The sequence below is a fragment of the Equus caballus genome, chromosome 8 (assembly GCF_041296265.1).
Source record: "Equus caballus isolate H_3958 breed thoroughbred chromosome 8, TB-T2T, whole genome shotgun sequence".
NCBI lineage: Eukaryota > Metazoa > Chordata > Mammalia > Perissodactyla > Equidae > Equus > Equus caballus.
In genome coordinates, this window is record NC_091691.1 from 40,825,989 (window position 1) to 41,953,649 (window position 1,127,661).

At 41.3% G+C, this 1,127,661-nt stretch overlaps 2 protein-coding genes and 3 long non-coding RNA genes across 13 annotated transcripts; 2 read left to right on the forward strand and 3 right to left on the reverse strand.

Moving 5' to 3' along the window:
• Window positions 1–86,172: 86,172 nt before the first annotated feature.
• LOC102147837 (serine/arginine repetitive matrix protein 3-like) lies at window positions 86,173–104,522 on the reverse strand. The gene is made up of 4 exons (XM_070221202.1): window positions 104,037–104,522; window positions 102,910–103,981; window positions 102,127–102,200; window positions 86,173–88,595 (listed from the first exon to the last, which is right to left on the reverse strand). Exons 1-2 carry the CDS (start codon window positions 104,520–104,522, stop codon window positions 103,295–103,297), a joined length of 1,173 nt encoding a protein of 390 aa, XP_070077303.1. The 3' UTR covers window positions 86,173–88,595; window positions 102,127–102,200; window positions 102,910–103,294.
• PTPRM (protein tyrosine phosphatase receptor type M) lies at window positions 104,041–874,227 on the forward strand. Of its 8 annotated transcripts, XM_023648190.2 has the most exons (34): window positions 104,041–104,593; window positions 295,972–296,094; window positions 409,235–409,506; window positions 424,924–425,002; window positions 440,938–441,053; window positions 464,300–464,474; window positions 471,476–471,769; window positions 579,414–579,722; window positions 584,554–584,663; window positions 594,022–594,223; window positions 598,111–598,213; window positions 625,549–625,822; window positions 626,809–626,845; window positions 633,650–633,724; window positions 659,185–659,317; window positions 732,876–733,027; window positions 736,729–736,803; window positions 737,020–737,046; window positions 741,711–741,898; window positions 778,290–778,377; window positions 794,878–794,954; window positions 799,026–799,062; window positions 822,886–822,983; window positions 847,250–847,366; window positions 848,066–848,116; window positions 851,841–851,995; window positions 852,262–852,397; window positions 854,157–854,306; window positions 855,052–855,225; window positions 856,240–856,371; window positions 859,964–860,089; window positions 861,951–862,114; window positions 866,993–867,128; window positions 873,460–874,227. In XM_023648190.2, the coding sequence occupies exons 1-34, from the start codon at window positions 104,521–104,523 to the stop codon at window positions 873,511–873,513; spliced, it is 4,512 nt and encodes a 1,503-aa protein (XP_023503958.2). In that variant the 5' UTR covers window positions 104,041–104,520; the 3' UTR covers window positions 873,514–874,227. The 8 variants fall into 8 exon arrangements, with proteins under 8 accessions (XP_023503958.2, XP_023503961.2, XP_023503959.2 ...); XM_023648193.2 differs by lacking the exon at window positions 848,066–848,116; XM_023648191.2 differs by lacking the exon at window positions 737,020–737,046.
• A 45,552-nt stretch (window positions 874,228–919,779) lies between these two features.
• Window positions 919,780–921,694, forward strand: LOC111774550 (uncharacterized). The gene is made up of 3 exons (XR_002809546.2): window positions 919,780–919,914; window positions 920,251–920,396; window positions 921,359–921,694. It is a non-coding gene; the product is annotated as an uncharacterized lncRNA (long non-coding RNA).
• A 99,291-nt stretch (window positions 921,695–1,020,985) lies between these two features.
• On the reverse strand, window positions 1,020,986–1,045,265 carry LOC138925370 (uncharacterized). 2 transcript variants are annotated; one of them, XR_011441424.1, is made up of 3 exons: window positions 1,044,866–1,045,265; window positions 1,021,679–1,021,824; window positions 1,020,986–1,021,298 (listed from the first exon to the last, which is right to left on the reverse strand). It is a non-coding gene; the product is annotated as an uncharacterized lncRNA (long non-coding RNA). The 2 variants fall into 2 exon arrangements; XR_011441425.1 differs by lacking the exon at window positions 1,044,866–1,045,265 and adding an exon at window positions 1,041,896–1,042,608 and having other exon boundaries at window positions 1,020,988–1,021,298.
• A 42,010-nt stretch (window positions 1,045,266–1,087,275) lies between these two features.
• LOC138915317 (uncharacterized) lies at window positions 1,087,276–1,105,547 on the reverse strand. Its single transcript, XR_011421122.1, has 3 exons — window positions 1,105,361–1,105,547; window positions 1,088,351–1,088,462; window positions 1,087,276–1,087,380 (listed from the first exon to the last, which is right to left on the reverse strand). It is a non-coding gene; the product is annotated as an uncharacterized lncRNA (long non-coding RNA).
• Between the last annotated feature and the right edge of the window lie 22,114 nt (window positions 1,105,548–1,127,661).

The window sequence follows — 1,127,661 nt, forward strand, 5'->3', positions numbered from 1 at the left end:
AATGAGTTCTTCCTCATGAAACCCTTGGGTGGCAGTTGGAAGCAATCACTTTGACTGGTAGCTACCAGGGTTAAGTGGCACGCGGGCATGAGCTGCAGTCCAGGCATCAGATGTCATCTTCTGTTCCTCGTCCTAGGGCTGTGGCCTCTCCAGAATGATAATTAGAATAATTCTTATTCAATTGCTGTTTGGAGCCCATGAGGACAGAAAAATTATGTTCAGCCCCAGAGGTCACTTGCTTGGCTAATTTTTCACTAATTATTTCTTAGTTGCGTTTCTTTTTCAGGACAGAGACAAAAGCTCTTTTCCAGGTTTTATGAAGAATGGTTAGGGGCCTTTACAAAGATGCGGGATTCATAGGACCAGGGCACTTACCAAGAGGGCATCACACATGGTGCACTGAAATTGGTCAAGACAGCACCCCCCTACAACATAACTTTTAAAAAGATGAAGCCTTTTGGGTGAGGTACAGCAGATGAGGGCTAAGAAGTGACTAGAATGAGAGCAGGTGGCCTTGGTCCAAAGATGGCTATGAAGCTTATTAAAATAATAACAAAACGGCCCTGGGTGAGACTAGCTTCTGAGGTTTATTGAAATGCTGATGGGGAAAGTCTAAAAGGATCTAGTCTGAGCATCATGCAGCCATGGTCAACTGGACTGCCGATGTCTCTTATATGTTGTTCTGTAAGACTTAATGATGCAGACTTTGACACCCGCCCTTCTATCAGACTTGTTCGAATGTGTTGTTAGAACCACAGGGTCAGGACAGAGCCCTGGGGATAACGTGGGGTACAGGGTTTCCACTGAAGAGAATTGATGGTCTTACTGTCATTCGCCCTGAAAGGGGGCCTATGCTGAGGCAGAAAATGTGGATTGGGAAAACAAACACAGGGCTAGAAGGAAAAGACAAAAATCTTCTCTGCCTGGAGCCAGCAGTGAGTTTGGTGTTATGATGATGTGTGCAGATGCCTGGAACACTGGGTGGCAGAGACAGAGACGAGTGAGCCCCCCGCCACTTTCTGCACAGTATTTCTTTGGCCCACTGCCCTCTCTCAGCCTATCCTCTCTCTAGGGCAGGAAAAGCTTTCAAATGATCCACCTTTCTTAGGACACCGAGGACTCAGGGGCCTGTCCCGGGTCCTTTCCATGCAGACCAGCCCTGCCACAATTGTGACCTGGAGAGCTGCCCCACGTGCACTCCTATACAGGAACGATGTGCAGGGGACTAGCCCTGTCCACACAGGGAGCCCATGGTCCCTCTGCCAAATCTCAGGCTTTACCGTTGTCACCACCACCGATGTTATGTCAGTGGTTGCACCAATGTATCACCAACATCCCGTCTCCTTGTTTCTTTCCTGATGCTTGCCCCCACCTTCACTTCAGAGGAATTTTATCTGGTGGAAAGAGGAGGTACAGTAGTATTTTTCTAAAATCTTTCTGTCTTTGTCCCATGATGTTGGTTTGTTTTTAACTTAAAAGCCAAGAACTTGACTTTGTTGTTCTCCAGTTCCACTCCCTCCTAGGGCACTGGAGACCTCATATCCTGGGGCCTGAATGAATGAAAGGTGGGAGGGGCAATGTTTAATAGGGAGTGTATGTAAGGGAAACATACCAATTAATACATTGAAATAATCATCACAAATATCCTTCCCAGTGGATCTTTATCATCCTACAAGGGATGTTTCTCTCTCACGGCTCCCTCAGCCTGGCAGGTGATCTGGATACTTGCTGACATCTCTCCTCCCTCCACTAGGAGTGGATTTTTGTGTTGTCTCTAGGCTCCTTCTCCACATCAGGTGGTTTAGCCAGAGGAGGAGGCAGAGTCTCCTCTCAGCTGACTCTCTGATAAGCCTGGCAGAGCCGAGATCAGAGGCTCTCAGCCTTGACCGAAAAATAGAATCAACTAGAGAGCTTTCAAAAACTTATGGGACACCCTAAAGATTAGGCCTGAGACAATAAGTCTTTTGGAAGAGAATATAGGCAGTACACTCTTTGACATCAGTTTCAAAAGAATCTTTTCGGACACTGTAACTCCTCAGTTGAGGGAAACAATAGAAAGAATAAACAAATGGGACTTCATCAGACTAAAGAGCTTCTTCAAGGCAAGGGAAAACAGGATTGAAACAAAAAAACAGCTCACTAATTGGGAAAAAATATTTACAAGCCACTTATCCGACAAAGGGTTAATCTCCATAATATACAAAGAACTCACACTGCTTAACAACAAAAAAACAAACAACCCGATCAAAAAATGGGCAGAGGACATGAACAGACATTTCTCAAAAGAAGATATGAATATGGCCAATAGACACATGAAAAGATGTTCATCATCGCTAATCATCAGGGAAATGCAAATCAAAACTACACTAAGATATCACCTTACCCCCGTTAGATTGGCAAAAACATCCAAAACCAAGAACGACAAATGTTGGAGAGGTTGTGGAGAAAAAGGAACCCTCATACACTGTTGGTGGGAATGCAAACTGGTACAGCCACTATGGAAAACAGTATGGAGATTTCTCAAAAAGTTAAAAATAGAAATACCCTATGACCCAGCCATCCCATTACTGGGTATCTATCCTAAGAACCTGATATCAGATATCTCAAGAGTCCGTTGCACCCCTATGTTCATCGCAGCATTATTTACAATAGCCAAGACGTGGAACCAGCCTACATGCCCAGAAACTGATGATTGGATAAAGAAGATGTGGTATATATACACAATGGAATACTACTCAGCCATAAAAAAAGACGAAATTGGCCCATTCACAACAATGTGGATGGACCTCGAGGGCATTATGTTAAGCGAAATAAGTCAGTCAGAGAAAGACGAACTCTATATGACTCCATTCATAGGTGGAAATTAGTATATTGAGAAGGAGATCTGATTGGTGGTTACCAGGGAAAAGGGGGGGTGGGGGGAGGGTACGGAGGGGGAAGTGGTGTACCCACAACATGACTAACAAAAATGTACAACTGAAATCTCACAAGGTTGTAATCTATCATAACATTAATAAAAAAAAAAAAAAAAAAAAAAACTTATGGGACACCCGTTAGGTTTACTATAATAGCAAAGAAAAAAAAAATGTAGAGAAGATAGGTGTTGGCAACAATGTGAAGAAATTGGAATTCTTTTGCATTGTTGGTGGGAATGTAAAATGATGCAGCTGCAGTGGAAAACAATATGGCAGTGCCTTAAAAAACACAGAATTACCAAGATCCAGCAACTCCACTTCTGGGCATATGCTCAAAAGAAATGAAAGCAGGGTCTTGAAGAGACGTTTGCACCCCCATGTCCGTATCAGCATTGTTCGTGACAGCTAGCATTTATACAAGAGCAGGCAATATTCTCACAGTTATTGCCTGGCCTCTGGGCTTCAAGATGGAAAATTTTACCCTCTGAGCCTGGGTTCCTAGTGGACCAGTGGATCCTTTCTGGTTCCTACATGCCCTTAAGCCTGCCCTATCTCTGCAGCATAATGTACAAGGAAGGTTCAGGGTCAGTGCTAAGAAAGAGACAGCTCTGACAGAACAAGAATTCTTCTCAGATTTTCCTGTCCTCCTCTTTCAACGAGGGTTGTTTGTTTTGTTTTCATTAAAAGCCAAGAATTTGACATATTTGTTCCTCTGGTTCAACTCTCATTTGGAGCTAAGAGGCCTCAGTGTTAGCAGATCATATAAAGCATAGACAAGGTAAAAGGGAATGTGTGTGTGTGAATTTGAGGGTATGCATCAATTAATACTTCTCAAAATAATACTGCCACGTACACTTTAATCCTCAATAAAACCCCATAAGGGAAATACAATTACCCTAATTTTCAGAAGAGAAAACTGAGGCTCAGTTTTGATGTCAAAGATCAACTAGCATGTCAAAGACCACAAAGGCGGATGATACATCCACAGCCCAAGCTCAGATCTGTCAGATTCCAAAGCCTCTGTTTCTTCCACCACAGCACATCCCAATGGGTCCCTTGGCCAGGATCTTTTTCTTCCAGAAATACTGTCCAGACAGTAAGGTGGCATCTCATCTGCCTCCTCCCATTACCGTTTGCTTCACCAGCTTTAGATCTGACATCTACTGAAGGGCTCACTACTGACGTTGTCAGGACAACCAACATGCCGCTTCCAGGGAGGAGCCTTGACTGCACGCATGCAGTGGAGCACCAGGAATTAGCTCCACAGGATCAGATGATATTTTCTGCTTCATAGCTATAGCCAATTCCGTAGACGTATCCCACAGGGGCCCACACATCAGTGACCAGGACTGTGCACCCATTTTGTAGCTCAGAAAGTGTCCCATTGGCATTTGGTGGCACACAGGGGGATAGAACAAAACGTGGTGGCCAGACATCATTTAATCTGTGCATTTGGCAATACTTTCTCCTGCAAGAGCAAAGAGACCATTTTTGATTTGTGTTCGAGTTGCTGACACTGAGAGTAAATCGTCCCGCGAAAGCTCTGGGGCACCCTGAGATTCCACCTGTCTGGAGCCAAAGCACCACATTGGCAGACGCCTGTGGTTTGTCTAATTACATTTTCACATGGCCTTGGAAACCACCGAGGGCTTCAGCGGCACCACGCGTGTGGTCTAATGAGGTTTCTGAACCCTGTATTATGAAATTGTTGCAGGTTATTTGTCAGAAAGCAGCAGCCTTGTGAATATAGCAGAGTTAAAATTTGGAGTACTCACATTTTAATAATAATTCTTTGTAATTATAAAAATACCGCATGACTTCAATGAATGCCACAAGTGTTTTCTGAGTGATCGTTTCAAATGCAGCTGTTTCCCAGGTTTCGTTCTTCTAACATCCTTGAGGGACGGAAAAGTGACAGGCATTGCTACCCTCATCCTTAAATTTTAGAAAGAAATATGGTTTCCTAATGAAAATAGAGATCATCACTTGAAATGAATTGATCAATATTGATTTCCCTTCCTCGTAGATGGATTAACTACTGTACGCTCTTATGTTTACCCTTTTCACAAATTATCGTATACTTATCAGAGTCTTTGCCTTCTTTCCTATTAAAGCGCATTTACTGTAAGTATCATCACCCCTCAGTTATTAAGGGATTGATGATCTGGTGAGTGGAGTATTCTTGCCCTTCGCTGGTAGGTTATTTCTCCTTCTCCTCAGGGTCCTTGCTCTGTACCCCTGCTGTTGCTAATTATGAGTTCTCCACACCAACTGGAGCATCACTCCAGCATCACCGTCCCTGCCCAGGGGATAACACTCCTGTGGCCTCCCTGTCACTTGGAACCACCAGGCCTCATCTCAGAGCCAGGGAGCCAGAGATGAGTACCTCTCACCTACTAGCAGATGGGGCTTGGAGATAAACTCAGCATGCTTTCTCTGAAGGCCAAACCGCCTGGGCTTATTGAACCCTCACTATTGACAAAGCCCTCGGTGTAGGGTGTATGTACATCTCTCCAGTCTTTGGGGGCGGGGTAGCACATTGTCCATGTTCTTTCTATAGGTATCTGTTGGGTACTCAGGGTTTCTCTGTCCTGCTCTGGGGACAACCCAGCCTGTATGCTGGAGAATAATGAAATTAATTTATTAATACATGTTCACTGCACAGAATTTAGAAAATGCAGAAAAATAAACAAATACACAAAATAAGTGTAATGGCATGATCCAGAGATAACCCCAGCTTTTAATCTCTGCATAAATGTTGATGTCTATTTTATGAAGAAAGATTATATCTCTGTTTTATTAACTGACTTTTTAAGTTAACAATATCTTCTTATTATTTTCACATGACATGAAACACTGTGCCAGATGACTGCTAAGGAATGCATCGCCTGACTGTATCATTACGTACTTAACAAATCTTCTAATGCTGCCTGTTTAGTGTGACTTCTTTTTGTTTACTATAGATAATATACAATATAAAAAGATTTCCAAAGATATTTGTGCATAGCTTGTTATTTCCTTATGATCAGTTTCCAGAATTGGAATTGCTACAACAAAAAGTAAGTACGTTTTTCAAGGGGGACTCTCTTTTTGACCTGGTTCTACCAGTTCTGCTTCCCATGTCTAGATTCTCCTAGTCCTGTGTTTGCCAGTTCTGATCCTCAGACCTCTTTAGCAGAATTACATGCAGAGTCAAGTCGCCCCAACTGCCACTCCTGGGCTGCAGCTCAAGGGTCTGCAGCCTAACCCTCTTCACAGGCATTGCTCAGGAGCAGGAAAGTTACAAACCACCACCCAGTCTTGCATGATCAGTAACCCTGTTGTGTGTAAACATACCCGAGATTTGTTTTAGTCAGGTATGGTAAGGCAACAGACGCAGACATGATTGTCATAAAGGAAGAAGTTTATACTCTCAGATCCCTGGAACCAGGATGCACGCCAAACACGCAGAGCCACATGCAGAAGCACCAGGCTGTATCAGGAGCGGGAAGAGGAGAGGGGAGAGTATGGCCCAGAGCGTGAGTCAGGGGTTTCTCCTGAAGGAGTGGGCCAGGCAAATCAGTACACTGAATAGGCTTAGGATTGGATGGTTTGAATGATTTCAGCAGGCTCTGGGCTATAGGGCTGGTTTCTAGTTGTCTGGCACCTGGCCCTGGGGTGATTTAGGGCAGAGGGAACATTGGTGTGATGTGAGGGTTTGATGAAGGAGATGGCAGGGGATATGGGCTCTTGATTGGTTGATTTATATATCTAGGTGTGCTCACAGGGGAGTTGATCACTATCTCTAGGACTTGGCCAGCCCTGGGAAAGGCAACCCCTCCAAGATCAGGGGCCCAAATGCCAGAGCATCAAGAATACAGAAAACAAAAAACATAGTCAATATACCTGCCCACACTGAGCCTCAGCACAGAACTCTTAGGGCCACTGCCCAATTTTCCCTTCTGATTACAACCTCCTTTGGAAATGCATATTTAATAGAATAGAATTAGAATTTGGTTGACCTCTCCAGACTTGATTACAGCTCCACACTCCCAGATTTCCTGACAGCTGGCACTGGGGCTCAGTTTCTAGCAGTGCTCACCAAAGTCTCCGGATACCCTATGGAATAGTCTCTAACTGAGCCATGACTGCAGAATTTGCCTCTGTGTCAGTCCACCCGACAGCAGGCACAAAAAGCTGAAACATCCAAGCCCAAAACAGGTTGCTTCCTTCCAGCGCTCCGCAGACAGAGGTATACTGGAGGAGAGACTGGAATTCCTGGCAAGATGCTATTTATGAATCAGCTGTGAATTCAAATATTCCTGTATCCGTATCACTTCGTTAGTACGGAATCAAAAATTCTAATTATGGAGTAAGTGTTTTTAAAAAGAAGAGAGAAAAAGAGTTTTTACCACAACCCTTATTTCTCTTTTATTGAAAAATCTAAAATTGGACCAAAAAGAAATGGGACTATGAGCTTTCAACATTCTCCTTGGGACTGGATTGCTACATATTATTATTCTATTCATAGTTTACCCTGCTTCTGATAGAGCTGTTATTACTGGAAACAAAAACACAACAATAACCCTTTGGAATCTTCTCCAGCAAATTCTCTGAATAGGTATGCATCTTCCTATCTCATCTCATTTTTTCCCCAAGAGTTCAGCTAATTTTACCTTTTAAAATCATTGATATTTAAATCTGCTATTTCTTTAATATTCAGCTACTTGCCAAAAATTGTCAAATCTCTTCTCGAGCACATCAGTAAAAATGTCCTTATCTACTGTTGGGGAGGCAACTGTTTTATCATCAGAAAACGCTGCCCTGGGTAGCTACGGGCCTCCCCCTTTGTCGGCAGCCCCTGTATTCATCCTCCTGTTCCTGGGCTGTTTGTTCTTGCCTTACCTGCCTTCCTTCAGACGTGTGTGGGAGCTGAAAGTTCCCGGTGCCATCAGTCTGCAGCCCTTGTGCCCTCCTCAGCGTGGCAGCCCCAGGCCTGGGAGAGACATCATAGCACAGCTGCAGGGACGTCTGCTCCTCGTTAGCCTTCCCAGAGCTGCAGAGCGCGTCCACCTGCCCTTGCAAGCACAGGCAACAGGTGAAGGACTCGCAGCCCACAGACCGTGGTGCCTCGGTAGAGCTCCTTTCACTGTTTCACTGGCGTCTCACACATGCCGGGCCGTCCTGGCATTTCACTGGCGTGGACCACATATGCACAGTTTTCCTCTCTATGGCCCTAGACATTTATTGCTTGTTCCCTTCCAGCCCTGCAGGCCAGGCGCTGGGCTGGAGCCATCTCCACGCTCCTCTTCCACCCCACTGCATGTCAATCAGGGTACCAAGGAGCCCAGGGACCCATTTTAAGGAGTCTCTAGAAGCTAGGTTTGATGTAGCCATGTCCTTGTCAGAGATCAGTTTCTCTTGTCCCTTTGTGCACCGGTGAAAAATTCAGGAACAGTTGCCCCAAGAAAGCTTTTCTTTCTCCTGGTCCCTGTCCATGTTCCTGTGCATCACTGGTACTTCTTCTGAGGCCTGCTGCTGCACATGGGGGCCCCCGGGGTGTTTCTGTTCCTTTGATGGCCGTATGAATGTAGATTCCAGTCTATTTCAGCTGTGCTCTCTCTAAAGATTTTCTCTAAAATGCTAAATGCTGAACTCTAGCCAGCATGATGCCATTTCATTTTGCTTCAGCCAGACCCCAAATACTAAAGCTCCCAAAAGGCATTCAAACTATGTTTTAGAAATGAGAGAAATAAATACAAGTTTTAGAACACTTTGCAGGAGTGAAAGATTGTCGCAAAGTCAGTTTTGGCTTGTGTTTAGAAGGGGTTGAAAGATAATACAAACTAGATTCAACTACAGAAAATGGTACAAAAAGTTCCAGACGTACCATTATTCTGAGTTTCTAAAACAGCACGGAGAGGCCTTTTAGCAGGATTTTCTCCCTGCTTAAAGAATGTGCACACTCACGCCAAGAGGAGAGAAGTGAGGGCAGGAGGCCATCTTCCCTCTGATGCAACAGTCTCTTTCTTTACTGCCGTCTTGATATTTGGCTCTTCAAACACCAGCAGCATAATGTCAGCTCTCGTTCTACAATGAAAAATGCTCCACCCGGATTTCCATTGTAAACAGGTAATCAGTCTCCCACGTGGGCAAAAAGGGGGTTCTCCCGGGTCCATCCCAGCCTTGTTTCCCTGTCTCCTTCGAAACAATCTATGTGCTCAGAGGAAGCTCCCATACCCATTTGCCATGTGTGTGGAAAGGCTGACACGTGGAGACAGCACCTATTTTGTCCAACCAAGTTGGGAGAAAACTAAGTGGTGCTCAGCGGACTGTGCTCAGGCAGGAAGAAGGGAGAATGCTCTTTCTGGGATGGGGGGGGGGGGAGGGCTTTGCTGAAACATTTTGCTTCCTAGTCTTGGGTTTGGGAAGCAAAAACTGGATTGCAGGAGGAAGCCTTCTTTTCTGGAGCATGCTTGTTGGTCAGCCTGGCAATGCATAATTATTTTTGTTATTGGCTTTTTGGGGAACTGAGAACCAAAGGCTGGGGCACGTGGCTTTTGCAGGTGCCTTTGGAAAGGAGGAGGGGCTCACCAGTCCTCTTTGCCTCAAGGTCGCTGTCTTTACCACCCAGCCAGGCTGGCCCATAAATCCTTTTCGATCTGAAATCCTTACTGTTTTATCTCTTGTCTGGACCCTGGCTGCACTCCGAGCTCCTGAGGAAGCCCGGCTCAGGAAGCCTGGCCGTGCCTCCAGGAAGCAGAGCAGGTGCTCGCGTTTTGGACAAAAAACAAAACAAAACCAAACACATATTTTCTAAAGCTATGTGCTTGTGATGATCTCCATTATTGTAGCATGTTCCATTTTTTCTTTTTCTATATATAATACTAATAATAAATGTGTTAGAAAATAGTGTAATTTTTTAGGATTGGCTTAAAAATTTTTAAATTCAACAAATGATTAACATTTAAGTAATTAGATGAAACTGGTGATACATATTTTGTCAGATGAAAGACATGTGGTTAAGTAAATGTGGCTTTTTCCTAGGCAGTTAGTAAAGCAGGTCATTTCTAGCTTGGGAAATCACAGTCATTCACATTCACAATGTGCCAACATTGAGCACAGCTCGCTGTCTGCCGTCATGCACAGTCCAGGCGCCCACTCAGTGCCCTGGGCTCCAGGCAGAGCTTGGAGGCAAACACTTACCGTGGAGAACAGCGGCCTTGCTTGGCTGAGCCCGAGACTCCATCAGGCGGCCAGAGGCAGGGGCTCAGGCGTGACCAATGTACAATTTGCAGCAAGAGTTAAGAGTTTCACTATATGTTGACTAAACCTCAATAAAAAATTATAACAGAATTTGTTGATAGGAATACGAAGAGAGTAACAATGTTTAACTTACAAGAGTGAACACCTGAAAGCTGGCAAAAAACTTGAGTTCTTAAGCTCACTGAAATCATCCGATTGTTTATTTGAAGGTGTGATCATATCAACACATCTGTTATAATTTTTTAAATTCAGGAAATATTCCTTTTTGTTTTTCAAAACAACCCAAATAACAAACACTGCTATATAGTTAAATGTCATATGTTTTCTATGTATTTGTATTATTTTGTTTTGTTCTTACACATGAGACAGAACATATACCCAGAATAAAAGCGACTGTTTCTTTTTCATGATTTAGCTTAAGAAAAAAAGAGTTTCAGAATGTTCAGCAATGGATAGGATAGACTCTTTCCTTTACCAACTTCTTCCATCACCCCTCGTATCCTTTTCATGTTTCCTGATTTGGTCTAAATTTGGAATGGTATAAAGACAAAAGAGGGAAACAAAAGGAGTGTGTCTAACAAGTGGATTGTGTTTTGACAAGTTAATTCTCCACAGACATCTGGGCTGCCAGTCTAGCTGCTGCCTGGCTTCACTTCACAACACACTCTTAACACTACTCACCAGGAAGATTCTTTTCAAAGATAAAACAGAGTGTCATCCTACAGCAGAAGAAGGAAATGCCTGTGTCACCAAGTTGCTTTCTCTGTGGGCAACGTAGCCACATCCAGGGTTTGAAGTCCCAGACAGGATTAGGAAATTAGTAACACTCTATCCGTACAAGAGAGAATGTGACTGTGAATGGTGTCACAAGGCTACATTTCAGCAGTATAAGCAGAATCTAAACCGCACACAATGCAGCAGTGACACGTGTGATCCCTTACAGATCATCCCGAGGAAGGCCTTCTGATCATCAGTGCCAACAGGTTCATAGCTCCTCGTCTCCTTCCAACGCCACTCCACCCACAGTCAAAAGAAGGACTGGCCGCTGGTGGGGCGGGGCAGGCTTTAGGCGGTGGGTCATTGCCATCCTCTCTGGAGTGCCTATTGGAAGCCAGGCGTCTGAGTACGCCTTTCGCAGCAGCCCCACATGATGGATGTTAAAACCTTCCAAAGCACCCACTGACTACATTTGAGGCAGGGCGACTCTGGCAGTTACTCACCCTCTCTGTACCTCATCTCCTCGTCTGTGAAATGAGCCTGAGGATGATACTTACCTCCTAAGCTTCGATGAAACCTGTCTCACTTAGCAGAGGGCCTGGCACACAGTCGCTCTCAGAATAGGTTACCTAGTGTTATCACTACAGAAGGAGAAACTGAGGTTCAGAGAGGTTAACTTGCCAAGGACCGCTCAGGCAGTGGGAAGCAGAGTTCAGATCCAAAGCCAAACCTTTCTAATCCCAAAGCCAGCTCCGGTGGGCCCCCATTCTTCTTTTGGGCATTCACACGGCTGCTCTCCGGGCTCAGTGCACCTTCTCCTTGAGAGAGAACTTTATGGAAAACCATCAGAAAATCCAAGGATTTTCATTTTGGGGGCAGGGAGTTTGTTGTTGGGTTTTTATTATGAGATGGACTGTATTTGCTGCATAGAAACCTTGGTTTCGCTTTTGTTCTGTTCTGTTTGTTTTGACGAATGCTGGGCATTGACTGACCAACACTGAGTAGCGAGCCATTGTCTTGCCCAGGTCTCAGTCCTAAATGAGAACGTGCAGCCCCTGTACTGGAAAGGCCATGAAGAAGGTCACCTGCTAATATTGCTTTGCGCATAGAAGAGCTGTCACTGGGGTAGTCAGCAGAGTTCATTGCTTGAGCACAAATATGGGCTCTGCCAATTGACAGCTCCCTGGGGGTGAGATCAGTCCCACCTTTCCCATTAGTCCAATGAGACCTGCCTTTTACTCTTCCTGGCCCTAACTAGAAGCCCCAGTGGCTCCAACCATGGAGAAGGAAGGTCTCCTGGACCACCATTAAAATGCCCTTGACATTAAGAGAGGTTTCCTCATTCTCTCCCTTTGCAGGTCAGTCCCATTGGTTTATTCATTCTTTGGACTCTTAAACAGCCAGCCTGATGCTAAGCTCTATAAAGAAGAATATAAGAAGGATGCAAAGAAAACGGTAATTTAATTCAACAAACCCATATTGAGCACCTGCTCTGCACAGAGAAATATGCTAAGAACAGAGGAGCATCAGAGCGAGCAAGCTCGTAAGGAACTTACATTAATATATCAGAGGGGCCAAAGGCTGTGAGAACTCCTGTGAGAAAGAATTTTCCAAAATATTTTTTCAAAAATGTATGACGTTATAAGAGGGAGAGATGGTTTCTTGGTGGAGAGATAATAGGGAGGAGGAACTAGGGATAGGTTGTTGGAGGAAGTGATAAGTGAGTTGGACCACAAGGATGCAACCAGCTAAGGGTGACATTGAGGTATTTCAGAACACATACAGCGTGGATGCTGATCAACAGAACAGAACACACTCTGGCCAGAACCAAGCAGTGAGCCTCATGAGCAGACTGGCTACGAAGCAGTCCTTCCTTGACCCGTCAGCTGACTCACTGAACACCCGTCCCGTGCCAGACACTCTCAGTACTCAAGCCACAACACTAACCAACATGCATTCCTTGCCCTCATGAAGTTTCTTCAGAAATAACAGAGTTAACATTTACCGAGTGTCTAAGAGTCAAGCGTTGTCTAAACCAGTGCAATCCAATAGAAATGTAATGTAAGCCTCGTATGTCATTGCAATTTTCTAATAGACAAGTTAAATCAATAAAAAGAAACAAGTAAAGTTAATTTTAATAGCACATCCTATTTACCCAATATATCTAAAACATTATCACTTCAGTGTACTAAGTTGTGGAAATCTGGTGTGTATTAATGCTCACAGCATGTCTCAATTCAGACCAGTCACGTGTCCAGTGCTCAATAGCCACGTGTGGCTGATGGCTACTGTATTAGACAGTACAGAGCTGAGACTTTTACAAACAAAACTTTGCTTTATCTTAATTTATGTATAAAATGGGGTTTAGAGGAATCAAGTAACTTAGCGGAGGTCACACGGGAGTATGTGGGGGACCTAATAAAATAGAGTCCAACCCGAGACCCTGTGAGCTGAAACCATACTAAGGCAAGCCAGTTTCAGTAGAGTGTGATGCCTGCAAATATAACCCTTAAATGGACATGACCCAAACAGTGTTCTTTCTCCCCACTGCACCTGCTTGTCTCTTTGGTAATGGCTAAGGTTTCTTCTTGCCTATTGGATAAAATCTAGAGCATGTTCCATTTCTTCTCTGCTCACTCTTAAAGTGCAGCTAGTCCTTCAGCCACCTATATCACACACACACACATCAATTACTGATGTGTGTCAGTAGTTCAAATGTCTTGGACCTGCGTTTCTGTGGGAGAGTCTCCCTGTCCCCAACCTGTGCCTGCTGCAGACTTGTCCCCTGCACTGACAAGGGGTCTCAGTGGGCTTTTTCTCTTTCCCAACCCTGCACTTCCATCCTCCTCCCCCAGCTGCTAACCCCAGTTTGTTCCCAGCCCCCTGCCCCGGCTTAGGGAGTAGGGAGAGGGAGGAAGAAGAAGTAAGGAGACAAGAGAGGTCTTACCTGATGACTACTAGAATGGGTCAGCATCGCTGCTGTTTGGGCATGGCAGGTGTAGAAGCTGACTCCCTTTCATGGGGCATTTTCATTGGGTCTTCAGAGAACGCCCCCCCCTGGCAATCTCCCACCTGCCTGTAACCAGCTGGACACTCTGACCACCTTCAGCTTCTCTCTGCTGGTCTGATGTCACCTCTCCAGGAAGGACTCTGCATGTGATCTGAGACAGACCACCCCAGGGTAAGCACTCTCTCCCCACATGCACCCCCAGCTCTGACAAGCTCTGGGCTTGCAGCCACATGAGACATGCCCAATGCATTCACCCCTCCTAGCTCTGCCATACAATAGCTGGCCAGCCCCAGCCTCACACCTTTAGGCTTTTCAGGCCTAAGTCAGACACCAATCAACTGTGCCCCCGGGTCCCAGAGACATACATCAAGTTCTCCAGAGAGTTTCAGTGTAGCGTTTCCCCCTGGTGTGAAGTGGGGAGCAAGCACTTCATATCCTCTCCAAGGGGGTGGAAGAGACTCAGCACACCCGCAACACTCTCAAAAGAGATCCTCTCTCCAGTTGCCAGCTCTTGGTTACTTTTTTTTATTGAGATCATAATTGGCTTTTAATGTTGTGTAAATTTCTGGTGCACATTACTGTATTTTAGTTTCTATGTAGACTGCATCGTCTTTACCAACAATAGCCTGTTTTTATCTATCACCATATGCACGTGCCCCTTTACCCTTTTCAGCCTCCCCTAACCCCTTTTTCCTGGTAACCACTAATCTGTTCTCCTTACGTATGTGTTTGTGTGTTTATTGTCCACATATGAGGGAAATCATACACTACTTGTCTTTTTCTGTCTAACTTATTTCACTTATCATAATGCCCTCAAGGTCCATCCATATTGTCACAAATGGCACAATTTTGTCTTTTCATGGCTGAGTAGTATTCCATTGTATACCACATCTTCTTTATCCATTCTTCCATTGATGGGCACTTGGTTTGCTTCCCCACTTTGGATTTTGTGAATAACGCTGTGATGAACATGGGGTGCATGTATCTTTTTGAATTAGTGATTTCATATTCTTTGGACAAATACGCAGTAGTGGAATAACTGGATCATATGGTAGTTCTATTTTTAATTTTTAAGAAGTGTCCATACTGTCTTCCATAGTGGCTGCACCAGTTTGCGTTCCCACCAGCAGTGGATGAGGGTTCCCTTCTCTCCACATCCTCTCCAACACTTATTATTTCTTGTCTTGTTAATTATATCCATTTTGACAGATGTGAGGTGATATCTCACTGTAGTTTTGATTCACATTTACCTAATAATTAGTGATGTTGAACATCTTTTCATGTGCCTGTTGGCCATCTGCATATCTTCTTTAGAAAAATGTTCGTATCCTCTGCCCATCTTTTGATTGGATTGCTCATTTTTTTGTTACTGAGTCATATGAGTTCTTTATATATTTTGGAAATTAACCCCTTTTCAAATATATGATTTGCCACTATTTTCTCCCAGTTTGTGGGTTGTCTTTTTGTTTTATTGGTGGTTTCCTTTGCTTTGCAGAAGGTTTTTAATCTGATGGAGTCCCATTTGTGTATTTTTTCTTTTGATTCCCTTGCCTAAGTAGACATAGTATTCGCAAAGATACTGCTACGACTGATGTCAAAAAGTGTACTGTCTATATTTTCTTCTAAGAGTTTTATGGTTTCAGGTCTTACGTTCAAAACATAAAGAAGTGGAAAGATATTCCATGCTCATGCATTAGACGAATAAACATAGTTAAAATGTCCACATTACCTAAAGCAGTCTACAGATTTAATGCAATCACAATCAGAATCCCAATGATATTCTTCATGGAAATAGAACAAAGAATCCTAAAATTCACATGGAACAACAACACACCCATGGAATAGCCAAAACAATCCTAAGAAAAAGGAACAAAGTTGGAGGTATCACACTCTATGAACTCAAAATATCATACAAAGCTGTAGTAACCAAAACAGCATGGTACTGGCAGAAAAACACACATACCGATCAATGGAACAGAACTGAGAGCCCAGAAATAAACCCAGGCATTTATGGACAGCTAGTCTTTGACAAAGGAGCCAAGAACATACAATACAGACAGGAAAATCTCCTCAATAAATGGTGTTGGGAAAACTGGACAGCCACATGCAAAAAAATAAAAGTAGACCGTTATCTTACACCATACACAAAAATTACTTCTTGGTTATTTTTACTCCAAACCTTTCACACCTTCAAGAAGGTAAGTTTCAAGGGCTGCTAAACAGTTCTCAGCCACCTCCTTTGCACATGATGCAAGGTAACACCATCGGGCAGGCACTTTCGCAAATCACACACGTTTCACTTCTGTGTTTTGTTCATGCTAGTTTATCTGCATGAAATGCTCTTCATCTCCACCTACTTCCTTCTCAGGCGTGTTTCTTCTGTACACCTTCCTGGACTCCTGCTGAGTGAGGGAGGCTGTATCTCCTCTGTTGTCAGGATAACACAGATGACCCTGAAACCGTGTGTTTACTTACTTATCTCCTCCATTAGAATCCAAGGCCTCAATAGCAGAGACTAGAGGGTCTGATTTATTTTTCAATCATTGACATTTGGTATGGTATTTTATACATAGTAGATTCTCAAACAAAATTTGCTGAGTTGTTTTATCCTAGTTGGAGAAATGTCTTCCTAAGAAAATTATGATGTATTTGGAGTTTATCCCCTTAGCCAGTTCATATCTCGTCTCTTGAGGGAGAGGAGACAAGAGTGAGTAGAATTTTCAAGGGAAAACCAGGGCAGTAGCTGCAGGAGGAGCATGAGGAGGTGGGTCCCTGGGACCAGAGAGATGAGACAGGCAGACAGACCTCGAGAAGAAGGTTGCCCATGACATGAGTGGGATGAAGGAGCCCTTCACCATTGAGCATCACCTTCCTGGCCTGAAAGCTCAAAGGATGCACACACGCTAACCAATTGCCTCTAACTGCATGCATGACCTTGGGAAAGTTACCTGTCCTTCCCTGTCTCCCTTTGGCAGCGGGATGCTTACTTGCCCAGGTCCTTCCCTGCACAGAAATCTCAGGCAGAACGCAACACTGTCTAGAAATCAGGAAACAGATCGCATGCTGCTCAGCTACTGATTTAAGTTAGTGCAGAAAATTAGCACAGGACTACAGAAAAGAAAAAAAATTAGGGCATCTGAAAATCCAAAGTCATGGTCTAGGATGAAAAGAGTCTCTGAAGCATAATTCCAATATAACCAGGTCAACTCCACATAAGCTGGCACAGCTGGCGTACTTTGAGGCCCCCGGTACGTTTCATCTTTCTGAAACTTTGTCTTAGAGAGATGGGCTCATAAACAACCTTTGCTGGGGACTTTTTAAATGCAGTCCGGCAGAAATGTGGTACAAGCACATCGATGGTGAGTACTTATGTATTTGGATGTGCTGCTACCTTTTTATTCTGTACATTCTGTTTGTGCCGACTTTTTAGGCTGCTGTTTCCCTTTCTGGCCTTCTTTTGTATTGTTTGAGAGTATCCTCCCTGCCCTCTCCTTTTATTTGCTCTCTCTATTAGTTTGGAGATTTTACATTCTAATTTCTACTCAGCTTCATCAGTTTGGAAAAATTCTCCATCACTTATTTTTGTATATTGCCTTTCCCCCATCTTCCCCGTTTCTCTCCTGCTGGAACTCCATTGAGAAGCACATCAGGCTTCTTACTCTCCCCTTAGCACCTTTTGAACTCTGAGCCAGAGCCCCCCTGTACAAACCGCCAGCAGTGCTGCCCCCAGCAAAAGTCCTCACCGTGTGTGTAGCCTCTGCTCTCCCTACACAAGCGTGCGTCCAAACGACTCTCATTTTACTAACACAGTTGACTAGGATTCAAGATGCTATGACAAGGTCCTGAGGGGAGATAGCCCTCCCTGAGCGTCATAATACTGTCCCTATGTGAGGAGACCGCCTCAGCTAATGAGCCCTGTTGATAGCTTGGGAACAGAAACTTGGGGGGCTTTCCCATTGTTCCCACCCAGCAATGAGAAATCCTGGGTAGTTGGTTGCTCCTGGCCTACCTCTGTTACTACTACCACTGTCTACGCACTTTTATTCCAACATCTGTATGGCTCCTCCTTTATCAAAACGCAACGAATTTGTTTCATCCTTATCTCACATGAGCATAGATGAGGTTGGATTTATATATGTGCTCAAATGGCCGAGTCTGCCTTCCAGCAAGAGTCCTAGCTTCTCCCAGGGAGGAGTAACTCTATCTAAATCCATCCGAGCTTCTCCAACATGTGGCCTCGGACCCTGCCCAGGAAGCACCCACTCTAAGCCCAACCTGAAGAGTGCTTCCCACCTTTTCCCACTCCCAGCCCAGGCACGATGAAGCACCTGCTGCCATCTGACTGCAAGCCGTGCCACGAGCCCAGGTGTGTGGCCGAGCTCCTGCCCCACCTGTCCTCATGCAGGCTGTTCTTCCACGTCCTGGAGAGGGTCGTGTCCCACAGCCCCAGAGCTGCAGCCCTTCCAGTTCACACACATTCATCTGCTCCACGTGTACCAGGGACCACGGGTGGCACGAGCCCCCTCCACTGACCCTTGGGCCTTCTTAGGGCACATCCCCAGACTCTGTCATCCCTCCTGGTGAGCTCCTTCTCAGGGCTCCTATGGGCTTTTCTTGCAATTTTTATTTTTGTCTTTGAAAGTTCCAACTGTGCTAAGGTTCCTGCCCCTTTTCTTCCAGCAAGCTCCAGGGAACAGCATAAGCATCCTTTTTCATCTGCTTTAAGACACACCTCCATGTCTTCCCATTTCCACATATGCATGTCTCTGGTAGCAGGGTGCACCTAGCGTTGATAGTGTCTTACAATTAGAATTAGCAACAACTTTTAAAATTAGTGGTACATAAAAGAACAGCGCATTCTACAATTGGTGGCATCTTAGATTTAATCAAATACAGCAACTTTGTAAACACAAAGAAGTGTTTGGGCTAAGGGGCAGCTGCCCATATCACTGGTACAGAGCATCCAGACCCCGACACAGCTGTGGGGTCAGGGAGATGAGCTGCTCCTGCGCCCCCCCCCCCCCCCCAGCCCCGCACCAAAGGACAAGAGAACCTCTGCATGGCAACCAATATTGCCTCTTATTTTCAGAGGAATTGTGAGCATGTGAGTCAAAAGACTTTCGTAGCTATCCTCACACAAAGGGGGAAGTTGCTGTCTAGACATAGACTATAATTACTATTATTATTTAAAGTCACTGACACGCCTGAATTACAGGAAGGAGCAAAAGGGCTCATATATGCCAAAAGCCCTATTATGGTCCCCAGTAAACCCTCCTCTGTTTGATGTGGCATCTGTTCCAGGCTTTGTGGGGGGTGCTGGTATAAGAGGCTGCCAGAATCTCTAAGAAGTCTGTGGTTGATAGAACCCATAGGCAGTATTTCGTTAGGAAGCTTTTTTTCTAAAGTGCTCTCAATTTAGTTTACTCTAAGGTTGATTAAAATCTTGAAATGCCTATGCAAGGCAGCATGCTGTGCTGACAGGAACAAAGAACTTGTCAGTAGTTCACTACATTCGTGCAATTGTCAACAGATCCCGCATAATGTCCCTCCTTTTATATTTTAAGAAGTACAACATATGACTCCTACTTAGATCTACATCAGTCTAAGCACAATATTTGGAAAACAACCATAAGGTTGTGGCAGTGTATATAAACATTGCAAACTGTTTTAAAAATAATTTGGCTCCCAACATTTTCTATTTAGCCACCTTTAATCCTGTTTACCAACATATTTGCTCTTCCTACTCACATCCATCTGCTTTTACTGCTTCTCTCAACTCCAAAAAGACCTTCCTTCATGGTGGTATTGAGGATTTGGACGTAGGTCTATGAGACCCCAGGGCGGAGTTGTTCTCCATCCTACCACTTGATTCATTTCAACCATGGCATCCCTTCCCCGGCCACAGCTACAACCTGCTGATTCCCACATGCAGGGGAGGCCATCCTAATCTTCCCAGGACCAGTGCAAATCTAAAAAGATGTATAAATTAATCTTTGGGGGCGACACACTAACCATACTCTTGCCGAGGTGCTCTTGTTCTGATACAGTCTTGGCCAGGGCCCCAGGGCTCTCCTTGTGCTTCCCACTCTTACACTTAGATATCACCACCTGGTAATGAGCCTCAGCCCCTCCGACTCCTGAAAGAAGTTTTACTTTCCCTGTTTCATTTCTAGGGCCTAAGTCGCTAACTCTTTCCTGAACCCCAGCTGGGTAGCTGGGACTGATCCCTCACCACATCTGCCTGATGCCATTGACTGTCTTGCCTTGCTGTCTTGAGGATTACGCACCTTGTATCCCACTGTTACTGTTCTTCTCGGCCTCTTGGGACCTCTTGCTATGTTAAATATGTCATCCCAAAACCACATCCTCTCAGCTGGGCCCCATTTGCTTTGACTGCCACCAATATTGCAGCTACTCCATGGATGCATGCTAGCTAGCCTCCTATCCCGGTGATTTTCTTGGTAGCACCTGGAACTGAGTCTGTCCCTTTGGTCCTTGGCCTTGGCCTTCTCATTTGGCTTTACGTAACTTCTCATGCCTCGTCCATTCCAGAGTTATGACACTTTTGCTAAGGGTGTTTCTTTCACTTAGAATGCCTTCTCTCACCTACACACTTACATCCTTTAAATCTCAGCTCAAAATTCACCTCTTCTGGGAGTATTTCTTGCTCACTTCAGTCTTCACAACTCTCGAATGTTGTTGAATGAATAGGACAGCAGTTTGGGTCAGACCAAGGGTAGCCAGAATGCACTGAAGGCAAAGGAGGAAGCTGAGGCCGGTGGGTGAGTGCTATATGAGGGAGCTGACAAGACCTAGGTAGATGGACAGAACTCTAGTCCATGAAGGAAGGGAAGAGCAAAGTAGGCCCCCTTCGAGGGTCTTGGAGTAACAGATATAAAACCAAGGGACTCAGTTACTGGAAAGAAGGCTACAAGGTTCCATCTAGCCCTTTGCAAGAAACCAGTCATAGAAACCAAGATCAGATCAGAAAAGGATCAATACCGTCACTAAGTTAACTCTGAACCTCTTGAGTTCGTAACCAAGGCCTTCCTATACTACGTCATCCGTAAGAGGTGGTGTTTGTCCTAGGAACTGAGAAGGTGGATATCTGAATGTTGTGCTTGGTTTCTGCTCCTGCCGTGCTGTAAACTAGCATTTCCCACACTGTAGTTTAAAGATCAGTGACTTCATGAGAGGATATATGTGTTCTAAGTTAACTGATTTCCATGGTGGAAAGATGTTTGGGACATGCTGCATGCTCAACAGATGCCTGGTGTTTGACTAGACTCCCTGCCTGATTCTGATAATATCGTGTCACTTAAGGTTCCTCCTAAAGATGAGGTTCCTTAGAGTCTATGCATTAATAGTTTCTAGAATCTGGAATTCCATTCACATTCATGTTTCAGATATCAATTTATGCCCAAAACTGTTATAAAAATTTAATTTCTTCCTTTGATTTCCAATTTAAAACAGTAAGTATTTATTCTGTTTATGAGAGGGTAAATTGTCACCACTACTCTCGAGAGCAATTTGACAGTATCTAGTGAAGTTGAAAATGCCAGTAACCAATCGCTATGGACTGAATTTTGTTCCCCTCTCCCCTGACCCGCCCCTAAATTCATGTGTGGAATCTCTAATCCCAATGAGACTGTATCTGGAGATAGGGTCTTTAGGAGGTAATGAAGGATAAATGAGGTCATAAGAGCAGGGCCCTAATCCTATAGTACTGTGGCCTTGTAAGAAAAGAAAGCGAGATCTCTCTCTCTCTGCCATGTGAGAACGCAGCAAGAAGGTGGCCAACAGCAAGTCAGAAAGAGGGCTCTCACCAGAAAACAGCCATGTTGGCATCCTGATCTCGGACTTCCAGCCTCCAGGACTGTGAGAAAATAAATTTCTGCTGTTTGAGCTCCACCTCATCTGTAGTATTTTGTAATGGCAGCCCAAGCAGACTAAGACACCTATAATTTAGAAATTCAGAAATTCGACTTCTAGGTATGTGGACAAGAAGACCTTTGAATATGAGTCCAAGGAGTCATGTGCAACAAAAATGAAAACCCACCTAACTATTCATAAATAGAGGAATAAATTGTCTTATACTGATACAGTGGACTCCTATAAAGCAGTTAAAAATAAGTAGCTAGTCTACTAATCTGCAGGTGTCATGTAACCACATCTCAACATTATAATGTCGAGTGAAAAAGTCAAGTTGCATATTGATATGTCAACTATGAGAGCATTTCTATAAACGTTAAAAATACAAAGCATTTTAATTACGTAAGTATGCCTATGTGGTGAAAATGTAAAAATGTGGCAGAAGGGATATTCAGCAGCTTCCAGACAGTGATTCACTCTGAGATGGGAGGGAAATGAGAAAGATGAGGGGTTAAAAAATGGGTTCAGTGGTATTCGTATTTTGTTTATTTTTTGCAGGTGGATTAATCCAGCCCTATTTCCTCCCATTTACTCATGAGCTCAGTCCAGTCTGTTTTGCTCTGACCATGACTCGGAAACATCTTTCGTCAGGAGAGTCAACAACTTCCGTATTGCCACTTCTCCATCCACATTTTGCTTGACTTCAGCAGGATCAACCCTCCCTTCTTCCGATATCATTCTGTCACCTGACTTCTGAAGTCACTTGACTCCTTTTCAGGTTTCTGTCTTAGCTCCTCCTCAGCCAATAGTAGAGTGTCCATCAATCATTCTGGGTTTCTTCTACTTTACCTACCATCTCTCTCCAGGTATTCTCATGCCATCTATATGTTAATGACTCCCAAATTCATCTCTCTTTCCTTGAGCTCTTCATTCATATCTAACTCTCAACTTGATGTTTTGACTTGGATGTCTAATAAGCATCTCAAACTTAATATATTCTGAACTGAACTTCACAATCTCCTCCCACCCCCAAACATATTTGTCTCCTGGTCTTCTTTGTCTCATAAGTAGTCTTGTGCCCATTCCATTCCTTGAGCCAATATTCTAGGAGTCATACTCAATTCATCTCTTCAACTCACTCCACGAATTCATCACCAACTCTGGTTGGCACCACCTTGACTTTCGCCCATGTCTACCATTTCTTGTCTGGATTAATGCATTACTCAATCCTCCACTGGTTATCTCTGCTTTCACTCTTGCCCACCATTTTCCACAACCAGACCAAGGGATCTTTTTTCTTTATGCCTGTTTCTAGATTTAAATATTTCATAATAACATTTTGTAATGTAAAATCAACAGCAGCTCAAAACTCCAAATCTATACCCATATACCCACAATGCAGCGCAAGAAATAGAATATTGCAGACTAGTGAAAGCTGTTGGGTAGCCCTGCCTCATTATTCGCCCTCTCCTCTCCATCAAAGGGGAGCATTAAACTGAATTTTGTGTTTGTCATTCACATGTATTTCTACATATTTTTATCCTTGTGTTTGGTTTTCTAAAAAATATGTTGTTTCTGTATGTTTTTAAACTGCACTTATGAGTATAATGCTTAGTATTTCTAAGAAAATACGTAGTTTTTCTACAATTCTCTTTCACTCCACAGTATATTTGTGAGATTAATCTATTTTGATACCTATGACTCTTATTCATTCATTTTTAACTGCTGTTTAGTATTCCAAATACATAAAATAATTTATAGATTTTCCTGTTGATATTTAGGTTGTTTGTTTTTCATTATTACAAACAATGCTACTTGCTGCTGTAGACTGAATGTGTCCCCAAAATTCATATGTTGAAACCTAAGCCCCAGTGTGCTGCTATTTTCAGGTGGAGCCTTTAGGAGGTGATTAGGTCATGAGGATGGAGCCATCGTGCATGAGATTAGTGCCCTCATAAAGGAGGTCCCAGAGAGCTCCCTTGCCCCCTCTGCCTTGTGAGGACCCAGCAAGAAGACAGCAGTCTGAAACCTGGAAGAGGGATATCCTCAGAACCTGACCATACCGGCACTCCGATCTCTGACTTCCAGCTTCCAGAACTGTGAGAATTAAATGTCTATTGTTTACAAGCCAGATAGCCTATGATACTTTTATAGCAGCCTGCACAGACTGAGACAGCTACTGTGAACATATTTGAGATATTCCCTTGCATACATGTGCAAGAATTTATCTAAGGTATATATTCTGTGGTGAAATTTCTGGGTTGAAGAGAATGAGAATCTTCAACTTTTTTTGATATTTCCAACCATTCTCCAAACTGTTTTTTACCAATTTATTGTCCTCCATCAATATGTGAGCTCCTATTGCTCTAGATCCTTTCCTAAACTTTATATTGCAAGTCTAGTGGTTTTTACCAATCTGATGGCTGTGAAATAGTATCTCGTGTCTTCTAAAATCTGAACACCAGTCATAGTGAGCATCTTTTACATGCTTATTGACTTCTGTTTTCCTATTCATATCTTCAGCCTATTTTTCTATTGACTTTTTTCCTTCTTAATGATTTATAGGAAAAATGTTTAGACATTCTTGATATTAATCATTGATTGGTTTTATGGTTGTTGCTTCGCTTTTTAAATCATGTTTTTTGATAATAGAACTTTTGATTTTAATGCAACAAGATTTCTAAATCTTCTCCTTTATGATTTGCTTTTCATTCCTTGTTTAAGAAATCCTGCCCCACCTCGGTCTTTCAGCAATGTCGATAGACCACCTTTGCGTCCTGCTCAAAATCCTCCAGTGACCACCTTTGCCCTGAGTATGAAATCCAGTTTCCTTCCTTGCCTACTTCTCTGACCTGGCCACCCACACTGCTCCATAGCTGCCTCCAGGCACCCCCTCTTCCTTCCTCAAGTCCTCCAAGCTCGAGCTCGCGCTGGCTCTCAGGGCTTGGCACTTCCTGCCGCCCTCACGGATCTCTGCCTGCCGGGGCACATGGCTGGTTTCTTCCTGTCCCTCAGGTCTCAGCTCAGAGATCCCTCAGGGAGATCTCATTTGACCCGAGTATCTAATGCTTCTCCCCTCATCCTTTTCTAGAACATAACTCCCACTCCATTCCTGTTGGCACTGCTGCTACACGACGTCATTGTGTGTGTTTGTCTACTTGGTGTGTTGTCTGTCTCCTCCACTGGTATGTGGGCGTCTGTGAAGCAGGCGCCTTTGCCCTCTGCTCCTCCGTACCTCCAGTTGTGGAGCGGTGTCTAACACACCCAACACACTGAATAACTGTCTGTCAAATGAGCAAATAAGCCGAGAACACATTTGAGGAAATCTTACTAACATGATGGAAAGCAAAGCAGCAATGTATAAAGGTGACAGATGATAAATGTGAGGTACTGACCAAGAGACCCAAGATACGCATCATTCTTATTTCTGAAGAAAATACCAAGGTAAATCGAATGAAAACAAAGATACAATGGGTTTATTTTAAGTGTTTCTGAATAAAAGCAAGAGTTTAGTCTTTCTCCACCCTAGTCTTTCGTAACACAGCTGCCACAGCTGCTGCTCTGTCACAGCGTAAGTCAGATTACGTCTCTTCTGTGCTGGAAACTCTGCAATGGCTCCCATGTCACCCAGATTAAAAGCCAAAGACCCCACAGTGGTCCAGGGCTGCCGGACCTAGCCCCCCAGCACTCTCCAGCCTCCTCTCTCTCTCTCTGTGCAGCCGCCACCCCACCTCCCTGCTGCTTCCCCTCAGCTCCTGCCACCCCTCTGCTAGGCCCTCCATCCTCCAGGATAACCATGCCCTCTCACCCTCACCTCCATCAACCCTTTGCTCAAACGTCGCTTCCAAGCCAGGCCCACCCAAACCAATCCATGTGAAATTACAGCACATCTCTATCCTGCAGGCCCTCCACCCGTTGCAGAGCACTCACCACCTTTCACAACACTATATAATCTACTCTTTATATTATGCTTATATAACGTATTATATAATATAATAACTGACCGTCTCCCTCCATGAGAATATAATCTTCATAAAGGCAAGCCTTTTTGTCCGTTTTGTTCACTGACATATCCACAGCGACTAGAATAGTGCCTGGAACATGGGAGAAACTTAATATAAATTTGTTGAATGAATGAATTCTTTAAACACATCTGTGTCCTTGGAAAAAGTGATACAAATGGTCAACACCAGGACACATTTGGTAAATTTACAGAACCTCAATTTCAAAAAAAAAATCCCATGGGGATCTAGAAAGAAGAAGAAAATACCTTATGGGGTGAACAGGGAGGATGGGGGGGGGGGGGAACCAGGCTGCAACGCCTTTTCCTCGAGCATCAGTGCCAGTCTGAAATGTGCAACGCCTGCGGCATTCTGAAGGAGAGAGAGCGCGACATCAGTGTTGTATAAGAAGCCAGGTTGTTCTTTGGGTATAAAAGCAATAGACGGTCTCAATCAGGCAAGAACCCAAAGGAACTAGAGCTGTCCAGGCACCACTTTCTAGGTCTGCTGGGAACTGGCCGTAGGAAGGAGAGACCACGTGGTTTGCTGTGTGCTGTCTCTGTTCCCCTGGAGCAGTTACAGCATCACTTCAGCCCTGGAGCACGGTGTTGTCATTTATTGTCATAGCAATTACTATGGGCCAGGCTTTTCACCTCCTACCCAATGAAAACCTCACACCCTCGTTTATAAGATCGCCCCTTTTTATACACGAGAAATCTGAAGCAAAGCAAGGTTAAGGTACTCCCTGGAGCACACAGTGGCAGAACCAGGATTCAAACCCAGGTCTGCCTGGCAGCAAGGCTTGCACTACATGGCATTACAAAAATTAACCTGGTACTTATCAAACTACTGGGTGAACAGTACCTACCGGCCTTCTCATAAAGCTGAGACAAAATAAGAAATGAGAGAATAAAATGGTGGTTACCAGAGGCTGGGTGGTGGGGTATTGGGGAGATGCCGTATAAGGGTACAAACTGGGAACTAGGAGATAAATAAGTCCTGGAGAGCTAACGCACAGCATAGTGAGGATGGTCAACAATACTGTGTTATCAACTTCAAAGTTGCCAAGAGATTAGGTCTTAATTGTTCCCACCACAAAAAAGAAACAACTCTGTGACATGACAGAGGTGTTAGCTAAAACTATGGTGGTATTCACACTGCCATATATAAACGTGGAAAATTAACACGTTGTACACCTCAAACTTACACAATGTTATATGTCAATTATATTTCAATATGAAAAGAAGAAATAAGAGGAAAGGCTTTTAAAAGTCTATGATAACCTGTGCAACTCTTACTCAAAAAGGGAGAGCAGTAGGAACTGTGACTGGATTCGAGCTGTCTGGACGCTGAGGCCTCCGGTGCCCCTGCCCCTGTCCCTGCAGAGTGCGGTCAGCAGCGGGGGCTTGAACCGGGAAGGCCTGAGCTTGAGTCTTATGTTTATTTAATCCATCGTTTTGCTTACCCAAAAATTTCTTGTTAGAAGACAGCAATAATTTGTTTCAACCTATTCTTATGACTGGCTCCATTTACTTTGTGTAGAATTATTTATTTACATAGTTTCTGTTGCTACTTTATAAAGAAATATTGCATCTTTTAAGAAATGGTTGGAAGCTCAGACAGCAAAACATTAAGAGAATAAAAAAATAGCAGAAACGAAACAGAAGTAATTAGACTTGAATCTGACATCAATTTCTATAGCTAACACGTTATATTATGCTAGAGAGGGATGGTTTTTCACTTACATTAATATTTATGATCATTATGAAAAATCACATAATCATATTTAGGGAAATCCTTGGTTTAAGCCAGTGCATAAGAAGCTTTGTACTTGAACTGTATGACAACGGTCTGTTTCTGAGCAAGAAATTTTTTTGCATAAGAAAGAATATTTTTGAAAAAATAATAAAATGTTACAAGCATTATTCTTTTTTATTTTAGAATTATATATTTTCAAATAAAGAATGCAATATCTGCTACTGTTCCAAAATATTGCCTTTATTCCTGTATCACCAGCGTATCCTTTTGGGAGTTAAAATTTCAGAAGTTACTGGAATGCTCTGGAGCAACTTGTACTGTTGCCTTTTAAACACATTCTGTCGTTGAGTAAGACACTGTAGGATCTGGTTTATTTTTGCTTTCCTTAACTGGACCTGTATTGTGAAATGAGGTTTGTGTTTTGTTACCTCTTATGATTGCATTCTTTTTAAAATTTAAAATTTTAAGCTTATAGATTGTATTATAAGCAGCATAACTAAAACGAGGTAAGATATTATTACTCGAGGGCACTGTGATTCCTCAGCTGGGGAAATCCACACCTCCTCCCTGAGAAAGGAGCCGGGAAGCAAACACACAGCTGAGCCTGAATCCGTCACCAGAGAGGCCATTGTGGCCCCCAGCCTGATGCCCACATCCCCGCTCCCCAGGTACAGCCATCAGGAACGGTGCAGCAGAAGCGGCCGTTCTGGAAGGCTTAGAGGGCTGCAGGTGCCAGGACCCCATGACCACTGCCGGCATGGGCCACATAGGGTGTCTCACCCACATGCCTCAACCTTTCCTGTTCCCCATCATCCCTGCCTGAAGCCTTCACAAACTCATGCTCAGAGCCACGCTCTAGACAAACACAATTTGTGGATCTTCCTCTCTCTGCCAGACCAATAGAATCATCCAGCCTCAACAGGGGCCCAGAATCAGAGCAGAAAGAAGCTGAGTTTGCTGCCCACTTCTTGGTGCCCTGGAGCTGCACTGTCTGATAAAACAGCCACTGGCCACTGTGGCTTTTGAAATTTAAAGTAATTAAATATAAATAAAATTTAAAACTCAGTTCCTCAGTTTCACTGTTCCACAGACCCAATAGTCGCATGTGGCTAATGACTACAACATTGGACGGCACCAGGTATGGAAGATCTCTACCACCGCAGAGAGTTCTCCTGGACAGCACTGCCCTGGAAAACATCGTATTTCCTGCAGCTGATGCTTCTGAGCGAGGAGTTCTGTGAGATCAGTCTGAATGGAAGAATGCCCTATCTTGTTCTGACTCTGTTGTCAACCTGCCATGGATGGGGGAAGTCATCTCCCTACATGTGGGGGCTTCCTGGAACCCAGTTTTGGTCTGTGATGGAAGAATGGCAGGCCTCCCATAGCCCACAGGTCCTAGATTACTCTTCTCTGCTTTGGGCTTTTGTAGAATTTTTTTATGGAATTTTGGTTTTGCATCATGTTTTCTACTTATGTAAAGACAGCCATATAAAATTCAGTATTGCATTTGTTTTAGGGATTTTTTTGAACATTCCAAAAATCATATTACATAATTTTATCTTTATGAGATGCAATGGAGAGATTTCTCTCAGGTCCCAGGGCCAGGACAAAATGTGCTCCTCATAAGCAACTAGTGGGCATTTAGGTTTTTAAAAAATGTGAATATCGTAACTAATTTCGTTTTCCTCTTTGTTTTCACTGCAAGGAGGCTCAGAGCAATAACATTAGAAGCAGTTAGACTGAAGCTTATGATATTCATTTCTCTTTCCTAACAATGTCTCTAATAAAAGCTTTTGGGAAGTCATCAAAATATGTTTGGGAATGGATTGGAATTGGAATAAATTATCTTATTAATTGAGGAAAATGTATGTTCAGAATCCCCAACCCTTCAAATACATCATAAAAATGCATAACCTAAAATCCATGCAAAGATAATCCATTTACTGGGGAGAAATCCTTACAAAGATGTGTTCTTGGGGCCAGCCCAGTGACATAGTGGTTAAATTCACACACTCTGCTTTGGCAGCCTGGGGTTTGCGGGTTCGGATCTTGGGCGCGGACCTAGCACCACTGTCAAGCCATGCTGTGGCAGCATCCCACGTAAAATAGAGAAGGATTGGCACAGATGTTAGCTCAGTGACAATCTTCCTCAAGTAAAAAGAAGAAGATTGGCAACAAATGTTAGGTCAGGGCCAATCTTCCTCGCACACACACACAAAAGATGTGTTTTAAACAGACTTGACCTTAGATTTGGAATTTGGTAGACACATAATCCTAGAGTGTATGGTAAAAGAGTAAAAGAAATTAGTGTGCTTGGTGTTATAAACTCAGATGTCCTAAAAACTGAGAAAGGAAAATACATTGCTTTGTTTTTATTGCTGTTTTTTTAAAAAACATTGAGAGTTTCTAAAACTGTCACGTTAACAGAGTTCTCACCATCCCCACATTAAGCATGATCTCTATAAATGAAAACCACGTCTTGACTGAAGAATAAATTAGTAAAAGTAAAAACATCTCACCCCTCAAAACACTTCCATTCTCTTTTTCTTTGTTTTCATCATTGTCAAAACGTACTTTTTTGAAAAAGGATGTTTTTCAAATAAAAAAGTGTTCCAGAAGACTATAAATAAGACAACTTTCCACTCAGAATTATATTGTCATGGTATTGGGCTTAACGAAGAAGGACAATAAATGTTTTGGGATCAAAATTTGAAGATCCAGAATAGAGTGTACCTGTGTACAGTACGTAAGAATTACTTGGAAATTACTGAATTTGTGCTTAGTTGAAGTGGCAGAGGCCAAAAAGTGTCTCCTAAATGAAGGCAATGCTGGAGATCCCTCACACGCGCAGGTGTGCGGTAATCATATAACACGGGCTGCCCTCATCCCCACCACACGGAAAACAGCACGAGTGTTCCTTCATCAAACATCTGAGAGTCTCTTCCTTTCACATGTGAACAAAAATGAATGATCAGTAATATATCGACGTCTTCCAGTCATTTTGCCAAGTAAAGGGCACAATAAAGAGGATTACGTAAATAATAATGAACGACGTTTATTGAGGATTTAGTAAGTGCTGTGCCCTCTGACCAACGTTCTAGGCAGATTCGCTTACTCACGAACATGGCTGCACTCCTGCATCTGTTACCGTCAGATAACAGGGGAAACTTGGGGGCTGCCTCTTCCAGGATTTGCACCTCAGTCACTGGTGGACTCCAAGCAGAGACTAACAGCTGTGACTCCGTCAGTCCTCTGCAGAGCGAAGATGCCCTACTGCAAGTTCATGAGGGACCTGAGGGGCCCAGATCTCACCCACCCTGCACTGCGAGAGCCCTTCTGAGCGCCTTCCGCACCGCCTCGAACGGGGGACAGTGAGCAGAGCACACACCCTGACCCGGGCGCCAGCCCTCGGGAACCAGGAAAAAGAAGCTGCTTGGCTTCTTACCACCTAAAGTCGAGCTTCCTCATCTTGCCTCTCCCTGAAGAGAGAACAAACACGCTTTCACTTACATATGATTAATTTGCTATAGTGTATTTACTAATAATCATTCCAATTATTCAAGTATTCTGATGCCAGATAGTTGTGACGCTCGGTCGGCTCAGCTCTTCTGTCTCTCTGCTTCCAATTCTACTAAACAAGGACAGATAAAAGGCTTTCTTTATCAAAGTTCCCTAGTATTTGATGATGAGCGAAACAAACAAATGCTGAGCTTCTGCTTTTGTATTCAGCTTAAAAGGGCAGGCGTTTTCCAGTGAAGCGTCTATCCACATTGAAAGAGCTAAGCCAAATACAGCTTCCATACAAAATAGTTAAGAAATCATATTTGGGGCCAATATTTTAACATTTACAAATAATTAAATACTAAGAGCTGACTACACATCTCTCCGCAGATTTCAGTCACTTCGTCTTAGAAGATGTCTTAGTTATCCACACAATGAACATATGTGGACGCATCCCCCTTCCTAGGTTGAGTAAAAGTGCTTGTGGTGGAGGAAGGAAGGGTCGGAACCTTCCGCTACTTCAGTGTCTGGGAACTAGAGCATCTCGGCATGAAGGCTTGAGGCTCTGTGGGCTGCCCAACCCTGCATCTCTGCCCCAGGGATGTGGTTGACAGGATGGGACTGCCTCCTTGAGGAGGGAGGGTGTCCCACTGGGCTTGCCCAAGCCCTCGGTGCTGGTGGCTGCCGCCTACCATATGAAGGCCCTGGCCAGCCTGCAGGACAGCTGGGTGGGCAGCCTGGAGCAGCTATAATTCAAGCTGTTCTATGATATTTTTTAGCTCTCTTGAGATCCTCCCCTACCATATTTAGACTTTGGCTTTTATAACTCATTTCATGTGAAAGTAAGTGACTGCCTGGATTTTGGTCTCAGATTACAGTTGCTGTTTATAAGTCTTATTTATCCAATATTGCTTGTAAAAAATATATATAGCTTGTTTATATACATTTATTTGATTAACACTTGTTGGGCTCCCTCTACATCTGTTGCTTTAGCATTTCCTCCTGAACATGAAGGAAAATAGTGTTCCCTGGGCTCCCCTTCTTTCTCTTGCTCTGGTCCAAAGGGGAAAATAACTTGGCTGTACTTGACCAGCTTCTGACCACTGGGGATTGCTGATAAAATTTCCTGTCCCGTTACCAGCCTCCTGCCTCCCACCCTCACCCTACACCTGGTTGCTTGAAGACAAGTGTGTTGACAAACATGCGTTGGACTTTTCATGGATTTTGACTTTATGAAAACTGGCAGGTTTCCCATAGAGCAGGCATGATTGAGCAATGAGCCAACGTAAACAAAACACACTTCCAAGGGGCGCTGATCTTGTTCTGAGAGGCCTTCTCAGAGGAGCTGCTGTGGAAGGGCCCTCAGCAGACTAGGATGGCTCTTGCCAAGCAAACAGACAGATCAAAAGTGAAATGATCAAACAGAGCCTTAACAAAGACATTGCGCTGGAGTGTGGTGGAGTGTGAATTGTGGAAGCTCTGCTTATGTTTCAGCTCCTTGGGGAGTCAGGTACAAAGGCAAATTTTATTGCAGTAATGAAAAAAGCCATTGATTTACATGGTTCTGGAAATGCATCTAGCAAGATGAAAGAACACAAACGAAACAAGAACTAACATGCTTTCCTCCTGTCTCCTCCTTCCCCCTCCCTTTATGAGTGTGGGTTTGGGAGAAAATGTGATTTGTGGATGAGGCAGAGAGCAGAGGCAAACCTCAGATGCCACCCGGTCCCACCCCATGGAATCGTCCTGCTAGTCATCGCTGTGGGCAGAGTGGCAGGAGGAAGGCCTCTTGCCAACTCTAGCCATCCTCACTCTGGTCTTATTCTACATTTTTGACAATTACTTAGATAAAGACATAAAATGCATGGGGAGCGTAAATTTGTCTTTTTATCCCTGCCTGGAATCTGAACCTCCTTCTTGTGTCTGGGGAATTGCTTACATAACAAGCCCTGATGGGAGGGAGAGCTCACCTCCAAAAGTAGATCCTGAAAGTACCAGATACTTGGATTCCCACCCTCCCTTGCATCTAGAGTGTGGGTGGGTGACCTAGGCCAGCCACCCAGGTTCACACACCCCCAACTTTGAAACAGAGGAGAAGTGACGGGGGCAAATGCCTTCTGGTGGTAGGAGACGGGCTGCAGCAGCAGCTTCAGGCTTCCGGGCAGCACTGGGACACTACAGAGCCTGTGTCCATGGTCCAGAGCCAGACGCCTGGCAGGCTATGCCATCCAGGCACGAGGGACAGTGACGTCCTCCACAGTGGAGTTTTGTAGACTGGCTTGTGATAGCATCTTTTCTGCAGCTCAGGCTGCCCTCTCCCTGCCGTAGCCCACAGTTCTGGGGCCTTCCCAGTAAACCTATGAACCACCCCAACTCTTTGCAACCAATTACTTCTCTACTTGCATCAGCCAGAGCTGATTCCATTGCTTGCAACTAAGAACATTGACTGGTGGCATGCTTTTCAGATCTGCCAAAGGCATAAAGCTGGAAGGAAAGCACTCTGCTGGATGACAGAATTGAGATGAAAAAGATCCCCAGGACTAGAACCTAATAAGATGATATCAAACAGGGATAAACATGTATGCCTAAAGTTGGGCCCAAGAGCCAACTCCATGAGATCTTACTTGAGCAATACTTCTCCAGCCTGAGTTTTTAAAATAGAGACACTTTTAAGAAACAAAGAGACCCCCTCAGGGTTGACTTTAATTTTTTTATCACATTGCTACTCAAATATAAAGAAACATAAAATTAAGTATAAACTCCTTATGATCATGGCTCGTTTACAGTTATAAAACCAAAACAAATTTACAAATTAATTACAAGCAGAGCTACAAAAGCAATAACATTCAAATTAACATCATTAATTTAATGTGAGAGATGATGATGTTTTACTGAAACTGGATCATTGCTCACCACATGGCTCTGGCACCAACTGCTGAGGCACAGGGGGTTTCTACATGGGGGCGCCTGTCTGCAGTCCCCTAAGCTAGGAATCCACTGTGCCCTGGGTACCCTCACATCCATCACATTTCAGCTCCCCCAAAATTTTCAACAAGGGGTAGCTGGGCTTTTGTCTTATTGCCCTGACTTGCACTGAAATTCCTTCTCCCCCAAATCAATCCTTCTTTCACTGAGCCCTAACACTCTAGGACTGAGCTCACTGACCCAGTATGAAATCTATGTGGACCCCTGGTCAAAGCAACTGAGGCCAGGAGGCAAGATCAAATGGTACCAATATGATGGCTCCCTCAGCATTCACGAGGATGTGGAGAGGAGTTCACAGTACAGTTCTGGACACTCATTTCAGAGAGTAATATGACATGCCTAAGTCATATGTGACCCAAATTTTCTCCTCTGGTGCAAATGCTATGGAAATTCTATGCATGCCCATCAAGGGACATGTATGAGGATGTTCACCGAAGCATTGTCTATGGTGGCAGGGGGTCGGGGGTGACCTGGTTCCCATCACTGGGAAAATGACCCATGCAGATGCACATCATGGTGACCATGCAACAGTTAGAACCAACGGAAGTTCACGTATCAACCTATATGGCCCTAAGAAACACGGTAGTAATGAGAATGAGATTTTAAAAACTATTTACATAAATTAAAAATACCTTCCAAAAAAATACACATTTTTCAAGAAGGCATGCAAATACAAAGCTACATCTTAAATTTAAATATTTGCCTATAATAGTGAGACAGAAAGGGTAGTGAAGTATGCTGATAAAAGAGACTAAATATAAAGACAGCCAAACTCACTCACTCACAAATGAGAGAAAAGCCTTATATGGACTAACGATAATAATACCCATGAACCTAAGGCTTAAGTCAACCCCTGTACCCAAAGCAAAAAAGGAAAAAAAAGGGACAGGGAGGAAGAGAGGAGGAAGACGAAGTGGAAGGAGGGAGGGGGGAAGAAAAGGAGTGCTGGATACTCCAGGTATCTGCCACACGTGCAAATTGTAAACATTCTTTTTAAAATCTTATTTCACATGATGAGAAAGGTATTTTGAAAGTTGCAACCAGAAAATCTGGATTCGAAAGGCATTAGGAATATTGTTTGATACATAGTAAGGAACAGCTCTGCGGACTTCAGCAGTGCCAACCAACAGCCTGCCTATGTCCCCAAATCTGCATCTTACAAAGTAACCCAGCCATCACTCTGACTTTAACTTAGCCAAATGCAAGTCTACTCAGCATGATTTGAACGTAATGAACATGAGGCTATTCTTTATTGCATAATAAGTTTGCACACAGCTTTATCTTTTCAAGCCAGAATAGGCTGTGCTATTTCAGTTACATTTGAGTGAAATACCCTAGTCATGATTCATGAAAACATTTCATTAACTGATTATGGATCTTGTTACTTCTGCGGGGGAACTGAGAAATGCACTTCTGACCTGAAAATCCTTTGGTAGAGATTGAGTGACATACCAAGTATTACAATTCCCCATCTAATTGCTAGAAAGAGATGCTAAGAAAGTGACATTTCTTTCTAACCAGGCGTCAACCACATATTAAATAAGGAGATGATTTCCATAGTCATCTTGGGATATATGAAAATCCTTTAAGACTCGGCAAATAAGCTTTAAAAATAGTGGCTTTGTGCACACACACGGGAGTCAACATCAGTTGATTCTTAACTCCAAGGCATAAAAATAAGCTTGTTGTGGTTTGGCACTGAATTGAGCTTTCAGCTTAAATTAAACCACAGTAATAGGATACTTATTCTCAATACGCAAATGCATTATATGATATTTCTCAGCTGTACAAAGTCTGGTCCATCCTAGGTAAAGTCAACCAACTTGTGTGAGTAACTTGATCTATTCATGATGTAAACATTTTGCTTCAATAGTATCTAGTGTGCTTTCACATTTTGCAGTCCCCTTGCAGTTCAGTGGAGTCATGTGAGTTTTTGTGGTCAAAAGGCTATGAGTGGGAGCGATGAGCGTCACGTCTATCTGAGGAACTCAGGACCTGGTGTAAGCGCCCCATGCTCCCAGCTCCCCACTGCACTGACCGTGGAGCTCTCCTGTGAGGTGCTACAGTGTCTATCAGTGGGGTCTCTGAGAGACTTGGAGGGGCAAGCCCCCCACCCACCGGCCCTGGCTAAGTGGCGTGGATGAGAAAGGAACTTCTGCTCTGCTAAGCCACTGAGATCTGTGGGTTACTTGGTCACTGCAGCAAATCTAGTCTACACTGACTAATATTCATATTGAATGACTTAACTAACAACCTAAATTATCACAGCTTATGAGCAACAAATTGAAAACAAATTAAAAGATAATTGGCATTGGAAAGGCAAGCAGCAATTTAAAAAAACATACAGAAGAGGGGCCAGCCCAGGGGCGCAGTGGTTAAGGGCACACGTTCCGCTTTGGCGGCCCGGGGTTCGCCGGTTTGGATCCCGGGTGCCGACATGTCACCGGCTTGTCAAGCCATGCTGTGGTAGGCGTCCCACATATAGAGTAGAGGAAGATGGGAATGGATGTTAGCTCAGGGCCAGTCTTCCTCAGCAAAAAGAGGAGGATTGGTTGCAGATGTTAGCTCAGAGCTAATCTTCCTCAAAAACATATATATATATATATACAGAAGAAAAATTTCTTGAGGCTGTCATGTGATTAGGTGAAAAGTGAGAGACACGGAGAGCAAAGACTCCAAATTCAGAGGAAATGTCACTGGGCTGCAGGGCTGGAGTAAGGATTCACTAAAGAAGGTGGGATTTGTGCTAAGCCTTATAATTTAGGTCAAATCTGAAGAAGCTGGAGCAAGAATGTGAGTAAGGATCTTTAATTAAGAACGGGCCTGGGGGGCTGGACCTGTGGGATAGTGGCCAAGTTCAGTGCATTCTGCTTCAGCCACAAGGTTCGTGAGTTCACATCCCAGGCACAGACCTACGCCATTTTTCAGCCATGCTGTGCTGGTGACCCACATATGAAGTAGAGGAAGAGTGGCATAGATGTTAGCTCAGTGAAAATCTTCCTCAGCAAAAAAAAAAACGAAAAACAAAAAACCCCAGAATGGACCTGGAATAGTCCCAAGACAGTGGAAAGAGAAGTTCCCTTAGGAGAGTAATTAGAAATAAAACTTGACAATATTTTAATACCATGTTGCGAAGTCCATTGAAAATCAAGCTAAGGATTTTGTACTTATATTAGGGCAATAGAGAGTGACTTGGCTTTTCAAATATTAGGCTGAATAGAGAAAGAAAGTCTAAATACTTTTCTACTTCAGCTGTAAGTGAAAGTGTTTTTTGGGCATATTAACAGACCTCAGTGTTCAGAGTAGATTTGAGGAGCAGACTGAGTAGAAGTTGGGGGATAGGCTTCCAGGCAGAAGGTGCACTAGGTTGTGGTAATGACAAGGAAAGGCATGAAAGGCATTATGAAGAAGTTACAGATGTCAGCAACCGAGTAGACGCAGGGGGTAAAGGAGATGGATGTCTACCGAGTCATTCACTCATTCGTTCACCAGCAAATACGTACTAAGTACCGACTGCATGCGAGGCACTAATCTAGGCTCTTGGAACACAGCAGCAAACGAAACAAAGTCACTGTGCTCCTGGAATCCAAATACTAGAGGGGAGAGACAGGCAATAAGCAAATAAGGACGAGAGGTTATGTCAGGTGAAGAAAAAAGAACCAGGTAAGGGCATAAAGAAAGACGGAGGTTGGGGGATTGGGCAGAAGGCCTCACTGATAAAGTCACAGTTGAGCAGAATCTGAATAAGTGAGGAAGCAAACCATGTGCCTGTCCTGGAGGAATATTAAGGAAAGAGAATACATAGACGACCTAACTCTCTTTAGGTAATTACCTTTTTGAATAGGTGTGACATGTACATGGTGAAAAAATCAAAAGGTCTAAAAGGGTATACACTGGAAAATGTCTCACTCCCTCCCCAGCCCCCACCCAGCTCTCCTTCCTGGAGGCAACCAATATGAATGAATGAATGAATGAATGGACACAGACACTTTTTCCTTTTTTGCTTACAATACTTTCCTAACAGAATTTTTTAAAAATTGTGCTCATCATCTCCTCCTCTTGAAGGAGGAGGAAGAGGGAAGGAGAAGGCCAGAGCTGAGCAGCTCCTTCCTCTTCCTGGCTCATGGAGTCTTTGAGACATGCAGAAGCGATCTCCGGCTGTCCCAAGCACAGCCTGAAACGGGGTGGAGGCTCGCTCCAGCCTGGAGCTTCCCAGACTTTACGGTTTGGGAGATATCACTGGACAGAACTTTCCTCCAAATCTTTCTCCAGATGGGATTCCAGGGCAGCACAGCCAGGGAGCTGAAAGACACAAAGTTCTGAATCCATTGTTCTTTTACTAACCCACGACATGGAGTTTCTTTCTATTGTAAAAATAATAGATGCTCATTAGTGTTTTTTAAAAAGCAGAAAATATATCAAAGTATGAAAGATAAAAAATTTAAATAGTTGTAATTCTACCATTCATATAATTGTTTAATTCCTAAATATTAATATGGTTACCGAGATAATTAAAAGTAAACTAAATTAAACAAGAATGTTAGTATCACATCTAAAAATCACAATACCAAAAAAAGATTTGAAAATGTCTCAGTTGAAAACAGCCATTATTTTTGGTAATTTCTAACATTTCTTAATAAGCAAGATTTCAATATGATATTTGGATTAACTGAAGTCTCATTTACCCGGGATCTTTTCTTGACCAGGATATAAGCATAGGGAGTGATGAATCTACTCCTTGAGGGGTGAATTTCAAAGCACATTGCTATGCCCAATAATTTATCACATGGAGACACTGGCCTCTCTGTTTAGTTGCTGGCATTTTAGTTTCCTGCTCTCCTCTGCACAAGTTATGCACAGTCTTTGCTCCTCTTTCCTGTCTTTGTCTCGCACTCAGTCCGTTCAGCAATCAGAGACTAAGATTGTCACTTCACAGAAGGATGACAACCTAGTAACACTGCGGTGACACAGGTTCTATTTGAAAATGGTGACTGAGTGTAATGGGGGCTGCTTTTCAAGCAAGTCAGTCTTCTTTTACTGCTAGTACAAATTAATAGCTTAATCAATATAAAATGTTTAAAATATGTCTAATAACAAGCTTGTCTTACATAATTTTGGAGATATATCACTCATTTCTTTATTAAAACTATCTTTTATCCTGGTTTATGTTATATACAATATTTACCTTAAGGTAGTAAAATAATTTAAAATGAAGTATTTTGTTTTTTCTCTCAAGTCCAAAATAGTGAGATCTTACTGTCTTACAGTGTTCCAGGAATTTGCCTTTTTTCTTTGTAGTTTTTATATATTTTTTAATTACACAAAAATATGTGTCCGTTATAGAAAAAATAGGAAACATGGCTAAGTTTTAAAACATGTAAAAGATTTGGAGGTCTGGGCTTGAACCATAGGTGAAAAGGAAGATATTTACAAGAGATATTAAAATTAAATGTGAGTTGATTTTCCAGGATTTAGTTAGGTACTTAGAACACGCAGATTTTTCACCCACGTTTATTTTATTTTAAAATGATTGCATGCTGACTGTCACTAGCAAAGTTGCTACCAGTTTTTTTCTCTATTAACCAAATGGAAAAGCTGTTGACTAATTCAATCCACAATCTCAACTATATCTAATTAGTCTGAAACAGGTGCTTTTCAATTCCACTTGTAAAATATCCAAGGGAAAAGATTCCCAATTTGCCCAAATAATTCATTACTAAATTTCCTTCCTGCTCTGAATAGCTCTACCACGAAGAAGCTCTTCGTTATGGCTAATTCACATCTCTTAAGGTGTAACTGAACCCCATTTCTTCCTCATGAGATCAGTTGTGTTTGAGTCTATTCCCTGTGACTTTCACTTCTGTCAAAATATATGTCTTGATTTCTAGGCTGTTTTGGCTTTTCCTTGCTTGTAATACACTGGTGCTTATTCGTTTCACATAGACCGCTGTTTGAGTTGTGTACCTGTAACACACAATCCAAAATTCTACTTTCAAACTCACTTTCTAAAGTGGTTATAATGAATGGGGCTACTTTTTTGGTAAAAACTTTGTAAAACCTTGTGAAAATTACATAAGAGGGGGCCGGCCCCATGGCCGAGTGGTTAAGTTCACGCGCTCCGCTTTGATGGCTCAGGGTTTCACAGATTCAGACCCTGGGCGCGGACATGGCACCACTCATCAAGCCACACTGAGGTGGTGTCCCACATGCCACAACTAGAAGGACCCACAACTAAAAATACATAACTAAGTACCAGAGGGCTTTGGGGAGAAAAAGGAAAAATAAAATCTTTTTAAAAAATTACATAAGAAATGCTCAAATACATTCTTATTGTAAAAGATTAAAACTATAAAAGTGTATAGACTAAAACACTAACACTTCCTCTCACTTCTCTCTCCACAGATTTCACATCCAACCCGTTTTCTGTCTACACCTTCGGTCCAGTTCCTAGGCATTCTGTCAATCTGTTTTGCTCTGTTTTGGGTTTTTTTCTCTCAAGACTCAATTAGGCCTTATTTTCTCTGTCTGTATAGCAAACCATTGAATCAAATCATCAGTAGAAAAAAGCTTCTTACATCTTCTTATAGCAGCTGGATACTGGGATCTAGCAGCTGCTGTTTGACCCACGCCTCTTGCCTCATACCATGGTCGTTGTGTTCAGTGTCCTCTCTCTGGTAATTGAACCAGGACTCACTCAGGCAGATGAGCTTGATCAATATCCTCAGCAAAAACTCACTCTATCCTCACCCCCCCAAAAAGCCTGATTTAGCTTCAATTACCCTTCGTAGACCTATTACATTTAAATGCTCTTTCACAGCATTAAGGGATCCAGTAACTAGCTGAGTGACCTTGGGAACATCACATAACATCAGGGACTTCTTTTTATCATGTATAAATCACGTAGTCAGATTATACCACTTCTAAATTTCCTTCCTGCTTCTAAATTTTCTTATATCTTTTACTTTCTTCAAATAAAAAGCTAAAAATAACACAATATATTAGCAAGAATATTCAAAAAGACAAAAAATATTTTCTCTGGGGAATTTTTCACCTTATTTTCCTATTGGAAATATTGATCTGGAGAACTTGACATCAACAACCTAGAAGTGATTTATATTCTGGGATCAGGGAGAACCAAGGAGTCTGAACTAAACTATAAAGTCACTTGGGAGGGAAACAGCCCAGGGGAGAAGCTGGATTCCAGTTCGAGAAGAGAAGCGAAAGTTCAAAGTCAAGAAAAACTTTTGAAAAATCAGGTTCCACAGATGAGGCAAGGCCATAAAGTGGAAAGAAAGTCACATTTCAAAAACGACCAGAATAGACAGGATATAGTAATGGGATAAAAGATAGAGCCGTGGTAGACAATATGAGGCTTTTCAAGTTCTGTATTGGTTATCTGTTGCTCCATAACAAATTACCCCAATGTTAGCTGCTAAGGTAACAAAGGTTTACTTCTTTCATACATTTTCTGAGGGTCGAGGAGCTGGGAATGAGTTAGCTGGATGGTCTGGCTTAGAGGGCTCTCGTGAGCTGCAGTCAAGCTGTTGATTGGTGCTACAGTCTCTGAATCCTTGACTACAGGGCTGGAGGATCGACTTTCAAGCTAACTTACATGGTGCTGGCAGGAGGCTTCCCCCCAACATGGGCTTCTCCATAGTGTCGCTTACAACATTACTTCCCAAAGCCAAGTGATCTGAGGGTGAGGGCAAGAAAGAGACCAAAAAGGAAGTAACAGCGTCTTTTATAACATAATCTCAGACATAACATACAACGCTTCCGCCATATACTTCTGGTCACAAACACCAACCCTACGAATATGAAAGGGGACCACAGAGGGGTGTGAATGACAGCATCACCGGGGCCATCTTAAAGGCTGGCTACCACAAGTCCCATGTTGCAGCTCATTTGTTTGGGGATAGCTTCTCTGGCATTAGGGAAAAGAAAACTCAGTGTGGACATATAACAGGAACAAAAGCTTCACGGTGTGTTAGGAGCTAAGTTCAGGCTAAAGGTTACTAACACTAGGGACTGGCAAACGAGGGGAGGTGAACAGGGTTCTCTTCATGAGAAAACCTAACAGACTAGGACAGAAATGTCAAACTTCTTCGGAAAAGGGCCAGATTTTTCATGCTTTGAGGGCCATACAGTCTCTGATGCAATTATTCATCTCAGTCATTGTAGTATGATAGCAACCAATATATTCATGGATGAGCGTGGCAGTGTTTCAATAAAACTTTATTGGTGGACACAAATTTGAATTTTATTCAGTTTTCATGCATCACAAAATATTATTCTTTGGATTTTCTTAAATGATTTAAAAATGTAAAATTAGTTGTTAGCCCACAAGCCATGTGAAAACAGACTGTTGGTCAGGCTTGGCCCATGGCCAAGGGTTTGCAGCTCCGTGAGGCAAAATGAACATGGATGGTCAAGGCTAAGTAAGACCTGATTGAAACAGCAGTAACATAGCAAAGTGCTGTTTTTCAGGGTAAGTTTTAATTACAAGAATATGGTGAATACTTAAGATATGTAAGATCCTCTAAAAATATTTATAAACAACTTTAAACTCCTGATGTTTTAATGAGGAGTTTTGGAGGAAATGGAACCAGAACCAGACATGGAGAGGACCAAAATTTAATTAAAAATTCATATCATCTTTTAAAAACAAAAATCTAGAGGTTCTTTTTTTTTTAACAAATTCTATGTAAACATTTCATTTGATCATATTTACTTGTTGAAAATCTTTTCCCCATATTTTAATAAAATGATTAAAAAATAATTTAACATGTAATTAGGAGGATGTATGCAATTTAAGCCAAATTTATTTCACTAGAGTAAGCAAGGAAAGCCATAGAAATTTGAGGTTAGGAGCTAATCTTTAAAGGATTGAACTTTTGAGAGCAATGTGACTCCCAAACAACAGACATTTTGAATTCATGAAGCAACCTTAGTAAAGTTACAGAATAAAGTAAAGTAAAGTAACAGAATTGCAGGAACACACGTTGAACATCTTCAACTATTCTATAGCAGATTGGGAGAAAGTTAGTGCTGATGTCTGAACTCCTAATCTTTCGAATTTTATTTCATCCTTTAAAAAAAAGGAGGAACACAATAGGAAAAATCATTACCTGTATTATTTATGTTTTCTAAATTGGGGAAAAAATGAACCAGTCTATTTCCTTTAATAATTACTTAGATTTCATTTCAAGAGCACGCTGAATGCAGGTCCCTTTAATACAATGATGGGGCAATAAGCCATCTGCTGCGTCGGATCTTCCTAACCGCCGGTGGCCTCAAAGCACAGAGCCCTCTGAGTCATTTTCAGGGTAACTTGATGGAGAAAAAATATCCCTGAACTGGCCAATCACCACCGATCCGTGCTACCCTCAGTATCATGCATTCACTCCTTCCTCATTCATCCCTCCGTTCAAACATCTACTGTTGAGTTTCTGTTCTTCTCCCAGCCCTGGGCTCCAGGTAAGAGAGCTTCTAGCCAATGTAACTATGACCTAACCTCAGCAAGGTGACCGAGCCCCCCCATCTCTAGTACCGTTTTCCTCAGCTGTACAGTCAGAGGAACTCCATTAGGCAGTTTGCTGTGACTCTTATACTAATAAAACACAGTGCCTTTTTCGTTGACTTAATCTTTGTTGTTTTTAAATGTAAGTAGCAGCCAAGCTAAGAAAAGGCCAGTGGCACATTCTTATACTGATTAATAAATGAACCTCATTTATATTACATAAGTAATAAATCTGTGTCACTAAATTAGAACAAAAGACAGAAATACTGCTTTTACTAGTTGTCTTTTAATTACCCCAGGCAGTGTGTCGGATAACAAGGAAAATGAATTCCTAATCGCCTTGTACCACTCTTAGTTCAGAGAATCGCTACTCACCAGGGGACAAAACACCATCTGGGTGTGATGCCTGTGCTGGTCTCACTTCTCACATCTAGCCACCAGTGTCACACCTCACAGACGTGAGCAAACAGCCAAACTGGAGTAGAGGGTTCTGCTGGAAAACCGCCTGAGCACTATGAGTTACCAGAAGCAGTGGAGAGTTGGAGAGGCTGTTGGAATGCCCTGGAGAAATCTCCTGATTCTTCACTGATTTCACTTGATCTAAGAGATGCCCTGTTGTGTGAACCACTGCTCTCATTCTTATGAGGGAGTGCAATTAATTAGGAAGAAAAGAAATACGCTCTTTGAAAGAAGGATCATGAGAAGGGACACTCCCTTGCTTGAACTGCTAACAATCCATTAGAGACCTAATAAAAGTTGGCACTTTTTGTATTATCTGAGTTGGATGAAGTGTGGGAAGACAGGCACCTCTGTCTCATCACTGTATTTGATGGGCTCCATTTTCCCACCCAGGCCTGAAGACCATTAACCCAATGTCCTCCATCTCATTTCTCTTTCTACCACCATTCGACCTCTGGAAAATTAGGTCTGTTAATACTTTAGGACATTCGTCAAAATAATAGTTCTGAACTGACTTAGACAAGAAAGAATGCATATAATTTTAAAGATTTCTTTTCCATGCATGGTATATTTATCTATAGTCATAACTGAATGAGCAGAAGAAGGAGAGTTCATCCTCAAGTGAGGAAAGACACACTTCCACCACTGGCATCTAACTGCATATCAAAGAGACTTACAGTTTCATTCCTGCTTTCAGGAGCTGCCATTCCAAGTAGAAATCATATAAATGAAATAGAAACTTCAGCATAAAAGCAATAAACCATGCATGAATATGCAGTGCCTTATTTTCATTGAATTCAAGTCAAAAATGATTTAAAGATAGGGATTATGGATAACAGTCTGTGTTGGGTAGGGCTAGGGAGGTTGAGGGTACAAGATCAGTTCTAGTCAGGAAGAAGTCTTAAACTCTTTCTAATCAGTACAGAATTTTCCCCAATTGCATTCCTAAACAACAAGCTATAATTGGAAATGACAACCTGAGAAGAGAGTCATCATCATTTCTTCTTAGGAACAAGGAGGAGACTGGAGCTTAGAGAAGGCCAGAGCCCTGTGCTCTGTTGCCCAGAGAGGCCCTAGACTTGCCCTGTGGTACTCTCCCAGCCCCAGAGCCTGCAAACCCTCTCCTTTAGCGCAGACCCACACATCACAGGTTCCTCACCACAGGCATCAGCCAGACACACACAGTGCTGGCCTGGGGGCCTACTGACTTAGACTGGGTTTCAGAACAGTGATTTATTTTGGAGGTGACTCCCGGAAGTAGAAGTGAAGAGGGAAAAGTGGGAGAGATGGGAGGAATAAAAGCCACTATAGCATGTGTTAATTGAGCTGGTTACTGCTCTGGGCACTTGAGGCTCAGTCCTTCTGAGGCGCCATGCAGAATGTGACTCCAAATTGCCCCACCAAAAAGATGGGAGGCTGAGCATTATCCATTAGGTCCCATCTCGTATTGCTCCAGGACTGCTCCTGAAGGTATTAAATCCCTTAAGCTTTCCAGCTACAATGCCCTCAATTGAGTGAGCTAGTGCAAGTTCAGAGAAAGTTCTAGACTAGAGAAACAAGGATGCAGAAGGCACTTAGGCCAAACACAGCAGCATACACAGGAACTGTCCACTGCTCCTGAAGCTGAAATTTGAGGTAGGCAGTGGGGTGAGATATGGGGACGATACATGTCTCCTGGCAAACCTCTTGCAGCTCTAAGATCTACTCGTGTCCACAGTGGGTTCATTTGGTGACCCCACTTACTCACACTTACAAGATGCCCCACTGAATTCCCTGAGTTCCAGATGCTCTCCTCCCTGTCACACTGCAGCAGCAAGAGTAGCTCCTCACGATAATCAGAATTGATTTCCCCTGCCAGTATAGGAACTGCTTTCCTTGCCTGTCAGTCTCTCGTCTTGAAGAGACCAACTTGCCCAGGCTGCACGCTTGCTTTAGCTTCTGTGGAAGCTTGATTGTGCCCAGGTCACAGCAGTCTTCTCTGGGGAACCAGGATTTTCAGCCATTGAGCTTAGAGTTGCCAGATGGATGGGTTCTGAGAGCGATGGTGAAAGAGTCAATCCTGATTTTACCCCTTAGTTCCTGGACCTGTGAAGTCTAGCTATCAGAGACACAGCACTCCACACCAGCCAGTAGTTCAAAGCATATACCCTATCCTCTATCCCCAAGCTCATGCCTTTCTGGAATGCATAATAAGCCACTCCAACATTCCTCCGGCTTCCAGGAGATGAGATGTATGGGAGAACCTGCTGTATCGCTTGGTCATGTGCCCTTTGTCATACTTCCTTTGCCATAAAAATGGGTCCTTTGGTGCAAGACAATGTTATTTGGGAGCCTGTAGCTATAACTGAAGCACGCTGTAAGCTTCAGAGTGGTGCTTGCAGATGTGCTGCGGGTGTGGAATGCAAACTCAAACCTGGGATAAATGTCAGTTCCCATAAGGAAAAATCACTCCTCCTTCCAGAGTAGAATGTGACCAGTATAATTGACCTGTCATCAAGTGGCTGGCAGCTCAAACATATCAAAAATTGAAATCCTGATATTCTGCCTTAAACCTGCTTTCCCTCACTATTCTCCATCATAAATAATGGCAACTCCAACCTTCTAGTTGTTCAAGCCAAAAACCTTGGGATAACCCTTGACCTCTCTCTCTCACATTCTATATCTGACCTGTTAGCAAATAACATTGGCTCTGCCTTCAAGTTATACCCAGAATATAATTCTTTCCTTTTGCCACCACTCTAAACGTCTCCATTGCCACCACTCTAAACTTCCCAATATCAACTGGATTATTGGAATAGCCTCTTAGCTGATCTCCCTATTTCCATCCCTGGCCCCCTGCAGACTATTCGCAACCCATCATCTGGAGGGATCCTGTTAAAACACAAGTCATATCATGTCGTTCCTCAGCTCAAAACTTTCCAATGGCTCCCACTCTCACTCAGAGAAAAAGTCAAAGTCCTAACAAGGGCCCATATATCTCAATGTGATCTGAGTCCTTGCGGCACAGACTCTGAGGAGGCACCATGATCCTCCTTCTTGGTGTCAATGCCTTTGTGTGATCATCTCCCCTTGAGTGTGGGTGGAAGCTGTGACTGGCTTCTAACCAACAGAATACAGCAAAGGTGTTGGATGTCACTCTTATAATTACATCACTTTACATAACGTTCCCTCTTGCTAACAGATTCTCTCTCACTCTCCTGCTGGCTTTGAAAAAGAAAGCTGCCGTGTTGTGAACTGCCTACGGAGTGGACCATGTGGCAAGAAATTCCATGGAGCCTCTAAAAATTGAGAGAGGGCTCCACTGAGACCCAGCAAAAAAACCCTGAAGCTCTCAGTTTTACAGTTGCAAGGAAATGAATTCTGCCAATACCCTGAGAGAGCTTGAAAGTAGATCCTCCTGTAGTCAACCCTCCAGATGAGAACACGGCCCAGCTGACACGTTGATCGCAGCCTTATGAGACCTGAGCAGAGGACCCGGTTAAGCTGCACCTGGACTCCTGACCCAAGGAAACTGTGAGCTAATAAATGGGTGTTGTTTGAGCCTCTAAGTTTGTGGTAATTTGGTACGTGGCAATGGATAACTAATGCAGTCCTGTTACTTCTCTGATCACATCTACTGTTCTGGTCACCCACTCTGACTGAACTGCACAAGCCTCTTTGCTGAGTCTCAGGTAAGCCAAGCACATGCCCATCACAAGACCTTTACATTTGCTGTGTTCATTCAGCTTGGGATGCTTTTCCCCAAGATGTACACATGGTTTTTTGCCCTCATTCACTTCTTGTTTACATGCAAAAGACATCTTCTCAGTAGGCCTTCCCTGGCCACCTTATCTAATATTTCACACCCCTCTCCCACTTCATAACTTCCTTCTCCACTTTATTTTTTCCTCTGTAGAATTTATCATCCTCTACAACACTTATAAATATCTATGCATCCAACATAGGAGCACCTAAATATATAAAGCAATAATTAACAGACATAAAAGGAGAGATAGACAGGAACAAAATAATAGTAGGGGACTTTAACACTCCACTAACAACAATGGATAGATCATCCAAACAGAAAATCAATAAGGAAACATTGGCCTTAAACAACACATTAGACCAGATGGACTCAGTAGATATATATAGAACATTCCATCCCAAAACCACAGAATACACACTCCTTTCAAATGCACACGAGACAGTCTCCAGGATTGATCATTTATTAGGGCACAAAACAAGTCTCAATAAATCTAAGAAGACTGAAATATACCAAGCATCTTTTCTGACCACAAAAGTATGAAACTAGAAATAAACCATAGGAAGAAAATCAGAAAAGCAGGAAATACGTGCAGATTAAACAAAATGCTACTAAACAACAAATGAGTCAAGGAAGAAATCAAAGCAGAATTCAAAAAATACCTGGAGACAAATGAAAATGAAAATACAACATGTCAAAATTTATGAGCTACAGCAAAAGCAATTTGAAGGGGGAAGTTTATATCAATTCAGGCCTACCTCAACAAACAAGAAAAATCCCAAATAAACAATCTAACAGTGCACCTAACAGAACTGTAAAAAGAAGAACAGACAAAGCCCCAAATCAGTAGAAGGCTGGAAATAATAAAAATCAGAGCAGAAATAAATGAAATAGAGACTATAAAACAAAAGAAAAAATCAATGAAACCAAGAGCTGGTTCCTTGAAAAGATAAACAAAATTGATGAACCTTTAGCTAGACTCACCGAGAAAAAAAGAGAGAAGGCTCAAATAAATAAAATCAGAAATGAAAGAGGAGAAATTAAAATGGACACCTCAGAAATACAAAAGATTATAAGAGAACACTATGAAAAGCTATACACCAACAAATTGGATAATCTAGAAGAAATGGATTTATTCTTAGAATCATACAACCTTTCAAAACTGGATCAAGAAGAAGTAGAAAATTTGAATAGACCAACCATCAGTAAGGAGATTGAAACAGTAATCAAAAACCTCCCAAAAATAGAAGTCCAGGATCAGATGGCTTCCCTGGTGAATTCTACCAAACGTTCAAATAAGACTGAATACCTATCCTTCTCAAACTCTTCCAAATATTGAAAAGGAGGGGAAGCTTCCTAACTCATTCTTCAAAGCCAACATTATCCTGATACCAAAACCAGACAAGGACAACACAAAAAAAGAAAATTACAGATCAATGTCACTGATGCACATCAAAGCAAAAATCATCAACAAAATATTGGCAAATAGAATACAACAATACATTAAAAAGATCATACATCATGATCAAGTGGGTTTGATTCCAGGGATGCAAGGATGGTTCAACATCCACAAATCAATCAATATGATACACCACATTAACAAAACGAAGGATAAAAATCACATGATCATCTCAATAGATGCAGAGAAAGCATTTGACAAGATACCACATCCATTTAGGATAAAAACTCCAAATAAAATGTGTATAGATGGAAAATACCTCAACATAATAAAGCCCACATGTGACAAGAACACAGCTAATATCATCCTCAATAGAGAAAAACTGAAAGCTATCCCTCTAAGAACAGGAACCAGATGAGGATGCCCACTTTCACCACTCTTATTTAACATAGTATTGGAAGTCCTAGCCAGAGCAATCAGGCAAGAAAAAGAAATAAAAGGGATCCAAATTGGAAAAGAAGAAGCGAAACTGTCACTATTTGCAGATGGTATGATTTTCTATATACAAAACCCTAAAGAATTCACTAAAACTTTTAGAAATAATAAATGAATCCAGTCAAGCCAAAGGATACAAAATCAACATACAAAAATCAGTTGTGTTTCTCTACACTAACAGCGAAGTAGCAGAAAGAGAAATTAAGACGACAATCCCGTTTACAATGTCAATAAAAAGAATAAAATACCTAGGAATAAACTTAACCAAAGAGATGAAAGATCTGTACACCGAAAACTATAAAACGTTGTTGAAAGAAATTGAAGAAGACACAAAGAAATGGAAAGATATTCCATGCTCTTGAATTGGAAGAATTAACATAGTTAACATGTCCATACTTCCTAAAGCAATCTATAGATTCAATGCAATCCCTATCAAAGTTCCAACGACATTTTTCACAGAAAGAGAAGAAAGAATCCTTAAATTTATATGGATCAACAAAAGACTCCAAATAGCCATAGGGATCCTGAGGAAAAAGAACAAAGCTGGAGGTATCACACTCCCTGATTTCAAAATATACTACAAAGCTATAGTAACCAAAACAGCATGGTACTGGCACAAAAACAAACACACAGATCAATGGAACAGAATCGAGAACCCAGAAATAAACCCACACATATATGGACAGCTAATTTTCAACAAGGGAGCCAAGAGCATACAATGGAGAAAGGAGAGTCTCTTCAATAAATGATGTTGGGAAAACTGGACAGCCATATGTAAAAGAATGAAAGTAGACCATTGTATTACACCATGCACAAAAATCAACTCAAAATGGATTAAAGACTTGCATGTAAGACCTGAAACTATAAAATTTCTAGAGGAAAATATAGGCAGTACACTCTTTGACATCCATCTTAGCAGCATTTTTTCAAATACCATGTCTGGACTGGGCAAGGAAAACAATAGAAAAAATAAACAAATGGGACTACATCAAACTAAAAAGCTTCTGCACAGCAAGGAAACCATCAACAAAACGAAAAGACAGCCTCATATTGGGAGAAGACATTTGCAAACCATATATCAGATAAGGGGTTAATATCCAAAATATACAAAGAACTCATACATCTCAACAACAAAAAAACCAACAACACAATTTGAAAAATGGGCAAAAGATCTGAACAGAGATTTCACCAAAGAAGATATAGAGGATGGCCAACAGGCACCTGAAAACATGCTCAACATTACTATTAGGGAGATGCAAATCAAAACTTCAATGGGATATCACCTCACTCCCATCGGAATGGCTATAATTAGCAAGACAGGGAACAATAAATGTTGGAGAGGATGTGGAGAGAAGGGAAGCCTCGTACACTACTAGTGGGAGTGCATCTGGTGCAGCCACTGTGGAAAACACTATGGAGTTTCCTCAGAAAATTAAGAATAAATCTACCATATGATCCCGCTATTCTGCTGCTAAGTATTTATCTAAAGAACTTGAAAACACGAATGCGTAAACATACATGCACCCCTATGTTCATCGCAGCCTTATTCACAACAGCCAAGACTTGGAAGCAAACTGGGTGCCCATCAAGGGACGAATGGATAAAGAAGATGTGGTATTTATACACGATGGAATACTACTCAGCCATAAGAAACGATGAAATCCGGCCTTTTGTGACAACATGAATGGACCTTGAGGGTATTATGCTAAGTGAAATAATTCAGAGGGAGAAAGTCAAATACCACATGATCTCATTCATAAGTAGAAGATAAAAACAATGACAAACAAACACAAGGCAACAGAGATTGGATTGGTGGTTGCTGTAGAGGAAGGGGGAAGGGAGGAGGGCAAAAGGGGTGATAAGGCATGTGTGTGTGTGGATGGATGGTAATTAGTCTTTGGGTGGTAAACATGATGTAATCTACACGGAACTCAAAATATATTAGATGTACATCTGAAACTAATTAATTAATTTAAAAAGAATTTATCATCCTCTAATTTACTATATATCTTAATTTATTTTGCTCATTGTCTTTTCTCTATCACTAGAATCATAGCTCCTTCAGGATGGGGATTTTTGTTGGGTTTGCTGAGATTTGTCTGTAGTGAATCCAGTCATGTGGTTGTGTGGTTCTTTTCTGCCACACCGAATTGTTCTGCAGCAGGTGCAGATTGGAGGGTATTTGGGCTTAGCCAGGGTTGGAGTTCAGTGAGGAAACAGGAGAGCAAAGGGCTCTGTGTGTTTTCAGGGGAATGGTTCTAGTACTGGATCATCAAGTCTAGGAGAGAAGTGAGGACAGGAAGTGAGTGATGTGTGATTTGAGGTCTCGTTAAATTCAGGGAACTTTGGGATGAACTTACTAGATATTCTGGAGAATAGACGGTGATGGTTGGAGAGGAGATGTTTGAAATTGAGATGCTGGGAGTGTGCTTGGTGATAAGTTCTGGGATATGGCTTTGTGAGTAGGTGGCTGAAGTGAGGTGGAATGAGAATTAGTGACTCTAGGGGCTGGCCCCGTGGCCGAGTGGTTAAGTTCTCGCACTTTGCTTTGGCAGCCCGGGTTTTGCGGGTTCGGATCCTGGGCGCAGACATGGAACCGCTCATCAGGCCATGCTGAGGCGGTGTCCCATATGCCACAACTAGAGGGGCCCACAACTAAAAAAATACACAACTATGTACCGGGGGGCTTTGGGGAGAAAAAGGAAAAATAAAATCTTTAAAAAAAAGAATTAGTGGCTCTAAAAGACTAAGGAACTGAGAGACCAGGGTGCTGGATGGCCATTTATTAAATTCTGAAGTCTCCAAGATTGGTGATAGGGTTAAGGGTGAAGTGACTCAAGTGTTCAAGTCATCAAAAAATAAGAGAACGTAGCAGAAAGATGGGCCATTGAGAGCTGTGACCTAGGAAGTTTGTACGAGGGGAAAACTGCCTTCACCTGAAAGCTGAGCGAAGCAGGATTCCTGTGGCAGTAGCCAGGTTTCTGTTAGAGGAGGGATTGGAAAATTACCACCGCTGGGCCAAGCCTGGCCTGCCCCTGATTTTGTAAATAAGGCTTTATTGGAACACTTTGTTTACGTATTTTCTGTGGCTGCTTTTGCACTAGAATAGCAAAGTTATGTAATTGCAACAGAGACTATATGGCCCACAAAGCCTAAAATATGTATTACCTGGCCCTACACAGAAAATGTTTGCAAATCTGAGTTGGAACAAGAAGGGGTATAGAATATTTGGGCAAGAGGTTGAAGACACACTGAGACTTTCTTAATGATGGAGATGAATTTCAAAGGGACCTTTTGGCATGATTTGGGAGGATGGTGAAAGGCAGAGGATGAGGTCAGATTAGGGCATATTCAGGGCAATCTGGCCAATGATGGTGACCTTGAGGCTTGGACTTCTCGTAGTGACAGAAGCAGCCAGGGAGGTGAGAGTCTTGATGGACTGGACCCTTGGGACACCCCAGGTTGGAGGATCTCCATGTGGATGTAGGTGCTGAGGCAGCAGGAGGAGCCTGCCGCAACTGAAGAGCACAGAAAGTTGGTTTGTCCTCCACTGATGCCCGGCAACATGCAGCAGTGCACATCTCTGAGAGTCAGTCTCGTTAGCGGCTGGTCTGGAGGCAGCTCCTCAAGTACAGGCACCGCCTAATTCCTGAACGAGCCCCTGGGATATAGAGGACAAAGAGGAAAGAAGGAGAGAGAGGGAAAGGCAAGCAGGCAAACAGACAAGCCATATAAATAAAAGTTACAATGACAAGTTTGGGCTACACATATTAGTTCTAGAGATTTGTAAGGCAGATAAAATATTAGCATGCTTTTCATATTAAAAGGTCTCCTTATGACCTTAGACAATCAAAGTAGGGAACCTTATAATCAGTACTAAAGCCTCTTCGGTTCCTAAAAATCCTCGGTTCAGTGACAGCAGATAGACTGTGTATCTTATTCTCTTTCAATTTATTGTCCTTCTAATCAACTACCGGCAGTCCTAAACAGTGATTAGAGCGCTTCTTTAAAACTTGCCTGGACTCCTCACTCGTGTCAAAACTCTTGCAGGGTAAATGAGTAACACATGGCCACTGGCTTGCCCTGGCTGGACTGCTTTCCTGCTGTTAACAACCACTCCTACTGTCTCAGCCACAGGCAACATTTCCCACCCTCCATCAGGATAATGAACGCGAAGGCGTTCCTTCTCCATCTCTGCCTCACTTTGCTGAGATCCACGCTCCACTGCTCCCAGCCTTCCTCTCTTGCAGCTTCCCATGAGCATGTACGGTTTTGTCCTACCCCCAGAGAAACGAAACCTGAATGCCCAGCAGGTAACCGCCAATTCTAGAACACTCCACCAGTTAATGACTGCATTTTAATACATCTCCTCTTCATAAGAGGAGAACAGCCCACCTTCCTTCTCTTTCAGTCTAGGAGCTGCCTGCGGGATTTGCATACTGTTAGATATTTCTGGCCTTTGCTGCCTTTAGCAAAGGTTTTTCATTATGAACTTCCTTAGATAAATGGCCACCCCAACAGGAAAAATAAAAGCAAGATTCTCAAAAGAAGATTTAATGGCAATTCTGAGGAGAGTTGACCTGATTTCATCATAGAATCCCTGTCATTCCACAGGAAAGAAAGCTAATTTAGGGGTGGGGAGTGAAGTAACTCTGAGAGCCAAAAGTTCTGAGAGCCAGAAATGACATCTAAAAATAATATTTGTAAATGTACGCAGAGCCGAGTGCATGATGGGCACCGCGGAAGCAGGGCCCTAGGCGTCTGCCTCTGCCTCAGGCTGCTTATGTTGGTTGTCCAAAAATAGCAACAGCCAGCTTCCACCTAAGGCTTCTACCATCATTCCCCGCAGCTGCAAATGTAACTCCCAACCTAAGGATTAGACTGATGCTTTTACAAACAAGGTCTTCTACCCCCGTTGCGGGCAAGTCTGCCTTTTGCTGCGCTGCACAGTCCTTTCTCTTTGGAGCCGATGAGTTTCTTTTATCATTCTTCTAGCTGCCATCTCTTCTATCGTTATATTTATTTTTCTTTACTTCTTCATTTCTGTGTGCTTTCTCTACTTTTCCTGCCTTCATTTCTACCTGTTTCTCTTGGCTTTGGAACCACAGAAGAGGAGAAATTAATTCTGATAGGGGAGCTCTTGAGAATACTTAACAGGATGTGTGACACTCTATGGAAAGGCAACAGTACAAAGTCACATAGTATGTTCTGGGCCCTGTGAGCAGTTTTATTGTAGCTACAGCAAAGGATATGTCAAAGCTTGCATCAGATTGTGAACCTTTATCCTAGAGGCAGTGGTCAGCCATGAAAGAGTCCATGCCAGTGACATGACTAGTTGTATGCCTAGAATAATTAGTTTTTGTATTAGAGAGGTCTGTAATAGTTATCTATGTCTGCATAACAAATTACCCCAAAATTTAAAGACTTAAAATAATAAAAATGTACTATCTTATAGTTTCTGTGGGCGAGGAATCCAGCACAGCTTAGCTGAATGCCTCTCTTCAAAATCTCTCCTGAGGCTGCAGTCAAGGCATCAGCCAGGATGGCAGTCCTCTCAAGGCTCGTCTAGGGCATGATCCAGTTCTAAGGTAGCTCAAGTGGTTGTTGGCAGGACTCAGTACCTTGCTGACTGTTTCTTGGAGGCCTACATTGGTTCCTTGACACTTCTCTCTGGTTTTCTCTGTGGGAAACCTACTTTCTATGGGCTTCTCCACAGAGCAGTTCACAGTATGGCAACTGGCTCCATGAGAGTGAGCAAACAAAAGAGCAAGAGAGAGCAAGCAAGATGGAAGCTAGAGTCTTTTTGTAACCTAATCTCAGAATGGATATTCTACTGTTTTTGGCATCTTCTGTTCGTTAGAAGGAAGTCATTAGGGCCAGCCCACACTTGAGGGGAGGGAATTACACGAGGACATGAATACCAAGTGATAGAAATCATTGGAAGTCATCAAAAAATAGGAGGAGAATCAGGAGACAATGTTCTAGAAGCCAAGGAAGAAGAGAGTTTCAAGACTGGGAAGTCATATGTAGCACAGAAATGTCAGTGCTCTCCAGCCAAAGCCCACCAGGAACCCATTTGTAGTTGAACAAGTTGGACGTATTGCTTGTTGCAGGAGGGAAGGCCCATGCCGTGGGGAACCTCAGAGTGTCTCAGTGAGATGGCGTTAGAACCTGCTATAGGATCTGGGCTTTGGTTGAGTCATTCGAAGGGCGTCTGAGGAAGCAGGAGCTCACTGCAAACTGGGTGTTGTCAGAAAGCGAGGACAGTTCTATGATTGGATGTCTTAATAAATCTTATCTGTAGGGAGGGAAAGCTAGAAAGAAGATAAAATTGTAACTGGTAAAGAAGAAGTAATCACTTTTTTTGTCTGAGAGAGAGGCTATTTGGTATTTTGTGGAGGCACAATAACCTTGCTTTTGTCTTCTTAGAAAAAATTATGAAGTGGCCTCATTTTGTTTCACTTTAACATGATCTAACGGTAGGCTTGGCTGAAGTTGTTGTTCTATGAGTCTGTTTATGTCTAACAGGAGAATAACATGACAGCCCTGACTGCCAGACCAGCTTCAGAGTGTACTTTTTTTTTCTTTCTAAGTGGTCAAGTTAAAAGAGGCCATGGATACGGCAATGAAGACAAGCAGTGGTTAAGAACATGACTCTGGAGCCAGATTGCCTGCATTCCAGTCCTAACTCCACTGCTTACCAGCTATGAGGTCTGGGACCACTTGTCAACTTCCCTGTACTTTACTTTTCCCACCTTACAGTTGAAATTATAATAGTATCTATCTCATTGGCTTGTTCTGAGGATTCATGAGTCAATATACATGTAAAGTATTTAGAATAAAACTGGCACATAAGAACAATATAAATGCTGAGTATCATCATCATCTATAATCTTCAAAGGAGCAATTTTGTTACAGTGGTGGAAGGCGGAGCCAGACTGCAATGGCCAAGGATGAGGAGCTGTCGATGATGGAAGGTTAGCATGTGCCTGACAGCTCTTCACAAGGGATCCTGACAGGGAAATCTGGAAACCATGCAGAAAGTGGGGGCGAACTGGTTTATCCAAGTGGGTTTAGAGCAGTGCTTCTCAAAGAGTGTTAGAAACGCAAAATTGCAAGCCCCCCTGGCGATTCTTTTTTTAACAACTTCGTTGAAATAAAATTGACATACAGTAAATTGTCCCTATTTAAAATGTACAGTTTGATAAGCTTTGACGTAAGCACACGCCATAAAACCATCACGACAGTCAACACACCCCCTTGGTAATTCCTCCCTCCTGTCCCCCCACCCCTCCCATCCTTGAGTGATTCTGACGCTACTGTGTTAGAACCAATGGGGTTTTGAAACAAATTCCGTGATTAGGAGGACCTAGAGTCGTGGCTCAAAAAATAAGAATAAAGATGAAATGCTAACAGTGAAGAAAGGAAGGAAATGGGAGGTAAGCAGCAAGATCAGTGTCTGAGAAAGGCAGCCGGGCTTACAGACCAGGCTAAGGAGGACTGTCAGACTCAGGGCCATGAGCAGAGTGTACTCAGTTCTCTCACTAGGTGACCAGTGCAGGGAGCAGTGGGGACATAGGGCTTCTCAAAGGCCACCACTCACCCACTTCTGCTAGGAAAACGTTGCAGCTTCATGGCAAATCTCTGCTCAAAAACCCTTAATGGATTCCCTTGACTATAAGATGCAGTAAAAACAAATAAACAGAGGAACAAGCAGCAACAAAATCTTTTCAGCCTGGCTTTCAAGGCATAACACAGCCCAGTCGCAACTGCTCTTCCCGCACTCTCTTCCCTCCTTCCACTCCAGTAAGCTCTGATCCTGTCCCACTGTTTGCTTCCTGGTCCGCCTAATTGCGCCTCCCTTTCCTTTCTTTGGAGAGTGGATCCCACTCCTCCGCATGTCTCCCACCCAGCATTTAAACGCTGCCATTTCTGGAAGCCTTCTCTGATGCGCACCTGGGAATAATCCCTCTTTGCTCTGAATGTTTATGTCATATACTCTGTTGTTGAAGCAGCAAATTCTTCAAGGCCAGGATTGTGTGCACCTCATCTTTGCATCTTAGCAGCTGGCACACTGTCTTGAACATATTCACTGAACATTTGCCAATGAATGAACGGATGAACAAAGGAATTTGCATGGAACTCCTGTCTTTCATTTATATGACTGTGTCAGCACACCAGGGTTTCTCAACTTTGGTACTTTTGACATTTTAGGCCAGATAATTCCTTGTGGTGGGGGGCTGTCCTGTGCATTGTAGGATGTTTAGCAGCATCCCTGGCCTCTGCCCACTAGATGCCAGTGGCACCCTTCCCAGTGTCACAACCAAAAATGTTTTCAGACATTGCCAAATATTCCCTGTTGGAGGGGAGGGGCTGGGGTGTGTGTGGATAATCCTGTTTGAGACACTGGGACATTAACTTGCCAGGTTTTCCTATAAAACATTCATTAAGAAAAGGATGGTGGCAATGATCTAATTCAGGTCAAAGAAAGAAGGAAAATGTTTAACACTTGGAACCCTTTCAAAGTCCTAGGAAACTGCCTACATTTTTCTAAGTGGCTTCCTCCCTATTTCGCCTCCTTCTCCCCATTCCTTGCTACTTGGTGCTTTATTCTAAGTGTCCATCAGTTCCTGCTAAGCAAAGGAAAACATGTCTTGAACCAGAGGAGTGAAGCCTTAAGAAAGGAATGGCTTCAAGTAGGTTGGCCCTTTGAAATTGGGTGCCCATTAGATTCCTCAGTCGGAGCTGTGCAGGTGCCTCTGACTTCATCTCTACACGACACCTGCTGTGTCTCACCTGGGACTCTCTGTTCTCAGGAACCAGAGGCGGTAAAGCACTTCCCCACACTGGTTAAGAGGTAAAACGCTCCCATCCTGACTTCATGTGGCCAAGTTCTTAAAGTGACAAAGTCAGAAAACACGGATTCTTGCTCCACCTCTCTGAGCTCTCTAGATCTTTATAGTCTTAAGTATCCCCTCCTCCATCTCGTAGATCTGCTCTTAGTTTTAATACAGCCCTTTTCCTCCTCCTGATAATACGAAGCATGGTGTTCATTGGGCAAGTCTAGTTCACTGAGCCGTTTGCTCCGTGAGCTATTAAAGTAGAAGGACGCCCTGTTGCTTTGGCCTCAGCCTCCCTCCTGCAGTGCCTCTGCCGCTCCCCAGTTCACCCTCTGCTGCTGAAGGCAGGTTGCTTTCTCTCTCCCTCCCAGCCTCTTCTTCCCACTTCTGCCCTTTTCCTTTATTCTCAATCTACTTCACGCTGACATTTCCCTTTGATCCTTTTATGCTTTAGAGACCCTTTGTCTCTGTTCTCACACTCAGCTTCTGCATTATGTGCTTCAATTTTAGATCACCAGGAACATAAGCTGTATATCACTGTTTCCCTCCTTAAGTCACAGAAACTAAGACAAAATAAAAAGGAACTCATCTTTCTGCCTGAGCGAAGCCTTATTCGTGCAGTTAGTCGGTGGGTCTGTTGTTCAATACCTGCTGGAGCGAGTGCTGGACACACACATTTTAATGAGGGAAATTCTGATGCAAATGAAAAACATATGCTTGGGGGAAATATCCTGGAAAAAACATGGTAAGACACCGATAGGTAGGAAAATCAAATTTAACAAGGTATTCTCATTGTTTCGGTATCATAACAATAATTAGCTTTCCACAGATTATTGGAATTCATCCTTGATACAATGACTTTGGATTTATGTGCAAATTTTGAGTGTGTCTCAAACAAATGGGAAATGTCTTTGATTTTGGTCATTAACAAGCAGTAAGAGATTCAGCTAGTGGAAGTCAGCAAGATTGTCTCTAGAAAGATGGCCCCATGGCGAAGGATTCTGCCATTCTATGCAGGTGACTGTGTCTATATCTACCTGCTTCTTTCTCTCATTTTATGAGGAGCATCTATAGCTGTAGATGGCATAAACTATACAATATGCAGAAATGGACATATAACCAGAAATTTGGATTTGAGTGTACATAAAATAGCAGCTTAACAAATGTTACAAACCCATTTGGGGAACAACGATCCACTATCCATTCCTAGAAAAGCTTTAAGTCTCTCCCAGTGGTCCTCTGTTCTATTCTGAACTCTTATCGACTCGTCACCTCCCGTGATTACATATGCAGCCTGCAGAACCTAGAAGGAAAAATAGTCGAGGTTCTTACTCCCAATTACCAGGAAAGTCTTTTCAAAACTTAAAACACTTATTTATCTCTTCTAACCCCAGGGAAAGCTGAGAGCTTGAGAGACAAGCAAGTTTAGAAAAGCAAATGTGCTTTGCCTAAGACTGAAAGGTGATAGCAACTTTCGCAAACGTGGAATTGCAGGCTGGAGCCGATCAGAGAAACAGAGGTGAAATGTGGAGACTTTATTACGTCCTCCTGAGTGAATCTCCACAACACAGCCTTCATATTTCAGTTGATATGAATCCCTTGAATAACAAATATACCCAAATTCATATTGTAGTCCAAAATTTATTTCCCAAAGCCATATAGAAATAATCTTAAATATCCACAACTCCATGATCTTTCAATAAAAAATGAATATATTTTCCTTTGTTATCTTATTAATCAAGACATTTAAAAAACTAGGCTGATTCTTTAAAATTTGTAATTTCAAAATGTAATATCTAAGGAGTATGTATCTGTAAAGGATACCTCATCTTTATTACGACATTGACATTTCTCTTCATGAAGACAAGCAGGATAATGCCAATACTATTTTAGCCTTTCTCCCTTATGAAATCAATGAATTCATAAAGATAAATGTCATAAACAGAGATCAGCAATCATACAGTATATATTACAAGGAATTTCATTTTGATCTGGCAACAGGTATTGCTTTGCAATATTTTAAAAATTATTATAAAAATTTGGAGATTTTTGTTTTTAATTTTAACTCTGACTGATATAGTATTTTCTTTCTCTATTCTCTCATGACTTTTCTTCCTCTCATTTTTTTATTCTCTGAGTTACGTTTGCTTTGTGAGGCTGCACTTCTATCAGGTGTACATAAATCTATTTTCTGTGTTTTTCCTTATTTTTAGTCATAATGGACCCTTGAATTGTAACCAGTTGGGAAATAAGATTTACCAGTCCATAATCTCAGGTAGTCGTCAAGATATTCCGAAGTGAAAATATGGCAAATTGTCAGATTAGGAAATGAGAAAGGTGATACTCACAACAGTCCAGGGTGAGCTGTCATAGAGTTCAAAAGTGCTTGACAGGAACGCAAAGAAGCCTTCCACACAGAATGGCAGTGACGTGATGATATACTCTCTGTGCTGTTGCTCAGCATTATGGCTTGATCATGTAATGATAGGCCACTGTGTTTATGCAGAAAGCAGATATGAGGACTAGAGTACGACTAAGACTTGAAATCACTAAGCCAGAGTGTAGGAAAATCATATCAGCAGTTTGAATAGACCAAAGTATAAACCTTGAGGGGTATTGACATGTCAATAGAACCCCTGAATGGTGGGGAAGGAGTTATACTAACTGTACTGTTGAAAAAAATCTGGTTAGTAGTGGAGTAAGCAAAAGTGTTTATGGGATATTATTATGGTTCACAAAGATTTTTGAGAATTTGCTGTTATGAATAAATGACCAACCAGCATTGCTCTTGAAAGGACTCAGAAGCAGCACTGAGCCATTTTTTATTTAGAAATACCCTCAGGAGCTGGGTAAAATATAAAGGCTTAAAGGATAGTGAAGGTTCTGGACCATAAGAAAAAAATGGTGTTACATTATCCCTCCTCATCATCTGTTAGAGTGTTCTGTGATTCTACCTGGCATATAGAAAGAAGCTGACCCCTAAGGGCATCACAAGAAAATAGAGTGTGATCAAAGAAATCTTTCTAATGCGATTAATGATTATGAAACGCTAAAATAAAAGTTGTTGGCTAGAAGAGGGTTTCAAGATTGTTTCAGTCTTTGGGGAGGAAATAAAGGTAAAAGGAAGGCCAACTAACATGTATTAAATACTTACCAGGAAAAGACAACCATTTAAAGCCTCTGCAAATGGTCCAAAGGGCAAAGAGCAAATAAAGAAAACATTTATTCAAGAAAATTTTGTAAGAAAGATGAGAGTCTATGATATTTGAGCCAAGACCATTCTCTTTTCCCCACTCCCTGCTCAGCAAGGGCACCACTCTAGTCTGCTGCAGCCAAGAAAATGGGGCTCACTCTCCTCCCATCCCCCAGTAGAAAGGCTTTCTTCCCAAGAGAAGCAAGACCTCAGGATTTCTCATCCTGCCCCAGCTGCTGTTACTGAGACTAGGTTCTGTGCAAGTGTGGTTGAGACATGGGGGCTTTCTTCCCCAACCCATTCCAACTCATGGGATGGAAGTTCCACCTCGGGTACAGGTCACTGAGAATATTGGGCCCTGGTAACATTTGCCCCACTTTGTGGTCCCATGCTAGAAGCAAGCCAAGAGAACCTCAGGCTGCTGCCTCTCTCCACACCTCACAGTCCACGAAGCGCTCAGGTCTTAGAGCAGAGTAACAGAGAGAAGGTTGCCATTATCCCTACTCCCAGCTCCAGAGCTCTGGTTTACAGATTTTGTCTTGGGGAGAAGCAGACTTTAAAACCCATAGCTCTCCATCTCTTTCCAAATGTATTGACTTCATCTGTAACAAAGAATGGATAAGTTTAAACCTAAAGTGCTCTCTAGAACAGTGGAGATGGTAGTGAAAGGCAAGTGAGAGGAGATTCAAGATACTAGCTAAATTGTTATGCCCCAGAGCATTGTTGAAAACGCTAGAGCAATAAACCAGCAATTACTACAGTTTAACAACTGGGTATGGTCAAGGAAAGAGAAAAATAAAGCCCTATCAATCAGGAAGATATCAATTATATACATATATGTACTTAAAACAGAGACCCAAATACATGAAGCAAAAACTGATATATTTGAAGGGAGAAATAGACAACTCAATAACAATAGTTATAGTTGGAGACTTTAACATCTCACTTTCAATAATGGATAGAACAACTAGGCAGAAGATCAACAGGGAAATAGAAGACTTAAACAACACTATAAACTATCTATACCTAACAGATATCTATAGAACACTGCACCCAATAACAACAGATGCACATTCTTCTCAAATGCACATGGGACATTCTCCAGGATAAACTGTATGCTCAGCCACAAAATAAACTTCAGTAAAATTTAAAGGATAGAAATAGCACAAAGTATATTCTTCAACCACAATGAAAAAAAAACATTAGAAAGCAATAGCAGGAAAAAAATTTGGGAAGCTCACAAATAGGTGGAAATTAAATAGCACACTCCTAAATAACCAATGAGGCAAAGAAGAAATCGTGGAAAGATGCAAAAATACTTTTGAGATGACTATAAATGAAGACATAACATATCAAAACTAATGGGATGCAGCTAAAGCAGCTAAAGCAGAGCTTAGAGGGAAATTCATAGTTGCAAATGCATATATTAAGAAAGAAAAAAGATCTCAAATCAATACCTTCCATCTTAAGACACTGGAAAAAGGAGAGCAAGCAAAACTTAGTCTAACACGTGCAGGAAATAATAAAGATTAAAGCAAAAGTCAACAAAATAGAGAATAGAAAAACAATAGAGAAAATCAATGAAAACAAAAGCTGGTTCTTTCAAAAGATCAGCAAAATTTACAATCATTTAGGTAGATCAACCAAGAAGAAAAGAGAAAAAGCTTCAAATTACTAGAAGCAGAAATAAAAGAGAGGACATTCCTAATGACCTTACAGAGATTTTTTAAAGGATCATAAAATAATACTATGAACAACTGAATACCAACAAATTGGATAAACTAAGTGAAACTGACAAGTTCTTTGAAAGACGCAAACTACTGAAACTAACTTAAAAATACTAGACAATCTGAATAAACCTATAACAAGTGAAGAGATTGAATTGGTAATCGAAAGCTACCCACAAAGAAAAGCTCAGGCCCAGAGAGCATCACTGCTGAATTTTACAACACATTTAAAGCATTAATACCAATTCTCCACAAATTCTCCTAAAAAAATAGAAGAGGAGGGAACACTTCCCAACTCATTTTATAAGGCCGGTATTACCATGATACCCAAACCAGACAAAGAAATCACAGGAAAAGAAAACTAAAGACCAATATCTCTTGTGAATATGGGCACAAATATCCTCAACAAAATACTAACAAACTGAATACAGCAGCATCTAAAAAGAATTATACACCATGACCAAGTGAGATTTAACCCAAGGATACAAGTTTGGTTCAACATCTGAAAATCAATTGATATGATACATCATTATCAATAGAAGGGGGAAAAAATCACATGATCATCTTAATAGATGCAAAAAAAGCATTTGACAAAATCCAACACTGTCTCGTGATAAAAACACCTGATAAACTAACAATAGAAGGGAACTTTCTCGACGTGATAAAGACCATATATGAAAAACCCACAGCTAACATCATATTTAATGTTGAAAGACTGGATGTTTTCACCCCAAATGTTAGGAACAAGACCAGGATGTCTGCTCTCACTACCCCTATTCAACATTATACTTGAGGTTCTCACTAGGGCAATTAGGCAAGAGAGAGAAATAAAAGACATCTAGATTGGAAAGGAAGAAGTATAACTATTGTTATTCACAGTTGACATGATCTCGTGGATAGAAATCCTAAGAAATCCACTAAAAAAAAACTAGTAAACTAGTTCTGCAAGGTTTCAGGATACAAGATGAATATAAAAACATCAATTATATTTCTATGCATTTGAACAATCTGAAAACAAAATTAAGAAAATTTCATTTATAATAGAATAATAAAAAATAAAATATTTAGAAGTAAATTTAACAAAAAAAGTACAAAGTTATACTCTGAAAACTACAAAATGTTGAAAGATCTAAATAACAGGAGAAACATCCTATGTTCATGGATTGGAAGACTTAACATGGTTAAGATGGTGCTACTCCCTAGACTGATCTACAGATTCAACGCAATCCCAATCAGATTCCCAGCTGACAAGCTGATTTAAAAATTCATATGGAATTGCAGGGGATCCAGAATAGCAAAAATGATCTTGAAAAAGAACAGAAGGACTCATACTTCTCAATTTCAAAACTTACTACAAAACAATGTTAATTGACCTGGTGTGGTACTAACACAAGAGTAGACATATAGGTTAATTGAGTAGAAATGAGAGTCCAGAAATGAACCCATATATCTATTGTCCACTGATTTTCAACAAGGTTGCCAAGATCATCCAATGGAGGAAAAAATAGACTTTTCAACAAATGGTGCTGGGGAAACTGGATATTTATATGGAAAAGAATGAAGTTGAACCTTTACATCACACCACATACAAAAATTAACTCAAAATGGGTCAAAGGCCTAAGTGTAAGAGCTGAAACTGTAAAACTCTTAGAAGAAAACATAGGGGCAAATCTTTATGACCTTGTATTTGGCAGAAGATTCTTAGATATGACACCAAAAGCATGTGCAACAGAAGAAAAAATAATACATCAATTGGGCTTCATTAACATTAAAAACTTTTGTGCTTCAAAGGACTTTATCAAGAAAGTAAAAACACAGCCAACAGAATGGAAGAAAATATTTACAAAGTACATATCTGATAAAGGACCTGTATCCAGAATATATAAAGAACACTTACAATTTAATAACAAAAAAGACAAATAACCCAATTAAAAAATGGACAAATTATCTGAATAGACATTTCTTCAAGGAAGAACAGCCAATGAGCACACGGAAAGATGCTCAACATCATTAATCATCAGGGAAATGCAAGTCAAGGGTATAATAAAATACCACTTCACACCCACCAGGATGGCTAAAATAAAAAAGTCAGATAAGCAGTGACAAGGATTTGGAGAAATTGGAACCCTTGTACATTGAGAGTGAGAATGTGAAATGGTGCAGCCCTTTTGGAAAACAGTCTGGCATTTCTTTCAATTATTAAACATAGAGTTACCAGATGACCTAGAATCCCACTCCTAAGTAGATACCCAAGAGAAATTAAAACCTACGCACACACAAAAACTTTTACATGAATGTTTATAGTAGTGTTATTCATCATAGCCAAAAGGTGGAAATAACCCAAATGTCCATCGATATTTGAATAGGTTCATGGAGAATGGATAAACAAAATGTGGTATATCCATACCACATTTTAATAATGGAATATTATTTGGCCAGAAAAAGGATTGAAGTACGGATACATGCTACAACATGGATGAACCTTGATAAAATTATGCGAAGTGGAAGAACACACAGAAACAAAAGACCGCATATCGTCTGATTCCATTCACATGAAGTGTCAAGAACAGGGACATCGATAGAGACAAGAAGTAGCTATTAGGGGTTGAGTAGGACTGAGGGTTAAGGATAGGGGAATAGAGGGGGGATAACTAAAGGGTACGGGGTTCTGTTTGAGGTGATGAAAATGTTCTAAATAAACCATGGTGATGGTTGCACATATTTTTGGATTTATTAAAAATCATTGAATTGTACACTTTAATGAGTGAACTGTATGGTGTGTGACTCATATCTCAATAAAGCTGTTTTTTTTTTTAAAGAAAAAGCCTACCATGAACTTAACATAGCACTAAACATTTTACATAACAATATCTCATTTCTATGTTCCCATTTTGCAGATGAGGAAACTGAGGCTTAAAATGTTTAAGTAGCTATCCCAAGTTCACACTGTGAGGAAGTGGTGAACCTGGCATTAAGAACTAACTCCCAGTTCACTGCCAGATTTAATATTTGTTAGATTTGATCATGTAATGAGCTAACTGCTTTTCCATTATTATACCGTTTAATTCTTGAAACACCTGCTGTCGTGTAAATATTACTTTCCTCACTTTAGAAATAAGGAAACTGATATTCACAGAAACTAAGGAAACTGGCAAAATTTCAAAGCCAATCTTTTTACTGAAATTGCCATGCTTACTCCACTTCATCAGGGCTAAAAGTCCCTGTCTCCACAAAGATTAACAGAAAGTAGCTGAGACCCAAGTACACAGGCACTTTGAGTGTACTATGCACATTAAACGGAAACTTTTAACTACATACAAATGAAAGAATAGATCGAAACCTAGAAAAAAACACATCCGCAATTGAAACAAAGTCATCAGTGCATTATTTCAACTTATTTATGATTTGGTCTCAGCTTAGTATACCACATAAATGCAAAGACCGCCCTCCTAAAAGCCAAAATTTTCAAAGCACTAATTTGATTCAAGAGTAATGTGTTTTGAGTCTGCATTCTATGTCTACTTATTTATTTAGCGGAATTGCAGATCAGCTTAAAAAGTCCATTAATGGCGAAATAACCTCTTTTAGAAGGGTAATTGTACAAAATGTGTCAGTACTTTTATAGAGAATAAAATGCTTAATAAGAAGCTTTGCCTTCAGAGATTTCTGAAATTCGGGCCTATAGAGGCAACGCACATCTGCCAGCGGGATCCACCAGGTCAAGTCTCTTGCAGAGCTTTCCTAAGAACAACTCAAAGAACAATGAGCAGACCCTAAGGCTGGGAGAATAAGGGGGTGGCAGGCGGCAGGAAGCTGTCCTTGGGATAGGAGGAAGGACGCCCAGAGGGACCTTCCTTATCCCATTATGCTCTCTCCTTCCTCCCCATCCTGAGAAACGAACAAAGAGGCAGACAGAGTACCATCCCCTAGAAAGAGAACAGAATCCGCGCCTAAGAGGAGAGAAGCAGCGAATTCTACTTGATTCTTCCTAAAGCACTTTTGGGGCAAGAACTCTTACTGTCGCAGGGTAGTGTTCAGGGTATGAAAGCACTGGTTTCTGTTTAAAGATAAGCAATCAGGGGGCCGGCTGGGTTAAGTTAAGTTAACTTAACTTTTTTAAGTGCGGTTAAAGTTTTAACGGTTAAGTGTTTAAAGATAAGCAATCAGGGGGCCGGCTGGGTGGCGCAGCGGTTAAGCGCGCACATTCTGCTTCTCGGCGGCCCGGAGTTTGCCGGTTCAGATGCCGGGTGTGGACATGGCGCCGCTTGGCAAAAGCCATGCTGTGGCAGGTGTCCCACGTATAAAGTAGAGGAAGATGGTCATGGTTGTTAGCTCAGGGCCAGTCTTCCTCAGCAAAAAGAGGAGGTTTGGCAGTAGTTAGCTCAGGGCTTATCTTCCTCAAACAAACAAACAAAAATAAGCTATCATATGTTTCTATAGAAGAGTATGAGAACTATATTTTAAAGGCCACCAACCAGTCAGACAAATCTGTGACACCATGAGGGGCCCGCAAGAGTGGGTTTCATGGGAGCAGCTTTCTTTGCATGCAAAATATCTTTTTACATCATTGCCTCAGCATGGTACCTATTCTCTTTAAGGTTCTCGGAACACCAAATGTAATACAATCTTCTGAGAAGAGCAGAGAAAAACCTCAAGAGAGCTAGTTAAATATCTGTGCAAGTATTGTCTGAGAGATCTAGGGTGATTTGGCATTTTCCCAGGAAAGTCAGTCCTCCAGCTGCTGGCTTGTCAGATTTCCAACCTGAGACTATTTCTTGAATTCCAACTTCTGAAAGTATAAAAAATTTTAAGACCCTGAAAGCTTTCAGAGAAGAATTCACAGCCAGTTCAAGTTAACCAAAAGCCTGGGTTATCTGCTCTTCTCAGTGTGTTGGTAACAGAAGCAATCAGAGTTTCTTCTAAAATAAAGAACTGACGCTTCTTGCAGTGCAAGTGCCTGCTTCCTTCGAGCCCACACAAAGGGCCCTGGACTAGCATATCTTTTATTGGCTTCAGTTTCAGCCATGATTTTGAATAACATTGAGAGAAAAGATGTGCTAGAAAGCATTTCAGGTGTCTGTGTCTCTGAGAAGATGTGGGAACAATTCTTGCTGGGAGAGGAAGCCTGCACACTCTAATGGGAAAGAGAAGAAAGAGGAGAGGAAGCCTGCACACTCTAATGGGAAAGAGAAGAAAGACGAGGAGGAAGTGAGTGCTTGGCTCTTGCCCTCTCTCTCCCAGCTCTGTTGCAGTTTTCTGCAAGTGTCTTCAGATAGCTTATCTAGACAGCAGCTGACACAGGCTACTGATTCACTTTGGGTTGAAAAAGTGATCTCTTGAGGATAACAATCTCTTTAGTCTATGATGGCAGAATTGTTGCTCACTCTTTCTGTAATACAAAAAAAAAAAAATAAAATCAACTTAGAAACAAAACATATGGATGCAAGTTGTCAGTCACCCACTTCCAGGCAGTCGGCTTCTTTTATGTATTCCACTAGATGGGCAAACATGACTGGATGATGGTGTGCTGTGACTCCCAGCTAAGCGCCAGCATCCTCCCCACTCCTCCTGGCTTTGGCTTTCCTCTTGTTTGGTTGGACAGCGATTAGTGTGAGAGTGAGATGAAATTTCTAGGCCTTCTTTCCACATTGCCTGACATCCTTTGACCTTGTGTCCTCATGAAGAGACTTCCATCAGAGTAAGGCTCCTGGCCTCTCCCACTTTATCCCCACTCCTCCCTGTGGGAAGACTCGTCACATCTTCCTGGACAGCTTGACAGATGGCTTGAGCATGCTCATGTCAGGCCCTTTCGGGCACCTTGTCAGGGTCTGCCTGTCCACAGAGTGGTCTAACCTCCACCCGACCTTCCTGGGTGGTCTACCTCTGTGGGAGAGGTGGAGAGGGTGGGAGGGATCTATGGTTGGCAAGTGGTTGGGTGAGTTTAATTCTGGAGAGTCGTTTAGAGTTAGGAAGCCTGTTCTGGCCATACACCTAAGCTTCATCCTCTAATCCAGCATCTATTTAAGATAATGCTGATTTTTTAAAATCTCCTTCTGCCATAGTCAAATTAATAGAGACAGACAGTAGAATAGTGGTTGCTGGGATTAGGGGGGAGGGTAAAACATGGAGTTATTGTTTAATGGGTATGTAGTTTCAGGTTGGCAAGATGAAATGGGTTCTGGAGATGGATGGTGGTGATGATTACACAATGAAATGAAAGTACTTAGGTACTTAAAACCACTGAACTGTACACGTAAAAATGGTTAAAGTGATCAATCTTATGTTATGTGTATTTTACCACAATAAAAAAAATTGGAAAAAATAATCTCCTTCTGTCTAATTCCTATGGCTTTGCTCCTCAGGCATGGACAGGTTCTGTTAGTTTCAGTGACTTAAAGGAGCCATAAGCTGAAGATACTTTAAAGGAGACTTCACCCCAAGGCCTTTTATTCTATAAAAGGACTTCCCTCAGAATAACATTCTGGCCTCTCTCCACTTTCTCACTCACTCTCTTCCTTGAGACGAAAAGTGACTTGTCCTGCTGGGCAAGCTCTTACCCGCTGTCTCTGGACGAGCCTGCCTGCAGGAGCTGCTGTGGAAGGCAGCCTGTGCATCTCTGTGGAAGATGCTTTGGTTGTCTAGATCTTCTCAGAGCTGGGTAGGTGACTGTAACTCAGAAATGAAGTGTTAGGAAGTTCTTCAGCCGAGCTTTTGTTCATTTGTTCATCTACCAAATCTTTATTGACTATTGATTATTTCCCAGGCACTGTTTTAAGCACTTGGGACAGAGTAATAAAGCTGTTATCTTCTTTTCCTCTATTTTCCCAATTTCTGGATCTCATTACTTCATTGGGGAAGGAAAAAAAAAAAAAGCTGGGGAAGGAAAGAAAAACGTGTTATGTATTGACCCCCTTAACCTCTACAATTAACATATTCTCATTCTAGTTAGTTCAATATGGAATACATATCAAATTCTCCATATATCCGAAACTAAAGTCAGTTCTTTCCCACTGCCTTACTTTCTAAATCCTGGCAAATGCCAGAAATATGGAAATTTAGAAAGGAAAGCTAAAGGAAAACAACAAAAAATCAGGACAGAATCAGATCTCATGCTTAGAGGTTAGCACTAACAGGAACCAACATAAAACGGGTCAGATTAGCCATCTGCAGAAATCATCACAGGAAATAAGCCACCCAAAAGATGATTCACAGACATATTGCTAGCAATTTGAGGGTGCTTTCTAAGGCTCCCCAGGGGTCTAGCATGCTTCCCTAAAAGGGAAGTTAGCAATTTAAAATGTAACTGGTAGAAGATTAGCAGTAATTTAAGAAATTGCAAACTGTCATAAGGAAATGATAGAGGTTTTGGATGACAGATAAAGAATATAGAAAAAGAATAGTATCGTAGAATTTGTCAGTGTGTCCTCACAGTCTCTGGGGAAGGAAACAGGCTGATTCTAAAGACTACAAGGGTGTATCTTAGGAATATTCCTGGGACTAAGAAGAGCCATTCATCTTCTTCAATAGTTGGATAGCCCCTAATTACAGCAGCTCGATCTGTTCTTATTCCGTGCTCACTAATCAACATGCTGATCCAACAGAGGGCCAAGCACCAGTTCCCATCTGAGTGGCCCAGTGGTCATGAGCAAATGACTGCTAACAGTCATCCCATTAGATATAATCCCCAAGGTAAATTAACGAACAGGTATACTCATTTCCAAACCACACTTAGTGAGTGGTATCAAAGGACTTGATCCTCTAGAGCCTGCTAATCTTACATCACTAATAAAATTAATGTACACTCTACATGTGTTGCTCTCATCCAGGTTCGGGTGTATCAGCCATGGGACATAAACAACTAGTTTGTCTCTCTCTCTCTCTCATTCTTTCTTAAGTCCCCTCCACTTCACTCATTTCCCATTCACTCAGGCTCAATATCTTAAAAACTTTCTTTGAATTCTGTATCTACATCAGATTCTAACACACTAATCAAATCCAATGGATTTTTCCTTCTTATCCTTTCTTCCATCTAAGTCTAGGCCTTGAGGATATCATAATTATGTGGTGGCAAAGTATTTCAAAGTACAAAGTGATGTGATTGCCCATGCCCACTCCCACTCCCACCTAAGTCATTCATTTGTTTCCTAAGAGGCCCTTCCAGATCAGAGTTAGGTTGGAGATGCCCACTGTCATTGTGGAACCCATTGTAGAACCAGGAAAAAACAAGAGGCAGCAAATTCTTGATTCTTAAGTTCAAAATCCTTGAGGTAATACTGAAAGATTCAGATCCACATGCACAACTCCCCTACCTAGACTAAAAAAAAAGAATCTCGAAGTTGCTAAGGAGGGAAATGAGGGGAGGGGAGTTAAACATGGATGTGAGAGTTTGTGTCCTACCCTCTGCCCTCTCAGTATGAGTCCTGAGAGAGGACATAATTGGTTTTCTTATTTGAGTGTGGGGACTCATGAACAGAAAGTTCTTCTGGTAGAGTGGGACTGGGAGCCAGCAGACAGCAAAACTGGGAGAGAAATCCCCCATGGCCCTGCCGTCACTGAGAAGAAGCTGCAAGCTGAAACTGGTGGTGTGGCTCACATGCAAGTGACAGCTGGAGACAGTTCACCTAGTGCCCTGTGGGCAGAAGCGGTGTGGATGGTGTCTGAAAGTTGCCATGGCCTTCCAATTCTGGAGACTAAGGTCATCTAAGAGAGGGACCTGCAAGGGATATCCCAGTCAGAATGAGGGAACTTCTCTTTAGGAGGATTCTGTGTGGACAACCTCTTCTCCCAATGAGCATCCAGGCTTTGTCTGAGGGACCACCATCGCATGCCCACATAGAGGACAAGATGAGTAACATTGGGAACAAGCTCCACCGTAGTGTGGAGAAGGTTAAAATGAATGTCTCCCACGTACACCTTCCACCCCTTCCTGAAATGATGGAGTCCAAAAAGCTGAGAAAACACAGAATTGGACTTGTTTTACCTGGAAGTGACTAGAGTAAATTTTCTTCAGCAAGTAGAAGGGAATTAAAATGAATTCTAGGGGCTGACCTGGTGGTGTAGTGGTTAAGTTCGCGCGCTCCACTTTGGCGGCCCAGGGTTCACAGGTTTGAATGCTGGGTGCAGAACTAGCACCACTCACCAAGCCACGCTGTGGCAGCACCCCACATAAAACAGAGGAAGATTGGCACAGATGTTAGCTCACTGACAATCTTCCTCACACACACACACTCAAAAATGAATTCTAGAAAATGAGGACAGTTACGGGTTTTCTTCGTGTTCTTGTTGCACACTTGACTAGGGCCTCTAAAATTTGTACCTGCTACCCCCCTCATATTACTAAAATATCTTTTTAATAAGCTCCCTGCATCCAGCTTACATACTGCTGCCAAATTAATCTTCCTAACTGCCTACTTTAACAGTACATTTGATGGTCCCTGTTGCTTTCAGGATGAAGTCCAAAGTCTTCATCCCTGAGGCATTGTGAAAGGCCCTACACCATCTGCTCCCCAACTACTTTTGAACATTTCACCTTCTGCCACCTTCAGTAGAACCCTCTGGCTCCTGAAAGCCATCCCTCTGACTTCCAGCTTCTGTGTCTTTGTTCATCATCTTCTCTAACCAGCTTCACCACATCTAAAATGTTCTCCCTGTTTCTTTATTTTATGTAAATCTCAATTTACCTTATCATTTTCTTAACATATTTTTAAAGTCCATCCTTGAAGTTTTCTTAACACACCTACCCATTTTCATTCGCTATGTCATAAGAAAAGTAGTGATGAGTTGCCCCGAGAAATGAGAGAAAGGTTAGATTCTCTCAATATGGGGTTGTCAGGGAAGGCCCCATAGAAGTATGTATATGTGCTTGGTGATAAAAGTGGGTAAGATAAAGATATACAGAGATGGAGAAGGTAGGGTAAGAGGAGTCTACAAGGAAGAGGTAAAACCATGAGCAAGGAAATTACCCACTGGGGATTGCTGAATGGTTGAATCAAGCACAAGCTGAGTTCCATTTTCTTAAAGCCTAAAAGATTTGTTGTCTGTACCACCTACTTTTGTATGTAACTGAGATCTATGTCTATACCATATCATCTCTCTATATATACCACCTTTTCTAATTTATTTATCAACCTACCTATTGGAATGGTTTAGGCACATGACTTGTCTCCAAGTAGCTGGATGTGGGTGACACATCTTAAAGATCACAGATAATTTCTGACTGAGTGGCACCACCTTTATTAATGAAATGAAAGTTTAAGTAATAAATGAAAGGTTAAGGAAACTTAAATTCTGAATCTGAGCACTGGCTTCTCTGCGGAGCTAATTGCCATTTATTTTCCCATTTAGTGTTTCTAGGAAATGAATGTCTAAGGTGACAGATGTACAGATTCTGAGAGTTAACAGTGATAATTACAGAATCTGGATATGACAAAAGCAGCTAGAGGGAAGATAGTAGATGTGGAAGAGAGAACAAGATAATCCAACAGAAGGATAACTGATTTTCCTAATATACATAGCTAAAACAAAACCAAACAAGGCACTTCAAGCAAGCATATAGTAAAGATTTTGTTTAATGCAGGCTTATATGCTCCGTTGCCCAGTGGAGCCTCTGCTGCGCAAGTCACTGCTGTAGGAGCCAGTTCTTCCCCGCAGAGTGTTCAGCTTCTAACATTACAAATTGGAGAACTAAACCTTTTTCCCGTAGGAAAAACAAATAGTGGTTAAATTCTTTTAGGATTCGTTCAAGTAAATTTTGATGGGCTTTTGTGGGCTGATTTCAGTACAGAGTCACTGTTTTTGGTATTGTTTCTATGTGGAAGTATGTCCTGAGTGTCAAAGCCCTAACTTAGAGATAAACCTCTAGAGCATAAATCACTTTTTAATTTGGGAACTATCTGTATTTCTTTTGTAATAGCTTCAGAACCTATCAGAAAACTATTTCAGAACAGGCATCTAGTAAATACCTGTTGGAAAAAGAGTGAATGTATGCAGGTGCTTAATTCCAAATTCACTGCTTAAGAAGATTAACAGTTTGTGTGCTGGATGGGAAATGCTCACGTTCTTCAAGCAATAATTATGGGGAATCACAAGCACGAAATAGTTACTACCCACTAAAAGTAATAATAAATCTTATCACAACCAGGCAGAGATGGTGGTTCAAATAATTGTGTTTTCTTGGAAGCCGTAGATGGGACAAAACTTTGACATGGATCTGCAACATGAAAGGAGGGATTCAAAGGACCTCGGAAGTAAGAAGGACCCGTGATTCCACAACTCTTTTAGAAAAAGTATATGACAATTTCCACTCTTAAACCATATTTGATTCATTTATTCACTAATTCATTTTTTTATTTATGTTTTTTCATTTATTTACTCAACAAATGTACTAGCTTCCTACCACTGCAGTAACCAATACGACAGATTTAATAGCTTAATACAACACAAACGTATTATCTCACAGTTACGGAGGTCAGAAGCACAGGTGAAAATCACAGCATCAGCCAGCTGGGCTCTTATCTGGAGGCTCAGAAAACAATCCGCTTGTAAGCCCATTTGAGTTGTTGGCAGAATCCAGCTCGTTACAGATGTAGGACAACGTCTTCCTTCCCTTTCTGGCTGCCAGCTGGGGGCTGCCCTCAGCTCCTAGACGCCCTTCTCCGGTCTGTGCATGTGGGCCTCTACATACAAGAGCCAACAACAGGGCATTCATCCTGCTGCCGCTTGGAACGCCCCTAACTTCCTGTTATCAGAATAATGGACAGGCCCACCCCATCTTAAGGTCCATAACCCTCATTATATCTCTGAAGTCCCTTTTGCCGTGAAATGTCACACATTCACAGGATCCAGGAATCTGGGCGTGAACTTCTTCAGGCGGCCATTCTGCTTACCACAGCCGACAATAACTATTATTGTGACAAACATTTTTTATGTTTGATAACTTCTGGACTCGGTGAATAGCAGGGAGAAAAGCTGATCATTAACCTTGCTGAAGGCCTGACAAGAAGCAATCTTGTAGTCACGTGCTTTGTGAATAACTTCATTTTTCAGCCTTTGAAAAAAATAATTCCAAACCCTTAACTATATTAGTGGTTCTCCTCGGTTTACTCTAAAAATTATCAAAGTGTATTTTTTATTATGTAATCATGAACAGCATACAGAAATTGCACACAAATATATGGCAAGGATATGACGTGTGTAACTAATCTATTGCTGAATCTTTTACCATGTGAAGAAGTGAGAATTCTCATACACTGTTGCTGAGAGGAAATTTCTGGAGGATGATTTGGCAACACATAGAAAAGCCCTAAAATATGCATATTCTTTGGCATATAAGTTGCCCTTCTAGGAATTTCTCTTAAAGGAATAATAATGGATATGGATAAAGTTTTCATTAGAAAGATATTCAAGACAGCATAACCTGATAGTAAAAGATTAATGCAATCTAAATATACAAGGACAAGAAAATGGTTAAATACACTATACTTCTTTCATACAGTGAAATACAGTCATGGCTGTGTAATGATACTTCGGTCGCCAACAGACCACATGTGTAATGATGGTCCCATAAGATTAGTACTCTGCAGGGTCAGCAAAGCCCCAAGACGTCAAAGTATCAAAAAATATAGAGTAAAAAGACATGGTTAACACACTTTCTGTGGTTTCCATGTCGCTACTGAGAACTAACAATCCCTAGATACATCCCCCCTGAGATGTGTCACATAGCTTCTTTGGGATTCTATTCCTTCCCCAGGAGGTCACCAGAAGAGCAAGTCGTCTTTCCCTGGGACCCTTGGGCATATTTCCCCTCCTAGGCTAGGGAACGCCCCACCCTTCCTTCTCTAGAACACAAGCCTTTTTGTCTAACCCAACCCTTCCTGGTGAGCTTTCATAATGTATTTGGTGGCTCATTATAGCCAGAGCTTGGACCTCCAAAACTGGTTACCCTTTCCTTAAGGGCCGGAAAGTTTCAACCTGCCAGGAGATGACGGAAACATTTTCCATTTTGTTCTTCTGGTATCACAAGGAAAGGGAAGAAAAAAACAGTTTAGTTTTTATATTTAAGGTCTGACCATTTATATCCAGTCACATATATACATGTATGTAATTTATATGTATTGTTGATATCATATAAAAACAAAGCTATATAGTAATCTGAATAGCCCTGTCCGTTCGTTATGGCCTATGTCAATTGCCACTTTTTGGTTTTCTCGTCAATTCTGTCTTCCCTCCACTAATTTTAATTTTTCTTCCTTTTGTTCAATAGTGGTTGGTCATGCCTCTTTATATCACTTTTCCCTCTGAATTACCGTTATTTGTACGTGTGTATGTGTTTTCTACAGAAATGTTCATTTTTGTGTGAAAATCCAATACTTGCACATATAATAGGATCTAAAAAGAAAGGATCAAATGGACATGATCACTTGCAAAAACTAATAACATTCAATAGTAAGATAAGAGGAAACCCCTCTGGCTTTATCTTGTGTGGTGTGTGTGTGTCGATTTCAAAGTTTTAACAAAAGTCCTGTCCCTCTGAATAAACCATGAGAAGAAAAGAGTGCTCATGAGTAGAGAGCTGGCTATAAACACTCTGGAAGTGAGGCCTAAATCTATTTCCACCTACTGTGTAAAATCTGATCCCGAGCCATTCGAAGAGGAGAGAAAAGAGGAGACGGTAAAGAACTGTGGAGAACAGACTAGAGAAAAACTTGAAGCATGAGTAAATACATATCTGAGGTGGGAGATTTGTGATATTCTCTGTCATCTACACCCGAAACAGGCCTTGGAAATATACCTGTCCTCAAGGAGATGTCATTCTATAGCTGGGAGAACTGACATGAGTTCCAGACTCTGCTTCTAGGAAGAAACAAAGACTCTCTAGGGCCAATCTGATAACTCCAAGTGTAGTTCAGTAACAAAAAATATGACCTAAAATTGCAAAAGATGACTTTACATGGAAAGGTGTGTGTTATAGATGGGGTAGGTGCTGAAGCCCTGTTTAATCTCTTTGAATGCCTAAACGGAATAGAAACTTCTCTTTGGAACCATGCCACACTTGGAGATTTTTCTCCATGCTGCAGTGAGTTCTTATTTCACTTTCGAGGTCTACTGGTCTGTAGCCCTGATTGAGTGGAAAGGAATAGATTCTGAGTTAGTGTATAAAGGTTGTAACAACAATGTAAAGAATAGCCAGAGTGGGTTAAAAATTCTGTGCCATTCTCTTGAAGACTGGGTCTTTTAGTTTTGATTAAAAAGATCACAGAGAAGGAATTACTTAGATCTCTTCCTAAGGGGCTTGCTGGCTAAGAGACCATGTTGATAAAACAAGAAAGATTAACTACATTCTATTTCTGGTATGTCGCCCAGACTCCCTTTGGGTGAATGATGAGGCCTGGCTTTGGTTACGTAGATCACTGATTAGGTTTTTCAGGTGGGGACAACTAAGAAAAAAGCAAGAATACAATACATGATGTATCTAATTGTGATCTTTATGCATTCAACTCTGTGAAATTAATGACAAACATTTACACCTATCTTTAATTTCTTGGTATAAAAATGGGATAAAATATGGAAAAATGTTAAAAAAAATACACCAAGGCAAAGTAAAATTTATAATCATTAAGCTTCGACTGCCATCAGTACCTTCAATATAAATTTATTTTCCTCATCGGGCCTAAATAAAAAACAAACATCCCACTCAGTCTGAGTCTCTATCTACGCTCAGAAACTTTTCCGTTCTGCTCGCTCATTGTGCGTTGTATTGAAGACCTTAGAGCGATAGGATACAAACATTTGTCACTTTGGTCTATCCTGCCTTCGAGTGACAAAGCCTGTGTTATCTGCCAACCTTAATTACTGTGGATAGGTCCTTATCAGTGCCTTGCAAGTGGCTGATCCTGCCCCTCAAGTTATGGTCTTGGACAACACTGAGAAGACATGGGATGCCTTCTTTGCTAAGGCCTGGAATTCCTCTACCCAGCTGAGACGGAAACAGCCCTGAGGAGACCCATCCATGGAAATGTTACTCTCCTTCCTATTGGGCCGCTTACTTGGCAACCACAGGCGTGTATCACCCGGTCACCAGAAACGGATTTAACATTGGAATCGCTCTGCTTCATCCTGAGTTCTCTTATTTTACAACCATTCCCAATGCTTTCCACAATCACTTTTTATCCTAAGGGAGTTTTGATTTTTTTTTTTCTTTGCACCATATTTTTATTATCCAACCTCAGAGAAAAAATACTTATGAACATTCTACCCTCTCATATTCACATTCATTTGTGAATTCCAGACACTTTCAGCTATAGTCTGAATGTCCCTGTGTTACTGATACTAATTCTTCAACATTTAAAGGGCCTTTTCTCTCAGTCTCCAGTTGGCTGTTAGCCTTAAAGTCAGACTCTCAGAAGAGCCAAGTGAAAATGTAAATCATGTTCTTTTAATTAACATCATTCTTGCCTTTCATCGATGTAAGCCTTCCATCTCAGCACTAGAATACAACAGTTTTTGGTGAAGACTTGAACTGAGTCAAAAGGATGGCTTGTTGGCCAAACAATGAAAAGAATAGATAATTGAGAAATGGATATAAATTTCTAAGATAGTATCCCCCCACCCAAACAAATGCAAATACTTGTTAAGTAAAGGATAATTGCATTCTACTGTATAAGGATGAAACCTTAAACACTTTTATGTTATTGGATATATTTACAGCTTTAACTCATAAAACTAACACTGTGATGCAAATTCATAATTGTTATTTCTTTAAGAAATTTTTTCTTTTAAAAAGTATTAATCAAAATATTTCGTATTATGAATATGACATGTTAAATATAGAAGTTTTAGGAAATGTGCCTAGGAAAAAAGAAATTAAAAATTGTTCATAATCTTACCACTTTTAGGATTTGGGGTTTTGGCATACCTATTTTCAGAATGTACGGTATTCACAGGTGAAATCTTATGATACTCAACAAGGTATAAATTATAAATATGAGGTGGTTAAAATTCCTCATTAAATAGTAAGCTTCATTATTTAAATTTTTAGCAAACGTTTAAATTACATCTATAAAAGTCGTCTCTCTGTATTTCATCTCTATGTCTCCCTAAGTCTCTGAAGCCCAGTAAAATGTAGTTATTTTAGATGTAGCTTATGTTTGGAATAACAACTACCCTGACTATAATCAGATATTCATTAAATAAAAAAGGCCAGTGATCAAATGGTTATTGGGGCTCTGCAACAGAGTTCTAAAATTTCCTGGTCAAAGATGGAGTAATATAAACCCCCAAAACCTGTCCAACTGGGTCCCAAATTTCCTGAATGTCCCGAGGGCATTCAGAGCTGCTATGGCGCTGCTCACAAGGGCAGACACTGGCTCACAGGCACAGGAACCCAGGGGCTAATGTGCGCCCTAACTGGGGCCTTCTCTTCCCTGTGGATCCAATAGTACCAGCTTTCCTCTTCCCTCCAGCAAATGTGCATAAAGGGAAATTATGCCTGCCTTATCAACTAGAGTTTCTGAGAGTAAATAATGAAAGAGCTAAGGGAAAACTAATAGAGCCAAATAATTTAAACCTTCAAAATAAAATCTGAAGGCTTCAAAAGAAAGGCAAATGAGCCATGTCAGGTTGAGGAGGTGGGCCAGGATATTCAGTCCTATCAAAGAAATTTTATTAGCATCAAAAACAGTTTGGGAATAAGTAAGCAGATATAGCTCTGCAAGGTTCAGCATTGAAAGTGATCTTACTTTAAATTTCACAAAGTTTCAAGAGGTGAAGAATAGGGTAAAACATTGAAGAGTACATTTGACATCAGGCTCTTCTGAGAATCAACATACTAAGCCAAATGGAAACTATATCTTTTGAAGCTGAAATGAGTCACTGGCAGAGCTTCAGTGTGGGTAAGAAGAAGAGGACAAATTATAGGAATAATGATCTAAATTGTGCTTATTGGATTATAGATTCATAATGGAGTGTTATTAGCATCTTACTTTGTGTTGTGCACCCTGCTAGATGCTTTCACACATATTTTTAGATAATTTTCAAAACAAATTCTGTGAAATTTTGCATCTTCATTTTACATATGAAGAAACAGACATTAGGAAAGTAAGTAATTTACCCAAGATGGAAGAGCTCCTAAGAGGCAGAGCCAACCTTGAGCGCTGTCTTCACAGGCCAGTTAGTTCTAATTCCAGAAGAGGTGTGGAAAGTTGGATAGACCTCACACTGCAGACCTGCACAAGTTCTTCCTGTAGCAAACATTGTTACTACAATTTCTTAGACATTATGGGAAAGAATATTAGAAAATAGATACAAAATGTCATAGTACATAAATACTTAATATCGTAGTATATTTCTATTTGCAATAATATGTGTGATCTTAATGTACTACTTTTCCAAAAGGAGACATGTCAAAGCTGGAGAAGTTCCAGTGATTGGTAATAAAAACAAATCTGCTCTCAGTAAGTGGTCTCTGTTCAACTCAGTGTATTCCTGATAATATGCTGCTTAACAACATCATCACAATAACAAAAAAAGTTTAAGTGCGCTAATGTTATAATAGTCTTGCATGTAAGCATTTACTTTGCACTTCCTTTCCACCATCTCCTTTCAAACACGAGATGGGTATCTGCTGTTTTTTGCCCTCTCTCCAGCAAGCATCTAGTTCTAGTTATGCTTTTCTTTTGGCCAACCTCCCCCTCCTGCACTTGGAGTTCATTTGCCCAATGAAAGGCTCTGCCATGGTCCCAGGATGAAGTGGATAACCCAGCCTGACTTGTCAGTGTCAAGTGATTGGTTCAGTTAGTCATGTGACTCAGGGTGGTCAGATCAGAGTGAACCCCAGTACCTGATGTATTAGTTTCCTGTGGCTACTGTAACAAATTACCCCAAACCTGGTGGTTTAAAATAACGGAAATTTATTCTTTCACAGTTCTGGAGGCCAGAAGTCTGAAATCGGTTTCACTGAGCCAAAATCGAGGTGTCAGCAGGGCTGTGCTCCCTCTGGAGGCTCTAGGAGAGAATTGTTTCTTGTAGCTTCCAGCTTCTGGTGGCTGCCAGCATTCCTTCACTTACGGCCACATGGCGACCGTCTCTGCCTCCATGGTCACATCACCTCCTCCTCTTCTGTATGTGTGTGGAGTTTCCCTCTGCTTTCTTCCTATAAGAACACTTGTGATTGTATTTGAGGTCCACATGGAAAATCCAGGACAATGTCCCCACGTCAAGTTTCATAACATAATCACATCTGCAAAGACTCTTTTTTTCTTGGTTCCAAGGATTAGGACCTGATATCTTTGTGTGGCCATTATTCAGCCTACTACACCTGGGCAGAATTAATGAGAGGAAACATTGTCTCTTTTATTCTGGACTGGGTTTTGAGTGTGTGAGCCTGCAGACATCTTGCCACCAAGAGGAGAATACATTACGTGCCTAAGGCTGGGATCAGCAGGAGGATAAAATAAAGAACAACAGAGGGAGATGGAGTCCTAATGACATCATTTCAGGATTCAGCCAGGCCTGAAGCTAGGCCAGCCTCTGGATTATAAGTGGTTAAACCGGTAAGTCCCCTTTTTGCTTAAGCCAGACTTTTTTCTTTTTGTTTACAGATATACTAGCATAAATTACATCTCCACTATTAGAATTCTGAAAAAGTATTTCACGTTGGATCCATTTCACAATCTTAAAGGCTTTGGGAATTTTCTGCTTAAACTCAATGCTTTGAAATACCCATGCATGCATTTTATGAACGTTTACTTTGAGTCAGGTGGAATCAACTCGTTCCCGAGAATTCCTGTTAGGGTTTTTTGCTTTTTCTATTGTCCAGAGATGTTTCTTATCCTCTCTTTTCATGCTGCTTTTCTTTTCGTATTACCTGACTCCCAGTCTATTTCTTTTCCTTTCTCACTTCAAAGGTCTCCTAATTGAAATGTGCTGAAGCAATTGAAATGTGGTACCTTGACGAATTACTGTCAGACACTGTAACCTTTGGACCAGCTAGAATCTTGTCATGAGAGAAGACAGTGTATGTTGGTGGAAGTTTAGAAAAAAGAATCATAAGAAATTTCACACTGGTAAAGTTCTTCCTATGAAGAGAGGGGAAAAAAGAGTCAAGTTGTAAGATGGGCAATGTATCTGTTGACAATTAAAGGAATAAAATGAAATATATGTTGCAGATACAGAGATTTTGGGTACTGTGAAATAATGTAGCTGTTAAGATTCAATTTTAACAAGGCAGCTTTTTAAAGTTTCTAAGAGTGTTTTTGTTAATAAGTTGGTGAAACCTGGACTGAGCAGTCAGATATGTGGCGCATGTGTGACCAGGTGAAAACTAGATTGCCCAGGTGGTGACCAATGTTGACACAGGGGAGATCTTTAGGAGATCTGCCAAAGGTTCTCTTCCATTTGATATGTTTACTAATAACTTCAGTCAGGCCAGAAATGGCATGTTTATCAAATTCAAGTGTGACATGAGCTGGGAAAGACAGAGATTAACATATTGAATGATAGAATCCAAAATGAACCTGTCAAGCTGGATCTTGAACTAAGTCTAACAAAACCAAATTTAAGTGGCTCTGTATTAGGTTAACATTCCACTCCACAAACCCAAGATGGAAGAACTATGGCGCAATAGCACTTTTGGAAAAAAACAAAAAACTTAACATTTTTGGGTAACTGGTAGATCAACGTGAGCCAAAAATGTGAAAAAGATGCCAGAAGTGTTGACTGAATCTTGGTTCTCTGGCACCACCAGAATGCAAAACTGGGGCAAGGATGATGCTCCATACAGTCACGGTGCTTTCAAGGAGAAGTAGGCAAACTGAGTTTGGTGCAAAGGACAGTGATTGGGTGATAAGTGGCAGGAAACCATGCCATCTGGGGAAGTAGTGAAAGAACAGGGACGCTTAGTGGGAAAAATTATAATTCCTAGATGAATCATAAGATGTATTTTCAAAATTTTAAACCGTACAGAGCCCAGGCCTCATTCTCAGAAATGTAGACTCAGCAGTTAGGCAGGAGACCAGTAATCTATCTTTACAAACAAATCTATCTTTACCAAAATTAATCAGAGAGATTAATTTTTAAAACTCAGATTATATGACTTTTAGAGCAGCTTCCAACTCATTTTATGCTCCTAAGAATTTTTGCTTTCCAAATTGTACATGTATTTCTAAATATTCCATAAAATTGATCTACCCTCAAATATAGATGATGTGTTTACTTTTGGCTGAATCGTGAGTTAGATATTACAGGCCAGTGCTACCGCTTCTCAAACCCTGCCCAGCCCCTGGCCCCCAACCACCTGAGGAGCTTTAGGAAACACCATGCCCCAGCATCGGCCTCAGAGACTATAAATACAGGGCGGGGCCTGGGAATCTCATTTCTAAAAAGTTTCAATGGTACATTGAATGAGACATTCAATGAGACATTTCATTTGCTAAAAAATTTTGTTTTCCATAAAGTGAGAAGTTTTATTTCAGGGACTGTGAAGGAAGAAATGATGCCTGTAGAAACAAAGGCTAGAAAGGCTAACCAACACGAGTTGGTTAATCAGCTACACTTCTACGTCTCCAGATGTGGTGGGTGCCAACAGACCCTCTGCATATCTGCATGTGACACAGAAGGCTCTTGGGATCAGATCCATCGTTTCTGCCCCTTAATTGGTTCTCAGGATTTCATGTGTGTCACCCCATTACTGCTAATGCAAGCTATGTGCCCTCAACTAGGGAAGAGATCCCCAATAATTGTGGGATTCTGTGTGTGAAAAGCAAAGTCACATTTCGTGTTTCAGGCTTGTGAAGCCTTCCTGCAGCCTTATTGATTTGCTCTTATTGTGGTAATCACTGTCCTTTCGTTTGAGTGGTTATTTTAAAATGGGAAAAGAGCCTAAATTAGTGGTATACATTTTAAGACATACATTTGCATCCATCATAAACTCTAATTTATACTTTGGCCAAATAATTTTAACAGTTGCTATAAAATCAGTTATTTAATAATAGTTTTTACTACCATATTGAATGCAGCAGGAGACAAGTTTAATAGCTTCATGTCCACAACAAATTTCCAGCTATTATTTGCACATCCCACATGCCTTTGACAACTGCATGGACTAGTCAAACTCCCACTGATTGCATTATTTGGGTCTTGCTAAAAACTAGTTTACCATTTGCACACAGTAGTTTTTTAGTAAATACATCTATTTTTCTAACCTCAATTTCTTTTGCGTTCTCAGATTTACATCATTATAAAAACTACTGTTATTTTCAATAGAATAATTTTCCACAATCATATATGTGCCCTTCATATGACATCTGCAATTCAGTTCTAAAGCACAAAGAGGAAAATGAGCATAAATGAAATTCATTTAACATTTATATTTGTAGTAGTAAACATAAGAGGAGATTTCAAGGGGGTAAAAAAAAAACATATTTTACACATATGCCAAGATAGTTAAGTAAGAAAATTTAAATTGGGCAATTTGAGAGAAAATTTTAAATAAAAAAGTATAATACTAAGTTGATCTCTCTTTTTGGAACTTGCTTTTTAAAATTATGTTCATTTTCTTAAAAGTATGAATACAGCTTTAATTGAGTTGTCTAAACTTGAGATAATTTTGATTATCTGAATTTAAGAAACTCTAAAATTATTAAATCCAATTAACTGAAATACTCAACTTACCTAATTCATCTTTGTATCTTCCATGACACCCAGTGCAGCACTTTCTATGTTGAAATAGAGCACAATATATGAGCAAATAAATGTAAGGATTTGTCAAGAAATTAGTAAATCTTCCTGAATTTGTATCGTTGGTTTAGCTGACATTAATTCTTGACAAATAAAATGGTTTTCAATCTTCAAAAATTTGCAATGCCACAAAATAGTGTGTGGAAATAACTGAAGACCAATTAAATGAGAACAAGCAAAGGGTATTTATTAAGAACTTGCTTAGCAAGGGAGTCAGCCACCAACACTTGTGCTTGGTCAAGACTCAAAGGCAGCCCGAAGAGTGGGATAGCTATGTGGGACAAAGGAAAGCTTCAGGTATGCACTGCTTGGAGGATGGTGGCATGGGGGAGCTGTTAGCGGGCTAGCTGGAAAAGATGCATCCTAGGTAATTGGTTAGGGGTGTACACTTGCCTTTCGCGAGTTGGTCCTCAGTTGGAAGCTGGGACAAAAATTAGGGAAGCTGTCAGTTATTAATCAAGTTCTGGCCATTTGGGGCCAATTGTTGCAAGGGGTTATGGTCTGATTTCCTACAAGGTGGGCTTATAGCAGGTTGGCTTCCTGGGCTGGTTGCTGCAGATTATGGGTCAGAGTTCTATTTTTATATTTGGTCTAGCCATTGGCTATTTGTAATTTCAGTGTCTCAAGTGCTTAGAAATGGGGCAAGTTGTATAATCCAAAGAAAAGATGTTGAGAAACTATAATTTTGTCTCCTGTGCCAAAAATATAGTTTGGCAATTTAGTTGACTTTTTGAGCAATTTAGTTTATAGTTTTATTACAGTTACAAATGCACAAAATCTGTTCTAATGACCACATGATGACCACTCTCCTCCGCCCCCATACACATTTCCTATTCTTAGGGACAATCACTTTTAACACTATTAACCATTTCTTTTGATATTTACCTTCACATATCTAAATACCATGTTTATATACTACTAATTTAAGACTTTGCTATTGACTCTCCATGTGGGAGGATGAAGATTCGGCTCTCCTTTACTACCCTCCCTCACCACCATCACCCCCATACAGCAGAAACACCACTCTTCTGTGTTCCCAGCCTCTCAATACAGTTATATAATAATTTGGGTGAGATAAATATTTATTGTTAACATTATTATAACAACCAAATGCTGTTCACAGTGACATGTTGTATTCTATGATCACATTTTCTTTCCTTCACAACTTTTTGGAGTTAACAATAGACTTATTTTTTGCTGGCTTAATTTTCTAATCATCTAATTTGTATCACCAATTCATTCCAAATTCTACGCACGAACATCTAAATCTCCTCTCACTATGTTTAAACATATCAAGGATTCTATTAATTTCATCTTCTTGGAGACAACTCTCATGGACCTCCTGACTCAACCCAGTCTTGCCTGGGTGTTCTGCACAGCTGTCATCTGAGATCTCCCTACACTATAATCCTGAGAATTCTCTCTGTCTTTCCTGTGTTGAATCTTTTGTATTCCAAATTCTATGCCTTTTTAATTCTTGGTTTGCTCTCTCATTTGGGTGGAGCACATCTGTCAGTAGTTTCCTTAGAAGAAGTTAATTTTTCTGAAACTTTGCATATTTGAACATGTTTTTATTTCGCCATAACACTTTATTTTAGTGTGGCTGAGAATACAATTTCAGATAGGAAATAGGTTTCTTTCAGAATTTTGAAGCCTTTATTCTGTTGTTTTCCAGGCTTCTGAATGCTGTTGAGAAGTCTAAATTCATTCTGCTTCACAATCCATTTTCTGAAGCCAGTTTTTCCTCTCTGGAAGCTTGGGATATCTTTTCTTTGTCCCACTGCTCTGAAATTTCACGATGATGTGCATGTTCTAGGGCTATTCTCCTCTTTTATGCTGGGCTTCAAAGGGCCCTTTCGATCTGGAGATCCAAGCCCTTCATTTCTGGAAAATGTTCTTCGTTTATTTTCTGATTATTTATGTCCCTCTGTTTTCTCTCTTTTTCTTTTCCTTTGGAACTTCATTTTCTGGATGATAAATGTTCCTGGCCTAATGTTCTGATTTTCTCATCTTTTCATTCCTATATTTCTTTTCCATGTCTTTTCCTCCTGCTTTAATGGAAAGTAAATTTGTTCTACTTTAATGAATAAATTCAAGAACTTTATTTTCCATCCTTTCTATTGAGTCTTTGATTTCTGCTATTTTATTTTTAATTTCTAAGAATTCATTTTTGTTCTTTGGATACTCCTTTCTATAGCATCTTGCTTTTATTTTAAAGAGGCTCTAAGACTGTTATTGATAGATATTTTTTGAAGTTTTCATGTCTCCGTCTAATATCTGATGTTAGTTGTTTCTGTTTATTATGTTTCATATTAGAGATGTTCCTCAGCTTTCTGATAGCCCCTGATTCTCTATCATATTTAAAAGTGGGACATTATTTTATAGTTGTACATTATACCTCAGTAGAGCTATAAATAGATAGAAGAAAAAAAATGGGGCATTTTGAAGCTTGTGGGAAGTTCCAAGCATGTGGGTGAGGCATGTACATGTTTGTCAGCTACTGGACGGTTTCATTGGCAGAACCCCAACATCGGAATCTAGGTCTTATCTCTTGAGCTGGTCGGATTCTTCAGAGAAGAATCTTCTCATCTTCTGTCTGGAGAAGAGAAGCCTAGTGGTCAATGTTCTGGAAGCTGAGGGGGAAAAAAGTTTGAGGTGTTTCAGAATTCATTATTTACACTGTCACTTAAGCTCCATCTTCAACATGGTAGTCCCAACCTCACTTGTGCCTGATGTCCCCAAGCAGTGCAAACACTGCCTGCTGTGACTCTGCCAGAGCATTAACCTCTAATCTTCAGCCAGAGCAGATGAGAGGCAGTCACCTTGGTCAAGCAGAGAAAAGATGATTTGGTCAGCGGGTGTTCACTACATTTAAACAGACTTTTAACAACCCTCCTGTTTGCAGCCCACTTAGACCCCACTTCCTGAAGCCTTGGGGACTTTGGGGGTGCAGAGTAGAGTGCTTCTTGAGTTTCTCAAGTTGCAGCTTAGGATTCGTTTTCCCTTGTTCTGCTGGTAAGTTGCCACTCTTCTTTCCACTTTTGCTTTTCCACTTTCAAAATTGTGTTGCTATTGCCTCCTTTTTTTCTCCCTATCTCTTTATTGTCATTATTTTAGGATTTCAGGAGGAGGCAAAGGTACAAGAGTGTGTTCAGTATACCATCTTTAACACAAATCCCTAATAAATTTGGACTTTCTGCTCTCAGTATCTTTTCCTGTAAAAAGGGAATGAAATACAGGCTCATGATGCTATGTATAAGATATGATAATTCTCATCTGTATATCGCTGTACATTATATAAAGTATTTCACATGGACCTCATTTCATCCTCCTCATAATTTTATAATTCCATTTGAGCAGGTATTAGTCCTTTAACCTAAGTGGAAACTGAGGATCATAGAGGTTCACGTCCCAGAGGTCACTGCCATCGATGGATGGAACTGGAGCTGCCATGCTTCTGTTCACATGTGCTCTAATGGAGCTCCTGAAATGAACAGAGGACAGAGAGAATGAAACAGCAGGGAGCTAATTCTGGTGGCTGATTCAATGTCTACATAGTCTGACAAAAATGAGAGTATTAGGCAGGAATTAAAGATTCCAGTCTCTACCAAGCAAACGCTAAAAAAAATTCAGATAAATTTATGGTTAGGGAAACAGAATGAAACCTAGAAATTTAATCAAGATTTCAAGACATCAAATTTGATTCCCTGGTAAGCATGTGTACAACACAAGTCATTAGCTAAGTACAAAGCCATATTTCTTAAGGTTAAATACTGATTTTCTTATCTTAGGTGCCCTCTGGGAATCTTATTTCCTTCATGGCTGTTCTTCTATATTAAGCACAGAAGTGAGCCGACAGTATCTGCCATTTCCATCTGCTAGTATCTCTCTTTTCTGAAGAAAAATACAGGTAACCTAGGATTTATAATCCTTTGTTTCTTCCTAATTCTGTCATTTTTATCTTCAGCACCTCATTTAATCAATTAAGTAATATCCATGGAGTACCTCTGTAGGAGGCCCCAAAGGGGATGCAAAGAAGAAAAAGGCAGTCTCTGCCCTGAAGAAGTCATCTTTGAGGGAACAAAACGTCATTTTGTAGCTAAATTGCAGTGAGGCCAAAATCTCACATCTCATCAAAACATGGGGTATTCACATTCTGTCAAAACATATCATTCAAAATAATCCATTCGTTTATTCATTCATTCAAAAAAATCCAGCTACGTTCCTGTGCAGCTATTGAATGATATGACTGACCTGGTCAGACTAGTGACATGTTGAACCTGGGATTTCTATGAGAGGTGTGACTATTCTCTGAAATTGGGCCACTGACCTCAGTGTTCTTGGGCACCTCCGCCTTGATGTCTGGCCTCGTAGCTCTACTTTCGTTTCCTTTTTCTGCCAGTGTTCACTGTGGCAGCAAGGGGATGGCTCTCCACCCTCGGTTCTCTTTGACCTGAACTTCCACAGTATATTCTCCTCCTTCCTGAAGTGACAGCATCCTGCCCTCTTAGGAGGGGCCATAGTGGTGTACCAAGGGCAGGGAAAAAACCCTGCTTACTGGGAATATAAAAAATATCGTCCTTCTCATCTCACCAATTAAATTCAGCATCAGGAAGGAAATAAGCAGAGTGCTGCGAAGGAGGATAGGAGGAGAAACCTGTATTCATTGGGGTGGTTAGAGAGTTCCTTTCTGAGGAGAAGGCATTAACCGGAGCCTGAAGATAAGAAAAAACCAACCATGAAAAAATATGGGTCCCAGGCAGACAGAACCATAAATTAGTTCCAAAGACATAGTCTAAGTCTTGCCCTTTAAGTCGGTAATTAAGGAAGACAAGTAGGTGGGCTAGGAGCTGGGTCTTTTGGGCGGTACTAGAGGTCGGTTCACTTAACAGCCATTCCCAACCGCGTTCTCCCCTACCTTCCTCCACTAGAGAGGCTGGAAAACATATGACTACAATTCCCAGCTACCATGGAAGCGAGGCCTGGTCATATGACACCATTTTTGCTGGAGGAGAAAGTCCTTTGGGGGCCTTTCCTTCTCATAGAAAAGCCAAATACCCACAAGAAGTGGTTTTGTCCTTTGCCTTTCCTCTTTCTGCCTGGAATGCAGGAGGCACTTAGGTTTTGCAAGGCTGAGAATGAGCAGGAGAACAGGAGGAAACTGGATCCTCAACGGCATGGTGACATGGCTGCACCACCTGGACTGCCTACCTCCATATAAGAAACTACAGAATGGTAACTTATTTTTTAACACTTTCTAAGTGGTTTACTTAAATTCACAGTTATCCTCACAAAGACTTAAAGAAATGAGTACCATTGTTATCCTAATTTTTAGATAAGGAAGTTGAGGCATAGAAAGGTTGAATAATTTACTCAAGTTATTCAGTTAGTAAGTGGAGCAGCTGGACTTTGAACTCAGGCAGTGTATTACTCAATCCTACATCCTTAACCATTGTTCTATATGCCAGGGTTGGCTGGTCATCTGTTATCCAGAGATCAACAAAATCCTGACTTATACATCCTTCAAGGATGGAAAAAATTTAGTTAGGAGCTTTGAGATAATCACATAAACAAAGATCAGTGCAGTGTGTGGCCAGAGAATGGCAAGTTAGACAACCATGTGACAAAGAATTTTTGGTAGGAAGAGACAAAGATGAAGATGGAAATTACACCAGAGTGATTAAGAAAGGGAGCCCTGGAAATTAGAATATTTGCCTACAAATTTAAGTTCCACCACTTGCCACCAGCTGAGTGATTGTGGCCTAATTATATTACTTATCTTTATAAGATCTAGGTCATTCTATCTTTAAGCCTCAGTTTCCTTGTCTCTAAAATAGCCATGGTGATCATATACGTCTTTCAGAGTTTTACTGCTCGAGCAAAATGCTTTGCTCCTAGTAAGGCTTCAGTAAATGTTAGCTCAAAAAACACACTGAGATAAGTTTGAATGTTTTCTTCTACAGCTTGTCTCATCTTGACAGTAATGACTTCTAGAAATCTTCAATTTAAAATGCAACATTTGGAAACTTTAAAATATCAAAGATGAAGAGAAAGTAAAGATGATCTTTTCTTTGATGTTAGCATTGAAATGTTTTTTTCTTATTCTAGTGGAAACCCAGCTATATTACAGATCACAGGACCTAGGACACCATTGTTGCAATAATTTAATCTGAGGTAGGACTGACATTGTTAGTACGTTTCTTAATAGTACTAGTCAAGCAGAGATTTAAGGAATGTACCTATTGACTTCAAAGGATTTGTTTTAAAGAAAGCGAAATAAAAAGGAAATAAGAATCCATGGGAACATGATACGGTACCATGATTTCCACCCTGAGTTTTGGAAAATCTGACTAACCTCCAAACTGTGTTGTGAGAAAAAACAGTTATCTCACTCAAAGGCACAAGAACTAATATAAAACATTAGTTCAAAGCCTCTGGGGAGAAAAGAGGGATACAAAGACCGACACTTGCTTGTGTATTGAACACCCGTGTGGAAAGGAGCTGCAGCTTGGTGAGCTGGTGCCTGTCTGTGCCTTTGAATCGACTGTGATGCAGACAGCAATGTGTCATTGCACACGTTCTGAGTGAGCCAGCAGATCTCTAAAACTTCCCAGCTCCAGAGATTGCAGGAAGCATTTTCCTCTAGGACTTCTTGGTGACTTAAACAAAGGAAGTGAGTCTACAATGACCACCAGAGGGCTCTGATAAAATCTTCATAAATCAGTTTTTTTCCTTGTCTTTTCCCATATTCAAGGAACCAGCCTGAGAACTACCACTGATGTGTGTTTGGGAGAGTGGTTACTGTGTCTGTAAGGTTGCTGCTGCCTCTGGTCACTTAAGATGGATCCCTGCTTCCAGAGAGGAAAAAGCCTACCACTGGCTCTCCCTTCCCAGAGGGCGGGGCAGACAGCCTTCTGGTCAGAGGAGTGCCTCCTGTAGGCAGTCGTTTCCCCTCGTCCAGGATGCAGGAGCGGAAGGAAAGGGTACAGCTTGACCTGTTTCCCCAGGGGGCTCCTCGGCGTAAATCAGCCCTAGTGTCCTGCTCACACATGGCAGGGAAGTCACAGGGAGATCTGTGTCATTCCCTGCAGAACATACAAAACAATCTACAGAGGTGACAGGCATTCTGAAGGTTAGATTGTTGCCAGGGTCTCTCCAGCAGGTCACTTCCTACATCTACTGTTCCTGGGAACACAGGTTTGGATGTGGCTGCCATAATTATATTTTCCAGTATATTGAGACTGCCACGTAGCATTCACCTTGCTACGGAACCCATGACTAAGTGGGGAATTTTTCAAGAATATCAACCTACCTAATCATTTTACCTAAAATAGTGAAAAGGTAAAAGTTCCAATTAGAAACAGATTTTTATAAAAATATGACCTATTTGCAAATTGAACTTCTAATCCCACCTGGTAAAATGAAATATGAGAGCCACATAATGAACTCAAAGTCCAGTAAGCGAGGGCCTGTTTCTAAAGCAGCGCCATACACACTGTCACTGATTCTCACAATGCAAGACGGCAGACAGGACAAAAACTCTTACTCTCATCTGCAGATGAGCAAACAGGAAGCCCTGCTGAGACAAACCACGGGGTTTACTGGATATGGTCCTGGGTCGGGTCTAGCAGCTGACAGAACCTCAGTATGCCCAAAAGAAGAGTCTGATGAGAAAGGATGGGAACAACTGTTGACGGTCTTCCCATCCAAATGGTAACTGAGCCCAATTAGATTTTTCTATCCCATCTCCGCCTGTACAGAACCCTAGCACAGAACTTTGTGCACAGCAGACTCTCTTTAGTATTTGATTCTAAAATCAGTGGTTACTAACAACAACCACCTATATATCACTAATTATGTGCCAGAAACTGTTCCAAACACTTTGTATTATTACTCATTTAATCCTCACAAGAACTCTGTGAAGTAGGTACAATTATTCCCTTCAGTTTACAGATAAGGAAACTGAAGCACAGAGAGGTTAAGTGACTTGCCCAATGTCACGCAGATTAATAGTGTGAGGGTTAAGATTTTTAAAAATAATATGCAAATGCATTGCCCTAGCATCAACACTTCAGGAGATTATATTCTGAGGGTAATGGGGGCAAAACAAAGAACTAAAACGTATTACCTCTCCTGTCTTAATTAAGCCATGAGAAGGAATTCCTGGGGCATCAAAAATGTCACCCTAGTGATTTAATCCTTTATACAAAAGTGGCTTTGAACTATGCTGGGATGAGTTTTGCCTTTTGTCGGTGACAGGTTCTGGCCTTAGGTAGGACATGAACAGCTATAACAAAGGGCACCTGCGCCCATTCTTTCTTCTGTTCAGGTGAGAACAGGGCTGCATCGGGGAAAGTTTAAATGACCTGGTTTCTTCCGGCCCCTGAGAAAAACAATGAGTTTTCCATCTCATGCCATTCTCCCCAGTTTCATGTGCACACATTCAAAAGGTGAGCAATGATGTGAAGTCCTGGGTGAAAAGTTCTGTTTGCTCCTCTCCTGTCTGAAGCTAAGCAGAGTAGACTCCAGTGGCGAGTGTGTGCAGGGCAGGGGTCTGCCATCACCGTGTCCCGCTGCCCCGCTGCTGCCCAGGGCGCACACACTGCTCTGAGGGCTGGGCAGAGACTGTGATGCACTGTACACTTAAAGCTTTGCTTAGTCTGAGATCCACAGAATAAACCATCAGTCTGTCCAGTGCCTCTAGAACCACACCGAGCTTTCACGTGTGATGCCACTGCTACAAGCAGGGAGTGGAAATCAACTAATTTAACTCGCAGTCGGGACTCAGTGAAGGTGCACTCCACATTCTGAGCTAGCTCTCTGTCTCCGACTCCCTCCCTTTCTCCTTCCTTCCTTCCCTCTCTCCATCTGTCCTCTCTTTCCCCTCTCTCCCTGCCTCCTTCCTTCCTTTCTTTTTTTCAGCGACATACTGTCTTTTGATCAGAGAAAGACAATACGTCTTTGTGGAAACCTATACAGGGTGCTTACATTTTCCCTTCATTGTCTCGAAATACACTTTCATGATCTCAGTGTACCTCAAAAAGTGGGAAATAATCATAGCAACAAGGCCTAGAGAAGAAAACATGAGTAATGAAAATAAGGACAATCTTTTCAATTAAGCCACCTTGGGGCATTTAAGTGACCTAACTTTGTCTATGCCTTTTGGCAGGTGTGGTGATACTTTGGATGGATCAGGGACTTTCTGCATGAAGTTAAGGTCTAAAGTCAACATATAATTTGGATAGGTAGGGGTAGCTTATGGTCAGACCAGTTTCCTTCCTTTTCTTAACTTACATTTTGACTTGAATGCAGTTTGGACAAGTTTCACGAACTGCTGCTAGAGATCCCACTACTCCATAAGTGCAGTTGGCCATTCTGCCCACAGACCTGGCAAGGTGGGCTCCTGCCCTGTGCCCGTGCCTTACAGGGCCTGAGTATCACAAACCTATCAAAATAAATTTATTAAGGGAGACATGGTCACTTCTGTCACTAGGGTCTGGTGCTTAGTGCTCAGGAAGCATAAACATAATCCTAAACATCTGCTCTCAAAACCAACTCTGTTCAGGCCCCAGAGAAACGCTTCCCCACAACTTGGGTCCCCTGTCTGGGAAATACTGCTGTGAAGGTTTTTGGTGTGTGCTGCTGCTGACACGGCGGATGGACACTTAGCTGTGTGGATGATGTAATGGCAGAGGCACTGTCTTGAAGTCATATTAATTAAGAATCAAGTCTTTCCTTTCAGACAGCAAGAATATCATACAGTCTTAAATAATGCACACTGTTTCCAGTAGTGTCAAGCATCAGTTTTCTTGCTTCCCTTCGTGTTCCAATCCATGGTTCAGAAGGAAGTCGCCCATTCATATAGTATTGGCACCTGGTTGAACATGGTGACTGAGGAATATTTTGCCAAACTAAGTAATTAATTTGACAGTTAAAATGGTAGAAATGTCTTTATAACACATGTGAAATGTGACACTGATTCTTTACATGGACAACCAGGTGGACACTGAATGTTAGAACTGCTAATAGTTTTTATTTTATCAAAAGTTTAGGGGCTGGTCCGGTGGCACAGCAGTTAAGTGCACACGTTCCGCTTCTTGGCGGCCCAGGGTTCCCTGATTGGGATCCAGGTGTGGACAAGGCACCGCTTGGCAAGCCATGCTGTGGTAGGCGTCCCACATGTAAAGTAGAGGAAGATGGGCATGGATGTTGGCTCTGGGCCAGTCTTCCTCAGCAAAAAGAGGAGGATTGGCAGCAGTTAGCTCAGGGCTAATCTTCCTCAAAAAAAAATTTAATAAGGTATAATTGAATGTTCAAATGCTAAATAAAAATTTTAAGCTTTTTATGAATAATTTTTATTTAAATATTGGTATTCATAATCATAATTTGTAGCTCGCGTTTTAATTTTAATAGATAACCTTGAACCATTTGGAAGAAAATAACTTTCAACAACTATGGGAAAGTATTTTAATTTTCTAATTTTAAAAATTTGATTTAAATTTTGATGAAAAATATACTCCAATTTTGTAAAATTTTAGTACACTAATCTTTTATCAGTGTTGTCCCATGGAACTTTCTGTGATGATGGAAATATTCTATATCTGTGCTGTCCAATACAGTGGCCACTAGCCACATGTGTCTAAGAGCACTTGCAATATAGCCAGTGCTACTGAGGAACAAAACTGACTGAAATGTGGCTAGGTGCGCCATATAGAACAGCAAAGCTTCAGATCATTACCATCCCTGTAACACGAATTATGTGACCATCTTAATTATAACAACATATTAGTTTTTACTCAAATAAAGGAAAAAATCAATTTAATGGAATAAATATATAATAATGTATTAATTATGTATATCTTTATTTTATTACTTATTCATATAGCCAGACTATCAACAGAAAATCTAGGTATGCATGAGGATATATTCAGTTGTCTTTGATATTTTGCTGGCTTTTGTCATATAAAAACTATAGGTCTTTTTCTTTTCTTGACTGTTTTCTTTTTTATTGCAGTAACATTGGATTATAACATTACACAACTTTCAGGTGTACTGTGTAATATATTTCAAGTTCTGTGTAGATTACATCATGTTCACCACCCAAAGACTAATTACAATCCATCCCCACACACATGTGCCTAATCACTCTTTTCACCCTCCTCCCTTCCTCCCTCCTTCCCGTCTGGTAACCACTAATCCAATCTCTGTTGCTATGTGTCTGTTTGTCATTATTTTTGGTCTTCTAATTATGAATGAGATCATACGGTATTTGATTTTCTCCCTCTGACTTATTTCACTTAGCATAATACCCTCAAGGTCCATCCATGTTGTCACAAATGGCCAGATTTCATTGCTTCTTATGGCTGAGTATTATTCCATTGTGTATCTATACCACATCTTTATCCATTCATCCATTGATGGGCACCCAGTTTGCTTCCAAGTCTTGGCTATTGTGAATAAGGCTGCAATGAACATAGGGGTGCATGTATCTTTATGCATTCATGTTTTCAAGTTCTTTGGATAAATATCCAGGAGCAGAATAGACTGATCATATGGTAGATCTATTCTTAATTTTCTGAGGAAAGTCCACACTGTTTTCCACAGTGGCTGCACCAGTTTGCACTCCCACCAGCAATGTAAGAGGGTTCCCTTCTCTCCAAATCCTCTCCAACATTTGTTGTCTCCTGTCTTGCTAATATAGCCATTCTGACGGGAGTGAGGTGATACCTCATTGTAGTTTTGATTTGCATTTCCCTGATAGTTAATGATATTGAAAATCTTTTCAGATGCCTGTTGGCCATCCTTATATCTTCTTTGGAAAAATCTCTGTTCAGATTTTTTGCCCATTCTTTTAATTGGGTTGTTGGGTTTTTTTGTTGTTGAGATGTATGAGTTCTTTGTATATTTTGGATATTAAGCCCTTATCTGATATATGGTTTGCAAATATCTTCTCTCAATTGTTAGGTTGTCTTTTCGTTTTGTTGATGGTTTCCTTTGCTGTGCAGAAGCTTTTTAGTTTGATGTAGTCCCGTTTGTTTATTTTTTCTATTGTTTCCCTTGCCCAATCCAGACATGGTATTTGAAAAAATGCTGCTAAGATGGATGTCAAAGAGCGTACTGCCTAAGTTTTCTTCTAGAAGTTTTATGGTTTCAGGTCTTACATGCAAGTCTCTAATCCATTTTGAGTTGATTTTTGTGCATGGTGTAATACAATGGTCTACTTTCATTCTTTTGCATGTGGCTGTCCAGTTTTCCCAACATCATTTATTGAAGAGACTCTCCTTTCTCCATTGTATGCTCTTGGCTCCCTTGTTGAAAATTAGCTGTCCATACATGTGTGGGTTTGTTTCTGGGCTCCGGATTCTGTTCCATTGATCTGTGTGTCTGTTTTTGTGCCAGTACCATGCTGTTTGGTTACTATAGCTTTGTAGAATATTTTGAAATCAGGGAATGTGATACCTCCAGCTTTGTTTTTTCCTCGGGATCCCTTTGGCTATTTGGGGTCTTTCGTTGTTCCATATAAATTTAAGGATTCTTTGTTCTGTTTCTGTGAAAAATGTCCTTGGAACTTTGATAGGAATTGCATTGAATCTATAGACTGCTTTAGGAAGTATGGACATTTTAACTACGTTACTTCTTCCAATCCAAGAGCATGGAATATCTTTCCATTTCTTTGCGTCTTCTTCAATTTCTTTCAATAGTGTTTTATAGTCTTTAGTGTACAGATCTTTCACCTCTTTGGTTAAGTTTATTCCTAGGTATTTTATTCTTTGTATTGCAATTGTAAATGGGATTGTCTTCTTAATTTCTCTTTCTGCTACTTCGTTGTTAGTGTATAGAAACATAACTGATTTTTGTATATTGATTTTGTATCCTTTCGCTTGACTGTATTCATTTATTTGTAAAAGTTTCTTAGTGAGTTCTTTAAGTTTTTCTATATGGAAAATCATATCGTCTGCAAATAGTGACAGTTTCACTTCTTTTCTAATGTAGATCCTTTTATTTCTTTTTCTTGCCTGATTGCTCTGGCTAGGACTTCCAATACTATGTTAAATAAGGGTGGTGAAAGTGAGCATCCTTGTCTGCTTCCTGTTCTTAGAGAGATAGCTTTCAATTTTTCTCTATTGAGGATGATATTAGATGTGGTTTTTTGTGTCATATATGGCCTTAATTATGTTATTTTCCTTCTATACCCATTTTATTTAGAGTTTTTATCCTAAATGGATGCAGTATCTTGTCAAATGCTTTCTCTGCATCTATTGAGACGATCATGAGATTTTTGTCATCTTGTTAATGTGGTGTATCACATTGATTGACTTGTAGGTGTTGAACCATCCCTGTATTCCTGGAACCAAACCCTCTCGATCATGGTGTATGAACTTTTTAATGTATTGTTGTATTCTATTCACCAATATTTTGTTGAGGATTTTTGCTTTGATGTGCATCAGTGATATTGGTCTGTAATTTTCTTTTTTTGTGTTGTCCCTGTCTGGTTTTGGTATCAGGATAATGTTGGCTTCGACGAATGAGTTAGGAAGCCTCCCCTCTTCTTCAACTTGTGGAAGAGTTTGAGAAGGATGGGTATTCAGTCTTCTTTGAACATTTGGTAGAATTCACCAGGGAAGCTGTCTGGTCCTGGACTTTCATTTTTGGGGAGGTTTTTGATTACTGTTTCAATCTCCTTACTGGTGATTGGTCTATTCAAATTCTCTACTTCTTCTTGATCCAGTTTTGAAAGGTTGTATGATTCTAAGAATTTATCCATTTCTTTTAGATTATCCAATTTGTTGGCGTATAGCTTTTCATAGTATTCTCCCATATCTTTTGTATTACTGAGGTGTCCATTGAATTTCTCCTCTTTAATTTCTGATTTTATTTGAGCCTTCTCTCTTTTTTTCTTCGTGAGTCTAGCTGAAGGTTGGTCAATTTTGTTTATCTTTTCGAAGAACCAGCTCTTGGTTTCACTGATTTTTTCTTCTGTTTTATAGTCTCTATTTCATTTATTTGTGTTCTGATTTTTATTATTTCCTTCCTTCTACTGATTTAGGGTTTTGTTTGTTCTTCTTCTTCCAGTTCCATTAGGTGCAGTGTTAGATTTGGGGGGGAGGGGGATTTTTCTTGTTTGTTGAGGTAGGCGTGAATTGCTATAAACTTTCCTCTTAGAACTGCTTTTGCTGTATCCCATAGATTTGGGCATGTCGGAATTTCATTTTCATTTGTCTTCAGGTAATTTTTTATTTCTCCTTTCATTTCTCATTGACCCAATTGTTGTTTAGTAGCATTTTCTTTAATCTCATATTTGTGGCTTATCTGATTTTCTTCCTGTAGTTGATTTCTAGTTTCATACCTTTGTGGTTGGAAAAGATGCTTGGTATTATTTCAATCTTCTTTAATTTATTGAGACTTGCTTTGTGGCCTAATATGTGATCTATCCTGGAGCATCTTCCATATGCATTTGAAAAGAATGAGTATTCTTTGGTTTTTGGATGGAATGTTCTGTATATATCTACCAAGTCCATCTGATCTAATGTGTCATTTAAGGTCAGTGTTTCTTACTGATCTTCTGTTTGGATGATCTATCCACTGGTGTAAGTGGAGTGCTGAAGGCCCCTACTATTATTGTGTTGCTGTCTATTTCTCCTTTAAGTCTCTTAATAATTGCTTTATATATTTAGTTGCTCCTATGTTGGGTGCATAGATATTTATAAGTGTTATATGCTCTTGTTGGATTGTTCCCTTTATCATTATATAGTGCCCTTCTTTGTCTCCTGTTACAGTTTTTGTTTTAAAGCCTATTTTGTCTGACATAAGTGTTGCTATTCCAGCTTTCTTTTCTTTGCCATTTGCATGGAATAACTTTTTCCACCCTTTCACTTTCAGTTTGTGAGTGTCCTTTGGTCTGAAGTGTGCCTCTTGTATGCAGCATATATATGGGTCTTGTTTTTTTATCCAATCAGCCACCTTATGCTTTTTGATTGGAACATTTAGTCCATTGACATTTAAAGTAGCTATTGATAACTATGTATTTATTGCCATTTTGTTCCTTTTTTTTTCTGAGTGCTTTAGTAGTTCTCTGTTTCTTTGTTCTGCTCTTGCTCTCTTCTCTTGTGGTTTGATGGCTTTCTTCAGTGATATGCTTGATTTCTTTCCTCTTACTTATTTGTGTATTTTCTGTATAGGTTTCTGGTTTCTGATTACCATGAGGTTCCTATATAATATTCTACATATATAGCAACCTATATTGAGTTGATAGTCTCCTTAGCTAGACCTCTGTCTAAAAGCTCTACTCTTTTACTCCCCTCCTCCCACATTTTATGTTTTTGAAATCATATCTAGTCTCTTGTTTTGTGTGTGTCTTTCCATTACCCTCTTATCATTGAAATAAATAGTTTTAGTACTTTGGTCTTTTAACCTTCATATTATGTTCATAGGTGTTTGATCTGCTACCTTGACTATATATTTGCCTTTACTAGTGGTTCTATTGCTTGGTTGTTTTTTGTTTGTGTGTTTGTTTTGATAATTTTCTTATCCTTATTTTTGGTCTTCTCTGTCCCACTTAACTAAGTCCCTTCAGCATTTCTTGTAGAACTGGTTTCTTGGTGATAAACTCCTCTAATTTTTGCTTGTCTGGGAAGCTTTTTATCTCTCCATCCATTCTGAATGATAACCTTGCTAGATAGAGTATTCCTGGCTGCAGGTTTTGTCCTTTCAGCACTTTAAATATGTCATGCCACTCTCTTCTAGCTTGAAGGGTTTTGGCTGAGAAGTCTGGTGATAGCCTTATGGGCTTTCCTTTGTATGTCACTTGTTGCCTTTCTCTTACTGCTTTTTGGATTCTCTCTTTATCTTTAATTTTGGACATTTTAATCATAATGTGTCTTGGTGTGGGCCTCCTTGGGTTTATCTTGTTTGGTGCTCTGTATGATTCCTCTACTTGGATGTTTGTTTCCTTCCTCAGATTAGGAGAGTTTTCAGCTATTATTTCTTCAAATAGATTCTCTGCCCCTTTCTCTCTCTCTTCTCCTTCTGCGACACCTATAATATGAATGTTAGTGCACTTGATGTTTTCCCAGAGGTTCCTTAGACTGTTCTCATTCTTTTAAATTCTTTTTTCTTTTATCTGTTCAGCTTGGGTGATTTCCTCTAGTCTTTCATCCAGCTCACTGATCCGTTCCTCTGTATCATCTACTCTGCTATTGAGTCCCTCTAGTGAATTTTTCATTTCTAGTATTGTATTCTTCATTTCTGATTGGTTCTTTTTATATTTTCCAATTCTCTGTTGACATTCTGTGTTCATCCAGTTGTCTCCCAATATCAGTGAGCATCCTTATGAGTTTTTGTTTGAACTCTGTCAGGTAGGTTGCTTATTTCTGTTTCATTTACTTCTTTTTCTGGGGTTTTGGTCCTGTTCCTGTGCTTGGAATGTATCCCTTTGCCTCCTCATTTTGCCTCTTTCTCTGTGCTTATATCTATGTATTAGGTGCGTCAGCTACGTCTCCTGATCTTAGAGAAGTGGGCTTTTCTAAGAGATGCCTTTTGTGGCCCAGCAGTGTGCTTCCCTCTCATCACTAGTCCAAATGATCCAGGAATGACCCCTGTGTGGGTTACTCGTCTCCTTCTGCTGTGGCAGGGTTGCTCTTTCTGCAGGTACCCAGGGAGTCTAGTGTTTCCCTCCCTGGCCGGTTGAAAAACTATAGATTTTCTTATCTTTCAATATTGTTATATTTGTCAAGGTAGGAAGATGTAACATATGATATAGTGGTTTGCTAGCTTGATAAATAACTGAAATATTTAGACATACGATGGGTTTCCATTTGTACACTTGCTCCAAGCCCACCAATGCTGGAGGCTGGCCTCACAGCACCCCTAACTCTGACCGACCATTTTGAAAATGTCACTATTGTCCCCAGAGAGCCAGGACACATCCCATGGTTGGACTAAAATGAAGAACCTCCACTGCTGAAAAAACAAGTCAAAGCAAATGTCCTCTCAGAGGACTCCCATAGGGCCCCCACCTTAGAGGAAGTCCAAGCCATCCAGTTTCAGCAGAGGCCTTCCATTTGGGCTCAGGGCTGCTCTGGCCAGTCACCTGTAAGAGGGAGTAAACAGACAGTAGTTGTCACAAGTTTTGAGGGACTATATTGACTTATTTTTCTCCCACTGTCTGACTTCCTGGGATTACTTCCCCAATAAAAACCACTGGACTTAAAATCTTACCTCCAGGTCTATTTCTGAGGGATCCCAGCTTAACACAACCTACAGGACGTGGCATAGTGCCTGGCGTATAATATGGCTTTAACAGACATTTGCTGAAGCAATTAACATATGTTGCCAACGAAAACCTATCCCAATCTTAGCTTTTTCACCCAACTTGAAGTTTCTCAGAAGGAAAGTGACTAGATTTACTTTTACCTCATCTTGATTCTCTATGCATCTACTAGCATGAAAGTTCTATTGGAAAGCATATTGCCATTCAAAAAAAAGCAAATTTGGGTTCCAGACTGGACCACCCTCATTTGTTGACCCATTTGAGGTATGCCATTCTCCTACCTCTCTGATGCTTCAAATGCTCATTTTGCAATTAAAGTCTCAACAAGGACATACTTGGGAGAAGTAGCAGGATGATGTAACGTCATATTAAGAAGTAAATTATTAACACAGAGCCTTTTAAAGAGCACTTCTGACAAGGATCTAGAAAGTGGAATTCCTGAAGAAAGAGGAGCTGTTGGTTGGGACGCCAAAGGCACAAGTCCTCTAGTCCCTAAATCTGCCCCGGGGACGTGACTGCTGTAACATACCCTCGTCTGTCGGTTGTGAGGTCTTCTGGAGACAGGACCAAGGTGCGCGCGGGATCCCCCTACTTTCTCGGCCTTATAAGCAGTGGGTGGAAGCACGCTGGGGAGCTCTGGGGCATGCCTGCGTCGTGGCTTTGGCGTCTTGCCCACGGCGTCCTGCCCACGTCTTTGCCGGTGCTGGAACACCGTGTGACTCACGGCCCGTTACTTTGGTTTCTAAGTTAACCTCTTCGCAGGCCTCCTACTGCGTTCAGTCAGCCAGGCCTGCCGTCCACAGGGCCGATTTCAAGGCGCTCACTCCGAGGGAGATGGAACGACCACTTTCTTTTTTTTTTCCGGTAATTTCACAAAGTGAACCTCTTTACTGAAGCATTGGAAGTTTTTTTATTCACTCACTAGTCATCCCAGAGCCAAAATGGTAAATTAAATATTTCAAGGCAGTATTTGATTCATCAGTCACGCCGCCTCCTCCCTCGTTTCCCAACACTTCGCACCAGATACAGAAATCACAGGTTGTGTCCAAACCCCCGTCTCGGTGCGCTCGCCGCGGGCCGCCGGGGACGCGGGGCTCGACGAGACGGCGGAGCGCGGCAGGCTCCGCGGGCGCGGGCTCCGGGACAGGAGCGCCCTGGCCCGCCGCGGGGTCGCGGCGCCCGCCAACTTCGCTCCGCCCGCAGCCCTTCCAGCCTGCCGCTCGCCTGGCTCGGCTTTCCCGAGCTGCCGGGGGCGCGGGCTCTGCGACTCGGAGGCACGCCGCCCGGCGCGGCGCGGCAGGGACGCAGCCGGCTCGCCACGCCCGCGGGGCCGCAGGCCTCGGGGCCGCCGCCGTTCTCACAAACTCCTCGCGGCGGGCGCCCCTGGACAAACTTCTGGTCGAGGCGCAGCCCTTGCACGGCAGGTCCCCGAAGCCAGCGCCAACAGAGGCCGCGCGCAGTTGGGGCGAGCAGGGGGCGGGGTCTGCTCGCCGCTGCTCCCCGCGCGGGGACGCCGCACCGGTGGCGGCAGCGGTGGCCGCGGGCCGCCCCCGAGTCCCCCCGAGGCCGGCCGGGCCGGCGGGGCTGGGCGCGCACGCCCTCTAGCGGGCCGCGGCTGCGCCGGGCGGCGTGACGTGGGCGCTCCCTTCAGCCGGCCTGCGGGGCAGCGCCAGTCAGTCGGGTGCAAGAGCCCCGCGCGGAGCCGGCGCGCGCTCGGCCAGCGGCGCGCCGCCGCCCGGGGGCTGGCTCGGGGCTGCGGGCGGAGAGGCGGCGAGCGGGACGCGCGCAGCCACAGCCACGGCCACGGCGGGTGCCGGCGGCTCGGGTCCGAGCAAGGGCGGCGCAGCGCCGGCACGGAGGGCGGATTTTGGCTCCGCGGGCGCGCCCTCCGCTCCCTCTCACAGCAGCGCCGGACGCCGACTGAGGCGGGCGGCAGGGGCGGAGGACCCGGCGCCTCTCCCTGGCGGCGCCGCCGCTGGAGTCCGGACTTGTGCCACCGCCGGCACTTTCGGGGTCTGCCTGTGTGTCTGGCTGTTTACGCGGCTCTTCTCGCCGCCTCGCAGCCGGGGCTCCCGCCCGCCCTTCGCCCTCGCGCGCCCACCGCCGCCGCCGGCGAGCGGCCCGGCGCGCACGCCGCGACATGAGGAGACTTGGGACTTGCCTGGCCACTTTGGCCGGACTTTTGCTAACTGCGGCAGGGGAGGCGTTTTCAGGTAAGCGGGGCCCCTACTGCCATGGCCGGGGGCGCGCGGGCCGGAGCGGGGGCCCGGACGCCGGCAGCCCCTCGGGTGCGAGAGCCGAGGGCGGGTGGCGGGGGGCACTGCGCCCGCCGTGTCGCTGGCGCCGGGCACCCAGCCTGAGCCCCTGAGCCGGGACCCGCATCTCGGCGCCGGCCCTCCGCGGCCTGGGCTCCTGCGCGGGGCGGCCGCCGCCACTCCGAGGCCCCGGCCGGCTCCGAGAGGAACAGCAGAAAACTTTGCCTGAAGTTCGGAGCTGCAGCCGCCGGCCGCCGGGCGTGGGCGCTGCGCTGTCCTTCCGACCCCTAGCCGCGGCCGGGCCGGGTCGCCGGTGCCCGCTGCGCCCGCGGCGATCTCCCCGGCCCGGCCGCAGCTCCGGCGGCGGCTGCGATCGCCCGGCACCCTGCCCTTCCTGCCGCCGCCCCCAGCCCGTTGCGGTCGGTGACCTGGCTCCCGAGAGCAGAAGGGAGCGCTCCTCCGCCGTCCCAGCGGGGGAAGCCGGCGCCCCAGAGGGAGGGCCCGGGCCCCCAGGCCCCCAGGCCCCAGGCGCCGCGGCCCTGCGCCCGCCGGGCTCCCCCTCCCCGCCCTCGGCCCCCAGCGGAGCGCCGCGGCCGGGGGCAGCTCGTTCGCCGGCCTCGCCGCCCGGGTTCCCAGGTGGGCAGCAAGGGGACTGGCAGTGTGCGTGCGAGTGTGCATGAGTGTGCGTGTGTGCCTGCCTGCGCGCGGGCGTCCCGAGTCCGGGGGAGCTCCTGGCGGAGAGGACCTGGGAACGGAGTCGAGGGTCAGGCGAGGGGCCGAGACCCACACCGAGTTACAGCGATGACCTCTGGATCGCCGTCGGCTTCTGGAGCGCGCACGTGCATGGACAGCTAACGTCGCACATTTGCACACTTTCTTTCTTGTGTGTATTAGTTTTCATGAAGGTCTACATGCAGTGGTGGCGCTGGGCTTTTTGTTTTTCTTTTAATAAAAAGCTTGCTATTTGGCTTTAAATTTGGGTTGTAAAATAGATTTCTTTGTTTATTCGGGAGGGATGAGTAAGTTGGACTTTTTCTTTTTAATTTGATGAAGGAGACTTTCACCAACAGTAAAACGCGTGTTTTAGACCGTGTAGACGTTTGGCTCTCTGGCTCGTGGAAACATAGCTTTTTACTTCTTGGAGCCCAGGGTACACACAGGCACAGAAGGCTGTGTCTCCTGTGTTACCGAGCTGCAGGACCCTGGACCACAGTTGGCCACAGAGATGAAGTTGAATTTGTAGTTGGCTGATTGCTCTGTGCTGTAAAACCCCACCTGTCAACTTTGGTAGAGAAAAACCCTTTTCCTAAGTTTGATATTTCCTTAACTTCTGGTAATTGCGTGTGCACCAGAGGACTTAACAAAATGATGCGCTGCTCTCTGATAGAAAGTTGATGCAGATTTGGGCCTGAGTTCTTTCCTATTAGTGAATTATGGGGCAGACTGGCCAGTTTTAGAGCCAGGTGACTCGTTAGGATGAGAAGCCAAATGCGAGGCCCTTGGTGATGGCTTTCTCTTTATTAAGATCCCAAACTCCCTGCCTGGGATTTGTTTAAAGTTAAGCTGTGTCAAATAGCTTTTGGATGGCTTTTTAGTTCTGTGCAAGGGGGTGGAAACGAATATTTACGTAGCTTATTTAAACCATAGGCCTCTTATCATTAAAAAGGATTTCAGCTTAGTAGTAGCGACCTGTGGTCCTTGTTAAGGCTGATTTAAATTATCAGTCAAACCCAAAGAGACTTTTACTAAAAGCCAGGTTTTTCTTTTGGGGGAAATGGATCATTCTATTTGTTTGAGTTTTCATACCATTAATTTAAGTGCTTTCTTTTTATTTGGAAATCTAGGGTTATCCTGGGATGTTAGCGGGTAAAGGGGACGTGAAGGGCAGTATCTAAGAGATTGCTTGGAAATGTGGAAATTAAAAAAAATTGATGTTGGCAAATTTTGTGCGTGTGAGGATCAGATATGGTGCAGTACATTACATTTTTTTCTCTCCATGTTGCATTTTACAGGTGAATGCTTTAGAAAAGTCAGGTTTTTTGTATGTTGGGAAAGTTAATTATGATGGCACTGGCACTTATTTCTTTTTATGATTCTTCCAAAAATTATGATTGTTGACTGCTTTTCATCTGACGTGGAAATCAGTTTTAAAGATACAGGAGCTCGATTGTAAACTTCTTGAGGGCAAAGTCAGTTTTTTTCTCCGTGTGTCTCCAAAAAGCACTTAGCGTAGAGTCTTAGACCTAACAGGCGCTCACTATTCATTGAATAAACAATTAATGTGAATCCCGATCATTCGGAAACATTCAAATTGTATGTGAAATGACTGACACAGGAGGGTGAGAGGAGTGATTGTTAGAAGTCAGACTGGGCTTGTATCTTCTCTCCTTGAAATGGACAGTTTCCACTCAGGTTCTCTTTAGGCCACCCGGTGGACTCAGTCATGAGGTTTTATGTAATCAGTGGAGGTTTTTGGTGTAACGAAGATTTATAAACAAGGTACATTGTTGTTCCTCTTCTGCAGCACTCCTCATTCTCATATGCTCTTTTGGAATGGTTTTGGAATTTATGTGATTGTCAGTTTATCATTTCTGGAGGTAACTACACATAATTTGGGTGCCAGACATCAGAAATAGAGTGCTAATCTTATTGGAAGAAAAAAGAAAAGAATTAGGTTTTTGGTCTATGAGGACTTTATTTACTATAAACATTCCATTTAAAAAAATCACTTTCTACTTTTATGATTTCTCATTTGTTAGGCAAAATGTTGGAGGTTCACTTTCTGCCTTCTAGGCTTTTAATGATCATTAAAAATAACTTTTATAAAAAGGTACACAAGTAAGACGTGAGGAAGAAAGTTAAGTCATTTTACTTTTGCTTGAAATTCTCTTTTCCAAGTGAGAAGCCAAAGAGCTGGCAGTCTCTTTGACCCGATTTCTTCAAAGCCAAGTTGTTATTAATATATTATGTGACCAAGTGTTTAGTTTTACATTATAATGGGACTGATGTGTTAAGTTCTGCTTGGCACACTTTGGTTTGCAGAAATAGAAATACAAACAGATTTGGCCCTTTGTTTCCACTCTAGTATTTGGAACAGATTAATCCCTAACATAACCTTGGGGGACTCTTGTGGAGAAATTTATTTTTTAAAATACTCTTTTAAGGACATCTGTGGAAAAATAGCTGAAATTGGAGTAAAGTCCATAGTTTAGTTAGTAGTATTGTCCCAATGTGTAGTTTCTTAGTTTTGCTAATTCTATGGTTATGTCAGATGTAAACGTTAGAGGAAGCAGGTGAGCATGTGCTTGAAATCTTTGTGTTCTTTTTACAGCTTTTCTGTAAGTCTAAAATTATTTCAAAATACAAAATTTTAAAGTGCCCTTTATAAAGAGTGGGAATAGATTTGTTTAGCAGAGTGATTTATTTTTTCTTTTTCAGATATCTTGTCATGACATTTTACATTTTTGTGGTGCTTTGCCTAGATTGATAATTGATATGAAAACCATTCAAATTTAAAGAAATGAAAGAAATATGCCAAGAAATTACTGTAACATTTTTAGTGTTAGGTCTATGTAAAGAAATATTTCTTGAGAGTAATAAATTGTTCTGATCTGGAAAATTACAGGTTTTAGTCTCTCATGTTTTACAAGGCCTATTTTACAGGTTTGCAGAAGAGAATTTCCTTACATACAGTGATATATGGATAAGTGTGTATATGACCTGAGGAAATCTAAATGAACTTTCTTTAATGAGCAAGTAATCTGAATTATGTCTTCAGATTATATAAGCCCTATATGAATAAAGCATAGTCTTTCATTTTGGGATATGTAGGTTTTAGAATTTAAGTATTTTTGTGATAATTCTATAAAAAATAGGTGGCTTTATTTGCATTTTAGTAGTTGCATAACAATTGTAATCCATTCTAGGAATTCATAGTCTGTCTATATCTTTTGGTAGAGAAACTATGTTTTGGATTAAGTATTGTTTCCTTTCAGTTTTTGTTTTAGATTTTATTAAGTTTTCTGGAATGAGTGTGTATTATCTAAATATCCCAAGACATAGTGTTCAGTCAGGGGTCAGGCATTTTAATAAGTAGTTACATACTTTTTCAACAGTATAACATCTTTCTTAAGGGTATTGTCCACCGTGTTTTTTAAGATTCCTCTCTTTGAAAACCGACTTTCCTACAAACTTCCTTGCAGTTTGATATGTTAAGTGTGCTTATAGCTTTATGACTACAACATATTAATAACCTTCTTTGTAAGTGAGAGGAGGTTTAATTACTAATGTTTTTCTGACTCACTAATGAAACATTTTAAAAAGCTACAAAATAATGTAAACCTCCCATCATCAGAGGATACAGCTTCTCAGGTTCCTAAAATACTGCCGTGGTTTTCAGTTTAGTCATCAGAGAGCCTGAGTTTACACTGTAGCTCCAAAAACTCAATAGAGAAAAATAAGCAAGGCTGGTATTGGGTGGGGAGCAGGAAAGCTTTAGTCATCAACCTTGGTAGTCTGTAGTCCCCCCACTTTTGGGGCGAGGGCAGGGAGCTGCTGGCAAGGCCAGGGCGTAATTAAGGGTTGGGAGTGTGTGAGAGAAAATAAAAAGAAAACAAGGATGACAAGAAAAGGGTTGTGTGCTCAGGCATAAACACCCTAAGTTCTGGAGATCCTGGCTGTGGAGGGTTGCTGCCCTTATACTCCCTTTGCTGTTGAGGGTGAAACATGGAAAGTTAAGGGAGGATAATCAAGAGGGATAGACGTGCACGTAGATCATGCCGACATCCTGCCCCTCAGCGGCTTCAGGGGCCTTGGGAGGGCCTGTGGGTATTGAGCCTGCATTGATGGCCACCTGTGTTAAAACCCGGGCTTCTCAAAACTTTAGTGTACCCAGGGATCACCTGGAGCAGGCCTTCCCATGTTGATTGTTGGGGTCAAGCCGTGGTGATTCTGAAGTGGAAGATCCATGGAGGGTCCCATAGCATCCCTGGGTGAGCCTGGTTTGTGGCCACAGTTTGATAAACGTTCTAAAAGAGTAGTTCTTGAGGTGTTGTCCTTGGACCAGCAGTATCAGCATCGCTTGGGAACTTGTTAAACACACAGACTCTTGGCCCTGCCCAGACCTACTGAATCAGCAAGCCTGGGGGGAGGGCGCAGGCTGTATTGGAACAAGCCCTCCAGGGCATTCTGGTGCTTGATAAAGTGTGAGAACTACTGTTCCAAACCACATGATCAGCCTCTCTTGACAAGAGCTGAAGGAGAACTAGGGGTAAAATATAATTCATATTCATGCACTTATTAGCCTCCTGATGACCACGGCCAAGATTATGAACAGGCTGGTGTGATTGTGGGATGACTCTCAGCCTGTTAGCTGAAACTGCTAGCGTGACATTTCAAATAATAGTCTTATCTGGGGAAGATATTAGATCCAGCCAGTTGTAAAGCTTAAATGAGAAAAGTTTTCTGTAATTTTAGGTACCAAAACATAAAGTTTTAATTAAATTTTGCAGTAATGATTGGCCGTTAGAAATTTCTCTGGGTTGATATTGTGTATAGAAGATATTTGTTGGTTGTTGTGATAAGCACATGTCCCAATGTGCCTATTCAAATAATGCCTTTAATTCAAGTAAATATTTATCGAGCACTTACTGTTCGTAAGGCCCCTTTCTCGGAGGGGGCGCTGGGGTGGTAATGGACAAAGAAAGATGTAGTTACCATACTTTGAAAAGTTGTCCATTTATTAGAAGTTTCAAAATCCACTGAAATAAAAAGAAAGAAGGATTTTCTTAGGAGAGAACTGGAAATTGATGTACGTAAAATTTGGAATTTTAATGTGGAAATTGTGAACCTTTGCCTTGGAGATAAACTCACCCTCCCGATAGAAAATCAAAGTTTTTCATTATGTATCTCTTTAAAGTACTAACAGTGTATATCCTAAACAGAGCCTTGTTTTTCTTTTATGGGCAAAAGACAGTCATTGCATCTCCATCACTTAAACCTCGAGGTAAATAAAAGTGATTGTGATGTCATTTAACAAATTTATCTTAAAAATGTTACCAGACTGAATTCAGAGACTGTCGCAGAGTGCTTTTCCAAGGCAGGCTAGCCACCTGCTTCCTGTTCCTCTTGCTGTGACATGCAGCTGATCGCTAGGTGTAGCTGCATCCCTGAGCCCACCTGCCTGGGGCGGGAAAGGCCCAGCCTTACCCACGGAAGGCTTCCCGGACTCATCCACTTCCCGCTGAAGGAGGGCGCCTGTGTGCGGGTCCCTAACTCTGTATTGTAACGTTACATTCTGTAGTGGAAGTTCTTGTTCCACTAGTCGTAGTTGTAATTTAGTTTGTTGTAGTTCAGCACTGACCCCAAGACAACTTTAAACGCCTCTGTTATTATCTTTCTCATTTTTTCTTTGTTCTTTTTGCTGTATCAAAACATAAACTGCTATTCTATATATAGCAGTGGAATTGGAAGAAGTTGTATTTCTGCCAACGAAGTAAGAGTTCATATTAACCATTGGGGCCCTCTCGATGAGGCCTTTTAGTAGACCAGAAAAGGCAGTGCGTGAACGGCCATTTGTAGGTGTGTAACATCCACCTGAAGTGGCTTGTGTACTGCACTTACATTTGCAAGAGATTACTTCTGCAGTCTTGTCAGTTTAAGTTTATAATTCAGGAAGTCGTTAAAATTTGCATGGAAATCTGATTCAGTCAATTTTCCTGCTTAAAACTTTGAAGACTGATGACTCATTAAAAACTTTTTATATGAAGCACAAATGTTGGGCCCTGAATTGAAAGCAAGAGAAGGGTGGAGGATCCCAGAGAAGGCTGTGCAGCTTACCTTCGAACTGGGGCTGACAGGGAAGGAGAGGGACCTTGTGGTGAAAGAGCGATGACTGTGGGCCGTGCAAGAGAGAAAGAGTAAGAGTTGTCAAAGACTGGTCCAGAAGGATACAGTTCTAGAACCTCCTTTCGAAAAAAAAGCCACCATTTAACAGAAAGATTTTAAATAAATCATACTTTTAAATAAAGTATGGCAGCCTAAGCAGAAGTGAAGCATTGAGTTTTCATGGGCTGCAAAGCATAAAAGCTTATAGAGCATCAGTTTGTTTTCAGATGGGTGAATATTTATTTTAATCTCTCTTTCCTATTCAGTATGCAAAAAGCAGATTAATCGCATCCAATGAAAAGAATATGTTTTAGTCCAGGTTACTGTGGAAGCCGGAGGCCCCATTGCTTCTCCTGCTTCCAGAGGTGGAATCAGAACAGACTCGAAGGTGGGCTTCTGACAGTCTAGGAAAGGACATTGGACCACACCATTTTATAGTCCATTTTTGATGGATCCTATTTGATCTCTCTTCTCAGTTGGTATAGTTTGAGGTACTTTAAATCATGTCACAGCCACGTGCTTAAAATTGACTCACTGTCGTATTCTCTCTAGATAGAAAAGTGGTCTAAAACATTCCTGTTAAAATAAATACTGATGATGTATAAAATCAAATAACTGAATAGTGTTTACCATGTAGTAATCACTTAATAAATATTTGTTGAATGAATGAACAAATGATTGAATGATGTTCCCTTACAGAAAAAAAAATCAGATTATTTTTGCTTATTGCTGGACTTTTTTTCCTTCTTTCCATCAAGTTGGACTTTTTTGAGCATTTTTAATAACCTTAACGATAGGCCCAGATTGTGGGTTTTGTGCTTGGTACCCTTAGCAATTTGTAGGCGTGTAGATATTCAGTTGCTAAATTTAAAGGAAAAAGTGTTACCTTTTGTTTGCTAAATATGTAAAAGTAAGCCTGTAATTTTATCATGTATAATAAAAATTTACAAATCAGTTATTGCCATAAAGTAGAATTTTGATGTAATACTGATCACTAAAGAAAAAAATCCCCTTGTGGTAGATTTATCATGCCTCAACTCTAGGGGATTTGATTTTAGTTGCTGGTATCTTAAAAGAAGCATGAACTCCCTAGTAAGCAGGTTCCGTGACAGGGAGTAACATATAGTATCTCTGCAGTTTTTATTTCTGACGTGGAATGCGATTAGGTGTACCCATACAGAGCTCAGACTCCATCCTGTTAACATCTGGCTCATCTTCAGTGTAGCTGGCGTGTTCTCGGTCCTTTTCGTTTGGTGTGGTATACTCTCAAAGGATGAAACTTGATAAAAAAGAGGCTACTCTGACAACAGTCTTGTAAACTGTGTTCTCCACTTGCTTGGCTTTTGAAATCCTGACTGCTGTGGTGTAAAATCTCCACAGTTGTCATCCATTGGCATTATGTCGTGTATGTATGTCATGGGGGTTCTTGCCCTAGTTACCATCTTCATCCCATTTGGGTGGCTTTTTAGAGAGTCCCTCCCCTCTGTGCGGCACTGCTCAGTGGGCGGGGAGCCCTGGGGGAAGCTCTTGGAGAGTGCTGTGTTACTGACCCTTGGCAGGTTTGGAGTGGGGGACCTGCCCAGTCACAGAGGGACTTGAACAAGTGGAGTGTGTTAAAGCCCTGACGTCAGCTGTGGGGTTCCCAGGGCATGGGAAGAGGGCAGAGGCCCCAGGCAGGTCAGGTACACTTGAGTCTGAATTCTGTTTTTACCACTGAGCCGCCGTGAGAGAGGGCAGAGCCCCTGGCAGGTCAGGTACGCTTGAGTCTGAATTCTCTTTTTACCACTGAGCAGCTGTGTAGCCTTGGGATGTTAATTTTTCTGAGCCTCAGTTTTCTTTTCTTGAAAAATACCTTGCAGGATTAGGAGGCCTCTTGAGGTGACAAGGCTGCTTCTGTTCAGTTGTGAGGAAAAGAGGGGATTGGTCTGTTCTGCCGTCATCCATGTCCATTGTAGGTTTAACCATATGAATTTGCTGTTTTTGTGAGTCAGAAAGAGTTGCATATTGGCAGTTTCATACGGTTCAAACCAGTAAGTCCCCTTTCTGGGTCCGAGGCCTTGATAGTTGTGCCTGGAGATTGTATAGGTGGTATGTATGTAGATGCTGTTATACGCATATATATGTTATAAATATATGGCCAATATTATGTTTTAAAAGAACCCCCTCCCCCGAAAATGCAAAATGATCACCTCAGAATTGACCATGAGAATTGGCCATTGGCCGTGAGAAGCCATCGCTACTCATTGCCGTGGAAGGTAGTGTTAGACACCTGTGTTGGAGTCACCTGTGGCTCTTGTGAAAAAAGTAGATTCCTCGCCCCATAGACCTCCTGAGTCAGAATCTCTGGATTAGGGCCGCAGAAACTGGTAAAGAAACACTTCAGATGATCTTGATGCTTATTCAAGTTGAAAGATCACTGGTAAAAACTTAGCAATGACTCGGAGACCCTGCCTTTTGGAGAATTTATCACATCTTCTTTGACTGTGTTAAGAAAGCATCTGAGGATCATTACATGAATTTTTACATATCAAACTATAATTGACTAGAGAGTATTTCTTTTATGAAGCAGAGACTTTCTGGTGTCAGAAGAGAAAATGAATTGTGAAACAAGGTATTTTATAGAAACTTATCTGCTTCATATCCATCTTCCAAGTTGGTGGCCTCTAGTACATGTGATATCAATCTGGAATTTTTAGGATATTATAGTGAAAGAATAAAGACATTTCAGAGTAATCTGAACACAGATGATTTTAGATCTTTATGTTTGTAGATTTTAGCCCACATTTTTAGATGACTCATTCAGAGAAGATCATGAGACAAGATGATATTGGGAAGATTATTTTCCAGCACTTATTCCTTTATCTCATGTTCGCTAAAACATATGGACGCTGTAGAATTACTGGTCTCAGGGGCCCCATAAGCATGGGCCAGAATCTTGGCATTTTGGTGGTTGTAGTTCCTAAAATACTCACGAACCTCAAAATGGGCATACCAGTCTGTTAAAGCACTTAAAATTTCTACTAGCTCATCATTTTGACCAAGGAAGAAAGGTGCTTATTGAAATGTCGTCTCTGGGAGAGGTGGCTCATTAAGTCATCTTAAATATGACATCCCCAACTAGCTGTCACCTTGATAAGTTGACGTCTTAGATGTCAGATTTCTCACTTGTAAAATGAAGACATGTGATGCAAGTATCTATAAGGTCTCTCCAGTCACTTAAAGAGTATGAGGATTGTCATCTTAGTTCAAATTAGTTTGTCAAATAGCATGGTGTAAGAGAATGAGATGTGGATCAATGGGTCGTTTTGGATAGATGATGGGAGAGATGTCTAGAACATTGGGTCCAGTCTGCCTGATATAGCATGAAGTTGCTTGTTAAAATGGAGTCAATTTGAAGGGATGTCTGAAAGATTTTAGATGCTTCCTACATTTGCCGTAGGCTGCCTTTGCCAGGATAGGCACAAATGAAGCTCACTCTTTTCCTCTCCACTTGAGAATGTAACTACACATGCATATGTGCCATTCACACGCGGCCATTAACAGGTGCCACCAGAGGCTCTGCAGCAACTAGACTGTTTAGGTGTGATTTTCTACTTAAATATTGGCAACAGAGGTAAACCTTATTTCAGGCCCTTAGAATTGATAGTAATAAGTGATAACCATATTCACCATAACCATAACTCACTGGAGCACTAATTATGTGCTAGGTTGTGTGCTGAGAGAGTATGATATTGTCAAACCTATTGCTGACCAGGAGCTACTTAAAGCTTGGCTGAGAGAATTGATGGAAGCTTTGGCAGGTAAAGCTGCCTCCGTTCCTAGCATAGTCCAGCCATCTGAGCATGGGGTATGTGTACCATGTTAGATCTCCCAGCCCCAGGCACACAGGTGCAGTTGCCTTGTCCTGATTTGCACTTTGATTTGATGCCATACACCTCTGTGGAGGTGCGCCTAAGCAAAAGCAGTTCAGTGGAGTGTTGTGTCTGGTACAGAGATGCTGAGTGAGGTCTTATTACACGATGTAGAATTTTTATACTGATCCTCTGGGGAGATTTCTTTCCAGGTCTTAGTTCCAGGAAAAGGTGATTCTTCTGTGCAGCTAGTTTCTTCTTGTGGACATAGCAAATTGTATAACCCATCAAGTTTGCCTCTTTATATTGGCTGATAGAAAGCCAGATTCAAATGTGTGTTTTGTAGTAGTTAGAACTTTTCCAACCAGAAGAACTCAGTCAAAGCTGGCCTTCATCAAACAGGGAATTGGTTGGCTCTTATGACAGAGAAGGCTGTGGATGGGCACGGCTGGTCTGGGGGCTCAATGCAGTCATGGAGTTCTGACTCTTCTCTAAGCATCTTTCCTCTGTGTGTGTGATGTTTCTGAGGGGTTACAAGCTGAATCCTCCAGCTCCAAGCCCGGTGAAAAGAGAGATTCTCTCCCCCAGTGGTACAAACCACTCCTGCTGTTGGGCTCATTGAGTGGCTCATGTCACCTGCTTCCTCTTTGACCTCATGCTCTGCTTGACCCACCCACTGGACGAGGCATGTGGTCAGCCCACATGAACCACATGGAATAAGAGTGGGGAAGTGGAGGTTTCTCCATGGAAAGATGGATACTGTTACCTGTTGAAGAGAGTGGATGCTGGCTGGGCAAAAAGCAACAAAACGCCCAGAGCCACCATCTTTGCAGGAGGACCTCATTTCTGGTTCCTTTTCCTGGCCTGATTCTTAGTCTTCTCTTCACTTTTCTCAACTCATTCTAATTTATCTTGCAGCATTTTATGTATCATTATAAATGCATTAAATCTTTTGGAACTAGGTGGTGGTGGCAGAAAATAAATGAGTTCCAAACCTTAACATCTGAGTTAGTGTTCTGGATACAACTTTAGTGTGTGCGCACTTCCGTTACTTCCTAGGACACCATGGAACACATTCGTAACTCACTAAAAGTGAAGAACACTGGAGTGGGAAGATGGTAGGGAGGTTATTATGGCCCAGTTCACTAGTTCTCTACTTTATTTTTTAAAGCATCAAAATCTTTTGGTTAAGCAAAATTTTATGTGGGTGGATTAAAAAAGTGATTCTACAAATTGGGAAACAAGGTATAATGGTTAGCTGTTGCTGTGTAACAAACCACCCCAAAACTTGATGGCTTAAAACAACAAGCATTTACTATTTTTTATGTTCCATAGGACGTCTGCTCGTCTAAACTATACTTTATGTACGTGTCTCTACTCAGCTGAGCTTGGCTAGGCTCTCTTGATATTTTGGGGTTAGCTCGATGCAAGTTGGTCTAGGATGGCCTTGGCTGGGACAACTGCACTCTCCTCCATGTGGTCCTTCATTCTCTAGCAGGAAGATTTTCCAAAGAAAGAGCAGAAGTGTGCTGGGCCCTCTTAGCTCATGCTTGGGAAGGGCACATTGTCACTTTCACCTTATTCTTCTGGTCAAAGCCAGTCAAAGGCCAGGCTAGAATCAAAGGTAGAAAAAACAGATCTCACCCCTTGGTGTGTGGGGCTGTGGGACCACATTGTAAAGAGTATGGCTACAAGGAGAGGTAGAGAATTGGTGCCACGCAGGGGTCTGCCAGGACCCAGCACCTCTGCTCTGAGTCGCCTCTGCTTTGCAGAACACTGTTGGGACATCACTGGCAGCATGGGAAAAAGGAATTTAGGTTTAAAAGACCTGCATTCAAGGGCCCACCCTGCCGCTTACTGTCCTCTGAGAGGGAAGCTGTTTAACCTGAGTGAATTCAGTTCCTCATCTGTAAATAGGGTTATTCAGTGGCATTCTGATTCATAGATTTACTTCAGAGATCAAATATGATAGTCGACTGTATAAAAAGAGACTTATACAAACTATCATGTCTCTGGGTGTATTCTGAAGGTGATTGTGGACTGATTAAACCTGAGTTCTCATCCTGGCTGTGTCATTTATCAGCTGTGAAAGTCACGTTGCCTCTCTGAGGCCAGTGTCTTCATCTGTAAAGAGGGGATGATGTCTCCCTCCTTTGTCATCCTATGGAAAACCCGGTGCCAGGTCTGTAAGAGCTGCTGTTGTTGCTGGTAGAGCCCTATGACCATGGAGTAACCTTGAGTCATTGCCTTGTGTGTTCCATTTATGTCTGAAAACCCCAAAGGGTATGGTTCACTCAGCCTCAGGTTTTCTTCCTTTTGTAATTCAGTTCATAAACTTGCCGCTATTTCCTCTGGCTTCCCAGGGGCAAGGGAAGAGGAGAAAGGAATATTGCGTGCCACCTGGGTGTTGATTCCTTTACATGTTGTTTACTACCAAAGCAATCCTATACGGAGAATGTGGTGGCACTGTCATTTTATGGTTTATAGGACTGAGGCCCTACACATTTGAGGATGTCACACAGACAGTGGGTACAGCTCTTTGTGGACCCCAAACGGCTCCATTCCTCCAGTGCTTCTTGGGCCCAAAGCCTCTGTTCCTCTCCCTGCCTCTTGGGCCCAAAGCACATGTCATAATTTTTAAGTGTGCTTAAGTATTTGGTACAGTTTCTTATTCTGATGTTAAAAACAATTGTAAAGTTGGCATAGCCCAGCAGTGCACTGTCGCTACTGCTATTTTGCTGCCCTCTGCAATAGTAAATTAGAAGAAGTTCTTAGCTTCTGAGTAACTTGGATGAAATTAATTGATTAGACATTGTCCATATTTTTAATGAACAGAGGGGGGCAGAATGTTGTCTTCTCCGTGGTTTCAAATCCTCTAGATAGAATGTGTTTTTGTAATTTCTTGTGTTTAGCATCTGGATATCTGATTGAGGTGAAAAGGGAAAGATCCTTTGTAAGTCTCTTGTGTGTGTGCGTCAGTGGTCTTGGGCAAATGCCACCAATGTCAGTGATAATTTGTTTGAAGACCTGCCACTCCAGGTCGAAGTGGTCAGGCCTTTGGAGTTTGATGTTAATCACCTTCTTTGGAGCAAATTGCATTTTCTTTTGAGGTTGGACAAAGGCACAGAAAACATGTAGATCCGTATTTGAAGGACTTAGAATCCAATGAGTCGGGGCTAATTGTAGTCACCACGGGAAAGAAGTATTTGGTATAGAATAGTCTACAGTGGTTATGTACTTTGCTTATTTAAATCACTTTCTTTGCAACATCATTGGGGGAAAATAAGCAAAATAACTGTGCATTATTAAAAGTAGAGTAAGTGAATATTAAGAGAATTAGCATTTTTCAGAGTGATTTTTTTAAAATTATGGATTTAGATTTTTTTGTGAAAGTCATTTATGAAATGATGATCATTGTCAACAGATGCAAATATATACATAAGTACTTATTTTTGAAAGATTCCTGAGCAGCTGGAGGTCAGATGAGATGGTTTGTTCATTGTTAAGGAAGAGGGAGGTCCCGGGACTGACCTTAGGTTCTGATGTTTGGTTCTCCTTCTGTCTGGCATGCTTGGGGTCAGCTCTTCTAATTGTGACTTAAGTCCCAGAAGAATAAAATGGATATTATAATAACTACTTCGAGTGCCTAAAGAGATATGAGGATCAGATGAAATAATTTTAAAAATTGCTTTCTCAGCTATAAAGTCCTCGCCACGGGTGAGCCACCTTTGCTGTTGCGCCCCTTGGTTTGCTGTTTCTTAGGATTTCAGCCGGAGTCAAGACATTCTGTGGAGCTACCCTGTGCTCCTCGTTCTGCCCCTGCGACCCTTCTCCTAGCCTACTTTTACTGAAAATAAAAAAGCTCCAGCCACCAGGTGGTGGTTCTCTGTGTCTTTGTAAATGGGAAATTTAAGTAGCATTTTTTTTTTCCTTTTGGGATGCTTTCTGAATGCGTATTGTTTATTCTATTCTGGACCACTGCTTGTACCCCAAGATTATTCCTTCCTGCCTCAGTTCTAGAGACTAAAACTGAATACAGGAGTGAGAACTCCTCAGTGATTGGAAAAAATAGTTGTTTGCAAGGCGTATTCTTTTCTGAAAATAAATAATCATTGAGGACTGAGAGTGAAATGAGGCAAGATGAAGTCCTGCCATAGGAAGAGGCCACACCTTCTGCTGGAGAGGACTGCTTGGTGAACTCTGTGTTGAGGGCCTGGGGCCTCGCTGTGCTGGGTGCTGAGGATGTAAGGATGTCCAAGAAGATGGTTGGCTCACAGGAGCCTGCAGAAGAACTTGAGGGGCACATGGGTTGAGCTGAGGGCTGGCCCAGCAAAAGTGCTGGAAGCTGAGTCTGTGGGAAGGACGCCTTTTGAGGGGAGGCTCTCCAGGGGTCAGCATGCAGGCCCTTGCAGGGCGGGCTGTGGGGTTGCAGGGTGCCAATGCAAAGTGGGCACTGTTCAGAGGAAAGGGAGACAAGAGACCTCTAAATATTGGCTTTAAATGGTCTTTTTTTCCCCTCTTAAAATGGGATGCCTCCTAAGCAAGTGAGTTGGTGAAGGTAGTGGCCATCTACTTAGAGTAGATGCAGAGGGAGAGCACACGTGTCATAGTTTTTTTTTTAATTAGAAGATTATGTTGTTGGAGACTTGGTGTCTTTCCCTTCTGTATTCATGCGGTAGATGGTAGTTGCTACTGTATTTAAGGATGACTTTGTGAGGGATGGGATTTAGGCCAGAAGTTAGAAAAGTGTGAGGTGTTAGGGAAGGTTCAGGAATCAGAAACGTAGCTTCTTTTATCCCTGTGCTTGATATCGCATTCCAAGGCTTTCTCTTTTTCTTTTCCTTTTTCCCCTCCTTCATCTGCATCTCCTGTAATAGATGGATTTTAAATGAAAGTGGCGAACTACACAAGTGTCTATATCCCACTGACCATCATCCTCTTACTGTGGTGGAATAGCCAGTGGACGGGCTACTAGCCATCCTGTTTGTCCTCTGAAGGGTGTAGTCAAGACAGTGAGTGTTGATCTGAGCAGAGAGAAGTGGTAGATCAAAGCGTAAGCACCATGTCTGCATCAGGCACCTGGCTGGTGGGCTGGTGCTCTATTTACCATATTTCTAATCAGCACAGCAGGACTTAAGGGTAGAAGTACTTATAACGTAACAAAAGGACAGCTAATGCTTGTTGGATACTTAAAATGTTGGGCATTATTTTAAGTGCTTTTTTAAATGTATTACCTGATTTAATACTGATAACCACCTAAATTACCCCCAGTTTACAGGCTGGGAAATGAGCTCAGAGTAACCAGCAAAGCGACCAAGCTCAGACAAGTTGCAAGGGCAGAGGTGAGGCTTGAATTTGATCAGCCTGTATCTGAAGCCGCTAAGCCGCAGAGCCTGCCAGGTCTTTATATCACATACAATTAGAATCACTCTTCACACACCAGGAACTTAACCTGCCTCTGTTTCAAGACCCTGAATCTTTTTGTGTGTGACACTTTTGATGGGTTAGCTAAGAGTCCATGGAGGGTGCACGGATGCTTCGCGTGTGAAGGGCACGGGCCCCTGCATAACAAGATGAAGGAACGGAGGAGAACACCAGCTCTCAGGACACTTATTGGGCTCGTCTTTCTATTTTGGAGGATGACTCAAAACAGAGTTCAGTGGATGCGTTTATTATTCTGGAGACTGTGTTGTAACATAACCAGCAAAACTGCTAGGGTTGGGACAAAACTAGGGACAGATAGTGCTTTACGGCTCCTACTCTAGTGACATGGCTTTCCTGAGCAAGGAGCCACTGCTGCTCACTTACAGCATCTGTGGGGCATTGCCTGTGGGTAGTCTTCTGACTTTTATGCTTGGGAATCCAACTGAAGAATTTAAAAAAATTGGACACTTCCTTGTACATTGGTAAGTTCAGATCTGAAATTTTGCATCATTTGTTTATAAGCTTGAGAAGGAGGGATTTTACGCACTATGGTAAATATTGACATTTTAAGATAAAACTTAAAAAAATTCTTTTAAAGGCATCCATCAGAAACAGACTCCAGATCCCAAAAGGATTTGATACTCTCCATTGTCCATTTAAAATTACACGAACAAGCTTTTATTTAATTGAGAGAAATTTTACCAGCATAATTTTTCTTCTTGAACTCGTATTTACATTTTATTTTCCTATAGAATCTTATTATAACATATTTAAGCTTGAAAGTCTTTTAGTGATTACTTACCAAACTTCTCTGCAACAAAAATAGGTATGAAATTGAAAATTCTATCTTTAATTTTATGGAATCATAAAGCTCTGCGTGCTAAATTTTATCTGAGTTATCACTAAAATTATTAGTATACAATCGAATCATTGCTAAAATTTACTGGAATAGTATTTCAGAAATCAACTGGAGTTTTAAAAATTAGCTCATGTATATGTTGAAAGATTTTACCTACTGCTAAACGGGGTTAAACACCAGTTGATTCTATTTCCGATTTTCACTTGTATAAATGTGTGCTGGGAAACTTGTTCTGTACATAGGTAGCACAGAGGAGTTTTGTGTAGCAGTGCCACTTTGAATTCTTTCCACGTTTCTTGCCAGATGCACATTGAGGTCTAGCATCAGAAATTATTTTTAATGACCTATAGTTGACAGTTTGATTAGTTTCATTCTCAGAATTGTTCAAAGCAAAAACTTTTAAACCAACTAGTCTCTAAAGGATTTGTCATCCAGTCATGCGCCTTCTAATTTGCTGGGAAGTAAACCAAGCAGGCTGAGTAAACCCAGATTCCTCAGTAACTGTTAAGTACACCTGTTATTTTTTAAGTTAAAGCCACCATGTTTAACCCAGAAATGCAGAAATATCCAGAAATGTTTTTGAAAACAGAAAGAATTTTAATACACTTTGGCCAGTGCTTGCTTTAAATATACGTATATATTATATAAATGTGTATATATAGTGTATATGTGTAAATTTTTTGGTCAAACCTTAGAGGTGAAAATTTACGCTAATCAGTGAATGAAAAGTATCTGTCATACGATCTGGTTAGCACAGCAGTCCTCATCAAAGCTGTCAGTCTAATCCCCCTTACTTTTTATCAGAAAAGGTCTAACTTAGTTTTTAATTTCAGATAAGTGTTTAATTTGTGTTTTGAGGGAAACTTGAAAAAAACAGCAAAAAGAAATGATATGATAGATTATTTAAGCAGGTTAGCCAAGTTTAAAATGATGTAAATTTAATATAATTAATTATATATTTTAATAAGTTATAAAACCATGGCAAATCTATTCTGTTTCTTATTAATGTAATACAATGAGCACCTAAAATTATGAGGTATTATAAAGTAAGGATTGCAATTAAAAAGCATGCTGTTTTTCTGGTAAATGTGTGTTTTGAACTCTGGTGTTTGACTTCCAGGAATAATTAAATAAGAATCATGACATACTTTCAGAAATAACTGCATCAGTTTCTGAAGATATCAGGATCCAACTTTTCCTATGTATTTAATAAAAGAGAGGTATATGCTTCTCAAAATAAATTGACACAGCAGCACATTGATGTAGCATATTTTTGATAATAAGAGTTAGCAAATATTAAATATTTTATAACATGAGGGTTGACTTTCATTGAAAAAATTACTTCATAAATAAATATTTGATAAATTGGATTTTAACTGTATTACTGTATAATACACACTGAATATAAACTAAATCTCATGGATTTTTATTTGTGAATTTTTTCTGTATAATTTGAACAGTTTGGAAAGCATTGCAGTTATATAAGAATCAGTGTCAGGAACATCTACACTTTCAGTTGTTTGAAGGTTCTTTTATTTCCAGCTGTTGTCATATTTGAGTGTGAATATATATGCTTAAAAGATCATTACATTTAGGTACATTTAAAAGTAATTTTTTGTAAATTTGTATTTATGAATGTCATCTTTTTTTTTTTTTTTAATTTCACCAATTCTTTGGCTATGAAAAAAGTTGTTTACAGTCAAGGGAAGGAAGATGTGTGGTCCTTAAATTCTGTAAGATACCTGACTTTATAACATTCCACAAGGGCTAAATATTCTATCTCTAGTACATTGTTCTACCCTTAAATGAAATATGGACATGACAGGGAAAGACATGAAGCCCTACGGGGAGTGTCTGCTGTTTGATTAATCTCTAAAGAAGGCTGCCTCCAGAGCAATGGCGCACATTATTTCTTGGCTGCTGTGGAGGTTCTTACACTGAGAGGTGTGCCTTCCTTTTGTAAGGTGTGAGGTCTGTTGAGAAAGGGCAGACAGGAAAGAAGAACCTACTTGATGCTAGGATGGAAATTGGTGCCCTTTCCCCCATCAGCTCTGTGTACGTCTTAATTTTCCTGTAGCTGCAGAGGTCCCTTGCTCTGTGACTCTTTTAGGACTTTCACACCAACACCAGAAATGATGGGGCAGGGTCCTACGGCAAGGAGTCTGTAGCTTTTATCTTTCTGAATAGAGACCTTAATGTTTTTAAAAAACAATTTTTTAGACCAGTTTTGATTCAAAATTAAGAGCAAGGTGCAGAGATTTCCTCTATACCCCCTGCCCCCATATGCACAGCCTCTCTCATTATCAACATCCCCCACTGGAGTGGTCCATTTGTTACAATCGATCAACGTGCATTGAAATATCATTATCATTCAAGTCCATAGTTTACATTAGGATTCACTCTTGGGTGTTATAGCTTCTATGGGTTTGGGCAAATGTACAATGACATGCATCTGCCATTATAGCATTATACAGACTATTTTCACTGCCCTGAAACTCCTCTGTGTTCCCCCTGTTTGTTTCCCCCAAATCCCCAACACAAGGAGGCAGAAACCCAGCTGGTGAACTCTGGTATTCTGGTCTTGACTTAGTCTGTGACTTTGGCAAATATTTTTTGTCTCTCTGCTTCAGTCACCCCTTCTGAATTGAAACACGTCATTATGACTTCAAAAAATTTAGATATTAGGGCTTAAGCTTATAAGTTATTAATAATTGTATGAAAACCAAATGATGGAGTAAACTCCTCATTTGACCTGAAAGAATCAATTTGACCTGAAAGACTCTTGCGAAAAAATTAGTTTCCTATTATGTAACTAAATCTTCCAGACAATTAACAGTTTCCAGTTGAATTCTCACCTCCTTCCCGGCAGCAGAACTTTGAGGGAACAAGCAGCATGGGGAGCTGTAGAGATGCTTGAAATGGCCTGTGTGTCCAAGGTGCTTGATGGTTTGAGATTCCCTCTTCACTCTGTGTGGTCTCTCTGATGTTGCTTTCATGGGAAGTGGGTGGGAATTATCTCATTACAAAGATCTTGAAGCACAGGTTAAATGGTTTGTTTAGGCCCTAGAGAAAGCCGGGGCTCAGTTTTCCCTGAGTTCTAAAGCAAGGCAGCAAATCTTTTATAATGCGCTACTTAGGAAAATGATGAAGCTCGTATGCCTTTACTAATATTAAGTCAAATTTCTCCTTTAAATTTCTTTCAGAAAATACAACACTAGCATCTAGTAAGTATTTTAGTAATTTTCCTACATAAGGATATTTATAGTATGCTTTGCGTGGGTCTGAAAAAGATGGCAAGGTGGTGGGTAATCCGAGGTAAACCCATTGGCCAGTGGTTGTTTCCAGAGTGATGGGTCATCTAAAGCACAGGTCTCTAAAGTAGATTGTATACCCCTGGAGCATTGGGATGCAAAAAGAGTGGGACTTTATTAAAATATGATAAATTCCTCCTAAGGAAATAAGAGTGGATATGTACAGAGAATCCCCTGAAAGCGTGTTCATCAAAGCTTTATTTAGAGTGGTGAAAAATTAGGAACAACCTAAATACCCACCAGTAGAGAATGAATTAAGTCATGGTGTATAACAGAATGCCATGCAGTCACTAAGAATCATGACAAAGAAGAATATTAAAGGACTTGAGATCATCACATATTGGGTAAAAACTGGTGACAAAATCATAAGTATAGGATAATGCAAGTTTTATTTAATGATTTGAAAGGTTTATTTAAAAATCTATGGAAATGTATAAAATGCAAGCCAAAATATTAATAGTGGTTATTTCTGGATAGTGGTTTTATTGATATTTTTGCTTTCTTTTTAATTTTTCTATATTTACCCGATTTCCTTCTGTGTGTTCATATATCCATCTTATGATGAAAATTATTTCAAATAGTTATTATGTAAGAGTTGAATCCATGAGTATTTAGTTCAGTGAAGAACTGTGATGATTTTGTGAGTATGAACAGACAAAGAGCAGTCGGTGATCATCTCCTACTTCTAGAAACCCAACAGGGAAAGAGGAAAATTCTCAGATGACACAATTTACCTCTATTTTTCTTTGCTCTGAAATGTATAAAACACAACACATGTAAGTGCATGTGTGAAAATGTATTGCAATGTGACTTTTTAAACAGATTGTACCCTTAGCCAGTTGTCTTCTAATCCTCATTTGGCTGGCTTTTCCTTTGGAATTGTTTCTTTGTTGGAGTGTTAATGGATTGGTTAACTTGTGAGCAACACTCCTAATTGTATTGAATCTCTACAACCTTATTAAGCCTTTGTGCAGAATTAGATCACAGAGCTTGGGGAAGCAGCGTGCCAGTGAGGGAGTGGGGGAGAAAGGATGAGTGAGGCTAACAAGTGAGTCTGTGCTGTAATTGAGCCCCCCAACAAATACAACACAGATTGAAATCCCCACTGCTAAAAATTCAGAGAATACTCTAAAGCACGTGAAACAGCTTCCTTGCTGTATGTTTAAACACCATTAATGACAGAGAGAGAGAATGAGAGCCAGCTTGTTCTTTTTTATTTAGACCTCCTAGGATTCACTTTTATTTGGGGGAAAGGAAATGGGTAAGAATTAACAAAATTTTGAGAGTGCTAGATTTTTAATTCTGGTTGCCTGTGTTTATATTTAGACACCAGACAGGTATTCTGTGCTTAAAGAAAGAGAGAAAAACAATTTCAGAAAATATAATTGAACCATGTTTATTTTGAAAACTAAAGATAATAACCTGAAATATACTAATTTTTAAAAACCCTGGTTGGCAGCTGCTTTCTTTAGCAGGTAGGGAAGATGAATTCGGCACCCAGGAATGCTTACCACGCTTTGAGCAGCGGGCACGGGGAGAGTAGATGGGGAGGTATTAATGCTGACCTCTGGACGCTCTGACTGTGTCCCCCATTGCTTATATGCACCTATTTGTGTTCCTTTCCCAAAAAAGTTTGAAGTTTATTATTCAGCATGATTGCAACAGTAACAGAACTCTGAGTAAAACATTTTAGCAGCCTATTGTTTGATTTGAAGTTATTGACTCCTTGTATTATGTATTTTAGTACTTTGAAAGTAAGAAATACTGAAGTACCATTAAGGATGAAAATGGATTCAAACCCAGAAGCAGTCAGAATTTTTGCTGTCTTAATAGTTCCACTAGACCTCACTGAGTGTTTTTCTTGTCGCGTTGTTGTTTTAAATTGGATAGTCCCACAAGTTTTAAGAGTCACCTGGAAAATAGAAAAATAAAGGCTATAACTAATTTTTGAAGTTTTCCATAATCATATTTGTGTGGGCGACATGGGCTTGGAGGGTAAAAATAAGTCATAGAACAATAAGGGAGGAGGGGGGAGAGGTGATGTTGCCTCCTCAGCTCTCTGGAACCTCCAGCTCATCATGTGTTCCACCCACCCAGTTAGAAAGTCTATGGGATGTCCCAAAAGCTTTCTTCTCCTTGCCTAGGCAGGGTCTTCTGCCCTGACTGCCACGGGGGTGGCTCTGCGCCTTACTGCCACAAGCGTGGACCAGTCCTGTGGCCTTGCTCCTTGCGGGCTGCAGTGTCCTGCCCGTTCTGGACTCTTCCTGTTCCCGAGCTGGCAGGCCACTGCCTGCCTGAGGAGGGGAGTACCACACCCAGTTACTGCTCTCAGCTTCCCGCTGGAGCATTGCAAGTGGCTCCTTAGTTACTGGCCCCTACCCTGGGCTGTTAGTGAATTGGCCTGACCTTTTCTGTCCATGGGGTCCTGAGCTAGGGAGCTAAAAGATTGGAGTGTGTGTTATAAAAAAAGGGGTGATGTTGACAAAGTGTTCCAGAAAGAGAAACTGCTAAGGTTTAATTAATAAATACAAAGGGGGTCAAGTGTGTGTATGTGTGCACCCGTGTGTGTGTGTGTGTGTATTTATGTGTGCACGTGTGTACATGCTGGAGAAAGGAGTTGAACTGAGAAGATAAAGTTGCCCTTTGCTTTGGAGGCCTTCCCTAGCGGGTTGCAGGAAGACTCTGGAGGTGCTTTCCATATTTGTGAGAAGTGAAAAAGGACTATGGCTTCCATTATAACTCGCATGTGATCATTTTCTAGACATCTGCAGCAGGTTCTTACTGTTCCTTCAGATTTTCTAAGCCCTTGTAATGATGTAAACACATTTCACATTGTTTTCCAGTCAGTTAAATATATGGGATGCTTTCTGGAATAAAATCTTTGGCAAGGAAAGTGTGCAGACCGACTGCTTAGTTAATAATTGCTGGTGTGGAGCGTTCTGTTACTTTGCTTTTTTCCCCTTAATTGGTTGAGTATTAATAAACTCATGGTTTGTTTCAAGGGCACAGCTAGTTTTTAATGGTTTTACAGAAATTTCAGGAAGAAAGCTAAAGAATTAACATAATAAATAATTATTGCTTCCAGGGTTTTTTGTTGTTAAGATAATAAAATGTTAAAAAGCAAGCCACTTGAGCTGAAAGTAATTGCCCTGACAAGCACCGCACAGGCAGCATTCACAATGAAGCAGCCCTTCCCTCAATGTCAGCCAGATTTGCGTCCCACAGAAACGTTTCCTCACATTATGGAAATGTACTTTTCCTATCAACAGCGTGGAATGAAACTCCAGGCTTCTAATTAATCTTGGCTGACGTTTGATTTCATATCCAAGTTAAAGGCAAGAGGCAGTGGGTCCCCCCTCCCCGCCATGTACATGACCACAGGCAAATCTCTCCATTAATGTCAAATTGCATCTGTGTGTCTCACTGTCGCTGCCACATGTCAGTCATTAATGCATTAGCAATCACTTAGGTCCGCTTTCTACCCACTAGTTCCCTGCTAGAGGAAACGGCATTGCAGGAATTTTACTTTACAAGCCTTTAACCTTGAACCTCTGTATTAATGACATAAGGAGCTTACTCAGATATAATGGTCTACAGAGTATAACTTGCCTGAACCCCCTCTACCCGTTGTGAATCTCAGCAGCTTGGTGGGGAAGGCCATACATTCACAGTTCACAAATGTGGAGACCAAGATTCAGAAAACCTATGTGGCTTATCTAAGGTTTCGTGGTAGGTAAATGATGGAGCTGGGATTTAATTTCTGGAGTAAAATCGGAACCTAGAACTCCTTCAGTCAGATGTAATACTCTTTTACCTAAGTGGGTTAGTGAACTCCTTGAGGATAGAATAAAGCTTCCCTCCCTCCCACCTCTTCCCCAGTCAAGTTCCTGTAGATGTGAAGGAAGCAGTAGACATTTTTGATTGGCAAAAGAAAAAAAAATCACATTTCTAGAAGAAATAGTAGAGTCAGTTCCATTTAATTTATTTGGAGTGGGACATAAAAAGATAAGAAAATTACTAACATAAGAGTGAAAAAGGTAGATGTATATACTGTTAGATATTGATTTTAAGCTCCCTGGCAGTCCTGGAAAAGGGAAATGCAGAAAGTCTTTCTCTGAGAGCGAGAAACAGTATCTCTGTTTGCTGCTCCTGGGTTCCTGCTGAGGGCTGTGTGTCAGCAGGCTGAGGGAGGTGCTGGGGCATGTTCTTCTCAGTAACAGTTTCGGTGACATTGGGGCAGCAAAATGTATGCAGCTATTTTTTTTTCAACCTGACCTCCAAATTGAAGGAATAACTTGAAAACAATTCAGCAAAGGTAACTCTGTGGGAGGCAAAGATGATGTATAGCTGGTTGATTTAGAGACAGAAATCAGCATCCTAGCAGAGTGAAAAATCACTTATTTCTTAAATGAACATCATTGAAGCCATGACTTCTCTGCACTGAGTTTTGACAGCTGAGACCACAGCAGTACTGCCACTGTACCTTGGGGTTCTAGGGTCTCTCCATTCTCTGAGTGGCTCATTCAGTGAGGTCAGCCAGGCTGGATGTGGGCAGGAGCCAGGGTTCTCTTCAGGCTCAGACAGGGCTTGGTTGGGATCCCAGGGTGCCCCGCCATTGATGATGGCAGAAGTGGCTTTTGCCTGGAGGATTTTGGAGCATGTAGTACCCAGGCAGTCACCATGGCTGTAAGAAAACCTCAGGAAGGCGCCTGTGAAGTGTCAAATCTGAGCAAGATCAGAACCTTCCCGATGTGCCTCTGAGGAGGGGTTGGCTGCACAGAGCCCCTCTAGGAATCAAGCAGATTGGCCTGAGTATGCAATGGCTTTTTCTATAGCTATTGAAGTGCTGGGGAATGTCTCTCACATGGTGATTTTTGTTCTGGCAGGGTTAATGTTCGGCCACTGTTGGGGGACAGTAATTAGGTGAAGGTTGTTTGGTAACAGCGGTTCATGACAGTTGTCGTCCGAGGAGATGCAGCATTGCAAGGGAGGCTCGGCGCGTCAAATGCTCCTGACCCTTCAGTGAAGTCTCAGGTGGCTTTGTTAATGGAAGAAGGTGTTGGCACAGGCAATTCAATAGCAATGTTGCTCTCTCCACGTTTTTAACATATTAACTGTCAGTAATTGGTGAAGATCTTCCTGTTAATTAGATACAGAATACTTCTGGTCCCATTTTTGGGTCTTTGCCCTGCTCTGCTGTTCATCTGTGAATATTTGAATTTGGTGTACATCTTATATCCTGAGGTCAGTTGAGGCTGAAGCAGTATAGTCTTCACCTATCAAGATGATAATGAAGCCTAACATTTCTGTAGTTTTGCAGTTTTTATTTTTTCTTTCCTCAAAAAATTAATTTTGTTCTAAAAAAGTAATCCCATGAAATTGGCAATAGCTCTCACATAAAAGACACAGGGAAATGTACTTAGGCCTGGCATGGCTGTTAACCAGCAGAGCCCAGGATGTGAACACTGGCCTTCAGGTCCACACTCGGTGTTCTTCCCAAGGCCTCACAGCAGCCCCCATCTGGAATAGGATATGTGGTGTTTAGTGCCCTTTCCCCAGCTGGCCTGGAGCAAGAAAGCAGGGTGTTTCTTTGAATGAAGCTAATCTAACTCATGAGGAAACTTGAGACCTAATTATCCTTACGTTTTATTAAGCTGTCTCTGAGTCTTCTCACGGCCAGAACGCTATGGCTTTTCCTTACCTGATCTTTTTAGTCCGTGAATGCTAAAACTCTGCTAGGTGTTGGGGATCGAGAGAGGAGCAAACAGGCCTGCTCTCTGTTCTCATGGGCTTGCATTTTAGTGGAGGGGGCACACAAATACATGTTGAATGACACACTGAAGTGAGTGCTGCAAAGAAAGTCGCACCAGGAACTGGGAGCTCATGTAATGGGGAAGGTTTGGCTAATCAGGGAAGGCTTCCTTGAAGAAGTGACTTTTGAGGTGATCATTCTTGTTGCCACAAGGAGACTGTATTAAAGAAAACATCATAGAGAAATTTTCCCCAGATGTCTGTTTGATAGAGACTAGGAGAATAAACACTCGTATGTTAAAATGTCGAATTCAGCCATTTCACTTTGAAAGGATTAAAGATATCGAATTGGAGACCCAAAAGTCAACAAAGCAAATGGAAAAGTAATAAATTATTTTCAGAGTTGCTTTCTTTTAATATTGTAATTTTTTTCCAGATTTGCAGTTATTGAATACCTTTCCACTAAATATTTAGCTGCAAATTGGGACTAAATATATAAACTTGATACTTAAGGTGGGTGAGTTTGTTAAAAAAAAATTACTGATAAAGGTTGCTCAGTTAAGATCCCATTTTTCATTTTTAGAAAAATGACCTAATTTCTCTCTTTTATTTTGGAGGCAATAACTAGAGAATTGTGTTATTTCCTTCCATCCATACAGTTTTTCGAAGGGGTTCTGTCCCCTCCCCAAATAAGTAAGAGGGTGCTCCTCAAACATCCCAGTGAAGGTTCTCACCATACCAGTGCCTACCTTATAATTAAATAATTGTTTTTAATTAAACTTGATCATTCTGTGTCCCTGATGCCTAGAATGGTGTGTGGCACATATCAGATACTCATTTTTTCAATAAGTCAATGAGTTTCATAAATTATAGCATTGTGTAGCTTACCTTTTACCCTAAAACATCTCTATCATAAATTTCATTATGTAGATAACCTTTTAAAATGAAGTTTTTAAAATTTTGAGTTGAAATCTTCTAGGAATATTTTGATAGAAACATTGCTTTACAGTTAATTTATTTCTTTACTCTTTGTATATTGTATAGTTTCTTTTCTCTTTAACTCTTTTTTGTTAAAAATAATACTTATGTTTTCATAGAGCAATTTTGGATAATAGTAAACATAAAGAAGAAAAATGTTTATAATGCTGCCACTTGTCATCACTATAAGTCAATATATTTCTTTCCAGTTTGCAATTTGTGTATGTGTTTTAAGAAATGAGAGTCATATATATATAAGTCAGTCTTTCTCTTTTTTTAACTTAACCTTAAATTATGACTTTAAATTAAATTAACTTTAAATAATCTTAAAAGTGTATTTTCCTATATCCTTAAAATTTAAGAAGACATTTGATAGCATATTTCCGTGGCTGCATAATGCTCCTTGATGTAGAAGTACATGTTTTTTATGGAACTTTCTCTTAGGCTGGATATTGTTTCCAACCTATGGCTGTTATGCGAAATGCTGAATTGTGCCGTGATGAGCATCTTTCTACACACATCAACTTTTTGCACATCCCTGTTTATTTACGTTGGACAAATCACTGTAAATGTGTTTGTGGATTTCTGACAAACTGCCCTCAAGAAAGGTTGTGTCCATTTATATTCCACACCTCCAAACACACCAGAAGTAATTCAGTCTTTGCCAAATTGTTTGACAAAAAATGGTTTTCTTTGGAAATATATTGAAAAAATATTGGTAAGTTTTATTGGCTGTTTGTATTTATTTATTGACTTGTCTTTTACTTTTTTTTCCTACTAGAGTCATCATCTTATTTATGGTTTTGTTAAAATTCTTTGTAGGAATGTGAGCCTTCTCTTTAAAGTATTTTTCCCCAGTTTCTTCATTTATCTTTTAATTCATAGCATTTCCTTAACATAGAGAAACTTAACTTTGTGTGTATATGTGTGTGTGTGTGTGCATGTGTGTGGTAAGGGGGATGAAGAATTGCTTTTGTGACCAGTAGTAGAGGCCTTGAGTCATTGGCAGAGAGGTGCTAAATGGGTTGGAAGAAGGCTGTTCTTTCCTTTCTGGTCCATTTGCTTTATTTCAGATGTGAGTGTTAATCATTTCTTTATCCATCCTATCAGTGTTCTAATTGGAGGTAATTCTTGCCCCAAACGGGCAGTTTATTGACTTACTCTAATCAGTTGTTGTGCTCTTTGTGGGAAAATGCAGGTAGGATGAAATTAGACAGAGGGAGCTAGCCACTGTCACAACCCTGAGGTCAGCTGAGGTTTTTTAAAAAGTTGTTTTTCGAAAGTTGGTTTCAAATACCACACTATTTGAAAGAGAATGCAAATTTGCAAATAATAAAAATGTAACTGATAGGTGAAAAGATTTCTTCCCTAAAACTGTCCAGACATGGGCAGTTTAGGATCATGTGTCAGAACATTTATAAATAACGCATATTAGCATTAATACTGAAATGTTCAAAACTTGGAACAATGCATTTCAAAAATACATTGCATTTCCAAAAATGGGATATTTTGCATTTTCAAAATGGCATTTATAGAAAGAGTCCTTTTGAAATTAATGAGAAGTTTTAGATATAACATTAGATTAGATTCTTGAATAAAACAAAGGCCTATGTTTTTCAAAATTCTACTTATATAAAACAAAAACAAGATGAAATTCCTTCTGTCTTAATCAGAATATATATTGGTTGATTTTTCTTGTTTCTGAGCTCAGAATTACCAAGAAAAGCTTTGGTTTCTCCAAACTCAAAATGTTTATTACCAACAGCCAAGTAATATCTTATAGTAAACAGTGTGGCTCAAAATTATGATCCTCTGTTTATCTAACTGAAATGTGAGTTAAGTGCTTGTGATTCTGTTCAAGTTGTATATACTTTCATAGGAATGAGTACAAAGCATAATTCTGGGGTTAGGAAAAACCTGTTTGCTATTCATTACACTGTCTCTACTGGTCGTGTCTGCGTGTGTTTATTGATCATGTCGTAGGTGCTCAATTGAGAGCTTAGTTCTTTGAGGGGAGGAGGAGAAAGTTAGGTACTCAGAATTTTCCAGAGTTAAGTCACATTCCCTTTTAGGCCGATATGGAATAGTGCTAATCGGGCATCCTTTCATGCCAGGGTTCCCACCCATAGCTGAGCTTGGCTTATTAATAGTATTGTTGATGTCAGCACTTTGTTGAGAGAAGTGTTCTTTGCTTATTCAACTTTTGCCCCGCGTTGGGTCTTTTTCTGTTAAACATTGCTGTTATCTTAGTGTTTGTTTTTTGTTGACTGACTCCTTGGCCTGAGAATTCAGTTTTGAACCCTTTTTTTTTTTTTAAAGCAACATGGAGTAAGCAAGCAACTGTGTGTCCCTTGGTGCAGTAGCCAGTTCAAGATGATTTGTACCCACTTACTTAGCAGTGAAGTCTCATTCCTAAAGGATGTGAATTCCGTATTCCTTCCAGGGACCCTTAAATCGTTGGAACTCTGTACATGTTTAAGCATTATTACCAAGTTTTAGACCAAATAAAAATATTCTGTGTCATTCCAGTTTTTGCCCTTCCAAAACACAGTGGCCTTCTGTGGCTTGAGTAGTTGCATCGTGTTTAGAATTTCTTGGCTGCAACCTGTTTTAGAAGAATTTAACTCAGCTATTGTTGAGCGAGGTCATTCTTTAGTCACTATGAAGCTTTTGTAAGTATGTTATTGTTAAGAGCTGTTAAAGGAAAAGGAACTTTGAAGTCTTGATTAGAAAATAAGATGTACTCATTGTGCTTTACGTTTTGAGATATAGCTAAAATACTTATTTTTAATTGCTACAGGGCAGTATTCAAACTCGAAATAAAAAATAGCTCCACCCTGAGACAGATTGAATTTGTAATTAGGAGCTGCACTGCTATAGTTAGAATGTGGATTGTACTATGAGAATTAATGCAGGTCTAATTAGTCTCAAGTGATTCTTCAATTTGTCTATACAATTGCAAGTTTAATAAGAAGTTCTATATGGAAATTCCGTTGTCTAATTGGGACCCTCCCATCTTCTGGCTAGACCATTGGTACAATAGTCTCATGTGCTATAGCAGGTCTCTCCAGCCTTAGGATTCACGTCATCATCTCAGGGGCTTGCTAAAGTGCAGAGAGTTGAACCACCCTGAACAGTTTTGATTCAGGAGGCTGGAATGGGTCCTAGGAGAATCTGCACTTTCAAAAGCAACTCAGGTGGTTGTAAAGGCCTCTTGAAAGAAAGCAAAGGCCTTTTCATGGTCAAAAGCTGATCTTGGCCTCCTTTTCCACGGGACTTGAATTTCCTGGTGAACCCCTAACAGATGGCTGGGCTGCTCCTGATGCACAGTTGGCTTTCACAAAACTCTCATGCTTGTTCTCTTGCCCAAGCTCTGGTGTGAGGTCCACCCCCACCTTCCTCCCGGTGATACTCTCATCTTTCACATTCTAATTTCATGTCCCCTCCTCACTGTCCTTTCCTCCTACAACACACCCTACTTTGGTGTAGAGTCAGTGGCTATCTTATGTGTTTTCATTATGCTTTACCCAAATCTCTTATCCCTTTTCACACTTCTTATAGTTGTTAAGAGCAGGACTCTAGAATTTAACTGCCTGGATTTGAAACCTGGCTCCTCCTTTCTAGCTGTTTGAGGAAGGGTAAGTTACTTAACTTCTCTGGGCCTCAGATTCCTCAATGCAAGGACCAAATGAAATAATAAATATATGGGACATAGGACAGTGACTGTTAAGTAGTAAACATGCAGCAAATGTCAGCCATTGTTTTCATTATTATCTCTAATATTGTCATTTTCATCATCATGGTAGAGAACTCCCTCTGAAATCGGGAGGGCAAGAATCTTGTCTCCCCTTACGTTTCCAGCAAGTAACACTGCTTGCTCCCTAGACTGCCCTGCAAATGTTGATTGAATTGAATGACTTTACTTGAAACACATTTCCTGACTTGGATGTCGCCAGACCTCAGAGGAGTGGACTGTAGAACACATGTCTTCGTTGCTCCCTTGGAGGCTCCCCGAAGGACATACTTCTCTTGCTCCTAAAGAAGTCTCTGTGCCAGGCCTCGCCCTCCCTCCGGGTCCTCCTAAGCTGCGGGGCAGAGCACCTGTGGTGGCTGCTGGCTGTGTGCACTGTGGGCTGTTGGCATCTGCACCCAGGAGGCCCCTCCTGATGCCCCAGAAGGTGCCTGCAGCTTCATGAGCCGCACCTGACTCTCCGTGGGCCTCCTGGTGCTGCCTCCGAGGAAACGGCTCCTTCATCGGCAGTGAGTGCTGCTTGCCTAGGAACAAGCTCCTCTCCTCAGAAACGCAGAGCCTAATGGCACATTTGGAAAAGACAGCAGTCCTCCAAAGGAAGCGAACCTGTAAAGAGCACCTGTGCATTGACAGAGCCAACTCCCAGGTTACGTGGCCCTGCCCTGCAGGGGACAGTGGTCCACATTCCTACCTCTGAAGGGAGGAAACTGGCCAGAGTGTCCAAATGACTGTTTCCCCAGATTGGACAGTTTCCAAACATTTTCTTGGATGTTAAGTCCAAGTTTCAATCAGGTTTTCCTCCCCCTTAGCAGCTTCGTCAAGAAGTACAATCCCAGCTGTGGAAATTTCTCTTCCCCCTTTTATGTCTTGCTTGACAGATCACTACGTTTTTCCTGGTGTACACCAGGAAATTTGTCCTGCCGTAACAAATCACCACAAACTTGGTGACTTAAACCAACAGAAACTTATTCTCTCATGGTTCTGGAGGCCACATGTGCGGAGTCCAGCTGTCAACAGGGCTGCGCTCCCTCCTGAGGCTCAGTGGGGCAGTCGTTCCAGGCCTCTCCCCTTGTTTCTAGATGCTACCTCGCCTTGTCTCTGCTTCCATCTTCACGTGGCCTTCTCGTCTCTTTCTTCTCCTCTGTGTGTCTCCTCAAGGATTCTTGTTATTGGAGTTGGGGCTCACCTGGATAATCCAGGGTTATCTTCTCATCTCAAGACCTTTAATTATATCTGAAAAGACCTTTTTTCCAAATAAGGTAACATTTACCAATTCCAGGGGTTAGGACTTGATGTCCCTGGGCGGCCGTTCTTCAGTGTGCCACACATGTGTAATGATAGTTTATGTGATCATACAGCATTATATCATACCAATTCCATCAGCTAGTCTTGTGCCAGTTAAGTTTGGTAATCTGGTTGCTGCCAGGAATTGTTCACATTTGAGGGAGTGAGAATGATAACTCCAGAAACAGTATGGTTTTTTGAGGCTTTACTGTGTGCCAAGTACTGTGATATGCACTGACTTACGCCGCCCTGGGAGAAAGGTGCCACCGTTATCCCCGTCTTCTTGACGCAGTGACTGAGGTGTGGCGCATTGTAGTAACTGCCTCAGGTCTGCTTATCTGCTTGCTGGCAGACTCGGCAGTGCACTCCTGGCAGTTGCCTTCGGAGTCTGTGCTCTCAAAGACTGTCAGGGCAGAAAAGTGGCTGCAAGTCAGGGCTGGGCAGGGGGCTTGGTGTCCTAGTTTCTAGCACTAATGTGGTGTAAGACCATGGGCTAGTTAGTCCACCTCTGTGAGCTTGGTTTTCAGTCTCACCTAGTAAAAAGACTGTGAAGAGGAATTAATGAGGGAAAAATCACAAGAAAACCAACGAGAAGCTTTAGGCAAAGGTTTGGTTGGTTTGGTTGATTTTAGCATTAGATGTTGGGTTATCTGGGAAATATGATTGTGACGAAGCTTCTGTAAAAAGCACTATGTAAACTAATAAGCACTATACAAAAGTTAAATGATGCTGCTATTCAGTTAGTCTCTTTTCCTTTGACTGTGACCTTGGTGCCTTAAAAATAAACTTGTTGCAATAAAAAAAATGAGTATTAATACTTCAGTGAGTTTAAGTATATATGTCAATATTTGACATTAAAAATATTAGGGGAAAAGGATAAGGTATTATGAAAATGTCTAAGAACAATTTCTTTGGAATCATTATTGTAATCTTCGTTGATGTTATCCTTTAACTTTATGGTAAAGAAATAATTGGAGTTTTCTGTAACTATAAAATTTGTTTTGTTGAGATCCATTGCAAAACTCCGAAAATACCTTCCTGCAGCTCCAGTTTAGCAGAGTCATTTAGCATCTTTCTGGACGTGTCTGATTTGGATGTTAGGCAACTTTGCTTAGGGCTCCTGCTGTTAACATCTGCCAGGTCTTGCTTATCTGGCATTGGCTTTTCCTTCTAACCTAGGCTGGGTGTCTGGTGTGTGAGACCAACGTGAGGCCAGATATCCTTCAGGAAGAGAGTCTGGTGGACAGGCCCTGAGCAGGACAGAACCTCCCAGTTCTCTCTCCCTCCCTGCTTTGCTGTAGGACTGTTAGCCTGAGGCCTGCCCCTTCTGTCCGTTCCTCCATCTTCCTTTCTTCCTACTGCCAGTTGATAGTTTTGGCTTTAAAATGGACAAACTCTCCTGCTCCCCTGGTTAAAAATTACTGATTTTTATCCTTTCAGGGATCTTGCTGTGAAACACACAGTAGCCTGTTGAGTTTCTGCTAAGCCTGCGGGTTCACAATGGAGCATTGATCCCCACAGCTGAGTGGCATCCAGACTTCTGCAGCTCAGCGTGAGCTCTATCAGAAAGCACTTTCAGTGGGTGTTTAGACCTGACATGTTGGCTTTTGTTTATAGTTAAATCGGGAGCTTGCTTCCCCTTCATCTCCATCCTTTATAATGTAGTGATCAGCTGCCTTATAGATTTTTGATGCCGACATAATCATTTATGAAGTCATCACATTGCATCACATGTGCTGATTTTTTCCCTCATACAAGAAATGATTTTCAGTCAACATATTGATCAGTGTAGTTACTGCGACTTGAGCCTGATCCATTTATTTTTTTATTTGAGGTTTACTAAAATTGTCTCTCTCCTTGGGAGACCGAAAAGTGATCCAGGTTGTGAATGAGTTGTTCCAATTCTTTTCATGCCGAGCAAGTCTCCATGCTAAATTTGGTACCTCAGGAGACAGATTTAGGATCTGCAGAGTTAAGAGTGAGACACGGTGGCTGCATGGCCAAATGCCAGATGCCGGGAGGTAAGGCTGGAGGTTCATGACGGGATTTGGACATAGCTGTTTCTCTGTTAATACAAAACAAAAACCCAACTTGATTAAAATAGAATATTTGCTAAAATCTAGAAAACCAAGATTCTCTGATGCAGAAAATCCTGTGGAGTTTGCAACGTTAGTGGTAGCACCTGCAAGTACTATTTCAGTTCAGAGTGGTCTGACATAGCCCCTGTGGGGGCTGCTGGGGGAAATTTGCAAGCGGTGTTTTTTTTCAAGAATGTTACGTATTGATGGTGATGTCAAATGCATGAATATTGTAGGAATGTGTGTACTCAGAAGGAGGAAATAAAAGGATTTTAAAATTTTATTTTGATATTACCATCTTGTGAAATGCATAATCTAGCAGTAACTGTAAACAAAAATAGAGGCAGTAGAGGGTTTGGTTGCTGAAAGATGCCCAGGAGGCATCCCATTCACCTGGTGCCACAGTCATTTCCATGGCGATACAGAGGAGAGCACAGCAGGCAGCCAGGGATCCTTCAGCCATAGTTGGAAGACAAGTATTTCTTCTCATTTAGTTTTGGATGGAATGATAAAACAGTTCTAATACTCTCATATTTCTCAGCGGTATTACACAGTAATTTTCAATTTACATTACAGTAAAGCTGTCATAGTTCCGCCAAAATAGAGTTTTGGCTTTTCTCTTTTGGTGCTGACAGTTTGGTACAATTTGGAATACTGAGAAAAACTTCCACAGATGAATTTTTAATGTGATCAACTGTGTCAGTTTTACTCACTAGAATATTAATAAATACTATAGCAAAAAGGCTGAGCTTATATAAAATTTCCATGTCACAGTCGTAGAAATTAGTTGTATTTATCACCTTATCCTTTTTTCCTTTTAGAAATCAGCAAATATGTCATACATACCCTCTCCCCCCGCTTTTTGGTAGCATGCTTGGTAGCAAAAAGTTTCAGGAAAGAAAAGAGAGCCTTGTTCATAGCACATCAGCATTCTTTTCTCCACTAGAAGTATAAGTCGCAGGTGAAAACCAGCTTGTCTTTTCAAGACCTTGCAGTGGATCAAGCCAAATCTTCTTGGTTATTTTAAGGATTATTTCCTTGGTTACTTTGCAGAGTTGAATTGTGTGCAGTGAGTTGATGTTAGCCATGCACAGCTCATTCTGATGTTACCTCTTCTGGACAGCTTCAATTTTGTGTAGGTCGTGACGTTCTGGCCATCATCTATCAGCTCTGAGGCCTGTGGCAGTGATTTGGGGAGGAGTCTGCTGTGTTGCCAGCCCAGCTCGCCCAGTCCAGCTCCCCAGGGCCTCCTTGGGCACAGAGCAAGAGCTGCCATGGGGTTAGGTGGTGTCAGGGGGAGTCTGGTTCTCACCCTGGGATAAGCATTTGCAGAACTATACAAAGACAGAAGCTGTGCTTTGGAACCAGAGAAGTCAGTGTTTCTGGGGATGGACAGGGCCTGGGAATAGGGAAGGCAGGAAGCTCTTCTAAAGCCCCTCAAAGCAGACATTCCCTTCACCTGTCCTCTGGATGGAGCAGGGTAGGGGGACCTTTAGACCCCCTCCCGCAACTGTGGGGGGGCTGCCTGGCTGCTTGCTACCTGCCGTCTTTCTGGAATGAAGACTGAGATCATCCTTAAAACTCCCAAGGGCGTAATGGCCTGTGTTGGCTGTTTGGGAGAAGACTCTTCTGTCTACTGGTGTTGAGGCTGGAGAATAAATTGGTCGCCACCCCTAGTCCCTGGGCACAGGTGATTTAGGGGCCTTTGGGTCTGCACAGCTCCAGAAAGAAGACACAGTCTCACGAGGTTGCTTATGGGGTCTATTGCCCCCTTCTCTGAAGGAAACAGTTCAACCTTAGGCTCTGATCTTGGATGGGTGGGGGCTGGATGGGGAGGGGGCAGCAAGAGCATTGCTTCTTGTTCTCCACCTCCCAGAGATCAGGTATGCAGTGCAAGTGAGGAGCATCTTGTCCTAGGATCCGGTTCTGAAGTCAGAGAGGGTAAAAATCATTTTTGGTGGGTTTTTTCCTATGGCTGACTTTGAATTGTTGAATTCACCCAAAAGTTACAATTTCTGTGCATGCCATATGCACACAGTCACACATGCTAGCGGAATGTGATGATGTTGTACAGTACCTACTTTGTGGAGGTAAGCAAGGTAATGCTGTGTTATTTGGCCAGTTTATATTGTTTAAAGCATGAAGAGGCGGTTCGGGCTCTCCTGCCCTTAATTACCTTCCTAGTTCCTAAGCTTTTTGTCCAGACTCAGACCCTGGCTTTGGTTGAATGGATGGGAGAAGTTTCTTTTATTATGTTCAGTCTGCGCTACAGTTGCTGGAGGAAGCTTCCTTGTTAGTTTCTGGTCCCTAGATTCCCTCGGAAGCAGATTTTTCTGACCTGGCTGGCCTTGATGTCTCTGCACATTGCCCCCATCCCACTTTGAGTGAAACTGCTTTGCTGGGGGTCCCCTGACCTGCCAGCTCATCCCGTGGCTCCCTAAATTTTATTTCTACTCTGTCATTGACTTCCCTTTCTGCTGTTTACAGATAGACTCTCAGGTGCCTTACCTTGGGGGTTCCTAACCCATACCTGGAGTCTTCCATTCGAGCTTCGCAAGTGTCCTCTGAAAGGTGGAGAACGGAGCTGGGTGTGTGCCAGGCCCTGGGTGCAGTGTTGTAACAGGCGCTACTTCCTTAAATGTTCACACCAGCTCCTGAGGGGAGATGCTGTTCTTCTCACCATTTTAATGATGCAGAAACTGAGATTTGGAGCTACAAGGAGTGGAGCTATCTTACACATATTTACTACGGAAATTTTCACTGCAGCCAGTTAACTGGTGCTTCCTTTCTTTGCTCATTGCATATGGAAAAGCCTGCAGATGAAGTGCAGGCAGTGGCTGTGTTCCATGTGCTGAGTGCTCTCCTCTGCAGGCATCTCCCACCTGAGGGAGGCAGCCTAGCCTAGGGTTTAGACCGCAGCTTACACTCGGGAGGCAGATTTCTGGTCCCACAACTTGTTGTGTGCCCTCAGGCAAATTACTTAACCTCTCTGTGCCTCAGAATTAGAGATATTGGTTAAGTAAATTAAACATTTGAGTACGATTCTAATAGTCTCTTACCAGAAAATGAGTAATGATTTCTCTCACATCTGCCAACTTCATGTAGTAGAGGCTAGTCTTGTGGGGCCTTCTCTGTGATGGCCTCCAGGCTGGTAAGTTTCAAGTTGCTCACTGCCTGCTGAATCCTAAGATGTCACTTTCCTAAAATAACAATCCCGGATGCCATAGGTAAGCTGCTCATTCCTCTCTGTGGTCCTCAGAGAACTGATCATCCTCTCTACGTATGTCAAAGTCCTGTGGACACTTCAGCCCCGCCCTGCTCCTCCCCCCCAGTGTGATTTTTTTCTGCCCCAAGGTCTGATATTTAATCCCAAATGGCATGGGGGTGGAGGAGCAGCTCAGTAGCTGCCTTATTGCCATTCTAGCCTTACCAGCTGCCCATATGCTGGCCTTTTAGGGATGTTGCACCCTCTTGCTCTGCAGGATGGCTCTCCCACCTGTTCCAGTAGTGAATGAAACCATAAAGCCTTCCGTTCCCTAGTTACGGAAGAGGCTGGAAAGGCCAGGGTTTCTGGGAGAGGCATCACATTGACCATATTCACATCAAAGGAATGAACATCCCCTTTCTTTTAAGTAGGCTTTTTTTTAGAGACAATAGGATAGAAGTACCCTGAGAATATTGAGATGAAATGGGAAAGGGAGGCAGGGATAGTCTGGAGAGACAAAGAATCATTTCTCCTGATTCAAGTGTTATTTCCGGCATGCATGCTTCTGCACACTCCTGACATTGCACAATTTCAACACAGCTTGTCCAAGATAAGAAAGATGTATTGGATATTTTCTCCTGGAATCTCCACATTGATCTCTGGAATTATTGTGGGTGAGCTTTTGAGGTCTCTAAGATAAGAATGGGAAGGACCTGGCTCTTTTTTTTTTTTTTAGGAAGGTTAGCCCTGAGCTAACTACTGCCAGTCCTCCTCTTTTTGCTGAGGAAGCCTGGCCCTGAGCTAACATCCATGCCCATCTTCCTCTACTTTATTTGTGGGATGCCTGCCACAGCATGGTGCGCCAAGCGGTGCCATGTCCACTCCCGGGACTGAACCGAGGAACCATGGGCTGCCAAGAAGCGGAACGTGCGCACTTAACTGCTGCGCCACTGGGCCGGCCCCCAGGACCTGGCTCTTTTTCAATCCTGAGAAGGTGACTGAAGTTGTTGTGTGTGTATCTGTAGAGTTCAGATTTCCTTTGGATTTTCCATTTAACCCCTTGAGCCTTGGCATCAAGGCACTAAAATTTTCCATGTCAGGCTTTTTCCATTCTTGGGTCTCATTCTTGAGCCATGTGGATTTGGGGATGAGCTGGAGCATGAAAAATTGTGGTAGTGTTGTCTGCTCTGAAACAGCTTAGAGAACTTTTAGAAGAACTCTCTTGGGAACTGTGGTGGGGGTGTACTGGTGGGGGCAGTTTGATTAAAGAGTAGCCTCTCCCAGTTAGAACAGATGTAAGAAGTAAAGAGAGCAATTCCAGAAACATCTGGAAAACTCTGCAAGTGCAGACTAGTTCCTCTGTGCCCCAAAAGGTCGGCTGATCAGAGGGAATAGAGGCAGATGTCAAGGTCAGCTATCTGGGATGCTCTTCCTAATTCCTCTTTTCTCCCCTAGGGTATGTTTATGCTATTATTAAATGATTACATGTACTTGTTCATTCCTTCCTAGTGTATGCTTTCTAGCTAATGTCATTTAAAACTAAAAATAATTCTGTAGTCCTAAGAGTTCCTGAGATTTTTCTACCCAGCTCCCTTTCTTTCGTCTTCTGAGATTTTGGTCTTCTAAAATCATAGTGAATTTTCCCCTCACATTCTTTTTTTTGCATGGCTGTAATGATAGGAGATTCTTGACCAGACTGAGCTCCCAGTTCACTAAGAAGCCACGACTCGCCTAGAGACAGGTGCACAGGTAGGTCCTGGGGTGAAGCACTGGCTTGGGGACAGGCCTAGGTGTTCTGTTTCAGCCGCTGCCATTGGCTGCTTCCTACCTTAGCCCAGTATGTCCCCTTGCAGAGACTCGGAATTCTCTCACATAGAATGATATCATGGAAGAGCAGTGCATTCCAAAAACTGCCCTTCTTTTCAGTCTTCACACGGTTTTATAGGGAACCTCGATTTAGAAAATGTATCTGCATGGAGCTGATATCCATTCACTTCACCTCCCTGTCAGTTCCTTTTATAACCCCCCAGGCACCACCTCCAATTGAGGGAAAACCTCAATTTTTGATCTGTTGGAATTAGAGGATCCCCCAAACCCTATCAGCTCTGGAATTTCTGATTATTACCCAGTTATGGCCATTAGCCTTAAGTTAGGGAAAAATATTTCCGCAGAGGCAAAAAGATAATTCCAGTGGATTTCTAATGGTGTAGGGGGGTACTGGCCTCAGAATTTTACTAATGACAACGGCTGATGAGGGATGCTTCCCATGTTGTTGGTGATGCAATTATGACAACTTTGTTTCCCTTGTGGCTGGAGGGGGGGGACCCTAGACAAATGACTTAAACTCTTAGTTTAGTATTGGTGATTGGGAGACATTTTAATGAAAATGATAATTATATTATAGACATCAACAGGGAGACCCATTAGATATGGAAGATGTGAAAGACACAAGACGAGCTGTATTGAGCAGTATGGAAACTTGATAAGATAAGTGGTCACTTTAGGAAATGTCTCATAAAGACTCCTTGAACTGAAAAATTTCTTATACTATCTTGACATTAGGGCAAACTGACAAGAGTAGCTTGTTTGATAGAAATTTCTGGGTTTTGCACAGTTCTAAATGGAGTTCTTGAACTTGAGTTCCTGTGGTAATTCTCTGGCGAGAGTTCTACATGATTTTTAAACCTTGTCTTGATCTCTTAAAAGTGTATTTTGTCAGTTATAAAGTCTTTGTTTAAGTTTTTCTAGTTTTAAGTTAGTGTTTCTCAAACCAGACTCCCCCAGGACTCTTTAGTATGATATTCTTTGGGTCCTTGATAATTACTTTTCTTCAGAAAGTTTCTGAACCTTATTCAGATTTGAGAAACACTGACTTAGAGGGATACCAGGGTAACTAAGACCACACATTACTTGAATTTTTCTCACATCTTTTTGGAATAACTTCTTTCTTTCTTTGTATCTTTTTTTCAGAAGAGAGAGAAAGTGAAGTGAACTAGTGCATTCTGTGTGCATGTCACAGAGCGGTCTGCTGGTATCATGCTACAGTTTACTTTTGTTCTTTGTTCTGAGTAAATGTCCAGAATGTATGTGGATCTTGGTGTAGAGGTGCTGGTCACATTATAGGTGGCTTTAAGGACAAGTAATCCTTATTCTGCTTGCAAAATCTTCACTGCCTCCCTTTTAAGTGCATTAGATAATGCATGTCCAGGTTCTGGCCTTTCCTTAGCCTGACTTGACCTTACTAGTCCAGTGCGCTTTCCACTGTTTCCCAGCATCTCTTAACCACACTGTCAGACCTGTTCCACAAATTTACCTGGATTCTATCTGCCTTGGAACCTTGCTTCCTGTTAAACCTCTTATTTTAAATGTCTCCTGTTCCATCTAAATCCCAACTATATCTTAATGTTTGCATGAAGTCATAGCTCTTCAGTGAATGAGAATGAAGCTCTAATGAAATCATGCATTCCAGCACAGTCCTCCAAAATTGGGTGTGTGAGGAGTAGATACTGACATGACCTTCTCCTTATGGTTCTCACTCATTTCCGTTGCCCCTTCTCTTTTCACCTCAGGGGATCTTTAATTCTTTTAGCATGGTATAGATGATGCCGGACCAACTCATCTTATTGAGGACCACCTCAACAAGACTTCATAAAATAACATGTCATTAGTTAATTGGATTAATAAAGTAGAATTTTCTCAGCTCCAATAGGAGGGCTCCCTTCAAGTGTGTCTGCTGCTCAAGCTCCTGGCCTACCTCCCTGTCTCTCTTCAAAAGAACAGGATCTAGAGAGTCACAGGTACCCTTCCTACATGGCTAAGGAAGCCAATGTCCTGTATGTGACTCAACCTTTTTGCCCTGGTAATATTTATCCTCTTTAGGGGAGATAAGAAGATAGCTTTGCTTATGGCCTCAAAGGATAATTATGGGTTTCTCAAACTTGGGTCCCTGTGATAATCTATATTAAACCCTTAAAAATACAATTTAACTCCTAGTTTTATATTATTTTAGTCACTTTTGTTTAATTCAGCAGTCACTCAATAAATAATGCTTGCAGCTGATGCTGACCTATCTACCTTGTCTCTTCTGATATTGAAACTCCCCTGAGAGCTGGGACTATGTTGCCCATGCAGATACTGATCAGGACATAAATGTTTGGTTGATTTCAGTGTAACAAAGAAGCGACACTGTTTGACTAATCTCCTAGGATCAACAGATGACTATTGTCAGCTCCAGTAGGGCTAACTCATAATTTTTTCACCAGGTAGATAAATTGTAATGTTGTTTAGGTAGAAATGACCCTGTTGAGTGGAAATCTGAATTTTCCCTGATAACATTGATAGCTTTATTCAGGCTGCTAGATAGTTATTGGAAATAAGAAGATGACACATGGATGCTTTGATGGGCGATGGATGGATTTGACTCATTGAGGGTCTGTGGTGGTGAATGCATCACAATGGATAAAAACCTCTATCCTCTGGGTAAGAAGCAGAACCAGAGAACATGTGTTAGATAGAATCCAAATCAAACCTACTAATTGTGCAAATGATTTAAGGGTTATTGTGGAAATTTACTTAAACTGCCAACTCAGCATGAAACAGCACAAATACAAGGCAAAGCTGGTGTTGCCATAGTAATAAAGTATACACAGTATAATGAGCCTGTGGGCTGTGTCAGGCCACAGTTACAGCACATCTGGAATCCAGTTTCAGAAGGAGAAAAAGATGCTGGAAGTTTCATTTTGTGTGATCTAAGATCAGTTCGAAGCTAAGGAACTGAAGGAATATTAAAGAACCTGGGAAGGTTCGTGTCTGAGGTGATTAGAGCTCCTTGTAAACTTAGAAGTTGGGACTGAATGATAAGTGATCCTAAAAAGAATGAAATAGCTTGTTGTCACTCTGAAGGGATGCCTTTTTCTTCAGAGAAAATTGGATCCCTTATAGGCAATTGATCCAGTTAATAATCTGAATTATATCAACCCCAACCAAATCATCTCAATGAATTTCCCTGCCTGATGTGAAATACTAGTTCACTATACTTCTCGTTTTTCATTAGGAAATTGTCAGCTGCCGTTGACAAACAGATAACAAGTTTGACGCGAGATTAATATTGCCATCAGTCTTTAGCACAGACCTATGTTTATCCTGTAAGGTGGCTTCTTAAAGCATGGACTTAAAGAGTTGTTTTCCACTACAGGGGAGGTGTACACAAACTTCCTTCTAACAACTATTTTTAAAAGTTTCATCACATTTTTAAGAGGGACAGTCAGTTTTTAACATCAGTATGAGACTGGAGTTGAGAGTTTAACTCTGAACCTACTTGTCCCTCCCCTCGACAACAAATAGAATATTCTAGTAAGATTCAACAAGTGGCTTCTTTCTCTGTTTTAAGATTTTAGGTTGATATTCCAAGATAAAGAGAAGGAATTTTCTGGCAGTGCATTCCATTGGTGGAATGGGCCCGTTTCCCTCATATGTTGTATGGAATATAGGAATAAGTGTTATATGAGAAAAAAGTTGATTGATGGTATTAAGATGGTTTGAAATTTGAGGTTAAACAGAGCTAAACAGGTTTCTTCGTTGAAGGCCCAGATTGCAATGGTTTACAGAATATCCTAAATGTGAGCACTCATGGAGCCCCTTGAGTGGCTCGTGCCCTTTGGGACACACTCGGGAATCTGTGGGAGTAATAGGCGCCTGCCACTGGCAAGGCTGACGGGCTCTTGTGTTGGTGTGTGTGTGGAGGGATGAGCCCTGGGGCCCTTTCTAAAGTCTGATGTGTACTTTGATGAAACAGGGAGACAAATGAGGAAAGGTTTTTTGTAATCCAAAGTAGCAAGGTTTTGGACCAGGGCCAAAAGCCATGTTGGTGTTTGCATCGTGCCACCTTAGTGAAGGGGAGCCTTGCCGTGTGACCTGAGGAGCTGCCTGGTACATGGGAGGCAGCAAGGAAGCGTGCAGAAGGCCTTTGCCTGGCCTCTCATTCTGCAGCAGCAAGAGGAGGAAGATGTGCCCATTCTCTCTTCCCCTTGAGGTGCTCTTGAGGAATGTTTCCCCTCCCTTCTCAGATGGGTCTTCAGGAAACTGGGATTCCTGGGTTGGGACACTGCTGGTGTTTCAGACAGGCATTGGTACCCTCTTCTCAGCTATCAGACTCCCACAGACCTGACCCAAAGTAACACCCGCAAAGCCTTGGGGGTTGCTTGCCAATTTCTTTTGCTTCTTGAGACTCTGGCTGAGTCTAGCCGTCTTTGGTTCTGCTTCTCAGAAAGGCCCTGTGCTGCTCTGTAGAGATTTGGGTCCATTCACCAGGTACTGGCCCGCTGTGGATGGGTGGCTGGCTCTGTGCCTCGCTCCCTCTTGGGCCCCTTTCCTCTCTTCTCCTGCCCCAGGGCTGGCTTCCTAGAGAACACCTCCAGGGCCCACAGCCAGTTTGTACTTGGAGGAAAGTGTGGCTGTCAGAGCTTCCCCTCCTGTCTCCCTTCCTGCCTGCCTTCCTAGGAGAGCAGAGCTGCTGGTGGCTTCCAGGGCGAGGATTTAGAGGCCTGCGGAGCCCCTCCCATTCGTACCACTCTCAGGGCTAAGTTGATCCCAATGTCTCTTATTTGTCTGGCTTGCTTTCCTGGCCCGTGCCCAAGATGAGAGTTTCTTAGTGTTTCCACATGTGAGTGGCCGGGCTGTGCTGGGTCATTTGACACTGTTCTCACCATCATTCTTCTTTGATCAAAAGGAGTATAGAGAGAGAAATTTCATATTCACAAAAAGCAGAAGGGAATTTAAAATAATGTGTTTGAATAGATGCATTAGAAATAGAGTTCTATTCCAGTATAAAATATCCAGGGCTCTCTACCATGTTAGGGGATGGGCTGTTTGAAAGGCACCCAGCCTATGTCAGTGGATGTGTGGAGATTATGATTCTGACAACAGGATTTTCTAAGGGGATTTTATGGTTTTAAGGAATTTAGACAGGGAAACTTGGAAAACTTGAAGTGATGGGACATTTTTATTTGTAGGTTGAATAATCAAAATTCTCCTCAACTCTCAAGTCCTTGCTTAAATGTCACCTCTTCTCTGAAGCCTCCCCAAATTCTTCCTGACTAGAACTAATGTCCCCTGCTTGATGATTTTCTAGTGCCCAGAATATATGGCCATTTTACGTTGCAGAACTTACTGATATTTGTTTAAATGACTTTCCCCTCTATTAATCTGTAAGCTCTTTGAAAGCATAACCTCCCCATTTTCATTCTATTTCCCTGTAGCAAAATTACATTCTCAATAATGATTTATTGAATTGTATCAAAACATCCCAGATAGTATTTCTTTTTCTGTTTTCCTGAGTAAATTTAGAAGTTATTTGCCTAAATGAAAAAATATAAGCCTTAATTAAAAAGCTTACTTTTAAAGAGGGTTTGCATCAAGCTTGAACACTGGGGATGTGTATAAATATATACACATATTTCTCTATAAGCCTTTCGTGAGAAGACAATAATCGTTAACCACATGAGTTAGTGTGGCGGAATGTCTGGGAAGTGGGAGGTTCAGGAATGCTGCGTCGTTGAATAAATTGTGAACATTTCTGCTTTCACTTTGGTTTACCTACTCTCGGTCTGGAAGATCTGGAACGCTGCCCTGGGTTCTTGGTTCTGTGTGAATTGGCTCGGAGGAAGAGGAATGCTAGAAGTAGCTGTTGGAGTTATGGGCTTCGGGGCCTGGGATCTTGAGAAGTAATGGACTGGAATCTGTTCTCTAAGATGTTGCTTTGAGTCTCACTTGTTGATGACAGCTCCATATTGGAAATATTCTTCCACCGTTAATAAAAATGTCTTATTTTCACATGCAACTTGCTAATAATGTAGCCAAAAATCCTGAAACAAAGCAAAACCAAAAAAATTTTTTCCTGGAAGTGATTATTGAATAGTACACATTTCGTAGACAGTTGAATAAAACACTGCGATAAAGAAAATGGTGTCTTTCCTTCCCTGAGGGAAATGAGGTGGGTTAACAAGCTTGAATATATAAAGGTATTGCAGTCAAGTAGGTTTCATGTCTCTATCTTTCCCTTCTCATTACTGCCACTTCTCTTTTTCTGATTTACTGATTATTTATTCTACTTGAATAATAGATTTTTAAAGTGTATTTTTTCCCCTCACTTTCACTCGATTTATTACATTTTGGAACTTCTTTTTAATGTAGTAATAAAATTAGCTTTAGTAGGAGCCATAAATCTAGGACCTACCACCTAGACTGAGTGAACACATTGGCTCAGTATTGTACCTGGCGAGTTGGTGGTGTGTTTGCTTCTGATTCTACTTCTCAGGCTCTCATACCTGAGAATAAGTCCGCTTGACTGGCACCTGCCCAGTGCACTGTGCCCATGCACAGATCTTCACCCTTGCTCCTCTGGATAGCACGTTGGGCAGCAAAGGGTCCCCAGGATAGGATCGGCTAGCCTCGAGAAGGCATGTTTCCATCTAGCAGAAAGGTCACTCCTGAGTGACAAGGATAACACAATATAAAGAATGACAGTCATATCTCTTTTACTTCAGGAGTCACTTATCTTCTTAGTTCATTTTGGCCTACTGTTGAAATTAGTTTGCCAAATTGAAGTGGATTAAGGAGAGAAGAGTCCCCAAATGTGGTAAATGGGCAGAAGAAAACAGATTAGGATTAAAAATATGTCTTGAAATAATGAGGTGATCTTATCTCAAACAGAGAGTCATTGTAGTTAGGATATTATTGAGAAAATCTCAAGAATTTACCTGGGTGCTTCTGAATCTCTCAGGAATAATAAGACCTCGTTTCATATTTTCATTGCTCATAATAACAAAGCTAGTAAGTGCCCTTGGTTAGTAAAATGTCATATTATTAGAAGCAACCTAAAATACTGTAAAAGAAAAAGGAAATTATGATGTGTATTTGATTGTTGACATACAGTATACCTGGAAGGAAAAAAAGCAAAAGTAATTGTTCTAACATGATTTGAAAATGCTCTCTTTTCACGTTGAGATGTATAGACTTCTGAAGGATGTCCTTTAACCATTGGTTGGCCTATAGAGTGTGCCCTAATCTATACCGTCTTTGCCATACCAGTCAGAAACAGAGCATGTACCTTTGGGGCAAATAATCTTTCAGTGTTATAGAAATTACAATAGCTCTTTAATTTAGGGAGATTTGCACAGGATTAAGTATTATTAAAATAGACAATGTGTCATTGTTTTTTAAGTCAAGATGCCAGTAGGTACCAAATGCTTTTTACTCCACAGTGGAAGTAACATAGAAGTCTTTCCTCTAAGTAAGTGACAGCAAAAACTGCTTTCTTGAGAGTGATACCTCGGTGGGTTCTTCCATAGTGTAGGTATGTAAAGAGAGGTTATCATAAGATATAGAAACTGACAGAATATTTATCATTGGTGGTTCACTTGATAATCTTGCTGCAGGGTATTTCCATGAGGAAACTGGTGCTTTGGTGACTATTTGCATGTGTGTGTTGGTGGGGGAAGTACTGGAGATTGTAGAGCAGTTCAAAGAAATTGCTTCAATGCTCTGGTTTTCCAAATAGCCCTCTACTGGAGAAGATGACCAGCCTAACCCTTGTTGGTTTTCAGAAGTTTTATAAGCATATAAATTAGTAAAGGCTAAAAACAATAAAGCTTGAAAGAAAAAAATCCAGAAATAAACCCCAAACCCTGTACCCCGTATCTACTATCTTTCAAAACCAAATAATAAAAATTTCGGTTCTGCAATTTCTTTCTTCATTTTTCTTTCTGTAGTTTGGTGTACCCTTTGATTTTAGTTCAAAACTAAATATTTGTTGCCAGCTAAAAGAAACCTGGAAGTGTTATTTTGAATCTCCTCTAAAAACCTTGTAGAAAGCATCACCACAATTGGACTTTACCCCTGTGACATTTAAGATGTATGCTTCACAAAATACAGGTGCGGGCTAACCAGCTCCATAGCCCTTTGTTAAGCTTTTTGCATTCTGCACAGGCAATAACTCTGAAATACAGAAGTGATTGCATTAAATTCTTGGCTGGCAATTTTGTGTGGGATTGGGTATTGAAATGCAGCAAAGCAAATAATGAAGGCATATGTTTACCTATAATTCTTTTTACCTTGGGAGAAGGATTAAATAGGAACAGTTTGGTTGTTGTCAAATTCTTAACAGTTGCTTTCAAGCATGAAACAGTCCCTGGGCTCTCGGAGGATTTACTTAGCAGTTTGAATAGAGAGGTCTTTACTGCTAATGGAACTGAGATGGCAGGCTTAAGCAATGGGGTGCTTTATAGCCTCTTTAGCCACTTGAGAAGATGTAACATCAAATAGCTGAAACTGTCCCGGTCTCCATTGGTGTTTAGAAAGTTGTGCAAAGATTGGTGAATAAATAATTCAGGGTTATACGAGTGTCTGGATGCCAAGAGTGTTGAGAGTATCTAAAAGCTTGATTCACGGAGGGTTTAGTTCTGGGAGAAGCTCTGCAGCACCTACTTGAGCTTGGCCCCAGGGAACATTTACAGATGGTGACATTTTCTCAGAAAGAATTTTCACTTGGGATTGACTGAGCTTTGTAAAGAAACATTTCACTGGGGACTCCGATCCTAGAAAAGTGTTATTCGTAAAAAAAAGAATATTTTATTTTCAGGACAGATGGTAGGCAATTTCTGCTTGTGTATGTATGCACGTGTATGTGTTTGAAATACGGGATAGCGATGATCATTTAGTCTTGAGTAACAGTTTAAGCTTGGTACTATCCAGCGTGTAGGCTATAAGGAAACACTTGTTGAAGAGGTGGGAGAGAAGCTGTCACCATTTGTCTAAGGGTACCAGTTGAAGCTCTGCTTCACACTCTCCAGTCAGTCGTTTGAGATCCTGGTGGGAACGTTTCCTGGATGTGTTCTCTATGGAGCAGGTGGGAAAGCTGGTCTTGGGGACCTGGATGTATGGATGTTCACATTCTGACACTCTTTCTTGTCTAGAGTAGGACTGTACTTCCCTGTCCATTTGAACATACATGTCCCTATGACTTGCTTTGGCCAATTAAATGTCACTTCTGGGCAGAAGCATTAAGAGCCAGTGTGTGTTTCTCTACATCCTGTGCCCCCTGCCATGGCAACTTGCAATATTTTGGCCCCAGTGTAGGATGACTTGGAAAAGAGCCCCAGCTGACCTGCAGTGGGCCTGGAGTATGAAGGAGGAGTGATCTATTCACTGATATTCTGTGATTGTTACTGCAGCATAGCTTGGCCCACCCTGACTGATATAACCCATAGGTGCTGGATTCTTCTTGAGGAAAACACATGTGCTCAAGAGGCCCATCAGTATTTCATCACCTTATGCTGAGTAGAGAAATTCCTGTGCTGACATGGTAGGTGGTAAGAGAGGGCTAGACCAGCCTGTGGCTCCTGGACAAGAACAGCTTTATGGGGAATTGGCCTTTGTCTTCATTTTCTTTTTCTGCCATGGGTCGCCTTGAACCTTCTTCCTCTTCCCTCCACTAGCTAACTCCGTTTTTATCCTTTGGATGGTTTCTTGGCAGGAATTCTCATTTTCATCTTAACCCTAAAGTGGAAAGCAACTTCTCTCCTTTAGATATATGGCCTTGAGTGATGGGACCCTAGGCACCCTCCTGTTGCGTACAGATGAGGAAAAAATTGTGTCCTAAGGTTGATGAAAGTAGTCACTGTAATTGCCAAGCAAGTAAGATTTGTGTATTTCACAGAGCCGGAGCTGTTGGGAAATCACATTCTAGATCTATTTTCCACAGGTACGTCTCAGTGCTTTATAAAATCTGCTTTTCACGAATGTTCTTCACTCTTTACAAACTCTAGGAGGTTAGTGATATAATATGCATTATATATGGGGAATTGAGGCTCAGAGAAGGTAATAATATACTCAGATTATCCACATGACCATTACATAGCTGAACGAGCTGCAAAAGATCCTCTGATTCCAAAACAGACCATTTTGTACTTAATTATCACATGGCTGTTGAGTATAATTAAATAGACATAGTTGACAGAGTTGGAAATATTTGAAACTGTAGAAGTCCAGTTTAAATAGATGGTAACAACAATAATAAAACAACAATGATAAAATAATAATGGTAGCTAAAACTTTTATAGTGCTTACTATATGCTGTGCTTTTTTAAGTGCTTTAAACAGAGAGGTAAAGAAGCTTACCCAAGGCCACACAGCTAATTGGTGAACTGAGATTTGAACCCAGGCTCTAGAATACTTGCTCTAAAGAACCACAATTTGACTGTTAAATGAAGAAGAGTATTCTTGAATTGAATTTTTCTGAGTAATGCATGGTCTGCATTTTCTGAAAGATGTAGTTAATGGTTCTTTTTTTGGTTTAAAAGTCAAGAAAATATGTACTGTGTGCATACGTTATTGCTTTACCTTTCAAGCTTCTAGGCATCACCCTCACCCTCCCACACCTCCCTTTACCATTGCAGCCCATGGTAGGGGTAGGCCTCTCCTGTGAGAGGAATTGATACTGGGCTCCCTAGTTTATTGGTTTTATCCTTTCAAAAAGAGCTGTTAATGTGACTACTTTCTGTAGAATGGAAACAATTGGAGTAAAAGACCCCGTCGGGAACTATGCTGGGACCAGCCCTGAGATTTGTTAGTCTTCAAGAGGTGCTGTCATGTGGAACCTTAAGAGGCACAATTCAATTGAGGGCCTGGATGACACGTCTGCTATGGACCATGCCGTGGCAAAGCCCTAGATAAATAGGGTGGGTATCAAGAAGCAAGCCCTGAGATGGGCCAGCAGCCTTCCTGCTGGTGTGGGAGGGTGTCAGTGAGGTGGGGACAGAAGCAAAGAACAGGCTGCCACGTCAGCTTCAGCGTGGAGTCGGACGGAACACCCCTCAGGTGTCGGTGAGGCTCTTGGGGAAGCTGGATTCTTTCTAATCTGCAAGTCAAGAGTTAAATACTTGCTTGGGCCTGGCTTTGTGTGTGTGTGTGTGCCTGTGTTGAGAGAGAGAGAAAGAACAAAAAATGGGGTTGTTGAAACAAGCCAAAGTTTGGCCAAGTTCTCCTCTGAACCCGTAATCCCTCCAAGATATTTTTCCAGGCATAAGAGGAAAAATCATTTTCTAAGACTTTCCATTTCTGATTTTTCTGTGATTCTGGCCAGTCATTTGTATGAAATTTTTATTATATATTTTTTATTTTTAAATTCTCAGTATGTTAAACTTCTTATTTTTAATGCTATTTGAATTTCTGAAAATAATTATTTTTGTATTTTTCCTTTTTGGTGTGAGCTGATTTCTTTGGGGTGATCCTTTAAACTTTGGTTACTTAAAAATGATTTTGCTTTTAGTGTAAATTTTACCTTTATTTGAAAATGTGTTTGTTCTTTGTCAAAAATTGTTTTAGGTTTTTAATGCTTTTTCTGACTGTATGAGTCCTGGATTGTCATTGTACGAAAAACTAGAAAATACCAGAAGGTATCAAAAGGAGTATAAAACATAATCCAATTACTCAAAGAAGCATTATTAGCAATTTATTGTATTTTTTCCAGATGTCCATGTGTGTATATATGCATTAAACATGTGTACTTCTGTGTGTAGTGGTGAATATGCTATGTATGCAGTTTTTACAGCTTGCACCTTTTAGTGATCAAGATCATCATTATTTTCCATGCTGAGAAATAATCTTGGGAATATGATTTTCAATAGCCATATATGACTTTAGTACTGTTCCATAATTCTTACTTTTTGCCATGTTGTACATTTAGGTTGTTAGCAGTCTTTCACTATTAATAATGCTACATTGAGTGTCTTTGTTTTCATGTTTTCATGAGGCTTAATAGTTTAGATGAGAGATGATTAAGGCCTAGAATAATAAAAATGACTCCTATTCACAAGCTCCTCCCGCGTGACAGGCAGCTTTATGTACCTCGAGAATAACCCTGTGAGGTGACCTCCTGGATGCAGCCCCAGCTCTCCACTGCTCCTTTCTTCCAGCTTGGGCACACAGAGAGAATTATGAGAGAAGGACTACTGAAAATTATATAGGAAAAAGCTATTATCATTGAACAAATCCTGTCAGTACTGTGCAGCCTAAAACTGCATTAGACATGAACATACTGGAAACTATCATACAAACTCTCCTTCATCAGCTTCTGGCATTTTAAATTAAAAAAATAAGGCCTCCAGTGATTTGCCTAAGGCCACGCGGCTAATTAGACTAATTACTTATAACTTGAGTTGGTCTTCCATGTTCTTTCCCTACAGTCTTCCTAAGACTGAGCAGCCAGGGGTGCTCATTCTGTGCTCATCCTGAGGTCAGGTCACAGCTTGATGGGCTTCTCCCCACGTCACCTAGTTTGCCATTGGGCAGTGTCTCCTGAAGTGCATGGGGGCAGGACTGTGGACTGGCTGGATTTGAATCTCAGCTCTTCCTTCTCCTGGCTGTGGGGCCTGGGCAAGCTGTCTCACTTCTCAGGGCCTCAGTTTCCTCTCTGTAAAATGGAGACAGCGGTAGCATCTCCAGTGCGAGGCTCCTGGCCCACTGCCTGGCCTGTGGCAAGCACTGTGTGCATGTGGCGGCTGCTGCTGAGGAACCAGGCATGAGGCTTCACCAGCTCCCCATGTCACCTATTTCCAAGGACCTGGAAGGAATCATTTTTTGCCTCCAACAAAATTTATAGAAACTCTGTAAAAGCTCGAAGTACACGTACAGCTATCAGTGAGAGTGTATATTTAAGGAGAGTAATAAAAGTTTTTGTGAAAACCTGTAGAAGCCTTGGAAAACTCCAAGTTCAAGTCTTTTTAAGCAGGCACTAAAATGTGGTTTCAAATACGTTTCCTCTTTTCATGAAATGAAAGTCGTTGAAAAACAAAACAGAACAAAGCAACCTAATAGAATATCAATAAGTCAGAGATTTCCCGATTTGATTTCACCTACTAGTAATTTTCTAGCTCTTATATTGAATGCAAATAGATGTTTTTAAAAGTCTGGTTTCCTACACTATTGGAATCAGTTTGCTATTTTTGACTTAAAAATGAAGAAGGAATATGGCCTAATCCTTGCCCTATGGTGAAATGACACTGTGAGGTAGGAGAATAGAAAACAAAGCTTTCATTAGAGCTCCTCCAGGCCTTCCTGGGAGAAAACACCAGGAGATGGCAGGGCCTTGCACATCATCCAGATGTACTTCATGGGTTTTCGTCAGTCACCGGCAAAGTTACAGTAGGATCGCTAGTAGTGGGCAGTGTGTGACACTGGCACTTGCAGGCCAGGGTTTGAAACCCAAAACCAAAGTGTGCAGCAGAGTCAGCTGGAATAGGTCACAGCCAAGTCCCCTCCCACCTCCATTTTCCATAACATAGCGATGATACTTCCTGCTGTGAGCCCTGAATAAGTTAACATTTGTGAGCACATCTAATGCAAGGTTCCCTTAATTTCCCACCTTTTTCCCGGATTATGATGTTCACAGAGGAAAGGAAAGGCTGCGTAGACCCATTATCAGAACTTAACCCTTCAAACCAGGACTTGTGTTCTAGGTCTGTTTTTAAATTGGGTTGTTTTCTTACACTTTCCAGTTAGGTGATATGACATAGGAAATGGCATGCTCTCTGTGAGACAAGCACAACTTTGGCAAAGATTGTTGTCACCACCCCCACTTAAAAGGGCTTCACAGTCTGTAGACTCTAGCAGGGTTCATACAGTGTAGACCTGATGCATAGACTTTAGGCAGAGAGGAAATTTCCCATTTCACAATCTGATACAAAGGGACCTAAAAACTGCTATCACAGACTGCAGCTGTTGACCTGGTGGTGGATGACGAGAAAATAAAATTTGTGAGGAGAATGGGAGGGAGCACACAGATAACTTCTGTTAGCAGAGCCCCCACCCCCTGCCATAATAAAAGCTGATGGCTTCATGAACATAAGAGCCTGCTAGTCACAAGATTGTAATGTGTATGACCCCAGCACTCGGCTCACAGTATAAACCTGACCTGTGTTACTCCAGGTTCCATACCAGGGTTGCCTGGGGTATAGTTGTGAGGTTTTGACACGCTCTTATGCTCTATCCAATCATCTTCCCCATGGGGAATGAGTTATACTTGGCTGCCCCTCACTTGGACGCCAGACTCCAGGCCTATCACATTATACAGGTGGATTAGTGTCCTTCCTCTTTGCAGGGGGAATTCTCTGCTCTCCCCTTCTCAAGGCTCTGGGTGACTCACACTACAATAGTGGTGGAATTAGGATTCCTTCTGGGAGCTGTTGCCTCCATTCCATGCGATTTCTGCTCACTTCCTGACCCCCACTGACTTGCATAGCCAGCCACTCTGTCTTCACTTTGGCAGGACATTTTCCTTTGTCAGTTTTTGGCCTCCAAAAGTCACAGTCCTTTTGGGTCTCAAACGTTGGCCTTTCCCTTGTCAGGGTCACAGCTCCCTTCCTTGAGGGCCTGGTTAAGCCCAGAAGCCAGGAAGGGAAGTCATTTTTCTTCACTGACTCAGGTCATGTGTCCTGTCCTTGGCCAGGGCCCTGGGAGTGACATCCTGTCTGCGCAGAGTGCTGGCCCCTCCCAGTGCACAGCCATCTGTTGGGTGAAGGTCTTTATCCTAGTGTTTTCTGGCTGGACTCTAGGCTTGGGGTACTGTGGAAGGCAGACTTTCGGATATAGGATGCCCGTGGACCTGTGGTGATGCTCAGTTCATTCCAGCAAGTGTTTAGGAAGCACCTGCTCCCTGCGGGCCCTGTGCTGAATCCTAAGGAGCATGAAGACGAGGCCTCTGGGTGGGTCCCAGAGGCTCTAGAGTCTGGGTACGTGGGCCTTGCTTGCCTCAAGTGCCATCTGAAACGTTTCAGGAGCTTTTGTGGTAGGGAGTAGAACTGAACTTAACCCAGTTATTTCCCACTAAAAGGAGCAGAAGGGAAAATAACAGTAAGGTGAGTTACACAACAGGTTGCTTGTGCCATGCTACGGTGAGCAGAGTTCTGTTCCTTCCAAATAAGAGGCCCTGTGCAAATGGAAATCCTGCTGTGTGTGGCTCCCCTTGTACTCCTATTTGAAAACAAAATGCCACCTTGTTTTTTCTAAAAGAGTTTGAAGAATTTTCATATGGCCATATGGTGAATATGCTAAATATATTAAGAATATATTGAATACTAATATAAAAGGTAGATATCTCAGGATACATATCCTATGAGCCACTATTAGGTGTCTGTCTACCAGAGTGGATCTTTTTAAGTATCTGAAGCATTCACTATTTTTCACTTTAATGTCAAAACATTAAAATAATTTAGAAACAAAAAATGTTAAGTAGTTTAATGATTCTACTTAAAATTAATGCAACTGATTTAATGTGTTTCTGTTATTCCCTGGTGTGCTACTGTTGCACGATAGTTATTATCTTTGAAATGAGATTTGAAAAACATAATATAGCTTTCTGAACGTTGCAAATATGGTACAAAAACTTGCTTCTAAATCAAACATTTCTTATCCCATTTTATTTAAAAGAATGTATGATATGTCAAAACCATTAGTTGGATTTTAAGAGCCACCTTAAAGAATATACTTTAATTTAAACAAAAAGGAAAACTAAATTAGAATTCATTTTCATTTTACTTCTATTTTTTTTTACTATATTCAAATTTTAAATTTTTCTTATTTTAAATTCTAGTTGTCTATGACTGTTAATAATTCAGTCATTCAACAAATAATTGAATGTCCCATGTGTGTCCGGCGCTGTTTGAAGTGCCAGTGGGGCTAAAGCAAACTGACGTAAAGCCCTGTCTTCAGGGAGCTCAATTCTATTTATGTACACCTCTATGCGACAGGCACCAGGCTGTGTGGTTTCCAGGCATGAGCTATTTTAATCCTTATATTGGCCCAGAGAGGAAGGCACTACCATTGTCCCAGTTTAATAAATGAGGAAGCTGACACTTGGTGCAGTTTGCAATCTGAAGCCTCATAAATGACCAGCAAGGTTTCCAGCCTATCTCCATTTGCCCCCGTGCTGGTTTCATGACCACTACCCAGTTGAGAGAGTCCTTTTGAACCACTGAGTTAGCTTCAATGAAGAATTGGCCTGGAACCATTTACATTTGGCATTAGGAGCCACACTTAAAAATGGTGGTAGACTGTGGACTCTGGGTGATAATGATGTGTCAGTGTAGGTTCATCAGTTGTAACACATGTCCTACTCGGGGGGAGAATGTCGATATTGGGGAGGCTAACCATGTTTGAAGGCAGGGAATATAGGGAAAATCTCTTTACCTTCCCTTCAACTTTACTGTGAATCTAAAACTGCTCTAAAAAATGAAAGCCTTAAAAAAAAAAGACGGCAGATGGCATGGAAGCAGCCTCAGAGGAAAGCCATTAAGATGGTGGAGGTGCCAATCATGTCCTACGAGGGAGATTTTTAAGGAATTATTGAACTAGGACCAATGGGTAGAAGGTTCCGGAAGGCAAGCACCAGGTCAATATAAGGAAGAGCTGTCTAACTTCCACAGGAGGAATGGATTACTTCATTAATGGTGAGTGGTGATGGAGATCTTGGGCCTGTGAATGTGGTCAGGATGTTTCACGTATTTAGGAGGGTGATTGTTTATATTAGGTCCCCAAACCTGCTCATCAGAATTGTCTGGCCATTAGTTGAAAGGATGTATTCTGGCTACCCTGAGATGTTTTGATTCATTAGGTTTAGGGTGGGGTCTGATCATCTGAATTTTTAATCCGCATAATAGGTGATCCATTTGTGGGGTAGGAGTGGTGGTGGGTGGTGGTGGTGGTATAGCAGAGGTCACAGATGTACAAAAGCCCCTTTTTGAAGAGAGTTTATGGAATGTTTTAGAAACTGAAAGGCCAACATGGCTGTAACACAGAGGGTAAAGGGAGAATTGTATTAGAAAAATGTGGAGATATGGGGGGCGGAAATGAGAGAGTCCGCTGAACCATGTGAAGGATCTTAAGTGCAATTATAAACCAGTTTAGGTTAGAGCAACACCAGGTAGCAAGATGATATGAGTGTGTGTGAATGTGCATACACACACAAATACACATAATATTTTTAGAGATCACTCGGGCTCTGAAGAGAGTGGATTTAGAAGTGTGGATGGAGAGGGGCAAGGTGGATAGTGAAAGATTGATTCATAGACCATGGAAGTATTCCAGGTGAATGACACTGGGAAATGAGGAGGTATGTGAGAGCTGAAATCAGCAGGATGATGATAGATTGGATTATGTGGATAAGGGAAAGAGGGTATTAGGAGTGGAGAGTGATACCATTTACTCATCAAGGGAGCCCTGGAGGAGAGCCAGGGTTTTAGGAACGGTTTGAATGTATGGAATTTCAGGTGCAGAGACAGCCACTCTGAGATCGCTAGTGGGAGTTGAGAAGGCGAGGTCAGGGACTAAAGCCAAGGGGGCAGATGAAATTGTCTGGGGAGCAGAAAGGGTGAGAAGAGACCCAGGGCCAGGCAGACTCTCCTGATACTGAATGCCTGGTGGAGGAGGAAACCAGGAGTGGTGTCAGGGAAGCCCAAGGAAGAGAGTTTCAAGATGGTGCAGTGGTGAGCACAGGAGGAAAGATGGCGCCTAAGAACGGCCTTGATTCACTGTTGTGGAGATCACTGAGGCTTTAGCGAGAGCCCTTTGTGTGTGTGGCAAGGCTGTAGTGAGCTCGAGGGGTGAGCAACAGAGACAGTGATTCTCGATAACTCTCCTGAGAAACTGGGTTATGAGCAGGAGCAGACAAGCAGGACGGGGAATGTGGAGGGGGTTTTAAAACAGTTTAAAAAGTGGAGTAGACTTTTGGCCTATTTGCTGATTTATTTTAGAATTGTGTGTGAGGGAATTGAAAAAAAACTGTGAAGTAATGCTTTTAAGGTCTCATCTTTGCTATCTTAAAATATTTTGTCTTGAACTCTGAAGAAATCTTTGAGAAGATGAGGGATTTCCATTCCAGTCTCTTACACCAGTGAGCCCTTGTGAATCGACTTTCTAGAGACCAAGGCTTTGTTCTTCTCTCTTTGAGATAAGATAACACACCATTAATACCACATTTTTCCTTGTAATCTAAGGAGGGGAGGGTGGTTCCAGATGGATGTGGTAGTGTTGATATGAGCAGGTGGTTTTGTACTCCAGGCCTTGGGTCAGTGCACTTCACGTGTGAAAGTGAGAGCCCGCATCCAGGCTCTGACTCCTCTTTATTGAGTATCACATTAAATTTGGGAGCCTCGGGGACTACCCAGCATCAGAACTATTTTCCCTCATACTGATTTGCTTTTCTGGTCTTCAGATCTACGTCCTGTTTCATTTAAAACAAATGTAAGTCTTTAATTAAGAAGGTTTTAAAGTCATGAGATTACAAAGTAATCTTGAATCCAATCCTTGGGAATTTTAACCAAATCATCCAATATCTTTAAGCTCAAAGAGTCCTTTCAGCTTTAAATTGAAACTGAATCCCACTGAGAAAACATTACTTAGTTTCATCAAAACCTGTGTTAATTTTCTTCTTTGTCTTCACCCTTCCTTTCCTAAATAATCAATCAGCTTGATTTTCTACAGCACTGATTCTCAACTTTAGTAACTGTGATAAGATAGATTTCTTCCCATGAACTTTGCCATATATAACACATTTGTATTCAAAATGAGAGGGAGTTACCTAACACAGGGCTGACGTTTTAATTTCATGATATACCAGGGATTCATTGGGTGCTCCTGGGGATTACAGAGTCCAGTTGGGGAGTTAGACACAGAACTGTTCCCTCCATAGATAAACGGTTCCCTCATACCGCCCCTTCTCCCAAGTCTGGGCTTCCCCTAGTGATTTTTCTGCTGCCACTTATCTGTCAGGGAGAGGCAGTAACACTAGTTATGGACCTTAATGAGTTTTTTTCCAGCTTTATTGAGGTGTAATTGACAAGTAAAAATTGTATATATTTAATTATACATATATGTGCACATTTGATATACGTATGTGTTGTGGAATGATCACCACAATCAAGCTCATTAACACATCCTTCACCTTGCATGGTTACTTTTGTTTTTGGTGGTGAGAACATTTAAGATTTACTTTCTTAGCAAATTTCAAGTGCACAATACAGTGTTATTAACCATGGTCATCATGCTGCACATTAGATCTCCAGAACTTATTCATCCTGCATAACTGAAACTTTGTGCCCTTTGACCAGTATCTCCCATTTCTCTCCATCCCCAAGCACCTGGCATCCACCATTCGACCCTCTGCTTCTATGAGTTTGACTTTTTTAGATTCCACGTATAAGTGAGATCATGCTGTATTTGTCTTTTCATGCCTGGCTTATTTCACTTAGCATAATGTCCTCCAGGTTCTGGAGGTTAATGAAATTTGATTGCCAATATATCCTGTGCTGATTCTACTCATGCAGGTTAAACAAAATCACAAGGTGCAGATGTATAACGACCCTAATGTCAAATGCTAGTTTATCAGTGAGAATGTGATACAACATTCTGTGATAGGCATATTGTACCCAGATCCAAACAGCCTAAGGGGAAGCTGAGTTAGAAGGTTGGTAGTGCGTTGAATCAGCACAGGGGATGATGTCAGTGGCCACTTGTCATCAAGCTGTTTGACTAGTGTACCTGTTTCCCATATAGTGGCACACCTATGCAAGGGCTGGATTATGGTATTTTCTGAATTGTTGGCTGGGCTGCTAGACATTTTATATGCAAAGTCATGAAGTGATATCCTCATTTTATAGCTGACAAAAGTGAGATTCAGAGAGGTTGTGTAATTGGCCAAAAAGTTGCACAGATAATAAGGGTCAGAATTAGAATTGGAGCTCATGTTTAATTCTAAATGCTGTTTCTACTCACAGTGCTCTACTGGTGAGATTTCGGTGGCCCATAGGTCTTCAGTGGAACAGATCATCTTCAAGAAACCTTGTGCCTCAGCACTTGATGGCCTTTCCCTGAACAGAGGTCTGATTCACTTTGCTGAGGCATATTCTAAGCTAGGGCAGCTGAAAAAGGCTCCCTGGCTGCCACTGGGGGCCACATCTGTTTTAATTAGGGACGTGTAAAATTCTGGCCATCACTTGTGCCTCGAGTCTGGCTAGAGTAAACTTCACAGCTGGTAAGTTGTCTAAGGCAAATTATCTGGATTTAGGGATGGTATTTGGGAAGGAGTTGTAGGATGAAATGATGGAGAGTTTTAATGGTCTCTCACCAAAGCTCTGTGCTGTTTACTGTTGGAATTAGCATGGCTGATTAGTACAGTGCTCTGAAAAGCTGTGAAAACATCTGAAAAAATTCAGTGATTGCCTCAGTGCCCTAAATAGTCTTATGTCAGCAATTAGCAGTAACAGTCTTTCATTAATCCATCAGATTTCTGATGCTGCACATCCTAAAGCAGGAGATAATAGAGAATCCTCAGGATTAGCCACTGATGTATCACACTACAGTATGTCATTACAGCAGTGGTGTTGAGATAGCACATGGAAGCAGAAAATGCTACAGCAATAATTCTCGAAAAGCAGCAGTGCTTTCCTTTTCTTCATTCAATTCAGGGTGCTACATGACACAGCACATTACTAACAATAGTCTATATCGTGAACTCCTACACTTTTTGGAGGTAAGTGGGCTTTTTAGTTGTTCCATTAATAAGACGTTGTAAAAGGAAGACATTCCAAGTGCCTCCTGGAAAGAGGAATATTGCTGCTAAAATTCAAGGGAGTTCAGATTGGGCAACCGTTCCTTGCTGAAATGGGCTCTCTCTCATAGATGCTGTGAACATGTTATCTAGTCTTAGCAGCAGTCTCCATGTTCTTGCTTTTTCTTTAATTCATCTTTGGTTGATTCTGTATCAGAATCACTCAGCAAACATCCCACATCTTGTCTGGTTTCTTGCTCTCCCCTTGTTCCTGGCACCCTGCCTTGCCTTCTATTTAACTTCTCCATTCTTGTCAACTCTCCCACCTTCCCTTCACTCTGCTCACAATCCCTCGTGTTGTTACCCCTTGTTCCTGCATCTCAGCCTTTATCAAGCTGAATGGAGAGTGTATGGGTCTTGGCATTTGACAGATCTAGTTTCAGTCTGACCAGCTCTATATCATCCTGGCAGAGTGACCAGGCATCACTCACCTGGAACTCTTGATTCTCCCATCTTTCATTCCAGATGCTCCTCCTGCCTCTTTCCCATCTCAGTAAATAATATGCCTTTTGTCTTATTCTCAGACCAAAAAACTTGGAGTCATTCTTGCTTTCTCTGTTTCTCTCACACTCACCATCAACTTTTGGCAAATCTTGTTGATTCTACCTGCAGAATATTTCTAACCACATTCCCTACCATCACGCAAGGGCTTTGTTGGTGTGATTCTTCTCTGGGATTATTCTGTTATTAGCTGGCCCTCCTGTTTCCCACATTGCCCCATGATAGTCTGTTGAGATTACTTGCAAAGTGTGAAAAGATTAGGGAACTTCAATGCCTTACCATTTCACTTGGCAAAATACAGAACTCTTGTCAAGGCCCCCCAGGCACTGTATGATCTGCTCCCAACACTTCCCTGATTTCATCCCCTACTGCTCTCCCCTCAATCCCTTCTCCTGTCACATGGCCCTGCTGTACTTCGCACGTGCTGGCACACTTTCTCCTTGGAGCTGTTCTTGCTGCTTCTCCTGCCTGGAATACACATCCCTAATATCCCTCATGGCTTCCCTCAATTCCTTCAGGTGAAATATCACTCCTTATTAAAATACCTACCCTTGTATTTTATATCAAAATACTGTGGTTTTATTTTTTACTACTTTTTACTTTGTGTTGTCTATATCCTCCACTAGAGTGTTCTCTCCGTAAAGAACAGGATTTTTTTTCCATTTTATTCACTGCTTTATCCATCCCCTCCATCACCCTCTCTCTATATCCCCTCTCCAATTTGAGGAATGCAGACCTGTAAAATAAAGTTCAAACTCCCTACCATGGCATTCAATCCACGTGCCCTGATCCTTATTTAATTTAGGCCATTACAGTTGGTATCTTAGCTACACCTGAGTGTTTACCTGACCCTCCCCTCCCCGCCCCAGGTTGGCCTTGGCTGTGTCTTTGTTGCCATGGCTGTGAAGATGGTACATGCGGAAGAGTTTTCTCCTCACTTTTACTTATTAAAGGCCTGTTTCTTATCGTTAATGCCCAGCTCAATTGACACAACAGAAAAATGTCTTAGATTCCCGATAAAAATGTATCCCTCTCTCCTCAGAATTTTGCTACTACTTATAGAGCCTCAATTGCATTTGGCCTCACATTAAGTTGTTTGTGAACACCTTTCTCCTCGTTATCCTTGAAAACTCCTTGATGATAGGTTTATTTTCCTTTCATTTTTGTCCTTAGTTATCACTTGTACACTGTGTTTGCCCAACTTACTGATAGAAACAGCTCTGAATTCATATTTCAAATGATTTTAATTAGTGTGGAAATTATATGAATTATTTACCAGAATAAGAAATAACATGCATATAATAAAATGTGTTATTTTCATATTAAATGTCCCTAAGATAATAGACAATGAATTATTAATGTACTACATGGGCATGTATCTTATTTCATTTTTTGTTTTTAAAATATAAAAATAAAACTAAATTGATCTTAATTGAGTCTTAATAGGTTGTTTTTAGGATTTCAGAAGTGAGTATTTTTACTTAAATCACTAGTTAAAAAAATAGCTTTTAAATTTGCATTGAGTCTTCCAAAATTTTCTCATATATTTAGAATTTATGCCTCAAGTGTATTGGAATGAATACTCCATGTATGTTAGAGTTTTAAATATTTTTACCAAAGTATAGAAACATAGAAAAAATTGACTTATGTTCATTTTTAAATCAACATTTATTTTATATTCTCACATTTAAAACGGTTTTATGATGCAGGGCCCAAATCTCATTTTCTTCATGTTTATCCTCCCACCAGATAAGCAGGACTTCATGATTTAATGCGCTAATATTTCATATAAAATGCTTAGTGCAGTATTCTGTGCTTAATACATAGTAAGCGCTCAGTAAATGTTAGCTTTTGTTATTCATGAAGAAGTGACCTCTTTTCAGACTCCTTGACTTATCATTCATCATACGTTGCCGTATGTTATGCTTATTTTTAGATGTCTTTTCTAGCTAACTATACTTTAGGATTGTAGAGATTTTTGTACATTGTGAGGGATTAATAAACTTTTTATCCACTGAATAAATAATGAACTTGTGAACATTCTTTTAAAATTTAAGTAGCTTTGATTATTTGATGTTCCATAACACTGAGCCCAAACATGATGGAAATGCCTGAGCACAGACAAGTTAATGCCTAAATGATCCCAGAAAAGCCACTGGAGACAGAAGGAGGCCCTGGGGACTAGGCAGAAGTCACATTTGCCTGTCTATGGCTTCCTTGCTGAGGCAGCTTGACTAAATTAACAGGGGATATATTACAGTGTTCAGAGACCTCTAAGGCACTGTAAAACCCATAGAATGCCCACTTCAACTAAATTTGATAGTTACCCATTTGGTTAAGATTGGTTACTCGGTTTATTGATGGTTAATGACTCATTTGGCTTCCCTTTGTTAGAGAAGGGTAGGAAAAGCAGTGGAGAGAATGTCAGAGCCTGTGCCAGCAGACAGTTGCGTCTGTTTTCTAACTGTTGTCACATGAAAGAAAGCCTTTCCGAAAGCACTTGCTTAGGTGCATCACGAGAGTGGACCTTTAAGAGCTGGGACCTTACGTGTAACACGTTCTATTTTGTATACCCATTAACCATTGCAGGACGTGGAATATTGTAGGCATTCAAGGAATACTTGAGGGGCTAGATGACAAACTGGGGGAGATGGTATTCCAGGTAGAGGAGATAGCTCACTTGGAGATGGCGCAATTCTGAGCTGCCTTTGGTTCTCCCAAGGCCCTGTGTTTTGCCTGAAGGCTAAATCATCTTCAGATCGGTGAATGGAATTGATCATTACATCATTAATTGTAGTATACCGTTTACTTCCAAGTAAAACCAGTCTTCCTGTCATGATGATATTAATTTTATTTATTCTCTTAATGACTCAAAAATACTGTGTATCTCAGAATTGTAAGTCACTCTACTGGGCAATAGTGGGGCTAACATAGGGTACCTGTGTCTTCTGGAGGTGCATGCAGCCTGGCGGGAGATAAGACCTGCTCCCAGCACTGTCAGTTCAGGATAGAGGGCCTATCACCTGCTGAGCGACTTCAGAGGAGGGACGTTTTGTGTATAGCTGGAAAAGTCCAAAGGACTTCAGACAAGAAGCTGCATTTTGAAGAAGGCTTTGAAGGAAACTGGCTTTACAGAAATGGGTCGGGTGAGAGATTTAGAACGAGGGCGTTAACATAAGAGAAGGCAGCTGGCATGGTCATTAGTAATTGTACTGTCATATCCGTGAAGTTATGGTAAGTAAAAGTTTAATTTATTCATACATGTGTATGTATCTAAGTAAAGTAATGTATTGTCAAATTTAAGATAAATTTTATTTTCTCCTTTTATCTCCTTTTGGTACAGGACATTTCAGAGTAAAGTTTTGTTATGTTTAGGTTTTTTTGTTCTTTTATTGTTTTATTTCTTTTAAGTATTGGGATTCTTCATAATCAAATAAAAAGGAAATATGATTGCATGTCGTGGTATCCTTTGAAGATACATTGGGTGGTGTCCCTGGTCAAGGTAGGGAAGTGGAAGTTTACTCAGTAATGCACGCACGCTTCCTCTTTCCCACTGGCCTCGGAGCTACCTCGCTCATTTGTTCACTCCCTCAACAGATACTTATGAGGCACCTACTATGCATCAGGCACTGTCTAGTGTCTTCAGTTGTGCTTGCATGACTTGTAGTATGTTTCATATTCTTTTTCTTTCTCCTACTCTATTAAAATTTCCTTGGGGGATAGTGGGTTCTTAATAATCATCAAATGAGTGTATATTGAAAAATCTCAGAAGGAAATTAGGGCATTGATGAGCAGAGTGGACTTGCTGGAAATGCCAGTTTAGTTTTGGACTTGCATACAAATATTAAGCGCTGTGTTTCCTAGACCTTCATTGAAACAGAATGTGTTTACTGCTTTTGAAACATTTCTGGTGTGCTGCATTAATTTAACAGATAATTCCACAGATGAATCAGATCAGTGTTCAAAAATCTAATTTTGCATTTTGACTAACCTTACCATCTAATAGGGTTTTGGTAGTAATTTTAGTATGAAGGACTTTGCTTGCCTTTTGCCAGCAGAACAGATATGTAAAGTTCTGGATACATTTATTAATGCTAAAACTTATTTAGCCCATTTCAGATCTTCTCTGATTTGAAGGTGAGCAAAAAACCATTCAAACAAGCAAACAGAAAACTAAAGATTGGTTAGTTAAAGCATTATATCAATACGAAGAAATCTTTTGGAAGACAGAAGTTGAAGGTTAATATTTTTTACTTTATGAGATTAATTTATTTTTCATTTTAAAATTTATGCTTCTTAATATTTTGGTCTATGGCTTGAGTTTTTAGAAATGGAGAAAGAAAGAGTACAATTAAAGTTTCAAATTCTATTTTAAAGAGAACTATCAGTGTTTGTGCCTGCTGTGTGTTGTATACACTTCTCAGTGGCTTATAATCTCCTAATCATTGGTCTAATGACATGTGCTTGCAAGCATCCACCTTTGTGTCTACTCCAGTCTTTTAATGATTTTAAGTCCATTTTTATTGTTTGAGAATGTTATGTAGACTGTCTTAGGCAAAATCATAAAGTATTACATTACAGTATCAAGTTATTTAAATTAGAATTGCAGTTTTAATGCATTTGTTATTTGAATATTATTAGGTTGATTCTTATGTTAATTTTAGATTTATTAACAAATATGCTCAAGTCTACCAATTATTATTTCTTCTCTTGATTCAGCAATCATTTATTTAGTCCAAAATGAAGATTCATTCTTTATGGTCTTTTAAAAAATGATTTGCTTTTGATTTATTCACTTGGTACAAGACATATTTCATTAAAAACACTTCTAAATTTAATTAAATATTAAATTATTCCACAGGCAATAATCACTATAAACTCTTTTCTCACAGTGGAAAAGTTGATTTTCTCAAATACGTTTAAGTATGTTTCTCTAAAAGTATAGTATTTTACTTTGTAACTTTCCTTGGTTTCCAGGTGATGTATTTAAACTAGGTATCGCATTTTCACTTTTTAGGCATTTTTTCTAATTATGTATGTTGAGCAAGCAGATACTATCCTTATGTTGCGTGCAATTTCTTGTTTTTCCATTGGCTCGTTTCCTGTGAACAAAAAGAATGTCTTTACGTTAGTTTTCTTTTCCAGCTAGTATATTATCTGTGCTTGAAAACTTACCCAGAGAATGCTGCCACATCTTAACAAGTAGATTAGAAACATAGGAAACAGCCTTGTTATCATGCTTTATTTTACTTCCAGCCAGATACAAGTTCCTAAGTCATTCAAAGGAAGTGAATAACTAGTCTTTTCCAGATAATTTATTTGGTGGGAATAGTGAGGATAAAGGTGGTCTGTTTAGTTAAAGATGAATGGCAGAATGCAGGAATAATTGGCAGTGACAGACAGTGACCTAAGAAAAAAGAATGATACTTAAAATAAGTTTCTATACGTTAGAAGATCAAGAAAAACGTTATATACTTTATACTTTATTATATTGACAATTAGCGTTTGGGGTCTTTCTTCTGCACCAGTACAGATAGGCAGTTTAAAAGCCAGAACTCACTGCAGAAAGAAAGCAACTTTTTTCCTGTGTCCAGTTGAAAGAATTCATTACTTACAAATATCTATACCACCCAAATTATCTGATAGTTACATAATTTGAAACAAATAATTATATGAAAGAAGCTTAAGATCTTATTGGGAGGAATTTTGTGATGCTGAGGAAAACTTAGGTCCAAGGAAGCTTACTTTTCACAGGTTGTTATGTATTAGTCAGGACACTTTCAGTTGCAAGTGGCAGAATCCCCAGTTGAAACTAGTTTAAGCCAGCTGAACAAACAAAGCAGTACTGATTTGTGTGGCTAGGAAGTCTAGGAGTGGATTTGGAGCCTCACCAGTATTGCTAGGCATGTCCCTCCATCTCTTGGCACAGTTCTCCTCTAAGTGTTTGCTTCCTTCTCTCCTACAATGACAAAAGAAAATAACAAGATAGTAAGTAATTATGCATCTTCCTTATGTTTCCTACACCAGGCCCCCAAGACAACCATAAATTGTATTAATAGTGGTGATTGAGCCTATTCCAGATTAGCCATCCCAATAAGAAAGGAGTGCAGCTTCCTCTTCCCCCTGTGTATTGTAGCTGCATTTAAAATATCAGGAAATATGTGACTTTCCTGCCTTGCCTCATGTGTAGATCTCCTAGACAATTGCTGTGGCTAGAGGTTGGGTATCATAATTTTAGGTCATGCCCTCATTCCTGAGGATGTGATGAGAGAAGGACGCGTGATGGCAGATCCACTAGAACCACCTGAAAGGGGAGAAGCAGATTTGAAAAAGGAAGCAAACCCACCTAGTCTAGTGGTAGAATTGCAAGTGGGCTCTGGCCTTTAGTCTTCCAAGCTAATGTCATTTCCATCAAAACCCTAATACATTATAGGATGATGGATTGATTAGAAGGATGCCTAAATCTTACTTGAGAAGATTATTTAGTTCTCACTTTAGGGTACCCGGGAGTTTGGGTTCCAAAGCTTTGACTTGAAGCAAATAAAAGCTTGTAACTACAGTCTTGGAGGTTAGGGCTTTTATAAAACAAATTCAGTGTCAGTGTCTTGATAAACAGACCAGAATAAAGCATGAATCTGCTGAAAGGTTAGAAGTTTGTGGTTTGTTTGTTTTTATGAGAGTGGAAATACCTCTTGAGAGCATGTAAACCGTGATCTGTTCAACACACAGGTCCCTCCAGTCTTTCCTTCTCCGCCCCTAAGCAGACCTGGCCCTGGCCCTGTGCATCCTCCTTGGGGCTGCTGGTCCTGCCCTTTCATGGCACACGTCCCCACCTGCTCCAGGCAACCATGCGTTCCTTCTCCATGAACCTTTTGTTGTCTTCTCAACCACTTCCTGTTCAGTTCAGTAGGTGCTTCCATTTCCCTTGCCAGACTTTAAGTTCCTCGAGAGTAGGGCCCATCTTGAATTTTTCTGTATTCCTCATCTTTCCAAATAGAGTGCTGAGTACGAAGTAGGAGTTTCAAAATGCTTGTTGTGTTTTTGCTTTGATTTGCTGTGGAAGCACCTTTAAATTCAGAGGCCTGTGCTAGACTCAATTATATTTAACTATATTATATTAAATTAATATATTTAACTATATTATATTAAATTAATATAATTAACTAAATTATATTAATTATATAGTTCTTCATTTCTTAGTCATATGCTGTTAACCCACAATGAAGTATGAAGTATGAAGGAGAAAGCTTGCCCAAAGTATAATTCACAGATAAGTTTCACCTCAGCTAATAGATTTAATTTGTCCTTTTATGTATTAAGTACTAAATAAGTGTGTTTTTACGTATGTGTGTATTTGTTTTACATTTGATTTTTCCTAATTATCCTTTAGAGTTGTTATAAATGTGATCAGAAATATTCCATAATATCAGGAAAGAAAGGAAGAGACAAGAAAAGGCTTAGTGAATCCAAAACTGCATAATATATCAAGATATGATTGCTATAACGTAACCACAGAATGTTGACATTCTCTCATTCAATAAGATGTAAATATCTTCCAGATATTAATAACAGAAATGTGTATACTTTCATCATACCCCATCTATAAAACCAGAGGGATAGCATGGTTCCTAAGAAGAGGGTAATTACCTGAAGCTGTATTTCTGTATCAGATGGTAACTGTGATCACTAAACTTTCTTAAAGGATTTGGTGTGATACCACATATGAACATAGTGGTTAATCAAAGCTAATTTTAAAGTGGAAGACTTTTATTTATAGGCATTAATTTGTTAGGATCAGAGAACAGGGCGGTAAAAAAATAGGTGAAAATGTGATTGAATACTTATCTGGGTCCACCACTGTGCTTTACATGCATTCTAATCGATCTTCCCTTCCATCCACAAGGTGAGGACTCTTGCAAATAATACTCCACTTTACAGATGAGGAAACTGAGGCTTCGAGAGATCAGTCACTGATCTAAGGTGGATCCAGGTCTGACCCCGATGCCCTTAGGTACTAGGAGGGATGTGGAAGACACGTGCCAGAGCACCGTCTACAGAAGATGCGTATGGTGGGCAGACGTCTGACTTTCCAGCCACCAATTCTTCTGCCTGCATCCATGGCAGACGTTGCCTCAAATATCTTAGGATCTAAAAGCAAGTAGCTGTAGTAGGCTTACTGACTCATGGTTCTGTGAAAAAAGGAAAATTAGACATTTGTTTCTGAGAAAAACTGCACCAAAGTAGAGAGTGCCCTTAAATTGTGTCGACTTTCAAGAAGAGTGTTAGGCAATAAGAGTTTCTAGTTTTTTCTCAAGAAATGCACACAACATTGTACCCTGGGAGGGATGGAATATACATTAACCTCCTTCCAGAGAACTGTTTGTTCTCTTTTAGAGACGAGATCTGGTCTTAAAAGTTGGGCAGACTTCACATCTAATTATTCTGCTGTCATTACAATTTCCTACCCTAATCCTAAACCCCTTGGAGGTTTTATTACATTGGTTGGTGGCATTAGCCTGTCAACAGCTGGATGAGACAGAAGTTAGAAAATGGACTTTTCGAGGTCAGGAAGCTAAGCGAACAGAAGAACCAATTTGTCAACTTAAATCATCTTGGGAGTGGAAAAACTTATTCTACAGTGGGAAATAAAAAACAATCACAAGCCCCTGTTTTTTCTCTTTTTCTACTTTGTACTTCTTTCATAGCAGCATCATGTCTGGATAACAGAAAGTTTAAGTGTTGACTTTATTTGTGAGAAGCTGTGGTACGTGGCCATTTGGTGTGCTTATTTCGACCTTTATCATGAAAACTGTGGGTGATTTTTACCCTTCTGGCTTAATTACCTGCAGCCACATCAGCCTACAAACATTTGAAAGGTAAAGGGACCTGAGACTTCAGTAATAGCCTCTTGTTCTGTATCTTACGAACTTTTAAAAAAAAGCTTCATCTTTGTATTATTTATCTTTTAATAATTATATATTAATAAATTTCCCATATTTGGGGTAATAGCATATGGGGAATGAATTTTGCTTGCTGGTTTTATGGAACTTACTCTTTCCCAATATTTAGGAATAGATTTAGTATAGTATTTTATAAAATTTAAATATATTCTTTTAAAATAGATGTTCTTTATGCTCTGTTACTAGAATAGACACAGATTCCTTTGTGAAACATGAGATGGGGGTGTTTATGACAGTGAAAACACATGTCCCCAGTTATTGGCTTCCTTTCAATTACTTGTGTCTCGTTTTTTTCCTTGTATAATACTCATAAGATAAAACTTTACGTACTGACATGGCATGAAATAAAAGCCTTTATCGGAAAACTTCTGTTTCTTAACAAGGCTGCAAGCTACATTTCTTTTTTTTCTTTTTTTTTTTTTATTAAGGTTATGAAAGTTAACATCCTTGTGAAATTACAGTTATACATCATTATTAGTCATGTTGTAGGTACACCACTTCACCCCTAGTGCCCTCCCCCCATCCCCCTTTCACCTGGCAACCACCGATCAGTCCTCTTTGTCCATATGTTAACTACCACCTATGAGTGGAGTCATACAGAGTTCGTCTTTCTCTGTCTGGCTTATTTCACTCAACATAATACCCTCAAGGTCTATCCATGTGGTTGTGAATGGGACGACTTTGTCCTTTGTTATGGATGAGTAGTATTCCATTGTATATATATACCACATCTTCTTTATCCAATCATCAGTTGCTGGGCACTTAGGTTGGTTCCATGACTTGGCTATTGTGAATAATGCTGTGATGAACGTAGGGGTGCATGGAACTTTTGGAATTGCTGATTTCAGGTTCTTAGGATAGATACCCAGTAGTGGGGTGGCTGGGTCATAAGGTATTTCTATTCTTAACTTTTTGAGGAATTTCCATACTGTTTTCCATAGTGGCTGCACCAGTTTGCATTCCCCCCAACAGTGTATGAGGGTTCCCTTTTCTCCACAGCCTCGCCAACATTTGTCATTCTTGGTTTTCGATATTTTTGCCATTCTAACAGGTGTAAGGCAATATCTTAGTGTAGTTTTGATTTGCATTTTCATGATGATTAGTGATGATGAGCATCTTTTCATGTGTGTATTGGCCATCCGTATATCTTCTTTGGAGAAATGTCTGTTCATGTCCCCTGCCCATTTTGTAATTGGGTTGTTTGATTTTTTTATTGTTGAGTTGTGTGAGTTCTTTGTATATTATGGAGATTAACCCTTTGTTGGATAAATAACTTGTGAATATTTTTTCCCAATTAGTGGGCTGTGTTTTTGTTTCAATCCTGTTTTCCCTTGCCTTGAAGAAGCTCTTTAGTCTGATGAAGTCCCATTTGTTTATTCTTTCTATTGTTTCTCTCATGTGAGGGGTTATGGTGTCCGAAAAGATTCTTTTGAAGCTGATGTCAAAGAGTGTACTGCCGATATTCTCTTCTAGAAGACTTATTGTTTCAGGCCTAATCTTTAGGTCTTTGATCCATTTTCAGTTTATTTTAGTAAATGGTGAAAAAGAATGGTTGATTTTCATTCTTTTACATGTGGCTGTCCAGTTTTCCCAGCACCATTTGTTGAAGAGACTTAATTTCCTCCATTGTAGGCCCTCAGCTCCTTTGTCAAAGATTAGCTGTCCATAGATGTGTGGTTTTATTTCTGGGCTTTCAATTCTGTTCCATTGATCTGAGTGCCTGTTTTTGTACCAGTCCCATGCGGTTTTGATTACTGTAGCTTTGTAGTATGTTTTGAAGTCAGGGATTGTGATGCCTCTTGTTCTTCTTTCTCAGGATTGCTTTAGCAATTTGGGGTCTTTTGTTGCCCCATATGAATTTTAGGATTCTTTCTTCAATTTCTGTAAAGAATGACATTGGAATTCTGATTGGGATAGCGTTGAATCTGTAGATTGCTTTAGGAAGTATGGACATTTTAACTATGTTTATTCTTCCAATCCATGTGCATGGAATGTCTTTCCATCTCTTTATGTCGTCATCGATTTCTTTCAAGAAGGTCTTGTAGTTTTCGTTGTATAGATCTTTCACTTCCTTGGTTAAATTTATCCCAAGGTATTTTATTGTTTTTGTTGCGATCATGAATCAGATTGAGTTCTTGAGATCTTTTTCTGTCAGTTCATTGTTAGCGTATAGAAATGCTACTGATTTATGTATGTTGATTTTATACCCTGCAACTTTGCTGTAGTTGTTGATTGTTTCTAATAGTGTTTCCTTGGATTCTTTGGGGTTTTCTATATATAAGATCATGTCGTCTGCAAACAGCGAGAGTTTTACTTCTTCGTTGCCTATTTGCATTCCTTTTATTTCTTTTTCCTGCTGAATTGCTCTGCCCAAAACATCCAGTACTATGTTGAATAAGAGTGGTGAAAGTGGGCACTCGTGTCTTGCTCCTGTTCTGAGAGGGATGGCTTTCTGCTTTTGTCCGTTGAGTATGATGTTGGCTGTGGGTTTGTCATATACGGCCTTTATTATGTTGAGGTGCTTTCCTTCTATACCGATTTTATTGAGGGTTTTTATCATAAATTGATGTTGGATCTTGTGGAATGATTTCTCTGCATCTATTGAGATGATCATGTGGTTTTTGTTTCTCATATTGTTAATGTAGTGAATCACGTTGATTGTCTTGCAGATGTTGAACCATCCCTGTGTCCCTGGTATAAATCCCACTTGATCATGGTGTATAATCTTTTTGATATATTGCTGTATTCAGTTTGCCAAAATTTTGTTGAGGATTTTTGCGTCTATGTTCATCTGTGATATTGGCCTGTAGTTTTCCTTCTTTGTGTTGTCCTTGTCAGGTTTGGGGATCAGGGTGATGTTGGCTTCATAGAATGTGTTAGGGAGTGTTCCATCTTCCTCAATTTTCTGGAATAGTTTGAGAAGGATAGGTATTAAATCTTCTTTGAATGTTTGGTAGAATTCTCCAGAGAAGCCGTCTCGTCCTGGACTCTTATTTTTGGGGAGGTTTTTGATTACTCTTTCTATTTCTTTACTTGTGATTGGTCTATTCAGATTCTCTATTTCTTCCTGATTCAGTTTGGGGAGGTTGTATGAGTCTAGGAATTTATCCATTTCTTCTAGGTTGTTCAATTTGTTGGCATATAGTTTTTCATAGTATTGTCTTATGATCCTTTATATTTCTTCGGTATCTGTTGTGATTTCTCCTCTCTCATTTCTAATTTTATTTATTTGAGACTTCTCTCTCTTTTTTTTTAGTGAGTCTGGCTAAGGGTTTGTCGATTTTGTTAATTTTTTCAAAGAACCAACTCTTTGTTTCATTGATCCTTTCTACTGTCTTTTTTGATTCAATATCATTTATTGCTGCTCTAATTTTTATTCTTTCCCTCCTTCTACTGACTTTGGGCTTTGTTTGTTCTTCTTTTTCTAATTCCGTTAGGTGTCATTTGAGGTTGTTTATGTAAGATTTTTCTTGCTTATTGAGGTGAGCCTGTACTGCAATGAATTTCCCTCTTAACACTGCCTTTGCTGCGTCCCAAATCATTTGGTACAGTGTGTTTTCATTTTCTTTTGTCTGCAGATAATGTTTGATTTCTTCTTTAATTTCTTCAATGATCCATTGTTTGTTTAGTAGCATGTTGTTTGGTCTCCACATTTTTGGCCCTTTCCCAGCTTTATTCTTGTACGTGATTTCTAGTTTCATAGCATTATGATCAGAAAAGATGTTTGATATTATTTCAATCCTCTTGAACTTATGATGCTTGCTTTGTTTCCCAAGATATGGTCTATCCTTGAGAATGTTCCATGCGTGCTTGAGAAGAATCTGTAACCTGCTGTTTTTAGATGAAGTGTCCCATATATATCTATTAGGTCCATCTGATCTAATTTTTCATTTAATTCTATAATTTCCTTGTTGATTTTCTGTCTGGATGATCTGTCCATTGGTGTTAATGGGGTGTTGCGGTCCCCTACTATTATTATATTGCTGTTGATGTCTCCTTTTAGTTTTGTTAATACTTTCTTTACGAATTTTGGTGCTCCTGTATTAGGTGCGTATATATGTATAAGTCTTATGTCATCTTGGTGGAGCGTCCCTTTTATCATTATGTACTGCTCCTCTTTGTCTTTCTTTATCTGTTTTGCTTTGAAGTCTACTTTGTCTGGTATAAGTATGGCAACACCTGCTTTCTTAGGTTCGTTATTAGCTTGGAGTATTGTCTTCCATCCCTTCACTTTGAGTCTGCATTTGTCTTTGGGGCTGAGGTGTGTTTCCTGGGGGCAGAATATTGTTGGATCTTGTTCCTTGATTCATCCTGCCACTCTGTGCCTTTTAATTGGAGAGTTCAATCCATTCACGTTTAGAGTGATTATTGAAACGTGGGGGCCTACTGTTGCCATTTTGTCACTTGTTTTCCAGTTCTTTTACATTTTGTCCTGATGGAGAGCTGTTACTTTGTGTTGTTGTCCTTCTGCTTATCTCCTTTGTTCTGGATTTTGTAACCCCTTTTCTTTTTTTGATTTTTTTGGGGGTTGGTCTTGTGTTAATAAAGTTTGGAGGTCTATTGTCTTCTGTCACATGAAGTTCCATCTCTCTTCCCACGTTTGGAAAGTTCTCAGCTATTATTTGTTTGAACAGGCCTTCTGCCCGCTTCTCCTTCTCTTCTCCCTCTGGTATACCTATAATCCTTATGTTGCATCTCCTAATTGAGTTGGATAATTCTCGGAGAGTTTCTTTATTTCTTTGTAGTCTTAGTTCTCTCTCCTCCTCTGTCTCCAGCATTTCTATATTCCTATCCTCCAAATTGCTAATTCTGTCCTCCATATTATTGACCCTACTGTTCAGAGAGTCCAGATTTTTCTTAATCTCCTCCATTGTGTTCTTCATCTCTAGTATTTCTAATTGGTTCTTCTTTATAGTGTCCTGCTCTGTTGTGACATAGCTCCTGAACTCATTAAGTTGTGTATCTGAATTCTCTCTTAACTCGTTGAGTTTTTTAATAATGGCAATTTTGAAATCATCATCATTTAGGTTATAGATTTTATTGTCTGTGGGGTTGTTTTCTGGGTGCTTATCATTTTCCTTCTGTTCTGGAGAGTTAATATATTTTTTCATACTGCTTGATGGCGTGGATTTGTGCCTCCGCATAGAGATAGAGTTTAGTCGCTGCTTCCACTCGTTGCGACTGGTGTGGGGGGGGGCTGCTGTTTAGACTGCACCAACCAGGAACCCTGTCAGCTGTTACTGACTGGACCTGGACCCCTCCTCTTAGTCACAGTGGTCCTGTGGGGTCCCTCGTCGGTTGTGGGAACAATCGCAAGGGGACCTCAGGCTGTTGATGTGTATTGTTGCAGCCCACTTAGATGCGCTCCCTCCTTGTGGTCTGCAGCAGTGTTGTGGGCTTTCCCAGCAGCCAGGAGCAGGATCACCTATAATCGCCACTTTGAACCTAACAGAGCCCACAAGATCACACTGGTCCACTATAGGTCCCAGCAGAGCTATAGGTATCTTCTGCAGTCTGTCGTTAGCTCACCTAGCTGTGCTACTTTTGCCTCAGGTCCTTTCCGCCTTGCGATTACCAGTCGGGACCTCTCCACTAGTGCTGTGCAGAGGTTTTTGCTCAGGTTGCTGTAGGAACCTGGAGTTCCCCCCTGGGCTACGTAGCCGTTTCACCGGAGCTCCACTCTGCCCAAGTCCACTCTCACGGGATCTCTGGGAGCCCCTTGCCTCGTCTGGGACATGGCCAGAGTCCGCATGCCTGACGGTGGCTTGTAAGCTGCTGCCTTGTGGGGAATTCTGCTCTAGGGAGCTTCCTGGTGTTCCGAATGCTGTGTGGGGCCTCCCTGCCAATTGCGAGCAGAGGCCCTTCCTGCTGGGTGGGTGCGGGACCCCTGAGCCTCCCCCTGGGCCACAGAGCTGGGCGCTGGAGCTCCAACCGTGTCCCCAAGCACGTCTATGGGAAGTCCGGATGCCCCCTGCACTGACCCATGCGCCGGAGACTGTGGGCCCAGCAGCAGCTTGCGGTCTGGTGCCCTGCCGGGGAATCCGCCCACCGGGAGCTTCCCTTGGTTCTGGATTCTGGGCGAGGCCTCCCTGCTAATGGTGAGCAAAGGCCTTCCCTGCCACTGGGTGCGGGACCCTGGGGATTCCCCCTGGGCTTAGGTGTAATCACGGGGGGCTTGAGTAGGGCTGTTGTCACCTGTTTCCACCGTCGCTCCGCTGGTGAGTGCACACTCCTGCCCTTGCTGTGTGGCGATGCTATGTTGGAGTCTGCTGGAAGAGAGCCTCCTGCAGGAACTAGGCTGTCCGGGGGTCGGGGGTCGGAGAGTTTTCACCTATTTCCACCTCCTGCCTGGGGAAGTCCATCCGCCATCCGATGTATAGTAGTACGAGACTCTTAGGCATCTTGAGATGCTATCTGGATATCCTTTGTTAATTGGTGAATGTCCAATTAGTTGTAGATTGGACGGGGGAGAGACAAAAAAGACCACTCACTCTGCCATCTTGGTCCTGCCTATTAGCACACTCTTATTGCAATTGTCCTCTTAATTGGGTTGGTACCCAGTCTAGCTGGTTGCTAGGCTCAGGGGCTTACAGTTGTGATATGCTTGAGGCCAACAAGGCTGATATCAGTTCTCTTAGGAGCACAGCTGAGTAGGGCTAGCCCTTGGCATGGAGGCACTCAGTTGTTTCAGGCTTTGGAAGGTGAGGATGATCCTTTTTATGGCTATTTGTGAAACACAAGTCTTCTGCCGCTGATAAGCCTCAACCCCCACTGGACCACATACACTGTCAGCACAGTCCTGGTCCATGCACACTTCCCAACCCCCTGGAGCATAGCCCACCGCCACACTGCAGAGGCCCCCTCCTCTGCTCCAATGACCCCCACAGTTCACCAGGTCCTCACACAAGCCCTGCCCCACAGAGGCAGACACCTTTGCCTGCCTGTAGAGGATCAAGGCATTCAGTCAATGCAAGCTGAAAAGTAGCCTGAGGCCTTGCTGTTAGGTGGGGCCAGTCCCTAGGGCGGGTTGCCTGCCCTGGCTGAACTGGATTCAATCTGTGCTCTAGTGGGTGTGGCAGACCCCTGGGCTAACAGCCCAAGGGACGCACCTCAATGGCCCCCACCTGTATCCCTATCAGCAGGCCTGGACCAGCTCAGAACAATGGCCCCCACCAATGTCTCAGTCTCCGGAGAGGATCCTCCTCTCACCAAGATGCCCCCAGAGCCCACCAGGTGAGTCTTGTTTCACCAAAGGACAGTCAGCCTTCTCTCTGGTGATTTTAGCTTGCTGCAATGAGTGAGTTTGTGCATGGGCCCTTTAAGACCTGGATCTTTTCGGCTTTTGGCTGATAGCTTTTCTGGGGTGTCCTCGCTGCAGTTAATAGCCAGCAAAGCCAGACAGTAAGACCCCCGCTGTCAGCTGGGCTGAGTCCGAAGGATGGTTATAGCAGTATTGCCCCCTCTCCGGACCTCACTCCTCCAGGGAGGGCTGCGCACCTTAGGGTGGCTCCCGCCTGGCCAGCTGAGAAGCTCCGCTGCTCCCAAAGGTGGCTTTTTTCCTCTCCAGCCGGAGTTACTGCCTCTTCTGCTTTCGTCAGGACTGTCCCTTGTCGTGGGGGTTCTTTTTATCCAGTTTTCAGTTTTCAATCCAGGGTGATTCTTCCTAAAATTGTTGTAACCTGGTTGTGTTTGTGGGAGGAGGCGAGTTCAATGTCTGCTCACAGCGCCATCTTGATGAGAACTCCCAAGCTACATTTCTTTATTTTTAGCGTGAATCCATGTTTCTCAGGTTGTTTCAGTGGACTGTGAAATCCAAATTACTGTTTCTTTAAATAGTAAAGCAAATATGCAATTTAAAATAATCTGGCCTTTTTTTTAGCAGCCTAAAGAAAAGTTAATTTTTACTCAGATTATCTCTTTCTTTCTTCCATTGCAGTTGCACATATAAGCGTAGTTCATGAATGGATAGTCTATTGAGTAATTTCAAAATATTCTATTAAAACTATTTAATATCAGTGAAATAAAGTTTAAAAAGTTAAAAGGCAAGAAAACTTGTAGTAACTAGGCAGCCCATATTTAAAAATAATTCTGTGGGAATTTGTTTGTAAACAAATTCCCTCTACACTAGTATTACTTATTATAATAAGAATGTTTTTCTCTTAAAAGCTTCATATTAAGTGAAATGCCATAAAAAGAATATTTTATAATTCTTTGGAAATTTCCACTTATTAAAGATGGTCTGAGATTAATTCTTTTGCAAAATGAGGAATAAGTTTAAAAAATAAACACCCTGTTATTTGTGTTCATAAATTTAGATTATTATATACTGTTTTCTCTCTTCTTAGAGTGAAGAACATTTCTATTTATTTTATTTTCAAATTAGAAAATCTTTACTGTGGAAACTGCATTTTTTTGGTGAGGAATCTTGGCGGTGAGCTAACATCTGTGCCAGTCTTTCCTCTATTTTGTATGTGCGTTGCCACCACAGCATGGCTTGGTGAACGGTGTAGGTCTGCACCCAGCATCCAAACCTGCAAACCCAGACCGCCAAAGTGGAGTGTGCCAAACTTAACCACTATGCCACCAGGCCAGTCCCTGAAACATTTTTTATTAATCTAATTTACCAACTAATATTCTCTATTACTTCTGTAAAACATACTAATTAATGTCCACCGCATGCTAAGCACAGTAGAATTGTATGCCTAGGAGAGCCAGTTGTGTATGTTCTCAGCACTGTTTATGACAATTGTACTTGTAATTTAATTAATTTACAAAATTACCATATTATTGTGGCTAGCCCTGTGGCGCAGCGGTTAAGAGCACACATTCTGCTTCGGTGGCCTGGAGTTCACCGGTTCAGATCCTGGGTGTGGACATGGCACCACTTGGGACACCATGCTGTGGTAGGCGTCCCACATATAAAGTAGAGGAAGATGGGCATGGACGTTAGCTCAGGACCAGTCTTCCTCAGAGAAAAGAGGAGGATTGGCAGCAGTTAGCTCAGGGCTAATCTTCCTCAAAAAAAAAAAAAAAATTACCCTATCAAGAAAATTGATGAAAATGAGTAGGGGTTAGAAAGAGAGTTGTCTTATAAAAATTTAGATGAATCCTTTGGAAAGACTAAAGGGGAGCTCCTTTAGGAAAACAAAAAATGCTATTGTGTTAAGGTAAGCAAACCAGCTGAAAAAAATTAGAGGAAGCCTAAACTGGAAACATGAGAAAAAGCATAAGTGGTGAGGTTTATGCAAGATAGATGAGTGGGAACTCTATTCAGCAGACCTACACTCTGAGAGAAGATCTTGGTCATACATGAAAGATTGGAGAATGATATACACTGAGATCATTGAAGTTCAAAATAAATTTTTTGATTAATTTATTACTTTTTAGTTCCCATTCTGAAACTTCTTTCCAATTAACTAAAAAACTAATCCTTCCTCAACAGTTGAACAGGAGGGTCTCCTCTAACGATCATTATTAAGTATTCAGTATATGTTTGCTTCATAGATTTCATTTCAGTTACTGTGTCTACGTAAAACTTTTGTCAGCTGTTTCAAACAGGTGCATGTCTTCTGTCATATTAAAGTAGTTAAATAGAAAAAGAACTTGTTTCTCCCTAAAACTCTCTAAATACTTGTATGATTAAACTTTGGAGAAATTTTACAGAAATATTATGTTTTTAAGTGAAATCTAGCAAGAATTTAATTAAATATTAAGTATTTAATTAAAAAAAAGCCAGTTTTTAATTTAATTTATAAACTCCAATTTTACATACCCACCCCATTTGATGGTATTTATTAGGGGAGTAGTTCAGTATCTGGTGTATTTGCATGCCTGTGATTTGTTCATGTTTCACTTCTACGTATGTAATCATTTCAAAAATTCCAGGAAGATCCTTAGTGTTTAGAAATGAAGTTGACTCATGACCCACCTATTTTATCAAAATGGTAAACTTTTGGTTTCTTTTGTTTTGGTCACTGCTAATGATTAAAAAATAAGACATTTTGTGGGCCTGGGCCCGTGGCCTAGTGGTTAAGTTTGCGCGCTCCACTTCGGCAGCCCAGGGTTTCGCAGGTTCAGATCCTGGGTGTGGACATGGCACCACTCATCAGGCCATGATGAGGTGGCATCCCACATGCCACAAGTAGAAGGACCCACAACTAAAAATGCACAACTATGTACAAGGGGGCTTTGGGAAAAAAAAAGGAAAAATAAAATCTTAAAAAAAAATTAATGAAAGACATTTTGAGAAGGCATGTAGAATAAAATTTAAAGCCATTTTAGTGGTAGAATGCTGAAATGCATCTTTGTTGTTGCAAAGCATTAAAAGCACAAATCCTCATACCAGCCATAGTCTCAGAGGCAATAAATGCGTGAGCTGTCTTCTCTGCCAGTGTGGAATGCTGCTCATTTTGGCTGTCAGACCAATAGTAGTTCAATATATGGCATAAAGACCAGCCCATGGTACTATTCTCTCCTGGATTTATAATGCCTGCAGAAATTAAAGGAAAAAGTTCATCTTTTGAGTGACATTGTAAAGGAATTGACTGGCTGCACAGAAGGTCCTAAGAGGATGGTGTCTCCTTTATGAATTTGCTAAGATACAGAGTCTGGCCTTTGGTCTTTGAAGAAGCAGAAATTGGGTTTTGTCAGTTCACCAGGACTAGGTCTCCCAAACTAGAGGCAAATTGGAATTTTATTGTTTATAATGAGAAAATGAGACAGACTTAAAAGAACTGGGCACCCACAACTTTTAGCCAAGACAGCCTTTCTTTGTTGGCAAGCTATGTGGGGAGCCCATTATAATCACAGTGTTCTTGGTGGGCCTGGAAGCAGGGAATGGAATGTACTGGGAGATTTAAGTTTCTTTTGTAAACATACGCCTAGGTTTGAAACTGGGGCCATGTTAACATTAACAGTAATGCATTCTTGTCCCCTGCAGGTATCCTGTACATACTGATAAGCTGTGCAGGCAGGCGTCCTGTCCTTATGGGGCTTGCCATCTAGAGGGGGGCATCTTGAATACATCCTGAGACTTTATGAGAGCGTGGGATGGGGGGAATCAAACGAAGTCTGGGGTCCTTGAGGACTTGACACCAATCTGAGCCCAGAAGGAAGAGAGGGTTACTCATATGGAATGAGGGGCAGTGAGCAGGGCAGGGAGAGAAACCCTGCGTGCAGAGATGCTGAGGTGCAGAGGATGGGTTTCTAAGGAAAGGGGAGAAGGCCAGTGCTGAGAGTGAGGTGAGATGAGGAAGGGGAGAGCTGGCGGGGCTGGAGAGAGACAGGCCAGTGTGCATTGTCCACCTGGGTGTCCCTGGGCCTAGCCTTCCTGCCTGTTTGGTACCCCCAATTCCTCCATGGCTGTCCCATGTGCCAAAGTGAGGGCTGCTGTCCTCCTGCTGTTTCCTTTTATTAGAGAGGATCGAAACTGGAGATGTTGGTGGCCAGAGTTGTCAGTGACACGGTCTTTTTTTCACTTTAGAACTTTCCCTGCACAGCACTTGGCTATGAGTTAGTGGGAGGTTGAACCAGGAGGCAGGTCTCAGCAGCTGTGTCATGGTACTGAGAAGTGTCTCTCTGTCCTGATGAAGGAGGTGGCATTGCCAGTTCTTCATCCTTCAGCCTCTTTATAGGATCCTCATTTTTTTTTATGCAAGTAGATTTCTCATGGGCTGCCCCATTTTAGAGTGGATTCACCTTAAAATCTGTTCGTCACAACTGGGGTCCTTGTTAGGATGGCCTCATCCATCCACTGCCAGAGTAGGACACACCTGTGTTCCCCAGCTGGTGCAGCCGGGGGCTGGGGCAGCCTCCCTCTCCTCTGGCCTTGATGGGTGTTGCTGGAGTTTGCCTCGAGGATCTCCATGGATGACAAGGTGACAGCAGTGATCAGCGTAACCTTTCCTTTGATTTGCTTCTTTGAAAGTTTACTTTGCGCATCTTTTTGGTCTACTGTGTTGACTTGTGAAGGTTTTGACTTTCAGATGGCAGCCTCCTTTGCTGCACCTCCCAGTTCTCAGGATTCGCTTCTCTCTTTGCAGGGTATGCCCTACTCAGGCTACGTCTTCCCGTTGCTGGCTAATTGTAATACCCGCCTGATCTTCCAGTCCTGTCTTGAAAGACAGATTGACCATCTGTTACTTACTTTATAGACCTCAGTGGCTTCTTACTGCCCAGAAAATAAAGCCTCATTTTCTTTGACTGGAAGCCTTCCAAAAGCAGCATTTAACACTGACCTGGAATTAGACATACCTGGAGTTATTTACTGGCACTTTTGTTTATTAGCTGTCTATGGATCAGTTTCCTAACTTCTCTAGTATCAGTTTCCTAATCTGTAAAATAGGAAGTTCAAAATTTTTTGAGTTGTTGTAAAACTTTTATGACATAATGTGTAAAAAACAAGTCCACTGCAGTGTTTGAGGTAAATGTAAAATTCCTTGTCTGTTTCTCCATTCAAGACTCTTCCAGTCTTGCCGTCTTGCCATGGTTCTGACTTTATCTCCCAGGCAGGCCCTTGTCCCTTACACCCTAGATGACTTACCCTTCCCAGAGGAAGCTGGGAACCATGCAGTGTTTGGTTTTCATTCCCTGGCTATGCCTTTCATTATGCTCACCTCTTTGCCAAGTGCCTTCTTCTGCCCTTCCTGTGCTGCCCTCTTGCTTTTCTTCAAGGACAGCCCCAAGTTGTCTTCCTTGTCCCAGCTGAGCAGGACTGCCAGCTCCTGCTGCAGTGTGCCTGGAGCGCTTTGTTCACAATCCAGGCTGGCCCTGCCCACTTTGTTACCCTAGGACCATTATTTGTGTATCCTTTGATAGATTGAGGGACCCCCATGTGGACTTGTGTTTACATCATCCTTGCTTCCTCCAAGTTGGAATGTTTTGGGGAGGTGTCTGTTTGTGTGTTTTTAGGAGTAGTGGGGGCAATCCTGGAAAGGGAGAAGGCACAGATGGAGGAGAAATGGATTCTGTTCCCCCTTTAAGATATTATCTCTAACGTTTTTGTCCTCTGCCATCATTTACCTTGCATCATGGGCACTTTCTGAGGCCACTACAAGCCCTTTTCATCTTAAGCAGCTTGGTCATGAGACAGGTTATGGTGAAATCAGGGTTGGTTGAAATAAATTTAAGATATCATTTTCTTATATATTAAGAGAAATAATTTTAAATGAGAAATGATTTAAATGAGAAATGTGTTTAAGATGCACATTGAGGATCAAGATTTACCCATAAATCAGCCAGGCAAAACTCTGATCAAATGGGAACCCATAGTCTCCTGTCACATGCAGGAATTCTATTGAAAACGTCAATCTCACAAGGGTAAATTCGGATTATTTCTCTAATGTATCAAAATAAAACCTGGTCTAAAAATCTTGAGTTAGGTTTTAAAGTGTTGTCTCTCACTAATATACTGATAGTTCTGTGCTTATCCCTTACTTCTTGTAAAAGTTAGAGTAAGAAAATTATTAGGTAAATGATCAGTACCCATAGGCAACATTCCAGATAGAGGCTCATTCTACATGAGGGGTGTATTTCGTGCATAGTGAGAGTAAATATCGCCTGAAGATAATTGTTTTCTACAGGATATTGAAATCTTGGTTCTTTTAATTTTAGCTTAATAAGAAATATGGTATAGTCAGAAGTGCTCTGGATTTGTAAGGCTACCTGAGTGTGTCCTAGCCATGCCCCCTAGCCAGCTCTTTTTGAGCCGGTCTCTTAACAGATTGGAATCTGGCAAATAGTGATTAAGGACACTTGTTTCATGGACTTCAAAGGGTGGTTGAGGTGGTCATATGGAATACAGCAGGGGTTCTCAAACTTTGGAATGCCTCAGAATTACCAGGAGGGCTTGTTAAAACACAAATTGCTGAGCTGCATCCCCAAAGTTAGTGTGGGACCTGATAATTTACATTTCTAACAGGTTCTCAGGTGAGGCTGATGCTGCTGGTCTGTGGACTACACTGGGAGAACCATTGGTGTAGATAGATATGACGAAGTGCTTTGAAAGCTAAGTTTCTATGATAGTCTTGGTAGATTTTAATCTCTTTAAATTAGCCCTATACTTATTTATGAACAAAAGAATAAAAAGTGTTTAAAACAAATTATTCATTATGTCTGAAGCCAATGAATCTTTTGCTTGATGAAATTCTTAATGAAAAAAACTTTTTGTTTGTGTATTCTGTCCTTTATTGAAACAGCGTACGAGTTTCATAGTCCCCCAAACCATAATTTATTGTAGTTTTTGGCAAAAAGAGTTAAAAATTTTTAGGAATTTCAGATAGTTTAGTTTAAAAATATTTAATTCTTGGATTAAAGATGGCTTAAAGTTTACCTGAAATGGGTGACGATATTTTCCTTTACCCTTATCTGTGACCGTCCCATAGACTCTTATTACTAGAAAGAAGACTCTTTGTGTTTGGTATCAGTGATATGGAGATTCATGGTCCAGGCTGTACTGATGCACCTTACACCATCCCATTTATTCATTCAGCATTTGTCAGCAGAGGAGATTGAACGAACATGATAAAAAACACATGGTATTTTCAACAAATGGTGCTGGAACAAGTGGACATCCATATGCCAAAAAATGAATACAGACACTGACTTTACCTTTCACAAAATTTAACTCAAATGGATCATAGACCTAAATGTAAAATGCAAAACTATAGAACTCCTAGAAGATACCATAGGAGAAAATTTAGGTGACCTTGGGTTTGGCAATATATTTTTAGATATGACACCAAAAGCATTATCCATGAAAGAAAATTTGGTAAGTTGAACTTCATTAAAATTAAAAACTTCTGCTCTGCAAAAAACATTCTTAAGAGAATGAAAAGACAAGCCACTGACTAGGGGAAAATATTTGCAAAATGCATATCTGATAAAAGGCTAATATCCAAAATATACAAAGAACTCTTAAAACTCAACAATAATAAACAGTTAAACTAAAATGTGGGCAAAGGATCTGAGTAGACAACTCACCATGGAAGATATGCAGAAGGCAGGTAAGCATATGAAAACATGCGGGGCAATATAATATGGAATTAGACAATTGCGAATTAAAACAGCAGAGATACCATCACACACCTATCAGAATGGCTAAAATCCAAAATGTTGACAAAACCCACAGCTGGCAAGGATATGGAGCAAAAGGAACTCTCATGCATTGCTGGTAGATATATATAATGGTACAGTCACTTTCTTAGACAGTCTGGCACTTTCTCACAAAGCCAAATATAGTCTTAGCAAATGATTTAGCAGTTGTGCTCATAGGTCTGAGTTGAAAACTTATGTTCATAAAAAAACTTACACGTTACTGTTTATAGCAGCTTTATTCCTAATTGCCAAAAATTGAAAGCAACTAAGATATTCTTCAATAGGTGAATAAGCTATTTTACATCCATGCAATGGAATATTATTCAGGACTAAAAAGAAATAAGCTATCAAACCACAAAAAGACATGGAGGAAGGTTAAATGCATATTTCTAAGTGAAAGAAACCAGTCTGTAAAGTCTACATACTATATGATTCCAACTCTATGACATTAAGGATAAGGCAAACTTATAGAGACAGTAAAGAGATCAACAGTACCTAACACCCATTAAGGTAGCTACTATCAAAAAAAATTTAAAATTTTATAAAATAAAAGTTTTAGTGAGTATGTGAAGAAATTGGAGCCTTTGTGCACGCTTGGTGGGAGTGTAAAATGTGTAGCCATTGTGGGAAATTGTATAGCAGCAATTCTGCTTCTGAGTATGTACACAAAATAATTGAAATCAGGATCTTGAAGAGATATTTGTATACCAGTGTTCATGTCAGCATTATTCACAATAGCTAAAAGGTGGAACCAACGCAAGTGTCCATCGCCAGTTGAATGGATAAACAAAATGAGGTCTGTATGTACAACAGAATATTATTCAGCCTTAAAAAGGAAATTCTGACACGTGCTACCACATGGATGAACCTTGAGGATGTTACACTAAGTGAAATAAGCCGAGCACAAAAGGACAAATACTGTATGATTCCACTTATATGAGGGACCTAAAGTAGTCAAACTCATAGTGTTAGAAAGTAGAATGGTGGTTGCCAGGGCCTGGGGGAGGAAGAGGAGGGGAAATGGGAAATTATTGTTTAGTGGGTGCAGAGTTTGTTTCAAGATGAAAAGAGTTCTGGAACCTGGTTGCACAACAATGTGAATTAACAATACTGAACTGCACACTTAAAATGGCTAACATTGTAAGTTTTATGTTATGTATATTTTACTATAGTTTGAGAGAGAAATAAATTAAAAAACACTGGTTGTCAGGGGTTGGGGATGGGGTAGGGGAGAGATGACTAGGTAGAGTACAGTGGATTTCTCTGGCAGTGACACTGCCCAAGTGGTGGATGTATGACATTATGCATTTGACAAAACCCACAGAACTGTACAACACGGTGGGAAATCTAGTGTAAACTGTGGACTTAGTTAATAATAATGTATCAATATTAGTTCATCACTTGTAACAGATGTACTACACTGATCAAGATCTTCATGATACAGGGAAACTGAGAGTGGAGGAAGGGAGAGGAAATAGTGAGAACTCTGTACTTTCTGCTCAATTTTTCTGCAAATGTAAACCTTCTCTGAAAAGTAAAGTCTAATAATTAAAACAAACAAACAAATGAAGAAACTTAAGAAAAACACATGTGGCTAAAGAACCAAATAGTACAATTGGCCTAGTTTTTGAAATAACTCACATACTGGAAATAGTCTGGGTAAAATCAACCACCTGAGATCATGGAGCCATTAACATATAATTAAATGTTCTCTGTTCATTTAACCTCCTCTCCCTGCCCCCCCAATCACCAAATACATGCCTGTTGAAGAATCCAGTGCTGGGGGCCAGCCCAGTGGCATAGTAAAGTTTGTGCACTCTGCTTTGGCAGCCTGGGGTTCATGGGTCCGGATCCCAAGCACAGAGCTACCCACCACTCATCAAGCCATGCTGTGGCAGCATCCCACATAGAAAACAGAGGAAGATTGGTGCAGATCCTCACCAAAAAAAAAAAAAAGAAAGAAAGAATCCAGTGCTGCATTGGAGAACAAAAGCCCTGTTTTTACCTGAAATGCTAAACAGGAACATATCTTGTTTTCTTTTCTTTCTTTTCTTTGTTTTTTTTTTTTTTTTTTGAGGAAGACTGGCCCTGAGCTAACATCTGTGCCCATCTTCTTCTACTTTATATATGAGACACATGCCACAGCATGGCTTGATAAGCGGTGTGTAGGTCCACACCTGGGATCTGAACGGGTGAACCCTGGGGCTCTGAAGTGGAGCACGGGAACTTAGGCAGTATGCCACCAGGCTGGCCCCTAAACAGGAACATATCTTGATGAGCATATATTAAGAACATACAGTAAGAACCTCCTTGGAGGTGCGCTGTGTTCTTTCTGGGGCCCAGCTGGTGACCTGCCTTTCTTTTCAGGGATGGGTAGCAGCACTTGGTATTCCCTCTTCTCTGAAAAAACTAGGAGAAGTTCTCCTGTTTTCTTATCTGAGGAGGGGATTCCTTTGTGCAAATAGTTTTCTGTTCTCTCAAACCCTGAGATGTGCTCTCCTCCTGAGGGAGCAGTTGGCTTGCAGCAGTAGCAGCGTTGTCCTGTGGAGTGTCCTGTGGTCTTAGGCCACCTTTTGCTGCTCCAAGATGAATGTGGACTGTAGGGAGCAGAGAGAACTCCATTTTCCCTTGGAATCTTTCTGTTGCTTACTAGCCCCGCATTTGCAGATGTGGTGTGACCCTTTTTCCTAAAATTTGGATTCTTAATTGAACAAACACTGAGAAGAGATAGTTGTGTCTGTCTACTATTCCTTTAAAGGATGCTTAAAATTACCATGCTTACCCTCAGATTTTAGTGTTTGCCAAATCGTGGGCAGGGTTTGAGGTGGGGGCCCCTGTGCGCAGCTGTTTTTGGATCTCCCATTGACAGCAGCCAGACCACAGTGAAGCCCGTGAACTGACAGTTTAGGGCAGGCATGCTGTTGCCGTAGGCGGTGAGGACGGTGGCCTCTCCATCCTCCTGACTTAGGACGTTCATTCCTCCTGAGGTGGCTTGTCCTTTCCGATGATGGATTGAGGGAGACAGGCAGCACATGGGCAGACAGACACCCGCCCGGGCATTCGGTGCCATTTAACAGTTTCCTCCCACTCCTGACATTTTCATCTCCCTCCTTCACCTCGCTCATCACTTGCTGTTTGCATCTTTTATTCTTTACGCAGCAGTAATGCAGAATGACAGGACACACACACAAGCTCCATTACTCATTTCATATGCTGTATTCTGGTCAAATTACACGGTGGGTTTACACGAGCTGAGCCATGAAAGGGGCATTATGATTTTAATTGTACGCTGCCTCGTGCGGGGCGTCATTCAGGACGGGCTGAAATTTTCTCAAAGCATCGCTGCTCAAAAAGCAGTGGGGTGTTTCATTTATGATTTGCTCCTGCCAGCGTGGGCTTGCCTTGTTTTCCGAAGCCTCTTCCCCAGGAAAGAACTCTGAGGATTTTTAGTCACGTTCTTTTGGGCAGAGTCCCCTGACATCTGCTGTTCATCTTGAGTGCTCTTCTGGGCTGTGGGGTGACTCTAATGGAGCGACCGGAATTTGGTGCTTTGTCTCCAAAACAATTCCTAGAAGGCCTGAGAACCTATTTAAAACTTTGAGACCTCCTAAAAGACAGGTAGCTTTCTTTCATAAATAGATATACTTAAGTGAGTAAGTTCAGAGCAGGGGATAGCAGAATGCTCAGTGATTGACGTAGACGTCTTCCAGGATTTCAGCTTCAGATTAGAGTGCATCGCCTGGCCTCTCTGCTTCCTTGTTCCCATATATACAAGCTCAGCCATGATAGGTTACACACCTAGGCTTTCTAATCTGTTCTGAGTGCTTGCTTTCTCCTCCTGGAAAGAATTTTTATTGGTAGGATCCGAAGTTGGTCCTGAAGCATGACATACTTACAGAGAAAGAGCCGCACATAGTGTCTTAGTCATAGTAGGTCCACAGTTTAATATTTTGTTGACTTAGTAAACAGCCGAAGGCATGAAGTTTTCTTATTAAATAGACTGAATGGTGACTATCAGCAGAAACTGTATCTTCTTTCTCTTGGGGCCGCCTTACTTTGGTTTCTGGGAGTGCTTTTGTGCTGGTCACCTCTCTGGCCTCATCTCCTTCCCTTCTCCTCATTTTCTCTGCTTCAATCATGCTGATGACATTTCCAGTCTTTAAGTCTCTAGCTTTGTTTCTGCCTCAGGGCCTTGGTACTTCCTGTCCTTCTGCTTGGAGCTCTGCCCACAGTTTTTCAGATGGCCAGTGTTTCCATATCCAAATCTCCCTTCGAATGGTACCTGGTTGCTAATGAAGTCTGATTTGGTGATCTTATTCAAAATTATAAGTGTACACACACATACACACCCCCAAACCCCCCTCCCCTGCTTTATTTTTTCCACAGACTCTTCTCCGTCTTATGTACTAAATATTTTCATTATTTTGTTTGTCTCCCACTAGAATGTGAGTCCACAAATTCAGGAATCTCTTGGCTCTGTATTCCCTTCTCTGGTTTCACTTCTGTATTCTCAATGTCTAGAACAGTATTTGGTGCTTAAGAAATTAATAAATAATTTACTGAATAAGTGAATGCATGGTGGCCATCCCTGACCACCCTGTTTACAGCATTACCCCCCTACCCCGATTCCTTTTCTACGTAAGCTCTTCCCTGCAATCTGAAGTTACATTGGGCATTGTTTGTTTCCCTACTTATTGCCTGTCTTTCCTTTCTCCAAGTGAAAAGAAAGCTTCTAGTGAGGAATGGCCTTGCTTGCCTTACTTAACCGACGTGCCAGACCCTACAGCACTGCTTTGCAGATCGTAGGTGCACAGTAAATAGCAGTTGGCTCAGTGCATGGTATGTTCTTTGTTCTCTCTGTCTTGCTTGTGCAGCAGTCTCACTGAATATGTCTTTTCCACATTTGGGATGCATGTATTATTTTTTGACTTTGGGGTATCCTCTGGACAATGGAAACTCAAGTGTGCTTAGGTTAGTGGAGAAGACTGGCACCAAAGAAAATGGCCCAGTCTTTGTATACTGGCTTAATCTAGTGGAGAAGCCTTAGACTGTCCCAGAAGGTCAATGATTTTGATTCGTCTGCCTCATTTTAAAGTTGTCTGTCATGTTTCCTCATTTTGTGGGGTTCAGAGGGGTCTGTGGACAGCATGGCTTAAAGAGTTCTTCTCCACCCAGCCTCTAGAGAATACAAATGGACCCTGGAAGGCGCTGCACTTGTACACCAGAGGGCAGATGACAGAGGGAGCCCACAGGTGGGAGGCTCAGGAGGGGAAGCTCCAGAGCCTCTGTAGGAACCTGCGAGGACGGGCAGAGTTCTTAATTGCAACGCTTAGATCCTCTTCCCCAAATACCTGGAGGCCACCGACCTCACCAGACACAGGGCTCGAGGAGAGCCTGAGCTCTGCCTCCCCTCAGGGGAGCCCGCCAGCCTTCCTGAGACCGTGATAGACATGCTCTCTAACGTGTCCAAGTCAGCTCGATGGCGGGATGAGTCACTGGGGGCGACAGGAGACCTGTGTACAGGAGAACAGGACTGTCTGCACAGGGCAGAGCAATGGGGAGGCAGAGCGAAAGATCTGTTCAAGAAACCATTGATGTATTTGTAACAAAATTTTACTTTTAAAAAGCTGTATTTCTTTTTACGAGAAATGATATTTAGCATCCATTTTCATTTGGTTTTCTGACACTCAGGATGTTTATAACACCAGCTAATGTGGCACCCATGTGGCTTTTGGAAGCTTCCGTTATGCATGTGGTTCAGTGTCTGAATTTGACTGAGAGAAAAGAACACCCAAGATTGGCTCTTGGCTCTGTCTCTTGCGTCAGCTGCCTCTGTGGGCTACTCACTCTGCTCATGGGGGTCCTGCCAATGAGTTTGCTGCTCTGAGATCTCGGCCCTGACTGAGTTCTCAGCAGGGAAAGGTTGGGAGGAGTCCTTGGGAAGACAGTGACAAGGAATGTGACGAGAGAGAGAGAAATCTGTCTCTTACTTCCAGGCGAGTAAATGGAAACATAATCCGCACTTGGTCAGAAGAGTGGGTTTCACCCAACCTTTTGTAACAATGAAGTCATGGGTAAAAATGACCTGGGTGGTTCAGAAATATCCAGCAGTCCTGCAGAAAGGCGAGCATGTTCCTACTGCAGACTTTTATCTCCTGCTACATGGAAAACCACTTACACTGCCAGCCTGTGGTACTCTTCATAGACTCCTGGTGTATACCCTCTTTGTCCTAGTTGAGCAAGTACTGAGTGACATCTGAGGGTAAGGGACAATGTGGTACCATGGAAAGAGCCTGAATAATAATTGTTACAACCATTGATGGTTTTATTTTCAAGTGGCAGTATACTTTGCCAAGCATGTTCACGTATATAATCCTAATAAAACATTAATGCTAAGGACCATGTTTTGTTCATATTTGTACCTCCTTTGATGGCTCAGAATACTTCTTTGCATCTGTCCATCTTCGCAGAATAAATGCATCATGCCCTCCTCTCCGCCCAGCAGGCCTGTGGCAGGCACAGTGGTCAGGGGCCAGGACATTGTCTTCTGAGGGGTAAGAGATGGGTCGGGGTGGGGGATGGCAGTCCTGTCTACATGGTGCTAACTCAGTGCCCTCTTCTAGAACTGCCAGGCCACTAATGGATGTCAGGAAAGACCACACCTTCCTGAGCACACTGGCCATCAGCAAGCATGCACTGGACACTTTCCAACTATTTACTCCTCAGTATTTTAACCTAGTAAAGTTTTCCCATTCTGGTGACTCGCTTAATGTGTCCCTGTCTAAAGATAAAGTTTCATATGAACAGGACTTCAGTTCATTGAACAAATACTTATTGGGTGACCACTATGTGTGAGGCAGTGTTCTAGGGTCTGGGGATACAGCAGTGAACAACACACCCTCAAGATCACTGCCTTCACACAGTGTGTGCATGCCTGTGTGGGGGAAGGAGTTTAGGCAATAGAGAGCTAAGTGTTATAGTTATCTGCTGCTGCACAACCAGCCACCCCCAAACCGAGTGACTTAACAGCATCACAACCATTTCTTTTGCTCAGGAATCTGCAGTCTGGGCAGGGCTCAGTGGGGAAGGTGCCTCTTGGCCTTACGTGGATCAGCTGGGACAGTTCATGTGAAGGCTGGAGGAGGCCGATGCACAGTGAAAATAAGAGGCCCCTTGTTTGAGCAGTAGAAAAAAGTGCTGTTAACGGCATTAAAATATAGAACATATTTCCTTCCACTGTTTCTTTCTCAACATGTCAAGGTGTTTTTTATTTGCTTTGTAAAGATGGGTTCCTTGAACTTGGTGACACTTGTGGGGCAGTGCAGACCATCACCAGCACCTGGAGGCTCTGCCTTGCCAGTCAGCACATGCAGCCCACCAGCTGCCAGCTCTAGGACAGATGCCTTCTGCCCTGGCCGAAGGTGGGGAAGTCAAGCCAGGCTTTTCCCCTTCCGTTGGGCCCACCACCCCAACCCTCAGTGGACTGGCGACTGTCAAGAGTGCAGCCTCTTTGCCAGATCTGCTTGGTACCTGGATAGGGGTGAATGAGGGCTCTCTCACATCAAGTCACTTGTCACATATGCCATGGCTGCCAGCTCAAGGAGGGGACAACCCCTGTCATGCTGCACCTTGACATATCACAGGATAGCCTCCTTGTGTTTGCACCCAGTTCTCCACCTGGAGCAGAGGAGATGGCAGTCACTGCATGAGGGTGGGCAGGGGAGCCAGCAGTTGAGAAAGTGGGCAGCTGAGAACCTGTTCCAGAGATGAGGGACCATGCAGGAGCCAGGGCTGCAAATCCTCAGCTTCTGTTCCATTGTCTCATCAGAATACAAATTCAAAGGTAAAATTTTTAGGAATTTCAAGACTGTGACCACAGAGCATTAAACCCCAAGTTCAAGCCCTTGTGAGCACAGGGCCCTGTGTGACTGTGCTGGCCCCACATCCATGGCCCTGTGCTGGAGGAGGTGCTTCCGGGTGACTCACTTCTGGGTGAGCAGGTTGGTGCCGGCTCTCAGCTGGGAGTGCAGTCCAGGGTAAGATGGGTAGAGAAAGGATTGGTTTTTCTCTCTGTATGGGCCTCTTCATGTGGCTTGGCTTTCATTATAGCATTGCGGCTGGATTCCAAGAATGAGTGTCTCTAGAGAGGCAGGCGGAAGCTGTGTTGCATTTTGTGGTCTAGCTTTGGAAATCATATAGAGTCACTTCCACCAGAGGCTGTTAGTGGGGGAAATCGCAGAGGCCCACCCAGGTTCAAGGGAAGAGCGTATAGACTCCACCTCTTGACAGGTGAGTGGCAATATTCCAGAGAAACACATGGGTCTGGACATATTGTTGGAGCTATATTTTTACAAGACATAATCTGCCACAGTAAGATGGTATATGAGATGGGGATAAGTGCTATGGAAAAAAATAAAGCCGAGAAGGGCAGAAAAGGAGTGTTGGTGGGGGGAGGTGCTTTGCAACATTAAATAATACAGTCAGGTAATGCCTCCCTGACATTTGAAGAAAGCTAGAGATGGAGCTATATAGATATCGGGGAAAAGAATGTTCTAGGCAGAAGAGAGAGCCTGTCTATAGAGAATTAAGAAAGCAGAGAGGCAGAAGCCAAGTGAGAGTGGAGGAGAGTCCTAGGAGAGGGGTTCAGAAAGGGCACAAGGACATTCCGCTTCAGCGGCCCAGGGTCCACCAGTTCGGATCCTGGGTGCGGACATGGCACCACTTGGCAAGCCACGCTGTGGTAGGCATCCCACGTATAAAATAGAGGAAGATGGGCATGGATGTTAGCTCAGGGCCAGTGTTCCTCAGCAAAAAGAGGAGGATTGTCAGCAGATGTTAGCTCATGGATAATCTTCCTCAAAAGAGAAAAGGGCACATGGGTCAGTCATTTCAGGTCTCGGAGGACACATTATGGCTTTGCTCACATATGGGAAGCCATTGAAGATCTTTGAGCCATAGTGTCATATGAGCTGACTTTTTAAAAAGATCACTCTGGCTACTTTTTATAGAATAGATTGTACAGGGACAAAGGTGGAAGCAGGCTGACCCATTAGGAAGTTGTTGAAATAGTCAATGCAAGGCTTAATGGTTGCTCGGACCAGGTGGTAACAATGGAGGTGATGAGGAATGATCAGTCTCTGGATATGTTTTTAAAGGTAGAGCCAGTAGGATTTGGTGACATATTGGATTTGAGTTTGGAAGGGACAGGTCAAGGGTGACTACAAGGTTTTTGGCCTGAGCAGGTGAGTTGATGACATTGCCATTAACCAAGATGTGGAAGACCATGAGAGGAACAGGTTTGGGAGATGGGATGTGATGGAGAAATCAGGTTTGGCTTGGACATTTTAAGTTTGAGATTTCAAAAGATATCTAAGAGATGACTGTGTAAAACTCAGCTCCAGCTTGAGTAGTGTTTCTAAGATTGGGAGACCAAATTATTCCTCCTGCTGTCTTCCAGTGATCTGCTTCTTTTTGAAGGTATTATAATTTAAAAGAGCATTGAAATTAGGATATTTGGAGCTATTCATTGGATCAGCTTGCTTACCCTACCTATCCTTGAGTTAGGGTTTTATGGAGTATATCTATTTAACTTTTGTTAATATTCTGTGATTTGTATATGGCAAATATTCTAGTATATTCAAACAGTGAGATACACTGCTTGATGGCAAAATGACAGGATGTGTTTTGACTTTTGGAGAAAGACATGCCATAAAATATTTTAAAGATCTATCATTAAAGTACATTTCATTAAATAAAGAATCTTGCCGTTTCCAATAATATGGATGGACCTTGAGGATATTGTGCTAAGTGAAATAAGTCAGAAGGAGAAAGTCGAATACCATGTGATTTCACTCATACGTGGAAGATAAAACAACGACGACAACAAACAAACACAGACACAGAGAGTAGATTGGTTACCAGAGGGCATGTGGGGAGAGGAGGAGGGAGAAAGGGGCACATGTGTATGGTGATGGATGGTAATTAGTCTTTGGTGAATATGATGTAGTCGACTCAGAAGTTGAAATATGATGATGTACACCTGAAATTTATATGATGTTATAAACCAATGTGACCTGAATAAATTTTTAAAAAGTGTTTTAATTAAAAGAAACTTAAGAGGTAAAGCTATTAATGAAAGTTTTGGTTAAGAAGCATTTATTCTTGGATTCCCCATACCTTGCCTCCCCTCCGCTTTTGCCCTAATTCCTCATATATAGCCCCTCCCTCCCCTCTATTTCTCTTTTCCCACCCTCTTCCCTTCTCTTCCTTTACCTTCTCTTTCCTTCCCTTCCCAGAACGAAGACCTGAGTTTTTCTTGCATGGGGCAATTGACAAGTAGATGGTTAGGAACACCCAGGTTGGATCAATAATAGCTGTGCTACTCCCTCCTTCCACCATAACTGGATCTGAAGAGAGCAGAGTTACTAGGGGGCTTTGGCCAGAATAGACACTGGGCAGCCTTGTGCTCTGGTTAACAGTTCTATTTTAGTTTAAGTAAGGGAAAGGCTCCAATGCCTGAAGAATCTTCACAATACTTTGTCCCAGCCCTCAGGGCTATCATACAGATTTAATTCCATCACCCATAGTTCTAGGCTGAGTCTTCTGGAAATCCAGCTGGTTGTTCTGTCTGCCCCTCCACTCCTCAGTCCCATAGCTCAGGATTACTATATTCAGACAAGGGCCCTGGTGTTTTTGGCTAAGCATGCTTGTTTTTATTTATCCCCCTCAACCAACCTTCTCCTCACTATTTCTGATATAAACAATTTGCATAGCAGTTTACAAAAGGCTGTGTTCCTTATTATACCTTATTATATTTGGAGGGTTCAAAGCAATCAGCAGACTTTTTGAAGGGACTGGGTTTTAGGCGGAGTGGATGTGAAGGTATTGAGTAAGTCAAAAGCAAAGACTAATCATTTTATTTTAGTGTTGGCTTGGGAGCCTGATAGAGGAAGAGAGTCTGCAGTACCAAGCCACAGTTCAGATGTACACTAATCGTTTTGTATTGAAGCACATTTTTAGTAAATAATACTAAGGACCAACTCTATTAATATGCCTGGCTGAGAGGAAATTAAGCACAGTTACTTGACCGATAATGATGACAAACAGTTTCAGATGTTAGAATTTCATTAAGACTGTGTTGTCTCTCACTGTAGTATTTACGTTTTGTGTTAGGTATTTCAAATTAATCATGAGCATAATTAATAATTGTAGTAATTAGATTGCGATTTTATGATGATCTGCAATGTAACAGGGAATATGAAGAAGCAAGAAAAATGAGGACCACTCAGGTCTGTATAATCAGTGTTCTTCACTATGTGAGACTTATCAAAACAGGCCACCTCTAAGAATTAAGGTATTGTTGCTTCGTTACGTGTTGGCTTATTATAATAGCTAAAAGTGGACACAATTTTAATGTGAAGTCTGCTGGGGCCTTTAGGTCCCAAACCACCAAAACTGAATTGTTTTGTGAGGATAGCGTGGTAACAATGGTCCTAGTTGAAGTATAGGTTACTTTTGATAACTGTGGAGAAACCAGGAAGCAAGTATATGGTTTTACATTCCTTGAAGGCTTAATTGAGTTAAGAATCAGTATGCATAATCTAACAAAAAAAGGAAGTTTGGCATTTTAGAACTTTAATGGGTTATGGAATTTATTTCAGACAGAAGATTTTTAAACAACTTTTTGAATAGCTCTTGTTAATCTAAAAAGATACTTGGTAAAGTATCCATAGATTGATAGGAAAAGGATATTTGCATGGAAGTCACTTTTTCGCCCTGGTTTGCTCTGGAATGATTTGAAATGATTGCATAATGAGGGCAGAAAGTTGCAGGGCTACATATAAACTGCATGCTACTTAATAAATTATTCACGTTAGCCCTAAGGTATAATTATTCAGTGAAATGAGAACTAAGGAAATTAGTTCTGAATTATTGTTTATTTATACTGATATTTTTTTTTCTTTACATGCTCACATTTTCCTGCTAGAGGTAATCTGAAGACAATCCATAAAGAATGTTGAATCAGGTTGGAATGTGTTCATCCTTTTCTTTTCTGTTGTTGTAGTTTGCTTTTAGAGAGAGAGTCTCTTTCATAGAAAGGGAAAAGTGGAACTCTGGTTACTGCAGTCCTTTTCAAAGGACAAGAGCAGTCAGGGCTTTCACTGTGCACATGCCTGCAGATGTGCGGAATGTCAGTCACACCTGCTCCTGAGTGATGGGTCAGAGAGATACCATTTGGTGTCCTGGCAACGGTAGGTTTTCCCCACTTCTCCCACTCTACCACCTGCAGCCTCTCCTCCTTCAACCCAGATCAAAAACCATGATTCTTATCTTTCTTTGTCTTGATTGTTATTATTTAGCTTTCAATTGCAACAATGTTTAACAGATTTTAGTTAGATAGTCCCTGCTTCTATCCTTGACTCCTAGAGTATGCAGAACAATAGACGGGATGATTCTTTCAAAGCAGATGTCAGAGCAAATCATTCCTTTGCTTAAAAGCTTCTGGCAGGTTCTCATCTCAAGAGGGAAAACTGAAGTCCTCACAGTGTCCTCTGAGTCCTCCCTGGTCTGGCCCTGTTTCCTCTGGGTCCTTCTGTCACTCAGCCCCTCACCCAGCTCATTTCTGCCACACTGGCCTCCTTCCTGCACGTGGACCATGCCAGCTATGCTCCTCACTTGGGCCCCTGCTGGCCTTCAGCCCCACTCCCCGGAGGCCCACTCCCTCACTTCCTCACCCTCGGAGGTCTTTGACTAGACCCCACCTTCTCACTGAGGCTCACCCTGACCACTTCCATAACCACTGCCCCCTCAGTCCCAGGCCTTCCTAACCGTTGACACCTGCTGCTTATTTTCTGGTTTGCATTCACCACCTTTGAGAACACTCACCTTTCTATTATGTTTCTTGTTTGTTGTCCGTCTTGCCTGTGGACCTGTCAAATGGGATCTTTGCCTCTTTTGTTCAATGATGTGTGTGAAATGCTTTAGAACACCACCTGGCACATGGTAGGAGCTCTGTAAATATGTGTTGAATGAATGAGTCAATGTATGTGTATCCTGAACCTCTTCTGTGGAAATGCTAAATCTGCTGCCCCCAAGGTGTGTATGAAAGAGTGTCCAATCGCCATGTTGTGACTGGTCCATGACCAAATGGAGTTTCAGTTACTGTAGAAATCTAGGGAATCAAGGGCAGGGAGATGGGAAGCAGTGGAGAGCTTTCACAGGCTAGGGCTAGAGTTTAGCATGGAGACCATAACCCATTCCCTTGCCCCTTCGTGGTGATCAGTCTCATGGAAAGAATGCCTCTGTTTGGCAGTAGTGATAGTAGAATGAGAACCGCAGGCGTGGCTTGGGTGTTGAGTGGGTGGCCTGATTTGTGTTGAAGTTGTGCTTGTGTTTAACCTGAGAGAATTTCATGAACTCTTATAGGTGTCTGTCCATTCGCATACCTGTTTGGATCCCAGAGTTTCTAGAGCAGTGGTGATTGCCATAGCTCAGCTGATCTATAAAGCACATGCTTGCCTTCTGGGACACCGGTCACCATTTGCTTGGAAACTTTTCACAGCAGGAAGCAGTGAAGTGGAGGAAATTTTTGGAAGAGTTAAATGTCAGAGATAAGGCTAAAGGCAACAAGCTGAATCTTTTGTTTCATTGACTTTCCTGATAGACAGCTTCGCTGTTCCCGCCCCCTGCCACACACACGAGAGAGTTAGGGAGAGAATGCTTATTATTTTATACCTTTACTCTAATGTATGGTTGAATTGCCTCATAGACTATTTCAGCATTAGTCTAGAAAACCACACTATTCAACAGAAATATAATGTGAGCCATAATTATAATGTAACCTTTTCTAGTAGCCACATTTAAAAACATTTAACTTAAATATCCAAAATGTTATCATTTAAACCCGTCATCAATATGGAATTTATTAATGAGATATTTTACATTTTTTTAAACTAAGCTTTCAAAATTTGGTGTGTGTTTTATACTTACATCTCAATTTGGACTAGCTACCTTTCAAGTGCTCAATAGCCATATGTGGCTGGTAGCTATCATATTGCACACTGTAGCTATAAAGAGTTTGTGTTAAGATAAAAAGCTTAGTGTGTATAGATTCTCTCTCTTTGTTAAAAAAGTTTGCATTGATTCAAAGTATATTTTCAGTCTATAAATTGTATGGTAGCATGCTTGGTGTTATGAAGTCAGTCTATGGAACACAGCAAGAAAATGTGTATTTCTCTAGATGATCACGAACATACTTATTAGTTATGAGAATTGTATTTCACTTCAATATTTGATGAATCAAGTAGCAAAGATATGACCAGTAGAAGCAGAGAAGATGAGAACTGGGATCTATGTAGACATTCATGGAGCAGTCTGATACACGTTTCTGTTTTGGTACATGAGGCTTTGTAGAGATCTGGCTTAAGAATTCATGTACTATTGCTCCTTTGTATATTGCAATATTATTGTCATTTCAAAACTCAGCTGAAGATTTTATAAAGTAGTAGGACTTCTTCCAGGAGTTTTAGCTACTAAACACTTCATATGAATTCTGAAGATAATATTCTAAGGATGCTCATGGTATGGCAAGTAACTTGGATGACTGTGAAAGATGATTGGAAGTTGTAACACATGCTAAGAATCCTACAACCATCTCAGATAGCTGTGATAAATGAGATGAAGAAGGTCGGTCTTCCATCAGGAATAAGAAATATTACACATTCTTAGCCTTCTGAGCAAAACAAAGGTGACAACTTTTAGATTTAAAAAAAAAATTATTGCTTAAAGATGTTAAAATAAAATAAAAAAATTTTTCAAGTTGGGATGAATCCCCGAGTCTCAGCTCTTTTTCACATTGTCTCTTTTAGTTCATTCCCTTCTGTAAACACTTTGCCCCTTGTGTACTGTTTTCCCCTCCCCACCCCCAGTTCAGAGAGATGAGTAATTATATGCACACTAGCTAAATGTCTGGTAAAATCTCCAGGCAAAACTGAGTTGACTTGTGTGGAACTGAATTTAAAAGTGCTTGATGGAATATTGCTCCAGTCTCTGAATGCTTGTCAGGTTGCGTTTCCTGCCGTGCCTCCATTAGCAGGATATGTGCCTTGGTCCTGAGAAATGCTTTGCCCTGCCTCTCCTCTCTTTCCGTCCTCCTGACCATATAACGCCAGCTTCCAAGGGGTCACAATCTAGCAGTTCTTCATTTTGTCACTCTCAATTAGAAAAAAAGACAATAATAGCTTACCTGAAGTTTTTATTTGTTTTATACCTAGACAACTATCTTTTTATGAAGAAAATATTTACATTACAAAATAGAGGAATGCTTCATTATTGTGTAAATGGAATATATAATAAATTGAAATATGTAACAATTATTATTTCTAAAATATTCTCCCAAAAGAAAGTAAATGGATTTAGAGAAAATTCGTTCTCATTTGTAAGTCAGTGAAATACATAATTGGCCATTGCAGTTGATCATGATTTTGCATTTGAGGTTGTGATAGCTCAGTGGCAGGGGGTGGGAAGGGTGGGAGGTGGGAGTGGAAGAGAAAGCTGGACTTTTTAAAGCCCATACAGTTGGTTTAGTTTTAATTTTTTTATTGACTAAAAAAAGAAAGAAAGAAAAAACTTAAAACGTAAATGGAGACGAAATTAGAATGTTGTACTGGCTGTGTACCAAAGTACACAAGTGGTGGAGTTTATAAAAGCTTCATTCATACTTAGCAAGGTTGAGAGAAGAAGCTGGTCATCTATAATTGTCATTGTTAACTTTTCAATGTAATTTCTCAGGGAAAAACCATCCTCCTTAAATCATTCAGCCTCAATTTATTCAGGTTTAAGAAAAATGAAAGTTAATCCATGACATTGGTAAGAATCATAATTTTCTAAGGGTGTCTTTCAAGAACCTGCTTCTTAAAATGAGTTCACAAGCTCAATGAATGTTGGGATCCATGGTTAACTAAAATCCATGGTGGAGTGCTTCCTCATGGGGATTGTTAATAAGGAGAAAGCAAAATATATATTCATGATTTGCACATAAGGTAACATAGTGAAATATAGCAAAAATAAGAATTTCTCTTTTAGAAATGAGTCCAACTTTGGAAATATTCAGAATAGTAAATTGAAGGGTAAGTAATTTTTCATAATTTAATCAACTTAAATTTTTTGGGATAGTTAGTATTTGGTCAGCTTTAATTAAAAAAATGTTTGTCTTAGTTTAAACTGTTTAAAAATTAAACAAAGACCTAGTTAAAGATAGTGGAGCAAAGGCATTTTTATTCCATTTTTCCGTCTTGAAGCCCCAAAATGAACAAAAAGAATGAAAAACAAGGAAGACGTTACTGTTTTCTGTTAAATAGCTACAACCTTGAACACAAACTATAAGGAATATCTGCCAAACATAGTGAAATTTGGACCAAAGGGAGAAGATGCTGTGAGCTTACACCATCCTCAAATTTTGAGCAGGGTACAGATTGCTCAAGTAGTCAGGCTCATAGAAATTAAATGGCTTCACTAAAATGTTAAGATAGTAGAAGTGAGACTCTCGCTGTAGCAACTCGGCCGTATACCACAGAAAGTTGGACATGGAGCTGGTGGAGGAGAAGAGTCATTGTGTACAGTTGGGCAGGTTGTGAACTAAACAACACCAGGGACCCTGTTAACATCAAAGTCTATGTGAATGGAGTCACCTGGAGTCAGTGTCCAACATACCTCAGCAACCATGGTGACCAAGTGCCCTCTAAATGTCTAATGTGGGATCCTAAAAGTGAGGACTGCTCAAAGTGAGGCTGGAAGCAAGTCAGGTAGTGGTGGTCGTGAGATCTCTAACCTACACTGACTCTCTGCTTAAACTGATGAGTCACACCAAAACCTTGAGTATGAAATACTCCTGGGTGCAAGAACTTAACAGAGTTAACAGAGGTGGAGAGAATGTTGGAGATCAGTACTGAACTTGAGGCTTGCTAATCTTCCTATGCTATTTTTCAGCACATGGCTGATTGTCCCCATTCCAGCATGAATGCCTTCTGGTTAGTACCACACCTTGGCATAGATAGTGCAAATCAACAGAAGAAAGGAACACAGACAAAGATAGAGGAAGAGTATATATCAGAAGGCAAATTATCTTACAAACAGAAGAAAAATTCTAACTCATAGTTCTTAATTGCCTCCAAGGAAGAAGAATCACTGGGTTTCCTGCAAAAAAAGTTTAAGGAAAGATACATGTAATGAAAGAAAAGAGAAAGGAGATGGAAAAAGTGAGGTTATCAATCTCAGTAAAGAAATAAAAGAGAAAAATAAAACCATTAGAAAGATGAAAACCACATTAGAAGCCACAAAAAAGGTAATAAACCCAAGTGAAAACACAAGGATATACAAGTCAGACTTGATAAACTCTGACAAAAGAAGTGAAAAAGATGAGATAAAAATGATTTCTCTGAAGATGGTACACTGGATTATCTATCACATATTTGTTTTTCCTAAGGAAGAGAATAAAAATGGGAACAAAAAATATTCAAAGATGTAATAGGAGAAAACCTTACCAATGAAATAGAAAGATTCTGTGTGTTAAGTCAGAATCACACACTGTTTAATAGGGAAACAACTATTCAGGAAAAAAATGGATAAGAAGAAATGTGCTGCTGAGCAGCCAAGGACGTGGAGAACAATAGGACTGGGAAGACTACTAGCCTTAGCAATAGGGTCATCGATGGCTGCAGTGAAAGCAGGTCCAGTGAAACCAGCAGGGCAGAGGTTGGAATGAACTGGGTGGAGAAGTGAGTCCAGATGAGGAAGTAGAGACGAGAGTAGACCAATCTTTTAAGAAGTTTCATCATGAAGGAAGTGAGGAAGATGTGGATGTCCTTACAGGGGGACGTGGGATTGAGGGAGGGTCTGTCTTCAAAAGAGTTAAGATGGAGGAGCACGGTTCTTAGCTTTGGCTGCACATTCAAGCCACCTGGAATCTTGAAAAAAATACTGATGCTGGGTCCCCACTGAGGTTCTGATGTAATTGATATTATTCTCTGGCTGGGGCTGGGACTTTTAAAAGCTGCCAGGTGATTCTAAAGGATAGCTAAATTTGAAAACCATTCTTATATAAGTTGAAACAAGGTCTCCAGAAGATGGGGGGGAATTGGAGCCTAAGCATAGATAGAAGAATTATCCCAAACTAAGAGTAAGATTTCCTCTTCCACTGTAGCTGGGGGAAATGGAGGAGGGCCTTTCAAATGGGGCAGGTGTCTGTTAGATGGGAGCTGAAGGGCCTCCCTGCTGGGGCTTTTGTTTTCTTTGCGAAGGGGCAGGAGGTGGGGAAGAACTTAGGGAGGCAGATGGGACGCACCCGAGGAGCGGAGCAAATTGCACAGTCTTTGGTGAATGAGAGAGAATGCTGGGGAGGAAACCAAAGGCTGGGCAGGCACTGGGGAGAGGGTTGACTTTCAAGATCATAATTGTAGAGAGGCAGTTCCTTTTTCTTCCTAGGGATAGACAACGCAGATATAGATGAGGGGAGTAGTAAGTTTTCTAGCAAAGAGGAGAGAAGTTAATTACTTGTGAGGTTCTCTGATTTTGTTCACAACCTAGAGAATCAGACACTGGTATAAGTAAAATAAATAAAAATAATGCATTAGATTAAATTCTGCCTAGATTGACTTTGGTCAGCTCTTCATTCTGTTTCCGTGGATACGTAGAAATGAAGTGAAACGCTATTGTTTTGCTCAGTTAAATAGAAAAGAAATGACTTTTAGTCCTAGTGGTTCAAAAAGTAGGAAGTGCTAAAGGCCCTAGCCATCTCCCTAAAGTGACGCTTTTGTTCTAGGCCTAGTGGGTGATGGGGAGTAAAGAGTGCTGTGTGACTGAATGGTAAGAGTTGTGTTGAAACAATGTGCACAATCAAGCTGAATCTAGAGATTTTGTTTACTTGTTCAGCACATTTTTTTATTGTGAAATTGCTGTATGTGTGGCCCTATGTTAGGCATCAAGGGCTGAACACATAATTCAGATTTGGCTCTTGTCCTCAAGAAGTGTATTCTAAGCTTTTAGAAGCTCAAGGAAGCAAAGACATTTCTCTTGGCTTACTTTCCTAGTGTTTCCATAGCATTCTTGGCTATTAGAAAGCAGAAATTATTTATTGTTGCAATTGTTGGTAAAATTCTTTCATCTTCTGATTAGCTTCTTTGGTGACAGGTCCCTAGACAGAAAACCTCTTAGTCACCTCGGAGCCCTGGCATGGAGGAAAGAAAATTTGGTGACCGCTGATCAGTTCCAACTGTGGGGGTGTTGTCATCGCTGTTTCCAGTGCTTTGGTGACCTTGAACTTCTAAACCCATCCTTGTCCTTTAGCCTTATTTACATGGTATCTAGCTTGTTAAGGTCAGCTGTAAAGGATCAATGTGTAGCTGAAATCAGTATTACTGATTTTTATAACTAAACTCTCATCTCCCCACCCTCACCAAAATTATATGTCTCAGAATGTTGATGTCCCAACTGGGCAAGTTTTCCAGCAGCTGGAAGATGATTCTAGCCGTGTGTGTGTGTGAAGGATTAGAGTATTAAGAGACCACCCAAATCTAATGTTTTAGCTGCACAAATCTTACTGACAAGTGTTGTACTGCTTGAATGTGCCAGATTATTTAAAAACTAGAACAGTCTAGAAGAGAAGATTTTTGTTAGTCTTGAGAATATGAAAATATTTTTTAAAAAGTACTTTTTTAATTCTTTGAGAATCGTTCATAAGTCTCCGGACAAATAGTGATTTTCTGCACTTTGCACAGTTTTCCCAGTGAGGTCACTGATAAGCCAAGTTTAGGGCCAGCCATGGAAATTATTTGGGAATTTAATTTAAAGAGTGACATTTTCTCTTAATTTTATTATAGCTGACACTTTCTAGACAGACTACATTTAATATCCTACTCATTCCAAACACCTATCTCTTTTCCTCTTAAGATCCTTCTCTTTTAAGTCTGATAAAGCAGTTGTGTAAAACCTACATGGTATTTCTAGAATTGCTCAGAGGCAGCCGGTGATTACACATTCCTATAGTTTATAAAACCCTACCAGATTCTCTCTGAATGTGAGCTTTTGGAATTGTTTGGAGATTAATAAGTATATCGTGTAAGGGAACTATTTTATTTTTTCAGTGATAATGGTAAATGTTTGCAACCAAAAATGCCAAGTGATTACTGGTTTAACAGCTGTATGTTTCAGCAGATATAGCATAACAATAGGTTTCAATATCTACCTATAGAGATGGCAGCCCGCCAGAACTTAGGCTTTTTTCCCCTCTTATCTTTAGCAAGAGAAGCAGATGGACCACAGTTTAAAAGGGAATTGATGAAAATTGCCTTCCTTAGAAGGCCTTTGTTTCTCTGGTTGGTTAATATCTTACTGCCCTCCCTTAGAGACTAATTTCATTCAGACAGAGGCTGCTCTGTTTGTGCTCATCATGTGGCAGAGGTCTTGGCACATGTTACTTGGCTCATTTCTTGGAGTAAAACCCAAAGTCTTCTCCTCCATGATCAGGCCCACTGCTTCCCTTGTGCTCACTCCTTGAGCACCCTGCTCTCCTTTTGGAGCCCTTTCCTGCCATTTCTCCTGCCTGAAATGTCCTGCCCTTTCCTTAGATCTCTGCTTAAATGCCTCCTTTTCAGAGAGGACAGCCGCACACCCCGTGGAGAGAGCAGCTCCCACTCCCTTCACCCCCCATCCCGATGCCCCTTGCGTGTCTTACTTTTCTCTGTGGGACTTAGCACTTAACCTATTATGTATCTGATTATTTTTTTTACTGTCTGTTTACCCCAAGCAGAATGTGACCTCCACAAAGACAGGCTCTCTGTGCTCCTCCCTGTTGCATCCCTGGTACCTGAGTGTATGACAGGCACTTGGTTATTAGTGGAAGGAGTGAATGAAAGACTGGTAGGTGCTCGGTATGTATTTGTAGAATGAATGAGGGAGGGACGGAGGAGGATATGGCACGTATGGCACCTAATGTGGAAGGACTCAAGACCCTGTCCCTTGGAAAGCAGGTGATGATTGTGCTGGATAAAGGAAGACACCCATCCCTAAAGAGGGGTCATGATGAGGAAAGGGGGTGGTAGCAAGTAATGGCTCACTGCTCTTGGGTAGGGTGACTGTATGTCTCTTTTTCCTTGGAATAGACCTGGCATACACCTATTATTCCAGCCTAACATTTAATAGCACCCTCTTTCATTCTCAGAAATTTCCCTGGTTGGATGATAAAATATATGGTCATCCTACTTAAGAGATTTGATTGCATCCGGGGATGGATGCAGTTCTGTGTATGGGAACTGAAAGTGGAAAGCACTAAGAGAAGCAGCTGTGGGGCACAAGCATGTTGCACCCTTGCCTGGACAGGGCCCTACGGGAGTGGAAGGTCTCCCTTGAAAGAACTGCTGAATGTGTGAGATTCTGGACCAGCAAACACTATCTCATCATCTATCAGGTCCTGTAGAAGTAGACACTGCAGTGATCAAGAATAGTAATGTTCTGAGGAGATCCTAGACTGTCTGCGTGGCCCATGCAAGCCAATCCCCCAGCCACTCCATCCCACAAGCCCCCAGACCAGCTATCTTCAGCTCTTTGGGTCTGGGACAGTTTGGTGGTGCTGGTAGACCTGCTAATAGAAAGCATGTCCCATTAAATGAAGAAACAGACAGGATATGACTGGGAATATGTCCTGAGTTTGGGGTGGGGAGCAGTTGAAATCAGGCAGATAATAGAATCATATGGGCTATATTTTTACAGGGAGAAGTTAGTGATAAGATTATAAAAGAGTATATCTGTGCATGCTCACTTATAATAAATGTAGTATGCCAATCTAAACTTTATCGTTTACCTTTCAACTCTTCTCCTTATTTTTATTACAAAAATCGTTTAAGCCTGCTGTTAGAAGAGTTAAGTTTCTTTCTCTTTTAAACCCAGCCCTCTTGAGATTTTCAATGTTAACACTTTGGTTTGTGTCTTTCTACGTATTTTCTGTGCTTATATAAAGGTATATAAATATGTACATATGTATGAAGTCTACTTCTGTTTTATGTTACACACGTGACGTTAGGCCATGCCCAATACTTACCAAAGTCTTTTTTACTTAGCATTTCAAAACATCTTTGCTATTTGATATGTATTGATCTCCTTCAATCTTTTGATTGCAGCATAATATTCTATAGATGGATATATCATCATTTATTCAGCCATGTCACTGTTGATGTACTTTCAGGCTATTTTCAGTTTTTACTATTACAAATGCTTTTTTAACAATATATTTGTATGTATCTATCCTTAACTGCTGATGCTTTTATTTCTATAGAACAGACTCCTAAGCAGGATTGCTGAATCAAAGGGTATGTGTATTTTAAGTTTTAACTCTCATTACCAGCTACTTTCCACAAAAGATGTACAATTCATCCTCCCTGTAGCAATGTAGGGCATACCTTCTTCCTCATACATTTGCCAGTAGTGGATGCTCAAATCTTTTTATTTTTCTAATCCTTCAGGTAAGAAATGAGATTATCTTTTACTCCTGTTCTTTAGCTTTGAATATGTATTTTCTCATATAGTCCAGTATTTTGTTGCGTTCTGAACCTCCAAGATTTGCAGCTTTTACTAACTTCTGGTATTCGTTAACTAAAATTTAGACAATTAGGAAGATATGCTGTTTAAATTTTTTAAAAATTGATTCCATCTTCCTATGCCATGCTGTGCCATTTATTTCACATATACGATATTTTTTACATATTTCCAGGTTTGATGTCTAAGTATTGCTTAGGAACTTTCAGATCAGGGTTTATAGTTGGGAGTATTTCTATTTTCTCAGAGATGTATATGTAAAATTTTAGCATTCAAAGTTTGGTGGTGAATAATGACTGTCTCTCTTAGATTTTGTGTGCCTTAAACAATACAGGAGGGTCACAAACCTTAACAGACACCTCACCAAAGACGATTACAGATGGCAAATAGGCACATGAAAAGATACTCCACATCATATGTCATCAGGGAAATGCAAATTAAAACCACAAGGGCATACTACTACACACCCGTTAGAATGGCAAACCTGACACCACCAAGCGCTGGTGAGGATGTGGAGCAACAGGACTCTCATTCATTGCTGGTGGGAGTACAAAATGGTACAGCCAGTTTGACAGTTTGTTACAAAACTAAACATACTACCATATGATCCAGCAACTGTGTTCCTTGGTATTTACTCAGAGGAGTTGAAAACTTATGTCCACACAAAAACCTGCACATGGATGTTTATAGCAGCTTTGCTCCTGATTGCCAAAACTTGGAAGCACCCAAGCTGTCCTTCAGTAGATGAATGGATAAACTGTGGCACATCCAGACAATGGAGTATTATTCAGACCTTAAAAGAAATGGGCTACCAAGCCATGAAGGGGCATGGGGAGAGACTTAAATGCATATTTCTAGATTAAAGGGGCCAATATGAAAGGCTACATACTGTATGATCCCAACTATATGACATTCTGCTAAAGACATTCTGCTAATGGAGACAGTGAAAAGATCACTTCCTTGCTCTCAGTTTTTTTGTGAACCTAAAACTGCTCTAAAAAAATAAAACCTTTGATAATACAATAGGGGGACTGTGGACCATTAATGTGTCAAGTAATTTTTAAGTTAGTAGTTAACCTTGACAATAGACTTTACCCATTTTTGAAGTATAATTTAGTGGAAGCTGTAAATTCTAAATATTTCAAATGTGAAGGGATCACATGTGATGGAAAGGGGCAGATTAATGAGTGGTGGTGCTCATTGGCATGTGTGGTTCTGTGCCATGCGATAATGGGATTTTTCTCCCTAAAACCAAAGGCAACTATGTGAACAGTAACTTGCTTACAACAGCGTGCTTTATTCAAGGTGGCAAGTTTCTCTCTTCAAGGGCCTTAGTGTATTGTGAAAACTTCATTGATTTATGCTTGCCATTTTGCAGCACAAAATAAAAATATATTGTTGTCTGCTAATGATGAAGGGAACTGTGTTACTACAATTCGTGCTTGTAAGGGATGACGTTTTCCAGTAGATGTAGGAAAAATGTTCCCACGTGTTAGCACTTCTGTTCTATACTTCCTCTATCCAAATGCACATAGACCAGGGACTGATGCGTGTGGGGAATTCTTCTTTGCTACTTTACCTGGGGAACTGGGCATTTTTTGCTTGCATAGGGAAAACTAAACAGATACCTGTTGTCTTAAAGTTTTGTGATATAAGTACTCCTTGAAAATAATGAAATGTATCCTTCTCTTTGGTCCTCACACCCTACACTGGCCATGACCTCATCTAACTGTGTGCCATGCAGGGTGTCACTCTTCCTTCCTCCATCCCCTAAGAAAAGCCACCCTTGATTCCACATCTTCCTTGGGTGGCTGGCTTAGCATGTGGCTCAGTCCATAGTGAACTGCCAGCCCCTGGGAGGTAACCATTTTCCCTGTTCTCTAATGTTGGCAGACATGTTTGGATCTTGGAATCCAACATGGAATGTTTGGTGGAGTCAAGGGGAGATATGTGTGGACTGAGTGTAGAGGTCATGCTTGAGCTCAGAGGAAAGGCTAGACCCTGTGCTTTAGAAACTCTTAACTTTCTTAAGGTTAACGTGTAGAAAAGAAGTAATTTGTCTTGAAGTTTTTTTCCCCCTTTTGTGAAGTAGCTCCTTTTTTTAAATGTGAATCTCAGAATTAACTGAATAATAATAATTGATAAGCTTAAGGATCCCTTCTTATCAACTGTTATGCATGATCTCATTTAATCCTCAGATAACTGTGAGAAGGTACTCATGTTATCCTTTTTTGTTGTTGAAGAAATTGAGATTTAGTGGTGTTTAAAGTAGCTTGCTAAGGTTAAGCTTAGCTATAAAGTAGAGAGAGTGTATGTCTGCCTACAAAGTCCACATTTTATAGGACTTTGCTAAAAGCAGGGTTTTTTTTTTTTTTTTTCCCGGAAGAAGATTTGCCCTGAATAACATCTATGTCAGTCTTCCTCTATTTTGTGTGTGGGTTGCCACCAAAGCATGGCTGCTGATGAGTGGTGTAGGTCCACATCCAGGAACCAAACCCAGGTTGCTGAAGCAGAGTGTGCTAAGCCACGGGGCCCGCTCCCGTAAAAGCAGTTTTCTTAATGAGCAAATTTTTAATTGTTGGTTAATGGGCAGTTGGAGCCTATTGGCATATGCCATCAAGTTCTCTCCCTGTAATTTTGTTTTTAGCATCAGTTTGGTCATGATGTCTCTGCTTGGGACTCTCTCACTCCCTGCATTTTGGAATTAAAATAGTGCTACATTCCTAAAAAGAATCCTTATTCCTCTTCAGAAATGGTTCCCAAATGCATCCCTGGTTTAACCACTCAATGCTGCTACTTCGCGTTGCCTTCCAGATAAGCTGCACCCACTTCACTAGCCACATTACCTGCTTGATTCTTGGCTACTTACTTTTCCTTTAATAATGACTCTGAAGTTTCTACATTCATTTTAAGATTTGGTTTATGTACTAAAAATGTGGTCCTTTCATACCTATGGCTGTAGATGAGTATAGTTGTGGTTCAGTTGGGCAGATGTGGGGATGGTGGACCCTGAAAGAGAATTCCCCAGAAGTCTGTCCTGGTTGCTCCTCATGCACTGACTGTGGATATAGGCAGAGTTTGTGCATATAATAGAGCAAAACATTCCTTAGAGCTGATACTTAGAACTGTGCTTGGCACCCCGTGAACACTGTATGAAACTTTGTGTGTGCTAATTCATTTCACCTCTGCCACCCTGTGGGCTTGTACTATTATGTTCTCCATTTTCTCAAAGAGGAAGCTAAGATTGTATATCATTGTCAAGGCCACACAGATAGTAAGTGGCAGAGCTGGGATTCCAATTCACTTGGTCAGATTCTTGAGTCCCAGTTTGTAACCCACAGGCTAGATTTTAGTCTTATCCTGGTTCATGTGTATTTAAATATTCTGGCTGGAGAGAATCTCAGCTAGAGCTATTTCGAGGAAATGTCTACAAAAGTATATGAAACAGCTGGATTGAGAAACTAGCATTGAAAAACATACTAACTGGCAGTTTTATGTAGAAGTATTTAGCTGTGGGTTCCATGTCATCAGGATTATAAATTTTCTTGAAAATAAAGAATAAAGGAGGAAAGCCTGTAGCATCTTAGATTTCACTCGATTCTGCTCCCTGACTTTTATTATGCTATACTTGATTTATTCTCGCTTCCTCAGGATATGGGTCAATTGTTATATGATTGGTACAGTGTCTACTTGGTTTGCAATTGATAGTAGAAAGTATTTAAACAGTTCTATTTGTTAGAGATTTCAAAAAACAAAAAAAAGACCCATTGTGGTGTAATTGTAGAGTTGATGAAATATATGATCTCTTCAAGTTAGTTTTAAAATGTAGCTTAAAAATTAGACACTATATCTTTATAAGAAATCACAAATTTTTTAGGCTCACAAATAACTTGCTTACAGGACTTGGGGGAAGTTGTTTAGGAGTTTTCATTTTAAATGACACTGCAAAGCTATCTTTTTCTTCTGTCTCAGGCATTGTGAGGTGTGAGTTACGTGAGTTATGTTGGACAGAGGACCTCAGGCCTGAAGCCTACGCTTTAGGATTCTTTCATCCTTGTGGTTTAGTGTCCTGCAGTAGTTTTTGAGTGAGTGTAATTTTGGATAAATTTAAGGTAAAAACCCAGTTTAGAGAATAGCTTGTTCCTCGTTTGCTTTCACCTGCTACTGTGTAACTTTGAGCTTCTATGTAACCTGACGTCTTTGGGGCTTAGTTTCTGCTTCTGTGAAATAAGGATACACTCTCTGCCACCAGGATTGTTGTGCACGGTGAAGTGGGTTTTTTTTTCTTTTTCCTTTTTTGAGGAAGATTAGCCCTGAGCTAACATCTGCTACCAATCCTCCTCTTTTTTGCTGAGGAAGACTGGCCCTGAGCTAACATCTGTGCCCATCTTCCTCTACTTTACATGTGGGATGCCTACCACAGCATGGCTTGCCAGGCAGTTCCCTGTCTGCACCCGGGATCCGAACTGGCGAACCCCGGGCTGCCAAAGTTGAATGTGCACACTTAACTGCTGCACCACCGGGCCAACCCCATGTTGTGCACGTTAGATGAAGACCCCTCGTGACATCCCTGACACTGAATAGTCACTCATTAAGTGTTGCCATCATTTCCCTTCATCCCTCTTCCCCTTCAGTGACAACTAGTGCATCGTATTGGGCATGGGAGGTTGGCAGCAGAACTTGGAGAGTAATTTCCCAAAAAACATCTTCTTTTCCATGGAAAGAGACCTGGAAACTCTGGGGTGAGAAGTAAGTTTAGCTGACCAAGAGTTTCTTGATCAAGGGATTTATTTGCTCTCTGCTGTTGCATAACAAGTTGCCACAGACTTAGCAGGTTAAGACAGCATGCACTGATGAGCTCACCGTTCTGTAAATCAGAAGGCTGGGCTGGCTTGCTGTGCTCAGGGCATCACAAGGCCGAAATCAAGGTGTCCCCTGCCTCAGTGCTTATCTGGATGCTCTGGGGAAGAGTTCACTTCCAGGCTCATTCAGGTTGCTGGCCGAATCCAGTTACTTGTGGCTATCATCGGAGGTCCCCAGTTCCCTGGTGATTTTCTACAGTGGTGGTTCTCAACCTCTCTAAGGTTATCTGCATTCCTTCTTATGGCCCTGTCCAGTTTCACAGCCAGTAATGGCTCATCCAGTCAAATCTCTCTGACTTCCCCTTTTTGCCACCAGCCAGAGACCACTCTCCACTTTTGAGAGCTCAAGAGATTAAATCAGAGCCAGAGATCAAAATGTCCTACTCTTAAGTTCAACTCTGCAGTATAACAACATGGCATAATTATGTTATCCTAATTATAATTATGCATAAGATAAGCCTAACAATGAGCATAATCACAGGAATGATATGTCATCATATTCACAAGTTTCGCAGGATATGGAATCTTGGGTGAGGTGGGTGCACTTTTAGAATTCCACCCGCCATAAGGAATATGTCAGAACGCCTCCAAGTGCCCCTGGCTCCATCTGAACCTGCCGAAACAAGCAGAAGCCTTTCCTGTTACTCAGGGGCCCAGCAAATATCTTATTTCAGTAGAGATGGCTAATTTCATTTGATTTTAAGAAATTTGTGGGCAGAAATTTCAGCTAAAGTATGATCATTATATCTCAATGCTTCAAAGGGTGTTAGTGATTCCTAAAGATGATAGTAAACATACTAGAAAAGGAGAAAGTATTGTTTCAAGTCTTCCAAAACAATCTATATCCAGAGTCTTAATGTGTCTTATAGGTGAGACGAAGACATATTATGTGGCAGTTCACTGTCATTTTATTGTGGGAATGAGTCTGTGGAACTGGGTCACTTGGGGTTTCTACGAATATAATTGAGACTATAGGTCATAAATTAGAAGGTCCGTTATATAAATGGGCAAATGTAGCATTACCATGCTGATCAGTTGCCAAGTCCTAGGGCGACATAGCAACAAAAACCCTTAAAGCACTTCTCCTAAGGCTATTGATTGTTTTGAGTTTACCTCCTAAGGACTCCTCAGGGCTGCTCGGGAAGGTCAGGGAAGGGTTCATCACTGAGAAGAGCACCTGATGGCTACAATGGAGTCAATGTCCACTACTTACCACGGAGTTAGTCTCACAAAAGGCCTCCTGTAGCAGTTAGAGTTCTTTGGTTGCACGCAATAAAACTGGACCATGGTTAATCTAAAGCAAAAAAGGAATTTATTGTAAGGACATCAGGAAACTCACAGAATCCAGTGGCAGGCCAGAAAACTGGGCTCGGGATAAAGGTCAGGAGAAATCTAGAGTAGTTTCAGGGAGAAAGATTTTTTACCTAACTACTGCTCTGTCTTTTCAGAGCATGCTGCAAGACAGAATCCTTTTGTCTCTGGGCACCCCGCTAATCAAGACTCAAAGTCCTGAAGAGACAGTCCCATGGACCTTTCTCCAGAAGGGCAGGGACCCCAAGTCTGCACCCAGTGATGGAAGGATACATCCTTCATAGGGCCTCAGGGTGCACTTAACAAGCAAGGAGGGAGTAGATGCTAGGGAAAACCAACCCTCATTCGAGAATCTTTTTCCTTAAAATGCTTTCTCAAAAACTATTCAAAAAAATATATTGAGTGTGATTTAAAAAACATACTTCTGCCTTAAACAAGATAGTCTTTTATTATTACACAATTGCTGTCTTAAATCATAGAAACCCAAAAGCCCCCCAAAAGCTAATGTTAAATTAGAATATTTCAGTTATATCCCCTTATTTGCATAGTATGAATGAAATCCTTTGACTAGGTTGATAAGAAGGGCCCATTTAGCATATCACAATGAAAACCTGTGGCGGGAAAAAAAAAGGAAAGAAATTCTGCAAGCAAATAACACATGAGCAAAAAGCATTGTTTGTTGTCCTGGAGTCATGCTGATTATTTATTTGTAAAATGAATACAAACTACAGAAATAATCTTCATACTATTTGTTGCATGATAATAGCTTTTAAAACGAACAACATTTGTGTCTAACATAAAAAGCCCTCTGTATCTGACAATTTATGGGTAAGTGATCATGTTGTAATAGCATTGTATCAAAAGCTGCTTTTCTTTATAAACCGTTATATTTAATCCCTCCAACCAGCCACCAAGCTACATGCTTCCCAGGGAATTAATTTAAGATTGAAGATAAAAAAAGAGGCCAAAGTTAATGACATAAAAGAGAAGGCTCCTGAAAGAAGTAATAGTTTCAAAAAGATTTTGGCTGTTTTATAAAACAAATGTAAGCTGCTGTAGGAAGAACTGGTGTAGAATAAGGTTATTGCTTCTGGCTTATTCAAAATGATTTTTTTCTAGTTTATAACCTCAACTAATCTTGTAAATGTTTCAAAGTAAAAATTTAATGTGTACATTGGGAATGACACAGACCAGTTTTACTATTAGATTGCAAAGAATGTTTTAAATATTGATAATGTAATTTTGACAAGAGCAAATCGTTACTTTTGATAGCACAGACTTTTTTATACTTAAAATATGAGATTTCTAAATGGATAAATAGGCAAAAGGAGGTTTGTTGGTGAGTTAGATAAAATCTAAGATTTAATGGTGTTCTGGCAAGGAATTAAAATAATGGCATAAAACCACCAGGGAAAATAAAAAATGATACTTTTGGTAAATGTTCTTCATTTTAAATAAAAACTATTCCATGTAACAACTTACACCTATAGTGGAATTGGAGCAGCGTATTATGTACACTTTTGATCTTATTTTGATTTACTCTAATTTATCTGATATCAGCAGCCTGTTAGATGGTAATTTAAAAATCCCCTACTACCGTAATTGCTTTAGGAAACCTTCCTAGTGATAATTTTATTCCCTAGAATAATTTAAAATTTTAAATTCACATCTAAACACGATGAAGTATGTATTGACGACAGATGATATTTATGTTCACGTTGAATGATAATTTTCTTAATGGACAGCAATGCTGTGCTTCATTTTTTATGGTAATGGAGATGGACTAAAATTCCTTTTTACTACATGTGCCTTCTATGTTTGTAGCATAAACAAGGAGCTATAGGAGTTTAAAACAATAAAAGCAGTTCCCCAGAAATGCCTTCATGGGGCAAACTGAGATTATGTTCCATTTTGTCAGCTCTCACATACACTCCAGTTCCAGCTACTTCCCCAGCATGGTAGCACTTTTGAAGATCTACGTCTGCCTTTGTCCTGGGAGGATGGGTAGGACTGGATTTTTCTCAGAAGCCATGATACCATGTTTCTGAACCTGTGCCCCACACCTGACAGGCACAGTCCTCTCCTGTCCGTGACCATGGCTCCCCTGCAGGGAGCTTTATTTCACAAGGGGGAACTGCTACAGAAATCTTTGCTTGTACCCTCACTAGAAGAAAGGAGAGGGAAAGATGGAGAATCTTCAAAGGAAAGATGGTGGTGGAAATACAGAGATAGTCCTTCCCAAAAAGTTCTGGGGATGATGTTACCCCAAACTTCTGAGGGTACTTTCTGAGTATCCTCTGCTTCATTGGAGGATGGAGGCTTCTGCCTCTATTCCTGCAAATGTTGAGGCAGGGTATAGGTGTTGGGGAAGAATAAATCCTGGATGATGGCATTCAAGTGAATCCCAAGGTTAGCATGTGATAAAGCTATACAAGTTATGGAGGAAGGCTGAGAAGACTTATGCCTGAGGTATAAACAGTAGGTGCTTCATGAAGTCAGGAAGAGAGGAGCCCAGGCCCTTCCAAGCCGTGGGGATTTGCTGTAGGGTGATGACAGTTGCCCTTCAAGTCTCTCTCCTTGTGCTTTGTCCTTTTGTTGGAGCATTCAGCCCAGTTGGTTATGACCAAGTTGGTAGGATATGTTTATTTGGGAATTTGACTTTGTCGACCAGAGCAGATTTATGTAGATAGAGCTACTATGGCAGGAGGTCCCTCAGAAGGGGACAGTGCTCTTTATGGGGCCCATGGGGCTTTATGCCTTTCCAATACAGGAAAAAACTCTCAGTATGATGACTGTGAAGGAGGTCTCAGTGACAAGATGCAAATTAGCATACTACTCTGTCCCAGACTTCTAGCATAACGTAACTTGAGGAGTTAGCTGTTAAGTATTTGTTTTGTTCCCGCTGTCTGAACACCAAGGAGTATGACATGTTCCTGTCCTCAAACATGCCATAATTAAATGGAAAAAAATAAGTTAGGTATTAAGGTAATTCCAGTATGGATGTTATATAAATGGAATATAAAGTAAGTAGAATTCATATGAGAAAGAGCTCACATTGTTGAGGTGAACTGAAGAAAATTTGTATCAAGCAGGGTGTCTGAAGGAAACAGAAGTTACGTTTAAAATGGGTGATTGAAGAGGATTTAATAGAGGAACTATTTAAAAAGGTGGAGCCTGGGTTAAGATACACCAACAGGGGATGGCAAAGCTCCTGTCAGGGCTGGCAACAACCATTGGAGGGGGTCACTCAGAGGAACTGTTGTTTTTGTAGATGAATTCAACTGGTGCCAAACCAAAGGCTTCAGGGATGGAGGCTGTGGATTAAAATGCCAGACCTATCCTTCCTTGAGCCTTCTGACCCCCTACTGGAGCCCCCTGTTGATGGAACCCAACCAGAGGCAGAGCCCCTGTAGGTTGACCTCCAGCACATGGAGAAAGTAGAGAAAGGTGGAAGGTGGATTTGGAGTAGCCAGTGGAGAATATCTAGCAAAGTCTTTATATAAAAGTTTGAAGTGTACAAATTTATATACCGTTCCATGTTGTGATGAGTAGTTTAAAACACAATGAATTACAGATGAGGTTTACAGATAATATTTAGTTTATAAAACCTTAATCTTGTCTCTCATTCTTCTGCATGTGAGTAGGTAATCAGAGGAATTCATCACCCGGTGCTTTTCCTGACCCTCCAGAGCACTTCCAGAGATGTAAGGATACTGAACACATACAGAACCCAAAAACTGAGCTGTGATAACTTTTCTCCATCCTTTCTTGGCATACTTTTTAAAGGCGTGAAGTTAGTAGAAGCTGTACAATGGTAAACTTTAAAAATCCAAAGGAATCTTGTAAACAAACTAGGATCATAACATAGAGCATTTGAGTGGAGAATTGATGCCCTTGAGATGGGGACAGAGAGATACAGACCCCATGCTATGGATGATTCTAGCTTTCTTCTTTGTGTGTGGTGACCCAGTTTGTCTACCTCATATATTATCCATAAATAGGGATTTTTTTTCTCTTTGCCTCTAATATTCATATGCACACTGTTAACTCAGAGTTTTAGTATATTTCTCAATAGAATATTGTGGATTACTTCAAATTTCAGAGGTATTGCAGAGAACCATTTTTAGTTTGAGAAACAAGTTATAAAGTGTACCCAATACAACACAAGGGAGAAATTTTCTTAGGAAAATTATCTAAGTACTATAAAAAAAAAAACAAAAAACTCAGGATGTGACAGAACCGTAGTAAGGTTCTAGAAGAACATTTTTATAATTTAGAATAACTCCTGAATAATATAATTTTATGTGTATCTTTTAAATCTGCAATAAAAATATGACCCTTAAAATATGTTACAAAGGAAATGAAGCTAGTGAGGAGTCATGCATGAAAGCCTTGTACTTTCGTGTAGAATGAATCCAACAAATATTGATACCAAGTGGATGTGATAAATCCAATTATTTGGTTTTAGTATAAGGAAGGCTGTTACAGAGGAAGGTAATCGTGTCACCTTTATCCTAAAAATAAAGTTATAAAATGTGCTTGTAATTCAACTTGAGTATAATTTGTGTGCTAAGTCAAATGATTTGAGCTAAGAAGAGAAATTTTAAAGCAGAGAGTGTATGCTATTTAGCTTCTCAAATCTTGGTAATCTGAAGATGAAAAATTGTTGCATTGTGTTAAAGTTAGTAAATTCTAAGTAAAAGTTAGTAGAGTATGTACGACATCTGAGATCTATTAATCCCCTCTCTTCCTTGGCTGAGAAGAGATGTAAAATATTTTGAAGAACGCAGAGTTGTACCATACGTGTCAGATAAGTTGGGAAATAATTATTCTTTTCAAAATTCTGTGTGTGTGTGTTTTACCAAAGTGAGCCAAATGTGATTTCCGTGGAGCGTTTTTTGACTTTCATCTTAAGTCAAAGCAGGTTCAGTAATAGTCTTTGTACTTTCACTACTTTCTTTACAATCTTCTTGTATCAGAATTGCCCCATGACCTAGTGGTTAAGTTCAGCAAACTCTGCTTTGGTTCCTGGGTGTGGACCTATACCATTTGTCAGTGGCTGTGCTGAGGCAGCGACCCACGTATAAATAGAAGAAGATTGGCACAGATGCTAACTCAGGGTGAATCATCCTCAAGCAAAAAGTAGAAGATAGGCAATGGACGTTAACTCAGGGAGAATGTTCCTCAGGAAAAAAAAAAAAATTTCTTGATAAATCTAAAACCATAGACATAGAAGGGGTCAGGTATTTTCTTGATCTCATTTTACTCCTCTTGGGAAGTCCAGGTGAGTGGAGAGCACATGTTAAGTGCACTGAGGGTCATGATCATCTGAGTCATACAGTATAGATGGTGAAATGGAGAGAGAAAAATATAAAACAGTAAAACTCTCTTTTTAAAGTTTTTTTTGATGCTGTCACCTTCTTTAAGCATAAAACACTACTTTATAATTCTCAGATAGTATGAATAAAATACAATGATCAGAGTAGCTTTCCTGATTTTGGGTAAGTAATTGATGTGGTATAGAGTTTCACCTAACTAGGTTTACTTGAAGCAGGCTTGAATGAGTCAATGTGTTATTAAGTTAACCTCTGTGTGCATCATTATATTTCAATTTTGCTGTGTATGGTGAGCTTCTGGGAGAACTGTTCATTGGGAAATAATAGATTCTAAAAAGAGAATAGCAAACTGAAAGAAAACTGACGTAATTTTTAGAGAGCGAAAAATTGTTTCCCCTATTTGTTCCACTGGTGGACCCAGCGTGATTGAATTTAGTTGAGCTCTCACTGGAATAAAGAAACTACTTACATTCGGCTCTCTCTGCTGTTGCTGACAGACACTGACCAGTTTCCATCTTTTATTCTTACTGTAGTCTTACTTGAATAATTCATAAGCACAAATCATAGAATGATACAACCCTAAATGACACATTTGAAACCACAAGTTAGTAATATCCTGAGATATTTTGTGTCTAAAACCACAGGTTAATAATATCCTGAGATATTTTCAAGTTTACTTGCCAGTGAGTGAATACATCCTTAATGTTGATTTTTATTCTATTCTATTTTTAGATTTAAAATACTAGGTTTTCAAAATTATAAGTGCTAATTTAAACTAATTTTAAATACTTGAAGATACTATTGTTTTTCTGTTATACGTTGATATAAACTTAATAAACATGTAATAGTCAATATGTTAAGAATATAAGAGGCTTGATCTAAAATGCCAGACTTTTAGGGCACAAAGCTGGAACTGACTAGATAGGTGCTTCCTGAATGTTTATAATAGGTAGACCTTTTTGTTAGGTACTATGAGGAATGAAAAATGAATTAGACTGATATTCTGTCCTTACGTAGTTTAAAACCTAGTATGTGAGATGGATTAAGTATTAAGCTTTTATAATTTGAAGTAGAAGATTCTAGAAAAGAATTAAAGATGTATTCGCTGACTGATCATGCCTAACGAGAATTTATTATGTGTAAGCACTCTGATAAACATATGGTAATCATATAAAAGGCTTTGGGTGTTGAGAAAGTGAGAGACAATGAAGGCAGGGTGCCTGGAGATGATGATAGATGACCTGAGGTGAGTTTGGCCCATGGTGACCATGTGAGGATTTTGAGGAAAGGTGCCGAATTCCAGGGTGCACGGACTACAGTAGCCAAGAGCAGGGGCAAGAACTCTGGGATGAGTGGACCACACAGGAAAAGGCAATTGCTAAATGTGCTTGGATACGGATTGCCTAAGAAGGCCTTGAGAGGTATCTAGAAAGGTTGCTTAGGGTCATGTTTTGGACGAAAGAGAAGGGAAATTGCGTGGTAAAGAATTTAGGCTTTAAAGGCAATGGGGAGCCACTGGAAGCTTTTGAGCAGGACAGTGACTTGATCTGAGTAAGATTAATCTGAAAACAGACTGGACCAGGGAATTAATGCAGTGAAGTAAAGTTAAACAAGAAGTTGCTGTATGGCATTGGTACCTGAGGTCTGGGCACTGTGACCTCAGATCGTGAAAGATTGGACTCCATGTCCTGGAAAGGGGTCTCATGCCCAGCCACACTAAGTGTCTGTGCCCATCCAGTGCTGCAGGACGTCAGATCCACATGGCCCTTGGACCTGCGGTGGCAACCTCTTCCCACCCTGCTTATCCTTGTCTTCGAGGCAGCTCTTGAATTTTCACCCCACCAGGGAAGCTGCTGGTCTCCTCATACATAGGAAATATTCCACAAGACTTCTACAGTCCCAGTCCAGTCTACCCTGGGTGGCTACACTTATGACTTCTCACCCCCTTTTTCACTGACTAGATCTTAGATCTAAAGTTAACCAGAAAGATCCCCTCATTTTGTGGGTTATTTCTCAGACAGGTCTCCTGGAATTATTTGTAACCCCCTTTGAGCTTTGTCGTTTCCTGGTTTGTAACCACGTCTCACCCATCTGCATGGCATGGAGAAAATTTATATTAACTTATGTTCAGGCTGCCTGACAGCACAGGAATGCCATTATCATCAACAGCATGACCGTCTTTTGCAGACTGCCAAGTTCTTTCGCATAAATCATCCCCTAAGATTCATCCAACATCCTACCCCTGGGGCAGGTGACACTGCTGAACTTAGTTGAGTTGATGCAACTGCCGCTGAGAGACAGTGATACGCCTGAGGTTTCACAGTAAGTGGTGGAGCCACAGTTGTTACATGAAGTACAAGACCCTGAAAGGTCATGACAGAACTTACGGAGCAGGAGTGATGAAATACGAGCATGATTTATTGCATTTGTAAGCACCAGGCTTTGTGCTCAGCAAAGGGCCTGTGTGTTCACCTAATCTTCACAACAGTCCATGTTTTAGAGATAAGGAAACAGTTTGCCCTAGGATAAAGAGTATCCGAAATCTGAACCTGACCCAGGCCATCCCACTCTGCAGCCCACACTCACAGCTCACAGTGTGGTGCCTTGCCCAGTGATCTGGGACTGCACGCTGTTGTGTGTTGTTTCCTTTTAGTGGCAAGGAGCAGAGGAGACTGGCACAGACCAACAACACTGATGTGTACTGTTCTTACATGAGGGAGTGGAGTGAGCAGTACAAATGTGAACTTAAAAAATTTGACAGTGATCTACTGAACACTTTACAGACCAGTGTCAGAAAGTAGGCAGCCAGGGATGCCTGCTGCATGTGTGTGCTTTCCTGGTCAGTTGACATCTCTGGCTTTATTATTTTTTATATTCATTAAAGTTGTAATTAGTAGTAAGTACTTTCTAATTTTTAAAAATAATTTTCTTAGTTCATATGAGTGGTTTATACTTTGTGTTTTTACTGAATAACGTGCCTTCCTAAAAAGGGTTTATTTACCTTGAAGGTGATGAATCATTGTCCTTTATCATTGCACCACAAAGAGCCTGATTAAAGGACTGTCCAAGAGCTCTATTGACACGATCTTTCCTGGCCAGGTACCTTAGGTATGTATACGTTAAGTCTATATAGTACGATTGTATTGACACTGTTTGTGTCGAGTACCAGAAATGGAAGAGTGGGAGCTATGTGCTAAATGAGTATGAGCAAGGTCTTTTACTAATGGCTATAGAAATTAATCTCACTCAGTAGTAAACACTAATTTGTGATAGATGAGCCCTATATGATAGGAGCTGCAGGAGCCTAGACATCTCAGCTCCTGTTCCTGTGTGGAAAAGCATGGGAGAGTAGATGCAGATTTACAGCGGCCTTCTGGTCACAGGCAGCCCCCAGCGTGGAGCAGAAGGCTGCATTTCTATAAATATTTTGTTAATTGTTAGGAATGGCATTTTAGAAAAGATTATGTTTTAAACCCTGGTTAGGCTTTGAGGCCAGCTCCCCAAATGCATATTTAACCACTGTATATTCTTCCCTTCCTCTATCTTATATGTTATTTATATTATTACATTTAGTGCATTATATTACACCTGCTTTTATTTGTCAGTATTGCTTTTTGGCCTGAGAGTTCCCTATGAGCAGGGACAGTGTGTCTTAGAAAGTGCTCCAGGCTATTCTGGGCAGCTGTGATTCATTATGAAGTTGTTTTTTTTTTTAGTGAATCAAAGTGTAACATTTAACAGGTTATAGGGAACCACATGTATAAGTGTTTTCAAAAGGGAAATCTAGTCAGAATTCCAAGTCTACAAGCCAGGAAATAGTTCTAGCATAGGTAAATTGAAGAATGTCTGCAAGCAATATAGTTTAGTGTTTTAAAATTAAGGTTGTTACCTAAACTTGATGAATTCTGACCCCCTTGGTAAAAACCTTCAGGAAAAGCCTCGCCTTTCTTCAGCTGTGCAGTGCTCACAAGTGAAGGCTTAGTGCTGGGCTTCAGGACAGGCCTTCTCCAGAGCTTTAATTCTTTTATAATCCAAAGGGAAATTAAATTATGATTATATGTTGAGTTTTTTTTTTTCTGGAATTTTAATGGAATGTGAATAATGCTATTACAATAGATCTCAAAAGCCTAGTCCTATGACCCAGAAAAATATTTACCTTTTTTCACTTTGGGGATGAATATTTCTTAGATGCCACATCTCCACTGATTAAGTAATTTTAAAAAGAGAATTGCTCAATGGTGTTTTGACTGTACATTTTTGTATTTTTAGGTCCTCTAATTACTTTAACCAACTTCCTTACAGGAGAAAATATGAAAATCAGAGTGGCTTGTGTTTGGAAACATTAGAAGTAAAAGATTTAAAATGTTTGTTTTGAATATATGGGAAAAACATGGAAAGTTTTAAGCAGTGCTCTAAGAAAACTTGAATAGGGTTATATGTTTTATTTTGAGATTTAAATCTCTGTTAAACTGGACCCCTTTCTGACGGTAAGTGCCTTGAAGAGAGACCGTATCTTAATTTTCTTTTAATCCAAAGTGACTTTCACAGAGCCTGACATGTAATTGGAACTGTTGATCTTTGTGAAATGAATGATTTTCATTTTGAATGATTATATGAAAACAATTGGGTAATTAGAAACTTTTAATTGGTTTGTGAGGCCGACCATACTTGTTCTTGGGTTTCACACTGAGTGCTGCTACAGTCATAAAGTTCTATCTTCCTCTGTTTTCGCTGGTTAAAACCAAATTATCTTTGGTTTTGTAATGATACCAGGACCATGCTATCTTTATGACCACCAAAATACATGGATCACCTGACGATTGGAGAGAAATACAGTGACTCTCTAGAAATGACTTAACTGTATAGTACGTGTGCGTGAGGGGTTTGGTTGGAGGAGGGATTCTTGTCCTTTAATTGTCAACAAGAAAGAGAGAGTTGGAGAACAAAACCTTGAAAGTTACAGAGGAATCGGAAGAAGTGAGATTTCCTGGAATTAATTGGCTTATATTTTGGGAGTAGTTTTTCTGCGGCATTGAGTTCACACCAGTATCTTATCAAATACTCGTGCATTACCTAGAACAAATGTAATTACTGTAAATGCTCACCCTGAAGGTGGCTGGGGCGGGCTGAGACAGGCTGCATACTAGCTTGCCTTGATGTTGCTTGTTTTATTCTTACGTGAGGCAAACTAGTGACCTGCATGAATGTGTTTTTATAAAAGTTTTAAGAGCTAAAATTGGAGTGTTACTACTTGCTGAGCATTCCACATTCATGATCTTATTCCACTTCCTGCCAACCGTGTGAAGGTAGACGCTGTCATCATCCACTTTTACATCCGCCTCGTTTTTTGGGAGTAACCTGTCCACAGTTCCACAGCTAAGATGGGGGCAGAACTGGGACTGGAAACCAGGCAGTCTGATCTCAGAGACTAACCTTCCTGCTCTTTTGTAATGCCCTTCTGTTTTAGAAATATTAAAAGGCCAATAAACAGAAATAAACAGAAACACATGGTGCATTGGTAACCAGTGATATATGCCTAACGTTTGAAAATTTTTAACTTAATTCATTCCTTCTACCAAAAAGTTGTATTGATTGTCTAACATGTGAAATGCTGTGTGGAAAATATGAAGAGGAGTCCCACTCAAGGCTCTTTGCTTAGGATTGTGTAGTGTATAATAGAGGCAATCTAGAGTAGCAGTAAAGAACTCTAATTCAAAGTGGAAAATAGGTGCTTTTTAAAGGTTATAAGAAGAGAGTAATTGTAGGGGCCGGCTTGGTGGTGCAGTGGTTAAGTTCACATGCTCCACTTCAGTGGCCTGGGGTTCACACCTTCAGATCCTGGGCACAGACCTAGCACCACTCATCAAGCCACACTGTGGCACCAACCCACATAAAATAGAGGAAGATTGGCACAGGTGTTAGCTCAGCGACAATTTTCCTCAAGCAAAGAGAGGAGGAGTGGCAACAGATGCTAGCTCAGGGCCTGTCTTAACTCACAAAAAAAAAAAAAAAAAGGAGAAGAGAATAATTGCATCTAAGGAAAATCTAAGAAGGCATCATGGAGGAAGTGGCATTTGTGCTGGGCTCTGGAATCCCAGATGGCTGTCAGAGCTGCAGACTCGGGCTGTGGAGGGGCAGGGGATTGAGCCTAAGGGGTTGGGGCAAGTATGACTATGTACAGGGAAAGTAAGAGATGGAACTGGTGTTTTAAAAAATGAGAGGCATAATTTGAATTGTAATGTGTTATGGAGAGAAGTTTGGTGGTGCCAGTCTTAGAAAGCCTTAGGACCTGACCACTGTTCAGTAGGCAGTGGGATGTCACAGAGAGCCTTGGGATCACTTGTTTTAGGCATGACTGCTGTCTGCTATGCCAACCTAGTGATCGAGCATGGCCAGTGATCACAGAAGCCTGGTAGTTTGAGTTCTGGGCTGTGGTGTTCCTGGGGTTTGTAATGACTCCCCTGTCCATGTTGCTTTTCCTTTGTGTTGTCAACTCCCCTAAGTTTGAGGACTCAGCTACTCCAGAACATAGGTCAGGTGTGCATTCTGGTCTTAATAAATACCATGTGTCTTGTGTTTCTGAAATCATTTTCCTTTCTGTGAAATGTCATGAGAAATTCCTGATGGTGTGTAATGATGATTCTTCCTCGTAGAAAAGAATGCTTTGGAAAACACGTACTTTGGATTTGATTAGGTGTGGACAGTTAAAAGTAGCAAGCATAGGAAACTCCTTTCCACAGCATTATGAAATATAAAGAGAAGGAACTGGCTGTAAGAATGTATTCATGAGAGGTTATAACTTGTTTATAGAATGTGGTAAGTTTATAAAATTAGAATAAATATGTTTAAAACAGTACTTTAAAAATTGAGATTAGGGGCCGGCTCTGTGGCCGAGTGGTTAAGTTTGCACGCTCCACTGCAGCGGCCCAGGGTTGGGATCCTGGGCGTGGACATGGCGCTGCTTGTCAGGCCACGTTGAGGCAGCATCCCACATTCCACAACTAGAAGGACCCACAGCTAAGATATACAACTATGTACAGGGAGGGTTTGGGGAGATAAAGCAGAAAAAAAAAAAAAAGATTGGCAACAGCTGTTAGCCCAGGTGCCAATCTTTAAGAAAAAAAAAAAAATTGAGATTAAAAAAATCCTCACAAGAAAGGAAATGGAGTGCCCGGACTTCCCGTGGATGTGCCTGGGGACTGGGTGGAGCTCCAACACCCGACTCTGTGGCCTGAGGGGTTGCTCCAGGGTCCCACACCCCCCCCACTAGGGAGGACATCTGCTTGCCATTGGCAGGGAGGCCCCGCACAGCATTCGAAACACCAGGAAGCTCCCTAGAGTAGAATTCCCCACAAGGCAGCAGCTTACAAGCCACTGCCAGGCCTACGGACTCTGACCGTGTCCCAGATGAGGCAAGGGGCTCCCAGAGACCCCGTGAGAGAAAAGTGGGGCAGAGTAGAGCTCTGGTGAAATGACTGTGTAGCCCAGGGGGGAAATCTAGGTTCTTACAGCAGCCTCAGTGAAAGCCTCTGCACAGCACTAGCGGAGAGGTCCAGACTGGCAATCGCAAGGTGGGAAGGCCCTGGGGCAAAAGCAGCACAGCTAAGTGAGCTAATGTCAGACTGCAGAAGATACCCATAGCTCTTCTGGGACCTATAGTGGACGAGTGTCATCTGGTGGGCTCTGTTAGGGACAAATCGGAGATTATAGGTGATCCTGCTCCTGGCTGCTGGGAAAGCCCACAACACGGCTGCAGACCACAAGGAGGGAGCGCGTCTAGGTGGGCTGCAGCAGTAGGCAACAGCAGCCTGAGGCCCCCTTGCGATAGCCCCCACAACTGACGAAGGACCACACAGGACCACTGTGACTACGAGGAGGGGTCCAGGTTCAGTCAGTAACAGCTGACAGGGTTCCTGGTTGGTGTAGTCTAAACAGCTGCCCCCCGACACACACCAATCGCAACAAGTGGAAGCAGCGACTAAACTCTATCTCTATGCGGAGGCACAAATACACGCCATCAAGCAGTATGAAAAAATATATTAAATCTCCAGAACAGAAGGAAAATGATAAGCATCCAGAAAACAATCCCAAAGACAATGAAATGTACAACCTAAATGACGATGATTTCAAAACTGGCATTATTAAAAAATTCAACGACCTAAAAGAGAATTCAGATACACAACTCCATGAGTTCAGGAGCTATGTCACAAAAGAGCATGACACCATAAAGAAGAACCAATTAGAAATACTGGAGATGAAGAACACAATGGAGGAGATTAAGAAAAATCTGGACTCTCTGAACAGTAGGGTCGATAATACGGAGGACAGAATTAGCAACTTGGAGGACAGGAATATAGAAATGCTGCAGGCAGAGGAGGAGAGAGAATTAAGACTAAAAAGAAATGTAGAAACTCTCCGAGAATTATCCGACTCAATTAGGAGATGTAACATAAGGATTATAGGTATACCAGAGGGAGAAGAGAAGGAGAAGGGGGCAGAAGGCCTGTTCAAAGAAATAAAAGCTGAGAACTTTCCAAACTTCTGAAGAGAGATGGAACTTCATGTGACCGAAGCCAATAGATCTCCAAACTTTATTAACGCAAGAAGACCAACCCCAAGACATATAATAGTGAAACTAGCAAAAGTCTATGACAAAGAGAAAATACTAAGGGCAGCCAGGCAGAAGAAAATAACTTACAAAGGAAACCCCATAAGGCTATCAGCAGACTTCTCAGGAGAGACCTTACAGGCTAGAAGAGATTGGAATGAAATATTCAAAACTCTGAAGGATAAAAACTTGCAGCCAAGAATACTCTACCCAGCAAAAATATCCTTCAAATACGATGGAGAAATAAAAACTTTCTCAGATAAACAAAAGTTAAGGGAGTTCATCACCACAGAACCACCTATTCAAGAATTGCTCAGGAAGAACCTCATTCCTGAAAAATCAAAAAAAGGAAAGGGGTTACAAAATCCAGAACAAAGGAGATAATCAGAAGGACAATAACACAAAGTAACAGCTCTCCATCAGGACAAAATGCAAAAGAACCGGAAAGCAAATGATGAAATTGCAACAGTAGGACCCGACGTTTCAATAATCACTCTAAACGTGACTGGATGGAACTCTCCAATCAAAAGGCACAGAGTGGCAGGATGGGTCAAACAATAAGATCCAACAGTATTTTGCCTCCAGGAAACACACCTAAGCCCCAAAGACAAACACAGACTCAGAGTGAAGGGGTGGAAGACAATACTCAAAGCCAATAATGAACAAAAGAAAGCAGGTGTTGCCATAGTTATATCAGACAAAGTAGACTTCAAAGCAAAACAGGTAATGAAAGACAATCAGGGGCAGTATATAATGATAAAAGGGACACTCCACCAAGATGACATAACGGTTATAAATATATATGCACCTAACACAGTAGCACCAAAATTCGTGAAGAAACTCTTTACGAAACTAAAAGGAGACATCAATAGTAATACAATAATAGTAGGGGACCTCAACACCCCATTAACACCAATGGGCAGATCATCCAGACAGAAAATCAACAAGGAAATTATAGAATGAAATGAAAAATTAGATCATATTCACCTAATAGATATATATAGGACACTTCATTCAAAAACAGCAGGTTACACATTCTTCTCAAGCGTGCATGGAACATTCTCAAGGATAGACCATATCTTGGGAAACAAAGCAAGCATCCATAAGTTGAGAAGGGTTGAAATAATATCAAGCATCTTTTCTGATCACAGTGCTATGAAACTAGAAATCAACTACAAGAATAAAGCTGGGAAAGGGCCAAAAATGTGGAGACAAAAAAACATGCTACTGAACAAACAGTGGATTATTGAAGAAATTAAAGAAGAAATCAAATATTATCTGGAGACAAATGAAAATGAAAACACACCGTACCAAATTATTTGGGGCGAAGCAAAGGCAGTCCTAAGAGGAAACTTCATTGCAATACAGGCTCACCTCAATAAGCAAGAAAAATCTTACATCAACAACCTCAAACGACACCTAACGGAATTAGAAAAAGAAGAACAAACAAAGCCCAAAGTCAGTAGAAGGAGGGAAATTATAACAATTAGATCAGAAATAAATGATATTGAAACAAAAAAGACAGTAGAAAGGATCAATGAAACAAAGAGTTGGTTCTTCGAAAAAATTAACAAAATCAACAAACCCTTAGCCAGACTCACTAAAAAAAAAAAAAAGAGAGAAGTCTCAAATAAATAAAATTAGAAATGAGAGAGGAGAAATCACAACAGATACCGAAGAAATACAAAGGATCATAAGAGAATACTATGAAAAACTATATGCCAACAAATTGAACAACCTGGAAGAAATGGATAAATTCCTAGATTAATACACCCTACCCAAACTGAATCAGGAAGAAATAGAGAATCTGAACAGACCAATCACAAGTAAAGAAATAGAAACAGTAATAAAAAACCTCCCCAAAAATAAGAGTCCAGGACGAGACAGCTTCTCTGGAGAATTCTACCAAACATTCAAAGAAGATTTAATACCTATCCTTCTCAAACTATTTCAGAAAATTGAGGAACATGGAGCACTCCCTGATAACATCCTATGAAGCCAACATCACCCTGATCCCCAAAACTGACAAGGACAACACAAAGAAGGAAAACTACAGGCCAATATCACTGATGAACATAGATGCAAAAATCCTCAACAAAATTTTGGCAAACCGAATACAGCAATATATCAAAAAGATTATACATCATGATCAAGTGGGATTTATACCAGGGACACAGGGATGGTTCAACCTGTGCAAGTCAATCAATGTGATTCACTACATAAGCAAAATGAGAAACAAATACCACATGATCATCTCAATAGATGCAGAGAAAGCATTCGACGAGAACCAACATCCATTTATGATAAAAACTCTCAATAAAATGGGTATAGAAGGAAAGTACCTCAAAATAATATGGGCCATATATGACAAACCCACAGCCAACATCACACTCAATGCACAAAAACTGAAACCCATCCCTCTCAGAACAGGAACAAGACAAGGGTGCCCACTTTCACCTCTCCTATTCAACATAGTACTGGAGGTTTGACCAGAGCTATTCGGCAGGTAAAAGAAATAAAAGTAATCCAAATAGACAACGAAGAAGTTAAACTCTCACTGTTTGCAGACGACATGATCTTATATATAATAAAGCCCAAAGAATCCATACAAAAACTATTAGAAACAATCAACAACTACAGCAAAGCTGCAGGGTATAAAATCAACATACATAACTCAGTAGCATTTCTATATGCTAACAATGAACTGACAGAAAAAGATCTCAAGAACTCAATCTGATTCATGATCGCAACAAAAAGAATAAAATACCTTGGGATAAATTTAACCAAGGAAGTGAAAGATCTATACAACGAAAACTACAAGACCTTCTTGAAAGAAATCGATGACGACATAAAGAGATGGAAAGACATTCCATGCACATGGATTGGAAGAATAAACATAGTTAAAATGTCCATACTACCTAAAGCAATCTACAGATTCAACGCTATCCCAATCAGAATTCCAATGTCATTCTTTACAGAAATTGAAGAAAGAATCCTAAAATTCATATGGGGCAACAAAAGACCCCGAATTGCTAAAGCAATCCTGAGAAAGAAGAACAAAGCTGGAGGCATCACAATCCCTGACTTCAAAACATACTACAAAGCTACAGTAATCAAAACCGCATGGGACTGGTACAAAAACAGGCACTCAGATCAATGGAACAGAATTGAAAGCCCAGAAATAAAACCACACATCTATGGACAGCTAATCTTTGACAAAGGAGCTGAGGGCCTACAATGGAGGAAATTAAGTCTCTTCAACAAATGGTGCTGGGAAAACTGGACAGCCACATGTAAAAGAATGAAAATCAACCATTCTTTTTCACCATTTACTAAAATAAACTGAAAATGGATCAAAGACCTAAAGATTAGGCCTGAAACAATAAGTCTTCTAGAAGAGAATATCGGCAGTACACTCTTTGACATCACTTTCAAAAGAATCTTTTCGGACACCATAACCCCTCACATGAGGGAAACAATAGAAAGAATAAACAAATGGGACTTCATCAGACTAAAGAGCTTCTTCAAGGCAAGGGAAAACAGGATTAAAAGAAAAAAACAGCCCACTAAGTGGGAAAAAATATTCACAAGTTATTTATCCAACAAAGGGTTAATCTCCATAATATACAAAGAACTCACAGAGCTCAACAATAAAAAATCAAATAACCCCATCACAAAATGGGCAGGGGACATGAACAGACATTTCTCCAAAGAAGATATACGGATGGCCAATAGACACATGAAAAGGTGCTCATCATCACTAATCATCATGGAAATGCAAATCAAAACTACACTAAGATATCACCTTACACCTGTTAGAATGGCAAAAATATCCAAAACCAAGAATGACAAATGTTGGCGAGGCTGTGGAGAAAAGGGAACCCTCATACACTGTTGGGGGGAATGCAAACTGGTGCAGCCACTATGGAAAACAGTATGGAGATTCCTCAAAAAGTGAAGAATAGAAATACCTTATGACCCAGCCATCCCACTACTGGGTATCTATCCTAAGAACCTGAAATCAGCAATTCCAAAAGTTCCATGCACCCCTACGTTCATCACAGCATTATTCACAATAGCCAAGTCATGGAACCAACCTAAGTGCCCAGCAACTGATGATTGGATAAAGAAGATGTAGTATATATATATATACAATGGAATACTACTCAGCCATAAATAAGGACAAAGTTGTCCCATTCACAACAACGTGGATAGACCTTGAGAGTATTATGTTGAGTGAAATAAGCCAGACAGAGAAAGATGAACTCTGTATGACTCCACTCATAGGTGGTAGTTAACATATGGACAAAGAGGACTGATCGGTGGTTGCCAGGTGAAAGGGGGATAGGGGGAGGGCACTAGGGGTGAAGTGGTATACCTACAACATGACTAATAATGATGTACAACTGTAATTTCACAAGGATGTTAACTTTTATAACCTTAATAAAAAATAAAAAAAAATTAATCCCCCCCCCAAAAAATAAAAAATGAAAGGAAATGGAAACCCAGCTTTGTTGAAGGCTTACTGAGGGCAACCCTTGCATTAATTTTTTCCTGAGCATCATCTCCTTTAATGCTGGCAGTAGCCCTGAGTGGGAGGGGTTGATGTTATCCTCATTTTGCACATGAGGAAAGTTTGATCAACCTGAGCGATGTGCTGGAACAGCTCACAAGTGAACAAGGCGGGGTTTGAACCCAGGTTGGCATCACTTTAGAGGCTGCTGCTACCTAACCTCCTGTATGACTCAGAGCTCACCATGTCAGTCAGATTTCTTAGCAAGACATAGAAACCAGAAGGGACTTGCACGTCCTTTGAGTTATACTTGATAGAAAACAGGAACTTTTAAATGTTGGACTGGTTTTAGTAATACCCTGTCCCTTCCGGTTGTTGGTTGTGTGTATAGGGGCGCAGTGAAGCATGTGACGTGGATTTCCTTCAGCCCTAGAGATGGGCTGCCACACAGTCGTTTGTGCTGCTGTGACATGTGCCAGTCAGTGGCATTTAGTGCTTCCATGGAAAGTGCCAGAGCTGTTGGGGTCGGGACGATGCCTTGTGTCTCTTGCATTTCTGAAAGTTTTGAGTGCATTCTATGCATCATCATGTAATTTTAAGCTTTAAAATGCCCTTGTTTGTCTTTGCCATATAGTTGTTTATTTTCAGTTTACTTGATATTTCTTGTTTAGATTTCATCTACCTCAGAGAGCTTTTATATGGAATTAAGTGCCCTGACTATGGACTTCTTGAAGTTAGTAGGAATAGTGGTGTTTGGCGCCATGCTGCTCATTAACGTGGTTCAAGTGGTAAAGCCCACGGTTTGTGGCCAGCCTCCCATCAAAGTGCAGTTTTCACTTTATACCTTCAGGGAAGCAAATGGGTTTTGACAGGAATATGACAGTGGTCTCATGATGGTTTGACGATAAATGGGTAAAAATGTTGCTTACACCACTTAATGTAAAATTAGTTCTTATAACTGTGCCTTTCTCAATGCCTCGATGACACCGATGGCATTATTAGTAATTTTAATATTCTAATGTCAGCAGTCATTTGATATCAGTTTAATTAATTAAATGGTTAATGTTGGCTTTTTAGCATGATCATTTAAATATCTGAAAAGATTGGGTTGATTATTCCTCACCAAGTAGATTGATTTTCAAGCCAAGAAAATTGCATCACTTGTAACATCAGATATGCCTTTTCACGGTTTTTTCTTTAAATCAAATCATTATAACTTATTGATCTGATGCTTACTTACAGATCTGTTTTGATTTATTTTATTAGTTAATAGTATTTCAAAAAAATCTTTTTGCAAATTTGTTTGTTGTTAGTGTCCTCGAGTTGATTCCGATTCCTAGAGACCCTCAGTACGGCAGAGTGGAACCCTGCCCGGTCTTTCTGCACCATCCTCTCACCTTCTGGCATAGACAGTGCTCTGCTGCTATTCACAGGGTTTTCATGGCCAGTTATTTTGGAAGTGGGTGGCCAGGTCCTTCTTCCTACTCTGCCTTAGTCTGGAAGCTCCACTAAAACCTGTCCACCATGGGTGGCCCTACTGGTATTTGAAATACCAGTGGCATAGCTTTCAGCATCACAACAACATAGGCACCACGGTATGACAACTGACAGACAGGGGTGTGGGTCCCTGACCAGAAAACAAACCTGGGCCGTGGCAGTGAGAGTGCCAAATCTGAAGTAGAGCACTTGGGCTGACTTTTTGCAAATTAACCTTTGAAAAATGAAAACAATCTCATGTTCTTCTGATTCTAACAGTACTCTTAAAAGTTTAACATACATCTCAGTTTTAATTTTCGTAGAAACAAGTATTCGGAGTAGATGTTTTCTTCATATACAACTCAGGTACCACAGATAATTGTTTGAATCAGATTTGTCACTTTTCTGGCATATTTTGAAAGAGTAATGCACCAGAATGTATAAATGTTTCATTAGCTATAGAGGTGCAAATGCACTGTGTAAGAATCATGTGAAAACTTCTAACAGCATCAGTGTTTTCATAGTTACCAATTAACGCTGGTTGTCTTGTTGCTTGGTCTGTGTTTATGCACGTTTCTATGCAGAGCCTGTTCATGGGCTGTCTTTGCAGGCTTTATGTTTGTAGATGATCCATAGAAACACAAACAAGGAATTGTAGCAGCAGTATTTCATTTCTAAAGCTGAATGATGGCAGGCATAATTACTGAGACTGACATCTGGAGTGGTTTATTAAAGGGAAACCTGCCAAGATTGTTAGCATATACCATAGCATTATCCATATGTGCTGCTTGATCATTATTGAATGTCGGGGTGTGTTAGCATGAAGGGAAATGAATAAAACCCAGCAAAGGATCACTACTAACACATTATCTTCCAAGAGCTGATTTGAGTTTAGCTCGATGGAACAGTTTGGTGGAGATTTTCAAGATCATGAACATCACCCATCTGGAAGGCTTCTAGATATGCAGATACCTGGGTACTTGGCCATGCCAGAATTAAAGTGTACCCCTTCTTTCAAGTCCTACTGAGTTCCTTTTTTTTCAATGTTCTCCAAATCCTTGAAAGAATTAAAGACTATCATTAACAAACAAGATTAACAGATATTGAGGGTTTACTATGTGTTCAATCTTATTGACAGCTTGATATGCACACTTGAGGAGTTTAATAGGCATCTTGTCCAACTGTCAAATTTCTTGGAGTAGTACTGAATTACTGTTTACTCTTGTCCTTAGGGGACAGCTCTGTAGTTGACTAGAGCATATAAAGTCAGCAGGTTTGTCCTTATCAAACTATAAGAGGTTCAATTCTTATAATAGTCCTGTAGTCTTGCAATTCAGTTTGTTTAAATAGTAATCTAGAGAGCTACCCTAATTTGGCATGGGAAATGTCCTCATTAGGTACTAATAGCAGGTATCATGTCTGTCTACACTCCATACGTAGGAATGGAGGGAGAAGACGTGGATCTTTAAAAATTGTATTCAAATTCAAATAGTTTTTTATAGAATGGAGAAAAATGTTGTCCCCAGAAAATGCTCCCAGTTCCTCCCCTGTGCCAGTCATTGCCAGATGCTCAAGATGGAATAGTGAGTCAGAACATCACCATCCTTTGGTTCTGTTGCAAGCAGTGTGACTGATTCTGTTAATAAATAATACCTGCAAATAGTTCATGAGTTGTGTGCTGGAGATATGTGCAAGTACAGAGGGAACACTAAGTACAGATGAGTGGTTTAATGTGCTTGTTGGCCACACTTAAAGTGTCTGCCACAAAAGTCTCATCACCTCCTCTTGAAATAATGACAACAAACTCCCTCTCAAACCCTGCATTTGGTCTCTTGTTCCCTCACTCTGTGCGGATACTCCCTTTACAAAGTCTGCACGGGAAAAAAAGTCCCTCTTCCCACCTGAGTCCTGCTGCCACCTTCAGTTCCTCACTGTCTCTTCTTCAGCACCACAGGACTGTGGCTTCAGGGCAGCCTCCTTCCTGCCTGGGCCTTTGAAGTCAGCTCTAACTGGTTTTTTGCTTCCAGTCTCCCTTCAAGCCATCTGCCATATTGCTATCATTTGTGCGGTGTACACATCACCCCTTACATACAGCCCAAACTTCTGAGGAAGACCCCAGCAGCCTTTTGCCATTTCTCCCACCTTCCCACAGCAGACCGCTGATGTTCACCCTTCTGTGACTCTCCCTCTGCCTTTGCTTCCATTGGAGGACTCTTCCCACTTTGTCTGGTGAATTCCTTGTTAGCCTTCAAAATTTAGCTTCTTGGGGATGCAACTTCCTCCTTCCTCCTTCAGAGTCTAGTGCCTCTTGCATACCCCAGGGATGCACATATCCCCTAGCATTTCAACTTCTGTCCCCCTCAATATTCTCCGGGTTTCTCAAGTGTAGGAATTTGTTTTATTCAGCTGTGCATTCCCAGGGCCCCACATGTTGTAGGTGCACAACCAGTGTTTGCAGAATAAGTACATGATTGAGGTACTAATTGAACTTGCCCTTGAAGGAGGAGTAAGTTTGTGAGTGAGGAATGCTGATTAATATGCATTCACCATAAGACAAACTTAAGAGATCCCTCACTTTAAAAAATGTGTTTTAGCAGATTCGATGTCCCGCAAGTAGATTGAAAAGCAGGCTGTGGATGAATGCCACAGGGAGAGATGGGACGTTTGCCACTGCTCTGTTCCTGCAGCATTACAAGTCTCTTAAATGTGTGCAGTTGAAAAAAATCAGTTAGAGAACAACGTTGATTTGAAGCTTTTTACCCATTCCTTGGATATTTGGCTCATCTGATCTCCAGACATTCTTATTTCTAAATTGTTATTTTGCAGTTTTAGATTGCACCAATAAACAATTTCTTAGTGGTTCCTATGCACACACACAAATATGTACACATACATGTATACATATGTAATGATTTATAATCAGTCAGAGCATCTATACACATTTTCGTGTTTCTGGATTGTATGAAAGTCTGTAGCAGGAGAAGTTTGCTAAGATCATCTGATTCCACATGTCACCTGGGGATAGAAGTACACTATCAGTAAATACACAAAGATAAAAAGATGCAAAGTCAGGACTTACAGCCTGTGGTAATGGGGGCATCTGAAGTTGTTGTGGGCATTTTGCCATGCCCAACAATGAGCATCTTTTCTCCCTCCTTTCTTGCTTCTTGCTGCTTCCTTTCCCTCCTCCCCTGCTCTCTCTTTTGCTGTTCCCTGCCAGTGGTTCCCCTTGCATTTTGTTTATTGCTTTCCTGGTGAGATGATATCTACAAACTCTGGGTTGGCAGTCAAGAAGCAATGCTACTACAAATCTGGCATACAGGAGGACTTGAGGAGGCTCACTTACTGACTAGGTGTAGACATTTAGATCAGTAGTTGTGGAATGTAGCCATGTGTCCAGAGAAGCCTAAGCACTGAATCAGACTGACTACCACTGAAGTTTTGTTCTCGGACTAGGTTGGTGGAAGGGGATTTATTTGCATTTCTTGGATTAATAGTGAGTTGAACATCATTTAAACTTTTATTGTTCATTTGTATTCCTCCTTTTTAATGTCTTTTGCTCATTTTTCTGTGCGGCTGATTTGATTTTAGTAGTGGGAAGAGCATTAGGATTTCCTACAAAGGAGCCACTTACTTGGTGTATCTCTTGTAGCTACAAATAGCTTGTTATATGGCATGACTGGAGCAGAATTTTGCCTGGGACAGTTGAGAATAAAGCAGGGATCTTTGAATTTTCTGAACGTCCTGCTTTGTTGATGCTTAGAAGTCAACCACAGAGCTGGAGGTGGAAGATATGTTCATCTTCTGTCTTTCCTGCTTCTACTGAGTATCAGTAGTGTGAGTCCCCCTTTACTCTTCCATGGCCCTGAAGGTGAAGCTTCATTTACTTGATTGCTTTTTCGTTGTTTTCTTTTACTTGTTTTGTAACAGCTTTCCAGAAGAATAACTTCTGGGTCAAATTCTTCATTAACCTAATTACATTATCCTCATTACTCTCTTAATCTTTTATCTTTTGATAAACATAGGTTATCCCAAAAGTTGATCCCCTATCTGTTGACTTTTTCCAGTATTTTATCAAGAATTACTTTAGCACTAGAATATTACAGAATGTCCTGTTTAAAAGTGTTTTGATTATTTATGCCCAACTGCTGTATTCAGCTCTTGAACTGGCTTTGAGTAAGCATACAGTAAGGTTTTTAAATAAAGTGAGTATCTGGTCTATAGAAATATAAATTAAACGGGATCAAGAATATATATTTTTGGTAGTATATCCAGCTTTTACAATATCATATTGAAAGCCTTAATTGTAACCAAATAATGTTTTCCAATCTGCGTTTAACTCTACATCAACTCAGTGGACGATTCATAAAGAATATAATTGACAGCTAGTAAAGCCCTTGCAAAAATGAATCAGCTTTTAACTTCATATGAAATTATCCTTTTCTAAAAGACTGAAAACTATAATCAAGTTCTTTCTGTGTAATTTACTATAGATTACTACTTTAAGAGAATAACGTCCTTTGTTAAAAAGGCTTTTCTATTATTGGCTTATGGTGTCCCGTTCTCCCACTGAATTAAGGCTTTCAACCTGCTGTTAGATGCCCTGAGCTTTTCACCTGAACGTTTTTACAATGAGAGCATAATGAATGTTGAAATTGGTATAGATTATTTAAAATAAGCTTAGATTAGCTCTCTATTGCTGCTTCTGACCTCCAGAGAGAGAAAAGAAACAGGTTCCTTAGTACAGAGATGGAATTTTTTTTTTTTTTTTTTTTTAAGATTTTTATTTCTTCCTTTTTCTCCCCAAAGCCCCCCGGTACATAGTTGTGTATTCTTCGTTGTGGGTTCCTCTAGTTGTGGCATGTGGGACGCTGCCTCAGCGTGCTCTGACGAGCAGTGCCATGTCCTCGCCCAGGATTCGAACCGACGAAACACTGGGCCGCCTGCAGCGGAGCGCGCGAACTTAACCACTCGGCCACGGGGCCAGCCCCCAGAGATGGAATTTTTATTGAATGCTTTAAAACTTAAATTGTGCAGGTGAAGTCTGTAGCCTCCCACTGCCAGTTGTTGTTGTTTTCCCCCCTTGGGTCCACTTATTAGATGAGCAAGTGTGAATACTCTGATAGTTATAATGTGCTTGTGGTGTATTATAAACACTAGAAAATAATATAATAATCAGTATGTTGTATAGCAGAATTAGAAACTTGATGGCTCATTCGTGCATGTATCAGAAATAATCCTAGGGGCTGGCCCAGTCACATAGTGGTTTAGCTTGTGCGCTCTGCTTTGGTGGCCCAGGGTTCACCAGTTCTGATGCCAGGTGCTGACCTAGCACTGCTCGTCAAGCCACGCTGTGGCAGCATCCCACATAAAATAGAGGAAGATTGGCACAGATGTTAGCTCAACAACAATCTTCCTCAAGCAAAAAGAGAAAGATTGGCAACAGATGTTAGCTCAGGGCCGATCTTCCTCACAAAAAATTAAATAAGTAATACTAAACTTTCTGTGTTAACATTCCATAGATAGGTGTTGAAAAATGCAGTCGAAGTCTCTGCCTTCATGGAATTTATGGGATTATGGTCAAGGCCTTTATTATGATTCTCTTTATACATGCTGAGAGGGCCTTTGGCACAATTCAGCACCTATTGCTGACTTAAAATAAAACACTCAATAAAAAGGAATTGAGGAATAATTCTTTAACATTAGCTAAAATATTTAGACTGCAGAAACACGGCTAGTATCTTACTTAGTTGAAATACGAGAAGCATTCCTGCTAGCCCCCAAACAAGGCAAGGATAACACCGTCTTCACCTCTGTTTAACTTTATGTTGGAGGTATTAGCTGCTGAAATCAGACAAGGAAAGATAATTAGAGGAAGGAAAATTGTACAAGAGGAGGTAACAGTATCTCTTTGCAGGTGATACCTGGAAAATCGAAAAGAATCAAATTGAGAAAAGGAACACAATAAAAGAGTTTAGAAGGTACTAGGATATAAAATTAACATACAAAAATCAAACATTAACTGAGCAGAAGGTAAGATGGAAGAGAAAATCCTATTTTACAGCAACAACAATAACAAGAAAATAAAATACTTGGGAGTAAAATTAAGTGTATATATACACAATCTTTATAACAGAAACTCAAAACCTCTCCTGGAAGGTCCAAAAGTAGACTTGAATGGATAGTCATAACCTGTTCTTGGATAGGGGAACTCAACGTCATAAAGATGTCATTTTTCGAAAAGTTAAAAAATTTAATGCAACCAGTAAAAGTGACATGTTTTTATTTTGAGCTTGATAATTTGGTTCTCATGTTCACATGGAAAACAAACATACAAGAATATCTAGGAAAACCTGGAAGGAGAAGAGTCCTGAGGGATTTATTTTATCCAATAGTCACACTGTAGAGCCTCAGTGATGAAGTAGTGTGGTGCTAATTACACGCCATTTGGCCACTGGGGGAAAACGTCCAGAAATAGACCCAGGAACGCAAGGAAATTCAGTATCATGAACGCGGATTCTCAAATCAGTGGGAAAAAATAGACTTTTTGAAAAATTAGTAGACTTTATTTTGTTTCATTTTTAATAGTGGTAAAACATAAAATTTACCAGTTTAACCATTTTTTTAGGTATATGGTAATGTTAAGTATATTCACATTGTTGTTCAACTATCACTGTCATCTGTTCCCATAACTCTCTTTATCATGCAAATCTTAAAATCCATTCCCATTAAAAAGAAACTCTCAGTTTCCCCTCACCCCTCAGCCCATGGCACCTACCATTCTACTTTCTGTCTCTATGCATCTGACTCCTCTAGGGACTGCATCAAGGCGGAATTATACAGTATTGTTCTTTTTGTGACTGGCTTATGTCACTTAGTATAATGTCTTCAAGGTTCATCCATGTTGTAGCATGTGTCAGAATTTTCTTCATTTTTAAGGCTGAATAATATTCTATTGTATGTATATACCACATTTTATTTATCTGTTCATCCATTTATGCACACTTGGGTTGCTTCCACCCTTTGGCTACTGTGAATAATGCTACAATGAATGTGGGTGAAAAATTATCTCTGTGACCTTGATTTCAACTTTCGGGGGTTATATACCTAGAAATAGAATTACTGGATCATATGGTAATTCTACTTTTACTTTTTTGGGAACTTACTATACTATTTTCCACAGTTTACATTCCCACCAACAGTAGGTAATGTTCTGATTTCTCTTATCTTGTTGCCAATACTCATTACTTTCTATTTTTTTGTAGTAGTCCTTCTAATGGGCATGAGGTGGTATCTCATTGTGGATTTGATTTGCATTTCCCTAATGATGAAAGATGTTCAGCATCCTTTATCTTTTTATACTCTTATTGGCCATTTGTGTATTTTCTTTGGAGAAATGTCTATTCAAGTCATTTAATCAGGTTTTTGTGTTTTTTTTCCTGAGGAAGATTTACCGTAAGCTAACATCCACTGCCAGTGGTCCTCTTTTTGTATGTGAGCTGCCACCACAGCATGGCCACTAATGAAATGAGTGGTGTAGGTCCACGCCCAGAAACTGAACTTGGGCCACTGATATGCCAAACTTAGCCACTAGGCAACTGGGCCTGGCCTGGGGTTGTTTGCTTTTTTGTTGTTGAATTGTAGACATTCTTTATAGAATCTCTATGTTAACACCTTAACAGAGCTATCATTTGCAAATATTTTCTCCTGCTGTGGGTTGCCTTTTCACTCCGTTGATTGTGACTTGATACACAGAAGTTTTAAATTTTGAATTAGTCCAGTTTATCTATTTTTTCTTTTGTTGCCCGTGCTTTTAGCGTCATATCCAAGAAATCATTGTCAAATGCAATATCATGAAACTTTTCTGCTATATTTTCTTTTAGGAGTTTTATAGTTTAGCTCTTATGTTTAGTTCTTTGATCCATTTTGAGTTAATTTTTGTTTAGGCATACCTTGGAGATATTGCAAGTTTGGTTCCATACCACTTCAGCAAAACAAATATCACAAGAAAAGCGAGTCACGCGAATTCTTCGGTTTCCCAGTGCATATAAAATTTATGTTTACATTATACTGTAGTCTGTTAAGTGTGAAATAGCATTATGTGTAAAAAAACCTGATGTACATGCCTTAATTAAAAAACATTTTATTGCTAAAACATGCTAGCTGTCATCTGAGCCTTCAACGAGTTGTAATGTTTTTACTGGTGGAGGGTCTTGCCCCAATGCTGATGGCTGCTGACTGATCAGGGTGGTGGTTGCTGGAGGTTGGGGTGGCTGTGGCAACTTCTTAAAATAAGACAGCAATGAAGTTTGCTGCATTGATTGAGTCTTTCTTTCAAGAATGGTTTCTCTGTAGCGTGCGATGCTGTCTGATAGCATTTCACCCACACCAGAACTTCTTTCAGAACTAGAGTCAGTCCTCTCAAACCCTGCCACTGCTTTATCAACTAAGTTTATGTCATATTTGAAATCCTTTGTTGTCATTTCAACAGTCTTCACAGCATCTTCACCAGGAGTAGATTCCATCTCAAGAAACCACTTTCTTTGCTCATCCAGAAGAAGCAACTCCTCATCCATTAAACTTTTATCATGAAATTGCAGCAATTCAGTCACATCTTCAGGCTCCACTTCTAATTCTAGTTCTCTTGCTATTTCCACCACATCTGCACGCACTTCCTCCAACAATGTCTTGAACCCCTCAAAGCCATCCATGAGGGTTGGAATCACCTTCTTCCAAGTTCCTATCAGTGTTGATATTTTGATCTCTTCCCATGAATCACAAATTTCCTTAATGCCATCTAGAAGGTGAATCCTTTACAGAAGGGTTTATATTTACTTTGCTCAGATGCATCAGAGGAATCACTATCTATGGCAGCTGTAGCCTTGCAAAATGTATTTCTTAAGTAATAAGACTTGAAAGTTAAAATTATTCCTTGCTTCATGGGCTGAAGAGTGGATGTTGTGTTAGCAGGTATGAAAACAACATTATTCTTGTTATACGTCTACATCAGAGCTCTGGGGTGACCAGGTAATATTTTGAAAGGAATCTTGTTTTCTAAGCAGTAGGTCTTAACAAGGGTTTAAAATATTCAGTAAACCATGTTGTAAACAGATGTGCTGTCATCTGGGCTTTGTTGTTCCATTTATAGAGCACAGGCAGAGTAGATTTAGCGTCATTCTTAAGGACGCTAGGATTTTCAGAATGGTGAATGAGCACTGACTTCAACTTAGTCACCAGCTGCATTAGCCCCTAACAAGAGAGCCTGCCTGTCCTTTGAAGCTTTGAAGCCAGGTGTTGACTTCTCCTCTCTAGCTATGAAGGTCCTAGATGGCATCGTCTTCCAATATAAGCTGCACGAAAGTCTGTTGTTTCATGTAGCCACCTTCATTAATGATCTTAGCTGCATCTTCTGGATAACTTGCTGCAGCTTCTACATCAGCACTTGCTGCTTCACTTTGCACTTTTATGTTATGGAGATGGCTTCTCTCCTTAAACCTCATGAACCAACCGACCTCTGCTAGCTTCACATTTTCTTCTGCAGCTTTCTCACCTCTCTCAGACTTCATAGAATTGAAGAGAGTTAGGGCGTTGCTGTGGATTAGGCTATGGCTTAAGGGAATGTTGTGGCTGGTTTGATCTTCTATCCAGAAACTAAAGCTTTCTCCATGTCAGCAATAAGGCTGTTTCACTTGCTTGTCATTCATGTGTTCACTGGAGTAGCACTTATCATTTCCTTCAAGAACTCTTACTTTGCATTCATGTCTTGGCTAACCATTTGGCACAAGAGGCCTAGCTTTTGGCCTGTCTTGGCTTTCAACATGCCTTCCTCACTAAGCTTAATCATTTCTAGCTTTTGATTTAAAGTGAGAGGTGTCTGACTCTTCCTTTGACTTGAAAACTTAGAAGGCATTGTGGGGTTATTAACTGGCCTAATTTCATATTCTTATGTATCAGGGAATAGGGAGGCCGAGCGGAGGGAGAGAGATGGGGGAACGGCTGGTCAATGGAGCAGTCATAATACACACAGCATTTATCTATTAAGTTAATCATCTTATATGGGCTCAGTTGGTGGTGCCCAAAAGTAATTGCAGTGGTAATATCAAAGATCACTGATTGCAGATCACCGTAATGAATATAATAATCAAAAAGTTTGAAATATTAGAATTACCAAAATGTGAAAGAGACACAAAGTGAGCAAATTCTGTTGGAAAGATGGCACTGATAGACTTGCTCAATGCAGGGTTGTCACAAACCTTCAGTTTGTAAAAAACACAATTTACCTGCGAGGCGCAATAAAACTAAGCACAGTAAAACTAGGTATGCCTATAAATGGTGCACGGTGAGAGTCCAACTTTATTCTCTTTTGCATGTGGACATATGGTTTTCCCAATACTATTTATTGAAGAGACTGTCCTTTCCCCATTGAATGGTCTTGGCACCCTTGTTGAAAATAATTTGGCTATATAAGAGAAAGTTTATTTCTGGGCTGTCTATTCTGTTCTAGTGTTCTGTATATCTGTCTTTATGCCAGTACTACATTGTTTTAATTTAACTATTTTTTGAGTAGTTGTAGGTTTATAGAAAAAATTGATCAAAAAGTGTAGAGAGTTCCCATAAACCTCTTTCCCCCAATTTCCCTTATTTTTAACTTATTGCATGGGTTTGGTGCATTTGTTACAATTGACGAGCCGATATTGATACATTACTGTTAACTTAAGTCTATAGTTTACGTTAGGACTCACTCTCTGTGTTGTATATTCTATGGGTTTTGACAAATGCATAATGTTGTGTGTCCACGGTTATGGTATCACATAGAGTAGGAATTTCTTTGCCCTAAAAATCTCCTGTGCTCCACCTATTTATCCTTCCCTTCCCTCCCTCACCCCAAGCTCCTAGCAACCCCTGATTTTTTTTCTTATGCCTATTTTGCCTTTTCCAGGATGTCATATAGTTGGAATCATGCAGTATGTAGCTTTTCCAGATTGGCTTCTTTCACTTAGCAGTATGCATTTAAGGTTCCTTTGTGTCTTTTGGTGGTTTGATAGTTCACTTATTTTTATTGGAAAAGATAGACTTTTAATAAGTGGTGTTGTGACAACTTGATAATCATTTGGAAAATACAAAATAGGATTCATAGCTCACACCACATACCAGAATAAACTTCAAATCAATCAGATATCTAATTGTAGGGGAAAAAAAAGAGAAAAATCAAGGAAAAAAATGAAGCCAGACAAATACTAAAATAAAACATGGGTGAATTCACTACATATAAGGAAAGCCTTTCTATGACTTAAAATCTAGATGGACTAAAAGAAAAGATTGATAAATTTGTAACAACATGAAAAATGAAAAGATTTGTGTGACAAAAACCACCATAAGCAAAATCAAAAGAGAAATGACACACTGGGAAAAAATACTTGCAACATGTTAGAAATAAAGACATCGGCTTCCTAATATCAAAGAAAAGACCAAAAACTCAGGAGAAAGATAAAGGATATAACAGACAGTCCATGTAAACAGTTATGGAAATGGCTCTTAGACATATACGAAGATGTTCAAGTTCACTAATAATAAAAGAAATGCAAATTAAAACAGCACTTCTACCAAGATACCATTTTTCACCTAAAAGACTGGCAAAAATTCAAAATCTTGACAAATTCTGTTGGCAAAGCTGAGGTGTAACAGGCTGTCACATTCCTGTTGTGAGTGCAAGATGGCCCCTGGCCTTTGGAGGGAGATTGGCCAAAAACTAAGAGAATCACCGTAGCCAGCCTTGTCCATGCCCCCACTTCCCCCTAATCTTTCAGTGCACGCTGAGGTTTTCCCCCAGAACCTTGGGAGTTTCCTCTGCTCACCAGCATGGCAAGTTGAAAATGCCTAGGAATTTACCTTCTCTGGGGGAAGCTCTCACCCACTGACTCTTGAGCATTGATTCAGTTCCTCAGGTGGTATAATTTGGAAGCCTGTTCTCTGCACCATTTCCCAGGGTTTCCCTTCAGGATTAACTGTCTGTCTCCACTAGGGCAGCAGGCTCCATAGAGCACCCTTTCTTGGCTGCATTTTCTTCTGGTGTCATCAGTGTTCCCCAGATCTCTCAAATAGACATTTGCAGTTGTTTCCTGGTCACAAGGTCTGCTTCTCTGGAACTCAAACAAAGAGCATGCCACATGCAGTTTACCCTTGGAACCAGCGATCCCAGGTCTAGGAGCTTACCCTGAAAATGCATCTCTCTAAAAAAAGGAACAAGATTTACTCAGTTACTCATTGTGGCATTATTTGAAATAGCAAAATGGGATCAAATTAAATGCTCAGCCCTAGAAGACTGGCTGAGTAAACCATTGTGCGTCTATGAAACAGAATATTCTGTAGCCATTAGAAATAAAGCCAAAGGTCTCTATGGACTGCTATGGAGTGGTTTCTAGGACACACTGATGAGAGGAAAGAGAAAGTTACTAAAGAGAGTATGTAAATTATACTACCTTTTATGCAAGAATGACAGAATAGGAAAATATACATATATCTGCTTATTTTTGTATAAACACTGGAAGGATAAACCATAAGCTGTTAAACATGATGACTTTGGGAAGCAGATGGAAAGGATCGGATGAGGGTGAGATTTCTCTTAATACATCGTCTGCTCCTAGTCAAGATGGAATAACAGGGACTGGATTTACCTTCTAGTTGAAACAACTGAAAAAAAAAAGACAAAAGTACTAAGAAAAAAAGACAAAATGACAGAGGGGTTTTCAAGACATGGACATCTGGCGACAAAAGACAGTGATTACTGAGAGGGCAAACCTAGGCAGTGAGCCCTGTGATTGCCTCTGCTGACTCCTGGGGGGAATCTCCAGACCACAGCGCAGGGAAGAGCAGCCCAGGGGGAGCCCAGCAGAGTCAGTCTAGGGAGACCAAGATGGCCAGAGTTCCTAGTACAGAGTACAAGAGAAGAGAGACTGCCAGAAGGGAGGGCCCTAGATATACACAGTGTGCCACTTGAGTATGCCCCAGCTCAGCACATGCAGGTGAGGAAACCTAGTTCAGCCTGGGAAAGGAACCCTCAGGAAGGATTGGAGGGGACAGTGCCTGGAGTGCATATGCAGGGCTGTTCTCACCAACCAGACTGACTCAGAAGTGGGGAGTCATTAAACCTTGATTTTAGATCCACCTATCAAATCATTAACACAAGATCTGAAAGGAGCAGACTGTGTCTGAGTAACTTAACTGCATCCCAGTACAAAGCATAGAAGGTTTATGGGAATGTTTATGTGGTTTGCATTTTTGAACAATGTAATGTTTTAAATATTCAAATTTAAAGTTAAAGTAAAAGGAATGAGAAAAACAAACCAGAAAATTGAAATAAAACAAACCTGATGATGATGTAACCACACAGAAGAAAAAGCTAATTCGGGTAAATTTTGGGCTCCGTCCATTATATATTCCCTCTGGGAGAAAAGACAGAACCACAAAGAAATCTTGAACTCTCCTTAGTGGCATTGGTGTAGATCTTCTGAATTATATTTGTGTACTGTTGGATGGAGTAAATGAGTGTACGTATTGACGTTGTTGAGAAGCAGGGTTCTCTTTGTAGAGTAGATCCTGATATTTTTAGAAAGCTATTCTGAGGGTATGTTGAATCAGTGCATATTATAAAATGTTAAATTTTGGATTGTGTAATGCAATGTACGTTAAAACTTCCTTACATATACCTTCTGGTGATTGAAATTGAAATTAGTGTTCTGTGCCTCAAGGCTCTGCTCGCACAACCCTCTAAAAGTGACCTCTTTCTGAATTCCTATTGATTTACCTATTTATTTTAAAAGATCAATAAAAAATGTTTTTATTGATTTCCTATATATTTTCATGAAACTTATTCTAATGTCCCTTTTACGTACTATAGTGATTTCCTGTTTCTTTTTTCTTTTAATATATGGTATAAACTCCTGGAGGACAAAAAGTGTGACCCTCCAGGATCAGATATTGGCCTGTTAGATAGCTGTCACTCAGTACATTTGTTGAATGAAAGTAGTAACAAATTTTCTGCTTTTTCATAGCATCGTTCTTGTGTGCACTACTGACATTTATATATTTTTGTGTTTTATATATTTTTTAAAATATATTTTCTATTTTATTCAACCGAAGTGTTAGGAATTACTGATAAAAGGACAATCATGATGGTTTCTGTTGTTGGAAAAGTGTGGCTTTAACTATTTTTTCCCAATTCTAGTTTTAAAATAAAGAATGGAAAGCAACATCGAACTAGTAAAACCTAATTTAAATTAGATCAAGCCTGCAAGAAACCTGGTCCCTGACAAGTAGTGACTGTCATAAAGAAAGCTGATTCATTTATACCATCATCACACGTTCAGAATATTGGTGCATTGCATTATTCCTGGAACGTGGTTTTCCATGAGGATCAATTGCTTCACCTTGGCTGCAAAAAATTTTTCAGAATCTAACAGTGAACTTTTTTTATTTTTTAAACTCCATTATGGGCACATAGGGTGTATATAATTTCCAATGGTCAGAGCACGTATGTTCAGATAATTTTAACAGTATGACTGAAGGCAGCTTACTGTTCAATATAAGACAGAGAGATTAGTAAAGATTAAGAAATCAGTCTTAAAGATTTGTTGACTGCTCCTAGTATATACATGTATTTGAAATAAACTTTAAAATTTGTAGGGTGATGGGACTCTGGCTCCTATTTTATTTTTTATTTTAAACTATTTATTATTATAGTGTTATTGAAGAATAAGTATGGAATTAAAATGTCAAGATTCATATTTTTCATACACTTATGAGTTACATAGACTGGTACTATTTTAAAGTTGCATTTAAACCTAGATGTCAACTGATCCAAATTTCAACTGATTTATCCCAACTGTAGGTATCCCATCTATGGCAGCTAGTTTAGAAGCTTATTTAGCTTCTCCCTGAACTTGCAGTCTTCAGCAGTAAGATAGCTTATCCTGGTTATTGGCCACATCTAAATGATGAACTGTCATAATTTATTCTGTCCCCAAATTTAACTTTCTTTTTCTTCTAAGGATTGATGTGTAGGTCTCCCTTCTGAAATGATAGAGTGTCTTTTTCTGTTATTTTTTTTAAAGAGCTTTATTAATATATAATCCACACACCATACAATTCACTGATTTAAAGTGTATAATTCAGTGGTTTTTGTATATCCAAAGAGTTGTACAACCATTAGCACAATCTAATTTTAGATCATTTTCATTACTGCTAAAGAAATCCTGTACCCGTTAGCAGTCAACCTTAGCCCTAGGCGACTACTAATCTACTTTCTGTCTCTACAGATTTGCTTATACTAAACATTTCGTATAAATGGAATCATATAATACCTAGTCTTTTGTGACTGGCTTCTTTCACTTAGCATAATGTTTTCAAAGTTCCTCCATGGTGTAGCATGTATCAATACTTCACTCCTTTTTATGGCTTAATATTCCATCATGTGGATATAGCACAGTTTATATATCCATTCATCAGTTAATTGACATCTGGGTTCTTCCCACTTTTTGTCTATTGATGAATAATATTTCTATACATTTGTATACAACATTTTGTGTGGATGTTTGTTTTCATTTCTCTGTTAGATACCTAGGAGTCAAACTCTTGGGTCATACGGTAACTCTATGTATATGTTTTTTAAGAACTGCCAAACTTTTCCATTGAAGCTGCACCATTTTCATTCCCACCAGCATTGTATAAGGGTTCCAATTTCTCCACATCCTTGCCAATTCTTGTTATTGTCCATCTTTTTGATTCTACCAATACTAATGGGTGTGAAGTGGTACTTGCTGTGGATTTGAGTTGCATTTCCCTAGTGACTATTGATGTTGAATATTTTTTCCTATGCTTTTGGGCCATTTCTAATCTTCTTTCGAGAATGATTTTCAGATCCTTTGCCCATTTTTAATTGGGTTATTAGTTTCTTATTGAGTTTTAAGAGTGCTTTGTATAGTCTAGTTATAAATCTCTTATTAGATATATGATTTAAAAATATTTTCTCCCATTCCGTGGGTTGTTGAGAGTATCATTTATTTTAAATTTTTTAGTTTCATAGCCCTTGAAATATTTAAAGATTAGTAATCTATGACTTGCACAGTGCATAGAAGGTACTGATACTTGCCTGGTACCTAGAAGGTCTTTGGTGGAGGTTTATGAGTAAATGAGTTATGTATCTTCACCTCCCTTCTCAGCCTATCAACCACACTAAATATCCTTCATTCCTCAGTTGAGTCTCATATTCTGCCATCTTTCAATCTCTCTCCAAGTGGGGATGGCCATTCTCTGAAAGTCCGCTGTTTTGCCATCATGCCTTGCTGAAGAGTGATGCTCCCATCTGGATTTCTAGTGCAGCATCATTAGTGTGGATGCACTGGGGCTATTACCTTCTTTGAACTCAACACTACTTTTCTGTTTGCTCGGCCTAAGTTTTCATGACTTTTTAATGCAGCTCTTATTTTTTGCAAATAAAAATGAACTGTAATACTCTATCTTGGAATAATAGATCTAAGTGACATAAAGCCGTGCCTTTAGTTTAAGAAGAAATCAGTATGTAAGTGAAGAATAGAGGATATCAGCCTTGCCAGTAGTTCATATGAAAAGACTGGGCTTTTCAGTTACTCATTATATATAATTCAATCTTAGGACAGAAATTGTTGGGAGTTTTTGTTTTGTTGTTGTTGTTGTTGTTGTTTGAGGTTTCTTGGTGGTTTTAGTTTCAATTAAAGCTTCCTATCAATTAGAACTGTGAAAGGATGGAATGGATTATTTGAAAAGTAATGACTTCCCTGTCATTGACAGTATGTAAGTAGAGACTGAATGGACACCAGTCAGGGAATATGGTAGAAGGGACTCTTGACCAGAAGGGACCATGGACTGAGTAACACTTAAGACCAGCCTCTCTCTCCTCTAATTCTATTATGCCAAGATAATTATGAGAGAAGCCAGTTTTGTTGTGTTTGTGTGCATGCTGAGATTATATTTTCAGTATATGTTTTCATCAAAAACAGATACTTTTAATCTCAAAGATTACTTTTATTCTTTACTAAGTTATTTTGGCTTGTAAGGAAAATATGCTGTCTTTAGTGTTAATCCTTAGTGAATTTAAGTGTATACTCAGATAATTTTTTATTGATTGTGTGTTCTCATGTTTTATCCTTAAATTTCACAGCAGTATTTAGTAAAGTCTTTTGAGAGATAGCCAAGTAACTGATTTTTTGTGGCAAGCCAATGGCATGTCAAATTTGAATTTATGTTGAAAAGCTGCTTTGCAGACATAGAAATCCAAATAAACAGCCAAATTACCATTTCTCCCCAATTGGATGTGGGAAAGTGAGTATGTGTTTGGCTTTTATTTCTAAAATAACTTGAGAATGGATCAATAGGTTTCCTGTGTGCTGTGCTAAACATTTGCAATTTTGTAGCAAATCCAAATGTGAGAAATTCGAAGAATTATGTTAAGTGGTTGAAAAATCTCTATTGCTTAGCATCATCCACTGTGTTCTAGGTGTTTTACAAACGTTATGTGACATTTACATGTTATCTCATGTTAAGCCCTGAAATAGCACTGTAGGTCTTATCATAAGTTCTGTGTTATAGGCACTAAAATCAAGGGCATCAGAGTTTAAGGTAATTTGGTCAAGGTCGCAGAATCAGTAAGTATGAACAATGAATTTGGGAGTAGAACCCAAATCTTCTGGTCTCCAGTCTCAGGCCTTTTTCTTTAAGGCTTCTCCATATTCTTCCAGTTGCAGCTCTTTTGTACCATAATACGATATGATACTTAACATCCAGATATTTTGATATTTAAGAATATTACTTCTGATTCATATTACAGTAATTCAGTGTGTTTAATTATTCTGGTTTTTCATGACCATCTCAAATCCAAAATAGCAGCATTTTCCCATTTTATTTGATAAAAACAGGAGTAATTTTTCTGTGTCCTGGATTATTTGTGAACCCTACCTCAATTTAAATGTATTTTCATTGGTAAAAAACTGAAAGATCATCAAGAAACTATTAATCATTTTGAAAATTAATTTCTCTCCAATTTGTATGTGAGGTATTCCTGAATGAAATGCCTTAACCTTCGTTGTATGTCAGACAAATGGAGAAATGCTCCTCAATTTTGGCTTAATTTTTTTTTCCCAGGGGACTTTGCCGGGATGCTTGTGTGTCCTTGATTCAGGGCACATGGATCCCTTTTAGGCAGTGATGTGGTGATTATCATAGGATAGATTAGAAAATCATGCTCTAGAATAGCCCCTGGGTGGAATATTATCTCTTTCCCCATCTTTCCTTTATTCTGTAGTTTTCTGCCTCAAGCGGAACTTCTATTATATTTAAAAATAGCATTTATTTTAAGGCTAACATTGAAACAAACAGTAAAAACCATACGAAAGAATACAGTTGAGGTAGAGTTCATTTCAGAAGGAAGCTGTAGCAGTCACCAAAGTAAAGCAATTAAAACTGGTCTCCAACTCTGACTCCTGCTTTCTGCACTGTTTGTTTGAAAGCCACTCTTTGGCATTTTTTCCTTATTATCCAAAGCACGCATTTGAGTTTATTACTTAAATTATCATCCTCATTGGCTGCTTTGATTTTTAAAATACCTCTAACTTCAGGGGTTTTAAAAACCTCTAATCATATTGGACCATATAAAGCTAATAAGCTAAATTTAAATCTTAGTCTCATTTTTATCTTAGTGATAAAATAATGAACTAAGGTGAAGCTTTTGGACATTCTGTGTTGTTGAAGTTATCTCTAGTGTATTCCACAAATGAAAAATATACACTCTAGGGGCCATCCCAGTGGTGTAGTGGTTAAGTTCACACGCTCTGCTTTGATGGCCCGGGGTTCGCAGGCCCGGATTGTGGGCATGGACCTAGCACCGCTTGTCAAGCCACGTTGTGGCGGCATCCCACTTAAAATGGAGGAAGATTGGCACAGATGTTAGCTCAGCCATTATCTTCCTCAAGCAAAAAGAGGAAGATTGGCAACAGATGTTAGCTCAGGGTCAATCTTCCTCACACACAGACACAAATATATATATACATATTATACATATACATATATATGTGCTAAACCTACTTTAATGCCTATATGAAATACCTTCCAAGTGTCAAATATTTATGGGAAAAAATTCTGCTTTGACCTTAAATCTTTATTATGCCTAAAACTTCACTATAACATTGTCCTTAAGTTGAGTAGGTTTGGAGGGTCCTATTATTATAAATATTTGGCACTTATATAATAAGACCTGTTTTGTAAGGACCAAGATGGAACCTTGTAAATGAAAATTGACTCTCAGAATTATGCTGAAACACATAACTTTAAAAAATCTTTATTCCTGGGCTTTTGAGAGAATGTTGCCATAGGTTGCTGAAAATGAGCCATGTTGTGTTTACTTTTTCTCTTTTGATGATTTAACTTATTTATTTAGAAATTTGGTGCATAAATTATTTTCTTAAGCTATTTGAATATTTAAACTGCCAGTCATTTATTTGTTCCTACATTATCTCCCCAACTTATAAATTTGTGTTTTCATGGGGTGGCAGAAAAGTACCTATATTTCCTTAAAGCACAAGTAATTAGAAACATAAATGTACTGAATACACACAGAGTAAACAAACACCTATATTGTTACCTAAAGTCCTGACGATGATTTTTGGATTATCCACAGTTTAACGGTTCTTTATCACTCTTCATTCAGATTTAGAACAAATAAGTAAAAGTCCTTTATCTGTGATTGTTGTATTACTCAGAGAGCAGGAGACATGAAGTGCAAAGTTTTTGTACCAATGGGGTGTCATAAATTCTTTCCCTAAAGGCAAGTAATTGTGGAGCCAGAAGCATTTCTCCCGCCTTGGGGTTAAGAGAGGGTTGCTTAGAAAGCTTACTTAAAAGTCCAAAACGCTGTCAATTTGTTGAGGCAGTTTCACTTCACTTCACTGACATGTTGATTGCACTTCACATCACACACGAAATTGAGGAATTTATTCTGGAGGGTTTCTGCCCTTTCCCTTTATCATAATTGTGGAGTGTCACATTGGTTTGATGGAGACAGATTTAGAACAATTGTTGACTGGAAGCTCTTGATAAAGACAGGGAGTTCAAACACAGGCTCTGCCTGGAAATTCTGCAGTGAAAGTCATTCATCTATCATAATTTAACAAATGGAAAAGATCAAGATAACCTGCCATCCATCATATGTGTTTAACTGTACTCCAGAGTGGATTAAATGGTATTTAACAACTTTTATCTTACAGGATTTACACACCCTGAAAGGGAGTAACACTTCTTCATCAAGCTTTCGCTTTCTGCTTATCAATTTAAGATTTTCAAATTTGTTCCAAAACGTTCAATAAGAATGAATATGAATTTAGTAGAACAGCAATGGAAATGTATTCTTAGGATACAATGGTATAAAAATACTAGCTTATTCTTAAATATAAATGTTCTGAATTGAAATAAGCTGGGTTAGTATTTCAAGTATTAATTTCGAGTCCTTTAAGATACTTTATGGGTTATCATTTAGGATCATAGAATCCTAGAGATAATCTCATCCAATCCCATTAGTTCACAGCTAAGAAAACTGGGCCTTAAGAGGTAAATGACTGTCACAACAGGGTCATCTGGATTGTCTGCAGTGGAACCAGGATAAGAATGCAGGTTTCCTGACTCCCAGGAATAGCTTTTCTTTTCATCCCCACCGTACATCTTCATGTATCAACTCTACATGGATTCTGTGACCCTCAAATCTTATCAGTATCTTTGGTGAGTTAAGGGTAAGGGAAAGGATGTTCATGGTGAAAAATAAATATAACGGACTCTTAAAAGTTGATGCCAGGGCCGGCCTGGTGGCATAATGGTTAAGTTTGCATGCTCTGCTTTGGCGGGGTTTGTGGGTTCAGATCCTGGGCACAGACCTACACACCGCCCATGAAGCCATGCTGTGGCGGCATCCCACATACGAAATAGAGGAAGATCAGCACAGATGTTTGGTTAGGGCCAGTCTTCCTCACCAAAAAATACCCAAAAAGCAAAAAACTTGTTGCCATCAGTTTTGAATTAAAGAGCAAATATGTGGGGGAAAGTAGGGGAAAGGAGATCATTCCCTGTTCCTGTTTCTCTCCAGCTTACTCAGCACTTGTGAGCTGACAAAAAATTGATTCATGAATGTTGCTAATAGAGTTGCTGTACGATGCCATCTTAAATAACTTCTGAATCTGCAGAGGCAAAGACCAAATAGTTATTTTTTGAAGAGCAAGAAAATCCAATTAAAAAAATATTTTCTAGCATCGTAATGGAAATTATTGGTATAAAACATTATGTATCAGTTAGGATTAGATCCAGCCCAAAGTGATAGAAAACACAAAAGAAGAATGATGTAAGGAAGTAGAATTTTACTTTTTCTTTCATGTAAACAGAGTGCAGAAATAAAAAGACCATGACTGGTGTGTTAGGCTCCATCTTTCTCGCTCCCTTACCATCCTAATGTGGCTCTTCAAGGCTCAAGATGACTGGTCAAGCTCCAGCCATCACCTCCTAATTTTAGCTAGTTTGACGGAGTAAGTGATGAAGAAGAAAAGTGGGATGGGGGGAGAGGGCCATTATTAGCTCACTTATCTGGTGTTTCTGGAAGCAGCCACATAATACTTCCACTTACATTTCATTGTCATTGGTCAGAACTTAGTTATGAGAATACTTGCTGCAAGGAAGATGGGAAAATTTGGATTGAATTTGGAAAATGCAGTTTATATTCTGGGTGGTCAGAAGTCCAGCTAAATCAGGATTATGTTACTGTGTTTGAGTTTGACAAATTACTGTATTTGAATTTGAAAGTTTAGTCTACCATTTTTTTATTGGCGTAAGTTTGGAGAGCCATGTGGAGACTTTGCCATTTGTGTCCAATAGTGCCATTAAAGATTTGACTGTTAACCACACTCTCTATCTCACAGTCTCTCTATAAAGTCCATGTTTGTAGTCAATGCATTCTCCCTTGACCAGTCCGTTTTTTCTTCTCTCATGAGTCTAAAGAATGAAAAATATTTTGTAAATACCCTAGAACCTTCTAATAAGGGCATTTCTTTTTTGAGCACCCGAAGTTATTTTTCAGGTGTTTTTGATGTCTGTTACTTGAGATGAATGGTACAATTTGGTGAAAAGTCAGACTCCGGGAAGAGTTTCTAGGTCCATGCCCTCCCAATGGTAACAGCCCATCACCAGATAGCCTTATGCACACAAGATACAGGGCTAGCTATATAGAAGATTTGTTGTAAAGCGTATCTTCAGGCTTTTTTCTCCCCAACCAGGCCCTTGGTTCCTCTTCCTCTCTATCTGTGCACCGCCTTCCGAGTGCCTCTTCTGGCCTCCCTGTAGCCTCACCCTCGCTGCATCCTTGAGAGAGGAGATGCAGACCAGTAGGGAGCAGTTCTTCTTTAATCCACCTGATCTTCCTTAACTCCTGGGGAGGAACTTATCCATAGTGTGGACTCTTGGGTCCCATACCTGAACCACTGAATCAGACTAACCCTGAGTATAAAGCTTTTGGATTGGTTTCCAAAGCTTTTCCAGGGCTCCTTAGGTGGTCAGCTTCCTGCTGTGTTTAGGAACCTTTGCACTACAATACAGGCATTGTAACCCCTTCCTTCTCCCTGAAAAGGAAAAATGCTCTCCACACTAAACATTTCCCACCTATGAAGGGCTTGAAACTCCCAGTCCTATGTTCCACACTTACATCCAAAGTGTGGCTCAGCTTTGTATTAAACCTACAGAAGCCTTTTCTGAGCCAGCTGTGCCTGTTGGCTGAGGACAAATGATTAGTATTCATATCAAGCACCATGAAGGCGGATGGAGAACAGGTGCCCTAAATCTGTGTGAGTCAAGGCAGTATGGTTTGGGGGAGGGACTGACGGAGAGTTCAGTAGGAAAAGAAGGAACAAGGTGGTACGTTGTTTCTGTCCAAAGCAAATGAGGCTGCAGTGTAGTGTAGTGCGTTTGCCCATGCTGTCAAATTTCAGCTTTAAATTAGGCTTTGGTTTATCTAATACATCTGGGATGTGTTCATATAATTGTAATTTTGTGTATACTTGAGTTTAATTTTGTAATTGTTGATACTAATGTTCTAAGTACTAAATCAAGAGTGTCATGGAATTCTTGTGAACAGATAAAAATTTGGAGGAGAGGGCAGGCAAATCTGAATTCTAGTAGAGTTGATATTTAAAATTGATCTGAGTTATAGTTTCTTAAGAAGTGAAGCAGGTTACAGATGTATTGTATACGTTAATTAGAAAAGGCGAGAGCACAAGCAGAGGCACTCACAACTAGGATAAGTAACTATGCAATGGGGAACTCTGGGAGGAAGAAGAAGAAAAAAAAAGATTAGCAAGACACATTAGCTTAGGTGGCAATCTTAAAAAAAAAAAAAAGACTTCGTCTAAAAAAAAAGAAAAAGGGAGAAAGTGGTATGGAATTTTACTAGTGCTTGAAAAAGCCTTACTGGCATTAATGTCCTAGGAAGTATTGTGACATTGCTCAAGTTCAGTTAAAAAGTCTGTGGTAGCCCTATTGGCACGCTGGGGGAAAATAATTTTCTGTAGAGTGATGGTTCCAAATTCATTAGGACAAAAATTGCCTCTCTTCCTCTGGGCATTGAGTTTTGCTTCAGCTTGAGCTCCTCTTTTCACTGCAATGCTGCTTTATAGCACAGACACCTCACCTTCCATGGCAAGGGCCACAAACCCAGGTAACTTCTTGGGCAAGGGACAAGTGACATTAGTGAGTGAATCAGTCCTGATGTAAGAGGAGCCGCCACTGCTCAGCTCCAGGTGGGAATATGGGCCTAGTTTTGCCAGATCTTCTGAGTTTTCATAAAAGCCCCAAGTCTGGAATTTTTAAACTGAAACTTCCTGGTCTCTCTCTGCTGTTAACTAATTCTAATGCAATGAAATAAAGACCATTGGTGTTCAACACTGCATAAGCAAAAGAAACCTGAAAGTAGCCTCAAGACACCTATTTGCTTTTTCTCTGTGATGTAAGGTTTAGTTTGACCCCATGGATTAAATGAGACTCAGACCCATATTAAACCAGTATATGTCAGGTTATTACAGTGTTAACATATCCGTGGGGCGGTTGGTACATAGCCATGGCCTGGTACTGGTGCTCCCAGGATCTTTGTGTGTGATCGATGCTTAGGGTGGAGGAGTGGGGGCCTATGCTAGCCCCTTGTCTGCCAACCTGTCCATGGCAGTTCCTCTGCCCCAGCCACCAGCATGAGAACCCTTTGGGCCAATGTGGGCCCAGACCCTGAAGAGGACTTGGCATTCCCAGTAGTGTGGCAATGAAACATGCCTAAAGGCGAATATTTGCTCCCCCAAACCCAGGTGATGGCTTTTGGCTACCCATTGGCACACCCCACTGGTGCCCTTGTGTGGCCAGTGGTGGGCACTGTAGCTTCCCCAGTGACCATGCTCATCAGTGTTTTGAGTTCTACTCTGCTGTCTTCAATGCGTGCTTCTAAAAAATGCTTTCTCCGTATATTGCCCTTTACTTATCATGATCCTTCTCTGCGGACACGTAGTTCTATGTTTTGTTTCTTTGTATTAATGATGCCTTTCTTTTGATTAGTAGACTCTTTTCCTTTTGCTTTCTCACTCTTTAACCTTACTGTTTAGTGGAGAATGCACACAATAAACATCTTAATAGCTAATTAGATTTTCCGTGTTTGTCTCTCGTTATTTTGCCACATTCTCCCTGTTACTCATCTTCCCATGTTTTACAGTCCAGTCACGTGGTACTTGTAGCAACACTCATGCTTGCTTGCAGTCTCCTTGCTTTTTCTTAGAGTTCTTCTTGCTTTCACCACCTATGATGGTGTGATCAAATCAGCTTTGATTTTCTACAACTATAGGTAATGTGTTCTTTGAATTTTAGAAGAGGCTTTATCTGAATATCTCTTAGAGAATTTACCTCTTCATATTTCCTGTCCTGTATCGACACTTAGGAAAAAACGTCTTGTTTCTCCTAAACTCTAAGGTTGCTGTTCAATATGGTGGCTGTTAGCCACATTGACTGTTCAAATTCAAACAAATAAAAAGTAAAATTAAAAATTTAGTTCTTCAGTCACTCTAGCCACATTTCAGCTGCTCACTAGCCACATGTGGCTGATGGGGACGGTATTGGACAGTTGTGAACATTTCCATCGTCAGAGATGGTTTTACAGAACAGGGCACTCTCAGGTCTCTCAGGGCTTTGGTGGTTTTCTCGACCGCACCCTCAGCTCCAAGCATGAAGCATCATGTCTGTAGCCATCCCCATTTTTAGGGATTGCAAAGGAAGCAGTGTGGGGCGGTGGGAAGTGTGTAGACTGGAGTTTAACTGCCTGGCTTTGTCAACTGGAGCAAGGTGCTATCCTCTCTTCATCTCAGTTTCTTCATTGGTAAATGGGAATAATCGTAATGTATACAATACTTTGTGGTGTTCTAAGTACAAGATGAGATGCTTCATGAAAAGTTTTTAGCATGGCGGTGGCCATACAGTAGGTATTTAGTGAATATTCCTTGCATATGACAGGTGTTCATTGGGCATCATGCCTGAAAGCTGTCAGTGCAAATAATCCATAATCAATCTATAAATCAAAATTGGGGTGAGTTTATTATATGAGCCAGTTTGAGGACTGTAGGCTAGGGGCTTCCTTCCCCAAAGAAAGAAGCTCTCCAAAGAAGTGGGGTGTACAGAGTGGTTGTGTACTGTCTTAGAACAAAGAACATACATCACATATGACAGGAATATCTCTTTTACTACAGTCACGAGATGCTTTGCTGGCACAGCAGGTCAGCACTCACTATGTGAACACAGCAGGTCAGTGGTCATGAGATAAGTTAAAGCAGGTCAGTAATTAATTGTTAGTTTCTGGGAAGAAATGCTTATCCTTAAAGAAATGCTGATATGAGGAGGCAACATCCCTATCTTTAAGGCATCATTCTTGGCTTTGGGACATTGTAAATGTTTAAAGCAGATGTACAAAGCGTGCTCAACAGGCGATGTCAGGCCTTTCAGAAAAACAAGGTCAGGCCGAATTAGTTTTAAACCAAGTGCCTTCCTCATGTACTCCATTATATCCTACTACTTGTCATTATTTCATCAGAGCACACACCTCCCCACCTTGGCTGTGCTCATGCTCCAGCAAGTAGGTGGGCAGCCACCTGGGTTTCTAGGCTGAGGGTGGCACTCAGGTTTTGCTGAGGAGGGGGAGAACCCATTCCACCTGCTGCCAGGCCTGCCTTACTCCAAGTGTGTGGAGCTAGTGTTTGTCATTGCCATGGAGCAAGGGCTCCTGCACCAGAGCATTTTAAAACATTGTCAGCAAGAAATTTTCTTGTGACTGATTTCCTTGGTGGCTTTTAATAAAATGTTATATTTGTTAGTCACTAATTTTTTCAGTTAATGAAAACAGAGGAATGGCTCCATATTTCCTGTATGGCTCCCGTGAAGCACTAGAGGTGGTGATTTTTGACAAAACTGTCAAAACTCTTAATAAGTGGCTTCACCTCTACGGGGTTTACATCGCAGTAAGGTGCTTGTGCCTCTGATGAGATGGGTTTCCTCTTTCAGGGTCTGTTTCGAAAGAAACCCAGAATTCTTTTAGTGCAAATCAAACCTTGTCAGTGGCTTCCCCTCAACAGAGGCGGGGGAAATCAGCCTTTTTGTCCTGTCATTGCTTTCATCAGTTCTCTAAGGCAACAGCCAAATTGCTGATCCCAGGGGAGGACGTTTTCCTGCAGGGAAGTTCCTGTTTACAGGAATGGCTGTGCATCCATTTGTCAAGAGCTATTGTTATTCTGATATACCGCCTTCTACTCTTTCCAGTTCTGTAAAAAAACATGACATCTAGAACCTGATTACTTACAGCGTTAACACATTGTTCCCCACTGAAGGTTCCTAGAGTTTGAAGATATGAGATATGAGTGTGTGGGAAGCTATGGATAAATATCCTCAGATACCTAAAACTAAAGATGATAAACTTAGAATTACCTGCAAAAGGGTGATCTAGGGTAGGACAGTGTAAAGGAATCCTGCATGCAGTTTTCACCTTCCCATTTGTAAGGCATTATAGACATTTAGAGCAGAATTTGTTTTAAATTGCAGTGAGTGAAAAATATGTTGGCTATTTCCAACAACTTAAAAAAATACCCAACACAGAATTTTGGATTAGTGGATGCAAAACTGAGCTTTTATTTCTTTTTCTTGTGCAGTACATGGGCTCTTAGGATTTTCTCAGTCTGACTGTGCAAAATAGTTGAGTCACCGGATTTTTCCTATCCAGTAGTGTGTCTTTCCATTCATCCATTCACCCAACTGTCTATTCATCATTTATATTTAAAGTATTATACTAGGAAATTAGATGGATTAAAAGATGTGTATTTGGGAAATGTATTTCTGTCTTTTTAAAGAACTCTATTGGTTTGAAGGAGACCCTGGGATTCTGTGTAGCAGATCAGCATTCGGACACAGAAAAAGACTTTGAAGCATATAGGAGCCCTAAAAGACAAAGGTCTGAGAAACAGCTAGAGATAGATTGTGATAGATTATAAAATTGTTAATAATTTCTACTGAAAGTAAAAATTTAACTTCAAAATTGGAAATGAAATTGCACTGATTTCTGTAGGAGAGTGTTTGCCCATTACGTGGGCCGCCAGCACTGTGCTTCATGTGCTGTTCCTGGTTGAGTCCTCTTGACAGTGCTGTGGAACCATGGATCATATCCCGTCTGACTAATGAGAAAAGAGAGGCACAAAATGTTAAGTAACACGTCTGGTTGCACCTAACCATGAGCTTCAAATCTAGGTTGGAATGATTATTGTTCAGTGCTTAAACCTTAAGTTGTTCTGAGTAGGAAGAAAAACGGTCCAAATATCCAGTTCTCTCCTCACCACCTGTGGGTCACTGATCATCACTTCACTTTGCTTTGCCTGATTTTTATCACTTACAACAAAGGGAGTTGTAATACCTGTCTTATCAAATTTAATACACTATTGTGAGGATGTCATGCAATAATGCATCTTTAGTGCAATGTATCATGTTATGTAAATGAAAGTTAATATTCTTATACTTATTCCAGCATTTTTAAAGTGGAATCTTTCACACAGTCTAAGAAATTCTTCTGTCCTAGCTAGTGTCACTGGGTTGACAGTTTGTTCCTAAGTGTTTACTGTGTGATTACTGTGAAATACAAGAGTGGTAGAAATAGAGACAATTACTTGACAAATTTTGAATAATATTTTTTTAAAATAAAAAGGGAAATGCTGGCCAGCACAGGCATTTTAACAAACTGGAGAAATGAAATTCCTGCCGTATTTAAGAGATATTAAGAGGTTACCACTACAGGGTTAAGTATGTAGCTGGCTGATGTCAGTGAATTTTCCCTTGAATATTTTGGATGTAAAACAAAAAAGGGGAATTTATATGCTGTGTAATTATTTCTTACGTATGTTTTGGTCTATAAACTGGTTTATATAGAAATCTATGTTCTTCTTTTGAGTTGTAGATTAAGAATATCCATAGAAACTATCAAGATTTAATACTTTTGTTTACATAAAAGCAGGAATACATCATTCAGTAGCGCTTATTCTGGTCTTAGTGTCTTATCTGAGAGGCTTCATAAGTATTCTGAAATAACAGCAAAATTCATCAAACAAATGGCCGTGATTACGGTGAAATCAGGCTTCTGACTTAGATTTTTCTGCAGTTAGTGGGAAAGCATCACACTTGGATTTATGTTATTTAGATTAACTGAGGAAATCCTTTTACAGCCTAAACCAGACTATGTAGTATTTTTAAGAATTACTCAGTAGAGCTTCTTTAAAAGGTGTTGTGGAAAGTAAGTGAAACCAGGTTTGAAAAAAATTGGACCACATTTGTCTGAAGATTTTTGGGCTCAAAAAGACCACGGTGTGGAGAATACCAGATTCTGTTACAAAGGAGTGATTAGTGTATTTGTTTTCCCGCCAGTCCTTAAAGGCATGATAGTTACTCAGAATGACTATTGACTGCTATGATTTTCATTCTGGGGCATTTAAAGGTGGTAGGAAACTGAAGTGGCAGGTGAGAAAAGGCTCAGTTATTCTGTAAAGAAGCATGTCTTTATGAAGAATAGAGTGGGAGGGAGGTGGAGTAATTATCAACTATATTAGAAAATCTTATGTGAAAGTAAAATCATGCAACCTGCCCTTTATCCCCTGCCATCCCAATCCTTTTACACAGCTCTCTCTTTTCCCCATAGAACTCAAGATTTATAGAATTGGCTAATTTATGTTTATTGTTTGTATTCTGTCTTGCCTGTTAAAATATGTCTCAGGTGCTGAGAACAGTGCCTGGCATATAGTAGATAATAGATAAATATTTTTTGAATGAATAAATAAACCAGAAGCCAAAGTCTTTATCTTTGTGGTCTTCAGTTTATTCGTCTAAAAAATGAGAAGGAAATTGGACACCACCCCACATTTTCCCAGAACAACCAGAGGATAATTTTGATCGTAAAAATTATCTTAACTTTCAATGGAGATAGAACTGCATTTCAAAATCACATTTATTTGAAGTTCAGATTTCCCATAGGAAAAAACAAAAGTTAAATGTATTTAGATTCCAAACTCTAGTAGAAAGACCATCAGGAGGATGGGATTTTGGAGTGAGAATACTACCTCTGAACTCCAGCATGCCATTTTCTGAGCCTTTCTATCACTTAGGTGGTATTAAGGAGAAAATCAGAGAAGGTGTAATATATGGTGGTTAAGAGACTCAGCTCTGAAGTTCTGTTGAACTGGGCTCAAATCCTGCCTTAGTGTTTGGGTGCTGACGAACCTAGGTAAGTTATCAAAATTCTCTGGAATCCATCTTCTCTGCTATATAATGTCAATATTAAGTAGTACTTCCTAGGGCTGTTGTAAGGATGGAAGTAAAATTTGATCAGCTCATTGTCAATGTTGGGGATCAGAATTGGCCACCCCAAAATGTGTTTCTTTGGCATGAGGATTATTTTGGGCTGGTTACTTTTAAGAAACTGCAGACAAGAAAGAAGCTCTGAAAACCAAGTAGAAGTTACCCTTTGTAAGACACCTTTATATTTGTAAAGGAAATCTCCATCTGTAAAGATAGCTCCCTCTCTGTACCAGAGAGGGATGACGTTATCTCTAGAAACTCTTGTCAATACTGAAGGCAAGCACTTAAATCTGCATAATAACCTTACTCTTGTTTACTGTGCTTTTCTGGTAATCTCCCATAACTGACTTCCTCCACTCCCAACATCTTCCTTTGTCTTTGGCTGAAGATGGTATTTAAGCTGGCAGCTCAGCCATTTTGTTAAGTTACTCACATTTGCTGGGTCTCTCCCATGTATACACATTATAAAGCTTTGTTTGATTTTCTCCTATTATTCTGTCTCATGTCAATTAAGTTCTCTGCCCAGCCAGAAGGACCTAGAGTGAGTAGAAGATTTGTCTTCCTCTGCTACATCAGACGATGGCAATAGGACTAAGTTATTTTAGGCCACTCCTTTTGCTGAGAACAATTAGAAAACTGGACTGTATATACAGCTGTCTATTTGAAGTTCCCAGAGGATTGCTAAATAGTAATTGCATGATCCAGGAAGCACAGAGCTATAAGCCCTGCATTTGGGGCCTCTTTTCTCCTCAAAACTGAGTGTATCAGCCTCTCAGTGTGTGCTTTGGTAATTGGTAATAAATATTAAAGAGCAGAGCTTTTAAGAGACTCACAGGGCTGGGGGAAGGGCAACTAAGTTGGAGTTCAGGGCTTGCCACAAAGAAGGTAGACACCCCAGGCTTGGGGACCTCAAAGGCCACATCTGGGTGTTAGGGTGAATAGGAAGTAGACCAGCTCAGATCATCTCAATGACTAATTAGATTGAGGTGGTCTAGAATTGCTGTACCCCAATCCTGTCTGCCTGTCAGAATCCCGTCAGAAATAACCGAGCGTGGGAAGAGGTGTCAAACCTGTGACCAAAAACCAAGAGAAAACACAGACACTAGAAGCAGATCTAAAGGTATCTGGAAAAAGGAGTTGAGCAATATGTGCTTTAAAGTAGCTATGATTAATATGTTAAAGTAATTAAAAGACAAGGTTGAGAATTTTGATATCAGTTACTAGAAATTCTAAAATTGAAAAATACAGTAGCTAAAATTAAAAACTCAATAGATGATTTAAATAGATGAAGAGAAAAATAGTGAAAAGACAGAATAAAATATCCAAATGGATGCAAAGAGAGACAAAATATGAAAAATACAGAAAAGAGTCTGAGACACATGGGCATGGTGGATACATTTAACTTAACATGGAAGTGGAGGCCCAGAAAAAGAGGAGAGAAGAATGAGATAGAAGCAATGTCTCAAGAGATGGTGTCTGAGAATTTCCAAAATTGATAAGACACATAGGGCAGAGATTTGGGATAATTACAAACCTCAACAAGATAAACACAAAGAGCACTATACTTGGGCACACTGTGATCAAATTGCTGAAAATCAAATACAAAGAGAAACTGCTGGAAGCAGCCAGAGAAAAAAAGACATATGGTCTTCAAAAAAGCAACAAGATTTTGACTTGATTTCTCAACAGAAACAATGGCATCCAGAAGACAGTGACATATTTTCAAAGTCCTGGAAGAGTTCTGCCAATCTAGAATTCTATATCCAATGATAATATCCTTCAAAAGTGAGGATATAATTCAGATATTTTCAGAATTACATTATATTTCAGAATTACATTATATTCAGAATACAATTGTATCAGCCCACTAAATTCTTTAGAGCCCCAAATAGACCCGAAAAATCATACTTTAAATCAGTAATTAAATCAGAATTTAATTTGGAATGCCTACAACATTTCTTCCCTGCCTTTTCTCCCCATTATAGCCTTGACAGTAGTAGCCTTTGACATCATTCCCTTAACATTAGGACGAGGCCTCCCTCCCACATTTCTTCTCCCAGCTGGATGGTGAGTGCAAGGTGATTGTTTCTTCTCGCAGGGGAGGCTGGAGGAAGGTAGAAAGGCATTAGGGGATGATATTCAAGGGAGGTAGAAAAGGAAGACAGTGAAACCTCTGTGGCTCCAGGGTCTCTGACAGCCATGAACCCTCAGGGCTGTTTCTCACTCTTGGTGAAATCTGTTACCTCCTTTCTCTTCACTGGACTCCCAGGACGTTTCCTTTCTTCTTTCTGTGGTTTGTGGCCATGATTTTTGCCTTTCGCTACGTTAACAGAGATTCTTAGTCTCATAACTTTTCTCTCTTTTTGATCCTAAAACAAGCACACAATTCATTTAAAGTTTTGCTTTTGTTTCTTAAATTTACCAGTGAACTATTTTAGTGTAATGACATGAAGCATGTAATGGGTCAAATCACCCCTCCCAAACATACCCATGAATGGAACATGTGGGCTTGTCCAGGATACAGAAGTGAGGTTCAGCTGCATTCTGGAGATGGACTAAGAGCTGGCCTGTTCATGTCAGTGCCAGAACAGGCATAGTGCCTTCGAGAGCCTGTGGAAAGGAGAAGGGCTGGGTGCCTCAGTGAGCTCCCCTAGAGAGAAGTGGATTTCCTGTGCCAGCCATCTGAGGTAGTGTACTAGTCTGCTGTAACACAGAACCACAGACAGTGGCTTACACAATGGGAATTTATTGTCTCACAGTCTTGGAAGCTACAAGTCCAAGATCAAGGTGTTGGCAAAGTTGATTCCTTGTTAAGAACCAGGAAGCTCTGCAGAAACAGGACTGGGATGTAGCCAAATGAATTGCTGCTGGAAAGAGAGTCTGTGGGAGGGGGCAGAACGGTTCTTCTGGCCCCTGCCCCCATTATAGAACCGTTTTAGCTGGCAGAATAACCACCCACTGGTTTTGTTGGCAGCACTACTGTAAGCTGTGCATGTTAAAAACCACCATTTTTTGTCAAGCTGTTTTGACAATAATTTGGTTTTTAAATAGTAATTGCTCATTAATTGCATTTCTCCCTACAATCCAGAACCTGCCTGGTCTCCTTGTATACTTTGGAATATCCACAGATGTGAGCTAATAATCTTTGTATTTTAACCGAGATTTTGGGTGTGTTAAAAAAAATTTCCTGGGGACCATGTGGGAAATGCATGTCTTGTCTGCCAGTAGGACTTGGAGTCCTATTTAAGTGTGATTACAGTTTGACCCCATTTGTTCCTAATAGCCTGAGCCATTTTAATGGGATAGCACACGGTTTGTGCTTACAGCGTCACAGGCAGAAGGATGGGGCTTGCAGGGAGAGTCACTCACTTTAACGGTAATTTACCTGGATCTAGTGCTTTGTGGTTTATAAAGCAAAGATATATAATCTCAATCCCCATGTTAGGGATGTTTAAAACAATCTTTGCAGAAATCCCTAGGGTTAAACAATTCTGTTTTTAAGTGAAGTTATTTGCCTTGCGAGGTCAGATCTGTCTCTGCTTTATCAAGCATTTAAAAAATTCATTTAAAGCAAGTTGGATAAAAGCCTGTGTTTGCACATGGTTTGAGAGGCCTGATATCTAGTGTTATGATGACAGTTAATGTCGGTCAACGGTTGCCTTCTGACTTCTTAAGCAAGGTCCTTATTCACTTTAGATTTTAAGACCTAGTATCTTACTTGATAAGAGTCTCCATATAAATCTCCAAATGTATAATATCTTTCTAGGTTTTGCTAAGAAAATTGGAATTACAGGATAGTTTTCTGACTAAAGGATATTTTTCTCTATCTGTTTTTTTTCTTTGAGGAAGATTAGCCCTGAGCTAACTACTGCCAGTCCTCCTCTTTTTTGCTGAGGAAGCCTGGCCCTGAGCTAACATCCACGCCCATCTTCCTCTGCTTTATATGTGGGGTGCCTACCACAGCATGGTGTGCCAAGCGGTGCCATGTCTGCACCCGGGATCTGAACCCATGAACCCCGGGCCGCCAAGAAGCAGAACGTACGAACTTAACCGCTGTGCCACCGGGCCGGCCCCTCTATCATTTTAATAACTGTAAAAGGAAGTGCTATGGGGATAAGTTTTGTTCTGATAAGCTATATTTAAATTTATATACTTGTTCACTTTAAAATTCTGTTGTTTTATTAAACAAATTCAAATTATTTCTAAACCCTTTATTGTAGCAGGCTTGTTACAGGCTATTTTTTTAAGCACTCCTTCTTTTACACTGCCTCATCTTCCTCCAAAGTACTTTGTGGATTTAACCCTTTCTACTAATTTTGAAGCTGCCTATGTACTTACTGGCATTGGCTAGTCTCTTTTTTGTTCTGGTTCACACTGCACAGCTGCAAATTGAATACTATTCCTCGCATCAGTCTCTGCTCAGGTGTCCAGAATGGCTCTTTATTGGTCATTATAGCAAATAAAAGTTTTCTGTTTGACATTTAAGACCCTCCTGACATTCGTACCTCAATTGTGCCACATCCCCTTTATCCTCCCTACCTGTTGGTCACTTCCAGAACAGCTGTTTTCCCCACAACTCTGGATAAAATGTGTGCCATCTCATGACCACAGTTTATTTCATCTAATTTCTTTATTTTTGGACCATTCTATATCCAGCTAGAATTGTCTCCTTTACAGCCTCTGTCCTCAGCAAAACTGAACTCTCAGCGTAACTGAGACTTCCAATGTCCAGGCTTGAGCATACAAGGCCAGAAATGGTAAGATGGAAGCAAGTCCCCTTGGCATGGAAACAAAGATGTTTCTTCTTGGTTCCCGTGGCACAGCAGAACTCTCCGGCATGTGTCCCCTAAATGGGCTCTGGATGTAACTTTCCCCCCAGGAGGACAGAGACTGGGCTTGTCACCCACTGACTCCAGTGAGACGTACAGATGTGCAGAGTAATGTGAGGGAGGCTGGATGCTCGACGTTCAAGGCCAATATCAATTTGCTCCCAGCTTATGTTTCCAACCTCATCTGCTGACCCCATGAATGTCTGTGCTCCTTGGTTCACTCTTGTTCTCACACACCTTTGAGGAGGATCTGACCTTGCTAATTGTCTGCTGGGTGTGTCTGCCATCCTTCTCCACAAGCACCTTTCCTGACTCATCTAGTCTTGTAAACAGCCTGAAATGTTCAGGTCACATTGGACTTTTCTTCATCCCTCCATCCCTTCATTTGACTTGGTTGGATTTTCATTCCCATTGATATTCACTTTCCTTCCTTTTTGTATATTGCCACTACCATTATCTGCCCTTTTTGGCTCTGCCACTTGATGTAAGTGATTTCATGGCCTGGAGTCTTGATTTTCTTATCTGAAAACAAAGGGAATTGGGAATGGGTTTTTCACATGTAATTTTGGAATTAGATTTTTGTCTGGAAAGACAGTTTTTTTGCTTACAAGTTGTGTGACTTTGGGTAGAAAATGTATTGCCTCCAAACCCAAGTTTCTTCATTTGTGAAGTACACACAGTTCCCCGATAGAGTTGCTGTGAGCTTTCACTGAGAGCCGTCTTTGCAGTGTGACGTGCACAGCACCAGGCAGCTAGCATACATCTGCTAGATACCCCTACTGTCTCCAAAGCTGGTCACCTGGCTACATTCTTCAGTGTATGATTCTTCCTCTGTGAAGAATTTCCTCATAACTGCCTCTCAAGCTAATAATAATCTTTACTTTCTAAAAACATTTTTCGTATTTATTTTACACTGAATAAATAATCACAAATGAATTGACTGTTACTAGTGTGAAGTGGAAGTTCTGCAGGAACGTAGGGAGACTTCATTTGGTTGGGATGGACTGATCAGGGATGCTGCCACTGAGAAAGTGGTGTTTGAGCTGAGTCCTCAGGGTCGTGGGCGATTGCTCTGTGATGAGAGGTTTTAATAGTATTCCAGGAGGAGGGACATGCAAAGCCCTGGAGTAACACTTGTGACATAGGCCAAGACAGCAAAAGGCCAGCATATTAGTCAGGGTTCTCCAGGGAAGTAGAACCAGTAGGATTTATATATATAAATATATATATTTACATAAAGATATTTGTTATAAGGAATCGGTTCACTTGATTATGGAGACTGACAAGTCCCATGATCTGTCCTCTGCAAACTGGAAACCCAGGAAAGCTGGTGGTTTAGTTCTGAGAACCAGAGGGCTGATGGTGTGAGTCTCAGTCTGAGGGCAGGGGAAGGCTGGTGTTCCAGCTCATTCAATCAGGCAGAGAGAGAAAATTCTCTCTTCCTCCACCTTTTCGTTCCGTTCAGCCCTCAGTGGATCGGATGGGCTCACCCACATTGGGGAGGGCCGTCTGCTTTAGTCAGTGGACTGATTCAAATGCTAGTCTCTTCTGGAAACACTCTCACAGATGCACCCAGAGACAATGTTTAACCAAAGATCTTGGCATCTTGTGATCCAGTCAAGTAGACACATACAATTAACCATCACAGCCAGTATGACTGCCTCCAGAGGGAGAGAATCAGGAGGATGGTGGTGTTCTCTTCCTGCTTTGAGCTTGTTTGTCTTTGATTATCTTTTGGCAGAGCCCCACCCCTCTGTTTTATCTTGTTTCTTCCCAAAATTATAAACCTCTCAAACAGAGACTGTGTGTTCTTCATTTACGACCTTTAGAGAGAAGACCAGTCTTGTCTACTAGGCAGTAGATTCTTGATATTAAACATTCAACTCCATGAGGGCAGACGCTGCTTCCACCATGTGGTGTTTACCACCATATCCCCACTCTCAGTACTCAGCCCAGCACACACTTGGTGCTTGTGCATATTAGTTGAATGAATGACTTTTCCATCTGGCATTTACCAACCCTAATAGCGCATTTTTAAAATTATTTTCTTCCCTCCTGTTCCCTGTTCAACTCACACACATACATATTGATAAATGAATTAAATGTTTTTTGGTTTCAATTCTTAATGAAAATCTTATCTCGTAAGGATTAACCAAGTTTCCTGCCTGAATTATTAAACCGTGTTTAATTATGCTGAATGTATTTTTGTGTTTTCTGGAATCTTGTAATATTTGTGGTGTGATTCTGAACATCATTTGTTGCTTGGACAATATGACATTCTAGGAAAGAACATATGATAGACCTTGAGGACTTTCTTCTTTTTTTAATAGTTCTGTGATTTGTACTAGTAAGGAAACATGACAGTAATGGTTAATTTTAGGTTTTATTACTGTTGGACATGGACTTGTGACCCATGGAAACAATACTCAGAGAAAGCTACCTACTCGGCTCAGATGTCCTTTGGCTTCTTAGTTGTGGCCACTTGGCAAGGAATGTACTTTCTAAGTTTACTAGTAACTATGATGGATGCTCTTGGCTTAAATTTTATTTTGTTTATTTTTTGTAAGTACTCATAACTTTGTAGCCTCTCCTTAAAGGAAAAAGTCACTTAGAAGTTTAATAATTGGGGAGGAGTGGATTCTGGAACTGTTATGATGAATCAGACATGAAGGAGCAGTCGTAGATGTTTTGGTTTAGTCGAGTATTGAAGCCAGTTTGGAAGGGGATACAGATATTTTTCTAGTTATATAAATTTGATTGAACCTGTTTGGAAAAATTAGTAATTTTGTAAAACATCCATTGAGAAGTAGCCAGTGATCTCTATATCCCATGTAATATTTATGAAAGGAAAATAAATTGAGGTGGTTAAGTTTTGAAAGCGGGCACATCTTGATTTGAGTGCTAGTTACTGTTATTAACTTGCTTATATAATCTTGAGAAACTTGTCTCTGCAAGCTTTAGTTTGCTCATCAGTTAGATGAGCACAATGTTTCCTATATGATTGAGCTTTTGAGTATGAGTGTGTGTTAAGTGAGGTGTGTTAAGTAACTGTGACATAGTAGATGATCAATAAGTATTAAATTCCCTTCTTATTCCCTGTATGTAATATAATCAGGGTTTAAATCAACAATCGAGTGAGTTCGTATACTACTGCAGACTAGCTCAGCCATACGACCTTTAAGAAGTTTCAAATAGTTAAATTTGCTTCTCTTTAAAATGCCACTTTTATCATCATTCATATCATTTTGTTTTGGATGTATTTGATAATTTTTTTTCTGGAATCATACCATTTCTGTTGGCTTAATTTATAATTCTATTTTCTTTTTGGCTGTATGCATACTGTTTCATTTTGGTACCTGTTATGCTGTTGGATTTTTGGCTTCACTCACCTTTTTTTCCTTCTCCTCTTTGGCCCATCTCCTCCTGTTTCCTTCTGGCACTGCTAACATAACTGTTCACGCATGTGCTGTGTTCCTTTTTATTGTTTTTTCTTTTTCAAAATGACAATCTTATATTTCAAGTATGTGAAAATGCCTTAGAACTTCAGGTTGTATGTAGATTAGTGGGCATTTAAAATCTTAACTAGTGCTGTGTAGTTGCTTTTCGGTTTTCTGTTTCTTCTTTACCTTTTCATCATACACCTCATAGTTTTTGTCATCAGCAAATGATGATGAAGGGTCCTAATGTGCCTAGCACCGTGCTGGGTCTTGCGTGGAGCAGTTTTAAGAGACTCTTACAATAACTCCTCACTTCCTCTGCTTATTGTAGGCAGAATTTCATAGAATGTGAATTGGCAACATCTAGGTTCTTGAATCTGAAACAAATAATGGACATATAATCCAAGCAAATATTTGAATGAGAGAGTGTGTAAATAGTAAACAAATAGACATGTGCATCATTTGCCATAGACCAGACTTCTGGCTCCCAAGATGTTATCTCCCTTCACTGTCTTCGTTTTCTCTAAGTATTGAGATGTCAGGCTCCTTTCCATATTGGTGGGAATAATTGCTAGGCAGTTGTGCCACTTGAAAATGAGGTAACAAGTCCTTTGATTGAACTGCCAGTTGCACTAGCTGTGGTAGCATCTTTACAGCAGTGTTACTTTATTCTTTTCACAGTTTGTTCTCTCGAGAAATAAGCAGCAGAAGTGGACGGCAATAGATCGGGGATCTCAGGACAAGAGGAAGGCAAGACGCACCTCACTCTAGGGAGGCCAAAGGGGATGCAGAGTCCCTCTATCTTCTCCCTGGTAGCTAGAAGGTGGTTCAGCGACTACCTGCAGCTACCCAGAAGCTTAATGCAGGACATGCGAACCTTGAGGGAATGCCCAGTGGGATTAGTTAGAGATGATTCACTGTGTGGCTTTTGCAGAGCACAGAGTGATGGGAGAGTCTGGTGTTCCTAAGCACCCTGTTCCTGTGGCCCGATCCTGTCTGTCTCTCCTCTCTAGGTCCCTGCCAGAGCATGGTTCTCCAATCTACCATTTATTAACTACCTTTCTGATGAATTACTCTTCTCGTTAAATTTACCAGGGTACACTTTGTGATAGTGGAGCCAAGAATCTCAAGGTAATAATGAGACAAATCAAACAACTCGTGGTAGAGGAGGGACGTGTACCCTACAGGAAGGGGTAGAATTATCAGTGAAAATACAGACAAACCGGAGATTGGTCTAGGAAAAAAAGACCAGCCAGAAATAGCCAAGATTTCATAGGTCCTTTGAGGAGTGGGATGTTGTGATCTGTTCAGTCAACATGATTTTTTTTCATAGTGAGAAGGAGGACCAGAAGTAAGAGAAATAGGAAATGGCAACAGATTCTTTTAGGGCATGGGTGAGGATCATCTTCCTGCTGCCGTGAGGGAAGAACATGCACAGTCCACGTGGAAGAGGGACTGAGATGCGTAGCAGCTGGTTGAATTCGGGCCCAAAGCAAAAATAGGATTTGAAGACAGTGCAAGAATTTTGTGCGGTGTATATCATTTGGCTTTTAAACTGACTCGAAATAAAATGAGATGAGAACAGTTTCCCTCCACGTCTGTTTCTTTTCTTAAATATTGTTGGCCCTATGTGTGACCAACCTTTTGTATAGAAAATCCTGCCTCCAACAAATGATAGGATGCAATTAATTATGTTTGTACTTTTCTACAAAGTTTTTATTTTATAATGCCATTCCAGTTATGTGCCACTCTCTTGGTGGGAGGCTAAGGTAAGAGTTTAAAGAATACAGAATTTTAGGCTGAGACGCTACTGTGGTCATACCTTTTCCACACAAACCTTGCTCTCCCTCTCGAGTTTCTCTTGTTCAACTGTGTTCCATTTGGATACTCTGTAAGATCCATCTTCATTTCCTCTGTTCCTATCAGCCTCCTATATTTCCTTGTGCTTTTTGATCAAACACCATTGTTTTCATCTTACTGGATGGAACAGTAGATGCTGTTCCAGCTTTGATATTAATTTCCTTTCTAGTACAGCAGTTCTGAGCTGGAGAGCATTAGCATTTCTTTTCAATTTTGAAGGGAGATTTGATCTCTCAGCACCCTGCTGCAGTGTCTGAGTTTTCTTGATGGTTCCTTGTGGCTGCTTTCAGTGTAAGGTCAGGTTTCTGATGCAAATGGAAAAAGCAAACAAGTGATTAATCTGCACGTCCCTGTGTTTTGCTGTAAACATGCGTACCTCAGTGTATTGCCTCTCGAAGCACTTTTGCTTAACATGCTTCAGTCTGTAAAGGATTGATTTGTTGAGCAGAATTATTGGTAGTTGGTACTAGGAGTGAATTTTCTCTGGTATCTATTTCAGGAAATAAATCTCACTTCGTGTGTTTCTTTAATTAACTTGTTTCTGTTGTCATCAAATCTTTATTAAATAAGTCTATAAAGGATCTTCAGTGGTGTTAAGATGTCCGTGCTGTTTGAGGATACATTCAAGGATGACGTCTAAGGTGTCTGCTTTAGTAAAGATGCACTTTATTTAAGTAGTAGAAATGAAAGGAGCATCCATAGACTAGTCATCCTACTGTAATTATGTATAATGATTATACTGTAAGGAAAATGTGCCTCTTAGGCGTTAGGAAACCAAGAGCCCAGGTCCACCTCTGCCGTCATCTACCTCTCTACTGTAGGCAGGTCAGAGCATGTTCTGACTTCTTCCCTTGTCTGTCAGATGGGATCACATTTTTGCCCCCCTATGTCACCAGACTGTTGTGGATGACCCCATGGAATCATGAATGTGGCAGAGTGGTAATCCCCTTCCTGCCTAGGGTGGACACCAGCGTGGCATTAGACTGCTTTGGTCTGCCTTTGCGGCCTGGTCTGCAGCCCTCCTTTGTGTTACTCATGCTGCCGTGAACTTTGATTCCACGCTCACACAGTAGCCTTCTCACGGTGTGCCTTCTCTCCTCTGTGTTTATGCTCGCTGCAGTCTATCTGCCCCTCAGAACTTGACCCCTCTTCCTAGCCACACCTTAAATGCCTTCTACCCTATGAATTCCCCCTTCTTCTTCCTAACTTATAGTAGCCTCTTAGTAATTTCTGGTAATAGGTCACCTTCTTGACACAATGCTGAATTATAGTTGGTCACATATGTGTCATGTATCGCTAACTAGATTAAAATAGAGGGTCAGGATCCTGTGTTTTGGCTTCTGTTACCACACTACACAGTGCCCTTGTATGGATCAGGAGTTATTGGTTGCTGACTGGAGTGCCTGTGATAAATGGGGCAAATCCTCCAGCCTCAGTTTCCTTACTTGCGTAATACTTTGGGTGATCTGTGTTCCCGTGTGGAAATGTAAGTTGGACATCCTTCAGTCTTACTACAAACAGTTAGGGTGCCAGGCGCTGCTTCTGCAGTAAGTTCCAGGTGCTCACTTTGTAGTCAGGAGGCCAGTGCATGAACATGTACTGTACAGAGTGAGAATAGGGACAGTCTCGTACATGTGAGAATTGTGGCATTCACTGAAGAGCTAATAACCCAGGAAGAAAGAGGGGAGCTGATACATTCTCTAGCAATGGGCTTTAATGGATGAGTGAGCAGTAGTCTGCTGGGCAGGTGGGCAGGACGGCCTCCAGTAAGTGTGTAGAAGAGTCTAGGAACCTGCTGTGTGTGGGGACTGGGAGTGGTTGTGTGTGGAAGTACGAACCTGGCACATAGAGCCAGTGAAGATGCAGGTGGAAGTGCCCTTTGGTCATGTGGAAATGACCTTGGAGTGCTTGGGCGAGGTGAGTGGGTGCTGGAGGAGCATCTGTTTCAGAACCACTCGATGCCATGAGAGGATAGAAAAATGGCAATAGTAGAGGATCTTGCTTGCACTTCAACTGGCAGAAGAATCAGCAGGAAGCCACCTAAAATTTAGAGATCCAACTCCACTTCCAACAGTTGTGATTCCATAGGTCTGGAGTGGGGCTTAGGATCTGTGTTTTAAGAAATTATCTGAGTTGATTCCGACACAGGTGGTCAGTGAGCGGCCCTTTGAGTAAGTGCTGAATTATCCCCGAGGGCTTTGTAAATGCAAGGAATTATAAAATTTGCACATTATCCATTTGTCCTGGGAAGACAGATCATGGATAACTCTATTCAGATTCTCAGAAGGATCCATAAATTCCCAAAAGTTTAAGAATCACTGAGCTAGAAGAAAAGTAAGTAAAACAGAATGAGAACAGTGCTAGGGCAGGAATCCTGGAGATCAGTAACCTTAGAGAAATGTTCTGTGACGTAGGGAAACAGTGTTTTCAGGAGCTCAGCTGTAAACACGTCAGAGAAGTAGGCTTGCCACCCAGTTTGTAAATCAGGATTCATATTTGTGTTAATATCTCAATGCTTAAAGGACAATGTTTGGTGGATCTAGAGATTTAAAAATTTATCTATTATAGGTCTTTTTTAAAAAAAGTTTTGTCCTGACCTAATTAAATCTTCTAGTTTCCTTTGGGTTTTGCTTTTTAATTTTGAAGCTATCAATATATCAAAAGCTCAGTATAATCAAGGTCTTTCTTGAGAATTGTTAGTAATGGTGCCACATTTTACTCTCCTGTGGTTAAGGTCAGGTCTGCATTTCTATGATAAACATCTTTCTGAAATTTATGGAGCCAAAAATTGATATTGATGCAACTTGGTTTTTACTTTCAGCCTAAGAAATGTTATTTCTGTCAAGTGTATGCAGAGAAGTGGTGCCTGCTCTCTCTTTTTTCCTAAACCCATGGAAGAGGGGGCACATTGTTTGTACTGGCAAAATCATATGGGATACAGTAACTCTAGTGGAGGGCTCTGATCAGAGATGTGTTTTCCAGCGATGACTGAGGCTGAGCGATCTGCTGGTGACCGAAGCTTGTCCTTAGCAGGGGGCTTTGGCTCCCAAAGTCCTGCATTGGATCCTTGGATTCAGCGTTACAGAAATTAAACCAGTCTGTGAAGTTTCCTCAGGCAAATTTCTGGCCCCATGAAGGGTCACTGTTTCTTAAGCCCAGTCAATATTACACTGATCCTCAAGAGTTTTTCTTTATTCATGAGGTGCCCAGTGCTAGGTTAGATGTTGTTCAAGGTAAGTGTCCAGTATGGCCAAGGGTGGACAGTAAGCTTACTTAAAGAGCATCTAATAAGAAAGAGGGATCCAGGCCACATATAATCAAGTGTAGAATTACACACTCAGATGATTAAAATCAACGATATGGTGATGCTTTGATTAACTAATCCCAGGGACCACAGTTCCTTATAACAACTCAGCCATATGAGAAAGAAGAGTTTCATGAGAAGCACAGCTCTCCACTGTCCTGGATTTCTATTAAAAATATGCCAGTGAGGGGCCGGCTCCGTGGCCGAGTGGTTATGTTCACACGTTCTGCTGCGGTGGCCCAGGGTTCGGATCCTGGGCGCGGACATGGCACCGCTCGTCAGGCCACATTGAGGTGGCGTCCCACGTCCCACAGGTAGAAGGACCTGCAACTAAGATATACAACTATGTACAGGGTGGGGGGTGGGGAGATAAAGCAGAAAAAAAAAAAGATTGGCAACAATTGTTAGCCCAGGTGCCAATCTTTAAAAAAAAAAAAAATATGCCAGTGAATAGTTTCTGAAGCAAATACGGCTCATCCCAGGCATATTAGGAAGTCACTGACCTTGATGTTATCTTCTCTTTTGAACCTGTTCCCCATCAACTTTTCCTATGTGTAATTTCCCTAAGTTATCTTTATTAAAATAAGAAATACCCCATATCTAGTTATTTGTACTTGGAGTTTGTTTGTGTGGGCCTGCATGTGATAGCTCTAAATAAATATTTTTTGGAGTGAATGTGGTTAGAGGACTGGCTGTATGGATCCATTTTCATATAGTGTTTGTTCAAGTTTTAGATTTTGAGCCTCTTTGTTGTAGACTGAAAAATGTAAACTGATTCAGATAATTTTGGACTTGAGTCAGCAGATGCTGAGGGGGGGCAGGTTGAGAAGACTCCTACTGAAGTCATATTTTGTGTTCTCAAATGATCTTCTCAGGGGCCGGCCCAGTGGCACAGCGCTTATGTTCATATCTTCTGCTTCTTGGCGGCCCGGGGTTTGCCGGTTCGGATCCCAGGTTTGGACATGGCACCACTTTGCAAACACCATGCTGTGGTAGGCATCCCACATATAAAGTAGAGGAAGATGGGCGTGGACATTAGCTCAGGGCCAGTCTTCCTCAGCAAAAAGAGGAGGATTAGCAGCAGTTAGCTCAGAGCTAATCTTCCGCAAAAAAAAAAAAGATCTTTTCATCAAATGTAATGTAATCTTTTTGGGGTTGACTTGGATAGGAGTGATCACCCTAAATCGATCCCAGCCCACATAGGATTGAGTGGGTGCCAAGTCCTGTGATTTCATGTTCTCTGCTCTTCCCCAGCCAGGAGCATGGCCAGCCCTCACACAGATCTTCATATCAAGAGAGTTTCTTCTACCTCTAGTCACTCCCTCTTCCTAAACCTTCTTTTCTCCTTTTTTATTTTTTGGTGAGGAGGAATGGCCCTGAGGTAACATCTGAACCAGTCTTCCTCTATTTCTCTATTTTGTATGTGAGATGCCGCCACACATGGCTTGATGAGTGGTGTATGGGTCTGCGCCCAGGATCCAAACATGTGAACCCTGGGCCGCCGAAGTGGAGCATGTGAACTTAACCACTACACCACCAGGCTGGCCCCTCTTCTCTCTTAAACGTTGAGCTCAGCCATCATTTTGCTTCTATTATTTAACACTATTTTATTTGAGGTTTATATTATTATTAGCCCCCACTCAACCGTATATCTGGATATACGCCTACACATTTTAACCTCCATTATGTTCCTGGTAAAGAAGTATTATATTTAAGAGAAGAGAGAGAAAAATAATAGAATGTATAATCTTAGAGTGGAAATATTTCCTTAGAGGTCATCTAGACCTGAAGTTGTCAAATATTGTTAAAATTAACTTTTTATGGTATAATTCTTTTTTCTTTTTTTGCTGAGGAAGATTAGCCCTGAGCTAACATCTTTTGCCAGTTTTCCTCATTCTTTGCTTGAAGAAGACCAGCCCTAAGCTGACATCTGTGCCAGTCTTCCTGTACTTCACATGTGGGTCACTGCCACAGTGTGGGCTACAAGTGGTGTAGGTCTGCACCCAGGACCAGAACCCGCAAACCCAGGCCCCCAAAGTGGAACATGCCAAACTTAACCACTATGCTTCCACAGGCTTGGCCCCTGGTACAACTCTTTTATTGCTCATGGGACCCCAATATTTAAAGTAAATGAATGTCAAATATATGAGGTTGAAGTAGGGTTTTAGTAAGGCCTGCACTGGGTTCACTTTCACAGTCTAAGGGGATCTGAGGGTTCTCAGGATCACAGTTTGAAAAACCAATGATCTAGTTTATCCATGCTATTTTATATAGATCAGAACACTGGGACCAGAAAGGAAAGGGAGCCAGCATTTACCTATTTACTAAGTAGACGGGTAGGTAAGTGGATAGATAGATAGATAGTTTAATATCTATATGTATATATAAACACACACCTATGTACAAAGTCATTTAATTCTTATAGCATTCTAGAAGGTAGATGGCTTTACAGATGAATAGATGAGGAAAGCTTTTAAGTTGATAGGATTCGGACTAACCTCAGGTCTTTTTGGTGGCAAATCTATGTTCTTTCTATTGTATCTCCGCACTGCTGGCTAGTTGCCTTGCCCAAAGCCACACATAGGCAGGGACAGGACTGGGACCCAGATCCTGCTTCCTGGTCCAGAGTTGTTCCCTCAGACCACTTGTTCTCTTTAGTCAGTGGCAAAATAATACCTCCTAAAAAAGGTAAATAGAATATTGAGTAAACGGTCAGTTGAAAAAAGAAAAACACTCCAGCTGCACTGACCTGGAGAAGGGTAACACTTAGTTCCCTATATTTTAGCAACTGATTGGTCATATAAAATGACTGGAAGGAAAGCTGATTCACAATAATTGTTGTGCTGTGTCAGTATTGGTCTTAGCTTGGAGAATTTTGCATGGAATCCAGCTTCCTAATTTAAAAATTTATGTAACGAATTATTCTTCTTCAAAGTGTACTTCCTTTATGCTGAGAATTGAAATTTAGTATTGAATAAGTATTCACTACTTTAACGTTTCCCAAATTTGAAAGATATGTAATATGGAATGGTTAACCTTCTTGTTATGTTTAAAGCATAAAAGCAAACACAACCAACTGCGGCCTTGAACCAGAGTTCCAGTGTGATACACAGATACACAGAAAGTCTGTGTGCTTTCTGTTGACTTATGCTGAGGTCTGCCAAATAACTGCCTTATTATGCAGATTCTCAGAATAATAGGCCGTGGATATCTTAGATTCTCACATCAAGTTGCTGACTCTGGTTTTCTTTTTATCTGGACTGTTTAGGGACAAGAGATCTTCAGGATGAGTTTTTGTTGTTGCTCTTGGATCCCACATCATTTTTCACGGTTCTGGTTTTTAACTACTTCCTGTCCCCCAAGTTGTCTCCCCGGAGGACAAGAGTTGCTTTTTCATCCTCTGCATATTCCCTCTAACCTGCTCCCCTTCCTGCCCAGTGCCCGACACAATGCCTGGCACATAAGTGAGAGGGAGGAAGGGAAAGAGATGCCATGAGTCAGATCAAAAAAGCAAGAACTCTGGAAACAGGGTTTCTTCTTCCCTTGGTGTGGCCAGAGTGTTTAGTGAATAGAGTCCATTAGTATTTTTTCTTCAGTGTTCCTTTCTAATAAAGATAGAATAGTAAAAGGATTTTCTTCTTACCTTTGTTTCAAAAAACTTCACCAAATTTCATTAAGCCCAGCAGATACGTAGTGAGTAGCAGGCACCTTTCCAGGACTGGAGACACAGGTGACGAAAACATTGTCTAGGCCCAGGGAGCTCACAGTGCAGTAGAAGAGACAAGTAAGTGTGTTGCCTCACAACTGTATTGCTGTATGGGGTGGTAAGGACGTCTAGAAGACCTGTATATTTTGCAGTGATGGTACACAGGAAGGAGTGATGGATTTTATCAGTGTAAAGGAATCAGTAAGAGGTACCCAAGAGAGGGGGCCTGGGATTTGAACAGTGGACAGGAGTCTGCCAGCCAGACCCTGGGATGGGGGTGCAGGGACAGCATGAGCAGATGTGTGGTATGTGGGCAGTACGGTCATTGGGGTGAAGCTACAGATAGTCAGGAATTACCAGAGGATACTGAAAGGGAAGTGGTGGCAAGAAATAAAGATAAAGAAGTAAGGATCATATCTGGAAATTCTCTTATGTCACGTGATAACATTTGAATATTATCCCATGGGCGGGGAGGAGCTGATGAATCTCTTTAAGTAGGGGAAACCATTTTTAGCTGTGTGTTTTATAGAAGGTCAGCTTGTTGGTAGTGTGTGAGATATACTGGAGAGGGCAGAGTCTAGATGTGAGAAGATGGGTCAAGTTCATTGGGGACATGAGCTGAAACTCAAATCATGGTATGGTTGGAATAGGAGACTTATAGGGGAAACACTCAGGAAGTTGTTTGGGAGCGGAGCTGTTGGGCAGAGAGGAGGTTGACTGACAGGGTTTGGCTTGAGCCTCTGGTTTGTGGTGCCATCAACCAAAATAGGCAATATCTATATAGAGCTGCCTATCACTTTAATTTCCTGTTTCAGATAGCATCACCAGAATGGTCCTGGCTTTCTTTGATGTGCATCGTCTTGTAACAGTGAGTATACTTTCACATTTACCACCAAGTTCAACCTTCACAATTTTCCTGGGAGATACGTAATAAATATTACAAGAGTTGTGTCCTCTATAGGGCATAAATCCTCGGGGATTTGCTATGGTCAAATTGCCTCTGAAAATCCTTTAGGAAACTTCTGGGTTGAAGCAGCACACTGTTTCCCTGCAAGTCAGACAGAGACCCACCCCCCCACCCCCCCGTCCCCTCTTTGGAATAGATTGCTTTTTCCTTGTTTGAGCACCAAATTAGATAGGAGACTTGAATTTTGGACTCATATTTTCTAAAAAATGCACATCTGTAAATGTGAGATCATGCTGGACCCAATGAGATGTGCACACTAAGAAAGGCCTGAAGGATAAAGAAACAGTGACTGACAAGTGGGAGTTGGGGACGCCAGTTCATATTTCTACTTTCCAGCTCATTGGGGCTCCTGGAATAAATGGAAGACTCTCCTTTATGACCCCCCCATTTTCATCGTTGACATTAGGTATGTTAATTCTACCCATGATGTGTGAACTGGGCATCCCCTTTTCATACAGTGAGCAAGACACATGGTCTGTGACTTGTCCAAAGATAGAATAGGTAGCTGACAGATCCAGGACTTAATGTATCCTGAGTCTTGGACTCCAATTAAGTTGAATCAGTCTTACAGGTTACCGATTTTTGTTTTACAATAAGTACTCCTAATGATTGGAAATTGGAACGAATGTTTTATCAAGAGGATTTAGGAAATCATATTTCCTTTTTCCTTATAATTGGGTTCTACCCAGTGAAAAATGTTCTTTGAGAGAAATGCATTAATTATGTTTAGGTTAATCAGCATCCAGTGAAAATAAACAATTGGCTGGCTGTTTCAAGCTGAATAACATGGCTTGACTGGACTGTGTATTGGTGAGTTCAGGAGTTTATCAGCTGTCCCAGATAATGACTTTATGCTAATAAAATCATCAAGAGATGGATTTGTAAATCATAGTAAACTGGCAGGAGTGCTATTGGGCATAAAATGAAGTTCTGTTTTTTTTTATTAATTTCCTGGGTATCTCTGACCAATAACCAGGATTGTTTTCTACCTAGGATATCTCTTCTTGTTGAGTAGTTCTACTTAGGAGAAAAATCACATCTTGGGGTTTCATAGCATGAAATCAGAGCATAGAATTCAACACTTTGATCAAGCAGTATTCTTCTGTTGCCCTTATTCTCCCATATTTATGACTAAAAAGAGTTATTTAGAGCACTGGTCTCCAAAAGTCTTTCTCCACACTCTTTGAGGTGTATAATACCATCCACTGATGTATGAAAGAAAATATTTGAACTTCAGTTTATGTTTATTTTCAACTTCGTACTTTAAAAGGTCAATTAAATGTGTGTCAGTAATAATCTGCATATGTCGAGTACTACATTATATATAATTTATACATAAGTAAACATAGAATGGTTGTGCCTTTAAAAAAAACTGGTACGATACCTTCTTAAAAATGTTTAAACTACTGATCTAGAGCACTTTTCTAAAATGGGTCAATGATTAGATTACTCTGGGAATTTTTTTAAAATTCCTGGGGCTGCTCCCAGAAGATTCTGGTTAATAGGTCAGTCTAGAATAGTGGTTCTCCAACATTAATACATATCAGAATCACCTGGAGGTCTGGCTTGTTAAAACCCAGATGGATGGACCCTGCCCAGTGTTTCTGATTCAGTGGGTGGGGGACCAGGCCTGAGAATTTGCATTTCCAACAAGTTCTCAGGTGCTATTGCTGGTCCAGGGAGCCACTTTGAGAACCACTGCTCCAGTGTGGGACTTGGGACAGAGGTGACTCTGGAGAGGAGGTACTGATGCTGCTCTAGACTTGCTCATTTGCTCCGCTGGACTGTTCTTACAGATATCCCATCATTCTGTTTTCCTTTGTCACTCCTATTGCTGTGTTAGAGGGAAACAACTGTTTTTCACACTATAGTTTTCAATATTGGTGTCAAGGATAAAAGCACACTGTTATATTCAGGTAGGTTCCTATTTACAGGGAATTCATATGAGTGGTTTAATTAAATCCTGTAGCAACTTGATGAAGTACTTGTTTGTGTATGGAAAACTGAGACAGCCAAGTCCTAATGATTTGGCTGGATGCATATAATATTTGGGAATAGAAATAACACCATTACCCATTTAAAAAAAAACAGATTTAAGATCAATAAAAAAAATACATGATTGGTTGTTGCAATTAGTCTTTTTTAAAAAGTAGAAATCAATAGATTGATATGAAATGAAATATGCAGGGAGTGTGATAAACCGTAGAAACTTTAAGAACAAGACAACTCACTTCATTTGAATTATATAAAATATATCCATCGGCAAATAGCATTTTTTACAATAAATCATAGCATTAGCTGCTTAAATGCCTGTGCAATGTGTAAAAACTGCTTGGTAGATTAAATTATGTAGAAGAGTTCTATAATGCTTAGTGTCTGATTCACTAACCATCATTGGGGCACTCAAAGTTTAAGAGGCATTATATGCTGTCATTGTTTGACAGGCAGTTAAATGTAGGCATCACTGGATTGATTTACAAGCAGAAAGCAGTGGCTGTGCTTTGTTGGCGTAGGTTTGTTTTTTTAACTCTTAAAGCAATTATGTATATTATAGCTCATTTTCTAGTTATCCTTTGAAATGTGTAGTTTATAGTCATTTATCTCACAGTTTTAAATTTGAAATAAGTGGATAGGACCATCTGAGATTACATCTATTTTAGGAAAATAGAACATGTAACATCAATTCTTTTGAGGGATACTTTAGCACTAGTTTTTGATCTTCCCTCTCTGTAGAGAGACCCATTTAATACTTTATGCATTTAAAAGGCTGCCTTAAATGGGGTCGTTCTGTATTTAGAACAAATGAGAAAAGTGTTCCAGAAATCTCCTTAAGGAGTATTACAGTCTTTTTACAAAATAACTTTAAATGGACTGTAATTATAACAAGAAGAACCATTGCTGGAATATATGTCAATTTAACCTGATAACGGCAAAACAATTCAAAGTGTATATGTATCTAATAAATAAGTTTATGATATTAACATTTGATTGTCCTCCACTAACTTCTTAGAAACAGCTCTTTCAGGAGCTTATTTGCAATGCAATTCGTGTAACAATCCCTATATAAATATTACACCTTGTTGTTAACTTCATAGTGTGTGTTAAGGGTGGAAATGTGCAGACTGGAAAGAGCATGAACGTTGGACTCAGACATTGGTTGAACTGCTAGCCATACACAGAACTCTCTGTGACTTTGGGCGAGATATTTATCACCCCAAACTGCCATTTGTAAAAATAGCAATGTGTCAATCAAGATCCAACCAGGAGACAGAAACCACGCAGTAATTTGAACAGGGAGAGTTTAATATAAAGAAAAATTAACATACACAGTGGATTGCAATACAAGAGATTGGCTAGTACAAATTAAAGAGAGCTCTAAGAATAAAGGAAGAGCAGGCTTGGGGAACAGCCATTGCTCCAGGGCAGAAATAGGGCTCCAAGGAGGAGATCCTTCTAGAGTTGAGATCCAGGGCTCAGGGGATGACAGGGAAGTCGCTTTGGGGCTACACTGATAGAACTTGGAGGAAATGTGTCCTCTAGAGTGGCAGGGAAAGCTGCTCATGGGAGATGTCCCTCTGAGGGCTCTCTACAAAACCGCAGAGGGGGTGCTAGGGCTAGCTGCTGTCTACTGGGCCCTGCTGGCCGCCATGCGCTATAGGAGCTGGGCACGGGGAAGCCTCCTGCACTGCAGACCTGGTGCCAGGAGAGCCTCGTGTGCTGTGTGCTGAGGAGCCTTCAAGGGAGTCCTTTAAGCCCACCCTTCCTCCTGCAGTGCCTCTCCCAAACCCTCGACCATTGACTGATGACGCTTAACATCTTGCCAGCTGGGGCAGGAAACGTAGGTAGAGGACCTGGATGCATTTTTGCAGAGCAAGCAATGAAAAGTGAGTTTAGAGCTGAGACGTAAAACGTTGATAACTGGTGCAAAGCATATCGATGCTTGCCTTTAGGGTTTTAAAAAACATTTGCATGGTTTTGTTATGTAACAAGTTATTTGACACAGGCATATTGAGACAAAAGTGTTATACTGGTTGTGAGGAGTAAATGAAATAAAACTACATATTGCCTTAAGCAGAATCTGGCTGGCATGTGGCAGATGTTCAGGAAATGGTAGCTGTTAGTCCCAGAGAACTTTCTAGATCAAAGGTGGCACTCTGACTGCCTTGGTAGGTCTCTCACATAGTAGTGCTGATGAATAACTTCAGGATAAAGAAACAGTCCCAGGTAGTGGTTCTCATCCCCAAACCTTAAAGACTATAGGCAGCAACCTCGGAAGGACCCTGAAGTCAGTTAGTGGATGTAGACCTGCCTTTTACAAAATCGACTAGAACAGAAATGAAAAGTATCAGTGTATCTCAGGACAGATAAATTTGGTTTGTAAAATGTGCATATATGTGTGTTGGATCAAGGTGTCATACCTGTGGATCACAATACCAAAAATATTTTTAAATATTGCTCTAATCCTCATCAATGTGTTTTCCTTTGTCTGCTCTCCATGCCTAGGGCTTCAGTAGGCTATCGGATGGGCATGTGAAAGATCTTATAAAGTTTCCTTTGGGGGAAAGTAGAGCATCCTCTCCTTTATAGCTTCTATCTTAATGATGTCATACTATTCTTGGATCTACTGAAGAATTGTCTGCTACTCCAAAGAAAGAAGACAGATGAATTCCCTCCAATATGCAAATGACAATATTTTATTTCAGTAAATCAAGAATGACCTTTATAGACAACTAGCCTTTCTATCTAATTATCACCAGAAAAAAAAAAATCAACTTTTCTAAAGCAAAAGCCATAATTTGTGGAAACTTCATTAACGTTTAACCGTCTTACAGTTTTCAACCATAATATAAAATGAACAGTTCAGTGATTTAGTCACATTTGTAGCTGGTTCATCTTGGAATACACCAGGACAGAGATGGGTGTTTTGTGGGGATATACTGAGATTGTTTTCATTGTTTAGGTCGATATTACATTACACTTCTTTTAAAGATTTCCAGGCATGATTATTGCAGCCAAATTCTGCATAGAATTTTGGGGAAGTTGTTACCCATTTTTCTAAAAAGCATTTATTGGGTGCCTACCATGCACCAGGTCTAGGGAATACCAGGATGACTAAGATACAGTTATAATCAAAATTACTTTTGAGCAGAATTCCTACCCTGCCTATAGGCTTTCATTCATCTGTTCATTTTAAAACCTGCAGTTCTCATGAAGTATATCAGGCCTAATGCCATTTCATCTCATTTCTAAAGCATGTGGCTCTATACTTCAGTCATAGCTCAGTCTAGTTGCAATTTCTTCTTGGGGAGTAAATACACAAACTCTTGGCAGCCCACTGTGACTTTGGTGAGAGAAAAAATATTCATAAAGACCATTTTAAGGGATATTACAGTTTTAGTCCTAGAATGCACCGAGCTCCCACAAAATCTTCTTTATGGAATTGAAGTTTGATGACATGCTATCATGGCATGTTACTGAATAGACCCTAAAACCCAGTGCTCTGTGCTGGTGGACGCCATCGCAAAGTCTTTTCATTAACTTAAGTTGATTGCTTCTTACCAGGGCCCTGGGAAGACAGTTCTCTCTGGATTTAGAATTAGGAGTAGTGGTGTTACTTTTGGGTTTTCAGCTTGGAGATACTATCACATAGCGTTAAGAATGTGGGCTCTCAAGACAGGATGCCTGAATTCAAATCTCTGCTTCATTACCTTCCAGCTTTGAGATTTTGTGCAAGCTGTGTAACCTTCTGTGCTTCAGTTTCTGTATCTGCCATATAGGGTTGGTATGAGGATTAAACATGTCCTCAGTAAATGTTAGCCCCTATTATTAGTTTTAGTATTAATATTATCTCATAGATACTGTGAATTATGTAATCAATCATATTTTCCTCTTTTCACTGGCTACCCGAAAGCACAAAGTGAAGTTTGTGGCTTACTTCCAGTAAATGAACCTAGTGACATTTTTTATTACTTGGTGGTGATGATTGTTCCCTAGCCATATTCCTGGTGTTATTCTTAATTGTTTATTTGCTCTTCTTTCCTTGCCTTTTAACTTACTTTTCTTTGATTTTGTTAATTTAATTTTTATGTTATTGTTTTGCATTGCGTGTCTTGGAACAGGCCACGCAAACATCGTTATACATAAATCATTATCATTGTTGATTACCTGAGTATTTAACATCTGTTGACACTTCCTTTGCATAATAACTTATTATTCATCCAATACATCTGTGTTGTATCCAGAGTTGCTGAGGAAAAGCCTTTCTCAAGGTAGGAGGGAGGCATGTGGGCACGCATGCATGTCTGTGTGTGAGAGAGAGAATATGCCTGATGCAGACCACCACCCCATCCAGCTTGCATCGCCTTTCCTCCATCTTGTATGACTTTTGGTTCAGTCCTGATTCCCCTCCACAAAAGAGAAATAAGTTACTTTGATTTTGATGGAAGAATATAGTCCAACCATGAGCTGTTGGGCATCAGTCCAAGTAACACAATTCTGGAGAAACCTTGGCAAGTCTGTTGCTGACCACATTCCTTTACATGATGGCAAACTGTCTGGGTTATTCTCAAAATCAGAAAGGCTTACTTTTGGAAATGGTTCATTTCGGTGTTTCAGGGGACTTTGCTTCCTTATCGTGTTCTTCATTGGCCCGAGACCATTTACTTGGAAAACCTAGCCAGGCCCCTGTCCCCCTGTTCTTTGCTCCTGCATGCGCCCCAGAGGAGCGAACAGGAGTGTGCCTGCATGAATGTTCACAACTCTTCAGCATCTTATGAAGTACACTTTTTACTTTCCAAGTATGTATTCCAACTATTTGCAATGAAATGAACTCCTGAGAATAATTGTTGTATGAGGTATATATGGTATGAAGGATTTAAGAATTAATAATTACTAATACTGCTTGACATGCCTAAAATATGTTATGCTAACTTTGTATTTGCCACTTAAGTAAATGGTCAGAAATACCATGGGAGGGACATGTTATCTCCATTTTAAAGGTAAAGAAACTGGGTTCAGAGAGGGTAAATGATTTGTCTGCAATCACAGAACTGGCAGGGCAGGAATGGGGATGTGCCAGACATTTGACTCTGGAACTTGTTCTCTTCACCTCTACACAAAGCTTCCTTGAAAACTAAGTGCTTAATTGTTTTCTCTTTAATTGGTTGTATCAATTCCAATGTCATTTACCTTAATCTCATTTTATTTTAGCTCAGTAATTCACCTTTGCTCTTCTTAGGGTCTCAGCGTCTGTGGGATGAAGGCCAGTGGTAAATCTGAAAATAGGCATGCAGGGGCATATGTCTTTGGGCAATAGGAAATTCATAGTGTATCTCATTTTCCAGAAGTTCAATAATCATACACGGGTCTAGAAAGACTGTATGATACTTTTTACGTTTCTTTTCAAGTGATGAGAACAGCCTTATGTAATGGGAAAATTGTATCCTTGCACCAGCATTGCATTAGTCTCTGGGGTTTGCTGACAGCCAGGCATGCTCTTCCCTTTATATTTGGCTGTATCTTCAGTGCCAACAGTTGTTTTGTAAACCAGATCTTTAACCAGCCTTGAGTTGTTTGTGGATGAGTATAGCTGTTTCTCACTGTTTAAGATTGCACTGCAGGACTTTCATCAAAATGCTATCTATGTTTCCACTGTGGGGTCCCTATTCTGTCAAAATTCTTAGTTCTTTCTTTTTGAATATTATTAGTGATACTGCTGTTTGGGCTTATTCCTACAGCACTGAAGCTATTTTCTACATCAAAATTAGGATTTGCAACCAAGGGAAAAACATTTCTCAAAAAATATTTTTTGCGTAGTTTTCTAACATTTCTTGCCCTTCTTTGGAAGGTTGTTGGTATTATGTACCTTAAACAAATCCACTTTGTTTGTGAACTTGTTAAATCTAAGTAAGAGGGAAGTATAAATTACCAATTATTGCCAAGGTGGAATGTTCAGTTAATGCTGTATCTTTGTAATGAATTTTCTGTTCCCAGTAGAATGTTGAATTGACCAGTTCTGTTAAAATTGTTACAGCAGGCAATGTCCAGGGCCACTAATTTCATCGTCATGTCTGGAGCTAATGACTAAAACAAAGCTATAAAACTGGGAGAGACCTTTAAAAGTGGTCTGAGGTCCCTTGTTTCTGCCCTGTTCAATATGTTTTATCAGCAATTTGGAGGCAGACATAGAAGCGTGCTTATCAAATTTGCAGATAACCCAAATCTAGGTAGGATGACTAATACCAGAATGACAAAATCAGGACTCCAAAAGCTCCCAACAGGCTGGGGTGATACACTGAAAACGATGAGATGAGGTTTAGTAAGGATAAATATACAGTCCTCTATTTGAATTCCAGAAAGTCACTCACCTTATTACAAGACAGGAGAAGTGGCTCAGTGGCAGTGGTATGAAAAAGGCGTATGGGATTTCAGGCTCGCAGAAGCTCAGCATGGACCAGTACTCTACCCAGACTGCTGAAAGAGCACGAGGTCAAGAGAAGGAGCCAGTTGAAGTCTGGCTCCAGTCCTGGGAGTCATTCTTTTGGAAGAGTGCTGTTAAACTGAGAGTATTCAGAGGACACCTGCAAGGATGGTGAAAGTCTGAAAACCTTTTAGTAGAAGGAATTAAGGGGAGCAAAGCATGTTTTGCCTAGAGAAGTGAAGACTTAGAACATGACGGCTCTTTTCAAATAACCAGCTTTCCTGTGTAAGAACTGAGGCTTTTTACCATTTCTTCATGGGTAGAGCTAAGATAGATGGTATACATTTCAAGAAGCAGTTTGGGCTTTTTTAAGGAGGAATTGTCTACATGGTGGGGATGCTTTTCTAAATTCTGAGTATCTCATCTGTTCAGAAGCTGTCTGTCTAGAAGATTGTAGAATTGACATAAGAATTTGGATGGAAGTTGGGCCAAGTGATCTCTAACATCTATTTTACTTCTGAGTTTGTACAATTGCTGTTTTATTTTCTTGCCGGCAGAGCATACATTACAGACATAGTGTAGTAATATTCTTATTTTTCTGTCTTCTTAACCAGACCCTTAATTCTTATCATTGGCAAGTGATTATAATCTTTTAAACTAATATAATAGCATTATATAATGGGCAGTACAATTCTCAGAATAATTAAGATGATCATTATAATCACTCACTTTTGCAATATGAAACATTGGGGAAAAGATTTGATACTGGAATAATTCAAAGTAACAGGAGACATTTGAAAGGATGTGGGGTGGGACTTCAAGTCATCAGTGTTTCCCAGGATGCTGAAACAGCTGAATTCTTTGCGTATACTACATTCTCTATTATTCTTTGTTTTTTTATTTAGGTAGCTTTATTTCTAGCACTGAATTGAGTAGATGTTTACCATATTTTAGTTTTGAATTTATTCTTGCTTTTAAAAATTGTGTGGACTATAAGCAAATTTATAATCTCTTTTAATTTTGAGACTTCAGGTCTCCAAAGTGTTAAAGTGAAACCTCCTTCTATGTTAGATTTAGAATAATCCTTGGAAAAATATTTTGCAAGCTACATCCGTGATTTCTACTGCATTTTTTCCTCTACCATTGTGCCGGTGTTGTGGTGAAAGCATTTCTCTTTTAATTTATTGGACAAATTACAATACTTTTTCTATTGAAAACACGTTGAGCGCTTACGTTGAACACAAGATCAATTATTCCAAAATTATGTAAATCTGCAAAATATGAATTATAAATTTGCTTAGGTTTTACTTTCAAGTGGATTATACAAATGGTGGGTTTTTAGAGGGAACAGCAGGACTGGGTTGTTTGGGGGAACAGCAGTACTGGCAGGGCGTGGTTAACATCAGCTAGCACTTAGCAAGTGTACAGTAGGGTCAAGAGCCACAGTTCCTGAGCACAAAGGTCAAGTCAAATTTAGTTTAGCATTAAGTAGGTTTACAATTAGCTGCAGTCATCATAGCTTATTCCAGAGGTCTGGTTGTTATTTATGTTACTTTTCATTCTTTTACATTTTAGGTGGTTGCCTCTTTGATGAGCCCTATAACACGTGTGGATATAGTCAAGCTGAAGATGATGACTTCAACTGGGAACAGGTGAACACCTTGACCAAACCAACTTCTGATCCATGGATGCCATCAGGTTTGCCTTCAGTTTTAAGTTTTCTTTTTAAAATCAAAGGTGCAGAAGAGTCATAATCATAGCAAATGTTCACTGGGTATTGGTTGAATGAGTAAAGGTGTTGGTTTTTGAGTGTGGCAGTCAAAGGCCAATTAGCTAGTGAGGATAGTACAATTAAGAGCACCGACTGCAAAGAATTAATCTTTGTCTCTCTCCCTTTAAAGTCTAATTGAAGTTTGCTTCCTTTATCTTTGGATACATCTGAGCTAGATTAATGGGCATCACCCAGTTGATCCCTTCCCAAGCAGCAGATATGGGAAATAGATTGTTGTCTCTCCTGGATGTGTCTAGTGGATGGAACTCTAGCTGAAGAATCTAAATAACAGCGTCTCCGTTTGCAAATAGGAGACCTTGGGAGGTCACTTAACCTTTGTCAGCCTCAGGGGCTCACTTGGCACCTGGAGATCTGGGAGGATGCCAGTGATTTTGAAAGCATTCGGAAGATAAAATGGTGATGCACAATGTGGATACTTTTTCCCTGTAGAGGTGCTTAGTAAATTTTCCAATGAATGAGACATATTTTGTTGCACTGAATACTAGCAAGAATTCTCTCTCTTTTAGAAGGATGAGTGGGAGGATGGTGACTAGTGAACCCTAATCACATTGGAGGTTGATTTTTTAATGATTTCTTTTCAGGCTGTGGTGTTGGACGTCCCTTTAAAACTTGTGGGCCGGCCCCGTGGCCAAGTGGTTAAGTTCGGGCGCTCAGCTTTGGTGGCCCAGGGTTTCACCCGTTCCAATCCTGGCCGTGAACATGGCACCACTCATTAGGCCATGTTGAGGCGGCGTCCCACATACCACAACTAGAAGGACCCACAACTAAAATATACAGCTATGTGCTGGGGAGATTTGGGGAAAGAAAAAAAAAAAAAGAAGATTGGCAACAGTTGTTAGCTCAGGTGCCAATCTTTAAAAAAAAAAAATTTAGATTTATGGATTCATTTTACAAATGGGGTGGTGAGTGTGCCCCATTCAGGATTCAAACTGTGAAACATGTTTTCTGATTTGGATTTCTGATAAAACACATTTTTTGTACTTTTTAATGACTATAAAGTTCTTCATTAATGTACCTCAATTTAGCAGTAATTACATTGTCATCTTATAAAAGTAGCTCTTAAACATGAAGTAGAGTTTAATGTTATTCTTAAGCTTTAACAATTATGATGCCCACCACGTTCTTGCCCTCTCCTTCCCACATTCAACTCCTTCTAACTTCAAAGGAAGGAACCTTGAGCTCCTTAGCACCATGGCTTTACTGGACTTCGAAACCTCTTTAGCTCTGAGTTATTTCCCTACAGCTGACATTCCCCTTTTCTGTCGCTCTTTTTCTCTTGGAAGTGTGTGTGTGTGCTTTTGAATATTGCTTGTGTTTGAATCAGTGGTGCTTTACTTGTTTTTCCAATTTCCACTTCCTGCTTTCATTCTCAGCGCTGTTGGGACGGGGCAGAGGAGAGCTGGCAGTGCTCCCTGTGGAGCTGTCCCTTTCCAAACAGGCTTCTCAGCCTCAAGGCCTTTTGGTCATCGCCTCTTCTCTCTCAAGGGTCCAGCCTGTGTCCAGAGACGCTGGGGATGGCTGAGTCTGTGGTAGCGTGGAGGGTGCTCAGATTTAGTCCTGAGAGATATCTCCACATGAGTGCACTCGGGCTGTCTGTGTTATCTGCTAATTTGGTGAAAAATTTGTAATTTTTCACACGAGGTAGTAGGTTTCATTATTATGGTCCTTTAGTTTGAAGGCTGACTTAGAGAAATTGACTTTTACAAATGTATCCCTATATTGCAGTATCTTCTTCAGCCTCCACTGGTTCTATTTTTGTCACATGATGATCCACCTCCCTCCATAAAGGGGAGGAGGAGATTGCTTCTTGTCACCATCTTGATCTTGTTTTTCCTTCTTTCTGATGTCCCATAATACCATCTCAGACCAAGTTGTCCAAGTTTTAAATACAGAAAGCATGGCTTCCTAGCAGAGACCGTTACAAAAATGGCAATAAAGATCAAAGACCACTTATATCCTAGAACAATCACTTGGGTAATTGAAGGAATAAAGGAGAAGCAACTTTGCAAATATCTGCCCTGTGATGACTGCCTTTGGAAGAATGAAGTGGGGGCATTTAAATGTTCTACTTGAATTTATTCTACTTCTGTTGACTAATGGAATACTTATCGGGCCTAATTAATGTTAATGTTAGGCCTTTATAACTTAAAATCTCTGAGTGTTATATCTTCCAAAACTTTTATCAGTTCTCTCTGGTTTCTGATAGTTACAGAAGGTGTGCCCTCAGCCCCCACTGCCAGACAAGTGGCTGTCGGGCCGTGGGTGGTTGGAGGCCGGAAGGTCTAGAATAGAGGGAGTTGGGGAGGGCCCTGCTCCTCCCTCCTCTCGTCAGGCCTGTGGCATGGGTCCGGAGGAGATTCTGGAAAAGTGATAGTTGTTCCATCAGGTGTTTTGCTATAATATAGAACTGCGATTATGGGTATTTTTTTCCTACTATTCATTAAACTAACTTTAATCATTAAAAAAATTTTCCTAGAGCCCTAGCGTATGCTAATCACGATGTAGATTACTGTGGGAGATGAAGCATTATTAGAAATTATTCGTTCTCTCTAGGAATTTATCTTCTAGGGAGAGAAAGTTACAAAAATACAATTAGTGAACAATCTAAAACTATTTATGATTAAATGTGGTGTAGATTAGAGGTATTCTAAGAGCAGTTTTCTTACTGTAAGCCCAATATGTTTGTTATAAAGGATATGGACTTGTGCCCAGCTGACCTATCCACCTGAAGTGAGAAGGTAAACACTCAGTGAAGCATTGTTGCAGGAAGTAAGGAAATATCACCTTATAAATTGCATATAGTAGCATCCTAAGGTACGGACTTTAACACTGAGTTTCCTAGATGTATATACAGCTGTGAGTTTTAAATACTGTTTAGTTCGATGGATTTTCTCCTCCATTCTTTGGTCTCCTCTTCTTCCTCCTCCATTCTTTCTTTTCTTTTTTTTGTTTTTTTGAGGAAGATTAGCCCTGAGCTAATATCTGCTGCCAATCTTCCTCTTTTGCTGAGGAAGACTGGCCCTGAGCTAACATCTGTGCCCATCTTCCTCTACTTTGTGTGGGACGCCTGCCACAGCATGGCTTGATAAGTGGTGCATAGGTCGGCACCCGGGATCCAAACTGGCAAGCCCTGGGCCGCCAAAGCAGAATGTGCGAACTTAATTGCTGCACCACCGGGCTGGCCCTCTCCTCCTTCTTTCTGTTAATATATGTAACATGATTTATTCCTTTCAAAAACAGATTCCAAAGCTGGCCCTCTTACACTAAAACAGAAACTAGTTTTATGAATTTCTCAGCATAAATGGGTGGCAAAATCAGATACAACCATAGCTTTTTGAAGGTTAATTTTTTTAAACCTTTATTCAAAATGTTATTGGATTTGTTCTCATGTATGCATTTGTGTTTGGTCTTGCTTGGGTAGCCTGGTTCTGTGATGCCCTAGACTGAGGGCTGGCAAACTGTGTCCTGCAGGCCCAGTCCAGCGTGTTGCCAGTGTTTGTGTACTTTCAGGTTAAGAATGATTTTTACATTTTTAAATGTTTGGAGAAAATCAAAAGAATAGTAATATTTTGTGACACGTGAAATTCAGATTTCAGTGTCCATAATCACAGTTTTATTGGCACACAGCCATGCGCATTTGTTAAACATTATCAGTGGCTGGTTTCAAGCTACAGCGGCCGAGCTGAGTAGTTGCAGCAGATGCTGTCAGGGCCACAAAGCCTAGGTATTTCCTGTCTGACCCTTTACAGAAAAATTGTGCCGACCCCTCTCTTAGACCGTTTTGGTTCCAGCATATAATTGTTGCTTTGGACTCAGTTTATATGTTACTGTTTTTTGTATTCATATTATAATTATTAACATACAAACATGACTTCACTGTTTCTTTCACTTTCAGATTATATGTTCTCCAAGCATTGGGCTATTAAAATTAGTGAGGAAAAAACCGTGTTGATTAGGGATTTTTCTCTATCTTTCCCATAAATTTGCTGTCTATTGAAAAAGCATCATGATTTTTGTTATTTAGTACCAAAATCCTTGTGGGACTGTTGTGATTCTAATAAGCAAATAATCCATCAAGATGAATTTTAAAATTATGGCAGTGAGACACTAAAAGTTTTACTCTAATTTTTAAATTTGCTGTAATTAGAATTTTACTTCTGTCCTTTTTGAAATCGATGCTTCAGTGTGTAGGAGTTGTTTCTTTGTATCTTCATGTGTGAGGTTATTTTTAACCACGTTGAAAAAATTTAAATACAGTGTGGAGCTTTATACAAGCTGACTTGATAACTATTCTGAGTGACATTGGCTCTGGAAATACATATTTAGGGCAAATAAATACCAAATGCCGTTTAAATGTTTGTATTTGAAGCTGACATTTATGTTAGAGTAGGTGATACTTTTGTGACTAGCTCTGAACTATGGTTTTCTTGACAGTGAATCTATGCCACACGTGGTTTCACTTTTATTGGTAAGTGCCTGCTGCATTTCATATCAGTTGATCTTAGCAGTGGAAACTTTCTTAAACTTTATTATAAGACTACTACTTTGAGCCCAAGAACCAAATAATTAACCACATGATAACCTGCTACATTCTGTTAGCAGTGTTGTATTCTATCACTTTATATACTGCAGTCCACATGTAATTATCAGAGTAGACTAAGAAGCATTGATTAATAGGTGTTTTATGATGTAAAAACACCTGCACAGTTTGACAGTGGTTGATGTTTTTATATTTCATGAAAGTATAATGTTTGTACCTTACTGCTGCAGTTCCATAGAATAGATATTTAACAAGTTCCATATCTTATATATAAGAAAATGTGACCCTTTGTTATTAAAAAAGTTAAACAATAAATTCACCCATGATATTAAAATGTAAAGGTAGCTTGTAATCATAGCCATTTGCTCCTCATAAAGTTAACATTTATTTATACCCCACATGATCCCCGTAAGATAGCATACTTCTAAAGGCTATTATTAAGTGAATTTGGGTGCTACTGCTGGGAAAACGTAATACTCTTAGTTCTTTTCCAGGCAGTGTAACATGCAACTAGTGGAAGTCTCATTTAGCTTCCGTATCGTAGTTTTACATATTACAAATTGAGTGGTGTTTCTGGATCTTCATGGAGATAGTGTAACAAAGGATTAAATGATTTCTTTGGGTGCCCATATGAAAGGCAGAGAGATGGAAGTGCCTAGATGGAGAAGCAATATGCACTCTTAGTGTGATGACCCAGAAAAATGGAAAAAATGACTGCATATGTTTGTTTAGAGTCAGTTTCACATTTGAGAGAGATGGTGGATTGATAGACAAAGAAATTGAAGTTTTCTCTTTGGGTGCATCCATCTCGGCATAATTTCCTCATGCTCGGGAAGACTTCCCTATCTAGTCACACTTCAGGGCTTATGGAGGGCTTAGTGCATGATGAAGAAAAGAAGACCGTGTGCTTGAAAAGTCATTTTTACTCCTTAAATATCAGTGTATATTTAGTGAGTAATATGTTGGCACAGAATATTCAGACAGTTGTCTAATTATCTTATTCATTCTTTGAATCTGTAAACGTTCAACAAATATTTATTAAATACCTGCTATGGGTTAGGCATTGCTAGAGATGCTTGGGCTTCATCATTGAATGAACAAATCAGGGACCCTCCCGGTGTACCTTAGGTTCTCAGTCTGCTAAGATTGCTCTTGGATTGCTGAAAGATTATATCCTATAAGACCATGCTATCCCTCATTTATTGACTTTTTTGAAATGAATACTTAAAAGGTAATACAAATTTCAGTTCATTAGACTTAGCACACTATAGCATCAAATTTAGCTTTCTTGTATGCTTTGTTCCTTAAAAAAAAAAGAGCAAAAAGTCTGAATCATAGGCAAGTGGCAGTGCAGTACCTTCCATCGTTCTCCCTTATAAAACAAAGTAATCTGGTACATGCGAATGACTCTTAGCAGTTGACGAAATTTGCTTCTTCGCTCTGTATCATTTGATCCCCATTTTGACTCTGACAGATCGGGTGGCATTATCTGTGTTTTATACCTTAGGAGACTGATGTTCAGAGAAGTTAAACTTGCCCCAGGCCTAGACCTAAGAGAAATAGCCTCCATTTTTGCCCTTCTAAGTGCCTTGATCTTTCCACGGGAGCACATGCGCCTAGTGAAGGGGAACAGTCTTCATCCCAGGTGGCCCCTATTTGGATCTTCTCAAAATGAACATGAGGACTCTCCACTGTGGGGGCTGCAGGCCCCACCTGGGTCAGATTGCTTCATAGCTATTGATCTTGGGCAGGCTCTTCAGCTCTCAGTTTCTCAGTATCCTCGTCTGTCCAGTGTTGGTAATGTGTGTTTGTGGAGTGCCACCCTGGGCCTGGCTGCTGGTGCTGGGGCTGCAGTAGTAGAGCCTCCTCCTCTTGCTGACGTATCTGGTGGAGGAGGTGGGCAGTCAGCCAATAAGCAGAGAGACATATACGGTGATGGCGGGACGTACCAAAGGCTGTGAAGACAAACTAAATCAGGATAAGGGCTTAGTGAGTGGTGGGAGTTACAGACAAGGACAGCCTCTCTGAGGAAGCTGTCCATGAGCAAAGACTAGGATCCGGGCAGCGGCAAGGAGGCCGTGGAGGCTGAGTGAAGTGGGCAGAGGGAAGAGCAGGAGCAAAGACTGAGGCAGGGGTGAGCTCCGCCTGAGGGAGTGAGGCAGTCAGTCTCAAAGGAGACTTTCCAAAGCCATGGAAAAGCGTTTAGAACCTGCCTCATTGAGTTCTTGATCAGGTGAGACAAAATAATCCACTTCAGCAGCTGAGCCTGGTACCTGGCCCAGAACAAAGTTCAAGAAATGCACTCCTTTTATTATTATTAAGTAATTTTTTAGGAGCAATTTGGTATGAATTCATCTCTTAGCTTAATTTGGACTCTCTGTGAAGTGGGCAGTTCATGCTAAGTTTTTATTTTCTCTTCTAAATGATACCAAGCAAGAAACAGAAAATACAGGTCTTCATATGATTTTTGAAGGTGTTAAAAAAACAAGCTGAAAGAAGTCCATTAAAATACCAACAATGTTTTTGTCAGGACAGTAGGATTTGGGATAATTGCCCTATCATTTCTATTTCACACATTTCCTTTATGATCAAGTATACCTTTATAATAAAAAGTAACACTTAAAATTATTTTGGGGAGGGATCATTGTATTTGGCATTATTTTAGTTGATCCTGAAGATTTCTAGTCCATGAGCTCAGGAAATGAAAAGTTTCATTGTCCTTGAGTGTCTCATTCAAGTGTCCCCAGTGGGGTGCCTGCCTGGCATCCAGATGTAAGATGGTCATTGATGAACATTCTCACTCCCTGTGTCTTAACTCAGATCACCTTGGTGAGGCTGACAATGGGTTTCCAGTTAGCTTTTGAAGAGTGAATGATGAGACACAGTGAAAGAAATTGGACTGGAGTTACATTCTGTCAGCAGTTTCTAAGTTACAAAATTTAGAAAAATAATTTCAGATGATAATGAGAAAAAACCATTTCAGATCAGTGATCTTGGGGAGTTCTTAGTTAAACAGCATAGGGCTCTGGGTAGCCTCTTTTTAACATGGGTGTAAACAATGTGCTCCACTCAGAGGTGAAAACACGTAAGATAAAAGTTACATTTTAACCATTTTAAGACTACAGTTCTGTAGCATCAAGTATATTCACATTGTTGTGCAACCATCTCCACCATCCATCCCCAGAAGTTTTTATCTTACTAAACTGAAATTCTGCACCCATTAAACACTAATACCCCATTCTTCCTTCCCCTTGCCGTTGACAACCACAATCCTAATTCCTGTCTCTATGGATATAACTATTCTAGGTACTTCATATAAGTGTAATCATAGGTTATTTGTCCTTTTGTGTCTGCCTTATTTCCCTTGGCATAATGTTTTCAGTGATTCAGTTTTTATAGACTTTCAAGATCTTTCAAAGACTTTCTAGATCAGAGCAATCATCTTTTCTTTTTTGGAAAACTGTCCTGATTTTTAATAGTTAAGTGTTTCAAGGGGACAGTATATTGTCTATGAGTATTTATTTTTATAGTTTATATTCAGTGTTCAGAAGTGTTCTTCTTCAGTTTTTTTCTAAATTCCTGTCTAGGCTGATTGGAAACTGTTACAAAAAGTAAGAACAGTGGCTAGCTATTTTTTTAAATATTTGCTTAAAAATATACAAATGAGCCTCTGTATATAAATATTTTTAAAATAGGTTTATTTCTTGCTTGATTTCCTGTGAAATTGTACCAGATGATGTCATAAGAGTTATGTGAAGCCAAGTAATGGAATAAACAGGCAGCCAATCATGACAGATATTGTAAATCTCTCAAAATCTGAGTAGAGGGGGCAAGAGGTGGGAGAGGCGAGGTTCAGAGTGATGGGGCAATGGGGAAGTGATTATATGGGCATGGTCAAGTGCTTGGGATGGAGGGGCCCACTTTGGCAATAAGAGTCAAGAGAAAAGACAGTGGGTTTTGATGTGAAACTCAGGCACAGTCTTTCAGTCTTTTGAGTGCAGATTCCTTATTTGACTGCACAGGGGAGGTAGAGTGGGGATAAGCTGTTTTGAAAACAACTTCTCTAAAGACCAGAAAGCCCAAGGCCTGAGGAAGACTAGCCACTTGGGTCCAGGGCTGCCAGACAGCAACCTCTCTTTATGGAGGGCAGGATCTTTTTGTCAGATTGGTTTGGAGTGTGCCCTTGATGAGCTAGCTTGCACGGCCACTGGCAGGTTAACGGTGCCATTAAAGTTGCCCTCGCACAGACACCCAGCAAGGGGAGGGCCTTCAAAATTCTGTGTGGCCTGGGGGCTCTGGTTCATCCCATTCACCTTCTGCCTGTGTCAGGTCAAATTATCACAGGTGCAGCCTCCCTTTTAAGCAACTTTGGGACTTTCCATAGCCCAAGAAATCTGAATTTTATTTAAATAAGAAATGGTTAAGCCCAAGTGTGACGTCAGCAACATGGCAGTGTGAACTGTTCCCTTTGTCTCTCCCCCTTTTGAACTACAACTAAATGGACATTCACTGACCGATGGAGGAAGCCCACATAGCACAACAGGACATGTGAGAGACACATGCAGCTATACATCTGTGGGTGGATGGACTGGCCCCCTCGGGAAGTGGTAGAGATAGGTGAGCATGCCCTGTTCTTCCCTGGTAGCCCTGTGCACACACACAAATGCTTTCCATCCTGGCTTAAGTGCCCCAAAAGTGGGAGCATGCACCCGAGTGACCGTGGGAGGAGGTGGTGGTAACCCTTAGCCCACACTGATGATTACCCTCCTGGCGAGGAAGGAAGACTACCATGCCCCTCTGCTGCCAAGCCCCACCTGCCAAGCACAGCGATCCTGCAGACCACAAGCAGACACTGCAGCAGATCTACATGCTGGGGTGAATACAACCCAGGGCCACGTGAACACTCATAGTGCTGCTGAGCCCCCAAAGAAGGAATATGTGCAGCCATCTGAGGGAAGAGGCAGTGGCAGCTTTTAGCCTGCTGGTGATCACTTTCCTGGTGGGAAAGGGGAGCCCATAGTGCCCCTGCGGGGCCAAGGATTTTCCCTAGCTCTGACAGGCTCTCCCTTGCTGGCAAGGAAGCCCCACCCACCAAGTACAGTCCACACAAGTGCCTGAAGACACCCCAGGCTGGGGAAAGCACCCATAATACTCACACAGCTTCCAGCAGATGTGGTGGGGCCAGAAACTCTGCTCCTGCTTCCCCCTAGCGGTACCAGGTGGAATCTTCAAACTAAGAGTACCGCAAATGCCCCAGTAAAAGATTAGTTCATCAAACACCATGAGAAACTGCAGCAGCAATTCAGAACAGAAGGAAAATGACAATTCTCCAGAAACCAACACCTAAGGCACAGAAATTTACAACTTAAATGGCAGAGAATTCAAAATAGCTGTCATAAGGAAACTCAACAACTTACAAGAAAACATGGAAGGACAATTCAAGGAGCTCAGCAATAAAGTGAGTCTCTTCACCAGAGAGATTGAAACTAAAAAAAAAGAATCAAGCAGAAATTCTGGATATGAAAAACACAATGAAATAAAAAATAACCTAGAATCCTTAAGAAATAGAACTGAATTTATGGAGGAAAGAATTATTGACCTAGAGGATAAAAATTTAGAAATTCTACAGGTAGAGGAGGAGACAGAACTAAAATGTTTTAACAATCAAAAAATTCTTAGAGAAATATCTGACTCAATTAGGAAAAGCAGCATAAGGATTATATGTATTCTAGAAAGAGAAAAGGGGGAGAAGTAAACAGAGACCTTGTTCAAAGAAATAATTTCTGAGAACTTCCCAAACCTGGAGATGGTTCCGGATTTACAAATAAATGAAGCTAATAGAACACCTAATTTCATCAATGCTAAAAGACCTTCTCCAAGGGATATAATAGTAAAAATGGCAAAAGTCAAGGACAAATAAAAAGTATTGGGATCAGAAAGGCAAAAGAAAATAACCTACAAAGGAAACCTTACTATGCTTTCAGCAGATTTCTCAGAATAAAACCTACAGGCTAGGAGAGAATGGAATGATATATTCAAAATGTTGAAAGACAAAAACGTTCAGCCAAGAATACTCTATCGGGTGAAACTTTCCTCAGATATGATGGAGAAATAAAAGCTTTCCCAGATAAACAAAAGCTGAGGGAATTCATCACCACTAGACCTCCCCTACAAGAAATAATTAAAGAAGCTCTCACAACAGCAACAAAAAGGCAAAGGTCTACAACGCTCTGTGCAAGAAAATACATAGGCAGACATGATCAGAAACCTGCAGCTTTCTACCAGAACAGGAAGACAAATGCTGAATCACAACTTAAAAGAGAAAGGGAAAGAAAGCACCAAAATTAATGATAAACGCTGCAACTTAGTCACAAACTTACAACATTAAAAACAGAGCAATTTGTAACAGCAATTACTCAGCAGGGGAGAAGAAAGGGAAGGAATCTGCTTAGGTTAATGGAGGTAAGAGACTGAGAAAATGGATTATCTCATCTTCAATATCTTTCGTACAATCCTCATGGTAACCACTAAACAAAAAATCAGAGTAGAGCTACAGTTCATAAAAAGTGAGAAAACTGAGAAAATCCCCTCAAAAAACCACCAAAATGAAATGGCAGTCAGAAATACAAAGGAAGAAAAACAATGTAAACATGGAACAACCAGAAAACAAGAGATAAAACGTCTGTATTAAGCCCTCATATACCAACAGTCACTCTAAATGTAAATGGGTTGAATTCTCCAATCAAAAGACACAGAGTAGCTGGATGGATTAAAAAACAACAGCCAACACTATGCTGCCTCCAGGAAACACATCCCAGTTCTAAAGACAAACACAGGCTTAGAGTGAAGGGATGGAAGACAATACTCCGAGATAATGGCAAACAAAAGAAAGCAGGTATTGCCATAGTTTTATCAGACAAAGTAGACGTCAAGGTAAAAAAGACAATGAGAGATAAAGAGGGGAAGTGTAAAATGATAAAAGTGACATTCCACTAAGAGGAAATAATACTTATTAATATATATGCACCTAGCACAGGGGCACCAAAGTACTTAAGGCAATTATTAACAGACCTAAAGGGAGGAATTAACAGCAACACAGTAATAGTAGGGGAGCTCAACACCCCACTTACATCAATGGACAGATCATCCAGACAAAAATCAATAAGGAAATAGTAGATTTAAATGAAGCATTTGATCAGATGGACTTAATAGATATATAGAGAGCATTCCATCCAGAAACAGTGGAAGATACATTCTTCTCAAGTGCACGTGGATCATTCTCAAAGATAGACCATGTGTTGGGAAACAAGGCAAGCCTCAATAAATTTAAGAAGATTGAAGTCATCCCAACCGTCTTTTCTGACCACAATGCCGTGAACCTAGAAATCAACCACAAGAAAAAAACGGGGAAAGTCAGAAATATGTGGAGACTAGACAACATGCTATTGAACAGCCATTTGATCAATGAAGAAATCAAAATAAAAGTTAAAAAATACCTGAAGACAAACAAAAACGAAAATAGAACATACCAACTCTTATGGGATCCAGCAAAAGCAGTCATAGGAGGGAAATTCATAGCAATACAAGCCCACCTCAACAAGCAAGAAAAATCTCAAATAATCTTGAAATGCGCCTAACAGAGCTAGAAAAAGAAGCACAAACAAAGCCCAAAGTCAACAGAAAGAGGGAAGTAATTAAAATCAGAGCAGAAATAAATGAAATATAGACTAAAAAAACAGTAGAAAGGATTGATGAAACTAAGAGCTGGTTCTTTGAGAAGATAAACAAAATTGACAAACCCTTAGCCAGACTCACCAAGAAAAAAAGAGAGAAGGCTCAAATAAATAAAATTAGAAATGAAAGGAGAGAAATTAAAACAGATGCTGCAGAAATACAAAGGATTATAAGAGAATACTATGAAAAGCTATATGCCCACCAATTTGATAACCTAGAAGAAATGGATGAATTCCTATACTCATACAACCTCCCAAAACTGAGTCAAGAAGAAAGAGAGAGTCTGAATAAACCAATGACAAGTAGAGAGATTGAAACAGTGATCGAAAACCTCCAAAGAAAACAAAAGTCCAGGACCAGATGGCCTGTTTGGAGAACTCTACCAAACATTCAAAGAAGATTTAGTACCTATTCTCAAACTATTCTGAAAAAGTGAAGAAGAAGGAATGCTTCCTAACACATTCTATGAGGCCGACATTATCCTGATACCAAAACCAGACAAGGGCAACACAAAAAAGGAAAACTACAGGCCAATATCACTGAGGAACTTAGATGCAAAAATCCTCAATGAAGTATTGGCAAACTGAATACAGCAATACATTAAAAGGATCGTACACCATGATCAAGTGGGATTTATTCTAGGGACACAGGGATGGTTCAACATCTGCAAATCAATCAATGTGATACACCACATTAACAAAATGAGGAATAAGAATCACATGATCATCTCAATAGATGCAGAGAAAGCATTTGACACTGTCCAACATCCATTCATGCTAAAAACTCAATAAAATGCATGTAGAAGGAAAGTATCTCAACAGAATTAAGGCCATATATGGCAAACCCACAGCCAACATTATACTTAATGGTGAAAAACTGAAAGCCATCCCTCTGAGAACAGGAACAAGATAAGGTGCCCACTCTTGCCACTCCTATTCAACATAGTACTGGAGGTATTGGCCAGAGCAATTAGGCAAGAAAAAGGAATCCAAACTGAAAAGGAGGAAGTGAAACTTTCACTATTTGCAGATAACATGATTCTATATATAGAAAACCCTAAAAAATCCACCAGAATAATCAACAACTACAGCAAAGTTTCAGGATACAAAATCAATTTAGAAAAATCAGTTGCATTTCTATACACTAACAATGAACTAGTGGAAAGAGAAATCAAGAATACAATCCCATTTACACTCGCTACAAAAAGAATAAAATACCCAGGAATAAACTTAACCAAAAAGGTGAAATACCTATACACTGGAAACTATAAGACATCATTGAAAGAAATTGAAGAAGATATAAAGAAACAGAGAGATATTCTATATTCATGGGTCAGAAGAAAAAACAAAGTTAAAATGTCCATACTACCTAAAGCAATCTACAGATTCAATGCAATCCCAATCAGAGTCCCAGTGACATTCTTCACAGAAATAGAACAAAGAATCCAAAAATTTATATGGAGCAGCAAAAGACCCTTAATAGCCAAAGCAATCCTGAGAAAAGGAACACAGATGAAGGCTTACAATCCCTGACTTCAAAAAGTACTAGAAAGCTATAATAATCAAAACAGCATGGTACTGGCACAAAAACAAACAAGCAGATCGATGGATAAGAATTGGAAGGCCAGAAATAAAACCACACACCTATGCATAGTTAATCTTTGACAAAGGAGCCAAGAACATACATTGGAGAAAGGAAAGTCTCTTCAATAAATGGTGTTTGGAAAACTGGACAGCCACATGCAAAAGAATGAAAGTAGACCATTATCTTGCATCATACAGAAAAATTAATTCTAAATGGATTAAAGATTTGAATGTAAGACCTGAAACCATAAAACTCCTAGAAGAAATATAGGCAGTACCTTCTTTGGTATTGGTCTTGGCAACATGTTTTCGAATACTATGTCCACTCAGGCAAGGGAAACAAAAGAAAAAAGTTAAATGGGACCACATCAGACTAAAAAGCTTCTACAAAGCAAATAAAACCATCAACAAAATGAAAAGACAACCCACCAACTGGGAAAAAATATTGGCAAATCATTTATCAGACAAGGGGTTCATCTCTAAAATATATAAAGAACTGATACAACTCAACAACAACAACAAAACAACCCAATCAAAAAATGGGCAGAGGATATCAACAATCATTTTTCCAAGGAAGATATACAGATGGCAACAGACACGTGAAAAGATGTTCAACATCACTAATGCAAATCAAAACTACGAAGAGATATCACCTTACACTAGTCAGAATGGCTATAATTACCAAGACAAAAAACGACAAATGGAGAGGGTGTGGAGAAAAGGAAACCCTCATACACTGCTGGTGGGAATGCAAACTGGTGCAGCCACTATGGAAAACAGTATGGAGATTTCTTAAAAAATCAAAAATAGAAATACCATATGACCCAGCTATCCCACAACTCGTTGTTTATCCGAAGAACTTAAAATCAGTGATCCAAAGAGATTTATGTTCCCCTGTGTTCATTGCAGCATTCTTCACAACAGCCAAGATGTGGAGGCCACCCAGTGCCCTTCTACAGATGAATGGATAAAGAAGATGTGGTATATACACACAGTGGAATACTACTCAGCCATAAAAAAGACAAAATTGTCCTATTTGCAGCAACATGGATGGACCTTGAGAGTATGATGTTAAGCAAAATATATCAGACAGAGAAACACAAATAATGCATGATTTCTCTCATATGTGGAAGATAACAAATACATGGACAAAGAGAACAGTTCAGTGGTTACCAGAGGGGAAAGAGCTTGGGGGGTGGACGAAAAGGATAAAGGGCCACATATGTATGGTGATGGATGAAAATTAGACTACTGGGGGGTGAGCACTATGAAGTGTATTCAGAAATTGATTAACAATAATGAGCACCCAAAATTATGCAATGTTATAAACCATTATGATCTCAATAACATTACTTGAAAAAAAAGATTACCAGTAATTTATAATAATGTAATCTGAAATTTACGCAATATGTCAATATGACCTCAAATAAAATAAATTTTTTAAAAAAGATCGCCATTAAGGAAACATGACCATTAAAAAAAGTTCCAAAAAAAAAAAAAAAAACGGAAAAAGAAATGGTTAAGCCTGAATTATTCTTTTTGCCTGAAGACCAGGAAGAAATGGAAGTCCTCTCTTGTAGCACCAGCTGTGTGTGAGGCACTGGGGATGTAGTGATGAACCACGCCCAGTCTTCCAGGAGCTGTAGAAGTGGTGTGGCCAGTGCTCTTGTAGGGACCAGACAGAGACTGGTGGGTGAGGGTGCACGGAAGGCCTCTGGGAGGAGGCGGCTCCCCAAGAGGGGCCATGAGAGCGTGAGAAGTGAGGCTGAACAGGTGGGCGCGCCCGGCAGAGTGAGCCTGCTGTCCCAAGCAGTGGGTGGAGGGTGGAAGAGCACGTGCACTCACACGGCTGCTCTGACTCTGCACCGTCAGGAAACTGCCAACAGGGAACTGCAGAGGCTGGGGAGGGGAAGGGGCGGAGGTGAGCACTGGAGAGAAGACTCTCAGAGGCCTTCCCAAGTTGGTGAAGGATGCGAAGCAAGGAGGTAATCGTTGCTTTCTGGAAAAGGGAGGAAAAAAGAAATTATTTGACTACTTCTAGAGGAAAACTCAAAATTCCTCATAAGAGATTTTTAGGAAAAGATGTAATAAGGAAAGTTGGTTAGTGAATAAGTACCACAAAACTTACGAATGTGTAGGAGAATGCCCTTGTTCTTGGGAGATTCATGTGAAAGTATTTAGGGGTAAGTGTCTGGATGTCTGTGCAGAAAAAAATTGTGTGTGTGTTAAGAGAGAGAGTGTGTGTGCAAGTGTGGCAAGATGTAAACAATTGTTAAGTCTAGGTGAAGTATATGTAAGTATTTATTATACTACTTTTTAAACTTTTCTTTAGTTTTGAAACTGAGCAAAATTTGCTATCTATGAGGCGAAATGAAAGACACATGAGTGAGGTACACCAACTTGGGGCCATGCCAGTGTGATTCTTATCCTCTGATGCATTTGAGGCAAAATGCTCTCCTGTCAAATTGCATTGAAAATATTTATATTTTAAAAACCTAGGTGGACCCATGTCTTCCCTTTCTGAGCATATTGGGGTGATTCCTTGGTCTTTACTGGAGAGGTTTAGTGGAGGTTATGGACTAATTTAGAGCGACTAACTTTAGGGATGTAATTTTAGGACTTCCTAAAATAGGACAAATGCTACACGCTGTGGTCTTATGCCTCAGTGGGTGTATCAAGTATAAAGATCTTTATCCTGTTGGTAGATATCTTGGTGGCTAGCTGAAACTTTGTAAGAAAACACATAAGGAATTATTAAATTTTATTTTTGGATGCATGTTTGCATTCATTTGTATCCTGTCTGTAATATGGGCTGAATAAAGAAAAAAATCATACAGAATTTCTTGGCAAACTCCATGAAATGATTGTGCAGATCATTATTTTAAATAAGTAGTCTTTAATGCATAGTTGACTGATATTTTATTCTAGTAGACTATGATAAATTATATCTTAAAGTGATATTTAAAAGCTTAAGTGGGTGAAAGAGAAATACATGTGGCTATTTAATTAATTGTCAGCTGGACAATCATAATGCCTCCCTCTGGCGAGTGGATAAGTTGAGACACTGATTATGCAGCAGGAAGTGTCTGAATAGGATTTGTGGGTAGCATATGAACATAGTGGTCCTCCTAGAGGGGATGCCACTGAAAATGTGTTTCTCAAAGGACCCATCTTGTCTGATTTAGGTTGTCTAATATGGGGTTGTTTCTTAATTTTATTTCTCCTAAATTTTATTTAATTTTATTTCTCCTTTTGGGGAACTTGCTATTTTTTGTATTTATTTTGTTACTCATAGAAATTTTTGGTATTTATTCTGTTAACCATAGAAAATGCACAAAATATTGAAACCCTTGGCATAAGACTTAGAAACAGACTAGGTTTGATCCAGTGCATTTTAAAGCACATATAAACCAATAAAGTTTCTGGTAGTCATCCTGGGAAATTATGAAATCTCTCTTACAGTCGTTTCTTTTCATGCCACTTCCTCTTTCCCTCTCTGTTGACTGTGACACTCACCCTGTTAAACACACATCTTGTGAAAATGGTGTCACCTCCCCAATTGTACTCTATAAACACAGCATGCCTTAGTTCCTCCTGATGGTCCTGGCTCACTGTGGAGTGACAGGCTGCAATTTGCCAGCAGGTCAGTGAATGAGCTGATGACAATTGACCTTTCTAACATTGCAATCAATACTTGTTATGTGGAAAACAAAATGATACAGTTTGTATTTTTCAGCAGGTGGGTCATGGGGTCAGCCCACCCTTGACGTATGAATTTGTTACTTGGGCTGGATGAGCCAGTTCAGACAGGAATGTTAATTTATTTGAATCGATCTGGGTCTTGCTCCTATGAAAAGGTGTTGGACATTTGTTAATGGCACAAATTATTGTAAATAATTGGTTTTACATGTCGGTCAAAGGCTTTGAGAAAGCCTGTTTTACACAATAGCAGTATATACTAGCTTTGGCAAGAGTTTACCATAATATATTTTGTTTAGATTTGATGTTTCTCAATTGTTTTGAAAGAAAATTTTAAATATGTGAACATGTATGTGTCATATTTAAATACCATCTCTCCACACTTCCAAAAATGTGTTTTGTGAGGCCTCATGAATACTTGGTTGTGAGGGCCAATAACTTAGGGAAAAGATGCTGGGAAGAGATTAGCTGCTTGAAGAGATAGCCCTTGAGGTACTTAGTAGTGTTGAATAACTGCTTTCAGCTTTCACCTCCTGGAAACGTGTGAGGATGGTGTGTCTCTGTCCCCTTTGATTGAGATGTGGCCACATCTCATTTGGCTGGTAAAATGTGAGTAGGAGTGACATGTGTCACTTTCAGGCAGAGACTTCTAGAACCAGTACAGGATTCCCCATGTTCTCTCCCCTTTTCGTGCCTTGGAGATTGAGCAAGCCTTGAAATGCTTAAGCCTGAGTAGCTGAGTGAGGAAATGCAGCAGTGACTTCTCCTGACCCTACATACACACACATGCGCACACACACACACACACACACACACACACTCTCAGCTGACTGCAGATCCCTGTGCCTAAGTGAGACAGACTTCCTTGTATTATGCCACTGAGATTTTGGGGTGGGTTGTTGAGTGGTTCTCAAACTTTTTGGTCTTAGGATCCCTTTATATTCTTCAAAAAGTTTTTTTTGAAACATCCAAAGGGCTTTTTGTTCAGGTGGGTAATATCTATTTACATTTTCTGGGTTAGAAATTACAACTGAGAAATTTTTAAAACAGAGCATACATTCTATTAGCCATCAGAGCAATGGTGTACACTTGTTAGTAATTCATAGCAAAATCGGAATAATAATGTCATATTATTATCATGAAAACAGTTTTGACCTATGGGATTCCTTGAAAGGGCCTCAGGAATTTCCGGGTCCCTGGAAGACACTTTGAGAACTGGACCTAGACCATCTTAAGGGAGATGCCTACCTTGATGATTTACAGTTAAAGGCTCAGAGGAGTCTGGAAGGAAAAGAAAACAGGGAAAAGATTTTGGAAACATTGCAAAAGGATATCCCTGAGTGTCATAATTCACTTTTTCTTTTTGAATAAAGACAATATAAATAGTCCGTTTCTATTATTGAAATGTATTACATCTTTATACTAATAAATACCCAGTTTAAATGAAATAATACACATAAAATTACATTGTATAAAGCCACATTAAGTGTGAGTACTACTAATTCTATGAAGGTTGCGTGTATGAAGTCTCATGCTCTAGAAAAACTTGAAAGTAGGATTAAGATTCATCTATTTGAAATTGTTTGGGTATAGCTTTCAGGACAGCAGAAGCTTGGCTAGAGTGAATTATTTAAACTTATTCATATCTGGGTAAGCCTGTATAAATTCATTCAGTAACTGTGGAACTGTCATATATATGTCAGGATAAAATAATTTCAACCCCCTTTATCATGAAATCTATAGTGACAAAATGGTATAAAGATGGCTGAACATTATCAGGAAAACGTGGGAACTGTGCCTGATAGAGATTGTGTGTGAGCTGCTAACAAATCCTGTGGGTGAACTTACCAGTCACACACCTCCCATCAATAGCCCCATTATGTAAGGTAACACGTTTATTTCCAAAGATAGGGGTTCTAACAGAACTTGCTAATATTTAAAAGGCATGATAGATAAACATTTTCTGAGTTTAATATTCATATAGTCATGGAAAGTGTTAGCAAGGGAATCTGGTGAACTTTATAGATTTGTCCAACTATTATAGACAGTTAATATTTAAGCTTGAGGAAAATGGAGCAGATGACCTTTCTAGCCCTTTCTAGTGCTAGGACCTTTTCTCCTTTTTTCAGTAAATACTTATGAAGCACCTGCTGTGGGCAGGCAATGTTTGTATCCTAAGAGATAAAGAACAGCACAGACAACCCAAGCATAGGGACATGATGCTTTACCTGACAGAAAGACCAAGTATTAAAATAGAATAATGCACTGAATGGAAGAAAAGAAAACTAAATTCATGAAGGGGCAAAGACTCACCAAGGATTAATTTCGTCTACAAATTGCCTAACCATTATGGTGGCTTCTGAAGCTTGGGACTCCCTTTAGAGAGTCCATTATTTGGAGTCCCCCATAGACTGAGAAGCCTTTATCTAGGCTTCCTAAGAAGATTTAATAGATGTGATCAAGAGCCGGAAGTGGCCATCTGCCCATCTGCTGTAGCTGGCATACAGCCTGCTTCTTTCTCCAGTAGAATCGTGTGGAATAGGGGCTGCCTTCAGTGAGAGAGAGTACCTCCTTATAAAATGCCTGTATTTGGTTCATACATTATTTACCTTGACACTGAAAAGAGAAATGGCATGTTATTTGTTTCATTTCAAACTTTAAGTAACAAAAGTATATAGTTGTGACTGATAGGGCCAGTCACACTTTCTTATCCCTGAAATGGGGTAGTATTTTCTTTTCTTATTTAATTTATCTTTAATAGGATTTTAAATAAGCATTCTGCCAAGTCACACTTTCTAATTTGGGTAATTCCTTAAGTCCCCCAGCAGATGGAGACATGTAATTCTTTGTTCTTTTCTTGGAGGGTGCGCTTCTTGCCCCAGGTGACACTGCTGTGCTGCTCTAGTTGGGAATGAGCTAATTCTGAATATGCCTTCTGCACTTCTCTCCCTCCTCTCCTTTGGTTTGGTTCAGAGTTCTTATTCATTCTTGCATTTCATAAGGTCTTTATCATTAGTGACTTTCCTCAGTAGATAACAGCAATATTTTCTTTAATGACATATCCACAGCAAAGGAAAGAGCAGAGGAACCCCCTGAGCTCCAGGGGAGCAGATTTGAATCCTAGGCCACAACAGGCCCATGTTTTGATGCAGAGTAAATCCGAGAGGGCAGATCTTTTTTCAGCCAGCGTGGTAAACTTTGGTCACAGCTTTTCTGAGGTCAGCGTAGGAAATAGAGAGAGGTTGTCTTCATTTGCCTCTTTACTTACCCACTAGCACAAAGAGAGGAACTTTAAAGCAATCTTAGTTTCAAGGGGTCTTCTGAGTTAAGTGACTGTTTTCCTTTCTTCCTTGAATACTTATACCATTCTGCTTAGGTGAGTTAAAGAAGAGTACTCTAAGACTTCATCTTTGACAATTTCAACTAAACCTTTCAAAAATACTAATTGTTGCGAAGCCCTTTAAAGTCATGTCATTTGTTGCGTTTCTTGCCCTTCTTGCTACTTCTACTTATCAATGGGGAAAAATGACTGTTTTTCAAATTCCTAAGTTCAGTGCTTTCTAAGCTGATGAGTTATCATCCAGTAAATTAAAAAGGAAAGAAAGATGACGACCTGAGGTGGGTCATGGGAGTAGCTGCTAACACTTAAGAATTGGAGATGAAAATTGGTTAACAAAAATAAACACAAAAAACAACTCACCAATCGAACAAATACATAAAAAACCCAATTGTGACCAAATGCATTGTTATTTAAGGAGCTGGTAGTTTATCATATTTTTGTATTGTTAGGCTTTCTCTATAATTTGAAGATGCAGTTTACAAATAGGTTGTTTTCCAAGCTAAATAATTAATTCCATTCATGGGAGACATTTTCACTTACTTTGTCTTTGTAAGAGCAAATGAAATGATTATTCCACAAATGTCTATTGACTTATTGAATGAATTCTGAGAATATTATACATCCAAATTCAATAGGTCCTGTGATCTAGATCCTTATTTTAAGATTAAAGAGCTTTTAAAGAAAATGAAGCTCTTTGTTTTTGTTAAAAATTTATAGAATACAAAAATGTACTAGAGACTTGGACAAATAAATCCCCAAATTTCAGTGCCTTAACACTGTAGACCTTTATTTTCCATTCATATGATAGTCTAGGGTGGGAACCCTGTCCCACACAAACGTCCAGGCTGAGAAGGACTGCCATCTTTAGCATGTGTGCAGGATTGCCCTCTTGTAGACATCATCTTAGACGGCAAAAGAGAAAGTCTGTGGGGAATGTGGGTGGGAGGTGGGGGCTGTCTATGGACCAGATTTGGAAGTGGAGAGAACGAAGTCATGCAGTCCCTACAAACTGCAAGGGCAGTGGGGGCTCCTTTAGTTGGTGCCCAGGAGGAAGAACAACATTTAGTGATTGGTTTGCAGCCTCTGCCACACTTGGCCTTGGAGAATTTCATTTAAGAAAAGGCTGTGGTCCTAGTAAATTATTATAAGAGGAAATTACTTGAAATTGAATATAATGATGGCTTTCTTTTTTCTTTGAAGGAATGCTATCTTTAAAACATCCAGTTAATTGACTAAAATAAGTTTTGAGAATTAACTTTAACTTTATGGCATATTGATTTAAAGTCAGTGAAGAATTAATTCATAACTAGTAGATCTTACACACCTAGAGTCCTTCTTAAGCTTTATGTTATTAACCGTGCCGAAATATTTCTATAAAACAGATATTCTCTGACTTTAACTCTGCAAAGATAATGTCCCAGATATAGCAAAGATATATGAGCATATATTGCTACTTAAGTCAGTAAAGTAAATATCATTGAGTAAATGTCACCTTTTCCAGAGAAATCACTGCATATAACCTCGCTGGATAATATATTTATCAAAAAATCAATACTAAGAGTAAACAGATTTTTAATACCTTTGAAGGAGCTTCTTAATAAACTAAAATGCCAACCTATAATTTAAAGGTATGGATACCAATAGATGACATCATGATAATTTTTGTAGATTATTCTTCATAGTAGTCTGTGCGATATGTCAAGTTCAGTTTTAACCTTGGGCCTGGGAGAAGTGGATTATTGTAGAGGTATGGAAGTACCTCTCTGGCTTCTCTTTCTATGAAGGAAAATCCAGAGGGTGCCGAGTCCCTGGCGCCTCTGTTCTCATCCCTTCTGCTTTGCTCTGCTCAGTGCTCTGTGGTTTTGCTGCTCTCCTGTCTACCATCCCTCTGGCAACATCTGTGCTCAACTTCCTGGGGCTCATACCTCCCCTTGTATGGGCTATATTTCTCAAACTTTTGGTGCCCACTGATTATATGACTGACATGTAATACATTTTTTAAAAAATCACAAAAGGTCAATCACAAATTTTAGAATAAATTTTGAAAGGTCGTATTTCAAATTGGCAGAAGTAAAAGTGATTTATTTCCCATGAAAGATTTTTTTTAACTTTGTTTTCAAGTTATCTACCTAGCTGGCCCTTGAGATTTCTCCCTGCAGACTATGCAAGAACCACATCAAGGAACATCCCACAACTGAAAGCTGGAAGTTTGGATAGTTCAGCTTGGAGATAATCACAATAGATTCCCAAACCAAGACTTGGTTGTATTCAGCTTTAGAAAATATTTTTTAATTCTATGGAAGTATTAGGGTGTGGGTTCTAATTCTGCTCTGCAATCTGCCCAATAGGAAGGTTGCTGTTAGCATGCTTAGTAATTGCTCTCTGACTTCAGCACCTCCTGACTATATTACATTGTTCAAGTTACTTGACCTCTCTGAGCCTCAGTTTCTTTGTCTGTAAAATGAAGAGGACACGACTCATGTCATAATACTGTTACAAGAATTAAGTGAGATACAGTGTGTAAAGAGCTTAGACCAGTGTCTGGTAGAGAAACCAATTAATCATTTTCTTCTTTTATGGAGCATGCTTTTGGTATTATATCTTAAGATCAGATAGATTTTTCTCTTATGTTTTCTCCTAAAAGTTTCACGTTTACTTGCCTCCGAAATGTCTTACATTTAGGTTCAGGTTTCATTTGAGTTAATTGTTGTATATGGTGTAAGGTAAGAGCCTAAGTTTATTAGTTTATTTTTGTATATCCAAAAGTCCCAGTCCGATTTGTTGAATAGACCATCTGTTGCGAACTGGATTGTGTCCCCCCTCCTCCAGGCCCAAATCTATGTGTTGAGGTTCTATCCCCAAATGTAACTGTATTTGGAGATTAGGTTTTTAAAGAGGTGATTACATTAAATGAGGCCCTTAGCATGGGCTCTAATCCAGTGTGACTGGTGTCCTTACAAGAGGAGGAAGAGGCCCCAGCGATGTGCACACACACAGGAAAGGCGGTGTGAAGACACGGTGAGAAGAGGGCCTTCTGCAGGCCCGTGGGAGGGGCCTCCGAATAGAGCAGCTCTGCCAGCACCTTCATCTTAGACTTCCGAACTCCAGAACGGTGAGAAAATACATTTCTGTTGTTTAAGCCACCCAACCTGCAGTATTTTTTTATGGCAGCTCTAGCAAACTAATACACTATCCTTTTCCTGTTGAATTGTCTTGGCACCTGTAGGGGTTTATTTTTATCTCCCAGTTATAGAGCGATAAGCTGTTCAAGATAGTTAATATGTTGCTGAAATAGGTGGCTTGAGTTGGCACCGTGAAGTCATAAACTGTCTTTACTGGCATTGTCTGTGACCAGCCAGGACATTTCACTGTAGCAAGCAGCTATCTTTCTTCATGCAATGTGCTGGAAATTTGGCTAAAATTTGGTCATTTCCCCTTTCTCACTGTTTTATTCAGCAGTGAATCAAGATCAGGAGGCTTATGGTGTTGAGTCCACCTTGGTGTGTCCTGAGGTGAGGGTGGAGTGACAAGAGGGCCATGGGCCCAAGCCTCACACTTAGACTTTCAACATTATCTTCAGAAAAGAATACATTTTAGGGCACAGACATGCGTGAATTAGATTGAAAGTAGAATATGTCCATCATATGAGCAAATCTGTATCTCACTGCTGGATCACACTGTACACCAGAAATTAGTATTTTTAATCTATTTTATCATATGAATAGCGTAGCTATATTGAATTATAATATTTTTAGTATTTAAAGTGTTCATATGTTAAAATTTAAAATAACACAATTTAAAAATTATATCTTGGCATCTCTGCATTGTTTTCAGTGTGCCAGAGATCTCAAAAATAGCATTGGCATGGGACTCTTGGACCTCAAGTTGCCCTGTGCCGACAGTTGCCTGTGTATAAGTCAGGTGTGGGGTGTTAGCCAGGTGCAGCTCTGAGATCCTTTGATGGAAGCCTGGCCAGGGCTCCAGCAGGACAACCTCAGAGCGCTTTCCAGATCTACCTCATGCTTTGTAAAACAAACCTCCAACGCATCAAGCAAAATGCGTTACTCCTGTCAAAATGCCGGAGGTTGTAGAGCAGTTCTCCCTTCTAAGCCCACCTGTTCTAAGAGCTGACTCACAGACTGCATTCAGTGGCTATCTCCTGGAAGGTATTGTGGACAGCAGTTGTCATTCTCCATTGTGTGACTTGGATTTTCTATTGCCATTTATTTTGGTATTCGATTGGTGTCCAGCAGTGTCATTTGGTGTAGAAATTCTGTCAGAAGACTCTTCTGCTTTCTCTCTGCACATAATATTGTTTGTCAACCTTGCACCTGGCTTCAGGAGGGTCTCAAAGTGTGATTTGTACATTTCTTTTTCCTTCGAGAACAATTTTGAATGGTGCCTCTGTAATTGAGGGTCTTCTGTTTCTTTCATGACAACATTCTTTAGGTTTATAGACGAAATTAATGTGCTTGTTCTAGAAAATCCCTATTGGATTACCCAGTGATGCTCTTTGAAAATTTTGCAAACATTTTCTCATGCCACTGTTTGTTAAAGTTTTATGAAGGTCCACTCACTGAGAACTAGGGGCCACTGCATCACACACAGGACAAGTCACAGCTGACTTTCAGATATTTCAGATATCCCTGGGTCTTAGGGAGAGACCATGTCAGATGTGGGAACATTACAACAAACAAAGAAGGGCAGCACCACAGACATCTCCCCAGGAAGCAGCAGGAGCACAGAGCACAAAGAGCAAACACTGGGGGACACATCAGGAGAGGAGGGGGAGTCTTCACAGGGGAAGGTATCTCGAGCAGCAAAGGTGCTGGAGACAGGCAATGCCTGGCACCTGTAGGTAGTCCAGGACAGCAAGGAGGAAGGAAGGAGGAGGCCACCTGCCCTGATTAGAGCACAGTCCCAGACACTCGACTCAAGTATAGGGCATCCCACCTTTCTTTTAGAGAACCTGGACACCTAGTGGCTCAGGGCAGAGAAAGAACAGAAAGACAGTAGGGGGGGAATTCTGTCCTTGGCATTTAACTCTATCTGGCAATCCCCAAAGTGGTCCATGGGAGATGGGACAATTGCATAAAAAAGGGGGCTGAGGCTTTTTATTTACATACATACATTTTACAGATTTGAAATAGAATTATGACGCTGCTCACAGTCATCCTGTTAGGATACTGATAACTCTCTGGCTCCTAAAACTTCTACATGTTCTATATAAGTGCATTCAGAGGGAACTTATGAGAACATTCCTCTTGGAGGTGGCACTCCCAGGCTCAGTAACAACAACCCCTTGAGATGGTCACTAGGTGGAAAGCTGTGACCCTGGTTTACGGTGATACTGGTGTGGGTCTGGATTTGGTTATTTGATTTGACTGGAACTTGGCAAAAGCACCCAGAGATGCCTGGGCTCTGCTGAAATACAAGCATTTACACCCATTAGCCCCATGAGACATAGTAGCCTTCAGTCTGATGCCATCTCCTGGGAATGGTACAGTGCATCAGGGACACTCCATTTGGTGAGTGACACCACTGACCCTGCTAGGACCTCCTGGGGGAAGTGAAATGAGCTCTGACTTCCCTTCTCCTGGATTAGTCAGCCCTTTCTGAGTCGTGTGGTCAAAGTACATACAGGTATGGAAGTCTTTTTGCTTAATCTGAAAGGTTGTGTATGTGTATGTTTCTCCTCTCTCTAAACTCAAAGGGACTTGTAATCTGATCTGCAGCCATGTCTGTGACTTGAATGACCACATACACCTGCCACCCGCAAGCACTAAGCCGGCTCATCTCTGCCAAGTTCGGCCAAGTCTGAAGTTCAAGTTGGTTAAAGTGCATTTATATCATCATCTTGCTACTAATTACATCTGTTAAATCTGTCGTCTTTGTTACTGCTGTGTGGTACTTCATCCCAAAGTGGCAATAATGGATCCAGGTTTCAAAAGTGGCCTATTAAAATTAAAAGTAGTGGCAAAAATATTACAGTTCAGAATAATAGTATCTTGGTGAACAAAACTCGCAATGCAAATATACAATGTAAGTTAGTATGTGCTGGTACAAAGGTATCTAAAAGAGTGATGGTTTCATACAATTTGCCAAAATGGGTTAAATAGAAAAGAAGATGATGAATATCTGAAAGGCAGATGTGACTTGTCCTGTGTGCGATGCAGTGGCCCCCAGTTCTTAGTGAGTGGACCGTCATAAAACTTCACAAACAGTGGCATGAGAAAACGCTGGCAAAATTTTCAAAGAGCATCTCTGGGTAATCCAGTAGAGATTTTCCAGAGCAAGCAGGAGGTCCACTCAGAGCAGCCTCATCTTTGGCCTTTAGGCTTGTTTGTTTAACAGGCAGTGGTCCTCTGTAATTGAAGATGACAGCATGGAGAAGAGTTAATTATGCAGATCCTGCTGTGGCTTACCAGCTACTTAGATGGATGTGAACTATTGTAGGTTTTTAGGCTATTGTCTGGTGCCTTGGAAAGTACTTAATTGAGCCTAACCCTGGCTTCCTCTGGCCTTCAGATCTGAGGGAGCACCACCAAGGAGAATACATGTGACCTCAGGAGCAGCAGAATCCCTGGGACTTCAGCCCCCAGAAGCCTCCTTTTTCCTGTCCCGGCAGCTCCTGTGGTATTCTTGGCAGTCCAGTGGGTTCTTTAGCCACAGTCTTGGAAGTGGCTAATCCCAGGTTCAAGGTCTACGGCTGCTGTTGCCACCACCGCCATTAACAACTCCTTCAGATGTCTTACGCTGCTTTCCCTGAAGTGGCGGAGAACTCTCCCATTTAATTTAGGACTAGAGCTAGATTCACAAAAAGGCCACCCCTTGTCTGCTGGTTATAGTTGCCCTAGGGTTAGAACTCTCGTTCTGGAGCGACAGAAATGCATGAGTTTGTGATCTTAGCATAAAAGAGGAAATAAAGTACCCATGAAGGTTGATAATTAAAAAAAAAATCATGGACATTGGTGGCACAATAATGTGGATATATTTAACACCACTGTGCTGCACACTTAACAGTGGTTAAGATGGTAAATTTTGTGTTATGTGTATTTTTTTCACAATTAAAAATTTTTAAACATTAAAAGAAAACTACCTCAAAGTCTCTTCCAGGATTCCCCTGGTTATTGGGAATTAGGACTCAGAAACGATTAATACATCTCCATCTCAGTAGGCTAAAAGATGCTGCTCTAAACCCGGTCATTCAATATGCTTTTTTTTGTTTTTGGTGAGGAAGATTAGCCCTGAGTTAACGTCTGTTGCCAATCTTCCTCTATTTTGTATGTGGGATGCCACCTCAGCAGTGAACACATGAGTGGTGTGTAGGTCCGTGCCCAGGATCCGAACCCATGAACCCCAGGCCGCCGAAGCGGAGTGCACGAACCTAACCACTATGCCACCAGGCTGGCCCCTCAATGTGCATATTTAAAGTTAATTTTTCTACCATTTGTTCATAATTATGTTGATATTTTATGTTAGTAAGAATTTATGAAATAACGTACTATTTCATAAATACTATTTCATAAATACTCTTCATTTACCACCAGTAGGCCTCTGGCTTCTAGTTATAAATATTTAGGCCATATTTTTCTTTGCAATCAGACTTGTATTTTTAGTAGCCTACTGGTAAGTTTCTTCAAACTCAAGATGTTCAATAGTACATCTATGTTTATGTCTTGATTTTGCCGGTCTCTGATAAATTTACTGTAAGAACCTAGTGGTCAAGACAACAGAGTCATTAAAAATGAGTATTTCAAGTACCCATTTTTGGTTTTGGTTTGTAAAATTAGAAGAATGTGGGTGAGCCATAGAGCATTTGGCAATATTTTGTTTTAGTGGGTTTTTTTTTTAAGTTTTTTACTTGTATTTACGTTTTAGTATTTTTTTTTGTATTGTAGTAAAATATTTGCAATGTTGCGCAACCATCGCTATCTAGTTCCAGAGCATTCTCATCACCCCAGTGGAAACCCTGTGCCTATTAAGCAGTCCCTTTCTGTTCCTTCCCATCACCCCCAGCCTCTGGAAACTACTCATCTCCTTTCTGTCTCTCTAGATTTGCCTATTCTGGATATTACATAAAAGTTGATAGTATGATTACTTTTGAAACAAAATGTAAATTAGTCTACAGAGAGTTAAACCTGTTCTCTATTTTTTTTTTTTTTTATGATTTGATGTTTAAAAAAGTCTTAATGTCTAGCAACCTCAAGTTGGCTATACTCTGTATGGGGCATCCCTATATTAGAGACCCTAAAACCATTAAAGGGGGCTGTAGATATACCTTTATTTACATTTATAACTTTATAATATTAACTCAGGGATGGTGATGGACAAAATCTAGGCTATTGGTAGTGAACACAATGCAGTCTATGCAGAAACTGAAGTATAAAGTACATCTGAAATTTATACAATGTTAAAACCCAATATGACCTCAATTACAAAAAACATAGAAAAAAAAGATACAGTATTAACTAAGGGAAAAGTCAGATTACAAAATTATATAGTGTGATTGAATTGTGCAAAAATACAGAACTACAGACAGTATCTAGAAGGGTATAGCCACAGTATTTATGACAGTTTGAGTTTTCTTTATCATCTTTCTATAGGTCTTTATTTTCTGATTTGTGTGCACATTGGCTTAAATGAGAAATAAAGGCTTATTTTTTTCCTTAATCAGCACTAAAATGATTAGTGTAAGACTTCATGGTATTTAAAAAACCTAACTAAAGTATATTAATATTCTTTTAGTTAGACAAAACTTCATTGCCCATACAACCTTGAAAATGGAATCATTCCAAGTATGTTAGGATTGAACCACCTCGATCTATCCTCACAGAATGCACTCATGGCAAAATCAGTGTTTGAATTCTTAAGAATGTTTTTTTTAAACAGATGTATAGATTAGCTCATCTAATGTAACTCCCGGGAAAAGGGGAGTCCAAGCAGTGAAATGAGGGAGCTGGACTACATATGTTAAAGCTCTCTAACCCTGCAGTCACAGGGCACCGTGACTGTAATGCTCGCAGTACCTGCTTGTGACTGTGAAAAGGAGCATGTCAGTATGTGCCTAATACCTCAGTCATAAACCTGGTGAATGACTGAGTGTAAAGCAATACTAGTCCAGGGGCCGGCCCAGTGGCGTAGTGGTTAAGTTCACATGTTCCACTTCATCAGCCAGGGTTCACAGGTTCACATCCCAGGCATGGACCTAGCACCATGTGTCAAGCTTTTCTGTGGCAGCATCCCACCTACAAAATAGAGGAAGATTGGGCCAGATGTTAGCTCAGAGCCAGTCTTCCTCAAGCAAAAGAAAAGAGTAAGATTGGTAACACATAATAGCTCAGGGCCGATTTTCCTCACAAAAAAAAAGAGAAAGAAAGAAAGGAAAACTAGTCCGTAAACCCATTAAATGATCCCTTTATGTGGTCATGATGGAGAAGGCAACATCTTTTCAGAGATACGTTTAAGATGAAAAATCTGTTCTAGTCTGGAACTTCTTATATTCGTTATCTATCTTTAAGTTTATTATAAATGTTCTCAGATTCTCGACACATCTTAGTATTGAACAAATACTAACCATGACTGTCTTAGGCTAATTTAAATTGATAATGTGCTGTGTGCTAATGTAAATTATTTTCAACGTATAATATTTGGCAATAGTGATAATAAGATCACATATGTTTCATGCTTTGCCCATCTTAATATTGTGTGCCTCTGGTTTGCCTTACTAAAGACCTACACTTCAACCACTTCTTGACTATGTGTGACTCAGGATCATACGTGATGATCCTCCATTGTTATTTTTTGTTTATTTTTAATTATTTTAAGTTTCTAGGGAAATTTGAGGAAAAAGCATACAATATTGAAGGTGCCGTGGTAGAGGATCTTACCAAGAGATCCTACATGTTTATGTCATTCATTGAAGTTTTGGTTTTTGTAAAGCATTTTTTTGTGAAATATGCTAACAATAAAGTGAGTAAAATATGACTGTACAGCTAAATAATTATGATGCTATTATCTGCTTAACCATAATCCAGGTCAAGAAACAGAACATACTGAAACTTCCATACTGAAGAAGCCCTCAGTTGTGCTTCCCTTTCTTCTGCCCAGATGTGACCAGTATCTTGAGTTTTACGTTAATAATTTCATTGCTTTTGTAAATATAATTTTAACACCTACGCATATACTGTACCCAGTTTTAGTTTTGCCTGCTTTTGGATTTTATCTACATGGAATAATATGCACTCTCTTAGCTTGTATCTTAGTTCTTTTTCTCAATATCATTTAAGATTCAAGAATGTTGTATGTGGCTGTAGTTAGTTCACTGATGTTGCTTAATGATATTCCTATATATGAATATACCTCAGTTTGTTTACTCATTTTACTCTTGCTGGACATTTGAATTTTTTCTGTTTTTAGGTTTCCACGGAGCAATGCTGCTGTGCATAGTGTTATGTATGTATTCTAATGAACATAATCACACAAAGATTGGAATTGAGTATAGAGTATGTGTGACTTCTACTTTATTTTCAGTACTGACGAATTTTTCCAAGATAGTTGTACCAGTCCCAGTAACAATGTGTAAGAGTTACTCTTGTGCCACATCTTTGTAACGCTAGGCGTTGTCGATTTAAATGATCAGCTTAAATTACCAAGATGATAGGTATGTGATAGAATCTCGGTGTTGAAACTTGTACTTCCCTTATTACCAATTAAATTGATGTAATTTTGTGCTCGTGGCCATTTGGAGTTCCTCTTTTGTGAAGCTTTCTCATTGATTTGTACTAGTTCTTTAAATATTTTTTATACATCCTTTGTTAGTTGTGTGTTAACTATCATTGTCTTATTTTTCATTCTCTTCATGGTATCTTTTAATGAATAGAATTCTTACCTTAGTTAAACATTAATTTTTTCTTTTACGGTTAAGACTTTTTGCGTACTATTTAAGAAATCCTTCTATATACCAAGGTCTGGAAGATACTCTGTATTATTGTATAGAACCTTTATATATTTTCTTTCTATTTTGCTGTTTAATCTACTCAGACTTTATTTTTGTGCATGAAGTGAATTAAGGGATTTATTTTTTCCCCTCCCTTTCTTTTTTTGTTTTTTAAAAGATTTTAGTTTTCCTTTTTCTCCCCAAAGCCCCCTGGTACATAGTTGTATATTTTAGTTGTGGTCCTTCCAGTTGTGGCATGTGGGATGCAGCCCCAGCATGGCCCGATGAGCGGTGCCATGTCCACGCCCAGGATCCTAACTGGTGAAACCCTGGGCCACCGAAACAGAGTGTGAACTCAACCACTCGACCGTGGGCCCCGCCGCTCTCCTCCCTTTCGTTCTCCGTCTTTCCCTCCTTCCCTTCTTTCCTTCCTATTAATTTCCAGTATGGAAACCAAATTTCTCTAACAACGTTATTTAAAAGATCATTCTTCTCTGTTCTGCAGTGCAACTTTTGCCATAAGTCAACATAAAGAGATAACTATATACATATTTGTAGTTATGTATCTGCGCTGTATTCTGTTGGATTGGTCAGCTTGTCTATACCTGCAGCAATAACTACACTGTCTTGGCTACTGCAGTTGTATACTATGTTTTCATACCTGCTAGAGCAAGTCCTACCTTGTCCTTTTTCAAGTTCTGTAAGAGTATCTTAGATACTATTGGCATTTCCATTCATATTTCAAAACCAGCTTGTCAAGTTCTACAAAAATACCTGTTGATATTTTTATTGGGATTGTGTTAAATCTATAGGTCAATTTGGGAGAGATTTAGTATCTGAAATATAGCATGCCTTTTAATCAATGAACTTGATTTGTTAGCTCTGCTTATTCAGATCTTCTCTGTTCTTCCCCAGTAAAGTTTTATAATTTAGCTTGGAGAGGCTTTGAACAGCTTTGATTCTCGATAGTTGATATTTTTTGATGCTGTTGTAAATGTTATATTAAAAAAATTCATGTTTTAACTGTTGCTGGTACATAGAAATATATTCCTTTCTCCTATGTTGACCTGGTATCCACCTACCTTCTTAAATTTTCGTATTAATTCTAAATGTTTTCTGTAGATTCTTTTGTATCTTCTATTTACATAGCATCCTTATCTTGTTACTGATTTTAAAAGGAAAGATCGCAATGCATCTTCATTAATCATTGTTAAATCAGTGGTGATCCCTTAGGCTTCCCTATTGCTGTCCTCAGCTGTGACTGGGGAACATGCCATGGCCGTATCTGTCAATGTGAGATGATGCTACCCTGCCTCAAACCTGTGAATGAGTGCAGGATATTTGGATTTGGGCATCTTACAAATATGAGTCTAGGTGGAGCCTAATCAATAAAGTTGTTTCAGCTACCCCAAGCCCTTAAAATTAATTTTGCAGCTTCTTAGTATAATGAGAAACTATTTAAATGCAACATTGAAAGCATTAAAGTCCGCCCTTTCTAGTTGCCAGCGGTTACATTCACCAGGCCGGAGAGCCCAAAAGCGTGTAGCAAATCTATTAGAGTGCTGCCCAGTAGAACTTCCTGTGTTGGTGGAAGTGTTATATATCTGTGCTGTCCAGTTTGGCAGCTACTAGCCACATGTGGCTTTGAGCACTGAAAGCTGGCTAGTGCAACTGGGGAACTAAATTTTGTATTTTAATTTATTAAATTGTAAATGTACGTAGCCAGATGTGGCTAATGGTTACTGTATTGGAGAGTATAGTAGAGAACCCACATTTAGAAATATTCTTTTTTTTTTTTTAAAGATTGGCACCTGAGCTAACAACTGTGGCCAATCTTTTTTTTTTTTTTTTTCTGCTTTATATCCCCAAATCCCCCCTGGTACATAGTTGTATATCTTAGTTGCACGTCTTTCTAGTTGTGGCGTATGGGATGCTGCCTCAGCGTGGCCTGATGAGCGGTGCCATGTCCGTGCCCAGGATCTGAACCAGCAAAACCCTGGGCCGCCGCAGCGGAGTGCACAAACTTAACCACTCAACCACGGGGCCTGCCCCCTAGAAATATTCTATTTCTTTCCTTCTCTTAAGTCTGGCATCCTTTAGCTAGAAGAATTTTTTGCTTCTTCTTGTCTCCTTTCTCTGAGGCTTTCTTCTACCTCTTCTGGTTTGAGGCAGCTCCCAAGCTTCATTTGCTGGCTTCTGTTTCCTGAGGACCCCTACCATGGGCAGCTTACCATGGCTACCTGTTTCACATTTCTGCCTGTTTTCTGACATTTCTATATGACAACCCACTGCCGTTATTACAGATGTGCAATATTTAACCTGTATTGCAGTTTGTAAAGACGTAGACTAATCTGAGCACTTGATCACCATTGATGTCACTTCTGAACCCAACCTCCTAATAAATTGAGTTCTGCCTACAATAAGAGAGTTAGTCTATTTGAGTTCCATAGAAAGTATTACGTCTCTTTATTGATTAATTGGTTCATTCATTGATTATGTCATTCATTCACTCAAATAATTATTGAAAAACTATTATGTATCAGACAGTCTACTAGGTAGTGCATATTCAAGAGTAAACAAACCCTCAAGGAAGTTACAATTTTTTGAGGAATATAGACAGGTATAGAGGTAATTCCAATTTATAATGGCAGTTAGAATTATAGAAAGCCAATCCTGGGAATACAGGATATTATGGAAGCACAGAAGAAGGGTACCTAACATTGGATGCTCGTACCATGCTTCAGAGAGGAAATGATATCTAATCTGAGACCTGAAGGACAGTAAGGATTTATGGTGAGAGGATGGGGGAAGGCAGAATGTTCTAGACAGATACATTAATTTCCTGTTGTTGCTATAATAAATTACCAGAATTTCATGACTTAAAATAAGAAAAGTTATCTTACGATTCTGGAGGTCAGAAGTACTGAAATGGGTCTTCCCAGGATAAAATCAAGGTGTCAGAAGGGCTGCATCCCTTCTGGAGGCTCTAGAGGAGAATCCCTTTCCTTGCTTTTTCCAGTTTCTAGAGGCTGCTTGAAGTCCTTGGCTTGTGATTCCTTCTTCCATCCTCAAAGCCAGCCGCCTGGCACCTTCACATCTCTAACTCTCACCTCCTGCCTCCTTCTGCCACTTCTAAGGACTCTTGTGATTACATTGGGCCCACCCGATAATCCCAGATAATCTCTCCATCTCAAGGTCAACTGATTAGCAACCTTAATTCCATCTGCAATCTTAATTCCTCTTTTCCATGTAATTTACCATATGCACAGAGTCTGGGGAATCAGGACACGGACATTGTTAATGGTAGGGGGAGGGCATTATTCTACCTATCACAGAAGAAAAAGAACATAGCATGTTTGAAGAGCAGAAAGAAACTTGGAATGGCTAAAAGCTTAGCCCAGGGGAGCAAATGACCAAGAGAAGGGACTGAAGAGGGAAGCCAAGAAAACATGATTGAATTTCATCTTAAGGAAAATGGATGACCATTAAAGAGTGAAATAATTAGATTTGAGTTATTGAAAACTTCTCTACCTGCACTTGGAACCTCTTAACTGGTAACACATTCCTGCTTCATTGACTATAAATTGAAGCTTATTAATTTAGAATTATCAGAACTCAATCTGAAATATGAAATAGTAAGAAAAAATGAATATCCCTGTATATATATATGCAGAACATCAAAAATGCAGTTTTGGAAAGAATTTGATGACAGGCTATTCAAAATATTGATCAATATTTAGATTAAGACTCTTCGATCTAGTGACTACCCATCGCAGGTGGACCCAAACTACACAGGAGGATTTATTGTTTTATGTAAGTGAAAATTCCAACGGCAATCTTTCAGGCATAGCTGGATCCAGGAGCTCAAATAATGCCATCTCTGCTTCCCTGCATGTTGGTTTATCAGAGTAGGCTCTTCCCTTGTGGAGACAAGATGTCCAACAAGAGCTCCAGGCTGTAAGCTTACTAGATCAGTCACCCCACTAAGGGGTGGGCAGTAGTTCAAGTAGAAGTCCTAGGATTGGGTCTCATTGGACCACCTTTAGTCCCATGTTCATTCCTGAACCACTCACTGTGGCGAGGGAGATGTGATACATGAATTGGACAGGCCAGAGCAATAGTTGTATACTCTGATATTAGGTAGTGTTTTAGACAGCTTCCTTCTGAAAGTAACAGCATGTTTTGAGAGTTGCGCTGAGCTTTGTAACCAAATTTCATTTAAAACTGCTCAGATGGGTGCATTGTCTAAATTTCTTTGGCATATGTTATCATCAGTATGGATCTGAAATCTACTTTATATACTAGTCTCTGATTGCAGATGGACCTGGATTTGAAATCTTAAGATGTACATGTCTGTGTTCCGAAAAAGTATCCTTTAAAATCAACACAAAGACTTTCAATAATTCACATCATTTGCCTGACTTTGAAAATGGAAATATTTAATTAAACTTCATATAAAAATGAAATAAAATCATGCCTTTATTTTAGATCCCTTTCTTCCCTTAAGCAACTGAATGTCTCTTTCAGTCTCTGTCAGCAGATTGAATCTCACTTCCAGTAAATCCTTTTAGTCACATTATTTTCATTTAAATACAGATGTGCTTTAGGATAATTCCAAGTTCTTTATACATTGAGCATGTAATGACATCCTGCTCCCAGCATTTCTGTCGTTTGTAAATGGGCCATCTCCAATTTTTTAAGGGCACAATTTCATATTGAGCAAATGAAAAATATATTAGAGCGTGGTTATTTCTCTGATTGGCTTTATTTACGTTCACAGTAACAGAAATACTTGAAATTGCTTCCCTCTTTTATTATCTTCTGTTCTGAGGCACTACCATTCCCTGCTCAGCCTCTACCAGCGTTTCTCTGAAGATGATTCACAGAAAGAAATCTCCAAATCTGAAATCTTTCTCTAGTTCCACATTTCAGCTTTGTTCTTTTTTGTTTTCTGCTGAGGAAGATTAGCCCTGAGCTAACATCCATTGCCAATCCTCCTCTACTTTGTATGTGGGATGCCTCCACAGCGTGGCTGATGAGTGGAGTAGGTCTGCACCCGGGGTCTGAACCAGCACACAGGACCACCAAAGTGGAGCACGTGGAACTTTAACCACTCACCCATGGGACCGGCCCCTCCAGCTTTGTTTTTAACATTCGTCTGTTGATAACACTTTTTTGTAAACTTAACATCCCTGAGACTGGCCTCATTATCTCAGATTTTTCTGTCAGACACACTCAGCATGTTCATAACACCATGCCACCATAGCTCGTTGTTTCTTCTCTCACAGTTTCTACCCATTTCTTTTCAGAATGATTGCTACCAACCTATTCAGTTTCTTAGAAGATTTCTGAAACTCTTCAATAACTTGCTGTGCTGTCTAAATCTCTTTTACTTCCATCTTGGTACTATTGAGATAAAAACTTTCTAAAACACTGTTCAAATCAAAAGAGTTTTGAGAGTTGAGCTTTAATATCTCAATCCTTCTTTCGACAGCAAGTTTAGAAGCAGTTTTACTGAACTTCTTAACCCTTGATGATTACGTTATTTACTTGATACTTATTTGTTCCCTGGGCAATTGTCTTATCTTTCATTCTGGACTATAAATTCATGGAGGGAAGAAGCATGGTTTATGCTTCACTGTCTAAAGTATATACAGAACCAAGTACTAATCTTTATAAAAGACAGATGCTCAGTAAATTTAGTACGAAAATGATAAAAGAGAGTTTTGAGGTTAGGTAAGAAGCTTGTTGTTCTTCAAGATGGCAGAAGCAGTTGACTTGGGAAGCCCCCTCCAATCCTAAATCAAAGGAAGTGCTAGAAAAATATATGAAAAATTTAATATTAAAAATATTTTTAAAATACATACTCATGATCAGAACCAAGAAAGGGAGATCTTCAGGCGCCAGAAATGAAGAGGGAGGCCACAGCAGTGAGCGGCGAGGGGATGACTTGAGCAGGGTGTGCTTTAGGGGCTAGAGTTTTCGGCGGAGGCTGTAGGCTTCATGCCTCGTGGCACCCTGGAGATAGGCGTAGACTTGGGCAGGGAAGGCCCACTGGAAAAACTCTTAACTTAATCCAGGTGGGAATTTGGAACCTCTACCTTGCCCTTTCATGTTTGATGAGCTAAATTTTCATTATGTGGAAGCCGCAAACTCAGAAACTAACGTAAAATTTGGTCTGAAAATTATTGTACCCATAGGACCTCATCAAGGATGCCTCCACAACCTAAGGTTCTCCTATGAAAAAACTTCTTACCACTTACATTAAACCACTTCTTATGAATTGGTCCTATAGATGTGTGGGACCTCCATGGAAGGAAATATTCTGAATTATTATGAACTTACAAATGAATATCAGAAACACATCTGAAAATCCACTGTCACGAGGTATAGTCAGCAGACACAACAAACAAGATCAAACTAATCATTTATAGATAATAAAAACTAGAATACAATCTGCAGGACATGATAAGACCATTAAAAATAAATTACAGACTAATTTGAGGAAGAAGAATCTAGAGACATCAAGAATAAAAGAGAGCCATTAAATTAAAAAAAAATTCAATATATTTGCTCAAGAGTGAACCAAACACAGCGGAGAGAGGACTGCTGTACTGGAAGATGGCTCTGAGGCCGCATGGGTGTTGCTTTATGCATAGCTGAGCCATGACCAGACACTGCGGCTGCTCTCTAGATAGATGGTGCTGCTCACGGATATTCGTTCTTCACTCAATTGCCCCCTTTTCAGTGGACTCGGAGCAGCTGATAGGCCCAGATGCTACATGCTTGATTGATTTTTTTGCCCCTTTTCCTTTAAATTGAGATGACCTTATTTTGGTTACGTGTGTACACAGAGGGGAAGTTGTAGAGCTTTTTCAAGAGCAGCATGGCTGGGCTACCACATGGGTAAGATGATATGGTGCCTAAAATGGTTTCACCGTTGGAAGGGAGAGATGTGAAACAAGGTTGTTTTCAGGAGGACCAGACATTCTTTTCTCTTCCTTTTTCCCTGCCCGCAGCGTTCTCTGCCAGGTGTCTATTGTCCTCACAACTCTTCTGCAGCTCCACTTGAGAAAGCTGCAGGTGACATCTAATCATCCTAGGGGCCTGGGCAGTGTGCCTTTTGAGATCCCAGGCCTGCCCGTCATGAGAAGAGAGTTTTCCTCCTGTATTCCTAGTTGTTTCTGCTTTGATAAACTGGGGTCTGCTTCCAAGTGTTCATGTGTCTTCACAGATTCCAATTTTCAAAGGTGAAATTGTTGGTGATGTCGTTATTTTTCCTGTAGTTCTGACATAAGAATAGATTTTTGAAAAGATAACTGCTGAAATGTCTCCTTTAGGAGAGAGTGTCCCTTTTTATGGAACATTGGCAGCAAAAATGAGAAACAGAAAAATTAAAGTTAACTTTATTAAAATACAGGATATGGGCAGTCCTTGGATGCTTTAGTTGTTGTCTTAAATTAAAAAAAAAACAAGCACAAAACCTGATACCTGTAGGTATTTAAAAAGCTGGTTTGCTTCCCACCCACATATCCATCTACCTGTGACCTGCCTGTTTTATGTTTCCCACTGCCAACCATTTCTGGATGTCTCATTGAAGTTATTGCTTAAATATCAAAAAAGGCATCTGAAAAAAATGTATCTGTGCTTGCAAAGTGGTTGCTTGCATTTCTTCTTTTTCATTGTAATCTTAGTTATTTTTGTGATTTTAACACCCAAGAAGGCCCCCAAGTGAAATGAGTAAGTGCCCCACCACTGAGAAATGAAAAACAAGCATAGCTAACCTGCTGAGGCTCTGATCGGTTTTTGGTTTTATGTGTTTGAGGAAATAGATACAAATATGTGGATATACGTCATTTTTTACTTTTTTACATTTGAGTCAGTGTGGGTGGAGTCTATGCCGTCTCACTATTTGGTACATGGTATAGGTTTTGTTTCACAGAATTACTCTGGAGGTTCAGACTTAGCCTTTATTTTATCGTCTCCAATTCTTAACATTCTTTTTTAAGTTTAGAGATAAAGTGGTAAATCTTTCCAGCTGTCCTAGGAAAAGATGTTTTTTTCTGCGTCCCAGCGTCTCATGTATATTCGTGACATAGTGGAGTCTGTCTGTCTTGAGGGTTAGAGGGAGCTTGAGTGGAAAGAAATGTTAAAGGCGTTCCCCAAACTTCCTGTGTCTCTATTTCCTCAAATCTGTGAAATAGACGCAAAACTGACAGAGTGTGATTTTTATCTTTCCTATTTCTGTCTTCTCACACTGCCTTGAAGAGTTAGAGCTGTGTGAAGAAGTGGTTCAAAAGTGGGCCGGAGGCAGAGAGGAGACGTGGAGGATGGGCGTGCTGGCTTAGGAGGCTGCCATCCCTGACCAGAGAGGCGAGCTGGCACCAGTGGGGAATAGATCTCATTCATAGGGAGACTCTGGGCTGTGATTCCTGGAAAAAAAATCTGCGTCCACTTCATTTAAAAGGATAAACCTAACCACATAGAGAAAATGTGGCCTCATCTCTGAAGGATACTCTTCCTTTGTGAGGTTTAAAACAAAGAGTTGCATAATTTTTAATTCTTCATTGGAGTTAAGTAGTAGAAAATGAGCCTGAATTTGGTGACATACTTTAGATTTTTTTCCTGTTGTCGTCAACTTACTGTTTGACATAGGTTGAATTGTTGAAATTACATATACAGTATCAAAAGATTTCAGCTAATCTTGAAGAAAGTTTTTGATCAGTTGGATATGCAATTAAACTCTAAATGTGAGAAATGAGGAATTTCTTTGAATAAAGAATATTTTATTAGCTTTGTTAGTATTATGTCATGACTATCTGCTAAATTTTCTCCAACATTTTAATATTCTATAATATTAAAAGTGAATATAAACTAAGTGTAAAAATATTCATCTCTGATTTGCATCATTTTCCTGATTGGAAGAAATGGAAGCAATACTGAGACTCCCAGATTTAAATAATAATAGTAGTAATAGCCATCAGTTATGGAGTACCTGCTCTATGTCAGACACGGTGTTGCTTTCCCGTCATTTAATTCTTACTGATCACTTCCCACATTGGACGGTTAAGGACTTGGGACTCACAGAGGTTTGCCACAGAGCAGGCAAACGTTCAGCAAGGCTTCTGTGCTGGCTTTCTCTGACTTGGGCCACTTGGGATCACCTTGTGTTCTCTTGGATGCCCAGGAGAGAAGGTGGGTAAGAGAGCAAACTCCCTCTGTGGAGCCTGCATTCAAGTTTCTCCTCTGGGCCTCAGGCAAGCTACTCAGCTTCTCTGTGCCCATTTCGCCTCTGTGAATAACAGCACCTGCCTCCTCAGTAGGGTCCAGTGAGTTAACATGTAAAGAGAGCTTTAAAGGGTAACCTGGTGGGGGCCGCCCAGTGGTGTAGTGATTAAGTTCCCTTGCTCCCTTTAAGTAGCCTGGGGTTCATGGGTTCAGGTCCTGGGCGTGGACCTACACAGCACTCATCAAGCCATGCTATGGTGGTGTCCCACATATAAAATAGAGGAAGATTGGCATGGATGTTAGCTCAAAAATAGTCTTCCTCAAGCAAAAAGAAGAAGATTGGCAATGAATGTTAGCTTAGGGCCAATCTTCCTCACCAAAAAATAATAAATAAATAAATAAATAAAAGGTAACCTGGATCTAGGGAGCACTCCTTTCTGCTGCTCCTGGCCCCACTCTGCTCCAACCTGCTCTTGGCCCCACTGACACCCCTCCTGGGTCTGGGCAGGGTGCAGGATGGAGGGAGAGACGGTAACTGTAGCTCCTCCACCCTTGATGCAGCCACTGTCTTCCCATCGTTACCACCTCTGTCTCCTTGTGTCCCAGCAACTCGGCTCAGGCCCCAACTCTTTCCCTTCTCCACAGTCGCTGACATACCTCCCACCCCACACCAGGCCTGTTGAGACTGAGTGCTCACAATAACCTGATTGCATGTTAATTTTGCAGTAAAGGTAAGTTTTAGTACAGCCCTTCGTGTGATTTTTGTCTTTCTTTTAGAGTTTAGGATGAGAGGAGCAGGGTAGCAGACTGGGGAATGAAGTTGGAGGGTTGGACCGTAAGAGTGAAGCACTGTAAGGATACCAGCAATACATTTCCTAAGAAAGCCTCGAGGTCTCATGCTGGCTTCAGGGGCAAACCTGTGAGAGTACATTCTCTGCAGCAGGTTCTCCAGAGAAAGTCAGTCATCCTGAGCTTCTGCAGTACATGATGACTTTGGACTAATAGGAGGCAGGTAGAGCCTGAGAGTGGGGAATAAAAACCCAACTGGAGTACCAGCTGGAATCAGCGATATCTATTCTTAGGGATCTAGAGTAGCAAAGATCCCACCACCACCCACCCCTTTCACACCCCCTCCTGCCCTTCCTAAGCTCCAGTTCCTGTTCCTCTGAGGCCTCAGGAACCAGCGTTTGGCAAGTTGAGGTGGAAGTGTGGATAGGTCCCTAAAATGGGAGACAATCTGCATGTCCCCCGGTGGCACTATAATCTCATAGTTAGGTTCAGTGGTACACTTGTTATGGCGCTAAGTGTGGGACACAGTGTGCTACGTGGACTCATTATGAATAGCCTGGGGATACAAATTAACTTGAAGTACATAGTTTCCCGTAAGAATAATTATGATTTCCAGGTAGCCTGCTTACAAATGAATTTCTTGAGCAAAGAAATTTCTTGAACAAAGAAATAGAATCCATTGCTTACAAACAGGTGCCCTATTTACAGGCTGTATGTGTTTACACTTGACTCTTAAAGCATTAGAGGTACAAGAGAAATAGTGTGAGTTAAGTGCCTTATTAGCCTGAAAGATACCTACTTTGTAGTGTGTGTGTGTGTGTGTGTGTATGTGCCTGCGTGCACATGTGCAAGACAGAGAGATGGAAGGAGGGAGAGTGTAATTTGAACAGACAGTTGGAAGGTATTGTCTCTGGAGTTTGGGGCAGCAGAGGTGTTAAATTTGTGGACTGACATCAGCAAAATTGCTAAAGTATGTACCTTAAAATGCATTGTGCTTGTCAAGCCTATCTTACATGACATAGGCTTCAATTAGAGGGTTTATTTTCCTTAGCAGTTTTTTCCTTATTTGAAATGTTTAGATGTTTACCAAAGCACACGCCATTTTTCAACACCTTTCATACTTTCTGCTATTTTGAATGAAGGTAGTAACTTCATTTTAAATTACTAAAATCAAGACTAATCCATGGTTTACAGTTTTTCTGAAAAATTGGACACTTTTTCTAGTCTAGTTTTTGTGCATCAATTCTTTTTAATCAATATTGGGCCAATTGCCGCAAGTCATGTTGCAGCATAGGCAACCAGCTTGCCTTGTGAAACAATGCCACGGGAAAAAAGTATGCAGACATTGATGAGGTTCCCTAGAACAGTTTCTGCAAGGAGCAGAGGAGAGGCAAGCATGACTTGATAAAGTGTCCACAGCCTGTGACAGCAAGCCCAAAACTGGTTTCCATCTGAACCACCCTCTTTGAGAGTGTGTGAAAGTTCCCTGGTGTCCTGTCCTCCTGCAGCAGGAGCAGTTCGCCCTGACTGCATGTCCCCAGCAAGAGGCTTTGCTTTGCACAGGATGCTGAGAGACTCAAAAGCCATGATGTCTGCAGCGTGGCTGTGGCCAGGCAGAAGCTGTAGTATGCGGGCTGAGAGCCAAAGGGAGGGGCCCAGGGTACACCAGAGACAGAGATCATGGAACTTCATGTGGGAAGTACTGTCGGTTGGTTATAATCTGTATTCTGAACACTTGAAAGAGTTCATATCACCAGGGGTTTGGGGTGAGTTTTGCACATATATGGCAGCCTCTGTTTATGAGAGGCCCCAGATAGATTAATATCTGGGATTACATTTTAGAAAATTAAGTTCCAGCATATGTCCTTGGGGTGAGTGTGAGTCCTGGTTCTGAAACCCTTTGTATCATAGTTCATGTCCATTGAGGCCCTTGCCCACTGATTCCTAATCAAGAAAAAAATGAATTGAATCCAGTTTCAATTTAATGTATTTTCCTTAGCAACCCTATCTCTGTGATGGCATTATTAGATAATTGAGACATTACTGACAGATTCCTGACACTTATTCCTCCAATCCCCAGTTCCTCTATGGCCATCATTCACTTTCCTTAGGGCTTGATTCTTTTCCTCATTTCAGCTTTTCAAGTGACTTTTAACCCTTTTTTATTATTATAATGAGGCTGTAGGTTCTGTTCTGTCCATTGTGTGCCTTTACTGTTCTCACTTTTGTCACTCCCCTTCCATGAGCAGGAGCATTTCTTATAAGCCACTTTTCTCTTTCCAGTCAAGGTACCTAGAGGCAGCCCCATTAATGTTTGTGGGACCAAAGGTGAAGAATGATCTTTCACAGTGGGAGGTGAGCCTTTTAGATCTTAAGCTCCATGGGTTTAGTGCAAGAGGGGTGTGATCTGCCCCAGGAATCTCCTGCAGCTATTTTAAAAAGATGGATCTTTCTCTTCCCTTAGGGGACAGAATATGATGGCTTGTCATGGCACTCTATGAAGATAAAACTCTACAAAGCAGTCTGGGAGAGCTCTGCAATCAGTACGGAATTTAAAATATCCAGTTGCCAACTTTACTACTGAATGTTGAAAACCGAGACTCAGAAAGGTTTTTTTTCTTTTACAGCGATACATGTTCAAAGTGTACTTGCTTACAAAGAAGAAATTGGGTCTAGATGGTCTAGCTCTTTGAAGAGTGAAGATTAAGTACGGCTGCACAGTGCGTGAATGGGGTATGGAATGATAACTAGCAGCAGGAGTGCAGAGGGTCATGGTACAACTTGTCGGTCTTAGGTTGGACTAAAGGAGAGAGCCGGGTATTTCTAAAGCCTGGCTTATTTGTAGTTTATTTGTGCTGTTCACACAGAATGCAACTGACAATGTTTCAGCTGCCTCTTTCTATGAGACATTATGCTGATGGATTAACCCCTGTGACTTTCATGTGTTTACAGAGTATGCCCATTTTGGTGAGGTTTCCCTTCAAGAGGATCTCTTATGCGATTCCTTGAAAGATAAACATGTGCCAAGACCAGGTTCCCATGGTTTTGCATGCAAATTAAAGTAGGAGGGAACAAGGAGTACAGGTGAGGGGAAGAGAGAGAGGAAAAAAAGGAGAGATTGAGAATGAATGTAAACGTAAGGATACAATGATACACATTACTGTGTTGTGATCTCAAAGATGAATTTTGCAGCAGAAACTTTGCTGAGATTGACAAAGTTCAACAGCTTGGATTCAGTAGCCAGTAAAACCGTTTCTCTAAGACAGAATCAGTCATTCATTTCTGTGCTCTCCTTCCATGCCATAGTTTTAGTAGTGAGTATCCTTTAAGTGCAACATTTCTGGTAGCCACGTAAGAAACATTCAAGTGTTTAAAACAGAGGACATGGCTCCAAGGAGCTTCTCATCCAGATTTGGGCCATTGTTCCCTTCGTCATGCTTGGACCTTCATGAGCTCTCTTGACTGAGGACGTGTGCCTTCAACTCTGCAGTTTTCTTCTATTTCTTCTTTGGTCTTTTCTGTTACTTTCTCTTTTTTTTCTTTCAAAATTCATGTTAGACATATGTTACAACTTCTTGGCTGTCTTTTCTTTCACATTTTTTAATCTCTCTCTCTCTTTTCTTTTGGTGGGTAGGATCATTCATTGGCTCTGTCTTCCAGATTACTAATTTATTCTTCAGCTGTATCCTTTTTCCTGTTTAGACCAAATATTGCATTTTTCATCTCAAATATCATTTTTTAAACATTTTCGAAATCACTTTTTTTGTTATTAACATGGTAGTCTCTTTCTATTCAGACCTCTTTTAAAATTTCCTCTTTGCTCTAATATCTCTTTGCTAGAGTGTTACTTTTACTATTTGTTGTAATTGCTGTCTCGCTTTTGTGGTGTTCATTTTCTTCAAGTGTTTAACAGTTTGTGGTTGTATGTCCATCTCTGTAGTTGAGGTTTGATATTACCCAATTCATGAGGCTGTATTTGTTTTCAGCTGCTTTTCTCCAAAGTTTATGGGAGGTGGATACTGAGAGGGGTGTTTGGTGCTGCTGTGTGGATCTCTGTTCCTCCAGGGGTGTCAGCATCCTCCTGGGAAAACTGAAATCAGTTGAGACTTAATCTGTCAAGCATAGAGAAGCTTTTTCACTCTGTATACTGCACCACCATCCATCCAGTTGCACAAGCCAGAAATCAGGGAGTGGTCCCAGCTTCTTCCTTTCTCATCCAGGCAGTTAGCAGTTCCTGTACTTTCTCCCTGGTAACATCCCTCAAATCTGTCCACGGTTTTCTGTTCTCATTCCTACCACCCTTGTCTCAGTCATTGACAAAATATCCACAATTTATACTTTCATTCTTGAAGATAGGAAAGTTGATTGTGGGGTAAAGTGCTACATTTGGTTTGGGGCATGTTTCTATCTTATTAATGGTAAGTTTTCCTTATAGTGATGTCCAGTTAGAAATAGAGGCCTAGTATTTGAGGAAAAGGTCAGAGCAAAAGCTGCATGTTTGGGAGAGATTATAGTTCAAAGTATGGGAATAGACAGTGTTTGAAGGGAAAATCAATGAAGAAAGGCACAAAACCAGTGCAAAATCCTAAGTGCAAGGGAGGATGTGCATTGTGTATTGTGCTACACTGTTTGAAGGATGTCAGTGTATGTTATGTCCTCTCCCTTCGAAGAGATTCTAATTTAACAGGGGAGGTGAGACATGGTGAGTGAAAAATTCAGTAGCACTGACTAGTATATCGCTGAATGCGGAGTGAGTAATACGGACTTTTGGGTCCCAAGTTATGTTCTGTAAGATTTAATAGCTTCATCAAAACCAGAAGCTTCTGCAACAAAATAAGTTTGACAATTCCTTTCTTCTGGGACTTACCAAAGTCAACACATCTGAATATATACAATGTTTTTCACCCTTAAGTACAGTTTTAGTGGCATCTCACAAATTTTGATATGTTTTTCTATTTTCATTCAGTTAAAAATACTTTATATAATTCCCCTTTTTGTTTCCTCTTTGACCTGTGGGTTGTTTTGAAATGTGTAGTTAGTGTGTTAGAAATACACACATATTTGGAGATTTTCCAGGTATGTTTATAGTATTGATTTCCAATTTAACTCTGTTGTAGCCAGAAAAGATACTTTGGTATGATTTGGATCCTTTTAAATTTGTTGAGGTTTATTTATAGCCCAGAATATGTGCTATCTTGGCAAATGTTCTGTGTGCACTTGGAAATAATATGTATTCTACTGTTATTGGTTATAGTGTCCTATAAATGTCAGTGAGGTCAAGTTGGTTAATAATATTTTTCAAACCTTATATATCATTACTGATTTTCTGTCTATTTCTTCTATCAATTATTGAGCAAGGAGTATTAAAATACCTGATTGTAATTGTGGATCGGTTTATTTCTCCTTGCAGTTCTATGAGTTTTTGCTTCATTCATTTTCAAAGTCTGTTATTAAGTACATAAATGTTTAGAATTATGACATTCTCTTGATGAGTTAACCATTTTTTTCCTTATGAAATAACCTCCTTTATCCTAGGTAATATTTTATACTCTGAAATCTATCTTATAGCCACTCTAGCTTTTGTTTGATTAGTATTAGGTAGATATTTTTCTACTCTTTTACTTATAACTGAATTATATCTTTGTATTTGAAGTGCATTTCTTGTAGGCAGTACGTAGTTGAGACTTGCTTTTTTGTCTAATCTGGTACTCTCTTTTAATGGGCATATTTAGATCATTTACATTTAATGTAATTATTGATATGGTTAGGTTGAAATCTGTCATTTTGTTATTTGTTTTCTGTTTGTCCTATCTTTTTTTGGTTGACTTTCCTCTCTTTTTCTGCTTTCTTTTATTTTACTTTTTAATTCTATTTTATCTTCTTTGATGGCTTATTAGCTATAACTCTAATAGTATTCATATAGTTTATGTATTTAACTTATTGCAGGCCACCTTCAAGTGATGTTATTATACCACTTTAAGTACAATATAAGAACCTTCAATAGTGAACTTCTGTTTCTCTCCCCTCAGCCTTTGTGCTGTCATCATCATACATGTTACTTTTATATTTTTTATAAACCCCACAATATATTATTAACTATATTTCTACAATTTTTAAAAGAGATTTAAAGAATAGGAAAAAGTCTTAAATATTTGCCCATATAGTTACTATTTCTGGTGCTCTCCATTCCTCTGTATATATCCATATTTACATCTGGTATCTTTTTTTTCTGCCTAAAGAACTTCATTCATTTCTTATAGTGTGTACTTGTGGGTAATGAGTTCTTTCAGCTTTTGAATATCTGAAAATGTCTTTATTTTGCCTCCATTATTTTTGAAAAAAATTTTGCTGGATGTAGAATTCCGGATGTAGTTAGACAGCTTTTTTTTTTTTTTTTTTCCAGTATTTTAAAGATGCTGCTCCACTTTCTTGTTGCTTGTATTGTATTTGATGGGAAATCAGCTTTCATCTTTATCTTTGGTCTTCTGTAAGTGTTGTTTTTTTCCTTTGACTGCTTTTAAGATTTTTCTGTTTATCACTAGTTTGATGCAATTTGTTTATGTTGTACCTTGGCATAGTTTTTTCCACATTTCTTGTGCTTGAAGTTCATGAGCTTCTTGGATCTATGGATTTATAGTTTTCATCCAATTTGGAAACTTTTGCCATTATACCTTGAAATAATCTTGCTGTCTGCCCCTCTTTCTCTTCTTCTTTAAGAACTCCAATTATATATTTATTATGCCTCTTGAAAGTGTTCCACACATCACTGATGTTCATTTAAAAACAAATTCTCTTTTCTGTCTATGTTTCATTTTAGGTAATTTCTATTGCTATGTTTTCAAGTTTACTGATCTTTTATTCTGCAATGTCTAATGTGTAGTTATTCCAATCCAGCATAGTTTTCATTTCCGACCTTGTGAGTTTCATCTCTAAAAGTTCTACTTGTTTTCTTTTTAATTTCTCCCATGTCTCTACTTAATGTTTTTAATACAGAGAATATAGTTATGATAACTATTTAAATGTCCTTGTCTACTTGTTCCAATATCTGTGTTAGTTCTGGGTGTGTATCAATGGATTGATTGATCTCCTCATTATTGGTCCTATTTTCCTGTTTGTTTGTGTGCTGGGTAGGTTTAGATTGGATGCCAGACATTGTGAACTTTACATTGAGTACTAGATATATTTACATTCCTGTAAATATTCTTCAGCTTTGTTCTGGGCTGTATTAAGTTATTTGGAAACATTTTGATCCTTTTTCATCCTGCTTTTAAAACTTGTGAGGCAGAATAGGAGCAGTGTGCAATCTAGGATTAATTGTTCTTGACTGCTGAGGCAAGACCATCCTGGATCCTCACAACCCTCTGTGAATTGAGATTTTTCAGAATGCCTGGTGGGAAGATGCACTATTCCTGGCCCAGTGTGGACACTGTCACCTCTAATCCTTTTGGATGATTCTTTCTCCAGACGTGGGTCATTTCCTTACGTGCTTGTGCTGATGACTACTCAACTGAATACTTGAGGGGAGTGCTCTGTGGATCCCCAGTGCTCACTTGCTCTGTGCAGCTCTCTTTTCTCTGGTACTCTGTCTTGCAAACTCTGGCCACCTTGGCCTCTCCAGACCCTCTCTGATTGTCCCTTCAAACCAGGAAATCTGTTGGGCTCTGTCTGAATTCCCCCACCTGCACACAGCTTGGAGACTCTCAAGGGAGTAAGCTGGGGTAATTGTAGGGTTCACTTCATTTGTTTCCTGTCTTTCAAAGATCATTGTCCTTCGGTTCCTGGAATCTAGTATCTTATAAATGGTTGTTTTGTATATTTTGTCTGCGTTTTATTTGTTTCACATGAGACAGTAAATCTGGTCCCTGTTACTTTGTCTTTATGGCAAGTAGAGTTCCCTTTGCAGTGTTTTTTCAGCTTTTGAACATGGAGCCCTTTTTCCAAAGAGTCTCTGATTGGACTAGCATTGCCTTTGGAAAATGCCACTGTAATAAGAGAGAAAGTTGTGTTCTGTTAGTTAAGAACTATTTCTCTGATGTGTTCGTCCTTGGAAGCTGGAGTCTCAGCATTGGCATGAGATAGAGAGTTGACATAGAGATCTTATAGTCTAGGTGTTTGCAAAGTAGATTTTTTAAAAAACAATAATGCACTCCCCTTCTGAACTTGTGAATTGACATGCAAAGTTTTTCATCATAAGTTGTAATATGGGTAAAGGATGTAATTCTCATTAAATTATAAATATCAACATTTTGAAATAAAATGTTATAATTATTCTTTTAAATATGTCATCTGGAATCTAAATACCATAGTAATTTAAGGGCTGTTATTTTCATTTTAAATAATGAACAACTTCTTTAACATTTAGAAATTTTACATTTTGTCTTTCTTCTTTGCGTCATATTTTCACCCTAGTTTCCTCACTGAATTTCTAATGTTATGTGTTTGCTCCTTTCACTCTTTTATGAATTACCCTATTTTGTTTATCTACATCTAAAATAAACATATAAATTAAATTAATACTTAAAAGATTTCTTGTTACCATAAAGTTCTATGTTTTAAAATCAAATTCTTCTGGATTGAGTTGTCATTACAATTATCAGTAACATACAGTTGATCCAAACAACATAAATATATAAAAGACTGATAAGTAATATTTCAGCATAATGACTGAAATTTTATTTGAAGTCCGTCCTTTCAGAAGAGAGGGTCTTTTATTTTATTCTAGTTAGTCTGTTTACCCATGAGTGATAATTACTTATTGCTAGACTAAGACCAGGTCAATAGATCATATTGCTAATCCAAGGTAAACTTGACATTAAGGAAAGATGCAGTCATTAACTCCTAAAATATTTATCTACTCTGTGAAATAAGTTGATATAAATTTAATGACATGTAACTTCTGTACATAATTTATTTGAAGTTTGTGAGTTTCAGAGACAACTGCATTTTTTCCATGAAATTGGATATATAACAGAGAATTAGATACCATTTTGGGCTATTTTTGTACTACTCCTGCTGTAATAATTGACACTTGACCACAATATGAGCCTAAACTTGCACAATGGATAAAATATAAGATGTGGTTTTTATTATAACAAAAGATTCCTAGCTTTGTGAAGGATTCTAAATGGTTCAATTTATGAAATGATGTCTGTGCTGCTTTTCATATCTACTTGGTGAAGTAATGCACACCTGTATGGGGATGCACTTTGTCTACTCTGTTGTTCTGTAACAGTATGATGGATTGAGCCATCTCTGGTAGGATAATTGGGGTCACATTGTAAAATTGCACTTGTTTGTGCACCATGTGATTCTCAGAAGTCGTCGAATTTGGGCACAGGTCCAGGGCAGCCTGTCACGCGCTCCTCTGAACAGCGTTAATCTCACCACTGGTCCTCACTTGCTGTGAGTTGCAGGGAAACCAGGAGAGACAAAGGCTGCCAACCTTTCTATCCGAGTGCTTAAGGACGAAAAAAGCTTTATGCCAGAAAGGAAGGTCGTGCCAGGTAGATTGTGCGCGCATCTGTCCTTAACCTCACACTCGCGGGTCTCATTGGCCTAGAGATTTGATAGGTTAGTCACTCCTTCCCCCCAGGGGAAATTAGTTGCTTTTATCTTGGCCAACGCACTCTTTTGAGGGAGTTTTTAACTAAAGTTTTCAGGGAGAGGTGTAACTTAATTTCTAGGGAATATGATTCCATACAACACCATTTCTTCTACACCAACTTAGGTGTGTGTTGTTGTTGTTGTTTTTAAGAGAGTTATGGTGAAAAATAGCTCAGAGAATAAAGAAAGCATTATTAATTTCCTTGGTTATATCTGGGTATTATTGCTTCTCTGCAAAGGCTTCAAAATCTTTTTCACCACATTCACTTCCTTTACTTCATTCAATCATTCAAAAGCAGTTCTGATTCCATCCTAAAGTAAGATTAATCCCTTCTTCTTGCTTCTTCCTCCTGGGCACAGATTGACATCCTAGCCCCTGTGACACTTAATTGCACCCTTATGTATTTTGTCTTTGCCTGTTGGACTCTGGGATTTTATTCATCTTTGTATCTAGCACAGAACCAGGCCCATAGGGGATTCTAGGAGGGAATATATAGTGAATTGTCCTAAGCCTATTTAAATCCTTGCTTGCACTTAGTAGTCATGGCATCTTGGGGCAGTTACCTACTTCTCTGGCCCAGGTTTTTGCATCTCAAAATGGAATAGTAAACTACATCACAGAGATGTGGTCAAAATTACATGTCTATGAAGTACTACTCTGTGCCTGTGCCCGTGAATGCTTAAACATTAACTGCCATTTTATTCTTATGGCTGGAGCGAATGCAGGAATGCATGTGTGTAGTTGGTGACTTCTGTGGTAGAACATGAGGAGAGGGAGCAGAGCTCATGCTCGTGGGGAGTTGATGTTCCAGCAGAGTGACAGGCAGAAACTCATGGTGGAAGGACAGTAGGGCGGAAGTACAGAAGGGGTTATATGAGGAATCTAGGAAGACTCAGGAGTGAAAGGTTTGAGGAAGTTTCCCAGGAGAGATAAAGCCTGGGCAGTGATTGGAGGAAAGAATATCAGAGTTTTCTAGATGGTCAGTATGGTAAAGTAAAGATAATATACTTGAGGGATTTCAAGTGATTTAATACTTCTAGGGTGTGACATTGAAAAGAAGAGAGGGATTGGGGAATGCTGGAGAAGGGACTGGAGAGAGAAGCCAGCCCCTCCATAAATGGCAGCCAGGAGCCACTGAAGAGTTTTATAAAGTAGAGGGTCATGGTCAAATATTAATTTGTGAAAAATTAATACCAGGTGAGTCCCCAACTCTCTTGATGAGGTACATTGCTAATTTATACTTACTGCTATATCTTAAACAAGGGTGAGACTGTACAGGATCTTCTGGGGAAGAAAATGGGTGCATCTCCTAAAGGACCCTTTGGTATGTCTGCTTGCCCTCCTAGACCCCCGATAGTAGCCAGATCTACCCTCATCTCAATGCAGTGCTGCAGGGTAGCAGGAAGTGTTCTCCCCTATTGAGAGCTCTCCTTGGAGCTGCCAGGTAGGCTGTGTGGCTCCAGGTGTCCCTCTGTTTCCCTCCTGCTGCCTCTCTCCAGGTGAGTTCTCTGCTGTGCTGCCCAAGCCCTGTCCAGAGCAGGGCCTGCTTGGAGGGTAAATGAAGTAACTGGATTCTAGCTGCCCTAGCTGACTCCTGTCTATCAGTGTCTCCAACTAAATCAAAGGTAGCTAGTTATCTTAGAATGCAGCCTCTCTACTGCTTTGGAGAGTAACCCTAAATTTACTTTCTATACAGTTGAACCTGCTTTGCCTTTATTTTTGCATTATTCCTGGGGAAAGAACACTTAGAATCTAACTAACTCAAACTATATTTTCCCTCCTTGTAAACTTCAGTACTATTTTTTCTCCCCATCCAGTTTCATTGCAGGCATATATATCCAGCGTTATTGAGGCAAACTCAAAAACGCCTAGTGTGTTTCAGAATGCCTGGCCTGGGCTATAGTGTGGAAATAGTCTTTTCTCCCATTGAGATTGCTTTGAGTTATAATAACAGCCAACTATAACATTTTAATTTCTAGTGACCAAAAAATCAACGCTAGTAATAGAATTCATTAATTTGTGTTTGACTTGAGAGTTTCTGTTTTGAGAGTTCTGTTCTGAAGTGTACTTTGTATACTATGTACTTAGAGAATAATACTTATAATTTTGCCAATAGAGAGATTAGTCAAATAAAGATATGCACTACTAAATATTTCTAGGTGGGGTTTAAGTAGCTCAGGCTGTTAGTTTGATGTGGTCTGTGGATGGGATGGAATCGTTACCTCTGGCTTGTTTTTTATGGTCATTTTTTTAAATGAGGCAATTCTTCATGGGCTGCCTTGGCTTTCGTCGCTGCCCTTACATCGGAGGCTCTCTAGGCCTCTGTGGATCTTGAACTGTCAAATCCAAATGTCTCAAATCTCTTTTGGACTGAAGAAGGATGTAAATAAATAAAATGGCCAAATTCAACTCATCTTTCTCCTACTTTTCCACCTCCGCCTGCTGAAAGCTCCTCCTCCTGGGGCTCTCCTGACATTGCACACTCACACGTGTCTTCTTGGTGTCCCCTCAGTCTCCACAGGCTCCTTCCCTTACCTGCCCTTGGCACATAGGTATTTCCAGGACTTGTAGCCTAGGGTGTTTTCCCTTTGTCTCTCACACTTTCTTTCTTGCAGTAGCTCAGTGCCGTTGTCCAGACTTGACTTTACAGGGACAGTCGTCTATGTGGAGTCTCTGGGCTATCCTGTGCAATATAGGATGTTTTGCTGCATCCCTGGCTTCTGCTCACGAGAGGCATCTAAACGCATAATCCTTATGATAATTGAAAATGTCTCTGGGCATTGCCAAATGCCTTCTGGGGGAGAAAACCACTCCTGGTTGAGGACCACTGTCCTGATGTCATCCGCATTTGTAGTATTCATTCTATTTTTGTTGCTCTATTCAGGCTTTAATATTTCCCGGCCTCAGGATGCTTACAAAGCTCCCCTTGCATAGAAACGCTCTTGCCTTTCCTCCCTGCAAAGACACAGAATGGAGGAAGATGACACAGTGGTGTTTACCTGGGTGAAGGCAGTTTAGAAACTGTCTGAGTACAGATTAAGAAAACAGAATGATTACATTGTGGGGGTGGGGGGAGGAAAATGACTGTTTCACACATGTTCAGTTCCATGAACAGAAGGGTACTGCTATGTACTGAGTATTTGTCTCCCCCAAAATTCCTATGTTGAAACTCTAATCCCCAGTGTGATGGTATTCAGAGCCAGGGCCTTTGGGAGATAATTAGGTTTAGATGAGGTCATGAGTGTGGAGCCCCCATGATGGGATTAATGTCTTTATAAGGGCATGAAGAGACCAGAGCCCTCCCCTTCCCAACAAGTGAGGACACAGCAAGAAGGTATCCCTCTGCAAATCAGAAGAGGGCCTCACCAGGAACTGAATTGACTGGCCCCTTGATCTTGGACTTCAGAACTGTGAGAAATAAATCCTTATTGTTTAAGCCATCCAGTCTATGGTATTTTTCTTATAGCAGCTTGAACTGACTAAGATGGATATCCACGCGAGTGGTCCCACCAGGCAGTTGTAAATTCAAGCTTGAATCAGAGGGGCCCCGAGCCCTTATGCCTGCGTTCAAGCCTGCTGGCTGGATTAGTCTGTATTGTCTCCTCACGTTGGGCTGCATGCGAGCCACAGCAGTAAGTGTCCCCCAGCCCTTGCCTCTTTAACCTTCTCCATCCCCACTCCTGGGCCACTTCCTTGTCACTTCTCAGACAAATACCTGTCTCCATGCAGGACTCACAGTGGTTCTCTATTCTGCTTCCCCTAGGTCAGGCCACAGTTACTCTCCTATGAGCATTACCTAGACCCTGCTGGGGGTCGGCCCCACTCTCCTGTGCTGCACTTAGGTTTGGAATGTCAGTTTCAGAATAAGCTTTCTAGAGGAAGTAGGATTCTCAGTGTTCCGCAGGGCAACATCTCTCTGGACGGTTGCTCACAGCCACAGTGGAGGCATATAACAACCCCATGGTAGTCTAATGGTGGTTACCTACCAACCCAACAGCAGATGGAAGTTGTTGCATTTTTGTGATGGTGGTTGTTTTGTTTTAATTTTTGCTCAATAGCATTCTCTTTCTTTGAGAGAAGAGATCCTTCAGTGTTTTATAAAAATTCTCTTTTGTTGCTCATTTTTTTCCTCCATAATTTTCAGGGTTTTTCTTCTCTCCTTTTTCTCCCCTTTCCTTTTAGTAACTAGTAAGACTAGTCCTATCAGCAAGATACATTTTTTAAATTCAGTTGTACCTTGTATTTTCCTGTCCAATTACTAAGGTTAAAAGCCTTGCCTTGACATTTATAATAAAACAAAACACCACCTCAAATACAGGTCTCCCTCTTGGGATGTGGTGAAAGGAGAAATACCTCAGTGTTCCAGCGTGCTTTGTCCATGCTGACTGAGAGCATGTTAGGCACCTGCCATCAGGTGAATGGACTCTGGCCCAGGGGAAGCTTGTTTGTAGGGAGGGCCATGCTGCTCAAGAAGGTGTTGGCTGCTTGGTGGAGCTCCTAGGTGAATGGACGCGCTACTGGGCTTTCTAGACTTTAGTTTTTCTTCATGGATCTATGCCAAATGCTTAAACATGTCTGTCTGTCTGTCTGTCTTTTTTAAAGATGTGGAGAGATTGGTCTTCTCTTGCTTCAGTTAGTATAAGGCTTACTGCCATTTCACATGCAGTGGCTGTCAGTGCCGCTGGGACCAGGGTCTCTGTCCAGCTGTTAAAGGAGGACATTGGCTAGGAGGAAGTGGCAAGGAGCCAGGATGCTGAACTAAATGGTGTTCCTAATTTAGTTGCAGTTTATCCTGAAGAGAATAAAGGCTAATTGCTAAGGCTCTGGTTCCCAAACTGTATGCCAAGGAACCCTGGGGTTCTGGCATTCCTTGGCATACAAGGAACAAATTTACAGGAGTATTGTGGGATGTTTACTTTTTCAAGGGGAACACTGCAGTATTAGCTGGACACCATGTAAAGGACTACTCTTCAGTTGTTTAGACTTAGATATTTAATAAACAGTGGTCAGATATTTCTTTTGGCCTAGGGGTACCATGAAAAGAATGCTGAAATGCTGAGAGCACCATGGACTGAGGAAGTCTAGGGACTTCTGCTCTAAGAACAACGAAGGTCCTTCAGAGCCAGGTGTTTGTGAGAGACACAGGAGTATTAGGAAGGCGGGTGAGGGAAAAGAAAATGCAGGTTTGGAAGTTGGGTTATTGGGTCAAAATGACTCTAATTTAAAAGGGTCCCAGGTTGGCTGGTAGCCACTGATGTCTTCAGTGCCCTCAACTAGAGACTCTTTAGGTTTTCTCTGATAGGCGAGCCCTGATGCTCCTATCCCCTGCCAGTCATCACTGCCCTGTACCCCTCAGAACAAGCCCTTTGCCTGTTTGTTCTTACCCCAGTATTTGTTCGTTCACTAAATATTTATTTATGGATATCACCTACGTGGGGAGATGGGAGTAAGTAGAACAGACAGAAATCTCTCATGTCTTGAAGCTTACATTTTCTGGAATATATCTAATAGGATATTATCGGTGCTTATTATGAACCAGGCATTGTTCTAAAAGCTTTGCATATATTAACTCATTTAATCCTCACAAAACCTGTTCCATAAGTATAATTATTATTGCCATGTACACGTGTCTGGCATAATGGTGATTCTCAGACCACCTTGCTGTTCCTGCTTATTGGATTGCATCCTCGTCAACCTAATATCAGCCAGGCACGATTGCACATTTAGAACCTGAATGAAACAAGTCTCCATGAATCTGTGTCCATGTATCACTGTGTGATCCTCTGATAGGGTGCTGTGAACCTGCTCCACATTAGCTCACAGTAAACTGCACTATACGTTGTCTAACAAAGTTTTGTCTGATTGTATCCTCATCTCCATGTGTGAGATTTATATTTCAGACTTAATGGAAGCTACACTAAACATGTTAAGCCTTACAGTGGGCATGTCCCCTATTAACGTGCCTTTCCAGGGCTCTAGACACAGCATGCTGAGGTGGATGTGGATGGGCAGTGCCAACCAAAGCTCTTTCTGATCATAATGAAGTGGCTTACTTGTGAGTTGTGTTACCCAGTAAAGTCAAGTGCTGTGACTTCAGAAATGTAAACTGGACATTGTAAAATGGTTTCTTTCCATCTTGCAGGCTCAGTTGTTTCCTTGAAAGGCAAAAGTCAGCAGAAAGTAAGAAATGAAAGATGTTGAATAGTTGATGGTTGTATCAAGTGGAATTTCCTTGATGTAAAGAAAGCTCATGCCATTGTTCTCTTTCTCATAATGAAAGTAATACTTGCTCATCCTAGAAAATCAGGAAATTGTATAACAAAATAAAAGTGACTCCAATAATATCATCCAAAGAAAACGACTCTTTACTTTTTTGGCATATTTCTTTTACTCTTTTTCTAGGCAAAGGCATGCTTCCTTTTCTTTAACAAAAACTTAATTGTGCAGTGACTGTATGCAGGGTATCGTGGATGCAGTTTGGTGCAAAGTAGCATGCACATCTGTTCTCCATTAATACAGGTATAAAAAAAGGCAAGTTGTTATCTCCCTAATCTTAAAAACAAACAAACCCAATACTTCCCCTCAACCGTACATCCCCCTCCAGTCTGCTGTCTCTCTCTTCTTTTTCTTCTCACAGCATGGAATTGATTTCATTAAACATAGCTGTGGCCTGTAGCCTTTCTCACTTTTTCATTAAAATTCACCTATGGGCAGTGGTGAAAGACAATGTGTCCCATCTTTATTGCTTTGCTGTAGCACTTCTCATAGCTGTGCTATGGTTTGAAAATCTCTCTCCTCCTCTAGAGAGCAAATTATTTGAGGTTAGAGACTATGGCTTATCCATCTTCTTACCCTTGAAAGATAGTAAGTGTTCAATAAATGTGTACATCTCCTTCCTGCTAGACTGGTGCCCCACGCATCAGTGATCTGGGTTGGCCACGGTCACTGAGCACCAAGGATCACCTAAAGTTTGACAACAGAAGCCAAAGCAGAGTCGACCCCCACACCAAGCATTCAGGGAATATGCCTGCATCTTTATCAGGGCCCATCTGCAGAACTGCTGGTGTAGTTATGGTGTTCCACATGAACACACTTGCCCACATCACTGGACACATATCCATAATGGAGACGTGTCTGGAGATTGTCAGGAAACATGGTTTTTATCCCAGTTGTGGACATTATCAGTTACCTGTTAAAAAGTCAGTAGACATATTCCACTTGTCTTGTACAGATGCTTTACCAGATGCTTTGGGGGTTTTAGAAAGGAGCCAGATAGAGTCCATGACCACAGGTAGTTTATAATCCAGAGCAGTGTGACAATGGCTGACATATCCTGGCAGTGTGTGTGTGTGTGTGAGAGTGTGTAAATATGTGCACATGGGTACCATGTATATACTTGGTCCCACATCATACTAACTAAAATCAAACGAGAGCAGGGACCTGGAGTTTCAGAGGCCTTTCTTGTGATTCTGATGAGTAACCAGGTTGAGGAACTGCTGAGTTAGAATTCTTAACACCTGGAAAACTTTGTGAGCAGGGAAATGGAAACCTGAAAGCACCACGACTGCAGGCCCTTCGAGCAGGGCTGAGTCTTATCCACCTCGTGTGTGCAGGGTCTGCCTGGGCCCTGTCGAGGGCACCTGGAAAGGCACTGCATTCCTGAGTGAACTTGGCTGGGAGGGATAGACGTGCACTGTGCCACACATCTGGTGGGGAGGATGCTCTATTCTTTAGACTGACATAAGAAGTCAGAAAGACTACACTGAAAGGGATTATTCCAGTCTAATGGAGAAAGGTGTGTTGGAAGCCATCTAGGAAAACTGGGTTGTGGAACGAGCCCTGCTGGCACTGCAGTTGATCTAATACCTATGCTTGTTGTAGGGAGTATTCTCAGAAAGATAAATGGGGGCCAGCCCCGTGGCGCAGTGTTTAAGTTTGGTGCATTCCACTTTGGCAGCCCAGGTTCGTGCATTCAGATCCTGGGCTCAGACTTACACCACTCATCAGCTGTGCTATGGCGGCAACCCACATATAAAGTGGAGGAAGACTGGCACAGATGTTAGCTCAGGGCTAAGCTTCCTCAAGCAAAAAAAAAAAGATGAAGTCATAGGTATGAAAAGTATTTGTAAAAGAAAAAGTAGTTACACTAATGAATGATGACATTCTATAAGTATTGCAATAAAGAACCACTTTTCTTCTCTTTTTTTGTCTGGCCTCCACTAAGTCCCAACAGTTCACGCGCAGTGCTGTTGAGTCCCACAGTATCAGAGACGTGCATTGACTGTAAAGAGCAAACTGTATTTTGGAATCAAAATGAAATGCTTTTCAGATTATTTGCCATTTAGCTTATCTATACCATTTTTATCATAAATAATTAAAACCTGACTATAGATGATAATAATAGTGATGTCTTTGTGACAGTGTGTATGGTTCAAAGCTCTTCTGTGTTGAGAAGAACAAACAAAACAATGTACATAAATGTTAGAGACATTTCTATGCATAATGTTTTCAGGAAACCTGAAAACCTGAGTACATAATAATTATATGTTTGCCTGCCTTAGAATTCAGGATGACACTCTCTTCACATTCAAGATAACAATAGATGCATATTTTATTTCCTGGAAAATACTAGTATATTCCACCTTAGCTAATCAAGGTATTTGTATTCCAGAAATAGGTGGCTAAAACTAGATTGTTAATGTAAAGTGCCATTTTTATTTTATTTTATTTTTATTTATTTATTTTTAATTTTTTTTGAAGAAGAAGATTAGCCCTGAGCTAACTACTGCCAATCCTCCCCTTTTTTTTTGCTGCGGAAGATTGGCCCTGAGCTAACATCCATGCCCATCTTCCTCTACTTTATACGTGGGATGCCTACCACAGCATTGCTTTTCCCAAGTGGTGCCATGTCCGCACCCGGGATCTGAACCAGCGAACCCTGGGCTGCCAAGAAGTGGAACGTGCGAACTTAACCACTTTGCCACTGGGCCAGTGGCTAAAGTGACATTTTAATATGAAGAGTTTGTAGATATCTGGAATATCAATTGAAAAATTATATGTATAAGTAACCAAAACACGTTTGTGTTATGTTGTTAATATTTTACAATCTTGACTGTGAGACCACCCTTAAAGATGTCTTAAGTCAACATGACATATAAATCTAAGCATGTCATAAAGGATGTGCAGGATCATATGCAAGACCCTTTCATATTTGTAATTGTGAATCTCATGAAGTGGAATTCTTTCATTTGGTCGTAGAAGGAAGAGTAAAGACTTCCAGGTGCTACTTCTAAAATTTTTCTATTTTTAGTGGAAATTAGACTACTCTTTCTTGGGAAAGAGCTGCCTAATCACGGTTCTTTTTCCCTTGGGAATCTGTATTTTTTTCTTCTTTCTTGTCTTTTCTTTCTTTCTATTTATTTACTTATCTGTTCCCTTTGCCTTTATTTTAGTGTCCAGCATTTTAATAATTGAGTATTGATTATGTTCATTTTTTATGTTTAGCTGGTAATTAAATCATTTAATGATACTGTCTTGTACTTTTCTGAATGAATGTTGTGGTTAACTTGGACCTAAATGGAATATCTCCTTTCTTTCAACTGTTGTGAGTTAAATCTCATAAACATAATTCAATATACTTTATTGTTTTAATGAATTAAATATAATAGAATGTGGCAAATGTTGTGTTTTGCTCTCCTGTATCCGCTCCCCTTCCTTTCTGTAACAAAACCTGCATTTCCTTTGGGCGCCACCTCTCTTATTGCTGACTGTGTGCTTCAGGTGGGGCTCCATTCCAACTGCAGGAGTGGGACATGTCACACAAGGCTGGCCAGAGGCTCACTTTCCCCTAGTCATAAAGATTGGTTCAGAGGTGGGAATCTGACTTTGATATTGCAAGTCGATCGAGTCCCATCTCCCTGGCTCTCCCTGGCCACCATTACTTACGTAGAAGGCTGAGTTCATCCAGTCAGAGTGAATCAGGAGACTTACGTCATAGTTGCTAGGAAGAGGTATGCTCTTTTTCCCGTGGGCCTTGAATAGGTGGGATATAGGTGCATTGCTGCTGCCAGTCATCCTGGCTGAGATGAAGGCAGCCATTGGTGGACAGAGCTGATGGACAGAGATTTGAGTCAAGGCATCATTTGAGTCCTTTCACTCTGCGCTTCAGAGCATTTTTATCCCTGTGTCTGTTAGTTATAGGAGCTAATATATTTCCGTTTTGGATTAGCCTACTTTGATTTGAGCTTTTCTGTCACACTGAACAAAATAGACTCTACTATTTTTTTTTTGTTTGTTTTTTTGTGGGGAAGGGTGTGGAGTTTATCCTGAATCTCTCACTTCACTACTGAAAAATTTCGAGTGACATGATAGGATATGTAAGGGATTTGTTTGACTGTGTTCTGTATTCTGCGAAGTTCCAGAATAGCATTTAGGCAGAATTGTAGTATAATGTGGGGAGGATTTAAGTTTCTTGAAAGTTCTGGACAATCGCAGTCTTCAGTCTTACTGCACTTAGTTTTTGAGGAAAATAACATACTCCTTTTATTTTCAACAAGGGTTGGATTACAGTTGTCAACTATTGATTATCTGTATGGGGAAGTGGAGCAGTGGTCTTAAATATTGCCAAAGGTTATTTCTATTTTACTTTGAAATAAAACCATTGGGAGCAACTCTATCTTCCTTATCATGTTGGTCTTATGCCAACACAAAAGTATATTTATTTTCCGAACATTTCTGATTAACATTGCAAGCAGGATCACTGACTGGCAGAGGAAGGCTTCCTGAGTGTTAAATTTTGTTCTAGATAATTTGCAAGGAAAAATTAACTAACATGTGGTTCGTTAAGAAATAAGTTAACTTACTTATGAGAGGACAATATGCACGTATAGTCAGTAGGTAAATTCTTCTTTTGAAGTTATCCTATCTTGAAGCTCTTGGGGAAGATATCTGGCAGCTGTAAGAATCGCTTTGTGGGTCTTCCTCCAAAAGTTCACAGGGAAAGTAATCCAGAGTTTTCACTGTTCTGGCAGGGTCTGTGCTGGCAAATCATTGGCAATGTGTCCATTAATTTCAGGCAGGATTTGGCTTCCTGTTCAGACTTCAGAGCTTGTTGTAGCAAGAAATTGACAAATGGTCAGAAATGTGCCTTCAATGACATGCCTCTGTGATGTGTTTTGTTCAAAGGATGAATTGCCTTTATGTAGAATAAAAACCATTAGAAACATATGGTACAACGGTTAGCTGCAGAATTTGTTTGTTTTGTTGGAACTCCAGAAGCTGCTACTGTTTGGGTTTGACATGTCCTTGAAAATGCAAGATGCTTTTGTCAATGTGTTTCTTGTATTAAACTTTATATAAATTTTATTGGGAATTTTGTTCTATAAGACAGGTTTCACTTTTTTCGTTCTAATCTCAAATTGATTTCAGATGAAAGTACAAGATACAATTTGTAAAGTACCACAATGAAAGTAATTGGAGAAGCTATATACAAAAACCAGGCTCATTATTTTATAGTGAGTCACGTGGCATAACTTCAGATTTCTGAGTTCTACAGCAAATCATATAGAAGGAATTTCTGTCAATACACTAAAGCTCATAGCAAATTTTAAGTGATCATAATATAAACAAAATTGTATAATTCAGAAAAGATATAGGGATATTCTGGAGCCTCTCTTCTGCTTAATGCCTCTTTACAAGAACACGAAAGTTGTATTTTTAACTTTAGATCAGGCAGATGAGGGCATTTTGGGCTCAAATCGTTGCTTAATAAGAGGCACCTTTCAGCACTGGATTATTCAGAGTACAATTTGTAGATTTCCCAACAGCTGAGTTGCTTAAAATATTCTGACATTAGTATAATCATGAAAATAGCCAGTTACCTAGAAAGGGAAGTGACTTAATGGTGTTGATGCTGTGGATAGCCTATGCAGGGTGATTTGAGAATTCTGTAGGATGCCAGATTGAACTGTAGGTTGAGAAAGTTCGTAAGATGAGCCCCTTGGCTTGGGAGTGGGAGATGGAAGAGGAACGAAAGAAAAAGCTATTTAACTTACTGAAAGTCCTGTCATTTCGGCATAGAAACATGACATTTGTGCTGCCTATTCTTTTTAATACTTGAGGTTAATTTAAACTGTTTCTGAGGTTACTAGAGTATATAATACCTAAGCTTTCTAGAATCTGAGAAAGGAGTCACTGTAATAAGTGTTTAACACATTAAGTGGCAACATTTTGAATTTAGCTTAAGGAAAACTTTTATTTTTTCTTAAATGAATGATATACTTTTCTGATGCTCAAAATAAAGATATCGTAAACATAATCTGGCTTTTATTGTTGATTCACAATTGACTGAGCTACTGTGATGGAGTGCGACTGGAGGTCTAGTGCTTTTGGCAGGTGAGGGCAGCCAGAGCTGAAGAGGGTGATGCCCTGGATCTGTCTCCTCAGGGACGTGCAGCATGTCCCTTGGCTCTTTCCCTTAGAGCCACTTTCACATAAAGGTTGGGTGAAGCATGGGGCTGAAGGATCCTCTGGTTTGCAAGACTAATTTGTAGGTAATAACTAAGAGACACAAGGGTGTTATTTATAATTATGCCAGAAAAACAAGTATAAAGCAGGGCTGTCCAGGGCAAAATCATGGTCATCCCAGTAATAATTAGCATGTATTGAGCATTTACTCTGTGCCCAGCATTGTGCTAAGCACCTATGGGCATTATCTCACTTAAGCCACACAACAACCTGATGAAGTAGGTACTATTTTTTTATCCCTGTGATGGTTAATGTTGCTAGATAGAGTCTCCTATTCAGAAAGGGCTGGAATGGGAAGCATGTTGGAGTCACTGGTTCATAGAAACTCTGAGATACTGCCTGGCATGTGATGTAGCTGCTTGATTAGGACTCAGTCCTACTTCTAGGAATGATTCTCCATAGCTCTCGTTTCTGTCTAAGTCATTCTTCCTCTTCCATAAGAAACGGCCAATTGTATTGAATAGTTTCCCAGCCTGATTTCTGCTTGTAGTAGTTTGGGCATTCAGAGGTCTCTTTTCATTAGAACTGTCTCTTCATTTTAGTTGGAGCTGGCAGTGTTTCTGTCAGCCCAATTTTTTTAAAAACCTGGTGAGTTTCCCTTGAATCTAATTGAGGTTCATTCCTTTAGACAAAAGCCACACCCATCTCTTAGAGATAAGTTCTTGAGCTTCTACTGAGGAATGTCACCCTTAAGATCTTTAGAGACAGTGCTGTGTAATAGACAGAATCACTGAGACATGCCCTTCAGATTCATAGTCTTTTGTCTGATGGCACAGTTCTCTGTCTTTATGAGATTTTATTAAAGGATTTGCTTCATTAGCAAAAGTTGTTTGCTGGGTGGAATTCATTATCTCTCCTAGAAGAGCATTAAACTAGAAAAGTTTGAGGTTCTGAAACTACTTTTTCCTGAAACAACAATTAGAATACGACCAATCATGTTCAAAATTGCATTGCATGAGTTTGCATTGGCTAAGTCTCTCAAGAATGTGTGACGCTTTTGAGAACTTCATGAGAAATCTTTAGATCTGTATGCTTTACAGAAGTGAGCTTATGTGTTCAGTCACTCTTTGATGAAGCGGTGGACTCTTGTATGCTCCTTCACATGAGCAGCATCTCACCTTCTCATGACCACACAGGTCCTGCAGGATTTTCTTATGATCAAAGCTTTTGTTTTGTGAAAATTTTTCAATACGCTGAAGCCTAAATATCTATGGGATAAATGAAACAGCCTGATTAGCAATATTTTTCTGTTGCTATTGATTCCTCCTTTTTATAGTCATAGACAGAATTCCCTTTTACTATAAGTTTGGCGGTACCTTTTTGATTTTTGCGCTTCATCTTTCAATAGTGGAAATTTAGAAATGAGTTTCTTTTCCTTCTTTCCAGAATCACTGTGGGGTTCCCAAAGTCCATAGACATAGCACACTGTTGCAGTTTGGGTTCCCTGGGTATCTCTTAGGGGTGCCCTTGGGAGCAAGTCTGGGGAAGGGAAGGGTAGGGAAGGAAGCAGCCCTACTTCTTCCTCTGCTCAGTTCTATGCTGCTGTCTCAACAAAGGTCTCGGCTGAGCCCTCCGAAGCTCTGAAGCCTCAGCCAACCCCATCTGAAACCGCTGAAACTCTGAGGGCCTTTCAGAGTTGTCCTGAGTTGGGGTTAGGAGGCTGAGTCTTCATAGCCCGGTGTTGACCGGTCACTGGATGTGGGTTACCTTGGGCAAGGTCACTCTCTTCATCCAAGGCAATACTAGAGGCCCACAGCTGATGGCCAGCAGTGTTCCCACAGCTGGGGAAATGCGTCCATCAGCCCTAGAGGTGGGGAGGAACCGTGCAGCATATGTGTCCACTGTACACTCTTAAAATGGGATGAGGTCAGGGGAGGCCAGAGAAATTATTTGTGTGTGGTAGTAGTAGATCTCTCGTAAGATAGAATGCATGGTCTTTTTTGTTGATTTGTTTATCTTCATTACTAAATCAAGGAAGAATTACTTTTATATCATTGTGCAATGAATAAAACAATGACTTCCTTTCCACAAGAATCTTAGGTAACTTGAAATGCTTTTGCCTTTTTTCCTATATTTCCTACAACTAGTGAAAACTGTTTTCCTCTAGGATGTTCGGGTATCATTGTAGCAACAACCATGCTATGTTGTGCCCTCATCCTTCGGTCTTGGGCTGTGGGCCTCCCCCATATGTCTGTGGTAGTAACCTGTGCATAGCGTGATTATTGTCCTTACAAGGTTGCTGTTGGTTGATGTGTTCTTGTCTCACAGTGGATTGGACGCCTGGGCCATGTTTTATTAATCTTATCTCATTTGCAGGGCACTATACCTAGCACTCAAAGGCACTCAGTAAATGCTTCCTGACTGACTCCTGCCTGCTGTTCACTGTCATAAGACACTGTTTTGCCTTCCTTCTTGTCTTTGGCACTCCACTCAGCTTTTCTGAGTAGTTGCTTCCTGCTCCTAATTCTGATCCCTAATCTTACTGGCTTTTCTGGACCTGTAGCTGATGTTCCCCTCCAAATACTTGTCTTCTTCCTTATTTCTACTATATTTTGTCTGATCTCAGGGACTTCCTACCTTCTATTTGGCCTCTTTATGTATTTCAGAGTATCATTTTATTTTCAAGAACAGAGCAACCAAGCAGGTCTAAACTATCAATCTTTGGAAGGTCCCTTAGAATTTAATTTGTACTAGTTATCCAGCAGTTTCTTCTTGACTGGACAGAGTGCTATTAAGTGTTGGATGTAGAAGGCTATTGTAGTCTGCTTGCTTGGTTGTAGTTTCTGAAACCCAAATCTAGCTTAATCATAAAGGGGGATTTATTGGTTTATATAGTTGGGAGTGTGGGTGAATGGAGTATGACTTCAGGCACAGCTGGATCCAGGGACTCAACCAATGCCAGCCATGCTCTGTCTCCCTTTCTGTAGCTCACCTTACTTCCCCCTATGCTATGGCTTTGTTCTCAGGCACATTTTCTGCATTGGCTCGAGAGATGACTAAGGACAACCTCAAGCTTAGTTCTCTACAACTAGGATTGAAAAGGAGGAGGAACTTTCTTTCTCCCTCTCAGTATCCATATTACACATTTTGTGGAGAAGGTCACAAAGCCAAATCCAAACAATGCACTCACCATTACCCGGGCAAGAAGAATTCTCACTTCCCTACCTGAAGCATCTGCTCACCTTGATTAACAGACTGACCCAGACTGTGCAGTTGGAGAGTCCTCTCAAGGGAGGGGACACTGGGCAAACACGTGTCCTCTGTCACCCACAGGGGGAGTGGCTACTCACGTACAGAGAACTGTTTCAGCAGAGAAATGGACAAAGGGAAAATGGACAAAAGCTTCATATTACAGGTCTGTCAGGTCAACAACTTCATGAGTCAGAATTGCACCCAAATGCATTGCCTTTCACAACACGTGGACGTTGGGCTGCCTGACAGTCACCTTGTACTTACCTCTGTTTTTTTCGCACCAGTCTCCTCCTTCCAGTCTTGCCTACCAGGCTCTGTCTCTCTGCTCACTGGCACCATGCCCAGCCTGTAGGAGGCATTGCATAATGTCTACTGGAGTAAACCGAAGCTGGTGGGTCAAGGTGTTGATTTGCATCCCTACTTAAATAAGTAGACTGTTTCAGAGTCAGATTGGCCAGGCGGCTCTGAGAGATTTTGTCTTTCTGCAGTCAGGTGAAACAGTATGAAAAATGCTTAAAAGTTTAACCTGCAAGTTGTCATGATATTGATAAACTTTATTCCTGCAATAATAGGCAAACCACCATATTTCACCTGGAAAAAAGGTGTGACTTACTGTCATTTAATGTCTTTGTTTTCATTAAGTTCTGAATTACAGAGAATTGCTTAAAAGTAAAATTTGCTTGGGAGTGCTCCTACTTTACACAGTAAGGATAAACCTACTGTTTCTAAAATGAAATATTTTCATTTTCTTTTAAAACTGTGGTAATTTATTACATAAAGTAGCATATTAACTTCTGAAAGTTAAATAGCTTTCACTATAAATGTGGCAAATTTCCTTGTAAATAAACTATCAAGTATGTTTCAGCCTTGATTCTGGTTTAGGAATTGAAAGTTCTGTTCTTTTCCTCTCCAGCGCCACAGGGGAGCAGATGGCTGATTGGGCTTGATCTGAGCTGGCATCTGCCTCATTAGTGTATATATGTATTTGTAAAATATATTGCACCCAGAATGACTCTGACTTTCCCTCTCACCTGTGAAGTGGATTTTCCTCTAGTGGCTGACTGTGATGTTTTCCTCCTTGCAGGCAGAAAGTCTCATAGGTTTCAGTGGGGGTCCAGTATGTTTCAGGTTGTCGAGAAAGTGCTGTTCTCTTGAGAAGTCTGGTGTGTGTTTTGCTGACATTACCCCCATGCCTCCGTCTTGCACCCCGTGCTCACTCCCTGCCCTTGCAATCTTTATGAAACAAAAGAATGAATCCCAGATTTGTCTCTTTGAGAGTTCTAGACATAAAGAAATATAGCTGAAGTATTCAGATGCAGTAGGTCTCTAAAGGAATATATAACTCTAGCTCCAATTCTTGAGTGGGAAATGAGAGCAGATATCTACGGGTGTGCTGGTACCAACTCAAGGAGGTTGTGCTTTCAGTCTGTCTCAGTTTACATTAAATGAATGGAATTCAGTTGTCTGTTAATATATTTCTTTTCAGCTATGATATGTAGACTTTTGGAAACACCTTAAAATAATGAGGTACCAGTAATAATTGTGAGAAATAACTGAAAAGAACAGACTGGCCACCCTGCAGAAATCAGCAAAGATTGACAGCAAAATATGGGAGCGAGAGACAGTCACCAGAGGTGACAAACTCAAGAGAAAGATTTCCAGTATAAACCATGGAGCTATCTTTAGAAATGCATGTTATAAAAGATGCTACTTACATTAATATTTATTTTAATAGTAATTATCATAATAGTTTGCTAATATTTATTGAGGTTTTACTACTAGAGTAGAATGTACTTTCCTAAACACTTTCATGTGTTTTGTTTATATCCTCAGAGCTACCTATGCCACAGGTAGGAAAATTCCTATTTGATAAATAGTGGTGTGAATGCACAGGTTGAGTAACTTGTCCAAAGTCTAACAGCCAAGATTTGAACCCAGGCGGTCCTCAGACGTGGCCAGTTCATGTACCCTTGCATCCATCTTGAATAAGAATTTGCATTATACATGCATGTTTACAACAATTTTGTCCCAAGGTATATCTTAAAGTATATGTAATTTGGGAGAAAATGATATGGGAACTTAAATTTTTCAGCTTGGTTCTTGAGCTTTTAAATGACAGTGTGAGAATTCCATTTCTAGCAGTGGCCAATTAGCTCATTTGGGACCATTCTTCATTTAGAACTAGACAGTCTGGGAGGAGTGAAGGATATGATTTTAAAAGCATTGAGATTTGTAAGACAACAAGAATTTGTGGGGCTAATATTCAAGATAGAAGGCAGTCCAAAAAGATGAGCCCAGCATTTGGCACCACTCTTCCCATTCAGGCATTTCCTGAGTCACAAGTGTCATCTGGGAGGCTGAAGAGCGGGCTAGAGCTTGTGGATAACTCGGGAAGCTTTGGAACCCATGTCATGCCAAGGAAGAGGAGCCCCAGTAAACAGCCCAAGCTTTCACTTGAGACCCCAAAGGGTTACACCAAAGGAATGAGAGTGAACCTGAAAGAGACTGGTTCTTAGAGTGATTGAAGCTCGGAAAGAAAGGGCTCTGTTCCTAACCTGTCCATCTTCCAGAAGCAAAAGTAAATCCTCTCTGGAGGAAGGTAACATAAACTGGAGTCTCAAATTTTCTCTGTAATTTGTCATTGACAGTGTTGTTCAATTAAAAATAACCAGGTAACCCAAAACACAGGATTTAACTGAAAATCAATAAGACAAAAAGCATAAAAATAGAAACCCTTAGGTGATCCAGATAGTGGAGTTAGTTCTTTAATATAACATTAATCAAAGAACTTTAATATAACAATGATTAAAATATTAAGAGAATTTAATAACAAGATGGGGAAATTTCATAAAGAACTAATTCTATGAAAAAGGATCAAATGGAGATTCTAGAATGAAAATCTGTAATAAGTTAAAAGACGCAATGGGTTGGTTTAGCAGATTTTACACCACTAAAGGAAGAATTAATTAAGCAAAATTTGGGCAGAAAAATTAGCCTGAAGTTCAGAAGGGAACAAAAAGGATGGAAAACACAAGACGTAGGGAGTAGAAGGTCTGGCATATGTAATTGGAGTCCCAGAAAAAGAGGAGACAGACAAAGGGACAGAAGGAATGTTTGAGGAGATAAGGATGGAAGTTTTTCCAAGATTGGCAAACAACATCAAGCCACAAATGTCAAGAAGAGTTATGAACCTAAGCATGATAAGTGCAAAGAAAATTTAAGCTCACTGTAGTCAAACTGATAAAAACCAAAGACAAAAAAATGTCTTAAAAGCAGCCAGCAAGGAAGACATGTTACCCTCAGAGGAGCAATAGTAAGGTTGACGGCCAAACGACAAAAGCTAGAAGGTCAGCGGATCAGTGCCTTCAGAGGACTAAGAAGAAATACTCACCAACTCAGCATTCTACTTCCAATGAAGATGAAACAAAAGTTATTTTTATACCCCCAAAAATCACAAAACACATAAGAGCTGAGGAAAGTAATTACCAGCACAATTGCACTAAAGGAATGCTAAAGGAAGTTCCTTAGGCAAAAGAAAAGTGATTCTAGATAAAGCATGAAGCTGCAAGGAGCAGTGAGGAGTAATGGCAAGGGTAAATCTAAATAAAAACTGTCAAAAATAAAAGTAATAGTAGCTTTTGGGGTCTCACATAGAGGTTTAAAATGCACAACAGCAATAGCAAATAAGTCAGGAAAAATAAAATGGAGTTAAAAGTGTTTTAAACTTGAGTTTATCGGGAAGTGGTCTAAGTACGAGTTGGTATTGAACTTCAGTATTCAGGAAGTCATATGGTAATCTCTGGGGCAATCACGAAAGGAATAGAGAAAGAATGTGTAAATAACAAGGTGCTGGCATGGAAACTCAAATAATAAAAACATTCAGTCCAGAACGGGGCAATAAAGGGGAGAAAAAGGAATAAGGAACAGGTGGCTCAATGGAAAGTTCCAGCCCACATATAGCTACAATGATCCTAAATATACAGAAAGTAGATCTCCACTTCCAAGGCAGAGATCGTCAGATTGGATAAAAAGGACAGGGGGGAAAAGCCTATTTACTACTTACAAGTGGCACATCTTAAATATGAAAGTATAGAAAGGGTGAAAATAAAAGGTTGAATCCCCTAAACCAAAGGAAAGCTGGTGTACTAAACTGAAATCAGAAAAAGTTGACTTAAGACAAGAGGCATTAGTAGCAATGGAAAACTTTACATGGATAAAAGATGCCAAGTAAAAGGAAAATAGAACCCTTCTAAGTGTTGTCTGTCTACCTGATAGCGTAACTTCAACATTCATAACAGACAGTATATTACCTAATATTCTGGAGACTTGACTGTAATGAATAGACTTTGCCGAAGACAGAACAGATAGCACTCAGGGCATTGGGAAAATATTGATGCTGACCCCATCTTTGTGCAGCTTTCAAATTCAGCCCATGTCATTCCTTTCCAAAGTCCTTTTCAAGGGAGATTGATGTTTTCTGTCATCTCAGTTGTGTAGTTGAGGAAATGGAACATAGGGCTCAGTGTGAGTGAGAAGAGAATGGACTTGGTCTGCCTTTCCAGGGCTTGAAGTTGGTGCTGTGTGGGCCACACCTGGGAGCTTCAGGTAAAGTCCAGAATTGGTAGTAAGGCAGTTTTCTTTTGTGCTAGTAAAATTTTACTGGAAGTACATTGGTTCCAGAAGTAGGCAGATAAAATGAAAGGATCCAAGAAGATTGAGGAGCCCACCTTCCCTCATTCTTTGGTATTTCACCCAGTACATCAAAAATGTGAGCATCAAGAAAATCGCACCAAGTTTCTGAATCTCTTCTTCATTTTGTGTCTCATATTCCAGTTATTCTTTGCCTAATGAAAGCACCTCCATTGACTAGAAGTGATGGAGACATGTATATGCCTGTGGAAGAGAAATAGAGAACTTGAAAAAAGTATTCTTGAAAGAGCTTAAAATAATATTCTTTATCAAGCTGATTCTTGTTAGAACTGCTGTTGTCCACCAAGATAAACAGCTTCAATCAGGGAGCAGTTTTTCCTAATCAGGTCTACAGCTTTGAACTTCAATGAAAACTGATTTTGTAAATTGTTAGTCAGTGAGATTACGTTTTCAGTCTGGTTTTCTTTTCATTGAAAGAAGCCTAGCTAATGAGAGCAGGTGTTGGAGAGAAAATGAGCCATAAAATTATCTTTCTCTATCTGTTGGACCTAGACTGCTGAATTGGCCATTTGTTAGGATGTATTTCAGGATTTCCCCCTGAAGTTCCACATAACAGAGAATTTTGACAGCAATATGAGTTCTTGTGTACCTTAAGAAAATGAAAGAAAATAAATCCTTTGTCTTAAGGAAATGATGGATATAGTTGCTTTTAAAGAAATGGTTATTTATTATTTTCCAGTAATTGTCATTCTGCTTTTACTGTGTGACCTCTGGTTTTTATTGCTGAAATATAGGAGAAATAAGAGCGTATTAGGGAAAGAATTCCATAAGCTTCCAATTCTGGTTCACACTTTTTTTCTCCTTTCTTGGCTAATGTAGAAGTAAAGAGGATCTATTATGTTACCTCTTTATACTTCTGCAAACATTCTTCTTTTCTAAGAATCAAGTGAATTTTCTATGTAAAATCTTGACAGGTCTCATCAAAAAAAATTTAGTGTGGAAAATGAAACGGAGCCTAATTTCATTTTACTTGAAATTCCATTATGGAATGAAAGTTTGTAATATAAGATACTGGCAACTGCTTGAAAATGCAGGTACCAGAACAGAAATATTCTTTGGCTTGCTTCCTAAACTTACAGTACTATTTAAAGATGAAGCTAATGTCTGGGAGCACACACATGAGATTGTTAGCATTTGGTCACCTCTGAGGGATGGAATTAAAGATTTGAGAGAGTGGGAGACTTTTAATTTTTACTTTTTAAACTCTTGAACTGATAGAATTTTTTACACTAATATGTCTTTTTTTTGTGTGTGTGTGTGACAGTTGAAGACAATTGGCCCAAAGCTAACATCTGTTGTCCATCTTCCTCTTTTTGCCAGAGGAAGATTATTGCTGGGCTAACATCTGTGCCAGTATTCCTCTACTTTGTATGTGGAATACTGCCACAGCATGGCTTGATGATTGGTGTGTAGATCTGTACCTGGGATCCTGAACCCATGAACCAGAGCTGCCAAAGCAGAGTGTGCAAACTTAACCAATCTGCCACTGGGCCAGCCCCAATATGTCATTTTTAAGAAGGGATTCTCTTTTTTAAAGATTTTATTTTTCCTTTTTCTCCCAAAGCCCTTTGGTACATAGCTGTATATTTTTAGTTGTAGGTCCTTCTAGTTGTGGCATGTGGGATGCCGCCTCAGCATGGCTTGATGAGTGGTGCCATGTCTGCGCCCAGGCTTCAAACCAGCAAAACCCTCGGCTGCCGAAGCAGAGTGTGCGAACTTAACCACTCAGCCACAGGGCCAGCCCCCTTAAGAAGGGATTCTTAATGATTTAGAATTTTCTTTCTTACATTATCATGTAAGAAGTATGGAAGAGAAGCTTCATTTCTTATTGCTTCATCCAGCAGACTTTTGATCTTTGCTTGACAGATTTGCTTCCCAGGAAATAGCTTTCAATAGTTAATTATCTTACACATATATCTTTAGAGATTAGGTAGCAATATACCTGGCCTTCAGACATGAGCACGCCCACCAACCCCTAGGCAGATGAGCATTTTATATTGAAAAGTTTCCAGGGGAGAATTTACAACTTTATTTGCTATGAAACTATTTTTGAATATATATATTTTCAGTGACTTGTGGTACAGCATGAGTCATTTTCTTCCCTTTCTCTCCTCAGTGGAGAAGAGCAGCTGGTTACCAGCCTCTGTGTACACAGCCTCTTAAATTGTTAGAGTGCTGTGCATTAGGTTCTTCACTTAAAGCTCAGTTTACAGGCAACCTTGGAGATGTTATAGGTTTAATTTTAGACCACCACAATAAAGCAAATATTGCAAGGAAGCAAGTCACACATTTTTTGGTTTCCCAATGCCTATGAAAGTTGTGTTTACATTATTCAACAGTCTATTAAGTGTGCAATAGCATTATGTGTTAAAAAATTGAACGTACCTTAATTAAAAAATGCTAACCATCGTTTGAGCCTTTAGCGAGTCATCCTTTTGCTGGTGGAGGGTCTTGCCTAGATATTGAAGGCCACTGACTGATCAGGGTGATAATTGGTGAAGGTCGGGGTGGTTCATGGTGCTTTCTTAAAAAGACAACAATGAAGTTTGCTGCGTCAATTGACTCTTGCTTTCAAGAACAATTTCTCTGTAGCATGTAATGCTATTTGATAGCATTTTACCCACCGTAGAACTTCTTTCAAAACTAGAGTCAATCCTCTCAAATTCTGCCACTGTTTTATCAACTAAGTTTATGTCAAATTCTAAATCCTTTGTTTTCATTTCAGCGATCTTCATAGCATCTTCACCAGGAGTAGATTCCATCTCAAGAAATCACTTTCTTTGCTTATCCAGAAGAAGCAACTCCTCATTTGTTAGTTTTATCATGTGATTGCAGCAATTCAGTCACATTTTCAGGCTCTGCTTCTAATTCTCATTCTCTTGTGTGGGGGAGGAAGACGAATCCTCTACCCTGTAGGTCCTTCTGGCTGGACCACAAATTAAATTGACATGAGACAGAATAACAGGAGAAAATCAAACAAACCTTTATAACATGTATACATGGGAGAAACCCAGGAAAACTAGGTGACTCACCAGAATGGCCAAGGTTGTCATCTTAAATACCATCTTCAGCTAAAGATAAAGGAGGATGTTGAGGGTAAGGAGAGTCAGTTATGGGAGATTACCAGAAAAGCATAGTAAACAAGAGTAAGGGTTATTATGCAGATTTAAGTCCTTGCCTTCCTCATTGCTAGGGGCTTCTAGAGGTAAGGTCACCTCCCTCTTCCCAGTACAGAGAGGGAGACACCTTTACAGATGGAGATTTCCTTCACAAATGTAAATGTCTCTTATAAAGGGTAACTTTTACTTTTCAGAGCTTCTCCCATGTCTGCTGTTTCTTAAAAGTAACCAGCCAAATATCCTTATGCCAAAGAGACACATCTTGACGGGGCAAATTCTACTTTGCTACGCTTGCTATTTCTACTACATCTGCAGTTACTTCCTCCACTGAAGTCTTCAACTCCTCCATCTATGTGGGGTGGAATCAACTTCTTAGAGACTCATGTTAATGTTGATATTTTGATCTCTTCCTATGAATTACAAATGTTCTTAATGGCATCTAGAATAGTGAATCCTTTCTAGGTTTTTAATTGACTTTTCTCAGATTCATCAGAGGAATCACTATCTATGGCAGCTTATAGCCTTACAAAATGTATTTCTAAATAATAGAACTTGAAAGTAAAAATTACTCCTTGACCCATAGACTGCAGAATGGATGTTGTATTAACAGACATGAAAACAACAATAATCTCATTGTGCATCTCCATCAAAGCTCTTGGGTAACCAGGTGCCTTGTCCATGAGCAGTAATACTTGGAAAGAAATCTTTTTTCTGAGCAGTAGGTCTCAAAAGTGGGCTTTAAAAATTCAGTAAAGCATGTTAGAAACAGATATGCTGTCATCCAGACTCTGTTGTTCCATGTATAGAGCACAGGCAGAGCAGACTTAGCATAATTCTTAAGGACCCCAGGATTTTCAGAATGGTAAATGAGCATTGGCTTCAACTTAAAGTCACCAGCTGCATTAGCCCCTAACAAGAGAGTCTGCCTGTCCTTTGAAGCTTTGAAGCCAGGTGTTGACTTCTTCTCTCCAGCTTTGAAAGTACCAGATGGCATCTTCTTTCAGTATAAGGCTGTTTTGTCTATACTGAAAATCTAGCCACCTTCATTAATTATCTCAGCTAGATCTTCTGGATAACTTGCTGCAGCTTCCACATCAGCACTGGCGGCTTCACCTTGCACTTTTATGTTATGGAGATGGCTTCTTTCCTTAAACCTCATGAACCAACCTCTGCTAGCTTCAGACTTTTCTTCTGCAGCTTCCAAACCTCTCTCAGCCTTCGTAGAATTGAAGAAAGTTAGGGCCTTGCTCTAGATTAGGCCTTGGCTTAAGGGAATGTTGTGGCTGGTTTGATCTTCTATCCAGACACTAAAACTTTCTTCACATCAGCAATAGGCCAGTTTGCTTTCATGTCATTCATGTGTTCGCTGGAATAATACTTTTAATTTCCTTCAAGAACTTTTCCTTTGTATTCACAACTGGTTGACTATTTGACACAAGAGGCTTAGCTTTTGGCCTGTCTTGGCTTTCAATGTGCCTTCCTCACTAAGCTTAATCATTTCTAACTTTTGATTTAAAGTGAGAGATGTGTAACTCTTCCTTTGACTTTGGAGGGGAGGAAGACATTTCCTTGACCCGCTCTGGGTCCTTCTGGCCAGGCAACGAATTAAATCTACATGAGACAGAATAACAGGAGAAAGTTAAACAATGCTTTATAACATGTATACATGGTAGAAGCTCAGGAAAACTGAGCAGTTCACCAAAATGGCTGAAGTTCTCACCCTAAATACTAACCCCAACTAAGGACAAAGGAGGATGTTGGGGGTGGGGGGAGTCAGTAATAGGAAATTACCAGAAAAGCACAATAAACAAGGGTAAGATTATTATGCAGATTTAAGTCCTTGCCTTCCACATTAATTAAAAGTTTCTAGAAAAAAGGACATCCCCCCTTCTTCCTGGTACAGAGAGGGAGACACCTTTACAGATGGAGATTTCCTTTACAAATGTTAATGTCTTTTAACAAAGGGTAAGTAAATTCTACTTTTCAGAGTTTCTCTCATGTCTGCAGTTTTTAAAAATAACTAGCCCAAAATAATCCTCATGCCAAAGAGACATACTTTGGGATGGCCAATTCCAGTCCCCCACAACTTGAACACTTAGGGCCCATTGCAGGGTTATTGATTGGCCTAAAATCAATATTGTTGTGCCTCAGGGAATAGGAAGGCCCAAGGAGAGGGAGATATGGGGGAATGGCCTGTCAGTGGAGCTCTCAGAACACACACGTTTATTGATTTATTGCCATTTTATATGGGTACAATTCGTGGTGCCTCGAATCCATTACAACAGTAACATCAAAAATCACTGATCACCGATTACCATAACAAATATAATAATAATGAAAAAGTTTGAAATATTGTGAGAATTACCAAAACATGACACAGGAACATGAAGTGAGCACATGCTGTTGGTAAAATAGCGTTGATAGACTTGCTCAATGCAGGGTTGCCAGAAACCTTCAATTTGTAAAAAATGCAATATCTGCAAAGCACAATTAAGTGAAGCACAATAAAATGAAGTATGTCTGTACTGCCTTTTCTCTCTTGAAATTTCTATCTCATCGCAATTAAAAAACAAGCTTATGGTGTGATATCACCAAGGTGGTGACGTAAGTCATTCCTGACTTTTGTCCTCCTTACAAGAAGAACAGCTGATAACTATTCAAGAATGAGACAGCGCTGAGAGAATCCTAGAACATGGGGGTGAGGCTGAAGCACCCTTGCACCTCAGAGACCAAGACAAACTGCATTAGAAAGGGTAAGAGAAGTGGCTGTGTGTTGACCGCATGGCCCCTCCCCCAGGCCAGTGCAGCACTATGAGGAGAGGTCTCCCCTGAGCCTCCAGAATCCAAGGGGAACAACCAGCCCATCTGCCAGCATTGTGGATTGCTTCATGAGAGCTTCTATTCTGATCTCGCCCCATGGAAATTGTGGGGGAATCTGTGGTGCTCAACCACTGGGAATCTGAAGGTGATGGAGAGTGGGGAGGGGCTTACAACAACCAGCACATGGATCTTGGCAGATGGAGTTCATATCTGCAGTTTCTAAGTAGTAATCCCAACCAGTGGCTTTACTCACAGAACCAAGTCATGGGTGCACTCTGAGCAGGGAGCTCGGCAGGGTGCAGATCTGCCTGAATTGGATCCTCTAATGAGGAGTTTTGTGGATCCTAGAGCCCAGTTTGCCCACACCCAGGCAAGGCACTGATTCACACCCCAAGCCACTGTGGAGAATGCCTTCTAGTCCCATCTGACCAGAAGGGCGGGTGACAACCTCTGGAAGCTGTGCGGCCCAGTGGCACACTCAAACTGTGAGCAGGCAGGCAGAGCTGATCACCCCCAGAGTAAAGGCAGTGTCAGGCATGGAGGCTTCTCTTACTGTACACAAGCAGAGGGATTAATTCAAAGCCAAGACTGAAGGTAGCTCCTGGCCCCTCCCAGTCACCTGTCACTGCCCCCTCCCCTTCCTGCCCAGGCAAGGGGGCTGGGACATAGCCCCGCTTACTGTGGTTCCCAGCCCCATCTAACCAGAAGGGCTGGTGAAAAAACCTGAAAGCTGTGTGACCCAGTGGCACGTGAGCCAAGAGAAGGGAAAGCAGAGCCAGTAGTTTACAGAGCAAGCCAGTAGCCCTGTTCAGCTAGGAAACTTGGGGTGCAGGTCAGCTTGAGTTAAGACAACAAACAAGGAGCTTTACTGGTTTTAGAGCTGCTTCTCCTGCTGCATCCAGGCAGACAATCTAATTGGTATCCCTAATTAGAATACAGCCTTCAGATGGTCTGACCACGGAACCTAAGCAGAGCACATGGAAAGCTGGGAAGCTGGTTCAACAGCCCTACATAAAGTGGCATTTGAACAGAGAGTGCAGCCTGTAGCTTCCCTGTCTGCAGAGAAAGATCAGTAGCCTCACCTGGCCAGGGAATTCACTGCACACTGAGGCCTCATTTGGCCCCCAGACAGTGAGCTGTACGGGCCCTGGGTCATGCCCTGCAGCCCTGCCAAGGCAGGGAAGCTAATTCATAGCTCTACTTCTAAATATGGTACCAGTCCCGATCATCTAGTAAGCCTTACCAGAGAATCGAGGCAACTGTGGAGCACATCCTACAGCCTCACCTGGGTAGGGATCCAAGCCAGCAGTTCCAGCTGTTCTCAGCCAGTGGCACACACCCCCCATCCCTGTCCTCAGAGCTCAAACAGTTGTCTCTCCTCAAAATAGACCATAATAGCAGGCCCCATCTGCCCAAGGACATTACCAACCAACATACCCAGAAATCCAAAGTGAGCTGATTGGTGAAGAACTGGCTCTGCCAAAGTGAACCTATAATGTCTGGAAGAGGAGCCCCATTCCTCAGATGTAAGATACTAACATAAGGAATCAAGGATCACAAAAAATCAGGTATATATGACACCACCAAAGGAAACTAATAAAGCTCCAATAACTGACCCTGAAGAAATGGAGATTTGTGAACTATCAAAGAATTCAGAATAATCCTCTTAAGGAAGTTTAGTGAACTACATGAAAACATAGACGACTAAATGAAATTAGGAAAACAATAAGTGAACAAAATAAGTTTGACAAAGAAATAGCAACCATCAAAAGAAACCAAATAGAAATCCTAGAGTTGAAAAATACAATAACTGAACTGAAGAGTTCAATAGAGAGTATCAAAAGTAGATTTGATCATGCAGAAGAAAGAATCAGCAACTTGGAAGATAAAACATTTGAAATTACCCAGTCAGAGAAGCAAAAAGAAAAAAGAATGAAAAACAATGAAGAAATCCTATGGGAATTATGGGACCTGATGAAAAGAAACAATATTCAATTATGGAAATTCCAGAAGGAGAAGAGAAAGAGGAAGAGACAGACAGTATATTTAAAGCAATAATGACTGAAAACTTCCTGAACCCAGGGAACCTAACGTCCAGATCCATGAGGCCCAAAGGACCCCAGATAAATTGAACCTGAATAGGGCTACGCAGAAGCACATTTTAAGTAAATTGTCAAAAGTCAATGACAAAGAATTTTGAGACCAGCAAGAGAAAAGAGAGGATATATCATACAAGGGGTCCCACATGGTGAATTTCTCAACAGAAACTTTTTAGGCCAGGAGGGAATGGGATGACACATTCAAAATATTTAAAGAAAATAACCAAGAATTCTATATGTGGCAAAGCTGTCCTTTAGAAAGAAAGAAAGGAAAAAGACTTTTCCAAGCAAACAAAAGCTGAGGAGTACATTACTACTAGACCTGCCTTACAAGAAATGCTAAAGGGTGTTCTTTGGAAATAAAAGAATGCTAATTAACATCTTAAAAACATTTAAAGTTTGCATAAATCTCACTGGTGATAGTAAGTATATAGTCATAGCTATATTCTGCAATATTGTGTAATAGTGGTGCATAAATCATGAACAACTCTAGCTTAAAGGTAAAAAAAAATAGTAAAAATAATTGTAACTACAATAATCTATTATTAGTTACACAATATAAAACCATGTAAATCTTAGCAGGAATAATCTAAAATGTGAGGGGGAGGAGAAATAAAAGTGTAAAGCTTACAAATTGTATTGAAGTTAAGTTGTTACCAGTTTAAAATAGGATGTTTTCTGTTTAAGATATTTTACATAAGCTTCATGGTAACCACAAGGGAAAATCTTGCAGTAATTACACAAAAGAACATGATAAAGAAGTCAAAGAATACTGATACCAAAAGACATTGATGTACACAAAAAAGACAGCAGGATAAGAAACAGGAATAATGGATCTACAAAGCAACCAGAAAATATTAAATGGTAATAGTAATTTCTTACCTATCAATAATTACTTTAAACGTAAACAGATTAAATTTTCCAATCAAAGACATAGAATGGATAAAAAAACAAAATCCAACAATATACTGCGTACAACAGACTCTCTTTAGGCTTAAAGACACACATAGACCAAGAGTGAAGGGATGGAAAAAAGAAATTTCAAGCAAACGGTAACCAAAAACAAGCAGTGGTAGCTATACTTATATCAGACAAAAAAGACTGTAAAAATGGTAAAAAGAGACAAAGATTGTCATTATATAATGATAAAGGGATCAGTATATCAAGAAGATATACAGTTGTGATTATTAATGCACCCAACAGTGGAGCACCTAAATATATAAAGTAAAAACTAACAGAGTTAAAAAGGAGAGAAAAACAATAATACAATAATAGTTGAGGACTTTAATATCCCACTCTCAACATTGGATAGATCATCCAGACAGAGAATTAATAAGGAATCAGCAGATTTGAATAACACTGTAGACCAATGGACCTAACAGACATGTATAGAACATTCTGTCCAACAACAGCAGAATACACATTCTTCTCAAGTGTGCATGGAAGATTTTCTAGGATAGACCTTATGTTAGGCCCAAAACAAGTCCTAGCAAACTCAGGAATATTGAAATCATACCAAGTGTCTTGTCTGATCACAATGGCATGAAATTAGAAACCAGTAACACAAGGAAAACTGAAAAATTCATGAAGAAATGGAACTTAGTCTCTTGAGCAACCAATGTATCAAAGAAGAAATGAAAGGGGAAATGAAGTTTCTTGACACAAACAAAAATGGAAACGCAACATTCTGGAACTCACGGAATGCAATAAAGGTAGTTATAAGAGGGAAATTCATAGCAATAAATGCCTGCATTGGGGCCAGCCCCATGGATGAGTGGTTAAGTTTGTGGGCTCTGCTTTGGCGGCCCAAGGCTTTGCTGGTTTGGATCCTGGACGTTGGCCTAGCAATGCTCATCAATACATGCTGAGGCAGTGTCCCACATAGCAGAACCAGAAGACCTACAACTAGAATACACAACTATGTATTGGGGGGCTTTTGGGAGAAGAATAAGAAAAAAGAAGATTGGCGCTTGCCAATCTTTAAAAGTAAATAAATAAACAAATAAATGCCTGTATTAAGAAGTAAGAAAGGTCCCAAATAAATAAGCTAACTCTCCACCTTAAGGAACTAGGAAAAGAACAAATTGAGCCTCAAAGTTAGCAGAAAGAAGGAAATTATATAATAAAGATTACAGTAGAAATAAATGAAATAGAGAAGAGAAAAACAATAGAAAAGATTAACCAAACTAAGAATTAGTTCTTTGAAAAGGTAAACAATACTGACAAACTCTTAGCCAGACTAACCAAGGAAAAAAGAGAAAGGACCCAAATCCACAAAATTATAAATGAAAAAAGAGACCTTACAAATGATACCACAGAAATTCAAAGGATCAGAAAAGACTACTATGAACAACCATATGCCAACAAACTGGACAATCTAGAAGAAATGGAAAAATTATTAGAAACATGCAACTTACCCAGACTGAATCAGAAAAAAATAGAAAATTTGAGTAGACCAATTTCTAGTAGGGAGTTGGAATTAGTAATCAAAAATCTCCCAATGAAGAAAAGTCCAGGATCAGACGGCAAATTTTACCAAACACTTAACGAATTAACACCGGTCCTTCTCAAACTTTTCCAAAAAATCAAAGAGCAGGGAATGCTCCCAAACTCATTTTAGGAGGCCAGCATTATCTTGATATCAAAAACAGAAAAGGGACACTACTAGAAAAGAAAACTACAGGCCAATATTCCTGATGAATATGGATGCAAAAATTCTCAAGAAAATACTATCAAACTCAATTCAGCAGCACATTAAAAGGATCATTCATAATCTTCAATTGGGATTCATCCCTGGGATGCAAGGATGGTTCAACATATGAAAATCAATCAGTGTGATTCATCACATTAATAGAATCAAAGGAAAAATCATATGATAATCTCTAGTAGATGTGGGAAAATGTTTTGGCAAATTTCAACATCCATTCATGATAAAAACTCTTAACAAATTAGGCATAGAAGGAACATATCTCAACATAATAAAGCCAAATATGACAAACCTACGGTTAACGTAATACTCAAAAATGAAAGGCTGAAACCTTTTCCTTTAACATCAGAAATAAGATAAGCATGCCTACTCTCACCACTCCTATTCAGCAAAGTATTGGAAGTCCTAGCTAGAGCAATCAGGCAAGAAAAAGAAAAAAAGTTATTAGAATTGGAAAGAAAGAAGTAAAATTTTCTCTATTGCAGATGATATGATTTTGTTTATAGAAAATCCTAAAGATTCAATCAAAAAACTGTTAGACCTAATCAATAATTTCAGTAAAGTTGCAGGATACAAAATTAACTTATAAAAATCAGTAGTGTTTCTATACACTAACAGTAAAATTTCTGAAAAAGAAATAAAGAAATTGCTCTCATTTATAGTAGCATCAAAAACAATAGAATACTTAGGAATAAATTTAATTGAGGAAGTGAAATATCTCTACACTGAAAACTACATGAGATTGACGAAAGAAATCAAAGAAGGCACTTATAAATAGAAAGGTATCCTGTGTACGTGGATTGGGAGAATTAATGTTGTTAATATGTCAATATTACCAAAGGCATCTATAGATTCAATGCAATCTCTGTCAAGATTTCAATAACACTTTTTACAAAAATAGAGAAAACATCCCTAAAATTTCTACAGAACCACAGAAGACTGAATAGTCAAAGAAATACTGGGAAAGAAGATCAAAGCAGGAGGCATCACCCTTCCTGATTTCAAGCTACGCTATAAAGTTATAAAGTTATCAAAACATGGTACTGGCATGAAAACAGAGAAATAGACCAATGGAACAGAATCAAGCGCCCAGAAATACACCCAAGCATATATGGTCAAATAGTATTTGACAAAGGAGCCGAGAATACTCAGTGGAGAAAAAACAGTCTCTTCAATAAATGGTGCTGGGATAATTGGATATTCACATGTAAAATAATGAAACTGGACCCATATCTTATACCACTCACAAAAATTGACTTGAAATGGATTAAAGACTCAAATGAAAGACCTGAAACCCTGAAACTCCTGGAAGAAAACATAGGAATAAAACACCATGATGGATGTCTTGGTAATGATTTTTGGATATGACACCTAAAATAAAGCAACAAAATAAAAAATAAATAAGTGTGACTACATCAAACTAAAAAGCTTCTGCACAGCAAAAGAAACAATCAATAAAGTGAAAAGACAATGTATGGAATGGGAGAAAATATTTGCAAAGCATATATCTGATAAAGGGTTAATATCCAAAATATATAAATAACTCATACAACTCAATAGCAAAAAAAAAATCCTAGTTAAAAAATGGGCAAAAGACCTGAATAGGAATTTCCCTAAAGAAGATATATGAAAGTCCAACAGGTACATGAAAAGGTGCTCAACATCACTAGTCATTGCGGAGATGCAAATTAAAACCACAATGAGATATCACCTCATACTTATTAGAATGGCCATCATCAAAAAGATAGCAAATACTGTTATGGATGTGAGAAAAGGGAACCCTTCTGTGCTGTTGGTGGAATTGTAAATTTGCACAGCCTCTATGGAAAACAGTATGGAAGTTCCTCAAAAAATGAAAAGTGGAACTACTGTATGATCCAGCAATTCTACTTCTGGGAATATAGCCAAAGGAAATTAAAACACTAACTGGAAAAGATATCTGCACCCCCATCTTCATAGCAGCATTATTCATAATAGCCAAGACATGGAAATAACCTGAGTGTCCATCAATGGAGGAGAGGATAAAGAAGCTGTGGTGTATATATACAGTGGAGTATTATTCAGCCATAAAAAAACGAAATCCTACCATTTGCAACACCATATGTTAAATAAGTCAGACTGAGACAGACAGTGTATGTTCTCTCACTTAAATGTGGAATCTAAACAAAAAACAAACTCATAGAAAAAGAGATCAGACATGTGGTTACCAGAGGTAGAGGGTGGGGGAAGGGAGAACTGGAAGAAGTGGTCAAAAGACACGAACTTCCACTTATAAGATAGATAAGTACTAGGGATGTAATGTTCAACATGATGACTATAGATAACACTGCTGTACACTATATAGGAAAGTTGGCAAGAGAGTAAATCCCAAGAGATCTCAACACAGGGGAAAAAAAAAAAGTTCAGCTGTCCTGAGCAATGTCCCAGACATTATGTGCCACGCTTGGCAAACACTGATTAATGAGACATGGTTTCAAGTAGCCTCACTGGCGTGGGACTCAGGCTCTGTGGCTTGGGAAACACCTCATCCACACTCCAGCTGGCATGCCTCTGTCTTGCAGGATTGCTCCCCACCCACAAGGCTCCCCTTGGCTCCTTTTCTTTTCTGCCTTCCATTCCTGGGAGGGGGTGGGACCCACTCAAGGAAGGAAGGTGGCCATGGTATGATCCTAGACACAAAGACTCAGAAACTGACTTGCCCTTGGATCCCATCTCCACCCATTTGTGGCTGAATAATCTTGGGCAATGTATTCCCCTCACTAATATTACTCTATCATTTGTAAAATGGAAATGATACTGAACTCACCTTATAGTTTCTTATGACTAAGTGAGCTTTTGTCAGTAAAGTGAGAATGGATCAGCTTCTTGGTAACCAAGCTCCTAAAAGACTTGTGTAAAGCTAAATTCCAGTTTACTATTTTGCAATGAACAAAATATAACCATCAATCAGAGAGAACACTAGTTTTCTCTGGCTAGCACCTTAACTACCTGGAGAAACATTTGGGTAAGTTAGTGAACACAGAATCAGAATAAGGAGAATTAATGGCACAATTCAAATGTTTAATATTGCCTGGGAATGTGGCTAAAAGCAGCATCCCCACAGTGAAAGGGTCACAAGAGAAGCAGCATAGACTGGAATCAGATGCACCTGGGTGTGGGTACCACTGGCCTTCGTGACCTAGAGTGAGTTACTCACCATTTCTATGCTTCCACAAAATGAGTATAATACTGCTCATTGGCTTGGTTTACTGATTAAATCATTCACTGCATATAAGCCCTATAGGTGCTAGACGTCCTCATCCCCTTTTTAAATATTGTTTCATGGTGACTGTGTGATTAATGAAGTTAATATAATCCAGTATTCTGGATTCCCTTCTACTTTCTCCAGAATGGAAAAGTTTTCTGATGCCTGCTCTGTTCTTATTTTTGCATTCTTATATTATTCTGCCCTTGAAAACAGTAGTTAGTTATCCTGATAGCAAAAGTTTACAAAGACATAGCCACATCTCATAGACATGCAATGCAACTATAGTGACAATTCTAAAAGTAGAAATTAAAAACTATTTTAAGTAATGCTTATAAGTATTGGACCAATTAAAAAGGTCTCAAAGTCTCATTTATATGTCTAAACTGCAGCCAGGTTGTGCATTTTCAGAGGACAAGGGGGTGACATCTATATTCTCTGTTCATACAGAGGCAGCACTCATCTCAGATACACCTGGTTATAAATAGCTCGCAGAGAGGAGCTTCAGGCTGCCTTCCCTGGCCTGTGCTCCTGAAACCACTTTTTGGAGAGCCTGTGGATGCAGAAGACTTTCACTGTTCCTTTCCTCGTCCTTCAGATGCCGTCTCTTCTGGGAAACCTTCTTGACTCTGGCAGAAAAAATTAGTGGCTGGCCCCGCTCTGCTGTGGGAGACTGTGGAAGGTGGAAGGTCTCAGTGTTGAGGAGCAATGTAGAGGCCCCAGCACAGAGGTTGACAGGGCGTAACACTTAATAGGACTCTGGGCCCAGTCTGAAGGATCTTGTGTGGGGCTTTATCTCATAAGCAACTGGGAAGCTCGATGTTTAAACCTTGCAGTAACATAACCAGATTAAATTGTTTTAAATCGTGTTGAAATAAGCAGCCCAGGTCTGATTGGCACTGTGATCTAATAACCGTGCTAACAGGTAGCCTTACCATACAGCTGGGACACCAGCTTCACCGATTCTGCATGAAGGAAAATGTTCGTGTGACGGTTGGAAATTATAGGAAAGAATTATTACAAAAAATGCATGATTAATGTGCTGAAGGAGGAACGAGACTCTACATGTGTTTACATTTCACTCGGGGGTTCTGTGGCTAGAAAAAGGGGCCTTTGCCTGGAAAGCTCTAGATTCTGCTCCATTTGGTATTGAATCAGGCATCCTTGCTGCCCTCCCTCCTCCAGGGCCTTCATCCTCATCCTGGGACCCTATCACATTACCTTTCTCATAGTAGGCCTACTGTCTGGCTTGTTTTTAGCTGTTTCTACAGTCAACTTTTCTGTATCAATGTAACACTAGAACAAAGCCCTTGAATACAGACCTGGGAGGTGTGGGCAGGAATAAAGCTGAGATTACATCATAGCATTCATTTTTTAGAGCTGCAGACAGAGATAGTGAAACAGATGATGGGACCCTCACAAAAGGGGAGCAAAGAGACGAGAGGCTTGCTTAATGTTTTCTTTTCTTTAGAAGAGAAAGAAAGGGCGAATCTTCCATTGGAATCTGTCCGATTTCTCAGGTTATAAGGCTCCTTCTGCCTGGCCCTAAGTAGTCTGCAGTTAAATTAAAGCCCATTAAGCTTAGGGTCACTTAGAGCTTATTAAGGATTTAAATCTTGATGTGGACTTTATTTTTCTTATCAAATAGGGTAAATAAAGGTGCTGTACAAGGGAAGGGCACATTTTGAAAGAGTGCAGGATTGCTTCACCAATGCTGGTTTGAAATGTGGCACTTAGAGACTGCAAAATTAAGTTCGTTCTGGTGGCAAAATGTATTTTTATTATTGTGATGGGAGTTACCCATATAATTTAATTTAATACAAGTGTTAATATACGTAAAATACTTAGCACAATGCCTGTAAACGTTTTGGAGAGAAATCTTGAAATAAGAATATTGTGATGGGGAATCCATGATCTTGGTAGGCTAGCTCCCTGTGTTCCATCCACTAGATAAAGAATGTGACGTTGTTTACTGAGCACCTATTAGGTCCAGATGGTGTGTCAAGATGCAGAGGATATCTGTGAACAAGTCCTCCGGGAGCTGACATTCCAGCAAACAACTGACCAGTCAATCTTCTATTGAGAGGAACAATTCATGATTTAATTTGCCAGTCACTCTAATCATATGACTGCTTTAAAAATACCACATCCTTTGATTACAGAAGGAATTCCTTGAAGCAGTTAGTGAATTCTGAAGTCCTGCCTCAAAGTGCAGGAAATGTGAAATCCAAGCATATAAATGCAATTTGAACAGTTTTGCTTAACTCATAACTGTAATGACACTAGTCAAGGCAAACACCTCTACTGATGGTCTCTGTTTTGTGTAAAGTTCTTCAAAATGAATTCCATGTAAAGCTGAAGCCAAGTGATTAAGACCTATGTTAGATCTACAATATGTATAGACATGTGTGATATATACATTAATGGACATGTTGTGCTAGACCCAGTTTATGCATCTTCCAGGAAGCTCCTGCCACAGTTTTCTGCTCTGCTTCACTGACATCCCTCAAGGTGGATTACCTGATGCCTGCTGCATTCTCTAGACACAGAGGATGGCTTTCTACCCTGATCCTTCGTGGTGGCAGCCATGTCGTCATGGCACTTTTGCTGAGCCAGCCAGACCAGCCATTAGGCCTGTCCCCCACTCTGATGTCACTTGTGATCAAGAACCAGCATTTTCACCTCACACATGGGGGATGTCCTGTGCCTCTGAGAGTCAGTGCTACCTGGGACCCACTGGTACTCCCTGCACGCCCTGCACCCCCTGGTCCTCACAGCTGATGCCACTCCTATGGTGGGACTCAGCCACCAGGGGAGCCAGGGACCAATCAGAAATATGGGGGGTTGGTGCCCATGAGGCAAACCTTGATCAGAAACCTTGACCTTCGGAGGAGACCAGAGCTAGGGAATAACTTCTTCCTCCAAGACAGGCTGTCTGCAGGTTCAGGAGATTTATAGCTCCTTGATCTGTCCTTGATCTGCTGTGAACCTGCGGACCGTGTCCAGGTCAGTAACCAGCTCCCTTCTCTTCATTCTCCCTCCCTCCCCTTCCCACTCGCTCCCCTTCACATGGAAGCCAGAAAGTCTTTGCCTAAGGCTCTGTTTTTTTGGTTTCTGGTTTGTTTGTTTGTTTTTTTTCTTTTTGAGGAAGATTATCCCCGAGCTAACATCTGCCGCCAATCCTCCTCTTTTTTTGCTGAGGAAGACTGGCCCCGAGCTAACATCTTCCTCTACTTTATATGTGGGATGCCTGCCACAGCATGGCTTGAGAAGCAGTGGGTAGGTCCGCACCCAGGATCCAGACCTGCAAACCCTGGGCTCCTGAAGCGGAGTGCACAAACTTAACTGCTGTGCCACTGGGCCAGCCCCTCTAAGGCTCCGTTTTTGAAGGAAGCCAGCTAAAGTGGAGTTTCAGGGCTTAGGGGTTTGGGGTTCACATTTGAGAAAATTTGTGGGGAATTTCTACCAGATTTTGTACTTTTTCATTTTTTAGTTTGAGAGAGATAAAGCAGATTCAGATAAACAGATGGATTTATGTGCTCAGTGAGGGCAGAACAGGGCCTGTGTCTCGTTCAGCCTCAGATAACAGGTGAAGTACCTGGTGCGTGTGACTGGGAAACCCAACACTAAAGTCATAATGAGACCTTATTAGCCTTTCCAGAAGGGAATCACCTGCTCAGCCTCCTGCCTCACCTTTTCCGCTGTCTTGTCCCTCTGGAATACTTGCATTTAGCAGAAACAAGCTTTACCCAATATGCAGGGAAATTATCTGAGATGTATATTATAAAGAACAATTGTAAAGGTATGTGATTTGCACTAAATTTGCCCAGGGATTGTGATACCCTTAAGTGTGGTAGAGGCCCACTCCTTACTCTATCTTGACATGCCAATCTTTATTTTACAGGCCATCTCCTGTCCGCAGGTTCCTGCCCCTGCTGCTTCAAAGGAATTATGCTCACCAGTGCTCTTACTTGCCTCCCATTTGAATCCTTATTCTTGTTCTTCTCCAGCTCATATGGCAAACGCATCCTTTAAAGCTTTCTCCTCTGAGAAGGAAGCCATATCTGATCTGACCTTCCTACTCCATCCCTCCGTAATTGCTCCTTCCTGTGTGCTTCCACGTTCATGCTGTATTCTTAGTTATGCCTTAAACATGTCTGCCTTCCCCTCTAAGATGAGACTGTGTCGCCTGAGCCCAGGCCCCTATCCTCTTCAACTGTGAATCCCAGCTCCTAGCCCAGTGTCTAGACCATGAATAAATATGTCCTCAGTGACTGAGTGCATTATTTCTCTGTCTCTCAGCCTTCCCTGCAAATTTTTTTTAAAACTGAAAGTTTGCAGTTCTGTAAATCCCCTAAAAATCTTTATGCTCTGTGCTTCTAAATTTCTGCTTATAAAGTAAATAGAATAATGATTAAAATGAAACACACTCTGTATTTATAGTAATATGAAAACTAAGTGAGGCTAACAATTATTCACTGAAGATTTTCATGTTTTTAATATTTGAATGCAGTCTGGCTTGTTACAGAAGGGTTTTGCAAGTGACAGCATAATACTTAAAAATATTTACTCTTGTACCTAATGAGCATTTTCTACAGATTATTTTGGATAAATTGAAAGGAACCTAAAAACTCTACAAATAGGGGCCGGCCCGGTGGCACAGTGGTTAAATGCGCACATTCTGCTTCAGTGGCCCGGGGTTCGCTGGTTGGGATCCCAGGTACAGACATGGCACCACTTGGCAAGCCATGCTGTGGCAGGCGCCCCACATATAAAGTGGAGGAAGATGGGCATGGATGTGAGCTCAGGGCCAGTCTTCCTCAGCAAAAAGAGGAGGATTGGCAGCAGATGTTAAGTTAGGGCTAATCTTCCTCAAAAAAAAAAAAGAAAAAAAGAACCCAGAACTTCTGATTCTGGGTTCTTTTCAAAACAAACAAACAAACTCTACAAATATACACAAAACAAGTCTAAAAACCGTCAATGTGAAGGCTTCTGTTAAACTAACTCATATGTTGAGGCGACGGAGAGCGAGAACCCTCATATATCCGGGAAGCTAAAATCCTGATATGGACAGCAGTACCTAACAGAAAAAAAAAACGGAATTTGTAGGCCATACATTCGATTGAATATTGGGTAGAAAATCTCTCTTTCAGATTCATATATTATCTAAGAGGTGCCTGAAATTCTATGTTTTTTGAAAACATTTAAAAAATGCAAATCATCTTAAGGGAAGTGGAATCATAGAAAGGTGTGAACATTTAGAGCTTGAGTTCTTAATTATTTTTGTGCCATAGATGCCCTCAGCAGCCTGGTGAACCCCATAGGCCCCTTCTCAGAATGATGATTTTAAATACATAAAATAAAATCCATAAGATTACAATGGAACATTAAATTAAATCAAAATGAAGGAATCCAAATCTTAAAAACAATTGTGATATAATAGCGATGTCTTTATACATCATTGCGTTAATAATGAGTACATCTATTAACTCTGGTAGTTTCAAAGTAGTTAATGTAGCATGGTAACATGATATGAAAATCTCGGTGATTTTCCGTTTGATGACAGAGTCACAAGTTCTGCTAACACCCTTGTGGTTTGTTGCCTACACTATATTTGAAGGAAATGCTGTATTCAGCTAGAAGGTATTGAAAATTAAGATGTAATTTTGTTCATCTAAGTTCATGGACCCCCTGGCTTTTAGCCATGGACTCCTCGCAGGGATTTCTCTGAAGAAATTCTTAAGTAGATGAATGGAGGGGCACAGAGGTCAAGGGTGAGAGAAGTAACATGGGGTGAGCAAGGTGCAAGATGAGCTTAACACTTTTGCTGGGGTTAGTTCTGTTAAAACTATTAAATGTTGTCCCGATAATATTGAAGGCTAAGTGCAGTTACTCCGTAAAGATAACTGAGTCTCTGAATAATTTCACCTTCATTTGAATCTAAGAAGAAATGATACCCCTCTTTCATTAATACAGAATTGCGATATCCCCTGTGGTAGGCCTTCGTGTGCAGCCTGCCTGGGTAAGTCACCCGGGGCTTGGGGAGGCGGGCCCTATCATCTCTCTAAGGAGACTGGTTATCAGAAGTCACTGTAGAAACTTTGACCAGAAAAAATGAAACATGCACATCCTATTCAGGGAGATTTCTATGGAAACTCTGTACAGCTTCCCATAATTGTATTTATCTTTGTGCGGTTAGGTTTGGAATGGGGAAAAGTTTGGCAACAGCATTAGTCATCAGGATTCCACTGCCCTTTTACTTAAGTGCTAGTCTTTTTTTTTTTTTTTTTAAGTATAAAGCGGTAATATAAACTATGGGTTTGATTTAATTGATCTGGGGTTTGGTGGATCTATTAAAATGTGGGTAGATGAATGATGAGGCTTAATGTTTTTTAGATGTTAACCTTCCTAGGGAAAGAAATGATCTTTTCTTTCTAAAGTGGCCACTAAGTGGCAATTATTAAATGGATAGCTTTTTTAGGAGTGCTGATTTCTCTGAGCACGTTCTAATGCAAATGTTTATTGGACGCTTTCTATGTACAGCGGACATTTTGCTTCTCCTACCACTGGTACCATTTTGTGGTTAGAGAGCTAGGATTTCTTTTAGTTCAAATTTCACAGATACCTAATAGAAGTTATTTCTAATTCTTGAGTTACTTATGCCACAGTTATTTGCCGCCTTCTCTACTAATTGTATGTGTCCATAGATACACGCTTAAGGGAGACTTCAGATATTAATATCCTAATATCCAGACCAGATCTGTTGGGGGTTGTATGATAATTTTGCAGTAAGCTAAGTCTGGAACAAAGGGCTGTGGGTTTCAGCTGATTATGCTTTCAGCCCTACCACACTGCTGTGGAAGAAACTAAGAGACTCAGGTGTCATTCACTGAATGTTTACTCCACCTGTACTGTATTCTTGGCACTATGGCTACATGTGTTAGAGATAGAAGGTGAAAAGAGAAGTTCTCTGCCCTTAAGGTAGACAGACAAGCAGTATGAGGTGTTATGCTGGTGGGGGCTATTGTGGGAACAGTGGGGCACCAGGTGGGAAAAGCAGATGAATCATAAGACTTCTAGAGAGTTGTTCAGAGGGTGCTTTGATGAGGAAGGAGTGGGAGTTTGCCAGGAGGATTAGGGTGGGGATGGAAGGAAATAAGATCTGTAAGGCCTTGGAGGTTTAGTGTGTTAGGCAATGACTATTTTTGTTAGTGCAACATAGCATTTAAAGGAGGACAAGCAGAAGCTGAGGCTGGGTTGGACAAGTGGAGTACTGTACAAAAGATGGTTCTGTTTTTGTGGTTCATTCGTCTTAGGCAGGAATATTCTTTCTGTCTGTTTGAAAACGAATATACATTATGGCCCTTAAGCTGAATTTTGAAGGAAAAGTAAGAGTTTTCCTTATGTATAACATGGAGAATGTTCCAGAAGGAGATTTGTAAAGTCTTGTAGGCATGTGTGAGCATGACATTGGGGAAGGTTGTAGTGGTTTGGTATTGCTATATTGTAACATGGGAAGAGTGAGTGGCTAGAGAAAAATACAAGCCAGGGAGGAAGGGCCTACTGATTACATTCCAACACCAACTCTCTGGCACCAACTGGGTGTCCTACAATTCACTTCATTTCTGGCACTGGCTACCTAGAGTTTACACAGACTCCACAAGTTAAGGGCAAAGTCCTTCTATTCTGACTCTAACTACCCACAGTTAGCATCAGATTCAGAAGTTAAAGGAGAGGGCCCCTTGAAAAGACTGCCCTTATTACCTCAGATGCTCACTGCAAGTGGGGTCCCTAGGCCACGTACACCTGTGTCTAACTTGGCTACAAATTTGAGGATTCCCATGATTGCTCTTCAGGTTCAATAATTCAATGGAATGACTGACAGAACTCAGAAAAGCACTATGCTTACAATCACAGTTTTGCTATTAAAGATGCAACTCAGGAGCAGCCAGATGGAAGATCTGGGGTGGTTTGTGGGAGCATGCAGAGCTTCCATGCCCTTTCCTCATGGGATCGGGGCACAAACTGGGGAGCTCTACTGAGCTTTGGTGTCCAGACTTTTTGTTGAAGGTTCATTACAGAGGCATGATTGGTTAAACATTGGCCATGGGATTGAACTCAATCTCCAGTCTGTCCCCCTCCCTGATGGTATGTGGGGGTTGGAGTGTAGGGGGCTAAAAATTCCAGCCCTCTAATCATGTAGTCTTTCTCGTGACCAGCCCCAGTCCTGAAGCAATGGAGGGGTCCCTCTCTGAGTCAGCTTATTAACATCACAAAGATACTCCTGTCACTCAGGAAATTCCAAGGATTTTTGCAGCTCTGTGCCAGGAACCAGAGGCAAAACCAGCTGTATTATCTTTTGTTAAACTACATGATGAAATTTAGGTGCCATTCTATAATGTTCTAGATGTTTATTTTGGTCTTACAGATGGTCTGTGCATTTGCCAACAAAAATATTAACGTTTTGGGGCCCAGCCCGCTGGTTCAGCGGTTAAGTTCATACGTTCCACTTCTTGGCGGCCCAGGGTTAACCAGTTCAGATCCCGGGTGCAGACATGGCACCGCTTGGCAAAGGCCATGCTGTGGTAGGCATCCCATGCATAAGGTGGAGGAAGATGGGCACGGATGTTAGCTCAGGGCCAGTCTTCCTCAGCAAAAAGACGAGGACTGGCAGTAGTTAGCTCAGGGCTAATCTTCCTCAAATAAATAAATAAATAATAACATTTTGTATGTTAGCAGTCAACAGCTTATTCCAGAACTTACCACAGTCTCAAAAAGAAATAAAGGCTTTCAACAAAACCTTTCCAGTTGTAGGTTATGATGGAAAAAGCAAATGGTATCTCTTGCCATTCTTCTTTAATAAAAGTAATATATGATCTAAACTCAGGTTAAGATTGTAATTTTATCTCCTTAAAGGATAAAGCAGTCACCACCACCCTCACCCCATGGCAGCCCTGAGGCATTCTTTAATTCGCAGGTAGGAAGGAAATTGCTTTACGTCAAGAGTTCCTGTGCCTGGGACTCTGTTCAATGCCAGATTTTAGTGATCCCCAGACTTTTGGAATCAGTCATAGGGGAGGAAGATAATTCCTCTACCCTCTAGGTCCTTCTGGCTGGTCTAATAATTAAATTGACATGAGACATAATAACAGGAGAAAATCAAACAAAGCTTTATAACACGTATACATGGGAAAAACCCAGGAAAACTGAGTGGCTCGCCAGAATGGCTAAAGCCACCACCTTCAATGCCATCTTCAGCTAAAGATAAAGGAGGATGTTTGAGGGGGGGGGGGAAGTCAGTTATGGGAGATTACCAGAAAAGCACAATAAACAAATGTAAGGTTGTTATGTCGATTTAAGTCATTGCCTTCCACATTGACAAGAGTTTATAGAGACAAGGTCATCCCCCCTTCTTCCTTGTACAGAGAGGGAGGTGTCTTTACAGATGGAGATTTCTCTTACAAATGTAAATGTATCTTACAAAGGGTAACTTCTACTTGGTTTTCAGAGCTTTTCCCTTGTCTGCATTTTTTAAAAAAATAACCCAAAATTATCTTCATGCCAAGGAGACTCATCTTGAGGTGGCAAAGTCTGTTCCCCTACACAGTAATGGGGCTTTTTAGGCACCTCTCTGGACAAGGTGAATTCCAGCAATCTAGAAGAGTGCAAGCAACCTTTCATTTGAATCTTTTGTCTAGAGATATCCAAAGTATGATGGGACTAGTTAATATCCCACATTTTATGCAGGTAAGTTAATTTTCTGTAGAAAACTCTCTGGAAACCTTTGTGAAGCTTGCTAGGGAGAGGCCTGGAACTAAAATGGCTGGTGAGCAGCAGGAGGACCTGTGGGGCCACGAGTATCAGCTCACTTGGTGTCTAACCACATGTGGTTGTTCTCCAAGCTCCTAACTGACAGGAGCATTAGGAATATCCTAAAATCTGAGGGCCCAGCATCACCCCGCAGGCTAGAGATTAGGTCATGTGTAGGTTAATCTTTGTCGTGTCATCATGAACGCTAATGGTTCTGAAATGAAAGTGGAACTGAAGTTAAAATTACAACACAGCATGGCTGTCCTTAGACCTTGGCAGATGAAGTTCTGTAAAGCTGAATTTTTAAGATGGCTGACTAACCCCCTTAGTACCAGGAATTATCTTAACTACTGTTAGACGAAAGTCATTCAGAACTCTATCCGGCATCCTCCTGCCTTGCTGAATATAAGCCACCCTTTTGGTAGTAAGTTAAGGTCATCAGTAAGGATATAAAGATTTTCCCAAAACCTGCTGCAGCATGGTGGCTTACCCATGCTGATAGCTGCCCTCAGCTGCAGTGCTTGAACGTGTCATTGGCTCTCTTTTATAGTGTCTTTTCTTTTGGCAACTCATTTTCCTCATTGTTGCCTGCATGTCTGCTTTTAGCAGTCTCTTCTTTTCTTGTGAATTTTTGAAGGGTCAGAAATTGGATAACATAATTTTTGTATATGCCGAGTATAGTATATGCCAAGTCATCTAAATAAGTGAATGGACTTGATGACATCTGTTCAGCTGTTCATGGTTTTTGTTTTGGTATTCTTACTCTCTAGGACTTAATTTTTTATGTTCCTGATAAATAACTTAATTCTAAATAGTACCCATCCTCTCATCTCTTCATTTCACTGTCCACAAACAAATACAAAGTTTGAGAGATCATTTTAAATATTAAACCAACTGAATGATTTTTATTGAAAATATTAAAACACCATTTAAGGTCTTTTTTCCAGAATGATTTTTAAGTATTTTTTGTCCTTAGTTCAGTTTTCTCCTCTGGGTGTGGAAGTAATTCTGCCTAATAAAATGCTCTCTAAGAGAACGGCTTCTCTGGCAGCTAACTCTCATGGGGATAAAATAGCTTTCAAACCCCTCACAGAAATGGTTAGTTTTAAAGTATCTGACCTGTTTGTCTGCCAGGTGGGAGTTCATCTCCCTGGAAGACCACTTAAGACAGCAATGCAGCTCTCAAAAGAAATTTTATAAAAGCAAAGCGCCAAGCTGTAAAGAACAAAGCATTTTAATGTGAACCACTCTTATTTCTGGAAGAGCTCAGTTGTTCTCCTGGAAGTCATACTACAATTTCTAAAACAACTGTGGAAATCCTGCTCCTCATGAAGTCAAATCACATCTCAATTTCAGTTGTTGAGTGCCGGTTAACTCTTCTAAAGTTTGCCCAGTGAATAACCTGAATCACAAGCATTCTTCCATCTTTAAAGATAAGGGTGATCATTGTTTGTATTTGTGTGGTGCTTTAAAATTTCTCAGTGATGGTCCAGTTCTTAAATTACCCTGATAATAATGCTGAAGTTGCACTAGTCACTCTTTTCTGCCATGCTTCTCTACTGCTTAGTACTTTGACTATCGCTCTGACATACACTTAGAGCTTTGTATTCTAATTATTTGACTATATGGTTGCTTACCCTGTTAGACTTGAAGCTTCTGAAGGGCCATGAACATGTCTTCCTCATGCCCAATATCGGTGTCTGTTACCTCTGGGAACTCACAAACGTTTGTTGAATGGCCAAGTACTGAACCCCTAATCCATTTTCCTTCCACCACTGGCCTGGCTAACTACTCATCCTGGGAGACAGCTCAGAGATCCCTTCCTCTAAAGAGCTGTTACTTACCCCCACTTCCCAAACTAGCTTCAGTGCCCCTTTTCTTTATGCCCTAAATGACTGTTGGATAGCTCTATTACACCATTCAAATGTAATTATTAACCTACCCCACTCGAATTAAGAATGGGGCTCAAGGGGCCGGCCCCATGGCAAAGTGGTTAAGTTCGTGTGCTCCACTTCAGCAGCCCAGGGTTTCGGTGGTTCAGATCCTGGGCGCAGACATGGCACTGCTCATCAGGCCACTTTGAGGCGGCGTCCCACATGCCACAGCTAGAAGGACCCACAACTAAAATATGCAACTATATACTGGGCAGATTCGGGGAGAAAAAGCAGGAAGAAAAAAAATGAATGGGGCTTGAGTCTAGTCAACCTTGAATCAGTGGTGCCTACTACAGTGCCTGGCACACAGTACTTACTCACTGCATGTTTATAGATTTAAAGAGTGAAAAAGATAAGAATGTAATTGAAGAGTGATAAGACCTTGAATGCTTTGCTCAGAAATTTGGAATGTATTGTGGAAGTACTTGTAAAATACTAAAAGTTTGCTCTTTTATCTTAGTGTGTCAATTATATAAATAATAAAGAGGAAAAACTAAAGAAAAAATATTTCTACCAGTAAGATACATGAAGTGATTTTAAAATAGCATCCATTGCCATTTCTTGATTCTGATATATTCAGGTAGTTAATTCAACAGCTAATTGAGTGCCCCTCATATGCCAGGTAATATGCAAGGTTAAGGATATTGAAGTACAAAATTTCCTATTTTGCTTTTTGTTAGGTAAAATTCAGTTGTCAACAAAATATGCAATCACTGTTCTTCTACATCATTTGAGCTAAGAATCATATTGAACACCGTCAGCTCTCCAGCCACTCAGTATCCATTCAGACATAAATCCTTTGATTGTAATTTGAAATGTCCCTTTGATCTTTCCCGACTTCTCCAATGTCACTTCTCTATATTTGTCTGCTATTGTTGGTATATCGTTCCTAATATTTCCTGTATATGTTAACATAAAAAATTATATTATTGTGCACTTATATTCATGTTTCTTTGTAATTGTATCTAGTGTGTTTATGTCTACGTGGTCTGTATCTCCATTTGGATTAAGAGCAATACTTTGTATAAGTTATTCACCAAAATATTGGTTAAATAAAAGAGAAGTTAGTCTTGAATAAGAATCCCTAAGATAATCAACATTTTTAACTCTCCTACATTTCTTCCCATTTCATTACCAGCAATCACGAACATATTATTTGTACAGTAACGAAGGTTGGGAGTGATTCTTGTGTGGCCTCTTAACAAAATATGCGAATGGGGAACTCTTTGTTGAGGAGGAAGATGGAGTGCACTTAGCACTGTTGAGTGTCTCTATGATACATCACAAATGTTTCTGATCCCCAGACTCTGTGAGCACTTAGCAGATAATGTTTGTCTTCTCTGGGGTTGTGTAAGCTAAGGAAATTGGACATCTGTTTTGAATAATTTGGCCTTAAATCACATTTTTAAGTAAAGCCACATGAGTGTTATTATATCGTTTTATTACATTAGGAAACAACAAGAATAAACAGTATACTCTGGGCTTCTGAAGAGATCCAGAGGTTGATCTAATTGTTTACCTTATATTAAATGTCTTATTTAAAATTCATATTTTTCAGTGAAGCTTGGTAGTTTTTAAAGATACAGAGTGCTTAGCAGAGTGAGTGGCACGTAGCAGGTACTTGATAAATATTCATAATAGCAATAATAACAATGTGAGGAGGAAGTCATGATTGTCCCTGCTTGGAACAGGGGAGGCCAAGAAACAGTTTCCTCTGGACACCAACCTGCTTTCACATTAGCCAATCTGCTCTTCTCTGAAGTCACAGGGCCACTTTATGTACATGACTGACTATTATCATTAATTAAAAAATTACTATTTTCATGTCTGGAGCAATTGTTTAGTATTTATATCCAATAAATAAAAACACTGGAAAATTAAAACTACATATACCTTTTGGTCAGAAACCTGACTTGTAAGACTGTATACAGCAATGAGAGTGTCGGTGTGTTCACGTGGATGTTCGCTGGGGTTTACTCAGTGTAGTACTATTAACACGTTGAGCTGAGTCCATGTGTCTGTACTGGCCCAGAGAGTTGTCCATGTTATGTTGTTGGTTAAGGGACAAAACGAATTGTAAAGGAATGTGTCAGGTGATTTTTCTTTGAAAAAAATAGAGAGAGGCTAAAAAAATACTCACTTCATGTATGTGAATTTATGTTTGTATGTGTATAAAGAAGAGTGTGAAGGAAATACGATATTGCCTCAATGGGATAAGTTGTGGGTGTTTGAGTAAGAGTGAGGAAGAAGTTGTTAATTTTTCCTCCTTTATTTTTTGACTTTTTTCATGGCTAATGTTACTTTTGTTGTTTAAAAAAGGTAAAGGAAAGACTTAAAGCCCAGGATAAGAAAGAACTTGGCCTATGTATAAAAAGATAAAGTCTGCAAGGATGTTTACAATTTAGTTACCTAGTTTTTTGCTATTGTGAAAGCTGATATATTGACTTCTCCCTGGAAATTCTCCAGGTATACCGTTATTTCTCTTATATGCAGATCAATTCATCATCAAGTGAGTATGTTTTGAAAGAAGCTTAAACAAATGAATAATTTAAATTGGTTAAAGTTTAAGCTATGTGAAATTTAATTAAAAGGGAAAATAAAATAGGCTGGAGATGGGAAAAACATGTCTTTAGAACTCCGTGAAAATCAGAGAGAGGTGTTTTAACACTTTAGGTTTTATTAGAAATGTAGGCAGTTATACTGTATTCTGAAAAAAAAAACAACTAAAATTAAATAGTAGAACTCCTGTAAAAGTAGTTCTCCACCCAGTTAAGCTTAGAGACACAGTGATAAAATAATATATCTGAATGTGTTTCTAGATCACCTGTCTAATAGACTAAATCAAGATGTACGGAATTGAACTGTTTGAATTAAAATATAGTTCCTACAGGTTGAAAATGCTAAGGAGAGAGAGAATTCAAAAGCTTCATTTAGAAATTCTTCAGAAATTATAATTGAAATATCTAACAGTGGGTAAATTGTTCAATATATTATGCTATATTCAAGAATACCATGGGTATAAATGGAACATTTTTGATAACAAACACCGTTCTTTCCAAAAACCTGAGCTTTACCATCTTTACTCTTTTTTCAGTTAATTTGTTTGTAAAATCCATTCTCTCTCTCTCCCTGTGTATATGTATGTTTGTATAAATGTATAAGTACGTGTGTGCGTGTAATTCACAAGGTTTATATTGATATAAACTCATTCTTAGATGATTTTTCAAAAATTAAGTTAGATTAAATTAGATTTCCAAATAGATTATCTTTTTTTGAATCATATGTAGAACTGAGTGCTCTCAGAAAGACACATTAATTTTCTGTAATGCATTTTCAGTGATACGACATGATCCAAAATTCAGCCCATTTAGATAGTTAGCTTTAAAAAATTTGTTTCATCATTTAAAACTTTATGAAAATGTTCAAAATATACAGGGGTAGAGAGGGTACTTCTGTGACCCCCATATACTTATCAACTAGATTCAACCAGATATCGTTAGCTTTTGCTACATAATACACCATCCCCAAACTTAATGTCTTAAAACAATGCCCATAGCTGACACTTCCATGAGTCAGCAGTAGGGCTGGGCTCAGCTGATGCTTCTGCTGATTGGGGCTGTATATGGCTAGTCTTGACTGGGCTTCTTCAGGCATCGGCAGTCAGCTGTTGGATCAGTTGGGGCCTGGCTGGGAAGGCTCATCTCTGCTTCATAGGAGCCCCCATCCCCAGCAGGTTAGCCCAGAGTTGCTCACCTGGTAGTGAACATGTTCATATGTTCCCTCTTCTCTGGTAGTCTTAGGTTCATTTATCTGAATTAGACTATATCTCTATCTCTATCTCTAGACTCAAGAGGATATAATATTCTTCCTAAAGTTCTCTAACTAATGTGCTGTCTCTTAAAATGAGAAATAGCATGGTATCTGTGCTTAAGAGCATAGACTCTGAGCTAGTTTGCCTGGGGGTCATATCTCATTTCTACTGCTTACTAGCTGAATAATCTCTGTGTGCCTCAGCTTTCTCATCATCTGTAAGAGTTAAAAAAGTTACTATATGTAAAGCCCTTAAAGAATAATGCCTGTTTCATATTAAATATCATATAAATATTACCTATTATTACTCCATTAATAGTCAATATATTTACCTATTTATTTTACTATTTGAAAGTTCTTAATAATTAGTTTTGTAAATACAATTAACAGCTTTCTCAGTGTTAATTATTGTAGCAGTTTACTCTTGTAATAATTCAACAGATTTGGTAAAATTTCAACCTTTTAATCACATTAGGAGATTTTTCACTCCAAGTTACATCCAAAATGATTACATATATTTAAAGATTCATGTCTAGATATTTAAAATAAATCTGAATGGCATACCTGGTTTGTGTCACTGACCATATTGTGTTGAATAGATGTGGATGTTTGTATCCTATATAATCACATGATCATTGATACACGTAAGTACAGGGGCACCAGAAATTACCTTTAAGTAGGCTTTCAGCCATTCCATCTTCCTAAACTAAGGCCAGATACATTTGGATAAAAACCAGAGCCAAGGTCAAACTTTGGTGCAGGCCTACTGTTACCGCCTACAAACATAGGGTCTTTACCCACCTCACAAAAGGGGCCAAATGAAAACTGGAACACCAGGCTTATGGCAAGTAAAGGGTTTTTATTTTGGGTGATATCAGCAGGGAGACGAGAGTGAGCCCTCAAATTTGTCTCATTTCATCTCGTCTCTCTGAAAGAGGTGAGGTGAGTGGTTTTAAAGGTTTGTGAGGAATGTGGCTGACTGTAGAGAGGTGGGGAGTGTCAGTGGCCTTGCTGGTCAGAGCTTTCCCACCAGCCTGCATTCTGCCTTGGGAGGCTGTTTGCAGGGAGGAGGAGAAGATAAGGAAATTTGCAAGTGGCTGACCTTGGCTGTTTGTCTTCATGGTAGATGATGGATTCTGGAGCTGGAGCCAGGGAGTAAGCAGGGAAAGAGTGCTTTGGTTTTTAACCCCATAAATGCTGGGTTTAAAGTAGGGGAACTGATATCAGGGCCGCCATTACTACCATGTACCAGGCACTCTTCTAAGAAGCATTCTATGTGAATCATCTCATTTAATTCACTGAACAACCTCTTTGAAGTTGGTGCAGTTTTATCCCCACTTCCCAGGTTATGAAACTCAGGCATAGTGAAGTTAGGTAACTTGCTCAGTGACATCCAGTAGGTGGTTGAGTTAAGATCCAAATATAGGCTGACTGGCTGCAGAGCCCCAGCTCTTCCCAGCAAGCTCAAGGAGCCACACCATGTCTTGTCACGCACCAGGATGAGTCCTTTGCCCACTTTAGTTCATGTGGCTCTCAGAACGACTTTCAAAGTAGGCACTCCTTTTGTTATTTTATAGATGAGCTGACTCAGGTTTAGAGTGATTTTCCTAAGGTCAGGGCTAGGTAAGTTTTGTAGGTGAGATTTCTTTCCCCTCTCTAGGAGGGCAAGGAGCATGAGTCTCTTTAAGGTCTTTACATTGGACTACTGTAATAAATGATCATGTTTCCTTCCTGAACACGTGCAGGAGCTTCACCAGAATCTCACAAACGTTTGGTTTTGAAATCTTTACATATTTAAGAAATTTACTCATGTTTAAAATTTTGCTTGACATTTGCTTTAATTTAATTTTTTTGATTTGGTGGTGAAGATGAGTATTTTTGCAGGTATGTCTTCGGTAGTTGTATTTCTGCTAATGCAAATTGCCTTTTCATATCATTTGCTAATTATTTATTGGTATCATGATGCCTTTTCTGATTAATTACCCCAAGACATTCCTTAAATTCAAGGCTGTTTTGATCCTTTATAAATTTGATATTATATCATCAGTTTAATGTGGAGACCAGTTTAATTTTCTCTGCTGATTAACTTTGTTGAGTTTTGGTAATTCCTCTTTCTGCCCTCTGATCAATCAGTGCATATCCCCGTGTGACTCTGACTTCTGACCCCAGCCAGGCTAATGAAACATCTTAAGCAAAATCCTTTGGTTTCCTCTTCAGGAATATGGGGAGCTCTCAACCGGGGATGTTAACAGAACTGTTGGAGTTTTTTGGAGAACTATTCTATATGACAAAGAATGAGGTAGCTCGCTCCTTAAGCAGCATTAGCAGGTTTCTAGTCAAACTGAAAAGGTGAAAGATGATGCACTTTTAAAATATTTGTTTGGTTTACATTTTCTATAGAAGCTAACTGTATAATTTCTTCTTTAAGAACGACGTAGTTTAGCTGGTATACTATCACAAGATACACATATGAAAAAATCATCTCTAAAGCAGCAATAATTTAGGGAAAAAAATAAGTGGAAGCTTATATTGTGATGGCTTGTGTCATTCTGAGATTTAAAATAAAATGAACTAGTTCGTAAAGATGTCAATCAATAAAAGCCTGACGTATGGGAAATTAAGCAGTCTCTTAAGAACGTTCTAAACAGTCTACCTGTCACTTCTGCATTGTACTGGTGGCTCATTTCCCGAGATACAGTCATTAGTGTTGTCAGACAGTTAAAAGGCTGTGTTTACTTTACTTGCTGTTTGTTCTTTCCTTATAAATTATGAAGTGCACACCTAGTGTTTTCCAGCTGAGTCACTGAAGCCGATTGTCTGCATGACACATTCTAAGATGCATCAATTCTCATTAGAGCTTCACTTCTCTTCGGAAGGGAGAGCACATGGTGGGACTTAGGGGAGCCCCCAGGGCATCTTCACTTTTCCTTGAGCCTCCTCATTCCTTCTTTGTCTCATGTGATTGCTGTCTCAAAATTGTTTTTTTAAGAGTTACTAGTTGATAGTTCTAAATCTGCAAATTTTACAGGCACTTCAGGTTGTAGTTATGTAAATATTGGTAAACTTAGTGGACCTGATTTGTTAATACTGTGTTTTTCTTTTCTTTCTGTGCGGAATACAAAATATTTAAAATATACAGCTAAACTGTGAGGTTCTTGCTGGAGGAATGGGTCCAAGTTTTATTGTTTGTATTTCTAAAAATGCCCAGTACATAATGGGCACTCAGAGGAGTCCTGTCATGGCTAAAAGTGACTAGTTAAGGAGAATGAATATATTTGGTCAGCTCAGTATTTTTACGAATAATCAATAATAAAAATAGCCATTCAGTTAGCTTGTGAATCTCTAAATTGACAATTTCATATCTTTGGGATATTTAATATAAATGTCTTGTAAGAAGTGTTTTGTGCACATTCTAGGTGTATGAGCTATGCTTATTATTAATTTTAGAGCATCTAGATGGATGCCGAATTCCCTCGAGGAGAACAGAGTGCCATGTACTAACCAGTGTGACTTGTACGAAGGCCCACGCCAGGGGAGCAGTTCAGCTCTCTCTCAGGGATGGTGCCAGCTGGACTCCTGAGGAGTAAAAAGCTTGCGCAGTTGGTTAGACCTTTGCTTGGGCTTCCCTGTGCATGTTGCTACTTCTTTGCCATCTTACTGTATTTTCACCACCATATTGCAAACGTGGCAAAAATTAGTGGAACTAACATGGCCTTGCCCAGTAATTGTTGAAAATCCACAAGAAAGGCAAGAAGAGAGAGGGCAAAATAGAAAGGGAGATATGACATTTGGGTGAAGAGACAATTTTTGTTTGTTAAATTTTTATTCTCTAGTGGTTGCAAATAAGTATTTCACATTTGTGAAAGGGTGAAATTTTTGAAAGTCGCATAGAAGAGGCAGTAGCTTAAGAAGGACGGGTGACATCTGATCTGTGGAACGTGACTGTGGCTGTGGAGACAGTGGTTTCATCAGGCTGAAATGGGTGCTAATAAGTATTTCTAAAGTGATGGAGGCAGCTCCCTGCAGAGGCTTTGTTCCCTTTGAGCTTTGCTCCGAGTTCATTTATTTCTCCACAGGCTTTCATCTTCCCTATTTCATGAGGTTTCTTGTCAGAAAAGGCATATTCTTCAGGACCACTGTTAGTACTGGCTGAGGGAGCCGGAGAAGGCATGCAGCCTGCCATGTTGATATTTGAGGGATGAGATCAAATTTAAAATTACAATTAAAGATAAAAAGCCTTCTTACTGTGGAGGCAGAGCGTGGTTTAGATCTTGTTGGTTTTGGTTACAGAGGAGGAGTTGCAGTGTGGCCTTGAAGCATCCGTGGGCTGTGCAGTCAAATGTGGGTTGTACCCAGCGTTCACTTGCTGATTTATGTTGCAGAATGAAATAGGGTAGAATAGGAAATGTGGCTATAATACACACACACACATAGTAAGAAACAGCAACACACATTTTTCAGGAAAGTTTTGTGTCTGAATGTGTGTGTGTGCCTAAGTGCACACGCCTTATCACACATGTATACTGGGTTACAGTATACACTATATTTGGTACTTTGAGTTATGGTTAAGCTGTTTGGAAAATACTGGTTTTAGAGCATTGTCTTTGGAGCGTGACGTAAAAAGTTCAAATTCTCCTAGCTCTGTCAGATGCTGTCAGTGGGCCGCTTTGGTGATCTGGTGAGTTAACGGTTCTCTGTGTTTCATGGAGTCTTCATTCTTGGGAGGAGTGAATGAGATGGAGTGTATGGAGTCTCTGGCCTAGGCACTGAGGGGCACATTTCCCTGTGCTCTCCTTAAGAACAGCCAGTGTAAGTGGTGATTCCCGTGCTGTGGCCCACCGACTTCTCTGTCTTGTCTTGCCTTGCCTTGAAGCTGGTTCTTTTGTGAGTTCAGTGTCTCAGTGCTGCATTTCCATTCACCACGATCGCGTTTGTCTCCTCCCTCTTTGTCCACTTGCTTCCTATGCTCTCTCTTCTGCCACCACCTTCTTTCATAGACAGGGGACTGGGGTTATAGCCATTATCTTTGGGTTAAGAAACCAGAAGTTTTTTTTCTTTCCTTTCTTTCATTTTGTCTGTCTGTCTTCCTCTTCTGCTGTTGAGGAAAAATGTATATTTATTTGGGTACCCAGGATGCTGTACCGTTATAACTTTAAGCCCCTGCCACTTAGTGTGGTCTACAGATCAGAGTGGGTCTACACCTTTTTCCTGGTCCATGACCAGTGTGGAAATTGAGAGCAAGTCTTTAGAAATTTTTATAGGAACTTGATAATTTTATGTTTATTTAATCTAATAACAAATTTGGGCTTGCATTTTGCATGTCTTTTTATTTCCTTTTTCTAGAAATTCATGTTTATTGTATTTTACATAAATGTGATCTGAGATATATCGGAAATTTTAAAAACTGGTCCTTCATCATAGATTGGTTGAGAAGCGCTGCTCTGGATAACTGAATTGTTACAACTAGTGTAGCTAAATAGGTCAGAAGAAGTACGAAATGATGCGGGGTCGGTGAGCCGAGGAGTCGAAAGAAAGATTTCTTAGACTCTCAAGATCTGGCAGTAGTGCTCTTTTATTTAGAGAATAGTGTGGAATAGCATGGGGACAGGACCCATGGGCAGGCAGAGCTCCTGCTGCTGCCGCTTCTGCTGCCCCCGCTGGCATGGGGACAGGACCCATGGGCAGGCAGAGCTCCTGCTGCTGCCCCCGCTGGCATGGGGACAGGACCCATGGGCAGGCAGAGCTGGTGCGTGGGGACAGGACCCATGGGCAGTCAGAGCTCCTGCTGCTGCCCCCGCTGGCATGGGGACAGGTCCCATGGGCAGGCAGAGCTGGTGTGTGGGGACAAGACCCACAGGCAGTCAGAGCTCCTGCTGCTGCCCCCGCTGGCATGGGGACAGGACCCATGGGCAGGCAGAGCTGGTGCGTGGGGACAGGACCCATGGGCAGTCAGAGCTCCTGCTGCTGCCCCCGCTGGCATGGGGACAGGTCCCATGGGCAGGCAGAGCTGGTGTGTGGGGACAAGACCCACAGGCAGTCAGAGCTCCTGCTGCTGCCCCCGCTGGCATGGGGACAGGACCCATGGGCAGGCAGAGCTTCTGCTGCTGCCCTGAGTTGAGGGTTAGGGCTAATTTTATAAGGCATGGGTACGTGACTTATTTTTACTGGAAAAAAAAGAAAAAGATGATGTAAAAAGTCATTAAATGATTTCAGTGCAGGTGGGGTCTGGTTATTGTGCGGTCATATAACTTTAGATACGAATCTGGCCACATAGATCGGCATGCAGGTGAGGATGCCCCGGGCTTCTCTCCCTGGGGCAGTCCTAATTCATACCATAAAAAAAGTCCACTGGGTCATATAGTTTGGCATGTAGGCCAGGTCACCTTGGGCTTCTCTAGCTGGGGCAGCCTTAATCCACATCACAAATGGCTGTGTGAACTAGAGAGAAGCAGGATATGTGCCAGCAAAGATGGAACTTGTAAACTTTTTACGTAGCTTTTGGATCTTAAGTCCACAAATTTGAAGGCGCGGTCATTGAGGAAAAATGAAGACAAAACAGCCAAAGGGAGAGAAAGACCAATGGTCTGTGCACTTTTACTAAAACTAAGAAGCTTAAAAAGTGAGTGTTATAATAGCCTTAAAGTTTCTAAAATGCTACATCTCTGTCAGTTGAAGTATTTAATAACACACATAATTTTGCTTCCTGCTGATGACAGAAAACCACCCCTTCTTTGTTCTGTGCACAAGCTTTCTCAAATGTAGGAAGAGAACTCATGCAGTTTTCTCAGCCTTTAAAAATCCAGAGCCTCTACCACACCAGTGCAGATTTTAATGATGGGGTGGAAGGGAATAACTAATTATATGTAGCTATTGCTCCTGTCACAAACAATGATGCAAGATAGTCTAATCAAAAGCATTTGCCAGTGGATGTGATTAAGCTAAATTTAATTCACCCGAAGACTCAAGAATGAGAACATTGCATGTTCTAAAAACAGAGTTTTCCTTTTCAGGGAAACCAAAATAATTATTCTTAAAGACCCTCAAAGACTGCATGTAAAGACTGCCCCTTCTGAAGCCGACTCCATTACGTGGAGCCCTTTTCATTCGCCTGCGATGTTGCATTCTCTACTTCTGTACTTGTGACTAGAGGGTGTTTTGTTATCTGAACACAAACAGAATTTCTATGCTAATTTGAATTCTGATTTCTTTTATTTATTTGCCCAGTTGGAGTGTTTTTTTGTAGGGGAAAAAAAATTGAGATAAGAAAGTACCTACTGAGGGAGACCCAATTACTCTTTGAAAATGCATTTCCTCACAGTCAAAACACTGAAGTAGAAGGTGAAAATTAAACATTCAGCCATATAGGGAGATTTTTAAAAAACAGACTTAATAGTCTAAAATTGAATAGAAATGCTTTTATTTCTTTAAACGGTGGGTTTGGGTTCATGAGTTGACTTTACTTTCATAGCAGATAGGTGATAAATTCAAGCAATTAAAAGGCATCTCTTCCCTCCCACCTGCCATTCCATTTTGCACAACTGTGAATTTACCCCAGGATTCTGGGTTGCTAGACTATGCTAAACAGAAGTATTCACACTTTCTTCTGTAAACTCACCATAAAACAATAGTGCAGCACTGTCAGGAAATACTTGTGTTACTGAAATGTCATCTTCTATACTTTGAAGCCATAAGGTAAGTCTTCGTGACCACACACAGAAATGCAGATTACCTCCCCAAAGCTTAATGTAGGGGAGAGATTAACTGAGGTGAAGGTTTTGTAATATTTCAAAAAATATTTACTCTTTCATAAGGAAAGGAAAAATGACCACTTAAGTGAATTAGGATAGGACCAGGTCTGTGAAGCAGACAAGTGGAAATATATAGAGCCAAATGCTAAAGAATTACAGATAATTTAGAGAAGCCATGAATTTAGGAGGTATTAGGAAACAAAGTAATCATAATGATAATCGCAAACGTTTTTTGATCTTGTGCTGTGTGGCAAACATTGTCCCAAGTTCCTTTATATGCATTAATTCTTCATTGTGGGGGCTGCATAGGAATACCAGCTGCAAGCCTCTGGAGAAAGAAAAAAGAGATCTCTCAGGGGACCAGACCCCAGGGAACAAGTGCTGGGTAAACAGAGACTTTTCCTCTAAAAAATTGTGCATATTGACATCAGAGTGCTGCTTACTTGGTTTCTGGACAGTTTGGAAGGAGAGTAACTCTGCCCGTGACAGTGGGGCAGTCCAGACGGAATTGCTTCCTGTGGGCCAGAACAAGGGAAGGAGGAAGACAGTGCAGTGAAGTAGGCGTTCCTACCAATGCCATATGTGTTCTTGGAAAACCTCTGACTAATTTCACAAAATGATGCACTGAGAGTGATAGATCTTGTGAGAAAAATGGGGCTGACCACTCAAAAATCTATGGAGCTTTGTAGCCAGGGAACCAACAAAAATGGTAACAACCCTAATAACAATACTGTCTCCTTAACTTAGAATCCTAGCGAGTACGTCCTGAGCCCTGTACCCTGGGGCTCCAGCTTCCTCCTCCTCACTAGAGAGGCCCTTGAAGTCATTGCCTTCTGATAGAGACCACTTTCTGGCGACTTAAAAATATGACCCAGGGTTTATCTTCTTCATCAGTGAGAGTTCTCTCCTTTTTCAACACAGGAGGGGAGCAGAAGCTTCAGTTTCTTCATCTGTTCTCACAGTTTCCCAGACAGCTTAAGAGAGTGGGAAGAGGAATGGCTCTTGAAACCACTAAACTTCTTGCCACTTCTTATGCTAAGCAAAGGCACTTCTGTAGGATTTTTAGCTTTGTTTAAAGGAGGCCAGGTAGCCTCCTTTATCTGGGAAAAAATTTGCCCCAATCACTCTAAAACTTTAATGTCCTGTAAAAAATTGCACATGAACCAAAGGGACTCCTGTGTTAGATAGATGTCACTGCCCTTTGTGAGCTAATATGCATTACAGAAGCATGCCATGTAACAAAACAGACTATATTCTGGCTTGAAAACGGGGGGGGGGGGGGGGGGGGGGGGGGGGAGAGAGGGAGAAAGGAGTATAAAAATTAGGATCAGTTGAGTGTGTGTCACTTAGAGTACCTGAATTTCACCGTGACCTCAAGATAAAAATTTCTGTATACTTCAGACAGCTCAAAAGCTGACAGAGCATTTTGTGCTGGAATGGAGCACAGCGGAGTGAGTGTTGGAGGACAGGCTGTGTAACTAGGAAAATGGTATTTTAGGGAACCCTGGTGATTTCCTGAGCAGTAATGGTAGAAAGTTACCGAGCTTATGGCAACATGTGGGAAGAGACTCCCCCGTTTCAGCTTCATCCAAGCATCCACGCTAGACTTCACGGGGTGTGGGAACAGGTGCTTTGGCCATCCTTTGCATACGGCCCTGTTTACCACCCGGGCTGCCCAAGTTCAATTGATGGAAACACTGCAAGAAATCATACTCTTGGCAGTGTGGCAATACTAAAGATTTTGGTGATTCACGCTTGGCCTCAAGGCCATGTCACACCTCAGCCCCATCAGTAGGAGTGTACATGGTAACTATGTTGTAGATAACAGAGCTCCAGATGATAGAATATGGAGTAAATCCACTTATATTTTGCTAAAAGTGGAAAAGTAGAATTTAAACTCATTTTATAAACACTAACAGCCTGCTTTTAGATTTATGATGGGATTGGTGAGCCCTGCGCATTTTGAAGATTACTTTGCATTGTGCAGACTCTAGCTAACCCGAATTATTTCAGTGATATTCTCTTGGAACCTGTTCCCTTTCTCTGACCCCAACTCTTTCTTAAATCGCATTTGCAGTTCTTCCTCATTGCTGGGACACACGTCTTATAGATAACCGTTCCCTGTGGCTTGGCTTTCGTATTTCCAGGTGCATGGCATTCATCTCTTGAAAAATTGCTCTATTTTCACATAGGTACTATGATTTTGCTTCACTGTTGTGAGGGGTCTGTTTTCTTCATATATGCTCAAATGGCACATGAAGCAACATGGGGTATTGGAGTGTGGCAAGATGAGTAATGGGCTGGAAACGCAGAAGCTCACAGTTCTGGTTTTGTCACTAACTCATCCTAAAATCTGGATAAACTGCTTCCTAATTCCTCTGTGACTCAATTCCTGTTTGTTGTAAATGGCATTAACAACACCTCACCTCATATAAGGGCATACTGAGGGTAAAAGCCAGAAGCAAACATTTTATAATATTGATCCCTTAATAATAGACTGTTAATTTATAAAGGATATGTCTACATTTATGTATCTTATTTAGTCCTTATAATAATTCTGTGGGAAAGGTAATCTTCTCATTTTTCTGTTTAGGACTTCAGTTTGTAGACAAGATTAAAAATACACACTTTCTCTAGTATTGTGTTTGTATGTTTATAGATATGTGTGGATGTATACACACATACATACATACACACACTGCTTTGAAGATTATGGTTCACAATAAGGGAAGTTTTGAGAAGAATACTCAATTGTTGATAATAGTCTGCTCACCCAGTAGAAATCATGAGTTTAACCTCACCCAAGTAGTATTTTTTTTTCCATTTGTGTACTCCAAATTTAAATGTACTTCCTCCTTGGAATTTCAGCATATTTTTCCTCTCTGCTAAAGAGGACTTAGGATGACCTGTTTTCCCTTTCATCATAGAACATTTTGCTTTTATCTCTCTTTGTGTGATATATAAAATTCATACAATCTTTTTAGTTGCCTTTTCTGTTGATCTTAAACATGAGGAGGGCCCAAATGACATCTCTGATGCCAGAGTATCTGGAAAGCTTGAATCTATCTGGAAATTCTTCAGCACTTATGGGTTGGTTAGTGCCACAGATGTAAAGATACGAAAACCTCATAGGGATTTCTGAGAATGACCATCCTCCAATTGGCACAGCAATCGCATCACTATGCTCAGTCATACCCTGTCATGAAAACACCTCCACTGTCAAGGAGAAGTCAACGGTTACAGCAGTGGGGCAGGGTTGTGGTGCTGAACTGCAAGAGAATCATATTATATTGACAATAAGGAGCATCCTAGGGCTAATAGTGTGTTCTAAGATTCCACAAACCAGACCAATCTGTAATCTTTCTCTAGATTATGCGAGAATCTTAAAGTGGCTATGATGACTAACTGGTGGTACCGTTATACAATAGTGCTGTCCAATAGAACTTTCTGAGATGATGGAAAGGTTCAGTATCTGTGCTGCTCAATATGGTAGCAGCTAGCCACATGTGGCTGCTGAGTGCTTGAAATGAGGCTAATGTGACTGAAGACCTGAACTTTTAATGTTTTGGAATTTAAATTATTTTTTTAGATAGCCACATGTGGCTAGTGACTACCAGATTGATCAGTGCAGGTCTGCAAATTATGCATATTTTTATTTAGGAGGCTAATTGCGGTGACATCAAGGGAATTTTCCGGTTGCTGATCTTGAGAACACTTTGGGGGTAAAAAGATATGAAAGAGATGGGACTTTTAAAACCTAAGTAAGATATGTGGAGTTGCAGTGTCAACTCGTGTAAATGATGGTGGCTTTTCAGAAATGCCTGGAAAGTAGTGTTTCTCATTGTGACTCTCCTTTGATTTTGTTTTCATAGGCTCTTTCATGTTGGTGAACACATCTGGAAGACCTGAGGAGCAGAGAGCCCACCTCCTCTTACCTCAGCTTAAAGAAAATGATACCCACTGCATTGATTTTCACTATTTTGTATCCAGCAAGAGTAATTCTGCTCCTGGGATACTCAGTGTCTACGTGAAGGTCAATAATGGGCCTTTGGGGAATCCTATCTGGAACACATCTGGAGACCCGACGCGAACATGGAACAGGGCAGAACTGGCCATTAGTACTTTTTGGCCTAACTTTTACCAGGTATGCTCTTTGATTTCATTTCGTATTTTGATGCATCCGCTAACTTCTAAAGTTATGAATTGCCTTTATCTTAGTCTAATCAGAGAAAGTATAAGAAGTGTTGGTATATTTTATGCCAATGTAGGGAAAGCTTATGCTTTTTGATAGGGAGCATATTGAGGCTTTGTTTGTTGTTACACTACCTTGAGAATTGAGTAAAATACCCTTCAAACTTGTTTATGCATCTGTTGTTTTAAAAAAATAAAAGCAGTAACCTGCAGCAGGGCAGGGAGTGCCTTCTGCAAGGAAATGTTACTTTCTGTATTTAAGTAAGCCCTGTCTGACCCAGGGAGACAGCACTTGATTCTAAAAGAAGCAGCCCCTTCTCCTGTGAGTGGATCTCAGGAGTAAATAAGTTATTAAGATGGACCCCTTGTGGAGACTGGCTAGTGAGGTGCAGGTCCCTGTTCTCACCCGGTACGCATGTGAACTGAGTCCTTGTCTTTAGTGGGGGCTGCTGTCCTGTTATTTGGGGTGTTCTGTTGAGACCCACTTGCCCACTTTGAGTTCTTGTTTAAAGTAAGTGAAGGGTGGAGGCCCAGGAGCAGTTAAGTAGTAGTACAGAGCAATCATGATGTCACATCTGTCCTGTCGGCAAGTGCCTGCACCACAGAGCATCCAAACTCAGGATCTAAGGTGAGAAATTAGTGACAATGGCATTGGCCGCTCTATTTCATTTTGCCCACAACGCCTTTACAATATAACTTGCTGTTAAGAATACTCAATTAATTTCAAGCTAAGGGGATGCATTAAGAGGATTGCAATATTTTCCTTTTCCCTTTCTTAATTCCTTTGACTCACTCAGGAGCCAGCTGGAACATGTCTACCAGATCATCTCTCATGAATTGAGGTGCTTGGCTAGACTCAGGGATGGGAAAACTGGGTCTTCCTGAAGGCTGCTTGTCATCCAAATGGCATGAACAGCACCCGGAATCCATCCTATGGGTTTGGTGTTTATTAGGGAAGATGCACCAATCCCCAATTTCTCTATTCCTGGATTTGATTGTGGGAAGAAATGGGCTGTACATTTCTTGCTTAATTTATCTTTGCACCCTCGTACCTACAACAATTTCTGGTATTTAATAAATAAATGGAAGTGAAGAGGTAGTAAAAGCTTTGTTAGTCCACGTGTAAATTGTTAGAATCTTTTTAGAGTACACTTCAGCAATGCATTTTAAAAGTGTTAAAAATGTAGATATGTCTAAATTTAGGAATCTACTTTAGGAATTCATCCAAAGGAAATAATAAAAGAGCGTTTGCAAATAATTGACACAAGTATATTCATGGCAGTTTATTTATAATAATGAAAAATCAGAAATAGTATTTCCAACAATAGAGGATTAGTAAATTTATGCTACCACAGTACAAAAGTTCATTTTACAATGATTAAGAATAATGTTATGTAAGACTGTTTAATAATGTATTTAAGATTATATTGTTAAGTGGAAAAAATCGGTATAAAACAATATGTTAAATTCCATTGTTTACATTAAATATATATACTATATATTTATAAAAGGCTAAAATATATGCTGAAATAAATATATTAAAAAGTGGTATCTCCCCAGCTAGTGATTTGAATTTTTTTCTTTCTGTCGTCTGTCCTATTCTAAATTTTCCCTAATGTACACATACTGCTTTTACTTACGAAACAAAAAATAGTAAAAACTAATTGTTCTTGCAGAGGGAAAATATCCTATTTAATGAATAACCTTCTTTTTTATAAATGTTTTAATAACCAATCAGTGGTCTAATTCAAAAATATGGCCTCTGGGACGAAGTTCTTCCTTCATGGGATTAACATGGAAGCAGTGGAAGTGGGTTTGGCTAGCTAGGCTTCAGAAGGTTTTTCTACAGTGGACTAGGCTAAGAGGCTGAGTGTTTTAGAAACTTCCTTTGGAGGAGACCTTCCCAAAGATGATAAGGCCCAGCTCGGTGACGTCCCACTGCTCCTCTGGGACCTGAGCTAGGTCCTCCTTAGTCTCCAGGCATCTGCTGGATGGAGGCTAGTAGGACACATTCCTAGACAGATCAGAAGGCATGTCCTGCCCACCTTTGCCCTTGTTTTCTTCTCTTTCACCTTAATGGTGCCCACTGAAAACCTCTAGGAGTGAGCTCTTTTGGAACCCTTCACAACTTCCAGAGCTCAGTGCATTGTATTGGTTTTGGCATTGGTTTCAATCCAGATCTTAGATTTTTATTTTGCCTTTGTTTTATTCAGCTTGGGCTGTTATAACAAATGCCACAGACTGGGTGACTTAAATAACAGACATTTATTTCTCATAGTTCTGGAGACCAGAAAGATCAATGTGCCTGCAGATTCCATTCTTGGTGAGGGTTTTCTTCCTGGCTTGTAGATGGCCACCTTCTTGTCTTCTCATTGTGCACTCATATGGCCTTTCCTCTGTGTGTGCATGTGGAGAGCAAGCGAGCCCTGGTCTCTCTTCCTCTTCTTATGAGGACACTAATGCCAATAGAGTGGCTCCTCATGACCTCATCTGAACCTAATTACCTCCTTAATGCTCTGTCTCCAAATTCTATCACATCAGGGCTTAGGGCTTCAACATATGAATTTGAGGGGGGCAGAACTTTCAATCCATAAAGGCTTTATCAACTTAGCTTATACAGTCAAAATTAAAGGAATAATTTAATTTATAAACAGTGTTAGGAGACCAGCCTTTAAAAAGGAATTAACAAACTGTATTGAAAGTAAGGTGGTCCTGTATATCAGACCATTGTTATCTTCAATGAATTCTCACTTTCTTGAACATTTTGAATAAAATATTTTGCCTTCCCGGTTGTGAACCTTTGACCCCTCACCCCCAAGCTCTCCCACTTCCTTCTGTGACCTCTTTCACGTTACTGAGCAGTGCGTGACCTGCCAGACTGAACTGGAACTTCATTCCTATTATACTTTTTAGTTCAATGGGTAATTCATTAGAAATAGCTTCAGACTTTGGATTTAAAGGTAGATTTGTAGAGATTCTTTAATATAGCATTGCTAAATGTTTAAGAACCTGTGATCAACAACTGCAAAGGGTTTGGATACCCTGAAATGCACTTTTCATTCAGTTCCTGAGCACTCCCAACCAAGCATCAGCCTTTAAAGTTTTAACAGCACAGTTAAGGTTGTACTTCTGTCTATTTCCCCTTTATCTGCTGGGCAGTAAACATACTGAAGTCATTACACTAATAGTAGCATAAGCTGTTAGGTAAATGGCACTCTGTAGAGGATACAAGAGAGACATCAGCAGGAAACTTCCCAAACGCCGAATGTTAAGCCTTAAAATTGCCATATAAGACCTGAATGTATTTCCCAGTTTGGATGAGAAACACAAGCTGTACTAACAGAGGTGAAGAAGAAGGAAAACACCTACCAGATCCTATTTCCACTTCGGGCCCAAGGTGTCAGCCCAACTGGAGACGATCAGAAAAATAAGTTGTCTGTGTTCAGGCATCGCTGCCGCAGGTAGGGGCTTCCCTGCTGTGGACTGCAGCCCCCAGCCCGTGGGGCTAGCACACCCTTACTGAGGAGGTGACTGTCATATCCTGATGCTCTTAAAAACGGGAACCATGCACAAGCCTGTCTGCTTCTGAAGCATTTTCCAAGATAGACTTCTCTATAAGGAGGTCTGCACTAGCCTGAGGATGTGAGTGTGCTTTACGTGACTGTTATATTTCTAATCACAAAATATAAAAAATAGTTTTCTGGTATCACACGTGCATGCATGTGTGTGACATTTTCTTTTATGAATGTGGTTTATAAAAGTCAACATCCAAATGATGCATTCTTAGAATACAGATTGGCTGTTTTGGAGCCCAACAGCTGAGGACAAGGTAATAGGACATGGACATCTAAAGAGGATGGTGCCCTTGAGAGACTGTCTCTCAGCGCAGAGATACTCAGCTTCCCCCAGACAGCACCTCTAGGTTAGTGTTTAGGCTGCAAGTTACGTTATAGAGATCTAAAAAATTAGTGTAAGGTTATTGTATAATTGAAATCCTAGTGTATTTCTATAAGATACTTTTCACACTTTATTAAGTAGTTTTGATGTAATATGTTAAGATTGATGAATTAACTCTTTTAAAGAATTTCCTATTATAATATTGCTTGAAAATGGGCAGCTTCATAGTGCAGTAAAAGAACATACACTTTGGGTCCAACAAAACTGGATTTGAATATCAACCCTGTTTCCTTATCAGCTTGAGCAACTGATTTAAATGTACTGAGCCTCACTTCCCTAATTATGGGACTAAATATAAAGACTGTGCAGGGTGTGAAGATGAAAGGAAAAGCACGTTTGGGACGTGCTGGCCTCTCAATAAATGGTGGTAGTTTATTGAGATTAAGGTTTGTGGAAGGCAGTAAAAAAAGAAACAGCTACTGGTTGAGTGCTTTCTCCCTGCTAAGTCCCTCCTTCAGTGTGTTTAGTGGAATGGCAAAGGTGTTCAATTAAAAAGTGTTCTGGGAAGAAACGCTTTAGGGAAACATCTGGTGAAGTGAAGTGAACCAGGTTCCTCTCCACCAGAGCGTCTGAGAACTGCTGTCACGCACAAGTGCGAGGGGAGGCATCGCAGGGTCAGGGGTCAGCGTTCCCTGGACTCTCTACCTCATCTTGGGGATCCAGTGCTCTGGGAAGCATGATTTGGAACTGTTGTTCTGGGCTCCTTCTGTCTGTCCTGTCCCTTCCCCTCTGCTTTTGTCAAGAATGTCCATTTCTCACTCAGTTTTGGCTGCAGCATACTGAGTCATTTTTCACCTTGGTCAGAATCTGAGCCTGTAGTTGTTGGATTGGGGGAGACTTTCAACACAACAAGACACAACTGCCCTGTGTCCTTTTGAGAAACATCTAGGTTTTCCTAGGCATCTCTCATTTTCACAGTCTTTCCCTAACATTATCTTTATTAGGCATTTATAGAGTTGTACAACGTTTCTTAACAGAGTTAAGTGTTTTTGCCACATTTTCTGTAGCTTTTCCCATTTATAGGAGAATAGTCTTCCATAGGTACAAATCTAATGGTAACCTGCACAGGATGCAGCTAATTGCAGGTTAATTACTGTTCCTTAAAACATAAATTGCCAAGTATTTGGTGATTAACACATATTTAATTCCTTAATTAATGTTTGTCCTAATTGCTGCTACTCAGAACCTGCCCCTCTGTTGGGCGGCAGCAGTGAGAGGTACCTGGGCTCTTGCATCTGCGCCTTTGATGTGGACATTGACTTCCTGCCATTTTAAGAATAGCATTTTCCTCTCACAAGCACCATCTTGCTTTTTGTGCTAATTAAAAACAAAAAGATTTCCTTTGATTCTGCTTCTTCCCCTTGTCTCTCCTCTCCCCTGGTCCCACAAGTTTCCAGAGGCTCCCTATCACTTGCTCTGGGTTCCTAACCCTGCATGCCCCCAGAGACATCGCCAGCAGCCCGTGCTCACTGCCTTTTTCCCAGCTTTGGAATATGGTGACTCTGAATCCAGTCAGAGCCCAAGGAGGCAGTGATCTTTAATACAGATGGTTGCTTTGCAAAGAGAAAAATGCATAGGTGACGGTGAAAGCCCCTCCCCAAGGCCTCTCAGTAAAGGGGTTGGGCTGGGGGCCGGTGGGCAGTGACAGGGGGAATGTGAGGATGTCATGGAATGACCAGAGTCTTTTTGTTTCTCTGGGGCCTCCCTGTAAAAACAACTGCCTTAGATGTAGTGCAGGGTCCTGGGGGAAGCTGGAGAGTGGATTCCAGCTGAGCCCCACTCTAAATTCTCTGTGCAGTGAGGACACAAAGGGATCTACACTTTAGGAAGGCTAAACCAAGATTTACCCTTTAGCAGTCCGACACTGTTCCTGTAAATGAGGAGTGCAGGGAATGGGAATGACTTGATCTTGCCCATCTCTTCACATTAAGCTCCAGCCTTTAGTCCCTGCATGGCCACCTGGGTCCCTTTGCTGTCTTTGCCTTCAGCCCACTTATTTTACCAGAAAGTCATGTAAAGCCACCCTGAGTGGCAACAGCTCCACATATGTTTGCTGCTCAGAGACAGTGTTTTAAGTCTGAATAAGTGAGTGTTTTCTGGATTGTGTTCCACAAATCCCAGGCATGTGGAAAGGCATTAGTTGACCAAATGGGAAGAAGCCCTGATTTAAACAAAGTTGAATACATTCTGTCCTGCAAGCCATTTCAGAGCTGGGGAATGTTTCTGAATCTCCAGGAGGGACAAATGGCGGGTACGGGTACGCAGCTGGAGTTTGGGCATCAGTTTGGGCTTTTGCTGAGCATCTCAAGTCTAGTATTCCCTGGAGTATACTTGGGAAATACTGATATGTACCAATGGAAAAACACGACTTTCTCTGACCGCGTAAATTCCTTAGCTTATGGCCCTTATTCCAAGTGCAGGACAACTGAATTGCTTCATACCTTTAGGATGATGTGGGGAATTAGAGGTGGCAGTGAAACATAACTCTGTCTCCATCAGGAAAGCTATTTTAAGCAGTTGCTCCCATCTTCTGCATTTTGTGCTTAAAAAAGATAAACAGTCTGTTTTAAGAAATCAGTGGGGACACCCTAGGCTGTCAATTTCATATGAACCCAGTGCTGCATTTAGGGAATAGATCGATTCACGTGACGATTTTCATCTTCAAAGAAAATGTTTTTATTTATTTATTTTAAAAAACTTAGCACATCTCTAAGTTTCATTCTTAGCTTGTGCTATTTATTTGGTGATCAAGGATAAGTACTTCTGGGTTAACATCTTATCCTTCTCTGTGGTCTGTTGCTTCTTGCTTCACAACATGCTGCCTTATAACTTTCCTATTTTTTCCTCTACCTTAATTTTCTTTTATGTCCTGTTTTATAGAATGAGTATTTGAGCTATGATTAGAAAAGATTTGAAAAGAACGCTAGTCCTTTCAAAAGTGAAAGGGAAAACAAAAATAAAAGTAAGGAAAGTTGTGTTTATTGGTAGAAAAAATAGATGGTCATTTAAGAATAATTTAAATGAATAGGGCTGACAGAGCACCGATAATCTGTGAATCTTGTCCTTTGAACTCCTTTAACTTTGGGAAAGTAGATTTTTACTTTACTTTGATAACATATCCATATAAACAAATGCTTTAATATTTTGTTCCTGATTTTTTAAGGTCACACAGTTTGTGGTTTTGCTTTGATTCTTTATCATTATAGAAACTTTTCTTTTCCTGTGTCTTGTTTTTTATTTAACCCATCTGGAAAAAACTCAACAACAGCAGTATTTGTAAATGGGTACGATCTATCTTTGGTTTTTGGATAAATCAAATCAGAAAGGATCTACTAGGTTATGTCTGGAAGGAAAGACATGTACTGTTTAATCCCCTTTGTTCTGGAGAACTGATGACTGACTTCCAGCACACATTTTCTGTAGGGTTTGTGGTGGTCAGCAGACCCCTTTTCTTCACTCGCGCAGAGCTCAGGACAGTGGCAGCATGGAAAGCTCATTTTGCTCTTCACTGAAGCAGGGAGGGTCAGGATGCTGGGTGTTAAACTGCTCCGCTCTCCCGTTTGGCAGGCATCTGAAGGAGAGCCTGAAGTCAAACCCCTCACAGGCCGACATCTAGCATGGCTTTCCATGAGCAAACGAAAGAGCACCCGTCAGGGCTTTAACCTGTTGTTCCTACCTGAGAGCAATTGTCCACAGCCTCCAAAGACAGTACGGATATGACGCCTTGTCTCCTGAGATGTTATTTGTTGAGTGACTTAAGAAATATTGATCCTCTCTAGTCTGCATTTCTTTACATCTTGTGACTGCAAATAATATATTGGAACCATCAGCAAAAATGAGTATTGAGTCTTTCCTCTGCCCGAGTTCTTTGATAGAAATGAGGACTCTGTGAATCCAAACACGTGAACTGAGTGATTCTCATTTGTGGTCATTAAGTGCTCTAAAGTCACAGAGAGCACTGAATTTTGTGGGAAATATGGGATTATTCTGCAAGCCTCTAGTCACAATATTTTTATCAACTGATCACTACCTAATCTTGTTTTAGGTGTACTTCTGTTAAAAACACCTTATTTAATATATATTGTTAATTCTCAACATTGAACTCAGCCTCCAGCAGTATGGCTGATGTCTGAATGAAACTTATTTAACACACGTATTTTTCTCTCTAAGGCACATTACAGCTTTCCTGCGTGTAGGAACACTGGACAGTACTTCAGCACTGCCTTGGGGCCATTTTAAGTAGCAGCATCATCAATAAAGGCACAAAAAATGAAAAACATGGCACTAAATAGCCCAGGATGAGGACACTTATTTGGGTATGAGAACTGAGACAAGAAGGCAGAGCATCGCCTTGTTCTGCCTCAGATGGCTCATGTGTGTTGGGCACCTCACATTTTTGCTACTCTGTACATGTGAACAAATGACCATGAAAGCTTTGCAAGTATTGATTTTGGAGTTTCAAATAAAGTAGCAAGTATGGGAATTCACAAATAGAGGATCCACAAATTAGGATTGATTATATCTTCTGTTAAGCTAAATCCAAAAAAAAGGTGATGCAAAATTAAATTCTGTGTTGTGGCAAAATTATTCCAGAAAAAGATATGGCTCTCTGATTCTGTCATACTGATCCACCACTTTAGCTTTCAGTTTTTTATATAATCACAATTTAGGTTGGGCTAGAAGGTAAAGACATTCCTCCTAAAGATGTCTGTGTTTTGGTAAAAACAAACAATGAACATTTAGCTGAAATCTAGCTAATGCTAAAGAACATTGTGTAGAATGAAATCTCAGGGTCAGGTTTTAATATTAAAGTGTTATAAATTCTCAGTTCATTTTCTTTATAGAAGATCTGACTTCTAAATGAGTTAGGTTTTATTTTATTTTATTTTTAGTTTAATTGTATACAGTATTTTGAGGTCTATAAAGTAATTGGTTTCTATGATTTTGTTTTGGTATATTGCAATTAGGCATTTAAAAAAAATTCAGTAATGATACTACAGGCTTAAGTGGAATTTAAAACACCACCTGTGTAAGACAAAGGAAACAAGTCAAGCCAGGGAGGAGGTTTCTCTCTGCCATTGCTGGAATACAAGGCTCCTACATGAAGTGCAAGGCCTATCGTATTTGGCTGTGACAAACTATTGCTATTGACACATCCTTTCTTGTTATCTAGAATAATGACAGTGTGTTGGTGAGCCAAGCAGGAAAGTTTTCTCTTAAAGCAGGATACCAGATAGTAAATATTTCTGGCTTTGCGGGCCAGATGGTCTCTGTGGCAACTACTCAACTCTGCTGTTGTTGTGCATGAGTTGCTGTAGACAACACATAAATGAATGAGTGTGGCTGTGTTCCAATAAAGCTTTATGGATGGACATTAAAATTTGAATTTATATAATACTAATTTAACAGAAAATCTTCTTCTTCTGATTTACGCCCTCCATTGAAAACTTTAAAAACATCCTTAGCTTGTAGGCAATATGAAAACAGAGGCTGGGGCAAATTTGGCTCATTAGCTATAGTTTGCCGACTTCTCTTAAAATTTATGCTGTTAAGACTAAGTTATGTAATTGTTCCTTGCATCTACATTTCCAGGCCAAATAGATGGTTACTACATTCCTTACTGAAATCTGAAGTAAAAAATTTAGAACATATATATATATAAATATATGTTTGCATTAAAGGATGTGTATGTGTATGCATGGTTGTGTGTTTTATATATGTGTGTATGTATATATAGGTATGTATGAATATGTGTATATATATACACGTAGGAATATGTGTTCTACATACATAGTCTGTCATACCTGCTAGTTAAGGCAATTTGGTAACATGAAAAGAGTCCACACTTAGAAGTGAAATAGACCTAGAATTATGCCCCAACTCTGCAGTGCACTAATTGTGTGACCTTAGAAAAATTACTTAACTTTTTTGAGTCAGTCCTACTCATTCCTAAAGGAAAGTTAGTATTACCCACCTCATATGGTTGACTGGGGAAAATTAGATAATTTATATGAAAGTTAACTGAGACATGGATATATGCAATATATAAATGTTTTTTGACTTATTGAATTTCTTCTTGAAAGAAAAGACATGGTATGAATCCCTAAAAAGAGCCAAGCCTCACTTCTAATATGGATTTTCAATGTATTCTATCTGTTTGATAAAATTAAACACAGCTACATCCCCAGATCAATTCGTTATACCTTTCTTTTGTCTTTCTTCAGTGGTGCCCTAGTGTTCTCCTGTTATTGTTTCTTGTTTCCTCTGGCCTCAGGCTTTGTGGCCCTGGATGCTGGCATTTTCAGACATTCCAGGGGCTCCCAGTGGGTCCTGCATACACTTGTTGTACTTCACCCCAGCAATAAATATACCTTCAATAGAGTTCTCCCTTATTTGACAAAAAGAAACAAAAATATTTTTGCTTTTGAAGCCTTCTTGGTAAGGTTGCTGGCTAGAAAAATGTACAAGATGGAAACTTGCCAGACAGCAAGAGTTCAAGACAGGGAAACCTTTGTGTGGGATTCTAAAATCTGTTTTTAAGAAACCTATTTAAGATAGGCCTCATCTTTTGAGCTGCATGTTTTAACCCTCTTGTTTGTTAGAAACAAAAAAGTAAATCTCTTAATGGTCAGGTGTTAAATCAAGTTAGGTTGATCTAAGATTGTTCTATAGCACATAAATTCAGCTGTCTTCATTTAATCATGTTTTTTTCAAAATAGCAAACTTTTAGTACAAATCATACCTGCCTTATAACTGTGGTATGTGTTGAAACATTTCTATACTGAATTATAAACTTGATGAAGCAGATAATAAAACTTGTGCTCATACATCCTTTGACTGAAATTACTAAAAAAGAGCTGGAAAATAGTCTTTTGAAAAACTTGCCTCAAGTTTTAGAAAGAAACTTTGAACTTATTGCTTCAAACTTGTAACATGTAATCCACCTTCTTATGGATAAAACCTAAATGTGTCGTGAAATATTTACTTATATATTATATATAAAAACGTGTCTGTGTATGTTTGTATGTGTGCATGTGGGAGTACACACACACACACATAAACGTATCTATAAAGATTGTTTTCCTCTTTTTGTCTCTACAATGAGCTGTCAGTCAGTGCTGGAACCTGCCATGTTCCAGAAGTTTACTCTTGGAAGTTTGTAATGAACTGAAAAGGTCACCTATTGTTTTCTTAGTGTATTATAATAAGTTGCTGTCTTTCTTTGCTTTTTGGTATTCCAGTGGGAGGACTGAGGGGAGCAAAGAAGGTTTTGGAAATAAGCATGTGTTTACTTCTTTCCTTGTGGCCTCATGGGCCAGTGAATGTGCTGGGGAATGTGGAGTTTGTTGGCTTGTTGCTGAGTCTCTCTCTGCCTCTAGTCTGGTAAGGACACTGGTGAGTCCATACTGAGCATCTATGAGTTTATACCAGCAGGTTCAGAAACTGTATTCAAGGTCATGTTGGCTGTATCTTAGGCGTCCTGGTTGGTTTGGTAAGGAAGACGTGACAGTCCTGTAGTGGAGAAGGATCACATTCCTTTGAGTTTTTTATTGTTCCCATCTGTCCTTTGGCCATTGTTGTCTTGTTCTGTTCTTTCATTGTGTTCCTTATTTTTTCTCCAACTAAAGCTTAAATTTCATAAAATTGTCTAATATTTTTCCTCCTAGAGCTTGTAGTAAATATTCTATAAATATCTGGACAGTAAGACTCAGAATTTTTGAGGGTAAAACTTTTGAGAGAGATAAATTATATTAGTGTGATGGATGATAAGACAGATTCAGAGGGTTTAAGGTGGCTTTTCTAGCCTCCTTCTTTTCTCTCTCCTTTTCTTTGGTAGGGCCATGGCCCTGTATTGGTTTAAATAAAATATTGTGCATTAAATTTACACATGTCAACTTCAAAAATAGATCCACATGAGCATCTTCTATATGTACGCTATATTCTCAGAGTCAGTGCATCCCTTCAAAAATAAGAATTATCCCATTTTTATGAGAAGCTTTGGCTCTTGTCATTGATAAAGTAAAATGTAATTTTCTGTAAGAAGAAGGGCAGTTTTGATGAAGAAAGTGTCTTCATCTGTTCTGTTCTTGAGATGCTCCAAGTGCTTATCACAGCGCCTGGAATAGAGATGACACTCATGGGAACCTTGAGTTGAAGAATGAATAAGAGGGAGGGGAGGAAGGGAGGACACATGGAAGGAAGGAAGGAAGGATGGATGAATATTTCTAGGGTTGGCTTTCAAAATGCCTTTTTCATGACCAGAGTGATGGTGTTCTTGGGTGGCTGGTGTTTGTGGGCATCAGTCTGTGCAGTGGCCATTCTGACCAGAGCAGGTGGCGAGTTCCTGCACTGCTTACTGTTGCTGCCTCCCGTGAGGCCGGATATGACTGTTCCCTAGGGCTCTGTTTGGAGGGCCTCTGGAAGGCTGTTTCCCATACTCGCTCTCAATCTTCATCTGCTTTTGTCCCCTCGATTGCTCTCCTGTAGACTTCAGTAGAGAGATAAATTAGCAACATCCCATTGCAGGAATATCCATGCATCTCTTCTTTCTCTGTATCATCAGTGAAAAAAAATATATTATACTTATGAACAGGACAAAGTTTTATTTCATTTCTCTTTTTCTCTGGGCCTCTCTCTCCTTTGTGTGTTTTGTATTTTAATGTGGTGGCATTATGACACATTGTCATCTAGTCTAGCAGATGTTTCTGGGATGACTTCTTATCTAGGAAGCCCCCTGAGCTTTTCCATTTTGGGCTCTGCTGATTGCTTTCTCCATTTTTACATCCATTGCACAAACATAAATAATGCAGTCCTGGGGTTGAAGTGTTTCTTCAGGCAGTGTATAGTAGTGAAAACATCATGACATTTCAATCAAAAAGACCGGGTTTTTAAGTTACGTCTACGGTAGACTCATTGCACTTTGTATCTAAATCTCTTCATTCTTAAATCTGACATCATCAGAGAATTTTCACATGAACTAATAAATAAGATAATGGAGCGATATCTTCCCAGTGTTTGTAACATGTAATGTGCTTAGTAAAAGGTAACTTAGAATTATTTTTTTAAATTGAAATGTTTATGGAGATAATTGTGAAGTCAGATGCAGTAGTAAGAAATAATACAGATTCCTGTGTACATGTAACCCAGTTTCCTCCAATGGTAATGTTTTGCAAATCTGAAGTATAATATCACAACCAGCATATCGACATTATTAAAATCTACCGAGCTTTTTCAGTTTTCCTGTTTTACTTGTACTTGTGCATGCATGTGTGTGTGTGTGTATGTTTAGTTCCACACAGTTTTTTTCACTTTTTTATTGTGTTAAAATACAAATAACAAAAAATTTCTTATCTTACCCATGTTTAAGTGTACACTTCAGTGGTATTGGTTACATTCACGTTGTTGTGCACCCTTCACCATCACACATCTCCAGAACTCTTTTCGTCTTGTAAAACTGAACTCTCTACTCATTAAACCATAGTTCCCTGTACACCCCTCCCCCAGCCCCTGGCACCACCATTCTACTTGCTTTCGCTATGAATTTGACCACTCTAGGTACCTCATATAAGGGAGATCACACAGTATTTGCCCTTCTGTGACTAGCTTATTTTGCTTAGCATAATGTCCTCCAAGTTCATCCAGGTTGTGGCATGTGTCAAAATTTCCTACCTTTTTGAGGCTGAATAATATTCCATTGTATATATAGACCACATTTTACTTATCCACTCATCCATCGATGGGCTCTTGGGTTGCTTCCATATTTTAGCTGATGTGATTAACACTCTAAGCTATACAGTTTTAATACTAATACCTGAGTAGGTTCGTGCATCCACCACCACAGTGAAGATTTTAACAGTTCCACCATCACAAGGATCGCTTGTGTTGTCTTTTTATAACTACACCCATCTCCCCCTGTCCCCTCTCCTTCCATCTTTAATCTCTGGCAACCCCAATCTGTCCTCCATTTCTGAAATTTTAACATTACACTATGTTACATAAATGCGTTGTATAGTATGAAGTCTTTTGTGATTGGCTTTTCACTCAGCATGATTCTCTGGAGATTCATCCAAGTTGTTGGGTCTATCACTAGCTAGTTCCTTTGTATTGCTGAGGAGTATTCCATGCTATACAGGTACCACAATTTGTTTAATCATTTACCATTTGAATGACATCTGGACTGTTTCCAGTTTTTGGCTAATATGAATAAAGCTTCTCTAAACATTCGCTTGCAGGTTTTTATGTGACTGAAAATTTTCATTCTTCCAAGAGTGCAATTGCCGTGTTGTGTTTTAAGACTTATCATCTTCGTATGGCATGAGCTGTGGTCTCCCTGCTGATAGAGTTTCCTGCTATATGTAAATAGAGGTTAAAGTAATGTCATGTGAACCTTTTTAGTAATTGCCTGACAACAGACACTTTTAGACAATCATATTAGGAAAATTGATAATATTCTGACTAGTTCATCTTTCTCCTTTAACCTCAATTTCTCTGAGTGGCTCCACCATCTCAAAAATGCCAGTCCTATGAGAACCTCAGAGCATGTTGCTCTTCTTTTCTTACCCTGCTTCTCCTATGATCAAGCAGTTGCTAAAGCCCTCTTGATTTCACCACTGCAGAGATTTTTGTATCATTCTTTTCTTAATTCAAACCTCTGCCATCTGAATTTCAGTTAGCATAGTCTCTTCTCTATTTTATCAATACGATGTTCTTCTTGAAATCTCTGCCCTATGAGTAGAGCCTCTATAACCTGGCCACAGTTGACCTTTATTGCTATAGGTCCCAATTCTGCTCTTCATGGCCGTGGTCCTGTCTACCTTGGGGCCTTTGCACATGCCCCAGAAGGAGCCTTACCCTCTTCACACTGTTAGCTCATTCCCATTCAGCTATTGGCTCAAATGTCACCTCCTCATGGGATGTCCTCTTGGTGTATGTTCTTCTAGTACCGTGTACTTCTCCTTCATGGCACTTATGGTAGTTTTTTAATTTTAGTTTTATAAAACCTAGGGCCACACATGGTCAGTCTGGACATAGAGTCTCTTCAAAGGAGCTGGCCAGAAAATATGTTCTCATAAAGCAATTTCAATCCCAACATTGCCCCTGGTAAATGACTTTAAGCCTCTGTCTTCCAAATATCTGATCCTAACCATGGTAGACCCCTTCCTGGGTGAGTCCTTGAGGCAAGGGCGCTGTCTGACCCACCCATTCCCACTATCCTTCCTGGAAACTGGGGTTGGGTCTGCTTCTCTTTGTAGTCTTAGGACCTGGAACACTGACTGGCAGATATTAAGTGCTCCATTAATGTTTGTCGGAAACACCAATGAATGAGTGAAACTACGTGTCTTATATATAGGAGGCATTTGGTAAAAGTCTGACAAAAATGAGGGAATAATGTAAATCTTTTTTAATTTTCTAGGTGATTTTTGAAGTTATAACTTCTGGACATCAAGGCTACCTCGCTATCGATGAAGTGAAGGTGTTAGGACATCCATGTAGTAAGTTGCCTCAACTTTTAAACATTTCGGTACATTGTTGGGGGCACCTTTCCGCTACAGGTTTAAAGTAGGTGCTCACACCTGGGGAAACAAGTCCTGCTGAGAGAGTCCCCTGACAAGTCCCAGGGCATTGCTTTGCCCACCTGGATGTCAAACACACGTGTTTCATGTGGAACGTCACTGTGTGTACCTAAGTGTCTTTAACATGAACACCAGGAATGGGGACTAGTGGGATGCTTTGGTGTGCTCAGACAGCCTCGCAAACATCTTTGGATTTCCTTTATAAACAGTATCACAATGTTGAACATTGAGGATCTGTGCATTTTTTTCCTATAGCCAGTATGTTTCTGGCATAGTTTGAAGCAGTATAGCCCCAAACAGGTGGGGATCTGTTGAATATAAGAAATCTACCCAAACCACCTGGGGACCCCAGAAATGGCCTGTTTTCATCTTTCCAAACTTAGTACAGTCATGCGCTGCATAACGACATGTTGGTCAATGACGGATCACACATACCATGGTGGTCCCATAAGATCAGTACCATAGAGCCTAGGTGTGTAGTGGGCTGTACCATGTAGGTTTGTGTGAGTAACTCTATGATGTTCATAGGATAATGAAGTCGCCTAACGGTGCCTTTCTCAGAACACGTCCCCGTTGTTAAGTGAGGCATGACTGTACTTTTAAAAAGTCCAGTGGGTGATAAACTAAGCCTTTTCTTGTTACCACCCAGTAGGAACAACTATTAACAGCTTGTCATTTGCATCTGAACCTTTGTTCTTAAATCAATAAAATATTGCAGATTGCCAGTCCCGTTTCTCCCCCACCTTCCCAGGGGCCACCACAGTGGTGACTTGCTTTTGCTCCTCTCCGTCTATGAGTTTCTGTCCACAAGCAGCAGAAACAGACATAGCTGATTTAAGCAGAAAAGCTTTGTGTTAAAAGGGAATTGGCTGGCAAATAGAACCACTCGGAATGTCAGTGATCTTGGCTCATGTAATGAGCAGGAACTGAAAGGGAGGCTCTGCAGCCGGAACCACAGTGGCTGCTGTGCCAGAGGGGCCATCCGTGAGGACATAGGTGCTGGAGCCTGCTCCTCTGGCCAGCTGACCCGTTCAGGGTGACCCTTGCCACCAGTACCTGGATGTTCGTCACTGTCTCTATGCCTTCGCACGCTCAGCCTTAGGCTCAGACTCCCAAGTGGGATTGTCAGTGTGGGCAAGCTAGACTTGAGCTCATCTCCCTACTATCAACCAGGGTGATTTAAGAAAGCAAGCTGTGGCTTTTTCAACTTCTGTCGTGGAAGCCAAGACTAGACTTTTACCAAAAAACACACAGTGGGGAATTTCCCAGCCCAGAACAGGGCTCTGAGAGCTTGAACCACCAAAACACTGCAAGTGTGTGTGTGTGCATGTGTTTGTGTGCAAGTGTCCATGCATGTATGCACACTGTTTCCCCTAATCACTGTGTATTCGTAGAAAGTGAGAGAGTAATGTTTGCCTTTTGCAAATTCTAATGAATGGTATTCAACTATACACATTACTCTGTATTCTTTGTTCCCCCCACTTAGCATTACATTTTTTAGATCAGTCCGTGATGCTCTATCATATCAATATACTACATTTTATTTTTCTATTCTTCTATGAACGTTTAGTTTTTCCTCCACTTTTTCTCTTTGACAAACATTGCTGCAATGAACACCACGTGTGTGCCTCTGGGTGCAGTGTTTGAGAGCCTCAGCAGGGCAAATCCTAGAAGCAGAATTGCTGAGATGCAGGGTAGAAACATTTTTGCTTTTCTAGATACTGCCAAATTGCTATGAAAAGTGTCTGAACCGGTTTATAGTCCCACCAGCAATGCACGGAGGTTTTATTTTCCCTACATCCTTGCCCAAAATTGATATTGTCAGACTTTAAATCTTTGACCATCTGAGGTATGGCAGCCTGCTTTATTTTTAGGGTCCCTGGCATTAAAGAGAAAACTCGCTAGTTCATACATTCCTGGATCTCTGCTGATGGTCCCTACCCAAATTCACGAGAGAGTGGTTGTATGTACAAGGATATTAGAAATGTAAACACTTGCAGGATTGTCTCTGCGTTTATTGCACGAATGACTAGATCATGCGAGCACTCGCTGAAGTAGTTATAGAGAATCCCGGCGTGTTGTCATCTGAGGAGGGTGTCTTCATGCGCTAGTCAGATTCCATCCGGAGGTCTTTATCTGGTGCTCGGAGCTTGCCACAACCCTGGAGTTCAAGCATGGCAGTCATCTTGTTCATACTAAGGCGGATGTTACTTTTGTGGCATGTTCCTTTTGCCTTTTCTTCTGTCACCAAGACCCGCAAGTTCAAGAAGAATTTCTCCCCCTTTATTCTGAAAAGTCAGGAAACGGACAGTGCTGTACCTAATTGGAACAGCAGGCAAATTTGGGATGCGGAATATAATTACCTGAGTTGGAACTTGGCCACACCTTTGGAGTAATAGCCTCAGGCTTGGAAAAATGCCATGGGATCTTCTAATGTGCATAAATGTTCCCAGCCTCTGAGTCACCTTGTATCAGAGGTAAAAAATCAGACGGTAGTACTGCATCCCTACTCTCTCCTGGGCGCTCCCTGTTTCTCAGAGCAAACCTCACCACAAGGTAGATGGCATTGCTGCCTGGGTGCAGATGCAGTGGCCGTGCCAACTTTGCTTGGGGCTTTTTTGTTCTTGGTTCCTTCTTCTGTATCTGGCGAACAAGAGTTCCCGAAGTGTGGCCCTCCCATGCCACAGCATGAGTCAGTGCCTTCAGTAAGACATAAAGACTTAAGGCTTGTCCTTCTATCAGAGCCTTCCTGAACACGTCTCCTGCAGTTTTGCTCATTCCTTCCAAGCCCGGCTGCCCGGGCCATAGAGACAGTGATTAAGTTTCTCCTTTGGAGAGGAGAGTACCCATGCTAATACCTAATTGGCTTTGCAAACTGCAGTTAGGAGACACAGAATTGCAAAACAGGCTCTGTACTCAGGTGATGTATGATACAATGGCATTTTGAACTGTAAGCTTTAAATGCTTTTGATGATAGCCTTTTTGTAGTTATTTTTTCCTGAATCTTTAAGTTTATGGGGAAAACATGCAAATAAAGACTTTAAAGAAGGCAATAGTTTGATCTTAAAATGGAAAGCTTTACGGTAATATTTTGAGGGATTTTCCTGTCAAGATTTCTAAATAATAATCAATTTCTTTGAAATTTTGATGTTCGTTAAATTTAAATCATAAAGGAGGTAACTGTTTCCTATCCAAAACTATGCTTTCCAAAAAGATGCAAAAGTGCTGAACTTTCTTGCTTCACTCTGAAGGCTCCTGTTTGGATTCATATAGGTTTATGAGTAGGCATTAGAACAGTTTTTTAAAAGTAGCTGTTCTGTTAAGAGTATACAGTTACTCCTAAAATTGATTTTAATGTAGTGACAAGATGCAGTATCAGCTTGAAATGTGGAGATGACTGTGCAGAGTCAGCAGTTTTCTGGCTTAAGACCATTTCTAATGGACATCAATAATTTTGTATTTGGTATGCTCACTAAAAATATATTTTGAATTTTCTTCAATAATCCTAGGAGAAACTGAAGAAGCATATTATCAGCTTCATAATGTTGTCTCCTGTTTTTAAGGAGGTTATAAGCTATGCATATATGGCTATTTCTATCATTACCTTGTGGTGTTGATATATATTTTTATATCTTATAAGTCATGCAGAATTTTAACAGGTTTATTAAGATATAATTCACATATCATACAATTCACCCATTTAAAGTGTATTTTAATATATTGACAGAGTTGTGTAACATTTCCATAGTCAATTTTAGAACATTTTCATTACCCCAAAAAGAAACTCTGTCCCCATTAACAGTCATTCTCCATTTCCCCTGGACCACAGCCCCAGCTCTAGGCAACCACTAATCTACTTTCTGTCTCTGTAGATTTGCTTGCTCTGCATATTTCATTTAAATATAATCATACAATTTGTGATCCTTTCTGTCTAGCTTCTTTCACTTAGCATAACATTTCACGGTTCATCATGTTGTAGAGTGCATCAATACTTCATTCTTTCTAAAGCCAGGTCATATTCCATTGTATGATATACCACATTCTTTTTTATTCATTCATCAATTGATGGACATGACTTTTTTCCAGCTTTTGGCTATTGTGGATGATGATGCTATGAACATTTATGTACAGGCTTTTGTGTGTACATTTGTTTTCAGTTCTCTTGGACGTGTACTTAAGAGAACTGCTGGGTCACATGGTAACTCTATGTTTACCATTTTGAGAAACTGTGAAATTCTTTTTCAAATTGGCTGCGCCGTTTTACATTCTGAAAAGCAGTATAGGAGGGTTCCAATTTCTCCATATTCTTGCCACTATTTGTTACTGTCTCTTTTGATCATAGCCATCCTAGTGGGTTTGAAGTAGTATCTCTGTGGTTTTGATTCCCTAAGGACTGATGATGTTGAACTTCTTTTCATGGGTTTATTGGCCACTTGTATCCCTTTTTTGGAGAAATGACTATTCTAATCCTTTCCTCATTTTTAACTGAGTTATTTATCTTTTTATTAGTGAATTATAAGAGGGTTTTTTGTATATCTGGATACAAGTCCCTTATCAGATATATAATTTAAAAATATTTTCCTCTACTCTGTGGGTTAGTTTTTCATTTTTTTGATAACATTGTTTGCAGCACAAAGTTTTTACTTTTGATGAAGTCCAATTTTCTATTTTTTTCTTTTGTCACTTGTGTGCCATTTGTGTCATTTGCTGCTATATCTGAGAATGCTTTCCCTAATGCAAGATCATAAGGTTTTAACACTATGATTTCTTCTAGAGTTTTATGGTTTCAACTCTTACATATAGGTCTATGATCTATTTTGAGTTAATATTTGTATATTATATAAGGAAGTGGTGTAACCATTCTTTCTGCATATGGATATCCAATGATTCACGCACCATTTGGTGACAGACTATTCTTTCCCCATTGAATTGTCTTGGCATCTTTGTCAAAAATCAATTGACTGTGAATATAAAGATTTATTTCTGAACTCCCAGTTCTGTTCTGTTGATCTATATGTCTGTCCTTCTGCCAGCACCTTAGTGTCTTGACTGCCGTAATTTTCTAGTAAGTTTTGAAATGGGGATCTGTGAATCCTCTAATATTGTTCTTCTTTTTTCAATATTGTTTTGTCTGTTCTGGGTCTTGCATTTCCGTATAAATATTAGGATAAATTTATCAATTTTAGCCAGAAAGGCAGCTGAGATTCTGATGGGGATTGCATTGAATCCATAGATCACTTTGGGTGCAGGTTATTGCCATCTTAACAATATTAGGTGTTCTGATCCATGAACATGGGATGTCTTTCCCTTTATTGGAGTCTTTTAAAATTTCCTTCAATAGTGTTTACAGTGTTCAGGGTACAAGTTTTGTACAGATGTTAAAGAATATGAGGTAAGTATAGGAAACGAAGGGAAACTCAGCAAGACATGTTTGTCCAAATTCTTCTCTGTGTCCTTTTACCTTTGGACTAAGGAAGTTCTTTCCCCTGGTGTAGGGAGGACACCTCTCACATGAGGGTTTTATTACTGTTTCAGGGGAGAAGAGTCAGAGTCGGGGAAGGTCGGAGTGACCTTCTTACTTCTACTGTTTTCTCAAACTCCTTCAGCGTAAAATATTCAGTATGCCACAGTGCCATATTTTGGGGTAGCCTTTCCTGAACTCCATCATCTATTGGATTGTTATGTGGGTTTTTTTTCTTTTATCTTATCTTTTATTAGTGAGGTGTATTATATTGATTGATTTTTGGATGTTAAGTCAACTTGGCATTCCTAGGATAAATTCCACTTGATTATGGTGAATAACATTTTTAATATGTTGTCATATTACACATTAATTTTCACATATGATTCCTTGAATTCTGAAATCTAAAATTACAGAGTATCATGCCCGATTATTTTTCTGCCAATTTAAAAACACACTAATATAATGAAAAACATTAGAAGAAAAACCTTATAACCCCATGTGCCACATATTGGATAAATTGAATACAAAATCCAAGACTATTCTGTATTACTGCTTAGCAATACGAAATAAGTCAACAGTTTCTTTAAACATTTAAGAAACACTGAGTTCATAATATGGCGTCCTAGGTTCAAAATTATTCTTATTTTATAAAACAAAATTAATTTTTTCACTCACTAATTTATTTGCATACCCAACATTGCTTGCCTGCTTCCAAATTTAGATTTTTTATGAAGACATTAAACAGTGTGATTAAAATAAGAATAACAGTGATAAATAAAAAGAATTATTTTCTGAATCATGTTCTGTTGAATAAAGACAGATCTACATGCTTTGGTTCAGAGATGCGCAAGACTTAGAGCTGACATTTCATTTTAAACTTGTAGGAGCTTACCTTAGAACTTTCTCCAAAAGAATATTATTCTTCTTCAAGATATAGGAAGTTATTTGTATATAGTGCCTAGCTTCTTTTTCTATGATAAGAATGTTGGATCTATTTTTCTACTTGAAAAATTATCCCATTAAGAAACATTCTTAACTTTCAAGCAAAACAAAAATAGTTTTGTTCTGAAACATATTAAGAGCAAAGCTTCCTGCTTCTATCACAAGAGTTACTTGGCCTCTTTGGCCCTGTAGCCTCATTCATATCATGGGGATAATAATAATAATGCTTTCTCATAGGGTAAATTTAGGGACTAAATGAGATGATGTACATAAAGAACTTAGAACAGTGCTTAGCATAATGTAAGAGCTCAATAAATGTGAGCTGTTATCATTATTATCAGGCACTCCATCCTGATAGGCCCACTAGAATGAGTTAGCTGCAGATTGTAACCGTACTTAGCTAAATTGATTGATTTCTTAGATGGGGGTAATTTAGCAGTGTTCATTTTAAAATTAAAAAAAATTTTGAAAAAGTGGGTGGTACCAGGCTGTTCTTTTCGGCAGAAGTTGACTTCCATATATGTGATAATATGCTATGCAAATAAACAGAAACACTGACTGTTTACTCTGGCAGTTGGGCATGCCTCTAGTTCATTTCAAGCTATGCCATTACATTAACATGTAAATGAAATTGAAAAGGGGTTAGGACACAGTCCTCTTTTGTCCTACTTCAATTTGCACTTTGATCTCTAAAATTACTGTTCTCTAATTTCGTTGTTAGTGTTTTGATGCAGGCTTTGAAGAATCAATAATAGGAAACATCTACAAAAAGATTTGTATCTTGGTCAGTGATAATTCCTGGCTTTGGGATCAAAAGGCTGATTTGAAATCAATTAATACCTCCAAATCTCTATTCTTTTAAAAAGTGTTTTCTTTGTAAGAAGCAACAGAATATGGCAGAGATGAGAAAATAGGAGAGTTATACTAGAAAACCTGTTTGATATTCATGGAAGATACTTAGTTTTTAGAACTACTGCAGAATTTAGAAGAAAGCTGGCATAGCATTTCGAAAGGGTATCCAGGAGCCAAGTGGGCCTATAAATTTGGAGAGAGAGAGAGAATTTTTCTTTTTGAATATGGGATAGGATTGAAATTTTTCGCTCTAACAGTGCTCTACCTGGTGTTACAATTAAGGTAGTTTGGCAAGGTTCAGAGCATACAGCTCAGCATGGGATCGAAATTTTCCTGGCTATAGAGCTCTTTTTCTTGGGATCTTTTCCAGTTTCCAGTGATAGATTAGTTATTTTAAATAGTAATGAATATTTTTGAGGCTAAGTACCAGGCACACAGAATGCCTTCCTAGAATTATCTTTTTTAATCATCATCCCAACCCTATGAGATAGGTATATTTTTAATCCCTATTTTGCAAATTAAAAAAAAAAATCCACTGAGGCTTGGGTTTAAGAACTTCTGCTTCTAATAAGGGGCTGAAGTATTGATACTTGAACACACATGTGCTGAAATCCAAATCTTAAAATAGTATCAGCTGAAAACTACTTCTCAACTGAAAACAATTCCAGGACTTACAGCACTAGACAGGGAGAATCCAGGCGTCTTAAAACTTTGGAAAGATTATATAGGCCTTTAACATGTATTGAAAAAACTTATAAATGCCATTAGTAGAAATTTTGACTTCTATGTTCTTGGAGGAAACTGATCTGGAAAATAAGATTCCACAGTCTCTTTGTCTTGCCCTGGTGGATGAGTTACTATCTTCCATTCCGGTTGTTTAATTATCTTTCATTTGAAAAGGATAATTTGCTTATAAAAGCCTTTATGTTTAATACGTTTGTATGTCTTCATCTGGTTTCCATTTGAGGTGTGGCTTTATTATATTAACCAGGTTATTTTTCTCTGGCAGTCTTTTTCTCAACCAAGCAACACTATTTCCCAAACCAAAGATAGTCAATCTGTTCCACAGAAGGGCCCTCCCAAAATACAATTTGAACAGAGGTATAAATTGCTTAGATCCTTAAGGTCACTGTGCAAGTAAAATATGCAGTGGCAGTCTTTGAGAAAGCCATATTGAAGATCACAACCATTCTAAAGAAGTGATAACTTTTATCCTGTGCAACGTGTCTTTATTAAGAATGGGGGTAAACAAAGAAAGACTATCACACAATCATTTCTCTGGCCTCCAAATTGAAAATATCCTGACAGGCAACCCCCTGGAGACAGTAAGGATTAGCAGATTGCATTGATAAATGAGTTTTACTGTGTCTTTCTCTTTGGTTCAGGTACCCATTGCTAGAAACAAGGCCCTTAGGAAAGCAGTTTTCCCAGGGGCAGACTTCCTATGGATGAACAAACCTATAGCAGAACCAGTAACAATCCCAACATTCAAATTATTTATTATTATTAAGTTAGCTGATAGAGCAGAGTACATGTTTTTCATAAAGTTTCTCCAGAAAGATTACAGAAATTAATAATTAGTATTTTCGAGGGGGTGATGAAAAGAGCACTCTTATGTACCCTGCTGGTAGAAATGCAAATGGTTTTGCACTTTAAGGAAAACAGATTGGCAATTTGTGTCAAAAATCTTTTAAAAATTCATTGTTTTTGTCTTAGCAATTCAATTTCTAAAAACTTGTCCTAAAGAAAAACCAAAAAGTCTACATGAGGATTGAATTATGAAAATTCTTATCTTGGCATTATGTATAAGAAACTCAAATGTTTGACAGTAGGGGAATGTTCCAGTAAACTTCTGTATGTCCATGTGATGTCTATGAGGATTTCTCATCCTTGACACTAGTGACATTTTGGGCCAGGTGATTCTTTTTTGTGAGGGCTGTCTTGTGCATTGTAGGATGTTTAACAGCATCTTTGGCCTTTGTCCACCAGACACCAGTAGTACCCCCACCTTCCTCACCCCTGTTGTGATAACCAAAAATGTCTCCAGACATTGTCAGATGTCCCCTGGGGGATGACATTGCCCCTGACTGATAACAACTGATGTATATTAGGCAGATTTTCAAATAGTTTAAGATAAATATTTGAAAAGGAAGATGCTGATCATATCTTGTTAGTTTGAAAAAAAAAAAAAGTGCATAGTTGCCACAAAGATGTCGAAGGATACCAGTAGACCAAGATAGAGGATGTAAAGTTTCTTTAATGGCAAAGAATTGCTCTGAAAGTGCTATGCGGAGCCAGAAAATCCCACCAGACCTCTCAGAGCAGCCTGTGAATAGCATAGCCACCCATAATATGCCCACATGAGAAAGGATTCTGCCAGGTGCTGGAAGCTTTCTTTTTTTGGTTCCAATAGGAATTTTTTTTACCTTCATTCCCCTCCCTTCCCCATCCCTACCCCATTTTCAGCTGTTCTCATGATTTGGCTTTTCATTAGCCTCCCTACCTAGTGCAAATAAATTGTCTATGTGAACATTCCTGAGTTCACTATGAAGCTAGATGAGTCAAAGTAACTTCCCAGCCTGCCTCAGGTGGCCCAAGCTATAGGTCAGCATACTATGTATCTCCTCAACAGGTTACAGGATGCTTTCCATTTTTAAAAAAATTAACTGTGCAGAAATGCATGTGTATTTCAAAAGTTGCTTCTTAGAGATAAATTTATATATGATTAAAAACTTAAGTACTTCTGTATTTTTAATGTTTATTATTGAAAATATTTTCCAAAAGTTAAGTATAAATTACTTAAATCACAAATCTTAGGAAAAACAATTAAATTGATTTCAGATATCTTGGAGATCTTTTATTGTACTAGTCATATTAGTAGGAGGAACATGTAAAATGAAGATAGTCTAGAGAGTTGTTTCAGGAGGCCATTCAAATTTTGGGGAAAATAAATTATATTATTTCTCAGACAGTTCAGAAACATGCTATAATATCTTTTAAAGAAAAGAAAACTATGTGGATAACCCCCCCTTGCTCTTCCAAAATAACTCACCTGACATGCTTGATAAGGAATGAACTTAAAAAATTCAAAGTTTGAAATTCATTTTCTGTAAATGATTTTAGTCCATGGGAAGCTTATTCTTGATGTTCCAAACTATAAATGTATTTTAGCTTTCCCCCTGTGCCACTCAGAAAATGTGGAAGCCTTTGAAGGGCTGCAAATCTCTTTCTAATGAAATGATTATAGCAGGAAGGGAAAAGTTACTATAGGAAAGAAAACCTTTCCTGTGTTTCTGCATCTACAGGAGGAAGGGTGCATGCAGTGTTCTGCTGTTCCCAGAATACCTTGATGGACCCTTCTGATTGAGAAAAGTTAAGAGAACTCAGTAGCAGTGCATAAGAGACTTTAAGAATTTTGGCAGCCTTGGGAGGTGGGGAGGGAGAAACAGGAGGAAGAAGAAGAAGGAGTCATAGGTGGGTACAGGTTAAGAAGCCAAGGCCTAAAACTTACTTGAGTAGCACATGGAGATTTTTGCAATGGAGTTTTAGGGAATACCTTTAAGTTTTAGTAGCTTAACTATGCAAGGATATATCAGAGGTGATACTCAAAATATTTAGCAACCTTCCAGCACAGGCTCAGAACTGACCCTGGGCTTAACCAAGCAGGTGAAACTGCAGAATAGCAGCCTCAGGTATAACACCCATGTAACCCAAGAAATGAAAGATGATTACACACCCAAACACCTTGTGTTAGAGACCCAACTTATTATAGTGACCTGAGTAAGAGGCGAGCAGAATTAGAAGGCCATGAGATGGACAGGAGATGGAAATGTTAGCGAGACATCCTGCTATCTGAGTGTGTGGCATAATTTAAGTCTTGAACAACCCACAGGAATATGAAAGTGGTCAATGTATGCAGGAGACAGCTTGGGAGATTTAAGTTTTCTCAAAGGAGCCAAGTTCTAAATTATCCTTAGTAAAGTCATGCCAACAAGAAAGGAAGCAGGGAGCCAGCCCTGATGGCCTAGTGGTTAAAGTTCAGTGCTCTCGCCACTTTGGCGGCCCAGGTTCATTTCCTGGTCACAGAACCACACCACTCGTCTGTCAGTTGCCATCCTGTGGCAGTGGCTCACATAGAAGAATTAGACCAACTTACAGCTAGGATATACAACTATGTACTGGGGTTTTGGGGAGGAAAAAAATAAGGAAGATTGGCAACAGATGTTAGCTCAGGGGGACTCTTTCCCTGCCAAGACAAAAAAAAGTATCAAGGAAGAACAGTGGCCTCAAAACCAAGACCAGGCAGAACTTCCCACCCAAGAGGCACCTTCCAAAGAAGCCTGGAATTCTAGCCCAGCTTCAGAGATGATGTTCATTCTAAATGTGTCTCAAACATAAGCTTCATTGTGGTTTAACTGTGGATGCAAGAGGTGTCCCCAAAGAGGGGACAGAGGATGCAGCCCCCATACCCAAAGATAGCCAAGGAGAAAGCAAACAAGGACCCATCACCACAGGCGGTGCCAAGGCAATGGGGGGAGGTGACAAGGGCTCTTAGGGGCTAAGACTTGAACGAACCCCCTGAGAGCTGGCAACAGTCAGTAGGACAGCAGCCACAAATGGGAGGCCCAGGCTACCCACCTTTCTGCCCAGCCAGCTGCAAATTCTACCTCTACAAATGGTTCCCTCAGTAGCCAGCTCATACATGTTCTATAAGCCTAAGTGTTAGAAAACCCTTCATTACCTTTAGGGAAACATGCCTCCCCATTGTTTCTGCATACCGGGTCCAAATTTCAGTCAGCTGTCATTCTCAGTTGCCCCTAACCTTCACCTGTGCCCCAGTTTTTCCTCCACTAGACTCAAGGGTCTGCTTTTTAAAAACCTGTTCTTCATAGGACAACAGTTCCCCAGAGTATTTGTCACCCTCTGACCATACCTGGCTTGTCAGCTTTCATCTTGTTGTGACTCCACCAGTGGACTCTGTCTCCAGGAGAGGCTGACCAATGCAGGGTATAGTGGCTGTTCTTTTCCTTGGTCTGGATGCCCTTTGTCTGGAGTGCAGTGTGATGTCAGGTGTGACTTTGGAGTGCCTATCTGCCCTTGTGGAGGCACACAGTTGACAGAAGTGGCTCCAAGGCTCCTGATAATTGAGAACTTACCTTGTAGCTGACAGGAGTATAGCCCGGTGAGACTTTCACATGTTCCTTGTTTCTAAGAGCCTCAGAAATGCTACTTTCTGCTTTGTTGTGTTTTTTAGTGAGAGCCTTTTGGATCTGGCTTGAGGAGTTCTTGCTCTGAGTTGTTGACTGGCTGGTGGTAGAAGACATCACCAGGGAGCACAAACACGCTGCAAGGGAAGTGAACCAAGGTCTAATTCTGAGACAAATCTTTAGTTAGGGGAGGAGCCCAATGAAGAATAAACAAAAGGAAAAGTGATGGAAGATGACTTTGAAAGTAGAATTTGGAAGTTTTTTTGGAAGTTTTGAAACAAGATCAGTGTGGCTGAAAGCATTTCTTGTTGCTGGGAGACAGTCAGGAAGAGAAAAGAATGAAGGTTGTTGGGCCAATTGGGGGCTAGTTGGTGATCTGAGGACAATGGTTCCATAGAGGGGCGGAGCCTGTGACGGTGAGTGACTGGGAGATCCCTTGAACAAGGGAACCACCAATGGCTCAGGATGGTTGATAGGAAATGGACCTAGCGGTTCCTTAAGGAATCAGCAATGCAGGGTAGTATGTGTGTGTGTGTGTGTGTGTGTGTCTGTGTGTCTGTGTCTGTGTCTGTGTCTGTCTGTCTGTGTGTCTGTGTGTCCTGAAAGGTTGCAGAGCATAAACCTCTCTGATCAGCTACCTTAGAATTCCTGTGAAGTAGCTAAAATATGTTGTACAAATACACTGGTGAACAGAGGAGTTTTCACTTCCCTTGTTTTTCTTTTTTCTAATGATATGTACATAGTGTAGTTCAATGTCCAGGTGGCTAGGGGTAATGTGCTTAGAATTATTTTACAGGGGAGAAAAAACAGTTGAAAACATTTCCAATTGATGACATATATACTATAATGGACATATTGTGTTGGATTAGAAGAGGCATACTCAATTTTGCTTCAGTTTCTTTGACAAGAAAACAGCTTTTCGGCTTCCAATGTAGTCCTACTAATTTAGCCAAATCTCAAATTCTTAATGATCTCTGTTAATGTTGGGGACCTCTCGTCTAGGTAGATCTAAAATAATAATTTGTATAAATCTTTTTATGGTAAAATTTTGTTCATTTGTATCAGAGGTGAAGTGGGAGAGCAGAATTCTAAAGAAGTTGAAATTGCAAGTAAACAATTTTCAAGGATATGTGTGGTTTTATTTTAAATAATAGGAGCTCGATTTAATTATGATACTGAGTGTCTACCATGTGGGAATCATTAATATCAAGTGCTATTTATTGCACATAAAAGTGATTAAGACAGCAGTGAGGGTCATCCCAACAATCCCAACAAGGAGCGTCATCCCAATCACTGTAGTATATCAGATAGAGGATATGTGATGCTGGAAGGGTCTACCAACAAGATAAGAGAATCCATGGAAGCTTCATGGAAAGAATCGCATTTGAGAAGGGCCTTGAAAGAATCTAGAATGCCCACAGTCAGACAGAGAGCCACTTGCAGTGGGATGGGCGCACGGGAAGGCAGACTGCGGGCGGCGAGTCTTGCAGAGGCCATGTGCAGTAGTGGGCCATGCTGGCCTTTGAAATTGGCTAGACCAGAGTTTACACTCTGGGCCTGACACTTACTAGCCAAATACCCACAAGTTCTCCCATCTGTAAAATGGAAAAAACACCTACCTCACAGAACATTTGTGAGTATTCAAGGGAAAAGTTTCTAGCATATAAATGCTCAAAAAATGTGACATTTTTCCATTTTCTAAAAACAATGGGTCTTTCAGCTTTTTGGGAATAGAAAGTAGAGGAGAAATTTGATTTATGGAGTTTTTACAGAGATTGTTAAAAACCATAGACTCATGTTCTTCTTGACCATGGGTCATTTGATTATGTTAATGAAAAATAGTTCATTGGGTTTTAAATTAATATATTAATATTAGAAAAAATGACCCATAGTTAGACTGCTTTTTTGGAAGTTTTTTAGGACATTTTGCATGCTAAGCATCTTGAATACATTGTCTGAATTATTAGTGGTCTCCAAATTAGTAGTGGGGTTTTCCTGTGTGTTATTGATATTAAAATGCATTTTTCTTTGTTGTGGGGTAGTAACCCCTTCCATTCCTAATTATGTCCTACACAGGCTAATATCAATGTTCGTTTATCATCTTTGGGTACCCAGTCATGGGGCAATGTTCTTTGGAAGAGTCTAGACATGGCCTAAAGACATGTTGGATATGGGCAAAAGCTGGCAAGGCATATAAACTTATTCTTGTTTTTGTCCAGATTTATCCATCCCTCCCAGAAAATACTATCATCCTGTTCTCTTCCTTTTCTACCCCCTAACCACCCCCCAGCCCTTGCTACTCTTTCATTCTGTCACTGTTGTGATAAGAGAATTTTTCCCTAAAAGTAGAAATTATCACAAAATGTAGTTCTTGACCTGTCATTCCAGTTCCCTGACACATGTTTTTAGTGTGCTGCAGAAATCGCTCTGTGCTTCTCAGACCAGGTAGAATTATCCTTTATTTATACAACTGTCCCCTATGGACAATGTATGTTACGAGACTTAATGCCGTTAAGCATTTGGAATCATTCTTTCTTCTTAAATTGGAAATAAGAATCAGCAAAAACTGCCATGCTCTGGCAATCCCAGCATAATTTCAGAGTCTGTCTATAGGGACAGTATTTGTGGTAGCTGGGAAATATTACACAAGTAATGCTGCATACCAATTAGTTGTATTAAAATATATATTACCCACAGCTCTGTACTTGGCTTAAAAAGTTTCCTTGACAACATCATTTAACTTCTTACTGTTCTTTTCATGTTGCTAGTATAAATATCTAATATGTTTTTGTTCAAAACATCAATTAGGCTCCAGTGTAATCTTTATTAATACAGATCTGTTATTACAAGAAGACTGCTGAGCTATGATAATTTACACAGCAGGAACAATAAAATATCTTCTTCTTGTTTGGTTCTATCCCAGAATGCTTGATTTTTTAGTCTTTTACAGAGCACACCAAATCTTTCCATAATATCTTTTACAATCATAATGAAATCTTTAAAGTCTTTATAAGCAAAAGCTTTCTTTTCTTCAAAGGTAAACAAACTGAAAGCCCTGAAATTACAAATAGATTAAAAAAGACACATATTAGTTACAGATCTTCTTCTTCTTTTTTTTTTTTTGGTAGGACGACTGGCCCTGAGCTAATGTCTGTTGCCAGTCTTCCTCTTTTTGCTTGAGGAAGATTGTCACTGAGCTAACGTCTGTGCCAGTCTTCCTCTATTTTGTATGTGGGACGCCACCACAGCATGGTTTGGTGAGTGATGTCTAGGTCTGTGCCTGGGATCCAAACCCGTGAAACCTGGGCCTCCAAAGTGGAGCATGTGATCTTAACCACTACGCCACTGGGCTCCACTTTTAACATTTTCAATTCTTTTTCTCCATGTAGCCAGAACTCCCCACTTCCTGCGGATTCAGAATGTGGAAGTCAATGCCGGCCAGTTTGCCACCTTCCAGTGCAGTGCCATCGGCAGGACTGTGGCAGGCGACAGGCTCTGGTTACAGGTACAGTGACTCATTTTCACCAGTTCAGCCAGTGCAGTGGGAGGAATAGATGGCCCCTGGGGAGGGGCGCAGAGAAGTGAGGCAGCGTCAGCTTGCTAATGGAAGATTGATGCTATGAGAAGTTTTCCTGGTTCCCTTCCTTCTTCATTAATAAGTGGCCAGATTACTAAAAGTTCTGGATAAGCTAATAATGGACCTGGTTCTGAATTTCTGTTTTTCCCTTTACTTCTGCTTAGTCATCTTGCTTTGAAGATCTGGTTGTCAAATTACTTTTACAGCAGAATATTAAAGTCCAAAATATAGTCCCCTTCCCTGCTGCTCCTCTAGAGAAAAATCCAAAGAATCTCACACACACACGCATGCACGCAAGTTTATAGCCTTTTTGTAATTCAAATTTCCACAGCACTACACCTAAACTTAGAAATTAATAACACATCTTTTACTTTTGATCATTCAAGTAGACAGTTTTTAGTGTAATCCTCATTCGTGCAACTTGTTTCACAATCTTTCAAATTCCACCATCTGAATATAGCCATGGTCTCAGAATTCTGACAGAGTGAGTGGGATTAAGAGACCGGTCCCCTCTAACCAGAGCACCACCCCATTCTTTAGGCTCTAGGTTTCATTTTTCCCCCGTAGTAGTCTCCAATTTTATTCTTCTTTCTCTTTTTCTTTCTTTCTTTTCCTTCCTTCTTTCCTTTCTTTTTTATTAAGGGATAGTTGACATATAACATTATATTAGTTTCAGTTGTACAACGTAATGATTCAATACAGTTGTTTCTTCCTTTTTTGTGTGTGAGGAAGATTGGCCCTGAGCTAACATCTGTTGCCAGTCTTCCTCTTTTTGCTCGAGGAAGATTGTCCCTGGGCTAACTTCTGTGCCAGTCTTCCTCTATTTTATGTGGGATGCTGCCACAGCTTGGCTTGATGAGTGGGGCTAGATCTGTACCTGGGATCCAAACCTGTGAACCCTGGGCCACTGAAGTGGATGGAGCGCACGAACTTAACCACTATGCCACTGAGCTGGCCTTCCCCCCACTTGTTGTTTCTTCCTTTAAGCATTAGTCTGCAGGCTGCTCATCCTTCACCTTGATTAGTGTTGAATTCCCCCCGCTTTCCTTACAGATCCTATGGTTGGTTTTAGTTTGGGCTTGGTTTGATTGTTTGCTTATTTTAGTTTGCTGCTGAGCTGCTTCATGTTTTAACCCTCTGTATATACTATTCCACCCCACATGGTGTCCATTTCATGCATGTTGACTTTTCCTCTGTCGGGGTGACCTCTCCCCCTCCTATCACACCTTCTTCTGCAGTGTAATAATGATTGTCATGTGTCACATTTGCATGACACTATAATTTTCAAATCCCTATCCCTTTTAATCATCATTACTGAAATAAATGATCATTTTTATTTCTTTATTTCTTGGTAGAATGGGAGACAGCCAGATGGACGATCCCAAGATTAGTCACCAATATGTTGACAAATGGGGACTATATTCTGGAGGTGGCTTCTCAAATACTGGTTGGGTCTTGTGCACATGATTCTCTACCCTCCTACCTTAATGTCACTGTCTTTTTTCATATCCTACTGTCCCTGTTAGAGACTCCCCTAGCTAGCAGGGAGGAATGCATACAGAGGCCTGAAATTGTGTGTATCAAGTTTATCTTTATTGTTTCCTTCTCTAAGTTTTGCAGTCTCCACTTTAAGAGCTTTTTGCAGCGTGTGAAAACTGAGCTGAGCCTTGGTCTTCAGTATTCAACATTTTTGTCCCTTTTGTCCCACTTTCCAGTTATTTTAAATTCTTGATGTTACAGATTCAGAATTATTTTCTTAGTTAGTGGTTGTTTGGTATTAAACGTGGTCAAGATTGCCTATCTCTGGTGGTAATTAATGATGAGACAGACTCTTTTTCATTGACATTTTTCACAATGCACCAACTACCTTTTAATAATGAAACTATCCTTGCCATCTTTGATTTATCTCTAGAAATCTTAATTTTTCACATAAAAATATTCTTTTCTCCTGATATTTGTGTTATTGTTACTTGAGAGAATACAATAAAGTCTACGCTCTTGCCTCAACAAAGTCTTAGATATGCCCAAGAATCTGCAGGCAAGTTGAGGACACAATTTGCTTCTTTTGTTTTTGTAAATATCCTGGACTTCGGATGCTCCTGCTCAAACTTGAGCATGTCCTTGCGGGTTGGGGATCTTTAACTGCATCCTATTGCAAAGTGGGAGACTTTGTTTTGAAGAGAATCTGTCATGTTGTAAGAAGAAAGCCGACTACTGTTTTGAAAAAAAGGGTCTAAGTGCAGAGTTCTTAGCCCTAACTCCACTATAGAATCATTTGGAGTGTTTTAAAAAATATCTGGTCTACACTCAGATTCTCACTTACTTGGTCTAATTGGTGGGGTGGGGCCCACCATTCAGAATTTTGTTCAAAACTCCCCAGGTAATTACAACACGCCTGGAAAGCACTGTGCTGAAGCCAGGTGCAACACGTTGTCCACGTCAGGAAGGAAAGGCAAATATCAGATACAGCCGTTCCCTGTATTCAGTGGCCCTGCTGTGACTCTCATGCTGAATTTCTCATGTAGCAGGTCTCTCTTCTTTTGGTTCTGTGGAAGTTGGTCACAGTGTTGATACATTGTTTTACAGTCAGTCCATTAGTGCCTCTCTTTGTCTGTGACCAAGTCCTTTCTCACCCTTCTTCGCAGAGGTGACTGCATGTTGCCCCACAGCTTTCCACGAGGGCCGGCACGAAGAGGGTGATAAAGATAGAACTGCCGAGACTTTGAAATTCCAAGTGAAACTTAGACTCCATGTGCTATTTGGTTTGTGGGTCTTTGTGATATTAGGATAATTTTACTGTTAAATGATTTATTTCCTCTAGTTGGATAGGCATTTGTGGGGAGATATTTATTTTATTATTAGTTGATGAAATAAGACTGTGTCCTTCACTTTCAAGGATGGTTTCTATTAACCTGTATTTGTGGGGAGTCATTTCCAGAAGCGAGGAGGATTCTCGGCAGGTGATGGTTCCACAGAGCCCACCTGCCCTCTGTCTGTGCCCTTTGCCTCCGGCTGTTCTTCAGAAGTTGTGAGGAGAAGCAAACCTGGAGTCCTGGACCAGGTCTCTGTAGTCTAGAAGCATGAGTATGGACCTTCTTCTTTATTACTCTAATGCCATGACAGCTTCAAAAGTGCTTTTCCACATATAAGATGCATTTGGATCCTCAGAATAATTCTGAGATCCAGGCAGAAAACTGGAAAAAAAATTTTGTCATTTTTGTTATTGTTTGAATCTTCCCAACTCAGGATTTAGAAATTAGTAATACGTCTTTTATTTGGAGAACATCAGTGTTTTGAGTATAATCAATTATAACAATTTGTGTTGCCTTTGTTACAGTCTTTGAGTTCTACCACAGGCATTTTGCACAGCTTCATGGGTGTATCCTATGGTCTTGTACTTCTTTAATAGATGAGGAGTTTGAGGTGTGGGATTGTCCCAGGTCACAAAGGTAATGGCATAGTCGGGAGAGTACACCCCTTTTCTGTCCATTTACTTCACTGCTGACTAACTCCATTATCACTTGTGCCTTCTCAGAGCCTGAGCTAGGTGCATAGACAGTATGCATTTACCACTTTGTTAAAGAATTTGGTTGTGACCGACATTACATGATCAACATCAAGGAGCCATCCTCACCATAGGAAGAAATGTTCACATGTATTACATGTACATATTGATCCACCTTCATGAAAAATGGCCAATTGTTTGATTGTTTAAAATGTGGATTAAATATGATCACTGTCAGAGTCTTTCACAAAAACATAACACAAATAAATCTGATGATGACACTAATGAAGAAATGTTTATGATTAACAGGTGCGTCCCATCTGCTTACACTTTCTCCATCTGATCTGTAGGCCACACAGGTTATTGCCAGGGCGGGATCGGTGTTTCTAGAGTATAGAACAACAAAATAAAGCACAGTTCATAAGCATCAACTATTACAGCTGCAAAGTACTTATAATACCCTCCAATGTAAGTAGGATGACAGCATCTATAAACCTCTTTGTATGTACTACAAAACTGCTATGCCCTGAATTTGTGAAGATCCTTGCTATATGCTATCAGATATGGCAGTCTATGCACACAACATAGACTGTAACCATGGGAGCTACTCAAATGAAACGTATTTGTAAAATCATTCAAGCACCCAAAACATGACCATACTTCCTGTTATTATCAACTTTCCAAACACTTGTGGAGCCTACATTTTGAAAATATATCAGAATATGTATGTAGGTAAGAACTGAGAAGAGAAAATGGAATTTTAGATATTGTTCTTTTTATTCTTATGTATTATTTGCTGATGGGCAATATATTTTTTATGCATTGACCCTTTAAGCTGTGTATGATTGTATTAAAATTACTATTCTTTCTTATTTTAAATTTTATTTTCCTATATTGAGAATTATTCTCTGTTGAGTATTAATATTTATAATACCTACTTCAGCTTTTCAATAAATAAAGACGATCACCAAAGCTAGCAGTAAAGTTCGTAAATCTGAAGATGGTTTGTGCATATTGTTTTTCAGGGAACGTGGGCCACCTTGCCCTCTTCTCCTGCCTCTGGGGCAGCTTGGGCATTTTTGTGATTTCTGCTCTTTAATTCATTTTGGATACATTGCAGACACTTCTCCATTCCTTGTTCTTCTTACTCAGTGCCTTAGTCTGCTCAGGCTGCTATAACAAACTAGCATAGACTGGGTGGCTCAACAACAACATTTCTCATAGTTCCGGAGGCTGGAAGTCTAAGATCAGGGTGCCAGAACATCCAGATCCTTGGCAAGGACTAGCTCCCTGGTTGCAGACTGTTGTCTTCTTGCTTCATCTTCACATGCATCCTCTGATTTCTTTGTCCCTTGTAAGAGCCCTAATTCTACTAACAGGGGCTCCACTCTCATGACTTCATCTAAACCTAATCATCTCCCAAAGCTCCCACCGCCAAATACCATCACATTGGGGATTAGGTTTCTGCACATGAATTTTGGGGAGACACATCCGTTCATTCTATAGCACTCAGCTAGCATATCAGACTCAGAAGTGGGTAGGAAATGAAAACGTTTCAGCCAAATGGCAGAAAGCAAGGAGACAGTGGAGATGCCTTTTCAACAGCAGAGGACTGGCAGCTTTGATCAAGCCGGGCCCTGACATGTGCATGTTGGGTGAATAGCAGCTGGTGAAGGAAACCTGGAAAAATGTTTTTCTCTTGGCAGCTCTTAGAGGCCCCTATCATTTTTAAGTGGCTCACTTTTTAGAATCACAAAATTATGTAACTTCTGTATTTGGAGCAATCTTCAAATCAAATAAAATCCTCATTTTATTAATGAGAAAATAGAAGGCCAGGAAAGGTAGGAAACTTTAACGTAGTCATGTATTCAATTATTTTGATATTTATTAAAGATAACTCCATTTTGGTAGGGAAAGTCAATTGGTATGTAAAAATACTTTTTCTTTATAAATAGTGAATTGTGTCACTTGGACATTTGTCTTCACTGAGTAGCCTTGTATTTCAAATCATATCAGCCTTTCAACCAAATATTCTCAGATTTACTGCGATGGTAACCTCTGTTAACTTTAGAAAGATCATAGCATAAGATAATTGTTTCGCTCCTAGCAAAGAGAGCTTGGTGTTTATTAGAAGTAAGGCACAGAACAGCATTTTAAAATTTCATAACATGCATCAATTCACAGAGATACAAAAGGAAATCGAGTGGTATTACTATGAAGTACTCTGTTAAAAACACTGCTTGCAACCCAGCCCCCAGAAGAGTACCTGCCACGTAACAAATGCTCAGTGAGTAGCTACTCAGGGTGCTCAGCTTACTGCCTGCCCAAACAAATCACGTGTCTTCTCCAGGTGAATCTCAAGGCCCAAGAGTTGGACCAGGAACAGAGGCACAAAGAGGTAGTCACGAACTCTGTCCTTCTAGAGTGTGTGTTTTAGGCCCATGGCTCCTCTCCAGAGGGATGGTCTTTGATGAGAGGAGGGACATTCAGAGCCTGGTGGTGTCTGTTTTGATGTTTCCTAATATATAGCAAATATCGTGTGAAGTTAGAGAAATTCTAGAAGCAAGTGTGGTCAATATATCGTCTTTCCTAAACCTTGATTTCTTGTATCCTTTCCCTAGGCATTTTTATGCTCTGTTGTAAAATTTTGTTCTCTAACTCTACCGTTTAAAAAAATTTCTTGTCATGGGACCTCAGTTAAAGGTAATAGAAATATACCTCTATTAAGGATCATCCATCTGAGTGCTCACCAGGGCAACAGACCTGTGTCATCGTAACTAATGAATGAAACCCACCTCATTCTTTTTTTTTGTATGGAAATTTTTGTATTAATTAAATATATGCTCTTAATTTGGGAAGCTTGATTTTCTAAAAATAATATTCACTTGGAATTAAAACTATTTTTACTTAGCCAAGAGATCTTTTTTTCTGAGAGTTTGATATATAATCCACTTAACAGGATATGAGCTACCCAATTGTGAAAAAAGTATTTGTCACCAGCCTAATAAACTACTTGTATTCCTTTTCTGAGCTCAGATAATTTTAGACCTTTTTTGGGAGAAAAAGGTAAATCTTGAAATTTTTGTAACTTATAAAGTGATTCTCTTATATTATAAGAATAGCTCCTCTGACTTACTATAGAATTTAGTTCATGAATGAGTAAATTATAAATTGTATTAATAGTATTTATATTACTGACTTTAACAGATGTGTTTGAAATAAAATAATTACAACTCCCTTTGCTGAGCACCGCTGTGTGCTGGGACCTCTGCTAGGCTATGTTCAGGTGTTTTTCCCTTGAGTGATCCCTAAGAGAACTCTTTTGTGCCCATGTACAGAAGAAGAGACTGAGGCTCGGGAAGTTTCACTGATTTTTCCGGTTGCACATTGCTAGTAACAAGTGTTGTGATTTGAATCAGGCCATCTAAGTTCAGAAACAACATCCTTAAACATAATGCCTCCTGCATAGTACAAAGACCCAGACATTTCCTTGTGGATTCATAAACATCATGTAGTAATTTAACTGATAGTTTTCATCAGAATTTAAAATTCAAATTGTATTCAGGTGTGTGGAATGTTGCCTTGGCTTTTTGGTTAAAAAATATGTACATTTGGTCAATGTTCCTTGGTGGCTTTTAGTTGCATTTATAGATTGTGAGGGAAAAAAATCACAACTGTATATCAGAACAATTTTGGTATGATATATAGAAACCATAAAATGATTTAAAAAGAAGTAAAATTATGGATCCCTTGGCAAGCTTAACTTGGGTATTTTATAGCATATATATTAACACTGAAATTTAACATCACTTACCGTCATGGCAAACACCAGGAATGCACCTAGAGGACTGTCTGCAGTTGCTATAGGAACCATTTGCTCCTTCAAATTTGGAGTGGTCGAGATTGCATCCATTGCTGCTTTAGTTAGTTAAATATCTGTATATAGTACAACAGTGACCGCTCAGACTCAAGCTACTGAACGCCTTCAAAGCATATACCATGTGTTTTAACTGAGTGTGATTTTAAATCACCTTCATTTAAAGGTAAACATTTAGTTTACATTGATGGAGATTCTGGGCGAAATTAATTAATAAATTTTACTTTTTTTGTGATATCACCTAACTCATCAAAAAAGATAAGCAGCTGGTGCTCTGAATAGGATGTGCCGGAAAGAGGTAGAGGAGCAGTGGGAGAGCTCTCTCCTCCACAGCAATCTGCAGGGCGCTGGGCCAGGATGTGAAATTGCCCTTTGAAAACTGCAGGTCAGGTTGGTTCAGTTTGGAGGGCAGGAGAGAAAGGCATCAACTGCCAGTCTTCAGGACTGCTTGCTTTGGACCCAAGAACCATAAATCCTGTGAAAGCATTTATTCTGTTTCATTTCTCATATTCATCAGAAGGTTCATTCGTCTCTCTGACTTTCATGAAACCGCAGCTGTATCAGGAGAAGGGAAGATGGAGACAGCCATGCTCCAGAGTTTCGATGATGGAGGGCTGAGAATACTAACACTCTGCCCCTCCTGTCTCCTTTTCATGATCCAGGCCTTGGAGCAAGCGTCCTGCAGAGTTTGGACATTGTGAAGATCTCTGATCTTTTCCTCTCCTGTCTTTTCTTTTTGGAAGGGGAGGAAAAAATGGAAAATGTTTTAGCTAGCAGGTTTATGTATCTGCCTGAGGTGGTCTTTAAATTTCTAGATTTTCAGTTTGGTAATCTGGAATTATGTGCTTAGAAAAGAGAGAGGGAAGTTTACTTAGGTCCTTCTTTGAGGTGGAAAGAACATTTGACAATTTTTGATGGGTTTCAATTTCAAAACTGTCTTTAGGACCTTAGAAGTGGAATGGAGAACAAATCATGATACTTTCAGTCCCAGCGTGACCGAGTTTGGGACAAGGCCATAAATACCTCTGACTGGCACACAGTGGCAGCCAGGCAGCTGCTACAGAGGATGAACTTTGAAATCATAAAGCATATTTTTATTCTCTTCTGCATCTCTCCTACTTGTTAAAATGCCATCCTTCATTCCATTTTTTCAAAGGAAAGGGAATTGGCTATTATCTACATGTAATGCAGTTTTGTTTGTCTCTCCTATAAGAAATGATGTCCACTAAACACAAAGGACAGTGACAAATTAATGGAGTTTCTGTTTATTCTTAAGATTTAGAAGCCAGTTATTACTTTCATTCAAGAAATGCATATTACATACTTTTCATGTGCTGGGTATGTGGTTAGTAGTTACACGAAGATTGCTGCAGAATAGGGCTGCTACATCTGGGATATGGTCCCCCCTCACCAAACTGTATTTTCTCTTCTACTTCCGTGGTACTTTTACCATATAAATGGCTTGATTCTTTTGCAGGAGGTGAATGACACCCAGACACAATGGTTCTTTGATTCATATAGCATCGAGTATTTATAGGCCATGTATTTTCTTGGGGAAATAATCATTGTTAAAAAAGTCATTCAAAAATACAAAAATGGTAGATTATTTTCTAATTGTTTATTTGAGGAAAAGTTTCTTTTCACTTCTATTATGGAAATTGTAAATATGTACAGAGGTAGAGAGAATAACGTTGTGGACTTAATACATTCAGCATGCACCTTTAGCAACGAACAGTGTGTAGCCGATGGCTTCATCTGTGTTTCCACCTGCTTCCTCTCTGATTATTTTGAAACAATCTCAGTCATCATATCATTTAACTTTTAGTGTTTCTCTAAAACAGGGGTTGGCAAACTTTTTCTGTAAAGGGCCAGATAGTAAATGTTGAAGGCCAGACAGTGTTTGTTGCAGAAATTCAGTTCCACCATTGTCGCAGGAAAGCAGCCACAGACAACACATGAATGAAGGAATGTAGCTGTGTTTAATACAGCTTTATGTATAGACAGTGGAATTTGAATTTTATATAATTTTCATTGTCACAAAGTGTTATTCTTTTGATTTTCTTCAACCATTAAAAAAAATGTAAAAACCATTCTTAGCTTGTGAGCTGTGCAAAACAGATGGTGGGCTGGATTTAGCCTCAGACTCCTGCTCTAAGAGATCACAGGCCTTAAAATAATAATAATAGTGACTATGTGAGTTCTAGAAAAAGTCAGTGTTCACGTTTCCTTCACTGTCTGACAACTTTATTTCTTTCAGCAGGTTATTTGAATTATGATTGGAATAGAGTTTACCCTTTGCAATCAGATGCTGCATCTCTTAAGTCCTTTTCATCTTTAGGTTTTCCATCCATTTCCCCTCATTTGTGGTGGTGGTTATTGTTGTTGAAGCTGTGTTTCTTGTGTACAGTTTCCCATATTTTGAGTTTTGCTTATTGCCCTCCAGTAGGGTCATTTAACATGTTCTTCTGACTGTTGTGTTTCTTGTAAATTTTGTCTCTTTTTGTGATGTTATCAGCCATTGATGATCATTCCTGTTTTCGTTAATTCATTAAGGGTTGCAGAAGGGTCCGATTCTATCAGTCCTTCCTTGTTTAGTACCTAGAATACTTCTAAAAAGAAAAGCTCTCCCATATCTACTAGTTGGTTACACTGATAGATAAATCAGAAAGGAAAGATGGTATAAATATTTGATACTTTGTCTTTTAGCAAATTTTCAAAAATAATGAGGTTGTTTACTGGCATCACCTACAAGTGGCCAGGGGGGTTAACAGGGTTATTGTCGTCATTGTCATCCTCACCAACTTGTAGAATTAAACAAAAAAAGTGATAGGGATTTAAACAAAAAAAGTGATATGTTTTGATTCATCGCACTTACTATCTTTGTTGCTGCTCAGATCTTCTACCCCTAAACATTGAGGCTTACTCAGCATAGGTGACCCCTGTCCTGGGCCATCTCAGATACCTTTCTTGCTTTCTGGTATGACAGTATGTTCCAGGCTTTTATTTTACATTTTCCACCTTAATGACCTAGGGTCGGCCATTTCTCCATGGAGCCCTGGTTCTTTTGTAGTGAGAACTGGTAATAAGAAATTGTAATCTGAACATAGAGGTACTCCTTACTACGGTTTGTTATTTCTGTATCTTCTCATCGGACAGAGCTAGGATATATACAACTGCACACATTTAAAAGTAAAATCTTCTTCGGTCATATTGACAATTCCAATTCAAATTCAGAACTACAGGGCTTTTAGCCTCCTTTATATTGCATCTTTATCTTGTGTCAACTATGTTTTCAGAAGGAGTAGTGTATTGTAAGGCATATTGATTGGGAAAAAGTGATGTTCTTAGCCAGCCATGTTTATGACTAGCCAAATCTTTTAGCTCATGAACAATTACGCAGACACTGCCGTCTTCCTCATGTCAGAGGGCCATTATTACAGTTTCGAAGTAAACAGGGCTGAGTCCTTGCCTTGCAAGGCCAAACCTTTAGCCTAACAGGAAATGTCAGTCAGGCTCAGGTCAGGCTCCTTTGTTTGATGTGGCTGGGTTAATCCAGTCAACAGTTGGTTATTTGATTTTAAGACTAAAGAACTTCTTATTTCATTAGTATTTCTAATTACTGCATTTATTATGTAGATTCTATATTATTTGAATGAACTTATAAATAAAATTTAAACACAAGTTAGTTAAATTATTCAAATATTACCAATATGTAATGGAATGAACTACGCCTAAATATCAGAATGAGGTTTAAATTTCCATGATCCAATTTTGTGCTCGAATATGCCTATAAGACTATTACATGTTCAGGGGCCGGCCCGGTGGCACAGCGGTTAAGTGCGCACATTCCGCTTTGGCAGCCCGGGGTTCACCAGTTCGGATCCCGGGTGCGGACACTGGCATTGCTTGCCATGCCATGCTGGTAGGTGTCCCGTGTATAAAGTAGAGGAAGATGGGCACAGATGTTAACTCAGGGCCAGTCTTCCTCAGAAAAAGAGGAAGATTGGCAGCAGTTAGCTCAGGGCTAATCTTCCTCAAAAAAAAAAAAATACTATTATATGTTCAAATAATATATTACTTTGGATATCTGCATATTATTTTGGCTATCTGTATATCCATTAGTAAATCAAAGTATATTTGTCAATATATATTCATAGTATATGATAATGTAAGTGAGAACTTCTGCTTCTGGTATTCCAAATTGATAAATATTTGGGTTAGCTTTGTTATGGCCTAGAAATCAAAGGTCAGCACTATCTTAGTTATTAAAATAAAAAATATATGAGCTCCAGAAAGTAGATTTCTTGAAGTATTAAATTATTATTAGATTTAGATTACATAAAATGTTTTAAACAAAATTATTCCAGGCCCTGCTGATATTATTAGTGATCCCAGTGGTAAAAATTTCAATCACTCTTTTACAAATGGGCATATTTGAAAGTGGGGTAATGCAGGTTCCCCTGGAATGAATGGGAGTGCAGTTTAACCCCCGCCTGTCTGGCTGAAGCAGGGCGACTGGCCCAGATCTTCTCTTAAGCCTGTGCACTCACAGCAGCTCCAAACTGCCTGCGATCGGTTAATTTGCTCCAAGTGCTGCTAACTTCCCAGACCTCAATTTCTTTCAATCATTGCTCTGATTATTGCAAAAGTCCTTTTGAAAGACTTAATATGTATCTTTTTGCTGGTAAATTACTGCTCATTTAGAAGTCCTAGGCTTAGTCCATTGCATAAAGAGGGTTGTAAGTCTAATTTAAATAACTATCAGTACTTTTTTTTCTAGCTTGCTCAAATTGAAATACATACGTGTTTAAAGATACTCTTCCTGTTATAAAAAGCTGTATTTAACCCACTAGATCATTTCCTCTCAGACATGGCCATTATGGTTGTTCATTAAGTTGATGAAAGATGGGTCAGCAATTTCTTTAACAACCCTGGACATTCAGGGGCTGTGCTTTGCATTGGGCATGGGATGTCCTAGGCTCTGTCTCTCAGTGAACTCTAATATTCTAAAGAACAGTCAGAAGGCCCATTCTTGGTGATTTTTCATTGTGCTGCTATAATGCTTTTGAACACAGAGCTCCAATCCTTGGCAGAGCTGCCTTTTTCTAACTCTGTGAAAATTGAGAGAAAACTGGCTGACAAATTTGCTATCTCTACCCAATGTACATTTTCGTCATTTTGTTCTGCCAGAATAACAAAAAGTTTCCCCATAGGCTCCTAGATGCTCAGGAGTCCCCAAGGTTCTGAATACATTGTCCTGTCTGGTCATCCCTCTCATGGGGAAAGGCAGATGGGGAAAGGGACTCACGGGCCTTTTCACACCTCCATATGTCAGAGAAAATGGGCTGGCCTCTCTTCCCTGTTTCATTTTGACCTGAGGAAGGGTATTTGGGGACCAAAAGGCATCTTAAAAATCAACTTGTTCAGTCACCCATTCAATGCCTAAATTCCTCTAAATATTACTTCCAACCCTCCCTAGGATGTACCAGGCATGGTTTCAGTGCTAGAGATACAGCAATAAGAAAGCTGGCAAAGATCCCCACCTTTGTGGGCCTTGTATTCTAGTAGGGAGGAGATAGACAATAGCCATAGTGAGTAAGCGATGTAGTTTGTTCACTGTGATCTGTGGCATTCAAATAGGAAAAGCTGGGCAGGATGGAGCGGATAAGCAGTACCATGCAGGAGCAGGTTTCAGTTTTAAATCTAGGTCCAGGTAGGCCTCCTTGAGAATGTATTTGAGCAGTAACTGGAAGGGGATGAAGGAGTTAGCTCTGAGGATAATTGGGGAGAGCATTCCAGGAGGAGGAAGGGAGAGGCCTTGAGGGAGGAGCATGCCTGGGTGGTGAAGAGACAGTAAGGATCCCAGGGTGGCTGGAGCCGAGGTAAGTAGCGGGGGGGGGGGGGGGGGGGGGGGGGGGGGCAGGAGTGGGAGGTGCAGTGATTGTGTGTGAGGGTGGGTAGGACCTGTTAGGTACTTTCTTGGAGGTCATTCTTTTATTCCAAAATCTGAAAACTGAAAGTTCTCTATGTCTAATTTAGTAGCAAAACCTGCCCACTTGGTAATTCCTTTGGTGACAAAACCTGATCTAAACTGACCTGAAGCTGTTTATGGCCTCTGTTTTTCTTCCTTAAAGTCAGTGTTCATATGTTTTGATGCAGAGATATCAGTGAGTCTGGTTATGGGGTGCTGACCCTGACTCTCCTGGGAGCATTGCATAATATCAAGCATACACACCTTTTTAAAATCAAAAGCAAATCCGAATTCTGCATTACATTTTACCCCAGGAGTTTCAGATAAGTGATGGAGCTCCACAGCCATGCCCTGCACATGCAGTCCCTCTTGTGCATGCCTGGTCTCTCAGTGCCAGCACAGGGCTGCCTTCTCCATCTTGAGTCCTCTGTTTCCAGATGCTTACGGGCTGTTTACCTGCAAAGAAGGTGAGCACGCCAGTGACCTGTGCATGTTCCCCTGAGCAGGCCTCCTTCTTGTATGCTCCTCAGAAAGCGGGGTGCTCAGAACAGAATGCTGTCTTCCAGGAGTGTCTACCATCACCACCTCTCCAGATATTTTATTTCTATTAATATAACTGAAAATTGAATTAGGTTTAAAAAAACCCACTTCACAATCTTTGTATACCTTCAGGTGATGAGGGTGCTGCTAAGTCACGTCTCCAGTTATCCTTGTAAAGTCTGATTTTACAAGGAAGTACAGGGTTGCTTTGCATTTATTTTGATTGATGTTTTCTTGTTAGTTTAAATTTATTGTTAGGCTTTAAAGATACCTTTTTCTTTTATGGCATTTTATTCACCCATGTGCTGGTTAATTGTCACTGAATATCTGTACATTTGACAAACACATCTATGACTTTTTCCAAGTGTATTGGAAGAGTCACAGAAATAACCTTGAGCTGAGGCTCCAGAAACACTTTCGCATCTACGCAGACAGGCAGCCACGGATTCTGGTCGTTCACAGCTTTCTGGTCCACTCGACTTTCCTGGCGTTTGTCCCATGTTGCTCTCCCCTTGTCCACAGAGATATCGTAGGCGATGCTGCCCAAAGACTTGCCAACAGCTGCAAACCCTATGTCTTCCTCCTTTCCTAATGGCCCAATAAACAGGATTTGACACTAACAGAGTAAAGAGTGAGATCTCTCTCTGCTTCCTCTTCCTGCCCAACGCTCTGAGGATGTTCTCTCATTTCTCCTTTATTAACCCAGCTATAGATTGCTTCTTTATGGGAGTTATCTGATAATTGAGCTAATACGAACCTAAAGTTACTGTTGGACCTGTCAGATTTTTCTCATCATCAAGAAACAAGAGGACTATTGTTAAAGTATAAATGTCAGGATTTCAAAGGAAAAGGATTAATATTGTCCAAGGAGTGGTCTTTCTTCTCGTGTGAATTATGTGGGCAGTGGCTCTGCTCTCCTTTCTGTGCCTCCCCTGTCTCTTTCCCTGCCATCTCTGACCCTTCCCTCTGCCCTGCTCCCCCTTTCTCCTCTCCCTTTGCTCACCTCCTCTCCATTCCTTAGTTTTACACCTTTACACTGTCATTGCCTCCTTCTCTTCTCTTTTGTGTCTCACTTTTTCCTCTTTCTTCCTTTTATTCTTCAGTCTCTCATTTCCAAAGTGGGATTTTCTACTTGTATGAAACTACTGGGGATGCCACCAATTTAAATGGTTTACATCAATCTGAGTGATTAATCTTATAGATATTTAAATATTGCCATGCGTCCCTAATTCTAAGTGTACATTTTAGTCGTGGTACATGCTCTTCACTTAAATTATCTTAAGCACACTTAATCTTACTTAGTTTGCACTGTATATTCCATTTTTAGAAATATCCACTTAGGGATATTAAAGATGTGAATTTCAAGGAATACCCTGTCCTGTGGGAAGAGGTCAGTGTAGACTGCATGTCAGAATATTGTAAGGAACTTATCATTCTTTAAAATATTAAAAATGGGATTCATTTCCATTTTAAGTGCTATCTAGTAAGAGAATAACTGAATTTATACTGTAGGAGCCATACAGTACCACAAAAGTAAATAGAAATATTCTTTTTAATATTTGATCTTTTAGCCAAGATAAGCTGACTTTTTTTTCTATTGTATACTGTTTGGGAAGTATTAGTAAGAAAAGGTCAGTGATTTAGGCCAATTCTCTGTCTTGTTTGATCTGTTTGTAATATTTGAAAGGAGTTGGAAAACAACTTGATTTTAGGAGCCATCTGAACTCTCATTAAAAAGCAGTTCTTGTAAATAGATACTAGCTGTCTATAGAGCCTCTTATGTTATTCATCAAAAAAAACTTAAAATTTTTTATTCCCTTTGACCTAATAATTTTAGGAAATAGGGATTGTCCTAATCTCATTTATAATAGTGAAAAATAAAATTACTTAAATGTATAACATTAGGGAAAAATTTACATAAATATGCTACAGCCATAAAGTGGGAAGCCTTAAAAAGCATGTTTTTGAAATTATCTAATGTTATGAAAAATTCTTCAGGTATCACAGGAAGTTTAAACAAAGAGATAAAACCTTATCTGTATTTTGGACCACTATTTCAAATTTTATTTAAATTAAAATAACGTGCAACAGAAAAAGTTAACTATCCTAAGTTAAGTTAAAGAAAAAGTTAAAATATCCTAAACTATTTATGATATTTCTCTAAGCGATGGGATTATGTGTTATGTTTGTGTGTGTGTGAGGAAGATTTGCCCTGAGCTAACATCTGTTGTCAGTCTTCCTCTTTTTGCTTGAGGAAGATTGTTGCTGAGCTAACTTCTGTGCCAGTCTTCCTCTACTTTATGTGGGATGCCGCGACAGCATGGTTTAACCAGCAGTGCTAGGTCTGCACCCAGGATCCGAACCTGTGAAACCCTGGCCGCCGAAGCAGAGCACGGGAACCCAACCGACACGCCACCAGGCCTGCCCCACACATTATGTGTTTTAAATGTCTTTATTTTTTATTTCCTGTATTTAAAAAATGTTTCTGTAGTGAACATTTGAGTTTAAAAATCTTGAAAAATCATTTCTTTTTGTCGTCCTTGAGTATATTTTGTTTATACAGGTGTATCTGGCATCTTGTAGACATCTACAATGCTGTGCCATCTGGATTCTGCATTCACCCCATCTTACCTGGCTGGAGAAAGCCTTTCTTGCTTTCCTCTTCTGTCCCTGCTTGGCCATATCACGTCTGCTTTGTATCTCTCATTCCATTCTCCATTTAACTCACCAAGCACATTTTACCTATTCTTTGCAAATATTTTTAACCTACACTAGAGGTTATTCTAAAGCAGTCTTCAAATGTAGGTGCAAAAGCTGGAGTTTATGCTGTTGAACTGCAGTAGATAGTGATGGCTTAATATACATAACATGAAGTTTACCATTTTGACTGTTTTTAAGTGTATAATTCAGTGGCATTAAGTACATTCACAATGTTGTGTAACCATTACCGCTATTGATTTCCAAAACTTTTCCATCACCTAAAACAAAAACCATTAAGAAATAACTCCTGTCCCCCTCTCCCCACAGCTCCTCATAACCTCCATTCTACTTTCTGTCCCTATGAATTTGCTGATTCTAGATACCTCTTATAAGTGGAATCATACCACTTTTGTCTTTTTGTGATTGGTTTATTGCACTTAATGTAACATTGTCAAGGTTCATCCATGTTGTAGCATGTGTGAGAATTTTCTTTCTTTTTAGGGCTAAATAATGTTTCATTGCATGGATAGAGCACATACTGTTCATCCATTCATCCAGCAGTGGATACTTGGGTTGTTGTCCATCTTTTGGCTATTGTGAATAATGCTGCTGTGAACATTGGCATGTAAATCTCTATTTGAGTCCCTGTTTTCAATTCTTTTAGGTTATATCTAGGAGTAGAATTACTGAATAATATGATAATTCTATGTTTAACTTTCTGAGGAGTTGCCAAACTGTTTTCCACAGTGATTGCATCATTTTATATCCCCACCAGCAATGTACAAGTGTTCTAGTTTCTCTACAGCCTTGCGAACCATTGCTATTTTTCCTTCTTTTTTATGGATAATAGCCATCCTACTGGATATGAAGTGGTATCTCCTTGTGGTTTTGATTTGCATTTCTCTATTGACTAATGATGTTGAGCATCTTTTTGTTTGCTTATTGGCCATTTGTATATGTTCTTTGAGGGAAGTGTCTGCTTAAGTCCTTTGCCCATTTTTAAATTGGATTGTTTTGTTGTTGTTGTTATTGTTGTTGAGTTGTAGAACTTCTTTATGTATTCAGGATATTAATCCCATATCAGATATATGATTTGTGAATATTTTCTCCCATACTGTTGGTTGTCTTTTCACTCTCTTAATAGTGTCCTTTGATGCACAAAACTTTTTAATTTTGATGAAGTCTTATCAATTTTTTCTTTGGTTGCCTATTATTTTGGCATTATACTTAAGAAATCAATTCCAATTAAAAGGTTATGAAGATGTCCCCCTATGTTTTCTTCTAAGAGATTTATAGTTTTACCTCTTGATTTTAGGTATTTGATCCGTTTTGAGTTAACTTTTGTATATGGTGAAAGATAAGGGTGCAACTTCCTTTTTTTTGCATGTGGATATCAGTGTACCATTTGTTAAAAAGACTATCATTTCCCCATTATCAAAATTCCACTGAACATATATATGAGGGTTTATTTCTGGGATCTCCATTATATAACATTGGTCTGTGTCTGTCCTTATGGTAGTACTACTCTGTACTTTTTTATGCTTTTTTTTTAATTGAGGTAATATTGATTTACAACATTGTATAAATTTCAGGTGTATATCATTATATTTCACCTTTTGTACAGACTACATCGTGTTCCCCACTAAGAGTCTAACTGCCATCCATCACCAAACAAATGTGCCTCATTACCCCTCCCCCCACCCTCCTCTGGTAACTACGTATGGAAATTCTTCAAAAAATTAGAAATAGAGCTACCATATGATCTAGCTATTCCACTTCTGGGTATTTATCCAAAGGACACAGAAACACTAATTCAAAAAAGATAACCGTATCCATATGTTCGATGCAGCACACTGTACTTTTGGATTACTGTAGCTTTATAGTACGTTTTGAAGTTGAGAAATGTGAGTCTTCTGACTTTGTTCTTTTGTTTTGGCTACGGTAATGGCTTTTGAATAGAACTATTGCTAGTCCGTAAGACCTAAACCAACCTTAAAAATTTGCTGTATAGCCCCAACAAATCAGAATGTGTGACTACTGTGCATCTTTGAAAAGCCACATGCTTGCTCATTATCTTGATGGTCATTGTATTAGTGTCCTATTGCTGCTATAACAAATAATCACAAACTTAGTGGCTTTATTATCTTATAGTTCTGGAGGTCAGAAGTCCTAAAATAAGGTGGTGGCAGGGCTGGTTCCTTCTGGAAGCTGTAGGGGAGAATCTGTTCCTTGTCTTTGTAGCTTCTAGAGATCTCCTTTATTTCTTGGCTCCTACTCCCTTCCTCCATATTCAAAGCACATCACTCTAATTCTGCTTCTGTGGTCACATCTTCTTCTGCATTTGACCCTCCTTCTTTTTGCCTACCTTGTGATTACACTGGGCCCACCCAGATAATCTAGCGTAATCTTCCCATCTCCAGATCCTTATTTTAATTATACCTGAAAACTCTCTTTTGTATAGGAAGGAACATTTTCACAGGTTCTGGAGACTAGGGAGTAGACATTTTGGGGGGCCATTATTCTGCCTACCACAGTGGTGATGGGTATGCACTGTTGCTGATGAGGAACACACAGAAACTCTAAAATTTCCTTTTATTTTCCCTATTGGTCTCTCTTGTAAATAAAGATTAATTGTCCAGTTTTAGGGTCTGGAATATAAATCTGTTAATTTAACAACCTCACTTTTCTGTTCTACCTATGGAACATTTTTTCCACTGAGGCTATGATTCCTAGAGTCATCAAATATTTATTGAGTTCTATTTCTTCTGCACCCATGTATACAAAATGAATGAGATATGTTTCTTGACCCTGAGGACCTTTTAGTCTGCAGAAGAGAAAGATGTTACTGTAGTATAACACACTTTTTGTTGATTTTATTTCTTAAATGTATTTAGAATCCTTCCCTTCCTATCTTTCATTCCTTTTTTTTGTCATTTGCTACTATGATTTCTGAAAAAAATATAGCCAGTTTAGCTTAACATCATTGGGTTCCCACACTCTTTCCTTCAGTCCATTATTGTACCTGTAGTTGTGTTCATGTCACTCTTTTGCCTAGAATCCTTCCATTCGTGGCATCAGGAAAAACTATAATGTCCTATTCCCTGGTGTGGTCTATCCTGTGCTTATCTTTCTAGCCTCATCACCTGCTGTTGCTAGAAGCACTTCTGTCCTAGCTGTACAGAATACATTCTTCTTCCCCTGCAGCTCCGTGCGCTCTTGGCTCTTAACTTTTGCAGAGCTCTTCTCACTCACTGGACTCCATTCCTCCTCCTTCACTCCTGTATAGGAGGAAGAAAGAAAGAAGGAGAAACTCGTATCATCCTCAAGCCTGACCTCAAGTCATGCTTTCTAGAAAGCCAACCCTCACACCTCTTTCCAGTGTTCACTGTATTAGGCAATTCATTGCTCTGTACTGTAATCATTGCCTTCTTTTTCTGTTTTTCTAACCAGACTGCAAATTCAGTTAGGTAAGGGATTGTTCTTTTAACTCCATACTCCCCGTATATGATGGGGCGCCCACCTCATTAAAGATTTCTACTAAGTATTAGTTGAGTGAATGCTTAGATCCATGCACAGACAAATGATTAAATACAAAATGGCCTGCAGATTTGAACAATATTTATGATTTGGTGTCAATCCTAAGCTAAAATGATTGCTAGTTAGCGCTAGGTTTCTTCTTCCTGCCTACCATTTCTCTTGAAGAAGCTGAATCTAACTTTCTGTGTGATTAAATACATGGGATTAAGAAGAAAGACCCATTCCTAAGAGTTCATGTGACTCATTAGAGTTGTTTGTTTGAAGCTGTTTATTTTAAAGGATAAATCTGTGGCCTGAAGACAACTGTGAACTGATACTCCTCTCAGCATATGTAAGAATCCAGAAAGGAGGTTTGTTTTAAACTTGCGTGTCCTTAGTACAGCCTTGAACAGTTGTGAAGGAACAATAATTGCATACTTTAAAATTCTTTTGGATAAACATTCTTTTGAGATAGGCTTATTCTATTAGGAAAAATATTACAGGATTACTAGAAAAGTATATTCTTACATGATTCATGCCACAAGTAAATAAATAAATAAGTAGATAGCCCTTTTGTTGTTGGTAAACAAAACAAATACTATGGATATGAAATCTACCTTTAGGGGTTAATTTTTTTTTTTCAAAACTAGAGATGAGATTTTTTTTTTAGTTTGAAAAAAGACAAAATTTTATAGAGTAGTAGGTCTAATGTTACTCCTGGTGGTAGAATTGACGATTTAGTTATTTCGGGAGAGAATGGGAGACTGAGTGCATGGAATACAGAGAGGAATGCTTTCTCCTGTTGTAGTAATTAATAACGCTAGATTGACTTTGTTTTGTTTTTCTAGCTTCTTGGTGCCCTCTGTCAAACCAAATTTAGGGGATTTAGTTAAAAATAAAAGACACATAAGACATATAAGATATATATGGAACTTCATATTCTTATTTATGACTTTCAGAGCTATTAACAAGGTTGTTTTGACAGATAATACTACAGATGATGTTGGTGGAACTCTTTTTCCCCACCCCTGATGTTTCCTTCCCTGTGGCAGGGAGTGTACTAGTGTAGCACTCCTGATGCCTTTTCTCGGCCCAAGTGGGAGCTGCCTGGGAAGGAGACTGTGAGTGTGCACAGCCCCACCACTTCTGCGGGAGCTAACTCCCTCTAGGAGCTCTGTTCCTCCATCCTTTGAGTTTCACAGCACCACCCAACATATGGGAGGCCTTGTGGTTTTCTGTGCGGCCTGTGGCTGGGTAGGTGAGCCTGTTTAATTCGTGCTTCAGTGTTAGCAGCCCCATTGTTTCTGCACATCAGCCGTATTCTTCAGAATCAGGTTCATCAGTAATGAAGGTGGCATTTTGACAGCCTATCTGCCTTTCTCCTTGAACTCATCGTTCAGTTGGTCCAGAATTCGGATGGGGACCTGTGGTGCCAGGCAGTATGCCAGTGTCCTTGCAGATATCCGTGAATTCTCACAGCTACCCTGAAAGTGAGTTGTATCCTCTCCTCATTACAGAGGAGGAGAGGGAGGCTCTGGGAGGGTAAGTCACTGCAGTTAGGTTGGGCACCCTGGCCAGTCTAACTCCCAGACTCGGCCATTAGGACATAGCGCCAAAGAAAATATCACACATAAAAGCTTCCAAAAGCCTGCGTAACATAAATCGCCAAGTAATACAGATGAGTTTTACTATTTTTAGCCTAACATTTTCATCCTGTAAACACGTACATTTTAATATAGCCTGCAAGTCCCTGAATGCACAGGTGCTTGCCCGCCTCCCCAGTCCCACTGGCTGCCTTAATTCCATCCTAAGCTTTCAGCTCTTTCCAACCCTCTCTGGCTTCCTCTACCGTTTCCTGGGACTTCAGTGCTGCTTTCTCTCCCTCCCTCCCCCTGTGCCTGGTTAGCTCCCACTTACCCTTCAGATCTCAGCTCCAATGTCGCTTCTTCAAACTGGCCTCCCTTGGCCGCCATATCTAAAGATGGTCCGCATGGTGATTTCTGCCAGCCGCCTGCTCTGTCCTTTACCACCCTGGGCATCTTTGTGACTGTGTGCTTATTTCAAGCCTAGACTTCCCACTAACTGAAGTGCCGTGAGCACAGCAACCACTCTTTTGTTCACGACTCTGAGCCTAGTGTCTCAACACAGTGATAGCATGTGGTTGGCACCCCAGAGTGGTAGCTGGGTGAATAAATGGACATAGTGTTTGGCGCTGTGCGTTAACCTTAAGGTCTGTGCCCATTGTTTGCTACTTAATAGTTGCAAATAACATGTTAAAGAGAGCCTCTTTCCTGATCCTTGTGAAAAAATATATGGAATTGAAGTTTGTAGCCTTCTTTTGAGACTTTAAACTACAAGAAACATATGATGCATTTCCAAGTAGGTGTAACTAAAGACTATGAGTGTGTCAGGGATAGTGTAAGACAAAGTGCCCCAGTGATGGAACCTGCTGTATGGCGTCCTGGGTCTGTAGGATGTGGAGAAGATTTTCTCTTGTAGCATTTCAGTATCAGGTCATATTAAGCATCTACTGCTTGGGTTTTGTTTGTCCAGGGAGAGCGTCATGACGCTTTGACTAGTCCTTCAGCCCTGTTCCATAGGGAATATGCTAATGCCTACTTAGGTTTTTAATGTAATTCTTGATAAATTGTTTGTTTGTTCATACATAAAATGAGCTCAGTTTTAAGGTAGTGTGTGAATTAATTTTTTTCCCAGCCAAGCATAAAAACAAAGATAAAGTGTTATGAAAAGATCAAATGTTAATAGTTCTGGAGCAAAATAAGGAATTTTTCCATATGCTTTTTGTCTTCTCTTCTTGAGCCAATTTAACATAATTAATGTCTTGAAGGGGCAAAACAAGACATTTCTGCACACTTAATTTTGCGTCTTTCAATCTTGAAAGTGTTGAACGTGGCAGCATTTCAGTTTCCCGCCCTGTGGGTAATAAACGACTAAACCAAGATCTGGATGGAAGAAACATCGATAACATGCCATCAGGTGTCTTACTGTTGTGATATGACAGCTGATGTTGTTTCCTCTTGTCCTCCCTACCCTCATTTCCACAGGGCATTGACGTCCGAGATGCTCCTCTGAAGGAAATCAAGGTGACTAATTCCCGGCGATTCATAGCTTCATTTAATGTCGTGAACACAACAAAACGAGATGCGGGAAAGTACCGCTGCATGATTCGCACCGAAGGAGGTGTTGGAGTATCAAACTATGCAGAACTGGTAGTTAAAGGTATTTAATGTATTTTTATACCCCAAAATAGTCTATTAAAATAGACATGTTAAATGGTTGTGAGTCATTATTTGTTTAAAGCTCAAACTTATCCTTGTCTGTTTCTGAACAGTGGTTTGGCAACAGGCTATGTTGATGGATTGCATTTTAAGTTCAAATTCTGCATGTGAGCAATATTTTTGAAACAATCTATTTATTTATGTTGGTTTAGTTGCATACAAAACAATGAATGTACTCTTGGCAAGTTCTCCTGACAACTCTGTATACAAAGATTACAACCTGTAAATTTTTTTAAGGAATGAAAAATTTTAATGATAAGAAATCACTTAAAATGCAAATATTCACCAGCCAGGGTGTTTATGATAGCGGGGTGGTTAATAACATGAAGCAGTGTCAGTATAAAAATGCTCAGTCATATCACACAAGCCATATTGATAACACTGAGTTAACATTCATAATGCTGCAGTTAGGTCTATTACTATATTTTGCTTGACTGAAAGATTGAGTCATTATATTCAGGAAGGCGGAGGAGGAGGAAGAAAAGGCAGGGGAAATAAGTTTCTTTTGGCTGGTGTAATTTTTATTTTTTTGTAGGCTGCAGAGTTTCGGTCGCAGACAGAATAATTGGACTTTTAGATATACCATAAGGCATTTTTAGACAACTCGTGACAGGCAATTGCTGTTTCATCCTAGGAGAATAGAATGATGGCTACTTTTTAAATATTTTCCCCGGATTTGTTAAATATGGAGCGTCACATTGATCTCTTTGGGACGTGCTATTCTTTTTGTCAGCAGCTTTCTGTATGCAGGTAGTTTGAAAGACTGCAGGGTTCAAACCCCAGAACTAGCTATGTGGGCATGGGCCAGTGGCTTACTCCCTCTGTGCTTCTGTTTCCTCATGTATAAAATAGACACTGGGGCTGGCCTGGTGGTGTAGCAGTTAAGTTTGCAAGCTCCACTTCTGGGGCTGGGGGCGGGAGCAGGCACGGGGGCGGGTGGCGGGGTTCCCCAATTTTGATCCTAGGCACGGACCTGCACACTGCTTGTCAAGCCATGCTGTGGCAGGTGTCTCACATATAAGTAGAGGAAGATAGGCATGGGTGTTAGCTCAGGGCCATTGTTCCTCAGCAAAACAAGCAGAATTGGCAGTGGATATTAGCTCAGGGCTAATCTGCCTCCAGAAAAAAAAAAAAAAAGATGTAATAATGTTGCCTACCCTATAGGGCTATCAGGAGGATCAACTGCAAACAGTATATGAATGGTACTTCGAACAGTGTACACAGTAAGCAGCCAGCACCTCTTCAGGCCTAGTTGGGAGGAGGAGGGGGACGAGGTGATTCTCATTCTCTGCTCCAGTACATTAGTGGGCTTCATTTAGGAATGCATGTCAGTACTACCTTTCCAAATTTTAAAACATATAAATGCCTGCCCACCCGTTCTCCCCTCCCCCGCCATACCCATATTGAATCAGAATCCTGGGGGCCATAGCCTTTGTTACAAAACCTATTTTTGGCATATGCTTCCGTTGTGAGTCACTGCTGCTAGTCCTGTCACCTGTGGCTCATGAGAGGACAGGTCTGCTGGTGAGCCTACCCCGGGCAGCGTCCACCTACTGCAGTGACTACCGGCCTGTGTAAGGAAGCGCACTTCGGAGTGTCAACTTGAGTGAGATATTTTGCCACGCAGATTCTTATGAATTTTGGTTTGTAGTGAAACTTTAACTAGCCTTCCTGGCTAGTATTTGAGTTTGAGTTTAATATTTATAAGAAAACTGAAACTCTTCATAGTTATGCACACCTTACTCTGCAGAAGGCCCTCTGGGAAGTGAGGAGTCAGAATGCAGAAAATGGGCACCATTTACCAACAAATCCACTAGAGCATCTGCCTCAGTGTTCCTAGGGCTGAGTTCTTTATTATTATGGTTACAACTTAACTTTTGGGGGGGTGAGGCTTGGATTTTTTTTTTCAGGAAGATTAGCCCTGAGTTAACATCCGCTGCCAATCCTCCTCTTTTTGCTGAGGAAGACTGGCCCTGAGCTGACATCCGATCCCATTTTTCTCTACTCTATATGTGGGACACCTGCCACAGCATGGCTTGATAAGTGGTGCATAGGTCTGCACCTGGGATCCAAACTGGTGAACTCCAGGCCACCGAAGTGGAACATGTGAACTTAACTGCTGTGCCACTGGGAAGGCCCTGGGATTTTTTTTACTGACATCATAATAGTTTATAACATTGTAAAATTTCAGTTGTACATCATTATTACTCAGTCACCATATATATATGTGCCCCTTTATCCCTTATGCCCACCTCCCCTTTTCCCCACTGGTAACCACTAATCTGTTCTTTTTTTCCATGTGTTTCTTTATCTTCCACATATGAGTGAAGTTATATGGTGTTTGTCTTTCTTTGTCTCGCTTATTTCACTTAATATGATACCCTCAAGGTCCATCCATGTTGTTGCAAATGGGACAATTTTGTCTTTTTTTGTGGCTGAGTAGTATTCCATTGTGTACGTATACCACGTCTTCTTTATCCACTTATCAGTTGATGGGCACTTAGGTTGCTTCCACATCTTGGCTATTGTGAATAATGCTGCAGTGAACATAGGGATGCATAAGTCTCTTTGTATTGTTGATTTCAAGTTCTGTGGATAAATATCCAGTAGTGGGATAGCTGGGTCATATCCTATTTCTCTTTTTAGTTTTTTGAGAAATCTCCATACTGTTTTCCATAGTGACTTCACCAGTTTGCATTCCCGCCAGTAGTGTATGAGAGTTCCCTTTTCTCTACATCCTCTCCAACATTTGTTATTTTTTGTCTTGGTAATTATAGCTTTTCTTACAGATGTAAGGTGGTATCTCATTGTAGTTTTGATTTACATTTCCTTAATAATTAGTAATGTTGAACATCTTTTCATGTGCCTATTGGCTATCTGTATATCTTCTTTGGAAAAATGTCTGTTCATTTCCTCTGCCCATTTTTTGATTGGGTTGTTTTTTATTTTGTTGTTAAGTTGTATGAGTTCTTTATATACTTTAGAGATTAACTCCTTTTTGGATATATGATTGGCAAATATATCCCGCCAGTTGGTGGGATGTTTTTCATTTTGATCCTAGTTTCCTTAGCCTGGCAGAACCTCTTTAGTCTGATGAAGTCCTGTTTGTTTATTTTTTCTTTTGTTTCCCTTGCCTGAGTAGACATGGTATTCAAAAATATGCTTCTAAGACCAATTTCAAAGAGTGTACTGCCTGTATTTCCTTCTAGGAGTTTTATGGTTTCATGTCTTACCTTCAAGTCTTTAATCTATTTTGAGTCTATTTTTGTGTATGGTGTAAGATAATGGTCTACTTTCATTCTTTTTCATGTGGCTGTCCAGTTTTCCCAGCACCGTTTATTAAAGAGACTTTCGTTTCTCCATCGTATGTTCATGGCTCTTTTGTTGAAGCTGTCCATACATAAGAGCTTTTATTTCGGGGCTTTCAATTATGTTCCATTCATCAGTGTGTCTCTTTTTGTACCTGTACCATGCTGTTTTGATTACTGTAGCTTTGTAGTACATTTTGAAGTCTGGGATTGTGATGCCTCCAACTTTGTTCTTTTTTCTCAGGATTGCTTTAGCTATTCGGGATCTTTTGTTCCATATGAATTTTAGGATTCTTTGTTCTATTTCTGTGAAGAATGGGTTATGACTTAGTTTTCATCTTGGTTCAGTTCTTTGTGATTGTGTTCTGTCTTCTGATTTATCATTGCTACAGTGCTTCATCATGACCTGCTGGTGCCCGTGTTCTTGAGGCATTCTGCTCCATGAACAGCAGGATGCAAATCCTAGTAACTTCTCTAAAAATCGCCTCTGTGGAAAAATCTGTTTGTTGGGAGCTATAAGTAAATCAGAAATAAGCCTTCCAGAACAAGCATGAACACAAAGAATGAATGGATTTTTATTCACGTTTATGCAGCACATTTCCCTGTCTCATGAGAGTGTAGAGATAGCTTGGCTCATGGTGATAAAAATGTCCAGGCACCTCTTTCCATCCCTGTACACTGCCAAAGCCAGTGACAACTGGCTTGCAGTTATGGCTCAGATTGGAAATTTGAATTTTCTTCCACTTAGAATTTTATAGCCATATTTTTCATATGTTTCATTTTTAAAGGTAACATGCTAGTAGAATCTAGCATGTTATCTTTAATGAAGTACTACCTTAAGATAATTACTTTAAAATATACAATGACATTTTTTTAGCCACCTGTATATAATTTAATACTTTTTACATACATGTAATATTTGGAGTGCAAATTTTTTAAAAATGGGAAAAACTGAAGTCCATAGAGTTTGTAACTTTCACAAGGTCACACAATGACTTGGTGCCAGCCCCCAAATGAAGCCCAAGTCATGTTTTAACCATCACTCTGTTCTTATTCATGTCTACTACTGCTTTTGGTAATCAAGGACATAAAAATATTTCATATAAACTCCACAGTGCATGTATGTATGCATATGTATCAATAACATTTAATTATATGAGATATATATTAGACATTCATATATATGTATCAATTAGATGTACGTGTATGTATCTCTATGTATATAAATTTCATCATTGCTGGCTTCATTTAGAATTACTTTTATGGTGTCCTTTCACTTCTGCTTGAATTAAATTTTTTAAATTGCTTTTTATCACTTAGTATAGATTGAGTTCCTTCCTTCCTTCACATCACTTAGTATAGATTGAGTTCCTTCCTTCCTTCACTTTGGGAAAGTTTATTCAAAATTTAGATATTGAGTTGTTATAATACTGATTCTTCCAGCACCTCAAAAGTCCTTTGAATGTCTGTCTCAGTTATTTCCAGGTTGTAGTTGAATCTTTCATTTGATTTAACAAGTTTGATACTTTTCTTAGTAGGGAATAAATAGAGAAAATATTCTCAGGACAAACAAACATTAAAGTCATGTCTATTTCAGGATACTAGTAACAAAGTTGTAAATGAATTGGTTTGCTCACTAAACCTTGTGGCCTTGCCCATGAGTTGTATTTTGAATGGCAGTTCAGCAACCCTTGCTAGCATTTGCAACTTCAAAGTAATTAACTACTCTTTCAGCCTGGCTGCATAAATGCCTTAGGATATCGTATAAGAGACCCATTTCATGTCTTGGTTCAAGGAATCGATTTGCCTAATGATATAAATTGATGTTAAATCATTATGAGTTGCATCAGAACTATTTAAAGAAATGAAGAGCTACCATAAAGTTGTAGTTTATAAACAATGGGAACAATATTTTAGTAAATTTACACTAAATTTATAGTCCCCCAAACATAATTCATCCTTAAGAGTCTTATTTTTACTCAGTTTATTGAGATTTCCCCAGCTATTTAAAAACGTTGGTATGACTCATCATACCTTGGATACAGAAAAGAACAAAGACATTCCATCCCAGCAACTAATGTTACTGGTTTCTTAGTTGGTCTCGGGACCCACCTGGTATCGTCTCGGGGGCCAAGGTCAGATGTAGATGCTCTGAGGTCCAGTTCAGCAGGAAACATGACTGTGATCAAGTGGCTGTGTTGCCATGGCAAGCACAGAAGAAGCAGCGTGCAAGCCAGCAGATGCCAGTGATAGAACGTAGCAGACTTTATTTTCCATGCATTCATATGAGCTAAATGAGGAGTTAAAAACAGAACACACCCAAAAGGAACAAACTACCTGCGGAAGCATTCTTGAAAAAAATCACTAGATCTTATGTTTTTCTCAGTTGGAGATTCATTAAGATGGAAATATGTTCTTCATACAATTATTTCCTAATATCCTGTGTGGTGCCACTCACGTTGACGCTGGCATATGGAATGCTTTATGTGATGCCTAGTGAGCCACTCAGCTAGCGCCTAACCAATGCACTGGGAATACTATTTAAAACAATGGTGTCTCTCTCTCTCTTCTCAGACAATGATCTGGAAAAAGTCAGTGTCAGGTTTTAAACAATGAGAGAGACTTTCTTGGGTTGTTAAGAATGTTTGCTGTTGATTGCTTAGAGTCTTATCAAGCTGGGCGTAGCTTGTGCTGAGCATCAGAGCTTTCTTTCCGTTTGCTGCTTTAATAAGACTCATTACTGGAAGTTCCCTGAACAGTAGCAGTGGTGGACTTTATTATCCAGACTGCTCACTTCTCCTGGAGCTGAATGAGCCCACTGTGATAGTTTTTTTGGGAAACGAGTCATCCTGGAAATGCATTTATGATGAGATAAACTATAATTTTGGCCATATTTTTAAAGTGATGATATTTTTGGAACATAAATATGAGGAAACTGAATTTAATGATATAACTAGTACCTTTGATGATTTTGAAGACATTCCCAATAAGGGGGTTGACAACAGCAGAGTGCCTCCTAGAGCTTAAATACTACCACTTGAGAGAGATTTAGCAAGTTACTTTTAGTGGGGAAAAAAAAATCTTTTGATGTTTATGTAGCTGCCAAAGAAAAATGAATTCTGTCCTCCAAGGAAATTGGGGGTATATTTACTTGAGCAAGCTTAGGTTTTTAAATGTTTATTTATTTATTTTTCTTATTTTTTTGGTGAGGAAGATTAGCCCTGAGCTAACATCTGCTGCCAATCCTCCTCTTTTTGCTGAGGAAGATTGGCCCTGAGCTAGCATCTGTGCCCATCTTCCTCTATTTTATATGTGGGATGCCTGCCTCAGCATGGGTGGGTGGGTCCATGCCTGGGATCCGGGCTGACGAACCAGGGCCACTGAAGCAGAGTGCGCCAACCACGCCACTGGGCTGGCCCTGCAAGCTTGGGTTTTAAAGATGATTTATTTCACAAATCTGAACATTGTGAAAATCTTTATCAGTATGCTTTTTATTATTAACCTGAACAAAACCATTCTCATCAATTCGTTCCTGCAATTTTAATGTCTTCTGTGTTTTAATAATTGATGTACTTAGCTCTTCTAAACTGAAGACCAAAATGTCTGAAACATGGCTCTCTGCTTTGCCTTTCAGAACCACCTGTTCCCATTGCCCCACCTCAGCTTGCCTCTGTAGGGGCGACCTACCTGTGGATACAGCTCAACGCCAACTCCATCAATGGGGATGGGCCCATTGTCGCCCGAGAGGTAGAGTACTGCACAGCAAGTGGGAGCTGGAATGACCGGCAGCCAGTGGATTCCACGAGTTATAAAATTGGGCACCTTGACCCTGATACAGAGTATGAGATCAGTGTGCTCCTCACCAGGCCCGGGGAGGGTGGTACTGGATCTCCTGGGCCAGCTCTCAGAACAAGAACAAAGTGTGCCGGTGAGTATGGGAAACCTGGAACTAACTGTCCTGGTTCTGGGCATTGACCTGCAGCACTGGTGTCTGTCGAGTGGCCAGCAGGCTTCCCTCAGCTCTGTCAGAATCTGTACAGGCACAAAAAAATTCCCTCCGCCTGTGAACAGTAGCCCTATGGACTTCAGGACCTCAAGGCTTGGTATCTCTCAGGAGACCTCCACCCCTATGTTTCCTATTCTTTTTTTTTTTTTTTTTTTTGTTGAAGATTAGGCCTGAGCTAACATTTGCTGCCAATCCTCCTCTTTTTGCTGAGGAAGACTGGCCCTGAGCTAACATCCGTGCCCATCTTCCTCTACTTTATATGTGGGACACCTACCACAGCATGGCTTGACAAGCGGTGCCACATCCACACCCAGGTTCCCAACCAGCGACCCCCAGGCCACCGAAGCAGAATGTGCCAACTTAACCACTGCGCCACCAGGCCGGCCCCTGTTTCCTATTTTTAATTTACACCTTCCATGAGTATCACATAGTTCATATTGAATTATCCCTAAAGTTGACAGGAACTGTCACTTTAATGCTGTCTGCTCATAGGTCAGATGCTCTCATCCTGATCCCTTTGTTTTATCTTCACAGTTAATGTGCTTGTAGCCTGGAGGGGCTTTGGAATAATAGATTCCAGCTTAGAGATAGCTTTAGAGCTGTGTTTTTATTGATGGATATTTAATGGAGGGGCTGCTTGCCAATGACATGGGGCCCATTTGTAAAGTAAGCACAGGTGATTTGTGAGCTTCATGCAGTCTTTAAGTTTAGATTATCAAGTTCTGATCGACTGTGCTGAACTCCTTCTGCAGCTTAAGTAAAAGGAGGGTTGATGGAGAGAGAAACGTAGTCTTAGAAAAATCAAAACCTAAAGAAGGCTCCCATGAGGGCTTATAGTGTTGTTTCCACAGGGCTGCCCTTGGGTAGGGAGCAGAGAGAAATGGTATATTGGGATGCTATAGTGTCCATTCATCATTTAAATGCACAATCCCTATATTGAACTGTGGGCTGAGGTGAGGAGATTCCATACGTTTTTATGGACTTAATTGATTCTTCAGACAGAATTATTTAAGAAGACATTTATCAATATGTTTCTTTTTTTTTTTTTAAGTTTTAAAAGTACTCAGAGCACAGTCTGACCCTGTCTCATAGGAGAAATGATTAAAGCGTAACAGTTGTAGCTGTTTCATTGTTTCTTCATAATTTACAGTAAACTATTTCCACAGGTTAAAAACTCATAGAAAAATTTTGGTTTTTTTAATTTTATTTATTTTTTTATTTTTTTTTTGAGGAAGATTAGCCCTGAGCTAACATCCGTGCCCATCCTCCTCTACTTTGTATGTGGGACGCCTGCCACAGCATGGCTTGCCAAGCGGTGCCATGTCTGCACCGGGGATCCGAACCGGCGAACCCCAGGCCTTCAAAGTGGAACTTGCGAACTTAACACACTGCACCACTGGGCCGGGCCCTGTTTTTTTGTTTTTTTAAAAAAATTTTCATTAGAAAAGGGAACGGGCACCTTTTTTATTCAGGGGTACCTTTTTTCTGCTACTGAGTGCAATGACGGGCCTGTTTTAGCCAACGCTGGGTCTGTTTCCCAGACACCACACCCCTGTGCTCACGTTGTCCTCAGTGCAGAGTCTCTGAATAAGGACTGCTGTTCTGGGCTGGTGATGTCCACAGCCCTGGTGGGTGGTTCTAAGGAGAAACGAGTTTCATAATCCTTTCTCTTCTTCACTTCTTTAAACCATACTACCTCCACTCTCTCTTTCATTTAATAAAATTTCCCTTCCATTTTGTGAAATAACTTCTTATATTATCTTATCATGTGTTGTAATGCAAACAATAGTATGTATAATACTACATATTATTGCAGTATTGATTGACGTAGGATTATTTTTGGGTCTGTTACTTATTTTATAACTGCCTTGTGAAGTACCCAGGGCAGACACTGTGCTCCCCTGATTACAGGTGGGGAAATAGAAGCCCACGTGATCTGCCATCCTCCTCTAAGCATGCTCTGTCAGCAGTGAGTTTACTGTTATTCCTCTTCAGTGTTATTTTGAGGCATCCTGTTTTGGCCATGGCGTTACACCTCACTTGAGCAAGGAAGCTGATGATAAAGCGCTCGTTTTACTCTTACATTTGCTTGCTGCAGTCAACAGTGTTCCCAGTATGTCGCCCACTGGCATTAAACATTTTTGAAACACTTGTAGTGGGCAAATCAGTCTTGCGAAATAGAAGTCTGTTAGGTGAGAAGAGACACAGTTAGAAAGAAGAGGGAAGGCGTGTTGGTTGGCTGAGGAAGTGACGTCCCATGAGACTTAACTGGATGAAGAAATATAGTTTCCCCCTTTCCTGGCTTGAGGCTTTTGAGAAAATCTGCAGATAAGCCTGGTGACTGCTGTTGGTGAGAAGTGGGAACTTGTGGGAAGCAGGACTGAGTTAAAAGAAGACAAGTGCTGTAAACTATAGACTGAAAATTTGATGGTGGTCCCAGAATGTTACTCAGAAGGTTTGTGAGCATTCAGGTTCATAAAGGGCAATTCATAGATCTCATAACCTGGGAGAGACTCCAGGCATTCCACAAAGTAGATGGAAAATGTCCTTGGCCAGGCTTTAACAGTGGATGAACCTAATAGGATCACATGTAGTGGGAATAATGCTACATTTATCCTGGGTGACTTAAAAAGCCAAGAGTACTAGTATGAAATTAAAGTAAAAATAGTTAGCAGCAGCGTATATAGAAAAAAAAAAAAAGCTTGAGGATTTGGCTTAAATGCACACAAATCTACAATATGAATTATATTAATCAATCTGAAATGCCATTGCCTCACCCTCCTCCACCCAAAGAAAACCTCTAATATAATCCTAGATTGCATTAAGAAAGCAAAATGCCTGTGTTGAAGGAGGTGATAGTCTTAGTCTCCCTGTAATTATCGCATTTGTTTCTGGGTCCCGTGTTTTAAAAGAGGGAGCACAAAACAGACTGTGCTCAAGGGAAAGCAACTAGGCTAGGAAAGGTTCTGGAACCTTGCTTGACCATTGAGGAATGATGGAAAGAACTGAGAAAAGCACTGAGGAAGAACAGGGTTTCTGTGCAAATGTAACAAGAACTGAGGCATGAATAGTGAGTTTCCAGCGGCTGATCCGTCCAAGCAGAACTGGACTTTATGGAAGGCCTCGTCTTCAGAAGAGGCGGTGCTGGTTGCCCCTGAAGATCTCTTCAACATGAAAATCCTATGGTTCACGTGGTGTTCTCTGTCTAATGAAGTACTCCGTCATCTGTTTCACCCCGAAAGCCTTTGAGTTTCACTTTTATTTTATTCTTGTCCAAATACTCCATAATCATGCTTCTCCTCTGCAGGCCACTGGAGGTCTGTGATGATGTTTGCAAAAACTGGAGCAAAAGGGGAAAAATAGTGAGTTTTTAATCCTGCTGAATAGATTAAACTTCAGGGACTGACTCCTATTCTGAGATTTTCTGCCGGGCTTTTGTGCTAAAATAACCTTTTTTTGAAATGATAATTCTGGTGGGTGTTAGAGCCAGAGTCAGCAGTGGAGAACACAGGCTGTGGGACCAGGCTGCCTGGGTTTGAGTTCTGACTCTGCCCGGAGCTGTGCATGTGAGTGTGGGTATGTTCTCTGAGCTGCTGTTGCCTTATCTAGAAAACAGGGGATATATCTCGTAGTGTGGCTGTGAAGCCTTAATGTGCTCTTGCATATAAGGCACCTAGAAAAGAACCTTACATACAGCAAGTAGTTGATAAAAGCTAACTGCTGGGGGCCAGTCCCATGGCCGAGTGGTTAAGTTTGTGCGCTCCGCTTCAGCAGCCCAGGGTTTCACTGGTTCAGATTCTGGGCGTGGACATGGCACCACTCGTCAGGCCATGCTGAGGTGGCATCCCACGTATCACAATAGGAAGGCCCACAACTAATAATATACAGCTATGTACTGGGGGGATTTGGGGAGAAACAGCAGAAAAAAAAAGATTGGCAACAATTGTTAGCTCAAGTGCCAATCTTTAAAAAGAAAAAAGCTAACTGCTATTAAAAATTTTTGATCTTTTAACATTTTCATTCAAAAGAATTAGATGTTGGCAACCTGATTTTATTGCCTTAGTGTTTTAGGAATATTATTTATCTGGTAAACTGAAAATCTGAGGACCGCTGTAGTATATTATGGGCTCACAGAATTCCCTGCAATTGAGCGCTGCATTTATGCCAGGCATCATTCTCTCATTTCTTCTGTGAAATCTGTTTCTCTTGGACAAGCTCTCTGTTTTCATTTCTGTGCTGCACCAGTGAAACCAATCTGATCGTGTTTTGGTGACACCCATGAAACTGCATTTCACTTCTTGCATTAAAATGGCCAGATCACTATTTATTGCCCATTGCTGTGCAATGGAATTGATTTTCACGTGTAGCTTGTAGACACAGTCTCATTACCTGGGCAGATCTCTTTCAGGAATTGTGTTGTAGTGTGCTTCCAGAGCTCTTCTTGTGCTTCTGCAAATTATTTTCAAATATATGCACAGGCTGTCCACATGCGACCTCGATCAAATCCCTTAGCTTCTCTGGGTCCACCTCTTCGTCTCTAAATAGGGGCAGAGACAACTGCCCAGACAATATCTGAGGTGTTTTTGAAGATCAGGTTAGATATTATCTGTCAAAGCATTTTACAGATGATAAAATGGTCTGTCTATATGGGGTATTTAAAAAAAGTGATTATAGTCAGGAGCTGTTTTCAAGATGTATACATATATCCAGTTATTTTCCAGCTCTGCAGTTCAGCTCCAGTTGGGTAACCCCAGAGAGCTGAAATTACTTCAGTATCCAGTTAAGCAAAATGCAATTTAGTTTGTGTTTTCTATTATATCTTACATTCTTATAAGTATGTGCAGCCTATATATAATAACCCATTAAGTGGTAAGTACTTGAAAAAGAGAAACAGGTGATGCTGCTAGATTAATTTTCACGGTGGACTTCTTATGTGTTTTATTTTGGGATATTACTCTTTATGTATCCTAGTTATTGTTTAACTGTGGTTAAGTGGCTAGCTAATAACTGGCCCCAGGAGCTAAAGAAGGATGATGATAAACTTATGACTTAACAATTAAGATGGGTGAGAATAAAAGAAAAAGCTCAGCTGAAATGCATTCTTTAGAATTAAGATAACTAAAAATCTTTGAAAAAAGAGATGATTGTAGCTTTTAAAAATGTGCTTATAAGATATTTATTGAGCACCTGTATTTACAAAGCTCTGTTCCAGGCCCTGAGGGTGGAGAAAAAGGCAAGATCCTACCTTCAGGCTGATGTACTTGGGGCTAGTGGAGGGAGGAAGTATACACGCAATAAACAAATATATCTATGCATGTATAATATAAATGCTGTGAAGGAAAATAGAGAGAGAGAGAATGGAGGGGCAGGAGATTTTTTATTAGATTATTTTTTAATGTTAATTGTAAAATAACATAATACAAAATTTGCCATCTTAACCATTTCTAGGAGTACAGTTCAATAGTGTTAGGTACATTCAGCTAATCTCCAGAACTTTTTCATCTTGCAAAACTGAAACGCTATACCCATTAAACAGTAACTCCCTGCTCTCCCCACTTCGCAGGCCCTGGTGTGCACCATTCTACTTTCTGTCTCTATGAATTTCACTACTCTAGGTACCTCACGTAAAAGAACTCATACAGAATTCGTCCTTTTGTGTTTGGCTTATTCCACTTTGCATAGTGTCCTCAAGTTTCACCCATATTATAAAATATGGGATTGCACCTTTTTAATTACTCTGATAATTGTACTGTGTATACTTAGTTTATGTGATTCTTTGCAAACTAGTTTGATACTTTAAGCAGTGACTTTAGTTTTTAATTAAATTAATAATTTTCAGAGTTTAGAAATGCTTCATCTCTCTGACGTATGGCAGTCTTGCCTACTAAAGCAGGTAGTACTGCCATGTCTCCAGAGAGTCACAGTACAAGTAAATGCTATGAGTGGTGGTGTCTCCCATCAGTAGTCAGCCTCTGTTTGTCGAGAATAAAGCGTGCTATATAAGAAAGCAGAGGGTTTTCTTTATACAGTACCATTCTTTTAAACTAGTTATGGTGGGTAAATTTTTATAGCTGTTTGCATAGAAGTGTATATTTATTTTATATATGAGTTGTTAAAACCTTTTACATAACTGTAAGAGCTTCAAACATGTGTTACATTAAAATTAATTTTTGTTCTTTTTTTTTTTGAGGAAGATTAGCCCTGAACTAACTATTGCCAATCCCCCTCTTTTTGCTGAGGAAGACGACTGGACCTGAGCTCACATCCGTGCCCATCTTCCTCTGCTTTATATGTGGGATGCCTACCACAGCATGGTTTGCAGAGCGGTGCCATGTCTGCACTTGGGATCCGAACCGGTGAACCCCGGGCCGCCGAAGCGGAACGTGGGAACTTAACCACTGCACCACCAGACTGGCCCCTAATTTTTGTTCTTAATTGCTTTGCTAACATGCAGTTATTGCTATCTTATCTGTAGTACTTTCAGTGACAGAAGATAGGGAACATACTTTTCATCTTCTTCAAGTCACTTCACCTTCCAGTGCTCTTTGGTCTGTAAGAGATTGAGTTTGTGCCCAACTCGTTATGGTGTACATTTTCGTGTATCTCGTGTCCTTTGTGATGGCAGCTGAATTGTTGCACTAGAACAGATGTATTTGTGTAGCTCTCTTGCATCCTTGCCATCTGCTTTGATGGACACGTGCATCCACAAACAAGGGCTCAACAGTCCTTCAGGGCGGAGGCCCAGCATCCTGGACTGGGGAACGTTCTGCTAACTACAAGGTTCAAATTCTACGTGGTCTTTTATCATATTCCCTGAGAACATCTCTTAGACAGCTTATGTAGTCACACCCTCTGTCCTACCAGGTCCAGTCTAAATCTGACAAGATTTAGCTTAATATTGGCTTTCTTGACCTTGAAAATAAAACAGCCAGTTATTTTACCAGCAAAACAAGTTGATTCAGGAAGAGCCAAAGAACTGCAGTTCAGGATGTCTCTGCTTTGGTTGTCCATTGGCAAATACAACAGTCAAGGAGATAAACATTATAGGGAAAAAGGAGGAAATTGGGAGAGGTCATTTTGAATGACAGTCCATTGGAGAAAAAGCAGGAGTTCAGGGTTGTGGTGGCTTCTCATTGGCTGAGTTGCTGGGGTAGTCAATTTCTGTTTGGGATGCAGTGTACATTTCTTCCTGTAATTAATAATTCTTTTTAGTTGAGGACTTCAGTTGGCGTCTGTAATTGACTATCTTTTCTGTAATTGACCTTGAGTGGTACTGTGTGGGAGCTCCCTCTTCTGGCCTCCTGACTCCATTTTAAGTGAGGGTTCCCCTGATGAATTTTCACATTTTGAAATATTAATTCCCTGTATTTGCTAAATGTGACACTGGAGTGACTCATTTTAAATACACCTGAATGAGATTCACATATGGAAAATTAGTGACGACGGGTTTCTTGACAAGGGGGCCTTACATGAAGCCTGAACTGTGGATTCCTACATTCTACTGAAGGCTGGTCACTCTGTGTCTATTTATATATTATTCTTATTCCTTTTGTGAGAGAAAAAGAAACATTCAGATTGGAATGAGTCTGATCTGAAATTAAACTCTGCCGAAACCTCATTTGTTTTCTTCCTAAATCAAGGACATCCAGATTTGTCTTTTCTGTATAAAACTGTTGCCAGCGTTACAATACATGTTTGGACTTACACAGCTGACCCACAGGCACACAGGGGCAGGTGGGAGCTCGTCTAAGATCTGACAATGGCTGTTTTTCAGAATGAATGCAGGTCAAAGACCTCATTGAATGGAACATAATTTATTTTTAATCTAAGTTTATTTACCAAGGAAAAATTAGAGTGTTCTAATTCTAAAATAGCTCTGCCAAAGGGCAACATGTTTTTAACACATTTCCAACACATTAAACCATTAAGAACCTTTTTTTAATTAGAAACATTAACAGGGCATAGAAAGTATCTTCCTGTTAGACTGCAGGTGTAAATACACTTGCACTGGGTAGCATAGCGTCCGGGCAGAGGACAGGAACCTAGCAGCAGCCCAGCTCCTTGTTTATTCTAGTATCTTCAGTCCCTTCACGCCCCAGAGGCTTTGCAATGCCTCAACCTAAACCCTGCTGCCTTTAAACACTGGTTCAGCACCTTCCGCGTCTGAACCCACAGGCCATGGCCGCGGGCGGACAGTGTGGAAATGCTTGAGCCATTCTGCGTGAAAAGGTTTGGAGGCTCCTCTGAAAGGATGGGACGAATGAAAGTGGTTGCCGTTAGTTACGCAGTGGCTTCACGTGCCCCGCTAGTTCTCTGGAAGGCGTCAAGCAGGCCAGTTGGCTGTGAAAGATGAGCGTGCTTGCAGTACATCTTCTAGGCGAGGTTTGGAAGTCTTTGTAGGCAACTTCCTGTGTAGCTTTGAATGAGATGAGCAGGTAGGGAAGATTAAGAGAAAGATCTGGGGACTGTCAGTCAGTGGCCTGTCTTCACCCGTTTGTGCCTCTGATGGACCCTTTAACATTGAAAATCACATTTTGTACATCTATGAGGGGCTTGAACAAATTTCTCGTTCTAGTGTTCCGATTCTTTCAGTCTCTGTCTGGGGGCGGTGGGGGGTGTTGCTCTCGTAGAGAAACATCATTATTTTCAGTATTAGTCCCTTATTGAGCACCAACCATAGTATGTTGACTGTGGTCCTAAAGCCACTGCTGGAGGACGCCTCTACTTCCCACAAAAGCATCTTCTAGAAAAAAGGAGACATCTGCTAAATCTTCCTGGACAATTGTTGAAGAGACTCTCCATCATCTGAATCTTTCCCCATGTCTCTTAGATATTTAGCAAAAAAAAAGTATGGGTAATGAAATTATTAATTTTATTAGAGTAAATAAATGCCTTAGTTCCTTATCAAATTTATGCTGCAGCAGAGTTGTATTTTATGGTCTCGATGTCAGCATTTGTAATACATGCATAACCAGAGTGTACTACACACTTACATTTTTTGATAGGACTTAGAGCATAATTAACCATTCTAAATTATCATAGAGCTTTGTAATTTTGTCACTACCTTTGTGAATATTTTGGACTTATTCAGAGGAGACAATGTCTATCGCTTAACTTCTTTCACTTTAAAGTCTGACTGACATGGTGTGGGTGCTGGTTCTGACACTAATACCTAAAAAGTATCCCGACAAATTACATAACTGTCCTGAACCTGCGTTTCCTAATAATTCTGGTTGATCTTCTACCAATACTATCACCTTCTTCATAGCTCTGCTGGAAGAATTAAATGTTCTTATGCATAAAAATGGTTAGCAGAGTACTTTTGTCATCTGGTGTACCCTGAATTCTAAGTAGGCTTGCTAGCAAATTCTGATCACTGTACAAAATTGATGAACTTGTTACAACTGAGGATAAGTACTAGTATGGCAAAATCTTCTAAGAGGACTTTTAAGCTGAGTGGGTTGGGTTTTGTTTGCCACACACATGTCAAGTTACAGTTTGCTTTAAGTGAAACAAATAATATGTATGTCCTCAAGCAAATATTCAAAAATGATTGCATGTTTACTGGAACCTGGGAAAATGTTGCATTTTGAGTCTTTCAAGTGTTGTCAGGATAGAAAACCACATAGTGACCCAGAGTCACTGGAGCTGGCAAAGAAAAGAGAATACATGTGAATGCTTTATCCATGTGTGAGACAGTTATTCTGTGAAAGTGATGTATTGCAATTATTAGTGACTTGATGGGTATTTTTGACGCTTTAACCCTTGAGGAGTACTGCCTAGACACTAACCCCATACGTTTGCCCAGAACATGCGAAGCCGGGCAATCACAGTGTGATCAGAGCAACAGGCAGCCCAGCAATATGACCCAGGTGTCCTGGGGGACATCTTTCCCTCTACTCATTGCCATGCAGACCTCAGGAAGGCGGAGGGCCTCTGTTGAATGAGACTGGAGATGAGGGTTCTGATGCTGTGGACCTGAGGAATTGAAGCACACAGGTAAAATCTGCTAGTTTGAGGACTGCTTTGAGACAGGCTTACTTGTATTTTGTGACCCTGACCCAAGAGTGGAAAGAAGTAGTCTCAAGACGACCTTTGTCTTTAGAACACTTTAGGAAAGTTCACTCTCACTTAACTTACTAGGTACACTCTGTGTTGGTGCCTGGAACCTCAAACTCAGCATGTCCAAAATCAATTGTGTGAATTGGGAAATAGATGGATTTTATCTTTGACCTCTTAAGTCCTGTGTGGATCTATTCGTTCTTGCCTCGGCACACTCAGATTCATTCTCCTCTTATCAATCCAGCTCTCAACTTGTTTGTCCCCATTAATGTGGACAGATAGCTTAACAGGAACACATTCAGTGGCATTTAGCCTCCACTTAGAACTTGCCTGCTTTATCTGTAAGGATAATGCCACCCATGTTGTTAAAAACTAAATTAGTAAGAAGTAGAATAAATGAGAGCTAAAACTTGCACAGTAATAACAGATTATAAAAGCTTGATGATATGTCAAAATTTTGGTTTATGAGGGAACAAAGTATGTTCCTTTGTGTAATATTTTTGATAAGTTAATTGTAAGAATATAAAGAACGAGTAATTATGAGAATAAATTGCAAGTAAATAGAAAGCTTTAAAAATGAATAATGCATATAAATGAAATTAAAGCTTACAAATACAAGAAATTTTATTAGGAAGTATGGTTATACCTATTTATTAAAATAAGAAAGATAATAGAACTGTTTGATAATCAAAATTGCTGACCTTCCATCTATGTTATTATCCTTGTAGAATGAGTAATACAAGTAATATAACTATCCAGGTAAAATATTTCTGTTGACCAAATAGCAATATGTCTTTCATATAGATCTAGACACATATTTATATTTGGCATTGAAAAGCCATAAATCATCTAGCATAAATTATCATTAGAGAAGGTATAGATATTAAAATATATTTCTTTTAAATGTTATGTATTGAAATTTCACTGATTTTTAGGTAGACTATGTTGTTAATTTGGATCATGAATTCATCTTAAATAACATTTGTTAATGTTTATATCTTATTGATGATCTGTTTTAATTACTGAAGTCATAGATGCCACATAAGGCAAAAACTTCAGAAGAACATGATGAAGTAATTAATAGATTGCTTCATCTTTCTTTCAGTCCTTTTCCCAAGGATAGTACGTAGGTGTTTATTCTCCCATGTCTCTCTCTGTGCCCATTTAGACATATAAATATCTACATATATCTCATGTACAAGATCAGATCATATTGTATGTGGTGTTCTGCAACTGTATTTCACATCCGTCAGTATTTTCTGCCCATCCCTCTAGTTGCTAGAGTCTAGTGCAACATATGGAGATTTAACTCATTCTTAGTAGTAGCTGTTTATTATTCTGGAATATGGATACCCTAATAATTCAGCCCTTTTCCTTTTGATGGATAGTCAGGTTATTGCTGTTTTCTATTAAAAGGAATATTTCGATGAATATCTATCAATCTATCTCCTTAAAGTATTTTTATTTCTGTAGGTTACAGTTTTAAGCTAGAATTGGCAGGCCAGAGATAAGTGCATGTAAGATTTTAGTAGGGCTGGCGCATGGCGCAGCGGTTGAGTTCTCATGTTCTGCTTCAGCGGCCCAGGGTTCACCAGTTCCGATCCCAGATGTGGACATGGCACTGCTTGGCAAGCCATGCTGTGGCAGGTGTCCTACATATAAAGTAGAGGAAGATGGGCACGGATATTAGCTCAGGGCCAGTCTTCCTTAGCAAAAAGAGGAGGATTGGCAGCACATGTTAGCTCAGGGCTAATCTTCCTCAAAAAAAAAAAATTCAAAAAAAAAAAGATTTTAGTAGATGTTGTCAGATTGCTTTCCAGAAGTTTCTAGCGAGTTAAACTCCATCAGCAAGGTGTGAGAATGTTAGTTTCTGAACATGCTTTTGAGCACTGAATGTTAGTGATCTTTTAGAATTTGTTGCTAGTTTGTCAGTTTGGAAATGGTATGTTACTGTTTAAATTTGCATTTCACTTTTTTTCATATGTTTATTGACTTTTTATATTTTTTCATCATCATATTATCTATTTTTAGCCTTAGGATGCTTTCCCAATCTTTTTCTTTTCAATTTGTAGGAGTTTTTTATATAATGGGTTATTAACCGTTTGTCTGTCGTATGTTTTCTAAATATTTTTCATCATTCTACCATTTGGCTTTTGACTTTATTTGTAGTATATTTTGTTAAAGAGAAATGTTTACATATTATGTGCTTAAATCTATCTAAAATAAACATAAACATTAAGGCAGATAGGAACTTTACAAATAAATTGTTTTAATCAGGATATTTTGGGCTGCAAGTAAAATTAAGCCAGCTTATACAGGCTAACCAATAAGGAAATTTATTAACTTGTAGTAACAGGAAAGTTCATAGATAAGTAACAGTTTATAGTTTGTTGATTTAGTGGCTCAGTAATATTACCAAGGTCAGAAGTTCTTTCCAAATCTTGACCACATTGGCTTCAAGCCAATGCTAGTCCTCTTCATGGTTATAAGATGGCTTTCAGAAGCAACTAGGAAAATGTCCCTTATTCAAATCTGGCCGAGGAGAGAAAGATACGTTTCCCTAGGCCTAGAATATACTTCCTTTCTTTCAGTCTGTTAAGCCAGTTAGGGACCGATAATAATAGCCAGGGAATTTTCATGAACTGATTCACTTAGTGTCCTTATTCTCAAACTTTAATGTACTTTAGTGATGTTAGTGTGCATGAGAATCACCTGGAAAGCTTGTTAAAAGATAGATTGCTGTGTCTTACCCCAGAGTTTATGGTTCAGTAAGTTTGGCACCAGCCTCAGGAATTTATATTTCTAACAAATATGCGGGAGGCTGTGCATGTGTGGGGCTGGGAGTATACGGGAACTCTCTATACTCTCTGCTCAGTTTTGCTGTGAACCTAAAACTACTCTAAGAAAAAAAAAAAGTGTACCCTTGGGACTAGAAATGGGATGAGCCATCCCTGAGCCACAAGGTATGGATAACTAAATAGCTAAACCAAATCAGGAATTGGGGGAGCTACTGGGAAGGAAGAGAGGAGGGTGAATGCTGGATAAGAACTAACAGTGTCCATTATGCAAACTAACGGTGTCTGTTATACAAGTTGATATGAGTTGAATGCAGTATGAATTGAATGCAGTATTTGTAGTCAAATTACTATTGAGAAGTTGGGTAAGATTTATTTCTGATCTTGAGTAAATGTGTTCAAGATTGTTGAGTACTATCTAAGAATCAGAATTGAAATCTGCAAAGAACCTTGCTTTCCATATTAAAAAAAAAAAAACCTTGATTTTCGTAAGGATACTAGAAAAAATTGCTGTAGTCATTAATTAGAAATCCATTCATCATACTCAGTGTGGATCCAAGCTTAAGTCAGTTACAATGAAAGAAATTGATAATACCTGAATTGTTTAGAGGATGTTGGGATGCAATTCTGCATGGGCCTCTCATGCTTCTGCACATCTTGCCAGCAGGGGCACTGATGGCCTTTATTCTGGGTTATCTTTTCGAGGACATTTGTATAGTGAATAGCCTTGGAAGATAGAGATAGTGCCTCCTGCTGGAGCAGAGGACAAGCTGTCTTACTGTTCAGTATGATAAAAATAATATCTCTTTCTGGAGCAGAGGGCAGACAGATTTGCTTACACCCATAATAAAAGATTTGGATTCCCTAAACATAGGGTTCTTCAAATATAACACAAACCTGTTGTATATAGCATGACTTGGACCCTTCTTGTTGACCCCATGGGACTTTGGGTGCAAGGGCACCTCACAGGAACTTGAAGCTCATGCTACTTGCTCTGGTGTTAATAATAAAGTCCTTTGTCTCTGACCTAGGAGTCTCATGTCTGCCAACATCCATGAAACTGGGGCAGGTAACCTGTTAATTTGAAAGTTGGAGAAAATCTCAGACCCTTCACAGTTCTTGACAGAATATACTTAGAAGAAAAACATTAAGTTCTTTATGACTTCATCTGGTTCATACATTTTGTTGACTGGGAAATTGAGACTGGATAACTTAAGCAACTCGCACAAGTGCAAAGCGAGTCTATTTAGACAGGTGCACCGTGAGACTGTTTGCACAAGTCATGGTGACTGCAAATGTGCACGTGCACGGTGAGTCTCTTGCTACAGAAGCAGCTCTCAGAGCCCCACTTGTGGCTCTTGGTACACTTTGCTTTTTGCCTCACTACAAAACCCTGGTCCATGAGTAAAGCCTGTAGCCCTGGTTTAGAGTTGATTTAAGGATGTAGTTGGACAGTAAGAATTTCTCATTTCTAGATAGAACCAGATAAAATTGACGTAAACTGAATGGGCTGGTTAGTTGTATATAACTAATAGATTTAACCTGACAGGGTTATTCAGCACTAAGAGATACTTGGAGGAATAAAAGATAATTATCTGACAGGGTCATTTAGCTGTAACTCTACCAAGAACTAGAATGTAAGATTACTCGACCTTCTCTATTATTTCTTGATGTGTGTGTTTGCTTCTTGCTGCAATTCTATGAGGCTGGGTATCAATTTATTTTAAATTATAATGTGGAACTCTGACTATGAGGTATTAAATAGCCCCCTAGCCAAAAGGTTATTAGTAAGGTAGACTTAGTAAGGTGGTCACATTAAATGTTTTGTCCTCAGTTAGGCTCTCGCACATTAGCAAATCCATCCTGCTCACTTATTAGGTATACACCGGTAACATTTTTTTGTTTGTTTTGATGTATTAGCATGTATCTTCTTCTCTTTAAAAAAGAATTTCTTGGGTCCAGCCCAGCGGTGCAGCGGTTAAGTGCACACATTCCACTTCGGCGCCCGGGGTTCACCAGTTCAGATCCCAGGTGCAGACATGGCACCGCCTGGCAAGCCATGCTGTGGTAGGTATCCCACATATAAAGTAAAGGAAGATGGGCACAGAGGTTAGCTCAGGGCCAGTCTGCCTTAGCAAAAAGAGGAGGATTGGCAGCAGATGTTAGCTCAGGGCTAATCTTCCTCAAAAAAAAAAATTTCTTTGTAGTGCTGTGAAATCATAACTCTCACTCTATATTTTATCAATATTATACCTGTCTTTAGAGCATACTGATCACATCTCAGCTTTAATTATTAAAAAGGTTTGTGTCATAATAGTAATATTAGGATATTAACTGTTATGAAGGATCTGTGAGCAGGTGACAGCATTCTTTCATGTAAATTGCAATACCGTTTTATAATTTTTTGAAAACACATATTTTTCCATCCTCAGAATTGCCTATAGTGATTTTTAAACACAGTGCTTCACAGGGAAGCTGACAGAACATGACTCTGTGTTCTGCACCTGTGTTTTCTCTGTGCCATAGATCCATGGCAAAGAAAATTGATTGTTACCTGGGTGACCTGTCTCTAAGCTAGGTCTTTAATTTCATTGTGGCTATTGAAGCTCTCTCTGTAGCCCAAGTGAAAACAGCAGTGAGAGCAGAGAGATCATTTCTGGAGATGATCTGTGCCCAGCTGGCAGAGGATATCACTGACCCTCCATTGTAGTTTCCGTTTCTGCCGCCTTTGCCTAACCCTGCCTAAGGATATAAAACACACAAATGGTCCATTCTGGGGTAGAATCCTGGAGTTCCTAAGAATGACTTTGAAATAAATCAGCAATATAGGTTACTCTGTATATAAAATTATTGGGGATTTGGGAAGCAGAAATTCCAACAGTTTGCAATTTATAAATCTTCCTGATAAGTTCGTGAGTTGGCGCCTTTGGAAATATTTTAATAGTAGGTTTAGAAAGGTAGACCTAAGCTGCTTTTTTGGACAGATTATAAATCAAAGGTGTTTCATTTGAGACAAATAGTTAACATGTCACATCGTGTATTTGTAAGTCCAAATGAAAAATATTTAAGTTAAACCTTCTTTTTTCCAAAGAGAATGTACAGCTCATAATTTATCTGATTACTTATCTTTTTCCAGCAGTGTATGCTCAGAAAATGGTATTATTTTGAATAATTAATAGCAGACATAAAATATAAAGTAAAAAGTGAGACTAGGAAACCACAGGCCTGGTGTCTTGGTGCTGTGGTCGGGGTCCTCTTGTCTTGCAGTGTGCTGGCAGAGTGTGGGGGGCTCCACCGGAGAGGCCCTGATGGGGTTGTAGGAGGGTGTGGGATGAGCTGCACTGACATTTTGGTTGAAGCTGCTTTGGACTTGTTTCCTCTTCCTGACTAAGAAGGACTGCAGAGCAAGGGGCCAGCTCATTCACACCCTGGGTTCCATCACTCCCCGCCTCTCCACGTCCCTGTCCCCTGCCCAGCTGAAAGGGAGCTCCAGGTGCTGTCCACTGGACCTGTGGCTGCCTCCAGGAGTGCTGTGTGCTGGACATGCCCACTTGGACTACCTGGGTATCTCCAACTCTTCATCCCTAAAATGCAACTGAGCATCTTCCTCCCCACCCATAGCCTTCCCTACCCCCAAGATAAATATTTTTCTGTCCATATCCCTTAGCTCAAGAAATAATTCCACAAACTGCCCACTCATTCCGGCCAGAAACCTTGACTCTTTGCACGACTTCACCCTCTACACTGAATCAATCACTGAATCCTACCCATGCTTTTTCCTAAACGTCTCGGTGTTTAGAAGGTGTATCTGCAATGCCTCTGCGCTAGCCTCAGCCCCTAGCCCTGCTGACTCTGCACCCTCCAGCTCCTCACTCTTTATTCTTTTTGGTCCCCTCCAGAGTGTCTCTATCCTGTAGTCAGAGATCTCTTTAAAATGCGGTTGTAATCAGACCGTGTCTAAGCAAAAGTGGAAAGAAAATAAAATACAGACTCCTTGACACACAGCAGCCCCGCACTTGCCGCCTCTCTGTTCTCCACCGCTGGTCTCACAGGCTGACATGCCAGGGCATCTTGTGAGCTGACCTGTCTCCCCCGCTAGCATGTCAGCTCCAGCAGGGCAGGGGTTTCTGTCCGTCCTGTTTGTGGCGCTGGGGCCATCGAAGGAGTGGGCACGAATGTCTAGCTGTGTTCCCCACTGTCTGGCCCTGGCCTCCCTCTCCATCAGCTCTCACCGTTGGCTCCTTGCTCTCTCAGCTCAGCTTCATTGTACTTCGTTCATTCCCTCAACTCCAGCTGCTCCTTCCTGCCTGGGAAGCACGGGAGATGTGCCCCCTGCCAGCACTGTTTCCCCGCTTCACCACTGTGTGCCTCCCCTTCAGATCTCTGGTGAAATATCGCTTCCTCAGGGACCTTTTCCCTGAACTATCTCTAGGTGAGGTTACCATGCATTTCCTTGAGGTCATTTTATTTTATTATTTTTTGTGAGGAGGATTGTCACTGAGCTAACATCCGTGGCAGTCTTCCTCTATTTTATGAGGGACGCCACCTCAGCATGTCCTGACAAGCAGTGCTAGATCTGCACCCAGGATCTGAACCTGCGAACCCTGGGCTCCGAAGTGAAATGCACAAACTTAACTGCTGTGCTACCAGGCAGCCCCCCTTCAGGTCATTTTGTAAACATCTATCTCTGCTACATGGAAGCCTCAAGTCTTCAGGAACACTGTCTGCCTCGTTCTCTGATGCATGCACAGCACCTGCTCAGGGTGAGCACTCAGCATGTACTTAGTGAGCGAATCCAGGTCATTCAGAGTCTGGATTAGTGTCTAACGAGCAGTGAATGATAAGTTTTTTTCCTCAAAGGAGCCAGTTACATCAGTCAAAGTGTGAGGCAGTCAATCTAATACCGACCTCCCAGCATCCTTCCCTCACTCCACCTGACCTGCCAGCTGAATTCCTCTGACCTCCAGGCATCCTCTTGAGGAGTGGCTGTCATGGTACAGTCCTTAAGTGTGAACAAGTGTTACATATAGAGATGGTTCTCTGGGGCTTCTGAGAATCAGGAGGCTTTAGCAAGTTTGTGAGGGACTTCACATGGCTGACCAGATCCCAAGAGCTTACATTTCAGTCACACTGAACCTTTGCCACTTCCCGAAGCACATTGTTCTGGTGTTCTCTTGCATGCCTTCGTGCCTTTTCACATGCTTTCTCAAGAAATGCCTTTTATTTTCTGCTTGTCAAACTTAACACACACTTTGCGTAAAGGACCTATGAGGCCTTGCCTTATTCACCATTCAGAATCAATGCCCTGTCCCCATCCCACCATAACACTTTGCACACATCTTCATTATGACATTTGTCTCATATACTCTAAAAATGTTTTCTGTCTCTGGCTCTGTCATCAGTCTGTAAAATAAAAAAGACAAAACCGTAGACTTGTTTCTTTTTGTCTCATGTGCATCGGTGCCAGCACACACCAGGGGCCCAGACATGTTTTTGATATTTAAGGAATTGCTCCTAGTGCTGTCTAGGTCAGGCTACTTTCTCCTTTTAACACATTTTCCTGTCTTCTTTGCCACCAACCTTCTTGGAGAACATCGTCTGTGAAAGGTCATTATCAAGTTATCTCAGCACTTATTTAATGTGTGTTTAGCTGCTTTACTGTCACATAAAAACGTGTGGTAGTAAAATAAAGTAATAAGGCTGTCAATAAAAGCTCCACTTTCACTCAATATTTAATGCTAAAGAGCAAGAGACATTTGCAGTTTTTATCCGTAATGGTAAATCAGCATTATCAAGGGTGGTAGCTTACCAGTTTGCCTTGAAATATTGTTAACTTGATGAATAAAAATGTAAATTGTTAGAATATAATGTGGTCTGCAAAGCAGTGTGTTTCGGCATTCCTCATGGAATAGTCTTCAGATAAAGTCAGGGTATGAAACGGCCCCATGCCACCAGGCCACCTGGGGTTTCTAAGCAAAGGGCAGTGATGACTGCTGACCAGCACTCATAGTCATTGACGAATCAAGAAAAACGCCCCCTCTGATACTGTCTTTGATGCATTATAATTTATAAGGTATTGCCACATCCATTTTTTTGCCTAGTTCCTAGAATGGCTGTGAGATAGATAACAGTATCCTCATTTTCCAAATCAGGAAGCTGAGGTTCTGAGAGCTTAAGTGATATCCGAAGGTCGCACAGAACTCGGAAACAGTTCCATGTGGGGCTGACTCCATATTGGCTTCCTTCTGTTATGGCACAGCTACTTTGTTGCTAGGGAACTAAAAATTTCAAAGTGATGCAAGTGTAGATAATATTTAGAAACTCCACCATCACAATTAATATTCAGAGAATAAACTTCACGGAGTGTCAAAGGGCCAGGTGGACTCCAGACTAGCTATGGTCCTAACCACCATCTAAGGGACAGGCTGGAATGCAAATGGAAGTTTATTGGGAGTCTGGGACAGGTTTCCAAAATCATCAGCCCATTGTCCCTGACGGTATAAACCTTTCAGAACTCACAGAAAAGTAAACCTTTATTTCAGAATTATACTTTGAAGTTGGAAGATAAAAGGAGAGCTGTCTAAGGCTCAATACTCAAATAGATGGGCTGAAAACATTTTAAAAAATTCTAGAGAGCTTATCAGAATTTGAATGAATGTGATAGTTCAAGTCCTCAGTACTGTGTAACAGGGCTTAAAGCAGCTTAGCTCAGCCTAACACATGGAATCAAAATCTTTTGTGGGGTTTTGCAATGTGTTTTCATTTTCTCAGGAAAGAAAAAAACAGATTTCCTTGCTTTTATGTACCTGGTTGCCTTGGAGTATTTTCCATTCTGTGGTTCTGGTCCGTTCTTAGAGCAAAGCAGAGAACCACAGTGGCACTTATTCAAATTTGTGATTGCCAGCCATTGCCTGGGCAGTGTTTCCCATCACCTCCTTGTGCCAGAGGGAGCCAGCATTGTTTCCCTGGAGATAGGAAGCCCAGGCCCAGCCTCAGGAACAGTGGATGCACCTCCCCACATGACGGTGCTGTGGTTCCTTAGAGATCCAGCAGCAGTGGCAGGCGCTGGAGTTAACCTAGCACCAGTAAGCAGTGGAGGTCATGTATGCACTGGCATGGTCCAAGTTTAGCAAACAGTTTTCAGTTTGGAGAGTATCTTTATACACAGTAATTTACAGTGGTGTTCTGGGTTGGTATTCTGGGCTGGATTGTATTCTCTCAAAATTCATTTATTGAAGTCCTAACCCACAGTCTTCAGAATCTGACTGTATTTGTAGATAAGGTCTTTAAAGAAGTAATTAAGTTAAATTGAGGCCATTAGATTGGGCCCTAATCCAGTATGACTGGTGTCCTTATAAGAAGAGGAGATTAGGACACAGGCACACACAGAGGGACGACCATGTGGAGACACAGGGAGACGACAGGCATCTGCAAGCCCAGGAGAGAGGCCTCAGGAGAAACCAGGCCTGCTGACGCCTTGATCTTAGACTCTCCTGCCCCCCAGGTCAGTGAGAAAATAAATTTCTGTTATTTAGGCCACTCAGTCTGTGGTGCTTTGCTAAGACAGCCCTAGAGATCTAAGACAGTTACCCCAATATGGAGACTGCGAGTTGAACACAGGTCTTTCGAGCTGTGACTGTACTCCAAAATCTATCTTTAGTTCCCCACTCCCCACTGGATGCCTCTTGAGAAACGTGTAAAAGTTTATGTAAACCCCTGTTAGACCGTGTTGTGATAGGATTTTAAAAGGATTATTCTTACATTATAACGAAAAGAAGGTTGACTCAATTGTGATTATATGAGTCAACTGAAGCTGGCTAAGCCACTGGTAAAGGAACAAGTGGAGAAATATTTACTGTCTTTAATTTTTCTTAAATTATTAATAGCATAAGCTCTCACTTCAAAATACTTAATATATAATAGAAGTGAGAATCAGTGAACTGGAGAAGAGCAGTCGTGAGTGTTTCTTGGCAGCCTCTTTTTCGTTCTACTGTGTAACTCATTTCCAGTGAGCTGAGGGCAGCCCCACAGCCAGTGGCTGTCAGTGATGATTCTCAGGGGACAGAGGATGGGGAGTGGGGCCCACTGGACTCCAGGACACAGCGAGGGCTGATGTGAAAATTCTCCTGGGTGATGTTTTGATTTCAGTTTTACCTGATTTAGAAAAACCCATGAAAAGCAAATACATTTAATGCTTTCAATATCGTACTAATTTTTAAAATATATCAAAGATTAAAAACAGTTTTCAGAGTCAACATTATTGTGATTCATCTTTTCTTTTTCACAATGCATATTGATTGATTTTGAAAATTTAAGGAAACAAAAACTTTTCACCCTTCTTTGATGTCTTCAAAAGCAAGTATGCATTTGAAAATAAAAATGACTTAGAACTACTTATAGTGATCTGAAATTTTTGGTAAAATGCATGTAATCCTTTCATCAGTTTATGGTTTGAATAGAATCTTTCTAGTTTTTCTTTCCTTTTTTTTTTTTTCTGGTGAGGAAGATTGGCTCTGAGCTAACATCTGTTGCAAATCTTCCTCTTTATTTTTTCCTTTCCAAAGCCCCAGTATATAGTTGTATATCCTAGTGGCAGGTCATTTTAGTTCTTCTGTGTGGGATGCCACCATAGCATGGCTTGATGAGTGGGGCATAGGTCCAGGATCCGAACTGGTGAACCCAGGCCCGCTGAAGCAAAGCACATGAACTTAACCACTTGGCCACGGGACTGGCCCCCCTAGAAGTTTTCTAGTTTTTATTAAAAGAAAAGTCATAGGACTTGCTAGTAAGGGCTTTTTAAAAAACTGTTTATTGCAATAAAATATACATAACATGCTATTTATCATTTTAACCATTTGCAGGAGTACAATTCAGTGTCTTTAAATGCATTCACAATGTTGTATGGTCATTACCACTATCTATACCCAAAACATTTTCATCATCTCCAACAAAAACACTGTAGCCATGAAACAGTCACTCTCACTTCCTCCCGCCCCACAGTCCCTGGTAACTTCTGTTCTCTCTGCTATCTCTGTGAATTTGCCTGTTCTAGGTATTTCGTATAAGTGGAATCATACAATATTTGTACCTCTGTGTCTGACTTATTTCACTAAACATAATGTTTTAAAGGTCCATCCATGTTGTGGAATATATCAAAATTTCACTCATTTTTATGGCTAGCTAATATGCCATTGCATGTTTTGTTTATCCAATCATTTGTTGATGCGCTTGAGTTGTTTTCAAGGCTGCGATGAACATTCACATAAAAGTATCTGTTCAAGTTCTAAGAACTTTTGATACAAGTTGGATTTAGGCCCCACGCAATGTCAGATTGGAGACTGAGGTCAATGGGGAAAATCAACTACAGAGTAAAGAACTATTGCTAACACCTGAAGGTTAGAGAAAATGTACCTTTTCTTAGATATTTGTATATACTTTGCCTATTATGTTAATATATATTTAATTAATATTTATTGGATTTAAATAGGTTGAAAGTTCACTCTATATTGTTTATCAATTATTATTATATATGCTAATATTAGTTAACACTTGGGGTAGCCTCATAGACCAAATGTAGTTACCGGTTACGGTAGACTGTACTTTGAGGCCTGTAGAAGGTGGCACGGTTTCTGCAGGCTGAGAAGCCTGCTTTGAATCCTGGTTCTGCCACTTAAACCTTAGTGGATCACCTTGAGCAGGGGTCAGCAGAGGACAGTTCGTGGGCCAAAGCCAGGCTGCCTCCTGTTTTTATATGGCCTGTGAACTGTATAATGTTTGGGGAAAAAAACAACAAAAAAAGACAGTGATGTTTTGTGACACATGAAATTATATAAATTCAAATCTCAGTGTTCATAGATAAAGTTTTATTAGAACACAGCCCCGCTCATCCCTTTACATATTGTCTGATGTTTTTACACTTTAAAGGCCAAGTTGAGTAGTTAGGGCAGAACTACTCAGAGGCCTGAAACGTTTGTTCTCTGACCCTGTACAGAGAGTTTGCCCAGCCCTGACCTTGAGCAAGTCAAGTCGTTGAACCAGTCTAGGCCGTAGTTTCCTAGGCCCTCAGGTAGGATTGGAAACAGTTCCTCCTCGCTGGTGTCCCGCAAAGCCTAAGAAGATGATGAATGCAGAGCGCCCGGGATACTCTGCATCATAGGAGACGGGATTTTTATTTTGTGGTTATTAAGTTTATTACTATAATTGCTATTAACACAGACCTGAGAGAGCAGTGTCAATTGATGTGGCTAACATATCTGAATTGCAAGCAAAGTAGCGGAAAAAGTGAATGCCCTCTAGTAGCTGGCATTATTGTGCTGAACCATGAGCAGTAGGCCAGAGGCCGGTGGGCTCAACCAAAATCTGTACTCATCTTGCTTACCTATTGCTATTGTTATCCCCAAATTAACCCCTCTTGATCCATCTTAACACAGAATTTTCCTTACAATGCATATCAATCTTCAATTATGAACATGAATTAAAATTTAAGCCTGACTCTCCTTGTTCCTGACTTGTAAGCATGAGAAGAAGCCCTTCTGTTCTCCTTGCCGCCAGCAGCCTCTGCACGTTTCCTCTCCACCCGTTATGTGTGTGTCCCTTCACTGCGTCCTGCTGGGTAACCTCCTATTGGCCTGTCGATTTCAACTTTCCTACCATATCCACTCAATTCTTCTGGGTCAACATTTTTTTTTAAATTTCAGCTTTATTGAGGTATAATTGACATATAAGATTGTGAGATATTTTAAGTGTACGTCATGGTGATTTGATATACATATACGTTGTGAAAGGATTCCCCTCACCTAGTTAGTGAACTCATCTATCACCTCACATATTTACCCTTTTTTTGGTGAGAACATTTAAGTTCTACTCTCATAGCAAATTTAAATTTACACTACAGTGTTATCAGCTATGGCATCATGTTTTATATTAGATCCTCAGAGTGTATCCATCTTATAGCTGAAAGTTTGTTCCCTGTTACCAGCCTCTCCTTATTGCCCCACCTCCAGCCCCTGGCAACCACTCTTTAACTCCTACTCTCTGTTTCTATGAGTTTGACTTTTTTTTTTAGATTCCACATATAAGTGATACCATGCAGCATTTGTCTTTCTCTGTCTGGCTTATTTCACTAAGCAAAATGCCCTCAAGGTCCACCCATGTTGTCGTCGTAAGTGGCAGGATTTCCTTCTCTCTCATGGCTGAATAATATTCCATTGTATATACCTACCACATCGTCTTTATCCATTCAGTCATTGATGGACACTTAGGTTGTTTCCATATCTTGGCTATTGTGAATGATGATGCAGTGAACATGGAAATGCAGATGTCTCTTCAAGATCCTGATTTCATTTCCTTTGGACATGTGAAGTGGGATTGCTGGATCATATAGTAGCTCTATTTTTAACTTCTTGAGGAAGCTCCATACTGTTTTCCATGTGCACCAATTTACATTCCCACCAACAGTGCACAGGAGTTCCCTTTTCTCCACATCCTGGCCAACGCTTGCTGTTTTCTTGTCTTTTTGCTGACAGCCATTCTAAGAGGTGTGAGGTGATATCTCATTGTGGTTTTGATTTGTATTTCCTTGATGATTAGTAATGTTGAGCATCTCTTCATGTACCTGTTGGCCATTTGTATGTCAGTCAACATTTTTAATGTTGTATTTGTTCACTTACACACTTATTATATTTTATGTGCCAAATATGAAAGCTACATATATGTATTATTCATCTGCCACTCATCTCCTCTCTTAGTCTTCACTTCCCCTCCCACAGACCTCAGTTACTCTCTTCCTTCATGCAGCTCTTCAAAGCCTTCTCTCATTTTCAAGATGGTATTTTCTCCTGATCTTACTTTTTCTGAGTATATACCTGTCACATCTATTCTAACACTAACCATCATTCAAAATGCACCAGTGCCTTTGCATTTTAGCAGTGAAGAATTGTGTATGTGTGTGATTGTTTGTGTGCTAAATGTGTTCCGCTGTTTGATTCTCTAGTTATTTCGTTGCAGCCAGTTTATCTCAGATTACAGTCTCCTAGTAAGGAGAGACCATGTGGACTTCCTTTGGATAATATTACATGTAGACTGCTGTCTAGTGAATGGTTTCATTGAGGGTGTTTTTGAGTGGTAACTACTTATATGCATTAAAAAAATATGAATTTAAAATATATTCAGTATACAGCCAAAATGTTTTAGGGTTGAAATTTTCAATTGAGTTGTTTGCAGGATTCAGTGGTTTTTCCTAGAAGGTTTAAGTGCTGACTAGCACTGATTCACGGAGATGAAGGTGTTAGCCTTCCAACCCTGAGGGAGAAGCCTGGTAGGCTCACATGTAGACAGTGGACACTGATCACCTAGACAGAGGAGGGCCTTCCCTCCACAATGCCCTCTTATAAGTCGTTCTTTCCATTCAAGAAAACTCCCTGTGTTCATGTCAGCCCAGTTCCACATGTGAAAGTGATGGTGGGCCTTGGGGTGGGGGTTGCAGAACGCTTGTCTCAGTGTGCCAGGCTTTACAGGTGACAGGGTGTTTTTAGTGGTTTCTTAGATGAGTGATTGTTGTAGCTAATGGAAGCCTTGAGAAATTGGTTCAGAATAAGCTTTTGGTTTGCTTGAAGCTTACTGACCCAGTATAATTGAATGTAATTCAGTGGAATCAGTGAATTTATATGCTTGCAGTTAATATCCATGTATTCTTGAGAATGAAAAAACCATGAATGAGGTTCCTAATTTGTTTTTCAGCTTATGTCCTGACCTCAGAGAGAATGTCATGAAAGCACTAGGGAAATTTTTAAAAATCCTCTTTTTAACCATTTTCACCATACCCACTGTTAAAGTTGAACACCATGTCCACTGGTCACTATTCTTTAAGTGAGGGATAATGCAAAATAGAGAGTGCAGGTTATTCCAGTGACAGTGCTTTTAACCACTTGAGAATTGTGGTGACTTTAGCAGTAATGTTAATGGAATTACTCTTCTTTGTGACTGGAAAATGGCTTATGACCTGGAAGTGAGGGAAGGAAGTAGGTTGTGGAAGGTTCCAAGGAAGGAAGGGAGGAAAAGGACAGAGGCAAATCTCAAGGAGCCTCCAGAAGTAATTATTAAAGCAAAACAAATATTTGTTTGTAAGGCAGTAGCACATAATAGTAATCCAGGGCCTTAATTTCATTAATATCCTTGCAGCAAATAATTTCCCTTAAAGAAAGGAACCAGCTGTACCAAGAAGATTTATATTTTTCAGTAGCAACCCCTTCTAGCACTTTTGTATAGAACATCTTTGGTTTGGATCAGTTTTAAACTAATTAGACAGGTGATTCAGGAGACTTAATGCCCATTAGTAAGTGTTTGACATTAAGGCTTTTGCTGATGGTCCATGTAGTTCCAGATTCACAGAAAAACATGAGCAGTGAATGCTGTAAAGGTTCATAACTTACGGAATGTGTGTAGAAGGCCCATAACTTACGGGAGTTACATGGGAAAGAATCCATCATGAGATACATGGGTGATGTTTCAGAGTCTCAGGATTAGCAAACTCTTTGGAAATATAACATTTGGCCAAATGTCTGGGCATCCCACGGCGCGGTCAAATGGACATGTAAAATTAACCATCACAACTGTGAATGCCAAAAATTTAAATGTCATTTCTGGATAGCTGAAAAGTGTGCTGCATTTAGGCAAAAGTCCGTATGAGATAAACTATTAGTAAATACATTTATTAAAGTTACTTAGGTATGTTATTAATCAAATCCATTGTTTATGTCGTTCTCTTTGATTTATTATGGTCTTACTATGTGTCAATAAGAAATAACGTTTGGATTTTTACAGGTATATTTGAATAACAGAATTCTCATTTTTTCTGACAGCCTTGCCTCAATTCACATTTTTATACAAAAATAATCATTGATATAGTACAGAGATTTACTTAAGCAAAGAAATAATCGCCCTCTATAAGTAAGCTGGAAATAGGATCCTTAATTATAAATACTCGTGTTTATGGGCATTAGCCTAAAGTGGGATCTTAGACCTACCTTCTTAGACCAAGTTCAATAGAGACATAGAGTTGTACCTTACAAAAGCTGCCTCACCCAACGCAAACCATGCATCATGAAGCCACGAGGAAAGAGAAGAAAACAATCAGCTCTGGATAGCATTGTATGCTGAATGTTCCTGTAGAGGAGGTCAACCAGCTAGTTAGCTTTTACAATTGCCAGCATTTCTGTGTGCTTTCCCAAAGACTTATTCACCTTTTCCAGTGGTGGCAGGCACTTGAAGAAACTACTCAAGTGGAAACACAGCAAATAACTCCAAGACATATGAAGAATGGTGGTTAGGATAAATTGGTGAAACATTGTGGCCACCCAGAAAGAGACTATCATTTCCAAAGTATTTAGTGAAAAATGGCGTTTTAGAGCAAACTGAAACTATCTGAGGCAGAAGAGTGAGCAACCGAAGCTTTGAAAGAGAGCAGAATAACACGCTTGCTTCAGCATACACCTGAAATGATCGCCCAGCAGCTGCATCCGCCACTCGCTCCCTTTGACAGCCTTGGTGCAGAACGAATCATTAAAACTCTCTGCTGAGCAGAACTGGCACTTTTCATTCCTCTGTCTTCCACGAGGGGATACAGTTGGAGACCTCTCAGGAACTCCAGGATGGAGCTCTCGTTATACATGTAGCCACTGATGCTTTTGCTGCCAAAACTACTGGGGTAATTATTGCCACCTCCTCAGTTCTGAATGGCACAAACTGTTGACAAAAACCATAGTGAAATTTGGTGTCTGTGTGTTTGTGTCTGGCCTGAAAGGTTTACTGGAAGTTCTACTAGAAATTAACAAAAGCTGCTGAGAGATTGGCCTCAGGCTAAAGATTTTCTGGTGATAGAAGGCTGGGTGAAAGGTATGGTTTTTGATTTGCCCCTCCACCAGCCTTCATTCACACTGACTTTTGTGATTTCACAGGGCTGTCCTCAGATATATATTCCAAAATTAGGAATAATTATGAAGTGATTACAAGAATCCAGTGGTCAAATCTGCATTGCTCATAAACCCTCCGTCCCATTCTCTGCACTGATCTTTTCTCAGCAAAAAGGCAGGCAGTGTCCCTGTGTATTGCCTGTCTGGTGAACTCCAGCAGTAAGTTGGCCTGATGAGGTTGACTAATGTCAGGCAGCTCTGTTGGGCATTTGGAATACATGCAGGCAGAAAGCTTTAAGACTGGTCCTACTGAACAAATAATGTCAAATAATGTTAACACATATTTATGTCTCTCTGGCACCAAGTTCACTGTCAGCACCTGCTGTGCATTATAATTGATGTTTTCCGTTGGTTTCCTTGAGCAGTTCTGCCTCAGCTAATGTCATTAAGGTTCAGAATTTAAAAAGAGTTATTGTTAAATGTTGAAAATTGCTTCTGATTATTTTGGCCATCAAGGAACCACATGGGATGAGATAAAAAAATTGCAGGTAATCTACCCACTCATGTTCAAGCTGTATTTAGATTTATGAAGCCCTATCCCAAGGCAGAAAAACTTCACACCTGGGAAGGGTGGCTAACAGACATTCAGATGTCTGAATGCTGAGAATACACACATAGTCTCTTTCCTCTTTTCTTATTTGAGCTTGATTTCTAAAAACCTAGATAACATTGAAAAGCGAACATTCAGAAGGGAGTGAACATCCTGCCCTCAGTTGATACATTCAGGTAGCAGAACAAGTAATTCCTTACCAGGTATGATTTGACCTAAACATATGTTAACTCATTAGCACCCAACAGCACCTGCTATTGATTAAGTAGAAGTGAGAGCCAGTGGCAGAAAAGATACAATATCAAGTCATTGGACGCCTGGTGTGGAGTGAAAATGCTGTTAAGAAAAATCAGTGAGTCTGGGAGAAGCTGGGTCTACTTGTTTTTCATTTCTTCTGAGGTTCAGCCCTATATATTCTACTATGTCAAGGCTTCTCAAACTGTGGTTTCTGGACCAGCAGCATCAGCATTGTGAGAACTTGCTAGAAATTGCAAATTCTCAGGCTCCAGCTCAGATGTATTGAATTAGAAACTCTGGATGGTGGGGCCTGGAAATCTTGTTTTAACAAGTCCTTAACGTAAGGTGATTCTGATGCATTCTAATGTTCAGGAACCAATAAATAATCATCTCCCCACCGAGGTGAAATTAAAGTGAATTTCACTTCCGTGTGTCCATGATCACAATCCTCAGGCCGAGAAGAAGGATAAGAAATGCTGATATGTCTCTCTTCAATGTGACAAGCAACTCAAGAAACTAACAGGTGTGGGGAGTAGTTATTTTTTAATTTCAAATTTTTCTCTTCTATTAAAAACTGAAATATGAAAGAATCCTCTAAAATTTCACTGCTAGGACCAAAAATAAAATGAAATACACAAAACGGTCTGATGCTCATTTTTGTGCCATATTTCTTAGAGTGCTTCTCACGTTGCCATAGCTGGTGAAGAGCTGGCGAAGTGGGCATGCCATTTCAAGTGTGGACGACAGAGCTGGTATTCTCCGAGAGAGGAATGTTCCTCAGTCACAGCACATGGTTTCTGTACTTGCAGAAGGTCTTCTCCGAGCTTTCCCGAATCTGCAGAATGAAGAACAGATCCGCCCCTTCCATCAGGCCATCCTGAAGATCACAGAGGCAAAGCAAGATTTTAACTTCTGCAGAACAGTCAAAGCTGTGGCTCAAAGCCCTAAACTAAATCCCTGGGAGTTAATTATATTATGTACATTAAAGATTTTAAGAGATTGCATATTTCTTTGCATCTATATGATTGCACCATTAGTTCAACAGCTTCATTTAATACACATTTGAGGGCCTACTGCATACAAGGTGGCGTTCCTTAATTATGCTCTCTTTGTGCTGCCTCTTGGCCATCTGCCTGTGACCATTCTATTTAGAGGAAACTTAAGGAACAAGGAAGAAAAATATTACTTTCCTTTTCTTCTCCATAGGAGCACCAAGTTCAGTCACTCATTTCCTGCTAGAAGCTCCAAGAGTGCAATAATAGTTCTGGCAAATGGAAGCTGAGTGAGTTCTTCCAACCCTGAAAAGCACTTACTTTAACTTTTCTGATGGCCAGTTGTTGCCTGGTACAGAAGGTGTATATCTCTCTAAAGAGATGGAAATTCTTTCTTCATGGGCTGACCTATTAACCTCCAGGAGCCCCATGTGGCCTGGAGAGAAAGTGACAGAGGGGGTATCTCAGCTGTGCACTGAATTTCTTTAATCCCAATCACTTTCTCTGATTTGAGGGTGAATTGAGGATTGTTTTGAAGGCTGAAAGTGATTTGGGCTTTAAATTGAAAGCAGCCCCTCATTTAAAGTGAGGGTTGAGAGGTGCATGTGGGATAAGCCTCTTGGGTTTAAAATAATGCAAGTGAGCCATGGAATCACAGTAATTTTGCAGTTCGTGGATTTTTTCTGTTTTCTGTTTTCTGGGGTTTTTTTGAGGAAGATTAGCCCTGAGCTAACATCTGCTGCCAATCTTCCTCTTTTTGCTGACGAAGACTAGCCCTGAGCTAACATCCGTGTCCATCTTCCTCTGTTTTATGTGGGACACCTGCCACAGCATGGCTTGAGAAGCAGTGGGTAGGTCTGCACCTGGGATCCGAACCAGTGAACTCTGGGCTGCTGAAGTGGAATGTGCAAACTTAATCACTGTGCCACCAGGCTGGCCCCATGTTTTTATATAAAGTGTGTGTATGTATGTGTCTTGTGAGTGGTGTCTGTCTTATAGGGAATTGGATGGAGAAATGGCTCAGGTAATTCATATTGATAATATTTGGCACCAGTTAGTGTATTTTGATTGGCCGTTTGCCTGACTATCTAGTGGACTTAAAGAAGAAGGTGTTCCAATAGGCTTTGAACTGAAGGATGCAAAGCTAGGGTGGGTGTGGCCTGAGTTAGTATCCTTTGCAGCCCCCAGTAATTCAGTTCAGAAGATGGCTGGCCTCTGGTGTGAGAGAAGAAAGCTAAAAGGAGGAAACCCTACAGCACCAGGGAAAGGGGAGACGCTTCAACGGCTGGTGACTGCACATTTCACAAAGCTGGAGGGAACCCTGGGGAGAGCAGCAAGCTCCTGGCTCAGGGTGTAAGTCAGGGTAACAGACTCATAGAAAGTCAACCCCCACCCTACTTTTACAGAAAACTGGAATTTGTTTTTTATTTACTTAAAGTTTGGATTTGTTGATAGCTCTGTCTCTCTCATGGTTCCCCCTCCCTTTGTATTTCAGTGAAGAATATTTTTTCAGTACATTTTAGTGATGACAATATTTGCATTTCTGTAGACTCCAGCTGTCTGTGTAAATGATGAGCACACACTATGTTGTATTTTCCGGAAGCATGTTTGCAGCTTGTATGACTGAGTGTTAACTTTATTTCAGAGCTTGTTTAAAGATTGGCCTTTGGGCATGGCTGGTGAATCGTTCGTGGAAATACACCTAAAGCAGGGTGACAGAGCTGTGGAAGAGGCATATCTCAATTAAGCAATCCCCTTTGATAATCAGATCAGCTGTGTTACAACCAAACCAAATGATTCACAGATCCTCTCAGCAGAGCCTCTGATTTCATAGCTGCATAACTGGAATAGTGTCACATATGGCATCTCCTTGTCTTGATCCTGTTAAAACAGTGGGGCTCACTTTGCACAAAGTTGTGTCTCTGGGAGGTTTTTATTTTCTGGCTCCAGCCTTCTAATGCACAAACACTGCTTCACTTTGATACACAGCCGTATACGTTCAAATGCTTTTACGTGAGTAATCCCATCTGATTCCCAGAGCAGTGGTGGAGGTTGACATCATCCCCACTTTATAGATGGGTCTACTGTGGGTCAACAAATTGAAGACTCTCCTTGAATTCTACAGCAAGTGAATAGCGGGACACAGATTTGTGTCCAAGACTCCTGCCGTCACCTCCAGTGGCTTTTGTCCTTGTAGAAGAGTGCCTTTTTGTCACCCCAGAGGCAGCCTCTCCTATTGCAGGAGCCCCATACTTCCCAGGGTGCTTGCTTTCTTCCTCTGCTCCCATTACAGTTCTCAAGAATTGTATTATTATTATTATTATTATTACTGTTTTACAGCTGAAACTCATTTATACTTAAGCACTGCCTCAGTCTATCTTTTGTATTTTAAGCCTTTTAATTTCTAATTGTGGAATAAATGGCTTTTCTTTCCTTGTTAAAAGTGATTTCAGGAACTATAGTGGATAAGACTGTATTGGAGATGGGGATATCCTTCAGAGAATCCTCTGAATCGTACTGGATCTGTGGGGCTCTACATGTAAGCAGAAAACTAATTTATTTGGTTTTGGAGTGACTTAGAGGGGTGTGAAGTAAAAGAAGGACTCACCATCTCCTCTTCTGGGGGCAGCCTGCGTCTGCAGAAGATCAAGATGAGGCACGTTAGAGCAGGTGGACTTGAGACCTGAACGAGCTCCTGCCAGGCCCGCTGCCCACCAGGACAGGTTTACATGTGTTTTGATGTCTAGTTAGAAAAATGAGTTTTCACATGGTTACTGGCTCCTGCTCTGTGAATTAATAGCTCATGTCCTTTGTCTCAAACATTTATAAATACTTTGAGATGTCAGTGAAATTTAAACTTCCTTATTCCTTATATAAGACTTCATTTTAAGAATAATAGGGGGCCAGCTCCGTGCCTGAGTGGTTAAGTTCATATGCTCTGCTTTGGCAGCTGGGGTTTCGCTGGTTCAAATCCTGGGCACAGACATGGCACCGCTTGTCAAGCCATGCTGAGGCAGCGTCCCACATGTCACAACTAGAAGGACCCACAACTAAAAATGCACAACTATGTACCGGGGGGGCTTTGGGAGAAAAAGGAAAAATAAAATCTTTAAAAAAAAAAAAAGAATAGGCATGTGTGTTGTGATGGGTGTTTTCTGTGAATGACATCCATGTGAGTTGTAGTGGTACTCTTGGCATAATGAATGTTTAGCAGAAGATATTTGCATATTATATTATGAGGCCTTCCTGTCCTTGATTAATCATGAAGTACATTAGAAGGTCCTTGCATCAAAATCATTGTTGTAGTACAGGGCAAAAGAGCACGTGGCAGAGGTAGGTTCCCCTCTTATTTCTCTCTCTTCTCTGCTGGCTTTCCCGATAGTGGAATCTGGTGTGTTTCTGGCCCCGTTTCCAGAAAATGAGAGCTAGATCTAGGAGGATCTTGTATTCCTAAAACTGTGACAGCCCCAGAAAGAGTCAGGATTTTAGGACTGCTGTGGTGTGTTGGATCCTCTGCACTGGAGTACCAGGCCTCCTGAGTCACACCAAACAGTGCCACAGTTCTTGATCTTCTTTAGCATCTTCCAGAGCTCCCATGCAGGTCCTCAAGAGGTGGACCAACAATGGTCCATGGGCAAAACTGTCTTCTGTGTCAGTTCTTGTACCTGTGTGGGTTTTAATGTGGATTGGTTATGAGAAGTCATCTGACTCTATTTGAGACTCTCTGAAGTCTTATTTTAAGAAACTCACCTGAGTTAGATAAAAAATGTCTATTATTTTGTTCTCAAAATGGTTTGAGTTTAATTCTGTTTCACTCTTCTAAAGTGGATCCTAACCCCTCTCTTCCAAAATTAAATAATATTACTCCAACTAAATGACTGTTTATTAAATTCCATGAGAACCAGGAAACTGAAAAAAAAACATGTTTGTCCTTTGGTCCCCTGCACAGTTTCCCTAGACTGATTCTGACTTGCCAGTTCTGATTCTCAGGGATCTAGGATTCTGTGTTTTCACAAGTGCAGGAGATTCTTTTTATCAGGCATGTCTGGATAGTGGGACTAATTTCTTGAATAAATGTTTGCTACGTAAATACTACCTTTAACTTTATCTACTATCTTATGCTTCTCCAAGCACTTGGCACTGTATTCTCTCTCTAACTGGAACAATCTGGAATCAGGTAAACAGTCGATCTATTTTTCAAGTGAAATTAAAATGAGTGCCCAGCAAGCCATCGGGTTGGAATAGATCCAAAAGGGGGCTTCTTGGTCAGTTCTCATCCTGATTTAACAAGCAGGAAAAAACTGGAACTGGCCAAATATTTGAGACACTGTCGTACAGGTCCACTATTATGGAGAATGACGAGAGCTAACAGGATAAAAAAGTGTGGGTCCCAGTGTTCGAGGTTCGATACTGAATCTACCATTGGCCACTGAAAGTCTTACTTCTAAAAACTGAAATTTTAACATTGAGTGGAAACTATAAGTCAAATTATTTTATCCATTGTGATTATTTCTGGTGGTAGCTTCTTGTCGAATGGTTTAAGACATTAGCAGAGAAGTCAATCCTGACCCTTTTTATTAGTTTGAATTCCCCTAGGTAACCACTTTCTGATGCCTGGGCTGCCAGGTGCCTTCCCCCATGTGTGGCTGACTTCACTTTTGAAGTGACAGCACACCTTTGCCTATTTTTTAGGGACTGTTAAATATCTAAGAAATATTTCAGTAAAAATTATCCCTGAACTATATCTGAGGTATTTGCAGCTTGGCTGTTGTTTGAAGAATGAAAAGTCCACTGAAGTGTTGTTGTAGTATTAGAGGCAGTGTCTGCTCAATCACAGGCTGATGTAGCTGCCCTGCCGCCAGCCAACCTCAGGTCCTCCTCCTGCCCCCCCCGAAACTGCAGAGTATCAGATGTGCACAGTGGGAGGTTGGCAGTTCAGTTCTGTACTATAGAGAATAAATTTCCAAGAAATCAATAAACAGCAGCTGACAAGACTATCAATGGGAAAATTAAAGGCTGACGAAGAAGTTTGGTGAAAGGTTAGATCTTTCATCTTAAAAATCTTAAAAGCAAACCCCCTTGTTTGTTTTATATTTTTAAATAAAAGGTCTTTATTGTTTTTAGGGATAATTAAAGAACGAGAGAAGAAAGCATTCCATATCCTGGGGCTTGAAGGCCTTGGTTCAAAACTTAAATAACTAGTAATGTTATTTCTTTGTATTTTGGGTGATTTAGGGTTTAATAATGTGTTTGATTGACAGAGAAAAAAATAATAGATTGTTCTCTTTGACTTCATGTAGCTTTGGACGTGATTGTTGCTTTTTCTTTGAACTTTTGGACGCTCGCTAGAAGAAAAGCGTTGTTGCCGGAAGCCCTGATCCTTCATGCTCAACTCCATGGAAACAAGCACGTGCTTAGAGATCCACACTGAGGTCACTCTCTTCCACTGCCATGTTTTTTGTGCATTAATTATTCAGCAGTCACTGGGATTATGGAAAGGTGCAAGAGCAAAATCCTGCCCACTCATACTTTAGAGGGAAAAGCAAAGAGTAAAAATTAAATGCTTTAATAAGAATGTAAGGAGACTTAAAACTGAATGGATGAATGGCATGGTGCTACACACAGCTTTTTGCTGCAGCCCTTCAGGAGAGATGCTGGCATTAGCAGTGGCCACAGGAGGAGGCTTCCCAGAGGGTCAGAGTGTTCAGAATTTAGGCTGAGCTTTGAAATGCAAGCCATAATTGGAGAGGCATCTGCGAGATAAATGGAGGGAAGGAAGCAAGGACATTTCAAAGGTGAGAGCATCTATGATAGCCTTCCTCATTTACAAACTGATCTTGTGCACTGGGTGCAATTTCATGGTGAAGTAGGTAAAGCATGGAGCATGAGTGTGGCACATAAGGTGCTCAGTAAATATTAACTGTCATTTTGAAGAATTATGTTATGGTTAAAAGATGAGGCATCGTCAGACAAGGAATAAAGCAGTTGTATTTCCTTGGCTTCTATAACTTTTTTTTTTTTAATCCTGGAGCCTGAAACAGTCAATTGCCTGTTCTAGTTGGAATCCTGGTTTTGCTACCAAGTAGCAAAAATAAAGTCAGAGAATGTCTATTTTTAGACATGTTTTGTAGCAGATGTGATGCCGGTAATGATAGCGTGTTGTACAGAGACAGGAGGACATTCTAGGCTAAATGACTTCTTAGGGGCTCACTTCATTAATTTTCCTAAAGTCTCTGGTCAAGTCATTTCCCTGCCTAAAAGCCTGCAGTGACTTTTGTCTCATAGATTACGCACGAAAGTGTTAGTCTTTCTTGTCTGGGTTCACCTTCTATTTGGTGTTATCTCTTATTATTTTCCTTATGAAATTTCTGTTCCTCCAGTGTGGTTAACTCACAGACCTCAGATAAGTCCTATTTTTCATACCATTCTGGTTTTATTGTCATTAGTCTTATAGCCTAGCCAAACTCTCTCCATTACAAAAGACTCAGCTCAAGAAAGAGGATTCTCACATTGAAAAGAGTGGAGATGAGAAGGAACTATTCAAACATTCAGATTGTGATTCTCCCCAGGGCTGGGTAGCATGTGTGGACAGGGCAGGCCAATACAAAAGGTCAAAGAGCTTAAAGACTCATTGAAGATGGAGAGAGTAGAAAACCTTGAAGGCAGGAGGTGGAGATCGGGGAGGGTGAGATCTACACTGAAGGTGTTGGGCATAGCATGTGTTTAGGCTGAAGATGTCTCTGGAACCAAAGGTCAAACAGAAGAGGCAGGGAGGGGCTTGGGGTTCTTTCAGCCAGATTAACTTTGAATATGGCTTGTATAGATACGAAGATTATAGACTCCAGGAGATGAAGGGCCGGAGAGAGTGGTGAGCTAGAGGTGAGACTGGCTAAGAAGACATTTGGATGCCATGGAGGTAATTTGGCAACAGTGTCATGAATGTGAGGAAATGGTGTTAAAAAAAAAGTGCAAAAGAGGCAGTGACGAGCCCAACCCAAGAGTCCTTCCTATAATTCAGGATATTTAGGAGGAGGAAAGTATTTTGATTTAGGAAAATCCGGATTGAAATAAGGCGACTGTCTGCTCACACTGCTTAACAGAACAGGCTTTCCAGAAAGGGTGAGGGAATACTGGGGCCTGTAGAGCAGTGCAGGGCTTGATTTGGGTTGAAACCCTATGAGGAGAGACAGAAGAGAGTAGATCATGTACGGTTCAGGCTGGAGGGGAGATTGGAGCCAAATGTTGGCAGTGAAAACCAAGGCTGAAATAGCCATGCCCCAGCCTCTGGACCTGGGCCTGCCTGCTGGCAGGGGAATGGAAAACAGGTGACTTTCCTTGAAGGGAGAGGTTGAACAGGACACTTTCTGGTGTTCAGTTCTTCACAGCCAACTATCCGTAGCCTTTAGTACCTGTAAAAAACCCTTGCATGGTTCATTCTAGTAAATTTCTTTTAACCCATTTTTAGACTCATTTGAAGATTTGATTATTTTTAGTGAGTTCTGCTACAAATTCTTTGCTCAGTCATTCTTTGCCCCAGGCAAACTATTGTAACCTGGTGGGGACTTTTGCAGAAACGTGAAACTTGTTGCAACCATTCCCTGCTATGCCTCTTCCATCTTAACTTTCAAATGCAAAGACAAACTTTAGCTATTAGTAAAGGATTGCTCAAGAGGATTATTACAGATGATGTGCAGGATTTGTGGTGGCTTAATGAACTCAACAGGAATAGCAAGAACAAAGTTTAAATTACCATGTTTGTAACACAACTAACAATAATTTAACGTGAACTGTTGCTTCGTGAAGGGATACCACCTTCAGCTTTAGAAGAAGAAATATACGTTTATTAGTACTTATCTTAAAATCACTGATAGTAAAATGACCAAATTATAGGTATAGGGCTAGGCATAAAATGAAATGTTTCTTGTGCATTTTTTCTTTCTCATATTTCAGCCCTTCCTCCCTTAGAGTAGAAAACCAGGATTTCTTGTTACTGTGGTTCCCTTTCTATATTTCTGGCTACTCCCCAGTGGATTTGTCTGTGTGATCACGGTCCCCTGGGCGAGGAGACGTGACCCAAGGGAATGTTAATCTGTGTGACTTACTGCACTATGGGGAATTCTAACCTCTTTCAAAAACAGTAATTAGACCTCTGGTAGTTAATTTTTTTAGATGCAAAGTTTTCTTTATTGATTCCATCCAACTTGGAGATATAGTGCATGTGCTTTTATTTCAAACTTAAGAGTTATTTTAGACATGCTTTCTTTTGTTTCCTGAAACTCTAAAGGAAGTGCATTTCTGCGATAGAAATTCTCTAGAATAGTACCTTTTTTCTACCAGGATGTCCCTCTGGCATCCCACAGCCTTCCAATTATGTTGCCTTTTGTTCTTTGCCTGAGCACCTCTGTCTTGTTTGGAAATGCTCTCAGTTAACAAAGGGAATCACAATTCATTCAATGTTGTATCTCTTAAATAAAGTATGTTTTTTGTTTTACCCAGAGTGTGGAGGAGTGGGAAATGCGCAGAAGAGCTAGACTGCTCAAGGCTGAATGGGGCATGCTTCCAGCTGCTCCATGACAGGGGAGGATGAAAGAGGAAGAGGAAGAGTGGTAGCAAAGGATCTTTCAACAGCCACCACCCTTCCCATAGGGCATGTGCCCTGGAGGGAGGGAAGCCTTGCTCACTAGCTATACTGAGGGGGCAAATACCATATCTTGGTATAAACACTATGCTCAGTGTATTCATGTTTATAAAGACTGGTTCAATTTTCAACAGCATGAAAGCTTTCAGAAAGCAGTATGAAAATAGTATTAAATAGCAGAATTTGTCCTTTTGTAGTAACCTGAATCCTAGATTTCAGTCTCTTTTAGTCTAGAAAATACTGTTCCCTGAGGCACCTGTCTTTGTCAGGCCCTCTGATAGAGGAGTGCCATTCCTTCAAGAGTAACAGGGACTAGTTGAAATGGCCACGTATTTGTTTGAGGGAGAAAATCCATTTGGGCTTCTGAAAGTTTTTCTAGAGTTTCAAAAATATCAACATGTAGGAGTTATATCACCCCCTTATACAGATTATACTTTTTCAGCATCAAAAATTTAGACCTTTCAAGAGAAAGTACGAATATATGTTGTAGGTGTAGAGTTATTTTACATCCATTAGTGAAAATTATATACAAACGTGCCATCCTGAAATTCAAGATTTCATTATAAACAACAAATTCAAGTTAAAACGAAAAAAAACTAAGGTTTTAGTGTCACTTCCAGTTTTTTTCTCTTCTTTAACACAGGCAATGTAAGAAGAACAAGCTTTTATTTTGGTGGAGATTATTTAATTAGATTTTGAGGAAATTAGGTAACTTTTTTCCTGGCTGTTAGAATACGAGAAATTGATATTGGGCCAATATTTTGAAAGAAAATTATCTGTCACCAGGAATTTAGATAATCAAACTTTTAAAAATATCATGTAAAAGTTAACACTTAAATTTGTATGTATATGTATTTTAATTAAGAAAGCCTGTGTTAAGCGAAGGATTTGGTATTTATGATAATTAAGCAGTTTTTTGAGTGGAAATTTTATTTTTCATACTTTCTCATTTCAAAGATTTTTTTGTTTTCAAAGAGGTGACAATTCTCCTGGATTAGTGAATTGCTGAAAAGAACATCTTTTCTTTTCCTTTTTCTTACCTTCTTGAAGAAAACAAACATTTTTGTACCTACTCACTTAAGGAAAAAAGAGCAAGTGTTACAAGATAATTAGAACCATTAGGATAATTGCCTTTTATGGATATATTACGTGTCAGTTGTTTACTGCTAAATGAAAGGTAAAAGTGTATATTAGACTAAAGAATAATGCACAAAATAGATCTAAAGACAAAGGAAATCATGTTTTGTTTGAAAATTTGTAGATACGTCTAAATTAAGATAAACTAAGAATAATATATACACACATACATACACATGTGTGTGTGAGAGAGAGATGGGTGTGTGTATATGTATACACACACACTTACATACATACACACCCAACACACTGAAACAAGTCTATACTTAGTGTCAACAGTTTGTGATGAAACACTAATGGGATTTATCCTTTGTATGAGCTTCTTCTTTAGATGTATTCCAATAAAACATTGTTCCAGAGACGCTGTGTCAATTACAGAGTTTATTTTTCGTATTCCAGGAGTTACCTGGTACCTCAGAGAAAAGGGCTTGGCTCATCTCGGCCCTCACTTTTAATGTCTGGGAGTGTTGTTTGAGTTCATCAGCTGAACTCATTCTTGATAAGCTTACTGAATTTTGGAATTTATCCTTCTTGGTGAATCCACATTTGTGCATGTAGCTTAGGGAGCCTACCACTGACTCAAGCATAGCAAGAAAGTGCATCGTGTGTCGGCATGACGACACATAGAAGGAGTACAGATCTTCCATCACTGACCCCCATCCCTGCCCTGAGACAAAGGCTCTCTCTAAAGAACAGGTAAACGACAAAATGAAAAATTGCTACTCATAGTAGTTCTATAGTTCATGTTTTTTGTTTCACTTTAAAGATGAGAGAATAAATAAGCTGCTTAAACTGCTTCTTTTTTTTTAAATGAAGTTCTCTTCTCATTTAAAGCTGTTTATACTCAATTCAAAAGATGAAATATAGCTTCAAATTCAACAAAGAAAAGTGTCCCTGACCCTTTGAATAACTCACTAGGACTTGCATCTCTGGCGGTCTAACGACTATAATTGACAGCCAAGCTTACTCTGGTGGTAGAATTTACTTGATTTAGTATTAGTATGATAGTTCCAAACCTAATTTAGAGCAGAACCTTTCCAAGGAATATGTGACAAGAATGTTTAAATGCCTAAGTGTCAGAGAAGGAAATGATCTTTATGTGAATGCTCCTATGCTTTGAAAGAAGTGTATTACTAATTATTTTCAAGATGAGTGTAGAATTGAGAATTTATCGTTTTGAAGCATTTTAAATTAGAATTATAATTGAAAATTCCACTGCCCCCCCCCCAAAAATCCCACAACTTATTTTTTTTTTTTTAAGATTTTATTTTTTTATTTTTTCCTTTTTCTCCCCAAAGCCCCCCCGGTACATAGTTGTATATTCTTCGTTGTGGGTCCTTCTAGTTGTGGCATGTGGGATGCTGCCTCAGCGTGGTCTGATGAGCAGTGACATGTTCGCGCCCAGGATTCGAACCAACGAAACACTGGGCCGCCTGCAGCGGAGCACGCGAACCCAACCACTCGGCCACGGGGCCAGCCCCAAAATATCCCACAACTTTTTAGGTGCCTAAAGATAGGAAAAATTTGAATTTACCAGAATTAATCTCAGAATGAAAAGTAAAGTTATTTGGAAAAGCTCCTGAGATGGGTGAGACCTCAAAGTATAATCAAATTACAAAAGATGGTGCTAGAATGTATGCCTATTAACTCGGGTCCCTTTTTTTGTGTGTAACACTAAAATGAGATTTTGGAGTAAACTTGAGATGGTCTTGAAATGCTGTTACTAGAAAAAGAAATAATTGGTGGAGTGGGGTATGGGAATGGAGAGACAGGGAAAGAAGAGAGAACTGGAACTCTGCTGACTGATAGAAGAAAACAGATGATTAGGTTTTTGCTCTTGAGTGTTTGATACAAACTCTCTACTTTGCCTCACTTAAAAAAAATCTTAAGAAAAGTCTTAGAGGGTTATCAGTTCCTTCTATAAGCAAATTCTTCCTGGTGCATCCAAAAGATACTCATTTCTGCATTTGGTGGGTACCGGATAAAACAGAAACTAAATGTGGTCAAAGAAGCTAGAAGACAAGAGGAGAGTTGACATCAGGGTGACTTAGAAAAATAGCATATAATTAATGTAGCTGTTGATACCATTTGATCACTATAAATGCACTCTCATTTTCAAAGGAATATTTCTGTTCATATAAATAATCCAAAAACAATCACACATTTTAAACAAGGAGCTTTTCTCCATTCATCTATAAATTAGACATGCGTTGGGTGGCTCTATTTCCTGATGACTTCTGAGAGTATTCCCTTTAAATATGTTTTATTTATTTTTTTTCTGCTTTATCTCCCCCAACCCCCCAGGTACATAGTTGTATATCTTAGTGGCAGGTCCTTCTAGTTGTGGCTTGTAGGATGCCGCTTCAACCAACGTGGCCTAACGAGCGGTGCCATGTCCGCGCCCAGGATCCGAACTGGCGAAACCGTGGGCTGCCGCAGTGAAGCATGCAAACTTAAGTGCTTGGCCACGGGGCCGGCCACACCTTTAAATATGTTTTTACTCAAAGTAGATCAAATATGTTATTATATAGACCCTGTATTCATTATTTCAAGTGTTTTATACAGTATACAACATTGTATCCTTAAAAAAATACACACATATATAGGTATGATGCCTTATACTTGTATAGCAAAACACAATTTACAAAGCATATTTTCAGTTATGCTTTGGGGTTGGGAAAAGAGCTTCCCAGAAACAGGTATCATGGGTCCATGTTACAGTGAGGTAGCTAAGGTGAGTGGTATCACCTGTACAAGGCCATTGGAGCTCTGACTAGACCCAAGAAATTTTAGCTCAAGGGGCCTCTATACTACATTTCCCAAACAATCATTGCCAACCTATTTGAGAAATAAATACGGGAATGTCCTGGGGGAAGTACAGAGCTAAAACCAGCCTGGCTGCACCTTTCAAGGAATGCACAGCCTTAGACAGGATATAAACTATTAGGTAGCAAATGGGAAATGCTTACTCAATAGAGGAATCACGAAAATATTATATGACCCAGGATGAGCTAATGTTCAAGCCAATAGTGTGCCAGCAAAGGCTGACCTGAAGAGGTAGTCTTTCTGCCAAGCCTTAAAGGATAACTAAGATAGTTCTTGATAAAGAAGAAAAGTAGGAACATGTTCCAGGCTTAAGAGATGACATTCACGAAGACACAGAGGGGTTAACATACTTTTTATTTATTTTAATTTTGAACCATACAGGTGAATCCATTAAGTGAAATGGATGTGTCATCTATTGAGAGCTTACAGCCTGACCTTGATGTGTGTGTTTTTCTGAAATCATTTCTAGTTTTGTAAGGGACCACATAAAAGACACATTTTGGTCAAGACTCAACTAAAATAGGAACCTGATTATTAATAATATTAGGGATTATGGGGAAACCTATAGGAACCTTTTTAAGTGGCAATTTTTGTATCTGTTGTGCACGAGACACAAGTTGTTGTATGGTCCTTTGCTGTGCTCCCCTCTTTATCACAGAGCATTAGACTTGTCCTCTAGGCAGAAGTAGACATCTGCTGCTGAAGAACAGGAAATGGAACATTTATCAGAATGACTTCATTCTCTTTAAGAATTCTTTAAGGAAAGGAAAAATAATTAATCCACAATATTAGAGGATCAATTCCATAAAGAGAGAAAAAATATTTGAGTATAAATTGATGGATAAATTCTTTCTCCTTTCTTGTGTAAAATGATTGTGACATGTTAAAAATAATTTATATAATTATAGAAGGAAATTGGATTTTCTTTCAACCTTTATATATGAATGTGTGGTCTTAAGATTGAATATATACGGAATATTATGGTAGAAAATGAAGAATGATTTATAATAGTATTGTTGACATTTGGTTTCATGAAAGATTAGTAGTAGCATGACCTTGTGTGGTTTGCTGTATCACCAAAAGCAAGATTTAGTGGCTAGGGCTCCAGATTATGTATTAGGTGACTAGACTTCTAGTCTAAACTGCCATTCATTTGCTGACATTTCTGCTCACCAGTGCTCACTTTAATTTTCCCATCCAAAATAGTAATAACATCCAAAACTAGTGCACGCAGATAAACGGTAAATATTAATAAGGGAATGTCTATGGCAGCCTTTTGACTTCTTAGAAAGGTACTGAATAAAAACACAACAGAAAAGCCTTCTAGAGAGTATATTATCAGTTCTCTTCATTCTTCATAGGCGGAACCCACTTAAACTCTACAGTGTAAGCCCATATGTAAAGATGGGTTCGCCCAGGAGGAAGCACAGTGGAAGGCAAGTGGTTTGACTTTGAAATGAATTTGTCACTCATTATTGGTGTGGTTTTGGACAAGTTACTTAATTTGACTGAGTCTGTTTCATCCTTTATAGAGATATCATGTAATACTAAGACTTGTAAGAATTAAATGAGATGAGTTAATTCATTATAATGTTGGTATTCACAATCAGAAAGTTCAACCTAAATTTTTCTTTTTAGTTTTAACCCATGTGGAAAAGTACATGAAAGGCATTATTATCCTATATAATAGACAAAATGATGTGGTAGTCCGTAGGAAGCTTTGGTCGTATTACTATTTGCTCATTATTTCTAATAATTTCACCATCTCTTTAGTCCTTATTCAATATTTTTAAACTATGTAGCAGTGGAAAAGAAAACATCTTTTATTCCCCCTCCTATTTCTTATCTGTTGTTGACTGTCATGGAATTAAAAACAAGGAGGATTAGAGGTTGTGTTTTATCTTTGTAAAACTGACTTCAAGTTCATTATATATCTAAACGTTGAGCTGTTGAGATTGTTCTCTTGACTTAAATTGCTGCGATTCAAGGTAACTGAGAAAAAGATCCCCTGAGAAACTTTATTATTATTTAATAAGAGGGACACTGTTACTTTTTCCCCTAATGTAGGGTAACAAGACTTGATACTTAAAAAATCTTACCAAGGAGAAGCTTTGATGAGGAGTTTTAATATATACAAATAATTTATAACTAACTGTTGACACTAATCTTCATTGGCTATTTTGATTGAAGTATCTGTGACAAAAAGCATCTGAAGTATCTGTGCTCATTACTCTCCACTTAAAACCACACCCACCCCATCCTTTTTTTCATGCATATGGCAATGCCATCCCAATCCCCTGTCCAAATAACCATTCATTTAATTTGAATCACACTAGTGGGATTCTCATTATTTGTGGGTTCATTTGTCTTTATGGCATGAAAAAGGAGAGAGAGTCAAGGCACAGTCTTTTCATTATTACTGTAAACTGTGTGTCTGAAAGATAATGCACGCGATTAAAAAGAATTTTTATGGTTCTGTGAGAATTCAAAATTTGAAGAGAAAAAATGTCTAAGACTTATACAATGCTCCAGATTATGCTGTTTTAAAAAAATGACATTTTAGCAAGGTGAAAATTCTTTAGAAAATATTTATAGATCCCATGAGAATTTTTAAGTCTTTTAGAACATGGAGCATTCTTTCTGTTGCATAAGATTTGGGATATCTTTGCTTAATCAGCTGAATCACTTCCTGGTCTCTTAGTACTTACTTGGTGCATTTACAGTTCAATTATGGTATATTTATATGGTGCTGCACACTATTCTTCCAGAATTTTTTCTTCCACTTGTGTTGGTCGGTTTTGTTCATTGATGGTATTAAAAAAAACAAAAAACAACACCCATTTTGCATATCGTTTCTGTGCAGGAGATGAGCATAGAATCTGAATGTGCTCAGTAAAGTATCATTTGGAATAGTTCTGTATAGGACTATGATTTTTTTTTAAAGCCCTGGTACTTGTGATCACTGAAGCTTCTGGGCACATTTTCAGTGGCATTCTCTGAGTCTTTTGTTTCCAATGCAGTAGTGGGACTTCGTTATAACTAGATACATTCTGATGAAAAATGTGTGATGATCCTGGCCAGAAGCACCTGTCAGGAAGACTTTGAGAAAAGTTGTTAAAATCTGGCAGTCTTCTGAGTAGCGATTCCTGGTGACCATCCCACTACACGCTATGTTGGAAAATTGTGTTGGGCAATAAGAAATATTTTCTGCCCATGGTGACAGTTAAGCATTTCTGACCTCGGCTTTGGTTGATATGAGGCAGCTGCTTCAAGCAGTCTTACAGGGGCTGTGGTATACTAGTTAAACTGCTTTGATTCCAAGTAACAGAAACCAAGTGATATGTGCTTAAGCATGAAAGAGACATGGATGATAAGCATACAAACATGCCTCATAGGGAGGACAGATCCAAGACCTGTAACCTCGTCCGGAACATAAACCAGTACTCTCTCTCTGTCTTGCATCTCTGCCATCCTCTCTTCATTATTTCTCTTCTCTGAGGGACATTGTTTCCTACCCTGTAGGTCCTGTAGAAGATTAAAAGGCTGTCCCTAACTCCCAAATTGTGCCCCCAGGGACAGGGACACTTGAAATAAAATTAAACCTGGGACTGACTTCTATAGATGAGAGGACCAGTTAGAAAGACTACTTGTGAACTTTCCAAAAACCCCAAAAGCCATCCTCTTATGGTGATATATCGCTCCTGATCTTTCTCATTCTTCTGCCCTGCTATCACTACACATAGGCAAGAGTGTAGTACTGAGCTATTGGGGGCATGTGATGCAGAGAAAGCATAGAATCTTAGGAGGCATTTTCTAATTCAATTTCTATTACTCCTACTTTTTTTCTCATATCTCTTCATACACAATCCTTACATTTCACAGCTCATCGCACATCTCTCTTGAATCTGAATTCTGAAGAGACCTTTAAAGATCATCTTCTCACCTCAGCCACAGTCACCTATACAAAACCTGTAACAGGTGTCCACTCACTATTACTCAGGCACACATATGGGTAGGAAGTTCACACCTGATGAAGGTAGTGAGACATAGGCAGCTCCTAATTGCACCCCTACTGGTCTGAAGTCCATCTTTCTGTTGCTTCCTCCCAAGGCCTACACTTTCCCTCTGGGGCAGTATGAAAGAAGTTGTATCCTTTAGCCATATGAATGACCTTCAACTTCCTTAATATGTAAGAAGTCCCTCTGTTATTCACTTAAAGATATTTAAGTGCCTAAACTTTATGGGGTATTATGTAAGTGGTATGGATATAAAATGTTTGGCAAATATTTGTTATAGAAACCTGACAAACTTCTGAGGGGACAGGACAGAAAAGAAGTGGAAGCTTTCTAATGATGCCTTAGCCCCAGGAAGATTGGATATCATCAGTCTGATGTAGCACCAACCTCTTATTCAGAGATACCCAGCAATTTATGAAGTCCTTGACATAGAAATGAGGAGTCAGAATATGGAAGTCTAACATAGGAGTGTAGGGTCTGCTTTGTGGAGGAAATGGAAGGACAAAAGTCAGGAGTTGTAAGTAAGTGAGAGTCATTGATGGGATGAGCAGGCCACCCCTGCTAGGGAGGGAAAGAAGAAAAGTGAAGGAAAAAATTGATACATTGAAGAAACTGGAGATTCTATCAAGTTGGAATTTTGGGGGGACATTAATTCCAGGTACTAATAAAGTACTTACGTGTTCTCAGGAGAACATGGATTGCTGAAATCATATACTAATGTAAAATACTTGTTGTATCTTCTGATTTATTTCCAAACAGACCATACTTATCTATGTTTAACTTAAGATAATAATAGATATAGTTTCTATTTTAAATACAGTTGGCATACGTAAGTGTGCATTCATAAATTGACACGAAGGATTTTATTCTAAGAACCTACTCAATTTGTTTTTTATAGTTTTATGGTTCATTGCAGTAAACTGGCATACAAATAAAAAGTTTTAGAGCATTCTGGTGTTCTTCACAGAGTTTAACTGAGTGATGTGAAGGTAGTCTTAGAAAATTAAATGAAGAACTTCAGGGGAGGGACATCATCAAGATGGTGACATAGGTCGTTCCCAACTTTAGGCCTCCTGACAAAAGACCAACCAGCAACTATCCATAGACAAGACACTATTTTGAAAATCCCAGAACCGCAGAGGCGAGGCTAAAACCGGCCCTGGACCACAGAGATGAGAAGGACTGCATTGAGGAAAGGCTGCACTCTGAATGCAATGCCCCTCCCCCTGGCCAGCCCAGCATCATGCCAAAAGGGCCTGCCTGGGCTCATGGTTTCTCCAATGGGAAAAAGACAACCAAGGTGGACATCCAGCTTTCCCAGCATGATGGGACACTTCCCAGTAGGCCCACTTGAGTCTCACTTCATGGGGATCGCTGCAGGGATCAGGAGCTTAACCACTGGGGATCAGATAGAGACAAAGAAAGAGACACAAATTATAGCAACCAGCGCTCAGGTCTTGGCAGACCATGTTCCTGCTTGTAGTGGCATCCAAACAGAGATCCAAGCCAGTGGCTACAGTCATCTGCAGAGTTGAGCCAGTGGCCCTGTCTGGCCAGGGAGCTTGGTTGACAGTGCTGCCTGATTTGGATTCCCAGCCCATGGGCCATACCAGCAATGGAGCCCATCCTATGGCCCATCCACACTGAGAAGTAAACTCACAGTCCCATGCAACTGCTGAGCATAGGCTCTAGTCCTGCCCTTCTGGGAAGCATGGCCACAGGTTATGTGGAGCACATCCTGTGACCCTTCCAGGCAGGGAGTCAATCCAACATCCCTACCCAAGTTTTGAGCATAGCCTCTGGCATTGCATAATCAGGGAGATAACATAGTGACCCTGAGCAGCCTCAGAACCTAGCCTATGGTACCACCCAGCCATGGAGCACAGCCTACAATACCATCCAGCACCAGAGCCCATCATGTGACTCTGCCCAATAGTGAACACAGCCTGCAGTCTCATCCAGGCAAGGATCCCAGCCAGGGACCCTGCACATTTGCAGAGTGTAGGCTATAGCCCCACCTAACCGTAGACGCCAACAGTGACCCTAACTAACTGCACAGCAGTTTCCAGGCTCACCCCACTGCAGGGTACAGCTAAAGGCCCCTCCAAAACAGAAGACTGACCAGTGACCTCACCCAACAGCAGAGCACAGCCAGTTGGCAAAGTCCAGCCTGCAGCCCCACTCAACTTTGAGCACAGTCTGCACTTCTACCTGATCACAGACCACAGACTGAGGCCTTTTCTGACTGTAAAACAGACCTGTGGCCCTGCCTAAAAACAAACTCCAGCCAGTGGCATCATCTGGTTGGAGAGCACTGCCTGAGGCCCCACCTGACCAAGAGTGAAATACAGCCTGCAGCCCTGCCCCACTGTAGAATCCAACCAGAGGCAACCCCCTGCCAGGGAACACAGCCTGCAAACCTATCCAGAGGTGATTGCAGAGTCCAGCTCATGACCCCACCTGACCATGGAGCACAGCCAGCAGCCCTATTCAATCAGTGAGACAACTCAGCAGCCCCCCTTGAATGTGGAACACATCAACAAGCCCACTTAACCACACACCCCAGCCAGAAGCACCTTCTCACACACTCTACCTCAGAACATGGGTGGTGACCTCATTCAAATACAGGCATCAATAGCAAGCAGCCCTGCCCATGGATGATACTGGCTGGCTCATCTAGTACCCCAAGCTGAGCTGACTGGTGAAGGTCTCTCCCTGCTGAAGTGAAACTATAGAAGAGAAGACTGCTTACCAAATGGGCAAATACCAAATCAAGAATACAAGGATGGTGAACAACTAGGTGAACGTGACACCTCCAAGGAAAACCTCCAAAGGAAATTAGTAATGCTCCAATGACTGACTCTAAAGAATGGAAATCTATGACCTGTCTGACAAAGAGTTCAGAATAATCCTTTTAAAGTAGTACAGCAAACGACAAGGAGACACAGATAGACAGCTATGCGAAATTAGGAAAACAATGCATGAACAAAATGAGAAGTTCAACAAACAAATCAAAACCATAAGGGAAAAAAATGACAACAGAAATCCTAGAGCTGAAGAATACCATGACTGAACTGAAGAATTCAATAAAGATATGGAACAACAGACTCAACCAACCAGAAGAAAGAATCAGTGAACATAAAGACAGATCATTTGAAATTATCCAAAAGAGATACAAAAAGAATAAAGAATGAAAACAAGTAAGAAAACCTACTGGACTCATGGGATACCAGGAAGAAAATAATATTTGCATAATGGGAATCCTGGAAGGAGAACAGGGAAAAAAGGGACAGAAAGTTTATTTAAAGAAAAACAGCTAAAAATTTCCCAAAGATAGGGAGCGAAATGGACATCCAGATTCATAAGGCCCAAAAAACGTCAAATAGGCTGAACCCCAAAAGAGCTACACCAAGACGCATTATGATTAAATTGTCAAAATTCACAGACAGAATTTTGAAGGCAATAAGAGAAAAGTGACTTATCACATACAAGGGAGCCCCCATGAGCAGATCTCTCTGAGGAAACTTTACAGGCCATGAGACAGTGGGATGATATATTCAAAATATTGAGAGAAAAAGACTGTCAACCAAGAAAAGAATATTATACCTGACAAAACTGTTCTTCAGAAGAGAAGAAGAGATAAAGACTTTCCAAAACAAACAAAACCTGATGGAGTTCATCATTACTAGATCTGTCTGCCTTACAACAAGTACTAAAGGGTATTTTACAAGCCGAAATGAAAGGATGCTATTAACAACATGAAAACTTATGAATGAGTAAAACACACTGGTAAAAGTAAATACATAGTCAAAGTCAGATTCTCTTATATTATAATGGTGTTGCATAAGCCACCTCCAATTCAATTTTAAAAGTGGAGAAACAAATATATTAAAAATAACTATAACTATAATAGTTCATTATTGGGGACATAATATGAAAAAGATGTAGAGGCTGGCCCAGTGGCATAGTGGTTAAGTTTGCATGCTCCACTTCAGTGGCCCAGGGTTCACAGGTTCAGATCCTGGGTTTCGACATGCACATCACTCATCAAGCCATGCTGTGGCAGCATCCCACATACAACATAGAGGAAGATTGTTACAGATGTTAGCTCAATGACAGTCTTTCTTGAGCAAAAAGAGGAGGATTGGCAATGCAGGTTAGCTCAGAGCCAATCTTTCTCAATAACAACAACAAAAACAAAGATGTAAAGTGTGACATCCATAACCTAAAATGTGAGGGAGAAAGAAGTAAAAGTATAAAGTTTCTGTATGCTGTCAATGTTGTTATCAGCTTAAATTAGGATAACTATAAGGTATTTGTGTAATCCTCATGATAATCACAAAGGAAAAACCTGTAGTAGATACATAAAGGGTTATGATAAAGGAGTCAAAACATACCATCACAAAAAGTCATCAAATCACATAGGAAGACAACAAGGGAAGAAGTAGGGAACACAGGATCTACAAAACATTTAGAAAACAATTAATAAAATGGCAATAGCAAGTACTTATCTATCAATAATGATTTTAAACATAAATGGATTAAATTCTCCAAATGAAAGACATAGAATGACTGAATGGATTAAAAAAAAAAAAGTAACATCCAATGACATGCTGCTGACAAAAGGCCCATTTTAGGTTTAAGGACACACATTGGCTGAGAGTGAATGGTTAGAAGAGATATCTCAAGCAAAGGGTGACCAAAAGAAAGCAAGGGTAGCTATACTTAGACAAAATAGAATTTAAACTAAAAATGGTCACAAGAGACAAAGAATATTATTATATAATGATAAAGTGGTTAATTCATCAAGAATTTACAACAATTGTAAATATTATGTGCCCAACATCAGAACACCTAAATACGTAAAGCAAATACTAACAATATTAATACGAGAAATAAACAGCAAAACAATAATCATTGAGAACATTAATATCCTACTCTCAACAGAGAGTAGTAGATCATATAAAGAGAGAGTCAATAAGAGAACGACAGATTTGAACAACACTATAGACCAGTGGACCTAACAGACATAAATAGAACATTCCATCCAACAGCAGCAGAATGCACATTCTTCTCAAGCACACACACAACCCTTTCTAAGATCATATGTTAGGCCACAAAATAAGCCTCAACAAATTCAAGAAGAAAGAAGTTATATCAAGTATCTTTTCCATCCACAATGGAATGCAACTAGAAATCAATAAAATGAGGAAAGCTGGAAAATTCACAAATATGTGGAAATTAAACAACACATTCCAGCACAACCAATGGATCAAAGAAAACATCAAAGGTAAACCAATATCTTGAGACAAACAAAAATGGAAATACAACATACCAAAACTTATGGAATGCATCAAAAGCAGTTCTATGAGGAAAGTTTGCAGCTATAAATTCGTACACCAAGAAAAAAGAAAGATCTCAAATAAACAACCTAACATTACACCTCAAGGAAAAAGAATAAGAAACTAAGGTCAAATTTAGGAGAAAGAAGGGAGAAATGAAAATTAGAGTAGGAATAAATGAAATAGAGAATAGGAAAACAATAGAAAAGATAACAAAATCAAGAGTTGGTTCTTTGAAAAGATAAATGAAACTGACAAATCTGTAGCTTGACTAACCAAGAAAAGCAAAAAGAGAACTCAGATAAAATCAGAAATGAAAGAATAGACATTACAAGAGATACCATAGAAATACAAAGGACCCTAAGAGACTACTCTGAACAATTATACACCAACAGATTGGGATAACCTAGAAAAAATGGAAAAATTCCCAGAAATATACAAAAACTACCAAGACTGAATCGTGAAGAAATAGAAATCCTGAACAGAACTATTACTTGTGATGAGATTGAATTAGTAATCAAAAGCCTCCCAACAAAGAAAAGCCCTGGACCAGATGGATTCACTGGTGAATTCTACCATACATTTAAAGAAGATTAATGCCAATCTTCTCAAACTTCTTTAGAAAATTGAAGAGGAGAGAATACTTCCATACTTATTTTATGAGACTACCATTATCCTGATACCAAAGTCAGATAAGGACACTACAAGAAAAGAATATTACATGCCAATATCCCTGATAAACATAGATGCAAAAATCCTCAACAAAATACTAGCAAACCAGATTGAACACCACATTAAAAGGATCATACACAGCAATCAAGTGGGATTTATCCCTGGGATGTAATGATGATTTAACATACACAAATCCATAAATGTGATACATCACATTAATAGAATGAGAGATAAAAATCACATGATCATCTCAACAGACAGAGGAAACTCATTTCACAATTCAATATCATTTCATGATAAAAAATTGAGTATAGAAGGAACATATTACAACATAATGAAGGCCATACATAGTGGGAAGCCTTCAGCTAATACTATACTGCACCACGACAGATATAAATCTCTTCCCCTAAGATCAGGATCAAGACAAGGGTGCTTGCTCTTACCAGTCCCATTCAACATAATGCTAGAAGTCCTAACCAAAAGAACAAAAAGAAATAAAAGACATCTAGATCTGAAAGAAAGAAGTAAAAATGTCTCTGCATATGACATGATCTTATATATAGAAAACCTTAAAGACTCCACCAAAAACTTTTAGAATTAATAAACAAATTCAGTACAATTGCAGGATACAAAAGTTGGTTGTGTTTCTGTATACTAACAGTAGCCTATCTGAAAAAGAAAGAAAACAATCCCATTCACAAGAGCATCAAAAACAGTAAAATGCTTAAGTATAAATTTAAGCAAGGAAGTGAAAGATCTGTTCACTGAAAACTATAAGATATTGATGAAATAAATTGAAGAAGACACAAATAAATGGAAAGACATCCTGTGTTCATGGATTGGAAGAATTAATATTGTTAAAATGTCCATAATACCCAAAGCCATCTATGTCTTCAATGCAACCCCTATCAAAATTCCAATGGCCACGTTTTGCAGAAACAGAAAAAACGATCCTAAAATTAATATGGAAGTTCCCACAAAGGGCCCTGAATAGCCAAAGCAATCTTGAGAAAGAAGAACAAAGCAGGAGGCATCACACTTCCTGATTTCAAACTATATTGCAAACCTATAGTAACCAAAACAGTAGGGTACTGGCATAAAAACAGACACATAGACTAGTAAAACAGAATCAAGAGCCCAGAAATAAAAACACACATATGCAATCAATTGCTATTTGGCAAGGGAACCAAGCCTATACAATGGAGAAAAGATAGTCTCTATAATAAATGGTGTTGGGAAAGCTGGATATTCACATACAAAAGAATGAAACTGGACTCCTATCTTACATCATTCACAAAAAATAACTTGAAATGGATTAAAGACCTAAATGTAAGACGTGAGCCATAAAATTCCTAGAGGAAAATATGGAAAAAGTCCCTGATTTCAGTCTCCGAAATGTTTTCTTTTTGGAGTGAAGCCAAAAGCATAAGCAGGAAAAGCAAAAATAAACAAGTGGGACTACATCAAACTAGAAAGCTTCTGCACAGCAAAGGAAACAATCAACCCATGGAATAGAAACAAATATTTACAAATCATATGCCTGATAAGGAGTTAATATCCAAAATATATGAGGAACTCACAACTTAATAGCAATAATAGTAATAATCTCATTTAAAAATGGGCAAAGACCTGAATCGACGTTTTTCCAGGGAAGATATACAAATGGCGAACAGGTACATGAAAAGATGCTCAACATCACTAATCATCAGGGAAATGCAAATCAAAACCACAATGAGTTATCACCTCATACCTCTTAGAATGGCTATTATCAAAAAGACAAGAGATTACAAGTGCTAGCAGGGTTTTGGAGAAATGGGAACCCTTGTGTACTGTTGGTAGAAATGTATGTTGGTACAGCCCCGATGAAAAACTGTAGGTTATTCCTCAAAAAATTAAAAATAGAACTACCGTATGATCCAGCAATCCCACTTGATGGTATATATCTGAAGGAAATGAAATTATGATCTCCAAGAGATAACTGCAGTCCCATGTGCATTGCAGAATTATTCACAATAGTCAAGACATGGATACAACCTAAGTGCCCATCTATGGATGAATGGGTGAAGATGTGATGTGTATATACAGATGGTGCAATGTTATTCACGCATAAAAATGAAGGAAATCCTGCCATTTGCAACAAGGTGGATGGACATTGAAGGCATTATGCTAAGTGAAATAAATCAGACAGGGAAAGGCAAATACTGTATGATGTTACTTGTATGTGAATCTGAAAAAACTGAACTGATAGAAACAGAGTAGATCATTGGTTGCCAAAGGTAGGGTGAGGGATGGAGGGGGAAAGAGTTGAAGTTGGTCAAGAGTACAAACTTCCAATTATAACATAAATATGTTCTAGAGATGTAATTACAGCATGATGACTATAATTAACAATGCTGTACTTGAAAGTCACTAAGAAAGTAAGTCTTAAAAGTTCTCACTACACACAAAAAGATGATAACTGTGTAAGGTGATGGATGTGTTAAATAATTTTATTATGGTAATCATTAACCAATATTTATGTATATCAAATCATCACCTTAATATGGCACACTGGAAACTTACACAAGGTCATATGTCAATTATATCACAATAAAGCTGGAAAAAAAGTTCAATGTTAGGCAAATTTTAAGAAGCTTGTTATTTTCTTTTTCTTTTTTTTTTCTTTTTTTTTTGAGGAAGATTAGCCCTGACCTAACATCTGCCATCAATCCTTCTCTTTTTTCTGAGGAAGACTGGCCCTCAACTAACATCCGTGCCCATCTTCCTCTACTTTATATGTGGGACACCTGCCACAGCATGGCTCAACAAGCGGTGCATAGGTCCGCACCTGGTATCTGAACTGGTGAACCCCAGGCCACGGAAGCGGAACATGCGAACCTGACCACTGCACCACCGGGCCAGCCTCAGAAAAACTTGTTATTTTCAATCAAGGGAAAAAATTTTTAAATGTATTAATAACAGCTGGAATTGAACATTTAAAAAATTGTAATGAATAATGTACAAAGTGAATAACTGATAATTACTTACCAATTTATAATGGTAAATTGTCAGCATACACAAACACATGTGCACGCTTGTAAAAATCTTCTACAATGAACCGTTTTCTGACTTAGGGTTTTTCCTGTCTTTAGCGAAGGCATTTTTCTAATACTTACTTTAATCGATAGAATGAGAGCTCAGTCCGAAATCAGTATGACTGCTTCAACTTATCATGTACTTTTGATCAAAGGCCCAGATGTGTGCCTTTATTTTGACACTACATGTTTATATAAATAAAAAAGTGAAGGATGCTGTACTTGCCCTTAGGAAGTCTCATATCAGTCTGTTATGAGAGCAGAAATGTTATGAGAGCAGATTTGCTATGAGATGAGCTCTGTTGTCTGTTTCTCTGTTTTTAATTTCTGCCTCTTTTTGGTATTAGTGATTTTATTAATTGATTTGAGTATTGTTAGTTGATTTTTTCCTTTCCTTTCAGGTAAATATTTCAATTAAATATTTAGATGTCAAATTTTTCACAGCTTTACCGTTTGGTTGTTCTCTGTCCATTAGTTTCTGTTGGGGCCTGATCTAATTGTGCACACTTTTAGTTGTCATTCTTATTGTCCCATAGCTTGTGGGCATTTCTGCCAAAGACGACTATGAGTCTAGGATATGGTAGCAGTTTCATAGCTAATAGGCAAGGTAACCATCTATTTTGTCATCCAAACCTACATATGTTTAGCTAATAACAATTATGCCAGAACATCAGGCTTAAACTTGGGACTGTCCATTGCAAACCAGGACATACGGGCACTCTACTTATAGGCAACCATTTTTCTGTTCAAAGCCTTAAAATGTCCATATTTCAGCAAATCGCTTTCTTGCTTAAGTCTGCACTTCTCAAATCAGGAAACCTCTCTCCTACCTTATAGACAAAACTATGGGGAAGAAGTGGCACCTTCCTGCCATAGCAATTTTAATCAATAATAAGTAATGAATAATACTATTTTATATTAAAAATGTTTATGTAATAGGATCGAAAGTCTGCATATTTTTAAGATAAAATTTTTGGTCTTCAAATAAATATCGTGTTTGCAGCAAGCGGCTTAATACAGCACTCCGGGACCTCTTTATTCTCTCTCTCCCGCTACTGGTGGTACTTTTGTCTAAATGTTTGAAAAGAACTTAAGTGACCTTAAATTTTGAAGACTGTAAAAACTGATTGACTCTGTTCTGAAGTCATCTGGACACCCCTGTGGTTCCTCCAGCCTCTAACAGAGACGTAAAGGTTATGGCTGGAGCAATGGGAAGAGCACCCTCCTGGGCATTTCTCTTGCCAATCTGCCTGACTTGGTACCACAAGAGCTTTCTTCTTTTATGTTAATCATTGCCATCTCCTTTAAGCTTCTATAAAAGATAAATACACTCAAGGAAGATATTAATTGATTCACATCAATTATTTTTGTGTGTTTATTTGCTACATATAATATGAAGTGTTATACAATCTCATGAACGTAAGAAATGAATTATTTCAACAACTGGCACCAGATTAGGGAAGGAACTTTATTTGTGTGGGAAAATACCTTGGTAGACTGCTTGGCATGACATAGAACCTGAGGCCAGGGTTTTCAGATGTCAAGGAAACAAAGATAGCTAGTCCATTCCAAATAAAAACAGGGATTTGAAGATGGGAGATCTGCTGCGCATATAAATGCCTGCGTGAGAGAGACTTTCAAGAGAGAGCAAGGGAAGAAAAGTGCTTGTTCAGTGAATGACTCTACAGCTCTAGTGACCATGGAAACAGGCATAAGATTCAGCAAGAGAAGGAACTGACCAAGAGCTCAGTGCCAAAAGGAGGAGAAAATATATTTCCAGCTACTCAAAACTCCTTGGAGAAGTTGCTGGACACAGATGCAGGGCACCCTGAGGTTACAGCCCAGGGTTGGAGACAATTTCTTTGGCATTGCAGAGGCAAGGCACCTTGGTCACCTCTGGATTACAAGTTAATGAGACGTTTTTGACTCATTGGATGATGGTAGGGACAGTCTGCGAATGGCGTGGCCATTGGGTGAAGACTTAGAGAAGGGGACAGATGGTATCAAACACCAACCTCTTTTTCCATTGCTTAGACCTATCCACAGCTCAAATTCCTCTCCTGATACTTGATGTCTGTTAGAACTCTGTGTTGAATGGGATGTAGGATTAGAATAATACTTGTGAGTATCATATAGTGGTAGAAGAATATGTTAAGTACAAAGTACTTAGGATCCAAAATCACACACAGGAGAAGTAGAGGGAACAATAATAGTAGTTATGTTTACCTAATTTCATGCTAACTACCTAGTATGTGGAATATTATTTAACCAGTATTTCCATTATCATATTTCCAAATTTTGGTATACATAAAATCAAACATGTCCTTTAGAAATATGACTTACATGGTCTTTGCTGAGTGTCTTATATTATAAGGCACTAATTTCTGGGATGGTGACATATTCATAAACAAATGATTTTCCCTGTCAAAGAGTTTTTTTTACAATACAGACACTAAATGACCCAAATTATTCCTATTTATTAGTGTATAAACAGATAGTCATTGACACTGATGTATATTCTTCCGTATTATATACATGAAGTAAAAAAGCCTTTGCTTAAGCTTGGTAATACTCATTTCTTCACCAAAAAACCAAAATTTACTTCCAGCAAAACACTATAAAATATTCTTAAAGTTAAGTCTTGATCTATTCATTTTAATGATTGGTCTTTCAGAATTTCAGTTCCATATTCAGTCTTTTGATTATTTTAGTATAAAGAAGTTAGGTGGAAATTTATTTTGTATTCCTAGTTACAGTCAATTTTTACTTAGAGAGATAGCTTGACAATTAATTTCTTATATTCTAGAATGAGAAATTTATCCCTTAAGAAAATGGAAGCCCCTGCCACTTTGGCATGTGAAAGTTACTAGGATTTTACATTCCTCTGGAATATATTTTGTATGGAAATGTGATATTTGTGAGGTAATAACCTTTGTAAGTCATTTTGAAATTCCATTTAATTAGATTCTGCATGCTTCTGTTAACATATTTCATAGCCAAATATACACATGTATAAAAATATCTATTTATTAGTCAGACATTAAAGAGACTTCTTATATAGCAAAATTTTTTTAAAAACACAAGGAAGCAAAGAAACATAAAACAGGAAGGAGCTTAACCTCTGAAAGTTTGACTTTCAATGAGCAACTTCATTCCAGAGTTAGTATGGAAGACTCCACAAAGTAGAACCATGGGTAAAGTGATAGGTTTACTACAGTTTTAGAAGAATGATTGACTAGACGTGAAGACAAGTCTTATATTTTAAAAAAATTGCAAATAAAATAATAGAATTTCTCTTTGGCTTCCTTTCTATCTGTCTGCCACTTCCTCCTCTATCACCACCCGCTCCCCTGTCTCCTTATGCTACGCCCATTCCCTTCCTCTGTTAGCTTGTACCCCTGCCCCTGGTTACCCTGGGTAGTTCTCTCTATGCTGCTTTACAAGGGCATTTACTCTTTCTAAATACATTCAAATCTGATCATCCATCCTGTTTACCATTCTTAGAGGTACAGATCTCTAACCTGATAACCTAATTCTTCTTCTCTTTTTTTTTGAAAACTTACACGTGTATGGGCAAAATTATATCTTGACTTTTTCTTTTTTTATTGAGATAACATTGTTTTATTGAAGTAAAATAAAAAATTATTATAACATTATATAAATTTTAGATGTATATCATTATATTTCAGTTTCTTCTAGATTATATCATATTCATCACCTGAAGACACATTACCATCTATCAGCATACGCATGTCCCCAGTCACCCTTTTAGCCCGCTTCCCTCCCCACTACCCCTCTGGTAACAACCAATCTAATCTCTGTATCCATGTGTTTGTTTGTTTGTTGTTTTTATATATTCTATTTATGTGGTATTTGACTTTCTCCTTCTGACTTATTTCACTTAGCATAATACCCTCAAGGTCCATCCTTGTTGTCCCAAATGGCAAGATTTCATCTTTTTTATGGCCGAGTAGTATTCCATTGTGTATGTATACCACATCTTCTTTATCCATTCATCAGTTCTTGGGCACTTGGGTTGTTTCCACGTCTTGGCTATTGTGGATAATGCTGTAGTGAACATAAAGTTGCATATATCTTTACACATTCGTGTTTCATGTTCTTTGGATAAATACCCAGCAGTGGAATAGCTAGATCCTGTGCTAGGTCTATTCTTAGTTTTTTGAGGAATCTCCATACTGTTTTCCATAGTGGTTACACCAGTCTGCACTCCTAGCACCAGTGTATGGGAGTTCTCTTTTCTCCACATCCTCTCCAAGACTTGTTATTTCTTGTCTTGTTAATTATAGCCATTCTGACAGGCATGAGGTGATATCTCAATGTAGTTATGACTTGGATTTCCCTAATAATTATTGATGTTCACTATATTTTCATGTGCTTCTTGGCCATCTGTTTATCTTCTTTGGAAAAATGTCTGTTCAGATCTTTTGCCCATTTTTTAATTGGGTTGTTTGATTTTTTGTTGTTTAGGTGTATGAGTTCTTCATATATTTTGGATATTAACCGCTTACTGGATACATGATGTGAAAATATCTTCTCCCAATTAGTAGGTCGTCTTTTCGTTTTGTTGATGGTTTCCTTTGCTTTGCAGAAGCTTTTAGTTTGATGTAGTCCCATTTGTTTATTTTTTCCCTTGCCCAATCAGACATGATACTTGAAAAGATGCTGCTAAGACTGATGTCAAAGAGCATACTGCCTGTGTTTTCTTCTAGAAGTTTTTTGGTTTCAGGCATTACATTCAAGTCTTTGATCAATTTTGAGTTAATTTTTGTATATGGTGTAAGACAGTGGTCTACTTTCTTTCTTTTTCACTTGGCTGTTTAGTTTTCCTAACACCATTTATTAAGGAGACATTCCTTTCTCCATTGTATGTTCTTGGCTCCCTTGTCAAAAACTAGCTGTCCATAGATTTGTGGGCTTATTTCTGGGCTCTCAGTTCTCTTCCACTTATCTGTGTGTTTTTGTGCTTGTACCATCCTGTTTTGATTATTCTAGCTTTGTAGCATATTTTGAAATCAGGGAGTTTTGATGCCTCCAGCTTTGTTCTTTTTCCTCAGGATTACTTTAGCTATTTGGGGTCTTTTGTTGTTTGATATATATTTTAGGATTCTTTGTTCTATTTCTGTGAAAAATGTTGTTGGAACTTTGGTAGGGATTGCATTGAATCTGTAGATTGCTGTAGGAAGTATGGACGTTTTAACTATGTTAATTCTTCCAATCTGAGAGCACGGAATATCTTTCCACTTCATTGTGTATTCCACAGTTTCTTTCAACAATGTTTTATTGTTTTCAGTGTGCAAGTCTTTCACCTCTTTGGCTAAATTTATTCCTCGGTATTTTATCCTTTTTGTTGTGATTGTAAATCAGATCATATGCTTAATTTCTCTTTCTTCTGCTTCATTGTTAGTGTATAGAAACACAACCTATTTTTGTGTGTTGATTTTGTATCCTGCAACTTTACTGTATTCCTTTATTATGTCTAAAAGTTTTTTGGTGGATTCTTTAGGGATTTCTGTATATAAAATCATGTCATCTGCAAATAGTGATAGTTTCACTTCTTCCTTTCCAATTTGGGTCCCTTTTACTTCTTTTTCTTGCCTGATTGCTCTGGCTAGGACTTCCAATACTATAATAAATACGAGTGGCAAAAGAGTGCATCTTTGTCTGGTTCCTGTTCTTAGAGAGAAGACTTTCAGTTTTTATCTGTTGAGAATGCTATTAGTTGTGGGTTTATCATAGATGGACTTTATTATGTTGAGTTATTTTCCTTCTATACCCATTTTATTCAGAGCTTTTTTTTTTTTTATCATAAATGGATGTTGTATCTTGTCAAATGCTTTGTCTGCATCTATTGAGATGACTGTGTGATTTTTATTCATTTTGTTAATGAGGTGTATCACATTGATTGATTTGCAGATGTTGAAGCACACCTGCATGCCTGGAATAAATCCCAGTTGACCATGGTGTATGTCCACTTAAATTATTGTCGTATTTGATTTGCTAATATTTGGTTGAGGATTTTTGCATCGATGTTCATCACTGATGTTGGCCTGTAATTTTCTCTTTTTGTGTTGTCCTTGTCTGGTGTTGGGATCACGGTAATGTTAGCCTCATGGAATGAGTTAGCAAGCTTCCTCTTCTCTTCAATTTTTTGGAAGAGTTTGAGAAGGACAGGTATTAAGTTTTCTTTGAATGTTTGGTAGAATTCACCAGGGAAGACATCTGGTTCTGGACTTTTATTTTAGGGGAGGTTTTGGATTACTGTTTTGATCTCCTTATTGGTGATTGGTCTATTCAAATTCTCTATTTCTTCTTGATCCAGTTTTGGAAGGTTGTATGATTCTAAGAATTTATCCATTTCTTCTAGATTATCCAATTTGTTGGTGTATAGCTTTTCCTAGTATTCCCTTATAATCTTTTGTATTTCTGAGATGTCTGTTGTAATTTCTCCTCCTTCACTTCCGATTTTATTTATCTGAGCCTTCTCTCTTTTTTACTTGGTGAGTCTGGATAAAGTTTTATCAATTTTTTTTATCTTTTCAAAGAATCAGCTCTTTGTTTCATTGTTTTTGTCTACTGATTTTTTAGTCTCTATTTCATGTATTTCTGCTCTAAATTTTATTATTTCCTTTCTTCTACTGATTTTGGGCTATGTTTATTTTTCTTTTTCTAGTTCCTTTAGCTGCACTGTTAGATTGCTTATTTGAGATTTTTCTTGCTTGTTGAAGTAGGCTTGTATTGCTCTGAACCCTCTTAGAACCCTCTTTTCTAAGGTCCCACTTTTGCTGTATTCCATAAATTTTGGTACGTCATATTTTCATTTTCATTTGACTCCAGGTATTTTTTAATTTCTCCTTTGATTTTTTCATTGACTCAGTAGTTGTTCAGTAGCATTTTGTTTAATCTGCACATATTGTGGCTTTTCTAATTTTCTTCCTGTAGTTGATTTATAGTTCCATACCTTTGTGGTCAGAAAAGATGCTTGGTATTTTTTCAGTCTTCCTAAATTTATTGAGACTTGTTTTGTGGCCTAATTCGTGAACTATCCTGGAGAATGTTCCATGTACATTTGAAAAGAATGTGTATTCTGCAGTTTGGGGATGATGTGTTCTGTGTATATCTACTAAGTCCATCTGGCCTAATGTGTCATTTAAGGCTAATGTTTCCTTATTGATCTTCCATTTGGATGATCTATCCATTGATGTAAATGGAGTGTTAAAGTCCCCTACTATTATTGTGTTACTATGTATTTCTCCTTTTATGTCTGTTAATAGTCACTTTACATATATATGTATATGTACTCCTGTGTTGGGTGCATAGATTTTTACAAATCTTATATCATCTTGTTGGATTGTTCCCTTTATCATTATGTAGTGCCCTTCCTTGTCTCTTGTTACCATTTTTGTTTTAAAGTCTTTTTTGCCTGATATAAGTCTTGCTACCCTAGCTATCTTTTCCTTGCCATGCCATTGCCATGGAGTCTTTCTCCATCCCTTCAATTTCAGTTTGTGAATTTTTTAGGTCTGAAGTGTGTCTCTTGTATGCAGCATATATATGGATCTTGGTTCTTTAATCCAATCAGCCACCCTGTGTGTTTTGATTGGAACATTTAGTATATTGACATTTAAAGTAGCTATTGATAAGTATGTACTTATTGCCATTTTGTTACTTTTTTTCTGGGTGTTTTAGTAGTTCTTATCTGTTCCTTTCTTCTTCTCTTGCTCTCTTCCCATGTGATCTGATGGCTTTCTTTAATATTATGTTTGAGTTCCTTTCTATTAATTTTTTGTGTATTTGTTATAGCTTTCTGGTTTGTGATTACCATGAGGTTCATGTATAATAACCTATGTGTATAGCTTCTATATTAAGTTGATGGTCTCTTAAGTTTTGTGGGTTTTTTTTCTGAGGAAGATCAGCCCTGAGCTAACATCTCTTGCCAGTCTTCCTTCTTCTTTTTTGTTCTTTCTCCCAAAGCCCCCCAGTACATGGTTGTATATCCCAGTTTTAGGTTCCTCCAATTCCTCTATGTGGGATGCCACCTCAGCATGGCCTGATGAGTGGTGCTATGTCTGTACCCAGGATCCGAACCAGTGAACCCTGGGCTGCCAAAGCGGAGAGTGTGATCTTAACCACTATACCACTGGGCCAGCCCCTGATTGGTTCTTTTTTATATTTTCCAACTCTCTGTTGAAAATTTCACTGTATTTGTCATTCTTCTCCCAATATCAGTGAGCATCCTTATGACTATTAGTTTGTACTCTTTATCAGGTAGATTGTTTATCTCTGCTTCATTTAGTTCTTTTTTGAGGATTTGTCCTGTTCCCTTATTTGAAACATGTTCCTTTGTCTCCTCATTTTTCCTCTTTCTCTGTGCTTATATCTATGTATTAGGCATATCAGCTGCATCTCCTGATCTTGAAGAAGTGGCATTATTTAGGAGATGCCTTATGAGGCCCAAATAGTGTTCATCCCTCTTGTCACCAGTTCCAGGAGTGACCCCAGTGTGGGCTACATGTGTCCTTCTTTTGGGGCAGGATTGCTCTTTCTGCAGGTGCATGGGGAGACTAGGCTCTCTCCCTGGCCAGCTGGTTGTAATGCTCAGCTGTGTGCAGCTGCCACAGTCCCTTCAGTCACTTTATCTGGTATGGGGAGCCCCGGCACAGTTGGTTAGAAGCTCTAATAGCAGATTCCTGTTGCAGTTTTTCTGTTTAGTGAGTAGGGCCTCAGAATGGCTGGTGCTAGGCTCAAGGCCTTACAGTTGCTGTAGGCCTCCAGCCTTCAAGGCTGTTGTCAGCTCTCTCAGTGATGCAGCTGGGTGGAGCAGGCCCCAGATATAGCAGCACTCCATTGTTTCAGGTGTTGCAATGTGGGGCCAATCCCCTGTGTGGTTGTTTGAGAAGCACAAGTCTGCTCCAGCTGACAAGCCCCATGGCCCACAGGTCCGCATACCCCATCAATGCAGTCATGCCCCATGTGCATGCCCTACCCAAGGAGGTGGCCCCGCTTGCCCCACTTCAGAGGTGTCACACACCCTACCTGTGCAGGCCCACAAGTTGCCTGAGGGCTTACTGTTGGGTGGGGCCAGTTCCTAGGGCAGGCTGCCTGCCTGGGCTGAGCTGAATTAAATCAGTGCTCTAGTGGGTGCAGCAGACCCTGGGCTGACAGGCCAAGGGAAGAACTCCAATGGCGTCTGCCATCATCTGTGCCAACATGCCTGTACTAGGTCACAACAAGGGCCGCCACCAATGTTTCAGTTTCCAGAGAGGTCTCACCTCTCACCAGGATGCACCCAGAGCCTACCAGGTGAGTCTCTTTTCACCAAAGGACTATGTACCTTTCTTTCTGGTGACTTTAGGTTGCTTTCTGAAATCGGTAAATTTGTGTATGGGCCCTTTAAGAGCACGCTCTTCTTTCTCTTATATTGGATAGCTTTTCTAGGATATCCCCTGTTCTATTTAATAGCCAGCAAAGCCAGATATCATGACACTCATCTCAGTTGTGCTGAATTCAAAAGCTGCTTATTATGGCAAAGCTCTCCTGCTCCAATCCCCCTCTCCTCCAGGGAAGGCTTCATACCTTAAGATTTCTCCTGGCTGTGAAGCGCCGCAGCTAGAATGTGGCTTTCTCCTCTCCAGAAAGGAGCTTCTGCCTCTTCCACATCAGTCAGCACTGTCCTATGTTGTGGGGGTTCTTTTTATCCAGTTTCTGGTTTTCTCTCAGGGATAATTTTTCCAAGGGTAGTTGTAAATTTGTTGTGTCCGTAGGAGGAGGGAAGTTCAGAGTCTCCCTATGCTGCCATCTTCCCAGCAGTCTTAAGCCAACTTTGTCTTTTCTAGTCTATGTAGCCATTAAGGAGGCATCCTAGTTTAGTGGTTGGGAAGCTAATCCCTTGAGTTCTAATTTTCTTCTTGGTGAGGATCAAGTAGATCCTAGCATAATGCCTGGTTTAGTGTCACTACAGGAAAATTTATTAAGTAAATGTAGATACAACAGGTGCATTTTTATAGTTAGTATGTTTTTAATTTATGGGCATGATCAATATGACTTATTGTCCAGAACTTGCCCATTAAAACCGTATGTGCAATATTGTCTGTGCTGCCTCCTAGAGCCCTACTTAACAATTTCCTTAATTCCTTAAATTAATAAATTATTAATTAAGCTAATATTTAGTAAATACCTACTATATCAGACACTGGAGTTAGGAGTCCTTGTAATAGTCTAGGTAAAAGATGGTAGTTTGGTCTGTAGTGTTGGAAGTAGACAGGTGAAAATTGACTAGTTCAGAGGATGTTTAGAAAATAAAACACACAGAACTTGATGAAAAATTGTGTACAAGGGAAAGAGAGAGGGACAGAAGTGAGGTATCAAAGATGACTTCTGCATTTCTAGCATATTCAACTGGTTGAATGGGAATAGTATTTACCAAGAGGATCTGATGGAGGAAGACAAAGTGTGCAAAGAAGACCGTGAATTTAGTCTTGAAATTGAGCCACCTTCACCATTTGCCTTTTAATAATTTGTCAGTAGCATCTCAAATGCCGGCAAACTCGATGCACTTTAATTCTTGCTTTTTGATTTTTAGTTGTAGAGCATTGTAATCCACTAAATCCTCTAGGAAATGGAAGTGTAGGTTCTTCATTCCCTTTCTCCACAATGCTCTGGGCTGGGCCTTCATTATGCAGTGGATTATGCATGTGTTTCCTAAATGGAGTGTGAAGTAGCTTTCTATCTGCTTTCATTCATATGGTTTCCCTCACTTCAAGTCCCCTTCCACCTCCTGACATGTTTGCCCTGCTGGGAGTGCCCCTCCCAGCCTTGCCTGCCTGGTCATCATCTGTCTACTCTTCTACTCCCAGCTCAGATGTCACTTCCATTGGGAAGCCTTCCTGGCACTGACCCCCAACCACTACTTCCTCATGCCCAAATTAAGAATTTTCTCCTTCCTTCCCTAACCTCTTTCGTACGTTAAATATATTTCTATTCTTGTGCCAAAACACTTTTTTGTAATTCTTATCACTTTGTATGTCAATCTTCACCACTGAATGTGAGTTCCTTGAAAGCAGGGATTATGTTGTACTTAATTTTGCATCCCCAGCATCAGTATAGTGCCTGGCACACAGTAAACCCTCAGTGAATAATTGCTGAGTTGAATGTTTTCCTCTTTATGTCTTCCCGAAGTCTGAGGGATAATTTTCAAACTCTGTTGCAGCCCTGGGTGATCTGATCTCACCTGTGATTGGGCCAGCCTCTCCACATGGCCTCAGCTCTTAATTTAGACACATTCATTTTATATTGAGCTTTTGCTAATGATGCTGTCCTTGTCTAGAATGCTTTCCTTCTTTCTCCCTTTGGTTACAGTTCAGACCAATCTCTTCCTTTAAGTAAGATCCCAGATACTACCGTCTCCACATACTATATAGCCCGTTCCAGCCTTTGTTATGTCTCTGTCCTCAGAACCCTCGAAGAAAATAAAGCATCTGCTTTGTACAGTACAATGTGGACATTATGTACATTCTTCATTTATGTATTCCATACATATTAGATTCATACCCACCACAAAAATAATTATTTTGAGCATAAGTAATATTTTACGCTTCTTGTGTATTTCCAGTAGCATTAAACACAGTTTTGGGCCTGATGGTTGGGTAATCAGTAATTTTTGCTCTAGATAGAATAGAGTAAAAAGTGATTGGAGGAGCTAGAACCTGATACACTGGATTCCCAAGGTCACTTCTAAGGTAGTGTCCAATAATTCTCTCCTTGCCATGTTGCCTTAAAGTGAGAATTTACTCAAAACCACATGTATAGAGTACTGTAGACAAGTGTAAGTGCTGTTTCTGTGGGACACGTTCCTATAGAAATAGGTCAGCATGCTGATCCTGGGATTATCTTAGTTTTTTTGTTTTTTGGTGGTTTTTTTTGTGAGGAAGATTGGCCATGAGCTAACATCTGTTGCCAATCTTCCTCTTTTTGCTTCAGGAAGATTGTTGCTGAGCTAACATCTGTGCCAATCTTTCTTTATTTTATGTGGGATGCCACCACAGTATGGCTAGACAAGTGGTGCTAGGTCCGCACCTGGAATCCAAACCTGCAAACCCCAGGCCGCCAAAGCCGAGTGCGTGAACTTAACCACTACGCCACTGGGCCAGTCTCAACCATGGGATTATCTTAAAGTTCATCTATCTATTTTAACATAATAAATTTTGAAATATTTAGTCCTTTCAATTCCATTATTGAAAACTTTATCTCTGTGTCTCCTCTGTGTAGAACACAAACGGAGTTCCTAAGTGAGGTCCCTCTTCTCAAAAAGTATGGAAAATTGTACCAGTCTTATGAATATTGTGTGGACAACATGAGGTGATTCAAATGAAATTCTTAATACAGTGACTAGTACATAGGAGTTCCTCAGTATATAGTGGTTCAATGAGAAGTCAGATAATTAAATCATGGTAAGACTCTCTGCGTTTTATATATAAAGTAATAAATTCTATGTCATACATTTTACAAAAAATAAGACTTTTTACTCTTAATATTAGAGTAAATTACCTGTGAACTGCCCAGTCTTCTGTTCCTAAATTGCAACATTGAATGTTGCATTTTCTTTCTATTTTAAATCCTTCTGCTTTTTTTGAAAGAGAATGTGCTTTGTATGTATTTTGATTCTTTGCTTGGAAAACAGTGACCATTTCATCTGATCTTTGAGAAACGTAATCAAGCAGTTACTTAATATTTATTTCTATCTTTCCAATTCTATCTAAGTTGCAGGTTGTGTAGGCTGTTCAGTAGTAAACCTTTTAGTTCGCACATGCTGGTCATACTCTTAAATCTTCACCCACTTGAAGATAACTGATGTAACCTACTGGAAATTAAGGCTGTAAATTTTCAGGTAGGGATTTCAGTGTTACTGCAATCAATACTTTGCAGATAGTGCTAACAGTTTTTTCTATGAAATATGTTGGCTAGTGGGTGGAAAATCAGTGCCTGGGAATGAAAAACAGATGTCAAGTTTGATAGGAACATCATGCATTTGATGTTTGGAGGCCAGAGAGTCCTGTCAACAAGCACGACAGTAATTCTGTCAGATACAATATGCGTGGAATTAATGAAAATACAAGAAACAAAGCAGTCTGGACAGCAAGGCAATTCTGCAAAAAAGTCAGGGCCAAAAACGTGTCTTCCTCTTGCATTTGAAGTGATTGCATTAAAGAAAGACAATGTAGTAGAGTTAAAATGGAGGCACATTTGCAGTGCTATAGTCTTTTTTTTTTTTTTTTCCCAAGATTGGCACCTAGGCTAACAACTGTTGCCAATCTTCCTTTTTTTTTTTTTTTTTAAGGATTGGCACCTGGGCTAACAACTGTTGCCAGTCTTCTTTTTTTTTCTTTCTGCTTTATTTTCCAAACAACCCCCCCCCCCCCGCCCCCGTACATAGTTGTATATCTTAGTTGCAGGTCCTTCTAGTTGTTGTATGTGGGATGCTGCCTCAACGTGGCCTGACGAGCAGTGCCATGTCCGCGCCCAGGATCCGAACCCTGGGCCATTGCAGCAGAGCGCGCGAACTTAACCACTCGGCCACGGAGCCAGCCCCTAGTCTTTTTTTTTTTTTAAGGAAGATTAGCCCTGAACTAACATCTGCTGCCAATCTTCCTCTTTTTGCTGAGGAAGACTGGCCCTGAGCTAACATCCAGGCCCGTCTTCCTCCACTTTATACGTGGGACACCTACCACAGTATGGCGTGCCAAGTGGTGCCATGTCCGCACCCAGGATCCGAACTGGAGAACCCTAGGCTGCCAAAGTGGAATGTGTGAACTTAACCACTGCACCACTGGGCCAGCCCCTGCAGAGCTATAGTCTTCAATAATAGGTAGCCAGGTCATCAAAGAGACTGAAACAAGTGTCTGGCAGATAGGTGGAGATGTGGAGAGTGGTGTAACAGATCGCTGTGGTGGAATTTGCAAGTTGCAGATCAGCAGTCTTTCCTAGGCTGGTCAAGCTTGGTCTCATTCTGGAGTTAGTGAAACGTGGCCAAGGTCTGAATTAACCAGGAAGATAGAAAGAGAAACAGTTAAATGACTGATGACACATTTAAAAGATGCAAAATACTTACCAAATACAATAAGCATCCATGTCCTAAAGTAAAAAGTGATTCCTAGTACCACCTGTCAGTTATATAACCATGGGAAAGTGCCTAATGTTTGTGCCTCAGATTCCTCATCTGCATAAGGGGGATTGTTATGAGAATGAAATAAATTATTATATGCCTACTACACAGTTAGTACAATAGAAGTATTTACTTTTATTGTTTTGTTTTTGTTGCTATTCCTAGCTTTCCTATAATCTTTATATAAAATGTAATTAAGAAGATTCCATTTATAGTACTACTAAAAATATACAGTGCCTAAGACAAATCCTAACAAGAAATACTGTAATAAATGGAGGAAATCTTCATATATTAAAGATGTCAGTTCTCCCAAAACTAACATAAATTTAATTTAATTTCAGTTAAAATCCAAGTAACTTTTAGGGACTTGCAAAATGCTTTTAAAATTCTTTGGAGAATTATATGAAACTAGTAAAAAAATTGAAACAGAAGCATTCAGGAGAGGGTGATTTGCTCTACATATATTAAAACATTTTATATAGTTATTTTAATAAAAATATTACAGTTCAGTGGGATAAAAATAGAAAGTACAAGTGTATGAAATTTACAAAAGTAGCATTTCAAATCTAGATGAACAAAAATGACTTATTTAATAAATGGTTTTGGGACAGCAGAATTGTCATTTGGAAAAAAATACAATTAGATGTTTATTTCACTCTAATAACATAAATTTAAGATATATGAAGACAACTGAAAAAGGTGAAGCTTTGGAAGTACTAAAAAATATAGGACAAGTATACACATTTGTACTCATACGCGTTGAGGAATGTGAGATCCTTCTCAGCACAATCTCAAAAGTCAAAACAGTTAAAGAAAAGATTGCTAGATTTGAGTACAGCTTTTTAAGTCTCTTAATGCAAAAATCATGTAAAAAAAAGGCAAATGACAACCCAGAGAAAATGTTTAAAACCAGAAGTGAAAAGAATAATATCTTGAATATATTATGAGCTCTTAAAAAATCAATAAGGAAAAGATGAATGCTATGAGAATGAGTAAAAGATTGCAACCGGCAGTTGATGAAAATAGAAGTAAGAATGGCTCTTAAACATATTTAAAAAGTTAGCATGTGTTATAAATAGAAAAAAATACATATTTAAATGATATATTTTTGATGTGTATCAAATTGGCAATTAAAAAAAATATAATGTGTACCTGTACTATGTTATAGTAGCCTGATATTGGTGACCATAACAAATTACCATCAAGGTGTTGGCAGAGCTGTGCTCCCTCCAGATTCCATTCCTTTCCTCTTCCAGCTTCTGGTGACTGTTGGCATTCCTTGGCTTGTTGCTGCATCTCTCCATTCTCTGCCTCCATCTTCACATGGCCTTCTCTTCAACTGTTTGTCAAATCTTCCCTGTGTATCTACTACAAAGACACTGATCTTTGGATTTAGGGCTAACTCACATAATCTAATATCTCTTCATTTCTAGATCTTTAAATTAATTTAATCTGCAAAGACCCTTTTTCCAAATTAAGTCATACTCATAGGTTTGAGAAGATAGACATATATTTTTGGGTGCTACCACTCAACTCACCACAGCCCGCCATCTGTCCCTAAAACATTCATGTCCATACCATGTGCAAAATACATCTACCCCAACCCAACATCCCCAAAGGTTTCAACATATTACAGCATCGAATTTAAATCTAAAGTCTCATCTAAAATTTTATCAGCTAAAAAGTCCCAACTCATCATCTGAATCATCCAAATCAAGTATGACTGAGACTCTGGGTATGATCCATTCTAGAGAAAAACCCCATTTCATTTGTAGACCTGTGAAACTAAAAAACAAGTTATCTGCTTCCAAAATAAAATAATGGGACAAGAATAAAATAGATATTTCCATTCCCAAAAGGAGAAATTAGAAGGAATAAAAGAGTCACAGTCTAAAGCAAGTTTGAAACCCAGCTTGGCAAATTCCATTAGATTTCAAGACCTCCAAAGCTCAGTGTTCCACTCTCTGAGCTCATAGTTCTGCCATCCTCTGTCTCTGTGCTCACTGGCCTCTGCCTCTGTACCCATGGCTCCACTGTATGACCAAGGCTCCACCCTAAGGATTGTTTCCTTTTCTTTGAAGGGTAGTATATGTTTTTAGCCAAGTAGCTCTATCAGCCCATTTCTTACCTATAGAATTCCAGAAGTCTGACAGCCTTTCTTTATTTAATCCTGTCTTCGTCTCTTTCAATACAAGCTAATAGTGTTTTTGCTGATATAACATTCTCAGAAACATTGTGGGCCTCCTATATATGTCACAGGATCCAGGCTTTTAGATAAGAGTTCTCCATGGAACTTTTCTGGATAACCCTGTCCCAATTGCTAGCTTCTACTGAGATAGTTAATTGGACCCATGAGTCACACACATTATCTCTTGAGCAAAAGGTTATCCAGCCATCCCCTTGGCTCTCACTCCAGAGTACCTTTCCCAATAGTGAATAGCCTAATTTTAGCATCCTTTGCAATCTGGATAGGTTAAGAACCTTCCAAACTATCAAGTGCTGGTTCCTTTAGCTTAACAGTTTCTTCTTCAATTTTATGTTCTTCTCTTACATTTTATTAGAAGCCAGAAGGAGAAAAAAGGCTGTACCTTCACCATTTTACTTGGAAATCTTACCTTAATATCTCAGTTTATCACTTGCAAATTCTGCCTTCCACACAACTGTAGAACATGATTCAGCCAAGTTTTCTGCCACTATGTAACGATTGTCTTTCCTCCAGTTTCAAATAACATGTTTCTTATTTCCTTTCACAGCCTCACCAGCAGTGTCTTTAACAATCATATTTCTGCCAACAGCCTATTCAAGGAAAGACATGCTTCCTCTGTCACATGCCTCAAAATTTTTTCAGCCTCTGCCCACTTCCCAATTCCACAGCAACTTCCGCATTTTTACACATTGGTAACATCAACACTCCACTTTCTGGTACCAAAATCTATATTACTTTCCTGTGACTGCTGTAACAAATACCACACACTTGGTGGCATAAAACACCAGTTCTGGAGGCCAAAATCCAAATTCGAGGTGTCAGCTGGACTATGCTCCCTCCAGAGGTTCTAGATGAGATTCTGTTCCTCTTCTGCCGTCTGGTAGCTGTCAGCATTCCTTGCTTGTGGTTGAATCACTTTAATGATGCCTCTATCCTCATGTGGCCCTCTCCTCTTCTCTTCTGTATATCAAATCTCCACTGTGTCTTCTGTAAGAACACTTAGCATTGGGTTTAGGGCCTGCCCACATAATCCAGAAGGATTTTTTCATCTCAAGATCCTTAACGACATCTTCAAAGACCCTCTTTCTAAATTAGATCACACTCAGAGGTTCTTGGACATGGATAAATCTTTTGGGGGGCCACTATTCAATCCACTATTGTACTTGATGTTAGAGAAGAGATACTGTTATACATTGTTAATGGAAATATAAAAGGGAACAATTTTCTGGAGGGCAACTTGGTAATTCTTAGACATTTACTATCCTTTAACTTAGCATTTGTATTTCTGGAAGTACACTCTAAGGGAGGGAAGGGGGATCGTGTGCAAAGAGAGCTTCAAGAATAGTTACTACAGTGAAGTTTATGTTTTGAAAATTGTAAATACTTTCAGTGGCAAACAATAGGGAATTTGTTAGATGAATTATAGTATGTATATTCAGTAGAATACTGTGCAGCTATTTAAAAAAAATTTTTTTTTAAAGATTGGCACCTGAACTAACATCTGTTGCCAATCTTCTTTCTTTTTTCTTCTCCTCCCCAAAGCCCCCTCCCCAAGTACATAACTGTATATTCTAGGTGTGAGTGCCTCTGGTTGTGCTATCTGGGATGCTGCCTCAGCATGGTTTGATGAGCGGTGCCATGTCCGCGCTCAGGATCTGAACCAGCAAAATCCTGGGCCACTGAATCAGAGCACACTAACTTAACCACTCGGCCATGGGGAAGCCCCGAATGCAGCTATTTGAAAGGATAGTCCTTTAAATATTTTATCACAGAAAATTTTCATTTGTAAGTAGAAAAACTAGGCTATAATATGTGCTTTAGAATCATTCCAATTTTTTACAATTAGAGACATATGCACATATAGAATAAGTATAGATAATATGCACCAAAATGTTAAGTTCAATATCTTGGAGTAGTAAGATTTTAGGTGATTCATATTTTCTTATTTTTTTCTTTGTTCATCTGTATTTTGAAATTTTGAACAATGACTTTCTGTTGTTTTTTTAATACCATTAAAAAGTTACGGGGAAAAACCTACTTGTAGATTTCTAGGAATAGCTTTCTGTGTGCTGGGTGCTGTGCTGGGAGTAGTTAATGCGTTAGCTCACTTAATCCTTAAAACAACCCTCTAATAGGAATTATTAGCTCAATTTAGAAATAAGGAAACTGGAGTTCTTAGAAGTTGTCCCACATCCAATGTCACTCAACTGGAAACCAGTGAAGCTTGGCTTCAGACTCAACATTTCCTACTTCCAATTGCTGGCCTCTCCCACTTTGTTGTGGTGTACCTCCCAGACTGGTAAGCATAAGGCAGAAGGCAAAGAGAAGAGATTTAGAAAGCAAGAATGCAACGTGGACTTTTGAAAGTTTATATAAGAAACAAGAAAAAATTAGGTGCGTAACTGTCTGGAATAAATGATATAAAATTAAGAAACAACAGAAAGAGAACAAAAACTTCGATTCTCAGATAGATTTTCTCTATCAAGAAAAATAATCTGCAAAATGGATGTAGAGGAAGTGCCTCATTGGAAAGAAATTCAGGTTCAAGGTAGATTAAGAAACAAGCTACTTGAAATTTATTTTAGATTCTTGGTATGATATATTTATTATACCTCAATGTATATCTTTTATTGTTGAAGTAATATTGGTTTATAACATTTTGTAAATTGCAGGTTTACATCATTATATTTCAGTTTCTCTATAGACTACATTGTGTTCACCACCCAGAGACTAATTGCAATCCATCACTGTACACATATGCCCTTTCACTCCTTTTGCCCTCCCCCCTCACACTTCCCCTCAGGTAACCACCAATCTAGTCTCCATGTCTGTGTGTTTGTTTGTTCTTGTTTTATCTTCCACTTATGAGTGAAATCATACAGTATTTGTCTTCCTCCATGTGACTTATTTCACTTTGCATAATACCCTCAAAGTCCATCCATGTTGTCACAAATGGCAAGATTTCATCTTTTTTATGGCTGAGTAGTATTCCATTGTATACATATGTACACCAAATCTTCTTTATCCATTCATCTGTTGATGGGCACTTAGGTTGTTTCCAAGTCTTGGCTATTGTGAATAATACTGCAATGAACATATGGGTGCATGTATCTTTTCAAGTAGGTGTTTTTGTGTTCTTTGGATAAATACTCAGAAGTGGAATAGCTGGATCATATGGTAGTTCTATTTTTTATTTTTTGAGGAAACTCCATACTATTTTCCATAGTGACCACACCAGTTTCCATTCCCACCAGCAATGTCTGAGGATTCCCTTTTCTCTATATCCTCTCCAATACTTTTTATTTCTTGTTCTTTAAATAATATCCGTTCTGACAGGCTAAGATGATATCTCATTATGGTTATGATTTGCATTTCCCTAATTAGTGATGTCGAACACATTTTCGTGTGCCTATTTGCCATCTATATATCTTCTTTGGGAAAATGTCTGTTCAGATCTTCTGCCCATTTTTTAATTGAGCTGTTTGGGTTTTTGTTGTAGAGTTGTGTGAGTTCTTTCTATATTTTGGATGTTAACCCTTTATCAGATATATGATTTGCAAATATCCTCTCCCAATTGGTAGGTTATATTTTCATTTTGTTGATGGTTTCCTTTGTCATACAGAAGATGTTTAGTTTGATGTAGTCCCATTTGGTTTTTTTTCTTTTGTTTTCCTTGCCTGATGAGACATGGTATTCAAAAAGATAAGACTGATGTCAAAGAGCATACTGCCTCGGTATTCTTCTAGAAGTTTTATTGTTTCAGGTCTTACATTCACTCTTTAATTCACTTTGAGTTAGTTTTTGTGGATGGTGTAAGATAATGATCTGCTTTCATTCTTTTGCACATAGCTGTCCACTTTTCCCAGCACCATTTATTGAAGAGACTTTCCTTTCTCCATTGTATGTTCTTGACTCCTTTGTCAAAAATTAGCTGTCCATAAATGTGTGGGTTTATTTCTGGGCTCTTGGTTCTGTTCCATTGTTCTGTGTGTCTGTTTTTCTGCCAGTAATGTGTTGTTTTGATTACTATAGCTTTATAGTATATTTTGAATTCAGGGAGTGTGATACCTCCAGCTTTGTTCTTTCTTCTCAAGATTGCTTTGACTGTTTGGGGTCTTTTGTTGTTCCATATAAATTTTAAGATTCTTTGCTCTATTTCCATGAAAATGTCTTTGGGATTCTGATAGAGATTGCTTTGAATCTGTAGATTGCTTTAGGTAATATGGAAATTTTAACTATGTTAATTCTTCCAATCCATGGACATGGAATATCTGTTCATTTCTTGGTGTCTTTTTTGATTTCTTTCAGCAATGTCTTATAGTTTTCAGTGTACAGCTCTTTCACCTCGTGGTTTAATTTATTCCTAGGCATTTTATTCTTTTGATTGTGATCGTAAATGGGATTGTATTCTTAATTTGTTTTTCTGTTAGTTTGTTTTTAGTGTGTAGAAATACAACTGATTTTTGTATGTTGATTTTGTACCCTGCAACTTTCTTCATTAACTGTTTCTTGTAGTTTTTTGCCAGATTCCTTAGGGATTTTTATATATAAAATCATGTTATCTGCAAATAGTGACAGTTTTACTTCTTTTTTTCCAATTTGGATCCCTTTTATTTCTTTTTCTTGGCTAATTGCTCTGGCTAGAACTTCCAATACTATGTTGACTAAGAGTGACGAGAGTGGGCATCCTTGTCTTGTTCCTGTTTTTAGAGGGATGGCTTTCAGTTTTTCATGGTTGAGTATGATGTTAGCTGTGGGTTTATTGTATATGGCCTTTATTATGTTGAGGTAATTTCCTTCTATACCCATTTTATCAAGAATTTTTAATCATAAATAGATGTTGAATCCTGTCGAATGCTTTCTCTGCATCTATTGAGATGATCGTATGATTTTTTTTTCATTTTGTCAATGTGGTGTATCACATTGATTGGCTTGTGGCTATTGAACCATCCTTGCATCTCTAGAATAAATCTCGATTGTGGTGTATGATCGTTTTAATGTCTTGTTGTATTCAATTTGCTAATTTTTTTTGAGGATTTTTGCGTCTATGTTCATCCATGATACTGGCTTGTACTTTTCCTTTTTTGTGTTGTCCTTATCTGGTTTTGGAATTGGGGTAATGTTGGCCTCATAAAATGAATTAGGAAGTGTGCCTTCCTCTTCAATTTTCTTCGAAGAGTTTGAAAATGATAGGTATTAAATCTTTATTGAATGTTTGGTAGAATTCACCAGAGAAATTGCCTGGTCTGGAATTTTGTTTTTTTGGAAGCTTTTTGATTACTGTTTCAATCTCTTTATTAATGGCTGGCCTATTCAGATTATCTATTTCTTCTTGATTCAGTTTTGGGAGGATATGTGATTCTAAGAATTTACTTTTCTTCTTGGTTATTCAATTTGTTTGTGTACAGCTTTTCATAGTATTGTCTTATAATCCTTTATATTTCTGTGGTATCTACTGTAATTTCTCCTGTTTATTTTATGATTTTATTTATTTGAGCCTTCTCTCTTTTTTTCTTAGTGACTGTAGCCAAAGGTTTGTCAATTTTGCTTATCTTTTCAAAGAACCACCTCTTAGTTTTGTTGATCTTTTCTATTTCCTTTTATTATCTTTATTTATTTCCACTCTGATTTTTATTGTTTCCTTCCTTCTACTGACTTTGGACATGATTTTCTTTTAGTTCCTTTAGGTGTACTGTTAAGATTGTTTGAGATTTTTCTCATTCCTTGAGGCAGACCTTTATTACTGTATACTTCTGTCTGTGTACAAGCCATATAGATTTTGGTATGTTGTGTTTTCATTTTCATTTCTTTCTAGGTATTTTTTTTATTTCTCCTTTGATTTCTTCATTGATCCAATAGCTGTTCAGTAGCATGTTGTTTAGTCTCCACATATTTGTGACTTTTCCAGCTTTCTTCTTGCAGTTGATTTCTAGTTTCATACCATTTTGGCCAAAAAAGATGCTGGATATGATTTCAAACTTGTTAAATTTATTGAGACTTGTTTTGTTTCCCAGCATATGGTCTATCTTTGAGAATGTTCCATGTGCACTTGAGAAGAATGTGTATTCTGCTTTTGGATGGAATATTCTCTCGATGTACCTATTAAGTCTAGTGTTTCATTTAAATCCAATGTTTTCTTGTTGATTCTCTGTCTGGATGGTCTATCCACTGATGGCTGTGGGATATTGAAGTCCCCTACTATTATTATGTTACTGTCCCTTTCTCCCTTTTTGGTCTGTTAATAACTGCATTATAGACTTAAGTGCTCCTTTTTTAGGTACATTTTAGGTACATTAGTAAATGTTATGTGTTTTTGGTGGATTGTCCACTTTGTCATTATATTATATCCATGTTTGTCTCTTATTGTCTTTTTTTGGTTTGAAGTCTATTTTGTTGATATAAGTATGGCTATACCTGTTTTCTTTTGGTTGCCATTTGCTTGGGCTATCATCTTTCATCCTTTCACTCTGTGCCTATATTTGTCTTTAGAACTGAGATGGGTCTCCCTGGAGGCAGCATATTGTTGGGTCTTTGTTTTTAATCCATTAAACCATGTGTCTTTTGATTGCTGAATTCAATCCTTTTACATTTAGTGTGATTGTTGATATATGAAGACTTAATACTGCCATTTTATCTCTTGTTTTCTGACTGCTGTGTATTTCCATTGTTTATTTTTCCTGTTTCTTGTTTCTTGTATTTCTGTCTGCCATTTCAGTTTGGTGCTTTTCTGTGATGTGTTTTTCAGTTTCCTCTTTTTTTATATTTCATGACTCTGCTCTGAATTTTTGTTTTGTGGTTGCTATGAAGTTTGTATAAAAGATCTCATGGATGAGATAGTCCTTTTTCTCCTCATAATATCTTATCTCCATTTGCCTCTGTAGGTTCCATCCTTTTCCTCTTCCCCTTCTATGTTTTTGTTGTCACAAATTACCCCTTTTTGGATTGTGAGTTCATTACCAAATTGAAGTGTTTATAATTGTTTTTAATGATTTCTTTCCCTTTCACCATTATGTTATAATTAAATGTTTACTAACCTATTCTGCTATAGAGTTGCATTTTTCTATTCTGTCTGTCTAGTTATCACCTTGCTGGAAGTTTGCAAAGCTTTGCCTTTTGGAGAGTTCTTTTCAAGAATTCTTGTAAGGCAAGTCTAGTGGTGATGAAATCCCTTAGTTTTTGTTTGTCTGGGAAAACCTTTATTTCTTCTTTGTATTTGAAAAACAACTCTCCTGGATAGAGTATTCTTGGCAGACAGTTTTTATCTTCAATATTTTGAATGTATCATTCCATTCTCTCCTGGCCCGTAGAGTTTCTGCTGAGAAATCTGCTCATGGCCTAATATGGGTGCCTTTGTAAGTTACTGTTTTTTCTCCCTGACTTCCCTTAATATTCTTTCTTTGTCATTGACTTTTGACAGTTTTAATATAATGTACCTTAGAGAATGTGTTTTGCATTGAGATAATTAGGTGCTCTATTAGCTTTGTGTATTTGTATGTCCAGTTTCTTCCCCAGGTTTGGGAAGTTCTGAACTAAGCACTCTTCTCCCCTTTCCCTCCCTTCTTCTTCTGGGATACCCATTATCCTTATGTTGTTTTTCCTAATTGAATCATATGTTTCTCATAGAATTTCTCCATTTTTAGAAATCTTACTTCTCTTTCCTCTTGCACCTGAGTCAATTCTAGGTTTCTATCTTTGAGCTTGCTAATTCTCTCTTCCATGTGGTCTGCTCTATTTCCATTGCTTTCTACTTTATTCTTCATCTCATTTATTGAGTTCCTCAGCTCCAGAATTACTGTTTGGTTCATTTTTGGAGTTTTAATCTCTTTGGCGATGTACTCCTTCTGTTCATTAATTTTATATCTGAGCTTATTGAACTGTCTGAGTTTTCTTATAGCTTGTTGTGTTTCTTCATGACAGCATTTTGATTTCTCTATCAGCTAGGTCACAGTCTTCCATGACTTCTAGTTTGGTTTCTGGAGAAACCACATTGTGGTTTTCTTTTTGTAATTCTGTGTCAGTGTAATTTTTCATGGTGTTTGATGAGTTGTTCCTCTGCCCATGCATTTGTGGCAGCAAACACCTTTCTTATTTAGGTAATTTTTTTTTAATTTGAATCTGAGCTGCTTCTGATTGTATTTGAGAGCCTGTGCTTTCCACCCTCTAGTTCCTCTGCCAGAGGTGTTGTCTGTGCCCTTGTACTGCTTGTGCCTCTGAGGTTGCTGGTGCCTCACTTCTTACAGTGTCACTCTGGTTGTAGTCATCACCACTGGAGTCACCGAGCCAGCGAGCACCTTTGCTGTGTTCAGGGTTCCCCCATTGTGATGGGAGCCTGGGGAGGGTGGGGTGGAAGCTGGTATCATGGCCACCTCCACCACATCTGGGTTTGTTGGGTCTGTAGGCGCTGCTGCCACAGGTGAGGGTCCAGAGTTCTAGGCACCATTGCAGCTACAGAGGGACTGGGGTCATGGGCTTTGCTGGTGCTATTACCAGGCTCTCCATGGCTTTGACACTGTTGCAGCCAGGAGCTGCTGCTGCACATTATGCCTCCACTGCTGCTCCTAGGTTTTCTGGGGGTGCTGGCACTGCCACTGTCAGGGGCACTGTGTTTGCAGGTGTCACCAATGCTGCTGGGTGGGTCATGTGTGTCACTGCCACCACCATGGGGGGAAGGGTAACTAGGTCATGGGTGTCACTGGCACTGCCACTGCAGGATGAGTACCTGGGTCACAGGCACCATTGCTGATCTTGTAGCCTCTGGTCTTGGGTGCTGCCATCGTTCCTGGAGCCTCAGGTCACAGGCACTGCTGCCACTGCTGGGAGAGGAGGAGGGGCTGTGTTGGAGGTGCCACCATGATTCCTGGAGCCTCTGGTTGCAGGGGCTGCCTCAGTTCCTGGTGCCTCTGGTCTCAGGTGCTGCAGTGGTTCCTGGAATGTCTGGTCATGGACACTGTTGCCAATGACACGGACACTGGGGTCTTGGATGCAGGCCATGCTGCTGGGAGGGTTGGGTTTAGAGGCACCATCACCAGGGGAGAAGAAAGGGGCTTTGTCATGGGCACCACTGCAGTTCTTGGAGCCTCCAGGAACATGGGCTGCCTCGATCCCTGGGGTTTCTGTGCATGCATGTTACCACAGTTCCTGGAGCCTCTAATTGCAGGCACCACCACAGTTCCTGGAGCTTCCAGTCTCAGGAGCCACTGCTGCTCCCCTGGTTCCACTGCCTCTGGGAGGCCCAGTCCCCATACCTTCAGATGTATAGATCTGTGGACCTCTTGGGCATTCTGGTGTGCTATGCAGAGGATCCTTTTTTGGTCTCTGGATATCTTAATAGTTGTAACTTAAAGGCGAGAGACAAAGGAGCAACTCATTCCGCCATGATGCTGACGTCACCCTCCAATGTATATCTTGTTGGGTATCTTTGAGAAAGCATCCATGTCTTAGTAGGAATGAGGTGCCAAAGCTGAATAAATAGTCCAGGTATTATTGAAATAGAGCAAAAAACATCGTTTCAGGTTGAATAGCCATATCTTGCTGAAAATTGAATCAGTTGGTGGTGTTTGTGAGAAAGGAAGCCTTGGGGGACCATGATAGCTCTTCACATACGGCAGGATACCTCTGGCTAGAAGGATAAAACTGTTTTGCTTGGGCCTACCCCGTGGCCAAGTGGTTAAAGTTCTGCATGTTCCACTTCCACAGCCCAGGATGTAGGTTCGGATCCTGGGTGCAGATCTACTCCACTCATCAGCCAAGCTGTGGTGACATCCCACATACAAAGTAGAGGAAGATTAGTACAGATGTTAGCTCAGGGCTATTATTCCTCAAGCAAAAAAAGAGGAGGATTGGCAACAGACATTAGCTAAGGGCAAATCTTCCTCACAAAAAACCAAAAAACAAGACCTTGTTAAGGGGCCACCCCAGTGGCGTAGCGGTTAAGTTTGCGTGTTCTGCCTCTCGGTGGCCTGGGGTTCGCCGGTTCAAATCCTGGGTGCGGACACGGCACTGTTTGGCACGCCATGCTGTGGTAGGCGTCTCACATATAAAGTAGAGGAATATGGGCACGGATGTTAGCTCAGGGCCAGGCTTCCTCAGCAAAAAACGAGGAGGACTGGCAGTAGTTAGCTCAGGGCTAATCTTCCTCAAAAAAAAAAAGTCCTTCTTAAAATATATATGTATATATTTTGTTTGACTTCAAAAGAAAAAGTGGATTGATTCAAGGAGGCTGTTCTGACACAACGGAAAAAATGCTCTGCATTATATTTGTCCCAAACAGAAACTGGCTGCCCCAAGGCAATGCATGCTGGGAGAGAAGGCAAAGTAACCTTTTAGAGGTTTTTAAGAAGTATTCATGCATCAGGTAGGAAGTTGTAATAAATTGTCCCTTATTGCTTTTTAACACTAAAACAGTGGGACCTAGGCTGTAAGCTGAAGACTTCCTTTTGTAACTAGTTTCTCTAGCTGTATGCTTACCTCAAGGTTGGAGGGACTGGCAAAGGGAGAAATTGGTAAATGGAAAATACTTGGTTTCTAAGTGACTTTATTATTCTGAGTGCATCACACAATTTCTTTTGTGGACAGAATGTAGTTTGTGGGCACTTAACTATACATGAATTAAAAATTATGTTTTCTCAGCGATATTGTTAACCATAGTTAGATTTTTTTTTTTACTATTCATTTTTTATTTTATTTTATTTTGAGGAAGATTAGCCCTGAGCTAACATCTGCCAATCCTCCTCTTTTTGCTGAGGAAGACTGGCCCTGAGCTAACATCCGTGCCCATCTTCCTCTACTTTATATGTGGGACGCCTACCACAGCATGGCTTGCCAAGCGGTGCCATGTCTGCACCTGGGATCCGAACTGGGGAACCTCGGGCAGCTGAAGGGGAACATGCGAACTTAACTGCTGTGCCACCGGGCCAGCCTCACCATAGTTAGATTTAACACTAGTTCACACTGAAGAACTGGGCGTATCTCTTAGCATTATGACTTTTGCTTATGTCTTTTTCTGTTACCTGAGCTCCAGCAGCACTGAACAGTTATCTGGACACCTCACCTGAGTGCACATTTAATGTGGGTATTTCTGAATTGAAATGTGCTGAATTGAATATGTGCTGTCCCATTTCAAAGATGGCCTGATTTGCAATGGTAGTGTAGACATCGTTCTCGCTGTGTCTCAGTGAGAGAACTTTACAGTGCAGAGGAGGCTGCCGTTTACTGGGTGTTTGTCAGTCCTGGTGTTTGGCTTGAAGAGCTTCCTCTGGCCTGGCATTACTAACTCCTTGTTTTATGAAAGAGCACATACCTTAAAGAGGGTGAGTCCTTCAGCTGGATAACTGATTTGGACAAAGTATGGGCATTGTGTGTAAGTAAAAAATGAAGTTGAGTAAAACACCTAGGATAAGGGAAAAGTCCCATTTTTCGAGCTGTCTTCTCAGAATAAAGGCTTCTTCAAAGTTTGTGTGCTTTTGTGCCTGGTAGCTTTGTATCTCTCTCTCACGTAACACCTTCTTTGGTTAGAATTACCACATCATTGTCTCATGTACTTAACAGAAAATAAGTTTCTTGCATCTTTAGTAATTTTCTAGGCTCCCAGAATGTACTTATGCGGAAAAACATTTTGTCCCTCACATAATAGCTTCTTTACATTTTTGAAAATTTCTTTCCTTTTTAGATATGATTTTATTATTTAATTACTGAGGCAGCATACTGTGACTTTCCTATTGCTGATTCAACATCTTAAGTGTGAGAAGCCTATATTTAGTTAACTGCAGTTATTGAAAAATATCCATTTCCCTTGAGGTACTAAATTTCTCACTTTTAGAAATGAGTTAAACGTACATGTGTGTAAAGAGTCTGCATCCTCAACCCCTATAAGTACACCTAACATAACAGTTTCACACATCTTTGTAGGTTCTAATTCTCTGATTATTTCTTTTTCTCACTTCAATTCAAATTTGTAAAACTGTTAAATGGGTTATATTTACTTCAGTTAATTTTGAGGTGCCTTTTAAACGCTGAGTGTGAATTGGGTGGCGATGCCCTTCTAATCTGAGGAAGCCGAGGTCTGGAATAGTGACTAGACCATGTGGAGAAGCCCACACATCCCAGAAGTGTCTGGAACAGTCCTGAGGCCAGAGCTGCACTGTTTTGTATTAGCTCAAGATCACTGACCTTTATGTCTTAATACCTTTGGAGTTTCTTCCCTCTGAGGTGTCACCACTGAAAGAACATGGATCTAGTTTTAGAATTCTTACTCTGTTGTGAAACTATTTATGTCTGACTGATGTGATAGACTCCGAGTACCTCATATTCTTCATGTTCCTATACCCTGATCATTCGTGATGCATGCTCAGTCACTCACTGTTCACTGAATGACTGAAGATTCCCCCCGATACCACTTGCGAATCTTTAGGATAGACAGAGAAGTGTGACTGCCTGTATTTTCCACCAGACACTGATAACATCCCTGGAATTTAGAATAAGGTTACTTGTCACGTTAATCAAATTTCCGTTTGTTTTAGCAGGAGGGAAACAGCTGCATGGATGGGAGGAAGAAAGAAGCCTACACAGTTTTAAGAATACGTATTAGTTTTCTGCTTTTTTCCCCATCTGCAGTTAGCTTCTTGAATTTTTAGGAGGTAGCCAGATTTTAATCATAATATTGTCACAATATTAGTAGTATTTCCAGTAGCCATTTAGTCATCCTCTGGATTTTTCTCAGACAAGTATCCCTCCCCGCCCCCACACTTTTAATTCTGGGAGACTGCAAAGTGATTAAAGTTATATACATAGCCAGAAATAGGATATTTGCTAGAGTGAGTCCTAGGAACATAATCCATGACGAAACATGTCTTTATAACATCTTGAAAAGGTCTTAATATTAATAAGTAACTGGAACTACATTTTTAGTTTATTTTTTTACCAGAATTATGTAAAGAAAACGTAGTACATTTTATGATTTTGTGCAACTCAGAAGTAATTACCAAATTCATAATTCTAAAGTAGCATATTTTTAATACCTACATTATTAGATCACACCAGATTTATTGTCTAGAAGCCAGCCTTTGAAGTTAATAAAATGCAGTTGTCAGTGTTGCAAACACCCATTAAATCTTGTATATTATTTTGTACACAAATAAACCATGCATGAAAAAGTGAAGCCTCGTTAGAAGTTCTAGGAACTGTTGAAGATTACCGTATTTCTCTTCTCAACAATCTGATACTTGTTCAATTCTGCTTCCTGACTTATATTAAAGGAGGTTTGATCTTAATCTTATATTTCTACTAAGTTTTAAGTGTAATTTTATAATAATTCCTTCTATGTTTAATAATTTTGCTAAAATATATATATGTATGCCTGCTTAGAATACTGCTTGAAACATAAGTATTCAAAAATGATAGATATTATCTTTAATGTTATTATTTAAAATGTGGTATTTGATACAGGTTAGATCCATATTTATTCTTTTTCAGGACAGAAGATTTTCAGAGAGAGTTGGCAATTGACATAAGGCCGGAGAAGGTCTTGAGACTTTGAGATTATTGCAAAGACCTTCCCATATTGTGGATACCCATACTCTGGCCAAAAGTAATAATTGAAGATCTCAATTTAAAAAAAAAAACCTTCTTGGATATATTGCAAAGAGGATATATTAGAAGCTGATAGAACATTAGGGTTAGTAATTTAAATCTTTTTCATAGCTTGAATGAATCTAAATTCATAGCTTTAGTGAAGAAGTAATAATTTTTATGAGATGGGAAAAAGGAAACCCTTAGTGGATAATTTCCCCCTGAACTGAGGGTCAGATACCTGTGGTGTGGTTCCTCTCCCTGCTTGACAACTTGTTTCCCCTGTACAGATTCCCCAGGCCCTGACACCTCTCCCATCTCCCCAGTTCAATTCAACTTCCTCTTGCCTTAGAACCCTAGTGAGAATGATGTGGTGTCTTTGCTACCCACTGCCATCACTGCTTTTAGTTTTAGCCTCATGAGCAACCTATCCCAAGCTTCTAGTTTTCAACAACAACACAGAGCAGTGCATTTTAGCTTGTGAAAAGCAGGCAGGTGCTGGCTGGCATGCTTTCTCTAAATATGTACCATGTGTTTCCATGTATGGCAGCCAAGCAGGAATCTTGCTCTCCTCAGTCTCACCCAAACAGCATTCCCATTCAGAATTATTTTTGTACTTGGGTGATTCCCCAGGTCCAGAGCCAGCTACTCCTGCTTCCTGTATTGTAGCTGGGTACAATTAAGCATAAGAGTGCATTGGGCTAGCAGTATGTGTGTTATTATTAAATTATGTGGCAAGTCAACCAAAAGCTGACTTGGGGTTGAGAGAGACGATATAGTTCAAGGTCATTGGTAGTGGTAGGATTTAAAGGAAAAGAATCACAGGCTTTTTGAGAACAATGATATGGATTATTTGTGTCGGGAAATATAAAAAGAATAAGATTCAGTCAAAAAGGAAAAGTGAATTTCTTTTCATTTGTTACCTTTTAATCTCAAATTTTTCCATTTCACGTCTGTGTTCTAGTCTGTCTTGTTGCAAGATGTTTAAAACAGTTAACACATAATTACTTGGTGACAGAGCTATTTCTGTTCATTCTGGGCCTGAATGCACGGAGCAGTTCAAAGTTTATTTCACCAGTTGATCTGGAGAATATTGTTCACTTATTAATTCCTGCATTTGACAATTAATTTGCCAAAGTTGATTTCATCCTACATTCCTTGGTTCAGGTTGATTACACATATCAGAATGTATCCATTTAGAAAAAAATTAACTCTGGTATTTAGCCATGTAGCATTAATTGATAACATTTCTTTAGCATAGATTTATATGGTCATGCAGACTTGTCACTTTGGTTCAATAAAGCCTTGTCGTAAATTCTCGATTTAGCTAACATTGTTGGGGATAATGACTTTGAATTAATGGAGTTTGTCAGCAGCAATAGACTGCAGTGATAGCAAGAACGTCCTGCTACATCTTCTTCAGACTGATGTATGAAATAGCATATCCCATTTATTTTTGTACAACATTATAAACAACATCTGTGCTTCTGCTTTCCTGGCAAGGATGGAGCTGCTAAAAATCTGAGATTTATGCCATGGTTTATCATCTTACCAGACGATTTTCATGGCAACCTTAAAAGCTTAAACCAAGAGCTTAAAGTACTGCTCAGGTGTGGATCATGAGTTGGTTTAACTAATACTTTGAAACCAGTTTACTCTTTCAGATGTTTAGTGCTATAGAGACTCACCTTTGACACTCAGTGGGGTTTTGAATTTAATGAGAAGCATCATTAAAAGGCAGGACCTTGAGTTAGTCTGCATTGAAATGCTTTTTGTAGGACCAAGTTTAAAATGGCCAAGCGTCCTGGTCATTTCTAATACAGTATGGTTAGATTTTCTTGCCTTATAAAATGTGTAAGCTGAAGTTCTGCATTAGGATGATGTGGCATTTAGACCCAGGGCTTCTTATGAAGACCTGAGCCTCACACCGTGATTAAGTCCAGTTGTGACTAGGATTCTGAACTCTTTGGCTGGCGTTGAGGAGCAATTGTCAGCCTACTTACTTTTTGTTGACTTGGATACATACTATGGCACTGGGGTGAAACTGGGGCAATTTTCACTGACTTAGGGTGAAGTCAAAAGTATATGCCTATAGTCTTTTATCTTTCATTTAGCAGCTAGACACATGCTTCCTTCATGCAAAGGAAAGTCACAAGGACCCACGCTTGTCTCTCTTTAGAACTCTCTAGAATTAGCTTGTCATGAAATGTAAAACTAATGTGCAGTTGTAAAAACTGCTGCCAGCTTTTTCCTCACTGCTGCCTGATGGCTAAGTAGATTTGGAAATGAAAGGGGTTATTACGAAGTGATTACTGAATAGCTAGGTATGTCATTTTAAACAAGCAGCTAAAATCTCTCTGTTAGACATTCAGGCTGGAGTCTTGTTTTGTATCATTCATATTTAAGACGTGATTTTGATTGTGGAGGAGTAATCAAGCACTAGGGGTAATTTAAAAAAAAAATGCTGGGTGATATTTTCTTTCATTCCTTATTAAAATACATTAGAATTTAAATGAGGCATTCTCTAAAATGTGTAACTATTAAGTATGTACCAAATATAAAAATCCAAATACCAGTTGGCTGTAGTTCAGAGATGAAAATTCTTTACTTGACTAAAAACTTACGTTCTTTTAAAATTCAAGTAAAACCTATTGTAAAATAGTGTATTGAAAATGGCATATATCAAAGAATGAATGGTTTAAAAATTAGAACTCTTAAAATCTTATTACTGTCAGTTTCATAGGGGAGAGCAGATGCCTTGAAGAATCTTAAAAGGAAAAACATAAAATCAACATAAAATGAAGTTCAACTAATGTAGCCGTTTCCAATATTCCTCTCTTATTTTTAAATGCTTTTCCTTGGAACCACCATCTATGTCAGTGGCTTGCACAGTCCCATAACCTCCAAATTCTCTGTCCTGACCCTGAGTTTCAGATTCACTTTAAGTGCCACTTGGGGTGTCTTTTATGGATGTGGCACCAGCAGCAAACAGTTGGATCCATCTCCACCCAGCCTCTTGTCCCGTTTTTCCTCATCTTGGCAAGACTGCCTATAGTTTGAGTCTTTTTTTTAATTTGTCTTTTCCCTGTCCTTTGCCCCACCCTCCACCTCCGCTCCTACCCCTCTGACTGTCTAATCAACCACACCCTGTGGTTTGTTTCCAAGAGGTTTCTCACGTCGCCTGCTGTTTTCCTGGTACAGGCTGAGTCTGCCATTGCCAGTGCTGTGCTCCTGTGAGAACTCCAGCCACGTGCCCTTCCTCCAGGCTTTCTCCTCTCCAGTCCAGCCCTCTGCTGCCGATGGTCACGGTGTCTGCCTCACAGGCTCCTCAGAGCCCCTCTCGCCGTAGCAGGGGCCACTGTGCAGGGGAGCCCATACGCAAGCTTAATCCTGTGCTGCCTCCTTCAGGGACTTCATGCAGGGGAGATTTGAGGGGGGCGTGCAGCTCAGCGCCTAGTCACTTGACTTCTGGCTGCCTTATAACTTCATGTTACCCCAGTGGTAAGTGAGCAGAGTAGATCCCAACTTACACCCCTTGTCAAGCAAGTAGATACCTGTCTGTGGCAGTACCTGACCCTCTTTCTTAATAATATGCCTAATATTCTCCCTGGGTCCCCTTCTGTGCTGAAGACCTTGCTAGTCTCTGGCAGAATTTCCTAAAGTTATCCTGACAGCACTGTTTTAGTCTGCTGAAGAGAGATGTCATGCCATCACGTGACATTTTGTCTTCATTGATATGGTCCCCTCCACCTGGAATGTCTTTCCCGTCCTCTATTATTTGTTCCTGTGGTAATGTCTTCATAATAAATGCTTGCTATTCTGGTTTACATTAGAAATAAGCTTTGTTTGTACTATGTTGATTTTCTGGGGTTTTTTTTAGTTAGATGTTTTTTAGTTCTTTTCCACGTTACCTGGGTTGGGGGTAATGCTTCCATTAGAGAGGAAAGGACCTCCTCCCCAGCCTTCTCTTTCCTGCTTTCTATCAAAGACAAACAAAGCCAGACTCTAGTTAAAGTGGGGAGCGCGGATTTTAGTGAGAAGAAAACTGTTGCAAGAGGGGAAAGAGTACAGCGTGAACTGAACTCAGCTTGGCTTTGCTCAGAGGTGACCAGGCATTTTAAAGGGAGTAGAGAGGGGTGAGCGGGGTCTCAGTAGAGTCAGGGAAGGGAAAAATTACGCAAAACAGGAAGGGCCTATTGGTCCACGTGTCACCCACCTGGGTTTGCTAACTGGCACTCATCCAGGTTAGGCTCCCCCACAGAGGCTGGGAGACTGGGGCCCATCTTCAGGGTGGAAGTCGGAGAAGGTGTATGATTATTGATCACCACCCCCTCCCCAAGGCCCCCAGTCTGTGCGTCTGTTTGTCCTCTGTGATGTGGTTTCCTTCCTTTAACCTATTATCTTTTGCCACAGACTCTATTTATTGTATTCTGTCATCTTCCTCTACCCGACAGGGAGGTCTAGTTTCAGGACCTAGCACCTCTCAGAATCCCCAGTTTGGCAAATTAACTTTGTCAGGTCGCGACGCTCAAAACATAGATGTGATCTGCTCTCCGCAGAATCCAGATTCTGGACCTCCATGTCAAAGCTAAGCATGACCGCCGCCTCCCACTGTCTGGGTTTGTGCCTGCTGCATCTGACTCATCATGTGCTCTTGCTCCAAGGGATTAGTGAATGAAAAAGTGCCCAGAAACGCAGGGAAATGAGCACTAACCCAAGGAAAGGTGGTTTTCAATTCTGGAAGACTTTATTCTTTGCTAAGAATTCAACTTCAGAAAGGATGAAAAGAAGCTATTTTTTACTGTTTATTATATCAATAACCTGTTTATGATATATTATACTTATGTATAAGTAACCCATTATAATTATTGTGGATCCTCATGAAAATGTCTAATTAATTTTCAGCATGGTAAAAATCATGAGTATTTTAAACTAAACTGAACACTAGATGGCAAATGAATGTTCTACCTTATTAAGATTATTCAATATATTCCATAGTTTTTCAATCACTTCTAAGCAATATTCAATGCAGCATACTTCTCAGTTAGGTTTTTTTTAAAAAGTTTTTGTAGCAAATAAGCAGAATTAAAAATGAAAGAAATGTGTATGGTGAACTGTGATTAATTTTCAAAAGTTGAGTGAAAAATTAACTGTTATAATAACCCTTATTATTATTATCCTTATTATGCTCGTGATTATTACAACAAGTTCCCTTGTTATTTTACTAAAAAAGGTGATACCTGGAGAACATAGCAAGTTAAAAAAAGAAAAAATAGGACCAAGCAACCTAAGAACAAAAATGTGCTGTATTATATCTGCCCCACAACCTGCTTTCTCCAGGTGTTAAATTAATATTATATGTGACCATGTTTGTAATGCAGGGGTTCCTCACCAGGTGGGACGAGGGCGCTGCCCTCACCCGAGACAGCTGATGTCAGAAGCTGGGGAAGTGGGAGGAGTGAGGTCAGAATGCACGAAATGGCACGGGGTTCTTGGGGGCTTTGTGACCCAGCCCTCTTCATCTTTGTGGACTGTGGAGATGAGAATGTCTAGAACTTTTTCCAGTTGAGTACTATGAGATCAGGGGACAAAAGTTCATTTGAAGGAGAAGTTTGGGGTAGTTATTTATAAATAAATGTAATAGATGACTCCTGAAAGAAATGTAGAGCAGATGACCGGCCTGGGAGAGTGTTGAAATAAATAACTATGAATCAGCACATCTTCAATAAATAATTGATTGATTTTCTGGCTTTCAGGAAAACAGCAAAGAGAAAAAAATCCACATTGCCGTTCTATTTTTCAAATAAAAAAATTGAGCTTTCTCATATTACCATAGCCATAATATTTGAAAGGGTTAGGAAGGTAACATTGCAGAGTCATAAAGATGGGAAAATGATGTTAATCCCATACAAAAACTGCTTTTAGAGTAAAATTGATGCTGAAATGGTGCTAATCTGATAGCAAAATCTGGAGATAATTCAGCAGAGAGGTAAACTACACTACAAAAGCATCAGATTTTTTTTTTTATTTTGAGGAAGATTAGCCCTGAGCTAACTACTGCCAATCCTCCTCTTTTTGCTGAGGGAGACTGGCCCTGAGCTAACATCCATGCCCACCTTCTTCTACTTTATACGTGGGACGCCTACCACAGCATGGCTTGCCAAGCGGTGCCTTGTCCCCACCCAGAATCTGAACCCACGAACACTGGGCCGCCGAAGCAGAATGTGTGCACTTAACCGCTGCACCACCAGGCTGGCCCCACAATTTTTTTTTTAAGTTGTTTGTTTGGAGGAACAGAAATAATTTCAAGTTAGAACCTTTGTTTTTTCTCTCACCTTTTTAAAATAAAAGAAACTGGTCCATTTCTTCCTCTGGTGATCCTTCTTTCTGTCCTGCTATTGACAGTCTTCAGTGGGATGCTGGCAACATGCTGTCCTTCCAGAACTGAGTTTTCTACCCTTTCATTCTCCAAGCTTCCCTAGAAGATTAGAAGGATGGAAAACTTAGGTTATTAAATACAAACTTATCAATCATATGTAATTTTAAATTGAAGAAAGCTCTTTTTAAAACAAGTTGTTGATGAAAACACAGAAGAATAATTATAGTATAGCAATCAATTGAGCATAGTCAAGTATGGTGTTTTGTGAAACCATTTGCCTAGACTCATAAACAACTTCAAACAGAAAACTGTTTAATCATATAAAGATTGTAAATACCAAAGTAGGAGGCTCCGAACAGGTAAAAAGGTTTTAAATAGCATTTATCTGCTTGGTATCAACCAGAGAGAATAGTTCCTGTAGGTAGAAGTAAAATTGTGTTTGATTGGCTTTTTTCCAACACTGATTACATTACTTCTGTAACAAAGAGTGAATGGTGTGGGTACCCTTTTGCTTTGGGTAAAATATCAGATCCAGACATCCAAGGCTTTTTGTGTGTTTCACAGCTTTATGAGGGTCAGAGAAGGTCAAAATGCAATGCAAACCAATTTTTGACAGTTCTGAAAAATTTTGTGAAAATCATTTTGCCTCCTTCTACTCTATATAGTCTGAAATAAATACCAAGGAAGCCTTTTACTGCAGACTCATTTTTATTTCATACAAGAATTTCTTGTAAAGTTCATCTATAGGATGCATTGCAATTTGTTCATGCCAGTGCATCAAAACAACTGAAGATTCTAATTCTACTGTGTAGCAGTAGTGTTCCTTCTATGGTGATGAACTTTACACTTTGGAAATGTCACCGAGGAACTCAGGCAAAAATAGACTGTTCCTGTGGTTAGTAGAAGCCATGTTTATAGTGCCTGTGCGATGTCTTTAACACAGGAAAGTAAAACAGAGATGCAGGTCACAAGAAAGAACTTGGAAAGGCTTTTTGTAGAAAATTAGTAAATACTGGAGAAAAGAAGATGTTTCCTGAATTGACTTATGAAAACAAAGGAACTGAGCAAGATGCTTGTTGTTTATTACATGTTACTATCCTTTTATCAAATCTGTTGATTAGCAAATATAGGCAACTTCAAGGATAAAGCATTCATGTTAGACGTGGGATCAGTGCTTAATGAACTTGATGGTTACAGAACACAAATAAAACATATAGAAACAAAACCAACATATGGACATTAGGATTTTGACTACATGGGTCAATGAAAGTTTCTGAGTTTTTATTTTAACTAGGAAGAAATAGTCATAAAAAAGATTGATTTTTGAGCCAAGATTGAAAGGAATTGAAGGCTACTTTTTGGGAGATAAAAAGATAACTATTGCCGCATGTTTATGGCTTAGTGAGAGCAGAGATACCAATTTTGGAGGGAGAAGTGTATTTGGGGCACAGCAGGCAGATTTGCCTGACTGGTGAAGAAAGTAAGAATGATGATGTGATCTGTTGATAGTTGTGACTTACCAATGGAAGCATTTTTTATTTGGTTCCAATGATAAGGGGACATCAATTAGAAGTCCTTCCATTGATTCAGATAAACTGTTGAATATGAAAGGCATTCTGGCAGTGGCATGAGGGAGAAAGAAGATTAGGGAGGAGTAAGTATAATTGGTAACTTTGTGAAAAATGCAATTTAAGTATTTTATGTACATAAATGAATATTAAAGTCTGGTAAATGGTATTAGTTTGCTGTAAAAACAATACCTCGTCAACCTCACAGCATATCCACTTCTGCAGACCTGGTTTATCATAAGTTTTGAAATTATTCATTAAAAATGTCTTCTCTAAGAACTTTTGGTATATGCAGTATATATATATATATATATATATATATATATATATATATATATTTGGTAGAAAGCATGTCTTTTTGATCATGTAACTTGCACATTTTGAACAGCACACAAACACATACACATCTACATACACACACACACTTATTCAAACAGGTCCACGGCATACAGTTGTGCAGGCCATGCATTGCACAAACATATGGTGCCCATTCATAGCATAAGACACATAGATTTGTATATTTTATTGTGGCAGTTTTCCCGCAGATGACAATAAGTGTGTTGAGGAAGGGGCCCTCTTTCTGGTGTTCACAAAGTTGCCATGTGGGCTAGCCATGACTTTAGACAGTTCTCTGTCTTGTGCTCTCTCCTTCTTGGTGTGACAGTCCTCAGTTCTCTTTTGGATCTTGCTGTAAGTATCCAAGAATGAAAGAGAAAGAGGTTCAGAAGTTTGGGCAGGGGAAGGGGGAAGCAGTAACTGTACCCAAAGTGTCAGAGCCAGGCTGAGCACCAGGCCTGAGACTCAGCTTTCAGGATCCAGACGTTGGGTTTCAGGGAAGAGAACATTACTGGTGTGAAGCCTGTTACACCTTGTGAGGAGAGGGCTTTCTGTGCTTTTCAAGTCAGAGGTCTCCATCCATGGGTGTATATCCAGGACAGTTAAATATTCAGTGATATGTTATCTTGCTTCCCTTAAGTGTGGCTGGTAGAAATCGTAGTCTTTCTCTCATAAGAAGTGAAGATAGGCTGTTCTCCAGGAAGGAAATTTCAAAGAGCCAACAATGTTTCTGGGATATTCGTGTCTTCCCTGTAAACTTTTTTCTTTTTTATTGAAGTTATTATGTCATATTCATATAAACAATAGAATATATGTAACTTACATAAATTGTGCAGCATAACAATAATTGACTCATCAGAGTGAAAATAAAGCATCCTTAGAACTTCTGCATCTAACTGTGCTTCCCATTTTATCCCTTTGCCTCCAGGGCAGAGGTAACCCGCATCATGAGTTTTCATGTAAAGTTTTCCTTTGCTCTTCTGTTACTTTGTTAAAATAGTTTTATCACATATTTATGTTCTTAATTCACTTTTGCTTGTTTTTCACTTTTATAAAGTTGTATCATAGTACTCTTCTGTGACTTGAGTTTTTCATTCTGTTCTGTGTTTCTAAGGTTGATAGTTGGTTTATTCGTTTTCACTATACAGTAGTATAATTTTCCATTGTATGAATATTTATCTGTTTTCTTGTCAGTAGATATTTGGGTAGTTTCCACATTTTTCTTTCTTATTCTTTTGTCAACAGTGCTGCTAAGAACATTTCTGTACATATCTCCTAGTGCCCCCGGGGAGTAATATCTCTAGGAATGTGTTTATCACTCTTTGGCTGCAGTATGAAATATATTGCACATTGTGACACAGTGTACACGCACCTGTAAATTTGCAGGAGAGTGTGTGTATATACCTGAAACAGAAATTGCACACTACAGTCCTCACCTTTCAACCTAAAATGCATTCTAATGTTTTAGTTTCTATTCTCTACAACAAATGCTAGTCTGAGTCTAAGACCCAGAGACCCAGCCTGTACTCTGAAAAACACTCCTCTCTGTCTGAAGTTTCTCAAACTTGAATGTGCAAAGGAAGGTTCCGCCTCAGGAGGTCAGAGGGGGCCCTGAGCACCTGCATTTCTAATGAGCTTCCCGGTGCAGCCACTCCTGCTGGGGGGAGAACTAGCTTTGAGCAGGAGGGTGTTAGGCTGTTTCCCGAGCTGCTCTTGCTCCAGGTGAGAATCACTTGGGCTGCTTCATAAGATGCAAGTACTGTGGCTTCATTTCAGGACCAGCAAATCAAAATCTCTGGGGAAAACGCCTAGGAAGCTTGATATTTAAAAAGTGTTCCAGATTATTCTTATCATCAGAGAAGTTTAAAAGGACTGTTCTAAGACATATACCTAAGCATACAACTGCTGATTTGAGTGTTCAAATGTTTATCTCACAAGATGATGCCAAGCTGTCTTCCGCTGCGGCTGCACCAGTTCACACTCTCATTTCTGTTACCTACATCTTGCCAGCAGTTAGTGTGAACAAACGTCTTAATGTTTGCTATTCTGGTTGTTATAAAATGGAACCTCACTGTGACCTTAGTTAATTTGCATTTCTCAGATTAGTACTAACTTCGAACATATCTTCATATGTTTATGGTCTGTTTTTTTCTTCTTCTGTGAAATTCCTTTTCTTAGCTTTCACCCATTTTTCTTTTGAGTTGTCATCTTTTTCTTGTGATTTGTGGGCATTCTGTATGTGTTCTAGATATCTCTCCTTTGTTAAATGGTTGCCAGTATCTCCTGCCCTGTGGCTTGCCTTTTTATGTTTCTATGAAATGCCTACTTGTCCTTATTCTATTTGGTTGTTTCCCTTTTCCTACCAAGAATAAACTTATGTCTTAGCTTTTCATTTTCTTTATGGTACAACTTTGTAAACATAAGTTCTTCATTTTAATGCAGTATAAATTAGCAGGCTTTTCATTGATACTGTTGCTTTTTGTTTCTTATTTAAGAAATACTTGTTTACCCTGAGATAATCCCCCACATATTTTTAATAAAAATTTAAATTTTTTTACATTTAAGCTTTTTTTTTTTTTTTAAGGAAGATCAGCCCTGAGCTAACATCTGCTGCCAGTCCTCCTCTTTTTGCTGAGGAAGACTGGCCCTGAGCTAACATCCATGCCCATCTTCCTCTACTTTATATGTGGGACGCCTACCACAGCATGGCTTGCCAAGTGGTGCCATGTCCGCACCCAGGATCTGAACCGGTGAACCCTGGGCCACCGAAGCAAAATGTGCACACTTAACCACTGAGCCACCGGTCCAGCCCCTATGTTTAAGCTTTTAATTTAGAAGGAATTGATTTGTGTGAGGCACAGAGTAGGAATCCACTTTCTTTTTTTTTCCACTATGGATAGAGTTTTCCCAGCACCATTTTTTCCCCAGGAGTCAGAATTATAATGCCACTTGTGTCATATCTTAGCTTTCCTTTCTGCTCCATGTCTGTTCTTCCAGCAGTGCCACACTGTTTAGTTACTGTAGCTTTGAAATAACTTGCTGTCTGATAGGACAAGTTTCTCTATTCCATTCTCCAGGAGTGTTATGACTGGAGGCCTGTGTTCTTTATTTATTATAGAATCAACATCAAATTTCTCAAAACTCTAATTAGATTTTGATTGAAATGGCACTGATTCCATAGATTACCTTGGGGAGAACTGATACCTTCATAGTATTGAGTCTTTCTATTCATGAACATGTTATAGCTCTCCAGTTATTTTGATCCTCACTAATTCCTTACAATAAATTTGGGATTTTTATTTATTATGGTTCTCTTGTAAGATTTATTCCTGCGTACCTTATATATTTTGGTTCTATTGTAAATGGTATCTTTTTAAATTAGTGTTTCAGTTTGTTGTTGATATGTAGAAATACAGAGTTCTAAGTATTAATCTCATATTCAGCCACCTTGCTAAACCTTTGCTGTTTCTTACACTTTGTAGTTCCTGCATGTGTGCTAAGACATTCACAGTGTCTGTATAATGAGAGTTCTGTTTCTTCCTTTTCAATTCTGATACCTTTTATTTCCTACCATATTGGCTAGAACTTCAAGGAAAATGTTCGATAGGGGCAGTGATGGTTTGTATTCTTGCATAGTTCCTGAATGTGTTGCCATTAAGAACAGTGTTTGCTGATCAGGTTGTGAAACTTCATCCTGTTCTTAATTTGCCAGAAGTTTTTCTTATACTGAATGGCAATTTTAACAAATGTTCTTTCTCTGTCTGTTGAAGTAGTCATATGTTTTTCTTTTTTAATTTTAAATGTGATGAATTACATTTATAGATTTTTAATGTTAAACCCTCCTACTTAATCTAACGTGGTCATGCAGTGTTATCAGTTTCATAAATATAGGCTGGATTTGAATATTTTGTTTAGAATTTTTTAATTAATGCTCTTGAATAAAAAATATTGCTCACACACATTATCCTTGCTTGGTTTTGGTATTAAGACATCAATTGCTTCATATATTTTAGGGCTATCTTATTTGGTACGTAAGAATTTACAATTGTTATATCTTCTTGATAAATTGAAACTTTTATCATTATGTATCAAATGTATTTTATCATTATTATCTGTGACCCTTAATTCAACTACTCTGTGTTTCTTTTGATTAATATTTGCCAATTATTTTTTCTATTTTTTTTTAAAGTGAGGAAGATTTGCCCTGAGCTAACATCTGTGCCAGTCTTCCTCTATTTTGTATGTGGGTCACTGCTACAGCATGACCACTGACAAGTTGTGTGGGTCTGCACCCGGGAACTGAACCTGGGCCACCAAAGTGGAGCATGCCAAACTTAACCACTAGGCCATGGGGCTGGCCCCAGTTATCTTTTTTATATTGTTTTACTTTCAACTTGATGTGTACATATGGCTTAGATTTATGCCTTACAAACAGGATATTAATTTTACATTGAGTCTAATACTCTGGATCTTTTAATTGACAAGATTCCATTTATATTTATTGTGATTAATATATTTGGACTTGTTTCTTCCAAAACAAATCCAACTATGCTAGTATTAGACTTGGCTTTTTTCTTTAGTAATAGTATTAGACTATTTTTTTCCTGTGAGTGTATTAGGTTTTTAAAAATTATTCTTCTTCTTTAGTATTGCAAAAATTATCACTCTAGTGCCATTTTTATAGTGGTTACTCCAGAAAACTTGCCACGCATACTTAACAAAGTCTATACATTGCATTTTAACAAAGTGTGTACTTGACACAGTCTGTAATGTTAAACTCCTCTCTCCTGACGCTGTAGGATGGTACACCGTCCCCACTCAGAGCTTCCCCTCCCTGCTTATATTGATCTTGCTGGTAGTTTAATTCTACATCGTTTTTTAAACTCTCTCAAATAGACATTTTCAAATATAAATTTAGCTATTTCTTTGCTCATCATTTCTCCTAGCATCTCACATCCTCCTTCAAATATCTTTTTTTCTTCCTGAAGTTTATTCTTTCTTTTAGGTTATTGGCAGTAAACTCAAGTCAGTTTTGATTCTTTGAAATCATCTTTATATCACCTTTATTTGTTGAGGGATAATTTTGTTAGCTATGCAGTTCCAAGTTGACACATTTTCTCCTAGCACTTAGGATACATTTTCCCCTCTTTTCTGCCTTCTGTGGTTGTTGTTGAGAAATATTCTGTCAATCAAATTACCATCACTTTGTAAGTGATACATCTTTCCTCTCTACATGCTTTTAAGATCTTCTCTTTGATTTTGATGCCTGTAATTAATTACACTATGTCTAAGTGTGGACTTAATTTCATTTATTCTTTTTTTAATGTATGTTATACTTTCCTTATCTTTTAGTTGGTGGCTTTTGTCAATTCTGGAAATTTCTCAGACGTTATGTCTTCAGGTAGTACCTCCCCTCTATCCTCTCTGTTCTCCTCCTAGAATTGAATTAAAAATAAGTTAGACCCTCTGTGGGCTGGCCCCGTGGCTGAGTGGTTAAGTTCGCGCACTCTGCTTCAGCGGCCCAGGGTTTTGCCGGTTCGAATCCTGGGTGCAGACATGGCACCACTCATCAGGCCATGCTGAGGCAGCATCCCACATGCCACAACTAGAAGGACCCACAACTAAAAATACACAACTATTTACCGGGGGGCTTTGGGGAGAAAAAGGAAAAATAAAATTAAAAAAAATAATAAGTTAGATCCTCAAATTCTGTCCTCCATCTCTCTTATTTTCTACTGCTTTCCTCTTTCTAGTACTCTATGCTACATTCTAAGATAATTGCTTCTGATCTATCTTCTAGTTCATCAGTCCTCTCCTAAGCTGTGTTCAATCTTGCTGTCTTATCCATCCATTTAGTTTTTGTTATATTTCAGTTTTTTTATTTCTAAAAGTTATATTTGGTTGTTTTTAAATTGGCTTGGTCATTTTTCAGAGTGACATGCTCATTTTTGTGATTACAGTTTTCAATTTGAAAGTGTGAGTCAAGTTTGATATTCTACCTGTGATAAATTTGGGGATCTAAATCTGTTGTTTCATATTTCTACTGACTTTCACTCATGGTAGCTTGTTTCCTAGGTTTTTGGTGATCTCTGGTAATAAGCTTATATTTGGTTGGTCTTTATCTTTGAAAACAAAGGACCTAATTAGGGATGATTTCATTCGAAATAGATTTTTGTTCATGTCTGCTGGGATTCAAGAGATAGTACTGACTATGGATGCTTTAGACACTTCCAAGTATCTGTCTTAACCTAGGAGCATCAGGTTCAGCTTCTCTATGGTACCCCTGACCAACGGTTGGTTTTTAGATTGCAGAGCTGATATATGTTGCTCTTTAGATTGCAGAGTTATCATGTCAGCTTACACTTTTTTTTAGACAAGGGACACAGTGTGAGGTGCCAATGGAGACATATCACGTCATATGCAGTAAAAAATTATCTTATGCTGGATCTGATTGTTTTGAAGTGGGAGGGTTTTGTAGTTTTCTATGTAGATTATGTGCCATTTTGTTGTAATCAGAAATCTTAATGATTATTTTAGGAATTTATTATCTGACAATTTATTAATTTATCTAATCCTCTATTTAATGAGTTTGAATGTTTTATTTTATTTTGCTCTGATACAAATACATATAATGATATGATGAGTGGTTATTGGGAGAGATTCCTAACATAAATACTTGTCAAACAGTGTTTCTATAGTCAAAGAAAGAAATGGTGCTGTACAAAATAAATTTTTATTTCAAATATTATGTCAAATATGCAGTTCATAAAATGGTCCCACGTTAGACTTTGCTTATTTACGTTTACTGGAGCCGGTACCAATAATTCAAAATTTATCATCAAGAAGCGGCATTAGCTGTTTAGCCTTGAAATAGAATCTGTTTGGGGGAAAAGAACATCTGAATATTGTTTTCCTTTTGGAGAGCAATTTGACCTTATCTAGTACACTTAAATATGTGCAAGCTCTACAAGCCAGCAGTCCTACTTTTTGTGTTCACCCAAAGGAAACTGGGGCCAAGGGGGCATATAGAGAGGGATGCTCATCGTACAGCACTGTGATAGAGAAGGAGTAGACTCACCCTATCTGTTCCCCAATAAGGAAGGGAAAAGTAAACAATGGTTTATTTATTTAACGGAATTCTGTACACCAGTTAAAATGATCTACGTGATCTATCTGTAGATCTAAACTCGATTACATGTTTCAACTTGGCTAATGTTGAATGAAACCTCAAGTTGCAAAGAATGGTAACATTTATGTAAAATTTTAAGCATCCCAGATATATTTAATAAAAGTACAAAAACATGTCTGGGAATGATACATAATAATCTTGAGACGCCTGCAGAAATGTGAAAAGGATTTATATCAGTAATATTTTATTGCTTTAGTAAAAAGCAATCTGAAGCAAAACACAAATGTTAACATTTGGTATTAGTCAGTACACAGGTGATTGTTTTATTTTGTACTTTTCAATGTGTTTTAAAGGTTTTATTACTTACAATTTTTTCTTAAAAAATTACTTAAAATTAAACCTTAAATTAATCCCAAGAAAAAATAATACTTTATATTTAACAGAATAACATCTTTCAACCATTGTGGGACTCCTAGCCTTATTTTGTACAGTTCATCAATTCAGGCAGAATAAAATGCTATTGCCATTCAGTACCTTATCAAAGCTGGTATTTCTTTGTTTTGGAAGGTGTCAATAGTAATTTGTTTACTGCCTGTTTTTTCCAACCTCCATTCAACAAACTCTTAAGAGTTTTACATTTAAAAATTCTTTAAAAAATTATCCTAAAAGCGTTGGTGACATTATCCTGGAACCAGACACCATGGGTGACTGACGAAAGGCCTAGGATATATTCTTTTACTTGGTTTTTTAAATGTACGAACCAGACCAGGAACTAAGCAAAGCATTTGTGCATGCTGCTCTTTCAGGGCCACCTAACGCCACTAGAGAATGCTCCCTCCAGACTCTCAGTGGTTGCTCCTGGTTAGAGTGCGTGTGCAGCCTTCCCTCTTGCCTGAAAGGATCTGCATTCCCAGTTAGTTGTGTCCTAGTTTTGTCATGTAAGACAATCCTTTCCTTTTCCCATAAACCATGAGTAGGAATTCCAGCTTTCTACTGTGATCAAAATTAAACTGATCAATATCATCGATATGTGGATAGTCCATTTCCCAGCAACATGGAGTCATAGGTTACTTACCTTTATGATTTAGGCTAAGTTCAAACCAGCACTTGGAAAACACATTGTGGAGAACATGTGCATCCTAAACTAAGAAATGAAGTAGAATGTTTGATTCTATGTAAGGCTTGGCATCGCTACCCTTTCATTCATTTATTCAGTAAGACTGTTTATCATCTCTTAAATTAGTACTATCTTTGAAATTCAGTCTATTATTTAAGAAGACACTATTCTTTAATATAGGATTATGTGATATATTTAAAAAGAACGGATGATTTTTCAAGTGCATTTCTTGATTCTAATCATGATAAAATGTAAAAATTATTAATGTGAAGTGTATTTTGGTAAAAGAGACTATTCAAATTCATATAATTTTTATGACGTTTTAATTTATTCAATTATATCACAGGTTTATAGATACTTATAGATAGCATAAATTGAAGATTGATATATTTCAAATTTTCAACTTTACCACAAAGGGCACTTTATAAATTCTAGAAAACATTGACTAATTCAAAAACTATAGCTATGTTACTTGAAAATAGTGCCGTGCCTTGAATCCTTGCTGCTTAGGAATATTGAATGACTGGGTAGGTCAATGTAATATTAGTTAATCAGGTCTTTGCTCTGATTTAACTGAATAAAGTAAGTAAAGCTATTGCTTTATTATTTTGTCACTTTCCTTTGTGTGCCTGGTGAGGCAGAAATAGAGTAGCTGAAGGTGCCAAAGAGGGCCCACCGTGCAATTTTGGTTATTACTCCTTTTATGGTAATAGACCTCTGGATAGTTCATGAAGAGAGAGAAAAGAGAAACCTGTTAGCAGGAGCATTGGTTTGTAATCTGCGTTTTTGATTATCAATGACAGGATCCTAAAATTACACCCAAATATCTCTCCCAAGTTCTGAAATTGAGTTTCTGAAAAAGCACTGGAGTAGTAATAGAAGGTAAAGTGCAGAGTTCCAGAGAAATGAGCTGTGAATTGAACCTGCAGTGGAAATTGATCCTAACGGTCAGTTTCTACCCTCATTCGTAGAAAAACAGGACTGAATGTAGAAGGAGCCAGGATCACTGATTAAATAGGATGCTAAAGTGCTGGAGGCTAGAACTAGGCTTGCTGGTCCCTCAGGTCAAGATTGCAACTATCAGACTTCTCTGCTTGAAACCCGGCTCAAACTGGCAGAAAGAGAACAAAATGAAAAATGCTGCTCATGCCAGCAGAGAAATCGGTAAGAACTCCCTGACTAAGCTTGGGCTGCGACAGCCATTGCACTACTTAAAGAGGCCATTCTAGTCTCTTATCATGAGTCAGTGTGCCCAGATTGGACCAAGTGGCCTCATGATTCATGCCAGCTGGGCTTCATGATACCCCTTCCAGTGTGGCCAGGGGTGCGAGAGTCAAGAGAAATGACCTTGGAATCAACTTGCATCTTTAGGATTGTGAGGAAAGAGAAGCAAATATCCTACAACTAGTGGTCCTGTGAATATAATTTATTACCCTGTTATCTAACCCTGAGAGATTATTTTCAGCACATAGAAAGTGAGTAATAGTATGCCAAGTTTTTTTGGCAGTGTTTGTATTCTGCTCCCAGCAATGGAGTATGAGTTGTAATTAGCCTACTGAAATTACACACTTCTGATTATGAAGTTGCTATTTCTTTCCTACAGTGTGAGACATTCCTACAGTGATGCCCTTCAAAGTCCTCAGTGATCGTCACTGTAGTCACTGGAGTAAAGGTCTCTGTGGAGTGCCTCACTCACAGCGAGCAGCACACTGACAGAAACGGTTCAGGTATAAACACTGAAGATAAAGGTGCTATGAAACATTAATTTAAGATGTAACCATTATAAGCCATTGCTAGATCAGAACTCAGTTTTGCATAATGGCAGAAGGAAAGAAAAAAGCAATGAAATATGGCAGTTTGCTTAGGATGAGTTGAAAAGATTGTTGGATTTCCTTTATCATTGGACTTAGCCTATCAATGCTATTGTCAAAGGAGGATGTTATCACAGGCACTTGGTAGCACACGATACTCAATTTATGTTACTGGATGTATCTGTGTTTTACTAGCCATTTTCCCAACTTACTCACTCTTGCCTTTGGGCTCTGGCAAGAGAAAATGACAGCGTTTCATCTAAGGTGGACCGTGTCACCTGTGTATTGATTCAAGTTCTCTCTTCAGCTGTTGATGAATGGGAGAAGTATGTAGCAATCAGAGTCAAAGTAGCTTTCATCCCTACCCCCATTGATTTGATTGACCCTGCCATGTTGGTATCGACATATCAGGAGACACAACAGAACCGTACTATAGGCAAAGGCCCACAAAGGAAATACTCTGTTTGGAAGGCTTCTGTGAGATAGTTTTGTTTTTGTAAATTGGGAACTTGAAGATGCAAGCCAGTGAGCAAAGGCTCTTTTCCTCTAAGACTTAGACCTCATACAGCCTCTTTCTCTAGGCTGTTAATTACCATTCATGACAACAGAGTCTCTGGGGTCGTGGTCATAGAGATGGTTGGTTGTTTTGTGCTAGGCCTAGCTGTTTTACTTGGCATATTTAAGGAAAGTTTGAGATATAATTTTACCATTATGGGATTCTAAGAGGTAATAAGAAAGGGGAAGGGAACATGCATTTCAGGAAAATTTGACCAGTAGACAGCTAGAACCCTTGTTTTTTAATCCTGGAGCTTAAGTCAAGTGTGTATTTTCTTGGCTAAGGAATACTGAGATGAAGCAGGCTTATTTATGCAGTGGAAAGTAGTTTTCTAGTGAAATTAAGTGAGAACTGCATTGCTTGTTTAAACTAATATCTGAAGCATTTAGTCATTTTATTAGTCAGTACAATTGATGAAAACCTTAGGAAAATGCTTTGGAACAGTCCTTGTGGAAACTTGTGATTAATAAAGAAAGGGGCGAAGAGATGCATGTTAATCTGTTTATGCATAAGGGATCTGGAGCTTATTAAACGTTTTTGTAAACACTCAACTAATGAAACATTAGGTAAAATTAGACCTTTCCTTTAAATTATAAAAAGTCACTAGACTGGGGGCCAGCCTGGTGGCACAGTGGTTAAGTTCACATGCTCCGCTTCAGTGGCTTGAGGTTCACTGGTTTGGATCCCGGGTGCAGACCTATGCACTGCTTATCAAGCCATGCTGTGGCAGGCATCCCACGTATAAAATAGAGGAAGATGAGCACAGATGTTAGCTCAGGGCCAGTCTTTCAACAACACGGATGGACCTTGAGGGAATTATGTTAAGTGAAATAAGCCAGATAGAGAAGGACAATCTCTGTATGACTCCACTCATATGAGGAATTTAAACATGTGGACAAAGAGAACGGATTAGCAGCTACCCGGGGAAAGAGGGGTGGAGGGTGGGCACAAAGGGTGAAGGGGTGCACCTACAACATGACTGACAAACAATAATGTACAACTGAAATTTCACAAGATGGTAAACTATCATAAACTCAATAAAAATTAACTTAAAAAAAAGTCACTAGACTGGAAAAAACGCCCAGTGTTATTTCTAAATAGCTTATTTATGATATTTTCCCTAACACTAGTAATTTAAATATAAAAAATTAATAATAAGGAACATCCCATGAGAATGCCACTCAAGATTCCCTGGGGGAGTTTTCGTCTCACTTGTCCTTGGTTCCTAGAGTTATTACAGGATGGAGTAGCAATGATCACTGTTAACCTTGATTTATGGTTTGAGCAGGTATCTGGCAGATTAATCCTATCTAGCATATATGAAACTCAAACATTGGGGCCAGCCCTGTGGCCAAGTGGTTACGTTCGCACACTGTGCTTCGGCAGCTCTGGGTTTGCCAGTTTGGATCCTGGGTGTGGACCTAGCGCCACTCCAGGCCATGCTGTAGCAGCGTCCCACATAGAAGAACTAGAGTGAACTACAACTAGGATGTACAACTATGTACTGCGGCTTTGGAGAGAAAAACAGGGAGATTGGCAACAGATGTTAGCTTAAGGCCAATCTTCCCCACCGCCACCTCCCAACCCCAAAAAAAAAATTCAGCTGAAAGAAAACCCAAGAGTGAGTTTCTTAAAAAAAAAACAAAAACAAAAAAAACCCACAAAACATGATTTCACTTGAAACGTTTTCATTTGTTGGAGGTCACAGGGAAAGAGGATGATTCTAGGTTCTCTCTAGGTCTTCAATGATGAAGAAAACAAGCAATTTATGCATAAATGGAAATCAAGAAATGAACTTAAGTACTAATCCCAACAAATATCCAGCAGCCACACAGTAGAGGTCGGGCTGCCTGGGGAAGCTGAGCTGGGGACCGTGGCCTGGACCCGTCTTCTATGGAGTTAGGAGACAGGAGAAGGATTCTTCACCACTTTTGTCCCAAGATTAACTACATGGAATCTTGATTATAGTTCACGTTCTTTCGTCATGTCTTAAGTGGAGTTTTGGTATCTTTAACGTCCTCATTTCTTTCAATCCGATTTTCTTTATTTTGGTAGAGACTGCAGTAGAGTTGAAGCAGCATATGTTTAGTTGTCAGATAGGAATTCAAGTGCCCCAGTCAAACCTTGACCTTGGTCAAGTTGTTGAACCAAGCTTAGCCACAATTTTATCATCCATGTACTGGGGAGGATAGTACTTAATCCACAGGATTGTTTTGAGGAATAGAGACTATATATAAAGCAACTTGCATGTAGTAAGTGCACACTCAGTAAATGGTAGCTGTTATTTCTCAAGTTCTCATGCTTATTTCCCTTACCAATTGTAGATCTTTTTACATTCATATATGATGGCCACAATTCAGGAAAAGAAAAATCAAATATATGGATCAAATGTATTTATGGGTCTACCAAAGCAGAGCATTTCAGATCAGTTCTCCCCAAACCCATGAAAGGTGAAAGTTTTAGAAAAGTGTATGGCACATAGTAAGTGCTCAATAAATATTTTCTGTGTTTAGTTTTGTATTTTCATACTAAGTTTAAGCTTCCTCTGTGTATATTCTTTTTTTCAAATCATTCAAAATGCTTATATTCCCTGCATGTCATTTAGATTTCTAAGCTTGAAGCTCTGTACCTGGGGCTTAAGCTAAGGAATAATAACTAAGACATTGTCAGCGATAGGAAAGAACTACTTTCACCTTAATTGTTTGGAATTCTATACAAATCAGAACCCAAAAAGGCCTGGAGTTCTGCTCAGAAGTTTATGTTCTCTAATCATTATATTTCATGCTGAATTCACAAGCATTTATTCTTATGTTTTCCAATTGCATAATTGCAAGTTAATTTTAAAAGATAAAATATGTGTATAATTAACATTTAGATTGGTTTTGTGTATCAGAGACCCAGAGGCGAAGAGCTTTAAATAAAAGCATTGTATTTCTCCCTGATAAAAATTTTGCAAGTTCAGGGATGGTATGATAGCTCAGTGATTATCAGGAATTCTGTCTCCTTCTTCACCATTGCTTTGAATTCCAATGCACCTCATGGTCCATTATGGCTGCATGAGCTCCAAACATCATATCCTCAATCCAGCTAATAGGAAGGAAAAATGGACAAAGATGGTGAGCCACTTCCTTTCAAGGATACCTCCCAGAAACTGTTCTTGACGTATCATCTTATGTGCCACTCACTGGAATGTAGGCACATGGCCACACCTTGCTGAAGACGCTGAACATTTTAGTCTTTATTTTCAGTGGCCTTATGCCCAGCTGTGATTTAGGGATTTTATTACTCTGGAAGAAGAGGAGAGCAGGTACTGGGGACAAGTAGGACTATCTTTGACATGTGGGCATCACCAGAACTTTTATAATTCTTTCTCTTATGTCGTCTTTTTTCTTCTTTTCTTTTCTAATAGATCCCATGCGTGGCCCAAGAAAACTGGAAGTAGTAGAAGTTAAATCTCGTCAAATCACTATCCGCTGGGAGCCATTTGGCTACAACGTAACTCGTTGCCATAGTTATAATCTTACAGTTCACTACTGTTACCAAGTTGGAGGACAGGAACAAGTGCGGGAAGAAGTAAGCTGGGATACAGATAATTCCCACCCCCAGCATACAATCACCAACCTCTCACCATATACCAACGTTAGTGTGAAACTCGTCCTCATGAATCCTGAGGGACGGAGGGAAAGTCAAGAACTCATAGTACAGACAGATGAAGATCGTGAGTACTTTCAAGTAATATGCTTGTGTGAAATAGATATTCTTTTAAAAAAGCAGCTTTTCTTTCTTTTAAATTGAGATCTTTGTAATGAAACTGGAAGAAAGAACTACTTACTGTGTTGAACAGCACAAATGTGTGTCTGTGCTTCTGAGTACTTAAGCATTGACTGAAAAAGGTAAAGGGCATGAAGATGTAGGATTTTAATTCTTTATGAGTCATATAATTACTTTTCTGTATGCTGTGTTTCTTGTTCAACTTTTATTATCGTGTTGGACTGAAGAGTTGTTGTTTGGGGTATCAGGTAATTTAAATGAAATGGTTACTTAAATGTATTTAAATGGCATTCTGAAACATTTTTCATAGTTCAGATAAAAATTCAGTACAGAACAGAGGCTGCCCTTGCTTTTAGCACCACCTCATTAGGGTGCTGGTCATGAAAAACATACTTTCCCACAGGAACAATGTTGTAATCGGATATTACGTCAATAAACAAGGGTTTAACAAATAAACCATGCACATTTCCAGCAACTCATCAACAAAAGCAAATACACAATTGCAATAAACCTCTAAAATAATTTAAAATAGTAAAATTACACCTTGAATCCCAGAGCATGGATCTAAATGTGCTTTTCCTCTGATTATAAAGGGGACTGTCATGTACAACAATGTGTTCCTACAGCACATAAAATACAGTGATAATGTTTCATACATTTGCCGTGAAATTCATTTGCTAGGGGTCAGAATAAGTGGCAAAGACCTTGGAAACCATTAAATGAATACTCTTACTTTTCCTGGGAAGATAGATGTTTAACTTTCTGTTTCTTCATGCAGCTGATTATGCCCTTTGATCGTTGATTATAACATGAATTAAATGTTTATAATAACACTTTATTGTTCCACTTAAAGAGCTGCCAAAGTATTTTGGAATGTTTATTACCTGTGCAACACCATGCATATTGCTGTAGAAGAAGAACATCGAAACAGCCAGAGTAAAGGAGGAGCTCACCCCACATCCTTCTCTTTTCTTTTTTGTAGCCCCTCAAGTCCTGCCTGTGTTGGCTGCTCTCAAATAGCTGTCCTATTACAATTACTTTTGTAAGCAGTATTAGTTTGATACAAGTCACTCAGTCAAGGCTGAGATAGGAAGCCCTATTTCTGTTTCTTCCAACTCTTTTTCATCTCCCAGGAAAGAGGAAAGAAGGTGTCGGTATTGTCAATAGGTCCATCTCTGGACCCTTCCTCCCCTACATTTCTGTATTTAATTTGGTCGTAGCTCCTGTTGTTTCTACTTCCAAAATGGGAGATTGTTCTTGTCTCTCAACTTCCATGACCTATGTTCAGATCCTCATTATTTAATGCTGAAATCTCTGTAATGGTTTCAACTCTTCTTTGTGTTCCAGCTTTTTCCATTCCAATGGCCCCCTATGCAGTCATTAAACTAATCTTTAAAAATACGTTTGCATCATGTCACTCTCTCCACAAGAGCTTTAAATGATTCTCTTTTTCCAAGTCTTGATTTTCAAGGGCTTCTTTATTCTTGGCTCATACTCTAGAACTAACAACTTTTCCTCCACTGCAGTCATTCTGCAAAGATCTCACCTCAAATTCGCTCCTGTATGCAACACTCCTTGCATCCTGGGCTCTTCCTCATTGTCTGTTCTCCTCTCCCATGTGCCTTCCCACCTGGCTGCATTTCAATTTCATCTCCTCCGCTACGTGCTGAAGTTCTCCTCAAGCTTCAGATTCTTCATAAAACTGTTTCCAACTCTTCCAGCCATGTTACTCTCATCCTTCTGAAATTATTTGCACTTACTGATCCTTAATTCTCTAAGCCTCAATTTCGTCTTCTGAGAAATAAGAATAATAACAATTCTCAGGTGTATTAGGGTTAGAAGAAATTTACATGGAGAGCTGTTTGTAGCTGCCAGAGGCGGGCCTTTAACAAATGATTATTATTGTTATTGTTGTAACGATTCAAAGCAACTCATGGTGACCCTTTCTTGTTCTCTCTTTCGTTATATATAAATTTTTTTCTCTTAACTATAAACTACTTGAGAGAAGAAGCCATCTGTTTTTCTTCTATAGCAACATGCATGATATTGAGTAGGTAATAAACACAAAAATATTTTATTAGTCTTTAAATAAAACAGTAAATTTGTCGGTAATCATTTAATTCGTGTTCTAATCAACAGTAATGTTTTCATCAATGAGAGAGGGAGATAAATGCAGGCATTTCTAGAGGTGAGTGGATAGATATGTCTTGCTGAGCATGAACCCACTCTAAACCTTTGGGTTTCAGACAGGGATCTGACATGAGCTAGGAATTCTCTCAAGTTCTGTCAAAACATGAGATCAGAATAACTTCTATTTTTGTTTGTTTAAATTAACTTGCTAGTCCCTGAGGTGCATGCATTATTTCCAAATAAAAATCTATTGTTTCATAGCACACTGCCATGTAGTTAATTAGAAAAACTTTTATTTAAAATTGTGTTTCCTGGGGTCGACTCACTGGTGTAGTGGTTAAGTTCATGCACTCCCTTTTGGTGGCCCAGGGTTCACAGGTTCAGATCCCCATCTCGGATCCCCTGCGTGGACCTAGCTAGGACCATTCGCCAAGCCACACTGTGGCAGCTTCCCACGTAAAATACAGGAGGATTGGCACGGATGTTGGCTCAGCAACAGTCTTCCTCAAGCAAAAAGAGGAAGATTGGCAACAGATGTTAGCTCAGGGCCAATATTCCTCACACACACGCACACACACACACACTATATTTCCTAACAACAACAACAAAAATTACTTCAAAAAAGAGAAAAGAAAAACAGAAGTACAGTAATTGTCAAACAATACCAAGTTTGAGGAGAAAAATAATTGTGGAGTCACTTTATTTATCTACCATTCACAAAGGCTATAATTCATTGAACATTGTGAGTTTTGTTGTAGTATAATATTTTTATTGAATTGTTTATTTCATGAGAAAGTATGTGGGAAAAATTATCTTTTTATTACTGTTTAGAGTGTCACAAGACAGAATAGGGCTCAATTCTACAAACTTAGAAATTAAGGCTATATATCCCACATCCTGAATTCCTAGGACTTCCATGAATAGATGCTGGGCCTAAGTTCCTACAAGGTACTGTCTTCCCTAATTTAATTAGCTTGCCTGGTGTTTTGTTTCAATTCACTTTATCTCTTCCTGACATAAGGCAATTTTTTCAATGTTTCTATTTTTTAATTTTTATTTTTAAGTTTATTTATATTTATTCTTTATTGAAATACAGTTGACATACAATATGATGTTAGTTTCAAGTGTACAACATAGTGATTTGCTATTTCAATATACATTACAAAATGATCACCATGTTAACTCTACTCACCATCTGTCACCATACAAAGTTATTACAGTATTGTTGACTACATTCCCTGGGCTGTACATTCCACCCCATGACTTACTGATTTTATAACTGGAAGTTTGTACCTCTTAATCCCCTTCACTCATTTTACCCTGTTCCCCTCTGGCAACTCCTAGTTTGTTCTGTGTATGTATGAGTCTGTTTCTGTTTTGTTTTCTTTGTTCATTTGTTTGTTTTCCATATTCCACATAGAAGTGAAATCATGTGGTATTTGTCTTTCTCTGTCTTATTTCACTTACCATAGTACCTCTAGGTCCATCCATGTTGTCCCAAATGGCAAGATTTCATTCCTTTTTATGGCTGAGTATTATTCCATTATATTTATATACTCCACATCTTTTTTACTCTTTCATCCATTGATGGACACTTGGGTTGCTTCCATATCTTGGCTATTGTGAATAATGTTGCAGTGAACATAAGGGTACCTCTGTCTTTCACATTAGTGTATTTGTTTTCTTCAAGTAAATACCCAGAAGTGGAATTGCTGGATTGAATGGCAGTTCTATTTTTAATTTTTTGAGGAACCTCCATTCTGTTTTTCATAGTGACTGCACCAATTATATTCCCACCAACAGTGCACAAGTGTTCCCTTTTCTCTACATCCTTGCCAACACTTGTTATTTGTTGTTGTTTTTGATGATAGCCCTTCTAACAAGTGTGAGGTGGTATCTCATTGTGGTTTTGATTTGCATTTCCCTGATGATTAGTGATGGTGAGCATCTTTTCATGTTGGTCTTCAATATGTCTTCTTTGGAAAAATGTCTATTCAGGTCCTATACAAAAGTATAAAAAAGTGTTGTTCCTTCTGTGCTAAAAGTAAGGGCCCTATCAGCAACTCAGTATAGAAAGAATGAAATAAGTAACAGATCAGTAAGTGCAAATCAATACAATGTGTGAAAAGAGTATAAAGTGCAGGGCTGCTTGGGCACATAGTAAAGTAGAATGATCTGGACTTGTCACCCGATTGGGGTGTTGACAGATTGAGAGTTGGAGACACCTCAGGATCCCGAGCCTGGATAACTAGGCTCAGTCACCGTTGACTGAGATAGGTAGTAGTGTAGAAAGAAATAAACTTTAGGGCCAAGTAAAGAAGTTTGGTTTCAGTATTGAAGGCCGCCATGATCTAATCCCAGTTTACATTTCTTACTGCATCTCCCATTACTGAGAGATTACTGATTACTGAGCTTTGTCCAGTTGATTCAAACTTTAAAGAAAAAAGTGATAGAATTATTTTCTTTATAAGGATGGTGTAACCAAAATGGTTTTAAATTTTGGATCTTCAAAAGAAAATTGAGTGTATCTATGTGCTATTAAAATCTTGTGCCTCAATAGAGAGCTAAAAACCTATCAAGTCTAGAAAAATCTAGTTTAGGGGGAGTTTGTTACTCAAACATTTATCAATTTTTTTTTCCCCTTCTAGTGCCAGGTGCTGTTCCTACTGAATCCATCCAAGGAAGTACCTTTGAGGAGAAGATATTTCTTCAGTGGCGAGAACCCATTCAAACGTACGGTATCATCACTTTATATGAGGTAGTGTACACATTCGTTAGTAATTTAATTTTTTATTTTAATTTTTATGATATCTAGGCTCTCTAGTATTAAAAAATGCATAATGACATTCCTTTTAAGAAGTTGAATGTCTTTAATAGTTATAATGGTTACTGTATAAAATCAAAAAAATTAAAACTGAGTTTTTGACTTATGTATAATTTCAGAACGTATATTTATAATAATTTGAATATTTCCAGATTATATGTTATTATATGTAAAGATGCAACTTAATATTAAAAAATCACCTTTATTAAAAACAATAGCTATTTTGTAGAGTATATTGATTAGGAGACAATTGCAGAATCCAATTCTTGCTAGCTATAAAATATTTTACTACTGAATTATAAACACTGATTATCCAATTAGCAAAGTCAGCAGGTATTGCCACAGGAATAACAATACAATAATGTCTTTTGTTTTCTTAGTATTAGCAAAACACCCTTTAGACTTCTGTGACGTAGTTTTGTCTACTCAGGCATATCAAATGGTTGAATGATAGAAAGCAGAGAAGAACTTGATGAATTATTCAAGGAAAAATAACAGCAATAATGGGGTGGCAGTCATCATCACAGCTGTATGAGCATCATTTCACTATGGCTATTGTCATAGAAACAAGCAGGTGCATTTTTTTTAAGCTAGCATTTATTTGAATGCAAATTCAACAAAATTATATGTTGTTAGGTTTCTAAAAATCGCGGCAGTTGCTCCTGTGGAAGCTCTGCCTGAATACCTTTCAGAACTACAGACAAAAGCCTGAGCAGATCAGCTGTCAGGCGGTAATCACTGGTAACCCTCCTGACCCAGCTGGCCTCACATGTATGTTTCCTTATCCCTTTTGAAAATTGGTACTGAAATGCCAAAAAGTACTGTTTTTAATTGAAAGCCAAACAAAGTAAGGGAAAAGATAAAAGAAAAAAGTTGATTTTCATGTTAAGTTACTGATGCTGTTTATTGGCTGCTTCATTGTAAAAGAATCGAGTGTTAGGAAAATCCATGGCTCAGCTTTAGTAGAGCTAAGTTTTATAATTAAACAAGTTCGCAATTTTTTCTCAGCGATCAGAATCTTTTATAATCTTATAATAACTATAGTTAATATTTTGGCCCCAAGACCATTTGGCAGTCTCAGTTTTGGAAATTCTTACCTAAGAATAACAGAATATTTTACTAGAAAAGATACAGTCTTTGAAGCCAATGTTAAGTTCCAAGAAATAGGTCTATCTGTCCTAAAAATCACATGTTGATATCTAGACAGACAGAAAATAATAGCCAGATTCTTTCTGATCCTACTGAACATTTATCTTTGGGTAATAAGTAACTTTAATGTGAAAACAATAGGAATAATAATTTAAAAGAAGAACCCATTAATCTCTCTGACTTCAGCAGCCCGGATCTCCCAGTTGAACACTGATCTAAATGCCACGACAATGGGGATACGTCAGTGTGTCATAAATCAGGGTTTTAAAAATCAGATATAGGTAAGTAGAGCAGCATGGTTCATTTTTTTAGGTACTGAGGGAAAATGTCAAATGTGTGAATCATGCTTAAGTGGTTAAATATAAGTTTTCTGACTGCCATCTTTCTTTCTCTTCTCCCCATGTTTTCTAGAAGCAGGAGGGAGGGAGTCTCAGGTTCCTCTGGGTAGGCCTTACATGGGGTCTCAGGAGGGAGCTCTTCTTTAGCTAAGATGCACTACATGCTCTGATTTGCCCAGCTTGTGCCAGAGTCTACGACAGACATAGCTTCCTCCTGGAGCTGAGGGCTGATGTTGAACCAGACTCGGTCCCCTCTCTGCAGAACCCGTCTCCTGCAGCAGACGTCATGCTGAGGAAGTAGAACAGTTGCCCAAAAGGAAAGAGGGACCTTAGGAACAGTGTATTCTGTCATAGAAACACACTTGACTATAGGTAAAATTTAGGGGAGGTAAATTTTCATAATTGGAAAAAAGCTTACTAACAAGTGGTACAGGGGTTCTTTAGGGCAGGGAGCACACTGGATAGTTTCTGAAGGAGAGAAAAAAAAACAGATTGAATGCTGTAGATGTAAATGGGTATGCCATGGGTTCAGGTTATTCTCAAGTTCTCTCTTTACCTCTTATGAAAGGTATACCAAACCGTTAATGATTGGAAAATGCTGATGACATCATTTTTTGTCACGAGTTACGGTAATTTACAACATTAAAGCATTCTTCTGATCTTAGTCTTTGCCCTAATTTCCCCCTGACATCCATCTTCAGCCTTCTCCAACGAGCCTGTCCTTTCTGTATTCCCCACCTTTGTTCCAGCTCCAGCCTTCCTCCTACCTTTCCTCCCTATCTGCCATTTCATTTTATCAGAGTCATCTTCCTAAAACCTGGGACTTATAGTTACACGCTTCCTCAACAGCTATCAACATTTTTATGTTATCAAGTTATAAATCTAATGTTGTTCTCTGAAACAATATTTTAGGTATAGAAGTAGTCAAAATAAAATATCCTTGCTTGCCAATTTCACATTCCAGATGTAATTACTATTAACAATTAGATACATGTCCTTCCAAATTTTACAAGGTAGCAATTATAGGGAAAGTTCATTTATGAATATAGATGGATAAAATTTAATAAATGTTAGCAAATCCAGCATTTTATCACAAGAATAACATGCCATATAAGGTCCCCACCTCACATCATACAGAAATAAATACCAAATAGATTCATGATCTAAATGCAAAACTTAAACTCTAAGAAAAATAAGGAAGACATTTTTGTAATATGTCTTTGTAAGCTTGACATAAAGCCCAAGTCATTTTTTAAAAGATTGACAGATTTGGTTATAGAAGAATTTAAACTTCTGAATGATGAAAGATACCACAAAGAAAGTCTACATACAAACAGAGGACTTGGAGAAATGATTTTCAATATTATAGCAGTCATGGGCTTGTGGCTGTAATGTACAGAGACGATATGGATTAACAAGAAATAGATAAAACACTCCATTAGAAAAAAATGGACAAAGAATAAGAGCAGGCAACTTATAGGAAAAAAATCCAAATGACATGTAAGCATGTGAAAAGATACCTACCCTACCTTACTAATGATTAAGAAAGCAATAAAACAAGCGCTACAGAAACTACGTTCATAGGTATCAAGTGTTAAGCAGAAATGTGGGGAAATATGTGCACGCCTAGACTGTTAATGGGAAGATACATTTGCAACTTCTTTTGTAGGTAATTTGAGGGTATCTATCAAAATTTAGACATTGTGTATCACATCTGTTTCCAAAAGTTTATCAGTCACTAATACTCCCAAATACACAGTATTTCCACTGTACCACACTAAATTTACATGGCTCACAATTGCCTAGTGAGTGACGACAAAAGTATACAAAAGTGTTGTCCCTTCTTGCTAAAAGTAAGGGCCCTATCAGCAACTCAGTATAGAGAGAATGAAATAAGTAACAGATCAGTAAGTGCAAATCAATACAATGTGTGAAAAGAGTATAAAGTGCAGGGCTGCTTGGGCACATAGTAAAGTAGAATGATCTGAACTTGTCACCCAATTGGGGTGTTGACAGATCGAGAGTTGGAGACACCTCAGGATCCCGAGCCTGGATAACTAGGCTCAGTCACCGTTGACTGAGATAGGTAGTAGTGTAGAAAGAAATAAACTTTAGGGCCAAGTAAAGAAGTTTGGTTTCAGTATTGAAGGCCGCCATGATCTAATCCCAGTTTACATTTATTACTGCATCTCCCATTGTTTTTCTTCTGGAATTTAAGGAGCCATGAATATGGAATTTTCTTTTCTCCAAGAACCTTCTCAACTGTCATACCACCTGTTTTTGCTTATATCTTTCTTCTGTCCTGATGCCCTCCCCTCCATTCTCCTCCTATGAGACTTCTGTTTATCTTTCAGTGTTTCACTCAAATACTGTACTTTTCCCTGAAGCATCCTAGATTCTTTCCTTCCCTGAAATCAGACTTAATTATTTATTCCTTTGATTGCTTGGACCTCCATTAAAGGACTGTATTTAACACTGAATGGAATTACAATCAACTCACACTCCCTAGAAGATTTTGGTTCCTCTCCTGGTCAAAGATTGTGTCTTATTACATTTTGGTTCTCTATGAATCCCTCAGTTTAGAATTTGAAACTTTAAGTGGAGGAGGGGAAGATACTTTTGGAATATTTCAGGCACTTACATACAAATCAGAAATCATCCAACAAAACAGCAGTTGACTCCATCTCATCTAAATTTAACCCCTAGGTATGTTGTTTGCTTTTCAGTTTGCTTTTGACTTGAGTCATCCCATAACATTACCTAGATCCAACACTGGAACGTGAGTGTTCCCTATAGAGGCTTCATTAAAACTGCTTTGGTTAGAAGGGCAAAAATAACCAAAACAAAAAGTGGCAAATGTTGGAGAGGTTGTGGAGAAAAAGGAACCCTCATACACTGTTGGTGGGAATGCAAACTGGTGCAGCCACTATGGAAAACAGTATGGAGATTGCTCAAAAAATTAAAAATGGAACTACCATATGACCCAGCCATCCCACTATTGGGTATCTATCCAAAGAACTTGAAATCAGCAATTGCAAAAGTCCCATGCACCCCTATGTTCACCGCAGCATTATTCACAATAGCCAAGATGTGGAAGCAACCTAAGTGCCCATCAATTGATGATTGGATAAAGAAGATATGGTATATATACAATGGACTACTACTCAGCCATAAAAAAAGGATAAAATCGTCCCATTCACAATAACGGGGATGGACCTTGAGGGTATTGTGTTAAGTGAAATAAGCCAGATAGAGAAAGACGAACTCTGTATGACTCCACTCACAGGTGGAAGTTAAACATATAGACAAAGAGAACTGATTGGTGGTTACCAGGGGAAAGGGGGGGTGGGGGAGGGCACAAAGGGTGAAGTGGTGCACCTACAACAGGACTAACAATAATGTACAACTGAAATTTCACAAGGTTGTAAACTATCATAATCTTAATAAAAAGTTAAAAAAAAAAACTGCTTTGGCCCTTAGCCAGTGATGCAATGCAAGTGTGAAAGCAGTCCCAAACTTTCCTTCTGGGTGTTTCCTGCTGCTTTTCTGCAGCCTGATACTTAATAGGCACTTAATTAACACTCGTTGAATGAACAGTGAAGAAATAAATGCCCAAAGGACATGCTGCATTTGGCTTTGAGCATGGAGGTATATCCTGGCGCCCTTGAGAACTGCTGCTCAGGGCAGCAGATGCTTATTGAGCATCATCTCTGCAACGGGCAGTGGAGTTCTTGAGCCAGATTGCCCCTGTTCCTGAGGATCTTTTCTTTATCCCTAGAATTCAGTCTCCCAGAGCTTTATATGTTTGAGGGGAATCCATAAACTTTCAGATGATTTGTGTCCACAAATATACAACATATTTGTTTGTTAGGGATTTGTTACAGGTGAGGGAGAGTATTCATAGTTTTTAGGAGTGCATGAATTCGTGTATATGTGCGTTTTTATGGGTAGAAAAGAGAAGCTCTATAATTTTTATCAAATTATCAAAGGGCTGTGACTGAAAGACAATTAAGAACCCTGGGCCTGGCTTATCTTGCAGCTCCATGGCTATAGGCAAATACAAACCCAGCAGCCCCAGCAGAACAGCAAGTCCTTTGATAAAGCATTTGCTTTTTGCTTTACATTCTGTGCCAGTCGAGCAGACATCCTGCTTGCTATAGTGTGAGCATTTGTGTGAGAGCTCTCACACCTGCTCTCCCCAGTAGTCTTTGTAGGAAGATATATACTAAGTGCCAAATATTTACTGATCACAGTGGGATCAGAAAGTAGAATAAGACATCAGTCACTCCTCAGAAAGAAGAGACAATTCTATGAAGAGTTCCAGTTCCTTTGGCATATGTAAATCACAATCTAAGACTATACAAGAGCTCCTAGAGCCTGTTGTGCAATATAATGCAACATCATTGCCAGGTGAATTGTATGGACACAGTTGCAACAGAGGACATTCAGCAGATGCAGTGACTGTTAGGTCAGGTGTCGGGGGCTTTATGGAGAAGTAACATGGGAACTCTGGCTGAGACATCAATGGATACCTTTTTGTTCCAATCTCACCAGAACTCTCAACAGCATCTTTGAAAGCATTTCTTTCTTAAAATACTTTCTTTTCTCTTTTGATTTCTATGACAGCTCTCTCTCTTTTGGCTTCCTTCCCACTTTTCTGGCTCTTCTGTTGGCTTCTTCTCCTCCACCTTATATTAAATATGCATGTTCCCCTAAAATCCCTTCCCCAGTGGCCTCATCCTTTCCTGAACCATAATATTTCAGTGCTGATCACCCTCAAGTCTCTATTTCCAGCCCAGAGCTCTCAGACCCCAGTTTTGTGTCATACACAGTATGTCCACTTGACTTCATAGGCATCTCAAACTTGATATGTCCACAATCCAACTGTTAACTTCTCTTCATTCATTCCATCCCAGTTCAGTAAGTGGAGCCATCTTTTACTCAAGCCCACAACATCTAACCTATCCTTGATTTTTCCATCTTTCCCCCACATCCAGTCCATCACTGAGTTCTGTCCATTTTGTCTCTAAAATATGGCAATTCTTTTCATTTATTGCCCTCCTCACTGCCCCAACTGTGGTCCCAGCCACTTATTCTCTCACCTGCACTATAGCTTTACCCCGTGGGCTCTGCAGTAGCTCCTAGTGGTCTCCCAAATACCTTTATTGCTCCCTTCCATCAAATCAGTCCCCCACCTGGCAGCCAAAATGATGTTTTTATAAGGGGAAGCAGATCATTTTGTTTTCACACTTTAAATGTTCGAAGTCCCCTCATTGTATGTGTCCATGCTTCGTATCTTGGAATACAGAAGCTGCGTGCTGTTGTCGCTGCCCCCTTCCGCAGCCCCCCGTGAACCACAGTCACCTCACTCGCTGGGCTGCAGCCATACAGGCCTCCCTTCTGTCCATTAACTGTGCCCAGAGCGCTCCTGCTTTACAGCCTTAGTTCAGGCTCTTCTTCCCAAACTCTTGGCATGGCTGGCTCCTTCACAAAGTTTAAGTCTTCTCAGATTCACTGACGTCTCCTCGGTGGGCTCTTCCCCAACCATTCTAAATGGCTGTGTATGTACCCTTCTCCCCAGACAATATTCTTTATCTTAGCACCCAGTTTGTTTCTTCCTTGGAATGCAGTGTTTAAAATTTATTAATCTACTCATCGTATGTCTCCCTAGCTCCCTCGTACCCCAGTCCAGATTCCTAGCTACCTGACGGCAAGGCCTTCATCTACTGCTGACCCCAGGGCTCACAGAATGTCAACATTTGATCAATATTTGAATGGAATGAATGAATCTGAGATCATAATGGAGAAAACAGAACAGAGATAACACTATCATGTTCCAGGCCAGTGAAAGTTTATGAGCAAAAGCAGTGTCAGAAAAGCCCAGTGCTTGTAGGGCAGTGAATCTTTATCCCCTGGTCAGGACAGAAGAACATCTAATGTCATCATATCACGTATTCAGAAATAAGTTTGGAGAGGAAGGTCTAGGCATAGCCTAAACACGAAGCTAGGGGTTTTGGACTTTGTCCTGTAAGCATTTGTATCCCATTGAACTTTTTAGTAAGGCAGTAAAATGAATAAGATTAACCTAGCCCTGGCGGGCAGTGCTAGTTCTTATTTTAATTATACTGTATCATAATTGCTGGATGCTTCTCTCCTTCCCCACCAAACTGTTACCTCCTCCAGGGCAGGCACCATGTCTGAATCACCTATGACATCCCAACTCACAGCAGGGTGGTTGGTACATAAGAAGCATGCAATGAATATGTTTTGAATGGGTGAATTAATTAATTAATAAACTTTGGGGGAGCAGTATGCTGTCATAGCTTAGATGTGCCTTCTCTGAACCACCCTTTTCTCTGGGGGCATCAGAATGGAGGTGAAACTAAGCAACTAAGCACATGGCAATGCCGTTGTTGCTGAAGTCCCTCCCACAGCAGCTGGGTGGTAGACATGGTCTTGTCTCTTGACTAGAGTAACCTCGTGAGGGAAGTCTGAGAGAGGGTTACCAACAGATGTGCTGCCTGACTCTGATAGTGTCATGCACTGCAGTGATTAATATATACAGCAAACGTTTTCTTGCCAAAGCTTAGTTGATTTAATCTAAATATTCTTTCAGAGAGGTCTCCTTAATTATAATCACATGGTATAAATATAAGAAGAAAGAATGTCAGTTATCACTTTGTATAATAACAGTGTTAGTCTTCATGCACATAAATTATAAGTAAGTTTACCTATTTAAAAGCAAGAAAAGTGCTCAGTTTTGCATTTAAAACTTTTGAATATGCCACATTTAAAAATTATGTCATTACAACCGACAGAAGTTAGTAATCACCACTAAAATGCATTTTCTTGAATAGTTGATGAACTACTTATAGTGAAATTCTTTAAAAAATCATTTGAAAGGACAAAATTTAAAGGCACCTATGCTATATTTATTTTCACACATTCCAGGCTCAATCCAATGTGCCTTGAATACCTGTTACGTGGCAGATATCATGAAACCTTCTAGAGTGGCACTGGCCGAAATGGCAACTCCTAGTCACGCGTGGAAGTTTAAATTTAAATTTTAGTTAATTGAAATAAAATAAAATAAAATTTTCAGCTCCTCAGTCTGACTAGCCACATTTCAAGTGCTCCATAGCCACTTGTGGCTAGCAGCTACTGTATTGAAAAGAGCAGAGTAGAACATCTCCATCATGACAGAAAATTCTATTGGACAGCATTGCTCTAAAGAAAAGAATTAAATATGACCCATCATAAGCACCACAGTCAAAGTATCAAGAGCTACTGACACATGTCTAGGATTTATTTTTAGAGCAGATATCTTTGCCCACGTTGATGAAAACCTTTAAAAGTGTCCTTATTCCCAGTAGACAATAATCCTCTTCAGCAGTAAACCAAACTATAGGCACTGAATGAGAGATGAGGCCTTACCCTTGTCAGGTCCTTATCTGTTTGAGCTAGTTGTATATTTTGTTATTTTGTTTTAAGCCAACTGTAATGTAGTTTTCAAAAATGACATTTTGAAAGCAAACAACTTCAAGGAATTAGCTTAAACCTGAGCTCATCCTTTATGTTCTAATCTACTGGCTTTCAGTTCCTCTGTCTATAAAAGTAATAACTCATAACAGTTTTGGCTGAGTTCCTGTGCCCCTTCACTGGACCCAGGATTTGAAGACTCTAAGTGAGTAGGAGAGCTCATCATAAAGTGTCTGACAGTGTGTACATCAGAGGGGTTATTGGATAAAGATGCAGTCTTGGTCCATCTGCTCCAGATATTTTATCGCATTCTTATTCTCTTGCAGATCACCTACAAAGCAGTCAGTTCCTTTGACCCAGAAATAGATTTATCCAATCAAAGTGGAAGAGTTTCAAAACTGGGAAATGAAACCCATTTTCTATTTTTTGGACTGTATCCGGGGACCACATACTCCTTTACCATCCGAGCTAGCACAGCTAAGGGTTTTGGACCTCCAGCAACAAATCAGTTCACCACCAAAATATCAGGTATATTGTGTATTCATGAATTATGTCTTTTATCAGAAGTAGCATTTTTGTTCTTTTTATTCCCATTGTCAAGTATCCAAAGTTCACCCAAACTTAGATTAATTTGTATTCAAATTAATATTTTGGGGTTTCTGAAAATCAGACTCAATGGAATTAAAGTACTACAAATATTTATAATTTGGGAGCTTAAGATCATCCTGTGTTATAAAGCAGCCACTGTTTAACAGTTTGCATTGGAGGACTTGGACAGGAGCAGAAGGTTCTGTTCTGTACACTCTTAGCCACTTGACCATCCCAAGTTACCAGAGTAGCAGTGTTGGACAGATCTCTGTAATGAGCCATGAATGACTGAGTGGTCAGCAGAAAGACAGCAGTATATGGAGTCCACTTCCAGAAGGATCAGCCTTCCTTGGTATTTAGTAGTTTCACCATTAGTAGTTTCAAGTCCTGAAGAGAGAGGTGACAATAGAGGGGTGGCACCAGGCGCTCATGGCCTCTAGCTTTTTGCTTGTAGAGACTCAATTATGCCATCCAACAAAAGACATAGTTTGAGAAATATTTCTGGGCATGTGCAGCTGAGCAGAACATGTCTGTGCTTGAGCCTGGAGGAAATGGAGTTGCCATCTGGTGTGGGATATGTAACAGCAGGAAACACAGTTCCAGGGATGTCTTCTTTTCTCATTTTTCCCCTTGGATGTGAGGGGGGAGATGTTGAGTTTAACTGTTTTGGCTGGGGGTAGGTGAGCAGGACGTGGGGAAGTGTTGAGTTTGACTGTTTTGGTTGGGGTAGGTGAGCAGGGAGTGGGGAAGTGTTGAGTTTGTTTTGGTTGGGGTAGATGAGCAGGGCGTGGGGAGGTGTTGAGTTTAACTGTTTTGGCTGGGGGTAGGTGAGCAGGACGTGGGGAAGTGTTGAGTTTGACTGTTTTGGTTGGGGTAGGTGAGCAGGAAGTGGGGAAGTGTTGAGTTTGTTTTGGTTGGGGTAGGTGAGCAGGAAGTGGGGAAGTGTTGAGTTTGACTGTTTTGGCTGGGGTAGGTGAGCAGGGCGTGGGGAAGTGTTGAGTTTGACCGTTTTGGCTGGGGTAGGTGAGCAGGAAGTGGGGAAGTGTTGAGTTTGACTGTTTTGGCTGGGGTAGGTGAGCAGGGCGTGGGGAAGTGTTGAGTTTGTTTTGGTTGGGGTAGATGAGCAGGGCGTGGGGAAGTGTTGAGTTTGACTGTTTTGGTTGGGGTAGATGAGCAGGGCGTGGGGAAGTGTTGAGTTTGTTTCAGTTGGGGTAGGTGAGCAGGGAGTGGGGAAGTGTTGAGTTTGTTTTGGTTGGGGTAGGTGAGCAGGAAGTGGGGAAGTGTTGAGTTTGTTTTGGTTGGGGTAGGTGAGCAGGAAGTGGGGAAGTGTTGAGTTTGACTGTTTTGGTTGGGGTAGATGAGCAGGGCGTGGGGAAGTGTTGAGTTTGACTGTTTTGGCTGGGGTAGGTGAGCAGGGCGTGGGGAAGTGTTGAGTTTGACTGTTTTGGCTGGGGTAGGTGAACAGGGCGTGGGGAAGTGTTGAGTTTGACAGTTTTGGCTGGGGGTAGGTAAGCAAGAGGCAGGAAGGGGCTCAGTCTTTTAATGTCAGTGTTTACTAAATAATATTTAGCCTGATTTTTATATCGTTGTCCCTCACTCCTAGTTTCGTAGAAGTTTTTGTTTAGAATTTTTGTTTAGAATTGAAGGACGGGAAGTACTCACAACTAGAGTACTGTAAGCATTCTACTAGGTTTTGAGGGAGGGAAGTTTGAAATGATTTAAGCAATTATAACATGGGAAAATTTTTTATTCTGTGAAGATTTTATTTATAAGCACAAACTTGACTTGAAGTTTAATATACTCTTGATATTTGATATAAAGCATTAGGTTTTAAGAACAATATGGAGAGTTGGGAAAGAGGGAAAAATCCTTGGGAGATAGAAAAATTAGAGGTTAGGAAAATGACACAAGTTGTACAGATGAGTGAGTAGAAAGACCACTGGACCTAGAATCAGAAAATCTGGGTTCTAGTCATAATTTTACCGTGTACTTCCTCTGTGATGTTGATCAGGTGAATTTATCCCTGGGTATGAACTAAGATGATATTATCTGGTGCATAAATTTATCATGGAGATTTAAAGAGAAATTGTGTACCAATGTGTATACCTTCAAGCTCTTTTTTAGGTAATTTTCCCCTACGGAAACCATATTTCAAAGATTAATATTTTAAAGAGGGTATTCTTTTAGAAAAAAATAATTTATTTTTACCATCTTCATTAGATAAAAATTCTGGTTGATTTGAGTCACTGTTAGCCCCCCCAAGGTCATACAGTTCGATCGAAAAGCAAAGACAGCTGACATTTTAGTTAGCCTAAGAAGGGTCATCAAGAAAAACTATTTGATTTTTTTTTAAGATTTTATTTTTCTCCCAAAGCCCCCCAGTACATAGTTGTGTATTTTTTAGTTGTGGGTCCTTCTAGTTGTGGCATGTGGGATGCCGTCTCAGAATGGCTTGATGAGTGGTGCCATGTCCGCACCCAGGATTTGAACCGGTGAAACCCTGGGCCACCAAAGCAGAGCATGCGAACTTAATTAACCATTCGGCCACGGGGCCGGCCCCACTATTTGATTTTTATATTGAAAAAAATTTTATAGTTTGTAGGTCCCTATCTTGTACTTTCATGGACCTCAGATAGAGAACTACTCTCTGTACAAAATGTAATTCTATATTATGAATTGGAGTTAATTTTTAATAGAATTGGAGTTAATTTTTAATGCTGAGAAAATCTAACAATTGGAACTGAGATATAGCCCGTGTCTTTACATAAAAGCATTTTATATGTAAGAGATTTTAAAAACCTGTATTTACAAGAAGTGATCTCTAGCATTCTCATCAGATACCTGTCTATACCTATGGATCTTAAAGAAAGACCATGTGCCCTCCCTTATCACAGCCTGCATGAGATGAATTCTCCTGTCGTGGTGAAGACAGAATTACCAAAGAGCTCAGCTGTTGTCTTCTCTTGATAAGACTTAACAATCTAGTGAACAAAGAATGAGAGGAAGTGGCCCTGGAAATAGCATTCACATTGGGAAGAGAACTGACATTTATAGAATTATATTTGCCTGTCTTTCTTTATCTGTTATCTCTTTGAATTCTCATAATAGCCCTAGAGGATATTTTCCTATTTTGAAAGATAAGTAAACTGAAATTACAGAGATAATTAATGTGCCGAAGGTCTGATGCTGGTTAAAACAAAACAGCAAAAAGTCAAACCCAAGAAGTAACCCTTTCTTACTTCAATTCCCATGTCTTCTCCACTCTCATGCTGTCTCTGAGAGCCCACAAGTGGGCACTAATTTCAGTGAGCCTCTCTGGCTCCAAAGGTCCTCTTCCAATCCCCAGATGGATCTTTGCTGCACGAGAAACCTTGGCTTAGATGGAAGAAGCGTAAAGTTCAGTTTTATGATCCTAGTAATTATTTCTTAAATATGCATTTGAAGTAAATGTTTTCTTGAAGAAAAGCATATGTACAGAAAAGTTCACAGCTTAGAAGTGTACAGCTGAATGAATTTTCACAAGCTGACTGCAGCCATTTAGTGAGACTCCAAATTGAGAAACAGAGTATTACTAACACTTCACAAGCTCCCCTCATGCCCTCTGCCAACTTAAACACAGGATCAAAGGAGTCAGCACATCCTGGTTTTAGCAGTTGTCCTGATATTCTGTGTAGGACGTATACAGAAAGGCTCTTCATGGTTGGTTGATAGCTGCAATTTAAGCTAAGGGTACTGTGTTCTTAATGTTCTTTGTAAATGAAAGTAAAAAGAAAACTAAAAGGATAAACCAGATATAATGAGTCTCCCGTGTTTTGCATTTCCCCCAGCACCCTCTATGCCGGCTTATGAACTTGAGACCCCTTTGAATCAAACTGACAATACAGTGACGGTCATGCTGAAACCTGCACACAGCCGAGGCGCACCTGTCAGGTATGGAGCAGGGAAGGGGTGGGCTGGCCCTAGAGAGAGAAAAAGTAAAATCAAGCTGGTTAATTTCTCAAATGTGTTTTCCAGAGATTTGCTACCAACCTCAGTCAGCATGTAAACTCATATCTTTATTAACTCTAATTAAAAGAAATGAGTGAGGAAAAGGGAAGTGCTTTGATGTGGAGTGATCAAGTGTTGTGTAAAGAGTTTGATTCTGATGGAAGTGAGTTGTTCTTTGAAGATAAGAACAAAAGCTCCAGTCTTTTGAGAGGTGGCTTTACTTTTAAAAGGTAATTGCTGCTGCAATTTAGTTCCCAAGGGCAGATGACATTTTATCCTGAGATCTATTCTTTAAATGGACCTTTGGGAGCTTTTTTGTTTACCTGGGTTTTTTAATCAGTTAACTTTAGTAAATCGGCTAATTTCTCAATTGACTATGTAGTATATAATTATTTTTTAAAAAGAAACAGATTATTGGAAAGATCACTGTGAAGTCTTCATTCAAACAGATTTAAGTTTATTACTGGCATGTAGGCCCCATTTCTCATTCCATGATAATTTATATAGCTAAGAAATTACAAAGTGTAACTTTTACAGTGAATGAATAAAATAAATTTATTCTTCCTAGGAAGGAGCAAAGGAATGCCTGACTACCGCTTGAGTATGAACTTGTCATAAACTCATTAATCTATTTAAATGAAATTTCTACCTGTTTCAGAGGGATTTAGATATTTTGTATTATCAGAATGGGTTTTATTCAAAATAATCTATTATTTTGAATAGTGTACTCCAAGGAAACATTTACATTCACGTTAAGGCAACATAGGGTTTGTTTCCATGTTCCTTTGTAGAATTTTATTTCATTAACCTTTTAAAACCTGGCTCTGTTTGATCACGTTTTCACAACAATATCGTAGGGAGATTGTTTGGATTTCTTTCTATTTGATAAGATGTAGACATATCTCAGTTCATAGAATCAGGAGTAAAAACAGAACAATATAAGTTGACAGTAAAGTCAAATTAGAGTGGAATCACAGAAACTTTTGCTTGAAAATCTACAAAACTTTATGCAACAATTTTTAGTTTACTCTATTGACTTTCAAACATAGTAGCTCATGTAAGAGATTTAGGATTGCCGTTCATAGGTGCAGTTTGTGAGAACACTATGAAATATACAAAAAGTCTATTCCAAATTTCAGATATTATTGCTGCTAAAAAAGTGATGCCACTGACACTCCGCAGGCACCTTGGGTTGATTTGTGCAGTGCTGAGGGGTTGCACTAACCCGGATGACCCATGGCACATGCTCCTTAGATGGCTGTCCAAGACTCAAGTGTACCTGTGGCTGAGGGTCAGACTTTTTCCACTCCAGAAAGCTGAATTATCATTAAATGAAAATTGACTCTCTGACAATGGCCTTGGGAGCATCATTTTTTTCTGACCAATTTCACAGTTGCCCAGACTCAGCAATAATGGGCCATTGGGATGGGAGTCAGTGTTCTACTGTAGAAGCATTATGATACAATGAAAGGGTAAAGGTCAGGCAGTTTCAATGCCTCCAGACAGAAGGAAGTGAAATCCTAACCTTTCTCCAACATAGCCAGTTATGCCTTTTTCTACTTTATTCTTATATAAACTCCTTTTATACATTTTCTATTCCTGTCCTGTTGCATCTTTCTTTCAAACCCTTTCAGTCAGATTTCCATCCATGTTTTTGTATGGATGTTTCCAAGTCTTAAGTTTTCAAATAATATTCCTTTGGGCAATCTGTGTTAGCCGTTATCTCTTTAAGGTGTTACTTGCATTTCAAACTACTGTTTGCATTTTCTATCATAGGCCCTGCTAAGGCATTATTTTGTTGTCTACTTCTACACATCTCTAGTTGTTTTTGAAGACTTTGGAGCCTTACTAGCTAGTTAATTGTAGATATCCTCAGGCTTTCTATTCTTATAGCTGAAAAAATACAGATTCAAATACTTCTCAGAGTGTCCAAAATAGATAGCTTTCACCACAGGTTTTCCATCATTTTATCAGGCCCAGCTCTCTCACTCTGCTAAGATTTCAGTTTGTATTGTCGCATCTTCTTTCACAGTTGTCGTAATGCCCTAATTTCCAGTTCAGCACTGCTCTGCTTTGATTAAACATCATCTTGTTATTGGCTAAATGTTCCTCAAATTTGCCAGGGTCATTTGCATTCTGCCTCCAATAGACCGTCTTCCACAATGGTAGCATCTTGAAATTAATAAATTTACTGTGTTCATCATCTGAATCTAAGGCTGGAATCAGGATCACTTCTCGTGGGACACTGTTCAGTAAGCATTTGAGGGAAATCCACTACAGATAACCCTTTACTGGAAGGGTGCTTGTCTTAAATGGGTTAGTTTTATTGGCACAAATTTGAGAGCGGGAATTATCTCAACCTCACCTGTCAAAGGATTTCTTTTTTTTCTGTTCAAAGGATTTGTTATTATAGTACAACATAACGGGACTGATTATCTATTGAGTAGATGGAAGACCAATATATCTAGAAAGACTATTTTGGAAAAAATGTCCATAATAGTCTCAAAATAAATGGAGTATATGAAAAATTCCAATTTTATTTTATGTTTAGAGAAATAAGAACTCTGATTAGGAAATCATAGAGACCTAAAATATAAAGCCATAATGTAGATTAGAAGATTTGAACACATCTGCAAAATGCACATGTAATCAGACTGCAATACAAGAAAGCTGTTCTCAAATGATAAGATAAATACTAGAAGAAAGAGGGGAAATAGAAGAGAACATCTGTTTGCCTCCCTGGATTTTGCACAGTATTATGTGTTCAAAAATACTGTCATTGTGTGATTTCCAAAACCCATTCTTTCAATGGATTTGATTTTTCTTTAATCCATATTCACTGGTGTTGAAAATTCAGTCGTACTTCATGTGTGCACTTCACTAAGTAAGGTGGTTGTGTATTGATTCCACTATAAACACTCAGCTTAGTTAATGCAGATTCTTGAAATTGCACGGAACTTTCAATGTAAATGATTGTTGTCTTTTTATTGATCAACACATCAGCTCTGTCACATAAAATTATTTAGATCCTGAGGTGGCCAGGAAGAACATGAATTCCATCATTCCATCCAGTAAACTAGCACCTAGGATAGAATTTTAATGTCTGTGTATGGAGTCAATTTTTTTTCTTTAGTAAGACAGGGAAAAGCTTAATTTTCTTTTACTTGTTTAGAATCACCTCATTTCTCTCTCTCCTCCTCTCCACTGTTCATTCCATACAGACACAATCCAACAGAGAATATCCTTGTAATTTGCCAGTAAAAGAGCAGTACTCTAAATAATGAGTTTTACACAAACTGTTGTGCTTTGCTTGCACAATGAAAATTCTCTGTGGTTTTACTCTTGCATATGTGTATATATGTATATAAATATAACCTACTGTGTGCAATATCCCGCGTTCATGATGTTTTATAACTTCTAATGGTCTAGGCTTCAGACTAAGTCACATTTTTGAGCCTTAGGTGATAGTCTTTTTAAATGACTCTCATTTTTCTTTGTTAGGCATTGTTCATAAATGTTTTGGAGCTATATGTCTTCTTAATTAAAACTCAGTACTTGAGTATGTTAATTAATTAAACATTCTGATATTCATTTCAGTGCAATATTAAAAGATTACCAAATCATCCTTTGATTCATTCATTCAGGAGAAACTATTGAGTGGGGAAAACATCTGTTATGGTTGTCTATTGTGGGGATGGGAGGTGGGCAGTAATCACATCAAGACCAAAATGTCAAACCGGTGCCTAAGCACGTGAATGCAATTTTAATTTACAGTAGCCACTTTGTTCTTCTATTTGTAGCCCTAATTATGTTAATGCTCTACTCTTCTTGTCATTGGCAACTTACTATACTGTGGTTGTCTTCACAATTGAATGCTTCCTTAACAGTTATATTTAAAAAGCAGTTTGTGAATAGTTTCTGTTGCTGAGAGTCAGGGCCAATCTTAAATCAAATAGAGACTTCACGACATTATGAATGGGGAAGAGATGAGGGCGTAAGGAATGGAAGAAATATTTTGCCTTGCTTTTTTTAATGATGTGTCTTAGGTGAAGTAAGATTTCAAATGAGATAGGAAATATTTCCTGTTAGTAGAGAGCAAGCATAAATTCTTTATTCATCCAAAACACTTCTGATTTTTTTTAAAAAAGACTTGTATCATAAAACAACTTTAGTTTCATATATAAATCAAGAATTTATTTTTATGTAATATGTCCAAATTTTTATTATATTGATCTTGCCTTGAATTCATTATCGTGATAGACTACAGATGTGTGCTATTCTCACTTATTCCTCTGTCATTTTTTCCTTTGCTGCTTTGCCTTATGTAGGTGATTAGGAAAATGTGTACAGTGGAGATATTAAAGCCTTGTTGTTAACTTCTAATATTTCCTGATTTACTCAAGCTACTCATCAAATAACAAAGACAGAAAATTAAAAATGTATTAAAGGATACTATTTTTTCTCATTATCAAGCTCTTTGTCCTTTGAAAACTCATTCTGTGTTCTTAGAACAAGGTGAAGGACAAGTTTTCAGTCCATTGAGGATAAATAAGCAGTAAAGTAATTGTACTTATTTTAAGAAAATTTGTTACGCTTCCTAAAAATGTTTGATTTGATCCTGGAGTTATACAGAAAATGAGACTGATTCTCCTCGTGGGCCATCAGCCTCACTCATGTCCCCAGCTGGTTGGCACACGGCAGTTTTTGTGAAAGGGACTCAGCATGACAGTCTCAGGGAACCTGTGAAAACTGCCACCTCAGATGGAACAAAGAGATCTTTTGACAGTAAAAGCAAGGAAAGAGGTCATTATTATTATCGAAAGGTAGGAGATAATTGTGCATTTTGTTTTAAGAAGTTTCCTAGCTTAGGAATTACAGTTGTTGGCATATAATTGATTATGGTTTAGAAGTTTGATATTTTGAAGTATGGACCAGGTTTGTTTTTTGTTAAGGTGGCAGCAATCCATTTGATTGCCTGCCATCTATAAGTCCAAGAAAAGACATTTCACTCCATTAACGCTAGCTTCTTGGACTTCTCATTCTCTTCTCCTTTGTGCAGGGAGCCTTTGTGATGTCAGCATTGTAGGGTTCCTGTGATAATTAAATGTGGTCATATTTTTTAAAACACTTTAAGCCATACTTTGCACATACTAAAAGCTGCACATGTTTGTTCTTGCTGTGGTGCTCTCCAAACCATATCAGTAGGTGGTTTCTGTTAGTTCTTTTCATAAGACTAGCCCTCGTCCTCTAACTTTTCCTTTGTGTGTTTCATTTTATTCAAACCTGTTATCACAAAATTTCTAATTTTACATAAAAAATAAATTAATGATTTAGCAATTTTCTCTATCAATAAAATCATAATTTTTCTATAAATTCTGATATCTCTGCTGCATTTTAAAATTTGATTGCATCTCGCTACCTGTTTGTTTATGATTTGCATGTTTTTAGAAATTAATATTATAAATAGGTAATGAACTTTCCCCTGGCCCCACTTCTGTAGTATGACAAGTCATAAGGAAAGTCAGATGTTTCCCTGTTGACCCCTGAATCATTAGCTAATTATGGTCAAAACACTTAACAATATAACAAAAGGAAACTGATCTTGTGTTTATAACCATGCTAAAAGTAAAGTTTACCACATGACAGCCCGTGAAGTGACAGTGAGGCATGGAACTCGTGTGGCTCAGTGAAGTCTGTGTTCTATTTGACTGTGAAGAATCCGATCCTTCCACTTTCTTAAAAGAAAGATATTTGTGATTCAAATGCCATTTTATGATTATGTTAGAATCAAATCCCCAGATTCTAAAAATTATTCTTTTAATCAGAATACTTTTGCCCAAGAGTTTGATCCTAGCTCAGAGGAGCCAGTTAAATAGCAATTTGGAAGTATTGATTATTATTATTTTTTCATAAGTTGAACCAAATTAAATTTTATTTATGTTTCAAAAGATACCTAAAAAAAGCAAAAAGACAAGCAACAAACTGGGAGAAGATATTTGTTAACTGACAAAATATTTGTATTGAGAACATATGTAAAGAACATGTTCAAATCAATAGAAAATACAGCAGAAAAAATGGTTAAAAATTATGAACAGATATATCACAGACGAGACCAAAAAACATGAAGAGATATGATAGATGACTCATTATTTTCTTTTTAATTTGACTTCATAATAGTTTACATCACTGTGAAGTTTCAGTTGTACATTATTTCTTGTGTGTCCCCACATAGGTCCCCTTCACCCCCTGTGCCCACCACTTACCCCCCTTCCCCTGGTAACCACTGAACTGTTTTCTTCGTCCATGTGCTTGTTCATATTCCACATATGAGATAAATCATCTGATGTTTGTCTTTCTCGTCTGGCTTATTTCACTAAGCATAATTCCCTCTAGGTCTTTCCATGTTGTTACAAATGGGATGAATTTGTCTTTTTTTCTGGCTGAGTAGTATTCCTTTGTATATATATATATATACCACCTCTTCTTTATCCAATCATCAGTTGTTGGGCACTCAGATAGTCTCTATGTCTTGGCTATTGTGATTAGTGCTGCGACGAACATATGTTACTTAGGATTGTTGATTTCAAGTTATTTGGGTAGATACCCAGTAGTGTGATAGCTGGGTCATAAGATAGTTCTATTTTTAGTTTTTTGAGGAATCATACTGTTTTCCATAGTGGATGTACCAGTTTGCATTCCCACCAACAGTGCATGAGGGTTCCCTTCTTTCTACATCCTCTGCAGCACTTGTTATTTTTAGTCTTAGTGATTATAGCCACTTTAACATGCATAAGGTGATATCTTAGTGTAATTTTGATTTCCATTTCCCTGATGATTAGTGATGTTGAACATCTTTTCATGTGTTTATTGGCCATCTATATATCTTCTTTGGAAAAATGTCTGTTCATATCCTCTGCCCGTGTTTTGATCGGGCTGTTTGTTTTCTTGTTGTTCAGTTGTGTGAGCTCCTTATATTTTATGGAGATTAACCCCTTATCGGATATATGATTTGCAAAAATTTTCTCCCAATTAGTGGATCATCTTTTGGGTTTGATCCTAGTTTCTTTTGCCTTGCAGAAGCTCTTTAGTCTAATGAACTCCCATTTGTTTATTTTTTTCTTTTGATTCCCTTGTCTGAGAAGAGATTGTATTCAAAAAGATCCTTTAAAGTTCAGTGTCAAAGAGTGTACTACTTATATCATCTTCCAGGAGTTTTATGGTTTCAGGACTAGCCTTCAAGTCTTTGATCCATTTTGAGTTTATTTTTGTGTATGGCGTGAGATAATGGTCTACTTTCATTCTTTTGCATGTAGCTGTCCAGTTTTCCCAACACCGTTTATTGAAGAGACTGTCTTTTCTCCATTGTATGTTCTTGGCACCTTGGTCTAAGATTAGCTGTCCATACGCATGCAGTTTTATTACTGGGCTTTCAGTTCTATTCCATTGATCTGTGTGCCTGTTTTTGTACCAGTACCATGCTGTTTTGTTCACTATGGCTTTGTAGTACATTTTGAAGTCAGAGAATGTGAGGCCTCCAGCTTTGTTCTTGTTTTTCAGCATTCCTTTAGCAATTCGGGGTCTTTGGTTGCCCCATATGAATTTTAGGATTCTTTGCTCTATTTCTGTGAAGAATGTCATTGGGATTCTGATTGGGATTGCATTGAATCTGTAGGTTGCTTTAGGTAGTATGGACATTTTAACTATGTTTATTCTTCTAATCCATGTGCATGGAATCTCTTTCCATCTCTTTATGCCATCATCTATTTCTTTCAATAATGTCTTAGAGTTTTCATTGTATATGTCCATCACCTCCTTAGTTAAATTTATTTCTAGATACTTTATTCTTTTTTGTGTGTGATTGTAAACGGAATTATATTCTTGAGTTCTCTTTCTGTAAGTTCGTTATTAGAGTACAGAAATGTGACTGATTTTTGTAAGGTTGATTTTGTACCCTGCAACTTTACTGTAGTTGTTAATTATTTCTAATAGTTTTCCGATGGATTCTTTAGGGTTTTCTCTATATAAGATCACGTCGTCTGCAAACAGTGAGAGGTTCACTTCTTCACTTCCTATTTGGATTCCTTTTATTCCTTTCTCTTGCCTAATTGCTCTGGACAAAACCTCCAGCACTGTGTTGAATAAGAATGGTGATAGTGGGTATCCTTGTCTTGTTCCTGTTCTCAGAGGGATGGCGTTCAGTTTTTCCCCATTGAGGATGATGTTGGCTCTGGGTTTGTCATATATGGCCTTTATTATGTTGAGGTAATTTCCTTCTATCCCAATGTTGTTAAGAGTTTTTATCATAAATGGCTGTTGGATCTTGTCACATGTTTTCTCTGCATCTATTGAGATGATCATGTGGTTTTTATTCCTCAGTTGGTTAATGTGCTGTATCACGTTGATTGATTTGTGGGTGTTGAACCATCCCTGTGTCCCTGGAATAAGTCCCACTTGATCATGATATATGATCTTTTTGATTTATTGCTGTATTCGGGTTGCCAATATTTTGTTGAGGATTTTTGCACCTATATTCAGCAGTGATATTGGCCTGTAGTTTTCCGTTTTTGTCTTGTAATATTTTTTATTGTTTATTCACAAAAATGTTTGTCTCTTCATTTTCTTTTCTTGCTGAAATGCCAATATTATTTTGAGAAAGAAAAGACTATAGTGTACCCCATAATGCCAAGTTTACCTTAAGATCCAAAGATTCTAAAATATAAATTTAAAGGTAGCTTGATTTTAAATTCACCTGTTATAAATTAATGTATAAGTTCCAGATCTAAACAATGCTGTGCTATAAATTAACTTAGAAACTACTGAATCTACCAGTAATTAATAATCAAGATCATTATGACCTAAGATACAAGATAGCGTCAGGTGTCATGCATAGCTTTTAGCCAGGAGGAATCACTCTTTGCTCCTGTGGCATATTCTAAGGAGGAAACTATTCTAATATTCAAATAATTGCTCTGCTTTATGTGCCACATGCATTGTGGACCTAACTTTTAAAACGAGGCCCATGACATAGGGAAAGAACATACTCTTTGGAGTTAAACCTAGTTTTAAATCCTGTCTCTTTCATTGACTAACTAAGTGGCCATTACAAATGTGTTAACATCTCAGAGCCTCGGGTCCCTCATCTCTCCAGAACAAGGCCCATAGCATCTTCCCTCATGGAGTCATTGTTAGGTTACAGTTGTTCAGTACTCACTAGGTTCCAAGCACTGTGCTGAGCACGGGGGCACAGAGGAGCTTGTTATGGGTGCTCTTCTCCAGGGGTCAGCAGTCTAGACACAAGAGACTGACGTGTCATATGGTCTCCAGTTGCAGGGATGAGGACTGGCACCAGGGTGCCTGAAGGGGAAGGGCTGTACATCAGCAGGTCAGTGAGATTTCAGAGAGGAGCAGACTGGAGCTGAGCAGCTGAATCTTGGCAGGTGGATATTGTCAAGGGATGTATGTCACGGGGAGGTGTGCCGCAGGGAAGGTTAAGTATGTGGCAGGGAATAAATAATAAATGAGACAGAAAAGTTCCAAGAGGACAAGGAGGACTGCGTCAGTTGGCCTGATCTGAGAGTGAGAAGCGTGTTATAATTAGAGAGGCATGGAATGGAGGAAACAGCAAGGGAGATAGGGGCTGGATTGGGCAACCTTAAGGTCCATGCCAAGGAGTGGAGATTTATCCTTTAGGCGGTGAGTAGCCATTTAAGTGATTTACGTAAAATGTAAGGAAGATCAGCCCAGCAGTGGAAGGTGGGTTAGCAGGGGCGGGGCATAGGAGAGGTGAAAGGAGTTGCAGGCAGAGGATGTGCTGGGCCTTCCGGGGGTTCCTTTTCATAGGGCCCAGTTAAGATATAACTAACCCTTACGGTGTGAAGGGAAAGGGTTTTGCAAATGCCAAATGTTAATTTTCATTAGAGACAGGATCTAGAGGAATCAAAACATCTAGCCTTTTTAGAATAAAGAAGAGAATGTGTTGGCTAATCAAAGTGATTGGTGGTATTAACTGTTTAAAACATTGTTAAAGTGAATACTAGAACACCAGAATTTGAAAATGTAGCTTAGCAATGCCTGTTTATTGGAAATCACTAATTGTATGAACATTTTTAAATCCCAGTTTTCATAAGCAGTAAATATGTGGCATACTCAGTCCCTCTTGCTCAGAAGAACCTTCTGGATCTTTCTCATTTTGTTTCTGTCTAACTTCCTTTTACTGCATCAGCCTGACCCCTTTACCCTGAGCCTCTGCTAGCTACTTTTATGATGATTATTATATGTATTGGGGTGTGTATGCAATGACCACTGAATGGATGTGGCAATGTCTTTGCTTATTAAAAGCCAGAAGGCAAATACTTCTCCCAGTTCCAAAAGGAATGCCAGCAGTACGCTGAGTGGAAGATTGTGGCTAGTTCTTGACTGGGCCAGGGAAGAACCAAGTTTCTGATCATACTTTTTCTCATTCTTGCTATGCCCAAAGGAACCCACGCTTGGCTTCTCTCTGAAAAGATAAATGTCTGAGATTGGAACTACAGATGACCTGAAAGCCCTGGAGTGTCATTTACAGTAGAGGCCATACGTTAAACATCACTGCCTCCCTAGCGGTGAGAGCAGGCACTGCTGTGCGTTGGTCCACCATTCTGACCAGCAGCCTCAAAGCCCTCCCTCAGGGTGAGAGAGGTAGACGTACAAGTTGATCTCACTTTCTGTTGACAATAGAGAAAGTTACATGCCGTTTCTTTTCACCCATCTCTCTGGACCATCTGTAAATGTTACCAGAGGAATAATTTAAAAGTAGTCTCAATTATAAACCCACAGCACCAAAAGGTTGCAAATGCGTTGAGTTGAAAGGCATATTGCCTTAGTTATGAATCTCAAAGCTGCTATGCCATTTGCTCTCAGGAACTGCTGGGTCTTCCTAATGACAATGATTGATTCCAAAGAGTTTAAGGGTTGAATTTCTAGAGGTGTTCTGAGCTAAACTGAAAGCCTTTGGAGATAAGATCTTGGGAATTCTGAAGGAGACTAACTGACTTGACTATAGATGCGTCACTTTAACTTTTTTAAGGTGTTGAAACCACATCTATACATGAGAAAAGATTACAAGTTCTAAGAGGCTGAGTCACGTGTTGGGCAGAGAGTGAAAGCCAACCAGTGTGCTGCTTAGAGGCACGGACTTTCAGAGCCGAGGAGCAACCCGAGAGGATCTGACTTCTTTCCTCATGTTACAGTAGTACTTCTTGCTCCTATTCGGGAGGACACAGCCATATAATGAACTCTGTTTTATGTCATTCTCTTCAGCAGAATATTTTATTAAACAGCTCTTATAACTGTATACAGTGTAATTGTATATAAAATATAATTGTGTCATGAAAATGCTGATTTGCCTACTGTTTCATCAAAAATTATTAAGTACTTTGTTATATTTTATGCCTGTGATGATTACCTATATTTGGTTTGCAGCTATGTAAGTAAATTAATACTCAATTTTTCAACCCGTTAGTCAATTATGGAGTGATGCTGGTTTTTTCAATGTTTCCATATCCCTTTTGAATTGTTCTCTAACTATGTCCCAGTTGTTTCACTTCTCTACTTTTACATAAAAGTGTTTTCCTGTCCAGTGTCAGTATGAGTATTTTCTGTTCAATGAGAAGTGAGAAGAGCTCTCTGTAGTTATTAGCATCTAGTTAACATTCTTGCCCTTTATAATACTGCAGAAGGATATGGGAAATTTTAGGGTTGACTTTTGACTATTGTTCATTCATTCTTCATTTGTTCACCAAATGCCTATTCAAGTTCAAGTCACTGTGCTAGGATGGTGATCATGATGTACAGAAAAGTCGAGGGGACTCTAAGAGCATATGACAGAAAGAAGAAATCTCAACAAGGGAATCAGCATTTGTCATTTAAGCTGAAACCCAAAGGAGCCAGGAAGTAGGAAGGGGCCAATCGGGCTAGAATGTGAGTGTAGGTCCACCAAGGAGAGGAGCAACCTGTAGAAAAGTCTGGGATGGGAGAAAGTAAAGAGATGTAAACAGTGGTCATCCTTGTAAATATAATTAAAAACACCTTTCATAAATGAGGTTTGACCAGCACTCAGGAGTGTTAGATTTATGTATTTAATGCTGACAGTGAGCATTTTCCCAGGTTAATTATTATATAAAATGTGTGTAAATGTAATACGAAATGAAAATGATCACAAAATGATTTTCATAATTTAGTTTCTGAATATCATTCAGTACCTCACACCTAATTAGGTGCGCAGTAAATATTTATTGAATTGAATCTCATTTTTTTCTTGTGAGCAGAAGTAATTATCACTGAAACTTTTATAGATAAGAAGCTAAGGGTCTAAAACCTCCTTTTAACTAGGTGGACATATCAAGACCAGGAAGAGTTTTAAATTTGTATTTCCATCCCTAAATAAAAGTTAAATGCCATGAGCCTTTCATGTAGTGCAGAAGCATAAAAGAATACCCTACCTTTACCCTTGAATTAATCTGGTTTTTTTTTTTTTAATGAGAAGAGAAACTCAGAAAGACTACCTCAGGTAAGCCCTTGCTACAAACTCAGCTTCTGTCAGGAGGTCACTGTAATCTTGCAGGCCTGTCCTGACACCTGATGCCTGCTTCTCACCCCACCTTGTCTCCTTTCCTGTCCATCCCCCATTGCTGCCTAGTTCACACTCGTGCCTCTCTCAGTTCTTCAATCCCACTCCACACTGTGGCTGCAGGGGTCTTTCACTCTCCTGCTTGATAATCCATCAGTGTTTCGCCATTGCTCTCAGGATGTATCCAGACTTCGTCGTCTAATATGGAAGGTGCCCGTTATCTAGTCGGTCCCTGGCTCAGCTTCCCCTTCAAGCCATGCTGCAGCTGAAATCATGTGAATATACTATACACACGGTACTGAGAATGTGCCAGGTTGCATTTGATGCTTCCTTAACATGGAATCTTCTCTCTTCTTCCCTCTTCTGTCCCACCTCCTACCCCCAACACACACAGACGATTGGACTATAGAAGGATTTTTGTTTGTTTGTTTGGTTGGTTTTTTTTCTTTTAAAGATTTTATTTTTTTTCCTTTTTCTCCCCAAAGCCCCCTGGTACATAGTTGTATATTCTTCGTTGTGGGTCCTTCTAGTTGTGGCATATGGGACGCTGCCTCAGCATGGTTTTATGAGCAGTGCCATGTCCGCGCCCAGGATTCGAACCAACGAAACACTGGGCCACCTGCAGCGGAGCGCGCGAACTTAACCACTCGGCCACGGGGCCAGCCCCTATAGAAGGATTTTTAATAGGGCAAAGATATGATTGGATTTGCGTATTAGGTCAATCACTGGGGCAGGGACACAGAGGAAGTGAAGAGGCCCATGCATCTTCTGGATGAAAAGTTAAGAAGTGAGTGTTCCAGAGCCTGGAGCCTCGGCCCCCATCAAACACAGGGGCTCTTGGGTGGGAGGAGGCTGATGAGTGCTCCTGTGGTACGCTCTCTGAGTTCTCTCCAATGACTGAAGTCTTATGTAGAGTGATTGGAATCTGATCTTTCTATTATAAATAATTTGTAGGACTTAATCCTTTAGAAAGGTGGCATCAGAAATTAAAAGAACGCTTGGCATGGACCAGAAGCCTTGTGTTTAGGCTGTATATTTACTGTTATGTGACCTTGGGCCATTCCTGTGAGCTCTGAGTCTCTCTTCAGTGCTAAAACTGGAGTCCAGTACGTGCCCTGCCTCTCTCACAGCGTTGTCATGAAGACTAATACAGGCGAAAGTTCTCTGTAAACTGAAGTGCTAAAAAAGAGTAAAACTATGATACCGGGATTTGCTTAACAAAACATGTTGACTAGATTGCTATTCAGTCTTCACTCCGTTTATTCCTTGCTTTTGGTAATATGCTTAAAATTTCTAATCCTTACTGTCCTTTAACTTTTATGCCAATAAACCATGATTATCATTTAAATAGCATCTGTGTTCTAAAGATAACCCATATTTTGACAATAATTTTATGGAGGTTGTAAGAAATATGTTAGGTGTTAATACTTTGCGTTCATTCTATAAAATTGCCAAAGTTTTAGAAGACCTTTTGTTCCATCAAAACACCACAGTAGTGAGAAAGCTTGTTGGTTAGAGTAGTTACAAATAACAGCTCTCTCCTAGGAAGGAAATGCAAGCAACCGGGGCTGGCCCCGTGGCCGAGTGGTTAAGTTCGCGCGCCCTGCTGCAGGCGGCCCAGTGTTTCGTTGGTTCGAATCCTGGGCTCAGACATGGCACTGCTCATCAAACCACACTGAGGTAGCGTCCCTCATGCCACAACTAGAAGGACCCACAACGAAGAATATACAACTATGTACTGGGGGCTTTGGGGAGAAAAAGAAAAAATAAAATCATTAAAAAAAAATGCAAGCAACCACAGGATGGAGTTTGATGATGCTGGGTTTAAATCCTGGCACCCATTTGCCCTGTTAACGTTGTGCAAGTTGTGTAACTGTTCTGAGTCTCATTCTCCTCATCACTTAGATGTGAGTAATAATACCTCCCTCAAAGGGTGGCTGGGAGAACTGATGACAGTAAGCGAGCGCTAAGGACAGCGTCTAACACGGATGTTACCTGCTCAATATAGGACAGCTTTTCTTATTTATTGTAGATGCTCTTCTGGCCTGTAATGATGGCAATGACTTATAGATAACATGGTAACCCTTTTCTTCTGCCCATGTGTTGGAAAATTTTCTAGGTCCTAGTATAATATTCCTGAACTTCAGTTATGATCTGAGCAGCTTGTGATGTAGGGACAGTAATTATAATAATAAATTTAAACACGAATAATCATTGTTTCTTGGATTAAGTAGCTCTAAAGCACTAGGTCCCTGCGTGGTCCTTTAGGAAATGATTTCTACTCGTCCAGAGCAGACTTCCTAGTTAGTTGCTGGCATCCTTGTTCACTGTTGAGAGAACCGAAGTCTGGAAAGGTTAGCTGCTCTACCCACTCTAACCCCACAGCAGTGCTCACTCCCTACAACCCTATGTGGCCACGTGAACCATCGGGAACCTGCCCCCTCTCAGGAGCAGTCCCCACTCCCCTCCTCTCAGCCCACAGACACCTTCCCTGCAGACTCTCTGTGGAACCAAGGTAGTTACAACTTCCTCTGCAGACATGGGCTGTTCTGCAAATTAACATCCCTTCTTTATTGTCTCTTCTAGTGTTAAGAAAACCTACCACACCTTTGTTTTTAGATGATGATTGTTGGAATCTTTGGGGTTATCCCTATTACTTCTTAGACATTAGAGGCAGGGGCTTTGTCGTCTTCATTATTTCTTTAAACTAATAACTTTAAACTTTGGCATTTTTTTAAAACTAACTTAACTTTGAAACTTCAACATTCTTAAAACTTTTCTTTTTGGTCAAGCCCAACCCCACCAAATCTGCTAAATGTTTAGTAAGAAAATTTTGAGAACTTGAAGAACTTGGATTAAACAAATTCATTTTAGTGTATTGGATTTTTTAATCAAATTAATCGATCTTTTTTTGTTAATGTGTTCTTTTTTGTTTCACCATTTTGTTGTTGTTAGCTCCAGGGCCAATCTTTATTTTATTTTATCTTTTATACCATGTATATTTTTTATTGTGGTCATAATAGTTTATAACATTGTGAAATTTCAGTTGTACATTATAATTTGTCACACACCATATACGTACACCCCTTCACCCTTTGTGCCCACCCTCCACCCCCCTTCCCCCAGTAACCACTAATTTGCTCTCTTTGTCTGTAAGTTTGTTTATATTCCACGTATGAGTGAAATCATACAATGTTTGTCTTTCTCTGGCTTATTTCAGTTAACATAATGCCTCAAGTTCCATCCATGTGGTTGCGAATGGGACAATTTTGTCTTTTTTTGTGGCTGAGTAGTATTCCATTGTATATATTTACCATATCTTTTTTATCCAATCATCAGTCAGTGGGCACTTGGGTTGCTTCCAAGTCTTGGCTGTTGTGAATAATGCTTCAATGAACATAGGGGTGCATAAGTCTCTTTGAATTGTTGATTTCAAGTTCTTTGTGTAAATACCCAGTAGTGGGATAGCTGGGTCATATGGTATTTCTATTTTTAATTTTTTGAGAAATCTCCATACTATTTTCAACAGTGGCTGCACCAGTTAGCATTCCCACCAGCAGTGGATAAGGTTTCCCTTTTCTCCACAATCTCTCCAACATTTTGGGGGGGCGAGGGGTTTGCTTTTTCCCCCTAAATCCCCACAGTACATAGTTGTATATTTTAGTTGTGGGTCCTTCTAGTTGTAGTATGTGGGGCACCGCGCCAACGCGGCCCATAGAGCGGCACCATGTCCACGCCCAGGATCAGAACCTCGAAACCCCTGGCTGCTGAAGAGCATCACTCGAGCGCAACCACTCAGCCACAGGGCTGGCCCACATTTTTGTTTTTTGTCTTGGTAATTATAGTGATTCTAATGGGCGTAAGATGATATCTAAGTGTAGTTTTGACTTGCATTTCCCTGATGATTAGTGATATTGAGCATCTTTTCATGTCCATGTTGGCCATCTGTATATCTTCTTTGGAAAAATATCTGTTCATATCGTCTGCCCATTTTTTGATTGGGTTGGTTTATTTTTTTGTAGTTCATTTGTGTGCGTTCTTTTATATATGGAGATTAACCCCTTATCGGATATATGATTTGCAAATATTTTCTCCCAGTTAGTGGGTTGTTTTTTTATTTTGATCTTGGTTTCCTTTGCCTTCCAGAAGCTCTTTAGTGTGATGAAGTCCCACTTGTTTATTTTTTCTTTTGTTTTCTTTGTCTGAGAAGAAATGGTATTCGAAAAGATGCTTTTAAGTCTGATGTCAAAGAGCGTGCTGCCTATATTATCTTCCAGAAGTTTTATGGTTTCAGGTCTTAACTTCAAGTCTTTGATCCATTTTGAGTCTATTTTTGTGCATGGGGAAAGATAAAGATCTACTTTCATTCTTTTGCGTGTGGCTCTCCAGTTTTCCCAGCACCGTTTATTGAAGAGGCTTTCCTTTGCCTATTGTATGCTCTTGGCTCCTCTGTTGAAGATTAGCTATCCATAGATGTGTGGTTTTATTTCTGGGCTTTCAGTTCTGTTCCATTGATCTGTGTGTCTGTTCTTGTACCAGTACCATGCCGTTTTGATTACTATAGCTTTGTAATATATTTTGAAGTCAGGGATTGTGATGCCACCAGCTTTGTTCTTGTTTCTGAGGATTGCTTTGGCTATTTGGGGTCTCTTGTTGCTCCATATGAATTTTAGGACTCTTTGTTCTATTTCTGTGAAGAATGTCATTGGGATTCTTTTTTTTTTTTTTAAAGATTTTATTATTTTCCTTTTTTTCCTCCCCAAAGCCCCCCGGTACACAGTTGTATATTCTTCGTTGTGGGTCCTTCTAGTTGTGCATGTGGGATGCTGCCTCAGTGTGGCTTGATGAGCAGTGCCATGTCCGCGCCCAGGATTCAAACCAAAGAAACACTGGGCCGCCTGCAGCAGAGTGCACGAACTTAACCAGTTGGCCACAGCGCCAGCCCCATCATTGGGATTCTGATTGGGATTGTGTTGAATCTTTAGATTGCTTTAGGTAGCATGAACATTTTAACTATGTTTATTCTTCCAATCCTTGTGCATGGAATATCTTTCCATTTCTTTCTGTCGTTATCTATTTCTTTCAGTTTATAGTATAGGTCTTTCACCTCCTTGGTTAAATTTATTCCTAGATATTTTATTCTTTTTGTTGTGATTGTAAATGGGATTGTATTCTTGGGTTCTTATTATGTTAGTTTGTTATTAGAGTTTGTTTCACCCTTTTTAATAGTCTCAAGAGAATCAAGAAAGAAAATACCAGCTCTTTTGAAATGCTTATAAATAACTTTTAAATTGTTCCCTCTTATTTATTGAAGAAACATAAACTGCAGGAGCATCTTAAGCCTTTTGGGCTAAATGTTCTTTTGTCCTAGTTCTTGAACCCTTTGAAAAGGGTCTGTCCTTTGCTAAAATTGTTTAAGGAAAGGAGCTCTAAATATCTGACTTCCAACCTAAAATTTTTCCTTTTTTCTTTGGGGTGTACACATAATCACAAAGATCAAAATGTCATCCAATGGTAAAACTTCAGTTTTTATATTACTATGTTGGCTTCTTTTTTTCTTACTCATTATGGCTGAATTGCTACACCATGTGTTAACAGCAGGTGTTAGATCCCTTAGTACCACCACCACCACCACCCTTCCCCCACCTGATTTTAGGCAAATTTTATTGTATTAAAAAATAATACTCTGGATTCCTTTACTGCCAGGAACAAAGATCATTTTTATTAATGTTGCTTCTAGGATGACAATGTCAGTCATCTCTTTGAAAATTCATTTTGAAAACGAAGTTTGTTCTTCAAGAACCCTTGAAAAGAAGCTTTAAAAATGGCAGGGGAAGATAATAATAATAGAGTAGATGTATTTGAGCTTTTATACAATGAAACTTAATTTAACTTTCCCTCAAACTCTACTTCAAACTTGCTTTTGTGCATGAAAATATACTGCATAGCTTTTCTTCCCCTATTATCCAAGTTTTCTTTTCTTCAGCATAATCTCCACTAACGGATTCTGTGTGTGAGGTCAGAGCTCCAGTCTTATGGCCAGGGCCTCTGGGGCAGGTGCGCCAGCGAGCACAGGCCCTCGTCCTCAGGGAGTGCCGGCCGGGCCTTCCCTGGAGAAGGCAGGGCAGAGAGGCGGCCCAGGGACAGGAGGGCCCGAAATGGCTCTCAGTGCCAAATCTGTCACCACCACCACCTCCCTCAGAAAAGCAACAAAATGCATGTGTAATATTCAGATTTGACTTTAATGATTAAAATGGATATTGAATGAAATACTTAAATTAAGAAATTATGGATGTTGTAACCTGAGGAGTGACTATAGAAGGTAGAAAGGGTAGTTCCAAATTTGTGTGTCAGTGGTGTGGAGAGAGGCAGGAGGGAACAAAGATCAAGCCTAGGCATGCTTGGGGGCTCTGTCCCCCGTGCACCCTAAAGAGCAGAGAGACCTCCGCTCCCGTTCCTTACGTCAGGCATCGTGGGTGGCCCTGGGGTCAAGACAACTAACCCTGCTTTGTCATGCCCTACATTGTGGTTCTGCCGGGAGCCGGGCGGTGTGGAAATAGAGTGAGGAAACCCTGCCACTCTTGGGATTACTATTGGGGTAATTCGGGGGGCTCTTGTGTATTAGGTCGGGACTTTGGCAGGAATCTGACCTGGGGCCGGCCCATTACCTTCAGTCTTCAGCACTATTGATAAAGGGTCTCCATGGGTTCTTGCAAGCAGCTTTTAGTGAGTCTGATGGAAACTTGTGGGGACTGCAGTGGGGTTTTGTTTGCACTAGTGGTTGGAGTGAATGGAGCCTGCACTGGGACTCTAAAGACTTTCGCTTTTTTGTTTGTTGCTGTCGCTTTATTTTTACTTTGGGGGAAGAGCTGGTGGCTGTGGGCAGTGCAGGGGCAGTCTTTGGGGTTACTGGCGGTAGGAATGGTTGGGTACTAGCTCTGGGCCAGATGTCCTCAGTGAAGTAGCTGCTACAAGGGATTTTGATGTGGATGTTGACACCCCTCCCCTGGGCCGCCTTGTTACCCTTTGTACAAACCCTTATCAGATCCTTGTCACGGGAGTTCTTTGTTTGAGTGACCTGTCTCTAACACCCTTAGTCTGGGCTTCTCGAGGACAGGGACAGTGTGTGCCCAATTGCTGTTTTTATTCTTGTCCTGCCCGGCACAGGGCCTGGTATGTGATCAATATTGTGGAAAGGAAGGACAGAGGAAACATGAATGAAATAATTTTTTCTCATCTGTTGATGTCAGACTCGTCTGATCTTGTACCAGGAGTTATGAAACGTTCGAGCTTGAAAGGACCTTAGTGATCAGTCGATGATGTAGTGCACAGCGGGAGCCAGGTGTCTACGGTATGGCGGCTCCAGTCCGTTCTGTCTCGGCGGCCCCTGTAGCCCCTGCCTCTCTGACGGCAGCGCTCGTGTTTGTCTCACCCGGCCTGTGGCACTGCTAATGTTAGGGGCTGAGAGATTGTAAATTGAATATAACACTAACATACAAGAGTAAAGACATTTAGTGTGGCTTTGATAGTATTTGATTTCTATTTTTATTCAAATTACTGGAACTGTTTAAGAGCACATGCTTTAATAATAGTAGCTGAACTTGAATTATAATTTTTATAGTCATATGTTTATTAGGAAATTGCAATGATTAAATTATGATAAACTTAAGTGAAATAAAATATGCAAAGGAAATATCTTCACTTGTTAAAAGGGGGAGAAATCACTCTTGAAGATGTTCCATCTAGGACTAATTTACTGGAAATTTGGCGCCTCTTGTGAAGATTAATAACAGGTGGCCTTTTACAGCGCTTCTCAGCCTGAGTCTAATTTTCTAGTTGTTCTTTTAACATCCCAACCTCCATAACTGAAGAATTTTCCTTCCTGCCCTTTGTTCACAATGTGGGCCTGTATTTTAGTCCCTATTGCTCACCCAATCTTTCAGCTGTAATTAATATTTTATTATCTCAGATTTTATCACTAACTAGCAGAGGGCAGGGCATCGGACTGCACGTTCAGCCGTGCTTGTGAGAGAGGAACGTGAAATATATTTGTAGTGTCCCACAAATGTTCCACAGCAATTTGTGGCCAATATTACTAGATTAGAGCAGGACAAAGGGAAATTAAAGTTGTTAACATGGAATATTCAGCTCCACAGACCTACTTATGCTGTGCCACGTGTTATCCAGTGCCCGCTCTCTGTGTCAAACTGATTCTAGTCCTCATTTGTGATTTCCTGAACAGGACTGTTAGGTCAGCCCTCTCAGCACCAGTGTTACGTGAGGGACCCTAAGGCATCCGAGTCATGATAACAAACATATTCAACGTTTTGAACTGACCTTTTCCTTTCTAATTTTAAACTGGTGACAGTACTTCTAAAACTTAGTTCGCTTGTACCAGGTTGTTTGGATTACTAGGGTGTCATTTTAGTAAATGCTGACAGTTTTAGGAAAAGGATATGACTGAACAAAGAACAGGAAGAAAATAGATTCTGTGTTGTTGTGTGGCAATAAACCTTAATTATGCATTTATTTTACATGTTCTGCATATAACTTACACTTTCATTTCCTCTCACCCTCCCCAAAAAAATTATCCTCAGGAAGATATTAATATTAGTCTCTATTCTTCTTTTAAACATAGAGTAGATGGTTTTTACCAAAAATTGCAAATCAAGGTAAAAGCCACTATTAGACACCATGAAATGAACACTATTCTACGTCCTCAAGATGATCAGAAGTGCCTACTGTAGGGAGGAGCAAAAGCAACACTGAAAGGGATCATTACTTCTCTCCCTCTCTCCCTGCCTCCCTGCGCCCCATTCTGTTATCCAGTTGGATAACCCTCCAATATTTTATGCTGATAAGAAATAGAATAAGTAGATAAGGAAAATGGACTTACAACTAAGGGTTTAATCTTGAAATGAATTAGGTCAGAAATTTTAAAGTCAGTTTAAATCTGGGCTTCCCCTCACAATCTTCAAAGTTAGAAAAGACCAGAAAGACCACATTTGAACTTTCAAGTTTAACAGAGTGCATGAAAGATGTTCAGATGTTCTTTTCTAAGAAATACTTTATCTGCTATTCTATATAAATGCAGATTTCTTATTCTCCTTGTAAAAGTCTTAGAGTTTTGTTGTAGAAAAGTCTAGCATAAATTAAACTTTAAATTAAATTTTATTCCATGAGAAACTTATGATATAGTGATGTCACATTTTTGGCAGGGTCATTTTCACTATGGATTATGCTGTCATATTACAAAAGCCGTAGGAAGATTCTATATTAGTTTAAATTCCAGAATAGTGGTGGAACAAGGCTAGGAGAGGTGCAGCTTTGATAAACAGAGAGCATGAGTAATACATTGAGAGGATAGTAGAGTTTTAACTCGGCTTACTAAGCTAGAAGCTTCTGCTTGGCTTTCTGTCCTTGAGAGTTTGCTTTTTCAATCATCTTTTTAGAAAAACCATTCAAACAGTGAGATTTTCAAAGCCACGTTTGAGATTAAAATTGTGGTTGGAAAGATTTTATAAAATTCATTAGTGAAATGCTATTTGTACAAATAAGAAACATATCCTTCATAAAGTTCTGTCGAAGTACTGTTGAGCTACGTGCCAATAATGTGTTAATTTCCATCAGGGAGACAGCAATGTGTGGCAAGTGGGCAGCAGGCAGGATTTAGCTATTTTTCATTAGCACTTGGACTTTGATAAAGGGGAATAGAAAAGAGCTGCTTGACCTTTCAGTGCTTAAATTATTAAAGAGAAAATAGATTTGAGGTCTGAATGCTTGCAAATCTAATTTGTCTTGTGGAGTAAGGCTGAAAAGACATTTTGGGTTCGAAATTGCTCTAGTCAACTTAGTTCTTCCTTTAATATATCTGAAGATGAGTAGATGGTAGCCATTTAAAAAGTAATATATCTGGAGTAGAGTGTATCATATAACATACCAGCTAGCTAAAATGGAGGCCCACTGAATGATCACTTAACTCTCGAATTTTCATCTAATCCTCATAAAATTGCTGTTTGGAAAATTAATTTTTTCATCCATATTCACTTAGATGGTATTTAAATTACAAAACAAAATTTTCCGTCATTAGGGAATGTCAAATATTGTATTGTTAAAGTTGGGCAGTGCCTGGCACATAGTAGGCACTCAAAAAGTATTTGTTGAGGGGGCTGGCCCCGTGGCTGAGTGGTTAAGTTTGCCCGCTCCGCTGTAGGTGACCCAGTGTTTCGTTGGTTCGAATACTGGGCATGAACATGGCACTGCTCATCAAACCACGCTGAGGCAGCATCCCACATGCCACAACTAGATGGACTCACAACGAAGAATATACAACTATGTACCGGGGGGCTTTGGGGAGAAAAAGGAAAAATAAAAAATTAAAAAAAAAAAAGTATTTGTTGAGTTAATAAAGAGTAAACACACACACACCACAACACGCATACTGGTAACGTTGGGGAAAAGACAGGTGGGAAGTGAGAGATGGTGGGGAGAGGAGGTGGAGAGCACAGAGATGCAACCCTGATTCTCTCAGGGTTCATTACCTAACTGTGGGTTATCCAGGATAAACTTGCAGTCTGACCAGCAGCCTCTTATCACAAACCTTTTTCTTGGAAATTTCCTCCTCTATTAGCTTTAAGTATTCAGGAAATGAATACAACATAAACTTAGTATTAAATTTTACTAAAGCGAGGCATATCTGTGAACACCAGTGTATTTCCTCCCTATTACTACATGTAACGTATATAAATAGAAATTATTTCTGGACTATATTATGCTTTCAAAAATATGTCCTTCATGGCCTCCTTCATTCTAAGCATCATGAGATACAGAAATGACTAAATCATAGCTGCCCTCCTCTAGGAACTTACAAGACTTTTAGCAATACTGATAGGAGGACACAAATGACTGTAAGGCTTTACAGAAAGCATGTTTTTGTGAGTTTGGAGCAGAGCAAGACTATGCCAAAATGAAGGAACAGCGTGTAAGCCCCTGAGAGAGAGTTCATAAGAAGGTCTCAGTTTTTTTTTTGAGGTAGGGTCATCTGCTGAGAGTGACAAAAGATTTCAGTTGGTGAAAATAGCATTCAGATAACAAAGGCAAGTCCAGGCCAGGGTGAAGGAATGGAGGAGGAGATGTTTGTGGTAGGAGAACTCAAGATCTTGGACTTGGGAAGTCCAGGCGTGGCTGTGCTAATCTTCATGTAGTGGAAGCTCCCTCCGGGTTGAGAATGAGTGATCACTGTCCTCGGTGCCACTGGTGACGAGGTTCCTGGGAGGCATCAGGAGTGTGAGAGGACACCAATCAGGTGGTGGCATCACTGTGGAATCCAGGAGAGTGTCCTCCCTGGAAATCATTAATGACACATATACAGGTGGGAGAAGGAATTCAGGTCAAAAGTATAGTTACCATCTGTAGCTCCCTTGATGTGATAAATCAGAAAGAATCTACACACTACTCAAAATAAATTGATGATGGAAAGTAGACTGGGGACTGGTTTTTGGGTAAGTTGCGTTTGCGTGAGCAAGTGAAGATGCCCATGGGGCAGACGTTTCACATGAGTGCCTTAACCAGGACTTTTCAACAGGAAATGCTAGAACTCTCTTGTCTGCTGGTCACGAGACCACATCTGCTACTTAATTAGCTGTGTGCCCCAGACAGAATGAGCGCTTCACCTCTGAACCTGTTTTCTCATCAGTAAAATGGGAAAATTAAACCTACATGTGTAAGCCACCTGGCCTAGCACTTCCTGTATGGAATAATTTCTGCAAATCATTTTTTCTTCATACATATGTTCATTTTTGTCTAGTATACGGGTTTCCCAGAGGCTGTTTTTAAAGTAATATTTTGAAAATCATGTCATATAGCAAATAAATTTGAAAAGCTGACTGATAGAAAGAAGGCAATGTTAAAAATTATTTTATTTAATGGAGAATCCCTTTGCGCAGTTATTCATTATTCCTTTGATTTATCCATTTTTGAGAGTTCTTGTATGATGAATAAAAATTCTGAATAAAAAATATAAAATGCACCTTAGAGATTTATCTGACTCACAGGAAAAATATAAGACCCAAAGGAATTAATTTAAAACCTCGGTTGTTAGCAGAATTCGAATTAGAGCCTAGATCAAGGCGTATGCCACTGTCCCCCACCCCTACAAAAGGCATTTCAAGGAAACAGTCACACCGTCTCACTGCTGTTTGTATTTAATGGCATCCTGGGCTAAACTTCTTCATGGGTCAGCTGTCACCTGTGGTTGTGCTACTTTGACCTTAACCCTTTACTGTTGCTATTCTATGAGCTGATATCATGGTTAATATTTGCTGCATATCCAATTACTTAAACTTGAGCAGCTTAAAACAACCTTTCTATTTTGCTGTGATTTTATGGGTCAGCAAAGGCTTTGGCTGGGCAGTTCCTGCTTGGGGACTCTCAAAGGTGCTGTCATCTGAAGGCTCAGCTGTGTGACCTTCCAAGAGGGCTCACACACATGCCTGTCAGGGATGCTGACTATTGGCTGGGAGCTCTTAAGGACTGTGGAGCAGAGCACCTGAACATGGCCTCTCCAGCATGGCAGGTTCAGGGTCACTTACATGGTGGCTAGCTTCTTCTCCAGAACTAGCTTCCCTGGGGAACCAAGCAGAAGATATATGGCCTTCTCTTACCTAAGCCTTGGGAGTTACACAGTGTCCCTCTATTAGATTCTGTTGATCGCATGCAAGTCATTAAAGTTGGCCAACCCCATTCTTTTTTTTTTTAAGATTGGCCCCTGAGCTAACAACTGTTGCCAATCTTTTTCTTTTCTCCCCAAATCCCCCCAGTATATAGATGTATATTATAGTTGTGGGTCTTTCCAGTTGTGGTACATGGGACGCTGCCTCAACGTGGCCTGATGAGCCGTGCCATGTCCGCACCCAGGATCCGAAACAGAGAAACCCTGGGCCACCATAGCAGAGTGCATGAACTTAACCACTTGGCCACGTGGCCGGCCCCAGCCAACTCCATTCTTGATGGGAGAAGTGTCAAAGAATATGTAGATATATTTTTAAATGGCCACATCTGACTGTAGATGTAAGAAGTTAGGGAGAAGGGGGTAAGAAATTAAAGTCCCCTTCACCTCTTCCTTGTCCTCTCTATAGGAAGATTCTTCCTAAATACTTCTTTTCATGTTGGATCCATCATGCAGTGAGGATTCTACCAGTGGAGTTGGTGGAGCATCTCACGTGACCAATAGAAAGTCTCTATGTTAGGAAGTAAGAGTCGTATTTCTTTTCTGTTTTTTTTTTTTTAAGTTTACATCCCTGCTCAGAAATCGCTGTAAACCTGCTAGACTGCCTGTCCACTGAGCAATCATCTTGATGTTCTACGACAATTGATTTTTATTTAGGCAGAATCACAAACTGAACAGTGGCTGTGTTGCATGACTGTAATAGAATGTGCTAAGTGGTTGTACTACCAGAAATGGTGATTTCACACCGAGTGGCAATTTAGTGTTCATATGGACAAGAGCCCAAAGAGGGAGGGCCCTCTCCAGGCCTTCCCGGGGTAAGTGGGGGTGGGCGGCACCTCTCTTCTGTTCTTTTTCCTCAGCATTAATGAGTACCCATACTGAGCAACTGTAGGATTACAGCATTATTCCGGGGAGTCATGGCACTTTTCTGATACAGTGGGCAAAAGATACATCTCCTTTCCAGAAGGATTTTCAATCTAATCTAGATTCAGTTTTTCAAAGCTGTTGTGAGTTAGTTTTTCTCAGCATTAGAAACTTTTTTCCCCCTGACAAAACTGCACAAATGTTTATCATTCTAGTACATGTATATATCTTAATTAGAAAATGTCCATCCCTTCAAAGTGTCTCCCCTTCTTCTAAGGTTACTTCAAAATTCAAAGACATCGGAAGGGGTGGGAAGGGAAAGGTGGGTAGGTGCTGGGATATCCACTCCTCCGTGGGGACCTGGATCCTTGCAGGCATCTTTGGAGGATGCTCATTCCCGTCTTAGCCTCATGTATAATTCAGGTAGCCCCGTTCATGATTTACTCTTAGAAACCCCTTGTAACTCCAAGGCCTTGGCTTTTGAAATTCCAATTCCTTTTCTCTGCTTTTCTTATGTCATCTCTTCCCACTGATTGAATATTGTGAAGGACAAAGGAGTATAAGAAAATATGAGAAGTTAAATCTTAGTTAACATGAATCATTTCACATGGTGTTTTGTGACTTGTTACAACTTGACATGCATTCATACAGATGTCATTGAAGGAAATAATACGTTGCCTTTTTTAACAAACTTACAGTTAACATAATTTCATTTATTAGGTAAAATGAGTGAATTATCTACAAACTCACCTTCACTTACATGTGAGAAAAACATTATTTTAGTGTCCTGCTCATATAAACAGAGATTGTTATATAAATTTTTAAAAATTATGCTGAATTTTGTTTCCCTCAATAAATGATATTCTTTGGGGTGAGAAGTACTGTGAAAGAACATTGAGCACTCCCCTCTCTTTCGTTGAGCAAGTGTTGAATGCCTGTCCATTATGTACTAAGCACTTATTATTGACTATAGTCAGTATATTCTTTATTTTGGATATCCTGTGGATTCGTGCATTTGAAGATAAAGAGGATCAGGTCACTTATCATAAAATATCACTGATGATGCTCTTTTTTTCCTAGTGTCTACCAAATAGTTGTCGAGGAAGAACGTCCTCGAAGAACTAAAAAGACAACAGAAATCTTAAAGTGCTACCCAGTGCCAATTCACTTCCAGAATGCTTCGATACTGAACTCCCAGTACTACTTTGCAGCCGAGTTCCCAGCCAACAGCCTCCAAGCTGCTCAGCCTTTTACTATTGGTGATAATAAGACATACAATGGATACTGGAACACGCCCCTTCTCCCCCATAAGAGCTACAGGATTTATTTCCAAGCTGCTAGTAGAGCCAATGGGGTAAGTTTTAGAGATGGCTGCTTACTTAGGCTATTGCGAGTTATTAATGTGAACACAGATTAAATAGGATAGAAGAAATAAATTCATCTTCTTTGTATTTTTACTTGGAAAAAATGTGTTTTTTTTCTCTTTTTAAAATTATTTTCATCTAGAGAAATTTATGGAAAGAAAGGAATATATTTATATTTGTTTGGGTAGGGAAAGTATATTGTCAACTGTTTTTGTTTTCAATTTTCATTTATTACCAAAAGTTGGCTAGTAATTCTGCTTAGCTTACTATTTTACGGGAAGATAGTATAGCTACACCACATACATTCAGCTCATTTAAAATTTTGTGAGATTCACAACATCTGTCTTTTCCGCATATTCTGTCCCATTTCTTTGGTTCCACAGACTTTATGCTTCCCAAAGCTGTGACTAAATTAGGTATCTTTTTTTTTTTTCTAAGAGAAAACAGCTTAAGAAAGATGAGACAGAAACAAAATAAAACTATCAAGTCGTTTCTGAATTTTTTTCCCTTTCCTTGTTCAGACCAATCCAGAACTCTGATGAGATATTAACGTTTCCTCAGAAAGAAGGGCAAGTTTTCCAGACGCCACGGTATACCACAGCAAGGGTCAAGGGTCTCGAAGTCATCGCTGACTTGACTTTTGCCAGGGAAAGGGGGAAGACTGGGCTGCAGACTTCTTTTCAGTAGTTTGCACAGGAGCAAGTGAGGGTCTGGAGAAGGAGGCTGTGGGCAACCAGGCAGAGAGATTTTATGTTTAGCTTCTAGCTCATCGTCTGCTGCAGAAACGGCCCCCACCCCCAGCACTGAAGTCGGAAAATGTATCTAAGTGTGGTTCAAGGAGTAATCATTGTGAGATTAACACCACACCTGGAATAATGACATCTTCCCTTATCAGTTTAAATAAAAGTGCAGATATCTTTACTTGTTTTAAATAAAACATGAATAGTGATTTTTTTCCCCTCTTTATTTGACACAGGAAACCAAAATAGACTGTGTCCGAGTAGCCACAAAAGGTAGGTTGCAATCGTGCGATGCTCTCCTAGTTTATGTCCTTTAAAATGTTATGTGATATTTCAAAACTTCTTGAAACGTTAACTTTATTAGAATAAGTCTGTGTATGTGTGTGTGCATGTATGTATGTATTAGGATCTTATGGCAGCTAACACTGACTGACTGTATTTCATGTAGATACTTTTTAAAATAAAAAGTCATATTGTTGTGTTCCAAGAAGTTTTCAATGGTTATCTTTTTTTTTTTTTTTTTTTTTTGGTGAGGAAGATGGGCACTGAGCTAACATCTGTTGCCAATCCTCCTCTTTTTGCTTGAGGAAGATTGTCCCTGAGCTAACATCTGTGCCAGTCTTCCTCTGTTTTGTGTGTGGGACGCTGCCACAGCATGGCTTGATGAGCAGTGTGTAGGTGCATGCCCAGGATCCAAACCTGTGAACCCCAGGCCGCCGAAGTAGAGTGCACGAGCTTAACCACTACACCACTGGGCCAGCCCCTGGTTATCTTTTTTAAAATAAAATCAATGTTTATATGATCTCAGTAAATGTGTTTTAAACCATAGTAGCATATGTACTAGCACTCTATCTAGTGAATCTTCATATGCAAAGTGGTCAGACATTCCCTGGTCTCTTTCAGCAGTGCTCAGTTGTAGGAGCTCTGCAGAGTGGAGTCCACAGGGGTGTTTTTCACTGATGATGTGTGTCTCTTTGAACCCAGTAACCAGGTGTTGTTAGTGGAAGTTCTGTTTCCCAGGCCTGGTTAAAATCCTAAGATGGGATCAAGGATGAGATGTAGAAGTGACGAGGGCAAACCAACGTCAGCTCGCCACACAGTGCCTCCTAATGGAGAAAGTGCAGTGTGTGTGTTCGCGAGCTGTCCTGTCATCTTGTCAGCTTTGCAGTGTGCTTTCAGCCATCACATGTGGAAGTGTAGGAGAAAATGCTTTGAGAAATGTAAAACGCTACATTAATGAGGCATTATAAATTAACACTCTAGTTAGATACAGTCTTTCAGCAGACCATCAGAGAACCATGGGTACAAGGAGGAAGTTCTGTGTGATTTAATTTCGACATGATGGCGAGAAGCTGCTGCGTCTGCAGCACCAGATTTAATGACGTGATAGTTAGTCACTTGATGAGTTCTGTTGGATGAAAATATCTTCCTGTTCAACTTTCAGACAACATAGTTTGAATATGTCATGGACACCCACCTGCATTTTCAAAATCCTCATTGAAGTCTTATTTCATGAAGATACGTGACCCTCTCATTCAGTTCGCCTGAAAACATTTCCTAGTTCCATGTTGTGTGCCAGGCATTGTGTGAGGTGCTCACCTCATTTGTATTTTCTTTATCCTCGTGGGCTCATAGTTCTATTTCCAATAATCTACTTATATTGATTTTAAAACACTCAATTCTTTATATCCTCTTGTACCTGATTAAGTGCCTTTATTTATAGGAATAAATAATACATGAAATTACAGATATTGATGTGTTTTATAAACTGTAATACCGTGTTAACTATTAACCATTACAGTACTCTGAGGCCCTCGAATGAGATGTCAGGGTTCTTGGATCTCCAGATCATCGCCCACGCTCACATGGCTGTATGGAATTCTGCTTACCCTTGAGGTCTCAAAGAGTAAATCCAGTTCCAGAGTGCCTAATTTATAATGCCTTATGTTTAACATCACAGCTGAAAGTTTTAAAATCGCGTTCATACACAGGTTTTCATTTATTTCTTCAACATTACTGTGAGAAAGGAGACAGGTATTGCTATTTTTATTTTTAAGATGAAGAAAATGCATATTTTTGGAGATGAATTGACTTGCCAAGGTCACTTAGCTAATGACCTTCGGGTAGAGGCTTGGTCCCCAGTGTTCAGACTCCCACCCCAGTGTCTCATTGCTTTGCGCCCAGCAGAGCCTCTGGCCAGTTACAGTATTGTGTTGTATAAGTAGCTGCCCTCCTCTTTATTGGACCTGAGTCACTGCTCCATTTACTCTCAAAACAATGAAATATCTGTCATCACATTCATTTGCATAGTTAAATAATTATATAAATAACACACTAGTAAATATGGAAATCTGACGTTTGCTGTTTCCACAATAGATTGAATTAGATGGTGATTTGGATCATTTTCTTTCATCAGCTAGATTTAATCGATATTGTAATTTGTTTTTCAATTCACCAAAGGATGATTAGGCAATCAGATGACCTGATTGACTAAATATTCCCCACTCATATTTTCTGAGTCATTTGCAAACATTTACACAGCAAGAGACTCTATCCAAATAACCTCTTTTGGGGAAAGAGGAAAACAAATTTTAATATTCATTACATAACATTGTCATTTCTATTCATGAGCTCGTAGTACTGGAAGAAACCTTGGAAGATATTCTCCCTCCAGGCGAGACTACACTGTTCGTTACTATTTTATTTTATTAATTTTTACATGTATAGACTCAGCAACCTTCCTGGACTGCACAGTCTAATGTTTCACCACCTTTATAATCAGATAAATTTTCCTTATTCATACTAAGAATTCTTTTTGCAGTGTAGGAAGCCATTGCATCTTGACTACTTAGTCAAAACAGAGAAACAGGCAGGTCTAACAGCTTTTTTGGTACCATATAGTAAAGATGTTTGAAATTTAAAAGAGTTCAAACATCCTGGCTGTTGTTTGCCACATATTGCTGACAGTGCAGTGGCTTCATTGAATGTTCAGGTACTAAACCTCTTTCGTAAGCAGTGTTTTGAATTTACAGGGATTTCAATGTTCTCATGAAACAACTGTTGACAAGTATCTTTATAGAGAAAGTGTGAAGGTAGATTTTTTTTCACAAAAAACTAATTTGAATTTCAAGTATGTGTATGTCTCTTAAGGATATATTTCATACTATTTATAAATTTAATCTTGTGATTATTTTAATCATATTCCAAGAGTATATTTTTTGACACTAATTAGCTCAAATATAAAGCCTGACAAAAATTAGACACAGGAGAAAACTTAAGGTGTGTTACTACATATCTCCATATGTGGGGAATGGCCTCTATTCTTATGTATCCTCCTTTAATTTATACATCCCAATTCCTCACTGGTGTGTGTGACTGTATTTTGATTGTTTACTATAGGCAAACTCATCACAGAATATCCTCTCTCTTGAATTAAAAGATAAAAACACCATACAATGAGAGAATGTATATGGAGTTTGAATGTTACCCTCCCAATTCATAGGATTCTTTTAAATCTGTGTGGTGGAATTAAATAGAATAGCTTTTAGCTAGTCTTAGATTCTCCTAATTTTTATTTTGATTTTCAATCACATTCACATTTTTATAGCTGGATTCTTTTCAAGACCACTTGGCCCAACTGAGTTTTAGCAATTAGTGTATGTGTTTTCTTTAACTTTTACTTACCTTTTGGCTGCCTATGGTAACTAGTAGGGTTGAAAATCTTTTTATGCTAGTTTTGGAAGACTTGTTGATGATCAATTCTGAACTGACAAGGATACGTTTAAAAATTGAAATCTGTCGTTAGTGAATTAGACTTCTTGTATTAAATGAGATATATTCATTCTAATTGATACAAAAAACTGTAATTTTGCATCAGTCTTCCATAATATATCTTCCATAATATGATGCCAGCCATGTTCTTCTTGACAATATAGCCATTTAAGAGCATTCTCATTATACATATATTTTAAAAGTTATTTGAGTGCCTACTATATATGTTAGGCATAGTGTCATCTGTGAGACTTCCAAGTGCAGATACATAAATACGCCACCTTTCAAATTTTGAGGATTTTGAGTTCATAAAAGTTTCGGCATTTTTTTGTTTGTTTGTTTCTCTGTTTTTAGTGTCTAGGGGTGAGGTCATAGTGTTAACTTGTTCCTTTCCTTGCTGTGATTTAGCTAACAGCAGTGTAGCTAGAAATCAAAGCAAAAATTGTAGAGAACTCGTGCTAAAGTCTTTCCAAAAGTATCATAGAAGTCAGATCATAAACCATAAACAAAAAGAAAACAAATCATTATTCTTATGTCATATTTTAAGGTGAATTTTCTGTGCAAAACTGCTTCACTGTTTTTAAAGTCGAGTATTTGATTTAACCCACCTTTGTTCTGGAGTGTGCGTGTGCGTTGCTGGAAGACCTTCAGGAAACTGAAGGATCTCCATTGTTCTGATATGGTTTCTAAATATATGCATAAATTTGAATGTTTCTTTTTTTAATCACTAGGCTCTTTGAGAAGTTTCTCTAGACTGTTTTTCTGTTCACTGTTTTGTTCAAAGAAATATCATCCTTTCTAGGCCATAATGCTACAGAATGAAAGTACACTGATAAAAGAACTGAAATGAATGCCTGTTGAGATGTAAAGCTAATTAAGATTCCTTTTAATTGCTCATATTAAATACAGAGAAAAATTATATTGTAAGACCACTCATATTTGCTAATCTGCTATCATTTAGCTGTGAATTTAGAATAGGAAGATAAATATGATATACATTTGTCAATCACCATTTTATAGAGAAAATGTTTTCTTTTCTTGATCTGAAATAGTCTTTACAATGTGCATCATTAGTACAGTAAGGCCCCTGAGAAGTTCCGGAGGAAAAGAAACCTGTTTAACTTTGCTCAACCCTATGCTTCCGAAATTTCTTTGACCCCAACTCATTTTTCAAGGAACACCAGTCACATAAAACACAGTTCGGTAAATACCGGCTCATCAGATTCCAGAAGATCCCGCCACATACACATGAAGTGCACTTGGGAAGTCGGATACAGTGGATGTGTTTTTACTCTTCCATGCACACCTTTTTACCTAAAGGAGGCCCTACGTTTATCAGCACCAGATACTATCTGCAAAGTATATGACTGGAATTCTCACTTTATTTTACCAAATTTAGCAATATTCTCATTTATAATACATTCTCATTGCTATTTTAAGACAGAGGGCAGCAACTTTTTATGTAAAGGGCAGATGGTAAATATTTGAGGCTTCGTGAGCCATATGGTCTCTGTCACAACTACTCAGCTCTGCAGTGCTGCACAAGAGCAGCCGTCAGCGAGGCGTAAACAAATAGGCGTGACTGTGTTGCAGTAAAATTGTATTGGCAGAAGCAGGCTGTAGGCCGGCTGACCCCTACTTTAAGGTAATTTGTAACATCGAGTTTTCTCCTTGTAACTAAAAATAATAGTCACAAATGAACTCTTTACAAGGCAGAGCGTAGAGATGGTATAAAAATCCTTCCTGGTATCTGTAACGTACTTTTTCCAGATCGCAGTTTGCCTTCCTTTTAGTTGTGACTACATGGCTGCCCCACATAACTATTTTCAAATACCTTTTTGTTCATATTGTTTACCTTTTTCTGCATTGGATAGATGCTGCTCTGTTTTTGTATAAGACCATACAATTTTTCTCAAAAGTAGCGTAGGTCAGATTTTCCTGTAAGTAATGAAAACCCACACAGGAATGTTGGTTGAACAACAGTAGTCTCTGACCCAGCAAATGTTCTATGTATCAACTTGGAATTGGTACCAAGTTTGTAATGAGTCTTAGAAATAACATTTTACTGTTTACAATTTGTCATATCAGTATGCAAAATTGAATACTGTGTTATTTCAAGGAAGTTATCTTCGTAATACCTTGGGGGTTCTCCATTCTCTGACCAAACTGTAAGTTTATTCATCTCACTTAGCAAGACTAGAGTGTTTTCGTTAATAATGCGTAAAAGACGATTATACCACTTTTAAACCCAATTGCTGCAGTTGTCTAGTTAGAAGGAGCAGCACTGTTTGAACGGTGCAGAGGGATATTTCAAAATATTATGCAGCAGCAGTTTTGGGTTTAATTGTCTGCAGATGGTAGATGATCTATTTTCCTTACTCACTGCCACATTTCTAATAGCACCCAGGCTGTTCCATGTAAATTAGTAATCTTTCATGTAAGCCTGTCCTTAATTTTCCAGTATTTTTTCTTTGCATCATTTTCCAGTTGTATCATGTTAGACCTGATGTTTTAATTTTTAATTTTTTTTCAATATCTGTGTGTCATAAATGTTAACCATTTAAACCCAACTGCTGAGCTGTGCAGGCAAACCAAGAAGCCCACCTGGTCCGCTTCAGGAATCTTAATCATTTCTTTAGTCACATGTTAACCATGACAACTACAGCAAAGGCAGGGATTGACTTTTTATTTTTTTAACCAATGCTTTGAGGTGCATTTTTTCATTCCCTTAATGTGACAAAATAAGGTTCCTGAATGGAAATGCTCTACATGAAATTTATTTATCGTAGAAATTTCTCTACATAAAAATGTTTTTAGTGAAAGAGGATAATATTCTTCACAAAGGTGATTTTAGCAAGAAGAGAAAACATTGTCACTTAAGCAGTAGAATTTTAAGTAACCTAATAAATTTTAAAAGCCTAAAGATTGGATCATCAGCATTAACAATGAATCTTTATATGCTACACTCAGTAGCAGTTGGAAACTATTCAGTCTAGAGCCTTTATTTAGGACTGACGTTTTTGTTTTTACTTTTTTCTTCATCGATCTATTCGGAATCTCAGCCAATGCTTGCCAGTGTGTCATAGTTAGAAATCTCACTGCCTGACTAAAGCTCGTGTAAGGGAAAAGAATTTGGAAAATTCAACACTTTGCTATGTTTTTTTCTTTTTCCTTCTCTTTTTGTTGTTGTTGGAACAAAGTTGAGACAATGTGATAAACTGATGGAGATGCTCCTTGCTAGCCTAGCTTCAGTCTGGCTTTTTCTTCCCTCATGCATGCTGACCTGGGAATCTTCCTTTGCCATAGCTGCGATAATCCTGACTCAGCTTACAACACCTTACATTCGCATCGCCCCTGCCGCAGGCGACGACCAGCTCACAGGTCAGATGTTCAAGTATAGATGAGTCATCTTGCCCATTTCCTGCTCATTTTTTCAGCTTTGTTTCCCCTCTACATTTCCTCCTTTGCTTAAGGCTTGTTTACAATGTTTCAGACTCTTGGTCCAGACCTGTGCCCGCATTAAATCGAGTGATGTGCTTGGCCTCTTCTCTGTGCACATTTATATCCATGCATTAAGCACAACTCCACTGCATGTTTTCATCATGTGTGTCGATTGTATGTTCCTTTCTCGCCTAATGTTATATAGAAATGAAATTTGCTGGACTTGCAGTAGCACTGACCTCAAGCAGGATTTCAAACATAATACCTAAATATGTGTTCTCAGTTATCCAAATTAAGCTAAAAAAGCTGTTGTGATATGAGGACGAGAGAGGTTTATTTTTTTACCTTATAGGGTCTTGTTTGCACACACACTTAGCAATACACAATCTTGCCTGCCAGTGTTAGGAAATGAAGCTACCCAAAGGTGTTTGGGGTAACGCTGTTCAGATAGCTTTTCATGTACCTACAACAGGAGCAGAGCTGACTGCACTCCTCATAGATCCTTGTTTCAAAGCAGGGTGTTTATATACGGGACAGGCCCATCTGCAAGTCAATACATTGAATAATTTAGGGATGTTTTTAAAATATTGACTGGTTTAGAGTCAGGGAGTTGAACTGTGTGCTACTTTATAGTAAGAGGAATTAGCTTGTCCATTTGTACCGCCTCCAAAGGTATGTGGATATCTGTATAAACTCAAATAGGAAAACAGTCCAGTAAATTACTCTAGACCCAAGGTGAGTGGTTAGAGAATGCCAGAAGACAAACTTTTGTCCTACAATAAAAGCAAGCCATTGTCAAGATTTCTGACATAATTGCTTAGGCAGGACTCAAATCCTGGTTTCAGAGTCATCATCGATGGGATACTGTAGCTTGCTGCATTATAGCCAGCATAGCTAGCCACGTAGCACAGGCATGATGAAAGCCGAGTAAGAAACACGCAAGCGCTTTCCACAGAAGCTGTGCTCCAGCAGTTGTTTTGTGCGAAGGGAACTACGGAATATACCCTAACATTTAAGAAAAAAAGGAAAGCTTAATTCGTAATAATTCATAAATGTTGAGGTGGTTCTGTGAACTTATTTTGGAAATTAGAGCAACTGAGATTCAGGAAAATTACAGACTGCTTCTTAAAAGGTAAAGAAATGTAGGATAATTCTACTTCTTTCTCTACTGGAACTCTATACGTATTTCAGTCCTCTGTTTCAGGGCCCAGAAGCTGTAAACTTATTAACACTTCTCTTCCCTTGCTTTCAAGTTTCTCTTAAGCATATTTCTTTTACTGATTGAGTTCTTATAGTTACAGACTCTTTCGTATCCTGACCTTCTAAAGTGCTCTTCCCACAGTAAAAGTACGTAAGAGATAGTGTCTTTCTTAACATCAGTCTTCCCCTCTAAAGCCCCACATTTCAGAGATGGCCCTCTGTGTAGGGTTAGGTGTCCATCCTGAAGGTAATCTGGGACCCCCCCCCCCCCGAATTGTGTCTGAGCTGGCACCAGTCTTGCCAGCAAATCAATAAAAATGAGCTGGCTTGGGGCCAGCCCCGTGGCCGAGTGGTTAAGTTCCCACGCTCTGCTTTGGGGGCCCAGGGTTTAGCTGGTTCGGATCCTGGGTGCAGACATGGCACCGCTCGTCAGGCCATGCTGAGGCTGCGTCCCACATGCCACAAGCCAGAAGGACCTGCAACTAGAATGTACAACTACGTACTGGGGGGCTTTAGGGGTAAGAAGAAGGAAAAAAGAAGATTGGCAACAGATGTTAGCTCAGGTGCCAGTCTTCAAAAAAATAAAAATAAGCATAAAAATTTAGCTGGCCTGCCCCTGTCCAACAAATCCTTGTGGGGAATATAGTTCACTAGGCCCCTTTCTCAGGCTTTACCTGTAATCTGCCACCTTCAAATTAAGCATACTGTTTACTAGGCGTGGAGTGAAACTTCTGAATATAGCTTTCTGTGTAGACTTTGCATGGTTAAGAAGATGCCTCATAAATCAGCTTCCTTCACAAGGCTTTCAGATCCAGTGCATGTAGTTACCTTGGAAGTAATCTGTGACGCACATGTCCATCGCTGAAGTATATGGCTGCCAGTCTTTTAAGGGCTGCAGGTGATCTCCATCATTTACTTTGGTTTTTTAGGGATTGTAATGATGGAGTGTTAGAATAAGCCTCAAGAGTCAGTAAAAAAAAACTACTCTTCTTCTTTTTTCAGTATTTACTGCTGGTTTTAATGATGGTTAATCTTAAAACCCAGGTAATATTTCTTTTGCATTTCCCATTTGCATCAGACATCAACTTTGATAGCAGTAACACTGTCGTTTTTAGTAGATTTGTTCATGAGTCACACTGCAAGCTGGAGACTTCATTCCTTCAGTCACTTGCTTGGCACTCACTGAGCACCTTCTGTGGGCCAGGTAGAGATCTACTCTTGCAAAGAGTCTCACTCTGTGTGGCTGCCCAGGCTCTTGGCATCAGCATATTTGCATTAGTAACATCAAAACCTACATAGATACATGCTCTTGTAAATGAAAAATTACTGTCACGCTGTCATTTAGCAGCTAAGAAAAGACAACAGCTTTATAACTACTGGGGAAAAGGACATGTATTTCAAAGCCTTTCTCATTGTGTTGAGCACCTTAGGAGATGGTGCAGTGGGACAGATCTGAACATCTCACATCTGTGACCCATTGAACAGCTGTAGTTTGTTGACTAGATCAACACGGTCCCTTCCAGAAGCCAATGGGAGATACACGAGGGATACATCCTGAAGCGTCTTCAGCAGTTGTTTTGTTTTAATTGTGCTGACATCTTGTCCCTACAAATGCTGCTCAAGGCTCTACTTGCACCAGGAAACCTTGATAAGATCATGAGTCCTCTGTAGTGCTGTTCCTTTTGTCCCAGAATGTGGCACATGCTGATTAGGTTTCCCTCATTGTGGATGAAACTCCCCCCATTCACCTAACACCAAAGATAGCAAGCACCGGAGGACCTGACTTCAGCACGAAGACTGTGCCCGACACAACTGGCTGATTTAATTCACTGAATGAATGGAGCTCAGACTGCAGCATGCTAGCGTGTTTGATAAGCAGTCCTGTCTCTGCACTGGGGAATGTTTCTTAAGCTTTGTTGTCCTCAGTCAACAGTACAAATACATCCTCATCCAATATACACACAGAAACACACATAAGTTTAACTGAAGCAAAAGCTTTAGATACTGTAGCTACTCACTGAATAAGATTCACTCTGATTTGCTCTGTTCTGTTCCATTCTATTCTATTTCATTTTTTTGGAAAATTCTAGTTTTTACCTACTAAATTGATTTCATTTCCCACTAATGAGTTGTAACCCACAGTTTAAAACAATGCTTTACTAAACCACTAGATTTAGGAGATTCTGAAAGGGAATAGAATATATAATTGGAATGAAGGTCCTATCTACCTCAAAACTCCTACTCTAAAGAGAAAGTTCTAGAAACTGGAAATGCTTCTGGTTTCTACATCATTCCCTTTATTTTGTGGTTAGTTATCTGTAATATAGAATGGCTTTAGAAAGAAAATTAAAAAGCTGTACATGCTAGAAATTTCTCTTTAAGATTTTTTAGTTAACTTTATAAATATCTCTAGGCTGTTTATTGTATATTAAAATATTGCCGTTATGATTTGATAAGCCAGCCATCTCTGAGATGCTGTGGAGAATGATTGCCTTAAACAATTTTTTATCATCCATTTTGGTTACCCATACATCTAATAAGATCTGTATTGTAGAGAATTTATAGACAAAATGATTTCTGAGATTCAAGTACAAATCAGATAATCAGAGCATGTAGAATTACTTGCTAGATATAATTAGTACCAAAAAAAATAACTAGCCAACAATTATTCCCACATAAAGTTTCAAGTTTTGAAAAAGATACATGTACCATATGTCTGTGTTGTCAAAGATAAACACAGCTGGACCTTAGTTAAAGCAATGACAACAGCTTTTATTCTGTAACTACTGACTGTAGGGGATAGAGCTGGGCTCCATTCCGATTTGTACAGGGGTGATGGGGCGTTTTAAAGGGAGAATTAGGGAGTAGGGAGTGGGTGAGCGGGGGCTCAGAGAAGTGAAAAATTACAGAAAGCAGGAATGGCGTATTGGTCCATGTGATACCCATCTGGGTTGGCTAACTGGCACTGATCCAAGTTAGGCTTCTCCCCTCCCCCAGAGGCTGGGAGATGGGCCATCTTCAGATGTCACTGCAACAAATAGTAAATTCTTTTGGCAACTTTGAGTTTTCTCAGGCAGGCACTATGAGGGAGACTACGGTCATCGTAGGGAAGCAGCCTGGAGCTGTTAGAAACTGTTAGTGTTTGTTCCAGTCTTTATAGGCCAACATTGAGGCCTAGTGGAGAAGATGACTCAGAGGAGCCTGTCTAGAGTGTGCGCAGAGAGAGAAACTTGGTCGCTTCTCACTCCTTCCCATGGGAAGAGCAGTGACTCGTCAGATTGATGACTTTGAAAAAGGAACTGAGGATATTTGACCAGCTTCTTCTGGGTGTGGTCCTCAGAACGCAAATGTTCTTTTGTGTCAAAAGGGCTCTGAAAAGCCTGGCTAGAGTATGGTCACACAGAGAATGTTTGTCAGCATTGTCAACCTTGAACATAAAACAGCAGCTATTTACCAGCCAAACAACTTTACTCAGGAATAGCCAAAGAAGTACAATTTGGGATGTGCGTGCTATAGTGGACCATAGGCAAATCCAACAAACAAGGGAGAGGAATGTTATTTTATAAGGAAAAAAAGAGGAAATTGGGAGGGGTTGTTTTGTGACAAAAGTCCATTGGAGAAAAGTGAGAGTTCAGCATGGTTTCTCATTGGCTGAGTTGCTGGGGTAGTCAATTTCTGTTTGGGATGCAATGTGTATTTCTTCCAATAATTGACAATTCCTTCCTGTTGACTTCTTTCTTTTGGGGTCTGTAATTAACCATCTTTTCTGTAATTGACCTGCAGTGGGACTGCCTGGGAACTCCCTTTTCTGACTTCCTGACTCCATTTTAAATGAGGATCCTCTTTATTGATTTTCACAGTATATAGGCAAAGCGATCATGAAATAAATCCCAAGGAATTTCTTATTTTCCTTAAGGTGGCTCTTTAAGCAAGTAGATTTTTTTAATGTAAAATATAAAACATCTAAGTCACTGAACTAGATCCCCACTGAGGAAGAAAAACAACTTATAGTATTTATGGAGAAACTTCTGTGTTCTAGATACTGTGCTAGAGACTTCCACAGGCATTATTTCACTAACTTCTCACAATGGTCACCTGAGAGAAACATCGTTACACTTTTCAGACAAGAAAAGGAAACTCAGAGGAATTATACTCACCTCCATGGGCTCCAGAAGTCCAATATTCTGTCGAGTCGGGGACGTAAATTTGATCCCAGGCTTTGTAACTTGAGCCCTCGGGTCCTCTGACCCCAGCATCCACTTGAACATCCCCCTTTTCACCCTCTAGTCCTCACTGGTTTCCCACCTGGCCCTGACACCCTATGCGGCCCTTTCAGTTGGGTTCTCACCAACACCTGGACCCCTTTGGCTCCTTGCCAACTTGCCCTCTACCACACATCATGCTGGTCCCCACTTGAGAAAAATCCCATCACCTTTCTTGGCTCCTTCCAAGTGTTGCTGGAGAAATGGCAGAAACAGGCAGATTTTAATTCTACTCAAGGTGTGTGCTTTGTGCCCCCCAAGCCTCCGCCTTTGCTGTTCTTTGCTGATCGATGAGTGTCTCCTGCATGTGCTATGGTAGAACGTTGCCCTCCACCCCCACCGTAGCTACTCTCTCAGCCATGAGCCCGAAGATGATTTGGTCAAGTGACCCCTTCCATTGCTGGGCCCTCTCTTCTGGGCAGGCAACCCTTTGCCAGCCCTGGCAGATTAGGCCTTCCTTATGCCCCTAGTGGTCCTAGCCATTGGGTCACAGAGAAGGACGACTTTTCCTGAGGAACAAAAACCATAATTGAACTCCACCAAATTTCTGGGAGTCTCATTGATCAGTGGGTCTATATCAAATATCAAATGTAAGTACACCCTGAAGCCCTAACACTACCTTTCTAGAAGTTTATCCTGCCATCTTTACAAAGAATGAAACAGAGTCCTATATCTAATATGTCTCCAGTTTATGGATTTTTAGCCCTAGACAAGGGCTGCAACTAGGCAGAAAGGCTAAATTAGGATCTAAATTTGGTGGTGACTGTGGGCGGGGGGTACACCAGGGAAGGCAAGGATCTCAAATCCTTCATTACACAAACGTTCATTAGTCAGTTGCCATATCATAGACCCTCAGAGGTGGAAACCCTATGAAGTGTCTGGTCCAGTTGGTTCTCAATTGGTGCTCTGTGGGGTTCCCTGGAAAAGGCTTAGGAGCCCCTTTTCCCACAGATCTCTGGGCGGGGCAGCAGCTTCAGTTTAGGAGAGCCGTGGGTGGCGTGGTGGATAAGAGGGTGGGCTCTAGAACCAAAAGGCTTACATCCAAATCCCAGCTGTGCCCCTTGCCATCACAGTGACTGTGGGCAAATTACGTAGCATCTTGTTCCTCAGTTTGCTCATCTGTGAAGTGGGAATTATAGTTTTACCTACTCGTAAGTGAACAAATAAGGTACTTAGTAAACCCTCAATAAATGTTAGATATTATTGCTTTCCTACCGTTACACATCTTTTTAAATTATGTGAAGAATGCCTACTCTGTCATGTCTTTCTTGATTAGTTGAGCACATTTTTCCTGTCTGCTGTATGCTAGACACTGTGCTAGCCTCTTGAGATAGCTCAGTAAACAAAGCTTATAAACACTCAGATATACTGAAAAAGTTTACCCTGTGTCTACACCAACCTCATCCAGGTTTTGAAACTTCCACACCTTTCCCTCTATGTATGTAAAAGTACACAAGCGTCTACACACGATTTCTTCACCTCACGTCCGTATACTTGACTCTGCAACTTGCCTTTTTCACTTAGCATGTCACGAGGTTCCCTGCAGCAATGCATACCAGTCTACGACATTCTCTTTAATGGTTGGATGCTGGCCTCTGTATGGAACAGACCTTAGGATCTATTCATGCAGTTCCTTCTTAATGGACATTCAGATTTTCACTAGTTTTTTCCTACTAACAACAACAACAAAAAACTAGAATAAAGAACCTTCTATACATGTTCTTTCTATTACAACTTTTATTTCTAAGTATTTCCCAATATGGGTCCAATGGCAATTTTTTTATGTAGAACTGACCAGATTACTTTCCTCCGAAATTGTAGCAATTCACTCTCCCACCAAGTGTCTAAGTGCCCCTTTCTCACATCTCCAGCTGCTCTGGATGTTTACGACTTAATTTTTCTAGTGTGATGGGTGAAAATGGTATTCTAGTGACTTTACCTGAAGCTGAGGATTTACGTTTGTTGGCCATTTACATTTCTTCTTCTGTATCTGTTCATATTTATTCCTGTCAATCACTGTTCTTTTGACTTTGTCTTTTGGAATAAAGTTTTCATTTTTAGATAATCAAATATGCCCCCATTTTCCTCTGTTTCTCCAAGATGTTTGTTTTGCTTAAGAAGATCTTCACATCTCTCAGATTGTTTAGCCATAACCCTGAATTTTAGCTCTTGAATCATCTAGAAATTACCACTGATACGGCGTAGAGTGTTCCCGGGCAGAGGTCTAGCTTTTTTCCAGATAAACAACCAGTTAGGCCAGCTGTCACTATTAAATAAAGTTATTTTCTCATAGAATTGAAATGCGTATTGTCATATATTAAGTTCTCACATATAGATTCTGCTGTAGTCCTCTTTGTCTCTTTTACGCCATTGTCATAATCTTTTGATTATGCTGGCTATTTATGCTGGATATTTTATTCTATGATAAAACTAGAATTTTCTCCTAATTGTCAAAACTCCCTCACCACTACAGTGGCCTGCCCAGCCCCTCCGTCTTTAACTCCTCTCCCCTTCCTCCCTCCTCCTCATCCTGCGCCAGTCGTGCTGCCCCCGTTGTGCTTTGCACACATCGCTGTGTGCCAACCTGCAGGCTTTGCTCCAGCATTTCCCTTCCTGCAGAGTATTCTTCCCCAGATACACACTTGGCGAACCCTTTCACCTCCTACAATTCCACCTTCTCAGTGAAATCTGCCTCGAATACTCACCCTTCTTAACACTACAGCCTGCCATGACTCCTCTCTCTGTCCCTCCCACACAACTGATCCCTTACGCTGCTACTTTCCCCTTTTTGACAGCACTTATCACCTCTTGTGCTTATCTGTCACATTTGCTGCTGTCTTCCCCACTCCTAAAATAGAAGCACCTGAGAGCAGGAATCTCATCTGCTGTGTTCAGACATGTCCTAGGCACGAGACAGCAGCCTGCTGCACACTAGGCAGGGAAGACTCCAAAATGCCACTGAGATTCTCAGTGGAATCTTAGTAAATTTACACACCATTGTGACTGTGAAAATGGGATAAATTTCTCCAATAATTCAGATCTTGTTATAAGACCTCTAATACAAGTTTGGAGTTTCTGTATTAGCCAGTCTGGTCAAGTCTCCTTCAAGAATAGGTTCTAGATTCAGTGACATCTCGCCTTCTCATGGCTGCCACCCCAGCCTAGACCACCACACAAGCACTGTACCTGGCCTCCAACTTACTCTTATGGATCCCTGTTAATTCCTCTCACCTTCGCATGGCCGCCCCAGCCCAGACCACTGCACAGCTTGAAGATGGTGGGATTGTTCACTGAACTTTAGCTCAGTCAGTGGCAGGAACAGCAGGTGTAAAGGCCCTGTGGTGGGAAGTAGCATGACCAAGAGTGAAGAATTACGAAAAGGCATTCATGACTAGAAGGCTGTGTGGTGAACCAGTCAGGTTGTACAGGCAGAAAGAGGCCGACTGTGACCTTGTAAGTTACATCAAGGACTTTGGTCTTGATCCCAGGAGCAGTAGGAAGCAATTGAGGTGTTTTCTGGAGTGGCAGACAGGTTCAAGTTTGCACTATACACTCCAGCCACACTAGAAACGTTGGAGGAGAGATGAAAGAGGCCAAAAGACAGAAGTAAAACTCTAAGAAATGGAAGGTGTCCTCCAGCCTAGAGAAAAGAACAGTGAGCGGATGTAAATAGAAGAGCTCAATGCAGGAAATTATGCAGTCCAAGTGCTGGCCCTGGGTTACTGATAATCTCCACTGGGCATGGGAGAGCACATGACAGGGGAGTCAAGGGCTAGGCTCAAAGGTATCAAAGGGGCACTTTGAGTACCTTCGAGGTAGAATGGTTTCATTTAAGCTCTGCCTGAGGCATCCACTTCATTTATGTTGAGAGCTGTGTACTGGGGTATGCATGTGAATCAAGACTGGCAAAGAACATAAAGGAAAACAAGACTCAGCAATATCATTTTAATATGGGCACTGAGATAAAACCTCACCACCTTTCGCTGCAGACGGTTATATTTTGCCCTTTCAAGAGTTTAGTCATTAGACTCATAAAGTGTTGTGTGGGGACCATACCCAGGCTGCCAAAGCAGGGTACACCGAACTCTAACCACAAGCCATCAGGGCTGGCCCTAGACCCTGTTTTTTTCAAATGCAGAATCATATCAGTATGGAGGATTAACAACTCACATGTCCCCAGCTGGGACATTTCTTCTTAAACAGTGAATGTGGGTATCAGTGCTATCTATCTATCTATCTATAGATAGATAGATAGATAGATAGATAGATATGGCCTTGGAGCCAGTGTAGAAAGTTAGTGTGAGGAGAATTTGGTAGGAATTGCAGCATCTCTTGTAAGGGTTGCTTGAAGATTCTAAAATTTCCTTTCCAGCTGCAAAGAATATAAAGTGAGGGGAAATTTTCATTCTTTTTGCAACACCAGCTGAATGCATTTTAATGGGCTGTAGTGTCACTGGTGATTTATTGCCCTTTTTTGTTCTTTTATATGTTATATTTGTCATTTTGCGATGGCAGTTTCATCTATAAAACAGTATAGTTAGAAGGAAATCGTGAGAGAATGCAGGTCTGCCATGGGAGATTCTGTTCCTTTTTCCTTGTCATTTTTGGAAGGAAATACTGAGTCAAATGTCAAGCATTTTGTTTCAGAAATAATATATTTTAAAAGGTCTATTACGCTGAAATAGTATTGTTTTTTATTTTTACTACATAAACATTAGGATTTCTATGTAAGAGATTTTCAATGTAAGGGAACCATTTAATTTTCAAGATTCTTTTGTGTTTTCTCTTTCTATCAGCAGTGTGATAAAGGAAAATGAAACAATGTATTTAAGCGTCTTTTATTTGCTTAGGGCATAGAGCTTTCTAGCTTGAAAAGCATAAATTAAAATTTTATATTTTAAGAAATCTACCTTTGAATTTCATGTCCAAAAGGAATGCTGAAAGTAAAGTTTTGAGCTCAAAATAAACCAAGATATTAGTAATAGATGCAAGATACTGGGAAAAAGAAAGTAATTGCAGTTTGAAAAATAGTTTAAGATTTTTACATGAAAAATTTTATAGCAATGAGTTAAATTATTCTTGTCTTTTCTATAAGGAAATATTTCAATTTTATGGGAAAATTAAATTAATTCATCCTTGATATTAGTAAATGTGGAAAAGGCCTGGATATTTTAAAAATATTTATCAAAACTGAGTGACAATCTCTGTTTTACTAGGTCTTTCTTCTTACCCCAGTACCTAGCATGGAACCAGACACATAGTAGCTGTTCATTGACTATTGTCGGTAGATACCGATTGTGATATTTTAATTGTCGTCCCTTTACTTGCTTAAGAAAATGTTACTACAATTGAGAATATAAACATCACAATTCATTCTAATAGCTTTACATCTAAGGTACGAGTGAATTCCATTCAGAATTTGTAGGCAGAGGGCCATGATGTCCTGCTGGCGATTAACTTTTTGGTTGACTTTGGACTAGTCTCTCTTGTAAATAAGTATTTTTAGAATACTGTAAAATACTTAGTATTTGTGAGAGTTCTTTTAAAGTATTTATGAGTGCGATTCAATATATTTAGTCAGAATGGAAAGGAAGTCAGAATTTCCTTCACTATCTTAACAAGGCAGGATGTCAAGGAGGCAGCATATCCAGAAAATATCAAGGATAGACTGAGAATAAACAAAACTCCTTTTTGAAGAAAAAATTCTTATTTTAAACATTCTACTGACCTTGTAAAAGAATCAAGGAAAGCCCGGACCTACAAATGAAAGGAGAAAAAGCACAGTCTTTTCAACAGAACTGACTCCTTTCTTTTCTCCTTTTGACAACTTCAGTGTCAAAATTTGTTCGTTGAAGTCTCCAGGCCCAAAGTCTTTAAAAAGGTTTGACTTCTGAAATTCTAGCATGTTAAAATTACCACCCCCCCCCCCCCAACTACCTTTAGAATTGTCATTGTTTTTAATGTGTGAGGATCTTGGGTTTGGCTTTTAATATCTGATTTGTTCTCAAGCCATGGCTCTTCCAGTTTAGCTACCACAGTCTTACTCCAATAGCCTTTCCCTCCGTGTGAAGGCTGCCCTAAGGGAAGGGAAGAGAGAGGGCCGCTCTCCTTGTGGAACTGCAGCATCTCTCCAGCTGTTTGTGGAACTGCAGCATCTCTCCAGCTGTTTTCCCATCTCACGCTTGTCCTGGTGGAATCCAGGGCTTCGCAAAGGGAGTATCATTTCCTTGATGATAAATCATTTAAAACATTATTTTTATTAAAAATCAGTATGTCATGAAGTAAAATGGAAAATTTGCCTGCTTTATTTCAAAAGATCAAACAACAGACTTCAAGGAAATGTGAAGCCAGTGGTAAGCAACTTGAGAGAAACCTCAGATTTGCACTGGTACTTGTTCTCTCTCATCTGCCCTTGGGGGGCAAATGATGGAAAAGTTGAAGAGTCAAGGCATCCCCGTGACAAGCTAGCTGATAGGGAACAGTGAGGGCCCTCTGGTTTAGACTCCAGATCATTTTCAAAACCACATGGTGTCCTAGGGCAGTTCTCAAACACGTCAGACAGGAATCTGGACCTGACCAATAACTGCACTAGATTTTAATAGAGTAGTTCACACAGGAACTCTGATCCCAGTGCCCATGATGTAGAAAGCACTTGCTTTAGATAGAAGGTAGTGAGTTCAAGTCCAGACTTCTTGGGCAAACTCTTAAACTCCCTATCTCAGCTTCCCTCTCTGCAAAACGGGGAGACTCCTTTTAACCTCACAGTGGGCTGCAGGAGAATGAATACGATGACCTATATAATATATAAGGGTCCTCCCCCAAAGCTGGCTCTGGGTGAAGGTGGAGGAATTGGCATTTGCTGGTAACTTCTTTTGTGATGTTGTTATTGTTATTCTAATAGAGGATTGTTTTATGGCCCTTGGGGCTTTCAAGAGAACTAGGTAATTAATCCAGGCCACTGCCACTCCCAAATTTGAATGCTGCAGACTTTCAGAGAGGTCGAAAATTGAACTTCTGGGAAAATGAGTGGATTTCTTGATGCTGAGTAGGGTGTTATTTACCTGAACACCATGTGTGTGCGGTGGGCTCCAGGCACACTGGAGCGTGAGAGGAACGTCATTGTTGTATCATATGTTAAGACCTGTAATGTGTCCCCCACAGATGGTATTTTCCACTTGCCTGTTTTTGGGATATAAACAGCATCAGCATGACCCAGGCTATTATCTTGCTACTGGCAATGATGGTGATGATGATAATGATGAAAAAAGCGACTGCGTTTTCAAAGACAACTACTCTATTTGAAGCAAGAATAGCCTAAAGCAGTATATAACCTATTCTGCGCTTCCCTGTAGCCCAGCACGCAGAATAAAAACACCAGGCTCCCTTTGTTGTCCTGGCCATTTGGGGTTCCTTTGTTCCTCACTGTCCTTGGTTTAACTGCAGACACCTTTCTTTGTGTTTGTCCTTCAGTGACACAATTCTCTAGAGAGCATGAGAGCACGCACTTTAATAGAACTCTATTAAGAAGGGATATAGATTATCTCACCGAATAACCTTTTCAGAGACAGGTATGAAGTTGGGAGAATACAGAGCAGTTTGTAAGGGAATGAGAAGCATCACACGTTTTCTTCAACATGTTGCTTTCATTTAGAAGAATAAATAATATCTCTGAGAAGCAATCTTTGAAAATAAGCCTGGCACCTGCCTTGGAGTTAATGAATGGCGTCTACTCAGCACATCTGTCAGTATCTCTGATGAGTTTTCCTATTTACTCCAGTACATATTCAAGCAATACATCACTTTAGCAGTGTAATTGATATTCAGTTAAATATGTATAATTTACTTATTGGTATTGCTAATGATGTAATTATTAATTATGACTTATTATTCATTAGAACATTTCGTTCAAGCTGGAGCTCTTGGTCAGAGCACATATCGGCATACCAATTTGTGTCTGGAGTTTGGCCTAGGTGCTGTCCTTGCAGTGGTTTAGTTTTGTCTTTTTTACTCAAGATTATATATAACTTCACTGTAAACATAAGAAACAAAATTCTCTTTGTATAGTATTATCAACTTGGGTTCTCCTTATGTGTCTTTGAATAATTTCTTTAAATATTGGTGTATATTTAGGTAAAAATGTGCACACATACACACATATTCACATGGGTAAAGACCACATCAGAGTGAGTTACGTGTGTCTTTTTGCCAGTGTAGGAGCTTAATACAGAACCTTTTCAGATTTCTACCTTATTTCTTTTATGAGTAACAAGGAAGTTAGAAAATGCTTCCAAAGCAGGGTCATAGGAATGATATAACCATTTTATTAAGTAAAATTATTCTGAATAGTTTGAATCATATTAGCCTTGTGTTGTTAGAAGTTTCTCTTTGTTTGCTTTCTAAAAAGGCTGAGTCCATTGTAATTACTCTCCAGCAGAAATTTTGGCTAGTTTAAAGACTTCTAAAACAAACTCCATATATGATCGTGAAAAATGGTCTATAGTTACTTAATCATTACCAGTATTGAGTTCATAACACTTTATTCTTGACAGGTACTCACTTCCTGTCTCTCTGATACGTACCCAGTTAACTTTCTCATCATTGATGGATATATATTTCACTGCTTTGGTGCTGAAAATAAAACATTTTGCCACTAGTGTTTATTTCCATGCTCTTTCTATTGATCTCATTGTATCATTGATGAAAGTTTGGTCAGTAAATTTCCTGGTAAGGACTTTTGTCCATCATCAGCATAATGAGAAAAACTCTTCTTCTGTGTACTGGCTGTCTCTCCACATGCTCAGTAGAGCCAGTGTTCAGGCATTTTCCTCCTTTCTCAGCGTGTTGTCTGGATGCTCATGAAGGGGCATTGGCAAATAGCTGCAGATGCCTCTCTTCTTAATAACCCCCCACTAAACACTGGGAATCAGTGGAGGAAAGACCACAAAATAGCACCTGTGGCCTTTACTTTCCACTTCTACTTTTTGCTCCTTTTTCTTTCCCTGTATACTCATTGCCCCATGTCTGAGAACTTCAACGCAAATAGAAGAGAATAGCTGGGCTATGAAGAAAGTAGAAATGAGAAATTCAAATGAGATTTATTGTGAGAGAGCTTTGATTCAGCAAAGTGTTCTCGCATCTACTGTGAACACAGAATAAGATACTAGGACAGGTCATGTGAAGGCCAAGAAGTAAAACCAGCTTTGTCCCAAGGAACTTATATTAGTATAGCTATAAGGGATTTACAAAATAACCGAACTCAAGGTTGAAAATGGTAAGTTCTCTGCAAGAGGGGTGAAACAAGGTGCCGCCACAGCTCAGTAGGAAAGACAGTGCTTTCTACAAAGCCATCAGGAACAGTTTTTGAACAATGTGGCCTTTGACGGATTTGAACCTATAAAAGTGAGTAGGGAGAAGGAGCAGCAGGAGCATAGGCCTGAGGAGGGGAATGCTGGATGTGTGGGGAAAACCGAGCATGTCCATCTGGCTGGAACGTAGGTGGAGGAAGGAAAGCAGAGAGAGGAGAGGCATGAAGTTAGGAAAGGGAGTGGGGGCTAGCCCGTGGAAGGCCCTGACTGTCCTTCGAAATAAGCATGAGGAAACTCTTGTTTTGTTGTAGTGTTTTTTAAATGAAAGAGTGACCTTATTAGAGCTATTCTTCAGGAAGATTAATATGGCTGCAGTGGGATGTCTTCCTGAGAGTCAAGTACAAGAGTCCAGCAGAAAAATAAACCAGGTTCATGGCAGTGGGAATGGAGAAGAGATGGGGAAAATGCAGCGTTTTCTGACTTCTTAGAGATTGGCAGGGGCGTGGGAACTGACCTGTCTAATGTTAGGTGATGATTCTTCAACCCAGGGACGGAATGGACGAACCGCCTTTCATGTCAAAATATTTCATTCTTATGTGCCGAGGGTCAAAATGTCCTTTATGCACAACCAAAATTCATTACTTGCTCTGACTTTTATTGAGTACATGCTACATTCTAGGCACTAAGGATGTAGAGAGAGAAAGGGTGCTGCATTTCTCTGTTAGAACTTGAACTCATTTTGTTGAAGCCTATATGTTCAAATATATTCCACTTCTATGCACAGATCACACATGGTCATTGTTCTCTTCATAAATGCCTCCTGTGTGTGGTTAAGACTTTCATTCCATAAACACTTATCAGTCGACCACTACATTAAAAACATTGTGTTGATTACTAGAAGTCAGAGATGGATAAGGAATAGTTGTTACTCTTGAAAATCTCCAGTGGAAGACGATATCACAGCACCCACTGGTCTGTCTTCTCCTTGGGTAGATAAATGACCTCAATTCCTTTTCTCTTTTACATGGTCCTTCTTTTCTACCCTGTCAATCATTTATTTGTGTTTCTTTTCTTTGATTCTCTTTCAGCATCTCTACCTTGACCAGCATGTTGCACTCTGGAAGGATCACATGCATGTCACTTCTCTACACTTCAGAATCACATTGACTATATTACTAGGACTTTCTTTTCTGCATTTAGGTCCAGGAAGTCCTTTGTCCTCATATATTTACCTTATTTTTCTTTCAGGATTTTAATTTCCTTATTTCATTGTTCTGCACTTCTGTTTGTTTCTTTTCATTCTTTTATTAGGCTCTCCTCTTTGTGACTGATGAAGATGATTTTAAACTTGAGTCTTGTCTTCCACAGCGTTAGCAGTGATCACCCAAGTTTTCTGTATTATGGGGGAACGTTGTGATGCAGTGAAACAAGAGTGGGCTTCACAGGCACATCTGGATGCAGAGTGTAGCCCCCTCCCTTCCCTTCTCACTGACTTTGGACAAGCTACCTATCCTGACTGCTTCTGCTGCCTCTGTGTCCTCATTTGTAAAATACTGTTAATTATACCTCATGGTGTAATATTAAATAAAAGCTATGTAAGACACCTGGCACATAAGGTAGGTCTTCAAAAAGGTCAGCCACTTCCTTCTTATCTAATGTAGTGGCTTCTGGGTAATTGGTCCACAGACTTTAAATTCCTTTACAGTTAATAATATCTTCCAATCCCTACTTACTGTGGCTGATCATAAAACTAGGGTCTGATTCCAGTAGGTTTGGCTCTTAATTGTATGAAAGGATCTTTTAAACTAGTTTGGTGAAGGAAATTAGCTAACTGATAAAGTAAGATATTAATATATCAGGAGGTTTTAAAAATAACCCAATTAAAATATTTTTCCCATTTTACCATGGTCTGTGAAAACTTCCTCACAGATATTTAGGACCAGTGGTTCTCAGGTTTGACTCCTCTTCATGTTTTGGAGAATCCCCTAAGGTGGACCATATCAGTTCCTGGGTCCTACCTCAGACCTTCGAGCCAGAGTCCCCGGGGAACCCAGCCATTGCGTGTTTCAGAAGCTCTCCAAATGATTCGTAAATTCTCTATAATTAGAGAACCTCTGTTCTAGAATATATTGAACAGAATGACACAATTAATATAAGCCTTATTTATTAAAAAACTTCATTATTTGAGGAAAAATTGTATATAACTAAATGAGAGTCAGAGAATTATATGACCCCACTCTCTCCTAAGACCCCAGGAATCCTTATTGCATTTCTAAGGGCCGTCCTTTGTGCGTGTGGCTCGTTGGCCATGTGAAAGACACATCACACTTCTGCATGCAGTTTGCTAGACTCTGTACATTTTTTGAACCTCAGACATACTGATTCTTCTAGCAAGCATATAGGTACACTTACTTTTTGGTAAGATCGCGAATGACCAATTTCAGGCAGCAGAGAAAGCTACAAAGGGTTTTTGCAAACAGCTACTACTTTGTGCAGGCAGCTATGGTCATCCTTTGTTCCCCAGGAATGATGTTGAAGAGCTAAACATAAGCTAGACCATGACCCAAGGCACAGAGTCTGGAAGAATATTTGAGGGACAGTAGATTTTTATTTTAATGCCTTAAAAGTTTAGTTTCAAACAAACTCTTGGGAAAATTCACTCTTCCTGGTGCATCCTCAAAAGCATCTACTTCAGAAGCAGCCACTCACATCCCTTTATTGATTATTCACTTTAAATGAAAGGGGAACAGAGCGGGTACCTTATTATTGACAGATTGTTTCCTCATTTTATTACTTGACCATGATTTGAGAAATGCAAATGGAAAAAATAAAGCTATTTCATCAGAATAGTAACAGCACTAGTAATTCTCTTGGAAATTTTAGTGCCAGATAGTAAGTGGGAAGGCTTTCATAGATCATCTTACCGACAGGGTGTTGGCCACATCAAGAAATGAAAGCAGTTACTGTCGTGAAATTAGAAGAAAAATAAAAAAGTAGATTAATTTTTTAGAGACACTATATATCAAACAATTCAGTTTCTCAGTTTTATATGAAAAATTATGTTTCTGATTATACGCATAAGTCGTATATGCTCTGCATGCTCTCTGGTGGAAATTAGGGACACTGGGAGAGTTACAAATTCACGAGCATAATCAGGTTGCATATTCCACATAAAGTGTGAATGTAGGCTATTCAAGGAGCAGTGACTGACTTTGCATCCCAGAAAGAAAAACAATGATATGTAATTTAAATGAAAACTCTTGGAGATGTCCCATGATAATGGATAATAAGGTACAACCGAGAAAACTAAACACAGATTGCAAGGAGTTCTAATTCTCTGAGCAGCAAGACACGACTGTAGTTCTTACGGTCCTCTGTGAAGCCAGGGTTGCTATTTTTGAGAAAAAGAAACAAAATCTACTGCTGCAAGAGGTAAAGAGATAAACAAAACCTATGAAAATTAATTAAACTAGGTTCTCTATTCCATAAAGTCATAAAAATACTAGTACAAAGAGGCTGAGGCCTCCTCAGTTGAAATTTTAGAATATCTTTTGAGACTAGTGCTCTTTGAAACACTCTTTGGATTTCCACAGCTTCCATTTTATTTTCTAGTTTTATTTTTGCTCATCTCTCATCTCATAAGTTTTCTCAACCTCCTCAGTTCTCTTTTCAGCAGTTCCCATGGTTGCTCTCCCTAACGTTTCTCTCTTTTCTCCCCAAATAATCAGGAGTGTATTTTGGTGTTTGATTTGCTGCTGAAATGTTTTGCATGTTGTGAGAATGAAGTATTTTGTTGCTTGAATTCACTTCGAACATTGAGCCCAAACACACTTCCCACGGCAGGAAGCCGGCTGCGTTATTTCCATAAATGGCGCCAACGTCCAGCCAGTCCCTGGCCCTCTGAGAGCCGAGCTGTCCTCCGTGAGGTCCTTGTGTCCCTTCAGTTCCAGTCGTTCCTTAGATCAGACATTGGAGGCTCCCGGCCAAGGTGAGGCAGGAGCCTTCCCAGTGCTCTCCGACGTCCTTCCCTTCCTTTCTTCAGTGGCCTGTGCAGTACTGCACAGCTACCCTCCTCAAGGCACAGCTCGTTATCCTCTGCAGCTCCTTACTTCTTAAATTTCTTACAGGCTGTTCCAATCAGTAAACAATGCCCATTACACCATCAAACCTCAGTTTCTCAAGTGTTCCCCGAGGTGCATCCAGGCTCCAGCCAAGCTAAATGAGTGAAAGATCACAGAGAGCTCTTTGTGCTCCCTACCTCTCTGTCTTGGCTTGAGAGGCATCTTTCCCACCGTCTGTTGGAATCCTCCCTGTGCTTCAAGCCCGTTTGTGTTGAACCCTCTGAGAAGGACCTTTCCAGATCTCCCTCTTCACTCTCCCCTGGTTGGGTTCTGTAGCTCACCCATGGCACTTCACGTGGCTTCCTTTACTGTGCACTGAAGGAGGAAGTGTCAGTCTTCTCACTCATCTCAAATGCCCCTGCAGAGCCTGGTTACAGTACCTTGAGCATGAAAGGTACTCAGTAAGGAGTTGTTAACTTGATGACTGTGAAAACCGAGATTAGCTGTACCATATGAATAGGATTATTCAAGTGTCCATTCCAGGAATTCTTCCACCACTAATTTGATCACAGATCACTCCCCTCCCCACCTTTGGGATGTAACTCTGAGTAGGACCACCCTCTGCCTTTTTCTCCTCCTCTTCCCCTTCTTCATCCTACTTATGAAGAGTGAGGAGAGGACCTCAGAGCTCTGTGCTCCTGGATAAAGCCACAGCCCCTACCTCAAACCCTCACACCTCACCATCACTATCTGTCTTGAGATCATCAGGATTCATCTCATTATGCCCTTTTTCTCAAGAAGCCCAGGTGTCTAGCTCTCCCTTCTTCCCCTAGACTTTGATCCCCTTACCACCCTGTACAACTTTTTCTCCTTCGTCTCTCACTCTCAAAACTTTCCTCTGTGTCCTCTGGGACTTAAGGTCAGTCAGCAGCAAATTCCATACATCCTCAACCTTATCCCTTCGCCTCCCCGCTGTCTTGGGCAAGTATTTCAAAACTTTTCCTCCCTGCCCAAATTAACCACACCTCCTCCCTCTTCCACAGTCACACCTGATCATCTTGCCTCCTTTATCACTGGGAAAATGAAGCCATCAGAAGAGACTATTCAAATGTTCCACTATGAGACCAGTATATCAAGCTTTTGTGTCCATGTGCTTCTTGTCCCTCCTGTTCCTCTGGGTGAAATGTCTGTCCTGTGACTGAAGCCAACCCCTCTCTGTGCACTGGGGCCCATCCCTGCCTGCCCCTTCAAGGACATTTCTCCACCAGTCATCTCCTTTCTCTCCTGCATCATCAACTTTTCCCTCTCTATTGGATCATAAGCATTAGCATTCAAAAATGCTGTAAGTTCTCCCATTTTGAGAGAAAAACTTCACTTGATCCCCACATTCCTCTCTGACTCCTCCATATTGATGCTCCCTGTTTGTCTGTATTCACACTGATTTCTTCTTCCTCCCTGATTTCCTTCCTTCCACAGTTGGCTGCTCCTTTTCACACACCCCCCCCCCCCCCGCCCCCGCCCCGCCTTTCACCTCCTAATTGCCCTCAAGCACTCTCATGGCTTTAAATACCATTTTTTCACTGACAACCCTAAAATTTATGCCCTAAACCTAGATCTCTCCCCTTTCTTTCCAACTACCTATTTAATGTCTCCCTTGAATGTATAATATCTCAAAACTTTGCTTGTCCAACACCATACTCCTGATTTCCCCACTTATCTCTCCAAATCTGCTCTTCTCCATCTTCTACATTTCAGTAAATGCCAACTCCATCTTTCTCGTTACTCGTGCCAGAAACTTGGATGGTATCCCAGCACACTCTATGTCCAGTTCATGGGCAAATATTGACAGCTTGACTGTCAAAATAGATCTCAAGTGTAACCATGTCTTACCACCTCCACTGCTACCATCTTGTTCCAAACCATCCTAATCTCTTGCCTGGATTATTGCAGTACCCTCATAACTGGCATTCCTGTTTCACCATGGACACCCTATGGTCTATTCTAAACACCACTGCCAGTGTGATCCTGTTAAAAGATAAGCTGGATCACATCGCTCCTCTACTCAGAATTTTCCCACAGCTCCCATCTCATGTGGAGAAAAAGCAGAGTCCTCCCAGTGATGTGCAGAGGTGTCCCCCCAACTCTGAGGTGTGTCCCACCACTTGCCCCTGGATGACTCCACTCCAGTCACACCTCACTATTTCACAGTCTCATCTTGTATCCTTTAAGATTTTCTTCCCACTGCCTAGTGTGCTCCACCTTGCGTATCAGTATATCTCATTCCTTTCAGGTCGCTGCTCAAATGTTATTTTCTCAATAATTCCTTCTCTGATCCCCCGTCTCAGATCTTAGTAGCAACTATCCCGTCCTCGAGTCCCCACACCATTCTGCACGTTTCTCTGCAGTACTGAGTACCGAGTAACATCCTGCCTACAGTACTTGTTTACATCTGGGTCTGTCTTTCCCCACAAGAATATAACTTCCACAAGGACGAGGTTTTGGCTTCCCATTTGTTTGCTGCTGTTTTCCTAATGTAGTGCATGGCACATATTGGGTACTCAACAAACACTTGTTGAATAGATGAAGAATATTGCTGGTTTGCCACCACATTCAAGGACAGCCTAGCACTAGTCACCATCATGCAGAGGTTCTGGGTGGCTCAGCTGCCCCCTCGGTGCTTCCTGATCTTCCTCTCCCTCCCCTTTAGGAAGGCTTCCTGTTTTCTCAAGGTGAGACAGTCCTCATGCTAGGGCAGCAGCATCGGGAGCTCCAGGCAGCAGTGATGGCCTCACAGCCTTCTGGGCTTGCAGCCCTGGGTCTTCTGGGAAAATCCATGCAACCAGTTCACTGTCAAAATTCGGCCCAAACATCAAGCCAGTGGCTGAGTACTCCGGGTTCTCAGCCTGGCATGGTGCCATTATTTAATTTAATATCCAACACTGGGCCAGCACTGACTGTTTTCTGCCAAGTTGAAAACCAACCAAATATGGCATTGGGTAATTGTTCCCTTTGTTTTGAGATTTTTCACATTAGACATTATATCTGAAAACTTAATGTGGATTCACTGGAATACCCCCCTTTTTTATTTTCTTGGTCGTTAAAAGAACAACAAAACAAAAAACCCCAGAACTATCACCAGGATTTGATGGAGTGGGCATCTGTGAAGATGATTCTCTGTAATTTTAGCAGCTTCTCGTCCTTAATCTCCTTGAAATATTTAGCTTATTCATCATTTTAATGAATATGTTCAAGCCTACATAATGCCTACTGTTGAATGCATACCTTTGAATTTATTCTCTTTAAAAGGAACTAAATGTGCAGTAAACTCTAAACAGAATGCACAGTAGGAGAGATATACCTTCCTATGAAGAATTAGAATTTATACCAAGAAAAAGAGTAAAAGTTTACACTGTTAGAAACTTGGCAAGAAAATAACAAGACTGAGGGGAAAATATTGTGAAAACAACTCTTTTGCCAAAAGCAGTTTGTAAATTGTACTGTTAAATTCATAGATTTGGGTGAGGGAAAAAACAAAAAACAAGCTATCAGTTGCAACCACATTCTGTCACAAATTAACCTCTGTCTGAGGCTGACTGACACAAGAAACAGAAAGTGTTTCCAAAGAAACACAAGTGGAGAGAAGATAAAGATGCCCATTTCTGTGGGAGGTAGAGGGGCAGAGCACGCAGAGATAGGCAACGATGGTCTGGACCCAGAGTGAACGTGGAATGATAACACACACCTCCGTGAAGCATCTCAAGTGTGGACCCAGAGTGAACCTGGAATGATTGACACACACCTCCATGAGGTCATCTGAAGTGTGGACCGAGAGTGAATGTAGGATTAATGAAACGCATATCCATGGATCATCTCAGGTGTGGACCCAGAGTTGACCTGGAATGAATGACACACCTCCGCAAGACCATCTCAGGTGTGGGCCCACAGTGAACCTGGGATTAATGACACAGACCTCCATGAGATCATCTCAGGGCTGTGACTTACTTCATCCCAACTTAGGTTTATGTTGATGCTTCCCCAGAGCAGCCCTAAACCAGACGTCAGCATCAGTCCCTTCACTCAGCACCCTGCAGTGATGTGGTGGCCGTGCCCCGTTACAGGCAAAGGGAGGGTCCCTCACAGACAGCACAGGGTAGCCTCCCTCGCCTTTTTTGAGTTGCTCTCCCATTTTGCATGACTGCTACCATAATCACATTGGAACTGCGTCCTGCAGAGAGAGCACATTTCATTTTCTTGACCTGCAATGCGAGATGAGTTACAAGTAAGTGCTAAAGAAGGACAATACTGAGCTCATGCTGGCTGCATCTCAGTGTGCGTGCCTGCTTCCTAAAGGCCATGGCAGGCTGCAGGGGATGGCGTCTCCTGACCCAAGCACGTGCAGAGTCATCACCAGGTCTCTAGAGCTTAGGTAAGAGGCTACAGGAAAGCATAGCTAGTTGTTAGTCAACAGGAGCAAACGTGTGACCATTCACAGCACAAACTCTTCTCTCACTGAGTGTTTACCATGTATGGGTCATAATGCATCTGTGTTATTTTTTACATTTAAATTTTTTAAGCTAAATAAAGTTTTTCTAAATAATTTCTTTCTCAAGTATTTTATTTATTAAGGTAATTTAGATACAAAAAACTTAGTGAATCATTCATTTAGAAAATATATTTGGAGAACTTGCAGTCTATAACTAGTGAGACAAATGGAATGGCTCCCAATATGCCAACATTTGGAAGAATGAAGCCATTTTTTTTGAGTTGTATTTTTAATTGGATAAAAAAATCAAAATTGTAAAACATTGGACCTTTTCTTAGTTTTGTGAATTTGAAATGTTATTTATTTTTACATAGATTGTTTTTTTTCCAGTTCTTATTCATCTTTTTATAACACACATTTTATTTTTAAATTTTTCTTAGCAATTTATTTAACGTAACAGTATCTTTCAAATTTACTACTTGGTTATATGTTCCAGTGGAATGGTATACTTAAGATGTAATTACAATAAAAAATAGTAAACATTAATATTTTCAAGCTTTTCTGGACAACTAGTTGAGGGATATTCATTCAAACAAAATAACAGGACATCCTCCTGAAATTGTCAGAAATAAAAATGACCTATAAAGGGTTATCCAGAAGGGTTTGTATTTGATAAGGTGTGATTTTCACATCACGACTACTCTCGTTACGACTGACACTTTGACTGGAATGTGCGCATGGAGTGGAAACTCAGATGACCACGGCCCTCCGTCTCCTGCCTTATGTTTGTCTGCAGTCTTGACCAACTTGTCGGTCTGGCGGCCACAGCTGTGTTTAGGATGCAGAGTCTGGTGTAAAATCTTAATATGAATAACTTTTGAAAGAAACATTGTTTGTATGTTCCCATTGGAAACAGATGGAAAGTTATAGCTTGACACTCCCTATTTCTCTGCCGTGACTCATCTTAGAATAAGCCCAGGCTGGAATACACAAGACACAATGATGGTTAAGTTTTTCAAGAATCAGATGAAGTGTGAGTGGAAAACCCAAAGAAAGGGTAGAAAGGGCTGGTACCGACTTTCAGTTTTAATTATATTTTTTACCAAACACAAGAAGAAAATTCTAAGGTGAGAAATTTGGACATAAAATTCCTACTTTTGGAATGATGTGTCTACCTGGTGAGGGTGACGCGATGGTGCGGAGCGCCGCTGTGTTCTGGTTAGAGAGGTAGAAGCCCTTGACAAACGGCTTCTGTTTCGTGAATTGAACGTCACGTTCCTAATGCTTTTTGTCCTGAACTCAGTTAGCAGAGGAAATGGATATTTCATCAGACATGGATTTGACGTTCCATCACAATATGCTGTAAACAGGACAAATGGTGTTTTGGAAATGGGAAAGCAGGAGAGCTAAGACAGTAGACACTGGAAGGCTCTGGTTCTCTCATTTAAACAGATATTAAATGTAGGTGCTAGGAGTGTGATCATCAGCTGCTTCCCACTTTGTGAATAAATTGCTTAGAAGGAGTCTTTTGCTTACCAGATGTGACCTACATTTAGATTTCCAAAGGCAGGGGGAAAATCTCTATTGTGTTAAAAAAAAACAATTGCTGGCAAAATGCATGGTAAATGAGCTTATCTCACTTTTCCAGGTGTTTGGGCTAATATGTTATGGAATTACTGCTTCATTTATGAAAAATAATTGAGCAAATCAAGTTCCAGCAAATCAAATTGGGTAAAGGCTTAGGATAGCTATTGTATTTTTAGCAGGTTTTTAAAGGGCAAAAAGAGCAGGGAGCCGATAGAGATAATAAAAATATAAAAGGTGTGTTTGAGAAGAGTCTCTGCTAAACGGCTCAGGCGTGGGTGGGGTATCCATCTTATGTTATGGGTTAGTAAAATATTGAAGAACAATGTGAACAATTACACTCCTTTTGGTGCATATGAAAGCTGTTGAAAAAAATCAAAGCTTGTCTGCTGCTGGCTCTGATAAGTCTTATTATTCTGTTAAATGCAGCAAAATTTTTTAAAAAGTAATGTCTTTATTCTCTCTTACCCACTGTCTGTCCTTTTTCATTTCCTTTCATTTTCAGGAGCTGCCACTCCAAAACCAGTCCCAGAACCCGAAAAACAAACAGACCATACAGTTAAAATTGCTGGAGTCATTGCTGGCATCTTGCTTTTCGTCATTATATTCCTTGGAGTTGTGTTGGTGATGAAGAAAAGGTAAGCTCCTAGCTTTACCAAGGACATGGTTCTATCTCATTGTTTGCCAGCTTGCTTCATGTGTTTGAAAATAGTCACTTATTGAACTGGCTTTGATGACCAAGACACACCTATGACTCTGATTGTTGATATTTTTTATCATATAGGATTCAAGGTTATGAGTCAAAATTTAGAGTAAGTGGCTGTGATTTTTGTATGAACATGCGAAGCATATTCTGCCTAGTTAACAAAAGAATCATTTGTTTTCCCACAGATTGGTACATAAAGGTCTGCAGAATCTTTAAAACCACTTATTCACCAGGAAATTTTAGTATTTATTACCAAGATATTAACGTATTTGATGTTCTTGAGGCTATGAGAAAGGAGACCTTTCCTTCTCATTATAATGAAGATAGTGATGATGACAGAATTGGTTGAGCCCATGTTATATGCAGGCACCATGCTGGAGGCTTAATCAGAACAGGACCCTGTAATTAACAGCCTGACAGAAACACAAGGTTTGGACATGGATAAGGACAAGACCTGGAGCACATTGGGTGTTGTAAGATTGCCCTGTCTAACCAAGGGGTGGTCTAAAGGAGTAGAAAACAGATATTGCTGTAATAAACAATCTTCACTTCCAATTCTTGAGAAATACGCAGTCTTCTGTTTTGCAGAAATAGGTAAAAATTTGCTTAATAATACAATGTTCAATTTATATAAAATTATCAACATAAAAATATAGATGGTAAGAAACAATAGGATAAATTCTCCCAAACAGAGAGAATTCTCAAATCTTGTTCCTTTTTTCTGTATTTTAAAAACAATTCCAGAGTGAGAGTAAGGTCTTGGATGGTAGGAGGTGAGGATGGAGAGGTTGGCAAAGCATGGTCTTGAAATCTTGTCTGATCATCTGAGGAGGCTGGACCTGGTCCTAAAATCCACTGGTGGCCTCTAAGCAGGTAGTAACATAATGTCATTTTTGCCTTAGATCATTCTGATACTAGGGTTGAGCAGTGAGGAGGGAAGAGAACTCAAGTCAGGAAGACCAGGTGAATGAGGAGAGGGGCAGCTTTAGAAATATTAGGAGGTAAGTTTTCATACCATTTGGAGGCAGAAGCCAAGGCAGGAGGAACAGTATAGAAAGAACCTAGTTACTGGCTTGGACAACGTAGTGGAGATCTTACCTTTCACCAAAATGTGGGATATAGGAAGTGGCACGTATGTGGGGAGTAAAGATGGAGAGCTTTGTACTTTTCCAGTTCACTATTCCTGTAAAGTTAAGTGGAAATGTCCTCTGGCCAGTTGGATATGCTGGTGTGGACCAGGAATAATACTTTCCATAGTCAGAGTCATCGACATATGGTGAGCTAAAGCCATGGGTTTGGGTGAGGTCACTCAAAGTTGCTGTGGTGTGAGAAGAAGGATGTCAAGGATGAAGATAAAACCTTGGGTAACAGCAATATTTAAGGCATGAGTTAATATCCAAATATATATGCATACGTGTTCTTCTTTTCTTACTTCTTCCTCCATTTTATGTTTAATGTGCTTGTTAGGCCTCGGGACAAACCATCGCTCAGTCCCAGCTGTATGTTTATCACTAACTGTGCCATCATTTCACCTCCTCCTTCCCACTTGTTGTGGGTCCTCTATTCCTGTCTCTCTTTTTTCACCAATCATTTAATTTCTCTCCTTTTTTTAAAAAAATTTTTTTCTGGTGATGAAAACTTTTAAGATCTACTCTCTTAGCAACTTTCAAATATGCAGTACAGTATTGTTAGCTATAGTCATCATGCTGTACTTTACATCCCCAGAACTGATTTATTTTATAGCTGGAAGTCCCCTCATTTTTAATTCTTTCTTTCCTTTTCATTTCAATCTTCTCTACTATGTATCTCTTTCTTTCCTCCTCCATATTTCTCTTCTTTTTCTTCCTCTTTTACATCTCTGTCACAGCTTATACATGTTCGTCCTGCATGTTCTTCATCGCTCCCCACCTCAGTGTGTATGTAGACAGCTTATCTTTGGTACCAGTGCTTTGGACTGGTTTTTTAAAATATGATCCAATATAAATTCTAAGTAACACTGGGCCCTTCCATGCCTGGATATTCAAACTAAATATTTTGGAGAGACTTATTTTAAGTTGTGGAAATATGTTGGATTTTCATGTCATCTGGCAAGCTCTCTATGAGGAATAGACTGAAAGTACTAATCCAGTTGCGTTTGTGACCTTAGCTAAATGTTAACTCATTCCTCAAGGGTCGATTTCTGCTGGGTTAATTCATTATTCTACCTAAGTCTCTCAGGTAGTCACAGAGCTTATGTCATAAGTTATGCATTTGAAGAGGTTGCCTGTGGTAACATATGGCCTTGATACAACTTTAGACTAAACACCAATAACTCATATCAAATTTACAGGATTATTTATTAGATGATAGTCTTAAAAGGGTTATTTTCACAGCATGTGCCACTTTTGTGTTTGCTTTTTCTGAAATATAGAATATGTTCTCTTTAAGGCAAATTTGCCAATATACTATGCAGTATAAATACAAAACTTGTAAGATTTAGACCTGAACAGTCATGTGGTACAAACTGTCATTTTTAATAGAAATTCTTAAAAATTCTAATTGTTCAGGGTTTTTCCCCAAAATTTAAGTCTAAATTTTAAAAGTTGTAGTTTTAAACAGAATAGTTAAAACATAGTATTAATTGTGGATAAGTTGCTGAAGTGTTATTGATATGTAATAAGCTACATTGTTTGGTTAGAAGAACACTGAGTTTATTTTTTTTATTGAGGTATAATCAGATTATATTAGTTTCAGGTATGCAACATAATGATATGATATTTGTATATATTGTGAAATGATCACCACAATAAGCCTAGTTAAGATTCCTTACCATACATAGTTATAAAATTATTTTTTCTTGTAATGAGGACTTTTAAGGTTTACTTTCTTCGCAACTTTCAAATATACAATATTATTAACTATTATTACTATAGTCACTATGCTATACATGACTTATTTACTTTACAGCTGGAAGTTTATAATTTGTGACCCCCTTCCCCCATTTCGCCTACACCCCAACTCCCCAGATGAACACTGAATTTAGATCTGGAATTCCTACATCTGTATTTTAACTAACTTTGTGATTCCGAACTTCTCTGGCCCTTAGTTTCCTCATTTGTAAATTGAGAAAATTTCACTAGATGATCCCTGAAGTCCCTCCCAATTCCAGCATATCAGGTTTTCTGTTAAGTGGCTGCCCATGGTGACAATATACACTCGCTATTCTAGCAGTGCAGTGGTGGATCGTCACTGTATTTCATCATTCAGACGTGCCCAGCAGCTCTTCCAAAGGCTCTCTGTCTAGTCACTTCAAGTCCAGAGTGTTAGTTGGTGAGCAGTTTATCTTTTAACCACATGTCCCCCACTGTCACTCAGGAGGCACTCAGTTAAAAGTGGGGAGCAGTGGGGAAATGAGGAAGGAGAGAGTGGGCGGAAAAAGCAGGGCCTCAGGGGCGGTTCCGGTGTATTACAGGCATGTTTCGTGGTGAGAGCCTGACGCTGACCAAACGCGAGTGCCATCCCTGTGTGGGCTAGTTAGCCTGTTTGGCTCTACCCACAGCGCGCTGAGCCTGCCCACGCAAATATACGCCATCGTCACAAAGACAGACTGGGGCCAGGAGAAAGTGGTGAAACCACTTTCATCAGTGTTTCTGACAATGCAGCTGGAAATCTGTCCTGCTGGGGAGAAGTCAGTATACCGCCTGTGTTTGTCAGCATGCCAGGCCAGGTGGGCTGAGCTCTTGGGAGGGGGACAGCAAACTTTATTGGGTGGCCCTGTCAGTTATTAGCTTAGCTAAGACCATGTTGCCTTCTGAAGGCCTGGCCTTCCGTAAAAATAGTTGTTGAAGCTCGGCCTCTGATAGAACATGTAAAATCTGTTCAGCTCATCCTGACTCACGGAATTCTTTACATCTAGGCAATAATGACTAAAAGCTGAGGTGACCATCAGTTTTATCTGGCTATACTAATGTTTTCTAAACCTATCACAAATTCATGATGCTGTTAATTTGTATAGGAATATTAATCCATTTGAGCCTTGCCTGGACTATTATAATGTGAAACCCTTTTTCCTTAAAAACTTTTACAAAACCTTTACATTTATTTTTATTGTATTCTATAAACAAAGCAATTTCTTACTATTTTATTTTTCCAAAAAATGTATTTTCTTTTGAGAGTACAGTGTTTTGATGCAGTGAATGTTAAGAAAGGGTGTGAGATGAATATCTATGAAATAAAAATTTCATCCAGAGCTACAGAACAACATACTCTCAAAACAAGTTGAGTAGGAGATACTTAGTTTTTATCATGTTTCATCCATGTATAATTAAGTATATTTGTATAAATGAAAATACCTGCATTTTCAACATTTTTCATAAGGAATAATTTATCTCAATAACGTTTGATGGAATTTAGCGTACAAGCACCTTCAGTTCTACCCTGATTAATTACACTTACTATTGTTTCTAAAATTGCTGTAGATCTTTGAGAAATTTGAGAACATTTGTATTAATTACAGTAATATTCCTGTTTCAGCCATTGTAGTAATTAGAAATTATAAAAGTTGTGGCTGCATGAAAATAATTAAAGAGATAAGCATTCTTGCTCAAAATACAAATGTTAGCTCTTGTGCTGCATGAACACCTGTTATAAGTATATCTAACTACTTAATCCTAAGCACTAGAACTCTGTCTCCTTTCCATAACATTTTTTAACAGATGTACTTTTTGCAAATGCAGCGCATGTCATTAAATATTAGGACCTGTTCTATTATATTTAAGCAATAGTGGTACTACCAAGAAAAAACTCAATAAAAATAGAAACTATTTCTGAAGACGTCATGAAACAAAAAAGATAAGAGAGAAAATTTGATGAAAGCCCTGTTTTCAAAGAGATTCCTGCTGCATGTGGCTGGAGGCAAACTGACGTTAACTACAGTTCTCCCGCTATACCTGTTTACATACAAGAGAGGAATTTTTTTTCTGCTATAGCTAAGTGTGAGTAGTATGGGGAAAATGTCTTAAGTCTGGATGCTTCATTCAGAGTCCTCTTTCAAAATCACATTTTCTGAAACTGCGCTGAAAAATATATAGACGTTGCTTTGTGATTCTTATTTAGAACATGTGTACTTAATATGCAGCCATGTAAATAATAACCAGATGCTGAGACTTTTCTACTCTAGCACTGGCTCTGGTGTGTGAAACAGGATTTATGTGTACAAAATAGGTACAGATATGTCACCCTAATCTGTCAATTATCTATGTCCTTCCGTTTTCTAGATGACAACTGAGTGGGTTTGGTATACAGAGGTCAGTTAAGCAAGTTGACCTTTTTAAAAGCCTCCGCTAACCTAGACTTCATATGATTACCCTAATAGCTTCTGTATTAGCCACTGTTTCTGGACTCAAGCCAATGGTTTATTTAACTATGTTCTACCAGGGCTTCTTTGGGAGCTCTTTTATAAAGAAGATTTTATTGTCTGAAGGAGAGTGGGAAATGTAGGTACCAACTTTTTATTGTATAGGAGGAAAGTGTCAGAGCTTTAGAATTTACAAACCTGGGTTCACATCCCAGCTCCTACTTGGCAACAGGGTAAATTTAGATGAGTTACTTAACCTCCTCACTCACTTTGCATGAGTGAAATGTGATGATGATGTGAACTTCATGGGGGAAACATGAAGACTAAGTGAGATAACTCATGTACATAGTTGGTGCTTGATAAATAATTGCTTAGGGACCCAGGAGTTGGGAAACTTGTCCAAGGTGACACACGCAGTAGGTGGCAGAGCCCGGGACAAATCCAGGTCTGTCTGATTTGTAACCACCCTGCTATACTGGCCACAGCAATAAAACTCGGAGATGCCTCTCTGTAAAACGCAGGGCCTCCATGCGATCATTCGCGGGCAACACTGCAGTCGTCAGCTTGCTGCAGCTTCCTGTTGCTGCAGGTCTTCGGCTATTTGAAACTCTGCCAGCATGTTTCAATCTTATTTTTGAGAGAACATTGGAGAATTAGCTAAATAAAAGGTTTTTCCACTTCCTTCTTTATAGAGGTATTTTTTAAATCCTTTCAAATATGTGTTTTGTGTCATCCTTTGAGTCACGAGTTTACTTGTAGTAGCTCACAACAGTGAGGATGCTGTATCCTTGTCTGGTTTAGCGAAAGAGAACTTTGCTAAGCTTTCTAGTATGTTGTGAAGCAGGGGAGCATTAGCTCCACCCCTTCCTCCTCAGAGACAAGCATGAGAGTCTGGGAGCCACACAGGTGACAGTGGGCCCTGAAGACAGCTGCCCACATGCACACCTTGGCTCTGTGGCTCACTAGCTGTGTGACTATGGGCAAGCTGCTCAGCCTTGTGTCCCTCAGTTTCCCTTGGTATACCAGGAGCATAATAATAGTACTTATCCCAAAAGAGCGTTAGGAAAAGAAAGTGACTTATTGCCATTAGAGTGCTGGCCCCAATAAATATTAACTATATATGTAATGTACATATTATCCTACTTTTCTATATGAGCTGTAGCTAACTCTCTCCTTTCAATGCCCATTGTGTGAATGCCTCCAAGTCTTTGTTTCCATACTCAGGACATGAGCAAGGACAAGGAGCTGTTTCTCCTTTAGAGGGGAATGTCCTTGCCCAAGGAGAGCTTGCATCTGCAATTATGAAGATAGCTAGGAACACAGCTGCCTGGAGTAAGATAGCCCACTGTCCCGAAGCTTGAGGCCAGACCTTGGTGAGGTACCACAGCTGAAATCACGAAGAGAGACTGCTCTTCAGGCATCCTCACTCTCCATATTCCTTATGCAGAGGCTCCTGCTCAGTCAAGGGGGCTGCTGGAATATGGAAAAAACCCTGTCTACAGAGATGTCAGGCAAAATCAGTGGTATCGGTACTACCACTTTGGAGACTTCCCTCTAAGCCCCAAATTCTTCTGAGTGGGCATGGCTTTGGCGTTCAACGCAAAAACTTTGGATATCAAAACCTGTCAGACCCAGACCTTGTAAGGGGCCGAGTGATCTGCCTCCGGAGGTCAGAAGAGGACAGCGTTACTTTTTTCAGTGTGCTTAATAGTAACATGCATCTATTTGGGCTCCCTGAGCCTGTCTTAGACGCTACTCAGCCAACCGCCTCAACTCCTGGAGATGGGGATAGGCCTCCGGAGTCATCTGGAGTGTGAACCCCCTTACCGTGTGACCAGGCACCAGCCCTGAACCTGCACACATTGAGTGGGGCTCTCACCAGCCATCTCAGGGCACAGTTGTCCTATTGATTCCTGTTTTTAATGCATTTACCCTGTAACTTTTTAGCACAGCTCGTTCTTATCCTGTCTCCATTAGCAAAGCTTATTAAAACTTGTTCTTTCTGTGTATCTTACCTTTGAAGCTTATGTCTAACAGTACATACAAGGTGTTAAGAGGAGGTTGCATGTGTACCACTAAAATTGATCATTCTCTACAGCTGATGTCTTCAGATGGTATGTGTTGACATCCTCAGCTCATTCCTACCCAGGCTCTTCGTGTTCTTTGGAGGGTGTGTATCTCCATTCATGACATTGAGTCTTCGCTTTCTGGTTTGTGTCGTGGGAATACCTGGGGTGTGAAAACTGAGGATGCTCTGCTTGGGGTGGTTGTTTAAACCTGTCATCTTGGTTAGTGAATCCAGGAATTCAAACTTAATATTATCACTTCTTCAATTCTTTCTAGTTTTGTTTTGTATTAATGAATAAAACCATAATGAAAACACATAGAATATAAGGAAAAAATACATTAAAAAAGAAAGGCCAATTTCTAACCTGATTTTCTTTGGGCTAGATTCACGATCCCTCTTCTTCTAACATAAGTCTGAATTTCTTTTTAACCAGGAAAGGAATTATATCTGGAATGTTTAACTTACGCTCGTTTGTAGAAAATGACATGCTCCCATTTAAAGAGGAGGGAGAGGAACTGCTGCGTGGATGGAGAGAGGAATGCTCTTTTTTTTTGGCCGATCTCACCAATACAAGATGCAATACTATGGTAAATAATATATTGACCAGAACAGGAAAGGCATGTTTTTGCCCAGTGTCTTCACAGAGTATGCCTTTGAAAGTGAAAATGATGCTTCACTAAATCTTGTGGAAGTAATTTTGGTGGTGGTTGCTGTTTTCATATGTACTGTTTCCTTGTTGGCACTGCTGCGGTGGAACTAAAGCGAAGCTATTTTTATGGGTTTTACTGCAACAAGTAAAAATTGACTCATTTATTAAATTCAACATACTTCTATTTGTTTGCAAAAACAAAACACAAAACAAAAAATTGGTAAAAATGTAGCCCAGGTTATCCCATCTAAGAATGGCCCATTTTCTCTCTTCTGCACACGTGCAGGCATGAATACAACTTGCAAAAGTTAGTTGTGTTCCTGAGACGGCTTGAAGCAGCACCTGCCTGAACACCAGGGTCCCATGGTCGACGCAGGGATGTGGTGCTGTCCTCACCCACTCCTGGTGACAGTGCTCACAGTGTGATGTGGTCCTTTTCAGTCATCTCGGACACCCCACTCTCATGTCCAGCACGGGGCTTTGCTCATAGTGGACACATGGTAGATTCAGTGACTGAAGACAAAAGCTCTTCTTTAATGCAAGCGCTTCAGAGCAACGCTGGGCTTTGAATTGCTTCGGTATCTTATTTATTTGGAGTGATATAAGTTTTATAATATCATAAGGTATTTTATTGATTTTCCTGAAGTGTAGGCATTCTGGTGGACAGATTCCCTATTTCAAATAGTATGATTTTTAAAAGTTTGAATAACAGTTCCTTAGGTTTTTAATATGATATATTAAAATAGTTTAAATGAATAGGGGTATATTTCAATTCAGATCTGGCTTAATAAAAGAAAAATGGGCTCAAAACTATCATTTACATAAATTATCATTTATTTTGAAACCACCTTTGAAACATTTTTTATAAATAATGTGCTCCATTGCATATTTTGTACAAGCAACCTCAATTTAGATAAAAATTATTATATTCAAAAAATGAATAAGCAGCCTCAGGATGAATTATTCTTTATGCTAGGAACATTAGTTCTAAAGAAATTAAAATATCCAGTTTTTCAGGTCTTTCATTAGGTCGGCTTACAGTGGAAATGTTCACACTGACGTCTTCAGTGGCTATGCCAGGGCTCCTCGCGAATCATTCGGGTCTTCTCATTTCCAGCTCTTCAGCCTCTAATGGCCCTCCCACTGCACACTTGCATGGCATTGTTCCTTCCAGTGTGTTTGATAAGAAGTTTAGATAAACGCTAGTTCACTGTCCTTATGTCAGAAAGAAAACATTAATAGAAAGAAAATCAGGAAAAGGCTATTTACTGAACAGCTGCGTGAAAGTGTACAGTTATTGGGAGCAAGCAAAAAGTCCTTTATCCTTTTACTCGATTTCTCTAGAAGCCAAGTTGTGGGTTTGAAGTTAGCAGTTAGTCACTAAAGAAATTGGCCACTCCTGAAAGAGAGTTGGTCAGCTATCAGTGCCTAATTCTTAAGTATGGTCTTCTTCACCTTTACTAAAAAAGGAAGAGAGGGAAATCTCAGAAATATATTAAGATCTTTAAAATGAAATGGTGACATAGCATTTACTGAAATTCTTAACTCAGTGGCTGTCGTCTGGGAATGGTATTGCCCCCTTAGGGACACTTGGAAATGCATGAAGGTGTCTTTGCTGAGAATTGCTTAATAGGTCTTGTCTTATGCCAGAAGAAGACAATAGACTCTTTCCTTGCCCAAGCTTCCTCTCTACCCACGTACTCATTAGTACCCATGATGCCCTAAAATAGCAAAACTGGCCTGCTATGTATTTTGTGAATAGGTGGTTCCTACTTGGAAATCCAGGACAACTTAAGCTTCTCTTGTTGGTGATGTTGCCAGTGGTTTGAATTAAGTGTGTCTCCAGGTTATAACTTGAGCCCATCCCTGCATTTCTGCCCTTAGAACTACTGTTGACTCCAGAATTTCTCTGTAATACGGGGTGGAATCTTTGGAGACTAGATGAACCTCAGATAGTAACATCTATTAGAGTGCTTAAGACTAATGTTAACTTTCTTAAATTTGGTTCATATTAATCATCTTGCTGGTCTTTTAAAACAGTTCCCGCAGTGTAGGAGATATTCCTAGGCTGACTATGACAGTGCTCATCATTGTGGGTTCTCAGGAGGGAAGCCAGCCCATACCAGCAAGGCCCTCCTTCCTAGAGTGACCTCCTGATGATTGCGCCTGCTGACCTAGTCAGAGCCCTTCACCTGTAGGTTCTCCTGCTGCTCAGTCCAGCCCAGATAACAAAGCCAAGACACCTGGAGATGGTGTGAGACCAGGGTGTGTGCTAACACTGTGGCTGTTGATTCCTTTATGCTGGGTTTGAGAAGGAGTAAAATTTATTAGTCTGCTATAATCCGAGAATGAAAAGATACTATATTTACCCGTATATTCTTTACCCTCTGCCCTAACACAGACACACACATGCAGGCATACACAGATACACACGTATTTACGACTTGTCTTTAAGAAAAAGAATCCAAATTTAAACAATCTCTGATGCTCTAAAGTTTTTGAGCTGTCCCAGTGTCCAGTCCACAGCCTGGTGACCCCACTTGGTCTTGACATCAGGCTGTAGTTATGAAAATGTTCTGCTGCTTTAGGCTACAGTGAATGCTGGAGCCATCATGACATGTCTGACACACCTGACACCACAGCCCTGCCACCCTCTCCTCAGCAACATCTAGCACCTTCCAAGGAGCCCACTGAAGCCTATGAGCCACTCCCTGGCCTTGCCACAGCTGGCTCCCCAGGGCCAGGCCAACCCACTTTCATGCCTTGGCAGGAAATTGCTCAGATTCCTGAGCTCCACAGGCTTAGCTTCAAGAGCAATTTAATTTCCCACTGTCCTAATTGCTGTGCTGTTGCCTGGACTTAAATAAATAACCCATCCATTTGGATCTCCAAATAGCTTCTAACTCTTGTTCTAAAACTTCTCTCTAAATTCTAAAATTGTGGGGGGTTTTTTTACCTGGAATTTCGAGGTACTAGCCTGATTCTCCAAACCTTGCCTAACTCTAGATTAAGTCTAGCTTATTGAATGTCCCCACAAGTGATGACATACTCATCAGTGTTGTAGTGTGAGGTCCAGGCTCTGTGTGTCACCCTATAATTAGCCTGAAGTGTCCTGCCGTCCACGGCTGATACCCAGGTTGTTAGTGATTACTCCCAAGGGAAGCCTTCCAAACACAGAGCCCCTGACAATAATTTAAGAAAGGAACACAGTGTAAATAAATGGTTCTTATTCTGTGTACCTTTTTACTTTTCTGATCACCTCTGATATAAAGAACAGCAGTGGCAATGAAAGTTAACTGAAGTTACAAGTTGCTAAGTAAAATGATAGTTCATTATGTGAAGGGACAGACTGACTCTAGGATGAATGGGGTTGATTAATGAGCATTATTAACAAGTTCACAGTTTGAAAGGTCGCAATTATAGATCTGAGTATGTACGGTATGCCACTCTTCACTGATGTTCAGGTCCTTGTCCTAACACAGAGTGAAAGGACATTACCAAGAGTTCTTTTAATACCATGTGTTCTGTGACTTACAAAATTTTGAATTCTCAAAATATTTTTTGATTAGTATCCTGACTAATGCATTAGCTTTAGCATTTTTTAGGTTAAATTGAGGGCACTCAGCAATCATTTCTCTTTCAGATCTTACACTGCTCATTTTGGTGATAATTTGTGAACAACTTAAAACAATTAAACTGGAGCTCTGAATAAATAATAAATTAGGTTAAGCTAAGGTAAATGAAATAGCCGTAAGGAAAGATCCATAAATTCAAAGAGAAACTAAGAAGAATTATAGAAAAACAAATTAAAGTAGATTTGGAGATTCTGAAATATTATTTATTATCATGACTTGAGGAGCCCACTGGAAGAGGATATATTAGCAAATAAATCTCTTCATTAGTTAATTTTGTGATTTGGCAAACATAGTCTGTTAAATTTATTTCTTTAGCAACGTGCAATCCCTTTTTTAGGTGTGCATAAAATGAAAAATGAACCAAACTGAGACCCAGAAATACAGCCCTACTGGTTTCATTTACAGAAATGCCTTCCTTTCTGAGCATACACCCAAAAGAAGTGAAAGCAGGTGCTTGAACAAATATTCACACACCCATGTTCACTTCAGCATTATTTGCAACAGCCCAAACGTGGAAACAACCCAAATGCCCATTGATGGATGAATGGATAAACAAAATGTGGGATATACATACAATGGAATATTAGTCTTAAAAAGGAAGGAAATTCTGACACATGCTACAACATGGATGAACTTTGAGGCCATTATGCTAAGTGAAATAGACCAGTCACGGAAGGACAAATACTGTATGATTCCACTTATATGAGGCATCTAGAGAAGTCAAATTCATAGAGACAGAAAATAGAATGGTGAATGCCAGGGGATGGGGAATGGAGGGTTAGTGTTTAACGGACACCGACTTTCAGTTTGGGAAGACGAAAAAGGTCTGGAGATGGATGGTGCTGATGGTTGCACAAGGAAGTGAATGTACTTACTGCTGCTGAACTTAATAATGGTTAAGTCAGTAAATTTTGTGTTATGTGTATTTTACCACAATAAAAAAGGTTTCAATATTGGTAGACAGAGTGATGTGTAGACAGGTTTTGAACTCTCAGTACAGCTCTCACCATTCTCATCAGTGGTCAGCCTCAGAGTGTTAGCCCAGCTGATAGTATTGTAGACGAGGCTTTCAATGCAGCGTCTGCCTTTTGGACTGTTCGAGCTGGGCTGGCTAGGATAGTTTCTTTGTCCAGCTCACAGCAAGAGAATGTGGATGCAATTAGTACATGTTTACCTGATGTGAGGAGGGCCACAGAAATACATCGTCACATCTGAAGCGTGAAGGCTCAAGTATTCCAGTACTGTTACTAACAGTGGTGAGAGTGACAGCCTCTGAAAAGTACTCCCTCAGTTGTTACCATTATACCCCTGAAGCAAGGCAGGGCAGTGATGAACCTGGAACCAGCCGAAACACAAGCTCAGATTACTGGAGATGCACTGATTGTCGCAGTAATGATGAAGAAAGCCGTATGTCCTCTGCATTGTTTTTAGACACCAGAGAGTGAAATATGGGTAGTGTAAGGCCAACGGCTTTCACAGCTGTCAGTTTTTTATTTGCTTCACTAGTAACTGTGACTATGGCACACATCATCAACAAACAGAATATAAATGTGTCCAGCATTCTGGAAGCTCACAGTGCTTCAAATCAAATCCACATAGCTCCCCACATGCAGGTGTCGGTGTTGTGATCCAATGTACACACCAGGATAGATGCAGAGAGGGCTGATGGCCACTCTGAGTTTATTATAACCAGCGTTTCAATATATACATAACTTACATCTGTTAAACATACACAGGTGTTCTGGACAAAGTAATTAGCTGATGCCAAGAATTCTTAGTGATTTCTCAAGGAGCCCTCCCTCAGCCTCTGTTTTGATATTATCATGTTGTTGCTGTGCTCGTATATTTTTATCTCAGAGCATGCAAGCCCTCCTAGGCAACAGCCCCTCCTGCTCCTGATATCGTGTCTCCATCTGTGCCCCTGGGCGACTGTGCCTGGTTTAGGTTGCCTCCCCCTGGAGGTCTTACCCGTCATTGGCTAACCAGCCTTCTCACCTCCAGGTCACAGTTTGTTGGCAAGCCTTTTCCAGTGATTATTAACCCTTCCTGCATCAGGGGCGGCTACAGCAGGCCTCAGAATTTGTATAATTTCACTCTTATGGGTTTGATTAAAAATAAATAAATAAAATAAATTCAGTATATGCTGCCTAAAACTTAGGTCTCGTGTTCCTGTCACTTAAATGAAGCTGCAGTTAGTGGATCCTGAATTGTTGTCTGGTTTGACTGTTTCTTTTTTTTCTTGGTGAGGAAGCTAACCAAACCTTGAGCTAACATCTCTGCCAATCTTCTTCCATTTTGTATGTGGGATGCTGCCACAGCATGGCTTGATGGGCGGCATGTAGGTCAGTGCCCAGGAACCAAACTCACAAACCCTGGGCCACCAAAGCAGAGTGGGCAAAATCAGCCACTACACAGGGCTGGCCCCTGGTTTGACTGTTTCTAAGTAGCTTCTCTATCCAGAGCAGTCTTGGTAGCTCTGAGTTCACTGGAAACTCTTTGAGGTCAGGAACCATGGTTAATCACCTTCTCTCCCCCATTCCTAACCTAGAGCAGATAACTGTGGATCATTGAATAAATGAGCGAGTAAACAGCAGGTCCCACCATATGTGAGCCCTTTGTAGGGCCCCTTCCCCTAGCTCCTAAAAGAGGCTTGGCTGACTCAAAACCACTTGCTTCATGTCATTACTAAGGCAAGGAATCAATCCTACTCTTGCTTCCCACTGTCTTCTTCCTGCAAAACTGCTTTCCCTGAACTGCAACTTCTTTTTGTGATCAGAGTCACTGTGAAGAAGACAGTGCCCAGGAATAGAATTTTGCTTAACTATCCAATTTGAGGCACTATTTGTTTATATGTTGTATATGACATCTGTCAGAAGCTCCTTGTAGGGCCCATCTTTCCTCCAAATAAATTTATTAAGAAGTGATAATGACTCGAAAAATGATAAAAGCAAGATTTACCTTGAATAATCTAAATTACTAATACCACATCCATGAGTGAACATGAGTTAACTCTTCTAAATTCTTCTTTGCATTTCTACTGCTTGTTACTTACTTCGTAGCGATGATGATGATTGCCTATGTATATTAAGCCTTTGCCTCATACTAGTCACCACCATACATTTTTTATGAGTATTATTGCTGTTAGGCTTTCTAACAACACTGTGACATATGTTCTGAGACCCTATTTTTACAGTCAAGGAAACTGAGACAGAGAAAAGTAAGTTGTTTAAAGTCACACAGTTGGTAAGGACAGAACCAAGAGGTGAACCCAGCCCACCTGTCTCCAGAGCTACCAGTCTAAACCATTATGGTTCTTTGGCTGAAATGGAATAGACATAGTAAAAGGTGACGCAATATCTACCCACTGAGCTGGTAAGAAGCCACAAGAAAATCCCATGACTATATTGTAACCAGTATTGTCCTATTTCTCATCTCACTCATCTCGTGAAAGAACATTGTATCCCATGTGAGAGGGACCCTGCAGAGCCAGGTGGGAGGTCTGGAAGCTGCCCCTGGATGTCAGCTCTGCTCACTTAGGTCAGGCAGCAGAGATGACCTGGGTTACCTGTGTTCCTTTAGAAGCCTTTGCCATATCAAGCACCTCACTAGGCTTGAAATATGCTACAAATGGATGGCCACCTGCCCGCATAAATAATTTCCAAGCCCCATGGTACACACATTGTAGAAATCCAAGTTGGTTTAGCAGCCTCTCATACAAATGCAGTGAATACTTGCTATGGAAATCCTCATAGCTCCCCCACTTGTAGCACCGTGTGGCGTTAGGCCCGTGACTCCAACCAACAACACCTGTCGTTGCTGTGTTTTCACTGCATTACCCAAGAGGGCCAGGCTCACTGCTTCTCAGCATTGCCCTGATCAGCTGGGCTCACCTTTGTGACTCAGAAGTCCATAATTAGTAGCCTGTTTCGAACCCACAGAAAAGGCTGGAACTTGAAACTCCAGCTGTGTTCTTCTCGTTTCTCACGTGCTCACTTGTTAGATTCTGAGAGGAGAAGTTCAGGCTGCCAGCCTGTGGTTGGAACACACTCCAGCTCTGCATTTCATGGCTGCTGCACCTCCACAGGACTAGTGAGGAGTAGCTTGCTTGTGTTGGTGGAAGCCTCTGCGGTTCGAAGGCGAGAAGTCTAGTGTCCTGAGTGAAAAGATGTCATGCAGCGTGAGGTTTGCACTTTAGCAAGCCAGATCCAGGCTCCCCACGCGGGCTTGCAAACCCTTCCTTCAGAAACAGGCGGGGCTGGCGTGTGGTTCTGAGATGTGGAAAATGGGGTGAGAGGAACGTGGCAGAGCAGCTCTGCTTTCTATCTCTGCTGACGTAGGGCGGCTTCTGACGCTGAGATAAGTGTTACTGTCCAGTGACAGAGAGCCTTGCAGTGATGTACACCTGTCATTTGGATGACTTTAGGGCTCTAGACTGATCTTCGTACCACTTTCTGCCCTTGCCTGCTTGTTCCCACATGTAAGTGTTTCCCATTCGGATCATCTTCTGCTGGGTGGGAAATGGCCACAGCTTCTCAGCTCTGGACAGCACTGAGTGTGTTCCTAGCACTCAGCTGAAAATATTTACCGGCATCTGAATGTTCTTTTTCATCTATTTCAGCATTATTTTACAGTATTAATCTTAGTCTGAAAGGTATTTCCTGAGAACTGTTAAATATTTTTAAATGAATCTGACAAGGACATATTTTCATTTTTGATCACGGCTGATCTCAATTTTATGCCAAATTGTTTGGTTTTCACATTAAACCTGGCAGCCCCAGACTGCTTTATAGCCAAGGCTAAGCAATAGGAAACTATGGTAAGGTCTTTATAAGTCTTTTGTCATTCTTACATTCTAAAGTACACTTTGAAGTATCATCATAAATATTTTAAATTAAACTTAGCAAAGATAAATGTGTAGACTACATTTAATGCCTGCAGTACTCTTGGTTTTAATTTTTTTTCTCTCTCTCACTAGCAAATTTGCTAAATTTGGTAATTTGCAGACTGTTTCTTTTTCATCATGAAAAAAATAAGCTAGTTCCATATTCATTTTTCTTAAAATAACTATTTTCCAAACTTCCTTTTATAAGTAGATTCAGCACTCTATTATTTGTGTTAATGGAGGAGAGAAAAGATCCAGATAAAACAGTAGATAATCACAAATTGTTTATGTAGGGGAAAAGTGCTGGATTTTGTGGAACAAAGCTGATTTATGGACCACTCACCCCTCTCTTTATTAACTGTCCAGAGCAGGATTTAACCAACGCAGATCTGCATAATGACACTATCACTGCAATGGATCCCCCACACTAGGGGCTTACAGTTGTGTGGGCCCACAGAGCCCATCACCAGAGAGTTTATAAACAGGAACATTTGCTCACCCGTCATCCAGATTCTCTCTAATGTCCCACATGTAAGCTCTGCCTAGACTCGATAGAAAAAGCTAAATAAAATACTCTGCATTCCTGTTTGACTTTGGAATTAAATTTCTCTATAAATATCATATCAACCCCCTTAAAGATGGTTTCCTTAAAGAAATATTGTGAGTATATGGAAGGAAAATGAAAACTGAACAGGATAAATGTCACTGATGGATCACAGTGAGAACCACCACAAGACAGGAGACAAGTCTGTTTTCTCCTACCATCTTATGTTCATTATTTTCTTTCTCTTCCCCCAAAAAGTTGTTAGAAAGTCCTATTGCCAAGTATGGCAGACACATGTTAGCAACCGCTGCCCCAAAAGTCAAATTTCCAAAGATATCATGTTGAATAAGGGAAATATCACTTATCAAATCAATAAGACAAACACTTTCTGTTTGCTTTTGAGGGTGAGGGCAGGGTGAGAGGAGGAGCTTTATCTACAGCCCTTACCCCGCTGCTGAGTGCCTGCTCTGGACGCGTCGTTAGTGAGCCTCCACACGGCGTTTCCAGATGCAGGCGTTTACACAGAGACAGCAGCACCAGCGACAGAGAGGGAAATCCTGAGCTGGCTAATCTGGAGCTGTCATGAGATTCCATATAATTCATAGGGTTGGTAAGAATTCCACCCAAGGCAGGAGTTTAGTGTGATGTATGTGTGAACCTTTCTCTAGTCTTGGGGAATCACGTGGATTGATTGCTAATTTGTCTTCTTTTTCTGCAAAGTATGTGTATTCATATAGGCTGAATGGGTACTAATTCCCAGAAATATGATTTTTTTTAATGCTGGGTACATTTTTTGTTTTCTCTAAGTCCTTATTCCTGAAACAACAGTGTCAGTAATTCAGAAACATGATTTAGTATGCAAGTATTCCCTTTACACTCCTATCATTTGGAATGCATTTAATGCACAAGATTGTTCAAACTAAATGATGCACAGAATTTCAAGAGCTACAAGAAGCCTCAGAATTCGTCAATTCCTAACTTCTCATTTTAGAGATGAAAAAACAGAAACCCAGATAAGTTAAATGCTTTGGTGGGGGGAGGGGAACCCACAGCTGCAAATCCTAATTTGCAATTTCTGCACAGATTTCTTTAATGTGACTTTTCTGGTGACTGCTTAACTGAATGATGTCAGCTATGCTAATTTCACGACAAGTCATTGACAATGCAAGGGCCACACGATTCATTTGAGAACGTGTGTATTTTTCTAGTGCAGCTAGGTGAGCTCTGCTAAGCAGGAAGTCTTAATCTGTGACAGGCCCCACTGAAAAGGCCCCGGTGTGACTGATGGCTGTGCCAGCCGCACAATTACAGTTCCAGTCTTTGCTCCCTCAAACTGCCAAGCAGTAAATTTGTAAATGAGTTGAACATTTGTTCTTATTAAAGCTTCATTTTACTGTTTCTCGATGCAACAAACATATAACCTTAAACTCACTCAAGAAATAAAAAGCCCTCAAATTACATATAGGCGGTCTTAGGCCTGTGGCTAGTTTGTCTGGGGCCCTTGAAAGTAATGTACAAAGATTTTCCTACCTTTCTGTTTATTATTACAAATAGAAGTTCAGACTCATGGCTGGGGTAGGAGGAACAACTCATCAGAGGAGCAAGCTGCAGGACGATTCCTGAAGAATCGACCTCCCGGCCAGGCCCGGCCCTTGTGTCTGCCCCGGCGTTATTCCTGCAGCTGGAGTAGGACACCTTCCCACCCCTCCTGATGGCCATCCGAGGTGTCCAAGCTTCTATGACCAGTGAGGTGACAAGCACGTTTGAAGGTGGCGCACACTGACCACTGACTGCCAAAGCTAGTCCAGGATGAAGCTGTTCCTCTGAAGCTACTTCTGAGTCATGAAACATGCAGACGCCCTGCAGCAAAAGCAAATTAGCTCTAGATTTCCTGTCGAGCAGAGCCTTCTGATGGGACCATGGTGTGAATGCTCTCCAGTCGCTTTGCTGAGGGCGAGGAGAGGATGGAGGATCCTCAGGCTACAGGAGGGGCACAAAACTCGTGTTCCCAAGAAAAGAGTCTACGTTAAATTCCTGGATAATTAAGGCAAAACACAAAAATTATTCATTCTACACCTAAATGACCTTTCCTTGGTAAAAAACTTTTTTATTTAAAGTTTCGGTGTTTAGTGTCTGAGGGAGGCTTATAAAGGCTACGCTTCTTGCACCCGGAATGTGCAGAAAGTCTGCAGCTATAAACGTCTGCACAGCAAATGGGCCGTGCGGCGTGCTCCACCCGCAGCCTGCTAGGTAATTTATGTTCCTCGGGGACTGTAGTTTTCTAATAGATTGAACTGTTAGTTTTTAGGAGGATTTAATGAAATATTGAACCAGATGCCACTGGTCTGCCATGGCTGTGGGACTGTGAGAAATGAGGAAATGTTGCTTTGTAAACAGCTCAGACCTCTGTGAGGAGGAAAGAATTGAGGCTTTAGTGAAAGAGTCACAGCCAAGAGAAAACATGGCAGGTTTCACACAACCGCGTCGGCACCCACATCCTGGGCTCATTTAGAGTAGGAGGCTGTGTCTAGCCTGCGGCCCTTTCCATTAGCCAGAAGAGCTGTCTAAATCTGGAGGTAGGTGACAGGGGCTGAGCTTTTTTGTGTTGTTGTTGTTGTCCAGTGTTAATCCTCTGAATAGCCCTATAATTCCACTGGATATGTTTTTGCTATATTCCCATTTTCATCAATTTTATCAGATAAGTGGCATCAGGATTGAACTAAAAGATTTTTGCAAAGAAGAATGAAATTCTTGCATGTCATTTTAAGATCCCGAACAATTAGACTCTTTCTCTAATGTTTTAAGACTATTCCATTTTTTTTTATTACCAATGTCAGGACAAAAGGTGGTTTCTCAAAGAAAGAAAAATTAGTCAACATGTGAGTTCAAATTTTCATTTTTCTCTTTAGGAAAGATAAGTATTATTAGATATTTCTTCTTCTCTATAAGCAACTGTTTCAACTTCAGACACTTTTTTGAGCATCATCCTGTTCATTTTGCTTAGAATTTTAGAAGTTGGCATTTCAAAGCATGTCTCTGTCTTATTTAAAGAGCCTCTTGTCTCCACATGGCCCACCCTAACTGTGCCCAAGAGTCCTCTGCAGAGGGCCACATGCATCGAGAAGGGTATGTTAAACATACAAATGTACTTGCCAATTAAAGCAAAAATTGTGGGTTTAAAGACGAATCGTCAGGTTCATAAGGATGCATATCCATGGGGAGATTCTCTGTCTAGATAACTAAATGTCCAGTGTAACCTGGATTAGCTTTTATGTGAAGCTGAAAGTCTTCAGTTTTCTCTAAGTACTTTTAGACAGAAGTGGACAATGTAGTTGGAAACCTGGCTTGTGTCATTCCTTCGGGTCCTGGGCCAGTCCTTAGCTGCTCATCCTAGAAAAGAGGTTGAAAGCCAAAGGAAAGAAGATAACCTCTTCTTGTCAAGTTCCATGTAAAAACCATGGTGATGGCTCTGTGTTTATTTGTACCCATTTTATAGGACAGTAGTCACTTCTTGCAGATCGTTCAAGGGAATCCTAGTGAAGTAAAAATGCTGAGTCTTCTGAAAAGGATAAGCTCATCCTGTTTTGGAAGAGCAGACATTGAGCTGTGTCCAGGCGCCTGGATCATAGCCCCAGCAGGGCCACTAAGTCAGTCTGTGACTTTGGCAAGTCCTGAGACCTCTCTTGGCCTCTCTTATTTGATCAATTCAAGAACTCCCACATAATGCTTAAAGATTGTCTTAGCACTGTTGATGTCCGATTCTAGTATTACCAGCTGTGATATTTACAACAAAGAAATAAATTGGATAAACTAAAACTCAGAGTGCTTCTGTGAGAACTCTTGTCCACTTATTTGATTTGTTTATTTCTATGACAATCACTGTAGTCTGTCAGATCTGAAGCCTCAATTGAATAGGAGAACTTGTTTCTTATTATATTTATTCCATGTGATGGCTGCAGATAAAGTTTGAACTTATTAATTGTACTCTCGCATGCACCTGATCTTGCTCTCAGCTACTCTCTTTAGGGTAATGACTTACTGTTGCCCCAACCCTGTGCACATCATTCCATTAGCTTAAGGGAATATGTGAATGATTAAACAAGGATTGATTAATACATTTTCAGACATTTGCCCTCATGTCACTCATATTTATAGGATGGATGAAAGATGGCAAGTGGTGCAAATAACCCTGACTATTCCTATGTAACATTTCAAGTTTCTGGCCTTTCTTACTTTATAAACTGATCCTCTCTCTGCAACACAGGCAAGGTGGCCATCATCCCAGCCTTGTTTTATGGTCTTGCTGCTATTCATAGCCAATTAATAGCTAGGTCTTTTGTGCACTGGGAAGTTCAGCATTGTGCAGGTCATAGCTGTTTCAAGATGCAGAACTGTGTTCCTCAATGTGTGGCCCGAGGACCCCCTGCCTCAGACTCACCTGGGGTGCTTACGATAGTGAATACTTCTGGGTCATGCCCTCAGACATAGTGAATTAGAATAGGGGGAGGGGCGAATGTGTATAACAAGTTTCCAGGTGATGTAGTAATCCTTACTGACATTAAGAAACACTGCCCCAGGGCTCACCCAGTGGCACAGTGGTTAAGTTCGCGCACTTTGCTTAGGTGGCCCTGGGTTTACCAGTTTGGATCCCAGGGGCGGACCTATGCACTGCTTATCAAGCCATGCTGTGGCAGGCATCCCACATATAAAGTAGAAGCTGATGGGTACAGCTGTTAGCTCAGGGCCAATCTTCTTCAGCAAAAAGAAGAGGATTGGGGGTAGATGTTAGCTCAAGGTTAATCTTCCTCAGAAAAAAAAAGACAAAACACCACCAGTAGAAAGCTGGGCCAGCTGCCAACATTCCTTGTTAGAGTCCTAACAGGACCCTAATTATGAAGAAGATTCTCAACCATAGCATGTGAGCTTAAACATCACAAGAACAAAATGCTTAACCTCAGGATAGCCCATTGAACCAGAAGGAAAATTTCAAGCGAACCTTGTTCTTTGGTCCTGATTCTGCTGGTAGTGTGACAATCCCATAGCAAACACCTTTGGTATGGCAAAAACTAGCCTTGAATGGATCCTAGATAGATTCATCTGCTACCATAATTACTTGTGTCAGAGTGTGCTAATACCTAGGACAAAGCTCCATGTATATCTATGTATGTACATGTATGTATGCACACAAACACACATACTTTTTTCTTAATTTATGATGAATTTGTTTCATCATTCTTAATAAAGGTTTGTGCTCAGTTGGGGGTTGAGAGTGGTAGAGTGACACACTGATTCATTCAATGAATCCTTGAGTGCCTGCTTATCCAAGGTGCTGCGAAGACAACACAAATCAGACTAAGCCAAGGATCTCAAGAGCATTATAGCCTCATAGGAAGCAGAAGCCATGTAGAAAAAGACAGTATTAGGTTGAAAATGATAAAACACCATAGGATGTAGAAGGAAAGGCTTTGCCAGTTCACAGAGAGAACTTGCTTTCAGCTGTAGGAATCCAGAAAACTTCAAGGAGGAGGTGGCAGTTATGTTGAAATTTTCAGATATAAAAAATGTAAAACAAGTGGCAGTATGTGTTGTCGGACTGTTATCATTATTAGTAATTGTTCTCATAATATTTCATAACACTTGCTACATCAGAGTGCCTAGCTTGCTCATTTCATGTCACTGCTTCTGCTGAGTGATAGAAACAGGTCAGTTGAGAAAAGTACTGCTTTCCAACAAAGGATCTTGGTCCATTTACAAAGCAAGTGAAAGTAAGTGTGATTTTGGAATTAAACTTAAAGATCAAATCAAAAGCAGATAGGTTTGTGGTTTCATAACATAAGAATGGGTAGTATAGTTAATTTGATGAAAGGCATCATCAACCTAATGGTAGAAGTATAATACTGATGGACTGTTGAGAAGAATTAGCTCAGAAATAATAGAGCAGTAAGAAGAGGGCGAAAATACCTATGGAGAAAGTGCAATTTGCTGTCTCTTATTAAAATAAAGAATGAATTGCTCCATGAGTGAAAATGAGCATACTTTCTTATTAAAAATATCTTTGTCTTATGATTGCCTGTTACTATTTGAATCATAACTTCCACTGCTGCTTTCATTCAAAAGAAGCCATTAAACTCACATACGTCCTGAATGTGCCCAGTGTGTGAAAGCTTTAATTAAGTCTACAAGTAGAGCCTTAAAAGAACAAGAATCAAATTAATTGCAACATGGGCCATGCATTTATTTCTCTGACAGTCCCTGTGCTTTGGAGAAAAGGCAATCTGTGTGCCCTTATCTGAATTAGTAAACTCAATATCACTTTCCATTAGCATGGCCAGTCTGCATCATGCGTCTTCTCTCTGACACTGTTTACATGTTAATGCCCTCACAAATAGACTCTGTTCCAACTGGTTTACTACAGGATTCCCAAGCAGTAAATCCATGAGGTGGAACAAGCAGTCTTCTGCTCTCTGCATCACTGGATTTTGTGAGCTCGTCTCTAGATTGAGCTTCCTAATTAGACTGCAGAGTAATTAAGGAAAATTCAGCACATGAAAATAGGATGCAAATAGGGCAAAAGGATTTGCTGCTAATTACAGTTGTTATCCTACAGTCAAGAAAAATTAATTTATCATATTATTCTTTGACTTTTCAGTGACCTGCAGAAGTCTAAAATAAGGAAATGATGTTTTGTGCTCAAGAAAGACTTCTTTAACTGGAGTTAATCAATATTCACCCCATGAGGAAATTAGAGATAAAAGCTATATTTTAGCAAAAAACAAAAAACCCTCCAAAATTCCTGTCAAAGCTTGAATGTATAATTGCTTTGTTTTGACTTTTGAGTTGTTTGTGGAAGGTGCTGTTTTTATATTCCGATGTTATAGTAATCACACTAGGATCTATAAATACCCTCTTCCTATACCAACTTTCAGCATTTGCAACTGCGAGTTGCATTAGACAGTATATAATTTTCTTGTTTTAAGGTCTCCACCTATTAATACCTTAGGCCAAATGTTTACAGCCAGTGAACTGTGACCAGTTATATTCAGCTTCCAGGAAGTAAATAGCCTTAAGCGGGGTGGCTTGGCTTAGCATACTGAGTCAGATAGGTATCTTCAAGGAATTTCGTTGGTTGCACAGAGTTTAGAATTAGAATTGCAAGGTTTTCTACTTTGAAACCTTACATATCTCAGTAAGAGGATTGTTTTCACAGGCAGAGAATTATGTTTTCTCACTAAAAACAAACAGCAGATTCATTCGTGAGCTGCCCACCCCTTGTGGCTCTGCGTTTTCTTACGTTTTTCTCATTTCTGTGATGCCAAAGACTAGAGGACAAGTGTGTGTTCTTCCTATGACTAACAAGGGGGAAAGAAGCACCTTTAAGAGTTAAAAGCTTTGCATGTTAATTAAGAGAAGCAATATTCACAAAGTCTTAAAAATTAAAGATTTAGTCCATCCAGGGTCAAATTTAAAAGTTTAAAAATTTATGAGCTTATATTGTTAATAGTTTGCTGAGGGCAAATTCATCTAGTATTTTGAGCAATTAATGAATTGCTCATTGTATGGCAGTACAAAAGGGAGAAAAAGTACAGTTAGACATAATCTAGAAGTTCTTTTTGGAAGCAAGCTAACAAGGGAGGCTCTGTAATCTCTATCCATCACAATCTCTAAAAATAGGTCGGACAGCCATCCATCTTCATAGATTTCAGATGCAATGCCTGGGGGCAGGGAGTCAGACCTGGTGACTGCTTAAGCCCCTTCCCCTTTGTAATTCCCATATTTATTCCTGCAAATATAAATATAGATGTGATTTCTTTATTCCGAATGTCGTTCTGTGAAAAAAAAATCTAGAATTCAGTACTCCCATTATAGAAGGTTGCTGTCAATTATTAAGCTTAACCCCAAGAGCTATCTCTGTTAATAAAGGGAACCAAAGTGCACAGCTTCTGCCAGAGGATGGTAATTTGTGATGTCTTTTGAATGTCCAAATGACTGTCGCACGAAGGGCTGAGAGAAAGGTCACTCGAAGATTAGCTGCAGAAACACCCAGTTGTTACTCAAGAAGGATTTTGCTCTGATTAGCAAAACACCAACGGCCAGTCAGGGGAAAAGATCAAGGCCAGAAACCTTCCAACAGGGAAGTCAACCCCGGGAATCAACAGCAGCTGCCACTGTCCGTCAGTGCACAAACCCGGGCAGAGTTGGTGACTGATATGCTGCGCTGTGGCTCCAAAGCCCTGTAGACAGTTTTGTTTCTAATTATTGTGGAGCAGACTGAACAGAAATACGTTTGTTTCTTTTCCATCTTTTCCTTTTGCCATTCCTTTTTTCTGTCCTTTGTTTACATGTGCATTGATTTCTTAATTACTTTTTACTTCTTTTTAAATTTTTTCTGTCAACTCCATTTTCTCCTGCCTTTCTGAGGAGATGTGTTTTCATATTACTCATTAGATACTGGAACAACCTAATGGATTTTTAAGGGTTTTTTTTTACCTTTTTACAAGTATGAGCTTTTCTTAGACTCACAGTGTATACTTTCTCAGCCCATCACCCGCCCAACAAAATAAGTAGTTTCTTTAGTAATTCTTTACAAAGTTTTTCATGCCTCTTTATCTATCTGTTCAACAATTTTTTGAGATCCTATTGCATGCCAACACTGTTCTAGACATTGTGAATGCAGCAGTGAACAAAATTAGCAGGAATCTTGACCCCTCTGGAGATTCGAAGATGCCTCAGCAATTTTAGAATAATAAGCAATAATCAAGGAGGAAAGAATGGGAGCTGAGAGTGCTTTGGTCTTTCTCAAGTGTAGCTCAGTCTTCTTCATTTTGCTTAGTGTTGGTGAAATGACCACAGTCTACTGAGACTAGGCCATAGAGCACATGGCACTTCTGGAGGCAGAGATGAATCAGAGCCTCTGCAGGGCGAGGAAGGGAGGCAGGAATGGAGGGAGGCATGGGGAGCAGGTGGCCTCTGGCAGGAAGGCAGGGACCTCTGTGGACAGGGACATAGGAGCAGTGGGACCTGGAGCTGTGTTGTGCTATGCCCCCTGGAAGATGTGGGGGCCTTGCAGAGGGTGGGAGCTGTCAAGTGGAGCACGTTTGTCCTTCCGAAGGGGGAAGATGGCTGGACCAAGGCGGTGAGGCTAAATGAGGCTGGGCTGGACTAAGTGGAGAAGGTGAACGAGTATGCCCTAGGGCAGAAAAGGTGGCTGCTCTGCGCAGCTGGGGTTATGCCTAACTTGGTTATTTTCTGCTGCTGATGCATCTTAGAAGAGTGGAATTATATTATGAAATATCTCCACTGGCTGCTTCTCAGGACATTCAGTTAAATCAAACAAGCTGAGGGCCTGTGGGGAAATGTACACCGGATGCAGGTTTTCCCCAGATTCATGGTTTGGAACCCATTTTCCTCCATCAGTGCTGGCAACGCTGCAAAGACAGTTCTCTGTGGTTGGGCATCCTAAAAGTAGTTCAACCTTTTAATACTTTCTAAAAAAGAGAAACTGGAAATCAAAGGGAGCCTGTTCTTTTAAATACTTTAATTCAATTTTAGGATGAAGATTAGTAGCATTAGTTTGTGGACTTTAATTATCCTGGGTCTCTGGCTCACCTTATGGGCTGCCTTTGATATTTCCATTCTTATTCTGATTTAATTATTTTTCTTCTGCCATAATTATATCATCAAAGGAAATACCTCAGATTGTTCACTGTAGAGCAGAATTGAACAGGGGTGTAAATATATTTATAGTTGCTCAATGTGTTAAAGACTCTCGTTTATTTTAAAAAATAAAAAAAGTCTCACCTCCAAGGCAGGGCTCAGACTCTGAGATACTGTCTTAGCTAAACTTAGTGCATTTTAAATATTTTAAAGATAAGGTGATCTTTATGAATGTTGTACAGGTTGTAGTACCCTTTTCTCTTAAACTTACCTCCAAATCAGATCGTCTAAGGGACTTCTTAGCTCCCACCCCACATTACCCCAAACAGAGAAGAACCAGAGGTCTCTATTCTTTACAAAGCACCGCAGGTGATGCTATGTGGGAACTGCCATTGTAGTCTGCTCAAAAGCACATGCTGTGGCGATTAGATAACTGACTAAAGGGTAGCTTTAAGAGTCTTCTTGTCTTTGGAAAGTTAATGCGTGTTTATTATAAAATGTTTAATCATAGCAGAAAAGTGCCAAGAAAGAAGGAAAATAATCTACTCTCTTTCCCCGCTGCCGAGTTCTGTGATGGTCCTGACAACCATCGTTTCACACATCGCCATGTGTATGCACATGTGTGTGTGGACGTGAGTGTGTCTGTCTGAACATCCCGTGGAAGCGGAACAGTGCTGATGTGCTGTTTTCAAGCTCGTTTTCTTCACAGTGTCACAAACATCTTGCCGTGACGAGTTATAGTTAACAGTTCAATATCAGTCAGTAGTCTCCACGCGCTCCACTTGAACAGGAAATTGACCTTATAGTCACACAGTCCTTAGGATTAGGTGAGTCTACCTTTCTTTCAAAAAGTTCACTTTTGTCAGATTCTAAACTACCCCTACAGATACTTGAAAACATTTGGAAAAGCTCCTCATGTCCACATTCTTTGTTCTAAGTGAAAGTCACCAGCTTTCTTATTTCTAAAACCTAAACAAAATAAACCATAGTTTCTAAACGGCTTTAAACATTAGAAGTATACTAAAAATAAATACCTTTTCTTCTTGATTTAAAAAAAACCCTCTACAAGTTTTTAAATATGACTAAATTGTGCTATGATTCAAACCCTAATTTTTTTTTTTTTTTAAGAATTTATTTTTTCCTTTTTCTCCCCAAAGCCCCCTGGTACATAGTTGTATATTCTTTGTTGTGGGTCCTTCTAGTTGTAGCATGTGGGACGCTGCCTCAGCGTGGTTTGATGAGCAGTGCCATGTCCGTGCCCAGGATTCGAACCAACGAAACACTGGGCCGCCTGCAGCAGAGCGCACAGACTTAACCACTCGGCCACGGAGCCAGCCCCTCAAACCCTAATTTTTAATATTATTTCTAAAGATGTGACGTTGTGACTTTCTTATCAGAATCCCTGTTGTTGTCCATAATATTATCATGAGACAAAAAGGAGGAAGGAAAATTGTAAAACTGTAATTATATAAAGAAAGAGTGGCTGAGCATCCTGGGTTGTTGTCCTGAGATGAGTCTTTCATTTTGTTTTTAATCAAGATTTCCCGGCTGCTTTTTCCATCTTTCTTGGCCCCTCTCTGCCCTCATGCCTCCTTCAGGAGCCTCCCTGGACAGTGTCCTTCGTCCAGTCGGGAGGAAGGCCTGGCTGAGGGCCTGCAGCATTCCGGGACGCTCAGCAGCAATGTCGTGAGAGGGATAACAGATGTAGTGCACAGTTTGGGGAGGAGACTGAAAAGAAACAAGTAAACAGAGTGTCACGACAGACATGCCTCCCGTGTCGGGTTCACATCCTCATCCTCAGAGGGGACCTGTCGTAGGTCTTCTGTGAAAAGTTTCTCTGGAACAACTTTATGCAACAGAATGTGAAAGTCATATGACCACGTGGGGCCCGGGGCCTCATCTGAAGAGAGAGGATTCTTGAGTAGCACAGAGCAAAAGAACAAAGTAAGATAAAATACTTAGAGACTGTGTTAATGTATAAATTAAATGATTATTAGCTTCTTTTATTGTTTTCCTCAGCCAGGGAAAAATGAGACAGAATTCTTTGGGATCAGACTAACATAAAACATTAGCTAAATATCTGAGTTGTAGCCAAGACATGAATATGGACTCATTTGTAAATAATAATAATAACAAATTAAATTGAATTGAATTAAGTTAATCAGCAAGTATAGCCGTAAAGTAAATAAGGAAAGCGTCTCCGCAGGCTGCTCCTTTGCCCCCTCCATGCACAGTCTCGTTCCCCAGAGAAGTAATCTGGTTCCTAGATCTGAAAAATACAGCATACTAATGTGTACCTGTTATAAATTGAATCGTTCCATCCTGATAGTCTATGACTTTTTATATAGTTTAACACGACTTAGGGCTCTTTCCATATCAGCGGGATATGTTGATCTGTGTTATTCCTTTAAACCATTGCTTAGCGTTTTAACATTCCTTTATTAGTGGAGATGCAGGTAATTTCCAGGATGTTCTTTTGCTTTGTTTTTGCTTTTACAACAACACCTTTCCTGACCACCCTTGTGTGCAGCCCTCAAAGCTGCTCTCCACGGACAACTCTGACGTGGACAATTTCTATGTCAGTGCCATTTCTCCCCCTCCACAGGAATATGGACCAAAGTATACTCTGTGGTCTTTTAGAATTCCCTAGAAAATCATTCATTCATGCAATATTTTTAGTGCCTTTAACAATAATAACAGAAGTGGTAGTAGTGGTGGTGGTGATAGTGGTACAAACACTTAGATAAGACTATGTGCCAGACAGCGTTCTAAGCCCTATATGTAATTAACTCATTTAATCCTCTCACCTCTATTTTTAGTCCATTTTGCAGGTGGAGAAACTTTGGTGCAAGGAGGTTAAGTGACTTCCCAAAGTCATACAGTTAACACAGGGCCAGCCGACTCCAGAATATCTGCTTAGCCACCATATTACACTCAATGGACCAGGCACAGTGCTAGGTAAAATATAGTGAAAAACTAAGGCAGCCTCATGCCGGCCCTCGTGGGCCTTTCACTGTAGTTGAGAAGACAGGTACTAATAAAATAAGCACAAAATGGATGTACACATGCTCTGTGACAAGTATAACGGAAGGTGGGGCACACAGTGTTCTATCTACAAGCCCATAATAGGAGGGGTGACTTAACCTGGTCGAAGAAGTCTTCCCTCAGAAAGAGACTCCAGTGAGATCTGCATGTTGAAAGGAGTTAATGAGCTGAAGTCGAAGGTAGCACATTTTAAGTAGTAGAAGCAACAACTGCAGTGGGCCCTGTGGCAGGAGGGAACATGGCAAGTGTGAGTGACTGGAAAAAGCCCCAAGAGAGAAAGGCTTCTCGGGGTAGAAGCAGAGCCTGGTACGCAAGGCTGCTGAAGATACAGGCTGGAACACATGGTGCCTTCTAGGTCGGGGGAAGAATTTTGCTCTCATCGAAGGAGAAGTAGAAACCAGTACTGTGTTTTAAGTAAGAGCATCATGTGATTAGATTTGGGTTTTCAAAGCTCTCTCTGATGACAGTGTGCAGAGCAGATTGGAGTGGGGCCAGTGTGGCTTCAAGAAATCTGCAGGGAGCCCATTGCAAGAGATTTTGGAAGCCTAGACCTGTTGACAATGAGGAGATGTAGAAAACTGGACAGATTCAAGAGGTGAAGTTAGCAGGACTTAGACTAGGCTGTTGGGTGAGGCAGGGGTGCAGCAGGCACGGCAGCGCTGCTCATCGAGTTGGCCACAATATGAGAGTGAAGTTGAGCACTAGGTGTGGAACTGCACCGCCCCTGGGGAGTGTGTGGACTCAGGGCCACCATGAGGAGATGCACACGCGGTCTCTCTGAGCCGCTTCATCCTTGAGGAACAGCTCCCCTGTTTGTGTTGAACAATACGTCATGCTTTATTCCATTTGCCTTTCGGAGATTTGTATGCAGATGGCAATTTCAGATGCTTGTATTTAACATCATATTTTTTCTGTTTCTTTCCAGCCATTCTTAAAATCATATAAGCTTTCCATTTCATGAGCTAAAAATATATTTCATTCCGTAAACAGAACAAACTGCCAAAAAATAAACTTGCTAACATAAATTATTTTTCAGATGTTGGTGGAGAGGTGGAAAGGAAATGCTCAGCAGAGTATCTTATTTTTAAAAGGTAAAACAAAAGAAAAAAGTCCAGAAGGCATGCAGTTCAGCATAAAGCTAGCCATGGTTGTGCTTAAAGTTTGAATACCTTGTAGTCAGAGGGAAGGTTCCTCTGCACTTTATACAAAGGATGTGCACAGCTGGAATTTTTACAGCCCTTCATTGTAGCAACAGCCAACATTTTTCTGCATTCTATAGCACTGAACCAACTCATAATTTTGAAGCAGACTCTGTAGGAAATATTTAAGTGAATAATGCTTTCTATAATGAAGTAAGTGCCAAATGTTTCCTGTACCTAACAGGCAGTGCATTACCGTAATGTTAAAGAACATGCACATCTTAAGGACTAGTCTCAGGCCACCGTGGCTTGCATATATTATATTCAGCCCTTGAGAGACAATGACGCAGTGATGCTCTGTTTAAATTTGGTAAACAGCGAATGACTTAACAGTGAAGACGATTAAGTTAAGCTCTTTAATTTGAAATTTTTCTTAGTTTCTCTATAACTAGTTTAATGGACAAAATATTTTGTTAAAATGGTTGTACATCAGAAGCACCTGGAGAGCTTTTATTTTTCAATATAGAGATTCAGACTCTCCCCTAGACTCACCACGAATCTCCAGGGATGATGTACAAACGTGTTTACTTTAAAAATTTATAGCATTAAAAAAAATGTTACACCGCACTTCCAGTTAAAAGCCGTTGGATTAATGAGACAAGAGTAGTGGCCACATTCAACCACTTTTTCAGAAAATGCCTTTCTGAAGATTGTTAGGTATGAGTTACTTTTGTTTCATGCGTTCAAAGATCTCAGGGTTGAAGGTCAATGGAGAAAGCATAGTTCCCTGTTTTTTAGAGAGATCAGCTCGGGGTGGTACTGTTGTTTCTAAGTCGTCAAGGCAATGGCGTGCTGACCCTGCTCTTCAGCACATCACCACGGACAGTATGTTGTCAGCCCAGTCCTCCTTATAAAAGCTAAAGCACTCCTGCTGCTAAGTAAGCGGACTTTCTAATTGTATTTCCAGCCCGAAGTGAGATAATACAAAGAAATTTTGAGAACTATTTGTCTGTGCCTGAAATTGGCATCCTTCAGAGCTGATGTGTAAGGTCTTCATTTGTTCCCTCCTTGGAGTGGAGTGGAAGGGAAGGTAACCCATTGCATGAGGAGTGTGGGGGTTGTCATTGCCCACAGGTCACTCCTCAGCCGGCCTGGCATGTCCAGGGGAAATTCTCTCCTGGAAGACCTGACCCCAGAGTGACCACAGGGTTTCCCATCACCCTGAGACTTTAAAGAATCGTCTTTTAAGATGCAACAAGATATTGTTAATAAATTTATTTGACTGGCATATGAATTGGTTGTATTGTAAATTGTTAGGAATATGCCTATCTTTCTACACAGTTGCTTTTAATTATTTGCTTAAAAATTAAAGTAACAATGCTATATTTTAAACACATACTCAATACTGACCCTGTAAGACTGGGTTTACTTTATCTCACTTTTCTGAGATGATAGAACAGTTACAGCTGCAAACATAGATTTTCTAGTAGTTGTTCTAGACTTTTTGGCTTTCAAAAAGACAGAATACAATGTGTTTAATAATCAGTAACTAAATTTTATTTGAGTGTCTTATGTTTTAGTCTACCCTGTTTGAAAATAATAAATCCATGTTCCAGGTTTATAGGTAGTAATTTCTTATAAAATACAGTTAATTTAACAGATAAATTAGATTTCAAATACAGAGATACTAAAAGTAATGTACAGGCTGATTGCTTTATTGACTACAGATAGTTGTAAGCCCAGAGAATATATGTGGGAAACGACTTATTCATGGCAGGTTTTTTCCTGCTAATATAACTAGACTGGATTTCCTCTTAATGAAAAAAATCAGGTGTATGTTTGTGTTGGGGGGGTGTCTTGTGGAATAGGTCATACTGTTACTGTTCTAGGCTGGCATAGAAGAGATTAATTACTATCTTATTAGGTGAACATCTCCTAAGAGCATGATTAGGAAATTGGCTGGGCCTCTGGAGAAGTCTGCATTTGCTGTAGGAGGAATTAACAGAGAAGTTGTAGGATTGCTGAGGGAGGCTGCAGTCAGACTGAGCCTGTTTGCAGCCTTGCCCAGCCAGTCAAAGTAGCCCACCCTGAGTTCACCTGCGACCTCAGCTTTCGTAGGGTGCTCTTCAGGTTGTCACCTCTGAATGTAGGCTGTGTCACTTGATGCTTAACCAGTGTGCCTGGAGGTTGAGTTTAAGGTAGAGTTTGGTAGAACATAGAAGACACGTCTGAATGGCCCATCTTATTGAAAAGCTGTGCAAAACTATGCAATACACACTAGAGTACCACCCAGCTGTAAAAGGGATGGAAAAAGACTTCACAGAACAGAAGTAGAGTGATTTCCAGAGAAGGAAACAGGAAGAAGAAAAATCTCTTCTTTATAGAAGGATGCCAGCTAATAAATAGAGAAGGAATGGTTGGATTAGAATTCCACCATTTTGAAAAGACCAGTGAAGTATAAGGTGCAAATGATTGTATGTGGAGTGATATCTCTTGAGTAAGAAAGAAAGAGGAATAAGTAAATATACGTATATGTTTGTCTATCACGCACACACACATTATTTTTACAAAGAGAATCCAAGAACACCTGAAAATTTGGATAGGTGAGTGGGAATGGAATGGAAGGAATAAAGGATGATAAGCAAGAGGTTTCTCTGAGTATTATTTTTATAATAGTTTTGACTTTTGAAGCATGTAAATGTTTTGCATATTCAAAAATAAAATTAAAAATATAAGGCAAACTAATCCTGAGATTGAATATATGTGAAAACAGATGAATCTAAGTATATATCAAATTGATAATTTTACCACCCAGAGAAAAAAATGAATTCCAGTAACTTTTGAATCCAACTCCCTGACTATACATTCCTTGTGGGACGTATTCTAAGGACAAAAAGAACTACAATGAAATCTTGAACTTTTTTCAATAGATTTATTTTTCACAGTAATATTGGTATTGTTTTTCTAAAATTGTTTTATGTATAGTAGAATAAAGGAAATAAGCTAGTAGATTAATATAACTAGGGACCAAAGTCTCACTGTAAGAGAAAAGATGCAAATACTTTAAAAAAGAAAAGTAAATCTCTGTAATGTTAAATTTGAATTGGAAATATCAGTATGAGTCATAATTAAAAAGTATACAATATGTAATAGATATAAAATTTCCCAAGTTCTGTTCACTCAAATGAGCTAGAAACGATGAAGCTCTAGTTGCAGTGAGCGTACGTAACACCAAGATCTCGATTTCTAAATGCTCTTCCCCGTTAAAAAACTAAAGCTTCTTGGAGAAATGACTAATTCCACGTCTGGTTAGGGAAAAACCAGGTAAGCCTGTAGCATCTTATGCCAGAAAGCAAGGTTGTATTCAACGACTAAGGGGATAATGTCAAAAGAGCACAGGGGCCAACGTGAAAGGTCTGCCACAGGCAAAACTTGGGACAATTTGATCATCCCAAAGAATAATTGCAGTAATTGATTATAACACACTGAATTTTTTAAAATTCACGCATTTATAGTAAACTTTTAAAACCCCAAAAAATTAAAAAGAAATAAAGAGAAGGGGACGAGGGAAGTTTTTCTTTACAGAGCAATACCTGTAAGTAAATGTAAAAATGAGAGGATTAGAAAATCACCGTTCTGCAAAGCCCAATATAATAATTGATTCAGATAAGCATCATCAGTGTTTGTTAAAAAGACTGGGTGAGGGCCAGTCCAGTGGTGCAGTGGTTAAGTTCACGTGTTCCACTTTGGCGACCTGGGGTTCACCGGTTCAGATCCCGGGTGTGGACCTACACACCGCTTGTCAAGCCACACTGTGGCAGGTGTCCCACATATAAAGTAGAGGAAGATAGTCACAGATGTTAGCTCAGGGCCTGTCTTCCTCAGCAAAAAGAGGAAGATTGGTGGCAGGTGTTAGCTCAGGGCTAATCTTCCCCCCACCAAAAAAAAAAGACTGAGTGAGAGAGAGTCTGGAAGTCAGAATATTCACACAATCTTAAATTGTCACCTTACAGGTTACTTACTATGAAAGAAAATTGAACCTGTAGAAGGGAAAGATCTAGTGGCCAATGTCTTGTCATATTTAGCAAAGCTAATAGTAGGACAATTTAATAGTATGTGCCTCCTAATGTGGTGCAATTAGAAAGATACAGAATCACCTGTGTAGTAGTTGTGACATAAATGTTTAATCTGGGAACAAATAGAAATATCTATCTAGAATGTAAGACATTCTGCAATACAGCTAGCCTGGACTCTTCAAAAAGTCAATGATGTTTAAAAAAAAAAGGCAGATTGTTCTGTTCTGGATTAAAGGAGGCTGAAGAGACATAACGAAAAGCAGTGTTTGAACCTGTATGCAGAGTGAAAAGAACAAAGCATTTGGGGGACAATTGGGCATACTGAATGAGTGCAGACTGCATATTAAATAACATTGTAGAATCATTAGTTTTCTCAGTTGTGATGATAGTATTGTGCTTATATAGGAGGTATATGCTGAGTAGTATTTACATGTGGAAATAATATCTAAAACTAACTATCAGATGCTGCTGAGAAGAACTCATGGAAGATACAGATATATATAGATACTGGAAAAGATAGTGAGAGAAAGCAAGCACTTGCAATTGCTGAATCTCAGTGAAGGGTATTCAGATGTATATTGTACTATACTTTTGCCTTTACTGTAGACTTGAGGATTTTCAGGATAAAAAGTTGTGGGGAAGAAAGTTATCAAGTAGTACAGTAGTACAGCTGCATTTACTCTTACAGATGCTTATAGATTGATTTCCTGTTATTTTTATTCTTCTTTCCAGTTTTATAGTTTCCAGTATAAAAGTTAAGTCAACAAAATGTATGTAACTCCCAAAGCCCTTTAAACAATATTATCAGATGACAGCGTAAGAGTTTCCTTCTCCCAATGAGTTAGAGTCAGCTGTAATGAGCATAAGTGGCCCAGGGCAGCTGTCCTGCAGCCCGTGGCCAGATGCCTGCCACCCCCAGAGCAGCCTCTTGTGCAGACTCAGGGTACTCCTGTCAGTAGGGCCCAACATGTGGGGAGCGGGGAGTTGGAGGGCAGCAGCAGTGCACAGCTGGCCACCTTCTGCTTTGATTAAGATGCAGAATGGCGGAGAGGGCACTAGGGCTTCCTGAGTTAGAGACCAGGGCTGCAGGCCAAGGTTTAGAGGGAGGGTGCTGCGCTGTCTCCATTCCAAGCTTGGTGGCCAAATGGACACGGCCCTCAGCCCTGTGGCCCACTCTGTACTTTAGCCTGTCTTACAAAAGTGCTGTGGGTTTTTTAAATTGTTTCAGGCACAGGGTCTTAAATTTTGAATGCCATATTAAGGAAAGCCCCAGGTCATAGGGTCTGCTACAACAGGTTTGTATTGACGTTGAAGATCTTCTCTCAGTGACCCTCTGTAATGTCACTCTGCTAGAAACGTCCTCCTTGTTATGAAAAGCCATTTTTGAAACCAAGCAACAACTTTTATTTCCAGCCATTCATCCTCCCCCATTTTCCCCCATACTTTACATGTCTAAACACCACAGTTCAAAATATGTTTAGAATATTTGACAGTATTAACACTTCTGTGCCATCTCCTTTTCCTAGTCTTTCTGTCCTCATCCCTGTAACCTCCTTTGGCAGTTTCTCTGGTTTAAAAGCTAGTTGCATCCATAGTCACATGGTTGAATGGTTGGCGTGATAACCATGGTAACCAAGTGTACAGGTTGTTTCAGCCAGAAGTTTTGAGAATGATGGAAGAAGTATGAGAAAGTTGTTCAAAACTAAGAGAAAATATGTGGGAAACAGGAAAATTTAAATAACAAGGTTCTATGTGTCTAGAAAGTTCTGTCTAGAACTTTGTGGAAGGTTATCCATAGAGGAACACTGTGCTCAGGGCCCTGAGTGAGTAACAGAGCACGCTGGACTTCAGCCTGGAAACCCACCAACACCTTTATGGTGGGAGCTTCCTGACTGTCTGTGGTGGCAGGGGCATTCCTTCATTCGGCCGTGTTTGTTGTTGCGGTTGCAGTCTTAGAGTGATTTATGGTGTTGGCCTCTGGAAGCGCTCTGAGCAGGAAATAGTGCAGCCACAGCTGCCTTCATCCCACATCCTGTCTGTTCAAAGTGAATGTAGAAATCCACTTCTCAATGACATTTTTGTGCTGCTTTTTTTTTTTTCTTTTCCTGCTTGCTTTTGAAATACTGTTGTGCTGTGCACTCCTGTTTGGGAATCCACATACTTTGAGTGAAATAGTGTTAGTCAGCCAAAGACTTGGGTTGTCTTCTCTGTTTTGTCAGATCTGAGCTGCAAGAGCCCGGTTTATGACTGGGAGGATCGGGCGTGCAAATTCTTCCCCTCGGTGGAGTCAGAGATCTCCTGGAAACTGCCTTACTCCGAGGTGCCAGCCGCCCCCAGGGCAGCTTTCTGCCTATGAAGACATCTCTGCTCAGAAACCACTCAGGAGCTGCGGTGTTGTTATCCACACTTTGGCGAGAGCCACTGGGCAGTAGCCAGGGTGAAAAGGAGTCAAAATTCTCAACTCTTACAATTTCTTTTTTTTAATGTTCCAGGAAAGCCAAAAACAGAGCCTTTCACACTGACTCCATTAGCAAATTGTAACCTCTGGCTGAAGTATATATTTGCTTTGTGGTTCCATCACACACAAAATTGGCATAAGTTTGTTCAGTGATGGCTGCCTTTTAGCAAAGCTCAGTAGCTGTTACATTGTGGAGAGACTCTGCCAGCACCAAGCTAGACCATCCATTTGGAATGGGCAAAGGGGCAGTAAAAAAAGAAATATAAAATCAATCTTGACATCATATGAGAAAAAACAAAAAGGGCACATTTGCATCCTTACCCAACCTTGAGTAGTATCTTGTTGCTGGTGTTTCTTTCCAGTTAAGCACTTGGACCAGCTGGTAGCCAACTTTTAAGAAGGTCTTCAAGAACTAGAATTACTGAGCCCCTGCTCCCATTAGGTTAGCTGTCCTCTAGAGTTTGAGCCGTAATTTGGGATGCATTTAACTGGTGGTCAGGGAGGTTTATGGGATTTCCTTGCATCAGCATCTGTTAAGAAATCTGAGATAGGCCCTTTTACATCAGTTTTTTCCACAGTGTATAAGTAAGCCTGCCTTTAGGATACCTTAGGTCCGTCAAAGGTTTTTACCACAGATGTAGTGAAAGCTGTCAGATACCATCTCTTTTTTTCAGGTCAAGTGTTATACCTCTATTCCTTATTGCTGTTACTGTACAGAGATGGGAGTAGGAAGGAGTACAATAAGCAGTGGCTGCCTCCTTGAAGAAAAGTGCTGTCGATATGAGGGAGTGCTGTGCAGGCGGACCATGTACCAGCATACTGGTTCTGCAGTACTCAGAAATTGTCCTGTTTGCACACAGCATTTGCCTAGAATGTTCAGCTGTCTAGGATCAGTGCCCACTATGGGGGTTGACAGGAAAATTCTCATTGTAGTTGGCTTTCAAATTATTTTTCACATTTGACGGCAGCTATGTTAAGAAAGACCATTAGATTATGTGAAAAAGCAGTTTGGAGTAACACTTGTCAGTTGCATGGACTCCAGCTCTGACGTTTCTAAATGGTGTGCGATGTTGCATTGTTCCCATACTGTTCCCGGCCTCCCCTATCATGAGCTCAGGGTAGAAGCCGCTGTCCTTCTAAACCGTGAAGTTCCTCAGAGAAGTCTCTGGACGCTTAGAATTCAGAATTGCAGGAGGTATGTGGTGAGACGAAAATGGCTCCCACTGTATCTGTGTCATACTTTAGGCAAATATCTGACCTGAGGGTATGGAAACAAGCAAACTGGAGGGCCATTAATAACTCTAAATTTTGGTTGCCTCTGAGTAGTTAATTGGGAGTATATTATGTAGAAAGCCAAGGCAAATCCTTCAAGGTTCTTATGTATTATTTTAGGTAATAATGTTGCTATCTACCCAGTGTATGTTTTCATGGAAAATAGTATGTTACACAGATACTGCGTCACTAAGCTAAGCATCTATGGAACATCATTAATAATCATGCAATTAACTATTATATATAAATTTTAATGTGGTCGTCAACCTTAAATTATTGGAAGGATATATTTATAATAAAAGGATGGGAAAACTGAAAAATGTTACTTTTTATCAATTTGTGAAATTTTATGACCCACTACTTTGGCACTATAATTTTTGTTCATAGGACAAGGATAAGAGAAATAGAATTAAGAAATTCTTAGGAGTAAGCTTTTCTGTTTATTGGGAGTTGGTATTGTACATTCATAAATTTATAATCTGCATTATGTTCCAGCAATGTGTTGATGCTGAGTTCATAAGATTAATCAGGCCACATGCCGTCCTGTGGTTTCACTAATATAGTTCTCAGTTACATCAGCATTTTCACTTTCACACCACACACAAAAAGCCTTACAGAGCAGTGTGGAAGCAGTCCTAACAGCTGAATGTTCAGACGTAATTAAAGATGAAGTTTAGCTTTTCTGTTACGGTTGGTGAACAAGATAATGTCCTTTAACTATATAATGGGAAGATAGAGAGAGCCCACGCGTTTGGCAGCCAAGCACATTCTCAGTGAAGCTTCATGCAGGCCTTCACCAATTGCTAGAAGCTCATTCCAGAAATTCTGACCTCCAAGGGGCCACTAAGAAGCCTGCCGGAATGAGAACGTTCCAAGTTTAATGGGTGGAAACAGATCATCCCTGCTCTTTGCCCACATTTTCCTGTGTGTACAGTCTGCTTCTGGAAGTTTCAAAAACTGAATATCTGTTGGAAGATCAGATCCTTTGGCTAGACTGTGAACAAGGAAGATATGTGTATTCATTTCACTAAAGTAAAACTTTGCCTTTGATTGTTAGATATTGGATAATTGTAAACTGAAGTTGTGTCTCCTTAATTAAAGATGCCCTCAGATTTATAACAAAATAAATCAGCTGCAATGATCATTCATTCAACAGATATTTACTGAGCACCTCCTCGTGCTTGGCACCCTGCCCAGTGCTGGCCAGTAGTGGTGAGAGGAACAATCTAAGCATGCAGTCCGAAGCGTTGCATCTGTTGTTTGAGTAATGAATCGAGAGCTCTCCACCTCAGCCTTGAGGCTGTCACCACTTAGATGGCCTGCTTTGTCAAAGTCTCTATGAATATAGCCCTGCCTGGTTATATCTGCCACATTCCAGAATCAATTAAGTAAATCACTTATTAAGATGATGTGTTTAACTGGGCTGGCTGGACTGACTTCTCCAAATTACCAATTATTATTGTGTTGTGTAGAGATGGCAGCAAAAGAGGCACATGCTCCAGAGCCTACCTGGAGGAACAGGATGCTAGCCTCACCCTCCTTCAGATATATGGGACCTTTAAGGTGAAGAAAGGTCAGATCAGCCTGCTCCGGTTCCAGCCATCTCATCTTCTCCCTTCCCCACCTGCAGACTCTTTTGATTTTTTATTTAGTGATAATAATGATGATAATAATCCCATTTTCCCAGCCTTCCCATGGCAACACCTAGTGGTCACATTTTAAAATATTATACAAGCGTATTTTACAATAAATGGACATATTTTGAAGTGATGCTAGAAAGAGGAGGTACCTGTTTCTGTTATGTTATATTTGTCATATTCCATTTATTCTGTGTTCAATTTGGGCCCAAAGAAGACTGAATAATGTGCATCCTGTAAGCACCTTTACTTTTTTACCTGCCTTTTAGCTCATATCCAGAAATTTGTCTATATGAAACAAAAAACACCGATTTGTGTGTATCTAGAATAATTCAGTCCTTTAAGATGTTTGTGTATGATTTGTCAAATTTATAATTCTTCCTTCCCACTTGCACTGGTTCTCTTATTTTTTTTTTGGAAATGGTAAGAAATCGGCAGACTTCTCAGTGAACTCCTGACATTTAGCAAGCTGTGGTAATTCGTGTAACCTGTCCACTGTATCAGTTCATTGTCCCGTAACTGATTTTTATTTCCATTTTTTATTTCTGACAAATCGAGACCATTGTCCTGTCGTTTGGTGTTTTTTTCCTTGACTCTGTGTCAGTTGTCCTCTGCTTCACCTTCTCCTAGGCAATCACCTTATCTTAGTTAAATATAATGAAAGCTCCGCATGATTCCAGTAGGCCTTCACTTATAGGGGAAAGCGTCCCACTCTAGCTCGCCAGCTTATCTCCTTCTTGTCTCCACGTCCCCACACGGTTCCTCTTCCTACGTGAAGGGCCCACTCACCTCAGCTCAGCGGGCATGGAGCTGGGATTACTTTCCCAGTCATCACCCCTAAAAATGAGCTTGCACTTTAATTTGAAAATATAAAATATATGTATTTTTTTTACAGTGAATTAAACTGAATGTGTATCTGTGTAATTACTGCTAGTGCAGATTATTCTTGGCAAATGCAGGGAGGAACTCCCCTCTGATTCAATTTGGTTCAGCTCCTAGTATAGCACCATTCTTAGGTGTTGAAGGTAACATGTAACTGATACTGTAAATATTAGCATTCATAGAGCTCCTTTGCTCTTTAAAATAACTAGAACTCAGAGAAGCATAGTACAGACTTCTATGGAGTAAATTCCTCAATATATGTCATATTGAAAAAAGAAGACCACATAGATTTCAGGAAGTTTTTGTAAAATAACTAGCTTGTATTCTTCAAAAAGGTCAATGTAAAAAATTCAGGGCACTATTCTAGATTAAAGAGACTAAAGAAACATGTCAAGTAATCACAATGCATGGTCCTTGATTGATTCTCAAGCCAAAAAAAAAAAACTATAAAGGACATTATCAGGACAATTTGGAAGATTTGAATATGCATATGTATTAGATAATACTTTTGTATTGTTAAGATTTCTTGAGAGCATTATATAGAATTCCTTGTTCTTAGGTGATACATGCTAAAGCGTTAGGGGTAAATTGTATTGTCATAATGTCTGCAACTAACTTTCAAAAGGTTCAGCAAAATACGTGCATGTATGTATGTGTGTATATATATGCACTTATATATGTGTGCACACACAAGAGAGAAGGGGAAATCTAAGGTGCAAAGATTCATTCTTGTCATTCCTTACTTCTTCTGAGTGAGTGAAAGTTTGGTTTCTAAATTAGCTTTCCTACTGATAAATAAAAGATTTTTCTTAGGCTCTGTGAGGCAAAGTAAAGGGTGTGGGCAGCAGGAGAGGCCGGCACCCCAAGACCTTCCCTTTCAAGGTGCAGGGTGGAAACACATCCTAAGGGTGCTCTGCGTGCTCCAGGAAGTCACTGGTTCCCTATGTGCAGAAGTAAACCAAACTGCATGCTAACTGCAAGAGGTTTTTCTCTGCTATTTCTTGAAAAAATGAACCCAAGAAATTTAAATCATTTGATGCAGAATGATCTAAAAAGGATTGCCGACTGTTGCAGTGTCATTCTCTAGCTTGCAGGGGGCGTGGAAGGGGAGCGGTGCGTGGCAGTCTTTATCGTTCACCTCTTACCTTCCTGCAGTTTCAGCAATAGCAGCGTCCCCGCCCCAAATTGGACACTTTTTATTTATCATCACTTACCATACTTGGGGATGTATTTTACTCTCTTCTTTATGTGTGTGTTGAAATGTGTGGGGACATGAATTAGTCTTGACATTTTGAAATTAAATAGGTTTGTTTACTTTTTAAATTCCTCTACTTGTTTAGTGAAATAGTTCAGTAAGGGGTTTTTTAAATTAATATATAAATAGAAGGAAGATTAGTTCTGGAAGCACAATGCCATCTTAGAAAATACCAAAAAAATGGGAAGGAAAAAAATGAAGCCTATGCGTTGATGTCAGTCCCAGCTATGGGGAGGACACGAGGGGAAGCCCCCCAGCCTGAGCGCTGCTCCACCCAGGCAGTGTTCGTGTGCTGGTGGGAAGCAGTGTGACAGCAGGGCCGTCTGACTGTGCTTTGCTTCATGTGAGAGTTGTCCAAAGCTGCATTTGGACATGACGCAGAAAATGACTTGATCAAGAGCTCTTCTTCATAGGTAATCCTTATACGGTAACTAAAACAAAACAAAGCAAAACACTAATGCTTCCCACCTTAAAACCAGAAAAGTTTTTGAAAATTATAGTCTCTTATTTTCTCTCTAGTATATCAGGTTTTGTTATTCTTCTGGTCTGAGTGTGGAAAGAGTTTGTGTTATCAACATGTGCCATATTCTGTTTGTTTCATATGCATTTGCAAGCATAAAATGATATCTGCTGTTTAAATTACTATTAAGTGCCTAGGTTTTTTTCTTTTTTTTAGAGTTGCTCTTACATTGTTAACAGCCCAAATATCGTGTAGCTAAATGATTTCAGTTTATCCAATTTGCTTGACAATTAGACAACTATTCTAGCCTTGGGAACAAAGTATGTTCATCATAAAAAAATTAAGAATGTGATCTAAAGTTCAAAGCTGAAATATTAAAACATTTAGTTAGTAGAAAGCTTGAAGAACTATGCACTTAATAGACACAGAAACAGTCATTTCTCACTACTATAAATTCTGTCCCTATACACAAAAGGAGTATATATATCAAGTTTACCCATTTGGTACTAAAAAAAAACTCCATTAGGCTGCCTTGTGGGTTCTCCAGACAGACATCCCTTCTATTCCTATGTGAATGTATGGCCTTAGGTTACGCTTATATGGTTTCATATTTAGAAATGTGTACAAACAGGCATATGGTTTCCATAACTAATAATAAACTACACTAAGTTCTTTGGATTTGCTTTCCTTATTCTTTAGTATATATATATATATGTTTAATTGGTCATGACCTTATAACTTTCAATATTTTGGTGTTTTAGAATACAGCAATATGCAATATGGCTGTGATCCGTATATAGTCATATTTGGAATGATATGTTATGCTTGAGTTATAAAAATAATTTGACACATCCACTATGTTCAGTGGATATCACATCTGCCAAAAATATTTCCATTTGCACACTGCTAGCTTTCACACATAATTACTTACTTGTTCGTCTCAGGACATAATGTCAGCTTGGACTGTGTAATATAAAATAATCTCATCTAGATACATAATGAATTTCTATTATCTGAGAATTGTTTATATTTGATCACATTTTCCTTCTTCGGGAAAACATACTTCAGGGAGAGGAAAATTGCAAATGCTTTTTACATCAGTGCTAACTTTTGTTTGGCATTGGTGTTTGGAGGGCCCAGTGATTAGGAACACTATTGTCTAGTGGCAATGTGCTGAGCCTGTGAAGTGTGAGAAATGGCTTCTTACCTCATGGGTCTCATAGGACACTATACATATTGAAAGGTGATTAATTAAATAAGACAGGATGAGGTGGAGGTAATGATTTCTTTTGAGTTCAGAGAAAAGTGAGGTCACCACAGACCAAAATGTTAGATGCATCAAGGAGCTGAGCCTTGAAGGATGGGAAAGAATTAGTTCTGGTTGTGAAAGAAGAGAGGAAATGCACAATGAGATGAATGGAGAGAGAACAGTAGAGGCAACAAAAGACTGCTATCAAGGCTGAACATTTTGTGAATAACTAATAGCTGATACTCTTGATGTAATCCATTCAAATCCATGAATGATGCACTGAGATTTTAATAGAAAAATGGGCGAAGGATATGAACAGTCGATTTATAAAAGTGGAAATGCAAATGATCAATATATACATTAAAATCTGTTCAACTTCATTCATAAACGATGAAATATAAATTTAGAAAATAAAATAGTTTATTTTTCACATCAAATTGACAATTACTTTTAAAATCCAGTTAGAGTCTAGTGAGAAGCACATCCTCATGCATTTTGTGGTGAGAGTAGAAACTGGTACAAAGTTTTTTTAAAGCAATTTATTGTTTGCATCACTGTTATTTTAAATGGGCATGCTAATTAATCCAATATTGCTCAGAATTTCTTATAAGGGAATTTTCAGTTTTAAAGATAAGGATGGTCATCGCAGGATTATATACGACTGAATTATTTGGAAGCTACCTAAATTTCCAACAACAGTGACATGATTTAAAAAAATGATGATACAACCATTTGATTAAGTATTGTTTAGTCATTAAAACTTAAAACCAGCAAAAATCAGCAAAATGCTTGATGACAGATGAGTGAAAATCTCCTTGGGGTCTCTTTTGGTGGAAATTCTACCAATCACTTGAAGTATACCTGTGTTTTTATTATAAAGGAGTAAAAATGACCCTAACTAATGATTACTGTGAACATTGCCAACTGTATAAACAACAATTAAGAATGTTCAAGTAGATAAAAACTAAAGGAAAGTGATAACTTTAGGATGAAATTTATAATTTTTACTATAGCAAGTGTTTTTACATAATAAAATGATAATGAATTGCAGAAAAGCATTAATTCTAATATTTGTACCATTTTTTGGTTTGCTGGCTTACAAAACAGATAATAAAATTCATAGCAAAGGATAAAACCTTTAAAAAAATTTTGGCAATTTGAGAGAAATATGTTTGATTGACAGATATTCACAAGTTAGAAATTATGTCTAAAAACCTTAAGCGTTACCTTTGGGAGATGAGGATGAACAAGCAAAGTGAAGGCATTGCTAGTGATGGAGGCGGAAAACTGGGGAAGGATAGTTTCCAAGTAAATACTGAGAGAGGACTGCTCATCTTGACCAAAAACTGCTGATAGGTTGTGTAAGGTGAAGACTAAAAAAAGAGACCATGGGATTTATCAACATGGAGGTCACAAGAAATCTTGCCTAATGGCTTCAGCTAGGAGCAAAATCTTTACTGCAATGGTTTCAAGAGAAAATTGGAGAGAAATTAGAGACAGTGAGTATAAACAACTCTTTAGAGGAGTTTTGCTATAAAAAGAAGCAGAGCGATGGGATCCAGGTGGAGGAGAATGCAGAGTAAAGATAGGATGAATAACAGAAGGAAAATTGGGGATGTAGCAAAAGAGGGGAAAATCGTTAGGGCAGTCTCTTTGAGTAATAGGATGCATGGGACATGATGCACAGCGGGAGAGTTTGCCTCAGAGGCACAGTCATTTTATCCATCATAACGGAATGGAAGGCAGGGGATGTGGGGAGAGGTGCGGTGGACACTTGTGTAGGTTTCTTTACATTTCCTCAGTTTTCTCAATGAAACAGGAAGCAAAGTCATCAGCTGAGAGTGAAGATGTGGAATGAAGATTCAAGAAGAGAGGAATAGGTATGAAATTGTTTTGGAGCAGAGAAGGAAGGCAAATGGTCCAGGGAGACACGGTGTGATTGACAGACAGCCTTAAGGGCTCGATGGAGATTAGCGATCCTGTCCTCATCAGAATGGCTGCGCATGTTTTCCCAGCCATATCCACCAGTAAGGATGCAAGCCAGAGAGGTGGAGAGCGGACTTACTGCAGGGTTTTGTGATGTGATGGAGGAGCTGAAGAGTTGCGAGCTTTGTAAGGGAATGATTGTCATAACTGGGTAAGAAGAGAAGTGAGGACATGAGAAGATATAAAAACCTTGTTAAATGAATGGGCAGAGATTAAAAAAAACGAAGGAAACGGTCATCTCAAACAATTCACAATTCACAGTCTGGTAAAGAAAAGAGTCAAGAAAAGACAATGATCAGGGCTACAAAAGAGGACTGTGGAAGAGGAAATGAGAATGTCCCCAGAGGGGAAAAGGTCACATGTGCCAGGGTAGGAGGACAGGAAGGACTTCAGAGAGGAAGTCAGAAAGAAAGGATGGAAATTTGACAGCTGGGCATGTGAGGAATGGGCAGATACGAAAAGAAAATGCCATGTACAAATGTGAACCCCAGGGATGACAGTGAATGTTTGGTCTGCAGTTAATGCATTTTTTAACAGGTCTAGAAACTATGTTCTTCACTGTCTAGGGTTATGAATAGTAATGATTATATTTCTTAATTAAAAATTTAATACTTCTTTGTCACTCCCCAGCATGTATGTATGTATATGTGTGTATATATGTATAATTTTTTATAATATAAATTATATATGTGAGATTTTTAACTAACATTTACATCTTATGACTACAGAACAAAAGTCCATTGTTTCTCTTCACCTTCTGCCCACCAACCACCCTCGTCCTAACTTGCTTCCTCTAACTTCCTGAACATTCTTCCTAGCCACTTTTAGGCCAATTCCTCATTTTCTGGCCTTCATTATATTCTGTCTGCCAACATTCCAGAAGGCCAACTTGAAAATATAAAACTCAAACTCTAGTATGTTTAGTTTGGGTTCCCAGCAAATAACACGCACCAATATTAGGAGTGATGTGTGGAGCTTACTAGGCTTTGGTGCCCTAGCCTCTTGGCTGTGAATCATGAACATTTCAATGGAGGTTTTAAGTTTTTTCTTTTGGTTTGTTTCATCACAAAAATAACAGAGGTCATTTATGCTAAGTATATTCTGTGAGGGTAGTTTTTATGCATAATATTTTCTTAAATGCTTAAGCAGTAACAGCATGACTTAAGATGGTAATACTCAGCACAGGAAAACTCAACAGGCTCCAGAATGTGTCGTAACATAATTGAGTCCTCTAGGACCTACAGCATGCTGATTATAGTGTTCTGAAACCTCACACCCAAGATGGTAAAGGAAGCTGTATCCAGTTAGCACTAGACCTGATTAGTCGTAAACCTAGAGAAATCCCATTTAACAAAACCTTATGAACCAGAGAAGGTTTATTGGAAAGGGGGGCTATACACATTCCCCTGATGCAGAAGTATGTTGAGGGAGGAGCAGCAAAGAAAGCAGGCGCTCTATTGGAGCACATTCTCTGAAAGTGGCATGTTTGCAGCAGTTGTGTAAAGGAATCTGTGGATAAGACAGTGGTAAAGGATATGATGAATAGATTTCATAGAGAGAGAGAGAGTGTTAGAGTGGCACCTATCTCATTCATTCCCTTATTCAACTGATGCCTGCTGAAAGCCTGCTGTTGTAGGGGCTAGGACTACAGGAGTGAACCAGAGAGATGAACTTGCATTCTAGTGAGAAGAGGACTTGAAAAAAATGAGGGTATGAGACAAATATAAGATAGTGGTATGTGCTGTGCAGAAATTTGAAATTGGATAATGAGGTAGAGAATGACTGATAATTATTCTTGGCCTAAACAAGCCTTCACATCTATGAGGCTGTGTTCAAAATGAACTATTCAGGATGGTCAGTTTCACATTCACCTAGCATTCATTAAGCACATATTCGATGGCAGGACTTTGACAGGACATAGCATAAAATAGACTCCCTATCAGCATGCTTTTGATACTTCACAAATGAAGGACATCCTCAACAAAAGAGTCCTGGGATTCAGGTATTTGTCACCCAAGTTTATACTACTTTTGACTGGGTTAAACTTTGAAATGGGAATTAGTCGTATCACACAATAAATTCAGGCCCAGAAAATTTTGGAGACTCAAAGAATTCTCAAAGCCACTAGGATTCTCCCGGGTTTGAAATACCAGGCCCCACCCATAGAGGGCTTTGGGTGGTGGCAATTGGTACAGCAGGAACCAGGATCCTGTGAGCACAGCCTTTGAGGAAAGGCACACAGAAGCTCTGAGTAATGCGGAAAGTAGGTGTTAGTGAGTCACTGGATGAAATTGTGACCCCTGGATTCCTGTCAGAAAAGGTGTGCTTCTGTTTGGTGGTGCATTTGTAACGACACAGTGACAACATTAATCAGCAATAACATTAGGTAGCAGTTTCTGAACCGCAGCTTCAAAAGCTGAAGCGATGGTTGTTTCTAATTTTGTTTATTTAAGTGTTGTTAAGAGGTTTGGTTATTACCCATGATGGCAAAGAAAATGCAGATTGTATTGTTATAATTCTGAAAATCACTTGATGCATTTTCTTTTTATCTGCAGTGACTCTGGCTCTTTGAATTTTAAATCCAGACTTTGAGTTTTCAGTGAGTAGTTTGTGTTTCTCATATGAAATTCAGAACATCCTTGTTAATGATTTAAATACATTTTTCTGTAGGACCAAGCTGGATTTTCTTTGACTAGTACCATTTTGACCACTTCATTAACCCCAGAGAATAGGATGAAATTTGAAAGTTATTCTCTTAAAAGTACCTTCCCTATGTCCAGAACTGGGTTTCTGAAAAATCATGTACTAGGAAAATTTATGGTTGAGGAACAAGTTTGGGAAGCAATGGGAAGAGGAATCTATGACACCCCTAAAAGCGTCCTATCTCCATTCTATAATACAATGAAGATGAAGCACTATATAAATGGGCCATCAACTGCCTAAATGTATTTTAAAATAGTAATAACCAATATTGTGCAATGTGTCATTTACCATCTCTTGCTTGGTAGAAACTTTGCAAGACTTGCCATTCCCAAAATTTCGTGAAGATACTCAGAAAGCATTTTTTATTATTCCTGGAAATATACATATTAAGAGCCATTTCCCATGTGTCTGGCATTATAGACAGTTGTTCAAAGCCTTTTTGATTTTAAGACTCGATTATTCTCTCCTTGCTTTAATTCTTTCCTCAAGTCCTACCTCCCGCTTTTTACCTGGTTCCCTGAGGCAAGAGTAACTTGGATGCTTTGAATGAAAAAGGCTTGGAGTAACCTTTCTTATTCTACACAACATATTTCACACAACCTCTCCCCACCAATAACTGTGGGTTACTTAGCCTCAGCTAAAGCACGTGCCGAGGGACGTGTCTTTCTCTTAAGAGTGAAGTTCTATGGTTCTGCTTTCTTCCTCATTTTCCTTCATGTTGATTGGTTTTATTGCAAAAACCTTTTTCTGCTCCATATTCATCTTTACCTTGGTTTTCTATTTCTGACCCCAGATCTCTCTCTTTTTACTTATTCCCAGTAGGATTGCCTGGCCATTCACATCCTCTGTATCTGAAATTTTCCGAAATGACTTCAAATATTTGGAGATTTAAATTTATGTGCACTAAAATTTTGAATAAAGAGAATTTATGGTTGAAAAGAGATCATGATATCCTATTCTAATTAATTTCAATAAATAAATAATTTCTAGACCCGCAGACAGTTGTATCTACACATAACATTAATAATAGTTCAGACATGCAAAACCTGTAATTAATGCTCATAATAGACTGTAAGGTAAAGAAAACACGTTCTGCTGATTTCTTTCTTTCTGATTCAGTGTGATTGTGTTGATAATATACTTGTTTTAGTTTGTTTTCAATTTTTTTTCCTGTTTTTGGGAGGGGGGGGAAGGATAATTCTATTTTGTTTTGTTTTCTGGAAGGCCAAATCTCTCATTTGGTTATTCTTTTTCAAAATTTTGTTTTTTAACTACCAGGTATGTTTTGATTTAGTTTTTTGCCCAACTAGTTTATAAATCGTCTCTGAATCATCTGGTGACATATTATTTCCATGGGGAATACGTAAGCATTTTGTGGGAAATTACAGGCATTTCATAGAAATGAGTGCTCTTTTTTACAAGGAGCTGGCAAAGATTTTCATTTTAAGTGCTATAAACTAGTACACTATTCATGCTCCTCAGGAGTGATCTCGGGTCTCCTCCAGTGCCGCTGAGATGGGATGCCTGGGAGAAGAACCATTTAGGAGGAAATCCATTAGGAGGGCTCTTGCGCCTACCCTGGGTGGAGGGAAACGGATGTGCTTAACTCCAGAACTGTGTTGCTTATGGAAACAGCTTTGTGTAGAGTGTTTGACTCTTAGACCATTTGGAAGCCTTCTGCCTTGGCAATGTGTATCTGTTTCATTTAATCCTTTGGCAGGGTTAATAGTATTTGCACAAACTTTTCTCTGTGTTGTGAGATGTTAGTGTAAGTTGGGACATGCTGGCTTGTCATTTTCTAAAGTGAATCAGTTTATCTTTGGTTTAGCCTGAAATTGCAGCAGAGAGTATGTTTCCCCCTGGGATCTGAATGTGAAATAACTGAAGCAGATTGAAGTTGGCAGTGACTAATGAAGTCTCATGCAGAAGTCGGCAAGTCAGGGGGTTTCTGCATTTCAGGGAGGAAGAGTGGGAATAGGCAAGCCTCTTGGAGATCAAGGCGTCCCTTCCCTCCCCTCCGGAGCCCAGCTCCAGTGGGGAAGAGGGACTTACACTCCCTCCTACGTTCTTTCTAAAGACATCAAATTCATCGTATACAAATTTGTTCCATTACTGATAATTCCCAGCTAGCTTCCTTGTTTAATGAGCCATTTTAGCTGCCTGAAGGTATTCTACATACAATAATTTTAATCAGTCACATAAAATTTATGAAGCTGAGATTCCAGTGAAAATTAGCATGAATTAGAAGAGTGGTAGTACATCTTTGAGAACTCCGTCAGCAGGCTGGCCACCTTATATTCCCCTGACAGTGTTCTGGGAAGGGCTCTGTTGGTGATGGACATCGTAATGACCACCTTGGTCTTAGTAAGTCTCAGTATGCACAAGTGCGGCTTTGTTGTTGTTTTGTTTTGTGTGGGGTCAGTATCTGCATATATTTCCCTTATACATACACACCTTTACTTAAAAGAATACCAGAGTAATTTCTTTCTTTTCTCTTGAAATGTTTTATTTTTGCAGCTGTTTTTTTAAAGGCTTAAAATGGTTTCGGGGATCCATGGTATCACACTGCATTTGCTAGATTATGCATATACAATTTTCTTGGTGCATTTGGAAATACGTTTTGAAAGAAACTGGTGCTCTCCCCCCCTTCAGTTCATCTCTCACAGCCCCGTGCCCACACGGAGAGCAGCAAGATTTGTGTTTTCCAGCTCATTACACTGACAGCAGAAATTAGTTTGTGGTGTTAAAAACTAAAAAGTTAAATTACAGCTACACGTGTCCTTTATGCAATGGAGCGTGTGGAAGATGTTTGATTTTAATGTTTGCCATAATGGAGAATTTAAATTACAATGTTTGTCAAATCTCTAATCTTTGTTACAGAGTGGAATATTAATTACGCTTTTAACGATGAGAGGTAAATAAAATGAGCATGCACTGCATGCCCAGGGGTAAATTGCAGATTACCGGCAATGTGACACAATGCACTAAATGTCAGTTTTGTCAAACAAATTTAGAGGAACACTTAAACTATTAGTTTCCTGTTGTTCCAGGGCCTTCTTGCAAGAAGCGACTGTTTTGAGCAGCAGGGACACTGTGCCTTATGGAAGACTAAGGGAGTTAAATTGAATAACCAGATGGATGAGGAGACAGCATCACAGACACACTCGATTAGTTTATAACCGTCTATTAACTTCTGTCAGTGGTTTTGAATAAACAGCGGATTAAGTGTTGCCCTTTTGTGGGGATCTTGGGGAGCCATGGCAAAGGGGCAGGGTGGTGCTCAATGGAAAGAAAATTTTTCTGATTCTCATTTCTCTCTGTCTTCCACTTTGTCCATTTTGTATGTGAAGCATTGGTAAGTGAAGTGTTGGTAATGGGTAATAGTTGTCAGAGCCTTCTGGGGCTTTAAAGGAAAAGCACTGAGGAGTGCCACGTGTGCAGGTGTTATTTCTCTTGGCTGTTCTTGAATTGAACGGTGACATAATGCCCTCCAAAGAAGAAGTAGAATTCAGGTTGCTGTGAGCCTATCCTTGGGAAAGAGTAATGATTTGTGGTTCTTAGAATTCAAGAGAAGAAAACCTCGCTATAAATGATCTCAGCCAGGCTTTCCACCCTCGGCGTGTTGTGTGTGGAAGGAGTGCTGAACAGTGCGTTCCTTGCTTCCTATGCCACAGTATGGAGCCTCACAGGATGATGGAAGTCAGCCTTGTTTCCTCTTAGGGCATTGTTTCTCGTTTCAGTTTTTATGCAAATTCTAATCTAATGCTCACTTTGTACTGGATTGAGGCAACCTTAAGTAGTACAATCATTAGATATTATCAAGAAGAACTGCAAAATTTAATATAAAATTATGAAAGAAACATAACAAGAATTAAAGGGAAAGAAGGAGATAAAAGATTAGAGAGGGAGGGAAAAACAAGACCAAGAAAATGTGGAAACTGTGAGTACTGATTTCAGAAAGTTTAAAGTATTTCTGCTGGTTCTGAATGTACATCCTTCAAAGATGCATATCAACTTGCATTTTGGGGCATGCAGACATTACATAATGCAAGCCATTTATCAAAGTCCTTTTATATAGCATAGAGCAGTCATAAAGTACTCCTGCTTTTCATTACACATACACACATGCACACACATATGCATACAAAGGGATTCATTTTCTTTTGCTATTTTGAAAAAGCTAAGGAATTTACACTCAATGCTCCCGCTGGCCAGGTTGGGGCATTCCCCATGTGAACCTGTCCAAGTAGAAGCAATTGTCAAGAGAGAATCAGGAAAAAACACAACGTGTAGTGGATAGATCCACTAAATCCATATATATTTTTTTTAGTTAGGAAAGCTATAGTTTCTCCCAAATAAAACTCCTTTGGGGAAAAGAGCCAAGACTGAACCTAGCTCTTGGGTATCTGTTTTGACAGCTGTGACTATATTTGCTGGTTCCATTTACAATAGGAGTGTTTTCTTTGATCATCTCTTGAATTACCTATCCAAAGGTCATTCTTGTTCTTAGTACTTAATGTTACTTTGGACTAAATGTAAGCATTTTTGTGCTGATGGATGTCGTTAAACACTACATTTTCTTCATAATAATTAATGAGAACCATCAGAGTGAGGGTAGTTTACTCATCAAATACTGCACAAAATCCTTAGGAGATAAGTTCCCGTGAACAAAATGATGGTAATCAGATGAAATAATAGTTAAATGATTGCCCTTGAAAAGTAGAGGCATTTTGTTTAGCTTGAACTCTTTTTCTTCTATTTTTTCCCTGCTGAGCTACTGCTGATTTGAGAGGGTATTTGTTTTGCAAACTACTATTAGAGGAATTTGTCATAGAAGAGTAAGACAGGAGTAGACATGAAGAAAAGCATTATCCAAATGATAATCAAGAGTGTGTTCCCTCAGTTACCTCTGTCCCTAGTACTTTATAGAGCCTGTACCCTAACATGCTTTGGTGCTGCTGTTGTGGCCACTGTGGCTGTTTTTGCATGCCCATCTATCCTAGTAGTGGGAGTTTCTCCAAAGCAAGGGCTGTTGTCTTCACCATGTATCCCAAACTGCCAACACATTGCTAGCTCACAGAGAGTGCATATGAAATACTGAATGAATGAATACTGGAAAAGGATGAAAGACATCTTTCATGGATACCCAGACATCCAAGATGAAGTAGTGTTGTTTAAATCAACATTCAGCTGTTAGAGAAGGTTCTCAGTTTCCCTCCTAACTATTGAGTCCTTACCAAGTATCAGGAAGTGTGCTTTACCTGTATTCTCATTTAATTCTCATAATCACCCTACAAAGTAGGTGATACGCTCTCCCCATAATATATATATATGGGGGGACCAAGGCTCAGGGAAGTTTCTGTGTCTTTCATATGAAAAGCTAGAACTGACTGAGTATGTGGAGGGATGGGGAGGTGATCTTCTCTGGTTGCAGCTATTTACTCGGTGAAATAAGAAGTATTCATCTGACAGAAGAGGGAAAGGGTAATGGACTCATGAGGAGATAAGAGAAAATGGAAAATTTGTTTTCCTAAATGCAATCCCTATTTTATTATTTCCTGCTCAGCATAACTTTTCTTGTTTAAGCATTGTGTCCCACTTCCTCAGCTTTGCCCCCAAGGCCTTCCACAGAATGTCCCCAGGGCTTCACTATACACCACTCATACCTTATCTATTTTTCTAAGAGTTGGTTGACTAATTGTAAATAAACTCTGAAATGCAGAGCCATATGATAGTAATGATAAGAATTTGTTATTGTATCTTGCGAGAATGAAATGTTAGGGCGGCTTCAAGTCAGTGGCTTAGAGTTGGTGGGTAGAGATGCAACCAATCTTTCCAATGGATAGTTTAGCAAAAGATTTTCAATTCTATTAATCTTAATATATGACAGTCTTAAATATTACAGATATTTTTCATGTAGTTGTTTTTAGTTTTAAGCCTCATTAGCAGAGTAACTTGCTGAGCATTCTCCTCGTGACTCGGTGAGCAGACCCTTCACAGTAGAATATCTGCTGGCACAGCCACCAAAGCAATCTGAAGTCGCAGGACTGAAAAAGAAATCTGTGTGTGACTGAGGAGGATTTGGGCCCATTTTTGCTGATTCTTCCACCTCCAGAAGTCTTAATTGTTCAGACTGCTCAAAACAACACCTCACACAGTCTGGGAATTGTGATGTATGTCAAATGCCAGTATGTGTTTGCTGTCATGACATTTAATATGGGGGGGAAAACAGGTGTTTTAGAAACTAAAGCCAAAAATCTCTTCTCTGTATATGAAGTATATGCAAGAGGAGCTTTCAAATACCTTCTACCCAGCCTCTGCTCCCCCTTAACTCTTGGATGTGAGTGAAGAGCACCATAGCCTGACACAGGCAGGGCATTATGTTTGAATTAGTTGGATGTGGGGAGGGAGATGGTAGAGTCTTTCTCTTTGCTTCAGAAATCAAAAGAAAGTGCAGTACCTGCTGGGTACATATCCCTTGGAAGTTGCCAGCACTGTTCACCAGACAGCTCCCAGATAAGGAGATGGCTTCTTCAATGATTAAACTCAATTTTTCTAAAATGCTAATTAGCTAGAGAGATAATCTGAAAGTCTGTCATACATTGCAGGAAATGTCTTTCATGTCTGTGTTATTTGCTCCTAAGAATCACACGGCTATCATCTGAGGAAACTCAGGTTCTCTCTTTTTCTTTAAATCGTGTGATCTTCAGTCATAAGAAAAGGAGGAAGACAGTCAATGAGGAAAAGGAGAACCCCCTTTCAAGATGAAACGCTCATTTAAAAGGAAAGCTATTTGTCTGTCTTCAAAAATCAGCCTTATTGTTACCTTTCGAACTAGGTATTTAGCACAGCCTCTTCAGTGGCCTCATATGGCATGTTCATCTCAATTTATTTTTCTATGAATTTCCATTGAAACATGGAAAAACCAAATTGTCCGTATGAAAGTTAGTTCTGACTCTGAGCTTATCAAGCTAGAGATCTTGGTCAGAATACACTGGACAAAATGAATTAAAGTAATGGAGACCTGGGTTTTTATTCTGGTTCCACAGCAAGTCACCTAACCTTTCATATCTGATCCGTCATTTGTAACATGGAATAGTCTGTTCTATCCCTAGCTCATTTATTTGTTGAGTAAACCATTCATCCTGTAGAATTTTTCACATTCTGAACTTGGCTGATGCTCTCTTATGGTGTCATTTAACATATCCTTTTATTATTTGTATTTCCTGTGAACTGAGGCAAGAACTAGAGGCTTAATCAGATTCGGGTTTCTTGTTTTGGTCACAGTTGTTTGTAGGTGCTGCTTTGTACTTCCCATTACATTGCATCAGGAAGCACAGAATGCTCAGATTGATTAATGGCTGGTGGTTTTGCCAACCTGATGCATCCATTATAAAGTTCCACATCAGTCTTTCACTTAATGGTTTTTTAAGCTACTGATGATGATTGCTTAGATCTGTTATTTTATTAGGGGTTTCAAAATGGTGACATTCTAATTCTATCATTCCTTCTTTATTTACTAAGTACCATTCTCTACTCAACTGTTTAGTTACCCTGAAATACAGTTCATATAGGAAACTCGAGATAAACGTTTGACTTATTCCCTTTATTTTCCAATTTCAGAACGAATTGGTGCCATAACGACTTTATATGACGACTAATAGTGTCATTATGGACTCAGGGAATTTAATGTATTTGATATGTTTCAATACTATACAGTATGTAGTGTTTGGACGTTCAGAGTGTCTCATCTTCGGCCAGTAGGAGCCCATTTGCACTATATCTCGTGTGCTTTTGACATCACTCCAGAACTCTTTGAGAGCTTTCTTGACTTCATGTTACAGCAGGATGTTCTCAGCTCGTCTTATGCATTGCCTTCCCCATGACTGGAATCAGCCATTTCTCCAAGAAACTCTGGTTTCTTTTAGTGATAAATGGCATTTAGAGATCATAATCTGGTTGCAAGAGGTAATCATTGAACCATGTCAGCTATTGCTTATAAAGTTACATCAGCTACTTTCACCACCATCTTTAACCCTATTGTCTGCTTATCTTTCTGCCATATCTGACAAGCTAGCATCTAACTCCTCCCCTTTGTTTCTGTTACTAGGAAGAAAAAAGCCTTTGGTATATGATAAATTATAGGAGAATATCTTTATGACTTCAAGGTGGGGAATGCCCTTAACCATAATAGATATAATTGATGAATTAGATTACATCAAATTTTTAAGCTAGTGTCTACCTGAAGACACCATAAACAAAATTTTAAAACAAGCTATAGATTAGGAGAAAGTATTTCTAATATTTATGTCAAAGTATTAGTGACCTAAATATAAAAAATATCTAGACATCGGTAAGAAAAAACAACCCAAATAGAACAATGGATATAAAATATACACAGACAATTTGTAGAAAAGCAGTGCAGGGCTAAGTAACATTTGAAAAGATATTCAACCTCACACGTAATCAGGTATGTGCAAATCAACGTAATATGAGATGCCGTTTTTTCACCTATCAGATTGGCAGACCTTTTGGTAATTGATATCAAGTGTTCGTGAGTATATGGGAAAACACAATTTGTTAAATAAGCTAATTTAGTACAACTTTGGTGATACTTTTGAGACTTCATTTTAATTTTGAAAAAAGTAAATTCCTGTTTTCCACCCCACCACACACACATACATAAGTAAATAGCATGTAAAGGCCACATTATTTGCTTTTCACACTTCTGTTAACAAGTAAGAACCTTTCACTACCAGTGTAACAAAGTTCTAAAATAAGTCTAGGTTGCTTTGCCTTTATCTGTAAAAAAGGGAAACTTACAAATTCAGAATCAAAGGTAAAGATTTTTAAAGCATGATTTTTATATTTCTCCAGGGGGAAAAGATATTGTTGACAATAAAATGACAGTCATTTAGGATAAATTAATAAGAAAATGTAGGCCTATGTTAGGAAGAAGAGTTGACAGATAAACAGGTGTTTTAAAAAGGCCAAAATGGTCAGTCAAATGACAATAGGAATGTCTGTAAGTGATAAAATATGAGGACGTCCTGTAATTATATCAGCCCACCCAGATAATTTAGGATAACCTCCCTACCTTATGATCAACTGATTAGCAGCCTCACTTCCGTCTGCAGCCTTAATTCCTTTCACCATGTAGCCTAACATATTCACAGCTTCGAAAATTAGGAAGTGGACATCTTTGAGGGGCCATTCTGCCTAGTGATTGAGCTCTGAATCCAAGCACAGATGAACATCCCTTCCTGGGCTAAAGCTAGTGCTTCTGGAGCAATCTCTTTTATTTGCTGTGTTCCATGCAGTTTGCTAGAGCCCCTAAAGAAATTGGTTGTATTTGCTCCTGAATGAATTAACCAGCAATTATAATTTAAACTTGGAATAGAATGATTCTTTTAAAATTTTCATCCTGTATGTTCATGAGCTTCTTGGGTGCTTATTTCTGCATACCCAAGGGGTCACCTGCATTTTATGGTAATGTCACTGCTTAACTTAGGATACAGAACATGCAATTTTCTTGTTTATTGGGCTTTGATTTCCCTGTGCTGACTCCAATGGCTTGCTCCGTTTTTATTAGACAGCGGCATTCCTATTTTTTAGTGAGCTTAACAAACTTCAGAGGAAACTGGAGGTACTATCCCACTATGACATGCATTAAAAATTCCTCTCTTTCTCACTTGTATTTATAGTTTGATCAAGGATCAACAGTATACCAATTTAGTCTTGCTGCAGAGTGACATTTTTGAAACCATTAAATTTCAAGATAATGTGCACACACAGAATTCAACAACATAAGCTGACTGTGAGTGGGGCCCTGCTATCACTGATGTCACTTTATTCCCATTTTGCTCTATTTGTGGATTATACCCGTTTTCATATTTTCTGTGCCATCGCTGGTTCCAGTCCCTCTGGGTTCATATTGCCCTGATGTGAGAAATAAAACTAAACAAAATATTACTCAGGGTGACAGATACTGCATCTATTATTTTTACTGCTGACTTTTTTTAGTGTTTAAAAATTTTCAGCTGCTGTGGGAAATTACCTTGGGTGCTCATTTGAGCTGTGATTTACTCCCCAGTGGAGGATGTGCTGGTCAGGAGGGCTGTCTCTGCAGGTAGATCTTGGAGAATAGAATGTGTGTGCATTTTTGTTCCTTGCTGCAGCATGTGTTCAGAGGAGCCCAGCTTAAAGCACCATCAACAAGTTACAAAACAGGAGCTGTCACCCTGCAGGCACACGAGCCAAGTATAGAATGAGGGAGGAAATGAGGAAATGTGGGGTTAACAAGGCATTTCTCCTTGGTGGCAAAGATAACCTAGGGCAGTACGGAAGGTGCCTGAGCACACAAGTAAAATGAGGGAGAGTGATAGTTAAGTGCATTTCAGGATTAACCCACAGGCTTTTCCTCCAAGGCTGTTATATGAATAATTTTAAATTCAAGTTTCAAAACAAAGTTGTGTGGTTTTTTTTAATTCCTTTTCACCACTTAGAAAAATTCAAAGATAAAATATGTACATCTGTGAAATGGTTATGTGTTTTCAAATGCCAGGGTCCTTTTCATTCTTTACATAAAGTGAAAAGCTATACCATGGGATTAAGCCACGAGAAGTACATGTCATCTTCAGGCTATGACCAGGAAGCTTCCAAGTCATCAGCTGTGCATCTCTCTCTCTGTCTCTGTCTCTCTCACGCGCACGCACACACACACACACACACACACACAGTTATGTTCATCATATATTTTTTATGATCTGGAAGTAAGGTATTACGATTAATCAGATAATTGGAATAATAGGAACAAATGGAAGTACTTGTTGAGTGCCCACCACATGCCAGACCCAGTTCTAGGACAGGGGACGTTCAGCAAACTGAATTGGCAAAAACCCTGTCCTCATGCAGTCGACAGTAACATTTGCCGAGAAGCATAGTAAAATACCTGTTGGCTGAGAATGAAAACAATGGCTCTCAAACCTTATACGGATAATACTTTCTAATCGGAGCTTCCTTTGAAATTCAAGACTGAGGAAAAGTTTCCTTCTCATAGTCAAACACCCTACTGTTAGAAAGCTTTAGGTATTCAGCTCCCCCCAAAAATGGCAGGCTCTGTCTTTAATTTTATTAATTCCAAAAATAAAAAGTTTAATATATGAGGATATTGAAATGATTTTTGTTTCCACATGTTGAGTTAACTTAGGAGTCCCTGAATTTTGCTGCAATAAATAAGATATGAATCCCAATCCCCTTGTTTATTGTACTCATGATAATAGTGACTATCATCACAGTCATGCAAAAGATACGCGTCATGATTTTGAAGTGATTCAAGATTGTAATACATGTAATTTCAACTTGTTTCAAAAGAAAGCCAACCTTTTCCAAATATTTCATTTTCAACTTATAGGTTTGAGAGAGAAAGACTGATTTTTATTAAATTTGTATACTATAACTGTTATTTGAGCTTCTTCAGCATGAAAGGCACATGGTTACGTGTGTGTGCGCACACGTGTAGAGACCCTGACAACCTGCCTAAGAGGTCCCCGTGGATCTTTGCTTCCCTTGCCCTAGTCTGTGTTCCTCTGCAGATGCCCTGACTTGCCAATGAAGCGTCTAGGGTGTCTTTGCCACTAGGTCACCAAAATAAAGCTGCAGTCTAAAGTGGTATGTTAATAAAGCCTGTCCGCGCTTCTCGGTAGCAGGGTAGGAAGACAAGTTTCTAGGCCCTCCTCCCAGTCTTCTTTTGGCCACATCAGCCTATCATTTTATCTCATCACATGGTCAAGAGGTAAACTCTGAAGCAGAGACCCAAGAAAGATCAAAACCCTGACTCATCTTATCGTGAAACTATCTGCTTCGTGCTAACCACGTGCCACGTTTACTAGTCAGTGAAAACCAGAGAGCAGCTGGGTAGGCAGGGAGCGTGCGCCATAGTGCTGTGTATAAGGGATGGATTGAGTGGCTTTCTTAAGTGGTAACGCAGTTAGCAGTGATATTAGAAGAACACTCTTGCCTCAGTTGTCAACTGCAAAGTCCCAGCAGGCAAAGTACACTAGACTATTTTCAGTGACCTGATTTAAGCAACAAATAAAGTTTGGTTAGTGATGCCAATGACGGTCTCATGAAGATGATTTTATCTCAACATAGGGAAACAATGCCAGATGCCTAGAGTTCTCTAGCCATGTGGCAACTTAACGCTACTGTGCCTCAGTTTCCCTTTCGCTAAGATAGGGATAAAATAGTAATTTCTTCACTGGGCTGTTGTAAGAATTAAAAGAGTTAATAAACATAAAATGCCTGGCTTATCTGAAGTGCTACGTAAGTTTGGTCATTATTGTTTTCATTGTTTTTCTATCAGCTGTTGTAGTTCTAGTTCTTTTGAGTTGAAATAATTAAATGTCACACCACTGCTTTTTTTTCTTTAAATTTTGCCTTTAAAAACAACACTATCTGATAATTCTCAGAGATCCATCTTTAAGGCCACAGCCCCTTATTCATTTAGATTTATTCCGCTGAATCTTGGCAATTTCATATAATATATGCTTTCTTTGACTCAACCAATATCTATTTCATCCCTACTGTGAGAAAAATTAAATGCTTCTCAGTTCCAGCGTCTGCCTCAGTCTAAGCACACCCTTAATTGTAGAAGCCAGAACCAGAAAACCATTTGCTCTTTCATTTCTATGTCTAGATGCAACTAGTAAATCCTCCAGTTTTGCCATCCCTGTAGAATTTTAAGTGACAGGTAATTTAAAAATGAAGCCCCCTTGTCTAGAGCCAACAACTGATCTTCAGGTCAGTGATGCCAAGTCATTTCTCAGTCGTGGTCTTTGTTGGCATAACCCAGTGTGGTAGGATCTCTGATAGGGGTGGGAGAGGGGGCAGTCAGGCTCTCTGGTGAACCATGTCCTATAACCCTGAGTCACAATAAACAAGGAATGTGACTAGGGTCTATACTGAGGTTGACCCTCAGATTCCTTCCCCTTGAATCTGCTTGGTATTCGTGGAAAACGTGGCCTTCCGTGCTCATCCTCTCACAATTGCCACTGGACTGGGTTTCAAAGAGGAAAATAGGAGGAGTTATTTCTCCTCTCCTTCCAACCGTGCCGCTCTTGGGTCTCCTAATGGGCAGCTGTTTGTCCTGTAGCTCTTCCTTCTGTAGGACACGGTGTTGAAGAGTTCATTCGTCACCATATTTTCTTTGCTGGTTCTGACTCATACGCAGCACATAGATAACTTGCCAAGAAGTTTTCTTCTGTTTCCCTCACCTCCACTCCTTGTTTTTAATTTTTGTAATTGGAAATAAATACAAGAGAAATATTGGAATATAATAAGCATGAAGGACTACCCTTTTAATTTTAATTCATCCCACATTTTTCTTTTTTCCCCACCTTTATTCTAGTTTGAAAATTTAGGGCTATAACTATATTTTTCTTCCTCTAATTTTTTCCAGTAAGTATTGCAGTTTTTTAAATAACTTTATTTTTTGGAAGAGTTTTAGATTTACAACAAAATTGAGCAGAAAGTAGAGCGAGAGAGCAGAGGGTTCCTACATACTTTCTGTACCCCCCGCCCCATACACACTCACAACTTCCCCACTGTCAACATCCTGCATCAGCATGGTACATTTGTTACAACTGATGAACACACATTGACACATCATTATTACCCAAAATTTAGAGTTTACATTAGGTATCACTGTTGGTGTTGTACACACTATGGTTTTTAGCAACTTTAAACAGCCGTGTGCAGATTTTTGTCTGGACATAATTTTCAACTCTTTTCGGTGAATACCAAGGAACACAATTGCTGGATCATATGGGAAGAGTATGTTTAGTTTTGTAAGAAACCATCAAACTGTCTTCTGAAGTGGCTGCATCACTTTGCCTTCCCACCAGCAATGAATGAGAGCTCCTGTTGCTCCACATGCTTGTCAGCATTTGGTGTTGTCAGTGTTGTGGATTTTGGCCATTTGAATGGGTACATAATGGTATCTTGTTATTTTAATTTGCATTTCCCTCATGACATGTCATGTGAAACATCTTTTCGTATGCTTCATGCCATCTGTATATCTTCTTTGGTGAGATATTTGTTAAGGTCTTTTCCCCATGTTTAAATCAGGTTGTTTGTTTTCTTATTGTTGAGGTTTTATTTAATTGAGGTTATGATAGTTTACAACATGGTGAAATTTCAGTTGTATATTATGTCAGTCATCTTATAGGTGCACCCCTTCACCCTTTGTGCCCAACCCCCACCCCCTTCCCCCAGTAACCACTAATCTGTTCTCTTTCTCCATGTGTTTATCTTCCACATATGAGTGGAATTGTACAGTGTTTGTCGTTCTCTATCTGGCTTATTTCGCTTAACATAATACCCTCAAGGTCCATCCATGTTGTTGTGAATGGGATGACTTTTTCATTTTTTATGGGTGAGTTGTATTCCATTATATATATGTACACCAAATTTTCTTTATCTAGTCATCAGTTGATGGGTACTTAGGTTGCTTCCATGTCTTGGTTGTTGTGAATAATGCTGCGGTGAACATAGGGGTGCATAAGTCCCTTTGAATTGCTGATCTCAAGTTCTTAGGATAGACATTCCATAGTGGGGTGGATGGGTCATATGGCTTATTGCTGAGTTTTAAAAGTTCTTTGTATATTTTGGATAACAGTCCTTTATCACATGTGTCTTTTGCAAATATTTTCACTCAGTCTGTGGCTCATTCTTTTATTTCTTGACAATGTCTTTCACAGAGCAGAACTTTTTAATTTTAATGAAGTCTAAACTTACCAATTATTAATTCATAGGTCATGACTTTGTTGTTTTATTTAAAAAGTCATTGCCAAACACCAAGTCATCTAGATTTTCTCCTTTTTTATCTTCTAGTTAACATGTTTTACATTTCACATTTAAGAATATGATCAATTTGAGTTAATTTTTATGAAGGGTGTAAGGTCTGTGCCTAGATTCATTTTTTGCATGTGGATGTCCACTTGTTCCAGCACCATTTGTTGAAAAGACTATCTTTTTCTCCATTGTATTCCTTTTGTTTTGTCGAAGATCAGTTGACTGTATTTGTATCTGTCTCTTTCCAGGCTCTCTATTCTGTCTCACTGATTTATTTGTCTCTTTTTTCACCAGAACCTCACTGTCTTAATTATTGTGCATGCGTGCATTTATCAATAATTAAGACTTACTTTATAGTAAGTCTTGAAGTTGTGTAGTACCAGTCCTCCATGCATGTTTTCCTGCATCAACATTATAGTGGCTATTTTGGGTCTTCTGCCTCTCCCTGTAACCTTTAATATCAGTTTGTTGATATCCACAAAATAACCTGTTAAGATTTAATTGGGATTACATTGAATCCATATATCAAACTGGTAAGAACTGACATCTAGATAATAGTGGGTCTTCCCATCCATAAACTTGGATTATCTCTCCATTCATTTAGTTCTTCTTTGATTTCCTTCATCAGAATTTTTTAGTTTTCCTCATGTAGATTTTGTGCATATTTGTTAAATTTATAGCTAAGTAGTTTATTTTGGGGATGTGCTAATATAAATGGTATTGTGTTTTTAATTTAAAATTCCACTCCTATATACTGTAACTGGTACTTTCTAAATAGACAATCATGTCATCTGCAAACAAAGACAATTTTGTTTCTTCCTTCCCAAATGGTATACCTTTTGTTGTCATATTGCATTAGCCAGGAGTTCCAGTATAATGTTGAAAATGAATAGTAAGAGGGGACATCCTTGCCTTGTCCCTAATCTTAGCAGGAAAGCTTTTAGTTTCTCACCATTAAACATGGTGTTAGATGTAGGTTTTTTATTGATGTTCTTTATCAAGTTGGGGGAGTCCCCTCTCTATTCCTAGTTTGCTGAGAGTGTTTTCTCATGAATGGGTGCTGGACTTCACTTCATGCTTTTACTGCATCTATTGGTATCATCATGTGATGCTTCTTCTCTAGCCTGTCAGTGTGGTGATTTACATTAATTGATGTTTGAATGTTGAACCAGCCTTGCATACCTGAAATAAATAACATTTGGTCATTATGTATAATTCTTTTTATACATTGTTGGATTCAATTTGCTAACATTTCATTGAGGATTTTTACATGTATGTTCATGGGAGAAATTGGCTATGGTTTCCTTTTCCTGTAATCTCTTTGTCTGAGTTTTGTATTAGGGTAATGCTGACCTCATAAAATGAGTTAAGAAGTAGCCCCACTGTTTCTGTCTTCTGGAAAAGATTGTAGAGAACTGGTATAATATCTTTCTTAAATATTTGGTAGAATTCACCAGTGAATCCATGTAGGCATAGTGCTTTCTGTTTTGAGAAGGTTAAGTATTGATTTAATGTTTTAAATAGCCATAGGCCTGTTCATATTGTCTATTTCTGTTTGTGTGACTTTTGACAGGTTATGCCATTCAAGGAATTGGTCTGTTTCATCTAGGTTGTCGAATTGTGGTCATAGAATAGTTTATAGCATTCCTTTATTATCATTTTAATGCCCATGAGATCTGTAGTGATGTCCTCTTTTTTTTTTTACACTTTCTTTTCTTTTCTTTTTTTTTTTTTTGAGGAAGATTAGCCCTGAGCTAACGTCCTCTACCAAACCTCCTCTTTCTTTTTGCTGAGGAAGATTGGCCCTGAGCTAACATCCATGCCCATCTTCCTCTACTTTATATGTGGGACATCCACCACAGCATGGCTTGACAGCAGTGCGTAGGTCCACACCCAGGATCCGAACTGGTGAACCCTGGGCTTCCGGAGTGGAGTGTGCGAACTTAACTGCTATGCCATGGAGCAAGCACTTCTCTCTTTCATTTTTGCTTTTAGTAACGTGTGTCTTCTCTCTTTTTTTCTTAGATAGCTTAGTTAAAGGCTTATCAATTTTATTGAATTTTGCAAAGAATCAGCTTTTGGTTTCATTGATTTTTTTCTATTGATTTCCTTTTTTCAATTTTATTGATTTCTGCTCTAATTTTTATTATTTATTTTATTCTCTTTACTTGGATTTAATTTACTCTTCTTTTTCCTTACATAGAAACTTAAACTATTGATTGTAGATCTTTATTCCTTTCTAATTTTTGTGTTCAGTGCCATAAATTTCCTCTAAGCCCCACTTTTGATGCATCCCACAAATTCTGATATCGTATTTTTATTTTCATGTGGTTTAAAGTATTTTTAAAATTTCTCCTGAGATTTCTTCTTTGACCCATGTGTTAAGACGTACACTGTTTAATCTCCACATGTATTGTGAGATTTGCCAGCTATCTTTCTCCTAGTGATTTTTAGTTTAATTCCATTGGGTCTAAGAGCATACATTGCATGATTTTTACCCTTTTGAATTTATCAAGGTGTGTTTTATGGTCGGGAATGTGGTCTGCCTTTGTGAATGTTCTCTGTGAACTTGAGAAGAATATGTATTCTAGTATTGTCAGATGAAGTATTCTGTAGATGTCAATTGTAGCAAGTTGATTGATGATGCTGTTGAGTTCAACTACATCCTTACTGACTTTCTGCCTTATAGATCTGTCCACTCCTGAGAGAGGGGTGTTGAAGTCTCCAAGTACAGTAGTAGACTCAGCTGTTCCTCCTTGCAGTTCTCTCGGGTTTTACCTCACATAGTTTGATGTTCTGTTGTTAGGCACATACACATTAAGGATTGTTAAGTGTTCTTGGAGAACTGACTCTTTTATCATTATATAATGCCTTTCTTTACCTCTAACTTCCCTTTCTCTGACATCTGCTCTGTGTGAAATTAATATAACTACTCCCACTTTTTTTTTTCTTGGTGAAGAAGATTGGCGCTGAGCTAACGTCTGTTGCCAAACTTCCTCTTTTTGCTTGAGGAAGATTCACCCTGAGCTAACACCCATGCCAATCTTCCTCTGTTTTTTGTATATGAGATGCTGCTACAGCATAGCTTAGCAAGTGGTATGTAGGTCCACACCCAAGATCCAAACCCAGAAACCCTGGGCAACCAAAGTGGAGCACATGAACTTAACCACTACACCACCAGGCCAGCCCCTACTCTCACTTTGTTTTGATTAATATTAGCATGGTATATTGTATGCATCCCTTTACTTTTTTTTTCGTTTTTTTTTTAAAGATTTTATTTTTTTCCTTTTTCTCCCCAAAGCTCCCAGGTACATAGTTGTATATTCTTCTTTGTGGGTCCATCTAGTTGTGGTATTGGGACGCTGCCTCAGCGTGGTTTGATGAGCAGTGCCATGACCACGCCCAGGATTTGAACCAACGAAACACTGGGCCGCCTGCAGCGGAGCACGCAAACTTAACCACTCGGCCACGGGGCCAGCCCCAGCATCCCTTTACTTTTAAGCTATATGTATCTTTATTTTTAAAGTGGGTTTCTTGTAAATAACATATTAGTTAGGTTTTGTTTTGTGATCTACTCTGACAAGCTCTGTCTTTTAATTGATGTATTTAGACCATTGACATTTAAAGTGATTATTTATATAGTTGGATTACTTTCTACTCTATTTTTTACTGTTTTCTATTGTTGCTCATATTCTTTATTCCCATTTTTGCCTTCCATTCTTTTTCCACCTTTGTGGTTTTAATTGAGCATTTTATATTATTCCATTTTCTCTTCTTTCTTACTTTCTTTTTTTAGTATTTTTAGCATTGCCCTAGAATTAGCAATATACGTTTACAACTAATCCAAACCTACTTTCAAATAACACTATACTGCATCACAGACAGTGTAAATACTTTATGACAACAAAGTCCTCCTGGTTCCTCCCTCCCGTGCCTTGTATCATTGCTGTCATCCATTTCACTTATATATAAACTATAATCATCGAATATAATCATCTTCTTGCTCACGTGTTTTTTCCTCTAGCTTCTTTCAAGACTATTTTTTTATCTTTGACTTTCTGAAATTTGAATATGATATGCCTCAGTGTAGATATTTTGGCATTTATCCTGCTTGTTATTCCCTGAGCTGCTTGAATCTGAGTTTTGGTATCTGACATTAATTTGGGGGAAGTTCTCAGTCACTATTGCTTCAAATATTGCTTCTATTTCTTTCTCTCTCTCTTCTCCTTCTGGTTTCTCACTGCACACATATTGCACCCTTTGGAGTTGTCCCACAGATTTGGGATATTCTGTTCTTTTGTTTTTCAGTCTTTTTTTTTTCTTTGCTTTTCAGTTTGAGAAGCTTCTGTGGTCATATCTTCAAGCTTAGAGATTCTTTCATGAGCCATGTCGACCCTACTAATGAATGAGCCTGTCAAGGGCATTCTTCATGTTTGTTACAGTATTTTTGATCTCTAGCATTTCTTTCTGATTCTTTCCTAGTATTTCTATCTCTTTGCTTATGTTATCCATCTGTTTCTACATGTGATCTACTTTTTCCATTAGAGCCTTTAGCATATTAATCATAGTTATTTTAAATTCCCAGTTTGGTAGTTCCAAAATCCCTGCCATGTCTGAGTCTTATTCTAATGCTTGCTCTGTCTTTTCAGACAGATGCTTGCTCTGTATTTTTTAGTATGCCTTGTAATTTTTTTTAAACCCAGATTTTATATACTAGGAACTGCTAGATATGATGTGAAAGGAACTGCTGTAAATAGATCTTCAGTAATGTGATTGTGTCAAGGGAGATGAAGGCATTCCATAGTCCTTTGATTAGGTCTCAGTCTTTTAGTGAACTCGTGACCCTGGGCTGTGACCTTCACAAGTGCTTCTCGGTAGCCCCCCCTTGAATGGGACAGGAGGGCTGGAGGGAGCTAGAGTTGGATATTTCCCTTCCCCCAGGTTGGTTATGCCCTGATAAAACTGCAGCAGGTTAGGCTCTAGTAAAATAGTCTTTCTGAAGACAAGCCCTTTTAAGAAGCACAGAATGCTCTGAGTATATTTCAGATGACTGCTTTCCCCCCTCCTCCTGTCAGAAGCCCAAAGAGATTTTTTTCTCTATTCTTTACTGTGGGAACCTGCTAGGGATCATGGAGGTAAAACTCACTCGACACCCCCCCGGAGTGTTTAAGTCTCAGACGTGTCCACACTGAGCCTCCAGTAATTTACCAATTACAGTTTAGGCTTTCCCGTCCTGCTTCTGGTTCTTGCAGAGATTTCTGCTCATGGGTTTCTTCTCTGGTGAGAAGTGACTCTCTGTATCCCCGTTTGTCTCTGTAATTTGGGGGGGCAGCAGTTTTCCCTGTGACCTCAGTCATCTGACAAAGCTAAGAAGAGTTGCTGGGTTTTAGTTTGTTCAGCTTTTTACTTGTTGTTAGGACAGAGCTCTTTACATGCTGTACATAAACTGGAAGCCCTCTCTAATTTTTTCTGGTCCATTTTTAGATGTCAGTAGGAATTATTATTATTATTATTACTAAGGGCCTCTGCTATTTATGCAGTCCACATTTGGAGATTAGAGATTAAAATATTTCAGGCAAACCATTTGTTAAAAATAAAAATTGAGGGGCCGGCCCAGCAGCGCAGCAGTCAAGTTTGCACGTTCCACTTCTCGGCAGCCCTGGGTTTGCCGGTTTGCATCCCAGGTGCGGACATGGCACCACTTGGCAGGCCATGCTGTGGCAGGCATCCCACGTATAAAAAGTAGAGGAAGATGGGCATGGATGTTAGCTCAGGGCCAGGCTTCCTCAGCAAAAAGAGGAGGATTGGCAGAAGATGTTAGCTCAGGGCTAATCTTCCTCAAAAAAATAAAAAAATAAATAAGTAAATAAAGAAAAATTGAAAATAAATTTGCTTGTGTCTTTAGATAAGATTGCAAAGAAAATTCCTTCTACTTTAGGAGTTTCCCTGCACAAAACACTTTATTTCATTAAGTCACAAAGTTTTCCTACAGTTTCCAATTTTCATTTGGGGAAAAAAAAAATGCCGGTCTAAAACACAAAGCCCAAGAGAGAAACAGAGAAAAAGAGAAAGAGAAGTAAATAATTTATCCCCAGTCATCCCAAGCCTCAATTCTAAATCTAACCTTCCTCAACCTTCTGTAATTATGGACTACAGCCTTTAGCTGTGTATAAGAACAAAGGAAACTCACAGGCAACAACTCACAGCCTCCATGACCAGGCAAGCTACTTCTGATGAGTAGGCTGTAAAAGAACTCTCCTTACTAATACTTTGGTATGACAATGATTAATTCAATTAACAGGCATATTGAGCTTGTGTAAAGCATTGACTGATGATCCAGTGGTTAAGATTCAGCACTCTCATAGCCATGGCCTGGGTTTGTTTCCAGTCAGGGAACCACATGACCCATCTGTCGGTTCTCATACTCTGGCGGCTGTGTTGCTGTGATGCCGAAAGCTATGCCACCAGTATTTGAAATACCAGCAGGGTCACCTGTGGTGGAAGGCTTCAGTGGAGCTTCCAGACTAAGACAGACTAGGAAGAAGGACCTGGCCACCCACTTCCAAAAAAATTGGCCGTGAAGACCCTGTGAATAGCATCAGACAATAGTCTGATACAGTGCTGGAAGGTGAGAGGATGGCGTGAAAAGAACAGGCAGGGTTGCACTCTGCATACAGGGTCACTAGGAGTCAGAATCTCTCAATGGCGCTAAGAACAACAAAGCATTGACTAGGTGCCAGTAAATTAATCCTACTGTTTCTAAGCATAGTATTCAGTTATGAAGCGATAGAGTATTCAATTGAAAGCAGTTTTGTGATAATTATAATGTAACTTGTTAGGAAATGTAAATTAACAAATACACTAGAAAAGATAGCACAGTGTTCTAGAATGAGTATCTTTGGAGTCAAAGACATCTGGGGTGCAATCTCAGCTCCACCATTCGGATAAGTTACTTAACTTCTCTGAGACTCAGTCCCTCATCTGTGAAGTAGGAAGTAAGGAGAACTCCTGCAAGGTTCCTGGGATTACATGAGGTCACACTTGTAGAATCATGTCATACACTAGTTGTGCACTATGTTAGTTTCCACTCCCTTCCGCTCCAAGACAATTAAGTGTCTAAGTTCTGTTATTAATGGAGAACAGAAGTGCCCACACACATGCTTCATTTGTATTTTATTTTTTTAATTTGAATTATTTGACAACACTTAAAAATTAAACGAGTTTACATAAAACTTGGATTTCTGATTTCTCCTGAAATTTACAATGTCTGGGACGTCCATGGGCATCGATCAGTTGGAGCTGAGTGGGTGTTTCCCCCTTCCGTTTCTCCAGTCTCCACCACTCCTTATTCTCTTACACCTGTGTTACTCACTTACATGACCTGCCTGGCCCCGGGGAGACGTTTGTGTTTGCGACATCTGATGAGAGTAAAAATGTGGTGAACAGGTAACGTTAACTCAGGAAGGCTTGCTGAGGACATGTAAGCTGGGTTTTGAAGAAGGTTCACAGACCAAGAGTATGTGCTTAGTGGAGATGAGCTTAAAGCTGTGGGTCTCTGACTGGACCTCTTTGATTTGAGCAGGCTCTCACAAATCCTTAATGGCCTTCTTTTGTGCTTAAAGATCATTAATGAAGCGTGTAGCTTGACAGCACTGAAATTAGTTCCCACAATGGAGGATTAGAAAAGAGAAATATCTTTTCTAGTACAAGCCCAGCTTTTATTGGTGTACACATACCTCGTGTCAATGTCGGAAGCGCATTCACTGTCGTTTCCTAACCTGTAAGGATTCGAGGAATAGAAGCAAGAGCAGACAGAGAAGTCTGGGGAACTTGAATATGCCTTTCTTCATAGGCAGAACAAAAGAGAATAGTGAGGCAGTTATCTGCGTAGTCAGTCTAAAGCAAATCAGAGAAATTCAGCAAAAAGGGGACGTTTTGCCTGAATTACGGAACTAATTATCTCAGTCCTCCACTTCAGTGTTCCTGGGGAGACCTGGCCTGAGAATGCTTTTCCAATGAGCTGGCAGATTCAGAAGTGGAGAGAAAGGGTGTTGTAACCACTGCTGTGCAGCTTGAGCCTGATGCTACCTGTGCCCAGGACACCTGCGGGGAGCAGCCAGAGCCAGACCCTGGCGCCCGGACTAGTGTGGTTGTCTGGACAACGGGCTCTCAGAGGATAATCATGGTCTGCATGCTGACGAGAGAGGAACACCAGCACCAGAGGAGCCATGCTGGCTTTACCTTTCAAAAATCTTCGCAACGTTAATACTGTCAAAGAAGTTCTAGATGATTTTCATTTTTCTGTTTAAAAATGTATCTTTTTTCAACAACTTTTAGCAATAAAAAGGGCAACTTATTAATGAAACCCTTCTGCCTTCAAAGTATGAAATTAAAAGCTTATTATAACTACAGGCAAGAAAGCATTTGGATTATGTGGCATTTGGAAATGATAATAAAGTTTATCCGTATGGTCTAATGTTGTCAATGCCTTTCATTGTATTAGCAATCACCTAATATGGGGGTGATTTTGATTATGGGGCTCACTTTAAATTCTGCTGTGTCCTAGGTCAATCAGAGTCAAGATGATTTACTAGGAATAGCTGCCATTTTCTGTTGTAAATGCTGCTAAGTGCTTAGGCAGAATTAGAATATTTTAGGACATAATATTTTTGGTATTATGATGCTGTGGTCTTCTTAAACCTTTTCACTTTATTCCTTCTTCTTAAGCAGCTCTAATTCTAATCTCGTCTGTCTTGGGTGCATAAAACAACTTCCAGTAGTAAAACCTGTAAAAATTTGTTTCATCTGTTTATTTGTATGTCAATTTCACTTAGGTTTTTATGGCTTTTGTCCAAGTATCTGTAACTTCAAATTAGGAGTTTTTGGTGGTCAATGAGTAGGATGCAGAGGCCAGGATTAAACTGTCTCCAAAAGACTTGGAAATCTCTGCCTTCCTTGACCTTTTTGCATTCTCTTCCACTGACTGAGGGAACACGGGGACTTACTCCTCTGCTAAACTTTCCAGGGAAGCCAACAACTTGACATTTTTTATCTTCTGCTCTGTTGACCAGCCCAGATGGGGATCTAATTTGGGTTCATTTGGGATTTTATCCAGTGTGATCACCACGTGAGCATTCAGGCTTTGCCCTCCAGCGCTCCTGAGGCCTGAGCTCCTTGTCCTGTGTGGGCTCCGTGTCACTGCTTGCTTTCTGTACGCATGCACTGCAGTTAGACTGTCTTCATTCCTCGCCCAGTTTTGCTCTTTCGCTCTACAATATGCTTCTTAGATTCATCCTTGGATTATTTCAGTTTTGTATGGCAAATATTTACTAGGGGTATTTACTGTTTGACAGTGAATATGGCACCAAACTAAAAAGTAATTCTAGGAGCATATCAGTAAATAGATTATGATTGCATTGTAGTGGGGCCATTGACCATTTTAATTTGGCTTTTAGTAGGAGAAACAGAACGTGATGTTTTAGGCTAATATCACAGTGGGTTTTTTTGAGGATAGGCAGTGGATATTTTTCATCTCTGTGTCTCTGCAGTTGGCAGAAAACCCAACATCTAGAAGTCACCATAAATCAATGTTATAGATGAATACGATTAATTCAACACAAGTTATTCCTGATCATTGGTTAATACACATGTCAATGCCCCCATTTTCCGTTCACATGCATGTCTATATGATGAATTCTTTGTTCAAAGGAAACTAGCCAAGAAGCGGAAGGAGACGATGAGCAGCACCCGCCAGGAGATGACTGTGATGGTGAACTCGATGGACAAGAGCTATGCCGAGCAAGGCACAAACTGCGACGAGGCCTTCTCATTCATGGACACGCACAATCTGAACGGGAGATGTAAGTGCACCCCTTTCCTGGCTTCTCATACGTCTCTCTGGTTTTCCAAGATTCCAGATAGTACTGGGGGATTAGAAAACAAAAACTCCCTAAGAAATTCTTGTGCCCTGTTGGTTTCTCCAGTCCCCTTAAACGACCCCCAAAACTCCTCTGTGTGCCGTGGGTGGCTTAGGAGAAAAGGTGTTGCAAAGGTGATAGGGCCAGATGGGAGAGCAGAGGCAGCCACAGTTAAGTGTCTGTAAAGACTTAGAGAGCAGTGATGTGAAGGCTTCTCTCTTTTCGAAGAGGAAGGCACCTGCTTCTCAGCATCCTTTTTGTTGTTTAGATCCTGTTTGTAAGCTAGTCAGGTGTGGGATTCCACAAGAGAAGCCTGTTATAAAACAGTTCACTAAATGGCAGTAACAAGTTAATTGTTTGTTTGTTTGGCTGACAGGTTCTGCCTTTATTATAGGCCTGTTAGTGGCAATTAATAAGTTAAACTGTATTCCCGCTTCACAGGTCTTACATTTCCCGCCAGGTGGTAAACTGAGCTGGGCTAATTCCTTCCCACACCACCACCTGTATCCAGGTACAAGGCATTATTTTAGGAAGCTAACAACTACATTGATTATTTGAAGTACAAAAGGAGTGGTTCTTGTGTCCCTAGAGATCTCCTCAGAGACTAGAAGTAAATCCCTGATGTGGCCTGACTCTGTGGTTCACAGCCCTCCTGGGTTCAAGGTCAGAGGTTTCTTTGCCATGTGAAATTCACACCCACAAGCTGCTGCTCATCCTGGCTGCATAGCTTGGGTGTTGGTCAGTGTGGGGATGGAATAAAAGTACAGCCGTCACTGTTACTAGTGTAAATGCATAAAGGCTTGGGGCCTCTGAGTGTGAGCAGCACAGAAATCCGTCTCTCGGGGGAGAGGGCTGATACCAGTGTGCACAGTGTGTGCTCATGTCTTGACACCCATTGGGCCTGTTCTGATTCTGCAGCCCAGCCCAGTTGACTCCTCCTCTCTCTGATCACCACGTAGTCAACACATGTGCCTTCTGTGCCTTTCTCCTCCCTCAGCAAGCCTTCATAGAGAGGCTTTTTCTTTCTGTTTATAGTGGCTACAGTTGTCTGCCTTATCCCGCGGAGAGCCACTTTATATTGTTACAGTTGTCCACCCTATCTCATTTATTTGTTCTACATGCACACCTGGCCCAGTGGAGCAGGAGTGCACACACAGGGAGACTCGGCTTAGACCCGGGTGGGCAGGACAGCACTCCTCCTCCTTGGTCGTTGTTCTTTGCTCTTTCACGTCATTTTCAGTGTAGGTGAGTCTGTGGGGCTTCAGTATACCACAAACAGCATCCCATTTTTTCAGAGAATTTTTTCCGCTTTTTTTTAGCAAATATTATATTTTTAATTAAAAAGATATGTATATACATATGTATGTATGTGCGTATGTACATATATATATCTATACAATGCATTTAACTACCAAAATAAAGCAATTTATTGCTGGTGCATTTATTGTGGACTCGGGTGGGAAAAGTCCTTCCCACCACAGACACGGTTAGAATTTTTGTAGTAGCAGTTAGTTCTTGCAAGTCAGTCTGAAAGGGACCACTGGCTATATGTTCTCACTTTCCAGGATAACCCGTTAATGTTCCAAATTTTGTATTTCATGGTGAAATTGCTCATGACTAAATTTACTTGGAATTACCTGCCCAAAGAGCAGAAACCTACATTAGTAATTTCCAGGCTTTTGAAGTTTGAGCAACAAGGGATAATGCCTCTGGACAGGAAATTTAATTTGGCAGTTCCTTTTTAAAAAGTGAACATGTCAGTGGAAATCCACGAGTGCCCATTGAAGAGGACTGCTGCAGAGGCTGGCGCCGGCTTCCTTGGCTCATCAGCCATTGAGCATCATTACCTGCCATCAGTAGAGCCTGTAGAAGCGGCAGCGGGCATTCCATTTTCCTCCCACTCTTTGGGCAATGAGTAGTTCCATCGAATCCCATCCGTTGAGAGTGACGCCAATGGTGAACTTTATCATAATGCTCTCTTAATGCCTGAAAAAAAAGAAAGCAGTTACTGGGGGAGGAAACGTGCAGGAAAAGTGTTCATTGGACCACTAGGCTTCCAACCCCAAACCTGTAACAGGTCTGGGGATGTTTGAGATCTTCTAGGGTTGGGAGAAAGTGCTGGCAGTTGGGAGGTGAGTGGCTTTTAGAAAGGAGACAGAAAAATGAGATTGGAGAATTTAGAAATAAGCATGAGCACATTTATGAGAATGGGGAATCATCTGTCCACCAAAGCAAATGGGAATTGTACATAAGAAGGGGAAAATAGATGGGTATAGTGGGAATGGGTTTAATTTTTATACTAGAAGACAAATGTAAATATCTTTTTTAAAGGTGAAAATAAGCATAGTTATTTTTTATCTGCTTGCACATTTTACCAACCACATAAAAATGTTCGCAGATAATAGGCATTATTCTTGCTGACCCAAACATGTTTTATAGGTACTCAGGTTTTTTGTTCTTATTTTCTTCAATTTCTCTTATTTTCTCCTGGCAGCTTTCCATAAATGAGCATTATAAATGTGATACTTCTCTATTTTAGAAAAATATCTTATAAATGACAGGCAGCCTGGGTCCTGGTCCTTGTTTTATTATTTATTAATTCTACACTTGAAAATATGAACATAGGTAAAAACACTGTCCTAAAGGAACTGCTCCAGGAGAGCTAAAATATTTTAACAAGTCATCAGGATAAAGATAACATGCAATACCCACAGGGATTAGGAATGGCTCCCATGATACAGTGTTGTGCTTGAGCTTTAGTGTCCGATCAGGAACTCAGCGTCTAGTAGATAAGGACCTGCATCAGAGGAGTTAAGGTTTACATTAGCCAGTTTGAGCACTTGAGCATAGTCAAATCGTTTATCCTTACACTTTAATGAAATTAAAGTGTTTTTAAAGCACTAATCAATTAAGATGTTGAAGACTTTTTTAACAAACGGCTTTAAAAATAGGAAATACCCACTTTCAGTGGAATCAGATAAGTTGAATGGGATTGACTTTCCCTCTTAATAATAGGAAGAGAATACGTAATGGTTAAATCTTCAGTATTTCAGAGAAATATTTTAAAGAAAAATGAACATTTTTATAAGGATTGAAAAGACTAATAGAACAATATGTAGGCATGCAAACTTTCAGCTTAAATATAGCAGACGTGGAGCATCGCATTTATTTTTCATAAACCAGGTCATAGTGTTGTGGAATATCCAATATGAGGAAGGAGGGGCCTCAGCAGACTGCAAAAACACTAACAGTCAGGATATGCTCCAAAAGCCGTGTGTGGACACATTCTCGCACTCTTAGTTGTGAAAAATCAGCTCGGCATGATACTAGACTGCTGCAAGCAAAGGCTAGAAGTCCAGTGAATTTCTCAATTCAAAATAGCAGTTGTGGTTATTGGGTGTTTTCTTCATTTGTGGGGTAAGAAAATCTTTTAAGTGATAAAAGGGTGCTTGTCCTCTGAAGTCTGAGTAAGTCCCCGGAGACGGCGGGGAATGGTAATATTTACCACACAGACTGCAGGGCTTCTCTGAGGTTTCTTCAGTGCAGTCTACACCAGCATGGTGTCCCTGTGAGTGACCTCAGAGCGCCGTGTCTTCCGATGTTGCCTCTGCACAACCGCTGACTAGCCTTTATCTTGTTTACAGCTGTGTCTTCACCATCATCTTTTACAATGAAAACAAACACTCTGAGCACATCGGTGCCGAACTCCTATTACCCAGGTAACAGATTTTTCCATTGTTTCATCTCTTCCTGACCCCTGAGCATCAGCATCAGTCCGTGCTCACTTTGCTGTCCATGAAGCTTTAGGAGTTTAACATGTTTGATGTGTTGTACCCTGATGCTTTCTATGGGAAAATTGGGGGCCTTTCATCAATCATTTACTGTTCTTTCTCTTTTTACTTTCTCTGCATTGACCTGCTTATGATGTATGACAGACCCATTTGTGCCAACTGCAATTTTAGGTGAGAACATTTCCCTTTATCACAGTTTATTGCAGGAGTAATTTAGAAAGTCAGTGGCCTCTCTAGGAGATTGGAGTTTTAATTCTGTATGATGCAGTGATTGTAAGCAGGACATGGGGGTGGTGGGTGGCCTGGGGGGCAGGGGAGTATGTAGATAATAAAAAGACTTTTCTCCAAACAGTTTCCATTCATAAGAAGAGTTTGCTGCATGTATGTTGGCAATGATACCAAAAGGTTCAAATGAACAATCCCAGCTCCAGTATTCCTCCTTTCTATGTTCGGAATTTAAAGTTAGCTCTGATCCAGGGAAAAACACAGCATGTCATCACTCAGCTGTGTACTTCTAAGAGCTGAATTCTGTCCAATGTGACAGTCGTAAAAGTGAAAATAGTTTCTTATTATTTTCACTTATTGCTAAGCGCTAAAAACTTCAATTCCAAAAATAGCATTTTTCTAATTATGCCAAATCATATACAGAAAAACAATCAGAGTTTTGGCCCCCTACCCCTCCCTGGAGCCACTCAGGGCAGCCCTAGCATTCCAAAGTGTCTGTCACACAGTGGAATTTCAAAGGAGCTGATGTTCTCAGCAGCAAAATGACAAGATGGCCCTTTATAATCACGTGGTTTACTATGTGTCAGATGTCACTAGAAATGAAATAAAATGTTAGCTCAGTGGGGCAGAATGCATTAAAAGTATGAAATGGTCCTAGCAGGGAGTTAAAGAAAAAAAATCCCATTCGTCCAGTGTAAGAAGGGTGAGGAGAAATGGCATTACCTGGCTATGATGAGCAAAGAGGCATGAGCTGCTCTTGCATTTGAGATGCATAAATAACCCAAGTGTGTCCCAGCTGCCTTCCTTTCTTGCTACTAACCTTACCGAAAAGGAGCACAGCAGGACTTCAAGGTGTGTGACAGTCCATCAGAGCGAGAGTTCCATCCTCGGCTATGCCGTTTCTGCTTCCTAATTCTCTTTAGAAGGGTTTATATCTTTGCAGCATAATTTTTCCCCCTGTGCTTCTCTTTTCTCTGAGTTGTTACAATTTTTGTATAGAGGGTGATTTTTCCTCCTTATAGTGCTTTCTGGGCTTAAGCAAGTTTGTTGCCTGAGGAAAAAAGTGAACTCAGAAGTTTAAGAATGGACATATACCAGAATTTTGAATTTGCATCATTTTGAAGGGTAACAAACAAAACTCACTAAGCCCTCTCCATTTAATACCAACTATAAGGGAAAGAAGGTGGCATTTTTATTCTTTTCATAAGCGAGGGGCATGGGCTAATCTCAGGCACCCGACAATGCAATCTCCATGCAGATGACATTTGCAGAATCTTTCAATAGGCAAAGATTTGCGACTTCTTTGTGTGCTGTGGCATTCATTCCACGGTTTCTCTAGTAGATGTTCTGACCTCGGGGGAGCTGTGAGTGGGGAGGGCTAAGATGTGCATTGTCAGAGGGAAGAAAATGTTCAGATTTCGCAGCAGGATTTAAGATAAGCTTATTAAACAAATATCATTTTTTAAAGTCACTACTTTGTTATTATGAACACTAATAGCATCTTTTAAAGTTTGTTAGGCTTTACGGAGAGGGAATCAATTGAACAGACAATTCAAATAGCAAAAATGATGCACATTGTGAAAAATAAGTCAGCCAGATCAACAAATAACTGTTATCATGTCTAGCTTATATATGAACCAGTGCAACAAATGGTAGTGCTTGGGGACTATTCTTTCCACATTGCTGTAAATATGAATCTATATATTGTATAGTAAGGATTAGTGAGGTGTCACTTAAAACCATGGGAAGAAGATAAGCTATACCTTACTCTGGCACTTTTTGGCTGTAGTACTATTACAATTCACAATAAGACAAAAAGAAGTGTTCTGTTGTGACTCAGAGCTCAGCACTTAAATCCTCTAGCACCTGCCTCCACCTTTTGCTCTCATGTGCTGAGGTGCCCAGCCCTAATGGATGGAGCTTTAGGATGCCTTTCCATCATTTTCTTGCAAAAAAAGTTAGATAGATAGATAAACAGATTGATTGATAGATAGAACCTCCCCCACCTCAAAAACATAGCACTCATTTCAATTCTAGATTTTTCAGCTGGGTTGTTAAAAATTCAAACTAGTTTATTAAAAAATACAGGTAGAATTAGTCCTCAGTTCTTAGAGAACCATCAGGACGGTTAGCGAGAAGCTTTACTTCTGATTTCCTCTTAGGCATAATTTTTAAGTAAAAAAATTGTTGGTGGGTACTTTTAACAAATATAAGAAAATTAAAGTGATATTTTATCAGTAGTAATTTTTTAAGAAGTCAGAGGAAACTGATTAATCACTAATTTTGGTGAAATCAAGAATTTCTAATAGTGTGGGTGACCCAATTTCATAACACACATTGCAAGAGACACCTCCTATTCCCTCTTCGCTATCTATGTACTAGATGACGGATGCAGCCTTTTCTTTGATGGCCTGGCCGGTGTTTAAATGCTTTAGGACGCATCCACACTGGTGATGAGGCCAGATGTCCTAATGCAGCAGGGGTGATACATACAGTGGTGACAGTGGTTGCAGCTCTGTGGAGTTGCAACTTCCAAGAGTGCCTGGCCCTGGGATCAGAGTGCTGCGAGGTTGCAGGGATCCACATGCCAGGCCGCAGTGATCCATTTAAGGGAAGTGTAGAAGTGAGTGCACAGTGGAGGGCCCTTAACTGTGTTCCTCCCCAAAGCTGCAAAACTGAGAGAATGAGAGAGGCACAGGGGAAACTAATTAATATTCCATTTATTCTGGTATAAAGAGCAGAACTTCCACTGGAGTAGCTGCAGCCTGGCGGGTTCAGGACTTCAGCAGGGATCTGCATCCCACTTTAGGAGCCTGGCAGGTGCCAGCAGGCAAAGCCGACGTGAGAATCTCCCAGTTTATTTGTGACTATTCTAAGAACATGGGAACATATGAATTGCTAAATTTCAAAGCAAATCCAAATGAAGAAAATCATAAAATCCACTTACCACCCTTTTTTATTTTGTCTCTGTGTCTTTAGCCACGTTGTAGTGATCCAGGTGCCATTTCAGCAACAGCAACATAGCGACACACTGTGTGCCACCTTCATGCCATGCATCCCCAAGTGCTTTGCAATGCAGATGGAAGGGAGGTTTCAAAACCAGGCCCAGCAAACCAAACGCCTTTGAAGGAAATTAATACCCTTTGGAGCTGAGTTTCTCAGTTTTAGAAACAAAAACAAAAAAACCCCATAGCTGAATTCCCTGTTGATAAACAATCTGGTAATTTTTATTAAAAAAATTGAACATATCCTTTCTTATATGTTTTAATTCTTTGTACCTGAAATTAATTTTGATTTCATAGTCTCATTTTAAGTGACTTCAGCATTATAGTTTGATGAGACACCTCCTCAATCATAAAATGGCTAGAGATTCAGCATTATAATGAGTTAATGTGGAAAATGGGGAACTCTAAATCTAATAGCACTTTCCTGCATAAGACATTTTTAATAGCTACAATTTCTTCAGTTTGTTAATCTAATTTACTAGTAGTCTTCCATTAAAACATAGCCTCTTTAGGCTTATTTGACCAAATTTTAACATTAATTCTATAGTACAATTTGGTTGACTTGTTCAAGGAATTTAAATGAGAAAATGTGTCGAATACAAATAAGACTTATTTTAGTCTTGACTTGGTTCATGGGGAATGAAAAGCAATTATGATACTATTTTAACCTCCTTTTGGTATTGAGTGCTTAAATTCAACACCTCCATCCTGACGTGAAGGGAGAATTGAGGCTTGGCCCCCTGACCACCTGTGACTAGAAAACTTAACTGTAAAATGAAAGCACCAAATAGCAACAGCCTGGAGTTATTCACACAGTACTATTGCTTATGCCCTGTTTCCTTTTTTTCCTCTTTTCTCCTTATATGTATCTTCTTAAAAGTGCCAATAAATGGTAAGTCCCCCATTCGCCCCATGGAAAAGGTGTGGAGGTAATGGGGGTATGTGTCTTCTCTGTAGGTTCTTTCAAAGCCAGTCAGTTGTGCTGTGTGTTGGCCTGCATGTTAGCTCTCGTAGAACATTCCATGTGTGGTGTGTGGGTCGACAGCACGTTGTCAAGCTTTCTGATCCTGCAGCATGCACCGTGACTCATCAAACCAACTTCCCTTTTCTTTTTCCACTTTGCTTAGATTTCATGTATCAAGTCCACATTTTCATTGCTAGCTTTATAAGCCAAATCATTTTGTGCACTTTTATTTTGCTCACAGAACATTTGTACAGAGTTTATTTACTTCATCATACAAACTAGTCAACTAATCTTTGGAAGAATGCAAGGCTGGTTTTGCACCAGGCCTTGATGAAGTTTCAGACTGAAACTTCTAACAAACTTTAGCACCCAAAGGCTAAAGGGTTCTTATCAACTAGCTTTGTGAAAGCAATATATCGTTTGGACTGCTTTGTAAAAACAAAGATTTCTGCCTCATTTCTATCAGTGTTGCCAATCCCATTTAAATTTCTAAGCATTTAACTTTTCCTTTTTGCGGAGCCATCGTAGGGATTACTGCAGCCGTAGGTTGAGGGATGTCAGCGGCAGCTTCCTAGCATTCTCAGTGACCCTGCCATAGCCCACTGGTTCTCCCTCACTTTCCCTGTGCCTTCTATTCCTAGACGAGACCCATACGATGGCCAGCGACACCAGCAGCTTGGTGCAGTCCCACACTTACAAGAAGCGCGAGCCAGCCGACGTGCCCTACCAGACGGGGCAGCTTCACCCCGCCATCCGGGTGGCGGACCTGCTCCAACACATCACGCAGATGAAGTGCGCCGAGGGCTACGGCTTCAAGGAAGAATACGAGGTGAGCGCGAGCTCCTCACCAGGGCTCCTTCTCAGCCTTCTGGGGCCTGATGCCAGCTACTGTCCTCCCAACTCATCTGGCCAGCCAGTGAGACCCCATAAGGGCTGCCAGAAAGGGACCAGGCCTTTCATCTGGAGTGTATTTCCGTCTGCCTGTGAGACTTGTTACCAGGAAGCTAACATATGTTAAATGGAAAAAGGGGCACCACTTCACCTTTTCCCTTATTCTACATAAATATGCAGTGAACATAGAGGCCTGCCTGGCTCACTGCCCCAGTGATTCCTGATCGCCTTTCTTAGATTTTCCTATAATTAAGTATGATGTTAAATCCTAATAGTTTTGTAGTGGTTACCACAGGAAGAAACTGTCCACCTAAAGCAATTATAGACCAACTAGTGATATCATGTGGTGGAGATTAGACAACAGTAAAGGGACTGGCTAGTCTCATGGCTGTTATTGTCCTGCCAGCCCAGAGAGTGTGTCACTGGCCTGGGATCTAGTGCGGACAGCTTTCAGGGGCTTTTCCAGGAGCAGTGATGTTCTCTCACCAAATATAAGATGTAGGGCTCACTCCCTTCACAGCCTCTGCCCTTAGCTAATTCTCTTGGAAAGTCATTCAAGAACTGAAGAGAATTAATTGATTTGGAGAAGTCTGATACAAAGAAGCACACCATCACCTGAGAGTGTGTGTGTGTGTGTGTGTGTGTGAATGTGTGTATGAGCGGGGGAAGCTGGGGAGATGGATTTCTCTTTTTACCTTATTAAAATTAGTTCACAGTCATTGGTGAAGATAAGATAGTGTGCTTACAGCAAAAATAAGATTATATGGATGTGTGTTTTTTAAAATCTTAGAATGTGTTTCTGGTCCTGTATCTACCTAACTAGCTCACAGTTAGGAAACATCTTGTCTGGAATTAGAGCAGTTGTGAAATCAGTTCCTACCACCTCCATATCCTACAAGTTTCAAACTCTGCTTCTTTCTCCTCTCAGGGGCACACTCATATACTCCGTGAATGCTCCAGAAGCTGCCTTGTCTTGGGTTAGCTCCATTTCCAAGCTCACTCACCAAAGATTCGTTAGAGCAGGCAGAGCATGCCACTGCTATGCTTCCTTGAAGACTAGGTCTTTGGTCCAGTACAGACAAACAGACACACTTTGCTCTGCTGAATGTGCATCCTTGTATGTTGCCAGTGACCTTAGTTCAGAAGACTGCAAAGCCAAGGAAACTAACTCAAACCAGACCCCAAGGGTTTAAGTCCAGAAAATATTTTCAGATGAAGTTTTTTTTTTAGCAACCCTGAAATTCTTAGATTTACCTTTAGCAATTTAACTTATAATTCAGTGAAACTGACTGCCTGTGCATATTTCCTCATGCACTTTTAAAGGCTAGCTTAGGAATTAATAGGATTAAGAGTAAGACTTCCAAAAGCATTAATATCTTATGAAAGACAAAATTAGGTTATTGGGAAAATATAAGCCTAATGAATAGAGATGATGTCTTAGTTCTATCCAATCTTCTGAATGCAGATATTGCACAAATGTTTGTTAAAGATGTTAATGTCAAAGAGATTAGTTATAGGCTCAAATAACAGTTTATAAAATAGCCCGAGTCCAATTTTTCACAGACTATTTTAAAATACCTACCTCGGGGCTTTTATAACACATTTGAACATATGCAAAAATTATTTCCCATTCAGATCTCCTGAAGAAACATGATTTATAAGTGCAAACTGAAATGGTTTATACTCTTTTCAAGCACATTATAATTGATGATTCATTAAGAGTTGTTATACTCTGAAGTAAAACGTTGTATTAATTAATTGTTGTTGATGGTGCCATCGAGTCGATTCCGACTCCTAGTGACCCTGTGTCCAGCAGAGTGAAACCCTGCCCGGCCTTTCTGTGCCATCCTCTCACCTTCCAGGGCTGGATCAGATAATGCTCCACTGCTCTTCATAGGATTTCGGACGTCGGTGGCCAGGTCCTTCTTCCTAGTCTGTCTTAGTCTGGAAGCTCCGCTGAAACTTGTCCACCACAGGTGACCTGCTGGTATTTGAAATACCAGTGGCATAGCTTTCAGCATCACAGCAACACAGGCACCATGGTATGACTACTTACAGAAAGATGGTGTGGTTCCCTGACAGGAAATGAACCCAGGCCATGGTGGTGAGACCACCAATTCTTAACCACTAGACCACCAGGTTTAATTAATTACATTTCAAAAAACTCTTTGTCTCATTCTACCTAGTCAGTGGATCAGAGAAGATTGCTTAAAAGTAAAAAGATGTGGGGGCCGGCCCAGTGGCATAGTGGTTAAGTTCACACACTCCACTTTGGTGGCCTGGGGTTTGCAAGTTCAAATCCCAGGCACAGACCTAGCACCGCTTGTCAAGCCACCCTGTGGCAGAGTCCCACATAAAATAGAGGAAGGTTGGCACAGGTGTTAGCTCAGGGCCAGTCATCTTCCTCTCATACACGCACAAAGTAATAAGATGTGTATCAAGTCATTACATTGTACACCTTAAATTTACATAATGTTATATATCAGTTATAGCTCAATAAAGCTGGGGGAAAGAAGTAAATACTTTTACACACCAAAACCAGTATCTGTTTAAAAAAAAAAAAATGGAAGGGGAGAACATGATACACTGGAGAGTAAAGCAGGAACAAATAGGAATGTGCTACTAAGAGAACCATGAAATGGAAAATTCTGTTAGGAGTAATCAAGGCACTCAGTAACTTTCAGATTATTAAGTACCCCCTCCTGCTACCCTCCTGGGGGGATGCTGATGTTGGCAGGAGGACCGTGGTGGGAGAGAGTAGCGGGACGTGAGGAGGGATGGGGTTCACGAGGAACCTATGTAGTGGCTCCAGGGTGAAGGGGACGCCAGTTGGAAGTGTCTCCCCTAAAGCCTGACGCCTGGCCCTCGCCATCCTTGCCTGCCGTGTCACTGCATCACATGCCACATCTTTTCTAGAGGCACAGCCAAGTTCATGAGAACTAGCAGGGCCGTGAAAGGTCCCAGGCTGCAGTTTCTCTAACGCCAGGGAATTTTTATTCTAGTGCGAATCTAGAAAGTCCTTAAGCAGTTATTTTTTAGAGTTCTATAGAACTCTACCCAAATGTACGTCTTTGACTCATACTGTTAAATATGTGTTCTTCCCTTTAACCCACATTGAAAGTCAGGAATGTTGTGGCTGCCTGGTGTCATGTGAATCTCACAGATCAGACACTGAGACACAGGCTCTGGTGCCAGACTGCGTGTGTTCCAAGTCAGCTCTGCTTCTCATCAGCTGTGTGACCTCTGGCAAGCTCTAACCTTTCTGGGCCTCAGTTTCCTCATCTGTAAAATGGAATAACTATCGACCTCATAAGGTTATTGTGAGGATTAACTCATTTAATGCATCATAAGTGCTAGAATTATAGCCAGCATTCAGTTGAAGTGTTAGCTAGTAAAAGAAAAATACTAACTTATAGTAAGATCCAAGAGAAGAAGTTCACACCGTGTTCTTTCTAGGGAAACTGTGTCATATTGTGGTTTTAATACATCTCTGTTGTCTCTCATGTCCAGCACTCTGAGGAGAGAGGGAGCCAGTCGCTTTATGGAAAGGGCTCTGTACGTTTTTGCTCCACTCCAGGACTACCCTGTAATCCCTTTACCCTGTGTCATATCGTCAGAAGTTCTCGTTAAAAAGTAACTTAAATAAGTAGGTAGGTTTGATTCTGTGGAAAAAGAGTTTGAGAACTGGGAAAATCAGTATTTTAAAATATATGCTGTCACCTTTTATTGCTAAAATAGTCTTTCCATATCTAAGTTAGGAAAGTCCTAAGGAATGCTGTGACTGCAGGCCACAGAATACTCTTAAAAAAATAGTTCTACTGGCATCTTTGGCTGGGTAGGATTTGGGGGTAAGTTTAACCTGACAAGTTGCACTCATTAGTTCAGCAGAGAGTACTAAGCAGATGCTGTGAATCTGACACTGCTGGGTGCTAGGGACGCAGAGGGGACCTGCACACCCTGCCCTCAGGAAGCTCACTCTGCAGGAGGAAGCTGCCCTGTAGCAGCTGCAGCACGTCCATCCAGCTAAACCCCACAAGAGAGATTTGCAGTGTTACTTTGAAGGCCATAGGGGGTTCCTGAGCCAGCCCGGGGAGCAGGACTGGGCAGGGGTGAGTCTTCCCTTGCAGGATGAGTGGGCATTGGCCAGGAGAAGGCGAAGAGGGCAGCATGCCAGGTAGACACAAAGCAAGAGAGCAAGGTGCACTGGGAAACAGAATCTTGGGCAGGGCTGGTGGGCGAGGGTAGTCAGGGCTCCCATCGCACAGGGGCCCATGTGTCTCACTGAGAAGCTTGGACGTCATTCTGGAAACTGTGGGAGGAGAAGACAGACTCAGATAACGTGAGTCTCATTCCCATACTTGGATGGAGATCTATTTAGTATGATCAGCTTAATGTTTTAAGCATTGTTTGTAAGAGACACATAGGAATGGCTTGAAAGATAATCCACACCCAAAAAAGGGAACAGAAGGGACTGGCCCAGTGGCGTAGTGGTTAAGTTTGCGTGCTCTGCTTCAGTGGCCCAGGGTTGGCAGGTTCGGATCCTGGGTGTGGACCTACACACTACTCCTCAAGCCATGCTGTGGTGGTGTCCCACATACAAAATAGAGGAAGACTGGCACAGATATTAGCTCAGGGCCAATCTTCCTCACACACACACACAGAAAAAGTGAAGGGGAGAGGATAAGTTTGCTGAAAAAATGTAATATGAACTACATTGCTCCATCTCCATTCCAAAATTGCTGTGGAATGCTTGGCTTCAACACTTGGTGAAGCAATGAATTACTTCAATCCTGAAGTGTCTCTGGGGATAAAATGTCAAGAAAGTCTCCAGTAGCTTCTGTCACTCAGCATAATCATCCAATCGGTCTTTCTGGTTTTCCTCCATCCGTGTGTATTGGGGAAAACCAGCCGTCTAGATTGTAAAATAATTTTGAAATAGTGACTTCCTCCCTGTTGACACTGCTTCAACCAACTCGTCTTCATCTTTTCCAAGACAAAAATGTCTGAAAGTTGGCCTGCAGGCTGGAGGGATTCATTCCTGCCCAAGCAGCTGCCATAAGTGTGTCCAAACCAGAGAAAAAGAGCAGTGCAAGTTTCATATTTGATTTTGGTCTAACAAGATCGTCACATGGCATATCTCACCAGGGAAATGCAATAATGTGATTCAAAAGAAACTCAGACCTGAATCACAGTGAAAAAGTAAACATACTGAATTGAGCAGAAGATGGCGTGTTGTCAGCGGGAAGGAGTTCAGGATCTCAGGAGAAAGGCAAGTGCAAAGGGCAAGTTTGTTTACGTGGCTGTGAAAGAGGAGCTGATCTGTTTCCAAACAAGCCAAGAGCAGGCTGTGCCAACCTTTTAGGGAAAATCCGTGGGTTTATCAAGAATAGAGAAAGGAGAGAGCTGCACTCAAGGGAGCAGTGTAGGCCTGAGCGATCTTGCCCTGCAGATGCCCGGGCATTTATCACCTGAGTGGAAGAGGGAGATGTGCCAGTATTCTACCTGCCCTGAACCCACGGGCCCCATCCTGACCTGGGTGTCCTGGGCACGTTACTCCTCCTCGCTCCAGCAGCCTTGGAGCTGTGAACTGCTCCATCCTGCCACAGGGAGCCAGAAGAGATGGAGGGGGCCGCCTCACTGGTGACCCTGTGGGGTTGGAGAGTGAATTTCTCCCCCTCTGTCATCCCCAGAAGGCGTCTTTAGTCCTCAATTTTCGAACTGATCCTAAGTCTCTTTGGAGAAAGATATTAACCTTAAGTAGGAAAACAGTCATGTAATTCTGAAAGAATATGGTTTGCTGTCATTGTAAAATTAAGATCAAGGACGAACAAGCAATTTAAAACTACTGCCGGATACAGCATCCTGAAAAACACAGACAGAACTGTTCATTAACTAATAAACAACATCGCTTTGGGGCTCAAAACTTTATTTTCCAGGGGCCGACCCATGGCTGAGTGGTCAAATTCACGCCCCGCCCCCCGCTTTGGCGGCCCAGGGTTTCACTGGTTCCGATCCTGGGCACGGACATGGCACCGCTCGTCAGGCCACGCTGAGGCGGCATTCCACATGCCACAACTAGAAGGACTCACAACTAAAATATGCAACTATGTACTGGGGGGATTGAGGGAGAAAAAGCAGGGAAAAAAAAGAAGATTGGCAACAGTTGTTAGCTCAGGTGCCAATCTTTAAAAACAAAATTGTTTTCCAGTTACTAGAGCTGACACTTACATACCCTAAGTAACTCTTTGCAGCCTGCTCTTGAGAAAAATATGCATGTGTGTAGATATGTATCTACATAGACTTAGAAAAGCATCCTCCTTTCCCCACCTACTATTCTCCTGTGTATTTCTCCAGGGCGCAAACACTGGGGATTGAGTTTATAATGGAACATGGAGTTTGTTTTTTTTAGCTCAATTTAAATGGGAATTAAAGACATTATGCCAAAATCTTCAGGCTTAGGTACAACCTGTGCATTCTTCTGAGGAACCTGGATTTTCTGTAAACATGTCTAGCTCCTTGAATCTCCATGTAAATCTTTTTAAAAATGTATGGATTGCCTATCTTCCCTGCTCATCCTTCCCTCTGTTTTCTAAGTAAAATAGCTTATTTTGTTAAATGCAAGCACAATATTACATTTGATGCCTTTGTCTCTGTTTGACAAAGTTGTGGCAAGTTAAGCAGGAATTTTCATTAAAATGTCTCTCTTGCCCTCCAAACCTGTTTTCTGTTTACTTGCTGTCCACCACAGGGAAGCCAGTGGAACCTAAAAGAAAACCACTCCCTGAAAAGCACCTCCTCCCTGCGGAGGATGTGAGTATAATTCCCTGGTCAGATGCCCTGAGAAGGGGCAGACGCTTAGCTGGGAAGACAGGCCCTGCTCCTCAGAGGGGCCGCAGCAGAGCTGGAGAGGAGAGCACGTGGCTGCCTCATGCCTCGTCTCCTGGGAGAGGCTCCTTGGCCAAGGGAGAACTGCACGTGCTTCTAGAGAAGTTCTAACAACAGTGCACAGCAGGCCTTTGCTGGGTTTGACAACAGAGGTGGGGCAGGTGGAGTAAGAGGCACTTGGTGTTACTTGGCTGATAGGACCTTTGCCTGACACAGCTGGTTCCATGCTTCTGAGCAGTCCAGGGTGCAGGTGCTCCCTTCCCCTCACCTCCAGTCCACACACTTTTCAGATGTGCGGTTCAGGTCCCATTTCATATTCTGAGGCACCAGCTGAGTCAATCGGTTGCTACAATCAGTGCAGGTTATTTTCTGTCCCACAGGATACAAAACAAACAACAAAACCATTGAAAGCTAAGGATGAGGAGTTGGGGGAGCATTGGCAAGCACTGTAAATGCGTTGAGAATTACAACAGCTGTGCCTCCAAATGCTGTAGTGGCCAAGTGAGTTTTGATATGTTTTTCCTTTAATCATTATGGTAATACTGGGCCAGGTCCACAAGAAAATGACAAAGCTGCTCTCTCAAATTTTGAGGTTGCCTCAAGATATTTGGGGCAAGTCAAGCATAGGTATTTATGGATACTGTCTTAGGAGAAAAAAGTCTGCAGATTTTTAAATAGTGCAGTAGAGTTGATTTTACAGTGAACACTTGGTTTATTTTTTCTAAACTACGAGTACAGAACAACCTGTTTTATTTGTTGCATGCTCCATTTTGTTATGCTTGCTTTCAGGACCCTTTATGTGTTGGCTGATTTTTTAATCCAGTTTCCTTTTCCCCATGCCCCTGATAATATCAAGCACGAGCTCAAACTTCAGAAACTTGCATTAAACATTGTTATTTTCTATGGCCCTCCCTCCTCCCTCTTATGGTAGTTCATGGTGGTGAACATTGACCAATTTGTTTGAAGCACCTGTGGCCAGCTGTCTGGTTTCCATTTTGAAGCTCGTTATTAGCATTTTCTTTTCTATGCTGCAAGAAGTTAAGTACTTTTCCCACTTGTTAACATGCTTTTAGTGTCAGATACCATTAGTCACAGGACCCAGCCCAGAAGGGACTGTAAAGGCCCCTGTGTCCTAGCACTTGCTGACCTCAGGTGTATCTGGTGTCAGTTGGATAGTGTCACCACCCACTAACTTGGTCTAGCTAGCTTCAGCACAGTTGTCATTCTCCAGCCCCCTCCCTCACCTCCACATCAGAGGTCACAAGTCCCAACGACTTTCCCTCCCCACGGTTACCATTTCCATCCCTTCCTCTCCAGTCCCACTGCCTGGCCCTGGTCTCTTGCCTCAACTGTTGTGAGAGTCCCCTAATTTAACTCTTGACATTTAGTCTCCCTCCTTCAAGTCTATCCTCCACTCTGCAGCCAGTTTTCTTTGTAAAACATAGATATTACTCTATCTTGCTCCGGTATCTGCTATAGAGTCTATAAAAAATAAGAAACTCCTTACCATGGCATCTCAGGCCTCCATGACATGACCTTTGCCTGCATTTCAGGGGTTAATTTTACCTGCAGCAGCTTTCCACTGTGTGCCTTATGGTCCAGCTCTTCTGAATCACTCACCATCCCTCACACTCTGAGCATCTTCATGTCTCAGGGCTGTGCTTCATGTTGTGGCCTCTGCCTAGAGGGACTTCCAGCTTCTTCTTCACTTGCTAAATCCCTTCAGACCCAACACAGATGTTACCTCCTCCTGAAGCTTTCCTTGATCGCCTGATCAGAAACAACCGTTCTCTCCACAGTCTCGTAGCTCTGGGTTTCAAAACGTGGAAGGCAACATGTAACACCTTAATTGATAACACAGTGGGCAATGCATTAATTGATAATACAGTGGGCAGTATGTTAATTGATAATACAATGGGCAGTGTATTAACTGATAGGATAGTAGGTTATATATTAGCTGATTTACTTAATAGATATTTGACAAGCAATACTAAATATGAGTTACTTTATAAATTAGTTTATATTAATTTCTCTGTATTTAAATGCTTACAGCCCTAGAAGAGAAATGAAAATAAACATGGCTAGAAGTATTATGAAATACATGTTCAGAATGGTGCAAATCATCATACAGGATTGAGTGGGTTAGCAGCACCCAGTCATAAAAAGCTGTGCTGACCAATTTGAACCTCACCAATACCATTTAAAAATGGTAAGAATAGATGTGGTTCTATCTAATCATTTTACTTGTCAAATGCCAACCGTATGTTTAAAAATTTTAGGATAAGTACTTTTAATCCATATTTGCTTTAAATTTGTTTTTTAACCCCAATATAGAAATAGTGTGAATTATTTAGATGAGACTTAGAGTACATTTCATAGCATGATTATTCTAAGAGATAAAATGTCACCATACAGAGTTTCAAAGCTTGTGGAAGTAATTTGTGCTATCATGGACAAATGTCAGTGGGGAGCAAGGCTTTGAAGAGTAGACTTTTCATAAGGTCTTGCTTGGCTCTTAGAATTTTGGTGATAATGTTGATGGTACCTACCTTTGTCTAACACCTAATGTGTCAGCACTGCACAAAGATACACATACACAGAGATATTTCTAACCACAGGGCTATTATGTTATTGTCATATCCACTTCACAAATGAAGAAATAACTCAGAATTCAGGTAACTTGCCCAAGGACATCACACTATGGAGTGGTAGAGTTTATTCCCTAATCTGTTGACCCTAAACTCCATGTTCTTTCCATTACACCATATCCCTTCCTCATGCAACACCACGGAGATTAACCTTGTGTTTTATTGATTTGACTTGTAATTTCATAGCAAGAGTGTTATTTTTCCTCTGCGCAGTTTTGTTTGCTTGAAGTGTTCTGTCCCTTGGCAGAGGACCCATCCAGCCCTGGGGGCCCCGTTGAAGCACCAACTCTAGTGTGTTACAACATCTCAGCGGCAGCAGTTGCTGCCCATTAACCTCGCTGAGTGCCCCAGCTTTGAGAATGAGGTCACTCCAATATTGCTCCTCTCTTGCTCTAGTTTTGGATTGTTAAGAAATGCAGGGAAATCATTCTGCAGGTATCAGCCTGCCTGGCTCACTGGAAACCCACCAGGAGCAGCTGTAAGTTAAAATCAAGCTATAGCTCTCAAGAGCGTAGATTCCATATGCTGCCTCCCTGGACTGTTACTGCCAACCAACCCAGTAGAGGAAGGAAGGGAGGAGGGAGGGAGAAAATGCATGTGTAAACTTGAGTTGTGTGTGAAAGCCCAAGTTTTTCTAAAACATCCTCTCTGGAAGATGTTGAATCTTTTTTCAATGAGTTGGTACAACATGATGGTGACAACCTTGTTAACTGGATCTCTGACCTCCAGGTGGAACCAAGATAATACCTGTAAGCTTTGATTAAATGATACAAAAAAAACCCAGCTGAAAAGTCAATTATTTTTCCCAAACAATAGTGCTGTATAGTAGAAAGGACAATAGATTGACAATCAGAAGACTTGGGTCCCAAGTCTTTGACCTGTCATGTCACTGAAGAGTCTCTGCTGAGACCCTAACGCTGGGCCCTTGAGAGAATCGCTCCAATTTCCTGAAGCAACTCCAACAGTTGTGAAGACCACGTGCTCACTAAACAGCTCTGATATTATTACTAGTGCCTTCACTTCAGCGATGCCAGACTTCCAGTTTGGTTGACATATTTCCATGGGTGAGATGTTTTCCATTGGACCACACTGACCAGCTGCCTGAGAGCCACAGCTTGGAGGTCACTGCTGGAGAGTGCCATCACTTAGGATCCACGGGCAGTTCTCTGGCTCTCTCTTGCCAGTTTTGAATTTATTCAGCATTTCTGAATGAGGGCTTTCTATTCTGATGTGCCCTTCCTATCTTTTCCTCCTCTCTCTTCTCCCATGTCAACCTCTTCCACTCTCACCTCTAACCTCTAACCCCGCTCCATCTCCAAAGCACTAGGAACTCTGAGTTGAGAGGATATGCTAATGATATTAATCCATTTTTGTATCAAGCACCACAATGTGTGAAATGTGTTTGTGATCATAGTTCCATTACATCTCTAATCCCCACTGTCCCAGTTTTTAAGGATCATGAATAATAAGGAAATATATAGATTAAATGTTTTGAATTAATTTATTACACATTTTATATAGTATAAATTCACATTATTGTTACATGTGTTATTCAGACCAAAATAATATTGAATCAGAGCCCATAATCTTTTTGACCTACTGTTTCATTGAAAAGAGAGAGAACATGCTGACTTTTCCAATTTCTTCTATTGCATCTTCTGAAATAAAATAAGTTCTATGTCCGTGATGGAATTCACCCATATTGTTTAGTATCCTAAAAATGTAAAAAACTTCTTCACGCCCTTTATCCTCTGTTGTTGCCCTTTAGGGACATATGGAAAACCTTTTATCTGTTTAGTTTAGGGAAATTATACAAGAGATACTGAATAATTATAATGTATTCAGTGTTAATTATAAATATACGGCGTATGTTTTATGTGTATTGTATTTATGTGCTTTAGGTGCTTATACATTTGAGTAGCTTGCCAGTTTTATGGCCAAAACATTTTATTTGGCTGATTACTAAGTGTGTTTTAAGCTTACTTCTTGAAACATGAAGAGAATATACTATAAATCCAATGAACATAATTTATCTGCCTAAAAGAGAATGCTTGATTTTATTTTTTCCCTGTTTTAATAATGAAAAACACTTGTAAGGATACAGAGTAACAAGATATGGTTTTAAAGGTTCTGAAGTCCCAATTTTATTGTTATTTTCCTTTAAAAGCAGCACATAGTTTTTGAAAGAAATTTGGAAATTTTAAGAATAGGCGGTAAAGAAAAAAAGACAAAAATTACCAATAAACCCACTATCAATTTTCTATATTTCCATCCAATATTTTAATGCATTAGAATCTTTATATAAAGAGTTTCATATCTTGTTTTCCCGCTTAAAATATATCGCAGATGTTTCCTATGTCTTTTCTGTGAACATGGCTATGAATAATTCTTTGAATTAACTACGTTATTTTCTATAGATAGATGTCAAGAGGTGAAGTTACTGGTTCAAAGTGCAAAAAATCCTTAAGGTTCTTTATACATATTGACAGCCAACTTTGCAGAAAGGTTGTACCAGTGCACCCTGGCCACCAGCACTCTCCGTGAGAATGCTTACCTAACACACCTGCACCAAAATGAGCATTAGTCTTTTTTTTAATCTTTGACAATTTGATGGGTGAAAAAAGAGTATCATTTGAAACTCGACATGCCTTCATGTGTTTATTGACCATGGAAAACTCTTCTTTTGTGAATTGTCCATACGCTTTGCCTCCTTTTTTGCTGGAATGCTGATGTCTCTTGCTGACTTGCGTGAGCTCTCCCATGGCCTCCCTTGTTCTTTAGAAATATGTTTGCAATCCTTAGGCTTTGTGCTTCCGTGATTTTAGGATCACCTCATCTTTGGAAAATGTGGACGTTTTATACAGTCAACTTCTTAAAAAACTCTGTGTAATTTTAGAATTGCATGGGATCTATTTATAAGGCTTTAGAGAGTGGACTTCTTGGCAATATTGGCTCACCCTGTCCCTTAATGTGGTTTATGTCTCCATTTATTTGGATGTTCTTTTATATTTTTCAATAAAGTTTCAAAATGTTCTCCAGAGTCTTGTACATCTTTTAGTTATGTATACTTTTTTTGTTATGGCAACAGTATCTTTTAAAATTATATTTTCTTTTTATTTCAAGTATATAGAGTATGTGTATAAATATATAGATCTATACATATGTGTGTGTATATGTATATAGATACACACACATATATATCTTATAGCCTTTTGTATGTTGCTCTTTTGTCCAGAAACGTTTTTCAGCAGTCTTTATTTCAGTCATTTGTCTGTATATTATTCTGGAGTTTTCTATGGAGAAATCATGTCAACTCTCATTAATGACAGTTTTGATTTTTTTTAAACCTCATTCATTTTACTTATTTTTTCTTGTTAATAAAGCTGACTAGAACCTCCAGTACAACCCTGAATAAAACTTAGATTGGCAAGCATCATTATCTTGGTCCTGATTTTCAGAGAAAAGGCCTTTAGTGATTAACAATTAGTTTTGATTAAATTAAGGATATTCCCTTCCATTCTTAGTTTATTAATATTATTTACCATGAATAGATATTAAATTTGATGAAAGGCTTTTTCAGCATTGATTGTTATACAAAATAATTATTTGATTTCTCTTTAATATGTTAGTGTAGTGAGTTAATTAATGTAATTAACATTCTAATATTGAACCAACCCTTCATTCCTGGGATAAATCTAACTTGGTCATGATACATGTTAAACATTTCTGAATACTGTTCACTAATGATTTTTGCTATGTTCATGACTGACTAGTCTCTTATTTATCCTTCTCATATTTATTTTCTCATTTTAGAATGAAAAGTATTTTTGCTTTTTAAAATCAATGAGATGGCATTTTGTATTCTTTCCATTCTCTCAAAAGAGTTCCTGAAAGATTCAGATTATCTTTAGAACTCGCCTGTGAAACTGGCTAGATCTGGCATTTTCCTCATGGCAAAATTTTTAATCACTATCTTTTTCAGTAATTATAGGACTATTCTGGATTTCTAGTTTTCCTCGGGTTAATTTTATAGTTAATATTTTCACAGGAATTGGTATGTCTACTTTTTATGTAGTGGCCATACATGTGTTAATATATTCTTATCTTTTTTATTTGTACTCATGTTCCTTTTTTTCTTTATTATCATTAATATTGTTTATTTGTGCCTTCTATCTTTCTTTTTTCTTGAATATTCTTGCCAGTAGTTCGTTGGTTTTATTAGTCTTTTCAAAGAAATAACTTGGTTTTGTTGATCTTTCACATTGCATTTTAAAAATTTCTTCTATTCCTGCTCTTCTACTTTCTTTGAGTTTATTCTGTTCTTATTCTTAAACAGAGTGCTAAACACATTAATTTTCCCCGTCTTTCTTTTTTCTAATATAAGCATTTATTTAAAACTATTAATTTTTCCTCTGACAGTTAAGTACTGTTATCATTGAATATTAAGTACCTTAAAATTTTCATTACAGTTTCTTTTTTGACCCCTGAGTTACTTAGAGCATGTAAGTACATGAGTGTGTGCATGGAAATTTTTTGTTGTCTTTCTATGAATGATGTCTTACTTCATTGCATTATGATCAGAGGAAATTCATTGAAATTTATGGACACTTTTTAGAGCCTTACCATGGTTGATTTTCTTAAATATCTTATGTATTCTTAACAACAATGTTGAGTGCAGTGGTCTATATGTTCTTTAGATCAAGTTTTAGAATTTTTTTTTGCTCACATTTTCTAGCCTTTTGTCTGTTTAATCTACCGGGTACTGAAAGAGTTATGGTAAAAGAGGTCGTATATTTTGAAGCTGAGTTATTGGGTAAATACAAGTTTAGAACTGACATCTCTTCCAAGCAAATTGAACATTTCACCATTAGGCAGTGACACCATTGTCTTTAGTAATATTTTTACTTTACAATTTATTTTTGTCTAATTTCAGTATGACTATGCCAGTTTCCTCCTCATTAGTGTTTTCCTGGATGTATTTTCAACCTCTCTATTTTAATTGTGAGTCTAGTAAATAGCATCTAGCTGTATTTTATTATTTCAGTCAAGTCTTATAGCTTTTACCTTTAAACTCTACTAATTGACTGCTTAGTGTCTTTTTAATTTGCTGTGATTATTGATGTTTTTGAGTTCATTCCCGTCACCTCCTTTTGTGAGTTATGTTTGTTCCACATTTTCTTATGCTCCTTCCCCCTACCCTACCTTTTCCTGCCTATTTTTAATTAATTGAATTTTCATTTATCTCATTCTATTTTTCCCTCTACCGGTCTGGAAATGACATACTCTCTTTTCTTTTACTAATCACTCTAGAAATGTTAGCATGCATATTTAAAAATCTAGAATTAATTTAATTGCTTACACTTCTTCTCACAGACATCTTTCTTCCTCTCCAAATGTCTCATGAGAAGGAGATTCCCTGATAACAGAGACCCCCTGGGATTTGCAGCAGCTACAAGGTAGCACTTCTTTAATTTATTCATTCATGCATTTAGCAGATGTTTACTGAGGACCGTCAAAGCTAGGTCTAGGATTAAAAAGATCAATAAATCTTGGTTTCAGTCTTTAAGACCACCCCTTTGTCTCTTCCCCTACCAGAGTAAGTAGGAACCTACCAAAGAGTATATATCTTTCTTAATCCTAAAACCATGTCTTCAACCTGGTTGTGACATAGTTCCAATGGTTGCAGGGTCGCGGGCTTATAGCAATGGTGGCAACACTTCCCTTGCAACATGGGCCTTTGCTACCCTTGGGTCTTGGTGACTAATGACAGTTGTCATGCTCGGCCGCCATCCTCCTGTTTTGAGAGATGCTCCTGCAGTAGCCAGTTGTTGCATTTTTCTCCTCTGATCACAGACTCCTTACCTCTATGTTTGCCTTCCAGTTTTGCTCCTCATCTGTCTACACAGGACATATGTGTAAAATGGAGTGAACGCACCTGTCCAGTTTCCCTTTAGTCCGCAGATCTCTCTAGTCTTGATCATTTGAGTGAGCCCCCTGCCAGCCTGACTTTCCTCTATGAATCACAGTGGTTTTGAAAAATGAGATTATGTGTTCCACTCCCTCTGCTCAGTTACCTCTTCTTTCATGCTTCCCTGTGCTCATCATTCATCTTCCTCTCTCTCTTGTCACTGCCCCACAGCCTGGACTTCAGCCAGGCCTTCAGCCAGGCCCATACATCTCCCATCGCAGCTCCTATTCCTTCTTCTCTTCCTTCCACTCTTGAGCCTTTGGATCTTTGTCCAAAATTAGCTCTGATTTTTAAACAAGACCCTCCCAGTAGAAACATCTTCTCATTTGTCAGAGGTTGAGGGGAATCAACAGGTACAGTAGTAATAGTTGGTGTATATGGGTCTTTTATTAGTTGTATTTGCAATTCAAGGCTGCCTATACTTAGGCATTGTAGTGCAAGTCTGATGAGCACAAAGGAGGAGAAATTGGAACTGGATAAACAATTTAAAACTAATGAAAAAGTAATTACTGAAGAGCCCTGTATAGTTTGCCCATTTTCCTCTGCCCTTTGGAAAGTCCTCTGGCCATTAGTTCTGACTGTCAATGTGCAGTCCTGTAAAGTTTTCATTTCGGTCCCTCAGCCCTTCTACAGCGGAGTGGCAGCTGACCCGCTCCCAGTATGCTTTGAAACCATCGTCACTGCATAGGAGCTTTGGGTGACACTGGTAAATGCAACTGGCTGGCCCTGCTCATTGTCATGCTGCTCCATGCATTGTTGGTGGGGGAGTAAATCTTTCAAGGAGTCTTCAGTAGTTTATGCTTTTTTTAGGATCTTGATGCCCAATCTCCTTGTCCAACTTTTTGTTTATACCTTGGCAGAGACCTCATTAATATTATTGACCTCTTAAGTATTTTAAGGAGCATTGGGTGGTTTCAGAACATGGAATTTGATCTATTTTGCACTGAATAAAAATTTTAAATTAACTTTTCCACTTCTAGCCATGATTACTGCATTGGTCAGATAACTTTAATTTTAAAAAAATGCCAATATTTGACATCGGTATTCTCATAAAATAAATAAATGATTCTTCATAATTGCTTTTCCAATGCTTTTCCCATGTGACTCTTTTCAATAGTTTTCCCTCCAAAATTGTTTGAGTAGTGGCTGTCAAGATTGTTGTGAACTGGCAATTATGTCCAACCAGTGTAATCAGTGCTTGAGCTGTGTTGGCATTGCTCTTGAAAGACCGTTTTTCAGTATGACATCTCTCTAAGCACTTGTTAAATAATTAGACCTCTAAACACATTTTCCGCAAGGGCCCTCAGGAGTGCGGTTAGACATTCAGAGCCTTAGGAACACAGTCTGTGCACCACTGTCAGTGCCAGAACACCTGGTGAAGGAAAGTTAGAAAACTTTCAGCAAGGGTAGATAAGAGTCACAGCTCATTGTCCTCAGGAAACACTCCTGCAATGTCATTGTCAAGAGCTTGCATACATAATTAATCAAGGAAGAGCTCGTTGGGATTTTGATTGACATCAGGCACCATTCCAGCATCGCCTGTTGAAGGGTAACTAGCGGGGTCTCCCCTTAATTTATGGAACACATGTGATTATCCTTCAGCCCACTGTCATTGTAGACAGCGTGTTTCTACTGCAACTTGCAACTGGTAGGTGCTGTAAGAAAGTGACTGCATAAAAGTTAGTACTAGATTTTAAAGTTGTGATTAAATGGGTCATAAAAATCAAAGCATCCTCTTTCAGAGATGTCCATGTGATTTATGAGGAGGCTAATAATGAACAAGTAAATACTTTAATGGTTCCAAGAGACTCTTGTGTTCAGACCTTTGCAGGAAAACAAATATAAGAGCAGGTAAGTAAAGGAATTGTTCTGCTGTTTAGGTAAGACATGAATGAGAGCAGGAGGTCTTAAAATCATAAGACATTTCAAAGGAGGCCCCTGTCACTTCTGTTCAGGCCCTTTATCATCCAGTTTTCTCTTTCAGTCAGCTTTGCTATGATGGTTACTAAGTACGAAACACATCCTTTTTTTTTTTTTTTTTTTTTTAAAAAAAGGCATTTCCTGGCATCTTCCTGTGCTGCCTACACGAAGGCACACTTTGCTATGGTCGCCCCTTCCTGTGCACCTCTTGAAACCTCCAAGTCTTGGTTGAGAAAAGGGGATGAATGTCTCTCTCATAGGACTGTTGTGGGAATGATATTCGGTGTGTACATCTGTGTGCATGCATAAATATTTGTCTTTTCGCTGTGTTCCAGAGCTGGGCCCCTCTATTCTTGCATCACTGCCAGAGCCATCAAGCCACCACCCCAATCAAATCAGTTATTATACCCCCACCAGGCTTCACTTTCACATTGAAATATTGCTCATTCCCCTGTGCATAGAAACTCCCAGTGTCTAAAGCACTGAGTGGTTATGACTCCCACCTGTGAACTTTTCCCACCTCTCCTTGTAGCCCCTTGTTCAGTCATAAAAATCTTTCACTTAAGTCAGATCATCTCCCTTTCCCTAATTCCCACACCTCTGTCTTTGTTGCAGGCGTCACTTGCCTCTTCTTAAAGCCCAATCCTGTCTCCCACTACCTTTCAAGGTCCTTCTAGTTGGTTCTAGGAGGACCACTGTGAGTTTCATCTCCATGAAGCCTTCTCCCACCAACTATCACCCCCTTACTAATCTCTCCTTTCTCCAAACCATTACTGCATGTCAGAGTCCATGCTGCATAATATAGCCTCTATTTAACCGCTCTGTACCATTTGCTGTCTGTTTCACAAATGCTACACTGGATTGTGTCTTCTCCAGGATGAGGACTGCTGTTCTGTGCTGTGGTGTCTGCAGTGTCCAGCACTATGCTTAGCAGCTAATAGGCGTGCTGGTTGACTGCAGCAAGGAAATCTTTACAGGACTGTCTTATGATATGTCAACACAGGCCAGTGATGCCAAAGATTAATAACCAATCATTATAATTTCATGTTTTTGAAAATTATTAGAAACAGGTGGTGTACATCTTCATGGTGACAGTAATAGAAATGAGCATTTTCATCATAATAGCAACTAACATTGGTTGAGCATCAGCCATGGGCCGGGTACTGGGCTAGGCACTTTGGTGCATTATCTCATTTGAAACTTGCCATACCTTCCCCACGCATATGCCTTCACTACAGATGAGGAAACCGAGGCTTAGAGTGTTCAATCTCTTACCCTGACATGGAGCTCCTGGGGGTTGCTAGAATATGAACCCAGGACACTGACTCCAAGGCCCATGCCACCTTCTGGGTACACAAGGAAAGAGAATCTCCCTTGTCATCTCTCCCATGCTTTGGGCCTGTAAAACCTAAAGGGCTGGAGAAGATGAGATGGTTGGAACAGGGATTCTATATATATCAGATACCCAGAAAGCTTGACAACTTTCTCCTAACTGAAAATGGCAGGTCACAATTTCCCAAAATATAAAGAAATGGTAGAAATGTTGGAAGTTAATTTATTGGCTGCAAGATAATATGGTGTTGTAAGAAATTTCATCTTGTGAAGTGACCTGTTTTCTGTATTCTGTGTGTACAATTTTCTCTTTATTTGGAAGTGTTACGAGTCAGACGTCAGTGTAGATTTGCTTCAGTCAACCACTGAAGAGGCGTGGTGGCAGAGGGCTGACGAGAGCAAAGTGGATTTGTCCTTTGGTGCTGGCCACCAGCGGGATGCTGTATTGCACTTCAAACACTGTAATGCTTTTCTGCAGTAAGTGCAATATGTGTGATCAAGTCACAGAGCAGTGGAAAAACAGACACTGAAATTATTTGTCAATGTTTGATATGTAGAAATAAACATACTTCAAAAAGTCAGTCTCCCACTTATACAAACTTTCAAAATTTAATTAAAATCTTTCAGGGTAAAGGCAAAGCTTAAAGTGATCGAGATTTGTAAAAGCTTATTGTTTTATGTGTGCAAACGTGTGCATTTGTGTTTTGTGTTTAAAGTTTTCTTGGCATGGTGGGCTGGAAGGAGCTCCGCTGACTATCATGGGCATGCTACCAGAAGAAATACAGCTTTTAAAGTAACTTGTTTCTAGCACAGTAGGTGCTTTTCAAGTCTTTGGATAACAATGATTTTTTTTTTTTAAGATTTTATTTATTTATTTATTTATTTATTTTTCCTTTTTCTCCCCAAAGCCCCCTGGTACATAGTTGTATATTCTTTGTTGTGGGTCCATCTAGTTGTGGCATGTGGGACGCTGCCTCAGCGTGGTTTGATGAGCAGTGCCGTGTCCACGCCCAGGATTCGAACCAACGAAACAGTGGGCCACCTGCAGCGGAGCGCGCCAACTTAACCACTCGGCCACGGGGCCAGCCCCAATAACAATGATTTAAATGGAAAAAAGCCAATATATTTTGTGTGCTTCTAATTTCACATCAGTAGGAGGAAAAGTAGAAAAGGAAAAAAACCCACAAAACTATGGAAATACATGAGCATGTCTGCACAGAGGATTTTGGTTTCTTAATATATAATATTTCATTTTGGTGTCCTGAATGGGTAGCTCTTTTTTTTGGCCAACGCCCTATATCTGCTTCTCAGTCCATACCCCATATATAGTTTAGGAAGCTGACTAATTAACCTCTAATGGATCTAATGAAAAAGAAAGGCCTGGAGTCAGTGTAAAGATAATGTTTACATAGCAGCTAAAGTGTCCTGAAAATTTTTATGTGGGGAGCAATACAAAAAACAAAGTCATCTCCTATCTCCTGGGCTGAACTTTTGTGATATTTTACAGTAGCTCATTTAACTTGAGTGCACAGGTCTAATGAAAGAAGTTGTAGGATAAAAAGGTAGAGCCAGAATGTGTATCTTTGGTGTCCTTGAAGATCTGATCAACTGTCATACTTTCCTAAGCTTCTGCAGGACGGAAAGTGAGGAGGCATATGCAGATAACTAAATTATACATGAAGTCATTAAACCTCAGCCTTCACTTCTGATTGAGGGATTGCTGCAGTCGTCAGGGAGAGCAGAGACAAGATGAAAAAATAAATAAATGAAAAACCTCATCACGTTATACATTTCTGTGGAAATGTAATTGCTTGTAAGTTCATTTCAAGTTCTTGGGATGTGCACATTGCACGTAGCTGCTGAAAATACAGAAGGGGCCATGCCAGCCAGCATCCTGTGAACCTGACGGTGACCCTCAGGTGGAATGGGCACAGGAGGTCAGGGGTCTCACCACTGATGCTGATGTCCAACCCTGCACGCCCTGTTTAGCTCCCAACTCTCCTGTCTAGTGAAATGTCCGCTCTTTTTCTTGACCTGGTTCTCCACCCACAGTTGCATTTATGTAGCTAACATGCACCATTTACTTCTTTTTCAAAGTGGTTTTGTAACTGCCTCCTTTGAAAGCAAGTCTAAATAGACAAAACTCTTTAGGAAGGTTGTGAAATGCCCTTTTTTGTAGGTCATGTATCCTGGAAAATATTTGCATCTGTCGAGGATGATTTAAATATGAGTATTTTGAAAAGATCGCAGTGCAATAATGACCTCTCTTGAGGTCATCTTCTACCACTAGGAATGTGAAATGGAAAAGGCATGAAGTCGGCATATGCGCAAGACTTCACAGCTTTGAGGCCCGACATAGCAGACAGAGCAAGAAAGCAGGAAGACTCTTTTCTGACCCTTAATTAACTGCCAGGACTCTGCAGATTGCTGCTGGCTTTTCAGCATCCCCATATAGTTCTTAATTAATGCTGGCTGCCGGAGTTGCCCACCCTGTATCGTTACAAAAGAAGCCCGAGCTGAGGAGTGGGTTCGTAGCCCATGGACCACATTTCCTTTCATTTGATGCTGTGTCTTGAAGGCTATGGCTGTGCAGTGTGCCTGCCTCTGTGAGTGGGTCTGTTTTGTCAACACATCCCAGGTCTGCAGTATTGAAGCAGAATGTCTCCCTGCTGCGTGAACTACAGCCTCACTAAGAATTCAGTGATAATAACACTCAAAAAAATTAAGAATATGAATGTTCAGTATGGAAAAGATGTTCAGAGAAGCAAAAATTGTGTGTGTATATCCACCACTGAATGTCAGGCTACAGCAAGAGACCTGTGTCTGCCTGAGCCAGGTTTTCTGTTTCCGGCACTCCGATGACTGATTCCCGCAAAACATCCCACTTTGCTTACGCCAACCCCACGCTCACCAGCCAGTGTCAGCAGCAGCGTAACAGCTCGGCTTTCCGGGTAGTGCCACTTCATACAGCACCACGGATATAACGGACACTTGGAAAGAAAGTATCCCCGTTTTAAAGTAGAACGTTAACATTCGAGGTTACACATTGGAGTCACTTCAGTTTCATACCTGCACATCCATGACTGGGAAGGATTCAGCTCTTAAGTGCTAAGTTTGTTAGTTTGCCTGGGCTGCCATGACAGACTAAGGGGCTTAAACCACACATATCTATTTTCTCATGGTTCTGGAGGCTAGAAGTCCATGATCAAGTCGTGGGCGCCTTGATGAGTGGGTTTCCTCTGAGGTCTCTTTCCTTGGCTTGCAAATGGCTGCCCTCTTGGTGCTGCTTCATGTGGTCATCCCTCTGTGTAAATCTCCTCTTATAAAGACACGAGTCGTCTTGGATTCAGGCCACCCATATGACCTCATTTAACTTAGTTACTTCTTTAATGGCCTTGTCTCCAAATACAGTCACGTTCTGAGGTACTGGGGGTTAAGGCTTCAACATATGAATTTGGCAGGGAGGGAGACAATTCATCTCTTAACACTAAGAAAATTACATTTCATATCCAGGAAGGCTGAGAGATCTTACAATTTGAGACCCAACCAAGGGGCTTTTCCTGAGAGATTGGGAGAGGCAATCCTCTGGCAGCTCCTGTCCGTCAGCCTCGCTGGTTTGCTATAAATCATAACCTGAGCTGTCCAATATGGCAGCTACTAGCCACGTGTGCCTATTTAAACCTAAGTCAATTTAAGTTAAATAAAATTTTAAATTCAGTTCCTCAGTCACCCTAGCCTCATTGCAAGTACTCAATAGCCACAAGTGGCTAGTAGCCATTGTATTAGAGAGTGAGAATGTAGAACATTTCAATCACTGTAGAACCGCCATTACATTTCCTGTTCTGGAAGGGCCATGCTCAATGGCTTTGACAGTCATTAAGGTCATCCCTGCAACAGGTATCTTACAGCTATGTGCTTTGTGAGCTCTCTGCTGCGCACATTAAAAGTGGGGACATGGGCCCTCTCTTCAGTCAACACATACTCTAATTGTGATAAAAATAACATAAAATATTGGGGCTGGCCCAGTGATGTGGTGGTTGGGTTCGTGCGCTCCACTTTGGCAGCCTGGGTTTTGCAGGTTTGGATCCTGGGCCCTGACCAAGCACCGCTTGTCAAGCCATGCTGTGGCATTGTCCCACATAAAATAGAGGAAGGTTGGTACAGGTGTTAGCTCAGTGGCAATCTTCCCCAAGCAAAAAGAGGAAGATTGGCAACAGTTGTTAGCTCAGGGCCAGTCTTCCTCACAAAAAAAAAAAAAGAAGCTTAAAAACAATAACGTAAAATATTAAATGTCAGATCTGTAAAGAAAAGGTAAGTGGGACATGCCAGTAGCCACAATAGAATTTTGGAAGAAAAAAAGATCAATGGAAACTGGAGAAGAAAATCACAGAAGAGGTAGGTTTGAGCAAAGTACAGTATTAAGATCAACTTTTCAAGGCAAGGCAAGGGAAGGAAGGGCCCCCTGCTAGAGCAATGTCAGGTCCCTCATAAATTAGAACATAGATAGACATGGAAGACAGCTCTCATTATGACCTTTATCTTGGACCTACATTAATGTCGATGCTTTCATTCTCTCCTTTTCACTTCTTAGCTTCTCCTGTTCCTTTCTTAGCCTTTCCTGTTCATTCATTGGTACAACCTTGGGTTCTTACACATCCTAGCAGATCTACAAAGATTTCCTTCTTTCTACTGTCTGCCTATAGAACTGTTTTGTTCCTGCTCTCCTCCTCAATCTACAGTAGGATGCTTGTTGCAAGATTACCTTCATGACAACCAGATCAATTGAGCAGGGCCCCTCCTGTAAGGACGGAAGTCTGCTATCCAGTACCATGGCCACCAGCCACTTGTGCTAGTGAGCACTTGCAGTGTGCTGGAGTGACTGAGGAACTGAGCATCAGGGCTAGAACCCCTTTGGGTTGTTCAGGGAGCTTGAATGAGCCATACATTGAGAATCAGCAGCTTCTTTTGCCTTAGCCCTTTCACAACAGCATCCTTTCTCTAGAGCATACAGAAGGCATTCAATAATCCTAGGAAATGGGGACCACCTCCCAGTTTATTCAGAGGTGGAAGTGGAGTAGGGAAGGAAGGGCACTGAAGAGTCATCTTGCAGTACCCGGGTTATGGAGGTCCACTGATGCATTAAGAAGGCGTCTGATGTCTTAAGTACAGATACTAACACTGAATCACTGATTCAATGTTGATTACTCAGTTATAATTGCTATTCAATTTAGTAATTTAATTTTCAGACATTACAGATTTTTGCAGTGTTTTAAATCAAATAAAAGTTATTCTTTCGGGACCTAATACTTGTTGAAGAGTTTTTAGACATCACACCAAAAGTGTGATCCAAAAAGAAAAAAATTAGGAAACTGGACTTCATCAAAATTAAAAATATTTGCTCTGTGAAATATTGTGTTAAGAGGATGAAAATACAAGCTCTAGTCTGGTAAAAAGTATTTGTAACCCACATATCTGACAAACAACTTGTGTCTAGAACATGTAAAGGACTCTCAAAACTCAACAGTAAAAACACAAATAACCCAATTAGAAATGAGTGAAGACATGGAAGACACTTCACTAGAGGCCATATAGAGGGCAAATAAGCACATGAAGAGATATTCAACATGGTTAGCCATTAAGAAAATGCAAATTAAGACCACATGGAGGTACCACTACACACGTATTAGCTAAAATAAAAAATAGAGACAATACCAAATGCTGGTGAGAATGTGGAGACACCGGATTGCTCATAAGTTACTGATGAGAATAGAAAATGTAGAGCCACTCTGGAAAATAGTTTGGGGTTTCTTAAAACATTAAACACGCATTTAACATTCTACCCAACAGTCGCACTCCCAGGCTTTTATCTCAGAGAAATGAAAACTTATACCCTTCCCCACTAAAATGTCATAGAATAAACAGGCACATTGTACCGAGTTCTGTTTCCTGGTTTTGATATTGTACTACAGTGATGTGGGAACCATTGGGGAAAATTGAGGAGTACATGGGACCTCTCTGTAGTATCTTTGCAACTTCCTGTGAATCCATAATTATTTAGAAATAAAAAGTTAAAATTACTCTTTCATATAATTTAAAATTCATTTCAAACTTATTGGTTGCCAACATAGTGATTCCTTAGCTCACTGGTGATGATAATTATAAGGTTAACTTTTATTTATAAATATGTTGGAGTCTCTTTTCATGAGCGTAAGTTACAGCTGTAACAAGACAATGATTAAAGGATTCCTGTGTGTTAAGAAGAGACATCTATGAGATGTGATAGATAAATAACAGACATATGATTATGTAATATCCTTGAGCGATTATGGTAAAACCCCTAGAGTAGTGTTTAGAACATAGCAAGTATGCTGCACTTGTTATCGTGTGTTATTATTAATATCTGTTCTTATTAATACTACTGAATTGATAGCTTCTTGTGATTTCACTTAAAGAATTCTTAATGTAATCAAAATATTTTGAGCCAAAGTTTTTTCTTTATTACACTTCTTCTTGGCCAAAATTCAAATCCCCTTTCAGGGATTTTCTTTGCTGAAACAACAATCTTTGGATATTCTGTTTTGTGATGGAGACAGTAATGCAGGTCCTCCACGGACATTAGATCTCTGCTGTTTGCATTTCAAAACTGACCCTCAAGTTTACTTTAATTTACTTTCAACTATCTTGCCTTCTCTAAAATGTTTTAAGGTAGGACTTCTAATGACACGAAGCATCTTATTTTTAGTGTAATACCAAACCTTGTAGTTCTAAACAAAAATTTGAATCATATGCCCCCAAGGTTTTACTCTAATATCTGGTTCCTTGAATTAGAGCCAAGTCTTCATTTTTTAAAGCATCAGCAGATTCTAAATACAACTTTTGGCTACTTGCTTTTATCATTTGACCTTGGTTCACTTAAACTAATTGTTATCCTTTCAGCAGATTGTGATTCTAAAGAACAACAATAAAAACTATGCTATAGGACTTGAGAGGAATTTTTAAAATTCTGAGTGCCATGCCCTCCTTGTAGAGTGTGACTTTTCAGGATTACTCTCTCAATCATGATGATAATTTACTTAAAACTAGATATAAGCATATAATTTTTAAAAACGTTTTGAAGAATGAGGCCTCAAAAATTTTAAATTCAAATACATTTATGATGTGGGAATCTTCTGATTTATAATTGTCACCTTTTTATTCACTTAATACTTACAGAGCTCCTCCTATATGGCAGGTCGATTCTCAGTACTGAGGCTCCATAAATGCTCAGCCCCTCTCCAATGGGGCACCTGGTGGCGAGGAGAGAGGCCTTCATGCTTTATGCCCCGTGCATCACCAGAGAAGTTCTACAGGTGCATACGTTACACTTATCACGTGACAGTTGTATGGCACTTTATGTGTACAAGCTCCCTACATGTTCTTTTCACTGACATTCATTGGTTTTAATACTGAAAGCAATCCTGTGAAGTAATTTAAATCATTGTAGTATTTTTCTACTGTATAAATTAAAAAACACATTCAGTAACTGCCCTGTGGCCACACACTCGGGAATCAGTCAGAAATGGGATTTAAACCCAAGTCCTCTGGTCCTAGATCCCGTGCTCTGTCCTCTCCTACACCGTGTTGTGAGCCAAGATGGACGGTGAATTCAGAGTTCTCCCCAAGTGTGAGATGCAGACAACCAATGATGTACAAGGTGAATTTTAGGAGGTCCACTCACAAGGCATAAACTGTGCTGAATTTCAGGGTGAGAAAGTGATTGCTTGTCCAGTTAGTTCTTTCAATCCTTTGATTCATCAGTGAGCCTTGGTTTGGGGTAGTGTTTTGACATCTCTCTCACCCGACGTAGTAGAGGCCTCAGGCTCAGAACACAGCCAAGCTGTACTGCCCGTCTGAGATTAATATCATTGTTTTGTTTTCATTGTATTTACTTTTTCTGTTATCTTTACCTGTGGTGTTTTGGCTTTCCATTTACTGTAATGATAGGAAATTTCATTTCCAAATAAATGTATTTAAATCCTTAAATAAATTAGAGGGAAGTGGTGAAGGTCGTTCACCAATGACTACAATTTGGGCAGAACTTGTGGTTGCTGCAGACCCCTCTCTCATCATCTCTCACCTTTCGAGGGTTCTTGTTTCATCTTTCTGTTTGCCTGCACAACTTCCAATCCCAAAGCTTCCTGCTGAGATGATAACAGTTTGTAGGGAGCACGTTCAGGTGAGGAAGGCGTTCCACCCAAGGTCTGTAGTAAGATGATTTCTACCAATAATGTTTAATCTGTTTGAGAGGTGAATTCGTTCCTTCAGGATTCCCCACAGAGGTTGTGAGTGGCTCTGTCTCTATGGAGGGGTGATCAGCAACATGTAGAGACTTCCACATGCAAGGATTTCTCCTCTGTGCCTGGTGCAGGCTCATTGTTTTGACTTTGTTTAGAATCCCCTCCTCATGCCTGCAGACTAAGGCTGAGAGCCAAGACTTTCCTCACGAGAAGTAGTCGATGGACCTGTAAAGTAGTGGCGTCCACAGTCTTCAATAAGAAATGACGTTTGGCTACATCAGTCGATAAAGGAGAACAGTTGTGACTCTAATTTCATAACGGGTTATAATTTTCAATGAAAATGTTTGCTTTTAAGAGTAGAAGTTGAACTTTTGGACAGAGTAAATTGAGATTCAATTATTCTTCACTAAACTGTTTGAAAAGGTATGTCTAACCTTGATTTCCAAATTTCTAAAATAATTCTTCCTTCTAAATTTTTATCTTTAATTGTCATGACTTAAGTACTACAGGCAGAGCCTGGGAATTGTGCTGATAGGTTTTATAAATTAATAGATGTCAAAAAGAGAGTCACAAATCTCTCATTAAAATTGCTTTTTCTGCTACACTTATTCATTTCCAAGTCTGTCATGTCTAAAAAGTATCCTTAGATTTTCAATCACATTTGGTAAAATCTATGTGCTGTGATTTCTGAGGTGAGGACATTTTAAAACTCACAGTTCTCCAAAAACAAGGGGAAGAACAAAACAACGATCGCCCCACTTCTAAATCCTGTGTACAATCAGTGCAGGAAGAATGTAGAGGCGCCAGCAGAAAAACCGAAAAGGACTGTGGTCAGTGAGACAGTAACAAACCTGACAGCAGCGCCAGTAAAGCTTTGTTGTCATCAAAGGCTCAAGCTTTAATATTAGCACAAGAACAGTAATTGCTGGCCCTGATTAGGCACTTACTGTGCACTAAGTGTGTTGCACGTGGTGAGTTTCATGGTCTTTATGGCCACCATGCTGTCAGTTTTCAAATAAGAAAGTGGCAGGTGCCCAGGTGTGTTTTCAAAAGCTCACTCTGGGAGAAGTGTGTAGGCTGGAGCGGGGTGAAGCAACCAGGTAGAAAGCTACTGCAATAATGCAGGCAAGAGATTGGTAGGACCTCAACGTTTCTGGCAGCTCTCAGAAGGAAAGGAGCAGCTAGATTTCTGTAAAAGCATCCATTTGTTCTCTGGATGTTTTGGGGGGGCTCTTCCTAAGGAAGGCCCCTTGCTTGTCTCTGAAGATCCAGGCACCCTTAGCACAAGCTCGCTGACAAATCACTCTTTCAAGGCAGGTGCAGAGGCGGAGGAAATTACAGTTCTCTAGTGGTATTAACATCGCAAGCCCTGGCAAGATCTCATCTGAAGGGAAATGAAAATTGCGCTCTCTCTGACATGTGGGTGGCAATCCTGGAGGTAGGACTCAAACCCAGAGTGATCTAGAGAAACTACAAAACAATTGAGTCAGATACTTTCACCTTCCTTTAAAGCAAAGCAGTCCTCTTTTTGGTGCCATCTGTGACAAGCAGCGTATTGACATCACTGTTTTGACACCCTTCCAATTACTGTAGCCTCTTGGAGGTGCCAGGGTAGCACAGTAAGTATAGGGCCAGCCCCAAATTCCAGAATCTTTGCAAAATTGATTGATCTCATGATGTCCACCATGATCAAGGGATAGGCAATGCCTAACTCAAAAAAGTAAACTTCGACCAAGTTTTATACAATCAGTATAAATGCTTCTAATATATCCCTTGCAGTGGTGCCACTCCACTACCCCAGTCCTCATTGCGTGGGACGCATCAGGGCGCCCTACAACGACCATCTGGAAGAATGAGTCTGCAGGTGTAGCCTTTGAGTTTCAAACTGATGAATATCCTTGTGATGAGCCCTTGAAAGCCTCCTTCAAGGACAAGTGCCAGGGAACCAGGGACTCCCTGGAGCTTCTTGCTGCCTCTGCAGCATCAGTGGGTGAGGACTTCATCACATGTGCAGGAAGGCAGGCTTCCAGCCCTGAGAAGGCTTCCTGGATGAGGAGGTGCTGGGTACAGCTGAAAATGGGAGCGCTTCATCATTAAGCTCTCTTCTAGAGAACAAAGGGAAGAGAAAGGCAGGCCAAGGCAGTGTTGAATATTCCTGAACAGCTACTCTCTGCCTCTTAAAAGTAATGCTCAACCAAACTCACCCCAATTATATCAAAATAGCCCCCCTTTTAAAACCACCTTCCTGTGCATCAGTCTATATAATTCGAGGGAATATTGGCCTTGTCTGTGGAATGTTCTGAAACAGCCAATGCTTTGCAGTTACCGTTTTCACCACTTTTTACTCTCTCACTCAGGTGAAGAGTATTTTTTCTCTCCAGCCACTTGATCAGTGGTTTTCAAATATTTTTTGCTTCGATATGCTTGAAGAATATGTCACATCATTAGTGGGAGCTTCGACTGCAGTAATTCTGAAGGTAGAAAGAAAAGGAGTTTTGAAATTGGGCAAATTTAAAGAAAAGCAGGTAGATTGAGGGTGCCTCGAGGGTACGCATAGCTTCACGGTCCCGGGGGAATCACTGCGCAGATGGTAACAGAGCTATGTGGAATCGAACAGGCTTATTCCATAAGAAGTGGAAACCCAGAAATGCCTGGTGGCTCATGACCCACTGCAAGGGTGACTTCAGAAAGCTGCCTGCACAGTGCCCTGCAGTGGGCATGAAGCCACGTGTTCTTGGCCAGCTCTGCGGACAAGTGCCAGAAGCACTTGAGTTCAAAGCCAGATGACCTTGGGTCCAGGGTCCCAACTTCTGCTTACTGGCTGCATGATCTCAGGCAATCAACTTCATGCCATCAATCCTAAATTGCTTATCTACGCAGTAGGAATAAAAATGCTTACCTGATAGAGCTTCAGACACTCATAAGCAGATATTATTCTATGGGAAGTATATGACGTTGCTGTGAAAAGTCACTCATTTGGAGTAATCTTCAACAGAATAAAAAAACATGTTCTAGAGCTCAGCCAAATGTCAGGGGGAACAGTTTCTGGGCACTAAAATATCATATAATTTTTTTAGGCTGCAAACCTCAATTCCATTATCAAAAGAGAAAGAGGTGTTAGGTAGAGGAAGGCACTATGAAGCTATTGCCAAGATCATCACCTGCCTGAATCCTGCAAAGAGAAAAATTCTGCAAAATTTGGAATTTATTGAGTTGCAATGAAACATGGCCATTTGAAGTGTGAGATCAGTTAGCACCTTCTTCAAAAATATCAAGAAGTTCACATTCAGATTTCAGTTTGTTTAGAATTAACACAGTTCGTGTGTCTAGTTCTTGTTTTCGCCGTCTTCACCTCTTTTGCCCTTAAGGCATCACATGCTCCCTTTGGCTGCCCCCGTCCAGGGTATTGGATAATGACAGTGACTGGTGACCACTGCTGCCGCTGTACCTGGGCTTCTGGGGCCACCTTCCCGATGGCACTCCACTCCATGGCCTGTTGGGCAACGTTGGGGTCTTCAGTTGGTTCACTGCAACAGCAATCAGTAGTTTCTGACCCAGTAAAATGCGGTGCTTTGAGGAACCAGAAGAGAAGTTTGGGCCAAAAACAAAGTTCAGAGACGTCGCATGCCCCAGTGGGTTCATCTTCTTTCTTTCAGGGTGATGATTTTAGTCATTTTACATGCACGGTTTGATTCATTGAGAAAGGAAGGCGAAGCTGATTTGTGGAGCTTCTGAGAGCACTAGCCCCACCCTGCCTGGAAGCACACGCGCCTTACCTGCAGGCTCCTCGACCTGCGTCCCTTTCTTCCTGGCAGCTTTTCTGTTGAATGGGACTTTTTTCTCCTTTTGTAATATCTTGGAGCTGTGGCATTTTTAACAGACTGCATCATTTTGGAGTAACGCTCTATTGAGATGGGCAACTGAGATGTATTAATTATCCTGCGGAAGATGACGGTGGTATCCCAGGTGGGGGAGGAGGCTACTGAATCACAGAAACGTGTTTCCTGTGCAGAAATAAATGGCTGTGTGGGGGATGTTCAGGCTCCTTCTGCCCGAGCCCTGAGCCCTTGCAGAGTAAAGCGTCTCAGAGCGGGGAAGTTGTTGGCATTCGCTGGAGCTTGCGTAGTTTCATTTTACTGTTTCAGAAACTTATTACCCTTGCAGAGTGGCTCCCCAGTTTGCTGCCTTTTCTCAGTGTATATGATCTGAGGTGGTCAGAGGAGACACTTTAATTACATTTTAAGTAGAGTCAAAGCATAAGTATATTTATGAGAATTCTAACAGAGGGTGCAGTGGGCCCATTAACTTAAATCCCCAAAATACGCAGTGTTTTTTCATAAATAAAAGTCCACAGTTTGTGTGTGAAATTGTATCGGCATATTAAAAATCTGCCCTAAGCGCTAAATATTGCCTAAATGTGCATATTGTATTTACAATTCCTCTCATAAATAGTGTCCTGGGAGCATGGGCCGTCCTCTGTCTCCCAAGCCTGTCCCACCAGCTGCCCCGAGGGTGAGACATCATCAGTCGCCACAGGATGATTTTGGCCGTACTTCGCGTAGCCATCACATCAGCTCTCTCATTGGGCCGGTTTTCAAAGTACCCCCTGTGCTTTGGTTGAATCTGATTTAGTGAACCTGCTCATAACTTTTGTTATGCTGTGAACTCCCAGCTGCCGAAGGGAGCACACGAACTTAACCACTGTGCCACCGGGCCCTGCGTAATTTTAGAGGAACACATATAACTTTTGACCTTCTTGAAGATAAAAAAATAGCTAAAGAACTTTTTGTTCTTTCCCAAAGAAAAATGCACAGGAGAAAAGTCATATAAAATGTGCATTGATTTGCTTAATTTATTAAAAGATGTTTAAAAGCCAAAAACTATGTGAAATAGGACATAGTTAGAATGATTACATAGCAAAATTATTTAATTTTCCTAAGACATATTTTGCTGGTGAGTTTTTTAGTGACTATCTGTCCATCTCATGGTGTACCAGAAAAAGGAGACAAGTAGTCAGAGAAGGTTCAGTTTCTCCAGAAACAAGGAATGGAGGAAGCATGTCTGCTGCCTCGGAAGTCACATGTGTGTGCGAGGCCTGGCTGTGGACGAGACAGGAGACAGTATTCTACAGCACTGATGACCTGCATTCCTGCCACGATTGTCATTCTTGCTTAGAATTCCCAAGCCAGGAAAGTAGCCATCGGCCCACAGTGTGAGACACCTATATATCATGTCAATTTCTCTGAGTGCCCATTGGCTCTAGAGCTCTAGATAAAGTTTTATTTTCTAACTAGAAATTTTGTCCTACTTCAAGCATAAGAGGGAGTCAAGTCTAAGGTAAATATCTTTTCAGATATTTTGAAAATGTATGAAAACAAAAAACTATAACATTTAAAACTGGATCCCTCTTAGAAAATAAAAAATATAATCATCACCATAACAAAAGGAAACAAAAGCCAAGTTAGCCCATCCGGAAAGCCCTTCCCTCCTCTCTCTGGGCTCCACATAGGTATACTACTTATTTTCCAGGCCAAGGATAAGGACACATGGTCTTAATAATGCATATGTATTCATGGGGAGATTGGCAAATAATTGGAAGCAGAGCTGTTCCAGAAAGTGCAAGACCTGGTCACCATATCTGTAGAAGTCAGAACTCTGGATAGCACTAGCCATCTGATCTGTTTCTTGGAACAGCTCTTTTTTGTTTTGATTTGCTTTTGTTTAAGAAAAAATGCATTTAGCCACTTAAAGTGACTCACATAATTCCTGGATAGGAAGTTGGGGAGGCTCAGGCTGGAACTTCCCCTTCTGCTGTGGCCCTCCTGCTGCTGCTTCGCTGCGGTGATCACATTGTGCTCACAGATAGCAAAAGTTCCTATCTCGTAAAAGTAATCAACAATGAAACAAAGTTTACTTGACATCTTTCATTTTGTCTTGTTGTAAACCTTCCTTTAGAGACAAGGAGATGCAATCTAGGCATGGAAAGCAGTTGTTGGCCATGTGTATTTAAGTAGATTTAACACGGTTTCCCCTTCAAAGTCCTTGTCAGGGTAGAGGTGGGACAAAAAGATCCATGGCATAAGAGTCTGAGCCGTGAAGGTCTGACCCAGGTGGTGTGTTGTGAACTGGTTGTGGTCTTTTCTCTTACCCCTTGGCTGTAGAGCAGGGAGGCTGGCTCCGGGCCTGACCCCTCGCATGAGGACTGGTTGAGAGGGTGGACTCCTTCATCCTGCAAGCGTGTGTTGATGCCCACCATAATCAGTGCTCGGGGATGGGCAGCACTGGGGCCCACCCCTATGAAAACATGCTGGAAACTACTTGTAGTACTCAAGTATAAGGAGATTGGCTATTGTTTCATTGTTGATTCGTGTCTGTTTCCTGGTCATCAGTTAAATGAAAACAAGCAAATTAAAATAGCTGTTTTTAAAAGCAAGGGCTATTGGAAATCCTATGATTACCACAAATGCTAAAGAAACACAGCTGGGATGTGAGCAGCGTGCGGCACAGGACAGCGTCTGTTTGTCAAGAACGGAAGGGACTGGCGTGGCTCAGTGTGGATTTGTCTGAGGTGACTTACTTAGGAGCATTTTCTTTTATTAGTTCAACAAATGTGTCTCCCCTAATCCACCGTTGACCCCTTTCTCCTCGCTTTCTCCTCCATCCTGTGACAGTGTTAACTAGTGACCATGGACATGTTGGAAGACAGCAAGTTCTCCCTCAAAGACAGCTTCCTTCTTCATCTTCCTACAATAAACAAAATGTGAAAACTTTAAGAAGGGTGGAAAAGGCAGAAGGAAATGAAATTTGTAATTACATCATGACAAACTCAAAGTAAAATTAAATTGTTATAAGGGAAGTCAAATAATAGTTATTACTCAACTGTAAAATGATTGTCATTCATAGAGTAACAAAGACACTATTCAGAAAAAGAGTGTGACTTTAAAATCCCTAAAGCTATTTTTCAGTGCACGTTTTATAGGACAATAGAAGTTACATGTTTAAATAAATCCCCTGATCATATAATGGTGTTGTTCTAGGTGGAATTAACTAGTGATTTTTACTGCTAGTATTTCTAGTGACTTAATTCATTAATAACCTGAAAGTGTTTTTTACTTGCATTTGTCCTGCATCATACAGTATTTTACCCTTCAGTTAGCAATGTATATTGTGAATTTGTTAATATACCTGTAGGTATATAGTACATCTGATCCTGGCCTGCCCCCATGTTTTCTTCAAGATCATAAATATAATGTAAAAACTGTTATGATAATAAGGTGTCAAAGATGATCATGATGGGAGCTGAAATTAAGACGGGCAATTTAAAACTGTAATCTTTTTTTTTTTTAAAGTAATTTTTTTTTTTTAAGATTTTACTTTTCCTTTTTCTCCCAAAGGCCCCCGGTACGTAGTTGTGTATTTTTAGTTGTGGGTCCTTCTAGTTGTGGCATGTGGGATGCCGCCTCAGCATGGCCTGGTGAGTGGTGCCATATCCTCACCCAGGATCCAAACTAGCAAAACCCTGGGCCGCTGAAGCGGAGCGCGCGAACTTAACCACTCAGCCACAGGGCCAGCCCCTAAAACTCTAACTCTTATGTTTGCACTGTTATCCTTTCACTCTTGCATGTTATAACATAGTGTGTCCTCCCCTTCTGTTTTGTTGCCTGGAAGTCCTGGTGCCAGTGGGACAGAGCTGGGACAGGGCTCTTTTCCAGCCAGGCTCTGATGAGGGCTGAGCTGTGTGGTATCAGCGGTATCAACACACAGCAGGTCACAAATAGGGTGTGGACTCACAAACTGGCAGAATGAAATCTGCAAACTGTGTACACACAGGTTTTCCAAGCATTTGAACCACTCACACACTTAAGCTGCAGAAGTTAAGTTTCATTTTGAGATCAAAGCCAAAAAGACTGTCGCCAAACACTGCAGTCAGTCATTCATTCAATAACTGATTATCAATCAGATTCCTACCGTGAGGAACAGCCTCTGTACAAACGCAGTCCCGGCCCTCAGAATCCAGTCTGGTGGCAGAGACAGTAGAAGGCGCCGAGCACTGTCCTCTGCATGATCAGGTCTGTGCGAGATGCAGGTGACCGGGGCTCACTGTAGGGTCTGTGAGCAGATGTCCCACCTAGTGCAGCAGCACCAAGGAGCAGTTTAACTAATAAGGCATAACTGGACCCATAGAAAGGAATAATAAGGAGGTCCTGTTGAACCACAGACTAATCACTAAATATTGGTAATTGGTGGAAATGGCCAAGACGGCCAAACACCATAGGTGGGATGGAGATTAGGGGAGTAGAAAAGAGCCTCAGTTCTAAAGAGACAACTTAAAAAGCAATCCTGGCACATGTTTGAGGGTGTGAGTTCCTGACGTCACATCTCTGGCCCTAAAGCCAGAGCGGAACAGCCCCACAGCATTTTGGAACAGTGCCTTCCTTCATCTGCTCCACCTTTATGCTGTCTTCCTTCTCTTTCCTCTTTCCCAGTTGGTGCCAAGAAGTATGAGTAGCTGGAGCAAAGACAAGAAATCAGTTTTACTAAATGTTTCTTGCTACCAGCCTTCTTCCCAATTCCTCCTTATTGAGTTGGCTACCTGAAGGTAAAATGGAATGCGGCTGAAATGGAACTGAAAGTCCTAGATTTTCTTTCACTTGTCAACTGATAACAGAGTACATTTTCATTATAACTTGAACAGGAAAAATATATGTCTGACTAATCACATGAAGATTAAAGACCCTGGGCATAATAATGCCAAATCCTTAAATAAATGGACAGCTAAGGTACATTAAAAATGAAGAGAAAACTCTGGCAGAATTTATTACAAGATTTTAGCCTTGAAGTCGTGAAGTCTTAGCTTACCTACTTTCACAGTTTTAACCAAAAATAACTTTATTTCAGTCAGCAATTGGGAAGAAAAATGATATCTTTATATGTCTTAGGAGAATGTTGAAAAATGGTAACATAATTAAGAAATTGAGCGAAAGGTCATATTTTTCTCTAATGAATATTCAAGTAGGATAGGGAGGAGCACTCAGCAGTTTTTAATGGATTGTACAGATAAATTGTGGGTCACTCTTCAGCCCTGCTCCGTATTTGTACCACAGGACCTAAACGAAAACGAAAGCTAAATGAAATATTTCAGATGTAAAGTAGTTTAATAATCAATTATCCCATTCCCTGAACATTCTTTTCCTTCCTGACCCTTGGTGTCCATTTCTTGAGAATGTCCTCCATCATTGAGCTCCCTGTGTTTCCTGCACCAAATTGCATCTCTTAGTGTCGCTCTTTTCCTTCCTCCAGAGCTTCTTTGAAGGGCAGTCTGCACCATGGGACTCTGCTAAGAAGGATGAGAACAGGATGAAGAACAGATACGGGAACATCATTGCGTGTAAGTGCTGCTGCTGTAATTGCACTGTCGTGTAACTTTCTTTCTGCACCTGCTAAGACTGGCCGCCAGCCTCATGCAGTGAGAATTTGCGGTGCAATTACTGCCTTCATCCTGCTGGAAAAGCTAGTGTTATGCTCCTATTAAAGAAAGCAGAAACTACCTAAATACCCCCCTCTGTCAATGTGTCCTGCTGTGGGGCTAGTTTTACTTTTAGATTTAAGGTTTGGGTAACGTAGGTAATGTTAAAATCTGAAAAGGAAAATGCATTTTAGAAGGAGTAAACATAACAGTCTTAATGTTTCCCAGCTGCTACATGAGAATAAATAGAAATAACGATGCACAGCATGCCTTAATGCCAGGAGCTCGGGGTTCTCAGCAAACAGGGACTCATTCATCCTCTGGACACTTGGGTTAGGTAGGTCAGTAATAGCCGCATTTTAAGGACAGGAAACTGAAACTCAGAAGTTAAATGGTAGTCCTCATATCACAACACTCATTAGCAAAAGAGCTAGCATTATATCTCAGAAATTCCCCATTGCGGTGAGACTGAATGTTACCAATTCATAACACCTTGGAAGGTTCTTAAATCTAGCCCAACCTCATTAATGTCCTGTAACGATGCTGAGGCGCACGGTCGATTGATGAGCCTCCTTCTCCCAAGGCTGAAGCCATCCATCCTCTGCAGTCACCGCACTGTCACACATGACTGCACCAACATACTGACGAGGACTCACCGAATTAATACTATGTCTGAAGATACATACATTAAAAAAAAAGGCAACGTGAGAATAGACCTAGAGAGCATCTAGCCCATCATGTCGTATTACTTTTAAGAGAACAAACTTGAAAGGTTTGGATAGTCCAGGGGAGCAATATATTAGCTTTATTGATTGTGAAAGTGCAGTTAAATTGTATTTGCCTGAGTTACCATTTCTTAGTGGGACAGTAGAGATTCTGTAGCAGCACTGCCCAGCGGATTTTCTGTGACTGTAGAAATGTCCTGTGTCTGCGCTGTCTGATGCAGTAGACACTCACCACACGAGCACTTGAAATGTGGCTGGTGAGACGGAGGAACTGAGTTTTAAATTGTGTTTAATTTTAATTATTTTGAGTTTAAATGGTACACGAGGCTCCCATATTGGACAGTGCAGATCTATAGTGTGTTTTACAAAAAAAAAAAAGGTGGCGGGGTTTACGTTTAATATGAATGGTCCTGACTGAGCATGAGCATGCCCTGTTTTCCATTTGGCCACTTAGAAAACCAAACTACTGGTTTTGCAGGTGAGAAGTGCTGGCTCTGAGTGCTTTGTTTGTTCCTTTAGTTAGTGCTTCATTTGGTCGTCGGAGCCCTTTTTAGATAGAAGATGTTTCCCTGAGATCTCAGGCTTAATTGCCCCTCAGTGAATTTGATCGACACTTATGGAGCACCAGACACTGGGCTCACACTGAGGACTCCAAGGTGATGGAGACGACGTCCCTGCTCCCAGGACAGAGCAGACCAGGCAGATAATAAGAGCATTGTGACTCCTGCCTAGCACCATGAGACTGGGCTATATAGGAGCTGTGCATACAGTCTTATCGAGGCTCAGAGAAGGAAACCATCATTTCTTGCCAGACATCATGGGAGGTGTTAATTAACCAATGTAGATCCTTCCAACTTCCTTCATATTCTCTAGGAGCCCACTAAGGCTTTGCACTGTTAGAAGGATCCAGACTGCTCGTTGTGGCTTGCAGGATCCTTTGAGGAGTTCCTTCAGCTCTGTAGCAAACTCCAAGGGGATTCACAGAGGTAAAATGGGGAACTCACAGCAGTGCCCGGGGCATCCCTCCATACCTCGTGGAAGGGGAGGCTGAGGAGCCTCTGTCTTGCTGCGGCTATAGTATCCCGGATGTGGGGCACATGCAGAGATGCAGAAGGCAATGTCAGTGGGGTGATTTTGAAGTGCGCTCAGAGATCCAACTGACTTCCGTTCGGTGTAACTTTGAGTCCGCTCCTTCCTGACGTATAATTTAATACCTGCACTTGGTAGACACTTGAGAAATATTTTTGAATGATTAGTGAACGAACTAATAAAAGCTAGCATTTTCTGAGCACTTACTGTATGCGAAACACCACTCTAAGCACTTCACACGTGTTAGTGTTGATTCACGCACTTCCCATAATAGCACCATGAAATAGGTAATACGATTGTGTCTATTTCACAGGAGAGGAAATTGAGCATAAAGAAGGTAAAAGGGTTAGACAGTTAATGAGATGTGGAGGCAGGATTTCAAGCCAGGAGCAGCTTTTATGATCACCACCCAGTGGGCAGTTGGATGGCTGGTCCCCACCGGCTTGCTGCTGTGCCTGAAGTTTTCACCATTGCGTCACAGTCTGCAGAGGCCAATGTCAGTGACAAGGCGCAGCGTAAGGAGACTTTAGTCACCTCCCTCCCCATCCTTTATCTCCCTAGGCCACCCCTGATAAGTATGCAAACTAAGTAAAAACTGTGCACTTGCTGTTCAAAGGTAGCTTCAAGCTAAGTCCTCTAGCCCCCATGCTGACCCCCAGGCCCCCTGGAGAGAAATTCTGGAGCTGCCACTCTTAAGGGCATTCTGCAGAAGTTCATTTTTGACAGTTTCATGTCTATTGTCTAAGAAGAATAGTGTGGACAGGGTCTCATTTCTGTGTTAATTGTTAACCCAGTATCACTAATTGTCACCTAGCTCAGAATGGGTGCCGAGGTGACAAGATGTCAGAGGACATTTCATCATGGGCTGATGATGAGCAAGGCAGTAGCTGCATCCTGCCTGGTCTGTACTCTGGGTGGGCTGGCTGCAGGGCACTGGCCAGCACGTTTCAATGTGGGATGGGAAGGGAAGCAGAATAAAAGATAAGCATGGCCTAACCTACCTCCCAACTTTACTGCAATCAGAATTTATACCGTCTTTTTCATGAAAACATTTAAAAACCACAAAATCTATACAAATTTAAAATATTTTAACTCTACTAAGTGCTGTCCTCATCTTTAAAGTGACTTGCCTGTGATCACGTGAGTAGGTAGTTGTCCTTTTGTGATGTAAAATTGATTTTCTAGTTTAATTACTTAGAAAATTTCGTTTCTATGGACTCGGGGAGAGGCATAGCCCCTCAAGGCGAACGCAGGGGTGGCCTGTATTGATTGCTTCCTTTGCTTTCCGGGACAGTCTGCAGGCTCTCCAGGGCTTTCCAAGTGAATTCTCCACTGTAAAGTTCCTTTCAGCCTCCAGAGGTGCTGCCACCTTGTCTCCGCCCTGACCCTTCCCTGGGTTGGGTGTGCACAGAAACACTAAATCCCGTTCCTCTACCTGATTTCTCCTCACAGCTAGACCAAGAGTATGTGGTTAAATAGACCCAATAGTTCATCCCTTCAGTCAACAAATATTTATTTATCACCTACTATTTGCCAGACCCCATGCTAGGCACTGTTACGGAAAGATGGTTAAGCATAGTGGGGTACTGCCCTCCCAACAATCACAATCTATTGCTGGGTTGGGCAAATTCTTTCTGTAAGGGGCCAAATAATAACTATTTTAGGCTTTGCAGACCTGCCCATCTCATTTCACCTCCTCAGCTCTGCTGTTGAGTCCAAAAGCAGCCATAGACAATACATGAATGAATGGGCCTGTCTATGTTCCAGTGAAACTGTATTTTCAAAATCAGGCCCTGGGCTGGATTCGGCCCACAGGCTGGAGTTTGCTGACTCCTGCTGTAGTGGAGAACGGATCCCACCAGGAGAGCCTGGCATTCCTACCACCCGGGGCACATTTCTTCCACCACCAAGACCATCTTCAACCTCCAGACCCTGCACGTAGGACCTACCATTTCATCACGCCATATGTATAGGCACTGCGTGTAGTCTGTGTGTCTAGCACGGTGTCGCCAGAGGCAGAAAAGGTTCAAGTCCACCTCCCACGCCCATGACTTTACAATGTATGGGCTGGAGCAGACCGAGACATGCATGAGCTGGTAGGAGATGGGTAACTAGTGAGGGTAGACTGAGGAAGAAAGACCTTTTGAGCAAGAGAGAGGAACATAGGATTTGGAGTTGGAAGATCCAGTGGGAGGCTTCGCCCCACCAAGTACTAGCCAAATGACCTTGGGTGAGTTATGAACTTCTCAATGTCATAGTTTCCTGAGAACACTACCCGTTGTGGAAGTGAACTGAAATGCCACATAAAAACAACGTTGATTGTTGTTACCTGGAGAAAAATCACATCTTTTCTTCTTTATTACTCCTGAATTGCTCTTTACTCTTTTTCAGCTTAGGCAACTCATAAGGTAATTTAAAATGGAAAAAATAATCAGCATTTGGAAGACTCAGGTTCAAAACGATGAGCTGGTAGATAATTGCTCCCTAACTGTTAGCACCACTCTGCTGTCAACCTGGTTTGTGACAGACTGTGACTCTGGGCTCCATTTCTGGGTAGTCTGCCTGGCTGTGGCCTTTATTCCTGATCGCTGGGGCTGATTTTCTAGCTCTCACCTGGCCTCTGTCCTGTTCCCTCCCAGGCTCTTTCAGTGTGTCTTCATCAGGTTGCATTGTTTTTGTGCCTTTCTAGGAACAATGTCAAAAAGGGGACTTCTCAACGCCGGCTGCTCAATCTCCTGGTTTTACTCCTTAGCTTCTGCGGCGTCCTGAAGCCTTTCCCTACACACACAGGATCTTTTTCTTTTTCTCCGTGTATTTTTAAAATTAAAATTGTCTCTATTTAAGGTGTGCAACATGATGATGTAATGTACGTATACATAGTGAAATGATTACTACATCAAGCTAATCGACATGTCTTCTCTTCACATAGTTACCATTTTTTTATGTGTGGTAAAAACCCCTGAAATCTACTCTCTTGGCAAATTTCCAGATTCATTACAGTTTTGTTAACCAAGTCATCGTGCTGTACTTTAGATCTCTGGACGTACTCATCCCACATAACTCTGTCCCCTTTGACCAACATCTCCCCATGTCCTCCCCTCCCTGCTCCTGGTACGCTCAGTTCTACTCTCTGCTTCCATGTATTCCACAGTTTTAGATTCCAAATATCAGTCAGATCATGCAGTTTTTTTCTTTCTGTGTCTGGCTTTCACTTTTATCTGTGATGTTGCAATGGTTATCTTTTCCTCTTGTTTTCTATTGTTTTCTAAAATCCCTCTAGAACTGTCTGTGGGTATTTATATAATAACATATAAGGCTCTCTGCTGGCAGATCCTTAGATAGCAGTCACTCAGACCACCTGCCAAACAGTTAGTAATGCTTTTGAAACAGGATATCCAAATCCTTAGACACTACTGTTAGTCCACCCCTCGATAAATAGGATAAGTTTGATGCGGCTATGGGTTGTGAATCCCAACACTGTTGGCTTAAGCACTGGAACCTCCTAGTTCACCCTCTTCCAGTCTGAGTGCCCTTTCCCTAGGGGGTGGCCCCTGTCCAGCCTGGGCTCCCCAGTCGAGTCTGATGAAGCCACTGCTGGGCTCAGTACCTCTCTGAGAATCGTCATTTGGGAATGCTTCATTTGAGGCTGTCTGTGTGTCTTTAGTTACAGCAGTGAAAATAAATCTTCGATACTGTTAGACTTGTGGAAGAATTTGGGGAATAAAAAGAATAGAAATACTTATCTAAATCACGCTTATGCATACACCCATATCGGTTGTTTCTTTATAGGCACAGAGAAGAGTGTTACCATCTCCTCTCCCCCTAAAAAATTATGTAATTGTAGAAAGATCAGTTTCACGGATTGGGAAGCCTCCTGCCGAGAGCCTAGGCCCGGGAGTAACTCGCTAACTGGGATGAGGGATTGGGGGATTCGGTCAGCACATCTTAGAGACTCTTGTTAGTGCTTTTCAGAGAACAGAGCAGTGCTTGTAATGATCACATTCATTGTTTTGCAACAGTGTTTGCAAATAAAATGGTCTTTATGGTGCTTAAAAACTGTTTATTGGCTTTTCCTCTTAAGTAAGTTAAACTTTTCCCTTATTCACACCATAAATGTGCTGAGATAGCCCTTACCACATATGAAGGAATATTCGGGCCACCATTGCCACCGCAAAATATAGCCCTCCTGATACCCGACACTTGCAGCTAATGACAGACAGTTTCTAATTGTCATTAACTCTAAGTTTAAGACTCACATCAATACACCAAATCTCCCTGCTAATGGCAGCCCCCTGGGGCCAGGGATCTTCTTTTGTGCTGCTGCAATTGGAGATAAGGAGCCAGAATCTGCAGGTCCTTCCCAGGCTCTCTACCCCTTTCTGTGGTCCATTCAACAAATACGTATTGGTCCGCCCCTGTGCCTGGCTTCGTGCCAAGCTGAAGTCATTCTTTCAACAGATATTTATTGAGTGCCTTCACGCCAGGCACTATTCTAGGTGTCAGGGAGAGAGCAGGGAACAAAACAGGATTCCTTGTCCTTATAGTGCTTAACACTCTTGTGGGGCAACAGAGAAACAATCACTAAGTCAACTGTAGAGTATGTATATTAGAAAGTGAGGCTTGTAACTGAGAAAATAAAGCAAGGAAGGGAGATGAGTGGGGCGGAGGTTGCCATTTTTAAATTGTGGTCAAGAAGGCCTCCCTGAGAGGATAAGATGCAAACCAGCACCTGATGCAGGTGAGGAAGGGAACCAGTCCAGGCAGAGTCCCTGAGCGGGGGACACACCTGCCTTAGCGTGGTGCCTGTTAGGGGACAGCAAGGAACCAACGTTACTGGAGCAGAGTGAGAGTGGGGAGAGGTGGCAGTGTGAAGACACTAGGGTGACCGCAGTGAGCCAAAATGGACACAGCCCCTGATGTTTCCTATGGGGGCGGTGGAGGAGAGACTTAAATTATTATACAAGTGAATTACATGATTATACAAATAAATGAAATAGAAGTTAAGGGCCACAAAGAAGAGGTCCATGGTCCTGTGAGAACCCGTAATGTGAGGATGACTTATTCAGAAGGCGTGGGAAGTCTTACCTGGGGATGTGAAATGGAAGATCACTGGATAAAGGGCTAGAGCAGGGGGTGGTGCAGACAGAGGGTGCCTCATGGGAACAGAGCCTTCACGTGACGGAACCCCTTGAGTCTGAGGACCTGAAGGGAGGCCAGGTGGCCAGAGCTGGGAGGGTTGGGAGGGTGAGGTAGGCCAGGAAGAGGGAGGTGGAAGCCAGGCCTGCAGGGCCTTCTAGGGCAGATTAAAGATTTTAGTCTATTGTAAGAACAAGGGAAACCTCATTAAAGGGCTTTTTGGGGGGAAGGACAGGGGTTATTAATCAAATTTGCATTTGGAAAATTTAATCTGACTACAAAGTAAAAAATGAATTGGAAGGGGACACTAGTTAAGAGAGTCTCTCAGTAGCCCAGGAGAGAAGTGATCATAATGTGGACTCCAAAGAAGAGAAGCAGATGGATTCAAGGGAAGTAATTGATCAAACTGAATGGATCGGATGAGTGGTAAGAAAACAAGGGATCAGAGATGACTCCTGTGCTTCTGGCTTGCAGGAGGATGGACGGATGGATGGGTGGGTGGATGCATGGACAGACAGACAGATGGGAAGATGGCCCATTTACTCAGATGGGAAACACTGGAAGGGAACCAGATTTGGAGGGGAGCTCAGAGGTAGGCATGAGGTTGGCAAAGGCAGGGAAAGCTTGTGAGTTTAATTTGGGGGCATACTGAGATGCCTTTGAAATATTCAAATGAGATGTCAAGCAGGCAGTTATACAGACTGCTCTGAAACACAGAGAGGGGGTGTGGGCCTGAATATGAATTACTGAATCACGGGCAGATAAGTGGTGGTTGAGGCCATTGGTGTGCTAAGATTATCTGTGGAGGGAGCATAGAAGGCATAAAGAGCCTATGACCCAGCCTGCAGGGACTTCAATAATGAGAAATCCTAAGACAAAACTGCTTAACAGGCACAAAGGAGCATTCTCTCATGGAGAAAAGGGGGCATCGATAGTGTATTGCTAGAATATGTGATACAGTGAAGACCCCGATGTGGCAACGTGAGGATTACTCATGAAATTATCAAGAGCTGCTTTGAATGGAGCCGGAGAGGGAGGAGGAGGCAAGTGAGTGAGAACATGACAGCGAGGATAGACAGCTGCAGTTATGAAGGTGAAGAGAGACAAGGGGCCCTAGTGAGCGCGGGTTTCCATCTTGATTGATTTACCCATGCTCTCCTACTCTTTTTCCCCAGGTAATAGTGAGGTAACAAAGAGGAGAGTGAGACCCCTGACCCCATCTGTCCCACGTGATTCTTTTAAACAGTAACCCAGTATTGATGGCCCACGCTGCAGACTTCACTTCTCCAGGATTTTGTTTTATAGCCATGTGCTTCTCTCTGCTAGTTGAGCGACTCCGACAGTGTCACTTTAGGAATCTACTAATGTCATGATCCAGTTTATGTATAAATGCAGGTGAAATGAGGAGGAGGGAACAAGAATTTTGTTAGATAAGAATGGACTGGCTGGGAGAGCTTTCAGCATTAAAAGTGAAGTGGAAGAGAGTAAGGGAGAAACAGATCGACACAACGTGTTTAGGAAGCCAAAGAGTAAAATCTAGAAAAAGCAGACAAAATAAGAGTCAGAGGTCCTACCAGGAATCTAAAGAATAAGGAGTAAGAGTCTCTGACAGAGGTCTAGATAAAAAAGAGTCAGAAACAGGGCAAGACTAAGTTAGCATCACATGAAACCAGCAGCAAGAGCAAAGCTTCACAGGCAGCCCCCTCCACGGAACGCAAAGGCTCCTTATTTGCCCCATGCTTGGAGCCTGCACGGCCTGAGCCCCAAGGTGGGCCTGAACAGGGATCCCAGACTGGAGAAGGGGTCAGCGAGGGACAGGCCACGGAGCACTTCCCAACGGGTGCCTTGGCACCTCCGCACCTTGTGCCTGGGAGCTGGTGGTTTAGCAGTCCGTGGCAAGAATGCAACCACAGGAGGAGCAAACCAGTATTTGCAGAGATTAATTGCAGTTAAAATTAATTTCAAGTCTCCTCTCAGAGGGCGAATGTTACTTAGATCATTGTGATTTCCAATTTACCTTAAATATGTCATCAATATTTAGCAGAAAGAGAATTGGTTAGAGGTGAAAGATTATCAGTGACATACTCCATTTCTGCTATTTTAAACATGTTATTTGATGAAAAGGGCATAAGTAACATGTTTTAGGGAGTGAGAGTAGAGCATAGAGACCAGCTTTAAATCTCTAATTACCCCATCCTAATGCATGAATGCAAGCAGGTGTGCACGCATACACACATCCATAAATACATGCATACCTACACATGTGCACGTGTACATTCATACATAATGCATATGTGCATGCACACACGCATAAATACATGTGTGCATATACATACATGAACACATGCACGCACATACAAAGATGTGTGCGTGTACATGCATCCATCCATAAATGTGTTTTTGTGCACATGCATAAATGAATACATGTGTATACATGCAGGTGTGTGTGCACATGAATAAGTAAACTCATGCATAATGCATGTACACTCATACATAAACACATAAGTGCATGTATGCATGCATAAATACATATATGCTTGCATACATATACATAAATACATGCATGCATACATGGGGGAAACTGCCCACAGATTATAATTTTTCAGCAGTAAACAATGGTTTGTTATGCTTTATGCCAGGTCTTTATGTGCCTGTTTCTTACCCAGAAATATTATTTTTGCCCTATTTTATGTAGTAAAAGCTTTTATGAAAGAAATGATAGGAATAGCAACAAGTTCTTTATGCAGATTGAGTTTCTCAAATTGGCAGAGTTTCTAACCTTTCTTGATGGGGTAACATTGAGGTGTGATTATAATATAAACATTAGTTGGATTTTGATCATATTTCAGTCATCTGTGGCTATAGTAGTTCATACATATTAAAGAAAATTTGTGCATAAAAGAATAGTTGGGAAAAATTGCCCAGAACCTCAGCAACCAAGTTCAAATCCTGCTAACATTTTTTTTTCTATTTCCTTCAAATCTGTTTTTCTATGTCTTGAAGTTGTTGGCTTTATTTGTTAAAGTAAAAATAGGTTTATTGTTTTCCTGTCTGATTACTAAGACAGTATAAACTATATAGACAATTGAAGTAGCACATAAAATCATAAATAGTAAAATAAGTATCACTTCAAATTTTACCACCCAGCAGAAAGCCCGTCCTTTTAGTTACCCCATATGCATTCCTACACACGTATACAAATGCATTATTTATTATTTCATATAAATAGAATCTTTTGAGACATGCAGCTTTGTAACCTGCTGTATTTTACTCTACAATTTGTCATAGAGATCTTTTCAGGTAAAGAAATTAAAGGTATAGTAATACTTCTTAATGATTGCATCAGATTCCATTGTTTTATAAGACCACTGTTGATCAGTACCTTGTTGATATCATTGACTGGTTTAAACTAGGTGGGGATAGAACAAGTTGTGTTTTAGAAAAGCAACTCTTAGCATGGATTCATTGTAGGCAGAAATAAAATAGTCCAGGTGAAAAATTGTCAGGTCTTGAATTGAGTCAGTAATGCTACAAATGATAGCTCCCTCTTACTTGGTTCTCACTATGTACCAGACGCATACTAATGCATTGCTTATATTCACTCACTTAATCTTCATTTTACAATTGAAGAAACTGAGGCACAGAGAGGTTAAATAACTTGCGCCAGGTCCTACAGCTGGAAAGAGTGAGGACTGGGAGGGAAACCCACAGGTTCTGGCTCCAGAGTCTCTGTGCTGTGTTGTACAGAAATAAGGATGGAAGAGAAAAGTTGTTGGATAGATGCCAGGGGATTAAGAGTTAGGACTTATTAAGTATTCAGCCTGTTTCCAAACCTTTTCCTGTTTCCTCTTTAAAACAAGGTCAAACTCGTCTTCCCCAAAGAGTGGCTTCTTGGAGTTGTCAGTTCTACCCTGCTCTACTGTTCCCCAGACGAGCATACTGGGCTTCTTCTGGTGTGAACTGCTTAGCTTTAAGAAAGCCATCACTTTTATTCACATAAGAGGGTCATCTCTTTTCAATGGAAACTAACTGTCCTATGTTCCAGGCATTTGACAAGTACCTCACTTGGTCTTCCCAACGCTGCCTGTAAAGCTGCCCGTTACCACCCCCTTTTTACAGATGAAACTCAGCAAGATTCAGAGTTTGTCTAGGTTCACAATTCGTGGGAGTAGTAGAGCCAGCATTCAAATCATGGTCTCCAGGACACCAAAGCCCTGATATTTTCATTTACTACGCGGTATCAACGTGAAATGGCTTTGGAATAACCAAGAAAAAAACACCCACACTGAGAAACAGGATGGTAATTTGTAACTCTAGAGCTCAGGTCTTTTCAGCCTCATCAGGCTGTGTCTCCCAGATGCCAAGTCCTTATAGACTTCACCCCTTGGCTTTCATGGTCAATAGTTGACCTATGGTTAACCACACATTCTGCTGAATTTTCCAAACTTTTATACTTGAGCAGTTGAGTTCTCCAAGCTTCCTCCTCCTTTCAACCCAAATGGGAGCTCCTGGCACAGAGAAAGGCCCTTTCCCAGCTGGTTGGCCTACAAAGCAGACTGGCAGGACAGGGCTCAGCCAGTGGACTGTTGGCATTTCTATGGCGCTTTTGCCATATATGCCACATGCCGGAAATGTCCTCTAGGCTTGAAATTAAGTTTTCCTAAAACGAGTAGTTGATATATGTTAGTCTTCTTAATTGGTATGTGATTCAAGATGAATGAGATTTCAGGACAATATGGTGAATAGCCTTTATGTACTGATTTATTTGACCCCCACCATCTATATTTATTGCTCTTACAGCCAGCTGAGAGCTTGCTTTAAAAGAGGACACCTGAGAAGCCCAGTTTGCGTCAGGAGCCCGTCTCAGAGCTCCGAGCAGCGGGCAGAGAAAGCACGCCCGGCTGTAGGAACACATCATCCTACTGCTTGTGCTTTTTCTTTCCCTGACTCCATGTGGGTGACACTGATGCTTTCCTATTTATTTTATTGCTGATTAGGAAGGCTGGTTTTCACATGCACCTGCCAGAAGGCAGAGGATTAACGTGATAAATGCTGACCCATTACGGTCAAGAAGTGCAGCCATGCGATGACCAGCTTCCTCTCCATGGACAAAACTCATGTTCCTGTGTCCTCCTCCACAGCGGGACTCCCTCCTCGAGATTCAGCCCACTCTGCTAAAATGTCTGTCTCCCTGCCTTAAGATACATTCACTTGTCACTGCTCACAATTACTTTATCACTGGAAGAAAGAACACCTCGTAAAACTCACTTCCATAACTCTTAACCATTTCCACTGAGAACATGTTAATAATGTATGACCGTTGTCCTCTAGGATCCAGCCATAGAGTCACTGCCACCACTGCCTTTATTCCACCGGGGGGAGGGGAGCAGCCCCTCTCAGGAGAGTCCACCAGCAGAGGAGTCCCAAGGGCTATGAGACTGCAAGTGCGCGAGATGTCCTCCCCCTCTGCAGGCACTGTTCCCTACCACGTCCAGGGTCAGAGTGCAGCGTGAGGAGGTGTTCTATGAGGCACAAAGGGAGAAATAGGACTCATTTTTTTTAAGTGTGGTAAAATATGCATAAGACAAAACTTACCATCTTAACCATTTTTAAGTGTACAGTTGAGTGGGATGAAGTTCATTCACATTGTTGTGCAACCGTCACCACCATCCGTCTCTGGAACTTCTGTCTTCCCAAACTGAAACTGCACCCATTAGACACTAACTCCCCATTGCCCCTCCCCCAGCCCCTGACAACGACCATTCTACTTGCTGTTTCTATGAATTTGACCACTTTAGGTACTTCATATAAGTGGGGACCATACAGTATTTGCCCTTTTGTGTCTGGCTTATTTCACTTAGCATAATGTTCTCAAGGTGGTCTCTTCTTCTTCTTCTTCTTCTTCTCCTTTTTTTTTTTTTTTTTTGGTGAGGAAGATTGGCCCTGAGCTAACATCTGCTGCCAATCCTCCCCTTTCTTGCTTGAGGAAGATTGTCTCTGAGCTAACATTCATGCCAATCTTCCTCTATTTTGTACATGGGATGCCTCCACAGCATGGCTTGATGAGCAGTGTGTAGGTCCACACCCAGGATCCAAACCTACGAACCCCAGGCTGCCAAAGCAGAGCACGTGAACTTAACCACTATGCCGCTGGCCTGGGTATAAAACATTCATATACAATTTAATAGATTGTTGTAAAGCAAACACTCATAAAACCATTCACCAAGCCAGCCCTGATGGCCTAGTGGTTAAAGCGTGATGCTCTCACCACTTTGGCTGCCCGGGTTTGCTTCCCAGGTGTGGAACCACACCACCCATCTGTCGCTTGCCATCCTGTGGCAGTGGCTCATGTAGAAGAACTAGAACAACTTACAGTGAGGATATATAACTACCTACTGGGGCTTTGGGGAGGAAAAAAAGAAGAGGAAGATTGGCAACAGGCGTTAGCTCAGGGTGAATCTTTCCCTGCAAAAAAACCCAAAAAAACACAAACCAGGTCTACAACAGGACCATTACCAGCACCCTGGAAAGCCCCAGTGAGCCTCGCTTGATCACAGCTTGCCGCTTCTTCCACTGAGATAGTGGCTGTCGAGTCACCATATTCGTTAGCGTGATGAAGAGTTAAATCTTTGTGCTTGTCTGGGGTGTGTTAGGCAGGACCGCTGTGTATGGCAGTGCAGGCTGCGCTGGGAGTGGAGCCCCTGGGTGGGCACTGTGGCCTTGGGGAAAGGCGCTCTCAGGGATATTCAGAATGGGCACCGTGTGCTCTCTGACCACAAGAGGTTATAATCTGGTAGAATCAACTTTAAAATAAACAGAAAGATACTACCATCTGTATAAAGAGAAATAAAAACAAGCTTAGTCTTCTTAGGAAATATGCTGTACATTTGTCTTGTCAATTTCATTAAGTGAGCGAAGCAATGAAATTTGGAGAAGTAGCAGCAAAGTTAAAAAAATTGAGGGGTGGGTAACCGGCTGAACAGTGAGGGGGTAATGGGGAACTGTTTCAAAAGCAGTTTGTGTGAGATGAGAGTGCAGTCTTAGGAGAGATTGAAGTCACTAACAAGAACATTCCAGAACAATTTGGGAAGCCCAAGGCTGGTAAATCCTGGGGAATGGGCGGCATCATCCTGAGGTCCTAAGAGAAATAAAGTAGGAAAGAGGGAGGATTCTGACAAGGGGGTACAGTAGATCTAAGACAGCCCTGCTTCCAAGACTGGAGACTCTAAGGCAGTGCCTGCCTGTTGAAGACTTGCCCGGGAGAGTCACGGAGCACAGGAAGGTAAACCTACTCTCCCTTCAGAGGAGCTGACGGAAAGCCTGGTGCTGTGGAAGAGCCGTGATCAGCTCTCCTGTAGCATCTCTCATTCTCAAAGCTCAAATGGCTTCACCAGGGGAATTGCCCGTAGCTCCATTCTGAAATAACTGTGTATGTGCTGGGTCTCCTAACAATACAAAAGCCGCCACAATCCATGCGTGCCCTGCGCCCCGACCACTCACCTCCCCCACAGCCTGGCAAAATATGGAGAGGGAGCCTCAGGTTTTAAGCAAAATATATTCTAGGAAACTAGTTCTTAAAGCAGGTCACCATGAGGAAAAATTTTGACTGCATATGGGTCCATTTCTGGGTTGCTGTTGTCTCTTTGGGCATCAACTATAAAGATAGAAGAAAATTGTGGGGCTTTATTGCACAGCACTTGATAACAACAACTGATGTTATCCATCACTTTCTCTAGCCTAGGCTTTTTTCTAATCTCTTTTTGTGTCTTATAGTCATGCTCACAATAATTCCATGAGGTAGGCACTGCTAATCCCCAGTGTACAGATAAGGAAGCTAAAGCACAGAAAGATAAAGCAACTTGCCCCAAATCACCTCACACCTGACGTTGGAGCTCGCATGCGTGCCACTACCCGTCTTCTCTTCTGAGCAGAACAGAAAGACATGGCTTCCTCCAAGTTTTTCTCTTGTCTGGCCCAATGTGTGACCACATTCCAGGTAAACTGATAGAGCCCCGACTACTTGTAAGGCCCTGACGTGAAATAATGTGACTGTCGTGACAGAAGTGTAAAGTCCCACCAGTGAAGGTACGCAGATTTCCTCCTGCCTGCACTGCTGAAAACAGACTCAACATTCCTCCCACAGGAGGCTGAATGTGAGGGACCAATAGAAATGCTGACTCACCCATTAGCACGTCAAGCCAAGGAACAGGTCCAAATCAGCTTCCTCCAGTGATTGCAGACAAAATGGCCTGTCATCTGCAGGTCTGCTGGCACTTGGCTCAAACTGAGGACATCCTTTCACCCCCATCATCCCAAATGAAGTGTGGGCAGAGGTAGCAGACTGGTGGCAGGCCCGCCCACTGCACCAGCGCCGTTGGAGTGTTGCAAGTGTTCTCCCCAGGCCACCGCTCAGAAACCTCGAGTGCCTCCCTTTCAGAGTGGCTCCTCTTATCTGTTCCAAATATTGGGTTTGTGTGTAAGCTTTAATTGAAAGGAGGGTTCCTCTGCTAAAAAGAATATTCATTTAGGAAAATAATTTTTTAAAGGACATATTTTTTAAAAAACAAAAGATTCACTTTTTACTGATTTAAAAAATATTTTGGGGGAAATCTGCTATGTTCCAGACACTAATCTAGGGGTCAGGAGTAAGCAGTGAGCAAAACAGGGAGAACCCTGCCTTTATAGGGCTTTTAGCACTTTCCTTTTTGAAATACAGATTTCCAAGGAAATAATTGAGAAGTCTCAATAGTATTTGCGGAGAAAATTTTTCATTCAGAAAAAAATTGAAGTATAATGAAGTCACACCACAGTCACAACCCCCCTGCAGCACTTGCTGTGTATCAGACATCATGCTGGCAATTTGTGTTCTCACTGAAACCTTAAAACAGCCCAGTTTGGTGAGGCTTGGTGGCATAATTGAGTGGCCTGAAGCCACATGGCTGGTGGGGGACAGCCTTGCTCCACCCGCCAGAGCCCTCTGGTGCAGAAGGAGTGCTTAGAGAACTCAGGGACCATGACTGAGGTTAGAACTGCGTCTGCACCTCCCAGGACGCTGAGCCATGCTCTATAACCATCATTTGTCAAGGGGGCTGTCGTGGGCAACCTTCACAGTCTCAGGGCTTGCATGTGATTTAGTGAAGTTGCTAAACGTCCAACCCAAGAAATGATTCTCTTGCGATTCACAGAATTCTACGTAGGAATTTCAGACCTCTGCCAACACTTGACGTCTGTAAATGATCAAAGAATAAGTTAATGAGATTTACTGTAAAATGCAAAGAATCATAAATTCTTCCCAGTCTTAATAGCAAAATAGGAAGTGTAGAAGGTCTGTAGTATTTAGTTCTTGGTTCATCTTTGAAGCAGCGTGGATGTGGATGATCTATCTCTTGCAGTGTGCTTACATCCGGGAGCTCTGAGCAGCCCAATGGATTGCTTTTGCTAATTGTTGTTTTCTTTTCCTTTTTCTTTGCAGATGATCATTCCCGGGTGAGGCTGCAAACGATAGAAGGAGACACCAACTCAGACTATATCAATGGAAATTATATCGATGTATGTATTTTGAAACTGTCAGTAAACCCAACCATTCTGACACATACCACATCGTGTGTCCACTATGAGATTGGTGGACACACGTTGGTCCAACTCCAGAAGCAAACACACATTAATGTTGCCCCATACACCACAGAACTTTACAGTGAAGATATGTCAGCCTATGGGCTGGTGAACTCCTCTGTAACATTCTGTGTCTTCTTTGCTGCCCCGTTCTTATGTGGACTAAGAAGATGTTATTTCCATTTTTTGTCAATAACTTAGATTATTTGGCACTTAAAAAAATGTTTGCATATTAATAGGACAAAACACTCTAATTCCTAATTCGATGATTTGCAATCTCTTGTCATCACTGCACTTTTAAGTTGCCTTCAAAGTACTCTGCAGCTGTTAACCAGGACTTGTGATGCACGCAAGACATGTCATTAAATATGTAGACTCTTTAATTATTGAAGTCTGCTTCTTTGTTCATTCTGCATCATGTTAACTTAATGCCTTACATTAGAATAAATTCTTTAGGAAACAGCATGTTTTCAGTTGAAAGAATGAACGAAATCAAAAGCAGACTGAAAATCAAGGGAAAGTTGCTGTTACCTTCAAGCCCCAAGTTTACATTAAGCAGGTTTCAGCTCCTTTGTAGTTCCCGAGGCAGACTGTGCTTGGACCTCACGCTGTTTCTTAGTCCATCAATACTTCCGTGGACGGGCTTTATCCATGTATGTGGATTCTTTTATTGTCTTGGTTGAGTATTACTCAGATGCTACTAAAAGTACTAGCAACACAATCTCTGAAAGTTATCTAAAAATAACTATAAGAATGTTATTTTTAGTGCTAATTGGAAAGATGTGGCATTTTTATTTATAGATTTGAGAGTGGGGCCTGGGGGATGATTATTTGAAGAACAGTTTATATCTTGTTCTTCAAACAAAGACCCCTACATTTGAAAATGACCAACAACAACCCAACCCAAGTTAGATTTTTTTTTTTATTTAAGCAGAATTTCTTCCTAAGTTACATTGCATTTATTCCTTTATTCAGCAAATGTTTAATGAGTACCTTACAGGAATGGAGTACTCAGAGGTGTCCAAGACTTGTCACCGTCTCCCCAAGGCCTCCCAATTTAGAAGCTGAAGTAAGAAACATCTTCTCTATGACACTCCTTCTCTTGGGAGATATTCATGCCCCAGTCCCAGCTCCTACAACCCCTCCTGGGTCCTCGAGCATGGGGACAGTGCCCTACTCATCCTCGTATCCCCTGTACCTGTACGTGCCTGAAATATTGTAAGCACATAATAAGTGTTTGATGAATCACTGCCTGAAGGAGTAAATGTGATCAGAGTAGGCATTGTAGAGGAGGTCATTTGAACTAAGCTTTAAAGAATGAGCGGGTAGAGATACAGAGGAAGGAAACACAAAAGTAATGAAAATATCAGATTAATCGGTTTCAATTTTAGCAGAGAAAAGAGTCAATATTCAGGGCCCCTTTATTCACCGTCAGTAAGATCTTACTGAGCACCTGTCATAGGTCAGGTACTGTTCTAGGTACTGGAGTTGTAACTGTGAATAATTCAGACTAAAATCAGAAAACCACCCTCTGACCTAGTGGAGCTGAGGTTCTAATTGGGAGAAATAGATAATAAATGAAATAAGCCAGTTAATTCTATATGGTATTAGAAGGTAATATGTACAATGGAGAAAATAAAAGCCATAAAGGGGGAATAGGAGCACCAGGCTTAGAGGTGGATTGCAATTTTGAATAGAGTGGCTAAAGTTAGCTCCACTGAGAAGCTGACATTTGAACAAAGAAGATGAAGGATTGAGCCATGTAGATATCTGGGGAATGAGCATTATAGGCTGAGAAATAGCTCACGAAAGGCCTGACTAAGGAGCATGCCTGGTGCATTTGAAGCAAAACAAGCAGGTGAGTTTTGGTGGAGTGGTGTGAAGGGGGTAGAGTCATAGGTGATGAAGCGAGAGAGGTTGTGGGGCCAGGCAGTATGAACAATCGTAAGGACTTTAGCCTTTGCTGTGAGATGGGCAGTCATTAGAGGGCTTTGAGCAGACGAGTGACGTGATCTGGAAGCTGAGAGGAGAATAACTGTAGGTAGGTACGAGTAGAAGCAAGGAGACCTGCTAGACGGCTATGGAAGCAATCGGAGAGATGATGGTGGCTTGGCCCAGGTGGTGCACTGGAAGGAGAGAATTTGTAGGATCCTGGATCTTTGTTGAAGGCAGAGCGGATGAATTTGCTGACGGATTGGCTAAGGGGTGTAGGAGGAAGAGAGGGGTCAAGGATGTTTTCAAGAGATGGAGTTGCCATTATCTGAGAAGGAGTGAGGGTGGAGCAGATTCCGGTGGGAAATAGAGAGGAAATGAGGAATTTAGTTTTAGATGTGTTAAGCTTTGAATATATATTATACATCTAAGTGGAGGTGTTGAGGAGGTGATTGATAACACATCAGGATTTCAGGAGAAAGACCCAGGCTGGAAGTTAGAATGCAAGACTCATCGTTACACAGATGGTGGTATGGAAGGTCAGGAGACTGGATGAGATCACCAAGGGAGTGAGTATGGATAGAGGAAAGAGTCCAAGAACTGAGCATTCCAACGTCACCATCAAGATGAAAGGGAGGAATGAACAAATGAAAGAAGAGGAGGAGCCAGGGAGGGAGGAAGAAAACGAGGAAAGGGTGTATCCTGGAGGCCAACGGAGAAGGTATTTCAAGAGGATTAACTGTGTTCCTGCTGCTCATAGGTCAACTAGATGAGGACTGGGAAATGACCATTGTCATTGACGTAGGTAATTCACGGACTGTGTGGACTGTTTCAGTTTAACAAATGAGCTCCTCCTATCTCCTAGCACCTTGCTAGGACTGACATATACAGCGAATAAGTTGGACCAGGGTCTTGCCTTGTGGAGCTTATCAGCTAGCAAGAAATGAGGAATCATCTAAATAATCTTCTTTAATACATGTCATGATTCTATATTTGAGACCTACAGCAGGTCAGTTGTATAAAAGAATGTGTTTCGGGGCCAGCCCAGTGGCGTAGTAGTTAAGTTCATGTGCTCCACTTCAGCAGCTTGGGATTTGCGGGTTCAAATCCCACATGTGGACCTACACACTGCTCATCAAGCCATGCTGTGGCAGGTGTCCCACGTACCAAGCAGAGGCAGTTGGACACAGATGTTAGCTCAGCAACAGTCCTCCTGAAGAAAAAAAAAAAAGGATGTGTTTCCTTGGTTGTTCATTATTGTCAGCTTGCTTTAAGAGCAAAATCTAACAGGTATGCGTTTAAGTTGTCTCAGAAATCTGTATTTCCTCTTCAAGTTTCTTTATTCTGTGTTCCAGCTGGCTTTAGACACAGTATTTTGGGTAATCTCAGGGGATAGAATTGGAAAGTATTGAGGTCCTTGGTGATATATGTTACTGTGTGTAGTTTTCTCTAAATTGGCTTTCTCTTTCGCAGATATTGATCTACAATGTTCTTTTCTCCTTTCGTTCTTTGGTCTCAATTATCATCTTTCCCTCCTCTTATAGGGTCATGATAAGGGGTCTTGCAAAATTTCTGCCTTTTTAAATCCCTGGCCCAGGCTATAGCATCATGGCATGGTATTAGCAGGGTTTAAGAATGATAGTTAGTAGTATTATTGACATAACTGCCTATACTGATATAACCGAATAGGTCTTAAAGCTTTGGCACATTGCCAACAACATCTCAAACACAAATGAAATTCTATTGCATATTCCTGGTCTGTTTGCACTCTAATCAGAGTTGTGGTTATGTTATTTCAAAGAATCCATAAGTCGTTAGTGTTTATTGCTCGTCCATCATCTCATAGCCAGTGTATGGTCACGTCACTCACACCCCTGTGCAAGCGTCAGAACTCTCATATTGCTGCACCTTCGCTTGTCAAGGGGAACTCAGTGGCACTAGGTGTGGTGGTTTAACTTTCGGATGGTGGGGCTGTTGCTATTTGTATGTGCATTCATTTTGGCAAACTTAGCATGTGACTTCTCTGCTGCTTATTGATTTTAAGTTTGTCCAATATTCTTTCTCATTTATTTTTAGGGTTATCATCGACCCAATCATTATATTGCTACTCAAGGTAAGTTTATTTCAGCTTTGCTGTCTTTCTTTGGTTGTTTACCCATTCTCTAGCATTTTGCACCTGCTTCAACCTCCCTCAGAAAGATATCACACACTGCTGTAGCACCATTTATTGCAGTTCTAGTCATTAACACATACACTCTTGTTTTCCCGTCAGAACTTCTGGTAATTTAATTGTTTAGTTAGAACTTCATGTTGAAATCATTAGAAGAAATGTGTTCATTAATTAATTATTGGATTAAATCTACCTTAGGAATTAATATGACATTTGCAAAAATATATATATATATAGATATTCATTCAATTAATAGATACTGAATACTCTCTATATAAAGACCTGTGCTAGTTGCTGCTGGGGATGCAAGCTGAATCCAGCAAGCACCCCCTCTCACACTGGTTGTGGTTTAGTGGGGAGGATGTGAGGCGACCTGTACATTAGTACATGCAACACCAATTAAAAACTGCTGCAAGAAGTACAGAGAAAATGCGAAGAAAACTTGGGCAAGAAAGAGGTTACTTTCAGATGAGATGATCCAAAAACAGCTTTGTGGAAGAGGTGAGATTGGGAGGAGAACTTCTAAATGACAGAGACATCACAAGCAAAGATCTGAAAGCAGGAAATTAGTACTCCTGGTTGGAAAGCAGTTGGTGGATCACTTTGATTAAAGAAAATCAAAGGGAAGCTGGAGAAACATCTTGGGGAAGTTCATGGCATGTTTTTTGTATTGTCTTACCCACCGACTATGAGGTAGGTCATCTGTGGAGAATGAGGATCATGAGAGATCTGAGGTTTTCAGGGACGAGTTAGTGAATCAGTGTAAGGTGAACTGAAGAAGTGCTAAGAGGCAGAGAGGACCCAGTTAGGGCTGAAAAGTGTACATTCTCTCCATTTTATTATTTTAGCATTGTTACCAGTGATGCATTATATCCCAGAAGCAGGAACAGGGATATCAAAAGGATGTGACCTGCCAATGGTTAGGGATTGGCAGAGAGATGCCTAACAGAAAGTCAAGGAGCAAGGGAATCAAGGATGCCAAGAGAGCCATGGTTGGAAATTCTAGGCTTGGAGGCAGGGAGCCCAGAGGTGTTCAAAGGGCCACGAGGAGAGAGAAGGAGCTAAAGGATAGAGGCCAGGTTCAGTTCATGAGTCACAGGATGGGAAAAGAGGTGGTTGTACCCAGAGACCAGATGCCAACATTTGAGCAGGACTACCAGTAGAACTTTCTGCAATGGTGGAAATTTTCTCTATCTACACTACCCAATATGGAAGCCCTTATTCACATGTGGCTACTAATACTCAAAATGTATCTACTGCAAATGAACTGAATTTTAAGTTTTAATGTTGATTTAAATAGCTTCATTTGGCTATTCGTTACTGGTGGTGTTGGACAGTGTGGCTGAAACGGAGCCTTATCCTCCTCATCCCCACAGCCTCAGTGAGAACCTGGGTGGCACCATACGTAGAGTCCCCAGTCTCAGGTCATCACTTACGGACTCTACACCCAGATCTAGGACACCTGGTTGACCTCCAAGTATGTTTCCTTCTCTGAAATGAAGTTAGTAATGTCTCGTTCCAAGGTCGTTTGCTAGTCATAAGAAACATCGCACAGGGAGTGCCAGCGTGAACTTGGCAAAAAGCGGGCTCTTGCATAGGAGTTGTTCAGGTCTTCAGGAAGCAGGTGCCTGGCTCAAGCTGTCCCATCTGGGACAGAACAAGGATATGTGTCCAGGACCCCTATGTCCAGTCGTGGCTGCCTCCAAACTGAACTAATCAATGCCTTTAGAGGAATGCATCATTAGTTCTTTACATCCATACTAGTGGCTTTCAGAACATTCTAGAGTTAGGGTCGTAACCGATCTGAAATAATAAATTTCACAGTAATTTGAAATTAGCAGGTCTTATAAATGTATGTGAAAATTTGATCATAAAATATACAAAATACTACTGAGTCCTTGAATGGCAACCCATGTTTTTGTAGATAGCATGAACATAAAGTTAAATTTATTTGAATTTTCAGTTGAGGACCTCTAGATTAATGTGACCAGACAACCAGCTGAAGTTGAGATTGAAACTCCCAAGTCCTATGTGTGGCCCCTGGGCTGGCTTCCCTTGTTCATTCTCAGCCCCTTTCTCCCTGAGGGAGATTATTCTGTGAAGAAAAATGCCTCTAGAGATGTCACTTTCTGGCCCCTTCAGAATTAGTTTGAATGGTACTGAATTGTCAGTAGTCCTCTTCAGCAACATTCAACCTATCAAGTGTTAATGAGCAAATATATCTGTTGTCAGCTAAGAAATGGCAAATGTAACCAGTTGGTAGTAGACGACCAATGGGCCTGAAAGGAGAAGGGCTCTGCGTAATGCCCTGCTCACCAGTGCCTGGCGCCTTCCCCGGTCTGGAGTGGGTTACAGATTGGACTCAAAAACTGCATCTCTGCTATTGGTGCAGGGGGAGAGAGAAGAAGTGAGCAAAGATTTTTAATCTAACCTTCAGGCAAGACAGTAAACATCACGTTAAGAGTAATATGTTCAGACCATGATGTTCATATTAAAAAATTATAATCTCTTTTCCAGTATATGCCATAAGCATATTGTAACTGATGGCCTCAGATTGCCCATATAGAGATTTTTGATCATCTGCAGTAATTGCCATGGAGAGGTGGAACATGCTTGTGGATTGTCTTCTTTAAAAACAAGCACATAAACACCAAATTGTAAGAGTCCAACAAAATAGATGATAAAGACTAATAGGCAGATGCAATTTTAAAGTCTCTCCTTGCTCTTTTTTTCCTATCCTGCAGTGATATAATTCTTTAAAACCTATTCATAGCAGGAACACATGAAACTACACGAATGATCTAATTTACTGACAACCAGTTTTATCCCCAAGAGTGTGAAATACCAAGTTCCTGCAGTACAGAAGACATGTCATGAATTTATCTATTTGGCCTCTATCTCTCCCCCAACTTTATTGATTTTTCTACCAGTAACTGACTTTGACCTTTGATGATAATGGTAATGTTCCTGCAAATTGAAGGGACCACATTCAAGGCAGATCTGTGGCTTTTTTAGTGTGTTCTTCCTGTCTCCCCTTCATTTAATGGTTTTCCATCTGGCAGCTAATATATTGATGACCCTGTATTCGCTTCATCACGTCTGCCTGACCTGCTGTTAATGCAATTGTAACATTCAGGATTTATGATTTGACACACCAGGGTTCAAAGGAGAGGAAGTCACGTCTGTTACCGCATGTCCGTACTCAGAGCCAGGGCAGAGGTGGTATTTCAAAAGCAGAGTTCACAGTGGGGGCCAGAGGAGTACGCAGGTGGGTAGGATTGCCCAGAACTGATCATATTTCACAACCAAAAGATACCCCACAGAGACGACGTGGGCCACGAGCTCGAGGCACACATTTAGAACGGCTCCTCCAAAATGATTGGGGAGAACATCTGCTGGCCCGTGGTGCACGAACAGGGGGGCCCTGGAGAAGTGTTCTTTTTATTATTGTTTAGTTTTATTTTTAATGCTGACTTCAAGAGTCCTGCTTTAGAGAACTCAGGAGAGACGGTGCAAGGTAGTTGTGGAAGGAAATGCTGTAAGTCTGTGATGGACATGGCCTGCCCAGCACAGAGTTCCTCTTCCTCACTTCTGAGCTCATCTGTGGGCTGGAGATGCATGGAAGGATCCTACAGGAACTTGCCTGTGATTCCCTCAGGAGGAGCAGACTGCATCGTGAAATCTGGAGGGCACGTCATAGTCGTGTGGTGGTGCAGCAGCACTTGCCTGGGATTTCAGAGGAGCTGGAGATGGGGTAGAGGGCGGTTATGGGGTTTGTGGGGGAGGCAGGTCTTCAGCCAACCTTGAAGGAAAGGTTCCCTTATCAGAGGACAGGACGAGTGGGAGGACTGCCTGCCGCAGTCCAGAAGGAGCAGGCCCCCTGGCCCTCAGCAGAAGGCACAGGAGAGAGCTAACTGAGCTGGGAAGGGTCTTCACCTCTGTGCCTCTTGGGTCTTCTTGGCCACTTGTTGAAATGGACCCTCTCTCAGGACAAATTCACATGTGCACAATTTTACATAGGCGTTCAGACTTAGTAAGATCCAGCCTGAAACATCTGCGCAGCCCAGATGAAATCCCCTGAGTCAGAGGGGCTGAGAACAGAGAACTGACAGGTAGGGCGAGGACGCTTGTCAGAAGGCTTTGAACAGGCATGTTATCTAATGAAAGGCAGAAAGGCGCGGAGGGAGAAGGAAGGATGTTCCGGCGCCATGTGGTGGCGAAGAGAGCGCTTTAAGGAGAATAATTAGTGTGGAATTATCCTGGAGAGAGAACTGGAAACAAAGAAGATGGGGAGTAAACACAAAAAAATCTGGGATAGAAATGAAGAATTCAGACTACAATAATGGCAGTGAGGCAGTTGTGTTTTTATTATATTCAATGATCTAGGTTACATATGACTAAAATATGTTTTCTAATATTAACTATACTATAAAGTCAAAAACTGCTGATTTCTTAGTATATTTCCTTTTCGTTTAATAAAAAGTGATAAATACGTTTTCTTTCTCCATTAGTGGTTTGGGTTGATATGATGCTGTTCTTTCTGAAATTCAGCGTTTTTATTTATCCATTCGTTCAATAAATATTAAGTGCCTATAATGCGCTAGACTTTGTGCTATAACTAATTTAATGCATTTTCTGTGCTCTGACCATTCTAGATATCACTAGTCTCATTTCGTAAGTAGAATTGAGACCCCTGAGGAGGGGCAGAGGCTGACCACAGAACCAACCTGTAGCTGAGTGCTGCTGGGCGCATGGGGCGCGGTGCTTCTGCCCCTGGGACCCCTCGTGCTGCATGTACACGGGGTATTCGGCCCTGAGCAGAGGCTGAGTCTGTGCTCCTTTTCATGTACTGCATGCTGTACCCGGGCTTTATGAAGCTCAGCCCTCAAAATCATGTGGTTAATCTTTAATAAAAGGAATCTAGGCTCCAACCCCTTTCTTCTAAGTTACAGTGCTTCTCAAAAAGCAAATTTTCTACAATACAGTCATATCTTCAAATGCCTCTTAATTAAAACTGTCTTTGATGTTGTAACTTTAACTCTAGAGTGGTAAAATCCACACAACTCCTCTTTTGAGTATAGTTGCCTTGACACGGACTTCACTTCATCGTTGCTTTTCTCGGCATTAGGCAGTATGACAGGGCTGGCTACTGATTGGCTCCAGTCTCTCTGTCACCATCAGTGTTAGCTCCGTGCAGTACCCTTGGTGAGTCTTGGACTAGTGGGTCTCCAGACAGGTGCCCAGATGCCACATGGGAACAGGGAGACCCCTGCGTCCCACCACGCGCTCCCCAGGGCTGCCCAGCCTGTGTGCCCTGGCCCCCGGTTCCTCACCTTCAGGAGGCAAGGAACTTCTCTCAGTAGCTGGGGAAATCTAGAGAGCCTCTCCCCGGAAAGAAAATTTTAAATGTGCACACATATGCAACATTTTATATAATTTAAGATGGTTCGTGGACACACACCAGCCACTGACTCCCATTTACAAATTATCTCAGGCTGTGTGGACCTCAGAGTAAGAGCTTCACTTTGGTCAGAAACTTAAAGCTATTTTGTAGTAAGACAAAAAGCACAGAGTTAATTAAAAAAAAAAGCATACTTCTTAGGGGTTAAAAAATGTCATACATTGATGGCCAGCCCTGGTGGCCTAGTGGTTAAGTTTGGCATGCTCCACTTTAGCAGCCCAGGTTCAGTTCCCTGGCACATACACCACTGTTAATGGCCATGCTGTGGTAGCAGCTCACATACCAAAAAGAGGAAGATTGGCAGCAGATGTTAGCTCAGGGCAGATCTTCCTCAGGAAAAAAAAAAAGACAGTAGTAAATATCATGCTGGGTGTGCTGTTACAACTCATGAAGTTGTTGAGGCAACACCTTTACCTTTGGGGAAAAAAAAAGTCATAGATTGTTTATAACTGTGTGAAATATACTTCTGACAGCATCAAAATTATTTACTAGCCTAACCTCTTCCTGAAAGATCCTGGAGTTATTATTATAATCTTTAATATTGTGAACCACGGTCAGTCAAGGCTGGGTTTTCCTGTTTGTCTCAGGCTGGGTTTGCTGGCTGATGTTATCATTTTGCTCTTGTTGCTGAAAAGTTTATGGCTTTGCTCACTTTTCAGCAATTTTAGCATTTATATTAGAAAACAGTCTCTCTCAATGATGAGACACTGGAACGGCAGTCCCATAGCTTGCATTTATTTCTTAAAAGTGGATGTACTGGAAGTAACACAGGTACCTCAGCCAGAAGGCCTGGATCCAAATTCTTGTGCTGCCACGGAAGAGTTATCCAAACCTCCTAAATTTATGTAAGGTGGAGTCCTAGTGTCTGGAAAACAGTAATAATAATCATTGTAAGAGCAAATTCTTACCTGGTGTTTACTGCATGCCAGACAGTGTTCTAAGCGTTTACATTTACTAATTCATTTCATCTTTACCATGAATATGGAGGGTAAGTACTGTTACTGTGCTGGATTTATACATGGGGAGACCGAGGCACAGAGACTTGAAGTAACTTGTTCAGGGTCATAGACCTAGGAAGTGGGAGAGCTTAGGACAGTGTCCAGGACCTTGAACCATATAGGTGTTTATAGGATAAATAATATCCTCCTTCACTGACCTTGAAAAGGTACACAAACAACACAAAGCAGGTCTTACTAATAATGTGTCTACATTTCAAAATGTGAGTAGTCTTGTATAAACTTCTAAATAGCTAGTGACGTGAACTTGCATTTCTCACATGTGAATAAAGCTAAGTTACATATTTTTAAGAAGCCTAGGCACAATTCATAGAAATTGTGGCCTGCAGAGGGCCTCCACGACATGCCATTAACCTTGTCACCATCTGCGTTGTATGCTTAGAAACTCTGGATGCTCAGTGTCTATTTCTGGATGCCAAGTCACATTGGCATAGGCCACAGGAACTGATGCAGAAAACCAGGTACCAGATAGTTATTTACAATGAGAAATGTCACTGTCCAGCAGACAGAACTGCCCTCAGCCTCGTAAGGGCATTCTGTGTCACAGGCCAGCTAAGAAGGAAGATGACTTGGCAGAAGGTTGCTTCATGACCTGGCACAGAAGGGCCACGAAGTTCATTGATTCCACAGGTGCCTACCAACTGCCCAATGGACTCCTGGCACAAAGCAGCTGCTCAGTGACAAGACAAGAACAGTGAGGATGAATGAATGGCTAAATGACGATTTGGGAGTTACTGTGCGCTCGATAGCAGTCAGGCCATAGACTGTTCTAACCAGGCAAGAAGGATATCTCATGCTGGCCTGACAGAGCATCTGTTCACCTGGGTGGATTTGCGATTGTTATCTCCTGTACTGTGCCTATGTCTTTTCTACATTAAGGGTTGGTCCACTCCTATTCTTACAGACACTTTCTTTTAGGCATCACTCAATCCAGGCAGTGTTTTTGGAGACAGTCCATCTTGGTAAACTAACTTTGCTGTTCTGCCCTCACCCTGTGTATGCATAACCCCCTCCCATATACACTTATATAATCAGTCTTATTTGTCCATGATAATGATTTCTTGATAATTTGTAAAAGAAAAACCTGAAAAAATTTCCTGCAGAGACATTGAGCTAGAAGCAGACTTTTAGTGAAAATGATGCCGATGTGGGGTGAAGGTTGACAGCGCGCATGTCTCAGACCCTCACCTGCTGCACGGCACCTGCAGCTTTGCTGTCGTGACTTCCTTCTGTTTGCTCTTAGTCTGGCTTTCTTCTACATTTCTTCCACGTACTCAGTGTGGAATGCACATTTTTAATAAGGATTTTCAGAAAGAGAAATATGGTTTTTATTTTCCCAGCTCGAAATTCTCCTTCAGACCCCTGAAGCAGTAAATAATAGTGCTCAGAGTAGGACACGTAACTTTCCTCAGCAAGTCATTCTTGTCACAGAGACTTGTCAGAGCGTCAGTGCCAGTCCTACACACTCTGTAAAGAAGCTTTTATCTCCTGCATGCTGGCCTCCAGATGGAGATGAACACTTGAAATTATTTCTCAGTAGAATTGAAAGACAAAAATTTTAAATCCAAAGCTAAGTCTTCAGTAAACAACTTTTGTTTTTCTTCCTCCAAGCCCCAGTGCGGCTGGCGCTTCCAGAACAGAGCCTGTGGTAGCTGACACGGCTCTGCCCGGCTTGATGCTCCCACGGTGTCAGTGGGTGTGCGTTATGTTTGGATTCATTTATATCCTATTTGAGATTGTTTTAAGAGTATTGCCTGGTAAAGTGGAACATTCTCAAGTTTTCACATTTAAATAGGGAGGCTTTGAGGAAGTGTGATTGATACACAGGCAAAGTGACCCCTCACGAGGTCTGTGTGTGCCAAACGCCCTGTGCCAAGTCCTCCAGGTGGGGCCCACCTGCACGTAACTCTCCATCTGTAGTTTTCCAAGGGAAATGAACAATTGCAATTAATAGCTTATCCACAAACTTCCTTAGAAACGATAGTGTCTCTTCACCAGATTAACTTAAATAGATATTGGCCAATTAGCTGAAAGGTCAGATCATAGACATCTCTCATCCTTGTGCTCTTAATAAACTTGCTCATTAGTAGTGAGAACGTTTAAAAGCAGGTTGAAAATTAAAAAGTGAAACCAAAATAGATCATGTTGGTAACATCCACCCCTCTTGTTACAGATGCCACAGCAGAAACATCTCCCTCAAGCAGTGGAACCTAAATTAACACAGAATAACTTGAAGAAAAGTGATGTCCTGCTGTTCAGCAGGCCCCAGTTTTACATTAAGGGTAACTTAGAGGTGTTATTCGTTTGAGGCAGACAATTGTAGAATCCTTTAGAGCTGGCAGAAACTTTAAAACTCTTTAGCTTCAACTCCCTTGTTTTGTAGTTGAAATTGTTGAAACTTAAAGAACAAATTGATCTGAGTGACTTTCATCTATGTGAGTTCAAGTGGGTCATGTATGCAAAAGTATTTGCTAACTATATGGACTAACATTCCTATTTAATAGAGTGTATGCAGTGTTCAACTTTGGAGAAACCTAATGTATTTCTGGTCTCCTAAGTGGCTTTTGTCCAACAGGGAGGAAAAAATATGAGGTCCCGTCTTTCTTCCAGATTCAGCCCTTTGAGAGGACAGAGCTGAAACTAAATGTCCTTGTCCTTTCCCTGGTGCTGGCTTCCCAGGGCCTCCAGCACCACAGACCCTTGCAAAGCCAAGCCATTCCTTTCAAACATAGTTCATCCAAAATTGAACAGGTATTTCTTTGCACCTGCCAAGTTCCCTGGCTCAGTCCAGGGTCAAGAATGCAGCAGTGACCTCAGGAATTACACAGTGTGGGTGTATATATACACAACCAACTGTTAATAATTATAGTTTGCCACAACACCAGATTTGGAGACTGCTTGCAGGTATTTCTCTCCCCCATCCCTACCCCCTTTAGCAGGTGAAAAAGTGAGACCCAGTGCAGTCCTTGAACCACTTTTCTTGACTCTTGGGACCAGGTTCCTGTATCATCCATGGACACAGTTTAGGAAGTTTCTGGCCATTGCAAGTTACTTTTTTCTTGCCTTCTCACTCAAAAGGATGCTTCTGGAAATTTCCTGATGCAGTGCCTTACACTGCCATTGAAAATTTAGGTTGGTGGCACTAAGCTATGTCTAGGGAGTCAACTTACCTCTATTTTATTCATTTCTTAGATTTATTCTCTTTTTTCTTAAATAAAAGTAGATCCCACTTGTGTACTGGAAAAAGCTTACTTAAAGAAGATGGAAACTAATGAAAGCTTTTATTTCTCTGGCAGGGGCCCCTGAAGCATGTGAATGTAGGTTGCCCCCTCACTTTACTTGTCCTTGACAGAAGGCAGCCAGATCCTTTGGGTCCCCAAATCCCTCCATTTTGAAGGCTGTCATTCTTGTTTGTCCTCCTTGATTGCCTTGTCTTTGTTCTCCTCTTTACAGCATGAACAGATATTCATGATGGGTTTCTGAGGATTCTCTTTGGAGACAGGCCTGATGACTGCTCTGTGACTCAGCCAGCAGGAGGCTCTTGTGGTGGAACATCTGTTCTGTTGCTCCCTTCTGAGGCTGTGAACACTTTCTCTTGCCCGTCAACCTGTCCCAGGGAGCAGGGACCAAAGGTCCCGCCAGTAGCAGTGCCTCTGTCTCTGCATCAAGGGTAGACTGTTGCCACACACTGCCTGCCAACCCTTTTATTCTTTTCCGTATAAGAGTTTCTCTTTGGAGGCTTAATCTTTACCTCGCCGCGCTCAACTCTGATTTGTCTGCCTTTATCATTCCGCGTTCCGTGTTGAGAATGATAGCCGCCTTTGCATTCCCAGTGACAGCAGTACCACTGCAAGCTGAAATGTTTCTGTAACTGCTAGGGGGGCACAACTCGAGAGGAGGGCTGAATAGAGGCTGAAAAGAACAAAATCCAAACAACGGCCCGTTTGAGGGAGTGGTGTTTCCAGAAACGCCTTGGGACATTTCACTTCCAAGCGCAAGTCATGCTAGGAGTCACCCCATTATTGATTTGATTCACAAATATTCGTTTGCTTATGCGACATGTTCACAACCTAGTCTTTGAAACTTGGCCCTAAAATCCCTTCCATGTGCAAATGTGTCTTATGTCAGTAACTGGGACAAGACTTTCTCCCCCACAACGGGCAACAGAGTATAGACTCTAGAGTTGGATAGCCTGCTCTCAGATACCAGCTCTGCAAGCAACCTCTCAATAAATATTAACCACAGTTCTTATCATTATCATTATGATCCTATGGATTCCAAAAGACATCTCTCTCAATAGCACAGGGGCAGTTCAGGCTCTAACTCAAGTGTAGTGTATACTCATATAGTTTGATAAAAGCTATTACGTTCTACACTTGTTAATGTTTCCTTCCAGAAGGTTGTATCAAAGGGAGCCCCCTGTATTTTCAAACATTCTGCACCCCCTCCAAAGTACAAAGATTATCCTCATTGTTAACTTTTAAACAAAAGACAAATAGGGGTTGGGAAGACAATAAGCTATATCATAAGCTAGGAAAAGCATATTTTCCTTCAGTTTTTGAAGTCTTACAGAAATTGAGCTACTCTGATAGCAACAAAGGACCCCAGCCTTGGAGTTCTGAAGGCTTCCCTGATGCACATTTCAAGGTGGACTACATACCAGGGAAACAGCTTAATTCCAAAGACCAGACGAGTTCCTTCCCAACAGGCTTAATGCAAACCAGTTTCTGAGATCAGAATTCACACGAGGATGTTTTAGAGAGGAGCTTTGGAAGGCCGTGAAAGCACTGAGAACAAAAGGCTAAGAAACCACAGGGAAATGATCTTCTGGGAGAGAAACTAATAATGACAGAGGAGCAGGGGGTGAAATGAGAAGGAGACAGAGAGAAAGATGTAAACTGTTGGCCTGCTTCTGCAACTGTTGATGGGGCTGGCTAGGCCCGCACTGACTTCTGTTTGGGTAGACGTTGACCAGGTGCCTGAAAGTGGCCGGTCACAACCCCTCAGGAGGCAGTAGACACAGTGGACTGAACTGAAAGAAACACCTCCAGGCCACTTCTCAGATCGACTCCCCAAGGGTGGAGTCCCAGGAAATGCAGGTGTGCCCCACACGCTGCATGTCAGCTTAGGAAAAGGACGTTGGAGTCAATAGTTGATGGCCATTTGTTGATTTTAAGTAATTATTGTTCTTTTTAAAGTAATATAACAGTATCATGGTTATGTTCTTTAAGAAAAATACAGATACCAAGTGAAATATTTAGATACAGGCAGTAAAACATTGACACTACACTAGTAAGTAATTGTGCCCATAGCTTCGAACACTTACGAGTGACTCCCACACTGACCCACGCCCAAAGCCTCACTAACACACAGGGAAAGCAAGAAGGATGATTTATTATCAACCAATAATTTACTAACAGCTTTCCAAAACAAATTGCCTAGCAACGCAATCAGATCAGTCTTATTCCACTTCTATTTTATGAATATAAAGATTTTTAAAAAAATTTTCTTAACATTTAGAACATTTGTATCACTTCGAAGAAACTTCGTTTTGAGTTTGTGCGCCAGTGGTTTTATAGATAATATGCGTTGGTTTTTTATTTTTTAATAAAGCCCATGATTATGATTTATATCATCATATGGCATATGTGGTAGGAGAGTAACCAGTTATTTTTTAAATGACTTTTTCTTTTTTAATCTTTATTTTGGATTTTCTTAACACATGAAGGTATCTAAATAGTTAGGAGAGTGTATATATTTGTGTATCAGAAATAATTTATTTGAAGACTCCCAAGGGTGATCTTGTAGATTTTTATTTTGAAATGCTTCATTCAGATTAATTTTAGCACGTGTGGCTTTTAAGAAAAAAAAAAATTTCTAAAAATATCATGACAAACTTAGGTTTCAAAGTCAGTATTTCCATTTATTTTCTTTTTTAAGGTTTTAAAATAATGAGCAAGGGAAAGGAAGAAAATATGCAGAATACTTGAGTCATTTTGTTCTCAGTTTACTTTTTCACAAGATGTCCCTCTGTCTCTGTTTTTGCCATGACTTGAAACATTGTTAGGAGTAGTGTGGAAATGCACAAACTTTATCCTAGTAAACATAAATTAAGGAAAACCACAATAAAAACTATGAAGGTGGGCCAGCTTCATGGCATAGAGGTTAAATCTGGTGATCTCCACTTCAGCAGCCCAGGATCGTGGGTTCACATCCCTGGTGAAGACCTACACCACTTGTCAATCCATGCTGTGTTGGCATCCCACATGCGAAATAGAGGAAGACTGGCATGGATGTTAACTCTGGGCAAATCTTCCTCAAGAAAAAAAAAAAAAGAAGAGGAAGATTAGCAACACATACTAGCTCAGAGTGAAACTTCCTCAGCAAAAAATAAAAAGCTATGAAGGCATATAAAAATTTACAAGAGAAAAGAATTATAATAATGGTTAATCAAGGTAGGGTGAACTCATATAGGAATTAAGATGCTAGACAATGCAAATATGAAAAATGGGAAGGTAATGATTAGAATTAAAAATACACTTTCTTAGGAAGAAAGTGGCTATAAATTAAATTATCTTTATTAAGACATATTAAATAATATGTAGTATATTATTCTTTGTCCTTTTTGATTATCAATATTTCATAATTACTTTTAATTTAATAAATGAATAAGATGAAAGTCAGATTATTAACCAAAAAAGAGCTACGGGTTGAAGGTTATAAGGGATACTGCAGACAGAGGGTTCCCAGGCTGTTTTAGAATTTGCGTGCAGCCTGTCCGTTAGTGTTTGGTTTACACCAATTTTCTCTTCATTAAACTGACATGACCTTTTGGTGTCCAGTCAGAATTTCATATGTTCTGGTGACACACCTGGAAGCCGACATTTCCTAAACTAATTATCTAGAGAGAGCTACGAATCTTTGCACAGTTACTGTTGGCTCACATTCTTATTTCAGTCTGAAAGGAGAATTTTAGGGGAGGGTATGAGTGAAATGTAAACATCAGCATGCAGATTATGTGTGAGAGGAAATGTTATTCACAGATACAGCAGGAAGTGCATGCCTAGTGTTAGGTAGAAGCAGAGCACAAACCTTGTGAGCCAATTTAGAAGAAATAGGGTAGTAAACAAGTGCCTGCTAGCAGAGCGAGCCAGGGGAAGGGACAGACTCCCACAGGAGGAACCTTCTCCAGCACGAGAAGGCATTGTCGCTGTGTGTGAGCACGGGAAGTTATTCACGGGAAAACCACTACTTAACATCATTATGTAAGTCATCGTTTTTGACACCACTTCTAAAAAGGTGCGTTTTATTACAGCTCCAATGACTATTTTCTCCTCTTTTACTGTCACCAAATTAGAATTCCACTGGACTGGTGAACATTTCTAAGCCTGTAACTCTGGACATAAAGGGTATTTCACATGAGAGCTATCCCTAGAAAATGCTATTTTAACACGCTGCCGGTTGTATTTTTGAATTTAGGTTCAAGTATTCACAAGTTTTCCCCACCATAGAACAATTCTCAGTGTTTGCTTTTAATTCATTCGCTGATTTTCCTTGCTGCTTTTAAGTGGTATTGGGGGGAGGGCGTTCTTAGCGATTCAGGAAGATGAGCAAATCACGTCCCGTGCACTCAGCCATCTCAACTTTGGTTTTCTTTTTCTGCAGCTGAAACCAAAAATTATTCATAAAAATTCCATGATTTTAACATAAGTAGCCTCAGGGGAGAGCAAAATGCACCAATCCAGTAAGTGTTACTGAGGAATATGAATGCACAGGCCAGCTGTTCTCTGTGTCACCATTATTGCATTTGTGACACAGGAGACAGATTCAGTCCGTAAAGCATGTGGCATATTTTACCTTTTGCGTTTCACTGCTGCAAACATGAAAAGCTACTAAATGTAAATTTATAGACGTAAGTGTTGTAGAAGTATCATATTGAAAAGTCACAAAGTTTTATAATAAAAACTCAGAAACCACTGAAGGGACACCTAATGCTCTGACTGTTGAATAACTTACTTCATAATACTTATTCTAGATGATCACCAGCAACGATAATAACAATAATGGATCAAAACTTTAGGGCCACTTTTGTTTATGAGAAAGAGCTTTAAGATGAATGTGTAAATCCCAGGTTTATCTTTTTTCACATTCATATTCCACCTTCAATTCTGATGGAGTGAACTGGATCCTGAAGGACTTGACCAAGCTCAGGCCAGGCCAGTGCCCAAAGTAAGGACTCCTAGGTTTTCTGCAGCTGCTTTGCCCCTAGGGTCGCTGCCCCTGCCCTCTGTCCTTGCACCTTTCAGTGTGCACCCCACACCACACACAGGCGCTCCGCACCCTCCCGGGACCAGTCTGGTTAGGGAGTTAGAGCACCGACAAGCACAGACAAGGCCCCCAGTCTGTTCAGGTCATTCTGAGATTTAAAAAGTGCAGCTGGATTGAAATCCTGGGTTGGAATCCCAGCTTCCAAGTCACTTTGTCTCCTAAGCCCCGTTCTCATCTTAAGATGAAAACTTACACAGTTGCAGTGGTGAATAAACGAGCATAGATTACGACACGTGGCCTATTGGGTTTATCACCCTTGTGTGTCATTTAATTAACTGTCCACCAGCCTTGTCAACCCCCTCTCTGGGCCCCCTGTACTTTCCAGCCCAGAACCCTCAGCTCCTTTGCTGACAAAGTGAAAGTCTTGTACTGGGGACCCCACGAGTCCTGCCCTGTTTCATCCAAAGCTGCCCTCCAAGGGCAGCCCCAGTCTTCCCCACTCTTGTTCAGATGTAAGCCGGGACCCACTGGTTCCCAAGCCCAGAGGCCTACCTGAGCCTGGTCTCAGCACTGGGGATACTTGGGTCCCGCCCCAGCTGTGCCAGCAGTGTGATGCCAGCTGGGGGCCTGTCACCCTGCCCAGAACTGCTCTGACCTTCCTGCCTCCCGGGCTCCATGTGAATCACCCCCTGGGGCCATATGCTGCTGTCCTTGGGATTGTGATCTCCACCGGCCCTTAGGGTACCCAGGGAGCCATCCTCAGAGTGTTATTGTAGCATTTTTTAATATATCTAGAGGAAAATATTTAAAATGTTTCCCTCTCATTAATCAATATGCAGCATGATCTCTTTATTTACTCTTCTTTACTGTTCACGTTCAACATATTTCCTGGGAGTTTTTGTTCAGTAAACAGTAGCTCCCCACACCCTGGACACTGACCTCTGTGTGCATCCCGCAAGAGAGCCCAGCCCGCTGGCCACCGCGCCCTCCTCCTCCAGCTCCCTCTTCCTTCCTTCCTTCTTCGTGGCTTCCACCTTGTCGCACGTTGGACTGAGCCCACAGCTGTTAAAACTTCTTTACAGTTCACATGCCTCCCCTGGGGTCTGCTCAGATGACCAAACACTTCTTCCTCTGCCTTCTTCCTCTGACTTGCTGAGCTTTCAATCTAAAAGATTTCTTCCTAGTTGTGTTTTTTAATATCGGTCTTGTTTTCCTACTCATAAACACTGAACCTGCAATTTTTATAAAAATTTCACGTTTTCTCACAAGATGGCTCCATGCGTATCCCCTACCCCTCTCGGGTGGCACTGAAGTCACTTCCGCTGGACGTTCCACCTGGAGGACCTACCACCCCCACCCTCCACCCTCATTCGGACACTTCAAGGTTGTATCCATCCTTTGAGGCCCCTTGCAGGTGCACTGTCTTTCATAATGCTTTCCTGCTGCCTCTTTGCCGGTGAGATGGAATCTCTTCCTGACTTTGGCTACTGTAGACGCACTCGTACATCACTTACTGACCGTGGTCTTCAAACGTTTTTGCTTGTATATCACCAAAGGAAGTTTGAAAAAATTATGTACCTCTTTTGGACATTTTAAGTTGATATCTAAAATTTTATCTGTCTGTTTATGTAAGCATTTTAGTAGGAGAGGAACGGTATTAAAAATTTTCTAAGACAAAATGAAGATTGATGTAATTAGAATAAGTATTTTATAATGTGATAAATATATTTTAACTACCTCATAGATTAAAGCATACCTAACCTGAAAAAAACACATGAAACTTTCACCCATGGATTTCATCCCAAAAAATTTGGTGGCCCTGCAAAACATTCCAGTTACGTTTAAAACAATAAGCATTACCAGCCTCTGTTGCTTCAGGAGTTCTGAATTCAGAGCATCCCAATATGAACCAAAATACCCCATTTCTAACACCAAGTTTTACTCTTAACAGAAATATGTTTCAGACATGGAAGGCAGGAAGCCCTGTGAGTTTTCAGAGTCAGTGTTTCAATCCATCCCCTTATGTCAGACCTGTGGGTTTTACACCTGGGCAGTGCCCTGTGGTAATATTTGAGATGGGTGAGGGTTTTGTCAAGAAGGAGGAAAACCCTTTTGCATGGGGGCTTTTTCTTAGGGAGATCAGTTTTGGCAGAGTCCATATAGAAGTTATGTCTTGAAATTAATACTTTAAAACTACTCACATATGGCTTGGAAAGTCTCCACATGTCTCCAGGGGTGTGCCTGTATCACTTTGAAGTTCCCTTACTGCACTTTCTATGAGAATGTGGTCTGTTCTTGCCTCACCTCTACCTTATGCAAGTACAGGCTTCCTGAAAGTGGGGGCTGTATTTCTATTACTCACCTTGCACCGCTTGCCGTCCCTCACAGAATGCTGAGCACAGAGCAGCCTCACTGCTTACCTGTAGATAGGCTGTGCGCTCAAATTCCCACTGGGGCCACCAGGAAGGGCATCTGAAGGAAGGAAGCAAGCTAGGGGTATGTCACAAGGCACAGGGAAGCGGTGTGACCTGCATGGGCAGATCCATGTTCACGGGCAGATCCACGTTCACGGGCCGCTGAGGAAGACGGGCATTAGGAACACACTGGCACCACACCTAACAGTGAACATTAGGAAGAAATGGAAACCAAGCTGGAGTCTTGGAAAATTTGCCTGAGGAAGTGACTTTCAGCCTGTCAAGCTGAGACCAGCGAGATGGGATATGTGGGCTTGAATTGAAGCACAAGTGGGAGGAGGACGACAGTGCCTGGAGGGAAAGCAGAGACCCTTTTTTTCTGTACCACTAGGTCTCGGGGGGCAGCCAGGGAGGGCGACAGCTGCCACAGGGAAAGCAGAGACCAGAGACCAGGCCAGGCACAGGCTGTGCGGGGCCGTGGGTGCCTTCCTAAAGGATTTGGGTTCTGCAGAGAGCAAATTGGTGGTCACCAGAGGGAAAGGGAGGTGGGGGAAGGACAAAACGGGTAGAGGGGGTCAATTATATGGTGATACTAGATTTTGGTGGCGAGCACACTGTAGTGTGTATGTGAGCTGAATGATAATGTTGTACACACAAAACTTCTCAATAAAAAAAGAATGTAAGTGTTGCTCTAAGAGCAGTAGAAGCCCTTGGAAGATTTTAAGCGGGGAAAATGAAGGTTTCTCAGAGATGGGCTGAGGCTGAGGTGCAGAGAGTAGGGGGAGAGAGCCGAGTGGGGCGCTCTGGGCTGAGCCATCATGTGGCTTGGCCTCGGATGGGGGAGTGGAGCAGTCAACAGGATGTGCTGCGTCCTGGAAAAGCTCCTGGGAGGCTGCAGCTCGGGATGTCAGAGAGGTTGGCAGCGGAGAAGGAGTCTTGGGAGCTGGCTGTGCTCATGAAGTTGGATTTATTCTGCAGCAGTGGGACCATGGGAGGTTTAAAGGAGGGCAAGGACCTGGCATAAAAACATGTTTAACGAGGTCATTTTCGGGTGGTTGCCTCTTTTCCTCATGCTGGGATCGTGATGACTGTGCACACACCTGTCAGGCAGAACCCTCCCGAGGGTCTTTGACATTCAGATGGAGGCAGTGTGACACAACGGGGTCAGGCCTCAAAACTCAACTCCACGACTCACTCGCCATGTGACCGTGGGCAATTCACCCGACTTGCCTAGGCCTCAGGCTCCTTTCCGTAAAATGGGGGCGAACAATAGCCCCATCACCATGGGATTGCAATGTTTAAATTCAGTGAGATAACACACGCAGAATACTTCAAATGGGACCTGAGAAGTATAAAGTGCTCAGAAGACCTTAAGTATCATTCTGTTTGTGGTGGAATACCAACCCGTGTTTGTACTATCTTTCTTCCCTTCAAAACACTCTAATATGCCATTGTGAGCTTAAAGGATCTTGTCCTCTCCACAGCTCTAGTTAACACAGAAAACATACTGTATAGAAATTAGAATGTGAAAAGAAGGGATACAAGCCATCTTTCAAGGTTTTAAATTGTAATTTTTAACATCTCTCACGTCCCACTAACGAGAGAATTTGTCTTACACTATAGAGTCTGTTCTTGAGTGTCTTTCACTTGTGTTTTTAATTTTTTTATTGTGCTCTCGTTCTTTCTGCCCTTTTCTGTGGCTCCTGCGGGGCTGGGTGGTAGGAAGTAGGCCCCTTGCACGGTTCCTTCTCCACAGAGATCTGTGGGGGCCAACTCTTGGGAGGGAAATGGAATATATTACCAGCCTGATATTATTGAAATTTTGGGGCTTAGCCCTATGGGGAGAGCACTGTGAGAATAATGTCGGGGAAGTGGGAGAATTTCCCCTCGCTTTCCCTTAAGGTCCTTATGGCTGATCAAATAATTAAAAAGGCAGGCTAGCAGAAGAAAATCAAACAAAGTTTAATAGCATGTATACATGGGAGACACTCAGGAGAAGCTGAGTAACTCAGCCAACTGGCCGAGGCTTCCTGTTTAAGTATCTTCAGCTACAGACAAGGAGGACGTTTGGGGTAGTTATTTGGGGCTTCAAAGGGGAGGGAGGCAACTCTCAAGGCAATGGAAAAGCAAATGTTTGGTAAATAGAACTTTGATAAGAGTGGGCTTAGCAAGGATCGTCCTAGTCTGCTAGAACCTAAAGTTATCCATGGTGATGCCCTGTCCTGGGAACGGGCCTTTATTTTCTTTCTTTTAGGAAGTTAAGGGGGAAAGGTCGAATGTTCTTCCTGAGTCTGAGCCTTTACTGTCTTCAGCTCGAAATAATCCTCATACCAGAGTGGCGCATCTTGGGGCGGCCTACCCTGAACCCCATCAGTAACCTTCTTGCCTGTTGTGCAGCATCTGTAAATGCGCAGCCACACTGAGGTAGCGGCAGCCCCAGCCAGAACCTGTGGAAATCAGATACTGGGGCTGTCAACTGCAGATGTTCACACCTGGAGGGAGGGACGTATCTCAGTCCTTTGCTTGCTGTGTTGGATCCCTTGTCTTGGCAGCTGAGTTGTTTGTCCACCCTGTGAGCGATCCCCAGGGACCTCTCTATCGTGGCAAGGGTGTTTGCCACACCAGCTTTCCAAAGACAGACGTGGCAGGTGGAGGAATACTGACGCTCCCATGGTTTTCCTCCCCGACTTTCAGCCCTGGGAGGGCATGGGTGCTGAGAATAACTGCCTTATGTACCAGGGACACATCTGTAGACCTGGAATGTTGGCTCATGATGGCCACACTCTCTCAGACCCCACCAGGAGCTGCTGAAATCAAATGGTGTAGTTCTCAGGGTCAGTAAACCTCCCCTGCCCTGGCCTCCAGAATGCTCTTTGGTGTTGTCAGGAGACATGTATCCCTGAGTCATAATTTATGCAGATCTCAGGAAATAATTTGAAATGTGTCAAAGAGAAAAGAAAAGGAGGATTGACAAATTTTGCATTAAAAATCTTAAATCCAGGTGCCTTCCTTCTTCCATTTTTTTCCTCCAAAAAAAAAAAGAAAACAGATTTGAATGAACATTCGCGAACATATCTTGAATCATCAGCCAAGAACGTCCAGCGCCCACCTCTGAGCAGTTTGACTGCTGACCTGCCCTAGTGAGCAGGTCGGGGAGAGAGCCCTTGTGGCGCGGCACGGACAGGGCCCAGCAGTGGTGGGGAGAAGAGACGGGGGAAGGACGAGGCAGAGCTGCGGCAGCAGGCGCTTGGGGCCCTTTCCTCAGACTTCTTTTTCTTCCTGGGATCAATTTAGGATAATCTTGTTATCCCATTTCATTTTCAGATCTTAACACCAAATTGTTTGAGTTCTTCTGGTTACTTGTTACCTAATTTTAAGCATTGAAAAGAACCTCGCTTAATGCATTTTTCCATCCTAATCTTTTTTTAGCCTAGGTCAGTGGGTAAGAAAATCATCAAGACTAAAGTATATGTCATCACCCAAGTGAGCCACTAATGCTTATCAATGCCCTTTATTTTAAAGATAACCCAAGTTTAGTTATGTAAACATTAAAAAACCTGTGTCATCTTACCTGTGACTCAGCCCCTTGGTGAGGTGGTACACCATGTTCCTAGACGACATTTTATGAGTGAAGTTCCTTCTAGATCAGAGAAATGGAATGTCTTGATTCAAAGAGCTTGTGTACTGCGTTAGACTAATCAGTAGATTCAAAACAAACAAATGTGTGATCTTCCACAATGACACCTCTGCGCAAGCCACCTGCGGGTAGGTCTGAAGACGGAGCCAAATGCCTCTGACGCTGTGGGTCCATGGTTCTCTACCAACAGGGATTTGAAAACACCCAGACCTAACCCTCACCCACACCAAGTAAATCAGAGTCCCTTGGGTTAGGACGTCAGAATTTTTTTTTAAATCCACAGCACCTGTAATATGCAGCCAGAGTTGAGAACCACTGCCTTCGATCGAGAAGGGTGATGAACTGAGTGAAGCCTGGAGGCAAAGCCTTGGGGCAGGGAGATCAGAGGAGCCGCCTGCTCAGTGCCTGGGAGCAGTGGTTCAACAGCAGCGCCCCGAGGCTGCGCTCTCAGGCCAGGGCCATCGCCACTCCCGTCTGAAGAAACCTTGCAAAAGATGCCCCCCTTTCGAGGAGCTGAAAGGGGTAAAGCAGCGTGCTTTCAAGCTACTACTGTAAGCTCTGAACCATCAGTTGAGAAAGGGACTCATACAAATATTATATGTTAATATTATTTCATATCTCTCTATATAATATGATATTTTAATAATAAATAATACTCTTTATCCACATGCATACTGAATCATTCACTCATTCATTTATTCATTGAGCTCTGCTGTGTGCCAGAGATTCCACAGTGCACCAAGGAAGCAGCAGGCAGTTGACAGCCAAGTTTCCCTCAGGGGGTAACTTGAAATCAGTAATCAAGGGCCTCTGATGGTAAACCAGGGTAAGTGAGTTGGACTTGGAACTTGCCCCTGGCCAGAGTGTCTCTGGGAGACTCCTGTTGGGCACTAAGAGGAGAGGTGGCTTTTCTTCCTGCAGGCACACACCATCTAAGGTGCTGGCACACCTGACCCGCCCACTATAGCCATTGTCATCAGAACTGTTTCCGTAAGGTTCAGAATAGGTGGCACAGGCTTGTGTATCTAGTGAAGGAAGCACAAAGTGTACAGGCCACCCTTTGCTTCAGGGGTCACAATGGCAAGACTCTGCGCAGAGATGGACTCAGGGCGTTTTTTTTTTTTTCCTTGTAAATAAGTAACAAGCTGTTAACTACACAATGAATGCACCTCTGCACAAGCCAGGAATGCAGTGGTTGCTGGGATCCGACGTTGATTTGTCCCCTCTGTACCCTCAGACTGAAGTCACTGAAATTTGCAGCCTGGACAGTGGGACAGTGGTACACACATGCCAAGGGACAGGGGCCAAGATGGCAGGAGCAGCATCATGGGAGGTGGCGTGCATGGTCCCATAAAGGGACTAGACACAGAGACATCAGGAAATGGAGTCGGTTTTCACGGGGAGGGTGAGAGTGGAGCCAGAGCAGCAAGGAGGGATGATAGACGTTTGTGTTGTGGACAGAAGGGAAGGAGGACGGTGAGGAAGGAGAGGAAAAGTTACACAAGAAGCAATTGGTAATTGGCCAAGACGAATGGGAGGGAACCGAAGGGGCCCCTCGGGTGTGTGCCATCATTGCTCAGTGTCCCGACTTTAGCCAAGGAGCGACTGTTAATAAATATCTTTAAATACACCTTGTTTTTGTTCTAATGCTTTACTATTCATAAAATGCCTAAGTGCGTTAACTCCACAAATCCTCAAAATAACCTTGAGAAGCATTGTTGAAATCAGTATATAGGTAAAGATGAAGACACTGAAGCTCAGAGTGGCTAAGTAATTTGCCAAAAATCACACAGCTGGTTAAAAGGCAGAGGCAACTCTGTAATTCACATATTTGAGCTCCAAATTTAGTAATCTGCAGCGTCAAGATACTACAGGATGACTGCGTCCTGGTCCCAGCTCCCACCTGAACATCAGTATGATCCACATACAGTATGGGACTCTTCATGCCACTGAAGTTGTGTTCCTCTCATTTCCTTGCATTTCTGCTTGTCTTATACAGATTTATACTGTTACATTTGTACCCTCAAAATATGCATGGGCATAAAGTAGAATTTGGGCTTTTAAAAAATCTGGATGAGGAGAAATTTTTTTTTATTTTTTTTTTAATTTTTATTGAGTTAATGATAGGTTACAATCTTGTGAGATTTCAGTTGTACATTATTGTTTGTCAGTCGTGTTGTAGGTGCACCCCTTCACCCTTCGTGTCCACCCCCCACCCCATCTTTCCCCTGGTAGCCACTAATCTGTTGTCTTTGTCTACATTTTTAAATTCCTGGATGAGGAGAAATTTGAAATTCCAATTTTCTGTACCTGCTAGTATCTATAGCACTAGCGTTTTGTAATATCTATTTCCCCTCTTTTTTTCCCCCAGTCCATAAGAAGGAGGTTTTTAATATTCAGATCCCAAAAGCTGATCATGTTCAGTGAGAGGAAGCACAGCTGCTGAAACTCGAACTTCTCTCTCCGTTTAGGAAGTCAGGCAAAAAAAATGCATTAATTTGACAGATAGCATGGAATGAGAAAAATATTAGAAACAAGGAAAGGCCATTTTTCCTATAGAGGCTCATTTCATTCTGTGTACCATTTCCCTGGGATAGCTGCCAGTTGTTAGCAGGAAGAGTAATGTTATCCATTTTTTTTAAATTTCACTCTTGAGTATTATGGAGATAAATAGCTAAATGATGGAGAAATCTCTTTCACGGCAGCAGTTTAAGAGGAGTAAAAAGAGCTCAAATGCAGATACATTTGATGACATGAGAAAATTCAACCGTGTGTGAAAACTTCAGTATTTCTGTAGGTGCTGGTTTAGAAAGAGGACCCTTCTGTATAACACTAGAAAGGAGGGCTCTGGCCCTCTAAAAAGTGAGGGAACCATATGTGGGTATTAATACATTTATTTGTAAGCCCCAGAAATTTTCCAGTTACAGACTTAGGAAGAAAAAAAAAAGCCTCTGTTATGTTTTCCCGCAGGACCAATGCAAGAAACCATCTATGACTTCTGGAGGATGGTGTGGCACGAAAACACCGCAAGCATAATAATGGTGACCAACCTCGTGGAGGTGGGGCGGGTAAGTGGGCCGTCCACCTCACGGCATTTGTTCCTTGTTTACTTGGTAGCAAGGCAGGAGCCAGCTTTTGAAGTACTATGTGTACTCCCGAAAACATTTACTACTGCATTCCTCCTATCACTTGCTGTGCTTGCTTATAAATTATCAGTAAACATAGCCTGAATTGCTTTCATTTGTTGCGATAGCAACAGACAGGAAAGGCAGTCAAGATTTAAAAGCAGTTATCATCTGGCTATATTGAGCACACAAAAATACCTTTAAGCATGAGTGATCGTTGCTGGGTGTCAAAAGTCAATGGGTGCTGCATTAGACAGGGCTACATTCCCCAACTCTGGAATATTGACTCTCAAACCAGTGTGCAGCCCTGGATTCTGTCCTCAGGATAGAATTCCAGCATCTCCTCTTGCTGAGACTTTCCTTTCCTGTGCCTCCATCTCCTCACCTGTGAAATGGAGATCATAATCTGCCCTCAAGGCCTTGGATTACTTTATCTGTAGTAACAGTTAAGGGGTGCTACTTTTATTTAATCAGGAAACTCCTAAGTACTTATAATTTCGGTAGTCGTATGCTATAGCATTATTTTCAAAGTGAAATTTAAAAATGAGAAAATACACAGAGTGCAGTTGCTTTGTTTTATAGTAGGCTTGATTCCGTGGTTCTGCTCAACTCAAGAGAGGAACGCATTACTTCTTAGAGAAGTTGACATTGTGAGACTTACCCTCAGCAAAGATGTTAGCCTAGAATTGAAAGATTAGGGCAGAAACCATAAAGCAGTTGTCTCTTAAGATTCTCAGTCAGCTTAAAAAAGAGGGAAATCCTGCCATTTATGACAACATGGATGAACCTGGAGGACATTGTGGTAAGTGAAATAAGCCAGTCACAGACAGACAGATACTGCATGATTCTGCTTATAAGAGGCATCTGAAAGTCAAATTCATAGAAGCAGAGAATACAATAGTGGTTGCCAGGGGCTTGGAGGAGGGAGAATGGGGAGTTCATGTGCCAGGTATAAAGTGTCAGTTATGCTAGATGAATAAATTCTGGAGATGTGCTATACAAAATAGTGCTTATGGTTAACGATACAGCATTGTGCACTTAATTTACTAAGAAGGTGGATCTCACTTTATGTGTTCTTACCACAAGAGAAAAGGTACACAGGAGACTCTGAGAGGCTGGGAGGCGCTGGGTATCTCTATTACCTCAACCATGTGATGGTAGCAAGGGTGTTTGTGTATGTGGAAACTCATCACATTGTACACATTAAACATGTGCAGTTCTTTCTATATCAATTAATCTTCAATAAAGCTGTCAAAAAAACGGATTCTCAGAAGCTATCAGGAGGCAAAATCCAGGAAGAATAGAGACATTAAGAAGTGGGAGATAGTTATAATTCTAGCAAAAATGCCAATTAACCCAAATCCTTCCTCCTACAAAAATCTAGAAATTCTAGACAAAATATAAATGTCTTAATATGTTTGTATATATCACATGTATATGTAAATATATGAGTTAAAAATAATTAGCTTAGCTCTCAGGAAAGTAAACAACTGGAGACCAGAAATAAAGTGAGGACTAGAGACCAGAGAGAGTGGACGCTGCAGCTGTCCTTCGAAGGCTGGGCGGCGTGGTGGACGTCAGTCTTGGTGAGAGGGTAGGGGGCTTCAGTCTTCGAGATCTTGGATCTTGGGTTTTAAAGCCCACCAAGAATGGGAGATAACGTCTTGGACCTGTGCAGCACCAAGAATTTGGACTGAGCCTACCACGTAAAACCAAAATCCTGAGGGGAGGAACTGGAGGAAGATGGTCAAAAGAAACTGACTCCCGGTGATAAGATAAATAAGACCTGGGGATGTGATGTGCGGCAGGGTGACTGCAGGTAACACAGCCAAGTGGTATATAGGAAAGTTGTTAAGAGTGTAGATCCTAAGAGTTCTCATCACAAGAGAAAAAGCATTTTTTTCTCCTTTTCTTTTTTCTGTACCTATATGAGATAATGGATTTTAACTAAAATTATTATGGTAATCATTTCACAATATATATAAGTCAAGTTATTATGCTGTACACCTTAAACTTACACAGTGCTGTGTGTCAATTATATCTCAATAAAACTGGGGAAAAAATTTTAAGATAGTAATTTTGAAACTCTAGGAGGAGAAAGAAACCCACAAAGGGTAGACACTCAGAGAAGGGGCAAACTGGGGTCGGGGTATGTGTGGGGAGAAGCCAGCCCGACACCAGCACAGAAAGATGACAAGGAAGTGAATTGGTCTTCACTTAGCATCTGGGTGAGGAAGCACTTGCACTGACTCCTGGGTCAAGGGGAAACACCCGATATCAATCAGGAAATACTTAGAACTGGGAAACATACAGCATCATACACTGAACCTGCAGGATGCAAACAGAATGGTCCCTAAAAGGTATATATGTTCTTAAAGGTTGTTATTTGAAAAGAGAAAAGAATAGCTGAGCATCTCATTCAGAAAGACAGTGAAGAACAGAGTACAAGCAAAGAAAGAAAAAGGAACAGAAAAATAAACAAGTGCAGAAAATGGTTAATGACAAGCAAAGAAACTAATAAAAAGCAAGATAAAGAGGTTTTGTGAGAAGACTAATGAAATAAACATCTGACAATCAGAACTAAAAGCAAGAAAACCAAAAATAACCAATATTAGGAACAAAATAAAGATTTTTTATCATAATAGATAATATGAATAACAAACAATAAATTTGAAAATTGAGATCAATTAGGCAACTTTATTGACAAATATGATTTTCCAAAACTGTCTCAAAAAGAAACAAATTCTGAATAGACAATAATTATTTAAAAAGTGAATTATGGTTAAAAATTTAACCATGGAAAAACACCAGTCCCAAATATATATACAGGTATGTTATACTAAATATTCAAGGAATGGATAATTCAAATCTTATAAAAATTATTCTAAGAGAAGAAAAAAAGAAAGACTGTTCCTCCATTTTATTTTAAGAGGCTAGTATAACCTTGATATCAAAACCAGGCAAGGACATAGGAAAAAGAAATATTGTAGGTACCACAAATTGGGAAAAGAAGACCAATAGATCAGAATAGAGAACCCAGATGTTGACTGTAGACATATGTGGGAAAATGTGTAATTAGTGGGGAAAGCATGAGCTTTTCAGTCAGTTGAGCTGGGACATTGGTTACCCAACTGGACAAAAAAAAAATGCCTCCTTCATAAAACGCCCAAGAATGAATACCAAATAAAGACCAAAATGTAACAAACTTTCAAAATAAAATATGGGGGAAAATATGACCTTTTTTTTTTAAGAATGTTCCAAAAATACCAAAAACTCAACATGTTAAAATAAGGATAGAGAAATTTGACTGTATTAAAATGTAAAATTTTCTATACGATAAAGGATATGTGACAAGACAAGAGGGGAGGTACTATGGGACCATTATGTAAAGTGTAAAAACTTACAAAGCAATATTTTATCTACTAAAAGTATAAAAACCATTTATATCTTTCAATTCCCTCCCTTCTGGGAGACAGTGAGAGCAGGGGAGCGGGCCTGGAGCTTGGGGTGGCAGGTGCTCACCGATGATGAGCCTAGAGGAGGTCACGGAGCCTCTCCACCGCCGACCTTTCGCCTGGGCAGTGGGGATGCAGTAGCCCCTGCTTCACAGGGTTCCTGTAAAGAGTCAGGGAGTTTCTACGTACCTGTCAGGTGGTTGGAGAAGTTCCAGCCCCTTCTGAGGACTTCCTGAATATACGTGTTAATGTAACCTTCACCTTTCCACCAACAAACCTGGGACCTACAGTGGTGTCTATAATTACCTTTTTTACCCCCTAAATCTACCTTCTTTTGCTATGAAAGCAGTAATGACACATGAAAAAAAAAACTTTTTAGCTCCCCCAGAAGGCAAGCTTCTTTAAGGGAAGAGACAGCCTTACAAATTGTGGGCCTCTATACTCTGGTTTCTCTTCAGATCGCATAAATCTTTCGCCTTTTGCACATTGTGGGCCTCTCCCTCCTGGTTCTCAGTAAATGCGCAATGAAATGAATGAACAAATGAGAATTCTTCCAAATTAGCATCAGAGAGCCATTAGCGTATGCCAGGTTAACTGTGAAATAGCTAAGCTAAATATTTTGTCTATGTTTATGTTCTTGGGTTTCTTCCCCTGAAATGTGTGATTCATTCTGAATCCTTCACTTCATTTCACAAATGTACACTGACTGCTTACGTACGATAAGGAGAAAGGCACCTGGAGGCTGCTCCCACGGGGCTTTACTTCACAGTAATGCTGGTCCTGAAAAGTTAGTCACCACCTCAAATTTTACATGTTTGCATCAGAGCTCACCTAAAATAATACCAAGGTAAATTATTTCGAAAAGTAGATAATTATTAAAAGTAACAACTTCTGCTAGATTTTTTAAAATAAAGGCACATGTGTATTTTTTCTTAATTGAAATTCGACTCGGTGACTCAGGAGGTAGGCTCTTTTCCTGTGATAAACCTTTCACTTTCAGGAATGGTGAGGACAACTTAGGCTTTGGCTGAAAGGTGGAAAGAAGCATGTGTTGTCAAATTTCTACGGTGGAGGAGAGGCCTCGCACTGAAGCCCGCTGTCTCTTGGATGGGGCACATTTTGCAGGGAGCCAGGTTTCGTCTTGAGGTACCTACTTTAGAAAAGCAGAAAATAAAAAGGCCATGCAGTATGGCCTGTTCCTTCCATCAGCACGAGGACCTAACCCATAAGGGTGGTCACTGTATTTTTTGATGGAAATTAGTCCTTCTGACAAATAACCATGAAATTCCAGCTAACACTGTGCAGCCGAAGGAGAGACAGTGACTAGGTTTCAGGTTTACCCAAAAATGGAAGCCTATGGGCTTAAAGTAACACAATTTTAGATCTTGTAAGCTTATTTAAAAAAAATCCTTCCATATCCTCACCAGGTTTGTGGGGTGTGGTAAGCTCTGAAGCGTGCTCGCCTCGTTACCACCAGCCCCCTGCCTCAGCCTGTCTTCAGTTAGTAATGAATGTAATGGCATCTGTCCTTGAAATGTCTGGCGTGATTTGGGGGTTTTGACAAAAGGTCACATTCCCTCCGGGAAAAGGGGCTAACCTTATTGCAGGCCGGTTCCCATTGTTAATCCCGCACATTTGTTTGGAGATGACTTCCCCATTTTCCATGCTTAAAAACAGCAATAACAAACCACCAAAGAAATCAAAATGACATGGTTTTTCAGGCAGCAGCTACCTACTGAACATGTTTACGCACATGGTGTGTCCGTCATGAATTAGGCATGAGCTAGGCGGAGGCCTGTTTGTTTACCCAGACTGCTGGCGGTTCATTAAGTCGGAGCTGGGAACCCACTCCTCCTGATTTTTGCCCAAAGCACTCTGCGTTAGGCGGTGTAATTGCTGGTGTTGGAGCCACTGGGAGGCTTTCCCTGTCGCAGCACCTGGTGCAGAAAACGCGGACGCTGCTGTTCCTTCCAGCGGGTCCTCGGTACATCTGCCAGGAGCTGTCATTATCTAAGACTTCCTTGTCACCGCTGAGTGTCCCCTTTCAGCCTGTGTGTTCTGGGAAGGGACCCTTGTCAGTTTTCCTGGCACCTGCCCATGGCTGCACACCTGGCTTTTAAATTGCGCTGGAATGTGTTGTGATTGTTTTCCTCTCTAATGAACCCACCTGAGGGGACATTTGGCTTTTTATCCAGTCGCCTGTTTCCCAGGCATTCCCATTTACAGTGTTTGTGTGGAGATTCAGAGACTCTGTTGTGTTGTTGTACTGATCCATCTGCCAAAAATCTTATAACCAAATCTGCGAGACTCCCAAAGGAGATTTTTGCACCGGTAATTTAAGCTAATGATTTCTAAACATATTTAGTCAGTTTTGTGAAGACCTCATTAGAATGTGACTATTTATTAAAAATCCAAATGAAGTCTCATAGTCATGTAGGAAAATTATTGTTGAGTTGCTCCGAATAGTTCTGATAACAGGTGATAAGTGTTTTGGAGCTAAGAGAAGTAGAGACCAGAGATGTTAACCTCTAATCAATGCAGAGGATGGGAGGGACCCCCTAAATGGATGCTTTAAAGATTATTATCTACCAAAAGAGGGTGACTTTCACAACATTTATCACTAAAAAAGTAGTGAAAGAAAAAAGTTTAAGATGAACACTTGATGTCAGAATTAACCTAATTCACATGCAAGGAAGGTATATTAAGATTCCAAGTGCTCCTATCACATACAACAAAAAATCTGCTTTTCTACAAAAGCCACCAGATCCAGGATCAATGGAAGAAGAAGAGAGAGTCAAGGTTGACCTGGATAAAATGTTGAAATATTGCTTAATAGTAAGAATTATGTAGATAACGCCTAACAGTACAAAATAATAGTAGTATTTTTTAGAAGATCTCTTGAGTTGTTCCAAGATATCAAACTCATACATGAAAGGGAAGAGACAAATTCTTTTTATAGACATTGCTGAAATTATTCTGTCTTGAACTCTTGCTATTGCCTTTCATAGAACTTTTTAAGTGAACTGGATATTTAAGATTGATATTTTGTGACTCGGGTAGTTACAGTCTTAAACTTTGATTAGGTTATACTTGTTCAACAAACTTTGCTCTCCATTTCAATCTACTGTTGACCACTTCAACAATCATATTAATGTAGCTGATTCAAGCCTTCCCTCTCTCCATAACTTTCACACAGAGCTAGGGAAAAGATGAAGTTGGCACTCTGTAGCCCACGATGATTCCCACCCAGGCACTGCCACACTTCACGTCACCTCCCCCAGCACATCACCCAAGAAACCAGGGACTAACTGGGACTGAGCTATGAGCAGCAGGAGAGGGGCCCTCTACAGACCCCTCTTGCCAGCCGGCTCTTCCAGGAAAGGTGACGCCCTAGCTGCCCCTCTGAACCTTTGAGGTTTTCTCTGCCCAAAGATCTCAGTGCCCCTCTGTACAAAGTGAGAAAATCAGCTAAAGAGCCCAATTTGTCTTGTTCACAAACTAACGCAAAAGTAGGCTTTCTAATCCCTTGTCAGCACAATGTATCCAACATTTATTGATACGCTTACTGTATCCACGGCACTAAGAAATACAAAGGTATTTATAATTCACTTGTCCTCAAAGAACATAAACTATGTAACAGAGAACCATTTAAACAATTAACTGTAACACGGGTAAGTCAGAATGATGATAGCACTTGCAAAGGGCCTACTTCTGCCTGAGAAGATCCAGGAGGACTTCATGGAGAATGTGTGAGGAGCTGGGAGAAAGGATTTTAAATGGCCGGATGAGACAACAGCCACTTCAGGAAGAACACAGAGAAAGGGGAGTCAATGGCAAGATGGGGAAAGAGTGAGTGGTCTGGCACAGCTGTGTCAGAGAGGTGATGGGGAAGCATAGTGACCTCTGAGGCTGAAAGCTCACTGAGGCCTTGTCAGTGGGGGTCTCAAACGCCTTTCTAGGAGGAGGCAACAGTAGAAGCAGAAGCGGAGGAGTGTTTGTCTGTTGTAATGGAAGGCACTGAGCCGGTGAATTCTATGTTCTGATTGGTGTTGGTGAAAGACAGTTCTGGAGGCCACTAAAAAAAGGTTTAGGCAGGTTATAGAAGGGCACGGAGACAGGTGAGCTTAGAGCAAGACTCTAGGTGAGAAAGGAGGTGGCTTGAGTTGTGGCAGTGGCATTGGGAATTTATGGGAAATATACAATTTGGGTGTTGTTTGGGGATGCTGATAAGAGAAAAGAACTTGACTGTGAACCAAGGTTTCTACCACTGTGACTTGGACTGATGTAAAGTTTATTAACCAAGAATGAGAATCCCTTTCCCCTCCCCCAAAAAAGAGCAGGTTTAGGAGAAAGGCAACATGATTCATTTTGGACCTGCTAAGTGTGAGACACTGAATGAACAACAACGGGGGCTTTCCAGAAAGCTCAGGAGGGACACATGAGATGAAGACATAGAGACAAGCTATGAAATGTGAAATTCTCCCTTCGTTTACTGAGCAGCTACTGTGTGCTAGGCCTTGGGCTAGAGTGGGGATAGCAAGATGAAAAGACATGGCACAGTCTAAGGGATAGAAAGACGGTAAATGGGGAGCCAGCTTGGTGGCGCAGTGGTTAAGTTCACACGTTCCGCTTCTTGGAGGCCCTGGGTTTGCTGGTTCAGATCCTGGGTGCGGACATGGCACTGCTTGGCACGCCATACTGTGGTAGGCATTCCACGTATAAAGTAGAGGAAGATGGGCATGGATGTTAGCTCAGGGCCAGTCTTCCTCAGCAAAAAAAAACAAAAAAGGGGAGGATTGGCAGTAGTTAGCTCAGTGCTAATCTTCCTCTAAAAAAAAAAAGACGGCAAATGAAAAAGTACAATGTGAAGTGATAAGCACTGTACCAGAAGCATGGCATTCTCGAGAGAAAACAGAGAGAGAGAAGAGGAGCACTGGAGACAGAGCACTGGAGAGGATCCCATCCAGGACAGATAGGGGAAGAAGAACTGGGAATGGAGTCTGAGAAAGAGCAGCAAGAGAAACAGGGTGAGAACTAAGGCACCCCAGAAGCATGTGAAGTAGGAGAGGATAGAGTTTCAGCAAGAAGAAGGCAAGCAGTGTGACCAAGGTGCAGAGGGGCAGGGTACATGGGACTCGGGAGAGGAAGGTAGATAACAAAATGTGTCAAGCACCTACTCTGTGCCAGGCATTCTGCTAAATGGTTCACAAGCTTGTTTCTCTTCATTATCACAGCTACCCTATGAGATACACATAAAGATTCCTTAATTTCAAAATTAAGAAACTAGGGCTCAGTGAGGATACATAATTTGGCCAAGGGCACAGAACTAGAATTGAAATCTTGGTCTGTCTAGTTCCAAAGCCCATGCCCTCTCCACAGCTCCACAGTGCTGCCCTCTTAACAACCAAGAGGCCTTTGGTACATAGCAGGCCTCAGTGGCGTGAAAGAACCATGCCCCTCATGGCAGTGGAGTAGTGGCTATGTGTGTGGTCAAGATAATAGTGCAGCTTGTTCTTGGAGAACTGAATCAAAGGAAAGAGATGGAGCAGCAACTACAAGGGAAGCAAGGTTGAGGTATGATTATCGTGGTTGGGGGTGTGTGTGTGTATGCACGTGTGTGTGTGCACGGTGCTGGGTAGACATGAGCATAACTGAGAGTCTGAAAAGAAGATGTAATTGGAAACAGAGATTGAAAGTACAATATAAGAAAGGGAAAAGGGTGACAGAGGAAAATCACAGATGAGGTAGGAGAGGATTCCTTCAGTTAACAAGCACATGCTACACACCAGTCAATATGTGTAGACACAAGCAGCTGGAGCTACGAAGAAGCTACGTGCAGCCCTGTCCACGGAAATGGAGAATCAAACAAGGTGTTTAACTTCTGTGAGAAAGGTTTCACAGAGTGCTCTGGCGGTTCATGAAAGAGGCGCCTCATCAGACAGGGAGTGGAGGCTGGAGGGGTTCGTCAATAAATACTTTCCAGAGAAAGTGGTGTGTGGGGCTGAGTGTGGAGGAACAAATAGGATTTAATCAGCAAAGAAGGGAGGGAAGGGTGTTCAGGGCAGAGGCAAACACAGGTCCCCTGAGGGAAACTTCAGATGTGTTCACAATGAACACGGAGAGAGGGGGAAATAGTGAGGCAATCGAGACTTTGTCATAGAGAGCTAGATAGGCACATGAGGAGTCTGGCTTCACTTTGTGGCCAACAGAGAGCCCTTGAAGGAGTGAGTGAGGGAGCAACATGGAGAAAGGGACATAGTGGAGATGCTGCAGAGAGAGAGTAAGTAACCTAAAGCAGGAAAATAGCCACTGGATTTAACGAGGAAAAGGTCATTGGTAACCTTTTGCCTGAGTAGTTCCAGAGGGATGACCTATCAGAGTTCTTTGATTGCATGCAACCGAAATCAACTCAGGCTAATTTAAGCCAAAGGGAAATTTATGGAAAGAACATAAGGAGCTCAAAATGTTGATGTGAAGAATAAGGCTTGCCAACAAACAGGAAAGCAGGCACCAACTCCAGAGGGCCAGGGAGCAGAGGGGCTCACAGCCAGTTTGGTCAGGGCACTGCCACCAAGAAGATGAGCGTTAACAATTCCAAGGCTTTTTCACTGTGATCAGGATTCAAATAACAAGAACAGAGCATCTGACTCCCCCAGGTTGGTTCATGTGCTCCTCCCTAGCCATCCAAGGCCCCGAATTGACAAGCCACCCCAATTTCCTAAAAGGAAGTCAAAGACATATTAGGAAGGAGGAATGGATGAAACGGATGTTGAGTGACCAAAAACAACATGCATTCACTACAAAGGGTGAGGACTGAAGGCAGTCTACAGAGGCAAGAGTGAGGATGGAGAGACTGAGGTTAAACTGGTCAGCAGCTTAGCTGAGAAGGGAAGAGAGAAACGGCTATAAACAGAGGAGGCTTTGCAATCAAAGGACAGTTTAAAGGTGGAAGATCTTTGAAAATGTTGTGTGTTGAGGAAAGAATCAGGAGGGAGGGAGAGATTGAAATATTAGAAAGTGGACAGCTGAGGAGGGTGTTTCCCAAGGAGGCAGGAGGGAAGGGCTCCAGAGTGCAGGTCTTCAGTTCAGCTGTCTAAGGACGAGCCTTTTCCTCTGGGCCCAGAGAACAGAGGAGATGAGGATGCAGTTAAATAAATACAACAAAAACGTAAACACCAAACTTGGAATGGCACCCTCTCCTGAGAACATCAGTTTTCTGGGTGAAGATAGGAGCAAGGCCATGGGCTGAGACCTGAAGAAATTGGGGGAATGGGGATTTTCAGGAGGCAGGGAGAACACAGGTGATGGGTTGGCCTGGAGTAGGAGCTGGCGGGCTCCTCTCTTAGAGGGGAGGAGACAAGAATAGAGGCAGAACCAAACAAGACTCAGTTGTGGCAGCAGGACCTGGGGGCATGGGAATCCTGGGACAACCAGTGGCCAGAGTCCTAGAGAACTGACTCTGAGGTGAATGGTAACCACACTAGGGCATCGTAGGCCTTTCTCAGTGACCTTATACCAACCAGTTCCCACCTCCAAGCCTTACTCTACACATCCCCGAAATGAAGGAAAGTTGGCCAAAAGAACTCTAAAATTCCATGTTTATTTATATGACAAATATTTTTCTGTGTGTTGTTTACTGTTGGCTCAGTGATCCATTTGCTAATAGGTGCATCTGCAGCCCAGATATGCTTAATCCGTGTGGCCTCCTGGCTCCCGCTGTGTGTGCTCTGAATACCAACAGTGGGAGAAAAGTGTGGAGGCTGGATGTTCAAGTAGAATGATTCACTTCCTTAGGAGAGAGCTGTCACCTGGGTTCCTTCTGCACTGTTGCACACAAGGTGCAGATGTGGGGCAGGGGATCACAGTGTGTGATTAGGTGCCAACGAGACGAAGTCTGTACGTGCTCCACCGATGTTTAATATATGCAGACCATAAAAGATACTCAGTCTGTAATTTATGGAACCTTTTTGAAAATGATATAATCTGACCTCAGTAAACTACAATTTTGAGAGAATATATTCTTTTCAAAAATTCTTAAAATAACAATCCACAGGTTTATCAACTAGCACAATCAAGCAACCTCACCTTCCAAGCACATTGCTGTTTCTTTCAGCGGTGATCAGCTACCACATCTGTTCTCGCATGCAGCAGGAGTGGGGTCGTGGGAGAACACGGCGCCTTTGGAGAACTCTTATGAACGTTTAATAAAGAAAGCTGTGCACACCCCATTGTGTTCAGTGTAACTGCAAGTATGACTTTTGCATCTGGAAGGAGATCTCCTTGTGCACAGAAATAGTTATTTTACCCCCTCCAAAATCCATAGAGAATCATTATCATCACTTAATGTCCATCAGTCCAATTTGAATAGAAAATCTATTTAATTGCAAGGTAAACCGTGATATAAAGAGCATGCAAGAACAGATACAGTTATAAAACAAATCTATCTAAAGGAGCATTTCATTGACTACTAAATTGGGTGGTGATTTTGAAAAATGTGAGATGAAAGGAAAATAAAGAGGCTCAGAATAAAGCAAGGAGAAAACCACAAAACTTTTTTCTTCAATCTTACTCAAGGCTCATTAAGTATTTTAAATTAAATACTAAGTATAGCATTTTAAAGCTTAAAGTAATGAGGTTTCTGATATAAAAGTTCATCTCTGTAATGCTAACCCCACCTTCGGGAAACTTTCCTCTGATAGTGTTCCTGAAATAAATGTGCGTGTGTGTGTGCGCGCACATACGTGTGTACACACGTGCATTTTTTTAAGGCTAGCTACTCCCCTCCCTCACATTTGCTTACCTGAGTACCACACTAGATTTCTTCACGCGTCCACATGCCCTGTACCTGATAAAAGATTCTTCCCAAATGTATGTATCACACACACACACGCTTCCTTGCTCACACATCTTTACCTCAGCTTCAGAAGTGTCTGTACTTTGTTGGGAATCGCAAGCTGCCATTTGTTCTAAGTGCAGACCATTGTCTCTTTTTTTCTGAATTCTGTACGAGTTGTCACAGTGAATTAGTAAATTTCCCATGGGGAAGACAAGCTCAGTCTCCTATCTTTTGCTCACACCCCCGTTTCTCTGCTGTTGTCAGTGTTAGAAATCTTAACCCCTTGGAGTCTTTCTTCATCTCTTTTGTGGCTTTCCTGGTACACACATAACTAGTTAACATGTGGGTATCGAGTGACCTCTCAACCTACTCTAGGTGAAGGCCAGAAAAACAGAAGACAGGAACCCTACCTTCAAGACATTTAAAATCCAATTATAGAGGTACAACATACAATTGTATACAAGAAAAAACGAAACCCCTACAGGTACCATTTTTCCCTCCCCTACCAGCCGCAGGCCTCGTGAGCAGAGGCCAGGTTGTTTCCTCTATGAATCCCAAAAGGCCGGACACAGAAGAGATTAGAAAGTATGCAGTGAATGTTTGTGAAGAGGTGGGAGAATAATTCCAAAGGCACATACAAGCTAGTGCAAAATTACGTATTTCATATGAGGGGAACCTCTGTTTACTGCTCTTCTTCCCTTGATTTCTTCTACGCTGGGAGAACACACTGAAATCTAAAGCCACACATGTGTGTATGACATGGTCACGCTAGATGTGAATGGAGTTCACCACAGCTCTGTTTGATATGACAGAAATATATCTACATTTAGCCTAATTAATCCTTTTGTATTAAGTTCTTAACAGTTCAGCCTAATCCATCATGTCCCTTTAAAAAAAGCAAAGTCATTTTTACTCAAATATTGATGGATTATAAATTAAGTTTGGAAACAATTCTTTATGTGCTGTAAGTCATCTTACGCTTTTGTATCAGCCATCTCTAACACTGCCACGGTGGCAGACTGTTGCAGGATCAAAGCAAATGTGCCGGTCTGGATAACAAGTGTTCCCCAGAGCCCATGCTCCTAGCTCCCCAGGGAACTGCGAGCTGCGTGCGGATCAGCTCTTCCACATTCTCTGGCTGAACCCATGGAGACGACCTGTGTGGCGGTGCCCGCTTCCATGATCATCAGTGTCAAGCCCTGTCGCCCGCCTTCAGGAGACACTCGCTGCTTTGCCACAGTTGCCTGCCACTGGACAATCCTCATGTTCCTCTGTGTCTGGGCTTCCTGTATAGTCCCCCTTCTACTGGCCTGGCATTGGATCCTCTGCTGTCTCACTCTGTCACCTCTAATTTTCTGCCATTATCTTTGGGGTGCATGTAGGTGGTCACCTGCCTTAGTGTCTATAAAGTGCTTTAGAGGGTGGGGCCTGAATGTGTAGCAGCTGGACAAGTGTCCCAGGGACAAATGCCTCATAGCCTGAGAGGTTTTATAGCAGAGCCCCAGTCCCATTCGTAGCTGCTCAGGCAGCGTCCCCCTGTGGTTTCTTGGCAGGGTAACTGGATGCAATATGGGATGGTTTCAGGGCTGCCATAGCCCTCCTCCTTTGTTCTGCTCACATGAGCACTTGGAAATTGGGGGTTTTTCCCCACTTTGCACTGCAGGTATATCCTATTCTTGAATAATTTGTTGAAAAATAGTAAATGATGTCCTATCTTGAATGCAGAATTCTTTTTTTCCTACTCTTCTTTCTAAATCTGCTTACTTCATCTTCTGAGGCCTCCGCGCTCTGCCTTTCCCTGAAGATTTGGGATTATCTGGCTAAGTAAATATGTGAGTAAATGCTGGGTGCCTCCCAGGAGGAGGAAGCCAAAGAGGCAAAATAAGCCAGTGAGCAGTTTTATAGTCTGTCTACAGCTTCTTCCAGATTAACCAAGAGGCAAGACATCAGTGTCTCTACTTTAACTAATTAAGGAATTTAAGTGCAGAAGAATGTAATTTGCTAGGCTGACAGACAACCAGAATTCACTGCCTCAGAAGCTTTTCTCCTAAATACCTGCCATATGTTTAAGACCAGAGCAGGACAACAGCTTAGGGCATAAGCCACCACCTTATTCCTCTGGGCCCAGGTTTCTAGCCATGAGAATGTGCGATAGCTCTGGACACTTATCTGATATAAAATCCCATCGAAGAGCCCCCTTCACACTTGACAAGAAGCTGTCTCATAAATTGCTTTCTTCCCAGTAGCCCTTAGGATTAGGAATATGTATGTGGGTAACATTACATAACAATTGTGAAAGAGCTGTCAGATTATGGAAGTGGACGGGTCGCTTAGGCCAGTGGTGAGTCTAGGCGGTGGAAATGTTAACCTCCAGGGATCTCACTGGATCCCTTGCTAGGAGTTACTAAGAAGAATAAGGCCTGACAGGGAACAGCTGAAGGAGACCAGTGACATAGTGGAAGAATCCTGCCCACAGAAGGGAATATGAACAGTAAGAGGAAATAGACATTTCAAAACCCAACAGTGGGTTTACATCTTTCACCTTCAGACTGTCCACTCTGACATGCAAACAGAACCCTTATCACTTAAAATTCTGGAGAAAGAATTCTTTGTTCTAGAAAAAGATGTTATATTCATCTCACCAAAGATAGATTCTGATATTGTGGGGTAGAGTATCCAAATCAAGAGTGAATTTCTAGGATTTGTAATCCATTCGACTGGTTGAATCTCATACTCCATATACTTAGGACAACTTACATGATGCTCAGTCAAGAATGAGGCCGCTCAGGTCTTCATGCCACTCTGTTCTCCAAAGTCTTCTGCTCTTTGTAGCAGCTCCTGTGATAACCTAAGGAAGAGGGCGATGGAACCAGTGAAGATACAAGACCCTGGGCCAGTGCCTTTGGATGTGCCTCTTCCGTGCTTCCTGAACCCCAGAGCCATTACCTCCCCAAAGAGATTAATTGGGACAAGGGTGTACCTCAGACTATCTCAGATGAATTTAACCCAAATCAGTGTCTCTGAAATTAAAGTCCATTGTCTTCCTCATCCTGGTATAGACCATAAGGTGTGAGCTGCTACAATAAATAGAACACCTGGAGCTCTGTACTGTGAACTCTTCCCTCCTTAAGAATAGAGGTGCTGACACAATGGTAAGACGGCACCAGTGGCAACTGCCACTAACAGTGAAAGGACATTTCTCACTAAAGACCCAAGAAATGGATCTTTAGACCCTCACAATGACTGTGATGTAGGCATTATTGTTATCCCAGTTTACCAGATAATAAACTGAAGCTCTCAGAGGTTAAGAAACTGGTCCAAGGTCATGCAGCTAGTAAATGTCAGGCCTGGAAGTGGATCTGCAGAACCAGACTCCTGACCGCTATGCTAAATGGCTCCAAAGAACCTCATTCCAGAGTCATGTAATTGGATAACTCTCAGAATAATTTTAACAGCCATAGGGTCTACCATCCTCTTTTGCAAAAAAGGAAACTGAGGACCAGAGTGGTTCTGCAACTTGCAGAAGGTCATGTGGCTAGATTGTACCACAGTTAGAATTAGCCCAAGGCCCTCCTGCACACCAGCCAGTCCTCTTTCCATTATACCATGCTGTGTCATCAAATGTGAGTTTTTAAGAGAGGTTGGAAAAACCTTCTTTAAAAACAAAATGTTATCGCTCTACCTAGAAGAATATGTGTGTGTGTGTGTGTGTGTTGAGAGTGGTATGCTCTGAGAACGTTTCCAGGTCTGTAACTAAGCCCAAGAGGTCACATCCTGGCAACCTGGGAGACGCACAAGGCCCAGTCCCTGAGCTCACCTGCTCTAGGAACCCTCAGGTGTCCCTGTTATGGGGATCAGACCATCCTGCTTCTGAGGCAACAGGCCACAGCTGTCTACTCAGCAGCTGGTGACAGAGATGCCAAACACATGTACCTGGGCACTCGACTGCTCCTAACTCCCCCATGCTCAGCCCACTCACACGTGCATTCCAGCATCCAGTTTGTACTCTGCACTTAGCAGCCCGCCCCAGCAGGACAGCTGGCTTGGCTGCACAGAGTCCCGAGGTGGTTCCAGTGAATAAGTGTACTCACTCAAAGGGACTAGTACCCTTTAAAAATGTAGTCCTGCAGAAATCCGTTTCCTGCATCCTCCCCTTCTCCTCACGTACACACATTCTGTCCCAATACCATTCCTGTTATTTCAAAATACAGCACCAAGGAAGTCCATCCAGGACAGTGCCAGAGGGGCCGGAGGTCAGGAAACAGGGGCCCCATCCTTCTAGGCCCCACCGGCAGGCTCCAGGACCACTCAGGCTGCCCTGAATGCCCTCTGCCCACTTCCTCAATGAGAATGCCCTCCCCCTTCTATCCACCCATGGAAACCGCACTTCATCTTTCTGGTCTCATCTGTAACACAGTCTCCCTTGTGAAGCTTTGAATCTCTTCCCTTAGAATTCATGTTCTTTTTTCTGAATTCCAATAGCAGTTTTCTTTCTTTTTTTTAATTTTAGCAAACATGTACTTGTGCCAAGCATGTTCCAAGAGCTTCACAAAAAAAGAATTTAGTTAATCTTCCTAACAACTCTTATGATCCCCATTCTACAAATGGGAAAATGGAGCCACAGAGAGATTAAGTAACTTGCCCAAGGTCACACAGCTAATAAATGGGGCCAAGATTTGAACCCAGACAGTGTGGCTCCAGGGAATGTGCTCTCGACCTCTGAGCTTGCCTCTCCTTCTGCCCTGAGTTAGGTTTGCTGTTTACACTAACCTGTTCTTCACGCGCATTAGACCACAGCTCATTGCTCTCTGTGCCCCAGGGCAGCCTGCATGTCACCGCCCTGAGCTCAGACACAGGCTTTGCCACGTTGCAGCCATGATGCTGATCCCTTAAATCTTCCAATTCTGCCTCTCCTCCTCTCCCAGATTCAGATTATGTGGGATAATGCAGAAAATTGGGATAATATTGTGTCCTCCACAAAATTAGTATGAGGTGGCAAGTAATCAGGTAGGTTGAGGCCTCGGAATGATTGTAACCTCCACGTGGTCTAGCCAGGACCGCTCTGTGACTTGCACAAAGTGAACAGACATGAACCTTTAGGAGCTACGCAGTCCTCCATGGATCTAAATTGTAACCTGATACATGTTAAAACTGCCAGTAAGAGAAAATACGGATTCTTTTCTCAAAGATACATCAGAGATCACTCTAAGAAATGTCTTCTCTGATGTACCTCAGACAATTGAGATATAGATAGATATATATATATGTTCTAATAATATTGTCATTGCTCAAAAGACTTCTGAAACTCTTTGATCAGAATGTTTAGAGTATGTGGCACACAATTTTTATTGTCCTCAATGATGGCAAATCTCCCTCCTTTGGCAAGAGGACTTAAATTTTGCGATTGGCTAAAAGTTAGAGCCAAATCTATTGAATAAAGTAGAGAACAGGCATTCTGGATAAGTATGTTTCTTCAAAGTGCTGATGCTTTCTGCTCTAGTGGGTAGGACCCTTTACATCCACGTGAGGTTAAGAGAGAAAAGATACAAGACACATTTCTTGGGTGGTCTGTAAGGTGACACTTAAAATTCCACAGGAGGTGCCAGTCCACCTGTTTCTGCACAGCTGAGGAAAACCAATGTTATGGATATGGATGTGACAGCGTGTGCATTATAAGTACTGTATGTCCATCAATTAATAACGTTAATTAATAGATGTAATTGGAAGACTGGATAGAAAACCAGAAGCCTTGTGGGGGAGAACTTTAGACAGGAGCCTGAAGGTGTGAAAGAGGGATTTACTCAGGCTATGAAGTGGTTTTCACAAATTCAAACCATCCAGACCTCCAGAAGTTCTTCATTTAGTGCCAGGTTTGAAATAGGCATCCAGGCCATTGCCCAGGGGAGGCCCCAGGCCCAAATGGGGCAGGTGTGGAAGGGAAGAACTAGGAAACCTATTATAAGCCAGGTACTGTACTTATGCAAAGCCTTGATCCATATTATCTCATTTAATCCTCAGCCTCCCTAAGAAATCAATGCTCTTATCCCGTGTTATGCATGAGAAAACTGAGGCTCAGCGGTATAAGTCACTGGCTACAGTATCACAAGTTAGCAAAAAAAGAAAAAGCAAATGCGCTTCCCCCTTACGCCATCACACCGAGCCAAAGGAATCCGTATTTTCAGGATATTTAAGTGCGTGAATGTTTTTATTGCTGTGAGAGCTCTGTAAAACAAATTTGGATGCAGTCTGTTCTCTTGGAAGCCTTGCTGGCAGCTGCTCTTGGCTGGGCCTCTTCTTGGTAACTTCTTCGGCGTAAGCCGCCTTTTTGCTCTCATATCCAATATCTCCATCAAAGCTGTCCTCAGCTGGCCCAAACACAACTTAATAGCACTGTGGTCACTCTCTTTGGATGTCTCTTAAAAAAAAAAAAATCTGTTGAAAACCTCTTGCAGAATCAAAACTTCTGAGAGCCTTTTTGTTTTTCTTCCCTTCCACCCCTTTAAAGTTACATTTATTAGATCACACTATGGTGCCCCCAGGTGACGAGCTAACATTCAATTCCTTAATCCTTCTAATCATGGGTTTCTTAGCGCAGTGAGTCCTTGGACCCATGCCCAGTGCACTTAAACAGCCCTTCACATCCCACCCCAGCCTCCTTCCTGCTGGCCCGTGGAGCTGGTGATATGGAAGGCTCCAGCAGAAACACAGCAACACACGATCAGGGACAAAAATGAGTAATGGTTTCAGAGTGTGATTCTGTTCTTCCTGCCCCTCCACCCTTCATACCCTCACTCACCTCCAAAAAGCCAAGGTAGCTAAAGGCAGTCCAAGGCTTCCTACCTGGGATCTGCTCCTGAAGCCAGACCTGGCCAGACTGGAAAGCATATGCGCCTTGAGTTCCACCCTCCCAAGAGCCCTGCGCTGGGGCCAGAGCCTGGGTCTGCAGCCTCTCCCTCGCCCCATCCAGCTTGTTCCCTGGAACAGTCACTCGCCCTCCCTGGGCCTGCTTTCCACTTCATTTTAGGACACGTGGCTCGTGCTGGCTCTCTTCTCTCAGGCCAATCACTTGCCCACCCTGAGCTGCCGAGTGAAGCCACAGTTGTGAGAAGGCGGCGATTCCAGGCAGCAAAATGCAAGCGTGGAAGGCTTGTGTCTGGCACTTGTAATGATTTGGAAAGTGAATGTTTGGAAACTGTCTGTCTCTGTGATTCCTCGCCACTCTATTTGATACGCGTCTCCCTGCAAATCACAGACACCATTGCGAATTTCTGTTGGGAGTTCATCAAAGCAGCCTCGTGGAGAAGAGACCTGCCGCCCACTCTGTAGAGCCTCCTGACCACCGGGAGTGAGGTTCTCAGGACAGCTTCACAGGAGGCCAGGCTGGAGTCTCCCTTTGCTTTGTTCTCGCCTGCAGTCTCCCCATCATAAACCATGCTCAGCTGCCATGCCCGCTGTTTCCCTCTTCCTTCTCCAGAAAACCCTGCTCACCGCTCCAGGCCCTTAGTGGGCTCCCTGCCTTTCAACTCCTGTGGTCACCTATAATCCAGATCACAAAGTTATCACGTAATAAAAATGAGTTTCCATTTTTGAACACTTAGAATAAACTAGCACTGGGGCAAATGTTTTCATTGCATTAGATCACTTAATCCAGTGATTCCCAAACCCATCTGTACTTTGGAGTCGCCCAGGGAGCTACAAGAAACCATGAATGCCTCTGTCTCACCCCAGAAATTAGGATTTAATTGGCCTGGAGTGTGGCCTCGGCTTTGGAATTCAGTACCCTCCAAAGTTATTCTAATCTACAGACAAATTTGGCAACCCCTGATTTAACCTTAGAACACTCTGAGAGAGAAACTAAATGCATCCCCTCTTTACAGGTAAGGAACCTTGGGCAAACTTGAGTGATGTACCCAAGTTCACTGCGACTTTAAGGAGAGAGGCAGACTGCCATCAAATCCTTGCTGCTCAAAGTGTGCTCTACAGGCAGAGCAGCGGCACCTGGGAGCTTGGTTGAAATGCAAATTTAAAGCCAACAATGATTGCGTGTGGGAGGCAGTAGGGCTTGGAAGCCAGTGCCTGGTTGACAGCCCATGGAACCAGGCTAGGGCAGGTAACTGGTGGAGCCTGATCGGGGCCTAGCTTTCTGGGCTGAAGGCTGTTGCAGAAGGTGATTAAGATGCATGGGAAGCACAGCCTCTCCTAGAAGCTGTGCTGGTAGCACCAGGGTGCAGAAGGCAGCGGAGCCTGACCCACAAGCAGGGGAGCGTGGTTCAGCGTCTGGTTCTGCAGTTCCTGGGTTCCAACAGGCACCCCCAAACCACTGGTCTTAATGTCCCTGTATGCAGACCTCAGAGGACAGGAGGCTACTCAAGACCCAGACTCCCCAGGCATGGAAAGTCTGCATCCAGAAAGCAGCATACATTCCTCTTTTTTTTTTAAGCAAAATAATAATCTGACACAATCCAAGCAGTTAAAAAGACACTAAAAGGAACCCAATTTAGAAAGGTTTTTAGTAGGCTAAAAACAGATGTGGCAAACCATTTCAGGATATACTGGGAGATGAGATGGTGACGGCAGGATTTGAAATGGCTGGTCTGCCTTTTCTGGGCCCGACCAGCCAGGTGCCTCTGCACAGGAGAAGGCTCTGCCGGTAACCAGGTTCTGGAAGGAAGCAACCCCAAGGCTTCCTTTCTCTAATTACCGCCCATCTGCGGCGTCCGGAGGGCGCGGAGTTAGCACGCCGCGGTTCGGAGCAGACCGCCTTTTTTTTCCATCGCAGGCAGACCGGCGGCACCTGTCCCACGGGGGCGCGGCTCCTCCTGGACCGCGCGGCTGTTTCCTGCCGCCGACGCGCGGGGGCGCCCGGCTGCGTCCGGGCGAGGGTGCGGGGTGGGGCGCGGGGGGTGGTGGCCAGAGGGGCCTAGAAGGGCAGGGCGGGTCGGATTTCCCGTGGAACCCAAGCTCACCCAAGGGAATTGGAAAGAGATACTCAGCCTTCAGTACGTTGCAGAGGCTTTTGGTTTCTCTGACTCCAAGGCGTTGAAGCCCCCACGTCCATATTTATTGAAAATTTGGGTACTGAAAGGGTAAGGAGTCTAAAATAGAAGAATAGGTGACCATACTGGATGTCCTGCATCCACTGCGTTCTAATAAGATACTTTTATTAAAGATAACACCAAGTTAACGTAGGTTGCAGGCGTGTGTTTGTTCTCTTGTAATTTTCAGAGAACTACATGGGTTTTTGAATTACATGTTCATTCCATCAAGAATTGTTTCATTTTAAAAGTGCACTTATGTACTCTCTTTGTATTCACTACCCTCTGCTTGAGTAATTGAAGTCAGAGAAAGGTAAAGCAAGTCCCCCAATATAGAGGAGACTCCAGTGTGTACCATAGAAGCACCTATTAATTAACATTGTGAAAGTAATGAGACATTCTGCAAGTGAAACTAGGGTTGCTATCAAATTAGAAATCTCCACAAATACGCATGGTCTGCTCAGATTCACTGTACATCTAGGAAACAAACAGGAGAAATTACAGATCTCTCTCATTCTGGAATAGTTTAGATCCAGCACAGGTATTCATGGTGTAAATCTTTGAGATATTCTGGATAAACCATAATATTTATAAATATCTATGCTTCATTAAGTCACAGATAGTGTTCTCATGAGAAAAAGAAAAAGATTCCCAAAGGAAACTGAAAATGTAGTGGGGCAGGACCACCTTTGTCTTATGCTGCACTGTCTCTCCAACTCCAGATGTGTCTGGCTTACATCTTGCAAGTCAAGGTAATGAGGCTACTCTGGAACCAGCTGCCAGAAAGTTTCCTGAGGAAGCCAGCTAAGATAATGACCAGCCCTGTACCACACTGGAAACACTAGTGTGCTAAGGTGTTTTGCTTTGTGGAAAAGGTCACCTTAGTCAAATATTTCTTTTCGTAAACTTTCCCAATCTGGAATTTTACTTCCTACACTAATCGTGTGATTTTCTCCATGAAATTCAGTTCTACATGTATCTATTGCGTATTCGGTGTATATGGGACACAAGCCAGATGTTGCAGGTTTGCAGAAATAAGCAATACAACACCCCTTCCATGTTGGCAGGTAATAAGCAGGTATCCAGCAGTATAAGAATGGTGTCATACTAGCAGAACATGCACATTTTATCAGAGGATCACAAAGAGAGAGAGCTCACATCTATGGAGGAAGACTTTGAAGCGGTGTGGCACTGGAAATATGCCTTGAAGAATGGATGAAATTTTCAGCTAGGAAGGTATGGGTGGGAGGAGAACATTCTAAACAGAAGGAAGGGCATGAGTAGGAGTCTGGATCATGAGGTCTGTTTGGGGGTCGGGGCAAGTCACTTGTCTTTGAACATAAAATATATGTGAACAGACAGGAGAGTAGTGAAAGATAAGGATGAAATGCTCTTTCTGGGCGAATAAAAGATGCCTAATGGTAGGCCAGATTGACTTTCTCTTTAATTTCACAGGCAGCAGTTCAAAATAGAGCTTACTGAGAGAGCAGAGCCTTTGGGATGACGCTTTGGAAGGGTTTTTTTGGTACTAGCATGTGTAGAATGCCCATGCAGGAGGTTCCCAGAACTTGAACTAAGATACGGCAGAGAGAATAAAAAGTTGGAAAACATGTTTGAGAGATATTTCAAAAACTTCTTAGATGTGGCAGTTGGTTGGGTTTTGGAGAAGGAATCGCCAGACTTTGTGCCTGGGTGACTGGGAAATCATAGCGTTATTAACATAGGGAGTCAGGAGGAAAGCAGTGGATGTGGGACAAAGAATTCTCCTTTAAACATATTGCCTTTGAGGTGCTGGCAGGACCGCCAAGGGAAATGCCCACAAAAGAAGTTAGAAATGGGATTCAACACTTGGAGAAATAGGGCCAGAGGTGCAGAAGTTCATCCATGGAGGGATGGCAAAAGGAGTGGATGAAGCTGCCAGGAATTCAGGACAGAGCAGCTGAGGCTAAGGACAGAGCTACGGGGACCAAGCTACGTGGCCCTGCCCAGCTTCCACTGCTCCTCCCTCATCCCAGGCTTTTGCTGATGTCTGGAAGAGCTACAGTACAGGACAAAAAAACAATTTTCTAGGAGGGGCTGAGTCTAACAAGTGCCTTGCACCTGAAAAATCCTTAGATTAGAGGCTTCCAGCAATATGGAAAGACTGTGTTCATATTTTACCTGGTTTTGTATATTGAATTTACTTTAAAACAAATCTGTAATTCTAACTTGGGAAAAATACATAGCTACTTCCTTCTTCAGAAAAAATCTCTAATCTTTACTGTTGGCTCTGATTTCCTGCTCACTCTTCCTCAAAAGTGTTCAATTGATTTCTGAAACTAGGAGGAATTTAAAATTCAGAGGAGCTAAAATATTGCAAACTACCTTTTTTTTCCTGAGGAGGATTCACCCTCAGCTGGCATGTGTGCCAGTCTTCCTCTGTTTGGTATGTGGTTTGCCATCTCAGCATGACTGCTGACGAGCAGTGTATGTCCGCGCCTGGGAACCGAGCCCCGAGCCACTGAAGCAGAGCGTGCCGAACTTAACCACTAGGCACAGGCCTGGCCCCAAAAACTATGTTTCACAGTTTATTTTTCCAGGCCATTCCCTGAGTAGACATAAACAAAAAGTTAATGGTTATTATAACTGGGATATTTGCAGTATATATATAATTTGTTAACTTTAGACCTAGACTTTACTCCTCCCATAACTCAAATTTTGCTTTTTTCTGGGGAGAGAAAAAAAGCGTAGGTGATCTAAATAAATACACCTTGCTCTTGACTGTGCAGCTTCACTTCTGTTTTTGTGTGCAAATTTTATCCTATAAATCATACTGTGACCCATCATTTGGGGAACTCCAAAAAAAAAACGCTAAACCCTTCATTTCCTTTGTGTTTTCTAAAGGTCAAATGCTGCAAATACTGGCCAGATGACACAGAGATATATAAAGACATTAAAGTTACCCTAATAGAAACAGAACTACTGGCAGAATATGTGATAAGAACATTTGCTGTTGAAAAGGTAAGTTTTCACATTGCTTTGAAAAGCTGTGGTCGGACAGTGTTGCTGGCCTCAGGAACGTATCTGGGTAATTTAGATGTGGTCACACCTGAATGCAGGTAGGCGCTCTCTAGTGATTTCTCCAGACTGCATCTTGCCCTCTGATTCTATAATAGCTCAGTTCCATCTTTGAAGCAAATCATTCCCATTTCATTAGAATCTGTAATTTGCAGCTAAACCAAAAGATAATGCCTATTTCCTTTTCCTTATTTTAACCTGGTTGATATTTTTCGGCCCATCTCTCTAAGTTCTTTGTTTGCAGTTTGGTAACTGTCCTTCATGTTGTCTGTCCATATGGGTTTCCCAGGAATGAGTTAGTATCAGTGTTGCGACACAGGTCCTAACTCCTTCTGGAATCTTTCTGCTTCCTTGAGGCTTTTCAGGCCTGTGGTTTAATATGGACTGATGGGCTTTCCAGTTGGAAATGACCCCTCTGGAAACACAAGTAGACACGGGATTCTCTTGCATGAACCAACGCCTCCATTCATACTCACTCCCATACTGGTTTTAGCCTTTCATACTTGCTGGTGATGGGTTGAGAATGCTGTGCTTTGGCTCTCCTCTGCCTCATCCCATGTGCATGGATGGGGCTTTTTCTCTGGGATTCGTTGTAGGGCATAACAGGGAATTTCCTTATTCCCCCTCTTTCCGCTGACATAGGGAGGGGCCGGAAGTGAAGCAAACTGCAGCCCATCCAGAGAAGTGTCACAGGTAGGCTGCGGGGAAGGTGGAAGTGATGTGGCTGAGAAATGCTCTGCCTTCCAGTCCTCATCTTGCCTTCGATGAAGGGGAAACAGGCTTTTGTCTCTGAGTTCCACAGACTTTTCTATCAAGAGCTGATTCTCCAGAGCTGAGCCCTGCCGTGGACGTAGCTATTCTGTCACGAATTTGTTCGGTGAAACCCTGCACTCATTTAATGGTAGCAGGTCCTGGGAGGACCTGGGTGTAAGGGGACTGCTGGGCAGTGCTTGGCCATCCTCCTTCTCTTCTCATTGCATCCGAGCGCACTTTCTGATTAACAAGACCAGTTTTAGGAAATGAAGGAAATGGCAGAGTTTGCTTGTTGGCTAATTTATCTTGATGTTTTGAACTACCTATCCTGGTTTTCAAATCCGTATTTCTCACTGAATCACAAGGCTGAAAAGACTTTATTTTAATCTGTTTTTCATACTATTTAGCATTTTTTTTCCTTAGCCTGTCTTTTTTAATAAGCAGGCAGGAGGCTTGGAGACTTCAAAGAATGTGGAGTTCTGCTTGACTCAATTCTTCAAGTTCTGAACCTCACACTTTGATGTCAATTTTTTTCCTTCCTAGGCAGGACTGGGGAAAAAAACACATGGAGGATTTTAGTATAGCTTTTGGCAAGAGCACTCATGAATAACTGCATTAAAACACAGCGATAAAAGACCCTCGATATTTTTTTCTTTAAAAAAAAATCATCCAAAGACCATCACTTAAACATGGAGTTCTTTGAACAGTAGTCAGCTCTCTAATAAGCTGAAAACGCATCTCTGCTGCTTCGGGGGGTGTCTGTTTATGTCTTTGCTCTTTTTTAACCTCTTATTGTGCTCTCCTACATCCCCGGCTGCACCGAAAGGTTTCCGAAATACCCGGTTATTTTAGTCATCAGTCAGCCAGCGAAGAGGTGGTGGAAGGAAGGGAAGGATGAGGAGCTTACTGAGGCATCTGGAGAAACCAGAATGACACGTTAGAGATTTTCTAACTGGGCAACTGGAACCTTTAAGGAAAACAAATCATTAGTACTTCTGTGGAGCACTTCTTGTAGGATTTAAACTTTCTCATTAGAAGAGAAAGAAAAAAACAATCAAGCATGTACTGCGAGAGTCCTGAAATTCTGATTCTATTTTGAGAGTAGGTTGCATCGAGGGACCTAAAGGTGAAAAATGGTTTTGGGCTCCGCTCTGTGAAACAAGTAGACTTGTTGCGGTTAGAAACTGATGAATTCCTGTTCTGCATGAGATTGTCATCTTTCCTTTCCCATGTAGCTGATGACTCAAAGCTAAACAGATTTTAAATAACATTTAGTGCCTTTTGTGTCAGGAGGAAGAGAACTCATAAGTCTCCATGGATCCAGGCTGTCTAGTGAATCTGTCCCCGTCTGTCCTAGCAGAAAGGAAGTTGACAACAGCCACTGAATTTTCTCTGCCCAGGAGGTGCCTGGGACTCAGAGAAGGCAGTGGAATATGGTCCTGCTATCTCAGAGACAGAGCCTGTACTTAGCGATTCATTCATTCCACAAATATTTATTATGTACCCACTTTGGGCTAGGCCCTATTGTATGTCTTGGGTTCTTCCTTCCCATTATATTACATGGGAAAATGAAGTGAATATCAGTTTTTTCCTATAGCATTAATACGTGTTATAGTGAAAAAAAAAAACCTAATTGATATCAAACTGAGAAGTATTTGGGCTGTGATCACTGATCACATCTATGGGGTTTTTTCCCAAAATGTATTACGAAACAGCAAGAGGAGAGACTGCGATGTCAACGCACAAGAATAAGAGTTGGCTCGGAGGCAATGTCCTTTGCTAATCTTCTCAATAGTGAACATATTCAAAGGTGGGGGTTTATTTTGGGAGGAAGTTTTTTGCATCCCAGAAGCCGACATTGACGTTGCTCAGGAAGCGAGTCTAAGATCAGTTGGGGGCCCATCCTATGACAGCTGGAGTTCAGGACTTGGGGATGCTGCAGCTGAAATCTAGCAAAGCTAGAAGGGGAAGTTCTCAAAAAGTAAAAATAAAAAGACAGTATACGGAAGAAATAAATGCCCTTTGGTCCTCTTTGGAATAAATCAATGTTTGTTATAGGCTTTCCCACTTCATGGGACCACCCAGCCCTGGTTGTGAGTAAAGCCAGGGGGGGCTTTCTGGGGATTAGAGGGTGACAGATTCAACCAGCGTCTTCTGATGGAGACTTTGGGACCAGCCAAATGGTACCATGGTTTCACTGATGAGAAATATGGGCTCCTAACCACCTAGTAATATTACTCTGGGGTATGTTACAGAGCATGTTTAGCCGATGACAGCGTTGATTTTCATATGTGAATCCCTGACGGACTAATTCCTTAATGTTTAAACTCCATTAAAGAATAGGATGATTTTCAAAGAGAAATAAGGCTTCAGCATTTGTGAGTTATTAAAAAGTCATATTAACACACTGATAGCAAATAAGTCTTATCTTAAAATCTGCAATTGTTTGTCTCTCCTAGTCTTTCAAAGCACGTAAAAATTCTAAATTTCTGTTTTGCTCATTAAGTATGTGTGAACACTAACTGATGGTGAGTGTTATGAGGTTAGTGGGTATTTAATGTTAAGGTATAATAAAACCAAACCCAGGGCCTAACACAGAGCTGGTATTTGGTAATTGATCATTGAATGAGAGGAGGGAGAAAGTCAAATTTGACCCCCAGTTCACATCTAGCCTTGATTCTGGAAGTAATTGTTGTTTTCAAAGCAGATTTTTGCTTTAAGACATTGTCCTAATTCATAGGTTCATAGTTAGAAAAACAAAGTTGATAGATATAAATCAACTTAATTATTCTCAAAACAAGAGTAAATTAAAAAAACAAATAACCTTAAAGTCCCTTTTCTTCTGCCTTCGCTTTAGTTCAATGGCAGGCAACCCTCCCACCTCAGCTTAGTGATCTAACAGAATTCCAGCAGAACTTCATTTCCATGGTAGATCTTTGCTTACATGCCTGTTTCCCACAAGCTGACTGTGACAGCCGCTTAAAGACGAGAAACACTGTCTTCGTCCCCGTGTGTCCCCAGCACCTGGCATCATGCCTTAAGCACTGCATTTACTCAGATTGTTGGTGAATGCATTAAATGTTTACCCAAATTAAAAAGAGAAATCTAACAAACTGAGCTGCAAATGAAAATGAGTTCTCTGGCCTATCTCGTTAGAAAGTAGTCCTCATTCGTTCTTCCAGGGATGTTCTCTGAGCATCCACAGTGTGTACCTGGCACAAAGGTACCAGATGACAGAAGAGAGAGAACAAGAGTCTTGCATTTCAGTAGCTGGTTTTGAGCCCACAGATCCCCTTTTAATTCCTCTGGTCCCCGTTCTGCACTTCTTTCTCTGCAGACCTGCCCCTCACACGGTAGGATCTAAGTGACTCACAAACTGTTAGAAAGGAATTTCAAGGAATCAGAGAGATCCATTCATTTGCTGGAATTGCACCTGTCAGTTAGGGTTTTCCCCAATATTACCTCCCCTGTCACGCCCACAGACACCTTTCTGCCTGCGATAAGGCTTCATGGTGCTCACTAATTCTAAGAAAGCCCTCCTTCCCGGCAGTAAACAGTCCCACGGCAGGCTTGCTGACTGCTCAGGGGTACTGCAGTCTCTGGGTTGCTCATCGCTTATTTTCCTTTGCTCTCGTCCTGTGTTCTGCTGACTGGCTGATGGCAGAGAGGCGTTCATGAAATCCGAGAGATCAGACAGTTCCACTTCACTGGCTGGCCGGATCACGGGGTCCCTTACCATGCCACGGGGCTGCTGGGATTCGTCCGGCAGGTCAAATCCAAGAGCCCGCCCAGTGCAGGCCCGTTGGTGGTGCACTGCAGGTAAGCAGAGCGCTGGGGGCCTCCGGAAGGAAGCACAGTGGGCAGTGGGTGCAGGCGGCCTTTGGGGTGATGAAAATGTGTTGGGACCCGATAGGGGTGATGGTAGCACCACCTTGTGAAGGTGCAAAATGCCACTGAATCGTATGCTTTAAAATAGTGTATTTTATGTTATGTGAATTTCAACATCATAAAGCTTTTGTAAAGGCGGCAGCAGCAGCAGCGCAGGGATCCTTCCTCTTCCACTGACAGACCCTCTTTCCCTTCAGTGCCGGTGCCGGGAGGACAGGCTGTTTCATCGTCATCGATATCATGCTGGACATGGCGGACAGGGAAGGGGTGGTAGACATCTATAACTGTGTCAGGGAGCTGCGCTCGCGGAGAGTGAACATGGTGCAGACTGAGGTAGGTGCTCCCTGGCGGGCCTTGGCTGGGTCCCCAGGGCCTCTCCGGCATCACCACCTCCCAGAGCCACAGCCAAGGGGAGAGGAGCCCCAGCAGTCCTCTCCTCAGAACTCCCTGGAAGAAAACAGTGAAATACCTGGCAATCCCGCCTGCCTTCCTCCCTCCTCCCTCACTCCCTCCTCCCCTTCCTCCCTCCTCCCTCACTCCCTCCTCCCCTTCCTCCCTTTTTCCTTTGGTTTTTCCTTTCAGAAACAAACAGAAAAGGGCAGGAGTCTCCCAGGTGCTGGTGTCTGTGGCCATGACCCTAAATTTCCTTATGCTTCTGTGTCAAGGAGCCCAGTAGAGTCTCCACATTAAGCATTCAGGATTTCAATACCATTTCTTTTTAAACTGCCTGGTAACCAGAGCAAGACCACTCCTGAAAATAGCCAGGCATTTGCCAAGTGGCTCAAGGGCATCTCTGCACATTTTGTTCTTCTCCTCCTATTCCTGGAACTTCGGCGCAGTGGCCTGGCTCATGCGCATTTGCCCATTTTGTAGAAGCACTCTGTACAAACTAGTACTTCCATTAATTAGAATTCAAGGGCTATCAGGAATTTAAGTTTTTAAGAATAAGTATTGTATCCTGCTCTTAGGAAATTCATATTTTTACTATTTCATCATTTTAAGTAGGTATTACATCCACCACCTGGAAAATGATTCCTGAAGTAGAATGAAGAATAAATAAGAATCCCTTACATTTTGTTTGTACATTAAAGTTGACAAAAGCCACTAGGAAACTGAATTCCTTTTTTTTTTTTTTACTAACATAAAGAAAAATAGCAAAAACTGTAAATGCTACTTTCGTGGTCTTTTTCTCTTTAAAATAGGGATTCTTTGTTTTAAAGATAATGATAATGTATTTTTTAATATATGTTACAGTTAATCAAATGTTGCCACATCCAATTTCTCACTTGATCCTCTTTTTTGAGGTGTTGTTTTAGAGAGTGGGCTGTTTTTAAGGATTAAGAGTCCTACTTATTTATAGAAATCAAGGTAAAAAATGAGATTTTTGCATCTCATGTAATTGAAAATCAATCATAAATATGGTAAAACTTTGGTAATTAACTGTAGGAGAAGTCAGTGCCAATTCTGAATTAGGAGAGTACCTATTTTTAAACTGTGGATTTGTACATACAAACGAGAGCTCTTCTATGGACACATAAGACTTTTGTTATTATCACATTAATTAGTGTTTCACAATCAGTAGCTTTAAGTGCTTGGAACTGTTTGTTTTCACAGTGATGTCAAGTTTCCCTGGAACTCCTTTGCACTATTAATTTGGTTAGCAAATTGTCTTTTCATCCTAGATAGATAAGATTCTGCTCATTTCATCATCTGGGATATTGTGTTCCACACTCGTGGGATCAGAATTACAGCACCTGCTCTGAGATTTATCCATGTCTGATGGGTTCTGATCAGTCCATGTAACACTTCTGCATTGAGCCCGTTTGTCTCTTCCTCCCTTCCTTCCTCATACTGCCGCACATGGCCACTCAGGAATGTCCCAGCCATCCCATGTGGGTACAGGATTTCTGGTGCTGGAAGACCCCCTCCTAGCAGTCAGGTCTTCATACTTAGCCTTTCTGTCGGGGATACATTGTCTGTGATAGACCACGGTTCCATTACCTTGACCACGTGGAGCTGCTTCTCTCCTTCTCTAGTTCTCTTGGGTTGCCTTGGTTTCTCTGTTACTAATTAGTCCCATCTGCTTTACCAGGAGCAATATGTGTTTATCCATGATGCCATCCTAGAAGCCTGTCTTTGTGGAGACACCTCCATCCCTGCTTCCCAAGTTAGGTCTCTGTATTATGACATGAACAAACTGGATCCACAGACGAATTCAAGCCAGATTAAAGAGGAATTCCGGGTAAGTCACGCTAAAGGGAGAGACGACTGGCTGTGACTTTGCTCCTTAAGAAGTATCTCGAAGTTAGCTCTTGAACTCTTGAGCCAACATAGGGTTTCTCAGCCTCGGCACTATTGACAATTCTGTGCTGTGGGGGCTGTCATGTAGGATGTTTAGCAGCATCCCTGGCCTCTACCCTGGGTGCCAGGAGGCCTCTACCACATCTGTTGTGATAACCAAAAATGTGTACAGAAATTGCCACTGTCCCCTGGGGGGGATAGTTACCTAGTCAAGGACCACTGGTGTAGCAGAGCCATTTCCCCATTTGAAAGCAGACACCAGGCAGTCCCACAGTGTCACAGTGGTGCAGCTACACCAAGCAAGGTGCATTCAGTGTACTTACCAGGCAAGAGTTCTTCATTGCATCCCTCATATTCACTTTCAGTCTAAATGTACTTGGCTCTAGGCCAAACTCTACTCAACCTTTTACTCCCAAGACCCAGAGGTCCAGCCCTAGTCGGACTTTATGGCACTTAATCTTACAGATCCACAGTGGCCCTTATGTCTGATGGGTACTGTCTGTGGACAAAATCCAAGGAGAGAAAAGAGAAATAAAAATGTAACTGTGTAAGTGGCGATATGGGGCAAGTGAGGGACAGGACCATCTTGTGGTCAGCTGCAAGCAGGCTGGATCTTCTGACGTGTGAAGCTGAAACCATGTGCCATCCAGTGTTTCTTCCCCACGTGTCTGTGTTTCTCCATCTAGACCCTGAACATGGTAACACCGACCCTGCGCGTGGAGGACTGCAGCATCGCACTTCTGCCCCGGAACCATGAGAAAAACCGGTGCATGGACATCCTGCCGCCAGACCGCTGCCTGCCCTTCCTCATCACCATCGACGGGGAGAGCAGCAACTACATCAACGCCGCCCTCATGGACGTAAGCCGGCTCACCTGCCCTCGCAAGGAGACGGGGAGATTTCTCTCAAGGAGGAGCCCTGGGAAGATGGCAGGCGGGGCCTGGCTCTCCTCCTTCCGCTCATCTGCACTTGTTTTTCTTTAAGACATAAACTGGTTTTTCAACAAAGTGCCTTTCAGATTCCATGTATGTTTTTGTGTCGGGGCCGAGGTTCTTGGTCTCTCGGGGACCACCTGTCCCAAAGTATTGATAAATGAAGCGTGTCCTGGTTACTCTCTGAGCTCTTAATTTCCACCCTGCCGCCCGGAGAGCAAGAGACAGCTATTAAGTCACTAAGGAAGTGAAGTGGGATAATACGGTTTGCAGCGTTACTCTAGTTCCCGTTCCTCCTAATTTAGGCAGTAATTAACATGGGGAAAAATTTGCCTGTCAGTACAAATAGTACACAACTCATTACTTCCTGTCAGTCTGTTGACTTCTAACTGAATGAGCATTTGCTATTTAGTTGATGGAAAAAGTGAATGGATATTTTCAGTGCTAATATGGAAATCTTAATTCTACCGGTGTGGTGTCAGTAAAGAGGTCCTTACACTTGTTTGGAGCTCTCCGGAGCTGTAAAAGGCCTGGGTGTCCTTTTATGGCAGGATTAAGTAACACCATCACACATGTAAATGATAAGATTTTGGGGAAAGCAGGACTGTTTTAATTGTGCATATTTTTTAAAGTAAAGTTAAATTTTCCCTATTAAAATAATTATGTATAGGGTCGATATTGCTTTTCTACCAGAAACATCAAAAAATTTGTAAGATATACTTATTAAGCTTTCCTAGTATCAAAGTGGGAGTATTTGATCAGTATTATTCTGCGGGTGAGTTTACATTTAGTCTATTTTGGCATGGACGTGGTAGTAGAATTCAGCAGTGTTAAGTATGCTCAGTGTCTTCTGTCACAAGCTCCCGTGTGCACTGATAACTTAGCTCCCGCCCTCCACGTTTTCCTGGGGTGTATTCGGATCTTTCTTGTTTGTGATTCCAGAGCTATAAACAGCCTTCAGCTTTCATAGTCACCCAGCATCCTTTGCCAAACACGGTGAAAGACTTCTGGAGACTAGTGCTGGATTATCACTGCACGTCTGTCGTGATGCTGAACGACGTGGATCCTGCCCAGGTGAGACTCGTGGATCCCCGCAGGCGGGCTGTGCCCAGGTCAAACCTGTGGTTGCTCTGTCGCTCTCTGAGAAGTACAGGCTCCAGTGCCAGGTCACAAAAGCCAGGCCAGCATCGAGAACTGGACATGTCGAAACATGGATGTCAAAAATCAGGTGGAATTAGGGATCAGGGCAGAAAGTAGACCGAAACTGGAAAGACAGACTGAAATCATAGATGGTGGAAGCAACAGGGCAAGACAGGGTCAGAAGTGGGGCTGTTCCCAGGGGATGGAAGCACTACTGGGGGAGACACGAGGTGTGGGTGGAGCCGGAGCTCACCTGGAACGTGACTGTCGCAGAGCTGAGGGCAGGGCAGGCAAACCAGAGAGTCGTGAAGAGAGGAGTGGGCCTCTGACTCCGCCCTCAGTCGTGTCCTGGGCATCTGTGTGCTTCCTGGCACAGCTCACCTGGAGCCTGCAGGAGAGAGAGATCATCATGGTCGGGTGACAGGGGAGACCAACACGTGATTTTAAGGGACAGCAATTAGTTTTGTCAGCTCTTTGATAAAGCTATTAAAAAGAAAGAAGACTGGACTTGAACGTAAGAGAAGCTCAGAATGATAAGTGTGGCTTTTGCACAGCTCCCTTTCTTAAACATAAAAAGAGAAAGAATGGACAATGATGACTCAATATTAGTGTTGGGGTTGGAAACATTTTCTTAAAGGGATTTGTCAGGCAAGTGTGGGCACAGAGCCCTTTAGGAGCTGAACTCGCTGCTCTAGGGGACGGCTCTGCCAGTCCAGGCTTAACTACCATGACCTAGGGCATTATGGGAGGTTTGAACTTAGTGTGTTTTAAGAATAAACTTGTTCTGGAATGGAATTAATTTCCCATCTAGTAGATACAAATTCTCTTTTAAAAAAAAAAAAGAAAAAAAGAGGTCTGAAGTATTTCAGCATCCGAACTGGACAAGATTTTCCCTTCCGAAAATCCATTTTATTGCCATCAACCTGCCATAAATAGCATGGACATCACTTCAACTCTATAATGTTTTTAATTATGTTTGAGGCACTACATTATATTTTTAAGGCTCTAGCCTGAAAGCCAGTTAATGAAATAATAATGATAATCCTTGTCCTCAGTGAGTCCTTTTTACTTAAGAAGCTTAAATGTTTTAGAATTCTTCCCCATAGATCCTCTCCGAAGGATAGATTGCAACTGTTTATAAAGACAAGCACACGCGACAGCTTGGGGAACTTCAAAGACACAACTCAAAATAGGAGCAGTGATCCTGATTTTCTAATTGACAATGCCATGGGCTAAGTTTCACTGATTCAAGATTCCTTCGTCATCGACCGTTACAGGATAAGAGACTTGTTCCCTCTTCAGAGTCCTTCTATTTCCCCTCATGTGAATCTTGAAATATAGTGATATACTGGTTTTGCTCACATTCGTGAGCCAGACATTAGTGATTTGGGCGTGTTCTTTTGAACAATGGTGTTTGAACTCTAAAGCTGCATTCCAGGCCCGAGCTGCTGGACGCAGACCAGGCATTGGCTTGCCAGTGGTAGCAGAGACGGACTCCAGTTCCGCTCGGCAGACAGAGCTGATTTCAGAGTGAGGGAGGAGAGGCTCTTGGGACCCAGTCTTGCAGAGAACACCAAACTGCGCATTTGAACTTAAAGGCTTTGCAATTGTACAGGAATAGCACTCAACTATTTTAAGTATTTATAGGTCCAGTTCATGGGCATGTTATGCACCATTTAAGCCATTTTCTCCCCGGTTTACTTGGGCAGAGTGCAGGATGGAGTGTGCCAGGAGCCAAGTGCTGGCCTGGGCCATTTGTATTTCTCTGGTGTGAATGACAAGCTTTTGATCAGGGCTGGAACTGAGAGAGGAAGCAAAAAGCGAAGCCCGCCCAGTCAGAAGAAAAATGGGCAGAACAGTTCAAACAGGCATGTTAAGGCTTTGATTCCCATCTCGGAGTCCCATCATAATGGCTGTAAGTTTTAACAGTGGGTGCATGTTGGTATCAAAAAGAAAATAGGGGCTGGCCCAGTGGTGTAGTGGTTAAGTTTGCACACTCCACTTTGGTGGCCCGGGGTTCATGGCTTCAGATCCCAGGTGCAGACCTATACACTGCTCATCAAGCCATGCTGTGGTGGCATTCCACATACAAAATAGAGGAAAATTGGCACAGATGTTAGCTCAGGGCCAGTCTTCCTCACCAAAAAAAAGAAAAGAAACATCAGCATGCTATGGTTTGACAAGGCAGTTTTATAACTTGTCATCAGGAAGTGCTGGTGAGGAAGAAAAAATTTCATGGGAGCATTGTTTAAAAATAAGGGAATGTAATTTCTAAAATACTATAAACTTAGCTGACGTGAAAAGTACTCTTAGTTATCCTACGTTCATTCGTGATCATAAAGTCCAAAGTTTTAACTTCTTTATAATAGAGAGAGGGAGATTGCTGTTTCCACTGACCCACTGTTAACTGAAAACTATCTTGCAATCTTGGGTATAAACCAACCTTTAACATGAGATTTTAGATCCTGTGGAAAATAAAAGTCATCAAAAAAAAAATTTCAACCTCTGGATGCTCATTCTGCTCAAAATGAGATGATATGTTTTTCATCTGCTCTTGGCCAGTTGAAACCACTTATAAAATAATGAAGTCGTTTCCTCTTGCCTCACCACAGGCCATTTGTCCCTCAGGTAAGTCCCTCCCCAAAACATCACTGGATGCCAAGTCCTAAAAGAAGTTTACTTTCAGACTTAAAATGCCTGCAAGGGTCTTGGGGTTTTAGGAAAGGTTTGTGAGAAGAAGAGATCTTGGCATTCCCTCACCTGTCTCCAGGCTTCGTATTTCTGTGGGGTGGTGGCAAATGAAAGTGCCTCTTTCATAAGCCACCCTCCCAGCAGGCCTCCCAGCATGCTGAGCTGTGTGTCACATTCATACGAAAGTTCTGGTTACCCAGGATCACCAATACCTGGAGTTTGAGACACCAGGAAATTTCCTTTTTAATTAAAGTCACTTCCCCATAAAACAGCAAAGCATTTCCTCTCATTACACTGGGTTTCCTAGATCTGAGCTGGGAGGGTTTGGACCAGAGCATGAAAATGCAACCCAACACTGTTATCGATGTCTTGTCACAAAATAGCCCTATTCCCAGACATGACTACAAGTGACAGTGCAGCCCGGGCAGGGGAGAATGGAGATTTGGGCATTGACAGGTGTGTGTGCCATCTTGAGTATCTCTGCTCTTGTCATGGCAGCCAGTGGCATGATAAGAGTTCCTTACAACATGCAACAGGGATGTTACAACGGATGTGATAAACAGCGTCTGCGTGACCTCCTTGGATAGCAGAACTGCTCATGGTTTAAAGATGCTTTTCTGAGAAAATAATACTAGAAGAAGGACAGGAGGAGTTGAAGAATCAGCCAACAAGAAAGTGCTAAGTCTACTTGCTGGAAGGAAGAGAGAAAAGAAGGAAATGGAAGTGAATCAATGAAGTATTAAAAATTACTGAATGTCAACAGTGACCTTGTCCAAACTGTTAGGAGTAAATTTATTTTTGTAAATAACCTTGTGTTTCTGTGTTTTGAATGCAGTTGTGTCCGCAGTACTGGCCAGAGAATGGAGTACACAGACACGGCCCTATCCAAGTGGAATTTGTTTCTGCTGATTTAGAAGAAGACATCATCAGCAGGATATTCCGCATTTATAATGCAGCCAGAGTAAGAATCGCAGCCAACATGGCTCACGTTGTGGTTTCATTTTTTCCTCATCCGTTGAATCCTTAGAGCCCCCGCTCTGTCAGTCACTGTTCCAGGAGCTTGAACTATAGCAATGAACAGAGCCACGCTCCCTGCCGTGTGGAGCTTCTACTCTAATGGGAGAAGACAGCTGAAAAGTAATGGGTATAACAGATATAGTAATAGATGTAGTATTTAGAAAGTAATAAATGCTATGGAAAAAAACATGGGGAGGTAGAATGTGCTAGGGTCATGAACAGGAGAGAGAGCAAGGCCTCTGTCTTAAATTGATGTGCTTTGTGAGCAAAGACCTAATAGAAGTGAGGGAGCAGACGTATGGCTCTCTGTAGAGATGGCTTTCCAGGCAAGAGTGATAGTGCAAAGGCCCTGAGGTGAGGGCTTGCCTGGTGAGTTCCAGGAACAGTAAGGGGACTGATGTGCTGGAGCACAGTAAACTAACGTCACCTAGCAGGAAAGTTGGAGTGGGGAGGTAGTGGCCAGAGATCTTCTAGGGCCTTCCAGGCCACTCCTAGGATTTGGGCTTTTGCTCTGAAGGAAATAAGGAGCCGTTATAGGGTTGTGAGTAGAAGAATCACATGATATAATTTACCTTCTACAAGGAGCACTCTGGCTTCTGTGATGTGAGTAGACTGTACGGGAGACCCATCAATCCAGGTGAGAAATGACAGTGGCAAGACAAGAGCAGTGGCAGCAGGAGCAAGTAAGCGGTGGATAGATTCTGGCAGCAGAGCCGGGAGGACTGGCAGTTGGTTGGATCCCAGAGGGTCAAGGGTGACTCTCAAGAATTTGGTCCCGAGAACCAGAATGCTGGAATTGATATTAGCAGAGTTAGGAAAGACTGTGGGTGTAAGAGGCCTGTTTGGGGGTGGGGCACACATGGAGAGAGAGCCACGAGTTCACTCTGAAACGTGCCAGGTTGGAGGTGACTGCTAGACACTGAAGTGGATGTACGAGTAGGCCTTTGAGTCTGTGGGGGAAGCTCAGGAGAGAGGTCTGAACTGGCAATATAAAGTGGAGACTTACTGGAATGTTTAAAACCATGACACTGAATGACATCATCACATGAGAGACAGAGAGGAGAAAAGACCCAGAGCCTGAGCCTGGCGCTGTCCTCAGCAGGCAGTCGAGGGAGGCGGGCAGGCCGGGAAGACCCGTGAGGGGGTGGGACAGCTGAGAGCAGAAAGTGTGTCAGCCCGAAGACAGTGGTCACCTGGGTCAAACGCTGCTGAAGGCCAGGAAGCTTTAGTCCAAGTGATTTAGCCATGGCCAGAGTGCAGCTGTGTGGCCGCTGTCTAACACTTTCTTGAATCCTGCAATTCCATTTAATTATGACCAAAGATTAATTAACTATTGATATCTCAGCAAAATTCACACAAATAAGCAAAACCGTATTATACTCACAGGAAACACAATGTAATCTGTATCACCCTGAACTCGCGAACATCCCCAGATTACAATTTATCCTTTACTTTTAATTCACCAGTACTTATAGTAAAGCCCTTTTACCACTCACTGCACAGTGTGGTCAATGCTCCTGTTGTGTTATTTTTCACTTGGCTTCTGCAAAATTGTAAGCATTCTGCTTCACTTTTATTTGTCTGGCCTGTTATTTAAAACATCTGCTTTTTTATAACATCTCGAGATTAAAACTCATAACTCTCCAGGCCAGTAGAAACGCCCTTCATTATTTCCAGGCCTCTCCTTCCATAATGTCCTGCTTTGATGAGAAGACCAAGCAGGTGGAATCAGCCCCCTGGAATTCAGTAAAGTAAATAATGCCCGTTTCCTTTCCTCTCCTTGATTGTTGCCTGACTCTCTGTAGCCCCAAGATGGATATCGGATGGTGCAGCAATTCCAGTTCCTGGGCTGGCCGATGTACAGGGACACACCGGTGTCCAAGCGCTCCTTCCTGAAGCTCATTCGCCAGGTGGACAAGTGGCAGGAGGAATACAACGGCGGCGAAGGCCGCACAGTTGTGCACTGCTTGTAAGTGCTCAGATAGAGCTTCCGTCTCAGAATGGCCAGGCCCACGCCGGCTGGTACCTCCTCCTTCACTATCTTTTGTTTCACTATAAATGGAGAAGAAATAAGCAGGTCTGGGTGAAAGGAGATGATCATTCTACTCATTAAGGGTTTGGTTTGCTTTGCAGAAAAAAAGACACACACATTTTGCATTTGGTTGGGGTGTCACTGCTATAAAAATAAGCCTTGACACTGTGATTGGGACCTCTTCGCAAAAAGACACCCGGGTGGGCTCCTTGTGGGTCTTGAGAGACAACTGTTAAGTTTTCAAGAATTTTCTGAGCTGGCTGAATTTTCTAAACTGTTGGTAACTTGAAATCATTTATGGGGAAGTATTTACATCACAGGAATCAGCAAATGCTACAAATCAGGGCTCCTCCCACCCAGCAAAGCTGGTTTACCATCACACTAGTCGGTAATTCTATTGGAAATCATGTCAGAAACTTCAGAGGCGCTGGCTCCTTTTTCTTTGTACTTTTGGATTTGGGTGGTTTTGGCTAGGAGTGTCTGTGTTGGGAAGATTTGCTTAGAGTCAGCATCTCCAAAGCGTGGCCTGCAGGCCAGGAGTTGTAGCAGGTGCTGAAACGGGAGAACCTCTGCTGCAGAGCAATCGTTCCCAACCTCAGCTGCCTGTTGAGAGTCATTTAGGGAGCTTTGCAAAAAAATACCCGGGCCACCTCCAAAGTAATTAAATCAAAATATCTAGGGGTGGGACCTAGACATCAGTGTTTTTTTTTTTAGCTCCTAGATTATTTCAATGTACAGCCAAGACTGAGAGCCGCAGAATAGAGACTTCCATGCTTTTCAGAGCACTTTTACCTGCATTTTCTCCTTGCCGATGAGCTGTAGCTAATCAGCCAGCTGGAATCAGCTTAATGGAACCGGCAATTAGAAAGTAATGGCAGTTAGGGAAGACGTTTAGAGAATTTGTGGAAACTTTAAGTATAAGCTTATGTCTCTTTTCAGTGGAGTGTCATTAGAAACACACAATGAGATCTCTCCCACGTCTTCCTCTGGGCAGACCGAGGCTGGTTGAAATGGCAAGCTCAGCTAAGGGCCTGGGTTACTCTCCCCTTGGTGCCCACGACTCCCGCAATGCCCCCTGGCAGCCCAGCTCTGGCCTGCCGCTCAGCAAGTCAGAACGTGGCAGCACCTCCTCCAGCAGAAAGCGGACGTGCCCTCGGGAAGAGTCTCCTGAACTTGCTCGTGCTTCTCCTCAACCAGAGGGCCCGACCCTTGGTCCTCTGAAACTGGTCTTAGCCCCTCCCCCTTCCGATTTTCCCCTTCCTTCTCCTGGACCCGGTTCCTTGAAACTGTCTCCACCAAGAAAATGCCAAAAAGGATTGATTAACAGTTCACATCCCCATTTTTATTTCTCTTAGTCCAGATATAGGCTCTGATCAGCATGAGATCAGAGGGTCACCAATGTGAGTTCATACAATCCCAGCAAGAAAAACTGACATTTTAGTTAGAGTTGTATTATACCTGTTAGGTTTTGAAGTACTAAAAATAGTTTGCAGAGGGGCCGGCCCCGGAGCATAGTGGTTAAGTTCACACACTCTGCTTCGGCAGCCCAGGGTTCGTGGGTTTGCATCCCAGGCACAGACCTAGCACTACTCGTCAAGCCATGCTGTGGTGGCATCCCTCATAAAATAGAGGAAGATGGGCACAGATGTGAGCTCAGCAACAATCTTCCTCAAGCAAAAAGAGGAGGATTGGCAACAGATGTTAGCTCAGGGCCAATCTTCCTCACGAAAAAAATAAAAATAGTTTGCAGATACCCATTTCTGTGTCTGGAGACCAGCAGCATATAGAGCTAGGAGCATAATGCGTGCAGGGCTGGCAGCTACCTAACAGGGGCCAGTGCTGTGGGGCAAAGGCCTAAGGCCCAGTGGGCCTGAGACACCAGGATCCATGGAAGAGGAGACACCAGGAGCCCTGAAATCCCTGTATCTTGTACGCACCCACTGGCTCCACGCTTCCAAGACCCAGCGCTGACCTTGGCCTGAGCAACTCCATGTGATATCTGAAACTGTGGGCTGTTCTGTCATTGTAGTGGGCAGTGGTGGGTGTCTGCTGTTTCACCCCTCCTGCCGGCCCAGCACCTGTCCCCTTCTGCTGGCGAGAGAACCTTGACTTTCCTCTGGGAATCTCTCTCCCTCACTCAGGCCCCTGTGGTTCCCATGGGGCTGCGTCTTGCTCTCTTGGCATCAGGCTGGGCATGAGAGCCAGGCCTGGTGAGAGTGTTTGTTGTTGTTTAGATTTATATATCTAAATCTAAGATTTTTAGTCGTGAGAAATGAAGTTACTGTAAATTGGTATCCTCCAGGATAGGCCAGAATGAATGCTTTAAACCACGGCAGCTCCCTGCTGTTCCTGAGATAAGAACAGCCATGGTATTCAGCAAAGCGTAGCACCAGCTGATGGGTGTGGGCAGAGCGTCCCTGCCAAGTCAGACCTCCAGGTACTGTGAATGGCTCCTTGAGCTGTGAATACTCAAGGTGAGCAATAGGGAATGTTTTTCTTTATACATGTCTTCCAGCTAATAAAACCGGAAGAAATGGATAGAATTAAGATACTGCCATTTTTCAAGACTTAATGAAAATAAAGGATGTAGACAATGGTCGTCGACAGCTACTGAAAGCATTAGGTAAAAAGCTGATGGGGAAAAAGCAGTGTGGTCTCAGTGCAAGGATAGAAAAGAGACTGATGGTGCAGAAAGAAGGTCCAGGGCAAGCCGCACCTCAGGGTTGCCTGATCTACAACAGAGACTCCACAGCCACACCCCCACGGCAGGGGAGTGGGAAGAGTGCCTGTGTTCACGGTCTCCCCCCTCACACAACATGCAGAAGTCATTTCCAGACGCGCTGTAGACCAAAACATGAAAAGGAAAACAATGAAGCTTCTAGGAGAAAATCTTAATGACCGTAAGGTAACCAAGGATGTGTTACACCGGACACAGAACACTAGCTGTGAAGGAACATGTTGATAAATTCGATTTCATTAAAGTTAAGCACTTCTGCTCATCAAAAGACACCAGTAAGAGAGTGAAAAAGCAAGACAGAGAGCAGACACAGAGTTTGCAACACACACACCTGACAAAGGACTCTCAGCCAGGATGGCTCGGAACTTCTGCAGGTCAGTAGGAAAAAGAGACAAGCCAGTTGTTTCCATGGGCAAAACACTTGACAGGAACCTCATTTTTCAAAAAAAAGAATAGCCAGTAAGCACAGAAAAGGTACTCGGCATAATTAGTTTTCAAGATGATACAGTTTAAACCAGGTTTGGATGCCACTGCATAATCACCAGAATGACTGAAATTTAAAAGACAAACAAATAAGTGATAATACCAAGTGTTGGTGAAAATGTGGAGTAACTGGAACTCCTGTACCCTGCTGGTAAGAAAGCAGTGTGGTACAACCACTTGGAACTGTTTGACAGCATCTCCTAAAGCTAAGTAGAAATGTTTTCTCTGACTGAGCTTGTCTGCTGCTATGTATATGACTACAGAAATCAGTCATGTGCATCATGAGGAAGGTTTACAGCAGGTTTACTCATAACATCAAGAGCTGGAAATAGCCCAAATTTTCTGAGATCAGCTCTTGGAGAAATAAATTATACAGAAGCATATCCGTCCAATGAGTTCATCTCAGAAATAGAAAAGAATAAACTGCTGAAACAACACGGATGATTCTCACAGATAATATTAAGTGAAATGAGCTAGACTCAAAAGAGTATATACTGTATGATTCCAATTATCCAAAATTCAAAGTAGAAAAAGATAGTAACTACACAGCGAAACAAATCTCTCCAAACCCACTGTCTTGATAAGTGATCAAGGTTAAAATCACCAGCAATAAGGCAGAACACCACCATGAACCCCTCAAAGGATGCAGCGGCCTGTCTGTGGTTTTCTGGCCAAAATGCATAACCTCATTTCCAATCATGAGAAAGCATCAGACAAACCCAAATAAAGGGACATTCTACAATTTATATTTTGTAATGACTTCTTAAATTGTGGATGACAACCATGGCTACTTTCTACATCTACATTCTCTATTTTCTGTTCTACAAAATAACTGACCAGTACTCTTCAAAAATGCTCAGGGTCAGGAAAGACTGAGAACCCACCACAGAAGAGAGGAAACTAAGAAGATAGGACAGTTAAATGCGAAGTGGGATCCTGGACCAGAGAAAGGACACTTGTGAAAAAACTGGTGACATGGGGCTAAGATCTGTGGTTTAGTTAGTAGTGTTGTACCAGTTACTTTCCTGGGTTCCATCATGTTCTGTGCTTGTAAGACGTTCACATCAGGGGAAAGTGCCTATGCAAGGGAACTCTCTATGCTAGTTTTGCAGTGATTCTGTACATCTAAAATTAGTTCAAAATAAAAGTTGTATTTAAAAAGAGCCCTTATGTTTTAGACCTAAATAATGAAACACTAATGGGTTTTTTTTAAGGCCAAGTCCATCTTTGAACATAACCCATACTCGTCACCAGCCATCCTGGCAGATACTAGATGATGTGTCTGTTCACTGAAAAGCTTTCGTGGTGGGCCCTTGCAATAAAAATTGATAAAGTGCTGTTTCCGTTCACATAATCTAGGGCTGAGGCGGAGCTGGGAGAACAGGGTGTGCCAGCTTCTTGTCTCCTCCCATCAAGGGACCTGTGGGCCCAACGCTGAGGCTCGTTGCCTCCATTTGCCTTAATTAGAAGTTCCTGGCCTCAGAGAGCTTCACCGGGCCCGGTTCTCTAGGGTGTGGGCAGCATCTCCACAGATTGTGTGAGCAATGCCATCTAAGGGCGAATGTGGTCCAACCATCTGATTTCTCTTCTGACAGGAACGGGGGAGGCCGCAGTGGGACATTCTGTGCCATCAGCATTGTCTGCGAGATGCTCCGGCACCAGAGGACGGTCGATGTTTTCCACGCGGTGAAGACGCTGAGGAACAACAAGCCCAACATGGTGGACCTCCTGGTAGGCCCCTCCCTCTGTCCTGCTGGGTGGGCGTCTTCCCGGGTAGCTGAGGCGCTCACAGATGTGCAGGGAAACGGGATTTGCAAAAGCGTAATGAGTCGCTTTGCTTGTAAGAGTTTTTCTCCCTCTTCCTCTCTCACTTTGCGTTTTCACAAGGAGACTTCATCTCAACACATTTGGAATGTGGAAATAGTTGAAACTCACAAGTGAACATCCTTATTAATTTCAGTTCCTGGCAGTGCCTTCCGCATGGCTAAGAGCTTAGTCTCCACGGAGAAGAAATAATCATAGCACATGAAATGCCAGATTTTCAAATTATATATTTTATAAATAGCTTAATCACCTAATATTTATCAAAGCTGTGAATTTTAGTTTGACATCCAGAATATTGCATTTAATTATGGTGACCATATCTGAGAAAAGGATTAAAGGAGTGGAGAAACAAAGGACTGTGTGCAATTATTTTCTTAGAGTCTTTCACAAAATTTCTCTTTTTGTATGGAGCTGTTGAAATGCCAACCACTGTGACTGAAGAATAGTAAAATAGCTTAAAGGAGGATGCTTTTAGATTAGGTTTTTGTGCTTCTCTGTCAGTGGGGGAAGGATCTGAAGGAAACAGTAGGACTAATCCCAAGGTCGTGAGAATGGCCTGGGGTGAGAGAGAGGGAGGAAGAGATGGCTGATGCTGACAAGTTTGGAAAGCCTGTGTTTTTGGGTCCCCAGCACTGCGGCAGTAGGGTTAAGACTTAAAATATGATAAAGGGGCTAAAGAGAGAGTCGAGATTCAAGCTAAAGCTGAGAAGTAGCCATGGTCCCCCGCCACGATGGCACACCCTCCCTGCCACATGGGCTGAGTGTGCAGAGAGGTCAGTGTGTCCGTCCTCCTCTCCTTTTGTGGCTCTGATTTTTCTAAATTGCTTCTGAGTTTGAAATTCATGCATCCATTTTGAAGCATGGCACTCTCAAGGGAGATCCAGGAGGCCCTGAGATTTCTTGCTTCGAATTTTTAGGTTTGGGGGCTCTAGAGAAAAGCCAGGTGATTGCTGGGAAGTGGAATAATTTATAACACAAGACTAGATTTTTTTATCCAGCGGGGACAGCTGGATTTTTCTTGACCCCTTTTTCAGCCGCGCTTATAAGTTATCCTCCTCTTCAGCCAGCCTCGAGTCCCCATCAAAGGACTGGGGCCCAGGGGACAGGACAGGCGGGTGCAGCCTGACATTCGCCACTACTTGCCTGGTCAGATTCAGATGGAGTCCTCAGCGCCCAGGTCCTCTGAAGCTATTACAGTGGCGGGAAAACAGCCTGTTTCAGCCAGCAGGGCCCCTCTCTCCTCTGTCCTCCTCGCTTGGCTTTTGAAGTTTCCAGGGCTGTGTCTTAACAGAGACACAGCCTTTAAGGGACAGGTTTTGAGCAGAGAACGTACTTTCCCCTGGCATGTGGTGGGGACAAGCCAACGTGATGACTTGATACACATACACTGTAGAATGGTTACCAAGACCAAGATGAGTAGTGTGCCCGGCACCTCACCTGGTGGGCTCTATTGTGTCTGGTTGTGGGGAGAACGCTGAAGATCTGCTCTCAGAAACTTTCACGTACACAATACATGTTATTAACCTGCTGGACGTTAGAGCCTCAAAGCCTATTCTTCTCATAACTGAAACTTTGTACCCTTTGACCAACATCACCCCATTCCGCCTTCCCCCCGTCTCTAGCAACCACCATTCTATTCTCTGTTTCTATAAAATTGGCTGTTCTTTTAAATGGGAGCTTTAAAAAAATTCAGATCCCTGGACCCAGCCCAGAGCCTCTGATCCAACTGATCTGGGACCTGGCTTCAGCAGCAGAACATTAACAGCCCCCGCCCCCCCACCCCGCAGTGATCTTGGTGTGCAGCCAAGGTTAGGAAACTCACTGTCTAGTCTAGAATGGCTTCAGCCCGGGCTGCACGTCACAATCTCCTGGGGCGCACTCACAAATGCTGGTGCCCAGGCCACGCCCCAGACCAACAAAGCCCAGGCCCTGGAATGGAGCCAGCGCAGGTGACTCCCTGTGCTGCGGGGCGGGAGACAGGGCCAGCAGGATGAAGAGGCCTCCTGCTGGCTGACAGGAGTGTCCAAGCCCACCCCCTCACCGCCATCCCCCCTGCTCTGTCTCCGACCTCTGCAGTGTCTCCCCCGCCCTGTAATTTAGACTGGCCACCCAGACATGGCCCCACTTTCCTCTTCAGTATACTAAAAACCGTATGCTGTGCAAGGTACTCCCTGCAAGATGGCACATGGTGTGGGGTCTACACTTCTCCCCCTTGTGCGGACAACACAACAAATCTACTCACTTCTGTGTATAAACTGCCTCTCTATAGCTCTCCCTGTGAAGTTACATGACATTTACGGGCTATTTGAAAGGTGAGGGGTGTGTGTGTGTGGGTATATGTGTGAGTGTCTTGTGGGTGTGGATGTGGAGGGTGGTGCGCATGTTGGGGTGGAGGTGTAGGCTCGGGTTGAGAATCAGAGAGGCTCGCTCAGATCCCTGAGCTGTGCCCCCGACCAGCTGTGTGGCCTGTCTCTGGGGACACTCGGTGCCATTCTACTTCCCTTGGGCCTGGCCCTGCCACACAGCCCTCCCTCTCCTTGAGTCCTCTTGTGGTCGGTCTTCCTGCGCTCTTAGGGAAGCATTTGGAGTAACCTCTGTGAATGCCTTGGCCCTTCCTCCTGCCACCAGACTCTGATCTCCTTGAAGCAGGGGCCAGCCACGCCCCTCAGCACGAGCAGAGCTCCTGGCTCCAAGGAGGGACCCAGTAAATATTTGCTGAGTGACTGGACATTCCTTCTCTGCAGCCAGACCCACATGCATCCTGAGCTGCCCCTGGCTGCCCTCTGGACCCTAAGGACGACTGTGGCTACATGCTGATGGGTCTGAATACAGAACCAGGCAGGGCCTGTGCACAAGGCTTTGAGGGAAGAAAGTTCTCCATACATTTTTAGAGATGTCGATGAGAGCAATGACCCGTTCTGTTCATTGTCAGAGACACACAGCTGTCTCATCGCCGGGTCTCCTTGGCACAGTGGCTGATCACCCAGTGTGACCTGGCTGGGAACATTGAACCAAATGGTCCCACCCACAATTATTGGCACATGGGGACTATTTCACCCTCCTGGCAAGGGGTATCAATCAGAAGGATTTTGTCCAGATTGAGAGCTCTGTCGGCAGAAGACCCGTCTGAAGCTGGGAGATTTGTCTTAGTTTCAGTAAGTGGGTGCCGAGGGAGGGAAGCTTTGCTCCGGTGAGCCGTGCAGACCGTTCTTTCTGAATCTTCTTCGGCTGGCGACGCGGGGTGTTGGGAGTGCCATGCTGACTGTGGGCCCCGTTCCTCAGACACAGGCAGCGTGTGTCAACGGAGGCACAGCGTGAGCCTTCTGGGGAGCCTCCGGAGCCCTCCCTCAGAGAGCAGGGACTTTTAAAGCATGTTTTACTTAAAAGCACATTTAGGCGCCCATTCAGATGTCACTTTCTCCCTCTTCCTGGGAACCAGAGATGTAGTCTGGGGAGAAGATGGGTCGGGCGTCTCAGAGAGAAATAGCTGTCACTCTGGTTGCTGTCCTGCGCAAGGTGGAGCCCCTGTTCAAGTCACTTCTTCACGCCCAAAGCCAGCTAATGTCACCCAAATCAGAGAGCTTGGGACCAAGACGTAAATGTTCTTTTTTCCCTGAAGTACAAGGACAGCTTGTGTGGCTTAGTTACACTGTTCAGAAGCAAGTGAGAGGAGGGGAGGCGCAGAAGACAGCCCTGCACCTGGCAATCGAGCCCCACAGGTTTCCAATGTAGGGGCGTCCAGGCATTTCCCAGGGTGCTTCGGGGAGGGCACGCGACAATTTATGGTCTTCTTGCTCATTCCCCTTATTTTTCTGATTCAGAAACCAGTCATCACAGAATCTGTGGGGATTGGCAGCTTGCTTAGGAGGGGTATGATGAGAGAGGAAGAGTTCGTTTTGAAAATTACAGTCATGCCTGTGACAGGGCAACTTCAGTGACTTCCAGCTCAGCCTCCCCTTAGCAGTGAAGCCCAAAACCCCTCAGGTACCTGCTGCCCAGCCTGTGCTGTGGCCTGAGGCCAGCAGCCACATTTCTCCTCTACAAGCATTTCAGTTTGTTAAAAGGATGGTTCATGGTAGGCACTGAAGTTAATTTCACAGTTAGGTTTGTACAAAATCATGTTTATGCAATAAGGGATTGGCTCTCTCAGATGTCCATGAAAATACTTGTTCTGTGATTCACAAAAACAGAAATGGTGAGAGCACGTCGTAAGCAATGTCAGCCCAGTGATTTGAAAACATGGCCTTGTAGAATTTTGAAATTCAAATAATTTCTTTTAAATATTCTGAAAATAAAAGTGTCAAATCCTGAAATAATAAATACTGGAATGTGCGTCAGAAAGTTTTTGTGTAGACATATTGTCAGTTCTCTTGAGTGTACACCTGGGAGTAGGGTCGCTGGGTCCGAGGGTAACTAGGTTTAAGCTTTTGAGGCACTGCCGTAGTTTTCCGTGGCGGCTGCGTGAGCTCACACTCCCACCAGCAGTGTGCTAAGGTCCCGTTCTCCACGTCCTCACCAACACTTGTTATTGTCTTTTTTTTATCTTAACCATCCTGGAGGATGTTACTGCTACTGATTTTTAATCTTGTGGCACCTTCAGTATATTGAAACGATGTTTGCTTTCTATCTTCACCTCTAGATTGTGAGCTCCTGAAGGACTGAGGCTGTATCTTGAATCCCCAGTCTGTAGCCTTAAATGTTTATTGTGTTGAATCAAATTCTGCTAAACCCATATTTTCTCATCATTTCCATATACAACTAACATTTGACTCCCTCAACTGTGTGTCAGGTTCTGTGCCAAGAACTAGTGTGTTATATTCAGAAGGGCAAACTGTGACCCTTGTCTTTAAATAAATAGATTGGACTAGTGGGGCATTGAGAAAACAAAATGTAGATGAAGAAAGGAAAATTGCAATGACTACTTAGGAGGCAGATATAAAAAATATGGAAATTTATTTTTAATTAATTTCACAAATCCAACAATAAGAGATCCGTTTCCTTGGTTGTGGCCATTGCGTTGGATAATGAGACAGTGGCGCTGACTCTCACAACTGGTGAAAGCTCGTCTCTTAGGTGGGAAGAGAGCCTTACAGTTGCTCAACCCCTCCATCCCAGACCCTGGCTGCTGCCAGGTGGCCGATGGTGGCATCCTCAAGCCCGGTGTCCCTCTGCTCAGTTCAGATGCCACACCCAGGTGAGCATCCATCAGCACGCTGCATAAACACAGGTGCAGAATGGCCTCCCCTACCACAGGGCTTGCTCAGGCCAAGCTATGATCTAAGAAAGGTGTGCTCAAGGAAAATGAATTCACTGCCTGGTCCAGAACTGGGATGTGACTCCCAGAGGGATCAAATACTTCCCCTCTATGCCTTTCCTTATCCTGATGCGTCTCCCTGGAAGACCTGTTCAATCCCAGGTAGGAGGACCATATACTTCATCATTAAACTGGAATGCTTTTGAGAGTGAAAGAGGATGCTACTAACAATCACACCAGGACAATAGGCATAAATCAGGACTGTCCTGGGCACCCAGGCGTGTAACCACCGACCCCAGCTCCATGCCTTCCTTCTCTCTCCTGTTGCCTGCTACCTCTTTGCAGATCTTCCCTGACAAGTTCTGCTCTCTTCCCTACTGACCTCTGATAGAGGACCTCTGTGGCCGCACTGGTCTCTGCCTTGGGTGTTGTCATTGGGTTCCCATCTCATCCCCCTTGGACCGTGGACTTCTCAAAGTCAGGGAAGCCAGGTCAAGGTGCTTGGTACTTAAGAGGTGCTTAATAAATTCTCATAAAATGTAGGAAATCCTGCTGACTGAAAATCAAAGGTAAAGCTGAGCCAGGAGTGAAGCCACGTTTATTTATCGAGGGCCTTATATGAGCAAGTCACGAACGCATTTCCTCCAGCCTCATTCTCTCTCCTTCTACCTCTTGATTTCCCTATACTTTGTGCTTAGGATGTTGATGTACGTGGACAAACATATATATGTGTTTCAGTTGTCTAGAACATAGCAGGAATTCTAATGAGCATGGATAGCACAATGCCTTTCATCAGGCCTGGTGGGGAACAGCTACAAACAGCCCGCGTGTTTGTGGTTCAGAACTGCCACTTCCGAGTCATTTCTGATTCAAATCCTTAGCAGTTTGATTTCTTCCAATTAAAACCTAATCTGGTGTAACTGCTTTAATAGGAACAACATTTAGATGTCATAGAGATGACATTTCATCCCTTCTGCTTTCCAGGATCAGTACAAGTTCTGCTACGAGGTGGCCCTGGAGTACTTGAATTCGGGCTGACGGCATGAAGAGCCCTGCCAGCAAATGCTTTCATCCCACAAAACCGAGACTCCATGGTGTTCGTGCGGATGAGATGAAGACTTCTCAGTGTGCTTTTTTGCTTTGCATAATTGGCTCTTTTTAAGAGCCCAAGAAAGTGTTCATAAAACTGCTTGCAAAAAAAAACCTGCTTGCACTGCCCGATTCCCAGTAATGCTGCTGCCTGACAGAAACAGCCCACAGCAGACAGCCGTCCGTGCCGTGCTCCTGGCCGGCGGCTCGCTAGGGCAGCGTAGACATCTGGTAAACTGAAGAGCACAATTATATTCTTATGAAGGAATTTGTACCTTTAGGGTATTACTTTGTGGCCCGTGAACCTTTGTTATTGTTACAGCTGAGTGTACATTTTTGTTCCGTGGAGAATGCTCCCTGGCATTATGATAATATATTATTTTAGTTAATATTTGTATTTTAACATGTTGCATAATATAAGCGTATGTAGCTTTCCAAGACTAACAGATAAACGTATAATGAACAAAGATATGTTGTATGAGTTGCTGTTTCTATCAGATTTATATTGTTTCCAAGGGAAAAGCTTGGGAGGAATTCAGTTCAGAAATGCAAAGCTCGATGATCAGATTCAAAGATCCAAAGCTTTTCCACTTGTTTATATTGTAAATATTTTTGATTTCATCAAATTATTTATTCATTAAAAGAAATTTTTGTGAAGCACAATGAGTGACAATCATTTTTATTGAGCCCTGGTAATGATCTGCTGTGTGATGTGACCTTGTGTGCATTCTCGACTCAATAAATAAAGACCCATGACCAGTTGTGGTGTATTCCTGGTGTCCCAGCACCCAAGCGGTGGGGGCAGCTGCACTCACCCCAGGCCGTTGGCAGAGATTGCACCTGGGACGTTGGCCTGAAGCAGAGCAAGTTGGGATTTTGAGAGGGAACTTTAGTCAGTGAGAAATCTAGGTCCATCCTGGGAGTCCCCGCTGGTGCCGAGGAAACACAAGCCACGGGGTCCGCCCTGGGGTGAATGCTCCCCGGGAGGGGTGGGGAGGCTGCTGCGGAGCGCTCTGGGCTGGACGCCAGGGGGGAGCAACCCCTCCTCCCTCTGTTTCACCTCGGCCAACTGGGGGTAATATCTGTCCTCTCCAGGCCTCAGTCAAGCCTGAAACTTTTTAAAGGATTATGGGGTCAGGCGCATTTAAGCAGGACACAAGCTGCAAGCTGCGTAAGACAGTTCCTGCAGGAGGGAGGCCGGCAGGGCGGCTGCCCGAGCTGTCCCGGGCTCTGCCTGACCTCTCAAGAAGGAAGCTGTGCCGTGGACTTACAACGTGAGTGTAAAACTGAGTTCCAGGCTATGCTAAATGATGACCAATAGATGATGTTGCTCAAACACCAACCTGTGCCGGAAACTGTGCAGGGTGCTTTCCTGTGTGGCAGGAGATCCCCCCCAGGACAGTAGGATCTGGGTACAGATGTGGAGCCATCCTACTGCGGGAGAGACTAGGTTAGAAGAGATTAAGTAACTTGTCCAAAGTCCCCCCAGCCACTCAGCGCCAGGTGCCTCCAGAGCCCAGGGAGGCAGAGGGACAGCGGCAGCAGCGCTGGCACCCTTGTTTACAACACCTGAGACAGAGAGACGGGTCCCATTGCCCACTCTGGAAGGGAGGAGGCTGGAGGGTGGTCATTCCTGCCTAAGAGTCTAAGGAGGAGAGGGAGAGGAGTGGAGGTTGTCTGCCCAGGGGACTGACGTCGACATCTGCATCTTAGGCCCGCGCTGCTTTGTTCTCTGAGTATACAATCCATACTCCCCGACTGACGTAAGTTTCCCAGCCCCCCTAAAGGGAGTGGGACGGAACACACGCTCAGGAAGAGCTGGCCGGAGCTGAGCTGAGTCGACTGAACACCTACCTCACTGCTCAGGATCCTGCAGGACGTGGCCTCTCATCAGCCCCACCCGGTTCTCTTTGATAAGCTCCTAAAAGATTAAAAACTGCTCTTGTGTATGTCTTCAAAACGGTTTCTCCGGGATACAGGAAGAGGGATGAAGAGACATGGAAAGCTGCACCCCTTCTGAGCCCACTGGGCCAGGACAAGGGGAAAATGTGGCATCTTTGGCTTTCGTCTACACTGGCAGGGCTCTGGTCTTCAGTCCCTAGCCTGGATGAAGGAGAACCCATTTGAGCATGGTGCAGAAGTGACCTTGAGTTCGACTATACCACCCATTGCCTAGTCAATCCCTTCACTGTCAAGCTCCATCTCATATTGAAGCCAATAGTTTCCTCTAGACTTTTGAATCTCTGGGATTTTTATTTTTCTTTCACTTGGTTTCACCTCTTAGCAGAAATAGTGATAGAAGAGAAGAGGCATTTTGTGTCTTTTCCTGATTTCCCATGAGCCCTTGCATCATGATTGAGAGTCCCGTTACTTTCAATACATGAGTGAGTCTCTGCCCCTTGCAAACAAAAGAAGCTGAGCTCCTGGCTAAGTGTCACTTCTCTGCCTTCTCCTGATACTCTGGGTTCCCCTCCATTGTGGCATCCGCAACCTCCCAGAGACTTCAATGCCTGTGATACTGCGCAAACCAGATAATCCCACCCCTGACTTCCTGACATGGTCCTGGTCAAGGACAACTTCTTAACAGCCTTCCATTTGGGTGCTATGGTGGCTTTGCAATATGTCAACTTGGCTTCACTAAACTGCATTTCCCAGAATTCCGTTCTCTATATATTTCCAGTTAGGTGAGCCTCAGAGGTCATTTTGTGCAAGACGTTGAGGGCAGAAGAGAAGCAGCAGCTATCTTGTTTTCACACTCAGAAGGTGGAGCAGCCGCAGGCCCAGCTGCTGCCCTGTGCCAACAAGGTGGACCAGCAGATAAGTGGCAGTGTGCATGAGCTGCCCACCGGCGCTCTCCTCAGGGTCCTTCCAGCTCTGCTCACTGTCTGGATCCAAACCCATGCCTGGATTTTTAGGTTTTGTTAAGACATCCCAGTTCTGGGTACCAAGATCAGCCTTAGTTATCTACTGCTAAATAACAGATTGCACCAAAATTTAAATGCTAAAAGACCAATAAATATTTATTATCTCATGCAGTTTCTATGGGTCAGAAATTCAGGAGAAGCTTAGCGCTAAGGCTCTAAGGTCACTCACGAAGTGACTGTCAAAATGTTGGGTCAGGACTACAGTGATCTGAGAGCTTGACTGGGGTGGGGAACACGCTTCCAAGGTGGCTGACTCACGCACCTGGCAGGCTGGTGCTGGTTGTTGGCAGGAGGGCTCGGTTCCTGTCCACGTGGGCCTCTTCAAAAGCTACTTAACTGTCCTTGCAGCATGATAGCTGGCTTCTTCCAGTGACCCAAGAAGGAGAAAAGCAAAAGCCAGTAGTTATCTTATACCCTAGCTTTGAAAGTCATATTCCATCATTTCCACAATATCCTATTGTTTACAAATAGTCAGCCTTATTCAGTGTGGGAGGGGATACACCAGAGCACAAATCCCAGGAGGTGAGACTCATTGGAAGCCGTCTGGGAGGTTGGCTACCACCTGCCAGCCTGCTTCAAGACACCCACATCAGCTGGCACCTCTACTGATGCAGGCTTGTTCACTGGAACATAGTAAGTCTCATCTCTGGAATGCTTAGCCTGTCAATCAAGCTCACTCCTCTCATGTTCTGTCCTCTCCGTATTGCTATACATTTTTGTCCTCCCAGCTACTTCTGCTGACGTTATGTCCAGTCATTTTTACTATGCCTTAAAGAACTTTTATTCAGTTGTAAATAAACTTCCCCCACAGCCTTAATTAACATGAGATTCTCTTTCTGTTGCTCCCAAAGAAATTGAAATTGAAATTCTCTCAGGCAGAGGTAACTCATTCTTCCACATTCCAAAAACTTCCTCAGTTTCACTTGCCCTTCATACTCCACTTGAGCCAGCTGATGGCCACACCCTGCAGCTTGTCACGTTGAACTGCCTCACCTCTGAAATCTTAAAAAAAAATCCCAAATTCTGACCGAAATCTCTTCAATTGCTAGCTTTCTCTTTGCTTTATTCCTGCCATCTTTGTTCTCTGAATTTGTGAAGCCCTTCAGTCCACTCTCTGAATATGGCTCCCCTTCTTACTTTCTTTCCTCAGACAGCTTAAGCCTCACGATGGAACACTCCATCCAGTTTCGCCAACACCCTCAATGCTCGTGACTCCTTATAGTTCCATCACATCTATCCTGCAAATCGTCAGTTTTAAAGAAACTCATCCAGGACTTCCAATCCCGGACAAGCTAGAGTAACAAAGACCAGATTTACCCTCCTCAGTGAAACAACTAAAAAACTGGGGAAAATATATTTAAAAAAAAAAAAATGGTTTTCAAGACACTAGACATCAAGTAATGAAGAAAACAGGAAACAAATTAGATGAAGCTTAGGATTTCCCCAGCTTACATCCTGGAGAGGATGTCCAGACAATGGGTGCAAGGAGGGGGGACCTTGGTGTAGCCCAGGGGTCTTCCTTATTTGAAACAAGAGTTCTCTTATTTGAGTTGAGAGTTTGAAACATCCAAGGCAGCTAGAGTTTCCAGGGCAGAGGAGCAGAGACGAAAGCACTGCAAGAGAAGGCGTGCTGAAGATCTGTAGACTGTGCCCCTCAAGCCTTCAGCTAAGTCCTGATCAGGATCAGCATGTAAGGAAGTTACCTGAGGCCAAAGAAAGAACTTCCCCCAAAAACCAGAGAGAACAATATTCAAAGTTCACCAGGGCCAGAATAGCTCCAGTTTCCATTAGCTAAAAAACTCAGAAAGGTTTTGCCTCAGTCAATGGGCCAAAGTTATCTCTAGACTAAACTCAGCCGTGGTCCTGCCCAACAAAGCAATAACTGAAAGGATCAAACGGTTTTCAAGTAATTTAACTGCTTCACAAAACAAAACTCAAAAATAGTTATAGGAATACAAAAATATCCAGCAGTCAGGAACATAAAATAAACAGTGTTTTTGATCCAATCAAAATTGGCAGGCACACAAAGAAGCAGGAAAATATGACATACAATGAGGAGAAAAAGAAATCAATCAAAACTGACCCAGAAATAACATGGGTAATGGAATTAGTGAACAAGAACATTAAAGGAGCTATTAAATAACTGTGTTCCAGATGATCAAGAAGTGTGAGAAAATATTTAGCATATTTAAGCAAAGATACGGAAGATACAAATAAAAAAGACCAAAATAGAACTTTAAGAGATGAAAATTACAAAAAGATAAAAAATATCCTAGATGGGGTTAACATCAGATTAGACTGCAGAAGAAAAAAGCACTGAACTTGATGACATCCTTAGAAACTATTTAAAATAAAACACAAGGAGAAAAGATTGGACAAAAATGAACAGAGCATCAGTGAACTCTTTAACTCTCCCTGAAGTGGGGGAGAGAGGGAATGGAAAAAATATTTGAAGAAATAATGGCCAAAATTTTCTAAACTTGATAGAAATTATGAACCCACAGATCCTAGAAACCAAATAAACTTCAAGCACAAGAAACATGAAGAAAACCACACCAAAGTATGTCATAAGCAAATTGCTTAAAACCAATGATAAAGACAAAATCTCAAAGCAGCCAGAGAAAAAAACACACTGTGTGCAGAGAAAGATAAGCATTACAGCAGACATCTCTTTGGACACAATGCAAGACAGAAGACAGCAGAGCAACAGTTGAAAGTGCTGAATAAAATAAAAACTGTCAACCTAGAATTCCACACCTAGCAAGAATATTTACCAAAACAAAGGTAAAATAAAGGCACCTTTTGACATACAAAAGTTGAAAGAACTCACCACCAGGAGACTTATGATACAAGAAATGAAGGGAATGTCTCAGGTGGAAACATACATCTACACAACGGAATGGACAACACCAGAAAGAGTAACTACATGGATAAACGTAAAAGATTTCTTTTCTTAGTATTTAAATATTGTTGAAAGATAATTGACTGTTTAAATCAGAAATAATAACAATGCAGTGTGTGGTTTATAACACAGGTAGAAGCAAAGTATGACAGCAAAGTATGACAACAAAGCATAAAGGCAGAGAGGGAAGAAATGGAAGTACCCCACTGTAAGACTCTTCCTGTCCGCATGCAGCCATGGAATGTCACTTGAAGGTGAGCAGTAAGTTAAAGATGTACACGATAAACCCTACAGCAAACACTAAAATAACACAAGGAAGAATTATGGCTACTAAGCCTACAAAGGAGATAAAACTGGAATCATAAAAAAAGACTCAATTAATCCTAAAGAAAGCAGAAAAAAATCCAAAGAAACAAAGCACAGATGGGACAAATAGAAAACAGAGCAAGATGGTAGATTCAAACTTGGCTATATCAATAATCACATTACAATGTAAATGGGCTAAATTCCCCAATTAAAAGTCAGACATTCTCTGATTGGATTAAAAAAAGCAAGACCCAACTATATGCCGCCTACAAGAAACCCAGTGTAAACATAAACAAATAAAGAACCCCATCCATCTGCTGCTTTCTTTAATACATCCAAGCTGCTGAGAGCTGCTAGAAAAAAATTACTCAAATGGGCATATTATCCATGCTGTAAATTCATGGTATCCATCTTTCCTTTCCCACTCTCCAATAATCCAAGCCTTCTCCACACTCAAGCTACCTACACTGTACAATGGCTTTATTTCCTACTTCACAGGAAAAACAAATGGTCCATCTTCATATCTATAAAGGTATCTGTCTCCACACCCATCTCATCTTCTTTTCAACAAATTCAGGAGACAATCCTTCAAGAGACAGTCCTGAGGGCAGGAATCATCTCTGAAGCCCTGGGCCTAGGGCTGTATCGGAGATGGGCAGGTAGCTTTCTCTCTCTCTCCTTGGGAAATCCTTCTCTCTGCCATGTGATTTGACAGCCCATTCCCCTAGTTGCTTATTCAGGAAACCTGGGCACTTTCAGACTGTCTTCTAAATATCTCTCAGACCTGTTCTCTCCTCTCTACCCCCACCAAAACAACACTCTTCCAGGCACCATTTCTCTGGTCTCTACAACAGCCTGCAAACTCCTCTCTGGTGTTTGATCATGCCCCTCTCACCCTATTCCCCAGGCTGCACCCAGAGAGACCTTTTAGAAAGCCAAACGTGCTCCTGTCACCCCTCCCATCCCTGCTTCTCCCTTCCTGCCTCCCCACTGCACTGCCTTCAAGGAAGAGCCCTGGCTCTTCAATTGGCCTCATGGGACCCAGTCACCTCCCCCTCCAGCAGCCGCCCCTATCCTCTGGGCCACAGTCATCTTTCACATCTCCCACAGCTCATGTCAAAAATGCTCACACGTGCTCTTCCTCAACCTTGAGAGCAATTCTCGCCTGTGACTCCTCTCCTGGGCGCAGCATTCAGCTCTCAGCTTTGTTTCAAACATCTGTCCCTCCAAGTAGCAGGACGGTTCCAACGACAAACTCTGGGGATGCAGGAAGCGTCGTCCTATTTTCTTCAAGTCAACTTACATAAGATTCCAGCCCCTGTTACGCGTAGGTGGAGGGAAATTAGATCTCAGTCTTTCTTGAGGCTTTCACCCTACTGGAGGAGATCAGAATTTGCCACCCCAAAATGTGTCTCTTTGGCTTATTTTTAAGAACAAAAGACTCTGAGAGAAGCTCTGGCCCTCCCCCTAACTGCCTAACAGAACTTAAGACAGAAGGCCCGTGCCAGGAAGGAGCTAACAGCACAGATGAGTGCAGTAGGACATAAACTAGGCGTGATAGACAGGGAGGGGCCCAACCAGGCCCATTGGATCCAAGTCCTCTCCATCCCTCACTGTCTTTGCAAAACAGGGTCAACATTTGCTTATCAAACACTTGCTTTCCCATCTCCATGTAAACTGCCTTCCTCCCCTTTGAAGTCCCAACCACTACCCCCAACAGCGGGCCTCCTTTGTGCTTGGCTGAAGATGGTATTCAAGGCAGCGGCTTCCGCCATTTTGGTGAGTGACTCAGATTTCCTGGGTTTCTCCCATGTATACATGTTATTAAACTTTGATTTTCTCCTGTTATTCTGTCTCATGTCAATTTAATCTTAGACCAGCCAGAATCTTCTTCCAGAAGAACCTAGAGCACAAAGGAATAGTTCTTCCTCCCCCACACTACCCACCCGCAAAACTGTACAGAATTCTGGCTCTTCTGTAGTTAGGAGCCCCCATCATCTGTCCCCGTGATAGTCAGGAAACCCTTGTCCCGCCCGGGGGGTCATCACACCGCATCAACCTGCCTGAACCACAGGACACAGGAAGATTGGACAGCCTGGCGTCAAGGGTCCTGTGCTTTGGGGGCACCATACAGCCAGCCTCCCTGGGATCTTGCCACCTCCTTGGGTTGTAACCACAGACTGGTGCATAGCTGCCCACTCACTTTCCAGGAATCCGCAGCCCTCTCCCCCTACCAGCCCTGGGACGTTGTTTCTCCTTGTGCTGCTTCTCCCAGTCACCCTGCAACCCCAGCCCACCCTCAGCACTCCTGTAACAAAGCCGCCAACAGATGGGGCAGACAGGCAACTTCTACCCCGCTCCCACCTACCAAGATTCCCTGTGACCAGGATGTGGAGAGCCTCAGCTCCTGCTTCCATGGGCAAGGGGAAGTGGTAACCCACCAGAAGGAAACCCCAACGCAAAAAGGTATCCTTCCTCCTTTCCGAGAGCCCTCCCTGGCCTCCAGAACACGTTGCTGTGTCTCTTCAGACCCTACCGTCGCCCCGGTAACCCTCAGTGCCAGGGCTCTGTATCTGTGTGCTCCGTGTCTGTGTCACCCAGCAGACTGGAGCTCCTTGGGTGAGGAGCCTGACTCAGGGCCCACCTCAGCATGTTTATTGAGACTGGGAGAAGGAACAAATAAACAAGTTACTGTGCCTTTTAGTATATGCAGGCAAGCCGTCTATACTTAGAGAATCTGTTCTGGGTCTTGAAGAACTCTGAAACATTCAGGAAAAAAATATCTGCTCTTGCTTGGGAAACGACTAGAAAGCCCAGCTCATCTGGGCTAGAAGGAAGGAATCCGGTATTGGTCCTGGCCCTGACATAAAGAAAAAAGAAAGGAAAGCAAAAGGAAGTGCACATGTTCTAAAGGAGTAGAAGTTAGAACGCAGGCAGTCGGCAGATAATGCGTCGTTTTCACTGTCCGTGTTCCAGGTAATGGCGCTTAAATGACTGCAGGGATTCAGGGGTTCAGCCCTGAGTGATGCCAGCTCTGAGCTCCGGAAGGAAACCTGCCGTCTGAGGTGTGGGAGCAACATCCACACGGGCTGCTGCTCTCCACGCTCAGAATAGCCGCCATGGCTTCGTCCCCAGCACCCGTGCTCCCCCGGCGGTTTGAAAAATAGGTCCACAAATTCTCTACCAGCCTCCCTTCAAGAGGTGGAGCCCATTCTCCTTTGAGTGAGGCTGGGGCTAGTGACTTGTTTTTAACAAATCGGACGCAGTGGAATAAAGTGTGGGACTTCTGAGACAAGGTCATGAAAAGGCACTGAAGGGTCCTGCTGGCCCTCGCTCTCTCACAGCCCACCCATATTGGGGGAAGCCAGATGCCCTGATGAACACCCCATGAGGAAGACCCACCTGGTGGGGAACTGGGTCCTCAGCCAACAGCCACTAAACAGCTGGGAAGAGGATTTTCCAGCCCCAGGTCAGCCTTCAAATGACTGTCTCATCCCAGCCCACACCTTGGGTGCGACTTCATGAGAGACATTGAGCCAGAACCACGCACCTAAGCTGCTCCCAGATTCTTGACCTTGGAAACTGTGTGAGATAATAAATTTTTGTTATTTTAAGGTGCTGAGTTTTAAGGATAATTCTGTATCTCTGACTTAGATTCCAGTTCTGGTACTGTAACCACCAAAAGGGGTCTTCTACTTGCCACAAAGATAAGCCAACAGTCCAGGGACAAGGTGGTAGGAGAGAAAGGGTCTTTCGATTACAGCTTACTAGCAAGGGGGAAGATGGCAGACTAGTGTCCTAAAGAACCATCTTAAAACTACAAAACTTTGAAGCAGGTATACAGAGCAAATGGGCTGAAGCGGGGGGCGGGCGGGGTGCCTCGGAGTGTTGACCATCTGGTGTTGTCGTCCTTGAGACTCTGGATCATCCCTTCCTCTTGTCCCTGGTGATGGATGCCAGCAGAGGGCTTGTTCCCGGAGGTCGTCACATCCCCGGGAAAACTTAAGAACAAAGTTACTGCCTTACCGAATAGGAAGGTCTATGTATAAGCCAAGACTAGGGAAACAGCGGAGCATGCGTATTTCTCACAAGCAGATGTGGACTTATCTAGGCTACGTGAAAACTAAAGCATTGCTGACAAGGAGTGGGGGATGTCTTGAGGATCAGGGTCATTTATAATCCTAACATGGTTCCCTTCTATAAGATGGCTTCCCTTATGTTAACCTATGTTAACCATGGGCTGTATTTATCTTAGCTATTTAGGCAGTGCTAAAAGTACCTAATAGAAGTTTCTAGAAAGAAGTACTTCTAGCCTGGAAATTTAAAGGTGTAGATCAATGGACTTTATTATCCCCTTGGTTCTGGAACCTTCTGCTCAGGGGTTCTTCACAGTGCAGCGCACAAACTACAGATGGTTCACAAGATAACTGTAGCTGGTGAAACGATGAGCACTTATTTTTACAACATTTCTGAGTTTATTTCACTGTGCATTAGAAAAGCGCTGGTTTTCCATTTTCAGTGCTGATGGATTTCTTAGTGTCTGAGGGGCATGTGTTCGTGGACAGGCATATTCACTACTAATTGTAATTTAGGCAATGCCCCAATCATTAATCTTGGGAATTTATTAGACAATCAGCATTCTTTTAGATATTAAACAATCAACATTGCTCTAAATATTTACAATTATTTACAACTGATAAGTAAAAAATTATTGATTTAACTAATGTTTCCAATCAACAAAAAACCTAGATTACAAACTTAACCCAGCACTTTTAGGCATTTAATTAAAATCTCAAATCCACCATCTGAATTCCCTTCAATGTTACAAGACTCTTTAAATGCAAAATGGTCACACAAAAAATGGAAACTACAAAGTTGACTGATGCCCTTTCACCAAAAGAGGTTACAACGACATTGATATAACAGCGTCAGTTTGTGTCCTTTTTTTGATCCTTATTCTTATTTTTGCACATACCCAGTGTCACATGCTTTACATTGTCCTAAGATTTCAGTAACTCTATGAGTTTAATAACTGATACTTTATGCCTTTCTAGAATTGTAGAAGTCTTACCAGATCCCTAAGTAAGTGAATATTGCCTTGATCCCACTGGGAGATGGGAAGCCTTGAGCTGGTGTCTATTGATTCTTGGTCAGGACATGGTTGTGCAGACCAAGTTGATTCAAACCAGAGCCGCTGATCATCGAGGTGAATTTCTTTGTATTACAAGGAAGCTGCATTTGTAATATCATGGGGCTTTTTGGTTCTTATCTTTCTTTCTGAATGATGTTGACTTTGAGACTTGGTGTCTTTTCCAGGAAAGAAGTGGTTTCTAAGTTTTGTATGTGGCCTCTGCTTTTTGTCCAATAATTATGGTTTATTAACCTGGTCTATTAGCCTAATGGGAAGCTGATGGACTTTCAGTATCTCGTTATAATCAGTGGTTATCCAGAGATTCCATTCCTTGAGAAAAGAGGGAGTATGTATGGGATTTGCTCTTTCTTCTTTTAAGCATATTTAGCTAATTTGTTAATAGCCAAGAAATACCAAGCGTCAGTGAGCAAGTGCAAAAAAGGGAAAACTTGTGCACTGCTGGTGGGAGTGCAAACTGTTGCAGTCACTATGGAAAACAGTATGGAGGTTCCCCAAAAAATTAAAAATAGAACTACCATACGATCCAACAATTCCACTTCTGGGTATTTATCTGAAGGAAATGAAAACACTAACTCAAAAAGATATCTACACCCTCATGTTCATTGCAGCATTATTTACAGTAGCCACGACATGGAAACAACCTAAATGTCCATGGATAGATGAATAGATTAAGAAAATGTCTTAATCTATTATCTTATATATATATATATGATTATATACATATGATGTTATATAATATATATATAATGGAATATTATTCAGGCATTAAAAAAGAAAGAAATCCTGCCATTTGCAACAACATGGATGGACCCTGAAGGCATTATGCTAAGTGAAGTCAGACAGAGAAAGGAGAATACTGTATGATCTCACTTATATGTGGCATCTAGAACAAACAAAAAACAAAGAACAAAACTTGAACTCGTACAGGGAACAGATTGGTGGTTGCCGGGGTGGGAGGTAGAGGGGATGAAATGCAAGAAGGTGATCAAAAGGTACAAACTTCCAGTTATAAAATAATGTCTTGGAAATGTAACGTACAGCATGGTGACTGTAGCTAACAATACTGTATCGTATATTTGGAAGTTGTTAAGAGAGTAGATCTTAAAAGTTCTCATCACAAGAAAAAAAAATTTTACCTATGTGTAGTGATGGATGTTAATTAGACTTAGTGTGGTGATTGTTTCATAATATAGACAAATATCGAATCATTATGTTGTACACCTGAAACTAATGCAATGTTACATGTCAATTATATCTCAATTTTAAAAAAAGGTCAAGTTCCTTCATGTCTGAGCAGACTATGACCCTTCAGAGTTTGAAGCGTGTTCCATAATTCTGGAAATGTTCACTCCCCTATTTCTCTACCCTGCTACCACCTTCCTTTTGCTAATTTTTAGAAAAATCCCATATCCTGACCAAATCTCAGGAAGCAGAAAGATTTAAAATAGCAAACTAAATAATGGCTTCCTGAGAACTCACTGGGAACCAGCCCCCCACACCTGTCGCTTGGCCAGTGGCTGTGGCCATTCTCTGGGACGTTTCATCCAGCTGCAGACCTAGGGGAGGCGAGGATTTTCCCCACAAGGCTTCAGTTTGACCAACTGGTCTAACCCCAGTTGGTGTACTGCAATTCAATTCTGGCACTAACCACCCAGAGTTAGCACAAGTTAAGGGCTCAGTCCCACAAGGCTGCTGTCATTTCAGATGCTGGCTGAAAGTTCAGGGGTCCCCAGGCCACCTGCACTTCTGATGAACTGGCTAAAATTCAATGGTTCCCATGACCCCCTCAGGTTTGATAGTATGCTGGAATGACTCACAAAACTCAAGAAAGCATGATGCTCATGACTGCAGTTTACTGTAAAGAACACAAGTCAGGAACAGTCAAATGAAGAGACCCAAAGGGAGAGGTCTGGGGGGGTCTGAATGCAGTGCTTCCATGCCCTCTCCCCACGGGGTCACAGCATGACCCCTGACCCCCGACATCAATGTGCCACCAACCAGAACGCCCCACCGAGCTTCAGTGTCCAGAGGTTTTATTGGGGTTTCATTACTCAGGCACGATTGATTAAATCATTGGCCACGTGATTGAACTCAATCGCCAGGCCCCCATTCCTCCCTGGAGGTCAGGCTGGCTCACAGTCCCAACCCTATAACCACGTGGTTGTCTTTCTGGTGACCAGTCTCCATCCCAAAGCTATCTAGGGGCCACCATGAACCCCCTCATTAGCATAAACTCAGGTGTGATCCAGGGGACTTATAAACAACAAAGACTCCTATCACTCAGGAAATTCTAAGGGTTTAGAAATTTCATGCCAGGAACCTGGGACAAAGACCAGACAAATTCTTCATTATACAGCCCATCCAATCACTCACCCTTCCTGTCCTCTTACAGAAAGCACGCCCAGCTTATCTATCACCACCTCATAGCTTCCTCTTCACTCCCTAACTCCGCCACAGACCACTCACAGGAGACCCCTCTCCAATTTATTCTAGCCCAGGAAACAGTCTTCAGTGGAGGGGGCAGGTCCTACACTGAATTTACTAGAATTTACTTGTTGGTGAACAGTCACCATGTACCTACCAGGTGCTCAGCAATGTGGGTGGATTTCCACAGAACCTATGCAAGAGGATGTGAGGTTAAGGATATAGACTCTGGAGTCAGGCCCCAGTTCCCAGCTTGGCATCCTGATCAACTAGCTGTGTCGCCTTGAGCTCAAACCCACCAACTTCAGCTTTAAAAAGGATTGTTGTGAGACTCTGATGAAATAAAGTCTGGAACACAATAAGCAGTAAGATCTCAGTGACTGGCTACTGCCGTTGTTGTTATTGCTATTATTATTATTATTATTATTATTATCAGGCGGGCACTAGAAAGATGACTGCCAAATCCCCAACACTGGCAATTACCTCCCTACTTCAGTTCCTTTCTCCAATTCCCGTTCCAGCCCCAGGCTTTCCTCTCTACCCAATCTACCATCCCTCTTTTTCCGGAGGAGAAGGAGGCAGCCCACACATGAAATCTTTAGGAACTGGATTAGGCCAGGGGGCAACAGATGGAGATTTCGGTGGGAAGAGCCAAGTGGCCTGAAAAGCTCTTCTTTCACCATCGCTTCCTGTTTTGACCTTTTAAAAACTTGCCTTTCCCAAATCACGATGAGATACCATTTCACGTCCATTTGGATGTCTATTATCAGGAAAACAGGGGACCGGCCCCATGGCACAGTGCTTGAGTTTAGTGCTCTCTGCTTTGGTGGCCTGGGTTCACAGGTTTGGATCCTAGGCATGGACCTACACCACTCGTCAGTCATGCTGTGGTGGCGACTCACATACAAAATACAGTAAGATTGGCACAAATGTTAGCTCAGAGCGAATCTTCCTCAGGAAAAAAAATTGTAGAAAGAAAAGCAGAAAATAACAAGTGTTGGCAAGAATGTGGAGAAATTGGAACCCTTGTGTGCTTCTGGTAGAAATGTACAATAATGCAATAGCTGTGGAAAATAGTATGGAAGTTCCTCAAAAAATTAAATACAGAATTACCAAATGATCCAACAATTCCACTTCTGGGCATATACCTAAAAGAACTGAAAACAAGAGCTAGAACAGATATTTGTACATCCATGTTCATAGCAGCACTATTCACAATTAGCCAAAGGGCAGCAACAACCCAGATGTCCATCAGAGGATGAGTGGATAAACATTGGGATCTTAGCCTCAAAAAGGAAGGAAATTCTGACACATGCTACAACTTGGATGAACCTTGAGGGCATCATGCTAAGGGAAATAAGCCAGTCACAAAGGGACAAATGCTGTTTGATTCCACTTATATGAGGGCCCTAGAGTAGTCATATACATAGGGACAGAAAGTAGAATAGTTGTGGCCAAGGGCTGGGCTAGAGGTGAAATGGGAATTATTATTTAATGGGTACACAGTTTCAGTTTGGGAAGATGAAAAAGTTCTGGAGCTGGATGGTGCTGATGGTTGACAACAATATGAATGTATTTAATGCTACTGAACCATACACTTAAAAATGGTTAAGTGATAAATTTTATGTCTGCATATTTTACCACAATAATACAAAACAAAACAAAAACCTCTCCTCCTTCCCTGTGAGGTGAAGAAGATGCCTCGATCTTCCCGTCACTGGAGCTTGCAGGGCTCACACAGGGCGTCTCTCACAGGTCGAATCAGCCAGCTGTCAGCAGCCCGCTCTGCACTGTCCCCCAGCCCCAGGGCCTATCACAGCCTTTGCCTCTGCGGGGGCCCTGGGGCTCTGGGGATAACAGCTGGAAAACCCCTGGCCCTGAGTTTCCTGTCTGCGTAGAACGCCCGTGGGTCTTAGGTTTGCCTTTGGAGGATTTCGAGAGGAATCCAAGTGCTGATTTTTTTCTTAGTAGCATGAAGCGACAAACGCGGATGACTTGCAGAACAGTGATGGAGCATTTGCTTGTGTAAACCTCTAAGCCCTCCTGACCGGTTCCGGATCCTTCCAGCTCACCGCAGCCCGCAGACCCTCGGGGCCCTCACTGTGTCTCTCAGTGGGCTCTCAGCCTTCAGGAAACATCCATGTCAGGCAGCTTATGTGAACATCAGCCCAAGTAATAGCTCTATGACAAAGCCTTCCCTTTCTGCGAGGTCTTCTTCCCCACTTCTCTCTCTCTAGGAAGGGCTGGAGCTGCTGCAAGAAAAGGGCCGGACCAGATGCTTGTCTCGGGCCCTGCCTTGACCTTCCAGCTGCTGTTACTGTGCTAGCGGTGAGCTTGGAACCCATTAAACAAAAGATGCGGCGTAACAGCCATTTTAATACGATCTCCCGATCATGTGCGGGCGGGGGCACTTAATCGTTTCACCCCCTCACCTTTTCCTGTTAGAGAAATGGGGCGGCCCTCAGCCTCTCTGGTTGTGAGAATCTGAGCGCACCACTCAAGTCACCAGTGACCCTAGAAACCTGATGTCACTGGATGCTTGTCAAGTGTACAGTAATTAGAGAAAGAACAGGACAGCGATTCACTCCTCTCTCTTCCTCTAAGAGAGCAGAAACTGTGTCCCAAAGCCCCTGCTGCCCCCTGTGAGACGGAAATGAAACTAAACCTCCACAGCCCACGGAGGGCCCGCCTGGCCGGCCACTGCCCGGCCTCCACTCCCTCACCTGTCCAGAGGCAGGGTCTTCCCTGTTTCCCACAGGGACGTGGTATGGGACAGAAGGAAACAGGAGCCACATGGACGTCCACTGCAGCCGACATGGCGTCAGGGTGAGGAATTATATCTACCCAAGGACTTCCGCAGGGAGAAAGTAAAACTTGCGGTAAATACAGCGTTGATCGATGCAGCTAACTGCAATCGTCAGGCATCGGAAGAAGTCGCCCTTCGCTGCTGCGTCTGGGCAGTGACGCCAGCGTGGACTCCGGGCTCTTGCAGCTGCGTCCATGACCGAGCTGGACCCCCAGGCCCTGGAGCTCAGAGAGCAGTCACTGGGCCCGTCAACAGAAATACTGCCACCACGGGCGGCAGACGCTCTGCTGGGCAGTCCGCAGAGGTTTCTCTCGGTTCATCAAAGCACAGTAAGATGCCCCCTTATCCCTCCATGTTAATATAAATGAGCGAATGAAAATGTAATTACCACAGCTAACCTAACTAAGAACGCGTCTGAAAGCCGCCCCTTGCTCCCGGTGTAGAAAAGACTGGCCTTGGAGCCATTTGTCCGCAGGAGCTCGCGGCAGACTGCGCCCTTTACTCCTCCCAAAGGGCCCCAGGAAGCTGGTGTTGTCAACCCCGTGTCTCAGGCGCAGAAACTGCTCTTGGGGGGAGGGGGGGTCCCCGAGGTTGCGCCATTGCCATGGGGCCGTGGCAGGACTTGAACTCAGGCTGCCTGCACCCCCGCACCCCACAGGCCCTCCCCGGAGGGTCCAGGCTCTGGAGCCAACTTCCTGGGTTCAAGCCATGGCCACTGGGCTCTTCGGCTGTTGATCTTGGGCAGTCCATCTACTATCTAATCTCTCTGTCTTGGTTTCCGCATCTGCACAGCTCGGTCGGGCGCTTCTTGGCAGCCGGCAGGTTTCGAGAAAACACGTGGGTTCTTTTCCTCCCTTCCTTTCCCCCTCGCTGAAGACGAACCGCTGTCGGACGACTGCTCTCGCCCTGGCAGTCCGCCCGGCGCGTTTCCGCAGAGGCGTCTCCCTCCACTTTCTCCGTGTGGACCCGGCAGAGGAGCGGCGACTTCGCGGGAGGAGGACACGCAGCTGGGATCGGCGAGCCTGGGAACGCGCGTGAACGCCGGGGGAGCGCTCGCTGCAGCGCCGCCCGGGGGTCCCTGGAAAACAGGCCAGACCGAGAAGCGCCGGGGACCGGGGGCGGCGCGGACCGCCAGGGCCGGTGCTGCGGAGACGCAGAGGCGCCCGAGGCGCGGGGCCCCCCCCCCCCCGGCTCCGGGCTTCCCCGGCCAGCGCAGACCCTGGCGCGCGCGGCAGGCACGGAGGCGGCCCCAAGCTCCTGAGCCTCCGGACGGTGGAGTCCCCCGGCCGCTGGAGGGAGCGCTGAAACCGGCGGACGCCTCACTCGGCCGGGGGCCCGCACTCTCGGGTTACAGCGCGGGGCGCAGAGAGGCCCCCGGGGCCCCAGAGGCTGAATGGCAGCTGCCCTCCTGCCCCCGACAGGCCCGGCTGCCCGCGGCCCCCGCCTTGTCCGGCACCCACGCCTCCCTCCTCCCGGACCTTGCAGAAGGATGGAGAAGGGGCAGTGCTGCAGGGGGTGCTGGGACTGAAGCCCCCTCGGGGAGGGAGGCTGAGGTGGCCCCTCTCCTCACCCGCCCCCACTGGCTGTTAATGCTTTGGGGTGCACTCCTGCTCCCTAGGAGGAGGCGGCGGGGCATGGCGGGTTGGCCCTGCTACCCACGGGTCAGCAGAATGCAGCCCCTGTGAAGCAGGGAAACCCTGCCCTGGCCCTGGTCACTGCACTTGAGGGTGGGTTTTTGACAGAGCAGTGCCCACACAGGCACTGAATCAGGACAATGGGGCCGGCGGCCAGGAGGTGAGGGTTGGGGGAGCCATCTCTCGGTGGGGTGCAAGGGGTCTTTTCCTGAGAGTTCAGGCCCAGAGCGCAGTTGGGTGAGGGAGACCCCTGGCCTCCCTGAAGAGCAGGCGACTGTTTTTCTGGATGGTTTCAGGCCCACTTGCCACCTCCAGAGAGTGTGAGCTGGCAACAGGAGAAAGGAGCCTAGAACTCCCTGAGAGGTGACGCAAGCAGGGGACCAGGAGGACAGGACTAGCAACCCAGGCGGATTCCACCCCCCAGGCACCTCGTGCTGGAGCCAGGCCACTATAGGAGCCGGCCAGCAGGGGCAGCTGCGCTTTCCTGGGGGTCTGCTCCAGCCTGGCAAGAGAATGTGCCGTTCAGGGGCTGTGTGTAAGGGCTTCCGCATCCTTCCAGCATCATTAGATCCTGGGTCATGAGACCGCATGGGTCCTGGCTGGTCAGCAAAGCAGAGAAGCTAGTGGCAGCCTTCCCTGCGCTGAAGCGAGATTTTCCTGGTGCTGGAAACGTAGGGTTGGGGATGCACGTGACCCCAGGGCTGGCTCTCCCTCCCCAAGCTGAGGCAGAATGCTTGGTTTTCATTCATCTGCTGATTTAAAGAGGGATCTGTGTCCATTCTCCCAAGTTTCCCCGCTTCTTCATGCTATCTCAGCGTCTCCATCTATTTGGTAAAACACCAATTTATCGGATATTACTCTCATTTTAAATTACATATATCACTTTAACATAATTCACCTTCTCTTTCAGGTCCCATTAGCTTATAAAAGCGTTAGCAAATTGTTACACATTTAAATGGCCGTGTAATAGGTATTGGTTTTAATTGTCAGTACTTAAGTGGCCATTGGGACAAAGTGTTTTGCTTCATAAGTCAGGTAAGCCCCTCACTCTCCAAGGAAACAGGCTTGAGACTCGGCTGCTGAAAGCTTAGAGCCAAGTGTGTAACCCACTGTAACATGTATATAGGACGCTGGCATTTTGACATTGGCCTCAGTCTTTTTGTTTTTCATTTTTAAAACTTTGGTAAAATACACATAACATAAAATGTATCATTTTGAGTGTACAGTTCAGTGGCACCAAGTACATTCACATTGTGTGCAACCATCACCACCATCCATCTCCAGAACTGTCTCATCATCCCCAGCTGGAGCTCTGCAGGTGTCAAACACTAACTCCCCAGTTCCCTCCCCAGCCCCTGGCACCCGCCCTTTCAGCCTCTGTGGATCTGACTCCTCCAGGTACCTCATATACGTGGAATCATACAGTATTTGTCCTCTTGGGTCAGGCTTATTTCACTTGCAATAACGTCTTCAAGGTTGATCCACGCTGTGGCGTGTGTCAGAATTTCCTTCCTTTTTAAGGCGGGATAATATCCCGTTGTGTGGATGGACTGCATTTGGTCTGTCCATTCATCTGACACTGGACATTGATTGGTTTCCACCTTTGGGCTATTGTAAACAAGGCTGGTATTGGCCTCGACAGTCTTAATTCTGTTTTGTGTTCCAACCCTTGTGTTTTCCTTTTCCTTTCTCCTCTACTTCTAATTTATGCTTCCCTGTGACTGACACCAGGCTCCGTTGTGGCCCCTCAGGAAATTCTGTCAAACTACCTAAGCAGCAGGAGTTCCAACATCGATGTGAGAGACGAAAGTCCAAAATCAAATGAGCCTTCCTACAAACGAAAAGGTCCTTAACCATTTCTGGGGCCACCAACCCATTCGAGAATCTAAAAAAGTTTTGAACCCTGTCCCACTTAAAAAAGCGCACGCACTCCCACAAACACTGCGGCTTCCGTTTCCATCCCTGAAGCCCATCCTCGGGCCACACGTCTATCTCTGCTCTGGATAATTAGTTTCTTCCCCAAAGTTTCAAATCAGCGCATGGCTGATACGCTGCGTGAAGCGCATCATCGCTTCGGAGGATTACGCACAGCTGAATGTCTGCACCGCGACCTTCCCCAGCGCGGACCTCAGCGGGGTGACAGCCCCGGGTTAGGGAGCAGCTCCCAGGGCCCCGGAGGGCAGGGCGGGCGCAGAGAGCCGGACGTGGGCGCCGAGAGAGGGTGCCGGAGAGGACATCTTGCCGGGCAGGAGGCAGACCCGCCTCCGTTGTCCTGTTCGAACAGGAGTCTTCCACCGCCTGCCTCTCCCCTCTGACGGCCGGCAGCTCTGGCCACAAGTCCCCATCCTGAACCCCCCTGGCGCACACTTTCCCGGGGAATCAGTCAGGGAGCCGGAGACCATAGTTTGCAAGTTAACTGCATAGGAATTTGTGTCCCGTGGCCCAGGAGGGGCTTCAGCGGGATGGACGCAGAGTTCCCCCGGGGCAGTGCCAGTTGAAGGGCCCTGGCTGCTGGAATTACCCAGCTTGGGTCGCAAGAGCTCTGTGATCAGCCAGTACGTGTCGTCCACCGCGAGGGGAACATTTCCTACAAACCCACCCCGTCTGAACAGGAAATGCAAGGTCCCCCTGGATTTAACACAGCTGGTGGCTGAGCCTCTGCCCAGATGCCCGGGTGTGCTGGAGGGTTCGTGCCCTGATAGTCAGCCATCCTTATGGGAGGCGATTTGCACGGGGAAGCGGGTCCTCAGGAGTGCACACCTGGAGGCAGAGCCAGGTGTCTCAGAGCCACACCAATGTCTGCTGTCTGGTCCCCCCTGGAGGGCAGGGCCACGGAACAAAACCTAAAGAGCTCTTGTCCTGGAACACCTGGGACACTCCTCCCAGGTGCTCCACAGAGTGAGGGACAGGGACAATCTGCCTTCTCCTTGGCCAGGGAGTCCTGAGGGGCCACAGCCGCGTGTGCACTTCCAGGTTTTGTGTTTTGGTAGCAAATGGCTGCAGCACTGCAGGGGGACACAGCCAGCTCTCGGGGACCCACCCAGGCAGCAGGTGCAGCCCTGATAAGGGCCACGCCCCTCCTCTCCCAGAAACCTTGGAACCTCCTGGCCACTGCCACCTAACCCTAGAGGCACACCAGAATCGCCTGGGGACCTTCTAAACCACTGGGATGCAGGGAGCTCCACTTCAGTCCTGTTCCACATCGGAAACTCTAGGGCTGCGGCCTGGGCGGAGGTTATCTGTAGAGTCCCCAGGCAATTCCAGCGTGCGGGCCAGACCCACGGACAGCTCTTCCTTGGGCCCTCTCCTGCCTTTGGTAATACATGCTCATGGAACCAGCACACTGAGTCGAATCTAAGAGGCACATTTCAAGAGCCAGGGACATTTCTTACAACACTGTCAGGTAGGTGACAGGTATGACAACCTGCCATGGTTGTCGTTAACTATGCATGTGCTCACTCCATCAAAGTATTTCCTGTGGTCGTCACTTTAATCCGGTTACGGGCATTATCAGTACTACACACAGTGAGTTCAATTGCTGTTTTAAAATATTTTCAAAAATATTACAGTATGATTCGGCCTTGAAATGAAAAAATATTGTGTATGTGATGAGCATGGACACAGACTGTCAGGGTGTAAATTTGACGTTAAAGAAGCAAATACTTCACATTGCAATTTCGTGTTTTCTTGCAAAGCAACAGCGGAGTGCTAACAAAGAGAGACGCCCACGGAGAGTAATCCGTGAAAATGGATTGCCCGTCCCCATCAGAGACGCAGCTGGAGGCCGAGAGGTCACGAGACCCTGGAAACGCTTTAGAAAAAAGCTGCTTCTCTCCCACCCTTTAGGGCCCAGTGAGCACGGGAAACACAGGCCCGCGCCCTGAACCCAAGGGGGACGCCACGTAGCTGATCAGAAATACCCTAACTGATGGATTGCACTGATTCGTTCAATTTTATGTCAGCACAAGAGCGATGGATGATAAAAATCCATGTCTATGAAGTCCAAAAGAGCTCTTTCAATAAATATAAAGAAAAGTTTGCACGGCTAAAAATGCATCATATCAGCTTTATTGCCAGTTTTTCTTCCACGGTGATCTGGGTGCATCTTTGAATGGAAGGCTTCTTAGTTCCTATGAAACAGGATGTTTTACTGCCAGGTATAAATTCCCAGCCCTCAGGCTTGACCTGCCTGCTGCACGGCCACCTGGACTCCAATACTGTGGTTCTCTCTGGATTCCAAGAGGCGCCCTCTCCCCAAGACTTTCCCTTCCACGGAGACTCTCTGGAGCCAGCCCCTGCTCTCAGGCCCTTCTCACCTCCCCCCGCCCCCACAGAGTCTGGCAGCTCCTTCTCCTGCTTCAGAACCTCATTCTTTTCTGCCACTTCTCTTTTTCAAAGCACCTCCTTTCCGTGTAATTCCAGCCTATTTCTACCCCACGCTGCCAAACAGATGCACTAATTTCCATCAGCTGTGCTGTCAACCATCTCTAAAATGGGAGGCAGTAAGGTACGGGGTTAAAAGTATGAGCTGCGTGTCACAGACGTGGATTCAGCCCCAGCTCCACCCTGGAAGGCCGGCTGATTCTGCACGTCACTCCTCTTTGCCCATCAGCCTGAGTCTCTTCATCTGGGAGGAGAAAACTAACTACCATGTCCTGGGGTTGTTAGGAGGATCAGATGAGACGGCGTGTACATTGCAGACCCTCTGAATGACAGTCGGCTCCTTGGCATCCTTCCCAAAGTAAACAACCATGCGGCTTGGGTGAGATTGACCTGGTCACAGCTTGATTGGCTTAATCCCAGTCATGTGACCTGTGGCATGTGACCTGGGTTGGTCCAATGAGAGCCAAGCTCAGGATTTAGATGGTTTGGGGAAGCAACGTTTTCTTTTCCCTGATGACATAGATTCCATGAGGCCTGTGACCCTGAGAGCCATGGGCTACTGGGGGAGCCATCCTGAGGTACAGGCTGACCATGGGGGGAGGCCAGTGGAGAAAGAGCTGGGAGAAACTGAGCCAGTGCCCACTTAAGCCTCATCTGGTCCCTATGCTATTTTGGTTATGTGAGCCCTGAAGTTCCATTTTTTTCTTTTTCAATGGCAATTTTTTTTAAGATTTTATTTTTCCTTTTTCTCCCCAAAGCCCCCCAGTACATAGTTGTATATTTTTAGTTGTGGGTCCTTCTAGTTGTGGTATGTGGGACGCTGCCTCAGCATGGCTTGATGAGTGGTGCCATGTCCCTGCCCAGGATTTGAACCCAGAAAACCCTCGGCCACTGAAGTGGAGCGTGTGAACTTAACCTCTCAGCCACGGGGCTGGTCCCTGAAGTCCCTTTTATTCAAACAAATTTCAAGTATGTTTTCTGTCATTTGTAACGAAAAACACTCCGACTGAGGCAGTATGAAAAGCGCCTAACAAGTACTTAATAAATGGTAGTTGTTGTTAACTCGAGAGCTCAAAATGCAGGCACACCTCAGAGGTAGTGCTGGCTCGGTTCCAGAGCACCTCAATAAAGCGAGTATCACCATAAAGTGAGTCACGCGGATTCCTTGTCTCCCAATGCACGTAAAAGTGACGTTCACATTGTGCTGTAGTCCACTAAGTATGCAATAGCATTACGTCTAAAAAGCAATGTCCACACCTTAATTAAAAAATACTTTATTGCTAAAAAGTGCTAACCATCATCTGAGCCTTCAGCGAGTCATAATCTTTTTGCTGATGGAGGGTCTTGACTGGTGGACAGGTCAGCAGCTGTCACCAAATTCCATCTCCAAATCCTATGTCCTGTGATTTCCTCCGGCCCAACCCCTGACTGCTCTGAGGGTGGGACATCCTGGTCCCGGGCGGGTCCGCATTCCCGTGGTGCCGATGCTGATGGTTCTGGAGCCCCTGCAGGGTCCCGGCTGGCTCTGTTTGGGGATGAGGGGGGATGAGGGCCAAGGGGCTGACCTGGCTCGGGTGTGTGAGCCTCTGACTTTGGCTCTCAGCACTGCCGAGACCCCGTTCTCTCAGAAGCTGGGCACACAGGGCGTCAGAGGCAGCAGCTGGCCCCCACCATGGGTGGAGGCGGCCCAGCCCGGGAAGTTCTCCTCCCGCAGCTGGCAGGTGACCTGACCTGAGGCCGGCTGAGGGCTTGACTGGTCACAAGTCACACAAGAGGTTTCCTAAATGATCACGTGGTTGTAGAAAGGTTGGACCAGAGATGGTGACAAGCAGGGGACGTCTAGCTTATTTAAATAGAGGACATCAGAGTACTTCAAACAGCTACCTGTGCATCACAAAAGGTGGGAAATCCTTCACCTGCCCATCCACCCATCGCTGTCCCGTGCTCTCTTTCCACTGTGTGTGGAAGGAGGGCACAGAGCCTGGGGCAGAGCCCTTGGCCATCCAGGACGCCCGCTGTGGCTCCGAAGGGAGAGCTTTCCCCTCCAGGCTCAGCCCGTCTGCCGCCGGTCGGCGGCGTTCTAAGTGCGGATGGCGGTCCGGGCTGGCGGGCTGCTTCCCAGTGGGCCACGTCCACTGCAAAGCACCCCAGAGGCCACGTGGTGTACGGACGCCATCTGATCCTGTGGGGCCCTGGGCACAAGTTACACTTGCCTCCTCCAGTGCCAGTCAGCCCAAGGCTTAAAGGCTCGGGGGTCCTGGGGGCAGCCTGAGTACCCGTCGCTTCCACTCCCTGCAACTGGGCCTAAGTGGCCCATCACGCAGGCAGTGCTCTGCAGGAGCCTGCAGCGGCCCACGATGCAGCAGCTGGGGGCGGCCCACGGAACCAGCAAGAGGGACACAAGGGGACCAGCAGGACCACCTGACCCCCACCAGCTGGTGCACAACTGTGCCCCCATCCTGGCCCCTCAGCAACTGACACACTGACCACACCTGCTTCTCTGAGGCACCTTCTCCGTGTGGGTTCCAGGACAGCAGGCTCCGCAGTGCACCTGCGTCCCAGCGCCCTCTCCTGGCAGGTGACTGCACATCCTCTGTGCCTGACCACTGGTGAGGCCTGTTGTCCCCCTGTCCTATGATGGTGGGGAACGTCCCTTCACCCTGAAAGGGGTCTGGCCAGGACAATCAGCCACCTGTCCCTGTTTCTTGGAAGGGTCTGGCTTGTCTCTGAAGTTGTGTCCTTCCCAGGGGCTGGGAAAATCTCCCTCCTTAGATGAGGCGGTGACGGTGTGGACGGAACTGCCCCTCATGCTCTTATTCCTAAAATAGAAAGGTGCCAACCCTCCAGCACGCCCTGGACGGTTGGCTCCTGAAATCAAAAGCGTGGGAGTCCAGCTTGAGGGTGCCCCATCCCCGATTCCCGGGTCTGGAGTGTGGCCACTTGCCGCCACACCCCTTCTGGCCCTGGTGCCTCATTCCTCTGTGCACAGGTTCACTCAACAAACCTTTACCGCGTCTCTGTCTGCATCACCGGTGTGTGAAGGGCGCCCTGGGTGGGGTCAGATTGGGACAGACGAGACGAGGTCACTCGCGTGGCTCGCTCAACACCCCGACCCAGCCAGAACCAAGTGCCTCTCGACACAGCACTTGCCGCCAGCATTTGTAGCGAGAAACGCTCACCCGCCTCGTCCCCTAAACCCGCCGCGACGGACCAGCGATGCGTGAACAGCGGCAGGGTCCCTCCTCCCCAGGCGGCGGAGCCCGAGCCCCGGCGGCCTTTCGAAGGCTCGGAGGGCGCGCACGTGACGGCCGGCACCGCCCAGAAGCTGCGGGGCGGAGGGCCCTGGGCGGGGCGGCCCGCGCCTTTCCAGCATCTGCGGGCGGACAAGCCGCGTTCGCCTCCCCCGGTGCTCCTCTGCGCTCTGGAAACCCGAGCTGCGGCCCCCTTTCCCGTTTCAGGCCCGGTCTGCGCTCTGGAGCGGGGGCCGCGGAGGCCGAGATGCTGCGCGGGGGGCGCCGGCGGGAGGCGGATGAGGCTGGAGCAGCGCGGACCTGACGGCGCCCCGACGGCCGGCCGCGGGCCCCTCGGAGCCGGGCTTCGTCCCTCCGGGGTCCCGCGTCCCGAAGCTCCGTCTGCCCCAGGAACTCGCAGTCGCCACTTGCGTCCCCCGCTTGGTTCACCAGCAACGGAGCCCCCCACGCCGTCCGCGGGCGGAGCCCGTCCTGCTCACGGGGCCCATGCTCTAAGGCACAGGCCTTCACAAAGATCTGGGGTCAGTGCGGGACCACGGACGAGCAGCTACTGTCAGATGTTACTCTCTACTGCGTACAACCAGCTCGAGTTTGCCTGTTTCCTTAAACGTGGCCTCCCCTAAAGAGCATGCGGTCGTTAGCGCAAACAACCTGCAGGGCCTGCACTAAGTTGAGGGGTTCAGAGCAGTCCCTGGGCCCACTGAGGTCACCTTCTGGGGCACAGACGCCAGTCCAGTGTGTGAGGAGGGGCAACGTGAGCTCAGGGGATGGACAGAGGGGGCTGGGTGACAGGCTAGTTGGGGGAGCAGGCCCTCTCTGCGGGGGTCCCCAGGGGGGTCCTGAGGTGGCAAAGGCGCATGGAGATGGGGAGGAGCCTTCCAGGGGAGGTGATCAGTGAAGGAGGGGGTGGCACGCAGGCCTAGGGGCTCCCAAGGGCAGGGCAGGTGAGGAGCGTGTGTCCTGGAAGCTACGGGAGGTTCGAGCAGGGCTGGGCAGGATGCAGAGGATGAGATAGACCGTGGGTCACTCAGGCTCCTGCAGGGAGAACGGCGGCCCGGGCGGGGGAGCTTGGCCACAGTGACGGGGGCTGTCTGGGGAGGAGGGGGGCCAGGATGACACTTTGGGGCGTAAGCAAGTGGGAGGAAGAGCAAGTGGGGAGTTGGGGTGACCATCTCTGTGGGGTTCTTGCAGGGTTGTCCCACAGACCCAGGCCCCCTCTGCGCCCCGTGCCCAGCACGTCCCCTGCCCTCGAAGCCAGGAGAAGCCCTGTGGTCATCCTTGTCAAATGGGTGGACGATGGACAGAGTCCTCAGCTTCCATCCCTCTCTGCTGCCTCTTCTTTCAACCCATTTTGTGTTTTCAGTGACATCTATGTTGCTCTGATTCAGAAATTACTACACGTCCGTTCCATTTCCCTGTGGCCAGCAGGACAGAGGCCAGCTCAGGGCCATGAGCGCAGATGGCAGAAAGCAAGGGGGACAGCAGGGACAATCAGGGCAAAAATGGGGGGACGTCTTCCTTCCTGCTGAGCTGTGGGAAACACAGTTTACTGCAAACTATCACATGAATACATTATATTTTACATTTGCATTAGAAAATCTGATATTCAAAAATGGAGTATTGAAACATCAGCTTTACTTCCGTGATTTGTCCAGAGAGCCAGCACCTCTTCTCCTGGGTCCCATGTCATTGAATCTGATCTCTCGTTTTGCCGTGTTGGACAGAGGGCTCAGCCCGCCTAGTTGCACTCATTTTCATAATAGAAAGCAGATGTCTACAAAGGCAGGGGCTTCTACAAGACTCTGCACAGTGATGCTCCCTCCAGGCTGACTGTCCTGCAATACCCACAGAACCCTGAGTCCAGCAGCTGCATCTGGGGCATCGCTGCAGCTGCACCCTGGGCTACCCGCTCTGGTCCAGGCCTCCCACCGCTGCCACACTGAGGAGCATGAGATGAACACGGTGAGCTCACCTTCAGTTCAGCCAAAGAAGTCTTGTGGATTGAAACCCCTGACTCTGAGAATGTGGTTCAGGCCACCATTTCCATTTCAGGAAACCAGCTTCCATGTAGAAAGGGGTCAGGGTTACTTTCAGCAAAAGTATTTCCCAAAGATATGTTTTCATTATCCATGAGTGAATGGACTGCCTTGTCTAGGGGGCCAGCCATGATCCATGGTATGGGGAGGCACTTTGGGTGTAGATGGACTCAGGTTGAAATGCCTGATCCATGTTTTGGGGAGAGTAAGGATATTCCCTTCATTCTAACTAATTGGGGTTATGAGAAAAGTCAACTTATTTTAGCAGTTCTGTATTACCTGGGTTTTCTGGTGCAAGTTGAGAGGTTGGCCTTGATTAACCTGAGCAAGAGGGAATGCATCAGAGGCATCTGTGGCTTGCAGCCAGAGGAGGCTGGGTGGAGCCTGGGAAAGGTCCCAGATGGCTACCTAGAGGGAGAATCCTCCATGAGACACCTGGTCCTGGAGTTGCTGGTGAGGGGTCCATTTCCCCAAGGGAGTGCCCAGGTGGATGTGGGAGGACTAGAGGCCTGCCCTGGGCTGATGCAGGGAGAGGGACAGACTGGCCTTTGGCATTTCCAGGTGAGGTGACCAGCAGGCTATTCTCCTTCTGTGACTACAATTTGGCGTTGGGGATGAGGGGATAAAGACCAGGAAAATACCATCCTGAATAAGTTAAACAATCAAAAGACCCCCAACACTGAGATGACACAGATATTGCAATTATCTGATGAGGATTTTAAAGTGGCCATCATAAAAATGCTTCAACAAACAATTACAAACATGATTGAAACAAATTAAAAAGTACAAAGTCTGAGCAAAGAAACAGATGATGTGAAGAACTAAATTGACAATTTAGAACTGAAGAAACACAAAAACTGAAATTTCAAAATACAATAAATGAGCTCAATAGCAGAATGGAGAAGACAGAGGAAAGAGTCAGTAAATTTGAAGACAGAACAATAAAAATTACCTCATCTGAACAAAAGAGAGAAATAGAATGAAGAAAAGAAAAAAAAATAACAGAACCTCTGGTACCTATAAAACTATAGCAAAAAATCTAACCTTTGAGTCATTGGAATCCCAGAATAAGAAAAGAAAAAAAGTGGAGATTAAAAACTATTTGAAGAAAAAATGCCTGATAATGTTCCAAATTTTGCAAGAGATATTATCCTAAAGATTCAAGAAACCGAGTAAAACCTAAAGAGGATAAATCCAAAGAAATCTACACCAAAACACATGCTTTGTCCTTCCAAAATTCACATGTTGACGTCCTAAGCCCTGTGTGACGGTATTTGGAGGTGGGGCTTTTGGGAGGTACTTAGGTTTAGATGAGGTTGTGAGTGTGGGACCTCCATGATGGGATTAGTGCCCTTATGAGAAGAAATGCTCTCTTGCTCTCTCCCTGCCATGTGTGGACACAGTGAGAAGGTAGCCGTCTGCGAGCCAGGATGAGGGTGCCCACTGGAAGCTGACTGTGCTGTCACCCTGATCTCAGACCTCCAGCCTCCAGAAGTGTGAGAAATAAATTTCTGCTGTTTCAGCTGGCCAGCCTGTGGTATTTCATTATGGCAGCCTGAGAAGACTAAGACCACACATGATTATCAAACTTCTGAAAACTAAAGACAAAGAAAAGGTCTTGAAAGCAGTGAGAGAGAAATAACGTCTTACCCATAGAGGAGAAAACACTTGAATGATAGTGGCTTTCTCATTAGAAACCATAGAAACCAGAAATGGCATGCCATTTTTCAAGTGCTGAAGGAAAATCACTGCCAGCCCATAATTCTATATTCTGTGAAAATGTTTTTAAAGGACGAAAATGAAATCAAGACTCTCAGATGAAGGAACATTAAGAGTTTGTCACCATCAGACCTACCCTAAAAGAAGAGCTGAAAGAAGTTCTTGAGAGGAAAGAAATTTTTTAAAAATCCCGGAACATCACAAAGAAAAACAGAAAGAGTGAAAATATGAGTAAATACAATAAACTTTTCTTCTCCTCTTGATATTTCTAAATTATGTTTGATGGTTGAAGCAAAAATTATAACATTTTTGTCTGACAGTGGTTCTCAATATAAGAAAAGGGAATATTGAAGACAATTATATTATCAACAGGGGAGGCTAAGGTGACCTAAGGGGAGGTAAGGTGCCTACACATCACTCAAACTGTAAAGTGTGGAGACCAGTGGACTGTGATGTTATGTATGTGTAACATCACACTTAGAACAAACACAAAAAAAACTATACAAAGAGATACACTGAAAAACACAAGTCAAAATAAGATTACAAAAAATGTTCAAGTCACCCACAGGAAGGTAAAGAAAAAATGGAAACAAAAAACAGAGAGAACCCACAGAAAACAAAAAATAAAATGTCAGACTTAAGCCCTAACATCAAAAATTAGATCAAGTGTAAATGGTTTAAATAAAACAACTAAGAGATGGGCAGAGTGGATGAAAAAAGTTTAATTTGGCTATATTCTGTATACAAAAAAACTTACTTCAAATATATCAATATAGGCAGATTAAAAGTAAAAGGATGGACAAAGATAAGTCATGTGAGTATTAAAAGAAAACAGGGATGGCTAAATTAATATCAAATAAGGTAGACTTTGGAGCAAAAAACTTTCCGGAGACAGAGAGGGACATTACAGAAAGATAAAAGTATGCTTTCACCAAGAAGACACAGCACTCTTAAGTGTGTATGCAACAAACAACAAAGCTGCAAAACACAGGAAGCAAAAACTGATGGAATTGAAAGAAGAACAACACTTATGGTGGTTGACTTCAACGCTGCCCTCTCAACGAGCAATAGAACAGCTACACGGAAAATGCGCAGGGATAGAGAAGAAACTGAGCAACACCCCCAACCAACACAATCTAATGTCTGTCTTCTCTTCCTATCAGTTTTGCTAGAGGTTTGTCAGTTTTATTGATTGCTGTTTCATTGATTTTCTCTATTTTTCTTTTTTCAACTTTGTTCATTTCTGCTCTTACTTCTATGCTTTCCTTCCTTCTGTTTGTTTTGGGTTTATTCTGCTCTTCTTTCTTCTAGTTTCTCAAGATGCGAGTTTAGATTATTGACATGGACATTTATAAAACACTCCAATCAACAAGAGCAAAATTCATATTGTTTTCAAGTCCCCACGGAACATATAACAAGATAGGCTGTGTTGTGGGTCATGAAGCAAATCTCAACAAATTTAAAAGAATTGAAATCACACAGAGTATGTTCTCCAACGACAATGGAGTCATACTGAAAAAATAATAGAGAGATTTCAGGAAAATCTCCAAACTCTTGGAAACTAAACAACACACAGCTACAGAATTCATGGGGCAAAGAGCAAGTGTCAGGGAAATTAAAATCATTGAACTAAATTACAATTAAACAAAGCATATTAAAATTTGTGGAACACAGTTCATGCAGTGCCAAGAGGGAAATTTACAGCATTAAATGCTGACATTAAAACAGAGGAAAAATCTCAGGGCCTGGCCCTGTTGCCTAGTGGTTAAGCTCAGCATGCTCTGCTTTGGCAGCCTGGGTTCAGTTCCCGGGCACAGACCTACACCACTTCTCAGTGGCCATGCTGTGACAGTGTCCCTCATACAAAATAGAGGAAGAGTGGCACAGATGTTAGCTCAGGGATAATTTTTTGCAAGCAAAAAGAGGAAGATTGGCAACAGATGTTAACTCAGGGCAGATCTTCCTCAGCAAAAAAAAAAAAAAAAAAGGAAAAATCTCAAATCAATCATCTAAACTTGCACCTTAGGTAACTAGAAAAAAGAAGAGCAAAACAAACCCAAGGCAAGCAAAAGAAAGAAAACAACAATAAGAGCAGGAATCAATGAAATTGAAAAAGGAAAAATAGAGAAAATCAATGAAACAGCAATCAATAAAACTGACAAACTTCTTGTTAAATTGATACAGAGAAGACACAAATTATGAATACTGGAGATGAAACAAGGGCGATCAGCCCAGAGCCTGCAGACAACAAAAGAATAATAAGGGAATACTCCCCCGACACAAACTGACACCTTAGGTGAAATGGACCAATTTCTCAAAAAGCACAAACTACTATATATCCCCCACTTGAAACAGGTAATTTAAATACCCCTATAACTATCAAAGAAATTGAATTGATAATTTTAAAGCTCTCAAAAAAGATCTCCAGGCCTAGATTGCTTCACTGGAGAATTTTTCCAAACATTTAAAGAAGAATTAACATCAATTTTACATAATATTTTCCAGAAATAGGAAACAAGAGAGCACTTCCCACCTTATTTTATGCAGCCAGTATTACTCTGACACTCAACTTGACAAAGATAATATAGAAAAAAACCCCACAAACTAATATCCCCCATGAATAGAGATGCCAAAAATCCACAATAAAACATTATCACATAGAATTCAGCACTATATGAAAAGAATCGTACACCATGACCAAGTGGGGTTTATTCCGGAGATGAAGGCAGTTTCAACACTTGAAAATCCATCAGCATAATCTACTATATCAACAGGCTGAAAAGGGAAAATCACATGAGCACCTCAGTTGATGCAGAAGGAGCATTTGACAAAATTCAACACCCAGTCATGATAAAAACTCTCAGAAAAAATCAAAACAGAGGAAATTCCTCAACTTGATAAAGAGCATCTACAAAAACCTCCAGCTAACATCACATCGAATGGTGACAGACTGAATGCTCTTCTCCTAAGATCGGGAACAAGGCAGGGATGTCCGCTCTCATCCCTCTCATTCAGCATTGTGCAGGAAGTTAGCCCATGCAGTAAGGCAAGTGGGGGGGGGGGGGCAGACAAATTGGAAAGGGGAAAGTAAAACCGTCCCTTTGTGTAGACAGCATGATTGTCTATGTAGAGAATTCCAGTGAATGTACAAACAAAACAAAACAACAAGAAACCACTTTAGAATTAATACGTGAGTTCAGCGAGGTTTCAGGATAACAGGGTAATCACACTGATATCAATTTTATTTCTATACCCTAGCAATGAACACATGGAAACCGAAATTTTAAATATACCATTTATAATCATTAAAACAGATGTAAATCTAAAAAGTTTGTACAGATGTTTGCTAAAATCTATATAGCACTGATGAAGGAAATAAAAAATGTAAATGAATGAAAAGACATACCATGCTTGTGGATTAGAAGATGCAACACAGTAAAGACGTCAGTTCTCCCCAGATTTATATGCTGGTTTAACACAATTCCTATAAAAATCCCAGAAAGTTTTCTTTTATAGACATAGACAAGATTATTCTAAAGTTTATATGGAAATTCTAAGGAACTAGGATGGCTAAAACAAGTTCGAAGAGGAATAAGATGGGAGGAATCAGTATAACCACCTCAAGACTGTGGTATCGGTGGAGGAAAAGACATGATCAGTGGACCAGAATAGAGGACCCAGCATAGACCTACGCGGGCACAACTCACTGATTTTGACAAAGGTGAAAATCAATTTAATGGAAGACAGTCTTTTCAACAAATGGTGCCAGAGCAATTGGACATCCACAGGAAAAACAGAACAAATGAACAAAAATACCTTGACCTAAACTTCATCCCTTATACACAAACGAACTCAAATTGTTCACAGCATAGATTTAAAAGTAAAATGTAAAACTGTAAAACTTTTAGAAGGAAGCATAGGAGAAAATCTTCAGGACCTAGGGCTTGGTGAAGAATTCTTAGACACGACACTAAAAGCACTATCCATGAAAGAAAACAAGATGATAAATTGAATTTTATCAAAATTAAAATCTTTTGCTCTATTAACGATACTGTTAGGAGGATGAAAAGACAGCTACAGACTAGGAGAATGTATTTGTAAAGCACATATCTGACAAAGGACTTGTATCTAGAATATATAAGGAACTCTCAAAACTTAACAGTAAAAAAACTGAACTAGCCAAATAGAAAATGGGCAAAAGACATGAACAGACATTTCACAAAAGAGAATATACAGATGGCAAATAAGCACATGAAAAGACACTCCACATCACTCGCCATTAGGAAAATTCTAATGAAAACATGAATGAGACATCACTACCCACCTATTAGAACAGCTGGGTAAAAGAAAAAACAGTGACAACATCAAATGTTGGCAAGAATGTGGATCTCTCATACGTGCTGGTGAGGACGTGCATGGCACAGCCACACTCGTAAGACAGTCTGAGAGGTTCTTAAAAAGCTAAACGTAAATGTACCCTACAACCCAGCAGTCACACTCCTGGATCATCATCCCAGAGAACGAAACTTCAGTTCCCACCAAAACCTGTGCACAGATGTTTACTGCAGTTTATTTATTTGTGATAGCCAAAAACCTGGAAACACCCAAAGTGTTCCTCAAAGGTGAATAGATGGACAACTGTGGTATGTTTACACTATGGAACCCTGCTCAGCAACAAAAGAGAAAGAACCGCTAGTGCAACTTGGCTGGATCTCAGGGGCATGATGCTGAGTGGAAAAAATCACAATCAATCTCAAAATGTCACAGCTGTGATTCCATTCATGCAACAACCTCAAATTGACACAACTCCAAAGGTGGAGAACAGATTGGTGGTTCCAACTGGCTGCCGGGCCAGAGTTCGGAGCCATCATGTCTGCCACAAACTGGCTGGGAGGTCTTGGCCAGAACTGGTCTCGGTAGAAACACCTGGGTGCGGACTGGCTCCGCCTCCTTCCCAGCAGGAGGGCGCCCACCTCAGCTTGGCTTTGAGTTTCAGAGGAGTCACCACGTGCGAGAAGCGCTGACAGGATGGGCAGGCTGTGCTCAGTGTCACCTCCCTGTGGTTCCCAACACCTTCTCAGAGCCGTGGGGACCCCTGCCCCCTCACGGCTCTGCTCTCAGGGTCAAATTAGACACTGGCCCTGTCGGGACTGGCCAGCTGGAGGATGAGACAGCTCGTGTGGCGGTGTAGTGACTGTGACCCCGGGCTGTCCATCACAACCACCTGGGACACTTCTGTGTTTAAAACCCACAGACATCGTGAAGCTCACACCACCTCACTCAAGGAGGGACCACATTCCACGCCAGCTCCACATCCTCCTGGGGTGGCCGTATGCAGGGATGTCAGCCCTGGTACTGTGGAAATGTTGCCTGGAAGGCAAATGCTTCCGGGAACCCCACATTTCTTGGTGGAAGCTCCCCAGCTCACGGCCCGGGTGCGGCCAACTCCGCTGCTCGGCCTGTCCTTGTGACGTCGCCCTGTCCCCTCCTCCGGAGGCCCTGTCCTCGGCCTTGGGGGGCTCAGCCGGGACTCCTCTGGGCTCAGGCCCGGTCTCCTCCAGAACTTGCTGGCACGCCCCCTCCTCATCTCGTGCCGTGTCCAGGGAGGCCTGGTCCTCTGGAAAGTGCTTTAAATCATGTCCTTGCTGGGATGCCAAGTTGACAAGTGAATTTTTCAGCTTTTGATTTTCTTCACACAGTTTTAGGAAACCTTTTGGCTCGGACACTCCCTCACGCAGATTTTCATTAATTTCCTTGCCCGTGGTAAGAGCTGTTTTGGTCAACTTGAGCTTTCCCTCAGAGTCTGTCAAACCCTTCTCTAGACGCTGGATTTCCACAGACAGCTCCTCCAACTTCCGCTCATTCTCCTGTTTTAACGCATGGCCGCCTTTGCTCCCTCTGGACAAGAGAACTCCCCAGAGAAAGGCTCCCCAAGTGACGTGCCACCAGGACATCAGGCTGAAGTCAGTCCCAGACCAAAGGTCTTCAGGCCATGAGCCCACCAGCACCTGGGCACAGTGACCCATCAGGGGGATGCGCTCTGAATGGCTCCAGGCGCCTGGACACCAACCACTGATGTTTCTGAGCCACCTCCGACAGGGGCAGCAGCCTCTGCCCTCACAGACAGCGCCGACCAGCCCCTCCGCTGGAAGGTGGATTTCCGCCTGGCCCGGGACCTCAGATGTCTCACGTCTGCGTCAAGATGCCCCACTTTTTGAATTCAGCTATTTCTCCCTGCCCTGGTTCCTGGCCTGCCTTCTGTCTTACACGCTGACTGAATCCTCGTGAGCAGGAGGGGCCGCTGGGACCGGTTTTCCCTTTCAGGTGGTTGGGGCAGCATCTGGGAACGAAGGACACGGCCAGGGCCGAGGCTGCCAGGAGGCGATGGGAGGTTTCTGAGGCTGCTCTCCTCACTGTCTGCGACTTCTGGGCTCAGATTTTTTGAGTGCAGCATGGTGGGGGGTGGGGGGGGGTACATGATGACTACTGTGAGGTGTCTTCTACCAGGGAGCGGCCTCTTCCAGCCAGCTCACCTGGGCCTGGCAGAGGTGCTGACGGCCACAGGCAGATGAGGACTCGGGAAATGGACAGGGAAGACTTGGGGCTGGACACATCATGTGCAACTGGGTTGGGTCCCGGAGGATGGGTGTGTGTGTGTGTGTCAGCAGCTGCCCTGGGTCAGGGGCTTCCAGTGGGCTGGGTGTCCAGCAGACTCACTTGCCCTGTGCTGAACTGGGTTGCCATGCTGGAGGTCTGGGAGAGGTCCACCCTGTCTTGATGTACTCTTTGGTGAGGTCCTCCCTTTGTACTCTGACTCCTGGTGCTCAACTTCCCCCTGCCTATTGGGAAGGCAGTAGGTGAGGAGCGCCCAGGGGCGCAAATCCATGAGGCACTGGGTGTGCGTTCCAGGACTTGCGGGACCCCAGAGGGACGCCAAAGTGAACCTGAACATGAAGATGGAGCACAGGGTGTGGGCGACAGGCCCAGGGCAGGATGGGTGTCGGGGGTTGGGGGTGGGAGTGGAAGGGCATGGTCATCCGGCTGGAGAACAGAGCAGACAACGCTGGGAAGAGCAAGAAAGGCTGCCGTGGAAATGCCATCTCTCCCCTCAGTGAGGCCTCCACCGGCACCCTGGCTTTTATAACCACCCTGCCTCCTCCTGCCATCACATCTGTGCCCCAGACCAATCGCCAGATGGCTATCACGGGGGGCGGGGCGGGGGGAGCCTTGCTTGTGCGTCCAATCACCAGGCAGCTCAGCTGGCCAATCGCCAGGAGGCTCTCACCACTGCCCTCCTGACATCACCAAGCAGACACCATCCTTCATCCACTACATGGCGGTCAGGCGCCCTCACAGGCCCTTGCCCCTTGCAGCGCCTGGCTCCCTCTCCCCTTGCAGTCTTCATCTCACAGATGGCGCCACTGGGGGTGGGGGCAGTGACCTGCCCACAGGAGGCAGCCCCAACAGGTGCTCCCAGGACCAGCTGGGATCTGAGAGCCGGCGGAGGGTGGGCTGTTCCTCGGGTCCTCCCTGGAGCCCCGCCCATCGCCGAAGCTCCGCCCTGGGTTTCCATGGTGACACTAAGCGCACCTGGATCCTAACGCTGCAACTTCTCCCATTGCGACTGCAGCTTTTCCCATCTGACAGAGGTTCTGAGGAGGGGACCTCAAGGAAAGTGAGATAGAGTGCAGGGTAGGCGGGCTGCAGGTGGCCTGGGGCAAGGACAGAGGAGACGAGACTCCAAGAAGAGGAAGGGTCCTCACGCTGAGGGTCCAGCGCAACAGAGGGAGTAGGCTGCCCATCTGAGAAGGTGGAAGCACCTTCCTGGACGGCACCCATCCCCCCTCCGATGCAGTTGTCTGCCCCTTCCCCATCGCTGTGATCCTCACTGAAGACGTTACGCCTGCTCTCTGCTGGCACCACCACACCCCTGTGGTCATTTCTGTGACTTCTACATCTACAGTGACAATCCATTATCTACACCTGGACGTTTGGTCGTTGACCTCCTTGCCTCCTGTTGCAAGCATTGTTGGTATTTTCCCCAGCAGTCATTTCTTTCCTCTACACTGAGTAACGGTAATACCAATAAATAAAATGTAAATCGTTATAGTCTCCTGATGCCATGGGCTCAGAGGGAGTGGCCTGTTCCCAGGGAATGATCATGACTGAAGGGAATCAGTCATGGTCCTCCCCTTCTGCTTTACTAGGATTGTCTGAGGGCAAAGAGGGCATTTGACCCAGGTCTGGCCAATAGGGCCCAAGAGGACGCCTCTGTAGGAGGCATGTGGTGTTTGGGAAAGTTTTCTCTCTTTAACTAAAGAAAGGCAGATGGGAGGAATCGGTCATCGCTCTCTGCCTTTGACCTGGTGGGGTGAGTATGTGATGGTAGCAGCTGTAGCAGCCACAGTGAGACCCTGAGGAAAGAGGTGGAGAGAATCCCAGGGGAGCTGAGGCAAGGCTGCCCCTGATGCATTCATCAGCCCTGGGGCCTCCCAACGCTGGGCTCCTTGTTGGTGAGACCATAGCCACCTTCACTGAAGCCACTTTGGGCCGGAAATTCTGATATGAAGCTGAAGGCACCCTAGCTGATCCACCTCATCCCCAGAATAATCTAAATATCTAAATATTTCTTGTGCTGATTCCACTAACTTCCAAAATGTGTGTTTCTCCTGTTGAGACATAGACCGCTGTAGGTCAAAGTCGTGTCTCATTCTGTTGTGTCCTCCAGGGTCCTAGCATCGTGCTTCCCTCACAGTCAGTGCTAAACATGTGTAATGACTACAAGTGTGTAACGAATGGTTTACAGTCGGGGCCATCGACAGAGCACAGCCCTTCACCCAGATCAATATCTTTACTACTGTAAAACAAGACAAAACAAGGAAAAACAGAGAGAGAGATGGAGAACCTGAACAGCCCAGTGGACTCCTTGGGTCTCTGCTGGGAAAGCAAGTCAGAGGACAAGTCTAGGCCCGGCCCAGAGGAAGGAGGACCCCGAGGATGAAGGGCCTGTGTCCCCCAATCCCTGCGGGAGGGAAACCTGCCTCCTGCCCAGGAATTCGTCTGCGGACCATCAGATGAGCTTGTCGGGGACACGCCAGTAGGGGGTTGGCAGTTGTTCAGGCGGCTCCTGTCATCTCAGTGCACACACCCTCTTCCTCTTCCTTATGGAGCCACACACCCATCCCAAGAAGACCAGGCTCTTGGCTCCCTTGAGCCCTGGTGTGGTCACGTGACTAAGTTTTGAGCAGAAGGGCTGTGTGGGACTTCTGAGGAGGATCTGGAAGTGAGGCAGCAGCCCCTTCACTGCCACCTCTCCTTCCTCCTGCAGATACGGAGTGGGCACGTGATGGCTGGTCCCCCTCATGTGGCACCTCAGGGGTGGAAGCCACGGGAGGGTGATGGAGCAGAAAGACAGAGACAGGGCCCTAATCTTGGCACGGAGAATCCAGACTTATTTACAGGATAGAGAAGAACTTCACATTCTTTTTCCCAGTCATTGCTAGGTTGACATTTTGTTATATGCAGATGCTCTGATCCCTGACTATCCAGGGCTCCTCCCCACTCCACAGCTCCCGGGGAAGGGGTCTGCCAGGCTGGCGTCTCCCGATCAGCTGCTGCGGTCCCAGGAACGGGGCTCCTCACCTGCCCATGCCCACAGTTCTAAAGTCCCCTCCTCTTTGGCTGTTCCCAGAACTGGCCCATCTCCTTCACACCTCTGGGCCTCTGCGTGTGCTCCTCCCTCGCCCTGGGTGTCGGCCACCTGGCTAGGCCTGCCCATCATCAGCTCAGTCATCTCCTCCAGGGCGCCCTCCTCGCCCCCTGCTAGCTCAGACTCCCCTGCCTTTATCACTGTCCTATCACCATTGTAACCACAAATGCATTTGTGGGTCCATCTGATTGCTGTCTCCCTTCCCCATGACACTGGGCAACCTGAAAGCAGGCAGCCCCGTTTCGTTACCCGCCGTATCCCCAGTTCTGAGCACGGTCCTCGCACAAGGAAGGTGCTCACACATGCTGAGCCTCATGAGCCTTCGTGTTTCTGCTTCTGAGAGGTCAATATGCTCCTGTCAGCACAGGCAGGGCCAGCAAGGGTGTTGGCCTCAAACAGAAGGCCCTGGCATGGATTTTCTGCCCAACCCCTTTCTCACTGTACAATTTCAGGCAGGAGACCGCTGCGACCCTGAAAGTGGGCGTGATGGGAGACCCAGTCCCCGGGGCGTGGGGAGAACCCCATGAAGAGCACATGAAAGTGCGGGCTCCCTGCCTGCCACGGGCCACCTCCTGCCCAACACAGCCCCATGGTGGATACACAAGCAACTCTGGATTCCCTTTACCAGGTCCTTGCTAGATTGAGGACACTCTTCCACTTTCCATCTTTGGAGGTGGCTGATGAAAGAGGCCACGGGCCGGCCACCAGCCTGTCCAGTGTCCAGCGATGCCTCGGGAGATGCACAGTGACTGCACCCCACCTTCCTGTCTGCTGGCTGGAGATGCCCTTCTCCTCCTCCAGAAGACTCAGGCTGGAGATCCTTTGGGGCTGGACCACGGACAGGTGAGGTTATTAGGGGAGGCTGCATGTGGGCCAGTTCGGGAAGGTGCTGAGAGCCTGAGGTGGCAGAGATGACAGGGCCAACGGGGAGGATGGCATAGCGTAGCAAGGAAGAAGTTCCTGAGTGGGACAGACTGTGGCAGAGTCTGAGGAGGTGCAGACTCAGGGGCACCATGCGGGGTCTGAGCTCTGCCCCCATTGACTCCACCACAGCTAGGTGGTGGTTGGGGGACACATCAGGGATTGGTAGGTGGTCTCTAGATGTTGCTGGTGTGGATGGACCCTAGGAAAGAGACTGGGGGTCACTGGGCAGCACTGGAGGGGTTGAGGTGAGGGCCCTGGGGGTCAGCTGGGACTGGCCAAAAGGCAGAAGAGAGGCAGCCTCGAGGGCCAATCACACCAGGGTGTGGGTGGGGCTCTCCTTGGTATCACAGGCCTTTCTGTGTCTGGCCGGGTAGGGACTCCTGCCCATCTTTCCAGCCTCAGTGCAGACAGCGCTCCCCCCTGCTCTCCCAATCCTGCACATTCCAAGCGTGTCAATGGGTCCTGTTTAGACCCCACCCAGGGCCCTGTGGGCTCAAGTCACCACATAACTTTCCACTACTGCCACTCCCTGGCCGTGTGGGGAGAGGTGTGGTCATAACCTCCATTTTCCATCAGCCCCCTCACCCTCCACCCACCCAAGGGGAAAGCATCATAATCTCCATTGTCCACCCAACCTCCATGTGGCGGCATTGTCATAACCTACATTTTCCATCAACCATTTCACCCTCCCAACCCCCCACAGAGAAAAATTTGTCAGGTTCTCCATTCTCCATCAACGTGCTTTACCCTTCCAACCAACCACAAACAAGGCACTGTCAAAAACGGGCATACCTTGGAGATATTGCAGGTTCCACTCCAGACCACCACAATAAAAGTAAGTCACGAATTTTTGGGTTTCCCAGTGCACATAAAAGTTATGCTAGACTGTTTGGCACAAGAAGCCTAGCTTTCAGCCTATCTTGGCTTTGGACGTGCCTTCCTTGCTAAGCTTAATCATTTCTAGCTTTTGATTTAAAATGAGAGACATGCAACTCTTCCTCTCATTTGAACTCTTAGAGGCCGTTGTAGAATTATTAATTGGCTTAATTGCAGTATTGTTGTGTCTGAGGGAATGGGGGGCCTGAGGAGAGGGAGGGAGATGGAACGGCCGCCTGGTGGAGCAGTCAGAACACACAACATTTATCAGTTAAGTTCGCCATCCCACATGGGCGTGGTTTGTGGTGCGCCCAAGCAATTATATGAGTAACAGCAAAGGTCACTGGTCACAGATCATCATAACAAATATAATAATAATGAAGAAGTTTGAAATATTGAGAGAATTACCAAAATATGACACAGGAACACGAAGTGAGCAAATGCTGTTGCAGAAATGGTGCCGACAGACTTGCCTGATGCAGGGTTGCCACAAACCTTCAATTTCCAAGAAACACAGTATCTGTGAAGCACAATAAAGTGAAGTGCAATGAAACGAAGTGTGTCTATGGATCATGTGAATAAGGATGAGTCTCCCTCCTAACTTTTGTGGAGCGGCATATCTGTTACTCAATGTGAACCTTCTGTCCTGTAGCAACGTATAGGTTTCTGTGCCTGTTCAATAAACCCTCCGTGTGAGCAGAAGCCTAGGCCTTTGTGTTCCAGTACAGGAAGGTGTTCCGTCTCTCTTGCCGGGGAAGGGTGGTCTCCAGAGAGCAGGAGCTTCAAGACCTATGTCCTGAGTGTCCCTTGTCTGGCCTTGGGGAGAAGACAGCCCACAAGCTTCTGCTTTTGCACTCCATGGCCGCTAGTGCTCCCTGCAAGGAGGTGAGCCCCGCCAGGCAGAGGGCTCTATGTCCCACCAGGCCAGGCCTCCAGCGTGAGGTGTACCTTCCCACAGCAGGATCCAGCGCCTCCTGGCTCAGCCTGCCATGTTGGGGGTGACGCACGGGTGGCCTCCTCCTCAGAGGTAACATTGCCCCCTTTGATAGACTAGTTATGGCAGCACACTCCATGTCACCTAGTTGTCACAGCCTCTCTGGTGTGATTTGAAATCCAGCTCCTCAGGGTCGGGGGAGCGAGCTGGGCAAGAGCAGGAGCCCAGTCGACTGCGGCAACCAGGAAGGACACGCCCAGAACGTAGAGTCTTCTGTCAACACTGCCCAGAAGGCCATCAGCTACAATTCCTGTCTTCCTTGTGGTTAACGGCCTTTTAGCCGCTGACACCGCGTGTCACACTCGGCCCATCCAGGCAGAGGCGCCTGCCCAGGGCTTGAAAGCCAGTTGGCAAGTACAGAGTGATGGATTTTGTCAGCGAATTTATGCCAGAATGAGGCAATAGCGTTCCCCCGCAAATTAGTGTGTCTTAGCAGATGCTTAATTTTTGAATATCTTGTTTTGAATATATATTACCTGATAAGGTATATACGCTCAAAGTATTTTTTTATTTCCACTCGTTAAATCTCAATCTAACCAGTAAACGTCCCAAACTGCAGAGGCGCAGAAGTCCTGTTTCCCTTTTCATCAAGCAGCAGCAGTCCATTGTGGCGTAAAATAAATGCACTGCTAGTATGATTTAAAAATAACAAAAGGAAAGGCAAAGTTGCCATGTCCCCAAGTGTGGAGCGCTCCCAGCCGGGGCCACAGGAGGCAGCCCCGGGTTTGAATTCTAGCTCCGCCCACTTACTGGGTGCCCCAAACTAGCCCCTTCATCTCTCTGGCCTCCATGTCCCCCTCTGCGGATGGGGGACGGGCATCACGCTGCTTCATAAGGTTGTACAGAGTGTTAAATGAGCCAGTAATTGTAGAATGTGTATAGCTGTGCCTGGCATCATTTATTTTCTCTTATTATTATATTCTAAATGACGTAAAGAAAGAGGGAAGCAAGGAAAATACCTCTTTGGACAGCCTGGATGTCAGGAGCAGTGCCAACACCTGTTTCCAGGCTTCTTCCCTCTAATGTGACTCCTGGGAAAGCACAGCCTCAGCTTCCCCCAGTGCAGGCGCAGATACGCATCCTCATCTCCCTGGTGTGGCAGACCCCACGACCAAGTACAAGTTCTCCCTGAAGTGCCCACTGCCGACAAGGAACAGGAGAAACGAGCAGCCTTGCTGTCCCCCAGGCCTCGGGCAGCTGACAGCACAGGGCCTGATGGCAGCTCCTGAGCAGACAGAGAGTGCAAACCCAGTGTGGGTCCCGGGGCCTCTGTCAACAGGCAACACGCTCGTTTTCTTCTGACTCTTCCTTCTTCAGCAGCCCCTCTCTTGGCTGCCTCTTAGATCGTCCATCTCCTTATTCTTTATCACCTCATCTCCTTTTCTCCTCTCACTCTGTTGCCTTGTCTGAAACGTTGTAGATGCTTTTCTTTTCTTGTTACCATTTCTGACCTTTTCCTCTGGTTGGCCGACTTTTCACCCACTTGTTTTGTCTTTTCTGGCTTTTCCAGTGGCCTTCCCTAGGAAGCTCACTCCCAGAGCTGTTACCCCTTGAGGGGCTTGTCACACGCGGTCTGGCTTTTGTGCTCACAGTGGGTGGGTGGAACAGAAAGAAAGCATAGAATGTGGGGCTGAGCGGGGACCTCAGAGTCCTCATTGGGCCATGAAGGGCGCGAGGTCCCGTGTAGTCAATTCACTCTCCACTTGACTAAGCTGGGAGGATAACCCCATCCCCCACTCCAGCCCAGGGGCTCCCTCCGCCCACTGTGGAGATGGACTGGCTAACCTTTGAGTGTCTGCCGTGTGCCAGTCATGGGGTAAGGTGCCACGTGCAGGAAAGCCTGCAGCCTGAACCTTGTCCTGGTGACAGTAACGATGGCTGACGCTGAGTGGGTGCTGTGTGCTCTCTGTCTGTACTGGCTACTGAATCCTCACAAGCCGTTGTACATGTTCTTATGACATACCGTTATTATCCTTGCTTTATAGATGAGGAAACTGAGGCATAGAAAGCCTCAGTCACATGCCAAGGTAACGCAGATACAAGGCGACAACAGAGCCAACGAGGCCAGATGGTATGAGCTTAGCCCCAGTAGCCAATGGTATGATTACTCCTCTTGGTTTTACACATTAGGAAACTGAAGTTCAGAGAGGCTGAGTCAGTCATCCAAGGTCACCGAGCTGAGTAGAAGTGTCAGCTCTCTACCCAGGTGTGTCTGAATGTCGTGCCCATGCTGTTGACTACTAGACTTCTGATTCAAGTTGGCTGTAGCTGAGGGCTTCCTAGAACATTCTGCTCAGCCGGACAGACTCACCTGTACCCCCCATAGACCCAGGCAAGCAGAGATCCTGTCCCAGACCCACGCTTCATCTTCCCTCACCTTCTTCTTGCCCTTTGGAGGGAATTTCTTTAAAATTTCTGTCTCTAATAATACGGTCTTGTACATTTGAAATTTTCTAAGATTGTAGATCTTAAATATTCTCACCACACCAAAAAAAAAAAAATGATAACTATGTGAAGGGATGGATATGTTAATTAGCCTGATTGTGGTAATCATTTTACAATGTCTATGTGTATCAAACATCATGTTGAACATCATAAATATGTACAATTTTTATTTGTCATTTATACCTCAGTAAAGCAGGGAAAAATTAAATTAGTAGTTGACGTTAGAAGCTAAAACAAAAAACTTTCTGTCTCTCTCTCGTGCCTGGGACTGGCCAGGGCAGAGGGGGCCATCTGGGCAGGGCTCCTTGAGCTTGTACTCAGTCCTGCATGAGTCCCAGTAGCAAAAACTATCTGTTCAGAAATTTTCCAAGTCTCTTCCGGTGGTTGCAGCCAGCAGAGGCCAGCAGTTCCCCATGGGAGAGGCAGGCACACCCAGGACAGGCTCCGGCAGGGCTCCAGTCACCTTCCTGGAAGTTGTCTGAGTCTCTGTCTGGTGCTTGCGACCTGCAGGGGCAATAGAGCTGTCCAGGCAAAATACCCAAGACCCCGGGGGCCCATCTCTGTTTCTCCCTTTCAGGGCATTCTGACCCTCTGTCCTATGTAGGGATTTGCTAGAGGCCCCCAGGAGCTCTAGAACTGGAGCCTATGGGGTTGCCCCAATGGCCTGTGGCCAGACCCCAGTGCCGGGAGTGTGGGCTGGGGAGCAGATGGCTGCTGCTGGCGTGTACTTTGTTTTTTGTGAAGTGCATGTATGGGCTGCCAGAACAGTGCTCACACTGATTCTGAGTGACTCTCACTCACGTGAGATGCAGAAAGAGTTCAGCCTCTAGGATAGCAACTGTCCACCACCCATCCTGGGGCCTGAACTTTGTCTCCCCTGCTGCAGTGCCACCTCTGGACTCCAGCAGCCGATGGGGACAGGGGCAGCACCAGGCGTCCTTCACCATGTCAACCACTCCAACACAGGAGCCTCTGGGGTGGCCACACCCTCTCCCCAACACTTTGGAGGTCCTCACACTGCAACCAGTGGGCCTTCTGATGCACCCTCTCCTGCCCCAGTCCATGTGGTGACGGTGTGCACTCCTGCTTGGTCTCGAGCTGCGTGTGTCAGATGAGGGACAAGCAGTTCTTGCAGGAGGGGGCGCCTCTACTCACTCTGCCTGGGCCCCTGGCTAACGTCCCTGCTCCAGTTCTTGTGGACTAAATGAATGTTTGTGTCCCCTTGCGATTCATATGTTGAAATCCTAACCCCCAAGGTGATGTTAGGACGTGGAGCTTTGGGGAGGTGATGAGATCACGAGGGTGGAGCCCTCAGAAATGGGAGTAGTGCCCTTATAAAAGAGAGCCCAGAGAGCTCTCTCACCCTCTTTCTGCCTAGTGAGGATACGATGAGAAACCGGCCGTCTGCAACCCAGAGGGCTTCCGCCAGAACGGACGGTGCTGCACCCTAACCTCGGACTTGCAGCCTCTAGGACAGTGAGAAATAAATGTCTGTTGTTTCTCAGCCACCCGGTCTGTGGCACTTTGTGACAGCAGCCTGAAGGGACTAAAATGGCAGTTACGATTGAAGGAGATCCCGTTCTAAAGATTCAGCGTTTGCGTCTAAGAAGGTCGTGAGAAGACACCGTGGGAAGCCAGTGCTCACTGTGCGTGAGCCAGCTCGGCGGCTGTAACGGAACATCGCAGACTGGGGCGCTCGCGCGCAAGAAGCTTGTTATCTCGCGGCTGTTGAGACTAGACGTGCAGAATCGGGGTGCTGGCAGGATCGGTTCCTCCTGCGGTCTTCGAGGGAAGGGTCTGTTCCAGACTTCTCTCCTTGGCTTGTCCAGGGCTGTCTTCTTGTTCGCGTAGCACTCTCTCTGAACGTGAGTCCGCCTCCAGATTCACCCGTGTAATGAGGACACCAGTCATGCGGGGTTAGGGCCACCCTGGCAGCCTCACTTTAGCTTGGTAAACGCCGTATCTCCGAACAGAGGGACATTCTGAGGTACTGGGGGATAGGACTTCAATACATGAATTTGTGGGGACACGATTCAGCCCTGAGCACGTGGGCAGCCTCCCGAGTGACGATGCAGCAGCGTCACAGCCATCCGTCATCCCCAGGGGCCACCGAGGCAGAAGGGTCTCCATTGTGTCAGCCCACATGTGGCGGAGCCCTGGCATTGCGAGGAGTGACCACATGGCTGCTGCTTCTCACACAGGAGCTGTGACATTAGCCAGAATGGTGACCTGACAAGAAAGAGCAGGAAGAGATGGTGCCTGGACGCCACGAAGAACCTTCACACACCGACTGGACAACAGACAGGAGGAAGCGGCCTCTTCCCACTGTTGTTCTGAATCTTCAGCAGTCAGTCACTAAACCTCACGTGGGCTCGTGAATTTTTTAATACATTTTAAATCAAATTATTTATATAGACAGGGACCCCACAAAAAATAGACCCCACGCCGTCGTATGCTCACACCCTTGCCCTCCGCTGCTTCGAGGATCCTTTGATATATTACACAGGAGCTGATTCTGCATCTTGCAGCTCAGAGGCTCCCCTGCAGCCTCACAGCCTAGGGCATACCTCTCAACTCTGAGCCTCCTGCCCAAACTTCCCAGAGCTTCCCCTTTTTCTCCCCATGTGGGGATGGGGCTGCTGTTGCTGGAGGATCTGCTCAGCGTGCAGTGCCTTTGCACGTGCTCCCTCCTGGGGTCCTCACAACAACCTGGGCTTTGAGATGACAGCAGTGAGGCTCAGAGAGTGGAGTAATCTCCTCGAGGCAGTGCAGCTGTCACATGACAGAGGCAGGAGCTAGCACAGGTGTCACTGAGCCTGGTGCAGTGTCTGACCTCAGAAGGGGTTCTCAACAAAGATTTGGTGAGGGCACAGGGTAAGCTAGGTTTTGTGGGACCTGAAGCTTATACAATTTGGGGGTCCACTTGAAGAGAAAGAATGAAACTTATAGACAGAAAAAGACAGAGCTTTCAAAGGGGCCAGTGCAAGCAAGGGACTCTGAGGTTTCAACTCCAGTGGTTTCACAGTAAATCTGCACTGAGCTGATAAATAACTGAGTAGGAGAATGAATAAATGAAGTATGCACATGTATAATTTCAGAGCTAATACGACATAAAATATTATCTCGTCCCAGCCCCTTTGTTCATAGTTGTAGAAACTGAGGCGTGCAGAATAACTTTCCCAAAAATGCACAGCTGGTCGGTCTCATTGAGGCTGTGTTAGGCGTTCCCTGCGTCCTCATAGGGAGGGCCGATGGTGTTGAACCCAGGTCTACAGTCTTTACTCTGCCACTGACTCTGTCCTTTCCTAGGGACAACTGGTCCTCATCTGGCAACACGTGACTAACCTCTCCAAAGTAGGACGCCAAGTTGCACAGCATCAAGGGGCCATTCACAGTGAAGTCTTGGAGGGGCCTCCCTGGAGTTCTGGGTCCTTAGCCTGGGCAGCCCCAGCCAGCAGCCCTGCCCCCATCGCTGGTCTTGACCTCCTCCTGGGCGCTGGCTCCCGGGAGGGGAGAGGAGGGAAGTGCTTCTACCTCTGCCACACCTCAGTCTTCTTCACTGCTGGGGATTCAACTGACTTCAATTCAGTGAACCAATTAATTTAATCAACTTTAACTCAGTTAATAAATTCAGTTATCAATTGATTGCCTCTCAGTTCCAAATGCAAAATTCTTTGGCTGCTCTGAAAAAATGGAGCTGGGCCCTGCAAGTATTTCTCCCCTGCTGGCTGGCACAGTGTTACCCTTTGTCGGAGGAGGCCGCTGGAGGGACACTGGATAAGGAGGGTGTTTTCTCTCTCTGGTCCTGGCGTGCATCTCTCACCAGGCTCCTACAGCCTGCAGCTTCCCCAGGACGGGCTTCTGGCAGGCCAGTGGCCAGCAGGAGCAGCTGTCCCCAACACGCCAGAGGACAGCTTTGCAGCGAGTTCTGACATGCGGCCCCTCTTTGGGGACAGGATCCCCATCTTCTCAGAGGGCAGATGACCATAAAGCTCTGTTGGGGCAGCACCAGGTCTCTTCTCTGCCCACCCATGAGCCACAACCGTGCCCTCCACCTCCAGTGAGGTCTGGATCTCAGCCCTGGGGTGTGGGCACCTCTGCCTTGGGTGTTCTGTCTCAGCCCTTAGGTGTGGCTGCTGCTTGTGTCTGTGACCCCTGTGTTGTTTAGAGCTCCCTTTGTTTCTTAGTAGCCAGTTTCCTGTTACTATTATATGTCCCCTATAATAGTTAATGATTCTTTACATTAAACTTTCAAATTACAGTATAGTTTCTGTCTCCTGCCTGGATCCTGACTGACTGTTTTAACGGGAGTTGCTTAGTTCTGAAGCACAGAGCCCTTTGTGCCTGACCTTCCAAAGTCAGCTCTGTCGGCTCTGGAGAGTGGTGGGCTTAACTAGCCCAGCTCATGGGCTTGGATGAAACCCCGCCTGGGTGCTGTGCCTCTCCAGACTGCTGTGACAGCAGCAGCACTTCAGGGCTACCAGGACTAAAGCCTGCACACGAACCACCAGCAGCTATCACACAGCTTGAACGCACCACACATATGTGACATGTGTTTATATCACCCAATTAGGAAAACGGATACGTTGAAAACACGTTTACAAACAGGCTGTGTGCAACTAGGAAGAGACCTCAGAGATCAGCAGTTAGCCCCTCCAGGACTGTGGTCAGAATTTTCCCCTAGGCCCCAAAGATATATACCTATTTGCTCACAAAAGAGATCTTATGACTGAGTGGGATGGCAAGAAGGAGGAGTGGTGCTGTGAGAAAGGGCCTACCCTGTGGTCACCCCAAGAGACAGACACGGCGACCAATTAAGTAGGATGAAGATGGCAGGGGCTGTAACGCTTTGCCCAGATGCAGAAATCACAAGTTTTTAAAGGTCAAAGAAGTCTTAGACTTTTTAATTTCACCCCTCCCTCTCATTTTAGATGAGGAAACTGAGGCCTAAGAATCTGAGGCAGCTTGAGTGAAGTCCAACCCCGGTCCCATGGAGCACACCAGGTGGGGCCAGGTGTCACTCAGAGTGGCTGAAGAGACCAAGGGATCATCCTTGACACCTATGACCTTGAACAATCATCAAACTTAGGTACAGCCCCACCCCACATCCTGGAAGGCATAGTACCATTGACCCAAGTATAAAACCAATAAAAATGAAAAATAATTGTAAAAAAATTTCAAATAAAATGATTGCAGTTCTGCTGGGCCCTCCACAACAGATATGGAGCCCCCAGGACTCAGAGAGGCCTTGGGGTTTGAGTAACTGCACCCGCGTGAGCCGTCCCCGTTCCCCTCCCTGAACATTCCCCATCAAGGCCCTGCACACACAGACACTCGGGACATTTTTCTGACTGACTGGCAAAGTATCATCAAATTCCTTGTCTTGGGAGGAGGGGCTGGTAAAGGTGGACTCAGTGTGAGTCTGTAGGCTGAAGGTCCCAGCTTTGTGGTCTCCCATAGGTCCCCGTGTCCTCATGGTTGTCATAACTGTCATCACCACCGTTAACTTTTCACAAGCTTTTACCCCGAATCAAGCACTCTCCTGACTTCTTGACAGATCTGAGAGAGACCAACAGGGTTGATGGCTGGGTCACCCCACCCCTAGCCCACACTCTCCCGATGACCTGTGTGTTAGTGTTTTCCTATTGCTGCTGTGATAAATTACCACAAACATCGTGGCTTATAAGAGCACCCATTTATTATCCAGTTTCTGTGGGTCAGAAGCGCAGGCACAGCGCGGCTCAGCTGGCTTTCTGCTTAGAGTCTCACGAGGCCAAATTCAAGGCGTCAGCCAGCAAGGCCACGTCCCTTTCTGGAGGCATAGGGGAGAATATGTTTCCAGGGTCATCTTGTATATTGGTGGAACTCAGTTCCATGTGGCGGTAGGACTGTTTCCTTGCTGGCATGGCCAGGGGTTGTTTCCAGATTCCAGAGGCCACCCCATCCCCATTCCTGCCCTCTTCAAAACCAGCAACAGCAAATGAGTCTCTCTCAAGCTTTGAATCTCTTTGATCCCCCACCCGCCTCATCTCCCCTGCTGTCCTCTTTCACTGAATCTCTTTGAGTCCACCTGACTCCAACCAGAGAAATTTTTCTGCTTTTAAGGGCCCAAGTGATCAGATTGGACCCATCTGAAAAGTCCAGGATAACCTTCCTATTTTAAAGTCAGCTGTTGAGCCATGTAATTGCATCTGCAAAGCCCTCTTGGCGTGGTGCCTAACTAGTGTTTGGATGGATCATCGTGGATGGGAATCTTCAGAACTCTGCCGACCTCACCTGGGAATAAGGGCTCCCTCTCCCCTCAGAGGAGAGGAGAGCTGTCTGAGGTCTCAACTTGCCACAAGCACAAGGTCTCTGGGAGACGTCAGCAGTGGCAGCAGTCTCCTTAGGCAGCTGACCTCTCTTCCAGCAAGGGCACCCTCACTGCCATAAAGTCCTCTCTCCTCCAGCTTGGTCTGGGGTTCTCAGCCCCCAAGAGCCCCTATAAAAAGAGAGTGCAACAGGAAGGCACCTGGCGCTCAGGCCACTGGTGTCCACTGTACCTGGTCACGTGACGTTTTGGCCAAGCGTGGAGAAACGTGCTTTCCGTGGGGAGAGGAGGGGCTGCCTTTATTTGCCTTTTGGTGTTTGCTGGAACTGTCGCTTCAATCTATTAGCTTCTTTAATCCTCATCACCACTCGGAGTCAGATGCAAGTATTAGCCCCATTTGCAGACAAACAAACTAAAGTTGTCTCAGTTTCTCAAGTTCCCCAGCAAACTGAGATTCGAGCCCTGGCAATAGGGTCCAGAGCCAACATGCCTTCTAGATGTTGTACTGGAACATTCCTCAAATGCCCAGCCAACCGGGCAAGTGGGAAAATATCGCTACTTAAACCAGCTCTCTAAAAATGGGGAAGGCAGTGCTTTGGGTTTCCCAAGTTTGTTTTTCAAAGTGATGGCCTTAGCAAAAGAGCATTCCCACCCAGGCTCCTCAGGCTGCACTCAGGGGTGTGAGGCCACCGGGAGAAGCCTCTCCTTTTCAGGGCCTCCTGAGTTCCCTCCAGGGTGGGCTGGTGGGGAGCAGTGGAAGGGCAAGGGGGGAGTTGGGAAAAGCCCAGATTCTGAACTTAGAAGTATCTGTTACTTTTATAAGAGATTAATCCAAACAAGTGCACTGAGCTTTGCACCATTTCTTGGTAAACAGATGTGAACAACTCCCCTTTTTTCAACCTCTCTTGTGCAGGAAGTTTAGAGAGAATGAGAAGAATGTAAAGATGATGAGTGATATCTCATGAGACAGAAGGAGAGAAACTTTAGAGGAAGTGACAAGTGGAATGCATGGGCACTGACCATCGCTACTGATATTAGAAATTTGTGCTTGCTCCCGAATAATCTATCAGTGTTGTCAAGTGGCTCCACAGGACAACTGCAATAGATTAGCTTTTTCATCTATCTGAAACAGCCCACATTTGTTAGCCCTGACCTCAGACTACATCTTGGAATTGGGTCAACTAAGGGTGGAACTGACCACAGAAGAGCAATAGATAAACCTTCATTTTAAGCTCTCAAGCTGCAATGGCGATGAAACCGAGTGGGCAGATCTGGCTGGGGAAAGAGGTGGCAGGTGGGAACTTCTTCCTGGGGAGGTGACAAAAGCTGTGCCCACCTGTCCTACACCATCCTCTCTGCTCAGCCCCTTAGGTGTCAGCTAGAAGGTCAACATCCAGGGGCTCACTCCAGGACAAGAGCAGAACCTCCTCGGTGTCTCCATCTGCACAGAAAGGAGACTAATCGTGGCTCACTGTCTGGGATCCCTGGTTCTCGTCATTCAATGTTTAGTATTTTAACATTATGTAGGAAAATCAAGCATTTAGGAGAAGTAAGCGAGAACAATGCTCAGTGTACACCGAGCCTATGTGGCAGCTCTGCTTAGCAAATGGGGATCAGAGTCTTTGACCTGTACTTCAGTAGATTTTGTATAGTTCTGGAGTCATTTCCTAAAAAAGAAAAAAAAAATTTTTTTGACATAATTTTGGACTTCCAGGAAAATTGCAGGAGTAGAACAAAAATTCCCATATATCCTTAACCAAGACTCCCAAAATGTTAACATTTTACCACATTTACCTTATCATCTTATGGCTGAATCTCTACCATTCTCTCTCTTTCTCTCTCTCTCGTTCTTCACACAGGGGCAAGCAACCTGCTCTGTGGAGACCAGCCCTACGAGGGGCTTATAAACAGCGGGAATTTATTCTTCCCGGTTCTGGAGGGCGCCCGCATGGTCGGGTGAGAGCTCCTTGTAACCTCACAGGACAGAGAGGAAGGGAGCTGTCTCTGGCCTTGTTACGAGGGACTGTTCTGATTCATGAGGGCTCAGCCCTATGACCCTATCATCTCCCAAAGTGACCGCCTCCTAAGGCCATCACATTCAGGATTAAGTTTCAACACAGGAATTTTGGAGGGACACGTTCAGACGGTAGCTATACTTTTTAACTTTGACAATCTGATAGATAAGAAACAGTATATTTTATTTATTTATTTATTTATTTGGTGAGGAAGACTGTCGCTGAGCTAACGTCTGTTCCAATCTTCCTCCACTTTGTATGGGGGATGCTACCACAGCATGCCTTGATGAGCAGTGTATAGGTCGCACCTGGGCTCTGAATCCGTGAACCCTGGGCGGCCAAAGCAGAGTACGTGCGCTTAACCACTATGCCACCAGGCTGGTCCCTATTTTAATTACTTTTAATTTGTCCTCCTCTTATTAAGAGTGATGAACTCTTTTTCATATGTTTCATATGTTCATATGTTTTATATATTCTTGTGATTATTGATATCTTTACCCATTTTTTCTATTATATATACATATATAATAGAATATTAGTTCTTTATCTCTTAGATTTGTTGCAAATATTTTCTCCCAGATCTTCATTTTTCTTTTGATATGCAGAAATTCTTTGTATTTTTAGGTAGTTGAACTTATCAATCTTTATTTCATTTAGGTTTTGGGCCATAGATAGCTTTTCCCTATGCCCAGTTTATAGGTTATAGTAGAATTCATTCACGTTTTCCTTTGGTTATTGTGTGGCTTCAGTTTTACATTTGGACCTCTGACCCAGTCTCTTCCTTTGTGTGGTGTGAGGTATGGACCTATTTTTCATCTTTTTCCAAATGGTTAACCAGTTGTCCCAGAATCATTTATTAAAAAGTCCATCTTTGCCCCAGGGATTTAAGATGCCACCTTTATCATATATTAGGTTTTCAAATGTAGTTGGGTCTATTTCTTGTCTTTCTGATTATTCCATAGCCCTTTTTGTCCCTTCATGGGCCAGTATAGCAATTTTAATCGTAAAGGCTTTACTATGTTTTAATGTCTGATAGAGCCAGGTGCTCTCATACTTTTTTTTAAAGGGCATTCTGGTTGTACCACGTTTATTTTTCCATCTAAGCTTTAGTATCAACTTGTCTGCGTTTTAAAAGTTTGTTGGTATTTTTATTGGGATTGTGTTAAGTTTATAAATTAAAATAGAGAGAACTGACATCTTTATATTGCTGAATTGTCTTATCCAAGAGCAAAGGATGCCTTGAGGCTTGTTCAAGCCTAATCTTGCACTTTTCAGAGATTTTATAAGTTTTTCTCATTTAGATTTTGAATATTTCTAGTTAAGTTTATTCTAGAGTATTTTATCTTCTTTGTTTCTATTGAAAATAGGGTTTTCTCTACCATCGTACCTTCTGACTAGTTAATGAAGACTGTTGATTTCTGTATATTAGTTTTATACCCTGCTACTTCACTAAATTTTTGTTTATCGTTTGAGTTAGTTTTATCATTGGTTCTCTAGAATTTTCAAAGTATTTTATCATACATGCAAAGATACATCTAGTTTTACTTCTTTTTCAATTTGTATACCTTTAATTTATTTCCCTTGTATAATTTTATAGTTACTAACTATGTCCAGTACAGTGCTAATATGTCCAATGTAATGCTGGAGTAGTAGATGCTGTGAGCTTCCTTGCCATATTCTAGAGTTAGTGGAAATTTCTCTAGCATTTCCCCGTTAAGGTACTAGCTTTAGGACTAAGGACATAATTCTTGTAATTAAAAAAGTAGCCATCAAATCCAACGTTCTTTGGTGTTTTTATCAAGAATGGATATTGAGTTTTACTGAAAGACTTTTCAGCAACTATGATAATAACCGTATGGATTTTCTCCTTAGGTCTATTAATATGTAAATTATATTCATGGATTTCCTAACATTGAACCATGCTTCCACTCCTGGAATAAATCCCACTTGGTCATAATTTTCTTAATACAAGATAAGTTTACAATAATATTTTATCTAGAAAATTTGCATCAATATTTATGTGACATTGTTATTTTCTCTTTTTCATACGTTTAAAATCAGATTTAGGTCAATCTAAAGTGTCAATGTTATAGTTGCTTCATAAAATGAATTAGGAAATTTCCTTCTTTTTTAATGCTTTGGAACAATTTATGGATCATTAGGAATATCCAATCTTTGAAGGTTTGGTAGAATTATCCTGTAAAACCGTATGAGTCTGGTTCTTTTTTTAATGTAGTAATTCCTTAATAATTCTCTTTTTGCTGCAGAAATTTGTCTGTTTATGTGTTTTCTGTCTGTAATGGGCTCAATTTTGATAAACTGTATTTCTTTAGGAAATTATTCCTTTCAACTACATTTTCAAATATATTTGCAGAGAAGCCTATAAAGTGGACTCATGATTATTTAAATTTTTTCTGTGTCGAGTTACTTCCCCTTTTCCATTTCTTAGTTTATGGGTTTGTGCTTTCTTTCCCTCCGCTTTTTTTTCTTCTTTTTTAAATTAGCTAGTGGCTTGTCTATTTTGGTACTTTTTAAACAGGATATTGATTTATTGATTATTAATTGCTGTATTTGTTTCCTCGGGCTCCTGTAACAGGCACCACAAGCGAGGTGACTTAAACCAATGGGAATTTATTTGCTCTTGGTTCTGGAGAGCAGAAGGCTGTGTTTGGTCTCAACAATGTCACATTACTTTATGTTAAAATTACCACATTATGTTGAAGATGCTGTGTGGGTTCTTTTTCCTGTGTCAAGTGTTTTCATTGCTTTTTTAATTTTCTTTTGGTATTTAGGAAAACAAAGTTTTGTTCTAATGTTTATCTTTTACTCACAGCTTTTTAAATTCCACTAATCTCTAGTTACTTTGTTTTTATCTTTTACCGTGTCTCCCCCTAACAACCTATATAGCCATCGATGAGATATTATTCTTTTCTGCTCCCTTATTCTCTTGCCCTTGTAAATGATTTGATCTTTTTGCTTGGGGATTTTTGAGCTTCGGGGATTTTTTCTTTATCTTTAAATTTTAATAAAATTTTAATAGCTTCACTAGAATATGTCTCAGAATTGATTGTTTTTGGTCAATTTTCCCAGGTACTAAGTGGGTCTTTCAATATGTAGATTCAAGTTTCCTCTTATTTCTGGAAATTTTTTCTTGTGTTATAGTTTTAAATGTTAGTTTTGCTCCTTGCTGTGTTTTCCTTCTTCGTGTTCCCAATTACCTATGCTGTTTTTTGTCTGCCTCTGTTTCGTCAATTCCCTTCTCTCTGGGCATTTTTAGTTCTTTCTTTATATCATTTTCATTGTTTAGGCTACTTTCCTACCTTTCTTCAATACTCCTTATTAAATTTTTATTTGAGTCTATTCCCCCTTGAGCAACTTGTAACTTATTTTTCATTTCTGAGATCATTTTGTCTTTTTCTTCCTTTTCTTTTCTGAGATCAATCAGCTCTCTTTTCATTTCTTCCTATTTCTGCCTATTTCTGATTTTAGCTTTTGAATTTCTGATCCAGGTGGGATTTTATATGCTAAAATGCTTGTTGATGATGTTTAATACAGTTTTGAGTCTTACGTTACATTTCTCTTCCGCTCTTTGATCATTTGGGGGAAGTAGTTTTCAATCAGCCGAGGGGTTCTCTCTGTTCTAGTGGTTTTGTACATATTCGGTCTGTTTCTCTATTCACTCTACTGAGTGGCTGACAAGTTTCCTCATTCAAGGGCAGCTCTTCTGTCAACGTAGAAAACTGTGCTTTCTTTCCTGGATGGCTTTCTCTGGAGGTGTGTGGGTAAGGGATTGCGTGAACAGGTTTTGCTTCTCTCTTGCCCTGAAGAGCCCTAAAACTTTTGCCTTTTGCTCTCTCCTCCATACTACCCGTTCTCCAGAGAGTGCGTCTCCTTCCTTATAGTTTCTCCCCCAAAGCAATGACTTTTGAAGACTGCTCCTTCCAGCTAAGCTCACGGGCTGGGCGTTTTTGCGTTTAAATGATTTTAGGTCAATCTTAGTCCTACCACTACATTCCCTCTTCAGTCTTCCATTCAGTTTTTCCCAGAATGCCCTTGCTTTCCACAATCTTGAGATGGGGTGAAAAATAGCTTCCTCAGGTTTGTCGTTCATTTTTCTACCCAGGGCTGTTTTCAGTTCAGGCATTCCCTGTCTTCCGTTCTGCCGAGAGTTGGGTTTCATGTGGTTCCATTTATTCTTCCTGCTGTTCTCTACTGATTTTTCGAGGATATGTTGGGAAATCCCGATTTATCCAGCTGCTATTACTTCAACTACCCCAAATTCTTGATATGTTTTTGATTAACATAAAAGGAAAAAAATACATACTTGATTTTTTTTAAATTTCAAAACCTACTAGCAAAATCAGATGCATTATAATTATTTTCAACTTTCTGGAGGTTCTTGGGGGATGTCTTCAGTTCTAACATAACTGTGTGCAATTTGATAAACAAAATCTTTCAAAATGTGGACTCCTTGGAGGGAAAAAACAATAAAATGCACCCCTGGTGGTGTTAATATTAGGAACCTCTGGAGTGACCTTTCCTGACTCTGAAACCCCATGACTCTGATCACACTACCACGCAGCTGAGGGAGGGGTCACAGGAGCTAAGCCAAGGGGAGTTAACACGGTCTCTCAGGAGACCTCCCCTCTCCAGCACACAGCCCAGCAGTCTCTGCCAATCGCAGCCCTCTCTGTGTGTTTGGCTGGGGTGTCTCTGTTCACATAGGCACCAAGTTATAATTCACCTCCATCCTGGCATTTGTCTCAATCAAAGAAAAGAAAAAGGGAGAGGCTGTGACCAGGGGCGGTACAGTACTATGCGACTTCTTTGTCTCCTTTTCTCCTCACCCTTAACCATCCTTTCTACCAGACAGACAAATGGACAGAAATACATGCACAGAGACACACAGACACAGAAGCGCGCCAAGCTCGAGCTGTGCCAGCAGTCTAGACAGGCCTCTGTAAGCCCCCTTTAAGTGCAGTGGAGACCTGGGATCTGACCATCCTTAAAAGGGAATGACTGACAACTGTTGACACAGCGTCTACTCCACAGGCCTTGCTCCCAGCTGGTGGCCTGTACAAAGGCCCTCCTCCTAGGGTCTTTAGCACCGCTCAGGGCTTCTATCAGCCAGTTCACCCTCCAGGGCCTGGATTACCATCTTCATTAGAGAACACTGGTTCTCATAGAGCCATCGTGTGCTGATGGAAGGGGCAGGAGGTGGAATATTAGGCTGCGGAAGCATCTTGTTTCAGGAACAGGCGGTGACCATTAGGCACAGAGCATAAAGTGGCTCATAAAGAGCGTCAGCCTAGCCATCCTTTGTCCCCTCTCTATGGAGCTGGTATCTTGCTGCATCTTTTCCCATTTCCTGCCAGCAGCTGCAAAGAGCAGAGTTCCCAAAGGGGGAGTGGGGGAGAGAAGAAAATCGTGATATGGAAGATCTTTCCTGTCTCCTCTGCAGTTTTTCTACTGCTCCAAAGATTTCTTTTGTGCAAAAACAAAAAGAAAAAAGTCTTTCATCTGCCAAGATTTTTACTTATCACATATAAAAGGATATCGTCTTCTACACATTTTGAAAAGCCTTAAAAACAGGTATCAAAGAGTCCGAGGCCCATTAATCTAAATTGCTTTAACACTTAGAGAAGAATAAAAGGTACTTTCTAAAATCTGCAAATGAGTGTAACCTACAAAATTACAGTTTAAACGCTGGGGGAAAAACCCTTAGGCGCTCAGCTTGGAACAAGCATCTTTAAAGAAATAGTACTTCAATATTTTTAAATCGTGTTTTAAAATAAATGAGAAAAAGAAAAATATATACTTTGACTTGATGAAAAGACATGGAAAAAACTCTAGTTCAGCTAAGACTAGTCACTATTAAGCTTTATTCAATAAAATTGCCCAAGGAGGGAACAGCTTCATAGACAGGCTATTTTTACCACCTTTGCAAAAACCCTCATACGTGAATTTAAACCACTAAGTCATTTTTCCCCCTTGGAAGAAGATTCGCAGTTCTCAAAGTTTAGACCTCAATTCTCAACTGATACAATTGGTAGGAAAGAGGTCATCTTACTTTTCAGTCTCTACCATTATAATTTATATTTCAGTACTCCAACAGTAAAAATAGAATAAAGGCCTATAATATTTGATAGTCTTGATTTTGCAGCCCAAGCCAGGATGGGAAAGCCATAATAATGTAATAACACCTTAAATTTACATCCTGCATATCTTGAAAGAGCAAATAGAGTTTTACCAGGCAATTTTTAAACCTAATTAATCCCTGACGGGCAGGTTTTGTGGCGATGGGGTCTGGAGGGCCCTACCCACTTGCTAAACCTGGTGAGGAAGTGTCATGGATGAGGAAGATCAAGGTTTATTGCATGCCTACTATGTGCCAAGCTCTGTGCTTGGGCCTTTGCATTTTTTTTATCATTTAATCCTCATGCCGTCACTATGTGGTTGACACTTAGGATAGATTCTAAAGACACCCAAAATCCTCCACTCTCCCTGTAAAGAAGCAGAGTCCCGTCCCCTACCGCTTGAATCTGGCTGACCACGTTACTTACCTTGGTAAATGAGATGTAAGCAGAGGCTTCAAAGGGTGTGTGCATTGAGGCTTCTTAGAACATTATCACCATGTGAATAAGCCCAGGCCAGCCTGAGAGACATATGACCCAGTCATTCCTGTCACCTCTGACCATCAGACATGAATGAGGCCACCTTGGACCACCAACATGCAGCCACCCTGTCAACTGACCTCACACACGTACAAGGCCAGCTGAGATTAGCCCACTCAGCCTTAACAGAAGAACCACCCAGCAGAACCATAAGCCTAAATAAACACTTTTTAACCTATGACATTATGCAACAATAAGTAATTAAGACAGCATTACTGTCCTCATTTTACAAAGCAGAAAACTTGGGCTCAGAGAGACTTGGTAATTTGCCCAAGGTCCTCACACTCAGGACTGTCTGACTGCAAAGCGCAAATAGAATCCATGCCGCGGGAAGAAAAGTGGGAAAACTCCGTGTGCTAACATTGAAAATGAAAACACTTAAACATGGGAGTGTCCTCAAATATTTTGAAAACAGTTGAAAAGAAGACAAAGTAGACCTACATATTGGGTTGATTCAATAGGGCCAAGGAATAGAAGTTTCGAGAAAGCGAAATTTAAGTCAAAAAGAGAAAGAATGTGACAACATTCAGAGTGATTTACAATAGAATAGTCAGCCGCAGAAGGAAAGGAATCCTCTAACATTAGAGGCTAAATGAGACCCCCAGGCCAGGGATTCCCTCTCTGGGGATGATGTTGGCCTAGGGGCCAGAAGGCATCCTTCCCAGCTCCAGGTTTCCAGAGAGACTGTGTGATTGACTGGCTGCTGCCCACCTTCTTGAGCAGTTAAGAGTCATTGTGTGTAAGGCCTCTGGGGCTTAGAATGCAATTTGGCCAAAATGGAAATGCACATAACATCCGATGTGGTCATTTGCCTCTGGGACATGTTGCCACTCAGTTTTTTTGGTCTGTCTGCATTGAGACTTCTGTATTGCGCAGGCGAAATTTGCCCACATGTCGAATGAAAAGATGGGCTGAAGTTCTGGGCCTTCAATCACTGGAGAATCTGGTAACACCTGCCCCCACGCTCACTCATTGCAGGCAGAGATGCAGTTGTGCCGCACTGTTAGGGCTCATTCCCCACTCTCCTTTCTCAATCCCCATTTGCCCTGGATGTCTGCAGATCAGAAGTCTCGGGACTCACCTGGCATGGTGGATTTGGGCTCTGTCTCACAGGATGAGCTTGGTAGTCAGCCTGACCTCCTAAACATGGTTCTCTGCTTTCCATAGGAGGCCACCCCAAAACCTCTATGCAGAATTCAATCAACACTCTTCATTGATAGCGGTTTCAAGGACTTGTAACCTATAAATCTTTTGTTCGCTTGTGTTACTATGTTCTAATATAACTGTTATACTCAGTGTCACTCTTTGGTGAGGCAGAAGTATACAATGGTTCAGAAGAATTAAAATTGTCAAACATAAACCTGATAATATATGAAACACCAATAAAGCACCTCCCTGGACGGTGTTGAGAATTTTGAACAAAAGAGCAACATAACTACAAGGAAAACTCCTTTTTGGTAAAAAATAATGATCTCAGAATATTGTTTTCTCTGCATGGGATGCTTGTTTATGGAGGAAATCCACATATACACAAATTCTGTAGGATTCAGCTGCCCAGACAGCTTGAAGTTCACTTTTAATTAGTTAGGTCAAATCTTTTATTTGGTTGAGGGTTGCTTCTGACAGACAAATGGCAAGCACTAGGATATATTGGAGTATATGAGGAAACCATTTAGTGTAAACCTAATTTGGCCTGACCTTGTTTTTCCAAAAGGGCCTGACGTGGCCGTTGAGCATGCGTTGTGTATCTGCTTTAAGCATTTTCTGTGTCCCAAAGACAAAAACAAATGCCCTTAAGATAAAGGTGCAACTTCCCCGACATTGGCATTTCCTTGAGGATAAGCATCTCTCCCTAGGCTAGGATTTGATTGCTGTGCTCACCCTGTGACCACCCAGCTCAAGACAGCAGACCTGCTACCTGCTGTGTCCCCTGAGACAGCAGACCTGATACCTGCTATGTCCTCAATTGCTGTGCCAACAGAGCGGTCTCGTGACTATTGTGAAAGGGACATTTCAGTCATATGTGAAACATGCTCTTTGAGGGTATATAACCACTCTGTACAACCTACTTCTTTGGTGCCCTTCCTTCCTTGAAGAAAGAAGGCTCCCACTAAACTAGTCCTCAGATTTGGCTCATAATAAACTCACCCCAATTTTCATTTATAGATTGGTTATTTTCATCCACACTTCCTATAAGAAAGAAATTTCCATACAGTGGCCAAAACAGCAAACCCAGTCGCCTGACCTGCTTCCCATTCAGAGTGTCTTTGTTTTGTGTTGTGCTTTCAGACTCTGTCCATGAATGGGGATGGTTCTGGGCATCATCTGTGGTGGAGCTGACCTTGTATTTCATGCTCATGGATGCATGAGTGAGCTGTTACATTTAGTGTTACGTAAGTTTGTGGAGAGATTTTTTTCCCTCCATAGCATTCTGTTATGATCTTCAACATATAAGCCTGATGTCATTTTAGGAGAACACTGCACACACTCAAAGTGGCTCGGGAAAGAGGGTGCTCTGCTCCCCCAGGAAGCCTTTCCTCCCCACTTCTCTCACACTAGAGTCCTGCAGACCCCACCCCGATCCCTGGGGCATGTATGCAGAAAGTGAATGAGGTTGCTACTGAAAGGGTATTACTTTTGGTGATGATTATTAACAGCATGGAGATTCATTTAGAAACTAAACTTATAGACAAAAACATAACCCTGACAATTTTCTATACCGTTTCCAGCTACCAGTAGCAGAAAATAGACACCCCAGGATGAGATCTTTGTTGGGATTTCAGAAGCATGCCTCTCACATTTAGGTATGACAGCAGCAGGGTTTGCAACACTGACTGTCATTTCTGTTTATCTCTGATGATCTTTTATACCAGGAGGAAACTACTACTGAGTTCCTTTCCTGGGGGACTGTCATTTAGACCTGATGGCCTGTGACTTCTCCATCTTTCCAGTTGTTACACCAAGACAGGTAGACTCTCTTCTCCACTTGCTCTTCTCCCTAAGCCAGCACCCCAACCACATCCTCCTTCTTGGGCCCTAGGTAGAGACATGTAGGGGCTGGCCCAGGGGTGTAGTGGCTAAGTTCGCATGCTCCACTTTGGTGGCCCGGGGTTCATAGTTTCAGATCCCTGGCGCAGACCTGGCACCACTCATCAAGCCATGCTGTGGTGCCATCCCATATAAAAAACAGAGGAAGATGGGCACCAATGTTAGCTCAAGGCTAATCTTCCTCTGCAAAAAGAGGAAGATTGGTAGTGGATGTTAGCTCAGGGCCAATCTTCCTCACCAAAAAAAAAAAAAGTAAAGACCTGCACATGTCATGGTATGACAGCTGCTTCTTCCCCAAGAGAGATGTAGGCTGGTCCAGCTCCAAGGCCACAAGCCCCAGCTGAGAAGAGGAAGGATTTGGGAGGAAGGCATTCAGAGACTGTCAGATGGAAGATCTAGCTTTAGAATGAAAAAAGCAAATAGATAATAAACCTGTGTAGCAGGAAGTTAAAACAAGTGTCTGTCTCAGCAACTTCCTCATTCCAAAAGCGGATACAGGAAAACCTAGAGTGTGCAGCCCTTAGTTCAACACCCACTTCAAGGGGAAGAGTTGCTGAAATGTCCAGACGAGAGGAAAGGATTCCTGGAGAGAGCCATTGCTCACAGTGAGGGGGAGCAGGTATTTTCCTTTCTCAAATCTAGCGTGGAGGTTTCATGAAGACTCCTCAGAGAGCTCCATCCTCGGGGCCACCTTGTAGAGCTGTGCAGGTTTGCCTTGCAGAAGGATACCTGGTCAACAGGTAAGTGGGGCTGAAACTAAACCCTTTCCCCTCACCAAGGCCTGCATACGCCTCTATGGGGCCTGTGGGGACCTGGATTTGGCCACCCCAAGACATGTCTCTTTGGCAGGATGATTATTTGAGGCTAGTTACTTTGCAGACAGGAAAGCAACTGAAAAGTAGAATTTACTTATCCTTTGTAAGAGACACTTACATTGTAAAGGAACTCTCCATCTGTAAAGATATCTCCCTCTGTACCAGGAAGAAGGTCTCTAGAAACTCTTAATTGATGCCAAAGGCAAGGACTTAAATCTGCATTTTGTTCACTGTGCTTCTCTGGTAACCTCCTGTAACTGACTTCCCTCCCGCTCCCAACGCTGGCATCTCCTTAAGGATTAAGCATCTTTCCTTAGGCTAGGAACTGATTGCTGTGCTCACCTGTGACCACCCAGCTCGAGACAATAGACTTGCCTCCTGCTACGTCCTCCGAGATAGCAGACCACTACCTGCTGTGTCCCTAAAGCACTGTGCCGACAGGGCAATCTTGTGACTATTGTGGGAGGGACATTTCAATCATATGTGAAACATCCTGTTTGGGGGTATATAACCACTCTGTGCACCCCACTTCTTTGGTGCCCTTTTTTCCTTTGGGAAGAAAGGCCCTGGGCCGTGGTCCTCATAAAGCTTTGTTTAATTATCTCTTGCTATTCTGTCTCATGTGAATTTAATTCGTTCTCCGGCCAGATGAACCCACATTAGGTAGAGGAAAATTCTTCCTCCCCTACAGGCCGCATCCACCAGGAGGAAAGACACCTAATTTGCCACATGCACATGCAACTTACACTGACCTGGAACCAAAGTCCTGGAGTAAGAGCTGGACTGGGAAGCAGTTGCCTGGACCACGGCCAGGTCTAGGTGTGGGCCTGGTGGGGCTTGGGGTCAGCTTAGACTGCACAAGGTCATGCTCTGGAGGCTTGAGGAGACCCCCAAAGAAAAGGCTGGGTGTGGCCACTGGATGCCCAGAAGTGGAGGGAGGTTGCTAGGCCAGACAAGGGAAGAAGCAGAGTTGCCTTGGGCTGTATGGCTCCTGCAGGTTCCATCCACAGTATGGGCCGCACAAATGAACAGGTGCTCATCACCACGTGGAGAAACAGGCAGGCAGCAACAATATGCTATTTTTCATCACATTAGCAAATGTTCCCACAAGAGTCCACAAAACTGGTGAGGGCAAGGTGAGGCCGCCCTGACGTACCAGTGAGAGTTTCAATTGTTCAAAACCTTCCAAAAAGCAAAGTGGCCATAGATAACGAAAGCCTACAAATTATTAGAACATGGCAGCTCAGTAATGACTGTAATGACACCTTTAGGACTCTTTTGGAAGGAAATTAAAAATATATATAAAGATCTTCCTTGCATGTATAGAAAGAAGATTGTTAAATGATCCAAATGTCAACATTAGCACAAAAATTTTTAATTCCTGCTATTTCAATTGAGTGTTTATAGATATTAAAATTGTGCTTATCAAGCACTTTTAAGGCCTAAAACAATAATAAGTGAAAACATGTGGAATTCTAACAATGCATAGAAAAAAAGACCAGAAGAAAATACACCAAAATGTAAACAATAGTTCTCCCTGGGTGATGAGATTATGGGGGACTTTCTTTTCTTCTTCACACTTTATATTTCCCACAGTAGACGTATATTACTTTTCCAATTAAATAAAGAAGAATACATACCAGAGTGAAGGCCCAGTGGCCCAGTGGCCCAGTGGCTTGGATGCCAGCACTGGCTGGGGTAGTGGATGCCGGCCCTGGTGGGCTGTGGTGGGTGAGGCATGTGGCTGAGCCTGCAGGTGACCCTCTTGGGTCCGGTTATGTCCTGCAGGGAGGCTCAGTCCTGAGCGGAGTGGGCCCTGGCAGAAGGCCCTCCACTGACTCCTCGGCCAAGGCTGCAGGCGGGCCAATCCACACTGGACGGCGGCCGCCCCTCAGGTTTAACGTGTGTCCTCACCTTGAGTGCTCAGGGTCATTGCTGCTTTTCTGAAAGTCCTCTAGGACAAACCAATCACTAGGGCGTCTTGTTCAAATGCAGACTCTGATTCAGAATGTCAGGGGCAGGGCCTGAGATTCCGCATTTCTAGTAAGCTTCTGGGTGACAGGGCTGTTGCCCGTCTGAGAACCACCTTGAGTGGCGTGGCTCCAGGGCAGTTTCTCAAATTCAGCATACACGAGACTGTCCTGGACAGTTTGTTAGACACAGATAGCTGGGCCCACACCCAGAGATTTCAACTGCCGAGGTCTGGGCAGGACCAGGCAACCTGCATTGCTAACAAGCTCCCAGGTGATGCTATGATCTACAGACCACACTTTGGATAGCGCCCTGCAGCTCTCACTTCTCTAGCACCTTGCTCCTCAAAGAGTATCTAAGAAGCAGCCGCAGCAGCATCGCCTAGAAGCCTGCCAGAAATGCAAATGACCAGACCCCACCCACTGCAGACCTGCGGAATCGGAGTCTGCATTTTCACAAGATCCTGGGTGATTTATGCACGTTGGAGTTTGAGACACTGTGATCTGGAGGTGAGTCCTACAGAGCTGAGAGAGAGTATTTTCCAGATGATCAGTATTTTCCATCGCAGCCCTCCTTCTGGACAAGCTGAGCCATTTTCTGTTCTCCCTTTCCTGGTCATGTGCTGATTACCTGCCCATGAAGGACAGCTTCTCCTTGAGTGATGCTGACCACGTCCCTTGGGAGAAAAACATCTCAGTCACCATGGAGCAAACGTGGAATTCTTACATCGATTCCTCAAATCAGAACACCTTCCCTGGACAAGTGGAGGTAACCAGTGGAAAGCATTTTTCAGGTAGGGAAGACGGTACACGATTGCAACAAGGAAACCCGAGGGCAGCTAGAAACGTAACCCCTCAATTTTTGGAAGAAATGTGGATTGCTTAAGATTCTTGGCTGTAGGACTTCAGGACTGGGAGCTGGCCAGGAGGTTCTTGGGCTCTAGATAACTTCCAAGCCAAGATGTGCTCTAAAGAATTTGTCATTTCCCTGGAATGATCTCCCTGAAAAATATCCTGTCCTTGTTTCTTCTAATATACCATAACCTTAGGGGCGGAAATCCCCTTTCCCAAGAATGTAGACTATTGGAAAAGAGAGAAAAAAATGCTCTGTTTGTAGAAGACGTTTATTTGCTAAGATACTTTCCTTAGCTCAGGGCAGAATAATGTATACAACCTAGATTTTCTCTTTGCTTGAATTTAAGCGCAGTGTATGTTGTCGCATTTCCTGCTGTTGTGGTGTTTTTTTGTATTGGTTTGGTTTTTGTTTTTTAACCTGACAGGAGGATGGGGAAGGAAGCTATTCACCAGCAGCTGTTTGAAGTTTAGTGATTGCCCAGAAAGGGAAAAAAACCTCCACTACTCCCAATGTTATTTTTGAGCAGTGAATATTTTTCACTCTGCTAAGAAATTACTGCAGTTTGACACATGAAATCTACAGCATAGATAAGTGTGATCTTGAAAAATTGTCTTTTGTAGGCTTGATGGTAACAAAAAGAAAGTCATGTCAGTGCCATAGGATTTCCCCACAGTTTAGCGGGAATTCACGCTGCAGCAGCCAGGCTCGCAGCACCATCCCTGCGTTGCCGTTGCCGTAACAGGAAAAAGGCGTGAACTGCTCGGGAGGAGGGGCTGGCCCTTCGGGGCGTGGGCAAGGCAAATCATGGTTGTCACTTCTTGAAAGAAAATCATTTCAACTGCTTTTAAATTTGAGAAGAATTACACACTCTGACATACTTAGAATCCTGCATCTTTATAAAGTATAGAATTACCCAATTAGTCTTCTTTTTCTGTACTTGTTTTTGAGAAAAATCCATTTGACCTCTATGTTATATTTAACATAGTTAAATAATCACATATCTTTTTTGAGTTTTTATTTACAAACAGAAATGCTAGATACAAATCTCTGAATATAACTTCAGCCTTTACACACTCTTCCACGCAAATTACTCTCTCTCAGGGTCACTGCATAAGCTGTCAGTCTCCAAAGGTGACAATGACAGTTCCTGATCTGGGACCCTCAGACCTCAGAGCAGAAGTGAATGACGGTGAGCAGGCTCTGAGGACAGAATCAATACCTCTGGGATATGAAGTGCCCCCTTTTAGATTTTGAGAACTTTTACAGAGTGTGTGAGTATGAGTGTGAGTGTGTGGGAGAGGGTAATTTTTGGGTAGTGTTGCCGGATGGTCAGTTCTCAGGAAAGCAGCTCCCTACAGTGCTGGCTCATGTCTGGCTTAGTGGGAAAGGAAGCAAAAATGGGTATTTTCCAGTGATGCAGGCCTGAAGAACAGAACACTCAGTCCTGCCCTGGCTGCTTGGATAGTGGTCTAAACTCCTCCTAATGGTCCTCAAGCATCAGATTGAAGACATCTCACAAACTCCTCATCTTTCCTTTCTTAAATCATCAACTCCATTCCTTTTGGACATAATGTTGTCTAAGAAAATCTTAAGCCTTTCCACTCCCTAGTGGATGCACTTAGCGGCTGTTCTTGTGCAAGTGGAGAAGCTGCCTTTAGAGAGCTGCTGACTCCCCGTGGACAGACACTCAGTCGGAGGCCACGTGTATGGACAATGTTACATTGTGGAGTTGCTGGGTGTTGTTTTTTGAGACAGAAAGAGGAATAAAAATATTCCATTCATCTTTTGTAACAAGAATGATATTTCAAATAAATAAAGCAAAAAGTTTAAACAAATTTCCTATCTATATGGTGATCAGTTAAGCGTGACAGAGAAGAAAATAGTGACGTGAGGGAGAAATAGAGAGAAGGACAAAGAAAAAGAGTGAACGTGGTGCAGAGAAACACTCAGACACAGATGGAAAAAGATGAAGGCAGACATATATAAAGTGGGATTGTTGGAATTCACTGTTTAAAAAAACAAACAAAAACTGATTTAATTTAGGCCTAACATTCACAGCACAGATGTGAGATTTCCTCTTGATCACCGAAGGAGAAAGGACTCTGATGGGCATCTGGAAAGCTGACACCACTGCCACCTGTCTCCTGGTGAGTGAGTCTCCAAGGCCGCCTTGTACCACCCCGGATCCCTGCCGCGGCTCTAGAAAGTTCTCGCAGACCCTCTGGAATCATGGAGGATCTGTGCCAGCTGCAAGATGGTTGGCGCCAGAATGCATAAGCTGCTAAATTTCAAACAGATTATCGAAAGGAAGGCTCTGTTGACCACTTGCTGATAAAAAGAGTGTTAGACATTGTCGCAGCACTACTAAATGAATGAAGGGAAATTGTCTACATAAAAATATGACCTTTTCTTCTTTCATGTGGCTTCACGTTCTTTTACAAAATGGATCTGGAGGCTCTGGTTTCTGTAAAAAGATTAAGAAGCCACACGTTTCTCAACTCTCCTGGAACTCAAGGGAAGGCACGTCAGGCATGGCTTCCCTGGAAAAGGAGGACCAAATGCCTTGTTTTGATCGTTCATTGATGCAAAGAGTGCTTTTCAATCCTGGGAAAGAATTTCTAGGTTTAGGATCAGTTTGGGTATGGGATTTCAGGGGTGTCTGGAAGGCTGGAGTCTCCAGGAATGTTCCCCAGGGCTGACATTCCCCTGGTCCTGCCTGCCAGCCAGCCCATAATAACCAGTCTGCTCTTCCAAGTTCAAAGTAGAACCCGTGGCTTTTTTTTTTTTTTCCATGACCCTCTTTCCCCTATGAGGTCCAGAATGTTCTCATTGAAGGATGTATTCCTTTAACTTAAGACTTGGACTCCTTTTAAATTGCAGGGGCTGGGAGTAGAGTACCTCTGTCAGCAACACGTGAGGGAAGATCACTGAGAACAGGCTTTGTGAGGGAGCTTGGAGAGATGAGGCATGAGGGCTCCTAGGTAGCAGGTCCCCACAGACATATTTTGCCAGGTTCCTCTCTCTATTGCCACTCTGCACTTTGGCCCCGCTTTCACAGGGTGCAGGGACAAAGTGACAGTGTTTCCAAGCGGGACTAAAAGCAATGAAAACTAGCTGGCTTCCTGAGGTCAGTCCCCTGGATGCTGTCCCAGACCCTAAGAGCTGTAATAGAAAAAGGAGCTTAAAGGTAGTCCAGTTGGCTGATCAAAAGCAAGGGCTCTGTAGGCTTGGGTGTGACAGGTGGAGAGGGTGAGAGGAGGCAGGGAGTGGCCCAGGAGGCCTGAGGATGACCCCAGAAGAAGGGATAGCAGGGTGAGTCAGCAGGGGAGGCGGCCCTGGAGCACTTTCAGTAGTTTATGCGAGAGACTCAGCTGGAATGTAGGATCTGGTGGAACACATTTGCTTCCGTTATTGCCTCCCACCTGCTGGCTGGTTGGGGGTGTCACTTAATCTCTCAGTGTCTCTACCCAGTAATCTGTAAATGGGGATAATGATCCAGCCACTTAGCCAACTCTCCCAGCCACTGATGGTCACACAGAGCTTTAAAATCACCAAGGGCGACGTTCATGGTACCAACCCGGATGCTTCTCTAGTGGTAACAGCTCCAAGAGAGGAGCCGGCTTTGAAAGTGGAGTGCGGTGTTTCCTGTTTGGCAGAGAGGTGTGCTGGGTCACAGTGCAAAAGATAAACGGGTTGGGTTGGAAGGAGAGCGGCCGGCTGTGTTGGGGAAGACTGGGCAGAGCTGGACTCCTGGCAAGTGTGTCTGTTTCTCTGCATTCATTTCCTGATTAGCATTCTAACGCTTGTGTTAATGGTGGCCCAGAGGGTCAGATTAATCAAAGAGGAAAGGATTTCTCTTTCAATTGCAATTACAACCATTATTTATGTTATTGAAATTAATCAATCACTACTGATGGTCTTTACTATTTTTTTTATTACTTTAGGGGGCAAGGAGGGAATGGGACCAACAAATCTCCAGTCCCCCTAGGGGTAGGCAGCTCACTGGGAGGCGGGTAAGTTCTCACAACACAATGTAATGGAAAAATAAGGAGGGTGTGCGGTTAATAAATTTTTAACATGCAATTTCTGTGTAAAGCAACATGTGATTTATGTTCTTATATTTTCTTGGCCAAAAGCTTAGGCACTTTTTAATAGACCTGTACCCCAGACGTCAGTCACTCACATCAGCACCATATGGGGTGTGCTAAGGGACACTTGCCAATATGACCATTCTGCTTATTAGGGGGTTTAGGGACTGTGGGACAGGCCACTGTTCCCAATCCAACCACAGAGTGGTCTGTCTACAAATTGGAGAAGCATCCACGCTGGTCTCCTGCTGGTTTTAATGTGCAGCATTTTTCCTTAGCACGACAGAAAATGGTTAAGTTTAACAATATGGTGAAAATCATACCTATATTTTGAGGAGACAACAATTAAGTCTATGACAGGCAGTTTGGAATACCTTCCAATGTAAAAGATTTTCTAAACATACTTTACTTCCGGCATCTCCTTTCATTCTTCTTGCTCTTGGAGCTGGGCCAGGAGGTTGTGAGGAAGCCACATGATATGGCAGAAGGAGCAGGGCTTTGGGCATCAGGAAGACATGTGTTTGAATGTTTGGTTGGCCACTGTCCAGACTACGTGAAACAGGGCAGGTTTGAGTGAGCTTCATGGTAAGAGTTTGAGGGATAGAGAGTTAAGGTGACCAAGTCACCCTGGTTAGGTGGGGGCTTTCTGGGTGTTAGCACTGAGAGTCTCTTGTCCAGGCAATGTTCTTAGGCTGGGGAAAGCCAGGATGGTTGGTCATTCCACAGGTGGTGGAGTGGGGAGGCATCCTGAGCCTTCCAGGCTGGGAGATCTGGGCCGGAAGCTGAAATAGCAGGTGGTGCGGTGGTGGGGACAGATTGGGACCAGCCTGCACTCTCAGGGGCAGGCAATGGCAACTGCAGAAAGGGGAGGGGCAGGGCGATTGTGTGTGGGCGCCTCCCTCTGGCGGTGTGTGGAGGGTGCATGGGGAGGCCAGGCTGGTCCAGGTAAGTCGGGATGGCAACACTTTAAATGAAGCTCTGGTAGGTTCAGTGAGAAAAAGATAACTTCCTCTAGGATGCTTTGGGGTCAAGAAAAAACCCCCAGTAGAATCAGCTTAAACAACAACTGGAATTTGTTGGCCCACATAAGGGAAAGCATGGCTGGTCGACTGCACCTCATGGGGTTATCCTGGCTCCACTCTCCCGTGCAGATTCATTGGTTCCTGTAAGCAACTGGGGTGCTGGAGCAGGTTCAGGTCTCAGCCCCTACACCATGTCCTCAGCAAGAATGAACATCCTTCCTGTGGCTCACTCTTAAGAGCAAGGACAATTCTTTCCCTCAAGATCCCTGGAAAACTTCCTTTGGCCTTTCTTGTTGGCCATTCTGATATCGAACCTGAAGTGAGTTCACTCACCTGTTGCGCAGCAAGGCAATTTCTGATACTGGGTGTAGTGGAAGAAAGTAGGACTTTATTATTGCACAGCACTGAACAAGGAGAGAGGGCAGCTAACACTGAAATCCCAAACTCCCCGAAAAGCTAAAAGGAAGGGTTTTTCATTTGGGGTTTTAGGTAGGGGAGGGGAGCATATGGCCTTGCTGGTCAGGAGCTTTCCCACCAGCCTGTATGTCCTTGTGGGGAGGAGATAATGAATCCAGGTGCTTGTCCTTGATGGTGTCTGTCTTCATGGAGGATAGTGGATTCTGGAGCCAGGAAGCCAGGGAGTAAGCAGGGAAAGAATGTTTTGGTTTTAACCTCATATATGCTGGGTTTAATGTGGGGAAACTGATATCAGGTCTAGTATCAATTCCCCCCTATTTTATGTCCATCCCTAAATCTTGAGGGATTGGGGTAGCGACCTATCTAGCTACTTCCTGTTGAATTGGGGTGTAGGTTGTTTTATCTCATTGAACCAGTTTTTCAATAAGGCGGTGATGTTAGTGGGCTCCCAAAGTTAGGCCTGTATCATGTCAGTAAGTAACCAGATATTTAATAAGAAGTTTTTCTAGAGAAACAAAAAGAGAAAAACAAAATTAATGGTTGGAGCAAATTATAAACCAGTTCTCAAGCCCAGGGGTCAGTCAATCAAGATTCCTAGAAGTTAGGGTCAAAGCATCTTTTGCAGTTTGAGATGTCTCTGATGGTGTCATCGGGCACTCAGGTAGCTTTTTGAGAGGCTTACACAGCAGTAGACATGAATCTCTATTAAGTTTATATTAAGTTCTCCAGCTTCACTTTGCAAGGCTTCAGGAAAAAAAGGGCAGGTTTAGTTTTTAATGATTCTGAGTGAAAGTGATGGGAAAAAAACCCTGAAAATGTTAGTTTGGAGGTTTGTAGCCAGATATTTTAGGAGACTAAAAGAATTCAGGATCAGTCCAGTTTACAGATGTAACAAAAAATCTTAACTGACAGAACCAAAATCCAATATCCATAAATGTGTATTATGTTTTCTATTGAAACATAATTTTTCTCTCTCTAAAATCACCCTCAGTTTTACTAGACATAGCCAAATTAAGACTAACTGGTTTGCAAAATAAATCTAGTCTTAATAAATTTGGCACAATTATTTACACAAGTACAGCAAGAATAGTAATTGATTATATAAGTTCTTTTAAATCTGCTTTGCTGGAACCTTATAAGGAATCTCAGGTTGAACTTTAAAGGCCTCTCAAGGCCAGGAAAGCCAGACCAAGAACTTGTCATCAAATTTTGCCTGTGATACCTACAGATTTGGTGACTTCCTCTCTTCAGGAGGTCCCCAAAATATTGAGGTTCCTCATACCTGCTAGGTTGCTCAACCTTACCAGGTCACTGGAAACCCATAAGAACAGTACCAGGCCAATATTTCCAAGTAGTTTTATTCCAGAATATCAACCTTCATTCCTCAAAAGCTGTCTTGTCATCTCTGAGCTTGTGTGTTTTTCTCAAATATGATGTTCCAGTCAAAGCCTTGGTGTTATAACCAGTGTTTCTAATTGTGTCCTGTTATAAGAAGAACAGATTCTTATTGAACTTATGCACACAACCGTATTGCCACGAGAATAAGAATACTTATCCATCAGGAGTTTTTACATTTTGGAGGGCTCAGATAGGGAGAAAAAGATAAATGTTTCAATTTTGTTTACAAATTGCTATAAATCACAGTTCCTTAAGAGAATAGAGAAAAAGGTTTTCTTAAATCTGGAAAAAACAAAACATCAAAAATCAGCAATATTTTAAGCAAAAAGCCATAAAAATTATAATCCTCTCTATCAGCGTATTTTGTCCTGTGTAATTGGTTCCTGATCTTAATCTTCTGTGAGCAGTTTTATGAGGCCATCAGTTTTTCTGTTAGAGTTCTGTAATTTCTACCCAGTTTAGTTTTACAATCTGAACGTTTATCAGAACCTGTACTCTAGAGTAAGTGTCAGAGTCCTTTTCATGATTTTCTCTGAAGATGAAACGCATTTGGAAAAATATCAAACTGTCTGTAAATAACAAAACATTTAAAAAGTGGCAATTTACAAAGACATTTGACCATCTCCATGATGTACAATATTTTCAGATAATAACCAGAATCATGGTTAACAATCAGAACAGATCAGAATTTTAAATAATCTTTAAAATACTTGTATCGATAACACTCATCCACATAATACCATTTAAGAAAGTTTATCATTACTTATTTGACAACGCTTCCCACGCAACTTAACATACCAAACAAGCCTAATTAGTTTAGCATTTTTTTTTAGAGGAAGAGAGCAAATCCCTCAGGGGCCCTCTAAAAGTCCGCAGAGAAACTCTCCCTCCTCTTTCAGGTCAAAAGAAAGCTTTTATTCAGGACTCAAATATTTGTGTGTGTCAGGGAGCTTGTCAAAAATATTAAAAGCTTTAAAACATTTGTTCAGATAGGAAACAAAGCTCACTGAGAAGTCATGTTCAGGTATCTGTTCAAAGAGACAACAGAACCAGTCAAGGGGAAACAAAGTCAAAATAGTCAAAAAACCTTTTTATAATCTTTTCTTAAGAGCAGATAAAAGTCTAGGAAAATTATTCTTTTAAGAAAGAGGATACTAAGTTTTAATTTTGTACCAGTTTACTTTTGACATATAAATTTATTTACTTAATTGGATTTACTTTAGTCTTAGCCAACTTGACCATGCACAAAATTATACAGGGTTTTATTTTTACAAACTTTTGGTTACTTATCTTTTACACTCAGAATTTGTCCCAGTACTTTAGGACAGCTTATCTTTATTAACTCAAGACACAAAAATATTTTCATCCTTTATACCTTTTTTTACTGAAAATATATATTTTACCTTCCTCGTATACAGACCTTTTAGAAATATGTGTTTTCTCATAGAACGTTTCTCAGCATATATAAAACATGTTTATCAATAAACCTAAGCACTTTTTAGTTTCTTTGATATAAGGAACCAAAGGCAGACAAATATATGCTTAGTAGTTAACCTTTAATATTTTATCTTATGTGGACATGACCTAGATATCCAATAAATTTTTATTATCTAACTTAACTTAGTAAAGCTACAGAGTTTAAGTTTCCAAAAAGATTTTGGAAGCTGCTTTTTAAGTATGCAGACTACAAAACATACTTAATGTACTTAACGCTCTTACACAGTTTTAACAATTACTCTTAAAAACTTCACGTGACATTACAGCAGTTAATCATCACCTTCAGTTGTTTTAAATACATACATTATAATACATATAATTATTGTCTAAAAGTTTTTCCAAAAACTTTTATCCTTTTACATTTATTTAGTTTACCTGTCTTTAACAATTATATTTAGATCGTCTACAAAAACCTCATGAAACATCAAACAAAATTAGCTATTATACTGAGTTATTAGTTTTGCTGATAAATTTTGTAACAGAGGTGACGTGAGCTCATCTGACCAGGAAACCCAGGATGTACGTCTGCATCACATGCAGTGCTGATAACTCTAAGGACGCATCTATTCTAAATCAAACCTGGTAACTTAAAACAGGTTCTTATTTACCAAAGACTGTTTTATATCATGTTAAATAACACTCCTAGAAGTTTTTGCATATTAATAAAAGACTGCATTTTATTATGAGAGATTTTGAATCCTCTCTTTTCTGAAACAGAGGTTTCCCAGATGGCCATTACAATTTTAATTTCTCTGCAAAGTTTACTTACTTTTACTTGTTCAATTGTAGATCAGGAATTTTGGGGGAGTTGAAGCAAAGCTCAGCTTGCTGGGAAACTCAGCAAGAGAGAAGAGAAAAGCAGCAGATTTGGGTACAGCTGTAGGCATGTTTAATTATTTAATTATTTTCTCTTAAAGAGGCGTAAAGTATTTCTGATTTTATTTAGAAGTGTCAAAAGATTAAAACAGGCTTCCCATTATTGTAGCTGGTTTTTCCCAATTGCACACGTAAATATACCAGTTTGGGTGAACTGAAATTGGCCCATTTAAGTATATCAATTTGTAAAACCTTTATCTTAGTTTTTCAACTCATACTTTTAATTATAACTTACATTAGAGTTCTATTAACAACTTTTGGTATTACAATATTGTGTAGGCAAAGCATTCCCAGTTAGACAGAACATTTATTCCCAAAGCAAACATCCGGGCCAAGTTGACATAACCTCTTCATATGATATTAGCTTAAACACTTTAATCTTTATAGTCTTATCAACCTTAGTAGCCTAACTATTGCCTCAAAGAATTACTGGTCAGGTTTTTTACTCTGATTTTTGCCTCCTGATCTTTTAAAATTTCTCAAACTGGAGTGAATAGAACAGGTTTGTCTGACGTTTTCTAATGTTGGGGGGGCCACTAGGGGGTCCCTTTAGCCAATCCAACCTTAGGCAGGGTTTTATTAAAATCTTTGTTTTAACTTTACTCATGTCTGTTCCATTTATCCCATTTTTCTTTTTTAATAACTACCTAAAGATTTTGACCCTGTTGGGCTGAGTCCTGTGACTCTTCCCTTTCTGATTTCTCTTTGTTAACTTAATGTTTTCTTTAGCATCTGTAAGATCATGAGAAGAAGCTGAGACTCCAAGTTTGATTAAGTTCTGAAGACTAGTCATTGTATTTTCCTTTTAATTTGGTCTTTTCATAGGTACCAATAAAACAACTGTTTATCATGAGAGCCATCTTAAAAGTTTTCCAAGTTAAGGATCCATTGTTTGGCCATTTTTTTCTTTCCAGAGTCTAAAGAATATTGTGGCCACGTGGTGTTACAAAAGAAAATCATCCCCATTTAAACATTGGCTTATAACTATAGGTCGACCACCAGCCAAAGTTTTTCCCAAGGTGCTCTTAGGTGAAATAGATGCGGCACCTTCCATGTTAACACTTTTAAAAGGACAGATAAACAGACAAACCACAGCAAATACCAAACAAGCACACTTTCCCAAAAACCCTTGGTGACAAACAAGCCAAAACAAAGAGCAAAACCAAAAACCAAAGTGCTTCCAGTCCCAGCTTAGTCCGTGTCCTACACTCGGGGGGCGCCCAACAAATGAAGATCCGCCATGCAAATCTTCCCAAACGAGCAAGGACAGGGGACCTCGGTTGTGCACACCAGGGGGACTCACCAAAACCTGGCCGGGGCGTCATGACTTCAAAACAAACGGAGCCCAGAGGGCTGCCAAGGTACCCGTTATTCCTGGCCAGTCCTGTTGGAAAAGGTTAGCACAAGGACAAAACCAAAAACTACCAGCTACTTACAAGAGACGTCTCCCTAAGTCCTAAACCTAGTTTCTTCCACCACCAAAGCAACAGTGCCATGGGCCAACGACGTCTGCCTAGCAGCCAGTCACTTGGGGCTGTCCCTGAGACAAGGGGCTCAGGCAGCTGCAGGACAGCTTCCAAGACAGGCCTTTAGCCAGAGGCCAGTGTGCCACAGGCAAGACGTCCACCTGGGACACTGTCCCATCTGGGTCACGAAATTGATACTGAACCTGAAGTGAGTTCCCTCACCCGTTGTGCAGTAAGCCAATCTCTGATACCAGGTGTGGTGGAAGAAAGTAGGAATTTTATTATTGCACAGTGCTGAGCAAGGAGAGAGGGCAGCTGATGCTGAAATCCTGAACTCCCCAAAAAGCTGAAAGGAAGGGTTTTTTATTTGGGGTTTTACGTAGGGGAGGGGGAGCCTGTGACCTTGCTGGTCAGCAGCTTTCCCACCAGCCTGTATCCCTTTGCAGGGAGGAGATAATGAATCCAGGTGCTTGTCCTTGGTGGTGTCTGTCTCCATGGAGGACAGTGGATTCTGGAGCCAGGAAGCCAAGAAGTAAGCAGGGAATGAGTGTTTCGGTTTTGACCCCATATATGCTGAGTTTAACGTGGGGAAACTGACACCAGAGCCAGTATCAGTTCCTGAACCCATGCCTGTGGCCAAGGTCCTGCCCAATCCCAAGCAAGAGGCACTTGCTGACCCTCAGGTCAACAAGGCCAGCTTTCCCTGACACACGTGGCCCACCGAGTGCAAGGGCAGGAGCCTGAACAGAGCTCAGCATGCTCTGGGAAGGGGCACGTGGGCACCAGCATGCCCACCTCCCAACAAACAGGAGTGGGACAGGGGAAGATTGGCGGATTTCACTGATGGATTGGATTTGGACACGGAGGGAAAGGAATAAGCGGAAAGTGGCTGCTGCTTGACAGGTGGTTGTGCTTTGCAGCCACGTGCAGTGTGTGAGGTCTGGAACCCGGGCATCGTCACTCCTGTGCCCAGGCCCTTTCCTTAGGCCTTCCTGGTGAGGGTCACATGCCAGGAGCTGTTGCTGCAGGAAACCCACCTGAGAGAATACAGAAGGAAGGCAGGAACTGGGCCGGGACCTGCGAGGAAGTGCATCCCCCCTTCCAATCACCTCACAGGGGTGCTCAGACCCCATCATGCAGCTCACACACAGCCTGTCCTGAGGCCTGGAAGGTGGGAGACAGAGGCCCAGGGAGCCCTGCATATTTTACAAAAGCTCAAAGGCAAACTGCTTCTAAAGTTCTGTGGGGGCCCCTCAGGTTCTAGGCTGTTCCTGTGTATCCCCAAGGTGGGAAGCTCCGTCAGGAAAGAGACAGGCTCACTGTAGCACGGTGGGTGTCTCATCTTTACTGCTATTACCCACAGCTGGTAATAGGTCCCACCCCTCCCTGCACCTGTCTCCAGAACTTCCCTCTCACAGCTGACTGCCGTCCAGTTCCAGAGGCCTCCACGCCTGACCCCTCCAGCTGGGCTAAGCATAGGAGGGTGTTGAGTCTCTGCCACCAGTAGGAGGTCTCACCAGACCAGCCGGGCCAGACCACTCCAGCAAAAAACCTCCCTAGCCCGGACCTGGAGTCTGTGTGGACAAGCACCCGGACTCAGCCCAGGCCTCACTTCACGTGCTGGCTTTCTCTAGGCCCCGGCCGGGACTGAGGCTGACTGCCACCATCTCTCATTATACTGAAACGATGTGTTTAAGTGTCTGTCTACCCGGCCCATCAGCCCATAAACTGGGAGGTTTCAAGGATCAATCTTAGGCCCAGCACATGACTAAAATTTAGCAGACTCTAAAAGTGTCAAACTGAACTGAACAATTCATAGAAATTATAGAAATGTGTTCATGGGTGTTAAGCCTGTCATCTACCCGTTTGGTTCCCTAGCTTTCTTTCAGTTAAGAAAGTGCATGAGCGCCTGAAAATTAGATGAATGGTGGGATCAATAATAATCCTGTGAAACAATTTCTCCCTTGTCCATCCACATACGCCCAGACACCACGGGCATTTCAGCGTTACTCTCAGGCCCAATTTATTTTTATTTATTTATTTATTTATTTATTTATTTTTAAAGATTGTCCCTGAGCTAACATCTGTTGCCAATCTTGCTCTTTTTTTTCTTCTCCCCAAAGCCCCCCAGTACATAGTTGTATATTCTAGTTGTAGGTCTTTCTAGATCTGCTATATGGGATGCCATCTCACCCTGGCCTGGTGAGCGGTGCCATGTCCGCGCCCAGGATCCGAACCAGCGAAACCCTGGGCCACTGAAGTGGAGCGCGTGAACTCAACCCTTTGGCCACGGGGCGGGCCCCTGTGGCCCAAATGAACTTCATAGATAGAAAGATCTCTCGGCTCTCAAATCCTGTTTGACTCTAAAGCCCCTACTAGGATTCATAGCAGAGCAAAATACATTTTCTGCTTTTTCCCAAAACGACTTATGTGTTGCTGTTAAGGAAGAGAAGAGCTTCTTTGAGATTGTTGACGATCTAACGCTGACACCTGGAAGCATTTCTCCACTTGCCCTTCAGAACAAAGTAGCAAAAACCCAAATGTCTGGGCTGGATCAACCCACTCCCCATGCCTGCGTTAGCTCTGCTTTAGGCCTCTACAGTCCACAGAACAGCATTGTCTAAAGTCTCCGAAATCTAGTCCGTCTCCCAGCACAACTTTGAGCTATTCTGCCCTGATTGCTATAACCTAGATGACCATGCTTTTTGCTGTATAGGGAGAAACTAATGAGATGGAGAGCGTTCTCGGATGTGAGCCTGCTGGCCCCCTGCCTAATGCGCCATGCCAGGACCCTCTGGGAACCCACCTCCCAGATTGCCCATGTGCCTGGCTGCAGCAGAACGTGCTGATGTGTCTATCGATTGCAATAGGATGTAAGTGGACTGTGAAATAGAACAGCAGGTGAAAGAAGGCCGACCCTGCGGGGAAGCGACTGAACGGTTCCTGCTGGCACACTCGCTATTAGCGTGATTGCCAGGGTAGCCTCTTCTCGATGGTAGGGCAGTTCTCTGCCCAGAGCACACATCGGGCACACGGTGCACGGACCCAGGTGCAGAAGTGACATCCGCTGGTCTGGGACATGGCAGCTGTCCGCTTGCAGGAACCAGAAGCAAAGCCTCAGGCCTGGAAACCTGTGTCAGGGAGCAGGGTTATGCTTTATTCTTAGAAATGACGTGCCTCTCAGCAGCTGGTTGCGTTGTTGTTAATGCTATTAGTGTGAGTCCAGATTGGGGGAGGAGCTGTGGACGAATTCTTCCCCAAACTTGTTATTTTCAGTTTAAAGGCAGAGGGGGTAAAGTAGATTGGAAATAAGACCCTGCTGACTTGTTTCTCTGAGATCCAAACACGACAAAAGGCAAAACGGAGTAACAAGAGCTCAGACAGACAGCCTGAGGGTTCTCCAGAAAGGATGAGAAGCTTCCAGAGGCAAACACCCACCTGGCTGTCCCAGGCACCCTGTCGGCTTCCCTGACGGAGGCAGGCAGGGTACTGGCCTGTATAGTGGGCCACAATCATGAGAAATGATGCAATCGCAGCTGTGCTTTCCTTCATACCAGATTTGACTCATCCATCTAGTTCTCTTCTGGGGTCGGGGTGGGCTAACAACATTAAATCAACAAATAAGAGAAAAGAAATGCTCTGCTTTGCCCTCAGTCTTTCCCAAGGAAGAGCCACCAAAACCACTTTCTCCATCCTATTTGCTAACTTCCCGTGAGACTCATTGTGAACGGCCATCCTAACACCTGTCTCTCTCAATCCCTGTCTGATGGGTTCTGAGCCAAATACAACATCTAAGGAGAGAGTAACCATTGCCACACCTGTGGCCAGGTTCTAGCTGGACGTGCTGTCACTTGTATCTGGCAGTTGAGCCCACTTGGTATGTGGGCTTAAGTGACTTCCCCAAATCCCACGGCGTCTCATGGAGAGACAAGCCTTTGGCTTCTGTGCTCTCAGCTCTGCACTTTTGGCTGCCATTCCAGATGCCGTCTCCAGAACAACGTGGGTTCTGCTTTGCCATCTGAGCAGAAAGAGGAGTGAAATATTTTATGTAAGACGCGATACAAAACAAATCAATCCCACAATACGTGACCTGGGCTCTGCCACAGAAACTGAGGGGAGTTAGGGCTGAGTCAGTGTCAGGGTTCCCAGTACTGCCAGCCCCATCTCTTTTCCCAAGCTCTCTTCTGAACCAGGAACAGAGTTCCTGCCATGATCTCTATGGAGACCAGCTGCAGGCACTTGCGTTTTTAACAGCGGTCTCCTACCCTGACACCATGCTCATTAGACCTAGCAATTGGCAGAGGATCTAGAGAGCTCTGCTTTCCCCCTAGCTTGTTCAGTCCTCATTGTGCCAACCTTCTTCCAAGTTCCGGAACACTGCTTCCTGCTTTTGCCATGAGGAATACTTTGAGTCTAATCTGAGGGCTGACTATTGCTCTCCTAGGTAGTTCCTAAGGAAGGACTTCTGAGCCCCAGGGGCCAGCCTGGGCATGGGACTTGCAAACTCTGGTACAGTCATCTCAACCCAAGCTCTCTTGTAGCCAGGATGATCTCTGCACCCTGCCATCTGCCTCTAATTACAATGGAGAGAGGCTTTTCTGTGCATGATGCTTTTTAGCCGGAAAATTGAGACCAGAACAAAACTTGTCTGGGACACGGTCAATTCTGGAAGTGCGCTTGTTGAAATGAGTATATGGAGTTTGACGGCTCCAAAGCCATTTTTTGAGCCTGTACTTTGTGCAAGATGCTGAGCTGTGCACTCACAGGGTTGACTCTCTGAGCCCTACCGAGGAACTTGAGACCAGCTAGAGGGATAAGCCTTTAACACCGGGAGACGACATTAGCAGGGTGAGGCAGAAAATAACACACAGATGACAGAGTGAAAGTGATACAGGCACGGAGTAAGGAGAGAGGGCTTCCTAGAGGTCTCCTCTGTCTGTGCTGGGCAGCCACCTGCATCATTGTAGCAATCTGTGGGGTGCCCTCCATGAGGCAATAACATCTATCACTCTTACATGAGACAAAAGTCTTTCAAAGGAAATAAAATCCTGTTGGCCTTGGTTATCAGGCGAACCTGTAGAAACAGAATAAATGTTTGTTGTATGAATCAGTGAATCTCTAGGCCTTCATTCCTAAATCCAGTGGGGAACTGCCCTAATTACTGGCCTGGCCCTCACTGATCCCACGTCCATTTATGTAAAGGGAAGTATGGTGTGGTGGGTTCAGGGATTATTCAGAAGTGCCCTCGTGCCATAGCCGGGTCTCTGCTGGAGCTGGCTCTGTCAGCTTGGGTGACCTGATGGTTAAATATGCATGAATTTTGTGAGCCAGTGGTAAACTGTTGGTACCTTGAAACTGGCCAGAAAGGAAATACTACACCATGGAAATCTGCAAATGCTGCACGGCAGGGTGATCTAATTTCATTGTCTGTTTCTATGTGCCAGTTTAGCAGCACGTCACTGGTGTGGTCACGTCACTTCCGAAAGCCTCAGTTTCCTCATCTATTCATCTAGATATTGACACCAGTTTCACAGGCTTGTTGGGAGGGTTAAGTGAGGAAAATGCACATCAAGTGCATCATACAGTGGCCAGCACACGGGCGGGTCTCACTAGAAGGTAGCCTGTTAGTCTCCGTATGTTAAGGGAACCACCCTTTCTCATAGTCTTAAAGAAGATGGATTCAAAGCACAAGGATTTTCAAAAAACCCATTCTCCCCAGAAGGAAAAATACCCACTATTCAGTGGATCCGTGCCATCTTCCAGGACTTGCCAGGTTTGAGAAGTCTTTCCATATCTGAAGAAACCACATGGATAATTCCCATGACCGGGACTGGCAGCCTGAGAGTTCCCACCAGCAGAACTGAAGGATCAAATGAGTCATTGCGACCTTTGAAGCTTCAGGAAGCTCAGTCACCACTGATACTCTCACTGATCAACAGGAAAAACTTATCATGTGCCCTTTTATGGATACTTGGGCTGGTCTCTGCTCAGCTCAGGCACGATGCGCGGGTTCCAGTCTCCACCCTTGCCCCCAGTGGTGAGCTGGTCTGGTGCGCTTTTCCCAGCACATCGACCACCACGGTTCTATCGGGCGCTGCTAGTTGACAAAAGTTGGGGGTTAATTTTAAGAGTCTTGGAGGGGACATTCATGTTTCTTATCGAAGTATTGTGTTCTGGTCTGCTTTGATGTATCAAGAAGTTTTCATATTCAGTGTTTTACATCAAAAATTACTTTTTTTTCTGATGCAAAACCCACACAGTTCTCTGTAGAAAATTAGGAAATTGGCCTCCATTTTAGAATAGATGATATCTGTACTCTGAGTTTGTTCAGACATGGCCAGGCACGTCTTTTTCAGCAGCAGCAGCGTAAGCAGGAGAGAAAGAGGCTCGTGCCAGTTACCTACTGTCCAGGGTCCTTTCTAAGAGTGGGTAGGAAGGAGCTGGTGAATTAGAGGTCACTTATTTAGAGTATAGGACTATGTATTAAATTTTTTCTAGAGGCTTTGATGACAAAAATGGTGTCAGGCCACTTAAACCTCTTTTCTTCTTTGGTAAATTCTTCAGTTGGACGCAGCCTTCCTCAATGGGCACTCAGCTTCCAGGAGGTAATGAAAACCTGACCATCCTTTGCACTCAGGAATATGTTTTCCTTCAGAGTCATCACAAGATGAGATTCATTAAACTAATCAGAGACTGGAGGCCATGATATCATATCTTCAAATATGCAAGTTAGTCAGCTAAGGCAGCCTAGTTTTGATTATTTGCATCTTCAAGCCCACTCTCATCATCTTGGAAAACCAGGTTGAGTCTTTCGAGGGCAAGAGCCATAGCAGCAGGGAGAAAAACCAAAGGGCCCAGAGGAAAAAGAGTATATCTGGATTTTTCCAGAATGGCCAAAGAGTTTGGATTTTATTTTATTTTATTTTTTTACTAGATCACTCCCATGAAGTGGTACTCAGGAATGTTGATGGAATGAATGGGTAAATACATGAACAGCGAATGCCTCTCTGGATTGACCCACAAACCTAGACACTAAGTTTGTTGCTGATGAACATTCGAAGTGACAGCAAAGACCTAAGATGTCCCAGTCTCCCCTCATGTGACACACCTAATGAGGGCCAATTCTGAGTCAGGGTTGTTGGCTCCAGTCAACCACACCAGCTGGCCTGGGATGTAGTAATTCCAGCCCCCATGCCAAAGCAGCGCGTCCTCTCTAAACTCCCCTCCCCTCTCATTTCCTCACGTGCTTGTGCCATTTACTTAAGTCACTCTTTTCCATACAGTCCCACCTGCCATCTTTCTTTCCTTGTCAGCAAGGATGGCGCTGACAACCAGAGAAGGAAGCCAAGATAATCATCAATGTCCCCCTGATGAACCCACGAATGCTAAGAAGTTAGAAACAGTGTGCTACCTTTTATTGAGTATTGGTGATTGAAAAGAGGAACCGACCGAGTTTAAGATTCTGTCACAGCTAAGAAATCTTCAGGGGTGTTTACAGGTGGTGGTGAGCCATCTAACTTCTTAAAGCCTACCTCTCTAGGTGACATAAGACAAGCTGTCCTTAGGGAATGCTGGGCGTGACCCGATCTGTGGTCTGCCCTCACAGAGAAGGTAGTAGAACTTGGTATGTCTTGATATAAGTGTCCTATGAAGCAAAGGGAAGTGAGTCCATCGCATCTTCAGTAATTTCAGCGCTGCACGCCTCAACTCTAACAGGGTATTTTGAAAGGCAGTCTAGCAAATCTAAGAGAAAAAAACATTTTTGACTTTTTTGTTGTTGTTGGACTGGGAGTGTTTTTAATTTGAAAACATAATTCACAAAGTGATTATTATATGAACTAAAATCACTTCCATGTACATTTATCTCTGATCTGTTTTATAACAGAGCCATATGTCAGGACTTCTTACCATTTGCTTCAATATTTGACTCAGTTTCCATTTACTTTTATCATTGTTCATTATATTTTAGAGTTCTGCTGGCATCTGTGATAGCCAGTGGGAAAAAGGATTAAAAATGTATTTTAAAAATTCAACAAGATGCATGGTTTGAAGGTTATAGGCCTGACTCACGATAATATCACTAGAATGCTCTCTCCTTATGTAATACCTTCAAAAGAAGTTGAGAAAAATCTTTACAATCGTAACTTAATTCTTGTGGTATCTCTCTGAAAAAAGCATTATAACCCCTGATTTATAAATGAGGAATCTAGGATTTAAAGTGGTTAAAGAATAAGCCATACCCTTACAGACTCATGCTCAAGCTTCCAACATCCAAAAGCCCAGAGTGCAAACTGTGCCACTTCCACACACACACACACACACACACACACACACATGCACCCAAGCACCCCAACACGGCACTGGGAAGAAGAAATGGGAGATTTTCCTTTTCTTGATGAAACGAAGATATGTTATCCACCCATTTTCCCAGAGTTCACCTTACACTGCTCTCTCCCTGTCCCTTCCTCTCCCTCCCTTCGCCCTCCCTCCAACCTCTCCGTAGAGAAAAGCCGTTTCCCCTCTCCTTTCTGGTCTGATAAGCAGATCCTTCCTCACAGAATCTAGATTACACCCCCATCAGTAATAATGCTTACTGAGTGCCAGCAGCTAGTTAATCACTCAACAAGCACTAACTCATTTAAAGTCACCATCACATTTCATGGCTACAGAAACGAAGACCAAGGTCACCCAACCGCTAAGTCAGAGAGCCAGGGTTATGCAGTATTCCCATCTGTCTTCTGACTCCTTGAGTGGAGCCTGATCGTTGGTGAGACCAAACGTTTATTGAGCACATGGTACTAAGGTCTGTGTACTAAGTACTAAGTACTGATGCAGAACCCCTAAGTACTAAGCTTTGATGCAGAATCCCCAGGGAGCTCAAGGAGCTCACAGCCTCTAAGGAGGGTGTGAGGGACAGAGTGGAAGATAGTTTACAACACAAAGCTTTCAGCGATATGCTAGATCCGTACACCTGGTGTTGGGGTAATTCATAAGGGAGTACCCAACCCAGCCAGATGGGACCTGGGGAGCCTTCGTAGAGGAAATGATGGCAAGCTGAGTCTTCAGGCTTCATGAAAAAGGCCAGGCTGGGCAGGGTCAACCACATGAGCAAAGTGTGGTGGGGGTAATCAGCTCAGCCTGTGGGTGACCCACAGGGGCTCCTGTTTCCTGGGGCACGAAGGCTCAAGTGGCGGTGACTGGAGACGAGGCTGCACAGCTAGTCAGATGGGAGGTTACGGAGCATCAGGCCCCCTCCCACACTGGGGTAGGGAGGGCGCGGTGCTGAAGCATTCCCTCTCTTGCTGGGGTTCACCGGTGGGGCTGTGGGGGACAGTGGGGACTAGAGACCAGCTAGGTGAGTTTTGGCCTCTGGTTGGGATGCCCCTGAGACACCCAGGCAGGGTGGTCCACAGCAGCAGAACATGTGGTCTGGGGCTCGAGAGTGCCCTCCAGGAGGAAATGGGAGGGTCCTTTCAGACCAGGGGACGTGTGGGAGGAGGAGGGACAGATGCCACCCCAAGGAGCACTGGCATTTCAGGGGCAGCAGGAGGAGAAAGAGGCTTCAAAAGGGTCGGAGAAGGAGCATCAAGCAGTTCTCAAAAGGAGAACCGAGAAAGGAAATAAATTGAGTTGACTCTCAAACAAATGGGTTTGGTCAACAGTGTCAAGTGCTGTAGCCTCACTAAGTAAGCTAAGGGGTGAAAGCGAGCACTGAATTTAGCTACAAGGAGGCCAGCAAAGGCCTTGGGGAGAACAGTTTCCACTGAGTGGTTGGAGCTGCAGGCAGGAGCAGGTGGAAGAGGGGCCGGAGGTGAGGAAGGGGGGAGGGCGAGTGTGGACGGCGTGAGCACTCAGCTGGCTGTGAGCAGAGATGGAGGCCCAGCCTAGTGAGGGAGCTGGGTTTTTGTGTTTTATCTAAGAGAGAAAAGATTTAAAATTTATATTTATATGTATTATGTTTGTAATATTTATATACATAATTATATTATGTAAATTAAATTATAGAAAATTAAGTAAATTATACATTTAATAAATTTATTTCTATTATGTATAATTATATATTATACAAATGCTATATGGAGATACAAACGCTGTCGAGAAAGAACCGGCCAAAAAAGAGAGGCTGCAGCTGCGTTCGGGAGAAGGGGTGATTGAGAGAGCTTCGTCCCTGAGGAATGCAGAGGGCGTAGGTTCCGGCCCAGATGGAAAAATGAGCCGTGGAGGGGCACCGGGAGATGTGACCTCTGATGGGGTCTCGGGGAGCTGAAATCATGCCCCTGTGTTCCTTCCTTCCCTATTTGGAACCAACTGAGCAATAAGGATCCGGAGACTGAGCACCCGAGTTACTGTGCTGAGAGAGCTTGGTTTGCGCGTGGGGCCAGAGCACCTCCTCTCTGCTCTCCACCCCACCCCAACACACACACTGTCCGAGCTCAGCCCTGGAAGAAGCGTTCTGTCCTTCCCCGTCAGGGCACAGCACAAGCTGCAATCACAGCGTCCTGTGCAGAGAAGCCCACTCACCCGGCGTGGCCAAGGAGGAGCCATTGGCTTCTAGCGACAGCCCCTCCAAAGAGCGAGAAAGAAGTGGGCGGGTCCTCGGTGCTCATCCTTCTCCCAGACTCAGCTGTGGTGGGAGTGAGCCAGGGGGAGGAGACAAGGGCAGAGAGGCTCTTCCTAATGTCTGGATTTTTCCAGAAGGGTAAGATTTCATATTTAATAGTCCTAGGCAGGAACAGCAGGAGGAGATATTTCCCCTGACACTTTCATAAAAATTTGGAGGCAGGCAAACAGGAAATGGAGGGGTTCATGGTCCTTATTCAGTTGATGGTGGGACCATCTACCAAGAGTAAGCAACACCCACGTAGCCTGACAGCACCTACACTGTAGGTGAGGTCCTCGTGCGCCTGGCACTGCGCCACCACCTCTACTCCTCTGACTGTCCTCTGCTGGGTAGTCAGTATTGCCCTTTGACAGACGGGATAACTGGGGCTAAGAGGTTTTGTTACCTGGCGGAGGCCTGTGACTGAGGCACAGGGCTTGAGGAGCCTGAAGAAGAAAGTGCTGTCATGGAGCCTGGGAGAGAGAGCTGACGAGGGACCCGTCAAGGGATGCTGAGCAGCGTTGAGTACCCCACGGAGACTGGAAACTACATTTTTGATGGTCTGGATCCGCAGTTGTGCATGTTCAGCTGCCCAGGTTTAGAAGTGGAAGCAGAAGAAAGTTGGACTGACCTAGGATTGCAATTTTGCTAAGCAAGGCAAGGACTGAGGAAACAGATGTGAGGTCAAGATAGTTACAGCAGCAGCTCTGCATCCTGGCTGCTCCTCAGAATCACCTGGGAGCCGGAAAAGTATAGGAATGCCCGTCTCCGGAGGCTCTGGTCTAATTAGCCTAGGGTGGATTGTGGGCATAGCTGGCTTGTAATGTTCCCCAGGTGACTCAAATACGCAGTCAGGGCCGAGGACCGGCTTGAAGCAGAGCCTCTCCACGGGCCCCACAGCAGCAGCAGCGGCACCTGGCTGCTGCTCAGACAGGCACAGTGATCGGCTCCATCCCAGACCTGCTGCATCAGAACTTTCAGGGAGGGGGCCCAGCCAGCCATGTTTTAAAACACTCTCTGGGAGCCTCTGCTGCACCTAAAGCGTGAGCACCACTCGCTTGCAGGTTCTGAGAGGGGACAGTGGAGTTCAAGGTCTCTGGAGTTGGAATCATCCAGATGTCAGAAAGGTCCAGGACAATGTGGGTGGCCAACGTGGAATCGAGACCCAGGTGACTAGGGTTCAGGGCATAGGGCTGCTGAGGAGCTGGTTTGTCATTGGGGGACAGTGAGCTCACTCAGGTGACAGGGACTTTAGATAAACAGAGAGTTAGCAGCCTCGGTACACGAGGAGCACAGGCAAGCAAAAAAGAAAAAAACTGAACGGCAGAGGCTGTGAGCAGAGGGTTTTGAGTAGGGGGGTGGTAATTCCTCAGAAACAGCTTGGGGAGCAGGCAAATGCCGACCCTGCCTCTGGGCCGTGTGGTCCTGGGGTACAGGGTGAGCAGGTGCTCCTCGGAGAGGCCTTGTGGAGAGGCCAGTTTCAGGTAGAGCCAGCAGCTGGAGAGGTGGAGATGGAGGATGCTAAGAGTGTGCCACGAAGCAAAGGTTTCAAAGCAAATGAGAAACTTCAGAGGGAGAGGAGCATGAGCCTGCAGGGAGGCAGTGAGCACAGTGCGGTGCCTGAGACCACATCCCGGCCCTACTCTTGCTGTGAGGCCTTGGGAGAGTTACTTAACCTCTCTGAGTCCCAGTTTCTTCATCTGTAAAATGGGGCTGATGATAGTAGGACCAAGACCATCGGCACAAGGCATGGTGCGGGGTCACTGGTCTCCAGGATCAAGTTGCTCCCGAGTCGGTGCAGACTGAGGCTGTGTGTTGCTGGAGCCAGATGCCCTTTTACTGGTTGGTGGCCATCTCTGTGTGCCACGTGTCTGTTCTCCAGGCTTCCCCATCCTTTCATCCTAGGCTTGCTTTCAGTGGCAAGCCCTCATCTTTATATTCACTTCCTACATGGCTTTAGGCACAGCAGAGAATCACCAAGAGATGCTGGACTTTCTTCAGCAGTAAAGGGGTGACACTCACCGTACAGGGGAGGTGGTGAGGGTACACGAAGTAGCATAAATGCAGACACGCGGTCCCTGAGGGTCCTGACTATTGGATCATTTCTGCTTCTCCTTTGCTGCACATTCAGGGTTGGTTGGGGTCCAACACTTCCTGTAGAAGTTACCTTGCCTGCCTCTGATGGCCCCAGCCACTATTACAAATCCTCAACCTCTCTGTGCCTCCAGAGGATCTAAGGTGCTGTGGGGCAACCTCTCAAATACTCTCGAGGTTCTTAGCGGGGAGGGGGCTGGTGTGTGTCTCCTACTCTGGTACCTTCTATCCCGTTAGCTCACTGACCCAATGCTTCTTTGCCCTGTCTGGACACACTCGGGGGTAGTTTTCAAACATCACTGCCTGTCCCCACCCTAGACTGTAAATCCACACCTCAGAATTGTTTGACACATGTCTTATGTGCTCCCAGCTCGTGCCTCTCTCACTTGGCTCTGAGGACCCTGCTGGAGGGCAGTGCCCAGGCAGGGCGGTGGGGAAGGTATGTCGGCTCCTTTCAGAACGTCTCATGTCACACCCACTCGGAGAGATGACTGCCCTCCCCCTCAGTCTGGAAGCCCCTACCTTCATGCTTCATGCTCTGCTAACTCTGCTGGGCTGCTCTAGGACCAAGTAAATGTGTGTCAGACTCATTGTCATGGCTGGGGAAGAAGGGACCTTTGCCAAGAACAACCAACACAAACATGACTGCTCGTGTTACCACAGCCCCGCACTTGGTCTGTTCAGGAAAATGCCGTTTTCCGTAGGTGAAAACAGAGAGCTGCCTGAACCCTAATAAATTGCCCTTGCCCTTGAGACACCGAACTAAGTGCTTTCCAACTGAATCAGACTACAAGATACAGTGTTTCTTGCCTATTAATAGCAGAAACCAAACCATTTTGAAAATTGCAGTGAGAAATGTGTTCTTGGGGATTTATAGTACAAAAACTGTTCTGCAATTTTAGCACAGCTTATTTTTTCCCCAAGTAAACAAAGTTTATAAGAAAAAAATGGTAGTGCCTGGAACAACCCTGTAAAAACTACCTGTTTACAAATGTGCTTTTATATAGTGTTGGTGTCCTGTTTGTTAGCACATTAAAGTAACCGAGTAACAAATTAAGAAACTATTAAAGAAAAAGATAGAAAGCTTGGCTGCCTCTAGAACTTAACCAGGACGGAGTAGCTGTCATCACCATCAACAGTGCCACACACAGGCCTGGGGGAGGGCTTGCCACCAGTAGAAGACTCCATAATAGAGAACGTCCCAGGGACTTAGCAAAACCTTTGCTGTGGCGACAGAGCCATCTTGTGGCTCCGTGCGATATGGTTCCAAGGACACGCACTGCCCTGAGCCTTTCTCCTGTACCAGCGGGGCTCCAGTGTGGCTGGGGACCAATCCCTGTTTGTAATCAATAATATGTGTCCCTTCACACCACACTGTGCAAGTGTTTGTAGACCCCTTCTGAGTAGGGGAAAGTGGCTAATAAGGAATGAATAGGCAAAGAAGAGGGCAGCTTAAGGATGACAAGAACTTGAGCTCTGGGAATCTCTAAAGCTTCACGAAAACCATGTTCATCTGTTCCCGGCCCTACACAACTAATTTACTGGAGGCCAGGAGAAAAGGCTGTCTAGCTTTTTCCATGTGACGAGAAGACAGTACCAATAGATAGGAGACATTTCAGAATTTTCAGCAGTTCTCAAGGTCTGAGACCTGGCTACCTTTGGGAAAAGAAATTTCAGCAGAATGAGCCAGATGTCTCTGTGTTTCAGTGTTTCTGTGAAACAGTGTAGGTCGATGTCAGTGTCCCGGATACACTATCTATAGGAAGAATGCACCATCCGCAGGCTCTGCGCTTGCTGGCATTATCCTGCTTTCAGGGAGACGCAGACAGCACTGCCTGCAAACATGCTCTGTGGCCTTTGGATTTGATGTACTCCAGTTTGAATGACAGCTGGGTTTGTTAATTATGACTGCTATGTAGCCTGGAGAAAATCTAATAAAAATTCTTAGCAAATCTTTAAAGGAATAGTATACTAACTTCCTTTTTTTAAATTGCATTTTATTTTATTTTCATTGTGGTAACATTGGTTTATAAAATTCTATAAATTTCGAGTGTACGGTATAGTAACTTCTTGAACCACTTGGAATAAGCTTGACACGTCTAGCAGAGCATGTGAAGAATAACTTGAGATCCACAATAACTCTGCAGATAGAAAGATATTGTAATAATTGAATTTTTAAATTAATTTTTAAAAATTCAATATTTGATATAAGTGTTCATAGCTAAATATGTTAAAAGGGTCTTAAAATCTTGGGATCTTTGAAGAGGTTGTATATTACCTGATTTCAATGATACAAATTTATCAATTCTATAAGAGCTTTGCTTGCAAGCGTTTATTATACTTTACATTAGAAAGCAATGCATATTCGTTATACAAATTTGAAAGAGAGCATAAATATAACAAGAAGATAAATTACTCATATTCTTATTGCTGTTAATATTTTATTGTATTGCTTTCATGTTTTTTGTCTTTTTATGTCATTTTTTAAACATAGTTTGTAATAATAATAGATACATTGTTTCATTTTCCCACTAACATTACAACACAGTATCTGCGTGTTACCAAATTCTTTATAAACGTCATTTTAATGACAGCTTAACAACATTAATATAGACAAAAATTTTTGCACAGACATACATTTACATTGTTATTAAAAATACACAAAACAAGAAATAAATATGTAAGCCAAGATTACTTCTTGTTCCTTGCCATTATAACTAATACTGCAGTATGCATCTTTGAGCAAAAGTCACTCTAGATTTGGAATTACTGCTCCAAGATACAGTCCCAAAAGTGAAATGCCTGCATCAAAGGGGATTAACATTTTCCCAGGCCTCTGTTACCATGGCTTTCCGAAAGAATGTACCCATTGACACTTCCACAAACAATGCCTGAGGATACTTATGTGAGCTGTATTCTTTGCACAAGGTACATGATGTTAGGAAAGGACTCAGAATGACTGCCAACCAGGTCATCACCATCCTTCTCTCAGTGAGTAAGTGAAACCTCCGGCAAGGTTCAGTGACACCTCCTCGGCCTGAATTCCCACGCCCTTCATAGTAGGTACCTACCCATCCTGTACACACACACACAAGCAACACACACAGTTTCCACCTTTATTCCTGTCTGCACCCCACCCTCTTCTCAGGAAGGACCAGGTCCTTCCCTAAGCTCCCCAAGCTCATGCTCGACTCCATGTTCCATCACTCGCCCGAGAGGTGCTGGGCTCTAGATAGCCGCGGATTAGGAAAGCGATCGATCCCTGCTGCGTGGTCCTCTCGCCTTCTGCAACGACTGACTGGCTTCTCTCCAGCTTCCCGAACTGTACCTGTTCTTCCACCCATGGTTTGCAAGGTGCTGAGTAATCTCCCCAGATGACACGGCTCCCACCTGTATCCCTCATTTACCTGTTGCAGGGCCTGGTTAATTTCTTTGGCTTAAAGTGTAAATGGATTTTCTGTCACCTTTTAAAATGTGAGTACTCTTGGGAACGGTAATGCATTAAACTGTTATGGATCATAATTATCTTAATACGAACTAATTTATCAGGTCCTCATTCCTCCCTCCTCTCTTTCTTCCTCTCCTCCGTTCTGAGCAACATTTTATGTATACAAGCACCTCAAAATATAAATAAATATTTATAAAAGGCTTCTAACAAAAAAAGAGAAGTCCGCTTCTCCACCCTTCCTCACTGCCAGCTCTGATGCCACAGAAGGCAACCACTCTTTTAATTTTTATTTCTGGTTTTTGCCTCCATATTTCTAAATAAAATGTGAGTGCTGCAATTTCTTGAATTTTCTTTTAACTTTTAGTTTAGTGCTTATTGGTTTCTGTTATAGGAGATGAAGATATAGCTTTTTTTCCCTTTTTTTTTTTTTTTTGAGGAAGATTAGCCCTGCGCTAACTACTGCCAGTCCTCCTCTTTTTTTGCTGAGGAAGCCCGGCTCTGAGCTAACATCCGTGCCCATCTTCCTCTACTTTATATGTGGGATGCCCGCCACAGCATGGCGTGCCAAGCAGTGCCATGTTCGCACCCGGGATCCGAACCAGCGAACCCCGGGCTGCCGAGAAGCGGAAAGTGGGAACTTAACCGCTGCGCCACTGAGCCGGCCCCGAAGATATAGCTCTTTTTTACTCCAATCCACAGAAACACATACACACACATCCCCCCACCCTCAAGTTTACATTCTAATGATAATTAAATATTATTTGCAGCTGAGTCATACATGTACACTACTTAAATTTCTCCTCTTTTACAATTTTATTTTGTTGTGGCTTTTGTCTTAGTTTTCTTTTTATCTATTGGTAGTTTATCCCCCAATTCTCTACCATTTATATAATCTCCTCTCCGTGTGTTCAAACCCTTCAGATAATCTTATCAACGTGGTGTTTTGTCTCAAGCCCTCCTTCTGGGAGCCCTGTCGTCTTCCCGTGCCAGCGCCTTCCTCTTCTGGGCGGCTCCCTACCTGAAGGAAGGATGCGTTCCAGTGGCTTTCTCAGAGAGAATACATGGAAAGTGAAATGTAGGACCTTGCACGTCTGAGATCTCGGCACCCGACCCTTGTCCTTGATGGATAACGTGAGGAGATGATAGAGTTCCAGGTCCGGGATTCCTTTCCCTCTGGATTTGGAGGGCATCGCTCCACTGTTTCTCTAACAGCCAGTGTTGCTGCTGGGAAGTCTCTTGCCATTCTGATTTCTGAACCACTTTCTATTACCTGTTTTTCATTTGGAAGATAGAAGAATCTATTCTTTTCTCTAGTGCTCTCAAAGTTCATGTTAACATGCCTTCATATGGGCCTTTTTTCACACGTGTATTGAATGCTCAATGAATCCTTTCAAACTGGGCACCCCTGTCTTTCAGCTCTGATAAAACTTGAATCATTTGTCTGAATTTTTCCCCCTATATTTTCTTTATTCTACAATCCTGGAATGCCTATTGTTTGTTCATTGGACATCTTGGAATGATCCTTTAGTTTTCTGATTATTTTTCTCCTATATTATATCTTCTGTTGTTCTGCATTCTGGGAGATTTATCATCACTTTATCATCCAACTCTTCTATTCAGTTATTCATTTCTGCTCTCAGAGTTTTACTATTTCCTGACGATGGATGAACCCATTGTTCTTGTTTCATGAAACTGTGAACGTAGAAATTAAAATGTTTTCTTTTCTTTTCTTTTATTGAGATAACATTGATTTATAGCATTATATAAATTTCAGGTGCACATCACTATTTTTCGCCTTCTGTATAGACTACATCGCATTCACCACTGAAAGTCCAGTTACCATCCATCACCATACAAATGTGCTCCTTTAGCCTTTTTGCCCTCCCCCTCCCACCTTCCTCCCTAGTAACCACCAATATGGTCTCTGTATCTATGTGTCTGTTTGCTTATTTTCCACGTATGAGTAAAATCATATGGTATTTGTCTTTCTCAATCTGGCTTATTTTAATTAGCATAATATGGCCTATCCATGTTGTCACAAATGGCAAAATTTCATCTTTTTTATGACTGACTAGTATTCCGTTGTGTGTGTGTCTGTGTATGTAGACATATATATAGCACGTCTTCATTATCCGTTCATCTGTTCATGGACACTTAGGTTGTTTCCAAATCTTGGCTACTGTGACTAATGCTACAATGAACATAGGGGTGCAAATATCTTTTTGAATTAGTGTTTTCATGTTCTCTCGATAAATATGCAGAAGTGGAAAAGCTGGATAATAGGGTCATTCTATTCTTAATTTTCTGAGGAATGTTCATACTGTTTTTCATAGTGACTGCACGAATTTACATTCCCACTATCAGTGTTCCCTTCTCTCCACATCCCCTCCAGCACTTGTTATTTCTTGTCTTGTTAATAATAGCCATTCTGACAAGCATGAGGTGATATCTCATTGTGGTTTTGATTTGCATTTCCCCAATAATTGGTGATGTTGAACATCTTTTCATGTGCCTGTTGGCCATCTGTATATCTTCTTTGGAAAAAATGTCTGTTCAGATCCGCTGCCCATTTTTTAATTGTGGTGTTTGCTTTTTGGTTGTTGAGTTGTATGAGTTCTTTATGTGTTTTGGATATTAACCTTTCATCAGATATATGATTTGCAAACATCCTCTCCCTGTTGGTAAATTGTCTTTTCATTTTGCTGATGGTTTCTTTTGCTATGCAGAAGATTTTTGATTTGAGGTAGTACGATTTCTTTACTTTTTCTTTTGTTTCTCTTGCCTGAGTAGACAGGCTATTCAAAAAGATGCTGCTAAGACTGTTGTCAAAGGGAGTACTGCCTATGTTTTCTTCTAGGAGTTTTATGGTTTCAGGTCTTACATTCAAGTTTTTAATCCGTTTTTAGTTTAGTTTCTCTGTGTGGTGTAAGATAATGGTCTACTTTCATTCTTTTGCATATGGCTGTCCAGTTTTCCCAACACCATTTATCGAAGAGACTTTCCTTTCTACATTGTATGCTCTTGGCTCCCTTGTCAAAGATTGGCTGTCCATAGATGTGAGGGTTTATTTCTGGGCTCTCAGTTCTGTTCCATTGATCTGTGTGTCTCTTTTTGTGCCAGTACCATGCTGTTTTGATTACTATAGCTTTGTAGCATATTTTGAATTCAAGAAGTGTGATACATCCAGCTTTGTTCTTTTTTCTCAGGATTGTTTTGGCTACCTTGGGGTCTTTCTTTGTTCCATGTAAATTTTAAGATTCTTTATTCTATTTTCGTGGAAAATATCATTGGGATTTTGATAGAGATTGCATTGAATCTGTAGATTGCTTTAGGTAATATGGATATTTAAACTATGTTAATTCTTCCAGTCCATGAGGACAGAATATCTGTCCATTTCTTTGTGTCTTCTTCTTTTTCCTCCAACAATGTCTTATAGTTTTCAGTGTACAGGTCTTTCACCTCCTTGGTTAAATTTATCCCTAGATATTTTATTCTTTTTGTTGCAATTGTAAATGGGATTGTATTCTTGATTTCTCTTTCTGCTAGGTCATTATTAGTGTATAGAAATGCAACTAATTTTTGTATATTTATCTTGTATGTTGCAACTTTACTGTATTTGTTTATTATTTCTGATAGTTTTTTGGTGTATTCTTTAGAGGTTTATGTATATATAAGATCATATCATCCCCAAGTAGTGACAGTCTTACTTCTTATTTTCCAATTTGGATATGTTTTATTTCTTTTTCTTTCTAATTGCTTTGGCTAGGACTTCCAGTACTATGTTGAATAAAAGTGGTGACAGTGACCATCTTTGTCTTGTTCCTGTTCTTAGAGGGATAGCTTTCAGTTTTCACTATTGCATATGATGTTAGCTGTGGGTCTGTTGTATATGGCCTTTCTTATGTTGAGGTAATTTTCCCTTTATACCCATTTTATTGAGAGTTTTTTTTTTTTAAATCATAAATGGATGCCGAGTCTTGTCAAATGCTTTCCCTGTTTCTACTGAGATGATCATCTGGTTTTATTCTTCATTTTGTTAATGTGGTGTATCATGTTGATTGATTTGCAGATGTTGAACCATCCCTGCATCCCTGGAATAAATACACCATTCAGTAATTGTGTATGATCCTTTTAATGTGTTGTTGTCTTTGATTTGCTAATATTTTGTTGAGGAGTTTTGCATCTATGTTCATCAGTGATATTAGCCTGTAATTTTCCTTTTTTTGTGGCATCCTTGTCTGGTTTTGGTATCAGGGGAATGTTGGCTTCGTAAAATGAGTTAGGAAGCATTCCTTCCTCTTCAAATTTTTGGAAGAGTTTGAGAAGGATAGATATTATATCTTCTTTCAATGTTTGGTAGAATTAATCAGAGAAGCTGCATGGTCCTGGACTTTTGATTTGGGGGTAGGGGATGTTGATTATTGTTTCAATCTGTTTACTAGTGATTGATCTATTCACATTATCTTTTCCTTGATTCAGTTTAGGGAGATTTTGTGATTCTGGGTATTTGTCCATTTCTTCTAGGCTATCCATCTTGTTATATATAACTTTTTGTAGTATTCTCTTATACTCTTTTGTATTTCAGACTATCCATTGTACTTTCTTCTGTTTCATTTCTGATCTTGTATATTTGAGTCTTCTCTCTCTTTTCTTAGTGAATCTAGCTAAAGATTTGTCAATTTTGTTTATCTTTTTAATGAACCAGCTCTTAGTTTCATTGGTCTTTTCTACTGTCTTTTTAGTCCCTATTTTATTTATTTCCATTTTGATATTTAATATTTCCTTCCTTCTACTGACTTTGGGCTCTGTTTATTCTTACTTTTTTTGTTCCTTTAGGAGTATTGTTAGATTATTTGAAATTTTCTTGTTTCTTAAAGTAGGCTTGTATTGCTATAAACTTCCCTCTTGGTACTGCTTTTGCTGCATCCCACAGGTTTTGGTATGTTATTTTCATTGTCTCCGGGCATTTTCTGATTTCTCCTTTGATTTCTTCATTGATCCAATGGTTTTTCAGTAGTGTATTGTTTAGTCTCCAAATATTTGTGATTTTTCCAGCTTTCTTCTTGTAGTTGATTTCTAGTTGTCTACCATTGCGGTTGGAAAAGATGCTTGATATGATTTCAATCTTCTTAAATTTATTGAGATTTGTTTTGTTTCCCAACACATGGTCTATCTTTGAGAATGTTCCATGTGCACTTGGGAAGAATGTGTATTCTGCTGTTTTGGGATGGAATGTTCTATATATATGTATATATAAAGTCCATCTGATCTAGTGTTTCATTTAAGGCCAATGTTTCCTTGTTAAGTTTCTGCCTGGATGATCTGTCTGTTGATGTAAGTGGGTATTAAAGTCCCCTACTATTATTGTGTTGCTGTCAGGTTCTCCCTTTAGATCTGTTAATAGTTGCTCTATATACTTTGGTGCTCCTATATTAGGGAAATATATGTATTAATAAATGTTATGTCTTCTTTTTATGGATTGTCCCCTTCATCATTATATAATGTCCATCTTTGTCTTTTGTTACTTTTTTTGCTTGAAGTCTATTTTGTCTGATATAAATATGGCTACCCCTACTTTCTTTTGGCTGCTGTTTACTTGGAGTATCATCTTCCATCCCTTCACTTTGATGCTTTGAGCCTGTTTGTCTTTAGAGCTGAGATGTGATTCCTGGATGCAGCATCTTGTTGGGTCTTGTTTTTCAATCCATCCAATGACTCTGTGTCTTTTGATTGATGAATTCAATCCATTTACATTTAGGGTGATTATTGATATTTGAGGACTTAATACTGCCATTTTATCTTTTGTTTTCTGGTTGCTCTATATTTCTACTGTTTCTTTTTCCTTGTGTTTCTGTCCGCCATTTCAGTTGAGTGGTTTTCTGTGATGTGTTTCTTGATTCCCCCCTTTTGTTATGTTTCATGCCTCTGCTCCAAATTTTTTTTTATGGTTACTATGAGTTTTGTATAAAAGATCTCATAGATGAGATAGCCCGTTTTCTACTGATAGCATCTCATCTCCATTTTCCTATGCAGGTTCCATCCTTTCCTCTTCCCCTTCCGTTTTTGTTGTCACAACTTATCCCTGTTTGTATTGTGAGTCACTGCTCCCAGGGTCTCCACAGTCTTGGATGCTGCTGCAGCATGCCCAACCTGTGCTGCTGTTCTCAGGTTATCTGGGGGAGCTGGCACCACCAGTGACAGAGGCACTGGGTTTGCAGATGGCACTGCTACTGTTGGGTGAGCTGAGGTCACATCTTCCACTGCCACTGCCACGGGGGGAGAGGTACCTGGGTTGTGGGCATTGCTGCAGTTCCTGAAGTATCTAGTCTTGGGTGTCAATATGGTTCCTGGAACCTCAGGCCACAAGAACTGCACCACTGCTGGGGGCACAGGCATCCTGGATGCAGGCCCCATGTTGTCAGAGCCAGTGTCAGAGGTGCTGCCACCACCAGAGGAGGGAGAGGTAGCTGGGTTTCACGCACCGCTACAGTTCCTGGAGCCTCTGGTCTGAGGCACAGCAGCAGTTCCTGAAGCTTCTGCTCACAAGTGCTGGGGGAGTGTGAGGGGCTGAGTCACAAGTGCCAGTGTGGTTTCTGGAGCCTCTGGACTCAGGCACCAATGTGATTCCTGAAACCTCAGTCACCAGCACCACCACTGCTGCCAGGCGTGCCACGGTCTTGGATGCAGCCCCCACTGCTGGGAGGGCTGGAGTTGGAGGCACCAGCACGTGGTGGGGGATGGGCTTGGTCACAGGCACTGCCACAGTTCCTGGAGTCTCTGGTTATGGGCACCCCAGTGGCTCCTGAAGCCTCCAAGAGTGTGGGCTGCCTTGGATCCGAGGCCTCTGTTTTCAGGTGCTACCGTAGATTCTGGAGCCTCTGGTCATAGGCACAGTCACAGTTCCTGGAGACTATGGTCTTGGGAGTTGCTGCCACTGCTCCCCTGGTTCTACCATTATCACAAGGTCCAGCCCACCCAACTTCAGATGTAGAGTTTTGTGAATCTCTCAGGCATTCTGGTGTGCTGTGTAGAGAGTCCTTTGTTGGCCAGTGAATGTCCTACTGGTTGTAACTTAAAGGAGACAGACAAAGGGAGCAACTCACTCTGCCATGCTGCTGATATCACTTAAATTATAATTTTTTAGAGCTTTTATTCTGTTCCCTGTGTTGTCATTGTTTCCTCTAAGTTCCTTATTTTATTTGTCTTAGCTTCTGCCTTCCATGTTGTGGGGGTGTCCTGGAATGTCTAGTGATCTTTGGCTGCCTTCTTTCAGGACAAGGCACTAAAAAAGTTCATTAGAAGTTCTGTGTATTGGGGGAGGGATTATTTATTGACCAATGTGTTTCACTGTACAGTAAGTTGGGTTGTCCACTGCATTTCAGGGTCTGCAATTATCAACATCTTTAGGCCTTTTCTCTTGGCATGATCAGGTTCTGCTAGGAGGGACCCTGAGAGGTGTGAGTCTGTCTGTGAACACCTTGGATCCACATGAGGGAAGGGAGCTTAGGTTCTCATCAATAAGTATATACTTTTTCATCTAATCACCCTCTTTTCCTCTGGTTCAATTTTTCTGCCAGAAAATCTCTGGTCTCCTGATGTAGCTGGGGAAAGGATGTTACTCAGCTACGTGGGGTGGCAAGGGCATGTGAGGCTCATTGTTTCCTATATAGGCATACCTCATTTTAGTGTGCTTCACTTTATTGCACTCCAAAGATGTTGTGTTTCTTAGAAATTGATGGTTTGTGGCAACCCTGTGTCAAGCAAGTCTATCAGCACCACTTTTCCAAGAGCATTTGCTCACTTCATGTTCCTGTGTCACATTTTTGGTAATTCTTGTAGTATTTCAAAGTTTTCCATTATTATTATGTTTATGGCAATCTATTATCAGTGATCTTTGATGTTACTGTTGTAAGTGTTTTGACGCCACATCCAAACCCATATAAGACGGCAAGCTTAACAGATAAATGTTGTGTGTTTTCTGACTGCTCCACCAACAGGCCATTCCCCCATGTCTCTGCCTCTCCTCAGGCCTTCCTATTCCCTGAGAAAAAATAATATTGAAATTAGGCCAATTAATAACCCTACAATGGTCTCTAAGTGTTCAAGTCAATGGAAGAGTCACACACCTCTCATTTTAAATCAAAAGCTAGAAATGATTAAGCTTAGCGAAGAAGGCACATTGAAAGCCAAGACAGGCCAAGAGCTAGGCCTCTTGTGCCAAACAGTTAGCCAAGTTGTGAATGCAGAGGAAAACTTCTTGGAAGAAATTAAAAGTGCTACTCCACTGAACATGTGAATGATAATAAAGTGAAATAGCCTTATTGCTGTTGGGAAAAGTTTTAGTGTCTGGATAGAAGATCAAACCAGCCACAACATTCCCTTAAGCCACAGCCCAATCCAGAGCAAGACCCTAACTCTCTTCAATTCCATGAAGGCTGAGAGAGGTGAGGAAGCTGCAGAAGAAAATGTGAATCTGGCAGAGGTCAGTTCATGAGGTTTAAGGAGAGAAGCCATCTCCATAACATAAAAGTGCAAAGTGAAGCAGCAAGTGCTGATGTAGAAGCTGCAGCAAGTTATCCAGAAGATCCAGCTAAGATCATTAATGAAGGTGGCTACACGAAACAACAGCCTTTCAGTGTAGCTTATATTGGAAGACGATGCCATCTAGGACCTTCATAGCTAGAGAGGAGAAGTCAATGCCTGGCTTCAAAGCTTCAAAGGACAGGCTGACTCTCTTAGGGGTTAATTCAGCTAATTACTATAAGATGAAACTAATTACCATTCTAAAAATCCTAGGGTCCTTAAGAATGATGCTAAATCTACTCTGCCTGTGCTCTATAAATGGAACAACAAAGTCCAGGTGACAGCACATCTGTTTACAACACAGTTTACTGAATATTTTAAGCCCACTGTTGAGAACTACTGCTCAGAAAACAAGATTTTTTTTCAAAATATTACCATTTATTGGCAATGTACCTGGTCACTCCAGATCTCTGATGGAGATGTACAACAAGATTAATGTTGTTTTCATGTCTGTTAACACAACATCCATTCTATAGCCCATGAATCAAGGAGTAATTTTGACTTTCAAGCCTTATTATTTAAGAAATACATTTCAGAAGGCTATACCTGCCATAGATAATTACTCTAATGGATTTGGGCAAAGTAAATTGAAATATTCTGAAAAGGATTCACTATTCTAGATGCCATTAAGAACATTTGTGGTTCATGGGAAGAGGTCACAATATTAACATTGACAGGAGTTTGGAAGAAATTGATTCCAACCCTCATGGATGGCTTTGAGGGGTTCAAGACATTGTTGGAGGAAGTAAGTGCAGATGTGGTGGAAATAGCAAGAGAACTAGAATCAGAAGTGGAGCCTGAAGATGGGACTGAATTGCTGCCATCTCAGGATAAAACTTGAACAGATGAGGAGTTGCTTCTATGGATGAGCAAAGAAAGTGGTTTCTCGAGATGGAATCTGCTCCTGGTGAAGATGCTGTGAAGACTGTTGAAATGACAGCAAGGGATTTCGAATGTGACATAAACTTAGTTGATAAAGCAGCGGCAGGGTTTGAGAGGATTGACTCCAATTTTGAAAGAAGCTCTACTGGGGGTAAAATGCTATCTGACAGCATCACATGCTACAGAGAAATTGTTTGTCAAAGAAAGAGTCAATTTACGGGGTAAACATCATTGTCATCTTATTTTAAGAAATTGCCAGAGCCACCTCAACCTTCAGCAACCACTACCTTGACCAGTCAGCAGCCAACAACACAGAAGCAAGACCTTCCACCTGCAGATGATAGCATTTTTTAGCAATCAAGTATTTTTTAACTAAGGTATGTACAGTTTTTTAGACATAATGCTGTTGCACACGATGGACTACAGTATAGCATAAACATAACTTTTATGTGCACTGGGAAACCAAAGAATTTGTGTGACTTGCTTCATTGCGATATTTGCTCTATTCGGTGGTCTCTAGCTGAAACTGCAAGATGCCTGTATTTCATCCTAGGGGCTTCGCTTCTGAATGAAGTACCAGGTGGGGCACCATGAAGAAGACTGACTAATTGGAGCTGAAGGACTTAGACTAATTTTCAATTTGTTTTTACCCCTTTGCTCATCATATGGTGGTAAATGTGAGTCCTTTCTACACTCCTTTAGGATTGAGTAAAGGGTGGGGACGAGCAGAAAGATCATTTTCAGGGTAAAGCTAGCAGATAATGGCGGCTGAAAACAAAGGAAATCCTAGTCCACTTTTGCCTAGGGATGGACAGGTAGCTAGACCACAAAAAATGCAGGACTTTTATTTTTACAAAGAGGGTCGTGGACTTATTTTTAAGAAATTTAAGCCTGGCTAGGCCACTGGAGTGCTGAAGCTTCCCCATTCACAATCTTTACTCTTGAGTTCAACTCCCTCCTCTGTGGAACTGATGCTCAGAGAAGGAGCAGCTGGCAGACACCCATCGCACGTGCTGGGGGGAGTGCAAAGACGCAGAGGAGTTACCGATTGTTTACGGGAACATTGGAAGGGACATCACTTCAGCATGTGCCAACCTTTTAAAAATGGATAGCACTAATTCAGTAATGGACTGAATTCACGCAGCATTGCAAATCCAATCTTTATACTATGTGCAGTGTAATCCCTCTTTTTCCTGTTGGGGCTCCTCTTTTTGAGTTGATCACAAAGATGGAAAAGTGGGGGGGGGGGGGGGAAGGGGGATGGTGCGTGTCTGGAACCATCAAGGGAAAGAGCACACAGATTAGTTGATATCGCAGCAACAGGCTTGAGTGAGCAAGAGCGAGGTTTCATCTTCCCACCAGAAATGTCGTCAGTGGTTTATCCAATGTCCCCACTAACGTCTCCAGCCCTTCTAGCCAAAATCTGTTCTTAGAGGGATGCAGGAGCGGATTGGAACGGCACACTGTGGCAAACGATACATAAATAGGCTGATGTTGGTCTAGATAGTCTGTGCTCGTTTTTTCCCTAAGAAAGCAGGAAATACTTGAATCCAGTGCTTTTCTTTACCCCTCTAAACTGCTGCCATCCCAAATAGATGAGGAAGTGGAAAGATGAAATTTGGAGATGCCAGAAGCCACTTTGATAAGAAGTAGGAGGCTCTGACTTCTATGCATATGGTACTTTCGTTTTACATGGTGTGTTGGTTCAATAAAAAAAAGAATATCTTCTTTCATACAAAATACACTACCTTATCTCAATTTGTAAAATTTCTAATTTACTCCTTTTACTCGCTGTTCCATCTGTTTATATAAAAGGACAGGCATAATGTATCAAAGTGAAATCTAGATCACTGACGAAAAATTAGATTCTGTTTCCATCCTCTTTTGCTGTCATGTCATACAACAAAAAATACGTTAATTACAGTCTCTGAATCAAGTCTCTTGCAATAGAGCTGGCAAATTAATGGAAGTTTCCACGTTGTTTAAAAAATGAAGAAATCAGGGCCGGCCCAGTAGCACAGCAAATTCAGCTTCAGCAGCCTGGGATTTCTGGATTGGATCCTGGGTGCGAACCTACACACCACTCATCTAGCCATGATGTTGCAGCTTCCCACATACAAAATAGAGGAAGATTGGCACAGCTGTTCGCTCAGGGCCAATCTTCCTCACCAAAATAAAAAAAAAAAATTTTCTTTCAGGTTCTGAGTCTTTTCTGTGGGTTCCAGATCTCCAGGTTCCAGGACTGAGAAATCCAACTGGGCTACTTTTTGGAGAACCTGCGGCAGAGCATTGGCTCTCATCAACAGGGCTCTGTTGGTGCACTGTCTTCTCCTGGACATGGGATCTTCCAACATCAGCCACATGCCGAGCACTCACGATGTGGCTGGTTTGAATTAAGGTGTGTTCTAAGTGTAAAAGAAAATACACACCAGATATTCAAAGACTTTGTACCAAAAAAAAAGACTGTAAACCATCTCACTAAGTTTTACAAATATGACGTCGAAATAATATTTTGGATATATTGAGTTAAATAAAATATAATATTAAAATTAACTTCACCTGTTTCATTTTACTTTTACAAATGTGGCCACTAGAAAATTTTAAATTAAATGGATTTCTGTTGGAGAGCACTGCTCTAAAAATTCAGAACAGTAGAATGACTCACGTCAGAAAGGGAGAAGGAATACACAGGAAAAAAGAAGTGGGTTGACTTTTCTTCCTTCTCTAAGTCCTGGCGGATTTAGTGAAGAAAAAAAATTATTTTTCTCTTAGAATTTTAGAGCTAGCAAGGCCATTAGAAATGATTTAGTCTGATATTTCTCTAACGAGAGGACCTAGGGGGCCCTTGAAAATGATCCACAGAGGCGGAGTCGTCCTCGGACCCCAGCCAGAGAAGCCCCGACAGAAGCCAACACTGACCGTGCGGATCAGGAGAGGGCGCTCACGAGCAGGGCGCCCCGCCCGCGGAGACGTGGAGCTGGAAACCAGGACCCCACCCAGCGTGCTCTCTGGTACGCTGTGGAAACGTTTGGTTTAATAGCAGGAAGAGGTACGTTCCGCTCTTTCATCTCCAAAAACATGTCAGTATATGTGGAAAAATGATAGGCATCTCTACAGCAAGAGGACAGTATCAGGACAGCCTCCAGGATGTCCAGATAAGCGTCAAGTTCACTTCCTTTCAACTGCTACAGTATTTCCATATTTCCTTTTTTATTTCAAATATCCTAGAATCCTCATTTGGGTTTTTATTTTCTACCACCCTGATGAGGCTTTTAAAAAGCTTATGTTGCTATCTTCCTCTCTGGATCCACACGTGATCCGAAAGGAGTATATTTCCTTTCCAGATTTCTCTTTTCTTCAAGTACACAAGTTTCCTCTTAAAAGTTTATGCTCTCTACCTACCTCCTCCGAGTCTTTTCTTCAGGTCCGCTTTAGGGAAACGTGTGTCTTGTTGCAACAGGGCCAGCAGCTTGCGTGCAGCTGGCACAGGGAACAGAGAGGCCGCCCCTGACAGGCCCTTCAGGAAACTTCCCAGAGCTTCCTTTTATGGTAGCACACTATTTCCTTGGGAGAGAGAACATTCCCGAAGATGCCTGTTCCCTGCCCAGTCTCCCTATCCTTTTTCTCTTGCTTGGTGGAGGTGGAGCCCTGTAGTGGGTGATCTGGCGGCCTCTGCCGCAGCGTTTCCTCATCTAAGGAAGTCCAGCCTTTCACTCACGGTCTCAGCCCCTCAGGCAATTGCCAAATTGGCTTTAATGATTAAACAAAAAAAGTTCTTCACTTCTCCTCTGTCCTTGTCCACTCTGAATGCTTTAGAATTATTAGATATAATCAGGACTGTCAGTAGTCTTTAAGAGTGTCTAAACAACCCACCAGGACTTTCGATCTACGGCTCTATTAAAAGAAAAATTAGATTTTGGAATCTTTGTGATTATTTTCCAGAAGAAAGATGCTATTAGGAAATAGTTTAAAGAATTGATTCATGCCAGGGAAGCAAGTGTTTCTGTTCACTAACAGCATTCTTCTGGCCAAAGTGTAATATCTAAATTATTACCTTGTGTAACCAACAGATGGCAGCGCTCACTTTTCCCGTCTTCTGTTTTAGGACAAAATGGAAAGGTGTCTTGTTCTTATTCCCCCGTTCCTTTACTCACCACAAAAGGAAAATAGTGAGTAAAAGTTACCTAAGCAAGTAAATAATGCATATCCTGAGCCTCTTTAGAACAATATTGCTGACTTGATACAGATACTGCTACAGCAAACGAATACAAGACATTTTCTTTTATTTATTTGATTTACTTTTCCAGCAGTGGATGGTTGCTTCTATGTCTGAACTTTTAAAACAGGGCCTCCAAAAAACCTTCATGATGATTCCCCTATGACGGAGAGTAGGTAGGTCTCACTGAATGGTAGCTTGTGTCTACACGTGCCAAGAGAGTATTGAATAAAATAAAACTCAGAAATAGCGGTAGTCCATTTTGCCCCAATCACCCCATCCCATCTTTTCTCAGGCGTCTGCATTAATTTATCCTTCAAATCTCAGCAAATATTTTTCCTTTATAACTTTGCTTTCTTGCGAGATAGGCTGCTTACTGATTAAAGCAAAGGTCTGGTCATCTAGATTATTACACCTACACCAGTGTCTTGCTTAAATAGGACAGTCTGGCATAGCCAATAAATAATTTGACTCTTACTGGCACTGAACTCCTTCAAAACTAAGGATTTCAATTCGTCTTCTCCATTCATGAAATCAGGTGGCTACATACAAAACAAACTTATGGGCACCTGTGTTGATACATTGTCTATTGTAGTCAGATAGACCTGAGTTCACATCCAGACCTCCCTAGGCACCAAGGAAAAATGGTGACAAAATACCCATTTTGCAGGCTTGTTATGAGAATAAGGTGAAACAATCAATATATGTGAAACTACCTACACAGTGCCTGGCAAACAGCCGTCACTCAATCACCCTACGCCCTCTTCCTTCCTATTAGGAAAACTTACACGTATATCCACCATTATTGTGGTTTGGTCAGTTGAAGAAAATAAATAATAGAACTACACTTGTATAAATATTCTAAGGATGAATGTTTAATTGGTTTACATATTCCATATGAGTTATTGTTTAAATCATTCATTCAGGAATCCATTTAGTAGTAACTAACATTTATTGGGTCCCAGAGCCAAAGTGTCGTTACATGGATTGACTCCTATATGGCTCACAGAACCCCTATGAAAAGATACTATCATGTCCATTTTACAGCTGGGGAAATGGAGTCACAGGGCTGCTAAGTAACTTGTCCAAGGTCATATAGCCAACATGGAAAAGCTAGGACTCAAACCCATGAAGTGTGTATCTAGATCCAGGTTCATATCCATTACTCCACATCTCTATTTTCCCTCATAAAAAAGAAGAGGACAGTGCCTTGAAAGGGACTTTCTCTTCCTCTTCTTCTTTTTTTATTTTAATTTTTTTGTTCTTTAAAAAAAATTATTTTATTGCGGTAAGGACATTTAACATGAGATCTACTCAACAAAATTTTAAGTGTACAATACAGTATTGTTAACTGTAAGTACGCTGTCATACAGCAGATCTCTGAACTTACTCATCTTGCTTAACGGAAACTTTACGCCTGTTGATTAGCATCTCCCCACTTCTCCTTTCCCCCAGCCCCTGGCAACCACCATTCCACAATTTGACTCTGTGAATTTGACTATTTTAGGTACCTCATATAAGTGGAATCACGTGGTATTTGTCCTTTTGTGACTGGCTTATTTCACTTAGTATAATGTCCTCAAGGTCCATCCATATTGTCACATATTATAGAATTTCCTCTTTTTTAAGGCTGAATAGTATTCCATTGTGTGTATATACCACATTTTCTTTATCCCTTCATCTGTGGATAGACATTTTGGTTGTTTCCACATCTTCGCTATTATGAACAGTATTTCCGTGAACACAAGAGTGCTAGTATCTCTTCGAGATCCTGATTTCAATCCTTTGAGATAGAAACTGAGAAGTGGGCTTTCTGGATCACGTAGTATTTCTATTTTCAACTTTTTGAAGAACCTCCCTATTGTTTTCCATAGCTGCTGCACCATTTTGCATTGCCACCAATGGTGTACAAGCATTTCAATTTCTCCACATTCTCACGAAAACTTGTTGTCTTTTTTTTTCTTTCAATAATAGCCATCTTGACAGGTACGAGGTGATTTATCTTGTTGTGGTTTTGATTTGCGTTTCCCTAATAATTAGTGACATGATCTTTTCATATACCTGTTGGCTGTTTGGATCACTTCTTTGGAGAAATGTCTATCCAAGTCCTTAGCCCATTTTTTAATTGGGTTATTTTTTTTGCTGTTGAGTTGCAGGAGTTTCTTGTGTATTTTAAGAATTACCTCCTATCAGAAAAATGGTTTTCAAATATTTTCTCCCATTCCGTAGGTTGCTTTTTTACTCTGTTGATTGTTTGCTGTGCAGAAGCTCTTTAGCTTGACATAGTTCCACTTGTCTAGTTCTGCTTTTGTTGCCCGTGCTTTTGGTGTCATGTCCGTGAAATCATTGCCAAGACCAATGTCATGGAGTTTTCTCCTATGTTTTCTTCTAGGGATTTTATAGTTTTAGGTCTTACATTTAAGTCTGTAATCCAGTGCACAATGTGTCCAATATCATTCTTCTGCATGTGGATATCCAGTTTTTCCAACACCATGTGTTGAAGAGAGTATCCTTTCTCCATTGTGTATTCTTGGTACCTTTGCTGAAGATCCTCTTCCTTCTTTTTGAAGAATACAAGGGAGTGAGTCAGAGGCTTAAAAAGTAGAAAGCATAGAAGCCTCTAGGCTCAGAGAGAAAGATTAGAGTTATTTCTGAAGGATATGTTAAGAAAGAGCCAGGGGGACCTTGATCGTTGAGACAGTAACATGGTAGACAAAAAAGGGGAGTGGGAAAATAAGAATATCTCTAAAAATGGTGTAGAGAGCAAAAAATTACGTCCAAAATATTGGGACTCTCAGTACGGGGAGATCTCCTATCCTGAGACTGTGAGTGACTTTGGGTACATCTCTTTGTTCATTAAGATATTGTGGGGCATTTGGTATTCCTCAGAAGCCTCAACTCCCCATTTTTCTGTGGGCAATCATTATTTCCACCAAAAGGTGAGGGCCTTCATGGCAAATGAATGCCCTCTTCCCTTTCAGGCAGGGAGCCAACTTTTCAGCTATAAGATCGTAACTGTGCTCCATACTCTACTTCCTGAATTAAGGCCAGTGGAGGCTATAGACTGCCAAGCTTGTTTAGATCTAAAACACTAATTGGGGCTCTAGTTTTCATGGCCATGGGTCGTCACTCTACCAATTTTATTGCCAACCTTGAGTTTCGTCATATTCTGCCACTGTCACCTCAAATCCCAATTTTCCTAGTTTTCCGCTCTCTGCTTTACTCCCATGCCCTCCCACCCCGTTGTTGCTGGGCTCTCCTCCCAAGTTCCTCCTGTTGTAGGACCTCCTTCCCAACACTCTCCTCAGTGCTTGCTGGACTCTCGAGTCCATGGTGAACTCCTCCCACCCTGTCATTTAACTTTTAATGTTTCTCAATATTTTTTTAAAAAGAGAAATTGAAAAATGTTATTTAGTCAAATGTATTGAGTTCTTTTCTCAGTTCTTATTCCATTGTTTTTATGCTTAGGAAGTTGGTAGATCACTTTGAAAATCTCCTTACCCTCATCCTAGAATAGTTTTTCTCACGGTGAGTGTCCTGGGTGGTTTTAGAGCCAATAGAGACCAGAGTTGTGAGATTCATAATAGCTACTTGAAGTTTACCGTAATCACTTAAGTACTTATTAATATTTATTTAGTAGGTCTACATATTCATATGGTAACGCAGGCTATAAAGATATAGACCTGCTCTATAAATGACACCTTTACTGTTTGTAACCTGCCTTCACATGCATTTGGTCTCATGGGGTAGATATGGACAGCCTTGTCTCCATTTTATGGATGAAGAGATTGAAGTTTGGGGAAGTAAAGCACACAGGCCAAGGTCACTCATAATCTGTGGATCTGGAACACAAATCCACATTTGATTCTTAAGTGCTGTGCTGTATATACTTAAAAACAAGACCAACATTAAGATGTTTTAAAAAATTTTTTTAAAGACTGGATCTGCATTCTTGAATGCTGTTGGTGGGAATGTAGACTACAACATTTTAGGAAGGCAACTTACTACTATCTAATCAAAAATTGAACAAACGTATATCCCACGACCCAGCAATTTCACTTCATAGACTCTATCCTTTAGCAATACTAAGGTGAATGTATTAGCTATGTGTAATTAATCATAAGAACGGCAGTATTTCCTTCACCTTTACTATGTGGAATACACTATTCAAATTCTTTACATGTATTAAAGAGTCTACCCAACAACCCTAAGTGGTAGATATTATCAAACCACCACTTTTAAGTTAGGGAAAGGAAGGCACTGAAAGATTAATCGCCCAAGTTCTCTGTAGCAAATAGTATTTTTTCAGAAATGGGTCCAACAGTATTTCCCATCATATGTGCTCTTCTGGAAACTTGCCATTTTCCCCCCACGAGGTAGAGTGTATGTCCTTATAGGGAAACAAATCTCCATGGCTCTCTCACATTTCTGAATGTCTTGTGAGCACGAGCACTGGCAGCTCTTGTTCTGGACTATCTTTTCAAGGATCTCGGAAGGCAGAGCAGTGGGGAGGTTTGTCTGCTGTCCAGTATAATAAAGATAATCTCTCCCTCTGGGGCAAAGGTCAGGTAGGGTTGCTTGCAGCTCAGGGTTCCTCAGCTGTGATATAAACCCACTGTGTGTGTAACCTCCACTTGGGTCCCTCCATGTTGCCCCTGTGGAGCTTGGTGGGAAGTGACTCCAATCTGAAGCTCTAACTGCCTGCTGTGCCATGAGTGATAAAGTTCTTTGTCTCTGACTCAGGAGTCTTGCGTCTCTACCAGCATCCATGAAACAGTAGCAGGCTAAATTGTTAGCTTGAAACCAGGGTAAAATCTCAGACCCTTCCCAGTTCTTGACAGTTTTGGTTTTGAAGACGGGATTCTGATAAAGTCTTGGCTTTCTGGAATAGGAAAGAGAAAGGTCCCATGGGCTGGGTTAGGTGATATGAGAAGGCTCCCTGGGATGTGGGAGTGAATGCTTGTGCCAAAGTAATGGTGGGTGGGGAGTAATGTTCCCTCCCCATCTTGACTTTTAATGAATATTTAGAGTCTGAGTGGCGAGATTGAAACAAGACTTCCAAATGGTGCTTTGGTTATTGTTGACTCTCCTACGTGCAGGAGGAGGAAGGGATGTTATCATGCCCTGCAAACCCGGCCAGAAGGCAATGTGGCTTGGCTACTAAGTCAAAGGGTCCCCAACGCTAAAATAAATGGTGTCAGCAATGAGGACATAGAGTTTTGGGTGGGCCAGAATCCAAAGTTGTTTGATTGAGCCTGAGTAGGTAGTCACTTGAACTGAAAATAAATGTGCCTTGTTTACTGGCACAGAGCAGCTCTCTCCTTTTGTGTCCTCTGACCACCCCCCTCACCCCCCCGCTCCCTGGCCCTTAGCTGCTTTAAGGATAAAATGATTAGAGAGGTGGCTCAGGTCTCTCTGTCCCCAAGAAGCACAGAGATCACACACACCCATCTAAGCATGCTGGGGGATTTGGGTGGTGGAGTGGGCAGTGCCTCAAACTTTTATGGCTTTGCTGAACACAGGCACCCAAGTGACCATCACATCTGGTCCTTTGGGGAGAAGGGCACTCGGGTGCACTGATGGGGTTTGGGCAGGAATCTCATGGGGAAAAGGGAGCTAATATGAACTAGCAGATGGAGCCTTTGGGCCAAATCAGTGTACTGTTATAGCATCTACATTTAAATGTGTAAGGAGGAATAGATGTGTTATATGCTTGCACTTCCCCATCCCATGAGTGCCAGAGGGCATCCTCCTGATCAGGAGGAGCCACTGGGGAAGAAGAGTGAGTGAGATAAATTTCTCTGCTACTTGGTACCAATGAGCAGGTCAAGATTTAATGCAAGTGCCTCTACCCTCTGATGTCCAAAGTGTTCACTAAATAGATGATATTCTGTTGGTTGATGAGTCAGAAGTCTCAGTCTCAATGACGCTGACATCCGCATTTTCACACGTCTGTCTGTAGGAGGGTCTGATAAACCTCCACACGATTCTGGGGTCTGCTCACCGAGAAAAGTTTCTTGGGACTATGTGGGTAGATTCACATGATCAGTCCCTCCAGCAATCAAGGAAAACTTGCTGTCTATTTGGCCTCTGGGCATCTCAAAGGAGGCCAGAGTGTTGGGGACAGTGTATCTCACTTGGGCGTTCTGCTTGGTCCTTTACAGGGGCTGTGGTAGGCAGAATTCTAAGATGGCTCCGTGGTCTTCCCCCTCAGTTTTACTCCCACACTTATGTCATTTATGTGGCAAAAGAGATTTTGCAGATGTAATTCAGGTTAATAATCAATTGAGCTTAAAATAGGGAGATTATCCAGGTGGACCTAACCCAGCATGAGCCCTCTTAAGCATCGAGTTTTCATGAGATGGTGGCAGAAGAGGAAGTCAGAAAGAGTGGAAGCAGGAGAAGTGTTCAACCCATTTGCTGGCCTTGCAGATGGAGAGGGCAACGCATGAGGATCGGAGGTTGGCTTCTAGGACTGAGTGACCCACCTGGCCAATAGCCAGCAAGGAAATGGGGACCTCAGTCCTGCAGCTGAACAAACTCCAGATAAGAGCCTAGCCTGCCTGTGACCTTGATTTCAGCCATGTGAGATGTTAAGCAGAGAACCCAGCCAAGCTCACCAAGCTTTCTGATCTACAGAACAGTGAGCTAATAAATGGGTGTTGTTTCAAACCACTAAGTTTGTGGCAATTTGTTCAGCAGCAATGGAAAATAACTTGCTAATTAGTATCCTTTGAGTGGGGCCCAAACCAACCAACATTAGAAGCTGTCCAGCAACTTTCTTTTAAGATTCACTACATGAAATCTACTTTTTAAATAAAAAATATAGACCACTGGCACCTACTTTTAAATCGAGTAATTTATAAGACCATTTTCTTTTGTAGAATACGGACTAGCATTGAAACCGTGTAAAAAAAGTGTCATGAACATCTACAAAAATTAGTGTTGATTATTGTATTCCTACATAATTTGCGTCTGCACATGTGAAATGAAATCAGATTTCTCATTTTATATGCGGTGATTTTTTTTTAAAAAAGTACACTGTTTTTCACTGCCATGGTCTTCTTGAAGGGCTTGGCCTAAAGTTTCAAATAAAAAAAACAACTAAGATACTAAGATAACTTTGCCATATCCGTTAACAGCATTTTTATATAGAACAATTTGAATCAGCATGCAAGCAACTTCCCTTGTTGTCATATACCTGTATTTAGGGAAAATTATACCCATTTTTGCAGGGAAAAAAACAAAAACAAACCCCAGTACGTACAGTGCATAAGCTCAAAGCAATGTTAAAAGACCAATGTGAATGGTACACAAAATCACATCTTTATACACTATTAACTGGAATTCCTGATCTTAAAGGAAGCACAGGGACATCTAGACCTTAGGGGTTACTCTCTGGAAGAACACCTTTAAGCAATTTTTTAAGACTTTAGCATCAGGCTCTGAAGTGTTCGACAAAAGTCTAGAATTATTTCTGGAGTTACTTGAAGGAGGGGTCCTTGCTGAAGACACTGAACACACGGACCTCATTCAAGATGGATGGTTTTCAGCATCACTGAACACTCACGTAAGCCACTTCAGTCTGCAGCTGCCAGGTAGAGGTTTGTTTTACGGGTGCTAGGAAGCCGGTGGGACCTCTGATGTCCAACGGTATAATGACCTTCTTGAGCTGCAAGTCTCTGTGGTGCACCGATTTTGCCAAATCAACTTTCTGGCAAATCGGAGCCAAGGAAGGCCTACCCTGAAGGGCCAGAACAGCTCCATTGCTCCCCGCAGGGTCGGCCAGGCCTCTATTGCAAATGAATTGCAATTGAACTCCTCCCTCTGCACAATCCTGCTTCCCCTTTCCTTTTACAGATGGTGTTCTCCAATAACTCCTACATAAAAATCTCTGCCTCAGAGTTTCCATGGTTGGGGGGTATGGGGAGGTGGGGCAGGGGGAACTTGACCTTTGGCATCCAGTGTATACAACCGTAATGTCTAGGCCCCAACCACTCTTCTCTGCTACTTCCATTCTCCAAGTACTGGCCTTAGTTTCAATAATTGAGAGCAGTGCCTCATAACTAAAAACTTGAATGGGTCTCTGCCGAGGATTATATTTTAAGAATAAAAGGGCTGACTCCAAGTCCGCTGGCAATATTTGTTTCATCATGTGATAAATCACTGTCTTCTACAAGGGCAGGGTGGGGAGGGGGAGAATTGATCCTGGTTCTGAACTTTGTGAGTAAGGGAGCTGGTTGTGGGATAGAGAGGAACAGAGAGGAGGTCATAACTATGGTTTCATAAAATTTAAATCAACGTTTGAGAAACATTGTTTTTATTGAGGTAACATTGATTTGTGACATTATATAAATTTCAGCTATACATCATTATATTTTGTCTTCTGTATAGACTACATCACATTCAACACCAAAAGTCTAGTTTCCATCTGTCACCATACACATGTGTCCCTTTACCCCTTTCACCCTTCCCCCTGGTAACCACCAATCTGTTCTCTGTATCTGTGTGTTTATTTGTTTATCTTCCACATATGAGTAAAATCATATGGTATTTGTCTTTCTCCATCTGACTTATTTTGTTGGGCATAATACCCTCAAAGTCCACCCATGTTGTCACAAATAGCAAGATTTCATCTTTTTTATGGCTGAATAGTATTCCATTGTGTATATATAACACATCTTCTTTATCCAATCATCTGTCAATGGGCACTTAGGTTGCTTCCAAGTCTTGGCTATTGCAAATAACACTGCAGTGAACATAGGGGTGCAAATATGTTTTTGAATTAGTGTTTTTGTGTTTTTTGGATAAATACTCAGAAGTGGAATAGCTGGATCATATGGTAGTTCTATTTTTAATTTTTGGGGGCAATCTCCATACTGTTTTCCAGAGGGGCTGCACAAATTTACATTCCCACCAGCAGTGTATGAGTGTTCCCTTTTCTCCACATCCCCTCCAACACTTCTTATTTCTTGTCTTATTAATAACAGACATTCTGACAGGTGTAAGGTGATATCTTGTTGTAGTTTTGATTGGCCATCTGTATATCTTCTTTGGAAAAATACCTGTTCAGATCCTCTGCCTGTTTTTTAATCAGGTTGTTTTCTTGCTGAGTTGCATGAGTTCTGTGTAAATTTTGGATATTAACCCCATTATCTGATGTATGGTTTGCAAATATCTTCTCCCAATTGGTAGGTTGTCTTTTTCTTTTGTTGATGGTTTCCTTTGCCATGAAGAAGCTTTTTTGTTTGATGTAGTCCCATTTATTTTTTCTTTTGTTTCCCATGCCTGAGGAGACATATTCAAAAAGATACTGCTAAGACCAATGTTAAAGAGTGTACTGCTTATGTTTTCTTCTAGGAGTTTTATGGTTTCAGGTCTTACACTCAAGTCTTTATCCATTTTGAATTTATTTTTGTGCATGGTGTAAAATAATGGTCTACATTCATTCCTTCGCATGTGGCTGTCCAGTTTTCCCAACACCGCTTATTATTATTCCTTTCTCCATTGTATGATGCTGGCTCCTTTGTTGAAAATTAGCTGTCCATAGATGAGTAGGTTTGCTTCTGGGCTCTCACTTTTGTTCCATTGATCTGTGCGTCTTTTTTTGTGACAGTACCATGCTGTTTTGATTACTATATCTTTGTAGTACGTTTTTAAATCAGAGAGTGTGGTATCTCCAGCTTTGTTCTTTTTTCTCAAGATTCCTCTGGCTATTCGGGGTCTTTTGTTGTTCCATATAAATTTTAGGATTCTTTGTTCTATTTCCATGAAAATGTCACTGGGATTTGATAGAGGTTGCACTGAATCTGTAGATTGCTTTAGGTAATATGGACATTTTAACTATGCTAATTCTTCCAATCCATGAGCACAGGATATCTTTCCATTATCTTGTGTGATTTCTTTCAACAATGCTTTATGGTTTTCAGTGTACAAGTCTTTTACCTCTTTGGTTAAGTTTATTCCTAGGTTTTTTTCTTTTCGTTGTGATTGTAATGGGATTATGCTCCTGATTTTTCTTTTTGCTAGCTCGTTGTTAGTATATAGAAAGGAAACTAATGTTTGTATGTTAAATCTGTACCCTGCAGTTTTACTGTATTTGTTTATTATTTCTAATAGTTGTTTTGGTGGATTCTTCAGGGTTTTCTATACATAAAATTATGTCATCTGCAAATAGTGACAGTTTTACTTCTTTCTTTCCAATTTGGAGAAATGTTACTTCTTATTCTTGCCTAATTGCTCTGGCAAGGGCTTCCAAAACTGTTGAATAAGAGTGGCAAGAACGAGTATCCTTGTCTTATTCCTGTTCTCAGGGGGATAGCTTTCAGTTTTTAACTATTGAGTATAATGTTAGCTGTGGGTTTGTCATATATGGCCTTTATTATGTTGAGGTATTTTCCTTCTATACCCATTTTATTGAGAGTTTTTATCATATATGGATGCTGAATCTTGTTGAATGCTTTCCCTGCATCTGTTAAGATGATTATGTGATTTTTATTGTTCACTTTTTTAATGTGGTCTATCACATTGATTGATTTGTGGATGTTGAACCATCCTTGCATCCCTGGAATAAATCCCACTCAATCATGGTGTATGATCCTTTTAACATATTGTTGTATTCAGTTTGCTAATATTTTGTTGAGGATTTTTGCATTTATGTTCATCAGTGATATCGGCCTGTAATTTTCCTTTTTTGTGTCACCCTTGTCCGATTTTGGCATCAGTGTAATGTTGACCTTGTAAAATGGGTTAGGAAGAGTCTCCTCCTCTTCAATTTTTTGGAAGAGTGTGAGAAGGACAGGTATTAAGTCTTCTTTGAATGTGTGGTGGAATTCACCAGAGAAGCCGTCTGGTGCTGGACTTTTGTGATTAGGAGATTTTGATTACTGTTTCAATCTCCTGACTAGTGATTGGTCTATTCAGAATCTCTGTTTCTTATTGATTCGGTTTTGAAATGTTCTGTGGTTTTAGGAATTTGTTCCTTTCTTCTAGGTTATCCAATTTCTTGGCATATAGCTTTTCACAGTATTCTGTTATAATTCCTTGTATTTCTGAGGTATCTGTTATAATTTCTCCTCTTTTGTTTCTGATTTTATATATTTGAGCCTGCCCTCTTTTGCTTAGCTAAAGGTTTATCAATTTTGTTTATCTTTTCAAAAGACCAACTCTTAGTTTCATTGATCTTTTCTATTGTCTTTTTCATCTCTATTTCATTTATTTCTGCTGATTTTTTTTTTTATTTCCATCCTTCTACTGATTTTGGGCTTCATTTGTTCTTCTTTTTCTAGTTTCTTTAGCTATAATGTTAGATTGTTTATTTGAGATTTTTCTTGTTTCTTCACTTGGTACTGCTTTTGCATCCCATAAATTTTGGTACGTTGTGTTTTCATTTTAATTTGTCTCCAGGCGTTTTTTTATTTCTCCTTTGATTTCTTCATTGATCCAATCGTTGTTCAGTAGCATGTTGTTTAGTCTCCACATGTTTATGGCTTTTCCAGTTTTCTTCTCATAGTTGATTTCTAGTTTCATATCATTGTGGTTGAAAAAGATGCTTGATATAATTTCAACCTTCTTGAATTTATTGAGACTTGTTTTGTTTCCCAACACATGGTCGATCTTTGAGAGTGTTCCATGTGTACTTGAAAAGAATGTGTATTCTGCTATTTTTGGATGGAATGTTTGCTATATGTCTATTAATTCCATCTGGTCTAGTGTTTTATTTAAGGCTATTTTTTTTCCTGTTGACTTTCTGTCTGGATGATCTATGAATTGATGTAAGCGGTATATTAAAATCTGCTACTATTATTGTGTTGCTGTTAATTTCTCCCTTTAGGTCTGTTAATATTTACCTTACATGCTTTGGTGCTCCTGTGTTAGGTGCATATATATTAATAAATGCTGTTTCTTCTTGATGGATTGTCCCCTTCATCATTATATAATGTCTACTATCTCTACTGTTTCTTTTTCCTTGTGTTTCTGTCTGCCATTTCAGTTAAGTGGTTTTCTGTGATGCGTTTCTGATTTTCCTCCTTTTTTGCGTTTCATGCCTCTGCTCCAAATTTTTGTTTTATGGTTGCTATGAGTTTTGTATAAAAGATATCATAGATGAGACGGTCCTTTTTCTGCTGAAAGCCTCTTATCTTCATTTTCCTGTGTAGGTTCCATCCTTTTCCTCTTCCTCCCCTATGTTTTTGTTGTCACAAATCATCCCTTTTTGTATTGGAGTTCATCACCAAATTGAAGTGGTTATAGTTATTTTTAATGCTTTCTCTCCCTTTTAACTTTTATGTTATAATTAAGTGTATACTATCCTATTCTGATATAGATTTGCAATTTTCTGATTCTGTCTCTCTATTTATCACCTTGCTTAAAGCTTTCTATACCTTTACCTTTTCATTTCTGGTAGGAGTGTTCCTTTCAACATTTCTTATAAGGCAAGTCTAGTGGAGATGAACTCCCTCAGCTTTGTCTGAGAAAGCCTCTACTTCTCCTTCATATCTGAAAGATAACTTTACTGGATAGAGTATTCTTGGCTGACAATTTTTATCTTTCAACATTTTGAATGTATCTTTCTACTCTTTCCTGGCCATTACAGTTTCTGCTGAGACATCTACTGATAGCCTAATGGGGATTCCCTTGTAGGTTATTTTCTTATATTTTCCCTGGCTGCTTTTAATATTCTTTCTTTGTCATTGATTTTTGACAGTTTTATTATCATGTGTCTTAAAGAATGTCTTTTTGTGTTGAGATAATTGAGTGTTCTATTAGCTTCATGGATTTGTATATCCGATTCCTTCCCCCAGTTTGGGAAGTTCTCAGCTATTATTTCTTTAAGTAAGCTCTCTGTGTCCTTCTCTCTCTTCTCCTTCTGAGATGCCCATTACCCTTACATTGCCCTTTCTAGCAGTCTGATAATTCTCAAAGAATTTCTACATTTTTAAGTCTTACTTCTCTCTCCTCTACCTGCATTATTTCTAGGTTTCTGTCTTTGAGCTCACTAATTCTCTCTTTCATATGATCTGCTGTATTTCCAGTGCTTTTTAGTGCATTCTTCATCTCATTTATTAAGTTCTTCAGCTCCGGACTTTTTGTTTGGTTCTTTTTTAGAACTTCACTCTAGTATATAAAGTATTCCTTCTGTTCATTGATTTAATTCCTGAGCTCATTGAATTGCTTTTATGAGTCTTCTTGTAGCTTGAGTTTCTTGATGAGCATTATTTTGAATTCTTTATCAATTAGGTCACAATCTTCCTTGCCTTTATGTTTGGCTTCTGGAGAATTGTTTTCTTTTTGTAATGCTGTGGTACCATGGCTTTTTGTGGTGCCTTTTGAGTTATTCTTCTGCATTTGTTGTAGTAAACACATTTTTTATTTAGGTATAACTTCGTTTCTCTTGATTCAAGCTTTTCAACTGCTTGGAGATTACAAACCTTTCTTCTATTTTTCAGTAGGTGGTGCTATAGTGCTAGTTGGTCTTTCTTACCTGAACTGCCTCTGGCTATATTTGAGGCTTTGCATGTTCTACCCTCCACTGCTTCTATTTGGGGTGTCACTGGTACTCTTATCATCTCCCTCCCACACTTCTGGGGGTCATTGCTGCCTTGCTGTTGCTGGTGTCACTGTGGTCATTGGCTTTGCCACTGTGGACAGAGGGATGGCAGATGCCTCAGACATCTGAGATCACCTGGGTTGAAAGCTCTGCTCTCATGGCGGGGGAAGGAAGAGTATGGGGAAGGAGCCAGGTATGCAAGGCACCATCTCAGCTGTTGCCTATTAGCTTGTGGCCACAGGTGCCACTGCAGTTGGGTTGTAGGTGTCCTGTGTGCATCTCTGCTGCTGCTACTAGGCTCCTAGCTATGGCAGGGGGACCCAGGATCACAGGGTTCTGCCTCCACAGCTGCTCTGCTTCCTGTGGCCACAGGTACCACTGTGACTGGCTAGCTGGAGTCACATGCATGCCTCTGCTGCTGTCCACCGAGTTCTCTGGGGCTGGGGGTAGCTGGCTCAGCTGCCTCAGCCAGGGATCCAGGATCCTGGGCTCTGCCTCTGCTGTTTCTCTATTTAGACTCCTCTGTGTGCTCCAATTCTCCCACCTTTGTATATACTGATGAGTGAATCTTTCTGGCATCCTGGTGTGTTGTGCAATGTAGCCTTTGCCAAGTTATGGATGTTTTACTTGCTATAGATTAAAGAGGAGAGACAAAAGCATCCTCTCACACCACCATGATGATGACATCTCCTAGAAACATTTTGGAAGCACCTTTAGTGGGAAAGATGTAAATAATGGGAGAGTAACAATGCAGCTGTTATCCTTTACACTAGGCAGCTGGTCTGGAGAGATGCTTCCTTTGCAAAGCCATCTAGTGGTCCAGTTGCTATGACAGCAATAATAGTCCTCTACTGCAGACTCCAAATAAAACCACTCCTCTGACTTTCATTCTTTTTGTTTTTCAGTATCTTGAAATATGCTTTTGAAATAAAATATTCAGGGCTGGTAGCCTTCCTTTAGCATGTAGTAAAGCAAAGTTCGTTCCCTCTAGTATCCTTTCTTCATATATATAACCAACACTTTAATAGTTGCCATTTGTGTAGAATTTTAAAAAGAGGGTTTTATGTAGCTGAGGCCAAAAAATTAAGTGAACGTGACTATGTTACATATATTGAATAGCTCCTTAGCTGTCTATATAATTGTTGAATTTGATTTCTTTTTGGACTTGAATCAAAAGAAATTAATTTGTTTATTAAAGTATTACAAGTCTTATTCCTCCCTCCATCATTGCAAATTTTAAGCGAGTGACTTTTTTAAAACAATTTTGCTTAAAAAAATCATTTCAAATCAGAAAGTGAAAGAAATTGAAATGATTATAAATCAATACAATTTGATGTCTGGTTCTTGTTTGGATAGTCAGATTCATAAATAAAGATATTTTTAAAATTTTTCTTGCAGGGGATAATAGTTATAATTACCATTTATTGAGGACTAACTCTGTTCCAGATACTTTGCTAAGCACTTTCATACATAATTTTATTTAATTCTCCAGATAACTTTATGAGATAGATGTTAAGTCTCCATTTTACAGATGCAAATTTGGCAGAAAGAGCATCTTTTCTAGGATGATGTGAAAATGTTTATGTAACACAATATCTACCCAGTTTACTTTCAACACTATACCTTTGAGTTCAGATTCTCCGGTGAGGAAAAAATCTACAGCGGTTTGGCATTTTTAAGCAACAAATCTTTGAAGAGGGAAAATGTGTTTAGAATTCAGGTTGATGCTTTTTCTTTAAACATAGGTATTCCAGATACTTACTTCTTTGAAATGGAGCTTGAAGTTAATGCAATTCAGCAGACATTTATTCAGCACCCACAATGCACCAGGCATTGGTGATACAACAAAACCTTAAGACGATGCTTTAGGTGCCTTCCTCTGGGTCTTCAAAGGCCTGTTTCTTCTTCATTTTTTTTTTTTTAAGATTTTATTTTTCCTTTTTCTCCCAGCCCCCCGGTACACAGTTGTATATTTTTAGTTGTGGGTCCTTCTAGTTGTGGCATGTGGGACACCACCTCAGCATGGCTTGATGAGCGGTACCATGTCCACACCAAGGATCCGAACTGGCGAAACCCTGGGCCGCTGAAGCGGAGTGCATGAACTCGACCACTCAGGCACAGGGCTGGCCCCTCTTCTTCTTTTCTTAAACAGCTTTATTGAGCTATAATTTACATACCATACAATTCATCCATGTAAAGTTTACAAACAAATGATTTTTTAGTATATCCGCAGATATATGAGGTCATCAGTGGATGACTATGGAGTCAATTTTACAACATTTTCATCGCCTAAAAAAGAAATCTCATACCTTTTAGCTGTCACCCTCTAACAACCCCTCTCCCCCGAGTCAGAAGCAATCATCAATCTACTTTGTGTCTCTATAGATTTGCCGGATCTGGACATGTCATATAAATGGAATTATGTAATATGTGGTCTTTTATGACTGGCTTCCTTCACTTAGCATGATGTTTTCAAGGTTTGCCCATGTTGTAGCTTGTATTAGTATTTCATTTCTTTTTATAGCTGATAATATGGGTATACAACATTTTGTTTATCCATATTTCCACAGTTGGACATTTGGATGGTTTCTACCTTTTGGGCATAATGAAAAATGCTCAAGTAAACAATCATGTACAAATATCTGTGTAGAGATATATTTTCATTTTTCTTGGCTATATAACTAGTAGTTGAATTGCTGGGCCATATAATAACTCTATCTTTAACTTTTTGAGGAACTGCCAGTTTTCCACAGTGGCTGCACCATTTTACATACTGATCAGCAATGTATGAGGGTTCTAATTTCTCTACATCCTCACCAACATTTGTTATTTTCTACTTTTTTGATTCTAACTGTCCTAGTGGGTGTGAAGTGGTATCTAATTGTGGTTTTAATTTGCATTTCCTTGATGGATGATGATGTTGATCATCTTTTCATATGCTTGTTGGCCTTTTGTACATCTTCTTTGGAAAAATGTCTGTTCAAGTCCTTTGCCAATTTTTTAATTGAGTTGTTTGCTTTTGGGTTTTTTTGTTGTTGTTGAGTTGTAAGAGTTCTTTATATATTGTGGATTTTAATATCTCATCAGATATAAGATTTGGAAATATTTTCTATCATTCAGTGGGCTGTTTTTTAATCTGTTGACTATGTTCTTTGATGCACAGAAGTTTTAAATTTTGATGTAATCCAATTTATCTATTCTTTCTTTTGTTGGCTATGCTTTGTGTCATATCTAAGAAGTCAATGCCAAATGTGAAGTTATGAAGATTTTCCCCTATGTTATCTTCTAAAAATTTTATAGTTTTAGCCCTTATGTTTAGGTCTTTGATCCACTTGGAGTTAATTTTTGTATATAGTGTGAGAGAAGAGTCCAACTTCATTTGTTTGCATGTGGCTTCCCAGTTGTTCCAGCATCATTTGTTGACACTACAATGGCACCCTTGTAGAAAATCAATTGACTTTAAATGTATGGGTTTATTGCTGAAATCTCAATTCTATTCCATTGGTCTATATGTCTATCTTTATGCCAGTATCACACTTTCCTGGTTACCATTGTTCTGTAATAAGTTTTGAAATCAAGAAGTGTGAGTCCTCCAACTTTGTTTTTCTTTTTCAAGATTGTTTTGGCTAGTTTGAGTCTCATGCATTTTCATATGAGTTTGATCTATTCTTATTCTTCCCCACAGTGGCATTCCTACCGGTCCAGCTTGATCAAGAAGAGAACTCTGTGCCAGAGTTCCAATGTTAGAGCTGTTTTAATTCATGCATGCTACAGTCATTCTGCAAATATGGCACTCTGTCTGAGGGTGGCTGGTGAGAAAGGCATTCCAACTTCTGCTGCTATGCCGTGACAGAGACAGGCTCCTCGCCTAAGCCTGGGTCACCAGTCTAGACTACCCTCTCCCTCAGGTTGAGTTCCCCATCAGGGTCCTTGGTGTGCTTTCTTGCTAGCATTCATCATTTGTAATGCCTTCAACCTGCTAGAGTTATTCTAACATTGAACCTCAAAAGGGAAAGTATCAGAGCCTGTCCCCTCTGTAGACTCCATGGTTTCTATGACAATTTACTCCCTGCCTCCTCAATGACTAGATTGGTAAACAATTTGGTCTAATGCAAGAGGTAGCTTTAGATCAACACTAGAATTACCAAAGTGATTTTTCCTGTAATAATAAACATTTTCTCCAGAGTGACTTACAGCATTTACCTCTGTTACGGACTGAATTGTGTCCCCCAAAATTCACATGTTGAAGCCCATACGCCCTAATGTGACTGTATTTGGAGACAGGGCCTTTTAAAGAGGTGTTTAAGTTCAAATGAGCTCACATGGGTGGGCCCTAACCCAAGAGGACTGCTGTCCTTGTAAGAAGAGGAGGAGACACTAGCGCTCTCTCTTTCTCTGTGTGCGCATAGAGAAAAGGCCACATGAGAACACAGAGAGAGGGTGCCTTCTGTGAGCCAAGGACAGAGCTTCACCAGAAACCAACCCTGACAGTACCTTCATCTTGGCCTTCATTGCTCCAAAGCTGTGAGAAAGTAAATCCCCATTGTTTAATCCACCCAATCTGTGATATTCTGTTATGGTAGCCTAGGCGGGCTAATATAACCTCCAAAAGTAGATGTAACCAGCATAATTCTGGTGGTTAAGACCTAATTTACCAGGCACCCTGCTATTCAATAGTGAGCACTCCCATCCCAGAGCAAGGCATAGCTTTTTAAAAAATAATAATAATAAATAATTTAATTAATTAATGTTTATATTTTAAATTTTATTTTTTTGAAGACTTTCTTTGTTTTAGAGCAGTTTTAGGTTCACAGCAAAATTAAGAGGAAGGTACAGAGATTTCCCATAAGCTCTCTTCCCTCAGACATGCCTCCCCCATCAGAGTTTGTTACAATTGTTGAACAACTGATGAACCTACATTTACACAACATAATTATTCAAAGTCCATAGTTTACATTAAGGTTCACTCTTGGCGTTGTACATTCTATGGGTTTGAACAAATATATAATGACATATATCCATCATTATGGTATCGCACAGAGTATTTCCCTGCCCTAAAAATGTTCTGTGCTCTTCCTACTCATCTCCTCCCGCCACCCCTGCTGCTCCCAGCTGACAGCAACCTCTGATCTTTTTACTGTCTCCATAGTTCTGCCCTTTCCAGAATGTCATATAGTTGAAATCATGGAGTATGTAGCCTTTTCAGATTAGCTTCTTTCACTAAGTAATACGCATTTAAGCTTCCTCCATGTTTCTTTGTGGCTTGATAGCTCATTTCTTTTTAGCTCTGAATAATATTCCACCGTCTGGATGTATCATAGTTCATTAATCCATTCACCTACCGAAGGACATCTTGGTTGCTTCTGTGTTTTGCCAATTATGAATAAAGCTTTTCTAAGCATCTGTGTGCAGATTTTTGTGTGGACATAAGTTTTCAACTCATTTGGGTAAATAGCAAGGAGCACAACTAATGGATCATATGGTAAGAGTATGTTCAGTTTTGTGAAAAACTGCCAAGCTGTCTTTCAAATTGTACTATTTTGCATTCCCACCAGCAATGAATGAGAGTTCCTGTTGCTCCACATCCTTGTCACTATTTGGTGTTGTCAGTGTTCTGGATTTTAACCATTCTAAGAGGTAGGTCGTGGTATCTCATTGCTGTATTAATTTGCGTTTCCCTGATGATGTATGATGTGGAGTGTCTTTCCATATTCTCGTTTGCCATCTACAAATCTTCTTTGATGAGGTGTCTGTTAAGGTCTTTGACTCATTTTTTAATTAGGTTGTTTGTTTTCTTATTGCTGAGTTTTAAGAATTCTTTGTATATTTTGGATAATGGTCCTTTATCAGATGTGTCTTTTGCAAATATTTTCTCCCAGTGTATGGCTTGTCTTCTCATTCTCTTGACATTGTCCAGCTTATCAATGATTTCTTTCATCCATCATGTCTTTCATCCTATATCTGAAAAGCCATCACCATACTCAAAGTTGTCTAGATTTTCTTCTATTATCATCTAGGAGTCTTATAGTTTTGTATTTTACATTTAGGTCTGTGATCCATTTTGAGTTAATTTTTGTGAAGGGTGTAAGGTCTGTGTCTAGATTCATTTTTTTTACATGTGGATGTCCACTTGTTCCAGCATTGTTTGTTGAAGTGACTCTCTTTGCTCCATTGTACTGCCTTCGCTCGTTTGTCAAAGATCAGTGACTATGTGTTACTATTATTGTTTTGAACAAACTATCTGTTCACTCAATTAAGCATAGGAAAAACAGAGTCTTTATTTTACCTTCAACTAATTCTTTTTTTATGCTCTTCCTTTCTTTAGGTACATCTGAGTTTCTGCCCTATACCACTTTACTTTTCTCTAAAGAACTTTTAACATTTCTTGCAAAGCAGAAATTCCCGCCATTTTTGTTTGTCTGAAAGCCTTTATTCTCCTTTCCTTTTGAAGGACCATTTTGCCAGGTACAGAATTCTACATTGCTGGGTTTTTTCTCTCAATACTTTAAACATTGTACTTCACTCTCTGGCTTGCATCGTTTCTGAGGAGGAGTCAAATGTAATTGTTATCTTTATTCCTCTGTAGGTCAAGTGTTTTTCCCTTTGGCTTCTTTCAGGATTTTTTCTTTATCTTTGATTTTCTGTAGTTAGAAAAGTATATGCCTAAGTGTAGTGGGGTTTGTTTAGGGTTTTTTTTTTTTTTTGGCATTTATCCTGCTTTGTATTCTCAGAGCTTCCTGGACCATCCTAGATCTCAAATGAGACTGGGAATAATGAGAAAGAAAATTCTCATTATCGTTTCAAATCTTTCTTCTGTTTCTTTCTCTTTTTCTTCTCCTTCTGATATTCGCATTATGCATATGTGATACCTTTAGTAGTTGTCCCACAATCCTTGGAGATTCTGTTCTGTTTTTTTTAGCCTTTGTTCTCTTTGCTTTTCAGTTTTGGAGTTTTCTATGGAGATACCCTCGAGCACAGAGATTCTTTTCTCAGCCGTGTCCAATCTGCTAGTAAGTCCCTCAGAGGCTTTCTCTAGCATTGTCGTTCTTGCAGGGAAACATTTGCCCTGAGCTAACATCTGTTGCCAATCTCCCTCTTTTTTTTCCCCCTCCCCAAAGCCCCAGTACATAGTTGTATACTCTAGTTGTAAGTCCTTCTAATTCTTCTATGTGAGCCACCACCAGAGCAAGGCTACTGACAGATGGGTGGGGCGGTTCCATGCCCGGGAACCAAACCCGGGCCACTGAAGTGGAATGCAATGAACTTTGACCACTAGGCCACTAGGGCTGGCCCTCTCCAGCATTGTTTTTGATCTCTAGCATTTCTTTTTGGTCCTCTCTTAGGATTTCCATCTCTCTGTTTACATCATCCATCTGTTCTTCTATGCTGTCTACTTTATCTGTTAGAGCTCTTAGCATATTAATCATAGTTATTTTAAATTTATGGCCTGATAATTCCAATATCCTTGCTATGTCTGGTTCTGATGCTTGCTCTGTCTCTTCAAATTTTGTTTGTTTGTTTTTGCATTTTGGTATGCCTTGCAACTTTTTCTTGATAGCCAGACATGAGGGGCCTGGTGAAAGGAACTGCTATAAATAGGCCTTTACCAATGTGTTGGTGAGGTGTGGGGAGGGGAGCGTTCTGTAGTCCTGTGAGTAGGTCTCAGTCTTTTAGTGAGCCCATGCGTCTGGACTGTGACCTTCACAAGTACTTCTCAGTTTTGTTCTTCCCGCTCAGGTGGGACAGGACAGCTAGAGCTAGCTGGAGTTAGGTATTTCCCTTCCCCCAAGTCTGTTAGGCTCTGGTAATACCCCTGCAGGTTAGGCTTTGGTGAACTAGTTTCTCCCAAGGGCAGGTTTTTTTCTTAAGAAGACGCAGTGCTCTGGCGTATTTCAAAATGGTTCCTTTTGCCCTCCCTGTCCTGGATGTGAGGGGATTTTTCTCCGATACTCACTGTGGTTGAGCTCCTGTTCAAACCTGGTCCAGCAACTAGAGATAAATCTCACAACACTGTGGGGCTCCCTATGATCGGATCCTCTGGAGTTTCTAACTCTGAATTGTCCACACTGAGCCTCCAGCAATTTGTCCATTACAGTGCGGGTTCTCCTGCCCCAGCCCTGTCCCCATGGTGGTTTCTGCTCGTGAATCTCTGTTCCAGTAAGTTGTCATTCTCTGTATTTGCCTGTCCATCTCTCCAATCTTGGGGCAGCACTTTGCCCTGTGTCCTCCTCTCACTTATGAATCCAAGAAGAGTTGTTGATTTTTCAGTCTGTTCAACTTTCTACTTGTTGTTAGAATGGAGTGGTGACTTCCAAGCTCCATACATACAGAACAGAAACTGAGCTCTTCTTTTTGTCTTTCAGTAAAAAGGAACCTCGACAGGATCTAATCCATATTTGTATGACTTGATAAGGAAGCCAGTGCTGTTCATTAATGTGTGGTTTGAGCCCAGCTGTGTGCTGGAGGAAGGAGGAAGCTAGAGACTGTAGGAGGGTGGGAAGCGGGTATGATTGTACAAGAGGGCAGAAAGGCTGCTTCTCCAGATCTCTTTCTAAGGACCCTAGATTTCAAAGAACCTTACAGGTATTTGGTTGCAGGCAACCTTAGGGACCCTCTCATCCAGATTCTCTCCATGTGACACAAATCACAAAGAGATGCTTCCCCTTCAGAGGCCGTGGACTCTTTATTGAGCTGAAACTGTGTCTCCCTAAACCCTATTTCTGTTGTCTAGACAATACACATCAGTCTATTTCAGGGGCAAGATTGAGTGTCACTAAAGAGAAGGTAGGCTTAGTTAGGGTAATAGCTGATATCTAATGAGTGGTTATTCAATGACAGGTACTGTGTCAAGCGTTTTTAATAGTTTCTTTCTTTGGATGTAATAAAATCTTATTAGTAAATACAGTGCCATTATTATTACGCCTACTTTACAGCTGAAGCTGTTTCTAAAGGTCATTTAGTATGTTGTGGAGCTTGTCTTCACTCCCTGGTCGGTCTGGTTGTGGCCAAGAGTCTTAGTCCTTACCCATTAGGCATTCTGCCTTTTGAGAAGCTGGGGCCCTCCATTGCTCCTGGACTACAGGTCAAAAGTGAGGAAAGGACCCAAGACTTAGGACTTGATCTGGAGTCTTGGCTGCTTTTGGATTTCCTGATTTACCAAGTTCTGAAAAGTGAGGTTTAAAGATAGTTTAAAACCCTGGGTGAGTGGAGTAAGCGGTTTCATAGATTGAAATCTCATAGCTCCAGTGAGCAGACCCATGTTCACACTCAAGTTTATTTGGATCCTGGTGATATTGATATTTATGCTGAGGTCTGTACTAATGAAACGAGGATTTTCAAAGTCTTTGAGGAAATATCCAGATAGGGGAAAAGGGCTATTCTTCCACGAAAGTCTAAACTCCCTGTTGTTTTCTGGGTCCCATTTTCTCTACAGGTGGCCCCTGCACTTCCCTTGACAGGCATGTGTCCATGCCTTCTCTTCACTTGTCTTACTTTTCTTGTCTGCTGTAACTGGTCTTAATATAAAAACAAAATGCATTTTAACTTGGGGCCGGCCCGGTGGCACAGCGGTTAAGTTCGCACGTTCCGCTTCTTGGTGTCCCGGGGTTCGCTGGTTCGGATCCCGGGTGCGGACATGGCACCGCTTGGCAGCCATGCTGTGGCAGGCGTCCCACATATAAAGTAGAGGAAGATGGGCATGGATGTTAGCTCAGAGCCAGGCTTCCTCAGCAAAAAGAGGAGGACTGGCAGTAGTTAGCTGAGGGCTAATCTTCCTCAAAAAACAAAAAAAATGCATTTTAACTTACATAATCAGTTGAGCTTTATAGTTCTTGCTATTAATATGAAAAGCAGATAAGTAGGAGATTTTATATCTTTATCTTAAAAAATAACGTTACTTTTAAAAAAAGGCAGAAAAGCCAAACCAGGGGACCTGTGGCTGGTTTTTTTCTTTTCCTGTGGATTAACAGTCCTTGATTAAAAAAAGCAAAAAAGTCCTCTAGTCCTATTTTCCAAGACAATTAGGCTTGAATTGTTTTCCTCCTTAATCTGATACCTGGGAGAACTCACAGGACTGGGGAGAGATTCTTAGAATCTGTCCATTAGTCCTGATCTTTAGAATAATCCTTAAATTAAACGAGTATCTGAAAACAAAATCTCCAGTCAGTGAAAAAACTTATTAAATATTCTAATGTTGGGAGTCTAAAACCAAACTTAGTTTGTGATGTGGTGGGGGGAAATATCTTTCCTCTATCCATCTTAGATTCTTGGCTGGGTCTCTGTAACAAAAGACAGATTAACAAGAGAAAAGCACAGAAATGTATTTAATATAAGTTTCATGTGACCCAGGAGCCTTCACAAGGAAACGAAGACCCCAAAGAAGCAGTTAAACTTGAGTGTTTTTATGCTGCCTGATGAAGAGGGAAAAGTCAAGGGAAGACGTGCGAGGACAATGGGTGTGAGCTGAGTGTGTTAAACAGGGACTTAGCGAGGGCTCCGCAGCCTCCCTCAGTGTCCTTATGTCCTCGGATCAGGGCCCACCCTTCCTCCAGGCACAGGGAGGCCCCTCTCACAGGAGGGCCTCTGACCTGCTTCGGTGGGTGGTCAGAGTCCCTGCTGCACCTGCTGTTTCTTGTGTCCCCTCAGCTTGAGGTCCTCAATATGCCCCGGTGCCAGATTCTAGGGGAGTGTGTCCTGTGCCCCATCAGTCATTAAGAGAGAAAAATACCCATTAGACAAATCTTTAAGAACAGGCTCTAATTTCATTACTACCACAAGCAGCCGTTCTATCTGATTTAGCTCCTAAAAAGAATTAATTATACATGTTTTATTCTGAGTGTTTTCCTACTTAGAATTTAGTATTGAGATTTTTCCCGTGTAATTTGGAACAAAAAGCCAGGAACACTTGGACATATGTAAATTTGCTTCTGAGTACTTTGAAGTGTATCCTGCCCTAATTTTTGGCTGTATCATTTTGTTGCCAACCTTTCTAGTTTGATATAAACAAGAACAGCAACAATGCAAAAACTGCTTTGATGCTGAAAGTTCCTGAATAAGGTCTGCTGAAATAGCCACTGAGTACGTTGTCCTGGGTTAGGACATAGGAGAGCATGAAGGTAGCTGGAAATACTAGAAAGACAATAAGTGAATTGCTCTTCGGTAAACTTGTGATTGAAATATCTTAAATTTGTGCATTTGGCTGCTATTTTTTTTTTAACAAAACAAACAAACAAGCAGCAGCAACAACAAAGAACATCACCAAATCCCTAAGTCAAATAACTTCTGCTCAAAGGACCTTTGATTTGTGTGTGTCCTTTGCTTGTGATAGTTACCTAGGTTCTTCTGTAAAGCAGTGTGTCTGGGTCACGTGACATCTGATAATAATCGTAAATTAACATCCGCCAACCTCCTGGAGAAAATATGGGATTTATCTGATGTTTATTCAAATATTATGTATTAAAGTAGAACACAAAAGGGGATTTTGTATACTAACTGCAGCTGGCACAAGAAACACGTTCATCCTATCAGAAAACAGTTGATGAAGGAAAACCAAGGCTTCAGAGAGAGTTGTTAAGTCTTGTTCTTGTTTTAAAAGGACAAAAGGGAAATTAATAGGCTGAGTTTGCGGCAGTGGGGGGGTCAGCAATAACCAATGAAACAATCTGAGGGGGAAACTCTTCTAGACATCTTCAAAGAATCTCTCATGATTACTAGCTTTCTCACTTTTTGCGAGATTTTTTTAAGCACATTTAACTTTCGCTTTGTGGACTCCTAACCTCATCCAAGATTCTTGAACGTTTTAGATAGCTTGGATTTTTGTTTGTTTGTTTTGTTTTCTAAATCTTTCTGATCCTCAGCATAAGTGTACCCCAATAAAGTAGAATTACTCTGGGAAAGTATATGTATGTGTTACATATTTTTCCATCCAGGAAAGATTAAATAAATGAATGAATAAAGGTTTATTGAAAATAATAATAAAGTAAGCTGATTTGGGGAGAAGGGGAAATACAGGGAAGAGAGAATTTCTTTAAATCAACTTTATTGAAGTATCCTTTACATGCACTAAAATGCACCCATTGTAAGTATTCTGTTCCGTGAAACTTGATGGTTGCGTACAGCCATGAGCTACCACTGTGACTGAGATACAGCACGTTTCCATCACTCCAAAAAGTCCTCTCTGCCCCATCTCCCTTCTGTCACTAAAGATTAGGCTTGTCTTTTCTAGAGTTTTGTATTAATAAAATCACACAGTATTTACTCTTTTGTGGCTTCTCTTGCTCAGCATATTTGTGAGATTCATCTATGTGTCGGTAATTTGGTCCTTTTTATTGCTGACATAGTCTGTTCAGTGGATATACACAATTTATTTATTCAACTGTTGATGAGCATTTGAGTTGTTTTCTGTTTGGGGTTGATATGAGTAAAGCTGCTATGACCATTACTGTACAGGTCTTTGGACATAGGTTTTCATGTCTCTTGGAGAAGAATCCTTCAGGTGGAATGGCAGGCTCATACGGTAAGGATGTGTTTGACTCTACCAGGAATTGCCAAGCTGTTTTCCAAAGTGGTTATACTATTTTACATATGTATGAGCGTTTTGGTTGCTTCACAACCTCCCCAACACTTGGTATTTTCAAGCTTCTAACTCAGACATTCCAGTGGGTGCGCAGAGGTATCTCCTGCAGTCACAATGTGCCTTCCCTGAGGACTGACAATGTTGAGCACCACTTCCTGTCCTCACTTGACACCTGTGTATCTTCTTTGGTGAAGAGTTCACTTAAATCTCTTACAAATTTTAAATTGGATTATTGTCTTCTTATTATTGAGTTGCAAGTATTTTTTATATATTCTGAACATGAGTCTTTTGTCAGACACTGTACCTATTTCCTCTCAGTATGTGGCTTGTCTTTGTGTTTTCTTATTTATATTTCTGAAGAGTAGAAAATTTTAATTTCGATGAAGTCTAATTTATTACTTTTTTTCTTTAGTGACCCATGTTTCTGATGTCTTAAGAAATCTCTGCTTACCCCAAGCTTCCAAAGATTTCTCATATTTTTTTGTATAAATTTTATAGTTTTAACTTTTAGATTTAGGTCTAGCATTCTTTTCAAGTTCACTTTAATGTATGGTATCCATTAAGCAGTCATTCTGATATCGAACCTGAAGTGAGTTCGCTCATCCATTGAGCAGCAAGCCAATCTCTGACACCAGGTGTAGCAGAAGAAAGTAGAACTTTTATTATTTGCACAGTGCTGAGCAGGGAGAAAGGGCAGCTAACGCTGAAATCCCAAACTCCCCGAAAAACTAAAAGGAAGGGTTTTTATTTGGGGTTTGGCGGGGGGGAGTGTATGGCCTTGCTGGTCAGAGCTTTCCCACCAGCCTGTATCCCTTTGCAGGAGGGAGATGATGAATCCAGGTGCTTGTCCTTGGTGGTGTCTGTCTCCAGGGAGGACAGTGGATTCTGGAGCCAGGAAGCCAGGGAGTAAGCAGGGAAAGAATGTTTTGGTTTCAACCCCGCATATGCTGGGTTTAATGTAGGGAAACTGATATCAGGGTCGGTATCAATTCCCCACTCCCCCTTCCCCAGCCTCTGGTGATCATTAATCTGCTTTCTGTTTCCATAGATTGGCCTATTCTAGATATTTCATACAAATGGAATCATACAATATGTGACCTTTTGCATCTGGCTTCTTTCATTTCACATAATGTTGTCAAGGTTCATTCATGTTGTAGCATGTACAGTACTGCATTCTTTTTTATGACTTCATTTCGTTGTGTTGATACAATTTTGTTTATCCATTCATCACTTGGAGGACATTTGGGCTGTTCCCACTTTGTGGCTATTATGAATAGTGCCACTATGAACATTTTATGTACAAGACTTTGTGTGAATATGTGTTTTCAGTTCTTTTGAGAATATTCCAAGGACTGGAATTGCTGGATCATATGGTGTAATTCTATATTTAATTTTTTGAGGAACTGCCAAACTATTTTCCATAGTGACTGCAGTTTTTACATTCCCACCAGCAATGTATGAGGGTTCTAATTTCTCTATGTCCTCAGCAACATTTGATATTTTCTGGCTTTTTGATTCTAGCCATCCTACTGACTGTGAAGTGGTATCTTGTTGTGGTTTTGATTTGTGTTTCCCTGGTGGCTAGTGATGTACATCTTTTCATGTGCTTATTGCCCATTTTTGTATCTTTTTTGGAGAAACATCTATTCATCCTTTGTTGATTTTAAAATTAGATTTCTTGTCTTTTTGTTGTTGAATTGTACAAGTTCTTTGTATATTCTAGATACTAGATCCTTATCAGATATATGAACTGCAAATTTTTCTCCCATTCTGTGAGCATATTTTTACTTTCTTCTAGTGTCCTTTGGCATATAAAAGTTTTTAATTTTGGTGAAGTCCAAGTATCTATTTTGTCTTTTATTGTTTGTGCTTTTGGTGTCATATCTAAGAATCCATTGCCAAATCCCAGGTCATGAAAATTTACTCCTATGTTTTCTTCTAAGGGTTGTCTAGGTCTTTAATTCTTCAAGCAATGTTTTCTAGTTTTAAGAGTCTTACATTGCCATGGTTAAATCTATAGCTGAGTATTTTCTTGATGCTATTGTAAGTGGAATTGTTTTCTTAATTTCCTTTCAGATTATTTGTTTCTAGTGTCTGGAAATACAAACGATTTTTGTATGTTTATCTTGTATCCTGCAACTTTGCTGAATTTATTTATTAGCTCTAACAGTGGTTGGGGTTTTTATTATTATTGTTCTTTGATTTTCTATATGAGATCATGTCATCTGCAAATAGAGATAGTTTTACTTCTTCCTTACCAATCTAGATGCCTTTTATTTCTTTTTCCTGCCTAATTATACTGGTTACAATTTCCAATATAATGTTAAATAAAAGTAGCAAAAGCAGGTATCCTTATCTTGTTCCTAATCTTAGGGGAAATCCTGTCCATTTTTCACCATTATTTCTCACATTTTTGAGGCATAACAGCTTATGCTTCAAAACAATCATAGCTGCTTTTGCATTCCAAAGACAATTTTCCTAAAAAAACAAATTTCTATAAATTTGTTCAGTAAAATAAAACCTATATCCTGACCTGGGGATCTTTTCTTGAGATTGAATAGAAGATAGAAAAAGAAGGCCAAAGAAACAAAGGCAGAATTCCAGAGTTCATGTCTCTGTTAGGTTACCAAGATGTAAAGAATGGGCCTCCGCGAAGTACTTTGTCCTCTGCCTAAGGACGGTGGGCCTGCATTTCCAGACCTTTCACCAGAAAATGCAGTAACATTAGATTGTCCAGGAGAGTTATATCAGGAAATCCATATTTTTACTGTCTTAAAAGGCATTTCTCTTCTCCACAAGAATTACTTATACTGGTTTGTTGAACATTTGTGAACAGCTCATAACGATTTCTCAGGTGAGCTAATTAATATTTTACAAACTCAGTATTCTTTCAACAAAATCAGAACTTCTGGAAAGGAAACTAGTTGTAGTTTGCAAGAGTCAAAATAAAGATACTTTGAATCATGATATAACTTGCTAAAGAGGACTAAAGTGGGTACATTGTATTTAAAAACCACTGTCAATTCTACTGGAATTTCAAATATAAAAATATCTACATCTCTTTTGCAATAAAACCATTTACATCTCAGTAGTCTGGCAAATATTTTCTTTATTGAAAAAATTATTGTAAACTTGTTTGTCCTGATATCTCATTGAGCAGGACACTTCTGTAATCACTTTATGTAACTTCTTCAAAAACTCCACGATGGAAAAATTAATAACACGCAAACTCTTAGGACCAACTTCGCCTTCCTTTAAAAGAAAACAGGATGGGAAAAACACTGTGTGTAGACTGGAAGAAGTGTGAGAGCTCAAGTCTGAACCTTGACAATAAGGGCTGATGAGCTGGGAAGTTATTTTCATCTGGAAGCTCATGAACTTGAAAGTCTTGCTCTGGAGTGACAGCGTAGCTAGAGTTTCAAGCCACCAAGTGAGACTGCCCAGGAACATACATTCCTTTACTGAAAAGCAGACAATAGAATGTGTGGTGTGGCACTTCATGAAGACAAGTGTTCACTCCTAGAATCCTAGTGACAGGAATTGATGTAGTAAACAGATGGTGAGCTGAAAGGATGCTCTACATTTGAAGATAAAATTTTTCAGCAATCACTTAGGACCTCTGTTTTCTCCAGCTGTCTGTGTGTCTTATCACCTTCTGTCTTTTCTACTTTTGATTCTTGCTTTACTTCATGCCCACAGTTAGAAAAGGTAAAATTCCTTGTTCCTATAAAGATGGTTCCTGGCCTGATACCTTTCCTATGGCAAGTTCTTTATAATTCAGTGTTCCTTCCTTTGTGAAACAGTAGAGAACAAGAAGGGAATTAAAGTTACCAAACATAATAACGTGGCAGAAGCTTTCATCTTTCTGATGGGCAACACTGAGCATCTCTGTTGCTAGTATTGCCAGTTGGGCCAGCTTGACATCACATCAACTTGGATTTATAATAAATGTGTATTAGCTACAGAGATTGCAGGAGCAGCACACTGAATGTTGAGCTGCAAGAGTAACACTAATCTAACACTCTCTCTCCAACAGAGGAATGTCAGTGTGGTAGAAATCCTATGGGTTCGCTGATAAGGGCGAACATCTGAAACGTGAGAAGCAAATGGAGGTCGTCATGTTTTCTTCCTGTCCACATTTGTATTCCCAGTGGTGGCAAATGATTCCAGACTTGATCTAACCTCTGTCTCATAATTGTCTTGGACTTCTTGCCATCAAAGTACATCTACATTAATGTTGTAGTTTCTTGGAATACTGAGAAACCTAAAACTCCATTGTAATACTGGCCGATGGGAATGTCTATCGTGGTGTGAATTGTCTTCCAATAAGTCTCCCTAAGATATATTATAGGACATCACTGAAAAATCAGCTTTGGCTTCATACATTTGAGGTCAATATTTTGTCTTCTAGTTTCTTCATTCTTTTTCTGTATTATGATTACATAAATATTCCCAATGAAACTGGCAAACAGCCATTGATGATTAAGTATCTAGGTGCTAAAGTTTTTTCCCTTTTGCAATTACTGATTATAGCTTTTAGCTGTTTAACCCACCCATTGATAACTGTGCTGTTTAGGCAATATGCTATCTGACTCCCACTTGGTTCCTATCGATAACATCTTCCTGGAGCCTGGGTCACCATAGTAGTGGGTATGTGAGCTGTTTTTCAGGAATTAGAACTCCTTGTCCACTCCAGGCTTGTTGAGACCACCAACTCATCAACTGAGCCCATGCAGATGTCTGATAGGCGACCTTTTGATGTCAAGAGGCTAAAAACTCCACCCTCAGATCATGCTAACACCACCATTTTGTGAACATGCGTCCTATGAAGAGACATGAAGTTTGAGTACGCTTCCGCAAATCATCAATTACCTCACCTCTCCTTACCTCCAATCACCTCTCTCCACATTTCAGACCACCTTGCCCCCATCCCATAAATATCCCTGAGTCTCTATTTTTGGGGAAGTGAATTTGAGGCTCATGCTCTCGCTTCCCCACAAGGCTGCCTTGTAAGTAAACTCTCTCTCTGCTCCAAGTCTCGGTGTTTGGCTTACTGGGCGGTGGGCAAAAATGAACCTGGTGCGGTAACACCAATACCTCTCTATCATGCCTTCTTTTTGATGAGAACTTATCTCCCTCAAAGTGCATGGTATACCTACAGAGATGAGTGCAAGATATCCATGTCTGTGTCAAGTTGTTCGGTCTCCGATTTCACTGTTGAAACTCACTTCCAGGCTCAAACAAAGTGGTTTCCAATTCAGTGAAAATTGCCTATTACTAAAATAAGGATAAGGAATACAAAAATAATGTCCAGGCCACCTGTGGACTCCCACTGGCTAATCCAATCTCTGACCAGAGTCTTGTGGTGATGACTGCTCATCGGGAGTATGGTGTGGCACTTCTATTTTCTTCTTCTGTTTCCATTCACTTCTCAGGTTCAGTCTCATGTACATGAGAATCAACTGCCAAAGTGCCAGGTGGTCCCCATACTCCCTATCCACACAGCTGGGCTGACTTGCCTTTTTCAGTTCAAATTTGCTGTGACTCCTTGTGAGGACCAGTGGGTAAGCTTTCACTATTGTCTTTTCCCACTCATCTGAAGGGCCCATACCTACTCTTGCTTTGCATCTAGTTTCACAGGTTGAACACTCTCATTTTGTATCCTGAGACGAGGAACAACACGATGGTCCATTGTTCCAGAAGTCTCCACTTTTCCAAAGTATTTCAGTGTGCTTAGAGCCTTGGGACTCACACAATTTAATGATTAATAAAGTGTTCTGCAATCTAGTGTCTCTAACAGGGCATTAAAAGGATTTTCATTTATGAAAGACAAATTAATCCACCAATCATATCTAATATAGCCATTGCTACTATATGCCCCAGATGAGGAGTAATTTCATTAAGATTTTTTATCACTTCATTGAAGTAACAAAATTAATTTGTTACCAAGAAACAGAAAGTACTAATTTTTATAGAAATAGCCATGCAAATGGAAAGGTGGGAAATAGCCATGATCTTGTCCAGATATCTTCTGGCAGAATTCTAGGTACTCAAAGAACAGTCCTGATCCCTGAAGAATTAGAAAAAATATACAATATATAAAAAGTTCACAGAAATTCCCAAGTTTGCCCTAGTAATTTTACTTTATGAAGCTAACCTGGTACCGGTTAGAAAGTCATCATTTCGCTTTCAGTTTTTTTTTTTTTTTAAAGGTACACTTTCTGGTGAGGAACTTTGGCTCTGAGCTAACATCTGTTGCCAATCTTCCTCTGTTTTTTCTCCCTGAAGCCCCAGTACATAGTTGTATATCTTAGTTGTAAGTCCTTCTGGTTCTTGTATGTGGGATGCCACTGCAGCATGGCTTGATGAGCAGTGTGTAGGTCCACGTCTAGGATCCAAACAGGCAAACCCTGGGCCGCCGAAGCAGAATGCACCAGCTTAACCACTACACCACCGGGCTGGCCCCTTCTCTTTCAGTTTTAACCGAGACATCCAAAGCTAGAGATGCATTAAGCATTCATCATGATAGGCTCCATGTCAGACATTGATATGGAAATATGCTTAAAACAGTTCCTATCAAGAGACAAAAAGTGTTCAAGGAGAAGAAAGTAGCTCAGTCAAATGCTACATGTCTGGACCATGCTCAGAAGATCTGAGAATTCGGGTATTATTTATGCTCTCTGCAAGCATAATTTTAGGGCAGTGGTGGAAGCATGAGGCAGATTTTGGAGTGGTGAATGGGGAGTGTGGATGTGCAGACAGTGAATAAAGGATGTTTGAAACATCTGGATGTAAATATCAGGAGAGATGGGTTGATAACAGACATGGCACAGGATCAGGGTGTGTTTCAGGGATAGGAGAGTTTGTTTATAAGCTAAAGAGGTAAGTTAGTGTTCAAGGAGAGATGACAACCTGGGAGCACGAGGAGTAATTGATGAAGCAGCATCTTGGAAAGATCAGAAAGGATGGACTGGGTCATAACTTTAGGAAATTGTCTCGGAGTCTTGGGGGGAATTTAAGTAGAAATAGATACGCTGTGAACATGTGACAGTAGTACTGCTAAATAACTGCCTCTTTTTTTTTTTTTTAAAGATTTTATTTTTTCCTTTTTCTCCCCAAAGCCCCCCCAGTACATAGTTGTATATTCTTCGTTGTGGGTCCTTCTAGTTGTGGCATGTGGGACGCCGCCTCAGCGTGGTTTGATGAGCAGTGTCATGTCCGCGCCCAGAATTCGAACCAACGAAACACTGGGCCCCCTACAGCGGAGCGCGCGAACTCAACCACTCGGCCACGGGGCCAGCCCCCAATAACTGCCTCTTTTGAGGAGCTTTTTCCACGTTCTTTTCGTTTGTTTCTTTTCTTCCTCTATTCTAGTTTCCATTTTATCTACTGTTCCACTTAATTTTTCTTGTACAGTGTGCTGGTAACGGAAGATCTTCACCATGACAAGTTGTTTTTTTCCTCCTGCCTATAAGTCTAATAATTTCAGAATGTCTGTGACATTGGTATTCTCTTCTTTCCTTGGGGAAGAGTTCATAGAAGGGAAGAAGGGAGTTGCGATGTTTCTGCCATGGCCTCACTTTCTTCTTGAGGTTGGAGGAATGTGCAGTGGCAGTAGGAAAGGTGGGGAGGAGGCTTCATGACTGAGGACGATTTGGAATAACTGATGAGGAGGATAGGAAAGGAAATTGGCTGAAGCCAGGTGAAAGGACTGAGGAGTAGCCATAGATGGCCTGAGTCTAACTTGTGGTTCCACAAATCTGCACAGTTGTGCAACTTCTGTCAGCCATTTGCGTGTAGGAGTCTTTGTTCCTGGCATTCAAGGAGGCCTATTGAGCAACATCCTCTAAGATAAAAATGTAAGACAAGGGGCGCTAAAATATCGCCTTCATTATAGATAAAACAGATATTGGAGAATGTGGCTTATATAACCAGACAAGTGGACTTCCAAATACTAATTCTCAGCATTAGACACTCACCAGCCAGAAGTGTTGCTGGAGCACTTCAGGCCTCTCCACTGCCCACTGGAGGTGGGTCCTATATCAGGGAGGGTACGGGGAGCAGAGGCCACATCCATCCAAGAGGAAGATCCCCCAGGTCATGAGACACTCTCTCCCCAGGACCATGCGTGTAGATTGGAATGACCAGTGGACAATGCCCCTTGATCCTTTGTTCACAATCCCCAGAGAAATGGCTCCTCTCCTTCTATTTTGGGAGTGCCTGGTATTAAGTGCTCACTTCTGTTAAAGCACATGGAACATTAAAGTGCACTCTTGTTGGCCTGTGCACACGCCCTGTGAAGGATGCCTTTGAAACGCGGGTAATGAATATGTCCAAGCATCTGTTCGCTTGACCACAGCTCAGCTGATCAGAGATGTTCCTATAAGCTTTAGAGTGATTCACCACCCAATTCTGCTGTGAAACTGCTCTTACACACTCTCTAGCAATGGAAGCTACTCAATGAAGTGAGCGACTCATTGTCATTGGAAGTATTCAGACACAAGATGAGCAACCCACCATTTGGATGTTAGAGAGAGGATGCCTATGAGCAGAAGAGGTTTAGAAGCCATAACCACTAGGGACTTTAAATTCAAACACTCTATGACTTAAGGGAACTCTGGTTTTTCTGCACTGAAGCAGAAAGCCCACATCATAATCTCTCATCACAGTGTATGCTAATGCTTCCCTCAACAGTTCGTGGAACAAGATGATAGAATGTCTGTCCATGAATTTACTGGCTAATCTAACATACGAAATCTAGTTACCGTGAGCAGTCAGATGGAGAAAAATGATTATCATGAAGAGAAGACCCCAGGGAAAGATTTTTCTGCTTGAATAAATGAATGTCAAAATTAAATCACTTCCACTGGGAAAAGCATATCAAATTTTAAAAGGAAGGAGCTACAGCAATGGGAAATGGAGACTAGCCCCTAGCACAATGTTTTTTCAATTTTTTAAAACCACAATCAGAAATACATTTTATGTGATGGTTCAGTATACACACACACGCACCTAACTATAACAAAAGTTTCACAAAACAGCACTTACCTTTATTACAGGCAATGCACTCTGACATTTTCTATTCTATTCTAGTTTTTAATAACTAATTCTTTTATTGAAGCATAGCAAATACATAGAAAAGTACATAATTATAATTGTAGAGTTCAGTGAATTTTCACACAGTGAACACATCCATGTAACCTATATTTTATTTCACTTCATTTTATTATAATTATTTTTTTTATTGTGGTAAAATATACGTAACACAAAATTTATGATTTTAACCATTGTTAAATATATAGTTCTGTGGCATTAAGTACATTCACACTGTTGTGTAACCGTCACTACCATCCATCTCTAGAACATTTTTCAACTTTCCAAACTGAAACTCTGTCCCCATTAAACAACAACTCCTCATTTCCTCCTCCCCCAGCCCCTGGCCACCACCATTCCACTTTCTGTCTCTATGGATTTGACTGCTTTAAGGACCTCATATAAGTGGAATCATACAGTATTTGTCTTATTGTACCTGGCTTATGTCACTTACTGTAATGTCCTCTAAGCTCATCCATGTTGGGGCATGTGTCAGAATTTCCTTCCTTTCTAAGGCTGAATAATATTCCATTGTATGGAGACCACACTTTGTTTATGCATTCATCCATCGATGTATACTTGGGTTGATTCCACCTTTTGGGTATTGTGAATAATGCTGCTATGAACATGGCTGTATAAATATCATTTAAAAATTTTAATGCAGCACACTAAATTGATTTTCTTCATCTTGAGAAACCCTGGCGTGCTAGTTCATATGTTGAAATCAAATGTCCTCTTTCCTTTGAGCCAGAGCAAGCTAACCTGGGCACTCTCTGACTCTTCATGTTCCTGATGTCTTGGACTGAGAAGAGCCTGGTTTGCGCCAGAGGGATGAGCAGGGGAGTGTTTTCCTTAACAATGGAGGTTGTCCAACAGTGAAATGTGATGCCTCGTGAAGTGGACCCCTAATCTAGCCACCCTGCCACACACGCCAGCTGTCTATTGTCTCTTTTTGAAAGTGAGATGATTTGGTGGGCCCGTAGGTTTTTTGGCATGCTCACAGTTGAGGTGTGTATCAGTAGTTATGACACCTACCGCTAAACACAAGACTGAATCGGACTTGCTCAGAAAACTTCTGAGAGTCCACAGACTGCTCTAGAAGGAGGTCATTGACTTGCCGTGGCTAACATATTATACATGCTTTCAAAATAAGTCTCGTTAAGAGAAACTGCTTCCTTGAGATATCAGTTGTCTGTTGTTGCATAATAAATCACCTAAAAAATGGGTGGCTTTACACGCCTGCAGGTCTTTGGGTTGGCAGCTGGGCTGGCCTAGCTTGACATTCCTGCTGTCTCTCCCGGGGGCACTGCTGCTGCGGTCATCTGTCGGCTCCACTGGGGCTGTGGCTGGATGGTCTTTCTCCTTAGTGCTGGCTGTTGGCTGCGCCTGTCTCTCAGGTCTCTCCCCTCGTCGGGGCTCGTCCAGCTTTCTTCACTTGAGGACTCAGGATTCTGAGAGAGAGAGAGAAGTTGCTGCAGGGCCTTTGGAGGCTGAGGATCTGGAAGTCCTACAATAGCACCGTCCCTACATTCTATTAACCAAAGCAAGTCACAGGCCAGATTCCAGGCGTGGGGAAATGAACTCCACCTCTTGAAAACAGGAACGGGAAAGTCACGTTGCAAAAGGATGTGCACACAGAGATGGGAGGGATTACCATAACCATCTTTGCCAACAATCAGCCATACCCTACTCTTGTTCTAAAAAGTAGGATTAGACCCCACATCCCCACATCTGATAACGTGCCCTGCAGAGAGACCTGCCCACATACAAAATGATGTATGTGAAAGATTATTCACTGTAGCATTCCCTGTGATTAGAAACAACCCAAGTGGCCATCAGCAGGGGCCTGGGACACCTGTCACCGATTGGTTTCTCCCAGAAACTCAAGGGTGGGTTTGGAAGCATTTAACTGTTGTTCCAAATTGTTTTTTTCCTTTTGCTATGTTAAGGAGATGCAATCAGCAACCTCCCTGAACCAGACCAAGCCTCACCACAAGAGCCACGCCTATGACCTTTGCCTTATTTTTAATGCTAAGATCCCTCCAGGAGGAGCTGAGGCCTTATTACCATCACCTGCAATGTGTGTGTAAGCATGTTTTCCAACTGAGCTTACGCAAGAGGATACTCACCTCTCCCTTTGGAATATTCACTCCCCGTCTGAAATAAATATCCCTGCTTCCCTTTGCTCAGGGACACCGTGACTCTGGAAACGATTCCTGATGGTCTCCTATTTGCTGCAAGTATACCTTACTTTGTGAGACAACTACTTCTGGCGAGTCTGATTTAACTCACCAGGATGCAAACCCACTTCGGTTTCAGTAGGTAACAAATTGGCGCCCAAAGTGGGGCTTACCCCTTCGTGGTGCTTGTGCTGCTGGCTTGCTGTCACTTCCTCATCAGGAGACCCAGAAGCCACACTGAGCACTTTGCTTGGAGGATCTCTCAGTGGAGGTGAATGGTGCCAACCCCACAGCACGGCTATAAGAGTTCTTTCTTTAAGTTGTCTCACAAAGCCTTTCTGTTGGGGCCTGGCTTCAGGGTTCGAGACCCCATCAGGGGATAGCCTGGCTCAGCGGAGTGAGAGTCCCCTCTGCTTGGAAGGCGTACATGACCTGGCCACTCCAGAACGGCCAATGCTCAGCTCTGGTGGAACGGGAGCAATCCCTGTTGACTAGTCAGGGGCTCGAGTCCCCTCTGGAAATGGAGTCTCTTCTGGAGTGATGAGGTGGGGGTTTGAGGGCCCACTGAAGTCAGTGAGTCTGTCTTTGTGTTGTGCTTGTGATCAGAGGAGGGGTCCCCTTAGATGGGGTCAAGCCCCCTCTGGAGTTGCTGAGTCTGTTTTTTGTTTGTTTGTTTGTCTGTTTCTGTTGAGGATGCTCAACATCAATCTTGTTTTCCCACAGTTCTAGCTTTTCTGGACTCCTGGGTCTCCTTTTTCTTTTCTTTTTTTCCCCTCATCCTCCCCATCAGTGACCCCTGAGTGAAACCCAGCATCCAGCAGTTTTCTTTTCCCTTTAAGGGTTTAGTGACTCAGCCTGGGTCTAGTTTCAGGCTATTAGGGGACTAAACCTCCTCTGGCACAGCCTTGTGGCATCTGTGTCACCACTATCTGTTACAAGTTGTGCCTGGAAGGTTGGAAAAGACGCTAGAACATGGGGGAGCAAGCTCCATCCCAGAGGAAAGCCCGTTGTGCTGCATCCTCCAGAGTTGGAAGGCCTTAGGTATTCCCCATTGACCCAAGAGGACATGATGCTTTTATGTGACTGAGCCTGGCCACAATATTCACTGGAAGATGGGGAAAGACAGCCCAAAAATGAGACCCTAAGTGTTAACACCATACTACAATTAGATCTAATTTGCAAGAGAACCAAGAAAGAGGAAGAAATCTCTTCTACCCAGAGCTTCGTGGCACTGTGTTCCAATGAAAGGTTAAAGGTTGAATCTAAGTCTTCAAAAATACTTCCCGTATTATAAGATCTTTCTGATGAGGAAGACCTGCTCCTCCAACTCAGGAAACATGAGACTGCTACTGCCCAAGGGGTATAGTCTGCTCACCGCAAGACATGCCAATAGTCAGGAGGCAAGATGTTGGAGAGAAAGGGTTTTTTACTACTGCTTTCTAGCAAGAGGGAAGATGGCCGACTCCCATCTGAAAGAACCATCTTATAGAACGGAGACTATAAGCCAGTTATAGAGGTGGCTGGTCTCCAGGTGGGAGTCCAGTTGCTGATAGCCCTTTGTTTTACTAGATATGCATCAGAGGTGGGAAAAATGCCCTAAACCCTGATGTTAGAGTTGTCATTGATGATGGCTATCAGCAGACTCTCTGCCCAGGAGTCATCACATTCCTAGAGAACTCAAAAGAAGGAAGTTATCATCTTGTTGCAGCTTGGAGGGGCCATAAAACCTACCGAGCATGTCTGGGATAGTTAATCAGAGGTCATTTAAAGTTACAATATGATTTTCTACAATATGGCTCCCCTTATGTTAACCTTGTGTTGAGCCAGTATCATAAGGAAAGCCCGCCTCAGAATACACCTCACTCACATACCCCAGCTTTGGCCCCACCATTAGACCAGCTAGCGAGCCCTGAGACCTCCACCTTATTCCCCTACCTCACCCCTCCTTAAGCCAGAGGCTGTAATGGGGTCAAACTGCTTACTGTCCCCCACCCCCCAAACCCCTGAGCAATCCCTCTACAGGGAATTGGACTCTGCAACAACCAAAGACGCTTCACCCTCCTCTTCCAGATAGTACAACTAGATTAGGAACCAGTTACACACCTGGGATGTAGCCCCTAAGAGAGGTGCCTGATGGACAGGGGACACATTAATGTGCATGTCCCTTTTCCCACCTCTGATCTGTATAAGTCAAAGGCACACACTAAAGGGTTGAGTGCTGACCCAGAGGAGTTCATAAAGCTGACCAAGGGAATCTTCTCCACTCATGATCCAACCTGGGCAGATATTCAAGCCTGTTAACTACACTCCTCACTGCCAAGGGAAAGTCATCTGTTCTGTTAAAAGCTAGAGAACAAGCAGATAAGGAAGATGACCCAGGACCGGACATCCACAGATAAGGAAGATGACCCAGGACCGAACAGGTGTGCCAGGGACTGATCCAGCATGGAATCCCAAAGATGCTTGTAAATGAGCATAAGTGAGGCCATCTTGTTATGCTAAATGGCCCCAGTCCCTCCTCTGTGTGACTACTCACTGCTCTGCACATACTCTAAAGAATTCATGTGTTCTCCTGATTTATGGCCTCTGCTTATATATGTACTCCCCCATACCTTGATAAATTAAAACTTTGTTCTATGAGTTTCTCTCTCTAGGAACAGGCTGATCTCAGGCAGGAAACACACTGATAAGCTATCCATCACAGCTGACAGAAAAATGGAACAATGTGATGCCTGGAGCTCATCATGCCTAGAGATCAACATCCCCGGACCCCTCCTCACTGCCCGTGTTTCCTATATAACGGCCTCAGGATTCTGTAACCCTAGAAAATGTTTCTTTTTTGAGATATTAGTCTGCCATCTTACCAATTATACTGGCTAATTGAATTAAAATTTCCTTTCTCGATCTCTAACCCGTAATTAATAGGCTCAGATCACGGCGAGCAGAGTGAGCCCATTGCTCAGTATCATCCTGATGATCAAGAAAAGCTAGGATATTTTCAGCTCTGCCTTTGAAAGCCACGAAAATAGTAAGCCAGCCACCCATTAACTGTCTAAATTAAGAGAGGTCCAACAAGATGCTGAGGAAAACCCCTCTGCTTTTTTCCAGAGGCAGAAGGACTGCCTCAGGAGATGTATGAATTGGGACCCCAAGGCCCAGGGCAGTACAGTGGTTCTTAATACCTATTTCATACTGTTACCACCTGCAAACATAGGTTCCTTACCCGCCACCCAAGACGAGCAAAATAAAAACTGGAACACCAGGCTTATGGCAAGGAAAGTGTTTTTATTTTGGGTGATATCAACCAGAAGATGAGAATGAGCCCTCAAATTTGTCTCATTTCATCTTGTCTCTCCAACAGATGGGAGGTGAAGGGTTTTAAAGGTTTGTGAGGAATGTGGCTGCTTGTAGATGGGGGGGAGGAGGGGAGTCAATGGCCTTGCTGGTCAGAGCTTCCCCAACAGCTTGCGTTCAGCCTTGGGACACTGCTTGCAGCAAGGAGGATGATAAGGGAATTGCAGGTGGGCAACCTTGGCTGTTTGTCACCATGGTGGATAGTGGATTCTGGAGCCAGGGAGCTGGGGAGTAAGAAGAGAAAAGAGTGCTCTGGTTTTAACCCCATATATGCTGGGTTTAATGTAGGCGAACTGATATCAGGGCCAGCATCAATTCCCCCTAAATTTATATTCATTTCTCAATCTTGGGGGATTTGGGGTGACAACCAATCTAGCTACTTCCTGCTGAATTGAGGTGTAGGTTGTTTCATCTCACTGAAGCAGCCTTATAATAAGGTGACGATATAGGTGGGCTCCCAAAGTTAGGCCTGTATCATATAAGTAAGTAAACGTATTTAATAAGAAGCATTTTTAGAGAAACAAAAAGAAAAAACAAGGTTAATGGTTGGAGCAAATTGTAAATCAGTTCCTGAGCCCAGGGAGCAGTCAGTCAAGATACTTACACGTCAAGGTCAAAGCATCTTTTGCAGTTTGAATGCTTCTGATGGTGTCATCAGGCACTCAGGTAGCTTTTTTGAGTGGCTTACATGGCAGCAGACATGAATCTCTCTTGAGTTTATATCAAGTTGTACAGCTCCAGTTTGTAAGCCTTCAGGAAAAAGTGCAGATTCAGTTTTTAATGATTTCAAGTGAAAATGGTGGAAAAAATGGAATACATTAGTTTGCAGGTTTATTATTTCACATATTTCAGGAGATGAGAAGAATTCAGGATCTAGTTCAGTTTACAGATATAAAACAAAAACCTCAGAGACAATTGACAAAACCAAAATCCAATAATTATAAATGTGTATTATAGTTTTTATTGAAACACAACTTTTCTCTCTAAAATCACACTCATTTTTACCAAAGATAGCCAAATTAAGACCCACTGGTTTACAAAATAAGTCTAGTTTTAATAAGCCTGGCCCACTTATTTACATAAGTACAGCAAGACAAACAACAAATCATATAGGCTCTTTTAAACCTGCCTTGCTGGAACATTTTATAAGGAATCTCAGATTGAACTTTAGGGGCCTCTCAAGACCAGGAAAGCCAGAGCAAGAACTTGTCATCAAATTTCGCTTGCAGGGGCTGGCCTGGTGGTGCAGCAGTTAAGTTCACATGTTCCGCTTTGGCAGCTGGGGTCCTCAGCAAAAAGAGGAGGACTGGCAGCAGTTAGCTCAGGGTTAATCTTCCTCAAAAAATAAAAAAATAGAAGATATCACTCGCAACACCTACAGATTTGGGTGAATTCCTCTCTTCTGAAGTCCCCAAAATGTCCTGGGGTTCTTGGCACCTCCCAGAGGGAGTGACATTCTTTACTCAACCTTACTAGGTTGCTGACAACCCATAAGCAAGGTACCAGGCCAATATTTCCAAGTGGCTTTATTCCAGAAAGTCAACCTTTTTTCCTCAAAAGCTGTCTGATCATATCTGAGCCTGTATGTTTTTTTCAAATATGATATTCCAGTCAAACCCTTGGTATTATAACCAGTGTTTCCAATTGTGTCTTGTTATAAGAAAAACAGACTCTTGTTGAACTTATGCAAACAACTATATAGCCATGAAAATAAGAATATTTACTCATCAGGAGTTTTTAAATTCTGGAGGGATCAGACAGGGAGAAAAAGATAAATGTCTTAATTCTGTTTACAAATGTATAATTTATTAAATTGCTATAAGTCATAGTTAGCATAAGAGAAAAGAGGAAAAGATTTCCTTAAATCTGAGAAAACAAAACACAAAACAATTGAAAATGTCAGCAATATTTTAAAGAAGAAGTCACAAAAATTATAATCACCCCTATCAGTTTATTCAGTCTCATGTAATTGGTTCTTGATCTTAATCTTCTGTCAGCAGTTTTATGAGATCATCAGTTTTTCTGTTAGAGTTCTGTAACTTTTTTCCCAGTGTAGTTTTATGATCTGGAAGTTTATCAGAAACCCGTACTCTAGAGTAAGCGCCAGAGTCCTTTCCATGAATTTCTCTGAAAATATGTTTCATTTGCAAAGATATCAGAGTAAAACAACCATCTGTAGATAATAAAATATTTTAAAGTGGCAATTAACAAAGACACTTTACCATTCTTGTGAGATATAACACCTTGAGATAATAACCAGAATCATGGCTGACAATCAGAATTTCAGGAAATTTACACAATTTTTAAACATTTATATCAATAACATTTGCCCATATAATATTATAGGTCCCCATGGAGCAATGTTTAATTATCCCTTTAATCATGGTGACAGTTAAAGAACTTTAGGTGAATGCAGAGAATCAAATAGTTGTAAGAAAAACCTTAGCATCTGTGATTAAGGACCTGATAAAAAGAATATAGGGGGGCGGGCCCCACGGCTGAGTGGTTAAGTTCACGCGCTCCGTTGCAGGCAGCCCAGTGTTTTGTTGGTTCGAATCCAGGGCGCGGACATGGCACTGCTCATCAAACCACGCTGAGACAGCGTCCCACATGCCACAACTAGAAGGACCCACAACAAAGAATATGCAACTATGTACCGGGGAGCTTTGGGGAGAAAAAGGAAAAAATAAAATCTTAAAAAAAAAAAGAATATAGGAAATTTATTTTGACAAAACATAACATCCCTATCCTTCTGGTAGACAACTCAAAAAAGAAACATTTTATAATCTTTTTTTACTATGAGCAGACTAAAAGTTTATGAAAGCTATCTTTTTAAGAAAGAGAAGACCAAGATTTAATTTTGTACCAGTTTACTTTTGACATTTAAAACTTATTTACTTAATTGGATTTACTTTAATCTTAGACAACCTGACCAGGCATAAAACTCCTCAGTGTTTTACTTTTATAAAACTTTTGTCACTTACTTTTTTATATGTAGGATTTCTCCCAGGTTTTCTTTTAGTACTTTAGGACAAATTTATCTTTTTTTAAAGTCCAACAAGTAAAAGTACATTTATTTTTTATACCTTTTACTGAAAACATACATTTTACTTTTCTTGTACACAGACCTTTTATAAATATATGTTTTCTTACAGAAAATTCCTCACCATACATAAAACATGTTTATCAATAAACCTAAGCACCCTTTAGTTTCTTTGAGACACGAAACCAAAGGGAGACAAATCTATGCCTAGTAATCAACTTTGAATATTTCATCTTATGTGGAAATGATCTAGGTACCCAATAAACTGTTATTATTTAACTTAACTTAGTAAAGCTTTAAGGTTTGTTTCCAAAAAGAATTTGGAAGATGTTTTTTAAGTGCATAGACCATAAAACATAATTATTGTACTTAAGAAGTCTTATCCAGTTTTAACAATTATGTTTTGATTACTCTTAAAAACTTCATGTGACATCAAAGCAGTTAACATCATCTTAAGTTGTTTTAAGTACATACATTATAACACATAATTATTGTTAAAAAGTTTTTAAAAAATATTTATCCTTTTACATTTATTTAGTTTACCTGTTCTCAACAATTATATTTAGTCCATCTATAAAAACCTCACGAGACATTAACCAAAATCAGCTGTTATACTAAGTTATTAGTGTTGCTGATAAATTTTGTAACAGAGATAACATGAGCTCATTCAACCAGGAAACCCAGGCTGTATGTCTGCATCACGGCCAGTGCTGATAACTCTGGGGACATGTCTATTTTAAATCAAACCAGTAAACTTAAATAGCCTTTTACTTACCAAAGATCATTTTATATCGTGTTAAATAACTGTGTCTTGTAGAAATTTCTGTATATTAATCAAAGACTGCATTCCATTATGAGAGATTTTGAATCCTCTCTTTTAAGAGTGACATCTAAGTTGGACTCATTCTAAACAGAGGTTCCCCAGAATGGCTGTTACAATCCCAAATTGTCTCAAAAGTTTATTTATTTTTACTTGCTTAATTTTAGATCAGGAATTTTGGAGGAGTTGAAGTGGCAAATCTCAGTGAAAGAAGAGAGAGAAGCAGCAGATTTGGCTTCTGCTGCTGGTTTGTTTAATTATTTAATTATTTTCTCTTAAAGAGGCAGTAAAGTATTTCTGATTTCATTTAGAAGCCTCAAAAGATTAAAACAGGCTTCCCATTGTTGTAGCTGGCTTTTTCCAATTGCATACATCAGTTTGGGTAAACTGAAATTGCCCCATTTTGTCCATATTAAAGTGAGATGTACTTTAGCATGTTTAATTAACATTGTCTGAGGGTTGATTTATATGCTCTTAAAATATCAGGCAGAGGAAATGTCCCCTAGTGAGGCATGTTTATCCCCACAACATAATCTATAATACAATTGGGCAAAAGAGATGTAATTATTTTATATAAAGCCCATTTAAATGTACCAATTTTACAAAACTTTATCTTAACCTTTACCAACTCTTATACATTTAAATATAACATATTAGTATTCCATTAACAAGTTTCAGTACTACAATGTTGTGTAGGGAAAGCATTCTGAGCTAGACATAACATCTATTCCAAAAAAAATATTCAGGAAAAGTTGCCATAAACTCTTCACATAATATTAGATTAAACACTTTAATTTTTATAGTCTTGTTAATCCATGCAGCCTAACTATTGCCCCAAACAATTGTTGGTCAGCTTTCTCACGGTGATTTCAGTCTCTTGACCTTTTAAATTTTTTTCAAACTGGGGTGAATAGAACAGGTTTGTCTGATGTCCTTTTATGTTGGAGGGCAAATAGGGGGGTCCCTTTAGCCTATCCAACCTTAGGCAGTGTTTTAATAAAAGCTTTGTTTTAACTTTATTTATGTCTGTTCTATTTATCCCATTTTCCTTTTTAATGACTAAAGATTTTCATCCTATTCGGATGAGTCCTGTGACTCTTCCTTTTCTGATTTCTCTTTGTTAATTTGCTGTTTTCATTAGCATCTGTAAAACCACTAGAAGAAGCTGAGACCCCAAGTTTAAGTTTTTAATACTAGTCATTCTATTTTCCTTTTAATTTGGTCTTTCCATAAGTACCAATAAAACAGCTGTTTATGACTAGAGCTCTCTAAAAATTTTCCACCTTAAGGATCCATTGTTTGGCTATTTTCTCTCTGGAGTTTAAAGAACATGGTGGCCATGCAGTGATACAGGAGAAAATCATCCAGAGTGAAGTCAGCATCACTGCAGAGAGAACTTTCCTGAGATTCTCTCCCCTCCAACGTGAAACAAGAAGGGGCATCCACACTCCAACAGAGGACATCCTAACACAACACAAAAGCGTTGGAGAGACATGCAGCCATATGACACAGGGCAGAGATGCTGGAGCCCCACTTGGGGGAGCTGGAATGGGGTAAGAGAGACCTTCATTCCCTCCCCTAAAGACTGCAATCCATGACTACGGAGGATCCGTGAGGGAAGGAGTGGGGGAAGGGAGGTTTGTTCCTGGGAACTTCAAGGACCCCCAAGGAGCTCTGCAGCCTACAAGGAAGACCTCTACTGGGTGGAAAGCTTTCGTTGGGGGTGACATCATCAAGCCAACCCACCCCAGGAGAGCAGATAGTGAGAGCAGACTGAGGAAGCCCAGAGTGCATACAAAAGAAAGCACACCTCCCCCCACCTGCTCTGTGCCTGCTCCACAGCCTAGAATCTTGGCTAAAGGCAGAGGGTGCAGCATACACAGTTCTTGACCCCCACTCAGTGGTGATAGGCAGTAACTGCAACCAAATAATATCAGGATGCATAAGATCTGAGTCATCTCCTCTAGCAATATCAAAAATTATATCAAATCTCCAGACCAGAGAGAAAATGACAAGTACTCAGAATTCAGTCCTGAGGACACAAAAATATGTAAATGATAATGAATTCAAAATAGCTTTCATCAAAAAACTCAATGAGGTGAAATAAAATGTAGAGAAACAATTCAACAAGTTCAGAAGCTACTTCACAAAAGAGATTCAAACTATAAAGAAGAATTAATCAGAAATATTAGAGATGACAGACACAATGGAAGAGATAAAACAAAATACAAATTCCCTAAATGCTCAAGTAGACATCATAGGGGAGCGAATCAGCATAATCGAAGATAGACATGTTGAAATACTCCAGACAGAGAAGGAGAGACAACTAAGAATAAAAATAAATGAAGAAAGTCTCCAAGAAATATCCAACTCAATTTGGAAATGCAACATAAGAATTATAAGTGTTCAAGAAAGAGAAGAGAAGGAGAATGGAGCAGAAAGCATATTCAAAGAAATAATACCAGAGAACATCTTAAACCTAGGGAAAGAGAGTGAAACGTGTGTGGAAGAGGATTCCAGATCTCCTAGCTATGTCGATGTAAAAAGACCTACTGCAAGGCATATAGTAGTAAAACTGGCAAAAATGAATGACAAAGAAAGAATACTAAGGACAGCAAGGCAGAAGAAAATAACCTACAAAGGAACCCCTATCAGGCTTTCAGTGGATTTCTTGTCAGAAATCTTACAAGCTGGGAGAGAATGGAATGACATATTCAAATCTTAAGAGAAAAAAATCTTCAGCCAAGAATACTCTATCCAGCAAAAATATCCTTGAGATATGATGTAGAAATAAAAACTTTCCCAAACAAATGCTAAGGGAGTTCATAGCCACGAGACCCCTCCTACAAGAAATCCTCAAGAAGGCCCTAATACGTGAAAAAAAGGGAGAAAGGGGTCACAAAGCATGGAGTAAGGAGATGAACAGGTAGACAGAATCAGGACAGGACAGCAAATACTCAAGTATAGCATTAAAGACGAAGGGAAGGAAAACACCAAAAACAAAGATAATCTTGTCGTTTTAACCACAAACTCACAACACAAGATGGAATAGATGTGAGGAAAACAACTTAGGAGGGGAGGAGGAAAGGAACTGGTTTGGTTTAGACTAAGGAAATAAGAAGTCATCAGAAAATGGACTATCTTCTACACGAGATTCTGCATACAAACCTCATGGTAACCATTATACAAAAAAGCAGAACAGAGACACAAATAATAAATAAGGAGAAAAAAAAGAAACACATCATAAAAAACTACATAATTCAATGGGTAGACAAAAACACACAGGACGAGAAACAAAGGAAATGCAGGAGAACCAGAAAACAAGTGACAAAATGGCAGCATTAAGCCCCCATACATCAATAATCACCCTAAACATAAATGGATTGAATTCTCCAATAAAAAGACAGAGTGAAGAGATGGATTAAAGAATAAGACCCAACAATATGCTGCCTCCAGGAAACACATCTTAGCTCCAATGACAAACACAGGCTCAGAGTGAAGGGATGGAAGATGATACTCCAAGCTAATGGCAAATAAAAGAAAGCAGGTGTCACAATAGTTATATCAGACAAAGTAGACTTTAAGATAAGACAGGTAGACAGACAAAGAGGGGCAGTACATAATGATCAAAGGGACCCTCCATCAAGAAATAGCACTTATAAATATCTAGGCACTGAACACAGGAGCACCAAAGTTCATAAAGCAAGTATTAACAAACCTAAAAAAAAATATTAATAATAACACAATAATAGTAGAGGACCTCAACACCCCACTCACATCAATGGATAGATCATCCAGACAGAAAATCAACAAGGAAACAGTGGAATTAAATGAAAAGCTAGACCAGTTGGACTTAATAGACATATATAGAACCCTCCATCCAAAAAGATCAGGAAACATACATTCTACTCAAGTACGCACAGAACATTCTCAAGGGTAGACCATATGTTGGGAAACAAATCAACCCTCAATAAATTTAAGAAAATTGATATAATAACAGTATCTTTCCTGATCACAATGATATAAAGCTAGAAATTGATTACAAGAAAAAAGCTGAGAAAGGGACAGATGTGGAGACTAAACAACAAGCTATTGAACAAACAATGGATCATTGAAGAAAATAAAGGAGAAATCAAAAAATATCTGGAGACAAATGAAAATGAAAACATAAAATACCAACTCACATGGAATGCAGCAAAAGCTGTATTAAGAGGGAAATTCATCGCAATTCAGGCACACCTTGACAAACAAGAAAAATTCCAAATAAGCAATCTCAAATTATACCTAACGGAATTAGAAAAAGAAGAACAAACAAAGCCCAAAGTCAGCAGAAGGAGAGAAATAATAAAAATCAGAGCAGAAATAAACACTATTGAAACAAAAAAGGCAGTAGAAAGGATCAATGAAACAAAGGGCTGGTTCCTTGAGAAGATAAATAAAATTGACAAACCTCTAGCCAGACTGACAAAGAAAAAAGAGAGAAAGCTCAAATAAACAAAATTGCAAATGAAAGAGGACACCACAAAATACAATGGATTATAAGAGAATACTACAAAAAACTATATGCCAACAAAATGGATAACCTAGAGGAAATGGATAAATTCTTAGACTCTTTCAACCTCCTAAGGCTGAATCAAGAAGAAATAGATAATCTGAATAGACCAATCACAAGGAAAGAGATTGAAACAGTAATCAAATCATCCCAAAGAATAAAACCCCAGGAACAGACAGCTTCCCTGGGGAATTCTACCAAAGTTTCAGAGAGGATTTAATACCTATCTTTCTCAAGCTATTCCAAAAAATTAGGGAAGATGGAACACTTCCTAACACATTCTACAAAGTCAACATCACTCTGATATCAAAGCCTGACAAGGACAGCACAAAAAAGGAGAACTACAGGCCAATATCACTGATGAACGTAGATGCAAAAATCCTTAACAAAATTTTGGCAACCTGAATTCAGCAATACATCAAAAGGATCATATATCATGATCAAGTAGGATTTACACCAGGGACACAGGGATGGCCCAACATCTGCAAATCAATCAATGTGGATACACCACATCAACAAATTGAGGAATAAAAACAACATGACCATCTCAATAGATGCAGAGAAAGCATTTGACAAGATTCAACAGCCATTTACAATAAAAACTCTTAACAAAATGGGGATAGAAGGGAACTACCTCAACATAATAAAGGCCATATATGACAAACCCACAGTCAACATCATACTCAGTGGGAAAAAACTGAACACCATCCCCCTGAGAACAGGAACAAGACAAGGATGCCCACTATCACCACTCTTATTCAACATAGTACTGGAGGTTTTGGCCAGAGCAATTAGGCAAGAGAAAGGGATAAAAGGAATCCAAATAGGGAGGGAAGAAGTGAAACTCTCGCTGTTTGCAGATGACATGATCTTATATAAAGAAAACCCCAAAGAATCCATCAGAAAACTAATAGACATAATTAACAATTATTTTTGCAGGGTACAAAAATTAATTAAAGTTGCAGGGTACAAAATCAACTTACAAGTATCAATTGCTTTTCTATACTCTAATAACAAACTTACAGAAGGAGAACTCAAGAATACAATTCTATTTACAACCACAACAAAAAACATAAAGCACCTAGGAATAAATGTAACCAAGGAGGTGAAGGACTCATACAATTAAAACTATAAGACATTACTGAAATAAATTGATAATGACATAAAGAGATGGAAAGAGATTCGATGCTCATGGATTAGAATAAACATAGTTAAAATGTTCATACTACCCAAAGCAATCTCCAGATTCAATGCAATCCCAATCAGAATTCCAATGACATTCTTCATGGAAATAGAACAAAGAATCCTAAAATTCGTATGGGGCAACCAAAGACCTTGAATTGCTAAAGCAATCCTGAGAAAAAAGAACAAAGCTGGAAGCATCACAATCCCTGGCTTCAAAGTGTGCTACAAAGCCATAGTGATCAAAACGGCATGGTCCTGGTAAAAAAACAGGCACACAGATCAATGGAACAGAACTGAAAGCCCAGAAATAAAACCACATATGTATGGACAACTAATCTTCAACAAAGGTGCCAACAACATACAATGGAGAAAAGATAGTCTCTTCAGTAAATGGTGTTGGGAAAACTGGACACCCACATGCAATAGAATGAAGGTAGACCATTATCTCATGCCATACACAAAAATAAACTCAAAATGGATCAAAGACTTGAAGATAAGTCCTAAAACCATAAGACTCCTGGAAGATGATACAGGTAGTACACTCTTTGACATCGAACTAAAAAGGATCTTTTTGAATACCATGTCTTCTCAGACAAGGGAAACAAAAGAAAAAACAAACAAGTGGGAGTTCATGAGACTAAAGAGCTTCTGCGAGGAAAAAGAAACCAGAATTAAAACAAAGAGACAACTGACCAATTGGGAGACAATATTTGCAAATTGTATATCTGACAAGGGGTTAATGTCCATAATATATAAGGAACTCATACAACTCAATGATAAAAAAAAAAAAGGCTGATCAAAAAATAGGCAGACTATATGAATAGAAGTTTTCCCAAAGATATACAGATGGCCAATAACCACATGAAAAGATGTTCGACATCACTAATCATCAGAGAAATTCAAATCAGAACTACACTAAGATACCACCTTACACCTGTTAAAATGGCTATAATCACTAAGACTAAAAATAACAATTGTTGCAGAGGGTGTGGGGAAAAGGGAACACTCATCCACTGCTTGTGGGAATGCAAATTGGTGCAGCCACTATGGAAAACAGTATGGAGATTTCTCAAAAAACTAAAAAGAGAACTACCATATGACCCAGCTATTCCACTGCTGGGTATCCACCCAAACAACTTGAAATCAACAATCCAAAGTTACATATGCACCCCTATGTTCATTGCAGCATTATTCACAATAGCCAAGACATGGAAGCAGCCCAAGTGCCCATTGACTGATGATTGGATAAAGAAGATGTGGTATATATATACAATAGAATACTACTCAGCCAGAAAAAAAGACAAATTCATCCCATTTGCAACAACATGGAAGGATCTGGAGGGTATTATACTAAGCAAAATAAGCCAGACTGTGCAGCCACTATGGAACACAGTATGGAGAATTCTCAAAAAATTAAAAATAGAAATACCATATTACCCAGCCATCCCACTACTGGGTATCTATCCAAAGAACTTGAAATCAGCAATTCCAAAAGTCCCATGCATCCCTATGTTCATTGCAGCATTATTTACAATAGCTAAGATGTGGCAGCAACCTAAGTGCCCATCAACTGATGATTGGATAAAGAACATATGGTATATATATACAATGGAATACTACTCAGTCATAAAAAAGGATAAAATCATCCCATTCGCAACAACATGGATGGACCTTGAGGGAATTATGTTAAGTGAAATAAGCCAGATAGAGAAGGACAATCTCTGTATGACTCCACTCATATGAGGAATTTAAACATGTGCACAAAGAGAACAGATTAGTGGCTACCAGGGGAAAGGTGGGGTGGGGGGTGGGCACAAAGGGTGAAGGGGTGCATCTACAACATGACTGACAAACAATAATGTACAACTGAAATTTCACAAGGTTGTAAACTATCATAAACTCAATAAAAATAAATAAATAAATAAATAAACCAGACTGAGAAAGACAAACACCAGATGATTTCATTTATATGTGGAATATGAACAAGCACAAGGGCAAAGAAAACAGTTCAGTGGTCATTAAGGGAAATGGAGTGGGGGGTGGGCACAGGGGGTGAAGGGGAGCACTCATGTGGTGACAGTCAAGAAATAATGTACAACTGAAGTCTCACATTGATATAAACTACTGTGAACTCAATAAAAAAGGAAAAAAGAAAATCATCCCTCTTTAGACATTGGCTTATGACTATAATTAGACCATCTACTCAGAATTAGCCCCAATGGGCTCTGCTTGCAGACAGACAGGATGTTTCCCATTCCGATACACACAGACAGACACATATATCCAGACACAGAAAAGCCAGACACTAGTGAACTGGTTCCCAGATTGAGGGTAGAAAGTCCTATAACTGTTCCCACTCTGAATGCACACCCAGATGGACCCTCCTAGAGCAGAAAGGACCCCAGATGGTCCCTCCGTGGAAGAAAAGGACCCCAGATGGCCCCTCCATGAATGGAAGGGACCCCAGAGGAGGGGAAGGAAGTTCACGGTGTCTCCAAGGTGACTTACCCTATTTCAGAGTCTGTCAACTCATCAGAACGAAGAACAAACAAATAAACATTACAAACAAATCTAGAACCTGTTTTCTTGCCATAAGAAAACATACCTAGGGTCAGCGGTGCCAGGTCAGATGGAAAGTACTGGGGACAGTCCCTAGGGCAGATCACCTATGCAGCTGCTGGACTGCTTTCCAGGAAGTCCCAGTCAGCCTGGGGCCACAGAGCCATGGGCAAGAGCCTCCTGGCCGGCTCACTAGATTGTTACCACCTACAAACATAGGTTCCTTACCCACCACACAAGAGGGGCCAAATAAAAACTGGAACGCCAGGCTTATGGCAATGAAAGGGTTTTTGTTGTGGGTGATATCAGCCAGGAGACGAGATTGAGCCTCAAATTTGTCTCATTTCATCTCCTCTCCCCAAAAGAGGTGAGGTGAAGGGTTTTTAAAGGTTTGTGAGGAGTGTGGCTGCTTGTAGATGGGGTGGGGGTGAGTCAGTGACCTTGCTGCTTGGAGCTTCCCCACCAGCCTGCATTCAGCCTTGGGACACTGCTTGCAGGGAGGAGGATGATCAGGGAATTGCAGGTGGGCGACCTTGGTTGTTTGTCTTTTGGTGGATGGTGGATTCTGGAGCCAGGGAGTAAGCAGGGAAAAGAGTGCTTTAGTTGTAACCTCACATATGCTGCGTTTAATGTAGGGGAACTGATATCAGGGCTGGCATCAGTATATGAAAGTTCTCCAGACATCCATAGGAAACTCCAAAAGTTGGCTATAGGTCTCGATATCAGTCCTGCACAACTACAAGAGGCTGCATTTAGGGTGCTTCATGACCAAGATGAAGCTGAGGATGAAAAGGAAGACAAGAAGATGAAAAGGCAAGCCACCCTGCTTGCTGTGGCCCTCCAGTCTACTCAAGGTAACCAGAGCGAGAGAAGGAATATGCCATGGTTGAGTGACCCTGGTGCCCATCAAGGGACCAGAAAACCACCAACAACGTTTGAGGCTAATCGGTGTGCATACTGCCTACAGGAAGCGCATTGGTGGCAGGATTGTCTGAACCGTCCCTAGAGAGGGAAGGGATTGAACAAGACTGAGCTGTGGCAGCTTCCCTTGACTACAGATGAGATGTGATGGGGCTGTGGTGCTCCCCAGTTGGCTCCAGGAGGCCTGGGTGACCTTGACAGGAGGAGGAGAGCAGATTGAATCTTTGTTCCTTAGTGGAGCCATGCTCTCGGTGTTGAATATCCCAAAGGGAAACCTTTCTGAAGGAAAGTGTGAACTGAAAGAGGTCTCAGGAAAAGGAGACACCCAAAGATTTCTGGAGCCCTGGACCTGTGAAATAGGATCAAAACTGCTGAAGCACTCCTTACTGTGTGTACCAAATGCCCCGTTCCACTCTCCTTCTAGGGAGGGACATGCTATCTAAGTTAGGGGCCTCAACAGGCTGGGAACAAGATAAAATAGAGATCCAAGTCCCCAAAAGTTGGGGAGGTGAGCTTATGGCCCTCTTAAAGGATACACCAGCACTTGAGAAGGAAGAGATTCCCCTAAATGTTTTAACCCAAGCTAACTCGGAATTATGGTCACAGGGACAGGTGGAATGAGCAGCCAGTGCCAAGCCAATAAAGGTAAAATTGAAGCGGGTAGATCACTGGCCCCAGGGTAAAACAAAACCCCTTGGAACCAGAAGCCACAAAGAGGAACCTTTCCTGTAATCAATAGTCTTTTAGAACCGGGGAATATAGATTTGTTCAAGACCTTAGTGCTGTCAATGCTGTATGCTCGCTCCTGGAGTTATAACAGTAAGTATCTTCATTTGTTTCTGGCACAGAGCTCCTAAAACTCTTGTAATGTCCCATATAAGAGCCATAGGGGCATCTTTTGTTATAATAATTACTTTAGCCCTCAGTTCCTGAAATAACTCCAGAGCAATAAAGGTGAAATGGTTTGTCTTGTGTTATTCCTAACAAGCCCCTTTCAACCCCACCTGAATTTATGTCAGAAAGGTAAGTTTTGGAAAGCCCCTAAGGGTGGGGGCTGGTTGCCAGGGAAACCAATTGTGTGATTTGAGGGTTGGAGCTTTAGCCCCATCTCCCTCCCCACACCTTGGGGAGGTGGAGAGAGGGGCTGAAGATTGAGTTCAATTGCCTACATCCAGTGATCTAATAAACTATGCCTATATAAAACCCAAAAACTATGCCATTAAAACCCAAAAGGATGGGGTTCGGAGAGCTTCTGGGTTGGTGGACACGTGGAGATTGGGAGAGAGCAGCACACCCAGACAGGATCTGGGAGCTCCAGTCCCTTCCCCACGTATTTTGCTTTATGCATCTCTTCCATCTGGCTAAGCAAAATGTTTTCCTGAGTCCTGTGAGCCCCTCTATCAAAGTAATCAAACCAAAGGAGGGGATTGTGGTAACCTCTTGTCTGTGGCTGGTTGGTCAGATGCACAGGTGACAACCTGGACTTTCAATTGGCATCTAAACTGGAAGCTGAAGGATAATCCTGTGGGACTGAATCCTTAATCTGTGTAGGAGGGGAAGACATTTCCTCTACCCGCTCTGGGTCCTTCTGGCAGAGAACGAATTAAATTCACATGAGACAGATAACAGGAGAAAATTAAACAAACCTTTATAACATGTATACATGGGAGAGGCTCAGGCAAACTGAGCAACTCGCCTAATGGCAGAAGCTCTCACCTTAAATACCACCCTCAGCTAAAGACAAAGGAGGATGTTGGGGGTGAGGGGAGTCAGTTATGGGAGATTACCAGAAAAGCAGAGTAAACATGGGTAAGGTTATTATGCAGATTTAAGTCCTTGCCTTCCGCATTAATAAGAGTTTCTAGAGATAAGGTCATCCCCTTCTTCCTGTACAGAGAGGGAGACACCTTTGCAGATGGAGATTTCCTTTACAAATGTAAATATCTATTAACAAAGGGTAACTTCTGCTTCTCAGGATTTCTCTCCTGTCTGTAGCTTTTTAAAAGTAACCAGCCCAAAATAATCCTCATGCCAAAGAGACATATCTTGGGGTGGCCATTTCCAGTCCCCCACACCTGTGAGACATGATTCTATCCCCAGGTAGATAGTGTCAGAATTGAGTTAAATATCTAAACTTCTTAGCCAGTAAGGGATATAACGTGTCTAAAGGGAAGGCACAAATATCTAAAGAGATTGTAAAGTATTTGGGGTTCATTATTTCAAGAGGACAAGGCAGCCTTTCCCTAGAGAGGAAATTGGTAATATGTCAATTTGCTTCACCAAAAGCTCATAGGCAGCTACGAGGATTCTTGGAGATGGCTGGCTTTTGCTGCATGTGGATCCCTAACTTTGGATTAATTGCTAAGCCTCTCTATGATAAACTACAGGGGCCAGAAACGGACCCCTTTGACAGGGATGAGCTATGTGACCAAGCTTTCAACAGGCTTAAAAACTTGCTAATGGAAGATATAATAACAATATACACAGAAAGACAAAGTATGCTTTCTCTGTAATTCACTCTCACAGAGCCATTTGGAAAGAAAGAGGACTTCTTAACAGCAGCAATAAAGAAATTAAACATGGGCCAGAGATCGTTAAACTGCTCAAAATGGTACAGGGTCCCAAGGATGTATCTGTGGTCCATTGTAAAGGCCATCAAAGTGGGGAATGAGAGGCCACAAAAGAGAATAACTTGGCACATGCAGCTGCAAACAGGGCCACTATATCTGGAGAGCTTCTCCAATTACCATTAATTCCCACTCTATCCTTCTATGAATTTACACAAGTATATTTCCCTGATGAAGTAAGGGAAGCCACTACACAGGGTTACCAGTGGTCCCCAATAGTCAAGGGCTGGACAATAAACCAACAAGGGAAGATTTGGGCCCCAAAACCAACAGCTTGGGGGCTACTTAAGAGTGTTCATGCTGTCTTAAAACTTGGAAAAGCTGTTAACCCCAAGATCCGCTAAATCCTATTTGGTTAGGGCCTCACTTGGTGTTTAACCACTCACTCTTCCCTAAAATTAGAAGTAGTCACTCCTTGGACCCACCACACAAGAGTAGAAAAGGCACCCACGCCTGAACATCACGAGAGATCATCACAGACAACTGATAACTCCAAATTTGCCTGCAAACCACTCTCTGATTTGAAACTGTTGTTTCAGTGACACTATACAGATAAGTAAATCCCAACGACCTGCTGATGTGGGTCGGTGAGCTGACGAGTCGAAAGAAAGATTTCTTGGACTCTCAAGGTCTGGCAGTAGTGCTCTTTTATTCAGAGAATAGTGTGGAAGAGCATGGGGCCAGGACCCATGGGCAGTCAGAGCTGCTGCTGCAAACATGGGTCGAGGGTAGGGCTAAATTTAAGGCATAGGTATGTGAGTTCTCTCTTTACAAGACAAAGGAAAGACTACATAAAAAATGTTGTTAAAATGGTATCAGTGCAGGTGGGGTCTGGTTATTGAGTGGTCCTATAACTTTTAGATAAGAATCAAACTGGATTAAGTAAATGGCTGAAGCCACCACCTTAAATATTATTTTTAGCTAGAGACAAAGGAGGATATTGGGGGTGGAGGGGGAGTCAATCATGGGAGATTACCACACAAGTACAGTAAACAAAATGCAGATTTAAGTCCTTGCCTTTGGCATTGATTAAGAATTTCTAGAGGTAAGGTCATCCCCCCTTCTTCCTGGTACAGAGAGGGAGACACCTTTACAGATGGAGAGTTCCTTTACAATGTAAATGTCTCTTAACAAAGGGTAAGTAAATTCTACTCCTCAGAGCCTCCTTTCCGTCTGCAGTTTTTAAAAGTAACCAGCCCAAAATAATCCTCATCACTGTCAACCTTTGAGTGACTGGTTATCCACCCCAGGCTCTGCCCTGGATCCTAACCAACCCTATACCATTTAGGTACGCTGTGCTTCCAAGAAGTTTGCACGTTCCTGGGCAGCAAGACTAGGTCCATCAGAGAGGGATGGGCAACCCAGTATCTAGACTACAAAAGAGCTGGTGGAATCTGGAGGGAGGAGACAAGTATGCCCAGATCCTAACCATGTACTAAACATATTGTACTAAATGCACTGAGGCTATTAAATTACAGGTGGTTGCTGTGAACAACTCGGGGCTTTGCCTGTGGTGACCCACAAACCTATTTGAGACTAGCTGTAAATTCTGCTTCTCTACTGGTCCCTATGCAATGCCCCTGCTCAGCAGGAAGCAGTTACAGAAGATGGACCTTCAACCTGTGAGGAGCAGGATAAACACTAGAGGGATTTTGGCACTGACTAGTTGCCTGAGGAAGTCAAGGGTGAGTTCAGAAGCATTTAATTGTTGTTTAAATTGTTTTCTTTCCTCTTGTTATGTTAATGAGATGCGATCACCAACCACCCTGAACCAGACCCAGCCTCACCACGTGAGCCACGCCTATGACCTTTGCCTTATTTTTAATGCTAAGATCCCTCCAGGAGGAGCTGAGGCCTTATTACCGTAACCTGCAGTGTATGTGGAAGCATGTTTTCCAACTGAAACCAGCAGAGAGTTAGCCAGTGATAATTAAGTAGCTAGGAACTAAAGTTTTTTTTCCTTTTTGCAATCACTGATTACAGCTTTTAGCTGTTTAACCCACTCATCCTTAACTATGCTGCTTGGGCAATATGCTACCTGACTCCCGCTAAGCTCCTATAGACAACATCTCCCTGGAGCCTGGGTCACAATGGTAACGGGTGTGTGAGCTGTTCTTCAGGAATTAGAACCCCTTGTCTACTCCAGGCCGGTTTAGACCACCAACTCATCAACTGGGCCTGTGGATGTCAATAGGCAACCTTCTGTTGTCAAGAGGCTAAAAACTCCACCCTCAGCTCATGCTAACACCGCCATTTTGTGAGCACACGTCCTGTGAAGAGGCATGAAGTCTGACAATGCTTGAGAAGATCATCAATTCCCTCACCTCTCCTCACCTCCAATCACCTCTCTCCGCATTTCAGACCACCTTGCCCCCATCCCACAGATATCCCTGAGTCCCTGTTTCCAGGGAAGCGGATTTGAGGCTCCTGCTCTCGCTTCCTCACGTGGCTGCCTTGTGATTAAACCCTCCCTCTGCTGCAATCTCGTTGTCTTGCTGTTTGGCTTTCTGGGCGGCGGGCAAAAACAAACCTGGTGCGGTAACACAACTGAGCCTGTGCCATCGAATCCCCACCTCTCCCTTATGCATATTCATTCCCCATGCAAAATAAATGTCGCTGCTTCCCTTTGTTCGAGGACGCCATGACTTTTGAAATGATTCTGCATGGTCTCCTATTTGCCACAAATATACTTCACTTGGTGAGACAACTGCTTCTGGCGGACAGTCTGATTTAACTCGCCAGGAGGGAGCCCACTTCAGTTTCAGTAACACACCGACACGGCAGGACACTGCAGCTGCAGGAGGAATTAGGAGGTGCTGATGTTTGGGCACAGAGAGGTGTCTAGGACATATTGCTGACTGACGAAAATCAAAATGCTGAAGAAGGAACACTGTGCCCCAAAAGTCTTAGTGCAGTTTTAAACCTTAATAATGTCAGAAGTACAAACACTATAAACTTTAGAAAAGGATGATTTGAAAACTAAATTGTGTACATTTCTTCTTCACTTAGTTTCATGAATTTGGAATAATAAATTTTAATTTAATGCTTTTGTTGCAGTCAGTATTTGCTATCTTCACTCAGAGATACTGAAACAAAATTAAAATCAAATGTATTACTTAAAATTCACATAACTCAACAAGAGTAAAAGAGATTCAAATATTAAAACTTGCTAACGTGTTGCTTGCAAGTTTGTGGCGTTTGTACTTCAGAAGCTATTAAAGCCTTCGGCCCAGGCCTCCTGGGACGCCCTGTCCAGGGTGCACTAGTTTTTGTTTAAGACAATAGTGAAGATAAGTTGTGTTAGTTTCCTGTTCTTTCTGTCACAAATGACCACAAACCTAGTGGTGTCTGATGAGGATTTTAGGCTGGTTATTTTTTAAACTACAGATGAGAAGCAGGCTCCGAGGACTGGAATTTTGCTTGCCCTTTTGAGAGACGTTTGCATTTGTGAAGGAAGGGGGATGACCTTGTAGGGACCTGAAATTGGCCGCCCCAAGATATGTCTCTTTGGCATCGGGATTGTTTTGGGGCTGATTGCTTTTGATAAACTGGGACAGGGAAGGAGGCTCTGAGGAATGGAACTTGCCCTTGTTGGGACACATTTACATTTGTAAGGTAAATCTCTATCTGTAAAAGGTGCCTCCCTTTCTGTACCAGGAAGAAGAGAGATGACCTTATCCCTAGAAACTCTTAATGGGGAAGGCAAGAACTTAAGTTGGTTGCTGTCTGGCAATCTCATGTAACTGATTTAGGGTGGTGGCTTCTGACCTTTACTTAATCTGATTTGATTCTTGTCTAAAAGTCATGGGATCACCCAATGACCAGACCCCACCTGTCTCTGATACCATTTTAACTTTTTTTTCATGTTCTTTCCTTTGTCTTGTGAAGAGATGACTCACGTACCCATGCCTTATAAAATTAGCCCTAACCCTCAACTCGGGGCAGCAGCAGGAGCTCTGACTGCCCGTGGGTCCTGTCCCCATGCCAGCGGGGGCAGCAGAAGCAGCAGCAGCAGAAGCTCTGACTGCCCATGGGTCCTGTCCCCATGCTATTCTATTCTCCAAATAAAAGAGCACTACTGCCAGATCTTAAGAGTCTAAGAAATCTTTCTTTCGACTCCTCGGCTCATCGACCCCGCATCAGTGTCAAACGATTCAAATTTATCTTCTGCTAGCTCTGGAGTTCAGAAGTCTGAAATGGGTAGGCGGGGCAGGTTCCTTCTGGAGGGTGGAGGGGGACCCACTTCCTTGTCTTTTCTATCGTCTAGAAGCCTCTTGCATTCCTTGGCTCGTAGCCCCTTCCTCCATCTTCAAAGTCAGCAGTGTAGCATCTCCCAATCCCTCTCTATTTTCCTCTGTCCTTGGCCCCTCCCACCTCCTATAAGGACCCCTGTGATGACACTGGGCCCACCTGGATAACACAGGACCATCTTCCCATCTCAAGATCCCTCACCGAATCACGTCTGCAGAGTCCCTTTTGCCACGTAAAGAAGTATATTTACAGGTTCTGGGGATCAGGATATGGACATCGTTAGGGGTCATTATTCTGACTACCGCATATATATATTTATTTTTGTTTCTATTTGCATAAAGAAACACTGGGAGGATACATAAGAAAATAGTAAAAGTGGCCATCTATGCAGACGGGCAATGGGGACTGGGACAGGGTGGAAGAGAGAACTCTTACTGTCTATCATTTTATATGGATTTGTTATCTGAATATATGAATGTATTTTCTATTCAAAATTAAAACTAATAAAAAACTATTCAAAAGGTAGGGCCCGGTGAGTTTCGGGTATCCCTAGAGGGGGATACTTACATTTTTGCAAACTGCAGCCTTTATGTAAACAACAGCATAATTTTTCTAAAATGGCTGAATCAATTCCATGGAATCAGATCGTATGAGTTTACTTACACGCAATGAACCACACGTTCCAAATAGAGCAAGCTCTGGAACCTGTCTTCAGTTCCTTCTCACTAAGGAAATGGTGAGGCCCACTGTGACTAAACGGCCGGTCCTGGTCCAGTGGGGGCCTCCTCCCGCTGGGCGTGGTTGCGCCCCGCCTCACGGGGTTCACCACAGGATCCGGGTCTTGGTCTTTGTTGTGCACTCACCTCTGCTAGACAAGGGGCGTGTGGAGCCTTCTCTCTCACTGACGTGAACTGCACCCGCGAGGCTTCGGGAGCTGTGGGCCCCGCCGAGATGGGGGAGAGGGAACGGCTCCTCTTGTCCCTGGAAGCACGTCAGTCACCGGGCTGCTGCGTGGTGTTTGCGTGGGAGCCAGCCCTGACTCACCAAACCCACAGGAGAAATTGCACTGAGGCCCATTTGCCGGCTCAGGGGGGACCCAAAAGAGGAGGCAGTTGGGGAAAAAACACAGAGTGCCCGCTGACTTGTGCAACCCGCTCACTTGTGCAGCCGGCTGTGCTGGCAACCCTCTCCGTGGCAGCTTGTTCCCCTCCCCGCTGGCCCCAGGCGGAGACACGCCGGGCACCCCAGGGGCAGCGCCCACCTCCTCTTGGCGGGAGCATACGGTTGTCTCAGAGGGAAACCCCACTTTAGGAGGAAAAGGATTGCTTATTGTTCAAGAGAGCAGCCTACCCGGAGACTGCCCTGTCTTCTGCAGAGAAGCGGAGAAACCCTGCGCTGAGGAACACATCTACCCGGGTGCAGGCTTCAAGTGTGGCCGCCAGGGCGCCGGCAGCCCGCCGCTGAGTCACGGCCAGCTCAGCGTGACTCGGACAGGCTGCTTCTGGCCATGGGCCGTGTCTGTCCTTAAGCCGGAAGACCACCTCACGTCCCCCAGATGCTCCAGTCCCTTCCTTCCTCTTTGAGCTTCAGGTGAAGCTGTGGGATGGGGGAGGGCACCAGACGTCCTGTGTGAAGGGGACGAGACCTGGGCTGGGAGGGCCGACAGCAGGGAGAGAACCGCCCCTGCAAGGGCCCCTTGTGCCCAGAGGGCCAGGCTGCGCCAGCGGGGTGTGCACGGCCACGGACTGCCCCCTTGCACCTCGCCAGCCCTCTTTTCAAAACACGCCATTGGTCTCAAGGTCAAATGTGGTAAGAAGGTGTGGATGGACAACAAAAGTGAGAACAGCGTTAGGTGATTTACACCTGGGGTACAGTTCTGACCCATCACAGCCCTCTGTCTCCCTGCTAGGAGACTGACCCTTTGTTTGGTTGTGCACCAGCCTTTCCTGGAGGTGCGTGGGAAGGGGTAATTTAAATGGGAAACGTGTGCGATGAAGGGAGAGCCCGGGAAGGGAGAGGAAAGTGATCGATCTGCAGTTGAGTGGTGGGAAGGCTGCCGGGAAGGGTGTGGAGGGTCCGGAGATATCAGAGGGAAACATGAGCCGCCAGAGCAGGGCAGGGGACTTTGGGGGAAAGGTAGATCGAAACTGGGGTTTTAGGAGGTTTTCCATGTGGTATGTGGGGCAAACTCTCTTCTCTTGACATAGCCTCAAAAACACTTCCGTAAAGACCCAAACTGCTTTTCCCCACATTGGAATCTGATGTGTGTTTCTATGTGTATTTGTAAGTGCAGCGGCCCAGGGAAGCGATTGGCCCAGCATGCCAGCTTCCGCCCAGGTTCCCCAGACAACAGCCCAGGGCGTGGGGGGAGGAGAAAGGACCCTGAGGCAGGGAAGGAGGGAAAGCAAATAAAAGGAGGTACAATTCAAAGTGGCCAGCCCTCCCCCCGCACCCCCCCGCACCCCCACCCCCCCCCCCCGACCCCCGAGGAAGAGAGCAGTGTGCACAGGTCACTCTGGAGAGGCTGTGTGGGACCATTGCTCCTGGGCTAGCCACTGCGCGTGTGAAAATGAGTGAGCAATTTCCCATCTCCTGACCCTCACTGGTCCAGGTGCACTCCCCCGGCCATTAACCCCTCACGGCCCCTGCCCGTGTGTGTGCGCGCGCGCGAACGTGTGCGTGTGCGGGTGTGAGAGACCCGGCCTCTCTGGGTAGCCCCCAGGGATCAGAGCCTCTGGATCTGCTCGCACAGGGGAGCTAGGGCTTCAGGCCCACCACAGCGGATGTGGTGGCCGCCATGCCTGAGGCTGAGGCGGGCGGCAGTATCCGGCGGAGGTGTGGCAAGTGGGGCTGTTCCTGGAGCAAGCAGCTGGGGCCCAGGAGTCAGGACAAGCACATCTGGGGAGGTGCACCAACTGGGTGTGGCACAGCGCCCTTATGCTGGTGGGAAAAGGCACATCTTCCTCAAGGAACTATATTTCTATTCGTCGGGAAAATTGTCATAATACACTAGACCCTGTTAGTACAAGCCCGTACTTCCATCTGCCAGAAAGCTGTCCTGATATATATACATGTGAAATTTACCCCTTTAAATGTAATGTCCTTGTGCAGTATATAACATGTGTAACTGTCCACAGTCTTGAACTGGCCTCATGGGCCCAGGTCAAGAGCAGGAAGGCAGAGAAAGACCTTTACAAAGTCCTTTCACATTCCGTGTATGAGAACATTGATTTGTTGAAACTGAACACAAGGCACTTCAGGTTTGCTAAAGGATTCTGGAAAAAGAATCTCCAAATGGGAGTACATGTTGAATGAATGAATGAAATAGTCCAATCACGGAGATGCTTTCTCTTTCCCACTATCCGCCCTCCATTTCCCTCACTTTAGTCCAGCCAGCTCCACCTACCATTTATATATCGAAATTCAGTGTAATATTTCATTTTTTAAAAGTCTCCTGCTTAGAAATATAAATTTAAAACCGTTTTCCTAGCATATAGCAGGCACTCAGTAGACAGCAGTTACTTACTAGATTGGCTCAGGTCTTCATGAGCGAAACAGCAATCCAGCGGGGCAGCTTCGGCTGGTTTGTGTGGAAGGCCCCTCTCCAGCAGGCTCACAGGGCTGCCCAGCCTTCCCCACTTAGGACCCTGAGTCTCCAATTAGTTCTGAGGAACTTTACTCCTGAGGACTCTTTTTTTTTGCCGGGGGTTGGGGGGAAGGGGAGGATTAGCCCTGAGCTAACTGCTGCCAATCCTCCTCTTTTTGCTGAGGAAGCCTGCCCCTGAGCTAACATCCATGCCCATCTTCCTCTACTTTATACAGGGGACACCTACCACAGCATGACTTGCCAAGCGGTGCCATATCCGCACCCGGGAGCTGAACCAGTGAACGCCAGGCCGCCGAGAAGCAGAACTTGCGAACTTAACCGCTGCGCCACCAGGCCAGCCCTAGGACTCTTCCTTTTTAAATGTACTGTTCCTTCTTCCTTTGATAAATATCCTCTGGCTCGAAGCTGAGGACAAAAATATGATGAAGGAAGCTCATTGGTCCATTTTTAAAGGTACATTGTTAAACAAAAAAAAAACGAGAACAAAACCTGAGAATGAGGTTGTTTGGGACTCAATCAGGTGAGCATTAGCTCTCAGGCTGAAAGAGTCCATTCTATTCTTGAACAATTCCTGGACATAATTGTTTCTGGGGCCGGAAGAAGACAGATGCAGAGTTGTCGAAATAAAATAGGCTCCTACCGGATCCATGACTATAGAAGCCGAGCTGAGCCAGGAATCTTCCGGCGGAGACCGTTCCAGCACGCCTCTGTTAGACCGGGAAGAAAGACAGTGCTGACTCAGAAAACCTGGAACACAAAACCGCCTCTCTTTATAAGTTAAAAAAATTTATCTCCGTCCCTATCTTGTTCCAGAAAGGATTTAAGATGGCTTACTGCAATACAAGGAGACACAAAAATTGAAGCAGGAGAGAAAACATACGAATAAAAACAAAGATAAGGATATGAAATGGAGCCTGAAGTTAATATAGAAATTGACCATAAATTTGGCTCTCAGCTTGTTTTTCTGCTAGAAGTGAATCCTGATAAATTGCCAAGACCGTGTTGAGAGTGAGAGGCACAGATGCTCAGGCAGAAGGAAGGAGTCTGCTGTGCACTTGCATGGAAAGGAGACGGGGCAGGAGAGGAAACGCCAGTGGAGAGAACAGCAGCAGGACAGGAACACGCAGGAGGTGACACGAAGGCTCCTGTGCGCACGGAAATTTCCAGAAAGAGGGCTCCAGATGGCGTGGTTAGGCCAACCCTAACTGACCTGTTGTGGGATGAGATGACTTATTGGAGCTGGGAGATCTGACGAAAAGACACCAAAACCGTCTTGTCTGACCACCTTGTATTTTTGTTTGCTATATTATTTATCAAATATTTCACACATGTCCTCTTATTACTTGATTTTTCACATGAATTAGCCAATGTTACAAAATATTCTCAAAGCTGTTCTTTTCTTTTTGGTTGGGCAGCCTTACTGTGGGCACTTATAGTATTTTCAGTAAGCTTTATAAATTTTTGAAGGGGGGATGCAGTGTAGTATATTGGAAAAGAAGCTTTTTTGGAGTTGGAAGAACCTGGATTTAAAAGGTGTGTATGAGTGACCTTAGCTTATCTAGAAAATAGAGATGGTATACTCCATATACCCCTTGTCCAGGGTAGGCTTAATAAGTGGTGATCATTTTTACTAAAAATAGCTTGTAATATCCCCATTATTTCTTTTAAGGATCTCAGGTTGGGAATCATTAGACTATATATTTCCTCCTACAGAAATAGGAGAGGAAATGTCACTAGCTGGTGGAGGGGGAATTACTCACAGCGATGCGGTCTGATTCAGTGCTTCTCAACCTTTTTGACCATGACCCAGAATATGAAATACATTTACATTGCTACCCTGTATACACATACTGATCTATAACTGAAAAGAAAACCCAGAAATACCACTTGGATATTTTTTTCTTTTCTATTCCATTTAATGAAAACTGGCTGGTCAAGACCCACTAAATTGATTTCATGACCTACTAGTGGGTTTCAACCTACAGCTTGAAACACATTGGTCTAATAATAGCTTAGAGTTCTAAAAATAGGTATAGTGCATATGGATTTTTTTGTACCATGACCTTCACAGCAAGATACAACAAATTATTTATTTATTTATTTATTTATTTATTTATTTATTTATTGGTGAGGAAGCTTGGCCCTGAGCTAACATCTGTGCCAATCATACTCTCTTTTGTATGTGGGATGCCACCACAGCATGGCTTGATGAGCCATGTGTAGGTCCGTGCCCAGGATCCAAACCTGTGAACCCCAGGCCGCCAAAGTGGAGCATGCCAACTTCACTACACCACTGGGCTGACCCCAAACTATTTTATTTTAAAAAATCAAGGTAAGTTAACTCCCAAGCTCCTACTCTCTAGGGATTGTTGAAAATTTGATCTGGGTCATTATTGTGGTTCTGTCCTCCAACCCTCTCAGGGTCCTGCAAAGGTTATGGAGTCTCATTGCAGGCCAGCTTTTGGGGAGGGCCTTCTGTGCTCAGGTCTGAATTCTTACAGTTCTTAAAGGATGTGTGGCGCCATGACTTCCATGACAAACCGGCCCAGGACAGGTTTGCTGAGGCCGGGACCCTCAAACCCAGGGGACAACCCCTCTAGCGTACCATGCAGGCCATTCCCCGAGGTTTTGCCCCATGTGGAGTTCTGTAATGTAGTAGGTCCCTCTGCTCCTGGGCCTACTCTTCATCCCCTTCCAGAACCAGGAGAACCTTCTTCTAAGCCCCAGCACTTCTGTTCTCTCATGATTCAAGCAGTGTCAAGCCTCTCCCTCATCTGGGACTGAGACTCTCTGATTCTTGTCTCTGCCCTGCAGTCCTGGAAGCCCTGGTCTCCTGGAATCAAATCCTGCTTGCCTTGGATACCCACACATGGGACCGCCAGGGCAGAGCGGGGCAGGGAAAAGGCCCTAAGTTGGTATTTAAGATCACAGATTCCAGTCTGGAATTTGCCTCCACAGTGTGGTCCTGCAGGTGTTAAACAGAGCGCAGCACAGAGTGATGCTCAGCAAACACTTGTTGAGTGAGTGATTTGGGGCGAGTCATTTGACCTCTCTGGGCTTCAGTTTCCTCACACTTCCACCTTCAGCTTGAGGTTAAGCTTGCAGTAGCTGGTTCACAGGGCCCATTGTCCAGCCCGGATGAGCCAGGAAAAGCAACGAGTCAGAACTCCTTGGCTGGAAAGCCGCAGCCAGAGTGGAAAAAAAGGGTAAGTGAATGTGGTCACATTTGGTCTTATTGAAGAGAACGTTCCGTCCATTTGGTGGAATTAATGTGTCTTGTTCTGATTTTATATGCTTTTTTAAAAAAAGCAATGCTGCTTGCTAAGGTATTGGCTTCAGAGGTAAGTAGACTTAGTGATTTCTTTCCATCTCTGCATTTCTCTTTTTAAGGGAGTTGAGAATTAAAGAATGTGTATTAAGACTTTTCTTCTGCTCACCAGTTGTCTCTCCCCCACTGCCTACACCTGGCCAACAGCCCATCCTGGAGGGGTGCACGGCAGCGTGACGGCAGCACACCTGCCCCACAGTCCACAAAGGCCTTCGGAATGCACGGACCAATTCACAAAAATGAACTTGTGGAGAACCGGAAGCTTACTAATCGGTCACCGGTTTGCTCTGGGCATAATCTACAAATACCAAAAACATCCAGATAAGCTTGGATGATGCAGATGGTGACCACTCGGAGTGTTTAGCTTTCCAAGCTTTCAGCACTCTGTGCAGGTCAGTTTATAAAGTGGGTATTCTCTGCCCTAATCCTTCTCTTTTCCTTATGTGAACTCTGATATAATACATTTATTACCACATCTAAATTCATATGCCTGGAAAATTGTATTAACGTAATGTTCTTTTATGTCTTTATAATGATACCTTGTGTATATCTCTAATGATCTATTCTTATTTGTGTTGAAATAATCTGTTTACATACCTGTCTTCCTAACTAGATTAAGATCTTGTTCAGTGTAGGAATTGTGCCTTTTTCATCTTTGTATCAACTTTATATTTAATAAGAGGCCACACACACAGTACAAAAGCAATAAATGTTTGTTGAATGAATGAATGTAAACATTTAACCCAGGGCCAGTTAGTCTGTACCAGCCCAAATGCTGACATTTCCAGCACCTTGACCATAGCAGACATCACTAATTGATCACTGATCACACATTCTTTCCCACTAAGCTGGGACGTAACCACTAGAATTCTTCTTGACAGCGCTCCAGGCAGCAACTATGAATAGATCATGGTTAGCACACAAGGAGAAATCCACTGTCACTTGGTTTTAACCTAATGTTGCCCTTGTGTAAGCTGCATTAGCTGGCGCAAGACAAGGCCCAGGTCAGGGCCAGTGTTCATCCGTGTGCCCAGTATGACCCGCTGATTCTTTACAGCCAGCATCCGTTCTTACTAGGCAGCGCCCGTGCCTGCCTGTGGTTAAGTATTTTGAGCACCACCCTTGGATTAGACGGTCATTGTCACACACGTTCTCATGCCACAACCTTAGCTTTGCTCTTCGCTGGGACAGTTCAGACCTACCCAAGGCTGTCTCCCCAGTGCCAGGAGGCACTGTTCTGCTTACATTGTAGCCTCCTACCCTAGGCACCTCTCTCGATGTAGGGTCATTCCCATCCCTGTAACACCTTAGGTGAGGCAACAGCCTGCCTGGCGTGTTTAAGTAATGAACTTCCCAAACAGCCGTTAATCCACAGGGGCCTTGAAACTAGAGGTCTTGCCACTTTAGTCCCCCACACTCCTATTTTGCACTTGGCACGCCTGGTTCCCACGGCACTCGTCACGGATCCTTGGTCAGGCCACCCTGATGGTACCCGGTGGCTCGGGAGCGTCACTGCTGCTGATACTGACCCTTGGTCTTGCCCCCAATCTCCCTCTAAGCCTCCTTTGCCCGAGGTTGAGGTGCTCCTCTCGGCTGCTAATGCAGCTGTCTCTCTTGCTGTGACAGAGAGTTTGCTTCGTGCTGTTATTGCTGTGCAATCGGATTTCAACTATGCCACCTTTGCATTCTGCTGCTTGTGGTCCAGAAAAATAGTCCTGCAACTACAGCTCCTCTTTTTGCAGACAGGGATAAGACATTATTTCGGACACTTCTTGTGCATCACTTCAAGATCCCTTGGTTTACCTGACTTGCATTCCAGCCACTGAGACCAGTTGTCATGGGTTCCAGCTAGTTTCATGCGGGTACAGCCTGGGAGCTTCTTGCCTCAGGCACGTGTTGTGGCCTCTTGCTTCCTGTCCTGGGGCTTCCCTGTTGATCCCGGGGTGTAGAACACCTCGGAAATGTTCAGTGTCCGCGTATGTGCAAGCTGTAAGTGTGAGAGAGTTAGTGCTCGTGGGTCAAAACTTTAACCAGTGTGAGATGGGAGCCGAAATAAATGCTTCCTGTTCCTAACAGAAGGTCTTGAGATGGTATAAAATTTTCCAGACAATAATTGTGCTTATGTGTTTATGTATGACTGTTCAATCTGTCTTGTATATAAAGACAGTCTTTTTTTTGGTTGTATTTGTTATCCAACATGTAGGACACAGACAATTGACTGTCTTTGTACTCAAAAAAAATGTCTTTAATGAACCCAGTCAGTACCCAAAAAATAATTAAAAATGTATCATAGATCTAATTTAAGAACTAAGTAAACCTATAAAACTTCCGGAAAGAGACAAAGGAGAAATTATGTCTAGGCTCCTTAGACTGGGCAAAGATTTTTATATATGATACCAAAAGAATGATACATTAAAGAAAAAAATTGGTACACTAAAATTCACCAAAATAAAAAACTTTTGTCCTTCAAAAGACACCTTAAAAAAAATGAAAAACAAGCCATAGACTGGGAGTTAATCTTTGCAAATTATATAGCGGACAATGGACTTGTATCTAGAATTTTTAAAAACTCATAAATCAATACAAATACAAGCAAGCCAAGTTTTTAAATGAACAAAATATTTTAATAGTCACCAAAATTGATATATTGATGATGTATAAGAACATGAAAAGGGACCCAAGATCATTAGGGAAATGAAATTAAAATAAAAATAAGGTACTACTATATATCACCCATGACTCTACTCAAACAGATAATAACTGGTGTTAATGAGGCTATGGAGAAACTGCAACACTAATGCATTTCTAGTGGAAATGTAACATAACAACCACTTTGAAAATAATTTTGGAAGTTGATTAAATGGTTAAATATACACTTAGCATATGACCTTTCAGTTCCACTCCTGGGGAATTGAAAAACTCCAAGAGAAATGAAAATATATGTCCACACACAAGGACTTGTATCCATTCATTTGTGACTATTCATAGTAGCATTATTCATAATAGCCGCAAAGTGGAAACAACCCTGAAGTCCATTAGCTGGGAAATGGGCAAACAAAATGTGGAATATGTCCTTACGATGGGAAACTACTTAGCAATTAAAAAAAAAAAAAACTACTGACACACGCAACAAGAATGAACTTTAAAAACATTCTGCTAAGTGAAAGAAGCCAGACACAAAAGACTATCTATTGTATGTTTCCATTTATATGAAATTTCTAGAAAATTCGAACTATTCCATAGTGACAGAAAGAACATCAGTGGTATAGGAAACAGGTAGGGGGAGGTGGAAAGGGGAGGGAAGGATTGCTTTCACGGTTTGTTCTGTTTAAGAAATCTTTACCAAACCAAAGATTTTCTCCTATTTTTCTTCTAGAAGTTTTATGGTTTCAGTTCGTACGTTTAGGTCTCTGATCCATTTAATTTATGTATATGGTATAAGGTATAGATTCAAGTTCATTTTCTCATTGCCTTATAGGTATCCAATTTTTCCAGCACAATTTGTTGAAAACACTTTTTTCTCCACTGAATTGCCTTTGTCAAAAATCCATCTACCATATAAGTGTAGGTCCATTTCTAGACTGTCTATTCTGTTCCATTGATCTGTTGTCTTGATTACACTGGCTCAATTACTGTTGGTTTATAATAAGCTTAGAAATCAGGTAGTATAAATCAGGTACTATAAGTTTTCCAACTTTTTTCTAAGTTGTTTTAGCTATTCTAGGTCGTTTTCATATTCACATAAATTTTACAGTAAGCTTATCAAGCTCTACAAAATTTTTTTTAAAAGCTTGTTATGATTGTGTTGTATCTGTAGGTCAATTTGGGGATAAATGCCACTATAATTTCATAATCAAATTGCTTAAAACCAATAATTAAAAAACGTTTCTAGGGGCTGAGGGGCTGGCCCCATGGCTGAGTGGTTAAGTTCGCGTGCTCCACTGAAGGCGGCCCAGTGTTTCGTTGGTTCGAATCCTGGGCGCGGACATGGCACTGCTCATCAAACCACGCTGAGGCAGCATCCCACATGCCACAACTGGAAGGACCCACAACAAAGAATATGCAACTATGTACCAGGGGGCTTTGGGGAGAAAAAGCAAAAAAATAAAATCTTAAAAAAAAAAAAAAAACGCTTCTAGGGCCTGGCCCGATGGCCAAGTGGTTAAGTTCGCACACTCCACTGCAGGCTGCCCAGTGTTTCGTTGGTTCGAATCCTGGGTGCGGACATGGCACTGCTCATCAAACCACGCTGAGGCAGCATCCCACATGCCACAACTAGAAGGACCCACAATGAAGAATATACAACTATGTACCAGGGGGCTTTGGGGAGAAAAAGGAAAAAGATAAAATCTTAAAAAAAAAAAAAAAGCTTCTAAGCAGCCAGAGGAAAAAAACCCCACATTACATAGAGAGTAACAAAGATAGGAACAACAGCAGACTAACTTCTCGTCAGTAAAAATGCAAGACAGAAAGAGTAGGGAAGTATCTAGCTGGATTTTGTACGTGGAGTCTGAAAGTCTCCGGATTTTAACAGACAAATGAATTCTATTTACATTTATGTTGCTTGCTGATACTTTGGATTTTTTCTATCATTTTATTCTGTGCTTTCCACTTACCATGGTCCTCCCCCCAACCCCTGACTTCTATTGAATTGATCAGGTCTGTCTTTATTTTCCTTTCTACGCCCCTCCGTTAATTTAAGAAATTATTTGTTATTCTTAATTTTTAACACACATATTTAGTTAGATTGTAAAGTCAATATTTCTATCCTTTTTCTTAACGATATAAAGACCTTGGAACTCTTCTATCTGCCGCATTCTCACTTGCTGGTGCTTGAATTCCACCTTGTTTTTACCCCCGACTTCCATCTCTCTAGTCAGCATCCTCACTATCATTATTTACAGTAAATGCTGACTTAGATTTACCAACCTCCTTCCCTGGGCTTCTTGCTCACCGCTCAACTTCATTCTTTCTGTGGTAGATGATTAGCCAGTTGTCTCGGGAAAGTCTGCGCTTAGTGAACTGGCTCATCTGAAAACATCTTTACTTTGCTCTCTCTCTTGAATGATAGTGACACTGGATGGAATGCTAGGGAGACAGTCATTTTTTTCCTCAGAACTTTGAAATGTCACTCCATCGTCATTTCTATTGTTGAGAAGCCTTCTCCAGGATGATTGCCATTCTTTGATAAATGACCTGGTAGTTTTTAAGGATTTTTTCTTTAGTTTTGATAATGTGCCATTTCATTACAATATGTCTAGATGGGATTTTGTTTTCTTTTTCCTGCTCAGGTCCTGATATGTTCCTTTGGTCTGAAGACGGATTCCTTCCTCAATCAGGAAAGTTTTTAGTTTTTAACTTTTCAAAGACTGCCCCCTCCCCATTTTTTCTGTTGTGTTCTTTTGCAATTCTTACCAGACATATTTGGGGATTTCTCATTCTATCCTTCATGTATCTTGGCCTCTCTTTGCTATTTTTATCCCTATGCTAAAGATTTTTTTAGATTTATATTTCAATTCACTAATTTTCTGTTTACCTGGGTCTAATATGCTGTTTTCCCACCTACTACATCTTTAATATCAATAGTTATACCTTTTATTTCCACAGTTTATATATGGCTGCCTTTCAAGAGCAGGTGTTCTTTTCCCATATTACCCTGTACTTATGGTTTTTATACCTTCTTCTCTTTTTTTTTTTTTTTTGGTGAGGAAGATTGGCCCTGAGCTAACATCTTTGACCCTGAGCTAACATCTGTTACCAATCTTCCTCTTTTTGCTTGAGGAAGATTGTTGCTGAGCTAACATCTTATGCCAGTATTCCTCTATTTTGTATGTGGGATGCTGCTGCCACAGCATGGCTTGATGAGAGGTGTGTATGTCTGCACCCGGGATCCAAACCCATGAACCCCAGGCTGTCAAAGTGGAGCGCAAACTTAACGACTATGCCACAGGGCTGCCCCACTTTACCACCTTTTATCTCTAAATATATTAAACCAACTTATTTTATAACCACATCCAGCTTTTTCCATTACCTTTCATTTGGGAGAGTGAAAATTCTCCTGTTTGTCATTTCTTGTGACTCTTTCTTTGTGAAGTCTACAGATTTCTCTTGTGAAGTTATCTTCAGTGAGGGTATCCAGGGTGCCACATACCCAGGCGTGTCTCCGTCAGCTCAGGCTGCCACAACAAACGCTACAGCCTGGGGAGCTGAAACAACCATCATTTAGTTTCCCACTTAAATAAGTGTGGAGGCTGGCAGTTCAGGATCCAGGTGTCAGCAGGGTTGGTTTCTCCCGAGGCGTCTCTCCTTGGTTTGCACACAGCCACCTTACCCTTGTGTCCTCACATGGTCTTTCTTCTGTGTGTGAGCATCCTTGATGTGTCTTCCTTTCCTTTAAGGACACCAGTCCTATTGGATCAGGGCCTCATCCTATGACCTCACAGAATCTTAATTACCTCTTTAAGGGCCCTATTCCTGAATCAGTCACGCTGGGGCCACAGCTTCAGCATGTGCGTTGTGGGAGGACATAATTCAGCGCATAACGAGGGTAAAGCAACGTCTCTATAGAACAGATTTGCAGGGACCTCTGCTGTGTTTCTAGTGGCTTCACGCATTTCTGTATTTTTACATTAATTTCTTAGCATGGGTTTTTTCCCCACCATATCCAAATTGTAAATTCAGACGTCACACCTCCATTTTGATGTATCGTGAGTGGCTCTTTTTATCCAAGACTGCAGTAGATGGCAATATTCTTCTTTCTTCCCCAGGCAAATAAGAAGAGTTTTTTAATTCATAAATTCATGAAAAAGATGGAATTTTGAGATTCCTGACTTTTTGCGGGTCTCCTTTTCCCACGGCCCTGGAAGGCACCCTCCTGTCCCAATATGTGTTAAAACGCCAACTCCCCGCTGACAGGACCTCTATTTGGGCATGCTAATCCCTGGGCCACGCTGCCTCACCTCTTAGTTACCGCTCTGGCTTTCCTTTCCTTTTTATTTTGGACCACATTCCTAAATTGTGGAAGCTGGGCTATGCATTTAAGCCTATTTTTAGGGAGTTATATATGTTTAGAGAAAGATGGTAGGGGGATGGCAACAAATCTCTTCCATGCACACTTAGTCAACTATATTTACCAAAAATCATACTTCCAGAAGCCTGTCTGTCTTCACTAGTTCCCTGCTAGTGGCCAGTAATAGTCCTTCAGTTTCAAAGCTCATATGCTCTGTTGTACATGACACTACTTCCCTGGTTCCTAATTGAGAGACATCTTCGAATCTTGGCTTACATAGTAGAGATTATTGACAGATGAATGGTCCCATTCTTCAGGATTATGATTTTACAGTCTACCTAAATCTCCTCTTTGAGAAGATTTGTCAGGTTCTGTCTTCCACTTGCCTTCCTGGGGGCGATGGACTTTTCCCCCATGTCAGTTACTCTAAAATTACAAACGCAACAAAAATAATTACCACCAGAGGAAAAGGTTTTATTCCGTCTGTGGCCCTTAAAATGTGGCTGGTCACGTCTTTGTGAAAAAGGATGAAAAATACCCCAAAGCCTAGATATCTTCTCTGAGATGATTTCATATGTCAAAAGCATCCCAAACGTTTCGGCAAAGCTCAGCTGCAATGGAGACTGCAACAATCGCCCGCTAACAAAACTCCTCAAGCTCTCGTCTCCTTTCTTCTCTGGGTAGACATCCAGTGAGGGCTCCAGGGAGCTCTGTGCTGACAGTGGGGATGAGCTGATTACGGTGGAAAAGCCACTCCTGTGGGATTTGCATAATAGATACTTTACAATAGAGGAAAAGATAACAATAATTACAAAAATGGAAAAAAAGGCCAAGAGCTAATGGATTTCTGAGCTCTACTTTGAGCAACACAGGTAGAAATTTTTAAAGAAATTTGATTCTCTGCAATTTAAACGTCTGCTGATTTTGATATTTAGGGCCTCTGTATTTGTTCTGTCTAATCAGTTCCTTCTGAGGAAAAAAAACAAAAGATGACATTTTCCCCCTGTGAAAACTACTTAAACTGGAAAAGGTTCATTTAGGAACTAAGAAAGATTCTACTGCTTAAAAATTGAGCATAACAAACATTCATTTCTTTCAGATGGAAAGCTATTGGGCAATTCCAGCTTTAAAGGTCTTCTGACGGTAGCTAAAGGTGACCAAAATGCTGCAGGCGAGCCTAAATATGAACACGGACTGTGCCTTTCTGATGTTCCGTGCACTGCAGTTATGTTCTTGGGTCAGCTCTTCCACAGAAGAATTGGGGACTGGCTGTTCCCATTTTACCAAATCTCTAAATCGACCCGTGCTTCCCCACCATCCTGGCACATGACAGCGATAAGGTTCGTGACTGCTTCTGATGACTAGGATCGAGGGCAAGTCCTAGCTCCATCTCAGGTCTCCTGTATCATCTTTACTGACCTCCTCAGGTTTATTTGCTTGTCTTTAAATAGTCTAACAAAACAATATGAGCTGACCACATTAGCCAAAGATCTAATGTTGGGGAAAATCCAGCCCCAAACGAGATATAATGAAGCAGAACTCCCTGAGATCTGAAAGTACCAAACAGCAACAGGTGCATGAGAACCATCACAGAAGATTAGCAGCCACAAGGTTTAGGGGACTGGGCACTAATCTGGGACTCTAGAAACTTGGGCTGTGACCAAAAGATAATACACATCTTACCCTATACTAGTTAAAATGCTTTTAAGCAGCTCAGATATAGAGGCATCTGCAAATTGAGGCCATCTAGCCATCTGTTACCATTCCTGATCCGCTGAACACAACCTTCTTGCAAGCTCCCCTGAAGCTATGCAATCCTGCAGCCTGCAACTAAAGGGTGAGGCTGCGAGAAAGAAGGGAGCAAAGGAAAATGTTGTCCAGAGTGGTCTCTGGCCATCTGTGCATACACAGTGAATATTTGGGGCAACTTTTGTATGAGGTGAGTTAATGCTGCACTTCATTTTCCTGAAGAAGAACCCCAATTGTGGTATTATTCTATATGTTTCATCCGCCTTTGGCCCTAAGTCGCTTATTCATTTATTCATCTATTCATTTATGTATTCAGCCAATGTTTATTGAACACCTATTGTACGTCATGCTCCATCCTAGGTGCTGGGAGGCAGATAGAGATATAAAAGGTATCCAAAGAAAAGGCTATGAAGAGAAATAAAGCAAGATAAATGGGGTAACAAGTGATAGGGAATATATCTCCAAGTAAAAGGGTGGTTTATATTTGGAGGAACATAATTTAGATAATGGATTTGTATAATAGTGGTTAGAAAAATACTGTGTTTTGATAATTCAACTTGCTTTTTTGGTGTTCAACTTTTGAATCTTTCATTCCAATAATCAGTCTATAAAAGAACCAGTTTCCCGTTTGATAAAAACAAAATACACTCGTTTCAAGGATAGTGTATTTGTATGTAAAGGTATATATTATGTCAATTATTAATTAAGCAATTAAGTTCCAAGATGTCACAGGCTGGGTTTCCCAGAAACAGGCTGAGATGGAGTTAATGTGCAGGGTATCCATTAGAGATCAACATCTGTGGAATGGAGGGGAAGGAAGCAGGATTTGTCTGAGGGTTAAACTACCCTGCAGGCCAACAATGGTGACCCTCTGGAGGGCTCTGGAGCAGAAATGGCCTGTCACAGGGGTCCCATGTTGGGATGAAATGGCTGGCCCTTTGTCTCCTACCACAATCGGTCAGTGGATACGGTTCTCCCAGGAAGAGCATGTACTCGGGCAAGTCAGCTCTCTGCAAATGACTCAAGGGGCAGCTGGAGATCACTGACAGCTGGCACAAGTCCTTCCTTGAAAGGGTTGCAGGCACTGCACCTCCATATCCACTACACAAGGATATCTAGATACTTATAGGCAAAGTGGAGGAAACATTGCAGCATAATGACAGGCAAAAGGTTAAAACACTTAACAGTCAAAGACCTCAAGGAATCAATGAACAAAAAATGAATGCCACAATTTAAAATATATGCTAAGGATGCACCTACTCAGAAATTCACAAAATAGGCAATAAATATATGAAAAAAGTTCAACCTCACTTGAAATGATAAAAATCAAAGCAATAGAACAATGAAATACCATTTTCTATTTTCATATGGGGAAAGGATAAAAAAATAGTAGGATTTAACAAGAGTGATTGGAGAAATGAGCACTATTATGAAACTACTGATGGGAGTGTAAATTGATATAACATTTCAGGAAGGGAATTTTGCAATATACATGAAAAGCCTTAACATGTGCCTGATGAGCCAGCTGTATTAGTCAACTATAGCTGTATAAAAAATTACCCAAAACTTAGTCTCTTGAAGCAATAAGTATGCATTATTTCCTGGTTTCTGTGGAATTTGAGAAGGGCTTAGCTAGGTTGCTCTAGCTCAAGATCTCTTATGACGTTGCACTTGAGACGTCAGCTGGGGTTGCAGTCATCTGAAGGCTTGACTGGGGCTGGGAGATCTTCTCCCAAGATGGCTCATTCTCATGGCTGTTGGCAGGAAGCCTTGGTTTTGCCATGTGGGCCATAGGCCTGCTTGAGAGTCATTAAGACATGGCAGCTGACTTCCCCTGGGGCAAGTAATCAAAGAGCAAGATGGAAGCCACAATGTCTTTTATGTCATTTATGAAATGAACAAATTCTGTTCATTAGAAGTGAGTCATTAAGTTCAGCCCACACTCAAAGGGATGAGAATCAAAGAATTTGTGGACATATCTTAAAAACTGGCACAGTTTGCCCATTGGCCACAGATCAATTACATTCCACTTGCAAAATACACTCATCCCCTGTCAAGATCCCCCAAAAGTCTCATCCTTATAAACTATCAGTGAAAATCCAGGATGTTGACATCGAATGTATTTCAGCTACAAGTGAGGTTCCTCAAATATGGTCAAGAATGTAGAATCTCTTGGGCACAGTAGCTCTTGATCTGAAGACACATAAAGTAGGGAGACAAGTTCTACTTCTGGGAATGCATTCTGTCAAAACATAATTTTCAAAAAGTTAAAAACGTGACTCTCATAGAAATGCAAAATGAACGTGTGTCAAATATTTATCCATTAATGAGGGATACAGTAAGATGTTAAAAATGGTTCAAAAGACAAATTGAGGATCTGGGTATTTATAGGCATTTTGAAAAAAAGGATGTTCAAATATGATGGCCAGGTTAGATACAAAACTGCTTCATATCCTACAGGGCAAGAAGACCACAACTTTTGTGACAATCTTTTTTACCAGACAGAAATCTATAAAGTAACACATAACTTCATAGTGTCTGGGCTATATTCAAATAGTAAACACAAAGGCAAACACAAGGATATTCTCCTAGAGAATTAAATAATCCCCAGTGTGCTTGTTAATGCCCCAGAATGTCATTGAAAGGACATGCATACTCTCTGTTGATCTTGTTAGAATCAAACAATTTTAAGGAAATTGTTATGTTGGCACATATGGGTTCAGTTTCTAACGATGTTTCTCATGGCTGTGTTTGCAAATCACCATTTAGAATGTGGCACCTGACTACGTCTGCTAGGAAAAGGACTCTTTCCTAATGTGCTAGCTGGAGCCCTTACCGTGTTCACACCCTCTGGAATCTTCTCATCTAATCTGGGAGGTTAGAGAGTAACCATCTAGTCTCACCAAGATATTTTCTTTCTTTTTGCATCTATCGTTTCTACAAAGAGGAAGTGGATATGGGCAGAATGATGAGCACGTGTTGTGCTGGAAGATTTTCAGATTTTCTCTTTGCAGGTCTCCTTCCAACTTGGAAGAGTAGGACATACTTTTGGATGTTTTCTCACCCAGATCTGAGAGAGGTGCTCTCCCCATTTTCCATAGAAAAAAAGGCTCAGATTCCTTCATTCTATAGATATGTGTTGACTGTCAGCTTGATATTAGGTACTTTCTAGGTGCTGGTGAGCATAAAACAAGTAAGAAGGTCTCGGGGCCAATAGGAAGACTAATTACAACAATAGATACACATCCTTGCCACCGAAGAGGTCTTGGAACCAGCAGCATAGATGACACCTGGGCTTGGCAGAAATGAGGAATTTCCAGTCCTGTCCCAGACCTACTGGATCAGAATCTCCATTTGAACAAGCTCCCTGGGTGATTTGTACTCATATTCCAGTTTGAGAAGCACTGCTTTAGTCTGCTCTGACCCTGCTTGTGTTTTCTACATATCCCCTCTTATTTAACCAGCAGAGATGGATCTACTTTATTTTCCAATAACAGCAGAGTCCCACACTGGGCTATAATTGTAAAGCCTATGTTTGGACATGGTGATACTAGAATGTCTTACCAGCGTATGAAAACAAGAGCTTCCCCCCTCATTCCCCAGGTTAGTTTCTTGGATGTACAGGATAATGAGAGAGACTGGGAAGATAGCGATCACCAAAATATAGTTATAGTTCTTCTTAAGCTTAATTTTCTACAAAGTCTTTGAATAAGACCTAGTTAATTCTTTTTTATTTTATTTTTTTATAGAATTTATTTTTTAGAGCAGTTTTAGGTTCACATCAAAATTGAGTGGAAGGTCCAGCGATTTCCTATATACTCTCTGCCCTCACATACACACAGCCTCCCCCGTTATCAACATCCTGCATCAAAGTAGTCCATTTGTTACAATCAATGAATTTACACTGACACATCGTTATCACCCAGAGTTCATAGTCTATAGTAGAGTTCGCTCTTAGTGTTATACATTCTGTGGGTTTAGACAAAAGTATAATGACATTATAGTATCATATAGAAAAGTTTCACTGCCCTAAAAGTCCTCTGTGCTCTGCTTAGTCATCCATCTCTCCTCCCCAACCTCTGGCAACTACTGATCCTTTTACTGTCTCCATAGTTTTGCCTTTTCCAGAATGTTATATAGTTGGCTACAACAGCATGTAGCCTTTCAGATTGGCTTCTTTCTTTAATATGCATTTAAGTTTCCTCCATGTCTTTTTCTGGCTTGATAGCTCATTTCTTTTTAGCTCTGAACAATATTCCATTGTCTGCATGTGCCACAGTGTGTTCATCCCTTCACCTCCTGAAGGACACCTTGGTTGCTTCCAAGTTTTGGCATTCATGAAGGAAGCTGCCATAAACATCTATGTACAGGTTTTTGTGTGGATATAAGTTGTCAATTCATTTGGGTAAATACCAAGGAGAGCGATGGCTGGATCATATGTTAAGAGTATGTTTGGTTTTGTGAGAAACCTCCAAATTGTCTTCCAAAGTGGCTGCACTATCCTGCATTCCCGTCATCAACAAGTGAGAGGCCCTGTTTCTCCACATCCTCACCAGCGTTTGGTGCTGTCAGTAGTTTGGATTTGGACCATTCTAATATGTGCATAATAAGTTAATTCTTCTCTAATTAACTTTTTGTGAAGCTCTCTGCTCACATATTTGAAAGAGGCGCTAATCGTGAGTCTCTGAGTAATGAAAAACTGAAAAAATCCAACTGCTTCAATGGTAACTGGTTTCTGAGTACCACTACCAGGTCTACCCCGACCAAAGTTAGTAAAAGATTCATGTTTCTATGTGGCTCAAAACTGCTTCTTTATTATTTTTGATAAATCATAGTTAAAAACAAAATATTAAACCAAATGATAACAAAATACCATTTCTTATTTTTGACATCAGTAAATGAATATTTGAGTGCTGAGATTGTTGTTTTAAATTCAATACTAAAATAATTCTAAAGCTGCTTGTCAGTTTACTAATTGATATAAGTTTCTTTGGGTACAGATTAGGTAAAACTAATTTAAAATCTGATTTCAATTCTTCATATTTTATTTTAAAAATATACCTTAAACTTCACAGAATTCTTTGGGGGTGCAGGCAGTATCTAATATATATATTATTAACATATATATAATATATATATATTATATTTATATATATAATATATATATATAAACCCCACAGTGAGGAAATGGCAGCACAGGAGGATCCTGAGCTCACCTCCTCCAACAGACATGACAAACCTACAACTCCCTGTAGAACAATTTCTCCTGAGAGAGATCTGGAAACTGGGTGAAAAGAATGCCCACAACAAGGGACGACACATGGAGCGGGGCAGAGGGAGAGGGACAGCCCTGCTGGGGGACAACCACACCCCGGCCGCCACGCTTCACAGTCAGGAGCAATTTCTCAAAGGTATGGAGCTTTTCCCAAAGGACTGAGGGATTTGAGCTCCACATTAGGCACCCCAGCCCTTAGATGCAGCACAAGAGAGACAAGATCCAAAAATACCAGGCTTTAAAAACCAATGGGGAATATGTCCAGGAAAACTATAGAACAAACCTGCTCTTAGAGATCCCATGCACAGACTCGCTCAACCCAGAAACCAGCACAAAAAACACTAGATAGAAAAGTGTGTATTCCATTGGTAAAAGAGACTCACTTACTAAGCTTGGAGAGCATCCCAGAGAGCAGGAGGCAGCTGGGCCCCTCCTCTAGGGACTGAGACACTGGTGGCAGCCATTTTTGTGACACAGTTCAGCCATGCTGACACAGACAGTGGCAGGCACCATTTTGGAATCCTTCCTCTAGCCTGTTAGTGCAGCAGCCTGCCCCACCCACTAGAGCACCGAGGCAATTGAGTGCATCTAGGCAGTATAGGAAGCCCACCCCGTGGATCTGCCCCACTCACCAGTGAACTAGCATCAGTCCTCATGGGCCAGCAGCCAACCTCATGGGTGGGGGTGGGGATGGCCTGCCTCACCCACCAGTGCACCTGAAGCAGCCAAACACCGCCAGGCCACGTGGCCAGCCACACTGGGTGCCTGAAGTAATTGCACATCTCTGAGGCTAGCAACCAGCCACACCGGGGGCCTGCCCTGCACACAAGTGAGTCTGCAGCAGTCATTCACCAGTGGGTCCTACAACCAGCCACACTGGGGGTCTGACCTGCTCACCAGCAAACCCTCAGTAGTTGTGCACTACCAGGCCTCATAGCCAGCTGCATCAGGGGCTTGCCCTGTCCAGTAATGCACTCTTAGCAGCCATATGTGCTGGTCCTTGCAACCAGCTGGCCCAGAAGCAAGCCTCACCTTCCTACCTACCCACAGCAATAGTAGCCCTACCACAACAGAAGGGTGCATGCAGCCCACACAGCAGACACCCTTGGAACACTTAGCATAGGTGATGAGAGGTGAGCATGCTGCTGGGCCCCATAAGACATCTCCTACATAGGGCTACATTTCTAAAATCAGGAGATGTAGCATATCTACCTAATATACAGAAATAAGCACAGTGAAGTAGGCATGATGAGGAGACAGAATATTTTCAAAATCAAAGAACATGGCAAATCCTCAGAAAGAGAACTAAGTGAAACAGAGATAAACAATCTACCTGACAAAGAGTACAAAGTAAAAAATAAAAATTGAAAAACAGAGTACAAAGTAAGTATCATAAGATGCTTACTGAACTCAGGAGAACAGATGAACACAGTGAGAACTTCAACAAAGAGTTAGAAAATATTAAATAGAAGCAATCAGAACTGAAGAATACAATAATTGAAGTGAAAAATTCACTAGAGGGAATCAACAGCAGAGTAGATGACACGGAATGGGTCAGTGATCTAGACAATAGAGTAGAGGAAATCACCCAAGCTGAACAGGAAAAAGAAAAAAGAGTTAAAAAGAACAATTGAAGGGATTCCTGGGACAACATCAAGCATACTAACAGTCACATTAAAGATGTCCCAGGAGGAGAAGAGAGAGACAAAGGGGCATAGAACTTATTTGAAGAAACAGTAGTTGAAAACTTCCCTAACCTGGGGAAGGAAACAGACTTCCACGTACAGGAAGCACAGAGAGCACCAAACAAGATGAACCCAAAGAGGTACAGACCAAGACACATTATCATTAAAATGTCAATAATTAAAGATAAAGAAAGAATCTTAAAAGCTGTAAAAGAAAAGTCACATGTTACGTACAATGGGAAACCCCATAAGTCTGTGAGCTCTCTTTTCATCAGAAACCTTACAGGCAAGAAGGGAGTGGCATGATATATTCAAAGTGATGAAAGGAAAAATCTTACAACCAAGAATACTCTACCTGGCAAGGTTATCATTCAGAATGGAAGGAGAGAGAAAGAGTTTTCCAGACAAGAGAAAGCTAAAGGAGTTCATCACCACTAAACTGGCCTTACAAGAAACGTTAAAGGGACTTCTTTAAGTGGAAAAGAAAAGCCCACATTAGAAATCAGAAAATTATCAAATAAAAACATCACTGGTAAAGGCAATTATACGGTAAAGGTAGCAGATCAACCATCTATAAAGCTAGTATGAAGGTCAAAAGACCAAAGTACTAAAATCATCTATATCTATGATAAGAGGTTAGGGATGCACAAAATTAAAAGAGGTAAAATATGATGTCAAAACATAAAACATGGGGGGCAGGGTAGAAGTGTAGGGCTCTTGGTATGAGGTCAAACTTAAGAGACCATCAACTTAATATAGATTGCTATTTACATAGGTCATTATATATGAACCTCATAGGAACCACACACAAAAAATAAAAAGAAAAGACCCAAACATAACACTTAAAAAAGTCATCAAATCACAAGGGAAGAGATTAAGAGAAGAAGAAAGGAACAGAGACGACCTACAAACATTCAGAAAAAAGGTAATAAATGGCAATAGGTACATAACTATCAATAATTACTTTAAATGTAAATGGATTAAATGCTTCAATCAAAACACACAGGTTGCTGAATGGATAAAAAAAACAAGACCTATATGTATTCAGCATACAAAAGACACACTGCAGACCTAAAGACACTCCTAGACTAACAGGGAGGGGAAGAAAAAAGATATTCCGTGCAAACAGAAATGAAAAGAAAGCTGGGGTAGCAATACTTATATCAGAAAAAGTAGACTAAAAAAACTACAATGAGAGACAAAGAATGGCATTACGTAATGATACAGGAAACAATTCAACAAGAGGATATAACGCTTGTAAATATCTATGCACCCAATGTAGTAGCACCAAAATATATAAAGCAGTTATTAACAGACATAAAAAGAGAAATAGACAGTAACACAATAATAGTAGGGGACTTTAACACCTCACTTACATTAATGGATAGATCATACAGACAGAAGATGAATAAGGAAACATTGGCATTAAATGACACATTAGATCAGATGGACTTAGTAGATATACACAGAACATTTCATCCAAAAACAGAAGACTACACATTCTTTTCAAATGTACATGGAACGTTCTTCAGGATAGATCACATATTAGGCCACGAAACAACTCTCAATAAATTTAAGAAGATTGAAATAATATCAAGCATCTTTTCTGACCACAATGGTATAAAACTAGAAATCAACTGCTAGAAGAAAACTGGAAAAGACTAAACTAAAAGCAACTGAACAACATTGGGTCAGTGAAGAAATCAAAGAAGAAATCAAAACGAAAATGACAAACGAAAATGAAAATATGACATACCAAAATCTATAGGATACAGCAAAAACAGTACTAAGAGGGAAGTTTATAGCAATACAGCTCTACCTCAAAAAAACAAGAAAAATCTTAAATAAACAATCTAACAATTCACTTAAAGGAACTAGAAAAAGAAGACCAAATGAATCCTAAAATCAGTATAAGGAAGTAAATAATAAAAGTCAGAGTGGAAATAAATAAAATAGAGACTAAAATGACAATTAAAAAGATCAATGAAACTAAGAGCTGGTTCTTTGAAAAGAAAAACAAGATTGATAAACTTTCAGCTAGACTTACCCAGAAAAAAGAGAGAAGGCTCAAATAAAGTCAAAAATGAAAGAGAAGAAATTATAACAGATACTTCAGAAATGCAAAAGATTGTGAGAGAATACTATGAAAAGCTATATGCCAACAAATTGGATAACATACAAGAAATAGATAAATTCTTAGAATCATACAAACTTCCAAAACTGAATCAAGAAGAAATAGAGAATTTGAATAGACTGATCATTAGTAAGGAGATTGAAACATTTATCAAAAACCTCAAAACACAGGGGCTGGCCCCGTGGCCAAGTGGTTAAGTTTGCACGCTCCGCTGCAGGTGGCCCAGTGTTTCATTGGTTCGAATCCTGGGCGCAGACATGGCACTGCTCATCAAACCACGCTGAGGCAGCGTCCCACATGCCACAACTAGAAGGACCCACAACGAAGAGTGTACAACTATGCACTGGGGATCTTTGGGGAGAAAAAGGAAAAAAATAAAATCTTTAAAAAAAAGCCTCAAAACACAAAAGTCCAGGACCAAATGGCTTCCCTGGTAAATTCTACCAAACACTCAAAGAACATTTAATACCTATCCTTCTCAAACTCTTCCAAAAAATTGAAGGGGAAAGGATGGTTTCTAACTCATTAGTGAGGCCTACATTACCCTGATACCAAAACCAGACAAGGACAACACAAAAAAGGAAAACCACAGGCCAATATCACTGATGAACATAGATGCAAAAATCCTCAACAAAATGTTAGCAAATCAAATACAATACATTAAAAGGATCATACGTCACAATATAGTGGGATTTATTTCAGGGATGCAAGGATGGTTCAACATCTGCAAATCAATCAATGTGATACACCACATTAACAAAATGAAGAATAAAAATCACATAATCATCTCAATAGATGCAGAGAAAGCATTCAAGATTCAGCATCCATTTATGATAAAAACTCTCAGTAAAAGGGGTATAGATGGAAAGTACCTCAATATAATAAAGGAGGCCATATATGACAAATCCATAGCCAACATCATACCTAATGGTGAAACACTAAAGCCATCCCTCAGAGAGCAGGAGCGAGACAAGGGTGCGCACTCTCACCACTCCTTTTCAACATAGTACTGGAGGTTTTGGTCAGAGCAATAAGGCTGGAAAAAGAAATAAAAGGTATCTAAATTGGAAAGGAAGAAGTGAAACTCTCGCTGTTTGCAGACAACATCATTCTGTATATAGAAAACCCTAAAGAATCCACCAGAAAACTATTAGAAATAATCAACAACTACAGCAAAGTTGCAGGGTACAAAATCAACATGCGAACATCTGTTGCATTTCCATACACTAACAACAAACTAGAAGAAAGATAAATCAAGAATACAATCCCATCAATAATTGCAACAAAAAGAATAAAATACCTAAGAATAAATTTAACTAAGGAAGTGAAAGATCTGTACACAAAAAACTATAAAACATTGTTGAAAGAAGTCAAAGAAATGGAGAGATGAGTGCTCATGGATTGGAAGAATTAACATGGTTAAAATGTCCATATCACCTAAAGCCATCTACAGATTCAACACAACCCCTATCAAAGCCCCAAGGACATTTTTCAAGAAAATAGAACAAAGAATCCTAAAATTTATATGGAACAACAAAAGACCCCAAATGGCCAAAGCAATTCCAAGAAAAAAGAACAAAGCTGGAGGCTCACAATCCCTGACTTCAAAGTATCCTACAAAGCTAGAGTAATCAAGACAGCATGGCACTGGCACAAAAACAGACACACGGACCAGTGGAACAGAAATGAAAGCCCAGAAATAAACCCACACATTTATGGACAGCTAATTGTTGATAAAGGAGCCAAGAACATACAATGGAGAAAGGAAAGTCTCTTCAATAAATGGTGTTGGGAAAACTGGACAGACACATGCAAAAGAATGAAAGTAGACCATTATTTTATACCACACACAAAAATTAACTCAAAATGAATTAAAGACTTGAACGTAAGAGCTGAAACCATGAAACTCCTAGAAGAAAACATAGGCAGTACACTCTTTGACATCAGTCTTAGCAGTCTCCTCAAGTGAGAGAAACAAATGAAAAAATAAACAAATGGGACTACATCAAACAAAAAACCTTCTGCATGCCAAAGGAAACCATCAATGGAATGAAAAGACAACCTACCAATTGGAAGAAGATATTTGCAAATCATATATCCAATAAGGAATTAACATCCAAAATATATGAAGAACTCACACGACTAAAGAACAAAAAAACAAACAACATGATTTAAAAATGGGCAGAGGATCTGAACAGACATTTTTCCAAAGAAAATACACAGATGGCCAAAAGGTACATGAAAAGATATCCAACGTCACTAATTATTAGGAAAATGCAAATCAAAACCACAAGGAGATATCACCTCACACTCATAAGAATGGCTATAATTAACAAGTCAAGAAATAACAAGTGTTGGAGAGATGTGGAGGAAAGGGGACTCTCGTACACTGTTGATGGGAATGGAAACTGGTGCAGCCACTATGGAAAATAGTATGAAGATTCCTCAAAAAATTAAAAATAGAACTACCACACGATCCAGCTATTCTACTTCTTGGTATTTGTGCAAAGAACATGAAAACATTAAGTCAAAAAGATATACCCATCACTATTTGATTGCAGCATTATTCACAATAGCCAAGACTTGGAAACAGCCTAAGTGCCCATCAATGGATGAACGGATAAGGAAGATATGGTGTATATACACAATGGAATCCTACTCAGTCATTAAAAAGATGAAATTTTGCCTTTTGTGACAACATGGATGGACCTTGACGGTATTATGCTAAATGAAATAAATCAGATGGAAAAAGCCAAATATCATATGGTTTCACTCATACACAGAAGATAAACAAACAAACAAACAGGTAGATAACAGAGAAGAGATAGGCGGTTACAGAGGACAAGGGGGTCCGGGGAGGGCGAAAGAGGTAAAGGGGTACATTTGTACCATGACAGACGACAACTAGACTTTTGGTAGTGAATACAATGTAGCCTGCACATTGAAAGTTGAAATATAATGATGTACACCTGAAATTTATGTGTTATAAACCAACGTTACCTCAATTAAAAAAAAACCATAGCAAGGTAGCAAGGTGCAGTTCTAGTGTGGTTGTTGAATTCAGGGAACACCCGTCTGCCCGAAGCAGGAGTGGGAGGCGGGTACATAGGAGAGGACCTATTAGAGGAGATGACACTGACTTGGGTCTTGAAAGGTTAAAAGGGTCCTCGGTTTTCTTTCCACGACAGCAGACAGTAGGGGAGAAAATTCAGGATTTGGGATTCTTACTCCCCTTTCCGACCCATACACTGACCAGGAAAAGATTGCTTGTACAACTTTAAAAGCGTCTCTGGTATTCCTCTAAAAAACCCAAAACTACTGTTTTCTAGATTTTTTCCCCTAAGTAGGACAGATCTGCAAAGATGGAAAAGAGAGGAAATACTAAAAATAACTTTCCCCAGTTAGCGATAGCCAAACACATATGGCAAGACAGAAATAGTTTCCGATGGCCCAAAGCAAAACCGTGAGCGCAATGAATTCCCCAAGTGCAGGGAGTAATGAGAAACAACCACAAAAACATACTCAGGGCGCTGTGGGATCAACTGCTGACTGCGATTTTAATGACACGTGGGGGACTCTGAAGAGGTGATTATGGTTTTGCAATTTTTTGGAACCTGTAGACATTGAGGAACTGACTCTGAAAATGTTTATATCTGTTATTTTTCACAAAGCTCTGGGTGCTGGGTTCCTTCTTGGATAGTCAGAAGTTCTGGATCTCTTAGAAATTCTAGGTCGGAGGGTGTGAGTGGTATCACACACTTTGTGAAGTCCAAGGCAAATGGCTCAGCTGCTCCTTCTCAGCTGGCAGGATTTTGTTTTTGACTCCAGCATGTGGAGGAGAGCCACCTGTGGGCTGTGGGCAGTGATGAGAGGAATTAGGCTGCAAGTCTCAGCGCTCTGGGCTTCCACCCAGCTCACCAGCTGGTTACCCTGCCTTGGAAATCCGGGCTGCCATTCAGCCAGCTGGACGGGTGCTCCTGCCAGGCTGCCTTCCCCAGGTAGACAGGGTCAACATCTATGACCATAGGGGCTGCCAGACCCATCTTGATGGGAGGTTACAGGAGGAAGCCTAATTTGACCTGAAGGGCAACTCCTCAATACTGCTGCCAATTTCCCTTTGTCATTGGCTTCCACAGCCTTTTATGATCCTAAATATTCAAGTTTCTCTTGCCTCCTCCCAGTACAGATATTCAACCAGTGTATACCATATGAGAGCAGCGGTTGACAAACTACTAAACTGCTCTGTAGTGGTCAGTAGCCAGTGTCCCGGTCCCTGCGTGCCCACTCACTGGGCACCTCTCTGGCTATCTGGACCTCCCCAAGAATGCAAGTGGGGGGGAAGGATCATGCCTGGCATAGCAGGGCCTTCAGAACCTCAACACCATCTGTCAGATTGGCCCGTGTCCGCCCTGCATGCTTGTTCAAAGTTGTGGACTTAACCTCTGCCTACACTTATTTCTTTCTTTTCCTTTTTTTCACTCTTAGTTTCCTGCCTATTCACCCCAAATTCTGCTTTGGGCCACCCCCCTGATCCCACGCTCCTTCAATCTGCGGGCCAGGACTCCTTTCTCTCCGAGCCCGAGGCTGGCTCTCCCTTCTGCACGGAAGGATGGCTGGCCTTCCTCCACTCAGTCGCGGCAGCGTCCTGGGTCAGAGAGCGCTCACCTTGGGGGGGGTGGGGGGGGGGGGTGGGGCATCGGATCAGGTATGGTGCGGTGCGGGCCGCCTATCTAAGGTGAGGACCCTGGACATGTTACGCAGACAGCCCGTCTCTCATGCCACAGCCAGACTCCCAAGGTTGTGAGAATTGTTTCTTCGATGCCCCTACTCAGCCTGCCCAAGGACACGGAGCCCAGACTGACGTCTCTGCCCCCTTGCTGATCAGTTTCCCAGACACGTGTGGACCGCCTCGCTGTCCCCAGCCAGGCCCGTCTGCAGACACCGGCAGCTCTCGGCGCGCTGTGGCTGCTCAGCTGGGAATCTCACTTGGCCTTTATTCCCAGCAACACCCTGTTGACCATTCTCCCTCAGAGCAGAGCACGTTTGTACGCCAGTAACTCACTGAAGGTCTCCAGTTCTTCTGACGCCAGGGTTCCTCAGAGCCCACCTTTGGGAAACTCGAACTCAGAACCAATCGCCCTTTGGTAATTGAAGCAGTTGCAATTTCACAAGTTCAGTGAAGGAATGAGCACATTTCCTGAGCACCCACCACGTGTGAGGTTCTCTGTGTGAAAGATGACACGGCAGAGGACAATGTCCCTGATGGAGTCTGAATTTAGAGAAAGAGGAAATACAATCTAAAGGAGGGAGGGGTAAAAAATGGCACAGAGGAGCCAGAAACAAATGCTCACAAAGTCGCCAGGAGAGAAAAGGAACCTGCGATGAGACGAGCGTCCGAGGCCTGGGGAGGGGACTAACCGGATTTGAATACAGCTTTGGCAAGGATGAGCTGGGTCCCTCCCTCTGCCTCAGTTCCCTCGGCTATAAGAGGGAAATAATCACACGCACCTCACAGGATGGCCGTGAGCACTGCAGGACCCCGCGCTCCCGCAGCCCCTGGTGTGTGGCGAACGTGGGATTAGCAGGTGCCACTGCCGTGCGCGGCCGCGGAGGAGACAGCGTTGCACCCGGTCCTAAAGCCAAGGCGGGCTACGGACAGGCGCACCCGGGCCGTTCTGGTGGAGTCGGGGACTCAGAGAGGAACAAGGCACTGTGCTCACCGGCACAGAGCTTCTCAGGAGGTGACAAATCCCCCTCTTTGGGGCTGAGAAGACTTAAGTGTTGCCAATCCTCAGCGATACAAATTTTTACATTTCTCCTTAAATGCAATAGGCCTTGGAAACAACTACTAAAGAAGGCTCCTAATGAAAAAAAGAAACAGGCGCTCATCGTGGGAAGGACTGTGGACTCAGGAGTCTAAAGGCACTCACCTGAAGGGGTCAACTGACACGGCGGACAACTTGCCCAAGAGGCGCATTCCTCCCCAGGACGGCCAGGTGGCGCCAGAAGCACGCGGCAGCGCTGAGAGTGTCCCCTCCAGGCTGTGCTGCTCCCCCGAGCACGCGCCCCCTCCCACCAAGCCCCCGCACGCTGTCCTCTCTTCCCTTCCTGCCTTTCCCTCTGCAGATAGTCCTCAAAGACTAATAGGTCTCAGCCCGGCACAGGCACTAAGGAGCAGATATGTGTGGGAAATTCTACAGAAATATCAAATCTTAGAACATTAATCTGTTCTGTTGCCGCGTTTGAGAAATACGTATCTGTCATATGAAGCCCCATCAGGACCCATGAAGCTCCCCTTACAGCTCATACCTAACTGAACACGTTCAAAGTTTTGTGGACCACACTCAATTTGAGGAAGAAAACCAATTCAACAGCAAAGTATGGAAAGAGCGTGGCTTTCCCATCACACAGTTCCGGCTTCAGCTCCTCGCTGCTGCACAAACAGCTGCATGTTCCAACATGTTATTTAATCTCTCTGAGCCTTGGGTTCCACAAGTGTGAGAGGTCATAGGTAACTGTATGTGTGCAGTATATGGCCTTTGGTGCGTGTTCAACCGATGTCAGTTCCTTACCCTCTGCTCTCTAGTGGAGGAGAAGAGCCACATCTCGCTCCTGTGCAGAGAAGGGAGGGAGGTGTCTAAGCCCACTTGCAGCCATGTGCTCCATGTGCTTGGCTGGGGAGATGCCGGAGGGTGAAGGCATTGTCCACACGGACACAGCTCTACACACAGGGAACACCAGCCAACTCAAGCGCCCCAAACACTTGAAACTTTAGGGGAGAAAATCAAGGTGGACTGAAATATGCTTATTACCAGGTGATGTCTGTTCAGTCCACCAGATGTTTCTCGAGTGCTCGATCTGTGCAAGGCACAGGACCAGGCAAGAGAAGTATGACAAGCCGAGATGGGGAACTGGCCAAGTGCGGAAGCTTTGTGAACACTGGTGTGACACCCGGGCAAAGCCAGTGCGGGGGGAGGAGAAGAGAGAGAAGACGGCAGAGGAAGGATGTCTGCTCCCATGCTTCGTATGGCTTTGTTATTAGTTTATATCAGCTGGTGTCTGCATGATTGGGTTTGATGGCTCAGCCTGGAGTTGATTGACATGTGTGCTGAGAGAGGCTCCCAGGGAAATCTTGAACTCAATTTACTCACAGTGAATTTTACATGTAGTAAAGTATTTTATGAATCACAGGTGCCCCAGATGTCTTCAGTAAAGGGTTTATTTGGGGGACGTGAAGTTTGCTGTTAGAACAGGGGTGTGGTGTGAAAGAAGTGGCTTGGGCTCAGGACTCTCACACTTGAAAGCAAGTCCAATTTCGCTCCTTATTACCCATGGGGCTTTAGACTAGCACCTTATGACTCCTAAGATAAGGCCTGTGGCAGAGTTCTAGGATAGTCCCCAAGATTCCTGCCCACTGTGAGCACACTCTGGATGATCCCCTCCCCTGAGTCTGGCGGGACCTGTGATGTGGTGGGATATCACACCCGTGATTGGCTGACGTTATATGGCAAAGGTGAGGCGATTCTGCAGAAGCAATCAAGGTACCAAATCAGTTGATTTTGAGTTAATAAAAGGGAGATTATCCTGGGTGGGCCTGACCTAATCAGGCAAGCCCTAGAAAAGACGGTCTAGAGGTCAAAGAGAGAAGTCAGGAAGATTCCTCTGCTGGCCTTGAAGAAGCAAACAGCCGTGCTGTGGAGAAGACCACCTGCCGGAGAACGGCCCCATCGACCGCCAGCAGGAAAGCAGAGACCTCGTGCTGCAGCCGCAAGGAACTTTGTCATTTCAGGGGCCAGTCACCTCGGGGGGTGACAAGCAGTGGACTTGGAAGAGGACTTTGATGAGATGGGATCACAGCCCAGCTGACACCCTGACTGCAGCCTCGTGGGACCCTGAGCAGAGGACCCAGCCGAGCCATGAGGGGCTCCTGACCCAGGGTAATGAGTGGCTTAAGCCTCCACAACTGGGGTAATTTGTGCGCAGCAAAAGAAAACTACCTCAGGACTGGACCACCTGCTTTGCAGGGTTGCTGTGGGGATTCAAAAACTGGGTCATACAGCACCTGGCACGCAGGAGACTCTGCTAAATGGTGGCTTTTAGTCACACACTCCGTAACTGTCCCATTCTTCTTTCAGGGAACATAAATCTCTGTTCTGAAGGGATCTTATGAAATGCTAAGCATTTTTGAGAGGATTGGCTGAAATGGGGTGTGTGACATGCTCTGGTGCAGAATCCGGCGTGCGGTGAACAGTAAGTGACAGGGACAATGGTGATAGTGATAATGGTGACTCACGATGATGATGATTTTTATCCTGGTGACAATTAGGCATATTTCTCAATAGGATACAGATCTTTTCTCTCCTTAAAACCACTTTCGACCTGTTCCACAAGTAGCGGTTCTTGCAGAAGCACCTGAGACCATCACTGAACCAGACACTGAGCAGAAGGAACCTTACATGTCATCAGGTCCACCTTCTTCCGTTGACAGAGGGAAAACAAGCAGAGCCTGAGGCAGGCCTGCACAATGCCACCAGGCAGCGCCACAGTGGAATGAGGACAGAATTCAGGTCTCCTGATGCCAGGGCCCTGCCCACAGAACCACGTGTTTATTTTTCCTCTGAAATTTTCCATTTAAGGCTCTGTGCCACGTCAACTCACCAAGTATCCTCATTCCCTTGTGAAACTCACTCTGTGTGGGACATTTACTTCCAGCTATGTCTCCTGCAGAATTTGTTATTGATCTTGATTCATTGAATTCATATTTATTGAGCGCATACTTTGTGCCACATTTGGAATCCAGCTTGTTAACCTGCAGCCCTGAATCGTGCTACAATTATAGTCCAAGTTCATTGCAAGCCTATTTGCTGTTAGTACCCTGTAAGTGGGTGCTGCTGTGATGGCCATTTTACAGGGCAAGAAATGGGGACATACAGAGGCTCAGGGCTTGCTGAGCTGACAACCAGGAAGGACCAGAGTGGGGATTTGTCCAGAACTGGCTGGCTGCCAGGTTGAACTTCTTTTCACTTTTAATTTGACTGCTTCTCAGAAGTTGGTTCAGTCAAATAATAATAACAAGTAGGATGAGTCGAGAATCCCTCCCCTCAGCCCCATCACTCGCAGCTCTGCTGGACCTGGGCTGAGGCTCCGCCCAGGATGCTCAGGGCCGGCAGCGCGAGAGCTCCCCGCAGAATGGGATGTTACCTTCAGGAGAGCACTCTTGTGGCAGGGCCTCCTGAGGGCTTCTTGCCCTTGTGGGAGATGCCTCAGCTATCCTCCCCTACCTGCAGCTTTGAAGAGAGAAATTGGAACCCCTTCTCTCATCTACTGCTGTGATATTGAAGGCCCTGAGATGTCCTCACAGTGTTGCCACTGTCCCCCAGTTAGGCACTGAAATGGCCACTCAGACTTGTTAGTCCCTTCTCATGGGAATTCTCCTCTTTCCTTGGCAGAGTCTCAGGAACTCGGCCAGATGCTGACAGCAGCCCAGATCCCAGCCCTTGGCCCGCCGCCTGCAGTAATGACCATGGCTCTCGGGGGGCTCACCCAGGGTCCACCTGGAAGGAGAGTTGAGCTCATGAGCAGTGAGAAAGGGAAATGAGGCCTGCGGGAAAGGCCACTGAGGACGGAGGAGAATCTTTCAGGCAGCACAAAGCCTGTGGCTGTAAGCCTCTCCCTTCTGCCACAGGGCCCGTCCTCAGGGCCACCACCTGCAAGGGCTGGGTTTATGGATCTGGACCCCCAGGAAGCACGAGAGCAAGAGTGAGAACAATTGCAACGCTCTTGTTCTGTGAAGTTGGGCGGAAAACCTGTGCTTGAAGAGCTGCGGTGGAGAGATGCAAAGTGACGGAGTGCTCCCTCCGTGAGCACCACACAGTGTCCATCACGGCTGGAGGCAAATAACAGAGCCCACCCGAGAGAACGGCAGCTCAGGATCGGCGCCCAGACGACCCACCTGCAGCTGGGCGTGAGCGCAGTTTTCCCCTGTGTATTAGGTTTATGTTAACTGTTGGCAAATGGCCGTTTGTTCATTCCATCAGTTCTTCTAAAATAATCCCCATGTTTTTCCTACCAAATCCTGTGTCTGAAGAACCTGTGTGGATCATCACGTCAACACGTCCACCAAGTGCTGTCTGTAGACTGAACTGTACACAGTGTAAGAGGGTGTTGCTGCGATCCAAGAAAGGTGAAATTAACTGAAAAATGTCACCGAATTTATTGCAGTTTCTCGTCCATAAGTATTTTTAAAACAAATGGCGCGAGTACTCTTAATGAGGCCCGTGAAGTTTTTGATTTGGTGACATCTCATACCTGAAATGGTGGGGAACTGCGGCTTTACAGGCTGGTGGAGGGGGCTCCCCTGACCCAGGTGGGTTGCATGTGGGTGGCCACTCCCACCAGTAACCGGTGGTGAGGATGAGCAAAGCCAGCCCTTGAGTTCGCATCTACGTCCCCTGGTTCCTTAGCAACTGGCACAGCCAGAGGATAGTTTCCTCGTATGGCATCCGATCCATCGGATGCCCCCTCCCAGGCCTGGAAGTGACCAAGGCAAACCAGAAGGAGCTGAATTTTTAGAGACCGTTACAATGGATTTATAACATTTGTTATACAGATAAATAGAAATATATTTCTATGTTAATTCTTGATTGATCAGTTCCTTATGACACTTGTCAGAAGTAAACAGCTAGTAAAGAACAACAAACACATTAGCCTTGAGCCTCAATAGCTATTGGAACTAAAACCAATGCTGGCCTGCAGCAAGTGGGGGGTCGTGAGGCATAAACTGGCCAGGATGGTAGATAGTTGGGGTCAGTAAGAAGTCATTTCTGGTTTTGAGCACCACAGACCAAACATGAAGGCTTACCTCCTTGTTAGTTCTGCTCCCGGGTTGGAGCGCCTATCTCCAGTGCAAGCTGTTTCTCCCGCTCCCCACACAGTCCATGAGACTAAGCAGGCCCTCGACCTTCACTGAGGTTCCCTCAGCTCTGCCCTGTGCCTTGAACTCTAAGCTTTTTGGGTAGAGTTGGCATTTCATTAAACAAAGCGTTACTGAGCATCTCTTGGTCAGAAAATTGGGAATAAAGTCCAGAAGCCAGCTAGTACTCAGGGCCCTTAATTGCCGTCTTCCCATCCCCTGTGGATATTTGCCTCCTCCTCCGGCCCTCAGGCCGCTATGCTCTCTCTTCTCATCCCGGCCTTACCCTCCTCCACCCACACAGTGCTCAACACAAGGAGAAAAGAACTGAGAGTTCACTCTCTGTGCTTTCTATCTCAAACGTGTTTGCTTTCAAAACCTTTTCTATTACCGTGGATCAAAATGTCCTTTGCTCCCACTTAAAGTCAGTCTAGGCTCAGTGGTGCTGGTGGGAGAGAGCACAGAAATTCCACAGTCACCCAGTTACTAACTGTCTCTTTCTATGTGTACGGGCAGTCCAGTGTACAACACTCAAGTAAATGATAGTGCCCGTGATGGCTCTGTGGGCATCGTTCTGTACTAAGTGTGTGAACAGCACCACCTTGTTCCGTCACCACTGTGACCCTATGAGGCAGGGCTGAGATCCATTTTATGGCAAAGGAAGGGAGGTCTGGTGAGGCTAAGCAACATGCTCAAGACGACCCCAGGATTGGAAAGTGCAGCTGCCCTACCCTGCACTTCTAATGCCCTTGAAGTTCTTTTCTTCTCCTGCAGCATTGATCACTTTCTCGCTTCTCCTTTAGCTTCCTTGTTATGAGGTTTATTGCATATATTCTGTCCACCCCCACGGGAATCCGCCTGCCTACAAAGGCAGGGATTTTTGTCAGTTACATCACTGGGGTATCCCAACAGCTTAGAAGATTGCTGCCACAAGGTAAATGCTGAGTAAACGTTTGTTAAATGAATGAACAAAAGTAGCCAAGGCAAGATGTCAAATGAGGTATTTTATTCCAACTTTAGCACCAACTTAGGTATTACCCAAAGCTGTCTTTGTTTTTTATAAAGACACTCAATTCATCTCTTTTGTGTCCTGTAAGGAAATAATGTTTGGAGATTTTATGCAGACAAAGCCAGCCACGTGGCTTTCATCTGAACCAGCTGCCTGGGCAGCTGTGGGTTTCTTCCCACCCACCTCATGTGGAGGTGCCACAGAAATCCATGTTCATTACAAGAATGGAGCACCTCGAACACCGTTGTAGAATGCACTAGAGCCACCCGGGGAATCACATCAGGTCATCCTCAAGACACACTTACGGGCATTCTTCCTTTTTGTCATTGGATTTTTCCACATGGCCACCAGCTTCATAAGTGTTTCTGCTCCCAGACAGTCAGATTTGCAAACACCAACCACCCCTCACCTCCTCTCCAGCCCTCCCTGCCAACTGCCTTCCAGAAATGAACCTGACGCTGTGATTTGAACACTTGTTTATTCTCGTGCATGTGCTGTGCCATGTTTCTCTATGCTCATTGTATGAGATTATTCTTGGATTTTTGTAGATTTCTGCATGTGGGATTCTATGTCTGCTTAAATGCAGTCTTACATAATTATTTCCTCTATTCATAAAGAGGTGTATCGGTTTCTAAAGACTCCACATGTATTCTCTGGTGCAACCCTCCCACCTGCCCATGAAGTTAGCAAGACAGGCGGAATTGGTGCTATTTTACAATGAGCGGCCTGACGCTCAGAGAGGCTAAGGGTCTCTTCTCAGATGACAAGCTAGTAAGAGGCAGAAGTGGGGCTATACCCAGGTCTTCTGAGGCGTGCTCCTGACCTTTCCCACCACACCATGCTGGCCCGGGCTCCCGTCGGCTGTTCCAATTACAATGCCATGTATAATTAGGTGCTTAATAAATGCTTTTTCAGGCTGGTGTTTTCTGCAGCTGAAGTAATAGTCCATGTGAACAGGGTAAAAATAATTGAGCTAAGGAAATAAAAATACAATCCAAGGGAATTAGAGAGGCTTGAGGGCATCATGTGAGACACGAGGGATAAGTAGCAGGTTGGGTGGAGAGAAAATAAATTCTGTGGGTGAAACACCAGGGACAGACAGAATGGAAAAGAAAAGAAAAGGCTGACACTGGTATGGTGTTTTTAACTTTCAAATGAATGATCCCCTCTATTCCTCAGATGAAGCTCGTGAGGTGGGTGTTACTAGTATCTCCACTGACTGATGGAGACGCTGCAGGTCCAAGAGGTTGGTGCCTTTTTTCTCCTGCACCACTCAACTAGTAATTGGTAGAGCTGGGATTTAGAGCAGCTCTTCTGACTCTAAAAGACTGAATTCTTTCAAAGGCAAAACCTAGATTGTTTTTACCCCCAAGAATTTGAAGTAAGTCTGGGTCCTTGAGTTATATCTAACCTCTTGGTTTCTCCCTTTTTATAATCAGCTCTAGAGGGACGTAGCAACATACATGACAAATGAGTCCAAACCCCTGCTCTGCCACTTACCAGCCATGTGAATTTAAGCAAGTTACTTCCCCCTCTCTGTGCCTTGGTTTTCTCATCTGTAAAATGGGGTAATAATATATCTAGCAGATAAGATTATTTTAAAGATCAAACGAGATGTTTATGAAGTACCCAGCGCAGACCCTAGCATCCAGAAAACCTCATTAAATGTTAGTTGTTGTCACTGTGCTGTATAATAAAGCATTTGTCTGCCCTTTGTCCCAGGTCTCTGGCACAGACCTTCTAAACCTTAGCGATTTCCTGAATGATAGGAGCGTCTTTGTTACTCACGCTGGGCCCTTGGACCACACGGAGTTTATGCTAACGAGCTGACTCAGGATGTGGGTCCGTTGTGATGTCAGTTTAACCTGCCGACATCTGAGGAGGGGGACTGGAGTTTGAATTCAATCACGTGGCCAATGACTCAATCACGCCGCCTACCTAATGGACCCCCCAGGAAAACCCTGGACATCACCAGAGGCTGGTGAGCACACTGATGCGCTGGAGGGTGACGTGTCTGGATTCCACAGGGAGAGGACATGGAAGGTCAGCATTCAGGACCCTCCCAAACCTCACCCTATGGGTCTCTTCATGTGGCCATTCCTGATTTGCATTTTTTATAACGAAACTGTAATTGTAAGTATACCACTTTCTGGGTTCTACAGATCATTCTAGTGATTATTGAACCTGAGGGGGCCACGGGAACCCCAAATTTGTAGCCAGTTGGTCAGAAGTACGAGTGGCCTGGGGACCCCGAAACTTGCAGCTGTTGTGTGAAGTGACGGCAGACTTAGTGGAGACTGAGCCCTCCACCTGTGGGGCCTGTGCCAACTCCAGGCAGTTAGCAGCAGAACTGAACTGCAGTGTTGAATACTGTTGTCATTGGATGAGGTGTCACCTCACGGGCAGAAGTTACACTGTCAGAAAAAGAAACGCCTCCCAGGGGCCAGGTTCTAGATCATTGGGGCAGGAAAAATAGGCCGTGTTCAGTCAGAAACTCAAATTCCACAGCATCTGTTCCTCAGTCTGCTTGGGACTATGACAGAGGGTCTCTTTATTGACATTTCCGTGAATGGAGGTGAGAGGGTGGGGCAGAGTAAGGAGCAATGGACTTAGAAACTTTAATTCTCCATTTTTGTTTGTAAGTAATGTTTACATATTCTGAGAACACCTCCGTTCTTTCTGGCATTAAAGTAATAACAATAGTAAATGTTTCAGATAATCCCTAAAGTGGCTTATTGAAAACTGACTCTGTTTTGATGATCCTTCTTTTTCCCGGACATTTGGGGCCCTTCTAAGCTCTCTCTTCTCAAAAGCAGATTCTTTTCCTGGCGGCAATCTCCACGTCCTGCACACCCTCCCAAATCTCCTCTTGATGCATATTTTCTGATCGAGGCTCCTTTCAGAGGCTCTCGTCCACAAGACTCGAGGTGACACTGGAAGCCTGCATTTGTCCCCACTGTGGGTAGCCTTTCCCTCATTCATTCCTTTCACAGAATGTCAGATCTGCCTCTGTGTAAATCCTTCTGCGTTTCGCCCACTCTTCTGCCTCTCCTTTAGATTCTGCCTTATGACATAGATCCCTCTGAAGCCCTGTATGGAGATTTTTGCACCAGTGTTCCTGTGATTTGTAGCAACTGAACAGTTGTCACCTCTTCTAGATTTATCTTGGAATACAAGGCCAGCATACTAGCCTACATAGAAGAAGAAATCACTGCCAAATGTGGTATTTACTTCTGCAATTCTCTAATAAAAATGAGGTTTTCCTTAAAGACAATGATACTGACAAAATGTGAATTCAAAAGGCAATCTGAGTTCCCTGACGGGTTGTTTAGCTTTGAGGGGCTGGGAGCTGGAGGGAAGACAGCTGACGCGGAGCAAAGCTGGTCGGATATGGGAACGTCTGATCTCCGGCCCTGGAGACGGACGCCTCCGTTCTGCAAAGAAAGATGTCCCCAGTCCTCAGGTGCATACCAACACCCCAGCTGTCACCTGAGCCTGCTTAGTCTTAATTGCACACCTCATTTAGACCTGTTGACAACAGCACTTTTGTGGCAAAACCCAGAGCGATGAACAGTTCCAAAGGAGACTTCACAACCCTCTTCTCAAATAATCAAATGACACCCTTCAATAAGAATCCCACCTGTGGTAGCAAAGCCTTTCCTTCTTATCCCATATGCAGCCTTTCCTTTTAACTAAGGGAGACTCACTGAGCACACGATGGAGTGAGGGAGGCAGCCTTCCTTGTCTGGCAAGCCGTCCCCTGAGGTTTGTTCTTCCGGCTCTGGTCATCTCTGGGCACTTTAAAAGCTGTCTCTGCTACTGCACTAGAGAGGTGCCTGAAGCAACCTGACCGAACCTCAGTCCTCTCAAACAGGCGTGACAATGGCGCCATCCTCAGAGAATGAGTGGAGGATTAAACAAGATAGTCCACAGAAGCACTTGACACAGTACCTGGCACATAGTAAGCATTTGATAACCGTTTGGGGGGAAAGAGGAAATGGCTGTTCGATAGACAGAAGCCCCAGGGTGGCCATTTGACCTCCACGCCTTGTTGGCCCTGACGTTAGCAACACCTGGGCCTCAGCTGCGATCCACAGGTCATGTGATTCCCATTGCACCTTTCAGGAAATTCCTGCCATCTTCTCACAGGTGAGGAAACAAAGCAAAGAGACCTTACAGGTCTTAACATGTTAGTGACAGGAAGCTTTTTGACTGACGTTGCCAACGGAAGACCCTGTGATTCTCAGACTCCACACTGGAAACTAGAGACGGGAAAACTGAAGAACAAACACATGTGGATGAGCAGTACACGGCTGACCCAGCAGGCTCGAGTTGTTCAAACCCTGCACATTCCAGAGAAAAGCCTAGCCCCTGACTCGTTCCTGAGAGAGAACTCTAGGCTCACGGAATTCCCCGCCCCATCAGAGTGGTTTATTTCCCCGGGGCACTGGGTCACATTAGATAATCTAGGCTCACAGCGTGATTTACGGGGGCGGCTTGGCCATGCTGCATCAGTTTGGAGAGGCTGGAATCTGAGTAGCTGAGGCCGGTCAGGAGAGCACTCCATGCCTACATGGCTGACCTCAGCAAAATCCCTGAACACCCACCTACCTGTCTTAGTCAGTTCAGGCTGCTCTAACGAAATGCCACAGACTGGGAGGCCTATAAACAACAGAAATTTATTTCTCACTGATCTGGAGTCTAGGAAGACCAAGGTCAAGTCTTCTCTGGCAGATTCAGTGTCTGGTGAGTGCACTCTTCCTCAGTGACACCATCTTCTCATTGTAACCTCACATGGAAGGAGCAAGGGAGCTCTCCGGGGTCTCTTTTCTAAGGGCACTAACTCCATTCATGAGGGCTCCACCCTCGTGACCTCATCATCTCCCATGGGCCCCACCTCCTGAGACCATCATGTCGGGTTAGGAATTGAACATATGAATTTTGGGGGGACACAAACTTTCAGTTCGAGGCACTACTTATCTCTCCCTCTATCTCCTAGCGGTTCTGCTTCTCTGAGCCCTGATATGCCATCCCAGCTCCTTCCCTAGCTATGCAAACTTCCCCATCACAGCCTTTACAACACAATCCTGTAATTCCCCAAGTCATCCCCTAGCTATTCGATATCTCTTCGTGTGACATCCCGTGTACGTGTGTGAGGGCAGAACTTCATGAGGGCAGGACGACGCATGGCTTGTTCTCAGCGATATTCCCTGAGCTACCACAGTCTCTGGCATAGAATAGGTGCTCAAGAAGTATTTGATGCATAAAAAATCGAAGGAATTTTATTTCCATGAAGATTTTTTCCCTCTGTTTAGCAGGAATTTGTTTTGACAGTTAAGAGCCAGGCAACAGACTAATTTCTTGCACACGCAGGGTGAAAAAGGTTGATGAACAGCAACTGCGAGAGGAAGTAAGCGTTCAGTTCCAGGATCTTTTGGCAAACTGAAATGGTTAACGATATTGTACTGGAATCTCAGGTGCAAATTATGTACGTGCTCTTACCTTTGGATGAGTAAACGTGCACACGTGCACACCATTCCATCCGTTTCATCCTCTCCATTTCTCAAGCGTGTCATAGAGGATAAAGCTGGGCAGGGCAGCCAAGGCTTTAGGTGCCCCAGGCCACTGAAGGCTGACTTCCCTTGTTTCGTGGCCTCAGCCAGGTTATTTCAGCTCTCAGCTTCCCCTTCTGCAAATTTAGTCGTTAGAACTAGTCAGTTTTCTCAAGTAGCTAAAGCTGCCTGTTTCCTTCAGAACGTTTATATTTATTTCCTCCGGCTGGCTTCTTCTAGCTACTGACTTTGCCCACCTCATGACCACATAGCAGAATAGCATAGTATGGGGAAAATGCTTTGTGCTCAGGAATGGAAGAGGATATTTAAGGGCAAAGTCTAAATTCCTGCCCTTGTGAGTTTATCTTTTTTTGTTGTGATAAAATATACATAAAATTGACCATTTTAATCATTTTCGCATATACAGCTCAGTGACATTAAGTACATTCACAATGTTGTGCGACCATCGCTACCATCTATCTCCAGAACATTTTCATCAACCCAAACTAAAACTCTGTACCCGTTAAGTAACTCCCCATTTCATCTCCCCCGACCTCTGGCATCCACCCTCCTACTTTGAATTTGACCACTCTAGGTCCCTCATATAAGTGGAATCATACGGTATTTGTCCTTTTTTTGACTGGCTTATTTCACTTAGCATAGTGTCCTCCAGGTTCACTCATGTCGCAGCGTGTGTCAGAATTTCCTCCTCCTTCTTCTTTTTATTTGGTGAGGAAGATTGGCTCTGAGCTAACACCTGTTGCCAATCTTCCTCTTGAAGAAGATTGTCACTGAGCTAACATCTGTGCCGATCTTCCTCCATTTTATGTGGGATGCTGCCACAGTGTGGCTTGACGAGGTCCACACCCGGGATCTGAACCTGTGAATCCTGGGCCACTGAAGCAGAGTGGGTGAACTTAACCACAATGACACTGGGCTGGCCCCAGAATTTCCTTCTTTTTTAAGGCTGAATAATCCATTATATGAATAGACCACATTTTATTTATACATTCATCCATCAGTGGCCTCTTAGGTTGTTTCCACTTGTGGCTATTGTGAATAATCCTGCTATGAACATTGGTGCACTCAAACATCTGTTTGAGCCCCTGCTTTCAATTCTTTTAGGTGTATACCTACAAGTGCATTTGCTGAATCATATGGTTATACTATGTTTAATTTTTTGAGAAACTGCTGAACTGTTTTCTTCCTCCTAATTTGTTAAACTCTACCGTCTCAGTGTCTGGACCAACAAGGTTGGGTCATAGGGGTTTATTATATCAGAGTTGGCGCTGAGGCCGAGGCCAACTCAGAGAGTGGGACAGTAAGTGCTTTAGAGGGAGAGTGGGCTCAGGTCATGGCTCCATCACCCCCAGCTGTATGATCCTGGGGATGTCATCAACCTCCTTGGCTGGTCCATTCCTCACCTGTAAAGGGAGAGTAATGTTTTACTTCCCAAGATCATTGAGGGAATTCAAACAGATAAAAACACACAGAAAGCATTTCGTGTAGGGCCTGGAGTAGAATAAAGGCTTGACAAAGGTTAACCCCCTTAGTCCTTTGCATGTCGTGGCCACACCCTCTCCACCTGGAAGTCCCTTCTCCCTCCGGCTGCACCCCAAGTCCGCCCTGCTGCCCTCCCCCCCAGAGCCCCCACCTGCCTCGGCCCAGGCTGCCCTCCCTGCGGATGCGGCTTGGAAAGCAGCTCCTAACACACTCACACCACAGGTTAGCAGTCCGTAATTTAAGGTGTGGGGCTCCCTGGGGCATTTGGTTTAACAGGTCCCCTGATTTCAACCTAAGGAGGACTCCTTAATGACAGCACTTCAGACTCTTGGGACAGAACCCTGGGCAGCAGCGACTGAGGAGTTGACCTCCACTCCGCACTTCAGATCCCACTGTGGGCCCCACCGCCCACTCTTCCTGGGCTGAGACTAGTGCTGGAGTAGAGGGAACAGCAGCCTGGAAATCTGAACTTGACCGGTCACTCGGAACCTGCGGTGGCACACGTTTCTGACGGAACTGTTCAGAGGTGAGTGATATTTCCATGCTTGGAAGTTCATCTCACAGAACCCCTGGGATGTGCTCACTACTGGTGAGCAGAGCAGAAACTTTCTGCTAAAGAACGCATGATACCACTAAGGGGCTCAGTGGGATCGCGTTCTGAAACGGATGCTCCAGACTGGTGACCTGATACACCGCCCTTTCGTCTGGAATTTCCTGGGGCAGAAGTAAACCTCATCGTCATTTAGTTTGCTGGTATATGAAGGTACAGTGAATTAGTCTCAACCAAAAGTTGAGCCACAGGCTCTCAAAATGGATTTTTGTATTGCTTCCTAGTGAGAGAAGTTGTCTGATAGATACAGTTTGTATACTAAAATATTGGAATTTCTGGGGCATTTTGATGGGTTACAGAGACAAGTAAAATATTAGAAACTGGGATGGTTTCAGAAACACTAGAGCACATGGTACCCATCGTAGTGAAATTCACTGCCAACACGGGAACCAAAACAATTGGAATTTTTGGTGAGGTGAATTTGGAGACACGGGCAAAAAGTGGGCTCTCCCTGCGCCGGCCCACCTGCCTCTCATCTCTGCCAAATGCTGTCCGTGGATGAACAACAAGGTCTCCCGGGAGGTGGCTAAGTAGATGACGCCATGCACGGGGGCTGGGTTTGCCCCACTGAGCATGCTGCTGCAGACTTGACAAGGCACATATGGTGCTCATTCTTGCAAATGTCAGCTCCTCATTTCAAACCCCAAAAATGAAATAAAGTGCGTTTTAAACATTTATGCACAGATCAATCAAGAATATGGTTCCAAGGATATGAGTCTGATGCCATGGGGCTGTTTTCACAGTGTCTTGCACATTCCCCGATGGTCTGCCTTGTTCTAGCTTGCCACGCGACAGGGGCCTGGCTCACTGTAACGGCAGGCTGCGTACCTTTCTGCTCTGCCATGGGTGAAACTCTGCAGGTCGAGTAGCCTTCCTAAGAGGCTTGTAACCTCCAGATCCTGCCTGACTAAAACAAGTGAAGCCAGAGAACGGCCAAAGTTTGGACAAGAAAATATCCTCAGGAGCACTTATGTATTTTATAAAATATGCAGCTTCTTTGCCTTTCCTTTTAAGTGACCACTGGCTATATTAGTCAGGATAGGCTGGGTTATACTGCAGAACAAAGAGACCCCGAACTCGTTCAACAAATGCATATTTCTTGTTCATGCTATATATCCAACACAGGTCAGCAGGTGTGGAGGAGTAATCTGTTCCACACAGTCACCCAGGAACCCAGGAACAGAGGGTTTGCCATCTCTAATGTGGATGGTAGCCTAGGCGAGGAAAGATTCTGCACGGAGAGCTCACATCTGTGGTTCAGACCAGATGTGACACATACCACTTCTGCTTGCTGAGCATTGGCCGGGACTAGTCAGATGGCCCCATTTAATGGCGGGGAGGTTTGACATTTAGCCTTTCAAGTGCCTGGAGGAGAAGAGACCTGGAAGTGAGCGCTAGTAATGTCTACCAGATATTAGAATTTCATTTGCTCCGCTCACTCATTCATTCAATTAATGTATTTGATGCCTGTACTAGATGCAATTGTATTTGATGCCTGTACTAAATGCAATTATATCCATGGGGGTTATAGGCACAAGTAAAGTATGCTTGCCCTCAAAATCAGGAGACACCATATCTCAGGCTGAGGAAGATGGGGTTTGAGACTTTGACCACCCATACTCAAACAAATACATCATTTGGAATATCTCTTTCCTAAAGGATGGAGAACAACTGCCCAGAGGGAGGGCAGACCAGACAGTCCCTGACTAGCAAATGTGACCCCTACGTACAAATGACCCCGACCATTAGAGGTCTTAGCAACCACCCTCTCACTATATCTGCCAGAGTCCCACTCCTGGGCCCCGGCAACCAAAGTCTGGCGGGAGAGGTAGCATCCAGAGAAATGTTAGACAATAGGAAAAGCAAGAATACCTTGGTGGATGATTTATCGTAGGCTTGGCAGGTCTGGATCCGCCCATCATGATGGTTTCTTTTAGCACTGTCTCAAGAATTTCTTTTGGTTTTGTTATTATGCCTGAAATTCAATTGATTTGAGATTCACCTTGGTTATTGAGCAGCTTCTTTCAAAAACATACGTACTTCCCAGAGGATGCTGAAGCTGATAGCCATGGAGTGTGGACCCAGTCAATCGGATATTTTTCCTTTTTAACACCTAACTGGACATGGGGAGAGGGTTTTGATTGCGGGCCAGGGATGCGAGAGCAGCTGAGGTGCCCCTGTGAAGGGCTTAGGGCACGATTAGTAATCTGGGGTCTTGGGGAAAAAACACAGTAATCCAGGGAAAGAGGTGACTATTCAGACCCTCGTCTAGGGCTGACCGCACTAGGCCGGTGGGGAGGTTAGGGAGGAGAGTTCACTGAGTACCGGTTCAGTGCCAGGCACAGTGCTAGAAGCTTCACATACACCCAGCTCATTTCATCCTCGCAACAGTTATTATCTCCATTTTACAGGAGAGGCAACTGAGGGTCAAAGACAATAAGGAATTAGTTCAAGGGTCGTGGGGCTGGTGATGGTCAGAGTAGCTGTTGAAGGCTCCGTGCTCTTTCCCTGATGCCACCTTCCTTCTGGTCACTGACGTTCCCCTCACTTCTGCAGAGTCTTGGGGTCCCTTGGGGTCCAGAGAGGACTCAGGACAGGCCTGGAAGGACTGGAGTTCTCTGACCTTGTTGTCAGATAGGCCAGCTCAGTAATCTCCCTTCTACAGAAGATCCTTTTCCTATGGCAAAAGGCCCACTGAGCTCCAAGTTGCCTGCTTACAAATGCACTTGGGGAAAAATTCCAACAGATCATGGAAGCCTATTCATATACTTAATTTCCTTAAAGATAGCCAAGCAGTCTTAAGGTGTTATTTTAATAGACAGTTCTGTGATGTGTGACTGCCAAAAATATGACTCTTTATTCTCCAGTGATTTCTTGGGATAAAAAATTTGGAGTCTGACTTAATGAATATTCAAACCCTTACCTTCCCTGCGTTTGACACATACCGTACACTTTTCTAGGATAGATTTATCTGGTTCAAGTCTTCTCCATGTTATCTACTGAAATCCACTGGGAGTGAGTCATGGTTTCTGAAATGAACTGTCTTCATCCTAGGTTCTGGAATGTAATAATGAATAAAGATCACTTTTTCCTGTTAGTTTGCAGTTATAACACCTGGGTTCCTTCTAGAACCGGATCTGCCGCTAGTTAGCAATTAATTGATGGGGACATCATTTAACCCGTCTGGGTCTCAGAGAGTCTGACTCTCAGCCTGAAAAATGAGTGCAATGAACCGCAGGACTTCTGTTTTCCAGCATGCTGGGATGCTAGGATCTGTGACAGTGGGATCACAGAGAAGATTAGTTCAGGCTTAATGTGAGGTTTGGGGTCTTTTAAATGAGGAGATGCAGTGTTCTGGCCAACTTCCTGTTGCCTGGGTGGACAGCTGGCATATTATTTTCTATTTGGCACCTGTTCTGGTGTGTGATCAAATATTCTAGACAGAATAATTTCTCAGAGCAGCAGAAAGCCTTCCTTGGTTCTCCAGGGACTTAGAAGGGAACAAAAACAGGTGCAGGAAGCAAATAAGCCATTTACTGTTGTCACGGCCTGTTCTTTGGGAGGCCTTAATCATTATTATGTGGCCTACTAAAGCATCCTTTTGAGGGCAAAGACTCACAAGAGGTGACTCGCTAGCAACTGCCTGCTCGATAAGGACTCCACAAAGCACTGCTTTCACGAAGGTCCAAGAACTTCAGGTTTAAAGTAAGGACAAGAATTTTCTGCTGCCTTTTCTAAACCTACACTTCAGGGCTTTTGCCTTGAAACCTTGGAAACCTTCTTGCTCAAAAATAAAACCTCATATGCTACATGAAATACCCTTGTTTTTGTATGACTCTTTCTCTTTAGTCAATTCAGGCTGTTTTGAGTTACCTAAACTATTGCTTGCTCAAATCAATTCAATAACTAAAAAACAAGTTATTCTAATTATTTGGCACTATACAGATAAAACAACCTATTGTATGAATTACAGACAACTTCTGCCACTTTTCTAGACGAGATAGACCCAAAGTGGACACTTGCCTTTGGAGGGGAGGAAAACTAATTTTCCTTCTACCCTTCCAGCTTCTTGCCTGAGTCTCCCCTGCAATTAAAAAAACAGACTAACAGGAGAAAAACAGAAGTTTAATAACATGTATACCTCCTGTATCCATAGGAGAGGCCCAGGAAAACCAAAGAATTCCGTGAAATGGTCCAAGCCATGACCTTAAATACCATCTCCAGCTAAAGACAAAAGATGACGTTGGGGGTTGGGGAGCCACTTATGGGAGATTTTCATGCAAAGCACAATGAACAAGTATATGCTTGTTATGCAGATTTAAGTCAGTTCTGTCTCCACTGATGAGAGTTTCTAGAGATTTAGTCATCCTCCTCTTCTGGTACAAAGAGGGAGACAGTCTTACAAATGGAGATTTTTCTTATAAATGTAAATGTCTCTTATAAAAGGATAACTTTTACTTGGTTTTCAGAGCTTCTCCTGTGTCTGGAGCATCTTAAAAATAACCAGCTGAAAATAATCCTTATCCAAAGAGGCATATTTTAGAGTGGCAAATTCTGTTCCTCCTCACCTTCTTCCAACTTTAGGCAAAAATTGAGAGAGAGAGTGAACAAACAGGGAAGCAAGTTGATGATCCACACATGTGGCTCTTCTTTAACCGAGCTTGACACACACTACAGATAATTAACAAATGATGACTCTCATTACAATGGCATTCTTCAGATTACAAAAATATTTGCTCTTTTGTTGCTTTTCTTTGGTTGATTCAATATAATGTACCACAGGCAAACCATCTACTAGGAGATTTGGGAATAGAGATGCCTGTGAGGCAGAATCCCAGCCCTCAAAGAACAGATGAGGAAGGAACCCAAATACCTACAAAATATTTGTATGTGTGAAGGACCCTAGTATCATACTGCTGGTTACAAAAAAAGTCCATGGGAATCCAATGGGGGAGAGAGGAGCTGGGGCTGGAGAAAGCAGTGCTATCAATGCGCAGAGACAGAGCAGACTGAACACAGCCAGATGGTGTTTGCGGGTCAGGAAGCAAGAGAAGTGGTCATTCTCCCCAAGCATATTTAAATAGTTTGTAAGGTATGTTCATGAAAGGGAGCAGAATATGTCCCCCCAAAATGTGCCATGTTGGCATGTGGATTCTTTTGAGTGGAAGGCAATCAAGACCCGGCAGACTCAAGAAAACCTTCTACCTCTCCCTTAACTGCCCAAAAGAATGTAGATAGGGTGCCTGGCCCAGAAAGAGAGCTATTCCAGAGACAACTTTTCATCTGAAAGAGCTACCTGCATGTCAGGGTAAACGTCTGGTTACCGAACATCTGCTCTTCTTATCTTCCCGGGAATTTCCCCCCTCCCCTTTGAAGCCCCAGACGCCTATCCCATTCCTTAGCTCAAGATGGCATATAATCCTCAATTACCTGACTGCCTTTGGATCTCATTTTTTTATGGGCCTCCTGTACGTACAAAATTAAACTTGTTTTTCTCCTGTTAATCTGTCTCATGTCAATTTAATTATCAGACCATCCAAAGAACCTAAAAGGGTAGAAAGAAAATTTTTCTGCCCTGACATTCACGTGACTATTGCTAAAATCATGACTAAAAAGATGTTAACAGAAAGTTTAAAGAAAGCAGGAGATGAAACAAGTAGAGAAAGATATCTTAAGAGTGATGCATCTTTATGTTAATTATCCCACCCCAGTTGAAGTGCAAGGCCCACCTCCTTCCCTGTGGTCACCTCACCTCAGCTTGGTTCCTTCTAAACACTATAGCTGGCTGAGCCTCTGAAGCAGGGAGGACGGCCCTGAAATGATGAAGATCAGAAGGGCTTGGGGGAGAAAAATGCCAGAAATGTGCAGGGAATAGTGACTAGTTCCATCAGGTCGGAGGCTCTGGATTGCAGAAGAGATTACTAGAAGTTAAGCCTGGAAGGATAAATAGGGATCTGATTTTAGAAAACCTGAAATTCAGCCTAAGGACTTTGGACTTTTATCAGGAGGTGGTGGAAAGTCTGGATCAGGGCAGTAATACAATCAAAACAGTGCTTTAAGAATAGGAACACCTTGAGTATATTTAAGAGCTTATTTGCAGATTAACTACTTGGCAGAAAGGCACAGGTCAGCAGGGATGAGACAGATATTCAAAGCTAGATATTCAAACTGCAACTAGGACCTTATTGAGTGACCGCCTATTTGGCATTGATCACCAACTCTTTTGAACTACGGTGACGATGTCGCGTGTACCTAGATCTGTAACGAGATAACCAAATTACAGACTCACTGGGAGAGTCAGTGAGTAACCCACATAGTAACTGCTCAGGACACATTTCTTATTAGAAATGAAAATGAAACAGGAAGTTATAATGAACACCAAGGGGAAAAGAACCAGACTTGTGAACTTTGATTTGTTCTCAACTCTAGGGAGTATCTCCTGAGCAGGGAGTAGAAGCTGTGCAGGCCTGCATGTATTTGTGTGGAGTTTGTATTTGAGACATAGGCGGTGTATGTGGAAAGTTGTATCTGTTTCTTTTAATGCCCATTATATTAGGAATATATTTTTAAATCCATAAAAATACATTTAAAAAATATGAACATGCATAGCAAGAACAATGACAAACACACAAATCTTCCCATAGGTTTATCTCCTTTGTTTGCCAGAGTAATCACAGAGACCCTCAAATGAGCAACTTGACAATGAAGTCTCTTGTCAATGGGGCCAAAGTCTGCAGCCATTGAAAGAGACATTCCTATCAAAATGTGACCTGTCCTTTAAGTGCCCAAATAGCCCAGGTGTGCTAGATATTGCTCTTCATATCACCAGTGCACAAATTACACCTTTGGCAACTATTTTGGAACCTGGAAAGGCCAGCCAAAAGTTAGCCATTAACTAGCCAAGATAAATCCTATTCAAGTGAATAAATGCTGACAGAGTATGTAACATTCTAGGTCGAATAAAGAAGGTAAGGGCATCAAGGAACTCTTACAGGAGTAAGAAAGTCATTGATAACAGGTGTTATTTCCTCCCTCAGGTGAGGAGACAACTGTTTCCTTCAACCTCACATGTGAAGTGCATTCATTGATATAATTCCTTATTCATTTCTTGATGACCAAGCTATTTTGATAAGCTACTTTAATTGGTTCACAGTTTTATCTTCCAGGACCAAGTACAAAGTTTTTTTGTTTTATTTTGTTTTTTTGGTGAGGAAGATTGGCCCTAAGCTAACATCCATTGCCAATCTTCCTCTTTTTGCTTGAGGGAGATTGGCCCTGAGCTAACATCTGTGCCAATCTTTCTCTATTTTGTATGTGAGACACCGCCACAGCATGGCTTAATGAGTGGTATGTAGGTCTGCACCTAGGATCCGAACCTGAAAACCCCCAGCTGCTGAAGTGGAGTGTATGAACTTAACCACCAGGCCATTGGGCCAGCCCATAAAGATATTTTTGCTTGTTCCCAGGATTATTTAAGGCAGGGGCAGTTCTCACTATCATTCTCCAGTCCTCCGTTTTCTTCTCCATGCTGAAGGTCTTTGCTAAGCCAGGAGAAGAGGTGGGGCAGCTCCTCCAGGGAACTGTTGTCTGGAGCAGAGACCTCTGCAGCATCTGCCAGCACAGTGAAAGTACTAGACCTCACTAGGGAGGGGTGGGCCACCTCTGCAAACCCAGAGGGTCCAGGGGGCACTGTAGAATCAACTTCCTCGGGACTGTCCATCTAAAAGTCTCTGTTCCACCTTTCAAGATCCCAGGTTTTCCCCAGCAAGACCCTAGTTTTGCCTAACAGAGTTGACTGCGCTGAGCATTTAAACCTCTCTGGAGCTCCAGGACTCTAACAATGAGGTGTTCAGCCTGCGTCTTGGCTGTGTCTGTCCTTCCTCTGCAGGAGATGAAGGCCCCTTTGTAAGTGATCACAGAGACCCTATGTTTACAGGCCGCAGTCGCTCACTCTTCTTCTGCGGGGCATCAAAACAACTTAGCTGCATCCAGCACACGCTCCTGTTTTTGTAAGCGTTTTTCCACTTGTATTTTTTAAATGCTTGCCGCATGACACCTGCCACAGCATTCCCCTCCACCAGGACATTTTCCAGATTACCACTGTGACATCTTGAGCAAGTGAGCCACTGCCTTACCCCAGGGTCTCTCAGTGCCCCGCCTGCTGACCAGAACAGCAAGCTCCTCACCTGCTCGAGGTGGATGGGCCAGTTCCACATCCCCATCTTACTGCCTGATTTCTCAAACTGTTCCTGTCCCAACTTGTGTTATTCTGGGTCCTCCAAGAAGCAGATGCTGTGACAGCATTAATTGTGCAAGAATTTATTAGGGTAAAGGCCTGTGGGAGATGATGAGGCGGGAGCTGGGGGAGAAAAGATGAACCATCAGCCTGCAGTGCAAGTCTGAGCACAAGTGAAAGCAGAAGAGAGGGCGGGACGTGTAGATGGAAGCTTCCAGTTGGTTCGCAGTTCTCAGACAGAACTTCCACAAGGCTGTTGTCCTTAAGACAAAGTTGCCCATCAGACTCACAGGAAGGGCCTGTCTTAGCATCCGGCTGTGCTCAGTCGTGGGCAGGAGCAGAGCATGAAAACCAGGGCCTCGGGGCGAACTCAGTAATGGATTCAGAGCGCAGCAGCTGGGTCCTCGCTCAGTCACTCTCCAGGCAGTTGGAGATGTGACAGACGCTTCCCACAGCTGCCACACACACACACAGCGTCTCACAAAGGATAGACAGATACATAAGAAAGTTTTTCTTTTGATTTATTGCTATCATTAAATAATCTTTTTCTGGGTAAAAGCATAAGATTTAAGTCTTCATGATAATATACTCTACGATTGCTAAATCGGTGTTTAAATCTGACTAAATCCTCTAGTCTCAAGTTCAATTTGGAAAAAAAGTAAATGGGTTTGTGATTAACTGAAAGTATTAAGATTCCCCTAGCTTAATGTTCCCAGGTCCCCATGACCTAGTCCCAAACGACCTTGTCAGGTTTCTCATGACATTTCCCAATGAGACCACAGTTGGGCTGCATGGTGTTACTTGGGGTTACTGCCCGTGTCATTCACTTTTAGGACTCTTTGCCTTTGCTTTGCTATTCTTTCTATCTGGAGTTTCTTTTCCTTTCATTCTCTACAAAGCATCATCCCACTAATTATTCAAGATCCAGATGAAATACTCCTTTCTTGCTTTTCCTGATCCCTTTGTTGGAATGAGCCACTTCTTACTGGAACTGTAAGACGCCCTGGAAAGACAGACTAGGAAGTGTCCACCCACGCCTGGAAGTGTGTTGGCCACTCTCGTGCTATCCTCACATCAAACCAGCAAAGCAAATGCTATTATCCTATGTTTACATATCGTATTAGTTTTTTATGCTGTGTAACAAATTACCACAGACTTAGTGGCTTACAACAGCACACATTTATCATCTCAGTCTGTGGGTGGGGAGTCCAGGCACAGCTTCATTGGTCATTGGCAAAACTGCAATTAAGGTCTTGACCAGGGCTGGGTTCTCATCTGGTGGCTCGAATGGAGAAAGGTCTGCTTCCAGTCTCACTTAGGTAAAAGGAGGACTTATTTCCTTGCAGAGGTAGATCTCATGGTAGCTTGCTTCTTCAAAACTTTCAAGGAGAGCAAGCCTCTAGAGCAAGCCTTCTAACAAGATGGAGTCTTACATAACATAACAATCATGGGAGTGACATCCCATCACCTTTGTCATATTCTGTTGGTTAGGAGCAAGTCACAGAGATCAAGGCAGCCACCTTAAAGTCTCTCTGCATATATAAGTAGAAATTTAAACTCAGCCAGATCAGGCAATACTCTAACTATTAAGAGGCAAAAGCCAGAATTTTAACCTTGTTCTAATTGAACCCAAAAGCCATAATCTTGCCACTAGACTATATTCATTTATTTCTCTATAGTTAGATGATATGAAGGGATGGAATTACTGTGATGCTAAGCAAGCTTCGACTTTGGGGTTCCTCATTTGCATGGCTTCTTCCAAGATTGGGAAGGCCCAGGGATGGATCCAAGTTTCGTGGGCCCCAAAGCTTGTCCATAAATGCGAAATAACAAATATGAAATTGATAGGGCCCTTCCGGGGCCTTAGAAGGAGCCCTGCCAGTAAGCAGCCTCGAAGCTTAAGTTTCACGGCTTCGTGGTAAATCTGCCCTCTGTTGACATGCTGTCGCCATTAGACTTTCACTGGGACTGCTTACTTTTTAGTCTATTACATGGCCTGGGAAATAGTAGTCATTCAAAAATAGTGCACATCGCTAAATCAGCAGAACCCCTCTCTGAGCATGACCTTTTCTCCCTCAGCTTGCTTGCTCACCTCCCCCCACCACAAGGCTCCTTGAGCCCACCCAACCTCCTGGTGCAGCGGCCTCTGCTTCTCCCACTCCAGCAGCTCTCCTTTCTTTACTTCCTCTCCAACCAGCTTGGCTTACAGAACAAGCTCCCCAGCTCTTTTTTCTTCTTGTCGCACTCATCTGGCAAAACCCCAATCACAGATGAGACAAAAAAACTTTACATATATGTACTTTCTCTCTGCTTGGGAAGAATTACACACCAGAGCCCACTGGTCCCACTCTGCCCTGGGACCATCAAGCTCCATGGGACCACAGAGCTGCCTCGTGGTCCTTTATGTCTCTCTGCTAGGCCTCACTCCCTCAGTCTCCAGATGATCATTTCAAACATCACCTCTCCTCACTCTCAGATGCCCACTCCTCCTCCTCCCTTTCAGCAGATGACTGAGCATCCCACTTCATGGAGAAAATAGAAGCTACCAGATGGATATGCCCTTGTCTTTCTGCTACCATCTCTGCAAACCTCCTGTAAGCATCCCCATTCTAATCTTTCTCAGGGAGAAACCAGCCAAGGTTCCTCTCCTCACCTGTGCTCGATGCCACCTGCCCCCTACCCGTCTTGCCTTCTCAGAAACCTCACACTCTGGATCATTCTTTTTTTTTTCTTGCGTTATCCCTTTTATCTTTTATATTCAACTCCTCCTTCCCAAAGTGCTCTTTTTTTCAAAATAAATTTTTTTTTATTGAGGTAACATTGGTTTATAACATTATATAAATTTCAGGTGTACGTGGTAATATATTTTGAATTCTGTGTAGATTGCTTCATGGTGAACAAAGACTAATTACAATCCATAACCACACACATGTGCCTAATCACCCTTTTCACTCTCCTCCCTTCCCCCCTCCCCTCTGGTAACCACTAATCCAATCTCTGTTGCTATGTGTGTGTTTGTTGTTGTTTTTATCTTCTACTTATGAGTGAGATCATACATTATTTGACTTTCTCACTCTGACTTATTTCACTCAGCATAATGCCCTCAAGATCCATCCATGTTGTCACAAATGGCCAGATTTCATAATTTCTTATGGCTGTGTAGTATTTCATTGTGTATATATACCACATCTTTATCCATTTGTCCCTTGATAGGCACCAAGGTTGCTTCCAAGTCTTGGCTATTGATGAACATAGGGGTGAATGTACCTTTATGAATTTGTGTTTTCAAATTCTTTGCATAAATACCCAGCAGTGGGATAGCTGGATCATATGGTAGACCTATTCTTAATTTTCTGAGGAAATTCCATACGGTTTTCCATAGTGGCTGTACCAGTTTGCACTCCCACCAGCAGTGTATGAGGGTTCCCTTCTCTCCACATCCTCTCCAACACTTATTGTTTCCTGTCTTGTTAATTATAGCCATTCTGACTGGAGTGAAGTGATGTCTCAGTGTAGTTTTGATTTGCATTTTCCTGATAGTTAATGATGTTGAACACCATTTCGTGTGTCTGTTGGCCATTCATATAACTTCTTTGGACAAATCTCTGTTCAGATCTTTGGCCCATTTTTTAACCGCACTGTTCACTTTTGTTGTTGTTGAATTGTATGAGTTCTTTGTGTATTTTGGATATTAACCCTTTATCTGACATATGGTTTGCAAATATCTTCTCCCAATTGTTAGGTTGTCCTTTCGTTTTGTTGATGGTTTCCTTTGCTGTGCAGGAGCTATCTAGTTTGATCTCGTCCCATTTGTCTATTTTTTTCTATTGTTTCCCTTGCCCGGTAAGACATGATATTTGAAAAAAACGCTGCTAAGACCAACATCGAAAAGTGTATTGCCTATGTTTTCTTCTAGAAGTTTAATGGTTTCAGATCTTACATTCAAGTCTTTAATCCATTTTCAGTTGATTTTGTTCCTGGTGTAAGATATGGTCTACTTTCATTCTTTTGCATGTGGCTGTCCAGTTTTCCCAACACTATTTATTCAAGAGACTTTCCTTCCTCCATTGTATGCTCTTGGCTCCCTTGTCAAAAGTTAGTTGTCCGTATATGTGTGGGTTTATTGCTGGGCTCTTGATTCTTGTTCCGTTGATCTGTGTGTCTGTTTTTGTGCCAGTACCATGCTGTTTTGGTTACTACAGCTTTGCAGTATATTTTGAAATCAGGGAGTGTGATACCTCCAGCTTTGTTCTTTTCTCTCAAGATTCCTTTGGCTATTCGGGGTCTTCTGTTGTTCCATATAAACTTTAGGATTCTTTGTTCTATTTCTGTGAAAAATGGCGTTGGAACTTTGATAAGGATTACATTGAATCTGCAGATTGCTTTAGGAAGTATGGCCACTTCAACTATGCTAATTCTTCCAATTCAAGACCATGGAATATCTTTCCATTACTTTGTATCTTCTTCAATTTCTTTCAACAATGTTTTATAGTTTTCAGTGTACACATCTTTCACCTCCCAAAGGGCTCTTTATGATCAGCATTTAAATATCTGCAAACCAAACCAATCCAAGTCAGAAGAAAAGAAGGTAAACACCGCTTCTCCCCCGGCCGTAAAGCTGTTACTGCCCTACCTCTTTCCACCTCTTTACAGCCAAATTTCTCAAAATTCCTGATGATACTCGCCAGCTTCCTTTCCTTTGTTTGCATTCGCTCTTCAGCTGCTCCAATTCTGTGAATGAGTTGGTCCAGCTCCTGTTTAGGTGTCCAATGATCACTCTGTTCAAGAATGTTTTCAGTTTTCATTGAACTTGCTCTCTCAGCATCACTGGCACCACTGACTTGACCTCTCCCTCCTTGAAATCCTGTCTTCCTTGCCTTCTGTGGACAACACAGTGGGTTGGCTCAGTCCACATTCATTCACTCCCTTCTCCCCTACCTTCTTGACAGAGGGGAGAAAGCTAGCAACATTTCCATATCCCCTTGCCACCGTTTCCAGATGAGATTTAGCTTTCACCAACTAGATACCCTCTCAGAGGACCACCATTTGAAACTGAGACAAAGGGTAGAGGGACAGCTTGACGCATCCTTCGTGCTGGTGCACGTTGTGGTGGAGGACCTATTCTGCAGTGTGCTTTTGTGAGTTATTCCTGGAAGTTCAGCCTAGAGTCTGTTTCCTTGCCTTTCCTAACAATTCTATAAGTTGTCTATGACTTTTAATAAATCTCTTTTATTTGAATTAGCTAGCATGGATTCTGTTGTCTGAGACTAAGAATATTGCCAAAACAGTGATCTCTTCTTTTTTTTTATTAAACTGATGGATCATTTATTTGGACAAGACAAAAACATCTCCATATTGTTTTCTTTTATACAGAAAGTGGAACATTTCAAATATATTAGTTTTTTTCTCTTTTTCAACAAAATTCATTTCAATCTGGTCACAGGAACTGCTTCTCATTTTAGGATTCATGTTTTAGTAACAGACATGTACCCATTGCAGCCACAAGAGCATACTTGAATCTTGTATAGTCACGCATTATTATGGTGACCAGACATACAGATAGTAAAGACCCTCTGACTCTTCCCTCCACGACCTTCTTTTCAAGCCAGTTCTGGCCTTCTTTGTATAAGCCTCTGTCATCAACTGCATTATTATCTCCTTTAGTCAGAAATTTGGTATCTCCATTATCTTTTTCATGAACTTTGATTACTCTGTGAACTATTGGAACGTCTCATCCTTCAACTTTAAAAACAATGATTTCACCAGCTCTCAGAGGGTCTTCCCAGAAATTTCTTAGGAACAGAAGGTCTATCTTGTGAAAGGCTGGCTCCATACTGCCACTTGATTGAGCACTGCCAGTGAGGATGACCAAGCACTCTCCTCGTCTTCCCTGTGCCTCGTGACTCCTCCCTCTGCTCCCATCCGGCCACGACATGAACAGTCCCCAGAGCTCAGTCCTAGGCTCCTTCATCTTCTTGTCCTCCCCGTCCCTTGACACTCGCATCCATGTCCACGCTGCAGTCAGCCCCTGTATAAAATGGTGCATGGTGGGGCTGGCCCCGTGGCCGAGTGGTTACGTTCGCGCGCTCCGCTGCAGGCGGCCCAGTGTTTCGTCGGTTCGAATCCTGGGTGCGGACATGGCACTGCTCGTCAGACCACGCTGAGGCAGCGTCCCACATGCCACAACTAGAGGAACCCACAACGAAGAATACACAACTATGTACCGGGGGGCTTTGGGGAGAAAAAGGAAAAAATGAAATCTTTAAAAAAAAAAAAAAATGGTGCATGGTGATGTGTCCAAACTCCTTTTCTGCATAGAACTAACATATTAGTTTTTTATTGCTACTGTAACAAATTACCACAAACCTAGTCACAAAACGATATCCATTTATTATTTCAGTGTTCTATAGGTTAGAAGTGCCAGTACAGTGTGGCTCAGCAGGACCTCTGTGGACAGTCCCACAGGCTGAAATCAAGGTCTCAGCAGGGTAGCATTCCCTTTGGTGGCTCTAGGAAAGAGCCCACTTGCAGCTTATAAGATTGTTGGTAGAATTCAGTCCTTGTCGGGGTAGGGCTGAGGTTCCTGCTTCCTTGTTGGCTGTCAGCTGAGAGCCTCTCTCAGTTCTTTAAGGCACCTGCATTCACTGTCACACCGCCCCCTCCCTCTTCAAACCTGGCAATGGTGCCTCGAGTCCTTCTCATGCCTCAAATCTTTCTGGCTTCTCCTTCAATCTCATTTTTTCTGATTGCAGTCAGAGAAAATTCTCTGCTTTTTCTCTCTGACTTTTTGCAATTTTTTATTGAGATGAAATTCACCACATAATTCAGTAGCTTTTAGTATATTCACAGTGTTGTATAACCATCACCACTACCTAATTCCAGAACATTTCCATCTTCCCAAAAGGGAATCAGATACCTGTTAGCAGTCACTCTCTATTCTCCCCCTCCCTGTTCCGTGGCACCCACTAATCTATTTTCTGCTTCTATGGATTTGTCTATTTTGGACATTTCGTATAAACGGAATCATACAGTGTGTGATTTTTTTGTGCCTGGATTCTTTCATTCAGCATGTTTTCAAGATTCACCCATGTTGTACCACATATCAGCACGTAATCATTTTTATGGCCAAATAATATTCCTTCGTGTGGATGTACCATATTTTGTTTATCCATTCATCAGTTGTTAGATATTTCAGTTGTTTACACCCTTGGCTATTGTGATAATGCTGCTGTGAACATTCACATACGAGTTTTTGTGCAAACATATGTTTTCATTTCCCTTGGGTATGTGCTTAGGAGTGGAATTGCTGGGTCATATGGTAGCTCCATGTTTAACTTTTTGAGGAACTGCATAACTGCTTTCCACAGTATTTGCACCATTTTACATTCCTACCAGCAATATACGAGGGTTCCAGTTTCTCCAAGTCCTCACCAACACTTGTTATTTTTTGTTTTTTTTTTTCTTATTATAGTCATCCTAGTGGTATCTTATTGTGGATTTAATTTGCATTTCCCTAATGACTAATAATATTGAACATCTTTCCATGTGCTTTTGACTATTTGCATATCCTCTTTGGAGAAATGTCTGTTCAAGTCCTTTGCCCTATTTACAATTGGGTTTTTGTCTTTTTATTGTTGCAATGTAAGAGTTCTTTATATATTCAGGATACTAGACCTTTGTCAGATATGTGATTTGCAAATATTTTCACTTACTCTTTACACTTTCTTGATAGAGTCCTATGCTGTACAAAGGTTTTTAACCTTGACTAAATCCATTGAATCTATTTTTCTTTGGTTGCTTGTGTTTTTGGTATCGTATTTAAGGAAATCTCTCTGCTTTTTAAGGCTCATGTGATTATATTGGGCTCACATAGATAATCCAGAAATATCCCTAAGGCTTTTAACCTTAATCACATCTGCAATGTCCCTTTTGCCATGTAAGGTAATGTATTTACAGGATCCAGAGATCAGGATGGGGACATCTTCGGGGGCCATTCTGCCTACCACAACCAACTGGATCCTTGACAGCTCCTTTTGCGTGTCTCAAGCCTTCTGATTTAACACATCCACAATATGTCCTCTTCTGGTGTTTATTATCCTAGTGAGAAATATCATCTATCCATTTCAAAAGCCAAAAAGTTCAAAGTCATCCTTGAAATCTCCTCCTTTCTCATTTTCTACACCCTATTCATTGCCAAGTCCTCTGACCTTTACCTCTTAAATTTCACACATAGCTGTCCACTTTCTCCACTTCCAGCAATCTTATCCACCTCTTACTAGTTTTTTGACTTTTAATCAATAAAAGATGTTACTGTAAGTGTAACAAGTCTCCAAAGGGTTCAGAAGTATATCTGATTCATAGTTAGCAGTCAATAAGTATTAGCTACCACATTGCTATTGTTGTTACTTTCAGATAGACACAAAATTCCTTAACAATGCCTGTGAGACCCTGTGTGGTTTGATCCCTTGCACTCTCTTAGACTTCATCTGCAGTGTCCCCTCTTGCTCTCTGCACTCCATCCAGGCTCACTTTGCTCCAGGTCCTCATACTTTCTGTGCTTCTTGCCACCCTATGACCTCGGCCTGGACCTTACTTCTTTTTCCTCTTGTTCACCTGGTAAATGCTCATCCTGTTCAAATCTCAGTGCAAATGCCACTTCCTCAGAGAAATCCTCTCCTTTTTCCTCGACTAGGCCAACTAAGTTAGGCTCTCATAACATGGTGCATAGCTCCTTGTCACAGTTGCAATTTTACATTTGTTGGGATAATTATTTGATTGATGACATTCTCTCTCTCCAGACTGGAAGCTTACCAAGTAGCTCTTGCATGCAGCACAGTGCTTGGCATGAACCAGCTGCTTAGTAAATATTTGTTGAATAAATGTAAGTTCTTATAGAATCCAAAAACATCAGGGCCATGGACTGATCACCTGGGCTACCCCTTTCTCGTATAGAAATAAATGAAGACCACTCAAACAAGAACAAGTGGAGGCTAGTTGGTCAGAGCAGGCAGAGGAGTAGAAAGGCTTTTAGTGGAAAGAAGGGAAGGCTTCAAGGTATGCTCTGAATGGAGGTTGTGGGCACAGGGAAGCTACAGGTGGGCTAACTAGAAGTGGGGCATCCTATGTGGTTGGTTAGTGGTACATACTTGGCTTTTTCTGTTTGGTCCTAGATTGGAAGCAGGCACAAAAATCAGGGAAGCTGTCAGTTATTAGTCAAGTCCTGGCCACTTGGGGCCAGTTATTATAGGGGCTATTCTTTGGACTATTTGCCAGAGATAGTGGGCTGACTTCTTACAAGTCTGACTTACACATAGTTTGTTGGTTTCCTAGGCTGGTTATTATAGATAACGTGTTGTTTCCCATATTGCTGTAGATAGGGATCAGAGCTGTATTTTTACATACGGTCAGGCTTTTGTCCTTTTGCATATTCCATCTCTCACTCATATATACAAGCGGGGGATCTAGGAGTGTTAAGAGACCTGTCCAAGTTCACACAGCCTGTTAAGGACATCTATCTAGCAAGGTGTATCTTCTCCTACCAGCCCTTCCCACTCACAGAGAAGGCAGCCTGTGAAACAAATGGTACAATGTCTGTAATGCGTGGACTGAGAGCGGAGTCTTACAATATTCTTAAAGAGACTGAGCAGGAACTATAAAGTAAGAAATTTTGAGTTGAGGGTTATAATACGGCCTTTAGTCCTACAGTTATGAAAATCTCCATGTCTTCCTGACAGCTGAGTTAGTTTCCATTTGCCCTGGTATGGTAGGAGGGTGCAGACTGACTCATTTAAGTGCAGTTTTCCTTCAAGCATTTAAGACTTGAGCCAGCAGATGCAAAGGGCAGTGTTGGGCATACGTGCCTCTTAGGAAAATAATTATGTCCGACATCGGAAAAGAGAACTATAATTTGTGGACCTAGAAAAGGATCATTTTTAGCTTCAGGGAATTTCTTGAGGAAGCTCCTGTCTGGAATTAGGCTGACTGAAAGACAGGTACACTGAAAATCTCAGCCCCTGTGCTTCTCATCCGGCACCAGTGGCTCCCCAGTAGCCCCGTGGAGGGGGTCCTCTGTGAACCACATCACCGAACACATCTGCAGCCTGTGTTCCTGAGCTCATCGAGGGGTGAGGAAGGCGTGGTGGGAAGAGAACCTCGCGGATCCAAGACCTCTCTCTTTGAGAGCACGCCTGGGCCAGCGTCAGGCCCCCACTGAACTTCAGCCTGTTCCGACTTGTAGTAAGGTGGAATGGAGACAGAATCCTCCAGAACTATAAACATTCTCATTTTTAAATAAATATCCTTTTAAATATTACTTTAAATTATAATTTAATTTATTATATATAAATAGATACAACATAAATATATATGTAAATATAAAATTCAAAAATAAGTGTCTTAAATAAAAACTACTGTCGAATAATCTGTTAATATATTTAAAGGAATGGTACTATTGAAAGGTTTCCCAGCATAAAGAAAGACGTTAGTACCAGTGCAGGAGTGTTGATCTGCAGCAGTTTCAGGGGAACAAGAAGACACGGGGGAGGAGGACACAGGGCCACTGCACGACACAGGCTCAGAGACCCAGCCAGGTCAGGGAGACAGTGTTCCTTAAACCATCTATTATGGAAAATTTCCAAAAGAGCACGTTTTCTGGAATATTTTAGAGCAAATCTCACAGATCATCTTTCACCTGTAAATATGTCACCGTGCATCTTAAACAGTGAAAACTTTTAAAACGTAAAAAAAAAAAAACCATTATCTCACTAAAAAAAGCATAATAATTCCTTAATATCATGCAAACCTCAGTCTACGTTTAAACTTTAGATTGTCTCAAAACTGTTTTATTAGAGTTGGTTTGTTTAATCGTGAACCAAAAAACATCCACATATTGTGTTTAGTTGACACGTCAGTAGGCCCTTTTTAATTAAAGAAAACATTTTCTTATAACTGGTTGACACCAGGGAGGAAAACTCAAATCCCTAGGCATCAGGTAGGGAACTGCAAATGAGTGAAATGGGTTTAAAAAACAAATATCCTTTCATTACAGACACACTTTTATATTAAACATTTAGGAATATACTTCATTTCCAAAGAAATATGAACTCCCCACTCTGTTTAGTGATAGGGTTCAGGACGTGCTACCCCAAATATGGCACCTTGGTATGCGACTATTTTAAGCTGAAAATGGCAGGAGCAGGAAGGTCACTCCGGCCTCCTCTCTCTCTGGTCCTTCTGCCCTGAAACAGGTCATAAACCCCCATGGGAGAGGTGGCCTCGCTGAACCAGGGGAAAGGAGGGAGGCGGGAGGACTCTGAAGAAACAGGCCTTGCTCGGTCTCCCCCAGTGTGTGACACTTCCCTCACCCTCCTTAACGCATCCCACTCCTCCACAACAGTCCGCTCTTCACCAAACCCAGCAGAAAAAGACACAGGTCTGCTTCTGTGGGGTCTTCATTTTCTTATGAAGGCTCCTGTGTCACCTAAAACTTACATTAAATAAATCCGTGTGTTTTTCTCCTGTTAAGCTGTCTTTGTCACTTTGATTTTCAGACCCAGCCGGGGACACTAAGAGGGTTGAGGAAAATGTTTTCCTCCCCTACACAGGAAAGTCTTGGTCTACTTCAGGTTTTATTAGAGTTATGGGTAGAAGAATCATCTCATTTTCCTGATAGCTCTACCAATAATTAAAATGCATGATCATAGGGTAACTGGTAACTGACCTTTGCTTCATGCTGGGGAGACCGCAGGTGACTGGAGCATCCATGATGAAGGGGAGAACATCTAAGGGGGCAACTGTGCTCATGTCCATGGCCATAGCCATCAGGAACATCGGCCCTGTGTGGCCGGCTCTTCCCAGTCTTCCAGAGAAGCCAGAACTCCGATACTTAGGGGAAAGCTCCTGAGTTTAAATGCTGACTACTGATCAAAATGGAAAGCAACACACATGCCCACTCACCATCTTTTGGCAGTGTCTGACCAGAGTTTCTCTGTGTCTGCTCTAGAACGTGAATTTTTCCAAGATAAATCCCCAAATGGACTACTGGATAGTCTTTGCATCACTACATCAGGCTAATCAGGCTGAATGGTCAGGCTCAGTATCATTCAAACAAAAGGATGTTTGCCATCAAGTTGCACTGCGTTTGCAGTCCTTCTCAGCCCTTCCTAGAGCATTCAATTGCTTAAAGCTACTGTTACATCCTGACCAGTGTAAACCCTCTTGGTTACTGCAGCTTAAAGAATCCAGCTACTTCTACTCTTCATGAATGTGCCCAAATAAAATGGTTTTTTGCATATTTAAACCAGTAAGTTATTAACTGGAATTGTTACCAAACCAAAGTGGGTTTGCTTCTTGGTGAGCCGAAATCAAAGCCTTCACCAGAAGTAGTTGTCACACAAAGTAAAATTTATTTGCAGAAAATAAAGGAGACCACAGGGAATCGCTTCCAAAACCGTGGCTCCCTAAACAAAGGAAAACAGGTGTCTTTTTTTTTTTTTTTAAGATTTTATTTTTTTTCCTTTTTCTCCCCAAAGCCCCCCGGTACATAGTTGTATATTCTTCGTTGTGGGTCCTTCTAGTTGTGGCATGTGGGACGCTGCCTCAGCGTGGTTTGATGAGCAGTGCCATGTCCGCGCCCAGGATTCGAACCGACGAAACACTGGGCCGCTTGCAGCGGAGTGCGCGAACTTAACCACTCGGCCACAGGGCCAGCCCCGAAAACAGGTGTCTTTTATTTTGGATGGGGAATGAACAAAAAGGGAAGTTTTGTCATCACGTGCAGAGGTGGGTATAAGTTCTCACAGACGTAGTTTGAAAACACGCTTTCACTTACATCACTTGTTATGCTAATAAGGCTTAGGCTCCTTCTGGGGTGGAGATCTTAACATTAATATGAAGCGAAGGTAGCTCCTGGACGCGTCTGGGCCGTCTGTCTGCACAGGCGTCTCTCTTGCGGTGGGTTTGGACCAGTTGGGGGGGTTGGTAATTGCAGCTCTTAACATCGCTGAAGAGACAGTTAAGCGCTTCCCAAACCTCCTTTGAGTTACTGGGGCAGTTAGTCAGTGACAGAATGGTATAAACTCAGTTTTTGGGTGTCCTTGTATTCACATTGTGAACAGACATATTTCATTAATTTAGATTTAGTTCCTTTGCTGAAAATGCTCAGGTCGCAAAAAGTTGGTCTCTATCATCGATTGAACATGCAGCAACGTGGTAAAAGTCCTCCATTTGTTTCACTAAGCTGATGTATGTTGTGATCTGGGGGAAGGAAGTCAAGTTTATATTTGAACTCTGCGTCGGGAAGGGCTTACTCAAACAAGTAGTGGAGTGATCACAGAACCAGATGTCTCTACAAGATAAGTTATTTTCATGCATCATGGAAGCTGTAGGGGAGCAAAATTTGCCACCCCAAAATGTGTCTCTTTGGCATGAGGATTATTTTAGGCTGATTCGTTTCAAGAAAAAGAAGTGTCAAGACATTTTTCTTTTTACCTCCCCCTGTAACTGCCTGACAGAATTTAGATGGGGAGCCTATCCCAGGATGAGAGAGCTATTACCAAAGATAACTTCGCTTTACATAAGAAAGACTTCTCCGCAGGGCATCGCAAACATTTGTTTACCAAACATTTGCTCTTCCCATCTCCCTGTGAATTTTCTTCCTCCCCTTTGAAGTCCTAGACACACCCACTTCTTCTTGGCTCACAATAGTATACAAACTTCAATTGGCTGACTCTCTGTGTGTCGCATTTTTTCTTATGGGGGCTCTGTATGTATGAAATTAAACTTGATTTTCTCTTGGTAACTTGTCTCATGTCAGTTTAATTCTTAGACTAGCTAGAAGAACTTAGAAGGTAAGAGGAATTTTCCTCCCCAACAAAGCATTTTTTTACCCATGAGTGACTGTGCTAAACAGAAATCATTTTATCTACATATTAAAGCAGGTTCCTTCAATTATGCAACATTGGTTAGCCAAGCCCAAATTATTGTTTGTACTAGAAAATAATAAAGCTGCATTCCCATATTAAAAAACCCAATTTAGAGCAAATGAATACTGCACACTGCTCTTCCAAACAAGCATTGCAAGAAGCATGGGTTCTCTGGTTTGTGCTGTTAAAAGATAAACTAAGGCATATAAAATTTTGAAGATTTTATTCGAGCAAAAATCTATTTGAATCAGCCAGTGCCAAACCAGAAATGGTTAGCTCTCCACCACCAGGAGCCAGGGGAAAGACTTACATAGAGAAAGCCAGAAGCAAAGTCAGGAAATTGTTGACTGGCTGTAGCTTAAAGCCTCACTGGCTGTTTGTGATTGGTTGTCCTCTGTGTTTCGATTTCACGACCTTGAGGCATTTGAAGGTTTTGGTTTGTACACGTGGGCCACCACCGCAGTCTAATAGCCTCCTTGTTTAACTTAACAGTGTCCAGGCTCAGTTCGTAGCTTCAGATTCGACATCTGGTGTATCTGATGGAGAACACAGTCTCACCCACACCCTCTCGGAGCTCCTCAGCCTGCCCGAGGCTCACACTGATGCGGGGTCGGTGAGCTGAGGAGTCGAAAGAAAGATTTTTTTGGACTCTCAAGATCTGGCAGTAGTGCTCTTTTATTTAGAGAATAGTGTGGAATAGCATGGGGACAGGGCCCATGGGCAGTCAGAGCTTCTGCTGCCGCCGCTTCTGCTGCCCCCACTGGCATGGGGACAGGACCCATGGGCAGGCAGAGCTCCTGCTGCTGCCCCGAGTTGAGGGTTAGGGCTGATTTTATAAGGCATGGGTATGTGAGTCATTTCTTTACAAGATAAAGGAAAGAACATGAAAAAAAAGTTAAAATGGTTACCAGTGCAGGTGGGGTCTGGTCATTGGGTGATCCCATGACTTTTAGACAAGAATCAAATCGGATTAAGTAAAGGTTAGAAAGGTTAGAAGCCACCACCCTAAATCAGTTACATGAGATTGCCAGACAGCAACCAACTTAAGTTCTTGCCTCTGGCATTAAGACTTTCTAGAGATAAGGCCATCCCCCTTCTTCCTGGCACAGAGAGGGAGGCATCTTTACAGATAGAGGTTTCCCTTAGAAATGTAAATCTTTGCCAACAAAGGGACAAGCAAGCAAATTCACTCCTTGGAGCCTGCTTCTCATCTGTAGTTTTAAAAGTAACCAGCCTAAAAGTCCTCATCATAAACCGTTTTAAAATTAAGCAGCCTAAAAATCCTCATCAACACCAGGGGCAACAGCTACAATCAGGGTTGGAGGCAGCCTCCTCACTGCGTTCTAGAGGCTACTTCCAAAGAAGAAAGGGGGCTGAAGCAGAATCATCCTTTGTTTCTCTAGCTGAGGACTTCTTGGTAGGTAGAATCTCCTGGATACCTACTGCCCTGAATGATGCATCCGGATCACTCAGAGTGAGATCCCCGCCGCTGGGTCTGAACACTGCCCTGCTCATCTTCAGTGTATGCTGTTCCCCAGATCAATGCATTTGTTTCTTGAGATCAGGTAACACTCCCAAAGCTGCACATGGACCGAGCGGCTCACGGCTCCCAGTCTGACTCCACGTTCCTTCACTCTGCGGTTGCAGGGCTTCCCAGCTGGCCCTTCCTCTTCCCTCTATCCCTTCTCAAGTCCTTTCCCTTTAAGCCTTTTCCTCCACCAGCATCCGCCCGCCCCTCTTCCCAGAGTGTGCTAGTTTTCCACACCCAGAAGAAATCCCAGAACCCTGACCTGGTCCTGTGTCTGGCAAATTCTGCTGCTCCAGGTGCTTGCAGAATTTCAAAGGCTTATTTCTCAGCTCAGGAGACTGGTGAGATCTGTAAGATATCTATTTGTGGAGTCTGTGTTTTGTTTTCCTCACCTTGTAATAAAGAACGTTCTTCTCTCTAACTCTTCTCCTCAAAGTGTGGCCATGAATGAGCAGTGTTGACTAGTCTAACTTTGGAGCTCATTAGAAATTTGTAGCACCAAACTCCACCCCAGACCCACCCAATCAGAATTTGCATTTTCACAAGATCCCAGGTGACATATACGCACATTAAAATTTGAGAAACTCCACGCTAAGCAACCGGAGGAGGCATGTTCCTGATGATGGGCAGAGATGTGAGGCAGGAAGACGGAGACAGCTGTCCCAAACCAGCCTTGAAAGAAGCTCCCCATCCCACCAGTCACTGAACTGCACCAGCCCTTCAGCAAGTGAAATCTCAGTAAGGCCATGGATTTCAGAGTCTTATGAAACTAGGTCCAGCTTTGGGGTTGCGGGTTTGTTGGATGGGACTAAAACAGATTCAATGCTCTCATGTGGAAGCTTCAAATTAGTCAGTAATCCCCACGTGACTCTTAAACTGACCTTGACATGGCAAACACTTAATTCTAACAAGCATCAGTGTTTGGCCCCCACACTGTATATGGCACCCTTTCCAAGTGATCCTGGTTCTCTGAGAGCTATTTTGCATTCTGTGTAGTGTCACTGTGACTGATAAAGAGGCAAATTACATCCTGTCTGGTAGAGCTTCAATTTATTTCCCTCCCAACTGTGGAAAGCCAGTTTTGCCTCAATTTGCATATTAATTTCACACCTGATCTATGAATGTGTTCTTCAGATTCTCTTTAGAACTGGCTATGAGATTTGCTTCCCTCATGAGTTAAATAAAATCTTTAACATGGGTTCATTTTTTATCTGTGTGACAATCATGATTTTATCTTTTTTTGAAAATCGTCTTTTAACAGTGACTGTCTTTCTTCTCCTGTTTCAGTTTATAGTAGGCTTTTTCAACCTCCGCACTCTTGACATTTTTGGCGGGATCATTCTTGGCCATGGGGCCTGTCCCTGATTGTAGGATGTTTAGCAGCATCCCTGGCCTCCATCCACTAGATGCTTATGGCACTCCCCGCCCTCCCCAGTCATAACAACCAAAAACGTCTCCTGGCATTGTTAAATGTCCCCTGGGGGGCAAAATCACCCCCCACCCCAAACTCAGTTATGAACCACTGGTTTATGGTTAATAAACAAGAACTTGGGTCTTATCAGCATTAAACTGACAATGCAGTTAGAGTAGAAGTAACACTGTTCTCTTGATATTTTCCTAAATCTGATGGGATATCATGTTTCACACATTACGAAGGGTCATGAGAACTTTGGGAAAAACAAACATCACTGAAATCCAAAACGGAAGCCAAGAGGGTTTTTTTCTCTTTTTTTTTGGCAGAAGCCCTTTGGTTTCAGAGGGACTTGGGATGTTTCAGTGTTCTGAGGTCCCAAGGAACCAGCTGGAGGAGGCCGTCGGCTGCCAAGAGAAGGTGAGTGTTTGCATTGGGCTTACTTGGAATTAAAGAGACTAAGCTTGGTGCCGGGGGTAACTTATCCAAGCTGCTCCTACCCCAGGAAGGCCCCCTGGACAATAGGTCGATGCCACACTCATTCATTCACGCACTTGCTCATTCATTCATTCACTGACCATCCAACATAAGCCAGGAGCTGTGTGTCCTGGCTGAGGGGAGAGAGGCAGAGATGCCAAGATAAATTCCTGCCCTCCCAGGAGGATTCAGTTTAGCAGAATGGAGACATGGTCATCACAGCCATGAGGGTAGTTTCTATTCTTTTCTTTTTTTAAATTGAGATATAATTGATATATAACATTATGTTAGTTTCAGGTGTACAACATGGTGATTCAATATTTGTATATATTGCAAAATGATCATCACAACAAGTCTAGTTATCATCCATTTCCATAGTTACAAAACCTTTTTTTTCTTATGATGACAACTTTTAAGATCTGTTCTCTTAGCAACTTTCAAATACGCACTACAGTATTATTAGCTATAGTCACCATGCTGTACATTACATCCCCAGGGCTTTTTATTTTATTACTAGAAGTTTGTACTTTTTGACTATCTTCACTCCTTTCTGGCAATCACCAGTCTGTTCTCTGTATGAGCTTTTTTTTTAAGATTCCATGTATGAGTGAGATCATACAGCATTTGTCTTTGTCTGACTTATTTCACTTAGCATAGTGCTCTCCAGGTCCATCTATGCTGTTGCAAATGGCAAGATTTCCTTCTTTTCATGGCTGAATAATATTCCATTTTGTACACATACCACATCTTCTGTACTGCCTCATCTATTGACGGACACTCAGGTTGTTTCCATATCTTGGCTATTGGAGGAAAGTAGCTTTTATTTAGTGAGTGCTATGTGCTCATTGTAGACAGCCTTTTATAAAATGTTATAATAACACTAGGAGGTAGGAATGATTGCTTTCCAAATGAGGAAACTCAGGAAGGTTAAGACACGTGCCCAAATTTGCATAGCTTCTGGAAGAGCAGGACCTGAAATCTAGCCTGTGCTCAGTCCACTCTGTGGACCACGCTGCCTCCCTCTCTGCCACCCTCCTCAGTGCAGTAACAGAGACACAGACTGCCTACACCGGAGCACAGAGAGGGACGGCTAAGAGAGTAGCTTCTCAAAAGAGGTGACATTTGAGCTGGGCCTGGAAGCCCGACTAGTGCTGGTCCGTCCCCATTCATCACTCATGTGGCATTGCACAGGCTCAAAGACCCTGCACTGAGAATTTAAAACTAGGCTTCACCTGTGTCAGACTTTTGCCCTTTAAAAGCCTCTTTCCTGTCCTTCTTCATTTTATGTGTAAGTTGTGTAACCCAAAGCTCCTCAAGTTCTCCAGGCTTCCAGAATCAGCTGCACGACTGGAAGGAACGCAGTCCCCGCTTTGTGTGTCTGAGGCTCCCCAGTGGTGGGATGGGTGCTAACATGTCTTGGCTGCACCCATTACCTCCTACCCCAACTTTTCCTGCATTACTTCTGGTGGTGTTCCCAACCGCTCTATGCTCGTGAGCTTCCTTTTGGGCTGCCTTGCCTGACCACGTGGACACGCCCTCCCTTGCTGCCCAAGGAGGTGTGACCACACATCTGCCCCACAGCTGCGGGGCTCACCATGACTGCCGAATATAGGCAAGGGAGGGTAAGAGGATTTCTGCACAGCACAGGAAAAACGTGATGAGGTGAATTTGCAGAGTTATTCCCAAGTCTATGCTCCCTGATAAATTGTTGGATTTGATCATCAGTGTCCCTTCCGCTCGCGTCTTCAGCTGGGATTAGACTAAGAATAAGGAAGATTGAAAGCTGCTTATTAACGAGTGAGAGCACAGTGCTCAGCTCGGTGCTAAGCTGGCCGCACTTACCCAGACTCCTCTCCTCGGGGCCCACACTTCTCACAGATGCAGAGCCTCTGTTTGAGGGAAAACTATGTTAAATACAAATTTACATTTTACCAAAGAGAAGGAACAGTTGCCACTAATGGGCTTTCGAATCTTTTGTGTTTTTTAATTGTGGTAAACAGGCATAACATAAAATGTACCATTTTAACCATTTTTAAGTGTACAGCTCAATAACAAACATTAGGTACGTTCACATTGCTGTGCAACCATCACACCATCCATCTCCAGAACCTTTTCACCATCACAAACTGCAACTCTGCCCTCCTTGAACACTGACTCCCCATCCCTCGCCCCAGCCTCTGGCACCCACCGTTCTGCCTTCTGTCTCTGTGGATTTGACCGCTCAGCGCTCTCATATAAGTGAAATCATGTATTATTTGTCTCTGTGTGACTGGCTTATTTCACTCAGCATAGTGTCCTCAAGGTTCATCCATGTTGTAGCACGTGTCAGAATTTCTTTGCTTTTTAAGGCTGAATAATATTCCATTCCATAGATAAACCACATTTTGTTTATCCATTCACCTGTCAATGGGCATTTGGGTTGTTTCCACCTTTTGGCTATTATGAATAATGTTGCAATGACATTGGTGTACAAGTATCTGTCTGAGTCCCTTTTTCAGTCCTTTGGGGTATATACCCTGGAGTGAAATTGCTGGGTTATACAGTAATTCGTTGTTCAGCTTTTTAAGGAATCACCAAACTGCTTTCTACAGCAGTTGCACCATTTTACCTTCCCACCAGCAATGTGTGAGGGTTTCAATTTTTCCACATCCTTGGCAATGCTTATTTTCCATCTTTTTTTTTTTAAGATTTTATTTTTTTCCTTTTTTTCCCCAAAGCCCCCTGGTACATAGTTGTATATTCTTCGTTGTGGGTCCTTCTAGTTGTGGCATGTGGGACGCTGCCTCAGCGTGGTTTCATGAGCAGTGCCATGACCACGCCCAGGATTCGAACCAACGAAACACTGGGCCACCTGCAGCGGAGCGCGTGAACTTAACCACTTGGCCACGGGGCCAGCCCCCTTATTTTCCATCTTTTTAACAATAGCCCTCCTCATGGGTGTCAAGTAGTATCTCATGGTAGTTTCCATTTGCATTTCCTTAATGACTAGTGATGTTGAGCATCTTTTCATGTGCTTATTGGCCATCTGCATATCTTTGGAGAAATGTCTATTCCAGTCTTTTGCCCATTTTTCAATCAGGTTGTTTGTTTTTCCTGTTGCTGAGTTGTGAAAGTTCTTTATATATTCCAGATATTAATTCCTTATCAGATATATGATTTGCAAATATTTTCCCCCATTTTGTGGGTTGTCTTTTCTTTTTACTCTTAATAGTTTCCTTTGATGCACAAAAGTTTTAAATTTTGATGAAGCTCAACTTGTCTATTTTTCTTTTGTTACCTGTGCTTTTGGTGTCATATCCATGAGTTCGCTGCCAAATCTAAGGTCATGAAGCTTTTCCGCAATGATTTTTTTCTGAGTTTTATAGTTTTTAGCTCTTATGTTTAGGTCTTTAATCCATTTTGAATCCATTTTGAATTAATTTTCGTATATGGAATAAGGGAAAGGCCTAACTTTATTCTTTTGCATGCAGATACCCAATTGTCCCAGCATCATTAGCTGAAAAGACTGTCTTTCCCTCATTTAATGGTCTTGGCACCGTTGTCAAAAATCATTTGTCCATATATGCAAGGGTTTATTTCTGGGCTTTCTATTCTATTTCATTGGTCTGTATGTCTGTCCTTATGCCAGTATCACACTGATTTGATTACCATAACTTTGCAGTAAGTTTGGAAATCAGGAGTTGTGAGTCCTTCAACTTTGTTCTCCTTTTTCAAGGCTGGTCAGGCTATTCAGAGTGCCTTGAGATTCCACATGAATTTTAGCATGAGTGTCACTCCTGGTTTTAATGGCACAATTCCCAGAGTACTTTCTAGTATTTAAAAGTGTAGCTGCTATCCCATGCTTTGAATTCTGTCTACTAATCACCTGACCAGCAGTCTATCTCATTGCTTTTGATTCTGCATTCTTTTGATTAACAGAAAGTTCACGTACCCTGAAGATTATGCTACATCCTCCTGATTGAGAATTATTGCCTTCTGTGGATTTCCAGAATCTAGGTTTTTGTCAATTTATTTCTTTTATTTCTGTCTTGAAAATATTTTTTCTGATTTTTCAATAGAAAATTATATAATAATAATGAATACACTTTTTAAAATGACACCCTCTTGGTTCTGACTCAGTGATAGAGTGGTTCTCCACCCCTCTCCCATTTTGAATTGCTCATCTGCAGGGGCAAGATGGGCTCCATTGTGGACAGCAATTTCTGTCAGAAGATTCTTCCTGGTGCTTGAGCATCTGAGGGCCGTGCACCTGAAGCATTGCATTTTGCCTGCTCAGATAAGAGCATGAGGTACTTTCTAAGTCATGCAGGCTGCCCAGAGACTGCTCCAACTGGAAAGCTGCCATGAGTGCTGACCAAGATGCTCTCCTTGACCAAACTCTAACGAGGTTCCTCTGAGCTCTTTTTCAACTAGGCCTTGACTTTTGGGCTTCTGTGTTTGTCTCTGCATTGTCGCATTTTAGCAAGAATCCTGCTAAGTCAATTTAGCCAGAATCCCTTACCCTCCATATCTGGTCACCCTGGCTATTTGATTGGCATCCTCATCCCTCACCACCCCTGGTGACGTCTGATCACCTGGCCTGCCTTCAGCAAGAATCCTGTCAGGGAGATTCAGCCAGAATCCCCCTTATCCTTGATGTTTCTCTTAGTGATCTTCCTTCCACTGACCCTGACTCTGCTTCTTGCCTGTCAATTCCCACTTTCCCTTGTTGTATTTGGAGTCGAGCCCACTCTCTCTCCCCGCCTCAGAATCCCACCGCAGGGTCCTCACACCCGGCCCAACAGCTCCCTGAATGAAGTCTGCCTGACCATTCTTTCACAAGTGTGTTCTCTTTAACAGCGTCTCTTCACGAGGAGGTGGGGCATTTCCCGCAGGGCCCGGCATCAGGAAAAGCTGTGCTTCTTGTGAATATCTGGTTTGTTTTAGCTTCTGGGAGAAATAAATATCTTGTAACGTGGTGGTTTTTTTCCTCTAGCCAGTGTACAGAGCTATATGGCATGCATTTCTTTGTCTTATTCTCATCTTAGTTTTATTATTTTCATACCCATTGTTTTTATGATATCACTTCCCTGAAATATTTATTTTTAAATATTATACATATTTTTTGATCAGTTGCCTCAAACCTTTATGAAACATTGTTAATAGAAATAGATTTTTTAAAGGACGTTGAATTTTTGTCATCCTTGGTGAAACTTGGTGTCACTTTTGCCCCCAGAGCCACACCAAACCCACCCAACCCTGCACTGGTTTGAAGGGTGGCTCCGTGTCAACACCAAGCTTGTCCAGGATCAATCTTGGAGAGTTCAACTTCTAATATGTAAATAGGGAAAGATTAACTTGCAAAAATAATCTCTTATTGATCTACTTGTCAGAGGGGTCAACAGGGAGACTTAGGAAGTATCTCGAAGTGTAAGTGCGGGGTAGCCTCCCACCCTGCCCGAATGCGTTTAACACTAACTTAGCTAATGCTCCCTTTCATTTCCACAGAATGGGGTTTGTTTGGAGAGAATCTTGAGGCATCTGAGTTCTTGCAATACAATGTAAAAACAAAGCATTCTTAAGCCTGTCAGTGTTTTAAAAAAGAATAAAACAACCAAATACAACTGTGGTCTTTGGCTTACTTTCTAGAGAGAAGAAAACAAGCCATCTGCCGGTAACAGGCTGCCTTGGGGACGGCTGATCACAGGGCGAATGAAACATTCATAGTAATTAGTGGCAGCACCAAAATAGAAACCTCAGCAGTGCTTTTCCTGTTGTTATGGTGACAGCCCCCCAAACAGCCCACCCCTCGCCTTCCAAGGCGCTCAGCGCTTTCTATGGCCTTCCATCTGGTATGCGTTCTTGTTGAGGGCAGTGAAATGAAATTGACTGCTCATTTGTCACCCCGGAGTTGCGCGCGCGTGCGCATGTGTGTGTTGGGGTTGGGGGAGGACGTGGATTGGAAGGAATGGGGGCTGAGGGAAGGCTGTCCCCTGTGCTCAGCAAGAGGGACTGGAGAGCAGCTGGCAATCAGCCCAGATCACCAGACAGGTGCTGTCAAGGGGCCAAAAACTTGCCAACGGCTGGCAGATAGCGCCTGAGTGATGATGGATTAGAGCTGGCCTTGGGATAGGCAGGCTCTTCACCTGCCGGGAGGAAAAGCAGTGCCCAGACCCTTGGTTCACCAAGACGTCCTCCACATTCACCATCTATTTCTAGGTTGTTGAGCAATTTTCATGGGTTCTTTAGAAGTTGTGAAGTGTCTAAAATTCGGTGGCTCTGCTAAAAATCTAAGAATTTAGCCAGAAAGTCTGGTTTGCTCCCATTCAAAGATTGTAAAGTAGAAGTTGGGCTCCTTATTTTCCTTAGGTCTTGTTCATTTTGGAGCTAGACGTTAAAGACGTTGATCTGAGTACCAATATTGTGTGCTGCTGTCGACAGCATCGTCTCGTCAGAGGCGCCAGGGGCTGCACACGAGGAGCCTGCTCAGGCTGTAGCTTCTCCTTCACGGCGCCAGGAATTATGCGGATGCTACGTGAAACAGCTTTAGGAGAAATGTGTGCTGTGCTCCAGAGAGGGGATGGTTTCCTGTGGCAGAAGATCTATAGGTTTTGGATGTTTTATTCCCTTAAGAAATCCTCCCTATGTTGGGCCGCCCTGTGGGACTGGAGAGCTGGTGTAATGGATAGAGTTGAAACCATTTGTCTGGGCTGCTTAGTGATGAGATTTCTGGGTGGAGCTGAGCCAATAAGAGCGAGAGACTGCTAACAGGGGATGTGTGCTTTCAAGCCACACCTGTCCCTGTTTGTTTGAATTGCAGCCTCAGGGTCTGCCAGTTAGATGGCTGGGGTCTTCCTTGCAGTTTTTCTGATGTTCGTAGCCAACTTTGCAGCCCCTGCACTCAAAATATCCATGCTTATTTTAATATGTTTTATTTGGGAGCCAGACTCTGCCATTCGTCCTGCACACTTATCTCTAAGGACAGACTTCTTTTCTTTTTAAAGATTTTATTTTTCCTTTTCTCCCCAAAGCCCCCTGCTACAGAGTTGCATGTTTTAGTTGTGGGTCCTTCTAGTTGTGGCATGTGGGACACCGCCTCAACATGGCTTGACGAGCGGTGCCATGTCCGCGCCCAGGATCCAAACCAGCGAAACCCTGGGCCACTGAAGTGGAGCGTGTGAACCTAACCACTCGGCCACGGGGCCGACCCTAAAGACAGATTTCTAGAGTGACATTTTTAAACAGAGCCTAGTTGGGGTTGATGATCTCCACGCAGGCTGGGTGCAGTCCTGTGAAATGCAATCAGTGGGATAGCAATTCACTGAATCATAGACCGTTTGAATGGGAGTCTCTTAGGGGTCAACTAGTCCTATTTGGCAGAAAAGTGACCTCAGGTTGGAGGGCTGCTGCTTAGTGGCCGAGCTGGGGCTCAAGTCCTGGGTATCTCCTCCCACCCCCTTGCAGTCTAATTTCATTAGAGACATTTGCAAAGTTTAGTGGGGGACTAAAAGATGTGGCAAGTTATGGTCTGGTCAGAAAGATGAGATGCAGGATCATGTCCCAACTGGGGAGCATTCTGAGGCCATGGGAAGCATGAGGAGAGCGTATGGTGCCCTGCAGCTGGGGGTGCACCATGCCCTGTGGGTTCCGACTGCCTGGGCCCAATTCTCTGCCCTCCTCTTGCTGGCCAAGTGTCCCTAGGAAAACTGAACCCTGCGACTTTCATTTTCTCAATTGTAAACCGGGATTAAGGATACCTTCTTCGGAGGGTTGTTGTGAAGATTGGAAGAGATAACACACAGAAAGTCTGGGCATGCTGCCTGGCATGCCGTCAACGCCCAGTGCTATTAGTCATTCTCATCAGCCAAGCAAATCCCCATCGCCCCTTCTTGCCCGACTCTTGACTCACTCATGTCTCAGACCTTAAGCTTCCCCTTCAGGCTCTTGGTAAATAGATGGTACGTCTCTCCCTGCCAGGCAGCTGTTCAGCCTCCAATGGCAGATGGCCAGCGTCCTCATGCCATTAACATCTGACAGTCTTTGTGAACAGTAGTGGCTTAGGCCTGTCTTGACCGGCATAACCCACAGCATCAGACCCACAATTTCTGTTGGCAGTTCCTGGCACCATAGGGGCGGGTTGAACCTCACCCCGCTGGGGAGAGAAGCAAGTTCACAGAGGCAAGAAGCCAACATGCATGCTGGAGCTTTGTTCCCCACACTGCGTGCCAGTCCACCTGGAGGCGCCCTGCCTTAAGCCTGCTTATTTTCATCTTTCAGGATAAATTCATTCAACAAACATGTGCCTAGCACTGTGCTCAGTGCTAAAGACATAAGACCGAATAGACAGAGTCCTTGTCCTTGAGCTGCCTGTGGTCTAGTGAGCTGGATACTAGACATCCAGACAGGGAAGACAATCAGCCACAGAAATTCAGGGTTTTATCACAGAGAGAAAGGTACACCTGCCACATTTTCAGGGCCAACTCCACTTCCAGCACCGTTCCTAGGTCTTATGGCATTTAGTCCTTACCACACAGCTATGACGTAGGTGCATTATCCTCTCTTAACAGATGGAGGCCTGGAGAAGTTAATACCTGATCAAGGTCACCCTTGTCTGTGTGTAGTGAGAGTTGCAATTTACGTGCTACACTCCATGTGCAAAGCCAATGCTCCTCTATCAGCTGTCACCGAGCTCATCTTCTACTGGATGAGAGGCCCTGACTGCAGCACAAATTTAAACGTGTTCTTTACAGGTATTTCCACCTCTTTCAGCCCTTTTCAGTTTGAAACAGTAATTTGAAGTTCAGCTCCCTACCCAGGCTCTTTCTTCACCCTTCTCCTCCTTCCTAACACGCATCTGTGTTCCAGGAAGAGCTCACGTTTCATCCCAGGATGCTCTAGTCTGCTGGCTTCCACTGGCCCAGGAGTGACTTGTCAGCCCTGGCATTTGGGTGATGGCCCAGGGTCTCTGCTCAGGTATGAGTGGTCCCACCTGACTCTTCGTAGCTACACAGGCCCTGGTGCTGGTGTGTCTGCAGCTGGTATGAATTCAGGCCTGGTTTCTCAGAACAATCAGAGTCTAGGGTCCCTACAACTCACGTACCCCCAATCCTGCGTGCCCTCCGCTCCTCCCCAGATGACTTTCTCCCAGCTCAGCTCAGGCTGGTGCTGCTGCAGGTCATTCATGGCTCAGCCCTGACCTGATCCTACTCTGGGGGTGGTGACCATCCTGCTCTCCTGCTCCCGGGGCAGCTCACCGTCACCTCAGAGCTCCATGGCTCTCATTTCACAGTTCCCCGTGAGTCACCTAGGACTATCTGGACCCCAAACTGTCTAGCGTGAGTCAGCGAAGCCTGGCTATTGATCTGAAGGGGAGTCATTGGAATTCAGAAAGCCGTTTCTCTCTCCACAAGTCTGAACTGTTTGACCATTATCTCACTATGGACTCCAGAAAGTCAACCTTCTTCATTCCAGGCAGCACCTGCTCATTCATCGCAGTTGAGCGAAAACCCTCATAGCTGAGCTTCAAGTGTGGAATGGCTGCAGGGAACAGACTGGTTCGGCCATGAGGGACAGAAGCATTAGGAGGCACTCCTAACGAACTATCCGCCTACTAGCCACAAAGGCGAGTGTGCAGCCTGTCTCTGTGCTGTTTTCGTTGTGCCGTAATGCCAATCTCTGTGCACAACTATTTGGGGAACACAGGGTGGGGGGCCTTAATTACCAGGTGGGAGTTGGGGAGTAGGGGGCACCTTGGAAAACGTGACTTCCAGCTTAGTCTCCAAGGTAAAGAGTTAAGCTAATCAATTGTGAGAGGGATAGTGCTGGGGGTAAAAGAGGCAGCGTGGGAAATGGAAGTGTGAGAACACAGAACAATTTCATTTATTCCTTCCATAAGCGATTTTTGAGCCGTACTATTGCCAGGCCCGGGCTGAGTCCTGGGGACAGAACAAAGCTGGTATCACAGCTCAAACCCAATGAGTTTCCCCCTCTCGTCTCTGGGGATGCTGGGCAACCCTATGGATGGTGGTGCAGTCTTCACTATGAGGAACACGGGAGGATGGAGGGCCTGGGGGGAGGTGGTTAGCTGTGTGCACATAAGTTGGATTTGTGAAGTTCGGGGACAGTAAGGCAGATGTGCCATTTCCGATGGAATTGGTCTGGGTCAGTGTCTCAGTTATCTCTTGCTGGTAACAAACCACCCACAACTCAATGGTTTCAAACAACAGCATTTCATTATCTCCCACGATTCAGACTGAACTCAGGGGGATGGTTCTTCTCCTTGTGATGTCAGCTGGGCCTGCAGTCGTTCCCGGGCCTGTTTGGGCTGAAGCAGTCCAAGATGGTTCACTTCCAGGAAGCCTTGGAGGGGATGAAATCTGGGCTTCGCTGGGATGCTGGGGCAGCCATGCCCCCTCCTTCCTCTCTCTCTCCATCTCCTCTCTCTCTCTTTCACTGTCTTGGGGTTTCTCTCTTTCCACATGGTATCTTCTCACATGGCCGTTCAAGGATCCTAAAAGCATGTGATCCAAGAGATGAGAAGCAGACACTGCCAAGCCTCTTAAAAGCTAGGCCTAGATTGGCACAATATCATTCCTACCACATTCTCTTTGTTGATGTGAGTCACAAGCCAGCCTAGCTTCATGGGAAGGGACTCTCCAAGGAGAGTGTGGTTCAAAGTCTTTCTGGAGACTAGCTGTTCTGTCATTAACTATGGAAATGCACAGAAAAAGTGCAATGGGTTGTAACAATATTTTATTTTCAGGGTTAGCACATTTTCTATGCTTATATGTATTTATATGTAGATATGTGTACACACATGTATACATATATATCTATACACACATATATGGTACATTAAATTTTGGGGGGGGCCGGCCACATGGTGTAGTGGTTAAGTTCACATGCTCCACCTCGGTGGCCCAGGGTTTGCAGGTTCGGATCCCGGGCGCAGGCAGACATACATACTGTTCATCAAGCCACACTGTCACAGCATCCCACATACAAAATAGAGGAAGATTGGCACGGATGCTAGCTCAGGGCCAATCTTCCTCAAGCAAAAAGAGGAAGATCCACAACAGATGTTAGCTCAGGGGCAATCTCCCTCACAAAAGAAAAGAAAAAGTTAAAAGAAAATTTTTTGGATCACATTATGCTACTGCTTTGTAACCACTTTTCTTTCACTCAACAACACATTCCCAACATTTCCCCAAGTAATTCAACATTCTTCTACAAAAGCACTTAAAAACATGTTAGGTATAACATACATACAGCAAAATACACAGATCTTAATTGTATACCTCAGTGTATTTTTCCATAAATGTTCACCTGTGTAGTGTCCACCTGTGTCCTTCTACGTCAAGCTACAGAATATTTCCAGTACTGCAGAGGCTCCCCTGTGCCACTTCCCAATCCATACAAAATCCCCCTCCCCTCCCCGCGGTAACCACCATCTTGACTTCTAACCCCGCCAGTCAGGCCTGCCTGTGCACACTATAGTATGTACTCTTTAGGATCTGGCTTCTTTTGCTGATCACAAGTCTGTTAGATTGACCCACACCATTGCTTGAAAGTGTAGCTCATTCTCTTTATCACTCTGCAGTGTTCTACTGCATGAATGAACCACCATTTAACTACCGGTTCTACTCTTAATGGATAGTTAGGTTGTATGTAGGAAGCATTTTAATGATTGTGAATCATGCGAATTATGAATGTTCTATAACTAATTTAACCAGTTTCCTTTTGCTGGATATTTAGTTTCTTTTTCCTTTATAAACAATACTATGGTAAGCATCTTGGAAGAGAAACCCTTACATGCATTATTTTTTCTTTGTTTTTTCTTATTATTTATCATTTGTAAAACTTTGAAACTATTTCAAATGTATAAAGATATGCGAAAAGAACACCCATTTAGATACACACTGCTAATATTAAACTGATGCTAACAGTTTGCTGTATTTCCTTCAGATCTCTCTTTTAAAAAAAAGAAATGAAAAATTGGAGGTGTAGCTAAAACCTTTCTCAAACATCTTATCTTCCCATCCTCTCCAGAAGAATCTATGCCTTAAAGTTGTGGCATATTATGATCATTTCATTGCTTTTGATCATTTCTATGTTTTTGTACATTCACTAAACAATAGTATATACTATGTAGCATATAAACAATATATACTATTGTTTAGTGTGTTTAAATATGTTGTATAAACTGTCATGCTGTTTACATCTTTTTCAACTTTTTTTAATTCAACATTATGTTTTTAAGATTTATTATGTTCATAAATGTTGATTAAGTTCAGGAGTTGGCAAACTTTTTCTGTAATGGATCAGATGGTAAAAGTTTTTGGCTTTGCTGGCCGTATAGTGTCTGTCACAATTACTCAGCTCTGTCCTTGCAGTGAGAAAGCAGCCATAGGAAATATGTCAACAAATGGATGTGCCTGTGTTCCAGCACAACTCTATTTACAAAAACAGACGGGGAGCCAGGATTTGGCTCACAAGGCATAGTTTGCCCGATGTCTGATCCAGTTCATTCATATTAACTGCTGAGTACGTTGTACGAATAGACCAGTTTATTACTTGTTTTCCTACTGAGAGAGGGTTAGGTTTTCACCTTTTCATTATCTCAAAGGGAGCTGGAATGAACATTCTTGTATGTGTCCCTGCGTACATGTGAAAGAGTTTCTTTAAGGTGGACACCTAAAGGGAATTGGCGTTCTCTCTCTCTGAAATAGGAAATCATCTTTATTTGCTGCAGATGGGCCACACAGGCAAGGCTACATGCCCCTCTCTCAGAAGGGGGCTTGTATTCAGTTAGCTTCAATCTCTGTGTATTTAGGGACATGGATGGGTGCAAAGGGCATGAAGATGAGAAAAGACGGCCCCTTCTAAGATCCTTAGTATGTTTCACTAATGTCCTTACCATAGGAACCCTCATGGTTGCTGAACACTTGAAAGAGCAATTAGATGGAGGTCCTGAATCCCTTCTGAGCCATACTCGAATAGTCCTCTACATTTATCTGGCACATTACAGTGTATAGGGAATGCTCATGTTCCTGTGTGTTATACCATTTTGAACTCACAATAACTTTGCAAGGAAGGCAGGAAAGCTTTCACGGATGTAGAAACTCAGGCTCAGTGAAATTAAGTGAATTGTACAAGATAAGTTTCAAATGTGACAAAATCTTCTTATTCCTGGTTCATCCCATTGCCTCTTTGAGGTTGACCATAGTTAGTAGTGTACACACACACACATACACACACACTCACTCACATATACAGATGCTCACGTACAGGAAGGCTGGGGACTATAGGGCCAGAGCTTTATATGCACAACCTTATTGAGTATTATAACCACCTTATTGGAGTGGGTCACCTTATATCACCATTTCAGTGACGAGGAAACCGAGGCACATGGAGGTAACGTAATTTGCTCAAGATCACACAGATAGTAGGTGGCAGAGTTAAAATTCAAACCTAAGTCCTTCTGACTCTGGAGATGGAGCTTTTCCTATTATCTTACTGCCTTACAATGCAGTGATTCTCATAGGTTGTCAATTCATATGTTGACTACTTGAATGAGTAAGTGTTATTAAATTCTTCAGATGCTTTTGTCAACAAGTGAGTTAATCAATGTCATTTCCAAAATAATTTACCAAGATGCTATATTTGTCTTCGACAGGCAATAATGAGGCATAGTGAACAGATACACACAATATTTTAAAAACTCTGTTTTCCTGGTATTCAGAAAATACCTGGGTATTGGTCATGACTTTCTGGTATGGAAAATAAGAGAATCCAAATAGATGTGCTCCAGGGTCTGGCTCTGTGCTGGTTCTGAGAAACTTGAAGGCTACACAGGATTTCTTAGAGAACAAAAGATCAAAACCACGATTTCAGAGTTTGCATCAAGGCTAAGCCTGGAAGTAGAGGCGCTTTGATTAGTTTATATTATTTCCTCAACAGGCTCCTCATCTCTGGCTAGTCCACGGGCAACACAAGTGAATTCCTGCTGTTACAATTGCAATCGTATTGGTAACCAAGGCTAAGGAGTGAATATTCTCAGTATGCTACTCAGTCCATTATGCCGTGCTGAGAGGATGGGCTGGGACCCTATGAGGTCCCCAGGACCTTGGAGAGAGGCTGTGCCTGACTTCTAACACTCTGCGGTGCCAATCGCTGAATATTTAATTGTTGGGGACAAGAAGAACCTTTTCATGTTCAGCTATGACTGTCACTGGAGTTCTGGCATGTATTTAGCTTTTGTGCTTTGCAAGGTTTTAGGGTCACCTGTGGATACGTACTAAAGCATTCAGCAGCACAGGGAGAAAGTAAGCCAGGCTTTAGACTATTAATACAATGTCTCTTTGAGGGTTGTGATAAGAATTGTTCTACATATTTCCTGTGGTAAGGATCAAATGAGACGAACTATGTGAAAATGCTTTTCATACTGCAATTATCACTGATAGTCACTCAATAAATAAGCGACCATGTACTATGTAGGAGATTTTGTCTTCTCTGGAGTGCTTTTTAACTTCACGTGTGGTCCCTGAATCACGTTTCCTTGGTACTTGAGCAGACGTCTCGGCCAGCTTGAAGTTGGACCAATTTCAATAAATTGGCAATATTTCTAGATACAAATACTGCACCAACAGCCTTTGAATCACAAGAAGATTCATAATTGATGCTGGTCATTTTCCTGGTACACTGCCTCACATTTTTCATCTACAAAATGAGTCAAAATTTATGCTTTGAAGAGTAGTTGCAATGAATAAATGAGCTATATGTAAAAGCACTTTGCAAATATACAGCACTGAACAATGTCACCACTTTACCAGCTACCATTATTATCCCTCAAAATATCCTGTGGTCCTATTGTCCTATTGTCTATATTCTATATCTTTCCAACTTTTCCAGACATAGTGGGAAATTTAATCTTAATGTTGAGATTTATTAAGACACAGCTTTATTTCCCCAACTTTTGGCAATGCAGGACATATTATTCCACCTATAACTAACTAATAAAAATGTTGTTCAATTACACGTATCCTAGCCTGAGTGAATATACATCATTATGCTGCATACTGTGAAACAGTTGTCAGCTACAAACACATTATCCTATGCATTGAAGTCAGTGATGGGAAAAAGCTATTGTCACAGAAAATTGGACTCTGAAAATAGATAAATGTCCAGACACTTATTTTCAAAATAGGAAGCACTCATCTTGTGACAACATTGACTTCCAGGAGCTTTATTTCCATTACGTAAGTGCCAGGCACGCAATTATCGTCCTTGAAGAATGTAAGGACTAGTTACTTCATCAACAGAGAAACAGTCCTCCAACCAAATGCCAGATATAGTCTGAAGTCCTAGATGGCAATTCAACTTCTTAATTTAAAATTTAAAAAACTTGTATATTCTTTTGATACGTAAGTTACGATTCAAAATTCAGAAGGTTCTGAAGAGTATATAATGAAATGTCCCGCATCCCTGCCCCTCCTCCAGTCATTCAGGTCTCCTCCTCTGAGGCAAATAGTGTTAACGATTTCTTGTGTAAATTCCATAGATATTTTACGCATATACAGACATATGTCAACAGCCATAGCAATCTTCCCTTTTTACCCTGTTATGGGCTGAATTTCATCCCCTCCCCAAATTGATATGTTGAAACCCTAACCTCCCGTACCTCAGAATGTGACCGTATTTGGAGATAGGGCTTTTAAAGAAATGATTAAGGTAACACAGTCATATGGGTGGCTCTAATCCAAAATGAGTGTTGTCCTTATAAGAAGAGGAGATAAGGACACAGACACAGAGGGAAGAGACAGAGGGAGGGTTACAAGCCAAGGACAGAGGTCAAGAAGAAACCAACCCTGCCAACACTTTGATCTCGGACATCCAGCCTCCAGAACTGTGAGAAAACAAATTTCTGTTGTTTAAGCCCCCAGTTGTGGCATTTGCTATGACAGCCCAGGCAGACCAGTACACTCCCCTCCCTTAACAACCTGGCGGCTTACAACGCCCACTTTGCTGCGCCCCCGTTTTTCACTTCCTTTATTTTAAAGAAGTACATAAAAGCTTCCTACTCCATTTTATTGAATGGATATATGGATTCCTGTTATTGTTTGGGTGCAGCATAATTTATTTGACCTCTCTCCTATTGATGAACATTTAGGTTATCTCCAATATTTTGCTATTAAAAACAACACTGTAAAAATAAATAAATAATCTTGTACATAAATGATTTTACACATGGACAAGTATGTCTACGCAATCAATTTCTAGAAGTAGCACCAGCGGGCTTCAGAGCAGGACAGCTTTTCCAGTCATTGATGAATTGCTCTTCCTGGAGGTTACACACACTGACGCTTCCCCCAAAAGACTGAGAGCCCTCAGCGCCGCACTTCTCTCACACAGTTTGCCATCCAGCCTTTTGATCTTTACCCATCTGGGTCTCAAGAAGTATCATTTTGCATTTCTCTCATTATGAGTGATGTCGAGCCTCTTTTCATAAATTTAAAAGGTGTTTGCATTTCATTTTTTAGGTAAGCTTCTTTTTCTACTAAGTTTTTGTAGATACTCTTTATTTGTTAGAAAAATTGGTCATTTTCGGTGATACGAGTGGTAAACATTTCCCTGGTTTGTACTGGTCTTTTTACACTGCTTCTGAGGAGGCCATGTAGAACAATTTGAGTTTAATGTAATTATAT

Excerpts from the sequence above, each read along its gene's own strand:
- PTPRM (XM_023648190.2), top strand. The coding sequence starts at position 104,521 with ATGAGGAGACTTGGGACTTGCCTGGCCACTTTGGCCGGACTTTTGCTA. Across the intron at positions 409,507-424,923 it reads TTTGGCCTAACTTTTACCAG|GTGATTTTTGAAGTTATAAC; the intron begins GTATGCTCTTTG and ends TTAATTTTCTAG. Across the intron at positions 633,725-659,184 it reads AGGCGACGACCAGCTCACAG|GAGCTGCCACTCCAAAACCA; the intron begins GTCAGATGTTCA and ends TTTCATTTTCAG.
- LOC102147837 (XM_070221202.1), bottom strand. The coding sequence starts at position 104,522 with ATGTCGCGGCGTGCGCGCCGGGCCGCTCGCCGGCGGCGGCGGTGGGCG. Across the intron at positions 103,982-104,036 it reads TGACTGGCGCTGCCCCGCAG|AGGGCGTGCGCGCCCAGCCC; the intron begins GCCGGCTGAAGG and ends GCGGCCCGCTAG.